This window comes from Equus przewalskii, chromosome 4 (genome assembly GCF_037783145.1).
Source record: "Equus przewalskii isolate Varuska chromosome 4, EquPr2, whole genome shotgun sequence".
NCBI classification, from domain to species: Eukaryota; Metazoa; Chordata; class Mammalia; order Perissodactyla; family Equidae; genus Equus; species Equus przewalskii.
In genome coordinates, this window is record NC_091834.1 from 68,737,888 (window position 1) to 69,758,943 (window position 1,021,056).

At 36.6% G+C, this 1,021,056-nt stretch overlaps 2 protein-coding genes and 3 long non-coding RNA genes across 24 annotated transcripts; 4 read left to right on the top strand and 1 right to left on the bottom strand.

The window, feature by feature from the left end:
* Positions 1-70,073: 70,073 nt before the first annotated feature.
* Positions 70,074-918,497, bottom strand: IMMP2L (inner mitochondrial membrane peptidase subunit 2). Of its 13 annotated transcripts, none has more exons than XM_070617584.1 (8): positions 918,383-918,463; positions 917,802-917,874; positions 907,603-907,669; positions 876,083-876,219; positions 851,189-851,292; positions 333,285-333,350; positions 268,807-268,909; positions 70,074-70,744 (listed from the first exon to the last, which is right to left on the bottom strand). In XM_070617584.1, the coding sequence occupies exons 3-8, from the start codon at positions 907,607-907,609 to the stop codon at positions 70,607-70,609; spliced, it is 555 nt and encodes a 184-aa protein (XP_070473685.1). In that variant the 5' UTR covers positions 907,610-907,669; positions 917,802-917,874; positions 918,383-918,463; the 3' UTR covers positions 70,074-70,606. The 13 variants fall into 13 exon arrangements, with proteins under 13 accessions (XP_070473685.1, XP_070473684.1, XP_070473686.1 ...); XM_070617583.1 differs by having other exon boundaries at positions 907,587-907,669; positions 918,383-918,424; XM_070617585.1 differs by lacking the exon at positions 918,383-918,463 and adding an exon at positions 918,198-918,380.
* Positions 273,105-298,184, top strand: LOC103565150 (uncharacterized). Its single transcript, XR_548224.2, has 3 exons — positions 273,105-273,310; positions 297,150-297,202; positions 297,917-298,184. It is a non-coding gene; the product is annotated as an uncharacterized lncRNA (long non-coding RNA).
* LOC139083050 (uncharacterized) lies at positions 423,663-434,265 on the top strand. The gene is made up of 3 exons (XR_011539540.1): positions 423,663-423,769; positions 433,746-433,811; positions 434,129-434,265. It is a non-coding gene; the product is annotated as an uncharacterized lncRNA (long non-coding RNA).
* On the top strand, positions 465,840-502,143 carry LRRN3 (leucine rich repeat neuronal 3). Of its 8 annotated transcripts, XM_070617576.1 has the most exons (5): positions 466,265-466,703; positions 471,310-471,466; positions 487,725-487,860; positions 489,990-490,089; positions 499,135-502,143. In XM_070617576.1, the coding sequence occupies exon 5, from the start codon at positions 499,496-499,498 to the stop codon at positions 501,620-501,622; it is 2,127 nt and encodes a 708-aa protein (XP_070473677.1). In that variant the 5' UTR covers positions 466,265-466,703; positions 471,310-471,466; positions 487,725-487,860; positions 489,990-490,089; positions 499,135-499,495; the 3' UTR covers positions 501,623-502,143. The 8 variants fall into 8 exon arrangements, with proteins under 8 accessions (XP_008528710.1, XP_070473676.1, XP_070473681.1 ...); XM_070617575.1 differs by lacking the exon at positions 471,310-471,466 and having other exon boundaries at positions 466,187-466,703; XM_070617579.1 differs by lacking the exon at positions 489,990-490,089.
* A 26,018-nt stretch (positions 918,498-944,515) lies between the features above and the next one.
* Positions 944,516-947,153, top strand: LOC139082883 (uncharacterized). The gene is made up of 2 exons (XR_011539222.1): positions 944,516-945,932; positions 946,691-947,153. It is a non-coding gene; the product is annotated as an uncharacterized lncRNA (long non-coding RNA).
* Positions 947,154-1,021,056: the final 73,903 nt, after the last annotated feature.

Genomic DNA, 1,021,056 nt, shown 5'->3' on the forward strand with positions numbered 1-1,021,056 from the left:
AAAACAAAGTACCTTATATACATAATAATTGTAGCAATAATAATGGTTTCCACTCATATTTAATTTCACAATTTGCAAAAGGTTTATTAATAAATTATGTATCTAGGGGTCTACAAAAATTGATTCTTACAACTCTGTGTGGTACATAGGGGAAGTTGTTATTATCTCATCTTATAAAAAAGGAAACTTAGACAGAGGCTTTCCAAGTTCATACAGTGAGTATCGGAACATTGCCCAGAATCCAACCCTCCTGATTCCAGCCAGTGATTTTTTTTTGGTTTCCTTCTGCTGCCTGTGGAAAAGTTGACCAAATTATATGGATCTAATCAAGTTATAGATTTATTTTTTTTTATCTCTACCTATATTATGATTTTAAATTTTACACATAAGAAAAACAATATGCAAACCTCTTGGTTTAAATGGCTTGCCTCTCTAAACATATGCTTTGTTTTTTTGGCTTGATAAAGAAATGAAGCAAAGGATGGAGATAAAGTATATTTAAATTTTTTGTTTCACTGTGAAAATACGGCATGTTACTGTTAATGTATGTGGTTTGAGGAGAAAATGTTCATGTTGTGTTGGACATAAGATGGTGATTTTTTTATGATATGAGAGGATTAAATAGATTGTATTTTTTTAATGTTATCTAGGACCTGTGGGTGGAATGAGGTTGACCCAAAAGGGCAATTCATTACCACTGGAAGGCCAAGGAAACTTCTAGGAAATAATTTTAAAATATTTATACACAGAGTTCCCCTAAATCCTTAAGAAAGGAAAATGATTCATGATTCAGTGCAATGAAAGACCAATGTGTTTTATGCTAGTAATTTGGCAGGTTTACAAAGGTAACCATTAAGCTTCCTTTTCTTTGAACAGAATGAATATGGACACATTTTGAGGGAACATTCAAAAAAGTCCTTTATAATTAATTATTTAGCTTTAAAAAAGAACCATTAAGGAACTAATGGTTTAGCCTAATTGATACCTGGATAATAATCTCCATCTAATAGAAATTTGCTTCAAATGCAGAATGCTTCCCAGAAAATTTGCTAAAATTATCACAAATTAAGCTTATTGGAGTAGTACCTATTTTCTCCTTGCTGCTGTTGATGATGGTACAACACATATTTCCAGAATAACAGCTATTGAGGATATTTGCAACATTGAGGAGTTGAAAAATACTTGTCTTTGGGAAATGCATACTCATTAGCCTGAAGAAAGTGGTTAGTCATGCAATGTGACATATTTATATATACATATGTAAATGCACATGAAAACACCTACAGCATTTAGATGTTTAAGTTGAAAATATAAACTTGAAAGCCAAGAAATACAAATGTTAATATTGTTGTATCAACCTTGACACACAGAATGTTGCATAAGGAGCTTTTCTGAGTTGACCAACATAAAACACAGATATCTCAAATGGGAGATGGGAGCACGTACTGATGATCTCAGAAGGGGCATGGACTGTGAATGTTGCTGGGCCTAGAAGAGAAGGAGGTACTCTAAGGAATGCCTAGAGATCTCAAGGATGTGGAATGATCATCTTTACCTAAATTCTAATCTGGGCTTTCAGGCCTACCTATGATGAATGACTACTTAACATTTTTTGTTGAATTAGTCTACTCTGTAAAGTAGGTCAAAATTCAAGTAATGTCAGTTTATCCTTTTAAGGCCTTGACAGTAGGAAAAAGAAACAGACCATTCGTGTCCTTATGTTCAGTTGTTTATAAAGACCACATTTGGTCATATAAGCTTTGGTTTGGTAGTCAACATGTGGTTTTGCTTTCAAAATCAAAGTCATTAGTGACCACTACTTTATTGTAGTTCCTGTTTGAATATGCTAGTAGAAAAAATAAAAGCCCTTATCCTCCCCAAGATAATCCACACCTCCCCCCACAGAGGATTCCACAGAGATTTAGAAATTCCTAAACCAGAGGAGTCCAAAAGAGATTTAGGAATCCCCATCCCTAACTTGTCTGCTTTCCCCAGCGCTAGCAACTGAGGTATGCAGCTACAGTGTCATTATCCTGCCATTGTTACTTTTCTTACTTCTGACTTCTATTAGTTCGCTGGTCCATTTATCTTATTTGGGCACTAGAATATTGCTTCAAGTCTGTTCTCTTCTTTCTGTTTCTGTTTATAGACCCAAAAACTTCTCTCCAAGGCATGGCCTTCCTTGTTCCCTTTGTCCAAGTTTGATGAGCTCACTCTACACGCGTAACTCCCAGGTCAGCTTTGCACAGTGGCCAAGGAGGGAAATTGGTGGAAATGTATTTGGTAGAAAAAATAATAGCTGCTCAGTACAGATCAATGTTACAAGATATTGGGTTGGCTGTGATAGGTGCTAAAACTCTTGAGGGGGAGGGAATACCAGAAGGTGCTAATAGAGGCTCATAAACTACTAGGAAGATTGACCTTCTTCCAGTCCATTGTCATGAGGGAGCTGACAGGGGACATTCAGAAGATACTCGTGTGCCCCTGCTCCTCTTTGACCTCAGCATGTTTTGATGCAACTGAAGAAGTGACATGCTCAGCTATGTGTACTCCTGTCAAGATAGTTTCCTCCCCACACAACACCACGCACTCACTACCTGCTTAGACTAAAAATGCCCATATTGACCCCACTGTGCCCTATATCTGAATTTCTGTCAGACATAAAAGAAGCCCAAGACACCTAAGTCATCTCCTCACATGGATGATCATTCTAAAGCAGCTGGAAATATCTTGTAATTAGCCTATGTCTCCCACCTTCCTCAAACCCCAAACCCTTCTTCTCTGCCCTTTGGTGTACACAGTCAATCATCAGAAAAACCCTCTTTAGACCTAAGCTCTTCTCAGAGTATTCCCTTCATCTTCTTTCTCTAACTAAAATCTGGCTCTCCCTCAAGGACACTTAAAGATTCTCCTTCTCAGGTAGTGGTGTTTATTTCTCTCATGTCCCTTATACTACTGTGTCAGGAGTTAAGATGTTTGTCTTTCCTGATTCTTCTTGTCGCATTCAGACCTTTGTTCCTTCTTCTCTTCTCCTCTAAAACCCCTAATTTTTTTCAAAGTTGATAACAGATTACCAACTGACCTGACTCATTGCAGTTATCTAACCAACCCCTGGACTGCTTTTCTTCGTTTCTTGAAGATTTTATTACATGATTCGATCCGTTACGGCTTCTATCACAATTTTTGGTGATTTTAATGTTCATGCAGACAATCTTGCTAATATCCTGAATTTTTAGTTCCTTGCTCTCTTTTTTGGCTAGAATCTTGTCCTCTACTGTATATCGGCTACCCAACTCTCATGGGGTTACCCTAGACTTTGTCATTACTGGTAATAGCTCTCCTTCCATAATCTCAGTTTTAATCACCCCACTCTCCAATCCACCCTTGATATCTTTCTAACATATTCCTTCTGTTTTCTTCCCCAAAAATTCATTGAACCATCTGAAATATTCAGTCCACTGATCATACCACTTTTTCACTGCATACATTTTTCTCAATTCCCTCACATTCTCGTATTTCCTCCTCCAAACTTAGATTCTGTAGTCCATTTTTATGCTTACCTCTTGCTTCTACCTTCAATTTCTTGGCCCCTATCATTACATCTTCTAATATGCCTGCAGAACCCAACCCTGGTCATATTCAACTCCCAGCCTGATCTGCATCTACACAAGTCTGGAGAAAAATATACACCAGTACTCCCTGACCTTAGATAACTGAGCATTATCTTCAAGTCAGATGCTAATTCTCTCCAGTAACCCTTTTCATTTCCTTCATAAAATTTCTTACTCTCCTAAATTATTATTTCATACATTCTCAAACATCCATCTCTGCCACTCTCTTATCTTTAAGCCAGCAGACTTGCTTTCTATTTCACTGAGAACATAGAAACAATGAGAAGAGAACAGTCACACACTTCCACCAGCAAATCTGCTCATCTACATGTTTAGTGACAACAGAGGAACTCTCAGTGACCCTATCTAAGGCTAGGTCCTGAACAGAGGCGCTAGGTTCCTCCCCTTCTGCTTTATCATAGAGCATGGCTCCTGTAAGAGGCCCTTCTCTCCTGCAGAACCCATTTTTCCCTCTCATCTTGTTCATTCCCATCAGTAGATAAAGACACTGTAACATCACTCATCTTTAAAACACTGATTCCTTATTTCACACAATCTCACAACTTACCTTAGAGCTATTCTTGGCTCCTCCCTATCCCTTTGCTATACCCAATCAATTATGCTTCTTTCGTCTATTGTTTTCTACTGCCACTTAGTTCATTCCCTTGTTACCATATCACTGAACAATTTGTCTTTTTTTTTTTTTTTTTGAGGAAGATTAGCCCTGAGCTAACTGCTGCTAATCGTCCTCTTTTTGCTGAGGGAGACCTGCCCTGAGCTAACATCTGTGCCCATCTTCCTCTACTTTATAAGTGGGATGCCTACCACAGCATGGCATGCTAAGCAGTGCCACGTCCGCACCTAGGATCCGAACCGGTGAACCCCAGGCCACCGAGAAGCGGAACGTGCGCACTTAACTGCTGGGCCACCGGGCCGGCCCCTCACTGAACAATTTGGATAGACTTCTATTATCCTTCCCTTCCTTGGTTCTTTAGCCCAGGCAAGAGCATTGGGTTAAATAAACAAATGATGAATATATACAGATTTCAAGAATTCAATCTTTTTTGCATTCTTTTTTAGGCTTAGTATCCTAAAGAACAACTTCTGCTAAATCGTAATTTTCAAAAACTTCATAAGTCTACTTACTGCTTGTTGAAGAAAATCAGGATTTCTTACTTTGGTAATAAAAGTCCACAGTTATACTTTCTGACATATCTTGATGGTGTTGCTTACATATATATGTAAATGGCCTTGCTGAATTATAGCTACAGACTTTATTTGTCAAAAAATAAATCATTGTAGAGAGCATAAGAGTCTCCTTCACTGCCACCTCTAGTCACATTCTTCCATATCATGCCCCACCATAGGTCACACTATCATTTATATTTGTCTGTATTTCCCAGTCTAATTTTTTATTTTTCACCTGTAAAAAATATATGGTTAAATGATTTCTCAACCTTTCTCCTCTCTGGCGCAGAATCAAGGAGTGGAAAGTGCCAGGGCAGATTTCTGCATGAACTTACCTGTCAGGTGGACAAAGAATTCTCTGTGCATCCTTTAAGGCCCAGACGTAGCACTACCTCTTCATGATCCATGTTGATAAACAGAACTCCCATGCCAAGGTATTTGAAAATCACTTTTATGCCATGTACCATATAAATTATATATATAACATATTCTAAATAATATAAATTATATAAATACAAAATAATATAAATATATGTAATAAATTATATAAATACAAAATAATATAAATATATGTAATTCGTTTATATAGGTATATAACTTATTTAAGTGGAAATACGCCTCTTGAGGTTGACACTACCTTTTGTCATCTTTGACACTATCTTTAGGCATCTGCACCTGCAAATTGCCTAGCAGAGTATGTGCATACTCACACACACACACACACACACTCTCACACTCACAACCCCCTCCACACACACCCATACATATATATTTTTCTCCTCTGTTCACTTCTCCTACTCCAAATATGTAAGAATAAAGGAATGAACAATAGAATGGTTGACTCAGGAACATTAGTGCTTCATATTCGGTAGGTGCTCATTATCTAAGTGATGTGTTATACTGCTAATTCTTCATTCCTTTATTATACATGGCACTAGTAAAAAGTAATAAAGGGCTCTTAGCTACTTGAAGTGTTCCCATAACCTATAGGAGCATCGTTTGTCTTGGTGGCAGCTAGGAAAGGAGCAAAGAACAGTTTGTCTTTTTTTTGACTCATATTTCCACTTAAATGTAGAGAGATAAAAAGCAAGAGACAGCTTGTACTAATTAGGAGGAGAAAATTTAAGAGAGTATTGCTCTTGGCAGTGTTCAAAATACCAAGGTCAAACCTGTACGCTCTGTAACTCTTTGCTTCCTGACAGAATAGTGCATTGGGTGAGAGGATTTCATGGAGGCATCTTTTTGGATTCCACAACGAGGGCCAAGCAGCATAAAGTCAAGAGGTTGCATGCCAGTTTCTTAAATGGTCACTGGGAAACTGTAAGATCCTGTTTATTCACTAAATATAGTTCTTAAGAACATTAATCTAAGCCTGAAAGATGAATACATCTGGGTCCACTGCTCCCTTGCGGTGCTATTTAGTTACTCTGTCACTTAAAAATGGCTCAGACAATGAAGTTCAAAGACTCCTTCTCTTTCCACTCCCACCCCTTTATACATCATATAATCTAGCAATGTCATGATTTTTTGACTGACTTGTGGCTCATTTGTGTTGAATAACCAGGTACCGATTATCTAGTTTCCTGTCTCCACAGGAAATCACACCTTCTGGAAAAATCAATTTGTTCAATATCTTTTAGTCATTTATAATCAGATTAAGAAATAAAATAGATTTTTGGTAAAGACTTAATAATTCTTATTTTATTAATCTGAAACCCAGGTATTCCCATAAAACTGCTAAGCAATGATATCCATTTTCTAGGAAAGAATTAACCAATTTTCTGAAATGTTGTACAAGATCAGTAGCATAATACTACCAAAAGTATCTTAACTAATTGAAGCTAGATTGCACCTGTCAAAATAAATTAATAAAATATATTTGAGAATGCAGTTTCTATGATTTCTAATGTACGTATTCATTGAATTTCTAATTTACATGTTTTGATAACCCACTATGGACCTCTCAGGGTCTCACTTCTAGTTGTCAAAGTTCCTGTGGAGATCATTAAACACAAGTTTGCTTTCCATTTTGAACTTAATAAAACCTGTTAGTCCTCTTTGTTCAAAGGAGGCTTTCATTCAATTCCATTACTTCTTGTTTTTTCTATTTGGTGTTGCAAAATAATTGTAATATGCTTAGGTGTGATTATACCTCATTAGGACAAGTTCTTTTTTATCATTTATATAGTTAGGTAGGTATCTCAACAAAATGAAGCAGGCATGTGATAACCCCCATAAAGAAGAAGAAATCCCATAACAGGTACATATTGCATTTCTTAAGAATTACATTTTCTTCTACTGAGTGTAAGCTCCATGAGGATAGCAGCTGTTTTTAGCTTGTTCATGACTGTATACCATTGCCTTGTCCAGTGCTGGATATAATAAGTGCTCAGAAAAATTATCAAATAAATGACGTTGTTAACCTTGTTTTATTCAGACTAAATTATTCAAATTCTAAAATGTTGTAAATATCTGGCCTTTAGTGCTTTATACAAATAAATTATATCACTATTCTTTTATATGCTAACCTAGAGCATTGACCTTAACCTTCTACATGAAGTATCACTTAAAATCATGTTTTAGATTCTGTCATAATTCATCCACATAAATCCCACATGTGAGAGATTGGATTTGTGACATAAATCAGGAATGAAAGAACACCCCACTAGGTGGATGACATTCCTTTCTCTCTCTTCAATTGGGAAACTAAGGTAAATCCTATTTCAGTGGACCAACAAGAAAAAGAGATTACCTCCTAACTGAGAGCTATTGCTTTTCTTCACCTCTATATTATACGTGGATTCTTCCATTTGAGGTACATTGGAATTTTCCCTTTTTTTAAGGCTTTTATACAGGTCCTCAAATCTCTGTATCTGGTGCCTTGTCTAACAGACTGTCATTTGGCTTTTCTTTAGGGAAGCAACTTTTGAGAATGCCACAGACTCTAGCTTTTCATGCTATATTTAGAAGATAATTTGCTGCACCTTCTTGGATCGATTTTGCCATCTCAGTTACTTTGTGAGAGATAATTGACATTCTTTGTGCTATGACAACTGTATGTGATGGATTAGTTCTAGTGGTTGACAATGGTTAGCTTCATATCAGTCACAGAATTTCATGAGCAACCAGATTCAAATTCTATGCAAGACACAAGAGATTTCCAGGAACACAGCCAGACTGAACTTTAGTAAAAGAGCAAACACATTCTCTCTTTGAAGAAATCTTCTATTTTCAAAGTCATGAGAAAGATGCAAACTCAGTAGACTATTAGTAAAACAGTATCTAATGGTCAGCGTATAGGATAATTGACAATTTTCAGGGTGTGACTTTTGTTAAATAGTGTGGTACTTTCATATCAAAACATTAGAGCCTTAAAAATAATAGAGTTAAAATCACTTTTTACAGATTAATCAAGAGTATAATTTAGCTTACAAAAAATTAAAAATTATTTCAAAAAGAGGCTTTAAGAAACACTTTATATTTCATTAAGTTTAAAGGAGTGCATGATGGGAATATATTCTGGAGACAATTTCCTCTTATAATCTTGAAGATTAATGAAATGCTGATAGAAATAGTAACATCTATTAAAACATTGAATGGCAGAAGGCAGAGCCATGAGAGTTAATACTTTTTGAGGGACCTTAAAAATTTATGAATTGTATTTTCTTTTGTCATCATTTATCTGGTTTATCTCCTCATGTTTTATACTCCCAAAGCTTATTTTCCCTTAGTATTCCAAGTTTAAATATGATTTAAAGACCTAGTCTATATCCTTCACAATAAATGTCATTCTCTTTCACTTAAGCGGTTTAATAATATCTTACAGCGTCTCTACACTTATCTAATATTGTTGTATTTAACCTCACATTGTTCTTTTGACTGAGAAGTGAGAGAGCTAAGTAATAAAATCTGCATGTTTGTGATGGGAGAGGAATAATTGGAGCCTAAACTAGCATCAACACAAGGCCAAAATACCCAATTGTGGAGTACACTTTACGTCACCCCAAAGTGTCCAAACAATATAGTTTACTAACACACAGACTCATTATTTAAAGTGGATCAGTGCAACTTAACTCATTGGTCAGATTCTTACTATTTATGTTTCTATTTTGCTTTCAAGTTGACTGGATGATTCATCTTCACAAACTTCAGAACCCTCTCTCTCTCTCTCTCTCTCTCTCTTTTTTTTTTTGTAAAACTATTTACACTCAGACTTCATGGGTCTTGATTCCTCTAAGTGTATCTTTGGCCACCAACCATATTACTCCTTATTGAATCTTGTGTAAGTGAAACAAATTACCTTATAACTAAAACAAATTTTCTTGCTATCAAATATTTTCTTGCAGTATTTTTCAGCTTAACTCACCTGCTCCTTTTTAAGGTTAAACATGTTTTCTTCCCTTCCTCCCTCCTTTTGCTTTCTTTCTTTCATTTCTTTCTTGCTTGCTCGCTCTCACTCTTGCTCTCACTTTTGCTTTCACTTTTCTCTCCTTCATTCCTTCCTTGTTTCCTCCTTTACTTCCTCTTTCCCTCTCTCTCTCCTTCCCTCCCTTCTTTCCATTAGCTCTTCTCTATTCAGTTCACCCATCCTAGGTCAGCGGTTTTTAGTACAAACATGTTTTACTCAAAACTGAATTCTCACTTGAAACATTCTAAAACAATACACATGGAGCATCTTTTTTTATGTTCCAGTAAACTAGAGATAATATAATTCACTCAGAATTATAGGCTGTGTAGTTTAGCCCACGGTGGCTAAATGATGCTAAACACTCATAGGGTTCACTTGCTGAAATGATTGATTCATTGGGAATCAACCATTCATTGATTCATCCATTGATTCATTTGGGAAATGATTGATTTGCTTAACTTTATAAAATAGTCACTCTGGTGAATTGCCCCATTTTCAGAGGCATGTCTATTTCAGTCATCTCAGTTTTATTAATAGACAAACTATTGCTATATTAGTTTATGTAAATATGGGTTTTATAAAGGTTATTTTTACTTTGGCAAAAGGGTTCATGCTTCAGATATAACACAAATATGTTCTGCAGATCTAATGTATGACTATAGTTAATAACACTGTGTTGTATACTTAAAATTTGCAAACAGAGTAGATCTTAAGTGTTCTCACCACATACACACACACACAAACATAACTATATGAGGTGACAAATGTGTTAATTATCTTAATTGTGGTGATCATTTCATAATGTACAAGTATATCAAATCTTCACGTCGTACATCTTAAGTATGTATATACAATTTTTATTTGTCAGTTAGACCTTAATAAAGCCGGGAAAACATTTACCAAACAATGAAGAAGGAGATATTATGGTTGTGTGTGTGCATGGGGAAGTGTGCTCAAAGAAGTGACTGGGTAAAAAATACTTTAGAATAGAGAGTGATGCCTCTGAGTTAAGAGGTTATTGTTGAGGGGGGTATTCTTTGTTCAACAGGAAGAGCTAGAGAAAGCATTTAAGTAATTTGACCTGGGGAATCTAGAGGGAGAGAGAACAGTGTAAAGACTACAGATAACTACACACACATGGGCACACAAACACATCGCTTACACTCATGTATACCCATACTGTGTGTGTGTGTGTCTGTGTGTACATCAAGCAAGCTTGGAGAAGAAAGGGTGACTTGCCAGTTGCTAAGGAGAATAGTTTCAGCCTCAATCTGGAATAATCAGTCAGAATAGCCAGGGTCTCCTTAAGAATCAGAGATTCATATAGACAGAATTAGCTCAGGTGACCTTGCCGTGATCTCTAGAATGAGAATCGAGACTTCTCTCTCTAACTTGCTTGCCCTCAGATTCCTTAGCTGGAAAATTAGGTGAATTTCTGTATCCTAAATACAAGCTGAATAGGAGGCAAAATCACCAGTTTACCCCAGAGATGAGAGGATTCAGACTCCAGACTTCTTTACTCTACTTGCCTGCCCCAAGATGCCTTAGCTGGAAAATAAAGCAGATTTCTAAATACGTGTCCTGGATACAAAGTGAATTTGGAGTGAAATCAGCAAATTCAAAAGAAAGGAGAAAGCACTGGGGTTCTGAGGCTTCAGTGATGATGGTGATTATATATATTTCTTTAATTACTGAGGTGATCATGTGACGGAAACTCACCAACAGCTATGGTGGGCTGGAAGGAGGGCTTATGTTGGACATCATTGTGATGGTTCATTAGAGACAGAATTGGCAGATATCATAAAAACATTTATGCTCTATGTTTCTGAATAATAAGAAGATTTTTCTGGATTTGTAACGTAACCTCAGTTTCAATTTGGGACTACCTTAAATTATTTCTTGATTTTATTCAAAGTCAGTTTACAAATGAAGATTAAAAATGCATAGCAGTTCATTCAATTTCAGATCCAGAATTTTTCTTTCAGAAATATATTTTTATTTGAGGACAGCTAGCACAGAGAAACCATTCTAAGCTGGTGGGATGAGCAAATACAATATGTTTTTATTAGGACTTTTGAACTGTTACATTACTGTAAGTAAAAAGATTTTACTGCAATTTACATATCCTTTCATTTAGTACCACCAAAAATAGCCACGTTCATGTTTCTGTGGTTTAAATCCTTGAATAAGTAGAAAAAGGACCTTTGGAAACTTTAAAAGCCCAGAAATATATACTCAATTCCAGAGAGCCTATATATACTAATATTTCTATTCCTTTTTCTATGTTGTATTCGTCCTTGAAATTAACTTATAGTATCTTTCTGTGTAATAAGAAGGTTCACAGTGTGTTTTTGCTGGCTGCTCTTTGCTTGTTCAGTGTTTGTATTTGGAGTTGGGACATCCCAGCCCAGCAGTCCTGCCTGTGTCATAAAGCACCCACAGTGGCTTGACGACTTTTGTTGCTATTTGCTCTTTCCGTTTTATGCAGACATCACTCTCTCAGACATTCATCATTACTGTAATGGAAACAGCATCTTTTAAAAGCTAAAGCTCCAATAGTTTCATCTGATCAGAAATCCCTCAGCAGCAACTTCACCTGGGTTGTGGAAGTTGACTCAGCATGAAAGTCTATTTCCGCTGTTCAGCCCCTATGACCTGCCTATGTTCTAAATGGAACATTCAATTACTAGTAGCCTTCCTGTTTTCTAACCTTTGCCCATTGTGAGCCCTTCAATATGAATAAAAAGTCCAGTGTTCCAAAGAGGAAATAATGAGTCCGAAATGTATCCATCAAGTATAATGCAGTTGCCTGGCCAGGTACAGGCATAGAAAAAGAACTCCCTGCTGTGCACTCCTGTCTGAGAAAAAGAGTTGCTGACATCTTTTAGTCGCTTCTCCTTGGGAGCTTATTTCCTTTTTCTCCATCCACAGCATTTCTAAGATCCACATCCTTAGAGAAAGAAAAGGAGAAGAAAAAAAGACAAGTGTGAAATGCAATTGTAAGCTGCATCTTGAAATCTATACTTTACTAGCAAGAGGCTAACATGGCAGAGGTTCCATGGCCTCCTATCAAGGTTCAGTTTCAAAGGGTAACCATACATGCCTGAGAACCAGGAAAATCCAGCCCATCAATTTCAGGTGTCAAACTGCAGCCCTTTCTCTGATCTCAATAATAGATGACTTGGAGGCAGCTTATAAAATATAATTGGCATCTTGAGCTGAGGCTAAACAGAGCAGTTTGCAAACCTGTGTAATCCTGAAGTTTATGAGTGGTTGCCTACCTGTGTTAAGGAGCAAGAGGACATGGGTCTTGATTAAACGCCCTGAACAAAACAAGTAAGCTTCACACCTTTTTCCAAACCTATTCTCCCTCCAGGATTACTCATCTCAGTGCCTGGAGACTCAACAGTGACCTGGCAACACCCTGCGACTCTTCACTTTCCCATGTTCTCTCACATCCATAGTTAACTCATCCATCCATTTGTCTCCATCCCCCTCCCTCATTCATGCCACCAATATATCTTGCCTGGATTCCAAAAACTGTCCTCAAGATGACCTTCTGAGCTTCAGTTTTGGTCCCTTCTAATGTATACTTTACACTGCAGTCAGAATGAACTTGTCTGAAAGGCAGAAATCCTTATAATTCTCAGTGTTGCTATTGTCCTCAAAGGCCAGGCTCCTTAACACTGGTTTGCAATGCCCTGAAATATCTGCTCCCTACTTATATTCCCATCCTTATCTCTCACCAATTCCCCTTTCTCAGTACTGAACTAAATGCCCCCAAGCCCTCCCACCTCTACCCCTATTTTTTGACATGTTGTCCTCTTTTCCTGCAACCCATATTCTTACCTTACTGGCTTCTTCCCACTTATCTGTTAGGCCTCAGCCTTACTTGGTTCTTACACTTGGTTAGGCTCCTCTATTACTACCCCCTTATTTCCTCTCTCCTAACCCTCATCTTACATTGTTGTAATCACTGTAGGTATATCTTCACTGTGAGAATGGAAGTTCCATGACGGCCCTGTGAGAGCAGAGAAGGTACCTCAGCTTTTGTTTACTGTCATATGCCCAAGACTCCATAACATTTGTTGATTAAAAGGATGAACTAACTTTTTTACACCTCCTGACATCCAGGGCCATGAATGATCAACTGAGAAGTGGATTTTCCTCTCCTAACCTACATGGAAATTGAGAGAGTGGTTGACAAGATGAAGTGCCATGAGAGAATGTCTCTATGTATCCCTCAAAGAGAAGGAATAGAGGGGACTGCTTGTCCACAGAGAAGACTGGGCTACTTTGGGAAACATTGCCTCCTTCCTGGCTTTGCTCTCAAAGCTCCAGTGGGAGAGAGCGGTAGACATAGGACAGGAAATTTAATTGCAACCTGATGTAAGCAAAGAGAGCTCTGAGCACACATTTATTGTGAGCCTACAACATGCCAGGTATAGTTCTAGGGGTTGAGGATACAATGATTATGGAGTAAAAACAAAATTGCCAGACTCAACGGAGCACACATTTTAGAGGAGAGACTAATAAATAAATAAATATGTACTATAATGTCAGGTGCTGATAAACACTATGAAGAAAAATAAAGCAGAGCAAGGCTTAAATAGTGACTAGTTTGGGATGTGGGGAGGCTGGTGGGAATAGGTTAGTCTAGACCTGGGGGTCAGAGAAAAATTGCTATAGATAGAATTCAACAGTCAAGGGAGATTTTATACAAGACTATTGCACTGAGGTCACGACTATTGCAATAAGGAAAGAGATTGAACTCAACTCTGGTGACACAAAAGGCGTGAGAAATTTTAAGCACTGGGGTAAGCTAGCAGAAAGTACTGGAGGATGTTAGGGGTAGGTGGTCAAGTGACTTGGCCATCTGTGTTTGCTAATTTTTTTGTATAGAAGTTAGGCTCCTATCCTATAGAGACTGGGAGTTAGTGCTGCACTCATCCTTGATGACTACATATCAAAGGGATGGCTCCCAGGTTCTTGAGAAACACATTCCTAGGTTGTAAAACTGGCAAGAGGCTGGAAGAAGATTTATATCTCAAATGGGACAGAGAAAGAATTTACAATTCCAAGTTTTCTAAAGTAAATTCTCTAAGAAAAGGGAGGTCAGGAATCTACAGTCAGGAAGAAACCCATCTAAAGTTTAGTCAAGCTGAGGAGACTAGTAAGGCCATCTTGGTCCAAGGTGGCATTTGGGCAGAGACATAGAGGAAGTGAGAAAGATAGCCCTGAACAGATTCTGAGCCCCAGCAGGAGCACTGCAGACTGAGGCAAGAGCGAGTGCAGAGGCCACCATGGAGCATCAAACTCGATGTTTGAGGAGCAATCAAAAGAGGACAGTAGGGCTCCAGTGGAGCAAGGAGGAAGATGGGCTGGAGGTGAGGACTTCCCAGGGAAGAAGTTTGGACCTTGTTGTGAGGACCCTGGGAAGCCATTGGAGGGTGTAAAGGAGAGTTTCATAATCTACATGGAAAAGCATCTGTCAGGCTGCTGTATGAGAAATGAGTTCAGAGGTTGGAGGGAGGAAACAGGAAGACTAGTTAGGAGGCCACAACAATAATCCCAGCCTGCATCTTGGACTAGAGTGGTAAGAATGGAGATAGGGAGGCTTGACATACATGAAGATGTATGTTCCTTGTTAAAGAAATGGATAGGAGATAAAAATAGGATAAAAATAGGAGTGAAGTGAGGCTCCATATTTTTTGACCTGACTGACTAGGTGCATATTGGAGCTGCCATGGGATGGAGAAGCCTGGGTAGAGAAACAGATTTGGAGGCTTGTGGGAGATATAAATAAAGAGCTCAGTGCTGGGTAAGCTAAATTTGAGGTGCCAAGTAAGTATGTCACCTGGGCAGTTGCATATATTACCCTGCTCAAGGGAGTTGTCAGAGACGGAAAGAGTTATTTGGGAAGGATTGGAGTGTAGCCAGTGTTTAGATCCAGGCCGGATTTCCTCCAGGGGAGGAAGGTGAGAAGAAAAGGAGAACATTTATTTTTCAAATTTACCCTTATCTGACCAAGGCTTTATTTACTGACCCATCCCAACATTTTTTTTTTTTTTTTTTTTTAAGATTTTATTTTTTTCCTTTTTCTCCCCAAAGCCCCCCAGTACATAGTTGTGTATTCTTCGTTGTGGGTTCTTCTAGTTGTGGTATGTGGGATGCTGCCTCAACGTGGTCTGATGAGCAGTGTCATGTCCGCGCCCAGGATTCGAACTAACGAAACACTGGGCCGCCTGCTGTGGAGTGCGCGAACTTAACCACTCGGCCACGGGGCCAGCCCTCATCCCAACATTTTTTAAAAGTCCATTTGTATTAATAGCTACTCACTTTTTATTTCAATGAATCTTTTTTCTGATCCATCCAGGGTTGAACTATAGACTAAGCAAGCGCTTTAAGGCAACAGCAAAGCAAATGTCTTGGTCTGTTCAGGCTGCTATAACAGTGTTGTAGACTGAGTGGCTGACAACTGATAGAAATTTATTTCTCATAGTTCTAGAGGCTGGAAGTCCAAGATCAGGATGCTGGCATGGTCAAGTTCTGGTGAGAGCCATCTTCTCGGTTGCACACTGCCGACCTCTCATTGTATCCTCACATGGTAGAGAGCGGAGAGAGGAAGCAAGCTTTCTTGTAACTCTCATAAGGGCACTAATCTCATTTATGAGGTCTCCTCCCTCACGACCTCAACTAATCCTAATTACCTCGCAAAGGCCCCACCTTCTAATACCATCACAGCAGGCAGTAGGGTTTCAACATATGAATTATGGGGAGATACAAATATTCAGTCCATAACAGCAAGGGTGCTGAATGTGTGTTAAAGAATGCATTTGATAGTTCAAAAATTTATGTAAAATATAAATAATTGGATAGAGTAGAATTTTGTTTGGCTTTCTCAACCTTGTTTTACAATTTAGTATTTCTTAGAATATGCATATACGGGGAGTGGAACACATTATAATTTTTAGTCTTAATACAGCCTTGGTCAGGCTCTGAACTTGATACTGGCTTCTATAAGAAACAAAGGTTTGCTCACCCTGTTCATTTTTTAAAATGTATTTTTGAATCTCTTCTTAGCATTAAATAAAATGTGACTATACGTAAATGAGTAATAACACTCTGCGTTAACTGGTGGTGCTTTTAGTTCTTTATTAACTTTAATCAGTGGTGGGTGAAACTTAATGGATTTTAAAAATCAACCCAGAGGAGCTTCATAAAGAGAACATTTCCAGGTGTTACTTTATTATTTTGTTCTCAGATATTTATTTTATTTTTATGTTTTTTTCTACACAGTTACTGAGAAGTTGTCAAATGTAAGGTCAGATAGAATATTGAGTGCCTGCTATGTGCCTGGTTTGGTTCTAATTGCTGGAGTTATAGTCCTTTATAAAATGGATAAAATATTTGCTCTTATTTAAGTAAATGCACAATAAATAAAACGAACAAGTGAAATTTGTATGCTAAATGGTAATAAATGCTATGAATAAATATAAAACAAGGTTCGGGGGAATAGGGAGTGCTGGGTTGTGGGTGAGTTTGCACTTGTAAGGATCATGAGGAAAGGCCTCACTGAAGAGAAGTTTGAGCAAAGATGTGAGGAAAGTTATGGAACAAGCTGGTAGGCATCCCTGGAAAGAGCACTGCAGTGGAGGGAACGGGGAGAACAGAAATGTCGAGGGTGAAACATGGTTGACCTGTTTGAGGAACAGCAGAACAGCGTGTCTGGTGGCAAGTAAGGGAGAGGGAAAGCAATAGGAAATGAGGTCAGAGAAATGCGGTAGACCAGATCATGTAGAGCCTTTAAACCGTTGTGGTGATTTGGCACTAAATTGACGGAAAACCATTGGAAGCTTTTAAGCAGAGGAGTAACATGAGCTGATTCATGTTTTGAAGAGATCCCTCTGGCTGCCATTTAAAGAAATACATTGGGGGCAGGGGGGAAAAGTGAAAGCAAGAACTCTAGAAGCCTATTAAAATATTATAGGTAAAGCAATGAATAGCAATGACAGTGGATGACGGGGTTAGCACTGGAGGTAGTAGGATTTGACCAAAGATATTTTGGGATAACAGCTGGCAGGACTTGCTGAAGGATTGTATGTGGATTGTAAGAGAGAAGAGTCAAGGTTGACCTGAAGGATTTTGGCTGATAGAATCGGCAGGATGGCATTACCATCTACTGAGGTAGTAAAGACTGCAGGAGGGATAGGTTTCAGGATGAAGATTGGGAATTTGTTTTAGGACATTTTAAGTTTGATGTGCCTACTAGAAGTCCAGGTAGAGTTACCAAGAATGCAGTTAGATACATGAACCTGGAGTTCAGGGTTAAGGTCTAGGGATATCTGTTTGAGAGTCATCTACCTCTACCTGGTATTTAAATGAATGAAGATAAGCAGAGAAGTTGTCCAAGGACTGAAGCCAGTGGTGCTCCATCCAGGTTTAGAGGTTGGAAAGATGAGGAAGAACCAGCAAAGGAGAGTTAAAAGCAGTGATATAAGGAAGAAATTCAGCAGAGGGGTATTCCAGAGAACAAGAGAAGGAAGCATTTGAAGAAGTTATCATGTGTGTCCAACGATGCTGATGGGTCTAGTGAAATGAAGACTGAGAATGGAACATTGCATTTAGCAACATGGAGGCCGAGGCTGTCCTTGATGGAGCAATTTCAAGGGAACGGTGGGGCAGAGGCCTAAGGTTTCAGAGGGAATTGGAGGAGAGGATATGTCGGCATCAGTAAATATAGATAACTCCTTTAAAGAATTCTGTTATAAAGGAGAGCAGAGGAAAGAGGTCTTGACTGGAAGAACTGAAGTCAGTAGGGTTTTGTTTGTTACTTTTTGTAGAAGAGAAAACTGTATGTTAATGGCGACAAACTGATTACCAAGGAGAAGTGGATATACTGGTGTTACAGCAGAGAGAGGGGAGAAGGGAGAATTGCTGGAGTCATGGGCTTGAGCAGTGGATTAGGCCTGGGATTTACTGCCTAAGTGGAGAAGGTGCCCTTAGCGAGGACGTGAGACCCAGAGTCTCTCCCTCCTCTCTGTCCCTCTTTCTTCCTCTTCCACTGCTCTTCATCTCTCTCTCTCCCTCTGTCCCTCGCTCCTTCTCTATATTCCACACCCCCCAACACACACACTACCTTTTGCCAAAAATGATTTAAGGTGTCCTGCTGGGAATCTTAATATGAGCACATTAGAATCTGTTGTTGTTGCCATTGAGTTGATCCTGACTCCTAGCAACCCTGTGCACAGCAGAGTGGAATCCTGCCCATTTGGTCTTCTTCTGCCATCCTCTCACCTTCAAGGGCTTAATCAGACAATACTCCACTCTCATTCATAGGATTTTCATGGCCAATTTTTTCAGAAGTGGGTGACCAGGTCCTTCTTCCTAGTCGGCCTTAGTCTCGAAGCTCCTCTGAAACCTGTCCACCATGGGTGACCTTGCTGGTATTTGAAATACCAGTGGCATAGCTTTCAGCACCACAGTAACATGTAGCTGCTACAGTATCACAACTAACAGATGGACACACCTCTGACTAGGAAATGAACCTGGGCCACAGGAGTGAGAGCACTGAATCTTAAACACTAGACCACCACATTAGAATTAGGATAGAAAAAATGGAAACAAAACAAAACAAAAACCCTACCAGGAGTTTGGCTTCTTCAGCAGTAAAATGAGAGTGATCAACTTAATATCTAAGATCCCTAAAAGTCTTAAAATCCTATCAATTTATAATGTATTAATGATTTTAGCTCCTATGAACTATCTACTAATTCAATGATGGCTAATTTTTTTGAAAATTTGACTCAAATATATATTGCTTAACTCCATTTATTTTTTTATGTAGAACATGCTATTCATTTTCAAAATGTTTAGGGTGAATACTTCTGATATTCCATCATGGTATGGCTTACATATGATTTTAAGAACATTTATTAGGAATAACTTTACATGGGATTTAAAACCTTTTTCTTACCAAGCCATTACCTTTTCTAAATAAAAAGAACTGTACAAAATGGTGATGGTTACAAAACTATAAACTATGCATGAAAGATAACTACACATGGAACTTTTAAATAATCTCTTAAATGTTTTTATTCCATTATCTTCTTTAACTCTCCAGGAAAATGAAGCTAACATGCATAACATTGGAATTCAACTTCCTTTGCAAACCAGAGTGAATGTGTGGATCATTCATTATATGCTAAAATCTAAAATAGATGAATTTTTATCATCCTTATCCTCCTTTAACTGTTCTAAATGGTCCCTCTGGAGATCTCTCTTTCTCTCTTTTCTTTTGGTCCATAATGAGCTGTGAATCCTATTATGTCTCTTAAAAACTATTTCACTTTCCATGAATTTTCTTCCAAACTTAAGACTTGCTTAATTTCCTATAATCATCAGGAAAAATTTTATTTTCCTATTTTATTTGTGACAATTCAGCATTAACTCCACAGATTCTCAAACACACCTGGTATGTGGCACTGGCGAGTTCTCTAAAGAATGGCTGGACAGTCAGCGAGTCTTTGACTCTGCTCAGTACTCACGTCTTGTACATTGAGGCTCATTGGCTCTTTCGAGCCTAAAGACTGAACTACTTCAGTTTATTTTTGTCAACCCAGCATATAAGCCAAATAACTAGTGTGGTCATTCCCAGACTGGACTAGACATTGGGATTGGTTCTTAAAATATGCTCTGTGGCATTTAATTATGCTCCTTGATCTCCCATTAAAAACCAAATCAAATCAAACCAAACAAAAATATTCTCTCAAAATTGTGTTTCAGTCCGGCTGTCACTCTCTATTTCCCCCTTCCAAGCCAACCTCCCTCCCACACACTCTGCTAGAACTACTTTCCTCACGATTGATCTCTGAATTGCCACATCCGGTGAGGACCTTTCTATCCTTTTCTGTCTTCTAACCCTGGCATTTAATTCTGTTGGTCCAAACACATCCAACCAAACTCTTCTATCCTTTGCTCTCATGACATTATACTCTCTTAGTTTCATTCCTGTGTTTACTCCTTCTCTGTTTTCAGGGTCCCCTAATTCTGCCATTCCTTAAATAGTGATGTTTCTCCGAATTCTTCCTGAATTGTCAGAAGAGTGACCATAGAGGTTCTGACTGTGGGTCAAAGACATGAAAGCTAAAACTTTAATTGGCTGGCAATTTTAATATATTTAGAACTTTGGTGGTAATAGGACAAATATGAAAATAATTGAGAAGAGAATAAAGCAATAAGTAGATCGGAGGAGGTGAGGATGTGGTGTGGTCACAGGGTGGGGTTATAGGCCCTAACATGATATAAAATTAATAAAATTCTCCACAGCCAGTGGCTTGGATCATTGAACCATCATTCCCTTAAATTTTGGAATTCATGATATAACGGCTATTAAATATTGGCCAGAGCACGTCCTTGGTGAGCTGAGATGATAAATGTCTTCATAATAGGTAAGTCTTATTCAACCCTGGAAATATATAGAATTAAGAATAAGAATGTTTAAGAAGATCAAAAGCAGTTTGTAATTGTTTTTATGTTAAAGAATCTATAATATTTAGTATTTTATATTACTTATACTATTTAAGAAAACTGTCATATATGAGTTATAGGCTAGCCTTAAAATTGCTGTTTAAAATGAATAAATAATTATTTTAACTTGTCATTTTAAGTTGAAATCCATGGCAGAAATTGGGCTTGGGTCATTCACTACTTATTTTAAATCCTTTCTACAGTATAAAAGCTAGAAAGCTAAAAGCTACATTTTCCAGACTCCATTGCAGCTACACTTCCACATGTAAATTAGATGCACTTAAATAAGTCTTGGATTCTTAAGTGAATAAGCTGGAGTTAAGGGGCATCCATTGTGTGGGTACAGATTGTAGCAGAAGCAACATGGTTCTGGAGCCAATAGCTGTAGCGGTAGCTTCCTGATTCAGCAGGCAGTAGCTTCCCAATTTGGCATCTTCCTAATGGTGTGATTTCTTTCAAGAGTCAATATTGGGCAACACCTTCCTGATTCTGTGCCAACCATCTACAGCAGAAGCAGCAGCAAACTGTTTTTCCATTCTCCTGTGTCCTTGAGCATGCTGTCTTCTGCATCTGGAAGGCCTTTCCTTGCCTTGCCTAAATCATATGAACTTGGCTTTCCAGACTCAATCAATGTATCAGTTTGTTATGGAAGCTTTTCCTAACATCTCACACCTTGTCCTGGCTATTAGGTCACCCTCCCATATGATCTCTTCTATACCTTATTTATCTCCAACTTACTGAGTGGCACTCTCCATTATACTTATTGGTCTGTTTGTCTAGTTCTTCACCATATAGTAAGAGCCTTGTGGTCAGAAACTCTGTTTTAACTTTTGTTTTAACTATGAAACCCCAGTCCCAAGTATATTTGTCGCACAGTAGGCACTCAATACATGAATGAAGTAATGAGTAAATGGATGTGTGAGTGCCAGTAAGAGGCTTCAAACAACAATTTGGCCTTTCCATTAAAATAACTGTTTCTAAACACATATGCGAAAATATTCCCAAAAGGAGAAACCTAATTACTCTGTAATTCAAACGAAGTAGCAATCTAATCCACTCTCATACACAGCCTCCATGAATGTCAGGCCCATGAAGCACCATCAAATTCCCTAATTCTTTCTTTTATGATTAGAGCCCATTAACTTAACTGAAAAGAGGGCTTGCTGCCAGGCTTTGTTTTAGGGTGAGGAAAACACTTTACTACCAAATGTTTTGAACGGGCACAGCTAAATTAAAATAATGAGACAGATTGGTTTCTTCAGTAGCTTTTACCCCTGTAATTGTCCCATCTTGTTTGTTCAGTTATGACCAAAGGAGGGATAGATTATGGACTCAGGTGGTTGGAAGAATTTCTTGAAGTGTGAGATTGAGAATGTAGACATTTTAGAATTGTGGGGCAGTTCCAAATGTTTTTGAGAGCAATTTTAGAATTGTAACACACGGATAAAAGAGTTTTTCATTCATAGTACTTCTACAGGTGATTTTGGTAACGGTTGTAGGTTTTTTATGTCAAAAGTATTGTCACAGGGGAACCAGAAAATTGTAATGGAAAGGGATACTAGGTAGTTGTGTCTGCTTATGATAATACCTGGTAAACCGAGTACAATTGGCTTTTAATCTCTGAATTACTTAAGCTTGTTTATGTCTGCCAACATATAACTGCACAGGTAAAGATAACTGGTAAACTTTTCTTTTTCTGATGGCATGGGAAGAATGTTTGTATGTGCCAAATGATAAATCATTAACAACAAAAAAAGCATGAAACAGTTAATATAGTATTATACTGCTATCCTATCTATATAGTCAAGTTGAGGAAACTTTTAACCTAGTACGACACAAATCTTATTTTCAATTTAAAAAAATCTTTCATTTTCTGTGTTTCTCAGCTGGCTAATATTGGATATATATTCCCCATCAGCCAAATACAGGACCACAGCCTCTCATTCAGCATCCCCTCATTACAGCTGTGAATCCTCTAGTAGCTTTCTCATTCTGACTGGTATGTGTTGCTCCTAACATTGCTCTGAGCACCATTCATTCATTCAATAAACATGTATTTTTGTGTCTAGTCTGTACCCAGCACTACTGCAGGTACTGGGGAGCCAGTGGTATAAACACCACAGGTGTGGTACTGGTCCTGGCCTTTTTTGAGTGTATAGTTGGTGACTGAAAAGGGGATGTGTACAAGTAATGTTACACAAAGAAAAGATAGCCATAAGTACAGTGAAAGAAATTAACAGAGTGCCGTGAGAGAGGTTAACAGTAGACATGGCCCTTCATGAGTTCTCAGGTCACAGTGTCCTTGTACACTGCTGGGCCACTCCAGGCTGCTCCCCAAATTCCCTGTGATGTTGACAGTGTCCCCTACATAGTTACTAGCAGTGTTAAGTATCCCTTACCTCATGCTGGGCAGGCTTTTCTGGGAAGGTGAGTGCCCGCCATCTTGCACCCTGCTGTCCAACACCTAAGTATCCTGCAAGTTTCCTTCTCTCTTAGAGGATTTTACATTTATTTAAAAAAATACTTCATACCCTTCTCAGAAGTATTTGCATTTGCATTTGAATAACTTTAATTGTCTAGGCTTTCCTGAGAACACCTGTGAATATTCACCCAACTATTATGGGACTGAAAGAGTCACTCCGGTGGTGTCCCTTAGAGAGGGAAAGTAGCTCTGCACCAAAAATGGTGAATGTGCCACCTATTTTATATGGACAAAAATAAAGAACTAGGCAAATAATTTAGATATGGGATGATTTACAGAACCTCATTAGAAGCACAGTATGGCTATTTAACCAGGAAACAGAGATATGGCAGTGTTCTGGATTTATCTCAGGAAAAGCATGCTATTCACCATACTTTCTGTATGACATTGTGCAAATTGTGTTTCTGACATCTGGGTTCATCACTGATAAACCGGAATAAAAGCAACTGCTCTGCCTAACTCCCAGTAGACTGTGAGGTTTAAATGGAAATGTGCCATAGAATTATATGTCAATATTATTTTTCCCTAAATATAGAGTAAAATAATATTTATGAAGCCAACTATATGCCAGGAATTACCGAATGTAGACAAAGTTGTCCTTATTTTACAGATGAGGAAACTAACAGAGAGTAAGTGATTTACCCAAAGTCACGTTGGTAATAAGTATTACTGGAATGAGAAATGAAGTCGTTTAATACAATGTCCTATTCTCTTTCTCTTAAATCAAGTAGAAAAGTTAACAACGTAACTTATACTTCATTTCATTAGAAGATTGGTATGTAAATGTCTGGAGTTGGTGTCCTCTAAAAAGTAGGGAGACCTTCAGAATGGTTTGTTTCCTGCTCTTCTCACCAAAATGGGCCTGTTTTCACCTGGTTTACAAACTGTCTTCTAAAAATTTCTTTTAAATCAAGAGGGCTTAGATTAACATGAATGAGTGAATGAACAAATGAATGAATGCCCCTCATTTAGGGTCTTGTAAATTGGCAAAATTATTTGAAAGCTAGCCAATGTTTTACTCTCATAAGGAAGGCTGCATAGACGCCAATGATAATTTTCTAAAACATTTGAAAAATACCCAAACAAAGGCTTAGGAATGTTGGTTGGTTTATTCAGTATTGTCTCCAAGGAAACTCTCTCTTTCTTTTTTCTGTAGCCTGAGAATTACTGTGTAGGAGGGATCCTGTGAAAGGACCTGTTAAATTATGTTAAATATTCATTTGCTCATTTTAGCATCTGGATAAAGACTTTTTTTACACGTTGGAAGATACAACTCCAAAAGGAACTTTAATTGACTTGGTGAACTATCTTTCTACCAACAAGAAGGATAAATAAACTGAGACCATATATTTTCCCACATTGTGAAAACATAAAACGTACCATAAAGGGAAATCAAAGTAGTAACGGATCCGTAGAATTGCTGAGATAGTTGTAATATTTTTTCAAACACTTAGCATAGTGATATTGATTTTCTATACATATGTATGCAGAAATATACAAGTGTTTACAATCTTGGTATAGCTTGTAATGAATTTTAAAGGTGTTCAAACAACAGCAGAAACCCATGAATGATTAGCATTTTAAACTGAGGTGGATAGAAGGTACGATGAAACAGCAAATTATACTTTTTAATAAGTGCATTGTTCTCTTGAAAGAGATTATTGGATTCACTGACAGTCAATTCTGTAGTGATGAATTATTGTTTAAAAGCCTTTCCCTGCGATATTTTGGGTAAGCATTTAATACCTGCTCAGTTAATTTTTATGTATGCATTTATAAATCTTTGCTTTAGTTAAATGTCACACAAGGTTACCTGATAAATGTCTTTGATAGCATATATACCTTCCCCACCTCTTTTGTTTTAATTTTCCAAAACAGCATAATTTTCCAAAATATGAAAATGGAGCATAATATGAAGAAATGGCAAGGTTGGGGGCCATAATCTTTGGTTTTATACCTGTTGCCCTTTTTAAGAAGAAGCACTAGGGGCTGGCCCTGTGGCCGAGTGGTTAAGTTCGCACGCTCCACTGCAGGCGGCCCAGTGTTTCGTTGGTTCGAATCCTGGGTGCGGACATGGCACTGCTCATCAAACCACGCTGAGGCGGCGTCCCACATGCCACAACTAGAAGGACCCACAACGAAGAATATACAACTATGTACCAGGGGGCTTTGGGGAGAAAAAGGAATAAAATTAAAAATCTTTAAAAAAAAAAAAGAAGCAGCACTAATCACATCTAAAATTCAATTGTTACCTTGTCTTCAGATAGTGGAACGTGTGCCATGGTCCCTCAAATGGTAATTAACCCAAGGCCAAATTTCTGTCTTATTTGGTACCTCTTTCTATCTTCAGATCTTTAAAAATCAAGAAAAATTCTTCTATCCCTATACATTTTTGAGCCAAGAGAAAACTGGCTTGTTTATTTTCAAATTGGAACAAATTACAAGTTTACATGGTATTGAAGTTTCATATTTTAAAATTTTTACTCTCAATTATTATAACCATCTCAGGGTTCTAGAGTATATTATCAATAATCATTACGGCTGTCTAATTGATCAATAGCTTTAGAATTAGTCACTCACATAAGCTGTTTCTTTTTGCATAAAACACCATATTGACAAATAGGTGCAGGCAGAGATGATCTAGTTATTGAAATTTAAGGTGCATAGGAAGGGTGCCCCCCGAATAAAACTGTCTCCTTCAAAGGCCTGAAAGATAAACTTTGGAGATTTTATTTTTTGCTTTGGAAAGCTTTTCAGGCAATCAGAAGGTCTGAATGAAGTGCGGAGACATCCAGTCAGTGGAGTCAGGCCTGTGTCCTTCCCAGATGCAGCGAGAGGAGAGAAGAGGATCAGGAGAAAAAGAGGAAGATTAGATAGAAGCTACCATTTTACCTTAAAATTTTGCCTCCAGCTTCACTGAAAATTTTAAATATAACACCATATTCTTGCCTGAATCATGCCATCCTCTCATTCACTTCAAGTTGTTTAAGCTTAATTTCTCAGAACACATACTTCACTTGCAATGTATTTTCATTATTCACCTTTTGGTGATTTCTGTCTTGAGTTAATAACAGGATATCAGTAATTATGCTTTTAGTAAGACCTTTTTTACCATGTAGTTATAAACAATACTGACCAATGTAAGGCATGGATGCTTGGAAAAGTTTCCAGCTTTCTGTCCTCGTATATCTCACCAATACCTTTACATTCATATATATCCACAACTTCCCCCTACCTGCAGAGGGAGTTCCTAGAACAAGGGCTTCTCTGCAGCTTTAGTAAATTATATAGTCTGTTGAGGAATAAGAAAACATGAAAGACAGAATTGTCTTTTATCTGCACACACTGTCCAATTTTCTCTCAATATTCTTTTATCCATTGTATTCATTGAACATCAATTTATCACCCACTCAAAAAGGGATGAGTAACTACAAAAAGGTTTTTGCTTAGGAATATAGTTCTGTAAAATTGTGCTTACCTTCAAAAATTCAGGTCTTATGTGAAGACTATTTCTTGGCCTGTAAGGATTTCTTCTTTTGGTCCTGCAGGAAGTAGTTTGGACTCACCATTCTGTGGGTTGTTGTTCACCTGGAAATAAGTTGGAGTAAAGTGTTAAGTTATGGGCTATGATCCACTGAGTTCCTCTTGCTTTTCTGGGCCGTCCACTCCAGAGGAGAGCTGCTTCCCTTTCTCCCCTATAAAACCCTTATGACACCCAGAACTGATATGAAGATTCTATCTTCCTTCTTTCAATTTAGTCAAGGCTCTCAGCTTTCAGGAGCCCGTCTGAAGTTGGTCTATTTAAATAGGCTTTCACTGACAGAAGAGTGCCTGAAGCCAGCTGATTAGCCCAGGTAGGCTACAGCTGATCAGATAATGGTTAACAACAGCAGTTCAGATAATGAATTTTTATTTTTTGGTCTGTTTTGGACCTTATCTTTCATAATGTCGATGCAAAAATTGCATTGGACAAAGTTAAACAAGCAAGGAAGCCTTTATTCTGGCTACTGCAATAGGGGAGAGAAACTGAAAACTTCCCTGAAACAAAAGGTGTAAGTGTTTTTAACCACTGGAGCAAGACTGAAGGATGTTGTCAGGGAAAATGATCCATGGGATGAGTCCAGCACATTGAGTTATTCCTGAATTTGCAAGTGTTTTTTCTCTGTGACTAGATCATCTGAGTTGGCTAATTGGTGCCCATTTAAGTTAGGGTCCTACCCTCCCATAGAAACTGGGAGATAGGGGCACTATCTTCCTTGATGATTACGTTTCAAAGAGTTGGCTCCCAGGTCTGGGTGAAAGACATTCCTAGGTTATAAAACTAGCCGGAAGCTTTTTAAAAGATTTACGTCTCAAAGGAGCAGAAAAAGAATTTACAATTACAAGTTTTCTAAAGTAAATGGTCTGAGAAAAGGATGGCCAGGGGCTGGAGTTAGGAAGAAGCTTGTTTAAAGTTTAGTTAAGCTGAGGGAAAGGTAAGGGCCTTTTTGGTCAATAGTAAACATGATTTCTGCTCATACTAAACCAGCTATGAAGTCTCAGTGAATCTCAAACCACCAATCTGAAAATCTGTGTTATTTTGGACTGAGCTTGAACTGATGTGCGTCTCTATGATCTAGCTATAAAATATTCTAAACAAATAAATAGTTGAAGCTAAGCGTTTAAGAGCATTTTAAAATTTCTTGAAAAACTTTTTAAGACTTTACACCCAATTTCACATCACCAATTGGTTTAGAAATTACAAATCTTTGCTGTTCATTAAAACAAATTTCCTAGCACTTCTACTAGACATCTCTATTAACTTCATTCATTAAAGAACTGGTGGCTTTTTGAGTAATTGCATAATCTTTAATTTTAACTATTCCCCAATTCCTCTAAGTTAGAAATATAATATTGACTCTATTTGTGATCGTAATATAGCTGTAGCATAGTATATATAACAGATATTTTAAACTTGAAATATTAAGTATTTACAATTTGAAGGAGAGAGTAAGTGAGCAACTAATCTATTAGAAAATTTGTTTGTATGTAGAGGGAAAAATGAAGTGTTGTTTTAATTATTGCACTAATATTCTGCTAGTTAATGTGTCATTGTTCATCAATATTTATGACAAATGTTATTTGACAATTGCTAAGTTTAGCATTCCTCTTTGAGCGAAAAAAGGTCTGAGCACGCACGTTTAACCTTCCCCACGCAATCTCTTAGTCCTTGGAAGTAGCTCTCTTAGTATGATGCTCTGCCTAACATTCAGTACAGTAGCATTTTGACTACGTCACCATAAAGAAAAGTGGTTTGCGTGTTTCATCTCATCACAGCAAAATTCAAGTCCCTGTCATTCTTTTCTCCTAGTTATTTAACTATATTTTATTATTGTCTATGCTCCTGGGGTTACTTATATCTATATTTTTCTAATTTTGTATTGTGATAAAATACACATAACAAAATTCGCCGTCGCGGAAAAAGATCTGTAAACTGTGATCAAGTAACTGTGTTAATCTAACAAAGGATTAACATGTAGTCGAACGACATCTGACATTCTTTAATGTGAAACAATCTCATAACTCTTTGCCCCTTAGCTTCCATACCAGTTCTCCATAATTGATTTTCACAAGAACCTCTCAAAAATTTTCTCCAAGGTAAGGAACTAGAATGACTATTCACAAGTGGTCTATAGCAGCTGACTTTAATTTTCTACTTTAAATTCATTTAAAGTATGGTCCCATCTTTCATCTTAAAGCCTCAGTTGTCACTAGGAAAATGTCACAAAGAAATTTCCTAAGCTATAGTACCATTTTCACTTCTATTGTCTACAGATACCAAAAATAAATGGTGTAAAAATCATTTTATGCATATAATATTTACTCAAAACATTTAGTGAACATCTAGTATGTTCTAGTTACTATTTTCGGTGCTGCCTTATATTTTGACCCCTCCCATGATGATTAGCTAATGGCCTCCTTTACAGAAAGACCAGGTTCCTAGGTCTGTTGCCCCTTGCTGTGCCCTGGGATGGTAGCTGTTTAAGAACTCTCTCTGTTGGTTACAGTTCTGTGGGACCCATGAGTGTAAGCCCCACTGGCCTCCAGAGGCAGGCGATGGAGAAGGGTCCCCTGGCAGTAGCAGCAAAAGTCAGGGTGCCAGACAGAGGTATGAGCTCCTTTTTGGGTGACATCGATTCTTATAGTCCCACGAGACCAGGAGTGCAAGCTCCCCTGGCCTCCAGAGCCTGGCAGTCAAGAAGCATCCCCTGGGTGGCAGCCATGATGATCAGGCCACCAGACCCCTTAAACATTTTTCAGTGTGCAGTTCAGTGACATTAAATACATAAACAATATTGTGCTACTGTCACCACCATCCATCTTCAGAATCCTTTTCATCTTCTAAAACTGAAACTCTGTACCTATTAAACAATAACTCCCCATTCCCCTCTACTCCCAGCCCCTGGAAACCGTCATTCTACTTTCTGTCTCCATGGTTTTGACTACTCTAAGTGTCTCATATATATGGAATCATACAGTATTTGTCTTTTTGTTGTAATTGTTCATTGTTAGTATATAGAAATGCAACTGGTTTCTGTGTGTTGTATTTGTATCCTGCTACTTTGCTGAATTCATTTATTAGTTTTAACAATTTTTTTGTGGAGTCTTTAAAGTTTTCTACATTCATGATCATATCATCTGTAAACAGAGACAATTTTACTTTTTCCTTTCTGATTTGGATGAGTTTTATTTCTTTTTCTTGCCACTCTGGCTAGAGCTTCCGGTACTTTGTTGAATAGAAGTGGTGAAAGAGGGGCTGGCCTGGTGGCTCAGCAGTTAAGTGCGCACATTCCGCTTCTGTGGCCCAGGGTGCTCTGGTTCAGATCCCGAGTGCGGACATGGCACCGCTCATCAAGCCATGTGTGGTAGGCATCCCACATATAAAGCAGAGGAAGATAGGTATGGATGTTAACTCAGGGCCAGTCCTCCTCAGCAAAAAGAGGAGGATTGGTAGCAGTTAGCTCAGGGCTAATCTTCCTCAAAGAAAAAAAAAAAGTGGTGAAAGTGAGCAAGGATTCCTGATCTTAGAGGAATATCTTCCCATCTTTCATCATTGAACACAATGACTACTGCATGTTTTTCATATATGGCTTTTATTATGTTGAGGTAGTTTCTTTCTATTCCTAATTTGTTTTATTTAATCGTGAAAAGATGTTGAATTTTGCCAAAATCTTTGTCTGTATCAGTTGAGATGATCATGTGTTTTCCTCCTTCATTCTGTTAATGTAGTGTATTACATGGATCAGTGTTTGTAAGTTGAACCATCCTTGTATTTCAGGAATTAATACCACTTTGTCTTAGCGTATATCCTTTTAACGTGCTGCTGAATTCAGTTTGCTAGTATTTTGTTAAGGATTTTTGTATCAATGTTCAAAAGGGATATTGGTCTATAGTATATTCTCCTAGTGTCTTTGTCTGGTTTTGGTATTAGGGTAATTCTGGCCTCAAAGAATGAGTCAAGAACTATTCCTTCCTCTTCAACTTTTTGAAAAGGCTTAAGAAGTATTGGTGTTAATTCTTCTTTAAGTTTTTGGTAGAATTCACCAGTGAAGCCATCAGGTCCAGGGCTTTTCTTTGTCAGGAGATGTATGATAACTGATTCAATCTCCTTTCCTTTTGTAGGTCTATTCAGATAATCTATTTCTTTGTGATTTAGTCTTGGTAGGTTTTGTGTTTCTAGGAATTTGTCTATTTCATATAGGTTATTCAATTTGTTGACATAAAATTGTTTATAGTACTCTCTTCTAATGCTTTTTATTTCTGTAGAATTGGTAGTAATGTCTCCACTTTCATTTCTGACTTTAGTAATTTGAGTCTTCTCTTTTTTTCTTACTCCATCTAGCTAAATATCTGTCAATTTTGTTTATCCAGGGTCGCTATAATTCATATAACCTATTCCCAGCTTGATCACATTCAAATTTTGAATGCCTAATATGTGACAAGCAATATACTAGACACTGGGTTTGTATTTGCAAAGATATAAAGACAATATATATCACTTTCTCTTCACAATGACCCAACGGGGAACAGTATTTTTATTTCTATTATATAGATGAGGAAACTGAGATCCAGAGAAGCTCATCCAAGTTCACAAAGCTTGTAAGTGGCAGAATTTAGACTCAGGCAGTCTTTCTCCAGAGCGACATACTTAACTACTATGCCAAACAAGTAAATATAAAAATAAATCAATAATTGCAATATTTGATAAATGTTATAAAGGAAAAAAACCCAGAATAGTATGAGAGAAGATAAAAGTGTGATTCTCCTTTAGAATGGGTGGTCAGAGAAGGCCACTCTGAATAAGGATGTAACATTTTAGTTAAGGACTAAAGCTTGAGTGAGAGCCATCAGCTGAATGACTGGGGTACCAGTAGTCCATTACAGCAACCAATCAATCTAGCCAAACTCCTCCAGCCACCCATACTTGTCCTGATCATTCCTGCTTTCAGGCCTTTGCCTGTGCCCTCCTGCTCTTTCCCATGGTGGCATTTTTCCACCTAAGAATCATTTTTTGACCAAATGTAAAATTTACCTTTTTTATTGCTCTAAACTCTTATGAGATATACTAGTTCATGTGCAAGTTGCTTGATAGTTCTTTGTCTTGTTTTATTGGCGTATATGTTTATATTCAATGAGACATACAAACTACTGGCCAGTTACATAGCCCCTCCTCTTATTCTGAGGGGTTTATTACCTTTATGGATCATGCCATGTAGCACCACATGAACATCACCGTGCTGGCTACTGGTGCCAGGACCAGGCCTGGACCCCTGAGCTGACAGTGGTCAATCGTGAGGCTGGCATATGAGTTAGTAACATGAGGAATCTCTCTCATTAGGGCATCTTGTCCTGATTGTTCACTGTTCAAACCAAACTGATTCTTTCTTTTGGGAAGTTTAAACAGTAAACATAAAAAATAGAGGAGGTCATTAGTTTTTGCCTAAAGACTCTAAGAAAAGACAAGAAGAACATTTTTGAAAACATTTGTATTTATCAGAGTTAAGAGGCACAGGCCATGAAAAGACCAGACCTGAGAGAAGAGAAAGAAGACTTTCCATTTGATGTGACTGATGAGTCAGTAAAGTCTGTGATGTATCCTATGGAAGGAGCAATTCATAGAAAGAGTTAAGAAGATAGAGGGAAGAGCCTTCGTGCTGAGAATAATCACAACATCAGTGCTACGGACCTGAGAAAGAAGGAGAACGTAAAGAAAGGCAAATGTGGTCATTGCTAAAATGGCGTTTGAAGAACTGGTGCTTTGGAACTAGAAAACAGAAGGAAAAATGTTTGCATGTTGTACAGATTATTGCTTTGAAGGAAACAGAGACTAAATATCTGAGAAAGTATATAAGAAAGTTGTAGTCTGGTCCATATAAACCCAAACTAAGAATAAGATTATTGAGAGATGAAAGAACTGTAACACACAAAGTTTAGGTACCCATCACCAAGCCAGACTATGCTTTCTCCATCAGATTCAATGACTTTCTAACTTAAATGGCTAAAGAATATTTCCATTCAAGCTTAAGCTCTATAATTTAAACAATTTTTTTTCTAAAGATTGGCACCCAACCTAACATCTGTTGCCAGTCTTCCTTTTGTCTTTTTCTTCTCCCCAAAGCCCCCCAGTACATAGTCATATATTCTAGTTGTAGGTCCTTCTGGTTGTGGTATGTGGGATGCTGCCTCAGCATGGCCTGATAAGTGGTGTCATGTCCACACCCAGGATCTGAACCAGCAAAACCTTGGCCGCAGAAGCGGAGTGCGCAAACTTAACAAGTTGGCCACGGGGCCAGCCTCATTTAAACATTTTTTGTCTCTCATCTACAGTGGCCATTTATGAGAAATATCTGGGTTCTTGGAACAGAGAGGCCTCACGGAATTTTAATGCTGCTCTTTAAGAAAAAATCCCACAAAAATTATCAATTCAAAAAAGCCAAGAGAGTAGCAATTTTTCTTTCACAGAATATTTTCAAGCAGAGGCAGTTGCTTAAAGGGATGCCATAGAAGTTATTCATCAAGCAGTAACTAGATGTTCGATTTACTGACCACTTGGATTCTTCCTCTTCTTTATCTCTATGTTTCTTTGAAACAAGTAGAGTTCGAAAAGCAAGTAAATTGGTGTATTCTTTATCCTATATTAAAATTGTGGCATATTAAACACGAGTAGATTAAGACCAGCCTCTCCCTGATACTTTGCTTGCAATGATTAGAGAAAATATAACTGCACATTTTGTTCTATTTTATTTCTTTAAATTAGTGAATTTTACTCTTTCGGAAAAACTTTGCAAGTTGATTCCATTAAATAAATTTGTTGTTTATTTCATAAATAGTTTAGAGGTTTACTGAAAAACCTTGGTTTTCTGGAAGTTAAACATTAAATATTATTTGCTATATTAAATGTGCTATAAAGTTACAAAAATAAAATTGATAATGCTCATTTTTGTGTTAATATTTGTATTTTAATGTTTTATAGAAATATTTGTATAGCATATTTAGCTTCTTTCTTGAGAGAAAGCATCATATCTATTCTATAATTAAGTCTGTGAATCTTTCTATCTTTTCTCTTTCAGCTCTTTTCTTGGTAAGTGAAAAAAGGTCATTGGGAAAACTTAACATATTCAAACAGTATACATGCTGGAAAAAAACAAAACAAAAAATTGTTGATGAAATATACAAATACAAAGACTAACACATTGATGTGTTAGAACTTCCAGTGAATAAAAATGACTAGTGCATTTATAGGTAACATTTAGAAATAATTACTTTCTGTATGATGGGGTGAAGAAAGAGATTGATAGTGAAATTAGAAAGATATTCATGTTGGCAGTTCAGATATTAAAATCATGTATAACTATAATGCAAAGCTATTGAACATTATATTGTTTAAAGTTAAATAATATATTGGATACAGATTTCAGAAATTGCTTTCTCTTATTCTCATTTTTTCTTTGTCTTATTCTCTCTCTCTCTCATTATATTATACACATGCATTTAAAACACACCACAAACACACATAGACAAACACATACATTTTGTGTGATCACACATACACACACACACATAAATAAAGAACACAAATATTTACGTATATAATGGTTAGTTAGCTATACACATTCTACTCTTCTCCAATTTTAGCAGAAGAGATAAAAGTGTCAATCTGGAAGACTTGTGATGGATAGGAAGTATGTAAGGGGCATTAGTAACCCAGGTAACAGAAGTGTTAGATTGCCTAGGGACCAATATGTGGACTCACTCTTAAGGAGGAGAAGCTATTGTCTGAGGTGAAATAGACAAGATATACAGAGGAGAAGCTGCACACTGATTTTGGGCTTTTGGCAGGTATATGCACACCTTGTGTCCTACCACTCTAGAATAGCTAAAAAATGTCTTATCCACCATTTCAGCAGGGGAACCAAGTTTACTTGTTTGAGGGAAACCCTCCTGTCCACCTGTAAGGGTGCAAAATTATCCTATCTGCAATAAAATGTTATAAATTTGCATATGTCTATGACAAATTCAAAATACATGAATTGGTTTTAAAATACTTAAAATGACTAACAAAAGGTCAGAAATGTTTTGTTTTTGTGGAATTGAATTTATTAAGTGGATCAAATTTGTAAGGCAAAAATAGCTGGAACAACTTCCCACTACTCTAGAGGGAGAAATAGAATTGGAAATCGAAAGAGATTCTCTAGGAATCTTTCTAGAGAATTTCTATTTCTAGAATGAAATTTCTCTACCTGGAAATCTTTTAGGAAATCGCACTCACTGCCAATCTGTTTAGGGGAAGTCTGACTGTAAGGCAGAGGGAGGGAAATTCAGGTCAGAGCTTGGCATTCATCCTTATAAAGCCCCTGGCCAACAGGAATCACTTTCTTTCCCCACCCCCACTTTTACTGAGGTATGATTGACAAAAATAAAAACTGTATATTGTAATATTTATAGTAATGTTTATTTATATTTATCAAATTTCAAGGATACAATTCTGTGTTGTTAACTATAGCTACATGGCTGTACCTTAGCTCTCCAGAACTTTTTCATCTTGCATAACTGAAACTATCAAATGGCCAGAATTTAGAGTACTTAAAGTGAGTAAAATTTCAGGCTAACTGATTTTAGTGAGACATGAGGTAGTCAACTCTCGCGTGTAGAGTGTCCTCCCAGTCCACATGGGCGTTGGCATGAGGTAGTCTTGATTTGTGAAGGTTAGAACAGAGAATGCATGTAAAGCACTTAAGTGCAGTGAATGTCAGGCACATAGTGAACATCTTGACAAATGTTTGCTATGCGCTCATGGTGACAGTGATGAGAAAGATAATGGAGACAGTGTTACACACCAGGGAAGGTTCCGCCGGGCAAGGGACTAAGGTGCTAATGAATTGCATCATTGCCCTTTTGCTTCACCCAGGGCAGAATTCCCATTGGACCAAACCATTGTGTGTTCTGTGTATGGCCTAAATGATTATTGCTCACCTTCATGTGAGTGAGTCAGTAGCAAATGCCCTGGAAAGGCAAGGTAAAACCTATTTGGGAGAAATGGGTTGAGATTTTCTGTTGAGTAGTAATCCCCCTTCTGGGTTTGCTGGCTTTGACATTTGCACGTTTCAAGCATTATACCCCATTACAACAATGAATATGTCTCATTTTAGGGCTGTCCTTTAAACACCTAATCAAATACCCTTTTCTCAGTTTTAAGTCTCTTTCTTTATTCTCTGCAGAGGACCCCTGAGAATTTCTGGACAACCCACTTGATCAAATAGCATTTCTTTTTTCCTTTTTTTTTTTTTTTATATATAGTGCTTTTCTTTCTTTCTTTCTTTTTGGTGAGGAAGATTGGCCCTGAGCTAACATCTGTTGCCAATCTTCCCTTTTTTTGTTCTCCCCAAAGCCCCAGTACATAGTTGTATATCCTACTTGCAGGGCATTCTGGCTCTTCTTTGTGGGATGCCACCACAACATGGCTTGATGAGTGGTGTGTAGGTCCGTGCCCAGGATCCAAAATGGCAAACCCCAGGCCACCAAAGCAGAGTGCGTGAGCTTAACCACTCAGCAACAGGGCCAGCCCCTCAAATAGCATTTCTAATACTTATAGTCACTCATGAGATGACCCCTTGACAATCTGTTCAGGATAAACAACTTGTTTTCCTCTAATGTTTCTGTATAGATTTTATTTTTTCAAAAAAAAAAAAAAACCTTTGATCAATTTTTGTGGTTCTTCTCTTGATCTCTAAATAGTTTTCTTAAAAAAGATCTTCCCATTATAAAATGCCTTTTGTCTATAGCATTACACACAATGCCATGCACATAGTGAATGCTCCATGAATAATAGTTGAAGGAAGGTAGGCAGAAAAGAATAAAAGAGGGAAGGAAGAAAGGTGACAGCAGGATATTTTTTGCTTGTGTTGTATGGTTTAAAGGATTTTGGGAGGAACCTCTCTTAAAATACATCTTCTCTAAAAGATCTGAAATTCCATCGCTAAAATTCACTTCTGCATATTATACATTGTTCTTTTCAAATACACCTAAAGTGCTTCCTTACAATCTTAGTGAGAATTAGTTCATGGGGACATTTTGTTTTTCCTCTTAAAGACTACAAGAGTGTTAGAATATCTGTTTCTAGAACAGTTATAGTCTTGATGTCATTTATAAATATGGGAATGATGTCAACACAAAGACGAAGTTATGTTGATTCATATATGACTAATTCTAGGCAAAGAGAGCTGGTGTAGTGATAATTAGAAACTTCTATAGGAAAAGAAAAATCCATTAGTTTGGATGCTGCACAGATAGGAATCTGTTCGTTATAATTTAAGACAATGGAAAATGAGCTCTTACACCTGGGGATTCCTCTCCAGAAAGCTAAACCCCTACTCTACTAAGCTTTCCACTTCTGGCAGTTTGTTCATCCTCCCGTGTCTAGAGCACCACTTCCATCTGCATTGTCTCTGCACCTGTAAGCCAACGTTCCTACTTTATTGGTTTTTATGAATCTTTAATGTTCTTGAGACAGCCTCCAGCCATGCTGAGTGCGTGCCTGGCTGTCCAAGTTATCTCTAGAGGTACCAATTACAGTTCTGGTTAGAGCCTCTGGTTCCCAGTAGTCTAGAATTTGAATGGTCTTCGTAGTCTGATTTTTCCCACCAACACTGTTGCTTTAGTTTGATTTTGAAGAACAGACATTTTTTGGGGATACACAGACTGGGTTATGTAGAAATTCTATTAAACATCACAAAGGTGTTTGTTAGAAGAGGAGTCTGGGATGCTGTTGGGGAGAGTAGAGGGAAGTGGAATGTGCTGAAGTCAGAAATACACATGAGGCAGGCTTCTCAAATTTTAAATGGTTTGGAGTAAGCCCAGGATCTTGTTAAAATGCAGATTCTGTTTCAGTAGGTCTGGGTGGGACCCAAGATCTTGCCTTTCTAACCAGCTCCGGGTGATTTTGCTGCTGGTCCAGGGATGACACTTTCAGTAACAAGAACCTGAAGGACACGCGGCAATTTGAACAGGCACCATCTAGGACCGTGCCAGTACAGAACTTTTTTTTTCTGATCGTAATATGTTTTCCTGACTCATAAATAAACCGAGATCATTACTAAAAGCTTCAGTTTGAAACTAATCAAGAGTTAAAAAAAAAAAGTTTGGCCAATTTCCATGTTGCTTTTCTTTTTCTCACACATGCACTTAGGAAGCTAGCTTTATCAACTGGTTGTTAAAATATTAATACTCAGAATGAGATTCTTTCTTTTATCTTGTATTAGAAACAGCTTAAGTTATAACCTCCAAATGTCTCCTGGGCTAACTGAAAGAGGCAGGAAAGATAACCAGATCCAATCGCTTTTATTGGCTAAACAAACTGGGTTCCCTACTTTACTTTTAGCACTTGACATTTCACTTCTACTTGTCTGGTTTCACAATAACTATGATTTGATTTCAATGACCTTCAGCACTAGTGAAGGATGCCAGAATATACTGTAAGTTTGGGCTAGCCTTTTGGAAACAACAGGGCCTATAGAAGCTTAAACATACATTTCTTCTATAAATTAACAATTTTGAAACATTTAAAATACAGATAGATGATGCATGGACATATGATTGCACTGGATGAGATCCACTTTTGACAAAAGACAAAATAATAATAACGAAAAAAGATGTTTTTTAGTTATCATTTGTTATATTGCTTTACATATGTTATCTTAACCAGCCCTCGTGAAAACTTGATTAGCCTCATTTCACAGAGGAAGGAACCAAGGCTTGGAGAAGGGAACTAACTCAATGTCACACAGCTAGTGAGTGACATGCCAAAATTCAAACCTGGATTTTCTTGAGTCCAAAATCCATGTTCTTAATCACTAAACTCTCAATCCATTTGGAGCCACTAAAATTTAGGTAGAAATTATGTCTGATTTATATGCTATGACAAACAAAAAGAGCATGAAATTCTCTTTGGCACACATCCCTTCCTCTCTGGCAGTTACCTAAAGTCATTTTTGGAAGTAAGTAGTGTGTAAATTTTAAATAAATAAAAATTTTAAATGTCCTTTGCTCACCTCAGACTTTTTAAACACATTCTGTTTTTCGATGGAGTAAGTGAGTGCCATTAGCCCATGACCCCCAGCTCGAGGACTGATGTACTATGTGTCCTCAGGGGTCTCTGTCCTATGACTTTGAAAAGCACCTGAAGAAATAGGATTCCCAGAGTTTGAAATACCTAGTCTGTTCTATATAATACTATATAATACGATAGTCTGTTCTTCTACAATTTATTTCTTTGATTTGAAACAACTCATGTGCAATCGGTAAATTAAGCAATAGTATGAGTACAATGTGGAGGTTATGTTATGTTGGTTCATGCACAATTATGCCCAGCCTGTTAATGTTTTGAAACAATCAGGGGCAACCTTCTCAAAATTAAAAAGACCACCTTTGCAATACGTGAAGAATAAAAAAAAAAGGCAGAAAATCTTGGAAGTGCTTTCCTTTAGAGAAAGAAGTAGCTGTTTACTTGCTTCAAGAATGGCTAGAATTTCTGCTATGTTCAGCTGTTTGGGGACATGCAGATAAGGCTAATGTGGAGACATTTCACCCTGAATTGAAATAACGTAGTAAAGAAGAATTCTGATAAAAAATCTCTATCAAAAGTGAATGCCTTCCAGAATCTATATCTGGAAGCAGGAAGCACAGGTATAACATTCTGACAGTGATGCTAGTACAGATTTAACTTTATTAGGATCCTTTATTAAGGTTATTATTGCTTTTGTTAGTGCTCTGGTTACAAAGTTCCAATATAGCTCCGATTCTATTTTTTCCTGAGTCCTGTTACTTTTAGTGCTCAACTTTGCAGAACGTGAGATTGTTCAAGAAACAAAGAATGAACAATTCTCAGAAGTAAATCACTTTTCTTTCTTGTAGGTAACTGAAATTTGTTGTGTACATGACCTACAGCCACTGTTCTATGCACCACTCAATGGCTTAAGTGTTTGTTTGAACATCTTGTGGGCTAAGCCTAGGAAAAATACTTTAAAGGATGATTTCATAATATGGGACATATGGAATTAATAATCCCCTAAGCTTTCACAAATAACATTCCTGACACCATTACATTTGACATCAAATTAAAATACTTATATTTAGGTGAAATCAGCAACATGGCAGAGTGAGCTGTTCCTTTTAACTCTCTCCCTTCAAATTACAACTAAACAGACATTCATTGATCAACGGAGGATACCCACAGAGCACAACAGGATGCCTGAGAGACCCACGCAGCTATACATCTGAAGGTGGATGGACCACCCCAGGGGAGATGGTGGAGATAATTGAGCACTCGTCAGGCCCCTGGCAGGCTGTACACATATACAACTGCTCTCCTGGCTGGAGTGCCCATAGCACTGCTGTGGCCCCAAGAATGTGAGCACATCTAGGTGTGACTGTGGCAACAGGTGATGGCAGCCTTGAGCCTCCATGTGATCACTTTCCCATCTGATGGGAGAGCCCACAGTGCCACCGTGGCCCCAAGGGAGTGGCCCAGGCTCAGACACAGTGGGTGGGCCTTTCCCATGAAGCACAATAGCTGGTGTGACCCAGGAGAAGGTGGTGGTAGATCTACACACCAAGGTGAATGAGTTACCAACTGCTGTGAACTCATCATACTGCTGTGGCCCCAAAGGGGGCTAGCACATCTTGGTAGGACTGTGGAAGCAGGCAGTGGCAGCCCTGAGCCCCCATGTGATCACTTTCCCACCAGGTGGGAGAGCCAAGGGCACTGCAGTGCCAAGGAGTGGCCCAGGTTCAGACAGGTATAGCTGACAGGGATTGCAGCAGGCTCAGAATAGACAGCCCCTGCCCTTCCCAGTGACATCAGGTGGAATCTGAGAACAGATACTATCACTATGCAAAGGCACAAATCCACCCTATCAAATCGTATAATGAGATATATTAATACTCCAGACCAGAAAGAGACAAAAATCTGGAAAGTAATCCTAAAGCCACAGAGATTTACAATCTAAGTGACAGAGAATTCAAAATAACTATCATAAAAAGATCTCAATGAGTTACAACAGAACTCAGAAAGACAGTTCAATGAAATCAAGAATAAAAATAGTGAACAGAGGGAATTCTTCACAAAAGAGATTGAAACCATAAAGAAAAACCAATGAGAAATGTTGGAGATGAAAAATAATGAATGAGATAAAGAAAAATCTTGAGTACTTAAATAACAGAGCTGATATTAGGGAGGACGGAATTAGCAATTTAGAGGATAGGAATATAGAAATGCTTCAGATTGAGGAGGAGAGAGAACTGAGACTAAAGAAAAATGAAGAAATTCTTTGAGAAATATCCAACTCAATTACAAAATGCAACATAAGGATTATATGTATTCCAGAGGGAGAAGACAGGGAGTAGGAGCAGAGAGCTTGTTCAAAGAAATAATAGCTGAGAACTTCCCAAACCTGGGGAAGGACCTGGAATTACAACTAAAAGAAGCTAAAAGAGGGGCTGGCCCCGTGGCCGAGTGGTTGGGTTCGCGCGCTCCGCTGCAGGCGGCCCAGTGTTTCATCAGTTCGAATCCTGGGCGCGGACATGGCACTGCTCATCAAACCACGCTGAGGCGGCGTCCCACATGCCACAACTAGAAGGACCCACAACGAAGAATATACAACTGTGTACTGGGGGGCTTTGGGGAGAAAAAATAAAATAAAATCTTTAAAAAAAAAAAAAAAAAAAAGAAGCTAAAAGAACTCCTAATTACATCAATGTAAAAAGACCTTTTCCAAGGCATATATTAGTAAAACTGGAACAGTCAATGACAAAGAAAAAATGTTAAGGACAGCAAGGCAGAAGAAAATAACCTACAAAGGAACCCCTATCAGGCTTTCAGCAGATTTCTCAGTAGAAACATTACAGGCTAGGAGAAAGTGCAATGATATACTCAAAATTCTGAAAGACAAAAACCTTCAACAAAGAATAATCTACACAGCAAAAATATATTTCAGATATGCTGGAGAAAAAAAAACTTTCCCAGATAAACAAAAGCTGAGGAAATTGACCACAAGACCCCTTTCCTACAAGAAATGGTCAAGAAAGCCCTCATACCTGAAAAAATAAAAGAAAGGGTTTACAAAGCCTTGAGCAAGGAGATAAATAGGCAGACAAAAGCAGAAAATTGCAACTCTCTATCAGAACAGATGAGCAAACACTTAATTAGAACATTAAAGACAAAGAGAAGGAAAACATCAAGAATAAATATAATCACTTCATTTTAACCACAAACACAACACAAAATGGAATAAGTTGTGACAACAATAGCTTAGGTGGGGAAGAGGAGAGGAATGGAAACTGCTTAGACTAAGGAGATAAGAGGCTATCAGAAACTGGATTATCTCATCTACAAAATCTTTTATACAAACCTCATGATAACCACTAAACAAAAAATCAGAACAGAGATATGAATGATACATAAAGAGAAAACCATCATGGAGAGCCACAAAACTGAATTGGCACTCTGAAATACATGGGATGAGAAAGAAGGGAAATACAGAACAACTGGAAAGCAAGTGATAAAATGGCAAAATTAAGCCCTCATATATAAATAATCACTCTAAATGTAAATGGATTGAAGTTGCCAATAAAAAGACACAGAGTGGCCGGACGGATTAAAAAAAAAAAAGACCCAACAGTATGCTGCCTCCAGGAGCACATCTCATCTCTAAAGATAAACACAGGCTTAGAGTGAAGGGATGGAAGATGATATTCCAAGCTAATGGCAAACAAAAGAACACAGATGTTGCCATACTTATATCAGAAAAATTAGACTTCAAGATAAAAAAGGCAATGAGAGACAAAGAGGGGCAGTATATAATGATAAAAGGAACACTCCATGAAGAGGACATAACATTGATAAATATATATGCACGTAACACAGGAGCACCAATGTACATAAAGCAATTACTAATTGACCTAACAGGAGATATCAACACAAACTCAATAAGTGACCTTAACACAACACTTACATCAATGGATAGATCATTGAGACAGAAAGTCAACAAGGAAATAGCAGAACTAAACGAAAAGTTAGATGCCGTCCTAAGAGGGAAATGCAATACAGGCCCACCTTAACAAATCTCAATAGGCAATCTTAAATTATGTCTAACAGAATTAGAAAAAGAAGAACAAATAAGGCCCAAAGTCAGCAGAAGGAGGGAAATAATATAAATTAGAGCAGAAATAAATGAAATTGAACCCCAAAAAACAGTAGAAAGGATCAATGAAACTAAGAGCTGGTTCTTTGAGAAGATAAACAAAATTGACAAGCCCTTCACCAGACTCACTAAGAAAAAAAGAGAGAAACCTCAAATAAATAAAATCAGAAATAAAAGAAGAGAAATTACAACAGATACCACAGAAATACAAAAGATTATAAGAGAATACTGTGAAAAACTATATCCCAACAAATTGGACAATTTAGAAGAAATGGATAAACTCATAGACTCATACAACCTCTCAAAACTGAATCAAGAAGAAATAGAGAATCTGAATAGACCAATCAGAAGTAAGAGATTGAAACAGTAACCAAAAACCTCCCAAAAAATAAAAGTCCAGGATGAGATGGCTTCTCTGGAGAATCCTACTAAACATTCAAAGAAGATTTAATACTTATCCTGCTCAAACTATTCTAAAAAGTTGAAGAAGATGGAACACTTCCTAACACATTTTATGAGGCCAACATCACCCTGATCCCAAAGCCTCACAAAGAGGGAAGATTACAGGCCAATATTGCTGATGAACATAGATGTAAAAATCCTCAACAAAATATTGGCAAACAAAATACAGTAGTACATTAAAAGGATCATACACCATGATCAAATGGGATTTATACTAGGGATGAAGGATGGTTCAACATCTGCACATCAATCAATTAACATTACAAAATGAGGAATAAAAACCACATGATCATCTCAATAGTTGCAGAGAAAGCATTTGACAAGAACCAACAGGCATTTATGATAAAAACTCTCAATAAAATGGTTATAGAAGGACAATACCTCAACATATTAAAGATCATATATGACAAACCCACAGCCAACATCACATTCAGTGGGGAAAAACTGAAAGCCATCCCTGTGAGAATAGGAACAAGACAAGGGTGTCCACTCTCTCCACTCTTATTCAACATACTACCGGAGGTTTTGCCCAGAACAATTAGACAAGAAAAAGAAATGAAACAAATCCAAATAGACAACGAAGAAGTGAAACTCTCACTGTTTGCATACAACATGATTTTATATATAGAAACTAAATAATTCATTGGAAAACTATTAGAACTAATCAACAACTACAGTAAAGTTACAGGGTATAAAATCAACTTAGAGGAACATGGGCACAGATATTAGCTCAGGGAGAGTCTTCCTCAAACAAAGAAATGTAAAAAAAAAAAATCTGGGGAGAAATTTAATCAAGGAGATGAAAGACCTGTACAATGAAAACTATACGATGTTATTGAAAAAAATCAATGATGACATAAAGAAATGGAAAGATATTCCCTGAACATGTATTGGAAGAGTAAACATAGTTAAAATATCCATAGTACCTAAAGCAATACACAGCTTCAGTGCAATCTCAGTCAGAGTCCCAATGATATTCTCCATAGAAATAGAACAAAGAATGCTGAAATTCATGCAGGGCAACGAAAGACCCCAGATAACTAAAGCAATCCTGAGAAAAAAGAACAAAGCTGGAGGCATGACAATCTCTGAATTCAAAATATACTACAAAGCTTTAGTAATCAAAACAGCATGGTACTGGTACAAAAACAGATACACAGACCAATGGAACAGAATTGAAAGCCCAGAAATAAATGCACACATCTATGGACAGCTAACCTTTGGCAAAGAAGCTAAGAGAAAGTAAAGTCTCTTCAATAAATGGTGTTTGGAAAACTGGACAGCCACGTGCAAAAGAATGAAAGGAGAACATTATCTTTCACCATATGCAAAAATTAACTCAAAACAGATTAAAGACTTGAATGTAAGACCTGGAACCATAAAACTCTTAGGAGAAAATATAGACAACACCCTCTTTGACATCAGCCTTAGAAGGATCTTTTCGAAGATCATGTCTACTCAGGCAAGGGAAACAAAAGAAAAAATAAACAAATGTGACTTCCTCAGACTAAAGAGCTTCTTCAAGGCAAAGGAAACCAGGAACAAAATGAAAAGACACCAGCCAACTGGGAAAAAATATTTGCAAACCATATATCTGACAGGGGATTAATCTTCAAAATAAGACCTCGTACAACTCAATAACAACAAAACAACAACCTGATCAAAAAATGGGCAGAAGATACGAACAGACATTTTTCCAAAGAAAATATACAGATGGCAAACATGCATGTGAAAAGGTGTTCAACATCATTAATCATCAGGGAAATGCAAGTCAAAACTACAATGAGCTATCACCTTATACCCATCAGAATGGCTATAATCACCAAGACAAGAAACAACAAATGTTGGAGAAGATCTGGAGAAAGTGGAACCCTCATACACTGCTGGTGGGAACGCAAACTGGTGCAGCCACTATGGAAAACAGTATGGAGATTTCTCAAAAAATTAAAAATAGAAATACCATATGACCCAGCTATCCCACTACTGCGTATTTATCCAAAGAAATCAAAATCAACAGTTCAAAGAGACTTTTACACCCCTATGTTCATTGCAGCATTATTCGCAATAGCCAAGACGTGGAAGAAACCCAAGTGCCCATCGACTGATGAGTGGGCAAAGATGTGGTATATATTTACAATGGAATACTACTTAGCCATAAAAAAGACAAAATCATCCCATTTGCAACAACATGCTTGGAACTTGAGGGTATTATGTTAAGCGAAATAAGTCAGACAGAGAAAGATAAACACCGTATGATTTCACTCATATGTGGAAGATAAACAAATACATGGACAAATAGAACAGGTTAGTGGTTGCCAGAGGGGAAGGGGGTTGGCGGGTGGGCATAAAGTGTAATGGGGGCACATAATATGGGGACTGACAAATAATAATGTACAACTGAAATTTCACAATGTTATAAACAATTATGACTTCGATAAATTTGAAAAAAAGGACAAAACAAAGAACAAATGTTAAAGAGGAAAAAATTTGTAAAAATAAATAGCAGTAAAGTAACTGGGAAAAAAAACATTTATATTGGATTATGCCAGAAGCCATTAATAAGACCAAATACATATAAGTAACAAAAAGGAAAATCCACATAAGGAAAGATCTGCGTAAGAAAAAAATATTTAAAAAATTAGAATTGTCCATGCATAAACTGGCGAAACTTGTAGGCTAGTGAGCTCCCTGTCTATGGAGATATTCTAAGGGAGAATGGACAAATCTCAATCAGAACCATCACAGCAGTGGAATCTACACTGTTTGGGATGTTGGATGAGATAAACAAAAAGTTATCTTCTAGAATAATAATAGCTATCATTTCTTGAATGTTAACCAGGTGTCAGGTGCTACACTAAATTTTTACATTCACTTTCTACATAAGGGATAGATATTTTTATTTTCAGTGTATAGATGAGGAAAATGAGACTTAGAGAGCTTAAATAGCTAGCCCAGGTTGATACATATCAGAGCCAATATTTGAATTCATATCAGTAGGATTTCAACTATGTTATAGTGCTTTCCATCTTAAAGGATATATGATTCTACGTGTCCTGTGTAATTAAGATGATCCTTAGAATGCTACATCTCTTGATAAACAACCACTCCAGATTCTGAGATGAGATGTGAATGTTCGATATTGGTTCATCTATTTAAAAAAATTTTAAATATTTGACAGACTTAGTGTGGTTAATATTAATTTACTTTATCCTTTACAGGATAAAAAAAATTAACAACTTAGGATAATGATATAAAAGAAACAAGGCAGTGGCTTTAAAATTCCTCATAGCATAAAAGAGAATAATTATTGTTGCATGAATGAATGAATTTGATATTTTGTGCTAGCTCATTAAAAATATCCCCAAATCATTCTTATGATTTCGTATTCCCAAATAAAGTTGTACTGACTTAGAATTTTTGCTCAGATCTTCATTCTTTATGCCATTAGCTTTTTGTCCTTCATTTTGGTTTCTGACCATGACGCAGATTATGAAGATTCTTAGATTCCTATATTCTCATATGTAATAATTGACTTTCTTTCATCTCAGACTCTGCTTTTGCCCCTGCATGTTACTTAAAGTTTACCTGCTCATCTCTGGTACTGTGTTATGGCCAATGTGTGACACAAAAGGACTCCATTAACCTCAGGAAAAAATATTGAGCTATAACATTAGCTTTGAATAAAAATTATCATCGATGTTGAGTTTATTGCCTGAGGACTATAATTGATTTTACTACAGTTTGTTCAAAGAATGCGAAATGTATAAACCATCCAGGAACTTCCTGTGGTATGTAAATATTGTGTCACAAATACATCAATTTTGATCCCGAACATCAATATTTATGATGAAAAAGGAGCTAAGTGGAATTGGAATTTTTCCTAGAACATCTGAATGGAGCACATGGATTAATCAAATTTACTGCATCGTTTGGTATGAAGCAGTTACATTACTTATTCATATTAACAAAATGGAAAAGATAAATTTGTAATTATGTTAAAGTGAATAGCCTTCATGTTCAGGATTCTGAAAGTTTTCACCCATAATCATTCAAAAATCTATTATCAGTCTAGGATATTGAAGCTGTTTGGAAGTAGTGATGTTCACCAGATATCTCAGGTGTTCACCCGTATCTCCAGCCTTTTTGCAGTTAGATGAGGCCAAATGTGTCTGGTTCTGGTCAATGGGCTTGGAAGAGAAGTGATTTTGTCACTTTGGGGCCAAGGCAATAAAATGCTCATGTTAGGTTTTGCATCTCCCCTTCCCCTGGCATAGGGATCCCAGCATGCCTTCTGGTCTCACTCTTCTCAAATGTTAATGTACGTACAGATCACCTGGGGATCTTGTTTTTTTTTTTTTTTTTTTCCTGCTTTATCTCCCCAAACCCCCCCTGTACACAGTTGTATACCCTAGTTGCATGTCCTTCTAGTTGTGGGATGTGGGACACCACCTCAACGTGGCCTGACAAGCGGTGCCATGTCCACGCCCAGGATCCAAACCCTGGGCCGCCGCAGCGGAGCACGTGAACTTAACCACTTGGCCACGGGGCCAGCCCCTGGGGATCTTGTTAAAATGTACATTGTGACTGGGTCTGAGGTGGGGCCTGAGACTGCATTTCTAACAAAGTTCCTGATGATATCAATGATGCTGATCTACAGACCACACTTTGAGCAGCAAGACTCTAAATGAAACACCTTCAGAATAACAGAACCTTTCCCAGCCAGGGTCCCTGAATGGCTATGTGGAGTAGAGTCTTAGAGTGCGCATGCAGTATGTGTGAAATAAATGTTGTATTGGGAAAGAGGATATCAAAGGCAGTTTCTTTCTTCAGAAACTGACTTTTCTGAGTCATGTAAGCCAATTGTAGATATTGAAAGGAAAAATAAATGGTTCTAGTTCACTGGTACATAAATTGTAACAAAAGTACCATACTAATGCAGGATGTTACTAATAGGGGAAACTGTGTGTGTGGCTGGGTGGGGAGCTCTGTGGGAAATCTATTACTATCACTATAAAATAGATTGGAACTTGCAGATCCCTAAAAGGGTCTTGAAGATTCATCAAGGTTCCTTTGATTACCTTTTGAGATCTGATGATAGAGAGTAGTTTAAACAGTACTTGTCACAGAGGGAATCTAATTCTAAGAATTAGCTATTAATAACTTTATTTCTAAAGCTAACAGGGATACCTTAGCTATATCAGTTCACATTTTCAGTACCTCCTGCCTATATCAATTCTCATATTTCCTTTGGGTTCTCTGTCTACTTTCTCTTCTTTCCTCAGCTTTGCTCTTCTGTTTAGCTTTTCAAAATTGGAGACTTTCTTTTGAGCTATTCTTGGTTAAGCTTTTGTTTCCCTTTGAACATAACATCAGTTATTTACTCACTTTCACAAAGATATGTAAGATGCAAGTGGCCTTTCACTCCATTATCATCCCTAGCTACCCAGATAGGCCTACCTTTTACCTGTCCTCCAGTCAGGGAAGGAAACCATGAGCAAGAAGTGGGTCTGAATAAGTCACCAAAATGAAAGAATCAAAGCACAGATTAGGAGCTATAGCAGAGCCATCCTGAGACCTCTATGATTTGGACCCAAATGAAAAATACTTGGCCCAGGGTTGATATACTGCCTCTACAGTCTGATACAAATGCTGAGATAAGACCAGGTGGTTAAGAAATGGAGACGGAGAATGGCAAAAAGGGAGAGTAGGCAAGAAGAAACGGAAGTGCTAAATATCTAATAGAATAAGAGAAAATGAATAATAAATATTAATTATTCGTGACCTAGAATTTAGCAAAGATTTCTTAAACAAGACACCAAATTCATGATCCATAAAATTAAAAAAATAAATTGAACTTCATAAAAATTTTTTATAAATCTGTTATGCTGCAAAAGATCCTGTTAAGAAGGTGAAAAGGTAGAGGATGAAAAGTTCCTCAGCAACTAGGAGAAAATACTTGTAAATCACATATCGGGAAAATTACTTCCATACAGAATATATAACAAGCTCTATAAACTCAGTAAGAAAACAAACAATGTAATTAGAAAATGGACAAAATAATTGAACAGACACTTCACCAAAAAGTTATATGGCTGGCAAATAAACACATGAAAATGTGTTCAACGTCACTTTCCTTTTAAGAAAATGAAAATTAAAATGACTGTAGGCTATCATTGAACACCTATCAGAATGGCTGAAATAAAAACTACTGAGAGTACCAAATGCTGACAAGGATGCAGAAAAACTTTCTCTCTCGAACATTGCTGGTGAAAACATGAAACAGTACAGCCACTCTGGAAAAGACTAAGGTAATTTCTTAAAAAGTTAAACATATACTTACCATATGACCGAGCACTTTCCTCCCTCTCTCTTTTTCCTTCCTTTCTAATCAAGATTCATCCATTAGTTTTGTTTATTATGTCTTGGGCAGTTAGTAAGTAATGCTAATACATACTTAAATTATTTTAAATAGACATCTATTCAGCATACATCAGAAAGGTGTTGGCTTCAAATAACAAAATTATTTACTCATGTAAAGATAAGTCTAAATGGCAGACAAGGTTTAGGATTAGCAAAAATTCAATGGTTTTAGCTCCATTTCTTTGTGGTCCTTTGGTTGTACATTAGCTGTTTCCCTGTGACTTTACAACCATACACTTTGATGCTGAGAGAAACAGAGAGAGTTGCTTAAATAAACTCTCATAAGCATGAGAAAACATCCTTTCTAGAAGAACCCAGAAAACCTTTCCTTGGGTCTCAATGTTCTGGAATGAGTCATATACCCATTTCTCAATCAACGCTTGTGTACAGGAAAATTCCAAGTCTGTGCACTCTTAAACCAAACACTTTATAAAGGCTCATGAGATTATCCTGATAGCCTAAGATTAATCAGAGTTTACCTCTGGAGCTGACAGTCAATCTCCCAAGCTGCATATTTAAAAAGAGTGGGCAAAGTTGAAATAGATGTAGAGAAGAAAACCACAATATCAACTATACAACATACATATCTTTTTTTGTGCACATTTTTGGAGGAAGCAAAGCCTTTATACCAATCATGTAAGCTACATTTTAGAAGATGACAAAAATATTTAAGCTTGTCCTGCAAGCTGATATAATATTGATTTTCTTAAAATACTATATTTGCTTATATCAAGCCAAGAAAAGTCACATTAGAGAATGAAATTGAAACATTCACCCATTTGAGAATTTTGCAATATCTGTGTTGTCCACCCAGGTAACATTTAATGTTTTTGACAATTGAGATGTCATCTTTATGGTAATACATATAATATAATTTTCTGCAGTAAGTGCAATTTTCTGGCTGAGATATCTATGTAGAGTCATTATTGAATGATGCTAAAAAAAAGATTGCTTTGTAATAATAAGGCTCATTGCCAATTCATTGGTTTCTCTTTTCCTCAAGTCATAATAAATGTGCTTAGAGACATTTATACATGGGGCCAAATATCACCTAGATTCCAGTTCTGGCATAAAGTCTGACTAAAAGCTTTTTCTCTTTCATTGACTAACTTATTTAGTGACCCAGGCCTTCCTTGCTTTGTGATTCACTGTCAAGGCATAGATTTCCCATTGGATAAGATAACAAATCAAACAGAAGTAGACTTGAGACAGCGAGCTGGGTGAACAAACCTGTCTTCACTTGCAGTACCTTCCAGAAGATTAACTACCTGCCTTATCTTTTCAGTCTGTCTACTTTCCCCTGGATTTTGGCCAGTTTGAGTCTTTTAATATTCTTTTTGTCATGGTGCCTGCAGACTAGTGACAAAAGCCTTGCTCTCTGAAGATCCTTGCAGTAATTGTGCACACACACATACAGAATAAATTTTGAGTGAGACTTGATATAAGAATAAATTTAAAGCAGAAATCTTGGTAGTCTTGGAGTTGCTCCAAGGGAATCGCGGAAAGGAAACTGGATCTTCCTTCTTGTGACTGTCAACATTTTCAGCATGGTCACCTCACCTGCCTGTTACCATCTGTTCCTCACTTCACCTCCTGATTGTCTCATTTTCCACTTTTTCCTTATTTTTTCAGTCAGTCTTTCAGGTCTAAGAAGAAAGATCATAAATCTAAGTGAATAACATTATTTACAAATTCCAGGGTCATTTTCTGTGTTAGTGATTCCTTCTATCAATATTTATTGAGCACTTCTATATACAAGGCTCTTGTAAGGTATATGAGAAGACACCAAAATGAAACATAAAACTTCAAAAAGCTCAGCTGAGGATGGCTTGTTTCAGGGCTAACAATAAATACCATGGGAAAGGAGGAGGTAAAGCACTGTGGCCGCTCAGAGCAGCGAGAGTGAACTTCTAAATGGGAGACAATGGTATCAAAATGTGCTCTAGTGTCAGTGTGTGGAGACAGCCTCTGGCCCCCAAATATTTCTTCCACCTACTGATTGATGCTTAATGTGTGTTGTGCCACACAATTATCACTCTTTAATTATCGGTTTGATCTGTACTGAACTACTCATTAATGCTTAAATCATTTCTACCTCAGGGCAAACAACTGGGTAAGTATTATTTAAACCCACTTTTTAAAGTCCTTCTCCCTGGCCATCAGCCAGTAAAGAAAGCTTTGAAACTATGCTGCTCCAATGTCACCCCTCTGCCTTAGGAATGTCTTCAATGGAGTAGTTGCTTCTTCCTTTATGCTCTCACAGCATTCTACATATTTCTCTGTTATATAGAATGTAGGGTATTTTACTGTAGTTACCTATTTATACATTTATCGTCCTCATTAGACGGTGAGTCCTTCAGGGCAGGGACTGGGTCCTAAGCATGCCTATTTTCTCAGCATTACACAGTGCCTAAAAGACAGTAGGTGCTCAATAAATGTTTGTTAAATGAAAGATTGAATAAACAAATTAATAAATGAGCCTAACCCATAGTCCACATTTACTGGAATCCATGACCTGGATTCATGGATACAGAGATAAAATTAATAATGCCTTTCAACAGCTCATTGCCAATTGTATGGAACCAGCTGGGAGGGGCTTTCCAGGCCTGCACCTAAGAAAAATGAGCAGCATCATCCCATCTCTGCAGAAGTCCTTCAAGTGTGAGAGCACATGCTACTTTTATTTTCCTTGCAAAGAGACTGTGCCACCCACTCTCAACTCTCCCCACTTGTGTTTATTTATGCTCAAGAACCTTTTGTCCTGAGACTTGCCTGTACATGTAAATATTTATTATAGCAGAATCTCAAAATCCACAAAAGTGAAGAGAGTATTACAATGAACCTCCATAAACCTATCACCTAAGTTTAATAATTAGCAAGAGTTTGTCCAAGAAAAAAAAAGCATGAACAACTCTGTCTGTGAAACTTCACAGCCAAAAAGTAGAAAGGTGTCAGAGGAACTTCCCATGGTCCCGACTTTCCATTTAGCATAATTTCCTTGTGTTTTGGTGATAGTTTCAGGCCCTTAATCTATTCATAATTTTTTGAACTGGTGTCTAGATAACTATAATTGGGACAGATTCCCCTCAAAATCCTGAGATCCTGTCTAACTTAGATTAAAATAGGCTTAGAGCCATTGGAAGGTCATAGGCTTTTCTAAGGGCAGAAGTGGTCCCTGAGCTCCAACGTGTTGGGAAAGTGCATGGTGGCTGAATCTTCAGTGATAGGGATCTATTCAGGAGAGATTTGTATAATCAGAATTTCAGTTTAAGATGAACTTTGGCAGATTCCCTAGGATTTCCTTATGGGGTATGGACATTTGGTTGTAGGATGTGCCACAGAAAACCTCTTCATAATTTTAGAGATACAACATGTATTACCTAATGCAGTTACCTAGAGACCTCTGCATAATAACTAGCATCCCTAAAGTGGCTCCACCCAGGGGAACCAGGGAAAAGGATCATTGTGGCCCCAGTGTGTCTACACTGTGTAGATACAAAGTATGTTAGCTCTTCTCTACAACTGTCTGCGCTTTGCGTCTTATTTTTATCTCACCAATATGTCATAGAGCTGGGCTTCTATGCTATGTACTATTCTCAGCTCCAAATCAACTTCTTGTTATAAGAAATTACATTAAAGTACTAGAAGGATTTTAAAATAATAGAACAGTCTATATTGTAACTAAAAAGCAGAGTAGTGAGAGAGAAAGAAAAAAGAATGGTAAATCAAATAGCATACATATTTATATTTCTAATGTGGGGATTCTATTTATGAGGAGGAAGTAAAAGGGAAAAAATCTCATACTTGGTGTAAAATAAGAAAAAGAAAACAAAACCAGTCACAGAAATGCACCATGTTATATTTAATACACTAAAACTTAAATTACAATTCAGAATAAATGACTTTTGGAGTTGATTTAAAAAGAATTATATGAACTAGAAAGCGAAAGTCTTCCATTGCATGCCATAAAAGCTTAGTCCATGCCAACTCTTGAAAAGCTGATCACTGATAAAAATCTGATATGGATCCTTCCATGCCTTTTCTTTCTTTTTGTACACACACACACACACACACACACACACACACAGGTGGATCCAGGTTTTGATCTGAAGTTTATATAAATTTGAGGACCCTTTTTAAGCAAAAAATACAACATTATAGATACAAGATTAGATGATAAATATTTTTTAGATTGAGAAAGGAATCAAATCAAATTTTAAAAAGTAAATCTAACAAATCACAAAGTTCAGGAAAAAATTATGTAATGTTTTTATTAACTTCCTGACACACCTCTATAATACTTATTCCTATATTTTATAGAACTCTCTTTAAAGACTTATTTATATGGTAAGAATTATTCAGATTGTTTTCTGTGGAGATAATGAAAGATAATTCAATCTTTAGCAGATTGGATTGAAATTTTCAAGAATTTCTTATTGAAATTTAATAAACTTATTGAAGTTTAAAAAAGTTTATTTCAGCTTTACAAAACTTGTCATGTAATGTCATGTGAAAGTTTAACACTATTGTCAAATTAGAAAAAAAAAATCTCTATTATGTTTCTTTTATTTATGTGCTGTAAGATTTGAAAGAATTTTCCACAACCTGGATGCTGGCCCCATAAATCGCAAATTTTGTTTCTCCATCATTCTCTACATGCTTCCAGTACAAGCGCCACAGAGCAATTCATGTCATAGGATGACTTCTGTCCATGCACTGTTGTGTCTCAACCCTGAAAGCTTTTACTACATGAGACTGCTATCAGTAACTAGGTTATACATGGAAGCAACTGTACGCCACATCCATATGTCCCACTAAAACCAAATCAAATGCATCTCCAACTCAACTTCCAACTAGCCAAGTCCTCAAAATGCCTATATCCATTCCAAGCGTGATGGAGGGGAAGTGTGAGTGGAAAGAGAGTACAGGCTAAATTGATGACAGAATATCTTCCTTTGGAAAATCTTATGACTGTGTGTTACCTTCTCGGCTCTTGAGTTTCATAGAAATGTGGGGGCTATAAATCTTATGCCTCATTAACTTTACAGTAGATCTTTCTCTTATACAAATAAACCAAATGGTATCCTAAGGAAGACGGATATATACATACATAGAGATAGATAAATACAGAAATAGTGATATAGATAAAGATATATAGTAATGTTTGGCTACAGCCAAAACTAACATCCAAATTAACAGAGAAATATTAGAAATAAGATGGTCATTTATAATCATGACAAACTAGATACTGAAATATACTGTGTATATAACATAATGTAATATAGTAATTACTCATAAACAGCAGAAAGTTTTTATTCTTTATAATATGTATTGCTTATATATAATTGTAATATTAATAGATTTTATGCCAAATATGATGAAAATATAGAAAGAAAAAAGAAGTAAATAACATCAATAATTGCATAACAGAAAAATTATTGTTTACATAGAGATACATATCTATCCAAATTTATTTACGTGGGCTCTCACACAGACTCCTGTGATCATGCTGTATATATAGTTAGTTACTCTCATTTTTTTCTGCTTAAAGATTTACTGTGATCTTTTTCCAAAGCCACTAAATATTTTAAAAAGATAAAAAGAATTCTAGTGAGTACACATTGTCCCACCACATGGATGTGCCACAGTTTCTTTAGATTTAAGTCGGCTCTAATTTTTCACAATATTCAAATCACATTGTTGATCATCTATTTAATTAAAACGTGCTAGACCTACTATAAACTAGGTACTCTTCTAGACACTGAAATTTACCTGCATAGAACTTTGTACACATTTTGATTTCTTTTTTTCCATGGGGAAGATTCACTCCGAGCTAACATCCATTGCCAATCTTCCTCTTTTATTCCTTTTTATGTGGGCTGCTGCCACGGCATGGCTGCTAAAGTGGTAGAGGTCCACTTCCAGGATCTGAACCAGGGCTGCCGAAGCACAGCACACCAGACTTAACCGCTAGGCCACTGGGGCTGGCCTGCATTTTGATTATTTTTGTAGGATAAGTTAATAGGATTAAAATTACAAGCCAAAGGTCATGTTGATATTTTAGAGGTTTGATAGTTTATGCTTCTGTAGGGATATATAAGCAATTCCTTTTCTTACTTTGACAAGTTTATTAAGTAAAAATACATTATACTAATACTCATTTGTGATGGAGATAGCAGTAAGGATAAGGATTGGGAAAGAACAGAATAATTTAAAAGTTGGAAAAATGAAACTTTATGAAGGATTTTATTTGAGGTTGTGGTTTTATTTGCTTAACCAAAAGTTTGAACACTTTTCTTGAGTTACTTCAGTTTCTTTAATTTTCTTAGATATTTTTCTCACTTGTTTTTAAAAATAACCAAGATAGAGTTATGTCATAATATCATACCCGTGGTTATGTCCCCTTCTCATTATGTTTTTTCTCCGTAGGAAGTATAATATTAATAATCGCATATAACCCTGATATTATTTAGAAGGAATTTTCAAGTTTAGTTAGAAAAGTTTCTTCTTTGTCTACTTCTCCAAGTTGTCTCTAGGTTCTACCCCATAGTATGGTTCAACTCTCAGAAATAGAACCCCTCCTAAATGAGGTAAAAGATTAGGTAACTTACTGCTAAAAAATACAAAGACAAATTTGTCCTTGAACCAAATTGGATTAGAGACTATATCTTCTTGCCTCATTTTTTTCTCAATATTGGAGACAAACTTGGAAAGCTGCACTTAGGGACTAAAAGTTACACTAAAGCCTCTCCTTCAGGAAAAGCTTAAAAGAAACATCCCTTGACATTTCTGTCTTTCCCCCTTCCCGTATTTTCAGTTACTTCAGTGCTCTGAACAGTGACCAAGGCGTGGGCATTCCGTCGTGACTATTGTCAGGTTTGTCAGATGTCTTGTGTCAATCTCTTCAAAGAACTAGTGCATGAATTTGTTTATCCCTTGTATTGCTTTTTTATTTTTTAGTACATTAATTTAAGCTTATAATTTTATTTTACTTTTCTTCTTGTTTGGAGTTAAATCCTTAGTAAATTTCTTCTAGATCTTTTATTTTAAATATTGTAAACAGAGTATTAAAAATTTTCCTCTAAGCACAGCCTGGCTGCATTCATTAATTTTTATGTGTACTACTTAAATTTTATTCTAAATTGTCTGTATTTGTATATTTATTTCCCCAACCCAAGAGTTTAGGGATTTTTTTCTCTTTTTTTAAGGTTAAACTTTTAGGTTTCCAACTTTCTTGATGTGTGTGTGTGTGCAATTCTGTTAACTGATAGTTTTATTAAATTCTTATCAGAAAATGTAGTTATCATAATTTTTAATTTGAGAATTTGTCAATGTTTTCTCTGTAATCTGTGGTACAAGTAACTTTTAAAAGTACTTCTTAGACATTTGAAAATAACATATTCTTCACCAGTAGGGATCAGGGTTTGGCCTATGAATTATATTTTTTAAAGAAAAAAGTAATAGTTTTAATTTTTATGTATTTCATGCCGCAATGAACATAGGGGTGCAAGTATCTTTATGCATTTGTGTTTTCAAGTTCTTTGGATAAATACCCAGCAGAGGAATAGCTGGATCATATGGTAGATCTATCCTTAATTTTCTGAGGATACTCCAAACTGCTTTCCATAGTGGCTGCATGAGTTTGCACTGCCACCAGCAGTGAACAAGGGTTCCCTTCTCTCCACACCCTCTCCAACATTTGTTGTTTCCTGTCTTGTTAATTATAGCCATTCTGACCGGAGTGAGGTGATACCTCATTGTAGTTTTGATTGGCATTTCCCTGATAGCTAATGATGTTGAACATCTTTTCATATGCCTGATGGCCATCCGTATATCTTCTTTGGAGAAATCTGTTCAGATCTTTTGCCCATTTTCTAATTGGATTGTTGTTTTTTGTTGTTGTTGAGCTATATGACTTCTTTGTATATTTTGGATATTAACCCCTTATCTGATATATGGTTTGCAAATATCTTCTCCCAATTGTTAGGTTGTCTTTTCGTTTTGTTGATGGTTTCCTTTGCTGTGCAGAAGCTTTTTAGTTTGATGTAGTCCCATTTGTTCATTTTTTCTTTTGTTTCCTTTGCCCGGTCAGACATGGGACTTGAAAATATGCTGCTCAGACCAATGTCATAGAGCGTACTGCGTATATTTTCTTCTAGAAGTCTCATGGTTTCAGGTCTTACATTCAAGTCTTTAATCCATTTTGAGTTGATTTTTGTATTTCAGTATTCTAATTCTTGGCAAATAAAGATTTAGACTCTCCTTTAGGGCATGCCTTCTATTAGTATAAAATAGCTGGAAACTGTCTAATATTTTGGGATCTTGACTTGTACCTTGTATAAAGATGATGATCTCAGAGGTTTTGATGTTAAGTTGATGGAGTAATGGCTGTGGGAACAATGCCCCTGTGTGCTGGCAGAAGAGAAAGGGCATGAAAAAAATCAAGGAGCATTCCACAAAAGTATTGCTTTGCTTTTCAGAAGGTTCTAGGTTGACTGTTTAGTATATTTCAGAAATGATATGTCTCATGAGGTAACAGGAATTAGATGAACAGTATGGTCTTGAGGTGTCTTTTGCTGGAATTTTAATAGAGAATCCTAAAAAATTAATATTTTGTCAAACTTCTACAGCAAGAAAGGAATTCAAACATTTTATCTCTCTCCATTCTCTGCTCAAAGTATCACAAGCTTTTTCCAGTATTAGGACTATATATATTTTTATAAACACCCAATTATCTTCCCTATAATTTCCCCACATTTTTTTCTGTTTCACAGTGGTCCAAATGGCTTTTCTTTCTAAAACACAAGCCTTCTCTACTTCTACAATAATAATATCCCTCTGTCAGCTGTTGACTGCAACTTCTCAAAAGACCACCAGAAAAACCTGACTAAACAAAGCTCCACCTGTACATGCACTGCAGTCAGGGAGGATATCGCTTTGCCAACATTTTTGTAGTAATGTCTCAAAATGAGGAAATTAGGAGAGGGTATTTATAGAGATTTAGGACATGGGATGTGTCTCTTTGAGGAAGAAGATCAGCTCTGAGCTAACATCTGCTGCCAATCCTCCTCTTTTTGCTGAGGAAGATTGGCGCTGAGCTAACATCCGTGCCCATCCTCCTCTACTTTATCTGTGGGACTCCTGCCACAGCATGGTTTGACAAGCAGTGCATAGGTCCGCACCTGGCTTGGACCCAGGCCCCTGAAGCACAGCGCAGGAACTTAACTGCTATGCCACCGGGCTGGCCCAGGATGTGTCATTTTAAGAGGGATCTGACAAGGAGGGGACATTCTTAGGACTAGACACAGAGTATGACTTAATGGATTTGGATTGGCAGACAACGGTGAGAGAGTCTTGAAGTTAGTCTTGATGTGTAAGCTGTCTGTTTGGCGCACTGTGTGTTCTGGAAGTTATTACAGCTAGGTTGTTTTTGCTTAGTCTCAGGACTGTTAAATACAGGATTGGGAAAGTGTTCCTGGCCCCAGTATTGTTTAACGCAAGGACAGGGAATTATGCTGGTTTAAATTCTCACCATTCACTGTTTAAAATGCCACCACCGACTTTCTTTCCATTACCACCATCTCTTTCTTTCCCCAACAAACTCTAATCTTATTTTGCTCTCCAGATCTTTCCAACTCCTCTTCCTCTTCACAACCTTTAATATCCTCTTTCTCTCAGGAACACTAAAACAACTTCGGACAGAAAGAGCCCTTCTGACTGAGGGGACCGTATCTAGTCTCAGAAAGAGAGACTTGTTAACAGTCCTACAAATTGCCAAAATTGTTCACTTTCTCTCTGATTCTACTTGTTAACCTGTTAGTCTTCTCTTACATTCTTTTTTCACTCTTTCTCTGCTTTGACTCACTACTATATTCTTTAGATTCAATTCCATTGCACTGGGCTCCACCTGCTCAAACCACCCACAGAACAAGTGAATGGAAACCAGGCAGAGGGAGAGGAAAATATTGATTCTAAATAGAGTCCTGAATAGTAAGCACTCTTGGAAGCTTTTTTAAAAAACTTTGTTTTTCATGATGGATAGCCATTTCCCTGTTTTCTATTTTGGTTTTTCTTAGAGGTGATATACGAAAGTAATTAGGAAGACTTCTTGTTACAAAAGGAAAAGACAAAGCCAAAATATAAACTAATTCCTGAAAGAATAGCGCTGAGATTGTCCTGAAACAGACTTCAATGTCATTGTCATGGTTTTATTTACATATTTTCCAGGAAAGTGTGGAGGGAAAGCAGTACAGCAGAGCGCTACTATTTTATCCTTGTTACTCTTATAACTTCCTCCCCAACCTCATTTAAAAGATTTTAGAAACTTTCAAACCTATAGAAAAATTGAAAGAATGATGCAATGGGCCCCTCTATGCCCCTCGCTTATATTCAACAATTTAAACGTTTTTGCAGGATACCTTATACACTAAATAATTCACCATATATTTCCTAAAAATAGTCACATCCTCCTAGAGAGCCACAATACATCTATCACCACTCTTATTATATTGATGACCAGTGGGGGTAGGCCTGAATTAGGCTAATTTCTCTATTCTACAAATAAGATACCCTGCTAAAGAAGGGCTTGGTGTTTTATACTTAATTAAAATATAAAATGTAATGGGAATTTCAGTTTCTTCACTCAAAGAATATTTTGGAATAGTCTTCTTTGTTCTGGAAATAAGGCTTGAGAATATTTTCCAGGTTATTTTGATACTCATATTTAGTTTTGAAAAGCAAAAGCTATATTTTTTTCTGCATTCTTTCTTTTTTTTCAGCTTTAATGAGGTATGACTAATGAATACAAATTGTATTTATCATTGTATTTAAGATGTATAACGTGATGATTTGATGTGCATATACACTGTGAAATAATTACCACAGTCAAGCTAAAAGCGTGCAGGACCACATCAAACTAAAAAGTTTCTGACAGCAAAGGAAAAAATCAACAAAATGAAAAAGCAACCAATAGCATGAGAGAAAATATTTGCAATACATTATTTTTCTAGTTGTAATTTTCAGATGGCTCCTGGGTACAGAGCATCCTGGGCAGAAACTTTCTTTTTCCCAGCGCTCAGGGATCATCAACGGAATGACCATATGTAGAAAAGAAGTTGAACGATGCCTAGAGGGTGCAAATAGTTAGAAGTTGAGAAGGTGAGAAGGAACATAGCAAGGCTGCTGAGTAGAAAGTGTTAGTGAAGTGTAGGGACACCAAGACATAATCACTTCCCAGGAGGCTAGTGAATAAAATATGTAAGGTAGGGAATAGAAAGCAGTATCAACTGTTGTTGAAAGGTCAAGTAATATGAGGGCTGAGAATTCACTTTGGCATGTTAGAGGTCTTTGGTGACCTTGACACAAAATGTTCTAGTTGAGTGGTGGGGGCCAAAACTTGAATGGATTTGCTTCAAAGGGAATAACCGAAGAGGAGCTAGAGACAGAGAATGGGGACAACTCTTTTGAAAAGATGTTTTACAAAAGTAGAAGAGATCCAAGACAGTGACTAGGATACAAGTGGGGCACGTGTCAAGGGAGAGTTGTTGGGTGGGAGAAATTATAGTATATTTATATGCTGATGCAAATAACTAGGAGCGGGAAAATTGATGGTATAAGTGGGGAGGGGTCAGTAACTGGAGTAATTTCCTTGACTCGGTGAAAGGGCTTGGATCTAGTACACAGTGGACATAAGAGAATTTTTACAATTATATATTTTTTCAAGTAATTTGTACTGTAGTCTGGATATATTTTCGAATTTATTTTCCCAGTCAGGAATTCAATTTTCTGGTATGGAAAGGTATATTTTAATTAGTTTATCTGTAACAATAGGCAGGAAGTAGAGTATATGTCTTGCTTATCTTAAGATCAAAAATTGAGTAATCAGCTTATTTTAAGACTGAAATGTGTATAAGGTTTGTTACTAAATCCGGCATACAGAGACCCTAACCTCTTAAATCGGGTATGATAGTCTTGGCTCAAAGCAGAGCTGACTCACAGACAGTCCTTTACGCCATACTAAGAGTCCTTCTCTACAGAAACCTCTGTTAATTAACCTACATTAATTAGGGTAGACTTGGTTGTGCTAACAGACTTCAACATTTCAGTGATTTTACACAATAGAAATTCATTTCTTGCTTACTTAATAGCCCTGGAAGGATGTTCAAATTGGGTTGGCTCTTTTTCAGGTGTTCATTCAGGGACCCATACGTTTTCCCAAGTGTGTTTCTGTTACCCTTAGGGCCTTATAATCATGTGCATCCCCCGGGGAGACATGAGAAGAGCCTGAAGAGGCCCAGGAGAGATTTTATGTGCCAGGCACATTAATCACTTTTAATCATAATCTGAGTTGTCAAGAACTCAGGAACATGGTCATAACTAACTTCAAAGGAAACTGGAAAATGTGTTAGTGGTATTTTGAGGAAAAAGAGGAAAATGATTTTGGTGAACTGCTTGAAGTCTCTGCCACACTAATGAAGGAGAGAGTGACCATGGCAAGATAAAGACATTAGTGAGGATTTTGTTGATTGGAAGTCAGTTGTAAGAGAGATTCTCAAAAGATTTCTGACTTTTAAAATATAATTATTTTTTGAGGAAGATTAGCCCTGAGCTAACATCTGCTGCCAATCCTCCTCTTTTTGTTGAGGAAGACTGGCCCTGAGCTAACATCCACGCCCATCTTCCTCTACTTTATAAGTGGGATATGCCACAGCATGGCTTGCAAAACGGAGCCATGTCCGCACCCGGGATCTGAACCAGCAAACCCCGGGTGGCCAAAACGAAACATGCGAACTTAACCGCTGCACCACCTGCCCAGCCCCTTAAAATGTAAATTTTTAACAGTTTATTCTCATGTCTTTAAGGAGGAGAGCTGGTATTGTGGGAGGCCAGCTCTTGGTGAGAAATTTGTAGCTTGGCTCGTTCACACTTCCTGGATTTAGCAGGAGAGGAGAGAACTTAAAAGATATCAAGGAATCAAGACCCAAATTGGAGACACAGGTGTCTCCAAATTCTTCCCTTTTTATTGAGGTATAATTGACATATGACATTAGTTTCAGGAGTAGAACACAACAACACAGTTGAATATTTGTATAGACTGTGAAATGATCGCCACAATAGGTCTAGTTAACATCCATCACCCTATGTAGTTACAAATTTTTTTTTCTTGTCAATGAGAACTTTTAAGATCTATTCCCTGAAGCAACTTTCAAATATGCAACACAGTATTATTGACTATAGTCACCATGCTGTACATTACCTCCCCATGACTTATTTATTTTATAACCGAAAGTTTCTTCTTTTTCACCTCCTTCACCCATTTCCCAACCCCCATGGGTTGCCTGCCTCTGGCAACCAGCAATCTGTTCTCTGGAGCTATAAGCTCATTTTTGTTTGTTTCTAGATTCCACATATAAGTGAGATCATATAGTATTTATCTTTCTGTGTCTGATGTATTTTACTCAGCATAATGCCCTCGTAGTCCATCTATGTTGTCACCAATGGCAAGATTTCCTTCTTTTTTATGGTTGAATAATATTCCACTGGACATGTATATTTACTGTGTTTTCTTTATCCATTCATCTATCAATGGACACTTGGTTCGTATCTACGTCATTGCTATTGTAAATAGTGCTACCATGAACATGAGGTACATTTATCTTTTTGAGTTACTGTTTTTGTTTGCTTGAGATAAATACTCAGAAGTGGAATTGCTGGATCATATGGTAGTTCTGTTTTTAATTTTTTGAGGACTTCCATACTGTTTTCCACAGTGGCTGCACTAATTTCCCACCAACAGTGCACGAGAGTTCCCTTTTCTACACATCCTTATCAACATTTATTTCTTGTCTTTTTGATAATAGCCATTCTAACTGGTGTGATGTGATCTCTCAAAGAGGTTTTGATTTGCGTTTTCCTTATGATTAGTGATGTTGAGCACCTTTTCATGTACCTGTTTGCCATCTGTATGTTTTCTTTAGAAAATGTCTATTCAGATCCTCTGTCCATTTTTTAATCAGATTGTTGTTTTTGCTATTGAGTTGTATGAGTTCTTTATATATTTTGGGTATTAACCCCTTGAGATACATGATTTGCAAATATTTTCTCCCTTTCAGTAGGTTTCCTTTTCATTTTGTGGATGGTTTCCTTTGCTGTGCAGAGCTTTTTAGTTTGATGTAGTCCCACTTGTGTATTTTTGCTTTTGTTGCTTTTGGTGACAAATCCAAAAAATCATCACCAAGATCAATGTCAAAGAGTTTACCACTTTTTTTTCTGAGTTTTATGGTTTCAGATCTTAGATTCAAGTGTTTAATCCATTTTGAGTTAATTATTGCCTATGGTGTAAGATAGTAGTCCAGTTTCACTGTTTTGCATGTGACTGTCCAGTTTTCCTGACACTATTTATTGAAGAGACTGTCCTTTCCCCATTGAATATTCTTGGCTCCTTTGTCATAAATTAACTGACTATATGTGCATGGGTTTATTTCTGGGCTGTCTATCCTGCTTCATTGATCTATGTGTCTATTTGTATGTCAATACCATACTGTTTGATTACTATAGCTTTGAAACATAGATTGAAATCAGGAAATGTGATGTCTCCAGTTTTGTTCTTCTTTCTCTAGATTGGTTTTAGCCTTTCAGAGTCTTTTGTGGTTCCATACAAATTTTAGAATTGTTCTATTTCTTTAAAAAATTCCATTGGAATTTTTATGGGGATTTCATTCAATCTGTAGATTGCTTTGGGTAAAATGGACATTTTAACAATATTAATAGTTCCAATCCATGAGAATGGGATATCTTTTCATTTATTTGTGTCTTCAGTTTTTCTCATTAATATCTTATAGTTTTCAGTGTACAGGTCTTTCACTTCCTTTGCTTAAGTTTATTCCTAAGTATTTTATTCTTTTTGATGCAATTGTATATGGAGTTGCTTTCTTAATTTCCCTTTCCGATAGTTTGTTGTTTGTTAGTGTATAGAAATGTAACAGATTTTTAATGTTGATTTTGTATCCTTCAACTTTACTGAATTCATTTATTCTAATTTTTTTGGTGGAGTTTTTATGGTTTCTTTATGTAGTATCATGTCATCTGCTAATAGTGACAGTTTTACTTCTTTCTTTCTGATTCAGATGATTTTTATTTATTTTTCTTGCCTGATGCTCTGGCTAGAACTTCCAATACTATGTTGGATAAAAGTGGTTAGAATAGGCAAACTTCTCTTGTTTTTGATCTTAGAGAAAAAGCTTTGAGCTTTTCATCACTGAGTATGGTTAGCTGTGGGCTTGTCATATGTGGCCTTTATCCTGTTAAGGGGTGTTCCCTCTATACCCACTTTGTTGAGAGTTTATATCATAAATGATGTTGAATTTTGTCAAATTCTTTTTCTGCATCTATTGAAATGATCATATGATTTTTATCCTTAATTTTGTTAATGTGCTGTATCACATTGATTTGTGGATGTTAAACCATCCTTTCATCCCGGGAATAAATCCCATTTGATCATGGTATGATCCTTTAATGTATTGTTGAATTTGGTTTGCAAATATTTTGTTGAGGATTTTTTCATCTATGCTTATCAGGGAATGTGGCCTGTAATTTTCTTTACTTGGGGCATCCGTGTCTGGTTTTGGTATAAAGGTAATGTTGGCCTTGTAAAATGACTTTGGAAGTGTTCTCTGCTCTTCTGTTTTTTTTGGAAGAGTTTGAGAAAGATTGTCATTAATTCTTTTAAAATATTTGGTAGAATTCACCAGTGAAGCTGTCTGGTCCTGGACTTTTGTTTGTTGGGAGTTTTTCATTATTGATTCAATCTTTTTCCTGGTAATCAGCGTGTTCAGATTTTCTATTTCTTCACATGATTCCGTCTTGGTAGACTGTATATTTCTAGAAATTTATCCATTTCTTCTAGGTTGTCCAACTGTTGCTCTATTATTGTTCATAGTGGTCTCATGATCTTTCGTATTTCTGTGGTATCAGTTGTAATATCTCCTCTCTCATTTCTGATTTTATTTTATTATTATATAATTCCCTTCTTTTCCTCTCATTCCAGTCTTTATTTTAAAGTCTATTTTGTCTGATGTAAGTATAGAAACTCCAGCTTTCTCTTTCCATTTACATGGAATATCTTTTCCCATCCCTTTACTTTCAGTCTGTATGTGTCCTTACATCTGAAGTGAGTCTCTTGTAGGCAGCCTATATATGGGTCTTGTTTTTATATCCATTCACCTACTCTATGTCTTTTGATTGCAGAATTTAGTCTGTTTACATTTAAAGTATAGTTGATAGTATATACTTATTACTGTTTGTTTAAGCATTTTCCAGATGTTTTGTAGTTCCTCTGTTCCTTTCTTCTCTTGCTCTCTTCCTTTGTGATTTGATGATTTTCTGTAGGGGTATGCTTAGTTTCCTTTCTCTTCATCTTTTGTGTATCTACTATAGGTTTCTGCTTTGTGGTTACCATGAGGCTTACATATAACAACTTATATTTATAACAGTCTGTTTTAAGTTGATAACAACTTAAGTTTGAACAAATTATAAAGCTCTACAGTTTTACTCTTCCCACCTACATTTTATGGTTTTGGTGTCACATTTTACATCGTTTTATCTTGTGTATCTGTTAATTATTGTTCCTATAGTTATTTTTACTACCATTGTCTTTTAACTTTCATAGTAGCCTGGTAAGTGATTAATCCACCACCTTTACAACATTATATTATTCTGAATTTTACTATATATTTACCTTTACCCATGAGATTTATACCTTCATATATTTTCCTGTTACTAATTAGTGCCATTTTATTTCAGCTTAAATAAGTCTCTTCTTTTTCTTTGTTTACTGAGGAAGATTTTCCCTGAGCTCACATCCATGCCAATCTTCCTCTATTTTTCAGTATGTGGGCTGCCAGCACAGCATGACAGAGCAGTGTAGGTCCACACCTGGGAACTGAACCCAGGCTGCCAAAGTGGATTATACTGAACTAAACCACTAGGCCACCAGGGCTGGCCCTAAAGAAGTCTTTTTTTAACATTTCTTATAAGACTGGTTTAGCGATGATGAACTCCTTTAGTTTTTTCTTGTCTGGAAAACTCTTTATCTCTCCTTTAATTCTGAATGACATCTTTGCTGTGTAGAATAATCTTGAGTTTTTTTCTTTCAGCATTTTGAAAATATCATATCACTACTTTCTGGCCTGCAAAGTTTCTGCTTAAAAATCTGCTGATGGTCTTATGGGGATTCCCTTGTATGTAACAAAATTCTTTCCTTGTCTTTAACTTTTGACATTTTAATTGTAATGTGTCTTGGTGTGGGTCTCTTTAGGTTTATCTTCTTTGGAACTCCCTGTGCTTCCTTGATCTGGATATGTTTCCTTTCCTAAATTAGGGAAGTTTTCAGCCATCACTTCTATAAATAAGTTTTCTGTCCCTTTCTCTCTCTCTCTTCTGCTTCTAAGATCCCTATAATGCAAATGCTGGTCCACTTGGAATTGTTCCATAAGTCCTTAAACTATCTTCACTTTCTTTCATTCTTTGTTCTTGTTGCTGCTGATTGTATGAGTTCTACTGCCCTGTCTTTGATTTCATTAATCTTTTCTTCTGCTTCATCTAGTTTGATATTGAATCCCTCATATGTATTCTTCAGTTCAGTTATTGTATTCTTCAGCTATGTGTCTTCTATTTGGTACTTTCTTACATTTTCTCTCTCTTTGTTGAAGTTCTATGTTCACCCATTCTTCTCCCAAATTCAGAGAGCATATTTATGACCACTATTTTGAACTTTTTATCAGGTAACTATTTATCTCTGTCTCATTAAGGACTTTTTCTGAGGCTTTATGATCTTGTTTTTTCATTTAGTGCATATTCCTTTATGTCTTCATTTTCCTTGACTCTCTGCATTGGTTTCTATACATTTGATAAAACAGCCACCTCTCCCAGTCTTGAAGGGAGAGGCTTCATGTAGGAGATGAAACTTATCATTCTACCCTACCCTAGCTCTTGGTTCTCACTCAAACTTATGTGATTGTCCAAGGAGCCTATTTTATTTTTAGTGACTCCCAATAGTTGAAGGTATGCCAAGACCTATCAGGGTCCCTAAGGGGAGGATCTCAGTTGGCACCTAGATTCAGCCTGTTTGGAAGCCAGACTCTCAGGCAGCAGCTTTTAAAGTATGCAAATATATACAGTTCTGTGGGATCACAAGCATAATTCCTCTTAGCCACCAGAGTTAGGAGATCTAGAGGTATCCCCTGGGTGGCAGTCACAAAAATTTGAGCTCCAGACAAGCAAACAAGCTCCATGCCAGGAGATGCCAGCAACCTATACTGAGGCAGAGGGATAGCACAAAAATGGCATCCACCAACCTCCATCCCTGGTCCCTACTTCAGCAGACCCCTAGATGTATGCCAATCCTAATGCCTACCCCACAGGCTGAAGTTCCAGGGCAAGCAAATAGGCCTCTTAGAAAGAAAGACAGGGGATGTGTTTCAGTCTGCTTTCTGTGCAGTGCCCTGGGGAAGGTAGCCAGCCAAGAACCATTTCTCTGATTGATTGTTACAGTCCTGTGAGACCCAGGAATGCCTGCCTTGCTGGCCACCAGAGCCAGGTGATCAAGAGGTGTCTCCTGGGTGGCAGCCACAAAAACTGGGGCACCAGACATGTGTGCAGATTCCTCTCTGGGAGATACTGGTGCTCTGGAATGCAGCAGATGGAGAGTGTAAAGTACCTGCCCTCTGAGGTCTCTGGAAAGGATTATAGTCAGCTCTTAGATGTGTTTAATTAGAAGCCTGCCCTCAGGTCACAGCTATGAACAAAAGCCAATAGTCTTCTTTCACAGGAAGACTAGGCTTCTGGGTCTGTTGTCTCTTGCTGTGCCCTGGGGGATGGCAGCCAGTTAAAAACTCTTTCTCCATTGGTTAATACTAAGAGTAATTGATGCACTCATGAAAGTATATACCAGATAGCACAGTGATTAACTCTGCCTGGAGTTGCATTTTTGAAGAGGTAACTTATGAGCCGAATTGTTCAAAAAGCATCAAGTACTAACTCTGCTGGTGATGTACTAGATGGCTAGGGAATACAAATTAAATAGTAAGAGCATTTATCTTCTCTCCAAAGATTTACAATCTTGAATTAACAGTTTGAGTAGGAATGACACATGTAGTTAATAAGGTAGCAAGGCTAAGATCCAGTCTGATGGACTGCTGAAACATCAAATTCTCCCACACCAGTAGTAAATGCAGCGCCTCCAAGTACCCCTCTATTTGTGCTCTACCCTGTTACCACCGCAACCCCCTCTTTCATGATCCTCAGGCTTTTCCATGTTCCAGCAACTAAAGGGTTGATATCCTCATGCACTCAGTATTTTACATATAATCCCAGGAGATGCACTTTTCCAAGGGAAAAACATTACAAGACTTGAAATAGCCATGAGTGTTTAGTAAAATGCTGTTAAAGGCCAGAGCATGAAGTTCAAATTGGGGAAGAGAGAGAAATGGAACTGAAGAATTGATAAAGGTAATGAAGACCCATCAAAAGATTTTAAACAGATCTGCTGTTAAAAATGATAATTTTGGCCAAGTTTAGTACATAAGTACTCATTGGTGTTTGTTGTACAAACTATTATGATGGTAATGAATTATTACTAACAACATATGCTCTTAATATGCATATGGTTTTTGCTGTTGTTCTGTTCCTGCCAGCTACTGGTGACTTTGCATCCACATTTGCAAGATGGATGATCCTTGTTTGGGATCACTTCTGCTGATGAAACAGAAGAAAACAAGACCAAGCATACAGAGGAGATTGATCCAGAGCCTTAGTTTCCATCAGCACAAACTTCTAACAAATGGGAACAAAAAAAAAGAAAAGCTTCATAAATATAGACTTGCCTCTAGGGAATTTACCTCCTTATCTATAGAATTACAGAATCTACTTTTCCATTATTACCACACTCTGCAATTGGTTATTTCAGTATTACAGACATGAACACTGAAAAAGTCAGTAGGGAAAAATCAAACTTGGTTGATCTGGAGTGATTTTATTTTTTTTCTGTTTCGCCCAGAACATTTTACCAAATGTGACTGAATACTGATTGATTGATAAATGGGTTTACTCATCAATGTGAACAGACATGAGCTAACTCAGAAGTAAGTTCTGGATTAAAAAAGGCCAATAAGAAATAATATAAAGACATAACATATTTCTCATTAATGCATATGCAGGTTAAATGATAAACACTCAAAAGATGCCTGAACAAATCTGTTTTATTTTTACATCACAGTTTACTGTTCTTCCTAACTGGCAGTCATTGCATTCTAGATACTGTCAATTGCAACATAATTCCCATCACTATGTACATAATATGTTTCTTTGTGTTCTATCTTAAGAGTAAATTACTCAATTACTTCCATCAAATTTTAATTTTCATATTTTTTCAGCAGCAAGCACCAAAATCAAAACCCAAGAATCAAGAGAATAAGTATGCATAACAATCTCAAATTTATCCCCTATAAAACATATGGGAATAAAATTTTCATATTCCCAAAGATGTGAATTTTTTTTGGCGTTAAACAGTAGGGTACTACAATGTATCACAAAATCAGGTGCTATTTAATACTGTTTAAATTTTTAAAACTCTTTCTTTAATAATAGAGATCTTAATGTAATAGAAATATTCTTGCACAGCAGCATTTTGCTGGAAGCTTTGCCCTTTTCGGAGGTTCCTCTTCTCCATCCCTCTGCCGGTGACTGGTGGTGGCATCCTTCCAATGCCAGCAGCTCAGGGAGACCCATGCAGTGATTCCTTTTCACTCTGAACTGGCAAGCGCTCTGGAGGAAGAACAGATTCCAATTTCTGCCAGCGCTCTGGAGGCCACAGGATATGTGTAGCATGGGCATGGAGAAGTCCCAGGGAAACCTGAACCCATGAGAGACACAAAACAAGAAAAATTATTTTGTAAGGATCATCATATTTCGAAAACAGAATTTGATCCAGATGTGATACTCCATGGAGAGATACGATGATCAAAGATAGTAAACACTTACATGGCACTTTTCTAGGTATTTTATACGTGTAAATGCCCTTAATCTTCACAACTATTTAAGGTAGGTATTGATATAATCCCCATTTTGCATATAAGAAAACTCAGCTCAGGGAGGTTAAAGAACTTGCCAAAAGTCATATAGCTACGAAGCAGGGAAGACTGGCTGCATGGCCAAGCAGTCCCACTCCAGGGTCCACAACGCTAACCACTATCCCCATTAGCCTGCTTACATAAACATCAGAAGCATAAATCTGGTTTATATTCTCAGAATTTCCTAAAGAGTTTGTGATATCTCAGAGAGACTTTCCTTTGTGGAAAAGTCAGAGAGACTTGAAAAAATATACTTTGCAAAAAATATTGTCCCACCCATTAGATGAGAAGCAAGAGTTAGATGTGAGACTGGGTGGGCTGCCTCCATGGAAAGTACACTGAGCAACACGGAGCTAGCGCTCGTGGAGAGAGGTAGAAAACCATGGGAACGCCAGCACGGTGGGATGGGAAGCGAGGGAACAGAATCAAGCATAAAGATCATGGCAGATGGCAAAGAACCCCCACTGGCAGAGATGTACCAGGATGGAAGAGAAGGCAAGGGGAGGACCTTTTCCTGGAAGACCTAAGGCTGAGCCCTGAGAAGGAGAGACATCCTAGGGCCCCCAGAGACATCAGCTACAGAATACAGAAGAATGTAGCAAACCTGTTTAAAAGGCACTTCAAGGCCCTACCCTCAGTTACCCTTCAACAGGTCCGAGGCAGGGCTTGGAAATGTGTGTGTCTCGTTGAGGGTGCTGTTGTTGTAACTATCAGGTAATATTTTAATGGTATTTAGAAGCTTACAAAACACTCACATTTAGTGCATATTTATTGAGCGCCAACTATAAACCAGATACTATGTGCCCATTTTATTTTCAAATGTTTTTCCTACAAATTGGAGCTCCACAGAGATTAACATACAGCATTGCTTTCGTTGAAGTTCTTCTATCTACTAGCATATGCATTCAAACAGTCACACTGCCCAGAGACTTAAAGAGCTAGATGTCAAGGGAGAGACCTCCAAAAAGATAACCAGAAACACATTTAAGGAGAATAAGAAAAGAAAACCTTCACAATAACTTGAAATACAAATAAAATAAGCCCAAGGGGTACCAAAAAGTCCATGGACTCAATAAAGGAAATTTTCTTCAATTTGTTAGTCTGAAAATCAAACCTACATAAAATTTGAAAATGTGGTACAAAAAACAGCTCTATTCGTCAAAACTTACCAGTTATTTACATTTTGTTGTGTTTGTTCTTCTCTTATTATGTGTGTGCATATACGTGTATTTGTATACATGAATTTTTTTTCTGAACCATTTGAAAGTTGCTGACATCATGCTGAATTTACCCCTAAATACTTCAACACATATCTCCTAAGAACTCTTTCCTACATGAGCACAATACATTATGTACAACATATTTAATATTGATACAATAATATTACTTATTCTACAGCCCATATTCAAATTTTTCCAATTGTCCCAATGTCTTTTATAGCTATTTTATTCTTAATCAAGGACCACAAATTGCATCATAATTGTCCTTATTTTGCTTCAGTTTACATGTAGCTTACTTTAATCTGGATTCCATCTTGTAAAATATCCTACATCTGTAACTGCTTGATTTTTCCCCTCCTGAATAGATTCAAGTTAAATGTTCTTGGCAAGAATACTAGATAGTTGACATTGCATTCTTCCCATTCTGTCACATCAGGAGGCACAAAATATCCGTTTGTCCCATTGTTGTGAAGTTTGATCACCTCAGAAAGGTGATGTTGACCAGATTTCTCCATTACAAAATGAAAAATATTTGTTTACAATTAATAAGTAATCTGTGGGATGATATTTTGAGATGGGTAAATATTCTGTATGTCAATAACATTTCATCTAATCCTCTCACTGCTCTCTGAAGGAAGCTGGTTTCTAAACCGTCTAATGGTTTCAACTTTCATGGATGATCCTGCCTGAAACAATGATTATACCAAGGATTACACAATAGGTATTTCCCAAATTTATTATATCTTTTATTTTTATTAGCTTTCATTCTTCTCTAAAAAAGTGCTTTCCCATCTAACCTCAAAAGCCTCTTTTTTTAATATCAAAGATTCCTTTTTAAGTTCAGAATCTGTTACTATTTTTTAGTTTGTTTGATGCTTGAATGTCCTAAATTGGGCATGTCTCCATCGGTCTTTGAGCATTTCCTTACTTTTTTAGCACCACCAGATGTTGCTGGCTTACCTTGTACTTTATACCTGTTCCACCTGAAATCAGACGTCTCTTTAAGGAGCCTTGGTTTCTTTTACCCAGGAATGCTCTTTAGAAACCAAGACCTGCTCCTAGCTGTGCTCATTGCTCTGGGGAGTGTCAATGTTCTATCACATTTCAGGGGATACATATAAGAAAACCTAAACCACAGAGTTCTCCCTCACACGCCCCCATTCCATATTTCTACCTCCCCTCTCCTATAGTGAGCACTCTGGCTCCACACAACAATAATACATTTACACTATCCTAAAAGATACAAACAATAGTCTTGAGTATAGTATACATAATGTAACTACTACCAACAACAAGTTTACTGAGTCAAAATCAAGATTTCTTTGCAATTACTTTGGTCCTTAAAATAGATCTCACTTTAAGGGTGTATTGGCAGAGTCCTATATTCAAAATTTATTTGAATTCATTCTTTTATTTCTCCCTAGTGCAGTTATGTTACTACTTGATATACAGTTAGGTTCACTTGTCTCTATTTGTATTCAATTTTAGAGTTTGCTCTTGTTATCCTTTTTGATTCAATTTTATTTTTGAATACATAAACATTTCCATAGTTCAAAAGTCAACATTATTCTGAAAAGGTGTGGCAGGCAGAACAAAGATGTCCATATCCTAACACCCAGAAGGTGTGACTGTGTAACATTACAAGGGAAGGGGAATTAAGGTTGCTGGTCAGCTGATCTTAAGATAACGAGGCTATCCTGGATTATCCCATGGTCCCATATGTAATCACAAGGGTCCTTAAATGAACACGAGCTAGGCAGAAGGGTCATTGGGAGAGAGATTTGAGATGAGGGAAAGGGCCATGGGCCAAGGAATGCAGGTGGCTCTAGAAAGCTGGCGAGGAATGGATTATCCCCCAGAGCTTTCAGAATAAATGCAGCTCTGCTGACACATTAATTTTAGTCCGGTGAGACCCATATTGGGCTTCTGACCTCCAGAACGGTAAAATAATGACTTTATGTTGTTTTAAGCCACCAAATTTGTGGTAATTTATCACAGCAGCAATAGGAAATTAACACAAAAAATACACACAGAGAAGTTCCATTCCCACCTGCCATACTACCTCCATATAGGTTAACTGTTTTCATCAGTGTCTGGTTTATCCTTCTTGTTTTTTGAAAAAAGCCACAAATACTCATACATGTAGATTATTATTTCCCCTTTTGTCCCCTCATCCTTAGAATACTATATATTCCTTTTTGCACCTTGCTTTTATTCTCAACAACAGGATATCCTGGAAACCACTTCCTATCACTTCATAGAAATGGAGCCTGTGGTTTTTCCAAACCACCCCACCCTCAGGTGACTCTGATTAACCCCACTGGGACTCTAGACCTGAACTTTTCACTTAGCTTCACACCCAGAAAAAGTGAACCTAACCAACTTTAAGGAATCCCTTGAATATATTCTGGAACATCCTAAGTAACCATTGGAACCACGTTAACTGCCAGGAGCCTAGATCTAAATGGTCTGTCACACTGCAGTTTTTACCTATTTTCACTCTTGTCGGGGCTCAGTTGAGCGAGAGAACAGCTGGTCTCCAGCCCCTCCACAATAACCCTTTTTAGATTTGATAGCTGCTACTCGGTTGTTCTTCAAACCTTTATTTTCCTTTCCAAATTGTTTAACTTTTTTCATAAGGTTGATTTGCCATTCTTTTAACTTGGCTGAACTCTTGCCAATCTATCTGCTTGCCTTCCTAGTTTTGTGGCTTAGTTTGACATAGTGATTCCATTTTTTTTAAAAAAATCAATACTCGTTTTACAAAAAACCTATGATTCTTTTATTCCAAATATTTGCTAACGATACTAGTCTCACTTCCTGGAAAAATAATCCATCTTTATAATTATGAATAATGGTGAAAATTCTCACAATGGATAATATCAGTATTGTTTAAAAGCATGGTATGGGAATGCAAAATTTAGGTATTTTTTTAAGACTGAGATAACTACATAGAGAAAGTGCCTATTCACTCTCTTAGCTGTCTTGTCAGGGATCTTTCTTTTTTTATTGGTATGTATACAGACATGCAAAGAGCACAGTGAATATAGGAGGACATAACAATCCAGAAATAAATGGACTTCTTAAAAATTAAAAGTTATGCTTCAGGTCCAGCTTTGGTTTCCACAACACTGTATTAGGCAGTAGCCTCCAGAGAAAAAGAACCAATAAGATAGAGGGAGTGTGTGTGTGTGTATATGAAAATATATATATAAAAAGAAATTTATTTTAAGGAATTAGTTCACACAATTGTAGAGACTTGTTGAGTCCAAAATCTGATGAGGAAGGCCAGTAATGCTGGAGACCCAGGAGCTGCACTTTAAGTTCAAAGGTAGTCTGCAGCGAATTCCTTCTTGCTTGGGGGAGGTCAGCCTTTTGTTCTATTCAGGCCTTCAAGTGATTAGCTGTGGCCCACCCACATACTGGAGAACTATCTGCTTTCCTCAAAGTCCACTGATCTAAATGTAAATCTCATCCACCAATACCCTCACAGGCACATCCAGAATAATGTTTGACCAGATATCTGGGCATAGAGGCCCAGCCAAGTTGACATGCAAAATTGTCCATCACACCCGACAAATACAATCGATTGCCCTTATCTTTGCCTACTCTGTTACACCCTGTGCTTACTAGATGCAGGGCAATGTTCTGAATGACTTATACGCACTGACTCATCTGATTTGCACAATAAGCCTGTGATGCAGGCACTATTTTTGCCTCCACGTCATGTTTGAGGAAATCTAGGTGCAGCAATCTATTTTTTGAGCTAAGACTTGAATACACGCCCTCTGGGTCTCAAACCTCTGCATCAGGATAACCGTATAACTTATCATCCAATAAAACACATAACTGAGACACTTCTGACAGTCAAAGGGGGCACTTCAATTAAGGCAGGATAATAACATTGAAATGAAACTGTCCTGGACAAATCAAGATATGGTTACCCCTAATCATACTGCATCTTGATATTGCTAGGTCCCACATACTTTCCTGAAACCACTAGATTTATCAAAAAGAAATGCACCTTATGGGCTAAATTGTGTTCTCCCGAAATGGCTATGTTGAGGTCCTAACCCCCAGTCCCTCAGAATATGACTGTCTTTGGCGACAGGGCCTTTACAGAGGTGACTAAGTCAAAACGAGGCTGTTGTTGGGGGTGAGAGGGGCGCTAATCCAGGCTGACTGGTCCTTGTAAGAAGAGGGGATTAAGACAGAGACAACTGGAGTGCATGTACATAGAGGCAAGACTGTGTGGGGACACAGCAAAAAGGCAGTCACCTGCAAGCCAGTGAGAGAGGCCTCGGAGGAAACCAAACTTGCTGACACTTTGATCTTGGACTTTCAGCTTCCAAAACCATGAGAAAATTTCTGTTTAAGCCACGCGGTCTGTGGTATTTTGTCACAGCAGCCCTAGCAAACTAATGCTGACAGGCGTACAAAGGAAGACTGCGCTGGAAGCCAGTGCCATGAGGTGTCCCAAATCTCACTGAAAATAGCGGAACAAAGGAACAAGTTGAGGAAGAGAGAAAAATGTTTCTGTTATTAAAAAGAGTTGCTTAAGCATATATAATTTTCCAACAGGTTAAACACTTTGACCAACCAATCTAATATTTTGTTGGACTCACTTCTCCCTTCTCTTTGTTTGTTTGTGTCCCATGTGTTACTGTGTCTCCTTCAATGGAGTCACATTTTTAGGCATAAAAAATCTACTTTTACTCTAAATCTTTTTTTTGGTAAGGAAGATTGGCCTTGAGCTAACATCTATTGCCAATCTTCCTCTTTTTGCTTGAGGAAGATTGCTGCTGAGCTAACATCTGTGCCAATATTCCTCTATTTTGTATGTGGGATGCTGCCACAGCATGGCTTGATGAGTGGTGTGTATGTCTGCACCTGGGATCCGAACCTGCGAACCCCAGGCCACTGAAGTGGAGCGTGCGAACTTAACCAGTACACCACCGGGCCAGCCACAACAGTAAATTTTAAAACACAAACATATTAAATAAACCATTATAAACCCTTAGCGGATCATTGTATTTTTAGTATCTACTAAATGAGAAAAGAGATCCATCCACATGTATTACTGGGCCTCTTACAACAACTCTGTTGCTTGAGATTGGGAATCAATAATCTAAAATAACAGTCACCAAACTATTTTGATTGTGTACCCTATCAGCAAAAATATTTGAGAATTTAACTCCATATTTATACATTTAAAATTTATATATATTTAATATATTAATAATAAATAATAAATATTATCTGTTTTATTGTTTATTTATTATATTATTATTTATTATAATTAATAATAAATACTAATATATTATATATATTTAAAATATATACATTTTATATATTTAATATATTTAAATTATATTAAATTTTATATATTTTATATATAATTAAATTTTATACATTTAAATTATATATTTTATATATTTAAAATATATATATTTAAAAATATATATATACATTTAAAAATTATATCTATCTATCTATCTATATATATAGTATTAACACTACATAAAACCAAACATTAGTAAAGCTCAAATTCTTATTTTCAGATCCAAAGTTCCAATTTATTTTCTTTGCATCCAGGGGATCTTTGTACACACCCCTGCATATTCCTGCTCCTGTCTTTCAAGATCTCTGCTCTAGGAAACACCAGAATAACTGGCTGGAAAGTGATCAGTGCCATCAGTCAACTGGTTTGTTTTGTCCACACATGCCAAGGGACCACATGGACTAAATTTACACTGAATTGCCTGTCTTTGATTGAATTGGCTCTACTGAGAAGTTATTTTGGCATCTAGTAGACACAACCTTCATGAGCCCAGCCTTTCCTTCAGGTGCCAGGCACAGAGGTGTGTGTTCCTCTGGTTCCCTCCACCTGTTTCTCATAGGCCTACGGTCTACAGAACACTTCTGATTCCTGGCTCCAGGAACCCTCTCTTGAAGGAAGGGTTTGCAAGGACAAGACAAAGACAAGTGAAAGCACAAGAGTCCAGAGGTAGGAAAGAGGGAAAAATACAAGAAAGAAGTTAAGGAAGAAAGAAGACAACTGTCAGTGGGAACAAAAACTAGAGCCAGAGTCAGAAGAGGACCAATGTGAGAAATGAGATGAAGCACAAAACCTCCCAAGTTCATTTGATTAAAATATTTTCTAAAAAAGAGATACAAACACATTTTACATGCACTATTAGCAAATAAAAGCTGTCTCTCATGAATTTACTTAGCAGCATAAGAAGAAATTTCCATATAAACAAAGCAGAAGTCAGATGATATTTGTTCCACAATCTTAAATTACTTACAATTAGTTTTGAAAGTCAAATCAAACTGGAACAATATCCAAACTAGGAAGAATGTTGTTTTTAAATAAGTACTGATTTCTCCAAGCTTAAAAAAATGTCAGCTTTCAAATCTGACATCCAAGGCCCTTCCCAGAAGTGAATCTTGCCAAACGCATCTCCATGATTTCTCAGTATGAGCCTTCTACTCTAAGGGCCTCTCCATAGTACACCCAACAGCACGTGACATGTCCACCTTCTTGCTTCTCATCACTGCTGTTCTCCTAGTTTCTCCCCTGGAATGTTCCTGTAAAACTCAATTTAGTCCAACTTTTCCATGGAGACCTTCCTAGCCACCCAACTCCTATCCATTTGTTCCTGTTTACCCCAAGGAACCAAGGCCTGGTATTGCATCTACCCACCATCAGGTTCTTAACTAAAACATATTGGTCCCTTTCCTAAGTACATCAAAAGGAAATTTAGCACAACCTCTCAACTTCTGGACCAGGGGATTACACAGACATAATCCAATTATTTTCTCTTGGAATGTATAAGTCTGGTGGTGCACACTAGGTAATGACCCCTAGTGGACCATGACTTGTCTGCCAGTGATCCCTACCATCAGGTGCTTATTTAAAAGAGAAAACCAGAGGTTCAGGCCCTGATGTCTTATCCAAATGAGCACAGTGGTGGCCACACCCTTCATCAGGCTCGGTTGTCTCAGTTTACCTTCCCCCAGATTTACCCCTATTTCATCATCCTAAGCAGGACTCACTCCTCACTGGGCCAGCTGTTGTAAGGTTTTCACATCAGAAAACCAATTTTCTTTTCACTGGCTTATGTACTTCTACGTCTCCTTCATGAGAATTAGGAAACATTACTATTGTGTTAATAAACGTATCTTGTTTAGACAAAGTATAATATGGGTGCCAAAACACTTGCGTGGTTAGGTCAGTAACGACCACTATGAAGTAATCATTTTTTTACTTTCTTATTACAGTACTTACGGTTCTTAAATAAACTTGATTCTCCATCTTTTAAAATGAGATAATCACAAATGGAACTTTAAGAAATCCTCTAAGCATAGTGTGACCATGTAATTTATTATCCAAATTTGGAAATTTGAGAGTGAAGGGGGCTATTAATAATTATGCTGGGACAATAGGCATAAATGAAAGTGACTTTAGGACATATGGTCATCCTACCTAAGTGTCATCCCCTTCTTTTGACGCAGAGAATATTCCATGACTGTTATATTCTGAATGCTTTACATAGACATTCTCTCTCTTATTCCACACATTAAACATGTGATATAGATATTATTATCTCCATTTTGCAAAAAAGGAAACTGAGGCTGAGGAATACTACATTATATGCTGAAAGTCACAAGGCTAGTAAATGATAGAACCAGGATTTGAAATAAGCATGGTTCAAAATTCATGCTGCTCTCCACTGTAATGTCCTGCTTCTCCTATGATATTATTTAATGATTTATGTTTACATGTCTATAGCAAGGGTCAGCAAACTTTTTTTCTCTAAAGGGCTAGAGGGCAAATAGTTTAGGCTCACAGGTCATACAGCCACAGACAACAGTAAACAGAAGATTTGTTCCAATAAAACTTTATTTACAAAAATATGTAGCGAGTTGTTTGCCAATTTCTGGTCTATAATCTAGACTCTATAACATTTCATAGAGCAGAGGCTGTATCTTACCTTTTCTATATTAAAAATGAGCACAGTGTTTTCACAACATTCAGAACTACTTGTCAGCAATACATATTTGCTGAATGAGTGAATGTTGATCAGGAGGAAAGATTAAATTTGGAAATGCTATATTTTATGACCTAGGTATCAAGGAAATTCTCTAACCTACCTTAAGAGAAACATCCCTAGTTCCTTAGAAAGCAATATTAAGTGACATGAGAGCTTCCATAATCACGGATGACATGCCACAAGGGATTGACTGTAAACTAGTCCTACCGAAGAACTGTGATATGGTTCTGTGATGTAGTCTCAAAAGAATTTTTAAAAGGTGCAATATGGAATTTAGAACACATACATATGTAATGCATAGATTTTAAGTTTTTATAATATATTTGCTCCACCTTAAGAACTTTTTAAATATATTACACAGGCAAAGAAAATTGGTTTGGATTGCCTCTAGTGACTACCATTTACCGTCAAAAGAAATGAACGATAACAAGGAGAAGAGGAACTTATTACAACTGATCCTGTCTCCTGGGATAAGTCCCAGTGGTTATTTGGGTAATTGATCACCATTCTGGCTACTTGTCTTCTCACACTAAAATTTTCCAGAATACAATGTCAACATCAATCTCCTCACGTTGTAAGCCAGGGAATACTTCTCAGTGCTATATTGACAAAGTGCTCCAATTCTTTCTGGACCAGGATACCAAAAAGAGGGATGTTGTCCTAGTCACCACTGCTGAGACCAGGGCTGGGAGTGGCACATAGAGAGCAGGCCACTAAGAAGAAACACAGGACTTCACTTACAGCCTCTGCTTTGGTACCATGCATTCACCTGATGCTGCAAGTGTAAAGTGTGGAGCAGAGTACCATGCACCAGTTATCAGTTCTGAAGGAGTAGGGCACCATGCACTGGTTACTAATCTCAAGGGAGGGACTCCAACTACAGGGAGGGTAGCAAAGATGATCACAATGCCAGCCACCAGGAATAGGAGTCCAAACACCTCTGCCCACTGCATTTTGGTATCAGAGTCACCAAGGAAAACACAGTGTAGTCAAGCACTGGGTGGAACAATGCTTTACTTACATAGAGAAGAGACAGAGCAAGGTCAGCTTCAATAGTGGGCATTGGTGGTACTCTGCTTAACAGAGAGCAAAGTCCTGACAACACAGAGATTTACCTTCCTGACCCCACCTCTGTGGTCACCATTTTTTGCTAATGTCAACTTTACACATCAACAACAAGAACATGTCTTTAAAAACAACCTAAAAGACTAAGAAAGAGAGGGTGAGAATAGCAAAATAATTCCTTTAACAGAGAGCATAAAAGTTAGCTTTCTTGCAAATTCTCACAAAAATAGACGCGTGGTCTAAGTAAATCAAACAGAATTAGAAATAAAGGCAGGCAAAAACAAATATCATATGGAAAAATAAGCAGTTTCATTTAAAAAAATATTATGAGAAATATATTTTAAAAAAGACTGAAGAATAGAAATGATACTACCTACTTTATTTTTAAACAGGGATTAACATATACGGATTTGAATTTTTCATCAACACTTTTTGATGCAGCAGACAAGGGTCACAAAGAGAACAGTAGGGGCCTATCATCCACGCACACATTCCCAAGATGCTTATCTAGGCACATGGAGCAGACATCCATAAGTCCTCTAAACAAAGACAGGTACAGAGACTGCTTCCATTCTAAGTAAGCACTGACTGGCATCTACTCAAAGACAGACTAATAAGAGCAAAGCTTTGGTTATTTAGGTCAATGAGGAGTATGAGGGTCTGCCAAAGAAACATGCAGAAGGCAAGCAAGAAAAGAATCAAAACTCCTAAGATCTAAGCTAATAAGTGAAAAAATATATAAGAACAGAGGAGTGTAGAAGGGAGGCTCTAGAAAAATGGAGCAATAGGTTAGAATAGACGGAAAGCAGCAGCAGATAAGGTAAGAGGCACAGAGGCAGTGGTGGCACAATGGGAAAGCTTGCTTTTTGGGAAATGAAGCACTTCCATCACCCCCTCCCTCTGGGACCCTACGATCAATGCCAGTTATGAGAACACGTCACCATCCAGAAAAAACCGACACTGTTATCTTCCTCCTCCCTAAACTGACAAGAGTAAGGGTGCTTGTATCCAGAATATTTCCCTTAGATGAGACTTCTTCCTTCCTGAAGATGTAGTACAGGCCCACAATACCTTATCCGCCATCCACACTCCAAAGGGCTCCAAAAAAATTAAAGTTTTTTGCAACTCTCTAGAAGCAAAATCTGACCTGAAATGTGATGAAATTTTAGTCTTTATTTATCCCACGCTGTGTGTCTATTGATAATTTTTGCTGCAGAAATATTAACGCGCTTGATTATAGAAGATGCCCCAGACTCTGCTGGGGGTGTTACGTTACATATGGTATAGATATTGTTTACAGATGCTGTTTACAGACACTGATATCACCTTTCCAATATCTGAAAAGTCTGAATTCTGAAACAATTCTAGCCTCCCAGGTTTTAGACACAGTATTAATATCTTTAAATATCTGCAGAGGTGAATATTTACCAAAGAGGATAAATATAATCAGAGTTATGGGTTCAGTCCTAGGTGGGACGGGTACCCAGGTAGATGCTGGAAATATACACAAGATAATAAGGATGATCCCTGTTCTCTAGGACCTCCTGATCTGGTGGGAAAGGCAGCTGTTTAAACAAACCATCGAACTACAATCTGGCACGCTAGACATATAGAGGAGCCAAGTGCCCTGGGAGCAGAGGCTCTGGCCAAGCCTTGGGAAGGCTCCACCGCGCAGATGCATGTAAGCTGGCTCTAAAGGATACTGGAGACTTTCCTCTCTTGATGGCAGATCTTCAGTCATGGCATCCCCTGCCAGATTTTTATCTAGAACCTTCTCCTAATCCTCTTTGCCCTCCACTAAATTTCAAAATTGAGATAACGTGATAGGTTGATACAACACAATATTTGGCAATCAAAAAGTAAAGCCGTATACTTTACAAACGATTCAAAATGAGACTCTCTCTTTTAAAGGCCTCATTCTAGAACAAGTATTTTCCTTCATTACCAACAATTTTAACTTTGATCATTTCAAAGTAATTTTCCTGTTCACGACTTAGCTTTAATCAGAATGCATTTTCAGGTCACTTCATGGCCTCTTCATGATTCTCTCTAGATAACTACAGAATCATGCATAATCATTCTAGTCCCCCTAAGACACCTTCCGTAAGTAGTTAGTTCAACATTTTATGCAAAAATAGATACAAAACAGGCCTCTAGGGGTATCTTCAGCTAATTTTCATGAATTAATTTCCCAGGATTAATGTTTATGCACCAGTCTTTTTACCACATAATCAAATCACTGGAGTTGAAGTGGTCTAACTCCTTATTTTGCTGCTTGATTAAGCAGGTGATGAAATACTCGAATATAATTTGGATACTCAGCAATGCACAGTATCCACAATAATCCACGGTGGATGGATGACATTAGTGACTTATGCCTCATTGTTTGTTTGTGTTCTCTCTAGTAGCTCATATCCCACATGCCATCTTTATATAGAAGATAAAACAGTTCACATAAATACATGAGAGGAGAGGTGTGAAAGTCTTTATTGTTGTGGACATTTTTTTAAACCATATTTAGATCAACTGGGAGGCAGTCACGGATGGACTAAACTGCTATTGGTAGGAGAAGATTTGGGACAACAAGGAATCCGATATCCATTGCCAGCCCTGCTGCTGCAGGGGAAGCAGCCACTCCTCTGCCATGGTTACTCTGCTCATTTGGTTCGCTATCTGGCACCCAGTCTCTATCTAACTATCTCTCTTTTATTCCTTCTTTAAAAAAGAAAGTGATGAGGTTTACAAAATAAACAACCAGGAACAAAAGAAGATAAATCAAAGTGACAACTACATGGACCAAGTTAGTTGTTGGGAAGAGTACCCACACCTGGTACTTTTAGCTATCTGAGAGGCAAAGTGAAGACGAGAAAATGCTAGTTATGCTAGTTTACACAGCTCTCATAGGAGATGAAGAAACATCTCAATTTTTAGGGGAAGCTAAGTTTTTCTCTGATTAAATTTCTAGAAGCTATTTCTCCCATGGGATCTACCACAGGATACTCCAAGTATCATGATGGACAATACCCACTACGATAGGTTACTCCAAAAAGTCAGAAGCAGAATTCAACTTGCTGACAATTTGGTGAACATTGTTCTGCAAGAAATTAAAGCGATGCAGTCTTGCATATAACCTAGAGATTTAACATATTCCAATGATAAGAACTTAGATTACCTGGAGGCAGGGAGAGAGAGGATGCCCTTTAAGTGATCTTCCCTAAATATCATTACTGTCAACTGTGTTTTTGATAGACAAGACCTGTTCTGTGTTGTCTGTGGCTAGAGATAATTCCTGACCCCAAACTCGTACTATGTATCTGCAAGTGAATGGTGAGTTGGAATTAGTGATCCACTGTACTCTGTCCTTCTCCTCACCCTGGAACCACATCTCAGTGGTCAGAGCTGTAACTGCAGTTCTCAAATTTCTATCAGAAGCTGACTAAAATCCAAAGAATTGTGTTGATAAGGAAAAAATAAAGGAGACAGTTTAATAAAAGGTAATTAAAAGAGTAGTCTAAACCCTGGAAAAACTGGCTTCTGTATAAGAAATATCTACCAGGTGCCTGAAGTGTTAAAGGTGTGCATAGTGAAGCAAGATCTTAATGATCACTGAGATCCTTATAGGTGTAGGCACAGCACGCATGGGCACCACCAGTCTTAACCATCTTAGCATGTCTGTGCAAGTCTTGGTGAGAGGCAATGCCCTCTTCCACTGCCTGCTTACTCCTCAAGCTGGATGGTCCAGATATTCCTTCTCTCCACTGCCAGGGGCTAGGGTAAAGGCACCTGACCTGGGCTCAGGCAACTGGATACCCACATCTGGGACTATGAAGATGGAGGGAATGATGCAAAGACATAGAAACAATCAGAGATTACTGGCAGAGACATGAGTGCCAGGAAGTGTCCAGTCACACCAATTGCCAAACTCATCATCCTGCTCCTGTGACATACGGGTGTCCTATTTTGCTAAGTGCCAAACCCCCAAGCCTAGTTTTCATCCCATCTATTCAGTGAACTATCCAATACCTTTCCAATGACATCTTTTCTGCTTAAATTGGTCAAGATGAAAAAGACAAAGTCAGGATGGGTTTGTGTGGTTTGCAACCAAGATACCTGCTTGGCACTCTGTCATGAAAATATTGGTGCAAGAATAATATTTTTAAGGATATGAGAAATTGAGTCCAATTCTCAGTCCCACAGGTGAGGAAACTGAGGCTCAGAAATGCCTCCCACAGTCCCCTAATTAGTTAGGGCTGGGACTCAAATCCTAGCACTGGCTCCTAGTTCAAACCCCTTTTCACCATACCTGCCAGTGAAATGAGGTGTAGAGCGCTGGAAATTGTAATGCTTGCAAGGGGGACTGCATTGATGCTTTCTAAACCTACTTTTCCCCCAGGGAAAAGTGAGGCCTTTCATTTTCTACAGGAAAAACAAACATTGCACATTCAGGTTTGTACACATCCATGCCACTCTGTTTGGGAACTGTTGCTGATTTGTAGCAGCAGGGTCTGTTACAAGCCACTGGGCTGTAAGGAACGCTGGCTGGCAGTGACAAGAAAGCCAGTGCTTATTACAGCAATGTGGTTATGTCGATGTGCATAAAAGACCTAGAAAATGAAGAAATGTGGAAAGACTCTAAAGTGCTCCTTTTATTCAACACAACAAATATGTAAAAGCCTACTATGTGCAAAGCATAGGGCATGGTGCTCTAATGCACCAAGATAGATGAGCCATTGACTCAGGCCTTCAGGAGCTTACAATTCAGCGAGGAAGACAGTTGTCACAAGCTTGATCTGTGGAATGTGTTTGGCAGAAGTGGAGGTTGCAGGAAAGGAGCGATCTGGTGAGTACACAGCCCACTGAAGGATGAGGAAGAGAGAGAGGTTCTAAACTGTAAGAGGGGATGCCCCCCTGACTGTAATCTAAGAAAGAAAAGGCAAGAGTGGAGAGTGAGAGAACAGTAGGAGACTTTTTGCAACGGTGCTGACAAGAGATATGATCATGTATAGGAGAAAAGGAACAGGAAGGATACTTTGAGCATGAAACCCAAATTTCCTAGCATGATATACATGGCCCTTTGTAAATGGACCTCTTTTCTTCATTTCTGACCACTCCTCAACTTGTACCCTCAATCAGTCTTATGGCTCCTAGAAAAGGCATTGCTCTCTCACATCTCTGTACATTTGCACATATTGTTTTTCCTGCTTCCTAAAAGACTTTCTTCTGCTCTTTATCTAAATAACTCTCCTCATCCTTCCAGATGTGGCTTATATGTCACTTCTTCCTGGAAGCCTTCCATGTTCTCTTCCCTGTCACAGCAGCCTGTGCTTATTTATGATAACAATTATCACACTGCACAGTGATGGTCTGTTTAGTTCTCTATCTCTTAATGGTGTGAACTTCTTAAAGTGGGCACTGTCTCATATTCTAAGTCCATGGCATGAAAGTAGAAAGAGGCTCAAAAATTCTTGAATGACTAAATATATAAGAGAAACAAGAGACCATGTGGATTTAGAGTGAGTACAATTTGGCAACTGATTAGACATGGGAGGTGAGAAAAGAACAAGGTGTAGAGATGACTGTCATTTCTCACCTGCCTGGAAAGATGGTAATGCCATTAATCATAAAAGAGGTCATGGTAGAAGGAGCAGATAGGGGAAACGATGAGTCCACTTTGGGCCTATTCAATCTGAGATTCCTATTGAATATCACGGGAAGACATCCTGCATGCAACTGGAAATTCAGTGCAAGAGTTCAGGCAAGTATGTGAAGTACATCTTAGAGATTCAGGAGTCACCCAGTTGTACCCATGGGAATTAAAGCACTCATCTAGAGAAGGAGAAGGAAGTAAGAATGCTAAGGACAGACACCTGGGGTAACACAGTCATTCAAAGGTAATTCTGGATAGCTATCAGCTATATGCAGGAATCAAAAAGCTTTCTTGATCAATAACGCATCCACCTCTAGACCAGAGCTCAAGAGACTTCTGCACAAGTAGAAACATACTGCTCAACTTGTAAAATGGTAAGCATGGACATTAGTCACAACAAAACAGAGCAAAGATTAGGGGAGGAAATAGCTGTACATCACCTTTAAAACTGAAGCTATTAGTTCTTTTGACTGAGCCTAGAGAACATATAACGATCCAGACAAAACCTATTAAAATCCTGAAAATAATGTTCACCTAGTGTGGTTATATATTTGCATATACATATGTGACTCACATGGACTAAATATATAGTGTAAAAACAAATCAGATTGATCAAAATATCTTCTCCAGTGGAAATAAACATTTTGTTATTTTTAAACACTTTGCTTTTAGAAGGGCAAGTAAAATACTTTCTAAAATTTTTAGCTGCATTTTAAATGAATTTCACAGACTTAATAATACTTTGGTCAGAAATACACTGTATGAAACAAAAATGCTACTTAAATGATTATATTGTTTATGAGGAATAACACCATTGTGAGGGATAATTACAAATCTTTTAGTTTAAAATATTATGATCTTATTTATTCACTTTTTATCAGATTAACTACTAAGTAAATAAAAACAAAAGAAAATAAATTTAAACTATTGAATAGATTTTTGCTACTTTTATTATTTGAAAGCAATCTAGTTGCCTTCTTGAGAAGTCTTTTTGTTAGTAAAGCAGAGTTTGAATGACTAACAAAATAATGATACTGTGATTGTGTTAAAAGCACACACACAAAGAGAGTTAACTACATGAGGTGATGAGTGTGTTAATTCTCTTGATCTTGGTAATCATTCCACAGTGTATATTATATCAAATCATCACATTGTACACTTTAAATATATACATTTGTCAATAAGTCTTCCATAAAGGTGGGGGGAAGCACATTGGTCCAATGTCAGTTCTCATATTGATGTTAAGTTCCAGATTATATAGACCTCGTTGTTTGTGTGTTAGAGATAATTAAGTTAATGGAGTCATTTCAGCTTTTTATGTCTTCTAAAGGCTCCATGATTTTTTGTGTTTTAGATTTTGAGTTCCTACAAATAATAGCTGTCTAGTTTTTGTACTTTATTACAGTAGTTAATTCAGAGAAATCTCTTGAGGGTTATTCAACATGCAATCAATAAACATGCCAGCACAATGCCAGGAGCTGGGAAACTCTGTAAGAAACACCCTATTTTCAACACTGAAATTGATAAGAGTAAATAACGTTTAGTCTTTTGATTTTAAATATGCACAGTTATTGCCTGAAAGTTAATAATAGGTGATATTTAAAGTTGAAGTTTATAAAAGCATAGGTGATCCATATCAAAGATGAGATAGCAGCAGTGAGATAAATACTGGTAGGATTACCATGAACCAGAAGAAATTCCTCATAGCTAACTATGGACTGCGTGTGGTTTATTTAAAGAAAATTTCTATGTTCAAACTGATATTTGCTCAATTAGATAAAATAATTCTAAATCATATCTCTTTTCTCTACAGGTTATATATAATATGCCTGAGAAAAGGTTGATAACTGTAATAGTAGCCTAAGGAAAATGTGGTAACAGAGGAAAATTTATTTTTTCCAAAGTAAAGTTGCAAATTATCTTGAGATTATCCACTGCTATGGATTAGACATGACTTTACTCCACTGACAGATAATTTAATGCTAGCTCTAATTTGGAAATTCTCCTATTGTTTAATAAAACAATTTTGTTGTGTGATATACACATTCATCTTGATAGTGCAATAGGCTGAGATTTGCTGTTAAAACTCTTGAAGCTTTATAAAGGCAGGGATAATGTTAAGTTTTCAGGACTTCAGTCTGAAGAGTGAAGTGGGCTTAGCATTTATGGTCCCCCTGCTGGGTGGAAATGCTGACTGCCCTCTGGAGAGGAAGAGAGATGTGGCTGATGATGGTTTCAACATATTTGGTGCTCTTGTCTTTAGGCATGCACAGTGCCACCTTCCCAGTGTTAAGAAACTGTCATCAATCATCCCTCTACCAAAGTAGAGTGGAATAAGGTATGCACAAAACACTAGGAGTACAACCTGCCCTGCCTTTGGATGAAGTCTTTTCATGCAAATTTCTGGCCACATTTAGCCCACTGCATCCAGTCCTAACTGGCATTTGAAATTACAGTTCCAATTAGTTTTCCTTTTCCTTTAAGTGCTTCCTCCCACCCCAGTTGGCTTTTCCATGTCTTCTTAAACCTGAGAAGACAACTGCTTCATTACTTTAAAGATATTTTTAACTCAAGAGGGTGAAGGTGATGTCTATACCCAAATTAATCCATTAGTCAGAGAGAGTCAAAAGAGATCCTCTCTAATCATCAAAAATCCTGATAACTCTGCATCAGTAGCACACTGCCCATGCTCCCGGAATATCATGACATACAGATGGTCCAAGGAAGAGGAGTAGAATTAGCATGAGTGGTAGACTGCTGAGCATTAGCTTTGGAATCAGGAAACCACACTGGGAACCAGACTCTGAAAATTAATAGCTTCATCATCTTTGGTAGATCACTTCCCTTCTTTCAGTCTTACTTTTCTCATGGTCAAAATGAGAACAACAGTATCAACTCCGCAAGGTTGCCACAAGAATGAAAGGGTGTAAAGTTTGCACAGCTCTAGCACAGAGCCCTATCACAAGCTAACTGCTATGATAGCCCCACAGTAAGTCAGGCACAGATGACGCCTGAGGTATATAATACAATAATAACAAGAGATAAGAAAATTAGGTGTTGAAAATAGCTACACTATATTGTATCCCATTGTTAACTGTTAATGGTGCCCAATTAGGAGCTACGCCTTTGAGAAAATTATATTTGGTTAGCTTGTGAAACTGGTTTATAATTATAAAACTGATTGCAGGAATTCTAGTCCCAATAAATTTTCTTCTTAGGAACTTTACCTACAATAGCAATAAAACATGGTTGCTGTTATGTTTCATTTTTTGATACACAGCTGAACTTTGAAGGAGCTTTTCAACCTACCGAGATGAGCTCAATAAAAACAAAATCCTTTGGTTTAAGGTAACATCCCTAAGAGACCTCTGCCTCTGGTAAAGGCATTTGCAGTAATGAGCAAAAGAAGAATGGAGGACTCTATTGTTGCTTTAAATTACATGTTTGACAGATCACAAAGAAATTGCTTTTAGGTAGATGAGCAATATTTTCTTGCTTTTTCTCCCAGTTCTTCAATACCAATTAAAAGGTCCATTGGAAGTATGAGTTTTCTTAGCAAAATAACACTGCATTTTAAATGGTGCCAATTCCTGACCTCTAACTTCTGCTGGCTTCTGTTTTCACTATTCAACAGAACTATGTTCTTAAAGATCACCAACATTTTGGTGGCCTGTCTTCGGTCTCCATCTTCCTCTGCAATATTCAACCCTGCTGATCACTCCCTGAAGAAGGTCACCCCTAGTGACCACCCTACTTCTCTTCCTAGTGCTCAGAACACACTACAAAGTTTTGCTGGCTGATCCTCATCCTTACACTCCTGAATGTAGTTATTCCATGAGGTTATGTCTTCTCTCCTCTTTATATGCTTTCCTGTGGTGAACGCATCCACTGCTGTAACTTCAACTCCTACCACTCTGCCAATAACCCTGAAATCCATATTTCCAGCCTTAGCCTTTCTCCTGACTTCCAGATATGATTCTCAGTGGCTTGCTGGACATCCCCAACGGGGTGTCCTGCTCATTATTCAAACATGATGGACACAACACACCAGGCCATCATCAGTTCCCCCAAATGAGTTCTTACCCTGGCTTCTCAATTTGGGATCTCCCTATTGCCCAGCTGTAGCTGCAACCTTATAGCCATAATGAGGCTTCTGTCTTTGATTCACTACCCTTGTATGAAATTAGTTGTCAGATTCTTCCTTGCTTGACTCCCTCTGCTTCTTTCCATACTCACTGCCATCATCCCAGGACAGGTTCTGATCTCCCCGGTCCCTGGACAAAGACAATAACTTCTATATTAAACTCCCCAGTTCCAACCTTGTTTTGTTCCATTTGCTATACACACTGGTAACAGGTTAATCTTTTAAAGTTTAGCTTCAATCAGGTGATTCCCATGATTAACACACTTCAATAGTTCTTCACTGCCTGCCAACATAAATAAAAGATACACAGCCGGGTAGTCAAGAACCGCCATAATATCATGCCCATCTCTCTACCTTTCCTTTCTTTTCTCTCACTATTCCTTTACCATATACCCCATACAGGCTCCATACAAGTTCTCCCGGGTGACTTCAGTGGCCACCAAAGCTTGAAGACTAGTGCCCTAAACTATAAGCAAACTGAAATGGTCACAATTATTGCTTGGTTACTCTGTATTTATGCCTTAACTCCTTCCATGCCTCTCAGTGGTCTTCATCACCACCTCCACATCCTCTTTCTACCCATCCCTCGACTTCCAGCAACATTTTCCATACAACCTTTTAAAAAATGACTCTCTTCCACCCCCAGTTCTATCTATGTCTGTCTTGTTACCTTATAATTATATATTATGCCCTCTCTTCCCTAGATGACTATACGGTCCTCTAAGGCAGAACCCATGTCTAATTCATCTTTTTATTCCTAAAGGGCCTCAGTGTAACATTTCATCCATAGTAGGCACTCAACAAATACTTTGTTCATAAATAGTAGAATGCCAAAAATGATGGCGTCTCCTTAGACAAGACTAGGAAGGAACCACTAAATGTGCATGGCTGACAACATGGAACTCTTTATTAATTTTGGCATGAAGTATATTCAATATTTATTACTTTTAAACTTAGATCTTTTTACTAATCATAGGAATATAGCTTTAAAAAATAAATTTTTTAAAGTTTTACACTTCTTGACAACATAGTCAAAGCATGCTTCTTTATGTAAACAAACACCTACGTCAGATTGTGCTTTACAAAGATGACCACAAAAATACCTCCCAACCTAAATGCGCTTCTGAAATGTAATCTTCCCCACCCCCCTTCAAGAGGTTGAGTCTATTTCTTTATCTGCTTGAATCTGGTGGGGGTGGGTCCCTGTTACTGCTTTGCTCTTGTCTTGGCATAGCAGTTAACTGGCCTGGCAGCTTTTGCTTCTTGCCTCTTGGAAACTAGCCGTCATTTCAGAACTGTGACTCTGTGAGATCCCTATGCTGTGGGAAGCCCAGGCCATGTTGAGTGACCCTAGAGAATGAAATGCCACATGAAGAGAGTCAGAGAGAGGGAAAGGAAAAGAACACTGAGGCCCAAACATCTCAGTGAAGAAGCCATGGTGGAAGCGGGTCCTCCAGCTCTTGCCACTCCAGTTGATGCACTGTGAGTCAGACACAAACCACCTCGCTGAGCCCTTCCCAAATTTCTGACTCAAAATTGTGAGCAAAATAAGGTGGTTGTTTCATACCACTAAGTTTTGCTGTATCAAAATTGTGAGCAAAATAAAGTGCTCGTTTTATACCACTAAGTTTTGGTGTACCTTGTTACACAGCAACATATAACAGAAACACTGCTCATCACCACTTCGGACACACAGAGCTGTGCTCATGCAAAACAAAATGAAAATGGTATGCTTATAAAACAGAGAGTTAATCTTATGAACAAACTGCTACGTTTGCAATCTAAAGGCTGCTGAAGAAAACCTAATACCAGTTTACTAACTTCACTCCAATTCTGTCCTTAGCAAAAAATTAATATGGAAAATAGATTAAATAGTTTTAATATTTTCCAAGTTGATGCTCCATTACAGAAGGTACACTAAAGAGTAAATTACAAAATAAGCTGAAGATGATCAAAGAAAGATAAGATATAAGTAAACAATAGGAAAAGTTTGCAAAAATGTATTCTGGCAAGTTTATATAAATTATGCTGTATCCTAATACAGAAATTCCATGTAGCCATTAAAAACAATGATGTAGTGGGGCTGGCCCAGTGGCCTAGTGGTTCAGTTCATGTGTTCTGATTTGGCAGCCCAGGGTTCGGCAGTTTGGATCCTGGGCGCAGACCTATGCAGGGCTTATCAAGCCATGCTGTGGCAGGTGTCCCACATATACAGTAGAGGAAGATGACACAGATGTTAGCTCAGGGCCAATCTTCCTCAGCAAAAAGAGGGGGGTTGGCGGCAGATGTTAGCTCAGGGCTATTCTTCCTCAAAAAAACAATGATGTAGCTACACTGACAATAAAAATGCACATATATATTTAATGTAAAGAACCAATTATAAAACTGTGTGAATCTCATTTTGGGTTATTAAAAAAAGTATATGTATTTGTCCCCTTCCTCTCTTCCTCTCTTTCTCTACACACACACACACACGTTTCTTCCTGCAGGAAATAAGTTTGATAGTAACTTTGCATTTATTTTTGCCAGGCATCTGAGGAATTTCTCTAGTCTAAACCTGTGTGAACCTTATTTTGTAGTCTAGAGTTTCAAGCACTATATACATGGTGTACATTTAGTAAAAGTAAGAGTAAGAACTAGGCCTTCTTTTTCTCATGGGAGGCTTTTTTATTATGGTCATTCAAAGTCTTGGGTCAAAACAGACTAGTTAGTTGTTTCCTTGTACCTTGGGTAAAGTTTTCTGATTGGCCTTTCACTGAGGGGTCAGCCCTTTTGCAGAGGTTTCTGTCTCAGCTTTCACTTACCCCTCAGCTCACACAGTGCCACATCTCCCACCCTATGATGCTAGGGCCTGTATCTAGTCTGATAATTTCCCAAACTGTGACAGCTTCATGTCTTGAGTTCACCTCTCTTGCTTTCATGTCTCTTTGTTTTCTTTGCACATGATTTTTTTCCTCAAGGTCAACTTTGTATTATACCCAGCATTTGTTAAGTGTCTATAGAAGGAGGAAATTTCACATTAGTTCAGTCTGCCATATTGATGGAATCTCCACGTTTTCTTTAATGTGGTCATACTACTCTTGCAATGAAAAAAAAACCTCAGTTATTAAAAATGGACTCTGCTTAATATAGTATCTCAGATTTGAATCTATGGATTGTTAAATAGGACAGTTGCATTTGATTTTAAGAGCTGAAAATAGCCTTTTATTAGAGAAAATAAGTCTCCCTCTGATAATTATTTAAGACGCTATTTTACTTTTTTGGTATAGATTGTTGCTGGGGGTATAAATAGCTCTTTCTAGGAAGAGTTATAACTCAGAGCAATCTGAACCAGTGTGAAAACAGCTAGGAGCAGGAAATAAAAATATTGCTCATTTCCATGAAAGGCAGACAATTCTATTAGATACTGTAAGAGCCAGTGTGATCAGTTAGTGATCGCTTTCTTAGTTGCCAGCAATATGACAACTTACTAGTTTAGCAATATGGTGCAGAGGAACTGGAACAGTTTAAGAGTTAGGACAGAGAAGGTTGGAATCCTACATCTGCCTGTTACTGCCTGTGTGAATATAGACAAAAGTTTTAAGGTAACATTAATAATACTTTCTTTTAGAGTTGTGATGATGAGAAAGCAGCAGTTGTTTAATAACTGTTAGCTATTTTTATTGCTTTTGTTATTAACAGTAGGCCAGGACTTAGGAGAGAATAGGGCTAAGAGAAGTGTTTCCCCACATGCTCTCTAACACACGTGCATCAGACTGTCCCAGGGTGCTCATTAGAATCTCCATTTTAAAGAATTCCTATTAGCAATGCTTCTCCACATTCAAGCTTGAGATCAACTGGTTGTGTAAAAGTAACAATTTCTGTGAGAAAATATAGGTCAAATCAAAAAGGCTTGAAGTTCCATTTGAGACAAAGAAGAGTGACAACAAAAGACACCTCCAGTGAACTCCGGGATATGGACTAAATTGTCTGCTTCTCAAGAAGGGCAGGGGCTTTGTGTGCTCGAATGCAAAGTGATCTCCCAGCTATAAGACAACGCAACAGAAGAAAATCACATCTATTCAACCAGGGTAATCTGGGACACCATCTTTTACCAGGACTACTTCATTGGTCTGCTGGTTGGTTCAAATGTCATCTACTCAGAAAAGCTTCCTATGACCTCCATAATTAAAATAGCACCATCTAGTTACTCTCTGTTCTCCTTACCCTGTGCTACTTTTCTTCATAGCACTTATTTATCACATGTAATTGATATATTATATATTATACATTTATTCATTTTTTCTCTATCTATATCCACTCACTAAGATATAAAACTATGAGAACAAGGACTTTGTTTTGTTAACTGCTGTGCCCCTAAGTGCCTAGAAGACTTCTTGGCACATGTGAAGGCTCAAGAAATACTTACTGAATAAATATATGAACGGGTTTATGAAAGGACTTAGGGAAGGCCTCTCTTCCTTATGGCTTATTAGAGAGGATGGAGAATTCCTAGAGAGAATAGGGGAACAGTCCAGAGAAGGATCAGAAAGGAATATGCCTTGTGGATGTTGGGCAAACCAAACCAGCATGAGTTTGATGTGAGAAAGAATCTCACAGCAAAAGGAAAGAAAGGAAGAACTTCTAAGCCCCTGGAACTCTGTGACAGAAATCAATTTCTTGTAATAGAAGGTCAAACCAGTCCTTCTGGAATAGTGACAGCAGCAATGATGCAAGGGAAGCCATAGAGACCCTAGAAAGTGGAAGATGATATGCTGGTGATGGATGCTTCCCTCTGAGGGACCATCGGTGGAACATCATCTTAGATAGGTACTATGTTTCCTACCTGGCATATGTATCCCAAATATAGGAGGCTGCAGATAACACAGTTTCTGATGACTGACCCTGGAACAATGATAAAGTCATAAAAATATAAAACTATCTTCCTACAGACTTGTGAAGCCCTGGGATACATAAGGATTAACTTTTTTTCTTCCTTTTCCCAGTTAAAGCTGTGGCCTTTGAAAAAAGAAAAGATCACATACAAGTGAATAGCTGGCTAAAAAAAGAAGAGTAGACTAGAATTTGTTTTTCTGGAAGGTGATTTACAATTTTGGAACTCTTGGCTCCTGGCAGCTAGAGAACACAATCTCAAGGAGACAAGGGAGAAAGTGTCTGGCAGCCTTGCCCACAGGATGAAGATGTTGTAAACCCAGATAGAATCAGGTACAAAAGAGAATAACAGACGTGATACCAAAAAAACAACCCCAGGAGAGGAAAGTCCAGTAAATTTTAAGGGAAAATTAAGGGGAAGGCAACTTAAGTCTAGTATCGAGGTCCTTAACAGCCTATAAATCAGAGCATCAGTCTGACACAGAGGAGTAAATGTGACCCCTTGGATAGTATTAAGGCTTTTTGAGAAGGTATTCAGGACTGAACATACAACGGATTGAAAGGGAGAGTGTTTGGTGGTTCCTCAAAAAGTGGAACATAGAATCATCATATGACCCAGCAATTCCATTCCTAGGTATATATCCAAAAGAACTGAAAATAGATATTCAAACAAATACTTGCTCCTGAATGTTCATAGCAACACTATTCACAATAGCCAGAAGTGAAAACAACCCCAAATCCATCAATGGATGAATGGATAACCAACCAAAATGTGACGTATACATACAATGGAATATTATTCAGCTATAAAAAGGAATGAAGTAAAGATATATGAGTATGGATGATCCTCAAAAAGCATTGTGCTAGGTGAAAGAAGCCATACACAAAAGATCATATGTTATACGGTTCCATTTATATGAAGTACCCAGAATAGGTAAATCCATAGAGATAGAAAGTAGATTGGTCGTTACCAGGGGCTGGGGGGGAGGGGGAAGTGGGAAGTAATTGCTTAATGGGTATGGGTTTCCTTTTGGGGTGATGAAAATATTTTGGAGCTAGATATAGGTGGTGGTTGCACAGCATTATAAATGTATTAAATGTCACAGAATTTTCCACTTAATTTTAAATTATGTGAATTTTATATCAATAAAGAAAAGACTAAATATGGTCTCAAAGGTTAAAAAAAAATTCTTAATTATTTATTTATTTATTTATTTATTTTTTAAAGATTTTATTTTTTCCTTTTTCTCCCCAAAGCTCCCCCGGTACATAGTTGTATATTCTTCGTTGTGGGTCCTTCTAGTTGTGGCATGTGGGACGCTGCCTCAGCGTGGTCTGATGAGCAGTGCCATGTCCGCGCCCAGGATTCGAACTAACGAAACACTGGGCCGCCTGCAGCGGAGCGCGTGAACTTAACCACTCGGCCACGGGGCCAGCCCCAAAAAATTCTTAATTTTTAAAAGACAGGGAGGGGAAGGGGAGGAGAGGGAGCGGTGGTCCATGATAGAAAAGGATATGCTTATAGGAACAGCCTAGACGTGAGAGTAGCAGCCTAACAGAGAGTACTTCACGAGGCTAAGAGTATAGAGAGACACAGAAGCAACAGAATTATAAAAGGAAGACACAGACAACCTGGTCAAACAGACCATCAAGAACAATGCTTTCCAATTAAGGAGGCAAAACAGAAAGCTGGAACAGTAAAGTCTGCATAAACATCTGCATTGTTCCTTCCTCAATGATTAGAGATGGGTCTGGGGGAAAGAAGAGTGTACATAGCATGTTACACAACTGATAGGCTCTATAAGCAATGAGGCTGGCAAGGAGGGCTGTGTCTAGACCAGTGCCTGAGTGCCAGGCTAAAGAGTCTAGATTTTATTCATTAGTTAACGGGGAGCCACAGAGGCTTCTAAGTAGTGAATGACATGAGCTGTGCTTCAGGAAAATTAATCTGGCAGGTATGTGTAACGCTGATTAGAGGAACAAAGGACTATAGGGAGGGAGAGCAGTTAGAAGTCATCTCTAATAGTCCAGGCAAGAGGAAATTGTGCCTGCATCGAGATAATGACCATGGGATGTGAGAAAAAGGACAGACAAAACAGATATTAGAAAGCTGATTGGAAGTAGGGGACAAAGGGAATACTCCAAGAATTTGATCTGGGGAGACTGGAAGGGTAATTGGTTCATTAGCTAAAAGCGGTAGCACTGTAGGTAATTAGACAGAAGGTGGATATGGCACAGACATGAATTCCATTTTGCATTATGTTTGAAATGCTGGAGGAACATCCAGGTAGAGATGCCCAATAGACAGCAATAAAGCCTGAGGGAGGAAATGAGAAGCCTAGGAGGCATTCTTAAAGGTGTAAGGGTTGAAATTTGATTGAAGTCTGTTAGGCAGATGGTTGGTGAGGGCTTGGGGAAATGAAAAGAAATCAACCAGAAGCAACTATGAGTTTGCTGCCAACTAGTTATGCCAAATTAACCTCAATTCCTTTATGACAAGGTATCTAGACCATAAATTAGAGAAGTGTTCTAGACATGGTATATCTTGATTTCAGCTAAACATTTGACAAGTATTTCATGATACCCTAATGGCTAAAATGGAAACATGTTGGGGATAAAAGCAGATCTAGATGGATTCACAGTGGATTGAATAATTATTCTTGAAACAGATTGATTATGACCACAAACAGAGGAGAAGCTAAAAAAGTATTCTTTACACTAAAATGTTCATCACCTTAAAAGAATGGCTTATTTATCTCATTGAGTAGCAGAAAGCAAACCCTAATAGAGCCATAACAAAATATTTTGTTGGCTTAAAGTGCTACTCCATGCTTTGGGATTTTAACTAAAACTGACCACAGAAAGAATTCTTAAGAAATTATCTCAAAAGAATAAGACAGCTACTTCTGAATATTATTTGGAAGTAAACTGCTAAACATAGCACATTATCTTTGTACAGTGTATACATGTAAGCTTTCCTGTTTCAAAACTTGAGAGACAAATATTTTATTGCTAAAATAACATGCCTACTGTATGTCATAAATGTTAATATTTGCCAAAGCATTCACTATAAAAAATTGCCTTTCAATATTTTAAATCATTAGCAATTTCCATTTGAAGAATTTACCATTAAAATCCCATGAGGAGGCAGCAGGACCTGGGAATTAAACACAAAGGAAGATGCAGAGATCAAGTTCCCATCCAAACTCTCCACCACAGAGTCACTGACTCTGTACTGGCAGGAAAAGCCAATATATAATTGTAAAATACACTGAAAATAACGTGTTAGAAAGGACAATATATCCTCTCCAAAGAGAAATTTATCATCTATAACTGCTGTCTTTTGGAATAAACAGGTTTGGCCATTACTGAGATATTAATGTTATGTCTCAATATAAAACATAAGGTAACATTATCCCTTGCTACTAAAACTTACAGAGTAGTTACCCCTAACTATATGAGATTTATTATTTCATTGTAACTCAATCATTAGAATTCAGAATTATAAAAGGATAGGTAAATGGATGGAGAGATGGGTAATCCTTTCTCCAGTGTAGACAGCACCGTAAGGTCAGAGTTTGTAGGACGTGGCAGACTCTACTTGCATAGCAAACATTCTTTCTCTCTTTATTACAATAACTCTGATTTTCTTCCTGTGGTATTATACCAGTAGAGACTGCATTTCCCAGCCTCCCTTGTTACCAAGGTTGGCCAATGAGATGAAAATGGAAGTTAATGGGGGGAACTTCTACAAAGGTTCTTTAGAAAGGGACTGAGATATACCCTCTCCCTTAACCCCTACTGCCTTTGCCTTTCATCCTTTCTAGAATTCAGAAGTGATCGCGGGCATCAGATGTTCAGCAGCCATAGAAACTTCATTTGTTCTTGGGACTAAACGTCATGCTGTGAGGATGGCAGGGCTGGAAGATAGGAGGAACTCTGGAACACTTAAGTGTGGGAGAAAGCCAAGTGGATTTTTTGTTATACACAGTTAAATTTAACCACAACTAACACACACTATGTATCCAGTATTCACCTACCCAGCTTTCCACTACACAATTCTAGTCATAAGATGCTGCCTAATTCAAATCTGTAATGTTTGCAAATCATTCAAAGGTTTTCACAAATATGAAAACACACAGAAAGACACCAGCACATGCCTGGGAAGTCTATGGCCTTGTGTCCATCTGAGCTACTTTGAGAAATATTTTGAATCTGTATTTTCTAAGTTTATGCTAATGACATGGTAATTGTTTTTATAGATTTCCAATGAAGGGTGAGGTGATTTGACAGCTGTCAGTCAAGTGTCAGACAGACTGTGGTAGTGAAAGTGAGGGGATTTAAAAGTCCTTATTCTTGGTGGCCTTAATTTGATCTGATACCAAGCTGCTAAAAATTGGCACACTGAAGAAACAGTGTTTACCCTTTCCCATGACTCCTCTGCCTCCTATTATTTCTCCCTGCCTCAGTTTTCCCAAGCCTCTCTCAGTTGTACTGAGAGGTGACCCCAGTTGCAGAAATAATTCTGCCCTAGATCCTGTGTCAGTCCCACCTGAGTCTTGAAGTACCTGTCCTTTCCAATATCCATTTAATGGGGCCCAGAATATTAAGTCACATATTAGGCCCCAGGGCTTGTTACACCTAGGAATGTTACTGGGTTTGCTGCCTGTGGTAGAAGGAATTCTGAAATGGCCCCCACGATCTCCACCCAATGAGTGGTGGAACCTCTCCTTGAGTGCAGGTGGAACCTATGACTTTATTCTAACCAAGGGAACATGGAAACAGCGATGGGATGTCACTTCCGTGATTACATTACATAATTATATATAAGACTTTGTCTTAGCACACTAAAATGTGAAGGATTCTCCTGTTGGCCTTGAGGAAGCAAACAGCCATGTTGTAAAGTGCCAACAGACAAGGCCACTTGGTAGGGACCTGAGGGCAGCCTCTATGACCTAATGGTGGTCTCCAGTTCCTCACCAACAAGAAGCCAGAGGCCTGTTTTACAGCCATGAAGAAATGAATTTTGTCAACAGCCAGAATGAGCTTGGAAAACAATTATTCCCCAATTAAACCTCAAGATAACAACATAGCCCAGACAACACTTTGATTACAGCCTTGAGAGACCTTAAGCAGAGGATCCAAATAAGTCAGTCATGATTCCTGACCCATAGAACTGTGAGATAATAAATGTGTCTTGTTTTAAGCCACTAAGCTTGTGGTAATTTGTTATGCATCATAGAAAACTAATACACTTCCCAAGCCTCCCTTACATCCAGTTTGACCTGGGACCCATCATCTGAGTGTTGACTTTCTCACTGTCCTCTTAATTGAAGCCCTTCCTAATCCCAAGAGCTCTGGTCCACAGCATTGAACCTTCAGCTTTGGTCACCTTTGTAAGGACCACCCCTCCATACACACACACATACACACACACACAGAGTAACATGAACACTTCCACAAACTGCCTTTTAGACTTTACCTTCCTTTGGTGAATCCCATGTTTCCAAATACACAGGTCCTAACTACTGCAATCTCCACAGCCCTTATAAGTATTGGTACAAAGATTCCTTGTCACTATTCAGACATGCATGGATAGCTTTCCTAGTCAATAACCACCTGGCAGCCTAGATTTCAAGAAATATTTTTCCAACCTCCTGGCATCTCCAGTTCCTTGCACTACTTCCTCTTAGGTTATCTTTCACCTTATTGTAGGCTCTCAGTGTTGATGGACTTACTTCAAGTCTAACTTGAGATTAGGGTATCTATTGGGTGCTGGACTATCTTACCCGGTCATTTATTTCAACCTCTCCTTCCTTCTACATTTCAGAAACAAAACAAAAGTCCACCTATTAATTCTAAGAATGAAGCCAATTCAGTATTAAATGTTTATTTAGTATGGCCAGCATATTAGTACTCCTACATACTGATATAGTATGTGTAATTTAATTTTTGTATGTTAAATTTTGGGGAACTGGAATGAATTGTAATATCAAATAAATATTTGCAAAATATGTGTATCCATTTTACAGGCTTTGCAACATACTTGTTTTTTTTTAAACAGATCTAAGTTATTTTTAACAGATCTGCATTATTACAAAGTATTATAGTTAAGGAATCTGTTTTCTGTTTTATGACATATGGTATGTCACACTTCTGATATACTTGAGGCCATCTTGAGGCTATCTTGAACAGGAATGGAATGACCATTTATTACAAAATTCATCTGGGAAAGCTATTATCCGCTTTAACCCATCATACAGCAGTTTTTAAAAAAATTAATTGCAGTGAACGTTAGGTATTTCCTATATTGTAGTATATAATGGAGTATATAGTAAATAGTAGATACTTCCCTTAATAGCAAGTTACTATCATTACCAACAATAATAAAAGCTACCAATTATTTAGTGCTTACTAAGTGTCAGTCATTATTTTAAATGCTTTATATACATTATGTCATTAAATCTGGGCAAAATATTACGACAAAGAAGTTATTGATCCTAGTTTATAGATAAGAAACTAGAAGATGAAAGACAAAAAACACATTTGCAAACCAAGATTTACACCCAGTTTTTTCTGACACCAGATTTCACCTCCTATTATCGTGTACTAGCTCTAATTCTGTTCCTATATCTACATAGTCAAATAGACTGTGTTGCTGAAAGATTTCTAAAGTTTTATTGAAAAGTAGCATAGATGATTAATTTAGGATACAAATTTGAATTCTTTTGGCTCACATCTTATTTGGCTTTAATATATGCATACACACATATATATCTGTATGTGTGTATATATGTGTATATACATATCTCCACATAAGTTTTTGATTCAGCCATTTAATTACTTATAAATAAAAAAGCTAAATAAATCAAAGACGATACCTTCAGGAAAAGAGCTAATGCTAATCATGAATATTAAAATCTAAGTGACTGGGATTACACTGAATCTGTAAACCAAATCATAGATAATTGACATCCTAACAATATTGAATTTCTAATCCAAGAGTATAGTATGTTTTTCCATTTATTTAGGTCTTTAACATATTTCAGCAGTGTTTTGTAGTTTCCACAGTATAGGTGTGGTACATATTTTGTTAAATTTATCCCTGAGCATTTCATGGTTTTGATGTTACTGTAAATATTACTTCAAACTTTTAACGTCCAATTGTTTATTCCTAGTATACAGAAACACAATTGATATTTTTGTATATTGATCTTGTATTCTTCAACCTTATTAAACTCACATATTAGTTCTAGTAGTGTTTTTGTACATTCCTTAGTATTTTCTACACATACAATCATGTTGTTCTCAAAAATTTTACTTTTTACTTACTAATCAGGTTGCCTCTTATTTTTCTTGTAGCATTGTACTACGACCTCCAGTACAACAGTGAATAAAAGTGGTTGGATCAGATACCCTTGCCCTGTTTCCTATCTCAGAGAGAAAGCATTATGATGCTTTGTTATGAAATTCTTTATGATTTATGAAAACATTGTGATTAACTATGATGTTGCTGTAGGTTTTTATAGATACCGTCTATCAGAATGAGGAAGTTCCCTTATATTCCTAGTTTTCTCAGAATTTTTATTATGAATGGATGTTGAGTTTTCTCAAATGTTTTTTCTGCATCAACTAAGATAATCATTCGGTTTTGTTCCTTCATTTTGATATGATAATTCACATTGATTGGTTTTTGAAAGTTAAACAACATTGCATTCCTGGGATAATGTCCCAGGGTCATGATACATTACCCTTTTTTATATATTGTCGGATTTAACCTAATATTTTGATAAGGATTTTTGTGTCTATGTTTATAGAAATATTGGTGTGTACTTTTCTTTCCCTGAAATGCCTTTCTGTAGTTTGGATAAAGTAGTTCTTGCCTTCTCAAATGAGTTAGGAAGTGTTCCTCCTCCTCCTTGTTATATATTGTATTTAAAAATAAAATATAGCCCCAGAATTCAGTAGAGATTTACCAGCATAATTTCTGCTTCCCTTCTCCACACATCCATCCCCAGGGATAATTCCATTTACTTAGGTGTTTCAAAACCTCAGTGTGTAGCTCATTCATATTTTAAAATAGGTCAATTATACAAAATGAGTTGGCCTTGTAGAAATAATTTTGTGGAAGTATGAGCTATAAGAAGCAATGAAGAGCAAAGAAATTCAAAATGTCATCGGAAACAGAATACTATGTTCAGAAAATAAAAACTTTGATGTTTTCAAATAAATCTTTGTGTGATGAAGACTATTGCTCATATAATGACTAGGTTTCAAACTAAAATGTGTAACAGTCAAAATCTTATTGAATGCTAAATCTATAGAAAAGGATAGTTTCCTAATTGCTCTTAAAAGGGTTTTTTTTTAAGGTTTTAAGAGATACCACCTCAAATTCCTAATATTCTCAATTGGTTTCACAATTTCTAAAGAAAAGAGTCAGAGTAACTATATTCATTAAATATGCGTGGTTGGAAAATCACCAATTTAATGTGTTAATAGCAACCTTCAGATCACTGAATAAGAAAAAACCAAGCCTAAGTTACTTCAGGTTGAATAACTTCCCTTAGGAATATCACTCCTTCCTAAAGTGTCCAAGTTTCTCCTACTATATTATCACACTTACTAAACAGTGCAACTTTCAATGTGATGTGTCACTGTAAACTATTCTTGGTAATATTTATAGTTCTCTTGCCATAATTGCTAAGAGGCTCTACCCTAACCATTTTGGCATGTGGTGGATTCAGCATCATGGATAACCAGTACTGTGGCAATGCTTCCTCAAACTGTCCTGCCAGAACTCAGGTGACAACATGGAACATTACACCACACGGTAAGCCATTCATTAGACTATTAACTTTGTCTGACCCAGTTTGTCAAGTTTTTGTGTTTCAAATGTCAATTTCTATCCATTTGATTTCTTTTAACTTGGCTTTGCTAGACTAAAAATAAATGGCCTTTTTCAAGAAAAAGAAAAGGAAGTAAGACTATCAGGAAAAGTAAACTCAGAAGTCTCTTGGGGGAAAATTAAGCACAGGTGAGAATCATCTTTAAGTTAATTAATCAGTTTGGGAAGTTATTGAGATTCTTTCTTCATCCTGTTTGCCTAACACCACCCCTCCGCCCTGCATTCTACACTTGGGTACTTACTGCTGTTTACCCTGATTCCACAGCATGTGCCCAATCCGAGAAAACTTTCCAGTAAAGCATTTGCTTAGGCCAGATCAAATCACTTCTTTTTGAAAAAAAAAAGTCAACTCACTTTATTACCTAATGATAAAAAGTCAGTGGGCATTTTTATATATAATCAGCTCATTATTATTTCCATCAGAAATAACCATAGAGAACTAAAAGAAGATTAAACTAGACACATACTTTCTGCTTTTTATTAGCAGGCATCATGAGGGATTTAGTGATGAAGGAATTTATAGCTACAGGCTAAAAAGACAGTTTAAAATGACCTAAAAACGTCTTTTATCCATGCTGATCCATTACCAAGGATAATCAAGAGTTGGCTAAAACATCTCCAACACCTCATCAAACACATTATCTTCAATAGTTGGTTGGGTTAAAGGAAAGAGATTGTTAAATGGTTTCTAGTAATGTTTCAGGTGACCAGAAATTAAATGTCTGACTATATCTCAGATTGAAAAAAAAGTGCAATTTTAAACTTTGTTCATTGTACTTTTTTTATTTACTAAGGAACAATATATCTGCTTTTGTGAACTGATTTATCCAAACCCTAAAAGATATTCCCTCAGGTAATTAATGTCACCAACCTGATAAAAGGTTACAAAATATCTTGAGACAAATGCAAACGGCTAAAGAGGATCAAAATATTTTCTTTCACAAGTTTTCACTTTTATGCCAGTACAGTCATTTTTTAATTCCCAACATTTCTGGTATAAGTCCTATCAAAGGAAGGAATGATCAGCTCTGAAAAGAGTAAATGGGTGTTAGAAATGTTAAGGATAAAAGATATAAAATCTGCAGGATTTTTGACTGATTAAATGTGATTAAAAATGAGGTGAGGTAGGGGAAGAGTCAAAGATAACTCCCAGATTTCTAGTATAAGATAATGGTGCGAGTCATTGAGACTGGAAACCCAGAATACAAAGGAAGCACTTAGAAATATGAAATTAAAGATCATGATAGATGTCTGGAATGAAAAAACACTGGAGAGTCATAAGAACACAAGGAATACACGTTGTTAAAGATTTGGGTAAGTTTGTCTAAGAGACCACTTTGAATGAAAAATAAGGCAGAGGATGGAATCCTACTGGCTGGAAACATCTGAGAGTTTACTTGAAAAATGAGCAGGCATCTAAGTAGACTAGAAAGGCAAGGACTAGAATATAAGCAATGCACAGTGTAAGCTCTCAAAGGGCAGGCACTATGTCTATATTGCTTGCCACTGTAGGTATCCAAAACACCTATTACACCACCTGTAGGTAAACTCCTGTTAAGCAAATGAAGAAAACAACCAAAGGAATGGTTTTATGAAAACCAAATGCATACAGTGTTTTAAAGAGGAAGTCATTTACAGTAGCATTAAGATGGGACTATTGGATTTGGCAATTAGAAAGTCATTAAAAACTTTATCAAGAACAACTTCTGTGGAGTTTCCGTGGTAGAACCCAAAGTAGAATGCACTGAGGAGAAAATGCATAATGAAGCAGTGGAGATGCTGAAGACTGATTTCTCTCTCAAGAAGACTGCCAGAGAAGAGCAAGAATGACTAGTAGATAAAAATAGAGGAGGAAACATTATTGAGAACTTTTTTTGTAAGTTGGGAGAGATCTGAGCAGGTTTATGTGTTGGGGAAGAAGCCAAACATAAGAAGTTGAAAGGGCAAAAATGGCAGAATTGATAAAGTGTGGTGCCTGGGACACGGAGCGGATGAGTTCTGCAGCTGAGACAGAGGAACTGGTTTAAGACCAGAGGAAAGTCCTCTCTATCTGTACAATGATTAAACATGGACAGTGAGGGGAAAAGAAGAGTTAAAGGTAACTCCCACGGTTCTGGTATAAGGTGGTGATCTCTACCTCTTAAATAGGTAAGAAGAAGAGGAAATATAGACATGCTTATTGGTGTAGAAATGGGAAGTATGCAAACACTGATGCTTCAAATTTTTCAGTGAAGTAGCAATGAAGCCATCTTTTTATAAGGGTTGGGGTAAAGTAGGAATTTTGAAGAGAGTGGTAGATATTTGAGGTAAACTCTGGCACCAGATTAGGGAATTCAACAGGGATACGTGGAAAGGGCTACTGCCATTCAACTGAACAGGCGATGATAAATTTTAGTTGGTTGTACCAATCTGTTTCAATGGTTTGATTTTCTCCAGTGGCACTCAGCAGTCCTGGCATAGGAACCAAAGGGTGAATGGCAGGTTTAATCCAAGGATGGAAGTTGGCAGAGAAGTATGGTAGGATGGGAGCTGATAGGGCTGGGACTGATGCACTTGGAAGTTACACTGCGTGGAGAGGAAGGAGGGTGGCAATATTTTAGGTCTAAAAGGAGAGAGTAGAAGTGACTGAAGTACTTCAAGAGTATGAACGGCAAAGGGAATTAGAGGGGATAGGAGAGCATGGAAGCCTCAAAGATGAGATTATGATCCTGAATCCCTCCCTCAGGGTGGGAGAGAAAAAGCCCAGAATAAAAGGCAGATTTATCTGGGTGTGGTTCCATACTGAAATGGGATCTTCTGGTGCAGACATCAGGTCAGCTCAGGTGCTTACATGAAAAAGCCAGAAGCAGCAAGAACAAGAGGATGGGTATAAGCATCCTAAGGCAGTCAGGGTACACATTAAAAATCCTAATATTTGTCCACCATGCTAGGATAAAGGAATGAGGGTGGCTGAAGCTATCAGTAAATTGGATCAAGGGGTCCTACTGCCTGACTCACATCCAAACACACCTATCACCCATTCCCATCTATTCACTGCCTGTGTACCAGAACACACTGATCTGGGCAAACTCTGCATTAGGAAACATTGAAGGTCAAAATCAAGGAAATCAAATGACAACTGACATAGCTCAGAAAGGTAAGGATGAGAGGTTCAAAACAAAGATAATAGGATCCAAATCCAGGCAAACACTGGACTGGACATGGGAGAAGAGAACAAGGATAGGAATAAAAGAAGTCTATGACTGTTGTTACAAATTTGGCCTTTTGTGCCATCTGACATGGCCTCAGGATACATGGATGAGTCAACACAGAAGTGAAGCAAACACAAAGGCATATTTAGAGTCCATAATTTCAGGAATGGGTATTTCAAGCTGATAAGAAGTAAGGTTTACTTTGACTAATTTTAATTAATCATAATGCACAACCAAGTATCACAAGCAATTAATAGGAAATGTTTTTTAATAGGTAATTTAAAAGCTATAGAGTTTGTACAAGTGAAGTAATAGTTCTCTGAAAAAAAAAAAATCCAACCCATTGTTTAAATACAAGAGTTCGCTTCTCAAAATATATTCTAACATTTTTCTGTTTGGCAATTGAACAAACTAACAGGAAGTTCTTTGTAAGTCTGGGATGCTTATAAGAATAACCTTTTTTGTGTGTCAGTAGAATATAAGATGCTTTATTCTGCTTGAACACCTATAAAGAAATGATCAAAGAAGCAGAATGTCATTTTCATCATCAAATGACCTTGGTCTGTGATCTTCATAGAAAATAAACAGCTTTAAATGAGAAGAAGCTGTCAATTCGGCCATATTACAATAACGAGAGTTCATCACATGCTCTACCCTGTGGTTCTGAATTATAGCACTCTTTTATGTAGTTATACTGTAAATCACTAACCACTATTTATGGCATTTCTGCACTTCTAGCCAAAATATCAAGTAAATCAAATTGCAGATGAAATATTTTTGGCTTAAACCTATCCAATATGTTCTTGCTCCTGACAGCTGTAAAACTCAAGAGTTATTTTACATCTCAGTGTTTGAAGTCTAAAACTCACAATTTCGGATGACCAGATGCACTCCAACCGAAATCCTGGAAATCTCATGATGTTTAGGAAATTTGCTGAGAGGGGCATTATTCCTGGATGGAACTCATCGGAGAATCATGATAAGGGGCCATTAACTAAGAAGCCAAAAGCAAGAGATTAATGAACAACAAAATTTTAAAAGATACCCAAATTGGAATTAAGATATGGCTGTTCACAGGATGATAAAATAGAGATATAGTGTTTTATTCTAGAGAGTCAGCTAAGGACAAAGAGTCAGAGCCCTCAGTTGAATCTAGTAATTATTCTAACAAAACATTTATGTAGAAAGTAATCGCTTTTCTTCAAGGCTGTTGTAACAATTAGAAAAAGAAATAAAAGAGGACTAAAGGGATGAGCTGAAGCAAGAATATAAACAATAAGGTAACAGTTCACCACCACAGGGGACTATTGTCATAATTATTTGAGGTTTTGTAAGTAAAAATGGCTGTCAGTATTATTATCTTAAAATAATTTAATGAAGCCACAGGATGATTTACACACAGCCACTAAAACACTTTAAATTATGGAAAATAAGACGTAATATAGTCTTTGCTCTACTATTAATGGCTGTGGAAGATGAGACTGGCTGCAACCAGAAGCGTGGAGTTAGGTCTACAGCACTTCCATTCTTACGTGAACTGTCTTCTATTCGTTAGAATATAACTCTTGAAAACTTAGTATTTATGCTGAATATTTCTGAAATCTTTTTTTTTTTTTGCTGAGAAAGGTTCACCCTAAGCTAACATCTGTTGCCAATCTTCCTCTTTCTCTCTTTTTTTTTTCCTTCCCCAAAGCCCCAGTACATAGTTGCATACTCTAGTTGTAAGTCCTTCTAGTTCTTCTATGTGGGATGCCACCACAGCACAGCTACTAACAGACAAGTGGTGTGGTTCTGCGCCTGGGAACTGAACCTGGGCCACCAAAGTGGAGCGTGCTGAACTGCGACCACTAGGCCATAAGGGCTGGCTCCTGAAATCTTTTAAGCACATTTCTCTTAGTGGTTATGACTACTACTTTAAAATAGCAAAGAAATATTTTTGGATTCTTGTCACTTTGTTTTTCCAGAATAGGTGAAATTCAAAAGTGAGTTTTTACTTATAGGTACCTGGGAACACAGATTTCTCCTTTGTGACTCTGGATTGGCAGCAACTGTAGAATGAAGTGAAGCTTTGGGAGGGCCTAGCCTTCCCTCTTTCTCTCAGCTTCCCACTACCCCACCCCAGTCACCATCAAGATTAATATACAATATAGAGAAATAGTGTTTGTTATACAAAAACAGCTTCAAGAAGAGTTCTCTTGCTTCCTCTTCAATGGAATCACCACCCTACACCATCCCTATACGTAGTGTCATCATTGAGTGACCAGCATCATTTGACTAGAATAGTAGACTGGTCAAATACATGAATTTTGGCATCGGACAGACTGACTCATATCAGAGACAAGCTGAAAGGGATAGACACCACCTCTTCCTATAGGTATGACCTTGGGAAACTTTTAACCTTCCTAAGTGTCAGAGAATTTATGGTGGTTACAAAGATTTAATGAAAGAATGCATTGTGAAGTGCTTGGGCAGTCTATGGCAAGTAGTAAGTGCTCAATTAAGGCTGGCCATTTTTAATATTATTGTTACTGGTATTATTACTGTTTATTGCAATTTTATCTTGCAAATAGTTTATCCAATGCAAAAATCCACCATAATAACCATGAAGAGTTATAAGGAATGGAGATATCTTAAAAGGTTTTTTTTCTTGCTAATAAGCAATACAGAGTACTCTACAGATACTCTGTATTCTAACACTTACTAAGCAATACAGAGTACTCTACAGATACTCTGTATTCTAACACTTACTTTGAAGATTTTATTTGTGAAGAACAATAGGACCATAAGTTATATTATGTTGAGGGAGACCAATTATCAGGAAATGATGCTTTCTGGTAAATAAAAATTCTAGTTAAAAAATGGGTTGTCATTGAGGCCAGCCTGGTGGCACAGTGGTTAAGTTCACACATTCTGCTTCAGCGACCCTGGGTTCACTGGTTTGGATCTCGGGTGCACACCTATGCACCACTTGTCAAGGCATGCTGTGGCAGGCATCCCACATATAAAGCAGAGGAAGATGGGCACAGATGTTAGCTCAGGGCCAGTCTTCCTCAGCAAAGAGAGGAGGATTGGTGGCAGATGTTAGCTCAGGGTTAATCTTCCTCAAAGAAAAAAACAACAATGAAAAAAGAGTTGTGATCTGTTTTGGACTGAATTGTGTTCCCCCCAAATTCATATGTTGAAGTCCTAACCCCTGGTACCTCAGAATGTGACTGTATTTGGATACAAGGCCTTTAAAGAGATGATTAACTTAAATTGAGGCCCCTGGTGTGGGCCCTAATGCAATCTGCATGGTGTAGTTGTAAGGAGAGGAGATTAGGATGGATGGAGGGACCCCAGGGGTGCACTTGCACAGAGGGACAGGCCTGAGAAGAAGCAGCAAGAAGGCGGCCATCTGCAAGCCAAGGAGAGAGGCATCAGAGGAAACCACCCTGCCGGCACCTTGGTCTTGAACATGTAGCTTCCAGAACTGTGAGAAAAGTAATTTCTGTTGCTGAAGCCACGTAGTCTGTGGTATTTTGTTAGGGCAGCCCTAGTAAATTAATATGCCCTCCACAGGTGACCAACTATCCAAAGAACATAATGACAAAATAACAATTCTAAAACATGTTGAATGTGATTATTTAGAGAACATTTCATTCTCCTATATTGCCTCAGAGTTATCTGTATGGCCATCAATTTTCATTTTACTAGCAAAGAATGGAAATCCCTGCTATTAGAGAATTCTGGATAACAATTTAATTCAACAAGTATTGATTGAATTGTGACCACGTGGAAAAGCCTTGTGCTCACCGGTGAGGATTGTATGTAAGGGGAGAGGATAAAGATAAGTCAGAAAGTATTTCAAACACCTTACAATACAATGAGAGAGAGTTATAAACAACCATAAGATAAGAATGAAGGGCTATAACAAAGGTGAAGCCCTAGGGATCTGAGAGCACAGCTGTGTGAAGGATTGATTTTAACTGGGGACACTGATGAAGACTTAGTGAGAAGACGCATTTGACCTGGCACTAAAAAGATGAATAGGATTTCAACAGGTGAGAAAAAAGAGAATATTCCAGGAGGAATGACAGGCTAAAAATAATTGGGAATATTTGGAAAACATGGGTAAGAGCAATAGTCAAGCAAGCAGAATAGAGCGAGGCTGGAGCAACAGAAAACCTGAGGGGTTTTGAGGAGTGGGGTGAACGAATAACAAGTATCAATAGGAACAGCAATGGGAGCAGCAGCGGGAATTACACTAGTAATGGTAGGACTAGTTAAGTAGCTGACACTTAGCACTCACTATATGGCAGGGACTCAATAAGCGCTTCACATTCATGATGTCATTTAATTCTGAAAAACCACTCTTTAAGATGCGCACCATCTCTGTTTTTAAAAAATGAGTAACGAGGTGCAAGCAAGTTAAGAAATTTGCCAAAAGTTATCCAGGTACTAAGTGGTAAAGTCAGGATTCATACAGATCTCACTCACTCCAAAACCTATTTACTTAATTCACATGAATATTTTCTCCTTAATATGAAAACTCCAAAATCATATAATCCATCTTAATCACATAGTTGGATCCATTTTTTTTCTTCTTGCTTTTTGTTGACAAATAGATGCTATCTATTGTATTTAACATGAAAATATATTCCAATTTTTGCTTTTATGGAAAATGTTGTTAAGAGTCTAAAAGGCAGAGGCCAGCCCCATGGCCAAGTGGTTAAGTTTGCGTACTCAGTTTTGGAGGCTTGGGTTCAGATCCCGGGCACGGACCTACGCACTGGTCATCAAGCCACGCTGTGGCGGCATCCCACATAGAAGAACTAGAATGACCTACAACTAGGATATATAACTATGTACTGAAGCTTTGGGGAGGGAAAAAAAAAGAGGAAGATTGGCAACAGATGTTAGCTCAGGGCCAATCTTCCTCATCCCACCCCCAAAAAAACAGTTTAAAAGGCAAACTTAAAACATATATCATTCCTTCTGGTGAGATAATGAAGACATCTTCTAGGCCCTTCCTATAATGACAAGGGAATAGATCCTAACTCAGTGGGCTTTTCTCATAATTATCCATTGGGATGGTTTGAGGATATAAATTCTGGAAGGCTAGGGTAGGGCTCCGTATCAGAGAAATTTGTGGGCAAAGCAAGTTTCTGAAAATAAAAGCTTTTCATTCTTCACTCTCATGCTTCTCAGGCCACAAAGATCTGGAATTTGGTACAACCTGGGCAGGAAAATCCTCAAGCTGGGGAGCAAGCAACCGTAGCAGACTTGTCAAAGCTTTCTTCAGCTCTGTGCCCTAATCACCAAGTCTTCCTTAAAAGGAAGATTTCCTTGTACCTAGCACATTGCAGCGCATTTTCTAAAACAAGCATATCTATTATAAGCTGGAAACAACTTTTTTCTAAGTAATAAAGGAAAATAACATGGCCAATACACTATAGTCTGAAACCCGTCATTGGACCATAGATGGGGATGCCAAACTGTATTATGGTGAGGATTTTGAGATGTTCACCAATAGGGACAGAAGTTATGCATGTGTGTAAACATTTCCCTCCAAGCAAAGAAGTCGGCTGGAAGTCACTGTCACAACAGCTAATGGAATAAACTACCACCAGTCTGATGCAAAACCCTGACCCAAGGTTTTGATCCTGCCGTTGGGATGTACCTGCCGCAGGGCATTCCTGCTCACAAGCAAACTGAAATCCACCCGTGCGTGAGTGGGTGATTTTTAATTTTTTGAGATCAATGTTTTCACTGACCAAAGGGAATAAAATGTAACTGGTAATGACTCATTCTTTGGAGTTAATTTTTTTTATCCTCTTAATGAATCTTCTCTGATTAGCAATTGAAGCAGTTCTAAAAAATGACTGATGGAGAAAGGCACAGTCCATATGTCTGACAATATGTTTTAATAAAATGCTTTTTGTAAAAAATAAAATAAAAATAAAAACACCCACAGTATTGAGAGATACTCACTGGAAGCTTTATAGTCTCTAGTTATGGCCATGGAGACCAATTAGAAAACCGAGGTAATTACAAAGATAAGCCATGTAACCCTCATCTACAATCTCAAATGATTCCCACATCTAAGAATAGATATTTCAGATTAGTAACAAGGAATTTAGGAGAGAAATACTACTTGGTAAATATTTAGCAGGCACATTTGCAAATGCTAGTAGAAAGAGCTTGTAAATAATTTATATAAATTATAATAGTAACTAAAGGGTTTATGCTAAATTCTGATATCTTACTCTAATATCATTTCTAGTTATCTTCTGTTCTTTGTGTAATTCTTATCAAGAACCCCTCAAAATATTGTAGAACAGTTACAATATTTGAACCGATGGGTGACTGTCAAAATATCATTTCATATTTTAAGCACGGATAATATTTTGAGATTTATAACTATAAAACAGATTTCAAATGGTCACCATTTATTTGGTTTGAAATTTTAGTTGGTGTAGTTTTCCATCTGAAGTCGACTCAGGCTTCAGTAGAGTTAAGGAGAATTATCAGCTAGATCCTGCCCCATATCCAACTCTCCCAAACTAAGCTTAAATCAGGAAAAAACTAGTGCCAGGGCTAATGCCTTAACTGCCAAACTGGATCCCGTCAACGATATGTTTTGTAAAGCATTCTTATCAAGAAATTTTACCGTGATACACTCAAGAACCTTCTGGAACCAAAGCGTCTGTCTGCTACAGTGCAGGAAAGCAAGAGTCGGATACACTACTAGAAATTCTTTTAGAGTAATGTCGCCCATTCCCCGAGGAAAGTTGGAGGTGGACTCTTCAAGGTTACTACAGATGAGGGATAATGTCCTCAGCCTTCTTTTTGTGTTAGAAAAGAGATATTTTAAAAATTAGATTCAGGAAAGAAGAAAGGGACTGCAATAATTCCAATAGTTTGGTAAATGTGTTTTCATAAATATGGCTCTTAACCTTCAGGGTTTTTTTTTAACGACTATCAAAATTCACAAGAACTACACTAAGCTTCTTTCCACCAGTAATCACCTGACCCAAGAATCACTAATACCAAGGGCACCATATACCTGTGAGTGGCTTATCAAGCCTTGCTTCACAACCTTCACTCAAGTAAAAGCGTTTCCAAGTACAATTCATTTAACTACCCCATTATACTAGATGACAGGGCTGAGACCGAGGGAGTATGAGAATAGTAAAACTCCAGGTCCCTTGGGGTAAACAGATAAAATGAGGCACAACCTGTCTAAACAACACATTTGCTATAACTCGTTGTGGTGTTTTCAAAGTCTTTGCTGTGGAAACTACACTGATTATGCCAGAGTTCACCTTATCACTGTTGCTACAAAAGCATTTCAGACACAAATCTGACTTGCACATCTCTATTTTACACAAAGGACATCAGAGATGACAATATGTGTGAATAACTGAATCTAGGCTCACATTTTTCTTTAATATATACTCAGTTACTAAAGAAATTCTTGTTCTTAATATTTTAGTTTCCTATTTTTTTAAGTCAGTATTTTGTTAAATTTTGGCTTTTGTTGCTATATGTACAAAACAGCATATTTTCTTGGTCTCAAATCAATTGCAAATATATGGAAGACTTTACCAATAATTATAAAAATGCTCTTCCTTTACATTACATGGTATTTGCCTTCTACACACAATTTTTTTTTTAAGATTTTATTTTTCCTTTTTCTCCCGAAGCCCCCTGGTACATAGTTGTGTATTTTTCCTTGTGGGTCCTTCTAGTTGTGGCATGTGGGATACTGCCTCAGCATGGCTTGATAAGTCGCGCCATGTCCACGCCCAGAATTCGAACCTGCGAAACTCTGGGCCACTGAAGCAGAGTGTGTGAACTTAACCACTCAGCCATGGGGCCTGTCCCCTACACACAAATTTTTAAAAGAATATTCTTATTTCATAATATTCTTTAAATATTATAAATTCATTTTTAGATCTTAACAGTTAGATTCAACCTTTCAACAAAAATGAGAGGGGAAAGACACTAACATTTGCTGATGAGGTCTACTATGTTTAAGCACTGTGCTCAGCAAGAAACACAATGACCTTGAAACAATCACTGGCTAGTAGAGAAGGTGATATGCTAACACTAACCTCAGTAACCTGTGACAAAGGTGCTAGTAAAGCAAAGAAAGTGCTATGAGGTCACAGATTAAAAGCTGACTTATTCTGACTGGGACAATCAGTGTAGTTTCTAGTTCCAAAGGATTTCATAAAGTAGGTAATATCAAACTGAACCTTAAAGGATGAATGGGACTAATAGTAGTAATAACAATAATAATAATAATTACAACTACTGCTACTACTGCTTACATAGCAATTGCTATATGCCAGGCATTGTTCTAAGAGCAGTACATACATTAACTCATTTTAATTCCCACAATAGCTCTATAAGCCAAGTACTATTATCCCCATTCTACAGATGAGGGAACTAAGGCTCATAAAGATGAAATGACTTGTCCAAGGACATACAACTAATAAGTGGTGAAGGTGGGATTTGATCCAGAAGTTCTAGCCCGAGAGTCCGTGCTCATAACTACTATACCAAACTGCCCCTCATATAGAAATTCACCAAGGAGGAGAGTCAACAGGCCAACCTAAACAGAGGGAATATAAGGTATCATGAGTTATGAGGTAAGTGACTATGCTGTCTTCAGTCACTGGGTCCTTGAACATCTCCCTCACCGTCTGAGAAGATATGTGAATATACAGCACTTCCTTATACCTCCCACCATATGCCTCCAATTCAGTTGTGCTGATAGGAGAGAGAGAAGGGGGAAAACATAGATGAAGAAAGGAAAGTGTACAAAAACCGTGGAGATCCATTTTATCTGGAAGTAATTATTTTATGTATATATATATATAATCAAATATTAAAATAGAAGTTTTGGCTGAAGCACCAAGACAATAATTACATTCCAAAGGAGGTGTTAGACAATATGCTGAATTACCAAAGGAGGATTCTGAGAACAAGTTACACAGTTCTCAAATACCACCTCCACATCAAGTTTGGCATTGGAAACTGGGGAGGAGAATTTATTTGGAGAAAGTTATTGATAAGCTGTAAACTCTAATCTAAAGGATGGGAGATGTCTGCCCCTCACCTCAGCCTGGGGAAAGAGACTTCAAACAGGACCTCTTAGAGATCTTAATACATTTCTCTTGCAATCTGATGGGCATGTGGACTGGTGTCAGACTTATGCACGAGAAACCTAAATGCCAAGTGATCGGTTAGGTCCACTTACGGTGGAGTAAAGGGGAGATTGCTAAATCAGGAATCACCTAATTTCCAGAATACATTGGGGTTCACAATGTGTGAGTGTTTTCTTTGGATCAGACATTGGGCATTTTGTAAGAGGAATCAGAATGGGGTCACTTATGGTCATATCCGAGAAGACCATCTGGATAGAGTCAACAGACCGCAAAAACGGGAGAGACCACTGGCTTTCTTAGCCAGAATAGAGACCCTTTGCCGCATTAAAATAACTGCAGAGTCTACAAAGAAGCAATGAAAACAATCACAAGAAAGCCAGCTTTAACACCCCTCAAATCGAGAGAGCAGCAATGCTAGACTAACACTACGGTACTTATCAAGGAAGAACTTTCCTTTCTCTCCCTCCTCCCTTCCCTCCCAATGCTCCAAACCCAGAGGAGTCAGAAGCTGATGTTAGCAAACAGGATGGAGAAGGAGACGGCCAGATGAGGAAAGAGACAGGAGACCAACTACCCCTTTCCCCATGGCACGTTTCCTGCCTCCAGGAGGCCTGAGCATGGAGCTCAAGGGGAGAAGCTTTAAAAAAAGTTCAGGGGGCCGGCTCCGGGGCCGAGTGGTTAAGTTCCCGCACTCCGCTGCGGCGGCCCAGGGTTCAGATCCTGGGCGCAGACATGACACCGCTCGTCAGGCCACGTTGAGGTGGCGTCCCACATCCCACAACTAGAAGGACCTTCAACTAAGATATACAACTGGGTACGGCGGGGGAGGAGGGGGGCGGTTTGGGGAGATAAAGCAGAAAAAGAAAAAAAAAAGATTGGCAACAGCTGTTAGCCCAGGTGCCAATCTTTAAAAAAAAAAAAGTTTAGAATGTTAAATATTATATGGTCTGGATATTTAATGTATTTAATTGAATCTGTGTTTTTTCCCCACAAGTAATATAGGACATATTATGCAAGAGTGTCCAGAAAAGTCATGGGGCTTGCCTGAACTTATATCAAGGGCAAGGAAAGAACTTGCTTCACAGAGTGGATGTAAAGGGATTTAAAGCAAATTTGCTTTATAATTACATTTAGCAAATTGTGCTTAGTCAACATAACAGGGACATATATGACAATCTCTGCATTGAGCACCTGCACGCATGTAATTCTGCTCACTTCTGTTCACAATGTAAAGGCAACTCAAGGAGCTTCAGCATAAGCTCTGGAGCCAGTTTGCTGAGTGTGCCTCAGTTTCTTCATCAGTAAAACACGAGTAACAACAGTATATCTTTCACAGTGTTATTGGGAGGATTACACAAAGCAATATATGAAAGCATTTAACATAGTGCTTCAGCCACAGTAAGCACTCCATAAATGGTATTTGCCATGCTAGCTGTTGTTATCATTACTATTAATATTAATATTAAATATTACTTTTAACTACTACTAATATTAATATTAAAATGTTCTCTTTTGTGGAGAGGCTAGCCTGGTGGTGTAGTGGTTAAGTTCATGCACTCTGCTTTGGCAGCTCGGGGTTCACAGGTTCAGATCCTGGGTGTCGACCTACACTATTCATCAGGCCATGCTGTGGAGGGATCCCACACGGAAGAACTAGAAGGACTTACAGCCAGGATATACAACTATGTACTGGGGCTTTGGGGAGAAAAAAATAAAATAACATAAAATAAAAAAGGTCCTTTTTGACCCACCTTATCTGCAATCAACAACTACAGCAGGAAGCTCACTATTATTATGTTTTATCTAATCTCCTGACTTTCAGATCAACAGACCCAAATACTGCCACTGCAGCTCCTCCCATCCAACACAAAGCAGTAAGTCCAGCCTCAGAAAACAAACAAAGATAACAACTAATGTTTACTGGGTGCTTGCTATCACCATGCATCGTACTCAGGGCTCTGAGCACATTATCCCATCCTTTCCTCCCCATGCTCTGGGAGCTGGCTACTCTTATTATCCCTATTTTCTTGGTGGGAAACTGGGACTTAGAAAGGTTAAGGACTCTGTCCACAGTAACATAATTAGTATGTGGTAGAACCAGGATAAATGGTTACTGCCAACATTTTTGCCAATGTATGACAATCAAAAATTATTTTGTTAATAAAATCTTGTTTCATTTTGGGGTCAAATATTTAATATGCAACATGTCATAGGGACTTCACTGAAGACTACTAGCAATTCATATTAAAGCAATGCAACTCTATGAGGAAGCAATCCTTCTGTAGTCATGTCTTATAAGTATTTTTAGACTATATTGGGGGCCAGCCCAGTAGTCCAGCGGTTAAGTGCCATGTTCCACTTCGGGAGCCTGGGGTTCGCCGGTTTGGATCCCAGGTGCGGACATGGCACCACTTGGCATGCCATGCTGTGGCAGGCATCCCACATATAAAGTAGAGGAAGATGGGCATGGATGTTAGCTCAGGGCCAGCCTTCCTCAGCAAAAAGAGGAGGATTGGCAGCAGTTAGCTCAGGGCTAATCTTCCTCAAAAAGAAAAAAAAAAGAATATATATTGATTGTTATGGAGAAAAATCAAACAGATTCCCTTTTAATTCCAAGTGAAGGATTTTCATGTTAGAGCACATACAAAACCTATTAGTAATTAAACACATATTGCAATTGATGGGTTCACTATTTAATAGGTGTGAACAGAAAGAGGTTGTGATTTAAATGAATTTAAAACATAATATCCAATCAGGTGAACTTTTCTAAAGAATTATTTTTTATTTCATGCCTTCTTTTAACTTCTCTGAGCCTCAGGTCTCTGATATCTAAAATGGGGATTTACTGTCAGAATTAAAGGAAATTTTATATATATATATAATATATATATATACACACACATACACACACATAAATGTAAAGACTACGGTTTTAGCCGTAAAAGACTTTAAAATGTTAGCACTTACATTTATTATAAGAGCTCTTACTGTATTTTAATATATAAAATATCAAAAAATTAAATATAAATATTTAGCTGCCCAAGTGTGTATAGTGCTTGACACACAGAAGGTCAAAATTATTAAACAAATAAATGCAGATGCTCTGAGTTCTTTACTAACAGCAAGAATGCATCTTGTATTCAGAAGTGAGGTGAACAGTGACCTCATACATTTGTCACTATGATAATGAACTCTACCTATAGCCTATGAAGTTTAAGGGAAACACAAGAGAGGGGAGCTCACAGAGACACATGAATATGCAATGGTCCTGAATCTGGAATTCAAACTCGTATTATTGTTTTTGTTGCTTTTTTCCCCTAAGTACATAGGCAAACATATAAATACAACCATGAAAAGTGACAGTAAAAATACCGTGCAGGAATTGGCCCCGTGGCACAGTGGTTAAGTTCACATGTTTCACTTCAGCGGCCGAGTTCACTGGTTCAGATTCCGGGTGTGAACCTACGCCCCACTTATCAAACCATGCTGTGGCAGGCATCCCACATACAAAGTAGAGGAAGATGGGCATGGATGTTCAGTCAGGGCCAATCTTCCTCAGCAAAAAAAAAAAAAAAAAAAAGAGGAGGATTAGGAGGATTGGCAGCAGATGTTAGCTCAGGGCTAATCCTCCTAAAAAAAAAATACTGTGCAATGGTTAGGTGAAGAATTCTTGACATGCTCAATCTTATGGTGTTTATGTTATGAGTATGACATCAAGAAATCTATTTTCCTCACTGACAGAATGAGCTGGGTAAAAGAGCCACCACTAATTACTTATCATTTATTTATCATTCCATTGTTATTAAGCAACTACTATGTGCCAGGTACTGAAGTAGGTGCTGGATGAAGAAGTGGCCCCTTTGAGGAGTTTTTAGACTAATTAGGGACACACACAATTAACCAGCACTTAGGAAAGAATATGGTGTCTGCTAGGAATGAGGAAGTACTCAAGGCTATAGGGGCACACATGAGAGAGACTTTTCAGAATTCCCTGTGCATAGTGAAGTCAAAGCTGAGCCTTAAGAGGTGGCACCATACTGGGAGAACGTGTGTGATGGTGATGTTCAGCGGGCTGGACAGCATGAAAAACTCAGCGGCCTGGGAGAGTATGAGTGGGGAGAGAGAGGGCAGAAGAGGTACCAGGGACAAATCATAAAAGCTCTTATGAGCTATGACTCCTCAGGAAAAACTTAAACAGTAATAATACTGAATAAAAATATTTCCCTACCTGTCAAGCATATACGTTTCTTTCCCACTATTGATTAATAAGAGCTAGTTGCTTTTAAAGAAGCTTCAAAATTTAATAAGATAAAGTAAGAGCGCAAAGACCTAAAACAGGGCACTGTCGATCTTTTTCCAATTAACAATAGAGATCTTTAGAACTGCCTTTCCCACTTCAGGCAATTCACATTATGATTTGACAGTTTGGAAAATGGTACCAAGTTCACCTTCTTTGAGAAAGAATGGACACAGATAGCAAAAAGGACACTTTTCCTTTGGCCTTGTACCAGTGTGCTTTTATAAGGGTTTTATACCCTGTCGATGAACCCTAGGAACTCATGGGAAAATTAATGTTCCCTCAGCCAAATAATCGACTTTTAGGAACATGTCAACAGCTTCAATCTACTCACAGACAGTGATTTTCTAAGTGCAGAACAAGCACCTAGACACTCCTCGACTAATAAATGACTCAGGAATCTGCTATAAGAATTGCTGAATGTAAAGGATGAATGCTCAAATACAGTGGACTCAAACTTCTTTGATACCTTGTCAGTTAAGATTGCATGTGGCTGCAAGAAATAGAGACCCCCAAAACAGTGGTTTAAACAAGACGTAAGTCATAGTTATGCTGTCTGGTGCTAGTGTGACAGCTCTGCAGCGTCATCAGGGACTAGTCTCCTTCTATCTTAACTCCCTATCACCTAGTTGCTATTCCCCTCAATCACCTCACAGTCCAAGCTGGCTGCTGAAGTGCTGGTCATCACATCTGGAGTTTAAGTTGTAAAATGGAGGAAGAAGATGAGAAATGGTATGGCTTCTTCCTTTCAAGACACCCTCTGGGAAGTTGTGCACAGGTCTGCTTAAATTTTAGTCATGAGGCTCCACCTAATTGCAAAGAAAGGCCAAGGAGTGCAATTTTTTAGATAGGTGGCAAAGTGCCCAGCTGGAAAAGCATGGTTTTCTAAGTAAGGAAGAAGGAAGGCAAGCTGGATGCATGGATTGTGGAAGGCAGTTCTCAATCTCTGCCACAAATACACAATCGTGAGTTAAATGTGAACCTGTAACCCCAATATATGTTTTTGTTTATTTATAAATTAAATACTCACTCTATTATACATTATTTTATGGAAATTATAAAATATGGACAAAGAATCTCATTAAGTGAAATAAAAAATAAAAAATAAAAATCCTATATTGTCCTTCAAACCTCAGCGGATTGTAACATATAAATCACTTTGAAGATCGCTGCTCCAGGAGGCAATTGGTAAAAACACTTAGGTTCTACTTCTTCAGATTGGCAAGGAAATAGCCACAGAATCCAGAAAGTCTATATGGTTATGAGCTATTCCCTAGTCTACTGAGGAAAAGTCTGTCGCCACTGAGACAAATTACCACTCAGACAGCTGGACTAATTCTGAGTATTGACAAGACTAAAAGCTTTACGATAGCCTCAAGAATTATAACTTTAGCATGTGACAACACCAGTACTACAGAACAAAAATGTGGGAAATGGAAACAACTAATAGGTGTTAGTACATGAAGATTTTGAGGTTATTTTTGTATATTTCCTCTAAATTGGGAATTTTTCCTAAGAATGTAACTATAACAATATTTCTGGAAAGTACAACGCAGTATGTAGCCAAAAGCCTTATAAAGGCTTATATTTCTTGAGTAAACTTCTAAGAATGACTCCTGGGCAAACAATCTGAGAGGTGGCAACATATTTATAAATAAACTTATAAAGGTGTTCATTATAAAATAATTTATAACAATAGAATATAATAATTAGAAGTAGCTTATATATCCCCCAAAAGGCAAAAATTGTTAAGTGAAAAATGATACAGCCATAAAATGAAACATTATGCAACGACTAAAAATTACACTTTCAAAGACTATTTTGACATGGAAAAAAATTGCCCATAATATAATAAGTGGGGAAAGCAACATAAGAACTTAATTCACATACATACCTCTTTCTCCCTCTTCCACACACACATACACACGCGCGCACACACACACACACACATGTTTCAGATGAAGCCTAAAATTAAGCACACCCAAATTGTAATGTTTTCTAGAGAGTTACATTGGTGATGATTTTTACTATTTTTTATGGTTTTCTGTATTTTCCATATTTCCTAGTACAAATTCAAGTTACATTTACATAATCAGAACTCAATGTTATTGAAAATCAATCTTATTGAAAGTTATCTTGATAGAAAATATAAGTATGCAGATTCCCAAAGTTAATAAATATTAAAAAGAATTCTATAGGTTTATAGCGCTAGGCAATGGAGAGACACACGGTCGCTGGGTGGGAAAGAGGGTAGTTTGAAGGACATTCAGTTAGTCAATTTTACTTCATGTGACAAGAAACATCTAAATTGTAATTTAGATAGTCATTATTCACATTATAGTAACAATGAATTATCAAATAATGATTTTAATTTGAATATACAGATTTCATATCTATATTACTTAGAAGTGTGTTAAATAAAAGTTATCAAAATAAGGTACGCTATTTATTTAAACTGTTATAGTAACAATTGCCATTATGTTAAACTTCAGAGCAGAGCCAACTATTTTCAGCTAAGATTCAGCTCCCAGAAAGTAATGATTTTACTTAGAAAAGCTGCCAGGACCCACCTATAACAGCACAAATATGTTGCTAATATAAAAAGTTTCCAATAGATAAACAATACAAGGATTACCTGGTTTAAGTTTTCAAGTGCAAATTCAATCTGAAATGATAGTGCCAAAAATCTCTGTGGTCTAAAGGATTTTTTTTTAAAACATCTACAAAGAGAGTGTACAGTTATAGCTCCTACTCACTGATCTGGGCCTTCAGAAAGACATCAATACATGCCATACATAAGAACCAGCTGTAAGAGATTTTTTTGTCAATACTAAGCAAGGTCACTGCATTATAGGAAGACTCAGCGCTATGTATTTCACTTCCACTAAGGGATTGTTCAAGGGCAAATTTTAAAAGAATGATTCTGAGGAGCACTGAAACTCCTGGAAAAACAGACAACTTTGGGAAAACTCTGAATATCTATTAGAATATTTCTGGATTATGTTGTAAATAGAAGCAAAGAGTGTATTAAAAATATATATTTTTTGCATTTATCTTTATTTATTTTTAACTAAACGTCCTTACTCCTTATTTCACAGCAATAGGAAGGAATACAAATACCAAGAAAATAATAAGTCAATAGCAATTATGGTGACTAACCGTGGGAAATTTAAGACAACAAATAAGAAAACTTGCAACAACTAAATGCGGACCAAAATTTTAATCCAATTTAATGAGGGTCTGCCCCATGCTAGATACTGTGGGGGTAACTAAGATCTACTCTTAATGCTTCCTAAATACTGTTCTTTCCACACAGCGTATTAATAACATGGAATAGGGCCAGACTAGGGCAAGGCCTCTTTGGTATTTACCTCAGGCACCAGATGTAAGGGGGCACAAAAGACTCCTCATTAATCAAGATAGACAATATTTTAATGAAATATTTAAAAAAATAAACCTAACATAAGAGTAAAAAAATAAAACCCATGATAAAAGTATCAATATTTTAACACAGATAAGATCTGTCAGAAAGCAGGTACCAAATACTGCTTGGTTCGAGTAGACATGATAAAAAATTTCATGTTAAAAAATGTTTTTAGGTACAAACTTCCAGTTATAAAATAAATGTCATTGGGACGTAATGTACAACATGATGGCTATAGTTAATAATACTATATTGCATATTTGTAAGTTGCTAAGAGTAAATCTTTCATCACAAGAAAAAAATTTGTATCTATGTACAGTGATGAATGTTAAGTAGACATTGTGGTGATCATTTTGCAATATGTATGTACAAATAACAAATCATTATTCGATGTTGTACACCTGAAACTAATATAACGTTATATATTAATTATACGTCAATTTTTTAACAAAAGGATTTAACGTTAGAGTAAAAAATGTTTTTGAACAAAAAGAAGATTAACCTTTTTCATAAAATGTCTTTATTTTTAACATTTTAAGATCTTTATGTAATTCTCTCAAGAACATCATGACAAAACACCATCCAGAATATTTCCACTTTGTCCCTAAGAGACTAAAAGGAAATCATGTGTAACATACAGATCTACGGAAGAAAGCCATTATGGAAAAATAACGCAGTAGTATTTACAAAGCAAATCTCATTATATATGATGGATTGTTAGAACAGGAAAAAATGAAAAAAAAATCATTATGATACACCTTTAGAAACATATATTTGATATTTGACTAACATCCTTTTATTTCATTGTCTAGACATTTCAACTTATTTCCCCAAGCCTTTTACAAGCAATCTTTTAGAAAGCCAACATTCAAGCAACTCTAAGAGGCCTTCAAGAAATAGGATGAAACATTCACAAGAAACAAAACCAATAGCACTGGAGAGAAAAAAGAACAGCCCTGATAACCAGACAATGTTCCAGGAAATTTTCTTTGGAACACTGAAACAAGACCTAGCTGTAACAGAATAAATTGTAATAAGGTAAAGAAGGTAACCTCACAGCTGGAAACATAACCAGGAAACTGATATTTAATGAATTAAAGGCTAGTTTCTTTAAACCTCTGCTATATTCTATTAATGGAAATAGTTATTTCCAAATTAATAATTCAGTGATTACATGTAACATTAAAACATTTGTTTATATTAAACATTTTAAGATTTTAAAAAGTAAATTAATACTATTTTTAAATAAATGAACATATGGATGTGACTTTAGAAGATTATGTACATCCAAAAACACGTGATTAATATCTGAGTGGCTCTATTCCACTCTAGATTCTCATCTGTTAATTCTCATCTCCCTGCATGGGGGAAGATTATTGAAATTGCTGATTCCTAAGTTTTATATTAAACATTCTAAATCAATATCTCTAGGGTTGGTGCATTTTTAAGAAGCACCCCTAGCAATGCTTACATATCCAAGTTTAAGAACCACTGCTGAGCGTAGAGTTTTAATTTGGATTTTTAAAAATAAGCATGATGGAAGTACCTCATGCAGTAGCTTTTCAGGCTTAGCACTATAGAAATGGCTAGGTACAAAGCATTTTATAGGATTTAAGATCTCTTCCTCTGATTTAGTCGAACTGAGGTTGACTGATGGTAATTACAATAGCTTGCTTAAGGCTCATGATTGGCCATTACTGCAAGGAAAAAACTCACTGTCTTGGTCTTAGAATGTCTAAGCAAAGATTACAGTGTTTTTATGGATTTTTTAATATGCCAGTCCTACATTATAAAAGCTTATGATTACTAACTTCTTTCCTATTTATATATGCATATTTATAAACCTAATGATCTTACTTATATTTTTAAATCTTGGTTTCACTTTTGTTAAATTACATAAAGTGACTGGGATACTCACTATTGTTAATATTGCTATTGTTTTCAAGTCTAGTACTCCAAGGTCTTTGGATACTTGGCCCTCCATTGCCATAGCAGCATGGTGGTTCCTGGCATCATGAAGACTCTCTCTGATACACATTGATCCACCACTTCAAGGAGTCAGTGGGGGAGGCAGGCAGGCCCACTGTCAGCTAATCAAGGAGGAAACCTCCACACTGTGAAGGGATGTGGGAGAGAAGAAGGAACAGCTTGCCTAAAGAAGAGGGTGAACTGAGAATACCTCTCCACCCATCAGCGGGAAGCAGCAGGACACCTGAATCTTCAGCAGATCAAACATCATAGATTATAGTACATTAAAGCTAGAATGGATTTGAGGGAATAAGTAAAGCTCTTCATTTTACCAACAAGGAAGTAAACTCAGGGAGAGGTAAAGCGTATTGTTAGGTCCTTTAAAAGCAAAGATCTCATGGATCACCACAATAACACTGTGTATTATGGTTCCCATGAAGTTTCTTCAACTCCTAATGGAATACGTAAGCTTTTCCTCCACAGTAGTTATGCTCTATGGGATACGTGTGGTTAATCTTGGGAAAGTTCAAGGTACAGAGAATAGAAGAAAAGACTGCAAAATATTCCCTAAATCTGTTATTTTTTTCATAAGTTAGTAGTTATTTTTAAAATCTTCTCTAATCTTTCTGCCTCAGATAATCTAGTTAAGGAGTCCAATTAGCTTTCAAACTACATTCTCAAATAGAAGACTATGCTCAAAAAGACCTTAGATACTAGAAAAGGGAATAGACGAAAGTATGAATGACCCATGGTGGCTTCCTTTGAGCACGACACTTGCTTTAATTTGCTAATTCATAACCAAGAAGCTCAGATCCAGTTTATTTTCATTGCTGAACCCTGCAAATGTGGATGTGCCTTCTGACACAACTCTTATGACAAAATCCTACATAATGTTATAATGGAATTACACATAATGGAATTACACATGAAGAATGCTTTTCTATGGGTAGACAAATAGTCTATAAAAAATGAAAAGTTATTTTTGGGTCTAGTGTTATTAATTTGGGTTTTGAATATTGGAAATTCAATTTAGGATTTTTTTAAGGGTACACATCTGCTTACTCCTTAATATAAAGCTAAAAACAATTAAGTTCATTAAGTAATATGTTATAAAAACTAACATACAAGAGGAAGTTTCAGCGAAATGTTGAATCCTTAACTATCATAGCAACATCAGGATACCTCAGTTTTCTAACGACCACACACAGGAATCACAATTTATTTGTCGCTGATGGCCCTTAAAGGGAAATTCATACTGGTACATACCAAGGACATGTGATAGCATATCATGTCTGATTTTTGAAAGGAAAACAGCCACAGGGAATTGGCCATAGACGTGGATTTTGTTTGAGAGTTTGTGTGTGTATTTATGTGTGTGTGTGTGTGTGTGTGTGTGTGTGTGTGGAAAAGGAAGAGAGATGAAACAGGAAGAGAACATAGGCAATGGAGGCAAACTGTGTCTAAATATCACTATAATGAACTGATTCCTTATTCAGGAGATCTTAAGTCGCTTTATAATGGATGTGGATGGACAAATGGAGGTCCAGCTATCTTTACTTCCTGTGATAAAGGTTTTAGGGTACCATCCAAGCTTCCCAGTAGACTGGTCTCGAGTTTCTTTCTACAAAATCTGGTTCATAGTATAAAACCACCATCAAATGCATTTCAATATCAGGGAAATTCTTCTGGCTAGCATTTTTCCAACACTCTCTCCAAGCTTACACATCTCCATCAAATAATGTATCTCTTTTTGAAGCCTGTCCTTAAAAACAGAATCAAAGGATAAAAGATATCAACATTCAGTTCATAGCACCAGAGAAGGAAAAAGTAATATAAAGATTTTACAGCTCTTTTCTCTATTTTTCACTGCTGTTTTTCAAATAATCGTATTCCAGTTAATATAATCAGTGAATATTGATGCTAATCCAAGATGAAGAATACCTTATTTCAGAGATGACTAGGGTTAGCTAGATTGTTTTTGTTTAGAAAGTCCAGATTTAACAGCCTGTAGATGTAGCATACAGTTTTCTATCTAAGAACTGCACTTTTTGTAGAAATCTGTCAGCTTTACCCAGCAGCTATCTCTACCCAAAGGCAGATCTACTCTGGATTAAATGTCATTCCTCTCTTCTCTTCTTCCTGCTTTTCTATGGGTACAGAAATAGTTTATAAAAAATGAAAAGTTATTTTTGGATCTAGTTTTATTAACTTGGGTTTTGAATATTGGAAATTCAAGTTAGGATTTTTTTAAGGGTACACATCTGCTTACTCCTTAATATAAAGCTAAAAACAATTAAGTTCATTAAGTAATATGTTATAAAAACTAACATACAAGAGGAAATTTTCATGGTACCAAATTATATCCAATAAGAGCTTTTTACTAGTAATTGGAAGATTCATCTTCACTATTTAATCACCCACAAAACTGTTTATTGCCCTATCTATTCCTCCAACAAGAACATTATCCTTTTAATGTGCCCCTTAGAAAACCAGAGAACATGGCATGGTTACAGTACAAGCAACTCTTTTCAAACATTATAGCCAAATTTTTATCTGATCAGCAGGCTCTGATAATGCATTCTAAAATTAGTATGTATTTGAATCAAAATGTGCTATTATTTGATGCAGAATGACACTGGTATGGGGTTAAGACACAAATAATAACTGCAATGTAAACTATGTGTCTAAAATATTAACCAGTTTATATATAGTTGATCCTCCGTTTATACTATATAGCTATAATTTTTTTAAAATTCTTGAAATATTTTTTGTGTGATTAAGCATTGTGTACTTGTGTAGATCCAGAGAGATATATTTAGTTTTCTAAAACTTTTAAACAAATTTAACAATTACAACAACTCATTTTTTATTTAAAAAGTAACTTTTTCATAATCATTAAGAAAAAATAAAACCAGCTTCTTTTAATACTTTCCAGACAGAAATAGAAAAAAGTTAATAGATTAGTTACTTAGAATATTGTTTAAATGACTTTAAAATTTGTTTGAAATTATGATTGTGTTGTTCTAGACCTGTGGTTTAAATTTGTGCACAGATATGAATATTCTGTAATAGCCAGAATCTAAATGTAGCCTCTGTTCCTCTCATATTTATTGAGCACCTACTATGTGAGGGTCACTGCTAGGCATGGGCATACAAAGATTAAAAAGATGTCTCTCCTTAAACAGACCTTAGAGTCTAGTGGAGACCAAGATGTCTAAACAGATTGTTAAATGTGCTATGTAAGGCTGTAACGGAGTTGTTCTGCGGGGCAGTGGGAACAGAGCGGAGAAAGGTGGGTCTCACAAGAGAAACAGAATTTGCTGGGTTGATAAGACTGGAAAAGTACTCCTAGTGGGAGGAATAACACTAGGTGTGCTAAGGTTGGGAGAGGCTTTAGAGACCGAGGAAAAGATCTGGTTGAACAAGTACAAGTCGCTTGGTAAAGCAGCATAAATTGGAAAGACATAGAGGGAATACCTTGGAAGATTCTATTTGCCATCTAAAGGAGCTCAGGTTTTATGCTTTAGGTGAAGAGGAGCCACTGAACAAACAGTACATAAGAAAGACATGGTAAGATTTGCATGTAAGAAGACCGCATTAGCAGCATTGTGAATGACAGATTTAACAGCATGGTTAAAGGCAAAAAGACTACTTAGAGGACCATTGTCAAAATGAATTAGGGCAACAGATATGGAGATGAGAAGAAAGACACAGATATGAGAGATGCTGTCCTCAGAGACAAAGTAAGAAGAGCAGGCTGGCGGCTGGAGTGGGAGAAGGGAGATGTGGTTAGATCGTTCTGAGGGAGTCTGATACCCCAATGAGATTTACAAGTAATCATATGCAGTTGGCAGTTGGATTGTAGCATACACAATTTGATGCCCAGGTGGAAGATATAGGCTGGAGACAAAGTTTGTGCTTCTTAAAGTGCTGTTTTGATCCAGCGGCTATAGATGAGATGGCTGCAGAGTATTGTGCACAGTGAGAAAAGAAGTAAGCCAAACACGGAACTCTGAGAAACAATAATTCTGAGGTGGGCAGACCACAAGGAATATTAGCTAAGTTCATACCAGGGAAATAATCCTTAGAAAACTTAAAAATTATATTCATGCATACATTTTCATTCTAAATACCAACTGCTAATTTTAAGTTAGAGGTCTTGTTTTAATCACTTTCTCTACATAATAAATTAAGACAGATGATCTTAAACACTGAGAATTTAAAAAATTACACTTTCCAATGAAAGATACCAGCCTGCACTTCACTTTGAGTTACAGCTAATGAAGAGAAGGGGTACGACTATGGAGAGGGAAGCAAACTGAATCATTAAGAGTGTCATGATCCCTTCCTGCCACCTTTCTTCTTCCCTTTTTCAGGAGAGTATTTTATTCATTTAAATTGTATATATTTACACATATTTATTGCATTTACCATGTATCAGAGTTGTTTGAGGCATTTATGCAGCATGTCATGACTGATAGTAAAATCTCTGCCCTGGGGAGATGAAATTTGAGTGGGGCAGAGGGATAATAAACTAAATAAATAAGTTAAATGTATGCCTGTGTTATTGAGACAGGTGTAATGGAAAAAATAAAGTAAGGAAGAGGAATAGGGAATTCAGCGTTGAAGGCAGGGGTTAAAATCAAGGCTGACTTCACGCTTGTGCAGCCTACGTAGTCACACGAGGTCCCACCTCAGAAGGGCTTCATGTTCGGTGTAACTCTCCACTGTCACTATCTTGAACTATTTAATAGTTTTCTAACAAGTGGCCCCTCAAATGATATAGTTGGTTCTGGTTGTAATTTTAAGTATGGTGGATGAGGAAGCCCCTTGTGTGTGGTATCGTTCATTTGACTCACCAGGTATGCTCTCCACCTTTCTCTGAACTCTTCTGGTCCAGGAGGCTGACCACATGGACTGCATCAGTGAACTCTTTTGCCCTCTGGCTTCAGATTTGGTTTGAATAATAGAGAGCCTAAACAGGAGTTCAAAAGGCCACTGTTTCTCTCAAGGGGGCCCTGTCTTCCCACTTCTCCTCTTGTAGGTTCTACAACTGCTCCCACTCTTTCTCCATCTAAGGCTCTACTTTACCAGGTCTGGCATATGCATATCCCTCCTGGTCTTCCTACTCCCTGCCCATGCTTTTGTTAAACTTTTCTTGACTTTTTCTCATTCGAGTATGCCATCTGTGTTTTGCTAGTACTCTGACTGAAAAAAATTCATTAAGAAGGTCATACTTCAGTAGATTCCCGAAAGAGGTGAGGAGGAGCCATGCAGCTATCTAGAGGAAGAGAATTCCAGGTATTGGAAACAGCCCGGGTTCTAAGGTAGGGGTTTGCTCATGAATTGGAAGGGGTCTGTAAACTACAGTGGCACAAATCCCTCCTGCTGCCTTTCACTGTAAATAAAGTTTAATTGGAATCAGCCACATCCATTCATGTACATATTATCTATGGCTATTTTTGTGCTACATCAGAGGTCAGTAGTTGTGACTGAAACCATATGCCCACAAAGCCTAAATTGTGTATCATCTTTCCCTTTACCGAAAAGATTTGCCAACCTCTGAATGAGGGGAATAGGAAGGAAGCCAGAGAGTCTAGAGTCTCATGGGTAAGACAGAGAGTTATAGAAGATAATGTCACAGAGATAACAGGAAGACAGATGATTTAGGGCCTTATGAGCTAGTGTAATGAGAAATTAGAAGGTTTGAGGAGAGGACTTAAATTTTACCGGGATAGCTACGACTCTTACCTTGAGAATTGCCTTAAACAGGATAGAAGCAGAGAAATCAGTTAGGGAACTATCGTGATAAGCCAGGAATGAAGCGATGATATCTTAGACTCGGCAGTAGCAGTGTTGCTGGTGGGAGGTGCCAGAGTCTAGATGGATTGTGATGATAGAGTCAAAGTGATTTGCTGATGGGTTGAATGTGGGGTGTGAGAGAAAGACAGACTGAGTCACAGTTTTCTTACATGAGCAACTGGAAGTGTGGAGTTGCCATTAAGTGAGTTGGGGAAGTTGGTAGAAGAAAATAGGGATGTGGGGGTGGGAGTAGGAATGGCGTAACTCATGACTTCAGTTTCAGAACTATAAGCTTTAAATTTGGATTAAACATCCAAAGCATTATGAGATAAGGGGAAAACATGTTGTCCTGGGAATAAGGGGAAAGAAAACGTTTCCAGAAGGAAGGAAGGAGGGCTCTACTGTGTCAACGCAGCTGAAAGTCAATTAAGTTGGAGACTGGACCACTGAAGTCAACAACTTGGAGTTCACTGATCACCTTCAGCAGAGCAGTTCCTGTGGAGCGGTTTGGGTGAAAGCCTGACTACAGTGGGCTTAAGAGAGCATAGGAGGAGAGGAAACAGAGATCCTGAGTATAGACACCTCTTCAGAACAGTTTGGCCACGAAGAAAATGAGAGAAATAGGAGGCTGCTAGAGGTAGAGGCTGAGGAAAGAGATTTTTTTCTTTTTTAACAATGGAATAAAAAACAGCATGTTAGTATGCTGTTAGGAAAGATCTTATAGACAGGAAAATATTGATTATGCAGGAGAGAGGGTAAGACTTCCTAGAGTGATGTCTTTGTAGGTGAAAGGGGATGGGGTCTGGTAAGTAAGTACCAGCCTTAACTACCAGCAGAGAGAGTTCTCAGGGAATGTGACACTGAGCTATTTAGTAAATAATAAATCAATCAATATTGACTTTTAGTCTTCCTACAATAAAACCTCCTAATACTTTGTGAACAGGTAGGGCATTAGTATATAGTCAAGATCTTGAAGCTCAACTCACTGTTTTGTTACTGATGAGTTCCACGAGCCCCCAGATAAGACATCCAACCTTTCTATGACCTAATTTGCCTTTGATTATGAAGTATAGTTTCTATTGGTCATTATAGCACCTGGCAAATTAGTAAGTTATATAAGTAAACCTTCCCAGGCACCAAATCTCTCTGAAGTTTGTTGCTACAGAACTCCATATAGAGAAAAAAATGAAAGGTACCTGTAGACTCAGATGTCTACCTAGCTATAGCCACATGGAGGTCTTTTCATAGTGCATTATTCCTATTTTGTAGGTTTTCTTAAACTTCCTCCAAGTGAAAGACTATGTCTTAACACTCTCCATAATTAAGTTTCATTTCTGAGATGACATCTTTTATATAAACAGCATATATTTAATCTTCTCGTTGCCATTATTTCCACAAGACTCTTGCATGTTAAGCTTGACTACAGATTCTAAATACACCGTGTTCATCCTTGGAGACACAGCTCAAATATCACTACCACCAGGAGGCATTCCTGGGTCCCCCTGGGGAGAATGTCTCCATCTGTGTCCCCAGTGCACTCACTCATACCTGTGCTATGGCACTGGTCAGGCTGCCTTGCTGTAATTTGTTGACATTTCTGTCTCTTCCATCAGACTACGAGCAACTTATCTTATTCTCCCCCGAGTCGTCAATGCCTTGCACAGAGTAGATTTGAGATAAATATGTGCTGAATGAATGTTTAAATGTATAAATTTCAGAAAGGCAGCTGATGAAATAAAATGGCATGATATGCAAGGAAAGAAATGGAGTAAATGAGTACTAAGATAGAAGGTTTGTGTAAAAAAGATAAAAGGTTTGTGTAAATGTTCATAAGAAAAGAGGCTCACAGTACATACACCAATCCTGAATATTTATAAAAAGACTCTAGTTTTCAAGCATTGCTTCATAAAGAGAGTCGGAAAACATTATCTTGACTAGGCTTTTTAATATTAAAAACAGATTTATGAGCTGTTCTGCTTCATCTCTTGGTAACACATATGTTATACAGACTTCGGGGTTTGCTTGTTTCTGCAAGACAGCACACCAATGCCCTTGATGAACTTTTGTTTTAGGGGAATATTGACAGCACTGAACCTTTGAAGCCATAGCTCTAATACTTTCAAATAAGAAAGCATATAAATGAATTGAGTTTATATTATGTGAATTTTCAGCACTGAACTTCCTGGCAGAAGTAAAGTTGCTTATCACTATTAGATTCACTCTTTCCCAACCGAGTTACTCTCTTTCCCCTGCTGTGAGGTCTCTGTGTTTGAATTCTCTATTAAGTTTTTTAATAGACAATCTGCTTCAGCACTTTCTGAGAAAAAAAAAATAGCTTCCTTTTCCCCCACAATGGCAGTTAAGCCTTCCATTTAAGATGAAATCAAGTGGAGACATCTGTGCTTTGTCATCAAAAAAGAAAACAGTTTTATTTTTCTAATTATTATCTACTTATCAGACTTGGGCTAACAATTCACTTGCTTGTGTGCCACCTTGAGAATTCAGTCTTAATTCCCCACGTCCAGGCCTCAGAAAGAATCATTCCCTTTCTCTTAATGTTTATCTGCATCTGCCTGAGAGAAGTTGTTTACATCCAATATTGGACTACCCTTCACATTAAGTTTAAATTGGAAACAATTTTTTCTAATAAAGATAATCTGTATCCCATTTGTCTTCAGGAAACTATAATAATTCAGCAATAGATGAAAATGTTTCAGAGCTGTGATGGGCTTTGAAGCTGATGTTTTCCATTATCAATTGCTTGTGTAGGTAAATACATTAAAGGTCAGAAATGAAATGCCCACACCAACCACTAAGAAATCAGAGGCTCTCATCTATTACTCACTGCTTTCAGCTTATATTAAAAAAAGTTTTTGTTGATCCCAGCTCCCAAGAAGGCAACTACTAGGAAGCAAAGAAGTGCCTAGCAGACACCAGACCACATTAAAAGGGAGAAAAGAAAGTGCTGGTTTTGTTTTTCTCCAAACACACCACAGAATAGGATTTTTGTGTGTGTTCTTTTTTGTTGTTGTTCCGTGGTATGTTTATTTGATAATCTTTCATAGCACTTCAGTACCTGGAAAATCTCAAAACTTTTGTTGACTATTGTAACAGCTCTGACTAAATACCATTTCTCACTACAAGTGTACACCACGATGTATGATAATCGCCATCGGTGCCTCACAAGCACTGTGCAGACCCCAGAGGAGATCAGGGCCCACCAAGGCACAGGAGGCCAAACCAGATCTCTAAGGTAAACATAAATGGGCCTACTGGGGTGGAGGAAAACCGAGCAAACATTTCAATGCAACAATGGCAAGGAAAATTGGTGAATTAAGAGCATTTACTGCCAAAGATGAGACTTGTTAATGGGTCAGGGGGAAAAAGAAGCTGTTGGTTGCATCAGAGGAGCTCCCTGCCTGGTAGTACAGTGTTCTGCCAACCGATTTCAAACTTCTAGTCTCTGCAAATCTCTCTAACATAGTAGTATTCCTGATGGGACTGCTAAGAGGTTTCTCAATCTGTAGAAGACTCACACTCCACCGGAGGAACAATGGACTGAGAGAAATCAGGACATCTCGAGGATGGAGGTGGTAAAAAGGAAAAGCACAGCCACTCCTCTTATCCACCTCACACCAAGCCCTGCTGACTACATAGAGAATAATGCTTTCAAATGACCAACGCTGTCGTTTCCATGGCAGAAAAATCCTGAATTCTTCACCTAAACTGAGATATATTATAAGGATAGAATTAGACCCATCCACACTTGTTTTAAGAAGTCAAGAATAATATACTAGAATCCTTCCTAATGATCTCCAAAATTCAACATATTCTACAGGAAGATCCATAATGCCATAAAATTGAAGTAGATACACGTCCATTAAGTACTACTCAAGAGATTTTAAATTTTTACAAAAATAACCACTCATATTTATCAGATGCCTACTCTACGCTAGGAACCTACTATGTGTAAATGGCTAATCTAATGCACACACATTCTCTAATTTAATCATCACAACTACCTTATAAGGTAAATACAATCATTAATCCAATTTCACAGACGAGGAACACGAGTTTAAACAAACACCTACCTGGTAATTGGAAGTCTGAGATCTTAACCTCTATGCCATGCTGACCATAGACACATTCTGTTCGTCTCTCTAACTTCTGACGCCTGGTGTCATAATGACAATTGTCAGGTCTACATAACATACCTCAAGCGTTCTGTTTGTGCCAAAACTAAATACTGCCAACATAGTCCTCCTGGTCAACACAGGATCCATACCCTAACCCCAAGGACCTGGAGCACTCCTGAGCTTCTATCTAAACCGAGGTTATCTAAACAGAAAACGCTTTGAATTCTTTGTCCAACAAAGCCATCTCCTTTTCCTTCCAAAGAATCATAGAACTTGACAAGGATCTTAACACCTATTTTAAGGCATTTTAAAAGATTTAATTGTAACTCATTTCATTTGCCTCCTAATGTATGTCTAAACTTCATTTCTCCTAGAAGTTGTAAAAAATAACTTTTCAGAGTTTTTATCAGGAAAAAAGAATTTTGGTAAACATATCACCTTTTTTCCCCACCATTAACGTGCTTCAAAGTGCTATAAAATGTACAAAAACTTGAACCATAGTAAAACTGAAAAATTCTAAATTTCTAAAATTGTGGGTCCACAAAAACTACAAATCCTAATCACTCAATCCATGTAAGAAGAAAAGGTTACGACCTTCATGGCAAGATCATTACTGGCTGTGCAGTGGCAGGTCCTGTGTATGCTCAGATCTTCATTTGAAGAGCTTATCATGTTGCCTCAACATCAACTCTCCTCCAGGCCTGCCTTGGTGTCAGCGTTACCTTCATTCTCCAAGTCACTTTTGCTTCAAAATCTCATATTTATCCTTCACTCTTTTGTATCCTTCTTGACCTCCATATAAGTGCCAAATCTTATTATTTTTTCTTTAAGTAGCTTTGTCTGGGAGGGCACAGGTGAGAGGCAGGTTGGTAGGAATGGACTAGTGAAGTCTTCTGGAGGTCTCTAAGGAAATCTTATCTGCTGAATTGAGTTAATGTCCACTTGTATTTTGGACATATGCCCAGAAGCTAGTGGACAGGAGAGTCTTTTAGAAGCAATAAAATTCCCAAAAGCAGAAAGCAAAAAATTAAAGGCAATGTTTAGAGAGAAAGGGCAACCATAAAAATGATTGCACCTCACCCTATATTTGATTTTGAAAACATTTTCCCCATTTCTATTATTAATCGGGATTTTTGTTTGTTTGTTTAATTTTAATCATTCTCTTTTCCTGTAACACTGTAGGCAATAAAATCATCCTTTGAGCTGGGGAATAGGCTCCATGGTAACAGATTCTCAAACATCAGCACAGGATGGAGCTTTCAGTGTGTGATCACAGTTCAGAAAAGGAAGAGAAGGAAATGATGAAATTCCACACTGGTTTCTTTCCTTCCTTGGGATAATATCCCAAGAAAGAAATCTGCAATCTTGTGAGGTATTTGGGAGGAGGGAAGGAAAATGGAGTCAAGTGACAGACCAAGCTTAAAACGTTATTAAGCTAGTTATGGAATTTCAAGGTTTGAAATAAATCCTTTATTTTAGCTCCCTAAAGAGATGAAAAATGCATTTCCTATTCAATAGAGCAGAAAAGAACTCTTGATCATGATGCCACACTTTCCAGCACATACTAAAATAGATTTTTTCATTCACTCTCACAAAATTCAGTGGGTGCTTACTATTTGCAAACAAAGCTTGCAGTAGGCAGAGTGCTAGGGTCCCGGGCTTCGGGTTTTTTATATGCCAAATCCCTGTGAAAAGTTATTGTACAGCATATCCAGACAATGGTATATTGTTCAATGCTTAAAGGAAATGAGCTTTCAAGCCATGAAAAGACATGGAGGAAACTGAAATGCTTATAGCTAAGTGAAAGAAGGCAATCTGAAAAGGCTGCATACTGTATGATTCCAACTATATGACATTCTGGAAAAGACAAAACTAGGGAGATAGTAAAAGAGATCAGTGGTAGTCAGGGGTTGTGGGGCAGGAGGAGACTGAGCACAAAGGATTTTTAGGGCAGTGGAAATACTCTGTATGATACTGTAGTGATGGATATATGGCATTATACATTTGTCCAAACCCATAGAATGTATCGCATCAAGAGTGAACCCTAAGGTAAACTACGGACGTTGGATGATAACGATGTGTCAATGTAGGTTCGTCCTTGGTAACAAATGCAGCATTCCGGTAAGTAATGTTGATAATGGAGGAGGCTATTCGTGTCCGGGGACAGGGAGCATATGGGAAATCTCTGTACCTCCCTTTAAATTTTATTGTGAATCTAAAACTGTTCTAAAAAAAGTCTTTAGAAATAAAATAAACATTTTTTTAAAGTATTGTACACAGAGTGAATTAAATGTTCTCATCTCAAATAGCTGGCTGTTCTAGAAGCTGGACACCAAAGCTCTACCTGAACACTATTCACTGGGGAGGATCTTCTCCACCTTTGAGTCACTACGTACCACCAACCTAGTCTATACAAAAACTTCGTAATTTGCCTGCCTAGTTCAGCCAAGCCTTACAAACTCAGAGTAACTGGATTAAAGCAGGGGAATAGGGAATTAGGGAAGTACTTCAAATAAAGGCCATTTTAAACTCTCTTTATTGATGCTGGACAAAGATTCTGCTTTAAAAAACTCTGGGAATATTTTGTATCTCGAGTTTAGATAGTCTTTAGGTATATGGGTGCGCCTAAAGTGCTTCAGGGTGTTTAATACCATTTGTTCCTCCAATCTTGTTTGCACTATTAATTTGGTTAATGGGTTAGTAATCCTTTCTTTATAGATAGCAAGAAAGTAAACTTCAGCCCAGCACTTTTCTAAATTATTACATCCTCTGAACAAACGGGATACAGATTAATAAGGTTTTACTCAACGCTTTGAATTCACAGGAGCCTTAAATGAAGCGACGCATCCTTATTTCCATTTAATGAAAATAACAATCAAGAAATGTAAATCTGACTTGAATGAAGAGTAGCAGAACTGGGTGAGTACCTGCCAACATTGAAATCACCTTCGAAGTATATCCTGGCAAAATGAGAGGGCTCTGACCATCCACTGACAACGCCAACTGTGCAAACATTTAAAGAGGAATGAAAAGTCCCCTGTTTTCCCCTCTTGGTTGCAGTGAGTCTCCCAATATCATAGAAGGACATACGACCTGACTGCATATTAACAACAACTGAAGAGGGTGCCTGGTCTTCAGGTTTTTAATCCATTTAATCATAAAACCACAAAGGACCTTCCCTCCTCCAAAATGCCAAACATTCCTATTTCTGTTATTTCACCAAAAAGAAAATGAGTAGATTAGACAATATAAACAAAATATTTCCTACCACATCGGCATATCATGTTCAAGCTTTTAAATAACTCATTGGTACTGGGAATTTTCTGTATAAGGCACAATTAATTTCAACAAAATTTGTGTAAAAAAAATTGTGAACTTGCCAAATTAACAAACACCTATGCTGAAATGATTGCTCATAAAGTAGCCCTTAATTACAATAAAAAATCCAAACATAGGAGAAATGAGTATGTCAATGAAACATAGTTACTACCCCAAAGGGGGAAAATAAGTATCTAGCTTCTTTTCCTTGTTACTAAATTACTTGGGAAAAAAAATTAGTATTTAAATGTGGCATCACTATCCTTGAATACAATACTCATAAATCCATGAAATTCAAAATAAATGCTACTATTCTTTTACTTCGAATCTTCCAGCCAACCAAGATGTTATTAAAAACATTAAAAACTACTTAATATCTTTGTTGCTTCTTGTACTGATCCAAGGTGACAAAGGGAAGAGGTACTGAAAACTGCCCGTCCATAATAGGCTTGAACCCAAATTCCAAACCTCAATTTTTAATCTGTAAAATGGTGAAATAATGCTGACCTAGACGTCCCAGCTGTATTCTTAGCAATCTGAAGGGAAAAAGCTTAACATGTGTAACAGTGTAAAATCAAGGTACCAGATATTTTGTATTTTTGAACAGTGCATAATTGTTTTGCAAACCTGGGTAGAATAGGAGGTACACTTTTGTTTTCCCTTTAGAAAATATTATATGGCTATAATAAATCAAATTGCTAAGGCTAATGATGAATAGAACTTTCTAACCATAAACACTATCATAGGAAATTAAATACTTATAAAGTGATAGACCTATTTATATGCCAAAAAGAGAAGACGAAATTGTTAATGAGATCCCAAGTTTCCAAAAATTGTGGGTAGACTGAAGCAGTTGTCACAACTCTCAACATATGCCGATTAAAAACAATATGGAGGGGCCAGCCTGGTAGCATAGTGGTTAAGTTCCTGTGCTCCTCTTCGGTGGCCCGGGGTTCATGGGTTCGGATCCTGGGCATGGACCTATGTGCCACTCATCACACCATGCTATGGCAGCATTCCACATACAAAATGGAGGAAGAGTGTCACAGATGTTAGCTCAGTGAGAGTCTTCCTCAAGCAAAAAGAAGAAGATTGGCAACAGATGTTAACTCAGGGCCAATCTCCCTCACCAAAAAAAAAAAAAAAAAAAAAAGATGTGGGGAGGAATCAGCAGGGACAGAAGAGAATGTCAAATATTTTTCAAATGACTTTCCCCAATATGACATTGCCATAATTACTTTATATTTAAGATTATAAATTCAGTCCTCTGCCTATAATTAGGGTATGCTGCCACTAGATGGCAGTAATGGTTAGGTCACAACCACTGGGGATAAAATTCATTGATTCAAGAAAACTTTAAAGTACCTCCTAAAAAGTTTTTACATTATATAAAGCTTACTTTTAAATAAATCTTTACATAACAACCAAGCTTTTTTTAAGACAACAAATTAATAGTCCTAAGAGAGTAATTTTTTAAAATATGGGAATATTAAGATTCACCTTCATTATTACTGATTTAATCTAATCCCTAGTCATTTTTATACATTAAGCAGAATATCCTTAACAACTACTTTGAATCCTTTTTTTTGCTTTTGGCCCTTTCTATGGTTGATTCTCAAATCTGAGAAGAGTCCTGGGACTTCAGTGTATTTTGGTGTGAACAGCTATTTCTGTCAATAATTTTCCGTTTCTTTGAAGTATTTTTCCATTTTACTTAAAGAATGCTTAGGATGCTAAAATTGTTAGTTTTATTAAAAAGAAAGGACTTAGTTTATATTTCAAGGCTTCTTAAGAAGTGTATATTTTAAAAATTTTATAATATTTGATATATAGCATATCACTTATTTGTATAAGATTTGATATGGAGCATAATAATAAAAAGAATAACCAAGACTTCATCATTCTATATCAGAATTAGACAATGACAAATATAGTTTAGGCTGTTTATGCTTCATTCTGATTCAATTATCTATTGTCCCTCCAAGGGGTAATTCCAATGCAGCTTTTTGTGCTTATCATTTTCTTATTTTTAAAAATCTTGACTTTCAACTGGTTCATTGAGTCCAATTTCATTTATTTTAATTGCTGTTACATTTAGGTTCATTTCCAGCAACTGTGTCTGTGTGCGTGTGAGTGTGTCTGTGTATACTTCAAATTCACTCCACCTTTTCTACTTTTCTCCTTTTTTGGTTCTTTTGCACTGATTACATTTCACAATTTCACTTTTTTCCTTTACTAGTTTGGCAGTTTCCATTCCATATGTACTTCTTTAGTGATTTCCCTAGAAAGTTGAATATGCATACTTTACTGATTTCTTACTTTCCAGTTCTTTTATTCCATTCCTTTTTCTTGTCTAAGACCTCTTCTACTGGGTGAACAGAAATGATGGCAACAGATATCCTTGTCTTCTTCCTGATTTTAGAGGGAATGTACCTAACTTTTTACATTAGAAAGATCTTTGCTGTCAGCTTTTGGTAGATACATTTTATTGGGACAACTGTGCCCCCTTCTATTCTTACTTTGATTGGAGAATTTTTAAAATAACAAATGAAGGTCAAATTTTATCAAACATTTTCTTCATCTAAGGAGATGATCACATCCTTTTCTACCTGAATCTATTAATAAAGGTGAATTATATTTTATGTTTTCTAATAGAAACCCTGCATTTAAGTAATAAATCCACTTGGTCATATTTTTTTAATATAATATTGGACTTAGTTCACTAATATTTAACGCATCTTACAATATGTTTATGAATGAGATTTTCTTTAACATATAGAAATTTCTCATTTTCTTCTAAGTCTAGAAGACATTAAGAATAATTTTTGGTGCACTTTTTCCATGTCTAGTTGTGCTGCTACAGATATCCTTCAGAACTTAGAGTTTTCTATATTTCTAAGCAAAACTCGGGGAGGTTTTTTGTTTGTTTATTTAATTTCCGGCTTTTCTATTCTTCCTACAAAGTTCATAGCAGAGCACTTATAGTCATAAGATTGTAAAGTAAAACTCCATCATTATTACTTGGTAAAAAGAAATATTCCACTCAGTATACCATCCTTTCAGAAATAAAAACAAAAAGAATCCAAATGATCATTTCCTAAGGTTCTTTTGGTGGAAGGGGGGGGGGGAGTGGGAGAAGGGCAATGTTACAAAGACCTCATAACAGCTAAATTCACTGCTAAAAGGAAAGTTTATCAATTAAATCTAGACTTTTTTTCCTAATTCCTCTAATTCACTGTGAGGAAATGTTACAAGGGGATTCATCAATTTGCGGTAGAACTAGGACCCATCTGGATATCTTCACCTGCTCCTTTGAGAAAAGCCTTTGGCATAAGGTTGGACAGGATGGCATTCTGGCTGAAAAGAGGGAACTTCTCTGAGGAAAGGTCTTCTTTAAAGCAAGGAAAGAACGTGGGCAGTTCAGAGGGCCAAAAGTCAAAAGCGCTTTCATTTAACCATAACAACACACTGTAGGGAGCATTCTCTGTGTGTCTGCTACTGTGGCAAGCCCCCCTTCCACATTATCTTCTCTAACTTTCACAACAGAGGAGGCAGCAGATGTTATCAGCCCTGTTTTCAGGAGAAGCAACAGAGGGTTACAGAATCATGTAATTTGCCCCAAACAACCCAGATTGGAGGTAAAAGACCCTAGACTTAAAATCAGGCATTTTGTCTCCAAAGGTGGTGTTGTTCATCGCTCAGAGGAAGTCAAAAACTATAAACCAGGAATCGCTAGAATAAGAACTTTGTAAGCTATAGCTCTAGTTTACTAATAAAGTTGGGCAGGAGGAGCCCCCATTGTAAATATGTTACACCAATTACTCAAACCACATATAGTCTCTTCTGCTATGAAATGAAACATTCAGAAAAACATGGATGTAACATTGTTTCAGATGCAATTTTCTAACTTTTCCCCCAGCAAGAAACAGCAGCTAAACACATCTGAATGCAGTACTGTGTGTGATGCCCAATCATCTCGTTCAGTCCTTCCTGGCTCAGGTTGTCCACACTATCTAACCTGAGAAGAGCTTAACATGTAGGTCTCCTATGTGCTGGTTCATTTTGTCTTGGTCTTGTTTTCTTAATTGAAATTCTCAATCCTTCCTTCTGCCTCTTTCATCAAGGTACCTTCAGTTTTCCTTCAACACTAAGTCCTATGTTTATTATAATTCTCATCTATTTATTAAAAAGGAATTTAACATGTCTTTTCAACTGGGCTAGTATTTTTATTAGGTTTCTTTTTTTAATTGTTTTTGTTAGAGCTCTGGTTGCAAAGTTGCATAAGTTTTGAGTGGTCTACCTCAAGCCGATTTTCCCCCATAAACCTGGTTATTTTCAGCATGTGGTTTTGCAGATTGTGGGTATTCTCAGGTCCACATGTATCAGATTGTAGCAGAAAGTCTGTATTCCTTGGCTATAATTTACTTGGCATATAATTCTTAGTTCTAATGATTTTATTAAATACTAGAATTTGTTGTGACTGTATTGGCTATTGAGTTACCTACATATGGAATAAATTAAACATTTCCAAATAATAGAGATCATTTAAATGAATTAATTGATGAAAGAAGCTAAAGATAGGCTATTTCCAACTATTTTCTGGCTCTTAATAAACTTATATTTGACTCTAATTCTGAAGGGCATTAACTTGTCAAGTATTAATGAAACAATATAAATATATATGTCCTATAAAAACAGTTTTTCATTTCTTCTTTGAGGATAGGAGAATTTCAGGGTGGGGATGGGGATAAGGAATAGAGTCACATTAACTGACTATTTTTAATCCCTTTTGAACTATGTTTCCCTTATGAAAACTGAGAATTTAGATTTGTTTTAACATTTTATTTCTTCAAGAGAACAAGGCTTACTATCTTGCTTTCTAGTCTCCTATAAAGAAGACAGAATCATAATTAATTAGAAATTTGGATGAATTTGGAGAAGTTGTAATCAGAAACTTCAGACAATAAGTATTCAGAGGGCAGGACCTGGTGTCTGAGTTCCTCATGCTTCTGATGAAACTTCTGGCAGTTTTCATGCTTAATTGGGCCATTGGATCCTGTCTGGGGTAGGTGGGGGGGGGGGGGCGAGGGGGGACAAGGTCTGGCTTAGTTGGCATTTAAAATGACTTGATTAATGATTACCTGGAACCATTAATTTTAGAGTCATTACAGTGCTATCAGTATTTCCTGTTTTTCTTGTGCTAATATTTATTTTGCAAGATGCGAAACTGACCTTTTAGTCTGTCATATAATTTATATACCCTATTAAGCATATTATTGTTGCTTATGAGTCAGGGAGATTTGCCTAAATATAACCTTACCTACTACAGAACTAGTTTATACTTATTTTAGCAAAGTTGAAAAGATATACCAGAGACACAAGCAGACAGCACCAGAAAGAGATTTCACACAAGGGAGAAATTATGCTGTCAAATCTCAATTTTTTAAATATTTTACTTTCAATGTGTGTTTAAACTCACTCTTTTTCCCTTTAATTTGATTTTGAATTTATGTGTGAACCTCAGCATTTCAGCCTTAACCCTCTCCTGGTCTCATTGATTCATCTACTTTCATGGCTTCTTCTGAAGCCATGGACAAGGTTGATTTCATCCACTTTCATGGCTTCCTTTACCACCTATTTGCTGACAACTCTCAAGTCCAGATCTCCTGTGCACATTTCTCTCTTTATTCCGTTATACAAGAAGAGCTCCTGGGTATCACCACGCTCCCTCCTTCTCCTTCCTCTGCTTACCTAATTAATCATCAAGTACAATGCATTCTCTCTCTCTTTCTCACTGTATCTCCAGTGCCATTCCACCGGTTTGTGTCAGTATTTGGGGTGGGGCGAGGGCTGGAACAACCTCACCAGGCTCCTAACTAGTCTTTCTGCTTCCATCAAGCTCCAAATTCACACTTTATACTGCAGCCAGGATGATTTTTCTAAAGCAAACACTTCTGATAATGTCCCCACTCTGCTTAAAACCCACTGCTTTCAGTTTAAAGCCTTAAGCATGGTATTTAAAGCATTTTAGGAAGCTGATCTCTGCTTATTCTCCTAGCAGTGCTTGAAGAGAATTTTACTGAATACCTAATATGTGCCAAGCACCATTCCAGATACTGAGAATATAGCAGTAAATTACTATATAATGTCCATACCCACAAGGTCTTCCTGTTTGTGGAGGAAGGTAGAAAAACATGAACACATATTCAAAAGTTTCAGGACACACAGATGCTGTGAATAAAATAAAATAAGAAGACACGATAGAGAGTGGCTTGGAATGATTCTTTAATTATAGAGTGGTTGGGGAAGGCCTCAAGGAAGGGATGGCAGGTGTGTGTAGTCTTGAATAATAGCCAAAACATGTGCAAACCAGAGAGAACCCCAAATTTAAAGACCCTGGGACTGGAACAACTTGATATGTTTAAAAGGACAGAAAGAAAAAGACAAAAAGAAGCCAGAGCAAAAAATATGAGGCCAGAGTGCTAAGAAAGGGCCAGATGCACAGGGCTTTGCAGGCCATGATGCCTTCAATTTTATTCTGCTTGCAATGGGAAGCCACTGGAGAGTTTTAAGCAGAGAGAGGAGTGACCTTATTTATAACATTAAAAGTTCCCTTCACCTGAAAACCGTAAGATATTGATGAAAGAAACTGAAGACACAAATACATGGAAAGATACTCTGTGTTCACGGATTGAAAGAGTTAATAATGTTAAAATGCCCACGCTACTCAAAGCCATCTATAGATTCAGTGCAGTCCCTATCAAAATTCCAATCGCATTTTTCACAGAAATAAAAACAAGCCCCCAAATAAACCCAAACATGTATGGTCAACTAATATTTGACAAGGGAGCCAAGAATACTCAATGGAGAAGCGACAGTCTTTTCAATAAATGGTGCTGGGAATACTGGATACTCCCCTGGGAAAGAATGAAACCAGACCTCTATCTTACATCATTCAAAAGGATTAACTCAAAATGGATTAAAGACTTAAATATAAGACCTGAAACTACTAAACTCCTAAAGGAAAACATAGGGTAAAAGCTCCTTGACACTCGTCTTGGCAATGTTTTTTGGAAATGACATCTAAAGCACAAGCAATAAAAGCAGAAATAAACAAGTGAAGATACATAAAACTAAAAAGTTTCTGCATAGCAAAAACAAACAAACAAAAACATAGACCAAAACAAACAAAAATCCACAAAATGAAAAAGCAATCTATGGAATAGGGGAAAATATTTGTAAACCATACCTGATAAAGGTTTAATATCCAAAATATATAAGGAACTCATGCCACTCAATAGCAAAAAAAGCAATATGACCTAAAAACGAGCAGAGGACTTGTAGACTTTTCCAAAGAAGAGATACAAATGGCCAACAGGCACAGGAAACATCAGTAATCATCAGGGAAATGCAATCAAAACCACAATGAGATATCACTTCATACCTGCTAGAGTGGCTATTATCAAAAGACAAGAGATTACAAGGGTTGGCAAGGATGTGCAGAAAAGGGAACCTTAGTGCACTGTTGTTGGGAACGTAAACTGGTACAGTCATTATGGAAAACAATTCAGAGGTTCCTCAAAATATTTAAAATAGAAATACCATATGATCCAGCAATCCTACTACTGGGAATATATCCAAAGGAGAGGAAATCACTCTCTTGAGATATCTGCACTCCCATGTTCCTTGTGGCTTTATTCACAACAGCCAAGACATGGAGACAACTTAAGTATACACTGATGGATGAACAGATAAAGAAAACGTGGTCTATATATCCAATAAAATATTATTTGGCCATAAAAAAAAAAAATCTCGCCATTTGTAACAATATGGATAAACCTGGAGGACATTATGCTAAGTGAAATAAGTCAGACAAAGAAAGACAAATATTGTGAGATCTCACTTATATAATTTAAAAACATCAAACTCATAGAAACAGAGTAGAATGGAGGTTGCCAGGGGCTGAGGGGTGGGGGAAATGGGAAGATGTTGACCAAAGGGTATAAACTCTCAGTTAAAGAGGAGTAACTTCCAGGTATCTAACATAGAACATCACTATAGTTAGTCACCAATACTTCATTGTATACTTGAAAGCTGCTATTAAAGTAGAGCTTTAACGATCTCACCAGAACAACAACAACAAAATGGTAATTATGTAAAGTGATGGATGTGTTAACTAACCTTACTGTGGCAAACATTTTGCAATATACATGTGTATCAAATCATCACATCTACACTTCAAACCTACACAATGTTATATGTCAATTTTATCTTGATACATCTAGGGGAAAAAATCTAAAAAAAAACCCGTTCCCTTCAGTCTTCTTCACTTCCTCCTCTCCAATGCTATGCTATAGTCATACTGAACTACTTTTGGCACCCCAAAGTTCCATGATCTCTCTCCAAGCTTGTGCACGTGATTCTCCTCCTGCCTGGAATATCTTCATCAATACCTTCCTTTTTCCGTCTCTCTCTGCCAGCTTTCACTTATTCATTGGACCTTTCAATCAGACATCATTGCCTGGAGGAAGACTTTTCTTCCTCCTGGACTGAGACAGGCATCCCTCTTTTCTGTTTTCAAGCTTTAGTATAGCAGCACTTACTGCAACATGTTGTGATTACTTAGTTGTCTGTCTCCCTCACTGGGTCATCACCCTCTTGAAAATGCACATTACCTAGTCAACTCCAGTTTATCCAGCACTAGCACAGACCGCCGATGTAGACCAGGCATGCAAAACATACTTTCTGAATCAATGAGGAGTTCTTTTTTTAGTAATAGTAATAATTGAGTGCTTACAGGGTAGAGATGGCTATATGGGAACAAGCACAGAAGTAGATATGCTTAAAATTTTTCAGAGAAAATAAACAGAGGATGCTCCTAAAATCCTTGTAAATATCCTGGTACCTGTTTGTCTGACAGCACAATTTCTTAAGTACCTCAATCCCTCTGGTGCAATCTTTTGAAGGCATTTTCATTTTCTCAGCACATATTTCTAAAGTACAACTGTATTCTCCCACTCTATTCTGCGATTTGGTAAATTATTGTCTTGATTGCTGATGCTCTTTCCTTGTTATTTTCTTTACCTTCCCAGAGTAGTATGTGCCCCTTCCTAGCTGTATCTCAAATTTCACATCCAGCCTCTGAAGTTCATGAACTTCCACATTGACCTCTGTGCCATTTCATATTCATTCGGCATAACAGGAATGACTTTTTGCACAGAGAACACTCACTCTGCTCCATGCCACCCTCCGTTTGCATATAGGCTTGTAATTTAGTAGTCAGCTGAGTCCTAATTACTCTGGGATTGACTGCCCAGTTGATAGATTACCTAGGTCTCCTCCTTCATTCTCCCACTGTCCATCTTTTGGCCACAGCATTTTCATATTTTTGCTAGACAGTATACAGAGGTGAAGAGAGAAAGTGAAATGCAAATTAATCTATTTTGATCATTCTGAGCAGCTCTCATAAAACGATTTGATGAGAGACAAGATTGAAATTATTGGCTCAATTGAGAATTATAAACAGTCCATGGATGTCATTTATCCATGCTCTTTGTGGTCACCATTTAAGATGGATAATTGGAAAGAAAACAGGCTGAAGGAGGAAAAAACAAAAATTAGAGATAAATGAAAAGTTAGAAAAAAGAGAGAGGGAAGTGAGATAGAGGTTATACTGCAATATGGCTCAACCAAAGACTCAGTGAAGGCTGCCCTGGATTTGAAGTCGTTTCCACTTTGTCTCCTGACGGGGAAACAGGACGAATCTGTGGACAGATAAACATCTATCTGACTGATTATTTAGCACAAGATAGACTAAAAACCCAACAGGTTGACTCTCTGAACTGTTCTGCTTTATAATGTTGTTCTTTGTTCAAGTAGATACTAGTCAGTGAAGAGTCCCCAGTCCCAATACATTCACACAAACAGACACACATACACACACACACACAAATAGATGGCATACAGTTAGTGCCTTCCTAATCCCAAAGGGACCTACAGAGTCGAATTCTTTCATAAGAAAATACTAATGGTGCTATGAAATCTCTGGCACTTAAGTAAAGCAATAGCTAACTATTTTCTGTGAAGAACTCAGGGGATAGAGGTTCTCATCCTTAATTCTCTTATAGCTAATGTGAAGCCATCTGCATTTATGCAGGATCATTCCTGCACAAATGCAATCCTGTGTGTGCAATGTGCCCCTCAATATAATGGCACTCATTAGCGAATGTACAAACATTTCTGTGAATATATCAAAAATTTTAAGAGAAATTAGCCTTTGTTTATAATTAGAAAACATCAATGAAATGTATTTTATTTCATGGACTTTTCTGACTATATTAAAATTAACAATGAGGTATCCTCTGCTCCCACCTCCCAGTCAAATTTCTTCATTGAAGTTCAAATGCTTATATTGTTATGCATTGTCTTATTCCTCTCAAAATTCTTTTGATGTGTTGGGTGGCAGTAGATATTTCTAGAGCTATTTTTATATATACAATATGGCAAATGTTCCTTTTGAGCCACTGTGCATCTTTAAAGGAAAGTAAGTATTAAAGGTTCTACTAATGTTCTTATTTGGGTAATTATTACATTAGGGATGTTTAGATAAAGGCAATTTCTAGGTAAAAACAGTTTACCTGACGGCATTGTATTATCAGGTGGATGTAGCATTCCTGGAATATCTGACCCAATAAAAGATATTCCAGGAAGATTTGGGGCTCCTGTGCAGCACACATCACTTTATAGTGAAAGGAATGTCCCTCTGGCAAAATCATCATGTAATTAACACGGCTCCCATAAAGCTGATTTGTCCCTGGTGGGGTTCACATGGCACTTGCTCTTTGGGGTCTGTGGTATACTCCTAGGGTCTATCAGGAGCACCCAAAGTTGGCTTAACCATTGAGCCCTGGGCAGAAGACTGAAATGCTGACAGTAACAAGGGGAAGAAAATGTATGACAATGGCCAGGGAAACTTCATCTCTGGAGGATCCTATTGGTAAATAACTGGAGTTTCCCCAAAGAAGGGATTGCTCTTTGTGTGATTTTGTGGCAGATTTACTAGAAGTTGGGAGGTGAGACTAGGTCAAGAAGGCCACTGTGGGAATGAGATATTGGACAAGAATGTCATTGAGCAGGATGAGGCAGAGAATAAGTGTTGCTTTTAATAGGAGGATGAGGGAGCTGCCCAAGGTGTCTTGCCTAGGGAGTGATGCCTCCAACCAATTAGGCCATACTTTTGAGATGTCACGAGAAAAAAGCCAGGGGAAAATAAGACCTTGGAAATAGAGAGTTAGTGTGGCAGAATAAAGAGCAGGGACCACCACACCACCTGACATGCAGCTCTGTCCCTCAGCTGTGTACCTTTGGGCAAGTTACTGAACCTATGTGGATCTCAGTTTCCTCATCCAAAAACAAGGATAATAAAAGCACCTACCTCTTAAGCTTATCATGATGTTTAACTAGCTAGAATATGTCCACACTTAGAATGGTGCCCGATATATATTAAATGTTGTATAAATATATGGGGGTAGAGTTAGCCAGAAGGATTAAAAGAACAGCAACAATAACAACAAAACCCAACAACTAAGAACTCCTATGGCACATATTATATGCCAAGTATTATTCCAACGGCTTTACACAAATTACCAAGTATAATGCTCATAATGACCCTATGAGGTAGGCTCTATCATAATCTTCATTTTACAGAGGGGAACTTGAGACATACAAAGGTTAAGTAACCTGGAGAACCAAGATCTGAACCCAGGCACTCGAGTCCAAAATCTGCGCTCTTCACCAGTATGCTAGACTTCCTGTTATTAGAGAGACCTTAGTGATGACCTTTTGGTAATGGGGTTTCTCAGGAGTCTAACTCTTAAAGAAGTGAGGAAATTTGGTAGTGTGCCAAATGCTCACAGCTGTCTGGTCCCTTGTGGGTGATTATGTCTTAATCATCAGAGTCAAAGCGGAGATAGCGGTTCTCGATCATTGAGGTGATAGAAGATGAAACAAACCCTGCCCAGTGCTCCTGAGGTCTTCTACCTTGAGACTTGGTTGAGTCTGTAAGTTAAGAATGGTGATTCCTACAAGCTGCAGGAGTTTGGGCACTGTCTGTAGGGGATGAGGCCGCAAATGTGATGGTGATGTCAAAGTACAGCCTTCTCTCTTCTCATCCGAAAGGCTCTGCTCTGGTGTCTGGTCAGAGGATTCAGCTCTTGCCTGCTAGATACCTGAAGGCAGCTTCACTAACACAGATAACGACCCCCTTCGCTTACTCCACAGCGGCTCCACAGCTCACATTTCCATGGTCTCATCCCTACACTGGCCATGGCCAACTTGGCTGAGAGCCCCTTCAATGAATGTGATGTTGAGGGGTCAATCAAATTCTCTCTCGCTGTTGTAACACTTGTGGGAACCTCAGGAGGTGGGATTTTGTTTAGAATTCCTGATTTTGGACAAAGCTCACCAAGGTCAGTTTCTATTCAATGGCCAGGACCTCCTGACTGCTGTGAGATAAGACCAAGTCAGTCTTGATTCCCCTGCTCGAATCATTGTAAGCACCATGCAACCCCTGGGGTGTAGAGCACTGGGAGGGGAAAAGTCAGACTTCCAGTCTTCACATTATGACTGGTAGGACATCTCAAGCTCTGCATTCTAGGGACTAATTGTAGTAAATTACTTGCACTCAATTGTGTAGAGGGAAACCCCAGTTAGAAATAGAAGCACGATCTGCCATTCTCGTTTTGTTTTTCCTTTGTCCTTTTAAATGTGTGTTATACTTAAAATAATCACTAACATGGAATTTTAGAAAGTAATTCAACTAACATAGGTATGAGTGTGCATACATACACATACATATACACACATACTCATGTATGTACACACATACATATGCACGTATACATTATAGATGTGTGTGTGTGTATATGTATATTCCCAAGGCAATAAATAAGTTCCAAATACTAAGACTTGAAAAAAGCTTCCTGGTCATCTTGGAGCAAGGTTTCTTAAGAGACTGTCAAGCAGAAAAAGTGGTATTATTAGCTTAGTCAGTGTATGCTAGAAAACCAAGGATTTTCAACTGTATAAATAAAGGAAATGTTGAACCTTTCAATATCTCAAGGTCTCTCTACGGACAAAATGTTCACAACCTGCCTGGGGCTATAATCTTGCAACTGCTTTAAGCAAAGAGCACTAAATCTACCTCTTAATTGGCTGAGACACACAGAAAATTCAGGTGTTTCAGAAAACAGTAAAAATGATTCATTAGATTATTCTTATCTGAAGACATCTTGAACCAGCACCTCAACCTAATGTTATGGAACACTTTACATCAGAGGTCCTGTGTATAAGGTTAAAAAAATCAGTCATTAAGTGTCAAGTGCAGAAACAGATTAAATTTAGAACTCTGGCCAAATGCCGTCTTGCAACAAACAGATGTAAGAACAATTTTCCTTAGACTATATTTCCGAAAGAGCTATAAACATAAAAATAACCACCACAACCAAACAGCTATGCTAATATTACTATGTCACATAACCTGGTTGTTCAGAAACAGATCTAGCAACTTGTCCATCTGAACTAAGAGTTTCAGGTGAGAAGGAATAGCATAATTAACTCATCCATTTCACTTGGGGGTTAGACGGGCCTAGAGAGCAATCAGGCAAGTGCTCAATGGCAATTGAACAGCCTGCTCTTTTTAAAATTTTTTTTTTGTTTCTGCACTAGTGTTCTTTAAACTATTTTCTGCTAGAGTTCTAAATCGTAGCATTGAGAAAGAGAATCTAAAAATTTATATGAGTATCCTTTTCAAAAAGGGTAGTAATGGAAGCAGACACATTTACTTTCTGCATCTTTAGAAATGAAATTGCTTCCTCTTTGTCTTTGATAACTGTTGCTGTCTGAGATTGTTTACATCTGACAACACTTTGGGAGGGAGGTAGATTGAAAAATTGTATATGTGCCGCATACAAATATCATCTAGTGTTTTGTAGTTTTACCAAATTTGGAAACAACAAGTCTACATAATAGTGGAAAACATTTTACAAGGGAAAAAGAAAGAACAATCAGGGATGTGTAAACCCTCAGTTACCCAAAGTTTGACTGTGCTCTGTGATTGGCTAGTAGTTGAAACTGCTCTTCAGAGCTGCACCCCTCTCAAAGCAAGGATGGGAAGGGCAAATTCCTATGTAAACATGGTCCTAAGTGAATATCCCCAGCTGCTTTTCCAGGGCCCAAAGGAAATGGTCATCTATAAAAATATTATCTCTAAAGATAATTTTATTACTTTCATCTAGATGTAAATAAAACAAACCTTTACTGCATCATAAAATAAATCTGTTTTAAAAGCTTATTATATTCAATTTAATATACATATGTATATATATGTACACACACATCTTTAGAAAATAGTTTTTAAATTGTGAACAAAAAACCCTGAGTGTCAAAAAGAATAGCAAAACTGTTAAGTAAATCATGGTAACTCTGTAGAATAGAATATTACGCAGCCAATAAAAACCACACCTTCAATGACTATTTAGTGATATAAGAAGATCCCCACAGCAGGTGAAATGGAAGATATAAAACTTTACATTCTATACTGCAAATTTTGAAATAATGTGTGCATAGAGAAAATACTAGCAGGAAACACTAGCGTCACAAGCATTAACCATCTCTTCATAGTGAGATTATGCATGTTTTCTTATACTTTTCTGAATTCTCCAAAATTTTTACAATGAGCTTATAATGCTTAAGTTAACTGTGTGTGCGTGCATATGTGTGTGTGTGTGTGTGGTTCTAACATTAGCTTGTATTTGTAACTTAAAGTGTGAACAGTTTCAAAAACAGAATCAACAGTGGGTTGAGTTCACTGCTAAGAGTCATGTCACCTGAAATAGAAACATTCTATTTAAATTCTAAGTAAATACCTGATAGCAATTGGAAACCTAAAGAAGAGAGCAATTGTATGAAGTCTTTTCTAGACCTAAACTGGTAGAGAAAACCATGACTGGAGAAAAGGCCATGCAGGTTTCATTCTGATAATTCAAGATATAAAAATGCATGTTGAATGTTTTAAAGTTTCAAACAAACACATTTGTCTTTAGTTCAAAGCCATTCTTAGAGGAATCTTCAAATACTTTTCGTCTTGTTCAAGTGCTATTCTTTCATAATTGGAAACTCTGAATAAGAAAAACGTATTTTGGTTTTGGTACACCTTATGTTACTCTTCTTTACTTGGAAAACAAAATATTAAATGTAAAGTTAAGTGTAGAGTAAAAGGAAAGTAGCCAGCAGAGATGAGGGGATCGCACTTTCTCCTACAGACAAATCATGGGAGCTGCTCCTCAACAGGAAAAACCATTTCTCCTTGTTAGTATACATGCCCATACATCAGCCTGGTTCTGTGAGAGCCTGGAGGGAACAAAGTCAACTTGCTGTTAAGAAAACAAAGCACATACACACACACACACACACACACACACACAACACCTAAGAAAAAATGCTAACTTCTTGAGGAAAGAACTCATAAACCTCAAAACAGTTAAAACAGTCACCCTCTGGCCAATAACAAATTGTGTGTAATTTACAAAAAAAAATGTCATAATAAATAGTGACTGTGTACGTGTAAATTATCTTTAATCTACACCACGTAAGTTTAATGAACACCTAAGTACTCTCATCAGTAATTTCACACGCCAGGGTAGTCAGCATCTGAAGATCACTATCAGGAGTCTGCCCTCCACAGGTGGCTATGGCACACACTTCAAATGTCACCAGTATATCTGTTCCACAGGGTGAGTTAATTGGCTTAAGTAATGTTAAAAATAATTATTCTTTAGTAAAATGTGTAGTATTTAAGAGAAGTGGTTTCCTGGAAAGATTATACAGGTATCTCTGCCTTTCCATGTACAAAATATAAGAACCCATCAGGCTCAATAGCCCGACAGCTCTCAAGCTCTAGAATTTCTTTTAGCTGTATGCCCCTCCAACAGGAGACACTATCTATCACCTGAGGAAACCAGAAGGCTTCTCGCTCCTGCCACCATAATATCGTTGCATCTTCTTTGGACTGAAGCTTTCATTAAAGCTAACTGTAGGGAGTTCCTAAATGAGCAAAGAGTAGAATGGTTTTGTGCCTACACACTAATAAAAGTACGGCAGGATTCAGACTAAGACTTCCTTTCATTTTACTATAAGGGGAAAGACCTATATCCCCCACTTAAGCTTCAGTTTCTAGAAGTTACTGGTATTTAACAAAAAAGCCCGACAGCTATATAACTTAGCTAAAGGGTCATCTTTTTGGCCAAGCTTTCCCTTTTCTCCCCAAGTAGAAAAGACTATTTCTTCCTTCATGCTTCCCACTGAATATAGTACTGTATTTATTCTATCATACTGCAAAGTATTGACTTTTTTTTTGGAATCTATGTCTTCTCCACTGACTGTGTGTTTCTTTACACTTTAAAGTTTAGCGTAGGGACCATGTTAAATTCATCCTTATAACTTCCCAGGATGATGCTTATTAGTATCTGTAGCTATAAATTTGACAATGGCTTTATGTTAAACTTGGGTTAAAAAAAAACAGTAGTGAGGACTTAGCATCAATGGAAATTCCTGGGAGTGTCTCAGATCATTTTCCATGTGCCTTCTTTTCATCAGCACACCATTCTGGGCTGTGTGCTTCTTGGATAGGACTCTGCAACCCTGTGCAACTGTCATAGGAGCCCATCTCAGTAGGTGTGCCTGACAATTACCTGGTCAGGCCACATTTGGAAGATACAGACAGTCAATCAATCAATTGATAAATGCAACTCTTCTGAGCTATGAGAGCCCCACAAGCCATTGTTTTCTGTGAGGGAAAAATGGGTTTATGACAATATTAATAAACAAGATGCAATTGTTTCGGACAATTTGGGAGCAATCAAACCTGCCACTCATACACATTTCCCACACTACATTGTTTCCCCCCAAAAAATAGTTTTAAACTTGCTGCTCCAATAAGACCCTATAAATTGAACAGTTTCTTTAGCCCATTAATTTAATATGAAGATTCTATACCAAAAATAATATTGAGGAATACTGCTGAGAAAGCTGCAGAGCTAGAGAATGAAAACTGCTTCTGGAATAGGATGTCTTACGTTGTATAATCTGCATTCTATAAATACGTTTGGCAGAAGTGTCATTCTGCATTTCTTGTGCTACAATATGTGTTATTCTGAGGATCTGTTACAGGGGTAGTTTGCAGATTCTCTATACTAAAACCTCCATATTGACAGTTAAAAGAGAGAAAATAATCTTAATACCAAATAAACTGTCAAAAAAGATATAGTTTGGTGGTTATAGATGCATTCTCTCATTTTAAAACTAATAGATTATTTTAATTTTAAGAGGCTGAAAATAAGTCTTTTCTGTTCTAGGATTTTGACTTGTTTCTCATTGATTGTTCTGCTAGTCTAAAAAAGGAAACCTAACATTTTCTAACTGATGGACAGCAGTGAATTCCTTTTTACTAAAACACCCACACTTAAAACTTCTTGGCAGTTTTAAGGCAGTGCCGGGTTAGGAAGAAGAAGATGAGAATATGTCAGCTTTACTAAGATGAACATCTGGCTTCTAGAGCCACCAAATGAAGGCAAAAATATAGGATCTGACAAACATTTTGTCACATAAAAGTTTTCCAGTGGAAAAATCTAATGGACAGAGAGTCTGAAAGCTTTTGTGGATGAAAAAGAAAAACAGAGTTGAAATTTGGTGGGTGTTTTCATATGTGTCAGTAAATATGGAACTTAAAGAAAAGTATTTTAAACAAAATATAGCAAATAGAAGACAAATGATTCAGAATGTTGTCTTCTATTCAAAAGACATCTATTTAACATCTATGCCATATATTAGAAGCAGCCTTGGGGATTTAAAGATGAAGATAATCTCTTAGGATACATACATTCAACATCATTTACTTCTGTTGTAAGTTAGTAAATGATTTTATTCTTATTGCTTTAGCATTATTATCAGAATTAACCTTTCTTAATGTAAAAATAAATCAAACAGAGCAAAACAAAATTATTTTTATTTCCTCCATAATGTAGAAACCTCTACAATAGTGTTTCTCAAATTTTAGTGTATGAAATAATCTACGTGGACAAAAGAATCTTACTGAGAGAGCCAGAGCAGGACCAAAGAATCTACAGTTTTAAATCAGCCCAGCAGAAGAGTGTAACATAGGCGCTCTAAGAACCACCTTTTGAGATATGCCGCCCTAAGAACCGTAACAGCACCTAACTATTCATTTCCAACAAAACTCAGCTATAAGGAGGAGTGTGCTGGAAAATGTTCAACAACTGGCTCTTGGTGAAGTGGATTGGGGCTGATTTGTAGGGTATGCCTATTTCCATGGTGTAAATACTCCTAGCGTGGCCAGTTTCAAGCTACCAACATGAAATCACCGGACATGGAGTTGGGAAGAGATGCTCAGAAGCACACCGTTATGTTCACTGTACGTAACAGTAAAATGTAGTCAAATAATTAAAAAAGAGGTTTTGAAGATTTATTACCCCTCATTTTTAATTATAGTTATTTTAGAAGTTTATAAAATTTAACTTTTAATGATGGCTGTTTTAACAACCACTTGAAAAATTACCAAAAATGTTCACAATTGGCTCCTACAAGCCAGTACAAGCCAGCTCCAGCACACATTGGCTACAAGAGTCATTTTATTTTGTCTACTTTGCATCAGTTTGATATAAAAGTAATAAATGAAGGGAAAGATTCTACTAGTTAGCATTATAGCTCTTGCTCCATGAAAATAATTGAAGTTATTTTTTATATCTAATGACTCTAACGAATTGTCTTTTTATTCAAACTTCTTCCACATCTGAAAGATACATTAAGTTACTACACATACATTATGATGGAGGCAAAGCAAATTTGGGTCACCAGGGATTATCCTTACTAAATCTGAACATTCAAAGTTCAGTCGCCGAGAAGGGCCTGGCTTGGAATGAGGTGTGGCACAGGCGATATGGTACTTCTGAGACATAGGCATTTTTGGTCATGTGCTAAGGTATGTAGCTAGGCCTTAACTCTAAACAGCATATGCAGCAAAACAGCCTGTAATGTACATATAGCAGCATTTCTACAAATAGCCTGATGGCTTATCTACTGCTTCTCAAATTCTACTTGTGAACAAGGAAAAACTGTTAAGAGATATATTATCACCTCTTAGGGCCCTAGAACATCATAGAACATTCTACTAGAACTTAAGTAAGTAAACGTTAAAGTGATCTAAAGGAGTTGATGTTTCTTTCTTTTCCTGGCAGAATCCCGTTCATTAGTTGTCCACGGGCCATGGTAATAGCAATAATTACTATTGTTTTTTCCACAGTTTGGGAAGCAGAGGAATAAAGTTGCTAAGGAACTTTCTACCCAGGAAATTAGTAGCAGATCTAGACTTTGAGGTTGATCTTTTTTTTTAAACCACAGGTTGCCTATAAAGGAAATAACCATTTCCTACAAGCTTCTTAGCATGAGTACTCTCAAGAACATATCCTCTAATGCTAGCTAAATAAAATCAGGAGGTCATATTTTCTTTTTGTACTGTCTTTAAAGTCATTTTCGACACACAAGTTATTTATCTGGCTGGCCTAGGTAAGAAACCCTTCAGGACGTGCCAAGATCTCCTTGTTCCTTTTTCTACTTCATTATAATTTGAGTGCCTTGCCCCAAACCTCAGAAACAAGGTTGGTATTCAATACCAAATACCAAATTGGTATTCAGAAAATTAAGTGTACTGTTCAATTCCCGTAACTGAATTAGAACCTGACCCTCTGGATTATTTCTTTATATAGTAGATGAAAAAAGGGTGTTGTATTAAAAAAAAAATCAAATGTTATGGTTTACACTGGCGCCGAAAAGGGAATTGGCAATTGACCATGGGCAAAACATTAGAAAAGCATTATTTAAAAAAACAGTTTCCCAGTGTCTCTATCTCTGCAAATGTTGTAGAACTAACTCCCATGTAGACATCAAGAGTATATTCAGAGGTAAACTTTCAGACTCCTATTGGTTCTATTGTTTTGGACTCCTCTCACCTCTCATGTCACAATTCTTCAGGCATGCAACCCTGCCTACCTACTCTCAGTATCTCCCTTCAATGACACTACCTCTTCCCCAGGCTGCCAACTCTACTCTCTGTTCCATTCCCATTGTGGTTTGTTCTTAATTAGGAGACAAGTAATTCCTGGGAAAATGTCAGCTGATAAAAAAATTGAGAAGTCTTACCTTAAAACTTATTTGCATTTAAATGAGAGAGTTTTACTTACCTAAACTCGTGTATATATCTCATTAAGAGGAGAGTGCCTTCACCAACCCCCCCACTCCCCAGTTCCTCACAGCATAGGGTCAGAGTGCCAGCCTTCTCGCTCTGCGTCCCTGCATCTCTCAGTGTTTGCATTCTCTGTCTCCTGAATTTAGAAGCTGCATGAGACAGTAGCTCCACTGCTGTGGGCTTATTATCTGTTAATGCAAGTTTTTCATTAGGAGATTAAGATGCTTGAAGTTAGCACTCTCTATATATATGCCACTTGTTATCTTGCAAAATGTAAAAATAATTATTGATCATGATTTTATAAGAATTCATAGATCACTGAACAAGCCCTTAGTTTTATATATATATATATATATATATATATAGTTATATATTGTTATATATATAGTTATATATTGTTATATATATAGTTATATATATATACATAATATATATAGTTATACATATACACCATATTTGGAATTAATATGGGACAAACCAGAAAGTATGTACCTTTTCCTCAATAACATATTTGATCTTGTGCTGCAAAAATCATTTGTTTATTAAACTGGCAGTTGAAGAAATGTGCATTCTTTTCTTCAGTAATGTAGAATATCTATATTCACTACATTAAGTAAAAATTCTTACACATAGTGCAGCATCTTATTCTATCTATTGTAAAGGTAAGCTCTGCACATTAGATTTTTCACATAATTTTAAAATGAATTAAATGCACTGCTTTTCCCTTAATCTCCAACTTCAGAATGGCAAAAAATAAATTAGCTAACTTTAATTTGCCATTATGGTCTTATTAGTTATCAATAATATCAAATATCAATTCAATATATTATTTCTAAGATAAAGATCTTTTATAATTTGTTCCAAGACACCCATGCACAGAATATGTTCCTAAAATGAACTAAAATATTCATTTACCACATTCAAATATAATTTAGGCAAGATATAAATGGAACTTATCTGACAACATGTTATGAATTGTCAAAAATCTTCATCCAAAATAAAACAGACCCATGTAAAATATTAACAATAGCCTGTGCCTGAAATAAAACTTTAAAGAGATAATTACAAGGGAAGTCAGCCTACCTAATTACACTTATTTTAATAACAAAAAGTACATATAAAGTTTCATTATAATTATATACCTAAGGTGATATGCTATATAGCCCTTAAACTTCTTTGAAAAATTAATAGGCAATAGAAATCAAATTCTCCTTTTCAGTAAAGGAGAATAATCACTTATTCAATTAATTTAAAGCCTTCTCCTTTGAATATGAAGTAGTAAAAGATTAGCTTGTTACCCCAGTTTATTTCTAACCTAGTTGTGGGTGGAAGAGATGAGACCTGAAGATTAGCTTGGCCACTGGCTGAGTCAGCCCTGTGAGCACCTGGAGTGGGGTCTGCTCCAGGCCAGGGCAGGAAAGCCTCAGCTCCCTTCAGCCTTGCTTCAATATGGCTCCTTGGCCAGCTCCAGTCTTTGAATCCAGACTTACACAACAAAGAGACTCTAAGACATTCATTGGACTTATCATTTGTGACTGCAAACATATTTTAAGCCTAAAGTGGACAGGGTACAATTCTAATCCTCAGAAAGATTATATTTTCAAAGGCAGACAATATACATGACTACTTTAAATTAGAATTAACAGTAGGGGGGAAAACAGGATAAGAGTTTCACCTGCCACGCGATTCTGACAGTTTTAGGAGGCTTTAGGTTAGCATTTCCAATTTGACAGCTTCCTTTTCTGACAATATGTTGTTTGCTTAAATGTGTTAATGCAACCTAGTTGGGGAGAGGAACAGATGGAAAGGCACCTGTATGAACCACATAAATTTTTTTCAAAGCTTTTCTTTTTCCTTCTACTGTTTTGATGGTCTTTAAGACAATCTGATCCAGTATTCCCTTTAGGCCATGTTTAGTTGCATTACTCAGTCCCTTTAGTTATAAAAATATATAAGAATGCTCTGTATACATCCATATCAACTCAAAACTGAAATTAACACTTAACAGGTACTTACTATGTGCTAGGCACTCAGCTAGATAGCTTCATATGAATTTTTTTCTTTTTTTTTGCTGATGAAGATTTGCCCTGAGCTGACATCCATTGCCAATCTTCCGCTATTTTGCATGTTGGTCACCACCACAGCATGGCCACCAATGAGTGACATAGGTCCTCACCAAGAACTGAACCCAGACCACTGACACAGAGTTCATGGAACTTAACCACTAGGCAACCAGGGCTAGCCCCATTTGAATTTTTTTTAGAGTACCAAATCCTTCAGAAACACTTGGTTTAGAGCTGCCTTAAATCTTCAGCTATGTACCAAACTATCTCCAGCGTTGGAGAGAGAAAATGGCCTGGTGTATTTCCAGGAGTGTGGGGAGTTATTGTCTCCTTGGACTAAGAGAATGAAAAGGCTCAAAAGGACAAGAAAATAGAAAGAACAGAAAAGACCCTGAAAATAAATCTTCAGAAAGGACTACAACTCAGAAGCCCTAGTGGAGATAATTGCATTTCAGTGTGTAGGTTCAAGTATTGGAAGAGGAATAAATAAGGAATAATTGTGATTTTTCCTGGGATAATATGTGCTAGAGATGGAAGCACTGAGTACACTGGAATTATATAGGAACGATGAATTTCAGAGGGGTACATGATGACAAGTTTCCTTGTTCTCTAACTTGGGTCTAATTAGCTTAAACTCAGCTATCAGAGAACATACGGAACAGGGAAACCCATTACATGCTGTAAATCCAGAACAAATATTTTCTTCACAAGGACCTTAATAAGTCATGAGTCCACCAATAAAACAATTATTCTCCAATTTTCCTTTCCCTTGGATAACTCATCTTTAGCTAACACGAGTAAAACAAGAAATATTCCTCTTCAATGGTACAATTCTTAATTACAGTTAATGAATTAAACACTTGATAGCAAAACCTATGGGCTTCTTCAGCAATGGAAAAATATTATTTTACATTTTTAAGAGTCTGGATGCACAGGCTCAAAACTGATGACATGCAAAAATTTGTATGTTTGCCTTTTAAAAATCATGTAACTTTTGCATCTTCTTGCAGCATCCTCCACCACACTGAATAGCATCTCTTCTCTCCCACTCCACATTCAATCTGTAGTCAAGACTTTTCATCTTCTAACTAACTCTCGATTCTATCTCTACCATGAAGCCATCATCTCTGAACTGGGCTACTGCCAAGGCCACTTGAAAGATCAGCCAGCATTAAAGCTACTTTATTTTCTTCTAATCTGTTCTCTGTGATTTCACCAGAGTGATCTTTTAAAAACGTAAATCTGATCATGCCATATCCCTGTTTACAACTCTTTAAAGGTTTATCGCTGTTCAAGGATAAAAGCAAAACTCCTAAACAAAGTCCCAGTCCACACAGTGGTCCTCATACTTGGCTGCACATTGAAATCATTTGGAAAGATTTAAAAAAAAAATAACTCTGATGCCTGGGCCTACCCTCAGAGATTCTAATGTAACTAGTCTGGGGTGAGGCTAGGCATTCAGCTTTTTGTAAGTTCCACTGAGAGCTCTCCTGTTCCACCAGGGCTGAGAACTAGTGCTCTAGAGCTGCACCATTCAAGATGGTAGGTACTTCCCACATGTGGCCATTATGCACTTGAAATGTAGCCCATATTGCTGTGACTGAAACATATACACTGGATTTTAAACACAGTATGAAAAACAGACCAAAATATCTCAATAATTTTTAATATTGTTTACATGTTGAAATGATAATATTTTGGAAATACTGGGTTAAATAAAACATTATGAAAATGAATCTCATGTTCTTTAACTTTTTAACATGGCTAACGGAAACTTTTAATCTATGTGGCTCGCGTTATATTTCTATCAGAAGCACTACTGTAGAGCCTTACCCAGCACCACACTCCCCCTTCCTCTGCTTTGCCCTTCACCTTCTGTTAGTTTTTTTTTTTATTGAGTTATTGATAGGTTACAATCTTGTGAAATTTCAATTGTACATTAATGTTTGTCAGTCATGTTGTTGGTGCACCACTTCACCCTTTGTGCCCACCCCCCACCCCACCTTTCCCCTGGTATCCACTAAACTGTTCTTAGTCCATATTTTTAAATTCCTCATATGAGTGGAGTCATACACAGATTCTCTCTCTCTCGCTGGCTTATTTCACTTAACATAATTCCCTCAAGGTCCATCCATGTTATTGCAAATGGAATGATTTTGTTCTGTTTTGCAGCTGAGTAGTATTCCATTGTATATATGTACCACGTCTTCTTTATCCATTCGTCTGTTGCTGGACACTTAGGTTGCTTCCACGTCTTGGCTATTGTAAACAGTGCTGCAATAAACATTGGGGTGCATAGGACTTTTGGAATTGCTGACTTCAAGCTCTTTGGATAAATACCCAGTAGTGGGATGGCTGGATTGTATGGTAGTTCTATTTTTAATTTTTTGAGGAATCTCCATACTGTTTTCCATAGTGGCTGCACCAGTTTGCATTCCCACCAGCAGTGTATGAGGGTTCCTTTTCTCCGCAACCTCTCCAACATTTGTTGCTATTAGTTTTAGATATTTTTGTCATTCTAACGGGTGTAAGGTGATATCTTAGTGTAGTTTTGATTTGCATTTCCCTGATGATCAGCGATGACGAGCATCTTTTCATGTGCCTATTGGCCATCAGTATATCTTCTTTGGAGAAATGTCTGTTCATGTCTCCAGACCATTTTTTGATTGGGTTGTTTGATGTTTTGTTGTTGAGTTGCGAGAGTTCTTTATATATTATGGATATTAAGCCCTTGTCAGATACATGACTTGCAAATATTTTTTCCCAGTTAGTGGGTTGTTTTTTTGTTTCAATCCTGTTTTCATTTGCCTTGAAGAAGCTCTTTAATCTGATGAAGTCCCATTTGTTTATTCTTTCTATTGTTTCCCTTCTCTGAGAAGGCATGGTGTCCGAAAAGATCCTTTTAATACTGATGTCAAAGAGTGTACTGCCTACGTTTTCTTCCAGAAGCCTTATGGTTTCAGGTCTCACCTTTAGGTCTTTGATCCATTTTGAGATTATTTTGGTGAATGGTGAAAAAGAATGGTCAATTTTCATTCTTTTACATGTGGCTTTCCAGTTTTCCCAGCACCATTTGTTGAAAAGACTTTCTTTTCTCCATTGTATGCCCTCAGCTCCTTTGTCAAAGATAAGCTGTCCATAGATGTGTGGTTTTATTTCTGGGCTTTCAATTCTATTCTGTTCCATTGATCTGTGCACCTGTTTTTGTACCAGTACCATGCTGTTTTGATTACTGTAGCTTTGTAGTATGTTTTGAAGTCAGGGATTGTGATGCCTCCCGTTTTGTTCTTTTTTCTCAGGATTGCTTTAGAAATTCGGGGTCTTTTGTTGCCCCATATGAATTTTAGGATTCTTTGTTCTAATTCTGTAAAGAATGTCATTGGGATTCTGATTGGGATGGCGTTGAATCTGTAGATTACTTTAGGTAGAACGGACATTTTAACTATGTTTATTCTTCCAATCCATGTACATGGAATGTCTTTCCATCTCCTTATGTCGTCATCCAATTCTCTTAGAAAGGCCTTGTAATTTTCATTATATAGGTCCTTCACTTCCTTAGTTAAATTTACCCCAAGGTATTTTATTCTTTTTGTTGCGATTGTGAATGGTATTGTATTCTTGAGTTCTTTTTCTGTTGGTTCATTACTGGAGTATAGAAATGCTACTGATTTATGCAAATTGATTTTATACCCTGCAACTTTGCTGTAGTTGTTGATTACTTCTAACAGTTTTCCAGTGGATTCTTTGGGGTTTTCTATATATAAGATCATGTCGTCTGCAAACAGCGAGAGTTTCACTTCTTCCCTCCCTATTTGGATTCCTTTTATTCCTTTTTCTTGCCTGATTGCTCTGGCCAGGACCTCCAGTACTATGTTAAATAAGAGTGGTGATAGAGGGCATCCTTGTCTCGTTCCTGTTTTCAGGGGGATGGGGTTCAGTTTTTGCCCATTGAGTATGATGTTGGCTATGGGTTTGTCGTATATGGCCTTTATTATGTTGAGGTAGTTTCCTTCTATGCCCATTTTGTTCAGAGTTTTTATCATAAATGGCTGTTGGATCTTGTCAAATGCCTTCTCTGCATCTATTGAGATGATCATGTGGTTTTTATTCCTCAGTTTGTTGATGTGGTGTATCACATTGATTGATTTGCGGATGTTGAACCATCCCTGTGTCCCTGGTATGAATCCCACCTGATCATGATGTATGATTCTTTTGATGAATTGCTGAATTCTGGTTGCCAAAATTTTGTTTAGAATTTTTGCATCTATGTTCATCAGTGATATTGGCCTGTAGTTCTCTTTTTTCGTGGTGTCCTTGTTAGCTTTTGGTATCAGCGTGATGTTGGGCTCATAGAATGTGTTAGGAAGTGTTCCATCTTCCCTAATTTTTTGGAATAGCTTGAAAAGGATAGGTATTAAATCCTCTCTGAAAGTTTGGTAGAATTCCCCAGGAAAGCCATCTGGTCCTGGGGTTTTATTCTTTGGGATGTTTTTGATTGCTGTTTCAATCTCTTTCCTTGTGATTGGTCTGTTCAAATTGTCTGCCTCTTCTTGAGTGAGCTTTGGGAGATTGTAGGAGTCCAAGAATTTATCCATTTCCTCTAGGTTATCCATTCTGTTGGCATATAGTTTTTTGTAGTATTCTCTTATAATCTGTTGTATTTCTGCAGAGTCTGTTGTTATTTCTCCTCGTTCATTTCTGATTTTGTTTATTTGAGCTTTCTCCCTTTTTTTCTTTGTAAGTCTGGCTAGTGGTTTGTCAATTTTATTTATCTTCTCAAAAAACCAGCTCTTTGTCTCATTGATCCTTTCTACTGCCTTTTTCGTTACAATAGTATTTATTTCTGCTCTGATTTTTATTATTTCTCTCCTTCTGCTGACTTTGGGCTTCATTTATTCTTTTTTCACTAGTTCAGTTAGGTGTGCTTTAAGGTTGCTTATTTGGGATTTTTCTTGTTTGTTAAGATGTCCTGTATTGCGATGAATTTTCCTCTTAATACAGCTTTTGCTGTATCCCATATGAGTTGGTATGGCATGCTATCATTTTCATTTGTTTCCAGGTATTTTTTTATTTCTTCTTTAATTTCTTCAATGATCCATTGCTTGTTCAGTAGTGTGTTGTTTAGTCTCCACATCTTTGTGCCTTTCTCAGCTTTTTTCTTGTAATTAATTTCTAGCCTCATAGCACTATGATCTGAGAAGATGCTTGTTATTATTTCAATTTTTTTAAATCTGTAGAGGCTTGCCTTGTTCCTCAACATATGGTCTATCCTTGAGAATGTTCCATGTGCACTTGAGAAGAATGTGTATTCAGCTCTTTCAGGGTGGAGTGATCTATATACGTCTATTAAGTCCAATTGTTTTAGTTTTTCATTTAGCTCCACTATTTCCTTGTTGATTTTCTGTCTGGATGATCTGTCAATTGATGTGAGTGGGGTGTTGAGGTCCCCTACTATTATTGTGTTGCTTTTAACATCTTCCTTTAGGTCTGTTAATAGTTGCTTTATGAATCTTGGTGCTCCTGTGTTGGGTGCATAGATATTTATAAGTGTTATTTCTTCTTGATGAAGTGTCCCTTTGATCATTATATATTGTCCCTCTGTGTCTCTCTTTACCTGTCTTATTTTGAAATCCACTTGGTCTGATATGAGAATTGCAACACCTGCCTTTTTTTCCTTGCTATTTGCTTGAAGTATTGTCCTCCACCCCTTCACCCTGAGTCTGTGTTTGTCCTTGGGGCTGAGGTGTGTTTCCTGGAGGCAACAAATTGTTGGATCATGTTCGTTAATCCATTTTGCCACTCTGTGCCTTTTTATTGGAGAGTTCAATCTGTTCACATTGAGAGTGATTATTGATGCATGTGGACTTAATGCTGTTAATCTGTTGCTCATTATCTTGTTTTCCTGCATTTCTCTTCCTGTGTGCTTTAGACTACCCATTTAATACTGCAATTTCTTATGCTGGGTTTCTTAGATTTTTTCCTTATTTATGATTTGTGACTCTGTTCTGTACTTTATTTTAGTGTCTACCTTGAAGTTTGTATTTAGAATCTCGTGTATAATATAGTCTATTCTCTGGTGGTCTCTTACCTACTTGACCAATACTGATTTAGACCCTTTGCTCTTCCCCTCCTAAGTAATTATTTTCCTTTTTTATTCCAACTCGTCTTATTCATTTGTAGTCAGAGTGCTAAGATCGTCCTTGTTTTGGTAGTTTCCTTACCTTTACCCTAATGCTATAATTGAATATTTGCTATCCTGTTCTGGTTCTATCCATCGGTCTCCCTAGTCTGTGGCTTGTGTCCCCTTTCTCCCTTTTTTCTTTTTTCAAGTATGAGAGCCTTCGTGAGGATTTCTTGTAATGGAGGGCTTTTAGTTACAAATTCCTTTAACTTTTGTTTGTCTGGGAAAGATTTAATTTCTCCCTCATATCTGAAGGAAATTCTTGCTGGATAGAGTATTCTTGGTTGAAGGTTTTTATCCTTTAAAGCTTTGAATATATCACTCCATTCTCTCCTAGCTTGTAGGGTTTCTGTAGAGAAATCTGCTGACAGTCTGATGGGGGTTCCTTTATAGGTTATTCTCCTTTTTTTTCCTTACTTCCCTGAGTATTCTCTCCTTATCATTCCTATTTGCCAACTTTACTACTATGTGCCTTGCAGTAGGTCTTTTTACATTGAAAAATCTAGGAGATCTAAAACCCTCCTCTACACACATTTCTCCATCACTCCCTAGATTTGAGAAGTTCTCTTCAATAATTTCGTTAAGCACACTTTCTGCTCCATTTTCCTTTTCCATATTCTCAGGAATTCCTATGACCCTTATGTTCTTGCTCCTCATTGAATCCATTATCTCTCGGAGATTTTCCTCAGTTTTTTAAATTCTTAGTTCTCTTTCTTCCTCTGTCTGGCGCCATTCAGCCTGTCTGTCCTCGATTATGCTAATTTTCTCCTCTATGTTGTCTACACGGGCATTCAGGGAATCCATATTCTGTTTTATCTGGTTCATTGTGTTTTTCATCTCAAGTAATTCTGTTTGATTCTTCTTTATGATTTCAATCTCTTTTGTGAAGTAACTCCAGAACTCGGCTTGTTTCTCTATCTTTCTCTCTACCTCATTGAGTTTTTTGATTATAGCTGCTCTGAATTCATTATCACTTAGTTTACCTAATTCCAAGTCCTCAGGACTTAATTCTGTGTTTTTATTGTTTTCCTTCTGGTCTGGGGCTTTTATAAATTGCTGGATGGTAGAGGAGCGGTCTTTTCTCATGGTGGTAGAATTCAGTTGCAGTTACAGCCTGTCACCACTAGATGGGGTTCGAGAGCGGCATGTAATGAGCTCTCCGCCTTGGGGCAAGATGGCTGCGCCCACTGGCTTCGCTGGGGGGAGGGGCTGTTACTCTCACGCGCCGGTCTGGGTTCAGATCAGTTCTGTTCTCTGGTCTCCCCAGGCCCTTGATCTATGGGGTCCCCGCAGATGGAAGCTTTCCCCCCGTCAGCGGGTCTCCACTGAATCAGCAGCAGGAGTCCTGGATGATCCCCCGGTCGCACGGCCCCTCCCCCGTTCCTCCTGACCTGCGCCGCAGCGATTGCAGACTCTAGGGGAGAGAGCGATGTTCTCTCCTACCGTTCTGGCGCCTCCGAGGCCGTCTGCAAGGTTTATGATCTCCACCTTCTTGGTATTGTAGGTCTCTAACGAGCTGGCATTATTTTCGTTCTCTGAAATTCAGTTCTTCCAATTTTTTGTTGTATTTTGGAGGGGAGAGAATCCTGGGTCAGCTCACCCCGCCATTTTGCTCCGCCCCGAGATCCCACCTGCTCTTAGTTTTTGATACTCATTTTGCTCCTTTCCACCACAAGGTCTTTGTACGCTCTCTGCTTTGGCCGTGTTCTCGCCCTTGTTTGTTATAGTTAATTTCAAGCTATCCTTCAGATCTCATCTGAAGGGGTAACAAGCCACATGCCCCTCAAATGGGCATCTCACACACACACAAACACACAGACACACATATTTCAGAGATCAGATAATGTCCATTTCTCCTATTAGTAAGCTTTGTGAAGACAGAGGTTAATATCTGCTTTTGCAGGTGAACTTGGATTTAGAAATCTGCTGAATAAATGACATAACACCAAACACAAAAGTATAAAAACTGTCATTTTAGAAATATTAAATCTACAAAACAGTTGTCCACATGCCAAACAGAGAACACAATGCTAGTATGTAAAATAAACTTTAGATAACTTTCTGGATTAGGATATATATTCTCCAGCTCCTCCCACAATGATACCCTGGGAGTGTAAGCTAATTATATACATTTATGTTTATTATGTATATTTATATATATTATATGTAAATATGTAAATATAATATATAATTAAGTACATATTTATATTATATTTATATAATCGATGTAATATATGATAAATATGTATTTATAATTATATATTATGTTTATTATATACTTACATGTATATCCATATACACACATATATACACATACATTTACATACATATATACTTAAATGTATACCTGTGTTCTTCATGAGATTTTTTGTATTTTAATATTTTATTGCTAAAATCTAATCATAGAGATAAAAATGTGCTTTTAGCATGGTAATAGGAGCTATACTATTTATAACAATGCTAAAGAAAAATACTGCTTTCTATTTGGACAGAAGGAAACATCTCAAAGAATGCTGCTTGATTCTTCAGAAAGTCTGAAAACATTTCTAAGTGGAAAGCATATAATTCTCCAACATTTTAACAAATAATTCCTTTCTCTTTGCCTGAGTAAAATTCACTCAAGAGTTCCCTCCCTTTATGCTCTTTTTTAATGTGAACCATCATTTAGCTTTGTAGTTTACTACCAAATATATATGTGATGTAAAATGTGACGGTCATTGTACACTTGCAACATAAATATCATGCAAAATCAATCAAATAAAGTGCTATCCTTGCACTTTAATGAGCTATGTTACATCATGGAAGAGCTACTGTGATTAACACTTTTGATTGATAGTTCAAATAATCTGATATAATCTATCTGTTGGAGAAAAGGCATTTTTTTAAAAGTCCCATTTTATTCTAGTTTGAAGAGATAATGAGGATATTCAATGTAAAAAGAGACTTTAAGAAGAATTAATATGACCCGCGTCCCTTTACTCTACAAACCAAGCCGAGGAGTCTCAGTCCACTCATTCTCTATTGGATCCTCATCATTGTAAAGCGGGTTTCCGAGAGAGAAGCAAATGAGGTGTAATGCTTCTTTATTTTTTTCTTGACTTGTCCATTTGCCAAGATCCAATTTTGCCTATTTTAAGAGTGTATGATATAACTTCCCACAGGGTGATCAAGGCAAAAGTATCAAACTAAAGTACCTGGTCGCTGACCTAGTTGGAGAAACTCTGTCTCATGTAATCTCAAATAACTGAATTCAAATTTTCTTTTGACATCACAGAAAATTATCCTTTCAACATTCTTCATTAAACCTGGTTCAGTTAAATATGATGCTTTAGATCAGAGGTCAGTAAACTTTTTCTGTAAAGAGCAAGATAGTAAATATTTTAGGCTTTGCAGACCATATGGTCACTGTTGTAAATACTCATCTCTGTCATTATGGCATGAAAGCAGCCACAGACAATACATAAACAAAAGAGCATGGCAGTGGTCCAATATAACTTTGCTACAAAATAGGTGGTGGGTGGGCCAAATCTGGCCTGTGGGCTGTTGTTAGCCAACTACAGATTTAGATGAAGAAAAGCAAATGGCTGTAACAAATTAACCATGGACTCATCAAAAGGAAACTATGCAGACAATTCCCTAGCTGAAATTTTATTGTAATTTAATTCTTAGAGATCAATAATTTTTCTTGTAAGTGGAAGTTGCTTTGCAGTTTAGATGATTGCACGTTACCTGATGACTTCTTACGAGAACCTGCAAGGTAGTTCTTACTGTTTCCCACTTAATAATTGAGGAAATTGAGGTCAGCTACATGAAATTATTCTCATAAGACCATACAGGTATAAAAAGCAGAGCTGGAAGTCAAACACAGTCCTAACTTCAAGCTTAGTATGTGTGTGTTCACGCATGTGTATTTCCCTACTTGAAATAACTGGTATAAATTTTTAAATTGTAATTACATTTTCATGTTAATAAAGTCATAACACTTTTTAAATAAGATATTAGAAACATATTTGTAATATAGTTTCTAAACCATGAAATTAGAAGTTATATTTAATCAGAAATAATGTCAATTATAATTTGCCATTAATTTCATGATACATTCATTTTAGAGGAATAGATTCAGATATGATAAGTAAATTTTGGTGTTAAAATTACCACAGGTAGTGGAAGAAGTCAGAATGTTCAATCATGTCTAAAGTCCTTTCTACCAAAAGCTATTGGTAAAAATAGATTAAAAATGAAAGTGTGTGTTTTAACCAGAAAAATATCCTTGAAACAAAGCTTATCATCTTTCAAAAATTTGCATCAATATAATTTTCCACTTATCACTGTTTAATTGTCATTTTTCAGTAGTACATCTTCCTATTCAATATTTCTAAATCTGTTGGTGATGATTCAGCATCAATGTGGCTGGGCTTAGAAACCGTTGCAGTAAACTTGAAAATCCGACATTCTCACCCTCGGTGGCAGTAAGGAATCCCAGGGATCTTTTCCAGTATTAGGACTATACAGTCAGTTGGAAGAGAAAAAATGGGCCCTAAGGTGTTAGATTTTCCATGCAGCTTCCCATTTTACTATTAGATAAATAATCAGAAAATAAGTGATTTCTTTAAGGCCACACAGCAAGGAAAAGACAAAGCATAGATAGAAACGAAGTCTTCATCCTGTATTATGGTCATCTTTTCCAGATAACATCTTGGGTCACCAATGACAGGAATGTGTATTCATCAACAAAAAGTAACTGTAAGCCATATAAACTTTATTTTATTGTGGAGATGTTTTATCTGTTCAATAGGTTACATCACTATGTACTTATAAGTAAAACCTTTAGTAATGGAAAATAGTGCAACAAAACTATCTTACTCTGATCTATAACAATACTTATTTGTTCCACATAATTTGTCAATTGTACATTGATATTTTTCCTTTTTTATATGTTTACATCTAGTTTTTCAAAGATACCTTCAGTTCCTTGAAAGAGAAGAGAGGCTATCTTAAGTGTCTTTTACATTTTCCACAGGCAGCCCAAAACTTGGCATATAATAGATGCACCATAAGTCCTTTTATAAATGAAATGATGAATTCAGAATAAAGATACTTATGAGATTGCCTTATTCTTTGTATATTAAGTACAAATATGTCTTTTCAAACTAACAGAAATTTTTATCTTTACTCAAATATTCCAAGATGGAAACACACACATGAAAGGAAAATAGTTATTTTAGTCTAATGTTCCTAGAATTATTTTTCTAATAAAATACACCAAATATAACGCACAGTTCCTCGAATAAATATATCTTTCCAGAAAAAAACAGATCAAATAGATTTTCCAGTTGCCCTTTGACTTTTAAAGACATTTAAATGCTAGCAAAACATCATAATTTGCAGGAGTATCATGCCTCTGGAAAAAGATGAGCATTCAAATAAGATCTGTTCTTTGTACAGAGTAAAGATGCTACAAATAGTGTGGGCCTAAGCTGAGCCACAGTTTTGTGAAATTGCTGTCACTTCAGTGGAAGATGGAGGAAATGAAACAAGGCTGTCTTGGGAGGCCTGCTGTAGACCATGGATTGGCACCCACACACCAGCCCTTTAGTGCTGTGAGACCAAAGGCCTTTTACAGTCTACAGTTAAACTTAACACTAAGTATAACCTAAATATACGACACCTCATTGTACTTGTATTACAGTATGCAAATATAAATAGAGCTACCACAAATTGGTGAACAATTAATGAGATTCACTGCCGGGATATTTCATCACTGAATGCTGTTTTCCTGCCAACTGAGACATGATGTATTTAATTCTAAATGACACCACCTGCTCCCACCTCTAAGTGAAATGAAAAAGCTGCCAAAGGGCATGTTGGGAATTAACTTGCAGGCTTCCTTTTAATCAGGCATTTCTCCCTAATACTGAAAGCCAAAAACTAACATAATGAAAAATAACACAGCTTTGTAAGTCGATAGTTGAATTTGGAGTGGTTGTCAAATAAAAGAAACTTAGGATATAGATGATATTCCACCACACCAGTATTCTTTTCTTGCTGTGAAATTACTTTCTTACTCTGAAGCAGAAAAAAGAAAAAAACCTGTAAGAAAATACAATATTATCTGACCTGACAAATCAATAAGAAGTGACTTACAAGAGAGGAAAGTGGACTGAATGTTTTCATTCGTCATAGTTACCATGATAATGATACTGTGAACTTACGGAATGCCTTTTATCTGAGGATCTAAAGGTGCTATCCTAATATTAATTCACCATGTTTCAATACACCCCTAGTGAAGTATCAAGGTGTTATCATGCACATTTTCCTAACAGGTAAGATGAGTTAGAGTATGGACAAGTACTTTTCTAAGCAGCTTGCCGTACTTTCCTCATAGCTCTTCTCTCTTGATTTTCAGTGCTCTCTCCTGAGCAACTGAACTGCTGTTCAATGTGCTGTTCAGTTCCAAAGTGGAGAGTCGGGGAGGGCATACACACTTGCTTTACACAAATTTCTTATCTAGGGAGTCTGTCATATGTGGATCTGACTTCAGAAGTCATCAAGTTGCTAAGGATGAACTTAGTACTAGGCAGTATAAAATCCGCCAAATTATTTTCCCAATAAATCATGCTTTCATGCCCAGAAGTCTCAAAATGATGCCCTAATTAAAAGGTGACGTCAAAATCATATATGAATGGCTTATATTTGTAAAATAATTTTGAAAAGTACTAAGAAAAAACAAAAAGATTCATACAGAATTATGTACTCTTCCATTCATTCAGCAGTCATTCAGTCAAAAGATTTTTCTAAATACCCTTTATATGCCCAGTTCTAGGTGCTAGCAATAGATAAATTAACAAGACTGGCAGAATCCTTGCCCTCATGGAGCTCACATTCTGATGGGGATATAGAAAATAAATAAATATCTAATACTGGCAGAATGCCATGAAGAACAATAAAGCAGGTTAAGAGCATGGAGTAGAAGCTGTTACATGATAGAGAAGGTTTCTCTGAGGATGGGAATCTGGATGGGGTGAGGAAGAGAACCAGGCACATACTGATTACATTGCACACCCTCCCCTCTTGCCTGCTCAAGGATTTTGCTCCTCCAGGTGTCCCCTCTACGTCATTATTTATTCCATTCCCTATTTTTTCCCCCTACTAGCATACAAATATACTCTAATATCTTCCATCCTAAAAATAAAAAAGGAAAACAAAAATTAAAAATAAAATAAAAAATACATCATGTTTATTTTATTTTTTGACCTGACATCTCCTTCCAAAAGCCATTCTATCACATTCCTTTATTTGCCCTTAGAGCAAAACTCCTCAAAATAGTTGTCTATACTCAAAGTCTCCTTTTCCTACTATTTGTTCTTGAACCCACACCTGGGTGGTTTTGAGCTCCATCACTCAAGGAAACAGAGACATTGGTGACCTTCATATTGCAAGTTAATTCTCAGTCTGCATCTTCTAACAGCTCGACACAGTGGATTCTTCTTGAAATACTTTTCCTGGTTTCAAGCACATTACTCTCTTGGCAGTATTAACTGCTCATCTCAATCTTCTCGGCTGATTCCTTGTTGTCTTTTTATTGCTAAAGACCATTCCAAGCAGAGGGAAGAGCAAGAACAGAGGCCTTGAAATAGGAGCTGGCTTGACTTCTTTGGAAGCAGTATGGCCAGGACAGAGTGAGTGTGGGGGAGAGTGAACGAAATGAGGTAGCAGAGGAATTCAAAGGCCAGGTCATGCATGTCCTTACAGGCTATGGCAAAGACTGATGGGAAGAAGCTGAAGGGCAGTAATGTGATCTGATTGGCATTTGAAAAGATAATTCTGTATGCTCTGGGGAAAACAATCTGTATGAAGAACAAGAAGGGAAGAAGGGTTAGGGAGACCAGTCCAGAAGCTTTTGCAGTAATTCAAACAAGCAAGAGATGATGGTGGCTTGAACTGTGATGGTAATGACAGAGGGTTCCAAGGTGGCTGGATGTAGGACGTATTTTGAAAGCAGAGCTGAACAGACTTGATAGTTTGGCTAAGACAAGAGAAATCAAGGATGACAACTAGATTTGTGGCCTTACCAAATGATTAAACAGTAGTACTGTTTTAATAGTAAGTTTATTTTAAACAAGAGTCCTATTTTCATATGATGAATTCAAAGTCGGCAAGCAGGACCCAAAGCAATTGTACTATGGTTTAGACAAACAGAAGTTCTAAGAACCAGTGGGCAAAATTCTTCAGTTCACAAGGAGTATAGGCCCTGGATACCATGTCTAAACTTGAATAAAAACATGCCAAGAGATTAACAGTGACACCCTCACATAATGGAGACCTGTGTGTGTGCTACTGTTTTGGAGAAGTAGCCCTGACACCTATGTGCACAGATGGCCTAACTGGATACCTTGAAGACTGACAGACTTGGTGTCTGGCAGGCGAGCCATCAGGAAAATTCAACAGACACAGATTTCTGCCCATAGAGACAAAGCTCTTCAGAACATTTACAGATACTCAAAAAAAAAAACAAAAACCCAAATCACACTAAAAACCCCAATGAAAGGCTAGACAAACAACACCATTCATATAGAGAATTAAGTACTTACATGTCTTTCTCCCAACATACACATAAAAGAAAACAAATTTGTAGGACAGCTGCTGACTAGGGCTAAAAAGCAATGTAAAATATTGAAACATCATAAGAAGTACAGCTCTGTAGGGAGCAGTCATTAAAACGGGCTCCACTGACTTGGTGCTATCCAAGCAGAACAAGCAAGCTTACCTGAACATCTCTTCTCTTCCTTAAGCTGATAACTCTTCTAACATGTTTGTCATTCAATTTCCTTAAAATATTTGGATAGTGATTTTTCTTATTCTGTCCTCCAGAAGTAGAAATAAAAACTATTACTGTACTATCTCTAAAGATAATTATTCTTACACATATATTTTTTGAAATATTGATTATCTTGGCTTTGTCCTGTCTATTTTTTAGGTTTTCTGAGGCCAAAAAATAAAATGGTATTCTTCTCCTAGTTTGGAATCAACCTAGAGATAGACAAATAAGAAGATCAAAATGTCAGCTTTATTGCTGATACAGCTGATCAAAGAACGTGGCTTAGGGGTGGAACCAAAGTGATCCCTCTAATACCTTCTAATACCCCTGAAGCGGACAGTTGCCAGCCTTGTTGGACAGTCACCAGCCACTCTCTTAGTGGAGACCCTGGCCTGAAAGCTCACTGAGTAGAGGAGCAGAGAATCTCTGTCCTGCAGACAGGAGACAAAGAAGTGATCAGGTCACAATCATTTCCTTCTGCCAAACTCAACTATGAAGAGAAGCCACCACTCCTGTCCTGGAAGGAGCAAAGGATGAGGTGGAAAGACCCAGCCGTCTTCTTCACACGCTGGAGAGTGGAGTAGAAATTACCTCCCTCTATGGAAATAAGGGAAGTTAGGAGTAAAACGTTCCTCCATCTTGCCCTCCAAAGTCGATCAAGGGAACTAAGTTTTATCTTCAGTTACGGAGCTGGATTTTTACCAGTCCTCTACATATATTTCCCCTTTTCCTTATTCCTCGCATACATGAATGAGACAGCTGGTAGATGTCGGGCATAGAAGCAGACAAGTTTGAAACCTACTCCTTCCATCTCTAGCCTATGGAATTTAGCAAATAACCAAACTTCCCAGTGTTTTTTTATTTTTTCTACTTGAAAGTGACAACACTACTTTCTACAGAGTTGTTGGAATTCTATAGAAGTAAATTTGAAGGGCTTGGCATACAACTGCTGAATTAATGCCTTTTTCTTCCCATCCTTAAGTCTGATTCAAGATTAGTTTAGGGATGAAAGTTTGTATTAAATCAAAGCCCACAACTTATTCCAGACCCTACCACTTGGTTGGTCTCAATAGTCATTGAGACTAAACCTCAGGGCTTATACGGTCTTGTTTTCAGTGCTGGTAAAAGATTCCTTTAAAAAAAAAATACATCTCCCATTGTTCTTATCCAGTGCTTAAATTCTATCCTCAGATATTTCTTTTTTTAGTTAAGACATTTAGGATATGAACCTTTAAAAAAAGTAAAACTAAACAAATATCTCCAGCATCCTGGTGATTCTACCATGGTACATGCCCAGTGCCACTGTCACCTTTAGACAAAGTTATTTCCAGGTTTACTTAGTAGAGCATGTGGAAAGCATAAGAATGTTTTGATCATAAATGAAGATCCTATAGAATCATATATAATGAGTTAAAAAGAACTTTATTATAGTTCCAAGCCCTTATTTTTTTAAAAAAAGCCATATATATATATATATGTGTGTGTGTATATATATATATGTGTGTGTGCATATATATATGTGTGTGTATATATATATATGTGTGTATATATATATGTGTGTGTGTATATATATATATGTGTGTGTGATATATATATATATATATATATATATATATATGGAAACCAAGATAAAGAAAGGTTAAATGACTTGAAGTTGCACAATTAGTTAGTGATAGGGCCTGGTCCAGTGTTCTGACTCCTGGCTCAGTGTTCTCCCCTCTGGTTCAGACACATGGAGGGAAATACAGAGAAGGAAATGCAGTGGGGACTCAGGGATAATGGAATGAAGACAACAAATACTTTGACAACAGAGAGAACGAGAAAAAGGGATGAATGCAGAAAGCAGCCAGAACATTCTGAAGACAAATGTTGCTAATTTTGTGATGAGCCCCAAACAAAATATGCCTTATGATTACACTGTGCTCCTGAGTTTGCTGTTCGCACCCTAGCCTTGCTTCTTGTCCTGATCACAGAAGCAAGTTCTACAGTTTCTCTGACTATTGACTCAGCGTTTGTCACATGATTCCAGATGCTCCTACTCAGTCATGATTAAAAATCTAAAGCAAGCACATCATTTTTAAAAGTCAGTATCCTATCATGGTTTAAATGTGAAACGTTGAACAAATGGGCCGGAAACGGACTTCCTTCCTTTGTCAGTAATGATGAACAATGTCACAAAATTCTCTCTTGAGGTCAAGATAGTGTGCTGACAGTGCTTTTTACTTAACAGCCCTGACAACCAGCTCAAGTACAGGCATAGCAGCCATAGAGAACCTTTTACTGAACCAGAAATATGATTCATGTGGCACATGACTATGTGTCACAGATTCCATGTGAGAAGACAGCACTGGAAATGTGATCGTCCTGGGATTCAAGTCTATATCCCACTTGTTAGCCCCACAGCGGATGCCCTGTGCATTGAATCAGGGAATCACCCAAAGGCTTTGGACCTGTCTCTGGGAATTCAATAGGAATCAACCAGTATCCAGGAAGCAGCTACTCTCTCCCAGGCTCTGGGAGACAGAGGATAGTGTACCTTTCTTACCCTCAGCAAGAGCACTAAAAGAAATGCTTAGCCTTGTAGTGAGATCAAGATGGATGGACTTAGAACTCACCCAGTGCTCCCCTTGGAGACCAAGGAGCAGAAAGGTAATAAGTTCAAGGTGGAGGTAGAATTAGAGCTCTAGTCTCCTGACGCCTGGAGCAGTGCTCTTTCCAACACACCAGTTCAAAATGAAAATACACTACTTTACCATCTTTGCTGCTCTCAAGGGTTCAAAATCTTTGTTTCTGACTTTTGGAAGGGGGTTTTCTAGCCAAAACTTTCCAATCGAATATCAGTGGACCATGTTCATCATCCTATGATAGCTTAAAACACAATGTCAAACTGTGAGATTTCCCCCAAATACTAAAAATATACACTATATTACATTATATCACAGGATATGTTTAAAATGAAGAGGAAACCATTTATGCTAGATAGGGAAGAACTTGAACAGATTCTGCATACCAACAGGAACTGTGGTGTCACCCCCACAGCTTCAGTTATCTTTATAAGCAAGCCCTGCAAAGATCACCAGGTGAGAAGACAGGCTTTCTTTTTCAACACTTGGCTAATTAACCAGGGATATCTACCTATAGGGTGTCAACCCAGAATTCCAGAGAATTTTGCATTTTTCAACACATACATAGCAGAGCCAAATGTCTTAACCCATATTAGCCTCTCTTTTATTGAAAATTGGGAGCTTCACAAGTAATGAGTTAATTCACTACAAGCCCCTCCCAAAAAAATCCCTGACATTGTCTCATTTTTGTTACCCCTATAAATAAACAAGTAAAATACAGGAATCTAGACATCTCTGCTTCTCAGTTTAAAAGATAAAGAGCAAGGTTATCTTTCATGATCCTTTTGCTCAGGGAATAACTTCTGCCTTTGCTTTTTTCTCAGCACATACAAAAAAAATCGCTATGAAACTTAAATTATCATGACCTTATTTCAACAAACTGAAAAGTCTGAGTGAAAAAAAATTCTAAATGGAACATCTTACCTAATTTGAATCCTCAACAAAATCACAGGATATGCCTTATGCAAAATACCAGAGGCAGCTTAAGGGGGGAAATAATGTTGGTTTTAAGAAACTGCCTTTACATAAGGATAAAAAGTTAACGGGAAAAAAGTTTGAGTTTTTAGAGTGAATTAAAGCATAGTTTTCATATCATCTTTCCTTGTCCTTGCTGTAATTAACTAATTCAGACAGGTAAAATTATCTTATTTTGAAATGTTCAAATAAATTAAGCCTGAAAAATAATTAAGAGAAGAAGTGATCAGTTAGACAACACATTTTTGTTGTACCAGAGGAAGTTCATGCTTGTAAGTCTGAGCATATTAGGTGCTATTATAAGAATGCCTGCCAATCTACACACCTACATTATACATTGGGAACTGATTAATTTATTTATCTGATATTTATTGGTTAGCTACTACAGGGGAGACACTTTGCTAGGCATTATGGGAGAGTGAAGTTACAAAATAACCCCTGACCTACTAGAAGTTGAAAAATATTAATAGAAGTAAACCACATACATGAATGATTACAGTGCACGACTGTGTAAAATAAGTGTCCTATCTTCATTGAGAAATGCCAAATCACCTAACATAGGTTATTTGCTTTGAAATGAATTCCTGCATTTTCCTAGGAAAAATTAAATGATGAGGAAGACAGATTTAAAAGGTAACTACCACACCTGAGAATGACAGAAGGGCAAACAATGGCTACTGAAGACAAAAGAAATATCAAAGTATAAGATAAGGTGTGCTTTGCAATTAATCAAAAAGTCATAAGAACACTTTAGAGGTCACAGAGTTTATGCCTACTTTTTATTAATCAAAATATAAAATATTGTGTTCTTTGTGATTCTACTCACACTAGGACACAATTACAGAAAAAATATGGACAGACATTTTAAAGTTTAGGCACTATAATATGGCATTTATATTATTAACTTTCCAACCTACTTCTGGAAAAAATATGTACCAATTTGCAACAGGAAAGGTAAGATTAATGCTAAAAAAAGAGATTAGAAACCTAATGAAAAGGAAGGGGAAAAAACACTAAGAACTGAGGAAAGGCTGTATCAAATAAACTGAGCACATCTATTTTTGAGTTTCCTGGCAGTCAACAAAAAAAGAGAAGGAATTTTGCAGTTCTTATTGTCTGACTAAAGGAGAACACCAGTCTTCAGGGAAAGAGACATTTTCTTGGAACTAAAAGAGAAATTTTTCTTGTAGAAACTTACATATAAGGAATTTGTATGTAAGAAACTCTGGGTAGCTTACAGGGCAATGAGGTCAACAGCCTCTTGCCGAAGATGTGGAGAGGCTCTTCCTGTGGTCCTCTGTTTTAACTGACTTTTAATAAAAGCTAATAGAATGGTAATAAACTGTAACTCAAGGCTTTTTTATTGGCAGTTAAGTTTGTTGCTTTCTGGTGACTTTTTTTAACGTAAAGTTTGGAAAAAATACAGAGGAACAAGTGGTAAATACTCCCAATCTCAAGTGTAAGTTGTCTCTTGATGCTGTTGGTAGGAGCTGGATGATAGTCAATTCAAGGTTGAGGTCTTTGCAAAGAATGCTCAGAGCACAGAGTCCTGTGTTAATTGGATGCTTACCACATGTATATCTAGAAGTTTTAGGAAATAAAGGCCTGAATTTGAGGATGTTAAAACCAGTTTTTAAAAAGGAGACTTACTGAGTCCCAGTGAGAAGAAACTTTAAAGAAAATTCAAGAAAAATTAAAAATGAACAATTTGCTTTTCTTTTTGAAATTCAGGCCAGAACATATTTTTAAGACTAATTCATTGAGGATATTACAAAGCCAATTTAGATTGTAAAGCTGTTTTTTTTTTTTTTTAAAAAAAGAGGTTAAAAATTATCTTTTATTTTTATATTATTAAACTTGTTTTTGAAATTACTTCATGTACAGTATGGATTATTACTCATTCTTAATTATCTACATAATTGCCCAACTACTTTAGTAGAGAGGAACATATTAGAGCTAGATTTATTCAAAGAACTAGAGTATATAATTTCTAGAAGACCAAAGAACACAATTTACCATTTTTCTTTACCACTAACCATTTTATTCTTCCAAACTAAAGACAGAAAATGCTCACTAGTGACTCTCGCAATATTGATAGCTTTGTCTGAATTAAAGCTTTGCTTTAGTTTAATCAACAGTCTCTAACACAACCAGCTCAACAGTGATGTAGGCCAGTCCAATTCCATTGTAAATCATTCCACGACGAGGGTGGATTTTGAAATTCATTTCCATGAAAGGTCCCTGAAGTTGTCCTGTAAATTACTTTAACACAAAATTGACCTTAAGGATTTGCTAAAATATTAAATGCAGAATGTTTAAAATATTTATTACTCATGTCTTCTTTATTGCAAAGTCGTATCTGTCCAAATAGAATTCACACAATTGAAAGAGAAATCTGATTACTTTTTTATCATCCATGTTTTCTTATCACTTATAAGTTTGTTGTGGCTATATAGTCCACAAGGAAAGCATTAGCTACGAGATCATAGGAAATGTGAGCAACTATCAAGCACAAACTATGAGGAAATGTGCAACTGGAGTATTACAGGCTGAGAATGCCTATGGCATCACAGAGAACAAATAATCAAGCTCCCTCCCACCCACAGCTGAAAAGCATGTGCATCTGATCTAATGATGTATCTTTTCTGTGTAAGCTAATTTTTAGAGTTTTCCAGCAATCTGTAGGGAATTTTTGAATTACGAAGCAGGGAGATGAGAACAAAACCGGAAAACATGCAGATACATATTAAGAAAAAAAAAGATCAAATCAACAGAAATTCATAAAGTGTCTCCTGTATGTGCATGCCTGCCAACTCCTTGAGAAATTACATAAAGGAACAACCATGGTTTTTGCCCACAAACTTTATACCTTGTTCAAATGAAAATATATTTAAAAATTATACATCTTAGACGTTTTCTTGGAAACAGTGACAGGCTGGCATCATTTAGCACTAACCATATTACCATTTTAAGACTCACATACCTGGATACATAATTGCCAATCATAACTTCTTTCCATGCTGCAGTTGGTAAAGGCAGAATATCAACGACGTAGGATAAAGAAGCGGCTCCCAAGATGAACCTGGTCTGTTCTACAGCCTTAGCCAACTACCTCACAAATGGGGGCCACCAGTCATCAGGGGTACCTTAGCAGGGAATGTGGCTTAAATATTTAAAAAATCCTTCTCAAATCAAATCAAAGCGCATGGCTTATAGCCCACGATTTAGTAGATTCACTTTTCGTATATGGATGGCAGCAAGCTATTATCCGTGATTTCTTTTAGCTCATTGACTCTGTTGTACATAGTGGAAATGATGCCAGTCTTAGGTTTCCACTTGCTTTCTAGATTTGCCTAGAAAATCAAAACCATGCTTCTCCTCTGATGCAGACCCCACATGTGTTATCCGCTATTTATGTGGCTGATGCAGTTGCCCCTTTAGGGGTGTGTTGCCGTCTGAATCTAATGTGTTGCTCAGATTGAGACTTCTCATGTATTGCTTGTCTAGACCTTATTTGAACTGCCCAAATTAGCAATGAATGTGTGCTCTATAGACCTTGGTCTCAAAACTGGATTTTCAAAATATGTGCTGGACTTACACTTTTTTCTTGTTATTGTTATGAGGACTAACTCAGTTGACTGTGATTCTGAACAATAAGGATTGTGATGCTCATAAATTGTGATGCTCTTTAATCAGATCCTAAAGGATGGTTAAGAGAAAAGTTGACATTTCTGTTTATTCGTGCTCCTTAAAATTCTAGGTAGAATTAGAAATTGAATAGGATTGTAGAATGTGAAAACAGTTTACTTTTCAATCTTTTCTGTTGTGAACCCTCTGACACTAATAAAGGAGGTAGGTCATGGCCACTCATGTCCAAAGGCACCCCCTATGTGAATATAAACAGAAAATACCTGGCCCTGTACACATGCGTTGGTAAAGAACGATTTCCCAGTGCTGACACAATAGGATTCTCAAGACCTGTAACAGATGCTGGGCTGGGTGACATGGCTTGCTGGGGAGAATTATTGCCTTGTATGGTTTCTCCGGTGCTAATAGCCTGAGTGGGATAAAAGGCAGCAAGCCCACTTTTGGATCCTCTTACTTGGTGGAGATGTCTCATTCTATGTGGCAGCCAAAATCGGCAAACCTCAAGTGTATCTCCATCGAATACGTGGAGCCCTGGGCACACATCCAAAGCCTAAAATATACATTCTTTGGGGCCAGCCTGGTGGCGTGGTGGTTAAGTTCAGGTGCTTCACGTCAGTGGCCAAGGGTTCACAGGTTCGGATCCCAGGTGCAGACCTATACACCACTCATCAAGCTATGCTGTGGCAGCATCCCACATACAAAATAGAGGAAGATTGGCACAGATGTTAGCTCAGGGCCAATCTTCCTCATCAAAAAAAAAAAAAGAAACAACACACACACACACATTCTTTGCTGTTACGAGTGAACCAAAGCTAAAGCAAATTTGAACTAACTCCAAGTCAATGACTTTGCCCTTCTTTGAATCTAGATATGATTCCTTTATCTAGCCTAGTACAAATAGAAAGTACAATTTAGAATTAAAATTAAAAGCAGCTAAATTACTAAAAATTATCTTCTGAATTTTCATGAAGGTGGAAGACTTGAAGTTAACTTGGTTTTATGATTACATTTAAAACAATTTTTTTTAAAGACAATTTGTGTACATGGCTTGGTAGCTACATAAGACGACATTCTTTTTTATTATATTTTTTCCACATTGTTAAGTAGCATTCTATAGTTTACTTCATATCAATATCTTATGACATTATTATTTTGTAATTTTATTTATAAATGCGCTGTAAAATATTTAGATGATGAATAGCTCATTATCTTGGGATACTATAAGCATTCAAATATTGAGAAGTGTATAATAAAATTGTAAGATATGGTCCTCTAGTCAGAATATGTATTATTAAGCATGCTCTTTGTTATGGACCATAAAAACCACTAATTATACAAGGTTCCTCAATTCAGTAAGTATTTATATGGAACATCTGCTTTCTTCAAAGCACAGCACTAAGAACCATGAGAACATAAAGCCAAAAAGACAAAGCATGTCCCTGAGGAACTTGTAAAGAGAATAAAGTGAGAAGATAAGCATGGAACGCTAGTGAAGAAATTACATAGAAACATGGGCACATTACTCAGCTCTGTGCAACAGTTCAGTACATATTTCTGGGCTATTTATCTGTTCAAAGGTCACTAAAGATGTGGTCCTTGCCTTCAGGGAGTTCATAGCCTAGAAGGATAGACCAAAATAAGTGAGCATTTTTGAATATATGATGTTATAATAGAAATATGCACAAGAAGTACAGATTATAAACATAATAACTAGGAAAATGTCAAGATTAGCTCCATAGTTTTCACAGGGATGGCTTCTTGATATAGGTGAGTTTGGATGTGAGTCCTGAAGAATGCCTAGGATTAGGGCCAGTGAAATGATGGCATTGTAGAGGCCTTTTGGGTGGTGAGAACAAAAAGGACAAAATCCTTGAGACAGGAATTGGTCATAGGCGTTGTGCGGGGGATGGTGAGGATCAGACAGGCAGGAGAAGGTGGGTTAGAAAGCACTGTGAGGCATGAGCTGTAGAGCTTAGGGAGAGCCAGATGAGGTCAACCTTGAATATTAGACTGCAGAGCCTGGGCTCAATGTGGCCAGAGAGACTCGGGAGCTGAATCATCACTGTTGCAGAATGAGGTCTCTAGAAAGGTGGACTCTGAAAAAGAATTTAGTGTTTAGGATGTCTATTAGAAAGAGCCCTTGGCATCAATACCTGGGCAAGGAGGGGGAGAAAGCAGGATGAGGTCCAGGGAGAAGGCAGCTGACTCCTCAGGGAGCTCTGGAGCTGAAATGGACAGGAAGCCAGGGAGTGTGACTGCTGTTGGGTCTTTATTCCTCTGCTGCAGGCAGTCATCACATGTGGGCCATTCCAGAAACAGGTGTGACTTTGCAACAGGCAGCTCTCTGCCACCAGGGCAATCCCTGAAGAGGCTGACAGGCTGCACCCTTGTAGCACCCCCAGCAGTTGGGACAACCATTCCTTAAATGAGGATTTGGGGAGTTACTGGGAGTTCCCAGTTTCCTTAAACAGTGCAGGGCAGCAGTTCTAAGACTGGTCCTGGAACCAGCAACATCACATCACCTGAGGCCTTGTTTGACATGCAAAATTTCTGGCTCCACCCAATACTCAGTGAAACAAACTCCGGGAACAGGCCCATCCAGGAATCTGCTTACCTAACCTTCTGGGTGATTAGGATACAATTAGGATACAAGCTGAAGTTTAAGAACAGCTGGTAAAATGTGTTTGAAAGATGAGTAAGTAAATCAGTGAGTATACTACAGAGAAGAGTTTCATTTTCCAAAGCTCTACATTTACCTGCTCAGTTGAACTGCTTTGAATCTACACACAAACACTTAAAATTAATGAAATAGGAGATGCCCTCCCCGTTTTATTGTCCATAGGCTCACAAATGTAAACATCTAGGATTTGAGTGTAAACACTCACTTTATGATCATGCTTTTGGAAATTTAATATTTAAATGCTAGAACCTTCTTTCACCTCAATTACTATTCTGTGTAGAATTCCTAAAAGAACCATCTAAAGATCGAGTATTTGCATGGCAAAATTTCACATCACAATGATCTCTTTGGTCGTAGGTTGTTCTGGATGCCTGGAGCAAAACCAAACTACATGGCGTCTTTGATGTCTAGAAGAGGAACGATTCACCTATCACTCGTGGGATTGACCAAACCCAGTCAGAAGCCACGGTACTCTGGTTTCTAACGTATACTGAGTCCTGAGACAAAACTACTAGCTGTCTTCCAAATGCATTTTCTATTCTTCCCGGGCACATGGTGACTCAGCTAAAGACGACATTTCCCAGCCTTCCTTGCGGTGTGGAGTGGCTGTATAAATTTGGGTCAATAGGATGTGAGAAAAGTGAAGTATGCAATTTCTGGTGATCTTCAACTTAAAGACAACCAGCTTACCCTGGACTTCCTTCCCAACATACTCCCACCAGGGCTGGAAAGCGGTTATGGCAGCAATCTACCTTCAACTATGCAGATGAAGACAATTTAGAAGATGGAGAACAGCATGGAAGGAATCTGGGTGTCCGAATAACCTAAACATGCAGAGCACCACTGCCAGTCTAGAACAGAAGGTTATGTGAGAGAGAAACAAACCTCTTATCATTTTTATTCAGGTGCTTAACCTTCATCCTAACTTGTATATTTACAGCCAGCTGTGTTACAAGAAAACCCCTGAAATCAAATAAGAAAATAAGATCACTGATGTCCTGAACTGCTTGGAAGAAATTTACTTTAATTGTAAATACTATTATAGATACCATATTGAAGTATTTCCTAATCTTGATCAGAGTGCAAATAAGTCAAACCAGTTTTAATATGGGTAATTCAGAAGTCCCGTTAAATATATAACAAAGGTACCTAGGAAGTGCTTCATCTTTTCCTCATATAATTACTTAAAGTTTAATAGAAAACTTAAATTTACAAGACCAAGCCTTACCAGCATGATATCTGGTAACTTTTGTTGATAGTACAAATCACCACTAAAGGTAAGCTCCATGAGGGTAGTTATTTGGTAAATCTACAGAACCTAGAAAAATTCCTGGCACATAATAAACACAGTATAAGATTGTAAAATGAATGAATGGGATTTCTTTCATGGTCTAACATCTGTGAATAATCAGAACAGACACAAACAGAGAGAGTATTGAAAGATTTACACTTACCCTGAAATACATTAAACCTTGTCAAAATAAACCACAATTGAGTTATTTTTTTAATTGCATAAAGAAAAATCTCATGATCCTATAATGAACAAAACTGCTATTGAACTTACTGATTAAATTCAAGATTTAAGAGCAACTGTGTCAAGGGAAAAAATATAAACTCCTAGAACTATTAATAGTAGAGTAGGAAATTGTATTTTACACTAACAAAATAAACACAGTGAATTCCCTATAATGGAATAGCACTACCCTTACAATCTTGGCTTGTTTTAAACATGGCTTTTAATGTACATAGTTATGTTTTAGAGATAATATTTTGAAACTTTTCTTAAACCTATAAATTAATGAAGTGGTATAATGCTAAACCCAGAGCACATACTTTACACTAAGTAAAAGATCAAAAAGACTTTGTATTTGGCATTAGTAGTCTATTTTCAGGGTTTCAGTTAACTCCTCTAGTTAACTGGAGGTTATCTGGATCAACCCTTGCTAAAGTGGACAAAAGCATTAATTCAATAAATCAATAAGTGGACCAGTTATCTTTGTTCCATTTTAAGGCCAAAGACTTAGGAATGCTTCCCATTGATAAGAGATGAATCCTGGTGAGTAATAAGATGGATAGGTAAATCCATAAAATTACTAGAAAAACAGTGCAACCCTATTGCATGTGTTTAAGGCAATGAGCTCATATATCACTGAAGGTTCAAGAGAGTTGGTTCATGTTCTGGCTCTGAAGTTCATCATTCTGGGTGACTCACTTTAGACTTCAGTATACCATAATTTTTCAATATGTTTAATGCAGCTATTATTTTCCATCCATTTAACTCATGGTAGCATTAACAGATTAACACGATAAAATGTATTAAAATAAAAAAAGCACTATGGAAGGAAGATACAGTATGGATCCAAAATAGCATTAAACCTATTTTATTACTAGAGAAGACATCCATAATTTCAAAAGTATTCCATGTCTCAGTCCTTACTTTCTGCATGCTTTAGAAGATAATCCTCTTCATTCTATGTTAAGAATGTAGAATTTTTAACAAATCTTCCAAAAAAAAAAGAAATGGTTGAACTCAAAAAACATATCCAATTAAAATGATACCGCATACTAAAATAGCAATTAAGATAATGAAATATTTCTGTGCTCAGATCCATGACTGCCAAATTTCTGGTTAACTTCCCAATATAGAAATATGATCCAATTCGAATGCTTTTGTTTTTTACTGCCCCCCCCCAGCCCCCGTGAAATTTTCTGATATATTTAGAGAATGGTGATGTGAAAGATGAGAAAATCTTAACTTGCTAGAAAGTACAACGGAAGCTTAGAAGGTAAAAACATTTGGAAAAAAAAGTTAAATATTTCCTTACAATGAATTGTCCTCATAATCAAGGAGTCAGTCTTCATCCCTGATCACTCCTTGGTCACTACTGAGAAGGCTTGTTCTGACTCTTAGTTTTAAAATTTTGCTAGTGCATACATTAAAGCCAAGAATATGCTCAAATTTTATATACTCCTTTTAGACATCATGGTTTCCCTTTTCTGAGAAACTCAATTCTTGGAGCTGATTTTTCCAGTCCTCACGGAGTTCTGCCCCATTTGAAAGCTGATACAGTTAACTCCATTCTGTCTAATACAATATCCTCTTTCTTATTCTCAACTCAGGAGGGCATTTCTCTGTCTGGTCATGGAAAAACCAATTTGAACGTGTGTCTGACTTTTCTAATGTGTAATATAAAAACTGTTGGTTTTACCCATTTCCATCTTGAAAAAAACAAAAGGAACATATACCCCCGCCTCTTCCTAATGACATCGTTTTGTTTGTTAGCGTCACCTTCCTCCTTGTAGTCATCCAGACACGAAGTCTAAGTTCTGCCAAATATATATTTGATAATATGAAATAAATTCCTTAGGACTCACATGAAAGCAACTGGTATTCCCACAAAAATAATTTGGGAAAATCATTTAAATATATATACACATAAATATCTACATATATGTTTAAAAATGATTAAAATTCTGCATGTAGAAATATTTAAATTTATCCTTTTAATATCACCTTATTAATTTTTTTGTTATTTAAGGTGTCATCCTACCTAGTAAAAAGCAACATTTTCAATTTATTATGTAAGTTCCACCATCCTGACAAAACTGACCCCCAGCTAAACCATTGACTCATTCTGGACCTTCCTTCAAACCAGATATAAGTCAGAAGAAGTCAGAGTAACTTCTGCCCCCATTGATGATATGCATTGGCTTAATACCCGTATGTTATGATTACAATGGCTTCTAGAGCTACACATGGCCTAGAGGTTTTTGCTTAAGAAAAATTTTCAAAGGGCTTTAATTTTACCCTAAAAAAAATAGAGATTGCCAAGATAAGGATAGCAAATTATAAAACAATGGATTGTCACTATAATAATTACATTTTACCATATGTTCCTCACTCAATGTCTGCTTAAAATATCTACTTGGATAGAGACAAAAGCTATCTCAAGACACAGTAAGTACTGTAAAATTCAATTTAAATACATTCTGTTGAGAATAATTTCATTTTTATTTTGTGCCAATATCCTAGCACACCTAGGAGTTTGGCATGGTGGCAGCAGACTATAAAAACCAGAGCATCCACCATGAGGTAATGATCTTGGTACACTTGCTGTCATCCAACATTTCAAATCTTTAACCTGCAATTATAATGGGGCAGGGAATGAAGAGTTGCTTTATTTTAGGCAGCCTTTATGAATGAATGCAGTCACTAAAAAGGCTAACTGTATCTTCTGAGCTATTAATTGACTTTGCTCCAGGAGTACTGGATAAAACATATGGTGCAAGATCCAAGCAACTGTCCAGGGCTGTGCACAGGGGGCATTTGGCTTCTTTTTGAAAAGAAGAAGCGAAGGTAATCCCCTTGCAGCTGCAGTGCAGATGGTTTTCCTTACACCATTTCACTGAATACTAAACAGAAACTGGAAAAAGTTTGGAAACATAATAAACAAACAGCTGAGTGTTAGCTTAAATGCTCTTTGCATCTATCAGAGGGAAGCATTCAGAATCTCTGGATGTTTACCAGATAGTTTAAAAGAAAAACAGGGATGTGGAAACTGAATGAAATGATTTTGAAATTGTACCTAAATGTGGTTCTGTGTGGTTTTCTTCAAAGTAACAATATAATTAAATCTCTCTGAAACTTCAATTATAGGTGTCATGATTCATAATCCTTGACATCATCAAAAGTTTAGTTTTCCCTGAAAACATGCTGAGATGGGAAAAACTGAAATCACCTCTCCCTAAAGGAGTTACTTGAAAATCGTGAAGACATCTGTTAACCTCATTCTGCCCTCTTGGTGTGGCAACCTAAGACATTGTCTTCCTTTTAAATAAGAAAGCACAGTGAAGCTCAATTACCATTTCAACTTCACATCATTTATTCCACCTTCGCAGAAAGAAAATATTAAATAGAAGACTGGTTAGTAGGCAGGAAAAGAGCAAAGTTATATCAGTGAATGGGGTTTGCCTATTAATATTCTAGCAGGTGATAATAGCATATTAAGTCCACTGACAAACAGTAAGACATTAATACTACAAGCCACTCAGGATACATGAATGTGTGTTTGACATCTTCTAGATATTGGGGTTGCAGCTATAACAAAACACCCATCAGGCATATAAACACACATACACTATTTCGTATATAACTAGAAAGAAGAACACCAAAATGCTATCACTTTTAGTTCTTGATTATGCATAAAATTAAAAATCGGATTATGGCTAGTATTTATGGATAATTTTTCTCAACTAACTTGTTTTTGGTCAGATGCTACCTATATTTTCTAAAATGAATATGTATTACTTTTACGACAAAAAGGTATTTTAAAGACTGTTTATACTTAACTTATTAATAACAAGCAGGTCCCAACCAAAAGGTGATATTATTTTATGTAAAGTAAGTTATGAAATAGATAAATACAATAATTTCTTTGTGTTCTCAAACCTCCTAGAAAGTCGTGTTAAAGATCTTCAAAGATTGAAATAAACAATTTTGCATTTCTCTTACAGAGCAACTATGTGCTTCATCAGTCGGACAGTTCATGAGTTGTAAATAGCAAAACGATTCAGTCAAAATATGTCCTGAAGGCCTACTATCCAATGGCATCAAACCCAAAATAATCTAAAAGAAAATAAAAAATCCCTCTTCTCTGCTGCTCTCCTCTCCCTCATACTCGAGTTCCATAAGCTTTTCATGCACTTTGGAAAAGAGCAATAGCCTTGTATTATGAAAAAAGCAAACACAAACCACGCCAATGCCAGCTCTAAATGGTGGGTCGCTGGTGTGACGTCTTTTTTCCTAAATGCCTACCATCTGGAGCAGGCGTCCTCGCGGCTCTGCCTTGCCAGCATGCATCTCATTCCCAACTCTCAGCTGAAAATGTTTTGCTTTTCCCTTGTTTAGTCCTCTGAATTTCTTTCTTCTCACTTGCTCGCCTTTCACTTAACTTGGTAAAACCCTTCAACGGCTGCATTTAATTCACTTATCAATGTTCAGCTAAAAAGGACTCTACAGAATTCACATATGGCTGCTGGTATTTCCAGCCCAATGAGTAAAAAGACTCTTTCCATTTGAATTCTTCAGCGAGGAATGTTGCGCTGTAACACACTGAGGAGATAACTGGTTAAAATTTGATGGAGTATGTTTCCAAAGGAATTAATTTTTTTTCCCTCCAAAAATCTTAATATACTGGCAGGCATATAACCCCTCTTTGGATACATTAGTAACTAAAACTGCCTAAAAAGAAATGTTGAATCGTTGACATGGGAATTAATGTTTTAGTCTAATACACACAGTTGCTTGTCAGTACTTAGGCCAAGATGAGGGCTTTAATGGGCCTCACAAATCCTTAGCATGCTATTGCTTCTCAGCAGCAGCAGAGCTTGAAGCTGGAGGAGAAAGAGTCTAGAGCCCGATTCAGTTTGAGTGGGTTAGTTATGATGAGGGACGCCCAAATTCCTTATACACTACTGGGAAATTATTTGGGTCTCGAATTTCAGTTTTCTTCTAAGTAATAATACAATTAATCTCTTTCAAACTTCAATTATGGGTGCCATGACTCATTATTAAAAGCTTAGGTTTCCCTGAACATGTGCTGAGGTGGGTAAAGCAGAAACTGCTTCCATTTCTGTCAGGTCTGTGACACAGAACATGGTCTACCTTCCCTAGAATGACAAAAGAGGCTGAGGTGGGGATACAGGCACAGAGGGTGAAAGATGCCCCAGGGGCCAGCCTGGTGGCATAGTGGTTAAGTTCATACTCTGCTTCAGCGGCCCAGGGTTCGCTGGATCAGATCCTGAGCATGAAACTACACAATGCTCATCAAGCCATGTTGTGGTGGCATCCCACATAGAAAAACTAGAAGAACTTACAACTAGGATACACAACTATGTACTGGGGCTTTGGGGAGAAAAAAAAAAGAGGAAGATTGGCAACAGATGTTAGCTCAGAGCCAATCTTCCTCACCAAAAAAACCCACAAAAAAACAAAAACAGAATCCCATTAAAAAAAAGAAAGAAAGAAAGAAAGATGCCCCAGATTGGTTTCTGATGATGCCAGGCCCCATATGCCTGGATGTCTTTGATTTGTTTGGCAGGTAATGATGCTTAGTAATGAGACCAGTAAAATGTATTAGCTCTTTGTTGAATCACTACTCCTTTTTCTTAAGGAACACTATTACTTTTTAGCAATTTTCTCTACTTCTACAACATTGCAAAATACTTTAATTTTCACGTGGAATCCAAAAGCACCATAATGTTTAATGAACAAAAGAACTTTTACTTTGCCAATTCTAGAATAACCTTAGTGACTAATAAAGACAATGTCATAGAAAATCCTAAAACTCACAACTACAAGGCCTTAATGCCAAACATTAGTCCAGTGAGAAATGTGATAAAGGGTAATATATCCATAAAAAAATATAAGAAGTGGCAATTTATTATAAATAGCATACTGGGCTTATTCATCAAAGTGTCTGGACAGGTAAAGGGTAGGTGTACAAACAACCTTCCCTTTCCTTTACTGTATTTTTATCCCTATATTTTTGGCATAAATACTATTTCAACTTTTATAACAATTTACTAAAAATTGAAAATCTTCTGTGTATTTTGATTTATTTAATTTTCAAGCTTTACCATATGTAACATTTTAATTACCAAAGTAGTATACAAATGTTGTAGACAAATGAAGAAACTCAGGAGATTATCATGGACAGCTGCTGTACTTACTGTCCAGCATCCAGTACCCCCTTCTGGAAACAGCATCCAACTTTTCTTTTGGGAAAAGCCACCCTTCCCCAGCTATTGATACATGTGGTCATGGTAGAGCTGATGCCATCTCCTGGCTTTTGGGTGAGCACACCTAATAACAGTATTCTAGTCCTCTAACTCATAGGCTCAGAGGTAAACCAATGACCTAAGCCATTTACCAAGATTCGAGTTTAGAACTTTGCTGCTACTTCTGCCTATATTTCCGTTCTTCAGGAATAATCATTCATACCAGTTTGCTATATTTCCTTCCAGACTTATTTCTCCAGCATATATATTTATCAATAAAATAAGCTTATATATACATAGACACACACATATATATATACATATATGTACCAATATTTATGTATATAGCCATATAAAGTTTCTAAATAAAGTGGTATAGTATGTGAAATTAATTTATTTCTTTCATTTGCAGATTTACATCTTCTCATTTCAGGGCAATGGATGTATCTTGATTTGCTTAATCACCACATAGTATCTATCATATAGAAAAAACATAAATTCATAATATAACCAGTAGGTTATTCTATCCCACAGTAGATTACAATAGGAGAAAAATACTGGCTAAAGGCAACAGCCTCATTTCTGAATCACCCACTGTGCATCATTATTGAGCACCTCAGGAGTATGGTACGAGTTAGAAGGAGAAGCCATTACTGAAAAGAGAGTCCTGTAGAAGAAGTTGGGCTTAATGGAAATAGAAACTCAGGACAACTCAGAAAAAATGATGCAACCTGAATCTCACCTGGAAGAGCAGGATCTAGCATCACAAGGCTTTCTTTACGTAGCAGGAGGACAAAAATTTTATGTTGGTTCTAGTAAAACCAGGCTCAGGTTAGCCTTGGAACTGAGCCACTACTCCTGGATCAGGAGTGGGAGTTTGGGACTGAGATCTCAACTGACTCACAGGAGATGGAGGCTGGGAGTGAATCAGGACAGCATCCACAGAAGTTGCAAGTAGGTGAAAATTGAGACCTAGGGAACCACTGGCTGTTCATGAGTTCACAGGTAAAATATGTACATGAGTTGGCCTTATCAAAGCCCCAAACTGTGTATGTTCTTCTAATTTTTCAGGGTACAAAAAATTTCCATATGTGCACCATAGCAAGTAGTATGTCTTAAAATATCAATTCCTCACGTCGGGAACCATATTTACTCAATATTCCACACACAAAAATTATACTTTTATATATACCTGTTATATTGTACACAGGGTAATTACTGAAAATTGATATCCCTCACCCTTCTTTATACTTACTGAAAATTTAATTAACTGTAATGATTTGCTTAATGTCTTTGATTACTAGACTTTTAAGTTCCTTAGGGACAGGGACCACATCTGTTTTATTTCATAGTGCATGCCTGGCACATATGCCATGTGCTTGGCCTAGCCAATGCATTTGTTCAGTGTATCTATGAGCAGTGATGAGTAGAACAAAGGAGAAGGAGAGAGGAAAAAGGGAGAAGAAATATGGGAGAAAGTGATGGAGGATAAAGAAAGAACCTAAAAAAGAAAAAACTCTTTTCAGAAAAATCATGTACAAGAACCTGTAATAGTATTCCCTGAAGATGAGATCTTTCTGGAAAAGTAACTAAGAATAGGACACAGTTTGAAAGGAATCAGATTACAACAGCTCCATTTTTTTTTCTCCATTCTTACCTAAAATTCTAGATACAGATTATACTTCCTTATACATTTCTCCCTTCTTAAAAAGGCAAGTCAAGCAAATGCCAAGTCTATTTTTATTCTATCAAATAAACATATTCTCATATAACTGGCTTTTTCAAATGGTATTGCCTTTTTCTCATGCCAGCTAGTTTGCTTAATAAATTCCCCTAGAACACCTAACACAGCATGAAACTGAATAAGAGTTTTGAGAAATCACTCTGCAGTAAAGTGTTTTTCTCTTTATTTTAGCACTATCCTCTCTTTTCAGGATGAAGTACATTGTGAAAAAGTTGTCATAAAATCAAAGGATACGGAGTGAAAAGAATTACCTGAAGAGTTTTCCAAACCTTCTAAATCATCTTATTTTTGTACCTTATTCAATTACTAATTCCCATTCTACACTGAAACTTCCTCTCTCATTTGAGCAAAAAATGAGGTCAAACTATTTTTTTTTGATTGGGTCATTTCAGTAGAAAAAAATTTTGCAGCATTACTTCAGGTCTTTACTGAGTATGATAATTCTTAATTGTCTCTAGATTTTGGATTATTTTAAAACATCAAGTTAAAACATTTTTTAATCAAAGTGGAGCTACCACGGGGAATGGGAGAAGGATAGATTACTGTAGTTGATTGTAGATCTGACATAAGGAACCTAAGATTTTAATTCTGTATAGAAAGATCAGAAATTCCAAATAAATACTCAAGAATGTCTTCATTTTCATATAGATAGTGCCCTAGGCTAACTTAATATTTATTAAGTCTCCGCAAAGGTACATTTTTAGTACTTTTTTATCTGAGTTTAAGATAAAAAAGAATTCTTTAAAATTACACCCAAAGGAAAGTCACTTTACTGCGCTGTTTCCACAGATAAAGTCATTTCATTTAAACTAACTTCCCGAACAGAAAAATATTTTCTATATTTAACTCAGAACATAAACTATTTTTTATGCTTTTGAGTGTAGATTAACTAACGACATCAATTCCCCAATGAAACAGATAGCACTCTTGATTTGATTGGCAGGATTGGGCTCTCTCTGCTTATGAAATTAGCCAGAAAATTGCTACATTTCAATTTCACTTTATTCTTTTCACGACCAGCTCTAGATGAATAGTCAGGCAACACTCCAAATTCCATTCCCATTTTTCCTCTATGGAGAATTTTTCCCCTATGGAAAAAACCCAGAAATGGTGTATGTTTTTATACACAATTGCCATTTTTTGGTAGACAGCAAAATCATTAAGTAGGGCCCACTTGAATTTTCTATTGTAATTACAGTTTTGCATATTTTGGCATCTATGTATATCTTACTATGACTAAACGAAAATTGAACAGCATCTCCTCTCAACTTAGTCCTAAGATTAAAACATCTACGACCTGGAGAAAACAAAGTAAAACAGTTTTCTATAGCAAAAAAAACCACTCAGAGTATATGAACGATAGACTAAGAATTGAAACAGATAGTGGTTATGTCTAAAAATACCATCACAAACCAATAAACTGACTTGGTTCTTAATATATGTCCTATATTTACCAGGACAATCTGATTTCTTTTTCAACAAAAATTTTTCAAGTACAGAGCTATATATAATTAAAATCAAATTTTATGTAAATTTCTAATAATTGATTGTCCAGAAAAAATTTAATCTCATTATAAATGATATTGTAAATATAAAATGGGCTTTTTAAGACATAATGCAGTCACAGTACTTAACTTGCTAACAGGCATTTATTATGATGTTTAATCTATCTCCCCCTCACTGTGCTGGGTACTATACAGTTTACAGAAATGAAACACATGGTCCTTTTCCTTTAGAAGCCTAAAATGTAATTGAGACAATAGCAAGCCTCATAAAACCACAGAACAAAATTGCTCAACTGTGAGGTGCCAAGAGAGAGTGCTCTAAGAGTACAGGATAATAAATCAATGCGGACTGGAGGAGCCCGCAAAGGGTTCATGAGAGAAATGAGACTTGTGTGGGACCTTGATGGAAAGTAGGATATAAATGGGTCAGAGAAGAGAAGCAGCTTAGTGTTTGGAGAGGCTCAGAGGGCTGAGGGGAAGTGAGGCTGTGATGGACTGAGAAAGGCCTTCAAGCCAAAGCAGTTAGCATGTGATACGGACATTACTCCACACGGAAATGTGATGCACACGTTGTGGCTGATACGCAGACGTGTGCCCATTTAGGAACAGGTGAAGAGCACTCAGGAGATCTGGTAAAACATGGTCGAGGTGAAGAAAGTGACTCCATCAATGTGTTGATGAAGCATTGCTTTCTTCCACTTTTTCATCCACTTGGGCAAACCCAAAGCACCAAGATCACAAAGTAACAAAAGCAGTGACCACAGCATTGGGAGATTGTTAGACATTCACTATAAGCTTCTTAAACTATGCAATATGAATTTATTTTAGTAAGCCAGGCCCTAATGATTTTACTAAATGTCCCATTGCAAAACATAAAACATTTTTTAATTTTAATTTAATTTTAATTTTTTCAAGTTTAATTTAATTTTAGAGCTAAAGGAACTCAGAATGGGAAAAATGAATGATAAAGCAAATTAAATGGAAGAAGCGGGTAAAACTCTCAATTAAATAATTATAAACTACATCTTCCAAGCAATACTATAAGTATTTATTTTCATGGTGTGCTTGAACTAAGACTGTATAAACACGTCTTATTTACATCAATTCCATTTTTTTCTCTTCTTAATTTCTCTATACCATTTAACTAATATTTAACTTGTTCATTTTGTTTTGTTTAATTTGCATCTTTATCTTAGAGTCTGACAATTCAGCTATTGTTTGCTTCTGGTAACACTCACAAATGTTTTATTTGGCACCACTTATTATGGGTAGATGATAAAAATCTGTGCTCATTTTTATCATCTCTACCTAACTCTTAGACTACACAAATCCAATAAGAATCCAAATCTACTTATCTTCAGGGTACAATACAAAATCCATCTATTTATTCAAGCCTTTGATTAACAGCATCTATATTTATGAAATGCTCTGGGCTCTGCAGGTGAAAATATTTTACATGAAACTCAAGTATTATTAAATAATATTCTGTGATGCTATCAGTGTTTTCTGTGCATATGTGCAAGTGTTCAATAACTTTGGTCTGAAGTCTAATATTTTAAGTTTGTAAACTTACAAAGCAAGGAACTCTTCTTTTAAAGTATGAGTTTAATTTACTTAATAAATCAGAAAAAAACATAAAAGTGAAGTTATTTCAAGAAAGTAATCTTAAGGTATCTTGGTGTTTTGTTTCACATCGAATATTGGGCAGCGTGCAAACTACTACTGTTGTTAGCACCAACGAGTAGATTCTGACCCCTGATGACCCTGTGTACAGCAGAGCGGAACCCTGCCTGGTCTTTTTGCACCATCCTTTCACCTTCTGGCATTGTACAATGCTTTGCTGCTATTCTAAGGGTTTTCATGCCCAATTTTTTCATAAGTGGGTGACCAGGTCCTCTTTCCTAGTCTGTCTTAGTCTGGAAGTTCCGCTGAAACCTGTCCTCCATTAGTGACCTTGATGATTGTGAAATACCAGTGGCATAACTTTCACCATCACAGCAACACACCACAGCAACACAGTACCACAGTATGACAACCAACAGACAGGTGGTGTGGTTCCCTGACCAGGAAACAAACCCAGTCCTCAGTGGTAAGAACACTGAATCTTAACCACTAGACCACCAAGGCTAGCTAAACTACAACTAACTATTACATATTATCTGAATATACGTGTATAATATTATGAATGTTATCTAAGACACACACACTCCCATAATAGTTCATGTTCAACTTAATATCCATAAAGAGAGTTTCTGACCATTGGCAAATTCAATAGTGATGCATAACATTTCCAATCCTATTGTGTATAAGACACAGTAATTATCAACTAAAATTATATTTTTGCTCATGGGGCACAAGGTCCTACATTAACAAAGGGTGGTAAGAAGTGCAGTGAGCTGAGCTGCACTTGAGCCTCAGTCCTGTGTTTCACTATGTACACGCTTGACTATATCTCAACGATTCTGGGTTTTCTTTCTTCATCAATAAAACTGATATGATTGTTTCTAACATCCCCCTGCTGCACTAAAATCCTGCCATGTGATGATAATAAATGATCATGATGCTGCTACTGCCTCTGATGATGATAGCAAAAATACCTATTACACACTGAGACTTAATTATGAGTCAGCCACTGCCCTGTATACTTTATCTACGCTCACTTAATCTTCACAACAGCCTGTGTGGTAGATCCTCTGATTATTGCCTTTTTAGTAAAGAGGTTAAATCATTTGTCCAAAGTCCGAAAGATAAGGGGCTGATAGGCAAATCCAGACAGTTTAACTCAGAGCCCACACTGCTAACTATTATGCTACTTCACAATCAATGATCATGCTTTAAATGTAACTAGAAACAGAGTTCTATCAATGAATTTACTCGCAGTTCCATTTTCTGCTGACATGAACCTAATTTAAATCCTTAATTGCTATATCTGTATTCTGTTTGTATACACAACATTTTAAAGGGATTTCATTCATCAAAAAATGTGATCCTTAAAACAACCTTGGAAGGATATTGAACAGTTTTTTTTTCATTTGAATTTCATTTATGAGAAAACTTAGAGCTAAGACTCAGACATTTATGAGACTTTCTAATGACAAAGTTAAGCTGCTTTCAATCCCTTATAGCACAAGTGAAGGTAAAACACATTAGTCACAAAGCCAGCGGACAACATAGTCAGGTTTGAAACTTGGAATTGCTGACTTCTACCCTTCTCTAAATGTTTAGCACTCTCAAATCTCTTCTCCAGTCTAGGTCTCTCTCCTAAGGTCTTGAAAAATCAGAGTTAATAAAATGAAACAAAGTTTACCATTTTCTTCCAAACCTACTTTTTCTCTTAAATCCCTTCTTCTGATTAATGATACCAACAATTGCTTACCTAAATCAAATCTGGAAGTCTCTTCCTCTCCTTCCATCAATCCCATATTGTCACCCAATTCCATAAATTCTACCTTCACAATATTACTCAAATCTATTTATCTTATTCTCCTTGCTGTTGCCAAAAATCTTGAATCATTTGCAGGATATAAAAGGTCCTCTGTGATTGAGGACCATTTACTCACCATCTTCATTTCAACTCTTCTGTACCCTAGGCTACAGCCTCACCAAACAACTCACAGTTCCTCATACTTTAGCACAAGTTCCATGCCTCTGCGCATGAAAATCTCTCTGCCTGTAATTCTTCTGTTATGAAGACCTCCTTATCCTAAATACTTCCTCCTCCAAGAGATTCGTCCTCACCTCTCCTCATCCCCAAATTAATCACTCTTTCTTTCTTGTCCATGCCCATATTACAGTACCTTTCATATTGTAGTTTAAGGGTAATAAATATATTCCATTTGATGAGATTTAGTTCTAGGCTTTGCCCTTTGAATATGTTTTCTTTAATCCATAAAAAGCCATAAAATGAAATTATTATCCCCATTTTACAGATGTAATGCCTGAAGCACAGAGAGACGGAAGACTGTGTAATTCAGAAGTGGTGAAGCCCAGGTTTAAAATTTATTGATCTCTAAAACTGCATGCTCTTCTCATTTTACCATAGTACTGTCTTAATTGTTTATATGTTTGTCTGCTCCACTGGCCATTGAGCTCTTAAAATGCAAGAAACATATTTTAGTCAACACTGAGGCCTCGTACCTGACACACAGTCTGGCACTCAACAAACATCTAGTGAGCAAATGAATGAGCCCATGTACTGTTTGACTCACTAAATAAAATCTTACTGTCATTAACTACCATTTAAATAGAAATGCCAGTTTCATGAACATGATTGATGGGGAAAGAAGATTTGAACAATGCTTATGAGTTTTAAATGTAATTTTTATTGAGTTTTTTCCCATCCTAACTCATTAATAAAAGAAATAAAGAATAATACTGGTATGCTTTATCTCCCAACATTATTCAAATTATTTTTTTCTTTCAATAAAATGCTTTGGATGAATTATTAATTTCTGTTCTTCCAGAAAGATCTACCTATTTTTTACACTGTGACCTAAGCCCTAACTATTTCATAAAACTATATTTGCATCGACAGTCTGTGTATGTTTGTGCAATCATATTTTGACTAGTCAAAAATCAGTACTAGCAATCAAAAAGTGATTTTTTTTTTTATTTGATTTTTTTTCCTTTTTCTCCCCAAAGCCCCGGGGTACATAGTTGTATATTCTTCATTGTGGGTCCTTCTAGTTGTGGCATGTGGGACGCCGCCTCAGTGTGGTTTGATGAGCAGTGCCATGTCCATGCCCAGGATTTGAACCAACGAAGCACTGGGCCACCTGCAGCGGAGCGCGCAAACTTAACCACTCAGCCACGGGGTCAGCCCCTCACAAAGTGATTTTTAAGGAATACAATAAAACCTGGAGTGTTCTTTATTTTAAGAAGGCAAATTGTGTCATTTGTTTCTTAGCCTAACTTATTCTAAAGATAAGCTTATCCTAAGAATAGAGGCATGCTACTAAATAAATTCCAGTTAACGGAACTGGTAATTGTGAAACAAGCAACTAAATTCTTGTCATAAGATTACAAAAGAGTGCGTCCTGCCACGGCTTAGTACCAAGCTAAGTGAATATTGGTCTACTTGTCCCCATAGCCTTTCCATACTTTGAGAACAAAATTTAAGGGAAAAAGTGAATGCTATGAAAATTAATGCACGGAAAAAAATTCTGAAGACTTTTAAGGTGCTCAGAGAGAACTTTTTGCTGGTAGACAGTGGTATATAATTTTCATTCTCAAAGTTTTATGGCTACTCTTCATAAATATCAGGATCAAAGAACATCAGAATTCAACTCTAGAGACCAGTTAGATATACTCAAAGGCAGAATTCTTATCCATGATATTCCTGTCAAGCTATCTTCCAGTAATTTCTTGGAGAATGCTCTGCTGATGGCACCACACAAATACATGAAGCAGTCATTCACTCATACAACCAATACTTACTGAGCATTTACTATAGGCCAACAGATTTAACATTATCTCAGTTTATTATGATTATAAGTATATCACCTCAATTAATTTTTCAAACAAAAAAGTAAGTGCGGTAAAAAAGAAGAGTACAGAAAGGTATGAAATGAAAGATGAATGCCTCCTTCCACCCCTCCTCAACTCCTAATCATTTTTCCCGCAATATAACTGGTTCCCAGTTTCTAGGGTTTATCTCTATAAACAGAGATCTGCTTATTATCTACAGAATGGAATCATACTAAAAAAAAATTATTTTTTTAAAGATTGGCACTTGAGCTAACAACTGTTGCCAATCTTCTTTTTTTTGGTTCTGCTTTTTCTCCCCAAATCCCCCCAGTACATAGTTGTATATTTTAGTTGTGGGTCCTTCTAGTTGTGTAAAAATATTTTTTTAAAGACATAAAATTAATACTTTAGTATCATAGAAATATTTTCATAGGTTCACATAAATATCTATTTCTAATGTCTGCAAAAAACATGCTACCTCACTGTATGGAGGGACTTATTTAACCAGCCTCTATTGTTGTATACTTTGTTTAGACCCCATTTTCTTGTTTCAATATTACAACCAACATTGTAGTGTATTGCTGAATCAACAAACATGTGAATTTAAGTTGACAGATACTGCCAAATTGTTCCCTAAAAGTTAGTATCAACTTATACTTCCACCAGAAGTATATGAGAATGGTTGTTTCCTCTACATCTGCTCAAGATCCCTTCCTACTCTTAAAAACAGAGGAACTTAAAGAGTTTTATGTGAGTTATATCTATGGATATTTATCATATCAGAAATTAAAATTGAGAAATTCAAAAATATTTCATTTCTTTAAAATAAAATGATAACCCCATTACACATTAATATAAATAACAGTTTTTTATGGTAAGAAACTGTAATCTGAACTCTGAACTGAGGTTCATAGATTAAGTAACCTGCTCAAAACAAACAAAATTAGTAGGGAGAATAGCTTTGTTTTACGTTTATTGCAAATCTTTTGACTGTCTGCCTTAACAGAAGACAGCTAGATTTTCACATCTGCTTCCGCATTGAATCTGTTGTAATATGTTGTTTTCCTTAAAGTATATGAAGAAAATTGGCCTCACACAGCACATATGTATTTGGAAAACGGAGCTGCATTTTAACAGCCTTTTCACATAAATTGTAGACATTAATCTTTAATACACACCAAAACTCAACAGTGATAGTTTCTTAAAGAATAATTGCAATGCAGAATCTGAAACCCTATCAAAAAACTTAATGACTCCTTTACAGTAAAACCTACTGGTCTTGAGAAACATCCACATTGTACTGTAAATGGATCTTCACCTAAGCATAATTTTGAAACATCATGAACTAGTCACTTGGAAAACACCAGCTCACTAATTATGCAGATCTTTCAAATGTTGTCTTATTTAATTATAAATATTTTATGATCATATTTATATCACCACCAATCTCTTCATAAAAATCCTTATGTATGCATAAGCTTTCGACCTAATGGAGGAAGATACAAGGTTTCCAAAATTCAAAATATTGCTAACAAGCTTAAGTCTATCATTGGCAGCAAATAATATTAGTTGTTTTCCTTGAAGTGATAGGTTCAACTTCATCAACTTTTGAGAAGATATCTGTCAAATATCAAAGTCTGAATAACTATAGCTTGTCAATAATTCAAGTAAAAATGGTGTCACAGTAAAATAGTGGCTAGCTCAGCTAGCAATTCAATAGCCCAAGTACTTTTCCTTAACACACCCACTGTACTTCAAAATGTAGCTAAACTCATTTACTCATACTTCCCATTTCATCAGAAAAAATACTAAAAAGGACATTGTATCCAAAGCTTGCGACTTAATAAAATAATTTACTTCTCCATCAAGGACATTCTTAAATGAAATTGGCATGTATTTTTTTTTCTGACAGTGTATGTTGAAGAAGACAATTACTACGAGTTCAACTTGGTGCCTTGATTGTGTCCAGGCACCAGTAGTTTTCCCACCATTGCTTCTGCATCATCAGTGAAACTCAGAGAAAAAGGAGAATAATGTCTCAGCATTCGTATAAAAATAGTTTTGACCTCAAACACTTCTTAAAAATGTCTTGGGGATCCCCAGGCATCTGCAGACCACAGTAGAAAACTGTTGCCTATACCATCTCCGTTTCAAAGGTGAGAAAACTGAGGTTCAGAGATGAAGTAATCTGCCTGAAGACAAACAGTAAGAGGCACAGGAAAAACTCAAACCCAGGCATTCTAACCCCAAGTTCTGGTCTCAGATGGCTATGCAGCACTGCTTAGGATATCCTTCTATTAGTTGCCAGTATTGTCGCAAAGTTCTTTTTACTGAGATTTCACATTGGTCCTTGCTTTGCCCTCTGAGATTATAATACACATCCATTCATCAAGCAGTTAGATTGCTTCTACTATGAGCCAGGGACTGAGCCCCACGATGGGGATGCTGAAATGAATAAGGCATTGTCCTCACTTTCAAGGATTTCACAGTCAACTGGGGAGACAAATGTGTCAACAACTACCTATAATGCAGGGTGATGAATGCTATAATGGTACTCTGTACAAAGTATTTTGGAAGTACAGAAGAGACAGCGATTAATTCTGCCCAAAGAAGGGAGAAGGGGGGGTTCGGGGGCTTAACGGCAGGAGTGCATTTTAGTTGGACTTGAAGGACAAATACATCTAATCCCTTTATTCACAGGATAGTCCTTCACACACTTGAATACAGCTATTGTGTGTCCTGCATAATTTCCCACTACTTTGAATTAAATATCTCCATTGTCCTCAAAAATTATGAAGATATGAATAAAGTAACAAATCCCCATATTATGGGAAACACATTCTGAAAATATGTATTGATCCTTCTTTTGCAAGTATATGTTCACATTTGTTAACATCAACCTGTACTCAGTCATGAGAGAGCAGAACAACTTTGCTATCCAAACAACTTATTCTAAACTACAATTAGGAGCAAATGTGCTAACCAAAGAGCCTGTTCACAAAGTGGCCCAGACTTTTTGGTCATCTCTCCTCTATGCCAGAGGTCAGCAAACTTTTCCTGTAAAGGACCAGATGGTAAATATGTTAGGCTGTGTAGACCATATGATCTCTGACACAACCACAGTCCTCCCTCAGTATTCAAAGGGGATTGGTTCCAGGAACCCCCACGGATATCAAAATCCTGAGTATTCAAATCCCTTATATAAAATGGCGTAGTACAATGAATTCAGTCGCCTTCCATATCCACGGGTTTCACATTGACGGATTCAACTAATTGCAGGTAGTATTCAGTTCTGCTCTTGTAGTGGGAAAACAGCTACAGACGACATGTAAGTGAATGGGCGTGGCAGTGTTCCACTATAACTTTGCACACCAGGCAGTTGGCCACATACAGCCTATAGACCAGAGTTTGCTGGCTCCTGCTCTAAACCATCTTTCTTTTTGCATCTTCCTCCTCTTCACTGTACAGTGCAAAGGACATTAGACTTGCAATCTGGAGAACTGGCTTTTAATTCTACCTTGCTAATAACCAGCTGCGTGTTCTTAGGCAAACTGCTTTACCACTCTGGAACCTGTTTCTTGCATCAAATCAAGGATCTTTAGATTATATGATCAATAATGGCCCTTCCCAACTTCCAAAAAATCACTGCAAAGTAACTTTCTTCCCCTCAGTATTCCTAATTCATTCCGTCATGAAATAAACAACGTGAGAGACTGAGAAAAAATGAACGGGACCTAAGGTGATATTAACAGAAATGCACATCTCAGATAAAGAGGGGGCAGGTTTACCATACTCCACAGAGGTAAAGTTCAATTCTGAGTAAAACGCTAATAAGTCTACCAGAGGAAAGTAACCAGTGACCTGAAAAATTCTGGAAATCTTAGCAAATCAGATATGCTTGAAAGAACTGGGCAAAGAGTGGAAAGCAGAGATTTAGGGGGCAAAATATTACTCTTTAAATGCTTGGAATCAAACAGAGATTAGAACCTAAGTAGAATATTCCAAGTCTGAATGATATTTCGGAGTCCTGGCTTCTGACCAGTTTTAAGTTCTGTGCCTTCTGAGTCTTTGCAGTATCTGAAGTCTGTAAAGTTATTGCTAATAATAATGTTGGAGTAACATCACTAATCTTATATCTGTACAGCTATTTAGAGTTTATATCCTCGTATATTACACTGTTCCAGCTTCCTGGCCCTAGGAGATTGGCAAAGATAAATATTAGTATTGCTTTTTTACGAAGAAGGAAAAAAATTCAAAAGGATTGTTCTTTTACATAGAATATTCTTGACTTAATATCATAAAAAGGGGCAGGGCTAAAGCTAAGCTCCTAAATCAGCTTAGAAAATATAGACTGAATGCTAAAAACAAACACCACCAAATATTTTGTAGAACATCATTTTGTTTATATTCTAGGAGGAAGGAGAGCTTGGGGGAGTGGGACTTGGCTTAACAGCTTCAAAGCACTTTAAATTTGGAAATAGTTGCCTAGCATTTTGCTTTAGCTGTTACTGTTTAATTCACCTAGTTTTCTGTTAAGTGCTTCAACCAAATGTAAATGCTTTATGAATACAGCTCATAAAATGTATGAGGGGAGAGAGGGTGTTCTGTATTAAAACCTCAACTGGGAAGGATTCTAAAAGTAAAGTATTCCTTTCAATTTGATTGGCTTCATAGATAAAAGCTGTATTCTTATAAAAATAAAATACAAGCAGCTGTGAATAATTCAAATCACTAAATGGCATGAATGGATTAATATTTCAATGTTATACTTGCCTTTGATCCAGATACAACTTTGAACATAATAAATGTGGTTTTAGAACTGAAATCCTCAAAATTCTGAGTTTGGTTTCTGTTTTTTAATATGTATAATTAAATTCATCTTTGAAAGCTCCTGAAGGTTGTTGAGGGCAGAAGAAATTTATTTTTATTAAAATGAGTCAACCTGTGGGACGCCTCCACAGTTTCCTACACAGAGAACTACAAAGAGATGTGAGAAAGCAGCAATACAGAAGTTGGATTATCCAAAGAGCAAGGCTATTATGTATGAGGAACTTCATCTCCATCAGCTCATTTCTCCTCAGCATGGAGGATACCAAGGGGGGAGGCAGATTCCATGTACACTTGGTCTTCTTCCCTGTCCCTCAGCCTCCAGTTCTCATAGACGAAATCAGATAATTTATCACTAACATCCCAGGTTACCTTGTGTGAGAAAAAGGCAAAAAAGGAACACTTGGTGGTGTCCTTGGAAAGGACACAAGTACACTCCACTCTTGTGTGGAGAAAGTTGAGGGAATTCATGTGCCAACAGTGTGCACATGAGTCTCATAACTTTCTAGCAACAAAGAGTGAGGCCGCTTCACTTTTCTGTGGACTGACTGCCTCCTTCTAGAAGCTCAAGTTCTCCAAAGGCAGTGGCCAGAAGAGGCAGCATGCAGAACAACGGTTTTGTATCTCACATGGGAGCTAGTTTCTAAAATCAGCCTATAAGGCAAAAATGGCCTGGAATCAAAAGATCCTTGAAGATCCCTTCTATTTTCCTCAAAGCACAGCAGGTATAATTTTGCATATACAACCCGGTAATTATACATAAATATAATGTACTCAATAGTATATGGTTTAGAATAAAGAAGGTGATCTTGTACCCAAAAAAAAGCCATTGAAATATTTAAGTATTAGAATCATACTCAGTCTTGTGAGAGAGAAACTAATACCACGAGGCCTGCAAGAAGCCACTTGAGGTCAAAGTCTCCTTAAGAAGAATGGAGGCTAAATTGCCTCCACTGTCTTTAATGTTAGACTCTTTCTCTCCTCTTTCTTTTGTTTTCATTCTCTCTCTTCCTTCATCCATCTCTCTTCCTGAATAGTTACAGTTGAATTCAAGTAACCCTGGACACTGAGGTACTCCATGGCATTCTGAGCCTTACATGTATCAGTGTTTTATTGCTGCCTAACAAGTTACCACAAACTTAAAACAACTTAGATCAGACACATATTTGAAACAACACAGATCTATTATCTTACAGTTCTGTAGGTCAGAAGGTGGGACTGGCTGCGGGTTTCTCAAGGCCGAAATCAAGGTGCTGGCAGACTGGGCTCTGGGGGAGAATCCACGTGCAAGCTCATTCAGGTTGTTGGCTGAATTCAGTTCCAAGCAGCTGGAGGACTTAGGTTCTACTTCCTTGCTGACTGTGGGCCGGGGTCCTTCCCAGCTTCTAGAGGCCATCCACATTCTGCGGCTACTCACTCTCTTTCTCCATCTCTTAAAGTGAGTGCCGGTGGGCGGAGTCCTTCTTATGCTTCAGAACTCTCCTCTGCCTCTCTCTTCAACTGCATCTCTAACTCTCTGGCCCTCATCCTCTGATTTTAAAAACTTATATGATTACATTGGACACTAGAAAAATCCAGGCTCCTAGACCCATTTTAAGGTCAGCTGATTATTAACCTTAATTCTGTCTGCCAAGTCCCTTCATAGCAATTCCTAGGTGAGTGTTTGACTGAATAACATGAGGATGGGAATCTTGGGAAGACACCATCAGTATTCTGCCTAGCACAATGTAATAACAAATTTTTGGTCTCTCAAACATACTGCCTTATATCCCCTAAAATATTACACATCTGTCCAAAAGTCACAGGCAGCCAAGTTGGAACATAAGATTTTGTTTGCAAAATGAAGAACCAAATGAAAACATATCAAAGAGGACTTTGGGACATTACAAATATATAAATAAAACTATGAAGAGTGGTAATAACAAGTATAAAAATAACCATGCACTAAAGGAAGAATGCCCTGGCCTGACAAAAACGCTAGAGGGGAAGAGGCTGCAGAAGCTTCTATTTCTTCTCTAGACATTTGGGGGTCACTGATTTATGAAGAGGTGCCCAAGTATGACTTCTCGCCAGGGGAAGTCTAAAGTGCTTAGAGCTTTGAAACAAAAAGCTCTGAGACTTGTTAAAGGCCTACTTGGAAGTCCCTAATTGAATCTAAAGATCTCAGCTGGGTTTTGAGAAACTTCCTTTCAAAGTGACTTGACCTCAGAACCGCCCTGTGATTCTGATTTTAGCCAGTATTTGCACTGTACTATCTTTATTTTGACTCAATCATGGGTTTCGCTAAATAACATCTGAGCAAAGCAAGCCGTCCTGGAATTCAGGGATTCCCAGGAGCTAATGCATTCCCCTCCTACGGCCAGTGGATCAGAGGTTTCACCACTCTCTTCAGCAGACAAGTTGGCCTCCCTTAACTGTTTCACCATCTAAAAGGCCTGCTGGTGGCACGTTTTGTAGCTTTTCTGTAGCTTTACTTGGTGTAGTGGCCAGTAGTCAATTCAGAACATTGTGAAATCCAAGCCTGTGCTATGTGCCTCCCTCACATTCACCCAGAACTGAAGAACTGAATTTATATCATGTAGCCTGCCAGTCAACCCTAGACAGGAATTTCACAGATATTTGACACTGATAATGGTGAAAAGTTTGTTTTTTCACAAGTACAACCAAGCAAGCTTATAATTCTTCATAGGGATTCTAGAGACCAAAAATTACTGAATATTGAAACAATGCGGGGGGGGGGGGGAGCGGGGGTGGAATTCAGTTTACTCTGACCATTTAAATGACATAACCTATATGATATGGGCACACAAGTAGTGATGACTTTTTTTTTAACCTGAGAAGCTGACTTTAGATAACTAGGCCAGTAGGGGAAAGGATTAGAAGAGGTTTCTCTGCTCCTTCCAGGGCATTTCCTGACCTGTTTTCCTTTGGGAACTCTACAGATGATGTACAAAGCCCAGATGATGTACAGCTTCTCCCCATTGTACCCAACCTCACACACAAGACGTAGTCAATACACCTTCAATGGCACTGCTTCTTATTTAACTCAAGAGCTACAGGGAGGTTTTGGCATTGCTAATTCACAGTAAAGGGAGATATTCAGTCCAGAACAAGGAAAAGTGGAGCTCTTAGAAGTTCTATATTGGAGTTTCCTTAACTAAGTGTGTCCTGCCACCTAGGGGTATTCTTAGACCATTTTGGGGCATGTCTGATTTCTGGAGACTTCACTGTATATTCACTAAGGCAAAACAATATTACTTCTTCAGCTTTTTCAGAAGTTCAATACTAGAAAGACCCTTTAAAGCAATGGCCATTTCTGTGCTGTTTCAATAAAATAACTTTTACATTATCCATTGGATTTTATGTTACAGAACGCCAAATGGACAGACCCATGAGATAAATTTCTCCTGGATTTCAATTCTTAGCTTAGGAGTTGCTAATTGGTGTCAATCCCTAACCCCACTTCTGGCTTTATTTGGCCAGCAAAGATTTTGTTTCAGTTTGAATTCCTTTGGATGGGGCAAACCAAGCTGCACCATTCTTTGGTTCACACCCAGCCCCTTCACTCATTTGCTTACCAGCCTGGGCCCTGAGAGCCCCTGAGATGAATATGAAAGCTTTCTTCAGTTAAACAGTAAGAACCAGATAAACTATTTTCTTTTTTTGCTTTAGTTGCCAATGACTTCAGAATTAAGGTTAGTGCTCATCTATATTAATAAATCCATTTGAAGTTGCTTCTAACTTCTTTCTCCTTATAATTTCACTTCTGAGTTTATTTCGAATTTTCCAGTTTTTTACTCCAATTTATTTTTAAAGCTTCTGCAAATCTTCTTTATAAATAACAAATAAATCTTAATTGTATTTTTTAAATAGGGCTTTCACGGAAATATACCAGATGTAGTTCCCTCTATAGCACACTCGATTTAGTATAGCCCTTTCTCATCCTAGCCTAGCTGTCTATCATTTAAGAAATGGCCACTAGATATAAATCAGGCCATCATATTAATACAAAGAAGTTAAGAGAGGGTTAAGCTTACATACACAATGCATACTGAAGGGGATCAGAACACGTCACCCTAAAATATGCCACTTTGCCATATTTATTATTTTGAGCTGAAGGTACTTAGACAGCAGATGCAGGAAGGGCTCTCTGACCTCCCCCTTTCTACCTAAAAGCAGGTCATAAAATTCCCCATGAGAGAGGTGCCCTCTCTGTACCAGAAGAGAAGAACACTCTTGTCACTGGAGACCAGTAACCTTTGTCAAAATGGATCTATACAAACACACCTACTAAAATAACCCTTATCTTCCATTAGTTTCTCTCATATATTTCCTAGCCACTTTCCCACAATTTACTGCCTCTAACCCAAACCCCTTTGTCGTGTCACTTCTCCACACATTTATCATTCTTTGTTTAAAAAGTATATAAACTCTCAGTCATAACTGCTTCTTTGAGTCTTCATTTTTCTTAGGCAGACTCTTATGTGCCAATACAAGTATTAAATAAAATTTAATGCTTTCCTCTTGTTAATCTGTCTTATGTCATTTAATTCTCAGGCCCAGCTACAGAACTTAAGAGGGTAGAAACAAGATTTTCCTCTTCTACAATACACATACCAGTTAGCCCAAGTCAGTCTTGTAAGGAAGAATCTAATCATTTTTCTAGCAACTGACCATAAGGCAGGCTGATAACGAATAGGAGCCAATAACTGGGAGGAAGAAAGCTTTGTTTTCCTTCCTTCCAACTGTGTCACCATTATACCATCTTGGAACAGAGAACTAAAATTTTGTGTTTATAGTTGCTGTAGTTTAGTATTTATTATATAATCAAAAACTTCTCTCTGACTTTCAGCCAGGTTCAAAAAAGAGAAAATTATAGCATATGACAGCACAGGATATGAAAGTAGACTAGCATTTGGGGTTCCCTCCTGCTACAAAGGCAAATTATAGGGATTCATAAAAATTTAATAGAAAGCACTAGAAGAATTGATCACAGATGGCAGTGGTGATCTTCTCAGAGATCCTGACTTTATGGAGCAAAACAGAACCTAGGTCCATGACAAAGGTACCTTTTGCCAATTGCCAGAAGGCCACATGCTTACCATGTAACCAGTTCAGTCTCAGAAGAACAGATTAGAGACAAACACTGAGAGCCATATGCAGGGGTGGGCTTCAGGTGGAAGCACTCACCTGGAAATTTCACGGATATGGACTTGTCGCCTGTGCCATCTGGATTCATAATGTCACCATAAGAGTACCTCCAGAAGGAAGGAGTATGTAAAACAGGTAGCTATGTCATCTCTAGTGCTCAGAGCAGGAAAAACATTTGCTTCACCAAAGAAACAAAACAAAACAAATCCTTGTTGCAAGAGGTTCAAAAAAGATATGGCTCAGGGACCTGTTTTAAGGGATGATCTGAAAGAACATGTCTGGGTGGCAGGTAGTATGACTCTTACTATCATTGTATGCTGAGGAATAAAGGTGTTTACTACCTGAGAACAAAGGTCTGATCCACCTACCTAATTTGGGGTATGGTAGAGCTTTTTATAGACTCTGAAATTTTTGTCCTCAGAAGTCTCAGATTATCAGACTCTTAGAAAGCTGCCAAGAAGTAAGTGTTCCTGGATCATCAACCTGCTCTCCTCAAACATCCAGAGACCCCTAGGACCAAGGACAACCAGAAAGTGGAGAAAAAGACTAGGGATAGCAAAACAAGGAAAATTAACTTTTTGGTAGTAAATTTCAAATTAATTCTCCTAACTGACATATTTGCCTTTGTTTTCTAAAGATAGTTTTCTGCCAAACTTAGCATCTATTTCTTTTTCTAAATCTTTTTTTCTTTGTGAATTTAACTGTGTAGAAATGAGATCTGTTTTTGCATATATGAAACTATATTCAACAAATGCTAAATAACAGAAGATTAGAAATCTTTTAATGATCCTGTTTATTATTCTCAATGTCTGTTTTCTCTTGTTCTTCTCATTTAACAAATCTATCTTCAAATGTATCACACTGAGGGGTTACCATCTACCCTGATGGGTCATTGACTTTGTAGAGCATGGCATATGCTGAATTGAACATTGTAATTACATTTAGACCCAAGGCAACACCCAATTGTTCACTCTCATTTGTAGCTAGAAGCACCTACAAATGACATATATTAATGAACTACAGATCCTGTGGTGAGTTAATAGATAACAAATCTCAGTCAGTATTGCATAAATTGGGGTAGGGAGAAGCTGAGCTCTCTGTAAACATATGACCCAGCGGGATGGAATTCTTCCAGAAGCAGTTAAGAAATGATAAGGTTGAGTTAATATCAGTCCTGTATTCGCTTTTTCTGTCAACCTACTCAATTTATATATTCCAGCTGGCTGTTTCCCAGAATTTCTCTGAGAGTAAGACCTGAATTTACAAGTATTGTTATAATTTGGGGAGAAGGGGTACAAGCGTAAATGCAAACGACAAAATCCTCTCATGCATCATAAATTATTAAAGAATTCCCTTAAAAACCTCTCTGACTCTAGGCCTTCTGTTTATTGCCCTTGTGCTTCAGGTGGCTCATGTGGTGTAATGAAACATAAAGCATTAATGAAATTCTGTTTTATTTTTACCCATCAGATTGGAAAAAATGGAAGAAATTGATAATATCCAGTACTAGTAAGGATGCCTAGGGAAGCAGAGAAACTCTCATTCATTGCTAATGGCCAGTTTATTGCCATCACCTTTCTAGAAAGTAATATGGTAATATACATTATAATTTAAAGGTAGAGATACCTTTTGAATCAGCATTCTCAGGTTGGGGGATTTTTTCATACATATTTAAAGAAGCATACATAAGGATTTATATACAAAGTTGTTTACTGCAGTTCTGTTAGTCATGGCACAAAACTGGAAATAACCTGACTGTTCATCAATAGAGGAATTATTAAACAAAATATGATATATCCACATTATGGAATATTATACAACTGTTAAAACAAATGGATTAGCTCTATAGGTATTGACATCAAGGGAATGTCTGTGATATATTGTATACAAAGAAGCAAGTTATAGACTATATATATAGTCATTCCAGTTTAGGAAAGGGAGGGAGTGAGGAAAACGAGGAGGGAGGAGAGAAAAAGGGGAAGGGGTAGATGTAGGAAAAATGCAAATCTGTTTACACGTGTGTCTATCTTTATGTGAGCATAGAGAAGGAATGCTATGCTGCAGATATCTACCTAACACTGGTTATTCAGAGGAATGAGACTGCAGGAGGGAAGGTGAAGTTATGAATTTTTCTTTATATAGCTCTGTAGGGTTTTATTTGGTTCAGAAAACATGAATAACCATTGTTGTTCACCTTTGTTTTAAAACAATAATAACATAGTCTGAAAAATATAGAGTGATGTAGACCATGCAGGGACCTCCAACTACCTGGTGAGAAGGAACCAATTTTTAACTCAATGAAGGCTTAAGATGACTGGGATAGAGCTGAAGACTAAAAGGTGCTTTCCTTCCTGGCAGGAATTCCAGCATACTTTGGACATGAGAATGCCTGGAAGGGCTAGCAATTGTCTCCAATTTCCACCTATAAATTCCAACTGACAGGTTGGGGACGGCTCATGCTGACAGACAAAAAACTATGTAAGAACATACTGCTTTTGGGCCTAGACAAGGGGCACCCAATTTATTTTTGCTTAATAAATCCCTGGAGGAATCAAATGTTACTGTTCTTCCGGGAAAAGCCTTGGCTTAAGATACATACTTATTACCTTAGATAGAAACAGTAGTTTCACCCACAACTAAAATATACAACTGTGTACTGGGGGGATTTAGGGACGAAAAAGCAGGAAAAAAAAAAAAAAAAGATCGGCAACCATTGTTAGCTCAGGTGCCATTCTTTAAGAAAAAAAAAAAAACAAGGAAACAGTAGTTAGAATTTTTAATAGACTAGTTCTTAGCCTCCTAAATAATCAGGTTTAGTCAGTAGTTATCTAGGCCTTTAATCATATATTTCTAAAGAATCCTTGAGCATGCACTCCAAACAAATGTAAACTTATTTATAACCAATATACATATTCTACTGTCAATCAATATTTTGACTTAATATTTCATGAAAACAAATAGTAGATATTTTATTCTTTTTTCTTAATGCATCTCCAATGGATTGTTCTTTGTGTTTCTTGTGAAGTATGCACTCCTCTTTGGGATCTATGGTTTTACAGGTCCTAATGATTTCTTTATTGAATCCTCTTATATGTTCCACTAGAAAGACTGAAAAGCTAATTTGAATCAGAAAAATATATCACAAGAATAAATCTCTGGGGGCTGGCCCCGTGGCCGAGTGGTTAAGTTCGCGCGCTCTGCTGCAGGCAGCCCAGTGTTTCGTTAGTTCGAATCCTGGGCGTGGACATGGCACTGCTCATCAGACCACGCTGAGGCAGCGTCCCACATGCCACAACTAGAAGAACCCACAACGAAGAATACACAACTATGTACCGGGGGGCTTTGGGGAGAAAAAGGAAAAAATAAAATCTTTAAAAAAAAAAAATAAAAAAAAATAAAAAAAAAAAAAAAGAATAAATCTCTGACTGTCATTCAACTGTTGATTTTAATGTAGCCTTAAATGTTTTAAGATGGGGCTGGCCCAGTGGTGCAGTGGTTAAGTGCACACTTTCTGCTTTGGCAGACCAGGGTTCACCGGTTCGGATCCCAGGTGCTGAGATGGCACCGCTTGTCAAGCCATGCTATGGCAGGCATCCCACATATAAAGTGGAGGAAGATGGGCCCGGATGTCAGCTCAGGACCAGTCTTCCTTAGCGAAAAAGAGAAGGATTGGCAGCAGATGTTAGCTCAGGGCTAATCCTCAAAAAAAAAAGTTTTAAGAACTACTGATTTTATTTCCCATATATACTCAACATTTTAGATCTATTAGATGTCCTTATTAATATGACAGATATGACAACACAATATCATCACTTCATTCTTCGGAGATTAGGTCTACTTTAGTTCAACAATTCATTTCACTGCTGTTGTTTGACCCTTAAATCCCTTGATTTAAGCCATCTTAATTTAAGAAAATCCAGACTTAAACAAAAGATAAGTTAGGAGAAGATGATTCACATAATAAAAGGGTTCTTTTGTTCAGTGAAGGACAGATCTTGGGATAACTCTAAATAACTAGCTCCATTAGTTATTTCCAAAATTATGCTACTTATATACACTAGTTATGGATAGACATCCATAGAAACACCAAATGAACAAAGGATATTCATTAGGACTTGTAAACAATGCTCATCTAATCAAAAAAAAAAAGTCTATTAGGCTAATCCAGGCTGTGCTAAAGGCTAATTCATTTTCAACTTAGGTTAATACAAATGCCATTCTCTGTTGACCTGGGTATAGATTTATCAGAACTCATATTTATGACAAAAAATATCAGTCCTTACAAGAGTATGTTGAGTGTGTCTCCCTGAACTCCTGCCTCTTCCTACTGCTATCCTCTCACTCCAAGTCTCATATATATACATGCCCAGATCAATGGTTTGAGAGAGTGCAATGAAGAATATTTAAGCACTTATGTCCCTATATTATCAACCAGAACTAAGCAAATATATTTTAGTAAGTTGAAACACAAAGATGTCATCATTGTCTCACTCATTAATTGAACATCTACTAAGCTAGATATTCCCTGCTTGCATACATCGCTCTACTTGCATACATCCCTCCCTCTCTTGCTTCTATCTACTCTGTACTTTTCTCCATCTTTCTCTGTGCTTGCGGACGCAGTCTTTGATGGAGTACATTGATGGATTTCTCTAGTCTCTGGCTTTTGTATGGGTTTAAGCCAACAGGAAGCCAATGAAAAGCAGCAGGAAGGCATCAGAGAATGAGGCTCCTTGTCTGATGGGCTTCAGTTATACAGTAGCCTGAGCTCCTCTAAAGGCCACGGGTCTTGCCAGCTGCTCTCTCCTATAGCTACAGCCTCAGCTACAACTCTTTTCAGATGCTGGTAATTTCTCCCCATTTTTGCCCCTCAGATGGAGGAGTGGTAATAGCTCCCTCCTATTGCTAGCCAAAGAGTGCTGCACCATCCTTGTTGTTCCCCTTTATCTCTGCTCAGACCTTTGTAAATAGTCCCCTTATTAAACACTTCACAATTTTACCAATTAAATGTGCCATCTATTTCCTTATGGGATCATGACCCATACAATTATATGCAAAGAATCTATTAAGGGCTCTATAACACATAAAAATAAAGTAGAAATTGATTCACTCTCAAACAGTTTACAATCTGGTATAGCAGATAACTGTGGTTCATCTGATATCATTGGTAGTCTGTTTAGATATTACTGAGAAGGTGATAGTACTGTCACATTAAGGCAAGCGGAAAAAAAAGAAAGGTAGAAAATTCCATGAGATGACCTGTTATCTATACGCTGCCTTTAAATAATTTAAATTTACATATGACAGAATGAAATTGTATTTAGAAACATTTTAAACAAGAATTTAAAATGTCTACCTTCTTATAATTTGTGCACAGGCAATGTGATATTTGACAGGGCCGTTAAAAATTATGTGTGCTTGCCCAAAATGATTATTTCATATATACAACCATTTTATGAAAAACTTGTTGTTTATTTTCCATATAATATTTGTTTTTTTAAACTTCTGCATACAAACCCACATGTTAAAACTTTCTTTCACAAAATATTTAAAGCTATCTAGTGTTAATGGAATGGTACATTTTAGCAATTTGGTGGGAATAAATCCAATTTTGGTAATAATTTAATTATTGGTAATAATTATAACAAACAATTGGCTGTGTTCTAGCAGTAAGGAGGCACTAAACTTTCAAGCAAAAAGGACACTATTTAAGGATGTTTAACTCAAGGGTCCATTCACTAAACCAGAAAAAGTAGCATTTTTAGATTTATAGTGAGTTTTAGATTTTAAAGCCCTAATGGTATTAACAAGTGTATAATACCTCTCAAAAGAACATTTACTTCAAAAATTTTAATTGACATTTATATTTTGTCAATATATAAACAAAAGATGAGATGATAAAAAAAGACAGAGTTCTTATCCTTAAAATTTATAATGTGGAATCTATGCATGAAACGTAATGATAGATTACAAAGTAGGATCATTTCTCTATAGGTATTTATTTCTAGATAACTAGTAAGGCTAATCTTGGATCATTTAGTTTAATTAGAGTTTAGACAAATATTCCCACATGAATATGTTCATGCTTGCTCTACAGCTTGCTGGCTTTTATTATAGTAGAGTTCTTGTTCACACTGCATTTCAAATCAAATTTTACCTGACTTCAATAGGTATATTTTGGAATTAAGAAATATTAAAATACTATTGCTTGAAGTCTTCTTTTAAGAACTTGGGTTTAGGGGAAAATTGATTTTTAGGTAAGAGCTACTGAGTACGACTTGGACAATATCTGGGTTGGGTGCTTAAGCACGTGCAGAAGTAACTGTAAAGAAGAATGAGTACATTATCACACTGTCTAAGAACAGATGTAAGATTTAAAAATTTGCCTCTGTCTCAATGGTCTGGTTTTCAAAAGGGTACAAACATAAATATGTCTTAGTTAGAATAAATACCGGGTCAATAAATCTCAAATTCATACAGTACACTCAAAGCTTTGAACCATACAGCCTCAAGTGATACATTAGCAGTGCAGACATACATTAAAGCACTTAGCATGAAAACTGTCTGCTATAAAATGGGGCAGAAACACATTAAATATTCTTATCAATCTCAAATCCAAAAGGATTACAATTTTGAACATATGCAGAATCAGTTATGTAAAATGGACTCAATAGCTTCCTTAATAATCTTCTCACTATTTGGGGATTCTTTTTTTCTTCCTATAGTTTTGAATCTGCTGAACAGGGAGAACAGAAAGGAAATATTTCAATAATTTATTTTTGTTTGTTTGGCTAGAATAGCAAATCATGAAACACTCACTGAACATAATTAGCTCCTCTACACTGTGATTCCAAATCTCTTTGGATGCAGGGCCAGCTGACCAGATGGTGCGCTGTAACATAATGCATTTGAAATGGAGGCTTGAGTTCAGGTCCACAGGCCACAGGACAGCAGAGGCAGATTGCAACGTGGAAGTGATATATTCAACTAGGAAGGCCTGGGGCTGGCAAGTGTCGCTGTACTCTGTTGCCAAAGGGCAAACCAAATGCCATCTTCCTCATGCCCCTGGCTTTATTCTAGTATGTGGCTGCTCATTGCATTTTTAAGTTTTGGGAGGGGAGGGGTGGAGGAGGGGTGATTCTGAGAGGTCAGAGAGACAAAAAGGGTCAGGAAGATGGGGAAAAAATCAGTGTCCCAAAATACCCATAACCTGCCATGCTGAAAAAAGGATATATGAGCATTTGCAAAAAGATGGGCCATTCCTCTAAACTACCTTGTATACAAAGCGGTTTTCTTAGAAGTATTCCTTTGCTCTTAATTAATGAGACTGATTGGTTAGCAGTCTGCCTTATGACTAAGTCTGACAGAGCTTAATGAAAGAGAAGCTTAATTGCAGAAAAGCAATGGAAGAAATTCATTAGAGAAGTCTCGAAACCTGAAAATTATGAGCAAAGCAGGCTACCCAAATGGAAACTGAGCAATTTAAGATGTCTTAATTAGATTTAAAACCAGAGCTTGGAAAAACTAAATTAGCTCTATAGAATCAGATAAAAAGAAGTCTGAGATAAAATGCACGGTTATTATTGGATTACTCAAGATAGACTGTATAGCGTTGTGCTGGTGATTCTAAAAGTCAGCCTTTACGAGCAGTCACAACAACAACAAAAAGACAAAAAAGATAGTGAGCAGAAACTTTAAATATATTCCATTGATTCCTAACCTTACAGAAAAGGTTTTAATATGTTTTAATAACTGCTCCCTGCCAAAGTATCTCGAGGAAATCCAAAAAAGATAAGCAAAGAAAAGCTTACTTTTAACTTTGTTGCGCAAAAAAATAGAAGAAACAAACCAAATATTCCAACTTACTACTCTTTTGAGAGCTAGAAATCTACACAAAACTGTTGTAATTCAAAGGTGATAAGAGCAGGGGTATGGAGGGGGCCAGCCAAACAGTGAACAGAATATAATATTTACTAGGTAAGTATGAAGCATTAAGATTAAAAATAATGGAGAGTAGAGGAAGAGAAAAATTTCTACAGTAAGTACAATCCAAAAGCTTGTCACTCATTCATTCCTATTTATTGAACAAATAAATCTCAGGCATTGTGCTGGGAATACATCTTAGAACAAAATATACAAGGTCCCCGCCATAATGGAGAATAAAGGCTAGTGAAGAGGATGGCCATTAAATAAAAATACACATTGAAATAAGCACCATAAAATGAATAAAGCCACCAGTGTGAGATGATACTAGGAAAGCGTGATTTGGATAAGGGCCTTGTTGAGGAAGTAAGGCAAGAACTGAAGTTGGAGAAAGGAACAGCAAACCAGTGCCAAGGGAAGCATATCGTGGACAGAGGGAGTAGCCCTCATGGAGGCCTCATGCGTACAAGACAGGAAAGGTGGCCAGGATGGCTGAGGCACACTGCAAGAAGGAAGATGAGGAGTGATGAGTCTGGAGAAGGAGGAAAGGCTGCAAGCCAGTAAAGAATGTGGATTTACATACTAAGACTTAAGACCTAAGTGAAGCTTGGAGCCTCTGGATGGGTTTAAGCAGAAAAGCAAAATATAATATTAGATTTGTATTTTTAAGATTTTATTTTTCCTTTTCCTTTTTCTCCCCAAAGCCCCCCAGTACATAGTGGTGTATATTTAGTTGTGGGTCCTTCCAGTTGTGGCACATAGGACGTTGCCTCAGCACGCCCCGATGAGTGGTGCCATGTCCACGACCAGGATCTGAACCAGCAAAACCCTGGGACACCTAAGCAGAACTCGAGAACCCAACCACTTGGCCACAGGTCCAGCCTCTAGATTTGCATTTTTAAAAGATCACTGTCTGGGCTGGCCCGGTGGCACAGTGGTTAAGTTCGCACATTCCGCTTTGGCTGCCCGGGGTTCACCGGCCCGGATCCCAGGGGTGGACATGGCACCACTTGGCAAGCGACGCTGTCGTAGTTGTCCCACATATAAAGTAGAGGAAGATGGCATGGATGTTAGCTCAGGGCCAGGCTTCCTCAGCAAAAAGAGTAGGATTGGCAGCAGTTAGCTCAGGGCTAATCTTCCTCAAAAAAAAAAAGAAAAGAAAAGAAAAAAGATTGCTGTCATTGCTGAACCAAAGGTGTTGCAAAAAAGAGGTCTCTAGATTCTCAGGGCACACTGGTTAGTGTGTTCATTTCATATTCATTTGAGAGACCTTCTTCGACATCTTTTGTTTGCCAGTTCCATTGAAGAGGAGAGAAATGCAAAGATCAATAGACTTAGATTTTGCTTTCAAGAAATTTAACAAATTATTAAATAAATATGATTTATTAGAGGTAAATGTGTGTTTAGAGGTATGTACAAAATGCTAAGGGAGACTGGGGGAAAACTGTACAAAAGTGATAAATATTGAACTGAGTCTTGTAAGGTGATCAGAAGAGGGGCTCTATATTTCAGGCAGTAGCCATTGCAAAGTAGTGGAGTCATAAAGAGCATGGAATGGAATGGAGATGAAAGAAGTTCAGTGATGCTGGACCTAGAGAAAAGTGTGGGAGGAGGAGACTGGGAAGGGTAAACCTGTGACAAATGGATGAGGCTATTTTATGTGCTAAGGGATTGGAACTTTATCCTAAGGTCAGTGAGGAACTATTGGATGAATTCAAGCTAGATGAGGCGCTGTATTTTAGAAAGATAATTCTAGACCCATGTGGAAGACTGACTGGAAGAGAAAAGCACTAGTGGCAGGAAGCATAGTTGAGAAATTTTTGCAGTGATCCAGAGGAGAGATGCTGTTATGGGCTAAATGCTTATGTGCCTCCAAAATTCATAGGTTGAAATCTAAGGACCAATGCGATGGCATTAGGAGGTGGTGCCTTCAGGAGGTAATTAAGTCATTAGAGTGAAGCCCTCATGAATGGGATTAGTGCCCTTAGAAGAAGAGGCAAGAGAGCTAACTACAGTCCTGTGTTGCTTAACAACAGGGATACGATCTAAGCAATGCATTATTAGGTGATTTTGTCATTGTGTGAACATCATAGAGCATACTTACACAAACCTGGCTGGTATAGCCCATTGCTCCTAAGCTACACACATATATAGCATGTTACTGTACTGAATGCTGTAGGCAACTGTAACATAATGGCAAGTATTTGTGTATCAAAACATAGGAAAGGTATGGTAAAAATACAGTATAAAAGATAAAAAATGGCACATCCGTATAAGGCACTTATGACGCATGGAGCTTCCAGGACTGGAAGTTTCTGCAGGTGAGTCAGTGACTGAGTGAATGTGAAGGCCTGGGATGTTACTGTGCGCTACTGTAGACTCTATAAACACCATACACTTAGGCTACACTAAATTTATAAAAAATATTTTTCTTCAATAATAAATCAACCTTAGCTTACTGTAAGTTTTTTACTTTATAAACTTCTAAATTTTTTTTAACTTTTTGACTCTTTTGTAATAACACTTAGCTTAAAGCACAAACACATTATACAGCTGTACAAAAATATTTTCTCTCCTTATGTCCTTATTTTATAAGCTTTTCTCTATTTTTAAAATCTTTTTTTTTTTTTACTTTTTGAACTTTTTGCTAAAAACTGAGACAGAAACTCACACATTAGCTTAGGCTGCACAGGTCAGGATCACTAATATCACTGTCTTCCACCTCCATATCTGGCCCCACTGGAAGGTCTTCAGGGGCAATAACACACACGGAGCTGACATCTCCCATGAGAACAATGCCTTCTTCTGGAACACCTCCTGAAGGACCAGCCTGAGGCTCTTCTCGAGGAGCTGCCACCCTGGTCAGAAATATGTTCATGGTGGTTTGCTTGGTTTGTTTCATTTTTTCATCATAGATTTGCTTGTAAACAGATGATGTACCATGAACATTCATCTCTATTAATGAAAACCTTTTCAGTGTTAGAGTTCATGTTTTTGAACTTTTTAAGGGACTTGTTGAGGTCTGCAAAAACTTCTGCTAAACTCTGTGAATTTTCTCGGGGGTTCTTCTTTTTCTTCTCTTACACTTTCCTTTTCTCTTGCCTCTTCTTCAGCTATGCATTCCTGTTCCAGTTCCAGAAACTCACTAGTCGATTCGTCAGGAACTGACCTCTAGGAACTCCTCAGTGTCATCCTCATCTACACCCACAGAAACGTTGTTTGTCATCTCAGCCACAGCCATGTTGATTTTTGCAATATCCTCATCCTTGGCAAATCCTTTGAAGTCATGGATGAACCTCTTGAGTGTCTTCTTCCAGAAGCCATTCATTCACTCCTTGGTGACATTACCCCAAGCCCAAACGAGGTTCCAGATGCAGTCACAGAGGTTGTAATCCTTCCAGAATTGCATCAGTGTTTTCTCAGTGTCTTCCTCAGTTGCAGCAATAGCCTGGGCAAAGGTCTTCCTCAGGCAGTGGGCCTCAAAAGCTGCTATAACTCCTTGATCCATTAGTTAGATCAAAAAGGTGGTGTTTGGAAGGAGAAACACTGCTGTGATATTAGGATATAGCTTAGCTAAAGTTTGCAAAAATTCTTCAGCTCCCTTCACATCAGTGCTCATAGACTCACCATTCACTTTCACATTACGTAATGAATAACAATTCTTGAAGCATTTAAACCGCCCAGAGCTAGCAGTAAATTCAACGTTATAGTCAGGTCCAGCTTTTTCTTCCAGCAACACGAACAAACTTTTTGCTTTGGCCACGATTGTCCTGGTGCTGAGAGGGATACATTTCTGTGCCTGGTCTTCAATCCAGGTCATTAGAAGTTTCCCCATGTCTGATAGAGGCCTTTCTCAAATTTTTATTAGTCTCCTTGTCTTCAGTGAAGCAGATCTTTTAACAGCTTTTCTCACTTTGTTCTTGTTCTTCAAGATCGTAGCTATGGTGGAATGGGACATGCCTGACTGGCGAACAATAACTATCACTGATCTTCCACCTTTGTAATCCTTAATCACTTTTTACTTCGTTTCCAGGTCACTCACTCGACATAGCCTCTTACTGGCAAAATTAGCAGTGGATTTTGTACGCTTGGGGCCATAATGAACAAAACAACATGAGATTAAATTAAGCACAAGAGAAAATGATGCAATCAAGAGATGAAGCAAACACAAGAGGTATGAGGCTACTGCCCACATAACAAGGTATATTGTTTTATAGTAATCTTTTTTTATAAGTAGAAAGAGTACACTCTAAAATAGTGATAAAAAATATAGTAAACATATAAACCAGTAACATAGTCATTTATCATCATTACCAAGTATTGTGTCCTGTAATTTTATGTGCTATACTTTTATACAACTGGCAGTGCAGTAGGTTTATTTACACCAGCATCACCACAAACATTTGAGTAATGCATTGTGCTATGATGTTATGATGGCTATGACAACACTAGATGATAGGAATTTCTCAGCTCCATCGTAATATTATGGGCCCACCATCATATATGCCATCTGTCGTCAAGTGAAACATAGTTATGCGACGCATGACTGCAACTCTCTTTCCACCATGTGAGGACACACCAAAAAGTTAGCAATCTGCAACCTGAAAGAGGGTCCTATCCAAAACCCAACCATATTGGCTGCCTTCTTTTGGATTTTCAGCCTCCAGAATCGTGAGAAGTAAATTTCTGTTATTTATAAGTCACCCAGTCTGTATTACTTTGTTATAACAGTCTGAGCTAACATAGTAAAGGCGTAACCTAAGAGTGAGTATGGAGATGGCAAGGATGGACAGACCTGCTCTCGAATTCCTTCACATTTCTATCTCTGCTTCTCTCATAACCACATATGGCCAGGAATTTTATTGGAGAGCCACAGGCTTTTCTATCACATGCACATCGAGGCCAATGTAAGAGCCCCTGGAGTCAAGATGCAACAAGGAGGATTGGAAGAGGAGTTCCAGAGAAGGAGGCCAGGGAGCTCTAGCACAAATTTCTCAACTTCTTTATTTTGTCTAAAAAATTGGATGGCTTGTTCTTCTATCTGCAAACTCTCATCAGCTTGGATTTTTAAAGTAGCATGAGCCAGAACTTCAATACTTCAGCTTGAATTCCAAGAGAGCAGCTGCTTCTGTGCCAGAACATGCTCAGACCTTTCTCTCTCACCTACCTTTCTCCTCTCTCCTTCATTCCTTGTCTATTATTTATTTGCATATGTCTCTTCCTCAGCACCTAGCACAGTGCTTATTAAGTAGTACACACTGAATTAATATAGGTTTAATGTTTATCTATGAAGATAGCAATCAATGAATGAATGGATGAATGAAAATATGTGTTAATTATTTATTTTTCTTTCAGTATGAGAGCTTTTGAAAAGTATCAGCTCCACTCCCAAATCCCCAGATTCTTACTTAATTTTCTAGGGTGAGGCCTGATCATCAGCGTTTTTAAAAATCTCCCAGGTGATTCTCGTCAGCAGCCAGGTTAAGAACTCCTGTCCTATAAAGTCTTGACTGTCATGTCACATTCTCAAATACTGTATTTCTACATATTTCACAACATGGGCAAAAAAAATGTTGCTTGTCATAAATACTCAAGAAATATTTGTTCAATTGTACTGATTTAAAAAAAAATCAAACTAGACACATTCTTATAAATTAAAGTTACAGGATTGTCTCAATAAAGTTTAGGAAATCTTAGACCATCATACATTAAGAAAGGTTTGTTTTAAAAGCTTTTAAAAATGTACAGCATGACCAGGGGAAGTGTAATATAAAATATGCAAAGCAACTGATTTTCTGTTTATATTTTTGCACTAGCATTATATACTTTATTTTAAATATATTTATTTTAACATTATTTTATTTTAAATATATTTATTTTAGCCTGAGTACAATAAATGTAATACACCCTATTTTGAAAAAAAAAATCAGATAATACAGAAAGTATAAAGAGGAAAGTAAAATTCATTCCTGTCTCTAGCTAATCCCTGTAAAATACTTTGGTATATATGTTTTACAATTTTGTTTCTTTGCAGTAGGGCAATGAATGAGCCTTGAGCCAGAATTAATGACCAGGGTTGAAAGGTGAGGTTAAGGAGATACTAAGTTCCGAAGACATATCAACCTCACAGCACAGGAAAAACCAAAAGTCAAGGAAAGAGCTGAACTAACTGCAGGGCTTAAAGATTGGGATGGAGACACCTTAATATGTGTTACTAAGTGAAAGAAGCCCATCTGAACAGGCTGCATACTATATGATTGCAACAACATGACATTCTAGAAAATGCAACACTATGAAGAGGGTAAAAAAATTAGGTTGCCAGAGGTTAAGAGGGAGAGAGGGATGAGTAGTCAAAGCACAGAAGATGTTTAGGGCAGTGAAACTACTCTGTGTGATACCACAATGGTGCATATGTGTCATTATACATTTGTCAAAACCCATAGAATGTGTAACACCGATGGAGAACCCTAAGGTGAACTATGGACTTTGGGTGATAACAATGTGTCACCCCATGTAAGTTCATCAATTTTAACAAATATAACTCTGCGGTACAGATGTCAATTTTGGGGGAGGTTGTGCATGCGTGGAGGTATATGGGAAATCTCTACATTTTCTCCTCAATTTTGATGCGCATTTAAAACTGCTCTAATAAATAAATTTTACTAATTTTCAAAAAACCAATTCAGGGGCTGGCCCGGTGGCACAGTCGTTAAGTTTGTGTGCTCTGCTTTAGCAGTCTGGGGTTCGTGAATTTGGATCCTGGGCGCGGACCTAGCACCGCTTGTCAGGCCATGCTATGGTGGTGTCCCACATAAAGTGGAGGAAGATTGACACAGATTGTTAGCTCAGCAACAATCTTCCTGAAGCAAAAAGAAGATTGGCAACAGATGTTAGCCCAGGGCCAATCTTCCTCACACACACACACAAAAAACCCCCCCAAAAAAACCAATTCAGTGTGTATATATCTGACCTCTTGATGAAGAATTCACAAGAAGTAAAAGAAATCAGAAAGATAAAAAAATCAAGAGATTTGACTGTACTGAAACAAAAAGTATATATGTATACGAAGTTAAAATGTAGAAAAAACACTTGCCCCCAAGTACAAATCATGATCTATTAACGTTCTTGTTACATAAATCAATATAAAAAACACATTTAAATTAAAATTGAACTAAGCTCATGAAAGAAAAAAATCATAGATCAAACACAAATTACTAATGAGCATATAAGAAAATGTTCTACTGTACTAGTAATCAAAGCAAAATAGAAATTAAACCAATGATATTTATCATTTATCAAATTAACAAAAAGTAAAATAAGTGACAGAACTCAGCGCTAGTAAGGCACAAGTGAGATAGGCATTCCCGTACATTGCCACTGGAATTATGTAGCAATAAACATTTTTTAGAAAGCAATTTGACAATATAGCAATATGCATGAGGAGGCTTAAAAATGGTCTTACTTTTAACCCACTGTCTACCTCTAGAAAGCTGTTCCATGGCAAACATCAGAAATGCAGTAAAGATTCATTTATAAAGATTATTATAGGGGGCTGGCCCCTTGGCCTAGTGGTTAAGAGTGAGAAAAACAGAAAAAAATATAAAAAACAATTTATTAAAGGAAAAATGAAGATGATCAATAAACATGTGAAAAGAAGTCCAACCTCACAAAAATAATCAAACACAAACTAGAAAGACAGAAAGTTTTTCATTTGCCTATTAGATTGGCAGTAATTAGGACATTAAGTCTAGAATATGAGATTAAGTTTTCTTTCTGATTCCTTGATAGAGAATAAATGTAGACACATTTTAGAGACGGGAAATTAATAATATTTGTGGACAGAAAACAAAATTTTAAATGTACATATTCAATGATCTTGAGATTTCGATTCTATAACTTATTTTAAGGATATAATGAGGGAGATGCATATACATTTATGTAAGTAGATGATCTTTACACCAAAATTCATCACAGTAAAAGACAAAAATTTCAACACTTTTTGTAATCCGCTTCATATGTACAAGTCCAAGGTAGAAGGGGCAACAGTGAAGCAGGGGCAGGACACACAGAGGAATGAACGCCCCCTGAGGACGCACAGAGGAAGGACCGCCCCGGGAGGACAGCAATCAACGCGAGTCAGCACATCAATTACTCTTCCTGCTTCCTCGTTCTTAGACAATGTTTATGCCGCCTCTTAGAATAATGGTTCTGCAAGACTGAGAAGTCAATTGTGCTGGATGCCAGGCAGTGGTCAGCTCAGTAAATCATCCTCATTTTGGCTCTCCTGCCCTCTTGTCTCACTCCCCTTTTCCCTCTCATTTACCCCCAGGATTGGACTAATCTATAAAGTTATGGCACAGAAGACTTTGCCTTATGTATGCATTGCTATCTGAGGAATTTCAGGCTAAAAGAAAAGCAGAAATTCTAAATGTCTATCAGTAGGAATTTTAAACTACACAGAAGCTACGAAGGATGAGATACCTTCATTTGTATTAATATGTGTGGCAGACAGAATTTCCCAAAAATGACCTAGTGCAATTTCTAGCTTTAGATTCTCTTTCAGAATCTTGCCATTCCCCTATTTAAGAGGTGGAGACTACCTCTTCTACCCTTTGACCTGGGCAGGCCTCTGTGAGGGATAAACCAATGAAATCCAGCAAGACTGACACAGCATGGCTTCCGAGGCTGTGACATAAAAGGTGATACAGCTTACACCTGGTTCCCTCTCTCTCTCAAGATACTTACCTTTGAACACACCCATAATTTTGTGAAAAACTGTTATTTCAGAAACTGCGAAGGGTCTGAGATTTTACCTTACGTGCAAGTAAATGATTTAGACCGCCAAAGTCTGCATGTCATGTATTTACACACATATATACATATACACACATATATAATATTATGAATATTATCTGATACACACACATATATACAATCATGTGTCACTTAACAACAGGGATATGTTCTGAGAAAGGCATTGTTAGGCAATTTCATCACTGTGCAAACATCATACAGTGTATTTCCACAAACCTAGATGGTATAGCCTACTACACACCTAGGCAATCTACTACTAATCTTATGGAACCACCATCATATTGTGGTCCATTGTTGCACCATACATTGTTATGCGGCATGTGACCATATATATGCATAGAAAGAGACAGAAAGAAAACATGAGGCCTTTAGGTCAAAGACAGTTTATTACTCACAGCAAAAACAGCAACCAGAGCAATATCTTGCACGAGTTTCCCAAGCCCGAGTCCCTGCAGGGCAACATAATGATGGCCAGAAGGTATCTGCACATTCAGTGGGGTAAATTATAGGGGAGGAACCCCAAATTAGGAAACTCTGATCTTACATGGGGCTGCTGGTAATGTGCCAATCCTCCCCGCAGGAGAGAGACAGAGAGACACCTTACCTTTAACCTGGAATGTAAACAAATCTTCTGGAAAGGAGAAGGACAGGTTTTTATCTTTACTACCTTGGACTATCTCCAGGGAGGAAGATGTCTCTAAGCTTTACTATCCTGGAATGTCTTCTTATCAAAAGATTCTTAAATTGGCTGTAAAAGCCTCTGTTCAGAGGACCTGGACCATGTAGAAACACGAAATATTCATGGAGAACTGTCTCCCAACAGAAACCCAGGCCACATGGAGAGCCCAAGTGGAGACATTCCAATAATGGACAGACACAGCGAAGAGCCAGCATCAATTGCCAGATACATGAGTGAACAAGTTTTCACATGATTTCAGCCCCAGACTTTGAGCCATCCCAGCTGATGCCAAGCGGAGCAGACCTGGGCTGTCCCTGGGGATCCCTACCCAAGACTGAAGATGCTGCTGTTGTTTTAAGACACTACATTTTGAGGTGGTTTGTTAAGCAGCAATAGATTACTGGAACTACCTGGGGAAATGTGCATGACAAATTAAATCACATGAGCAGTTGTGGAATAAAACGTATAACTTGGTTTCATTTGAAGATATATATATCTGAGTACATACAGACATAGAAATCAGGAAAAGACAAACACAGGATACATAAACACACAAAAATAGTATGATATACCAACATGGTTCATTCTGGCGAGACGAAATTTCTACTTTATACATATATGTATTAATTGATGCTTTTTTAAAAAACAAAGACAAATATTTTATCAGAAAAAAATGAATTTTGCCTTTATAAAATAGTGCTATACACCTTAATCTCTGGATTATGTACATGAGTTTTTTTTCTTCCTTAAATTTTCTTTTCCCCCCAAGTTTCTATATAGAGAAGGCATTGAGAACATATATAGTGACGTGAGGTAATTAGGCTAGCAGTGGGAATGCTTTCAGACAGTAAAAGCTGGTTTCTTTTAAGGTAAAAATGTTCGGCCATTTTTCTACAGCCTCAGTTACCATGTGAGATGAGAGGACCTTTAGAGGACTTTTAAAGAAGAAAGTGCTCATATACATGAAGATAGACACTGCCTGTTCTATTATTATTTTGAAACTTGATCTTAACTATTATGTTCCTATTTTTCTCTTTAGAAGTACCTTTTGAAAATAGATTTAAGAAAATTCTAAAAAATACATAATTTGAAATTACAATTGTTAAAGATGAAATGGTAGACACAATTTTATCTGTTTTTTCATGAAATAAAAATTCAATTAAAGACAGTTTCAAAGCAAAATAGCCACTAATGACTACTTACATAGGTTACCCAGAAAATTTGTAGTTGATTGGACTATATACATTAATATGAAATAGGCAAAGAAAGTATAACTTCTATAGTAAACAATAACCACAAAAACCCATGGACTCTAATACATATTATAAAAGCTATTCTCACATTAGGCAGAATTGTTTTCCTGTTTAAAAGTGTGGATTCAGTATTTAATAAGAATATTATTAATTCAAAATGAAAGCAAAAGAATGTATTTCTAATAATCATCAACAAATAGTCCCAGTCTTAAAACTAATTAGTGTTACTCAGGTAGGTGCATATATATTTTAAATATGTGTATTCTAATATTCTACAAGTATATAATACTACCATAAATTTAAAAAGACATAATAACTACTTTTCCACTTAGCACATTTATATATTCCTTTTTAAAAATTTTTTGACAATTGTTATTATCTATGGGAAACATAAAGAAAAAATTTAATATTACACCCACTGTGCTTTACTAAATCCTTCTGGAATGAATCCTGTGGAATAGTAACAGTGAACACATACTTACTCTGAGTAATTCTGGAAAGTCCACAGGATAAATCTATAGTATTTTTTATTATTAATATAAAATACTGGCCTTTAAAAGTGTTCTAAATTAGGGTTCATTCTGTCAAAATAATACAAATTGACTTTTTGCTCCTCCATCTTAATAATGTTGTAACTTGAAACGTATACTTAAAACATTACTGAATAGAATGCCATATTACGAGGCCTTGAGTACCATGAGAAACAGTTAATCAGGCCAAATGAAATATCAATAAAAGATAATTCATACGTGAACATGCTAAGATTCAAGATTATCACTTTTAAGAACATATCCAACTCACACAGACTCTGAAGACAAATCATAAAAATCAGCTAAAAGGAATTTTTATCAAATGATCAGACCTCAAATCACACATCACATTCTTGAAATAAAATGGTTCACTTGAGTCTCTAGTAATTGTCTGCTTACTCATGTCTGTCCCCTACCGGACTATAATATTCTGGAAGTTGGTGACTGCCCACATATACCTTTGTATTCCCAGTGCTTAGAGTATGCCTGATATACAGCAAGTATAAAATAAACATTTGCTCTTGAACAAAGAGAAAAGAAAATGAGGTTTCTAATGATTTGGGGTTTTTTTCTCTAAAGAATGTATGTGTCATATTCCCAAATCCATGTTAATAATGAAATCTATGAAAGGACAGTTATACACATTTTTTAAAGTCAGTTCCATCATCACTTAAGAAAACACATCAAGGTGAGAACAGTCCAAAATATTCAGTTAATTTAAGAATACACACTAGGAAGATAGACAAATATACTAGTGTGGTGGAGAATTGAGGTCAATCATAACTTACAAAAATATTTTATCTTAAATGATTACTGAAGATTCTGCCCACGAAGAAATTGCATGTAAGAGAAAAGAAACAATCAATGAGCAATGGAAGTCACACAACCTAAAGTCCTGCATGTTGAACACTTCTGTCTTCTCCGTAACTCTAAAATGTTTGGGATAACAGAGATCAAATGCCTATGGGGTGATATAGTAGAACGATGGAGTGTAAGAAACTCTATATTAAAAGTCAGGCATTCTGGCTCCACCTCCACCACTGCCAGTTGTTTGGCCCAGGGGAAGTCAGCTCACTTCTCAGGACTATTTTTTCATAAGAAGTAATGTGCAGGATGAACCAGACAATGTTCCAAATACTTCTGATTCTATGCTAAGAACCATTCTGGGCAGAAGCAGACTTGGTAAAAGAAGGGAGGGAATTGATCATGACTCTAAAGAGAATATTTAATATACCTTATACACTTATCTATCTGTCAATTTATTCAATTTGAATGACATTTCTGTGTTCCCAATCCAAATCTGCCCCTCCTCTTTCTTTCAAAACTCTGCCAAAACTCATCTTCTCCAAGATTCCTCCCCAAATGTCTCACCTCTATTTGATCACTATAATCAGTCCCACACTAGTTCAATTAGCTATGCCACTCCTTAAAGTTAACGTTAGACATGCACTTGTCAAACTCTATCTTAATTTATTTCTGGGCACCTATCTGAGAAATCTCTTTAGAAATTATACTTAATATAGGAACACTAACTAATCAGTCAACTCAAGGCTCATAAAACAACACGATGGACTCAACAATTGAAAACTGTATGCTTATAGTAAAATAAGTTTAAAAATCAGGTTTGAAAATATGTAAAATCTCTATTTCCCTTTTCCAAATACCTCTTATAAGGTTTGAGCAGCTCATTTACTAAAGCAACCATTCTTTTGACTTAAAGTACTTTTTTCCAAAATCACCAAATTTGTAGAACTTTTAGTAAAAAACAGTGAGACTGCAGAAAAACTACCACTTAAAAACACTCATCATCAAGTCTGTTAAAGTGGGATTGTAGGGAAAAGGCAGTTTAAGTGACTTATTCTATCTTTTTAAGGCAAGGAGTCCTTTTTGTGACAAACTTTTTAAGAAAGTACTCAGCTAAAAACCATGTACCGATTTTGAAAGGTTGTAAGTGCACTTAGTTAAGGGCAGAGGAACGCCATTACTGAGACAGGAAGGAAAACGATGTTAATTTTTAGAAGGGGAACCAATCACCTAGTGCATGCCACCTAGAAATTAAGGCAAGACAAAAGCGGCCATCCATAAGCCTGGTGATTTATAGTAGAAGTGACATTACTTTATCTGATACAAGTTCATGAAAAGAGAAAATCAGGCTATTTTCTTATAAAAGAGAAAAAGTTATATAAGTGTCTTGAATAGCCAGCAAGACCTGACATGTCAAATCAATCTTCCACTTAAGAGAAATTGATTTGGAAAAGGGATAATATCCATTTTGTCTTTCTTTCTGGTACAAAAAAAGTAGTTATCTTTAATGAATATTTATATCTGATATGCTTTGGAATGTTACCAATTAACCAACAGAGGCTAGGACCATGGATTTTAATTAATAAGAAATAAAAGCTCAGTAGTTTAGACCTCCTAAATGCTGATGAAATGGCTGATGTTCATTAAACAGGCGTGGTCTTAAGAGACAAAGAGTTCTGGGATTCACCAGCTGTTTGGAAGAGTGACTCATCATTAACCTTGAGGAAACAGAAATCACCGCCTCTGGCAAACATTTCCTGACATTCATCTGATCGATATTAAATAGCACTATATAACAGGTCAATGTGTTCAGTTGTCTGGGGAACATTGAGCAGCTCACTCATCCTGGCAGACAGATCTGGAGACCTGCACAAGGTCATTGTTAAGGCTTTGTGGATAGGTATGGTGTGACATGGATAACATTTTCTCCAAAGATTTCCAAACAAAACTGTTTCTGACTTGTTCTAACTTGACATTTGAATTAATCAGTGACTCAAGTGCTGGAGCAAACTCAAAACTGTTTCTGGAGGAAAACCTGGCCCCAACCAGGGGAAACCTATGGGTGGCTGGCCTTTTGTCTAGCCTAGGGTACTGGTGTGGCTTTGTAATTTTCGTAACAGAAATAAAGTCCTACCACCTGTGTGACCCCTTTTAGATCTGCCCTTAATCAGCACTATGGAACACCTGTCATCTACACGCTGTCTTCAGATAATGTCATATTGAACTGTTATCTAATTGCTATAAAATATTTTGAAAAAAAAAGAGCCCAAGACAGTGGTTCTCAAACGCTAGTTAGATTAGTTGTATAGAATCATATTAGGTAGCTGTTAAAAACTAGATGTTTGGATTTCATCTCAAACTAACCAAATCAGACATTTCAGTATTAGAGCCCAAGTATTTATATTTTTAACAAGGACTTCATTTGATTCTTATGAGTACTCAACTTGAAAGCCACCAGTCTCAGGGATTCAGAATCCAGTGAGTCCTTAGGGCACTCAAGGCTGTTCTATCTTTGGATTGCATTAAACTTCTACAGAGATTAACTACAACATCAGCATATGAAATATTTGCTTGATTTACAAGTGTTTCAATGTTAAAACATCATCTTTTGTTTTGACCACTGTCACAAATAGCTATGTGATTTCCACTTCTGCCTTTGTATGAAAAATGTTAAAAATGGCACTGCTAGTACATCACTAAGTGTTAACTCTCTGAGAAATGATGTGAATTCTCTTTCCTGATTATAAAAACAATGTTATTCATAATATCTCCCTTTTCCCCTGGGCTGCCAGGAAGCTCAGAACAAAACTGATGCCTAACTATAGCAATCACATTAAACTACAAAGTAAGCATCTTTGTTTCTTCCATTCTGTTTGACCAATTTTCCCTCTCAATGACATTTGTATTAATATTTTTGTTTTGGTAAGATTAAAAAAAATACTCCCAAAGTTCTTTTGGAAAGAGGCAGGGTATGAAAACATCTCAAATATAAATTATAGTGGTTTGTTTATTTTTGTCCTCTTTGATTTAGAATATTCATTGGTATTCATTTGGGGATGGACCTGTTCTATTTTTCTCCATCCACTTACTGGACAGAAATGTAGTAGGTCTAGAATAGTCATAAGGCATCCTTAGTCCCTAAGAACTCCAGAGAGATGATTACAGCTTCCAGACTAAAATTTTTGGAATATTCTAAAATAAAATTCCTTGGAATAGCAGAAGGGGAAAGAATAAAAAATAATCATTAACTAGTTTGAAACCTATGATCCACTGCCAATCAAAACTCATCACTCAGAATTCAGCCCTGTGTATTAGAAGTACCTGGAACCCACAGGATTGGCTGGAGTAGACCTGCTGCAAGCTTGTGCCAATTTGAAAGAACTTTCAAATCACTCCTTTCCATCTTCTGAGATCATTAGATTAACCATTTTGGTGTATAGATAGCCCCAAACAAATAAATAAGTGGTTGACGTTCTTTTTCTTTATTATTTCTTTTCCCTTTCACTGGAAATGACTAGTTGATTAGCTGCTTTGATGAATGTAAAAACTAGATTTAAAATTCTACAGGCCGAAATGACAACTTCATGATAAAATTGAGAATGCTCATCAAAATTCTGAGGATTTCAATGCCTCTTTAAAGTCTTTTGATTGAGAGAACTGTATTATTAGAGAATTTAGAGCTTTCAAAACTTTTTTCAGTCTTTAGCTATGACAGTCTGATATCTTTGCCACACAGACTAACCTAAATGCAAAATGTTACAAGTTCACATAAAGTTCTTACAAAATATTTCAGGATAGATGCCATTGTTATATGACATTAAAATATTTAGTCAACAGATCGATTTTTGCCAACAAAACTTTGATATGTCCATAAACAGTGCTGGAACAACTGGATAGCCACATACAAAAAGGCGAATCTAGACACAGGCTTTAAACCCTTCACAAAAACTAACTAAAAATGGGTCATAGACTAAATGTAAAACAGAAAACTATGAAACCTAATCCTAGGGAACAATGCAGGAGAAAATCTAGATGCTCATCAGTACAGCAAGAACTTTTAGCTATAACACCAAAGGCATGATCCATGAAAGAAATAGTTCATAAGCTGGGTTTCATTAAAATTAAAACTTCTCTGTGAAAGACACTGTCAAGAGAATGAGAAGACAAGCTGGGAGAAAATATTTGCAAAACACCTACCTTATAAAGGACCATTATCCAAAATAAACAAAGACCTCTTAAAAGTCAACAGTAAGAAAACAAACCACCTGATTAAAAAATGGGCAAAAGAGGGCTGGCCCAGTGGCCGAGTGGTTAAGCTCTTGCGCTGCGCTGCAGGCGGCCCAGTGTTTCGTTTGTTCGAATCCTGGGCGCGGACATGGCACTGCTCATCAGACCACGCTGAGGCAGCGTCCCACATACCACAACTAGAAGAACCCACAAATAAGAATATACAACTGTGTACCGGGGGCTTTGGGGAGAAAAAGGAAAAAATAAAATCTTTAAAAAAAAAAAAAAATGGGCAAAAGACCTCAACACACACTTCCTAATGAAGATACATAGAAGGCAAATGAGCATATGAAAAGATGTTCCACATTATATGTCAACAGGGAAATGCAAATCAAAACAACAATGAGATACTGCTATGCACTACTAGAATGGCCCAAATCAAGAACACTGACAATACCAAATGCCGAGGGGATATGGAACAAGTTCTCTCATATATTGCTGGTGGAAACGAAAAATGATACAGCCACTTTGGAGAATAGTTTGGTGGTTTCTAACAAACATAAACATACTTTTACCATACAAGCCAGCAAAAATGCTCCTTCGTATTTACTCAAATGAGTTGAAAACTTGAGTCCACACAAAAACTTGCACATGGATGTTTAGAGCAGCTTTTTGCATGATTGCCAAACTTCGGAAGCAACCAAGATGTCCTTCACTAGATGAATGGACAAATGAACTATGGTACATCTAGAAAATGGAATATTATTTAGTGCTAAAAAGAAATAAGCTATCAAACCAGGGAAAGATATGGAGGAACTTAAATGCACATTTCTAGGTGATAGAAGCCAATCTGAAAAGGCTGCATACTGTATGACTTCACCCATATGACATTCTGAAAAAGACAACACTATGGAGATAGTAAAAGAGTCTGTGGTTGCCAGGGGAAAGCTGGGAGAGAGAGATGACTAGGTAGATCACGGAAGATTTCTAAGGCAGTGGAACTATTGTAGATGACGCTATAAAGTGAATATATATTATTAGACATTTGTAAAAACCCAGGGAATGCACACCACCAAGAATGAACCCTGATATAAACTATGGACTTTGGTGATAACGATATGTCAGTACAAGTTCATTGATTGTAACAAATGTACAATGTACAAATGTGGGTATTTGGAGGCACTGACTATATGGGAAATTTCTGTACCTTCTGCTCAGTTTTGCTGCAAACTTTAGACTGCTCTAAAAAATAAAATCCATTTAAAAATATGTCCTTTAGGAGCAAACTGTCATGCAAATAAAATCTTAAAACATGTTTGTCAGGGATATACTTTTCAGTTCGAAACTTAGAACAAGCAAAGTATCCAAGTTATTAGAGACTATCCTTCATAATCATACTTGTATAGAATTCTGAATTATAAATTTATTACTTGATCTTATCTACTGTGGACTTAAATGGCTGTTACACTTTAGCCTAAAATATTAATATTAGGAATTCATGAAATAAGCTGCAACATGCATCATTGTTTTGCCATTGTTATAATCAACATTTAGTCTACTCTGAATTAATTAAGTATAAATCAACATCAATTTTTAGGATATTCAGAATATATAGAACAACTGCTGGGCATCATTATGTTCCACTTTATAGAATGGGCAAAGTAAACAAACTGGATTGAGGAAAAAGGATCTAAGAGGATACTTCACCTAACTTATAAATAGCACATTTTCCACTTCTCCTCATATTTCTAAAATATTCCAGTCATTTGAATATGCTATAACTCGAGTAATAAACTGATAGTAAATATTATCTCCGGTGGAGAGGCATCCGCATATATTGGGTGTTCTTGGATTCCCTAAGATTAGTTAAAAGGCAACGCCAAGTAGAAGGTAACATTTTTTATTGGCCAATTTAACGTTGACAGACACACTTATAGAATTGAAAAATGTACTTCCTGGAAGCCAAGAAAAAATTTCTTATTCTCTGAAAGCATGTCTGTCACTACTGTATACTTAGTACAATAAAGGTATTATCAGAAGCTTGGCTGTGAGATTCATGTAACTGGATTAGTGCTAGTATCATTTTCTATACAAATGGAAAAAAAATAATTTATCCTTTCACTGGTGCGACAATTGTCCTGACAGTTCACTAATATAGAGATTAAATTTATAGCGGCTGCCTTTATATCTGTCAACACCTCCAACATCATAATGTGCTGTCTTTCAATCATACTTTGTAAGTGAACTCACCTACTTCCTTTGCATTTCTTACAGACACTTTGGAAAAAGGAAAACCTAAGAAAACTAAAACAGAGGTTAACTAAATTTCCATGTTTGCTATGAAAAAAAATCAGAGCAGTGCCTTCAATTTTGGGAAAGCTTACCTAGTCACACTTACATGGAATTAGTCAAAAAATATTAAAGTGTATATAACGGATCCAAGCAACTATGCAAAAATACTGATATCAACATTTGCTGATTACAAAAAGTTTACGAGTTATTTGAAGAGATTTGTTTTATCTCAAAGCCAAGAGGAAAATGAATGACTAACATCAGAAGTTGTTTTAGGCTGTGCCATTGATGGATTTATTGTCGGTGGAAAAAGATCTAGTAAAAGAAGATAAATGAACTAAAATCATTTTGGTTTATTTAGTTTCCATCAAGAGGAGGAAACTGAATATATTTCCAACAGTAAAATGCTTTTTGGTGGTCTTCATTAAGGAGAAAAATCTTTTTTTTTTAAATTAGGAAAGGCTTTGTATACTAAAACTTTGGCAAACCTTTGGAGAGGTAGTTTTCTCACTCTGATTATTTAGAGCTTGAGTTTTCATATTCTGAAAATATAATTCAAAAGTCCCAAAGAGCCTGTGAACTAATCATAGACTAGAAAGAAAAAAAATCATTTCTTATTTCTCAACTAATTCTAGTGAGCAATTGTAAGCCTACTTCTGATTTAAAGAAAATATTTTAATATAATGACCAGAGTAAAGCAATGCAATGTGAAAATAAAAGTATTTATTGTTGTATCCAAATGCCAGTAGAAGATTCAGAGGACATGGAAAACAAAGTTATTAATTCAAATTATCATTATTATACTAGAGAAATTATAAACTATGTCCACATGACCAGCATGATTTCTAAAATACATATATTTTAGGTGATAAATACATACATTAACTTATATTTTAGACTTTTTTTATATCTTCAGTATACTTTATATCTTCCTAAACAAATTGTGTGTATGTGTATAAAGAACATATATTACACATTCACAATACATATATATATGTGGATTTAGACACACTCACATTCTCCAGTTGGGAATAGGAATTTCTGTAGAGAAGTAGACTTTTAAAGTGAAATTCAATAGAAAAAGAAAAATTTCACTTTGGATTCTCAAAATAGTAAACCTTACACATTATTCCAGTGCCAATAAAGACCTCTGTTATCTGAACACATTAATTTATTTTAGATAAATAGTATCTTTTTCAGCAGAGAGTAACAATTCCATTTTATAAATGCACTGAATAATAATGCAAAATAATGACAAATACGTACTTTTTGTCATGAGAATGTGACAATCTTGAACATATTATTCCTAAATTGACTAATGTCATAGTTTGTTTTGCATCACTGCTCTTTTGCATTAAGCAAGAAATATGTATGAAAGTGAGACAGCATTCAGGCCGGGAAAAAATATAGACGATAAGAAAAAAATTAGATTTGATCTCAGCCTTTTGAAACTGTAAAGGGAAAGAAAACAGTCCTCATGCCTCTCCTTAAAAGGGACAAGAGAAGCTATTCTTTATCCACTCACTTTGCGGTGTATTTGCATTTTGTCTATTCTTATTATTTATGTGTCATCTTCCCTATCTTCCAAGTAGAATGTTAGCTCCTTGAAGGCTGGAATAGTTCTCAGCACTCGACACATAGTTTTTGACCCAATACCATTTGAGAGAATATCACTGCATACCTTCTGGTTTACAGGTTCAAATTATTTTGACAACTTAAAGTTGCTAGAAAAAATTTCCTTGCCATTCATTGCATAGAAATTGTGACAATGTTTGCTCAAATTGCTGATTTTTCTGGAATACAGATTTCTGTGAGGAAAAAAGGCCGTTTATCTATGGCCTATTTGCTGTGTCCAATCCTCTTTACTTGTGGATAATTTTTAAAAATAGAATCAGATTACATTCCTCACAAAGACTGGTTCAGTTCCTTCTTTTATAAGTTCTCTTGGCCTGATGGGCTTTATTTCTTAGCATTTATTATAGTTATTTTATATTTATCTGCGTGATTATTTATGAATGTCTCTTGCTCTCTATTAGCGCTCTTGAAGGCAGATGCCACTTCTGTCTACCTCCTGGCTTAGCATTTGATATATATATATATATATATATATAACTTCAGTAAAATTTCCCCCCAAAGCATCCCAGGCTAAATTAACTTGTATGAATCTGGTCCTTCAACAGCCCATCTACAAACTCTCAAAAGAATATCCACATGCACTCACTTGGAAGTTTAGTTTGTTCTCAAAACAGTTCCTGAGATTGCTATAGGGCTATGCTAAATACCTATTCCTTAGTTTCTTTTGTATGTATCCTAAGTCAGCAACAGTGCGGTCCCAAGTGGATTCTAAATTATAAGCAACTTTCTAAAACCTAAATTTAACTGAACAAAGGACATAACAGATATGGAAAGGTAGGTTCCAGAAACCACAGGTGTATATGCAACTATTTAGAAAGGACAGCAATGATTTAAAGGAGCTAACTTGTGTTTAACTAGAAAAAGACATGCCAGTCTAACCTATGTCCTCCTTAGTGACAGTTACTTGATGGTTAGGTTGAGCAGTGTGGCCAAAGTCCCCTCACAATATCCTAAAGGCAAAATGGAAATGTGAGGAATGGATGACAACTCAGTTGGGTGGATTAATAAACAGTTAAACACTCACACCCAAAGAGTATTTACTGATGAATGGATAGACATCAGCTACAACATAAGCTGTTCTTTGGCTCATTCTTTGCCAATGCTTGCATCATGAAGACTTAGATGCATGTTTATCTAATTTAAAATAATAGCTAGTGGGAAGACTGGAGGGACATATGCTTTGGAGTCCAAAACACCTGAGTTTGAATCCCAGCTCCTCAGACTTATAATAGTATCACCTTGGGAAAACTATTTAACCTCTTTGGAGGTTGGTTTTCTTATACATAAAACAGAAATAATAATAACTACCTTGAAGATAGAAGTTATATATGTTTGAGTTCCTAGTACTGTGCAGTGCACATATGCAACAAGCACTCAATAAATTATTGTTATTCTTATGATAAATCAAAAAATTAGATGCCTTGACAGATGTGAAACAGTAAATCTAAACTTCCAGTACAGTGGATAACACATGGTGTATGTGGTGGCTTTTGCTAGGTTATGCTGAACCAAGAACTGTTGGCAGACAATTCTGCATAGGTCTCTTGCATTACTGTGCATCATGTGAGAGTAGACACCGACTGTCTTTGTTCCAGACTATCTTTCAAAGATGTTTATATAGTAAACAACCTTGGAAGACGAAGATAACATCTCCCTCTCCGGCAACAGCAGGTTTGCTTACAGCCTTAGAAGACAGAGATATCTCCCTCAGAAGCCTTGGGCTGGTATTCTTACCACCCCTTACAAAAGATTCAGATTCCCTAAGCTCAAGGTTCCTCTCCTGTAACACAACCCCCTGTGTGTGTGGTTGTTACCTGGCCCTCTTCATATAGCACTGTGAAAATGGGGCCTCAGGGAACCAGTACAAACTCTGATACTCTAGCTACTGGTATTGCTATGAGTAATAAACTGTCCTTTGTCTCTCAATCAGGAGTCTCGAATCCTCTGCCAGCTTTCATAACCTTATTGCAGGCTAACTTAGCTTGTGAGTAGGGTAAAATTTCAGAATTTCCACAATTCTTGACAACAACCTAAAAATCTCAAGGGCTTATCATAACATAGATTTATTTCTCACTTTTCTTACGTTCTGTTCACTTTATCTGTTGGCCATGGGTCACTGTAGGTCAGCTTAGCTTTGCTCCACATCTCTTCTACTGAGGCTAAAAGAACAGACCCAAACTGGGACAAATCTATTATCATGGCACAAGGAAAAGTGCAATAGAGAAGCCATATTATAGCTTTTAAAATGTTTGCTGGGTCACAGCATATATCGCTTTCATTTATACTCTATTGACCAAAGCAAGTCATATTGACAAGCCTGGTATGAATGGGGTGGGGAAGTACACTCCTCTCATAAGAAGAACTAAAGTATTCTCATCCCACATAGAAATAGGCAAAGATGCAGAAGCCTCCTAGAAGAAGGGAGAGTGAATAATGGAAGCAATAATACATTCTTCCACACATAACACATACTCAGCAAATGAAAGTTATGTTAGGACTAGCTATATTAGGACATGACATAACATAACACAACTAGTTATCTTAGGACAAAATAAAAAAATTTAAATGATCTTCTCCATGTTTTAAAATTATTTCTAATTGTTCTGTATTACACTTGTGATAGTAAAAATTATACCAAATTTCAATGATTATTTCTTTTAAACTCAACAATAGAAAAGGGCTCAATAAGATGGTATATAAATTGGAATAAACGTAGTACAGTTGGTATGCATGTGTTTAAATATGCACAAGGAAACAAAAACATGAAAAACATATTTTTAAGAGGAGTAAAGAAAAATGAAGTTTGCTACTATTAACAGATAAACATATACATAATGCAAAGTTTTAACCAAACCATCATTTAATTATAACAACCAAAGCTCCTAGAAGAATTCTTTTAAAAGTGTGCTTAGCATCTCTCATGTTCCCTTTTGAATTTTTCTGTTGTTTTTCTCAAAATTACCACCAAGAAACAAAGGGTGCATTAAGGGTTACTTATGACTTTTCCTCTGGATTGTTTTAGGTGTAATCATCCTTTGAGTCATCTTTTCATCAAATAATCTCTTTGAACTCATTAGCTGGGCATTACCACATATGGGACTCTAAATCGGTATGAAGTAAATGTGCTTGACTTGAGGCCAACAAACCAATTAAAAATTATATATTTATTCTGTATGCCTGATTTCAAATCAGAAGTCATAATTTTGGAGATTCTAAGAACTATGTCAATCAACTCCATTCTACCAAGTCTTTTTACCCTTAACTATTTTCTCTTCAATTTAACAATCCCATGTGCCTTGACCCATTGACCACACCCATTCCTTTTAATTTTTTTCTTAAAGATTGGCACCAGAGCTAACACCTGTTGCCAATCTTCTCTTTTTGTTTTTTTCTCCTTCTTTTCCCCAAACCCCTCCTTCCTCCCCCAAGCCGGACATAATCGTATATCATAGCTGTGAGTGCTTCTGGTTCTGCTATGTGGGACACCACCTCAGCATGGCCTGATGACGGGTGCCATGTCCACGCCCAGGATCCAAACATTCAAAACCCTGGGCCACCAAAGCAGAGCGTGCGAACCACTTGGCCACAGGGCTGGCCCCAAGATCCATAGTTTTTAAAGTGGCTGTGTTTCACTCAAGAGATATTTTCTAAATTACCTAATTGTTTAAGTATCTAAATATTTATCTATTGTCATGCTACTTATCTAACATTATCTGGAATATTCAATTATTTAACTATTCTTATCCATGCTTAACATAAGTGCTTTTACTTCAGTATTTGAAATTTATATATTTGAAAATAAATTTTAGCTATTTCTTGTATTACTTGTCTGAAACTCTAAGTGTCAGGAAGTACATACATCTGCACGCACACACACATTTATTCCTTCAGTGTTCAGTCCAATAAGTATTAACTGAATGAGCGAAAAGACAAATTCAGACAAACACTAAATTTTAACCATCCTCTGAAAGTAAAAGTTTAGACTGAGACTTTTCTGATATTTTTTCAAAAAGAAATGTAAATATACTTCCTGGCCTTCAGCATTTTCACATCTTGTCTCAACTCTGCTGTGTTATCCTTCATTTCATTCTTATCAACTACATTCAGTCAGCATTTACTCTGAGTTCTATTTCTTAATTATAAACAATTGTTTGAAGCTTTAGCTATGGCTGATGTATTTTTACCTTACAAATGCCGTTCTCTTGAACTTCCTGCCGGAAGAATGTTAGTAACAGATGGTGGAGCTTCTTGAGATAAAAATGAGACTTTGCATATCAATGCAAATCTGACAAGTGACTTAATCACAAAAGATACTCTGCTTCAAAAAACAATCAGCTAGGCAGCAATGATGAACCCAAAGAAAGAAGTCATCTTAGATACAGACTTTTCTGTACTTTTGTCTTTTCATTAATTAAGCAGGTTAACAGTTAAGGCAGCTTTCCATTTATAGTCTTTAACTTGATTTCACCTCCATTTTTAATGGAGGAAATAATGTAAGAATCCTGCATTTAATCCACAAATTAGTTTTTTTTCAAGGAGTATATGGGTATCAGTGCACTTTGGTATAGATTAAAAATTAATACAAAGCAGAACTACTTAAAAGATCATCTAGGCGTGTCAAGGTGCATCTAAGTATTGGAAGCTATGAAAGTAAAGGCACAAAGAGAAGGCAAAAACTATCTCTGAGAAAAATCAATTAAGGGATTCTGTCTAGCAAAGACATTTCTGTGACCTTTGGATATTACTTTAAGGATGTAATTGACATGTTTTAAAAAATTGTTTTTTTTTCAATAGCAAAACCTGATCATAAATCCCTATCCATGAGGATCTGTTATATTTGTTGTTTTGGTTCACTACTTAGCATCTTTGTTGTTACTGTACTTTGGGTAATTTCTCATTGGGGTAAAGAAAAGCAAAGATAAAAAACATTAATTTCAGCAAGAAGCATAAGTGACAGAAAGGGAAATGGAGATAAGTACAATGTAAAGGTCACATAAATATCTGGTAATTTGTCATAGAGATGGGAGCAAGGATTAAAACAGCACAAAGGTAGTGGTTTGAGAATATTCAGATTACTAGGTAGAGGTAGAGTATAGAAGGAAGGTTGTCTGAACCACAGAGAGCAGCGAGGACAGAGTATCTCCTTCTCTTGGCGTATTCTAGGTAATCGATGCCAACTGCCTCTCCTTTGCCACCTGAGCTCTCCTATAGGGAGTGATTCCCTCTAAGGCTCCATCCTTGGGGGCATGTCATGACTCATCCTCCCCCTACAAAACCTCCCCATTCTCATTTCCTCTTCCTTCGAGTCTTAACTCTCCTTTCTCAAATAACAATTTGCTAATTTTAAAGACTACTCCACACTGAGAAAAATAATAGTAAAGTTTCAATTTATTATTCTTTGAGGGATATTTACATTTAGCAAGGGTTTCCCAGGGACATAAAGCCTTAAACCTACAGGAATAAAACTCAAATCTCAGGCATTGCACATCTATTGATCGGTTCTTGGGCGATGCCAGTGTTCCCTAAATCAAACCATCTAAACGCAGCTGCCTGCTCTGCTGTACGCCAGCCGTGGCAGTATTTTACAAGATGTTCAAAGAACCCAAACTGAATGCAAAGAACCTCAAGCTACAGTTACCAACTACAAGCACAACGGTAAATTTTCACATACCAAAAATTTAGACTTTTATGCACACTATTGGTTAAAGAAAATTTTATTTAGATGAGACCTTTTTATTCACATCTTCCTCAGTCAGTAATCCATTCATATGGTGACTAATTAACACTGTGTGAAAGTATTAGTCTGCTCAGGATGCCATAACAAAATATCATAGACTGGTTGGCTTCAACAACAGAAATTTATTTTCGTACAGTTCTGGAGTCAGAGATCAGGGTTGCCATCATGGTCAGATCTGATGAGGGCTCTCTTCCTAGCTTGCAGATGGCTGCTTTCCTGCTGGGCCCTCACATGGCAGAGAGAGAGCTCTGTGTCTCTTCCTCTTCTTGTAAAGGCACTAATTCATTAATGAGGGCCCCATTCTCATGGCTTCATCTAAATCTAATCTCCAAATATAAGCACAGTGGGGCCTAGTGCTTCAACATATAAATTTTGGGGAGACATAATTCAGTCCATAGCAGTGAGAGAACATTTCTTAAAACACTTCTATAATAAAATGCATGAGCAATAAAATAATGTATGTGTATTTGGGGAAATGAAAGGTAAGAAATAAAAACACAATTATTACCAACTAAATCTTCTCATGTATTTTTTTTTAATAGCAAGTTTCTCTAAGTTTAACTATCCCCGAGTATCTTTTCTTTGCCCTCATCTCCAGATTTCACTTTGGATCAAGTTGAATGGCAATGCCATTCCCTTGCATGTGAAAGCAACCACCAATCCAGATTTCTGCAGGCTTTTGTTTGAAAGCGCCTTATTTCAGTAGGTGAGCCTCAAGCTCTTACATTTCAAAAATAAGAATGACTACACTCAAGTGCAATTTTCTGAAGCTGGTTGGTTTCTGAGATGCCCGAACTCATTATTCTCATGTTGAGGTTTCTGATGATGACATTTCTCAGCCCCTCACATGCACAGCTCAGTCAAGGCGCTGTCACCTGAGGAGCTCCCCATGGGTCTTTAGGGCTCCAGATGAAAATAATCAACATACGGAGCAACAACACAGCAATTAACTAAATGCAGCTGACCTTCAAAGAGACACAAACTCAAACTGAAAAGTTTCTATCTGAAGTTCTCTTTATTATGAATCTAAGATTCTTGTGAGTTAAAAAAAATTTGTGTAACCAACTTTAAAATTCACTGATAGATAGAGACAAGCATGAGGTATTGGATGAGCAAGACTAAATCAAGCTGAGAAAAAGAACTCCTGGTGTACACTATTTTGGCTAATGATTTCTTTGTTTTTCTTATTCCCCCAGCCCTTTTTTCTGTTTGAAACAAAAGAGGCATGAAATTTGTAGGTTCAGTAATTACAGCAATCGCAGCTATGTTGGATCAAGATAACCCTCAAGCTAGTTTAGCCACAAGAACCAAAATAAATTACCCTAAGCATAACAGCAGCTCAGCAGGTTATATTACCATAATTTTTATCATCAAATCTGGGCCCAGGGACTTGGGGGTCCAAATCATAGTACAATTATTGCATACTGTATTCCAAACTGCTCTAATCTAGACATTCACTAAACCTTTGAAAGACAGGTGTTGGGCTATACAAAGAGGACAACCACAAGGATTACTACTAAGACATTTTCTCTTTGGAAAATCTAGCAGTAGAAGATATGAACTAGCACAGGGTAGGCTCTGCTCTGTTGATGCAAGCAGTCAGCCAGCCACTGTCTTAAATGAATAATTGTAATGTGCAGAATACCCAACAAAGCATTGTATTTGATGCTTTTTACACTTACAATTTTCCTTGACTCAACTAGCCTATCTCCATTACTCTTTCTACAATCTCATCAATTTCTTGTTCTGGAAAAGAGCCAAGTTCTAGCAGGTCCTGAACCGAAGGCAAAGAGAAATTTCTGAAAAAGGAACAAAATTTCCAGGAAAAAAATGAAAAAAGAGAGTAAAGAAGACTCCAATTATTTTAATATTCTCTTGGAAAAGGAAGTCCTAGGTTTTTCTAAGACAGGAATATTTCTCTCTAGAGAATGCAATCATTTTTACAATTTAAATACTTTCTTCTGTTTTTACTTGGTCATACATGAACTGCTTAAGTCAATAACAAATAGTGAAATTTCTGCTCCCAGAATTCAGGAAAATCATGTGTGTAGAAGCAATTGTATGTGGGGCTATTAAAACTTTTAATAAGAGAAAATACATATTTAATTAACATACTCTCTCATTTCTCCTATTTAATTTCCTAATTTAAAGTCTGATTGGGTAAATTCAAATAATTTGTAAATTATCTGAAACTAATTACACTTTTTCAAAACTCAACCCAAAAAAGAAAAGACAGAGTTTGCATAAGTGTAATAAAAATGAGAATGTCTAATTTTTAGAATGAGATGTGTGTGGAGTTCTACTATATCTACACAACCAACAATTAAAAATAAAACACCACCAAACTTCAAGCATTCACAATATGACTGAACTCTGTTTAAAGGCTATGTGAGAACAGATAAAATTATGGGTTCCTAGGAGCCAGTATTTATCAAGGCATGGCCTGAACTTGCCTTAGAATAGTATTAGTTTCATTTGGGGAATACTTGCTAGAATGCAGCTTCCCAAAACCCACATAAGTCCTACTAAATCAGGATCTCAAGGAGGCCAGGAAATCTCTATTTTTAACAAGCATCCCAGGTGAGTCCAATGCACACTACACTGTGAAAAACATTGCTATGAGATTTCAGCCATGGATAACAAGGATTCTGTTTAGAGAGCTTCAGAATGGAATCAGCAGCTTTGGCTCCATCTTTCTTTCCATCTTCCCAGGGAGATTTTATTTACCCCTAGATTTCAGGTCATTCTGTACTAAATTGGACTTTGTTTATCTTGATAGCATCAGTATCTTATAGTCCTACTACTGGCTCTCTAGATAAGGAAGGTATTTTTTTGGTGTCTCCAAAGATTCCTACCATCCGCATTTCTACTTTGCCCCCTTCCAGGTTTCAGCCAGCCTGGTCCACTGACCTAGTACAAAAGCCCATGTTCCACCTTAAAGAAACCCTTTCCTTGGCCATTTCTCCATGTCCTGTTTGTTTTAACTGAATCATCTGGTGTTTTTTTTCTTTGATCAGCTATTGTATTGTTAGTTTACAGCATAAGTTTTCTAGAGCAAAGACCTATTTAGTTGACCTTTATTTTAGTTTCTTTCCCTATTATCTTTTCTATTTTTAAAAAAATTTTCAGCTTTATTGAGGTATAATTGACAAATAAAATCGTACGATATTTAAAGCACATCTTGTGATGATTTAATATAAATGTATACATTACAAAAGAACTTCTCCCATATAGCTCTAATAAACATATCCCATCACCTCACACGTTATTCATACATATATATATATATATATAACACACACACACACACATTCAACTATATGTATGTATAACTATAGTCACCATGTTATACTTTAGATCCTCAAACCTCATTCATCTTATAGCTGAAAGGTTGTACCCTTTTACAAACCTCTCCCTATTTCCCCCAACCCCCTACCCAGGCAAGCTCTTTCTATTCTCTGTTTCTATGACTTTGACTTTTATTTTTAGAGTCCACATATAAACGATACCATGCAGCAGCATAATGCACTCAAGTTCCTTCCATGTTGTCACAAATGGCAGGATTACCTCCTTTCTCATGGCTGAATAATATTCCATTGTATATATATAGCATAGCTTTGTTATCTATTCATCCATTGTTGGACACTGAGTCTGTTTCCATATCTTGGCTATTGTAAATAATGCTGCAATGAACATGGGAGTGCAGATATCTCTTTGATATCCTGTTTTCATCTCCTTTAGATATATATCCAGAAGTGGGATTGCGAGATAATCACCATCTATTTTTAAGCCCAAATTCACCTCACTCCCTAGTCCTATCAAATGCTTCCTGGAAAGTGCATCATGCTACAAGCCTCTTTCCAACTTTCACTGGCCACTATAAGCAGACATTAGTCTTTTTTTTCCAAAGATATCCTTCTCATATACTTTCCACTGACTTCTTATTTCTGAATCAGGAGGCACCACTAGAACTAAGCTCATTTAATGAAGAGAAATTCACTTAATGCATTTAATAAAGATGTATTAAGTGCCTATTAACAGCCAGGTACTGTTTTATAGCATGAACCCAAAAGACAAGGTCTGATCTCATGAAGCTTAATTTCTATTGGAGAAGACAAAACAAAACAAAAAAGGAAGTAAATAAAGAAAAGAAATAATATCAGATAGTCATAAGAGTTATGAAGAAAATAACACAATAATGATAGTGATGGCAGATGAGTGTGCATGGGGGGGTGTGTGTGTATAAGTGTGTAAGTGTGTATGTGTTTAATTTTAGACTGGATGCAAAGAATATTCTTCTCTAAAGTGGGGAAAATAAGAGGTCAGCTATACAAAAACCTAAGGAAAGAGAATTCAAGGAGTAGTCAGCTAATACAAAAGACCTTTAGCTTACTCAAGAAAGAAGACCAGAGTGGTGCAAGCATAGAGAAGAAAGATATGCAGAGGTCACGTGGTATGAGGCCCTGAAGGCCATGGTCAAGTGGGTCAGAGAAAAGTTTGTGGAGGAGGTTTTTAATTCTAATAGCGACAGGAAGCCACTGAAGTGTTTCATGTAGGAGAGGGACGTGGATTGAGCGTAAGATGACCCCAGCTGCTATCCAGATTTTGAAGTTTAGAAGTTTATGAAGGAAAGTATGTAGGCCAGTGAGGAAGCTACTGTGGTGAGATATGATGATGTCTTGACTAGGGAGGGAGCAGTGGAGATGGAAGAAAGCAGATGACTTTGGGCTAGATGATAGTGATAGAGCTAAGAGGCCTGGATGGTGGGCTGCAGTTGGGAGTGATGAAAAGTGAGACAGCAAGGATGCCTCCTAAGTTTTTGGCTTGAATAACTGGCAGATGGTGATGCCATCTACTGAAATGGGGGAAATCTGAGGAAAGAAGATGGGGGTGGGAAAGAAGGGAATGGAGAGTTTCATTTTAAACATGTTAAACTTGAGATACTTATTGAACACCCAAGTACGATAAGACCTGGAGATATAAATCTGAGCACCAATGCACCAAAACATCATCCAAAGACATGGGATCAATTTTCTTAGGGAAAAATTTAAATAGAGATGAAAGTCCAGGATAGAGCTCAGGGGCAAGCCAAGTTTGGAAGTCTGGCAGAGAAGAATGAAAATATAAAAGAGGCCTAGAAAAAATGGCTGGTTGTATGGTTTCAAGGAAGCGAAGAAAAGAAAATTCTCAAAATGTTTTAAAGAGGAAGTGGTCAACCATATCAATACTGCTGAAAGGCTGAGTAAGATGACTAAGTGGAAAAAAATCACTGGTTTTGGCAACAAGAAAGTAGCCCTCACAAACCGTGAGCCAAGTGAATGAATCATCTCTTCAAAGCCTAGGCAACTAGCTGAGCTACAAAAGAAAATTATGGAAGAAAAGTAAAGTGATGAAAAGGAAAAAGAAGAGAATGTGAAAAGAATCTTCCTACAGCTTCAGAACTTTAGTAGCTTTTAATCTAAGATAAAGTGCAGTGAGATATACATGTCACACAAGAATGACTTACAGTAGAATTTTTTTAAAAAAACATAACATGCTATCTGGCACACACATTAAATCCATCTAAATGAGGATCTTAGAATTTATCAGCACAGGATAACCAAGTTATTGCTCCTAATTCAGGAGACATAAGGAGATTTTTTTAAAAGACTTATGATTAATTACTTAACAAAGAATAGCCAAGCCAAGTCTACAAGTACTCTGCTCCTACAGATGGCTCCTAGGAGTACTTACCACTCCTCCCTCTCTCCAGAGCAAAACTGCCAAAAGCCTGATGATTAATACCAATCTCTCATTTGTTAAAACAGCCCAAATCACCCTTTGTCATTTAAATTGCACTGAATTTGAATTTGCATAGGTTGCAAGTAGAGAACAGAATCTTGAAGCCACATAAAATAATCACACTTAGTCTTAAAACAGAATACATTAATCTCTCTGGCACTGCTCCCCCACTGAAACCACAGAACTCAATGCTATTCTTTGAGTGAGTCATGCTGTAAAGTTTCCAGTTGACTTATCCACAGAGAGATGGCACCACATGAAACAGAGCCCACGTAAACTTTAGAGAGAAGTGAGCCTTCATGTCTTCAACGTTCTGCTTGGCTCTGACTTGAGATATATTACACCAAGACCAGGGCTGACTTCCAGAGCTCTGAAAGCTCAGCTAGTTACAAGAGTGAACAAGGGCTCTTTCATAGTCAAATAATTCTTAAACTGATCCTCCAAATTACTTCCTAAGATCAGTATTTCTCAGAGTGTGGTCCTTCTGCCACATTCACCTAGCCATTGGTGCCTCAAGAAAAAAAGACAAATCCCAAAGCCCCACTTTATAGTTATACACCAAAATCTTGGAGGGGCAGGCACAGGCATCTGCATTTTTAACAGGTTCCCCAAGGGTTTCCTAGACACACTTAAGTCAGAGAACCTCTGTCTTAATTTCTGCACTGTAGATTATACTGCAGGATTTTTGTAGGTTTAGGTTTTTTCACCTTTTGTTTCTTCATCCTCTAACTCATTTTACACAACGTTGCCGGATTATTATTCCTAACTTGCTGTTCTAATAATTTCTCTACCACATTCAAAAGCCTTCTGAGGGCTTCAGGGCCTGAAGAATAACATCAGACTTCTTCGTGTGATGTTCAAGGTCCTTAGTCATGGCTTTAGACTTTGCCTTTCCCATAGATGAGTTTCTACCCATATAAAATTGCTCAAACACTCAGGACATGTCCTAAATGCTTCCACCTCCATGCTTCTGCTAATTTCCTCTCTAATTCTAGAAAGTTACTTTCTCACTTGTCCATAATCCCAAATCATGTCTTTTCTTCGAAGACGAACTCATGGAAGTCTTTCCAATTCTTTCCTGCTGTAAGTAACCACTTCTATGGACTTCATAGTGTTTTATCTCTGTCTCTGTTAAGGCATTTATGCTTTCTACCTTTTATTATGTGATAGTGTGGTCTATCCTTTCGTCTGCCCAACACCCTGTAGAAGTTGGGAAGAACAACCCCTCTCTCTATGTTGGCATCAGCAAAATAAGTTTCCATAGAGCTGCCACAATTTTTACATGACCCTGCCCCCTGGCCACATTAGTTGGTCTAGAGGTAGATATCCGATCTAAACTATGGCTACCAGAGTGCCCTACTCCTTGACAATGACTGATTGTTCCAGGGTGGGCACCTGACTCAAGCTAGGCCAATCATAGTCCTTTATCATCTAGATCTTATTCCACTTGTCAGTAATTGGTTGAGGATTGGCATATGACCCAAACTGACCCTCTGGATTGAAAGCCAGAAGTCAGACTACTCCCTCTCCTCTGGCTCAAACTATGACACATAACACTGGGAAGCTGTCCACAGCCATGGTCATAGGTTGGGCTTCCCCACAGCTTCAAAAGGCCTTGGGGTGGGAGAGACAGGCATCTGGTCAGGGTGAGGCTGGGGGCCACTCCTTTAGCTCTCATGGTTCAAAACACTCTTAAAGCACTATTCACCGTTGGCTCACGGACAAGTGCGGGGACCTTGTGATACCTTGGGGGAGCCACCACCGCACGATAATTCTTGTCTTTTAGCTTATTTCTACTGTTTTATTATTTTTTTCTTTTTATGATGATGTTGAGTAGAAGAGAAAGGTTCATACTTCATTTACAAAAAGTTGACAGTGACATTTGCAAGAGATGGTATTCATCTCTCTCTCTACCTATCTCACTTTCTTTTTGTCCATGAAAGATGATTAAATTTCCTCCTTTGGTGGAGGGGTAGAGGAAGAGGATTTACAGAGCAGGAGGGATCTGGACTCCTAAGGTAGAAGGAGGGGTAAAAGAAATCAGGGGCTGACAACAGAGAATGTATGATGCGCTTTGAAGACGTGATATTTTACCTAGGCCCAGTTTACTTTTAATTGAGCAGGAAAAATATACAGAGTGTATTATTCATGCATCTGTAAATGATTCTGCTTTGCATGAATCATGAGGTTTTTGGTTGGTTTATTTTTAAACTGGACTGAAGTTATGGAAAAGCACATTCGAACAAATATACTGATCAAAAGATCATAGTAATAGTCCCCTCGGCCATGTAGAAGCCTTTCAGGACTTAAAAACAAAGAATACGGAAAACAACTTTATAAAGAGGGTAATCTTCCTGAACCTAAAGGATAATGATATGTCAATTTAGGGTAATGTCCTCATTCACAAGCATATCCTGTTTAAACCCTTTTCATAGAGGGCTATCTTATTCATAATCTTTTTAAAAACCAAATACTAAATTTCTTTTGGTGAGACAAAAAAAAAAGCGTATTGCGGAGAATGAACTCCAAAAGAATGAGTAGTGAGACAGTTAGGGGTAACGATAGGGTGCGGACGCATATAATAAAATTTCACATTCACATAATATTGTTACACGAAATATATAAAGCCTGAAGAGACTAGTTCCATCTAAAGGGAAAAATACTTCAGCTAAAGTATGGCAGGTTTTGTTTTGCTTTTAATTAAAACATAGAGAAGCATAATGTAACTATGATAAAATCAAACAAGAACTTACTCTTGAAAATTTATTTAAAGTTTTTATAAAGTATACTTTTGTGACTCAACAGTATAATACCATTTGAAAAGATATAACAGTTTAACCAGCAATGTCCATCTGGGTAAAAAAGGTTATTTAAATACCATGAACTTTGATGAATGACCTTTTAAATGACCTTACCCATTTTGTACTATTAGTTTTCAGTCATTTCAGGGTAATGCATTAAATCTGAGAACAAGAGCCCACTAAAACCCTGCCTTTAGATTTAAAGAATTCATTCTTTTAATGGCATTACAATTCGCTATTCAGTACATAAATTTTCTTTGTTTGAAAGACTGAGCAAATACCTATGTGTTTTGGTTTGGGTTTTTTTGTTTTTTCCCCTTAATGTCAGAAGCAGCATACAATTAAGTTTGTTTTAAAAGCCTCTGGACCAAATATTTTTAGATTAGAATTTTTCCTTGACCAGAGTCTACATAATTCCATAATGACTTGTAGAAATGACATAATTTATAATCTTATTAGTTTTTTTGAAGTGGAACTTAATTTATATGAACAACCTAAATATAATCATGGCTCATTTGACAGGAATGAGCCATTTCATTTGCCTGCAGCTTCCCAGTAAATACTAGGCAGATAGAATTTAAAGTCTCTGTAGGGAATAGGCAAATACATTTCACAACAAGGTAGATTTAAGTAGCTTTGAAAATGGTTTGTTAAAGCTCTTCAACTATAAATAAAATCACTGGAGGTCTATGTAAAGCTTTACCCTAATGTGGTTGTTAAAGCGTAAAGTAGATTATAGTTAATAATTATCTTTATGAAAATCAGGTTTGGCGATCAAAAATCTAAGCCCCAAATTCCACAACTTGATGAAGGCTTATAATTTCCCCTTTCCTTCTACTTATCACAATATCAATATATTTATCTTAATACTGTACTTTTATTTAAAGAGGAGTTTAGTTAATGTAAATTGAAACTAGGGTGAACATTCTAGTTTGCATTCTTCACATCATGTAGAAGGAATTCTACATCATTCCTTCAGCAACGTTAATAATTTCTTTTCTCTTTTTAAAAATATTTTAATTTTGAAATATATCATATACATCTACATTTTAAATAATTTCAAATGAAATTCAATGAAAAAGAAGTTTTTTTAAAACTGTTTTTTTTTTTAAAGGTTGGTACCCGAGCTAACATCTGTTGCCAAACTTCCTTTTTTTCTTCTTCTTCTTCTCCCGAAAGCCACCCTGGTAAATAGTTGTATATTCTAGTTGTAGGTCCTTCTGGTTCTGCTATGTGGGATGCTGCCTCAGTATGCCTTGATGAGTGGTGCTAGGTCCACAGCCAGGATCCAAACCGGTGAAACCCTGGGCTGCTGAAGCGGAGCGTGTGGACATAACCACTCGGCCATGGTGCCAGCCTCAGAACCATGCTTTTCTATCAGCCGGTTTAACAGTCAAAATAATTATTTTACATAAAATATTTCCTTCTCATTAGTCTCTACATTCTAGGTATCACCTTTACCTTTTCAAATATGTGAGGACTTTAGAAAAAGAGCAGAGAAGGCCTGTGAAAGGGGTAAATGGTGCATCAGCTGACATGGATGCTAAGTGTAAGAATAGAATTTTGATGGAATAATATTTGCCTTTAAGTTTGTTTGGTTTTGGGGAGTGTTGTTTGTTTTTGGTGAGGAAGATTGGCGCTGAGCTAACATCTGTTGCCAGTCTTCCTCTTTTTGCTTGAGGAAGTTTATCGCTGGGCTAACATCTGTACCACTCTTCCTCTATTTTTTTGCATGCTGAACACCACCACAGCATGGCTTGATGAGTGGTGTGTAGCTCTGCACCCAGGATCCGAAGTGGTCTGCAAGAACCTAACCACTATGTCACCATGCTGGCACTGCCTTTAAGTTTTAATGAGTCTTGAGCAAGACCATTTTCCCTCCCAAGGTTAGGACAGCAAGTCTAATCATTATGAGGCAACACAATTCTCATCAGGTAGCCAAGACTGCCTGCTCAAATGTCTCTCCAAGTACTTTGCAAACTAAAGAAGTTTGGAGACATCCCTTTATCACTTCCATCTTTTGGTCTTCCACACAGAAATGATCACAAAAATCTCGTTATGATTTAAGCTCCTCATGCTTAATTTTAAGGTTTGATCCATTATAGGTGAGCATGAAGGCAGTTCAATATTTCAGCTGGTGAACTTCTCTAACAAATGTGGTGAGTTAATTCCAGGCAGCAGGATCTAACACACATCCAGTCAATCCTTGGTTCCTTAGGACTCTCAAGTCAATCCACTTCATATTTTTATTACCGCCACCTTGCCTAGGGACTAATCATCCCCCACTCGAACCAATGCTATCATCAAGTAATTGCATTCTCTACCTATAGCTTATTTGCAATCTATTCTTTCATTCATAATTTTCCCAAATCAGTCTTGCTGACATGCCTCTTCTTACTTATTACCTCCTGTCCAAAAATGTAAATGGCTTTTTAATGCCTCTTAAATTTGTATGTATGTAGTTCAGGATATAACATGCATGAAGCATAATACTGACTCTTCACATGGATAACTATATGGAAATTAAAACTTCAACCTGTAAAATAGATTTACTTTTATAAAAATATGTAGTAAGATTTAATAAATCCTTTAAATACTTAAAAATCAGTTTTATCTAAATAATTTTGATATACTTTTATGTTCATTAGTAGTCATTTTATTTTGCCTTTTGATTTGAAAAAGTACTTTTGGTATTTTGCAAAGATAATTTAGAAAAACTGGAAAAACTTTACTTTTTAAGTTTTTACATTTACTTTTCTTTTACATTTTGATAAACATATACTCAAATTTTCTACACTCTAAATGCAATTAAACATTATTTTAGCCTTTTATACAATGATTGCAAATAGAATGCAAATTATGTGGAAGTCTTTATTGTAACAACATAGTGATTTTGCTGAAATAGAAGCCACAAAAATTTTATGAATAAACATATTTTATGAATTACATGTGTTTTTATTATATTACTCTTCCAAACGTACAGGCCTTTTAGGAGAATATTCAGACTTCTGATAATAATTAAATTCAGTCATCTTGCACATGTTTGCTGGTTTTAGCCATATAAAGGTATATTTATCAAGAGAAAGGAACATATTTCATTTAACAGTTCGTTAACTTGATTTATAGCTATTAAATATTCAGATATGTGGTATGCGGACCTTCCTGCTCCAGGCCCCACAGATATTAAGGGGAGAGCTATGAGTAACATGTAGACGCTGATGCCAACTTTTAATATTTTTATTTGTATAGTTATTAAAAATATTCTATATTTCAGATGTAAAAGGTATAAGGCATAATATAATGAGCACCTATGTACTCACCACTCACCTTAAGATACGATAGTACCAGTAAATTGGTGTCGGTGTTCACCCCTCCCAATCACATTCATTCCCTTCCCTTCCAGAAGTAACCACTAGCCTGAATCTTTATTACTATTTTACATGGCAAGTTCTCTAAAAGTGTGTTTTCTATTTGTTGATGATGTCTAGATATGCTTGATCACTAAATGTGATAGCTCTTATACCAGTAAACTTGCAGGACTGTCAATAATTCTGAAGATTCTCTTTGGGTTTCCTAAGAAGACAATAACATACTTGAGGCAAAAAAAAAAAAAAAAAACAAAAAACAATTTAGAATGTTCCTTTCCAATCTCTACATCCTTTATTTCTATTTCTTGCCTTAACCTGCACAAAATTTTTAACACAATGTTGAACAGAAGTCGTGAGAGTAGACCTGCTTGTCTTTTTCTGATTTAAAAGGGAAAGCTTCTAATATTTCCTCATTAAGAACGACAGGTGTTGGGGCTGGCCCGGTGGTGCAGCAGTTAAGTTCGCACGTTCCGCTTCTCGGGGGCCCAGGGTTCGTGTTTTCGGATCCTGGGTGTGGACATGGCACTGCTTGGCAAAGGCCATGCTGTGGTAGGTGTCCCACATATAAAGTAGAGGAAGATGGGCATGGATGTAAGCTCAGGGCCAGTCTTCCTCAGCAAAAAGAGGAGGATTCGCAGTAGTTAGCTCAGGGCTAATCTTCCTCAAAAAACAAACAAACAAACAAAACAAATAAAACAAGAATGGCAGGTGCTGTAGGCTGATGATATTGTTTTAAGAAGTGGCATGATGTGATCAGAGTTCTTTTCAGAAAAATTCTTAGTGACAAAAGGATGGGTTGCAGCAGAATTATCCATGAGTCATATTATAAGAATTACTGTTATTTAACGCAAAGCCATGGGCCTGTGATGCCCCATCGACAGAACACACCCCATGACTCTGATTCTGACCACTGTAATAAAGAAGTGCATTTTCGCTTGCTTGGCTCACCAACTTCACACATTTTAATATACCACAAACCCACATGGGTCTTTCTGTGGATAATGTCTAAAACTGCCATTATTGTGATTCATTACAGGCTCCATATATGGCTCCATTTCACAGAAAAGAATCACCCAAGTCAATGACAATCAAGTGAATCCTTTATTTAATTCTCTGGCAAGTCATTTCAGTAAAAATAACCAATAAGATGCTGAAACAAAGCAAAGTCATTTTTAAGATTACTCAACAAGCTTTAGGAAATTTAAAAATGTCTGAAGTTACTTCCCAGAAGCTCATTCAACAGACAAAGTCACTTACATAGTTTGTGTTTGCAGATTAAGAGAAGTAGAAAACAAACAATTACCCAGCAAATACTTTATAAGTATATATTTAAATAAGGCAATTCAATCTCAAACTTTGAATCATAGTATGTTCAATAGCAGACTATTTCTCCTTGTATTGTGTAAGCTGGTCAATAGAAGATTTTTCTCATCTTTTGGGCCCCTCATATTTTCCACTTTATTTGTCTATGTAGACCTGTTATGTGGACACTAATTATGCCTTACAAATCACAAGATAAGGCTTCAATTCCACTTTTGAAAAAAATTGTAAGAGCTTATAAAATTGTTAATTAACAACACTGCATATATTTCACTAAATCTTGGCTCCTGACCCACTGTCAGTAAATATACATTTCTAATAAAATGAACATACTAATTGTGTAACTAAACGGCCCAAAGGAATGGTATCTGCCATAGCAATGAAGTCTAATGACAATTCTGCTGACATTTCTCCTATCTGCAAATGAAATCATGTGGAAAATGATTTCTACACCAGCAGAATAATTAAGACAGAAGACAAAATCTGATTTGGTAGAAATGGAAGGTTAGATTGCCTCTGTTCTTGAGGGCCAGAGGATGATACCATACCCTTATCTCTAGTTGGCATTATGTTTCCCTGCTCACTTTTTAAAATCATCTATTTTTTTAATGTCCTAACTGTACGGTAATAAATCCAACTAAAAGTGATGCTAATCCTAAGGGCATTAGCCCTTTTTGCTATACAGGCATTTCTCTCTTTTGAAAATTGCTCCAGAAAATGGGATCTTTTCTGAGACTTAGCTATCTTTGGATATACAGATTTTAATTATCATGGCATTTCTTTTCATTGACTTTGGCCTTTTTACGAAATGCATGCCTTTGTCTACACCAGTCAAATGAAAATTATACCTAAACAAACTATGTGAGGTTGGTAGGTTCCAGCACTGTTAAAGAAAACTAGGAGAGAGAACTGAAGAAAACACCACGGTAAGGTTTTATAATTTTAATAACCATAGGACTGTTGTTACAAATATTTTTTTATAAATAGAGATTATTTTAGTTCCTAACAAAATTTTTTAATGAACAAAAGCATATACTAGAAGAAAATATAACGAATTAAAGTCTAAGCAACATGTTTCAACGAAAGTGTGAAGAGAAGACTTTATTTGGATCCTGTCAACACAGTCTAATGACCTTTTTATTTGAAAATGGCTGATTTTAAGTAAAAGTTACTCTAGCTGCTTGAGAGAACTTGCACAAGGAAAATGCTACACTTTAACAAATAAATAAAATGAAATGTTAATTCATCCTCATACATCCCCAAGATTATTCTGCATTGTATAACTAGAATGTTCTCAATGTAGTTGAAACCTGTTAACCACTCCATGCATAAACCACTCCATTCACAAAACATGCTGCTGCATGTTTTATGCAATATGAGATTTTCCAAATAGTTATTATTTTCACTGATTTCAGAACACTCTGTTCTACCAAATCCTCCTAGGAGATTTCAGTTTTTTCTTAGGGGTTTTTAGTACACAAATGTCTATACCTCTAAGAGGTTTGGTCATACCCTGACTTAGAGTACCTCTTATGCTATTTTGGCACTGCCTGCCCTCTAAGTTACCTTCCTTGCAGGTAGGGGTTATACCTCAGTCATCGTTCTGTCTATTGCTCTTCTGACGTGTTCTTCCTGGGCATCAGGGCATCTCTTGATGATAGTGACAAATGGATGGGGAAGACTCACAGGTTCAGTGCACTCCTTATTATCCATGACTTCGGAATCTCTGCCCTTATAATCTCTGAATATTTTAAACATCGCCTAAAACTCCATCTTAATCCTTCCCTTTGTCACACGGTCGTAAAAATATCAAAACTTCCCTTCCATGTCTCTTCCTCTCTGCCTTCTTGCATCTCCAAGAATCTTGTTTTGCTGCCCTAGTTAACCACATACTATATTTTATTTTTACCAAAAATGCATAATGTAGGGAAAAAGTTCCAAGCAAGTATGACTAGGTAATAAGCCTCTTAATATGTTCATTTCCTACACATATTACCTAGCAACTTCTCTCTGGTTAGTACAATCCTTGTTTCTCTTGATTCATTCTGCTCATCAGAATCCCGGGCAAAATCAATCTGGATAATTAGGAGATGGTCAAAAATGTGTTTTGAAGACATAAATGATAGGCTTGCCACAATACGAAAACATGAACTTTACTTTTCCTCTTCTTTACTTTTCATTACTTTTCAAAAAAGTAACAAATTCTTTGAACTTCATTAAATTCAAAAAGAATTCTATGGAATTTTAATCTTCATTTTAATGTTTTTCTTATAGATCATCACTTTCAGACCATTAGCTCATTTCATTAATACAGAATATTTCTAACTACTCATTAATTCTAAAACTATCATCTCCTATTAGGCATATTTCCCTCAAGAAAGCATTCTAGGAATCTAATATTTTACTAGGTAGCCATGAAATAAGGGATTAGATTAGTTCTTTCCCAAACTACTTGGAACTAAAAAGAATTCATATTTAGTATAACTTGCAGTTTCCTTTCTCAGTTACAGGCAGTATATCATGCATAGTTTCTGCATCCAAATTGTTCAGTTCTGCTTCATGGTCCCTACACACAAATTGTTCATAAGGTGACACTATGATCACAAACCTAAAAATCAAAATACTGTTATACATCTTAGAAAGGTTATCTTTGCCTTGAAATGTTTAAATCAAAGTTTTTCTCCTAACGTCCTTTGGTCAATGAAGTTAAAATAAATTATTTATTTTAAATACTAAATAACCAGAATTTCTATTGTAACATACATTCCTTACAACAAATTACTATACAGCAAACAGTAAAAGTATCTCAGGGGCTCATGACTTAAAACTAGACAAAAATGATAGAAAAACTTCAAAGACAGAAAATGTACAAGCTAAACGGAGGCCATGGAAAGAGTCACATTTGTGTTTTCACCAAAAGGAATGAATGAGAACCTATGAGAACATTCCAAATTTAAGTACTGAAGTGAATATTTATAATAAATGGAATAAAGAACCACTATATGCATTTTTAATTGATGAAGAGTCTGCCAATCTGAAATAGTTAAAAATTACTATTTGAAAATTTACAGCTATGCATATACACATACAAATACAAAATTTGCTTTTTATGTACTTTCATTTTAAGGTAAGCAAAAAATTCATCAATATCTACTATAATCAGTTACTTTTGGGTGCTAGCAAAGAATAGCATAGCTACAACATAAAAGGTATTAACGTCATCTATATGGAAGTAGTGATGATAAAGGGAAAGAAATTAATTCCTTTCACAGAGCAAAAGAATTACTAAGAGAAGAGCTTACCAAATATTCCAAGCAATCAAAAACCAACATATAAGAATCATCAGATATCTGTAACATATAGTCCAGTAAAATCAAGTAGTAAATTGCACTGAAAAATGCTTCTAGACAATTATCATAATTTTAAAGGAAATTTACAAAAGATATTTCTCACAATAGAAATCTAACTAAAGTCACAAATTAGTGAATCCATATTATGAGAAGATAGGACATTTTCTATCATTGTGTGATGATGATATATTCAAGAGGTTTAGCACAGAGATACTCCATAGAGATATACTCATAATTGAAACATTTCCTACCCAATCACATCTGTGGTATTTGTCCCTCTGGCCATAGCACCATAAAACATTTTTATAGAACTCAAGTCAGAATGAAACTTAGAAGTCATTTACTTTAATCACATTTACCCTATTTTTTCTTAAATAACTAGGTTTTTTCTCGTTATAAAAGTAACAAAAACTTGTCGCTAACCTTTTAAAAATAGAGAACTACAACGGTATAAAAAAGAATCAACCATAATTATAACAACTGGGGACAATTAATATAATACTGTATATTCTATTGTTTATTTTTACGTATTCACCTAAAACAATATCATGAACAATATATCATTAAATTCTCCACAAATATGATTTTAATGACTGCATAATATTTCATCCCCTGGATGAACCATACTTTATATAAATGTACTCCTATTTTAGGTTGCTGAGGATGTTCACTAAAATTATGATTATATATGATATATACATAACCAAAAGATATACCATCAAAATTTTAGTGAACATCCTCGGCAACCTAAAATAGGAGAGCAATTAAATAAATTACATATATATATTTGTTCTTTTTATCAATTATTTATTTTAAGATGGATTCAGAGAAAAGGAAATTCTCCTATTTATACATGAGGAAATGCAGACCCATGCAAATTAAGTGACTCATAAAGTCTATAACCAAGATTATCTGATTTTCTGTGTTATTATAACATGTCATCTATAGTTGTAAGAGAGTCTACCGGTTTCTATTAGTTTCTTTCCATAATGGCATCCTGTATAAGTTAAAAGTACAGGTGTTAAATCTCATTCTATTGTAATGTATTCAATTACTATAACTTAATATTGCTATCTTTAAATTCATAAACCATTATTCATCTTTCACTCACAAAACTATTTAATTCACTTGGAGCCTACAAATAGTGGGAATAAACCAAACTAAAAAAGCCAATTCAAATATTAGGAAATAATAAACTAGAAAAAAACCAGAATGAGACATTCTTTTCTTATTCTTCTTTAGATTACAACTAAAACTCTACCTGAATATGGAAAAAGTCTGCTCCATTATGATTACCAGTAGGCAAAAATTTAAAATACACTGGGTAGATTTTATGGTAAAGTATAATTACTGTTCAAAGAGTTAAAGTATGTCAAATATATTTGGGTACATTTCTGAAGTTATTTGGGAGGGAAATGAAGGGTAAAGGCTTCATTCAATTTCCACGAAGGCAAGATAAGCATCCTAGAAACAATCCTGTCTGCCTTTAGATAGATTGTTTACATCCAGGAAAAGTGCATTCCTACTTGCAAGGGGAGAAATGAATCAACAATCCAGAAAGCCTGGCACTTACTGACCTTCCATATACAATCTCCAAGTGTGCCTGACTGAGAAGGCAAGACATTCAACTGAGAATTATTGGAAAAATAGAATAACTTTCAAGTCTATATGCATTTTAAAATTCAAGATTATTTTAGGTTTTTAGAATTATAAATCTTTGGTTTTAACTTTTTAGAATTATAAAAACATTAAAACAATTAAATTATTCAGATAAACTATTTATTAATCAAAAATGCAACGAGAAATCTCTACACTCAAACATCACAGCTTAGCTTTAAATAAGGATTGTGGAGGTTTACTTCACTTTTTTTCCCCTCTATCCTTTTAAAACTTGTTTAGGAGCATCAATATTAATAACTTTTCCTAGTGATAAATGCTATAGGAACACAAAACATGAGAACTCACTATAAAGGTAAAAATATATGTACTACAACTCAACAAATCCAAATAGCTTAATACATGATGTGACAAATGTTTTCCTTCATCCAGAAAAGGTTCGTCATCTAATATTGACAAAAAAATAATAAAAGTTAAGTTGATGGAAATTGATAACTTAGCCCAACCCATGAACCAAAAGCTGCTCTGCCTATATGTATTTATAGCCATTAAAAAAGGAAGCAAAAAAATCACTAAATTTCAAAGTAGTTCTGTGCCTCTGACTCAAATTACCAGTTCAAGTTGTAACTAACAAGTGGATTTCATTTAAAAACATGATATAAACTAAACGGCGTTAAAGTGCTACACATAACATATTTGTCGACGTTTTGCTTACTGTAGCTTCTTCTTATAATAAACACAATGAGATTGTTCTTGCCACATGGTTTTCACCTTTTTTTTTTTTAAGATATAAGTGACAGAGGATATTTCCATATCTGATGCACTTTTATAGGTATGCTCATAGTTCAATGTTCAAGATGCTACTGTTGAATACACAGCAGGAAAGGGAGGCCAGAAAGAGCTGCACAGTAGCTATCGTACACACAAGGCTTTGTGCACTTCCTGGTACTCTGCCTATCAACTCTATCCTCTCCTCCCTCAAATAAGAAAGCATATGGAATACAAATGACTGAGAATAATATTAATGATATAGGTAATATTGCAGTGGCTTTATCTATTAATAAAGAAAAAGGAAAAGAAAAAGCAAACCAATCTCAAACTTTAGTATTTCCTTGTTAGAAACTAATTATTTAGCACACATCCCACAACTGATAACAAAACAACAGGTTTTAACCCTTCATTTCAAAGTCACTGCCATAACCAATTAAAAGCCAAACTAAAGTTAACTAACATTTTAATGTAGACTTGGCCAGCAATATGATACATTTAATACATTTAATCTTATTGATGAGAGAGAAATAAAACTGCTTTTAGCTGATTTATTTTCACTTTCAATTTGCTACTAAATTTATGCATAACTGTCACTTCTACTGCACTATGAGTGACCTACAACATTTCCAATCTGTTCGTCCCATCTTTGGTAGACTCTGCAAAGATTAAACTGTATTTTTGTAATAATTACTATTCAAGAGCAAGAAAGACTTCAGAAGTTTTTATTATCATCATTGCAACTAGAAAAAGGAAGCAACAGTAGTCTCTTAAAGTTTTCTTCCACTTCTCCATTATACTTATCCAATCTCATCTCTGTTATTGTACTTTTAGCCAAAGGTGAGTCAAATTGGCTGCTCCTCTGGTGAAAATAATAGTGGTCTCTCGTAATATGTGATGGAAATTGTCTTACAGAGACCACCAAAGTTTAGTTTTAGACAAAACTATGTCAATAAATTTCTTTTGCAAACATATCTGAAGGTGTTTAATATTAACTTATACTTACATAATAAATATAGATATGCCTAGCTTTAGGAAAATCTAATGGGGCAAGATTCAATTTTTTTAAATTTTTTTTCCTTTTTCTCCCCAAAGCCCCCCCAGTACATAGTTGTATATTCTTAGTTGTGGGTCTTTCTAGTTGTGGCATGTGGGACGCTGCCTCAGCATGGTTTGATGAGTAGTGCCATGTCTGCACCCAGGATTCGAAGTGACGAAACACTGGGCCTACTACAGCGGAGTGTGTGAACTTAACCACTCGGCCACAGGGCCAGCACCACAAGAGTCAATTTTTTAAACAGACATCGGTAACTAGAAATCAAGTGCAGTTTCTAGTAGTTAAAAGATTCTTCACTTTATATAATGATTTATTGCATGAATTCATAAATATAGAATTTCTATATGCATTCAAAATGAAAAAGATTTATAGAATATCAGTTTAGTCACAGATTTAGAATATAAACATGACATAAGGAACATCTGCATTTCTGCTATAAATTAAATGCTGACAAAATCTTACTTACCAATATGATTTCCATTATACTTGCATATTTAACTAAATTTAGAAAGTTGATGCCTATAGGTATTTTACATATTATATCTGTTAAACACTAACTGAAAACATAAGGTAAAAAGCATATCTGTGAGGAAAAATTGGACCCTCCTTTTGGGATCAGTCAGTCAGCTGAAATCATCTTTTGGTACTTTATTGAAGTGTCTAAGTTCTTTTCTATGAAACACACACACACATACACATGCCCATGCGCATGCACATACACACACACACACACATACACACACCTTGACAGCTTACTTTATCTACACAATATTTAAAAGAAAATTTTCAAACATAAACTGTTCTACCCTAAACTCATGTTCAGTCTTGGCCGGATTACCTGAGCAACCTATCTGACACATTTTGGTTTCTACATTTAAAATCTAATTATATCAGCAACAAGATGACTTACCGGACCAAAAGAATTACTGTCAAAACTGTGTCCATGATGATCACCTTCAACCCAGATATGACCACGGGGTACTTTGACATACCGGTTTTTGTGTCCTATAGTTCTAGAAATAAACAACAAAACCACTGAGATAAGAACAGAAAAGAGATCAAATAGCTAAGCATATAAATTCAGGAAGGGTAAAAATGCTGTTATAAAAACTCAACAGATTACTAAAGGTTAACCATGGGGCTACTCTAAACTTCATTAAGATAAGGTTAGGACCCCGTACAGCTACCCACTGTAATTTTTTGCGTATTTCTGTAGGTAGGAATTTTGTGCTTAAATAAAATGCACTAGCACCAAATATAATGTTTTGCTATTTAATCTGATTCACAATATCATAAACAAGTTTTTACGAAATTCAATAAGTGCTAACAAAATATGGATCTATTTTTTTCTGATATTTGCTTTTATGTCAATGTTCAACTCGGTCAGCTGCAAGTTTCATTTTTGTAGTCAAATAAACTTCTCTAACCCACTGATAGTACTTTTCATAGCCTCAATGCTCTAAAATTCAGCGTATATAAGAAAGAAAAAATCCTGGACGATCTCTTGTCAGGTATAAACTATCAATGTCTGCTGAAAACTTCTGATCAGCACTATTTGATTTCATAAGTTATTCTTGAAAATGAGAAGCTTTTTAACAATTTTAAAGACTATTTAAAGATCAGTGATACACAGCGGAACATTTTATATTCTTAAGGCTGACAAGAAAATGGAATAAAGAAAGTCTCTCTCACACAGTGCTGAGGGCAATGTAAAACGATACAACTTTTTTCTTGTTTTGCCATTTTGGACCTATTTTTATCAAATTTATTAATAGACTAAAATTTACATGCTTTTTGACCTAGTTATTCTACCGGTAGAACTCCATTCCAAACAAGTAATCAGAAATATGGACAAAGATTTATTATTGGGATGTTCAACACAGGCCTTTTTATAGTAAAAAAATAATAATCTTCCTAAATATCTAACAACATGGCATTGGCTAACTAAATTATCATACAACCAATTAAATAAAAGGGATGAGATTACAACAAAACATTATCCCAATCTTATAATAATAAATTCTTTTGGGGGCAGAGACTGTTTTCTTCTTCTTTTATTTCGCAAAGCACTCAGGAAAATCCCTAGCCTAGAGTAGCTTCTCAATAAATGTTGGTTGAATGAATGAAGGAATGTCACCCCCAAGGCTATAGAGTTAAGCCAAGAATCCAAGCTTTGCACACTGTTCTTTGAGGTGGAGTCCCCATCAGAGCGTTTTTGTTAGTTAGTTAGCAAGTTGTATATGTGCAGAAGAATACAGAGAAAAGGAAAAATATACATAAATTGGTGCTATAGAAATTCAAACTATTGATTATCTAGAATGATTTTTAATTTTCAAGATAATTTCAGTGTTGAATTACTTTGCTTCGATCAGGAAATTATTCATGCAAGGAAGCAATGTTGTGGCCATTACAAGCCCACAGTAAGGTAATGACTGCTGTTTATTTTTAATTACTACTGGGAAGAAGAGCTTCAGCTTTTTAAAGAAAAGCAAAAACAAGTTGAACACATCTTACCATGATATACTGTGTAATATAAGTGTTCTTCAATTAAAATCAGTCAATTAGTTTTTGACGTCTCTACTGCTTTTATCATGAGATTGCCTCTAAGAACTAATATCCCACATCAAGTGTTAATGACTGGGAGAAAACCCTTTTACTTAATTGTTGGCAATGCACACTCCTAAAAAGTCCAAACATTTGTTCACCTTATTAAGCTGGCTATTTTGGATAATATTCAGAAAGAAAACAATTACTCATTTTTTCTCACCAGATAATCATTCAAGCAGAATTATGAAATGAAACCAGCATAAAATCATTTCTGCCATGAAATGGTAGGTTTTAAATCAAGAATATTTTTCTGGAAACAAAAAGAATGATATAAAACTCAGATTCAATTTCAATGTCACATAAACCAAGGAGTCAAGATACTTGTGGTAGAAGATGATAGTATCATAAAATTACCGGTGATAGCTGCACATTTCCTTGTATTGATTATCTTATCCAAAAATTTAAATACACCCATCTTCCCATCATTGTCTACCTCCTTACAATGCTTTATTTTTCTTCACTGCACCTACTAACACTTGACGTTCACATGTTGGTTTATTTGTTTATTGCTTATCTCCCCCCGACTAGAATGTAAACTTTGGAGCTTTGTGTTTCTTGTTCACTAGAGTATCCCCTGAGCCCAGAAGAATGCATGGTACAAATTGCTCAACAAATATTTGTTAAATGAATGTGTAACTGAAGAATGAAAAATACTGCTAAAAAGGCAGAATAATACAGTGGAAAGTGCATAGAGTTCTGGAAACAGACTAAACCAGTTTTAATCTTGATACCATTACTCACAAGTAATCTTGTGCCAGTTAGTTTCTACCTGTATTCGCCCACCTTTAAAATGAGATGAATAAGACACACTCTGACTGGGTTGAGATGAAGTTTCGTAGTTAGATGAGAATATAATGGAGAAGTTACTAGGGAATATAGTCTCTGCAATCAGCCTATCTTGGCTTTTATATCTGACAACACTTTCAAGTTTATGTAATCTTGGGCGAGTTGATGAAACTCTAAGTGTCAGTTTCCTCATTTGCAGAATGGGGCAAATAATGGTACCTAACTCAAAAAGTTGTTCTATGGAGAAAGGGGCATGTATTAAACACTTGACAAATGGATTCTCTTATAGTTGCAACTTTTTGAAGTAAAGCACTCAACAGTTCTGATGTATAGTAAGAACCCACTAAGTGGTAGTTATTATCGCTATGGTCTTCCTTTGTCCACTATTTTCTTTCATTTCAAAATTCAGAATGTGTTTAGCCTCTACTATCTATTAGCATCAGTCTCTTAAAATTACCTGAGCTACGCTTCAATAATTTCTTTTCGCCACATTTGCACTGTGACTGTAGACTATTTTTAATGGTATAATGAATCTTATTTTTCTTTTATTCTTATACCCTTCTGGGATACTCTAAAACTTAATGTGAAAACACAATCTATCTGTTTGTGCATATTCAAACATGCAGAGAGTAGTAGGTGAAAGTGTCATGTAGCTATTTGTGCTTTCACTTACTAATCACTTGCACATTTGAATGTTGCTGCGCTAATAGAGAGCGGTTTGCCTAGATACTGGACAGGTGTGAAAGAACTCTTCGAGCTGTAAAACCCTGGTAAAATTCATGTTATATACATAGTGCATATTTTATCTCTCAGGTTTCAATCTAACTGTTTAAAAGATAACTCAAAGTAGCTTTAAAAAACATGATGTTAAAATATCGAGCTGGTTCCTTTTAGGACTGCCAAAGAAATATAATACTCCTAATAGAACTTCTCTAGAGAAGGAATTTTAAATAGCTTTGTGCTCCTGAATTCACATAAAAGAAAGACAAGACAATCTTTTAGGTGATTTAACAGTTAAGTGAGGTGTCAGCCTGCAAGGTTGTATGTATCTATGGCTTGCAAATAATTTCAGTTTTGACACTCAAAAATGAGTTCTGTATAGTATTCTAACTACTTGTCTACTAAAAAGTATTTTTAGTACTAGCTTTCCGAAGACAAGTTACCTAGGGCTTATGGAATGAATGATTGCCTCCGATTTGATTTGACCTTGAAAATGATGTGATTTTTTTAAAGTCTCTGAATCTTTTGAGTGTCATCAGTTGAATACAAAATTGTTGATGTAATCCTTGACACCACAGGAAGGAAACAAATTCATATTTAAACTGTTTCTCAAATACACACAGACATATTCTTAACCTAGATAATCAGTATGAATAATTTGTGATTGATTGAGGTATTTTTTATTAGTATTTTTATTTTAAGATGTTCTCTTTTTGTTTTGGTTTGGTTTTTTTTGATTTTTTATTTTTTGAGGAAGATTAGCCCTGAGCTAACTACTACCAGTCCTCCTCTTTTTGCTGAGGAAGACTGGCCCTGAGCTAACACCCATGCCCATCTTCCTCTACTTTATACGTGGGACACCTACCACTGCATGGCGTGCCAAATGGTGCCATGTCCACACCCGGGATCCGAACCAGCGAACCATGTGCCGCAAGAAGCCAAAGGTGCGAACTGAACTGCTGCGCCACCGGGCTGGCCCCATGATTGAGGTATTTTTATTTCTGCATTTTTCAGACTATTCTATTGATGGTTCTCATTGTCCAAAGTAGTGGCTGCCCTGATGATGCTTACTGGATTCTAGACCTCTGGGTTCTCATTGTCATAAAGGGACCATGAGTTAATGGCTCAGGACTCTGCAAGATCAGGAGTTGGAACTAAATCTCTTTTATCATCACTGCTAGACTGGACTAGAAAAAAGTGATCTACCATCAGGAAAGGGAAATAAGAAGGACACTGTCCATCTAGGGTCGGCCTCTGGAAGGGAAAAAATTCTCCCTTGAGAATCCACGTCCTGCTCTCAGGTGAGATTGGGGTTCAAATTCACACCGCTTGTGCAGTCTGGGAAAGTTGAGTATTAACTGTAATGAGCTCCAGGAATCTGGCAGAAGGAAATAAAAATCTCTTCAGGGATAATCCCTCAATTCAAGTTTTCAAGTTTTCTATAGGTAAGTCCTGCCAATAGGAACTCACAATCCAAAAAACAGAACTCACAAAATATAGCTAGCATTAATGAGTAGGACAAACAATAAACAGCAGAATTAGACCCTCAAGGACTTCAAATGCCAGATCTATCAAATATAGAACATAAATTATGCATATTTAAATATTTTAAAAATTAAAAAGAGAATTAAAAACATAAACAAAGAACAATATACTATTTTAAAAAGACCGACATTTGAAAAAGAACCAAACAGAACTTCTAAAACTTAAAATATATTATTAAATAGGTGAATTGAAAAGCATATTAGTATAAACTAAAGAAAGAAGTAATGAACTGGCATATATATCTAAAAAAATTACTTAGGTAAAGAAATGAATAATATGAGAGATGTTAAAGAGACATGGGGAACATTACTAGAAAATGTAACCTAAGTATAATCAGAGTCCCAAAGGAAGAGACAAGAGGCCATATTTGAAGAGATAGTGATAGACAGTTTTCCAGAATTGATGAAAATGTAAATTCACAAATTCTGGACTCAAAGTGAATCACAAGTAAGATAAATGGAAACCACACCTTGACACATTGTAATGAAGTTGCAGACCACTAAAGACCCCCTCGCCCCCCAAATTTTTGAAAGGCTGCCAGAGAAAAAAGGACTATCTTCAAAGGAATAACAATTAAATTGACAGCAGAGTTCACTTGTTAGTGTATAATTTTAAATTGCTGAAATATAATTCAGCAACTTTGTGTACAATTCAATGAATGTTAAAAATTACACAGTCACATAACCACTAGGTCAAGATATAAAACACTTGAATCACCCAAAAAAGATTTTTCATGCCCTTCTGCATGAAAATTTGCCCCCACCTCCATCCTTGGTTCCAGGTAGCCACAGCTGAGATGATTTTTGTCATCACAGTTTTGCCTTTTCTAAGATTTCATATAAATGGAATCACTCAATATGTATTCTTTTATTTCTGGCTTCTTTAACTTAGTCTAATGCTTTTGAGATCAATCCATGTTGTTTCATGTATTGGTAAGTTGCCTCATTTTCTTTTAATAGTATACTGTTATATAGAAATACCACAATTAGTTTATCAATCAATAGTTCATGGACACTTGGGTTGTATCCAGTTTTTGGCTATTATCAATAAAGCAGGTATGAACATTTGAGTATGAAGATTTATATGGATGTGTGTTTTCATTTCTCCTGGGTAAATATCCACGAGTGAAATGGCTGGTACTCGAACGTTTAACCTTGCAGTTACCTGTCAGACTGGTTTCCAAAGCAGCTGTACCGGAGTGTATGAGTTCCAGTCGTTCTACATACCACCAACACTTGATAATTATCATTCTTTTTAATTATAGCCATTTTAGGGACATTCAGTGGTTTTAATGTCCATTTCCCTAATGACTAATGATTTTGAGTCCTTATATGTCATTTGTTTTCTTCCTTGGTAAAATATCTATTAAATTTCCTAAAAATTAAATTCAGTGGTTCATCTTCTTATATTGTGTTGTATGACTTCTTTACATAGTCTAGATTTAACTCTTATCAGATATGTGTTTTGGCAAATATTTCCCCCTAATCTGTGGCTTGTTATTTTCATTTTCTTAACAGTTTCTTTCTTCAAAGAATAAATATTTTTAAAATTTTGATGAAGTCCATTTAACCATTTTTTTCTTTTAGAGTACATGCTTTTTATACTGTAAGAAACCCTTGCTTAATCCAAAGTCATAAAGATATTCTCCTATTTTTTTCCAGTTTTATAGTTTTAGGACTTTTTTTAATATGGTAAGGAAAAAGGATCAAATTTCTTTTTTCTTTGCATTTTCCAGCATTATATTTTAAAAGACCATTCGTTCTTCATTGAATTACTTTGTGTTTTGGACTAAGTTATGTCCCCTCAAAATTCACATCTTGAACCCTATCTCCCAGTGTTATGGTAAGTGGAGACAGGGACTTTTGAGAGATAATTAGGTTTAGATGAGGTGGTGAGGGCAGGGCCCTCATGGTGGAATTAGTACCCTTATAAAAAGAGACCAGAGAGAGCAAGGTTTCTTTCTCTTTCTTTTTCTCTCTGCCATATAAGGACTTACACTAATAACAAGGAAGAAAGGAGGGAAGAGATTGAAAATATATTTTTCTAAGGTTTTTGAATTTGTCTAGTGAAGACTAGACACTTAGTATCTTTGGAATTTGTTCAGTATGCATTTAAAACATTTTAAGAATAATAATGGAAATGTAGTCTATAACTTATAAACCAATAGAGAGAAAATAGAATTTAAAAATCTCAGTTAATGCAAAAGAACGCAGGAAAGGACAAAAAATAGAAAAAGCAAGATCAGTAGAAAGCACAAAATACAATGGCATCCAAATACATCAGTAACCATAATAAAAGTAAATGGACTAATCTAGCTAATTGAAAAAAATGATTGTCCATCTAGGGAAAAATCCTAGCTCTATGGTTATGAGAGAGATACACAAAAGGACACAGAGAACTTGATAATAATAATAAAATAATAAATCATGAAAATAATAGATATATTAATATTAGACAAAATGAGATCAGGTCTCTGAGATGAGACTGACGTTTCAATAGGACCTGATCATGAAGAGCCATTGATGCCTATTTTACCCTATAGAAGGATTTTAAGCAGAGAAGTAAGCCTAAAATTCTTTAATGAATCAAGTTAAATTTTGTTTCTTAAAATCCATGGTCAGAGATGGTATTCTAAAAACTCCAAAGATTTCTTTGGTATCACAACATGACAAGCTGTTTTGCTACTCAATATATCCCTTCTCTCTTCTGAGCCTAACTGCTGACACTTGTTATGTTTGCTTAGTAATTAAATGCTGAAGTATGGAGACTCAATACTCCTTTCCTTGGAGCTTGTACTGAATTAGAAACAAAGTGTATGTAATTAATAGAGGGTGAATTGAAGCAAATTAGGTGATAATATTTCTAGGAAGTTGAATCACCTATAGTTAAGCGTAAGTGATGACTTTCTTAGGATCACAGTTGGAAAGCCCCTAGCAATGATCTAATCTAACTGCTCTTCATACAGATAAAGCAGAGGCAAAAAATATTTAGGAAAAGTCACCTAGTAGTTAATGGCAGGGCAAAGATAATCGAAACCAGATTCCATAATTTCCTTTCCATTCCACCATGGATCATAACTACTTGAGATTCCAAAGAATAAGTCTTAACATGTTTTCACTGGAAAAAATGAAACGCCATTTTCTAAATAGACTAGAGACTGTTGCTAGGTGATCAGAGCAAATCTATTTAGTTCATTTAAATTAGAAGTTAGATTTATACAGGTTCATAATAAAGTTACAGAATTAATTTTATGAATTTAGTATGAATGCTCATAGTACAACTAAGAACTTTTTTAGTGATGAATATTCCTTATGTATTTTTTTATAAATTTGGATTATGGGGCATAAATGTGACAATTTCCTTAATATATAGAATGGTTTCTCCTATTAAACATACATCTTAAAAATATCTATGGTTGTCCATAAAAATCACTACAATCGTCAGTGAGAATTTGAGAAAGATGTTGATATTTACCATACATCAAATTCCAACCATGCTAGATCATGCCATGTATATTACCCATACTTAGGCTATGTTGATCAACCTAGCAAGGAGGTGTCAGTTTATGCTGTATTACCTTATATATTATGGTTAGCTCATGAAGATAAGGTTTTGGACTCTGTGACAGTAGGGACTCTGTTTTGCTTTCTTGGTATAAATAAACATTTACTGAATGACTACTATGTGAAACAGTATAAATGACGTTGGTGAGGGCACAGAAAAGAATAAGATCCTGTCCTTTCTAACAAGATTATGACTTATACCATGATTCTAAACGTAAGCAACGTAAATGGTCTAGGAAATACACATGACAATTTAAACTACCATAGATGAGATTTAAAAAGTTGGAAGCATCTGCAAGAAAATAATTGATGAATGGAGAAGTAAATAAATGAATGAACATCAAATGTTGCTAACTGCATAGTTTCAAAGGATGTTATTGTTTCAGGCTGGAATAGTCAGGAAAGGCATTATGAATATTTGAATCAAGATATGAAGAACAGATGAAAGCTAACTGGTAAAGAAGGTACTGTGGGTTTCAAATCCCATTCACTTACAGGAAAAAAAGGTGTACTTTTCCTCAGTAGTGCATTATTTCCTTGAGATATACCATCATAAATTAAGGAAAATATTTCATATGTCACTATCTAATGAAGGCATCCGGTAATTATAATTATATAGAAAAATTAAATACTTAAATTATTTTATTTTAAAGATATTATTATTGATTTTTCTCTTAAATATTCTATGCGCTATCATAATGTATCCAATATTAATTTACCTTAGATCATACTGGGTCAAAAATTTTTAAGTAGGTAAATATCTTATTGCATTATAGCACACTATACAACTATCTGAATATAGAAAAGATAACTCCACATTGTAAAAAAATGAATGTATCTAACTTGCATATATTTAAATTAGTTTTTGCTAAAATGATAATCAATTACATGTGATATCAAAGGTGTAAATACCATAATCGGTTTACCTATTGTTAAACTGGATCTTATCACCAACAGAAATAGTGACTCATATCATTATTCCATGCATGGCTTCCGAGCAAACCAATTTAAATAAAATAGTGAATCTGTAATGTAGAACTTTATTTTTCAAAAAAATCAATATTTATTATAAATGGTATTTTTGCACTTGTTTACAATGTCCTTTCTTGAAATAATTTCCTGGATGTCTGCATCATTCATCATTTACTTTTCGCAGGTTTTTCCCACATGCTAGTTACAGAGGGGGAAAAAACACATTTCAGTGCTTCTTAATGTAAGGTCATATAATGTTTAGATATTAGAAGAACCATGAATAATTTCCCATCTGTTTCCTCTGATTTCAGTCTTACAACCTTAACTTTTCAGTATTAAAAGAAATGTATACTATTTGCTTTATTTCTTAAAAATAAAATTAATAAGCCTTTGGATTAGTTACTAGTAAAATAAAATATGAATGCCTCAGAGCTAAAGAGTTCACCAAACAATGGCTCTTCCTTGAACATATCTCTTTAGAAATAGGAACAATAGATAACTGCAGGAAAGCAGTGTGGCAGAGGGAAAATCAATGCGGGCTTCCATGCCAGACAGACTTGGGTTGAATTCCAGTTCTGCCACTTCCTAGCGGCATGACCTTAGGCCTTAGGGCTTCCTCGGCAAAAAAAAAGAGGAGGACTGGCAGTAGTTAGCTCAGCGCTAATCTTCCTCAAAAAAAAAAAATAATAATTAAAAAAAATCAAAAGTTCTAAAATATAGAAATACCTGAATATTTAAAAATTCAAAACTTTCAAAAGACAAAATGAACCGCAAATAAAGTTAGAAGTCAATAGATTAACAATAGGTTTGGGGAAAAAATAAGTTGCGCATATGACATACAAAAGAATAATATCTGCACAATAAAAGAGCCCTCACAAAGTCACTCATATAAAGAAAAAAGACAAATGATCTGATCCAATAAAAAATGGGTAAAAGATATGAATGAGTAAGTTTTAGAAGAGACATGTGAAGACCTGCTCAAATTCACTAGTAGTCAGGAAAATCAAATTAGAGTAAACACAAGATACTACTTTATAACCAACAGCTAAAAAATCAAAAAGAGCTATAAAACCTATTGCTGGCAGGAGTGTTGGGAAAAGTATACTCTCTCACAGTGTGGGTATAAATAGGAAGAGTTATAGTCGTTTTGGAAAGCAACCTGGCAACATCTATAAAATTTTAAAAATTCATTTGCCTTATGATCTAGCAATTCCACTCCTGGGATACAATGACATAAAAATGACTATATACAGCCACAGGTACAACAATGTTTACTACAACATTGTTCAAAGTAGCAAAAAAAGTATAAGCAAAAATAATAACTATAAACAGGGCCATGGTTTAATACATGAAGGTATGTCCATACCATAGAATGCTATACAATCCATAAAAAGAATGAATCAGAATTATTAATTAACTCAAGATTTTCCAAAAAGTATTGTTGAGGGGTCGGCCCAGTGGCATAGTGGTTGGGTTTGCGTGCTCCGCTTCAGTGGCCTGGGGTTCATGGGTTTGGGTCTCAGGCAAGGACCTACACACCTCTTAGCAAGCCATGCTGTGGTGGTGTCCCACATGCAAAAAATAGCGAAAGATTGGCACAGATGTTAGCTCAGCGACAATCTTCCTCAAGCAAAAAGAGGAAGATTGGCAATAGACATTAGCTCAGGGCCAATTTTCCTCATCAAAAAAACAAAAAAGTATCATTGAATGAGAAAAACAGAAAAGTGCATGTGATATGTTTTCACTTTTGTGAAAAAACAATGACAAAACATCACTATATATGTAAATGTGAATAAAGGAAACATTGTATTAGCATAAAGAAAATTATATTGGGGATACACAAGAGGTTATAGACATGAGTGGGGGATTGGGGTAATTAATACAAAGACAGGAGAAAGAAGGAAGAGCAAAGATAAAAAGAAGAAAAGTCAAACAGCACTTCTAAACAAAGCGTTATGATATTACCATATTTACACCTTTTTGTAATTTATATGTAGCTTCATATCAAAAAGTAATTACAATAGACATAAAACACAAATATTTATATGTACACATATAAAGGCAAAATATAAAGATTTAAAGACAAGCTAATAATAGTTCCATAGCAGTGAAACTAGACAAAAACAGCAACAAAAAAGCGTAACACAAACACAACTTTTAAAGCTAGGAGTGTTAATTGGGGGTCATCTCTCCAGTAGTCCTCCCATTTGGTGGTCTTCCCTCTTAGATGGAAGGAACCAATCAATACATGTTGAGGGGGCAGCGGGGATAAAGAGCAAATCTAGTTCACAGAAATGCCTTCATTTGCTACACCAAAGAGTTTTCAACTAGCTGCTCACCGTACTAAGCAAAGGATTTGTCAAATATTAGTTCCAGTAGGATGCCTGCTAACACAATCATTTCTGTTTAAGTAATGTTACTGAAATGTCTTCCTATTTAAATGTCCAAAAGTTTGGTATTCATTCCACAGATAAGGAAGGTATAGGGATGCAAACTTTTACCTTTTCTCTCTTAGGGTTTTCCCTAATAATTAAACTTATAGAAGACAGATGAACTAGAGAAAAGTATATACATTTATGTAAATTTTATATGACATGGGAGCCCCCCTAAGGAAGGAAGACCCACAGAAATAGCAGAACTTACATGTTTTTATAGTAGGTTGAACAAAGAGGGCAGTGATGGAAAACTAACTGGATTTATGTGGGGAGGCTAAGGGGAGGTAAGAATTATTTTAGAAGGTGTGTTTGTATAGAATTCTGTCTCATCTTCTTGTCCTTGATGTTAAGAATGTTACTTTGCTTCTGGTACAGAGAAGACATCTTTCACATAAGAATTTCTCCTCTTCCTTTTAAGAAGAAAGCATTTGCTGTTTTTCAAGTCCCTTTAACTCAAAATAATCCTTATGTCAAGGGGGCATATTTTGGGGCGGCATTTTTCTGCCACCCTTCAAAGGCAAAGGCAAACAAACAAGCAAAAACAACAACAACACAAAACCAGATAACAAGAACAACAACAAAAAAACATGTTCTTGACTTCCCAAAGATTTCTCCTCATCTGTGATTAAAACTAAGAGAGAAAGATGTAAGAGTGGGGGTACCTGCTGACGGGGCTGAGGCTTCTCTGGTCCTTACCCACGTATAATTCATAAAGAATGAGAAGACACTCTCCAGCTGCAAAATCAGTTCTTTTTCCTGGGTTGATTTTAATGAAAGAACTTAGCTGCCGTTCTATAGAGTTATTAAAATGAAACTTATCCTCTTTTGGGTAGAAGGTTCCAGAAACCTTCTACATTTGTATTCCTGTTTCAGAGTTGAGGATTTAGTGTTTTCAAACCTCTTAGTAGGCCTTCTAGGACACAAAAACAACTCCTTAATCAAGGCATATAAACTGACAGATTTGCTTCTTTTCCCTCTGTTCTTTTTGGAGGCCTGCAGTTTTATTTGTTGAGAATTCATTTCCGTTAACTCTATTCATTATTTATTGCCTACAATGATTATGAAACTATTTGATCTTCAAAGTGTAGCATGATGCCGTATCTTTTGAACGTAGCCTTTCATTTAGTTTATTTTTTTAAAGTCACTGTTCTTTAAGTTTTAATTACCAACAAATAACATTTCTATATACAACTACATCACAAGAACGAATAGGAATTTGGTTAAATTTGAATTGAACTGAAATTCTTTTTATATGATCAATACATCAAAATAGCAGTGGTATCTAATCAATGTCAACAGGAATTAGTTTAATCATCAATCATTTTTCTAACCGAATATTCCTTAATATGTTTTTATTGAACAGTTTCATTCAAACAAATAGTATTATGGAGAGAGAATATAATGACTTCTTAAAAGTTACCATCCTAGATTACACATTTGACAGCTATAGATTATGCTTCATAAAAAATAAATATGAATAAAATAAGCTTTATAAAGTACCAAATAAGGGATTCTGCTAATTCAAGCTCAAATTGCTACAGCGTACATCAACCTGTATTATAAACCCATATTATAATGTCTAGAATCTCAGTATTTGTATGTAAACAGGTGAGTGAACTGCTTGAAAGTCAGAAAAGATGCTTTTCTTTCCCTATACATAGGACTATGACATGGTGGCAGAGCTCTTACCTATGCATTCTCTGGACTACAAAGCATGAATGAGGTTATGGATCAGAATACCTGCCTGCCAAGTGGCTTTGCTGTAAACATGAAGTTTACTCAAAGCTTCCCAGGATATTTTGTTTCATACTTATCTTTGAATACTCGCTATCAGTGATCTAAGTCTCTAGTAAGTAAAGAGCAATTCTCTCAGCTTCCAAGAAATGTGCTCTTGAGTGTAAGCCTGACTTTTCCATTATGGAAGAGAAAATTCAGGGAATGTTCAATTCACATAGGAAGAGCAGGAAATTACTTTTAATAAGGTTTTATTAAACTTCTAATGTAATCCAGCATAATATTAAACCGCATAAAACTGACTTCTATGTCCACTGAGTTCGTACAGAGAATGTCTGACCTGTAAGAAATTGGATTCAAGTGGATAAAGTAGATCTTAAAAAGACGTAATTTCTCATATTGTTGTGAAGGTATAAACTGAAGAGTCAGTCCTTCATAGACACATCTTCTTGATATTCTCCCATGTAGGCCAATTGCTGCCCTCCTAAAGTAAATTGTTAAATGATATAAATCATCTTGTAAAACTTTGAAACCAGATAGAAAAGCCATAGCTAAGAAGAAAAAACAGTCAGAGTTCACTTTTCTTTACACCTGGAATCCAACAACTACTTCTTTCCTCCTTAGCTCCCACACTGTTCCAAGCTACCAGCATCTCTTCCCTGGACTCCTGCAGTCACCTCCTCACTCGCCTTCATGTCTCTATTCTCCTCTATCGTCGGTCATTCTCCACACAATTCCAATCGTGTCATCTTCCTGCTCAGTTGAAAAATTTCCAATGGCTTCCCACCACACTTAGAATAAAAGCTGAATTTCTTACTGTGATCTACAAGCCCTTACATTTGAGATTCCTGGCCTTGGCACTATAGCTATTTTGAACCAGATAATTCTTAGTCACGAGGGGCTGTCCTGTGCAATTTGGGATGTTTAGCAGGATCTCTGGTTCCCACCCACTAGATTCCAGGAGCATGCCGTTCACAGTTGTGACAAACAAAAAGGTTGCCAGGCATTGCCAAATGTCTCCTGGGGGGCAAAAATCACCCCTCCAGGAATCACTGCTTTACATGATCTGGCCTTTTACTACACCTTTGGCCTCACCTCCTCCTGCTCACTCTACTTCCACCACACTAGCCTCTTTGACGTTCTTCGAACACAAGAGTCCTCTGGATTCCACCCCTTTGCTGTACTCGCTGTTCTCTGCATGGAATGCTCTTTGTGTTCTATGTCCCTGTTTTAATGTTCTCCCTCCATCTGAAAGAGCTCCTCCTGTTATCTTCTATCTCTTACCATACTTTTCTTCATAGCAGTTATCTGCTCCCTGCCTTCATAATCTAACTCACTGTTTATTTGATTTTGTCTCCGTCCCTGACTTGACTATAGGTTCCACGAAGGCAGAGACTTTAACTGCTGTGTTCAACACGGTCTTCCTAACTCCTAAAACACTGCCCGTCTACCTTTTCCATAGTTGCTCAATAAATATATAGTGATTAAATGGATGAATGAGTGTGAACTCTGGCAGCAGTCCTCTTTAGAATACGATAAACAATTTGAGGTTGCTGTTTCTCTCATTTTGGTAATAGAATCGTATAATACCTTAAATTGAAAAGGATTTTAGAAATCTTCAGACAACACAGTCATTTCACAGATAAAAAATTTGAGAGCTGGAGAGGTTAGTTTGTCAACAGTGATAGACTTAGTTTGTGTTAATTAGCCTTTAAAAATTAAAATGTGAAAACCAAATTTCAGGGCTTCTCTTTATAGTTTTGCTTGTGGGCATTTTATCCACATTGATGGAAGCTTCATTTACAAACTAAATTTTTAGAAAATTTGAATGGAACATGGATACGAGTATTGAATATATGATAATTATTTAAGAAGGCTATTAATTGCCATCTTCATAAGTGAAGACCATTTTGTCTTAGATTTTTACATAGGAAATTCACTCAGTAACATAGCAGATAGTAAAAGGAAACACTGAACGAAAATTGATGGCTTACAGTTTACAGAAATGGTATTAATTTATAACTATGAACGAAAATAGCTCAAAATATATCAAGTATAGAATTAGATACTTGTCACCAGCACTATCTGAATGGATTTATTTTATGGACCTTGTAGACTGACTTGCATGAAAGCTTTAAGCCTACACAGGAATATTATTATTAAAACTTACAGTATTTTGATTCACTGTAACTTATGGTAATTTGTAACATGACTACCGAAGTACATTTCTATCAATTCAACTCAATTCACATTTATTAAAATGAGCATCTAAAACATACATGATTTTGGAGGGTCAGGAGGAAGAAAAAGTTAAGTATGGCAAAGCCTCTGACCTCAAGAATCCTATAATATAACGTAGTTCAAGAGATGAAGTAAGAACATTGAAACTACAACACAAAGCAGAATGTGATAAATGCTGGATTCAAGATATAATGATGATGATAATAACCTACTACATATTGAGTACTTATTGTGGACAAAGTAGTTTGCTAAATGACAGTAATTTAGGCTCTGTCAAACAAAGAAAACAACAAAGGACTTGAACCCAGATACACAAAAGTCTGTGCACTTAACTACTATTCTACACTTCTTTAAGAAAAAGATTAATTCTGACTGGGCTGATCCTAATGTGGGAAATTAGAAAAATACAAGTATGGTCATGAGTAGTACAAAATGTGACAAAAGGTATACAGATGATAAAATGAATCAAGAATTCATGTCAGAAAAACCCTGAATTTTTTAGTTTGGCTGGAATGTGGTTTAATGGAAGCCAGCAGATGTAGGTTGTAAGTTGGGGATGGACTGACTGTAGAAAAACCAAAATATCAATCTAAGAAGTATATACTATGTCATGTAGGCAATGGGGAACATCTGAAAGGTATTGATCAAAAAAATGACAAGATCATGCATAATTATCTTCATAGGACTAGCAGCCTGGGGCAAAAGGGCTCAGCTGAATGGTCAGCTGCCAATGGCAACCACTCCTCCAGATATTTTCAATTCAACTAATCTCCAGAGTGGAGCCCTTGCTTTGTACACATACCAAACTTCTACTGATTACAGGGACAATATTTCAGTGTACATGGTATGGGGCCGCTTCACTTTGGAGTGATGATTCTCACTGACAGCTAATTGCATTCAATTCACCTCTTGTTTTGGGGGCTTGCTATAAAACGATCACCAGAGAAGCAAAACATTTAAGTACTTCAGCTTTGCAGCTCTAGCCCATCTTAGGTTAAATGGCTATTTGCCAGTGAAAGTGGGTCCAAGAGAAGCTTGTGTTCCCTCTTAAGCACCAGAACCACATAATAACATAATTTGTATATCTTCTGATTGGATACCTATCTCATTCTAATAAAAGCAATTCTGTTTCACCCTTATCAAAAATCATCCCACTTAGATAATAAATGCTTATAATTATATTCTCTTCATGATTACAAAATACCGCTTTGATTAGATGAAACAGGCTTGCCATGGAAACCTCTACATCCACCTAAACCCTACTTTGCTATTTACTTGTCTCAGTTAGGTTTCATATTTTGTAACCTGCATTGAAGTTGCACATCCATTACTAACAACTTTCCTTCCTACAAATTATCAGCCTGACCGCAATACCTAAAAAAAACCAAGTTTTTGGAGCTGATCATTCCCAAATCAAAATTTTCCATGATTCCCTTGTCATATGGGTTCTCTCCTCAGCACAGTAATATTAATCTTTAAGTAATGGTCAAGTCTGTGACTGCCCTGTAGATTTATTCTGTATAGCCTACCAGGATTAGAAAAGTTTAATTTATTACTTATCTTTATATTTTTAAAATCTGTCCTATCACATCTTCCTCATAACAGAAAAAAGAAAGTAAAAAAGATGAATACATTCATTATTTCCTCCAAATTTTTAATGACAATATATTTTTTCTGAGTAGTTGTTTTTAACAGACATTTAGAGGAGCATATCGCCAGTTTGGGGAGGTCTGGAAAGATACTGTAGGGCAGATAATATCTAAAAGTAAGAGATGAATCAAAGTTAGCAGTAAGAAGATTAGGAAAAGGCATTTTGAACAAAACGAAAGCATGTTCAAAGGCAGCAAATAAGAGATCCTAAAGCTCCTTAAAGGTTAACCTCAGAAGAACCCTGAGTTCTGTGGTTTGGCTAGAGTGTGGGTGTGATGGCACATGTGGTATCATATTTCAAAGAGATGAGAAATCCTCTCATCCAACACAATCCAGATTGATAACTGTCAGGTCAGATTGCTTTTATGGAATTACACCAAAAAATCATACATTCATTTCTTAATCATATCATTGTATTATAAAACACATGATGCACAATTAATTCACCAACCTTTTGAGATAAGAGTCATTCTCTTTGGGTATAAGTCCACAAGTTGAAGTTCTGAGAAGTCTTTTCTAAACCATACTCATACTACACTGCTTATAATTCCCGGTTTTAGTTTCTTTACATTGGAGTGAAAACTTAAAGATATTTGTGACAAAATCTGAATACAGAATCCTTCTGGACTCCCCAGGATTTCACAGTTGTCTTACCACATTTGACAGCCATTTAAAAAAGAAATCTCATTATAAGTTAGTCTTTCAAAACATTGACTGTTTCTTCCTCTTACACATTTCATCAATTTGTATACTATTTAGTTAAATTAGATGTGTACAATAATAGGTACAGCTAGCATAAACATGTTTAGGAATAACCACAACTGATTTTTTTAGGCATACATTTTAGCTGATGGGAACAAAAGTACTAAAGTATAACATTTTAGCTGTGAGCCTTCTAGGTCATAGGCCTCAGACAAATGTTTTACAGAAGGAATAGAGAGCTTGAGTGAGGAGGCAGTCTGCCTGAGTTTGAATGCTGTCTTTCCACTTATTAGCCATGTGACCTTGGGTAAGTTATTTATTAGTGTAACTTATTAGTAACTCAGTTCCCAAAATTAAAAAAAAAAAAGTCCTTATTCACGGGGTATTGTTAGGATCAGATGAGTTAATATTGTAATACATGTGCTTGAACAGTGCCTGGTCAAAAGAGGTGCTCAATTAACATCAACTTTATTATTATACTAAAGTGATGACTGATAATAGTTTCTAGGTTTGCTGTCTTAGGGCATAATCATGACTTAATATATGTAAAGCACTTTGAACAGTGCCTGGGCTGTAATAAAATTTTTATATTAATCTCTTGTTGTTACGAGCCTTTTAAAGATTTTAAATGAAGGAGTGATCAGATTTGCATTTTAGAAGCAACCATGCCGACGGTAAGAGGGAAGGATTGAGGAGTGGGGTGGGGGCCGAACCCGGAAGTGGGAGAATGCCTAGGAGGTTATTGGTGCTGAGCTAAGATACTCCTAGCATGGTCAGGTCAAGGACAAGTAGGAGTCAAGACTTACTCATGTGGCAGAACTGAGTCCTTGCTTCTTGACTGGATGTAGCTCATGAGCAAGAGGGAAGAGTTGAAGATATTTATCACGGATGCTTTTTTCTACGCAGCTGCACTTAAATATTAAATATCTTTTAGTTTATGGGTAAACTCAGGAAAGTAGTAAGAAAGTCAAAGCAGCTATTTCTAAGAAAATCACAAAATCAGCTACAAAAGGAGAAAAGTCTTATCTTTATAAACTGTATCTCTGCATATAGCAACCTCAGTGTCCAGAATGACCTGACCCCTTTCTTATTAAGCCATCAAACTTCTCTCTCCGCTTCGAAGTTATTTATAGTTTAGTATCACTAAATCATACAAGTATTCTTTGAGAAGTCTTGCAGCATAATTCTTTGAACATCTCTCCTTTAATATGAACTTGCTGGATAACTGATTTAGAGTTCACTCTAATGAGAAAACTGTGTACAACAAAGTCAAGTAGTAAAATCATCATACTCCCTCTATTGAAATGTGAAAGGCCTTGAAAATGTTTCAGATTTTTCTGTGTATAATCTTCACACAACTTGGGAAAATATTGATACTAAAAATGCATTTAAGGTTTCCAAAACCACACAGAGGGAGAAAGTTACCCTATCCTTAAAGAACTGTCAATATGCCCTCCTAATTGAATAAAAGATAAAAATTAATATTTGGCTAAATAGATAACTGCGTAACTATCAAAGCCCTGTTTTCAACTATTTATGCTTAGAAGCATATGTATTTGGGTTCTTTTGTGTTTTAGAGGGTTTAGATAACAGGAGTAACGCTGAACTAGGATACAAAAATGAGCAAAAACAGACACAGTCTATCTTTTCAAGCAACTTCCAATCTAGCAGGAAAGATGGACATTAATCAAATAATCACTTAAAAAGGCAATATCATAACTTGACCTGGTCTGGGAGAGTGAAGGGGACTGTGCAGAGAAGGAAAGGAAAGTTTTGGGTGGTTTGAGAGCATATACAAAGTCCTGTGTCCAGAGGAAATCCAGGACATTTGAGAACCTGAAAGAAGGCCAGAGTCACAGGCAGGTGAAAAAAGTGGGAGAGTAGTATGAAATAAAAAGTGGTCAGCAGGGACCTAATTGTTCTGTGCTTTGCTGGGAGAATTGAGGATATTAGTCCAGTGATTTTGTTTATTCAGTTGGTTAGGTGCCTGAATAAGTAGTTTAGTCAAGGTAGATCAAATAATTGGATAGTCAGAGACAGCGAAATGAGTTGATTTTACACAGAAATTCAGTTATTGATGGCCCTAAAAGAAATACCTTATGAAACAGGACTATGCAGCATGATAGAGTGTAAAGAGGTTACATGACTCTCACCTTAAGGTATTTGAGAGAACTTCAAATGCATTGACAGCCAGAAAACAGTGCTGTGACATTACTTTTGCTGCCCAGGAAATACCAGGCTAGGCTATGTTAAGGCAAAATTTTGAAGAAGGAAAAACTCATCTCTTGAGCCTTTTTTGGTGAACTTTCTTCTCTTTCAGAGGCTACTCTGGGGGCCTAAGATGACCTATCCTCACCTCCAGGCCCTCTTGAGCACCTCTCTATACTGATGCAGCCCTCCCACAACAACTTCCCATTTCATTCATGTAGCCTTTTCATCCTTCTCCATCTTCCACCTGCAGACACCGAGGGCTTATAAATTCCACCTACCAGTCCCACTATTCAATAAATGGTATCTGCATTCTCCAAGGTAAGGGAAGGCTAGATTCTTACTCTCATAGTTGGAAGAAGAAGTCCTAAATTCAAGAAAAAGTAGCAGTGTTAATTAATGGGAGTACCAAGGAAGGAGACACGAGTGTGGGCCAAAGCTGACTAAGAGAACTTTTAAGTACAGGAACTCCAGTTAAACTTTAGGCTTAGAGAAGGAGACTGGACAGGTTAAATAAGCAACCCTGTCATGAAAACACAGAACAAAGCAATAATGCATACCAGGCTTGGGATGAAGCATGAAATATGAGGGGAAATTTAAAAACTAGCATGACTGAAGCAGAGATTCAGAGGGAGAGTAGTGATAAAAATGAGAGCAATATCTTAAAGAGCCCTAAACACTACAGTAAGGAGTTGGATTTTTCCCTTGTTGGGATCTGAGATCCACTAGAAACCTGCATGCAGCATAATAACTTGATGAGGCTTATACTTTAATAGATTATTAAAATGAATCTACCCACTCATTCAACACATATTTATTCAATTCCTATGTCCCCAAGCACAGAGCTAGGTGCTAGGTGGGTAGAGAATAACCAGTAAGGGAGTTATTCATTAATATAAATGTTGAAAAGTTTGACATAGGATGACAACATTGTGAAAAGAAAGGAAATATCTGAGAGACTCTGGCATTTTTATCATAGATTAATTATTGAATTGAAAGAGGAGTATCAAAGCTGACTCCATAGTTTGAGGTCTGTGAGATGAGGAGACTATTATATCAAGTAGAAAATTTGGTCATATTTTGGGGAAAGGTGACGGATCTCATCCATGAAATTTGAGGTTCAGTTGAGTTCATGTGTGGGACCTGATACTCCTCTCTTCTCATTCATTATTTTTGGTTGATAATACATAATTCTGGTAGTTGGGACACATAATATTATGCCTAGTCATTGGGGAAGATATTTTTGATTCAGGAGAAGTCTTTATATTAATATTCTGCCTGCACATTCATGTTAATGAGATTTAATAGAGAAGGTACCTAATGGGAGGATTGCAGGATGTGTGAAAATCAAAGATATTTAAGAGAGAACATTATGATTTATTCTTAAATCTATGTGAAAGATGTTTATGTGTTTATAAATACACATAATCACATATGTGTATATACATACATAAATTTCTGTAAATATATATATATACACACATAAAAATATATAAACATATATACATTCACATGTGTACATACGACTTCTCACAGAGATGTTGATAGTGGGGCTTTTCAGAATCAAGCAGGAGAAGAGACCCAAATGTTTATCCAAGACACCATCCAAATAAACCATCAACAATCTCACATATACATTTAAAAGGTATTTTTGAATAATTTTACTATTTAAGACAAGCCATAAATATGGGTTTTTGTGAGTAACTAGAAATTAAAATTAGAGTATTTATACAGAAAAGGAAATTACTCAACCAAGAATTGCATGCTTTTTCACCACCATTTACCTAAGCTATCTTGTATGATGAGTAGTTTAAATCTAAAAGACAGAGGTTATAAAAATGCATGAAATTAAATTCAGCTTTAAAAGTAAAATTAAAAATACATTACAAATGTAAATCAAAAGACATTAATTTGTGCCAAAATTCCCTTTCCCTTCAACGGTTTTTAAGCATTCAGCAAACTTGATTTTAGCAGCTATGCTCTAATTTCAATTATGTGGAGTTATTCTATCTCTATGGACATGAACATGGAAGAATAAAGAATAAATGACTCATCCTTGCTTAAACAGTACATCAGAAAACAGGAGCTGGCCAAGTAGTGTAGCGGTTAAGGTCATGTGCTCCGCTTTGGTGGCCTAGGGTTCGCAGGTTCAGATCCCAAGCGTGGACCTACACACTGTTTATCAAGCCAAGCTGTGGCGGCATCCCACATATAAAGTAGAGGAAAATTGGCACAAATGTTAGCTCAGTGACAATCTTCCTCAAGCAAAAAGAGGAAGATTGGCAACAGATGTTAGCTCAGGGCCAATCTTCCTTACCAAAGCAAACAAACAAACAAAAAAAACAGTACATCAGAAACTCTACAAATAAAAGGATTCACATGTGTAAATGCTAAGTACTCCTAATAAACCAAATTGCTAAAAGGGGTTGAAAGAGGAGTTTTGAAAATTCCTCTGGGGGTCAGGTATTAAATGTTCACCACTGAACACAATTGCATATGTTTTTACTTCCCCATCTTGACAACAATATCCCCATTCTCTGCTCTGGCAACACAAACCAAATATTTCCTCTAGCTTTATCCACATTTATCCAGGAAGAAAGAGACAACTATTACTGCTATCTACTTTAACCTGTCTAATCCTTCAATTTCTATTCAAGATTTCCTGGAAAATTCATGTATTTATTTGAGGCATTTGATGGGATAGCAAGTATGTATCAAAATAATTGCCTCTACTGAAATCACTGTAAATACATTGAGAAATTTCTCCTCCTGGAAGGCAGAAGGAGTTCCTATAGCACACGTGATGTTACAAATATTGGTTAGACATTCCAAAACACGGGTCTAGCCTTTACCAGTACACTCCTTTCCAGTATCCAGTTAAAACGCAAAAGAGGAAACAAATAAACAAACAAACAAACCAAAGACAAAAACTCTCAAGCACATTCTAAGTCAAAGAAGCCTGAATCATTTGTCCTTTCCCTCCTTTTTCTTTAAATAGACTATTTGGCCGCACCCATTAGATTTTAAAACATGTGAATCTCTTAGCCCAGCAAATTTGAAATTCTTTTCAGCAGAAACAATTGCAAAAATGCATAAGGATATACATATGTGCATAATCACTGCAACATTATTTGGATAGCAAAAAGTGATAAATAATACAAGTGTTCAACAATAAATAAATGGCTTAAAATTACAATGCATTTAAACTGTGTAATGCTGGGCATAGATTACATATAATGAATTAGATTTGTGATGATATAGATAGTGTTAATGGCAGATCTCAGATTCAAAATATTGAGTTAAAATACAGAAAAATAAAATACACACAGGCACATACACATATGCTTCTATGAACATTAAAAACTATAGAAGGAGACACATTTAAATGTTATTGTTCACCTTATGGAAGTAGGATAATGGCTCACTTTTTTAGGAAGAGGAATTCTTACCTTTATTTTATACAATTCAGTACTTGGGGTTTTTAAATGTCATGTAAAAACAAGAAAGCAAACAAAATAGTTGACTAAATGCCAGAGACCTTCTGTAAAGTAGTTGTTATTTGCTCCTAGATTAGATTGATAATCAAGGTCCACAATCACTCTAAAATTGAAGTAGCCACCTCTCCTACTGCCCTAATGTCCTGAGACATCAAATCTGGAGCCCTTCCCAACCCACACTATGAGAACCTGTTATTTTCCATCCATTAAGTGACTACATATCCTAGTATGCAGCAGTGGCAGGGAGGACAGACACGGCTAGAGGAAATGGATAGCGGCAAATGACATTTTAGAAGGTTGAGACCATCTCATGATAAAGACATAAAGTGAGAAGGAGTCAAGCAGAACCCTGGGAGCAGTAAAGTCTGAAGGTGTAGTTTTTTGTGTTCTGTTGTCAAAGAAAATCTGAAGTCTGACTTAGGATTGGTAGGATGTGTCTAGTCTTCCTCACAGTCAGATAAGAAAGAAGTAGGAGCAGAAACCTCACTTCTGCCCAGGAAGGTCCCGGTAGATCAATAACCACTGGGTATTGGACACCAGATGAGCGGCAATGCGTATCCCCTGCCCCTCAGCTTCAGATCTAACATTAAGCATCAATGATCACTGAAGGGCCAAGAAAAAACTATACACCTTGTTGATTAGCAGATACCAAGTAGAGCTAAGTTTCACCTTCCTCAAAATCCACAAAACAAATTTGTGTAAATGAAAATATTCTGTTATATAGGAAAGCATATCTCTGAATGATATTTGAAAAAGCTTTAAAGGTGAAAAGTTTAATAATACATTGGAAGCTCTTTACTAGTGAAAATCATACCATCTCCTAAAGCATTCCTAACATATAGGCTGAGTAGTGAATTAAAAAGACTAAAAAGGCATTTCTTAGCCAGTGTGAGGTTAATTGCTTAACATGGCCAATACTTTTAAAATTCTGCCAACTAAAAATACGTTTATTAAAAGACTAATATCATATACAATGTCTCTAGCACTTTACTACGTTTACGGATGTGTGGATTTGCTAAAGTTAATCAACTGTAAAAAAAAATTAAAATCAGTATTAGAAGTCAGTGCATTTTTCATATGATTTTGTCATACAAAAATTGTAGGACATTGGAGTGACTATGATGATACTTGTGGGTGAAATGAAGTTTTAACAGTAAGCCACCTCTGTTTGAATGCTTGTGATGCCATCAAGAGTTTTCTCTCATAGAAACAGTGACTCTTTGAAGCAAAGTCATATGGATTTCAAACAAAAAAATTAACATTTTCATTACTCTTTTTGTTCCAAAAGATTTAGAGAAAACACATCTGGTACCTCTGGATCTTCTATGTCTTTCCTTCTTTTACAGAATGAATAAGCCATTCTACTATTAGATAGAGGAGGTGGGTCTCCATTGGGTAGGAAATTTACAACAGAGAGTAAAAGTGAATTCTTGAAGATGTGACAAGCCAATTCGAGTTTCTGCTCTCAAGTGGGATTAAAACTCATCAATATATTCCCCTTTTTTAAATCTCTGACTGGTTCCTTCCCTCTTCCCCACACAAATACACATATAGAACCAAAGGGTGGCAGAACAATCAAAAAACTGTACTAGCAAAAGTCATGTATTTTTTCTTAGTTTATGTCTGTTTTATTTCTATCAGTTTGATAATTTTACGTTTCATAGGTTGCCAGTAAACTTTTACTATATGTAACATTGACATAAAATAAAATGCCAATTAATTCTTCCATATTTGCAATATTACAGTTTGCAATACATTAATGGTCCTTAAGAACACATTTTGTATTGATAAATTTATCCTCATAAAATAAGTTACAAAAAGACACTTGTAGCGGGTTGATTAGTGTCCTTTCAAAAGATATGCCCACATCCTAATCCTCTGTACCTGTGAATAGAGCCTCATTTAGAAAAAGGGTCTCTGAGATAGAACTAAGTTAAGGATCTCAAGATGAGATCCTCCTCCATTATCTGGGCAGACAGGCCCTAAATCCAACAACAAGTCCTTATAAGGGACACACAGAGGAACAAACATAGAGAAGAGAGGCCATGTGAAGATGGAGGAAGAGATTAGAGCCATAGAACCACAAGCCCAGGAATGCTGACAACCACCAGAAGATGGAGGCGGCAAAGAGGAGAATGCCTCCCAGAGCCTCTGGAGAGAGCATGGTCCTATAAATACCTCAATTTCAGACCTCCAGCCTCCAGAATTGTGAGAGAAGACATTTGTGTTGTTTGAAGCCAACCAGTTTGTGGTAATTTGTTCTGGCAGTCCTAGGAAACTGATAAAACACTTTTTCTTTTCATGCCCCCCCTTTCATTCAAAGATTATGAATAATGATAATCACACTCGTGGAGCACTATCTGCATGTCAGAAATAATGATGTTTTTTATAGTCTTTTTCCCATTTAACTTTCCTAACAAACCCTGTGAAGATGACATTATTATTATTAACTCATAGATGAAGAAACTGAGAATTAGTGTTCAGACCCAAGCCAGTCTGGTTCTAGCCCATGTTCCTCCATTAAAAATGCTAGAGAAAAGTGGGAGTATACAGTAAATGAATACTTCTTTGCTCACATATGCATTTATAAAGTCTCTGGAAGGAGTGGGGAGAAGAAGCAGATGGAAGGCAAGGAGGGAGAGTACCTTCCATTCTATTACATTTTTAAAAATTTCTGAATCATGTTAATGTATTATAAATTAAAAAATAGGAAAGAAAACAGCAGTTGCCTAGCGAAAGAAAAAATTTAAATCCCCAAATGAATAACAAGAAATTAATAAAAACATGAATTTATGGGCTAAAGGAACAATTTTGAGAATATAACTAAAATCATACCAGACTTAGGAAACAACAAAACACATCAAGAAAGTATTGACTACTGGAGTGCTGCTGACCCTTTTGTTGTTATTTAAATAAAGGTCAACCCTTTCCAACAATGTGTCCTAACTCTCCCGCCTCTGCTCCACTCCTTAGCATCCACCTCACCACTCACAATAGGCCAAGAGTAGACAATAGTAACTAAATATCCCAATGTTCAATGTATAATCTCTCCCTCAGGCATTTTTCTCCTTTTCTATTTGTTGTAGTTCTTAAAGTTTGACAACGTAGCTTAAGAGAGTGGACAAATTTGGTGTCTCAAAACACAGATTATGAAATTATTATCAAGGGAGTTATAAATATGTATTCTCTGGATGTTATTTAAGAAAATGGAGATTTTCTGTCCTGAGTGATTTGCACTCAGACCCTGAATTAGGAGAAGGAATTACCTATGACCTCTGATAGCTATTCCTGAACCTACTATTATTCTAAAATTTTAGTTCCTTTCACCATCATGCTCCTATCTAAAATATGCGAGCTACAAAAATACCAAAGAAATAGGATTCTTATTGTTATATTCCTCTTCCTAGGATTCTTCCTTATTAAGCGACTCCTCTTTTCACTAGAAAATAATTTCCCTAATAATTTTCAAAAGAACAAGAAAATAAATTTTTATCAAGATAGTGACTGTTTTTCATTATTATCAATTAGCATTTTATCAAATCTTTACGACCACTCAATATGCCAATCTAAGTCGGTGCTTCATCTTTTCCACAGACACATGCAAACCCCAAAGATAATTGAGTAGATTAGAGTGAACACCAATAAAATCTAGGTCAAACTTAATAACCTTCAAACAGCAGCAGCCATGGTGCATACTAAACGCACCTTCCATGAACAAGATGTTTTGATGAAGCCGAAACCAATTCAGGGCCTTCTGAGGACGATTCCTGTCCACCTGCTGACTCTTGTATGACTTTTTCTTTTCAGTATATTTACTTTCAAACGTAACTTTCATTTCTCTACTTTCAATAGAGTGTTTAAAATGACAAACTGATTACTGGTATAATTAATTTTTGATTGACTTTCTCTATTACGACTCACGGAAATGAGCCATAAGGGACAGAAACTGGCTGGGGTGTAAAACTGTGGCAAGGTGTATTCAACTAACCTAAACCTTCAAGTAACCAGGATTTCAATATTAGAAATGACAAACAGAACTTAGGAAGAGAGCAGAATCAGCAAATCTGTTGAGCCTATGCTACCCGAGGCTTTTCTGATACAGGTACCACTTGTCTTCAGAATCATTCACATTAAATTCCATGGAGCAGTCAGGGTATCTTTTCAAGCACCATCAAGATGGCAAGGGCTTCAGGAAAGTGTTTATCTCATGGCTTGTTCCTCACTTGATCTCTAGGGAGGACACTGAAACAAAGGTGCTCTTACAAAAAAGGTTATACCATGCACATTTTTTTTCCACAATCAAATTCACTGATTCCTTAAAAAACATATTCTACAAGTACCTATTGTGAACTAAGGCATTAGGGAAGATAAACAATAAATAGGCTCCTATGCTGGGAGGTGGGCACCCTAGTTAGGGACACAGTGGAATGTGCTTAATGCTGCAACACATGTTGGTGATGTGAGAAGCACCGAGGGCTGACAAGGGAGAGGATAGCTGATTTATTCTGGAGAGTTGTCTTTGAGATAGAAAGGCCATTGAAGAGCTATTCCTTTAAAGGTTTTGGAAGTAATTTGGCTTTTTGCTTCTTCCAGATGGAGTATCCCATAATTTACCCTGCATTATTGAGGTGATTGGCAAATGTCAGGTAAATTTGAAAGTCTAAATGCTAGGAAATGATCATATATTCCTACATTTTTGAAATAGTATTTTCATGTTTAATATGCTTTCCTAAGCTTCTAGCTCTCATTATACTTGGGGGTTTTAAAAAGGAAATTATCATTATGCGGTCTGTCCCATGAATTATCATCGCTGTCACTCATGCCAACCCCTTCCCCCAGTAACTGGTCTGAGATTTTGTTAAAACAGTATTCTGAGATAATAATAGATTTACAACATTATAAAAATATTAGCGCTCTTACATACCTTTCACTCAGATTTCCCTAATGTTAGCATCTACATTGTCATAGACCAATTATCAAAACTAAGCAATGAACATTGGCTTAATACTATTAACTACAAACTTTATTTAGATTTCAACAGTTTTTCTCCTGATGTCTTTTTTCTCCTCCGACGTCTTGACATTTTTTTTTAATAATTTACTGAATGATCAGTTATTTGAGAGAGAAAAAGGAATAGGAATTAGAACTGTCAATCTTCTGAAAGGAGACATTCTTGGTTAAGAATATTTTCTGTTTTATGCTTTCCAACATAAGCTTTGTTCAATGGGATAAGCTTTGTTCACTGTTATTTTATATATTACTCATTGTGTAACCTTGGCTGAACTGTGATACATAACAGGTGCACAAAAATACATTTTTCACAATTCCATTCTCTCCTCTCCCCTGTTATTTAAAACAAGGTGGTTCTTTACACTGGGGATGGAAGGCTCAGTCCCATCTGGTGAGGTTTCACAAGAGAGTAGCATCTGTAAGTGCCATGTTCCAGTGGGAGAGTGGAAGCTGCAGACATCCACACTGAGATCCTCGTCTGCTAAAAAACAGGAGCTCCTCCACTAAGATCAAAGCAAGAGGTGATTTGTCACCAGCATCTCTGCACATCCCTCCATTTCTGTTCTGCATTATTTCTTATCCAATTAGCCAATAAAGGACAAGGTGCTTTTCTTCTAATCGTTCTCCTTTTGAAGAGTTTCATTGTAAACCGCACAAAAGAATCCTAGAAAACCAGGCTAGAGAGAGAAACACCTGAGATGACACCCCCCTGTTGTTTCTTCTGTGCCCCTTTTCAGACTGGCTGCACTGGCTGGGATCACATAATATTTTCATTTATTCAGTAGTGTGAAAGCTTGGATCTTGGAATAACGAATGTGCTTAACTACCCATGGCACACCACAAGGAGCATTATTATGACATATTATGAAAAGTGGAAGTATAAATTGCTCTGGCACAAGGAGGAAACTCCATCTCTCCTAGAGAGTAACAGTAGCCTACTTCAATAGAACTGGTCAGGGAGTTGCTTTTCAATAATACTCCAGAGTCCTTGGCGTTAGTCAGAAATTATCTTTTCTTGCAGTGTCATTCATTTCTAAGTGTACTGCAAAGCACTTGTAGCACTGCTGGAACTTGTAGCTTTATTATAGATTTGGTTCATTAGCTAGAAAAAAACATTAAGAGCCACAGTATTTTCTTTGGTTAAAGAAGAATAAACTTCAGTCCGTTAGTATTTTCCACCACTCCCATACAACATTCACAGTGTTCAGATGCTATGAAAATAATAATTCCACTCTGCTTTGAAATTAGAAGCATTTATTAAATTGTGGAAATAATTGTTACTTATTTAAGAGGTTGCTGGAAGGTCCAGTGATCAGGAGAAAAAGTATGTGCTAATGTTTGTAAACTGTAAAAAAGTATGCAAACTTAAGGCTTAAATGCAATGTTGGTTCTTTATATCCTTCAAAGATCCTCGCATATAAAAATCCTAAGATGTTTGTCAATTGTCTAAAATATTTGGTCCAAAGGACCTTGGTAGTCAAAAGAGACGCTAAAGTCATTAATTACATTTAAATAAACATTAGAAACATATATACAGGATGTAACGGCCCCAATCCATTTGGAGCTTGCTACAATTTGGTATCACATCTTGAAAGTTTTTTTTTTTTTTTGATAATTTACTTGAACCATCTAAATCCATTTGACATAATTCACATCCCTAGGAGAAGACTTTAAAAATTAAATGACTCAAAACCCTTCATAAATGTTTGAAGCTTTAAAATGTTATTTTTTCCCCTCTGACTCTATTGATTGGGTTAGGCTGAGGGGACTGTAGAAATTAAAAAGATCTCGGTCTAATACTGTGTCTTATTTTACATACTTCCAGCAGGACTTATGAAAAATTCTTGCACCACTCACTGTGAGAATATGAGGCTGCGCTGCTGCTTCAGATGTGAAGCAAACCATTTGGTGTTTCACTAAATTCTGGATGTAATGTTTTTCTTATTAGATTGATTGTCAGGAACTTCATTTTATGTGTAACAAGATAGAAGTTGGAAACTTGTGTTATCTGACTGATTTTCTGATTTGCCCCACCACATGGCACAGTCAACAATTAGATTAGCTGTTTCAAAGAGTTTCACCATTCCAAATCTCCACATCGCCACTTGGGAAGAAGCAAGCCAAGTTGGGGGTGGGGGAGGGTAGTTGCTATGGTGACGAGGCCTGTGGGCATAAACACACTGCCCCACCAGTAACCATCTCTTTTGAATTTTAGTCATTTGGCTACAGTAAGGAAAAAGAAAAATGGTGAGCGAGTCATTTATTGATCATGCATCAACTTTCAGTGATGAAGAAATAATGAATATAACTATTCTTCATTTTTTTCTCAAGAATAAGTAATTCTTGTACTATTAGAGAAAACTTATATCTCTTGACCATAAATACAGGAAAAATGTAATTTCCTGTTACAACTCACTGTTTTGAGAATGAATGAAAATAACGTCTTTGATGGGGTTACTTACCCAGCAAATTATCTTTCTATATAAAGAAAAGGACATATGTATTTGGTGTCATTAATATTATGAAAAAAGAAACAAACAGAAGGGGAACTCTTAAAAGAAAAAGAAAATGGAAAGTCAACTCACAAAAAGCAAACTCTTGAATCTTGTGGATTTTACTCCAAAGGAAACTTTCCTACCATTTTGCTTTTAAGGAAGATTCTACACTCTTATTACTAGGTTGTTTAAAAATAATTCACTAAGCCTACCAGATTTAAGCATTAGTTTTTCATTAAGTAAAGCCTATCAAATATACTTTTCACATAAATATTTTGGTCACAGTTCATTATTGGTTAATAACTGAAATATATTGTCAACACATTGTTAATTTGATCTAAATTATGACTCAAAAGATCTCATTTTTTAATTAGAACATCATTTCTTATCACCACAATGTTACAGTCTTTATTTAAGCATTCCTTTGAGATAGACTGAAACTGATTTCCCAGATCTTCGGTTAACGAGAATACTATATCCCAATGTACTATAGATTATTTCCCATTGTAGCCTTATTTCTAGTGATTGACAACAGAAGCCAGCTTCACACATGCCCAGGGGTAGTCCTGCACAGATGTACAAGGGAATTAAAAGCCTACCCTCCTCACTGATTTTAAGGTAGCATTCATCTCACCTTATCACCGGGTGGCAAGTTTTCTTAACTGAATCTAATGTGTGACAAAGTAACAGTTCACAGGATTATTTAAAATTCTGTCTTCTATCTAGAACTTTCTTTCCCTCACTCTGTGATTTCACATAGAACACTACTTTGGGCTGGCCCAGTGGCATAGCAGTTAAGTTCATGTGCTCTGCTTTGGTGGCCCAAGTTCGCGGGTTCAGATCTCAGGCGTGGACCTACGTACCACTCATCAAGCTATGCTATGGTGGCATCCCATACACAAAATAGAGAAAGGTTGGCACAGATGTTAGCTCAGGGCCAATCTCCCTCACCAGAAAAAAAAAAAAAGAACACTGTTTTATTTGAACAGCCAGTCTTTATCAGCATGAAGCTAGGTTTTGACCAATGAGGATGTGGACAGAACTGTTCCTTTTTCTCCCAAATGCTTCTTCAATCTACTTTATCAAAGCAAAACTGAGAAGAGGTTTCTGGTGAAACCAGATCAAATGATGTGGACAGGGATCAGGATTTACTTATTATTATGTCTCCCCTAATATGATAGGATCAATATTAATCCTCAGGGAAAGGATCTCCATGCTGTTAGAAGGCCTCTGGAGGTTCCAATACAGCAGCATCTTTGCCAAAGGAGTCCTACAAACGATATATAGGGGCCCCGTCGTTCTTGTCAGTCACGGGCCCTCTTGGCTGCAGGTACCAGATTTAGCATATGTTTCTCTCACTGTGGGGAACTGCACAGGATAATTTTACCTTACATATTGGATATTCTAATAATGTAAATTAGTAGTGGATAATAAGGTTCTTACTTGGAGAATAGGATTCTCAAGTTAGAGAAAAATATGTAGATGGTTGTTGTATGTTTCACTTCTTACTGCCTCTGTGTGTTATGATTATTACTCCAAATTAGAATTGGTATACAGATGGTTAACTAATTTAAAGGAATGCTCTTGTTTATGCCTCTACCCCTACACTGCCCTCAATCTTTATACATGATATGATAACCTTCAAGAAAAGGTTAAGGATATTTTCTGTAAGAGAAAGAAAACAAAAGGAACAATTGAAAAATTTTAACTACATCTAATCATTTATGGCCACACATGGTAACGAAGGAGAAAAAGAGAGGAATCGGCAGTGGAAAGGTGATCTTTTAAAACTTGCATTGCCAGGGTAAACAATCAAATCATGGCACAAGATGTGGGGAAAAAAGATGGTAAGAAACAGAGCTAAAAAAGAAGGGCAAAGGAAGACCAGTTTTTATTTTCTATAGAGAGAGAGTCAAAGATGTAAACCCTGTTATTTTTTAGTAGGTTGAGTGAACTGAGAATAAACAGTTGTACATATGTTTGGATATTTGGTTTTAGTAGGCTAACTCTGACTTCAAAGATTTGGCCTTACACAAGGACATCAGACTAGGCATAAAGAGTATATGAGGAGCTATCTTCAAAAGTGAAAACAAGCTCCTCAGAGGGTCCCTCCCTCAAATATTCTCCTAGTTCCACTTTGCCATACACTTTTGGAATAGACGCCACGTTCAATTTCCATGTAGATCTACTGACTGAGGTAAAATGATAGGAGATTACTTGACAGGCCTTCAGAAGTTCTTTGTAATTTCCTGTTTTATTAGGTAGCAGTAGGAAGAAAACATAACACTAATCAAGTATGGAAACTTAAACAGAAGAACATTAAAAAGCCCGTTAACTTGGCTTTCCATTAAGTACACTATGTAATTATCTTTTATTCATTTCACATTCTGTGTTCTATATTACTTAATTGCAAAGAAAAGAGTACTTGTGTACACTAATTGCTAAATGTATAAGTGATTGAATGATCCTGTGCTCAATTTGTGAGAGGAAAAAATATTAATGAAGACAATACAAAGAAGGCAAAAATAGGGGTCAGAATCAATAAAAGTATATACTGCTCTCTTAGTAAAACAGGATTTAAGAACAGATAGTATAAGAAATAATTTACTTATCTCCTACAATTGATCTCATTCATTTTATTCCTACTTCAAAATTTAAAAAAAAATCTATCACATCAGATTTAAACATCTGCAAAGAAATATTAATGATGAAAAGTCAATTAGTAGAACCATTTTATGTGCAAGGATGGGAGCCCAAGAGTAACAAATCTACATCTGGTAAAAGGCTGTTACACTGAATCTTGAAAACAACCATTTTTAAGTTGGTATGCTTTCCTTTTCCATACATAAAAAATGGTCTGTGTTTATTGATGTCTGAAATTGGTGACTACATGAGGAGGATCATAGTTTATTTATTTCATCTAAGAACTAAACACTAAACTAGTTTAAAAACCTAAAGAACTGCCCTTAACTAGTCACAAAGATTATTTTTACTCCTGGTTCTTATCAAGGAATAGAATCTTAATCTCTTTGATGCCGAAGTCTTTTAAAATGTTTTATCATAAAATATAATATTCATGGAGAAGCAGTTGAAGGATGTTTATATAGTCCATTAAGTTTTCTATAGTCTTTAAGTTTTTGCCTGGATTCTCTTTAGTCCATTAGAGACCTGCATACTTGGAATAAAGGTTTTAGCAACTTGTAGAATTGTTTTTTGCTGCTTTTTTTGCTGAAATATACTTTGGTGCTAACACCTAGAAATGCTCTAATAAACATCTCTATGAATTTTATCGTTGCATTTTTTTGTACAGATAGTGGATAGTGGTGAGGCCATCATCTTTTACATCACACCAGTGTCCTTTTATGAGACCCATGAAAAAGAATTTATTTACTTGTTTTCCCCAAGAAAAGCTGGTCAGGGGACACTGTAAATCTTTTAAGTGACTGTGGTGGTTTTAAAACATGTCTGCAAATTCTTTGCCACTCCATCAATCTAATTCCCCTCCCTTGAATATGCCCTACTTCACTGACCCAGTTCTAGTGAATAGAAAGGAATAGAAGTGATACTGCATGATTTGGGAGACTAGGATATAAAGGCAACACAGCTTCTACCCGTTTATCTTTCTCTTTCTCTCCTCCCCAGCATGCCTTGGAGACCTTTGCCAACATATATAAGAAGTTCAGCTACCTGAGCCAGTATGCTGGAGAGACCACATGGAAAGACCATATAGATATAGACAGAGATGCTCAAGAAATGCCAACTGTTCCAGCCTCAGCTCTTTGAGTCTTCCCAGCATCAACTGCCAAATATTTGAGTGAGAAAACCCTCAGATGGTTATAGCGCCAGCCTTCCAGCCAAGCTGGCTAAGGCCAGGTGGTACAGAAATGAGCTGTCCCCACTAAGCTCTGCCCAAATTACAGATACATGAGCAGAATAAATATTGTTACTCTTGTGTGATAGGCATAATAATGGCCTCCCAAAGATGTCGATATCCTGCTCCCTGGAGTCTATGAATATGTTAGGTTATATGGCAAAGGGGAATTAAGGTTGCAGATGGAATTAAATTTGTTAATTAGTTGACCTCAAGATAGGGAGATTATCCTGGATTATCCAGGTGGGCCAATGTAATCATAAGGGTCCCTAAAAAGGGAAGAGGGAGGCAGAAGAAGAGAATCAGAAGGAGACATGAGCACAGAAGAATGGTCAGAGAGATGCAACATCACTGACTTTGAAGATGGAGGGGAGGGACCATGAGCCAAGTAATGTGGGTAGCCTCTAGAAGCTGGAAAAGGCAAGGAAACGGATTCTTTCCTAGAATCTCCAGAAAGAAATGCAGCCCCACTAACACCTTGATTTTAGCCTAAGATCTATGTGAGACTCTTGACCTCCAGAACTTTAAGATAATAAATTTGTGTTATTTAAGTAACTGTTTGTGGTAATTCATTACAGCAGTAATAGAAAACTACGCACTCTTGTTTTAAGCCTCTAAGTTTGGGGGGGGGGGGTTTCTTATCTACCATTCTATAAGCAAAACAGTGATCTTGCTTAATTCTCACTTTTGGCTTATAGGAAGCTTGAACCAAATCAATGAGCCATCTTTGACAACTTTGTAGGATCTCATTTCTCCACCCTAATTTTCCCTTTTTCTTGATATGCTTCCTCTCTTGCATTATGCTTATTTTTTTATACTACCTCAAATCCTTTTAGAACAGGGCCAGAAATAAATAAATCAGATTGACTAAAACAATATATTTACCATGACCTACTAGAAGTAATGACCCAGAATGAAGACTATCTTTTCCTTGTCTCTATTAAAAAACAAACCAAAACTTTAAAGCAGATAAATAGCTAGGGAGGGCATCAACTGAAGACAGAAGAAATATTTTACTTTAATATTTTCTAAAAACAGGGGAAAAAAGGGTTTAACTCTTTTGTTTTGCAAACTTTTTATTGAAAATATAAAAAATGTATGTGCATATGTATGTGTATCTATACACAAATATTATAAATATATAATATTTCAGTTTTGTATATTGTTTGCTTAAGGAAGAGAGTATAAAAGAAAAGACAAATGAAAACCAGGAGTTGATGGAGAAAGACAAAAAAAAAAACTTTGATGTACACACCTACAGAGAGAAAGAGAAAGCTGGATCCTCACAGAGACAAACAAGAGACAGAGAATCCAACAGGAATGCACACAAATGCATACAAAAAGAGGTACATTCAGAAAGAAGAGACAGGCACTTCAATGGCATAACTAACACTCCCAGCAGATGCCTTTTGGAGATATTCTTATGAGGATTTCTGATTTTCACATTCTAAGATAATAATAAGGATACTATCTACCTCTCAGTATTTGCTCTATAAACTTAGTGAATCCGGCCTTCCTCAGGTCTTCTCAGCTTCAGAAACCAAGGCAGCACAGCCTCTTCTGATTCCTGAGCCAGAGTAACCAGGGCAGAAAGGGCAGAATAGAGGCAATTAACTGATGGTTGGGATCCTTTCTGTTGCTTTAGCTAACTCTTCTGTACTTGCCTATCCCCCTACCTGCCACCTGCCTGCAACCATCTCTGTATGGACCACATCCACATCACAAGACCTCTGTCTCAGTTCTCCTTATCTGCCCCTACCCCTAGCACACTTGTGAGCTGGATGATCTATTAAAGTGTACCTCTGTCTCTCCTACGTACGTAATACTACTGGCTGGGGTCCTGCTCCAAAACATATGCATCAAGCAAAGCCATAGATTCTGACTGCTGTTCTCCCCCTGACTGCAATTTTCTCCTCCCTTTCAATATTATAATTTGTACTTTTGAACACTTGATTGAGATCACTACCTAGCTCTGTCTATAATTTCGCTTATAAAAGAAATAGCAGAAGAGTTCCCTCACGTGGGGGCAGAGGCGAAGTTATTCTGCATGTCAGCTACAAGCCAGAAAAAGCAGAAACAAACATGATGCATAAGTATATATACAGTCCCGTTTCTGCAGAGTCCCTTGACTTAGCAAAGCTATCTGTCTATTGGGAATCAAAGTGGAAGGAGAACAAAATCTTGAAAATTCTTAAAGACTGCATCTTATACTTCCTTGTGTCGCTACAATGGTTGGCATTTAATGCTCACAGGATTTAATGGCTACCGAAATCGCTCTCATCATCATAATCAACAAAATATGGAAACCTGTGAAGCAGTGTAGAGGACTAAGTAACACTAAGATATTTACCCCCACTTGAGAAAGTAAGACCCCCTTTAATCTTGGGCACCAACAGGAATTCCTCATTATCCTTGAGATAGGTCCACCCATGTCACAAAAATGTTGCACATGAGTTCCATTTTATATCAGTAGAGTGCTTCCCAGTTTATAAAGCACTTGTGCATTAATCACATAGAATGAAGTCTCTTTCTGCTCTGGCTGTTTCTATACAAGTAGAGTATTATTTGGAGATAATGTGCTTCACTGAGCCTGCACTGAGCAACAGCTGTAAATCAAGATTGACTTTTTGAACCTAACTTTGCATAATTCAACAAGCTACTCAACATCTTCTGTCTAAGCAGGCTCAGAACTTATAAGAATCTTCAAAGCTAAATAACTACCCAATGCTGTCTCAAAATGATTAAATAACGAAAAGGTTTTGCATTAACAAATCAAGAATGACTCACATTCTGTCTTATTCTTCACTGATCAAGAAGTGACAGAGAAAGTGCCATTTACAAAGAGAAATGTCATAAAATGATTGAATTGTGAATTTCTTCTAGGTCCCAATAATAAGAAAATGACCACAAAAGAAGGTAGTAGATGGAGGCAGATAACCGCTCTTAAATACTAGTCTGTCAGGAGACAAATTTATCAGTCTCGGAGGCAGATTTAGTCTTAGCTCAGAAGTAGTCAGTTCTGCAGCTAACGAGTATACTGCTCTTAATCATTTCATTACATTTACGACAGAACAGCGTAAATCAGAAACCTCAGCAAGTCAATACCTAGTTAATAGGTGCTTCAACATGGTACCACAACACAACTTCACCATTGTGCTGAAACCTTTACTTCCTTTTCCTCTCTGCTGCAATTATTTGGAAGGATGGTGACCAGCTTCTCTACCAACCATATTCTTCATTGTCTCCTGATTTTTTTACTTTCTTCCCCCAGAGTCACCCTCCTTCCCTTGTAGTGTGGTCTTAGTCATCAGTAAATCTTTGTTTACCATCTTTTTTCCTCCAGCTCTGGTTGCTCCAGGGATTGATCCATCCTCAGGCAGGCTATACCTGGAAATTCTCATTGTTTACACCACTCATGCCAGCAAATGAAAAGGATAATGGGAAGGAGGAGGAGAGCAAATGCCTACTGAGTTCTTACCATGTATCAGACAATTTTTTCAACTATATTTGTCACAATAACCATATAGGTAGGTTATATTACTATTCCCGTTTTACTAAGGAGGATAGTGAGGTTTGGAAGCATTAAGAAACTTGCCCAAGGTCACAGGAAGTGGCACAGTAAGGGTTTAAACTACGACATAAGACCCCATGCACTTAATCATCACAATAATAATTTGCATTACTCGTAGAGTTTGAAGTCATAAGAAGAAATCAGAATTGCCATCACAGCACTATAACCACACTGAAGTAAGTAATCATAATATGCTAGATAATAAACTCAGCTCTGTGGTTTCCACAAAGCTCAATTATCTAGTATTATTATTTAGTTATTTCATACGTATGAATGTGTTTTATATCTTCAATTATACTCGAAGTTCAGGAAGAGCAACAGCTATGCTTATACAAGTTAAAATTTCTTCTTTAGTGCCAAGTGTATTGCTATTCATAAAAATAATCAATATATAATAGTTGAAATATAAATTGTGTGATATCAAAATATCCCCTTAGGGCCTTAAAGAGTATAGGTATCTGATATCTAATGAATGTAATATACAATTTTTCTGGGGGTAAGGGACAGAAAAAAGAGTTATAATGGTCCAGGGAAGGACAGAGGTTGGGGGTAAGTATATACTTAGGGAGAGCTTAGACAGGGAGGCAAATGATGGAATGTAGAGCATCAGGACCGGCATGAGAGCCCTGGATTGGAGATGCATAAGAAACACCCTTTACTTCATTCTATACACTTTACAGGAATGTTCCAAATGTTTCCATGGGGACAAAGAAGAGCATCAGGGATTTCCCTGGCCTTAAACATACTGAAATGAAGGATGTTACTAACCCCTAAAAAGGGATGTTATTGGCAGCCGCAAAAGTAACCCTTCTGAATTGAGTATAGTGTTCAGGTAATCCATATCTCATTCCCATTGACCCTTATTCCTGACTAACTTGTTCTCCCCTCCATCCCGTCTACCCTTCTCAGTAAACATTCCTACCATGTACCTAATTGTTCAGCTTTGATCCCTCTCTTTCCCTCAGCCCCTTTATCTACTCCTCAGCAAGTCTTTTAACTTCATCTTTAAAACATATCCATCCTCCTTCCATGGCAATTCCTTTCCATTTCCATTCTATCACCCTAATCGAAGTCACCATCATCTCTTGTTTGGATTATTATAGCGCCCCAAGCCCACTACCTAGCTTCCTGCTACTATTCTCATCTCTTATTACAGTCTGATACACACCAACATCATGATCATTTAAACATATAAATCAGATCATGTCACTCCCTTGCTTCAAACACTTTAGTGGCTTCCTATCTCACTTAAAATAAAATCTAAGCTCTGCCATGGCCCACAGGTTTTATGTGGTCTAACCTGACCTCCCTCTCTGGCCTCATCTTCCACTAACTACTCTCCACTTCATACTCTACCAGATGACCCTTCTTCCCCTTTTTCATACATGTCAAGCTCATTAGCACCTTAAAGTCTTGCTATTCCCTCTACTTTGAATACACAGACCCTGTATCTTCACAGGACCACTCTTTTCTATTAATCAGGTCTGGGCCACCTTCCCTGACTACTCAAACCCTCAAAACTCCTACTCCACTGAACTCAGTCAGTGGATATCATCACATCCTCTTCTATTTTCTTCATAGCACCTACCACTATCATTTATTTATTTACTTGTGTGTAGTCTGTCTTTATATCCCATCCCCCACCTCCTTACACCGTAGTTGCATACAGTCTCATGAGAGTAGGGACTTTTAGCAATTTATCCACATTGCCTAGAATAACACCAGTTACACAGTAAGGCTCACTATTTCCAGAATGAATGAATAAATGGATGAAACACATTAAAAGTTTTACTTGCTGAAGCTCTTTCTGAAATTGCTGCCTAAGAATTTATTTTGAGTGTGTAGAATAGTTTTTACTTTTTCAGATGATATTTTAGAAAATATTTGATATTTTTGCCCTAGTAAAACTGGGAGGATATGTCACCTACATCCTCCTTATACACATACTGTTAATACTGTGATCCTCCCTATATGAATCTAACCTCAGAATTATAATGTGAGGATGAAAGAGATAATTGAAAGAATAGCGTAAAAAATTTCATGTTGCTTTTCTGGAGAATGCAGTAGAATTTTCTACCATGATATATTACTATGCGTGCCCTCAGTAATGAGGGGAAACCATGGAAATGTTATTTCAGAATATTACATCAGGGAAGAGCTCTCCAGTTTTGCCACAGGGTTTTCAAGATTGCTGTTACTCTGCTTACTAGAAACATAATCACAAATAAGAAGTGTGTGGAAATGACAGCTGTATTAACTTTATCATGTACAGTTAAGTATTCAACACACTTGAAAGCACTGTTCCTTCATTATGGTGTGTGACGTAGAGCAAGACTTGGAGAAGGAGCTTTGTGGAGATACACCTGCACTGCACTTGAGCATAGCCAGATGCCCATAGATTGGAGGGGGGTAAAGACGCACTGATCAAACAATGGGTTCTCTGGCTCACATCATGTGGAACAGAGATGAAATGTCTAGAAGTGCCCCAGACAGATAACACAAGGGAAGATGTGACAAGTCCATGAGGTTTCTTTGAATAATTTCCACCTCCTTTAAAGAAATTCCCCACGTATTCCTCTCTCTACTCGCAAGCACTTGTCTTTGAATACAGTAGATGCAGAGCAGAGAATTTGTTGAATTAAGTCTTCTTATGATATTAGAAGAGAGAAATTATATAATACTATTATAAAAAGCATGTGCTCCTTTAACACAGGACTCATGAAGATTTTTTAAAAAGTCTTCAGCCTTGCTCTGCACTTTCGATCTTTGATGCTAAAATTCCAGGCTGTATAACTGTCAGTTCAAGAGACGTTTTCCTCAAGTCTTACTCCATGTGTAAGGCTAACCCTAGCCCCAGAGGATCTGTTTCGATAAGAAGAAAGTCTATTCTCTCTCTTCATATTTCTGTTCCTAATTAAGGATAAAAACAAACACAAAAAGCAAAGACAGTAAGAAATGACATGTATGATAAAGGTCCTGCCACAGGGTGTGAATGTTGTTATTAAGAGGAGTGGCCACAGGGCTCATGTGCACACCGTCTGCAGTTTAGGGGGGAAGAGACACAGAGTAGGGGACTCCAGGTGAAACAGCTTACATATCTGAGGACAGGCTCAGTGTACTCTAAATTCTAGGAGTGACTCACAGCTCTGAGACTTAATGGCAAGAGTCTCTGTTAAATGATTGTAGTCATTCTAACCAAAATGTCATGCAATTGCTCATATTGGACCATTTTGGAATTACAAGATGGCAGTATCATTTGAGTTGACCTCATTCAACAGGGGATAAGAATGGGAAGAAGAAGGAGTTCACTTTTAGACTCATTATACTTTCCAAAGGCAGTTTACAGGTGGCTCATACCACCAATTTCTCATTTGTGGAACACAAAACCCATTTTATACTTTACCCCACGTCCTGAGAGAAGAGACTTTTTGTGCTCTCATAGTCCCTCAGCCTCTGGATCCTCCTTCAGTGAATCTTGTCTAAGTTTCAACTGTGCCAACAGGATGCATACAAAACCCCTGATTGTTTCTACAAGAAATCCACATACACTAAGCACTTGACTTTTAAAAAGTTTATTGGAAAACTTGGCCTCCTGTCATCTGAGTAGCCCTCTTTATCCCACCGGCACCCTTGACCCTTTCCCTCTCCCGTTCCTGCTCCTCATGCCCTCCCCTCCCAGGCCTCACTCTGTATTTGTTTTTGTCTCTTATGCATAACAGTTCAGCTCTTCCTGGCTTCTGGTCTCCTAAATTCCATGCATCATCTATTAAGTAGATGCCAGTTTAACAAGATTTATTCTCTTTAAAATGTAGTCCGAGTTATCAATACATGATTCAACACACATTTATGGCATACCAATATACTAATCTGTGGTCAGCATTATGCTAGGTGCTAGTTGGGAGGAAAGAGTATAAAACAGTGGGCTCAAAACACTTCCTGGCTGAGGAATTCAGTCTAGTTGGGTAGGCAGACATTTCATAATAAAAGCAATTCGATTAAGGGATCAGGGATAAGTGTTCTGTGACAGCATTTTCTGAGCCAGACTTACTTGGAAATGAAGACAGGAAGGACATCGTTACTGAAAATATGCTTCCAATAAACACCTTTGTCTAAATGTAACAACGGGAAATCCAATCAGTCCCTCTAGAACTAATTCATTTATGTATACCAATTGCGGCTTACCCATTGGAGTAAGGTAAGCTATGATGGAGTTTTGATTAAAAAGAAAATTGATTTTTTTCTAATGGTCACCTAAAAGGAAGAATATCCATAAAAAATAATATTCCGTTCCTACTAGAAGATGCGATAGCAGAGAGTGAGATAGAATGAAGATCTGAATGTTGGATCATTTTGTATGCAAATTACTTTCTTTGAATCTATCTGGAAGACTAAATACACTATGAAATTTAAGCTTCGGATAGTACAGATTCCGCAAGTGACACAGAGGTTACCACACCACTTCACTCAAGAACATACAAATGACAGGCAGGGATTCCTTGATTTGCTTCTGAAAAGCAAAGCTTATACTGCTACATCCTCTAAGCCAAAAATGCTCAACCCTAGAGGTAGAAGAAAGTTTTGAGCAGAGGTTTTCAACTCTAGTTACATATGAAAATCACTGTGGAGCTTTTTAAATGCTGGATCTCCTAGCATCACCTGCATCAATTCGCATTTAATGGGCCTGGCCGGGGAGGCAGACAATTTTTTTTAAGTGTCCCAGTTAAGCTTTTCAAGATTGCAAATTCCTGGGCTCCCTTCCTGGATGTTTCCAATTCAGTTGATTTGAAGTGACTTCCAGGAATTTGTGTTTTCAAAAGTGTCCCAAGAGATTCCACGTTCAGCCAGGTTTTTTTCAGATTGGCACCTGAGTTAACATCTGTCACAAATCTTCTTCTTTTTTTTGTTCTTCTTCTTCTCCCCAGAGCCCCCCAGTACATAGTTGTGTATTCTAGTTGTAGGTCCTTCTAGCTGTGCTATGTGGGATGCTGCCCCAGCACGGCCTGATAGGCGGTGCCATGTCCACGCCCAGGATCCGAACCAGGGAATGCTAGGCCTCCGAAGCGGAGTGTGCAAACTTAACCACTCGGCCACGGGACCGTCCCCCGGCCAGGTTTTGAAAAACACTGATCTAACGCAAAATTGCAGAAAGTGGAATCAGTTGGTTCCAAAATCATAAAGCTAGCACACAGGGGTCAAAAAAGCAATGTACTGAGACTCCTCGTGCTGTGGGACAAAGCCTGTCCTAAGGCCCTGAGGATCTCATGATTTCCTAAGCTACCTGGAAAGTAATGTTGACAACACCATGAAGCAGTGAGCAAGCTCCCCTTCTTGACCAACAGCTCTCATAAGGGAGACCAATGACTTCTACTCTATCCCCTAGAAAAGCATGCCCACAATAAGCAGCCATATAAGCAGGCATTATGGCACAGCACAGCAGTTAACTGTAAATAAAATGTGGGCATCTCACTGTACTCACTGTACCAATAATAAGTGGATCTAGTAGGCTTGGTTAGAAAAGCTGCCATGTGACACGCCAAAGCACGAGTGCAGCAAAAGAGATCTAACACAGAAAAGACCACTGAGAGTTCTGACACAGACACGCAACAGATGAGAACCATTTGCTGAATTTTGTTGAAAGGTGAAACAGATCTTAACATAACAAACTCACGTGCACAAAACAGCAGTACTACATTACAAGTCCACCACTGGCCCAAAGTCTCCTTATCTGGAAATATGGGAGATCTAATTTCAAAAATATCAGAGTAGGGTAATCATTACAAAAGTTAAAGTAACATAAATATTTATTTAATAACGTAGGCAAATAGAAATGAAATTTCAAATATGCATAGTTAGTGGTTATGCACTAGAAATCACAAAATTATACAATCTCAGGAATAAAAGGGTCTTTAGAGATCTCATTCAACTGAGACAGGAACCAGCCTAATGAGATAGGGTCATCTGCAAGGCCCCTAACCTAACAAGATAAGGCCCATAACCAACTGGCCAGCTAAGAGAATCAGGTAGAGGCCACCAGGATCCACATTCTGCAGCCTCCAGACCTTCCCGGGCTTACACATGCACCCTAGCACCCAGGAGTCCACTGAAGTTGGCCTTAGCCCCATTGCCATACTAAAAATCACACCTAGGAGTGGAGAGCAAGCATGCTAATGGTACATGCGTCACATGTAGTAGCATGCTACGAGTCAACACAAGCACAAGCACAACCCTACCTCTACATGCCACAATGGAAGACACAGCCCCTACCTTATCCTGATAAAAACCCTGCAGTGTGGCTATTCACGGAGCCCCTCGCCCCCTTCTCTCTCGCCCTTCTTCACTTTTCGTGATAGGCTCCCTTGTGTACAAGCTAATAATTTTCTATCATCTCACTCTTGCTCATTGTCTCTCTTGATGTCTATCCTGGGGGACAACAAGAACCCAGGACACCGACAACACAACCTCCACCCACCCAATAGAATGAAAGATAATTGCAGTGAGGTTTATAAGTTCCCAGTGAGTATCATCTGATCAAGCTAGACTAAGGGTTGAGGAAGCTGTTTTAGTTTATTAGCTAGCTATGTAAACTTGGGCAAGTCACATAAATTTTCGGTTCTCAATTTCCTCATCTATGACATGAGTGAACTGAACTTTATCTTTGAAGTTCTATGATACAGTTGTGCAAGTATATCACTCTATTTTAGTAAATAAGTAATTAAACGAAGACAACAAACATCTTTAGATGTGCTGACCCACGCAGCAGGCTTCCAACAGAAGCCTGACATCCTGGAGGAACTTACCTGACTATCAGGAAATGCCTCAGGGGTCATGAGAAAGAAAAATCACAAGACCATATTTAGATGACCAGATGGGTCAGGGAAAAAATAAAAGAACTTAGAAAGTCTTCATGACTAATATGCTTATAAGTAGTGTTTTAATCATTACACATCACATGCTAACAGTGTGCTGCATGAAGGAAGCCGGCCTGATAAAACACCTAGGGGACCAGTCATCACTGTTGACATTCACGCAGAATGACAGAGGAAATCGCTGCTATGGAGAGTTCTGTTCAGCATAAGCACTGATAATACTGTCTCTAAAATGGAAATCAGAACACGGAGTACTGGCACCTTTTTAGGTTGAATGCATCTCTCAGAAGAGTAGTTTGTGCATTTCTCAACTCCAGCGTAAGTAAAACATTTCATTTTATCCAGAAACCTATTGGGAGAAAACCCTATTTTCAGGGATCTTCTGGTGATGACAGTGTTATGGCTACACAATATATCAACTGAAGCATCACAAAACAACATGCCCTACAATTTACATTGCTCAGCATAATTTGTCTCTAAATCTTCACTTATTTGCAGCTTTGTGACCATCTAGAAAAATTACTAATGGTCTCAAATATCTTCTTATTCTTTGGTGGTCTTTTGAATGAACAAGTGAACAGTGCCTATGATCCTTTTGCTTAACAGAAGAAAACAAGATCTTTTCAGTTATCATTAAATAACGGTTTGGAAATTCCTATAATTACATTAATGCTTTTAAGCATACAGTCAATGCTTAGTCTATGGTTCATAATTCTATTTTAGAGAATAACGCAGGACACATTGTTGAATGAGAAACAAGGGGTTTAAACTTGTGAATAATTTAAATAAATCACAATTTGGTTTTATTTACTGCATTCATTCCCAGCAGGCTTAATTTAAACACCTTTATGCTTTTAAAGTTTTTTCTGTATGCCTTCCCTATCGAGAAGATAAAATCTAAGTCTTAAAATGTTCCTTCACAGAGTCCATGCACAATAAAACACAAAGGAAAATCATGAGCTCAATTCAATAACTGAATGTATCTGCAAGTTTCTTAGGGTCTGGCAGTGTGGCAACAAATTCTAATTCACTAGGCTTTTTTGTTCCTTCTCCTAAAGAGAATTATGAGTGCACTATTGAGCTCAATTTTTGTTTAAAATGGCATAGCTATCCTTTAATCATTTTTTTTAAATTGTAACTTGGTTAAAAGATTTAAGAATAAGCTCAAAAACACCACAACTGAATATTAAATCTGTTTTATTAGTCTCATTTTGGTGTACAGAATCTGTTCAAAATCAAATAATTTTTGAAAAGCCAGTGGGTTGCTCTAGATTACTATTGTGGCTTACATAACAAATTGTATTTCCAAAGTAAAAATTCACTATTTATTTTCATCGATGAATTACATTTCATTCAAGAGTTAAGTTTCTTGCAATATTAACATAATGTGAGAAGATCTTATAATTTTCCAACTGACTAGGGATCCTTGACATCCAAATCCTGAACTTAAAATGTAGAACAACTCATTAAGAAATGCGCAATGGCAGTGTCAAGATTTACAACAAAAACCCTGGAAGTGTTTTAAAAATTAATATTAAGCTGCTATGCTTGGCTTAATTAGCTTTATTCTTCATTTACAAAGCATATCTGTCTGGTTTTATGAACTTGGTCTCCAGTCCCCTCTCCTACAAACCTGTTTAATTAAAGTTTAACAGCTGTGTACGCTTTAGAAACAGCAGAATGATTTTTCTCCCTTGAAATACTTAATCCTTTCTTAAAATATGATCCTTCTGAATATATATTTAAAAGGCAATGGACGAGTAATAATCTACCAACAGAAAAACACTGACAGCTTAGGGCAGCAACACCACGTATTCAGCGGGTAGACAGAAAGTAATTCCCAAGCCAGGAAGTCCAAGGTTCTCATGGGGCATGAGCAGATCTTTATTCTTCAAAAATAAAATGATAGATACATAAAACAAGAAATAAATCAACAGAAAATTAAATAAATAGGCAGAAGGCTAAAAAATACTACAAAAAGATAATCTTCGGTGGATTTTGTAACACTTCTGGATACTATTGTACACATCCAATATCCAAGGAGTATGACTAATAAAGTAACACCAGCTATTTTGATCAGTGTTATTGCTTTACCATCACAAGGCAAATATTTATTTATTAAACAATTATATATATGTGTATCATAAAATTTCTGAAATGATGACAAGAATTAAAGGGCAAATAGATGTGATTAATCCTCAAACAGTACACCTTTACATGTGAGATTAAAATATAATAATGCAAAATTAATTCAGATATCAGTAGCTAATGCATACAATTTCATACTATCCTGCCTCCAGTTTTCCCTTCTCCAAGTGCTCTCTCTTGCATAGCAACCTGACCACTGTGCAGGGAAGTATCATATGTATTTTAGGCCCTTCTGATAGTTCCTTGAAAAGAGAGTCTCTGACTTAATCTCATCCCCTCCCCCATTATGCTCCGTTTGTGGTACAAGCCCAATCATGTGTTGAATAAGCACATTGATGCAAGAGCAAAACTAATTTATTTTCAAGAGAACAGCTCTAAAAGAGACTTTTGATAGGGTGTATTATTGTTCAAAATATTCGCTCCCCATCCCTGAGGGAGAGTTGTATATGCCCACCCTGTTGATATCAGGCTTGTCCACATGACTTGTTTTGCCAATGACACGTGATTGGAAATGATATGTGCCTCTTCTCAAGAGAATCCTTAAGATCCATCCCATGGTTCCACGATGCTTCCTTTCCCATCTCCCCTGCAACTATTACTACCCTGTCAGCCTGAGTCCCAGAGGGAAGAAAACACGGAGCAGACATTCATGCAACCCATGGCAAGCCTATAATAGAGTGAGAAACAAGCCTCTATTACCATAAACCGTTGGGATTTGGAGGTAGTTTGTTATCACAGATTGTTAGCCTAAGCCGACTGACACAGGGCCCATTTAAGCCTTTTCAATAATGAGCCAGCAGATCCTCATCCCCTTTGCTATGGGGACAATCCCTGCAGCATCTACGCCCCTGGAGCGAGTAAAAGAAAACAGATGGCTGCGACTCCTGTTCTTCACCACTTGCTTTCCTTAACCTTCAGCGACGTGAAAAACTAATGTTCAGCAAATTAGAGAGTTTACCTTTTTAAAGATAAGGAGTTGGGATTGATACTAATTGGACTAAGTTGAAATATTTCCAAAATAAATAGAATCATTTCACAGAGTGATATTCAGGATTGAATTTTTATAAATATTGCACAGAGCTTTCGGCAGTCATTAAATTTGACAAATACTTATTGAGCACACTATCAATATGCTAGATGTCATAAGACAGGACTGTGCCAGATGCTGGGCTCCAGAAATGAGTCGCTGCCCTTGACTTCAGGGAGCTCACAGATAGAGAGATGCATGTACAACTGGCTCTAATACAATTAGATGGATTTTACACCTGTAGGATCAATAAAGTGCTATGGAAACAGAGAAGAGGATAATCATTTCTGTCAGGGTAAGGATACGGGATTTTGTTAAATGGATGGGGGATGGAGAAGGTTCTGCCATGCACAGGATAAAACATGAGCATATATAGAGAAGCACGAAAGTATTTTTTTAGTCTGGGACAATATAGCTCTAACATACAGTGTGTATGCGTGTGCAAGAGTGTAAAGCGGAGAGGGAGGGGCAATAAAATGAAAGTGAAAAACTGCCTACCATGAGTGGTAAAAGTTATGACAGAGTAAACATAGTATACTCTGGAGCCATAGATCTAATCCCAATCCCAGAAGGTTTTAAAGAAAGATACCTGAACTAAATCTTTGGTTTACACACACAGGCATGCACACACACACACATTCACATATATGTGTGCATACTTATGTATATATCTATACATATAATACACATATGTGTGTGTGTTCAAAAAAGAGAGACAGATATTCCTTTCTCAAAGTAAAATCCAACAATATTAAAGGGTATACAGTGAAAAATCTCCCTCACACTCCTGACTCTCAAACCCTCCAGTTCCCTTTTCTAAAGGCTAAAGCTATACATTAACTAGTATCTACTTACCAGGTTAGATTGTGAAGAAAGTAAGAGTGAACTTCTAGAAAAATGATTGGAGTTGAAGTGGTGGTCAGGATCTGATATCTGATAGTTTACTCATATACAAGCTTATAGGAGTATTTGCGTGTGTGTATACATATAAAGCTATCCTTTTCTTCTTCATTGTTCCAGAGTGTTTTATTTTATCAATGTACCATAATGTCCTTAACTGTAGTGATGTACATTTAGAAGGTTTCAACAATGCTGCAGCTAACTCTCTAGGGCATACTTCTTTGCATTCATGTGCAAGTCTATCTACCACACAAATTCCCAGAAACAGAATTGCAAAGTAAGAGTTAGCCAAGCAAAAACAAAACAAAAGGAACAAGACAAAAGGAAGGGAGCTTCCTGCAAAGGCAATGTACGTGAAAGGGTTCATAACTGCCAAATTCTCAATGTGACTAGTACACAGTGTAGAGAATACAGCTGGAGAGGACACTCAGGAGCCAGATCATGAGGGGCCGCACATGCCGTACTCCTGAGTGTGGAGGCATTATGAATTTAACATTTAAAAAATATCATCCTTGGGGCCAGCCCGGTGGTGCAGCAGTTAAGTTCGCATGTTCCGCTTTGGCGGCCTGGGGTTCGCAGGTTCAGATCCCAGGTACGAACATGGCACCGCTTGGCAAAAGCCATGCTGTGGCAGGCATCCCACATATAAAGTGGAGGAAGATGGGCATGGATGTTAGCTCAGAGCCAGTCTTCCTCAGCAGACAAGAGGAGGACTGGCAGCAGATGTTAGCTCAGGGCCAATCTTCCTCAAAAAAAAAAAAAAAAAAATATATATATATATATATATATATATATATATATATATCATCCTTGTGGAAGGGTGGAGGATGGATTGGAAAAGTAAGAAAGGGCAATCAGTTAGGATACAGCCACAGTAATCCAGGGAGGAAATAATGAAGGCCTGGGAACCTGTCTTCCTGGGCACCATGAGGGAAAGTCCTCCCTTCCTTGCCTCTTGTGCTCTCTCCTTTTGGGAAACCTCCGAGGTCAATGTCTGAGATGCCTCACGGTGAAGCAGCAGCAGCTGTAGGGAATGACCCAGCAGTGGGATCCACCCCTCCACCCTGGAATGGGAAAACATCCTTCCTGGTGCTAATTCTTCTACAAAAATTTATGTACTGATGGTTTCCCTCTTTTTTACAGGATAAATAACTGTCATAGAATTTAAGAGCTGGAAGCCATGTTGGAAATCATTTCATCCAAGGGTCCTCAAATTTATTGTGAGATGCGTTCCATTTTCCTAAAAGTGTGAGATCACAAGGGGGGCGGAGATTACAAAGTAAGTGGGAATGAACTCTTAAAGAAATAAAGTGTAAGTAGTAGTCAGGATCTGATACTTTCATTAAAGTAGCCAAAGGGAATGGGGGGTTGGGGGGCATGGCACCACTGTGTATATTTTCCCACCAAAAATTCCCAATCCAAATCCCAACATTGGAAGTTTAAGCTTAGGCAGAGAAGACGTGGCAGCCAGCTTGAAGAAGACCTTGAGATTTGTGATCTAAAATGTTACTACCTGTCTTGTAGGAAGATAGCGGCATTTTATACCTGATTGGACCAAGGCCTAAATAGGTTAAACCACTCATCTCAAGTTCAAACAATTTAATTGGTGAGAGACCTAATACTAGAACATTTTCTCAAATTTCATCTTGCATCAGAACCACCTGGAGGGCTTATTAAAATATAGATTGCTGGGGGCCAGCCCGGTGGCACAGCAGTTAAGTTCACATGTTCCGATTTGGTGGCCCAGGGTTTGCCAGTTAAGATCCCAGGTGCGGACCGACCCAATGCTTGTCAAGCCATGCTGTGGCAGGTGTCCCAAATATAAAGTAGAGGAAGATGGGCACAGATGTTAGCTCAGGGCCAGTCTTCCTCAGCAAAAAGAGGAGGATTGGCAGCAGATGTTAGCTCAGGGCTAATCTTCCTCAAAAAAAAAAAAAAGAAGAAGAGGAAGAAAACATAGATTGCTGGGCCCTAGCCCAGGAGCTTCTGATTCAGTCTGGTGGGAGTGGGAATTGAGAATTTGCACTTCTAACAAGTTCCCAGGTGATACGGATGCTGCAGTCTGGAGATCACACTTTGAGAAACACTCTACTAGAACAATGCCACTCTCCATGTGGTACCTATGTTGCCTATAGAATAGAATGTACGTACACATTTATATGGTCTTCTACAATAAAGTATTTCTAGATTTTTATAGCTTTAAAACATTGAGGAAAATGTTACAAATTCTATAGCAAATCCCATTTCTCTGTATTTGTAACACTCATAGATTAGAATTACCTCACAATAGATGAATGTATAAAAGTTATGTCAAAAAATTCAATTTCTAAAGTTCTACTTCATGGACCTTTAACCAAGAAAAATAAGATTAAATGTCTTTAAAAAAACTTACTTCCTTAAATATCTATGAGAATGAATTAAACTAAAGGCAACTCACGGGGCCGGCCCCATGGCCTAGTGGTTAAGTTTGGCATGCTCTGCTTTGGCAGCCCAGGTTTGGTTCCTCTGTATGGACCTTTACCATTCATTGGCAGCCATGCTGGGTGGTGATCCAGATATAAAATAGAGGAGGATTAGCACAGATGTTAGCTCAGGGCAAATCTTCTTCAAGCAAAAAGAGAAAGATTGGCAACAGATGTTAGCCCAGTGTGAATCTTCCTCAGCAAAAAAAATTAAAAAAATAAGAGGCAAATCACAAACTGGAAATATGCATGATCTAAATATGACACAGGGTTAACACACATAATATATTCAAACTGAGAAGAAAACATTCAGTACCATTTAAAAATGGGCAATTCTGGAATAGACAGTTCTTAGAAAATAAAAAGTTAATAAATGTATAAAATATTTATTCTTATTAGCAATAAAAATAAAATAAATGAAAACAATAATCCCACAACTAGAAGGACCTGCAATTAAGATATACAACTATGTATCAGGGGGGTTTGGGAAATAAAGCAGAAAAAGAAAAAAAAAAAAGAAAACAATAACAAGAAATATCTTTTCACCTTTCATATCAGCAAAGACTAAAATGACCTTAACATTCATTGCTGGGTCAATCACCACAGTAAAATTTTCATACATTGCAGGAAATGTGAAAAGTGAAACTTTCATATAAGTTTCATTATCACATCCTCCCTGATTTCCTCCATGTCTTGCAAAGGATGTTGCAAGTTTTAATATAAAAAAGCATTATTTTTTGAAAGTCATGTGAGAATTCTAGGGCTCAGAAACATAAAGTTGAGTCATTTCAATTTCCATCATGCAGTAAGCATTCTCTTGATTTTAATGATAGTGGTATTAGATTCAAAATTCAGCTCAATTTACATAATCCCCCAAAGATGGCCCTAGAAATCCATTAAAGGTCACCTTACTTTTCCATACATATACCAAATTCTAATCCATTCATCCGTTTCCTCCTCTATTATCATATGCCATGCTTTTGTAAAGCTTACTGCTTATTGTACTTTCATCTCAAATAGAAAATCTTTCAGTTTGGCTTTCCATCCTACTAAACTCCATTCCAGTATGTATTACTTGCTCCTCTTCATGTTATAGTAAAAGATTAAATAGTCATTTATTTTTTGATGTATGTAAAATTGAATCCAGACTCCATAAATTTTCCTTGGAAGTATCAATGCACATAGAGGTGCCGAGGTATGGGACGCAGTGTTTATCACTGCCTACTCTGGGCTGAGTATTAAAAGCAGGTATCACGTAATGGTCAGGGAATAGAATTTATTTGTGTAATAAGCAAAGTAGAAAATCTCCTTGGTTCCCAGGTGTCCAGCTGCAGAAGCCTGAAGTTAATGACTTGCTGCTCATCATACCCCACATATACAACTTTCATCACACAATTTACTCTTCTGAAAGAAAATATGAACAACTCTCAGCCCCATAATAATGAAAAAAATTTAATTATTTTCACTCAAATTCTCATTTGAATCACAACTACAAGGATGATCAATTTCAAAATCTTATTAGTTCTGCTACTGTGAACTATTTAGATTCTCATGCAGGATCACTTTGCAGGAAAAACCAGGAGACACTTTTTTTAATGAACAATTTACAATCAACATTTCTGTCAAAAAATATTTTCCAATTTTATAAAACTGCAAACATAGACTTTGGCTTAAAAATCAACATTTTTAATATGAGAATAATTACTCCCTGTGCCTAGCTAAGATGCCATTATATACATAGGTACTCCTCATAACAAGTTAGATAACATTTTAATATTTTCTATAAAACAATGAAATTAATTGAGGAACTAAATTACTTTAAAAAAATAGATCTCCTAGGTGATTAGCTCCTTCTCTGTACTATTGGTTTGGTCCAGCATAGGCAGATTGGGCTAAAATAACAGCCAAAAGATCACTGAAGTTCTAATGTTGGGCTTATAAGAGGAGCTATAAATAGCATGGGGTAATATTCTGATACAGAATTTTCCCAACTGCAGAGTTATTCCTTTTGTATTAAAAAGAAAGGGAAGTGAAATTTATTCTACTCTTTTATAAGCACTGTGGCTGCTCCCCAGTGAAGATGCTCTGCGGGGTTCTTATAGTATGAAAGCTCTTCCCCATCCAGCTCAAGACAAATATCTTCATTGTCCGGGTGTACCCACGTGGCTTCTAGCAATTCAGCAAAGATCTCACTTAGAGCAGAAGCTCAATATTTTCTCTCCCACTGCCCTCTGCCTCAACCAATAGATAAAAAAGAACCCAGGGCTTTTAGGCAAATTATTCTCTTCTATTTAAACTATTGGCTGGGACTAGAAATAAGCTGTGTATTTTCTATTGATTTCCAAGTTAAGGGGATGAAAGTAGATAATGCAGATCAAAGATTGGCAAACTATGGCCTGTGGGCCAAATCTAGTCCAACACCCATTTTTATAAATAAAATTTTATTAGAACATTCATTTTGTCTATCTTTTAGAGTGCTTTCTTGGTACAATATCAGAGTAGAGTACTTTTGACAGAGACAGTATGGCCCACAAAGCCAAAACTATTCACTATCTAGCCTTTTACAGAAAAAGTATACTGATCCTGCTACAGATATAATAAGGAACAAATATCAGAAAGAGCCAAAAGCGGAGCATCTTGCCAATAGGTAACAGTGCGCAGGAGGAAGCAGGTCAAGATCCCAAAGAGACAGTAGGCAGCATTTGAATACTTGCATGAAAAGTTTTCAAAGAGTTTTTCTTCCAACTTTAGCAGTCACAAACATGGAGCTATATCTTAAGCCAGCAGTACAATCAAATCATTTCAACAATGACCAAAAAAATTGATAATGCAAAGTGGGCTAGGTATTCTGCTAAGCTCTTGATTAGCTCTGTGCTAACTGAATTATAACCATTATTTCACACAGAAAATTAGTTAATAATACATTAAATTTGGTTGTTTTGCTTTGGAAGATTCGCCCTGAGCTAACACCCTTGCCAATATTTCTCTATTTTTTAGTATGTGGGCTGGCAGCACAGCATGGCTGCTAACAGCAGTATAGGTCCACACCCAGGAACCGAACCCCAGCCACCGAATCAGAGAATGCTAAACTTAAACACTAGACCACCGAGGCCGGCCCAAATAATAAACTAAATTTTGATAGTGTGTTAAAATTTACAAAGGATTGGTGCATACATTACTTTATCCTATTTGGTTTTCAAAATGACCCTGAAAATGGAGAGATTAAAAAAAATCAAAACTCAGAGAAGTCAATAGCTTTCCCAAGGTCACACAGCTTGTAAGAAACAGAGCTGAGATTGAATGTTGTGTCATCTTATTCCAAGTGTAACCCTCTTTCTACTGTATCTTGCTACCCTGCATTGTCCTTAGATATCTAAAAAAAACTTTTATACAATAAAATTTTACAAAAATTTAAGAGCATCCACAACTAATTAAATAAATACCTTAAACACATCTGGTCCCTGTATGATATTTTTCCTCCAAACATTTTACAAGAGAAACAGTGATCAACTTTAAGTTTAAACAAGGTTAACAGAAATTGCACAAAAATAGAAGAGCTATGTGTTCCTTAATTATTAAGTAATTATTCAGGCTGAAATATTCTTGAATCTTTCTGGCATGCTTCTTAAGCTTAGTTAAAAAGGTATTTTAAGACAATCTTTTTAGCTTCCTACTGAGATAATTATACTTATATGTCTTTTCAAAATATTTGACAGACTTACATTACTGTGAGCAGAGAAAAAAATAAAAATCAATAATTAGTTCAAAGGACTGTATAAAAGTTAGCATATCTATATGTTTTACCTTGGAGTTCACAACTTTAGAAAGTTAAACTACTAAGAAATATAATTAAGGCAGCAGCAAAGAAGGCTAATACATTAATGCACCTGCCAGCTCCAGATGTGATGTGTTTCCTGCAAGGAAATATCAGACTCCAAAAGAGCACTTCCCACAACTGTTGTGGGAGAGCAGGGCGAGGCTCATGTCAGAACTGAGGAGCAAAGTCCCAAAGCCAGCCCATGAAGAGAAAAAAAGAGCTTAGTGAGAAGTGTTAGAATTAGAAACTGCCTGCCATCTCTCATAGAGAAGCAAGGAGATGTGGACAAGGATGGAGCCAGATCAGGGCTTCCTGCTAGTATCCTATTGTCTATCAATTTGCCTAATTAAGTGAAGCCAATGGGTTTCCTACCTGAAGCACCTCAGTTATTTCAGTCCGTGGACTACCTAGAGAGGATATGATGGTTCTAGTACTTCCTTTTAGATAGAGTAAGTTTAATATAAAGAATATTAATTAATGAGGACATTATTTAATATTGTCTTTCATGTTCTGGCCTTTAATTTCCTATAGATGGTTTTGTCTAGATCACGTATTATTGCTACCCAATAACATCTCTAGTATAGGTCTACATAGGTCCAGCATAGGTCTAGACAATGACGTCTCTAGCATAGGTAAAAGAGTATGCTAGTGTAACTAGGTATACCTGAATAACATACACATGTGGAAACATAAGTCCTTATGCATATATCTCAAGTATATTTCTTTCTTTATGGAATATTCAAGGAAAAAACTGCCACAAAATAAATATTTTTCCAATCCTTTCAATCTCCTACAAGGAGACATAGATTAGAAGGATGAAAACCAGATATATCTCCAGGAGTGTGACTGGAGGTCAGAGAGAAGGAGACTTTCCCTTTTTCTCCGTAAGCTCCGGTGTTGTCTGAACTTTCCACACTAAGCCGTATTACTTTCGCGATTAGGGAAGAGGCTGCAGATCTCCTTCTCCTCACAAACCTCACCCAGAACTGTCCCCAACACAGCCCAGCTCCTCAGGGCGACCAGACGTCCCCCTTCCTAAGCTCCAGGGCCTTTGCCACATCCCCATAGTGGCACTTCTCTTGTGGCATCGTATTGCTTTGTTGCCTTTTTTTTCTCTCCACCAGACTATAAACTTCAGAAGGCAAGAACTGTCTATGGCTCTTAGTGTTTACAATCCCAGAATCCAGTACCTAATAAATAAATACTTGAGGTATTCAATAGATAACAAATCATGATGACTAGTACTACTAATATCTGATATTTACTGAAAACATACTTATATATGCCAGGCACTGTGCTAATCAAATTATATCCATTATTTCATGTAATTCTCAAGAAACCTCTATGGAGTTTTCTAGAAGAGAGGTGGACTAAGGTAGAAAATGAAACCAGAAAAACCACTGATTGCAGTGGGGAGAGTATGACAATAATAAGTGCCACCATTATTGGAAAAAGCTATTCAATGTAAATGGTCTAGTGACTTCCAGCAACTGTGGCATCTCCTAGATTAAAGTGTACAAGCTACATTAGGTATAGTGCCTCTGGAAACCTCCCTACATTGCCAAATTTATTACAGAAATAATTTAGACTAAAAAAGCATCAAGATTAACATCTCTACATATAAATTTAAGGTGACTATCTTTCTGATGTTAGAAAGAAATACCTATTGCTAAGACATATAGTTTTTATTACCAATTCCATTTTTATTCACTGATACAGCAGTAGTGTGATAAATAATTACCTACAACTACATAAAAGAAAGAAATATTTCCAAAAAGGCATGGGTTACCTACCAATCTAGAATTCTTTAGTAAAGAAGAATTATCATTCTTTAGCAGGAAGAAGGTAAGAGTGTCCAGAATATATTAATAATTTCTCAGATTGACATCAGAGGAAAACTGACGATTTTTCACAAATGCTTCTTATTTAGTGGTAACTGACCTGTTCGACAGACCCCGGGACACCTACTTTCACTGCTCAAGCCCTTATCTATTAAATAATAGCATTGATCAGATGCTAAGTACTAAACAAGGATGTACCATGCCATTTTGATTTGGAAAAATTCACGGTTCACATTAAACCAGGCTAAAGAGCCTCAAAGATTTCTGAAAACCTTCTGTTCAAGTTGGCAACAGCTTAGGACCCAGTGGATAAACATCCTTCTGTCCTCAAAAGCAACCACCTACCCAGCTCCCATTTGAGAACTATAACATAAAACCATTATCTTCTATGCTTTAAAACATTCTATTCATCAATCTTTATCCGGGTCCTTGACACAAGTTTCTTTTTCATTCTGTCCTTCCTTTTAGGACAAAATGCTCTTCTAATTCCTAATCTACTGAAAATGCCATAAATCAATGCATAGTCTTCAAAGAGACTCATATAGACACATTAGACTTCTATTATTCAGATCTACCACACCAACCATAAAAAAAGAAATTATTAAACAGGCATCATTTTTAGTTGTACTGGGAAAAACTCAGTTTAGTTCCGTTTTTCTTCCTATAAAGCTTCGTCATTTACTGGAACATAATAGATTCAACCTGTGTTGAATCTGTGATAGGCTAGTATTGATTTCCATATCTTCAATAGCACATTTAAAATCAACAAGCTTTAAAATGTTTAATTTCTAGTGATTCAATGGATTTTTTTTGCTAATACCAGAAAGTTATTTTTAATAAATTAGGGTATTTTGACATTTCACAATATAGTTTCTAGACTTGAAGAGAAATTATCATTTAAATATTTTGCAGTGTGAGAAGTCTCAGGATTCTCTACTTCAGACAACCCTGCAATATCAATACTTGTTAGAGAAAGTCTTGCACTGTACTTCCTAGCACGGAAATGACTATCCTATGAGCAGGACATGCCTCTCCACAAAACCATTGATCCTGCCTGACCTAATTCCTCCCTGGGGCCAGGAAATGATTCTGTTTTCTATGAACACTACTTGGAATTCTCTGGAACACTGAGGGCCACAGACTAAACAGAATCAAATTAAGTGAAGTGAATATAAAGTAGAGTACATTTCCCCGGTAGGGTGACCATCTGTTGCAGTTTGTCTTGGCCATCCAGTTTAAGTTGATTGCTCCAATGTAATAATTAGTAACATCCCCTTTCACTGTCAAAAGTGGCCTAGTTTAGGAGACAAGTTATATGGTTACCCTCTTCAACGGGGACTACAAAGACTCTATTCACTTACTTCTTGGAGGGTGCTAACTACGTGGACCCTCAGATTCCAAATGTTTGTAAGTGTATTTCACCAAGTAAGAGGTGAAATACCTGCCTTCATTTCTGAGCGGGCCAAGAAGATCTGTGAAACAGAAATATAAGTGTCGCAGTAGAAAATATTGATGCCTTAGAAAGTACAATTGTGGTTGATTCATATTCACTTTTCATTTTCATGCTTTTCTGAAACAGTGCTTCTATGTGAGTTACAACAAATTAATAAGAAAAAGCAAATAACTATGAAAAATATTTTGGCGGAACTAATGGATCTGTCTAAATATTACTTTCAGTAGCTTTTTACTGTTCATGTTATAGATAAGCATACCCATTTGGGTTAACACTATGAAAATGACTACATTCCTAGCTAAGCCATCTAGATAATCAGGCAATTACCTCATGATTTTAATCAATGTTGAGATCAAGATAGAAAATTCAGACTCCCAAACGTCTCCTGTTTTACAATCTTAGGAATATCTGACTGAATTCTCTGAACAAATACTTCAACTCTACTTTTCATCTTGTCAATATAATCATAACGACTGTGATTACAAATAATGTGGCTACTTTTATGAGTCACTCTAAAAATAATCAAAGTAGTTGACATTCATGTCATAAACAAGGACACTTTACATTTAGACAAAGCTAGATATGATTTTCTCAAGCGAAAAAGACTTTGACCATTTACTTGGGTCAGACTGCCTCCCTTTAGTCTGTTCTCCACACAGCAGAGAGACTAATCCTTTAAAAATGCCAATCAGATCATGCCACTGCATGGCTGAAAACCCTCCATTCATTGGCTTGCCATCCCACTGAAATAAAATACAAAGTCCTTACTATGACCCAAAAGGCTCTGCAAACCTCTCAGACCTAACCTCCTACCTCAGTTTTTCTCCTTCAGTAAGGTCCAACAAGCTGTCCTCCTGCAATTCCTTAAACTCACTTAATAACGTATCCATCTCAGGTTTGCATTTGTTATTCCTTTGGTCTAAATTGCCCTCCTCCCAGATACTAGTATGGCTCTCTTCCTCCCTCCCTTAACTTAGGAGTCTGCTCAAGTATCTTCCCGTTAGAGAGGTTTACAGTGAATATTCCACCTAAAATAGCAGTCACAGACCCCACCGTCACTCTATACATCCTTTGCTACTTTATTTATATTCATAGCACTTCTGATTCATAACATGGCATTATATGTTACATAACTGTTAATTATCTGCTCTAACCACTAAATGTAAGCTCCACGAGGGGAGGAATTTTATCTCTTTTGTTCAATTATGTCTCTTTAGTGTTGACCAATGCTCATTAAATGAATGTTTCTAAGGCCTACAGTATCAATAAATTGATTAAATTAAATATAACCTGATGATCTAAAACTAAGTTCAAAATATGTGTCAAAATGCTTTGACTTCTGAATCAGAAGTCCACAACTTCCCCATTGTACATGAGCTCTAAATTAATTTCCTCTGAAAAGCATATTTCATGCAGTGTTGCTAAGAGTGTAAATATACACAAACCCCTTGGGAGAGGAATTTGGCTGTATATTAAAACTAAAAATAATGATCATAACAACGTACATTGACCCAATATTCCCACTTCTAGCTATCTATTCTACAAGAATAAACACAAAAGTGTATAATGGTATGTGTGCAAGGATATTCATTATAGCATTTTGAATTTTTCAAGCTTGTGTTATTTCTGTAATTAAAAAAAAAGCTAAAAAAAAGTTTACATTCCCCAGAAAGCAATGTCAAAGCATCTACTGAGGAAAGCAGATCATAATTTTATTGAATGTGAGATATCGAAGGGTAATGCTGAGCAACGGGACTGCTAATCACCTTGCTTAACCTGGGAGGTCTCACAGTGTCTACCATACCCACAAGTCCCTACCTAGCCACAACTGAGTGGACCTAGGAAGGACACCTACTCCAAAGGCCACTGAACAACTGGTTGACCAGCAGCCTGTCAGGAGGACAGATTCTAGATCTCTACCTCAAAGGGGCACACTAAGATTTATCACAGGTAGTCTAAACATGATGCATACCCAAGGAAGCAGAAGTTGGCAATGGGGCAAAAGCCAACTTAAACACAGACAAGACAGGCAAAAGCCACGTGCCAGCAGAGGGCACAAGTGAGCAGACCCGGAAGTCCTGCTGTCCAGCCATTCCTGTTCATCAGTGAGGCGAGGCTGACCCTAGGCTCCTACCACCCTTCCTTCCTCAGGTATCTTTAAAGTTAAGCGCTCTTTAAACTTTGTTTTACTATGTATCTGTTATTCACAACCTGGAAGAGTTTAACAGAACATTAAACTGAGGATTGGATTAAGCTTTTAAAAGGCCTAAACTCTGAAAAGATTATAGTTCCCTCTCTATTCTCTAATTACGTGTAATTCAAAATAAAAATACTATGAAACCTACAGTAAGTGTAAGCAAGTCCTGATACATGAGATTTTTTTCTTTGATCATTTAATAAAATATCAAATTTTTCCCCCTCTAAAATTTCTAGTGACCTACATTTGTACTTAGCTTGCCTACGAGGTAATCCATTATTACCGAAGGTAAAGGTGGGACTGGAAAGTCCACTTCACAGACAAAAGCACCTAGCCTACTACAAGTTAGGTCACCAATATACTTCCAGTGGTAGACAGACAATATATTTTTACAACTGTTTTTTATATATTCTGGCATTTTTTAAAAATGGGTCACAGAGAAAAGAAATAAGCACATCAGTAAATAATATTTTATCCCTTAAATGTCACTTAATGTTTTTAATACTTTTAGAAAATTATTATAGGAATATATTCAATTATTAATTTAAAGCCCAGGAAGGCTAGGATCTTTAGGAACCAAAGTTTCAGAGGAATGACATTTTTAGTTTTCTTTAAAACACCAAGTGCAAAAAAGTTTTTTTTTTCCTAATCAATTATCAAATAGTTTTTAGAAGCCATATAATAGGAAAGTCTTGCTACTTCCATTCTTTATGTTATTCATTGCTCCATGATAGAGCTGTAGTGAAGGGGGATACAGAGGGACATATGTCCAAAGTCTCAATTTGCAGGATTAGAACAAAGAAGCTAGACTTTACACATGTGGGTCACAGCAAAGAAGGTGTAAATTACTATGTCTCCATCTGCTTTTCCCTCACTCCCAACCCTGGACCAATAACCCTCATTCTAGCTAAGCCTCTGCTCTGTGAACCTAACATTTACGTTTACTGAAGAAAGAAACAACCCAGCCTTTTTCTCAGAGAAATCTTGTTGTAGGATTTCCGATGGCACAGTTTTTTATGTCTGACTAAGCTTTGCAACGTCACATTGTTGACTGTTCAGCTAGTGACCAATAATGATATGTCTGGATTAAAGCTGTGTTCTCTTTGGATTATAATGTAACATGGATCCCTTGGCATTCTTAATCCTATAAGATGAAATTTTTGCCAGCTTTGTTGACTGATTCTTTTGTTTTCTTAAATAGCTTTATTGAGATGTAATTCATATAACATATAATTTACTCATTTAAATCATACAACTCATTATTTTTAGTACAGTCATGTGCCACATAACAACGTTTCAGTAAACAACAGTGATGCCCATAAGACATTCCTTAGACACTGGTCCCATAAGATTCACACCATACAGCCTGGTGTGTAGTAGACTATACCATCGAGGCTTGTGAAGTACACTCTACGATGTTCACACAACCACGAAATCACCTAATGACGCATTTCTCAGAACGTATCCCTGTGGTTAACCCATGCATGACCACATATTCACAGAGTTGTGCAACTATCACCACAATCTATTTTGGAATGTTTTCACATCCCCTAAAAAAACGCACCGTACCCATTGTACCTATTAACAGAATCTCCCATCTCCCCTCCTCTATGCCCCTGGAAACAATTATCTATTTTCTGTCTTTTTGAATTTGCCTAATTCTGGACATTTCATATAAATATAATCATATGATATGCTGTCTTTTGTGACTGGCTTCTTTCATTTAATATAATGCTTTCAAGTTTGCTGATTCATTCTTTGAATGGGATTTGCATTATATCCACACAAACTGTTTTCCAAATATTAAAAGCACATTTTGCATATTCATCGATGGACAGCAAATGGTTTTCCAAATTTATTGCTCTTCCCAATCTCCTACTGAAATCAGAAGCTAGACAGGCTCTTGAAAAAAAAAAAAAAAACAAAGTCATCAGGTTCTGAAAATTTACACTGCATATCCTGCAGGAAATGAAAACTAAGCTTTCATATTAATACACGCAGACTTAACTAAAATCATATTATTATACACACACATTCATTCTCCCCAAAATCCTCATTCTATTTAAAGAATCAAAATCAAAGAACCTGTTATAACTCAAAATATAAACATTTGAACATAAAACAAGCAAATGCACCAAACGAACAGACACTTTACCCAAGAAGATGTATGAATGGCAAATAAGCACATGGAAAGTTTTGATCTCAAAGAACCCCACAAACGGTCTTGGGAACTCCCAGCGATCTCCTTGGGCCATCCTTTGAGCACTGCTAGACTAGGTTCTGTTCTAAAATCAACTGAGGTTCATCTTAATGAGGTTGCTTAATCTCTACTGTCATTAATACAGATACTTTAGGATCAAGCCTTTTGGGAAATCAGGATCAGAAAACTTTCTGAAGCATTTTGACTCTCACATTGTATAGACTTGGCTCTAACTTATTGAAAGTAAGCAATCAAATGAGATATATCATATTATATCAACCCTTACTTGTTGAATCTCAAACATTGTTCTAGATTTATCAGCAAGTAGAATAAATAAGACATTACTACACATTGTTAACACACCTAATTGTTACAATGTTATTTTCTAAAGCTACTATTTTTGTCTCTGATTCAGAAGCTGCGGTTTCACATCCTTTCCTGTTTTCCCCCATCTCTACTACTATAAAATCTCCCCCTTAGTGTCTGCATTTGCTTCTAAAATAATAAAATGTCCTTGAATTTTTCTAAAATGAACACTGACATCATAATCTAAAATAATCATGCTAATTTTAATATCTGGAAGACAATGATCTAATGGTCATTTTAGAAAATGTGATTAATTTCAATTTAATTAATATTTATTTCTTCCGTGGCTCTCAGTTAAAGGCTAACAATATGATCAGTAAATCTATGTATGCCTTACATCCTGAAATGGTTGATGATACTAAAGATGTACCAGTTCATTTGGAATGTCTCTAAAGCTTTAGTCCTCTTTGAATTGAGATGTACTTCCCATGTAATGTGATTTAAGACTCAACAAAATCTAGATATTTATAACTTAAACTCAAAAACAACAGTTTAAGTACTTACTTTACAATATCTCCTTCAAGAGCAATCACTCTCTTAATGATCTTCTGTTCTGGGTTTTTAGGGGACCTGGAATAAGATGAAGTTATATAATCAGTTATGTCTCTGTTGTTTCAAGAAAATGAAATTCTACAACGAAATAGGATATATGAAAGTCATTACACAATCCTTTGTGCTCATGATATGACATCCATCCTACTTAGGTCCCAAGTGATATGGAGCTACTATTGAAATAATTCCCATTTTAAACTTCTGAGGGAGAAGAAGCCATGCTGAAACTTTACAAAAATAAAAATACAGAGGGATAAAGAATTTGATTATTAAAGCTAAGTACTTGCAGAAAAGAGGATTCATACAAAAGAAAATGATTAGACATTTCTTTAAAACAATAACATACTTAAGTTTCTATATTTCATTTAAAATAAACAGAGGAGTTTGATTTAAATCTTCAAGAAAACACTGAAGACGAGAGACATTTTTTGAAAAAATCAAGAATTAGGAAATTCTTTTAAACTACATTTAAGTTTAGCCATTTAAAGATTATGTAATTCAGAGTGCTAAAACAAGCCTATTGACAGTTGAAATTGATACATTCTGGTATACTAAAAGCAGACATCATTTATTTCAAGCTATGATGAATAGTGTATGGTAAATGTTTACTTAAAGTGATACTATTTACTCTAAATAACTATTCCTCCCCTCCCTCTCTTCCTTTTTTCTTCCCTCCTGCCTTTCCCTCCCCATTCTATCTCTGGAATCTCTCACTCTGGGGGAAGTACTGTCTATCCTCAGCAGCCCTACTGACAAACTCATTTGGTGTGGAACTAAGGTCTGCCAATTGCCACGCAAATGAGCTTAGAAGGAAATCCTTCAGCACCAGTCAAGTCTTTAGAGACTGCAGCTCTGGCCAACAGCTTACTGCACCCTCATGAGAGACCCTGAGAGAGACCACCCACTTAAGCTACTTCTGGCTTCCCGATCCTTAGAAATCTGGGAGATAACAAATGTTTGTTGTTTTAAGCTGCTAGAGGTTGAGGTAATTTGTTACACAGCAATGCATAACTCAATCTTAATACGTCCAATTTCCTGCCAATAACATTTTAAATCTTTTGATTTAACGGATCTGTTTCAAGGAACATCTCATCCATCACATAAATGATCATTTAATATGCATTTGAAAATCAGAGAGGGATAAAAATATTTTCAATTCAAGCCACATTTTGAATTAATTACTTTTTTAAAGGAAGGTAAATGCACAAACTAAAAAGATTAAATATACTCAAAATTTAATGCTTCATCAAAGGGAACATGTAGTTTCAATAAGATTTATATTTCACATTATATCTTGCAGAGAAAATGAACTCTTCTAAACCATTTGCATCTATGTACTTGTGACAGCCACAATCTTTCACTAAATCAATTATTCATATTCTTTATTTTAAAAGGAAATTTGATCATAGTTTGTGACTGAACTGTCCCCTTCTCTGAACGGACTAAACATTATATTTCTATAATTTTAACGTCATTTATGTTGTATGGGAGGAAGAACTGTTCCTCTACCCTCTAGGTCCTTCTGGTCTAAGAATTAGATTGACAAGAGATAGAATAACAGGAGAAAATCAAACATAGTTTAATAACATGTACACATGGGAGAAACTCAGGAAACTGAGTAACTCACCAAGATGGTTTACATACCATCTTTAAATACCATGTCAGCTAGAGACAAAGGAGGATGTGGGGGGTAGTAGTTTGGGACTTCAAAGGGGAGAAAGACAATTTACATGGAGAAGGAAAAGCAAATGTTTGATAAACTAATGTTTCTGGGCCATCTATAGACAATGCAACCTGAGAGAGAGAACTTTGATAAGAATGGGCTTAGCAAGGATCCTCCCAGTCTACCATATCCAGAGTTATCTGTGTGATGGTCTGGCTTAAGGACACGCCTTCTATCTTAAATTCTTTTAAGCAATTAGGGGATAGGTGAAAGTATTTTCAGAGTCTTTTGTTCTTAAAAATAATCAAACTAAAGAAACATATTTTGGGATGGGAGACACAATTCGGATCCCCTACAATGTACAGCAAGAGTGAGAGATTTGGGCACATTCAAGCTGATGAAATTCATGTCCTTTGTGCAGGGCTACTTACAGACCTTTAGAAAATTTCCTTTCAACGTCACTCCATTTAGACAATGAGACATGTATAAAATAATATTCAACCTCAGTGATCACCAAAGAATTGCATATTAAAACAATAGGATACCATTTTCCTATTATATTTCCAAAGAAATAACAATAACAATAATAATAATACAGTTTGTTGTTAAGGGTTTAGGGACATGGGTACTCTGTATATAAAGTGTGTAGTCATGTAACATGCAACACACCTTTCTGTAAATTTTGTATTCTCTTTAACATAACAATTAAAGTTTTAGGAATATAACCTAATGATATGACTATAGATGTATGAAAAATTTTAGTTACATGAATGTTGCCTATTTTCTAAAAAGATCGGGAAGAATAGATTCGTTAAATAAATTATAGTCCATCTACATATCAAATTGTTTTCCAGTCCTTAAAAATGATATGATAAAATAATTTTTAATGATGTGGAAACATCAACAGAATGTATAGATTGAAAATGCACGTTAAAAAATATTATGTGTACCATGACTTGCATCTGTAATCACATAGAGAAAACGTACATGTAATTGTACTGGGAAAAATCAGGAAGGATATAAAACAATAGTAGGGAGAGTTCTGCATGTGATAAAACACATGCCTGGATCTTTGGTTCAGATTACTGGGAAGCCCATTAGCAGATGACAACTGTTTATGCCGTATGACATTACCCGAGAGGAAATTCTCCAAGACAGGGGTGAAATCTGAACTAATTACCAAGTTCCTCTACCTAATATTGATGCGATATTAACATTAATGAAATAATATAATAAGCAACCCTTGTCAGCATAAACCAATACTTTATGCCAACAACCTTTAAGCTTTTGAGACACTCGCAAAGTATTTTATATTTTAAAATAATCTATATTTTAAGATCATGAGGCAAAAGAGAATATGCAAAGTGAGCTATCTATATAATTAAAGTCTTATGAATTACCACTTCAAATATATCTATAAATTTTAATGTAATATTAAACTCATGAATCTAATCAAATGACTCAAAATGAAAAAAAAAAACTATTACTAACATTAATCCCATTACCACTTAAAATCTATATCTGTATTTTAATCATTAGGCTGTTGAATGCATTACTTTGATGTAAGTAGGAGTGGTATGAGAGTTATTACAGATTTACATTGTGAAAGTCATTGAACTCCCCTTTGTCTAAATTTCCTTGGCCACTTGCCTATCTCCTAGGAAGTGTGAAGAATAACAAGTGAAGGATTATGCCTTACTTTGGGGATACAACGTATGCTGCCTAATAAATACTAAAATTTGCATTTAAATTTGTAATTTTAGTGTTTTCATAATAAGCATTGTTTTACAATATTTACTTCTGGAGCCCGGATTTTAAGCATTCTGTTTTATGCCAATGATTTAATTAGGCAAAACTTTTCCAGAGGCTTGGACAAAATGCCCAGAATTGTCTCTGTACTGTGTGGGTCTCGGCAGATCAGTTTGGTGTGGCAGAATTTGTCTCTAACAGAATGGTGTGGGGAGGGAAGCAGGGTCTAGCATAGTCATAATAAGATTTCCATGACACTTAATGCTCTTCCTCTTGAATTTTATTTCCTATCTTGATAGAAATGTTGCTGTTTTTACCCTGTCACAGGCCAAACAGAGCCATGTCTTATGTCTCATAATTTCTGTAACGGATTTCATGTTCTTACATATTTCCAAAAAGTCCTGATTTTGATCCTGTCTGGATCACTGGGGAAGTACTTTGAATACTCAAAAGAGGCCCTCTTGTGTTTTGTAGGGATGGGGAGATTAGCAACCAAATGTGCCACCCTCTCTGTTTCTGAGCCAACATTCACCCTCATGTTATATTTAGACCTCAACCTTGTGCGTAGGCTCTCTCATTCTTCTCCCATTTACAGTAAAATCTAAAACCTCCCTCTTTGGATTGTGTAGATTTTTATATTTACATGGTTCAGGATTAGCCCAGATTATCACAGAATTAATCTCAGGATTAGAAGTCAGTTTAGCCATAGTCTAACATAAATACTGATCCCTCAAAAACACCGCAGTTTATTGGACACTAATGATATTGCATATATCACAGTGGGGTCTAATTTTCATTCTTCATTAATGAGGTAAAAGTAAGAACTAATATTCTCGGAATGTCTTACATTAGGTAGGCTATTTTCACTGTCCTAAAAGATGGTCATGCCTTAAACCATATAACTTTACATCATTATCATAAAAAAAAATGTAAGTATTGTTAATCATCAAATAAAGATATAGAATGAAAAGTCCACTCAACACAGTTATAAAAAGTCATTTTAAAAAAAGTCATATCCAATGAGAGCTTTCCTCCTCCATTTTTTTTTTTTTTTTAATTTTAGAAAATGTTGCCTGGGTTTGACATGGTTTTCATAGATGGTTAGAGCTAGAAAAGGCCTATGAGTGTATCTCGCCCATTCTCCATGGCCTCCGTGCTTCTATTTGGTCCTCTTGAGCCCTGCAAGTGCGTGGACTGGGGTACGAGGGAGATGGAGTCGGCTGTCACTGTTTCACCTCTGCTACAGTGCACTGCTCACTATAGGCATGCTCCATAACCAATCGGGGTCTCATCTTCAGGGAGATAAGCTCCATGAGATGTCCTAAACCAGAAGCCAGACAATCACATGTAGCTTGTAGAAATGTTTTGTTTGGTCCATTCATAATCATTTTTTTCAAATCTTGAGCTAGCCATGCGAATAGGAGATATAACAATTCTGATTTCTTGCTCCTCTTGAAAAAATAGGAAGATTTGGCAACCCCAGGCCCACATTCTCACATGAAAAGAGTCCACTGGAGCTGAGATGCAGATGCTGAAGATTTGTCACAGTCCCAACAGCTTGTTTCACAAATGTCTAGCGCCTGAGGACATGGTAGTTTGGAGCCTCTAGAAGTATTCTACCTCTAGCATCATATAACTACTGAGAGGACGTGTATGAAAGCTCTACAAAAGGACCTAGCACATAGTAGGCATTCAGTAAATTTTATAGCCATCTCTTCCTAAAAAGCATTCATAAAGGAGATCAATTAACTAGGCCCAAGCAAATAGTTACAATCCTTTTTCTAGACTCTCATAGATAGAATATTTATTTCAAAAACCCTCTAATAAAAAGATTTTCAGAATCTGTTGTATTAGAGGGCAAGAAAGGCATTTTAAGGAGTTCATCAAGTTTTATTACACAATTAGCTAAAAAAAAATTAAAACTAAATATAACTATTCATATTAGAAAGTCACAGGTTAGCTTTAAATTAAATGGGTATTATCTGTAAAATCAAAATAAAAATGAGTGATTTTCAGCATTGGATTCTGTATATTTGCTCCACTATCAGTAGTGTGAACTTTGTGCACACAGCTCCATTTTTAATGATTCATTTTTTAAATTCAATGCAGTTTTATTAATTAGTACTCACAAAGCTTTTTACTTAGGTTAGTATTTCAGCTATATTTTTGCCTGTTGCAGACTTCTCTTTTATCATATGAATCTTTTAAACTTAAACAAAAGAAACTATAGTAGCCAGCCCTATGGCCAAATGGTTAAGTTTGCGCACTCGCTTCAGGGGCCCAGGGTTTCATCGGTTCAGATCCTGGGTGTGGACATAACACAGCTCATCAGGCCATGCTGAGGCAGCATCCCACATAGCACAACCAGAAGGACCTACAACTAGAATATACAGCTACTTACTGGGGAGCTTTGGGGAGAAGAAGAAGAAAAAGAAGATTGGCAACAGATGTTAGCTCAGGTGCCAATCTTTAAAAAAAAAAAGTATATGAGTTTGATACAAATTCTGTGTACAACAGATGGAAGTATTATTTTAAAAAAAATATATAGACTGTTGATGCTCTCTGGGATCATTCTTGAAATGAACACACAAGTGTGGAGCCTTTAACTTCAGACATACTTTCAGAAAATGATATACATGTTTTTGGATCCATTTGTTTTTCAGAAAATTATATATATCAATCAATCCCTAACAATCACTTTTGACCTGATATCTCAGAAAATGTTCCAATCCAAGGGCCTCATTATTAGCGAAGAGAATTACAGATGAGGTGTCAAGAACCCAGATTAATGCTTCAAATATGTCTTCTATAATATCTTATTTTCTTAGATAGGGAAGAGGTCTTGGGGGAAGGGAGATCCTGGGAAAGACACCACAGGCAGAGATAAAGGATTGTTATGAGCATAGACAACCTTAAAAGGAAGTGAATACAATTTTAGAGGACCAGGGCTAATGCTTGAGGGTAGGCTCATTTTGTGGGGTGGTGATGGGGTAGGAAAGAGATGGTTTATCTACTTTGGCTATTCTTTCAAAGCATACTCTGCCTGAATCAAGCTACTGAGTAGCAGCAATAGAATCTTTCAGAGAACCCAAGAGATTCCAGTCAGGATTCTAGTGATCTAAGAATGTGGCAGCAGGTACAACAAACATGTTTCAGATTTATCATCTACAATCCCTTATACAAGTAAATGTATTTTAATAGTACTTATGAAACAACAAAAGCCTGAACTTTAAAGAATTAAACTGTTGTTTATTAATAAAAATTTTTTTTCTTGGTTAAATTTAAGAGTTGTTCCATTGTCACTAACTATGATTAGAAGAATTTAATAAGCAAATAGTGACAACTGGTCTTGTTACTAAATCAGCCTTGATTATGTAAAATCAATTAAATGTGTATTATGACTAACTTCTGTAATTGAAAAAAGCTGAAATAGTTTTATAATTGAGTGTTTTGATTCTGAAAAATAAATGTCTTAACTATAAAAAATCTAAGGAATTTAGAATAACCATCACAATGAGTTAATTTCTACCAATGTTTATTAATTCAAGCATTTCAAAACATAGAATATTGTAATCATCAGGTAGTGAACATAATTACAATTATTCCTTGATGCGGGGTCGGTGAGCCGAGGAGTCGAAAGAAAGATTTCTTTAGACTCTTAAGATCTGGCAGTAGTGCTCTTTTATTTAGAGAATAGTATAGAATAGCATGGGGACAGGACCCATGGGCAGTCAGAGCTTCTGCTGCCGCCGCTTCTGCTGCCCCCGCTGGCATGGGGACAGAGCCCATGGGCAGGCAGAGCCGCTGCTGCTGCCCCCGCTGGCATGGGGACAGGACCCATGGGCAGGCAGAGCTGGTGCGTGGGGACAAGACCCACGGGCAGTCAGAGCTCCTGCTGCTGCCCCGAGTTGAGGGTTAGGGCTAAATTTAAGGCATAGGTATGTGAGTTATCTCTTTACAAGACAAAGAATATGTAAAAAAGTTAAAATGGTATCAGTGGCCGTATGGTCTGGCCATTTGGCGGTCCCACAATTTTAGATAAGAATCAAACCGGATTGAGTAAATGGCAGAAGTCACTGCTTGAATTTTATCCTCGGCTAAAGACAAAGGAGGATTTGTTGGGGGGGGGGGGGGGGGGAGGTCAGTTACATGAGGTTGCCAGACAGTAACCAACTTAAGTCCTTGCCTCTGGCATTGATTAAGAGCTTCTAGAGATAAGACCATCCCCCCCTTCTTCCTGGCACAGAGAGGGAGGCATCTTCACAGATAGAGGTTTCCCTTAGAAATGTAAATGTTTCCCAACAAAGGGGCAAACAAATTCCACTCCTTGGAGCCTGAATCTCATCTGTAGTTTTAAAACTAACCAGCCTAAAAATCCTCATCATAAGCCATTTTAAAATTAAGCAGCCTGAAAATCCTCATCATTCCTCACTGTCTAAAATAGTTGTATGTAATTTAATATATAGATAACATATATAAAATATATAATACATATGCAATACATATGTGTCTATATATATTCTATCACACAATATGGAATCATGCTGTCTAAAGAAGTTCCTTTGACCTATAAAGAAACTTCCGGACTGAAAAATACATCCCCTGATTTACTTATTTTGTAAATCTGGGTTTTCACACATTGAATATGCTTGAAGTTGAACATATCTGTGGAACTGGAGGAGATGAATACTTAACATAAATGTAAATACTAACTATTCTTTCAATATAGACTCCCAAAGTGCAGGCCTTCATACAGAAGTACTACTATCTGTTCCCAAAGCAGGACAAGCACTCAGGAGTGTCTGAGTTGTTTTTACTGTAGTCAAGATAGGTTTTGCCCCTTTATCCACACTATCTCACTGAGTATGCCTCTGCAACAGAGTATCATTTAAACCGTGGAATAAAACAAGATTAACTGGTCTTCAAAGGAATTAAAACCAACAATCTAGCCTCAACTCTAATGCTACAATTAAGCTAACTGGCATTATATTTTGAGCTTCAACTAAGTTAGGAAACAGTGCCACATATTTTTGGTAGGCTTGAAGAATATACAAACAAAAAACAGCCAGAAAGTGCAAGCTATTGATATTTTCTATATCAAGCCATGTCCATATCCATCAATATAGCATAGAAAAGAGAGACCAACTGAAATGCAAAAATGAATACTACTAGGATGTAAGAGCTGAAGTGAGGACACTTATGCCAATGCCCATGCAAGAGGATAGTAGTATCTGCAGTCACCTGGAGAACACTATTGGAGGAATGGCACAAGGGCCAGCCTGTCTCTAACACAGCCCACTTGCCAGCTTGCCATGATGGTGGTCACACTGCGATGTCAGATGCCAAGTTTAGGGCAGGAGGTATCTTGGTAAAAGTGAGGAGAGTGAGAACAAAGGCAGTCTTGACCATTTTACCTGGAGCCAGCATTTAACCTCTACCCACTTTTTCACCCATAATTAATTTCTAACCAGGCAAATGTCTGAAAAAAAGACAAGCGGCAGAATTATTACCCTTATAAATATAAAAATGACTGTTTTATCTATGGCAAATTAAGCCTTTGATGTCTGCCAAATTTTGTTTAACAGGTGATTGCGATGGACAGAAGCTATTAAATTCACAGGTGCCCACCAGAGCTGTGAGCTCCAAACAACATGGCCGGATTATCTTCAATGTAACTTTCCGTGGTCAGATAAAAATGTGAGATATAAGTTGATGTGCCAACCCCTAGCCCTTTTATTTCATCACTATGGTTACTAGATGACATTTTTCAAGGTCAGGCAATAGATAATAAAGAGTCAGATGGGAATGGGGGCATTTCAGTGGTTGCTAGCATGGAGGTGGGGGATGGGAGGACCTTTATGACTCAGAACCATACAGGCCAACATATCTCTCAAAGGATACCAGCGTAGAGAGATGGCAACTGAGATTCAGGTGTCCATCCTCTGATGTTATCACACCGTAAACCCCCCAGAGCTTAAATGATATTCTGACAATATGTGAACCATAAACGACAATTTGCCTTGAATTGCCTCAGAAAGCTCTTAAGTTTACCTCGATTTGAAAAGAATAATGTTACTCTTGCAATAAGAAACTTAAATTCAGTAATGACAAAATAAGTTATACATTTTTGCATACATAATTTGTATGGCCTGAGAATTTGTACCTATTTCATTGTATATATCTGCAGATTAATATGCTCTCTAGTGACTGTGGTGACAGGCATTATTAATGTTTCAACTGTGCTACTGGATTCAAAATTTTCTAGTAAAATTGAGTTAGGTAGATGTGTGAGGGCAAGTGAGATTCCACAAGATCACTGAAACTATCCTAATTTCTCTAAAATGCTCAATCTCCTGGAGGATGTTGACAGTGCGGAGGTTAGAATGTAAGTAGAATATGAAGCATCTTGGCTCATTTCTGTTCTAACCCTGTTGAACTTATTACTTTTTAAAACACAGTACTATTGTTTTGTGGAAGAGTTCTCAGCTAGGCTCCAATAGCTATACACAATTTGCTCCCTCGAAAATGTCAAATTTATGCCCCAATAGTAGACTGAATAGTATCAGCAAATTGTCTTCAGAAAAAAGTACACGAGGTTTGGGATTTTACAAAATCAACTGCAACTGGTCACCTTGGAAAGCAGGATTATCATTTACTTGCTCAGCTCAACAGCCACTTATATAGCTCTGGTTGCTAAGTTATCGGACACTTTTTCTATATATTTTATTTTCTGCTATTTATACTGTAATAACCTGTTACTGTGCTAGTTTATCAATGCTCTAAACTAAATAATACTAAGATTAGATTAAATGTCTAACTCCTGTCCTTAATGGTATACATTTGTTCCTAGGTCTCCTAGTATAACCTTTTCCTCTTGGCTGGACGGAGTACATGGAGCTACAGAGAGTAGGGGAAGAGTATAACGTCTGAGAAGCTAGAAGGGCTTAAATTTAGAAAGGGTTTTAGTGGCCAAGAATAAACATCTTTTGGTGAAAGGAGGCAAGTTGAGAATGGCAAAACATTTGGTGAGGAGTTGAAAAGAATTGTGAGAGACTACAAGGGAACATTGGGGCAATAGAAGGAAAACGGAGGATGTTTCCAGGGACTAACAGAAGTTATCTTATTAGGGTAAACCAAGCCACAGAAGTACAGAGCAGTGACTAGAGAGAAACACAGCCAGGTAATGGAGAGTATGGTGCCAGTGGATTCACCAAAGAGGGCACAGAAGCACTGACTACTCCACTTGTAGACAGAAGACCCTTGCAATTGCTACATTTTGTTTCTAGCAATTTAACAGAGCCTCAGAATCAGAGAAAGTTGGTTATGTTGTTGTTATAAGCTTGTGATTGTCCTTTCCCTTGCTCGATTATCTTGGAAAAGTTTTATTCTTTGTAAGAAAATTCAGAGGTCAAAATATTCCTAGTTGAAAGTGTTCTCCATATAAAACACCACAGGAATCCCTGTCCAAAAATCACAGCCATCTCAACTTGTGATGCATCTTTTCAAGAAGCTAAAGATTGTCTGGGTATTTTTAGTTGACTGTACACAGACAGTAACAATTATAACGTGTTCAGGTATGTCTTTTTTATAAAAACTGAGTATGTTGAGGCTACAATTTGCCAGATGATTTACCCCTTTTTATCATTCTTTAGTATACACATACTATACATATTTTACCTTCCCAGTCTATACTGTAGATACTTTTTTTTTCCTAGTCTATAAAATTTTATTTCAAATAATGGGTACCCACTTAAGATGGAACATGCAATTTCTACCAATACATGTTGTTCCTTATAGGATGTCACCTTAATTTTAGGTTGAAAGATATTGATTAATGTGAGAAAGCTCACCTGTTTTTCTGAGCATTGGTCCTCTACTTCTGTACACACACAAAATGGACACTAATCCCTACAGATGTCATGTTGATGCTCTTCAGGAGCAGTACATGTCACGGGCTCTGAAACCACTCTACAGCTCAAATATGATCAACAGCTTTCCTCAAAATCAGAACGCAGCAAGAGATTATTAAGTCAAAATGGGAGCAAACCCTTATCTTCATGTGTGCGGGAAATTCATAGCGGACCTGATTTCCATACGGTTCCGACAGCTGAAGCTTAATGAGTCTCTCCCAGACACAGGTATAACCGCTCGCAATCCTCAATACCTCCACAATGGAGTAAAACAAGGCCAAAAAGAATTAGGAGAAATAATCTCCAAGTGGTCTTACATGCCTGCAGGTTAAATGCATGGAGGCTTTGATTTAAATAAAAGCAGATTCTGAGAAACATATGCTCACCACCCACCATTCTTCAACTAAATGGTAGAAGCTTATGAGTTTCTTTTTACTGTAGCATGAGAGCTTTGCCAAGAGACAGGAGCACAAACATCAGTGATTAAGAAAGATCTCCCGTATAAAAGATGTTTTCAGAGGTCTAATCTACCGTAGAACGTAAGTTTATAGGCCATGGCATCATGTTTTCCACTCACCGCGCTGAGAGATGTTGTGATTTATATAACATTATTAAACTCTATTTTGGATTTTTAAATAACTTATGCCTATTCCCTAAAATAAAATGCCTTTCTTGAAAAAATATAACAACATCACAAAAATATTTCTCACAAAAATCCTCTGATTCAGCTTCATTTTAAAATGTAGAGCCCCAAAGCACTGCTGATGCATACCGTGTCTCTCCCACCTTTTATCAGTTCCTTCTTGCCTCTCCATCTGTTGGCCCGTCCCTCCAGGCTGTTCACTGGCACTCGGATGCCTCCCTCTAATTCTTTATAGCACAATCCAAGAAATGTCATGGGTCTTTTCCAATTCTTCTTCCCAAAGATTGTCTTCCATGCCACCTCCTGTATATTTGGGACACCTATCCTTCTCAGATATCATTTTTCAATTAGATAATATGCAAATTTGCTTTCGGCCCTCTATTTTATAGACGTTTCCTGTTATATTGTTTTGTGTTATACATAGGAGGAAAACTTTCTAAACATCTCATTTTTACAATTGCAAGTCCCTAAATCCTTAGAATTCCAGGCTTTAAAGATTCAAATACAATATTCAGTGGAGTCTTATAATGAAGAAGCAGCTAATTCAAATGTTTCTGGAAAAGTCATATTTTTTTTTTCTTTGAGGAAGATTAGCCCTGAGCTAACTGCTGCCAATCCTCCTCTTTTTGCTGAGGAAGACTGGCCCTGAGCTAACATCCATGCCCATCTTCCTCCACTTTATACATAGAACGCCTACCACAGCATGGCGTGCCAAGCTGTGCCATGTCCGCACCCGGGATCTGAACTGGCGAGCCCTGGGCCGCTGAAGCAGAACATGCACACTTAACCTTTGCGCCACTGGGCCGGCCCCCATATTTCATTTTTATTCACTTTTAATACATACAATTCTATCTACTCATAGTTACACTGATCTAATTGAATAATCAATATCCTACCGTAGAATTATTACTTACCAATTTAAAATAAACATGTAACATGATTTAGTAAAAGAAAAAGCAAGGAAATGGAACTCACAGGTTGAAATGCTACAGAACGAATGAGAAAACAAGTAAGGTAAATGACCATACTTGAATCTCTTATAGTATCTTTCAAACTATATCACTACCCTTCTAAATTAAAATCTCATTTTAATTAGTTCCCAACAATCCAGTCTAATCACTTGCAAGTCAAAGACTCAGCTGTTTAGAATGCAGACGGTATCATTGCCGTGGCTATGTGTACTTGACCTCCTGCCTGTTAACAAAGAGACTCAATTAATTATTTGCTGTTTTGAGTGGCTATTTCACTTCACCTCCACCTTTCTTTAAGTGTTAAGAGGCTCAAGTGCTTTATCACCTTAACCTTAGCTTTGGAGAATGCATGCAGAATTTCTTAACTGCCAGCTAATAAACCATCTTGATCCAGAAAGCTAATTTTGACGACCACAGCTCCTACATGTCTTATGCTAGAGTCAGCTGAAGTAACATATTGACCTGGTGACACATCATCTTCCAAGAGAGCCTATTCATTCTGAATGGCAGCTTTGGTGCTAAGCTATTCCCTTGACACAGTAGCACTACAATGGGTTGTATTCTCACAGTTACAGCGAAACAGTGGTTTCATCAGAAATCTTACCAAACACAAAAATGGAATGTTTTCAGGATAAACTGAAGGTGTGTAAATTAATAGTGTGCTGAGTTTTCCTATATACTCTTAATTACATTAAGCTCAGTAGTATAATCTCATATTTAAATCCTGAAACACCAAACCAGAAGAAGAAAATAGCCTTGAAGTAAATGTGAAAATATTTTTTGCAATGTATGGGTACAGTAGAACTGATACCACCGAAGGTCTAAATGTGGAAAACCAGCCACAAAGCCAAAAGACAGAGTCTCGAATCCATCAAGAATCTTCCTAATTCTCTTGAATTCCTTTAATACTGATACCATGTAACATTTTAGACACTCCCATTTGCTTCATATTTGTTTATTTACAGATTAGTCCTGTCTCCACAAGAGACCATAAGATGTGAAAGCAGTGATTGTCTTAAGCTTCTCACTGAATCCACTCCTAAGTCAGTTACTGATGCTTAAAAAAAAAAGTATTTGATGATGATTAGGCTATAAGAAACATACCAAGATATCCCTACTAGGTATCTCATATAAGTGGAATCACACAACATTTGTCCTATCGTGTCTGGCTTATTTCATTTAGCATAATGTCTATAAGGTTTATCCATGTTGTTGCACGTATCTGAATCCCATACCTTAATTGCGATTTTCTTGACTGACACTAGTCATTATTTCATGAATATGCAATGTAATTTATCAATATCTTGGTATATTTCTTATGAACTAGTTTAAAAAATGGTAACTGAAACTTTGAAAAAACTCAAAACTCCTCAATTCTTTCCAAGAGAATTTGTACTGACATGAAAATAATTAATTCTGTAGTTTGTAGATCTTAGTCTGCAGATTAGTGGTTCTGAAACTTTAAAGTGTAGAGTTGAGCCCTGGGAATCTGGAATGCACATGTTAAAAAGCACCTAGGTGATACTGATGCTGGTGGTCCTGACCCACCTTTGATAGACATAGCTGGAACCCTCAGATGAAAATTCTGTGAAATTCACCATATTGGCTCCACACACATTCGATAAAAACATAAGCCATAAAGAAAAGCCATAAAATATTTCCAAAATGAACATGACAAATAATACTTATTTTAAAATATGGACAAAATTCTAAACCAGTGGGAAAACAAACTTTCCTAGTAGAAAAACTCCCAACTTTCTAATAATTTCATATTTAATTCAATCCGGAATTCGATCTACAATTAGTATGGAATAGCATAATTCAAGAAAGAGCAAGAGATCCCATTTCCAGGGTTTCTTAGAATATAAAAGCCGCACTCAGAACAGGCACAATGATGAGAAACTGTGATTTAACTGAAAGACTATGGCATTAGATACAGAAGAATTTATTTGTTACAGTCATTAATTCAGTCAACAAATATTTGTGGAATGATAACCAAGGTACCAAGCACTCTGCATGGTACTCATTTACAAAATAGACCTTATGGCAATTTCTGGCACTCAGTATTTTCAGGATCCAGGCTCAAATCCTGGCTGTATGACCTTGAGCGAGTCACTTACCTCTCTTAGCATCTATTTTTTCATGAGTAAAAAGTGAAGACCAACTGGTCCTGATGACACCCAAATGTTGTTGTAGAAATTAAATGAGCTATTAAACATAAGCTTCTGAGCATCTACTTTTTACAGAATGAATATTAGAATGAGATAATAAATTAGACTGGCGAGATCCAATGGTCCAATTCCTACTTTAAGTAGGAAAGAAGCTATAATTTCTGAAACGAAGACCACAAAATGAACTTCTCACTACAAAGATCACTATGTAACATTCTGTGAGGTGTGTGTTGTGGTCTATTAAACCCAGGTAGCAATTCTGCCACCAAGTAGAAAGCTCAACTCTCCTTCCAGATAAATGTTAATAGCTTTTCTCTCTCTCTCCTTTCCTTCTTTCCTCTCTTCCTCCTTCCCTTCTTTCCTCCTTTTCTTTCTGTCTTCTTCACTTCCTTCTTAGAATCTTCTTCATAAGACCTTTTTAATAAATGAAGATGTTATAGATAGATTAAGCCATTTTTAGGCCCAGTAATTTGTTGATTATTTTCATTAGTTCATGAGCTGTTAAATTTGTAGCTAAATGTATTCTTACTGGGCAATTTAATTGCTCCAGTGAAATGCAAAAGTTCAATCAACCAATTTTGTGTGGAAAATGAAGGGAATCTAATTGTTCTATCTGTTATGTATTTTAATTGTTCCTCACTTAGAAACTAGGTAACAAAATGAAAACAATGACATTGTATTTAAAATGTTCAGGAAATATAGCAAATAGTTCATAGAACATCCTTGAAAACAAGCACAAAGAGAGAAATTCAAGACCCAAGAGATATTCAGAATAAGCCACTAGAAAGTTAACAAATGACAGACATTTGTCCACTTTTTTGTCTCATATTCATTGTTTCAGTGTTTTCTTTCTAGGATAACGGACTATACCATTTATTAGTATATTTTCTAAGCATTTATTCTGCATATTTTTAAATGCTCTAACTTAATTATGGTAATATTTTAAAAGAGTGAAATAATGGGTACAATAAGAAGGTCATGCCATTGACAAAGGAATATTTTCCAAAAAGCGCAAATCAGATTGTTAGAACTGAGACCAGGAGTATGAATACAAGACTCTTCACCTATTATTCAGAACAGTATATTATAATTTCTCATGGTGGTCATTATTATTTGCAATGGAGTTTCAGGAAAAAAAATCAATATAAAGAAATGTATAGGTAACACCAGAGAAATTGATGGTGGCAGCTCAAAATTATTTTCATTCTTTCTAAAAAGTTGCATATCCCAAATAAATTTTGATATGAGATAAACAGATTAAACTGTTAACTGTTAAAAGAGACAAATCCTATTTAAAATAAGATTATCATCTACACTAAATATTCCACATTTTCATGTGAGAAAGAAAATATTATTTAATCCTAGTTTGAAGAGATTAACAATTGATACAAAGTCCCTGGAGAACCCTCCAGTCAATTTTCTGACTCTTTGATCTCTAAAATTCTTTGATAGATCTTTCTAGGCTGTATATCAAAAAACAAAAATCCTTCTTTTTAAAAAAAGAAAAATCTATTATTTTGCTAAATTCAAAACATTTTGTTTTAAAATCTTTGACTTTTAAAAGATAATTAGATGGGCCGGCCCCGTGGTGGTGGAGTAGTTGAGATCTCCGTGCTCCACTTTGGCTGCCCAGGGTTTTGCCAGTTTGGATCCTGGGCACGGACATGGCCACCATGGTCATTAAGTCATGCTGAGACAGCATTCCACATGTCACAACTAGAAGGACCCACATCTAAAATACATATAACTATGTACTGGGGGTACTTTGGGAGAAAAAGGAAAATAAAATCTTTAAAAAATAATAATAATTAGAAATATATAAATATAATTTTTAAATGATAGTTCTCCATAGAAATTTAAATTAATTAATGGGAAGGTCTATAGAGGAAATTAAGGAGGTTTGATGTTACTAACATTTTAAGGTCAACACTTGGTATTACATTTAGAGATGATCTTAAGTTGGACCAATTGTTGGTCTAGTCTAATAAGGTGTTCTCTTCTTTTTTCTTTTGAGCTTTTCATGTTTTTTATTTTTGCATTAGCCTTAATAAAAGGTGGACTCAGAAAACTACAACTGAGAAGAAAGGCAACCATTAAAATACAGGAAACACAGTATTGGCTTTTCCTCTAGGCGGGTTGGGTTGGCTGCCTTCCAGCCCCACTGTGGATTCCCTGAAGTTGATGGTTTGCTCTGTCGCTGTGCGCAGATCCCCGTCCGGTGGAAACCCTCGCTCGGAAGCCCCCGCCCCTGAGCCAGGTCAGTGGGAGGACGCCCTCCTCCTGCCTTTGACTCCCCAGTTTTCCTCCAGGGGACAGCGTCCCTTTCCCCACCCGAGCTGTGGAGGCCCAGAGTCCCCCTTGCTGCGTCTCCAGCAGGCCCCGGGCCAGGGGGGGATGAGCTGGGCCCCACGCTCTCGCCGGCTGTTCACAATGTGGTGTTCTTAACCTTCATACGATATACAAACAACTTTTCCAGAATATATGTACAACATGAAGATCCACATGAATCCACAAATGCTAATTTTCTCTGAAGTAGAATGTACCATGTTGTCTGGCTATCACTACAAATTGCTCCAAAGACTTTCCTGGTACTTTTGGTTTCTTATTATTTATTTATTTATTTTTTCAAAATCACCCTTGTTTCCATCATCCAGAAATAACTGTTAGTAACTTTTTGGTATTTATCTTTTGTCATTTTTTCTAACTATACCCACATTTATTTTTTTAATGGAATCATATATGATGTTTCGCAATCTACTTTTTTCAAAATTTGATAGTTTGTCCTGACAAGTTTTTTTCCAATTCTTAACTGCCAACAAAATGAGGCGTTTCAGGTAGGACTAACACAAATTAAAAGTGAAAGATTTCTGATTATCTGACTAATTCTGTCAATACTGATGGTCAATGAGATACTAACCAAATTACGCCTTTGAGAGAATAGAAGTATTGGGTTTGGCAGCTGTTGCACTGTTAAAATTATGTGGGTAATTAACAACTCTTGCCTACAGTTAGGTCTATATTTGGCAAATCAAACTAATTGGTCATGCTTTATACAGCATTTAGGAAAATCTTGCTAAACTTACAATTAAGACTGAGATTGACAAAATAAACAATTATAACACTCTCCTGGGGCACGACAAAATGTTTACCATAAAATTTGAGGGTTGTCTTACTAACTTTTCACTAACTTTTCTTTCCCCACATCTGGTCCTGTTCCATTTCTGCTGTCTTCCTTATTTTTGCTCCTTGGAGACACGCACTACACAAAACCAATACTTGCCACTTTCTCGGTTAGGAGAGTTGAAACAACTGTATTCAATGTCTGGAATAATAAGTACCTTCTCTCAATCTTTGTTCTCTCATTTCTTAGGAAAAGGAATGGGGAACTAAATATAAAGGGATTAATTTAAAAACTGACAGTAGGACATTTAAGGTGAAACATACATTGCAAGATCTATTTCAAAGACTTTTAAAGTTCCAGTGAGGATTGGTCAGGTATTAACTATGCAAATTTATTAATATTTGCATCTGATTTCAGGTTCTGTCAGAAAACCAGAGACAACATAGTGATTTTCCCTGTGTAATTCTCCCTTTTTCAAAAATAATACAGATCCATTTGAGTTTCTGTCCTCCAAAAGCTAGACCCTGCTGCGTCATTGAGGCAAAGATATAAAACTGAATCAGGTCACATATCCAAGTACACACCTCCATGAGGGAGCCATTGATTCGGAACTCCCTACTTAGGGCAACATTTTGACCCTACCTAGGTCACTAGTTACTCAAAGTCAAGTAGTTTAGTTGAGTTCTTACTGCATATGTTCTCATACGAGGGGGGAAAAGATATACAGAACATCAAAATTTGCACCTCTGTCGATAGTCTCAGTAGAGAATCCTGGGGCTGAATAGACATGAAGACCTAGCAACTCTCTGATCCTTGGAGGTGATCATACTAGGTCAAAAATGAAGCAAACTGTGGGGCCGGCCCGGTGGCACAGGGGTTAAGTTCACACGTTCCGCTTCTCGGTGGCCCAGGGTTCGCTGGTTTGGATCCTGGGTGCGGACATGGCACCGCTTGGCATGCCATGCTGTGGTAGGCATCCCACATATAAAGTAGAGGAAGATGGGCATGGATTTTAGCTCAGGGCCGGTCTTCCTCAGCAAAAAGAGGAGGATTGGCAGCAGTTAGCTCAGGGCTGATCTTCCTCAAAAAAAAAAAAAAAAAAATGAAGCAAATTGGTGGGTACCATGAAGGAGCTAACACAATGGGTCCATGAACTACCTAAAAAGACTCTACTGTCGGGGCTGGCCCCGTGGCCGAGTGGTTAAGTTCGCGCGCTCCGCTGCAGGCGGCCCAGTGTTTCGTTGGTTCGAATCCTGGGCACGGACATGGCACCGCTCATCAGACCACGCTGAGGCAGCGTCCCATATGCCACAACTAGAAGAACCCACAACGAAGAATACACAACTATGTACCGGGGGGCTTTGGGGAGAAAAAGGAAAAAATAAAATCTTTAAAAAAAAAAAAAAAAAAGACTCTACTGTCACTGTACAAGCATACTGTGTGAGAACTAATGTATATTTGAAAAGACATGAACAGTATATACCAACTAACATTTATTTTTTCTTGTAAGTTAAGGTCTTCTCAATTATCATAAATTAAACAATCCAGTTTCAACTTTATCAAGTGGATAAAAGTATTTTTTAGATAAAATTTTTATCTGTTGTAGAATGATAGTTTTAAATTTCCTTAAGTCACACAATTTTTCTCATCAAATTTGAAAAAGTCGTATAATAGAACCATTAACTATAATTTCTTAATCCCCCAAACCAGAAAGTCGTAGGTTAAAGATCATGAACTATAACCTGTTAACACCCTTCCCACTCAATTTAGGACTATATCTTTAAAATTATGCTTATCATCATTAACTATTACACTTATATAACTGTGATTCTATTTATACTCATACAATTATCAACCAATAAATCCTCCTTGAAGTGAATGCATCTGATGAATTCCACATAAGTAATTTTTACAAAGAAATATAAATAAATTAGTCAGTTCTGCCATTAAATACAAGAAGTTACTGTCAGTTATTCTATATGAAATAAAAACTAAGTACCAAGAGGAAGCAGAATCAGCAAATTATTTCACCCAGGACTTCAAGAAGCCTACTATCCTAATTGTCAGGTAATGCGTATACGAATAAAACAAAGCTTTGTCCTCCTTTCTAAAAATGATAGTCAATATAGTCTTAATGCGGTTAATTTGGCAGATTAATAAACATTGCTTCCTTGCAGTAACTTAAAAAACAGAATCTTCTCAAAGTTCATTTCAGAAATCACTGCCTCCACATATTGCTTCCCTTTCTATCATTTAGAAATTTAATTACCAAAATCTAGAAGCGTAACACCATCACCAAGAATCACGTAAGAAAAGTTTTTAATATGTACCATCACAATCTCTCTGAGTTCATGCAAGTAAACTTAAATATTTATGGGATTCTACCTGTTTTTCTGAAATTGTACAAAAAACTAGAGATGAAATTCAAAGTATTTAACAAGTACGTGATAAAGCACTGAGCAGTAAGAAGAAAGGTGGGCTGTAAATGACTAGGTATATAGTGCAGATTGGTTGAACAACGGCCCTTCCAAGGCCACTGTGTCTATACACATGCAGGCAGTATCAAGGGAAGACAATGGGAGGAGAGCTATTCCTCCCTTGTTATTTATTTATTTCCTGAGATTTTACTGTTTAAACTCTGTAGGTTTTCATCTTCCCAGCTCCTGATCACTCACCCATCCCCAAAGTAAAACAAGTATAGGCCCCAGGTGCCACATTTATGCTTTATAACCTTAACCCTGCAAGTCATTGCAGGACTGAGAAAAGTACAAAAACTTGACACAAACTAGACCAAACTAGATCAGAGTCTCTTCCACAGGAATTCAGACATGGCTCATTCTCGTGGATCCGTTAACAGACGACTCCGATGTGATTCTGTCCCTTAGGCTGTTTAACCCAGGACACGTAAATGCAGCTCTGTGGGTCAGTCATGTATGGGAGCATATACTCTGACACAATGATACCTGGTTTGTGAGGAAATAGAAAAAAGTGCATATCAGATATCAGATTAATTTTAAGTATTCACTTTTTGCTTTAGCTACTTGAGAGGTTCAGTGTTCTTATCACTAAAAAAGCCTAGATTCTTAAAGAAGGAGAATCAGCAAAAGTGAACGCCTATCTGCCTTTAGATCAAATTCAAGAAAAGATTAAGGATTATCAAGCTAAAGCAATGAATGTTTTAAATAGTGTTTAGATTCAACCTCAAAACACTAGATTTGTGAACAAACCCCTGAAGAGCTCATGATTTAGGTTCTGTAAGAGGTGAAGCTAGTACTTAAACCTTGTGCAAACCAGAGTTGTAACAGTGACTAACCTTAAAAAACTCTCATAATAATTTCACTTAAGTGTTCATGTTTCTTTAAATCGTCTTTTAGAGATATTTTTATCTTTTCTAAAACTAGTCTTTAGGAATAGTCATGTTTATGCTTGGCTACCTTAATAAAAATATTTCTGTTAGATGTACAACGACTACCACTATTTCCCTCAGTTACGATAACCTAATTAGTAGGGGCTTAACCCAATTGTAATAAAAACACCTAAGAAACAAAAATTAGTAGTATCTGCAGGGCTGATCCTGCATCTTAAACTTTTATTTAAAGCCAGTATGGTAGGCAGAATAATGGCCCCTCACAGATGCCCATGTCCAAATTCCCAGGACCTGTGAATGTTAGTTTACATGGCAAAGGGAAATTAAGGCTGCAGATAGAATTAAGCTTGCTAATCAGCTGACATTAATGTCTCTATTTTAAAATAGAAAGATCATTCTAAATTATTCAGGTGGGCCCAATGTAATCACTAGGGTGGTTAAATAGGGAAGAGGGAGGCAGAAGAAAAGAATCAAAGAAAGAGATGCGACGACAAAAGCAGGGTTAGAGAGATAGGATGTTGCTGGCTTTGAAGAAGGAGGAAGGAGACCACTGGCCATGGAAGACTAACACAGGCAGCTTTTCTCAACTTGTTAAAAATGCAGATTCTTTGGCCCTTCACCAGAACTCTAGGGCTCAGGAATCTATGGAATCTATATCATAACACTATGTCTGGATTATTGCTATGAAATTTAACAACCATTGTTTGAAAAGACTAGGAAATCTTAAAATTAAAAATAAAAGGCTAGTAAATTGGTATCACATAGCAAGTACAAAGGCATGTAGATTTTTACCATCAACCTCTGTAATTAAGATAGTCACCGCTGATGATATTACTCTGATAATATAAATAAAATATGTTAATCAAGTTTAAAACTACATTTAAAAGAGTGTGTATGTTTTAATTTTTTGGAATGTAAACTCCATACTTGTTAGCAATGAAATAACAAAAACATTAATAGCATGAAATACCATGGTTCTTGAAAGTTTTTTTGCTCTCAAGTGAGTGAGAGCATCAGAATCAAAGTAAGATGAATGCAGTTTCTCTCAAAGTCTATACTTTATTTGATATCTATAGGCAAAAATTGAATGTCATTAATAAAACTGAAAACTATACCATGCCTAAAAGGATAAAGATTATTAGAATGCAATTTTTACAAGTGAAAACCAAAAATAGCCAGTCATATTTACTAACCTAATGGTGGTTTAGTAACACAACTTGTAAACTTGAGCAAGCACATGAAGTTCACTGAAAATATTTCCGTTAAAAATAAAACCAAGTAGTACAAGTATAACCAGATATCATGCTGGTGGAAGGCAGAACTTTCAAAAATTAAAAACATACCAGAAAAAATAATTTGCTAATTTCTTGAGGGAAATTTTAGCTTCTATCATAGACTGTGCATTGGCAAACCCAAGTCACCATCTGGCTCCAATTTCTGCCTTGTAGTATCAGTGATTCCATCTATCCACTCATAATTTACTTTCTTAACTCTCCACTGCATTTAAAACGCACTGAACTAACAACAATTTAAACAGAGCTTTTCCTGGTTTTACTTGTGAGGTAGGCAAAATTAGAGAACCCTGTTACCCTGCACCCCCTGCCCCAGGACCCCGCTCTGAGCTGTGGTGTCCCCTCTTCACCCTAGGGTGTCGCTCTCAGCACACGGTTAGAAACCAATTTAATCAACTAATCTCTGAGAAAAATGTGAGCCCAGTAAGACTTTAGGAGAGATTCCTCCAGGCATATTTACATTTTAAGAAGAGGACTTTAAAGACTGAAAAGCCTTTAAGTTACGGAGGAGTCTCTCTCTACCATGCCAAACAGGAGAAATAATCTGAGTTTCAAGGCTTCCCACGTTTCTGGCAAATCCTGCCATAGAGATTGTCATCTCCTATCCCCAGAAGGAAGACTGTCCCAGCTAAGAGAATTTTAAAAGATAAATGAGAAACAACATAACATAGAGGAGAGAACACAAACTTCAGAATCAGGAAATGGATTTTTGATTCCTGGTCAAGTCTCATAGCCTCTCTGGGCCTCAGCTGGCTTGTTTGTAAAACACGATCTCCAACACCCCCTCCAGTGCTGTGGCACCATGCCTAGGGTAGGTTGAAATACATCTTCACAGTTGGTAAAAAAATCACACAATAATATTATCCCCTTCAAGAAAACACCCTAGGACTTGCTATAATGCTCCACATATTAAATTTTTAAAGTAATTTTTCCTCTTGGATTACTTATTTTCCTAAGAGGAAATAAGGTGCTATATAATGTTATGATTAGGATCTCCAGTTAACTCCCACTGAAACAGTCAAAAATTCTTATCCCAAATGAAAATAGCATAGTAAGAAAAATATACATCAAACTAGTGGAGAGGGAGGATGAAAACTTATAAGTATCAAAACTGATCCTTCTCAACGTTACTCCATCACTTTTATACTTGCTTATAGCATATGGGCAGGTAACAAGTTAAAAGTCAAGAAAGGAGATAGGTTGAACAACTTAATGTAACTGAATTAAATAACGTATTATATTTACAAAGATGTCAAGAAAGAAAATAACAGTTGAATTCTCACAAAAATAAGTGTTCTTGTTAATTTTAAACTCTTGACAGTGAAAAGCATAATCAGAGCTGACAGGTATTCACAATGCACTGTATTCCACTCAATAAACCTGTTTTTGAAAACACAATGATAACTCTATTTGAACCAGAACAGATATCTTCTTAAAACTACATGTGATATTTTAAATGGTCCTTTCCATTTGCTTTTTTGTCAATCATTTCAAAGAGTTCTTTCACTCTAATATCCTGGGATAGTACTTCCTAAATTGTGTTTCATGGAACACTAACTTGAGGAAATGCTAGTTTTCCAAAATGTTAATGGTAGAAACTAAAAGCAAGGGTACTATGGGAAATTAAGCTTTGGAAACATTAGGTCAGAGAAGAGAGATGGGTTTCTTTACTGCAAGGTTTCTTAGAGTCTTTCATAAGCCAATATGAACTGCACATTGCTAAAAGATTGGGTATAGTACGCAGGTGTCCAAAATGTCTTTAAGAATAGAATCTCTTTTTGCCTAAAATATCTTAACATCTCACAGATGGTATGGACGACACTGTTCTATGAATTAGTTACAAAGCATTACATTCTTTTAAAGATATTAATTAAAAATTGCAGTTGTTCTTATCAGCTAAGGTCCTGAATCTCCCAGAATATTCTACTAAAATAATCATCTTGAGAAAGATGGCATATCATTCCATTATCCATCTCTAACAGCTTGGCTCTATATCAGTTTAACAGAGAACGTCAGAAAAGTAAATGGAAGAAAAGTAAAAGAGATACTCAAGAAGTATGAGAAGCTGACTATAGAGGACAAAGCAGAGCCCCAATCCTTAGTCTTTGGAGGCTTAATGAGGAAGTTTTAGGGCTCTACCATTAAGCGTAGCCTAACTGCTCTAACAGGGTGACTAAAAATTGTATCGTGGCTCAAACCTAATCAAAGGTCACTTATGGCTCAAATAACAGTCCAAAGTACTTCAGTTTGCTAGGAGTCATGGGGGGTGTGCAGCTCAACTCTGTTATTCAGGAGCTGGGTTGTCAGTGGCTCTTCTATGGTCAACATATAGCCTCCAAGGTCACCCTATGGGTTGCCTCCATCCTAGTCAGTGGGAAAGGAATAGAAAATAGAGGTGCAAACATGGGAGATATTTTGGGGCTAGATCTATAACTGGTGTATATCACTTCTACTCACATTTCTCTGGCTAGAATAAAGTCATGTGACCACAATAGCTGCAGAAGCAGCTGTGAAATGTGGTCCAGCTGGTGCACAGGAAAGAAGAGGAAAGATTTTAGTAAACAGATAGCAGCCTGTGTCACATATGTACAGGGAAAATGAGGTAAAGATGTGGTTTTACAGTAAGGAAAGGTCACAAAGCACAAAAGGACAAAAAAAAAAAATTGGTCCATACAATTGCCCAGTGTTAGAATTGTTTGTACCATTAAGAGAAAAAAAAGTACTATTTTTTTAAAAGATTAAATTAATCCAAACATCAAAACAGAGGAGCAGACAAATGAATTATAATGTTCCTAAAATAGAGTAGTATGTACTCAATAAACATGATGCTGTAGAATAATGTCTGAACATTTGGAAGGCTTTCACAATATATTAAGATATATAAGTATAGTATATTCAATCTGATCTAATTTTTCTAAAAAATATATGTGGTCATGAGCAATGAAAAGAATGTCTGGAATGACAGACATTAAGGTATTATTTCTGAGTAGCTGTATTTGGGTGTTGGGATTGTAGATGTTTAATTTTTAAATTTTTATCTGTAATTCCTCATTTTAAAAAATAAATATGTAATATATTTATAATAAAATTTCCAAATAAAATATTATTATGTAACTAAATATATACCAATGACAAAATTCTGAAGCTGTTTTAGAGTAAAAAGTAAGAACAAAATAAAAAACACGTTTTATCGCTTTACCCACACACATCTGATGGGCAAATAAGACACGAGAAAACAAATTATAAAAGTGATTGTTTGTAGTTGAAAAGTGAACTTCAACTTTTACTGGAATCTATTTTATTATTTCAACAAACAACAACAAATACTTCTGAACATTCACTATGAATCTATGTACACAAAGGCCAACGCTATTTTGTGCCACCAATTATCTGTGTTGACTGATGCACCAGCAATTCCTTTCCATCAAGAGCCTTGCTCAATAAAAACTCATACCTTATTTTCTGTTTATTGATCCTAGTAAGAAGCATAAAGGAACAAGTAGCAAATAAAGGTTTATAAAGTAATGATTCAAATACATATAGATGACTACATAGCCACATTAATAAGGAATTTTAGTAATATACACTGTGACAATATCCTTAATGCTTTGGAACTATAAAATAATCTGCAAGTATCTCCCATAACCATGAAAACATTAAGTAACATTTAAATAACTATCTTTGTGAACTTCTTTGTAGTATACGTGCTGCCGAAGTGAGCACATGTGAACTTCTTAAAGACTACCATAAAATTCATGGCCATTGCCTCCACAAATAATCCTAGCCTAAAATTCAAATTTAAATATTCTGATATAGTAAATTAATAGGAAATCTGACTAGGCCATATTTAAGACCACCAAAGAACTATTTTTATACCTAAATTTATCACCTTTGCTGTACTCATAGCTAGCACCATTTCCCTAAATTTTTAATCTCAATTATTTTAGTTATATGCAAACTAACAGCAAGTACCAAGAGGAAAGGTCTCTTATACTTATTTTTCATGAGCAACCTGGAATAGTAGAAAGATCACAGGCGTTGGGGTCAGACTGACTGGTTTTGATTTTGTCGAGAAAGCCTCCTTTTCCTTGTCCTTTTCCAAATCTAAGCCTTTGTTACCTTGTAGCTGGATTACTGCATAAACCTCCTAACCAACCCCTCTGACGCCAGTGCCCATCTGCTCTTAGCTACCCTACTAGCTGGATTGGCTTTTAAAAACACAAGCCCAGGACATCATTTCCTACCTCTGTTGGTTCTCCAATTAAACGATATATAGAAAGTTAGACTTAGTAGACCTGACACCACTGTCCTGGGCTCTACAATGGAAGATTCTGAAGAGAGGCTGGACAAGAATAAACTCATATTCATATGTGGCATCTTTTTATTAACAGCACATTTTAATGCTCTTTATTTTTCCTCTCTTGGAAAGGAAGATTCTCTAATTTTCATGCACTAAGATGAAAATGCTTGTTTCATAATTAAAAGTAAATTTCATGAGTTACACTGGATTAGCATGAATCCTATGAACTGTTTACATAGTGCTGGTATTTCAAACCACATCATTTAGGATGATCAATGCAAAGTCTAAAGAAGATTAATAAATGCTAATGCTCTGTACATATAAGAAAATGTTATGGCCCTGACAAAGCCTCTCACAGGTCAAGAAAGGCCCAGGCCACTTCCACTTTTTGAGGCTCTCAGCATATTAAAAAACTGAGAAGAGCCAAAACACGACTACATATAGTGTGGCTTGTTCTAAATTTTTATATTTAACAGATTAACATGTCCAACATTTAAAGATGCAATGCAATAAAATTGTGCTACTCACAAAAAAATTAAGATCTGTTGTCATCACAGTGAATATTTCACAATTTACTCAAGGTCCTGTGGTCCAGCAATAGGAGCAAAGCTTAAAATTTTGCTTTAAGCTTTTTTGAGGACCATCTTTTTTCAATCTTATCAGTGTGTCTGTGTCACTATAAGATAACATAAGATATGATAACACATCAAACAAATGATAACATATCCAACAAATGACAACATCAAAATCCCTCACTTTAGGCCTTTTCTGAATGGGAACCCAGGTCCACAGCAACATCCTGTTCCTCTCTGAGATCGTCTAGGCTCTTGTCCCCAGACACAGACAACTGACTAATTTTCTAATTTTTGAAAGACATACTACTACTAGACTCTGCTAAATGCAGAGGAAGTGCATGGCTCCAACAACAATAATAACAACCATCACCACAATCGCTTCCTATTACCTATGAATCAAAATATTTGTAGACACCTTCTTTTGTGGAAAGCTAGCATACTTTCCACAATAATTCCCCCTTCATTTCCCTTCAGGCTTACCTTCTGCACCTGGCCTACCTATTCACTTTCAAACTTAGACCTTTACTTTTGCTAAAGCTGTTCACTCTGCCTGGAAAACCCTTCCCATTTCTGCTACCAAAATCCTATCCACTGGCCAAGCCTTTTCTTAAACATCCTGTCTTTTATGAAAGTGTGCTCTTCACTTTTTTATTTTTTTAACCTTAATTATATTTCATATATTTTTCTTTACATAAATTATAATATATGATACAATTATATAGGCATTTTTTTTGTTTCCCCCTAGAGATTATAAGTCTATTGAGGACAAGAAAAATCTTGTCTTCACCTCTACATTACCTATGCCCTCTAGCAAAATGTATTACACCTGGTAAACACTTGATAAATATATATTAATTAGAAATTACTACAGCCGCAGATTTTGGCAAGATTCTTCCTGAAGTAAATATTTCCTGTGGTTTCAGTAACTTAAATACCCAACCATGTATTTAACAGCAGAGTTATTAAATAACATGCATAATAATTACAGATTTGCTACCCATTTCAAGCATACCAGGCATAAAATATCTAGTTCATAAATATTAAGCAAAGAAAGAAGTATAATAATGATGCATCAATAATGCTATCAGCCCTCAAAAGTAAGATAAATAATAATCACCATCTAGTTTAATTTTCAAAAGAGAATCTAAGCCATATTTGAAATTCAAATAAAGATGCATTACTTTTTTTTTTTTTAAACTTAACTGAGTTCCTAAATGTCTTGGCAAGAGCTTTATAATATACAACAGATTCATCAGGAAGCTTAATCAGATCACTCAAGCATTTGTTCTTATAGAAAGTTCATCCAAATGTATCAAAACTCTTAGCCAATATCGACATAGCTAAAATTAAGAATCTATTCCAAAATAATGCCGTAATTAATGCTTATTCAAACTGCCAACTTCTTGGCAGATAAATTAAAGTTGTCCTTGTAGGCCACTTATATTCAGTCCCTGGAGTTAAAAAAACTTGACTGGGCTCCAACTACAAAACACTTAGGAGGGAAAAAGTTCATTTCTTTAGTGAGAATCCACTGCATCAAAGGAAATATATAATGCAGAAAATAATAACCTACTCATACTTACTGACTTCTCAACCTAATCTTGTTTTATAAAAACAAGAGTGTATGTTTATTTTAAAAACCACACAGAGTGTAATGCAACTAATTGTGAAAGAAGTAGTAGTATAGTATCCTATCAAAAAATTTAAAGAAAAAAGGCCAGGTTTCCCTATGACTTTCTTGCCTTTCAACCTTTCAATTTATGCCAGCTCCTTACAGTTCACAATAAAAGACAGACATATGCCATTTTAACAGCTGAAATGAAAAGCAGAAGGAAACATCATCACAGCATCCTGCCTCTCCTTCCTCTCCGCCGCCCACTCTGCGCATTAGTTAACTGTGTAGCTGTGGCTCATACCCCATCTCTCTACTAAAACTGTCTCTTAAAAGTTATAGTGATTTCTCAATGAGTAAATCGATTGGGTTTATTTCCTTGTCCTGTTTTCCCTAGAAATTCTACCACGGTAACCGCTCCTTTCCTTCCTTGATGAAAATTTTATCAACGTTAATGAAGATTTGTGAGGTTTTTTTTTTAGTTCCTTCTCTAGCTCTTCTCTCCCCCAATAAATGGGTCTTCCCTGAAGTTGAACTTTCACTCTCTTTTCCTTGGCATTCTCATGTCTTCAACTATTAGATGCATAAAAATGACACAAAGATCTAAAATCTCTTTCTCTTCAAGTTCTAAAGCTCTCCTAACTTGTTGTCCAATAGTCTGACTTTCCTGTGAACATGGTCACCTAGATGTTGCAGTGATACCCCAAACTCAAATGGTCAAAAACCAAATACACATCTCTCTCTTCCCCCTACTGCCACAGACCACAAAAAACAAAGCAAAGAACAAAACAAAAACACTCCTCCTGACTTCCCTATTTCTCTTACCAAAGACAGTCTTTTTCTAGAGGAACATGCTTGACACTTTGGTGTCAGATTGGACTTCTTCCAGGCCCTATCCACCCACTTCAGGGGAGGCTGCCTCCCCAACATCTCTCTTATCTTTGCCCTTCCCCCTATCTACACTCCAGAGCTAGCTTTCACTGGCTTTTACCTGAAATAAAAAGAAAAATGTCTCTATTTGCCCCTATCCATTCCATCCCAAATGCCAGTCTCACATTAATATGCTGGGGTATAGTCCTGATTATTCACTCATGCCTTAAGTACTCACTATTACCCTCGCATCATGTCATTTTTTTAATAGAGAAACCAAATACCTGACTTTCTAATGATCAACACCAGTTGTTCTTTGCTCAGGTCCAAATCAGTTTCCTATGGTCTCTCTTCATTTGCCACAAGCCATATGTACTCAGTCTACTCTTAACTCTGTTCTTGGAGTTCTTTTCCTGCCTTGAGCCTAAATGCAAAATGAGATATGCTGTCCATAAATGTCCTCTCTCACTTTCTTCTTTTTAGCAATAGAAAAAATTTAGTCCCCAGCTAAAGACCACATTTTCTAGTCTCCAGTTATGACCATATAATCATATTTTGGCAAATGGGATATGAGCAGAAACCACATCTATAGCTTCCAGATTGTGCCTTTAAAAGGAAGGCATATGCCCTCCGCTTTCCCACTTCCTATCTTTGATTATGCAGATACGAGAAACACCCCAGGGACTGGGGACCAACAAGGAGTCTGATTCTTGAACTTCTTCTTTGAGCAGAGCCATGTTCCCCCATGCCCCTTTTCCAGACCACCTATAATTTGAATGTTTGTGTGTGAGAAAAATAAACTTCTACCTTGTTTAAGTCTTTGTTATTTTGGTTTCTGTTAAAGTAGCCATACAACAGGCTATCTAATAAATAGAGACAATCTCTTCAACATCTTTCTTACTTGTGGACAGTGATGACATGTGTGGCTCACGAGATATTATCTAGCAAGAAGGAGTTAAGTAGTAACACTCCCAAGCCCCTAATGCCAAGAGAAAGGTTTAATTGGTATTACACAGACAGGAACATGGTGCAAGAAATTGAGAAACATACTTTCAGTTTGGGCCTTAATAAGAAAATAAATCTTCCCAGAAAAAGGCCCACAGCTATCGTAGATAGAAAATTCAAGGTAGATAGAAAATTAGAGAGTTGTAGCAATCACACCATTTCTATTAGAAAGAAAAGGGGACATTTTGAAAAGCACAATAGAGAGAAGTAGAACTAACATGAACATCAGACATTTGCTCGTACAAAGACTTAGAACTTGGAAATAAGGATGAGGAAAAACAGAAGCTACAATTCCAACACGGCCTGGCATGGAGTACGAACATTATGGGGTCCATTAAAGATGAGAAATGGAATTGGAAGTGCACAAGAAAGGAACTTAGAATGGATCAGAACAGGTGCTAGAACCTAAGCTAAAGTTTCTGTAGTAAATTTCAGTAGTAAATAAAATCAGGAGTTAACACCTGAACCCCCTCAAAAAATCGTTATAGTTACCTAGTTATTGATCATATTCACGTTTACATTAGAGTAGTTGTGAGAAAACTATTTTTCCCAGAGGGTGATCCGCAAGAGGCCAAAAAAGTGATCAGAGACACAGTGAAATGACTTTGTTTCTTCCCTGAGATAATGAGGTGCATTGTGGTTACTGAATTTGGTTCAACGACAAGGTGATTCCAACATCCATAAGCAGTCCTTGAAATGGACATGTTTGGCACATAGATTTTCTATTTCAGTTCTTTCTGGTTCAAATTTCTAAGAATCAAGTGGTTTCCCAAGTCTGGCAGGACTCTAAATATCCTTGCAGCATCACAAGCATCCATGAACCCCATTAGGGACCTGGATAAAAGAAAGCCAGGCTAAGATATGCTACATCCCCCTCCTAGTTTCTCCTAGTCTTTGTATCCTTAGACAAATGAATCACAAGCTGTGTGCATGTTTCCCACCTAGCTATAGTCCACCAGAAATACTACAATAGTAAAGAAATATAATTCTACAGGTTAGGATATTTTCAACAAATCCTTTCGTGTCATTTATAAAATCCTGAAGCAAGAAATCCCTCCAGATTTAATACACATAGGATGCCTTAGCACACAATGGTAAACGCACGGGCTTTAGTGTCCGACAGACCTGGGGTTAAATCTCAGCTTTACCACTATAGTAGGTGTGTAACTTTGGGCAACATATAAAATATCTCTAAACTTCAGTATATTATACTGCAAAAGTAAGATCAAATAAGACAGACAAGCATACAGTTTCATCTATGACAAGTGGTATGACAAGACAAAATATTGTAGGAGGGTGTTACAGGGCACCTGACTTTTTGGAAAATCAGGGAAGGCTTCCCCAAAGAAGTGATATTACAGCTAAGATCTGAAGGATGAAAAGGGTTACCCAAGGGTCAGCAAAGAGTATTCCAGGCAAAAAGAATACCATAGGAAAATGGCCTGCAGTGGGAGAAAAAATGGCACATTTTAGGAACTGAAAGAAGCCAAGTGTAGCTAGAGCACAGGGTAGTGGGGGAGCTCAGTATACAACAAAGCTGGAGGTGCATGCAGACGTCAGACAATACAGGACAGTAGAAGCCACCATTGAATGAAGGCTTTGAAGTAGTATGGTGACATGCACAAGGTAAGTACCCAGTTCATGTTAGCTTTATCATCACTGGTAGGAAATAACACCTAGGCTGGGTAGATACTGCTTTATAATTATTGATTCTGGGGCCAGAAGAGAGAACCAGTAAGCAGTCCCTCCTTATAGAATGATATCTTTAAAAGCCTCTTTCTGTCTGAGCGGGCTACAGAGATGCACAGGCCTTTTTCTTATTATTCTCAACTTTCAAATTTTGAGATAATTGTAGATTCACATGCAGTTGTAAGAAACAATATAAAGACACTCTATACCCTTCACTCAGTTTCCGCAATGGTAACCTCTTGCATCACTATAGTATGATATCACAACCAGAATACTGCCATTGATATAGTCCAACCACCTTTTTCAGATTTCAGTAGGTTTACATGCACTTATTTGTGTATGTGTGTGTGTGTGTTTTGGGGTGTCTATTGAGTTCTATGCAATGTTACCATATATGTAGATTCATGTAACTACTGCCATAGTCAAGATACAGAATGTTCCATCATAAGGGAACCTCATGCTACCCCTTAATAGCCACAACCACCACCCTCCCTCCCTCTGCATCTCCCTAAACCCTGGCAACCACTAATCTGTTCTTCATCTCTATAATTTTATAATTTCAAGAATATGATATAAATGGAATCACACAAAATGTACCTTTTTTGGATTTTTTTTGTCACTCAGCATAAGACCCTTTAAGATCCATCTAAGTTGTTGAATATATTAATAATTCATTCCTTTTCACTGCTGAGTAGTATTCCATAGATGTACTAGAGTTGGTTTAACCATTCACGTATTGAAGGATATTTGAATTTTTTCCGGTTTTGGGCTATTACAAATAAAGTTCCTATGAACATTCATGTTCAGGTTTTTTTGTAAATGTAAGTTTTCATTTCCCTGGGATAAATGCACACATGTACAATTGCTGGGTCGTATGGTATTTGCATGTTGAGTTTTATAGGAAACTGCCAAACTACTTTCCAGAGCAGCGGTATCATTTACATTCCCACCAACAATGTATGAATGAGTCTCTACATCCTTGCTGGCATTTGGTGCTGTCACTATTATTTATTTCGGCCATTCTAACAGTTGTGTTCTAATATCTCATTGTGGTTTTACTTTACATTCACTAACGGCTAACAATGTTTAATATCTTTTCATGTGCTCATCTGCCATCTGTATATCCTCTTCAATGATTTTTTTTTCATGTCTTTTGCCCATTTTCTAACTGGATTGTTTGGCTTTTTCACTCTTTGTTTTGAGAGTTCTTTGTGTATTCTAGACACAAATCTTTTGTCAGATATGTGGTTTGCAAATATTTTCTCCTGGTCTCCAGCTTGTCTTATTAGTGATTATAAATAATAATATGAAGAAGCAGAGAATTAAAAAGTAATATACATGTGGAACACTCAGAACTTGCAAACTTCTTTAAATACTGGACCCTGTCAATAAAACCATAGTTTCTGACATGCTCCAGAAATGGAGAATGGAAGCTCTGTTGGACTTTAATGTCTGCTTCCCTGCTTCCTACATCTGCCTATAGCTTATGTAGACTTTTTCTTTCGATAATGATACATTTATCATTATTCTTAATGAGTAATAAATACACATAATTGCATATCTCCTTGCCAAAAATTGACGTTTATCAGGATATCTGGCTAGATGTGTCCCAGATCACTAGGCTTTTGCCCTTTTCCCAGTATGACCTGAAAGCAGCCTTTCCCTCTACTTACTAACTTAAAATTTTTCAGTTGTCCCCACTGCCTACAAAAAGTAGGAATTTGTCATCCTTTTATTTAAGGGTTTCCACAGTGTGACCCAAGGTGCCTCCCTCTTCGTACCTCCTCTGTCCTAAAATTTCTACCAGTCATCATATCCTACAGATTACTTCCCAAAGGCTTATGTGTCATGATGCTCTTGTTCCCCTAGGGTGGGGCTGTTACTAGAATGAAGAGCAAGTAGAGTTCTATAACACAAGGCGCATAATCCTCTTACTATGGAATTGAACGTCTCTTCCATATCCACTTTCCCCAGCAATTATCAGCTAATCATTGCTAAGTAGTAAACATTTTATCTAAGTAAATCAAAATTCACTTACTTGGCAATATATTCTGCGCTTTTTCAAATTTCATATGTTTCAATTGTTTTTCATGAAAATTTTGTTCAATATGGCATCACTGATGTCCCCTTGGCAGGGATGACTGGAAGGCTGGGCTCAGCTGGGACTGACTGTCAACTAGAATGCCTAAATGGGGCCATTTCAAGAAGGCAGTTGCAGGGTAGTTGGACTTCTTACATTGTGGCTCAGGGAATCCCATAAACAGCTTTCCAAAAAGAGCTTTCCAAATGATGGGAAGTAAAAGCTGATAGTCTGTTAAGGCCTGGGCTAGGAAACTGGCACAGTGTCTCTTCCACTATATTTGACTGGCTAAAACAGTCATAAAGCTCATTCAGATTCAAGGGGGAAAGGATACAGGATCACATCTCTCAATGGGAAGAATGTTAAAGAGCTTACAGCAATCTTTAATCCACCACAGGATTTGGTGGTGGATTAGGAGAGAAATGTTCTAAATTCTTAAATATCTCAAAATGTTTTCAGTCTGCCATTACAGAATGGAAGGCAAATACCACTTTAAGTTGAAAAAGAGATTGTCCTTCATAACTTTGAAAATAATGCTCTGTCTTCTGGTGTCCTGTGGTAATATCTGAGAAGTCAGATGTAAATCTGATCTATATTCTTTTTAAGACTTCTTCTTTCTTCTCTTGAGGCTTTTATGCTCATGCTTACACTTAGTGTTCCAAAAATTCAGTGTCTTGGTGTGGATTATTGTATGGGAGCAATCAAATGACAAATTCTCTTTTTCAGGTCTGGGTTATTTTCTTTTACTATTTTCTTGTTAATTCCTTGTTTTTCATTTTCCTTTTTTTCCCCCTGAGATTCCTATACTATACCTCCTTTATTGGCATCTATGCCTTATAGCTGTATTTTTCCCATATTTCTCCTCTTGCTCTATTTTCTGCATGATTTTCTCAAAGTTGTTAGAAAATTTTATTGATTTAATTTTGACAATCATACTTTTATCCTCCAAGAGTGTTCTCTAATGGTTCCTATATCATAATATTCCTCATTCTTATTTTATGGATACAATATGCTCTCAAATCTTTCTGAATACATCTGATGAATGAAAAAATAAGATACTTATGTTCCTTGAATTGTTACATTTTCATCTGGGATCAACTCTCGTCTTTGTTTATTTGATCTTTTACTTTCATGTTTTGGATTGGAAGATGGAGTTGCAGATGTAGGTACCATCTACCGTTATGTTAGAAGGGCTTTTTCCTCACTATGTCTTTTCCTTGAGTGGGAATTCTGACTGGGATATTCATGTGGCATAGGGCAGTATGGGGGGAAGGAATCAAAGGCAAAGGGTTAAACTTGTCAACTTGCAGGTTAAGGTAAAAAAGCAGGGAGCCACCTGACAGATTTACTCCAATCCCCTCAAACAACAGAATGAGAGGAGCTTCACTCCCTTTTATTCTGGAACAACACCACCCATATAGAAGCCTTAGCTTCCCCAAATTGATTCATTTGATTTCTTTACAGAAGAACCATTTGTTTTATTGTTGCTTTAACCAAACACTTGCTGTATGACTATGTTCTGGGAATAGAAATTGGGGAGCGGGATGGAGGTACCCTCAATTAATCCCTGTTTATAGCCCCACTTCTTATCAAAACCTCTATGGACCTTACTGACTCAGCCCAGAATTACTCTCCTCTGATAAAGGTTTATCCCTTTTAAAACATTTCATGAAGGATGCAAGGCAAGCAAATATTCCTGGTCTAGTGCCTGTAACTAAAAGTTTTTAATAATCTTTTACGTTTAGTCTCAACTTAGCCATGGAAACAGCTCTTGCCTTTATAGGTACAAATTTCAAGGGATCACCAAGAGATGATATAATACAACAGAAAAGGCAATTAGGTGATAATATATTTGGATGGGGGGGGCTTCATTTTGCAAATAAGTTTTATTATATAGCATTTACAATGTATTTGTCATTAACAAATACTCATTAAAAACCAGGTGGGTGATTCCCCTATGGTAGGCTGAAAATATGGAACTTCTCACCAATCTTTTGACATATTCCTGTTTGTTTTGCAAATGTACAAAAAAGAGAATAAAAGAGCTAGAAAAGCCAAAATTAGTAGCAAGAGCACTGAATAAGAGCTGCTTATCGACGTTCTGTGTAGACAATGATATTGATTGGCCAATTCAGGAAGATGTCACAGTTGGTGATAATGCATGGACATAGCATTATCAATAGAACACAAACTTCTGCATGTGGAATCACAATATAAGGACTCCAGTCTCACAAAGGATTCGCAAAAACATCATTTTTTAATCACTAACACAGGTACGAAAAACACCTGTCAGCTGTTACTGTACAAAACATTATTTTGCTCCTATAAAATAAAATAATGTAACGTTTAATTTTTTCAAACATCTTTTTAAGCCAATCTTCTATGAGGGTCCAAATATAATTAAAGTCCATTGAAGCATAACTTCAACTTACATATTTTTTATACCTTGTATTATTGTATTCAATCATGCATGAAAGTGTGATAGAAATATGAAACTATTAAATAAACACAGTATGTCCTTTAAAAATGCTTTGCCAGATTAGTTTTAAAGATATTAAAAAAAAAAACTTGAGAGGGCAGGTTAAAATTAGCTGCTTTTATATCAAAAAGAAGATCTTATTTTATTATAACTATTTGAATGACTACTATCATGAAATTTGGAAGGTAGTTAATTAAACATTATAAGACTCAATTAAAGAAACATTTATTGGAATCTCACAATTAACAATCTGTCAAAATCTTCCTTGCTAAAACATAATGAAAATGATATTTAAGCGTTAGGCCAAGTTCAAATATGAACAGTTAACGGTGAGTGTTAGTGGCAGACTAAGGTCAGAGTATAATTCCCAATTTCCAACTGGCTTGGACTCCTTTCTCACCAAAAGATCTTGGCCCAATACCACCTCTAAAATCAGTCACAAAGAAAAACAGACATAAGATGCCTTTCAGTGCTTGTGAGATACAAGAATTAGGGGCAGAGAAATTACTACAGCTGGCAGCTACAAAATTGACCACACCCAAATTCCTCCAACATGCCAATACAACCTAGATAGGTTAGATTCTGAGAAGGAATTCTAACAGAACTGAGCAAACTAAAACTGAACTTCAGTGCCCACTGGTACATAAAACATCAATAATATTACGATAACTGTAGCTTTTTCTACTTTATTGGACAAAACTGAACTTCCTGATACTGTGAGCGAGAAGTGCAGGGAGGACAAATGAAGGAACTCAGTGAGGTATCAGCAGAATTCGGAAAACAGTTTTAAAAAATCAGCACAGCGGAGAAGTAAGATATAGGCAAAAGTTACCCTAAAATGACAGAATTCTTCTCAGGCCCAAAGAGGGAGGAGCAAGGTTGGCTATTATCCAATCAAAGGCATAAACATCCTGGGAGAAGAAATGTGTTAACTGAAGAGGCTGGTCAGAAAAAAAGAGCAAGGAGAAAAGCTAGGGAGTAACCAAAGTGGCCAAAGCTTTATCTAGCAAAGTCCTTAGGGGAAGAGATGATGAATTTGGGTGAGTTGGACCACCTACCACTCTCACTAAAGCTGAGTGTCTGTTTTAAGGCAGAGATGCTTCCTCAGAATTCTCCATGGCCCAGATGAGTGGTTTCAGATCTTAGAGCTTAAGTCTTGCAGCCCCTTAAGAAACTGCAGTGGGAAGTGGGGGAGAGTGCAGGGTATGAAGGGACTAGAGCAATTCTGCTTTCATCTGTAATACACTTGGCAGAGGGATCCGTGTCTTTAAAAAAATGGAAAAACTACTGGTTTGGTTGAAATTGTTTCTGCTATTCTGTTTGCAGGTTCACCAAATGGTGTTCCAAATCCTACTTCAGTTTCCATCCACCCTGACTCTGAAAATTATCCTGGAAGAAAGTGTTAAGCAATTTAGGTTACCAGAAAGGAAGATTCCTTTTGGAAATAACACCCTTGCACACTGTTTTGTTTTGGTTTAATTGGCTCTTGTGAGTTTGGTGAGGGTGAGCCAGTGCACAAGAGACTGAATATCTTGGGGAATGTGGGTAAAACCAAGTTTCCCAAGCCGCATATCCCAGGACTGAGGTGATGATGCCATGCAGGTAATGCTTCCCTATAAGTTCTCCTCTGAGAAACCAGAATGTTCTCTTGGTGACACAGACATTGCGATCGGAGCCTGCAAATCATAAATGCCCTGTGGGAGGATTTTTCCACTACCATATCATTATTGTTACTACTGTTTTTATTCTTCGGTTATGTTAGCATTTTATCATACACTGAATCAGAACAAGCAGGACTTAGTCTAGCTCTAAAACATTTTTTACTGATAATTTGTTTTGCCTAACTTTTATTAACTGTAAGTGGTAATAATTCTAACCCATATCCTCTCCTCTCTATCTTGGAGGGGATGTGTGTTACAAAGGCTTTATGTGTTCATATTCTTTATGAAATAGGATGTAAACTGTAAAACTACTTATTACTTACGTATTCACTCATTCATTTAATCATAATACCATCAAAATATCCCTTAGATAAAGCCAGAGGTCATAGTAAAATCTTTTACTTTTGTAAGCTATAAAGTTCTACGCAAACAAAAAATTGCTATTGCCATTAAAATGTTAGTGTTCTTAATCTTGTAAATCTCAGATAGATTACAGTTGAGTACAAAATATCAAAATAAGCACTAAATTTGGTAAAATAAGAAAAAAGATGTTTGAGTGATTCAGGGTTGCTAATTCCAAATCAAGTACTCTTTCCCCACTCTATTGAAAGTGCCCTCCATTTTATAATTGGAAATTTCACTTACAACAATCTTTCAGAAAAATATTTATTTAAAAAATTGAGAGATACCGCTTTGTATATTCTCAACTAGCACATAAAGATTAATTTTAGGAAGAAAGCAATGAATCATTTTCAAACATCATGAATTCTCTCAATGAAAGAGAAAGAAACAATGAGGACAGTGCACCCAATACAGCTCAGTGGAAGCTGAGTTCTAGAGGCAGACTGCCTAGGTCTCAATGCTTGGCTTTACCACGTATTATCTTAGTGACCATATGCAAATTGTCTAAGCTTCTGTGAAAAAGGAAATAATATCCCAACTTCACAGGGTTGCCATGAGACTTAAATAATTCTCATAAAGCACTTAGCTCAGGGCTTGTCACTGAGTAAAGATTTGATAAATGTTAAATATAATTGTTATTATGGTTTCAAGTTTCCATCCTACTTCCTTGCAAAAGGGGTGTTATAAGATCTTCTGAGAAACAAATCATTATTCCCCCAGAATAAAAGCAATACCATGGCCCATAAAATCTGACCAGAGCTGAATAAAATACAGAGCATCCGCAGCCACCACCCCTTTCAAGGAATGCAAAGGTACACAGGTTCTACACAAAGCATGTGTTTCTGGTTATGTACTCAGTGACTCCTATGTCTGGGCATGGTTATTCCACCAGTGTATGCCAAACAGGTGGTTTATTTCCTTACCTTCTAGAAATAAATCCATTAATAAAACAACCAGGCATTTGGGAATAGAAATAAAATTTGGATTTTGAAGTCTCAGGGTACGTGTGCAAAGGAAAACAAAAATATTCTTACTTATCACATCAAAGCTATTAAATAAATGTAGCCAAATCCAATTCAAACTACCCCAGGTTGCAATAAGATCCAATATATGGTACAGCTACGATGCCGTGAACAACTCAGGAGCTCACCCTAAGGGTAGGTGCTTTTATCATCTGAAGGATCGGAATATGTGAATTTAATATTTCCAGATTCAAAGAATTTGTGCCTATATTCCTTGTTATATGACCATCTCTTCAGTGCTTCACTGTGTTGCTTTCTAACCAACTTTCTGTTGGTTACATTTAGAATCCCGCCTGCCTTATTACGGGTCTGCAAATTTGTCCACCCAGAATGGCTGGCATACACCAGCCAAAATTGTTTCATCATTATGCCGTCTCTCCTATAGGCTAAAAAAGAAAAAAACCAGATACAGAGTTTCTTATTAGTAATAATACTTTTCCTACTGTTTCATAAAGTAGCTCTTGGAAATTAATGAATAGTTTGTTTTGACCTGAAGGTAAAGCTAAGTAAGACCCAAATCACACACTCTCTGTGTGATTTGGGTCATATACACAACTCGCTATGATGTATTTTTGGGAAATTACTTAAATCCAGCATACACATCACCAATCTACATAACAACCACCCCAGCATTTGTTTATCACATGCAAGCAGAGTCCTGAATTTGCAGTTGCCTCACTGAAGCAGATAATTAGTCTACATAGTTCATCACTTACTGATGTCCCTGTAAAGAGAGTCACAATTGTGAATGGTCAGATTAGTTTCTGTTGTGGAAAAGTTCAGCCTCCTGAAATTAAGCAGTAACTAAAGGACTCTAATTCCTTTATCCAGGTTTGATTTTGAAGGCAACCATTCAGGAGAGGGTAAAGAATGCAAGTGTATTCTTTGAAAAGGAGGTCTTCCTTTCTAGCAACTAAATGCTGAAGACTGTCCTCCAGGATAATTCTTTCCAGCTTCAGGATGCATGGAAACTGAACTAGTAGCTGGGACATTGCTTAGTGAACAACATAATAAAAGGTAGATAATAGAAACTAATTTCAGCTGGGCATTTCCAATTTTTTAAAGCCATAGACCCCTTGGGTCAAGCGTAAGTGATGAACATTGAGCTACTCTAAGCCCTCCACACATACTCTGTCCCCTCTTCCGACTCTCAAGAGGATCATCCAGCTCTGGGCTTGGGAGGCATGCTCATGTTTTAGGGTGAATTATGCCTACACCTCACATTTGGGTTAAGAAAGACTTAATTGTTACTGTCATATATTAGTGGTGATATACAGATTTGGTCTTGAATGGCAAAACCAATCAAAAACTAGTGACTGACTGACTTGGAAAAGATTCCAAGGACAAGTCTTGATTCAGTGAGAAAAAAGAGTACAATGATTGATTTGCAATGACTAATAAGGATATAACAAAGGAAAAATGATGCCTTTGTATCATATTGTTTGGCCTTCACATTGTGTAATAGGCTCATACACTTTTAACACTAAAAGTGATTTTAAAAAACAACCAGTTTAATCCCCTCAAGCAGAGCACATTTTCCCACAACAGTTGTTTATTTTAATATTCATTCATTCATGAGACATTTATTAAGCACAAATCTTTGACAGATGCTATACAGTGGGAGGCATATTTCCCTGATTTTCTATTTCTTTCAAGAGCAACAGTTTTATCTAGTGCCCCAGATTCCAAAGTCCTCACTGTCATCAGGTGACTGTCACCAGTCCTTTCTGGGATCTTAACATCTGATTGTTTCAGCTGCCTCTTTATGGGAACCACTGCTACTAGCCTCTTGCCTTTTGAGTCTATTTTCCTCTCTCTGAAACCCCATCATAATCATGTAAGCTCCTTGAGATCTGTCTCCTTTCACCAAGCCAAGGGAATCACTCTAGGAATTCTCCCCTCTATCATTTACTTCGGCAATTTCTCTCCCTCTGCTGGATTATTCCCATCAACACACAAATATGCTCTCTTAACCCCATGTCTCTGCCATAGTTCTGACTTCCCCAATTTCTTCCCATTTTCTCTTGAACCTATGTCACTCGGACTTTGGTCCCTATAATTCCATCAAAACAGCTCTTGCCAGGGTCAGCTCCATTTGACACAGCTAATCACTCTCTCTTTGAAATGTATACTTCATTAGGCTTTTGAAATACAGTCTTTTCTTAATTCTCCTTCTGCCTCATCAGCTACACCTTTTCAGTCTCCCTTGTTGATTTTTTCCTCCTCTCCCTGCCTCTAAGTGTTAGAATTCTCCAGGGCTCAGATCTCATACCTCTCTTCATTTATACTCACTCCCTAGTTAATCTCATCCAGTTTCATGTATTTAAATACCATTGATATGCATATGCGTGTATACATATACACATATAGGTATGTATGTAAGTGCATGTGTACATCTATACATATACATGCATGTATTTATTCATTCCAAACTTCTTCCTCTGGATTCACAAGTATATATCCAACTGCCTACTTGCTGTCTCCACTTGGATGTATCATACACATCTAAAATATAACATGTCCCTAACTGAAAGCCTGATTCCTCACTTTCTGTCTTGTATCTCAGTCTTCCAAACTGCAGTTAATAGCAGCTCCATCCTTCCAGGCTAAAACCTAAGGCATTACTGACTCTTCTCTTTATCTCTCACCTATATCCAATTTATCAGCAAATCTTGTTCACTCTCCCTTCAAAATAAATCCAGAATCCAACTACTTCTCACCACTTCTACTGCCATTGGTCCAAGCCACAATTGTCTGTCCTCTGGACTATTGCAAAAGCCTCCTAACCCTTTTTCCTATTTTTTTCTCTTGCCCCTCCCTATTCTTTATTCTCAACACCACACCAGCATGAAATCTTTCATCATGCCAGATAGGCATATTACTCTGCTCACATCCATCAAGGGCCTCTAAGGCCCCACACAGCATGACTCCCCGAATACTTCCCAGACGTCATCTCCTTCCATCTACCCTCACCTGCTCTACTCTTGATGACACTGGCTGCCTTGCCATTATTTGAGCACAGCAAGACTGCTACTGTCTCAGGGACTTTGCACTTGATAGTCTCTCTGCTTAGGTCACTCTTCCCTCAGATATCTGCATGGCTCCCTCCTTCATTTCCTTCAAACTTCTGGTCAAATGTCATTGTATTAGAAAAAATCTTCCCTGACAATCATATAAAAGACATCCTTTCCAGGCTCCTAGGTTCTTCCTATTCATCTTCAACCTTATTTTCCTCCATAATACTCATATATATGGCCAAACACACACACACAGTGTTGACGTTATTGTTTAGTTTTATGTGTCCTCCGTCATCCCTACATACTCCCCAAACAGTGTAGGTTGCAGGTTGACAGGAACTTTGGTCACGTGGGTTTACTGCCGTATCTTCAGTGCCTAGAATAACGCCTGACACATAGTCAGCACTTAAAACTATTTGTTGTATGAGTGGTAAGGAGGAAGTAATCATAAGGGACAGTCAGGAAAGATACAATGGAAGGATACAATGTTGGCCTTTCTTGAGTTATAAAGAATGAGTTAGAGATTTCCAGAAATGAAATAGGATATTCTAATTAAAGCAGGAATATGTGCTGATTTTGTTCTACTTTGGGTCATTCTGGTGGCCCGTTATTCATGAAGATGGCCCACCCCCCATCCCCGACTATTCTCAGCTTACACTGATTGTTTTCAAATCTAAATGGTTTTGGCATGTATGATCTATAACACATAATCCAGCACTTACTTCAATATTATTTCTCAATTTTTTCTGGCTGTTCTCTTAGTATAATCAATAAATATTTGTTGTTTGTCTACTATGTGCCTGCCATAACAATCTGCCAGTGTATCTTCTCCCTACAAACAAAAAGAACCTTGGTTATCTAGACTTATCAGATTGTTCGAAATAAGATTTTGCCCATAAGTAACTTTACTGTTGTAAACCATTTCTTTAGTTTAGCCAAAATGAGTATCCTAATTATTTGGTGAAAAGTGATAATTACAATGATTTCATTAACACTATATTAGCAAGTCAAATTAATCACAAATTTTACGCAGAACATAGATATATTTCTCAGTCTATTTTTTCATTTTAGTTTTGATTTCAACAAGTTCCCCAGGACTGTAAATTCCACAAGGACAGTGACTATGACTGCTCAGGTCACCTAGCAGAGTACCTCACACACAAGAGGCACTAAAAAAAGGCCAATAATGATGAACCATGGCATGAAGCACAGATGTATAAAAGCATCTTGCCGATAAAATATTTCCAATTTAAGTTGTTAATGTGTGAAAATTTAAAATTTTGACATTCTGAAAATGTACATGTGATACATGGCTTTAAGAATATTTATTTTTTGTTTTGGTTTTTAATCTGTCTCCAAAATGAAAAAAACAAAAGAGAAAGTCAAGCTTTGGCAACACTGTCGAAAGGCTCACAAAGCCACTCCCACTCATATTCATATTCCACTCTGAGAAAAGAATTTAGGATTCTTGGATTATCCTGAGTAGAAGCTGAAAAACAAATGTTGTGGTTTTGAGAGTGCTGTAAAAGCGCTGAGGAGAAATTAAACAAAGGCTCTGAACCTTATTTGTGTTCTGTAACACTGCTTCAAGGCAACATTTTTACTTTTAAATGTATGCCCTCATTTACTTAGGAAATTAAGAAATGAACTCCCCGTGTCAGTGTCCCTGCTACTAAAACAACCTAGCCATCGGCTGATTTACAATTGAGTCCTAATTGAACAGTTATGGTTTTAACTATATCAGCATATCTGCAGGTTCCTTAGATATATATTCCAAGCATTTCCCATAGATTTCACAGGCAAAGGAAAGAGTAAAGAGAGCCTTAGAGCACACAAGTTTCTGCAGAATACTTAGCGCATCATTCTGCTTATTTTTCTTAGTTCTATCTCATTTCTGACACACATTTCATAGACCTGCTATTTAAAATATAAACGTTTTCATTAACATCAAATACGAGGTTTTAGTGAAATCATAGTCTTATGTCTCTAGTAATGTTACAGATATTTTAGTTTAACAATTATTTATAGGAAGACAGATCTTAACTTCCTTCCTGTTATCCTAGTTCTTTCTCCTTCTAGCGCCAATAATCATGTTTAATCATTTTAATGAGTTCCTCCATTCACATGGCAGTATATTCACTTAGATGCCTTCAGACTAGGAAGAAATGAATAATCAAGGAACACACCCTCGCAGGTATAAGGGAGGAAAAATGGACACATTTTTATTAGAGCTATAGAGAATTTATAATTCAACTCAGTGTGCCTATCTCAAAAAGACTCTTTAGCGCTAGAAGGGAGCATACAGATCCAGGTCAGACAACTGTTTTACAAGGAAACTGTGGTTTGTGGACATCTAGTGGATTTTTTTAAGGTCACAGAGCCAGGTGTGTCTTTAACCCAGGTACATTGAGAGAAATCAGATAGCTGAAGATCCTGCTAGTGTACAGGCTGGGTCCAGTGAGCATGAAAGAAGGTGACATTTACTAGCATAGGCCATATTTCAGCCACAGAAAGAGTGTTTGGGGCTCAAGACCACAAACATTACACAATTTCAACTGAAGACAAGTCTGGGATATGGCTTCAGAGTTGGCTAGTTAATGAGGCTATCAGAGCTGGAAAAAAGTCAAGATGCAGGCCCAGGTGTTGAAAGTGTCCCTAGGATGAGATGCGTCAGGTGTCCCATCATCGGGGAAGGCAAGAGAGTGCCCCAGAGATCAGTAGATGAGGGTGACAATTAGGAAAGGGTCGTAGAAGTGAAGGGCACTGATGAATGGGTAGAGATACAAGGACAATGACTGCAGAGAGAAGGAAAAGTAACCACCAAAGAGGGTTTTCAAATACATAGGTCCGGTCGCAAGTGCAAAGAGAGAGAACAGTGTGCTGGTTTAATCATGTTGTGTTATTGAGACTAAATTCTAAATGGACTTGCATTTGCTGAGAGTAGTATTCATTAATATCTAGTTCAGCAACACTTATATCTAAGTGTTGGCCAGACGATTTACCTGGAGAAATCCTGCTCTTGCCCTTTTCCTAAAGTCATGTGCACCCAAAATAAACAGGTACATGTGTTATCATTAAAGAATAAAATAGACATAAAAACACATGCTCAAGGGACATTTTCCTTCAGGGAAGCAGTACATTTGACAAACAGTTTGCCAAAGAAAAGAGGCTCCTTACTATTATCCTTTTGAAATAAAATCTGGGGAGGAGGGAAGCCCTAGATGGAGAATCTATGGGATACTAATGCCTTCTTTTGTAGACCAGGATCGTTTCCTATAGCTCTGTAATTATACTCCTAGCCAAGGTGCCTCTTCAACATGATCTGATAGTCTGCAACTTTGCCACCAGGCAAGGAATGAATTTTGTTGCTGTGTTGAATTGAAGACTGAAACAAGTGAGCAAGAGTATCACATGATCACTTTCTCAGAATGAATGGCTGAATAAACAAATGAGCAAAAGGAAAACTATTCACTTGCTTGTGTGATTTGGATAGGTTATGGATCAATCCTCACCAGGAAGAAACTGCCTTGGGTGGGGAAGGGTATGACATAAGCTTGGAATTGCTACGTCTCTGGTAGGAGACATAAAGTAAAGAGTAAAAATTTTTAGAGTTAAAATCTCATGACATGCTTCTCCCTCTCATGTCATATTTCCCTGCAGGATTTTGAAGCCTGGGAAGCAAATAACTGGAGCTCGCTTTTCCAGAGCCATTTCTGCTCATGTGTGGGATGGCAACAGAGGCAAGTATGTTCAAATCTTAGTCCCTGGCTGATGTTGGGTAACATAGCTAGTGAGTTTGAGTGAGAAAAGATACACAGGCAAAGAAAATCTATTAGGAAAGAGGCGAAATGTGATGTAGACCAAAGGTACATAAAAGAAAGAAATTTCTAAGGCTATTTCAGTTAATATTTGATGTAGCTAATTCTAATATGCAACATTTCTGATGAGATGTCCAAGTACGGGTTTCAGAGTAAACAGTGCAATTTATTTCCATTATTATTTTCAATTTACATTATGTTCTTCCTCTAAGGACCTCATACAGTATGGCAATTAGCCTCAGCGATACCTCATTCCAGTGGTAATAGTACTCCATAATAATGCAGTCAGTAAAACCAAAACAAAAATATATTTCACATAAGCAAATAAGCATAAATGCATCAGTTTCCTCTACTTTTATAGTTTTTCAGTTTACAGTGAAGGTGGGTCACTTATAGTAATGTTTATATATGATACTACCATAGAGGCAAATCAAACATTAGTTGAAAAAGACACACACGACATTAAAAAGTTTAAACAAAACTTAATAGAGATTAAGCCTTAGAAGGAAAATAAATATATATATGTTATATATATTATATATATTATAAATTATATATGTTATGTATATATAATTATACATACATATATAAAATATGTATAATATATGGGGTAGCTACTCTGGAGTTTTAGATGACGTGAGGGTGGCTATATGTATATAGGATCACAGAATTGAATTTCAGAGATGACCTGGTCCAACCCCTTTAGTTTACAGATTTCTCTGCAAAGGCTTTTTTATCTTACTGATGAGAAAATGGAAGCTTAGAGGGTTCGCTATATCTTATTTCTTCAGAACTTGTTCAAGCTTCCTTAGAAGGCAGAAAATAGTGCATATACCAAGTTACTGTAAGAAAATTTGCAATTACAAAGAGGACAGAGGTTCCATTTGGGTTACATGCACTTCAGCTTTCATCCAGTCGACACATGTTTATTGCACGCTAATGGATTGTGCATTGAGCTACACAGGCACTAGGGCTATAGCTGTGGGGTATATTGACAAGATTTCTGACCACGTGAACATCACAGTCCACTGAGGGATATAGTCAAGTGGAGAGGCAGTTAGAAGATCCCAAGATAAAAGCTGTAAGAGGACTAAGTAAATGAGGACAGGTAAGGTTGTTGGAGTAAGCATGTGTCAGACTGCAGAAGGCCTTGTGAGCTATGCTAAGAAGTTTAGTGTCAGTCCTAAGAGAAATTAAGAATCATGTAAAGGTTTTAAGTAAGAGATGGACATGAGCAAATTATATTTTAGAAAGATGACTTCTGATTGAAGATGGCAAGTCAAGGCAAGCAGACCAATGAGAAGTATTCTAAGGCAGAATATGATGCCCCACACAAGGAAAGTAGCAGTCAGGATAGAGAGAAGTAGCCTTACATTTTGGAGGTAAAACTGAAAGAATTTGGTGACTGACTGAATGTGAAGTGGGGGGAGGATAAATACTGATGATGGTGTTGAGGTTCCTGCTTTAGTAAGTGGGTAAACGGGAAGCCATTCACACATAGAAAGAAACACAGGAGGAGAAAGAGGAAGCTTTGAGTGTAGGATATGCATCACTCCAAATTAACCCCTTCCACATACAGATTCACCTGTACACCCCTTGCTGACAAGTAGGAAAAAGAATTCATTTTATGGCCAAGTCACATAAACCTCTGTAACTCAGGAATTATTACAGAGTTAAATCTTAATTATGCATATCTTTTATTCAAGTTTAGTTTATCTGTGGCATATCCCAACAGGTGAACCATTTAGTAGTCTGCTTATATATTTTCTTTTTTTAAAAAACAAATCATGTTTACTCCCATATTGGCTGCATCTTACCAAGAAAATTCTTTGAAAGACAGATAAGTAACAAGTTCCTTCAGGGAGGGCTTGACTTGGGGTCAAGCTCGGAAAATCGGACATATTTCCAACTTTTCTTCAGTCATATATTCATAGTAAAGCTTCATTATTTTGTTGGCAATTACTTTTCAGAACCATAGGTACACTCATAATCAGATATAAATATAAAATGCATTTTAAATGTAAATATAAATGACTCCTGCATTAATTTTGTTTGAATTATTGTGCTCTGTTAGTTCTTACAATCAGGGGTTGACCATGTATATGCATCTGTAAAAGGTTTTTGGAAGGATTTCTTGAATATGACACCAAAATCACAGGGAATGAAAGCAAAAATAGACAAATGGGACTACATCAAACTTAAAAACGTGCACATCAAAGGATACAATCAACAGAGGGAAAAGGTAACCTAAGGAATGGGAGAAAGCGTTTCCAAATCATATATCTGATATGTGGCTGCTATCTAGAATTTAAAAAGAATTTCTACAACCCCAAAACAAAAAAATCAAACAATCCAATCTAAAAATGAGCAAAGGAATTGAACAGACATTTCTCCAAAAATTATGTACAAATGGCCAATAAGTTTTGTAAAGAGATGCTCAATATCACTAATCACCAGAAAAATGCAAATCAAAAGAACAATAAGATATCACCTCACACCTATTAGGATGGCTATAATAAAAACAAACAGCCAGAAAAACATGTTGGTGAGGACTGGCAGAGAAATTGGAACCCTTGTGCACTATTGGTGGCATTATAAATGGTACAACTGCTACTGAAAACAGTTTAGAGTTTCTTCAAAAAATTAAATATAGACTGACTACATGGTCCAGCAATCTGACTTCTGAGTATATATACAAAATAACTGAAAACAGGGTCTCAGAGATATTTTCACACTCATGTTCATAGCAGCCATATTCACAATAGCCAAGAGGTGGAAGCAACACAAAGGTCCATTGACAGGTGAATGGATAAACAAAATGTGGTATATACATACAATGGAATGCTATTCAGCCTTAAAAAGGAAGGAAATCTTGTCGCATGCTACAACATGGATGCACCTTGAGGACATTATGCTAAGTAAAATAGGCCAGTCACAAAAAACAGCTACTGTATGATTCCACTTATATGAGGTATCTAAAATAGTCAAATTCATAGAAGCAGAAGGTAGAATAGTGGTTATCAGGGGCTGGAGGTGAGGGCAAAGGGGAGGTGTTGTTTAGTGGGTATAGAGTTTCAGCTTTGCAAGATGAAAAAGTTCTGCAGATCTGTTCCACAACAATGTGAATACACTACTGAACTGCACGCTAAACAATGGTTACGATTTTTTTAATGATCAATTTTATGTTTTGTGATTTTTGTCACATTAAATAAAAAAGACCACATACTGTATGATTCTATTTCCATGGAATATCCAGAATAGGCAAATCTACAGAGAAAGAAAGTAGATTAATAGTTGCCTAGGGCTGGGGAGATTGGAGGTAAATGGGGAATGACTGCTAAAGGGAACAGAGTTTCTTTTGGGGCTGATGAAAATGTTCTGGAATTAAATATTGTTGATGGTGACACAACTGTGAATATGTTAAAAACAGTTGAATTATACAATTAAAAGGCTTTTGATGTCTAGTGCTTGACACATTTGTCTTCTCTCTCATATAGCCTCTCTTGCCCTGCCAAAGACTGTGAAGCAATTCCAAATCATTCAGCACCCTCTTCAAGCACAACAAAATATTATAAAGTATTTCTTTCAGATTATCTTAATAATTATTTTCTTTGAGCCACTGCATTCAACTCCCTAGGAATCCTAAAGAAACGAACTAGAATGCAGCATTAATATTGTTATGCTAAAAACAATGGCATAAGGCCAGAGAATTTCAAGGATAAAAATATGAAATTCCCTTGCCTTAGATTTATTGTGCATTGCAAAAACAACTATATGGATCAGTCAGCTTGAATAAGATGTTTTGACATCTTATCTCAACACGTAAAATTAAAACTACATCTTCAAGTTACACTAAAAGTCCTGTGTTTCATCTAGGTTAAACTCAGATAAGAATTTATTATTAAGAAGATTAGTTACAAGAAGGCTTATTTGTCTTCTTTCCTGCCTCAAATTTGAAAAAAAGAAGTTTAGTAATTTGTAAATATCTTGTAATAGTATGATAACCATTTTGAAGATATATTATGTTTACACTTTAATAACATTTTGAGCAGAAAAAATAAAATAAAGTAGAAATTTCACTAAGATGACAGCCATCAACTTCATCTCAATAGACATTTCATACTGATTATAATCAATAGAACTTCAAATTGTATTTTCTAAATATATTTGCTTATTTTTAACTCTATTGCTACTACTTATTTTCCAGTAATGTCAAAAGTCCAGGACAATACTGAAACCGGCAAACAGTTATTGATGATTAAGTATCTAGGTACTAAAGTTTTTTCCTTTTTGTGATTACTGATTATAGCTTTTAGCTGTTTAACCCACCCATTGTTAACTGTGCTGCTTAGGCAATTTGCTGTCTGACTCCCACTAGGCTCCTACAGATAACATCTCCCTGGAGCCTGGGTCACCATGGTAATGGGTGTGCTGTTTTTCAGGAATTAGAACTCCTTGTCCACTTCAGCCCAGTTGAGACCACCAACTCATCAACTGGGCCGGCAGAGAAATCCAATAGGTGACCTTTTGATGTCAAAAGGCTAAAAACTCCACCCTCAGATCATGCTAACGCCGCCATTTTGTGAACATGGGTGCTATGAAGAGGCATTAAGTCTGACTACACTTGCACAGATCATCAATTACCTCACCTCTAATCACTTCTCTCCACATTTCAGACCACCTTGCCCCCTACCCCTTAAATATCCCTGAGTCCCTATTTTTGGGGAAGCGAATTTGAGGCTCATACTCTTGCTTCCTCACGTGGCTGCCTTGTGAGTAAACTCTGCTGCAATGTCGTCGTCATTTCAGTGTTTGGCTTTCTGGGCAGCAGGCAAAAACGAAGCTGGTTCGGTAACAAGACAGTACCTCTTACTTTTAACAGAAATTATTATGTGGGTCTGCTGGCAGGAGGGTTTTGTGTATCCCAATCTTGTGCCTGTAAACCCAAAGACCACAGATCGAGAGCAGAAACAGCAGGCTTAAACAGAAATTGTCTTAGAGGCTAACAGATCCTACAGAAATAACGTCAGAGAAAACACCCATTGAGCAGAAAGAGAGGCTCCTGACTTTCCAAAAAAGACGTCATTGTGAATTACACAAAGGTTTCTTTTTCCAAAGTAATAAACCCACATATAACAATATCCTTTGGGCAAATTGTTAGTCATGTTGGAAAATGAAAGAGATGGGTATCTTTAGTGCACTTAGACCCTAACATGGAGTATCAATCCTGTGCAAGTTACAGCTATTCTTAAACTATCTTTGTCTGCTTTTCTATTTTTCAAATCTAAGGTAGTATCATCATTCTACTAATATTTGAACTCAAGTAATTTCTCAGAAGAAGGAAAAATCTAATAATTTCCTACAAGTACATCATTCTGAAAGGTAGCAAGACAAGTTTCATTGCTGCAGAGTCAGCCTGGGTGTACATTAAAAGCTCCAGGCAGTGCAGTGGGACCCAGTATTAATAGGACACAGTATTAGCAGCTCTGAGGAACAACCCTTGATACGGATTGCAAACTATCCATGATGACATATATAGGAATCTCCAGATCCTTCATTGAAGTAACATGAAATGATGTGTAAAAGACAGCGCATGGCAACACAGGGCTGTTTCTAAACAAAAGAAACATTTTCTCTTGTTCAAACAAGGAATTTAACTCTAAGCTATTCTATGGCTAAGATCCAAAAAAGGAGAAACACTTCCAATAGTGACTAACACTTATATAGCACTTTGTATGCACTAGCCACTGTTCTAAGTACTCCACATATACTCATTTAATCCTCAAACCACCACCCCAACAACCCCAAAAGATAGATAATATTATTGTGCCCATTTCACATAAAGAAACCAAGGGTCAGAGAGGTTGTGATTTCCCTGATACCACACAGCTAGTAAATGGAAAAACCAAAATTTGAATCATATAGTTTGGCTTCAGAGTCCATGCTTTTAACCAATAAAAAATAGTGTGTACTTGTTTTTTTACAAGTATCAGGGTTTTTTATGAATATCCATTTCTCAGCGGCATTGACATAAAAAAAATTACAAAGGCTACACCTACATATACATGGTTCAATCTTTCCAATAAACGAGCTTAGTTAATTAAGACAAATTGTCAACTGCGTTAGTGATGGCGTTCAGAATAGCTGGGGGGTGGAGACAAGAAAATGACAGAGTCCACTGTGGTGACTAGTTATTCTATATGCCCGGATACTGCAAGGATAATTTTGCTCTTTGAAAGCAGAAATCACAGCCTTCATATTCTGAGCATCTAGACTAGAGTAAACACTCAATAAATGTGTGGAATGAGCATAGAAGGTAAATAAATCAACACTACATAAAGGAAACGTCCAGTGGCACAGAGAGGTGAGCACAATAAAGAGGGAGGAGGAAGGGAAACAATGGTGACTGCGAGCTCCTCCTTGTTGCCTTTGCCGCATGCAGAACTCCACGGTCCAGGCTCCGCGTCTTGCTGTGCTTGACGCAGGTTCAGGCAGCAGGGCAACGGGCCCGGAGAGCTGAGAGTGAAGTCAGAAACCAGAGACGGCCCAGGGGCAGGGACTCGGCGGTGGCTGAGAGTCACACCCCCATGCAAACAGCGGAGCAGAGCCTCTGGCAGCAGGGAGGCATCCAGCAAGGGAGTCGAGGGACAGGCAGGCGGCAAGAGGGGCCCCACCTCCTTTTCAAAGAACCAAGAAGTTAAACTGAAAGGAAAAAGGATTTCGTGTCTCTTACTCAGGGTCTTCTATCTTCCTTTGAAAATGATGTTAGAAAAGAAAAGGCAGGGTTGAAAGGGAACACAGAAGAAAGTCGGATTCATGCCTAGAGAATTAAAACACGTTTTAAGAGCCAGTGTAAATCAGCAGTTAATGCCTTTGGAAGGGACACGCTACCGCGGGGTTCTGCAGCCTGGCCTGCTGACACCGTTAATTATTCCCGAAAAACTTATTGGAAGTAAGAGCATAAATTGAAAGGAAACTCAATGACCTTCCTTCCACCTGCTTTCCTGATTCATACCTTCACCTTTGTCTGGAACACTGCCACACATCTCCATGTCGTGCCAAAATGCCATCTTTCCCATGAAGAGTTTCTTGATCACCGGAATGATACTTTATCTAGAAAGCACTCAGCTGTCACTTGTGGATCCTATTCACTTATTCAACACACATTTATTGCATGACTCCCACATGCCAAGTATCTTTCTAGATACTGGAGATAAATAACAGTGCTGAACAAAACAGCCACAAATTTCTGCCTCCAGGGAGCTTACATTCTACTATAGTATATTGCATACTAAATTATAGTTGTTATACTATGCCTTAACACATTCTACAAGCCTCTTATTGGGCAATAAACTTGTAATGGGCAGCCTTCATCTTGCTTACACTTTTGAATTCTCCTCTTAGCTAGCAGAGTATCTTGCACAGAGCAGGCAATGCTTAAAAAAATTCAGTTCAACCTTTTGAAATCAATAGGAAATCTCTTTCCATACAATATTGGAGAATGCTACCTTTGATAGACTTTCAGGAGAAAAATTTCACCTTTGTATTTGGCATAAACTCTCATATTTGCCTACATATTATAGACAGGAAAAAAGTGGAAACATACATACACTTGGTCAGATGAAAGAAAAAATTCCATTTCTATTTCCAATGTACTAAAAATGACATAACAAGAAAATGTAAAGGCAATATTATGAAGCCTCTCTATCCCAAAGGCATATTTATTAAAACAAGTTAAGGGGAAGGTAGGGAGGAAGCAGTTTTAAAATCAGTGACTGACATAATTCAAATTATTTTCAAGGGACTCTTAAAAAGTATGTCACAAAGTATTTCTTAAATCTTGCTCATTTTGAAAAAGTATGACAATCTGTAATAACTAGAATAGATGAAGTACTCCTCATCTGACTTAATTTCCAAAACAGTCAAGTGCATGAATGGAAACTGCAACGTAATTAATAAATCATTCAGTAGTGACCACCTTATTGAGAAAAATACTGCTCAACATAGACAGTCTAAAATACATTATTATCTACATCAGGAAATGACCAGAAAACACTTAAGTTATAGGTTAGTCACTTCCTCAGGGGAGATGAAGCTCTTTCCATGATCCAACCCATCTTTCTTCCTTCTTTTCTCTCTTTTCATTTCCTTTTCTCTTTTATTTAGCAAATACTTATTTTTTCATAAGCCTCAGAAAATTCAATGTGAAAGTAAGCAGGGTCTACATAATAAATATTCTTCACAATTTGATTCCTCACTCATCTTAATCCATCAAGAGCATTTCTTAAGTAGAATGACCTGTACTGAGCATTACACTACCTTCCTTCCCAGTGAACTAAAACTGACCCTGTCCTACCAACAAACCCTCTTCTGAAGACAAAGCCATTTTCTCAGTCTCGTATCTCCCACCTGAGTGTAAGTGAGACATGAGCTTAGCTTTAAAAATTTCTAAAGAGACCAGGGTGACAGGGATAAAGATATGCTGGTCATAGCAGAAATGCAGATCTCTGGTATCATAATTTCAGGATTTAAGTAGCGTCCTTAGGATGAAGTCCCCCATCAACCAAACAAAGGAAACAGTACCCAAGCTTAAAGTTTGGTTTACTTTGCCATGATTTTCCTACAGATGCAATGTCACGAGTCAGTCTATGTAAGTGTTTTCAACCTGGGGGTGTGGAGATGAATAGGCTCTCCAGAGGTGTTGGAAGGCCAGACTTTTTAAAGTCTACTCCTCCCCAGACATCTGAGACATTCTGCCCCCTTAAGAATCCTAGCAATTAGCTGCTGTTGATGGGAACATGTAGTGCCCCTTGTGAGTGCTGGGCGAGGGAGGGGAACACACTGATCTGCACTCACTAACAGCCCTGGCTCTCCTCAAGCATGATCTATATCCAGTAGCTCCAGGACTAAAAACAGAAGCAGAGAGGTCACCAAGTCATGTCATGACATGCCAATTGCTGGCTTACCAAATTGGCCGATCCTTTCCCCAACCCCCTGTGTATCAGACCTGACACAACCTTAAAAAACATCCTGGAACTCTGATCAAAAATAAATTTCATTCATTTTTAATGCTGACCTTGCTTTCTTTTTTTTTTAATGGGAAAATGTTGCAAAATTGAATGAGAAAGACAGCAAACACACAATGCAGATGCAACTCATTTCTGAGCCATGAACCAGACACTATACAAACTCACCCTTGCAGCTTTGTACGAACTACTCATGCTCTCAGTAGAAGACAGTCATACATAATGTAGCAGTGAAACTGTTGACAGGGCTACATGGTCACAGAAGACCCTGCAAATTTGCTGCTGTGGACATGAGGATGTGATGTGTGAAGCCAGGCCTGATGAGATTTCCTATCTCTTTTAACAGTGTCCTCAAGGCAAGTTCTGTTGTTTGCTTAGCATCTGCAGTAATGTAAAGGCTTATTGAAAGTAAACTTTTTATTTCACACATTTTCTGTATCAGGTAAACACGTGCACACAAAATGACATCATTTCCTTATTAAACTGATACTTAAATATTCAAGTGTTCATGGTCTTGGTAAAAAAATACATAAACAAATCACCTGGATTATTATAGTTCAAAATGCCCCTTTTCAAACAAATATAAATTTGTAACATTATTCAAATCACAGATTCGTAAGCTTCGTGAACACTGGAGTGAGGTGGTTAATGTAAGGTCTTTAGAGGGTTATGAAACCACCTGGAATCACATGTACATTTTTACAGTCAAGAGGTCATGATGTTCCTCAAATTTCCAAGAGGGTAAACAATTTTAGAATGGTTAAGAATTACTAATTTAGAGAGATGGGTGAGTAGTCAAGGGTATATTCAATTGCAATCCCATGACATAAATAAGAGAAAGCAGAAAATATCAGTCATATGTAGATGGCCATGTTATATACATATCTGAATAGATCCAACACTGGGCCATGGTGAGTTCTACTATTATATTATGAAACAGGAATTTATTATCTGGGAAAATTGAAATAGAGAATGAATGTGGTACCAAAGACAAGTAAAATTCTCAGTCATAATTTCCCTAAAATATCCCTTGTACTTAAAAAAAAAAAAAGCTTTATTAAGCTATACTTGGTATACAATAAACAATACATATGTAAATTTTACAATTAGATATTTTGACATATGTATATACCTGTGAAAGTATCACCACAAACAAGATAATGAACATGTCCATCATCCCCAAATGTTTCCTCGCAATCCCTTCATAATCCTTCCCTGAGCCCTGTTCCCATTGCTATATATTAGTTTGCATTCCCCAGAATTCTATATAAATGGAATCACACAATGTAGTTGATTGAAGGGTGACTCCCAAAGAGACAGGTCTATGTCTTAATCCCTGGAATCTGTGAACATTACCATATTTGGAAAAAGAGTCTTTGCAGATATCATTGAGTAAGGAACTTGAGATGAGGAGATAATCCTGGATCATCAGGATCCGGCCTAAATCCAGTGATAAGTGTGATACCATACAGAGGAGAAAACAAAGAGAGAAGAAGGTAATGTGAGCATGGAGGCAGAGAGGAGTGTAGCAGCCCCAAGCCACAAGCCAAGGAATGTCAAAAGCCCCCGAGCTGAAAGAGGAAAAGAACAACATTCTCTTCCAGAGAGTCTGTAGAGAGTGCAGCCCTGGCAAAACCTGGATTTTTTTGCTTCTAGCCTCCAGAACTGTGAGGGAATAAATTTCTGTTGTTTAAAGCCACCAAGTTTGTGGTAATTTGTTATGGCAGCCACAGGAAATTAAGACGTATTCCTTTTTGTCTGGCTTCTTCCATTCAGCATAATTATTTTGAGATTCACCCAAGTTGTAGTATGTATCAATAATTCATTCCTTTTTATTGCTGAATAGTATTTTACCATGTGGATACACCAGAGTTTGTTTACCTATTCAACTATTGATGAACACAGGAGTTATTTCTAACTTGGAACTGTTAGAAATCAAGCTGCTATGAACATTCACGTGTGTCTTTGTATGGACATCGGCTTTCATATCTCTTGGGTAAATAGCTAGTTGTGGAATGGCTGGATCATATAGTACATGTATGTTTACCTTCTAAGAAATTGCTAAACTATTTTCCAAAGTGGCAGAATCATTTTACATTCCCACCAACATGCATGAGAGTGTCAGTTTCCAAACATATGCAGTACAGTTATAAAAACTGTTTTAATGTCCTGTCTCCCAATGCTAACAGTTCTGGGTTAGTTTCATCGATAAACTTCTCTTTATGGGTTATATTTTATTGCTTTTTTCCATGCCTGGGAATTTTTCATTGGATGACCGACACTGTGAATTTTACCTTGTTGGGTGCCGGATATTTTTCTATTTCTGTAAATATTCTTGAGCTTTATTCTGGGACACAGTTAAGTTTCTTGAAAACAGTTTGTTTCTTTTGGGTCTAGCTTTTAAGATTTCTTAGGTGGGACCAGAGCAGTGCCTAATCTGGGGCTAATTATTCCCCACTCTTAAGGCAAGACCCTTCTGAATCTTGAGTACCCCCTAAATCTTAAGTTTTCTGGTCTGTCTAGTTGGTAGCAGCACTATTTCCAGCCTTGTGTGAGCACTGGGCAGTGTCACCTCTAATACTTTTGGATAGTTCTTTCCTCCACCTTGATTGGTTTCCTCACGTGCATCAGTTGCTCAGTCCACAGCTGAGTACCAGAGGGGGCAGATCTCCAGAGGCTCCTGGGGCAGCTCTCCTCTCACCTATCTTTGTCCTGTGAACTTGTCCTGTGATGTCTTGGTCTTCCCCGATACCCAGTTCCATCAACTCAATCCAAGTAGTCCTCTGGGCTCAGCCTGGGTTCCTCCTTTCTATGCTGCACCTTGGAAGCAGCTGGGGCAATTGTCTGTCTCTCACCCCTCAGGGAGCATTGTCTTAAATTGCCTGATGCCTAGTGTCTTGTTTCATATATTTTGTTTTATTTAGGTTGGAGGGTAAATCCAGACCCTATTACTCCAACCTGTCCTAAAGCGGAAGCTCCCTTTTCTCTTTAATAATTACCAAATAACTGGAAAACGTAATATACAAAAAACTTGAGCACTATACCCCTGTGGAGAATGTAAAATAGACAACAGAGAGAAGATACCCCTGACTTTAACTTGCCTATTTTTGATTATCTGATGACCTATGTATAATCCTTATCAAATTATCAGATTCTCCAAATAGAAATCAACACAGTTCTGAAACCTCACTACTGTGGCTTTCAGATTCATCTATGGGAATCCACCTAGCTCCTTCTATCATCATTCACATTCTCCCACCATACTACACGCCCAATATCACTCTAAAATTTATCAGTTATACCACTTTTGGATTGCGTGATTTTGAACAAACCACTTTTCAGAAACTCAGATGTCTATATACACCCGGCAGGTGACGTAAATGAATAAAGTGGGTCACCACTTAATCTCTCTGAGATTCAGTTTCATTATCTATAAAATCTGGTTAGCAATGCTGTCTACTTCTTTCAGCTGTTGTGAAGATTAAACAAGAAAAACGTTTCCTTTGGTAAGTACTAAAGTTTTATGCCAATATTAATTATTTTAATCAATAAGAATTATCAGAATCTAATAGCTATTGTTGATAGTATTGCCTAGAAAATTAATGTTGTATGTACCACGTGTTATCTACAAAATTCAGGTGTAATGCCACAAATACTAAAATACATGTTCTTTGATTTCCATTTGAATTGTTGGGACTGCCATCCTTTCAACTTCATTTCTTAAACTGGTAAAAGTATAGTTAAAATAATATTTCGTCTATTAGGAATAAGGTCAAGAACATAATCAAAGAAGACCTGTAGGCAGCAAAAATAAATTTAGCAAAGAAGACACATTTTATTCATAGGAGAAGTCATCTCATTTTATAACGGGCCTCTTATTTTTAAAATAATTGTAATAATTTTAATAACCTGAGTGATCCTGCATCCATATCCAGGGGAGATTAGAAAGAGTAATGGGAGGAAGTGTTCTGCTGCAGAAGCAGACACAATGACTAATAAAAAGACAATATCTGACAGTCCAGTAGTCAGAAAAGAAGTACAAATCCAAATGAAGCATACTAATTCAGTCACCTAGGTTATTTGGGTATTGAATTACAGGTCACCATAAAATCTAAAACCATGATCCTAAAAACATAAAGATTATACCCAATACTTTCTATTTAGAGGTCATATATTAGAAAGATTTTTATTTAAAACAAGTTGTGCTTAAATGGTTAACTCTTACCCATTCATCTAGAAAAGGCAAATATGCAGAACTATGCAGTTCCTGAAAATGGGAAATAGCTACATTTTTAGTGTAGCTTTCATTCAACTATGTCCTCTGGCTTACAGATCTAATTACAAGACAGTACTCTCCTTGAGGGCAATGTGAGTTTCCTGCTTACTACTGGACTCCCAGCATCCAGCCTAGTGCTTAAGCCTGGTGGCCATGGTATTTATTGAAGGAATGGATGAATGGACAGACACCTGAATGGATGGCTAGATGGCTGCATGAATAACAAATCTCGTTTTAACTAATTTAGTAATAAATCTTTTTTTAACATTGCTTGTATCAGAAAGAAATTTGGGACTCAAGTATCTTCTTTTTCAGGTCCCTTAAAGTTTAAACATTCCATGATTTATAATAGGCATATAACAAGTTCCTTGGGTATTTAACATAGTTAAATATCTTTGTCTACTCGATAGGTCTTTTTGTTAATATTTCCCCCAAAAAAATCCAAATTAGGAAAAATGCAAAAACAGAAAAATTCTTTTGGTACCACTGTTATCAAAGTCTCAAGTAGCACATATTTTAAAAAAATAAAACAAAATTCAATAAAAGGAACAATCACAGCCAGAACAATTGTGCAATTTTACTTTCACTCTACGACCTGAAGCAAATAATTTAAATTCCTATTCCAAGTAGTTAGAAGTTAATGATATCTTTTTGCTCCCTATAAAACCTGGCAGCTCTGTCTAAGATGGTGTGTCACAGAAAAATTTTACCATTTAATCCTTAAAACAAAGTTTCCCTATCCTTCCCCTTATTGCTAAGAAGAGTGATGTTGACATAAGGATCAAACTGTTTGCCCTCAAATGCCACGATGAATGTATAACAGAAAGGAAAAAATGTGCAACTTAGATTAGATTACTGGGCTTCTAGCAGGCTCTCTCCTTGTGCCAATTACAGAAGACTTTCCATTTACATATAAATAGCTAGGAAATTCCAACACAAATGTATTTGAAAACACCAAATCAAGTAGTTCAGAAAAACATGGATTAGGTGCATTTCAATTTAATTTTAAGGTATTTACAACATGTATGTATTCAAGTAAATAAAAGAAATGGAATCAATTTTTATTACAGAAAGCAACATCTTTTTAAATTATTGAAATTATTCCCACACTGCTCTTAAACCCTTCAGTCAAGGTTTCATTTAGCATGCTGTTAGTTTTTTTTTGCTTAAATGCAAAGGATTAAGTAGTTGTATAGAGTTGTAGTGTAATGTTTGGGATATATAATTCTGTTTTTCATTTTCTCTTAGGTTTTGTCTGTCTATATCAGAGATGGCTCTTGAACTAGCTAGCACTTTATAAAAGATATCAACAAAACAAGGTGCATTTTTCCAACATAACTTGCTTTTATCTTTCTGTATAACCTGGTTTAAATTTTTAGTCCTTGTCGTGTTCTCCCCCACTGGAAGACATTTTGTAATGAGTATAACCTCATTTGCAGTCAGTCTCTAACCACTCACTCACCACAGATTAACCACTTGGTTTATTGATCTATTGCTTACAAACAGCCACTTCAACTTCCATGCAATTTCACAACTGGATTTGATAGATGGTATAAACAAACAACTCTGTGTGGCAGAAAACGAACAACTCTGTATGTGCCCAATATGAGTGGAGTTCAGATTTTCTGAATTCACGTGTGGGTCTAGACAGATACACAGAGGAAAGGTGGCTGCTTTTGCTAACTGCTCATGCATTGAAATAATATTGGTGTTTTGTATTTTAAAAAATACATAACAATTATTTGTTCTGTGTAAATATCTGAAAATATTTAGATCACTGAATTTTTCAGATAAAATGCCACAAGTTAAAATGGCTAATAATGGTGTGTGTGTGTGTGTGTGTGTGTGTGTGTGTGTGTGGAGAGAGAGAAAAGCTGCAGATCACTTTGTAATTGGGATGGCTGAGAGCATTTAGTGGGAAGCCCTCAGTCTAGGGGGAGATCTGGACAGTGCACATGGTAGAAACACTATTGATCTACAGACACACTTCAAGTGCTTGCAAAAATGACTACTATGTAAGTTCCATCTTCAATTGATAAACCACATACATTATTGAATATCCACCATGTGCGGGGAAATCTAATACTATTTCTCTATGAGTTACACAGTATTCAAACACAAACCCTGATACATAAAGGAGCAAAATTTCCTAACTTTATATTTCACGGGGCAGAATGGTCTCAGAATAAGAAGAAATTCAAATTCACAGACTAAAGCAGTACTACTATTATTTTTAATCACAAAAGCTTGGCAACTTAGAAAGACAGACTAGGAGAGAGGATTTCTTAAAAGTAAAAGGCAAAAGCAAAATGAAATGGATATTTGGCCAACAGATTTGAATACATGGGCAAAAATAACTCTTGTGTATTATAGAGAATAAATTTCTTAAAGTTTATGGTTTATAGACTACAGAGCATATAGAGCACATAGGCTCATATGCTTACAAATTTAAGAAGCTCAAAACAAATGGTAGGCAAATTTTAAAAAGAATAATAATGTGACAATTGTTAATCAATCTCTGCTGTTTCTTCCTTTTCACAGACATCTGAACAAGCCTGAGGAATAAAACTAATCTTTATTAATGTTTGCAAATAAGTCACCAAATTCAGCATTGAAAATGAGATTTTTTGTAACCTTGGCCAAAACTTGGTAAAATGAATTTGCATTGATTGTCAAGTCCAGTAATCATAAACTCAGCAGCTCTGCCATTACCTTTTACATCAAACACTCATGCTGAACACACAGGTCAATGATAAACTGCAAATATGTTGTTTGGCATGTGCCTGTCTCCTTGTATTCTACCACAGTCTCTTCCTTCCTCTCTCACTCTACAAATTATACAAATTAGATTTTAGCATAGCAAAATCCTTATGTCTGCTATTATTGCTGAATATACTTAATAATCATCTTCTGACTAAACAAAGATAACAGTAAAAGGCTATGATGAAATTTTGATGCAATGGAAAAATAATGTAATTTGTTTGTAATGAATATGGTACAGTGGTCTGGGAAACCACTTATTAAATATACCATCACAAAGAGATTCTTTGGAACAAAATAATAAACTATGTTGTATTTAAGTATGGACCTCATTATTTGACAACTTGTTTCTCTGATAGGTACTAGATGCTGCTAACATACTAAGCTTTTAATTAGTGTTCCATGGTTTTCCTTTCTTTCTCTTTTTTATTTTTCTTACTATCACAATATGTTGCTAAGGAAAAGGCTATGTATTAAAAAAAAACAAATGACATACATTTGCAATCTAAAATGATTAGTTTTAAGATAAGAAAAAATCTTATGAGTACTGTTGTGAAAACTAAGTTATAAAATAAGATTTTCTTCAAATATCCCTGGGTATTTGGATATCTGAGTGTCCCTCTTAAGAAAATTTAAGATATACCTAATGGTTACAGATACATAGTGCATCAGTTAAAATTATATAATCTTTACATAAAGCAACTACTACTCTTTAGTATTCAAGGGAATTGTGTAGATCATTTTTTAAGGATATCATATAATAAACCCTATTAAACAGCTTTTATTAAAGAATCTTCTGAAAAATCACTATTTAAAAGATGTGGAAGAAAGCATTCAGACAGTTATTTTAAAGGAAGTAAATACAATTTTTCTAAGTAGTTATAGTTGTTGTAATAGTAGTTACAGTTAGAATCACTGTAAAACAGTCACTTATTACATGAGTTTTCAACAGATTTAGAACTCATGAACATTGATCCAATTTCCATAAGCCAGTGGCATCACCCAGGTGCCATTATAGAGAGTTTAACAACTTCCATGGACAGAGTTCAAGGAAGGTCAAGCAGAGAATTACATCAGGGAAGAATGTGGTTTCAGCTCACTGCCTCCTCGGGGCCAGCTGAGATGAGAGCAGACAATGTCTCCACACTTTCCAAAGTGCTCTTCTGGGGAGGGGGTCCTCTGGGGAGGTACTGTCTCCATTGTAGAGATGAAAAATTGAAATACAGAGGTCAAGTAACATTTTTAGATCAAACTACCAATAAGCAGCCAAAGAGACAGAGCTAACTGTCTCTCTGTGTAAGGTGGCTCTGACCAGGCAGGAATAAACTCCTCTCGAAGACTTGTTTTGTCCCAAGAACCAAAGGTTGTAATTAAAGTCACCCAGCCTCAGCAGAGAACTAAATACTCCAATTAGCCTATCAATATCTAGAGCCCACTAGGAGGGGGTCAAACACTTTATGACTCTTCTGCCATGAATCTAAAAACATGTAAATTTAAGCCTACTACACGAGAAGAAAATGAAATGACTGTTTTACTTAGAAAATAAGGTATTTCAATTTATTACTCATCACTTTCCACACCAGCTATAATTTTAGCCACTTCAATTCAGAAACGTATTTCTGAAATGACTGAAATAGTGAACCTGATATTTCTTATTTTTAAGAAAAGCATTGTTAATCAAGGAGAAGAATAGCTTTAAAAAAATATTGAGAGTATAAGAGTAGTTTCTGGCAAGATTCCAGATCATGCTGCACAGCCAATGTAAAAAGAGAACAAAAAGGCAGTCACTCTAACGGGACAGTGACAGAATCACAGTCACAGAATTCTAAAACCTGGCCTGCCAGAATTGCTCCTTCTCCCAAGTTCCTGATTTCTTCAAGGAAGCCAGAATCTAGCTCATCCCCGTTAATTACTATAAAAGGAGGCCTGGACCTGTCAGGTGAGATTCTACCTCAAGAGACAAATGGCAGCAAGAAGCAGGCGCAGAGTTTGGGATTGAAACTATTGGCTGTAATCACTGAAGAGATATTAAAGAGCTGAGGCAATTACTTTAAAAAAATCAGCCACTTTCGACAATTTCTCCATCATCTAAAATGAAGAAAGGGGCTGGCCCCGTGGCCGAGTGGTTAAGTTCGCGCGCTCCGCTGCAGGCGGCCCAGGGTTTCGTTGGTTCGAATCCTGGGCGCGGACATGGCACTGCTCATCAGACCGCGCTGAGGCAGCGTCCCACATGCCACAACTAGAAGGACCCACAACGAAGAATACACAACTATGTACCGGGGGGCTTTGGGGAGAAAAAGGAAAAAATAAAATCTTTTAAAAAAAAAAAAAATAAATAAATAAATAAAATGAAGAAAATAAGTTTAAAAAAACTTATAAATGCACTGAAAAATTATTCTGCTTTAAAAAGCCTTTTTTGTTTTATTAGACAAACTCTTATTTCCCTACTTTCCCATTCAATGTGAAGACATATGATCATATGATGAATGTCAATAGAGGATATAATTAGTTCTGTTATTATGAAATATTTTTGTTTCTTTTCCTTTTCTGCAAATAGGTTTTCAACAGTTGGAAGGATCTACAGAACAAACACAGAGAAGTCAAACAAGATGCCAATTTTGACTTGGATTAAAGATTTAGTTTTGCAGCTCCTAAAGAAATCTCATTGAGTTTCTGTTACTAAGACTCAAGCCCAGAGACTCCTCGGGAGTCTGGGTGGACTACTGAAGTTATCAACTATGAGTGACTGATAAGAATAATATTGACATCATTTACATTAGTGAAAAATGATTAATTACACAGCTACCCATTGCATTTGCCATACTGTCAAGCAAAAATGCATATGGTAAGAACAAAAGATGAAAGCTAAAGAGAGTCATCAGTGATACTATTTTGATTTTATAAAATGACCCTCATGCTGAAATACTGACTTGATAAAATGGCAACATGGAAATATTGATAGTATTAGTGACAACTGGATAACTACCTTATATTTTTACAGTACTTCCTAATTTAAAAAGCATTTTCTTGTACATTTTCTCATTTGTCCTACATAAATTGCTACTCTTCATTTGTATACTTTGTATGGCTGACTCAAATAAGGCTGATAAATAAAGTACATAAACTTAAAAAAGGCTAAAGAACTTCAGAGAGAAAAATGTGTCAAAATGAACATAAAAACAAAATTATACACACACTCACACACACACACACAAAACTGAACACTTAAGTAAATGGATGATGGATGTGAGAACCAGACTTGTCACTGTTGGAGTGGGAGGTCACAGATAAGCAACATGGGGGGCGGTGATGAGAATGATCCATATGGTAATAGATTAGACTAGGAGACATCAGTATAAACTCATGTTTAGCTCAATATAGGTAAGGATAGTTACATATAGAAATGTTTCTAGTTGTGTGTAATATATAGATGTATTAGCAATATATAGATATATTTATTCGCTCAGTCAGGTGGGAGAGCCTAGAAGGAACCATTCCCCAAGTGGCAATGAGAATACCTAGTGCCCAGATCTTGGTTTCTACCAGTTCTCTGCAGAACGCTAACTAATATAACCACCCCCCCAAAAAAAGGAAAAAAAGAAATATTGAGGTATAAATCTACTGAGGTATAAATCTAAAAAATATATACAAGATCTATATGAGGAAAACTACAAAACTCAGATGAAAGAAATCAGAAAAGAGCTAAATGAATGGAGAGATACTCCATGTACATAGATAGGAAGATTCAATATTGTCAAGATATGTTTCTCTCAACTTGATCTATAGATTCAGTGCAATCCCAATCAAAATCACAGCAACTTATTTTGTGTATATCAACAAACAGATTCTAAATTTTATATGGAAAAGCAAAAGACTCAGAATAGCCAACACAATATTGAAGGAGAAGAAAAAAGTCAAAGGATACACTACTCAACTTCAAGACTTACTATAAAGTATAGTAATGAAGACTACATGGTATTGGTAAAAGAACTGAAAAATAGATCAATGGAACAGAATAGAGAGCCCAGAAATAGGCTGACACACATCCAGGCAACTGATCTTTGACAAAGGAGCAAAGGCAATTCAATGGAGAAAGGATAGTGTTTTAAGAAATGGTTGCTAAACAACTGAACATCCACTTGCAAAAAAATAAATCTAGACACAAACCTTACACTTTTCACAAAAATTAACTCAAAATAGATCATAGACCTAAATGTAAATCACAAAACCATTAAACTCCTAGGAGATGACATGGAAGAAAAGCTAAGTGACCTTGAGTTTGCAATGACATTTTAGATACAACACCAAAAGTACAATCCATGAAAGAAAAAAAGCGATAAGTTGGACTTCATTAAAATTAAATGCTCTACGAAAAACGCTGTTAAGAAAATGAAAAGATAATCCCCAGCCTGGGAGAAAAAATTTGCAAAACACATATCTGACAAATAATTTACATCCAAAATATACAAAGAACTCTTAAAACTCAACAATAAGAACAAGACAACTTGATGAAAAGATGGGCAAAAGATCTGAAAAGATACTTAACCAAAGAAAATATACAGATGGTTAATAAGCATATGAAAACATGCTCAACATGATATGTCATTAGGGAACATCAAGTTAAAATAATGAATACCACTATACACCTGTCAGAAGGGCTAAAATCTAAAACACTGACAACACCAAATGCTGATGAGGATATGGAGCAATAAGAACTCTCATTCATTGCTGGTGGAAATGAAAAATAGTACAGTTACTTTGGAAGACAGTTTGGCAATTTCTTACAAAGCTAAACATACTCTTACCATGCAAATCCAGCAATTTCACCCCTTGATATTTACTCAAAAGAGTTGAAAACTTATGTCCACACAAAAACCTGCACATGGATGTTTATAGAAGCTTTGTTCATAATTGCCAAACTTGGAAGCAATCAAGATGTCCTTAAGCAGATATTCGGATAATAAACTGTGTTACACCCAGAGAATGAAACGTCACTCAGCGTTGAAAAGAAATGAGCTATCAACTCATGAAAAGACATGGGGGAATCTTAAATGCACATTACTAAGTGAAAGAAGGCAATCTGAGAAGGTTACATAGTGCATGATTCTAACTATATGACATTCTCAAAAAAAAGCAAAATTATGGAGGCAGTAAAAATATCAGTGGTTTCCAGAAGTTAGGAGCAAGGCGTAAAGAGGGAAGGATGCCTAGGTAGAGCACAGGGCATTTTTAGGGCAGTGAAACTATTCTGTGTGATATTGTCATGGTAGATACATGTCAATTCACATTTGGTAAAACCAACAGAATATACAACAAAAGAGTGAAATCTAACGTAAACTATAAATTTTAGTTAATATTAATATGTCAGTATGGACTCAACAATTGTAAAAAATATACCATGTCAATAGCTGTCAATAGGGGAAACTATATGTGTGTGCTGGTGGAGAGTAAGAGGAATATGACAACTCTGTACTTTCCGCTCAATTTTTCTGTAAATCTGAAACTCTTCTAAAAAATAAAGTCTATTAAATTAAAGTTGTTACATATATGATAATAAAAGCTAAATGACGATACATTGTAAACTCTAATATGTTGGGTAGTAGAGACAGAGAACGTAGAAATCACTTGCAATGAGGCTCATTAGAAAGAACTTCAAGGAACAAAAATTTGAGCTGGTCTCTGATACATGGGCAGTACTTGAATAGGAAAAGAAACCCCCACTAATTGTTAATTATTAACATGCAATCTGCCTGAAACAAAATTAAATTACATTTCTCTCAATAAGGCTCCAATGTGCTTTGAAGTCATTTGTAAGATATTCTTTTGATAGATGTGAAGCATTTGATGTTGCCACACCACTACTATTTTTCATAAATGGGAAGTTGTCCAATCTTGATATAGCAATTTGTGTTATATTACAAATGTGATTGAGAAAGTGACATTTTTTTATGAGGTTATACAAAAGTATGTACATAGTATTAGGACCAGTTACACATATCCTCTGTTGCAAAGAGCAACCATGTAGTCTATATAATCTAATTAGTCGATTATTTTATATATTAATTCCTATAACATATCCATTTCATTAGGTTTCCTGTGAATTATCTAGCAAGTATATGTAATAGTAAGAGATGTTGACTGACAAAGTTGATCTTACCAGGACAACATAGGAGAGAATTAATGGAGTATTCACCAAGAGAGTGTAACCTTCCACAAAGTTTAGTAGAGTTCTCAATAAATACAGTTTCTCTTGAAATATGTTGGATAAAAATGTGAACTGAGATTTCTTTATCCTAGAATTTATTTCTAAAATTTTGCCCTGGCTAGGATCTCTACTGCAATGTTGAACAGTGGTCCAAAAGAAGTTGAACAGAACAATGTGGAACAGAACAGAGTGGACATCCTTCTCCTAATCTTAAACTAGGCTGCAGGATTTCCCTTCTACTCATAGTTTGCTGATAGCTTTCATCATGAATGAGTGTTTAATTTTACCAAATGTTTTATCTGCATCTATTGAGATGATCAAATGTTTCTTCTTTTTTAGACTATTAATTTGGTAGATTACATTACAGGCATATTTCATTTTATTGTGCTTCACTTTATTGTGCTTTGCAGACATTTCATGTTTTACAAGACCCTCCACCAGAAAAAAGATTGACTCACTGAAGACAGATGATGGTTAGCATTTTTTAGCAATAAAGTATTTTGAATTAAGATATGCACATTGTTTTTAAAGATATAATGCTGTTACATATTTAATAGAGTACAGTACAGTATAAACATAAGTTTTATATGTACTGGGAAACCAAAAAATTCATGTGACTCACTTTATTGAAATATTCGCTTTATGGTGGTGATCTGGAACCAAACTCACAATATCTCCAAAGTATGCCCGTAGATAGTTTTAATGTTACACTAACCTTTCATTCCTGGAATAAATCCTACTCTGTCATAATATATTATCCTTTTTATATATTAGTGGATTTGACTTGCTAAAATTTTCTTAAAGATTTTTATACCTGTGTTTATGAAGGATATTGGTGTTAATTTTTTTCTCATAAATTCCTTTTCATTTCCAGACCTGCACTAACAGAAATGTTTAAAGAAATTCTTCAGGTAGAAGGAAAAATGACACCAGATGGAAATGTGGATCAATAAAAAAAAATGAAAAATGTCAGAAATAAAAATCCTAGCAGAAATTGACAAGCTGATTTTAACATACAGATGTGCAAAAGACTTAGAATAGTCAAAGCAGTTTTGAAAAAGACAAAGTTGACTAACTTATACTGCCTGATTTTATGAATTATTGCAAAGTTATTTTAATAAAGGCAGTGTGCTAGTGGCATAAGGATAAACATAAACATTAACAGAATAAAAGGCCAGAAATAGACCCACATTTATATGGTCAATTTATTTTATTTTTCATAAACATGCCAAGATAATTAAGTGGGGGAAAAGATAATCTTTTCAACAAATAGTACTAGAATAATTGAGTATAGATATGGAAAAAGAGAACCACAACCCTTATCTCAACCATATGCAATAATTAACTCAAAATAGATGGTAGACCTAAATGTAAAACCTAAAACTATAATTCTTTTCAACAAATAGTACTAGAATAATTGAGTATAGATATGGAAAAAGAGAACCACAACCCTTATCTCAACCATATGCAATAATTAACTCAAAATAGATCGTAGACCTAAATGTAAAACCTAAAACTATAATACTTCTTGAAGAAAACATAAGAGAAAATTTTTGTACATTATGTTAGGTAAATATTTATTAAATAGAATACCAAATATATGTACTATAAAAGAAACAACTGGTTAATTGTAGTTCATCAAAATTAAGATGTTTACTCTTTGAAAGACTCTGTTAAGTAAATAAAAAATTAAGATTGGTAGAAAATAATTTCAAGACATACATCTGATGAAGACTGGCATCCAGAAAATAAAAAGAGCTCTTAAAATTAAATAACAAGAGGACAAAAAACTGAATTTGAAAATGGGTAAAAGATTTGAACAGATACTTCAGTAAAGAAGCTCTAAAAATGACAAATAAACACATCAAAATCATTAGTCATTAGGGAAATGCAAAATAAAACTACAATGGGATATAGCCACACACATATTAGAATGGCTAAAATTACAATGAGTGACCAATAGCATGTGTTGGCAAGGATGTAGAGCAAGTTGAATTCTCATGCATTACTGGTGGAAATGCAAAATGGTACAGCCACTTTGCACAACATTTAACAATTCTTCATAAATTTAAACATACAATTATCAGAAGACTCAATAATTTCACTTCTAGATATTTACCCATGAGAAATAAAGAAAAAATTCAATATAGCAAGTGTATGTTAATATGTACAGCAATGTTATTTATAATATTTACAATAGCCCAAAAAATGAAAATAACTAAATTCCCACCAACAGTTTAATGGATAAACAAATTATGGTATATCCCTGCAATGGAAAACCACCCAGAAATAAAACAAAACAGATTCAAGACACATGCAACAACGTGGATAAATCTCCAACAGCATTATGTTAAGTCAAAGAAACCAGGCATATAAAGTTCCCATGTAATGCTAGAAAACCAAAACTGTAGTGAGATAAAGTATGTCAGTAGTTACCAGGGGCCAGGGTAACAGAGGGAGAGTGACTGCAAGGGGGCAGAGGGGGAGTTTTTGGAGTGATGGAAATGTTTTTTATCTTGCTTTCATCACAACTTATTGAACTGCACATTTAAAATTGGTGAATTTTATTTTAAGTAAATTATATTTCAGTAAATATTAAAAGCAGAGGAGTTACAAAATTGAGGAAAAAAAAGAATGCTCAATCCAACAATAACATACTCAGTTCTTGCTCAGCACAAAGCAGAATATGAGAGTTGAAGATCAAAGATGTATAAAAGCACAATTCTTGCTCTGCAAGGAATTCACAGTCTAGTGAAAAATACAGATACATTTACAACTAAGTCTAATATAACTATGGTAAGTCTAATAACAGACGTATAAACAGAATTTTGTAGACACAGAGAAGAGTGATTTGTCCTACAAGATTCAGAGAAAGCTTGACGACAAGATGACAACTATGTTGGGCCTTAACAGGTAATTAGGATTTAACAGGTGATGTTTTCTAACCAATCAAAAGGTATATTACATAGTCATTTCCCATCCATCCATTCTATTCCCGTATCTTTCAATGACCTATCACTCTATTTAGATAAACATTAACATGTTAATATGTACCCTTTAGCCAAATAGGTTCGTGCATGATATGTGTTTATTAACTACTTCATCCATGAAATTCTTCAGATTTAGATATAATTAGGGTGGACAATTATCCTGGTTGCTTAGGACTGAAGGGTTTCTTGGGATATGGGACTTTCACTGCTAAAACTGGGAAATAGGGAAGAATCGGTCATCCCAGATATATCAAGAAAACAGATACTATGATAGATACAAACTTTATGAGTACATCAACTTCTATATAACTGGTTATTAAACTCTCATTTGTTTTGATATGACCTTATAAGACATTATTCCAAACTTTAAATACACTTTGATTGCAGCACATTTCTAAGTTTACTCACTATGTTCTTTAGATATTACCAAACGGCCCAAATATTAGTCTGTTTTTCACCAGCTAGAACTAATACAAAATGTGTTTCATTGATAGACATAATTTTAATTTTTTTATGATTCTATTAAAAAACGGAAGAAAATAAAGGAGGGAAGGAGGGAAGGGAGAGAGGAAGAGGGGAAAGGAAAGAAAGAAAAGGAAAGAACGAAAAGGAAAGAGCTCTAGACAAAATTCTGTATTGTATAATAGCAATACTCCAGACTTAGTCTGTGCCACAGAAATTTATTATCTTGTGTTTTATGCCTAATAATTTCTACAAAACAGCTAGGATAAATTTAAGCTGTATAATATTTTGCATTTGCTTTATCTTAGTTGCAAAAACTTAAATCTGATCCTATGAGAAACTTACCTACTTCAGTGTGTAACCTAGAGTAATAACAAGCTAATGATCACAGTGGCAGACACACGCTGCAGAACCTATAACAGTACCTAAAGCTCAGTAGGAGCCGAGTAAATATTGTTGAATGAAAACTAAACAGACAGATTGTTAATTAAAGTTTATCGAACTACACAGAAGAAAACTCCACATTTAACTAAACTGTACTTTCATTACAGATCCTGTACAGCTATAGGATTTTTTAAACCATTTTACCAGTCAAGTCAATAGCAAGATGTTAAAGGAAACCAGAAAACATTAAGGAATTCAATACTCCTTTGAAAGGATCAAAAAAGTCTCGCATCAAAAAGGCTTCTCCAAGCCTACAAAAATGGGTAGTTTTACCAGAACTACTACTGCTGCCTCATTCTTACCTTCTGCACAACTTACACCAGTAACACTGGTAGATGCCTAAAATGTCAAAACAAGGACAGGAATAAAAAGGTATCATCAGTTAATTGTTCACATCTTCCCACATAAACAACTGGTGCTCAGTAAATTAAAGTGAAAAAGCTAAGTAAAATTTTCTAAAGTGACAAAGAGATAGAAAATAACATACAATTCTAAACAAACATATGGAGTGACACGAACTAGTAGTTAGCTATAAACGCTTTCAGAGATGGGGTTGCTTAGAATGAGACCTTGCATCAAAGAACACAGGAATAAACAGTGACTGCTTCTACATATATGGCAGACGATAAGTGAAAAAGGTCAAACACACATGCGATCATGAAGCCATATTTCTTGCCTTAGTCATACATAAGCTGACATAAAAATGATAGCAACAATATCTTTGAGAATTATGGACACAAGCTAAGGCTGGACACTTTCAAATTATTCATTATTCCCCCTACCAGTTATGGGGAAGCTACAGAAACACTGGACACAATCCATCATGTTATGTAACAATAAGAAATTACTAGGTTTTTAAAAAAAATTTCCCATTGAAGAAGCCTTTAACTATCCCTATTCCTCAATAGAGTGCTTCCTCTCCTAAATGGAGTCACCTTACACTGACTGGGCAGGTCATTCTACATATACATTCTCTTATAACATTGCATGTGTGATATTGGACAAATTACTTCTCTGGGCCTTAGTGTCCTCATCTGTAAATTGGGAATGATAAGGGTGCTTGCCTTAAGTAAGGATTAGATGAGCTAATGCATGCAAAGTGTTTAAAACAGAGCCCTGTACATAGGAAGTTCTACAACTTTTAGTCATTGTTGCTATTACTACTTTTCATTTTTAATTGCTTATATTATTCCCTCTTTTATGTCAATCTAAACCAAGAAATGTGGAATTCTAGAAGTAGAAAAACCTTAGAGTTGACACAAGAAACTGAAATCTCTAGATCTAGTTCACTGCTGTTTATAATGCTATTTCCTTTAAGCTTAAGATTTATATTTTCTGAGAAGCCTTCTCCTGCATAACCAAGCCCCTTAATGACAGTGAGAAAACGTAGTGAATTAAATCCTGGTCCCAGCTTTACCAAGGACAGCCAGTGAGCCCCAGGTAAGTCACTTTCCCTTTGGTGGCCTCAGCTTACTCATTCTAAAATAAAGTGTTTGCTCTTGAGGATTGCTAAGGTCCCTATTAGTTCTAATATTCTGATTCAATAAATCCATTAGTGTTCTTTAATGTATTTATATTACATTATAAATTTGACTTTTTGACACTTTAGAATTTATCTCTGGACACTTAACTAGATTATAAGCATCAGGATCCTCTGGGGCAGGATCTTAATTCTCTTTTTCCTTTCTCTCTATAGCAGTTTGCCCATTCGGAAATTAGATGATTAGCCAAAAAATGTCCAGTGAGTGAAAGATAAAGGATTAACAAAGCCATGAGTACTTATAGAAGCAACCTGGAATTTTATTGACGCTACACATATATTTTATTAATACTACTACTCGATTAAAAAGCCGTTCAATTCTATCATGCAAAAGGGTATTTTTAAGGGTAATGTACTCACGTAAAAGGGTATCGTTAAGGGTATTTTACCAACCAGGTAACTTTACAGTTTCTGCAGTTTTGGGTAGGTGAATAAGGTGCTTAACATAGTCAAAATTGGTGTCATATTTTCCTAACACATCTAATTAAGATTATAAACTTCTCCCTAAGATCATAACAAATCACCATGTGGCATTTTTTTGCAATTAAAAGGAAACATTTGTGTTTATTAATGTTTTCAAGTGATACAATGTTTTACAACAGAATAAAGATGCATAGAAACTAAATGTCAAGGACCAATAACAAGCAGTTAGAGCTGCTGAGCAGATCCCTCCCTCTTAGCTGGTACACTATTGTATAAGCTCATTCAGACCGAAAATAAAATTTTTTACAAGGAAAATTTTAATTAACATTTTATCGTCATTAAGCTGTTTTCTTGTAAGCTGATTTTCTTCATGAAGCTGTTAGGTGCTTATATATTTAAAAGGCTAAGATGACCTTAAATTCCCAAATCTAATATGGAAGATTAATCTTAAGAATTATGTGTTCAAATTTGTAGAGGTCTAAAGGTTTTCAAGACAGCTGTAAACACAGACTCTTTCTGAAGTGGAGATTTCTAAAAGATCTCGAATGTAACCAATAAGATATAAAGTCAGAGGAGAAACAGAGGAAAAGTGAGCATAGCACAGGAGAATCACAAGATGTAATTGAGGCCAAAAGCAAAAGTCATTAATTTCACAAGAGTGCCTGGGATGGTTTTAAAGCCCACTTCAGATGCATTAGTAGGATATCATTTTCTATTTCAGGAGGAGTAATATCAAACCGAGGCAGCTTCATAGTAAATGAGGCCTACAGCTATATTTTGTGAAAAGGGGTCATTTTAATTTCAGGGTCTTTATTACCTAGCAAGGTAACTGACTGAGCTGTGAAATAATATTTACAATATAAATAAACTCAGTAGTCTTCGAAGCAGGTAGTTATTATTCAAGTATTTACTTTCTGGGTTCTCTTATGCATTAAGATTTATATAATAGAATCTTGGCCTTTTCAATATCAGACAGAAAGCAAACTTTACTAAAACAACTTAAGGTAATTAATTATGTATAATTTTAAATCATCTATAGGTGGATAATGAAAAGAGACTAATCATTTACAGAAAATTCATAAAATGAGATATAGAGGTGTTAAAGTTTACATATATATATTTCCAGGTAACAGTTTAAAATGCATTGTATTTTATTAAGAAGTAAAAAAGTCATGTTGATATGCCCACCCTACCTAATAGCTGTGTCTAAAATTCTATCCATCACAGAAAACTTCTCTCCCATAGGTCATTATGAGATTGATAAAAAACCGGTAAAACATCAACCACACCATAGCTAGCAAATGTTGCAATGAAGAACACTAATTTGAAGTTAAAATATTTTCTCATCATCAGTGGTAGGTATAGCACCATATCGTAAATTAAGAGAAGAGCTTGTGTCCATCCAAAAGGACCCACAGAATTTAAAAGGCAACAAAAGAGAGTGAGGAACCAAAGAGTCTTACTTTTATAAAACCTAAGTGTAATTATTTAGAATTCCTGGTTGGCAAAAGAGAAAAGGTAAGCAATAAATTAGAGGATAGCAGTTTGGAAGAGCAATAGAAAAAGAGGTAATGGACAGCACTGCCTGGTTTAGCTACTGTTGAGGAATCTATCCTCATCAGCAACTAGCAATAAAAAGGAGGTAGGGGAAGAAAGGCACTGAAAGTGGTCTTCTTTTCTAACTCTCTAAAGCCATCTGCTGGTTGGAGACTAACAGGGTAGGTTCAAAGACCCTAACCTAGGTTAGCAAGCTCACTAAATTCAGCAATGATCCTGAATGGTGTGCACTGAGCAATCACAATGACCTAGGCACCAGCATCTAACTAAAATAGAAAGACAAAGAGGAGTTCTGGCTTGTTCAGTAAAATGTGCTCTTGGGCATACAACTACACTGCTTCCAGCACTCAATGGAAATATAATGAACAGCAAAAGGGTATATTGGTTCTTAGGTTGAGTATCTATAGACAAGGGTAATGTTCTCAATACTTTTCTGGAACCAATTTTCTTTTGTTTTTAAAGATTGGCCCTGAGCTAACATCTGTTGCCAATAATTTTTTTCTTCTTCTCCCCAAAGCCCCCCAGTACATAGCTGTATATTCTAGTTGTAGGTCCTTCTAGTTCTGCTATATAGGATGCCACTTCAGCATGGCTTGATGAGTGGTACTAGGTCTGTGCCAAGGATCCAAATAGGCGAAACCCTGAGCCACAGAAGCAGAGCATGCAAACTTAACCACTTGGCCACAGGGCCGGCTCCTGGAACCAATTTTTTATCTGAAATAAGTTGAAATGAAGCACAGATTAAAATCAAAAGGGATCATGTTCACAGATCATGCTATTAATAAAGAACAAATTAAGAAATCTTAGAACACAATGTTGGGAACCTTCTCAAAGCATAAGTAATAGTTAAGGTTAAACTTGGGAATGATAACTCATTAAGCAAAATTAAGGTTTCCACCTGTGGCCTAATATAAATAAGAAGGTAATAGAAAACATTTTTATGTCTTGGAATTCAGGGAACTATTTTTTTTCATATCTGACAACATATTTGGGAAACAGGTATCATTTCCTTTTGAATATAATTTCTATTCCAAATTCTGATAACTACAATGCAATAGGATGGTCTGCATTAGCAACATGAAGAGAACCTTGATCTCATATCTTTCATCATCATTTTTTAACATATGAAATTGCTGCATCTGTTCTAACCATTAATTCAGAACATATATTTCATTTTATTTTCAGAAAACATAGAATCTCACATTTGAAAGCTTAAGTTTCAGAATTTACTTACTAAGACTCAGCTATTCAAATGACAACTGGGATGAAAAAATAGAGTGTTCCACTTAGGGAATCATAAAAATTTTCAAAACAGCTAGTTTATTTTTAATAAAAACAGAATATACTTCTCTATGCATATCATAAGCAAATCTATTAACCTTTATGATTAACATAAATATTAGACCTATGGCGTTTAGGGAAGATATGTTGAGACACTTTGTTTGGTAATGCTCATTAGTGGGTAAGTGTTACCTGGAAAGTAAAACGTTATATTTAGCATCAAGTATAGACAGCCCAATTCAAAGAAATTCACATAAATTCAGGTCAGTGAGCTCTCCTTTTTGTAGTCCCTATTTATTTATTAGTCTGTATAATGAAGTATTAACATGGTAATGATTAAAAAATGGCAATAAAAACTATCAATTTTTACTGCATTAACCAAAACGTGACAAAAACATGGAAGTCATGAAGTGATTCCAGCATCTCCATTCCTCCCTTAATCGTGTGCAAATTTTACATAAGGAATATTTTTCCATTTCTCCATGTATGTTATTGGCTCCCATTCCACACCAGTAGCACACTAGCCCAATCTATATGTGCAGGCCCATCTATAAAAGGTATGGCCACCACACTGGATGGTTATTTCCATTAATGATAATTTAAACCAAATTTCCTAAAATAACTTACTTGAAAATAATTTGATATCCCCATTAAACAACTAAATTCCTTATGTAGTTATAGCAGTTGTCAAAATGACCAACACTTCACAAGTTGGGAAATGTCAGGATACACAGAGTGATAACAATAGTGATGTTGAAAACTTAGTTCAAACAAGTTGAGTTTTCATTCTTAGTGAAGTGAACAATCAGTTTAGGGGATTTTTCTCCCCTGAGTTTAATGAAATGTATTACACCAAAAATCAGAGCAAAGAGAATGTTTAACCAAATTTATCTAACATTTGATTATATATCCTGAAATACCTTTTAATCTAAAATCTCCTTTATTTAAAGAATCTATGACTGCTCCCACATTTTAGGACATATTCTTCAAGAAAGACACATAACAAAGATGTATGAGACTTCATAGCAATAAAGCACTGTGTGATAAATCAAGTTTTAGTTACATCAGAAAATATCATAAATTAATATTGATACTATTACTTGGCTCAAATATTGCACTGAAGGGAAATATTCAAATTGTTCACTTTAGCATGCATTCAATTACAAATGTATAATATCATCATATAATTCTGGTTGTTCTGAATTATGATTCACAGCTGGTATTTTGGCATGATAAATCTTCCAGAAGATAACCCTGCTTAGGGATTAGTGGCTAATTCTGATGGCCATGTACCACCTAAGGAAATTTAAATTATTGTTTTCCTGGGGCTCATAAATTTTTGATATTCCTTTATTGAAGAAATATGTAACTGGCATGTCTACAAGGTAAGATATACTAAACTAAGCTGGGCTGTGGTCAAAAGAATAAGTTTATTAAAAAAAAAAAAAGCTTTGCAGTCCACTGACTTTGGTTCTAAAATGAGTAATAAATATGTTTAAATAAAAAATTTTAGCATGCACTTGTTTCCTTAAAATGTCTTTGTGGCAGCTCATTCTACCTTCTTCACTACAAATGTCTAACTCTAGCAAAAGGCATCAATGACCTCTTAACAGCTAGATACAGTGGCTTCCTTCCATCTGCATTCTTTTAACTTCTCAGGGGCAAGTGGCAAAGCTAAACTCTTGTTGAAACTCTGTCTTCCCTTATCTTCCAAGATACCATTTTCCTGAATCTCTTCATTCTCAGTCTACATTTCTGATTGTTCTTTTTTCACCAGTCACTTAAATGTTGCTAGATCCCAGGGCCCTATCCTTGAGACTCTCCCTTCCTCAGTCTATTTGTACTCTCCGAAGGGGATTTTATTTATTCTCACGGCTTCAACCACCATCTGTATGCACACAAATGCTGATCTGTTCTCAGCCCAGTCCTTTCCTTTGAATTTCTGACCCATACAATCTACTGGAGTGTAGACATTTGGATACTCCATTCATGATTATAGAGGTACGAGGCAATCTAGTGCAGTTAATGTTAAGAGCACAGATTCTGGAGCCAGATTGCCTGAGTCTGAATCCCAGGTCCACCAGCTGTGTGAACTTGAGCATGTCATTAACCCTTCTCTGCCTCAGAAACAACCATATACCACACCCCTATCCCATCTCACCCCATCCACACACACACCTGTAATTCTTTTCTTTTCTTTTCTTTTTTAAAGATTTTATTTTTTCCTTTTTCTCCCCAAAGCCCCCGGGTATATAGTTGTATATTCTTCATTGTGGGTCCTTCCAGCTGTGGCATGTGGGACGCTGCCTCAGTGTGGTTTGATGAGCAGTGCCATGTCTGCGCCCAGGATTCGAACCAACAAAACACTGGGCCGCCTGCAGCAGAGCACGTGAACTTAACCACGCAGCCACGGGGCCAGCCCCCACACCTGTAATTCTTAATAGTCAGCTCCTCATTTCCCAATCCATAGTAAGTGCCAAGGGCATTCTATTATATACTCCTTTAATTTTCAAAATATAAAAAGAAAAACAAATACTTATATAAGATCCTTTCTTAAAGGTCTCTCTGGAATTAAACACATCCAACAAGTTGATTTTTAAAAAGTGGCAAGAAATTGACAAAAAGTATTAACATACTACACTGGTGAGGAATTATAATTAACTCAACCAAAAAGCCTGGAATTTCATGGTTATTTAATGTCCCACCTTCTTGCCTCTCCTCCTCCCAAGATTAACATCTTAACAGTTTATTTATACAGTTCCCAAAAATGCCTTTAGGAAAATACATAAACATTAAAGGAGATGCAAATTTGACATCTGCCAGTTCAGTCTTGCAGAATCTTATACTCTCCATCTTAGCTGAATTTGAGATTTTTCTTTAGTATGAACTCATTACCTTCTAAATATTGTGGGTTAAAAATTAGATACAAACAAAGAACAAACAGAACAGTAAAAAGCTGTGTTTCAGTACTGGAAAATGGCAGCATTATTATGTGACCCTTGATATGATAATTTTTTAGTCTAAAACAGAAATAATTACTACATCTGCGGCCTTCCTCATGCCATCTCTGCAGAGGTGCAATGAAGAAGTCTTAATTAATATGTACCAGACAAGAAAGTAGAGGACAATGCTTTCAATTACTAATTATGAGACAAAATACAGTGGTGGACAGGAATATTAAATAGAGATCATTCTACCTTCAAATACGAGAGAATGACTAATAATTCTGTCAGCTCTTTTGTCATGCAGGAATTCGACAGAGATGTATAAGAAAGTTCATAATCCAAGAGGTACTGATTCTTTAACAAAAATAATAAAACATTGAGAAATTCACCGAGTTGATTCTGCCATTTCAATATCAATCAAAAGATATTATGTCAAGCAATTGTGTTCTCTGAAACATTTTCAGTAGAGTGAACCTACTGTTTCTTAGATGCCTTCTGATCTATTTGGAAGTTTTCTCACCATCATCATTAAAAGTAACATTACCATCTCATCTTCATGTAGCGTAGAATGGAGATAATGGAGAAAATTAAACCAACAGTGCCTTTGACCTCTAGAAACTTAGAACCCAATATTGTGCACACTCTGTAATTTTGGATATCATTATGAACAAACCAGATCAACCATTTGTCAATCTATTAATGTCTTATTCCTTAACTATTCAAAATTGGTTGAGAGTGACAGAACAACAGGAAATAAATTCAGATAGACAACATTGATGCAAAAGTGGAATGATTGACAAATAAAAACTTAACAATTGACCAAACTTAATATGTTTTTATACCATAAACTAGTTAACGTATATGAATGTTTGTTAAGTAAAACAGCGAATGACGATCATTTTAAAGGTTAAATATGTGGACAGTGGATAATTGACAACTCAGGATGCTAGGTGATTATAACTTATTGATGTTTATTTATAATTTAGTTATACCCCATTTTGATTTAAGACAGCTTACAGAGATGTGAATAATATAACGAGAAAAATAATTTAAACCTGAGAAAGATAAGGTAGAAAGAATATAAACATAGAAAGTAATAAGGAGATGATAGTGAGATTAATATATAAACTTCAGTAATGAAATCTTGCTAGAAGAGAGAGCTCCACAAAGCAGCCAGTAGGGTCATTTAAAAACACAAATCAAATCCTGTCACTCTTCTATATACAACTTCCATGGCTTCCTATTGTACTTTCAATTAATTCCAAGCCCTTTCTCATGACCTTTGCAATCCGGACCTTGACGACCTCTTTGAACTCTTCTCCCATGACTTTCTCCCTGGCCCAACAGGCTCCAGTGTATTCTTCTATTCTTCAATATCTGTCAAGCTAATTTCTGCTTCAGGGCCTTTGCACTTGCTGTTGCTTTTTCCCAGAACACTCAGTCTTTAAACCTTAGCATGATTAACAACTTTTTGTCAGGGCTCACTTCAAATATCACTTCCTTCATAAAACCTTTACTTAAAACCCAACATAAATGTGCATACACACACACTCACACACACACACACACACACACTCACAGTCGCAGTCATATAACTCAGATTTGGTTTCTTCATAACATTTCTAAATGGAATTATCTTACTAATTTCCTTGGCTATTTGTTGTCCGTCTCCTCACCCCCAACTAAAATGTATGCTTCATGTGAGGATAGAACCAGTCAGCCCCATAACATGGAGTCAAAACTCAATACAATGAAAATTCTAGATACTGGGATCAAGAGAAACGTCTACATAATAAACAATGACATATTTTTTTCCCAAAAATATAGGCCAACATTGACATGACAGTATATAATTTAGTAAAAGCAGCTGTACAGGAGAGATGAATGCCAGTGCATGTATTTTCAGCATTCAGCTCCCTGTGGTTTGACATAATCAATGAGTAGATCTTAACAGTACCTAGAAGAATTGCGGAACTGCATATGCTCCATAAACTTCCATTTCTCTCAGCCAAGATTTTGAAAGGAGCAGCAATGAGTTTGAGAATCTGCTTGCTTACCAGACATGAGAAGTAGCTACTCTAGGCAGCCAGGAATGGCAGAGATGGTGCATTAATCACTAGTCCACCCTAGTGGAAATTCAGAAAAAAAACCTAACTTCACTCCCATTCCTAGTTGACCCAAAGGACTGACAAACACATTTCTTACAAAGTAATTTCAGGAATATTTCCAGCCAAGATGACACTGTGATTTCATGCTTTAAGGCCATGGCCTCTGTGACAAACACAAAGCAACAAAAGGTAAATATGAGAAGAGAAAATTAAAAAGAAAATGCTGTGTTAAAAAAAAAAGAAACAGACCTGCTGTATGTTGGGTTTTTAGTAAAGGTTTTATGAAGGAGGTGATATTTGAAGTGAGCCCCGACCAAAAGTTGTTAGTCATGCTAAGCTTTAAACACTAAGTGTTCTAGGCACCTTCCTAACCCTTCCACCTACACAAAGAATCAAAAACTGCATAGCTTGAATGTAAATGGCGCCCTTCTGAGTTGTCTAACACAGCCTACAGGAAGAGAAACACCAAGCAGTCAAGGATCCTGAAGCTCTGGGCTGCTGGCCTCTACAACCAGAAGCACGTAAAGGCAGCTGAGAGTTACAGACTGAAGGACTCAGGAGTCTGGCTGGAGGAAAATCCAAATTATTAGACAGACAGAAAAAAATGTGGGGGGTTGTGTAGTAGGCAGAATAATGTACCCCCAAAGATATCCATTTCCTAGTCCCTGGCACCTGTGAACATGTTATATTACTAGGCAAAGGGGAATTAGGTTGCACATGGAATTAAAGTTGCTAATCAGATGACCTTAAAATAGGGAGATTATCCTGGATTACCCAGTGGACCCAATGTAATCCCTAGAGTCCTTCCAAGTAGAAGCAGGAGGCAGAAGAAGAGTCAGTGTCACAGTGCTGTGCTGTAAGAAAGGCTCAGCGGGCCACTGCTGAGTTTGAAGATGAAAGGGGCCATGAGCCAAGGATGCAGACAGTCTCTAGAAGCTGGAAAAGGCAAGGAAACAAATTGTTCCCTGGAACTTCCGGAGTGACTGCAGCCCTGCAGACACCTTGATTTTAGTCCAATGAAACACATGTCAGACTTCTGACCTACAGAACTGTAAGATAATAAATTTGTGTTGTTTTCAGCCACTCAATTTGTGGTAATTTGTTTCAACAGCAATAGGAAACTAACACAAATTGTAATTAAAACATCTCACACAAGACAAGAAAACAAACAAAAATTCCAAAATCCACTTAAAAAGAATAAAGAAGAAAAGTAAATAAAATAAAATTTGGGAGAGTTATTCATCAGAAAAAAAAAATTAGTATAATCTAAAATGATTTGAAAATAAGGTTATTTTTTTTAACTCAAAAAGAAGTAAATTTATAAAATAAAGCACAAGAATTTTAAGAAGGTAGAAATTAAACAACAATAAGCACATATGAAAAAGAACCAATTAGAAATTTGAGAATAAAAATATAGTTACTAAAATTTAAATAAAAATAGATTGAATAATCTTTAAACTTACCATAGTCAAAGAGAGAATTCGTAAATTTCAAATAGTGAGAAGAGACCCAGAATGCATCCCGGGAAGATAATGCAACAAGAAATATGACAGAGCATTTAAAGGACATGGAAGAGAGACTAAAGAGCTCCAACATACATTCAATAAGAGTTATACAAGAAGACAAAAGCAGGAAAGGCAGAGAAACAACATTAGGAGAGATGATGGATAAGAAGCTTCCAGAACTGAAGAAAGTTATGTGGGAAATTAGACACTGAGCACCAAGCAAGAAAACAAAAAGAAATCAACTTGTAGAACCATCGTCGGGAAATTGTAATATGTTAAGATAAAAAAAGAAGCTTAAATGCTACCAGAAAGAAATGATCATCTATAGAAGAAGATAATTAGACTGGCAGCAGATTTCTCATTAGCAGCAGATTACAGAAGACTATTAAATATTATCTTCAAAATGTTGAAGGCAATAGAACTTCACACCATCTAACCATCAATCAAGAATGAGCCAAATAAAGCGCGAGTATCAGTCAGAGGAGGATTTAGTATAAACTACTGAAACTTAAGCTTCAAGACCCCTCATTTGCACAGGTCCCAATTCTGGGAGTTGTTGGACATTGCAGAGTGTTCCAGACAGAGAGGGAAAAGATATCAATGAGGCAAATCTGGAAAAGTGCTTACAGAGATTTCAGAAGGAAAGGACCTGAATCTCTAAGGCTTCTGTAATTATTGGGTCTTCTTTTCCTACTATATATATATATATATATATGTATACAATTCCATTCCTGATTTTGTATTTTATTAAAAGAAGATCCCAAAAGTGTGTTAGCTGTAGGCTCCACAAAACTGGATCTGTCCTTGACTTCAGCAAAAAGAAAAGTGAACCCAGAGAAAGAACTAGAAGTAACAGTAAATACAGAAATTGGTAAAAGGTTTTCAGAAGCTTAACTGATAATAGGGTATTAAAAATAAGAAAATTTTGTATTAAAAATGGATAAAAACATTGATATTAACATGGGTGGTTTAGATATACTGAATGCCTTTGTAGAGGAAGATAGTGTAAATGTAGAAAATCACTGGCCTCAAAAGCCTATGCTTATAGTTCATATAGCAAACAATCTGGCACATTTTTAGATGGGATAGCTATTAATTGCAACTTTTTAAAATCTGGGAGTAATAAAGAATTGCTCCCTTTACGAATGAGATTCTTAACTCTGCCTTCAATCATGCAGGATCACACTCTTCGGGCTGGCAATGGGGAGCTACTTAGCAAGGTTCAGCATCCACCATTAGGAGAGATTCTTAAACCCTTCAGAGGGCAAACATCTTCCCTTGGTGCTTGTTCTACTTAAGATAGTAACAGCTATACAATATGACAAAGCATTACCACGACCCACTCAGAGAGTAGCCTGGAAGCCCCTCATATATTTTATGAAGGAAGCTCTTCATAGAACAAAGTCATGCATTAACAACCTTTCAAAGTTTATGTCATTTGATAGAAAATTCACTGAATATAAATAGGAAAACTTAGTTTTCTCTCACATTCTTTCACATCTGCTATAATCTTTTTATGTAGATTCCTGCTATTTCTATTTAGAAGATGAAACGAAGATACCTACCTCAGAGGAAGTATTGTAAAACAAATTAAATGAGAATAAAACACTAAAGTGAGCCTAGCTCTTCAGAGAATATACTCCATTTGCCATTTAAGAGGTATACAGAAAGTGCATGAACCACCATTGTTAACAGATAAATATAATCTCTACACTGGTAACGTATTAAGTCTCTCTCCTCAGTAGACTGCTGATCAGTGTAAGGAGGAAATGGGATACAGGAGGGTTATATATATATATATATCTCTGCCTGAGGACAGTGAAGAAATCTACTGAATCCAATTTCAAAAAAGAAGGAGCAAGAGAGCAAGTGTTTATTGCCTGGTGAGCCACTTTTCCTAGTGGCCATATCAAAAAAATAGATATTTGGCATTCTGCATTTACCACTATCTTAGCATTCATCATAATGAAATGGAATAGCCTGTGAGTTTCCTTGAAGCCAGGGACCATGACTTATGCATAAGTTGTATTCCCAGTGTACACAATGTACATTGTACATAGAAAGTGCTAATAATATTGGTAGAGTTAATGGACAAAGGGAACTGAACCTCTATATAGCTAGAAAATCCTTGGTAGGGAAGGGTAGTTGATGACTACAATATGTTTAGTTACAGATGATTCCTGAGCTAATTCGAGGGGAGAAATCTATAAAGGTCTAGCAACATCTACAGCCACAAGTCAGTGGCACTACAAGAGATGACAGGGAGTTCAGTAAGAGAGACTGCTAGAACGACTATGAAGCAAGATAACTGGCAGCAGGGAAACCCAGATATAATCACTTCTTGTCAATTGTCTTTACTTGGAAGTATTAGTGAGCCAACTCATACTCATTTTCTATAGACTATTTAGAGATAGGATGGATAATACAAACTCACAATTGCATGTTTCGTTAAAATGCTTAGTAAATTTTCATAGACCCAACTATTTAGAAACTACTCAATAATTGACTGAAGGACTAATAAATAATTAAGTTTTCAGTTATTTTTAAGAAAGATATCAACGTTTGAGTTTCTCTGAGGCAGTGGTTGGCAATCCTAGCTACACACCAACCTAAGCCCCAATCCCAAACGTTCCAATTTGTTTGGTGCGAGTTGGGGTTTAAGCAGCAATATTCTTCAGAGCTCCCTAGATGATTTGAATGCAGTGATCCCCAAAATACTCTGCACATTGGAATTACCTGGGGATCTTTTTTTTTAAAAATTCCAAACCCAGGCCACACTGCCAGATAATTAAATCACCTTCTGGATATGGGGCCCAGGCATCCGTATTTCTTGAAGCTTCCCAGGGAATTCCAATATGTAGATAAGTTTGAGAATCACTTATTTAAAGGGTCTAAAGCCTGGTGAAAGTTTCTAACCATCTAATCACTAAACTGGTAACTCACCAGAGACCCACTACCTCCAGAAATAGTAATACTAAAGACAAGGGTGCAGAGCAACCAAAGGAGACAAGACACATACTGCCTCTCAAGTGTCACAGAGAAATATTTTATGAGGTTTCAGTAGAAGAGATGAAAAAGGGCCTTCATATAAAGAGTTATTCTAAGTGTTCCTGAGAGTTGGTAAGGTTAAGTCATACAAGCATGTTCAGCATTTTATTGGAAGATACTTGTACAAGCAGCAGTTCTTTATTCAAGTCTGAAAAGTTAGGACACGCATCTGATAAGTACTTTGCCAGTTCCTACATGGTATTTCTTTAGGGATTTGTAAGTGGGATTCAAATGCCAATGTCCATCCAAGGAAAAGTAGAGGAGCCAGAGATAAGATAACCAATATCAGAAAGGTTGACCAAAAAGACCCCACAAAAACAAAAAGGAAAGGAAATGCAGGCATGTTTAGTTTGCAAGTGATCTGGTTATTTCACTTAGGACCACAATGAATTAGTATTGACAGTGTCTTAAAGTGAGAGCTAAGCGACTAGTTCCTTATTAAAAGATCATCAACAATTCCTTTCCTTATTCGAGGAAACCAAGAGGCACGAAGTGAGCTGGGATAATGCTGGCCAGAACTTTCTCCCCAGCTTTTGAGACTGGATTTGCAGATCAGCTCACGAACCCAACACCTGAACTCTGCAATCTGGGCGGACTGTTCTGATTTCTATTTAAAGTGGTAGTCAGCTTCCCCAAAGCATAGAACTCCAATAACTGCATCTTCTTAGCCTCACTCAGATTTAAAACTTTCACCTTTTCTATTCTATGTGTGAAAAAAGAACATAGATTTTTTTTTAATGACTATGGTAATCTTGAGAAACACAGCAATTTGGGTAGAGCCATGTATTGAAGTCTATTAGGTTTTTATTAAAAATATACTTTAGACTCATTGATTTAATCAATTATAAGCAGTATTAGCTAAAAATGCTGTTGCAACCACTGAACTAATATAACAAACTGACCTCAAGACCCATTCTTCTGTGGTAAGACTCTGTAAGCTGTGCCCCTCTTACATAAGCTGGTAAATGCCACCAAAGGGGATCAGAACATACCCAAATACTATATGCATCAGTTTGAAATCCAAGAAAAATTGTCTATTAAGTGGACTCAGAGTTGTTACACTGGGATATTCACAATCACTAGCAGAGACTAATTTAAATGTACACCATTGTATCTGATAACCAAACACCTCCAGGGGATCTTCCAAAATTACAATACTAAAGAAACTGCTCTGTTTAAAACTTAGGGCATTGATTTTTATGATACCTTTAAAAAGTTTTATAGGATATTATGACGTCAGCCCATAGTTAAGTGACTTTTTAAACTCTTTAGTCTTTAAATTTTTTAATTCCTTTAAAATTCTTGATAACTGATCACTCTTAGAAAGAAGCTGGTCATTACTTCGGAACATCTGTTCCCTTTGATCCACCTAAATTCTATATTACTTAGTGAATTCTCTTTCTTTGCAAAACAGTACATAACAACAGGAAATTGAATTGGGTCTGTTTGTCCCAGTTTATCTGAAGCCCCAAAAGGCTAAGAACAAAAGTTCTCAAAGTCAAGTCCTTCCAAATAAATTCCAAAGCACAAGCAAAATGCCAGCCGACTTTTGCAGGACTTGCAAAGGAAGTAGTCAAAAAACAGTTCTGCAGTTTAACACCTACTTCGAAGATGTAAAGGGATGAAAACAGAAATAGGAAACACTACATCCTTGGGGAAAGTTTACCCATGTGCTGTGACTCCCACCCCTTCCCAGGAGGGAAAGATGGGAATTAAAGGAGCCAAGGAATATACCATTTGGGAGCACAGGGGACATAGTGGTCTCAGCCCTACCTAAAAATTCTAAGGAACATAATTCATCTCTCCCTGGTCAAAGGTTTGAGTTTTGAGTTTCCTGAACCAGGTGTGAGGAAGAGTGATAGGAAGTGGGGGAGGGGGACATTCCCAAACTCTGAGAGTTATTTCATTCTAGTCATGCTGTTAAAATGATTGTGCTCCAACAGTTTCATTTCTAGGAATGAAGTATATAACAAGCACTCAATACGCACTTGTTGGATAATCCTAGATTTCCCATTCACAAAACCCTTTTCTAATTCCCCTAAAAACTTTCACTGCACAGAAATTGATGCTACTGGGGCAGTATAGTAAAGAACTTTACATATTTTGAAGCCAAATTCACCATATTTCAAATTGCTACTCTGTCACTTTTGCCTTCTAAACTTTGGGGGAAATTAAGTTAACCTCTATGAGCTCAGTTCTCCCATCTGCAAAACAGAGATAACAAACATAATTAAAGGGTGGTTGTGACTAATAAAGAAAACAACCAATGTGAAGTATCCACTCAATATCAAAAGATACTGAAACTGTTACCCCACCCTCTCTTACCTCCTGCCTATGGATAAATTCTTTTGTTAGATATGTTAATGTTACATAGTCTGGTTTAAAGTGAAAAGCTCTCATTCTGCTTTTTGCCCGGGAGATTGCCAGTCTTCTTCAAGTGATTTTGCCAGGTATGTGAATGATCTACTGTGTGTGGATTTTGGTAGTTTAAGTCTCAGTTTTAGAGACGACTCAATGTTGGGACTAATTACTGTCTAGCTATTGACGCAATCCCAGGAAATACGCCCTTTTGGATTCAATCACATTTGTGCCTAATACGTACCATATCCTTTCAAGACTGTTTTTTTATCCCTAAAAATATGCATCTGTGGTATCCATGGGATATCTCTAAAAGATATCAGAACTGGGTTAATGGGAAAGCACAGGATACACTCAAGCTGTTTCAGTCATCAGGCCTCTTGTTTGGAAAACCTCAGTGAAGGCTGAGCGAGCTGATTACAGGAAAAGAAATTAACAGATGAGAAAGCTGACTTAAGAGTTATTGGGAAACAATGAATGAAAGAAAACTATTCAGCATTCTTCAAAGGGAGGGCAGGAGATTTTTTTTTAATGGTCTAAGTATTTTTCTGCATCTCGTCAACTCGAAAAAGAGAGGCTAGCATGTGACCGTTGATTCCCATTTTGTCAGAAACCGTGTTTTGTTTTTCTCTTATGTCACTAAGTTATTTTGTTTTTAAGACCACTGAATACTTCCCCTAGGGAGCCTGAGAAAGCCTCCAGGGAAGCTTCCTGAGTAAATGCATCCAATGAATGGAACGCAAGACAAAGAAACCTGAGCTCAGCCCTGGTTCTGTGCATTCTGAAGAGTCACATCTACTCTTATTACCATCAGAAAACATTTCTAAAGTGTTTTGAAGCCCTTAAATAAAAATTTCTCTATAACCGTAAAGCTGCTTATATTTGTATAAAAATTCTCAGAGATTTACTAGAGCTCATGCTTTCATACTTAAATATCTCCTAGGAAAAAATATTGAGAAATGTCTACCTTTTGAGATATAAATTGGCTGTAATAAGAAAAGTAGATTCACTCTAATTTTGACTAATCACCGAAGGCAAGACAAAAAATCTTCAAAGCAGTTATATATTGAAACATCTTTTTTTAACCTGAGATTGTAATATTTTAACAAGAATCATGATTGATTATATCATAAGTGGCCTCTTGTTTAGAATAGGTAACAAAAAATATTGGTAAGTATTAATAGGCGTCAGGAAAAGCAGAGAGAGAGATTTTTTAGTCTAGTTTTCCCCTTCTGAACAGGGGCTTCTCCAGCTCTAGGGCCTAAATTAATAACCATCTTCTAGGTTTGGTCATTCTCTGCTCTTTCCGTCTCCTCCTAATGGGTTGTTTCTGTTTTCTCCCACCTAAATTCAGCACCACATAAGCTTAGCTCTGTACCAGAGGGCAAACAATAAAATACAGTTGAGAAAGAATCCCAAGAAACACATGGATGGAAACTCGATTCAGTGCCAAATGTACCAAATGATCTTCTGATAAATAAGTGTATCTCTGCTGAATCAATTCCACAAGACTCAGCCAGAAAGAACTATATCAAATTACAGAATATTAAAATTCTTAATTGCTAAACAAATTAATCATTTTGTATTTAGTATTTTAATTCAAATTAATCAAGGTCTTTATGGTAGTGAGGTAAGGTAATCTAGGAAAGACACAAATCATTTTCAAAGAGAAACTGGATTTCTATGAATCATTACTAAGAGAAGAATCAGTGAAGTGGTAATTTGCAACATAAGGAAAAGAGAAAAATGCGTCACTGGGGAAAGAAGCAAATTAGAGTACTAAAATCTTTAAGACCACCATCTTCTTTGTGAAAACATATTTTTAAGAATGCAGTTAAAAATAATTCTATTTGATATATTTTAACATACAGGCATGTAAAAATTTATCTATACATAGATGTCTCAGTTTTTTAAAATCTGTGCCTTAGAGACAGAAGTTTTTTTAATCATTCTGTTTTGACTTTTTAAATGTCCTTTTCTCTCTTTCACCTATTTTTTAACCATGATCGCTTCCCTGTCTTGAAGACATTAAAAAATACTTCATTTTGAAGAAACAATCAAAGGGAGATCAACTGACATGCACGCGTGGCATCGGGGCACACCAAATGGCCCAATTAAACCATTTGCAGTCTTTGCAATGCACAATTTAAATGTACCTAAGAAATGTCAAATGGTTGCTCATGCAGAATTATCTTTGCCAATGAGCTATGCCTCAGGAACTGAGCACATAAATCCCTGCAGACGTTTGTCTCGGACACACACTGGAGGATGTTGGTTACCACAGAAGTGTAGAGACTTTTCAAGCTGTACACCATGACGAGAAATGCCTTCTTTGGGAGAGGTGGTGCCGCCGGAGGAAAATGAATCTCTGCCAGCACCTCTCTCTGTGGGAAAGAGCATTCCCCACGTCAGGCTCTAAAAACCAACGGCAGGAAGAAAACCTCTCTACAGTTTCCTTTCTCCACTGGGCAATTCTTCAACAGTTCAGAAAAAGTCTTCTCAATGTGATAAATTTGAAGAAAATATAGTAAAGGATTGAAGAGAGTTATCAGTTAAATCACAGGCTCAATGGGAAGCTTCTCCACTTGAAAAATGAAAAATAGCAATAAATTAACAGGAAACGAAATAGTTGGGTTGGCTCAAAAGTGGCCAGGAGGAGTAGCACTGACCACCCGCTCCCCCACTCCTTTCTCCACACAGAGGTTGACCTGTCTTGGAAGGTGGTTCTAGGTCTGGAACCCCCTACCTCAGAAGGCAAGGACTCTAATACTTCTACTGCCCTTACTTCCTCTTTGGAAGCTTCTTCCATTGCTAAGATACCTATTGGATTCTCTACCTACCTTGCTCGCACACCTCGCCAGGGCCTTGCTCTCTGCTTGCTACTGCCTGTCTACTGCGGGCTGCTTTCAATTCTGTTCTGACCCCTGCCTGCTTCAGCGAAGCACTCAATTGCCTTCTTGGATTGGACCCTTGGGACACAGTTCTTTACCCCTCTGCAGAAGCTTAATTGTTGTACACGGTTAAGAATGTATAAGAGTGTCCAACTGAAAAATGATCCATTAGGCTTCAAAGGATAGAGTGGGTAGAGGAATGAGGGAATTCGAGGGAGTGAGAGGAATGACTTGTAAGTCTATAAACAACAGCCTAACCAGCAGATACACATATATTTAAACATGCCTTCTTATAATCTTGGGATATGATGGATAGATTTCTAGTGGCTAGTACATGCTCATACCAGAAATGTATTAGATTGCCAGAAGGGTGGCAATTACATAATTAGGCTACTGCTTTTAGAATTGGCACATTTGATAGAAATTCATGACATTTACCATTTTTTAAATATTTTGTATGATTTATATTTTATCAAAGCCTAACATCAATAAGCTGTTATTTTAAATTCATCTCTAGTTTGATATTTAAAGACGTATTTCAGAGTAAGTTGTTTATTTATTTAAAAAAATAATGTGTCTCTGAGTCTATTCATTCCTATGTAGCATGGTATACCAGTTAATTAACAGAATTGGCTATTAATGAAAGTCTTCTAGTAAAAATAAAGTGAATAACACTAACACAGGCTTTATCAACTATATCATATTCAATTACATAAGACACTATACTAACGACACTCTGTCAACCGTATAAGTCTGGGGAATGGCATCAATAATTTTGTTCAGTGATATCTTCTTCCTGCCTCTTAGGACTAAAGTCAAGACGAAGCCCAAGATGTAAAAGTAGAAGAAAGAAAGCTCTTATATTTATGCACTATTTTAACTATTTACTTGGAAAGACACTTACAGGGTTAAATACCTCTAAATATGTTCATATATCAACATTGTTCTGAATTTTAGGTGTTTAAAATGTTTACTGTGAAGTCCTTTCATAATAATTATAGCAGAACCCCAAATCTACCTAACAGTTTATCATATTCAGCTGGATTTCACTTCTAGATGTAATTACCTTGAATTCTTTCATTTTTTCTCACAGATATAACTTTTCCAAATTGTAAATAACATTCTTTTTTGAGTTCATAAAGGACATGACATTTTGGCTCCCACTGATAGTAACTAATTTAAGAATGCTCGCTCATGAATCACATTTCCCCTTCTCTGCATTTCTCAGAGCCTGCTTCCTATATTTGATTCATTGGCATCACGCTTGCACCTAGTACAAACTGATGTCTTCCATGAGCTAGGCACTAGCCATCTGCCTCTTCTATCTCTCCAGAAGATTGGAGAGAATTATATTGCTTTGAACTAATCATCCTCAGAGAAAAAAACATGATAGAAAGTTGGTCTTAAAATAATAATTTTTCAGTTGTAATTCATATTTATTACAGCCCAACACCCAAACAAGTCTCACTGAAGAGAAATATAAACATTCTTAAAATAACATGACAAATAAAAGTGATCCCTTGGTTAACGTCCTGTGGACATTTATTTTAAAGAAGGCTTAACAACATTTACCATTCATAGGAATCTGCATACATATTAAATGGAACTGAATAAATGACAACCTATAAGTCAAGATTTACAGTGAAACAATACTTGTCAGTGGCACTAGTACCCTTAAATCTAATAAATGTAGTTTTCGGGATCACGGATATTAGCTTAACCAATAGGTCAAAATTCTCATTAACTGGATGCTCATTAAGTAGTATTTGATGCTTTCAAGCCAGATGAAATGCCACCTTTAATTAGCAATAGAAAGAAAATAATCAAATAATCACTGTAAAAACGCCTTTCTTTACTATAAAATATGTGGTCATTGTAAAACACTATTATCCATAAGAAATCTATTCAATCATATATACGTTATATATATGCACATATGTATAGCATACGTATGTATATATATGTATCGTAAATGAAAGGTTATTAAAATTTTGTTCTATAGGTTTTTCAGCAGATTTTTCACCATCACAATATACAAGCCCAAGGTAACTATCATTTCCATTTCTGCAAAAGGCAGAATTTGGTCAAGTAAAAATTATAATGCCTTGAATTTCCATAAACACATAAACTTGTCTCTTTTCTTCTACAAATCCATATAAAAGTAGACGCAGGCACCCCAAAGGGAGAATAAAGCCACATTTGTTCTAACTCAGGCTGTCACTTCAAAGATAATTTTCAGTTATTATGAGTTCAAATAAAAGACAATTAATAAAAATGCATCTATAAAAATTTACACCATGACTACACAAAATTATAATGTGTATTTTAGACTCAATTCTGAAATATACCGGGTAGCCTATTTGAAATAATTCAAACTTCAGATATAAAAGAAAAGCAGTTCTTGTAAAGGATAAGCTTAAACTAAGAAGAGTTCTTGGTGTTGGAGGTCACAGTTTGTTCCCATTAAATACAAACTCAGGACCAAATCACAAATAATATTACAGTTAAAGAGAACATGATTCTTTAGGTTATATATTTCAAAAAATTAAGTTCTTAGTATCGATAAAAATGAGACAACTAAGGGAAGAAGAATAAATCTACCTAGCTCAGTTTTCCACACTACCTTCTACTCCATCTTTCTTAAGTATGAAGCTTTAGGAACCCCAAAATATATCAGCATATAAACCAAAGAAGAGTTATCCCAATTATTGTCATCTTCCCCACCCTTCAGAGAAATTAACAAAAGTCTTAGGGAACACCCACCTTCAACAAATGACTCGCATGTACTGACTTGAGCCCTACTAAAAATTTCTACTTTAAAAAAACTAAAACGTTGAAAACTGAACTGAACAACTGAAATAATTGTCTTTATTTTTCTTTAAAAAAGTCATTATATTTTCTCACCACGTTTCTTCCTTCCTTATGTTCCCTTTCTCAGTGTATCAGTGGTAGTTCAATAGGCTGTACCTTAGCCATATAAAACAGGACCATAAACTGAGATGAAATTAAGAATGCTGCTTAAAGTATTTGAATTTATATATTCATATATAGGATTATGAAAAACTTAAGCCTTCTCTAATTGGTCCAGAGAAAATTAAGCATTTTCCTCTCTACAGCTCACTATAATAGTCCATAGTACCCAGCTTTTAGTTCCTTAAAACATTTAGTTATTTACAGACCTATCTCCCCTGCTATATTAGACACCTCATCAGGGGAAGACTCTATCTTGTCAACACCTTTCTTCTCCCAGTCTCTAAAATAGTGGTAGAACATATAGGGTACTCAATAAATGTTCAGTGAATTGATTTTATATATTTTGGCACAGACATTTATCATTTATGTATTCTGCTGACCAAGTGGGACAGGCATTGAGCTACTGCTCAAAATTTTAGCAGAAGACAACAGAGTAAATTCTCCCCAAGGGTAAACTTAATATCCTTGCCTTTTCATGTTGGCGACTTCAAGTGTCTAAAATTATAGCTGTCTATATGCCATAACAAGGTAGGGCATTTTCTTTCTGGGTATGTACATATAAATATATTTTGACTCTACAGCATATGGTAATAACTTTAAGATTAAATACCTAATTGTGAAAAAAAGAGCTGTTCCTGCCAGAATCCAAGTCCTGTGAAAGTAGCCAATGCTGTCTCATTAGTTACTAAGCTAATGGAAACATTGCCAGCATTTCTTTCAGAGTCTAGAAAACAGAGTCTGTAATGTGCCAAGTCTTCACTGATTTATTTTTGTAAACAGCGGTGTAATAAACTTGAGGAAGCCAAAAAAGCAAATTTTTTTAAAATAAATATTCATTTGCTATCAAGATGGATATGACCTTTTTACCCAAGCCTATTACTGACAATTCAGAAAGACTATGTGAATTAGTCATTCATTTATCTTAACTGCATTTGCAGGTACTATCACAACTCAAGTTTAAAAATGCCATCAATTTTGCATTCCTGTGGCTTTTATATAAGAAATCACATTATTTTACCCATGTACCTTATTATATTCTGACCTTTCAGGAAAATCTGATAATATAAATCTACAAAGTGCAATACTACTCAAGAATTCCACTTTTCTCCTGCAGCATGCCTGAACATAACCTTCAGTGTTACAGTCATTGTATGACATGGGGGTGCTATTAAGAGGCATAATAGTGGGGTTCAGAGCTGGGCATGCTCAGGAAGCAAGGTGTTTGAGTCTGGCTCAAGGACTTACTGGTCATAAGACTTTGGGACAAATTATCTCAGTCTTCTAAGCCTCAGTCTTAAATCTACACAATGAAGATCATTTAGTACGCATATCCTTGTTTTCTTCAAATGACTAAATGAATTAATTCATGTAAACTGCTAGGGCAATGCCTGTGACACATTAAGAACTCAGTAAAAGTTAATTATCATGATGCATCAATATGGATCACTGATTTAAAATTAAGCTGCTTGGGAGAAGGGACACTGTAAATATTTTGAGAGCTTGCGTTCTCTCTGTTTCAATTCAGATACTGTCTTAAAAGTTTAGGTATTTCACTTACTTAGATGAATTTCACTCTCACAAAATATAAGAAACATGCGGCATTACGTTTCCTGGACTTAGACCAAATAGAGCTCAATGCCTTTTTTTAAAAATCCCCAAATTTCTATAATTTCTTATGCATAATGAAAGGTAAAATAGACTCGGAATAGAATGGTGCTTGTTTACATGCATCTGGTTGCATTTCTAAAATGCACGTCTATGAGCGTTAACATAAACATTTAGTCTAGTTCTTGAACTCCATGGGGTAGGTGTGAGGATAGGGGAAGAGTTTCATACAGGAGATGTCATATCAGTTAGTTTTCAAAAACAAATGAGATTTCAGTGGTGAATAAGGCAAATAATTTAAGCTAAGGTAAGGTCACAGACTGGAGAGAAGTGGGCATGCAACTCAGAGCATAGCAACAAATCTGACTGGCTAGTGACCCATATACGCCAGTGAAGAGGTACTCAATAAAGCAGGAAAGGCCAGGACCAATCTACAGAGAGCCTGGGCTGACTGGCTGAGTCTGGATTTCAGTATCCAGGCAAAGTGGATTGTTGATCTTAGATACTTGGAAGTCTAAGCAGGACTGTTTGTAGGGACTAAAGATGATGAAGCTGTGAATCCAGGGAGATTCATGGCTCACAGACTGACACCAACAGCTCAAAGCGGGAGTGAGTTGGGTAGAGGTGGCTGGGGATTATGCTGCATTCCTACCTCTCCCTCACATTCCTCATCTGCAAGTACTATCAAACCTACCTCCAAATCTATCTCAAGTCCACAGGCTCTTCAACATGTTCACTGCGACCTCAATCACCCATGCCACTCTCAACTCTGACAGCTCTAACAGACTTCTAAGAGGTCTCTAGGGTTCCAAACTGCCCTGTTCCCATTCAGTTTTCAAAACATTGATTCTCCACAGTGCAGCCAAAGTAATACTTAAAAGTGTAAATTGAATGATTTCACTTATTTGCTAATGGCCTTTCAGGGATATTCCTGTGACACTTTCATTAAAATCTATGTTCACAGCCCTTCATTCACAATATATTCTAACCACATGTATATTCTTTCACTTACTCTTCATACCAAGCTCTTTCCTGTCTCAGTAAATACTATTCTTTCTGTATGGAATGTTCCTCCATCACCACCAGATCATTTCAGAGCTGGTTCCTTCCGAACCTTAGCGTTTCAGCTTTAAAGTTATCTCCTTCCCCATTCAATAGGGTTCCACTGGTATTCACTGACTCAGCACCCTTTATTCTCCTTAAAGTATTTTCTGCAATTTTGAGCTATTTTATTTTCTGTTTACTTGTGTGTACGCAAACGTGTGTGTGTGTTTGGCTGGTTTGGTCTTTGTTTGTCTCACATAGTAGACCATAAATTCTATGAGGACAAGAACAACTTCTGTACTGGGATAAAATAGATACTCAATAAATACTTATTTAGTGAATAAATTAATGAACAAAGAATAGACAAATGAATGAGATTTTAACATATGAGAATCATAAAAAACCAAAGGATAAGTCAGAAACAAATGCTATTTTTGAAGTAAAAGGAGAGAAGGATCCAAGAAACTGTTTAGGAATATAACATTTTAAATAGATAGGGACCATGTTCCAGGTAGCACAGGAGATGCTTTACATTGGTTATTTCCTTTAATCTTTGAAGTAATTCTTAAAGGCAATGGGCCTAGTAGCCAACTTTTGCCCCTCCAGATCCATTCCATTCTCCATTCTTTTCCCCTGTGTAGTAAAGAATCCAACCTCAGCCAAAATGAGGTCTGGCCTTTGCCCTTGTCTTCTGGGAAGTAATCTCTATGCTCTTGTAATCTTAGGAGCCTGGGAGCCTTGGGTCATGCTGGATACTCTAACGGTAACATTTAGGGCAGGGGCTGCCATGCCAGCAAACCCAACAATGTGACTTAGGATGGAGGCTTTGGGGCACATAGTCTCAGTCCACCTAGAGACTGAGATCAACCACATCAGCAATCAATGACTGGATCATGCCTGTGTAACACAGCCCCAGTACAAACTCTGAACACCAAGGCTCGGGTGAGCTTCCCTGGTTGGCAATACTACATGCATATTGTCACACACTGATGCCAGGAAAGTAACATGTCCTGACTCCACAAGGAAGGAGAAATGGAAGCTTCACATTTGGTGCTTTCCCAGACTGTGCCCTATGTACTTCTTTCATTAGCTAATTTAAGTCTGTATTATCCTTTCCTAATAATAAATCATGAGAGTGAGTAAATAGTTTTCAGTGAGTTATGTGAGTCTTCTAGCAAATTATAGAATCTGAAGGCGGTTTTGAGAACCTCCTCCCAAAATGCAAGTGGTATCAGAAGTAGGCAATTTAAGGGACTTTTGCCTCTGACTTTGTAGTTGGCTTAAACTCTTACACCCAGCATGATCTCTGACTTGGGAAGCTGACCTGTATGGATTATATAAATGGGTTCAACTTTTACCTCAAGGTTGATTACAGCCAATTGGGAGCCCAGATGAAGGCTAGAGAGACGGAAGGTAAAGAAGCTGGCATTTATTCATGTGGTTCTCTCTCGGTAGGACTATCTCAGACTGGCTGTGTCCCTCTTTGATAGAAGGTCACTGCTCCCCTTAAGGTAGAATGCGTTACATGATTCTTTCACACACTTTTTCATTCTAGAACCTGGTTAACTCTTCCCATCCCTTCTCCCTCTGGATGGAAAAGGAGGATGCTGAAGTGAAATCGGTAAGGCTAGTTCTGATGCTGCAGGCCCTGCATTCCTGCACTACTTTCCCTTGTTATTCCCCTATACCCACTCACACTTTTGTAATTAGTGCTTCTGAAAATAAATCCTTCTCAACTTTTTCTAAACTGAGTGGGCTTTTTTCTTTTCTGTCAGGAGCTTAACTGATACAGGAAAGCACTATGTCATTTCACAGATAAGAAAATAGCGGCTCAAAGAGGTAAAAATAAGTTGTTTAAAGTCACATAGAAAGGGTAAAAGAAAGATTTGAAGCCGGATTTGACCAATGATAGAGAATATTCTCTTTCCATTACAACAGGCAGAAGAAAAGCAGACAAAGGAAATAAGAAGGAAAAGCAAGAGAAATAGGCAGAAAACCAGGAAAATGCATGGGCAAAGTCTCTTAAGGAGAATTTCAGCAAGAGATTGCGGATGTAGTGGTGAGCAGTGTGAAAGATATAAAATCCTTCAAAGAAGACTGACTGAGTGCTCAGTAACCCCTGAATTAAACCATTGTGACATCAGGACATTTGAAATGTGAAGCAAGAAAAATAAATAAATAAAATCATGTAAATATTATGCAGTATAGGTCAATGAACTGTGATGAAGAATAGTGTCTGTTTACCAACATATGGATACATACTTACCTGCATACATATACATATATAAAACGACCAGAGAGAACATAGAATAAGAGAAGTAAAGTATATGAGAAGACAGATGGCTAAATTTATTTCATGTATCACTAATAATTTTGCAAAAACGTCTGTGACAGGCAGCATTTTCATTGCGGAAAAGGAACATTTCACAATAAACTTTGGCAAAGAAAAATGTATTCTGTATGAAACAATTTCTCACATTTCCAAGCTGATATAAATTAATATTCAAAATGTATCAAGAAAAAATAGTGATTGATCTTCATATTTTCATGAAATCAATATGCAGCTTAAATTTGTCATTTATGCATATTTTGTAAAACACTAGTGCTTTCCAGTTCTGGGGGATAAAACGACAGAAAACATAAGGTGTAGGGTCTAAAATTTAGTAAATATTCTTTAATCAAACAAAAAATATTTTTGAGGAAAAACATCAACTAATAAACTATAATCTTTCCAAGTTGTTGTTTTTAGATTTATAATAGCACATATATCAACTTTAGGCGATGAAAGAAAAACATCTTAGTGTTATCAAAAGCAATTTAAAAACCTCCTTTTAATTTCCAACTAAAACTTAATACTGAGAATAGCAATGCTGAAAGACACTCTGTCTATTCTCCAAACTTTAAACTTCCCAGAACAAACCATGATGTCATTCTAGTTTTAGAAAAGACATCTCAGAAATCTAACACAAATCCCTTTTGTTCTTTTGTTCATGGAATTAATGGGCTAATCAGGGGGTGAAGCCAGCAATCTCTCTGCCAATAACAATAAAAGAGAAATTTCTTGAGAGAGTAGCTTTTTACTCAGCCCCTAGTCGGGTACTCAGCTATGAGGGAGGGCTGGGTGCATGGATACGCTCTGGCAGAGTAGAGTGGATGCTAAACTGAGGGTCAAGAGGTCTGCTCAGAAAAGGCTTCCTTTTTCAACCTAAGTAAATGAATTCACTATTATTTTTCTTTAATCTTCTCACCTTTAAATTGAAGGGAGTGTACGAGATATGGTAAGGCAAACAGATTCCTTCCCTTGTACCAACTCCTTTTTACTGGTAATGACTGCTGGGCATGCAAGAAGGAGGCTTTGTGTTCAGTAGGAAGGAGACAATTAGCAACGTCTGCCATGGGCAGGCTGCAGTGGAAATGCTATTTATTTGCTAGAGAATTGCTAGATGTCCTTTCAACTCAAACGTTTGGTATAATGAGGAATAATAATGAACTAATCTATAATGATAGACCATCAACAGTAGTGAACCTGGATTTTTTCACCTATAAAATTAGAAAGCTATAGTGGATAACATCAGGGGTCCATAAAACTAGAAAATTCTGTCTCTAGGTAGAAAAGTTTTAAATTATGTTTTAATTGCTATTTGGAGATTAATAATTATAATGAACACTGATGATTATATTGACCAATGTCAAGTAGCATTTGGATTCCAAACATATGGATATACAAAGCAAGGATTCTTCTGGAACTCTTAGGTGTATTTCTCACTAATCCCCACCCAATTACCATTTTGGGCTCAGATGCCCGGGGGAGATGGCGTCATTTGGAACTGGTCTCCTTCCTGGAGAGACAGCTAACGTGGAAAGAGAGTTGTACCAATTTCAAACAACTGACCCCCAGGCTCTCTTCAGATCTGTCCTGAATGTGCTATTGAAGCAGTTTCCAGGGCTAAAGATAGGACAAGGTCCCCCCGAAAAGTTCTTTCACTGTTTTCAAATATATCATGAAACAAGTCACATTTCAGTCTCTGGTAGAGCCATCTCTGAAGTTTCACATTCAGGGTATCTGCCATCCCTGCCCTTCTGCAAAAACAGATCATATATAATAGAAGAGAGGTGATAAATATTACCCAGAATCTCACAACACAGATTTATAGGTTGAAAGGAAAACAGTTTTTAGCAAAAGTAGTTCACATTTTTGTCAGAAATATAGGACTAGATGTAAAACCCTAGTGAGAAAAACACTTGCCAATGTGTAAATTCCAAAGAAACTTTGAATAATGAAAAGAAAGCTATAAATTCCATTTGGAAAAATAGCGAGTACCATGAAACTGTAATGGGTTGCAGGCTCCACCTCAAACAGACGCCTTTGCATCTGAAAATGTCAAGTGATCCAATATGCTGAACATTCCACCGAAGTTTAAAGCAGCACATCCCGTGGCTGTGCTGCTAATAACTGTCCTGGCCGATAGTGATTAGTATTCAGGGGATGAATAAGAGTTTAGGGAAGTAATTTATGGAGATAATGGCTAGAGAAAGCCTTTTTTTTATTAAATAAAAATGTTATCTTTCTAGAAAGGAACTGGTGATTAGAAAATATTTTATTAAGAGAATAAGAAAGATTGGTAAAAACTTAGCCAGGGTAAGCTGTTTTCACAAACCACACTTTACAAGTCTGCCAAATTAAGCCTCATCGGGGAAATACTAATTGAGTATAAAACGATTCCCCTTGTTGAGTATGGACTACTGATTCACTACTGCTGTGACAGCCACACTGAAGGTGCCTTGGACAGTAGATACACCATATGGTATTTGAACCCAACTCTAAATATTTAAAGCTAGAACAAACCTACATTTCTTGATTGTATATATAAACAGATACATCTTCAAATTTCAGTTAAGAAATTAAAAAGGATTACATATTTGATATTTTTCTTTACAGTATTGTTAATTCAAGTCTTTGAACTTAAATTTCAGATGAGAAAAAATCATGACTTTAAAAACATTCATATCTTTTAGTTTTTAAGTAATATGATGTTATGTATCACTAAAAGTTTATAACATATAAAGAACTCTTACAACTCAACAACAAAAAATCAAATAACCCACTTCAAAAATGGGCAAAGAGGGGCTGCCCCCATGGCTGAGTGCTTAAGTTCACGCAATCCACTTTGGTGGCCCAGGGTTTTGCCAGTTCAGATCCTGGGCATGGATATGGCACTGCTCATCAAGCCATGCTGAGGCAGCATCCCACATAGCACAACCAGAAAGACCTACAACTAGAACATACGACTATGTACTGGGGGGCTTGGGGAGAAGAAGAGGGAGAAAAATTAATTAATTAATTAATTAATTAAAAGATTGGCAACAGATGTTAGCTCAGGTGCCAATAAAAAAATGGGAAAGGACTTGAATAGACATTCTCCAAAGAAGATACACAAATGGCCAACAAGCACATGAAAAGACGCTTAACATAATTAAGCATTTAAAAATGCAAATCAAAACTACAAGATACTTCTTCACACTCACTAGAATGGTAAGAATTAAAAAAAATGTAAAATAACAAGTGTTGGCAAGGATGTAGAGAAATTGTAACCCTCACATACAGCTGGTGGGAATGTAAACAGGTATAATCACTGTGGAAAACAGTTTGGTGGTTCCTCAAAAAGTTAAATATAGAATTGTCATATAACCCAGCATTCCATTACCCCCAAAATTCAAAATAGGTACTCAAACAAATACTTGTACATGAATGTTCATAACAGCACTTTTCACAATTGCCAAAAGGTAGAAACAACCCAAATGTTCACAAGTGGATAATGGATAAACAAAATGTGGTATATACATACAATGAAATATTATTTAGCCATAAAAAGGAATGTTGTACTGATATATGTTGTAATGTGGATGAACCTATAAAACTTTATGCTAAGTGAAAGAACCCAGACACAAAAGGTCACATATCGCATGATTCCACTTATATGAAATATCAAGAATAAGTAAATCTATAGAGGTGGAAAGCAGATTTGTGGTTGCCAAGAGCTAGAGAGAAGAGAGAACAACGAATGACTACTTAAGGGGTCTGGGGTTTTATTTTGGGATGGTGAAAATGTTTTGGAATTTGCTATAGGTAGTGGTTGCACAACACCATGAATGTACTAAATGCCACTGAATTGTATGCCGTACACTTTAAAATGATTACATTTATGTTATGTGAATTTTACTACAATTTTTTTTGTTACAGTAGACTTCCTAAGACTCTGTTGAGAGTAAGTGTCCATGAAAAAATGATGGAGTCACGACAAATGAGTGAAAGAGAATTTTAAAAGGAAATACTATCCACTGCCAAATCAGGGACAACGTAAGAATCACAATGAATAATGATGGTAATAGCTTATAACTCGTTGTGGGGAAAAAGAATACATTAGTCCCTACTGGTACTAAACAAAAAGGGAGAAGAGAAAGCTATTTTTTAGAATAGGATGCTAACTGACAAACATAAAAGGAATAAGAGAGTTAGAAACAACCAGGTTGAAACATCATAATACAACTTGATTCAAGCAAGAATCATAATGGGATGGTAAAACTATTGCATAAAAGTTAGTAAGGAATAGACTATGTACAAAAAAGATATTACTTAATACCAAAAAAAGTTAATGCTACACCAGAGAAATCTGACAGATAATACCAATGCTAAGGGATTGAGGTTACTATCACTAAAACTGGGGCAAACTGACATCATGTGCCTCTTGATAAAATGTACTTAAGTTGTATTACTTTCAAAATGCAAAACCTCAATCCAATCATTAGGAAACATTAGAAAAACCCAAAATAAGGGACATTCTACAAAATTCAAAAAATATCAGTGTCATGAAAAACAAAGAAAGTCTGAAGAGACATGACAACTAAAAGCAATGTGTGATCCTGGACTGCATTCTTAGTTAAGACAAAGAAATGGTTATACCCCTCCTAAGTGGCCACCTGCCGTGCCACACTCAGTGGGCAGCCTTGGCTGGGAGCCCTTCCAAAGTGGCCTCCTACCTCACCAGAACCAGTAAGTGGCCCTGGTTGGGACCAGCATCCCATCAAAGTGGCTCCTACCCTTGGGGGCTGGCCATGCACATCAGAGAGCCTGCAACAGTTCCATCCATGCCTTGCATCCAGCTGCACTAAAGGCCTGCCCCACCCACCAGTGTGTCCAAAGCTGTTGCAGTTGGGACTTACAATCAGTCACTTGGGCAGCCAGCCCTGCCCACCAGCATACCCACAGCAATTTCAGCCCAGTCACAACAGAAGGATACACACTGTCCACAAAGGGAACAACCCTGGAGCACTTGGCTCCAGAGACCAGGGGAGACCACACTACTGGGCCCCACAAGACACCTTCTACATAAGGCTGCTCCTTCAAGAATAGGAGACATAGCTGATCTATCTAATATATAGAAACAAATACAGAGAGTTAGGCAAAACGAGGAGACAAAGAAATATATTCCAAATGAAAGAATAAGACAGCCTCAGAAAAAGAACTAAACAAAATGAAGATAAGCAATCTACCAGATAAAGAGTTCAAAGTAATAGTCATAATGATGCTCATCAAACTCAGGAGAAGAACAGAGGAACACAGTGAAAACTTGAACAAAGAAATAGAAAATATAAAAAAGAACCAACCAAAGCTGAAGAATACAATAACAAATGAAAAATATACTAGAGAGAATCAACAGCAGATTAAATGATGCAGAAGAACTGATCAGCAATCTAGGAGACAGGGTAGTGAAAATCACCCAATCAAAACAACAGAAAGAAAAAAGAATTTTAAAAAGTGAGGACAGTTTAAGGGACCTCTGTGACAATATCAAGCATACTAACATTCACATTCTAAGGGTCCCAGAAAAAGACGAGAGAGGGAAAAGAACAGAAAACCTATTTGAAGAAATAAAGGCTGAAAACTTCCATAACTTGGGAAAGGAAACAGATACCCAAGTTCAGGAAGCCATATAGTCTAGAACAAGATAAACCCAAAGAGATCCACACCAAAACACATTATAATTAAAATCCAAAAGTTATAGGTAAAGAGAATTTTAAAAGCAGCAAGGGAAAAACAACCAGCAATGTACAAGGGTACATCCATTAAGACTATCAGCAGACTTTTCAGCAGAATATTTACAGGCCAGAAGGGAGTGGCACAACATACTCAAAGTGCTGAAAGGAAAAACGTACAACCAAGAATGCTCTATCCAGTAAGATTCTCACTCAGAATTGAAGGAGAGATAAAGAGGTTTCCAGACAAGCAAAAACTAAAGGAGTTCATCACCACTAAACTGACCTTATAAGAAATGTTAAAGGGACTTCTTTAAATGTAAGAGAAAAAGCCATAACTAAAAATACAAAAATTAAGAAAGAAAATCTCACTGGTAAAGACAAAAATATAGCAAAGGTAGTGGATCAAGGCTGGCCCCATGGTGTAGTGGTTAAGTTCAGCATGCTCCACTTCAGTGGTCCAGGTTTGCAGGTTCGGATCCCTGACCTACACCACTCATCAGCCATGCTGTTGTGGCAACCTACATATAAAGTAGAGGGGGATTGGCACAGATGTTAGCTCACGGCTAAAATTCCTCAGCAAAAAAAAAAAAAAGAAAGAAAGTAACAGATCAAACACCTATAAAGATAGTATTAAAGTTAAAAGACAAAAGTAAGTAAAATTACCTATCTCTACAATAAGTAAAGGGATACACAAAATAAAAAGATGTAAAATATTATGTCAAAAACACAAAACATGGAGGAAGAGGAGTAAAAATGTAGTGCTTTTAGAATGCACTCAAACATAAGTGACTATCAACTTAAAGTAGACTCCTATATACATAGGTTGTTATATAAGAACCTCACGATAACCACAAACCAAAACCCAATAATCAATACACAAAAAGTAATGAGAAAGGACTACAAACATAACACTAAAGAAAGTCATCAAATCACAAGGGAAGAAAGAAACAGACAAGAACCACAAAAACATTCAGAAAAAAAATAACAAAATGGCAATAAGTACATACCTATCAATAACTACTTTAAATTAAATGGATAAAAGCTCCAATCAAAAGACATAGGGTGGCTGAATGGATTAAAAAAAAAACAAGACTTATCTATATGCTGCATATAAGAGACTCACTTCAGATCTAAAGACACACACAGACTGAAAGTAAAGGGATGGAAAAAGACATTCCATGCCAATGTATAAGAAAATAAAGCTGGGATAGCAATACTTACATCAGACAAAAAAGACTTTGAAACAAAGACAGTAATAAGAGACAAAGAAAGACTTTACATAATGATAAAGAGATCAATCCAACAAGAGGATATAACACATAAATATATATGTACTCAACATAAAAGCACTTAAATACATAAAGCAAATATTTAACATTCATAAAAGTAGGAATTGACAGTAATACAATAATAGTTGGGGACTTTTAACACCCCACTTAAATCAACAAATAGATCATCCAGATGGAAAATTAATAAGGAAATACTGCCCTTAAATGACACATTAGACCAGATGGACTTAATAGATATCTACAGAACATACCATCCCCAAATAGCAGAATACACACTCTTGATTCAAGTGCACATGAAATGTTCTCCAGGGCAGATCACATGTTAGGGTACAAAAGAAGTCTCAATAAATTTAAGAAGACTGAAATCATAGCAAGCATCTTTTCTGACTACAATGGTATGATAATAGAAATCACTACAAGAAGAAAACTGGAAAAACACAAGGATGTCAAGTTTAAACAACATGCCACTACAGCCATTGTGCCATAGAAAAAATCAAAGAGGAAATAAAAAAATACCTTGAGAGAAATGAAAATAGAAACACAACGTTCCAAAAATCTATGGGACACAGCAAAAGCAGTTCTAAGAGGGAAGTTCATAGAAATACCAACTTACTTCAGGAAACACCTAAAGGAACTGGAAAAAGAAAAACAAAACCCAAAGTTAGTAGAAGGTAGGAAATAATAAAGATCAGAGTGGAAATAAATAAAATAGAGACTTAAAAAGAAAGAAAAGATCAATGAAACTACGAAATGGTTCATTAAAAAGATAAACAAAATTGATAAACCTTTAGCCAGACTCATCAAGAAAAAATAGAGAGGGCCCAAATAAATAAAATCAGAAATGAAAGAGAAGTTACAACTGATGCTACAGAAATACAAAGGATCATAAGAGATTACTATGAAAAATTATACACCAGCAAATTGGACAACCAAGAAGAAATGGGTAAATTCCTAGAAACATACACTCTTCCAAGACTGAATTAGGAGGAAATAGACATCTGGACAAACTGATTACTAGTAATGAAATTGAATCAGTAATCAGAACTAGGACCAGATGATTCACAGGTGAATTCTACCAAACATTTAAAGAAGAGTTAATATCTATCCTTCTCAAACTAATCCAAAATATTGAAGAGGAAAGAATGCTTCCACACTCATTCTAAAAGGCCAGCATTACCTTGATACCAAAACTAAACAAAACCACTACAAAAAAAAGAGAAAATTACCAGTCAATATCCCTGATAAACATAGATGCAAAAATCCTCAACAAAATATTAGCAAACTGAATTAAAAAATACAGTAAAGAATCATACACTATGATTGAGTGGGATTTACACCAGAGATGCAAGGATGGTTCAATATCCACAAATCAATCAATGTGATACACCACATTAATAAAACAAAGAATGAAAATTATATTATCATCTCAATAAATACAGAAAAAGCTTTTGACAAAATTCAACACCCATTTACGATAAAAACTCTCAACAAAGTGGGTATAGAGAAAACATATCTGAACACAATAAGGGTCATATATAACAAGCTCATAGCTGATAACATACTGAAAGGTGAAAAGCTGAAAGCCTTTCCTCTAAAATCAGGAATAAGACAAAGATATGCACTCTCACCACTTTTTTTCAATGTAGTATTAGAAGTCCTAGCCACAATAATCAGGGGAGAAAAAAAAGAAAAGCCATTCAAACTGAAAAGGAAGAACTAAAACTGTCACTGTTTGCAGATGACATGATACTATACATATAAAACCTGAAGAAAATCCACCAAAAAACTATTAGAATTAATAGATGAATTCAATAAAGTTGTAGGATACAAAATTAATACACAGAAATCTGCTGCATTTCTATACACTAATAACAATCTATCAGAAAGAGAAATTAAGAAAACAATCCCATTTACAATTGCATCAAAAAGAATAAAATACCTAGGAATAAATTTAACCAAGGAGGTGAAAGACCTGTACTCTGAAGACATAAGACATTAATGAAAGAAATTGAAGGCAGTACAAATAATTGAAAGATACACTGTGCTCATGGATTGAAAGAATTAATATTATTAAAATGTCCATACTATTCAAAGCAATCTACAGATTCAATGCAATCCCTTTCAAAATACCAATGGTATTTTTTACAGAACTAAAACAAATAATCTTAAAATTTGTATGGAACCAAAAAAGACCCTGAGTAGCCAAAGCAATCTTGAGAAAGAAGAACAAATGTGAAAGTATCACCCTCCCTGATTTCAAACTATAGTAATAAAACAGTATGATACTGACACAAAAACAGATACACAGATCAATGGAACAGAATAGACAGCCAAGAAATAAGCCACGCTTATATCATCAATTAATCTACGGAAAAAAAAGGCAAGAATATATAATGGAGAAAAGAGAGTCCCTTCAATAAATGGTGTTGGGAAAACTGGACAGCTACATGCAAGGAATGAATCTGGAACACTTTCTTACACTATATATAAAAATGAAGTCAAAGTGAATCAAAGACATAAACGTAAGACCTGAAACCAACTGTAAAACTCCTAGAAGAAAACATAGGCAGTAAACTCTGACATTGGTCTTAACAACATTTTTTTGGATCTGTCTCCTAAGGCAAAGGCAACAAAAGCAAAAATAAATGAGATTACACCAAACTAAAAAGTTTTTGCATAGCAAAGGAAACTATTAACAAAATGAAAAGGCAACCTACCGAATGGGAGAAGATATTTGCAAATGATATATCTGATAAAGGATTAATATCCAAAATATATAAAGAAGTTATACAATAATATCAAGGAAACAAACAATCTGATTAAAAAATGGGCAGAGGACCTGAATAGACATTTTTCCAAAGAATACATACAGATGGCCAACAGATACTGGAGAAGATGCTCAACATCACTAATCATCAGGGAAATGCAAATCAAAAGCACAATGAGATACCACCTCATACTTGTCAGAATGGCTATCATCAAAAAGACAACAAATAAATGTCAGCAAGGATATGTAATAAAGGAAACTTTCATGCACTGCTAGTAGGAATGTAAATTGGTGCAGTCACCATAGGAAGCAGTAAAGAGGTTCCTCAAAAAATTAAAAATAGAACTAACATATGATCCAACAATTCCGCTTCTGGGTATTTACTGGAAGAAAACAAAAACACAAATTCAGAAAAGATCTATGCATCCTTATGTTCATTGTAGCATTATTTACAACAGCTAAGATATGGAAGCAACCTGTGTCCATCAATAGATGAATGAATAAAGAAGATGAGCTATATATATGCAATGGAATATTACTCAGCCACAAAGTAGAATGAAATCTTGCCATTTGCAACCACATAAATGGACCTAGAGGGCATTACGTTGAGTGAAATAAGTCAGAGAAAGACAAATACCATATGATTTCACTTATACACATAATAAAAACAGATAAACGAATAAACGAAACAGAAATAGACTCATAGATACAGAGAACAAACTGGTGATTACCAGAGGGGAGCGGGTGGAGGTTTAGGCTAAACAAATGAAGGGGATTAAGAAGTAAAGACATCCAACTATAAAATAAATAAGTCATGGGGATGTAATATATAACATGGGAAATATAGTCAATAATATTGTAATAACTTTGTATGATGATAGATGGTTACGAGGCTTATCGTGGTGATCATTTAATAATCTATACAAACGTTGAATCACTATGTTGTATATCTGAAATTAACATAATATTGAAATGTCAACTATACTTCAATAAAAAATAAATAAGAAATGACTACAAAGAATATTATTGGAATAATTAGTGAAATTTGAATATGGACTATATATTAGACAGTAGCATTGTACTGATGTTAAAAATCCTGAATTTGGTAACTAAACTGTGTTTATGTAAGAGAAAAACTTCTTAGAAAGGATTTAGGGCTAATGGGTTGTCATATCTGCAACTTACTTTCAAGTAGGTCAGCAATAAAAATGACAATAGTATGTGTATATACATACATACAAATATAGTCACAGGCACACCTACATAAATACATCTGTGTATATACACATATACATACATATATATATGCAGAGAGAGACGGAGACAGAGACAGAGACAGAGAGACAGAGAAACCAAATGTGCCAAAATGTTATCAGTTGTTGAGGGTATTTTGGAATTCATTGTACTATTCTTGCAACTTTTCTACAAGTTTGGAATTTCTTTTCAAAATTCAAAGCTATATTTTTTTTAATTGAGTTTCAGACATAAGTTTATTTTCATTCAAGGCTGTATGCTTGTATAGATCTGAGACTGTTCTCAGCCACATTCTCTCTTAATAGCCATTTCCTCTTGAAAACATGGCAAACAGGAATGAGAAATCCCATTTGCTTATCATCTATCTGCTTGTCAGTGCCAGATTAGTCCCTGTGGCATCACTTTTACTGCTATTTTGGGTCCATTTTTAGGATTCTTAGATGTGTGGGATCCACCACTTCCCTTGAGAGGTATCTTCTGTTAACTCTCATTTTCGCAAATAGGGGTCTCCCTTAAATGTTTCCTTAGTTTTTTACCACTTACGTAGCAGAACTTGCCACTGAGGAAGAGAATACTTATTTCTAATGGTCTGTACACCAACTTCCTTTAATTATTAACCTTTGGTTTCTTTGTCGGGAAATTTGAAAAATGTTGTATTTGGGATAAATTGTTATGTATAAGGACATATGTGCTTACTGACCTGGCCCAGTACTTTCTTCCTCTCTGTCCCTTGAACTGTCCTTAGGGCCTAGGACAAAGTCTAAGGTGTGATATCCAACCATTCAAATGGAAATCACTTTTGTGCAGAAAACATTTCCTGGATTCTACCTAATGATTTTGACTGTTGAACTATAGTCTCATAAAACACCAGAGCCAGAAGGGACCTCAGAGACAACCAGGTTTAATAGAAAAAGAAACAAGGTCCAGAAAGGTTAAATGACCTATCCAAACTAATACATTAAATTGAGGTCAGAGCTAGAATGAGAACCCAGGTCTATCCACTCTCTGACCTGTAATCTTTCCACCCACCATGATGTCTCATCAAATGGTTCAGGGTCTTTCTTTTAGCTGATTACCACTTTAAATATCTGAAAGAATTTATAGAAAACTAATTTGCTTTTCATAAACACCACACTTGCAATAATCTTTCAAAGCAAGGTTTATTTCTAACAAAGCTGAAAGCTTTATTTCTTAAGGTTTGGAGCAAAACCCAGTTAATCTTCGTCCCACGTAAAATACAAAGGCACATAAAGCATATCTTTAGTCCTCTCATTTTTGGACATAGTTCTGCCTAAATGGTTGTTCCTCTGCCAACTAACTAGAATTATTTGAACAATATTTAGATCGCTTTAGAAAAGGGAAGTTGGTTCACAGAAATTTCATGCATACAGACACCAGTGGGAACCAACATTCTCATGTTCTGGCTAATGGGTCTTGATTACAAAAGAAGAGGGTGACAGAATTCCAGTTTTTCTTAAAACACAATGTTCTTTACTCCCGGAAACACGTGAATGCCTGTTTTCCCTTCCACTTCTGGTTCTGGCCAAGATTGTAATCACATATCAGATTTCAGCAGTAAGGATGCTTCTGTCGTACTTTGTGCTACAATTTAAAAAAAGAAAAGAAAAAAACACCAGAAATGCTGAAAATCTAGAGAGAAAATCTATTTGTATGGAGTCTTTAAGAAAAAAGAAATTGGGGGGAATTTGGCAACATGGAGATGATGGATAAAAACCATTCCATGGAATGACAGGATCAAAAGCCAATTAAAGTAGATTGAAGCAATCCTGAGAAGCCACGAGGTAGAGACAATGGCTAGAAGGTAATGTTCTCAAGAAGTCTGATTATAATGGGAGCAGAAAAATCTAGCACTTGTATTTTAAATAGATTGTTTTCAAACCTTTTAAAGGTTTATTAATATGTCATAAATTTATATTAGTACTTGCCAAATCTGATGGTGAATATTCTGTTTTCATAATACTCAAAATCACAGGAGCATCTTAGTTAGCCATTCCTCTCTCTTCAGGCCTTCCATAACACTAGGCTCTCCTGGTTTCCTTCCCTCTCCCTCTGGCGGCTTTTCTACTTTTGGTTCACGTTAAATGATAGAGGGCCTCAGGTTGGATCTCTAGACCTCTGTCTCTCTACACTCTTACCCCGAGGAGATTTCATCTAAAGACATGCTCATGACTTCTAAATTTTATATCTTTAACTCTGATCTCTCCTCTGGGCTCCATGCTTATATATCCAAAATGTTACATGACCATTATTTGGCTAAAAGGCAACACAAGCTTAACTTACTATTCTGGAATGCACAGAGAAAAAAAAAAGTAATGTTTTACTTTTATGTACAGCCAATCTAATTGTTCTCTCCAGCCTTTCACTTGCTAGCTATAAGAAAACCAAGCGAACTAAATATCATATCTAGTTTAATCTTAGTCTGATAGTTGGAGAGATCCTTCAGACAATATTTAATTTCCCTCTAGGAAAAAAGAACACACTTGGTTCTTCCAATAGGCCCTCTCATGACATTGATGGGAGAGGACGACTGACTTTTGTGAGGATCCTATGTATTTACCACATTTCACTACTCAAAATGTGGTCTGTGGACCAGCAGCTCTGCCATCACCTGGGAGCTTCCTTAAGATGCAGAATTCCAGGGTAAACTCCAGGCTTACTGAATCACAACCCGCACTTTAACAAGATCCTAGGGTCATTCACAAGTCTGAGAAGCACTGCAGAGCTGATATCCACTCAGTGTGCACCTGAGGGCCTCTTGCCCTGCTGATGGTCAAAGCTGTGATCTCTGGTTGTCAATTTTTGCGGGATCTTGGTTATTGGTTGGTTTGGGTTGGTTTCTTTTGGTCTCTATTGGTTTGCTCAGAGCTTAGTAGTTTTGTGTAGCTCAATCAGCCTCACCTCAGCTTCCACTGGTGGCCAACTCCTGAATCACTGACTTATCTTCCATTCAGTGTGGCTCAGGGATGAGCCCAGTCTCTGCTAAAGGGACTCTCTGCTCACTGGCCCACTATCTCTCAACCCAGCTTCAGAGCCTCAGGAAAGCTAAGTCTTGAGGAATTCTTTTGCTGACGGTATGGTGTGGTTAAATTACTGTGGCACAGTGTAAGAGTGAGGGGAGAGCAAACTGTTAACTTAATGCATCCAGCCATCTCCAAGCTAAAGCCTCAAGAACTCTTTGGAAGACTCCTCACTAACCACCTTACTCTCATCCCTCTCCCCTCTTTTCCTACTGTAAGTCCTCAGACTGGAGCAAATAAAAGGTTTTTCTTTTCATTCCACTACATATTATTTTTCTTCTTTCTGATACCAGCTAGGACTTAATAGTGGATATAGTCTCTCTCCAACTAGGGAAAAATTGCATGAGCTTAGTCACTTGAGCTCAGATGGAATCAGGAAAATCTTATTTCAAGACGAAAGCCTAGCTTGCCAAATTTGCTCTAGAAATCCACACCTTAGGGCCTTTGTACTAATTGTTGCTTCTGCTCATTGCATAATTATATTTTTTTAAAGCAGAGCTGAATATTATACTGACTACTTCTTGGAATTCCTCCTGTCAAAATTTTAATCTCCCTTCAGGGAAGTGAATGACTAGAGTTGATGAGGGTAAAGTTTTTTTTTTGGTTTTTGTTTTATACCATTGACCAAAAGTTCAAAGCACTTTAAGCACTTTAAAACATTATCCCTCTAATCTGGGAAAAACAGAATTCTGTTTGGTGATGAGGACAACTTGCTCTCCTCTCCGAACCACACAGCTCGCTCAGTAGCGCCACCATCCATCCACCAAGGTGGTTACACCACAATGTAGGAGTCTTGCTTAAATCACCTTTTTCTATATGCTTACATACAATCCATTAGCAGTCCTTTCAGGTCTAAATTTAAAATATCTTTGGAATCCTACCATCTCCCACCAGCTATTCAGCTACCATGGAAGTCCAGCCATTAGCATCTGTTTCTCCCCTTAACTCCTACCTTCCGCTAACAAATTCTTGATACAGCAGCTTATTGATTTTTGAAACAGTGAATAAAAAATGATAAATCCAATAATATCTCTCCCCTACTTAAAACCATTTAACGGCTGACCATTACAATTAAAATCCAATTCCTTTGCATGGTTTGCAAGACCATAGATGATCTCAGCCATGGTCACCAGTCAGGCCTCATGTCCTATCACTTCCTCTTTGTTCATTACACTTAGGCACACAAACCTTTTTCTGTCCTAGGACATGCTAAACTCATTCTAAAGGTCTTAGGACCTTTGCATGCACTGTTATTCTGCCTGGAATGCTGTGTCCTTGTGTCTTGGTCTAAATGATTCTCCTTTCAACATTGATGTCTGGTATCACGTCCACTTCTCAGGGGACCTCTTTAATACTGCATGTTAATCATCCCTCTTTATTGTTCACTATGCTCTTTCCTTGTTTTAATTTTTTAACAATATATACCAATCTCTGGAATCATGTGATATATTTGTAAGTTCATCATTGCCTAGTTATCACCTATCTCCTACATCTCTGCAACAAATAAAATTTCTGAAATCAGTGGCTTTATTATTCACCTTAATTCCCAGAACCTAGAATAACACCTTGGTGTTCAAATATGTTTTCTTGAGTAAATGAATGAATGAATGAACGAATGCTGGCAAGGGCATGTAGGAAGGAGATTCATACAAAGCGGTGTGAATTTGGTATGAAGCTTCAGGAAAGCTAACTATAATACATAGCAGGAGTCTTAAAATGCCCAAATCCTTCAGTCTAGAAAGTTACTTACGGCAATCCTATCTTATACTATTTACCGTAGCATGATTTACATCATAGAATATTGAAAAAAAAATTTTCTAAACAAATGTCCAATATCTGAGGAATGGGTCATCTATATGGGACTAATATACAAATATATGAACTAAAAGTAATGAAGATTCTTTTACTTTTATGGCATAATTTTTTAAATATAGAATTTTTCTATTATATAAAGACTAAAACTATACCAAAATAAAGTATACCAAAGTGTATGCCTCCTTTGGAGGGCAAATGCTTTTTCCTGCCTTGTTGATCTTTTCTGAATTTTCCGAATTTTCTACAACAAACCTGAGCTATTTTGTTAACAAACATTTTTAAACTCATGTTTATTTAGTTAAATAATATAAAAGGAATAAAGAATCAATACAAGTTTCATTGAGTTAAATATGACATTAATTTTTTTCTAAACTCACTCTTTCTAAATACAATACTGTGTGAATGGATGTTTACTTATATTTAAATTTGCTAGATTTTAATCATCCTTACAGTTCTATCTGCTCTGGGATGATAAGTTTTGGCTTGGGCTTTAACACAATGACCTAAATCATATATGAGATACTTCATAATTCAAAACATATGTACGACTGAATATACATATGAGAGACTAGAACTTTTCCCAAAAAATACACTAAATGAGATTCTAACTTTACAAAATCATAAATTTGTACTAGTAATTTGGATAATAACTGTAAATTCTCCATTCTTGTTCAAATTATAATCTCTTTGGTCTACTCACAGATTTAAGTCTTCTAAACAGGGCTTACTTCTCCAAATAAGAGGATGCTTGGTGTTAATTGAAATGTATGATGTTACAACAGACTTCAGATATTATTGCTGCAGGCAAAACAGAATTATAATAAATATCTAATGATTCGTGGTACCTGGAGACATTTTGAGAATTCTCCCGTTAAGAGAATGAAATACAAATATAACCATGGAGGTTTAAAACAAAGCAAAGGCTGTTAGACAGACAGCTCTGCCTCAATTCTTTCAATGATATTTTATTGCTTTGACATACATACAAAGAATATTTCAAAAGGGCTATAGGTGATTGAAAGGACATGGAAAAATTAAACTTTATTAGCCAAATGTTAAGTCAAGTTAAACATTTGATGTTTCCAACATTTAACACTCAATTAAGCCAGGCTAAGGATCATTTATAAATGCTGAATTTGCTATATTTTTCTATATCGAACGATTCAGTTCAGTCTCCTCTACTGAATGCTTCCTATATGCCAGGCATTATGATAAATACCAAGGATACGAAGATGCATACATCCTGATTTCTGACAAATTTTGACAGCATAACCTGTCAGGGACCTAATGTATATTAATTTTGAAAACAGAAAATTCACAATAAGTCTCAGTATTAGAATTCTCTTGTCAGCAGCTACAATAGCTAAGTGCTAAACACACACTCTGAGTAGATACACCATAGGCACACCAGATCAGAAACAGCTGGCAGCTTCGGGCTATTCATTTCAAAACAAATTGAAGATTCGTGATTAGAACTAGTAAGCATATTATCAATAGGAAAGTACTTGTGTACTTTCACAAGAATAAACTTTCTTTCAAATCTAGGGCCTTTTAAATTCCAGAAAACAACCTAGTGCATTGGCCTTTCTTAAAGTTGGTCAGGCAAGAAATCTGAAAAAGACATCGACTTGAAATATATGCTTATTAAAAATGCACAACTGCCAATACATCTAAGGGAACTTAAGGAAAAAGGAAAAGATTTTAAAACACAAGACTTTCTAACAATACTGTTGGCTTTGTACATTCATTAATTTTACATTATTGATCTTTAAGAATCCATGAAGGAAATGAACTTGTACTTGCTTATTATGCTCATTTCTAGGTTTTAGACTTGTTCTCTGTAACACAGATGTTCCAAGGAGAGACTTGAGCAGCCTCTGCACACAGGGACTGTCCACAATGCTGAGCTCAAGCACTGGGCTATGCATTCAAAGACCTTCTTTGGCCACTGACTCTTGTGCAGACAAGCCATCCAACTGCTATGAGTGTCAGCAAAATAGTAAAAGGGCAAGGGATCCATGAATATGTATTAATTTCTGCATTTGTGAATTAACTGACATATTGATGCACCTCTTATTTACTGAAAGGATTAAAGTAGCTCAAAGTGGAGGCAATAATACCTGCCTCCCCTGCAGTGGCAGCTCCTCACTTTCTCTATGGGTTTAGAGGTGGCAACCTCTGATTGGCGCGCCTGCATATTTTACGTACATTTAAGAAAATATCGATTGCCCATATCAAAGAAAGGGGAAGGGGATGATTAAAGATTATATAGTAATCAAAGTCCCATAAACCCTACTTTCCAGGGTGAAGAAGAAAGAAAGATCATCTGATTTTCCAGCAGGAGCTACTATCTTTACTGTGAGTGGCAGGAGCTAGAGAACGGAGCAGGAGCCTTCTAGAAGCAGTGTTTTCTCACTCCGAATCTGAATTGGATGCTTATTAAAGAACACCAAGCACCAGTTTGCAGTAGCCATTCTGAATTCAACAGTGACAATTTGAAGGCTGCAAATTCTGAGGTCTGACTCTGAACATGTGATTGTTTATTGGCACGGAGATAGCACTATACCATTTAGGTACAAAGCACAACAGAGCAAATGTAGATTAATATGAGACTCCATATTTTGTCCTTCCTGTGCTACATGTCATGCTTCTGAGTGAGACCCTAACAAGAGCAGGAATTAAGAATAGGTCAGAAGAACATCTGCTTTGCTTATTTTGATTACGTGGGCAGGCAAAGGAATTTGCTTTTATAACACCAAAATAACTTGGAATGCAGTAAAAATAAATGCACCTTCTGTCTCATGGAATGTTATTACAGTACGACGCTTTGTGAATGCTTGGTGGCATTTTCAAGCATTTTTTGTTCCTCTCATTCCTTTCTCGGCTCCATAACACAATCCTCATGGTTTGAGCACTAGACTTCAAATGAGACATCTATTCAGAGCATGTTCAGACAAAACGAGTGGTTTCCTTAGTAATGGGAACTATGTGAAAGCCTTCGGCACGGCCCCTCCAGCCAGCCGGTTTCTCGCGGCCTTGTGGTTCACACATAGGCTCTCAGTGAGCATTATACAGCTGGGGAGCACCCCCAAAGTGTGAAATGGCTAAAACACTGAATATTCATTGCATTTCCAATAAAATGCACTCTTTATAAAAGGTTAAGGAGGTAAGAAGTACTCTTAATGGTGAGGATTAATTTACTCATTTTCTGCATCATGCCTGTGGAATGGAAAGACAGACAAGCAATTTCACAAAAGAGACACATGGTCTTTCATTTGAATGTATTTTTTAAATTTCCCTTACGTTAAAAACCTAAGCTTGTCTTATTCTTTTTCTGTCTATACCTAAAGACTGCTTCTTCTGATTTTTTAGGTTTCTGCATAGCAATCATCTTTGACAAAGCTTTGAAATTCTGTTGTTAGGAAAGAGCACAAATTTTGCCTTTTTATAGTCTCAAAGATATCACAGAAATAAAATAAATTATTTTTATGTATAGCAATGTTGAAGTTTTATATACGTATATCTATTTATTTATCCACTCATTTATTTTCAGGACAACACAACACTTAGAAAAAGAACTGGCTTCTCTAATAGAGTAAAACAATTGCCATTCATCTTAAATATTGGCTGTAAAAGGCAGTCAAGTACAAACAACCATCCTAGGATAAAAACCAACTTGAAAATAAAAAAAAATTCTGAGCTGATATAGTGCTTGCCTTTGAGGATAATAGTTTGTAAATATCTTCACACTATGCTGAAATCATCCAATTAGAAAGATACGAATATAGTCAACGATTTTGAAATGAGAAAAGTGAGGTACAGCTAAATTATTGCTACCATTCTCCTACAAATGTATGGTATCAATCTGGTCACAAATAAGGAAACACAAGAAGTAAAAGTTGTGTTATGGAAACATGCGAAGAAGAGGAGAATTAGGGCTTCAGAAGATACTTGAAGGGAAGAAAATACAGTTTGAAGAGTGCTGGCTTTGGAATCCAACCTGTATTCCAGCCCTAGCTCCTCACTTACCTCTGTGATTGCAAAAGCGATCCAACCTCTCCGAACCTCAGTTTCCTCTTCTGCAAAAAGGGGAAATTGCCTGAATGTTTCACAGTATTGTAAGAATGAAACCGCACGTACGCAGTGCTTACCACATTTCAGTGTCTTGCATGTAGTTAACACTCAGCAAATGCTATTTATTATTATTCTAGGTACTTTTATTATTTCAGCATATGCAATTTCTGCATTTGCAGAACAATATGTATTTCAAATTCTCATCTATTCCATTGTGTTTTGTGGATGGCTCAAAGAAAATCATTTGTATTTCCCTGAACAACAGCACTAATAAGGCTAACAATAATATTAAATTTGCTATCAAAGAAAATATTGCATCTCCATTGTTGGTAGTTGTGAGCTCATTTTTCCAGAAATTGTGATGGGCTCCTCCTCATGGTTCACATTAGCACATCGGTTCTCTATGTAATCAAGAGCAGATATCTGACACCCAGTTAGCCATGGATTAAGGCTAACTGACTCACACAAGTACCAAAGCATAATCTTGCTCTCATTTATACAAGTCTTTACATCCACAATTATAGATTTAAAGACTGAATGCTGCTGTACTTAAACACTGTGCAATGTTATTTTCTTATCTACCAAAGCTCTACTCAAAATTCATTCATTCATTTATTCAATAATATCTTCTGATCAATTATTCTGCATTATGGGTGAAGAGCCTCTTGTGGAGGGGACAGATTTCCCACAAGAGGGAATATCTGAACTGAAGATTAAAGAGTGAACAGAGGGAGGCAGCCTTGCTAAAGAAAAGTGTGTGCCTGACTGTGTGTTATGGGGGCCAGCACTCCAAGTGTCCTAAATGGAATCAACAAAGACACAGAGGAAAGAAAAACCAGCTATGTGCTTGAAGAACAACACTTTACATGACCAGAGCAAAATGTGACTGGTCAGGAGTACCTGGACCCAAGTTATGGGAGGATGTGAATGGTAAGGAACTTGGAATACTTTTCTGTTTGTGATGAGAAACAAATTTGGGTTTTTTGCATGTAATTATCCAGAAGATGGACTGGAGGGGATGGAACTGGAAGCAGGGAAGTTAGGAGCAATTGCAGCAACCAAGGCAAGAGGTCATGGAGGCCTAGCTGATAGGGATCATGATTCAAGAAAATTTGGGAGTAAAATCAGCAGAATTTAGCAACTGGATGAATACAGGATATAAGGCAAAAGGAGGATCAAAGATCCTGCACTCCTCTGGGTAAACGGGTACTGCTACTTCAACTGAAAGAAATAAAAATATAAAGGAAGAAAAGGCAGTTTAGGGGCGAGCTTAAGAGGTCAGTTTTCAACATGGTGAGTATGAGGTGCCTGAGGCTCATGCAAGTAGAGATATTTATCAGACAGTTTGAGGAAGATAGACAGATATGGAGGAAGAAATGTATTTACAGGAGCTGTGACACACATTTGAGAGTAATGAATATACGAGTAGAAGAGATTATATTATCTAAGAGAACATATGAAGAGCAGTAGGCAAAAGAAGTAATCTAGGATAAATATTTAAGAGTTGTATGAGCCCACAAGACAGCAGACAGAATGTGCAGGCAAGCATGAGCATGACTAGGAGGCTTTGGTGTGCAAGAATCAAATTGGGAGGGGACTGATGAGATTCCCAAGGGGAGTTTTGGCAGCATGGTTGGAGTGGAAGACAGATAAAAGTGAGTTGGAAAAGTAAGTAGAAAGTGATGATGTGGTAGGAGCAAATGTTGACAGCTCTTTTGATAAATTTATAGGAGGAGGATAGAAATGAAATGATAGAGAGGGGTTAAGAGTTAAAGGAAGGATTGCTGTTATCATTTTAGTATAAGTAAGAATTAAGCATATTTATGGATTTTGTGGAAATATGTTAACTGCAGGGGAGAAAGTTTTCTAGAGACAAATTCCTAAGAACACAGAAGCGGATGAAGTTGAAAGAAGAAAGAGAGAGATGTAGAGATTGGAAATGAGAAAAAGTCTCATCCTTTAACACTGCAAAAGAGAGATAACGAGTTTGGATAAAGAAAGGTTAGTAGGTTGGGAGTGTGTGAAATAAAGGAAGTTCACACCTAAAGGTCTGAATTCAATGAAGTTAAAAGCAATAACATTTTTCTAAGAATATTCAGAGACTGAGAGAGGATGCTGAAGAGAGTGCTAACGTTTGGAATCTTCCCTGAAGATAACGGGACAAAGAGCTGACTTACTACAAGTACAAGGATAGAAGGACACTGCTAAAGACCCAGCCAAAACATGATGCTCTACATTTATTGTGGGTATGGAGTGGGCACCACTGTGTGATTTCCTCTAGAACACTTTACTTCTTGGAGACAGGAGCAGAGAACAAAGATCACAATTTTGTCCGGAGATTCTGATCAGACAGGTATGGCGGAAGACTAGACAAGAGAGCAAAGGTGACTGGTTACTAGATCAACCTTGGCAGGTAGGACAGGGAGAGGGACGAGGATGACCAAGAATGAATTGGCCTCAGAAGATTTGAGGTCCTTGTGGTATCAAAAGCAGATGTAGGGGGAGCACAGTTCTAAAACGGTCAGATAGAGAGTTATGGTAGAAAGCAAGATAGTGAAGTTCAAGATTTCTGAGGCAGAACAATTCTGGTTACCAAGAAGATCCATGGAGTATCCCTGGGAATGGGTTTTTGAAATGAAGCGAAGGTGAAAGTTATTTTAATTTAAGGAGACTTAGTAGTTTTTTGCTGGTTTTGTACTTAAAAGTTGAAATCTCCCATGATTTTAGCAGCAGTTTGGGTGGAAAAGAATATTATTTTCCAGATATCAAGTCTTGAATCGACTGAGAAATAGATAATAGCAAAGTGGGAAGGTAGGGACTGGTATGTGCCTTATGGGAAAAAAAAATAATTAATAGCCTGAAAATGGTATTGCGAAGCTGGAGGAGGTGCAGGAATATGATCACCCATCAACATGCGTACACACACACCCCGCTCTAAGGGGTGGGAAAATGAGTGTTCTCCAAGCAGAGAGAATCATAAAAATAATCAGGTCCTAAAAGGAGATTAGATTTCAACTAAAGGAGGAAATGGAAGAAGAGGTCTGGGAAACGGTTGAAAGGATGGCAAATCTGCTTACAAATGAATAATAGCAAGAGTGAAAAGAATTGGGAGGATTCATCTGGATGATCCACGAAGCAGCTAGATGATGGTATGCGAGAGGATGTCAAAGGCCTTGTTGTCTGTAACAGAGAAAACCATGCGGAATGAGGGACATGGTGGGGAGAGGCTGCACTCAAATTCCCACAAATATCCCAAAGGCTGAGTCCCAGATGGGGACCTGACTGAGAGTCGGACAGGCGCTGAGGGTTACCGGATTTTCAGCTAAAGGTTATTTACAGTTCAGGGGACGGCAGAGAGAACACGGCTCAGGCCACCCTGGCACCCCAGTGCCCACCCTGTCTGACTCCTAACACTGGAGATAGGACACATGTTGGCCAGCAGCTCCCAGACCACTGGCACCGTGGCTACTGATGCCAGAAATTATAGGCCCTACTGGTGGCACAACATTGCTGTGCTGAAGAAAAACATTAAGTGTGTGCTAAATAAACACTGCTGTAAGTCTCATTCGATAACAATACCACACTTAGCACAGTGAGTGATTCCAAACTCAAGCTTGGGAGCGAGCCCTGATGGCCTAGTGCTTAAAGTTCAGAGCTCTCACCACTTCAGCAGCCTGTGTTCATTTCCCGGTGGCAGAAACACATCACTTGTCTATCAGTTGCCATGCTGTGGAGGCAGCTCACAAAGAAGAACTAGAAGGACTTACAATTACGATATACAACCATGCAATATGGCTTTGAGGAGAGGAAAAAAAAGAGGAAGATTGGCAACAGATGTCAGCTTAGGGAAAATCTTTCCCTGCAGAAAAAAAAAAAAAGAGAGAGAGAGAAATAGCAAAAACCTCACTTAAAAAAAACTTAAGTGAGATATTGCTTTAAAAAACAAAACAAAATTCAAGCTTGGGAGTCAGACAGATGCAGCCTCCAGTCCTGGTTCAGCCACATACAAGCTGTGTTACCACTGGGCGTGAAGTAACCTGTTTCCTCTTTCTCTGTAAAAGGAGGAAACAGTATCTGCTTATAAACTAACTGTAAGAAATTAAAGAGATTCTATAAGTAAAGTGCTTATTTAGCTCAGTGCCTAGTACACAGCATTCAATAAATGGTATCTAATAGGATGAATTCCTTATTGCTCATTGTAGTAGAGACTTCCCTTTTCCTGGGGAACATCTCCTTGTCCTGTACCCTCTATCTTGGGGCATAGGGGTTAGAAATAATAGAAGAGTACTTTATTCAAAGATAAGCATAAGGCCTAAGTAGGGCTAGTTAGAGACCTTTCCTCCAGATTTTTCAAATTGGAACTAAAGGAAAGGGACAGTCCCCTACCAGTAGCAAAATTGTGAGGTGAAAGGCTTGAGAGCTCTTGGTGGCCATGCTGCCGGACATGTACAGAAAGCTGGTCTGCAAGTAAGAGAGAATAAACTCAGTACTCCAAGAAAAGCAGATAAGAGAGAACAGAGAATCTCCTGGCAGTATTCGAGTCTGTCGCCAATGTGTCTCTGAGGTCCGCTGTTCCTCTGACCACATTGCAGCATATAAGACTCTACATTACCCTTGCTATAAACTCATCTTTTAACTTGAGCTAACCTAAACTAGTTTAAATAGGGTTTGTCTCCCTGGCAGCCAAAAGTATCCTAATTAATACATATATTTAGTATGGACAGCTACTTACAAATTTAAAATAGGGGACACTGGCAGGGACCACGGTTGATATTCCCTTCTCATAATTCCTTGAAGAATGTCGTACACAGACCCAGAGGTCAATAAATGCCACTGATAGATGAAACTTGAATTCTATCAAGCAAAGTCTGCACATTTATCCATATGCATTTGAATTGATTTGAGCATTCCTTATACTACTCAAAATTTCTTTTACCCTTTCCAGTTCCCTGAAGCAGAAACCAGCTGAAGAAAAGCCTGAATCCAAGGAAAGTCAAGCCTGAGTAAAGTATACAGAGTGATAATAAACGAGGCAGTAACTCTCAAAAATAAATATGTATTGAATACCTAGGTGGTACCCAAAACCACCTCTACCTGATCATCTAGTCAACTTATTTCTAAAGATAGTCTAAAAACCAAAGATTGGAGCATACCCCTCCCCCAAAAAACAGTAGAATACAGCAGGATTATTAGATAGAGTTGAAGATAATTTTAAAATTTAAAGCTGAAAATTCAGCAATGGCATCAGCGTAGGGAATAACTACAAGAATCTCCCATCAATTTTGCCATCCTGGCTAGTTGTAGTTCGCGGCTTTCCTTCTTGAAAACACTTTCCCTACACTAAAAGGATTGCCTCTATCAACAATCACTAAAGGATTAAACAGAGCACTTTAGCTCTGGGCCTCCTGTACTCTCCATCAATGAAAGACGAGAATCAGATGAGAATGATTAACAGTCACCTTTGTTCTCTCATCTCATAGACATCAAGCAAAAGTGACAGAAAATATTCATGAAAATTCAAATGACCCTTTAACTTCTAGATGGTGCAATATAACAGATGCCTAAATATTTTACTGACAAAAAAAGTTTGCTTTCTCTTGCTCAGAAATCACAGCTTTGATCTCTTCCTTAGATATAAATGGATAACTTTCATTAACCCACCTTTACAAAAGATCTCATGTAAAAGCAATAAAATACCAACAGACTTTGCATAAGAATACTGCACCAGGGGCAAAGTGTCATCTCCTGCCATCTTGGTTCTTAATTTTTGCCTTGAACTTATACATCTTGGAATTTAAATTTTGCCTAGAACTTGGATCTTAGTAGTTATATGAACCCAGCATCATTTAACAAGTACCAGTCAAAGAATATGAAAAGAGGAAGTGGCCAGCAAAGAAAAAGCCCAAGTCAAGAGAAAGACTCTGTTCTCCCATAATTAACAGCTCTCTTATGAATAATCTCATGTGTAAATGAAGTCACTGATCTGACAAAATATATCCCCTTGAGGGGTAGGTTTTTATTAGCTAGACGATTATCCGATTTTACTCAAATGTTTGGAACAAAACCAGCACACAGAAGTGAGTAGTAAATTACTCCTTTAGTCACTCAGTGAGATCTAATTAATCAAATATTGATCTTTTAATATATAAAATGTATTACTGAATATACAAAGCAAATAGTGACATCTCTTCTGCCTGCAAGTTTCTTGCCATCTAGGCAAAAATAAACCACAAATCATAATACATGTGGAACAAGAGAAATACAATAACAAAAAGTAAATTTATGAGATAAAATAAGGAACACACTTATTTTCATTGAGACAGGCGGTGCTTCTTAAAGGATGGGATTTTTGAGCAGAAGCCTTATAGAACTGGCATGCTTGCAAAAGAAATAAACAACTAAGAGTGAAACATGCAAGACTATGTTCAGAAAATGGTAAGGCATTTGATGTGGCTGAGGGGTGAGACATGTTGGAATTAGAAATATAGAGAATGACGTATCAGAGTTAGTGTAGTATAATGGTGACAAGCGTCAGCCTTGCAGTCAGATAGACTTTGGTTTGACTGTGGACTCCATCAGTGAACAACTATGTGAGTTTTTGTACACTCAGCCCTCAGTTTTCTGATCTGTAAAATGAGACTAAAAGTTCTTTCGTATTCTAACAGGGATGATTGAATGAGACAATTCATGAAAAACTCTAACCAGACTACTTGGCACAAGATGTGCTTGATAAATGTTGTCTACCATTATTGTTGTTATTACTGTTTCAATTATTACACCATGGCTACAATTGAATACTAAGTTAGGAAGGTTAGATATTTTACTAAATATGAAATGTCCAGTTATAGAAGTAAAATTTTACTCTAAAATAACTTTATATCCTATTTTTTTAAAATAATAGCTATTTTGAGATTATGAAATATCTATTGACTGCAGAAAGTTAGAAAAGCATAAAAAAATAATAAAAACCACCCATTATCCCAACAATGGTAACTACTTCCAACGGTTTGGTATATTTCCTTTAGTGACATATTTATTTTCAGTTATTTCTGTACAACTTACCAACTATTTACCTATCTATCTGGCTACTTACCCATCTATCTACCAGCTATAGTTTTTAAAAATTTTATTTTACTATTTCACCATTTATTTAGATGGCTAGAGAAGAAAAGTCAATCCTCTGAAAGAAAAGAATGAAGACATGTACAGAGAGAAGCCAAAATGAGAGATAGTTTGGGTCTATAGAAAGATAAAGACAAAGAGCAGGAAGGAGAAAGGAATCTAGGGAACAGACAGAGAGACAGATTTGTCTCCTTAATTTCTGAGATCTTTCTCATTCTTGGTGTGAATTTCCTAGAGTGGTAAAATTACTGTTGTTCTTCAACTGTTTGTCAAGCCATGCTGTGGCAGGCATCTCACATATAAAGTAGAGGAAGATGGGCACAGATGTTAGGTCAGGGCCAGTCTTCCTCAGCAAAAAATAGGAGGATTGGCGGCAGATGTTAGCTCAGGGCTAATCTTCCTCAAAAAAAAAAAAAAAAAAGAGTGAATCTGCTATGAGAATTAGACTACAAAGGACAATGTCACTGAAGACATTCCTAGCACAATGTCAGCCCTCCTCATCAGTGGTCCACTCGTGTTTATTTAGCTTTCTGAGCATATCAACTTATCTTTCGTTCTAGACACTACATTTCTTCAGAGCTCTATTTCTGAAATCATGCCAGCAATAAAAATTCTGTCATTAACACTGAACAACCATAACTATATAAAAGCATCCGCTCTCTAGTGCATAAAATTCATTCCTATTTATAAATAGTATTTTATTTTTAGCATCCCTTGTTGCTGACTATATTGAATTGATTGGTTTAGTCATCAATCAAGCATTCATTTATTTTACAAATGAACATTAAGTGCCTTGTGCAGTGGAAAGAGCCTCAGTTCTGTAGGCAGACTGAACTGACTTCAAATTTTAGCCCCACTAATTAATAGTTTTAGGACATTGGGCAAGTAACCTAACTCCTCTGAGCCAATGTTTGTACACTGTCAAATAAGGATAAAAATATCTATCTTATAAAGATGTTGTGAAAATTAAATAACCTTTAAAACATACACAGTTAGTATTCAACAAACGTTGTTTTCTCCAAGTTTTATGTGCTATGAATAAGAAATAGACACCCTCCAGGAGAATCTTATAAGCTAAAAAGGGAAACAGGTCGAATTGTAGAAATAATTATAATACATTAAAAAAAGTGATAAGTGATAGGAGGGATAAAGAATATTATTGTGGTTCAAATGAGACATCATATCTTTTTAGGAGGTTCAGAGAAGATTCTAGAGGGGAAGTAACATTTGAACTAACTTATTTAGGACTAGGTAGATGTGTGAGAGGCAGGGACTTGGAGTGGAAGCAGGAAGGTCATTCCAAACAAAAGGGAAAGCTAGAACAAATGATGATGATGATGATGATGACGACAGCGATAATAACGGCCATAATGGTGCCGTCAAACACTCATTCAAGCTCACGATGATCCAGGTACTTTTCTCAGCTTTTACATATATCAACTACTTTAATCCTCATAATAATCCTAGGAGGCAACTGAGATGCAGAGATGTCAAGCATCTTGCTCAGGGTCACAAAACTTGGAAGTGACAAGGTAAGCATTCAAACCCAGGCAGCCTGTCCCCAGAGCTTACTCTCTGATCGACTACCTGGGCAACTTCTCTAACAAAAGCACACAGGCAAACACCACCCACGACTCTATGAAATAGCAATAAACCTTCACAAATTACTAACTTCAACCACTAAATCACTGAATATTTATTGCACCCTTATATTTTATTATTTGATGATGAAGGCAGAACACTTTGAACATAATTTAAGGGTTTTAATTATTCATTTATGTTTAAAAATCATTCAAGTATATTTTCATTAGAATTGAATACTCATTCTGGAAACCCTGTAGACGTTTACTACAAGATAGTTGATATGCATATCCATGTAATACAGTGTATTTGCAATGTGAAACTTCTCTGAAGTTTTAGTGGATTCTAATGGAAAACACTTGAGAAAGAAAGAAAAAGGAAAGGAGGGAGAAAAGAAAAAGCAGAGATCTATCAATTATCCAGTAGATGAGGGGGTAACATGTGGAAAAATCTTGGGAGACCTTGGGTGGGTTCTTGCTCTTACTCCCTCAGACCAGTTGTGTGCACCTAGACAAGTCCCTGGACCTTCTAGGACTCAGGGCATTGGAGTTCTAAGATTCTATGGTTCTAACCTAATGCCTATTTACAATTGTACTAATCCAAATGCACTGAAATCCTTATCCCATCACAATATAATGTCTTCATACAGTACTTCAGTATACAGATGTGATATCTAAATAAGTTTTTAACAAATCTTTTTGGAGAGCTACCTTTCATAAATCCAGCAAATGACTGGATTTATGATTTATCCTGACTGATAAGTGAAAATCACCTGAAATACACACTGATTCTACTAAGCTGCTGATGCTTTTGTAGCAAGAATGAAACTATAGCCAAAGAACAAATCCTCATCCTTTTCATCCAAAACCAGAGTCATTTTTGCTCCCACGTTGACATCTCACTTCTAATGTTCCATGATATTAAATTTATAAAAATGGATATGAAATCTTTTGAATTTATCATGTGCCTACCCTAAAAGGACAAGTGTAAGAAAAGCAATCTCATCTTCCATATGCCAAAAAAGGGGCAATCATTTAGTTAAAACAACTTCCTATGATAAAGTGTAAGGCAGCATTTAAAATACTCCTCAGTTCTCATTAAATTAAAACTTAAAAAATTTTTCTCTGATTTCTGAAAGAGACTGAAATTTAGGATATTAGGTATGATTGTTAGTTTCATTTATAAACCAAGAAGGTAGTTTAATTATATATCTGTTTGATTACCATCACTTACCTTCATTATGGGAATACATTATAATTGGTTTGATTACTGGATTTTTCAATTATGCAGTCAACACCAATCAACCAAAATGAAATGTTTAAGGAACGAATTATATAAAACTAAAATTCCTTTTTCAAATAATTTTCACCATTTCAATATAATTCTTCCATAAGTGGAATAAAATCCTGCAAGTGTTGAAATGATTTGGAATACGCCAGATATTGAAGCTAGAGAGAGTAAAATTGGAGGAGGAGTAATTACTATTATCACAAGTACATTAAATTATATGTAGACACACTCCATCACAACGTCCCCAACACTCAACCATAAATCCCTAACATTTAGAGAGCAGACAACAGAGTGTCTAGTAAAGAATAACAACTGACAATAACATTCTGAAATAAGTCTTATTTGATTAAGCAAGGAAATACTTTTACCTTGAACTTATTTTTATTATAGGTTGGGAACCATCTGAACAAATTTTTATGAAAGGAAAAAATAAAGCATTTGGGAACTTTTTAAAGAACATTACAGAAAATATTTAGCAGTTAGAAACAAAGCTTTTTAAAATTTCCTAGTATCATGATTATAATAACTGCAAACTATTGGTCTATGTCATTTCAGTAAACACGTAAGGAGCAGTTAGATGTGAACTCCCCCCGACCCCCCCCCCCGCCCCCACAGCAGGCCAGGCCCCCAGCAAGTAAATCCAGAAACATGAAAATATGTCATTTCTTTTTACTCCACTAGAGGGTAGTCTCTCAAAACTAGGGCTGGAGTCATGAATCCAGCCTGTTTTTGACCTGTTGATAAATTAATCCTCATGTTCCATTCCCCTCAACAAGATGTTTCTCTAGTACACTAATTAAGCTTGTAAAACACGCATTTTTTAAATTGCTGTCTATTTACTCATAGATGTTCTTTCAGAAATATACACTGCTATGCTTTTCTGTGTTTCTTTTCCAAATTTCTGATAACTCAATAAGTATTTCACATATGTGATGCATATAGTATATCTTCCCAGTAAATATGCATCCAGAATTAACATGTCTAAGAATAAAGAAAAATCAATTTCTTAAGGATGTAATTTATCACAGTTAAAATACTCCCCCAGTAGTAAAGCACACACACACACAGGGATATCCACACAAACACCCCGACACAGCTACCCATTCATATGTGGCTGACAGATTAATTACATCACATAAGGAGGAGTGAATATAATCGGAAATATATATTTTTAAAAATACCCCCTCATATATGCCAATGTTGTGAATTATAGAGAAGCAAATACATGCTTTATTTAAAAAGCTGGTCAATCCAGATAAGAAATGTCATTGCTTCAAAAAAAAAAGTGTTAGTGAATAGCAAGTATACATGCTAAATTAAGTAAGACCTATAGAGAATTAAATGCCATTCAAAACAGTTTCAAGCTTCTCTTCTTAAATAATACAGCCACTGGTGAACTTCACAGAGAGGGTGTCGGAGGCTCTGCATCCCTCCCAGTTGTTTTTAGTATTTGGGAAATCCTTATTAGTAGTGCCCTGCTATTTTCAGAGAGAAAACACAGTTTCTCCAAATGACGGATAACCTAAAAACGGGAAAATTGTCAAAAATTCCTCCTTCTCAAAAAAAGAAAGGAAGGAAGGAAGGATAGGTGGAAGGAATGAAGGAAGAAAGGAAGGAAGGGAGGGAGGATGGAAGGGAGGAAAGGAGGAAGGAAGGAAGGAAGGGATTGGTACCTAGGAAAATATGCAAGCCTGTTTCATTTATTTGTATCCTAAGCAGCAGTGTCATAGAACAGACAGGTTGTTTCAGCCAACCAGACGGGAGCAGCTGCGAGTGCTACATCTTGGCAGTCCGAAGCGATTGGCTCCTCTCTGGGGAGTGGAGGGTGTTCAGTTATTAATGACCGCTGAGCAGGCAGCACCATGTCAGTGTGACAACTGATCGGGTGAACGATGCACCACTAACCACCATGGAAATAAGAAGAAATAAAACCAGCTTGCAGGATCTCTCTTCACTGGATTGAGAGCCTCAGCTTGCCAACTGAGAGAGAGTTCCGGGAAAAAGAAGGAAATCCTGGCTGCAGCCTCCTGCTTTCCTTTATATTTTAAAATACAGAGACAAGATCGCTTGCATGTGTGTACATCTATAGTTCATGTTTCTGTATACTTTATTATACACGTACACACACATGCACCTATTTACACCCGGGTAAGAAGACAACCATGTGATTCTCGCAACTAAGGAACGGAGGAATCCAGCACGCAGGGACACCGGAGGTGTTGTAACACAGAAACTGCCTTTGCAAGGTAAGTTTAAAAAATACGTTTCTATTTAAATATGCTCTATTTCTTGCTTAGTTGATAATCATTGTTTTACACCTAAATTCTCCTTTGATGTTTTTCTTCTTGTCTGAATTCTAAGAGCATTTTTCTGTCCGTTTTACTTTTGAGAAGAAATTCAAATGCAAAAGCCCTCTGGCTCTGTGTATGCCTGGCTGTGCTTGTGGGATTCTCCAACATGCATTTTACTAGCTTGAACGCCCATCAGAGGATGTGAGTGGGAGAGAAAAAGCAGTGCTGGGGGGAGGAGAGAGAGGAGGGTGAGGGAAGAGAAGGGGACAGTGGGAGAGGAGATGAAAGGAGAGAAGGAGCTGGGTGGAGGGGGGGGATTTTCCTTTTTCTTCACATTATTTGTAATGAAAAGCAGATCACACGTCATTCTGGGTTTTCAAACCAACCCCCTAAATGGGGCATTTTTCTCCCTTTCACCCAGTGGATGGGGATTAAGGCAAATGCTGCTGTATGTCAAGAGCTAAAACCACTAAGCAGAGTGGCGGAATGAGCATATCACAAACAGTTATTGAATTTCTGCCAGGCTACATCTTACGGATTGGGGTAAATGACTTCCCTTTAATAACATCCCCTCGCTGGTCTGAAGGGACAGTGCAAATGTCTGATTGCTAATGCAGCTGGAACTGACACACGCTAGGTAGAGGGATCCCACGAACCAGAAGAGTTCGCATCTTCTCTGGTAATTAACAGGATCACAGTAGGGTGGCTTTAAAGTACATTTCCTATTTAAGAAGATTGTTCAAACCAATTGCTATATTCCCTTTGCTGTTATTGAGCTAGATGGTTTAATTCGTCTTTAATTTATTCATTTTTAACAATATGTCCTTGTTTCCGTGCCTCTGATTTTAGTGAAAGCAGGCTAAGAATATGAGTAAAATCTTCCTAAAGTGAAAAGGGGATAATGTGAAAAATAAAAAGGGAAGAAGTAAGGATTCAAAATTTCTCCCTAGAAAATAGTGTGCCCTGGTACTATAAATATTAGTCATATCCTACGCTTCTCCTCTTTAGTTTCAGAAGCAATGCCTTTGAGACAGAATTACTCTCAGTAAACTATGAGCATCCATGTAGCGATGATTCATGGAATACGGTGTGGGTTAATTTTTACTTCCAATCTTGTATAAGGAAGCTAGCTACTTAGAATATGCTTTCAAACAGACCTCAGTTGAGGATGTTCATGGAAATATTCGCTACCCTCTTTAATGGGTCCTGTAAAGACATTAAAACAAACCTAGTATTTACATTTCATCTTCTGGAGCTCTCTCCTCCCTTCCTTTAGTTCAACTAACCAAATAGTTAATGGAGCCTGCTTCTTTCAAACTGCATGTTATTTTTTTCCTACAACTATGATTTCAGAGTTATTATTGGTTTCCTAGTTTATAATATGAGCCAAAACCAGAAGACAATAACAGCCACTTAGATCCTGCCACTTTCCCATAAATGTGTCAAAAAATGAGTCACTTCACAATATGTAATGTAAGAAGTCAATTAATTCTAGGACCTTTGTAAATGATGACAATAAAGCAGCTCTGACAATATGCCACTGATTTCGATTTTCCCTCTGTAAAATGAACAAGTTTAAGAAGAGGTTTCCTGCTCAGAGTGAAAAATGAAAGGTGCTGAAGCATTAGCTCGCAATATTGGCAGGCCTCTCGCTCTGCCTCAAACACCACATGCAATCTACAGAAAAAACAAAATGATTTACTACAAAGAGGGAAAGGTGATTTATTTGCTTTTCTGCTGTTCGTTAGAAGTGCTGCTTTTGCCACAGAACAGATCTGATATTTTGAGGCACCTCCTAAGTTCCTAACCAAGAGGAAAAGCTTGAAGTAGATACTCAACCTCCCGATTTCAAACTCCTGTATAATGTAGCATTGCAGTATTGATTTCAGTTTTTCTTAGACCTTTTCCAGGGAAACTTTTCATACCAAACACACACATCCTTAAGTCCTGCCAGCCTATTGTAAAATTGCAATCAATGAGACCTAAGAACAGTGGATTCACTCTTTAACCTTGGAAAAGCTCACATACATATTTTGTGGATTACAGAGATCAATAAGGTACCCAGTGGAGTCTGAGAAACACAATCACTCCAGGTCCCCGGTGTTGTCACTCGGCGTGTGCCAGTGAGTCTGGTGATCTGACAGCATCTACCAATGCCCAATGATGGACATACGAGCATGCTGGAAGACTTAAGCATCGACTCCCCCTACGTATAGTCATGTAGCTATACCAGAAATAATAGCTGTTTGGCAAGACAAGCTTCAAAGGACTATCTTTTTCAGGGTGTCACTTGGCACAGGCAATACGATGAGTTAGAATGCTGATGAGTAGGTGGAATTTTTTTCTTTGGTGGTTGTTGCTAATGGCTAGATAAACAGTGTTATCAGCTTTCTAGGCCAGCAATTTAGGGACCTATGAAAAATGTGGTAAACTTATGATTCACTAACTATATTTTATTATTTCTTTGTTCTTTATTCTCTTTCACACCTACTGATTTTTTTTTTTTTGAGGTTTTACTTTTTTTGCCCCCTACTCTGATATTTTTCTGGCGTAAAATTCCTATGTAATGTGGCATTGCAATATTTATTGTAAACTAATGAAGTTGATGAAAGGTTTGCAACCTGAGTTAAAAAATAACACTTACATAAGTTAAATGTTATTACTTAATTAGCAGCCCCTAAAGATGGTCATACATGAGGTATCTGTTGGAGAATCTGAAGGAGATCATTAAAAGGAAGCTAATAGGATGCTAAAAATGAGTCCCTACTTCTAGACTCGATAAGGATGCCCCCAAAGAATAATTTAAAATAATGTAGCTCCAGCCAATCTGGAGAAACACCGGACACATCTGCAGCCCACTAAAATGTTCCATGTAGACCTGGTTCTGAGGGTTTAACCACTTAGGTATCACTCCTTGGTCCCACGAAACTAAACAAAGCAGGTAAACATGAGGCAATACATCAGTACATCTTGTCAGTGCTGAAAAAGATAAAGCTCTCTGATACTGGCTGTGTAACAAATACTTAGGAAAGCTTCACTGTGTAGCAACTGAGCACAGGTCCTGCACAGAGCTCAGCGAATTCCTCCCTGCCTCTCTCCCGATAAAGTGATATCTGGTTGGACACCTAGGAAGTAGAATATAATAACAATTATTCTTTGGGCCACAATGCAATAGGAAATCAAATTCTAATATAAAGAAAGAAGGTGGTGCCAGAGGATAGAAAAAGTAACAGGGAGAAATAAAAATGTTTTCTTTAACTTGATGGGAGGGGTGGAAGAAGATCTCAATAGATGAGATGTAGGGGTCATTAAATACAGGGTCAGCAAGAAGACAAAATGCTCATCTCAAATTGTGAAGAAATACAGTGCCCACTGGGCCACCCACTGTATTTGCATAATTGTCAATTTTGTATATAACTGCTTGCCATTATGTTAATTTATCTTTGGGCCATAATGAGGGAGGGCTATCTTGTTTTCAGGTGCCATTAATAAAAGCACATTACACAGCTTGAGCACAGAGGATTGAAGAAGGGGAAGATGTTTTCATATAAGAGTAGAACTTTAGGATTGAAAAGGACCTGTAGTAGATAGTTTAATATGCGTACTTTACAGGTGAAGAAACTGAGGCCCAAAGGATTTAACATCTTTACCCCAAATCACACAGTTCTTAAATGGAGGCCAACAGTAGAACCCCTTAGAAGCTCCCTCCAGGACTCCATTAAAAGTTTGCCTGCTCAGTCTTTCAAAGATAACATTAAAAAAAAAAAAAGAGACAGAGAGAGAGAAAAAAAAGAAAAAGCACATAGATATGTGCCCAAAAAAAACCAAAATAAACCTAAGGAAATGTTTATTCAGATAATCAAGTACTCTAAAAGCAAAAGCAGATATTCAACAATGGAAGGAGTAACAATTTGCTAAGTATATAGCACCCAATTTCAAAACCATAATTCATCTTCTGGATATAATCCACTATACTCTCTAATGAGTCATAAAAATTTGAGCTTTGCTTTGTTTTTAAAACACCTTAATAACAATACTGCTACTCTTCACCTACAAATATTCAGCTACTGATCATCCACTCTAAGTTTTTCCAGAAATTCTGAAGAGATTCTCCGCAGCCTTTATTACTGGATTTCACTGTAATATTTTCAGGCTCTTACATCTGTCCTCCTTATATACAGTGTCCATTCTCAGGGTCCATGCTGTGCTTGTACACCTCACTGGAAAACAATGAGGACATTCTCAGGATAGCAGGCCCTAGTTCCCTCTTGCCGGCTCCCCCATCCTGCCTGATCTTCTCATTTCCAAAGTTAGAGCGAGAGCCTTTGCAGACAAGGACATATCTCGTAAATTTCACAATCCTATTTTTTTCTTTCTGGCAAAATTCTCTCTGTTTCTAAATGTTCTCCCCAAATTTTGCTTAAGGTAATAGTAATTAGATGAATCAGAAACTTTGGGGAAATAAAACAGGATACAAAAATTACATAATAATTGTGAATATTTGTTTAGAGCTATATTGTTTACAGAGCACTTTTTCGACAATGACATTTGCTCCTCACAGCAACCTGATGAGTTGCTGATCATCTTTTAAGACTGGAGAATGAGGTTCCACGCAGTTAAAGATTTGCCACAGTCAGGGAGCTAAGATGTGGAGGAGCCAAGGTCTTCTGACTCCAAAGATGGGTACAGCACTGATCACAGTACCCCGACACTTTTTAGTAAGTATCCATTTCCTTTTTCCTGAATACTCACTCTAGACTTACCCTTCCAAATTCTATGCCCTTTGCCCCACACCATGCTATATCTGGAGAGATCTTGCAAATAAAAATCTGTCCTTCTTATTTTAATCATAGCTAATGATATGCCCAAATTAAATAAGAAAAACATAACATCTCTTCTTGGAGAAAAAATTGCATTTGTTTTACCTACTCATCCATATGTTTGTCTCACAGCATTAGCACTTTGATAAATAGATACTTGGTGAGGGTCTCAAAAATTGAATAAAATCGGATGAGTAAATCATTCAGGGACTGTCCAGGTTGCTGGAAAATTATGAACAAAGTCCTCAAAGTCACTTGAAGAACCATCAGTGGATAAAGTGTCAACATAAAAGCACCTTCTTTGGCATCTCCTTCCCAGTTAGTTTGTCTTGGGGAGAAAATGACACACAAAGACCTCAAAATGCCAGTAAATTTAGTCACATTATTCTGAGAGCCCTTTCTAGGGGAGATTTTGCCTTTCAAAAGTAATATCGTTCTTGGAATAAATGGAAATCCCTAAAACACATGTTCTAAAGGTTGTCATGCCAAGCTTTACTTCCAGAAGGTGAAGCATTCTACAGATAATCAGCTACTCTGTTTAGGAAGGAGTGTAATCGTCACCATTTTTTCCATGTCTGCATTGAAAAGGCCCATGGATTCCCCAAAGACCACTGAACCAATTAAAGCCTTAGGATCAACAGGCAACATTTTTTATTTCCAGAGTCCTGAAACTGCTGGGATTTAATTCCCTGAGAGTGAGAGAAGAGGCAGTGTTTCTTGACTTATACAGAGCAGGAACTCCAGAAAGGGAAGACTGTATTCCTCTGGAACTGAGCCTGCTAACGGGCCATGTGCTAAGCCATGACCTTCAAGAAGGCTCAGGACTCATGATACTTACCAAGAACATGAATAATATTGGATATTTTGACTAGTTAAATACTTAAAGAAAATACTTAGGCCTCATTTTCATTGGGGTAGAGAGGATTGATCTGTGCCTATTATAAATGTTCTCTAAAATTATGAAATTAAATTAGTAAAATGACTATAAAAAAACAAAGACAAATATTTTAATGGATTCATTCCACTGGATTAAAATTGGCTCCATAATGTCTTAATAGTCTCATAATGCTGAAAGGTCAATGCATTTAAATTACATTGTTAACTAATTTACAGTTAACTTTTGTTAAGAAAAAAATAAAAACAAAAAATGTTAAAAACATATTTTCAGACATATAATTATATTGGCTTTTATATCATTAGAATATTTTCCTCATCACTATCTTCATATGCCCAAACATACTGGTCTTATCACTGTTTGCTAACAGTGTTTCTGGGTTCTACACTTAATTCTATTTTCACCAAAAATTGGTCACTCAGAAACACCAAATACTGAAAATATTCTACAAAGAGTATATGGGACCACAATGGCTTTCATTGAAATTTCAATAGTTGCAGGGGGTAATTTCAATATACATCTAGACAGATCATATTTTGATTTCTACAAAGGCCAAAGGGTTAATAGCCTTACAGTGCTCATGCCTAAGGCACTGAAAACAAAACAGTAGAGTAGGCAAAATGGGACTAAGTCTACGTTACAATGCTGTGTCATTGAAGAGAAAGTGCAATAGGATGGAAAGAGAAAAACAATGCTACCACCATATACAAAAAATAAGTATCTTCTAAGCGCACATTAAACCTGGAAGCTCTATTCCTAGTAATGCTTAAATGAAAAACATATAAAATGCCATTAAAGGATATGAGCTTAGACTGTATCCACCCAACAAGACAATTTCTTGTGTGAATAGCTGAACTGATTCACTTACCAAACACATAATTTATATTTGTTCCTCCTACTGTAGTGTAGCACCCAGGTGTCTTTTACATCAATGCTATAGCTGCTCAAAGAGTGTCATGAGGTGATGTTTAGTTAACTTTTTAAAATCAATGAGGCATTTGCCAAACTACGATTTCCTTAATTAGTTACTTTATTTTTAATGAGCAAGTAAATTCCATGTAAATATTGAAGTCTCATTTTTCATTTACACTAAAAATTCTGTCACAATATGCTGCTGTTGAACAAAATGGTTAAAGAGATGAAGAATCAGATGTTGTTTGGCATACAATAATGTAAGCAGAGAACTTATGAGTTCAAATCACAGTATCTCTTTAGACAACACTTTACTGGCTAAGGGAATAGACATAATATTAGCAGATCTCATTTATTATATAAAGGCATTTTCTGTGCCAAACATCGTGCTAAGCACTTCGCAAGCATTTTCTCATATACTCCTCATAATTACCATACGAAGCAAATACTATTAGTAAGCCCATTTTACAAATGAAGAAAATAGGGATTAGAAAAGAAAAGCAACTTGCCTCAACTAATTGAAGGCAGAACAAGAAAAGGAACCCAGGTCAGTCTGGCTCTAAAAAACATGCTTTTGTGGACTAGGCAACATCACCTCTTCTTGGTACTACCCAAATATAGTTAGTCTATACTGCCGTCCAGGAGTCAGCTTCTCTATCAAAATACAATCACTCCATTTAGCGTTTCATACCATGCATTTTGCTCATACTAGGATATCTTCTCTTTGCAAGATTCACTCATAGTATCTTCTTTTTTTGTTTCTGAGAGAAGAGTGATGATTTACTTACTTATATTTGAGTATCACTATTCATTTGATTAACATGATTTTTGCAGTTCATTTCACAACTACACCTGTGAACTGGCAGCTTATAGTCTTCTTTTTTCACCATTTTTCCACCAAGTACAATTCAACATGTCTCTTTACCTGAGGTCATGCAGCGCAATAACAGCACAATAAAGGAAAAATGCAAAGCTTAGTTCACAGGTCTCAATTCTTCTTATTTAAACAATCCTTCTGTGGATCCAATGCCAATTTGTGCATCCTTTCTTTCTTCATTCATTCTCTTTTAAACAAGAAAGGTGAAAACAATCTGAATACTATATCACTGCTAGTGCAATCATCAATTTTCAACGAAATTCATCAATCCTCCTCAGTATTAATAAGCTTCTAGCTCTGCAAAGTTAACAGATGAAAGCTATAATCTGTTTTTCAAACTGAGCATGCCAAGCCAAACCTAAAACTTCAGCAGAAGTGTTCTATGCCAGCTATTTGCAAAACTGCAGCATTTCTCGCTGAGTGACCTCCTCAAAGAGCTATCAGGGGAGTCCTTCAATTTGACTGTCCTACTTAGAAAAAGCTGAATGTGAAATTAAGCCAAAATATGTTACTGAAGATTTGTCCATGGATTACGAATGGGGTTTAGAGAGCTCATGTCCATAAACATTTTCTTCTCAGAATGAAGATTTTTTTAAAAAAAAAATTGTAAGTAATTAGACAATTGAAAAATGAAACTCAAGTTTGAGGTGATGAAAGGCTAAAATGTCTGTGCATCAGGAATAACCTAACTCAACACATGTAAGAAATAAAGAAGGATATGTGTAATTTTAAATTAAAATTGTAGATTTTTTTCTCTGCCACTTCTTACCTTCATGTACAACAATGAGGAGGAGGAGGAGAAAGGAGGAAGAGGGAGATGCTGGCCAATAGGTATTCAACATGTACCACAGCCTGAACCCTGGCTCAGCTATTTACACACGGTATCTCGCTTAAATTCACAGCTCCGTGAGGCTTAGAATGGGGAAGCACTTGCCCAACTACCCACAACGGCAGGGTCCTGATTTGAACCCTGAATGTCTGACTTCAAAGCCCATTCTATTAAAACCATGCTAGTATGCCTCCCATGTCACATATTTCTTAGAATAAGCATAATATATTTCTCCTTTGGGAAGCTTTTTACGTTTTACGTAGAAGCATCCTACAACAGGCTCTTTCTATAATTTTAAGCTCTTCAGCAAAGATCAGAAAGCTCATATAATAATTATTCAAACTATACAGTTTTACCACATGATGCAACCTGATTAGTATCATGAATAATATAATGAACACAATATAATCCAACTAATCTGAAATAAAAGTATTACTTGCAGATTTTCTACTTAAACATTCTCACTAATCTGTGTAACTTCAGAAGAGTACTGTGTAAAAAAAAATGATCATGGTTGAATTCTAGAAGGAATTATGAACATCTAAGATCTTTATCATTTCTTAGGGAATCAAAATCAGTAATGAAATAAGAAAAGTTTTCTTTACTGAAAATATCTTGCAAATTGAACATGTAGAATAATGTTTCAACCCTATCCTTCACTCCTGGATGTCACTCACCAGATTTGAGAAATATTTAAAACTTCTTTATATTTTTCTATATTTTGTACACTCAGGAAAGACAGTGGACACTTTTAATTTTGTCTGCCCCATAAAGAATTTTCCCTATCTAGAATAGTAACTCCTCCGACAGCCACATTTTGCCTCCACCCTTCCCCACACCTCACTGGCTGTAATGGTAAGCTTTTAACCTCACTTAAGCATGAGGCTTCTTGGTTGACATAATCATATTTAATTATAAATCAATGTGTTACTTTGTACTTTATTTGATAGAGACTTCTATGAATCTTTGAAAGGAGAGATATTCCAAGATAGTATACCACTTAGTCATTCATTTAGACATGCCATAGCATGATCATTTAATCAAGGAACATGAATACGTCCATAGCTAATGAATAGAACCTTGAGATACTGATAAGAAATGATATATGTATGACACAAATAGAACCAAATCTATCTATCTATCTAAATTTTCTCATCTTAACAGGTCGCTTTCTATCAAGATTTTTGAAGGTACCATATTCCAAAAATATTGCTAAACACATTCACTGTCTACATGTTAGATAAATGTACATTTTGCTTCATTTTTAACATAAAAGCAAAGTTTATTAAGCTGTATCTGTGATGATATACATCAATTCACTTGGGGGCTTGTTTTTAACAGAATCTCAGCATCTCTGAAAGCGACATCTAAGAACTCATAGTGATTTTTTGCACAGTTTCAAAACTAGTGGTTAAAGATTCAAGTCCTTTTCCTTTGTCCATTGTTTTAGATTTGGTAAAAACTGTTTATTTATGATGAACAATTGCTTGAATTTATACAGAATATGCACAGAGTAGGTACACTGTCTTGTATTTTTCCCAGGAGAATACTGGGAGTAGGGTATGGCTAATTGAGTTAGAGATTTGATTGAATGGGATCTGACTGAGACATTCAAGCAGATGTTCTTAGTTAATATGCTTGTGAGACTGTGGTAACAATAGTCCCTGTCTCTACTGCCCCCAGTCTAAAGAGGTCCACCATCCATGGTCAATTCTTGGCTCTCAGATGATGCCTGTGGGGTGGTAGATTATGTGCCTTTAGCGAGAGTGTCTACCAAAAATCTACAAAAACTACATGTTCTTGAATTCCTATTTTCAAATACTACATACCACATTCCATGTGGGACACAACTGAAATCACCCAGAAATTGCCACTGACATAATTAATGAATGAATTCTATACTGCCTGTTGATTTGCTTTCAAATGTCATTGAATAATATAAGGAGTCAGACTTGGTATAACAGAATTGTGAAAATGAGAGAGATTTTATAGATATTAAGTCCCTTGCTCCACGTGACCTCACTACTAAAGTACCTAATTGGAACCAGAAACCAGGTGATTCAATCCCTGCCTAGAGGCTATTTCATAACACAATGACTGTGATGGTAGAACTTAAAAAAGATTGGACCATATGTTCCTAACAAATCATTCCTTTTCTTAAGCAACATTATGGCCAAAAGTTCACAAATTCAACCCTTAGAGAAACTTAACAGTGCCTTCTCTGTGAAGAGCCCCTATTTGTACAACCTCTTAGCTGCTGAAGTCTGGCAGAAGCCCAATTCACTATCATCCAGTCATTTTCCAAGACGCCTCTCTAGATTGGCATTTTATTGACAGTAATATGTTGCTGCTGCTCTGCATCAAGCGTGTTAATTACTTGGGACTGGGGTTTTGAATTTGTGCCCTAAAGTAATTTGAACAGAAAAGTTGTTTTGTTTCATTTTTAAATCAGGCAAATAAAAAAAAAAGACAAATTATTAAATGGAAAACCATAATTAAAAAATGGCAACCATACAAAAAGCAAGTTTCATATTTATCCAAAATAGAATGATGCAGTACTTTCTGTGACTCCATTAGAAATTTCTACTCTTCTTGAACATTCCATCCCAAATTCAAAAGGCTCTGAGACCATTCTACCCTAATCCTCTTTGCTGGGGCTCTAAGAAGATTTATAACACATACAAAATAATTACATCTTTGAAATTATAAATCTCATTGCAAACTTTAACTTTTATAAAAACTTTATTGTAAGTTTCCTCCCAAAAGAATGCACAGTGTAGAAAAATGAGCACTCAAGGCCCTGAGTTGCTAAAATAAAAATCTGAAATTGCTGACATTAACGTGATCTTCATCGAGACCATAGAATGTCCATTTATCGTAGTAACTTCACAGAGATCATTTTCATTTTTCTCTAATTTGAAAAAATCGTTCTTGTGAGTACTAATGAATGATGTTTAAATTACATTTTAACCATCGCCATAAGACTTTGTTTCCTCCCAAATGTAACCATATATCAAGAAATGACAACTGTCCTATTCCAGCATCTCAAAAAAGTTCTATTAGCATTTTTGTAGACTTACAGTTAACAATTGTACTTCTATAGCTCTATCTATTCCAATGCCAACTTAACACAAGCATGCACGCCCACATGCATACTCTTTCACACCCACAAATACAGGACTTTTTTTTTTTAACATTTGCCAACTGTTAATAGTTCTTACCAGTTTATAAATATTTCAGTTAAGTCTAGCCACACTTACTTCTATCTGGTGTCCAATAATTTTTCTTCTTCTAAGACATGCCATATAACTGAGATGACAAACACTCTGGTGCATTTTAAGAGTTATTTTCACAGAAATAACAAGGGAAAAAAATCTACTAGGAAAGGAAAATTCTACAACCTTTTATGGAAATCAGATTCAAATACCATTCAAGCAGCTCTATTTTGCTCTACCTTTCCTCCTGGTCTCACATATCCACCTTAAAACTATGTTTAAGTTGCAACAAAGTCTAATACGTTATAACCATTATTACGACTATCATTAATTTGATAGTGATTAACAATTAGTGGTTACTTTCTATGTTTCCACTGCAGTATTAAGAATTTTTTTTTGTACTAAGAATTTTCAATGCATTATTTTATTTAATTTTCATGTCATCCCTCTGGGGTAGGTACTGTTATCATCCACCTTTTAACAGATGAGGAATCAGTAACAGAGGAAGAGAAAGAACTAGAGTCAATGTCTAATCCTTTAATCACTAGGCTGTCTCTTCTGGACACCCTTCTGAGAGTGCACGAGAGCAAGAGAATAAGATAAAGCATTTGCATTGGCTACTTAAGAAATCTTGGGGTTAAGTGTGGTGCAAAGTGGGATCAGGGAAAAGTGATATTCCTATAATACACAGATTTAGAGGAAAGGCTACATTTTTATTTTCACTTCCCAAGCATAACACCTCTTGTATCTCTGGGTTTGGGCCTATATTCAGGTACCCTTTTTGAAAGCCAAATTTGCTAGAGAAATGACTCCTACTGTTGAAAGATTCCTTCCTTCCTTGCTTCATGCATGCACCTACATGCTCCATTTCTCACAGCTTGAGCTAGTTTTGCAGAGTTGAAGATGATGAAACCCCAGGTAAGAAGAGACAGAAGTCATACAACTCTTCTCCCGCTCCCGCTGTGTCTTGCTTTCCCATAAATGTATAGTTCTGTAAGTCAGAATTCAATATTATTCTAGAGAGTAAAACAATTTCTTTTGTCACTTGCTTTAGACTAAATGCCACCTTTTGTTCTAGAAATGTTCTCATATCTGTTGCTAATGCTCCAAGTTTATACATTTTGAGTATCCTCATGCTGTCAGTTTAGTAACTAATACCATCACACTTTGATTGCTGCTGGTAATAGTTTAAAAAGAAAGGAAGGGATGTTATACATGAAACTACTTATATCATTGCCAGCAATGGTTGAAAACAGTGCTAAATAATAGAAAAGTCTCATAATTAATCCCCCTACCTAGTCTTTGTAGGTTTTGGCTTTGTGAAACAAATGCTAAAGAAATATTTTTAAATGTAGGGAAAAGGACGGTTGTTAATAGGGATGGAAAATGTGGAGGACATGCCAAGGGGCAGCAGGGGAAGAGACATTAATGTTTTCTCCTAAACTGTAAGCTGCACTACTTATCAAATTAAAAATATGCACACAAATACCCAGGCTCTCACTCCATTGGAAGCAGAGGCAAAAATCTCTTCAGAACAAGAGGGTCATGACTTCTGGAAAACTGAGGAAGAAAGGACAAGCAGCAGAAGGAAGGGGGCAGTCTTATATACATGAGAGGAGGACAAATAAAAGGAAGGGAACAGAAGTTGCAGGCACAACAGCCGTTAGAGGGGTGTTGGGTCCAAAATGTGGGTCCACTTGCCAGACTGCAAAAGCTTGACCACAGACTTCCAAAAGCTCAGTGCAGAGCGATTTCTATTTCCACAGTAAAGGAATCATGGAGGCAAAAATGTACCCATCTCGATAGATCAGAAACGTGTATTTCCAAATAAAACAATCATGAAATCTTTTAAAGGCCCTTTAAAAATTAATGTGATTCTTCTCCATGAGATAAACCAAAGAAGCCATGTGTCAGTATGCTGAAAAGTGACAAAACAGATGTCAAGTAACCTTCATTTTGCAACAACAACCTTCGATGAATCTGACATCTAGTTATTCCAGTTAACATCATGTATGAAACTCAGAAATTATGCAGCCAAAGAACAGACTATTAATTCATGACAGCATGTGGAAAGGAGCAGATGAGAACAAAACACAACAAAAGTATATAAATTGACCAAATGAGGCTGCATATGTTACCGTTTTCTATGACAACAGAAACTTATTGACTGACAATTCACATCTGGTTTGCTCCCTTATTCTGAAAATCACAAAAATGGGTTGCTGTGGCAACTGCCACGTGCTATTTAGCTTGCTGGGAGAGAAAAGAAAAAAACCCTAAAGTACCTTCAAAGACACAAATACTGCATGTATTTTTATTGTTTCTCCTGCCCCAAGAGAACAAATCTCCTGACAGGAGGTCTATCTTTTCGCAGCTTTAAAAATGGGCTTGCTTTCTGTTGTTTGCATTTTTTATTATGTATACTACCAATTTATGCAAATGGAAAAGAAAAAATCCATAGAAATATAAAAGAGATGGATACAGATTGCCTGAGTCACATGAATGTGATAGGGCCATTGTCTTTTATAGCATCCTCACTTTTATCATTGACAGCTCTTTTAGCCAATTTAACTCCACTGATGTATCAAATCCATGCATGGTACTCCCAGGAATACACTGAGAGCTCAATTCTTAAAGCATCAGCAAGGGCAAGCTTATTTTTCTGGACCAAAAACAAGAGCAAGGTGCAAATAGGAGATCATTAATTTTCTCAAAAGTATTTTCTTAATCTCACAGTAACACATAACATAGTCTGTTCATAAGGATGCTGTGCAGGACCTTAGAACACGTCTTGTTACCAACATCTGTGCACATTGGAACAAGTAAATTAACACCTCCTTACTGAATAAAATGGGAAGAAGAACATTCATCCTTTACCTACTTACTTCCCCATTGGGACTAAAAGAATGGACGCAAATATTTAGAATGTTTCAGGCCCTGAAAATGGAACAATATAAACTTGAGTCATTTTCCTCCTCATTCAATGGCAAGTTTGATACCTTTTTAAACTCTCCAGATATTGGTCTGATGTGGGATGTTGACTCTTTTTGAAAGAACTCAGTTATTAGCCCTTGAAACAATAGAAGTCTCTTCTCTCTGGAAGCTCACTGATTTTGAGAAAGTTCTCTAAGAAAAATAGTCCATTTAAAAACAAACAAATCAACAAACAGATACGCCCTCCACCACCACCACTAGTGCCAAATGGAAACCCTCTCCGGAGCCTCTCACCGCTCTATGCTTGAGTTAAGAGTCCACTCTTTTGAGGCAGGGACTCAGGCAAAGATCAGTGAGGTAGGGCTGCTAAAAGATACTAGGGATTTATAGTATAAATAACAATGAGATAATAGGAACTCAAGTCTCAGTGTGTGAAAATACTATGTATCCAGGATGCAAATAAAAGTATCCCTTACAGATCTCAGAGGGAAAAATACCTGACTGCCATATTAGTCTTCTGCTGCTTCACTTAATCATACTAAAGAAATGGAATGAACGCAAAAATAGATTTTTTTTTTCACTTTTCCTTGGGCAACAATAGAGAACAATCAATTTAAAAATAATTGGAGAAATTTATATTTTGTTCAGAAGAAAAAAGGAAAACATTCATTCAACAGTACCACATAGAATCATTTCCTTAATAGCATTTCTAATATGTTATGCATTTATTCAATCTATTTCTTACTATATTAAAATGCAAAAACAGTTACTCTGGATGTAAATCCCAGAAAACAATCAAAGTTTCTATTAAATCAGAGAAGACATACTTAAGCTGCAAAGTGATTTGCAGATGCTCATGAATAGACTATACTTAGAGTTTCTCTTACTAGAAAGTAAAAAAGAAGGATGGTGGAGATTCAGAGATCCCCTCCCTCCATCTCTTTCTTCCTTTCTTTTTGGATTCAGAATAAGGAAAGCTTGTATTTAAAGTCTAAGAAGTCAAATTACGTAGGCATATAAAATTGCATTATGTTACAATACCAGCCCTACAGCAGGTAGAAACTTCATTTCAGTATGTTGTTGTAAATAATTTATATTCAACTGATCAGTCACAGAGGAATATGGGCAGTTTCAACCTTCCAGGTCCTTTGTCACCAGAAAAAATTCCTGGTTCGTTCTTTTTATGCTTACATTAAAGCCATTTCTGTTCACTAAAAACTCAAAATAAGCATATTCAAGAAAAGGCGACTGAACATGAAGGAAAGAATAAAAAGATTCTGTGCATGTATAACAAGCATTTGTATTTTACTTTGTCTGAAAGGAATTTTTAAAATCCACATGCTTTAATTGGGGCAGTACTGAAGTAATAATCTCAAATATGAGATTCAATAAGTGTGTTTCATGCTCTGATTAAATGTCAAGGCCACAGATTTGTTATTTCAGATATAGTGAGCAATAATTCTGTTGGATAATAATGAACTCCCCAAGATTTATTTGCAACACTGGGCTGTCTGTTTCAAAGCCCTGAGTCATTCTATATATTTCCAATTCTGCTGATAATGTTATAGAATCTAATATACATAGCTTAAATTTTCAAGTAAATTTTATTTATTTCACATGCAACGCATGCACTCTGGGAGCTTCTGCTGAAACTGGTACCAACGATATTTGCCCGATCTTGACAAATAGCAGATATTGTTTTGATTTGCATCAACTTTTGTCCTTAACAGAGTGAACATGAATTTCTTTACAACAAGGGCATGTTTATGCCCTAAAGTATTTAGGGAAACACAGTGTCTTCTGTTCGTATCACTTTCCGGCACAGATTCTTTACTCCAATCAAGGCTTCAGTAAAGCCACAAACCCAACAGAGTGCTGACCTAATGACTACCTTCCATTTCACCACTATCAGCTGGTAACAAGCGCGATCTTGCCTCCAGCCACACCAGTTTTCTAGAGGACTTTTCTCAACACTAACATTTAATTATCTTAATGTTTATTATTACTCTTTTTGTTGTTGTTATAGCATTTTACGTTATTTTTTAAAGTCTGTGGCAATTCCAGATATTATGAACATATTGTAACCAAATGTACATGGTTTTCTATGTTCTTTAAGTAGAAATGCCACAAATTTTAAGAAAATAATCTGTATACCTTATACCCTCACTACACTATTCTACTGCAGTAGACATAATCTATAAAAATCAACTGAAAAAAAAACCTATCTTAAGTGGAAAAGATATCCAAACAATACACAATCTTTACCAGTTCTCTCACGACAGATTTATTCTAGCTATTATTATGAGGGTAGAGGTTGCATTAGAGGTACCTTCATGATTTGGTTTAAGCAATCCGTGTTTAACGACATCTTTTTTAACATGCTAGTATTTTTAAGTGGGTTTTGTTAGTTTTGTAGTCTCCCAAATTAAACCCACACACATTTATTTCTCAGTTTGCCAATTTTATATCATCATTCAATATTCCACTTATGCGAACTGTTGTCAGGAACTCAGCATTCGTCAGCAAAACCAAGGTCACGAATGAGTGTCTTGTACAGCAAATATTTTTTCATAATGATATTTTGGGAATTTACAATTTAAAATAACTGATATTTGTTCATTCATTCAGTAGATATTTATTTAACTAGCCAGGCACTATTCTAGCTAGGCATTGGAGACATAGCTGTGAACAAAACAGGAAACTGCTTTAACAAAGCTAACATTCTAGTGGAGGTGGTGGAAAGCAGGCAGTAAACAAAAAAATGATTTCTGGGAGTCTTAAATGCTATATAAGGAAAACAAAACAGGGACAGTGACTTGAAGTGGTACTTTTAGTAAGGTGGTCTACAAATAAGTTATCACCAGTAAGAAAATTAAAAGCCAAATTAAAGAATAAAGGTCTAATATAACTTCAATACAATTTAACATGTTCATTGCCAACTATGTGGGGAGCCATTAGCCTTTCTTTCTTGTTTTAAAATGAAGTATCATTTAATTTTATTGTGTAAGGAAGAATATTCAGCAGGGTATATGCCTATGAAGTGAGTAAGACATTGCTGTAGACCTCATGGTACTTTATTAACAACTAATAAGGGGGCAATCAAGTGCATGTGTATCTATAACACAAAGCTTCACGCAGCATAACCTAACAGAAAGATGATTGATTATGGAGTCAGAGATCTGGGATCAAGCTCAGGAGCCATCACTTACCAACCCTTTCACTTTCATCGACTTATTAAATCTCTCTGAGCCATGCTTTATCACTTGTAAAGTACAACAACACATGCCGACAGGATTATTGTGGGAATCAAATAAGGACATACACGAAAATGGAACTAAGTTTTTGCAACATAGCACATTGTGATTGCTATTACTTTTGTTGTTTGCTGCTATTTGTTATATGAGGGAAAACAGAAAACTTATGGAAATGACAAGGATCTTAAATAATTCTTAAGATCAGGACCATCAGTGAAATATGCAAGGATAAGTATAGCATCAAAGACTCTATCTGTCCATGGATATCCAAAGTAAGTCTACATTCGAGAAAATGCTATTCTTTTTCTAATCTATGTTTCTCCATACAATTAATAGGAATTAGTCATTAAAGTTCAAAACTAGAGTTTTTCAACTCCATATTTTTCATTATCCTGACACAGCTTAATTATCCTTCTCATACATTAAGGATAGCTTTCACTCATTGAAACAAAATTATACCTTCCAAGAAAACCTACAAAACACCGGAAATAATCACAAAGATATATTATATCTTACTAACCAGTATCATGAATTGTAATCCATTAAGAGAAACCAGGAAAATATTTTTATTATATTTGCAATTTAGCTCTTGAAATCCAACTCTATAGTGGTTTAATTTAAACTTTACTACATGTTGTACTTGAATAAAATATATAACAAATGTTATATTAAAATATAAGTATAAAATTCAAACAACTTTCAAGCTTCAAATAAAGTTGCTCCGTAATATGAAATTAATGTTGAATAATTTTTGACGGAGCAATGTGAAATATTCCTGCAAGAGAAATTAATGGTAAATTGAATAACTTTACTTCACAAAATAATTTTGTTTGGGAGGGCTGGCCCGGTGTCGTAGCAGTTAAGTTCGCACATTCCGCTTCCGCAGCCTGGGGTTCTCTGCTTCGGATCCTGGGTGTGGACATGGCACTGCTTGGCAAGCCATGCTGTAGTAGGCATCCCAAGTATAAAGTAGAGGAAGATGGGCACGGATGTTAGCTCAGGGCCAGTCTTCCTCAGCAAAAAGAGGAGGATTGGCAGCAGATGTTAGCTGAGGGCTAATCTTCCTCAAAAAAAATACTAACAATTTTGTTTGGGCACACGGGAATAGTAAATTTAGGTAAATGTTCCAGACCAAATTTAAAGGATTCTAGATTTTTGACTTATGCAATTGTGTGAAGTGAAAATTTCTTCTAACTTTAATCCAGTAATCAAACATAAAAATGCATTAAATCCTACCCTGTGAAGCAGTTATAACATAAAGTAAAACCATCTGCTTTTCTTAGCCTAAACTCATAGTTTGAAACCTATTCCTAAATTACCTGTAGATAGTTTAGCTACTAAGCAATTCATCCAAACAGGTGATTTGTCATCTAGTTTTCACCTAATCCATATATGAGATGAATACCAGGCTTCTAGTATAAAGCAGGTGCAAATTTACAACCTTGTTTTGAAAGAACCCTTTCTCCCCATTAAGATTTAGAACCTCCTTTCCTTGATTGGTCCTCCAGCCATGTGCAACCTGGAAAAAAGATGCTTAAATGGGCATATTGCCCAAGCTCTTCATGAGGTAGCTGTTTTAAAGGAACTAATGTTAGCAAGGGCCCATATTGCTCATTTATACAAAATTAAAATTTGGTAAGCATCGCAAATTGCACTACTTTCCATTTCAAAGAAATGGCCATTTAACCTTTTTTTACTTCCTCCTTTAACGTTGGTCCTTTCTATTCACCATTTAAAGGCAATACATATTTCTTTTTTTGTTACTGTTTTTGGGGTCTCATACTCCCTAGATGTTCAATACCCAGATGTAGCCTAATCCCTAAATGGTAGAGTGCTCAAATATCTCTGGAAGCTTATTAAAATCGAATTCATCATAAAGCCCATCATGGGCAAGTATAATGGGAATCCAATCATCTCCTGTGTCAATAATAATTTAAAATGAATTCAGGGGGGTTTTATGCAACCAAATCTCACAAAGTGGTCTACATAAGGCAGTCCTACGTAATTAACCCCAGGTAAAGAGCTATTGTGAAACTCCTGTAAAGTTAAGTGGCTGTAAGTTAGGTGACAAGAAGCAGGAAATGCACAGCTTTAACTTACATTTAGTACCTTTTATTTCCACACATGAAATGAATCACAAAGCTTTGCTGACCTAGGGTGCATCAAGAACTAACTCTGTCTGTCCCTCCAGACTTCTTCAAAGTATCTCCAAGTCACCTCAGATTAATTATTTGTCACCACAAGTGTTAGAGAAGGAGCCCATGACCTGTCCAATGAGTTTCTTCTTATTGAAAGATGCACAAACATGCACATAGACATGAAAACTGCCTCCATGCCTTGTTTAGATGATTACATTTGAAACTTAAAACCCTAATTTAGGAAGTTTTCTCAGTCTTTCAATGGAGCTTTTGTTGTTCTACTTTAAAAATCTTTCTTGTAGTCCCTGGACACAAATATAAGCAATGTTGTTTTAGAAAATCATAGATCATGAGGGAAATCTGGCATACTTTGCAAATGAAAGTAGGCAAACAATCCCATGCTCATTATAGGGAACTAATAATTCCAACCACATCTGAATTATCAGGTCTGTCAGTTACAGTAACAGAAAAGTGTCATCCATCACTGAGCTCGTGGCAGGCATGTGCTGACCCATGGCACACCTGAAAAGTGGTGCATTGATGTATTCTCCTGTTCACTGCATTTGAAGAAACTCTTTGCCCATAGGAGCTCATTTTATTTCAATTCCTTTCAAAACATGTTTTATTTTCACAATTCTTAGTAAAAATATAAAACACTGATATTCATACTGTTTTTGTTTAACAGCATGAAAACTGATTTTATTATATGCAGAACAGAAACTGAACTACCCAGAGACCATCTACTCTGAGTTCTTGTCAGAGGAACATTCTTCTCTGAAACGTAATTTTGAGTTTTCTATAATAATATTGCAACTAAAATAGTCTTCATTCTCTATCTAGAGTATCTCATTGGACTCTTGTCCAGAGGGTCCCTTATCTCCTTTACAAACCAATGACTTTCTGTTCTGCCAAAGTGAGTTAATCAAGGAGTACAAACATGATGAAAATCTTTTTGCACCCATCCTTTTACATTATGTCTCTGCTTCAAAAACCATCCCTCCTGAGATTAGCATAAAAGCATTTACTGTGGCAAGCTATAGAGAACAAACTGTTTTTTCTTTTTCTTTTTTGGTGTATGTGCCAATCACGTCCTCCCATGTAGAAGACCCTAGGAAGAGCAGTGCTTGTGGGATCAGAAAGCACAGGCAGCGTACATGTACCTGGTCCATGGAATCGACTCAAGCTGGAATTAGTGTTTCTTTTCTTTTCACTACACCAGGGACAGGCACAGTCTTCAGGTAACTCAAAGATTTGAGACTTCAAATACTTAGGTTCGGGTATTTGTCTGTCTTCCAATGAAGAAAAAAATGATTTAAAAATTGCTTGAATTATCTGGATAATTACCCTAAATGCATTCATCTGAAATATAGGATAACTGAAAGAGGGTCTACATGAGACATGCATTTCCAAACCATTGTACTGCAAGGCACCCTATAAGTATTTCTTCTGTCATTTAATGAGGGGAGTTTGCCTTGAGAAACCATCTCCAAATGTAGCTGGAAATGCTTTGAAGATAAAAGGATGGTATCATTTACAAATCATCCCACTGCACTAGTTTCCCAAATAAACTGGAACTAAACTATAAGAATGAGCCTTTAGAAATCAAAAGTATCGAGGGAAAAAGGAAAGCATACGTAGTAAGACTTTTCCTCTTGACCCATGTGAAATTTTTTAAATATAATTTAAAGCGTAACTACACCAATTAACCAAAACATGTACAGATAGGAATAAAAATTGGAACAAAATGGGAAACTTCAGTATATAAGTTTAGTTGATCATATTGAGAATGTTGAGAACAGAACTAAAGGATCTCAGTACACACATGCACACACACATTTTGTCAAGAGAATAGGTATTTCTCTCACAAACATACCTAAGTTCTTCCTGACATACAAATAAAAAAAACCCTCCAAATTCTCTATTTTATACAGGTTTTAAGAATCTTTTAATAGACTACTTCTGAGCCTAGTAAAATTAGCACCCTATCTATATGCCCCAGTTTGACACATATATATAATGTGTAAATAACCTTGAGGAAAACTTGAAAATACCATGAAATCTCTGTGCAAATTCTGTCAATATCTGTCAGTAATATTATCTTTGCACAAGGAAACATATTGAAATAGTTTTGAGCTTATTTATTTAAGGTTATTACAAAAGTTACATAATTATAGAGCTTGAAGGGACCTCTCATTTTAGAAATGAAGTCACTAAAGGTCACAAGGTCTTCTCCTAATTTTGGGATCTGAATGCTTTCACAACACCCTGCTGCTAAAGTGCGTTAATCACCCAAATAGAGATCTATAGTTCAATTGTAACTTGAAGGAAGTTTTCTATTACTCTGTTTCCCAATTCAGAAAATAAGATGATTATACTTCAATCTAAGATGAGCGAATGTTAAGGATAATGCATAAATGAGTGCTTTTCCCCGCTGATGCCTACACTTGGGACTATACAAATGCTAAATAACAAGCGAATGATAAAAAAGTTAAAAAAGCAAATCAGGCAATCAAAATCCATTGCCTCTTACACAGCATTGAATGAAGTACTTTTTTTACCATATTATAAATTAGAGTTCCCCAATACTTGCAGTGATTCTCATAGAAGAAATACAAGCGTAGAGAGACAAGTTCTGGCTTAGAAATATTATTTGTTTTGCTAATCATGTACAAAAACCAACTTCACATATAACGCTATTAATGAAGTGCTCAGTTGAGCAAAAACTATAATTAAAAATAAATACAAATCAGAATTCTTTTCATAATGAGAAATGACAATATCACAAGCTGGAAATTTATGAGTATCCAGAAATCACTATACAATATGAAACACTTCTGAAACTCAGATTTCATTCCCCACTCTCTAAAAGAAAATTATAAAGGAGGCATTTTTGCACTGAAAATTATTCTTCCTGATTATAACTGTGCTGTAACTAACTTCCACAAATCTGATGTTTTGGGGTGCTACCTTGGAATTATTTTTTAAAGAAAACTATCCTGATCCTATTTTACTTTATCCCTATGGATCCCCCACATAGCACAAGCTTCAAATTCTGAAAAGAGCAGAAGAACAAAGATAAAAAGCCCAAGACTTCCTCAAAATCTGCCCAAAGTGTATTTTAAGATTTGGGAGAAAAAAAGAATTGTGCTATTTAAGTTACTCCTGGTTTCTCTGAAAGAAATTCACTGCAAGGCCTACATTTTAATCTCAGGAGTCAGATGAACTTAGTTTCATAAGGGATGGAAATAGTACATGACTTGTTCAAGATCTGCACTAATGTTCTCTGTGTTCAAATATAATGTCTTGAACATGACAAAGACACAAAATAATATCAAATCTGTCTTCTTTTTCTTCTTTTTACCCACAGCTATTCCTATCATAATAAGAGAGAATCTTATAGTTTAAGAATCTCAACTGATTTGAGCATCTGAAAATATGAGAATCTAAGGAAACCATTCTGAAAGACAGTATGTATTAAATATATGGGTACACATTACATACATTTCAGTACATAAATTCTGTACAATAACAAAAATAATTTTGCTCTGATAAACAGACTTCTTTATAATAGCAACGCTATAAGTAATCTCCTTCGGATTTCCTAGAATATTAAGAATTAACTTGGAAACAAAAGTGAAAATCTTCTCCAAAACGCCACATTTTGGGGGAAACTAAGACTCAGAAAGTAGTATGATTTATCTGAATCACACAGCAAAACTGGGCCTAGAAAACAGGTTTTCTTATTCTACTTCCCCTTCTGCAACTCAACTGCCTCCTAAATTTCATCTGAGTAAAACTTTTCTAACACAAAAGGAGAAACAAATAACAACAAAAGACAGTGTTCCCATCCAGTTGGAGGACACACATTTCTGAAAAGATACCAAGGTGAATGGTGTTATGTTAATAAACATTTGAGAAGACAAAATGCTTAGAGGTATTAAAGGACAAACTGAGGAATATCAAAATTTTAAGAGTTCATTTGAGCAAAAATTGATTCCAATTGAGCAGCACCAAACCAGAAGTGGTTAAGAGGCTCCACTGACAGGAGCCTGGAGAGAGACCTTTATAGAGAAAGTGTGGAAGCAGAGAAAGGGAATTATTGATTGGTTAGAGCTTAAAGCCTAGTTGGCTGGCTGTGATTGCTTGTCCTTTGGTTTCAATTTCATAACCTTGAGGCATTTACAGGCTTAGATTTTGGTTTGCTTATGTAGGCTGTCATGATATTAGAGCCACCTCAGTCTAATGGTCTCCTTGTTTAATTAATTTCACAATTAATTGGCTAAGTGATTAAGACTGGGCTTTGGAGGCAAGACGAAGAGATTTGAATCTACATCTGAGACAGTATGAATTGACAAATCATTTTACCTCTTTGGCCTCACATGAAGCATAAGGATAATACTAGTGTCTACAAAGAGAGCTGACGTGAGGATTACCTGTAAAAATTCATGTACAGCACAAGACCAGTGGCACAAGGGACATGTTTGCCACTGATATATTATTATTAACTGCTCCTAGAACATCCACCTTCCTCCACAGCATTTCCTTCTTCCCAGCCCCATGCCTTATGCAGCTAATACTTACCATTGAGGCTGAGCACTATCACACCACACTCAGGGATTCTTCCCACCTTGAAAGGAGAGAGGCCAATTTGCATTCAGTCAAGGCCAAGAGAAACAGACCTAACTGTGGCAGGCTTATAGACTGAGACGATGGTGGAGAATTAAAAAGAATGCCTGAAGTCTCTCCAAATTTTCAACACTCCTCCAAAATGAACCACTTTACATGAGTCATTTCATATCTAAGGGCCTCCATTACCTCATTTGTAAGAGAAGAGTGGAGCAGATAGATAGTTCAGAAACTGAGGTGTTTGGAGTCCCTTCAGGATCAGACGCTATGTACAGGAAGGCCAAGCTGGGTACCATCTAGATCTTTCCAGATACCTGCCTCACCATACACTCCTCCACCACCCCACCTCCCATGCTGACCAGAACAGATCTTGCCTATGTTTGACTTACTGTGATTCTAGGTAAACTTTATTTAAATAAAGGGTTTCACAGATGAAAGGAAGTTGAGAATCAATGGATTTCTATGTCCATTTCTAGCTAAAAATTTCTATGACACCAAAAACATGCTAATTTTATATGACAGAAAATTTATTCAGGAGGCTGAGATTTCAATACGATAAAAAATCCTTATCCTCATATTAGAAAAAAATCATAATGGATATATTGTTCATATATCAATATTAATAGCTACTGACAACTCATTTTTGCTTCATTTATTTGATTAAGGGACCTAATCCAGGCAATTTACTTACCCAGTGGTTAGTTTGCCTTAATTTGATGACTAAAGTAACTCTCTTCCTCCTTTACTACTGTGTAGATATAAACATAAAATGAAATAGAAATAATGGCAGGTAATTAATCTGATAGCATTTAAAAGCTTCATAATGGCTAAAAATCACTGATACTAATGAGTTAATGATGTAGGACTAGAGTACTGAATATAAACTTGCGATTAATTCAATACAAAGGTTAAAATTGGATAAGTCAGTTTACCCACACCCATTGTTTGGAAACCTTTAAAAAAAATCATTCATGTTCACAGAGTAGTATCATATAAGTTTAGAATGTGAAGGGTCATATAATCAATTTCTAAATTTTAATGATCAATAAGCTGAAGCACAGGAAAGTAAGGTGCCATATCCACAATTACAAAATCACCTAGTAAACCTGTCCCACACTTCATAACACAACGCAAATTTTCTTCCCCATATGAACTTTTTATTAACAGATGAATATTTTAAGGTAGCATTCATGAAACTATTCTAATTAGTTACCATTATCCACTTCCTGAAAGTTGACATACAAATTCAAACAATTAGTTTTGAAAATCTGGAAAATAAATATTTCCCAATGAAAAAAGAATAGGCTTTTATAGGAATGCATTTAGTATAATTCAACAATACCTTTGGAATATGAAACCTTGAATTAGAATTGAAGAAAGACTGAGTCTTACAACAAGAGAATATAAAGTCAGATAATGGGAGAATAGAATTTAAGTTCTTTATACTAATGAATTTAGCTGGCAATTTCCTAGAGAAGAAAAGGAAAAACTGGTCTTCAGTGTAGCCATGGCAACTTCTAACTTCACCATTTTTGAACCTAAGTATCCAAATGTTTCTCTTCTTCAGACTCTGTAGTCTTTATCATACACATAATGAGGTACAGGAGAGAAGCCACACTTTGTTCTCAAGCTTTAGCATTGTAAAAATTCATCTGAAAGAAAGTGGATTTTAAATCTTCTTACCCAAGTGTTTCCCCACTACTTCAGTTGATTTTTTATAACCATTATAAAAGAACACAGAACATTCATTTTGTTTCTGTTGGACAAACAAAACTAAGCAATCCCTCCTTTGTACATCCACAGAGAGTGCTCATACTTTCATTTAAGCCACCTGTACTGTGCAGCTTCCTCTGCTATTTACCCCTTCAATAGCCGAGAACTTGGTGAGCAGCTATTTCATCTTATTTATTGCTGACTTTCCAGTGTCTACAACAGTGCCTGCCAAAAAGTAGATGTTCGATGAATGTTTCATAAATAATGAAAAAAAGATGAGCCTGAAGAATGATGATCTTTTTACCAAGGAAAATGTAGCTTTTGCCCTAAAACATTCCATATATAATTATATCTACAAACAATTTCTATTTTTAGATTAAAGAAATCTCGAGTTACAATGAGTGTCTGCTGGTATTAAAAATATTATAAGTTATGAGAATTCTTAATGTTGCTTTCTTTTAATGGCCTAAACTACGAGATTTTGTGCTGCTGACCAGAGTATAATTATACATAGATGTAGAATTTAAAGTATATAAAATGTTTTAGGTCTTTGACTCTCCCTCAGGCAAAATCTACATGGAGGAACCAATAAGAAAAGCTAAAGATACTGTGAGAAAAATTCAGAATGCACAAAAGGACATATGTATTAGGAAAATTCCACATTGTAAAATGCTTTTTAAATTTTTTTAAAAAAAAGGTCTAAATAAATTCACAAAAAAAAAGAAAAGCCTTAAGTTAACTGCCAAATTATATCCTGCCGAGGAAAAAAAAAATTTAATCTTTCAACTTGTAAAAATCTTATAAAATGAAGAGATTAGATATGAAAGCACAGGGACTGATGCAGTAGGCCCTGAGCAAATATTTATTGAAAGATTGAATGGAAGAAATAATGAAAGAGGAGATAGGTGATAAGCTCAAATGACGGCTGACTTTGAACTTGCATAAGTCATTCGTTCAAATCATTTAAAAGAGGCTTTATGTAATACATTTCATTGAGACAGTTTTCATTTCTGGTGACACTTCATTAACATTACCTTCTGAACTTTTATAATATTCCATTATAATTCATTTTGCTTTAGTATATGAAAGATTCTGTTGCCTTTAAAACTAAAAGAAGGTACGAGAATGACCTTCTAAAACAGTTTTACATCAAAAAACAACTGAAAACAACAACAGTTAATTATGAGTTGGTTCTTAGCTCCTAAGTATGACCACATATATGAATCTTCATCCTAACAACAAGGAATTATTTAATGAAAATGCAGCTACGATTACTCACATTTACTTGTATATGGATTATTTACCATATTTTAAGAAAGAAAAGCAACATATTTTATCTATGTGCTGTCCGCTTTATATCCATCCACCCATCCCTCCATAATATAATTATTTATTGAAGGCTTATTGTGTTCCAGTCCCTATGTTGGCTCCAGAGCATCTTCCCAAGTGACAATCCTAAAATCTTTAAAACCCAAGTTGAAATATCGATGTTTTTTAAGTAAAATTTTCCTACTTCTATTTTAAAAGAAAACAAAATCCCAGGAAATTGATGGAGTAGGGAAATTATGTAAGTATATCAATAATTATGCAATGCAAGTTTTCTAAGCTTGAAAATATTTTCAAAGAGTTTATTTTTTTTCAATGTATTCAAAAAAAAAATGTGGGAGAGGGAAAGATAGGGAAGAAAGAGGATAAAAGTGAGAGGTTTAGGGCATTAAAATTCTCAAAAATTGAAAATGGTACTAAGACGGTCAATTTATTTTTTAGTTATATAACTAGTTTGATATTTTTAAAAATTTTCATACAGATACATAAGAAAAACAAATAGAACTCTCTCCTCCTAAAATTAACACCACCATTATAATTGTTATCTAGCCCAGATCTCAAAATAGACAACAGCAGAAACCATTTCCTCAGTGATCAAGTGAAAAGGTAGCTCTAAAGAACAGCTGTTTTAAATCGGTGTGTGTAAAGTGAACCACTTTCTGTTTTGCCAGTGGACACTTTGTAGTATAACTGTGATATTACTACTTTAACACCAAACATTAAGAAAAATTTCTGTAAAAATCTGGGAGCATATTTTTTCTCTTTATTTTTTTATGTGTTGTTTATTGTCAGTTCCTTAGGAAGAAAAAAAAGTCATTTTAATCACTATTCCATATGCTATCATCCCATACAAATTATAGAAAGACACATTTGTCAGTTATCATTTAGCAAACATTTGTTTAATGACCTGTACTGGGAGCTACTGGGATAGGTACTCATCAATCCATCAAATGTATTCAATACAATCAAATCAAAAGTTAATTGAAGACAGTCCCTAATACTAATAATCTCATGATCTAGTAAGAGAGTAATAATCTAATAATCTCATATCTAGTAAGGGAATAATCTAATAATCTAATGTCTAATAATTTTATGTCCTCTAAGGGAAAAAAGAAATGTAAAAAATTATTAAGACAAAGACGACAGGTGATCAAGAATGAATCCAGGAAAAGCTGACCAGGATTTGGAGTCTGAGGTCGTGCCAAGAGCCATGAGACTCAAAAGGTCCAGTTCCTGTGACAATACACACTTTATTAAAGCAGCTATGTCACGCTATCATTTCTGATGACAGATAATTAGGAACTCTAAGCTAACTTCCCAGGCTCTGATTCTATATTCACAAGCAAACTGTGGATTCATAATTTGTACTTTCAAGTATATTTTTGAAATGGAGCAAAAGCAATGATCAGCAGATTCAGGTATTTCTATTCTCTTGACAGTCATATTTTGCATTGTAATGTATTGGCATTTTGGTTTTGACCCCTGTGAGTTTGGTTAATGTGACTCACACCCTAGTCACTATTAGTAGATTGATAAAATTAATTTTTTAAATTCGAAAATCTAAAGACCAAGGTAATGCCAGCCCTGCCTGAGAAATAAAATCACTACACTACCTTTTTATTAAAACTATTGTATCACATTTCTACATACTTATGCAATGTGGTTTACCAGAAAGAACTGCAGGCCTAAAGACAAAACCTGGGTTCTAATCCCAGCCCCTCATGTATTAGCTGTGTGATCTCAATACCCTTACATAAAAAATGGAGATTAAAGTGCCTCCCCAACTTGTCTCACAAGGTCATTATTAACATAAAATAAACAATGAATAAGAAAGAGCTGTTACAAGCATAAAGCGGTAAGAGGTAAGATGTTATTACTTCCTCACTATCCTGCAAACGCTCCATGCCAAATAGTCCATTAGTGAAAGCAGCACAATCATTTCCAAAGAAATGAGAAAAAATCAATCTTACAATAAAGAAAGGCAAAATTTCCATATCCTCTAGTGTGCTTCCTTACTGACAATTTCTTCCTACAGACCTGGAGAAATAAAATTTGAATTTGCTCGCCACTATAAGAACCCATTTTATTTTCAAAAATTTCCAGAATAAATCTAGTTCAATGTGTTTTTTTCTGGTATACAGCCATATAAATGATGAAATGTGGTCAGAAGAGAGTTTCTAATTAAACATAGATATATATTTAAGAAAACACAGGAATAATTTCAAAATAAAAAGTGGCATTGATAGGTTAACATCTCCCAAAAAGAATGTTTTACCTTTAACATGTCTAATCCTCTAGTTAACATAAAGGAGGATATGGGCATCTCTTTGCCCTGCTGGAGAAAGCAGGTCTAACTGATTAATTGGCAGAAGTTATGATTTCTCAGTTCTCAACTAAGTGATTTATCAGAACTTGCAGAAATGTATTTTGTATTTTGTACCTAGGCTTTTTCTTCATTTTGGGTATAAAGAGGCAATAAATTTCTATTTTAGTTTTATTTGGGTGCCCCTCCTATGCACTCTCATATGAGCTCTCACCCTGAATTGTAACCATCTGTTTACTCATGCTTCCCTACAGACTGAAAACGTATGAAGGGAAGACACCATGTCTAAGTCATCTTTTTATCCTCCAACCACTAAACCAACAACTGGCACAGAGAAGGTGCTCATTAAATGTTTACTGAATAAATTAAAGAATAAACTATAGATATAATATTGGACTGACTTTTCTTTAAAGTCTAATGTTCCTTTGTATTACACTCAAATTTAATCTTTGGATTTTAGTAATATAGATAACATACACTCTGTGTAAGTAATAGATTTATGCAAGTTTAAGCAGCTGAATACTGAAAGTAGGAAATCAAACAGATGCAATTGCTTAAATTATATGTAGCCAAGATGAATATATACATTTATTAATTAATATAATTCACTTATCGGTTCATTCAATACATTTCTTGAGCATCTACTTTGTTCTAATTACCACGCTCAAGAGCTGAGGATGCAAAGTCAGGCAGGCCACATGCTCTCAAGGAGGTGGGTGTCTGTTGAGGGAAAGAACCATGTAAATATTCTGACAGAGGAGTGTGCGGGGGCCATGTGACCACTGGGGAGGGCAGCTAAGTACAACTCAGAGGGAAGGGTTATACGGAAAGATTCCCAGAGAGGTGATGCTTAAACTGAGGTTTGAAAAAACAGCAAGAGTTAACTTAAAACAGACAATCCAGGCAGAAAAAGAGGGTGAGGCACCATAGCTCCATCAGCAGAGAGAAGGTTGCGTGCAGGAGAATGGCAGAAGATGAGGAGATACATAGAGAAAGAGAAGAGAGGCCCCAGATTGTGGAGGGCTGTGTGCCCTAAGGATTTATAGGCATCTTCAGTGAAGAAGGAGCTGTATTAAATTCTTTCCTCAAGGGGCTTAGAGACTACTTAAACATATAATAGCCTAAAAGGACAGTAAAAAATAAAGGGCGGTGGGGGGGGGAGATTTTAGATCAGCAAACAGAGGAAATAATTGAAAAAAGCAAAGACTCTTTTAATTCACGATAACTTAGTAGTTATCTGAACTTCACGACCCAGTTTTTAGATAAAATCACATCTCTTAAAATAAAAGATAAGAGGAAAATTAGGAGTGACTTTGAACTGTAAATGTTCTACAGTTTTGAAAAACAAGGATTTTTTTTTTACTTAAAAAAAGAAATGTTTCTATCTCTCTGTAGAGGCTACATCTCCAAATACATTTATCTCTGTCACTGAAGTACCCATCTTATCTTAGAGTCAGTCAACAATGCCATTATGAATGTCAATATTCATAGGTGAAAGAAAGAACAGTATCAACAGACTGATTGTTTAGCAGACCATTATTGCTAGCAGGTGAAAAGCCCCAGAATGAATTGTCCAGCTGTGCTCCAGCTGTCTTGTACACTTGCAAGGAGAACCCACCAGCACTCCAACTGACAGAGCATCTATCTAAAAGTATTGCGAGATTTTAAAATACGGCACATATCAAAATTGCAACTTGGTTTTGGATTGCTTATTTTTATGTGATAAAGACTTCAGTACCCATTTCAAAGAAGCAATATCTAAATATCTGTTTTCTCTTTTGTAATAAAGTTATTGTTTCATTTTTAGTGACTAACAGAATCTAAGTTATTTTCAGGAAAAAATTAAATAGTCAAATATTAATCCGAATTTCAGTAAAGAATGACAATATACAGCTATAGCTACGGCAAGTTAGACTTAATCTCTTCCAAATATTGCAAAATTCAAGTCGTTTTGTACAAAAGAGACTATGGAGAGAACTACGAATGAAAATGGAAAATCCAGCTAATTACCACTACTTCTAGTTCGTTTTACAATTTTATTTCTAAATGTAGTCTCCTGCAAACCTGAAAAACCACAGGCTGACTCATTTGAATGCAACTGAACAGTATTATTTACTTATAACCTTTTATTTTTGCCTAAGAGGAAAATAAAAGCCATCACTGAAAATTTTTCTTTTTTCTTCCTATAACTAATTGCCAAAGAGAGTGATAAATATAATAAATAAAATTACAAGGTATAAACAAGTAAAGATTTGAAATAGAAAAATTCTGGAAGCATATTCATTACGTTTAACGTAACTTCAGCCTTGTAAAGATTCAATTTGTCAGCCTGTCCAGTGTCTGAGGTGATAACCATCAAGGACAGTCATAACAAGGATAAAGTCATTAAAACATATTGAATTAGCTGTAAATTTTAAGAATATTATATATGAAATAATCATAATTAGTTAATGGATATTATGGTATTTTTTCCTGTGGACTAATTATTTTTCTCTTTCTTCTTTTATATTTCCTTTTATTATAGTTAGCATCATGCTGCTATTCCTGCAAGTACAGAACAAGCATGGGATTTGACTATTTTACTCCTAAATAAATGAATTGCTCAATTTCCTGTGACCATCTATACATACTTCATCTTCAAAAAGTGTGCCAATATTCTATCATAAAGGAGATAGTGACATTCTTTTTTCCAATATGCATGACATTTCTGGACAATGCAGTTGTGGCATTGGCACTAATTTCCATGAAGAAAACCTTTGCAGTTCAATGGCATTCATTATTTGACAAATGCAACTATTTTCCTTATCAATCAGCTCTTACTGAACTTACTAGCAGTGACTGTGGAAACCTTAAGGGCCCATTAAATTTCTAAGAAGAAAGCTAAGATGAAGGACATGCCACTCCAAATTCATGTGCTACTTGGCCTAGCTATCACTACACTAGTACAAGCTGTAGATAAAAAAGTGGAATGCCCACAATTATGTACATGTGAAATCAGGCCTTGGTTTACACCTAAATCCATTTATATGGAGGCATCTACAGTGGATTGTAATGATTTAGGTCTTTTAAATTTCCCAGCCAGATTGCCTGCTGACACACAGATTCTGCTCCTACAGACTAACAATATTGCAAAAATCGAATACTCCACAGACTTTCCAGTAAACCTTACCGGCCTGGACTTATCGCAAAACAACTTATCTTCAGTCACCAATATTAATGTAAAAAAGATGCCCCAGCTTCTTTCTGTGTACCTAGAGGAAAACAAACTTACTGAGCTGCCTGAAAAATGTCTGTCTGGACTGAGCAACTTACAAGAACTCTATATTAATCACAACTTGCTTTCTACAATTTCACCCGGAGCTTTTATTGGCCTACATAATCTTCTGCGACTTCATCTCAATTCAAATAGATTGCAGATGATCAACAGTAAGTGGTTTGACGCTCTTCCCAACCTGGAGATTCTGATGATTGGCGAAAATCCAATCATCAGAATCAAAGACATGAACTTTAAGCCGCTTATCAATCTTCGCAGCCTGGTTATAGCTGGTATAAACCTTACGGAAATACCAGATAACGCTTTAGTTGGACTTGAAAACTTAGAAAGCATCTCTTTTTATGACAACAGGCTTATTAAAGTACCCCATGTTGCTCTTCAAAAAGTTGTAAACCTCAAATTTTTGGATCTAAATAAAAACCCCATTAATAGAATAAGGAGGGGTGATTTTAGCAATATGCTACACTTAAAGGAGTTGGGGATAAATAATATGCCCGAGCTAATTTCCATCGACAGTCTTGCTGTGGATAACTTGCCAGATTTAAGAAAAATAGAAGCTACTAACAACCCCAGGTTGTCTTACATTCACCCTAATGCATTTTTCAGACTACCCAAGCTGGAATCACTCATGCTTAACAGCAATGCCCTCAGTGCCCTGTACCATGGTACAATTGAGTCTCTGCCTAACCTCAAGGAAATCAGCATACACAGCAATCCCATCAGGTGTGACTGTGTCATCCGTTGGATTAATATGAACAAAACCAACATTCGATTTATGGAGCCAGATTCACTGTTTTGCGTGGACCCACCTGAATTCCAAGGCCAGAATGTTCGGCAGGTGCATTTCAGGGAAATGATGGAAATTTGTCTCCCTCTTATAGCTCCTGAGAGTTTTCCTTCTAACGTGGATTTAGAAGCTGGGAGCTATATTTCCTTACACTGTAGAGCTACTGCAGAGCCACAGCCTGAAATCTACTGGATAACACCTTCTGGTCAAAAACTCTTGCCCAATACTCTGACAGACAAGTTCTATGTCCACTCTGAAGGCACACTAGATATAAGTGGCATAACCCCAACAGAAGGGGGTTTATATACTTGTATAGCAACTAACCTGGTTGGTGCTGACTTGAAGTCTGTTATGATCAAAGTGGATGGTTCTTTTCCCCAGGATAACAATGGATCCTTGAATATTAAAATAAAAGATGTTCAGGCCAATTCAGTCCTGGTATCCTGGAAAGCAAGTTCTAAAATTCTCAAATCCAGTGTTAAGTGGACAGCCTTTGTCAAGACTGAAACTTCCTATGCTGCCCAAAGTGCTCGAATACCATCTGATGTCAAGGTCTATAATCTCACTCATCTGAACCCATCAACTGAGTATAAAATTTGTATTGATATCCCCACCATCTATCAAAAGAACAGAAAACAGTGTGTAAATGTCACCACAAAAGGTTTGGACCCTGATCGAAAAGAATATGAAAAGAGAAACACCACAACATATATGGCCTGCCTTGGAGGCTTTCTGGGGATTATTGGGGTGATATGTCTTTTCAGCTGCCTCTCTCAAGAAATGAACTTGGATGGTGGACATAGCTATGTGGGGAATTACTTACAGAAACCAAGCTTTGCATTCAGTGAGCTTTATCCTCCTCTGATCAATCTCTGGGAAGCAGGCAAAGAAAAAGGTACAGCATTGGAAGTAAAAGCAACTGTTATAGGTGTGCCAACAAATATGTCCTAAAAACAACCAACTAAACCTACTTCAAAGAAAAGCTCAAAACTATGGTTGTGCTTAAAAAAAAAAATGGCAGAGAAACATTACTTTCTAGAAAGACGTTTAAGCATCACCAATGCTGCTCCTGACCAATGGAAATATGTACAAGTTCAGCATTTTAACTAACTGGCTTCAAAGGGTACTGTGGCAACCAAATAAAATAATTCCATTTTCTAGAACTTTCATGTAACTTTTATGTCTGGACTACAGTTAAAGTGGACAAAAACATTTCTGTATTTTTTTTAAGTATATAAGAGTAGTTGAACTGAGCAATACCTCCTCCTGTGTTGTATTACACATATTAGCCACGAGTTTTTGCAGTGACCAGATAAACTTGAATTGACACGTGGTGTAACAAAATGGACAAATTCTGTAGAGTAGACACAGTGAGTATGTGGACCTCTTTTATAAGGAAAAATACATTTTGGATTAAAATCAATTGCTTTTGTCTTGTTTTTGTTTCTAAATAAAGAATAATTTCTGGGAAATGTCATCTGACCAGATATCATTTAAATGATGTTTTTAAATTTGTTTTTCTATAATGAAATTTGAAATGCTAAGAGTAAGACACTTTTACTGGGTCTTGTAACTACATTTTTATAATGCACAAAAATGGATTTTAGAAGGCACTTTAACAATATTGAAAGACAACAATAACATTGTCTTTAACCCTTCATTGAGAAAGAAATCCTCTAGGAAATTATGTATTCACTTAAAGATTTTCTTTTCTTAACAAGCAGCTTTTGGAGTGGATTTAATCAAGTTCACAAATGTAAATCCAACGTCTGAGGAACTAAAAGTCTTATTTTAATAATTAGTAGTAGCTCAATTTTAGACCGCTTGCTTTGCAGAAAATATTGCTAAACTTTTGTGGGACTAATAATCTAGGTGTAATTTTTAAATCTTGCTGTGATTCTAAACACTTCATGAGATTCACTGTGAAACAAGCAAATGATCTAATAATTTGCTATGTTGCAAAGGTAGCAATGAAACAACATCTTCTACATGACCCCAAAAGAAGAAGGTTTATGTACTTGAATAGTAAGTAATCTAGTTGGTGCTGACTCAAAGTCTGTTATGATCAAAGTGGATGGTTCTTTCCCCCAGGATAACAATGGATTTTAGAGTTTTAAAAGACTAGGATTTTCCAAGAGTAGGATTTCAGAATTTTACTTTAAAATATATTGAATTAGTAGTAGAAGAAGTTTATCAGGGTGAATTTTATAAAATTCCCCCTTTTATTTAGTTCACCCCAGTATAAAAATACGTAAATCAGATAACTCCAGAGTTCAATAGAAATTTAAGAGGACAGTTTTGCTAATGAGAAGAAAAGCTTCTGAGATTAATTTGAGTAAAATGAAAAATTAAGTGTGGTTCTCTATGACTACATTTAAGGCACCTAAAAAACACAGCTTAAAAAAAATGAGAATCATTGAATTGAAGTACCTAGGACATTACTAAGTATTTAAGAATCTTATATAGAAAATATAAGGATTTCACTTGGAAAAAACAATCAAGATCTTTTAGAGTTTTAGTCATATATACAAAGAAAACCCACAGTCCTGAAAAACAAACGCATTTGTGTACAAAGGAAACACCATGAAACAATAAAAACTATCCAAGATAATAAGCCATATTTTTTATAGGCAAATTTTTTATCTCTACAAAGCTGCAAAGCTTCCATGTTAATTGCCGCTGTGTCTGTTCATAACCAAGTACTTAACTTTTCTTACAGTAGCTTGCTGCATATTATTAACATGTCACTGGCCTGAAAATATTTCTAGCACTGTAGTCATATCGATTTATTTGTTAATAGTAGACATTTGCTTTTGTGATAGCATTGACAGTTTCTAATTAAATCCTAGTAGTTTTTGACAATGTAGAAGGTAATTGTTATGAACTCCTTAAAACAGAAGGACGAACTGTGTTAATTTTAACAAAACCAAAGCACGAAACTTGCTAATTCAATGTGTTTCCAAAACAAAAATTTTATAACCTGATGAATCACTATCACACAGAGGCTGACATTAGAATTTATCAGCAAGACATGCTCATACATCATAAGAGGTTTCAGCACCACGGACAGAACCTTTTAGAGCCAGGCTATTTGTCAAAAACATAGGAGCTGAAATATGACCTATTAGGATGACGGTACTGTATAGGTCAGCAAGAATTTGCTCAGGTATCTTGTATGTTTCTTTTAAACCTATCTGCATGAAGAATTACACAAACATAAGGTAAAGCTGAGAATCCATTTCAAGCTACATTTTTTCATAGAAAAATTGTAGCAAATGAGCACTCTGAATAGACACCTAATAGTGAATGCTGAAATGAAGTATTTTTGTTACAGCCAAATAAATACAGAGGCTTAAAGCAAATCATGATCCTATTTACTTGCTTAAATTTTAATCTAAACCACCAGTAAGAAAGAAAAGACATTTGCTTCAATGACAAAGAATGGCATTTCATACTCCCTATGTTACCTCCTAAATTTTACATAAAATTAAGCAACCACTGATCAAAGTACTCAGAGCGTATAACTTACGATTTGGTAATACTATGGATATGGTAATCAGATGGATGCAATGGCAAACTTCGCCTTTAACAAATAAAACTCTAAAGTTTATACCTGTAAGAATGCCAACTGATCCCCTTACCTTCTATGGAGGAAAGATTTTTTTTTCACAAAACTAATTTTAAAATAATTATCTATTTCCTAATTTATACTACAAAATAAAACTCAAATTTTCTGAAAATAAGCATGTCCAGTTTAATACAAAAAGGCATAAAAACAACGTGGAGTAAAATGTGTAACCATCATCAAAGCCAAGCAACAATATGCTGCCAGTCACATGCTGACCATTTTGCCTAGAAAGAAATGAGATAGATTTATGGTACATATATCAGTCTTTTGATACTAATGTCAGTTCTTAAATTTTTATTCTAATTAGATAAAAAGTTTTCAAGCAAAACTACATACTAGCAATCATAAGTTTAAAATTACAATTCCTTATTCTATCCATTTAATTATCTTTTTTTGTTTATATTCAATAAATATTTATTATACTGCTATTAGTCACTGGAAAAACAGGAGCGAACAGAACAAATTGCCTACCATTAAGAGGCTTATATTCCACTAAGTTACATTCTGGTTATGTATCACCACTTTCATAAATATGTGTTAACTATGTTACCTAGTAGAGTTCCAGCTTCAATCCATATTTTCACAGAATGATAATACTCAGAAAATTACAGATTTTTTTCTTGGTCTAAAATGTCTTACTTATCACAATGCATTGATCTAGGAACTTAATTCAAACTTATCATCAATCTTATTCACTACATATATAGAAACTAGCCTAATACCATCCTTAAACTGGTTAAATCAAGAGGCATGTCTACTTACCATAAATTATTTCTAGACATAGAAACAGGGATAACTATTATGTTTCCCCTACACAGAGAGATTGATCACCCAAGAAATATGAGAAGTTAAATTCAAGAAGATAATCTAGCACTAACAAAATGTTTACATATTTTATGAGAAGAACCAGCTTACTCTATCCTCTCTTAAAAGATCTTCCAACAACTATGAAGGAAAATCTTACAATTCCATAGCTTAGCCCTTTATGTGAAAAATCGGAAGTGATATGTCAGTTACTAGTAAAGCAAACAATAAAAACAAAAGTTTAAAAGTATACATTTGCTAAAGAAAGAGAAAATCCCAATAAAATGTTCACACAACCACAAATATTGGGAAAAAATTTTCATTGTATACGTCACCATTAAGCAACATCTTTGGCTTCATCCCAATGTTGACATTCTAGGTGATAGGGAATAATAGCAATTAAATTGTGACTACATTGTCTTTAATCCAATCTCTCTTTTTTTAACTTCACAAAATAAATTATAACAAATAAGTAAAAGTTTTCTCGAAGAATATGGTTGCCACAGATATGTTCACTATATCAAACATCCCAAATGGTCACTGGGGATAAATCTAAACAGAAACACTACAATTATTTCTTTCAGAGGATAATATTTTCACCCTTAGTTCTACAGCCCCCACTTCACTAACATCATTTTACCCTGATTAATGTATTGCTAACTAGGTCAGCACTTGCGAGCACAGTGGTACTGTCCTGGAGTGAAACAGCCATGCCTAGAATCAAAACGCTACAATCAGTATAATGGAATTCTGGTAAAGAAAGAAACTGACTCCAGTTTCAACACAATAGTGGCTGCTTTCAAGTGTTCATTTGAAAAGTGAGGGCTTTATCTATTGTTATGAGTGCCTACCACCTTGATTTATCTTATCCCTCTCAAGCAAAGGAAAAGTAAAAACACTATTTGTACACAGGAATAAAACGACAAAATCAGAGTTAGTTCTAATAGTTTGGGTCCATATATCCAATCCTAAGAAAAATTATTTAAAAAGGAATTTTAAAGAATATTCTAGTAGAATACAGACTATTTCAAAAATCTTGCCTAAACATTTCATTAATGATATAACAAAGGTGCCCTTGAATTGACTAGCAAGCATTTAGTATTCTCATGTGATAAGATATCAGATAAAATAGAACACAGTTCCTTTTTATTCTTACTAAAAATAGACAAGCCCACAGAGATTTCAATTTACCTCTTCTAGTTTACTTTACATATACATCAGACGGCTCTTAGCTTATCTTTGAAGTGAGTCATATAATCAATACCAACTAAGGGGTTAGATACATCACAGATACATCAATACAACTTTCTCTTAAAAGCAAAAGAAAGTATTCAAATAAGTAATGAATTCAGAGCAAATATCATATACGATTTCAAAATTATTGTAGAATGGCCTAGAGTAACAAAACATAGCAAAAAGAATTGTAGTTGACCTTGGTAAGCCTTTCAAAAGAATGAACTATAATGGCATTTGAAGACCTCACAGTACTTTGTGTATTTATATTTATCTTTTCTAACTCTAATATATCATCAAGAAACTAATAGCATTATGTGACCATTGTAAGGAAATTTCAGCTTCTCATTAAAACATATGGTTTGGTGTCTGAAGTTATTGGTTCAAAATCCAATTGCGATATCCATTTATAATGCCTCTGGAACAAATAATGGAGTAAGCTTGGGACATAAATTGACCTTCCAAATCTCAGCATTGAGAGAATCAAAGTATAATAAAATAAACACCCTGTCATTTGTGGTACCACATTCAACGCTGGTAAAGATAGAAATAGTTCTTAAACTATCAGAAGTGCCATTATTAAAGAAATATAGTCAAACATACCAAAAGAGTTCTTCAAAAGAATACTATAAAAAATTGAAATTCATTATCAGAACTGAGATAAAGTCAGATATCTCTGGTAAACATCTCTTAAATAATGATTGCAAAGGGGAGTCACTTATTCAATAAAGAATAAGAAATCATGTCTCCAAAATAACTTTAAGGTTCTGGGATTTCCATTACTGTTTCCTAGTCAGTTAATCAATAAACCACCATTCCAATGTGTAATTTTCATATTAAGTCATTTATTTTATCAGAGTTTAAAAAACATATTTACATTAAAAAATGAATTAATTTACGTAATTACATGATTCTAACTACCCAGTTCAAGCCCTTGAGTGTAAAAATAAAAGTCCTTTAAACCATAGATATGATATAGAAAAGATATAAAAAGAGAAGTAAAACAAAGACACTCATTTCTTTATACTAACCAAATCTTTATACAAATATATAGGAACTAATAGATTGCACTGAAAAAAGGAACAACATGAAAAACAAACATGTGAGGTAAGACAAGTTAGGCTTTCTGTCCGAGGTATTATGTATGTCTCAGTTCAGGCTCAGTCCTGAAAGTGACAATGGGATGCTTGAGATATTTTCCTGGCACATAAAACACATAGAAATTAATAAATAATTATTAATACATTATTATATTTGAATAAATATACAATCATATTTACTTGAGTAGGAAGATAAAAACTAGGAAGTAAGAAAGGAAACATTTACTGAATGCTGAATATGTGTCAGACTAACAATTTGCCATGGTCTTAAAAAATCCACTCTAGATCTAAAGGAGAAGAGGTACAGGAAAAATGAACATTTGCCATCTTATTATGGGTCAGGCATACTGATAGATGTGCTTGCTCACCCTCTTGCTCTCTCTCTCCGTCTCATTCTCTCTTTCTCTCTCTTTCTCTCTGTCTCTCTATGCATATAACCATATATATTTCAATTAATTCACTTTCATAAAATCCCCATGAAGTCAGTGTTAATATTCCATTTTATAGATCAGTCTCATAGAAGTTAAGTAATTTTCTTTTCCAAGATAATAACAACAACATAGGGCAGAAAAACCAAAAGACACAACACCATAAGAAATAATAACACTCAAGCATGTCACAACCCCAAAAAATAACTAACGGGTGATATTTGGGGAGAGAACAATCCATCAATGGTAGACCAGATTCATTAATTGTGCTTATTATCTTCTAACTGTCTCCATTAACATGTTCCTTTATAATATGCTCATCTCAGTTTTGCATGAGGAATTAGGGATAAAGGCCCCTATTTATCAACTTTCGGTTATTACTTGCCAAAGACAGAAAAATGAGCACTGGTTTATCAAAAAACAAAAAACAACAAAACCCTGTACATATTCTTATAAATAAAACTTTAAAAATAAGCATATTCACTAAGTACTCACTGGGTGCAAGGCACTTCTAGGGACTTTCAAAAGTGTTTTCTGTAATTATTTCCATGCATCCATATTACAGTCCCAATGAATAAAGCTCTTCTGTTTTTCAATTCCATTACAGAAAAGTATAGAATGGTCAGTTATCTGTTTAACCTGCTTTCTGATTCATACATAGTAATTCTGACCTTAGAAGGAGAATCTTACATAAAGAGTAAAGATTCAGGAGGAGAACTTTCCAACCTTTTGCCAACATCCTCATCCTTGCATGTTCTGGTGCTTAACACCAACAGCTTAGAGAGTCAGAAGTCAGAAGTCAGTTCGTTCTGATAGAGTTTAGCTTTGATAGAGTTTAGCTTTGTTGGAAGACTTGTAGTCTATTACACACCTTGGGCTCTGAAGAGTTCCAATTTATGAATTGGTTCTGAGGAGTTATAATGAATGAATGTGTTCTAGGAGAACAAAATTATTTAAGATAGGTTAGATGACATACATTGTCAATGAGTGGAGCAGCAAAAAAATATTAAATAATAACTTGACACCATCAAACTTATCCATGTGATTAAAACCTACAGATGCCCATATACGAAGCTGACCATCTACACTTCTCAGTAGAAGAAACAAGGTGGTTCATTAAAACAAACACTTGCATTGATAAATGAGCTTCTATGGAATTAAATTGGCATGCAAAAATAATTTTATGTGTGAAGTAGTTCCTCAATATGCAACAAGTACTAATTTTTGCTTGCAAATATTTGAAAGTTACTACATTGAACCATGTTCACATACTAAATAATATGCCGCCACTTTGATTTTCTTTTTTTAATGAATTGTTTGTATAGTGGAACTCATTCCAAGGAATGAAATTTGGAAAATAGCAGTAGCAAACTTTCTAAACAGAGAAGAAGGAATGGCCCATATTTTCATTCATACATGAATTTTATTCATGAATTCTTCATTTATTGAGAATATACTATGTGCCAGACGGGACATTAGCTACTAGAGATTCAACATTGACTGTGATAGAAAAATTCTCTGACATAAAACTTACAGTCTACAGGTAGATATCAACAAATGAATCTGGTAATTGTAATATAGGTTAATAAAAATATAAGAGGCATGGGCACAGCTTACATGTATTGGGGGGGGGGTGGGGTACAGGGTATCATAAAGAGGCCCAGAAAGATTTCCAACAACTAAGACTAGCTTTACACAATCCCTCAATTAGAGCAGAGAAATACTGGGAGCAGGCTAGGGACAGTGTGAAGATGACAACAGGCTGATGAATTCGAATAGCACCAGAGTACTGAGTAACTGGGAGAAAGTTCTGAAGAATAAAAAAGCTGGAGCTGGCTTCAGAAAGAAAAATGGAGAGATGGTAAAAAATCATACTTTACTTGGTGCTAACCATGGTGGAAACTAGCATCCTAGGGGAAATGACTAGACAAAAGTTAAAACACCAGGACTAATTTATAAGGCTACAAATATTAGTTTTCAATGTTTCGATCCTGTCTCCCTCTGTAGCCAAGCCGTAGTCTCCTATTCAATTGCTTTTCTTCCACAGCTGGGAATATGAGAAGTAGGAAATAAAGAAGAAAAGGAGATAGACATAGGCATTCACTATATACTACCCTCTCAAGCCTTCCCTAATCTGAAACCACACTGCACGTACACATACTCAAAACCTTCCAAGCATACACTTGGACACATACCCTTAAAGTTCAGGGTAAGTATAGTCTATTATTTGCAAGATATCCTAATGAAATTAACACAGAGTCAAAATGCTACTCCAGCTCTCCACTGTCTCCCCAGAGGGCAAATAAATGAAAAAGGCATTTAATTCTGGGTATTCTGAATGGTATTCTGGGCAGTTTAGTACATAAATCCCAAATGCAACATAAAATTAGGGTCTATGTTTTGAATTTAAGATTGTTGTACTTCTATTTCCACTGTCAATTGTATTTCTCTTTCAGAAATTTCACAAATATGTTACATAGAGTTTAATAAGTATAAAAATAGATGCAAGAAAATCAGGACAAAATATTGTGTCTCATTTCTTTGGACCGTGTTTCCCACAATACCAGAAACAGTTTGAACTGGATCTCATAGGTATCACTTTCCTCAAACAATAGAAAAAAAAATTGCCTTCTATTGTATGTTTCCAATTGAGACCTCGAACTCAGAATAACTTGAAATAGGAAAGAGTATTTGTACAGGTACAGACCCACACGAATTGGACACATTCTAGATGTTTTATAGTTTCTCACCACTGTGCTCTCTTAAGAAAAAATTTTTTATTAAGATTATCTAATATAAAGTAATCCTAATATAGGTTATTAGAGTAAAGAAATGTATTATGTCGCAATAATTTAAAGTTTGATTTTGAAAATGTATTTAAAATGTATTTAAAAATTAATAGAGGAGATAAGTATTAATAGACATAATAAACATTATAGACAATAATATACATAATAAAAGAGATAAGTTTTAGCATAAAAATTTGGAGATACTTTCGCTATTAAATTTTCTCAAAAGTGTTTTGGGGAACTGTAATATAACGACAATTAAATTAGTTATTTTCAATTCTTCAATATCTTTTGTTTGAAAACTTTGTTGGAGATTTTTACCTCAATCTAAGGGGGAAATTCCAAGCAGAAAATAAATTGGGTAAAAGCACATCCACCTCCCTATGATATTGAAAACACTGGCATCTGAGTACCCCCAGAAAGACTTCTACATTATCCTGATACCAGCTCCCACTTTGTGGAGAGGACTCCAACTTACCATGGCAGCTGTGTCTGTTCCATTTCACTCTGATATAGATAATAGAGAAGGGACAGGCAGCCTTTAGACAAAATGATTACTAAACGACTGGAACAACAGAGTGATTTTTACTTTATTGATAAGAGTAACTTTGCCTCAGCACTAGTACTCAGGCCGACTGTTTTTCAGTGTGAATACTCAGAACACCAGGTAAGAAGATGTATGTGGCTCAGCACAAACTGTCATTTTATTCTTGAAAAACAAGTCAAGTTTTAGCTTCACTCAAGCCAGAATATATAAAATACAAGAAGGTCTATGAGATCAGTAGTCCTAGATTTTGGAACTAAAGTTAAAATTTTAAACTTATGAAAATGTTATGAAACTCACTGACTACACATCTATAAAGTACTTTTTAAGATATAAGGTATTTCCATATACGTTATGTCTGGCATTTTAATATATTATCTACATCTACTCTGTGATGTCAGAAAAACTGTTCTAACCTACCTTGATAAATTATTGGCCATGGGGAAGGAGATATCAAATAAAACTATCATCAGACAAATTTGCAAACCCACTGAATCTTTCCACTGCTCCAAAGTGAGCACTGTCAAATATCTATGAGTGCCGTTCACAGTGGCAGTGGGCTTATTAATAAAGATTTTTGCTGTATTAGAAAAAGTCAATCCTGTGATCTTTAAATAATCTGGCTTCAGAAAGGAGTTCCTATATTAAACCTCTCCTAAAGTTCTCTTTGACTTGAAATCCCAAGCCTATCATCATGATGTCACATTATTCTTTTAAAATATATTTTAAAATATGATATTATTTTATCTTAATATATTTTATTACAAAAGTAACACATGATTATTATATAAATCATGAAAATCTCTTTCCTAAGAGAACCTCACATTCTCCCTGTCTCCCATATACACTCCTATAAAAACCTGCTATTCTGTCTTCCACAAAGACTGTATTATCTCTCTTTCTACTACTTTCATTCTTAGCCCCAACTAGAGCTGCCCAGACTTTAAAAGTGGCTTCAAAGACCTCCAAACTCAGGAGGAAAGAAGACTTCAGCACTAACCCCATCATCTCCTCACCCAACCTCAAACTCTCCCAACGACCTGATTGGTAGATTTTGCCACCCTCTACTAGATTAGTCCCTTATATGTCAGCCTATTGCAGTTTTGAAAAGCTCCGAAAGTTTAAAGATTTTTTCCCCTCATGTTAACCTGAGAATTTGCTTTTTCCTAATCTACACTAGTTCTATTTTAGAGAGCAAAAAAAAAATTTAATGTATGTACAACAGTGCAGCCCTGTAGGTCCATTATGCTATCACGTCTTTATGTTTTCTTTGCTCCACAATGAAGAAATCCATGTCTTTAAAGCAATTCAGGTCACTCTCTCTGGAAATGACCCAAGTCATTAAAGTTTCTCTTACAAGATAGTATCAGAAACAAAATGAAACCCTCCAGGTGTGCTAAACTCTCATCTCTTTATTTGGTTGAGCAGCAATGTTAAATAAACTCCTGCACTATTCTCAATTAATAGCAGAGTCAACTCTAGGTAGATAAGAGTCATCACTCTGGATGTCAAATCTTGTGGTTAGCAACATCATATCATTACCACCAGCACTTAGTATATGCTAAGCCCTAGCACACATATAAACTCATTTAACCCCATGAGAAAGATTCTATCAGTAGCCATATTTCATATTATAGATGAAAAAATTTAGGTTTACCAAGTTTAAGTAACTTACCAAGACTTCACTAGTATGTTTTTATGGGTAGTGGTGAAAGGGACTTCATGGTCCCATGTAAAAGCAAATTGACAAGTTGCTAGCTTACTAACAACTACTATAAACCTTGGAATTTCTCATATGAACTAAAATGACCACTTACATAAATGTCATTTCAGCAGGTAGTAGGGGTGGATGGGTCTTATGATAACTTAAGTAGCATTAGTAATTATCGTAAGAGCAGAGAATTAAGGATGTCTATAGTTAGAAATCATATTTCATTGATTGCATACTTTCCACAGTGAAGCCTGACACAAACTAAGAACTGGAAAAGAGAAGTAGAGCAATTGCACCTCACTGATGCCACGGTCATTAGAGAAATCGATAGAGCTCCAAGACTTTCAGTCACAACCAGAAAGACAATTCCAGCTACTCAAAAAGAAAACTAACGAAAAGTATTACCATATATCCCAGTTATTTTATTGCTTAACTTAATACCATTAGTAATCAAAGCTCATCATGAGTTAAGAGGATGCTTGGCAGGAGAATATAGATTAGAATAATGAAAGCTTGCTTTTGTTTCTACACTTGGCTTCTAAACTCGTTTTTAACTGTGTTCCACATTAAAATAAATTTAATATATTTATATTATATTATATAAATATAATAAATATAATAATTGTGTGTATAATATACACACAATTTATTCTTACTCTGAGAAATGCACACTGATATTTTCAATTCTATCCTAGTTCTTTTTTTAAAATGCTGGATGATCTATTAGTTGATTTTCATTAACTACTAATGAGTCATGACCTGCAATCTGAAAAACATGAAGCATCTACTATTACAACCATAGTCAGAAACAAACCACAAGTCAAAAAATGACTATGAAATTGCCATTGAGCTCCTCTTTTTTTGTAGTTATTAGTTGAAAGCTTCATATTGTTTCTATTCACTCCAGGATAATAAGAGAAAGTAGAAGAGAGGAAAAAATGGCAACAGCAGTTATTGAAGAGGTGCTACATGAAGGGGCAGAAGAATGTGAGCATGTTACACATACGCTGAGGCTTAGAAGATTTTAATAACTTGCCCAAAAGGAAGAGTTGGGACTAAAGACCAAATCTGTATGACTCCAAAGTTCATAGGTTAGAGAGTGGCCTACAGAAATATAATTAGTATCTCTAAAATGCATCTATCTAAAGATGCAATACTAAAAACCTCTCAAAGGGTAGAAAAAATCTTAAAATTATTAAATCAGGAGATTTTCAGATAAACAGCTTATAGATTTCTAAGCAAGAATGTCCACTGGTAGCTTCCATGGCTTTCAGCTGGGAATCTTTTCTTGAGTTTCATTTAAAGAAAGAAGCAGTGTATTAGTTTCCTAGGGCTGCCATCAGAAAGTACCACATGACCTTCTTCCCTCTGTGTCTGTGCCCAAATCTCCCTCTCCTTTCTCTTTTAAAGGCTCCAATCATTGGACCACTTCCAGTATGACCTCACCTTAATTTGATCACATCTACAAAGACCCTATCTTAAAAAAGGGTCACATTCACAGGTACTGTGGTTAGGACTTGAATATGTCTTTTGGGGGGAAACAATTCAACCCACTACAAGCAGACAGAAATGCATAAATCTAGGATGTCAAGTATATAGTTTTTGTCCAGTTGGAATGTTGCAAAGATGTGGCAGCCCAGTTCAATTTCTAGTGGCAATAGGGTATGAGTGGAATGCTGCTAAACTTCCTCCATCTCAGTTTTTTGATAGCATTTACAATGGTATAAAAAAAATGCAAACAAAAATAAAGTAAAATTAATTTTCAAGAAAGATTCATTCTGTATTCAATTTATAATAACTATCATGCTGGAAGAGCCATTTAGATGCCTTATAAAAATGGGGTTTTTTTTGTTTGAGGTAAAAAAAGTTTTAATCAGTGTTTATTTAGTTGCTGAGGATTCATTTCACCATTCCCTAATCATGGCAAAAAAAGATGTTAAGTCAGAATTATAATTTTCCATCATGCAAACCAGAACTCATACAAAACACTGGCATATTGCTTTATATACTTAGGAAGATCATTTTTTTCTATTTCACACTTTCAGACCACATTGCTCAAAGTAAGAAAAGGCAAATGTAATCAAGCTTGATAAGCCAAGAAGCAGAGCAAATGATAGGAAAAAAATAATTTGATTTGAGGGGTAAAGATATTAAATTACCACCTCAATGCTATGAATGATAGAAGCACAGAGTCAAAAGCAGTTCAGTTTCTTAAAACCAAATGGTATTTCAACAGCCATACCAAAGAATAACAGAAATCAGCATTGAATTTTTGTGAGAACTTCAATATGAATGAGTTAAGAAATCATACTTAAAAAAAAACTCACTTCAAACTACAGTTGGAATACAGATGGATTCACTACACCTTTATATAAACCTATTTTAAAATACAAAAAGGTATTCCATTCATTCTTTTCAATATATTTGGTGAATGTGGATAATATCATATTGTGTAGAGTAATCTTGATGCCTTTGTTCTGCTGGAGGAAACAAGATCCCTCCAGCTAAAGGTTTTCCTCTGCTTTTGTCAGTTTAGCACTAGCACAACTAGGGTGACAGTCTCATAAAGAAAACAACCAAAGGCCTTTGCTCTGTCCAGTGACTTGACATCTCTCCAGCACTGACACTTCATGCCCTACATTAATTCCTGGACCAAAGTAAGAAGGAAATAGAGGGCCCTTCTGGTTAGTTGTGGTAGCTACTTTCTATTACAGGGGCAATATAATTCATTGTTTCTTATATATATAACTGCTTAACCCATTTTAAATTCTAATAGCCATCTACAAACAAATAACACCACTTGTTCCAAGTTAGGTATAACTTATATATAAAACACTGCAAAATGACATACAGTAAGTTAAAATAGTCCTATAAGAAAAGTGGAACATAGCTAAAAAAAGATTAGAGATAAGGTTCTATTAACATATATTCCTATTGTTTTTTAATTTATCTAAAGTCATATTTGGTTCTTACAAAGCTAAAAGTATAGTTATTTGCTTTGCCAATGAAGAATACCAGAAATTATGTGGTCACTTGCCTGAAACAGCTTAGCATTTGTGCACCTTCAAATAACATAACTTACTTGTAAAACTCTTTAAGGCAAAAGACAACTGCCTGCATCTATATTCTTGCAAGAAAAAATACTAAAAACTATGATGCATTCAAATACAGCAGAAAATATCATACTGCTAAATATATTTTAGTTAACATGATTTTTAAAAATTATCTCCATCGATCCCTTTATTTAAAATTCTGTTTGGCTAGTGCAAGGATAAATGAGCAAACAAATGACTATGATGTCCCTTTGATGTCAAGTATTTCACCAACAAAAGGGATAAACCTGGAATTTTTACCTTTGCCCTATTTACATTGTACTCTAAAGAACATTTTTTGGAACTGAGCTAATAAAAGACTAAATTAGACACAATTTTACTGCTCTGGGAATCTCAGTGGCACTATTACACAGAGGCAAAAATCCTAGGTGATTCTATGAACAGGTAATAAACTATAACAATGGCCAGAGACTGGACTAGATTGATATTTCCTTGTTCGATTTTATTCACTAAGAAATTAAAATATTAAGAGCTTCAGGGTATACAAAGACAGACCAAATACACACCTTCCCCGCAAGAGTTTAGAGAATTATCTATGGTAGGAAAACTATGCAGGTGGAAAGAGAGAGAAGAAATGCCACAGCAATTAAGCAGCTTCCAGACTTGGTGAAAATTTCAGATGCTAGTAATTAACCTGATGCTGACATGCAAGTTAATCATCTCCTCTATCAAGAAAGTTGGTCTTTTTGTAACAGAAGACACACAAAATGGTGCCCTGTTCTCTTTATAAAAATAGCAATAAATCTCCATTTTCTAAAATAGAAGAAAATACATTTTCCTTTGAATTAAAAAATCTATTTTGAGCTAGGAAACGAGAACACCTATTAAGATGTATTTTACCTGCTGAAAATTTAGTTCACCTCACAATTCCCCAGCAAAAGGAAAAACTAGGATAATTCTTTCCCTGACAAGATTGCCTTATGCTGTTGGCATCAACACTTCTTCCAAAGCTGAAACTCTAATTTTATTTCCACAGTTAACTCCTAGCCTTCTATTCTCTTATCTACTAAAGCCCAGTTACAATTGTGATTCAATTTCCTACTTATGTTATTTTCTTGGAGTACAATGAGCAAAAGTGAAAAAAGAGTAAAAAAAAAAAGAGATACAAACAGAGCATATCAACTCCAAAAAAGTGTGACACAAGAGACTACAAGGCAAGGTAAGAAAAAAGGGACAGACACCAGACAGAGTTAGGGGGTGGGGGTGAGGGTGAGGGTGAGAGAGACAGACTGAGACTTGGGGATTTAAGAGGACACAGCCCTTTGTCTACTTGAAGTGTTAGCTTATTTGCCCTCATTAAATGTTGGCTTGTGACTATTATCACCTGATCTCTACTGCCCTTTAAAAAATTGGTTGGCAAAGGCAGATATGACATGAAGTGGCAACGACCTGGCAAATATGAACATTTTGGAGAGAATAATGCATTCCAGAGCCCAGGTAAGTCAATACTGGACATTTTCTACTTGCACATTCAATCTCCAGGGTTCTGAAATCTATACAAAATTCAAAGTAATAGCTGTGTGCCTCTCAAAAAATACTATACTTCACTTAACATTATATATTTGCTATTGAATCGACTTAATAAGAATTGGGAACACAAATGATGAGAAAGATAAGAAATATAATTGAGCATGGGTTAAACAAGTTAACAGGGCCAAGACATTTTGGCCAGCTGGCTTTTTGCAATTTTGGAAATATCTGAACTTCTCACAAATGTCACAGGGTGTGAGAATTGAAAACACTTCCATCTGCCTAAACTAAAGGAACTATTGCTCCTCATTCATGCTAATGATAATTCCATGCTGTTCTTCAAGTTACTAAGGCTGTTTGGCTGCTTGAGAAGAAAAATTTGTCTATTTTTCCCCTGAAAGGGTAATTCCAAAGGCACTTGGGTAAAGGGCTGAGTGACAAAGCAAAGCAAAAATTAATACCATTGAGAGAGCTGCTAGAAATAGTCTCATCTTGTCTACTCTGCTTACAATAGAGGTAAATATCTATGATACATATTACAGAACTTGATGGTGAAATGGTATAAGAATCATGGAATACTGTGCCTTTTTTAATTGAAAAATACACATCTAGTTGGTGGCAAAATAGTCCTAGCACTCAGATCTTCTGACTGTTAATCCAATGGTCTCCACATTGTACATCAGTATCCATAAATTCTGGCATAGTTGGGGCTGGGAGAAAGCAAAAGAGAGATAAGCAGCATTAACTCAGCTATTTTTTTCTGGTTTTACCACCACATTCCATATGTATACTACTAATATTTAATGTTAAAGTCTTCCATATAGTTTACTTATTAGAAAAAATACTATGAGAATTTATTCCCTTATGCTCCTCCACATTTTTCCTCCCAATCTTTCCCCAAAATATAACTTTATTACAAATTTTTGTTAAATAAATATTCATATATACATATTATGAATTATTAGAGCTGAACCACATAGTAACTATGACTATGATTACATCTTACTTCTTGTACAATGTTGTATTCCCTATAGATAATCACTGCCTTGCTTTATTTCACTTGGTTAGTTTTCTGCGTACCTGGAACAACTCATTCTCAAATTCTCTACAGAACTATAAATTTGATAAGATCTCTTTTTTAATATAGTATCCTTCCCACTTTCCTTATGATTGGGGGTTGATGTTTTCTTTTTACTCCTTATTGGTATTTTAGTGACATTTCATAGAGAGAAGATAAACACGTGTTCAATCAACCATATTTAACAAGGAGCTAGAGAATGATTTTTAATACCTATGTACAATATTGAAACATTAACAGATGTTAACAAATGCCAAAAGTCATAAAACACTGAGTATCATCACAACAAGTAGGTGTGGAAGAATTTATCGATTACAAATGAGTTTTGATTGTTGAGGAAAACAACAGATCAAAAAATAAGCCAGAATTTTCATCTTCATTTTTCCAAGTAAAGGGTTTGGATTTAGTCTAATATAAATCTCTCTCATTATGTCCAAATTTTACATTAAAGTTTCTAAAACTTTAATGTGAATATGACTCATCTGGGGAGCTTGTTAAATTACTGATTATAACTAAATCTTCATTTCTAACAAGCCCATAGATGATACCAATGATTTTGGTCTAAGAACTATACTTTGAGTAGCAAGGCTTTAAAAAATATCATTTAACCCTGTTACAAGAAGTGTAGAAACTAGGAGAGACCTAGTCAAAAATGAAAAATATCTTTAGCATATATCTCAAGTTTTCCAGTCCATGTTTTTGAGCACAAGTTCCTTACTAGAGGAAGCAAAATGCCACCCAAAGGAAGAGGAAAAGGCATTTCAAGTCAATGCTCTACAAACAATCCATGGTCAACTTGACTCACATTTGACCAGTTTCTCTACCAAATCAGCTGTCAACAGAAAGGTCATATGAAGTACTAGAGAGGTACACTGCATATATTCTGACACCAACTCCAACTGGCATTTTGCAGTACATTTCAATTCTGATGCTAACCACTCAAAGTTAGTATAGACTCCACAAGTTAAGAGCTCAGGCCTCCACAAGACTGTCCTCACCTCAGAAGTTGGCCAGAAGTGGGGTCCCCAGGTCACCTGCGTATCTGACCTAATAGCTACAAATATGGGAGCTTCCAATGACCCCCCTCAGGTTTGGTAACTCTCTAGAATGACTCACAAAACTGAGAGAAGTGATATACTTACAATCACAATTGTACTACAAAGAATACAAACCAACCATCCAAAGGAACAGACATAGAGGGTGAGGTCTTGGAGTGTTCCAAATACAGAGCTTCTGTGCCTCTCCCTGTAAAATCAGGGCATGTGACTCTCCAGGCACATCAATGTGTTCATCAACCAGGAAGCTCCAGTGATCTTCAGTGTCCAGAGTTTCTATAGGGATGTTGGTCATGTGATTGAACTCAATCTCTAGCCTGTCACCCCTTCTTGGAGGCTGGACAAGTATCACATGACTTAAAGCCCCAACACTCTAATTACATGGTTGGTCTTTCCAGCATAGCTAGAGCCCATCCTGAGGCTATCTAGGGGCCCACTATGAGTCACTTTAGTAACATAAACTCAGATGTTATCTAAGAGGCTTGTGAATAACAAAGACACTCCTATCCATACCGGGAACCCAGGACAAAGACCAGACAAATTCTTTATTATACAATAGCTTCCATCTATTCTATTTGGTAAATTTCACTGCTTTCTCTTTTACTTTAATTAAAAAAGAAGCACATTCTTGTTAGCAATGAGTTAAAAGAGAAAGTGAGGTGATCAAAGACAAAAAATTTTAAAAAAACAAATTCTAGTCTGGCTTCTAAGTAAACTGGAAATATGAGACAAATTACCATCTTGCTGGGTTTTAGTTTCCTCTTCGATATCAGAAAGGGATTGAATTGGATGAGCTCTATAGCACTTTCTGACTTTAATGTTCTAAAGTTCTATGAGTTTATAAAACCTACTTTATTAATTTGCCGAATTATGGAGTGATTTTGTCAGCTGCCAAAATTATCACCTTCTGGATTGGTCAAAATGAGGGCTATCACAAACATCTTTGTGGCAATTATAGTAAAATGGTATTCCAATAGTCATGTCAAATGATTTTTAAAAAGGGGGCTAAGGTACAGCTTGTCCTGAGCTGTATATTTTCCTAAACTCTATTCCCTAAATTCTCTTCTTCACTAACTTTAAAAACCAAAAGTTAACTCAATGTATTAATTAATTATACAGATTTAGGAACGCATTTGTTGTCATTTTCTAGGACTTTACTGTGGACATCACAGATTTGGAGTTAGATCCAAATTCTATACCTATCTGTTCCAAGGAAGGCAAAACAATCTAAGAATAATTAAGCCACCATAAATTAAGAAGAACAGAAAACAGGACAGAGTCCTCTAAACTTAATTAGCAGCTATCCTTCATCTGTCTTTCTCATTCCAGCTCTACTAATTGTTATTTGAACGGCAAATAGCTTATTATTTGAAATAAGAAACTCATGTATTATCTCTAGTATCAGAAGCATGACAAAGCTGCCTGCATAATTCCTATAAATGGAATCATTTTATACACATGTTGAAGATATCAGAAAATGTGCAAAAAGCAGGGTTCATTGTGATATTTTTCTTTCCTGAACAGGACAAGCAGATCACTATAATGAATATCTATTGTGGATATTCAGTTAGAAAATAATTCATGTTAAACAGAGGTTCTCAGCATCATTAACAGAAACAGAAACTAGGCCAGTATGCATGAGAGCATAAATCATAGAGGTCATGTGTGTTAATGAGAAAAAGAGTATTTATTAGCTTGCAATTTAAAATATAAAGCCCTTCTCCCTCAATAGCTTAAAATGGAACAACATCCTGTACCTGAGGACAGGAGAAGGCGGTGCCCTCAATTAAGTGAACAACACTCTCAGTCCCCAAACTTTTATTGTTGGCACTGAAATTTGTCATTCTGATTTTGTCTTTAGTCTGTGTCTTTGTTGTTATGGACAGAAGCAGAACATAACGTGTCCTCTACTACTGCCTACACTGGAAAGTTGTGTACATTGTTTTTAAGTTTAAGAGGAGTGTATATTTTCTAAGTTTATTCAATAGCTGAAGTGCCGTATTTCCTGACTTTTGTGAGAGCACCAACCAATGTTTTATGTTTGTATGTTTGATTTGAGGTAAAAAAAAAAAAAGACAGTGAGATGTTTGCAAATACAATGAAAAAAAAATCAGCATGCCATTAAAAAAAAAGATATCCATCATTAGGAACTGATATTTTATTACACAAATTAGAAATAAGCAAAAGCACTGCTTCAAAAAAGAGGTGACACAATATACAATTATTATACCATAAAACTACTAAGAATTAACTCACTTCTCTGATACATGTTTGAGGAACCCTATCCCCCCAACTCCTTCCCAGGCTAAACAAGTGGAGGAAATATCTATGACTCCAGACTTTGCAACACTGACTCTTGGGTCAGAAATTCCAGGAAAGAATCCATGGGTAATCCTAAAAGTACTGAGAAGATATCCCTTGTGAAAGGCCAACAGCTGTCGGATTACATTTTTTAAAAGGAATATAGAAATGCTCTATCCCGTCTCCATTTTAAAAACTCACCTTGGATCGTTTTACAAATATGTATTTCTTAGGAATTTATTTTCCATCGCTTCCAAATTTCCTGTTCCGCTGATTTCAAATGAAAGCATTCTTTACAGACAATTCTTACTGATGCCAAGAAAAAAAATAATACCTTTAAAGAACATGGCTCTCACAATTGAAGTTCACAGAAGTAAACTGAAATCACATCCAATAACTGATCCTCATCAGGGTCATTGTGAGACACAAGATATCTATTATGCTATCCACTGTGGGAAAATGCATTCTCATTTTAAATGGTAACAGTAGTAATCATTTTGTGCCTTAGAGAGAGGCCAACTCAGATACTGTATATCCAAACAATCCGGTATCTTATGTGCAAACTAGTAATCTAACCAAAGCTTTAAATTAGCCTTATTTTATTCTTTCTTTACCCTGCCTCACTTTGGAAAACTTTTTAAAAATTATTATTTCCATTTTAGTGCCACAGCTAATACACTGAAACCATGTCAAATGACAAGATTTAGTTGCTGGACTAACAAAATCTCCATATTATAAAACAGTTTGACTTGCAAGTACAATCTTGCAAAGAAGAAAAAAATTAACCAAAGAATTACTAAATATATAAACAAACTGTGATAAATGCTATGAAGGCTAAATATGAGATCCTGTTTCAAGGGGGTCTGATCTGGACTGTGAACTCAGTGAGGATTCCTCTGGGAAAATACCATTTAACTTGGAATATTAAAGCTGAGTAAGTAGAAGTTAAGTGAAGAGAAGGAAGAAAAATATTCCAGGTAGAAATGTGCATAGCGTGTATAAAGAGTTCAGAAAAGGCAAGGCAGAGTCAACAGCTAAACGAAGGGATGAAGGCCCAGTGTGGTTGGAGAGGGAGCCAGAGAAAGTGCTGAGAAACACAGCTAAAGAAATATACTCTGGCAAGATTATCAAGTAAGGCCTAAAAGGGCAATTCAAGGATTTGAGTCTCCATCTGGTATGAAGTTGTTTTGCTAATATATGCACAAAATATGTTGGAAGGGAATACAAGTAGTGCCTCTAAAGTAGGAACTGAGAGGCTGGAGGACAGAAGTAGGAAGGAGACTTACTTTTCACTGTCTAGCCTGTTGTGCCTTTTGAATTTTATCTTTGTACTTTTATTATCTATTTAAAAGAAACCAATGTTAAATATATTTAAATCACTGGCTCTATTAGGAAAAAAATCGATTGGAAGGAGGGTGAATGCTAAGAGAAGAAACAGAAGGCCTAAGTAGTAGTGGAGATAAGAAGAAGTTGAGAATGATGCCAGTTTTAGATGATACAATCAACAATTCTTGCTAATGGAACGCATAATGGAGGTCAAGAAGAAAACCTGTCAAAAGTGTATCCTAGATCTCTGACTCATACCCATATGGATGGTGGCATCATGCTCTACAAGGAAACACTAAAAGATGATTAGATTTGGGTCGAACATCAGCATTTCACATGCTTACATTTGAGATTCCTTTAATGAATGCAAATAGAGATGCCAAGTATAGATAGGGGGACCTCAAAGGTGAGAGTTGGACCAAAGCCATACTTTTGAGAACCATTAACATATAAATGGTAATTAAGCCATGAGTATAAGTGATATCACCTAGAGCAATCCTCTACTGTAATTTGTTTTAATATATAAGCATTAAATTGAGGATATCCATTTCCTCTTTCAAATAATTAAATTTTAATAATATATACTAATCTTGGTAAAGTCTCATCAAATGGAGTAAAGGGAAGAAAAACCAGATCTAGGATACCTCTTGAGCAACACAAAATGGCACATTGAGTTGAGTTAGCATGGGACTGACCATTTTTGGATGGCTGAATTTAATTATAAATAAGTTATAGATGGTAAATACCCTTTGGAAATGTTAACAATAGAGCAGTCTCCCAGGATGGATACATGAATCAGATGGACTACCTAAACCAAGACCTGCCAAAGAAGAAGATGCCATAGGAATGGTGTGTCTCCTAGAGGAGTCATTAGCTGAACTCTCCTACTTACTCTGAGGGCGTCAACTGAGCATCAGTGTGAATGCTGAGTCTGGTAATCACAAACATTAAAATAATTTTAAGGGATCGTTAGCATCATGAGCCTCCTCTTATTAAGGAGCATAATTCTGTGAAGCAAAATCTGGGGGAATGGGAGAAACAGTGTGTGAAACTCACGGGCAATTAAAAATAAATTAATAAATAAAAACATTATTCTAAAGGATGGCTTTGGAAAATGTGCTATTAAAGCAAATCCTAGTGGGCAGCTGCTCTCGGGATATGCTGGCTCTATTCACCATTCCAAGTCAACTCAGAGTAGCTACTGAAAAGTATGGAAGTCAGGACACAGGTAACCTCACTTGCTAGGAAAGATTAAAGGAATACCAACCAAAAACAAAGAAGTTTAAAAATCAGAGGCATCAAAAAAATAAATGAAGAGAGGCTACAATGTGATATTCCCACATTGATGAGTGTAATAGCTAAAAGTATCTTTCAGGTAACTAAAAATGTTAACTAAAACCATAAAATCTTCTAATTTAAAATGAATGGACTGCACCCTTCTTGTTACAAGTTACTGCAACAAACCATTTTATGAGAAGTAGAGAAGCATGAGACCTGGAAGCATCATGTCAACACGCATTGGAAAATTCAGAGACCCTGTTGGCAATATCTAGGAATCTCCATATAAAAACGGATCTGCCTTGTGGCAGTTCAGAGACACCTCAGTCTTAGTCCTGCTTCACTCTCAAGGACCTGAAATCACATCAGAGGGCTTAGCTCTCCCTAAGCCAATTGTTTCTTTTCAGTAGGGGGGCACACACACGTGCACACACGCACACACTTTCAGAATGGCAAAGTAAGGACCTCTGAAAATCTGCTCTTCCATAAAAGCAACCAATACACAATTATCAAAATAAACTCTTTTAGAATTCTAGAAATTAACCAAACGCTTGCAACAATTACAGAAGCACCTATTGAACAAAACTGAGTGAATCTTGCTAAGAACACAGTGAGCTTCATGGCATTTTAAATTGCCGCTTTGGAAAACATCTGGTAGTTTCTGAAAAGGTTAAATACAGTTATCATATGACCCAGCAATCCCACTCCTAGGTATATACCCATGAGAACTGAAAACATAATGTCCACACAAAAAAAACTGCTATACCAATGTTCATAGTAGCATTATTCATAATAGGCAAAAAGTACAAACAACTCAAGTCTCCATCAACTGATGAACAGATAAATAAAATGTGGTACATCTATACAATGGAATTTTATTTGACAATAGAAAGGGATGAAGTTCTGACACATGCGACAACATCGGGAATCTTGAAAACATGCTGCGTGAAAGAAGCTAGTCATAAAAAGCCAAACATTGTATGATTTCATTTATATGAAGTAGCCAGAAGAAGCAAATTCATAGAAACAAAGTAAAAGTAGATGGGTTTCTGGTTAGGGCGACGAAATATTTTGAAATTACACAGGGCTGATAACTGCCCAAATCTATAAATATACTAAAACCCACTGAAGTATACACTTTAAAAGTGTGAAATTTATGGTGTATGAATCATATCTCAATAAAGTTATTTTTAAAACCATTTCAGTAGATGACAGCTTTCACCTGAGGCAAAAATACGATTTAAAGAAGATATATTAACATAAAAATTAAAATAATTTCTGGATTTGAGCTTAAGAGAGGTCACCTGGCAGGTTTATTTATTTCCATCTTTATTCATTTTAGAAATTAAGTCTAAGGATATGATCTCACATTTGCAAGGAGTAGATGTTGTGTGTGCTTGTGAATGGGTAGAGTGGTATTATCACCAAGCTTAAATTAGTTTAGTTATTATCAAATGCTTATGCTTAGTTATCAAACACATATATGGTTGTTCTAAGTGTTTCACGGGGAATAACTCACTGATTCTCAAAGCTACTCTAGGAGGTTAGTACTATTATTAACGACAGAGGAAAACTAAAACAGAGAGGTTAACTAGGCCAAGGTCACAGTTGTACTGAGTGATGGAGACGAAATCTGCATCTAGGCTGACTGACGCCAGAGCCTACACTTTTAACCACCTGCCATGCTGCTTCTGTAATGAAAACTTTTAAAGAGTACATTAAAAGCAATACAATAAGTAATTATGTTGAAGACATCACAAGTATATACCACAGGGAAAACGAAAAAAAAACAGAACCAAAAACAATTTCCTAATGTTTTGTACATAGGTCCTTAGAGCTTGAGAAATAATTTCCAGTTAGAACATGACGTTGGAATTCAGCTTAGAGAGAAAGGAAGATGATGCACTCAAAACACTACTAAATGACTCGAGGAGTGACTCTAGTAATGAAAACACTGATGTTGAAGATGCATGTAAACAACTGAAACTTTCTTCACGAAATGTAACAGCAGAAAAAAGAAACAGATTTAGATTAATAAACTATACATGTGATTTTAAATAACGATTGTAACAACATTAATAAGATAAAATGTTAAATGGACTTTTGAAGCATCTACAATCATGTCTTTGAAAAAACAAGGGATCACTTTACGTTCAAGATTATTTTTCTTTGGGGGAATATATAGCACAACTAGTCATTTTTCTATTCAAACCATCCAAACAACAATTCCTAGCCATTCTCATATTCCATGAAGTAATTCATTGTCAGTTTACCAGTAAATTTGGATAACATCAGAAAGCCAAGCCTTAACAGAACTTCATTTTACTTTTTATTTTATTTTCAGTACTACTTTGTTTTATTTAACTTTGTCACACCTGCCCTTATCATGTGGTGACTCTAGAGAAAATTTAAAATTTCAGCCATGACAGAATACAATGATTTTTTCAGGGTTAAATATTGCATTCAAGTTTGATATAGGCATTGATATAAACCACCATAGTACATGCTCTGTAATTCAAATTTTTAAATAAGGCCTCTCATCATCTCTTCAAATAATTCCTTAATTTCTCAGTCATCTCCAAAACACACAGTGTGCTCTCATCCATAGGCAGTCAGTCCAGGGACCCTCATTCTGACACACTGACAAACTTCCCTCTGCAGCTGGACCCTTTCCACCACAGTCAAATGAACTTTGGGGTATTAAAGAGAACATTACCTGCGATTACGTTTAAGATCATATAACAAACCACTCATCTTGACAGTACAAACTTGGACCATACCTCAGATTGAGTCCTTGGGACTGAATCTGACAGACTTTTGCTTTAATTGGCTCTGCCACTGAGCTGGCTTTGCATTTCCAACATGAAACAAAGCCAACTAAGTAGAAAGAAGATTTGGATATTTTCTGTGCTTGTTTTTCCACCAAGCACTCAAAATATTCATTGCTATATAATTTTGCACTCTTGAAGTAAAAACAATACCTGTATAAATATGTGTTTGTGTCTATAGGCTTACATATGTACATATTTATTTTATGGCAGAAATGTAAGCCTTATTGCGACTTTTTTCCTCAAAGAAATAATCATATTTGTTTAAATCACTCTAGTAATCTTTCTTGAGCTCAATTTTCTCCTTGGTCTCCTAGCAGATTACTTCAGGTTACCTGCTCTTGTGCATGGCTTTCATATGACCAACTGTGCCATTTCATTAGCCACAGTCCATTCCTGATGCCTGGAGAGATTATAAGCATGATGGCTTTTACTCATTAGGAAAAGCTGTTTTCCACAGAGAGCTGATCTGTCTGCCTGTGTTAGGGTCAGTATGTTACAGATAAAATTGTCCCAGGGTGTCTTGAGCAAGCTTGCCAGTGTTGCTCCTGTGTAACAGGGAACTATTATAAGCACTTGAAAGTAAAACTGGAATTTTATTGACCTGTAGAACGCCTAGGCCAACTGTCAGAGTCCCTCAGTATGGAGAAGCTTCAATCAGCGTTTGTTGGACTTAATAATCAAGAGAGGGAAGGCCTCCGTTCTACTAATATCCTTCTGGGATAATCCAGTTGATTTTCATTCTTTTTCCAGATCTTTAAAATATCTGGAAAGATCTATCTACCAGCGTACATGAAATATAGGGCACAAAGAAATAGGTTCAATGACCACTTGGGATTTATTTAAAAATCCAACATGTGAGAAACTTTCTACAGGACAACTAATTTGGTTTCTCAGCAAATAAATTTTAATGAGAGAGACACAGATTGACTGATCCATGGATTTTAAAATATATTTAAAGCACATAATCAAAATGCAAAATGTGGATCTTGTTTAGGAGCCCAACTTGAACAAATCAACTGTGAAAAACAAAACAAACAAACCAAAGTCATCTATTCCTATTTTACTTTCTTCTAATGCTACCTCTTCAATTTCTCTTTTTAAATTCTTATCTAACACTACTGGATTGTGAGCTACCAAGTTAGGAACCAATTGTTATTCTTGGTGTCTCAGGGCTTAACACAGGGCCAGGTAAACAGTGGATAACAAAACATTTTTTTTTTATTTGGGTGGATGGATATCAAGATCCAAAGTAACACTTTTTGTATGTGTTTCAGAGTTAAACATAAATGTAAAAACCTTCAGTTTTACTGTAGAGAATTATAAAGGCCTCTACGTACGCTGAAAGAGAATATATTACAATGAGAGGAAACGAAGCATATCTCTTGAACAGAGCATTATATATGTTTGGGAGTACTGCCTTAAGGCAAATAGCTAGTTATTCAACTTTTAAAAGAAAGCTCTTATCAAAGTAATATCTAAAAGTCAACCTGACTTTAGGGATTTTAAAGCAGATTAATTCATAACTACTCAGACTGCTCTGTCATTAAAAGTCAACACAAGGCATTATAGCTACTGAAGGTGAATTCTCTGTTTTCTAGATTGTGACGTGCTGGAACAAGAACACTATGCTACTGTGTAGAACGTGTGCAGTACTGTAGTTTGAGGAACAACATCCTCAACAAATAGTCTAACTTCCTGATGAGGAACCTTGACTTTGAAACTATTTGAACTGCTCAAGGATGTCTTTATTTGCAATGTAAACTGAACTACGCCTGGCCTCTCTTGCTAAAAATGGAAATTAGCCAGTTATAAACCCACTCAACTAAGAGACATCAGTGAACTCTGGAGCCATGTGATTTTACCTACACTCTTCTTAGAAACATAGTAAGACTGTCTAAAATTGCAAATGAAAAATGCTTAAATTTTTATCAAATATATATCAAGTACAGAAAAAAATGTACTCACTTTTTAATGAGAACTACATATTTTCCTTAGGGTACTCACACCATAAGTACACAAATCTCCAAAAGTTACCAAGTCGAGGACACTATAAAAATCAATCTTTCATTGAATGACTGCTCATATCCATTCAGCATGAATTATTGTCTTAGTAAGTACCAGAGACTTTTTCTCCCTAACTGCACACCCCATTGTACCAAATCTAGTTAGATGGAGCAGAAACAAATTCATATTTCCTAACACTTATTCAAATTCTTTGGACTAGAAACTGCACTGCAGATAGTCTTCACATTTCATCAAATTATTCTCCCAGTCAGATTCACACTAACAAGGCTCTCATGTATCACTGCTTTTTGCTTTTTATGAAAAAGAAAAGGCTCCCCACTAATTTCACAGTACAATGATCCACTCATTACTTAATCTTGTTTCTTAGTCTATTAAAATTAAAGATGCATATGCCCTGTTTTGCCACACTATTATATTCAATAGTTGACTAAAAAAATGCTAAAAATGAAATTAAAACCACTGTGAAATACCTTTAATGGATATTCCTAAAACCCTACTGCCTTATCTTTTCTGATTTATCCTGTACTGACTGGCTGGCTGCTTATTTCTCTTAGATTTTTAAAGTTATGTCAGAAACATAAATCACAGAAGATAGATAAGCATCAGCATTATTATTCACCATGTACATATTGTTTAGGATTTGCCCTGTGAGAATTATAAGCATCACACCAGCAAATACAATTTTATATTTAAAGTACATCAAGACAAATAATACCAAGAAAGCCTCCACTTCAACATGGAAAAAAAAAATCCCTTTTTATCACTAAAGATGTTAGATCTGACTTTCAAATTAATTTCAGAAGGGAGAGAAATGGTGATGGTGGACCAATATAGGCAAAAATATCTACAAAAAGAGATTTTAATTGGAATATAGAGCCGCGGTGCTCTGAATCTTTAATTGCTGTGAACAAGGGATATCGATAAACTCTTTAGTAGCAGTTTCAGTTTACATTTCACAAAGGAGATATGATATAAAAACCACTGTAAATTAGTTATTAAAACTCTGCTGGGGGAAGAGATATATTACGAGATGTATGGGCAATAATTCTGCCTTCTTCTCCAGGATCAGGATGAACACGACGTGTTTCTGAATTTGTTTTAAGAAACAGAAGAGCTCAAAGTCTGTAATATTTCCTTAGGCAGAAGTGCAAATATCAGTACATGTTCTTTTTGTGGGGATGGTGATGCAAGCCCGGAGGATAACTGCAGATGCAAAGCTGGACCCCAACATTCCACTCTGGCTGGCTCTGCCTGTGGGGAGAACGTCTCCGGCACTGCTTGTTACCAAGGGGCTAAGCAATAGCCACTCTACAAGAAACTGTATTTAGACCTGTTCTCGGGAGGTATTATCCTTTTGTGAAGTTCTATAACTTCAGCTAAATAAACTGGGACTTGATACCGAATAATCTCTGGTCTCTTTCGACCAATCCCCAATCCACGTGAAATGTCAAAGTGGTCAATAAGAATTGTTTCACTAGAAAGCCTCACATTTATATCCTGTCTCTCTATGTGTCTATATGTAAATAATTTTCCATTGCAATGCATGTTCTCTACTGAACCAAAATAATACATATTTTTAAAAACTTTTCATTGTTGCATAACTTAAATACTGTGAAATGCACAAATTTTAAGCATAGCTTGGATGTATTTTAATGACGTGAACAGCATCACAGGAGCGCCCCCTGACGCCCCATCACAGTCCTTATTCCTCATCTAAAGTAAAAAAAATTTCTACTTCTAACACCTCAGATCAATTTTGCCTGTATTTGAACTCATGCAAATGGAAATACACGATAAGCATTCTTTTGCATCTGTCATCTTCTACTCCAGGTAGTACCTGTGAGATTTATACATGGTTTTTGTGTTGTAATAGTTTATTCCTTTTCATTGCTCTATAAAATTTAAATTTATATCCCCAACTCATTTATCAATTCTATTCTTGACAGATATTTCAGTTGTCTCCAGTTTGAGTCTATTTAAAATAATCTTGTTTATGAACACTCTCATACAGACTTTTTTGGTGTACTTATATACATCTTTCTGTTGGCCATATATGTAGGAGAGGAATAGCTGGCTCACAAGAGTATTTTAAGTTCAGCTTTGGAACAGACTGTCAACAGTTTTCCAAAGTGGTTACACCAATTTTCATTGCCACCAGCAGCTTAAAAGTTCTAGCTGTTCCATATCTTCTCTATCACTTGTATTTTCAATTACTTTATTTTTTAAATTTTAGCTGTTCTGGTGAGGATGGAGTATCTCTTGGTTTTAATTTGCATTTTCCTGAGAACCAAAGCAGCTGATTATCTTTTCATCTGTTAATTAACCATTTGGTTAGATTCTTTGTAGAATACCTACTTATTTCTCCCACTTTCATTATATTGTCTTTCTCTTGTGGATTAGTAGGAGTTATATATTCTGGATTTGAGTTTTTTCAAATACGCATCTTTCTGCAGCATATCTTTCCATTATTTTTCCCACACTGGATTGCAGTGATACTTTGTCAACAAATCAGCTGATCAAATATGAATGAGTCTATTTCTAGACTCTTACTCTGCTCCATTGATCTCTTCTCATACTTAAACCACTACCACACTCTATTACTGTAATATTATAATAAATTTTGGTATCTGGTAGTGTTAATCCTCCAACTTTGTTCTTCTTCAAGCCTGACCTGATTATTCTTGGCCCTTTGCATTTCCATATGCATTTTAGAATCAGGTTTTCAATTATACCACGAAATCCTGCTGGATTTTCAATTGAGATTGAGCTGAGTCTATAATCATTTTGCAACATTGACAATGACACAATCCAGAAACAAATGGTCTATCTTTCCATTTATACCAGCTTACTTTAGTTTTGAAATGCATGCAGAGGTTTTGCAAGTCTTTTGTTAAATTTTTTCCTAGGTGTTTGATGATTTTGATGCTACTGTTAATGTAATCTTTTTAAAATTTCATTTTCTAATTGTTTTACTAGTCCACAGAAATACAATTAATTTTGTGTGCTGATCTCTTGTATCTAGCATCTCTAGCATTGGTGAATTTTCTATTTCTCCTTATGTCAGTTGCATAAGTGGAGCTTTTCAAGAAATTTTTTCATTTCATTCAAATTTTTATATCCTCTTATTTTCCGTTAATGTTTGTAGGATCTTTAGTGTTGTTCTTTTTAAAACTTCTTCATATTAGTAATTTGTACCTTTTTCTTATCTTATCTGTCCTATTAAGAGTTTATCAATTTTACTTATATTTTCAAGGAGCAATTTTTTTGTCCTTCTTGATATTTGTATAATGGACATTTGTTTCTGTTTCATTGTTTTTAACTCTTCATTATTTCTTTGCATTTAATTTGCTGTTCTTTTTCTAGCTTCCTTGAGAAGAACGCCTACATCATTAGTTTTCAATCTTTCTTTATTCTACTATATTCTTTGAAGGCCATGAATTTCTCTCTAAATGTTCCTTTCCCTGTATACCACTAGTTCTCCTATGTTTTATCCTAATTCTCATTCAATTCAAAATATTTCATTATTTCTATTGTAACTTAGCCATTGATCAAGGAATTATTTAGATGTATATTGTTCAATTTCCAAAACATAGGACATACTTTAGTTATCTTTTCATAATACCCTTCTAGCATAATTCCACTGTGGTCAGTGTACATACTCTATATGCTTTCAATCCTTTCATTTTTGTTGATACTTGATATCTGACCCAGAATATGGTCTATTTAGCTAAGAGTCCTGTGTGAACTTGATAAAACTATATATTCTACAGTTATCAGTTGCTGAGTTGAATGTGAATATCAATTTAATCAATCTCATTAATTGTATTGTTCAAATATTCTCTACGCTGTTTTTGGTTTGTTTTACCGTGAAAGCCGTGTTCAAGTCTCCTACTATAATTATGGATTAATATTATTGCTCACATCTCCTTTTAGCTCTGTAAACTTAGACTTTATATCATTTGACATTTTGTAATCAGATACATACAAATTTAGAATTGTTATATCTTGTTGAATTCATCCTTTTATTATTATGAAATGTCCAGTAATATCTACCTTCAAGTTTTACATTTTTTATATTATTATAGCTATACCAGGTATCTCCTCCAAGCTTTTACTTTCAAACTTTCTGTCTTTATCATTTACGTAATGTCTCTGAGTTAGGTGCACAAAAATAAAAGTAATTCTTTTATTTTTAATCCAGACAATCTCAGTCTCTATTAGATCATTTACAACAAATTTAATTATGGATTAATCAACCATTTTACTATTTGTTTCTATTTATCACTCCTTCTTTTCTCCTTTTTTGCTCTTTTGGATTATGCATTTTTAATTATACTATTTCCCACCTCCATTTGCTTGTTAGTAATAAATTGTTTTATCCTTTTAATAGTTACTGTAGAGATTACAAGATACACTTTTGATATATTAGAGTCTACTTCAGATAAGTAATTTCACCATTTTCCAGAACATAAAAAAAAAAATTACAACAGTTTAACACCATTTACTTGTTTTTGCCTCTGGCTATTACAATATATTTTAAATCCCAGGACATACAATTATTGTTTTACAAATATTAATTTAGTTTTACCTATATGTCTATTTTTTCTAGTATCTTTTCTTTTTTATTACTGTGTTTCTTCCTAGAATGATTTCCCTTCTACTCACAAAAGTGCCTTTAATATTTTTTTTAGTGTTGGTCTACTAGTAAAAATTTCTCAGTTTATTCTGAAACCATCTTTATTTTCCCTTCTCCTTTCACCATTATTTCCAGTGGATACAAAATTTTGCAATGGCAAATATTCCTATGAGGACATTAAAGATGTCATTCCATTGTCATGGCCTCTATTTTTCTGTTGAAATGTCAGCTAACAGTCTTATTGTTGATCGATTGAAAGTAACATACTGCTTTTTCACTATGGCTGCTTTTAAGGTGTTTTGTTGGTCTTCGGATTTCAGCAGGTTTACCAGGATGTGCCTAGTAGTTAATTATTATGTTTGGTATCCACAGACCTTTTCTAGTCTCTAGCTTGATGTGTTTCATTACTTTGGAAAAATGTACAGCCAATAACTCTTCAAATATTTTTTCTGTCACATTCTCTCTTACTTCCATGTTTGAAACTCCAGCTGCATAGTTGTTATAGCTTTTCACCATGTCCTTTATATCTTAGCTCTTGTTTGTATTCTCCATAGTTGTTTCTCTTTATGCTCAAGGCAAATATTTCTTATAATTTTAGTTCTAGAATTTCCATTTGATGATTTTTATTTCCAGTTTTCAAGTGACATAGTCAATATTTTCATCTAATTTCTTGGCTGTATTAATAACAGCTATTTTAAAGTCTGTTTAATATTTCTAATATCTAGATCATCTTTTGCTATTGCTTTACCATTATTCATCCATATTTCCTGAGCATTACTGGTAATTTTTCAATGAATACTAGATAATAAGTATAAAAAACTGTAAAGACTCTGTGTGATATTATCTTCCTACAGAGAAGAGACAATATTTTTCTGGCAGATAGATAGGAGATAAAATATTTCCTTGGATCCATTTGAGATTAGTGTATTTTTGACTTGCCTCTATTCCCAAGGCAAAGTCCTTTCAGAGGACTCCACAAAAAGCCTGGGGTGTTAATCAGGACTCTCCTCACTGTTGGTACTGAAATCTAATTTCTGTGTCCTAAGAAGCAATGTGAGCTCTACTTAGTTCTGGGAGCTTCACCACCCACATATGTACTGAGAAGTAAGCAAATACTTCAAAAAGAAATTGTAAGCTAAACATTGGGTTGACTTTCCCTGTGGTTGCTTTTTCTCCAGGACCATTTGTTCTGGCTGACTTGGAATCCCATACATCAATTTTCACTCCCCAAGACCAGTAACTCTACTGCTACATGTAGGCCTCTGATTTCTATTCCATCACCCTCCTCTGTGATATTTCCCATATGTCCTGTAGAAAAAAGCTGCTGAAAGGCAGCATTCACATTAAAACTCTGCTCTTCTCTCCACAATCTTGGATGTCTTGGTTTTAATCTGATGCCTTCAAACAGCTTCCTTTTCTTATTTATCCTGTTATTTTTTTATTCTTCTAGGTAAGAAAGGAGAGACTAGTACCAGCTACTCCATCACAGCTAATAATAGAAGTTCCCTCCCAAACATATTTAATGAGAAGGAAATCTAAATCAGCCGGACTATTAAAATTTTAAGTCTGTATGAGCACTAATTGGAGTAAATATAAGGGAAATGTCAGATGATTCTTTGCTCACATCCTAGTATAACCATTACTTACTATGTAATTTTAGACAAGACACTGAACACCCCTGGAGCCAAATTCACTTATGTGCAAGTAAGGAATCCTCTTGTTTCTTCCTATATTTCATGAAATTAAGTGAGAAAGTGATTGGCTACGTCCTGTCCCCTTATGATTCATCATTAGCAATTAACCTTAGAAATACACAGTCATTTCAAATCAAAAACTTTTATCTATGTGTGTCATTATTTTCTACTGTATTATCTACATTGAGAAAATAAGAGATTAGTAACAATTTTCAGTGGTATAGCTATAATTAATTTATTTGGAAAGCAAGCACATATAGGTTGGCTATTCACTGTTAATTGTTTTTATGAAAAAAAGAAAAGTCTGTGGCCAGAGGGTTCTATCTTACTTATCTTTGATCCTCCTAGGACATGACACACAGTAGGGAAATAATTAATAATTCCTAAAGAGAGTATGGCATAAATGTGTTTTATGAAAAATAAAGAGGAGGGAGATACTTAGAAGGCAAGACCCTAACCTTCTAGAAATTCACAGTAATGTGAACCAGAATCTTGATTTCACCAAGAAGGGCTAAGCCTACCCAGTTGCCCAGTGATTGAAACTGAAATGCAGAGGCAGCACACCAAAAATACACAAGTATTTTTGAAATATACTTACAATGATTTATTCTGATTATCAAAGTAACTCATCTTCACTCAAAAAAATTGGTGGGCCAACCCTGTGGCGTAGCGATAAAGTTTGCACACTCCACTTCGGCACCCCAAGTTCACAGGTTCAGATCCCTGGAGCGGACCTACACCACTTGTCAGCTGTGCTGTGGCAGTGACCCAGATACAAAGTAGAGGAAGACTGGCACAGATGTTAGCTCAAGGCTAATCTTCCTCAAGCAAAATAAGAAGAAGATTGTCAACAGATGTTAGCTGAGGGCAAACCTTCCTCAGGAAAAAAAAAATTGGAAAATATTACAAGTCCAAATAAGAAACATATTAAGCATACACCTATTGCCTAAAGATAACATATCCAATTTTAAGACTGAATAATTGAGATATATTTGGTGCAATTTTTTCTAATATAACGTTGACACCATACAGGATATATTTATGGTTACCATTTTATTTGTATATTTAGCACTTTATTGTACCATTTTAAAAACATCAGTCTTCAAAAGGACAATAGTAAATAGCTAGATAGCAACCAATTACATTAGCTGTACTATAATTTTTTTAAATTAATCACCACTTTTTCTTTGGAAGTCATATTATTTCCAACTTTTTGCCATTTAGAAATAAATGCAATATAAACTTTCTTGTATAGTAATCTTTGTATATAGCTTTATTTCCATAAAATAAATTTCTAAAAGTCAGTGTTACTCTTAATGATATTTTTAAACTCCTGTCTAGAAAAATTGCACCAATTTAGTCACCCCAGCTGGAGAATATTTCATGTTAAAAAAAGAAGCAGATTTACAATCAAACATTATGGTTTAAAGTTTAAAAGACAAAATCATGATATCAATTTTTTGCACATATAGGATATTCTAATCACAAAAATGTTTTCTTGCCCTAGAAAGGGTTTGACCTCATGGGTCCTAGACACGTTATGAAACAAAATATGAAATTCACTGCACTATTACTAATTGTGCTCCTCAGCACTAAAATTATAAAAAATACTCACATGTACAAATAGTTTATTTGATAATTATTTATATAACATATCATAGAAGGATGTAGAACCACATTAAAAATAATGAAACAGCTAATTTCTTCCCATGATGCATCACTAAATAGGATGCATATGATCAGACTTTTATCCTCTGCCAAATCTACCCTTCTATTCAAAATGATCCTCTAATATACTGTCATGTCTATAGGGTTTTGAATGCCAAAACTTATTATTGATAAGAACTATGAAATTGCTCTCCTTAGAAATCATTAGGAATGGTCAGAACACAATCTGCCTTCTACGTGAATTCTCCGCTCTGGCTGGAAGCTGTGGTTGCACAATGTCATGATTCTGAACAATACTTAGAAGCACCTATGTTACTGAATTCTGCCCACTGATTCTGTAATTTTCTAGAACTCTCTCCTGGAGAAAACTGTTTTAACTTTTCTCTATTATGAATAATCTTAAGCACTCACTAATGAAAATTGATTTTTCTTGCATGGCAGAACACACTCCACAAACGGAGCAAAAGTTAAAAGTTTTCAAAGTGACAGAACTCTACCTTCCATTTTAAAAGTAGCATTATATTATAGAATTGCCCGTTATATTATAGAAAGTCCAATTAAAGAAGAAAAACATAATTTAATAGTAAACACATCTTCTTGAGACTACTGGTTATTAAACAATTACATAAACTTATTCTGCTACACAATAGCACAAGCAGGGAAAAATTTAGCCTCAATGATGACAAGATTAAAAGGCATTACTGTCAGCACTGCTTCTCAGAATTTTTATTACAGTTTTCTAGCATGTGAGTGCTCTCCAATCTCATATTCTATTTACGAAATGAACATTTTATTTGAGCTTTTTACTATTCAAGAAGCAAATATGCATTTTGGCACAGAATTAGAAAATTACAAAATAAGATTAATGCATTTTTTTTTTATGTCAAAGAAAATTTTCCTAGTATTTCCAACTCTTCAAAGTAGTCTGATGATAGATAGATATAGATGTGTGTGCGGGCACGCGTGCGCGTGCACACCCACACACACACACACACACAGAGATAAGCTCCAAACAATTCTGCATACAAAATAAACCCAACAACAAAGACAGTCAACACACAATTCACAAGGGTGAGATTTTTTAATTGTATAATATAATCCATTATAGCACTTACAACTAAGCACTATTCACTTCATACGGAAAGTAGTGGCAATTAAGCTTGAAGGTAATTATGTGGTTTTACAATTGCTAAGTGCAATTTTAGAATGAAAAACTGTTATGAAATGCAAATTTAGCTTCTATCAAAAATGCTAATTTTTCAAATCACAGGGTTTTCAGTTATTTTAGGCCATTGCCATATTTGCGGATGCTATACAACTCTCTATACTATTGTTTCCAAACAGGTGAGAAGCCCAACTGTATAAACATTTTCTCAAAGATCCACAAATGTGTATTCTGTTAGATAATGTAGATAATAAACAGGATTGTTTATGCCAGTTTTTTTTAATTGTCAAACTGAAGAAAAAGAAGTTGTTCTGTAGAGCAGATTCTAAGTCTCCGTTTCAAACTATTCAGCCTACAGATAACACGAAATGTAATTTGAAATCAGAGGTTGATCTAACTTCTCCAACAGACGATTTGTGGATCCACTTAAATTTATACTACCATTAATTTGAGACTCATCTTTTACAAGCATAGGCTTAATATCTAGTTACCTATTCCACTGAATGTCATGATGTACCCCCGGAAATGGTAAACTTGGTCACTTAAAATTATAACTGTCTTGAAATTTAAAATGTTTCTGGCATTCTACTAAGAAAGAGGTTTTTTAAAAATTTTCTGTTTAGATTATTCCTCTCATGATGTTTATAAGTTGAAACTTTTATCTGGTTCACCTGTTTTACTTGAGGAAACACTAGCCCTTCCTATAATGTTTTATAACTTCTCCAAATTAGGAGAAAATTCAACCAACAAAAATAAACACACTAAACAAAATGAAAGAGAAGAAAAAATTATTTTTTGAAATAGGGAAAGTGCCTTAGATAGGGAATTAGTAAGCTGTGTTTTGTTTCTAAATTTCTCACCAATTTTGCCATGGAGGCTTAAGAAGAAACCAACTCTTAGACCAGTACTGTTCAATAGAAATATAAACTGTCATATACGTGATTTTTATTTTTCTATTAGCTACATTAAAAAAGTAAAAAGAAATAGCTGAAATTAATTTTGATTAACATATTTTGTTTAATCCAATATAACCAAAATATTATCAATTCAACATGTAATCAATGTAAAATTTATTAATGAGATGTTTTATATTCTTTTGTTCCTACTGATTTTTCAAAACCCAACATGTATCTTACAGTGAGAGCACATCTCAATTCGGACTAGCTGTATTTCCAGTGCCCCACGGAGCTGTGTACCATATCGCAAAGCGCAGCTGTAGACTTTGGGTTCTTCACTTGCTGAATGATATGATTTGAAAGGATATTCTGGCACTCAGTTTGTAAAATTCTAATTCTCATTAAAACTATCAATGCTGATATGATGTGAACTTATTTTTCATCTCATAAATATGAGCAAACAGAATAAATCAGTATTAAGTATCTCCAAACAAATAAAACGGTAAATTAACAAAAGGCAAATTTCACTTACATTCATGATATTATGTCATAATTATGTTTGTGTTATTATAAAATTATTTGAAATTTTTAAAACAGGATCAAAATGCTCAATAGAATTGCCATATGTAGGAAAAAAAAATCTCAGAGGCAAAATTTTGAGCAATATTTTTATTTCAATTTATACATATCAGAGTAGTCCACTGAAATTTCCATATTTTACAGCTGGGGTTTCCAAGAAGCTTTTGCTGGCACTCAAATTTAAATCATATATGTTTTAAGGCTGGCATAGTGAGTAAGTCACTTTGCTTATAAATAAGCCAAGTAAACTAATGTTCATTAAACCAACTGTTATAGACCCAATGTTATTACAGAATTATAGAATTATATTATATTATATATATAAAATATAAATATATTATATTTATATATTATATTAATATACTATATTATATAGAATTATATTATATTTATATTTTAGAATTATAGAACCAATGTTCTATAAATCAATTGGCTCTTTACTCATTATCACATATATCAAAGAGCCCTCTGTTAATAAAAGTTTTAAAGACTTTTAATTTTTTATTAAGATAGAAGAAAGGCTATAAATTCATGAGCTAAGTATGCCACTTAGGAAGTTAGACAGTAAAAAATAAAAATAAATAAAAAATTAAATTAAATTAATTGAAAGATTAATTTTATAATAAAGATAAGAACAAAAATTAAAGAAATAGAAAAGAAAGATTAAACAGGAAATCACAAAGCCTGAAGCTATTTTTGGAAAATCTACAAACTCAAACTTCTGTTGAATTTGAAAAACAAAAGAGAGAGAGACTCAAATAAATATTAGGAATGAAAAAGAAAAATAATAGAGATAGCATTACAAGATATTAAGAGAATTCTATGAATAATTTTATGCCAGTAAATTGGAAAACTTTCATGATATGGAAATATATTTATAAAAATATCAATCTCAACAAAGAATAAGAATCAAAATAAATATGCAACTATTAAAGAAATGGAATTACTAGCATAAAATGTTTCTACAAAGAGTCTACCAGACGCAGAGATTTTTAGATGCAAGTTTTATCAGACTTTCAGTGAACAAAACATTTCAATGTTATACTTTTCCAGAAAATGGAATAAAAAGGAGCAGAGGAAGAAAGGAGTGATTTATTCCCCAACTCTATTAAGCCAATATAATCCTGACCACAAAAAAAAAAAAAAGAAAATGACAAGAGAACAGAAAATAATATGCCCATCTCACCCATGTATGTAGATGTAGATACACTGAACAAAATGTTAGAAAACCAAACCAGGGACACATAAAAAGATTTCTACTATTTAGTTAAGTTCAACTTTTAGGAATCCAAAGGGGATTACCATTAAAAGATCTATAAATGTCTTTCATCACATTAACAGGTTAAAAAAGAAAATCATTATCTGGAAAAAGCATTTGATAAAATCCAACACCCAGTCATAGCAAAACTTTTAGCAAATCAGGAAAAGAAAAAGCCATCTACCAAAACACATACGAGTATAATCGTTAATGATGACTCTATCATGGTATATTCAAATTTTACAAACACTCTGGACATAATCCTCAAGAATTCAAGGATCTGAGCAATCAATGTTCTAAACAAGTGGATAGCATGGATAAACAATAACTACCAATCTGCTTAACATAGTGGTAGACAGACTTCAGGACATTCATTAGCTACAAAGTTTTGGATTTTTTTTATTCTATAACATAAAATGTTTATTGTCTTTCAGTAGCAAAGAAGCAATTCACGCATTTTAGTTGTAAATACATTCATTGACAGGCCTATATTTAAGACAATTTGACAAAATAAAATGTTTCTAATTCATGTAAAGAACCCAATATTTTTTTGTTTTATATTAGAAAATTGCCTTAAATAGAATTCTGAGGTTGAATCTCCACAATATATGAGTATGTGTTCAATACTTAGAGAGCTAATTTGAGTCCAAGGATGGTCTGGTGCTCTGGATCAGCACACTAACATTGTTTATATCAAAATAATAAAATCAATGATCACAAACCAAAAGTAAAGCCACACCAGTATTTTTACATTTATTGGTAAACAAATAGTTGATGACTAACTTTGTGTTAAAGATTATCTCTTCTACATCCCCTAAATACACGTATACATATGGTTCCAAGGAGTTTTACAAATGTATAAGACCTGAAGAAATAAAATTAGAAGAAATCTAACAAACTTTGATTTGATTAGATTTGTATTGGAACTTGTCCCTAAAATCATCTCAAGAAGCAATGACCTCAAGCAACCATGCACGCTCCGTACAGTCATATGGGATAGAGAAGTTTGGCAGCTAAGAGAGGGCACAATCTCCATGGGGATTTATCTATTAGCTGTTTTTAAATTGATTTTTTCTTTACAGTAGCTATGTTTGTGAATCATGGACGATTCTAGATCTTGAGGTATCAGTGCTCTTTATTACCCATTGTGGATGTTCTCCAAGCCCCAATGCTAGACATGCTCTTGACAAAGTTTCTCCTTGACCAAAATCTAGACAGGCTTCTCTGAGCCCTATTCTCAAATAGACCTAAACCCTGGCCTATAAACACTGCACACTTTCAGCACAAATAATTTTATCCACTGCATGGATACACATACACACATACATACACTAAGAGACTTGAACAAACACTAGCATAGTTTATAACAGCTCAAGGCCACACCCATAGGATGACACCAGTACCCCTTAAAGTGCCAGCCTGCAAAAGTTCAACACTAGCAGGAGAATTTATTGTTTTAAATTAGAAAATTTGCTGTTTGTAAAAATATTCTTCTTTGTAAATTCATTTAGGTATATTTAAGACTACTGGATGCTTAAACCTTTCTGATGAAATCTAAAAACTGATTTTCTCTTGGATATGTTTTCCATAAAAATGGATTTGAGTGTTAAAATTATGTATGAATACAGACACAAAAAAATTGGAAAAACTATTTGCATATGATCTAATTATGTGTGATTTGTTTTGACTTGTGCACTTTCTTAAGTTCTTCTTTTTTAAATCTGAACCTTTGCTTTTATTTGAGCATTTGACACTCGTTTCACTGGAAAACCAAATTCCCTGTGGTCCCATTAAGTATGTTGCTAAGCAAACCACCTAGCAGCATCTATAAACAGGAGGTTTGGATGTGAGCCAGCCTTATAAGTTGAGAGCAGGTCAGTGCATTTTGAGCCAGCATATCATTAAAGAAGAAAGGAATCTTGCTGCTGAGCCAGCTTAGATTTCTTTCTGGGCAAACATACACACTTATTGACCTATGCTAAATTTATTTTGCTTTTTCACCCCTGCCTTTGAAGCATCTTCCATATTGCTATCTAGATTTAACTTAACAAGGACTTCCTTAATTTGAAAATCAGATCTAAAGATAATCTCAAAGATCTACTTGTATACCTTTCAAGGAAGGTTATAAATGATAGTCTAGCCTTTCCCTGCATTCTTTCTATAGGAAATAATTTGTCATGAGGAAATAATCTATACTCTACAACTCACACTAAAAGTAAAGTTGCTATGGCTCTTTAAATGTGTATTAGATTGTCTGTTACTGAATTAAATCTGTGTTAGTTTGCTAGGGTTGCCATAATCAAGTACTGCAAACTGATTGGCTTAAACAAAAGAAGTTGTTTTGTCTCACAGTCTGGAGGCTGGAAGTCCAAAATTAGGGTGTCTTCAGGGTTGCTTTCTTCTGAGGGCTGTGAGGGAGAACCTATCCCACGCATCTTTCCTAGCTTCCGGTAGTTTGCTGGCAATGGCAATCTTTGGCTTTCCTTGGCTTGTGGCAGCATAACCCCAATCTTCACATGGCATTCTGCCTGTGTCTCCACCTCTGTCCAAATTTCCCCTTTTTATAAGAACACGGGCATATTGGATTAGGGTCCACCCTAGTAACCCCCATCTTAACTTGATCATCTACAAAGACCTTTTTTCCAAATAAGGTCACATTCACAAGCACTGAGGGTCAGGATTCCAACATCTTTTGGGGTGAAACAATTCAACCCACAACAAAATTAATTCATGAAGAAGTGTCAAAGACTACACTGGAACACTAAAATTTCCATATTTCTATCAGATCTAGTGGGCTACTCTTTTGTCATCTCTTTGTTTATTGTTGTTATTATTTTAACTTTCTGCATTAGATTTTGAAAGCACCTAAACTAATTCAGGTTCAGAAAAGAGATGTATATAGATTTAAAAAATGATTTCTAATAATACACATACAGTCCTGATGAAATATATTGATAAACTGTTTTGTTACTCATATATGCAGACATTCAGGATTTGTTTCCAAAGCAACCCAGGCTTTAACAGGTGAAGCTGATGAAACTGAGTCACTGTATTTTGGCACATACTATGAATTAACACTTGGAAGAAAAAAACTAATTCTAAGAATCCTTTCCTAGAAAAGAAAATAAGGTCTCTTTCTTTGCTAATTTGCAAAAGCTCCCCCACCCCCACCCCCAGAAGACCCAAGGACTAAGCTGTGAAATCAAGGCAACATTCAAACCAGCGAATTTGGATGCACAGCAAACAGATGGATTGGCAAAGAGAAAAAGGCCAATTTAAGAACAGAGCTGTTTGCTTCTGCAGCTACTCCAGATGATCATGGCAGGGGCAGAAGTCCAGAACAACTGGCAGGAACATAAAAGGCAGAAACACAGTCAGTTTTAAAAGAAGGCTGAGGCCAGAAGTGGGGCCCAATATACAAGAGTTTAGGTGAATGCATTTAAGAACTAAAGCCTGTGGCAGTCATTTCCAGAAGAAACTGATAGCACTGGAACATAGAGAGGTGGAGAATGTGATCTGACAGACAGGATAGCTCTAGCAATGACAATCCTTCACCTACCCATTTACTGGCAGCGTGTCTAAATACAAGGTCTGAGGTTTCCTATCACGGTCTTCTTAGCTACTGGTTCACCGATGGTGACATGTTGTCTACATTTGTTTTCTTGTACTTGGAAAGATTCTTAAAACAGAAACATGAAGCTTGAGATACATGATCACAGTATAAAACAGACAGTGAGGGGCCGGCTTGACGGCCAAGTGGTTAAAGTTTGGCACGCTCTGCTTCGGCAACCCAGGTTTGCAGGTTCAGATCTGAGGTGTGGATCAGCTCCACTCATCAGTCATACTGTGGAGGCATCTCAGAGACAAAATAGAGGAAGATTGGCACAGATGTTAGCTCAGGGCTAATCTTCCTCCAAAAAAAAAAAAAGTGATTTTATCTTATAATCTGGCTATTCTAAATAGTTCTGGTTGATCAAAAAGCAAGAAAAAAGTTCTGAGTGTGTGTTTGATTGTTTCATTGGTGCACTTTTGCCTCTAGGAATCAGTATAAAAATCCAAAATTTTTGTAAGTGTAAAACAATGAATGCAATCACCTTTATTCGTAAGCACTTCGACAACCCTTTCTGAAAAGAAAAGTAGACACACAAGACACACACACACACACACACAGAACCATATGGCATTCATCTATATTTAAAACTATCATGTATGAAATTTTCCCACGAGGCCATTTTCAATATTGTACCACCCTGAAATTATTAGAAACTCACTAGGATAGAATAAAACCAATGTTGGGAATCATTGATCTCAAGGAAAATGATATTTGAGTCTCGTAATTTTATAAATTTCACAACTATTTAAATACTCGCCTTTAAAGATCAGAGAGGGAGATAGAACCATTAAGGGACAACCTGTAAGAATAAATTATTTAAGCCTTTCTCACCTCCATTCCCAAGATTCAAGATTCTTCCTCCTCAAAAGAAAACATGGGCAGGGGCAAGCCCCATGGCTGAGTGGTTAAGTTCATGTGCTCTGCTTTGGTGGCCCAGGGTGCACTGTTTCAGATCCCGGGGCATGGACATGGCACCACTCATCAGGCCATGCTGAAGCGGCGTCCCACATAGCACAACCAGAGGCACTCACAACTAGAATATACAACTATGTACTGAGGGGCTTTGGGAAGAAGAAGAAAAAAAAAATGAAGATTGGCAACAGATGTTAGCTCAGGTTCCAATCTTTAAAAAAAAAGAGAGAGAACTTGGGCAACTGAACATTTATGAAAAATACCTTGCATAACATTAGATGTTTAAAGACTATCGTCATAAAGTTTATAATAAAAGAATCTGGAGGGGAAAAGCCTAAAATCCTGAAGGACCTTACCAACATCCTAATCAGGCCTGGATTTGCTTAGGATGTTTCTTAAGATGCTCCTTAGACAAGAAGCAATAGGAACAGTTTTTCTTTTCAGTTACAATCCTACTGCTTTCAAAAAAAAATTTCAGTAGCTTACACTAAAAGCAGATAGAAATGTAACTAAAAAAGTATTAAATTAAGAATTAAAAAGGTAAGGGCAAAGTAATAAAGTAAAGTTAGGGGTGGGAAATGAAACAAGGAATTAGTAACTTGAAGAAAAGAATGAGTGGAACACTGTGGACTCGGTGAAAAAGGGCACAGGCATTTGATAATTTCTTCTCTTACTTAACAGATAAGAGTATTAATCTCAACCAAGAAAGTAATATATGTCCAGAAGAATTTCTTTGATATTGTATACACAAATCTCTGAGACTATATTTTGAAGATAAAGAAATCATATATGTCACTTGCTAAATATGTTTGTTAAATGGTATGAAATGTAAAGGAATTTTATAATACAATTAGGCATCATAGTGCTGGTTCCTAAACAAAATCCAGTCAACTTCAAGTTCTTTAGAGAAAGAAGAAAGGAAACTTAGCAGCTTGATTTATTACTGATATGGGATTCAAAATTGAATTTAATCTACAAATTGAAACACTCTATGATGCAATTTCTCATCTTTGCCAACATTTCTTCAATGTGGAGTTGTATATGTTATATTATAAAAACATTTTTTAAAGGCAACATACCATTAAATTAATTAAAATCAACTTGAAATTGACAAAATGGCAGAGAATGCATGGTAAAACATTGGAAAAACTACTGTGCCGATAATCTATGTAGGCAATAGTACTACTGTTTTCTAGAGGGCAAAGAGGGAATTGTAACCTGCTGAGGGCCTATTATTGCACCATATGCTCTAGACAAATGAACAATACATGAAGTCAGTAAGAATTCCAGCAAAGAATAACTGAGAGTTTAGGTCATAAAAGCCCCAGGAGATTCTAATCGCGTACAAGTAGAGCTTTCTCTGAACGCATTAACATCACTACCAAAGTGTTGTAGTCAGAGAAACATTTTTAAATAACTTGCATTTTCTTTTTCTGAATTTAACATAATTAGACAACGGTGTCTAAAAACTTAGTCTCGCCTTAGATAAAATACAAATCTACTTGTCAAAATTGCATTTTCCCGACAAATTAGTTTCTTACAAAATAATTTTTTGAGAGACATTTCTAAAACAACTTTCTACATGAATAAAAATTTAAGAATTAACAACACAAAAAAATTAATAACTGATGCAAAAAGGAAAAATTTTTTTAAATGATCTAATATCTAATTGAGAAGCATTGGGATTAATCAGGTAGGAGTATGCTCACTTAATATTTATTGTAGTATATTTAATCATGTTATATTTAACTCAAAATTAAGAAGTATTATACATTACAAAATGTAATATGAACAAAATAATCCTTTCATTTTATAGACCAAAAGTCTTGTACCTGCATAAGAAATTAACCTGTCCAAGGCCACACTGCTCACCACTAGGCTGTAAACTACTTGGCAACATTGACATTATATTAATCTCCATTCTATGTCCTGTGTTCAGAATAATGCCTGGCCTCTAGTAGAATCCATGCACAATTCAGCCAAAAGGTCTCACTCTTCAAGTGACTTAATCAGAGAAAGAATGGTAGGATTAACATTTCCACCCACGACAAGCACTATTCCAAACAGAATTTAAACTGAAAAACTGCAAAGGTGGGATCATTTCCCTCTCCCACATGATCAGACACCATACTGACTGTAAACACTCATAAGCATTAACGGCCATGTCCCATGGTATAATTTCCTCATTGGTGACATGAAGGGTAACTCATATATTTTCCGTGAGAAACATCATTTAACTTAAGCAATAGTATGATTAAATGACTAGACAGAAACATAGCATAGTAATTAAGAGCGTGGACTCTAGAGAGTTTAACACGTGGTCTCTACTTACTACCTATGTGACAAGTTACATAACTTCTCTTCACCTTAGTTTCCTCATCTGTAGAATAATGGTAAACACATCACATGGCTACTATGAGATTAAATGAGCTAATATTTGTACAGTACATGGGAATTGCCTGCCATGTAACCACTGTGGAAATACTTGTTAACCAGGTGATACAACATGCATACTATCAGGGGCACAGTGGCATGGCTATTAATAATCTCTATGCAAGAGTTTGAAAAATCTCCTATAATGATTTACGAAAAACTGAGTACAAGTGATCACAAGGGACAAAACATTGCTGTTGCAAGAAGTAAACTAAAGTGCCAGCCCGGTGGCATAGTGGTTAAGTTTGCACACCCTGCTTTGGCGGCCCAGGGTTTGCAGGTTCAGATCCTGGGCACAGACCTACACACCACTCATCAAGACATACTGTGGTGACATCCCACATACAAAATAGAGGAAGACTGGCACAGATGTTAGCTCAGCAACAATCTTCCTCAAGCAAAAAGAGGAAGATGGATAACAGATGCTAGCTCAGGGCCAATCTTCTTCACCAAAAAAAAGAGAAGTAAACTAAAGTAACCTAAATCATTGAATTAATTGCCCATACTTTGGCCTCTCACATCCGTTCAGTTACACATTGCTTATAAGCTACTTAGCAAACTTTCTAAAGATGCTGAGAATGCTGTGTTTGTATCTGCACACTAGAAGAAAAACACTGCAGAGAAAGTCTGATTTTTATATATTGCTTGAACCACTTGTGACCACACAATGGTCTGGGTACAGACGCACTCATTCTTTTTCTCATAGTTGGTAAATAGCAAACTATAACTTGTTTGTCCCCTATCAGAGAGCAAGAGTGAATACATTTCTGGAGTAACAGTGTAATCTCCAATCTCTAGCAGGACAACAGATATAGTGTGCCTCCCGGGATGTTTATCATATTATCAGAACAAGCCAGGAGTGAAATGTAATCCATATATTAAAAGGGAATAAAAACAGTCTAAGATTTATCAATTACAGAACACATCTATCAAGAAAATGTAAATAAAATATAAAAAAAGGAATGCATAAGATTGTTAGAATGTTTAAGAGAACTACAAGGAATACTCAGCCTTTCTCTATCATTTCATCATCTTCTCGTCTCCAAAAAAAGGGAACAAATCTAAAATTTCCAACTATTCTAAAAATATCTACCTTATAGTGAGGTTAAATATATCAATGAACAATGCTTACTTATCACTTTAAATATATCTTAAAATGAATTCTATATATCAACACTTCTCACAAATATGAACCTCCCATGAGCATCCATCTGTATGGAATATCATCCTTCAATTTTCACTACTTGCCTAATATCATAAAGGAAAATTACACACAGACACTCACCTAAGAAGATTTTTTAAAACCTTGGGACCCTGGTCTCAGTCTCCTCAAAATGATACTACAACCAACAATGAATTATCTATAAACACACGGACTTAGAACAATACTATTTCACAATTTAAGAGCTCTACAATTTTCAGTCCTTTCAGATAGTTAATCTCATTGCATACTTACAAATGAGAGGTGAGTCTTAGAGGCAAGGCAGGTATTACACATTGGAAAAGTGAGGCAGACAGGGGTTTAATGACTTATGACAGCTGATGAGTGACAAAAGCTCGTCTTCTGACTTCTGATTCAATGCACATTACTACACACACACAGGCATATTTACACACACACTGCTTAGAGCTATAATCTATGTTTTCATTCTATATTTTATTTTTGGAGGTACTACCTCGCCCAGTGCAAAAACAAATTGCTGGTTTCAAAGTTCACAGTACTTACAGGAAATGTACAGCCTAAATCTTTTGGCTCTTGTTTGCTTATTTTTAAATTTCACAATTACATTCTCCCTGCTTCAGAAAATTCTATTACCGTATGAAAAACTACTAACCAGCCTCCTACTGACTCTAGTAAAACAATTATTGAAAAAAAGAACATAGCCCCATAAAGCATGTGCACAGCAACAAATATAATCCCTTCTTGGCACAGATGCACAAATTCAAATTGCAAAGGAAGAATCTGAAAGATAGTTTGAAATCAATACATGTGCAGTAACTGGTCACAGAGAAATAGAAAAGGCGGGTGAGGTATACATATATAAAGCTTAGCATTAAAAGAATTCCTCTAAGTGAGCTGGACTTTCCACTAAGAAACAAAAAGCCAACAAATAAAAGATAGATAAGACCCCTGCTGGAAAACTAGGCATACAGTAGGTACTTAATAGTTTCTTATTGCCTTAAAGAGCCTTTACATTTTATGAAAGCAAATATTGAGTCTATGAAATTAAAAACGATTTTTTGAAAAATATATCAGAAATTAAGTGAAAGTGAGAAGAAACTACTACCTTCATTTCAGAGTTCTCATGATACTATGCATTCTGGCTCTCTGCAGGCAGATTAGGATTAACTACACAGCAGTCTAGTAACTTCTTGCTACCATGCCTGACTCATTCATTATGAGACCAACAGAAGACCAAGGAAAAGGTTTTACTAAAGCAGCCAACACTCCCCCCATCCTGGTTTAGCCACATTCAAGAAAAAACCCTGAGGTACCTACTCGCGCTCTCCCATCCTAACTACAAACTTCCCTTACCCACTCAAAGAAAGGAGGCAGACTAACCAGGGTAATCACTGTATGTCAGCTCCTGGGGAGCAGAGTTAACACTGATATGTCTCGCTTCTGGCATAAAAACCGTGTTTAAAGCCATCACCCATATTTAACAGACTGAAAATTTTACCTTAACAAGCAATAGGAATAAAAGCTTTCTTACTTTTGAACTTAAAAAGTTAAACTTAAAATCCAACTTTCATTCAGAAGAGATAGAGAGTAAACAAAACTCAGCCTGAATGAAAAAGATCCAGACTTTTCCCCTGGCAATCAGGGTAGCCCTTACATTTTTCCATGTTTTGATTTCCTCCTCTCTAAAATAAGGATAGTAAGATTATATCTTAAAGGAGTGGATATGAAGATTTTGATATTATGACATAATAAGAAATATATATTTTGGTCTTTGTCCCCAGCGCCTAGCCAGAGCTCCTAAAACCTTTGTAATTTCCTACAGACTAAATGTGCTAGGAGCATCTTTTGTTTTAATATTTGATCTTTGATCCCAGTTCCTGACACAAAGCTCCTAAATCCCGTGGAATTTCCTGGGTGATAGGAGCCTCTTTGTTTTAATAAAGTGACCCTTCATGAGTTCTGGGATAGCTTCAAGATGGAGGATGGTCACCAGTAAAACCAAGCCATGGCTAGAAGCTTGGAACTTTTAGGCCCACATCCCATCCTCTGAGGAGCAGGGGAGGCTGGAGATTTAATTAATAATCAATCATGTCTATGTGATGAAGCCTCCACAAAAATCCTTTAACTACAGGGTTCAGAGAGCTTCAGGGCTGATGAAAACATCCACATGCCAGGAGGGCGGCACACTCCAACTCTCAGGGACACAAGTTCCTCCAGTCAGGACCCTTTCAGATTTCACCCTATGTGTCTCATCTATCTTGCTGTTCATCCATATCATTTATTATATAATAAACTAGTAAACCTAAGTATGTGTTTCCCTTAAGTCATTTAGCAATTCTACCAAATTATTGAACCCGAGGAGGGAGTAGTGGGAACCTTGATTTGTAGCTGGTCGGTCAGAAGTACAGGTGACAATTCAAGACTTGTGATTGGCTTCTGAAATGGAAGGAGTCTTGTGGGACTGAGCTGTTAACTTGTGGGATCTAACGCTAACTCCAGGTAGATAGCATCAGAATGAAACTGAATATCCAGCTGGTATTGGACAATTGGTCAGTACGGGAAAAACTACACACATCTAGTGTCAGAATTGTTGTGAGTGTGGTAGTAGTAGAGAATAAAAGAGGAAATAGAGTTTTCATTACAAGATTAGATGAAAAAATAGGTAAGACAACAGTTTTTGTTTTTACTTTTTCATTAAGGCATAATCCACGTAAAGTAAAATTCACCCTCTTCAAGAAAAAAAAGAGAAGACTCAAATTACTAGAAGCAGAAATGAAAGAGGGGACCTTACTACTGACCCTATAGAAATAAAGAATATTATGAGGGAACACTGTGAACAATTGTATAGCAACATATTAGATAACTTAGATGAAATGGACAAATCCCTATAAAGATGTAAACTAGTGAAACTGTCTCAAGAAGAAATAGACAATATAAAAAGACCTATAACAAATTAAGAGATGAAAGTAGTAATAAAAAACTACCCACAAAGAAAAGCCTAGGTCCAGATGGTATCTCTATTACATTTTACCAAACATAAAAAGAATTAATACCATGTCTTCACAAACTCTTCAAAAGTAGAAGAGGAGGGAACATATCATAACACATTCTAGGAAGCCAGTATTTCCCTGATGCCATGACCAGACAAACCATAACACGAAAAACACAAATATCTCTTATAAATATAAATGCAAAACAATCAACAAAATACTAGCAAAAAAAACTAATGCTACAACATATAAAAAGATTTATACTCTGTCACCAAATGAGATTTATCCCAGGGATAGAAGGTTGGTTCAACGTCTGAAAAATCAATTACTGTTAACACCTTATACAAAAAAAAGAAATCAAATGAACATCTCAATAGATGCAGAAAAAGCCTTTGACATAACTCAACACCCTCTCACACTAAAAACAACAACAACAACAACAACAACGAAAACACACACAACAAACTAGGAATAGAAGTGCACTTAATCTGATAAAGGGCATCTATGAAAAACCCACAGCAAACAACATACTTCGTGGTGAAAAGCTGGATGGTTTCCCCCTATAAAGGAACAAGACAAGGATATCTGCTCTTGCCACTTCTATTCAACATTGTATCAGACATTCTAGCCAGGACAATTAGGCAAGAAAAAGAAATAAAAGGAATCCAGAATAGAAAGGAAGAAGTAAAACTAACTCTGTTCACCAACAATATGGTCTTGTATATGGAAAATCTTTAAAAATCCACTAAAAAACTATTAGCACAAATAAACAAGATCTTCAAGGTTGCAGAATAAAAAATCAATATACAAAAATCAATTGTATTTCTACACACTTGCAAATAACTATCCAAAAAATTTAATTTAAGAAAACAATTCCATTCATAATAGTATTAAAAAGAACAAAATACTCAGGAATAAATTTAACAGAAGAAATGCAAAATGTGTACTCTAAAAACTATAAAACATTGCTGAAAGAAATTAAAGATCAAAATAAATGTGAATATACCTATACATTGTTCAGAAGACTTAACATTGTTAAGATGGAAATATTATCCAAAGTGCTCTACAGATTCAGTGCAATTTCCATCAGAAACCAAACTGATTTCTTTGTAGAAAATAAGAAGCTGATTCTAAAATTCATATGGAATTGCAAGAGACCCAAAACTACCAAAACAATACTGAAAAAAGAAAACCGTGCAGAAGGACACACACTTCTTGATTTCAAACTTACTACAAAGCAATGGTAGTCAAGACATTGTGGTGTGAGTACAAGGAGAGATACGGAATAATGGAATAGAATTGAGAGTCCACACATCTATGGCCAACTGATTTCTAACAAAGGTACCAGGACCATCCAATCAGAAAAGAACAGTCTTTTCAACAAATGGTGCTATGACAACTGGATAGTCACATGCAAAAGAATGAAGCTGGCCCAGAACATATAAATAAGTTTTACAACTCTTCATCCAGAATATATAAAGAATTCTTACAACTCAATAATAAAATGACAACCCAATTAAAAAATGGGTAAAGAAGCTGAATAGCCATTTCTCCAAGGAAGATATACAAATGACCAATAAACACATGAAAAAAAAAAATACTCTCCACACCATTAGTCATCAGGGAAAAGTAAAACAAAACCACAATGAGCTACCACTTCATACCCACTAGTAACAAGAAGTGTTGACCAGGATACAGCATATATGAATCAGCTTGGGTTGCCATACAGAATAACATAGACTAGGCGGCCTGAACAACAGAAATTGATTTCTCACAGTTCTGGATGGCGGGAAGACCAAGATCAAGGTGAGGGCCAATTAGGTTCCTGGTGAAAGCTCTTCTTGCTATGTGCTGCACAGCCTTTTCTTGGTGCATGCATGCAGAGAGAGAGAGGTATAGCAAGCTCTCTGGTGTCTCTTCTTATAAGGGCCACTAACCATTTCTTATCTGGTGTTTCTTCTTATCAATCACTCACTTCTTATAAGGGCTCCACCCTTATGACCTTATTTAACCCTAATTACCTCCCCAAAGCCCCATCTCTAAACACCATCTCATGGGGAGCTAAGGCTTCAACATATGAATTTGGGGGAAACACAAACATGTAGTCCGTAACATGAAGAAATTGGAAGACTCATACTCTGCTGGTGGGAATGTAAAATGGCACAGCTGCTTTGGAAAACAGTTCCTCAAACAATTAAATATAGAGTTACCATATGACCCAGCAATTCCACTGCTAGGTATATACACAAGAGAGCTGAAAATATACATCCACACAAAAACCTGTACACTAATTTCATAGCAGCATTATTCATAATAGTCAAAAGGTGTAAACAATCCAAATGTACATCAACGAAAGAATGGGTAGAAAATGTGGAATATCCATATAATGGAATATTATTCAGTCACAAAAAGGAAGGAAATTTTGACATATCTTACAATGTGGATGAACCTAAAGAAAATTATGCTAGGTGAAATGAGTCAGTTATAAAAGACCACATATTATATAATTCCATTCATATGAAACGTCCAAAAAAGAGGAATCGATACAGACAAAAAGATTAGTGGTTGTTTACGGCTGAGGTGGGAGGGATGTGAGGAAGGGGGGATGACAGCTACTGGGTGCTGGGTTTCTTTTAGAGGCAATGATAATGTTCTAATAGGAATTGTAGTGATGATTGCATATATCTGTGAGTATACTAAAAACCATTAAACTGCACACATTAAATGGATGAATTGCAGCTCAATAAATCTGTTGAAAAATCATTATCAACTTAGAAATGGAAAATTTTGCCTTCAAAATTATTGGCCATAAAAAGCTTTCTTGAAGTCAGAAAAAAACTATAAAATTGTATACCAAAACAAAATTTATATGAAAAACAGGCCCTCCCCCAAAAAAGTGTCAATTAATACAAAGAGAAGGACAAATGACAAAATAAATTTTCTGGTGACCTTTCCCTTCCATAATGATCATCACTGCCTTAATCTCAGAATTTATTCATTTGAGTTTTAATTTTTGAGGTATCTGAACTATATTACCAAACAGTTATTTCAAAATCATTTTATAGTAGTTTATTTCCCTGATGCAAAGACTGTAAACTCACTAAAGGTTAACTAAAGTATTTTTTCTTTTAATTCTTAAGTTGTGTAGTATATACACTTTTAAGTAATAATATAACATAGACGGTGGGTAGGAGAAAAATATATATAGACCATCCTAGGCTACTGTCAAGAGCAATCTGTAATTTGTTCATGTAAAAGTACATATGCCATTATAAATCACATGGTTCACAATACGAGAAATTTTCTGAAGAAATGTGAAAAGGATCTGCAACAAGGAGCTTTAAAAAGAAAAGTACACAGGGGCCAGCCTGGTGGTGCAGTGGTCACGTTCACGCATTCTGCTTTGACGCCCCGGGGTTCGCCAGTTCCGATCCTGGGTGTGGACCTATGCACCACTTATCAAGCCATGCTGTGGCAAGCATCCCACATATAAAGTAGAGGAAGATGGGCATGGATGTTAGCCAAGAGCCAGTCTTCTTCAGCAAAAAGAGGAGGATTGGTGGCAGATGTTAGCTCAGGGAAAATCTTCCTCAAAAAACAAAAAGGACACAGAATAATTTAAATAAGAGGGAAATTTTTTGTAAGTTTAATATATATATATTTTCTTTTATGAAAAGTAGAATATTTGACTTTATATTGGGAAATATATTTCTCAACAAGTCAATAAGCAAAATGTATTTGCGTCATTATGATCTAAAAGTACTTTCCACTTTTTATGTATCACATATAGGTTAAATATGAAATGAACGGTCCAAAAATTTAGTTTTGGCATATGAATGCCATTTGTTAAGTCTGCAGCATATTGTAAATCTAAGCCCAAATGCAGATCGACAAAAAGGCATCAAACTTTCACCTTTTGCTAACTCATGAAAATTAAAATATGATGCTTAAAAATAATGTCAAATCATTTATACTCATTTAAACCATAAAGAAAAATGAATGGTCCATGGTGTGGACTCTCTTATTGCATATGGCTTTTCAATGATTCTCTTCTAGTTATGGAACACTGTTTACTTAATCTAGTTTATTTTCTAAATACAATGAAAATTAGAAAGAATAGGAGAACCTGTATCCTCTTAATATCTTTTCCTTTACTCACACAATTCTTTTCTTCTTGAATATGCACGTCATCTGATAACTAGCAATCTTCAAGTTCATCCATAAATGTGGATGAAAAAAATAGTAGGAAAAATGTTAAATCTTGAAAGTACTACAGGAAAATTCTTAAGAAAATGGTCAGAGAAAGTTTGTCACTACAAAATAACCTGACTTCATTACTGAGTTTCAAATCGTCCTCCTTTTTGCAATTTTGTCCTCTTCACTTTGCCCATCTCTCTGTTAATTATTATTTTCTGTCTATCACACATCTCTAAGTTTAAAAGGTGTAGGTGTCAAATGGAGTAATAGAAAGAACATAAAACGAAAGATCAGTCAATGTTGCTACGTACTAATTGTAGATCCTTTAGTCTAAGAAGCAACTAAAATCATTGTTAAAATGGCCTTTGGTGATGACCCACAGATCTAATTTACCTCAATTAGACTTTGCACTAAAATGTTGCCTAAAACTTAGGTACCTGTGAGACTTCTTTAATTTACATGTAGGTACATCAAATATGACAGGAAGATGAACTTGTAGGCTTCATGTCACAAAGAGTGTGAAGGGCCCGCAAGGGAGTCAGAGGGAATCCTGGCTTCCACACTCTCTGTCCACATTTACCTGGGTCTTCATTTTCTTTTACTGTAAAAATAGGTCATATGGACAATCAAATGAGATAAGAACGTACCTAATACCATGAGTGAGACTTAGTGTGTTGTGAGCATGCTAATTCCTTTTCATATTACTGATTCCAACTAGCTAGGGGCCATCTACATAGTCTCAAGAACTAGCAAGCATCTTTCCTATGAATCACAAAACCAAATAACGAAGTTGTGCTGAAATGAATGTACTACTTATTTTGATTCAACATATACACATATTGACAAAGCCTCTACTTTTTTTTTCATTTTGGCTGCTCTATATGGGATATGTGCTTCATTTTATAAATCAAGAAAAATTTTAACATACTGTATATTAAGCTCCTAGGATGTTTCCAGGATAGAAAAACGTTATTCTTTGAAGTTAAATCCAGCATACTAAAATAACACATATTGTGGGGCTTAGTTGATGCTATTAGAAAAAAAAGAAAAAGACACTTAGTTTTTACAACCACCAAATATTATACCATTATTTCTATACTATTACACCATTATGATAATATTATCTTACCATTATTATAACTATATGTAGACATATTTAAATATAATTAGAAGTATCCATTACCTGATGTCCTTATTACCACACTATTTTTGTTGCCAGTAGACAATTTGCTCACATGTTTAAGATCCATGTAATAAAAATATCTTAAGGTCACTGAGCCAAATTCCCCCTGCTGTGACTGGCTGGAGAGTGGTTTTCCAAAGTAGGAGTGGATAATATTTCTAATAACCACAAACTATGAAACATGCTTCTAATGACTGGTCCTATACCTTTGTCACCCTTATCACTATTCTGATATTTTCTTATTTATGTTTGTTTAATGGAATATAAGCTCTGTGAACAGGGATCTTGTCTGTCTTGTTCATCATTACTATGCAATGCTCTAAATACTGCCTGAGACACCATAAGTGCTCAATAAATACATTTGATAAATAAGTGAATACTGTATTTGAGCATCCTGAAATGCTGAAATAGGAAAGGAGATATGGAGGAGCTAACACATACATTGTTATGGGTGCCCCCAGCTTGATTCATTGGCTCTGGCCCCACCTACACAGCAACTATTTGGTGGCATGGCAGTGAGTCCAAACCAGATGATCAATGAGTCATAAAGGAAGGCTCTGTTGCCCTAAAATACACTGCTGAACTTTCCAATTTTGAATGTGGATACTGAGATAAATGCAAAGCTTTTATACAATCCTAAACAAATGACCAGCATTATTTAATCTGGTTGTATGCCACAAATAATAACAAAACGTTGCCCGTAACTCTTTTCAATAGCATGATAAAAGCCAATACAAGAATAAAGTACACTAAGGGCTTCTTATCATTGCTTCCACATTTCTGATTACTCCTTATAGCTAAAACAAATAGCTACCAATTTTGTAGCTAGCTAATCTGTCACTTTAGATATGTTCAAACCTTGCTTACATATAGAACAAGTATTGAAGAAAATTGTTTGGATTCAAAAGCTTTAAGAATAAACATTTCAATATGTACAGCTATTTCTTACTTCAGTAAAAGAAATAAGCAGAAAAATAAATAAAAGGCATAAAAAAGATTTTTTAAACTTCTCTCCCCTAAGTGACAGGAAAGGAAATGAGTGTAGAATTGATATATAAAATGCAGAATCTTATTTTTTTCCTCCCAAGTCCTATCCTCAGTATAATAAATTCTGTTTAAGTACCTATCACTTTTATGTTTTCAGCCCTCAATTACTCAGTGTGTTCAGTGGAACTCTGGGATAGAATTCCCATCCACCAGGCTAACAGCACTAAAGGAACTAAGCCCACTGTTTTCTAGTTTCTACTACCACCAGGTATTTACTACGTCTTTGGTCCTATTAGATCTAAGGAAGGTAGAGGCCGTCCCAGCATCTCAACAGGATTCAATTTGAGAGGAGCCAGGCTCCTTCTGAGTCCGGTCCTCCCAACTTCTATGATGCATTCCATTTAAAGGAATCTTAAGACTCTCAGAAAACTCAAGAAAACTGTCACCTTGGGTTCAAGATAGAGTTTGCCAGTTTATTTATCAATTGAAAAGGAAAAAGGGAAGAAAATAAGTTTGAGAAATGAGAATTAGGAAATAGAACATAAAGTGCCCCCAGGAACGAAAAAGTGGGGTTCAGAAAATCAATTGTGTTCCTCAGAGAAAAATAGCCCTGGGGTGGAGGGTGGAGGTGAGAGTGTGTATGAATCTAGGGCAGGCATGATTTCAAGAATGGATTTAGTGGCAAATAAGAAAAAAACATGATGCTACAGAGATATCCAATGGACTCAGAAGCAGAGACATGCAAAAGAAAATGGGAGAACTCAGACTAGTTTTTATATAGTTTGCTTTCTCTCACTTATGTAAATTGGAATTTGGAAGGCAGCAGTTCACTAATCAAATCAACCTTAATTTGCACTATGGCTTGAATGTTAAATCTTACAGTTATAGATTGGCAGTTTTAAATTAGTGCCTTGCTAGATTACATAAACTTTTATATTAATAATTATTTTATACCAAAAATTTAAAGTATCATTTATCTTAAGTGTTAAAACACATTAAGTATTTATAAGTGCATCTTAAATGTTCATTTTGTGGCTGCATCTAAACCAAAAAATGAAGAAAAGCCATTATGTTCTGCTTAACCCCATGTTGCCTGCAGACAGATGATGTGATAGTTCAAATAAGTAATAATGTATAAACACTGTGTTTTTATGAAATGCATGTTAAAATTATGCCAATAAAGTACCTCCATCCTGGAAGGGAAGTAAACCGTTTTGATGCATACTGATGTAAGCTTTTACAAGGGATATTAGTCATATACTCAAAGTTAGTTCTGATTACAAAACAAAAATATGCTGGAAATTCCATAAAGATCAAACTAATTAGAGTATTTAATTGCCTCTGACTAATTATGGAAATTGGCAATCTCAGTAAGGAAACAAGTTTTTAAAAAAGAGTTTATATTTTAGGCCATAGCTTCCTCGGCTTCATTTTACTGGGAGCCACTTCTGTCATTTCAGATCTGATATTGCAAACTCTGTCCATAGAGAGCTATAAAGGGAAACGACCACATATGCATTCAAAGCTTAATTGGGACAAGTAGAAGCTACACTCTCAGACTTACAGCCAGAAGTCGTGTTGGCACTTTCCTAGACAGCTATATTGTACATTGTTTCTCATTAGCTTGACCTCTCATTTGTAAGGTATTTTTTGCTGTTAAAAGAGCAATTCCTTCCATAGAGCATATTTGTAGATCATCTTGACTCTTTTAACTCAAAAGGGCAAAACGTCTGAATCAAGAAATTATAAATCTCTGTGAAATATTTGGCATGAAACAAAAGACATAATTTCAGGCATAAAGGAAAGAACGTAGACTCTGGAGTTTGACTATAACGGTTTTTTAAAATCCAGTTCTGCCATTTAATAGGTATGTCTGTGAGAACTTGAAGAAGTTACTTATTTTGGTTTCATTCTCTGCATTTATAAAGTGAAAATAATAGCACCTAATTTGCACTGTTGTCACAATAATAGGGAAAATATAAGATGTGTAGCTCATTTATGAAAAGAGAAAGTGCCCATAAATGGTAATTATATTTTATACTCAATGAAAGACCATTTTTTTTTTCATATTATGGCTCACTTCTTATTACAGATGTATGAGCAGCCATGAAGAATCAAAGAGAACGGGGATCTTCCTGTGAGAAATTATTCTGCCTCTGGAATCAAAGAAATAGGGGGAAGAAATAGGAAAAATTGAGTCAATAAGTAAATATTCTTCTATGTTCTTTAATCTTTACTTAAAGTTATTTGCAGGGCCAATTTCCACAGAAAATGACAGTCTCAAAGGTACCATTATTTACAAAAGTTATTTTGTATGGAAAGAATTATATGAGTATTCCAAAGGATATATATATATATATTCAGATAGATAGATAATCTGAAGTCAGTGACATAATTACAAATATTCAGTTTCTCCATATTCTATTAAACAAGGACATACTCCGTTCATTCTCTCAAGCACTGATAAAACTTCCCTTGCCTTCTCCTCCTCTAGAGCCTCTGGTCTCACTACTGCCATAGAGACCATCAAGAACACTTGCAGCAAGCAGGACTGGAAGGGAAGTTTTTTCCACCCTGCCTCAAGGTTGGCATAAAAACACCAGGGTGAGGAAGGTTGCTGTGCTAACAATAGAACTTAAACAGCAGTGTGACATCTGGTATTACCTCCAGCAAGCCCCAGACACTGCTGCTTAACGGCTATGCCACCATTCAGAACTACCCATAGATGTGAAAATGTGTGTGCGTGTGAGGAAGACACAAATCTGAATTTAGGAGTATTCAGTTAGCACATAGAAAACCACTATGTCTACATCCCACCCAACCCTAAAATTACCCCACAATAGTATTTGTATGAAATTTGTGTAAGTCAGTAAGTGAAAAAAAGTTTCAAATCCAATAAAGACACTGTTAATAAAGATGCTCTCTTTCTGGCACTATCAATAAGTATATACTAAAACAAGAAGTCTCTATCTAGATGGTTGCTCTTTTGTTTTGTTTTAAGTAGCTTTATTGCTGATCTGTAGATGAATGTCATCACTGAATGGAAAAAGTCCAAGGACTCACATCAGCCCCACTAGAAGGAGAAGCTTCAAGAAATCTCCAAAGCTATGGCAGTGGTCCAGTGCCTGTGCCATATGGCATTCCACCTGCCCCAAGAAGTTTTGTTAACATCCTTTGAAGCTCCAAATAAAAATACTGAGATATAAACAATCAAGTCTGCTTTGCAGTTGGGTTTTTTGAGCTCTGTGTGGTAGCTGCAAAAATTCCCCATGCTGTGAGTGCTAATGAGACCCTCCATAGGCACTTTTAACACATAAAAGCAATCACCCGTAACTCACAGGCTTTTTCTTCCGACTATGTCTGACTGTATTCACTGCATTTAGCAACTAGAAATAAAATATACTACGAGAAATAAGCCTGCATGTCAGGAGGCAAGAGGACTGAAGATCTAAAAATGACAACAAAGTAAGAAAATCTATAGGTTCTAGGCATATTACCTCGAAGGATTTATTTCTAAAAGAACTAAGCAATTAAACACAAAAATATATTAAAATCAATAACATATATAAGTAAACAGCAATTACCAAAACTTAAACCTCAGCTTTCAGTGTATTCATGTAGGTTAGAATAGAATAGAAAATTATAATTTCTATAACCTAATGAAAAGAACGGCATGGAAATTAAAGCAAACTGTTCATCACATTCCTTTGCATTATTGCTCAACCACTTGGCTCACTCAAATATTTATTTCAACGGTTCTAAGCATTTTAGATTAAATAACATGAGAAGTAATCAGAAGCATGTGATTAGCTTGGTTAGCATTCTGAAATGCAAGGAAATATGCTTTATTCTAAACCCTATAATGCCGACCATATATATAAATCAGAACAGAAAAATATAATCTTAAATTATCTCTTGTTACAATATCAAATCTTCAATGTTTAAGTCAAAAAGATCACATGGTTCTCTGAATTACAAGGCACTGATAGAAAATGAAAAGGCCCCAGAAGTTTGAAGAAAATCTTATTATAAAATGACATACTTTTGAATTAAAAAAAAATCAAAATGGAGGGTGTTTCCTTTACCATAAAACATATCAACATACAGAAGTTTCCAGTGTCTTCATTGTATCTTTCATAATACCCCCATTCCAGCAAGCAGTGCAGCCTTTACTGCTGCTTCTCAACAGGAGTTCTTAACCTGAGGTTCATGGACCCAGGGGTCCACACACAGAACTCAGGGCAATCTGTAAATCTAGGAATAAAAAAACATACATCTTTATTTTTCCTAACCTCTACCTGAAAGCTAGCACTTCTTTCTGTTATGAATATAGGAGGGAAAAAAAAACACACCCCACAGTCATATTGGCAGTTCCTGTGACTTAGTCACCCATATATCTTGAAATATTTTTTACTTTCAACACTATTTTGAAATTATGGTCATTTTTAGACCCAATGTTAGATCACATAATTCAATACATTTAAATACACTACTAAGAAGCACATATATAGTACATCACAAATAGTAAAATATTTTGATAAATGTATTCAATATATAGTCACGTGCCCCAAAACAACATTTTGGTCAACAATGGACTGCAAATATGACAGTGGTCCCATAAGATTAGTGCCATATTGCCTAGGTGTGTAGTAGGCTATACCATCTAGGTTTGTTTAAGTACACTCTACGATGTTCACACAACGACGAAATCACCTAACAACGCATTTCTCAAAATGTATCCCTGTAATTAAGTAACACTATAATTAATTATAATTATGACTAAACTGGTTTCCCTCATAATCCTATGTATTTTATTTTATGCATTTAAAAATTTATTCTGAGAAAGGGTCTATAGGCTATAGCAGATTCCCACCAAAGGAGTCCATGATGCAAAGAAAGGATATAATTATCTTTTTTAAAGGGAACACCACACAGACAGTGATGCCAATGTGTATGCTTCTAGCATGTGATGTCACAACACATGGAGTTACAGCCATTGGACAACTCATTCCTGCATGGCTACTTAGGCCTTCTTTGTTCCTCTTTTCTGCTCAGTATATATCTGAATATCATTCTCCTCAATTATTTTAAGCATCTAGAACCATAACTCAACTTTTATCAGGTAGGTTGATGAGAAATCAGTTTCAATATTTAAACTAAGAATGGTTCTTACTGCCCAGTTCTTCAAGAACCTCTGTGATTCATGTACCAAGGACCAGGTCAGGTCGAGGCAACAATGGGAAGAGGCAACATTTGTTTTTTGAAAACCTCTCCCTACAATTTTCTGTAACTTTTTTCTTTTTCAGTTTAAATATCTTCTTGTCTCCCCAATACAGTGTACGTTAGTCCACTGAGTTCTGGGAGAAGAACTAGTGGTAGGCTGTTTTTTCCCTAAATGAATACACCCTAACACAGACAAAAAAGACTAAAAAAGTTTGGGTAAAATACAAGTAAACAATGACGTTGTCCATGACCACTGCGCACGTGCAGTGTGTGCTGCAAAATGATGTAAGAGAAGGGGAGCAAGGTGGAGCTGTTCCAACAGCCCGTGGGCCCCAAGGAGATTAGGTTCTTCCTCTTCTGGTCAAAAGGGATCTCCCTGCCATCAGTAGGAAGGAAGCAGAGTAACTGCATGCATGGAGAAGGGGAGAGTTCTGCTACCTGAGGCTATAGGGCCAGCAGGCTCTCCCTATTAGGATCCACTGAATGGGATTTTGCCATTTAGCAAGAGTACCCAGACATTCAGGGCAATACTACCCAGTCCAAGTTATGCACTTAACCTTTTAAAAAAGTGTCAATAGGGGCCAGCCCCATGGCTGAGTGGTTAAGGTAGCACGCTCCGCCTTTGTGGTCCAGGGGTTCGCCAGTTTGGATCCTGGGCATGGCCCTAGCACCACTCATCAAGCCATGCTGAGGTGGTGTCCCACATAGTAGAACTAGAAGGACCTACAACTAGAATATACAAATATGTAGTGGGGGGGCCTTTGGGGAGAAGAAGAAGGGGAAAAAAAAGATTGGCAACAGATGTTAGCTCAGGGCCAATGTTTTTAAAAAAAGTGTGAATAAAAGCCATTTACACTCTTACATCTTACATTTCAAACATAGCATTGGAGCAGGAATTTAACCTGCTATACTATAATTAGGTTCTGGCCTTACACATAGTATGGAGCCTATTGGGAATGAGGCAGATAGAATACTATGCCTAGAACATAGTAGGTGCCTAATAAATACAGTAGTCCCCCATTATTTGCAGTTTCACTTTCCACGGTTTCCATTACCAATTCAAAAATATTAAACGGAAAATCTCAGAAATAAACACCTCATAAATTTTAAATTACATGCTGTTCTGAGTAGCGTGATGAAATCTCACACCATCTTGCTCCCTCCTGCCCAGGACATGAATCATCCCTTTGTCGTCTGTGTCCACACTGTATATGGTACCCTACCATTAGTTGTTTAGTAGCCATATGGATTATCTGATCAACTGTCATGGTATCGCAGTGCTTGTGTTCAAGTAACCCTTATTTTACTTAATAATGTCCCCAAAGGGCAAGAGTAGTGATGCTGGCAATTCAAAAATGCCAAAGAGAAGTTATTGTTGCTAATCTCTTACTGTACCTAATTTATAAATTAAACTTTATCATAGGTATGTATGTATAGGAAAAGAACATAGTATATATAGGATTCAGTACCATCCACAGTTTCAGGCATCTACTGGGGGTCTTGGAACATATCCCCTGTGAATAAGGGAGGACTACTGTATTTGTTGAATAAGTGAATGAATGCTGTATTCAATAGAACAAGATAGAAGAGAGTGCTTTAGACTTCAGTCAAGATTATATTTTAAATAATAATCATCATCATCATAGCAAAGTTAAAAAGAGCTTATTCAATGGCAGGTATTGTTTTAAGTGCTTTACAAATACTAACTCACCAAACTCTCTTCACAAGGCCCACCAGAGTCACTTACAGAGGAAGCAGCAGAAGCACAGAGACCTTGAATCACCTGCCCAAAATCACTTCAGCAATAAGTACAGATCTGGGAACCAAATTCAGGCAGTCTGGCCCCAGACTCTGAGGCCTTAACCACTTCACCATACTGCCAAGTTACAATAAGATTTACGTCTATATTGATGATATTGCTTGTAAAAGGAAAATTTTAATTATTTTTTAAAGGGGATGGGAGATGGAGGCCAGGTCGATTTAGACCTGTCAGAGAAGCAGCAGCTTTAGTGGGAAGGGTTGGCAGCTGTCTGGCAGGGTCTCCTGGAGAACAGAGGTTGAAATCAGTGCTTGTAGCCCTTGCCAGCTTCCACTACTCTTGCTCCCTCCTTTGCTCTTGTCAGCCTTAGCCGCAGTGTAACTTAAATTCTCTGTTACTGTTTCAATAAAGGCTATATTCCACATGGTTCAGGTAAATTCATGGTGCTCACAGATGGCTCTTCCTATAGTAGCTGGACCCTATCAATCAAGGGAAGAATTATTCTGTGCTGGAAGGAGTGAGGGGTCAACCTCCCACGGAAACGGATAGTCTGAAACCTGCATATGATGGGAAGGGGCCCAAAGCGTGGTCACTTGACAAACTTGGTGTTACTGACATGCCCCAAAGAAACAGACTTATATCATTACTCACAATAGCTTGCTATTTGGTTATTAGTCCTATAAAAGAACTTCTCCTTGTTCAATAGGAAGATTTCCTACCTAATAAAACATTTTTGAGCCAAGGACCTTATTCCAACTGACTAACTTCATGCAAGACCAGACCAATAAAAATGGCTTATAAAAAGTTTCTCGTGTCCAATTACTATTCCAACTTTATATTTATATAGCACCATGCTATTGACAAAGCACTTTGAAACACTGATTGGGGGAGGGATGGGCAGGTATGCACAAGATGGAAAAGAAGATGAACTGTTCCACTGAGATGAATCCAGTAGAAACCAGTTAGAAGTTCTTCACCAGCAAACTTAAAAGATAGGTACTTCCTACTAAAATCAGCCAGCTATGCTAATCACACTAAGTAGGAGTTCCACTAACTAAAACCACCCTTGAGTAGCAAGCAGGAGAGGGCTCTGGAGAGTGGCTGATAAACACCATGAGCTGAAGTGTGCTACTCAGAAAAACATGAGAAAATTCACATTTTATTGTGGCCGTTCTCTAATCAAGGCTCTATAGGACTCCATGCCTTGAAATCAAAGGTTTCAATCAAAATAACGAAAACAACTGAGGGAGGAAGAAAGGAGCACAGGAACCTGTCTCAGAAGCAGGCACTTGGCCTCTGTATCAATTATCACTATTGAAAGACATCAATGCTTTCATGGATCCTACCTTTTTAATGAAAAAAATGAAATACTACAAGGGCATACCAGAAAGGAAATTAGCTCAACATTAGTGACCAGAAAAATAGCACTAATACTTAATAAATATGGCAGAGTTATTTTCTCAAGAACTTTCCTTTTACACTGTACTCATGGATTCTCCTTTAACTTTCCAATTGCTGATCACCCAAGTACAGAGAGTAATCAACACAAGAAAGATGTACTGGTTCACATTCTCCTAAACCCAACAAATGCTGAAGAAACTATGGCATCCTTCAGCAGAGCACTAGGGCAACGATGAAGGTAAGAGAATAAGGATGATACTTTTAATAGAGTGAAGTTTCAGAGAATTGCCATTCTTCACAACTTTTATGATCGTGAACTGACTTGGCTTAAGGTGATTTTCTGCCTCCAATTCACCCCAGTGATGGAGAGTCGGGGGGCTTAGCAGTTGGAAGAGAAGACTAACTATATCTTTCAAGATGAAAGAATGCCTTTCCTAGTCTAAATGCTTGTTCAAGCAACTGCTCTCATAGATCAGCCTTAAAGTACCTGTTTGAGTATGATAAGGTTTTGTTTGTGGGTCAATCTTGTGTGTGTGTCTGGGGAGTTGGGATGCTGATGTATATGTTCATGAGATAATTTCAGCTGGATTAACCAGTGCAAATTAAAGTGGCCAGCTGTCAGAATATCAAAATAAATACTGATACAAAAACAGTCTACAGATATACGTTTTAAAGCTTCATCTCATACCATTTTTTACACTAAATTAAATGTCTAGCCAATAGCAAAAATTACTGATCACTGATCTGGCAGGGGTATGCTTTATCATTTCCTTTTATTTCCAGGACGGCGTGATGGTTATTATTTTTTATTCCTCTAAGCTTTCTAACTACTCGCTCTATTTTTCATGCTCAAGGTAAACAATGACACCTAAGCAAAACAGTTTTCTCAGGCCAGCCTGGTGGTGTAGTGGTTAAGTTGACATGCTCCACTTTGGTTTGGACCCTGAGCACAGAGCTTCACACCGCTCATCAAGCCATGCTGTGTCAGCATCCTGCTAACAAAATAGAGGAAGACTGCCACAGATATTAGCTCAGGGACAATCTTGCGCAAGCATAAAGAGGAAGACTGGCAACAGAAGTTAGCTCAGGCCAATGTTCCTCACCAAAAAACTTTCCCAAAAGCAAGGTTTTCTCTGATTCTCCTAGTGTTTCAGGCTTCAGTTTACAATTAAATATAGCATTACCATATCACCAAATTCAGATTAGAGAGCTTCTTCATTTATCATCAAATATACTTTTAGACTCACTGAAAGTGAAATTATTTTTCTTTTGCGTAAAATACGTGACATACTTAACAAAAAATGCAGGATTGCAGGAAACATTTCACTCTTTCATGCACTAAGAGAACAAACAGAAAAGCAGAGGAGAGAGTAGTGGTTGACAGAATGGGCACTGGAAGCAGTCACACTCAGGTCCAAATCCTTTTAGTAAATATGTCACTAATGATATGTGGCCTTGGGCAATTGACAATCTCTGGAGCCATGGTTTCCTCAAGAAGACTGGTTTCAAAAGCCACACTCTTAACCACTATGGGTACACCACTTCTCTATATAAAACAGGACCATTAATCTACATAGGTAGTAGATACATAAATAATTGTATCATCATGTGATACAAAGAAATTTCATAACAATCTTGATGAGGCAGTTTGACTAACTGGAGTTTAAATTGGGGAAGGAGAGCTGGTATCACAAGTGTGACAGTCATCTTAGTTAAGTAATGAGAATACTTGTAAAACATCTAATACAAACTCTGACACATAGCAGACATCAATCTCACTACTTCCTTTTCCTTAGAGAAGGCTTTGAAGACCAGAAATAGATTGACCACTGTGTACCTGAAATGAGAGATAAGAGAACATCCCAGAGAAGGAGGGTGAGAAGCAACAAGGCATACTGCCTTGCTCACAACTTTTTCCAGGGCTAGCCTGGCTTACAGGTTTTCAATTGAATATGGTTAATGGATTTAATACAATTTACAGTGCATTATTTTGCATTTTGAATGATATTCTTTTTTTTTTTTTTTAATATTCTTTGAATGTTCCTCCCTCAAAATGCAGGTAAGAAAACCAAGGCAAAAATAGATGAACTATTTTACTGAGACTCACAGGGCAATTTAAATTCCATTACTGCATGTAAAATGCATTCGTTACATCACAGTCACATTTGATAACAGAATACTTCCAGAAATACAGTTTGAATCTGCAGCCAGGTAAAATGCTGCTGTTTAAATACACACACACACACACACACACACCCTACCTGCATGCTTTTATTTCTAAACAAACTGCCCCGGCTGGAACTGTCTTCTAATGTACACTTAAAAGAAAATGCCCTAAAGGCAAATAACTGTATATTCCTTCCACCCGGCTTGGAAGTATTTTAGGTTAGTAGCATAACCTAGATTCTAAGGTAAGAAGATTCTAGCATCTCTTACCCTTAAACAAGTCTTGGGACCAGTGAGCGCCTTTAGAAAATGAAGTCAGACCAAACAATAGTTGATCTTCTGTGAGCTAAGCAAGAAAACCTTTTTTAAAAGGGCACTTCACATTTCACATTCTTTCTATACACATTCTGCCACCCTACCATCCGACCCTAATTCTCCATTGCTGTTTAAGGATAAATGTATTTAATCTGTTAAAGAAGGCTATTTGGTTCTATTTCCACAGCCAGGAGCTATGTGGCAGAAGCAGGGGAGGGGGATGGTTGACAGAGGCGGGGGAGCGAGGCAGCCACAAGGAGGTCTGTGTTTATGAAGATCTGGCAGAAGGTAACTGGAGGGAATAGAAGTTGCACTTACACAGAACAACCTCACAACCGTTATCACCTAGATTTCGGCTGATCAACTATGTATCCAAGTGGAAGAAGTAATTTTCTCCGACTTACCCAGAAGCCAACAAATTCAGAATACAACAATGAATTTTGATAACCCTCATCAACCACAATCAAATTACTTTATGCCTTGAAAATATTATGAGGTCCTATGCCCCCATATATTATTTAAATTCCAGGTAAATATCTTAAAATAAAAATGCTACACTATGATATAAGTACAAGGAAGTGCAACAAAGTTATTCGTTTCCTATGATGACTTTAAAAAATATCCTATGTAAATTTCTTGCAAAAAACTCACTTTTTGCTTCATGCTGTACTAATGCCCTAAGTTTGTATTTAGTCTGCAAACTGAATAATCTCATACTGCCACCAACCATAACTCCTTTTCTTATTTCTTCCAACAAAACTTAATGTGTAAAATATTTCAACTTAATAAACTTGCATAAACTTTTTGTTTTGAAAGAAAGAAGACTCAATTCTAGTTGACAACAGCTATAAATCAGTTAGGGGCTTGGAACATTTCAAGTTTGCAGTGCCTGGTCCTAAGCAGGTTGAGCCATGAGACTAGAGCTCAGGAGAAATCTGGACTGAAGCTCTGGATTTGGGAGTCAAAGGAGCAGTTTACTCAAGGAAAGTCGATGAGTTCCCAAGAGAGTGCCAACTGTATAAAGAGAAGGCCAAATACAGAATTCAAGAGAATATCCACTTTTTTCAGCAGAATAAAGTCAGAAGAAACAACTAAGAGCAAAAACATCACAGAGGTAAGAAGAGGGAGTGTAGTTAATGAGGCAAGGGAGGAGTTTAGACAGGAGATGGCTGACCGCACAGACTGGACAGCGATCAAGTACCTGGGGAGCTGGGGAGAGGGTGAGCTCAGCAATCTGAAGTCCATGGCATCCTTACTGAGCTCTGCTGCAATAGAATGGATGGTTTGGGCAGAAACCAGACTTCAGTGGATTAGGTATTAATAAGAAATGCATAAATAGAGTTACTGAGTAAAAACAACTGTCTAAAGATTGAAGGGAAATTGGTGTGAGAGATTTCCTCGGCCCCCCGCCCGCCCTCCGCCCCCCCCCCCACGCCCCCCCCCCCCCCGCCCCCGCCGACGTTTTCTTCTTTTCTTTGTTTGAATAATTTAGCTTCTTTCAGGGTTAGGGGGAAGAAATTAAAACACAAAAGACGGTTGATAGGAAGCAGACAGTGACAGAGGAAGAGTACAGGTAGAAGTTTTGCTCTTTAAAGTGAGTTCTAATGCCTTTCTCCCACTCCAGAAATGAGTGAAGTCAGAATGAATGAATGGAGAAACAAATTTAGGTGTAGGAAAATTAAAATTGAGGGAATTTATCTCCACTTGTGAAAAAGCATGGTAAAGATTTGTAATGAAAAACCTAGAAATGCTCTTAAAAACAGAATAAAACATTGAGCACTGATCCTCAACTTTTTTTAAAGAAAGGATAGTTCTTATTTCACACAGGTTTTATAATTCTCAACAGTGGTTATTTGAGATGAAGGAGAGGGGTGTTAAATATGGTCCTGTGCACAGAAAGTCATCAATACCCAGAGATCTTGACTAGAGAGTATTGGGGCCAGATTGGAAAAAGCCTCCTTGTCTGAGTGGGCAGTGACTTGGAGATCAATACAGAATCTCCTAGTATATATGTTGATTGGTAAACCGAGTTAAGAGATTCTAGATGGATTAACCAATAGTATTTACAGACAGCATAATTTTGATCTCTTCTGATATCATTTGTTTAGACCTATTATTTCATAACACTTACTATGATCACACTGGGGGTAAGCTTCCCATTATTTACACTGTATCCTAGCCATTAATCAACTTTAAGTCTTCAAAATTATGTCATATATGTGTTTTTAAAATATTAATGATTTCTTAAAACTTCTCTCCTCTTTCCTCTCAATCCATTTTTTAACTCAGTACTTAAGAGGCCAAATTACCTACAAAGTCACAGCTGTCTCTCTGGGATTCAGCAGTTACACCCTGGCCTAGTCAGGCAGCACAAAGTTCCCACAGCATCTTTACTGGACCTCAGCCTTGGGGCACAGCCTTCCGTGCACACTCAGGCAGGACTGTGAGCACTTTGAAAGCAGGCACCAGACCTTCTCAGCTTTCTTGCCCCTCAGTGGCCAGCACAGGGACTTGTCCCCTGTAGCTGTTCAACAAACATTTAATAAACTGAGTACTGAGAATTGTTCTCCTTCTACATTTAGTATTCTTCTTTTATTTTTTTGGAGGAAGATTTGCCCTGAGCTAACATCTATGCCAGTCTTCCTCTATTTTGCATGTGAGTCACCACCACAATGCGGCCACTGACAAGTGGTGTAAGTCCACACCCAGGAACAGAACCCACGCTGCCAAAGCAAAGCGTGCTGAACTTAACCACTAGGCCACAGTGTAGACCCCCATTTAGTATTCTTTTAATATTGGAGTAAACATTTACCTAATTTCAGTCTACCCATGATAACCTTTACCCCATTTTTTCTTATTTATCCTGCATCAAGCACAGCCTCTGGGAAGGATTCCTGAAATCCCCAGCAGAATCAATTCCTCCTTTGTACCACTACATCTGCTTACAATATTTGTTACTGTGTACCATAATTATTTGTTTTTAACGCTTACTCTCTCTCAATAATTATGAGCTCATCTAACATCACTATACCCACTGTCCAGCAAAATGTCTAGTACATAGCAAGTACTCACCAAATGTTTGCGAATGAAGAGTACTTATCTCTTCACAATCCAATAAATCCATAGGTAGCTGACAAAAATATTCATCAGTATTTGTTTCTAAATAAAAGAGTAACACCTAAAACATATAGTATTTCCTTTATGAAATTTCTTTTATAAATTGTTCTCAGCAACTCTGTGAGACAGGCAGATTTACCATTATTTCCAACCTTACATTATAAATCACAAAATCACTGACACAGAATATATCTGCCTAGCTCCAATTAGTATTAAGTTTTATAGTTATATTTAGCACGCAGACACTAAATTTCCGGTTTATTTTTCTATACACTTAAATTATCCAAAAAGTTGCAATAAAACAATTGTTTACTTATTCTCAGAGGTGATATTCTATATGCAGAAATATAGTATTTATATTTTTTGTAGGTATAACAAGCTTTGAATAATGCATTTTAGTGAATCATTGAAAAAGAATAAATTATTTTAAAGTAACACAAAACTGCCAATGCTTGATATGTTATTTAATATGGTAATATTTAAAGCTATAAGAGGCACCAAATAAAACTTACAGTGTAGAGTGTATGAAACATCCAAAAAGTAACAGACTTTTCGCTTCTATTTATACTTATATAGAATTACAAAGACTATTAAATCTGTTGGATTAACAGCATTTACTCTAATTTAAAGTAATAAGGATAGTAGAAACCTAAATCCCATTAATATCTTTGGAAGATAGAATGGGAAGATGGAAATAATTTTTTTTTTTTTTTTTTTAAGATTTTATTTTTTCCTTTTTCTCCCCAAAGCCCCCCCGGTACATAGTTGTGTATTCTTCGTTGTGGGTTCTTCTAGTTGTGGCATGTGGGACGCTGCCTCAGCGTGGTCCGATGAGCAGTGCCATGTCCGCGCCCAGGATTCGAACCAACGAAGCACTGGACCGCCTGCAGCAGAGAGCGCGAACTTAACCACTCGGCCACGGGGCCAGCCCCGGAAATAATTTTTTTTAACTTCTCAGTTCTGTTTCAAGTGATGCCTGTTTCTATGATCTCATTACAAACTGAACTGACATTATCAGTTGTTTCTGAAGACTAATTTCCTAAAAGCATGAAGTTGCAAGGAATAAGAATGAGACAGGCTGGAAGAATATGAGAGGCAACACTTGTGGGAGAAGCCAATATATTCAAAGAAAGTCAAAATTCAGTGTAAAATTTGATTTGCATCATTTTATCAATTGCCACACTCCATTTTATATTGTAGGAGATTTTTATTTTTAAAAATAGACAAATACAAATATTTTTACTGAAGGTCTATAATGCGGCCAAGTCCTCCTTCAGGAGGGTTTACATATGTCATCTCATTTATTTTATTTTTAACTACCCTATGAGTACTGTTTTATAAGTACGTATGATTTCAAAATCTATGTTCCTTCCAGAACATTATGGATTTAGTGTTTAGAAATTATCAGAAAAATATGAAATAAGTTAAAATCAACACACTCAAAAAAGTTTGAAATCTCTCCAAATCAATAAATTTACTTTGGCAATATGAATTGAATGCTGCAATGTGCAGTCAAATTTAAACTTTTAAGCCAAGTTTAATTCTGACCTTGCAAGAACTAAATAATCAAGATAATTTATCGTTTAGAATGAAGTAAAAGATTACATCATTCATCCAAAAGAACAAACTGTTTACAGTAGTAACCTTTCACACGGCACCACGCAAGCAGAGGCATGGCTCTGCTCTTAATTTTCAGAATCAATCCACAAAATCAAACTAGGAAAAAAAAATAGTTCAATAAAATGGCCCATGCAGCAATGGAAGTTTTAAACTGAAACAACATGATTTTTTTTTCTAAAGTTTTCTTATAATCATTGTAAATTTGAAGTTTACGAATTTTCATTCAAAAAAAGTCACGGAGGATACTAAAAAAATAGTCTCTCGTTCCTTGTTTTCTAGGTAAACGGATTTTTTTTTTAAAGCTTTTCAGTTTTAAAATGCATGTTCATTACAATAAAGAAGAGAGAGAGAGAAAGAAAAAAGGAAAAAAAGAAAAATCAAAGTGCAGAGACATAGGAAATGAATGTGATAATAGAAATCCTTCTCATTTTTCAAAGTTTCTTTCCCTAGAAGTAACTACTGTTAATGGTTCCTTGGAAATCTTTCCAAATTCTCCGTGTATATATGTTTGTTGTACATATAACTGTATAGTTTTATCTCTACATAAATGCATTCATACTATTTGCCTTCTACATTTTACTTTTCTTGACTTAAAAATATATCTTAGACCTCTCTAACAGTATTACGAAATTTGCTCATTGGCTTTCATAGCTATGTAGTATTTCATTGAATGGGTATTTCACATTTTATTTTACTCACACTGAGGTTTACTTGCACTACTTCCAGTTTTTCACTATTACAAACAAAGCCGCCCTAAACTTCCATGAATTCTCTAGAATTCATGAAGATTACCTGAAATAACAAGATATCCTTTTAGGCGACCTGAGGAATACTGAAAATGTTGAGGAAATAGAGAAACCGTTATGAAGATCCAATACGCCAATCAATTACTTTGCAAATGAATCAAGAATTTATAGGAAAATAATTCTCATAGCAATATGGTTAATTATCTGATGAAGAAATCTCTATCCATGTTCAAAAAGGCAAACAAAGATAATGATAGAACTGGGTTTCAACAAAACAAAGTAGAATATGTTGTCAGTTGAAAAGGAAGACACGTCTTAAATACAAACACCAATTCCAAGAAACCTTAAATGAGGTAACAGCTAGAAAAATAACCATATTAAAACACTCATCAGAACAAGTATACCATACTATAGCCTTCAAAGTACTTACTCAGTACTATTAACATTCTATCGAACAATAAATTCGCCTAATTCTACTGCTGAAATTGAAATTTCAAAAGTTTAAAATAACTTTGTTTCCCTGAAAATTTCTCTTGATGTCAAGCCATTACTTTCAAATTAAAAGGTTCTTCACACTTTGGAATTTTCACACATTAGTGATTTAGAGGTAAATATCTGCCTTACAGTAACAACAGTAAACAAGAAGGAAAAAACCTTAATTGAATATAATTTAGAAATCAGTAGACAGATGGCACAGAATAATGGAGATTACACAGATAAACTAAGTTTAGGAGTATTTAGGTTTCCATTATAATTTTCTCCAAGGATTCCGATGCATTTTGAGGCAAGTATTCTTTTCTTATTCTCCAGGACACAAGAATGCAATCACTAATAGGAGAATAAACAAGGCCTTCCCTGTTTTTTTTTTTTAAAGAAAATGTTCTCTCTACTCTGCATAAACTGACCTGACATGACAATTCCTCTAAATATGGCTCCAGATCTGCCCTTAGAATCATATAATACAGTGAGTAAGAACACAGGTCAGAAAGGTCTAGGTTCATATTCCCAGTTCAAACACTCACTAGCAGAGTAACTTGAGGCAAGTTCTGAGTCTTGTTTTCCTAACCTGTACAAGTAGTAATTATCTCATAGGGTTGCTGTGTGGTTTAATTGAGATAACGAACTCAAAGCACCTAGTACGGTAGCAGTGCCAGGTCACTCTGGTAACTGCAGCTCATTGTGAAGGAGTGATTCTTACTCTCCAGCCATGTATCTCATGCTGCAACCCAACTGGAACCCATAAGTATTCCCTAAACACACCCTGCAGATTTCTGCCTTTATTCTTGCTACTTCCTCTACAATCAGTATCTTTTTCCTCTATCAGTAGCTACTGAAATTGTATCCTTTCTTGCAAGTGCTACTTCATAAAAGCCTTTTTTTCCAGTCCACATCTGTTACTGGACCCCCTCCACTGCGGGACTTTATGTTCCCATGATACTTATATCTGGCCTTATATTTGTATGTCCTTGTCATATTTTTCTCTTTACATTGGAAGCTCCTAAAAAAAATATTCTCACTTATCTTTTTAACTTCTTCAATATTTACCACAGTGGGCACAAAACTGTCTCCTGACTGAATGTTTGAGCAGACAATACATGCATTTTTAGAGGTAAGTACAGAGTTATGTTCAGAGGTATGTACAAACTGGTAGAAATCTGGAAAAGTTATGTTTCAGCTCTCAGTGTCCTCCCTCAATGTGGTCCAAATTCCACTGAATTTGACAAATATGTTACTCACTGTGTCTTGGAATGGTAATTGTTTCCTAGTTTTGCTGTTGATATAATTTTTCCCACTTTTTCCTTATTTGGCATTTATTTATATGTGGGGTGTGTTTCAAGAAAGGAAATGGAATAAATACACATTTACTCTAGCACCAGTTACCAGAAATGCTGCCTTATTTTCTGAATAAATCAATACAACCTAAGTATATTAAGTCAAATACTTCAATTCTCTCCTTTAAACATGCAAGTATCTCTATTTAAAGCTATTTGATTCAAAAACTAAAAGTAACTGGACAACTCTGCTGTCACTTCATCATTTTTCCTTTTTCACTTTAAAAACACTATCATCGATATAACCATAATCCATTAAAATAATATGGAAATACGTATATGGAATATGTAAAATAGAATCAAATATGAAATACATAGAAGTTAAAAACGCTGAAAAGTAGGCAAAGACTAAAAGAGAATGATTCTCCTTTGACACATTAAAAATATTACTGTAGCTAAAAGGAAAAAAAAGGCCACTGGTAATCACTAGAAAGTTATAACCCTGTAACAATGTTAATCTATATAATTTGACTACAGCAAGAATTTTACAGAATGATAGGATGATGTAACACGCCAATTAGTAGAAGCATAAGCTTTATCTTTCACTATTGTTCTATTTCTTGAAGGAACTTAGAGTAGTAAGTAATTTACTATTGTCATTAACCTGATCTGGGTGCATTATGATAAGAAGCTGCAAACTCTGCTAAAGTAAAAATTCTAATCTTATAACATGAATGGATGTCCATTAGGGATCATGTTAAAAGCCCCAACCTCATTTCAGTAGATATCTTATCTCACATAAAGTATGTTGCTAGACATAAAGTGTCACTAGTTTACCTCTAAATGATCCAGCCCCTTCAGGAAACTGGGTGTAGTTTTAATAAAATGGGACTCATAAGTTTTTATTACATTTATAATGAATGCTTTTCAGTTTTATAGGCTCTTTGAAGGAGCAATTTAGTTTCTCTCTTAAAACATGACTTTATATCCTTCCCAACTCTCAGGTTTCAATTTTATGTTGCTACCACTCTAAATATAAATGAAGATACTGAAGTTTTAATAAAGGTATAGAGTTATTTTTACTGACATGTATGGGATCCAAGTTTACAAAATTACAGGAAAAGTACAGAAGACTAAAATCTCTTTCTAGTCTGATTTCTTCTATATCCTTTCCATCATACATAACCTCTCAAAACCAATCAATGGTTATATCAAGGTATGTAACATATTTAGGTATTAATAAAACAGGATTCACGATATTGCCTTTTCAGAATAAAGTATAATAAAATCCTTTTAAAATGATTTATTGGTGCAGTGGAGAGTATAATGGTGTTTAATTTAATTCGGTGGCTCTTTAATCAGTCTCTTTATTATATCTAGCATATCCATAAAAAATTTCCAGACATACTGGCTTTATTTACACCACTGAAGTCTAATTCAAGCCCAAAAGTAGGGATTATTACAAACAAACTAAAGGTAGAAACAGGAAATTTTGGTTGTTTACCTTCCCAATGAAAGAACCTACCATATATACTAAGTCCTAATTAAGGAGCTGATATTAAAACAGTGACTAAGGCATTATCTCCGCCCATGAAAAACTCACAGCCTCCTGGAGAAATGAGACAGACATATAAACAATTCTAATACATTGTGATATGGCTATAACAGATATCTCTATGTATAATAAATAATTCAAAGCAGTAATGGGACCTCTGAGGAATAGCAACCTACTCTGCCCAGCAGAAAAAAGAAGACTTGATGGAGGTCGTGTTTCATCTGGAACTTGAAAGACAACAAGGAGTTCACCAACCAAACAATAGGAAGAACCCACACATATGACTACTAATCAAATTTAGTACTCTAGCACCATAACTTAATACTTTAGTTCTTATTTACTTTTGTTAACAACGATTTCAACAAAAATACAGAATTATAATGAAAAGCAAAAGAACTTTTCTCCATATATTTTTAGATTAAGTCTTCCAGAAATGCAAAATCAGATCTTAGCCACACAATCGCAATTTCCATCTTAGCTTGTTCAGATATTTGGGAACAATTCTTATCTATTTCATACCAAAAATCTAGTGTCTCACACATACACTTGGAGCACCCAAAGACATCTTTTAAATACAAACATTTTATTAAATGGATATGCAGAGCATGCCTACATCCCACAGCTAAATAATGAAAATCAATGTGTTGTCCCCAACCAACATTTATCATGTCAAATCCACAGGCAATTGCCTCAATTTCAGGAATTCAATCCTTATGCAATTTTTGGAGAATTGCACTTGACTCAATCCACATGAAAAACCAGATGCTAATTTCAAAGCACATCTTTCATGGAGCAGCTTCTTGACTAAACATGTTTCAAATGTTGTGATAAATATATCACTCCTAGGATAAAGCAGAATTGTCATTGAGAAACAATCAGAAGCCAAATGGAAGATTCCTGTTTCCTTTACTATCAGGTTATTAACTTCCATGACCCCCACTCTTGGCAGAAAAAGTCAGCGCAATTAAAATCCATTAATGGAGCTTAAATTTGTCTAGAAAAGGAAACTATTAACTGGAGTGCTGGCCCCTAAGTCAACCTTGCTAACAATTCTTTCATGACAAGTTTCAAGAATCAAAAATAACTGTACTTGTCATGCACTCAGAGCTTCCTGTCATGTAGAATTCATTGTTAGAAAAGTGTCTTCTTTTCTCCCATGGAGGGCTATCATTTAAACTGATCTACTCCAAATATACCCAACGGGGCAAAGATGAGTGTCCTCACAGTTAGTTTCATTCGTGAACCCAGCCAGCAATTCAATTGCCTCTACTTTGTTCTAGGTTGCTGCACTCTAATGATCGACAATAAAGAGGATATGTAGAATTGACTCTTCACAGAGACTGGTTGAAACAGTGCTGAAAAATAGCATCAAAGGAAAACATTATCTGAGCGAGGAGAGAGTTTGGGGAAATGGACTACTTCTCTTTAGGAATGGGATAAAGAGATAATAAGCGACTTTATTCTATGAACTTTAGGTAACCCAATACTGATTGATTAGTAGAGTAGAAACAGAGAAGAGTGTGCATGGAACATTGTGGATTTGTAGACAGGTGGTCTGCTGAAATCCATTTTGGAAAATGGTGGATAGAAACAAGCAAATAAGTAAGCAAACAAAGAAATCCATAGGTGCCCACCATATTGGGAGACCAAGTAGTATAGAAAACTTGAGAGGTGGTCTCCTGCCCCAAACTGCAAACACTACAGTCATGGGCAAGTAATCTAGCTCTTTGCAAAAGGCCATTTGCTATCTAGACAATCAGAAGTAAAAATTAAAACTTCCCAAACTAAGACTATATATTCAGATAGACACCAGGAAAAGGAAATGGCTAATGATTAAAGGGATATTTCATCAGAGTTGAACTGATTCTTGAAACAAATTCTCCCATAAAAAGAGCTACTCAACTGTAATAAGCAAGGGATAGGTTTTCTTTTGTTTTGACCACATTCATACAATAAATATTTATTGCAGGAATCCTATCTGTCATGCATTGGTCTTGGCACTGGGATACAGCAGTTAACAAAACAGATACACATTCTTGGTTGTGCAGAGTTTTTATTGTAATATAGGAGACAAATAATAAGTAAACAAGAAAAATATATAGTATGTCAGATGGCAATACGCTATGTAGAAAAATAAAGATGGCCAGAGGGAAAGGGAATATTGCGGAGGGTGTTATTTTAAATAAGGTGGTCAGAGAAGGCAAGGCATACATTTTTAAAGAAAAGGAAAGAAGTAATATCACTTGGGAAAGGCTAGGATTACATTACATTTTTAAAAATTAGTGTTAGTCTTTTAAAAATTAAAAGTGGAGGACCAAAGAAACCCAAGAAATTAGATTCATAGTGCTACTTATTCTGCATCTGTTACTGTTAAACATGAGGTAAAATAATTTATCTCTGGCTTCCTCTTTTCCATTCTCTGGAAGGAGGCACATGATACATGAACTATAAACACTAAACGGATCCTCAGGATGTCATGAAGCACAATCAGAAGCAGAGCGGGGCCGGCCCGGTGGTGCAGCGGTTAAGTGCACATGTCCCACTTCGGTGGCCCGGGGTTCACAGGTTCAGACCCTGGGTGTGGACATGGCACCGCTTGGCACGCCATGCTGTGGTAGATGTCCCACATATAAAGTTGAGGAAGACGGGCACAGATGTTAGCTCAGGGCCAGTCTTCCTCAGCAAAAAGAGGAGGACTGGCAGTAGTTAGCTCAGGGCTAATCTTCCTCAAAAGAAAAAAAAAAAAGCAGAGCAATGTAATCCCCGAAAGATAGCCCCCAATTACTTGAAACATCTAAAACTTCTCTTGGAAATGATTTCTATGTTTTGGGACCACATTACGTGGGCTACCCTTATAATAACTTTGTTAGGAGTAAGTTTACCATGGTTGCTTTAATAATACAAAGGATCTACACACTATAAAACTGCTAAATAGACCAGATTCACTCATCAGATCAGTAATGCTCTTAAAGTCTAACCATCCCAATCTACACTCAGAAAGGAAATAAATCTCACTTTAGAATAGCCATCTATCACCTTTTACAAGATCTGCATTTTAAATTATTATTCTAAAATATCATTTCTCTAGTGGATGAGAAATTATGTCCTGTCCAAGAATTCTTCAATGACTGAGACAAATCCTGCTGTAAGTAGTTTTCAACATACTTTCACAAGTCCACAGTGCTCACTAACGCAAAAGTCTCATGAGAAGTAGCCACCTTTAAAATGCAATTCACAATCCCCTTCTGTTTAATACATTATAATATGAACCACAAGGCATCAAACGCAAGTCTATAATAAACCCCAGAGCATACAGTCACCTCTGCATTACAACATGCATGAGAAAACACCTCTGATTAAAATATAATATTCTGTACAATTTTCCATGCATACTAAGTATACCATAATGCTGACTGATGTATATTATGTGTCTTAACACATTAACAAAGTATCTATATCTAATAATATTACAATGATCTATAAGCCTTCTTTTCCCACGAAATTTTTATAATACTAGATTTTGCTATTGGGTGCAAATAACAAGTTACTTTTTAAAAACCTCAGAACTTCTTGGCCACCACCTACATGTAGGTATCATGCTGAACACTTCCACATAATAAGTCATTTAGTCTTTACAACAGCCTGTGAGTTTTGCTATCCCCATTTTAAACATAAAGAAAGTAAGGAGCAGGCCAGTGGCATAGGGGTTAAGTTCGTGCACTGCACTTTGGTGGCCTGGGCTTTGCGGATTCAGATCGCGGGCACAGACCTATACACCACCCATTAAGCCATGCTGGGGCAGTATCTCATATACAAAGTAGAGGAAGATTGGCACAAATGTTAGCTCAGGGCCAATCTTCGTCAGCAAAAAGATAAAAATGAAGAAAGTGAGGCTCAGAGAACTTAACTGACCTATCCAAGATCACAGAGTAAGAGGCTGGGATTCAAACCCCAGTCTTTCACAATGACTCAACTGCTAGAATCCCTCTAGGGAAAAAAAAAAAAAAAATCACTAGATCAGAATTATATAAACTGATGCTATTTTCTCATAGAAATGAAATTTCAACATGAGATTACAATCCTTACCAAAGGCCTGATGCTAAAGGTATCTGGAGAAATAAAACAGCATATTTAATTAACTACTTTGTACACTATAAATCATGTAGTTCTGAGACATCTATAAATTAACCTAAAAATAACAACAATCTCAATGTTACATGTTTTTACCACAATAAACAATTAAATTTAGAAATTTAAATTTAATAAGTAAGTAATGAGGATACAACGTACAGTATGGGGAATACAGTCAATAATATCATATTAACTTTGCATGATGACAGATGGTAACCAGACTTGTGGTGATCAGTTCGCAATGTATACAAATGTCAAATCACTATAGTGTACACATGAAACTAATATAATATTGTATGTCAATTATACTTCAGTATAAAAGTAAATAAAAATAAAAATACGTAAAAAGAGAAAATAATAATAACCTAGATTCAATTTTATTTAGGTTTCCATTCTAAGTTCCTGCCTAGCTACCTCTGCCTTCTAAAAGTACACTTGACTTACTTTTAGAGAAACAAACAAAAGATAAAGGTTAAACAAACAAATAAGAAAAAACCTCAAGGACACAGAAGTTAGAAGGGTTCTTGCAGGGAGATTTCGAGAATCAGATATTTATTAAACAGAAGTATTCTGAGCACCTCTCTGAACCAGGCACCATGCAGGGCAGAAAAAGCAAAAAGGATGAAAGTAAGGTGCCTATCTTTAAAGAAGTCCTATTTGACAAGAAAAAAGGTAATAAAAATAAATAATCATAAAATATGAAGTGCTATCTGTATAATATGAGTATGCAAGAACAGAAGACTTCAGAGGAATTCTGAGTGAAACAGTAATCCCTGATGGCTTTTTGAGAAAAATGGCTTTAATTTTAAAAAATGTTTGTTGTACCACTCTCATTTTCTCAAAGTAAATGTCCCTGGACGAATAGCACACATCCTCGAATGTCGCAGCTGCTATGCCAGCAGCACCTGTGCCTGTAGCCTGCCCTTTGCTGATCTGCAAAAGCTTCATGTGTGAACCAATCCTCAATGACACCAAATTTTCCGTGCTTTGATCTCTCTCATTATGATTTCTTCACAATGTCAAAAAAAACCAACCAAACTTTAAAGCTTTGGCTTGAATAATAACAAATACCAAAGGTACATAATTGACACAATCAAGTATTTCTATCCTAGCTAAAAAATCCTTTTATTGCTGTAGTCATTACCTTGAACATTGTTGCTGTAAGGTCTGTTTATATTTTTATTCGGAGGGTCGATTAGGATGTAAGGTGTGACAGCATAGTACTGTCTGAATTCTTTTTTATAAATACATCAAATATAATATATACATATAATACATCAAGACCTCATACATCAAATGAGTACAGCCCTTCAAAGTATTTTACCAGACAGGCTACATATTTGTTTCAAGGGTATTGTCAATGCCACTTTTAGAACTTCTCTGCGGGGATTGTCACAGAGCCAATTTACCAGCTCCTCAGGGAAATCAGCCCCATTGAATGTCAGGACATTGTAGGTCAAAGAGGTGTCTCTTGCTAGACAAATACATATTTTTCTCCCTCCTTCCAACTTTACCTCTTTGATTTCATGAATGAAATTTACAAAGTAACATTTCAGTACTAAAAAATTAAATAACATTAAGTTACAACAAATAAAAACAATAAAAACAGGAGCTTTACACACTAAAAAAAGATCAAATCAGGAACCACGGGCGATGCTATTTTGCTCCCACTCTGCTCTCTTCTTTGCTGCCGCTGCTCTGGAGCTGGGTCTAATCCTAGAGTTCCACAGAGGGGCCCATGGGAACAAGCTGAGGCTGCTGATGAGGGGGCCTTATTTGATTCACATCAGGAATCAGACCAGCAAGAGCGAGTTCATTTGTGCCCTGCTTGAATTAAGTGCCATTACATAATAACGTGGGGAAAACTGGCTGCAAGCTTTTCTGCATCATCTAGAAATACAATCACTCTAAGTAGAGAACTGCCTGTTCAGCTACAAACCCAAGTTCATACAACAATTAAAGCATGCTACAATACAGTGTTAAATCTCCAAGACAGCCCAATGACAACAAATCTGTTTTCCTAATAATATACTAGACTGCTCTAAAACTACCTCATATATTATCTTACTCTTACACAATTGTGATTTAAACAAATCCATAACCTGCTTCAGATCTCACTATGAGTAAAGTCCAGAGGTTTTTCATTAGAACACTAGATCCTGCTTGCTTTAACTTAAGCCTATTTCCTCTCTATCCATCCCAAGGAAACAAACAAAAACAAGTTTCTTTTAATATGTGTTCATGCAAGTAAGTTCCCCTTAGATTTCCAGCTTTAAGCTATATATGCCCAGACTTGCTAAGGCAATTTTTCAGTCTTTCTGAGTTCCCTGAAATCAGTATCTCCAACTGCAGTAAAGGTAAGGTCCATGCTTATGTTATTTTTGGAGTATAGCAACCCAATCAGAGACTCTGATCTTCAGATTTTTAAAGTAAGAGCATAGCCTTAGAAACTTATTCTCATCTCTCGAGCAGGAGAACAATGAAACAGAACAGAACAAAGCAAACAAAAACAATAAGCCTCATCAAGGGAGACTTATTTTTCCTAAGTTGTTACTCTTAGGCTCAGCATGGAGCCTAATGTTACAGCAAGTAAACATTTCAAGTAAACAGATAAAAGAAGACTAGCAATTGCCATTTACCACTCTTCAACTGTTTTTGAATAAAACTACTTTCTACAATAAGTATTTTTACAATTTTCAAGGAAATTTATTCTATGATTTAAACTTGGGGGTGTCTCTCCCTGCTTTGGGATATATAATGTGAAACTTTCTACCGAGTCCCAATCCCTTCATTTAGTAATAGCCACTTGAAAACCATCATTAGGATACAGCCCTGGATTGAAATGTACTTAAAGCATTACTATCAATAAAATTTACCTTGGAGGGCTATAGAGCGGCAGCCAAGGACCTGGGCTTTGGAATTAGGCTGCCTAAGTTAAACACCTCAGCTCAGTCACTAATACAGTAATCTTTGTGCCTCAGTTTCCTCATGCAGGACTGACCTATTTCACAGGGTTGTAAGAAGAATTGAGTTCATAGACACAAAGCACTCCCTGCAGCCCCTATAACAAAGTAAGAGCTCAATTAATGTTAATCATTCCTACACTGAATTCTAAATCATTGCCCACCCTTATCATTCCCAGACTTCAAATATATCTTAAAAAATGTTCCATCAACCAATTAATTCCTATCAAAAGATAAAGCCTTTCTGTTTTTTTTTTTTTTTTTTTTTTTTCCTTTTTCTCCCCAAAGCCCCCCGGTACATAGTTGTGTATTCTTCGTTGTGGGTTCTTCTAGTTGTGGCATGTGGGACGCTGCCTCAGCGTGGTCTGACGAGCAGTGCCATGTCCGCGCCCAGGATTCGAACCAACGAAACACTGGGCCGCCTGCAGCGGAGTGCGCGAACTTAACCACTCGGCCACGGGGCCAGCCCAGCCTTTCTGTTTTATAAGATTAATTTTACTCCATCAGCCTTTTGGTTTGTTCTCAAAATTAACTTCTCATTATTTGGTATTCCAAGAGTTACCACTGATTAATCCATCCTTATTGTACCCCATCACTAAAGTACCCATCAGTTTACACATTTGTCTTCCTCCTGCTGCTCTCAGCTCAAAGGACTCCCTACCAAACAAACTACTATTAGCCTCCAAAATTCAATTCTGGCTCTTTTTTCACTGTTCGATCAGGAAGTAATGGCCTCAAACCAAGTCCATTACACAGTTTTATATATTGCTTGTATCACTCAGCTTTGGTTTTAAAGGCTCAAAGCAAAACATTCATTCTGACCATATTCAATTTGTTGATGTTTTAACAAGATTCTTTCAGGTGATTAATTGTTCAAGAAAAGAACAATAAATAAAATTTTCATTGACATGGTTTTATTTAATATTTTGAATAGTCCAGGTAATGGGAATGGTGGAGGAAAGATTTTGTCCATAATGTAGCTTATTATTGATTAGAATTCCAAAATCAAAGCAAATTCTTAATTAATAACCCCTTTAAATTATTTTATTTTGTGGCTGAATTACCACCCTGATACTTATTCATGTGATTATGCCCTGGCCCAGAGAACTGACATTTTTACTGGCAGGTTATGAAATGTTTGTTAAACTATGAAGTCTAATTACAAAAGCCTTCTTTCAGAGGCTCACAACGGGTGGAGAAGAGCAAGAAAATTATCTCCCTGGTGCCAAAGGAAGAGTTATAAAACAAATGAAAACAAATAGAGAGAAATATGATGAATGATACACGTGTAGGTGGTTTAGAGAACACACTTGTGGGAGGCTGGGCATAGAATACAGAGAAGAAAAGGGAAAGATTGGTCTAGTGCCATCCTTTGGGTCTCTGTAGAAAATGCTGTTAACATATTTACTTTTTTTCTCTTCAATGAGCTCGGCTGTAACTGAAGTTTCATGGTTGCTAATATGTTATCATTACTCAAATAATTAGAATTTGGAGCAATAGATTTTTTTAATTAGCTATCTCAAAGCAAGTACCAGTATAATCATCTAATTATCCTTTGAGGCAGCTTATGCACAAAGATTCCCTTTAAACATTCACTACCTTACTACCATGGTGCTGGTTCCATGTTTATAGTTTAAAACTAATAGATTTATGAAACTACAGTGATGAGAACCTAAAGAGCACAATTTATTTATTTCTTTAGAAATTTTAAAGTAATTTTCAGAAAGTAAGACATCATTAATTACATTTAAATTCAGAAATTAATATGTAGTTTCAGTCAATAAAAGTGGTAAAACTAATATTCACTTTCAATTTATACACATACCAATAAAGCCTAAAGGTATTTCATAGCCTAAATGCCAAACACTTAGCTATATTCAATCAAGAAGATTGCTTAGCTAGATAAATAATTACCACCTTTATCAGGATAAGATGCCCTCCTAGAATAACACAAAGTATGGTTCAATCAGCTTTTAAAGAACAAATGACTTTTTAGAAGATATAATTGCATTAAGTGAATCTCTAAAGAACATATCTACTTGATTACTCTAGCAACAATATAGAATAGTATTTGAACTATAAAATAACTTCGCTTCGTTTATTTTTATTGTATGCACAAGTATAACATCAAGAACCTGCCCAAAAGTAGATGGGCAGGACACTTATAAGTGGACCTGAGCATCCGGGTCAGGTAGAAAAAAACACCCTAGGTGTTCATGGTCTCTAGGCCCCATGCTACCTGCCTCTCATCCCTGTTCCAATCTGTGGAGGGAGGCCAAGTGTTCTCCTCGTCCTCTCAGATTCCAAGCAAGGTGCTCACTGGAGGGTGACAGGATCCCCTCTCCTTTCCCTCTCTTCCAGTAACTCCTTTGGGTTGAGACTTTGTTTTTTATGTTCTTGATTCCCTGCCTCATCTTTATTAAAATTACCTCAGCCTTAGTATCTCCATAAGAAGAGACCCCTGACATGAAGATTACTGGAGATTTAGTTGGTTTATTTGTCAGAAAAACTAGCAAGTTCTTCTTTTAGGATGCGACACACTTCCAACAAAATTATGTTCATCAGTTTATTCATCAGCTCGAAGTTCTTGGACTGGATAACAGGTTCAAAGATTTTCAGTTTGTTACTATGCCTTATACACAAACACCCAATTTATATTGTGTGCTATAGGTATTATTTTGTGCATTTAAAATATTATATATAATTACATTTTAAATTTAATTTAAATTAATTTGGAACACATTTTAGAATTGACATAACTGGGTAAATAAATGAATGTAAAAAGGAAAGAGAAAGAGAAGAAGGATGACTACAAGGTATTGTCCCTGTGTCTAGGAGTCATACACATTAACAAATAAAATACTAGAGGTTTGGTGAGACACTGTTAAGATGCAATAAGTGCAGTTTAAGAAGCTGACATAAAGCTAAAAATAAGGAAGATATATTAGATACAGGCAACTAAAAATAAGGAAGAAGTCATAAAAAAGACTAAGGATAGATTTAGGAATGTTCATCAGACTATTAGTATAAAATAAATTTTTTTAAAAAGGATGAGATCAAAAAGGAGAAAACAGAGAGAAAAAAAAAAAAACTTGCAAGAGAACCTAGGAAATTAAATATATAAGGAGTCCAAAACAGTGTGAAAGATGATGAGCAAACAGGGCAGCGAAGAAGAGGAAGAAAGTAGACCTAGGGAACCTGAAGCCAAAGAGAGTTGAAGAGGAAAATGCTGGTCAGTAAGAGCGTTCACTTAAGAAAGGCAGTAAGAAAACCTGACAATTGACATCTTTAAAAAAAGTCATTTCAGTGGAGTAGGCAAGTGTAGAAGCCAAATGAGATGGGAGGAAGTGAATGGGCCTGCGCAAGAGGAAGCAACTCCCATAGCTGCCTCCCTCCCCTTTGAAATTTCTGATACTGAATGGCAAGGTTGAGAAAGGAGAGCCTGAAGAGGCATTATGATAAATGGCAGGAATCCTGCATATTAGCTCAGTCAGGGAAAGGAAGCAATGAAAGATACAGGAATGAGAGGAAAATAATTTCTTAAGCAAGATCATAGAAAAAGGTGAAAAGAATAGGCTAAAAGGTCCAGGGAAAATTTATGAGGCAGAAAAAGGTGAGTGAAGGATGTATATCAAAATGCTCGGCTGCTTTTAAACAATTAAAGAAGCAAGATGGTCTGCAAAGAGAGGGGAGAGGGTTGGAACTTAGAAAAAGTAGAAAGAGTTGGAAGTAGCCTATGTGAGATACTGAGAAAGATTTATCAAGAGGACACATTCCAAATAGCAAGAATTAACTAGATACATCACAGGATCCTTGGCCTAATTTTTCTGTGGTTCACTTTTTCTCTCAATGGGCTACAACTGTCATGCAGGAATAGTCATTAGCCAATATGGTGAGAGAGAGAAAATCAGTCTGCTATGGAATATAGCGTTCTACATTTTAGAAACTCATGCTCTTAGAGTAAGGTTTTTTGGTCCTCGGGAATATTTTGACAGAATTTGCCTCAAAAAAATTGTTAAGAGGGACAAGACCACCAGACAGATAAGTTTTAAAGCAGGAAAGGAAAAGCTCAGAGCCCAAACATGTAGGTAGTCTTACAATAAGAGAGTGGTGGGAAGGCCCTGTTCATCTGGTGGAGGGGTGACATAAAAATGAAGAAGAGTGAGCTACGAGAGGTTGGAAAGTTTAACAATCCAGGTTAGAAAACAGAAATCGTGCCTAATGTAGCTCTTGTCTTTCTACACCCTGAGTGAAACTGGGCTAATCATTAAATCGTCCTAACTATTTATATTCTCAGTCTTCACATCGGCCCACTGAACCAGACCTCTCCCTCTTTCTCCATCTCTTAACTTCCTAGGGAATTATAATCATTAGTCACATCTGGGAACCCTCATCTGAGAGGTTAATTCCACTTTATAAAATAATATATCATAGATTTTCCTGTGAAAAGCAAGCAACTTTTGTTCAATAATTATGTATTATTTTTGCCATCACAAAAATACAAATGCTTTAATAACACTCAATGGATGAATAAAATGATGTTAAAAGACAACTATAAAGAAATATAACTATTACATAAATGCGAGTTGGGATGAAAAGGGATAGCAATGGTACTAAAGGTAAAGGACAACCCAATGTCAGAGCTGTGAATATCATGGGACATCTGCTATTTTTGTCACAAAGTGTCCTTCCCATTTTCTGCTCTCTCCTTGGGAGGACTACCCTTCTCATTCCACTTGTTAGGGTTCTCAATCCCTATACTTGAATTCTGCCAAGGGCCAAGCCAATTACAGATCCTTGAACCTCTGTCCACAGTGTCTAATCCAGGGTGACGAGAAGACCAAAGCAAGGTCAATTAGAGTTGTTCCCTGGGATTTTATAAATGTTCACTGAGAGAAAAGACTGTCTTCCTTCTGGAGAACTGAGCTAGGACAACATATGTCTGAAGATATCTGCTACCCTGTGCTCCTCTAAACCTTCCCTCAGGTAGGAAAAAATAAATACAGAGAAGCATAGCCGAGAAAGATGGGACAAAGAGGAAGAACGAGAAAAGGCAACCACACCATCTGAGCACCTGGAGTTTCTGAGGTCAGTTTCACCCCTGGACTTCCCAGTTTCATGAATCAAGAAACCATCCTCCAAATCCCCTAATCTATCCCTTGAAATGTTAACTTAAGCTAGTCTCATTTAGATTTCTGTCATTCGCAATCCCCAAACCACTGACATACAAATATGTTATGACACCCAACGCAGAACAAAGTGGTCTGTGCAGTCTAAATGTCATCCCGGCTGTTGAGCACCTCAGTGGTAGAGGTTGAGGGCCATTGGGGAGGGGGTAGGAGACTGACATTTGCTTGACCAGAGAAGAAAAAAGAAATCTGTTGTCTACTATGGCGTCCATAGTCTTTGCTTCAGCCCAGTCTCACTGTTCCAAATTCACTGAAAATTTGAACATAATTACAGATTGCCTCCACTACCCCATCAGAGGCACACCTTTAATAGTTAACTACACAAACTAAGACTGATCAGTGCTTCTGTTTAGCCAAACACATTCCACACAGCACATTTCTCAGGGGTCAATTGGAAGTCACATTCTGAAACTGAAGTGAATTATTCAACTTGTTCTCATCTTCGTTTTTAACTAGTCATTCAGGCAATTATTGTAAAACAGCCTGTTATTCCTGAGAAACACGATTAAGTAGACATGCTAAACCATGACTTGGAAGGCATTCTCATTAATGGAAGCGATATAAGAGAGAAAAGATATCAAAAGCCTGGATGGGAAAAATAAATACAGACCTTACCTTCACTCTAAGGAGATTGAAAATTCAGTCTTAAGAAAACTAGCCATCCTTACATGGAGATTTCTTTAATGAAACTCTTAAAACCCCTGAGGAACTATTCAAAATTAGATTAAAATGGTTCTACATTTATTGCCTTAATACCCAACCTCAAAATGAAGTAGAGACTGTCTTGATTTACCAACTCACTAAATCTTTATTCAACTAAATAACTTATATCGTTGGTGATTTCTCTTTTTGTATATTTGCTCATTTGTGAAAAAATGTCATTCTCCTTACAATAAAATGTTAATCACTTTGCTAATCTATAACAATAGCAATATTTATTAAGCACTTACTATGTGCCAGACATTGTCCTATGTGCTTTACAGGTATTCATTCCTTCAATCTGGTCAAAAACCCTATGAGATAGGCATTAATTATTTCCTTTTTACAGATGAGAACACTAAGGCAGAAGAGAGGTTACATACCATCTCTGAGGCCACACAGTAAGAAGTAGAGACAGAACTGCTGGAACTCAGGCACTTTGGTTCCAGGACCAGTGCTTATAATTACTGTGCTTTAGAGCAGTCACAGAGAAAGCTTTACTCTATTTCTTTTTGTAGGTGAGGCTGTACATGTGATAGAAAAAAACAAAAAACAGCAAGTTATGGCAGAATGGAAGAAGTAGCACTCTAAATGACAGCTAAAAAAAAAAATTGGTGAGAAGAGGAGGAGGAAGAAACCCAGGAGACGAGAATGGAAGGAAGATGGGGGCCAAGAAGGAAAAGAACAGAAGGAGCAAGGGGTTTAATCTGATGCCTCGAAGAATTTCCACACGTGAGCAGTGGTCAAGGGAGAAGACAGTGGACAGGAGAGACTGCAAGCTCATTTTGAAAATTCTGCAATATTAGGCTTATTTAAATTAGAGTTAGCCAAGAAGGAATTAGAGATTTAGTGATAATTTTGGAGCAGAGAGATACGATTTTTCTCGTTCACTTTACAAAATTATATGAAATTCTGGACAGGAAGAACTGTGATTAGAAAGTCACTTACAATCTAATCCCGTGATCCAAGTGAGATAATGAGGACTGCCTCTGCTGGGCTAGAAAAAGGGAAGGTTTGCAGGTTGTAAACAGGTCTGATATGGTGGAGTGAAGCACAAACACTGAGATCATAAGAAGGGCGGGGGTGAAAAACAGAGGCGCAATCTATTTCAACATATGCATCTTAGAGGAAAAGAAATCTTGAGTGAGATTTGCTGAGTGAGTAAGAACTGGCCATAATGGAAGTGAGAAGGGGTAAAGAGGTGAGGAAGAATGGGAAAATTGGAGAAATTTGAGAAGGACTAGTGTGTGCAAAGACTTAGTGACAAGAGAACACTCTGTGACAGAAGAACCGAGAAAGAGCCTTCAAAGGAGCTGAAGCATGGACCAGGAATTGAAAGGATATAAAGGAACTTAGAGGCCTCAGCCTTAGGTGCCCGTGGATCTCCATTCTGGTAGTCTGACATGAATACTGTTCAGCTAGTCTTCATGTGCTTGCTCCTGCGGGTGGACATTTTATTTTGCTTTGGCTTATTCCAGAACAATACTCCTGCCCCTCACACTCTGCAGGTTTTCATCCCTATTTCTTAATGTCTTCTTTCTCATCTTATCCATAGTTTCTGTTTCCTAATTTTGGCTTGCCATGACCCCTCATGGCCATCTGCTACTTGATGGCATTCTTTTCGCTTCCTTTCAAAGGTTAACTCTTTGTCTGGATCTGGCTAACCCACTCCTATTTTTGAGTCAGGCCATGTCACAGGACTAATGACCCGTAGCTTGATTATCTTTAGAACAGGTGTCCTCCTCAAAACCAATCATCTGTAAGGGAAATTGGATTCAAACTACAGCTGTTTTTTCCATTTCTAGAGTTTTCCCTAAAACTAAAAAGTTATCAAATGGCCAGAATTAAATTATTATTCTTAATTTGCAATTCTATGGCCAAAGAATAACAGAATAAATTAAAAAATAATAAATAGCACAATAAGTAAAAATTATGTTTTTCCAACATAAAACATATCATCAATAGCTAGCTTTGGTAACCCTGAGCATAGAGAAATATTTTTAAAAATACATGTCAATTAAATAGGAAGATAATGATTTTACTTTGAAGAGATATCTTTTATTAAAAATTCACCAGGTTTCACCTTTGAACGTGCACAGTACCTTCCAAAGATATCTTTTCTTGCTTATTTAGAACATTCTGTAAGGAACATTGAAGACAAAGCTTATGGTAAAAACTCAATAAATTTAAAGTGATGAAATTAATCATCCTTTCCCTCATAGTCCCTCCTATGCTTCAATAGCATGCATACTTTTAGGAGCTTTATTTTCAAGCCAATAAAGTAATTTTTTTTCAAATTTATGTAAAGGTCCAAATGTCATTTAAAGATTTTATTTTTTCCTTTTTCTCCCCAAAGCCCCCCGGTACATAGTTGTATATTCTTAGTTGTGGGTCGTTCTAGTTGTGGCATGTGGGACACTGCCTCAGCGTGGCTTGATGAATGGTACCATGTCCGCACCCAGGATTTGAAGGGACGAAACACTGGGCCGCCTGCAGCAGAGTGCGGGAACTCAACCACTCGGCCACAGGGACGGCCCCTCAAACGTCATTTAAATAAAATATAGGATATTAGGAGTTTCTTGGAATATTCTTTAACATTTAAAGAAAGTCTAGAATAATGTTATGTAGCTTATCAGGATCTCAATAAAAATCTAAGAAAAAGAAATTAAAGTAGAAGACCCAAACTGTAGCCATAGGCCAGACCTGGCTCAGAGACTTATTTTGTCTGGCTTACACCAGTGTGGCAAATTGTTTTTTGATGAACTGCTTACATATATATATAATTTATATTTATACATATATAAACTGGAAACTTCACTGAAAAAATCCAAATTTCAGTTTTCACCTAAAAAACAAAACAAAAACTGGAAGTTCTGGCAAAAGTAGGCCTGCATTCCCATATGTCAACAATCACTTTGAGATAAGTAAAAACTGTCCTCTTTAATCTGGGCATTTAGACATCAGTTTGTCACAGTCCCCACACCTCTTCATTGTTCACCATTGGTTAAAAGTGACTATGTTTGCCTCCACACAGAAACATTCTAACTGTATCAGAAAAAAACAGAAATACTATTTCCTCAGCACCATAGGAACTTTCCACATCATTTACATGAGCCATTCCATTCCTTGGAGAGTCTCCCTTCCTACTTCTGACCATATCCTTCTGCCTAAAGTAATTAAATATCTTGCTCAAAATCAAAAAGCTGCTAAATAACACCTAGACTTGAATTTGAATCTTCAGACTTCAAAATCCAGTGCTTTTCCAGCTTTGGCAGAGTTAATATGGCTAGCAAATGAGTAACAGTCATGTCTCCCAAACAGTAATTATGAAGATATTCTAGCCTATGTGAATACAGCCATTTTTACATCAAGAGCTCAAATTTACTACACACAATAGGCAAAATAAGCAGGGCATCTATTTAGTCTAACTTCAGAAACAATATATGTATTCTCCTCTCTGAATTCTCATCTTATTTCCCTCAAAAAGAAAAGTCAGACACAGAAAGCATTCAGACCACCACAAATAGGCACTTATGAAAGGAAAGTATGTCAGTCTTCAGGGAAGCCCCAGAAGGGAACTTTGGCAAAACATGACTTTTCTTCCAGAAACTTCTCAGACTCTACTTTTATTCTTTCTAATACAAACCTAACATTGGCTCTTACACAAAACTGTTGAAGTCATCCTTTTGTTCCTTCCACATTTCTCATCTGTAAATGTGCTCATCAACTTGTCAACTAGACTGTTAGAATTTATACTTAATCCTCACACTCCGTCTCAGCTGAAATTTTCTTCCATCCCTTAATAATTTCCTATCTTGATTACTATAATTTCTTTCTTACTGTCCTCTTGAAATTCATACTCTTTAAGTCAAGTACGGCCAGAATATGTAGCTGAAATAACATTTCCCCCAACTGTCTCTCTTTTTCACAAATGCATCTTCACTCTCTCTTAGAAAATCCCAATTCACCTCTGAATCACTCCAGACACCTTGCTGTAATTATCTTCTCCGTCATTAGAGTATGGAGTCACACATCACCAATTCTGTCATCTCACATTCTTTGCATGAGGTCCTAAGTAGATACTCTTTGAGGTATTCTCTTTTCAAGAGCAGTGCTTTAAAACGTTGCCTACCAAAATGGAAGAGCAGGAAAACATTTGAAGGACTAACTATATCTGTATTTTCTTTCTTCCCTAGAAAAAGAGGGAGTGGTTCCAAGTTTATCCCACATCTTAGATTTGCTTTGAAATTTAATTTTGGGGATATAATTTCAAATAAATTGGAATTTGCAAGTAAATGGTTTCTGAGATTCTAACATCTTCTGAGCAAAAGATGAGAAGCCAAATTCTATCATATGAGGCACTAAAAAATGCAAATATTAGAAAACTAACTGTATCATCAAAAGAACACCGTTTTAGGCAATAAGCCTTTCAACTTCAGAAGGCTTGGCTTTATGACTTGATATCCAGTCAACCATATAAGCATTTTGAAATTTTTCAGCAAGAAAAACAAGCATCTTTGAGGGGGAGAGGAACAGAAGAAAAGACACTTTATCAAATGCATGCAGATATTTGGTTCATACAGATATTTGAAGTAAAACCCCAGATGGCACATTTTAATTTTCCCTTTGTAAATCTCTGAAAAAAAATAATAAATGTAGATGTACATTCTTATCCAGGATGTTCCTCATCTACTGATATGTCTCTGTCTCTCTCATTTTCTCATTGAGTCCAGCATCTAAGGTTTTATAAATAAATACCAAAATATAAGCAAATGTTCCAAGGTAGGAACTAAGTCTCTGCTCCTGGCCTAAAGTTTTCTTGAACAAAGCATCAAGCAAGCCTAGTAAACGAACATTTTGCAAGTCCTACCAATTTCTCTGCACACTCTTTTAAGCTGTTCACTTTTTATAAATGGATTGAACATTCTTATGTCCTTCACATTTCTTATGAAAATAAATGTCTTCCTCATGAAAGAGCTGCAAATCAAGAATGCATGTATCTGTGCTACTGTATGCTATATTTGCTACCTTTATTAAAACAAAGGGGTAAACTTGCAGCATATTTTCAGAAGTTTTATCAGTTGTTTCTATTACAACGTTAAAGAGAACTGCAGTGATAAATCCCAGGCAACATAAACAAAATGTCCCCCATACAGTCTTAAAAGAAATCCTAGAAATATCCAAGGCTTAGACTTTCAGCTAGATCTAAACTATTTCCATCAACCAACAGGAATTGTGAAAGTCTCGACTGCCGGAAGATCTCCAATTAACCTAGTTTAAAAACTGTAAGGTTGGAATTCAATCAGTTACTAAAATAGTTGTTGTTTCTGATTAATTATTTCAGGCTGACCAGTTGTAGGTCAGAGCTATGTATGTCAAAGTCACTCACTTAGTTAGCAATGACATCAAGGGAAATTATTTTCCTATGAGCAGTTCTGAAATCTGGGCCCCTGGCTAAAGCAGTTATGGCAAAAGAGTAATAAATCTTGGAAATCAGTGGCCTGTCTCTTCTAATACAAGAAAATGAACATTAAAAAAACAAACCCAGCATCTCAATAGATGCTAAATCAAAGGGGGAAATGTTTGATTGTAAACAGGATATTTACAGTATCTCAAAATATTTCCCTACAAATTACTTATTAATTTTTTTAAAAAGTAAACATGGTAGAGAAACTGAATGACTCTTTAACCAAATAATCAAAATAATGTCAACAATAAGGAATAATTCCTTGGGGAGGATATTTCATCACTAATGTTCTCTTTTAGCCAAAAATGCGTAATCTAAATCCAATCATGTGAAAACGCTAGATAAACACAATTTGAGAAACATTTAATGAAATAATTTCCTGTGTTCTTTAGAAATATCGATGTCACAAAACACAAAGAAAGGCTAAAGAATCTTCCAGATTAAAAAATGTCTAAAGAGATGTGACAGCTAATTGCAATATGTCATCCTAGACCAGGGAATAAAAACTGTATATGGACATTACTGGGACAATTGACAACACTGCAATATGGACTGGAGGTTAGATAAAAGTGTTAAATTTCCTGAATTTGATAACTGTACTGTGGTTATGTAAGAGACTGTTTCTGGTCCTGGGAAAGACACACTGAAGTGCTTCAGGGGTGAAGAGGCATGATCAATACAACCTACTCTCAAATGGTCCTGGCCGGAAAAAATGTATTTTATATTTATATACACACATAGAGAATAATAAAGGCAAAGTTTTAAAATTTGGACAAAATGGCAAAATTTTTAAGCCTGGGTAAATGAGCATTCTTGGTACTATGGTTACAGCTTTTCTTTAATTTAAAAATTGTTTCAAAAGAAAAAGTAAAATCAGATTTTTCATCTTTTCAACTTTTAAATTCAAACAACTTTTCAAATTAAAATGAAAAGGGAAATAATTTGGCAGTAATTAGTAAAGTTGAAGAAGCATATACCCCAGACCTGGCAGTTCCACTTGAAGGTATATACCTTAAAGAAACTATTGTCCATGTGCACAAGTATGTATACATAAGAAAGTTTGTTGTGACATTGTTCCTTATAGCAAGAATTGGGAGCAATCTAAATTGCCACCAAGAGTAGAATGTATACATGAATTTTGGCGTAGTCATTAATAAATACTATGCATTGGGTGCCTAGATCAGAGATATACATGTTAATATGAATAATCTCAAAAGTAATGTTGGAAAAACTATTGCAAAATGATACCAAATTTTATAAAGGATGAAAACATGCAAAAGTACTATATATTTATCAACACAAATAATGCATCAAAATATAAAAACAAGCGTTGTGAAAACTGAACAGTAAATTCAGAATAATAATTAACTATGAGGAGTGAGCAGCGCACCCTCAGGAGAGGTACACACAGAGCTTCAATTACCTCATATTTCTTGAAGAAAAGAAGCAATTACAGCAAAATGTTAAAATATGATAAAACTTGATGGTGGCTACCCTTGTAATTTAGGGTATGTAACAAGTACTGAGTGAACTAATGCTTAATTAATTTTTACAACATGCAAACACTCTTTGCTATTTCAAACTCTTCAAAACTCTTTTTTCATTATTCACACCATGTACTTCAGCCTTTTGTGTTATTATATCCCAGCATATGATTACAGATTAGTCAGTCAACTTTATTTTGTAACACGCTTAATTACTCAGCAAATCTCCATTCTCTGTATTGTTTGCCTCATCTTGACTACAGGGCTCATTTAAAGTGTTTCCTGCAGTTCTCCTTGCAGTTGAAAATTTCATACCTGGGCTGGCTGATATTTATTAAGGTTAAAAAGGTATTAACCTTCACGGTTACAACGGAATTCTAAGCAGTGTCAGGCCTTCATTGAGACCACAGCTCACACGCATAGTTGCCATTTCTTCAGTTGCACAGTATTTTTATCGAAGTCAACAGCCGTGCAGGCATTATATGATATGAAAGGATAACAGAAACATGCTGCACAGACTAGGGAGAAAAGTATGAAATGCCTTTTAAATTGTTACAAGAAAAGAAATAGTGCTCTACAGCGGAGGAAACTGGAGATAGAAAACAGAGCTCCTCATTTCTGTTCTGCCACTCACTCCTTGTGGCCTTAGGCAACCCACAGCCCCTCTCTCAACTTGCAATTACTCACGTGGAGATAATGACAATGTCCTGCCAACCTTACAGGATTGGTGTGAAGCCTGAAAGAGAGGATGCATGTGGAGGTGCTTTGTGAATGATAAAGCATTCAAAAATTACAACGTGTGATTGCCATTATTCTGATCATTTCAGAACTAAAAATTATACTTATAAAATGAATCCAATAAAATTCTCAGAAACAAATAGATATGGAAAATCAATTTGGGGGCCTCAAGCCATGGCTTGTATGTGAGTGAGTATATCTGTTCCAGGAAGACTTCCATAAGAAAATAAGAAACTGCCAATGACATTTTAGGAAGGAACTCTGTTCAAAGGAGGAGATACATGCATACTGAAGAAAGGAGTCTGGAGTACTTTCTCCCAGAATTACTCAAGGACTAAATTAAACGGTGATTGCAATTTGTGTGCAAAAACTCAAGTGGACACTAGCTGACCGGGGTTGGCATGATGGAGCATGCCAAGAGTTGCTGCTTTCCTTAAAGCAGTTCAAGTGTGCACAATGGACTCCTAGGGTCCCCGAGAAACTTTCAGGAATCTGTGAGGGCAAATTATTTTCATAATAACACTAAGATGTCATTTGCCTTTTTTGCTGTGTGGATGTTTGCTCAGAGAGTGCAAAAGCACTGATAGAAGAATTGCTGTGCCTTAGCACAAACCAAGGCCATGGCACCAAACTGTATTAGTCACCATTGCATTCTTTACTGCCATGCACTTGCATTGAAACAAACAAAGGCTGTATCATTCAAGAATATCTTTATGAAGCAGTAAAAAATCTTAATTCTGTTATATCCCAACTCTTGAGTTCAAATCATTTTTTTATTCTGTGTGGTAGAATGGCAAATAGACAGTACTTGTTACATACCCTAAACTACAAGGGTTGTTCAAGGAACAGCACCTGTGTGGTTGTTTTAGTTGTGACCTGAACCAGCCACTTTTTCAGGGAACATCAATTTTTACTTGGAGGAACAACTGACAGACAAACTACAAGTTTCAGACTTGAGTTTCTGGCAGACGTTTTCGCAAAAATGAATGAACTGAATCTGTCGCTTCTAGAAAAACAACTGGCAGTATTCATTGCCAGTGGTAACATTAAGCTTTCAAGCAAAAATTAGAAGTTTGAAAAACTTTTAATGGCTCTGTGAGTGTAACAGCTTTCAAATACAATTTTTTCTGATGAGATCAGTGGTGATATTCACAAATGGGATTTGCTTATGCTGTATAATGAAATGCATCAACATTTGGAGGATCTACAAAACTCAGTGAATCAATATTTTCCAAATGACCAATGCATGTTGTTACAATACTATGCATGGGTTAAATATTTCTTTTAAGCGCAAGATAGTTCCATGGGTTTTAAAGTAACAAAACACAAAAAGTTCATTAATACGGTTTCAGATTTCAGATTGTAACTTATCTTTAAGAAAGTACCACTTGTTGAATTTTGGTGTAGTACCAAAGAAGAATGTCCACGACTACCCAATAACACTATTGAAGTACTCTTCCATTTTCCAATCAATGAAGTGGGCTACACCAGGGGGGAAAAAAAGGAATGAAGTGAAGAGTGGATCAAAGTAGTAGAGTTGAAAGGAAAGGAAATGACCCAATTCTATCACATGATTCTTCAACGAGACCAGCGAACATTACAATACATACTGTGCCTCTCCTGCTTCAGTGTGCTTTTGCTTCCAAAAATAACACCAGTAAGTGTTCTTCTGCCCTCAGACCACTAGCCACTTTGTCAAATTGTGGTGAGCATCCTCCTGACCTCCCTCCCCAGTCCTGTGTTCCTTAGTCAATGGCTGACAGTTATGGAAGTATGAATGTCCAGTTCATTTATTTGGGTTGAAATGGAGGCATAATTCATACTACAGAGCCCCCATGAAAGTTTAAACTGAAGCTGCCCCTAGAGAGACTTTGCCTAAAATCACACCTCTTCTCCTTCCCCACCCTGTTCGTTCCCAATCATCACTCCCTAACTGGTTTCTCACTTGCTTAATAAATTTTTGCAAATAAATGCTCATCTTAGTGTCTGCTTCTGGGGAATCCCTCATCAGACACTTGTAAAGAGTCATTCAATTGCTTGTTCAATGCTTCTCTTCGAATTTCTGGTAAATGATGATCAATTTGATTATCATAGTAATAGGAAGGTTAATCTATGATTTCATTTTATATCACATAATTATAGCTAAATGTGAAGTGAAATGAAGAAGTTTCAATTCTTACAACAACAACAAAATTTGGTTATGATCTTTGGTTCATTTTTCAGAAAGGGCATTACCAGAAACAATATTTTTGAGTCTACAACATTGTAACATTCTTCTAAAAAACTGGCTAGAAGGAAATAGAAAGATTATAGCAATATTTGAAGAAATAGAATGGAGAGAACTACATAGGAAACACATGAGCAAGATTATAGGTCAAGATAATAATCAGTAGTGAGGAAAAGACTGGAAATGACATTAGAAAGAGAAGATGACTGGTAGGTTGACATCCCTGATGAAATGGGAGGGAACAAGATAAAGAAAGAAGATAGTGGATGAGAGGGAGAATGAATACACAGAAAATGCTGAGGTGGGAAAAAAAAGGGAGGAGAGGTGGGGTGAGCAAGCAGCATTCAATGGTACTAGACATCATTCTCTGGTGTTGGTAGCACAAAGTATAGCACTCACCACACACTACTGCCTGGTTTCACCTTGCAAACAGCCAACCAGCACTTCCTTCTCACCAGTACTCTATTTAGACCAATATGCATTTCTCACACTCTTCTGCCTTATTCCATGACCACTGCTTCTTTATCCTCTTCCATTTTCTTCTGTATTTCACTTGCTCCTCAAATCATCATTTTAAGAGAACAGAGACTTCTGCCTCCAGTCAATATATGTTCCCAAAAATCAATAAGCAAAGGAGGAAGTAGGATATATATTACAGAATTTCTACCTGTTTTCTTTTAGGCTTCTATTGTAAGAGCCAGTTATTTTTATAGCACCCAAGAGGAAACTCTAGTCATAGAAACCTGTTCTGTACAAAACCATATCTACCTAAAACTTCTTTTGCCAATCCCAAAGGACAAAGGTAAAAAAGAATCCCAAGGCATATATGTGTCTACAAAAAGTCAGTGTCTATAAAGACAAAACCCAAGTTGAAACATTCAGAAAACTGCTCTCAGAATTCTGCATAAACCAGGAATAATCCACATCTAATATTAGAAGCATGCAATAGATATCTGATGCTCAGTATGCCTGTTTGTCAAAGATATCTTTTTACGTTTAAAATGTTACCAATAAAGCATTCTTATAAACAGAATTCTAGCATCTACAAGAAAAAGTATATATCTTATGGTAGCCCATTTTAAAGTTAATCGAGATTAGTATGTATAACATTTCAAGTGAATCGATACCTTGGAATGATATTTGAAAATTTCTTTCTACTATTGATCTGTTTTCTCATTAGTTGTATTTGTTAGAGAGTCTAATATGACAAGTTTTTGTTTCAACAGCATGCAGAGATTCCTGAACTGCTTCCACTGAAACCTAGCCCCAGGCCACAGAAATATATCAGAAATATTGTCAAGATTGGCTTCAGATAGGCTAACTAGGAATCCTCTTATTAAGAGATCATCTGCTGTTGAAATATTTTTTTCTCTGCATTCAAAAAAATAGTTTCTGGAACACAAAATGATTCTCTTCTCCTAAATATAAGAGAAAGTACTAGCTGTACTATGCCAGCATATAAATAAAAGCCATAGACCTGAAAGGCTGTTGAGGTAGGGACTGGAGCCCTTGGGATGTGTGCCAGAATACATGTGTCTAGCAGCAGAGTACTTAACTTGATACAGCTAAGTCTATTTCGATCAACTTGTCTTAGGAGAAGAGTAGGTGGATCATTTAAAAAAAAAAAAAATAAGGCTCTAAAGGAAAAACTTTTCTTTTATGAAAAAAACAAAAGCAAAAAGGTATCAAACCTGGAAAAATCTCCCAAAAGTCAAGAAGCACTGGGCTCCAAGCACAAGAACCTACGTAAGTTCTTGATGATCCTTAGGACTAGATGGCCAAAACCAGCACAATCCCACAGGTCAGCTCTCTCCAGTGTGTGTTGGAAGTATAAGAGGACTGGGGAACACGTTGAAGTTCACAGCTATATCATCCTCAGAAATTGACCATACATTGGGTAAGTTTGGTGAATTTTGTATAAGATTTCCTAACTTGGGCAAGACAGCATTTCTGCCCCTGAAATTTACCCAAAATGCATAAATACTCTGTATTTATTTGCAAAAGTAAGACTATGATTAAATATAGGCTCTGCCCTAATAGCTATCAATTTTTAAAAAGAGATTTAACAAAGGGCTTCAGCCATTTCAGGTAAAAGGCATTTTATTATACTGTAAAAATATTAATGGATACACGTAAAAATAAAAGGTAAAATAATTTATACCTTTCAAAAATGACCAAAACATAAGAGTAAGCATTATGGCACAAAAAAGGTAAATCAACAAGCACTAGCAATGCTGGTTTTTTTCTTAACTCTCTACTATTAATGTCATTCTAACCCTGCTTTGTCATATATCTGAAATATTAACAGTTTACCAACAGCATCAGTTTACAAACCTTCAGTTCTTCCACTCACTCATCTTTATTACAAAGTAACTTCTCTCCACACTGATGACTCCAATGGAAACACTAATTAATTCTTAATAATTACATTTAGTAATTATTCTTTAAAACTATTGATTTAAATAATCTTTAATTTCTGTTTGAAAGGAAATACTGAGGTTATTAAAATCATCTAAATCATGGGTTATGATAAGGATACACATGTACCAGTTATGATTTTATCAGATTTGGGTATGAAAGTTACAATCAGGTAACCAAGGGAACTGCTTTTCCTTAGGGTCGCAATCCACCCTGGTTTCTGATACGAAGGGCGCTGCTGAATGCACTACAACTGTTCCAAAGTCCCAAGCCATATCACCCTGCTCCCTTCCCCCCGCCATCTTCTTCCATTTTAAATGTGCCATTTAATTGCTTAACTTGTCATTGAGAGAGACCTCAACAATGGACAAAATTGGATTTAGTGAAGAATTTCCAGAGTGTTTGACTAAGAGAGAAAAAGAATTACTGTATATATTAAATTACTCTATACCATTAGTGCACACTAGGCTTTTCCATTTCAAAGGTAAATGTTTGATGAGGTTCAATTAGAAGCATTTTTTCATTCACTAGGTTTAAATACGTGGGAAATGTCACATTGGAGAAATGCTCAGCAAAAGCCCAAGTGTAAAGAACTGAAGATTATGTAAGCTTTGGTAAAAATCTCTGTTACATTTTTTCAGCTCTTAGATGTAATTTCACAAAGGACCTTGGACAGTGTGGGACAGGCTAGCATACAGTTTATTTTGAGCTCTATGGAACAACAGAGATTTGCAAGTTTTAATAAATTCCTAACCATAACTGCAGAAGATCTCTTTGGACTTCACCAAACAGAAAACAAACAATAATGAGTTGATGGGATGACAGGGTCTTTATTTGTTATAACGGCATAGAAAAAGACATGTATGCCTAAGCCATTTGTTTTAATCAAGAAAATGGAGTAGCTAGTACTCAGGATTCTTTATCACTGGATAATTTCAACAACCAATTTAATAGATGTGAAAGACAACTTCTTGTCTTGTAAATAATTCATTTCTTCCCTTCAGAAGTACCCACTAAGGTCTAGTATCAATTCACACATTAGCAAGGTCCTCCATATTCTAGAGCACATAGGGATTGAAGGAATAAAGAAATTTAAAAGGGAAGATATACAGAAAGATCAACAAGATGAAATACTTATTTTACCCTTTTTTTTTTTAAGATTGGCACCTGAGCTAACAACTGTCGCCAATCTTTTTTTTTTTTCTGCTTTATCTCCCCAAACCCCCCAGTACATAGTTGTATATCTTAGTTGCAGGTCCTTCTAGTTGTGGGATGTGGGACGCTGCCTCAACGTGGCCTGACGAGCAGTGCCATGTCCGCGCCCAGGATCCAAACCCTGGGCCACCGCAGCAGAGTGCACAAACTTAACCACTCAGCCATGGAGCTGGCCCCTTACCCTTATTTTTAAGATAGTTTTGATCATGGCTTTAATATACTCATAAAAGTGTTATATTTCAAGAAACTCTAAATAATTAAACTTCATAGTTTATCTTGAAAGAAAATATAGGACAATGCTAGGTTTGTTTTACAGGAAGAAAACTTTAGGCTGAGGTAGTATTACATTTTCTCATTCATTCACTCATTTATTTTTTTTCACCAAATATTTATTGCCCACCACTCAGGTGCCAGCCTCCATGCCAAGCCCTAAAGATACTATAATGCTATGATACCTCTCACTCAGTTTAGTGAGCAGGTGTGAAAGAGACAGAAATGAAACATTTACACTACCAAATGTACAATTACAGAATGACATACAATCTAAAGAAAGTAAACACAGATCTAGGAATATCTGTAACAAAGGAAACTGTTTTAGGCTTGGAGTTACTGAGGAAGGGGGATAAAGAAAGCTGTCTTTGAGAAAGAAATGCTGAAGTTGCAAACTGAATAATAGGTGGAAGTTAACAACGAGGGGATGAGATCTGACAAAAACAACAAAATGCAAAGCATCCCTATGATGGGTGGGGGTTGGGAGGAGGCAAAAACAAGAGATCATCAAGGTGCAAAAGTAAACAGTCAATGAAGCTGGAATGTAGGCAGTGAAGTGAGCAGACGAATCTGAAAAAGACTTCCACCTCAGGTTACAACTAAGACTCTTGGAGAGACCTTCAATTGCCATATAAGTAGTTTCAGCATCAAGACAGTTTTAGTTGTATTGTTGGGAAGGGAAATCGCTATGTAAGTAAGGGAAACTCCCCCCTACCTCGTCCCCCATCCTCCCCCTACCCCCTCCCCAATAATGCTATTTTTACTTTTTTAAATCAAAGGGGTAAAAACAAACTTCAAGATAGTGGTTACATCTCAGCAAGGAGACAGAGGAATAAGATAATGAGGAGAGACACACAGGCAGAGGCAGTGATTCTTAAGCTGGGTGGCCGATTCATGGTTGTTTGGTTTTTTTATTGTTGTTTACAACTTACAGGTTTTTTGCATGTATTATTTTATTTCAAACGTTACGTGAAAATGGGGGGCAGGGAGTAAGGCTGGAGAGGTAAACAGGAAACAGACTTTGCAGGGACATTTAGATCACATTAATAATTTTGGTCTTCATCTTAAGATAAATGAAGACAATGAAGTCTTTTCACATGGTGGTAAATTTGAATTTTCAAAAGATCCTTTTGGATGCAGTGGGGCAAACGGGTATGTGAAGATGAGCAGATGAGGAGAGACTGGTTAATCGATGACTGCAGCAGTCCTGAACTCAGATGCTGTCACTGGAGATGAACAGTGGAGGATGAAAATAAGATCAACAGGACATTGTGGTGGATGAAATATGAGGAATGAGGTAGCAAGAAGTTTCAAGGATAAATCTGAGACGAGACATAGGGTTTATACAACTGGGTGTTGAGATGTCATTCACTGAGATAGGAAACACTGGCAGAGAACCAGGCTCAGTCTTGAATATGTTGTGTCTGAGGCGCCTTAGAGATATCCAAGCGAAGATGTCATGAAGATAATCAGATGTCTAAGTCTGGAGCTCAGATTAGAAATCTGGCATAGCAATCAGATAGTGTAGCAGGATAGTAAAAATACCATTTTTTAAAGAAAAAATCTCTAACCTAAAACGGTATTTAAGAAATGTAAATTAAGAAAAAGTTATAAAATATTTTATATTTTAGATCTCTTAAATTCAGCTCATAATAACATTTTATTGGATTCTTTAATCCTTTGGTTTAAAACAATGAAAGAATTAGTAGAAGTGCAAACACCAGCATTAACCAATAACATCTTTTTTAATGAGTTTTTCAGATTAGTCAACTATTAATACATCACAGTTTCAAAGAAATGAAAAAGAATACATTTAAATTTTGTCACAGGGAAAGAAAAAAGATCTTAAAATCGGGCACTAAGAGTGTACAAGATGATGAAGACCCCCAGCTCGGCTGGAGACAAACCTGAAGCTGCCATCACCCGCAGAGCAGAGCGGTAAGAAGAAAGAGTGCAGCACTGGGGCTGAAAGGTGGGTCTGCCCAGCACGAATTACCTGCTCAGTGCAGCTCTACTGAGAAAGATAGCTTAGGCCAGGGAGTCAATGCAACAGATCTTTCAGACTGTCAATAAAACTTCACCTCCTTCATTATAGTCAACGCTACTTACAAGACAAGTGATGAATACTGGTGAAAAAAGTAAAGTACTCAAGGAACAAAGAATTTCAAGTTGTCTTCAAGGACAAAAACATTCTCTGGACAACACTTAGGACCACAAGGCAGAATTTCAGAGGAATTAGTTTAACAAATGAATGCACCTGGAATCTGCTAAAATAATAATAATAAATATAAAAATAAGGTAAGTAATAGTTTTAGACAATGAAATACAAAAGAAAATACATGAGTCACAAATGAAAAATATGCTTGTTTCCAGCAGTTCATTTAGGCTAAAATATTCACATTGTTAAATCAAGTTTCCCACTGTTCCTACTGTTTCCTGAAACAATCAGAGTTATGCACAAAAACCCATGTAAATGTGTTTTGTTTCAGTTCAGTGGATTAAGACCGTAATCTTGAAAAATAGTATGAGTTTTCATTTTGCAAGACCATAACTCAATAAAGGAAAAATGGAAATTGACTCCACCCTGCTTTTTTAAAGAGTATACGGTATATAGATACAAATTTTAATAGAAACTATTACTAATTTTTAATAGTGTTATTCAAAACACTTTAATAAAGAATATGGGTAAGATTTATTTAAAGAACAACAGCTAAATAAGTAAATGGTGTGTGTGTGTATGTATACACATATAAACAAAGGAAAAAAATATTTATAATACTGAAACCAAGAACTGTTCAGACGTCCGATCAGCAGATTACTTGTTCTGTCTACCTTTGCAAGTAATTTTAAAAACTGACAAGAAACATAACACTGATTTGTCTCCATTTTTCAAATGATTAAAGTAAATTATTCTGATATTTATACCATCATATATTTGCTACTACTATAATCAGTGCATGAATGCTTAGGGAACTTCACTTCATACTTGGAGATGCGAATCATCAAATAGCAAACCCCATCTTACACAAATTTAGCCTTCATTCTTAAGTACAAAACAAATCTTTTATTCTTCCAAAAAGCCCAGCTCTTTCTCTCCTCAGGATATTTACACAGGCTCACTCCCAAATCTTTACCAAGTTAAGTAACTCATAAGCATCCATCAGATCTCTGCTGAAAGCCACTTACCCAGCAAGGCCCTCCCTGCTTACTCATTCTAAAGTGAATTGTTGTCTCTCTCAGAACACACTGTACTTTTCCTCAGACTAGTTGTCAACTTAGCGTGTTTATTTGTTTAATCTGTCTTCTTCAACACAGTATAATCTCCATGAGGGAAAATATTCATGTCTTTTTCATCTACGAAGAGCAACAAATATGTTAGGGGCTTAGGAAATATTTATCAACTGAAAATGAATGAATGAATGATGACTGAGCAGATGAGTAAAATAAAGTTAGAGAACCATGAATAAATATGTATTACAATTTTCACAAAAAAGTTCTGTAAGTGTAGACATTTTGAAAATAACTGAAATACTCCCCTGAGAATTTCTCAAGGAATATCACATAATACAACTGTCAAGTATAATAATTTTCTTCTGTAAGGAATACTGTCAAATTTCAGAGTGCTATCTAGGAAGCCAATTGAATCTTAAGACAATTCAAAATGGAAAACAAGAAAAAAAACAAAAATTTCTCAAAAATAAAAACTACTAAACAAAATCCCGTTCACACACAAAGATTTAATATCACGCATGATACAAAAGAAATGTTTAATAAATGTGGAATGAATAAATGTGCATTATTCCTACAACTATTTTCTTCACAATTATAAATGTAAATAAGTAACGTGAATTTACATATGATACTTCAACATAATTATCCTTCTTATGAACTTTAGAGAAAACGTTAGGATATAGAGCTGTTGCCAGTATATTTACAGCTATGGTCCTAGAAGCAGTGCAGAATGTGAGGAACAAAGAATCTTCAATTTAAGGAATTCACCAACATCAATAAAAATAGATAACAAATACCACAAAAATGCATATATTTTTCATAATTTATTCATCATATTGAATAATTTGGGGTGGGTTAAAAAGGAAAAAACACTTAGTTTCATGTGAACTCAGGAGCCATCACATAGAAAGAACTCAGCTGGGTATGAAAACAACACAGACACGAGAAATGGACTCAAAAGGCAGGGCTTAAGTCAGCAAAATCTGTCTCTGAAATGCTCAATTTCCCAAACCAATAAGTTCCTTTCTAACCTTCTTCCTTCCTCCTTTCTCTTCTTTCTTCTGTGATTTACTGACTTAATACTATATATCATTGCCTTATATATATAGCAAACACCCAATAACTGTTCATATTATAAAAGCCAAGAAGATTGGAGAAGTGGAAAAGCATCAAATACAAGCTTATAGAGACAGATAAAACAGGGGAGGGGTAGATTCTAGGGTCAGTCTAGGAGAAGAATTCCAGCAGCTGTCTCTCTTTTAAGTCCTCAGCCCAAATGATCTAAAAGAAGGGTTTTAGAATGATAAAGATCTCTTAGAAGGTAACAGATCCATGTGAAAAAAACAGCTTTTATGATATAAGTCGAATTGAAATCTGGCCCAATATAGACATGTTACATAGAAAAATTATTCCAATTTTTTTTGATAATTTGTAATAGTGTGTGATAGTGGAAAAACTAAGGTTTTGCAATCAGAAAAAGAGTGGTTTGAGTCCAAAATTTTCCCACTTATTAGTGTAATGACCTTAAGTTCCTTAAATTCTCTGAACCTTAATTTTCACATCTGTAAAAATAGACATAATAACAACCACCTTTCAGAATTATTCTGAAAATTAAATGGGAATGCATGTAATGTACTTGCCTTAATTGCAAAAATTGTAGCTTTCATTATTGGAGTGGAGAAGGAGTAGAGAAAATGAAGATGCACGCCTCCCCCTCACACCTCCAGCTGATGAAGAGGATGGTTCCTCTTGTTGTCACTATGGCTTGTTGTCACTATGCCCAAAGTAATGGCAGCCATTCCAGTGTCTCTGCCTCAGAACATATTCCTCACATGCAAATTTGGACTCATTCCAGGGCTCTGCAAATTGGAACTTGAATGACTGGTTCAAATCCACATTAAGTTCAACATTATCCTATAGCCAATTTGCTATCCAAAACACAGGTATGAGTAAACACTACCTACTTTTCCTGAAATCACCTCCCTCATTTATAAAAGGGCTTTATTAGGTATAGCATTCAGTATGATCAGACCTCAAATCCAGCATTCAATCTCCTCAGCACTGACTTCAACAAGGCCTAATTTATGCTCATTAAACACTATTTCTTTCCACTGTCATTTTTCACAGAATTTTGATACAATTTGCATCTAATATTCTCAAACTTAATGATAAGACAAAGCCAAATTGTGCAAGAATTATAAATACCTCCTTGGTTGAATCCACAATATTTATCAAAATCTGGAAAACAAAAATAATAGTGTCTCTTAAAGCAAGGGTTCTTATATTAGGGTCTAAGTGATTATGACTGAAAACAGACCAACTCATGATGCAGCTTATCAACCTGATAAGACCAACTCTTTTTAAAAACTTAATCTCCCACATTTTCAACTGCTTATTTTTTACTGCCAAGTCCCATCAATTTGGCAAGTGGATGAGAGCAGTAATCACTGGATAAAATGCAGGGAAAAAAATGAGCCAAATCAACTGATTTTGTTTCGATAGTCTATTTAATTTGCACAATGAGTAAGCCTAATTTTCTTACTATATGTAATTAAGTGGTATTTTGTAATTTTTGCTTAAAAAAAAAGAGGTCGTCTATAATAAAACACTTTGTGTTCTTAAGGAAGAGCGGCAGAAATAGTTGCTAAGGTAATAGTTTGGGATTAGCATCTTATTTTCACAATAATGAATGCTTTGATTTTGACAATGAATAGATTTCCTCATTAGTACAATCAACATTCAATTTGAATAAAGTTTTGGTAGTGGCTTTTAAGGAAACAAAGTGCACCAATAATATAGAATGTTTCCTTAAGGATACACAGTTATTGCTATGTTACCATTTCTTCTGGTCAAAAATCAATGTCACACTAGGCCATAATGAATGGTTGCTTGCCAGCTGCTCTTAAACTGACTGAAACGCATCATTCTTTTAAAATCTATTCTCCTAGAAAGAGTAATTTAATAACTTCACTTATTTAAATTGGTGATTTGATTCACACATATAATCTAACCATGGTTTGGAAAGCATTTTACACATAAGAAAAAAGGCGGTCTTTATTAGTGTTACAGATGTTTACAAGATAGCCAATTTTTAAAGGAAGGACAGGAACTAGAGTCAATTATTAGATACAGATTCACAACTGTTGTCTGTCATGTTTCAAACCCCTAGGTGTGAGATTTAGTCAAGGCAAATGAAAATGAAGAAGGACCAGCTGCAAAAAATGATTTTGTTCTCATATGGTAATTAAAAGGAAAAACTGTACAGTGTGTTTTATCTATGACAATCCCATTATTTCCTGTCAGGGACAGTTCCATTTTCTTCTAACAGATTTGTGCTGCTGCCAAGTCTGTTATAAAGGCTAGTACTCATAGATCTAGGCTACGGACCTAATTTATATTGGTAGTCGGTCCAATTACCTTTGCTAAGTTTCTCTTCGAAGCATACCAGTTTGATGTCCCCAAAATTAAACACTATCATTCTCATTCCAACCTCCACTCTTAAGTCTCTGCCACAATGAACTATTTATCAACATCACATTAGACATCAGACCTACCCAGACCATATGTCTTAGATTGAGGCACTATGAACATTAAACGCTTTTAAAATGCAAGCCATGGAGCACCTAAAATACATATGGTACAATAATCACAACGGAGCACATCTAAGACAGGTAAATCCTACAGTGTTATAAGCACATTTTTCCTTGAAACACCTTAAGGTAACAATATCTTATGTTTTTATGTTTGAATTAGGCAAACATTTAATTTATATTTGCATGTTATTTTCTAAAAAACTATTAATTTAACATGCTTTTGAATATGACCAACAAGAGCGTATCCATCTAAAACATCTGTTAATATACTTAAGTCACTACAGGTGTGCATCATCTGAGGAAAATATATAATAATTCAAAATTACAAAAAGATCTTTGCCAAAAAAAGTCACTTTAAAAATAGATTCACTGCTGTTTTCTTTCAAGTATCAAACTGAAAATCTGATTTGCTCTATAAAAACTTTATTCCTACACAAGACTGTGAGTAGTAGGCAAAGATGAAATACATAAGCTTTAAGCTAGATATAAATAGATGCTAATCCTGGCTCTATAACTTACTAGCTGTATGACTTGAGGGCAAGTCATTTAACAGTTCTAAGTGTTAGATTTCTCATCCATAAAAATGTAGATAATATTTACCTTAAGTTAAATAACGTGTAAAGTGTCAAGCAAAAAAAAAAAGTTTAAAAAGTTAATGCCAACCTAGCCTCCTCGTATGAAACGATTCTTACTGAGATAGTATAACTGACCACAGCAACACTTATGAATCAAGGAAGGTAAGTGCTGCTTGTTACGGCATTTAGAGGGAAGTACCAAGGGTCTAACAAATGCATGCTATGCTTTAACTTCTATCTTTATATGTAAGTATAAAGTACACACTTTATATATATGTATTTCCCACCAAGGAGGAAAGTACCAGATTTTCTCTGTCTCCGGATGATTTGTGGAACCGAATAACTTGAAACAAAATGAAGTAAATACACTTTAAGGGGAAAAAAAACATTTTTACAGTCAATGAAAAGAGGCATTTGCAGCCATTGCTAAGGTATTTGAAGCCTCTAGCAAAAACATGTGGTTAAATTTCAAAATGTCCTAACATTATATGTGAAAAATATGATTCAGCTGACCCAACCATGGAAAATGTCCTTAACCAATCTATGAAACAGGTTTTCTTTCCAGATCATGAAGAATTATTCACTGAGAGAGTTGTGCATCACAGAGCTGATTTTTTTTTTTAAAGTGGAGGCTAAAATGAAAAGGACTCAGAAAATAGAACATTTGTTTCCCTTACCATCAACTTTTGTTGAATATGCTTTAGGGAAATAGAGACGGCAACAATAGATCAGAACAAGGACTGCTGTACATTGCTCAGGGATCACTCAGTTCAGCAATAAATCAGTCCCTTTGAGACACTGATTTTTACGTACAGCTGAGGTGTATCAGCTAGGAGCGCACCCAATCTCTTGCCAGATTATTTATCACAAAGCATTCCTCACTAAAACCCAATTTGTTTGTGGAACTGCAGTCACTCTGATTCACCTAAAGAATAAATGAATCTGCCTTTCATAGCTCCAACTCCAGAGCATCACAGAAAACAGGAACTGCATCACAACCATTCTTCACCATCCAGAGGCCCAGTTAAAGGAACAGTGGGGAAAAATGGATTCTGGAGGGGTGAAAAATCTGACAGGCTACAAAGCACGATTCATTAGCGTGAGCAGCGCGGGTACTTTTTGCATCACCTTCGTTCACCTAGAGAGCCATTCATACCACACCAATGAGCTGGCTGGGGGCTTTTTTCCCATCCCTCTAGGTTCTGAAGGCCTCATGCATCATCAGCTTACCAGATATGTTAGATGGCCACTCTAAATGTTCCTCCACCTCAGCCAAAGCCTACAGCACAACTAGATCAGGACTGCTGATGAAAAGAGAGCAGATTTGGGAGGCTAAAAGAGGAACATGTTAGAATTCTTCCAAAAAGGAAAGAGAAAGAAATTTATAAATATTCCTCAACATATTATGTTTGAACTCTGACATACTATTAACCTTTGTAATGTCTCAATTATTTTGAAACAATCTATTATCTGGTCTTCTCTAACTATTTCTTGATTTGTTATATTTACACTGAGCTGTATTTTACTAGGGAAGAAAAAGGAGAGTTTAAGATACGTTTTCTGTCATACAACAAATCTCTTTTTGTGTGCTTTTCTTCTGACTCAAATGTCTGAAGCTGGAAAATATTGTTACTAAAAGAACTGCCTTATTCTTTTTACCCTCAAGTAAATAGCTGTTGACTTTGGAAGAAACAACAGCAATTTTTTAAAATATGGTATGATGCTGTCTTGTTCACTGGTCATTCGCTCATCCTAGAAATAGTTATTAATCTGAATATGAAACATTTATTAATATGTTGAATTATGAAATACTTACTATGCTAAAAGTTTTCTCTACCACTAGTAATTCTCCACATAAATCTGTTACAGAATTAAAAGCTGCAACAAAACTGAAGCGCACTGACAGAAATGTCCACTGCACTGGTAAATCACAAGTTGTTAAAGTTGATATTTTTGCGTGGATTAGATATTTCAACAACAGCAATAGATCATAATGTCCCTCGTGTATTGGGCTGCAATCCCATATGACAGGAAAGTTATATGCGTTAGAGAAGCAAAATTTTCAACTTTAGAGAAAAGACCCAACTCCATACATCTTGCTTCTTGTTACTAAATATTTACAACTGCTTCTAAGGGTATAAAACTCTCCATTTGGGGGAAGACTACTACATCTATTGAACTTCCAACTTACAGCTAAAAACGTACTGCCACTCTGTCACCTCTTTCTTCATAAGTTTTTTTCCATAATACAACAACATGTCTGAAGGCCTACCTAATAAACTTTATCCTAACAAAACCTTCTCCTATCTGTGAAAGCTATGACATGAACAGAAAAGAGAAGCAGAACTTCCTTTAACCAAGTGAGAAGAAGGGATTTCTCAGAATCTTACCAATCATCACTTCTTAAAGTAGGTCATTCAAGAGTATGAAGAATGATGATCCTCTCTTTTCTAAGGCCACATGCAGGATTCCTTCCCTTAGAAATCAGTTGAAATGAAGCAACACTATATTCAGCTGGTGGTACATGTAAAAGGTAGGCATCATCAACCAACAAGTGGAAATGAATTCAAAGTGCATGTGTGTGTGTGTTTGTGTGTGTACGTGTGAACACAAACGTTTCTGAAAGTTTATGTATGGGGCTATCTAACAGAAATACGGCAATGGAAAAACTTCAGAATTGGGCAGTATGAACTCAGACCTGGCAGATGGGTTCCACAGATACAAATTTTAATGGCAGATCAACAAGTGCCCTAAACGTTGTCATTAAGTGTATATATTTTTTATTATTTTATTGAGGTCATAATAGTTTATAAAATTGTGAAATTTCAGGAGTACAGTATTATTTGTAAGTCACCATATATATTGTACCCCTTTATCCCTTATGCCCACCCTCCAACCCACTTCCCCTCTAGTAACCACTTATCTGTTCTCTTTGTCTATATGTTTATCTTCCACATATGAGTGAAATCATGCAGTGTTTGTCTTTCTCTGTCTGGCTTATTCTGCTTAACAGAATACCCTCAAGGTCCATCCAAGTTGTTGCAAAAGGGACAATTTTGTCCTTTTTTATGCCTGAGTAAGTATTCCATTGGATATATATACCACATCTTCTTTATCCAATCATCAGTCAATGGGCACTTGGGTTGCTTCCAGGTCTTGGCTATTGTGAATAATGCTGCAATCAACATAGGGGTGCATAAAGCTCTTTGAATTGTTGATTTCAACTTCTTTGGATAAACACCCTGTAGTGGGATAGCTGAGTCGTATGGTATTTCTATTTTTAAGTTTTTAAGAAATCTCTATACTGTTTTCCATAGTGACTGCACCAGTTTGCATTCCCATCAGCAGTGTTTGAGGGTTCCCTTTTCTCCACATTCTCTCCAACATTTGTTATTTTTTGTCTTGGTAATTATAGCCATTCTAATGGGTGTAAGGTGATATCTTAGTGTGGTTTTGGTTTGCATTTCTCTAATGATTAGTGATGCTGAACATCTTTTCATGTGCCTATTGGCCACCTGTATATCTTCTTTGGAAGAATGTCTGTTCATATCCTCTGCCCATTTTTTGATCTGGTCGTTTGTCTTTTTGTTGTTGAGTTGTATGAGGTCTTTATATATTTTGGAGATTAGCCCCTTGTCAGATATATGATTTGCAAATACTTTCTCCCTGTTGGTGGGCTGTCTTTTCATTTTATTCATGGTGTCCTTTGCCTTGCAGAAACTCTTTAGCCTGATGTAGTCCCAATCGTTTATTTTTTCTTTTGTTTCCCTTGCCTGAGTAGATGTGGTATTCGAAAAGATGCTTCAAAGACCAACCTCCTCAAGTGTACTGCCTATATTTTCTTCCAGGAGTTTTATGGTCACATCTTACTTTCAAGGCTTTAATTCATTTTGAGTTAATGTTTGTGTATGGCAGAAGATAATGTTCCACTTTCATTCTTCTGCATGTGGCTGTCCAGTTTTCCCAACACCATTTATTGAAGCGACTTTCCTTTCTCCATTGTATGTTCTTGGCTCCTTGTTGAAGATTAGCTATCTACAGATGTGTGGTTTTATTTCGGGGCTTTCAATTCTGTTCCATTGATCTGTGTGTCTGTTTTTGTACCAACACCATGCTGTTTTGATTACTATAGCTTTACAGTATATTTTGAAGCCAGGGATCGTGATGCCTCCAGATTTGTTCTTTTTTCTTAGGATTGCTTTAGATATTTGGGATCTTTTGTTGTCTCATATGAATTTTATGATTCTTTGTTCTATTTCCGTGAAGGATGTCACTGGGATTCTGATTGGGATTGTGTTTAATCTGTAGATTGCTTTAGGCAATACAGACATTTTAACTATAGTTATTCTTCGAATTCATGTGCATGGAATATCTTTCCATTTCTTTATGTCATCATCGACTTCTTCCAATAATGTCTTATAGTTTTCACTGTATAGGTCTTTCACCTCCTGGGATAAATTTATTCCTAGATATTTTACTCTTTTTGTTGAGATTATACATGAAATTGTATTCTTGACTTCTCTTTGTGTTAGTTCATTATTAGAGTATAGAAATGCACCTGAGTTTTGAAAGTTGATTTTGTACCCTGCAACTTTGCTATTGTTGTTAATTATTTCTAATACTTTTCTGACAGATTCATTAGGGGTTTCCATATATAGAAACATGCCATGTGCAAACAGCAAGAGTTTCACTTTTTCCTGGCCAATTTGGATACCTTTTATTTCTTTTTCATACCCAATTTCTCTGCACAAAACCTCCAGTACTATGTTCAATATGAGTGGTGGGAGTGGGCACAATTATCTCGTTCCTGTTCTCAGAGGGATGGCTTTCAGTTTTTCCCCATTGAGTATGATGTTGGCTGTTGTTTTGTAATATATGGGCTTTTTTATGTTGAGGTACTTTTCTTCTATACCCATTTTGTTGAGAGGGTTTTTTGATCATAAATGGATGTTGCATCGTGTCAAATGCTTTTTCTGAATCTACTGAGATTATCATGTGATTTTTATTCCTCTTTTTATTAATGTGGTATATCACATCAATTGATTTACAGATGTTGAACCATCCCTGAGCTCCTGGTATAAATCCCACTTGATCATGGCATATGATCCTTATAATGCATTGCTGTATTTGGTTCGCCAACATTTTCTTGAGGATTTTTGCATCTATGTTCATCAGAAATATTGCCCTGTAATTTTCTTCTTGGTGTTGTCCCTGTCTGGCTTTGGGATCAGGGTGATGTTGGCCTCATAGAAGGAGTTAGGAAGTGTTCCGTCTTCTTCAATTTTTTTGGAATGGTTTGAGAAGGATAGGTATTAAGTCTTCTTTGAATGTTTGGTAGAATTTTCCAGAGAAACCATCTGGTCCTGGACTTTAATTTTTCGGAGGTTTTCTTTTTTTTTTTTTTTTTTTTAAGATTGGCACCTGGGCTAACAACTGTTGCCAATCTTCTTTTTTTTTTTTCTGCTTTATCTCCCCAAAGCCCCCCTGTACACAGTTGTATATCTTAGTTGCAGGTCCTTCTAGTTGTGGGATGTGGGACGCTGCCTCAATGTGGCCTGAGGAGCAGTGCCATGTCCGCACCCAGGATCCAAACCCTGGGCCGCCGCAGTGGAGTGCGCAAACTTAACCACTTGGCCACGGAGCCGGGCCCATTGGAGGTTTTTGATTATTGTTTCCATCTCTTTACTTGTGATTTGTCTATTCAGATTCTCTATTTCTTCTTGATTCAGTTTTAGGAGGGTGTAGTGTCTAAGAATTTATTCATTTCTTTTAGATTGTCCAAATTGTTGGCATACAGTTTTTCATAGTATTCTCTTATAATCTTTTGGATTTCTGTGGTATCCATTGTATTTTCGCCTCTTTCATTTCTAATTTTATTTGAGTCTTGTTTTTCCTTAGTGAGTCTGGTTAACGGTTTGTCAATTTTGTTTATCTTCTCAAAGAACCAGCTCGTAGATTTATTGATCCTTTCTACTTTATTTTTCTGTTTCAATTTCATTAATTTCTGCTCTAATTTTTATTATTTCCCTCCTTCTGCTGACTTTGGGGTTTGTTCTTTGTTTTCTAGTTCTGTTAGGCATAGTTTAAGATTGCTTATTTGAGATTTTTCTTGTTTGTTAAGGTGGGCCTGTATTACAGTGAATTTCCCTCTTAGGACCACTTTTGCTGCATCCCATATGAGTTGGTGTGGTATGTTTTCATTTTCATTTATCTCCAGATTTTTTTGACTTCTCCTTTAACTTCTTCATTGATCCATTGGTTGTTCAGTAGCATGCTGTTTAGTCACCACATATTTGTCACTTTCCCAGCTTTTTTCTTGTAGTTGATTTCTAGTTTCATAGCATGATGGTTGGAAAAGATGCTTGATATGATTTCAATCTTCTTAAATTTACTGATGCTTGCCTTGTTCCCCAGCATATGGTCTATCTTCAAGAATGTTTCACGTGCACTAGAGAAGAATGTGTATTCTGCTGTTTTTGGATGGAGTATTCTGTATAAAACTTTAAGTCCATATGGTCTATCTTTTCATTTCACTATTTCCTTGTTGACTATCTGTCTGGGTGATCTATCCATTGATGTAAGTGGGATGCTGAGGTCTCCTACTATTATTGCATTGCTCTTAATTTCTCCTTTTACATCTGTTAATAGTTGCTTTATGTATTTAGGTGCATATATATTTATAAGTGTTATGTCCTCTTGGTGGAGTGTCCCCTTTATCATTATATACTGCCTCTCTTTGTCTCTCTGCGTTTTTTATCTTGAAGTCTGCCCTGTCTGATTTAAGTATGGGAACACCTGCTTTCTTTAGTTTGCCATTTTCTTGGAGTATCATATTCCATCCCTCCACTCTGAGCCTTTAGAGCCGAGATGTGTTTCCTGGAGGCAGCATAGTTTTGGGTCTTTTTTTTTTTTTTTAATTCATCCAGCCACTCTGTGCCTTTTGATTGGAGAAATCAATCTATTTACATTTAGAGTGATTATTGATATATGATGGCTTAATACTATCATTTTATCTCTTCTTTTCTGGTTTTTCTGTATTTTCCTTGTTTATCTTCCTTTGTATTTCTGAACAGAATTTCAGTTTGGTGATTTTCTGTGATAGTTTTCTCTTTATTTATCATTTGTGTCTCTGTTCTGATTTTTAGTTTACTGGTTACCATGAGGTTTGTGTAAAAGATCTCAAAGATGAGATAGTTCACTTTCTGATAGCCTCTTATATCCTTAGCCTAAGTGGATCCATTCCTTTCCTCTTCTCTGTTGAAAGTATTATTGTCACAACTTATCCCATTTTGCATTGTGAGTTTGTGATTAAAATGGAGTAATTATAGTTATTTTTTATGCTTTCTTTCCCTTTTTTTAATTATAAAGATAAAATATACTTAGATAACTTAACTTTTATAATTAAGAGTTTGCTAACCTATTCTAATAGAAAGCTACAATTTTCTGATTTTGCCTGTCTATTTATCTCCTTGCTCATGCTTTGCAAACCCTTTCTTTTTTTTTTCTTTTTTTTCTTTCAGCTATGAGGGCCTTCTTGATCATTTCTTGTAGGGGGGTCTTATGGCGATGAACTCCCTCAGCTTTTGTTTATCTGGGAAAGATTTTATTTCTCCATCATATCTGAAGGAGAGTTTCACTGGATAGAGTATTCTTGGCTGAAAGTTTTTGCCATTCAGTACTTTGAATATATCATTCCTCTCTCTCCTGGCTTGTAAGGTTTATGCTGAGAAGCCCACTGAAAGCCTGATAGTAGTTCCTTTGTAGATTATTTTCTTCTGCCTTGCTGCCCTTAATATTTTTTCCTCATCATTTATTCTTGCTAGTTTTACTAATATATGCCTTAGAGAAGGTCTTTTTACACTGATGTAATCAGGAGTTCTATTAGTTTCATTTACATGTAATTCCAGCTCCTTCCCCAGGTTTTGGAAGTTCTCAGCTATTATTTCTTTGAGGAAGCTCTCAGCTCCTTCTCCACCCCCTTCTCCCTCTGGAACACCTATAATCCTTATATTGCATTTTCTAATTGAGTCGGATAAATTTCATCATTTCTTTTTAGTCTTAGTTCTCTCTCCTTCTCCACCTGAAACATTTATGTATTTCTGTACTCTAAATTACTAATTCTGTCCTCCATAATGTCAACTCTGTTCTTTAAGGATTGTAGATTATTTTTTTAAATCTCATTCATTGTGTTCTTCATCTCCAGCATTTCTGTTTGGTATTTTTTAGAGTTTCAATCTCTCCCTTTTTTTTATTTGTTTTATTTTGAAGTAACATTGGATTATATTATACAGCTTTCAGATGCACACTGTAATAAATTTCAAATTCTGTGTAGATTACATCACGTTCACCATGCAAAAACTAATTATAGTCCATCACATCACATGTGAGCCTAATCACCCCTTTTGCCTTTCCCCCTCCCCCCTTCCCCTATGGTAACCACCAATCCAATCTCCGTTGCTATGTGTTTGTCATTTTTATCTTCTACTTATGAGTGAGATCATATGGTATGTGACTTTCTCCTTCTGATTTATTTCAGTCAGCATAATATCCTCAAGGTCCATCCATGTTGTCACAAATGGCCTAATTTCATCATTCTTATGGCTAAGTAGTATTCCATTGCGTATATATACCACATCTTCTTTATCCATTCGTCCTTTGATGGGCACCTAGGTTGCTTCCAAGTCTTGGCTATTGTGAATAATGCTGCAAAGAACATATGGGTGCATGTATCTTTATGCATTTGTGTTTTCAAGTTCTTTGGATAAATACCCAGCAGTGGGATAGCTTGATCATATGGTAGACTATTCTTAATTTCCTGAGTATACTCCCTACTGCTTTCCATAGTGGCTGCACCAGTTTGCACTCCCACCAGCAGTGTACGAGGGTTCCCTTCTCTTCACATCCTCTCCAACACTTGTTGTTTCCTGTCTTGTTAATTATAGCCATTCTGACTGGAGTGAGGTGATACCTCATTGTAGTTTTGATTTACATTTCCCTGACAGCTAATGATGTTGAGCATCTTTTCGTATGCCTGTTGGCCATCCGTACATTCTCTTTGGAGAAATCTCTGTTCAGATTTTTTGCCCATTTTTTAATTGGGTTATTGGTTTTTTTGTTGTTGAGATTTATGAGTTCTTTGTATATTTTGGATATTAACCCCTTATCTGATATATGGTTTGCAAATATCTTCTCCCAATTATTAGGTTGTCTTTTCATTTTGTTGATGGTTTCCTTTGCTGTCAGAAGCTTTTCAGTTTGATGTAGTCCCATTTGTTCATTTTTTCTTTTGTTTCCCTTGCCCGGTCAGATATGGTACTTGAAAACATGTTGCTAAGACCATGTCAAAGAGTCAAACAATGTCAATTTCTGTTCTTACATTCAAGTCTTTAATTCTTTTGTGAAGAATTCCCTCTGCTCATTTATTTTATTCCTGAGTTCATTGACATGTCTTTCTGAGTTTTCTTGTAACTTGTTGAATCTCTGTATGATAACTATTTTCAAGTCTCCATCATTTAGATTGTAAATTTCTGTGACTTCAGCATTGGTTTCTGGGCACTTGTTATTTTCCTTCTGGTCTGGAGTGTTAATGTATTTATTCAAGCTGTTAGATGGAGTGGATCTTTGCTGATGCATAGTGGTAGTATCTGGTCACAGATTCCACCTGCCACCACTGAAGGGAGCAGGAGTTGTGTTTTCCAAGCCCACCACATCCCCTGGCAGTTGTGCCCCTCCATTAGAAGTTGTGCCAATAGGGCTTTCTGTATCTTGTCGCCATTGCTTCACACCTGCAGGCACAGGCGCTGTGGCAGGGATCCCCTGCCCTGGCCAATTGGCTGAGCTGGTGCACCAGGTGATATGGGAGGGAGGGGGTGCTTTCTTTCCCGCCCACAATCCTGCCCTGCACTCACTGGTGCCCTGCCTGGGCTGTTTGGCTTGGTGAGAGAGCCCCCATGGTGACTTAGCTGCCTTGGCATGGAGCATTCCTGCGGACTGGGAAGCAACTTCAAGAGTGAGAGCATTCCTGCAGAGGGCTGCCTTTTCCCCCATCTCCTCTCAGAGTCATGCACTGGCTGCTGTGTGAGGTCCTGCACCCTAGATCGCTGGCACTTGGGAAGGTGAGGATATCCATTTACCTCCTTCCCCTGCTTCCTGGGGGATCCAGCACCCCCACCTTCAGATGTATGGCTGTGTGGATCTCTCAGACGTCTATTGTGTTGTGTGGATATCCTCTGTTGGTTAATGAATGTCCTTTTCATTGTATCTTAGGGGGGAGAGCCTAATGGAACAGCTCACTCAGCCGTGATGCTGTCATAAGTATATTTTAAATATCTGTGACATGATTTGAGAAGAGAAAGGCTAGTGGACATCGCCATGGGAAAAGGAAAAAGAGATAGAGAATAATTTGGGATGGAAGGCAGTAGAGGAAAAGAATACCAGCCTCTGATGAACAAAATGTGGCTCTAATGTTGCATTAGGCATGACGCCAACACTAAACTGGGCTTTTTGAGCATTTAAATTAAAATTCTACTTTTGAGAACTCATGAAGAGTCTATATAAGATTAGTAACACTGACAAATATGTAGATAATTATTCAGAGATATCTTCTGATATTGTTTCAGATGCATGAACTTGTTTTAAATCTCAAGCATTAGAAAATGGTGCTTTCTGTTGCATGTTATTCTAAAACTTGAGTCTTGCTGGAAACTACATTTAAAAATCTACTACGATTGAGAATGTCATTATTTGCAAAAACAAAGATTTAGTTTGTGTTTATATAAAATGCTTTCTTTAAGAGTAAAAATGATGATGAGAGTTATAAAACTTTCACAGACTTTACTAATATTGCCTAGGCTTCATCTAATTTCTACAAAGGTTTCCAATTTTGTCATAAGCAGAAAATATGGTAAGAAAGAGGATATGGAAGATAGAAGATTCATTGTAATCCAATAAAATTTTATGTGATAAAGATCTCGCCTAGAGTATTTATGGGGGAGATTTGTCATTCTCCACTAAAATTAAACATTTCCCAAAACATAAACTATCTAAAGTTCAATGCTATGAGAGAATTATGACATGCAAATGACACGAAAAAATCTTAAGAACCATTTACCGAATGAATACTCACAGGTACAGTGAGTAGGTATCAAGTGCAGCAAAAGATGGTGCCTGCCAAGTCTCAAGGAACTCACAGCATGGCGGGGTGGGCACACCCCACAAGAACAGTGAACAGTAGGGAGGGCTGTCCAGGGAGGAGGAGGAGGAGGTATGAGCCAGAAGAACAAAGGTGGGAGAGCAGTCCAGGCTACAGAACGTGCAAGGCTCAGAGGTAAGAAGAAGCTGGATATAATTCTGTTTGGCTATGGGGATTGCCAGAAAATAAACCCTTGAGAGAAAGGCAAGGCCAAGGTCATGAAAAGCAACATCAAAGATCTGAGGAGGGACTCTCTCAAAGGGCTTTAATTAGAGGAGTCTAAAGTTTGTGTTTCAGAAAGATCATACAAGCTAATTGGGGTCAAAGTTTCTTACAGAAGAATCACAAAATATGTATCAATGTGTATCAAGGCTCTCAAAACCTGCTACAAGCAACTTTATCTAAAGTCAGCTAAGTATTTAGGCCAAGGTTCACAAAGCCAAATGCTTACAAAAGCCAGGCAAGTAATGAAAGTAAATGAACAGGTCCACTGAAGCCCTTAGTGAATGAAGGAGGAGAATCCTAACTCAGCCCCAGAAACCCACTGCCAGGCAGCAGTGTGGGTGCAGCATACCTGATCTAACATTTAAAGAAAACCAGAAAACAAGATTCTTAAGTGAAATATACTGATTTTTAAATAACAGCAACTGTATTGATCTTTCACAAAACACTGATGTACCAAACAAAATATTTGCAGAAATTACCCAACTTCACAGATTACAAGGCTATTTAGAACCAATTTACTAAGAGATAGAATATGTGCATCAAGTTACCTCTGATTTGAGCTAAGCATTTTTTCCCCAAATAGCCTCATTGGAAAAGATTTCTGAGTGATGAAGGCTTTAAAAATTTCACTTTCATGGCTATGAATGGTAGAGAAAAACAAGTTCACTAGTTCTCATTTAAGCAGAAATCTGTTTGCCTTAGTTTGGTTTGGTTTTGCTCATCTCAAAGAAAAGTGGATGCTCCTAAGCATTCTGGTATGATTCTAAAAGTCCTTGAATATACGCAAATCTGCAAAGGAACAGACTTACAAACATGGACCATAAAAAATACCAAACATTTTTGTTTTCACCTATCAATCTCTGATCAGGAAAACAGAAATGAACACAAGAAGGCTATTTCAAGGATGAAAAACTCCTTGACATAGGACACTTCATTACCTAATATTGTACTCAAAGTGCTACCTTAATCCTCATGGTGGACTGTCAGCATACCTAATACTAGTTTATTGGATAATTAATGAGCCCAAATATATTAACATTTTATAGGCAAAAAGCAAAATAATCAAGCTACATACAAATGTTTACCTAGTGTGCATATTTTGTTTCTGGGAAAAAATCTTAAGCTCTTTTTTTACAGAGAAAACATACATGCAACTCTCAAATGTAATTCAATTAACATGACGTAAAAAAAATTTCATTATCCATGATCCCATACCCAGATATAACCACATTACATTTTAATCTAAATTCCAAATTAATACATAGAGTAGTTCAGGACTGATCAAACTGCTAATTCTATAGCAATTCCACCTCCACTCCTAGAATCTCTACTATTATAGCCACCACCACAATGCATCTTTTCCATTTCCACAGACTGTTATCGATAGAAAACAAAATATAATGATAATTGGATAGACTTCTTTTGGAATATAGGTCTACTAATGAGAATAATGGAATTATTTATTGGGCAATAATATTTTGCCTAACTGGGATTCAAAGCTCATTTTATCCATCATCAAAATTGATTGCAAATCCTCAAAATTAATTGAGTTCCTCTGTATTTACTCAAAAGACTTTATTCATAATTGCCAAAACTTGGAAGCAACCAAGATGTCCTTCAGTAGGTGAATAGATAAATAAATAGATGTGGTACATCCAGACAATGGAATATTATTCAGCACTAAAAAGAAATGAGCCATCAAGCCATGAAAAGAAAGGAAGAAATTTAAATGCACATTACCAATACATTTTTAAAGCATTTCTTTCCACAGTGATCAAAATGGGTACGAATATTGAGAGACTAATTTCTCTTCCAAAACGTACTTCAAATACTGTAAAGAAAACAAATAAACCTCAACCACAAATTGAATACCATCTTTTTCATGAGGCTAAAATGTCTTCTCAAATATACTACAATAACAATATTGACAGATAAGATTTTAAACACGGTATTTGAAAATTTCAGAGTACAAAATTAGTGGAACAAAAGAATGGTGGGAGTGGTAGGGAAAGAAAGGAAGGTAGTGATTATTGACTTTACAAAGAAATTCTCCACCTAAAATTATTCATTATAGGGTTTCTTTACAGAGAACCTTATAATAATAGCATTATTATACTACATAATAAAATTCACATATGTATCATTATACCCAATAAAATCCGGTGAATTATGGACTAGGAACACAGGTTTACAAGTGACGAAAATGGGGCTCAGGAAAGATAAGGAATATGTCCAAGATCTAAAAAAGTAAAGGGCCCACATATAGATGAGCCCAGATTTGAACTAAAATCTACTTATTCCACATGACATGATCTGGTTAACATGACCATTTCCAGAACATTCAGCTTACAGAGAGTGTCCTGTAATAATTATTGCCCAAATGAAAGTTTGACTCAACATTAAAATTCTTTTCGAGGAAAGATTATCTATCTATGTACTGCTTCTAACTAGAAAATAACTCCCACATACTAGCTTTATCTTCATTCTGTTATTCAAAGTCACAATCACCAGGGAATGTTTTTGGAAACAATAAATGCTTTGGAGTTTTTTTTTTTCTATTTTTCAGAGATATTCAATAGCTGTAACATTCTATAGCCTCGTCATTTAAAAGAATAAACCACAAAAAATCCTACCTACAAAATGAAACCAAAGCATAAAGATTTATACAATACATTGCATGTTGTTTCTTTTGTGAAAAGTGAGATTGTTTTTATTTAAAACAAAAGAATTAGTCACTTGATTTAGATAATATTATAGCAAGCTTATAAAAAAAGTCCTTTGCTCTTTTTCCTTGTTTTAAAGTATTATGCTAAGTTTTTTAATACAAAAAACATCTATTTATCAAAGTTACAGAGTTACAAAATGGTATGTCAACATAAAGCTTCATTTCACCTTCACACTAAAGAGATTAAAGGTTCCACATCTGCAACTGACGCACGTGAACTAAAATAATTTTTAAATTTGAAAAATAATATTTGAACCTAATATTCAATATTTTCTGTGCAGAATTCAGATGTGAAAAATAAATACAATAAAATTCCTAACATTAAAGTGGTTACAAGTGTGACTTTAGGGACACATTTTGGTTCACTGTGTAAGATGGTACATGTTATTTTCTTCTTCTAATTTAGTTTGGAAACCAACTCTCAACGAGTAAGCTCTATCAAGGAACCATCCCACTGAAGGAGGATTGAGACAGTAAACTGTACTCCACGTTTACAAATAGGCACTTTCCTTTTTAAAAGATACTTTGCAGCTCCTCATTCTCACCACATATGTTCACTATATGTCCATTGTTCATAGAGGATCATGCTTCCTACAGTGAAAAGTTTTTAAAAATTGAGTAAAAATGTAAAATGTTTTTCCATATCACAGGACAATCATAAGATTGAGTATCCCTGAAGTGATGCATGGTGGCTCTTCAATAATTCAACTCTCTGTGCTAAACTGCCACTTTGCATTATCGTATACTGCAAATTCACACCCTCTGAGGAAGAATTTTTCAAAATACCTGAACTGTGATGATACTGCACTGACTCTAAAAGATAGAAAACACAATGCAAGGAGCAGTTTCAGGTAGTTAACTACAAAATATCTGGGTAGATCGCCAATTCCAGGGAAAGTTCTAAATGTGAGATGGGTCCATCATTTTTTTTATTATTTTCTTTCTTTATTTATTTTGAGGGCGATTGGCCCTGAGCTAACATCTGCCCCATCCTCCTCCACTTTACATGTGGGATGCCTGCCACAGCATGGCCCGACAAGCAGTGCTAGGTCCACACCCGGGATCCAAACTGGCAAACCCCGAGCTGCCAAAGCAGAGTGAGTGAACTTAACCGCTACGCCATCCGGCTGACCCCCATCATTTTTTTATTTAATCATCTTAATATACCTAAAATTTATAAAAGTAGACTAGACTTGCATAATTATATTCCAGACAAATATCAAAACAAGTTTTTCCTTCACAGTGTTTATTAGATTATGATCTTAATACAATCCAAGCAGAAAGAAATATGAAACATTCTCAGATTCTCTAAGGGAAAAAACCAACGAAGACTTAATTTGGTTGGCAGTGTTTCACATGGAACTTGTAATAATTCCCACCGAAAGCTGTCATTTCTCTTACTAAAAAAGAATAATATGAAATAGTCTATATGATATATTAATAGGGGTGATTATTCAGTTATTTTGTTTTAACTAAAAATCAGTCAAAAAGCCTATCATTTTGTAGGACAGATTGATTCAGGTCACCCGTTACTAAATTAAACATTTTCTGCTTTCACTGCATCTCATTAGACATGCTGCTGCAAGTTTAAATAACTCAGTGCTTTCATTTGCACAGTCACCCATTTTGTTATTGTTTACAGCAACCTAATTTGGCCCATAATAATTCAGGCAGCATTGGTTTCATATTACACTGAAGTATTAATTTTTAATATAATTGCATTCTTTCGCCCAACAAAAGCTAGTTCAGTGGGGATTTCACTCAAGTGATTCTTCAATTATTATACAAGGCAAATTCTTCTAGACTTTGCACCTCTCTTTGCCCTACTGATTCATTTCTCTATAAATTAAAAACTCATTATGAGCTTATTTAAACTAGCTTATTTGCTTAAACAACATGGTGAATGATTACATTGGTACAAAATATATGGCCTATACATCTTTAAAACACCTTTTTCCAAAGGACATTTGCTTCAATAATTAAGCAAGGCATGTTTCCTAGCACAATGATGTATAACTACTAAATCCCACAACTTTGCATGAGAGCTAATAAAGAAATTCATGGAATATCAATAAAATAACGATAACTAAGTTATTCTTATATGCTTCCTTCGATCACAGATTTGAATGAAGCAGATATTTGGAGAAATAAATTAAAGATCTGTTAACATGTCATCCCTCAAATGTGGGGTAATCACAAACAAGTACAATGTACATACTTGAGAAGAAAAAAGGTGAATTGATTGAAAACAAGACCGTCAAGGGTAAAATATAATATATGTTCACAAACAGCAGGAAGGGCCTCAGTTAAGCACTGAGTGCCTCCCATTCTGCTCACTCATGTCTGTATATGGTCTACCTAATGGCTCATACTTATAATAGCCCCCTTTAAAATACTGGCTTTATGAAGAAGAGTATATTTAAAAATTAATATGTTAAAAATTCCATTTTTCAATACTTATATTTATGGTCACTACCAGATAATTAAATGAGGAAACAAAAAATTTAATTACCTAAATTGTAATCTCAATTCTACTATACTGAAATTAAGCTATACAGCCCCTTGGACAGCTCATTACAAAGCAGAATCCAGTATAAGGTAGGTTATTTCTAGACCTAATCTAAAGAGACTATGTTAGCTAAAGAAGTGAAAAAGACTTTATGTTTTAGGTTAGCACCTGTACGGCAATGGGAAGGTCTGTATCTGTAAGGACCTTTCACAGCGATACTCTTCTACACCTTGTAAGTCTATTTCCAAAACATTTTAATCATAACGGGTTGCATTACTTAAAGAAATGTATGAGAATTAGTCATTTTTATATGAACTATATATGAGAGGAATTGTTTTCTGTAAAGGACAATGCAATTGAAATAGTTATCACAAATTAGAGGAACATAAGTTACATCAAAACAATATTATACATTATATATATTATATAACAAAATTATATCATGACGATATAGAATTTTTCAATTTATACTACCAGGTTTCCCACATGTTTGAGTTTGATAAAAACATATCAGCTTAAATTAAAAAATCAATAGATAAATAATAATTTTTAAAATTATATTTATTAATCTTTGATTTCAGTGTAAATACACATGGGGATAAATAATTGTGGTGTTAGAAATTATAAATTTGGATATTTGGAATCAATAATACAAATTCTAGGAATCCAAGAGTTGTGAATCTCAGTGGAAAATATGCCCTTCTCTAGTTAACCCTTGATTCAGAGCACAATATGACAAGACCATGGGTCAAAAAATTTCTATTAACTTCCTTAATGGACCCATTTAATAATATGACAAGTATTTAACTATGGCCAATTTCTCCAGAGACTTTAAGTGTCGGATAAAGATAAGCAAGTCTCCTCCTCAAAGATCCCCTTTCAAAATTTAGCACTTGGAAGGAAAAGCACTGCCTAATATTCCCTGTGCATTCACCAACTCCAATAGCAACATCATTTCCCTCTCAGACTTGATCCCAGCAAGGATACCCACTTAGCTGCTGCTCTTTGGGTATACCATTTTGCATATACTACTTTGAGACCTGATTAAGGAGATATTCTTCTGTGCCTTGTATAACCATGTCAGAACTATTTTTTAATAGTTCTGTCTATCTAAAGTCCTACCTATCTAAACATCCTTTATTCTTTAGTTTAGGGCTTCGTTCATTCAACCCCTTTCGAGGGCCTACTATGAACCAAATTACCAAGTATCTTGGAGATACAAAATGAATAGAAAGTAAGAAATTGAAGTCTAGCGAAAAAGACATATACATTCAAGGACAATTATTATATAATGTGTACAAGCTATAGCAGAGCAGACACTGGTTGCTATAGAAGAACTCTTAATCCAGACTCAAGGGAATAAGGCAAAACATTACAGGAAAGAGCTTTAGGCTAAATCAATAAGGAGCTAGTTATTCAGATAGGTCATTTCAGGTACAGAAATTCAGGAACAAACTTCATTAAGACCTGCAGGGGAAAAGGCACCTAAGTATGAGTCAGAGAGAAACTGCAATGAGGTTGGAGAAGTAAGCAAGGCCTTGGGTGTCATGTTAAGAAATTTGGAATCTATCCTGAAGGCTATGGGGACCCACTAAAAAATTTTAAGCAGGAATGAGATATGACCAGATTTGAATTTTAGAAAGATCGCATTGGAAACAATAGGCTAGAAATTGGTAGGAGATGACTGCAGTAATCTACATGAGAAATGATTAGGTCTTCAACTGTGGCAGTAGGGACAGAAAAGCAACAAGTAGAGTGAGAACACCCTGTGGTCGGGTACTGTTCTGGGCACTAGGGATTCAGCAGTGAACAAAAATCTCTACCCTCATGTAAGTTATATTCTAACGGCATAAACAGTCTATAAACAAGGTGAATAAGTGAAATAAGAGTATTTCAGATAGGGAAAAGTATAAAAGAGAAAAATGCAGAGAAAAGGACAAGAATGTATCAGGGAGTGGGGTTGAAATCTCACTAAGAAGGTTAGTAAAGATCCGAAGGAAGTTAAGGAGGAGCCTATGAGAAAATCCAGAGCATTTCCATAAAAGGGAAGAACAAGTGCAACAGCTCTGTAGCAGGACTGTGTTTGCATAAGTGGGAGGAAAGAGGTGGGGGAGCGGGGAGAAGGGTCAGAATTGGGTACAGAGAAGGCAGTTACCTACCTAGACCCCATGTCACCCGGACTTATGAATAAGTAGACTAATGATATTTACCCAGGAGGAAGAAACATTCTCTGAAATACCCATAGCAAGATGTCCCTAGCTAAGGATTACCAATAGTAAACAGAACCTAATATTTATGAGGTATGTCTCCCTGTATCATATCATATTAGATATGTATCATATCTGTATCATACACAGATACAACTCCCTAGAGTATAAAATGGAGATGTTTCATAATTTAAATATTCCTGCTGTGTGAGGTAATCTCATGAACCTCACTTGGATTCCTCATTTATTCTAAGCCGGAGGATCATGCCCAATGTGGGAAGGACCTTGGGAGATGCTCTTGATATCCTGAACTTCACTTTAGTTTGTCTAAGCCTGTTGATTGCCTGTATCCTTCACATTATTTAATAAAGTAATACTGGGTAAGACCTCTGATTCATGTTGGTCTGATTTGATAGTCTGGTTCTATATGTTTGCTCAGGGAGGAAGAGCAAGGAGGCCATGGTGGCTCGGGTGTTATGATTGGAAAGAGAGTCATACAAAGATGGGAAAACATCAAAGTATGAAAGTGACATGGGGGGCCGGCCTGGTGGTGTAGCAGTTACGTTCACACATTCTGCTTTGGCAGACCCTACACACCGCTTGTCAAGCCATGCTGTGGCAGGTAGCCCACATATAAAGTAGAGGAGGATGGGCACGGATGTTAGCTCAGGGTCGGTCAGACTCAGCAAAATGAGGAGGATTGGCAGCGGATGTTAGCTCAAGGCTAATCTTCCTCCAAAAAATAAAAAAAAAAGGTGACATGGTATTTGCGACTGGTGTTTTAAGAAAAGATCAGTTAGGAGGTCGTTATAATAAGCAGGTGAAAGTTGATGGTAGCTTTGAGAGGTAGAAGTAATTAGAAGTACCTGTGTTCTGGATGTATTTTGAAGATAGAACCAACAAGATTTGCTGACACATTGGATGTGGCATATGAGAAAAAGAGAGGATTCAGGCATAACTCCAAGATTTTGGCCTGAGAACCTAGAAGCATAAAACATTCATTCACTGAGATGATGTGAAACAAGTTTGATGAATGACCAGGAGTTCTGCTTTGGTTCTATTAGACTTCAAATCTAATTAGACGTCTAAATGGAGATGAGAAGTGGATCATTGGATATATAACTCTGCAGTTCAGGAGAGAAGTCTAGGATAGAGATATAAATTTGGGAATCATCAGCATATAGATGGTATTTAAAACCATTAGCCTGGATAAAACCACCAAGAGAGTTAGTGTTGTTAGAGAAGAGTCCAAAGCTGAGTGCTGGTGGACTCCAGTATTAGAGATCAGAAAGAGGAAGAAAAACAAGCAAAGACTGAGGTGTGAGTAGGGAAATACGAGGAACACCAGGAGAATGTGGCTTCACTGGAAGCCAAATGAAGAAAATTATTTCAAGGAAGAGGGAGTATCTGTGTCATCTTAACTGACAGTCAAAGAAAATGAGGATTAAGATTTATTCATTGGATTTAATAACATAGAGGTCACTGGTGACCTTAATAAGAAGAGGTATTTAAAAGGTAGAACATAAAGGTTTTAGATATGTAAAAATGACTCCTAAGATTCTGACTAGGGTGATTGGGTGGGTGATGCTACATTCACAGAGAGGCATAATAAGTACAGTCATGATTCTCCACGCTCAGCCTCAGAGTATAAGAAAACTCTCCAATTACATTTCTAACAAATGAAGTATTAACACTTAAAATGAAATATTAACACTCAAAACCTGAAAAAAAAGTATCAAAGCGTAACAATTCACTGCTTTTTACTAGTCTCTTCTTAAAATAAGATCATGTCCATCACATGAATAAGGACACTGGACTCATCTATCATCAAAATTATTTAGGATTAAAAGGTCTCGTCCCTCTAAGAGAAGAGATCCAGATTTGGGTCTATGAGCTTCCCCAACAAAGTGTAATCTTTTATATAGGAAAGATACTTCCCAATCATTTTTTCTAGAAACAGCAGGTGGAGATTTTGTTTGTTTTATTGTTTTACATGTACCTTCCTGGCAAAGACACCCCTGGAAAACTAGCCCAGGAGAAACTAATCCTCTGAGCAGGATGTTTTTCTAGGTTTGTGCCCAATAGGAATCCAACCTATGGATGGGGAATTTAGGGTTGGATATCTGCACTAGCCATGAATTGATTACAAACCAGAAACCAAAACAGACCAGAAGTTGACTGAATAGTTACAGGGAAGAATAGACAGTGAGGTTGGCATTCAGGGAAAATTCATTTGGTCACCTGGGAGGCTGCCCCACCACCCTGATGCCAGGGACACTGGGTAGAGAAGCGGCCATCCATCCCCAGACTCTGTTCACTGTTGAAGCAGCTCCGAGGTCATGGTAAATGTGCATCCAGGGTAGAAAAAAGGCTAAATCTCCCACAGGCAAGTCTTTGGTACCCACAGCCTGCAGCACGGTACTCCTTAGGGGAGGAACCAATGGATAAGGACACTGATATCCTGAGTTGATCCTATCAAATTCCAATCCTTTATCTGAGTCTTTTATAGAAATAAGCAAAAGGGTTAATTGTGTAAAGCAAGATTGTTTACAGATCATTGGAAACAATTATCAACTTGATGAGCTTCAGAGAGCTGTGGGATAATTTAGTACTAACTTAAAGAGATAGACAACATTTCTAAAATGTTGCTTATTTTAGCAGAAAACAGTTTAAGGCAGATTCATTTCCACATGGCTCAGCTGACAGCCAGCTTCCCACATAAATTCACGTGAGTACATTCTCTCTCCAACTGTCTCTGAACATAGAATAGACTATATTACTGAAAGCCTCTTCCTGTTTGAAATATATTCTATTAAATACTTTTTCTCCCACGCCTTGGCTACATTTTCATGAGCACTATATTGAACCCAAACTGAAATTGAACCCAAACCTAAGTGGAAACCAATCAGAAATCTCAACAAAAAGTTGATTCTCAGTGGAATCTGGTAAGTATCATTCAATTGGATTTAACAAACTCTTAATGGAGCAGTTACAATGTGCCAAGAGCTGTGCTAATGAAAAGATGATTAAGAGACCAATTCTTACTCTCAAGGAGCTAACCAGAATTTTTTTTTGGTTGGGGCAGAAAGGAAGGGATTAGAAAAAACTTTATGCAAAGGGACATCATTTGAGACAGACTGTGAAAGATGGTCAGAGTTTCAACTGGTAGAAGAGTATTCCTAAAAGAGGAAACAATGAGCAAAGATAGAGAAGGGGACCAGCAAGTGGCCTGCCCAAATAGGGAACGTTCGAGAGAAGAGGAGATGTGGCCGCATCACAAATGGCTTGAATGCCCTGGTGGAGAAGCTGTGCTCAATGAGGAATCACCGATGATTTCAGACTGGGGTAGTTCTGGTCTGATTTCTTGAAAATTAGGCTGGAGGCAGATTAACACAGCTTCAGAACATTAGAGAGTAACAGAGAGGGAGAATCTGTGGTCAAGAAAAGATACAGTGAGAGTTTTCTGTTTCTATTTTAGAGAAATGGAAAGAGAAATACAGATTTTGTAGGCATTATAGAAGTAGATGCTATATGACTGGGAAAACGATTGATTACCCAGCCAGTGAGGTCTTCCTTGACTGCTCTTTTTAAAATCACATTAGCCCACTCACACACACACACACACACACACACACATACACACACACACACACACACACACACACACACACATACCCATGCCTCTTTTCCACTTTATCTTTTTTTCATGGCACTTACCACCATCTAACATATTTTAAACGCATTTAAACATACTTTAAGCCATATCTTACTTATTTAGTTTATTATTTGTCTTCCTCAACTATAATATAAGGGTCACAAGGCCAGGGACTTTGGTCTGTTTTGTTCACTGCTGTATCTTTACCACTACAGGTACTTAGTAAAGATTTGTTAAATGATTGAAGGCAAAAATGACTGAAATCTGATGGCGTCATTAACAGAACCATGGGGTGAGAGTCTTCCTTTCTGAGTCATGAGGCTACAGACTATCATAAAAGAGCATTAGGGCAGAGTCAAGAGACCTGGGTTCTATCTCCAGCTCTGGCACTAATGATGTCTGTCAGTTTGGACGTTTTTCTTCCATAAACTCCATTTCCCTCATCTGTAAAATTGAGGCTTAATTGAACTTACATATGCCCACTGTAGGATTAGAATCAGGCCCAATTTAATTAGCCAAGGATATGGAATCCTCCTGCCAGATCTGTGAAACAGACAAATTCTTGTCATGCCACTGCCCTTTTATCCATGTGGTTAAACTCTCTTACCCAGAAAGAACTTACACTGATATAGAGATGCTTCCATTTAAAGGAATGTTTACAAAGAGCGGCTCTCCTAGTTCTTGAATCACTCAGCAGAGTAGGGTCGCAGCTTCATCCACATGAAGACAGCAGAGTCAGGGCCTGGATGTCCTTGGTCAATCTCTCTCCCTTAGCTTTCCAACGTTCCAGAAAGCTTGCTTCTTCAAAGGACAACCTTAACTTATTTAATACTCCGTTATCTGGGTGGTTTTGATAATGAGTTTGGCCTGAGGATCCCAATTACAAATTAATTTCCTCCCAACCTCCAAGATTCCTTTTAGTGCTAATATTCTATATTTCTATAAACTTTTAGGACTTCACCCTGTTGTGGAGCTGATAACTTCTTTTCATTCTAAATACAAATTCACCATCAGAATATGTATGGTCCCACCAGATAGCTATTTCTTTAAGCATTGAAAAGAAGCATAGTGATTTTGAATTAGAGGAATTTTAAGTAGTTTGAATGGGTTATAAATATAACTGTAAAGTCCTTTGGAAACAGAAAGTTACTGAGATATATTCAACGCCATGATTTCAACATAGCCTAATTCGTTATTATTTAATATTCGCATCCCACTTGGCTAGCATTATGGCTCATGTGCTATAAGGTGATGGGGGAAGCATGCCATCTGCTTTATTGCCAGGAGCGGTGGTCTCCTGAGGTCACTAAATGTGACTATAAACATAGCCTCAAAGGAAACAGTGACTCTGTGCCCTAAGAGGCAGAAGCTCAGAAGTTCTTCTGTCAATTCTCTCACTGATTTACTGGACAACTTCTTAGCAGGAGACTCTTAACCTTGAGCTATCTTTTTAACCCAATCTTTAACAGACTTGATAAGGGCAGTATTTTTTTCTCTCTCAAGCTTTCAGATTAGATTACCATCTTTTTTCTATATACTATACTCCAGGGATAATACTACTTATCACTCACAAAGGTGTTGGCTGGGTTAATTAAAATATAATTCCAAGATAAACCACAAATTGAAATGCTAAACAATGATCGTTCCCTCATGTCTATGAGTTCATGAGCCATTGTATAAAAATAGTCTTATTTCATTCTTTATATCATTATAGAGCATCTTCTTCAAAGACGAAAAAGGAAATGCTGACCCATTCGTGCCTGTATATTATCATATTTAACTATGGTAATTCAAGGGATTTTTAATTGGCACTAGTTATTAATAATAACCCTAGCTTTACAAAAAGAGCAGAGAAAGCAGTCACTTACACATTGCTTCAGAAGAGAAGGTCTCTGCCCCCAGTTTTCTCACTCATCAACCCCCCCTGATGTTTTAAATTCTGCCATTAGAGGTTTATTCCTATGTGTTATATATTAGTCCTCCCAGAAAGTCTCTTTAAAAAGCTGATATCCCCAGAAGATGTAGGTCATTAGGATGCAATCAATCACTAACACTGTGTGAAGCCCCCTAGGCAGGAGGAACTCAAGAGTATTAGGTGTTTGGGAGCTGGCAGAGTTAGAAAAGGGACATAGCAGATGTCTAAGACAAACTTCACTTATTTCACGGTTTTGCCCAGGGCAGACTTCCAGTAATAGGTTTTAGCTTTGTGGTGGGAGCAATGGGAAAACACAATGGCAAAATGGTAAGCTTGCTGGTTTCAAAGATTCAACCTCAACAAAAACCAGAAAATGAAAACTGTACCCCTCGGGTAGAGATACGAATGAAACTTCACATTTCTATACAAACTACTGTCTTTGCTGGTCTTTGGTAACCTGGAGACATCTGCAAATCTTGCCCATTGTTTACTGCTTCTAAAGTAGGTGGAGCAAGGCCCAGTGACCACATAAGGCACAAAAGCCAAAGCCACACAGGGAAAGAGGACCCCAGGCTCCGAACACCAGCCTCAGGACTGTGCCATGTCTACCTGCAAAGCTGCCCAAGTCTGAGATCACAGACCCAGGCGTGATTTGATTACATAGCAGGAGAGTTTGTGGAGATGAAGGAGGTTGCCACGAAAATTTATATCAAAAGCAGCATCTGCCCATTTAAGAAACCTTTATGTGAGTCATTTTCTTGTAACAACAAATATCAATCTTTGTCAAGTTTTTGTATTATTATATTGTCTCATCAAGTCAGCCCTGGTGGTCTAGTGGTTAAGATTTGGTGCTTTCATGACAGTCGTCTGGATTCATTTCCAGGTCAGGGAGCCACACTCATCCGTCAGTTGTCATACCATGGCAGCTGCATGTGGCTGTGATGCTGAAAGCTATGCCATCAGTATTTCAAATACCAGCAGGGTCAGCCATGGTGGACAGGTTTCAGTGGAGCTTCCAGACTAAGACAGACTAGGAGGAAGGACCTGGCTATCTACTTTCAAAAAAATTAGCTATGAAAACCCTGTGAATAGTAGTTGAGCATTGTCTGATACAGAGATGGAAGTGGAAAGGATGGTGCCAAAAGATGGGGCAGGGTTCCACTCTGCCACAGGGTAGCTGTGAGTAGGAATCAACTTGACAGCACTAACAACAACAAATTGTCTCATTATGCTAAAAAAAATACATACATAAGCATTAAGAAATGCAATCTGTTTAGGAAAAAAAAATCTTCATAGAAGACTGAACAAATGACAAGATTTTTAAGCCAGATCAAGTACATACCATCTTGAAAAGCATGCAAGTGTGCAAATAATTATAAATTATGTAGCAAATAAAAAAAACTATATGTGTGTGATATATACTACGGCCTATCTCTTCAGAAACAGTGTCACTTATTTCATCTTATAGTTTAAGAATAGAGACACAGTTATTTAAAATGATTGTTGTAAATAAGTATTGTAAGTATTATACAATGAATGCAGTATTTTCTTCTCTTTGTATATAATGTTAAACACAAATTTTAATTTCTCGTAGTATGTATTACAGTTAAAAAAACAATAACCAATGTGCACATCATAGAAGAAGAGGTAACAAACTATGGAATTATCAAAATATGGAATTATGTGTTTCAGTCTGTCTGAGCCCCACTACATCATCTGAAGGAAGACTTATAGAATACAAAAACATCACAGAGAAATGCTTTCCCAAAGTGTATAATCAAAGCCCCCTTAGAAACTTGCCTGGAGCTACACCATCCTTGGCTACTTGCACCTTCTCTCAGGGGAAGCGCATCCATTCTTTTCTATCACTAACGTCAGCACCTTTGTGCTGGATCCCATCCATTCTACTTCCCTCAGGGACCGTCATCCATCAGTGTTCCCTTCTCTCTTCTGAATCTTTAATCTCTCTCTACTGCAATTTTACCTAAGCACATAAATAAGCTCAAGCCTCCTGCAATTTAAAACCACTCCTCTCACATGTCACCACTTCCTACCAACCTACGTCCCTTTCTCCTCTAATGCTCAACTTACCACAGAAACAACTATATACCCCAACTCCAATCCTTCAGGGTTTAGTCTTCAGCTCTCAACAACCCCACATCTGCCTGACCACAATACCCCCTCTATATTGCTCTCTTCGAAGTGACCAGTGACACTTCCTTTGGTGAAACTCAATAGATAATATGGAGCCCTTATTCAATCTCTGTCTAACTTTGGACATTGTTGGCTACTAGTTCCTGTTCGAAATTCTCCTCTCTCTCCACTTGCGAGTCATGTACACATCTAAGAATCATGTTCTTCTTATCCCCCTATCTGTCTGATCAGTGCTTCTCTGCCACTTTTCCTGGATCTTTTCCCAATTCTACAAGCTTTACAAGCAGCAAACCTTGTTTGTACAATAAAGAAATGCACAAAGAGATAGACAGACTTTTCACTTGAAGACAAAACCTGGGAGTGATCCATGTCTATTTCAGGCTTGTCCCTTACAATATACTAACAAAATATTGTGCAGTGATCTTTCCAAAGTGAAAATCTGAGTATATGACTTCCTTATTTAAAATCCTTATATAGCAACTCATGGTCTTCAAGATAAAGGTCAGAGTTCTTAACTTTGGACCAGAAGGTGTTTGCAATCAGGTATCTACCTATTTCTCTATTGTCACTGCTGAAGCTCCTTCTCAAGCACCCAACACTCTGATCATACTATCTTGGACAACCCGCAATTCCCTGAGTGTGCCATGGTCTTTAACACCTCTGTCCATCTGTCATTTCCACATACTGTGTTCTGATTCCAGAATACCTCTCTCCATACTGGTTAACCCTTCTTGTCCCTTAAGATCCAACATTGAATCTTAGGGATCATTCATTGATATTTGCATATTATTAACCTGTGCAATTCCTATTGCACCATCTGTGTGTGTGTGTTTTGTGTGTGTGTGTGTGTGCGTGTGTGTATCTTCCCCACTAATCTGAAAACCATCAATTCACTTTCTCTAGTACCTACCATGTAGCTGCCCATTTAATGGGGCAGGAGGAAGCTCTCCTTTACCTTTTATGGAAAAAACCCCCACAATATTCAAAGAAAATGTGTAGAGTGAATATACTACAGCATAGATTCCATTACTTGAAAGTTATCACTACCTGCCTTCCACTATGATAAACAAACTTCAGTGCTGCCTTAAAGAAACCTCTTCTACTGATCTGCATTCCATTTTTTAAGTATTATTCTCAAGCATTGTGACAGAATGCAATCCCAGGACCAAAGAGTCTAACTGCACTCCATTCGTCATGAGTATTGTATTTAGCAACCTAAATTCTTTATATGCAGATGTAGTCCATCAATTATCTCACATATTTATCAGAGTTCATTATAAAGGAAACAAATTTCTCTTTTAAAAAATATGAAGCACAAGAGAAAAAACTTTATGCTATTATGTGAGCAAATTAGCTGTCAAAAGCAACTTTAAAAAGCTTACCAAATAGCATCCTACCCTTTCAAAAGTAGTTTCCAAGGTAAAGAGTTTAACCAAAGTAACCTCAACGTAATACCTATATTTCAATAATTTTACAGACTGAAAGTGTGACCTGAAAAGACCTCCATGTAATGAAAACACAGTATTTAACTGCTCATTTTCTTACTCATAGCATTTTTTTTCTCAGTCTTCTGGAAAGATATAACAATTGGATTTCACTTATGTCATGCATACAAAAAAGGCATGTCTAAAGACAACACTTACCCTACATGAACCATTTTAAAATTCTTAATGTAAAATACAGTCTCAGGACCACATAAGACTGTCACATTCTCCAGTGACATTCCTAGCTGATGAAATCACCAAATGTAGAATAACATAAAGTTCCTCACAAACTAAGACTGTTTTGGAGTAAAACAACACAAATATACTTACGCCCTAGGTCTTCTTTTTTTCCCTCAGTCTACCTCTCATTACCTTGGCCAGTGGTTCTCAAGCTTCAGCGTACATCAGGATCACATGGAAAGCTTATTAAAACATATTGTTGGGCCCCACACTCAGAGTTTCTGATACAGTAGGTCTGTGGTGGGGCCTGAGAATTTGAATGTCTAAGTTCCCAGGTGGTACTGATGTTGCTCATCTGGGGACCACACTTTGAAAACCATTGGCTGAGGTAGCTGCATCTACACAGATGCCTGCCATGATTCCAAATCTTTATCTCCATATCAGGCTCATCTATCCAATTGCCCATTTAGACATCTTGGAGGGTCTTAAGTGCAAAATATCCTACACTAAATTTATACCCAAAACCTGTCTCCAAAAAAATGCCACCACCATCTAGCAAGTTGCTCAGGTTCAAAGCCTGGAAGTCATTCTTTACTCTCTTTCTGGTCATATCTAATCAATTGGCCAAAATTGTCTGTTCTATTCTTACACATCTTTCCAATGTATCCACTCTACTTCATCCCCATTACCACCCTTATTTAGGCAAGTATCATCTCACGCTTACCAGATACTCCATCTCCACTTTGGCTCCCTTTCAACCCATTTTCCATAGTACAGACAGAGCAATCTTTTAAAGCATATAAATGATGAGGTTAAAACTCTCCAATGACTTCCTATGTCTTTTAGAACAAGGTCTAAAATCCTTAACATGGTTTCTCATAGCCTCCAAGATAAAGCTCCTATTCTATCTTTTCATCTTCATCTAGTGTCAACTCTCCCACCTGTCCATGCTGGTATTCAGCCACATCTCTCTTTATCCTACCTCAGGGCTCTTGCTATGCTGACGGCCCTATATATCCTCCGCTTTACTGTTTCCAGCAAACTCCTCATTCCTTGGATCTCAGCTTAAATGTCATGTCCAATACAAACCTTCCCTGATTCCCCAGAATAGATTAAATCATGACTATATTCTTCCAAGTCACTACACTAAGCCTCTTTGGTATGATTAATCACATTTGGAATTACTTGTTCATCATACATCTCCCTCACTGGTTAAGCTCCATAAGAAATTATTATGTCTCATTCACCATTTTAATCCCAAACCCCTGTACAGCACTTAACACATAGTAAGAGTCCCAAACTAAGCATTGATTAGCTGATACACACACAATTGCAAAAACTGGCATATGTTAATAGAGATGGGGAATGAACAAAAGTGCAAAGGGACTGGCCAAGCTCACTGTAAAGTCTGGCCTGGGCTTGTTCCCACAGCATAGCTCCCAGCTTTTCAACAGGGCTCACTTAGCCCTCTTCTTTAGGCCCACACATTCCAGAATCCGGGACCAATCTTGGTCAATGTCAGAAAGAAGATAAAGATCTGCAAGTCAGCTTGTCATTTGCTCAGCAATCCTCTTGCACTACCTAAACATTCTAGCCCAGATTTGCAGTAGCCAAGCTTTCTATACAGTTGCCCTGTGACCGTTTCCCTTATTCTCCAGCTAAGAATCCTCCAAGTCTATCTTTCAGCCTGATTCCCCAGACTCAACTTATCCCCAAAGACTCATCTCTTAAGTTGGAAGCTATCAACAGAATCTATGTTGTAAAACTCATGTCTTGATTTTGCTCCAAGATTTGTACTCCAGGCCTTCATATGGCCTGTGGGATACTCTTAATCTCTGCTCTTCCGTACATTCATTCAAGCACTTATTGAGAATCTGCTATGTGCCAAATACAATGCTAGACAGTGAGAATACCATAATAAATAAGAAATTATCTTTGCCCTGTAAACAGATCACTAAGATTATGACACAGAAGTATGTACTGAAATATCTAAGAGTCCAGAGATCAACTAACTGATCTAGAGTCTTCCTGGAAGAGGCAATAATGGAGTCTTGATGGATGATTAGAAATTAACTATGTTTTGAAGAAGAACATTAGAAGCAGAAAGAACACCTTGAGCAAAGTCTAGAGTCATAAAATATCAGAGGCAACATAGTCAAATAAAAATAGCTCAGTACTGCTGGAATATAAGGTATGAGGCCCCGAGTTGTGGGAATTGGGGCTGCAAGAGAATGGCGGGAGTCAGATCACAGGCAGCCTTATCTGACTTGACATACTAAGGGGCTTAGACTTTGTTCTCGTGGCAAATGACGCCGTTGTAAACTCTTATGGAGAAGACTGGCCAGACTTGCGCTTTGATAGATACTCTAGAGGATAGTGTAAAGAAGAGCTTCAAGAGCATAAGACTGGAGACAGGCAGAAAAGGGGTCATTGCACCCATCTAAGAGATAAAGTGAGGACCTCAACCAACGTGGGGACAGTAGGAATGAAGGAGAAGAAATGCATGCGAGAAGTTAGAACTCATAGCCTAACAAGGAAGATCTGGAAAACTAAATACAATACGGAGTGATAAGCTCTAAATAAAGGAAGTACTAGGGGACAGAAGAACAGTTATCTTACCATGGGAGTGGGGTCATGATGAACAGGGCAAATAAGTTTCTGTTTTGACGTTATGGGGAGATTTAAGTACATTGCTGTGGGACTTCAGAAATAGGGAACACTCATTCCACCTGATTAGGGAGCACTTCCTGAGGGAGCTGGATCTGAAGGGGTCCTATGCTTTGGACATACAGAGGTTGGGGCTAGGAGCCTTCATGGCTGAGGGAAAATCACACCCAAAACCTTGAAGGTGCACTGAATATTCTGAGAACTACTAATTATGCTCGCTGGGAGCACAGATGGCATAAAGGGAAGGCATGAGATGGGCAGAACTAAAAGTAGCTTTGAACCTAATGCTGGGAAGGTGTATATACCTGAGTGGTCAGTTTGATTTATAACAAACTCCATTTTGCTTTGAGTTCTATATATATTTCTTGAAACTTTTGAAAATTAATAACCTGCCTAGAGTTTCCTCAGTCAACACACAATTTTGAAAGTTTTTTCATGGAAAGAAAATGTGCTTCTCTAACTTTTCCTTTATTTACTCAGCCAATACCACCCAAAATTATTACTTGCACCTGGCTTTTACCTACACCTGTTTTCCCAAGAAAAAACTAGCTTAAGTCAAAATACAATAGAGCAGGTAGCTCTAAGATGTAAAATTAGTGAGAATAGCCAAGCAATTCCTACAGGAAAAATTTCCAAGCCTCTGATCTGGTAGGATAGCCTTTTAAAAGCAAAAAGTCATCATCACATAATATGAAACGTTAAAATTTGCAATAAAAGAAAGGTTAAAACGAGTTTCAAATAAGATGCACTCATACTAAGATTTTTTTACAGTAACTGAAAAGAATCTTAATTATTTTACTTACTTTACTTGAACCTCTCTAAAAACCTTATTGCCAGTAATTTGGGCTGATGAATGTAGTCAATAAAGAAGAGCCTTGATTTTAACACTCCTCCCTCAAATCCTGTCCCTCTTGTGGTTTTCCAATAGGCTATTGTTAGATTCATTTACAGTAAAATAATTGCCAGCTCCCTAAGCAAGACACATAGCAGGTTATCTATTGTCCCTTAGAGGACTGTTGGACTGTTCTTAACAAGCATTCTAAATTACAATAGCAGCTTTATTGCAATTAACAAACAGACACGAATCACCAATCCAGTTATATCTCAAAAGAGAGAAGGGTTTTCTGAAGTAGACTGCTGTGGCTGTTTTCTGAACAACTGTTTTGCAACCTTAAATTCAAAGACCAGTCTTTAAGCAAATAGGCACATGTCCCAGGAGCATGGAATACAGAGAGAACAGCTTTTCTTTCTATTCCCCACAGAAAGAGTAACACTATCATGGTTTAGAGAATTAAGAGAGTGCAGACATGAAAAGATATCAGCTTTCCCCATCAGTATGTAAAGCTGTCACACACCAGCATTTACAGCTCTGTCTGCTGGACATCCCCCACTCTGGGGTCCCAAAGCAGCAGCCCCAAGGCATGACTCTGCCTCTCCATCTACACAGACATTCTAATCTTGAGAAGTGTCAAAATTAAACTTGGCAAGTTTCCAGCCTATTTGAATTTCTTCATGTTCAGAAAAATGCAATTGCACTTCATAGTGCATATTCATAGGAATCCCATGGAGACTCTGAGAGGATCTGCTCAGAGGGACTTAGGGACTACAGCTCAGCGTCTGTAAGTCAACAGGCCCGCACTGCCCGCTAACTTGGGGGAGCCCTGTAACGAGACGTAGACATGGCCCAAATGCCTCTTTCTCTGCAAATAACAGTAAAACACTGTTACATAAATAGTTCTAACAACAAACTCAAGTATTTCTGAGGGGAATCAGCTTGTTAAAAAAGAAGTTTATTTTCTGGATTGAATTCCTAATAGCTTTGGGTCAGAAATATTGTTCCCCACTAGCATTTCTCTATGTCAGGAACTTTCTATAACTAACCCACACTCCAAAAACAGTTGTGAGGCATTGGTGAGGAAAGCAAATAACTATACTGAAAATTTAACAATAAAAATTCCACTTTTAACAAATCAGATAGACCTTATCTTGGTGTGTGTTTGTGTGTGACCCCATGAATTATTCACAAGGCCACACAATTTGGTTTTAACACATACATTTTGCAGTGCTTCCCAACCTTTTCTACCCTAGGGCACATGGGGAAAACTCTGTTCCTTGTATGGAACACAGATAAACATACAAACCTGCTTGTGCAACTGGAGGTAAGTGATCTGTGGGCTCCAGCCACTCTTTAACTCTTCGTCTCCCCCAGCATAATCAACATTTTTGTAAAATGACACCTTTATATTGTAAAAAATTCAATCAGAACTGATGATTTTAAAAATCAAAAATTACATGAAATCCCACCACTCAGAGATAACCACTGGGAATGCTTCAGTAAACATCATTCCACTTATGTCTTTAGGCATAATATATACATAGACACATGAGTTATGTACATCAGGTGTGAAGCTCTGTAATAATGCATGATTTGAATATATTTGTATTAAATCTCCAACTGAATACTTTTAATCTTTAAGCTATGAATCTGAACATAAGGAAGGAAAACCTAATAAAGTATGGTCTTTTATTCATAACATATTTTATCACTTTCTAGCTCATGGGCATCGTACTTACTCTACCCTTCTCACATATGCCAATGATCTAGTTTTATGTGACCAAAACTCTGTCCCTGGAATCCATGCCTAACTTACACCCAATAATTAGACTTAAAACTCCACCTCCAGTCCAACTTTTAAGATGTTTTATTCTCCTTAACAGAATTAGAAATATTCATTTTTAACAGTTCCTGGGCCAATGAAACATATTTTGATGAATATTAAATATTTTTACTAATAATTAAGAAATAAAAACATGGAGAAGGGAACTTGAACTACCTGAATAATCAGTAAAAGGCAAGGCACATATTAGTCTATTGGGCATGAGTCTCCTGTGTTTTTATAGTCATAGACATTCAAAAATATTTTTGTATTTTTTTTTACTTGAGGAAAAGAAAAAATCTTATAGAGTAGGAACTATTTTATGGAGATAGTAAAGTTTAAACCAAACTTTCAAATTTTGCTGGGATTTACAAAACATCAAAACAAGAGCAAAGCTGGTCCTAAGTGTGGCCTTAGACAACTATAGTGGGTCAAATCGTGACCCTTCCCCAAAATGATATGTCCATGTCTCATTTACCCCAAGAAACTATAAATGTCACCTTATTTGGAAAAAGGGGCTTTGTAATTAAGTTAAGATTCTTGAGATGAGAGCATCTTGAATTAAGATGGGCCCTAAATCCAAAAACAAGTCCTTAGAAGAAAAGGGGATACAAGCAGGAATAGAAAGAGGAAGGTCATGTAAAGATGGAGGCAGAGATTGGAGTGCTCCTTCTACAAGCCACAGAATGCCAAGGATTGCTGACAGCCACCAGAAACTAAGAGGGAGGCATGGAACAAATTCTCCTTCACAGCCTCCAGAAAGAACTAATCCTGCTGACACCTTGATTTCAGACTTCTGGCCTCCAGCACTGTGACAGAATAAATGTCTACTGTTTTAAGCCACTCAGTTTGTCATAATTTGCTATCATAGCCCTAGGAAACAAATATACTAACCATCTATTGAACACTTACTACAGCCAAGTATATTCCAAACACTTTGCATAATTTATTTAATCGAAATAACAATCCTTCCAGATAGAAATATTATTGTCTCCCTTTTACAGGTGAGGAAACTAAGGCACAAAGAGTATCTGACCTGAGATCACACAGGAAGGCGAAAGCCAGGAGTTGAATCCAGAAAGTCTGGGACCACAGCATGTGCTTTTAACTTCTATATTATATTCTCTTTTATTTGAAGAACAAAGCATACCCCAGGGTGTAAAGGAAAATATACATATAAAGAAGCCAGGTTACAGAGAACTTGAAAAGACAAAGGATTTTGTTCAAGATGCAGCATATAAACAACAGTGCTCTTAGACTTCCTAGTGCTCTTAGAATAAAATCAAAACTCCTTGTCGTGACCTAACAAGGCCCTACCTGATCCGGCTTCCTCTTCATCATCATCTCATATCGGCATTCTCATCCTTCATTAGCTCTAGCTATAACAGCCTCCTTTCTGTTTCACTAACAAGCCAAGCCCTTCTCTGTCTTTGCACTTGGTGTTTTCTCTGCAAGAAGTCCCTGTTTTTCAGTTCCTGCGTGGCTAGCTCATTCTCACAATGCGAGAATCTCACTTATTTACTTGTTTACTATCTATGGCAACAAGAACGTAATGTCCAAGAGGGCAGGGACCTCGTTTAGCTTGCTTACCACTAAACTCACAGCATACGGAACAGCAACTCACACATAACAAATATCAGAAAACATCTGTGATAAACACTAAGGAGATGGCATGATGGATTGATATTCTAAGAAATGTGGTCTGGATAGTAGAGTACAAGATGGCTTCCAAAAAGGCACAGAATAAAGAAAGAGGCAAATTAGGAGGCTATTACTACAAACTAGCGATGAGTGTTCAAAGGCCTGAATAAGAACTGAATCAGTAAGAACAGAAAGGAGTGAAATTTAGAGACCTCTAGAAGATCAAGGCAATAAAACTTGTCAATTCATTTAAATATACAGGATACAAGGAATAGGAAGTTGAAAGTCAAGAAACTGTCCCAAGCCTTATAGCTTAGGTTACATAGAAGACTTCTGTAACATTTAGAGTCTACAGTTCATAATTCAGTTTTGATTTATCCAACTGTAACCAAACATGGACTAAGAACCCAGCAGAGATACTTAGGAGGCTGACTACACTTCACAGAGTTTTCACCCAATTGACTAATGTCAGAAGTTATTTTTGCCCAAACTAAGCAGACATATTATTATATCCATGTTTATCAGAAAGGATGCTGGACTGAACAGGTGTAAAAATATGATGTATAAGAGATAACAAATGCCGGCGTGGATGTGGAAAAAAGGGAACCCTTGTGCACTGTTGGTGGGATTGTAAATTGGTGCAGCCACTATGGAAAACAGTATGGAGGTTCCTCAAAAAATTAAAAATAGAACTCACATATGATCCAGCAATTCCACTTCTGGGAATATATCCAAAGTAAACAAAAACAGTAACTCAAAAATATATCCGCACCCCCATTTTCATAGCAGATTTATCTACAATAACCAAACATGGAAACAACCTAAGTGTCCATCGATAGGTGAATGGATAAAGAAGTTGTGAGATATATATACCTCACACACACACACACACAGTGGAACATTACTCAGCCATAAAAAGTGAGAAAATCCTACCATTTGCAAAAACATGGATGGATCTTGAAGTCATTATGCTAAGTGAAATAAGTTAGACAGAGAAAGACAAATACTGTATGATCTCACATGTGGAATCTAAAAAAAACAACAAAACAAAACGCCAAATTCATAGAAAAAGAGATTAGATTTGTGGTTACCAGAGGTGTAGTGTGAGGGGAGAGGTATTGGAAGAAGGTGGTCAAAAGGTACAAACTTCTAGTTATGAGATAAATAAGTACTAGGATGTAACGTTCAACATGATGACTATAGTTAACAGTGCTGTATGATATAAACGAACATTATTAATAGAGTAGATCCTAAGAGTTCTCATCACAAGGACAAATTTTTTCTTTTCTTTTCATCATATCTATATGGATGATGGATGTTAATTAAACCTATTGTACTAATCATTTCACAACATATGTAAGTCAAACCATCATGTATACTCCTTAAACTTACACCAGGATTTATGTCAAGTATTTCTCAATAAAAGTGGGAAAAATAGGCTGCATATCAGTATTAAATAAACAAGATCACTGAGCTACGAGTCAGGAATAGTGGATGATGTCAAATGGCACCAAAAACAAAGAAAAAACCAGACAAACTTGACTTCATAAGGTTATAAGGCAGATAAATCGGGGCAGTCAACAACTCTCCTCCGAAAGTGACAGGGCACTGAAAGGAGACCTAGAAATGGCAGGACCATGGTGAAGGTTTTTATAGGCAGTATGATGCTATTAAACTGGAGCAATAAATGCTACATACTTGTTGCTAAGCTATTTAATGTTATTTTGATCCTTTTAATACTTTCAAGTGCACCACCAAAAATTTCAATATTCAAAACTGGGTCCAAAGTAGAAAATGTTTATCACTGACCTGCAATATTTCAAGCATCATGCTAGGTATTGGGCAAATAAACATGAATAAATTTCAGCCTCATAAGGCTTATAAAACTCATGAGCTATTAAGGAAAAGGGACACACACACACAAACTCTAGAAAAAGGCAAATGGATCAACTTCTGGCATGACAGCTTGAGGAGCTCTGCTGATCTGATCTCCAGTAAAACTGGTGAAAATTATTTAAAAAAAAAATTAAAGCCTCTGGAAGTGGTCCTATGGGCAAGCAGCAAATGAGACAAGTAGTCAATAAAATCAATGGAAATTCCACAAGAAAGGCAGGAGTCTGTGGCATTTGAACAAAGACTGCTCCCTCCCTCCCCATTCCTAGTTCAGAGATAAAGACGGATACTTCATAATGATAAAACGGTCAACCCATCAGAAAGAGAAAACAATTATAAACCTATACACAGCCAATAACAGTGTGCTGAAATATATGAAGCAAAAACTAACAGAAATGAAGGGAGAAATAGACAATTCAACAAAAATAGTTTGAAGACTTGATTAATCCACTTTCAACAATGGATAGAACAACTGGACAGAATATTAACAAGGAAATAGAAGACTTAAACAACGCTACAAACCAACTAGCTTAACAGACATAGAACACTCCACCCGACAACTGAATATACATTATTTTCAAGCGCACATGGAACATTCTTCAGGACGGACCATATGCTAGGTCATAAAATAAACTCCAATAAATTTAAAGGGATAGAAATAATATAACATATGTTCTGCAACCAAAATGGAGTTAAATTAAAAGCCAATAGCAGAGACATTTTGGGAGAGTCACAAATATGTGGAACTTAAACATCACACTCCTTGCTGTGGACTGAATGTTTGTGTCCTCCCTGCCGCCTCAAATTCATATGTTGAAATCCTAACCCCCAATGTGATAGCATTAGTGGGCCTTTGGGAGGTAATTAGGTCATGAGGGTGGAGCTCTCATGAATGAGATTAGTGCCCTTATAAGAGGAGACAGAGAGCTTGCTCTTCTCTCTCTGCTCTCCCACGTGAAAATACAAGAAGAAGATGGTCATCTGCAAACCAGGAAGAGACTTCTCCCCAGAACCCGAACATGCTGGTACCCTGATCTTGACTTCAGACTCCAGAACAATGAGAAAAATTTTCTATTGTTGATAAACCGCCCAATTTGTGGTACTGTTATAGCAACCTGAACTAAGACATTCCTAAATAGCCAATGGGACAAAAAAGAAATCAAAAGAGAAATCAGAAAAAAATAATTTGTGGTAAATGATGGAATGGGAGCTAGCAAGGAGCTAAAAGAACATATGGAGAGTAGACACTAATTCTATTCTAGGAAAATACAGGAAAGTTTCACAGAGCAGAGGAGGCAACATTTGAGGCAGGTCTCAAAAGATGAATATAAATTTATGTGGCAGAGACAGGGAGAAAAAGAATGAAAAAACATAAAGAAGCAGCTTACCAAAGCAGGGAGGTATTGAAGTGGATAATATATTCGGGGATAATGAGGAGATCAGAGTGACTAGAGTGTAGGGCACATGGTAGGAGGATGCAGTCGAGGAAAATGATGCTGGAAAGGGAGGTTAGGGCCAGGTGGCTAATGACCAAGTACATTCTTCTATGAAGTGTGGACTTTATTTTAGGTAATAGGACATCATTAACCTTTGTAAAAAGGGAAGTGACATGATGAAATTTGTGTTTTATATCACATTCTATCTCATTGCATTCATATATATTACCTTTTTCTCTTTAGTATATAACTCATGTTTCAAGTGAGATAAAATACCCCATACTTCCTCTGGCTCCATCATAATTACTGGCACAAAGCTGGAGACATTGCAGCGATTTACTAAAACAGTTACTTTTTTACTGCACAAACAGTGCAAAATTCTTAGAGATATTTTGCCTATAAACTAAAGAACATTCTTTTATTTTTTAACTCAGTTATCCTCGTTAGCTATCCAATACAATTGAACAAATTATGACTGAATTGTGTTTCCTTACCCTTTAATGCCACCAGAAAAGAAGTCTTAATATCCTCTTCTCTTTCTTATACGTAGTGATTTTTAAAGCATCGATGCTTAACAAGCAATGAGACCAATTAAGGCATCAGATCTTTCGTACCATTGTTTATATCCATGAGAAGGTAAAAGCCATCTGCATCTAAAGACCATATAAAATGTGCAACACAGCAATGTGCAAAGATATTAAGTTTATTGTAACTGTTCTAGAAAACAAAATTATAATGAAATAAAAGCACAATGTTTTAGAAGTCTACCAGCAAATTTAACCTGAAAGCATAAAGTCTTATCACCATTCCCTGCTGAAGGACTATCTTCCACCTCTCCTAAGAAACTTAAAAGATGCTCATGGGATTGAGTACCACAGGAAATGCATAAAAGGACAGCGGAGCAGATGGGACCATCCAGCTGAGACTATAAAGACAAAAACTTTATTTGACTCAATCATCTTGGTTTCACAATTTTCTGAAGTAAAGCTTGATGGCCTGAAAACAAAAGCAGATAAAGCAGAGACAGAGGCAGTCCAGAGTTAAAGGATGAGGACAGGAAAAGTCAAAAAAAAAAAAAAAATTGGAAGAGGCTAGTAAAGGCATTGTTACGACCACTCGATGTGGTGGTCAGGCAAATGAAGTCAAGAGAGAGAATAGGAGGGAGAAATAGGCAAAGAAAATTGTAGTTCACAGAAAGGAAAACAAGCGAAATTCAAGATCCTTGGAAGCGGAACAGTTTGGGGAGGTTCAAGGGGAAAAGTTGGAGTAAAGATGACTTTACTTAAGGGTAGCAAGAATGAAGAGGAAATAATGGTCAATACGGTTGAGAATGACTGTGAACCTTGGGCATTAAAAATGCCACAGACAAGAAAGGTAGCAGGCCTTGAGAGGAGGAAGAAAACTGAGGGGCTGCCATTGAGGAAAGAGGGATAATGCCCAGATGGATTGCAAACAGCAGGGATGAGGTTGGGAGAATGGGAATGGAGACATAAACTCAAACAAAGAAGCATTATCATAAGAGAAATTGCTAAATAATTTTTCAGAACAATGCTCTGGAAATCATAATGGGTAGGTAAAAAAATATGGCATACTCCTCCTCTATTTTCATGAGAATAAGTGAGAGTAGGAAAATTATCCACTGAAGAGTTTTGAGAGAAGTCAAGGGCAAATGTCAGAAGGTATATGTCAGTTATTAAGGAAGGGCAGTAGATTCTTCTTTGTTTATGTATTAAGAGACTCTAGTCATATTTACTGAATTGGCCATGTTCTAGCTAAGACTACAAAAGAGTCATGAAAATAAGAATAATACTATGTATTATTCTAAAACTAGAATTCAAGGTAAGTTAGCTTCAGGAAGATAACATAATCTAGATCAACGCTTTTCAGATTTTAACATTCATAGAAATCACCATGAGATCTTGTTAAAACATAAATTCTGATTCAATAGGTCAGAGATTGGACCTGAGATTCTGGATTTCTAACAAGCTCCCAGATGACACTGATGCTGATGGTATGTAAACCACTAAGAGTAACAAGAACCTAGATTTCAGTATCTTCAAAATATGTGTGATATGTGTATCCCTTAGAGGAATGTTCCTCAAACTCTAGTGTGCACATCAATCACTTCGGAATTTTGTTAAAATGCAAAGGATGCTTCAGTAGGTCTAAAGTGGGACCAAATAGTCCACATTTCTGAATATCCCAGGTGTACAGATGCTGCTGGTCCATAGACTAAATTCTGAGCAGTAAGGAATTATAGAGCATACAATTAGACCACAATTTTCCCTAACGTCATTCATGCTGGCAGCATGTATTTCCTATCATACAAAATCAATTGGATAAAACAATACTGACTCAGAGTTTCTCCTGACAGTTTCTCAAAATATCAAAATGGTTGCAAGAAAATAATAATAATTTAATCACCAAAATAAAACTATTTGCCCGATTATATATTGCAAGGGCAAGACATCATCATTAAATAATCTCACCATAGGGCCCCCAGACATTGCCTACCTTTGTAAAAATATCAGAGAGCACTAGGTGTCTAACTGTCAGTGAGACTTAAAGCCAGGGAACCATTTGTAGAAACCAAATGCAGCAATTATTTTAAGAATTTGTAGTCTTTGCTTTCCAGCTTCTTGTAAATTCCCATAGCCATACTAAGAATTTCTTCTAAGTTGAAAAATAATTGAAGGCAAAATACAGAACTGGATATTGAACAAATTTTCACTCAGTTTTATGGTGAACAAATATATAAGCAAAATACAAGAATAATTAGAAATACATTTTTCCTCTTATTAAATGTGATGTACAACCATAGCCCCCTAAGTACACATAGCCTGTGAAAGGAAAGACCTATGAGTTCCATAAGGAAACTTGACACGTGACTAACCTATTTGAATTTCCCAAGGGGGTGTCCATAGACAGAAGAACATCTGATCAAGTTTCACATCAGTCAAGTTAATATGGGATTGAAAGTCTTTGAGAGAACACAACTAGTCAAGGTCTTTGCTTAACATTACTCAGGGTGGTTAGGATATCGTTCTTGTCACCCCAAGTCAATATGATAAAATGTAATAGGTTTAGAGGTTTTTTTTTGTTTTTTGTTTTTTGTTTTTTGGAGGAAGACCAGCCCTAAGCTAACATCTGCCGCCAATCCTCCTCTTTTTGCCAGGGAAAGCTGGCCCTGAGCTAACATCCAAGCCCATCTTCCTCTACTTTATATGTGGGACACCTACCACAGCATGGCGTGCCAAGCGGTGCCATGTTCACACCCGGGATACAAACCGGCGAACCCCGGGCTGCAGAAGCAGAATGTGCACACAACCGCTGCGCCACAAAGCCAGCCCTGCATAATTTTTTTATTCATTCCCTACCGCATTCAAAAAGGGGTTTTGGTTGCTTACAAAAATACAGCATAACACTAACAAGATTAATTATTGAGGTAAATAAAAAATAATTTAAAAAACAAGATGGAGTCAAGGTAGTTCACAAAAAGTTTAACAGAATTTCAGTTAGAGATGGGCCACAAAATCATTGGGGATTCTCAGTAACAGTTGCCCACAATTTCAGCTTTTCCTGACACAGAGACCTTCCAGAATTTTCTACTATGAATGTTCATAAAGTAAACACCATGTTTTGTGTGAACCATCTCCTTACCCACTCCACTGTGATGAATACAAGCCTTTCCTGAGACTGCTTATTAATAATGACCCTGAATCTGGCCAATGACATAAGGTCACAGTACAACTCAGTAAAAGCAATTCCCAAGGGAGGCAAAACACAGCTCTATGATGGCCTGGCTTGAATTAAGGAAAAAGACCTAATTTCTAGCAGACTGGATGGGTTATATATTCCTCACAAATATTCCACAAACATTATTTATCAAGACTGAGTTTTGATAAGGACAAAGCAGTACAGAGTTTGAAATTGTGGTCTCTGAGAACACACAGGAGTAAAAATAGTCTCTGCTGCCCATTAAGGGCATTGGAACTTTGCTAATCAGCTGACCGACAGCCAGCATTGCAGCATTTCATGAAAACCTAACAGCTGCACGTGGATATCATCCCACTCTTAAGCAGAGGAAGGCTATGATTTCTCTCAGAAAATGGCCATGGGTCCTCTAACACACTCATCAATGGCTGACTGAGGTCCTAGAGCCTTGGAGCCTGGTCACAATGATTTTAGGATACATAATTTTCAAGGTAAGTATTCCCAATCACCATACTATAAAAGAAAAGACATTTAGAATAATTCCCATTAGTCAATGTTTCAAGATATCTTTCAAGATAAACTGGCTGCAAAATGTACTCTTCAAGATAAGTGAGAGAACTTGCTCTATGGGGTTGTTAGCTACAAACAAATAAAATGTGAAAGGATGTCTGCAATTGATTTTAGAGAAAGTTCTATGAAACCATTCTGAATGACAATAACTAGATATCAGAAACAGTTTTCTTTAAAGACTATCCCAGTTTGTGGTAATAAATTAACAATACTGGCATAAGAAAGAACTTTATTATTCTCTTCTTTAGGTGGGAAGAAAAGTGAGAAGTGGCATATATCCTGCTCACTGAGAAGTGTATCAAGCTATTAAGACATAAAATTGAATTCGAAACATATTCCTGCTTTACCTGCTCAGAAGTATTTCCTAAGCTGTCTGGAGAACATTTACAGAGCCTGATTTTGTCTGTGGTATTAAGCACCAGAACTGTTTGCTAAAGCACCATAACTGGGTGGAGGAGAGGGGAGGGTACAAATATCATGGATACAGACATAACTTAGAGTCCTCTACTGCACAAAATCAAGCCCCTCCACCAAAAAAATGTAATAAACCAACAAAGCCTGCATTGGTTAAGAAGATATTTCCCTCAAAGCATTGAGTATGGAAATGGCAAAAGCTGCTCGCTAGTTTTGCTCAAAGTTGGCATGAATTTAAAAGCCGCCATACATTCTGATTTGGATCCAGAGTTGAGAAGACAGATGATCATTATCTTTAAAATGTATAAACTCTGAGTCCAATCATGGAGAACCAGAAATGAAAAGCCAAATAGGGTGAGCAATGGAAGCCGGCCCTTTGAAATTTCACAGACAGGGGAGCTTCATTCCCACGTGAGGGATAATTACAAGAAAGCAAGAGAAAAAAGTCTTGGGGTCTATAAAGTCTGCAGCATTGATCTTGGTCCATGAAACTGAGAAATGTAAACTACTCAAATTTCAACTAAACTGAATCTAGGTTTCTATATGCTCAATAGTCAAATTCACTTCACAGGTAAACATATCAAAAATTGCCCACATGACATTTCTACAAGTCACATGAAGATTCTCTTGCAATTTATTATGCATTTTCTTGCTTGTTGCTTGCACTGATAGTGTTGTTTCCGAGGCCTGAGATATGTATGTTAAATAAAGTGCTACAGGAGTTCCAAGGAAAGGAGACACCACATCCAATTTCAGATAAGCAACTGTAAGTAAAAGTAAAGATACGTCATTGTAGAGTAGACAAAAATTTGTCAAAAGGAAGAAAGTATTCTAAGAGAGGCAATTCCTGTTTGCCTGGACTCAGGGTATTTGTTAAGAAGTAGGAAACAGTGTGGAAAAACACGCTGGTGGCAAATTCGGAAGGGCCTTGAATGTTGAGGTAAAGTTTAGGCAATGGCGATGGAGTTGAACTGAACCTGGACATGAAATTATAACACCAGAGAAGTATCCCAGATTCAACTTTCAATGATTTCAATGTGATATACAAATCAGAAGACCAGTTCTGGAAACTTTAGGGAAGAGATCCAAACTATTTTGGAGTTCCAGAAAGAAATTTTAAACATCCTCCAATAGCCTTATTCAAAAATAAAAAATATACTTACCTCCATTATCCTTGATTGTTGTGTCTTTGCATTTAAGTATTCTGTACCTACAGGAGAATTTGGATGTTGACACAGCTCCAGGTTTTATATAATTTTGAAGGTCATTTGAATTGGAATTTTATTAATGAACATAATAACTATTAGCACAGTTAAATCTCTCTTAATATCCACCACCTCTCAAAGGCAAAGCCTGGAACTGGTTCACATCCTAACTTATATTTATTTCCAGTCATCTCTAACCTTTACCCTATCTCTTAACGTCTTCCTCTCCTCAACTCACCACTGCACAAAGAAAACAACGATATAGCTCAATCGCTTCCCGTGCTTATAGCAGTAATTCCACAACATTCTTAATTTTGCTGTAAAAGGGCTTTTCTTCAAATATAAAGGTTATGTTATTGACCCACCATCAGTGGCTCATGTGCACTAAGTGGGCTTTCTAGGAGTGGGGCTGTTGAATCCTTTCACGCTCCACTGCCAAGTGCCCTTTGCAAAAATCACTCATATACGCAACAAGCAACATGAGATGAAATATAAAGTGAAGAGAAATACTTCCTTAAATATATTGAAGGAAGTAAACAGGCTGCTTTACGTAATTGTTAAATTCTGGCCATATCTGTATAGTCATTGGGATATTTTAAATGCCTTTGGAGGCAATTTTTAAATATAATTAGTGTTTATTATAACATGATGGACTTCTTTTTAAAAAATGAAGTAAATGATTTAAATCTTGCAGGCTCTATTTAAATCAGAGGTCAGAAACCCTGTAGAAGTGATGTGCCAAGCTGCTGATTCCTGTCTCTGGCAAGCCAAGGAAAAAGAGAAGCAGAAGCCCAGAATAGGCAACTCAAAAATATCTGTGATGCCTAGATATGTGAGGCCTTCCTGGCAAATCTACTTCAAATTAAAATCTCGATCCCGTATAATCCCTTTTATGCTTCATTTTTCCTTATCGCACTTATCACTAACGCATTATATATGTTCTTTTTTATGCAACTCTCCAGGGCAGAGACTGTCTGTTTGATATCCCCGGTGCCTAGAACCGTGTCTGACACCTAGCAGGATTTCAGTAACTATTCCTGGGTGGAAGGAGGGAGGGAGGGAGTGAAGGAGGCCAAATAAAGATCCTATAGGAGCTATTTGTCTGCATTTCATACCTTACTATGTCACTTTAACGAGAAACCCGCCTTCCCTTAAAACCTAGATGAGACTAGCCACTAAGAAAATGAATGTGTTTTTTTCCAGATTAAAAAAAACAATGGAAAGGCACAGATAACATTTTGCAATCTGGGCTGATTCAATCAGAAGAGAGCTCTTGAGGAACAACAATGAAAAAAAGGCAAAGAAAGAAAACTGGAGAGTCTTTGCAGATGACCAGTGGTCACAGCAGCTCACATCACCTGAACATCCCCTTTCTCAAAGGTCAGGGCCTTCATGGACCTTGGCCCACCAGCATCTCAGAGAGGGCCAAAGTGGGTCTGCCAAATTGAACAAGACTTAAAATTATAACAAGAAAATGTCTATCATCCAGCCTTATTTTTGACACGTGCTCTCATATCATTAGAAAGCTTAGAGAGAAGGGATCTAAAAAAAATGTATGTTTACCTTTAAACCAAAAACAAAAGGGGGTGATGCAACTTTTTTAATGCATTCCCCTGAATCCTGGCAGTCTACACACAAAATTAAACCACTTAAAAAATTTTTTAAAAATCTTCACTGAAGGAATCTCCATCAGCTTCCAAAGAGAGTTGACGAGTTCTCCCTAAATCACTCCTGTGGTGATTTAAGCTCTTTCTTGCTTGTCCCCCTGCAGTGAAGAACGAACAGCTGCTCATCATCACTCATATAACACCCCTTCACACACAGCGAAAACCAAGAAAACAACCATATTCGAGAACGCCTATCAAAAGACAATTCTCCTGGGAACCACTCATGGCCTCTGTGTCTATGATTTCACTGAACTTGAAGACTGTAATTAAGTCCCTATTCAGACTTCGCTTCTCTAGGCTAAATAAACCCAGTTCTTTAGACTTTCATCACAGAGCAGATTTCTCAAACCTTTTAATAAATTGTATTGGATTCTTCTGGAATCTTTCCAAATTCCACATAATAAAGTCATGACCGGGGCTGCAGGAGAAAAAGAGAATTGCCTGGCAGCCTCATAATGCTATACTCTTGCATTTGCACACTTTGTTTTTTCTCCCTATGTGAATTACTCTGTATATATCTCTCTTCTGAGCTATACTCTGTTTACATTTCCTGGTTCTTCCAATTTGCCATGATTATTTTTGAATTGTAATCCTTTTTTCTTTGTTTTTCAGAGTACTGGAATGCTAGCCCAGTTTGGTGATATTGATATATCATGTGTCACTAACGAAAATGGAAAACACCAGACTAAGGACTGCGATCTGGAGTGTATTATTCAGAATCCACTTCCACAAACTTCCCAGAGTGCACCTAAAACAATGAGTCAGACACACCTGGGTTTAAATTTCAACTCTGCCATCTACTAGTTTCAGGACTGTTGGGCAAATATTGAACTTCTCTGAGGATAGTAATACCTACTTCACATGGCTATCATGAGAAATGAATGGAGTTAATAATGGAAAGAATATGGCAGAATGATATGTTCTCTGCCATAATACTGATATGTATTTATTATTTTGCCTTCTTCATGGAACAATCATCCTCGCCATTCTGAACTACTTTCACAGCACAATGGCAAAGGTCAAGAAGGGTCATTCCTCTTCAAAATGAAACTCAATGTGGAGGATGCAAGGCTAGTGAAAATAATAACAATAAGTCAAAGAACTTAACTCTCAACATACACCTCACCATCGCCTGTTTTTCAGGCAGGACAGCAGCAATAACATGTTGAGTGGGCTATAAGCAAGGGTGCACAGGTAAGATGTGCAGGGAAACTCAGAAAACAATAACCTGATACAGGCAAAATAAACTTAGAAGCCAAACATCTGAATTTGACTACTTATCCCAGTTATTATTGAGTATTAGACCAAAAGACTATTCAGATATAAATTTAACATTTCATTTTAGAAAAGGAGAAGATAATGGCTTATTGTTTTAACAACGATCAAAAATATTAAGCTTTTTCACTTTCTTTTTTTAAAGATTGGCACCTGAGCTAACAACTGTTGCCAATCTTCTCACACACACCACCCCTGCCTCCCGCCCCGCTCTTCTTCCCCAAAGCCCCTCAGTACATAGTTGTACATTCTAGTTGTGAGTACCTCTGGTTGTACTATGTGGGACACTGCCTCAGCATGGCCTGATGAGCGGTGCCATGTCTGCGCCCAGGATCTGAACCAGTGAAACCCTGGACCCCCGAAGTGGAGCACACTAACTTAACCACTCTGCCACGGGGCCAGGCCCAGGCTTTTCACTTTCTGTGAAAACAATTTTTGATTCTAATATTTCAAAACAGCATATATGTTCCAAGGTTAAGAGGTTACATATTATTTTAAATGAAAATTTGTCTCTTTTTAAAAAGATTTAAATGAATCCTACCTAGAACAGGGCAGAAAATGAATCATGTGATTTCCCTGAAATTTGACCTCTTGGTGGGGAACTCAACTCAGCTGGAAAACCAGAGTTACCTCCTTCAGAGGAGTACTAAAAAGACATAACTACTGTCTGACAAGCATCTATGAGCATGTTTCAAATTTTCTGATTGACAAGAATATAATTTTATCTGTGATTTTAAATAATTTCTCAATAATGTGGTAAAAACTTTTAAATCAATTATATTCTGTGTAATGTAATTTTAACAGAGGAAATTCATGTTTATAGTATGAATAAATAATGAGACTATTAACATGCAATGAGTTCTTCCATACACCAGGCACCATGTGAAATGCTTTAGACAGCTTATCTCATTTAATCCTCACAACATCATTATCACAGGTAGATGAGGAAATTGAAGCTTACAGAGGGTAAATCACTGTTTAGGGTGACACAGACAATATTGATACTCAGGAATGTCTGAATCAAGACATGAATCTCAGCCCAACCCAACTCTGGTCAGGAAATCAAGTTAGTAGGTCATGACCAGCATTTCTTTAAATAAGATGTGATAGTATAGAAGAGAATAGGACCATAAATAATAAAATAGAAAACAAATTTTGTTGAAAGCCTCTTCTCTAAATCACTCTTATACTATAAGTAACTAAGCACCTAGAATCAGAACTTTAAATCTTTCCAGAATATTCAGAGATCATGCAGTCCAACTATTCTACTAAACTTTATAGGGGAAGAAGCTCAAAGTTTGGGTAAATTTCTTTACCCAGAATCACATGGTTGTTGGCAGAGTCACAACAAGAGCCCAGGGCTGTTGAAAGAAAATTGATTTGAGAAATATATTATAAGGCATATTTCACTTTGAGAGTGAAAGGGGATGCTATCAATAACTACACCAAGAAGGCATAAACCTGAGCTGCCTGGGTAACCTAGAATGTATAGTGTACGGCTTTAGAAATAAAGCAAAACTTGTCTATCAAGCAAACATGGTTGGAAAAAAATCTGTGTTTAATGGAAGTCTTTAAAAACAAACAAACAAAGTAGAGCTGTTTGAACTTTGAACATAAAGCTATGAGCAAGTAATAGCCCTTATACCTAAGCTGTGAGGTTTTTTCCTTTTCTTTCTTTGATATTTATATAATTTAAACATTAAGCTACCAGAGAAACAGGAGGAAAAAATATATACACTTTATGCAAACACAACAAAGAAACTTTCAGGACCTTGTCAAAAGTGCACAAAGATTCCTTAGTATTTTCCAGTTTTGATACCAAAACTGTCAAGGACAGAGTCAAACTAAACTGCTGATACTGTGAAATAATACTCACCAGATGCAAGCGACATTTAATGCAAGTGACAGTTTCTATAAATATAATTCATAACTGATATTAATATTCAAAGAACTTAGCAAAGAAAACTAAAAAGAGAAGTATTTTATTTTCACATGTAATTTTCTCAGTCAGTATTTCAGAGTGAAGATTGGTACCCATATTTCTTCCCCCAGCTAAGTGCTATGTAGCAATCAATGGACTTTTCCATCAGTGAAAAGATAACTAATATTTTAGCCTATAAAATCATTATGTAAATTTAACTGGTTTATACTGCAGCCCTTATGACTTGAAACATCTGTTCAGTACAAGTTTTTCTTATAATGCATGAAGTTTCAAACTGCATATTACAGCATTTTGCAGCATATTTATAATATGATGGTTTTGTTCTTTACCAGATAAGAGATTTTTAAGGTGTGACCTATATTGAGGTCCTGAAGTTATTGCTCAACATCACCATCTGCTCATATATATTTTCAACTAAAATTATCTAGTATTCATAACCATATTAGAAAATTATCTCACACAATTTGGCTCTTAATTGTATGTATTACTATCTCACTTACCTAAGGTCACTAACTCAACATCATGAAAAATAAGAACCAAAGATGAGAACCAAAAAGGAGAAAAAAGAGTGGTTAATTTGGCAAAATACATATCATGACACCTACACACTGAACTAATGGTGCAGCCCTAAGGCCTTCATTCTCAGCCTACGTACTCATAATTCAGACACAACTTGAGCCAGGTAAGAGTACTGATTTCCCCTTCCACAAAAGAGTAGAAAAAGTAAATCACAAAAGAGTCACAAGATTGTCAGAGAGATGAACAAAATATGAAATCTGAGTTTGGAAGCAACTGGAGAGAAGGAAAAATCTTACTATATAATTATTCATAAGAAGTCAAAATAAAGGGAACAGAAACTCTCCTGCCATGCTACTGGGAGTATAAACATGTGCAACCATTATAGATAGCAATTTGCATGCACTTAGTGAAATTAATATATATATGCCTTACCACCCAGAGATACTTTTCCACAAAGCCACGTGTGGAGCCATGTGTCACTAAGTGTCATCAGTGTTATTTGTGCTAGTAAACCTAAGAAATAATCACTAGGGGGTTGGATAATAAATAAATCACACATGAACAAAAATTAACTCCAAACGGATCTTAGACCTAAATGTAAAACCTAAAACTATAAAATTTCTAGGAGAAAATGTTCCTGTCTTCTGAGTAGGCAAGGATTTGTTAGAAAGGATAAAAAAGCACTAACAATAAAAGGAAGAAGTGAAATTTCATCAAATTGAAATTCATCAAAATTAAAAACTTCTATTCTTCAGAAGAAATCACATAAAAGATTTAAAAGGCCAGCCACACAATGGGAGAAAATATCTGCAATACAGATATCTGACAAAGGACTGGTATCTAGAGGCAAAGAATTCTGATAACCCTATAAGACAAATAAACCAACTTAAAAATGGACAAAAGTATCTGAACAGACATTTCAAAAAGAGACAAGAATGACAAATAAGCACTTGAAAAGATGCTCAATGTCCTAATTTATCAGGAAAATAAAAATTAAAACCACAATAAGATACAATACACTCCACTAGAATGGCTAAGATTAAAAACAGACAATACTGCACATGAACAGACATTTCACCAGAGAGGATATACAGATCGCAAATTGAGCACACGCAAAGATGTCCAATACCATTAGCCATTAAGAAAACGTAAATTAAAACCAAAATGAGATATTACTACACAACTATTAGAGTGACAAAAATAAAAAATAATGGCAATACCAAATGCTGGCAAGGATACAGATAAACTTCATAAATCATACAGTTATTAGTGTACAATGGTGGGAACGTACAACAGTACAACCATTCTGGAAAATAGTTCAGCAGGTTCTTTAAAAAACAAACAAACAAAAACATACACTACTGGGCATTCATCCTAGAGAAATGAAAACTTATGTCCACACAAAAGCATGTACATGGTAGTTCACAGCAGTTTTTTTTGTAATAGCCAAAAAATAAAAAGAATCCAAACATCTTTCAACAGGCAAACAGTTAAACTGTGCTACATCCATGTTACTCAGCAAGGAAACGGAAAGAACTATTGAAACACACAATGCAAGATCTTGAATGGATACTACAGGCATTATGCCGAATAAAGAAAAGCCAGCCTCAAGACGTTATACATTGTATGATTCCATTTATATAACATTCTCGAAATGACAAAATTATAGAGATGGAGAACAGATTAGCTGTTTCCAGGGTTTCACACAGGGAGCAGGAAGAGGTGGGGAAGAGAGCAAAGAGGGATGTGTGACAATAAAGGTCTGGCATGAGGAATCTTTGTAGTGATGGGACAGTTCTGTATTTTGATTGCAGTGGTGGTTACACGAATCTATACATGTGATAAAATTTCATAGAACTATAACATGTACACAGAAATTAGTGTATGTAAACCTAGCGAAATCTGAATAAAGTCTGTGGATTGTACCCATGTCAATTTCCTCATTTTGACGTTGTACTGAAGTTATACAAGATATTACCATAGAGGAAAACTGGGTGAAGAGCACACAGGACCTCCCTGTTTTATTTCTGCAACTATGATTCTATAATTATTTAATATAAAAACCTTTATTAAAAAAAATGACGATACCAAGAGTCGTCAAAAGTGTGGAGGAACTTGAATCTTATTCATTAATGGTCAGAGTGTAAAATGACACAATCACTTTGTAAAACATTTTGCCCATTTTTCATAATATTAAACATAAACTTATCATAAGAACCAGGAATTCTATTCCTAGGTATTTACCTGAGAAAAAAGAAAACATATGTCAATACAAAAACTTGTACACAAATATCCACAAGCATTATTCATCCTAGCCAAAAAACAGGAAACAACCCAAATGTCCACCAACAGATAAGTGGATAAACAAATTGCAGTACATTCATTCAACAGAAATTTGCACAGTAATAAAAGGACGCGAACTACTGATTCAAGCAGTAGCATAAAAGAATCTCAAAAACATGCTGAACAAAAAAAGCCAGACAGAAAGAGTACATACTGTATGATTTCATTTATACAAAATCTACTACAGGAAAAGCTAATCCATTGTGACAGAAAGATCAATGGTTTCTTGGGCCAGGGTAGGACGGAGTGGAAAGGGGCACCAGGGTATATCTTGGGGTGATGGATTATAGGTTATAGTGATGTATACATTTATCAAAACTCAGGAAACTATATGCTTAAGAGGAGTTTATTGTATATATATTATACCTCAATAAAGCTGGTGTTTGTAAAATATGGTATATGCTCACAACAGAACATCAAGTAGCTATTAGAGGTCATGAATTTGAGATACACGTGGCAACATGGAAAAAAAGGAAAGAACCAAGTGGGATTTATAGCACAATACTTTGGTACTAATGGAGAGGTAGTTTTGTGTAGTGGTTAAAGGTGTGGACTCTAGAACCAGAGGACCCGAATTGAAATCTTGGCTTCACACCTATGAGTGACATACTCTTAGGCAAGTTACTCAGCTTTTTTGTGCCAACAGGGATAAGAGTACTTGCCTCACAGGGTTGTCACAAGGATTAAATGAATTAATGTTAGTAAAAGCTTAAAACGGTATCTGGGATGTGAACAATGCTGTAAGTGATTGTTAATAAATAAATACAATAAAACAAATGAAATAGTACAATCCTTTTTTAAGGATCCACATATATCTAAACAAGCTGATAGAGAGCAAATTGTAAAGGCATCCATTAAATACTTTACAAAGATACTTAATGGAGGGACCGTAATGCAGGCAGGAGAAAAAAAGTAACAAACTAAAATAAAATTTAAAAAGGGCTATATACACTGATCAATGATGAGAGTCTGCCATGAGCAAACAAATTCTGTGCACTTGAGGTCATAAGGGGGGAAAAGTACAGTCAAAAGGCAAAACTATCTGGACCCTACTTGATTTAAGGAACAACCTACAGACTTCACTCTCTGTCCTGAATTACCAGAACCATAAATAACAAGTGTATAAGGAAGACACTGAGACATAAAAGAGGAAGAGAGACAAAGGGAAAAACAGAGGGCATCAGGCTAGTATACTGTTACACACATACACACACACATGAACACAAGTACCAAATAAATTTTAGAATGAGTTTCCATCATGTGCAATAAATGGGACATTATGATAACAAGTCTCGAATTGTTTTCATTATTTATGTATTTCAGCACAAAACTGAAAGCTACATGAAGATGAGACTGTCCACAGTGCTGGTACATAGCAGTGACCCCTGAATAGCTGTAAATCTTGTTTAGTAACAATCACTGAATGGCTACTATGTGCTAGGTGAATGTTCTGCTGAGACCTACATCAAATAATCTTCAAAACGCAACACAGAATTAAGTGGTCATTGGAAAATCCAACAAGACTTTGGCATTTTCAGGAGCAAATATAAACCTATTATCAGTGGGGTTTTGCCAGAATATTCTTAAAAAGTGTAGCTAAAACAGAGGAAAAAGAAATATGTGCCTATCTACTTTAAAGAGACAAAAAGCCAGTCTCATGAAAAGAAAGTATTAAACTTGTCCATAAGGTAACTGTGGTTTCCAATCATAAGCAGCATGCACTCAAAAGAGAAATCTTAAATGTGAATTAATTTTCTTTTAAATAGACTCCTGCACCTACCAAGCAAACAGATTTGCATGTGGGCTGTTTACACACAGGATTTTATTGCCTAACCAGGGCCCATATTAAAGAGAAGGGGGAACAAAAAGACAAGCAGCAGTTTGCAAGCACAAATAAGCAGTGGCTGCATGCTGCCCACAGAGTCACAGCAACTACAAGTAATGAAAGTAATTATTTCAACAGGTGGCTGAAATAAAAGCTGAACGGACCTTGGAAAAAACGTTAAAGTAAAATTTACTTTGAAGAGGAAAATATTAAGTTATTTATAGATAGATAGATGCCTTGAACATCCTCAGTTGATGGGTCTCAGTTGAGAAAGCGACAACCGTGCTCTGGGATGGGGTCACAGACATACCAAGATGAATGTCTTTAACAAGCATCACAGCCTAAAGAATGCATGGGTAACAGCCTGCACTTAAAGCCCAGAGGGATTTATTTATTGCTTTGCAGCGTTCTGTCTGCACAGCAGAATCACCTGAAGGTCTTTCTAAACGTACAGGACACGGACCCCACTCCTGACCAATGCCATCAAAATAACAACAGCTGGAGGCCATACATTCTCTACTGATCAGCCAAAATAATGGTGTTTTTTCCTTTAATTAAACTTGTTATTTTGAGATAACTGTAGATTCATATGCAGTTGTAAAAAATAATACAGACAGATGCCATGTACCCTCTACTCAGTTTCATCCAGTGGTAACATCTCGCAAAATTATAGTACAAACTCACAATCAGGATGCTGACATTAACACAGTCAAGATGCAGAACAATTCCATCATAAGGATTCCTCCTGTTGTCCTTTCACAGACACAACCACCTCCTTCCTCTGCCCAACCCCAATCCCCCATCCTGACCCCTGCAACCACTAATGTTCTCCATTTCACAATTTTGTCATTTCAAGAATGTTATATAAATGGAATCATTCAGTATGTGACCTTTGGGAATTGGTTTCTTTCACTCAGAATAATTCCCTGGAGATTCAGGGAAGTTGTCTCATGTATCACTCCTTTTGATGAGTAGGACTCTATGATATACATGTGTCATGGTTTACTTAATTCACCTATGAAGAACATCCGGGATGTTTCCAATTTTGGCTGATTACCAATAAAGCTAACGTACACATTCATGCACAGGTGTTTTTTGTGAAAGTAAGTTGTCATTTCTCTGGGACAAACGACTAAGATTACACTTGCTGAGTCATATGGTAATTGCTTGTTTCAAGTTATAAGAAAGCACAACACTGTTTTCTAGAGCGGCTACCCCATTTTACATTCTCACCTGTAACGCATTAGTGATCCAACTTCTTCACATCCTCACCAGTATTTGGTGGTGTGATTTATTTTAGTCATTACCATAAGTGTGTAATAATACACACTTGTATTATGTGATTACCTGCCATCTCTATATCCTCTTTGGTATAATGTTTCTTCATGTCTTTTGCCCATTTTCTAATTGGATTGTTTGGGTTCTTGCAGTTTTGTTATTCGCATGTTTTAGATAGTAGTTTTTTGTCAGATATGTGGCTTGCAAACATTTTCTCCCAGTATGCAGCTTTTCTTTTCATTCTCTTAACAAGAGTCTTTCACAGAACAAATGAGGTCAAATTTATCAATCTTCTAAGGATATTACTTTTGGTGTCAAGTCTAAGAACTCTTTGCTTGGCAGTAGATCCTGAAGATCCTATCCTGTTATATTTGTTTCCAAAAGTTTTACACATTATGTTTCACACTTAAGTCAATAATCCATTTTGAGTTTAATTTTGTATAAAGTGTGAGGTTTAGGTCAAAGTTCATGATTTTACCTGTGAATGTCCAATTGCTCCCACACCATTTGTCGAAATGCCTATCATTCCTTCATTGAATTGCTTTTGCACCTTTGTCAAAATTCAGTTGGATATATCTGTGTAGACCTATTTCTGGGTTCCATATTCAGTGCCACTGATCTACATGTCTGTCACTCCACCAACACCACATTGTCTTGATTACTGTAGGTCTTAATCAAAATCGTTTTTAAAATGTGGATTAGGTTCTATCAATCTTCTGCTTATAAACCTTCCAAGAGCTCCCTACCACACCTAAAATGATACCATATGTCCTTATCCAGGCTCACAGAGCCCTACAAAATCAGATCCTGTCCAGCTTCTCAGATTGTACCTCATACTGCTCACACTCAGGCTGCCATCCATTAACATCACCACTCTTCTTTTTTGTTCTCTAAGCACACCTCAGAAACCCTTCACTGGAATGCTCTTGCCCCAGGTTTCACAAGATTGGTTCTTAGTTATCAGCTCTCAACTTAAAAGTCATCTTTCTTAAAAAGCATTGCTTGACTATCTAATCTACCGCATCACTCCCCTTTAATCCTCTATATAGCAGTTAGCACTAACATATTTTTATCACTTATTTACTTGTTGAATTGTCTCCCTTGACGTCCCAAATCAAAATATACATTCCATGAAAACAGGAAGCTTAATTGCCTTGTTCATTATTGTATGCTCAGCACCTATAGTACTTGGCACACAGTATAGACTAATTCATATTTGCTGAATAAATTTAAAGTCTCCATGAAGTCTAGCGTGAATAGTAGTAACTACAGAAATAATGAAACAATACCTACATATACCACTCTTCTACAATTTCTCTCTTTATACACACATATATATATGTACACACACACATTTATATGCACATATGTTCATTTAACCTGACAATAACCCTAAGAGGTGTTATTACTGTCCTCATTATATAAATGAGCAAACTGAGCCAGCCACAGACAGGTTAAAAACCTAACCAAGGTTATGCATCTCACTAAGTAGCAGAGAAAGAATTCAGGCCCAGGCTGTTTGTGTGCTTAGTCATCACACTAAAAAAGCAGTGAAATCAAGAATGTTTTCTTTTTTTCTCTTTGGCTTCTCTGATGGAGAATATGACAACCGTCAAAATCTTTTTTACTCAGCACCTTTTATTTGATTACTTCTAGTTCCAATCCCAAAGAAAAATCTTGCTATATCAGGAAAAGGTAAGACATAGAACAGATTTTAAGGAGAGTTTTCTCAATATGACTCACTTGTAAGATAATTACTGTGACTACAATGTCCCTCGCTTTATACTTGACTCTAGCGACCTAAACCCCAAATATAGTATTCACTAAATTTTCTTCTCAGACTTAATTATATCCTACTAACCTTAAGATAGCTCATTATACTGACTTCTTTGCCCCCATCCTTGAAGTTTTAGAAAGCAAAAGATGGCCTTATGTAAATATCATTTTGAAATTTTGAAACTGTATAGATATCCAAGACACAAACTTTTAAAAACCCAAATGCATTTCTAAGAATACATTTTCCACCTTTGATTGATTGCCCTGTTTTGCTCTACCAAGTGTCCTCAAAGCGTTACATTTTTTTTTCCCTAAGGGGACTATAGAAAACTGAAAAATTAAAACATTCGTTACTTACAAATCATTTCATCATTATATCAACTAATAAATATTAGCAACTCTTGGAGTATGAATATGTTCTCAGTCCTTCCTTCAAGAGAAAATCACAAAAATCAGAGCAATAAATCTTTGGCTGAATAAATTAAAAAGCTCACCCTCTTAAAGCAAATTTTTTATGTACTTACATACACTCACTGTTTGGAAGCAGCCAACCTTGATTATTTATTTCTGCAATGCTTTTCCTTATCTCTAGAAAGTGTTCTGGGATTTTATTTCTATGATCATGACTATGCAAAGTTAGGATATCCTGTATTTTATTCTGCAAGACTCCTGTCTAATTTTGGGAAGAAATAACTTAAGGTTGATTTTCTTGTTCTTTGGAACTACACCTGATCCATTTGTCACAAATAATAATGGCATAACAAGGCAATTTTTCAGAACAGAGTAGACAGTTTTTTGATTACGAAGCTTCTCAAAGATATGGGCTTCTCAAATTTCTCTAAGTACTTTTTAAAAAGGAAACACAAAAATCAATCTCAGCACCTTTACTAGGGTTCTTCAGGGATTTCATAAACGCTTTTTGAAGAGACCTCATCATTTCCTGTGCAATAAAAGAAAAAGGTGTCATGGAAGAAGAGAGTTGAGGGAACAACTATTAAAACCCTCCAAAAGAGCTTCACTCTGAAGAGAACAAAATACTCTATTGAATTAACTAACAGTCAGCTCTACAGGAAAAAAAAATAACAGAAAAGTTAACCTCATAGATTAATGGAAAGTTTATTACATCAGAAAGAAAATGAATTCCCATATACTATTAACTTCATACACGAAAATGAATTGAAGAAATTAATTATTCAAAAACAAAGCATAGTCTTTGGGAAACTCTGCCGCCTAAAAGAATTTAATGGTCAAAGCTTGCCTGGATTACTATCATGAATTAAACTAATGAGAGGATAAAGATACTGTTAACAGAAGAGAAGCTCTCCTGAAATGCTAACCCTGCCATTTCTGTCACGTGATGAGAAATCAATGTTAAAGTAAAATGTGCAGCTAAAGCTTTTACAGAAAATAAATACCACAGTCTTTATGGAGACAGCTTTTTCCAAAGCAAAAATATACTAGTGGCAGTAGGGTGGAGAAAGAGAACAACAGTAAATATTGTGTGTCAAATAGAAATGAAGGAAATAACCTGAAAATGAAGGGGGAAGAGTCAAAATGGAATGTTCAGCTCTTTATAGAAATATTGGGAGCCTATATATATATATTTATATAGACGTACATATAATCATTTATATAGATGTATATATAAAGATTATTTATATTTATATAGATGTATATATAAAGATTAAATTATATTATATACACAAATATATTTAATTAAATAATAAAAATATATAATTTAATTAATATTAAATATATAATATTTATCTACATGAGAAAAAGCCTGAAAACAGGAGATTAAACTCTCTGGACATCAATATCCAAAATTAATATGACCCGCACGCTACTTTAAAAAGCATGACAGAAGGGAACTATAAATAAGAAAGCTTAAACATGACCCTTCCTAGTCTCCTTAAAAAAAAACAATGTTGAGGCCAGCCCAAGGGCCTAGTGGTTAAGTTCAGCATGCTTCGCTTTGGTGGCCTAGGTTCACGGGTTCCAATCCCAGGTGCGGACATACACCACTGAGTCATGCTGTGGCAGCAAAACACAAATAAAGTTGAGGAAGGTTGGCACAGATGTTAGCTCAGAGTGAATCTTCCTCAGCAAACAAAACAAGACAATGTGCTCAAAAAAGAACGATCTACAAAACATCTATAAAAGGAAAGCCCCAGAAATAAGAATTTGAAAGTAGGACTGTCTAAGAGAGAGAGGGTCTTCTGTTGGGGAAAGTGGCTCCAGATTTCAGATTTTAATTGTGACGGGGAGTAGAAAAAGAGAACTTGTTGAAAAGTATAAGAATATAGAAAGAAAAAAAAAAAACCCCTATTTTATTTTGGGAGGTTGTTTTGTTTTGCTATAAAATAGGGTCTCTACAAGATTGCAAGGGTTGGGAAGAGTGGAAAATTGGCTACGGAAAAAAATTAGAGAAGAGTAGGAATTGAGCAAGGGAGAAGGCCAGATTATTGGAAAAGGATTGGCATTTTGACAGCAGCTCAGAATGGCAGCAGGGTCAAGCACAGTGGCATCAGCTGGTTTCAGGGCCTCGAAAAGAAATTCATTTCCTTAGGGCTAAACTGGAATGGCAAATTAATAAATCAACACACTGATTTATATATCAGTAATATTAATATGTTCATAAATTTGTTTGGTGGGTCTATCCCAGAAAGACTGACAGAAAACGTTTAGATACTGAGGAATCAACTTTCAGAACCTGCAAAGCTGAGAACCAAATCCTGGAAGTTGGTCCTCGAAATGACAGTCACCCTATGGGACTGTCACTACCTTGGACGAGGTCTCCATTCTGTTGGTCTCTATCTGCAGTGTTTTACACAAGAAGTGGTTAATAATTAGGTGAAGCAGCTTCTGAGTAAAAGTGGTGAAAGAAACAGCAAGGCAAGGAAGAAGGATGGTAGAAACCTTCCAGAAAGTATCACAAATTTCAAGCATATACACAATAGATCTCTAAATATTGTGAAACATAAAATAAAATATCTCAAATTTTCAGGGATTATTTTGATATCTTTATTTAAATAAAACTATCTTAAATCAAATATGTGTAATTATTATCTTTATTTTCTTCTTCATCCTATTCTATATTTCTAAATTTCCCCAAGTACACATGTATAATTTTAATAATCAGAAAAAATATTCTTAAAAAATTCTATCACAGATCTGACCTTGTTTATTTGGTATCAATATCAACAAATTTTCAGGGATATTTAAAGGCTTTTCATTTTCATATAGGGTATCACATTAATGATCACTGGGATAGGTATAAATATACATACATTTTTTTTAAATTCAGAAAAGAGGTTATTGACTGGGATGCAGTAACGATGGGCTCTAGTGATAAAATAACGTGGCATAACCAATCTGTAGGGTGTGACAATGATTGGGAATCTCATACATAAAGAAACCCATAATGGACAAATAATACATTTAATTTTTAGCCAAACTGATTAATTGGAAAAACGTGTTTGTTATTGTTGATTCCATTGTCACTCCTAGAACTAATGTCTTTACAGAATTGATGAATCTTTTAAAAATATTTTTTCCTTTTACTCTGGGTTTTAAAACTAGCATAAAAGGGCCTTTTCTTTTGCTCCCTCTCGGTCAAAACTACAGAGACTGCTATTCTGTCTACAAAACACACCTCAATTTGATGCCCCCAAACAACCTTCTATCAAAAGGCCTGTTTCTGAAATACAGGCCTACTTTCAATGTTTTAAAAATCCAAATAAAGGAAGCCAAATTTGGACCTTACCAAATTCAAACCTTTTTCTTATAAAGAATAGGATTACATCCTCCATTTTCTACCAGGAAAAATGTTCCTACATATTTTTTCACCTCTTTTTAAAAAGGGTGCATTGTATTTTTATATAATTTTCCCTCAAGGAAGTAGATTTTCAAAGAAAAAAAGACGTTAAAAATATCCATTGAGAGAAGCAAATTTACAAAAAGAAAAAGTTAATCACCTAGAATTTTCCCACAGCAGCTTGTTCATAACATTATTACAGCGCTTACCACAGTGAACTGTCATTTGTTTTGTGTTATCTGTGCCCCCCAATTCAATCCCGAGTTGGGAGAAGGCAAGAAATGCACCTCATTCATCTTTGTAAGCACACTAGCTCAGACACTGGAACACAGTTATGACAATTTATCTAGAATTTTCAGAGGCAATTTCAGATTCAATGCATGTCTCCATCTTTACAGAATGTATGTTCACAAATCAGCATTGCTCTTCTACTTAGATTTCTTTACTGTTTCTCCCCACTGTTTACATGATGGCACACAGGGCCCCTTTCCCTCTCTTCCACATGCTGAATTCCTACATATTCTTCAAAACCCAGGACTGTAACCCGTACACAGTATACATACGCATGCATGCATGTGTGTGTTTTTCTCACTATTTACTCCATGAGAACAAAACCAAAGGTTATTCATCCTTGTATTTGTACCAGAGTGTCTAGCATATAATAGGCTACCAACAAATGTTTACTGAATCAAACGGCAGCTGAGATCTAGCACTTCTGCTTATTGTTGAGCTTGATAAAACAGAGCCAATTATTCTCAATAGTGTAGAGGGATTTTGATGTGAACTTTTGAGAACTGGCCTAAGCACAATAAACTGCCAGAGTTTACTACTAGTTTCAAGGTCATTCAGTAAGATCAGAATCTATAATCTCATGACAACATCTACAACAAAAAAGTCAAACCAGATATAGCCTGTCACCCTGTTGCTACATGCCTTTCACCATTAAGTGGAACTTAAAAACAGCTGGATATTTCTTTCTTTCTTTCTTTCTTTTTTTGAGGAAGATTAGCCCTAAGCTAACTACTACCAGTCCTCCTCTTTTTTGCTGAGGAAGCCTGGCCCTGAGCTAACATCTATGCCCATCTTCTTTTACTTCATATGTGGGACGCCTACCACAGCATGGTGTGCCAAGCGGTGCCATGTCCGCATCCGGGATCCAAACCGGTGAACCCCGGGCCACCAAGAAGTGGAACGTGCGCACTTAACCGCTGCGCCACCAGGCCAGCCCTTTGCTGGATATTTCTTTGAACTGTGTTCTAAACAACAGGCACATCTGGATGCTGAATGCTGCCTGTCTTATTTCAAGGCACAGTGATCAAGCTCTTGGTCAAGTTATTCCATCAATTTGGTCATGTGTCCAAACTTTATCCCCTGGGCTGAATCAGTGAAAATGAAGAAGTTAACAGGATTAAGAGCCTGCTATCCTCCTCAAGCTGGAGGGAAAAACTGTATTAATCATCAGTATATATTAGCATTATACTTCAAAACTTATGCTTATAGAATTGATCACTCATTATAAAAGAGGTTTTCCAACTTTTAAAGAACTAGCTAATTGTAAAGAGTATTTTTTAATAAATTTTTTTCATTTAGTTCTTTATTTATCATTCCAGTACATTTTCACACAGGAATAAGATGGAAAACTCAAAAAAAGAAAAGGAATAAGCTTATATGCATGATCTTAATTTATGTTACAAAAATTTGATACCTCATTTTTTAACCCTAAAAAGTCTATTACTGATAAATCTCACAAATTTAAAGATTTTAATTTTTTCAAACATCTGCTTGTTTGGCTGAGAGCTGTATCATAAATGTTACTATTTTTTTATTCTTATTTTAATAGCATTTACCATTACTTTCAAGTCACTGAGTTTTGATATTTGGTTCCTTTCTCATTTTGCTTAGGTATTTTAGTCCTGAACTTTGTGCAAAACATGTGCATATATGCTATACTCTATTATAAAATACAACTGGGAAAAGCTATGATTATCTCTTTCACAGCAGGTCAAATTATAGAAGGTCCCAGAGTAATACTCACTTCCCAAAGGTACATATGCTATATACAAATACAAAGTTTAATTTTGTATGAACTTAATGTAACTTAATGTGTCATTACACATTACACATTACACATACAATAATTACACATTAATAATTAACACATTAATAATAAATAATAATATATATAATGTTATATGATATATAATATATAAGAATAATATAATAATAAACACATTAATAATTAATAATTACACATTTATGTGTCACATTACACATACAATATTGTTTATTAATTCCGGAAAATAATTCTCAAGTTACTAAATTCCCATGAGTTTACCCATACTCATAATTTACACAGCTTATCTTTCTTCTTTGACAAGATTTTTTTCTTACTTACAGCTGTTTCCTACATGTTCTCATTGCATTTCTATCTTCCTTAGAAAGCCCACAGCACTACAGCTCTTATTGGCATAACAGTGCCTGGGACAGTGCCTCTAGTCGTGACACGTAAGTCTAGTAGGAAGAGAAAAACATGATAGTTCCAACTAATAAAAAACAGTACAATCAACCAAAATCAAGCCTGATATTCAGAGAATACAGAATAAACATATTTAGAATATAATTGAACATTTTAAGCAACACCACACGTTTTAGGAAATAGAGATACAGATTGAGTTGATTTACAAAGGAGAACAATTACACTGGTGAACTTCAACTCAGTCTTTTAAGTTATAACTATGTTCCTGCATCTCCATTCCTTATCTTTCCAATCTCAATTGTGTCAGCAAATATAGAGGAAAGAGTTTCACACTAAAAAGCAGATGCAAGATCTAGACACGGCAGTGTCCTACTTCACAGGGGTATTGTGACAAAATAGTACTATTTGAAAATACTACAGTACACTTCATGAAAATATGGAAGTGAAATAAAGGTATAGGGCAAATAAAATAATGAAATCTTAAGAGAAAGTTTTATTTGATACATTTGGTACAAACGCAAAAGGAAAGGAAACTGAATCTTATTGGTGGTATTGGAGTTGGGGGTTGAGGTGACAGGCAGTGAAGATGAGGAAGGAGTGAAAAAAAACAGTTATGGAAAATCATTTAAACTTTCCATCTCAGTGTTATGTTCTGAGTCAGCATTTATATCTGTAAATAAAGAGCCATAATCTTTTCTAGGCAGAAAAATATTATAAAATTGATAATGCAAATTGATACTACAATTTTAAAACATCTGACTTTTCCTGGCCTATCTTACTTTTAATGGTATCTTCATACAAAAGAAAAAAAATTACATGGAACAAATGAAAAAAGGTACTTCTGTCATAAACTTTGAAACAGTATAATAAGAAAAAACCTCAGGAGAAAAAAAGATGCATTCTTCAATAATAATTTAACTTGGCTTGAATTTATAAGAATATCCTTTAGTTTTGCAAATTGCCTCCAATTTGCTGAGAACCATTCTTTTATGCCAGCTTAAAATAAGCAAAGATTACACAAGTACCATGTGCCATCCTAAATAAGGAAAGAGGAAAAAAAACAAGTACAATATGGTATTTAAACAGCTGTGTGAAGATACTGGTTAAAACAAGAAGCATTTTTTCAGCTGAGCTGGTTATGCTTCATTTTGCTAAATATAAACTAGTTCATCATTAAATTAACCACTGATTTGTACACCAAAGCACAAAGCCCCACCTGCAAATAATCCAATAAACACAATAATTTTTCAAATGCTATTGAAATTGTCATAATTTGGTGTTGAAATTGTGGAGAAGGAAGAAAAAATACAGAAATTATTTCATAGCTGTAGTGAGCAAAAAGCAATTGTTCCCTTTATTTGCAGTTTTATTTGAGTGAGCTGACAAATGTACAACAAAATAATACATTTGTAAATACTCTAGTAAGAATTTTACACCAGGCAATTAGTGAAGATTATTGCAGACACTCAGTCTTTTGGAAATAAACAAAAATTTTAAATGTTATACAGCCAATCTAGTTGAGTACTACAAGTAAATGAGCTTGAACAAGTTGACAAAATGGAAGAAAACAGAGCGTATGTTCAAAGTAATTTTACTCCAAAAGGTCCATGAGGCACCATTTAGTTAGAAGAGTTAATATACTATGTGGTATCTCATTGACCAAAGAATTAATACTTATTCACATCGACTCATTTAGTCTTCTCTTTCCATTATGTTAGAAAATTTTATTTCCTTATAATGTAAGTAAAGCACTGTGGTAAAATATCTGGTTAAGCAAATATGTTCAAAAGAATAAATGTTCATTTTTCTGGGCTGTTTTGTTACATAAATCTATCTACAGCAGAAGTTCCTTAAGTGGGTTTCATGTACCCCTCATCCACCAAAGAGTTCAACAGAAGAAATTCAGGGGGTCCATTATTTGGGTGGAAAAGAGACCATATGTTTGCTTTCACTAACATCTAACTAAATGTTTAAATTTCCCTCTTCCAAGAATGCAGACCATGAATGACAGTGGTATTAGCAGTACCTATGACCAATAGAAATCACAGATACCTTGAAATATTGTTACACTCATTATTAACTCCAAAATTATAGTGCTGATTAGAAGTAATGCTACATCATGTTATTACTATACATATATTACTAAGTGGAGATTTTAAAATATTTTTCAGACTGTATTTTAATTTAATTGATTTCCTTTATAATCCTATGCAGTCTATTTTGTGCATTTAAAAACATTCTGTGACTAGATCCACAGACTTCATCAGATTGCAAAGGAGTTCATTGCATAAAAAACTATTAATCACCTCTGGTTTTTAATCTGATAAATAAGGTGAGGGATAGGGTAAGGAGACAAGAAATTCTGGAGCTTAAAATGACGTTGTGTTAAAATTTTGTTTTTGTTTAGTTTTCCTTTATTTTTTAATTCTGGAAGAATAATCATCCTATCTGAAACCAATCAAATAAATATTGCTTTAAGCACTAATTAACACCTTCCTCTTTCATCCTTCAGTAGTTCTAAGAAATGTTCCTTGCTTTAAAATTTTACACTAATGATGGGAAAAGTATGAATATTTTTATCCTTACTTAGCCATTTTAAAAATAACTTCAAGATGTACTAAATTATGATATAGAACATATTTTACATAGCCCTGACAGTAGAGTATACTGCTTTCTCTGCCAGGTGAATGTAAACAGCTTCTTGTAATTCTGGCTAATTGATATAGGGGGAAAAGAATTTGCAAGATCATAGCTGTATACCAAGTGCCAGAGACCAGGATGACTGGTCTAGTAAAAAGATCACATCTGGAACAGCAGTTGCAATTGGAATTGCAACCTGATAAAATTTATAATAAAACATCATAGTTTCCAAGGTCCATTCTCCTTTTGCACCAGCCAAGAAAGCAAGTACGATGAATATGTGATAAAAATCCCTACTTCTGAATTTCTCAAGTATTTCATGGTAGCACTAATCTCTGCAATTCCTGTGATGCAATTATTATTTTTTTATTACTCTTCTGGATGGGGGAATAGTTCCAGATCTTTCCACTTGGCCCCTACCATATCCTTCATTCCATGGCTCCAAAAGCATATGTAGAAGTTCCGCAAGCTAAGCATTCAAGAGCTGGGACGGTGATCACAGGTAGATCCATAGATCCCCGTGGAACCACAGTGAGATGAACTCAAGTTGGGAAGAAAGGAAAGAAGGAAAGGAGAGAGGAAGGGAGGGAGGACGGGAGAGCGGAACAGAAAAATGGAGGAAGGAGTAAAGGAAGGATGGAAAGGAGAAAGGAAGGGAGGGAGGCATAGAGGGAGGGAGAGAAAGCAAGAGAAATACACTCATCTGGTCACTATAAGGTCTATTTTGACCAAGAACAATGGTAATGTCTTGGGTCCCACAAAGGATTAGTATCACCTAAAGGCCATATCTAGTAATCCTTGAAAGAGATGAGAATTTCCCTTTCCATAATGCATAATCACCCTGGTAAATAACTGAGATCCCCTGGAGAGAACTTGAAGATTTTCAGTGTATCTTTTTTGTAGCAAAAGCAATGGTTTGTCCTCAAAGGGTTCTATCTCTCCCTCTTCATTTAAGGGCTCCAGACTTGTGAACTGGGTCAGGTGTAGAAACTTAGTGAGAGGCCATGATGTTCCACGATGGTGACTGAAATCAGGTTTCTGCTCACAAGATCCAAAATGTTTCTGTACCCTAAAGGCTACACTTTAATGATTGTTTAGACACCACCAATGATGACAACATTGGGGTCACAAAATTCTGATTGTCACTCTGGCTTTTCTGCCCCTCATAGTAACTATACCGACCTTGCCTCTGGCAGTTACCCCTAGACACAGCCTCTGTCACTCCAGGACTCCACGATTCCATTGAAATGAGAGAGTCCATTTCAATAGTAGTGCCTAACACCACACTGCAAGGCAATCAGAGCACAGCCATCCCAGAATTTTTCCAGGATATAAGTGCTCCCTTCACCAACGTATTTCCCAATATCTTAATGAGGGAAGTATTTGTGGGTCACACATAATACATCCACTCCAACACTCTTATCTCCCCAGATTTTTCCTCACAAAGTGGAGGCCATTACACGGTCTTCAAGCTGGGAAAAAATCAACCTTCTCAGAGAAAGGAGGAGGGGCTGGTTCTACAGTAAAGCATATGGCACATTGCAAATGAGGCATAGAGAAAATTGAAGTTAAAATTTCTCAGATTCGTCTGAGTTCACATAAGTATATTCATTTCAATACTCATGATCCCACATCTACCCAATCAATTATCTTTCACATAAGAAACTTGGGAGACTGTGAATTCAACTTATACTATGATTCCACAACTCTCAGGGACAAATTTTGGGTCTTATTTTCAGCTGCAGCAGCACTGCAACAATAAAAGATAAGGCAATCATGGGGGGCCATCATGGAGCTATATTTCTGATCATTCTTGAATTGAGAGTTTAGAGCCCTGAACTCATAATTTCCTTCCTAAAATCTTTCCATGCAGTCAAAATCAGCCAACTCACCCGAGAGTCCTAGAAGTCATTATTCCCGCTGTAATAGTCAATTACAACTTCCATTTGATTTCCCAAAGCTTTAACCTTAGTAAGCACTTCATTTCCAGTAAGAGAGCTGAAAGTTTAAGTAACTAAGTTTCCCCCGCATGCCCAGGTAATTTTCCCCTGACCATGAGATCCCACTGTGCTCAATCCCAATCAGTTCAGATAACCTATCCCAAATTCTCATCTTTGAAATCTGTTTTCTGAGACTACTCCTGGTTATTGTCTAGCCAGGAAAGCAGCAACTACTCTATGTATTTCAAGCATTGGGTAGTTAATACAGGAAACTGATTATACAAATATTGAAGGGGTTAGAAGAACAAACAGGAGAGGGGTCATAACTGGAGGCACAAAACAAAAGCCAGGGCATCACGACACTGGGCTGTGGCCCCCAGGCCTGCAGTCACTGCTGAGCTTCTGCAAACACCGCCACAGCAGCCTCTGGCACTGCTCTGTTATTGCTCAGAAAAGTCCATACTGCTCAGCAGCAGGAGCGCAGGTAGGGATGCTCACAGCCACCACATCTCCACCCTACCCGGGCTGCTGGAAAGCACACCTGTAGTCACCTTCAGTCATCCTCTACTCCTGCTTCCTGCTGAAGTCGACCATCCAGTAAAAGAAAATAAACAGCTTCTTCTTTCCTCCCACTTTCCAATCTTTCACCATTACCTTCCTTTGGCTGGACCTAATAGAAAACTTGCTAGCAACGGCATCTGGCATACATGGTTCACAGGTTTTGTATCTCTGCTGCAGAGTGTAAAAGGAAGCTGAAAGATGACAGCATTAACTGGCATGAAACTAAACACTAATGGAGAAATAAAGTATGACCATTTTTATCCTTTCTTAACCATTTATAAAGTAAGTCAAACGGTATAACAAGAACTGTAAGGAAAACCAAATATCACAGAAGCACTTAAAGTGCCATTTTCAATCTAATCTTAGCTTTCTTAATATTCACCACGTATTTACTGTAACTATTCTACCTGATATTGTGTCAAATGCTGGAATTATACATGTAGAATCAACTACAGGAGTTTTTACTTAGTTGGAAAATAGATTCAGAGGAAAGATACAAAACACAAAGTAGTAATTAAGAACCAGGCTGTGTATCAGGCATAGAGGAGAGAGAACCACAACTGATAGGACAAATCATGGAAGGCTTCAGGAAAGAAGTGACTCTCGGAAAGAAATCAGAGTTTGGCCAGAATACAGGAAGAAAAAGGTATTCCAGGTCATAAAAACAGCATGAGCAGAGGGCTACAGACATGATGAAGCACGGGATGCACTGGAACATGTCAGAATTTTATACGGTTGGAATAGCAAGTGAGGAGATGGGAGGGTAAACTTGAGAAAAGGCTACACAGGTTAAGATGAGCAGAGCGTGATGCTACATCTCTCCTACAACTGATCAGATGGTGTCTTAGGGCTTTAGACAGTAGCACTGTCAGATCGGATTTGCATTCTTGAAAGATAACTGCCAGAGGAGCCGAGGATTGATTAGAGTAGATAAGACTGGAGGAATGGAAGATCAGTTAGAAAGCTATCCTACTAAGAGAAAATAGAGCTAACAGTGTAATAAACCGAATTTATCCCCACTTGTCCTATATTCATAATCTAAGAAAAAGCTGGCTCACCGCCTCCTTCCTTATGTAAGTTCCCTAGCTTCTAATCAATCTTCAATTAAGCCCACTTCGAAAACTATTAATGTTTTCAATGTCCATTTTAATAATCATATCCCTCTACTGAAATCAAGTAAATAAAATTATCCTATAGATTTTTCTAAACAAAAGATAGAAAACTATGGAATGTAACTGAAAAGAGTAGTTAGTAAAAAGTAATACAAATTAAGCTGTGGAATATATTCTATTTTTTATTTGCCTATTTTGTTATGATTGTTCTCCAGAAAATCTTCCTCCTAATAATATTTTGTTTAGGCTATCAGTTAAATTCTGTCATATTCCCTCATACATATTCACTATAAGAACAAGAAGTTATACAAAGCAAACCAAGAGGAAAATATCTTAAAAGTATAGTGGCAAATCCCATCCATAAAAAATTAAGAATTGATTCTTATTGCTTTTAAGGTCACCCTCCCCCAGAAGTGCAGATTTTTTTTATACCATAATAAAAGGTAATCATTTGTGATGCTATCACAGTCCATTTTATATAGCTGACCAGGAAAGAGGCCCTCTTAAATCGCAATCAATAGTTTTGCACAAAACTTCTTTTATTAAATTCTTGCTATGGAAAATTTGGGCAGTCGGGCATAAGGAGGTCCAAAGAACAGGGCAAGAAATATGGAAGTAGCCTTGACAGGTGAGAGGACGATAGGAGAACACTGGTGTTTCCTTAGCATCTTGCTTATACATGTATTACCATATTATGATACTTTGCTAAAAATTTATCTGACTCTTTCAGTAGCCTATGAGACCAGTGATGGCAGAATAATTACTATTCATTCTTGTCTTCACTGCACACAGCACAGGACTGGCACACAAAAAACACAATAAATGCTTAAAGAAGGGAAGGAGAAAGAGGTGGTGAAAAGAAGGGACAGATACTGGAAGATGAAGTAGGAAAAGCTAAAAGACAAAATATGCCTACTCTCCCGTTTTGCCCAGGGCAATCCAATCTCTCACAATTCTTTTTTTTTTTTTTAATAAACTAGCCTTTTCAGAGTTATCATCACTCATAAGTAAATATTGCCTCTCATTTCAAATATCGAAGATTAATTTTTAATTTTTTGCAGTGGGATTCTGGAAATATTGCATTTATATAGAGAAAAGACTTAGATTTTTAAAAAACATTTCTGAAGCTTTTGGGTTTCTTAAAAGTTTACATGGGGGCTGCCCCATGGCTGAGTGGTTACGTTCGCACCCTCCGCTTTAGCGGCCTGGAGTTTGCCAGTTTGGATCCTGGGTGTGGACATGGCACTGCTCATCAGGTCATGCTGCGATAGCATCCCACATAGAAGAGCTAGAATAACTTACAACTAGGATATACAACTATGTACTGGGGCTTTGGGGAGGGGGAAAAAAGAAAGAGGAAGATTGGCAACAGATGTTAGCTCAGTGCCAAACTTCCTCACCAAAAAGAAAAAAAAAAGTTTACATAGATATTCTCTGGAGGGAAAATGCTGTCAGATTGCCTGTGTATACAATGCAGTTTACTCCCCCAGATTCATTCCACCCAAGCTTCAGAATTAAGCTCTGTTTAAGCTAAACCAATCATGGTAATAGCTTCTTCACCACCAACTACTATTTCAGTAATGAATGACACTAAATCAACTTAGGCAAATGACGCACCAGAAAATGTTTCTTAGAGTCTTTAAGAAAAAAAGGCGTCCTCACTTCTCAACTATTGAAAAGATGAGTGTTAGAGCTATCATTACCTAGGAATGTAAGAACCAGAATAATCACTCTGGCTACAGTGGTCTGGAAAGACTTCATGGAGGAGCTGAGCTTACCCCATGCCTAACGACAGGCAAGTGTCTTGAGTGGAAAGGAATTGCAGTGAGTAGATGGTATAAGGAAAGGCATAAGAGACATAAAGAAAGGAAGGTGTTAGATGTATTCAAAGCACAAGCCAGACACCTGAAGTGAAAGATTCATGGACAAAGAGGGGAAGATACAGCAAAAAAGCAAGCAGGAGCCAGAGCCTGGAAACCAGTATATATTTCACTGTGTCAAAAGCCAACAAAGTAAAATTATTTGATGTGATCTAAGTGTATCATTTAGGGATGAATACCCAGATAGGAAGAAAAGAAAAACTCTTCAAACTCTTCAGCAATGAGTAAAATTATACCACTAATGTGATTTTTATTATTCATCAGCACTCCATTCTGAAGGGCTACAGCTTAGAAGACTCATGTTATCAAGGACTTCAATGTAACACACACATTCCTTTATAAAGGAGTATGAGAATAAACATATTTTTTTAAAAGTGAATGAAATAAAGAAATTCATGAATATATCTGATAGTCAATACATATTGTCTCCTATTTATATGCTTGAGTAAGAAAAATTATATTCTCGTATTTATAAGCAATTATAAGTGAGCATCTGTCAAGGACTTCACATATTTTACTTCTTTCAATTCTCACAACAACCATGTGGAAGAGATATCGTTGACTCCTCTATATTGGCATGAAAAGTAGCTCAAAGAGGTCAAGTGGACATGGAAGAGCCAGCTTCTCAAGCGGGCCTCTGACCCCAAATCCTGTACCCACTCCAGCCTACCTCATTTCATCTAAGAGATATGTGTAACACAAAGTTCAACAACATCTAAAGCCATTCTGATCTAGAGATAAACGAGGACTCTAACCGTCAACATGTCGTTATTCAGACATAATGTAGAAACAAAGACCAAGCCAAGCTGTAAGTGATTTGGCTGAATGCAAGATTTATATGTTAAGATCCAATATTATACAGCCAAAGAAATGTTACATGACTGCCTAGAAATTAAGGTTTATCACTCAAAGAGATTCTAGATATTCAGTATTTTGAAGACAAAATAGTAACAAATGAGAGACAAGAATAAACTAGTAATAAAATACTCAAAGGTCTAAAAATTAAAGGCAAACATTCTTAGCAAAAAGTGTACAGGATTCTATTAAACTCTTACATTTGGAAATCTAAAAAATCTTAAAAATCAACAATTCATCTTCATTGTCTCAAGTCTAATTATCATGGCCCAAAAGAGACTATCATAAGGCTGCTGGGGACAGCCTGTGAGACATTGATTTTACCTGGTTGGTTAAGGGTATTTATTTTGTTGTCGAATGCTTAAGGAAAATTTAAGAGTCTTAAAGCAAGTTCTTTAAACCTATTTAATAATAATATTGTTAAAGTTTGTGAATTTAATATTTCAATACTTCCTTAAATCTCTCAGAGTTAAATCAAACTTTCAAAATGTCAGAAAAGGTTGAATAAAATTCATTATAGTTTCTACATCTTCTAGTTTCTTTTACTTTTAAGAAAAATATTAAGTGGGCAGTCATCTTTTAAAAATCTACATTTTTTCAAGGTCAGCCCTGGTGGCCTAGAGGTTACGTTTGGATTGTCTGTCAGTGGCCATGCTGTGATGGTGGCTCACACACGAAAAGAAGATTGGCAGGAGGTGTTAGCTCCAGGTGAATCTTCCCAGCAAAAAAAGAAAAAGACATCTTTTCAATCTGTCCTTTGATAAGCACCAAGTATCTTAAATAAATATTAATAGAATATGAACATTTACTTATAAAGTAAAATCCCTATACTACTACATTTATCTGAGCTATGGAGGATTGGAGAAGTAGAAACTATGTTGGCTTACGATTTTGCAGTGACGTTTTCTAATATAGGCCAGAATCTAAAAAGTTAAAGTGTGAATGAAGGTCACAGGTGCCCAGAGAGGGCCTTTATGGGGCCCAAATATCAGTGTAATTGAAAGGCAATTTGATTGTCCACAAAGCAGATGGCGGCCTTCCCCCAAGATGCCTGGTTAACACAGATGTGAAAGTTGATGGGGTGCTTGGGTTCCTTACAAAGATGAACAAGGAGTTTGAGTACACAAGCAATTCAAGGTTGAATACAAGGGCAGGGGGTGAAGGCCAGTGGTCACAGCGTGTACATACAGATGTCTGAAGGAAGCAGAGAAAGGGAGACCTGGAAACTCACACTCCATGAAGATTTTACACAGAAGCTATTACAAACAGTAAGAAGCCTCAGATCAGACGCAACCTACAGCTGGCCTCAACATAACTAAACCTAAACCAAAGCAATTCATTGCAAAACACGGGTCTGGCTCCGATCAAACCAGAAATGGATTTTCTAGTTCTGATACATGGCAAACTTGGAAAGCAGCACCTTTTGAAGACAATATCTTACCAAGCCACTTCAAGACTAAATAACTAACTACAACATAATTAAGAAAGATTTCTCTTAGTTAATAGATTCTTTTAAAAATATTTGGTTACTAAATTAGGACCATGAAATAGCTGGTGTTATTTACATTTCAAGCGTGGAAATAACAGTTCTTTCAAGCCAATTAATGAGCAAATATGTTGCCTATTCTTCACAAGATTCAGCGTTAGCCAGACTTCACTGAATAACTCTAAGATTAGCCTGCTAATTAGCCAGAAATTAGCCATGTACATCAACTATAACTTTGATATCATTACCTTAAATTTTGTCCACACGTTGTAATAACACAAAAAGAAAATATTCCTCTCATACCATCATGGTAAATCACCACGTGGCTTAAAGTAAGAGTACTATAAACTTTAACAGTCTGAGAAGAAGCTACCAAAATATGTCTGTGGGAGGGCAAGGTTGAGAGCATGCTTACACTTTCAGGACTTTGTGAGGAATCATTTGTAATCATGTCACACTCAACAAAGTGCTGACAGCATTCTCTTTTCACCCTCACAGCATCCAGAGAACTGTTCAGCAATATCAAGTTGTGACCCTATGTTTTATGGCTTAAAGACCATAGTTAAAGTCCTCATAAGCACTAAAAGCCATCTCCGCACAAGAAGTAGAATATCCTTCTACACTAACGTGCTACATATTATAGACTTCTCCAATATGTTCCAAATGTGATACAATGTTATTTCCGGAACAGTAAAAAATTCACAGATCCAAGCAGGACTCATTTTGCCTGGTGAGATGGTGGTGATGAATTGGGGTAGGAGGTGTAGGAAACAGATTCAGCAGCGAATGTTCTCAGTGAACTAGCAAAATGCTTATAATACATCAATTTTATATATTCGATTGTCCTAATGACTTGCCCTCTAGAACAATCCCATAATCTGTTTCAATGGGGAAGAATATATTCCACAGGGATAAGTACTATTTTAGGAAAGAGAGAGATTCGGTTACAACGTTGATAATTTAAAACCTAAGTTTTCCTATAGTGCTAAAATAGCATCAAGTATAAAAAAGGAAACAAATAGATTATAAGAAGGCCAGAACACTGGCAGAAAATACACCTTCAGGGCGCACTTCCAGGCAATGCCCAAGGCCTATTAGGGAATAATTAATGGTTAATACTTCAGGTGCAACATTCTATAGGAGGTAATAACAATGCCTTTATATGAACATTGTTTCTATTTTCCTCTTTTATCTGTATTTCTAACTTTAGCACTATTAAATATAACTCTTTCCTCCCTTGTTGGCTATTCATTACTGCGTATTTCTGTGCGTAAAGACTTTTTAAAAAATACTTTTATCACTATATCACCCTCCATTCTGGCAAGACATCTACTCAGAAAGAGAGGACAAGTCATTAATTCCCAGCCATAAGTCACGTGAGGCTTCAACGGCAGCAGATCACACCTGGGCTGCACGCTGCTGGAAAGTGGAAAACACCTGGTCAGGTTGTCATTCCAGGACGGAAGCTAATTCTATAGTACAAGTCTGAACAATTCCCAGCCCCCAGCTGTGCCTTCTCATGTTGCTCCATTCACCTTGGTTATGGTATCACCATCCATTCAACTTCTCACTCATATTGGAAGCTTGGGAGTCATCCCTGCCTCTTCCCTTTCATCCAACCGTCAATCTGTGCAAATTCTTGTTAACTCTTGAATCTATTCATTTCTCTCCAACAAACTGCTTCAGCACTTGCTTAAGCATTTCTGACGTAGGTTACTTCATCATTTCCTAACTGGTTTCTCTGCCTCTGGTTCTATGAACCACAAATTCATGCTCTAAAACACAGTCAGAGTAATTTTCCTCAAACCTTTAAGTGGCTCCTCACGACTCTCAGGTCAACTTCAAACTTCTTAACATAGCTTTTAAGGTCCTTTATGATCTGAGACTGTTTATTCCTCAAAGCTGATCTCTTACCACTGCTACTTTTCATATCCAACAATGCCAAACTACTTGGAGTAATTCAATCGGCCATACCCTCTCAGCACCAAACCCCAGCATTCCTCATTCTTCAGAGTTTACCTTCAGTTGTAATCCTCCAGGAAACATTCTTACACGTCTCCTTTTTGGACAGGCGACCCATCCATGTACTCCAAAAGCACCATGTGCTTACATTTATCATATTATATTGTACTGTTTACTTTTTTCTCTCCTGCCCTCCATCCCTAACTGTAAGATCCTTAAAAGTAGAAGCAATCTTACTCGTATTTGTATCACAGCACCTAGCACGGTATTTGAAACAAATCAGATTCTCAATAAATATTTGCTTAATAAAAGAATACATAAATAAAAGTAGAGGTGTGATGGTACACAAATCTGTGTTTCCTTCAAGAAAAAATGGCCACCAATAAAAAAAAGACAAAATTGTGCCATTTGCACCAATGAGGATGGAGCTTGAGGGTATTATACTAAGCAAAATGTCAGATGGGGAAAGACAAATACCATATGGCTTCACTCATATGTAGAAGATAAACAAACAAATAAAAACACAGATAAGGAGAATAGATTGGTGGTTACCAGAGGGGAAGGGTGTCTGGGGGAGGCAAAAGGGGTAACGGGGCACATATATATGCTGACAGATGAAACTAGACTTTTGGCGGTGAATAAGATGTAGTCTACACAGAAGCCAAAATATAATGATGTAAACCTGAAGTTTATACAATGAGATAAACAAGTGTGACCTCCATAAAATAATTTAAAAAGAAAAAATGGCCACCCAAATGTATATGAACTATGCTAAGCTACTCTCCAGGTTTGCCCAAAGCAAAAATTGCAGCTAAGACTATGTCAGAAATTCCAGGACACCCTAGTGAATCCAGGAAAGTTCACTGATCAAAAACCTACACAGTCATGCTGGCCTTTAGGTCCAACTTCCCCTTATTTTTCTCCCTATCATACCAAATAAGCACCTGTCCGTGCTGTGAGAGTTTGTCAGCACCCAATTGGCTCAGTGTCAGCAGATTACAACCTCTATTGAAAGAAAAGGATTTTAATCAAAATCCTGCTTCCTTACATGATTTAATCATTGCACACTGATTAAATAAATGACAGTAATTATAAAGAATGTTTTCCATCCATTCTGAGTGCTCCTTAGAAACTCATAACGGGGGCTGGCCCCGTGGCCGAGTGGTTGGGTTCGCGCGCTCCACTGCGGGCGGCCCGGTGTTTCGTTGGTTCGAATCCTGGGCGCGGACATGGCACTGCTCATCGGACCACGCTGAGGCAGCGTCCCACATGCCACAACTAGAGGAACCCACAACGAAGAATACACAACTATGTACCGGGGGGCTTTGGGGAGAGAAAGGAAAAAATAAAATCTTTAAAAAAAAAAAAATAACACTCCATTTTAAAAAAAAAAAAAAGAAACTCATAACGGCTCAAATCTCTGATTTGAGATAATGTACTCAATGTCCTAAATTAAATGCAAATATTCTCAACTGAGGGAAAAAAAACCTACAAAAATCATTCTGTCCTAAATTATTTATCTTTGAGGTTGAGCTTCTCAGGTGTTTGCAATACATCCTGGGAGCGATAAAAATGAAGTCATTAAAAAAACTGCAAATCAGAACTATACTCCTAAATCCAAAGCTTGGAGTTACTATGAAACTGTGCCCCTAATCTTTAAATTCAGAAATCCTTGACTATAAACACTCGAATGTGATTTCGATTTAAGTATCCCCTTAACAGATTCACTCTTCAAAGTCCAAGAATGAAGGGAAAACAATGAGAGTAGTAGGTTATTTAATTAAAAGATGTAGAACTATATATGGTGATTAGTACAGAACAGTTCAGCATGTCTTTTCAAAGGTTCTGTAAAATACTCCTAAGACTTTCCTTTCTTCTTTACCTTGCTGACTAATTATTTACCTGAAAATACCTTTAGTTATGATGATACAAATCCTCAAACTTAAAATGTCTTATGTTAAAACCCAAAATACGTAAAACCTAAAGCATAATAAGCAGCATATCTCATTCACAGTACTTAAAGTACTTTCCTTAATTTTTGAACTTGTATAATTTCTGCAAGAGAAAACAATGCCAAGAGATATCCCCGTGGGAATGTAAGATAATAGCTTCCACTTTGTAGTTCTGCCTGTATAATTAGTCCTGAACACGGACACTCTGATTTTAGGACTTGATATCTACTGAGCAATTACTAATAAATAAGAGGCTGTCTCATAATTTCCTGTATGCCTGACCCACTGGAATAGTACCTGACAGATAATAGATCCTCAATAAATATTAACTGAGGTCAAATTGACCCCATGTGAGAAGCAGAATTTTAGTTCACATCATAAAGACACCTGAAACCGAAGAAAACAGAAGCATAGCTTCGGCATATTATTATAATGGATTGTGCAGACAGAATCATCAGTTACTTTCTGCTCCAAATCAATGAAATGCTGAGGCAGAAGGGAAAAACAAAAGAATTTTGGGTTATATAGCCAAATTTGAAACTAAGGGAGAGAAATCTCCATGTGCCAAAAATGAAGAAGGAACTCAAAGTCTGGTTGGTAGGAGGAAATGAATCAAAAACTTAGAAATCTACTAATACTAATATTAGTATATTAATACTACCAATATATTACAATATATTAATACTAATATACAAATACACTAATAGTATTCTCTGATAACAATGCAACAACCAAATATTAATTTCATTAAATATTTACATAAATGTTTAAATATTACATAATATACATTATGTAGTTTTTTAAACTACATTATTTACATAAACATTTACATAAGTAAAATTTTACTATAACCACAAATTAATTTAATCTAATAAATTTAATAATTTAATAAATATAAATTTTTAATGAAAAAATTAAAAAAGAAAAGTGATGTCAACATTCAACTCAGAAAGCTAGAAAAAGATGGACAAAGTAAAACAAAAGCAGAAGAAAGAAAGAAAGAAAAATTAAAACAGAAAAACTATACAATCAATAAACAAATAAGCTGGTTCTTTTTAACAGACACATGGATCAAACGGATAGAATAGAGGGCCCAGAAATAAACCTATGCATATATGGTCAATTAACTTATGACAAAGGAAGAGAGAATATACAACGGGGAAAGAACAGTCTTTTCAATAAATGGTGTTGGAAAAACTGGACAGCTACATGCAAGATAACTGCAACTAGACCACTATCTTACATCATACACAACTTTAACTTAAAATAGATTGAAGACTTGAACACAAGGCTTGAAACCATAAAACTTCTAGAAGAAAACATAGGCAGTAAGCTTTCTGACATCGGTCTTCATGATGATTTTTTGGATCTCACCCCAAAAGCAAAAGCAACAAAAGCAAAAATAAACAAGCAGGATTACATCAAACTAAAAAGCTTCTGCACAGCAAAGAAAATCATCAACAAAATTAAAAGGCAACTTACTGAATGAGAGAAAATACTTTCAAATCATCTATCCAATAAGGGGTTAATATCTGAAATATATAAAGAACTCATACAACTCAATAGCAAAAAAACAAAAAATCCAATTAAAAAATGGGCAGAGGATCTGAATAGACATTTTCCCAAAGAAGACATACAGATGGCCAACACACACGTGAAAAGATGCTCAACATCACTAATCATTAGGCAAATGCAAATCCAAACCACAATGTCATCTCACATATGTTAGAATGGCTATTATCAAAAGGACAAGAGATAACAAGTGTTGGTGAGGATGTGGAGAAAAGAGAACCCTTGTGCATTGTTGGTGGGAATGTATATTGGTTCAGCCACTATGGAAAACAATATGGAGGTTCCTCAAAAAGTTAAAAACAGAACTACGGTATGATTCAGCAATTTCACTTCTGGGTATTTATCCAAAGAAAGCAAAAACACTAATGTGAAAAGATATATACACCCATGTTCACTGATGCATTATTTACAACAGCCAAGACATGGAAACAATCTAGGTGCCCATGGCTGGATGAATGGATAAAGAAGATGTGGGATATATACACAATGGAATACTATTCAGCCATAAAAAAGAATGAAATCTTGCCATTTGCAAAAAACATGGATGGACTTTGAGAGCATTATGTTAAGAAAAAGATGTCAGAGAGAGAAATAAAAATACTGTATAATCTCACTTATGTGTGTAATCTAATAAACAAAGAAACCAAAAAAATTGCTCATAGATACAGAGAATAGATTGGTGGTTGCTGGAGTGGGGGCGAGGGGTAAAATGGGTAAAACGGGTCAAAAGGGACAATCTTTCAGTTATAAAATAAATAAATCATGGGGATGTAATGTACAGCTTGGTGACTATAGTTAATAATACTGCATTGCACATTTGAAAGTTGCTAAGAGATTAGATTGTAAAAGTCTTCATCAGACAAAAAAAATTTCTGTAACTATGTGTAATGATAGACGTTAATCAGACTTATTGTAATAATTATTTCACAATGTATACAAATATTGAATCACTACGTTGTACACCTGAAACTAATATAATGTTATATGTCAATTAGACATCAACAAAATAAAATTTTTTTAAAAAAGCTGGCTCTTTGAAACACTCAACAAAATAGACAAACCCCTAGCCAATGTAATAAAAAAAAATTGGGGGCAGAGTAGAAAGCCCCAAAACGTAATGATAAGAAATGACAAGGAAGAAATAATCATCAAAAGAGATAAAGCAAAAAGAAACAGAAAAGAAATGAAGAATAAAAGTCTAATGTACATGCAAATAAATTTGAAAACATAGATGAAATAAAATTTCATTTGGCAAAACTGACCTTAATAGAGGGAAAATGCTATTGAGGAAATGTGTAGAAAACAAGTAAAACCAATTCACCATCTATAGACCCATAACTATAAGAGGTTCCTTAAACTAGTTGAGGAACATCACATTAAAATAAAGCCAATGAATATTTTTAACAACAGTAGGATGATCCAAATAACAGAATCTATTTAAGGTGATGCATAAAAGAAGTTTTAATTTAAATCTAATTTTTTTTCTTTTTTTTTCTTTGGTGAGGAAGATTGGCCCTGAGCTAACATCTGTGTCCATCTTCCTCTGTTTTATATGTGGGATGCAGCCACAGCATGGCTTGATGAGTGGTGTGCAGGTCTGTGCCCAGGATCCAAACCTGCGAACACTGGGCCACCAAAGCAGTGACTGTGAACTTAATCACTAAGCCACTGGACTGGCCCCTAAATCCAATTTCTTTAAATGAGAAATTCCAATTCAAAAGAGAAAAAATAATCTTCAATAGTTAAAAAATAAATATTCATCATCAACAACTATCTATTTATTGACAAAATGTATTTTTACTTTTAAAAAAAGCAATAAAAGGTAAATAAACTAAAACTCAAAAGGCCAAAACAGTAACATATCAAAGATGCTTTCTGGAATACTGTGAATCTACTGGAACAACTGCTCAACATTTGGTTGCTTCATGATCTGTTTTTTTTTTTTTTTAATCAAATATGACTAGGATAAGTCTGTCACATCCATAAAAACATTAAGTTAAATTAATATGCAAATTATGGTGCTTGTGTGGGATGCCATTTCATTAATTTCAATTCACTGACATAATTGTGTTCTCTAAATTTACGGGTTTTGCAAATGCCATCCCATAGAGAATGCAATATTTAGTGAATATTATTTTACCAGCATAAAATCCTACAATAGTTTAATCCAGAGAAAAAAGGTAATCTGAGATTTTAGGCACGAAATAATTTATATGCCTTTTTATGGGTGCATATATTTTGAGCTAATTGTGACAGTTTTTTTAAACAGATTTTTTTATTTTTAAAATAACACTTGCTAATGGTAAAACATTTGGAAGATTCAAAAAAGTATATTAAAAGGGACCATTTAAAAAGCATATTATTTTAAATTGCTAGCAATTGTCAATATTTTGGTATATTTTGTTTCAATACTCCTGTATGGAGATACATTTTTTGAAAAATATAAATGTGAAAAGCAAGCTAAATAAACACAATTTTCTATTCCACTCTTTTCATTTACTATTACTATTATAGATATTTTACCATACCAGTAAATAAATTCCAAACTGTAATTTTAAATGAATGCATATTGTGATAATCATATGGAACTACCAAAATATTTTTTAACCATTCCATTCTTTTTTAGTGTTTAGGTTTTTAAAAAATGTCTTAGTATTATAAGTCCTTCTATAGTAATACACTTCACACATTTATTTGTGGAGCTGTCCAATTATTTCCTTAAGAAAAATTCCTTGAAGTGGAATTATTAAATCAAAGGATGTAAACTTTAATACATATCATCTAATTACCATCCAAAAAGACTGAAGAACTTTACATTCCAACCATGAGGACACAACTTCTCCTACTCCCTTGAACCTCTGTCCATACTGGATATTACTGTCTAGCATTGTCAACGTGCTAGATCAAAACAGCATCTCCCAGTTGATTCACTTGCATTTCTTTATTACAGAGGTTGAACCCCCGGTGAAATTTTGAGTAGTAATAATCTACTGAAACTTTAACTTAAACTATAATGTAGTTTTGCCTATAACTGAATTGTAAGCAACAGTGATATTTATAATTTATTATTGCTTCAAGTCACCTACAGCAAAATATGCTGTACTTAAATTATGTACAGTACTTTTTTTAAAAAAGTTACTTTTCATAAAATCTCCCAAACCAAACTAGAGTAAATTTCTTCTCTCCTCAATTCCTATGACTTTCAAATCTATAGAGAAATGAAGAAAGTTATACTTAATAGAGTTTTTTCTACTTTAGGTTTTTTGAAAGCAAGTAGTCAGACCATCATCATACTTCAATTAAGAATATGCTATCCATATGTAAGAGTGAGCCGGCAAAAAAAAAAAAAAAAAAAAAAAACTAAAAAAGGTTAGCAATTATTTGATAAATTAAAGGCTTTTTTAACTTTCTCAAAACCACATAAAAAATCTTTAATGAAGACCAAAGATTACAATGAAAATATCTCTTCATCTGAGACATCCAAGTTATAATAATCTCTAAATTTTGAACATGTAATCTCCCTCTCAAAGCCAAGATGGCTTAATTTTCGGTTGTCTCCTACACTGCCTGATTCAGAAATCCTGTTAGCCACATTTGTTCCTCGTTAAGATTCCTGCTTTGTGAATATGGAATAGCGGAAGTCAAAGTGGAGGTGAGGAAAGATGGAGAGGGCAGAAAAAGAAAGGAGCTGGACAATATCGTTTCCTCCAATATTAATCCCATTTGGATCAACAAAGAAGGCAAAGAAGGGCTTCAGCACTATTTGCCACTATGACTTTGTGGGAAACACTCCTAACTGTTATTATTATTTTTTAATCAAGAAAGTATATTATCCACTGGGAGAGAGCCATTTCTGTTTATCAAGTCACAGCTATCAAACAGAAAGCACAAGATTTTGTGCAAGAAGATGTATAAGACATAACAACCTTGTGAACTCTGAATGCTCTTAGTACCAGAAAAAAATTAACAACTATAAAAGTCATTTTGGGGGACAATTGTGGACTGGATATTAGATGATATTACAGAATTACTGTTAATTTTCTTAGGTGTAAAGAGGTAGTGATAGTTTTATGTAGGAGAATTTTTTTATTCTTTTCTGTAAATATCAGCATTTTAAGTATTTGTCTTCAAATATCCTATGCCAAATTACCCTCTTGAAAACTGAAATTGGTTAGGCATAATAATAATATTTGCAGAGTGTTGAAAATGAGGAGGATCACTATTATCCTGTATTTGTGGGGAAAGGGCTAGTAGAAAGCCGTTCTAGTCACAGATGCAGTTCTGCTTTGTTGAGTAACTATACTTGTTATGAGATGAATCACTGTTTCAAACTCTTAGGTAGCCCTAAGTAAGAGTCATACAATTTGTGCCATCAGGAGGTATCATTTTCTTTCTATTTATTTTGTGCTTTAGAACATTTTTCTCCTCTTTAAGATAGCTATTTTCTGTCAATGCAGTTGCTATTTGGATAACACAATAAAAAATAAGGATTATAACATTACACTGTTCATGTACCAATCTTACTAATAGTTTTTAAACACATTTTTTACTTTCTATAATTTATAATTTAATTTTACTACCTCAAATTTGAAAATATGGATCATTTTAGATAATATATACGTACTAACCAACAAAGACTTCAGTAAATGTAGTGGCAGTCGGGACAGAGAAACAGCATGTTCAATTCAGCTACCCAAGTCAACTTAACTAAAACTTGGAAAATAAAAAGGAACAATGTGAGTGTTCAGCAAATGTATACAGATATGTAATGTACAACTTATACAGGAACACAGAATACAAAAACAACTACCAAAAATTATCTCACATTGTGGAATTCAGGAATTAGCAAATCCCAACATTGAGTTTTAAAAGAGAATTACCTATAAACATCCACTTCTTCACTAGCCCAAAGTTATATACAAACATAGAGTGTGATTTCATTACTTAGCTAAAACTAGAGATGGGTCACCCAAACACTTTAATTTCAATAATTATTATACAAATGATGGCCTTTTATAGCTATTTATAGGGAAAATGGGCATCTGTACAATGAGACAAGAATCATTTATACCTCTGGGCTTGTAGATTTTGCTTTAACACTTTGTATATCTTGATTTTAAAGAAGTAGACATCTCCTAAACTCAAGTTAGAAAATATAACTAGTATACAGAAAAGCAACTAAAGATACTAATTCTTTAAATTTACATGAGAAAATATTATCTAAATAGAATGGCTCATTGATCCTGTTTTATCTGTGTTTTCACTCAACTTACACATAAATCATGATGTAACTTACGTAAATGTGTCACAGTAAAGAAATAATTTCTATGACTTCATTTGCATGTTCTCTACTCCCCTTGCTGCCTCTCTCTGTTACAACCGTTCCTGCAAGGTATTATAATCAACTGTTCGTTTATCCAACTACCTCATTACACCCCAAAAAACTGAACCAAATCTTTCATGGCATCTGATAGAGCAAATATACAATATATGTATAAACAAAAGCTAAATAAATATGGGAAAATTTAGCTCACAAATGCAATATTTTCACCTATTTTCAGAGGTACGTTAGAAGCTAGAAAGTAATCTTAGGGTATCTTCATAATTTAAATGCTATCATCAAATTCTCTGGTTTACCCAAGATAAATGCAGAGGTAGAAGGAGAGAGTCACAAATTGCTCGAGGTCAGAAACGGAAGCAGAAAAACACAGAGCATACAATATGGAAAATTCTGAACTCTCCAGATGTTTACATATGAAAAAGCTCCTGATTTCAGTGTGGAAATGAGGGTTTAACTACATACATGATCACCTGTTTGGAGACGGGAGGTAAATATAGTAATATGTAATATATGGAAATAAATATGGGAATGAAGCACAGGAACCGCTCATATTTTTCCATCTTTTCATTGCTAAGCTGGAGAATATAAAAGATAACTGCAGTAACCACTTCATGACCTCTCAGTCATAATAGAACTAATGAAAGTACAATGATCCAATCTTACTCAGAAAACTCGTACGATTTTTAAAAAGAGTACCATTGGAACAGCTCTCTTAAAGTATTCTCCTATAAGCTCTTAAAAGTTATTTTGAAAATTGTCGATACAGCTGGGGTTCTTTTCAACTCAGCTGCAGGTTACAAAGGAGTATTAAAGATGCCTCAAAAAGTGAAATAATTCAAGAAAAATAATTTAAACAACATTCCTGCAATTATGACATGCTACAATGAAATCCATGGTAACTAGAAATGAATAGGAGCCCACAGAATGATAATTAGAAATGCATTTACGTGATAACTCAGCTTTCCCCAGTAGGAAAGTTACTGTCCCTGCTTGCTTCTTATTGGTACAAGAATTATTTCAGTGACCACAGATTCTAAAAGCGGCACAAACTTTGAAGAATACAAAAAATTGGTCATTAGAAAAAGTAAGGCTTTAGATTTTGCAAGCCCCAGAGAAGCAAGGCTTAAATTTAGTTACATAAATTAGAGGTGTGTTACATCTTAGAGTAGGTAACAGCTGGATACTGTGCAAAATAAATGTGCATGCCAATGGGTGGGATGTTCATAATGCTGAAGGGCAAGAGAGAGATGTATAGCTTGGGAAGTGATGTGGATAATTACTTGTCATTAAACAGCAGAGTAATTGCTTCAGCAAATTCCCATGTAACTATTCCACATGAAACTTCAACCTGCCCTTGGACTTACTAAACATGCGTAGTTGTCTCAGACATCTTAGCAAAAAGACAGTAGTCAATGATGCCACACTTAAAAAGAAGATCACTGTTTTATTATATAGCCTCACAAAACATGTTAGAGATTCTAAACATTGGTAACAGAGAGAAAAAAAAGGCATGGATTTTTACATTAGTAAGACCTTGTTAAGACCTCAGAATCCACTTTTTTTATAACCTGCTCAGTCTATGTGTCTGATAAAGCCTATGAAGTATAAATTTAATTATTTGAAATATCTTCTCATCTTTTGGAAAGCTTTCATGTATATTCAAGATTTGAATTTCATAATAAGCAAAATTAGGAAACATATAAGTCACCAAAGGATGCTGGGTGATATCAATGGATAGAGAAGATTCTAGGTAGCAAAAGCAGTGGCAGAGGTATAAATCTCAAAATCCCAACATAGCCTGAAAAAAATAAATAACAACATCAGGAAGAACAAATAAAACTACACAAACTCATGACTTCCACATAACTAGAAGACAGAAACATCTCAACGTCAAGTTATTGTAGGTACAAAAATAAATATTACATCTAGCAAGCTCTGGCTGGTATTCCTGCCACTAGGCTTCATGGAGACCAGAGCAGTTCAGGAGAAATTAAACCACAAGAAAGAAGCAGTGAGTAAATGGCAGGCCAAAATGTAACTTAAAACCACTGCCAGAAAGTCAATCCTTTATGAGAAAAAACTGAAAAGTCAACAGTTAGATAAGAGCACTGACAATGGAGAAGCGATTTGATGAGGTAACCTCAGAAAGGTTTCATGTGGGAGGGAGAAGGGAGTTAAAACAAAAGAAAAGGTCCTTTGGAAACTACACACAGAGAAGGAAAGAAACAAGGGGGAAGATTTAGAATCCCCTAGGAAAAAAGAAAATTTTTAAATCAAAGGACTTATCACAATTCAAAAGCCATGCTACTCAGCAAAGAAACAGTACTTTGCCCACAATGACAGAAGAGGGTGCCCTTGAACTATAACTGTCATAACCATCCCAACCCACTGGAAAACAAACAAATGAAAAAACTAGTGTAAAAAGAAAATTGAGGGGGCCGGACCCATGGCCTAGTGGTTAAGTTCAGTGTGCTCTGCTTCAGCAGCCTGGGTTCAGTTCCTGGGTGCAGACATATACCACTTGTTGGCGGCTATGCTGTTGTTGTGACCCACACAAAATAGAGGAAGACTGGCACAGATGTTAGCTCAGGGTGAATCCTCCTCAAACACAAAGAGGAAGATTGGCAACAAATGTTAGCTAGGGTGAATCTTCCTCAGCGAAGAAGAAGAAAACTAAAAATGAGAACCCAAACAATTCAACTGATGAAAATTCCACTCCCTCTCCAAAAAGTGCCAAAATGAAGGCAACTATAACATAGCACTCAAACCTTAATTAAATATCCACAAACCATCATTTAGGTAGATGACATAGAAATTAAAAACTAAGAAGAGAAATTCATGACCAGAAAAAAAAAAGAAATAAAAAAAGAGTTGATTGAACTCAGAAAGACATAGAAGGAAACTAAAAAAATCAAGTCACAAATAAAAGCTAAAATACAAAATGCTAAATGAAAAATAGATTTGAATGACAACATGATAATGGATATTAGAAAAACAACCAAGTGAATGAAATGAAATAGAGAAAAAAGTTAAAAGGATCAGAGAGAGAGTAGTTGAAATGGAAGACAGGCAAAAGAAAATCCAATTTACAAATAAATGGAATTCCTAAAGAAGATTTTTTAAAAGTGGAATAGCATTAATATTTGAAATTCTACTTTAATAAAGTATTCAAAAGTAAAAGACCAGAATCTATACACCAAAATGGCCCACTGGGCGCCGGGAGAAAGGGACCTGCAATGATCAACTCAGAGACATATCCTAGTAAAACTAGTAGACATTGAAGGTAAAGGAAAAATCCTTCGGGTCTCCAGGCAAAAAATTCAAATAATATACAAAAGAAAAAGAATTAGACTGGCAACAGATTTATCAAAAACAAGATACAAAGCAAGACACTGATGGAGCAGAATTTTCATAAGACTCTAGGAAATGAAGTTGAATCTAAGGATGTGTACCAAGCCAAGCTCCCTTGGAGCATCAGAGCCATAGAAAAACAGTTTTAAACCTATAACAGCTCAAGGAATTTTGTGTCCATGAGTCCTCAAGGAGTCCATCAGAAGACAAACTTAATCCAACTCACCAATGATTGAGAAAGTTAAGTAAAAAACTAATAGTGTGCATTTATATATTTATTTATAGATATAAGACACAAAGACAGGGTAAGCATGGAAAAATAATACATTATATGATACATGTGATATATTATATACTGAATGTTCTCACAAAGCAGAAATAATGCTGATTAAACAATGGGATAAGAAGGGAGAGAGAAAGAAAAGTAGAATAAGCTTGTTGAACAGGCAACAGACAGGTATTGCAACAAAAGTTGACAAACCAGACATTAAAATCTTAAAATTTTAAACTGGGAATAAAGGTATAAGTACAACAGTGACCACTAAAATAAAAATAAAACCTTGCTAAAAAATAGTTCAGGGCCAGCCTGGTGGCGCAGTGGTTAAGTTCACACGTTCCACTTCAGCGGCCCAGGGTTCGCCGGTTCGGATCCTGGGTGCGGATGTGGCACTGCTTAGCAAGCCATGCTGTGGTAGGCATCCCACATATAAAGTAGAGAAAGATGGGCACAGATGTTAGCTCAGGGCCAGTCTTCCTCAGCAAAAAGAGGAAGATTGGCAGCAGATGTTAGCTCAGGGCTAATCTTCCTTCAAAAAAAAAATGATAATCCAAAGAAATAATAGAGAAAAAAAACACTCACATAGAAAAAGAAACCCAGCAAACACACCATAACATGCAGAATAATTATAATATGAAATAACATGACAGAATTAAGACAAACATAGCAGTCTTTTCAATAACTTTGAATGCACTTAAGCTACATATTAAGAGGAAAAGACTAATTTAGTCTAGCTCATAAAGCAGAATCTAATCATATACTGTTCACAAGGTATATATCTAAAAGAAAATGAGTCAGAAAGCCTAAATACAAAAGGATAAGCAAAAATATATGAGGAAAATTGAAACAACAGATGAGCAGGGATAGTAACACTGACATGAAACAAAGTAAAATGCAAAACAAAAACCATTAAATGTAAAAAAGTACACTTTTTAATGTTAAAAGCCAAAAATCACAATGAAGATATACTAACTTTGAATATCTATGCAGCAAATAATACAGCATCCCTCTTTGTAAAGCAAAATGTCAGAGATGCCAGGAGACACAGACAGAGCAAAACTGTAATAAGAGACTTTAACATACCACTCAGTACAAGACATATTAAGTGGACTAAAAATGTAAAAAGATATTTTTTAACCTGAAAAATATAATTAATAATGTAGATTTTAGGAATATATATTAAACTTTACACCCTGAAAATAGAAAAAAAAAAACCTTCCTCTCAAATGCATACGAAGAATCACAAAAATTAATCACATATTAGGTCACCAGGAAAATAGAAAATCCCATAAAATAAAACTATGATGAGCAACACGTCTGATCTCAATAAAATGAAACTAGAAATTATTAAAGTAATTTTGTATAAGGTCCTTCTACCTGGAAATTTTAAAAACCATTTTTAAACAACTCTTGGATAAAAGGGTAAACACAAACTAAAACAAAAAATACCTTTTAAAAATGATAAAACACTACATAGATTTTTAAAGCACAGATCAGAGGAAAATTCATAGCCTTAAACATTTCCATCAATGAAATTGAAAGAATAAAAATACACGAATTATCCTCAAAGCCAGCAATGACAGCTCAAGTCCCTCTCACACTCCACAGCTATTCCTTCTTCTGTTGCTCTGACCCAGTCGGAAAAGGCTCTCCACTTTTAAGGACTCATGTGATTCGACTGGGCTCACTCAAATAATCCAGAATAACCTTAATCATGTCTGCCAAGTCCCATTCACTATGGAAAATAACAAATTCACAGGTTCTGAGGATTAGGGCATGGACAACTTTGAGGGGAGTGGGAAGCATTATTCTGTCTACCTCAGTAAAACATACATTCCCTTTTATCCAGCAATTATATGCATAAACACAACTCACACACCTTAAAACCTGAGATGAGAGGGGGAAAAATATATATATGTATATACATATTCATATATATATATATATATACATATTCATATATATATATATATATATGAAAGAATTAAAATTCTGGCACATAAAGGTGTTTGGAATAAAAATTAATTTGTAAAACATGGTGTTTCATACACGCATGAATACAGAAAGACAGTGCCCCAATATCCTGCAGGTTCTCATTTTCTTTTTCTACTTGGTCCTGACAGTGCAAAAAAGTTGCTGGGAATTGAGCTCCCTGGAGGTCTACGGCATCGATTGTCCCAGTGTCTGGGATACCAGACTACTAAACGTATCTTTTTTTTATGCTTCACTTTTATTTATTCCATTTCACTTCACTTTTTCGATTATGTCTCATCACACAGAAAAAACAGAGAGAGAAAGGCACATTGATTTCAGGCAAGATGGGTGAGCTAACAGTGGAAACCAAAATGTTGAGACACCTATTTTTTTCTCCAGTCACATCACTCTTGTATCGTTAATCATCCCATAGAGAGCTCTGACAAGCAGCTTTCATTGGCCTTTGACTCTGTGGCACTAGCAGGTTACCGGCCAAGCCCCATGAGCTCAGCAGAGATTCACACTAACGCCCTTCCGGAATCTAAGCTTTAACCCCGGCATAAGAAACAGGGGAAAAGGGAATGGCCTTCTTACATAAAAGACACAAACTAGAGCTATAATTTAGCCTCCTTAACTTTCTCTTTTTAGTGGATATCTTAAATATTTAAAACCATATTTGATGGAATGATGTCTATCTTTAGGTGAGAATAATTATGAGGACGAATATCAAGAACCTGTATTATGATAAGCCTGGAGAGTTCTAAAGACTCGACTAAACAACATGGAAGGTAATATGTTTTAGAATGGAAATATAGCAAAGCTCAATGGCAAATGGACAGGGAGAAAACATTTACAACACATGTACCAGATGAAAGTTAACATTTATTATGTAGAACAAGTCAAAGTAAAAATAGGTAAAAGTTGTAAACATTTAATCAACAGAAGAAATAGAAAAAAAATAAGAACAGGAAAAGATGTCCAACATCACTAATAATTAAAAAAATAGAAATAAAATCAAGAAATTCTTCTCATGAAATTACAAATTTAATAGCTTCCTAGCATTCAGTGTTAGTGAGAGTGTAGGGAAACTGTCATTCTCTTACAACATTGGTGGGAATGTAAACGGTACAGCTTTACTGGAGGGCAACACTACCAGTATGTATCAAAATTAAAAATTTGCTTGCTATTTGATTTCCATCTCTAATCATCTATCCTAGAAACACACATAATTACAGAGAGACATTTTTAATAGTGAATTGTTTAAAAGTGTATAATATGCACAATTTTATCTCTCTTACAAAAAATCAGAATATTATATATTTCTACATGTGTGTATCTATTTTCATGTAAATATACGGGAATAAATGTCTGGAATGATAAACACCAAACGGATAACGGTTAGCTGTAGGGTGGGAACTGTGAATGGCTAAAAAGAGCAAAGAGGTATTTGTGCTTTTTGACTCAATATATCCTGACCTGATATTTGAATTTTTGTGTCAAGAAGGTTTTCATGTATACCTGCATAATGTCACCTTAAGTTAATTCTAAAGTAAATGGGAGATAAAGAAATGAAGATAGTATGTCTTTAAAATGTTTTGGTTATGATACTTTTGGTTATGATGGCTCTTCTCAACCTATCCTCTAGTCTCAACAATATTTTTATTCTTTTCTTTATATATATGTGTGTGTGTATATATATACATATATATATATATATATATTATACTTTTCTATCTTTGATTTTGGTATGGGTTCCTCAATAATATCTCCCAGTTAAAAAGTTCTAAGTGAATTTTCCAGAGTTTATTCTGTCTATAGTGATGTTTTACTTTCACGTGATAACACTTTTCAATTCCACAATTTCTAATTAGTTTTTTATATCCATACATTAATATTTGGTTCTGCCTGTTTTGTTACACAATTTCTTGCTCTAATTCAAAGTTATTTCTTATCTCCATGAAAAAATCAAGCATACTTAAAGTTTTTATCAGACCATTCCATTAAACTAATTATATAAAGCAAATTCGTGTTCACATTATTGATTAAGTTTTCTTTCTCAAAAATGGATTTCTTCACGTTCTTTATGCCATTTATAGTGGATAAGGCAAACTGGCCCAATAGAAACTAGCCTTAATGAGGCAGACCAAGTAAATGAGATTGGTACCAAAAACAGATTAGTAAGCATCATACATACTTAATCTTAGTTGTTCCAATCTTGTTTCAACTCCATCTTTAACTTTTAGTCAAGTTACTTAAAAGCAAGCCTACATTGTTATTATTTAAGTTTGAATATTCGGGCTTCAAAAATTCTGCAGTACTTTCTTGGTAAGATTTTTATATTAGGATTAAAATACTAACGCAACAAGGATCAGCAGTTGTCAGTTAAATAAAAATGTCATGTCTTTTTTTAAAGCAAGAATCATAAAAGGTAACACATTAAATAGTTTAACTTAGAATCATAAATAAACATTGATTTGTCAGTCTTTTGAAGTTGTTTGAAGATACAAAATAATTACTTAGAAATAGCCAATAATGGTAACTAGTGTAATCATCCCCTATTAATTGACTTTTTTTCTATTTCCCATGGCTCATAGCACATACTTTGCTCTATCTAAATGAAGGCATCAAATAAATTATTTGGACTGATGGATGAATGGATGGACAGAAAGACAAATGGATGGATGGGAACGACTCAAACATTCAGCAGAAAGAACCAAGTCTGACCTCAAATTAGTCAAAACTAGGGTATCTTCATTACTCAAAGTGATCAGAGAAATCGCAAAACTAAGTACCACGCATCTAGGAACAGATTTTCACTCTGTTTTGACAGCATCAGCGGAGGTAGAAGCAGCAGCAGCATCAACAAACATTCACTAAAAATCTGCCATATGAAGGACTCTATAAGGTTCACCAGAGACACAAAGAAATAAAAAAGACTGCCTCTGCACACAATCCAGTTGGAGAGTTAAGACACACGTAAAAGGGTATATTACAACTCAAGGCAGCTGTGCTAAGTGGCAAGTCGGTGAGACAAAGGAAGAAGGCTAGAGCAGATGCACAGTAAAAGCACTTCATGGAGGAGGCAAGACCTCAACTATGATAGAGAAGAGAAGCTTGTGCAATCAAATGCACAGTGTCAGAGACGATGGCCTGTGGGCAACGAGATCAGTTTAGAAGAGGAGAGTGTGCAGCAAAGACGTGTGGAAGTTATGCATGATTAAAGAATGGGAGCAAACTGCAGAAGGAAACAAATGCTATTTCTTTCTCAGCACATTTTTGGTTTGCTATGCCTAAATATTTTGGATAAAAAATGTAAGACTAAAATTCAACTGTCCACCCCCCATCCTTGTCACTCTAGCTACAGTAAACTATTACCAGGTATAAAAGGGAACTAGGCATTCTGAGTAATCAATTATTTTGGTAAAAAGAGTTAATGCATATAACACAACTCAAACAATCAGAATATAATAAATATACTTAACAGTAAAAGTTGACTGAACATAACTTAAAGTGTCTTTGATAACTTAGACGTCATTTAGGACTTTGTAGCCCTCATAAGGGAAACTAAATTGCTGATGTTTATTGAACATCACTGTTTGACAAGTATTGTTGTGTATGCTTCTGGTTACCATTTCACTTAATACTTACTACATAAACTTCAGTATTATTCTTGCTTTATGGATAAAAAAACCCAGCTTTGTAATATTGCTTACTCACTAATGAGGGAATTAGCAATAGGTCTGATTCCACAGTCCTATCCCTTTGCCATAATATTGTGTGCGCATGTGTTTTAAAAGATTTGTAGCTGGCAACAAGAAAAACAAATGTAGTCAACATAACTTTTTACCCAGAGTCTCAAGAATATAGTCTCAGAAGTCACTGAATACCTTTTTTCTTGATCACAGTACACTAAAGGTGAGTTCCTCTGGATTTTATTTGTACAAACAATTCTTCCTTCAAACTAAATTACTGTAAAAACACTTACCACAAAGGAAATTGCTAACAAAATCATTATCTATCTCAGTACAAACTAATGTTATTACCTCCAGGAAACAGAAGCAACTGAATTATATAACAGAAATATTAGTTTAAAAGGTCACGGGATGTCAGAACGTATCATTTTACAGAAATCGCCTGAGACACCATTCATCAGAAATTATAATGCTTAGAACACCAAGTTCAACGCCATGATTCAGCAGAACTCTCTCCTCCCTGGTTCATTTAGCACGAGTTATGAAGCTCTGGAAGGGGGAGGATAGTTATTCTCTCTCTGAAATGCTTTCCTCCACTTGCAAGACAAAGAAAGAAAACCAGAGAGGCCTACCTAAGCCATACTTTATTAAATATACATCTAAATCCTACACTAATATATAGAACATACACTCAGAAATTAGCTCTAGAAGGGACCAGCTTAGTCACACACCCTTATTTAACAGATAAAGAAACTAAGACCCAGTGAAGTGAAGGGTTTAACCCAGTGTAAGTTGTACAAATACGGATCACAAGAAGCAGAAGTCAAGAGAGGTGATGAAATTACACCACTGCTCTCAACTAGATAAACACCATTCAGTACAACTGGACATGAAACACACAAAGACAGGAACACCAGTGATAGGTTCATTCTCCCATCTCACTGAAAAACTTCAAAAACTCCTTCTTCTGGACCTACACTTGCATACAAAGGAATTTGGTTGAAAATTGAGTAATTAACCTCTGCAATACACTGAAATACTTTCCAAATACTATATTTAATGTAACTGAAACTGAAAGAGCATTCAAAAACCATGTTAAATAAGGATGCCTTTAAAATGCACAGTGAGATCTGCATATACACCCCCTAAAGTGTTAATTTGGGATTTTAAGGTGATTTTAATTGCCAAACAGATATTAATCCTATGTTGATCACTGACACTATTGTTCTGTACACAGAATACTGTAGACCCAGTTCATTGTCTGTAACATGTTAAACATAACCAAGAAATTCTAGAAAAGAGAAAGAAAAGAAAGAAAAACTTATTGGATGTCAAATAAACTAAAATCTGCAAGTTTTTCTTTTCCTGATTTCAAGTCCAAGAGTTACTTTTCATAGCATACATAGGGCAAGAAAAATCATTACTATTGGGCATCAAGTACATCTACGGTATATATCTTGTTCCCTGAACATTTAATTTTTTAAATTTCTACTACAGAACTCTTTGTACTTCAAGATGACTGCTGCAAGATAATATACTTATCCACTGAACTTTTTCCTATATAAGATGGAAAAGTTAGGACGAAAACATTCTAGTTGTTTTTAAAAATAATTATATACTATTTAGATTTCTTAAAATTTAACTGTGCATGTTTTCAGCAAATATGATGCCCATTTCATCAAAATACATCCCTAATGTTCACCATATTCTAACATATAAAATAAATGCAATCACTTTAGAGAAACCTTTCTCTGTATCTCATAGAGCTGAACATACACATACCCTACCTCTCAGCAATTCCACTCCTAGGCCAACATCCAAGAGATATTCATTCATGTACAGGAAAATTTAAGCAATATTTGTAGTACCCAAAAAACTGGAAACAACCCAAATGTCTATTAACTCTAAAATGGAAATCTAGATTGTGGAATAATTTTACAGAGGGATACTTGATAGCGATATAATGGAACTTCTGCTATGCAGAGTGAGGCTAAACCTCATCCACATAATGGTAAGAGAAAGAGGTCAGACACAAAAGAGTACATACTATATAATTCAACTTATGTACACTTTTTAAAGCAGGAAAAACTAACCAATGGACATAAAAATCATCCGGTTGAGGTACCAACAGGAAGGGAGCAAGAGGGAGGTCATGTTCTTCATCTCTGTCTGTGCAGAGGTTACATGGGCAACCACCTTAGAAACATTCACTGAGCTGTACTCTTATAAAGTGCATGTTTCTGTTTGCATGTTATACTTCAATTTAAGATTCTCTCTTAAAACATGAAGTATGTATTAGAATTTTTCTAAGATAATATCTGGAGTAGTGAAGCAGTAGTTTATAGTAATAACTTTTCTACTAACTAGCCATGTGATCTTTAACATAATTTAACTTCTTAGTGATAATTCTAACTGCAAATAAATCTCACAGAGATCTTCTGAAATTTTTTTAAAAGACTTCAAATCATGTTTCTTCATTTAACAAATATTCATTGTGAGCCTATTATGTATAGGACATTGTTCTAGGCACCTGCCACTTATATTCTAGTGGAAATAGAAAATATGCAGCAAACAGAATGAATGAATGAATTGTAATATAAACTGCAATCAGTGGTTGGAAAAAATACATATATATATACACACACCAAACGAAACTTTCAATCCAGTCGAAGCACATCTGAACACATATAAACACAGAAGGAAAACTAGCTTTAAATAACTATTTCATTATGCTCTGAAGTAAATCCTTTCCCGGGGTTAATGCTCCGGCATATATTTTCATGAATAAGTCTTGATAACATATGAAACATTTAAACATATCCTTCAAACCACAGTGGATACAGCTGGAAGCAAAAAGGCAGATTTTTCAAAGGAGGAGATTAGTTCAGTATTTAAGAAAGAACTTTAAATAACCAAAACATTTAAAAAGACAGTGTTAAAAGAGAAACCTGATATTGGATTGTAGAGGAGAAATATCTTGTATTTGGGAAGGATGTTAGATTTGATCTACAAGACCCCTTCTAGGATTTAATTTTAAGAACAGGAATTATCAATTAGGATTTTTGAAAATATATTAAAATACTGTATATTTTCAAATGTTTATTTACTGCATATATACATCAATAAAAATAACAAAGGTCATATACAATCTTACATTCATAACAAATTGACATTTAAGTTATTCCATATTATCCTGTCGATCTTAAAAATGCTATTACAATTACATATAAGCATAATTATAACAAAGATAAAATTTTATATTCCTTTTTTATCAAGCATTATGTCTATAAGCATTTTAAATATGTTCATTTTTACTGTAATTCTAACGAGGTTAATAAGAATGTTTGTGTCAGTAAATATATCCTTTTTAAACAGAAAAAGATACAAATCTCTAAAAGTTACGTGAATAGTTTTAAATTTAACATCCTTCTAGTATAAAAGATGTGCAAAAAACAAGCCAAGTAAGAAAAAAAACTTATGTATATACTAAAATCAAATTGTCTAGAAATTCAAGTAACAGAATAAAAGCAATGAAACTCACTGAGGCCCTGTTTGTGCCACTCCCTAGTGGTTTCAAATATCTTTCATCGGTTAAACCCAACTAAGCTGAAAATTCTTGCAACTGCCTATTATACATACTAGACATTTATAGAATATTATCAAGAAATATTTATTGAGTGGGAGCCTTTTCCAATCCATTCTCCACACTACAGTTACAATGCTCTTTCTAAAAAGATAATTTTATCAAGTCACACCCCTTCAAAAAATCATAAGTGGCTCCCCTTCTACCAGACAGTCCTGTCCAAGTTCCTTATAATGACTTTTGAGGTAGCATGTCCTGCTTACTTGTGCAGCCTTACTTACATCTCCCCAGTCTATCTGACTTTAATTTTTCAACCACATAACTTCAACTTCAGGTTCTCTGAGCTTTTTGGATTGGTTCTAAGCATGACCTATCACTTCTGCCTAGAATACTATTTCCTGACCTTTCTTCCTTACTTCCCAGCCTTCAGTATTCACCTGAGACAAGACATGATCTTCACCCAGAAGACTTTCCTAGCTCCCTGCATACCCAGTGCTTCTCCCCTACAGCAATCTGATACTGGGCTATACTGCTTAACGCACTACCTTCCCCACCATCAGCAAGACAGGGATTATTTCTCTGTGTCACCATTCTGTACTCAATGACACCTAGAGAGTTCACCATCTATTGGATAAATGAGTGAATGATATAAATGCCAGCCCTTGATATAAGTGATATAAGTGTTGGACCCTTGGGACACAAGACAGAATAAGAAAATATTTCCCATACCAATAATCTCATAGTCTAGTAGTTTGCTTAAATTTGAAAAAGCAGAGCAGAGGAGGAGGTGACCTTGGGTAAATTACTTAAGCCCTTCAAGCTTCATCTTCCTCTTCTGTAAAGCAGGGACCTTCACCATCTCACTATGTAGTGCAACCATCCACTCATTGATCAAACCAGAAAAACCAGCCCTCATCCTTGTTTACTCTCTCTCCCTCTACTACAACAGCCAATCCAACCAAAAAGTCTAAGCATATACCTCCAAAGAGATATTCCAGTTAGTCCAATTCTCTCCATTTTTTTCTATCTTCACAGTAATCGAGTTTCTCTTCCAGACTTCTAAGCATATTATTTCCATTCTTGCCCCATCCAATTTATTTACCATAGAGCAGTCGGATTACCAAACTACAAATAGAACCATTGTTCTACTGAAAATATCCCTCAATGACTTCCTATAGCCCTTAAATGATGTGGCCCTACCAACCTCTCCAAATGCATCTCATCCAACTTTGCCCTTACAAAGCTCCAGCCATACTGGCCTCCTTTCAGATCTTGCAACATGCCAAGCTTTTCACTGCCTCAGAGCCTTTGCACATGCTGTTCACTCTGCCTAGCACACTCTTCCCTTTGCTTTTTGTAGGGCTGATTCCTTTACTTCCTTCAATTTCAATGTTATATCTCTTGAGAGAGACTTTCCCTGAACACCACATCTAAGTGGTTCCCACAGCCCACATTCCTGTTATTCTCCATCAACACACACTGATCTTTCCTTCTTTGCTTTTCAGCATATTCTCAATGTGGGGAGCCATGCATGGGTACATAGCAGACAGACAAAATGTTTCAGGAAGGAAAACGGAAAAAGAAAAGAAGGGAAATTGTACATGGGCAGAAAATGTGCAGTCTATTTTAGTGTGAACACAGGTTCCCTATTTTCTCTAAGTTTCACCTTCAGTAGTCTGACATCCATCAGTAGAGCTGGATAAATGGCTTCTGTTCCAAAGACTACTGTTAACGCATAAGTTACCTGAGATAAGGCATGGATTGATATAATTGAGTTTAAAATAGATAGCTGTTACCTTTGGAAGGATGACCTGGATCTTGGAGAAATAGAAAATAAAATACTTGAGAGTTTTCATAACAGAAAATAAGTCCAGAAAGTTATGAAAATAAAGGGCCACCTAAGAGTGGTGGCATCATTAAGAAGCCACATAAGACTTTGGAGGAGAAAATGAGGCAAAACAACACTTGAGTAACAGAAACCCAGGACTGTAAGTAGGAGTAAAACTCCTATTTGGGGACAGAAGCAGTAGCAAGGACAAACCCTGATTATTTCACATTTCACATATGGTTTTTCCTAGAATTTCCCCTGCTCAGAAATATTGAGCATGAAAATTAGAAATTTTATATAGGATCACACAGAATGCAATCCATATTTTATGAGTTAACCAATTCCTTTATAACTCCTAGGCAAGCCTAATATTGCTAAATGTGTAATATCACTAATTTGAGGTCAGGTAAAAATGCCAAGTACATATACTCTTACAGCAAAACTGAATTAGTTGTGCTTCATGAGAGCTCAGTGCACTCAGGCTCTTTTTATGTTGGTCACCTGAGGCACAATTTGCTACCCACCATTGCAGTAAGCAGCTGTTTGCAATAAGTCCCATGTTGCAGACAACATTAGACTGTCTCCTGAGGTTTACAGGTTGTTGATTCCTAAAGGCCAGATTTAACACTTTGGGGAAATATAAAGGCAGCAAGCAACTACAGAAGGAGAAATAATGCATGGTACTTGATTATTTGAGGACTGCAAATTATTACAAAGATTGGTTACCACAGAAACTATGATCTGTAAATGGCCCAGGTGGAACATGCTGGAAAATAACATGTTATGCAAAAATTGAGTTGACTCATAGAACATCAGAGATGGGTGGCACTATGGAGATAACTGGTGGCACTTCTAGCTAATGGTTAATGGGTCTGAATCTCTAGTCAAAGCACCAATGTCTCATTTGACAACCCTGGCTGCCACTGGAACACCTGCTATATTGGGTAGGTCATTTTAGAGCAGCTCTGTTATAGACTTCTTTATATTGAGTAAAAATCTACTTCAACTCTTTAATTTATGCCCATTAGGTTATGCTGTCTAGAACCAAGAGAATAAATCAAGTCAATCTTTTATATCCCCATAAATGTTTGGAAACAGCTATTACATACCCTCATGTCTCATATTTCTTGTCTTCAGATTAAACCACTGCAGTTTATTCAGTTGTAACCTTTATTTTAACACAGTGTTGAGTCACTTCAATTTTCTAAGTATGTTGCAATTGTTTTATTTCAATAATCAAAGCCAAAAGCACTAACCTAAGAACCAAAATATGTACTAAGTGCTTTGCAAGTAATTTCAGTAAATCCTAATAAGGATGGAATTATAATCACCATCTCATAATGAAGATATTGAGGATTACAGAATAGAAATACTTGCTAGAGGCTATATAGTTAGTGACAAAGTCAGGAATTGAACCCATGTCTAACTCCAAAGCCCACTCCCTGTCCTGGACAACTTCAGGGGAGACCTGACCAGAGCAGAAGGGGAATCAGGGCAAGAGAAACTTCTGAACATCCATCAAATCCTGATTCTGTTATGTATTTAAAACATAAACTGACCCATATATTTGAGAGACTTATGTGATCAAAATACCAACTATGTTTTTCTCCAAGTAATTGGGGGAAAAAAGGCTAGACAAGGCAAGGTTGAAGATGGAGCTTTCAAAATGATACAGGAAGAAGTCTGAACTTACCCTGGAGTTACGAGGCCATTGAGTATTTAAATGACAGAACTATATATTTACTGAAGTAATTTTAAAAGATTACTCTGAGAGTAGATATGGATAGATAAAAAGAAAGTCACAGTAGAAGCTGAGAGCAGACAGATAGCTTTCACAATAGTCCAAGTGAACTCTAGACGAGAGTCTGAACTGGATTAGTGGTGTGGGGATGCAACAAAGTACATGGGTTCAAGAGCAATATAAAAAGCAGAACTGACAGTACTTGATGATGGTTTAGATTATAAACTGCTGTCCACTACTGGTTTAGGATGTGGGCTCTGGTCTGACTCCAGGATTTGAATTACAGCTTCACCACTTTAATTTGTGTGATTGAAGCTGTATTTCAGTGTCTGCAACTGTAAAACAGGCATAAGAGTACCAAACTCGGGAGATGTTGGTAGCATTAACTGTCACAATAGATATAGAGAGTTTAGAAAAGTCCCTGCCACATAAGACATGCTCCCACTAAGTGTTACAAGATGCTGAAGAAGAAGGAAGAGGAGAAAGAAGAAAGGGAGAGAAAGTAGTCTAGGATGACACCAGGTCTCTGCTTAGATGACTAGATCAGCTCAGAGAGGGAACAAAGGCAGAAATGCAGGCTCAAGGAGGAAGATCATGAGTTCAATTTTGAAGATGATGACCCTGAGATGTCTAACGGCTATCCAGGTAGCAATAGATGGAAGAGTATGGAAGCAAATGCTGGAGGTATAATCTAACCTTTTAAAGAAACTTGGCTATGAAGTAAAGTAGAAAGGATGTAAGAACCAGGACAGGAAAGTGGCCTGTTTTGATGGATTGACACAAGTATTTACAGTTTGAAAGAGAAAAGCTTGAGATAACATGGGATTGAAGATATAAGTGACTAAGGGTTAACTACCTTAATGGTGAAATCAGTTTCAAAGCAGTTGGGAGAGAAACCGGCCCAGAGCACAAGGACAAGCCTTAAACAGGGACAAAGGGATACTCTTTCTCCTAGAGAAGCAGGAAAGAAGCAAAAGGATGGATGCAAAGACGGACATATTTATCACAGGAAATTGAAGGAACTTCTCTCCAATGTTCTTATTTCCTAATAACCTGAGATCAATTCCAAGGAAGTAGGGGGAGGTTGGGGGGTAGGGAGCTAGACTTGTGAATGGTGGCAAAGCTTTAGAATAATATTTGAAAGAAATGGGACTGAGAGTGACCAAGGAAAGGCATTCCTACAATGAGCTTCTACTTATCTTTTAGGACCCAATCCAGTTGTCACCTGTGATATTTCCCCCTATTCTCCTCTCCTAAATGAAACTTTTAAATTTGGTTTAAAATTTCTATTAAAGGAGTAACATAGCAGAGTGAGCAATTTTCTTTGTCTCTCCCCTCCTTTGAACTACAACTAAATGGACATTCATTGATCAATGGAGGATACTCACACAGCACCTCAGGATGTCTGAGAGAACTGTGCTGTTATACATCAGAAGGTAGATGCACTACCCCCAGGGAGGAGGTGGAGATAGGTGAAAACTCTGTGGCCACCAGACAGCCTAGTACCTGCGAGCAACTCTCTCCTGGCTGACGTGGTCATAGCACTGCCACAGCCCTAAGGGTGGGTGTGCACATTGGCACAACTGTGGAAACAGGTGACTACAGCCTTAAGACCCCTGTGATTGCTCTGTGGACCAGTGGGAAAATCCAGGGTCCCACAGTGGCCGCAGGGAAAGTCTCTGCTCAGCCCTAGTGGAGAAGCCTTGCCCACCAAGCACAAAGGCTGGGCGAACTTGGAGCAGGAGTGGCTCAGCTGAGTGAGCTACCTGTCGGCTGCATTAAACATCCACAGCTCTGCTGCAACCCTGAGGGAGCAAGTGTGATCCAGCAGGACCATATGAGTGGGCAGTGACAATCCAGAGCCTCAGTGTGACTGCTCCTTGGTCCAGTGGGAAATTCCACAGTCCCATGGCAGCCCCAGGGAGAATCTCTGCTCAGCCCTAGTGGAGAGGCCCTGCACACTAAGCACAAAGGCAGGGAAACCTTGGAGCAGGAGTGGTGTGGCTAGGCGAACTATCCACTGGCTGCATTAAACACCCATAGTGCTGCTGTGCCCCAAAGGGGCAAGTGACATCCAACAGGACCGTGAGAGTGGACGGTGACAATCCAGAGCCCCAGTGTGATTGCTCCTTGGTCCAGGAGGAAAATCCACAGTCCCAAAGTGGCCCCAGGGAAAGTCTCTCTTTGGCCCTAGTGGAGAGGCCCCACCCACCAAGCACAAAGGCTGGGTGACCTAGGAGCAGAAATGGCATAGCTGGGTGAGCTAACCACTGGTTGCATTAGATGCCCATAGCTCTGCTGTAGCCCAGAGCAGGCAAGTGAGATGCAGTGGGACCAGACAGCGGCAGAGCATTGAGTCTGGATGAATCAGCACCTGGCTGCCACAAAAGCCCATAACACCACTGAAGTCCCTAAGGAGAGAGCATGTCTAGGTGGGTCTGTGGGAGCAGACAGGAGCAACCCAAAGCCCCTGTGTGTGATTGTTCCCAGAGTCTACGGGAGACCACACAGGGCCACTGCAATCCTAAGGAGTGGCCCAGGCTTGGTCAGGAACAGCTGACAGGGATCCTGGTGGGTGCAGCTACACAGCTCCTGCCCCCTCACCCCGAGTGGCAGCAAGTGGAAGCAGTAACCGAACTCTATCTCTATGCAGAGGAACAAATCCACACCATCAAGCACTATGAAAAAATATATTAAATCTCCAGAACAGAAGGAAAATGACAAGTACCCAGAAAACAATCCTGAAGACACAGAAATCTATAACCTAAGTGACAAAGAATTCAAAATAGCTATCATTAAAAAACTCAATGAGTTAAAAGGGAATACAGATAGACAACTGAACAAGTTCAGGAGCTACAACACAAGAGCTCAATACTATAAAGAAGAACCAATCAGAAATGTTGGAGATGAAAAACACAATGGAGGAAATTAAGAAAAATCTGGACTCCCTGAACAGTAGGGCTGATAATATGGAGGACAGAATTAGCAGTCTAGAGGATAGGAATATAGAAATGTTTCAGATGGGGGGGGGGGGCAGAGAGAACTAAGACTGACAAGAAATGAAGAAACTCTCTGAGAAATAACCAACTCAGTTAGGAAATGCAACATAAGGATTATAGGTATCCCAGAGGGAGAAGAGAAGGAGAATGGAGCAGAGAGCTTATTCAAAGAAATAATAGCTGAGAACTTCCAAAACCTGAGGACGGAGCTGGAAATCCATGTGACAGAAGCCAATAGACCTCCAAATTTTATCAATGTAAAAAAAACAACCCCAAGGTATATGGTAGTGAAGCTTGCAAAAGTCAATGACAAAAAGAAAATATTAAGGGCATCAAGGCAGAAGAAAATAACCTACAAAGGAACGCCTATCAGGCTGTCAGCAGATTCCTCAGCATAAATCTTACAAGCTAGGAGAGAGTGGGATGATATATTCAAAATTCTGAAAGACAAAAACTTTCAGCCAAGAATATTCTATCCAGCAAAAATGTCCTTCAAATATGATGGAGAAATAAAAACTTTCCCAGATAAACAAAAGTTAAGGGAGTTCATTGCCACAAGACCTTCCCTACAAGAAATGCTTAGGAAGGCCCACATACCTGGGGGAAAAAAAAGGAAAGAAGTTACAAAACCCTAAGCAAGGAAATAAGTAGAAAGACAGAATCAGAAAATTGCAGCTCTCCATTAGAACAGGTTAGCAAATGCTTAATTATAACATCAAAGGGAAGGGAAACACCAAGAATAAATATAATCTTGTCATTTTAACCAAAAACTCACAACACAAGAAGATAAACAGATGCAACAATAACAACTTAGAAGGGGAAGAGGAAAGGAATGGAACTGACTTAGTCTAAAGAAATAAGAGGCTCTCAGAAAATGGACTATCTCATCTATGAGATGTTTTATACAAACCACATGATAACCACTAAACAAATAATTAGAACAATGACACAAATTACAAATAAGGAGAAAACTAAGAAAACCAACATAGAAAACTACCTAACTGAATTGGTAGTCCAAAATTCATGGGACAAGAAACAAAGGAAATGCAGGAGAACCAGAAAACGAGCAATAAAATGGCAGCATTAGGCCCCCACAATTCAATAATCACTCTAAATGTAAACAGATGGAATTCTCCAATCAAAAGCCAGAGAGTGTCAGGATGGATTAAAAAAACAAGACCCAAGAATATGCTGCCTCCAGGAAACACATCTTAGACCTGAATACAAACATCGACTCAGGGTGAAGGGATGGAAAATGATACTCCAAGCTAATAGCAAACATAAGAAAGCAGGTGTCACCATACTTATATCAGACAAAGCAGATTTCAAGGCAAAACAGGTAAAGAGAGACAAAGAGGGTCACTATATAACAATAAAAGGGACACTCCAACAAGAAGACATAACACTTATATACACACTGAACACAGGAGCAAGAAAGTACGTAAAGCAAATATTAACAAAACTAAAAGGAGATATCAAAAACAATACAATAACAGTAGGAACCTCAACAGCCCACTAACATGAACAGATAGATCATCCAGACAGAAAGTCAACAAGAAAATTGTAGAATTAAATGAAAAACTACACCAGATGGACTTAATAGATATAGAAAGAACACTCCATCCAAAAACAGCAGGTTACACATTCTGCTCAAGTGAGCATGGAACATTCTCAAAGATAGACCATATGTTGAGAAACAAAGCAAGCCTCAATAAATTTAAGAGGATTGAAATAACATCAAGCATCTTTTCTGACCATAATACTATGAAACTAGAAATCAATTACAGAAATAAAGCTGGGAAAGGGGCAAAGATGTGGAGATTAAACAACATGCTACTGAATGACCAACGGATCATTGAAGAAATCAAAGGAGAAATCAAATATTATTTGGAGATAAACGAAAATGAAAACACACCATACCAACTCATTTGGGATGCAGCAAAAGTGGTCCTAAGAGGGAAATTCACTGCAACACAGGCTCATCTCAATAAACAAGAAAAATCTCAAATAGGCAATCTCAAAAAACGCCTAACAGAATTAGAAAAAGAAGAACAAACAAAGCCCAAAGTCAGTAGAAGGAAGGAAATAATAAAAATTAGAGCAGAAATAAATGAAATTGAAACAAAAAAAAACAGTATAAAGGATCAACGAGACAAAGAGTTGGTTCTTCAAGAAAATGAACAAAATTGACAAACTGTTAGTCAGGCTCATTAAGAAAAAAAGAGAGAAGACTCAAATAAAATGAGAAATGAAAGAGGAGAAATAACAATGGATACCACAGAAATACAAAAATTATAAGAGAACACTATGGAAAATCTATATGCCAACAAATTGGACAACCTAGAAGAAACAGATAAATTCTTAGACTCCTACAACCTCCCAAAACTGAATCAAGAAGAAACAGAGAATCTGAATAGACCAATCACAAGTAAAGAGATTGAAATAGTAATCAAAAACCTCCCAAAAAATAAAAGTTCAGGACCAGATGGCTTCTCTGGAGAATTCTACCAAACATTCAAAGAAGATTTAATACCTATCCTTCTCAAACTATTCCAGAAAATTGAGGAAGACGGAGAACTTCCTAACACATTCTATGAGACCAACATTACCCTGACCCCAAACCAAACAAGGACAACGCCAAGGAGGAAAACTACAGGCCAATATCACTGACGAACATAGATGCAAAAATCCTCAACAAAATATTGGCAAACCAAATACAGCAATACATTAAAACGATCATACACCATGATCAAGCGGGATTTATACCAGGGACACAGGGATAGTTCAACATCTGCAAGTCAATGTGATACACCACATGAACAAAATGAGGAATAAAAACTACATGACCATCTCAATAGACACACAGAAAGCATTTGACAAGATCCAATAACCATTTATGATAAAAAAAAAAAACCTGCAATAAAATGGGTATGGAAGGAAAGTATCTCAACATAATAAAGGCCATTTATGACAAACCTACAGCCAACATCATACTAAACAGAGAAAAACGGAAAGCCATCCCTCTGAAAACAGGAAAAAGACAAGGGTGCCCACTCTCATCACTCTTATTCAACATAGTACTGGAGGTTTGGGCCAGAGCAACTAGGCAGGAAAAAAAAAATAAAAGGAATCAAAATAGGCAATGAAGAAGTGAAACTCTCGCTGTTTGCAGATGACACGATCTTATATATAGAAAACCCTATAAAATCCATTGGAAAGCTACTAGAAGTAATCAACAATTACAGCAAAGTTTCAGGGTACAAAATCAACTTACATAAATCAGTAGCATTTCTACACTCTAATAGCGAACCAACAGAAAGAGAACTCAAGAACACAATCTCATTCACAATTGCAATGAAAAGAATAAAATATCTTGGAATAAATTTAACCAAGGAAGTGAAAGTCCTATACAATGAAAACTACAAGACTTTCCTGAAAGAATTTGATTACAACTTAAAGAGATGGAAAGACGTTCCATGCACATGAACTGGAAGAATAAACATAGTCAAAATGTCCATACTACCTAAAGCAATCTATAGATTCAACGCAATCTCCATCAGAATCCCAATGACATTCTTCACAGAAACAGGACAAAGAATCCTAAAATTCATATGGGACAACAAAAGACCCTAAATTGCTAAAGCAATCCTGAGAAAGAAGAACAAAGCTGGAGGCATCACAATCCCTGACTTCAAAATATACTACAAAGCTATTGTAATCAAAACAGCATGGTATGCTACAAAAACAGGCACAAAGATAAATGGAACAGAACTGAAAGCCCAGAAATAAAACCACACATCTATGGACAGTTAATCTTCGACAAAGGATCTGAGAACATAGAATGGGGAAAAGAAAGTCTCTCCAACAAATGGTGTTAGGAAAACTGAACAGCCACATGTAAAACAATGAAAATAGACCATTCTTTTACACCACTCACAAAAATAAACTCAAAATGGATCAAAGACTTAAAGGTAAGACCTGAAACCATAAGACTTCTAGAAGAAAATATAGGCAGTACACTCTTTGACATCAGTCTTAAAAGGATCTTTTTGGACACCATGTCTTCTCAGACAAGGGAAACAATAGAAAGAATAAACAAATTGGACTTCATCAGACTACAGAGTTTCTACAAGGCAAGGGAAAAAAGGATTGAAACAAAAACACAACCCACCAACTGGGAAAAAATATTTGCAAATCATATATCTGACAAAGGTTTAATCTCTGTAATATATAAATTTCACACAACTCAACAACAAAAAATCAAACAACCCGATGAAAAGATGGACAAGGGATATGAACAGACATTTCTCCAAAGAAGATATATGGATGGTCAATAGGCACATGAAAAGATGCTCATCATCACTGATCATCAGGGAAATGCAAATCAAAACTACACTAAGATATCACCTTACACCCTTTAGAATGGCTAAAATAACCAAGACAGAGAATAACAAATGTTAGAGAGGTTGTGGAGAAAAAGGAACCCTCATACACTGCTGGTGGGAATGTAAACTGGTGCAGCCACTATGGAAAACAGTATGGAGATTTCACAAAAAATTAAAAATAGAAAATACCACATGACCCAGCAATCCCACTACTGGGTATCTATCCAAAGAACTTGAAATCAGCAATTCAAAGAAACTCATGCAGTCCTATGTTCATTGCAACATTATTCACAATAGCCAAGACGTGGAAGCAACTTCAGCGCCCATCTACTGATGACTGGATAAAGAAGATATGGTGTGTATACACACACACACACACACTGGAATACTATTCAGCCATAAAAAAGGATAAAATCGTCCCATTCATAACAACACGGATGCACCTTGATGGTGTTATGTTAAGTGAAATAAGCCAGAGAGAGAAAGACAAACTCTGTATGACTCCACTCATATGTGGAAGATAAACAAACACATGGACAAAGAGAAGAGATTAGTGGTTACCAGAGGAAAGTGGGGTGAGGGGTGGACACAAAGTGTGAAGCGGTGTACATATAATATGACTGACAAATAATAACGTACAACTGAAATTTCACAAGCTTGTAATATATCATAATCTCAATAAAAAATTTCTATTTAAGCATTTATTATGGTAAAATATTTATGTTTATCTTTCCCACTAGATCATATTTAGTTCAATGGTAAATTTCCAGTCATTCTCTAAAACACAGCAGGTGCTTATTTTTTCTTAAAACAAGCGAGCCAGTTATTAACCCATCTAACTGGACTCTAATCCCACACACTTCTCCACTTCAGTATGTTAGAAACCAAACAATGCAGTGTTTAATACAATAAGCAAAATAGAGAAAATTTGCAAGTATTTTACTAACAGCAAATAGTTCATATGAATCTGCCTTATGAATCAGGTCATGACATCCATAGTTTTTTCACTATGCCCAAATGGCATGATTGGTATCATTTATAGAACTAGAATTGTGGAACAGTCTTTAGAAACTGTTAAGTCAGCATTAAAGTATGTCTCATAGGCCTACATGTTCTCCTTGCAGAAACCGAACCTCTGCCATTTACTTACTAGCTGAGTCTGCCATCCAAGGATTCTGACATCTGAAAGCAAGGAATATTCCTTCTTCTGTCCTTCTTATGTGTACATACCATAAACTCCTGAGGACCTTCCTAGAATAAATTTTAACTAGCAAAGAAATCTTTTCTTCAAAAATCCTTTCAAGTATTTAGTTTCTTCCCAAGTAGATTCAGTTCAGGGTGTACTAGTCAATACTTCATAAGCTAGGGCTTGCATGCTGAACACATCACAGACTATTTTAGTCCCAGATATAGTTTTCCTGCAATTTTAGAAGTGTGCCATAAGGAAAAGAATGATTTTTGAGCTACAACCACATTATCAAAACAGAGGAGCTTCTCAGAGCCTTAATAACCAGAATCAAAACACCTAATTACTATCTCAGTTCTATTTTTCTCTAAAATTTTGGAAAAACACAAGATGTTAAGTATTAATTGCTAATATTAAAAACAATACATTATTTGACAAATATGAATGAGCACCTGTCCTGGGCAGCTCCTATGTTAGGTATCAGAATTGTAACCAAATCGCAGGAAACATTCTCCCTACCCTCCGAATTGTACAGACAAGTGGGATAGAACATACATGAAAGAACAAAATAGTTTAAGGAGTTTTCAGGAAGAATCCAACAAATGCAGTCAGTTAATTACAACAGGTGCCTTTGTTTTTAAATTTCAAATGTTAAAAATCAGCCTTTTCCTCTAAACTTTAGTAAAGCAAATAAATTTGTCTTGGCTTTCAAAGAGCCCTAAAAGCCTTAAACCACGAAGGTGTTAACAGAAAATCCTCTGCAACAGGCTTTAACCAAGAATGAGTGTAAAAGAAGGGTGGTCATGTGGTGTGAGTGAGGGGAGTGGGTGGGGTCCCTGACTTGAGAGAAGAGCTGGAATGGCCACTGAGGGCAACAAGAGGAGGAGCAGGCAGGGAAACACATGGTCTTTTCCAGGCCAGGTCAGACTGCCCACCCTCCCCAATCCAGCCTTCAGTCTCTCTCTCCTCTCTCCTCACATTCCTCAGCAGCCCTCTCCCTCAAAATGAATGCCCCTTCTTCTCTGATGCAGAAGGGTCTCTGACTCCCTCCTCTAATATTACAACTTTCATCTACTCCATGTGAACACATTATGTTATTTATTCAAAGATGTCCACTTCTTAAGAGGAATCCTGACGCCAATTGTAAAAATAACACAATGTTTTCCACATTATTAAATTTGCATATGTGGTTATGTTGTTGGGCTTGTCACTATTTTGTAATTAGTAACAATTTATATTATTATAAATGATTAGGCAATGAACTCCTTGAAGGCAGGGTCATCTTAGGTTCCTCCAGCCTAGAGCCATACATAGTAGGTTTCAACAAATTACAATGGGACAATATTCCTTCCGCAAAGAGGAGGGTCCAGATGCTTACGAATTATCTGACTCTTAGAAGATTATTTTCCATAAGTAATCTTACAACAGCAGATTTTATCTGAAGCGGCTAATTGATTAGGAGATTTTAGCTTCACCTCACAGTGGAACACTTAGTCTTTCACTTTCTTTCTACAGAATATTTTATAGTCAAGGAAAAAAGAATTTAACATTTTTCTAAAGATAATGCAAAACATGTAATCATTTATTCATAGTCAGCATGAAAATTTTCACTGCTTACACCTTTGATCTACTTTTAGGTTTACTTGACTCCACACTACACTAATTTCCTCACAGAGTTTCTTCTTCCTTAGAACAGAACAATGAACATTGCAATTGTTGGGGATGATGAGTTAGGTGAAAAATTGACTACGCATCTTCAGTCATTACATTTAACATCATTAGGTTAGACGGCCAACTATTACATTGTAAGAGATGGAAGTACAACACAAATTGATGAGGAAATCATAATCTTAAAATTTTCAACAACAGTCTGGTATTGATTTTGATGTAAAACTGAGAAGCTTACTTAATACATTTTTTGCTCAATTCACTATTGCATGTACACTGGGGAAAAAACGGTTATCTTGTATTCTACATCAATCCCCATTAAATCAAAATGAATGAGGGTGGTATCTTTTTTTTCCTTATACTCATTGTTGATAACTCCCAATTCAAGAAGATAACCAGCAACGGGAGTAATTCATCACCAAGATCATTTTGTCACCAAGTTCCTCTTCCATTCCTGATATTAAAAAAAAAAAAACCTATTCCTTTTGGCATATGCAAACTTCAAATGGGTGCTACAGATTAAAATTGCTAAGTGATCAGCTATAGTAACATGAGACTGCAAAGGAAAAGCACCCACTCATTGTTCTTTATCGTTATCTAACAATTATGTTAAATTTTAAGCCATGCATTTGAAATGAATAAATGCAGAAGGTCGTCCACCTCAATTTCATTCATGTTGTATCATGTGCCTGGAAACATCACTTCAGCTTTTTTGACCTGTGTATTTCAAGACAGCTGCAACACAGTACCTCAATATATCTCATTTGATTTATTAATATAAAACTGAATCTGATTAGGCTGCAATTTCTTGGTGAAATGATGTTCACCTACTTAAACATGGCACTTGACAGGGAATATTTCCTTTTTCTGTGTCATTTTTTTAAAGTATCATCTTACATCAGTCTGTTTCTCATTAAGACAACAAATGTATCCATAACACCAAGACATATGAGTAAAAGGTACAAATGCAGTCAATAAGCCAGATGTTTGCCTTCAAGGGCACAAACCTGAGGCATGATAAAGCCTACATGCATGTAACGCTTGGCAGGATATGGGAAAAGTACACATAGTATAGAGGTGACAAAATCCAGAACATGCAAATTAGTAGAGAAAATGCACAATAAAGAATTCAGAATATATAGCACAAGCAAGACATATAATACTTGATGAATGGCTCAAAAATGCTAGGGATAGACAGACTCATCTATCTCTATTTATATATATCTCTAAATTTGTTCATTTTATCTTAGGAAAGAAAACTAGTAATCTTTCCAACCTTTCTCTAACTCTTGAATGGGTTTCCAAAGACAGAGTAAGTAGAAAAGAAAGCTATAAGCTATCTCCATGTAGATGTCCCTGATGATATCTGGAACATGACTAACAATCTGTCTATCTAATCATCCATGTACCTAATAAGTGTCGCACACTTACTATGGGTATTATATTAGAGTAGGCAATGTACATACATTATCTCTAATCTTCCCAAGTTCTTGCAAATTAAACATTGTTATCCCAATTTATAAATAAGGAAAGTGAAACTTAGAAAATTTGAGAAACATATCTAGTGTTATTCAGGTACCAGTCAGATTCCAGTCTCTACAACATTCATTTTCCAACCTCCCAGCTAGGTGTTGGCCCTAATTCATCTAAGCCAATGGTCCTCAAATTTTATGGATTTAGGACTCCTTGACATTTTAAAAAATTATTAAAGATTCCAAAGAACTTTTCTTTATGTGGATTACATCTATCAATTTATACCATATTAGAAACTAAAATTGACAAATTAAAACATTTATTTTTAAATAATAAAAAACCCATTAAATGTTAACATAAATAACAAACTTTTGTTTAAAATAACTATACTTTTCCCCAAAATAGTTTAAAGACTGGCATTGTTTTACATTTTTGCAAATCTCTTTAATGTCTGGTTTGATAGAAACAACTGGATTCTCATATCTGCCTTTTAGTTGATCTGTTGTGATGTCACATGTCCCATAGTCTCCGCAAAATTGCACTGTACGCTCACAAGAGAATGAAAGTGAGAGGCAAATAAATTGCAAAGGCAAATAAAGCATACGTATGGATATATATGCTTTATAAATAAAGCATATATATTCTTTATAAGGCAAATAAATTCTAAATAATATTATTCAAATAATTTGTCCCCTCATAGACCCCCTAAAAGAGTTTCAGGGATGTATTAGCATTCCCTCCACCATACTTTGAGAAACCTAGGTTACAAAGTATATTATTGATATTGCATGTGTATTATTTCACAAAATACAAATTCAGATGTGCAAATATAAAATTTTTGTTTTCTACAATAGAACTTATCACCTATCTCTCAAACTCCTATTCCACCTAATGTCAGAAAACATAATCTAGTCATTTCTAGGCAAAATTGGTCATTTCTGTGTTTCCTCAGTAATTTCTGTATATGTGCCAATTCAAGATTTCATGACTCCACATCTTTCTTCCTCCTGAGGTGAGAGTTACATGGTGAAGGGCAGTTCACACAGCAGCCACACGGCATCAGTGGGAGGCATCAGATCTGCAGTGTCCTACTCTGACATCTGTCAAGTCTCTGGTCAACAGCATTTGTGCAGTCTAGTTTTCAGTGAAATATCTGTAGTCCTATTGGCCTCCAATCACATACTGCATGCTGCCATTCTTGGCTGTATCCCGTCAACATAACTGAGAGGTACTTTCAAAGCACTGGTCTCTCAACCAATTCCCTGCCCTGGAACGCAAGAAGTTTTAACTGCTTCTGCAGGGCCCACAGGAAAGTGGGGATTATTATTATATCATCTTTGTCTCCAGACTCCTCTCATAACCATCTCTACCTTCTAGCCCCATGTCGCTTTAGTGTGGGACATATCCATAAGATTGTTGTTTCATAAAGTTCCAGAAGGGGCAGGGAGATCAGCCATTCCAACACTACTGCTACCACACCATGGTCATACAGGGGCCTTTATGTAAACCTTGCCATCTTTCTGGCTTCCACCTAGAAAGTGAATCACTAATCTCCCCTGCTCAAATCTTCACCTAAAGGGAGTTTCTATCAGCATCCCTCCCAGGGATGAATGAATCAGCCTGAAGGGGTAAAAGGTAAGGTACAGGACCACCATGTCCACTGAATCTTGCTTCCAACACAACTTCTCTTGTAGCCAAGGCAACAGGTTATGTAACACTATGATGAGACTGTCTCACTTTTTAGCTAATTTCATTCCAATCTATTATTTAAATTTTAAAAAATAAATAAGTTTACACACTGGTATCCAGAGCTTTACTTTAAAAACTTAAGACCTTTTTCTATCTCATACAGCCCATCTCCTTCAACCCAAACATCTTGGATTTCAAGAGTATTACATCAACTGTAAATTTCAGCAGCCTACTCAGCACTCAGAAAACAAGAATTTGACTCTTGTTTAAAGAGTTAACTATCCTCGGATATAGACTATAATAATAGTCTGATTTAATGGGAAAATGGCTTTGGGTATGAAAAACATATACATATACACATATACATATATGCAAACAAAAAGGGATTTGCTAAGAAGGAATTATACATGTTAATATATAAAATGACAATCTTTTCATATTTATATAACGATAAATTCCATAAACATAAATATAGTCAGTTACATATGATACATTAATTATGAGAAGGAAACTTGGTTTTATCGACAAGTTGATAAATATTTCTTCTCCCCCACTTCTCTCCTCTCCCTTCTCTTCCCCCACTTCTTCTGAAAACATTTCAAATATCAAAGACTGCTGCCTACACAGAGTCCTCCTGCAGACTCCCAGGTGAAAAGGTGGCACAAGTAGATATATAATTGGAGTGGTGAGAAGAGGTATTATTTAGGGAGAATCTAAAATTAATTAAGAATGGAGCTTTATATTTATGAGTAATGGAGATATGAGGCTAGAATATCTGATACCAAAAATAAATAAATATATCAGAAAAAACCCTACAGATTCTCATTTATAAATATGGAAGCAAAAATTCCAAATAAAATCTTGACAAATCCAGTTGCATAGTCAAAAATATCCACTCATGACCAAATAGGATTTATCCCAAGGATGCAAAAGAGGTACACTTATTTATTTTTTAGAGACTGGCACCCAAGCTAACATCTATTGCCAATCATCTTTTTCTTTTTCTTCTTCTTCTTCTCCCCAAAGCCCCCAGTACATAGTTGTATATTCTAGTTGTAGGTCCTTCTGGTTATGCTATGTGGGATGCCTCCTCAGCACGGCCTGATGAGCGGCGCCATCTCCCCACCCAGGATCTGAACAAGCGAAACCCTGGGCCACCGAAGCGGAGTGCATGAACTTAACCACTCGATCACAGGGCCGGCCCCCCAAAGGAGGTACATTTAAATGTATCTATTTATGTCATATATTCACCATATTAAAAGATAATTACAAAACATATCTACTACTATCTCAGTTGATATCTATTATCCAAGGCTGAAGAACTTAAAATCTAACCTTCACTTTAGGATAATTATTTAACAACCAAAAAAACCAAAAAACATCTTAACCAACTTAGAATAGAGGAAAGGACATGTCTTTAATTCCATATGAGAGCCTAAGGCAAATATTACTTTTAATGGTAAATAGTAGAAAGGTTCCTATGGAAGTCAAGAGGAAGGAGAGTGGAGGTTTTAGTCAACAAAGAAGGAAAGACAAAATGAGAATTGCTTATGGCTAATTAGGAAGACAGACACAATCAACCTGAATAACAACCTTTTTACAACCTGAAAAGGTATTAGAATGAATAAGAACATATAAAAATGTGGCCAGAATCAAGATCAACATTAATGACTTTCCTATACACAGAAATAATTGATTGCAAATTTTACTGGGGAAAAAAAGATCTTTTGAGAGACAGCAATAAAAATATATGGAATAAGTGAGAATAAATCTAACAACAAATGTTCAAACTTTATATGAAGAAAACTATAAAATTTTCCCAAAGGACATAAAAGAAGTTCCGAAAAATGAAGAGATGCCATTCATTTGACAAAAAATTACATCCCTACCTTATATCAAACCCCAAAACAAATTCCAGACGTCTTAAAGATCTCAATAGAAGAAACAAAACTGTAAAGGTACCAGACAGAACATGAGAGAATAAAGAGAAAGTGAGAAGCTGGGAAGGAGACCACTTTGGGAAACATGCGAACAAATTCAGTTTTCCCGAAGTTCATCTTTAGCACATCATCAATAGAAAATATTTCATGAATGTTCCATGAATGTATTATACCACATTAAACAGGTTTGGCAAAATGTTTTCTTCTCATAAATTAATTATGAAAATAAGCAATTTATATACTTTGAGTCTTTAACCACTGTGCAAATGCAAAGCTCTATTACTCTTTTAAATTTTTCAGTGTGAACTGTATTATTGAGCAGTATTACTTAGTTTATATAACCCATGTACATCCTCTTAATTAGTAATTCAATATTTTTCCAAACTTTCTTGTTTTTCTTCAGTTCCCTTCATAACTTTCCCCCAGTGTATCTGGAACCATTTTTTAAAAACTTCTATTCAAAAACAACATGGATGGTCCTTGAGGATATTATGTTAAGCGAAATAAGCCAGACAGAGAAAGATAAATATTACATGATTTCACTCATATGCGGAAGATAAATACACGGATAAGGAGAACAGATTAGTGGTTACCAGAGGGGAAGGGGGCTGGGGGTGGGTGAAAGGGGTAACAGGGTACATATGGTGATAGAGAAAAACTAGACTACAGGTGGTGAACACGACGACGTCTACTCAGAAATTGATAAATAATAATGTACATCTAAAATTACACAATGTTATAAACCATTATGATCTCAATGAAATTGTTGGGGGAAAAAAACCTCTACTCCAAAAAGAAAAATAATAAAACAGAAAAAACCCTCAAAATTTAAAACCTTCTACTCATTCATAAGATGTACAGAAACATTGTTGATAGTAATCTTTAAATTTTCACCTATACAACAAATGTAATCTGTAATTTGTAATAGAATAGATCACTCTCCTTCTGTGGAATGATCCAAACATTTCCAAAGCAATTTTTTTTAATTAAAGAGAACATACATACACCATAATCCTTTTTAACTTTGCTTCAAAGATTCGTGTTTAAGCTTTATTAATAATAATCTTTAGGTTATTTTTCCACCAATAGGCCTTTATATTTATCTGAAAATATCTAATTCTGTTAGAAAATCTTAAAATTCTTAAAATATCTGCTTTCGTGAGTATGTAATGATTATCTGAAAAACAAACTCCAAAGAACCAATAATTAAGCCACATGGGGCTCTACATAGGAAGAATTTAAAGAATTAGATACACCACACTACATACATATATATATATACACACACTACATATACACACACTCATATATATATATATACATACATATATATACACATAACAGACACATACACACATATAAAGCTATATATTAAATATAATCAGCTATAAAGTAAATAGACCCAGATTCCTTTTTAGACTAATCTGACTCATTCAACATGTTTAAATATTGCCGTATTTGACATCAAATCCAGAATGTTCACTTTTTAAAGTAGAACTGAAACTTTACAGGAGAATTCTCATATAAACAATACTATTTGAGAAAACTAGTTAACTTTCTAGATTAACTGGGATTACAATCCAGGTTTAAAAAAAGAACAATTTGACATTTTCACCGATATTTTATTTGTAAGATTTCAGATGTACATACATACAAACCAGAAGATTATTATCAGCTAGTACCGTACTTCATAAACTGCAAATTCATCTTTGCCACCAAATTAGTCACTAACCACTTCAAGAAGGAGATGCAGACACAGACTGGCCCAACATGGTATTTAAAGTTTTTTTGCTAAATACACACATCTCAGTCTTTCTACTCAAAAACTGACAAGATATAAAACACACTTAAAATCTTTTTTTTAAATACCATGCCACAATGATCCCTTAGAGGCAGCAACTTCAGATGGTGCTTAAACAATGAATTTTTTTCCAACAATAACAATTTTCTTTAAATTCATTTACAAAACCTCACCACACAGCATGAGGCATAATTTCCTGGTAAGCAACTATAAAGTAGAATTAACTATCCTCAAATGGCTATGAAATTAAGTCATCCATATCAGATTAAGATGACCATAAATGCAGTTACAAACATGCTAATTTACATAGCCCCCTAACCATGTTTAATTGCCACATTAAAAATCCTAAATGCTTTCCCTTCAGATGCTGGTTTGTGCTTTTACAATTCAGAATAGCATCAACTAAATTATCTTGTTTCGTCTGAATGTTGTACTCAGTTTTTAAATTTATATTACTGGTAACATTCACCAGCTCTAGCTATTACGTCTAAATATTTTATTAAATAAATTAATGTAACTAAATCCATCTAACTGATTTTTGCGAGGTGAGCAATGTGTTAAAAAGAAAACTCTGTTAAGCCTTCAGTAACATGAGTCATCATGAAGAATTTATAGAAAAAATATATATAAATGCTGTTGTCCATTTCTATCTTGGACATGCTCATCTTCCCATGAACCAGAAAACTGAAGGTAAAACAAAGGCACTAGCCAGCGCTGGAATTATTGCAGTACCAGCTACACACACCCACCCATGCCCCATACTCACTGATCCCTGCAAAACATGAAGACCCTAGCTTTTCACCCTAGGGCTATCCGGACCCTTTGGACACCCTACCTGAGCTGTGGAAAGCCAGTCTCCACTGGGCTGTCAACCACTCACTTTTAGATTCAGAGTACAAAACCACCTGGCTTTTTTGCCCCACCCTCTGGGTGCCTCGCTGTCTAGAATGAACCATTTGATTTGTAGACCCCAGTATGCTTGCATTTGGCTTCCTTTCTGAACCACCTTTTCACGTTTCTTTATGTACACCACAGCTTCAGATGCATTACCATACTACCCTCTATCCCCTATCGCTCAAAGACCAGGATACTACCCAGAGTTGAGGATAAATTATTTACTCCACTAGTTACTTAAGCAACCCCCAAGCATTAATGAAAGTTTCTTTTCCCAATATGTATTATATAGAACCTTCAACAGTCAGCAGTGCATAAGAGAGAAAAGTGATTGATTCTGACCTGCCCAGGGAAAAATCACACAGCATAAAGTCATCTTGGTTTCCTCCATAACACAGTACCATTTGGTTACCATAATGCCCAAGCTCAGTTAAGGTAAGAAGCCCAAAAGCACTCACACCAGGCAGCAAAGTGGGAATGATCTAGACTGATATTTCAACATACATGTGGTTCCACTGAAAGGCTCACTTAGCCAATTCACTAGATGATCCTTATTCCCGTGAGAACTATGCAAGGGTGAAATTTCCACAGTTTTCACACTAAAAGTCAAGTCTTCCTGTGGCTGCCAGAAGTGACCAGTTCTAACTGTTTTGGTCTTATGCTCTTGTAGCAACCAGGGGAGATACTTGGGATTGGGAGGAAGGTGAAAGCTCTTTTAAAATGAAGAAGATTTACATAAGTGAGGGCAAAAGTCAAGACAGTAAAGTAAGGAGGAGATGCTGTGATTGGATTACCCAGAAATAATCACTGCCAACATTTTAATACATTTCATTTCAGTCTTTTTTTCTCTGCATACAGATTGGTTCCCTCAACTCCATTTCAGTTGCATCCTTTAATGCATGCCAAGCTAGATAGCTAGAAAGCTAAAGTTCATTCCCCAAATTCCCTGACAGCTCAACTTTGGCACATGACCTAGCTCTTGCCAAGCAGATGCACATTCATGACTTTGAGTCAGAGTCAACAGTGAGGCCGGGGCCAGGCTGGCTGCTGTTGCCTCTGCTGTTTTTACTTGCACAATCAGTCAGAGAGAAATGTGATTTTTCTGCAGCATAATGTCAAATCCCTGCTTTCATGAGTGTCAAGAGTCAGGGCCAGCCATCCATTTTACTAGTATGAATCATGGGCAGAGATAATACAGTCCTAGAGCCAGCAGTTGTGAGGTGGCCTCCTAATTCTTCACTTTCCTAACCAGGGCAGAAGCTGCAGTGTCCCCAGCTGGCCACCTCTGCAATGAGCAGCCCCTCCCCCAAACAGAAATACACTCATTGGAGGTAGCAAGAAACAGCTTTATTGTATTAGAACCATTGTACATTTTCATCTCTTTGCCACATAAGCTAGTGCTTACCCTAACTGATAAAGAGCCCAATAAATATTTGTTGACTGAATGTTGAAGAAGAGGATAAAAATGAAAGAGAAAAGAGGGAAGGAGGCTGGAAGGAATTGAGATAGATGGATAGATGGATAAAGATCCAGATTATTTTAAAGGATTTACAGGACAAACATTTTCCTGAAGTTTAAAATTCTTTGATATCATTACAATTCTTTGGTATCATTTGATTAATAATGATACATCTGATTTTCTATTGATTTTTCTGCATGACACAAATGTATTTTTACACTTCCTATCCTATTGAAACATATTCTAATATACCCCATAATTTTATTTAAATCTTTTCAAGTTCAGATTATAATTTGTCATAAACTTAACTACATATCCAAAAGTTAAGGAAAAAAGTTTTCCATAATACATGAAGGTACAATCAAATGCAGACAACATCAAAATAATGCATATGCAAAAACTATACTATTGTATTATGTGCACATAAATTGTAAAAGTGTAATATAACACTTGTGATAATATTTTAAAGCAGTAGTTATTGTGTGGTCCCAAAGACATCTGATGGTCCCCAAGAACCTTTCAGGGGTTCCATAAGGTCTCCCTTCTCCAAGCACATATCTGTGTGAGGGCTGATTTTCTTCGTATACTTCAACCAAAACAACATATCACAACAGATTGAATGCAAAAGCAGATATGGGAATCCAGTTGTTTTTATTAAGCCAGACATCAAAGAGATTTATAGTGCCAAGCTTCTCACAAAATTATTTTGTTTTGAAAAATAGTTTATTCATAAAAATATCTAATTTAAATTAACATGAGTTTATTATTCTGGTTTTTAAATGAATTAAATATATTTTTTCAATTTTCTTAATTTTAATTTCTAATATGCTAAATATTGATAAAACTAACCCACATAACTACAAGCTCTTTGGGGTCCTCAACTTTTAAGAGTTTAAAAAAACAAACAAATTAGCAAAATCCTACAACACTGCCACAATTCCTTTCAGTAAGCAATAAACCATATTTAAATATAACCAGCTTTCTACATGTATAAAATACTAGGCAGCCTTTCTAATTGCTGTAGTGGAAAAAACATAGTATTGAATACATGAGTTTAAATACCAGTTTCACAACTTATTAGCTGTGTGGGCATTTGGTCTTGATTATTCTCACTTATACCAATATGACAAACTGAACAGTAAGCAAATCAAAACGAAAATCATTGCATTTTGCAAGCATTCTTGAACATTTAATTACCCGGGATTATATAGAGTAATTTTTATATAATTATATACATTAACTAATTCAATTATCTGGGAGTGTATTTCACAGCTAACTCACTGCTCAGAGTTATACATTCTATAGTAGCAGCTGCAGCATAACTGAGGATGGCCGAGGCCATCACAAAATTGTTCCTCACCCAAATCATATCTGTCTTGCTTTACGGAATCTCAACAAAATACTTACTTGTTCAAATTCCTGCATTGATCCAAAGATCTCTTTCTCAGGAAAACCTTGGTATTGCCTAGAGATGCTCTTCCCGTTCAGTGAAGAAGTGCTCATCGAAGAGAGTTGTCTAGGACACTTATTTGATAGCAGAGGATCAACTTTATCATAACCTGTTTGTCAGGCATCCAAACCCTAGGAATCTCCTCTCTATTACTAACAATATAATAAGCTCTCAATGAGCATGATCTCAATTCTTTTTGTCTTCTAAATTTTCCAAAGGAAAGTTAGGTTCTGAGAAAGGTGCTCTAAAGCAATAGCCTTCATTTTTTTTCCTCCCATACTCCCAAAAGAGTTTTCTCAAAATCTGCAATACTTTTTTTCACTTGATATTGAAAATTTGTGATCATAAGTTTAAATGGCTGCAAAGTATGTAATTTTCAGTAAGTTGTAAATATTGTCCTTTTTAAAACTGTTATATCACTCTTTCAAGGGTACCAAAGGAACCTATATTCCACATCAATTTGATATACATCATCATCTATTTTAAAATACACTTTTAAAGAGTAGGAAATTTTACAAGGTTCACTTTTTTTTTTTTTTTTAAAGATTTTATTTTTTCCTTTTTCTCCCCAAAGCCCCTCCGGTACATAGTTGTATATTCTTCGTTGTGGGTCCTTCTAGTTGTGGCATGTGGGACGCTGCCTCAGCGTGGTTTGATGAGCTGTGCCATGTCCGCGCCCAGGATTCGAACCAACGAAACACTGGGCCGCCTGCAGCGGAGCGCGCGAACTTAACCACTCGGCCATGGGGCCAGCCCCCAGGGTTCACTTTTTTTGCTTGAACTCATTTATACTCATTTCTCCATAGAATTTTACTCTAATATATTTTTTGCTTCTGAAACATTTTATTGATCATCTTATTCATACTTTTCCACCAAAAAAAAATTTGTCTTAAAATCTTACACCTTTTAAATTTTGTTTTATTTCTTAAGATTATAAAGTTCAAACTGAAAAATATATTGGAAATGTATTTCTTAACGAAATGGATGGAGTTAGTGTTTTTGTTTTTAAAATCATTCATAGGCCTCTGAATGAATATTACTTATTGCTAGTATGAGACAAAGTTTCTCATCAATTTTACTTCTATTCTGCATTTTCTCTTTTTAGGAAAGGATTGAAAAATCTTGTTTCCTTAAATAAGTAGACGAGAAGGAAAAGAGTTTTATTATAGCAATGTTACTAAATTCTTCCATATCACATAGTTATCATACAAATAATTTTAATAATCTATCAGCTGATAGCTACATTTTCCTAGAAGTTTGCTGAAAGCAAAAAAATGGAAACTATCTAAGTTGCAAAAAGATTTGTTACCTAGTGTTTAGGTCATTCACTTTTTCTAGCAATACCAATATTTCTAACTGACATTCCGTTTGATGCAAGCGATATTTTCCACCCTGAAGAAATGCACCATAATAAGATTAGGAATGGTGAGAGGTCTACCTGCCTTTCTTCTTACAACATGAGAGAAGAGCAATTGTGAAAGGGGAGGTATACTTGAGAAATGTTTTCTCAGGTGCACCAATTTTAGGAAAGACTATGGAAATTGAGGACTTAGCAATTGATTCCTTCAAAATCAACTGCTTGCCCCTTGCCAAGTAATCATGTACCAATTTGAAGACCTCAGATCTCAGGGACACACTATCCTTCCACTCCCCCAAGCACCTTAAACTCTCTCTCTCTTCACATGCAAACACACCACACAAAGCCCATACACAGAAAGCAATCATGAGAATCACCTCTGCATTTATAATAAAACTGTTGATGGTGGCATAATCACCACAACACTAAATATACTCTAAACCCCTGCAACTCAAAGTATGGTCCTCAGAACAACAGCACAAGTGTCATCTGTGCTCTTGTTAGAAATGCAGAATTTGGGACCCATCCCAAACCTACTGAATCATAATCTGATTTTAACAAAATCCCTAGGTGATTCATATGTAGATAAGCATATAAGCACTGATCTAAGAAGGGGAGAAATACTTTTGAAAATTTAATATGTAGAAAACATTCATCTCTTGAAGAAATAACGTCTCCTCCTTTCTGATCATAAGAATTAGGTAAGCTTCATGTTCCCATTTTCATCCATCTTAGTAGCACCAGCCAGTTTATTTTCCAAGATGACAGGCTCAAACTAACAAACACATTGGAAGCACATTTCTTCCTCATTACCCTGGACTTCTGGAGTGTTAGTCTAGCTGCCCTGTCCACCTACCGTTCTTCCTCCCTTCAATCCATCCTCTCCACAGCTGCAAGAGCAGAAATTATATAACTAATCTAACCACGACACTCTGCTGTTTAAAACCTTTCAAGTATAAAAATACAAGGATGTGCGGACATGATTACCTGACCCCTACTTACCTCTCTAGCCTCATCTGGCAGTCACTTTCCATTTCCTACTAGAATTATTCTTTTAGCTCTCGCACACACCATGTGGTTCCATGTTTGTGTTAACTGTCCGTCATACTGTCCCTTCCTAGAATAGTCTTGCCGTGTTTGTTGTCTGGGTAATTCTTACCTGTCATTCAAGGCCCAACTCAGGCATCTTCTCTTCCAGGAAGCTTTTGTATATGCCACCATCACCACTCCCCACCACACACACACACACACACACACACACAGTAGGCAAGGTTTATTTTCTTTGTCCTCCCATGGCACTTATCATTTTATATTCTAATAATTTCTTTAAATCTCTGTCTCCCTAAAAAGACAATAACCTCCTCCATGAACTACCAAAATAAATGGCATAAAGCAGGCGATGAATATTGAGTCAAATTGAATAAAACCAAATTTAATTTTTAACCATACGAACTATAATAGCTCTTGCAATTAGCATATTTGCTTCTTCCCTGCTCTTATGTTTTTGGTGTTTTTATGTCATCTGATAGTTTTTATGTTTTGGTTTTATTTCATTTTTTTAATAATCTACATCAATTCTTTTTTGCAATTAGGCAGGATACAAATATATATATACAGCATGGCTATGTGACATTGGTGAAATTACATAATCTATCTCAGTCGCAGTTTCTTTATATTAATTAAATAGTAATTATAGCATGTTAGGTAGGTAGCATCAAATTAGAGATGCGTGTGAAATGTTTTAAATAAGCTATAAACACTATATAAATAGTAATTATTTTTATTATACCATATCCAATATAGCAAAAATTCTAGTGGTTAGAATATTAACGCAACAGTAAATGCCTTAAGAAATAAGATAAACTTTAAATGAGAAGGTTCTAACCTTTCTGCTACTGAACTTTTAAAATTTAATTCAGTATAATATTAATATCCTGGAGTGGCCTTTGCACAATTCTGTATTTCCTTAGTTTCCTGTACTTTAAAAAAGATGTAGAAAAATAAGTGATTATTTGAAACTGTTCAGCTTCTGAAACACAATCTGCTATCATGAATAAATATTTCATTTATTGAAAATATCTTCATGCTCATCCTGTCAACAATCTCACCTCATAATGCTTTATTGCACCTGCCTGTGACAGATATCGTTACTAATCCCATGGAGCTGCTCATTTCACACCACACTAGAGCAGTTATTGGATGTCCCACAACGTGGCAGCCAATCCTGACACTCATGAAGAATACTCTCACAAATACATAAAGGACTATAAATAAGGGAAAGAGAATTAAAATGCCATAGGTTATGAAGTATGCATTTTAAGTCAGAGAAATTTAATAAATAACCAGGTTGCTTGAGGATAAAAAGAAGAAACAATCACCAACCGGTTTAAAGCTACAGTTTAATCAACTTACAGAGCTAGTAAACCCAGCACGCAGATCTTAGTTTTTAAAGCCATTCGTCACTAAAAAGAACCATGGCTCCTTGGAGAAATGGCTGATTCCAGGGCTGGGCAGAGAACGTACACAATGACCCTGGGGCATCTTATGCCAGAAAGTAAGGAAATGCCCAAAGTATGATAAGACATGTCACAAGGACTCTGAATTATAAATCACTGATGGGGAAAGGGGAGAATGGAGGAATACAGAAAGAAATGGCGGAGAAGGGAAGGTGCGTAGAGAAGAATGCTGAGAGCTGAGTGCTAAAAGAGGAGTTGCTGCTGGCACTGGAATATCATCATTTTGCAACCACCACAATAAAGCCTGGTTCAAGCAAGAATTATCAACAGATGCTAAGTCAACAGGAGAAATGTCCATCAGAAGTAGGATATTTGCATGGTCTCAAAATGTCTCCCCACAGATTGCTCACTAGCAACAAGGGGAAAATTAGTAACTGTAAAATGGAGAAACTGGGCAAAACTTTGACCAGGTAGACAGTGAGTCCTTCCAGGTGTGATATCTGGAAAGGAAACATCACTTACATAGTATCCTGTCTGGGAATGTGTAATCTGAATCTAAATCATGAGGAAACATCAGATTTACCTCAACTGACAAGCATTCCATTAAAAAAAAGAGAGAGAGAGAGGGAGAACCTTGTATTCTTCAAATATATCAACGTTATTCCAGACAAACAGGTGAAGAGTTGTTACAGATTAAAAGAGACTAAGAAGATTTGACAACCAAATGCAGTACTTGGTCCTATACTGGATCCTGTACTGGAGGGAAAAAACAAATACTTACCAAGGACATTGTCAGGTACACTGACAAAATTCAAAAATAGATGTTAAATTAGGTAATGGTATTACAGCCACATGAAATTTACTGAAGCTGGAAACTGTACTGTGGTTATGTAAGAAAAATACGTTATTTTTAGGAAATCATACTGAAATATTCAACAGTAAAGGAGGGCAATGATATCAGCAACTTAGTCTCAAAAGGTTCTAAGAAAAAAATGAATATATATATATATTCATTCTCTCTCTCTGTGCTGCATGAGTGTGTATAAGTATATACAGAAGTATATATATAAGTATATGGGTGTCCTTTGTACTATGCTTGCAAGTTTTATGTAATTTAAAATTATTTCCAAATAAAAAGTTTAAGGAAAAAAGGCAGGGAAATGATAAACACAAAATTCAGCTAATGTGAGAGAGGCAGAAGGATCAGACAGGGGAGGAGCGTATGGATGGAGTTGAGGTGTTAATGTGGTTGGTGACAGATTTATGCTTTATAACTACATATACGTTACAGATATTCTTGAGTGTGTAAAACAGCACATCAGAGAGGAGAATAAAGGAAAAACTAATGCTCTGTAAATTATTTTAAAAATTCCTCCAAAACTGTTATAGGAATATGAAAAGTCCTCACAATGCAAGCACAACAGGACATAGATTAATTAGCATCCTTGACGTAATAATCATCAATTTGTTCTTATTCCACTGGGTTAAAAGTACAATACTGTTTTTAGGCCCAATTCTTTAGTTTTCTTCCTTCTTCCTCAATTTGGTAGTACCATTTCCCTCAACAAACGCTTGTCCTTTTTTTAATGTAACAAGTATACTGTACACTTGTTACCAACTGTATGCTAACTGTATACTAACATCTACTGCTTATTAAGTGCCACGTACCATGCTAATAAGCACTTGATACATATCTTTTGAATTTCAAAATCTCTCCTATGTCATAGACCGTATTATTGTCCCTCTCTTCAGATGAAGAAGAACCAGAAACAGACAGGTTAAGAAACTTGCCCAAGATCACACAGCTAGCAAGTGTCAGAGTCAGAATTTGGACTCAGTGAATCCCACTCTAGACCTCATACTTGTAAACACCATGCTCCACTGTGTTTTTCTTACCTTCCTGAACCTAAGATTCTCACCTCAAATTGTTCTTGCATTGAAAATATAGGTAAAATGCCCACATAGTACTTTAAATGCAGTACTTTAAAGCAGTAGGTAAAAAATAAATTATAGCTATTATTTCTATTCACTGTGAGCAGCAAATGCTATATGTAAGACTTAGAAACCAACACTATCCTAGATTTGAACTCTCCTGTTTCTTCCTTCCTCTGACCACTCACACACACACACACACACACACACACACACAAAGGTTTTGTTGAGTAACTAAAATACTAACAGAGACAAAGCAATGGAGAGGAAAACTTAAAATAGTCTTAATCTATATACACCAGATAATCCACATTTTTTGTTTGTTTGTTTGTTTTAGAGGAAGATTAGCCCTGAGCTAACTGCTGCCAATCCTCCTCTTTGTGCTGAGGAAGACTGGCCCTGAGCTAACATCCGCACCCATCTTCCTCTACTTTATACGTGGGACGCCTTACCAAGCGGCGCCATGTCCGCAACCGGGATCCGAACCGGCGAACCCCGGGACACCGAAGCAGAACGTGCGCACTTAACCACTGCGCCCCTGGGCCGGCCTGATAATCCACATTTTTAAAATACTTAGTGTGCTATTCAGAAAAGGCTGATTTTCCTGGATACAGAAAAAGAGTTTTCCAGCATAACATGATCATTGATTAAGTGGATATACGTCACTTTGTGGCAGCCCGGCTTCTAGCCCCTTTCCTGACATCAGTTCAGCTCCCTTTTGGGGAACTTTCTCCTCCACTATGTAGTCCTGGTGGAAGCATAAATCCAAATACATGCTCTCCAACTATGGAAACCAAAGGCGTCCCTTGGAAGCTCTTCCAGAGAACTTCTGCTCACTCCCTGGTATAGGCTGGTGAGCACACAGCCCAAGCTTAGTCAACCAGACACAATCTCTTGGGACTTTGGTATATTAAGCAGAGTTAATGCACATACCACAGACTTGGTTAGAGTCGATTCAGGTCAGCAACAGGGCCTGAGCATTTTTGTTGAGTGTTCCTGTCACCAACACCTTCAGATCTGCCTGGTCCCCCTTTGTTCCAAGCATACCTCTGCAGCATCCTCTCAACGCCGAGAGCTTCTCTCATCCTAGACACTTCTAATAAATTCCATTTTTGCTTTTAAGCCAGAGTCTGTTTCCTTTGCTGGCAATGACGACAACAAAGGTGATAAATGTATAGAATATAATAAAAAGACATAAGAGGATAAAATTACATTAATTTTATTTAGCATTTCTTTGCATGAATGTTATTCTTTTCCATTAGTTTGATATCTTGGAAGACATGCTGGCCAAAGAATTTGAAGATCTAGAATCTAGACCAGGCTTTTCGTCAACTGTCTTTAACATCTGAAGTGTGAATTCACTCTTGTGCTTGATTTTTTTTCTCATCTGTGAATCAAGGTGGTTTGCACTGCAAGTTTTCTTGCATTCCTAAAACATATTTTGTAGAAAAGATCAGATTCTTAATGACAATATCAGTAATATGGATCTTCTTTCAAGAAATTAGCACATGATGATTGTTGAATTTAGTATTTTTTGTTCTTTTTTAGTAATATTGTTTTTCATACAAATAAGATGTTATGGTAGTTTCTAACATGACAAACAGGAATCAAATACTTTCAGATGGTTTCCCTAAAGGAATAACATCCTAAGTCTCAGAAGATTTAGCTGTAAGAAATAAATAGGTTTGAAATATTACTACTCAGTAAATATCATTATATTTATAAGATCTACAGGCAAAGCAATGCATCTTCTATAAATTTTTATGTTTTCTAAGATCACAATATTCTCCTGAAATGTGCTTTTATTCATGTTTTCAAATGTTTTATAAATACCAGCCTCACATAAAAGTTTCAAGTTCATAAGAATATGTTTTTTTAAAATTCATTGATGATTTGATAGACATGCTTTGCTAAAAATGTATAAAATTGACCTGTGCACTTACTAAGGAATATATCCGTAACAGTATTAGCGGTTCAATTTTCTAAATTTCCTAAGAAATTTTTTTTAAACCAGCATTAACTATGGATTGGTGGAATCTAAAACACAAGTGGGAGGGCAGATCGTGAGGCGAGTTTTAGTATTGAAACCATGACATCCATAAAAGAGTACTACGTGAATTCTTTAAAACTTAATAAGTGAAGACATCCTCAAAAAGCCATTCAAACCAAGAAGACTAACAATCATTAAGTCATGTCTCTAAGAATAATGATTATTTAACATTAACATTTATCAAGCATTAACTGTATTTGAAAAGCTATGAGATTTTGTTCCTCTCATGAAAGTGCTATCTCCCTAGTCCTAAGCTTGGGTATACTATTTGTCACTAACTCTGAAGACAATTCAAAACACAGGGAACTTCAACTATCAGTAAGTCACTATGCTAAATTCTGGGGTAACAAAGAGGAATAAGGATTGGTCCCTGGCCTTAAGGCATCACAGCCATGAAAACAAATTGTATATAAAGTGATACATGCTAGAAACGAGAAGGTATCTAGTCCTATCTGTCAAGGAAGCAATTACTTCTGTTTGGGGCAGAGAAAAAGCTATAGAGAAAAGGTGACATATTAAATCTTTATAAAAATATGAATGCTGAAACTCTCACCTAGATAACAAACTTCATAGTCAGTCATATCTGAGTTTAAACCTCAGCTCTATCCCCTGTTGGCCAGGTGAAACTGAGCAGGTTGTTTGCAAACCCAAAATGTAGCCCTCATTCTCCCACTCACTAGTTGTGATGTTAGGAAATTCACTTCACCTATCTAGGCCTCAACTCCCCAATCTATGAAGGGAGTCATAGAGTCATGCATTCAGCTCTTTCACTTCCGCTCTGATTCTAACATGAGTCTATATTTTATATCAAATTATAGAAAATCCTATCTCTGTTGGATGTCTCCATTTAGTAAACATTTACAGAGTACCAACTACATGTCAAGCACTGTGCTAGGCATACGGGATATATCAGTGAACAAAATAGGCCAAATTCTCCTGGAAACAGAAAATAGAACATAGAAAATATCTATTGAAAAACTTTTCAAATGCTTAGTGTTCTCTTTGTTCATACATCATTTCCCTGTGAGGTTTACATATGTATTTAAAATATTTAACACTGGGAAATTTGAAATAACTATAAACATTAAAACACAAAGAGAAATTTAGAAGATGAAATATAGTTGGTAACACTGCCATCAAGATGATATGTTTCTCTAAATTCACAGTGAATCAGTGAGCCTTAGCAACTTGACAAGAAAGGCAGTATGTTAATGAGCTCTCTCAAACCAATTTAGCATAAAGCTATCTTTTTTCCTCATTTAAACCATTACACAGTTTCTTGAGCTATAATATAACCAGGTAAGTTTTTCTTAAAGATAGATAAAATCTGTACATGGTAAGAAAATATAAACAAAAAAACCTATAATTTCACTTCTTTTTCAGATATTCCACTTCCATATCTGATATTTTTCAGCCTTGTTTTAGACTATTTTACTATGCAAGTCTTTATTTGAGAGTCATATATTATCACTTTTCAAAAACTGATTTATTATTCAATAAGCAGTTGTGAGACATCAGCAATTACAGGCAGCTCTGGAATAGAAACTCACTCGAACTGTGTCAACAGATGAGGGATTGTTAAAAGGATACAAGATGACGTAAGGAAGAAAAGAATCTACCCACTCTAAGAATACAGAGTGACTTGACGAGTCACATGGCAACTCAGTCTTCCATGCTTGGACTCCTCAGTCTACTGCTCTCCTTTACTCATCTACTAATTTCTCTGCAGGCCCTTTCCCATTATCTCATGAGGTCTTCTTCAAAGCTGCTACAGCCTCCTAGACTCTGCTGTCTGCCTTCTCTCAGAAAGTCTGCACACATCTGCATCATTCTATGAATTGCACCCCACTCCTAAGGAGAGAAGATCTTATTGGGTCTGTGATCACTTTATTGTACCGAGCATCCCTGTGGAACAGAGTTCTCACATCCAGCCCCTTCAATGACTGGGAGACTTTGCCTCCCTTCCTATAATCAGGAGTCAGGATAATGGGATCACATGATTTAAAAAAAAAAAAAAAACAACTCTGGTTCTGTATACATAAGGCACCTTCAAAAGAGGACTATGGCATAGCAAGTAGTGCAAGGTTTCTAAGAAAGATGCCCTGTAACTGTCGGGCACTTTCTGTGGACTGTTCAGGACACAAAGACACTATCTTACCATAGAGACTATATGTACAGACTCAACTCACAAGTTATGTCCACAGAGTTAGGCCATTTCTTTAAAGACACAGGAGGCAAATATATATGTTATATACTAGAAATTTAAAATTCACAAAGGTGTGCAGAGGTGGGTATGTGTTTTAGAACAAGTTCAGCTTGGGAAACTACTCTTTAATGCAAAACAAAACAAACATACATACAAACAAAACACACTGTAAAATCGCTGTTTTTAAAGTTGAGCCAGTCAGCATTAAATATGCACTGCAAAGTGGCACGTCTTAAATTTCGGCTTGTCAACCACAATTGATAGTCTCTAAGCTGTGAAATGCAGAATACATTAACAAATGGCTACAATTCTCGGTGAGAGAGCAATCATCCTGGCAAGTATTTTCCAAGGTTTCAGCATCCCGATTTTACCAGGGAGGGGCAGCCAGCACTGCACAACGGCTAGACTGAGGTTTCTGTCCTGACCTCATGTGTAAAACCTGCAAGCACTGGGGGGCCGGCCCCATAGCTGAATGGTTAAAATTCCACGCGCTCTGCTTCAGCGGCCCAGGTTCGCAAGTTCGGATCCCAGGGACAGATCTGCTCCACTCACTGGTCATGCTGTGGAGGTGTCCCATGTACAAAGTGGAGGAGGATTGGTATGAATGTTGGCTCAGGGCCAATCTTCCTCAAGCCAAAAAAAAAAAAAAAAAACACCGCAAGCCACTACAAAATAGAACACAATGAAGAACACTTTGGAATATAACTTGCTTTATGGTGGATACTTCTATAAAATACTGGGACCACGTGAAAGAAAAAGACACTTCATTTCTTGTTCTCTTTCTTTCTAATGGTGAGCAGGAGAAAAATCATCTGTGAGATGAAATGAGTCACCTTAGAATGAAGAAAATACCAAGGGAGGCAGAGAAGGGATATGGAAGAGGGACTTTTGTCACATGGTCAAGGCACTAGTCAAGCCTCACCTACAGTCTGCCCCAGCTCTGGTCTTTTCACTTATATCTGGCAAAAAAGATCCTTGGAGCTTTCATACTTTGGATGAGACATTATCTCTTCTACTCCTGGACCTCAATCAGCACAAATCAAAGGGAAAGCCCAGGAGCTCCAGACAGGACCAACCCTCCCTGGCGTCCTCCACAGCGTCTACACAGCCATGGACAGAGGTGAAAACTGTGAGCCCATCTCTCCCTGTCCTGCAGCAACACTCACAGTCTTACGATGTTTATCATCCCACAGATTATCAGAACTAATCTTATAATGTCCTTTATTTCCCCTTTTCATCAGCTCTCAGAGAAGCCCTGGACCTCCCATCTCTAATTCCCACACAGCTCTGTGGACAGTGAGGCAACTCCAAAGTCACCAGGGACTCCCCATCCTTCATATCTGCTTTATTCTTCCTATGACTGCTTGCAAATACCTGATTCACTAAGAACTCTACTTGTTTGTTTCTGCCATTAAAACGTAACTGCATAAGGGGAGAGATTTTTGTCTGTTTTGTTAACTGTTATATCCCCAGCACGTTGAGAGACTTCAACAAGTATCTGTGCAGTGAAGGAATATCCAAAAGAGCTGGTATTTCTTAGGAAAAAAAACCAGGAGTGAGAGAAGAGTTATTTTTTTCTAGACTTCACAGGTTTTAGTCTTTTGGAAGTGAGAGGGGGCTTAGATCATAATATACAAAATTAAAATATTCAACATGTACAAACACTACCAAAAACTATGTCTATCAATCCTGAAACATTGCTCTGAAAAGAGCTGTTTAGGCCTCTTTTTACTTCTATAATAACTTTTCATACAAAATATAAACATACATTCTCAAGTCAATAATAATTTTCAAAAATTGCTTTCTTAACTACTTCTAAAATGGTTTCCATAGTTCGCAATGTATTTTTCAGAATCAAACACATATAATCATTCTAATGAGCATGTTTTCTATCTTTTATATGGAATATTTTAAAGCTCTAAAATATTCATAGGCATTCTAATTATCTGAAGTATTAAAAACATATAAACACTCCTAGTATTTACCTAAATGAGTTAAAAACATATGTCCATATAAAATTCTACACACAAATATTCATACGAGTTTTATTCATAACTGCCAAAACTTAGAAGCAACCACATGTTCTTCAATAGGTGAATGGATAAACAAGCTGTGGTACATCCAGACAATGGAATATTATTCAATGATAAAAAGAAATGAACTATCCAGCTATGAAAAAACATGGAGGAGTCTTAAATGCATATTACTAAGTGAAAGAATTCAGTCAGAAAAGGCTACATATTTTATGACCCCAACTATATGACATTCTGGAAAAGGCAAAACTATGGAGAAAGCAAAAAGATCAGTGGTTGCCAGGGGTTTGAAAGGTGAAGGTGTAGGGTGTGAGGGAGGGAGGGATGAATATGTGGAGCACAGGAGACTTTTAAGGGAGTGAGGTATGATACTGTGATGGTGGATATATGACATTATGCATCTGTCAAAATCCATAGAACTCTACAACACAAAGAATGAACCCTAACGTAAAGTATGGACTATACTGGATAATAATGCATCAATATGTCCTCACTATTGTAACAAACCTTCCACACTAATCAAGTTGTTAAAAATAGGAGAAACTCTGTGTGGTGGAGGCATGGGGAAAGGTATATGAAATTCTCTGTATTTTCTGCTCAATTTTTATGGACACCCAAAACTGCTCTAAAAAATAAAGTCAATTAATTAAAAAATTAATAAATACAAGTGTAAACAGACTGCCTATGAGCTTTCAAATGATCACTGATACTGTCATCTCTTCTGAGTTATGTTCTTTTTGTTTAATATAAGCAAATTATGTTGCATAAAGAGGCAAATAGTGAGAGTGGGGGCAGAGAAGCAGATAGAGAAGGAAATTTAAGCTAAAATAGCTATATCCTTCCCTCTGAGTCTACCTAAGAGGTCATGAACACAACATATGAACGAGGATGGTAAGAAACACTAGTTTTACACTAACTAAAACAAAATAGAGAAAGAATAGCATGAGCACTCAGAATTCCTCATCAGTTTAATATTCTTGTTTCAAGTGCTGTGAGATCATGGATCATATTCTCACAAACACCCATAAATCAACATACTTCAGGTGAACAACTACTCAGGATAAAAGTGCAAATCAAGTGTTGATTTCACCTACTTTGTTATTTATTGGGGAAGGAGCCTACAAAATTATCCATTTTTCTCATTATAGAGAATTACCACAAAACACTTAAAAAAAGAAAAGAGAGATCACATGCCTCCCACAGAGTAGCTGTTAAATGAGCACTTCTTAAATTTAACCAAAAATATGTGTCAGGGAAAGGAAAAAATCAAATTTTCTATGAAAAAAATACAGATGGTCAAAAAAGTTATTATAACAGAGGTCAAGGGGTGTGGCATGCAGGAATAAAGGCTGGCACCACCCACCCAGCAGTATTGTTTTGAAAACTAGATGAGATAATGTTGGTAAACATACTTGGCAAACATCAAGTAGCAAAAATACTAAAATCGATACATGCTGTTATATATGAATCTCATGGCAACCACAAACCAAAAATCCGTAATAGACACATAATGAGAAAGGAATCTAAACATAACACTATAGAAAGTCATCAAACCACAAGGAAAGAGAGGACGAGAAGAAGAACTAGAGAAGAACTACAAAAACATAGTTCAAAACAAAAATAATAGTAGGGGACTTTAATACCCCACTTATATCAATGAATAGATCATCCAGACAGAAAATCAACAAGGGAACATTGGCCATAAATGACACATTTGACCAGATGGACTTAATAGATATATATATAAAACATTCCACCAAAGTAGCAGAATACATATTTTCAAGTGCACATAGAACATTCTCCAGGATGGATAACATGCTAGGCCACAAAACAAGTCTCAATAAATTTAAGAAGATTGAAGTCATATCAAGAATCTTTCCCACAACAGTCTGAAACTAGAAATCAATTATAGTAGAAAACTGGAAAAAAACACAAATATGTGGACACTAAAAAACATGCTACTAAACAACCAATGGACCAATAATAAATCGTGAGGGCAATCAAAAAATACCCTGAGACAAATAAAAATGTAAACATTCCAAAATCTATGGCATGCAGTAAAAGCAGTTCTAAGAGAGAAGTTCATAGTGATACAAGCCTACTTCAAGAAAGAAGAAAAATCTCAAACAAAAATCTCTAGGTGTACACTAAACAAACTAGAAAAAGAAGAACAAATGAAGCCCAAAGTTACTAGAAGAAACAAAATACTGAAGATCATGGTGGAAATAAGTGGAATAGAGACTAAAAAGACAATAGAAAAGATCAATGAAACATAATGCTGGTTCTTTGAAAAGATAAACCAAATTGACAAACCTTCAACCAGACTCATCAGAAAAAAAGAGAGAGGGGGCTGGCCCCGTGGCCGAGTGGTTAAGTTCGCGCGCTCCACTGCAGGCGGCCCAGTGTTTCGTTGGTTCGAATCCTGGGCGCGGACATGGCACTGCTCATCAGACCACGCTGAGGCAGCGTCCCACATACCACAACTAGAAGAACCCACAACGAAGAATATACAACTATGTACCGGGGGGCTTTGGGGAGAAAAAGGAAATAATAAAATCTTTAAAAAAAAAAAGAAAAGAAAAAGAGAGAGGGCTCAAATAAATAAACTCAGAAATGAAAGAGAAGTTACAAATGACACCACAGAAATGCAAAAGATTATAAGAGGCTACTATAAACAATTATATGCCAAAATATTGGACAACCTAGAAGAAATGGATAAATTCCTAGAAATATAGTCTTCCAAGACTGAACCATAAAGAAAGAGAAAATCTGCAAAGACCAATTACTAGTAATCAGATTGAATTAGGAATCGAAAACCTCCCAACAAACAAAAGTCCAAGACCAGATAGCTTCACTGGTGACTTCTACTACACATTCAAAGAAAATCTAATAACTATCCTTCTCAAACTTTTCTAAAAAATTGAGGTGGGAACACTTCCAAACACATTTTACAAAACCAGCATTACCCTGATACCAAAACCAAACAAGGACAACACACACACACACACACAAGTTACAGACCAATATTCCTCATGAACATAAATACAAAAATCCTCAACAAAACACTAGCAAACCAAATTCAACAACACATTAAAAGGATCATACACCGTGATCAAGTGGGATTTATTCCAGGGATGCAAAGGTGGTTAAACATCTGCAAATCAATCAGTGTGAACATCCACAAATGTGATATACCACTTTAACAAAATGAAGGAAAAAAATCATATGATCATCTCAATAGATGCATAAAAAGCATTTGACAAAATTCAGCATCCATTTATGATAAAAACTCTCAACAACGTAGGTAGGAACATACCTCAAAACAATAAAGGCCATATATGAAAAACCCATAGCTACCATCATACTCAAAGGTGACAAGCTGAAAGCTTTTCCTGTAAGATCAGGAACAAGACAAGGATGCTCATTCTTGCCACTTTTATTCAACATAGTATTAGAAGTCCTAGCCACAGCAATTAGGCAAGAAAAAGAAAGAAAAAGCATTCAAATTGGAAAGGAAGAAGTAAAATGACACTATTTGCAAATGGCATGATTGCTATATACAGAAAATCCTAAAGACTCCATGAAAAATCTATTTGAATAAATTAATTCAGTAAAGTCACAGGATACAAAATTAATACACAGAAATCTGTTTCATGTCTATATACTAATAATGAACTATCAGTAAGAGAAATTAAGAAAACAACCTCATCCACAATTGCATTAAAAAGAATAAAACACCTAGGAATAAATTTAACCAAGGAGGTGAAGGACTTGTACTCTAAAAACTATAAGACACTGATGAAAGAAAGTGGAGAAAACACAAATAAATGGAAAGATATACTATGCTCATGGATTGGAAGAAGCAATATTGTCAAAATATCCATACTACCCAAAGCAATCTACAGATTCAATGCAATCCCTATAAAAATACCAACGACATTTTTTCACAGAACTAAAGCAACTAATCCTAAAATTCGGAAGCACAAAAGACCCTGAATAGCCAAAGCAATCTTGAGAAAGTAGAACAAAGCTGGAGGTATCAAGCTGCCTGATTTGAAACTATACTGCAAAGCTACAGTAATCAAAACAACATGGTGCTGGCACAAAAACAGACACACAGATCAATGGAACAGAATAGATGGGCCAGAAATAAACCCAAACATATATGGTCAATTAATCTACTATGAAGGAGGCAAGAATATACAACAGGGAAAAGACAGTCTCTTCAATAAATGGTGTTGGGAAAACTGGACAATTACATGCAAAATAATAAAACTGAACCACGATCTTACACCATACACAAAAATTAACTCAAAATGGATTAAAAACTTGAATGTAAAAGTGAAACCATAAAACTCAGAAGAAAACACAGGCAGTCACCTCCTTGACACCAATGTCAGTGATACTTTTTTGGATGTGATTCCACAGGCAGGAACAATAAAAGAAAATAAACAAATGAGACTATATCACACTAAAAAGCTTCTGCCCAGCAAAAGAAAACATCAACAAAACAAAAAGCCAACCTAATGAATGGGAGAAGATATTCACAAATTATATGTTCAATAAGGAGTTAATATCCAAAATATATAAAGAACTCAGACAACTCAATAGCAAAAAACGCCAAACAATCCAATTAAAACATCAGCAGAGGACCTAAACGGACAGTTTTCAAAAGAAGACACAGATGGCCAACAGGCTGTGAAACATGAAAAGATATTCAACATCACTAATCCTCAGGGAAATGCAAATTAAAACTAGAATGAGATATATCACCCCACACCAGTCAGAATGTCTATCATCAAAAAGACAAGAAATAACAAGTGTTGGAGAAGACATGGAGAAAAGGCAACCCTTACGCACTGTAAGAATTTAAATTAGTGCTGCCAATATGGAAAACCGTATGGGAGTTCCTCAAAAAATTAAAAATAGAACTATCTACTAAAAATAGAACTAAAAATAGAATTAAAAATATGATCTAGCAATTCCACTTCGGGTATTCATCTGAAGAAAACAAAACACTAATTTCAAAAGATATATATGCACATCTATGTTGATTGCAGCATTATTTACAATAGCCAAGATGTGGAAGAAGCTTAAGTGTCCGTTGATAGATAAATAGATAAAGAAGATGTGGTACATATATATATATATTTAATGAAATATTACTCAGGCAAAAAAAGAATGAAATCTTGCCATTTGTGACAACATAGATGGACCTTGAGGGTATTAAGCTAACTGAAATAAGTCAGACAGAAAAAGACAAATATTATATGATTTCACTTATATGTGGAATCTAAAAAACACAACAAACAAACAAAACGAACAAAATCAGACTCATGGATACAAAGAACAGACTGGTAGTTGCCAGAGGGAATGAGGGCTGGGAGGCTGGGTGAAATGGGTGAAGGGGATCAAGAGGTACTAACTTCCAGTTATGAAATAAGCAAGAAGGATGTAACGTACAGCATGCGGGATACAGTTAATAATATTGTATCAACTTTGTAGGGTGACAGATGATAACTAGATCAATGGTGGTGATTATTTCATAATGTATATAAACGTCAAATCACTACACTGTATACCTGAAACTAATACAATATTGAATGTCAATTATACTTCAATAAAAAATTAAAAATCAATAAAACTTAGAAACAAAAAAATATGTTAAAATTGAGACAAACACTGAGGAAAGGAGAGAAAACTGCCTTTCAATGTTGTGAAATAAGGTGAAGTAGAAAAGAGGCATGTTGTTGGGATCCTCTTTCTGGGTTCCTTGGAGCTCCAGGCACTGCTATTTGTAAAGCTGCTCTGGGGCAGAGATTTTAATTCTCCCATATTTCTTGACAATTTCAGTTATAAGCTTTGCTAATGCTTATAAGTTCCTACAGGAGACAGATTGGTTAGTGAAGATTATGAAATAAGGAAAATGTCTTCAAGGATCGGGGGTAGGGGTGAATAAATTCTTATACCAAAAAACAAGCTAAGATTTGAATCTACATATTTTGTGCCAAGTTAATTTCTACTCTGCTGAGTACAGTAGCTCATAAATCACCTCCCTCTTGAGCATGAATTGAGAACACATGGAAATACATCAAGGATTTAAATGAACCTGTTTTTAAGTTAAGGAATTCAGTTATGATGAGAATGGCTTATGCTTTAGAAAGTACTGTTTTGAATCAAATCAAAGTCAACAAACTGCTTTCTTTTTCCTACTTTTTTAATCATGGAGGAGAAAACGCCAACCACCTCTTTCTGGATTCCAGGCTTGCTCTGACCCTTCCTACTTTAGTCTTCAGTAAAGACCCCATTCAGTTCCTGAAAAAAGCCAAACCCTCATCAAACTCACTTCAAGTTATTTAATAGGCGCTGCTTTGAACTATCCAAACACAAAGCAGGTCTTTAAAAATTGCTACATGCTAGCCTTTGACAGTGTCATAAATGCCTAAAATGAATATTGAATAATATAAATGGGTAACCTGTTGACAATGCATTTGCAGAAATCAACTGAATATTCATGTAATAAATTCACATCTGACCTTTTTAACTTTTCCTAGTACTGATAATTCTATAGCTGATAAGGTCCTGGACTAGGCTGATGACAATAAGAAAATGGAAAGGAAAGAATGGCATCCTAGAATGACTAAGAAAAAGCTATAGAACTTGATGTTAAGAAGCTAGTTCTCAGGGGAAAAAAATCCAACGTTAAAAAAAAAAATGACAAGACTTAACAATTCTACAAAAATGATCCTTTCCAAGTCCATGCTATCGTCACATTATTATTGTCCTATTATAACCACAATTCATCTGATGCACAACTTATCATCAGGCTCCTTGCATTTTTCACAGTAGTACAGCAAGAAATGCATCCATACAGTTCTAATCAAGTTAAAACCAAAGAACAGTCAAATCTTGAGAGTCAAACAAGTAAAGACAAAAGGAAAATGGCTTTGAGCATAAATCAAAAGCTAATAGGGCCTGAACACAAGAGTCTGACCCCTTAATAGTATTCTCTCCTAGCTTGGCAACCCAAGTGAGAAAACCAAGTGTAGGGGTTATCACCTGGGCAAAGACACTGGATGCTGCATCTGTTATTAGCTGTCACTATCACAAAACTTCTTACATGAAATCAGGTAAAATTGTTATTACTAAGACTAGACTTTTGTCTTCAGAGAAAAGAAAATACAAAATTTTCATATCAGATCTATTCAAAGATGGTATCGTGATCTATCAAAAAGACGAATATTTTTGGATAATGCTTAAAATTCCTACCAGAGTTTTGCTTCTTTCATAGCAGAGGTGCTGCTATCTCCCACCTATTCAGAAGGTGCCGAGCAAGAGATTCCTAGCTGAATGATTAACTCAGCAGAACTCCCAGGATGGAAACTACAGACTAGAAGTCCCCTCTATCTGCAAATAAGAGTCATATTTGCCAAGCATCAACGGAAATAGACCTATGGAGTGTTGCTACAGAGAGTAGAGGCAGAGCAAAGGATAAAAGCTACCACGAAACCGATGAAAAAGCATCAAACAAAACCAAGTTTTTGTGAGATAGTGAGATGTCTGCCACCAAAGAAAGGGTTCTCAATTCACTTGCTTAAAATTTTATTTACTAGGGCTGGTACTCAACTGGGTCATCTATGAAATTGGGGGGTGAAGCCCAGAAATATGCAATTTTAACAAAAACTCGCTTGATTCTGATGTAGGTGGAAAATAACATACAATCCTGGCTAAACAAGTAGGCCATAGCGAACACATGAACAGATTTCCTACATTTGGTAAAAGCAACATATGATGAACTATGAAGTCCCCTTGAAATTTAGGAGTCTTTGTTTCTGTGAGACTATGAAAGCAGGTAAACCAAAACAACAACAACAACAACAGAAATAATAATATAGTAAACTTGAGAATACAAATGACTTAAGATGCTTTATAGTGTCAAGTTTAAAAACCAAGCTCTGGATTTAAAATGGCCTGGGTTCAAATCCTATACCACTTAATAACTCTGTGACCTTGAGCAAATTTCTTACCTTCTCTAAGCCCCAATTTTTTTATGGGCATAACACTTAACTCACAGAGAAGTTTTAAGGAGTAACTTTGTGTTAAACATTCACCCAAAATTATAAAGAATGAAGACTAACAGTAAGAAAAAAATGAACAAATCTGACACGTTTTCAGCTAAAAAAAACAAATTATGAAAGTTAAAAAAATTTATAATCTCATTACTTTAAAATATATATATGGCCAATAAACACATAAAAGGATATACGACATCATTAGCCATGAGGTAAATGCAAATTAAAATCACAATGAGATACCACTTCACACTCACTAGGATAGCTATAATCAAAAAGACATTTAAACACGTTGATGAGGATGTGGAGAAACTGAAACCTCCCTTTACTGCTGATTACGATATAAAATATAAAATGGTGCAACCACTTTTGAAAAACAGTTTGGCAGTTCCCCAAATGCTTAAACATAGAGTTACCATATGATCCATCAATTCCACTCTTAACAATATACCCAAGAGAATTGAAAACAGGTATTCAAATAAAAACTTGTACCTGAATATGCATAGCAGCATTATTCTTAATAGCCAAAAGGTGGAAACAATCCAAATGTCCATCAACTGATAAGGGAATAAATAAAATGTGTTATATCCCTACAACGGAGTACTATCCAGTCCTAAAACGGAATAAAGTACTGATATATGCTACAACCTGATGAACCTTGGAAACATTATACTAAGTGAAAGAAGCCAGTCACAAATGACCACATACTGTATAATTCCATTTATATGAAACGTTCAGAACAGAGAAATCTACAGAGATGGACAGCAGATTAGTCGTCTCTAGGGACTGAGGATGAGGGGATGGTTTGGGAGTGATGGCTAAGGAATGTGTGGTTTCTTTGTGGGGTAATGAAAATGTTCTAAAATTGATTGTGCTAATGAATACTCAACTCTGTGAATAAACTAAGCCATTGAATTATACACTTCAAATGGGTGAATCATACAGTGTATAGATTAAATCTCAGTAAAGGCATTTTGCAAAACAGATATAAATAAAATAACAAGGAAAACATTGCTCTATCCTTTGAGGCAGGTATGGCAGAGCTCTACGATGTTCTTCATGCCCAGCACTCATTCCTCTGGTGAACTGCCATTCCTCCCATTCTATGGTGTTCTAGGAGGGCTGTCAGTTACAGGAAGTCCCCAAACCCCAATCCAGCCACAGAAACTGCTCGCAAATTTCTGCCACTTAGCTCTCGGTTGTTTCTATTTCTATGCTTTCTGAGGCCTACTTATTCAACTCTGCTTTCAATTCTGTGAAATACCCACACTTTATCCAATAAATCTCTCCTCTTTTTTTGCTTAATCTCTCAGTTTAGGTTGCTTGCAATCACGAAACCATTTGATATACATTCTAAACTGTTCCAATCCCTTCTCTAGAAGTAATTCTATAAATAATTTGCTATGAATCCTAACAATTTTTTCTATGCATATACAATTACATATCCACATGTATAAATACGTCTTAGCAAAATACTAAATATAATATGACTGCACCATAACTGATTTTATCATTATTCCATGAACAATTAATTGTTTTATTTATCCATTTTTCTTTTAAAATCAAAGAGAGTAGGGAGTACCCAACAAAAGTATATAAAATTAAAATCCAATAAACATTTACTGAATGGACCTTGTGGTTGAAAAAGAATTTTTTTTTTTTAGATATGATGAGAGGAAGCTGAAAAACAATTTCCAACCAATTTTTGTTTACAGTTTAGTGTGGCAGATAATATAGAACAATTACAAAACAACTATATATCAGGAAATAAACAAAACTGCATGACAATCACACCAGTTGAAGCCATGCACATTCAATTCAATTTTATTAAATGTCAACTGTGTAATGTTTGTCAATGTGCTGATTATATTGGCCTTCAAGGCATACCAAAAAAGTTCACATGGTATACTTATCTACTTAATCAACATTTTTTGATTGTCACAAATGCAAAAACGGATACAATTTCTTTCAAAATTAAATATATTTAATAAAAAAAAGTGTTCATGACTTTTATTATGATAACATTAGTCGACATTTTTTAATACTTACTAAGTCTTATTATCTCAATTATTTCTCAAAATACCTTCCTTTGAGACAGGCATTGCTTTTATAATCACCAAGGGCACTGTGGTAGTAGCTGGCATATATGATATCCAAAGTCAGGTCTTTCTATCTCTAAAGCTCCTTTCTTAACCAATACCTCTGTAATATGATAACAATGATTTTAATGACTAGCTGAGAAATTGAACTGAAGAGTTTTTATACTATTCAATTGCATTAAAACATCTATATTTACAAAAATCCTGCAAGCAATAAATCAACTTTCTGAAACAGTACAGAGAGTTATTAAACCTGAGTTCTTTAGTTCTTGGCATAAGAGAAGTTACAATATCAATTCCATTAGCTTTCTGATAAAGGTGAAATCAAATTAACTCAAGTCACTTACTTGATAGACTTGCGATCTTTGCAAACACAAAAAACAGGTTAGCATAGACTCCTAATAGTGTAATTATTCTGCATCAGCAATAGGCCCACAATTCCATAAGAATACAAATATAAAATAAGAATACAATATAAAATAAATCCTAATTACTATAGACATTGTTACACAGTAGATCCTTCCATATTTATGCATATCTAATTAAAATGATATTTATCAAAAGGCTAATGATACCATTTGGAATCCCATTTACTGAAAGGCTAATGAGACAGTAGAGTACGAGCTGTTTATTAACTGAAGAACAAGATAGGTGACATCTGTACCAAGTAAGAGAAGACCAGAATTAAAAATAAAATCTCACTGAAAGCTTCTTGTAAACCTTACAGTAAAAAACTCCTATTAGCGATAAGAAAGACCATGTACAATGTCAGCTTCCCATTTAAACTGATGAGTAAATGAAAATTTATATTCTAGTCAAAGAACTTATCCAATGAGAGTATATACATTATAAATCCATTTTTCAGGGTTACAGCTGTTACAGGTATTTAAATACAAGTCATCTTTTAAATTCCAACATAGCCCATGATGCTTACACAGTGAAATGAAGTTTCATAAGACTGCACCTTAAAACAATTCACATTGGATTGCTGCATCTCAGAAAAATACTTGATATTTCACTGAGCCAAAACATAGCTCCCTTACCATGTGAATACAGTGAAAGGAATCGTGCTGAAGGGCAAGTGGAAATGCCAATCATTTTCGATAATAATAACAATACATATCTGAATGCTTTCAGCTTCAAGAACAGAAAATTCCAAAGATATCAAAATGGCACATACTATCCAACTCTAAAAGACAAAATTACTTAACATGGAATTCCTCATCAAACAAATAGGAATTCATTCCAACATTAAGCAAGAAAAGTAGCAAGTCAGTTCAAGTCTGGAAATTTTTGATGAAATAGCATTCATGAGCAACTTTCTAAGCCAGGAGCTTGGTTCAATTTTTCTAACATTAATTACAGGATTCAAACATAAACAGTTTAGGTAAATAAAATCTATCTATCTATCTATATAAATACATAGATTTCAAGCGGCAACTGTTCTCTACAGATAATTTACTATTGGAAATTATCAGAATAAAAATCAAAAGTGAATTACTAGAAAACAGTAAAAATAGCTCCATCAAAAATTTTTCTGTGTGTACTCCTCAACATAAATTAATATGAAAGAATTAAACCATCACTAATTTATTTGTCAGGAAAAAAATACTTTATTATTGCACCTAAATAATTTGAAGGCACTTCACAGTAATATGTCTTTTTGTTAACACTTATTCAATGGTATATTTATTAGCTGTCACATTAAGTCCCTGCCAAGAGAATTTTTAAACATTTATTAAGAAACACCTTCTACATTCAAAATGAGATTATACTTAATATCTCCAAAGAATCTGAAATAGCATATTATATATTTATTGACTCCTGGAACATGATCCGGCCAGATAATGATCTTTTGTCAAAATAAGAGCAATCTAGTCATGTAGTCCTCTTCATACAGAATGACAGCAACACTCAGAATGTAATAAAAGCAAAACGATTCACCTAAGTGGAAGTGAAAGGACTAGTTCTGCTTCAATTTCTATTTTTCTTTAAAATTTTAGCCCCTTGAAATTTAACTTCTTGAGTTAATACACAACTACTAAAACTCAGCAGACTCGTAATCAATAGCTTTACTAACAGCTCTTCCCCTGGCTCTCTGAAACATAAGCACCAGAGTTATACAAGATGGAAACACCAACTAGGCTCTCCTGGAGAAATTTAGTGTCTCCAGCCATTGAATATTTTGACAATAAATATATTCACACTGGATTTTGTAAGAGAAAAATTAGCCCCCTAATTAGCAGTAAAACTAGTCTAGAAATGAGCCATCTGTCTTATCTCTGATATACTCTGAGATTGTATCATGTCATCAGAAATTCTTTAAAATACCAGGCATAAATTGCTAACCTCAGAGTACAAACTTAACTTCAGCTTCCTTCACAGAAAGTAACAGAACCTGTTTCTCTCAAGTATTTGAGCTGATTTTAAATGAAAAACATCAAGTTTTTTGTGATGAAAAACATCACTGCTACCTGTTTCGCCAGAATAATAGAACAAATCTGAGCTCCTTATTCAGATATAAGTAGATCTGGGATTAAAGAAAACCATGCTATCACTCAGGTGCTTGTATTCAGTCAGCCAGTGCTGAGACATCACTGACCAACTGTTGTAGCTGATTAACTTGGATGGTTAAGATATTGCCTTTGAACCCATGTGAACAGCTCTTCTGGACTTGAGTCACTCAATAGATACATATTGAGCATGCCTGTTGCACCAGGCATTGGACTTGTCACTAGAACATACAAATTAAAAAAAAAAAATGAAGTTTTAGAGTCTGGTGAGGAGATATAAGCAAAAAAAACAAAATTAGTGCAATAGGATAAATGCAATAGTAGACTTATCTATAAGATTGCTGCTAGCATAAACCCATGTTTTTCAAACTATGAATTTTGACATTTTATGAGCCATGGAATCAATATAGTCAGTCACAATCAGCTTTTTTTAATGTAATAGAATAGAATAGAAAACACTAAAATGTACTTCATGAAATAAAACGCTATTTTAAACTTTGGTTCCAGTTTTACATAGGTATAGATTTAGAGACAGACACAAAGATTTCAGTAGAGCTATAGACAAAAACATAGGAGTATATATATCTATATATGTGTGTACATACATATATCTGGGTCACAAGGTAATATATACTTCTTACTAGGTAAAGTCAAAAAACTTTGAAAGCCACAGTAGGTGAAATTTGCCTGAATGAGTCAAGGCAGGCTTCAGGAAAGAACAGCACTTAGGCTGATACTGTCTGAAAAAGTTTGTTCAGTAGAAGGATAGGCGGCTTACAGACAAAGATAATAGAGTATGTACAAGTTGAGCACATAGAAATGTGATTAGAGCCACTTGTTGAAGTAATATTTTGGATACACTGGGTCAAATAAAATGTGTTATTAACATCCATATCATCTCTATTTTTTAATATAGCTACTAGAATATGTAAAACTGTATATATGGCTTGCATAAAAAATTTCAGTAGGAGAATAATGGTATAGATGATGAACTGGAGGGAGGAAAATATAGCAGTGGGGATGAAGCCAAAGTTAAGCTATTGAAACAGCCAACGTGACAGAAAATCCAGAAAGAAAGAATGGAGAGGAATAGGACAGAAAAGTTCAAGAGAAGAAAGGAAAGGAAAAGGAGACAGGACTTGGTGACTGAGAGGATATAAAAGATGAGGGAGAAGTCATGTGTTCATTCATTCGTTCATCCAAACATATGATGTACCATGACCTGCCAGGTACCACGCTTCTTGCGCTATTGTGAGCTAAATTGAGGTAGGAAATGCTTATCAAAATTTTGGGTTGGGAAACTGAGTGGAGGTTGTTACCATCCACTGAAACAGCAAATAAAGCAGGAGGAACAGTTCTGTTATCATCAAATGTATCAAGAGGGAGATGTCTACAGGATATTTAAATGGAAATAGCCAGGAAGCAATTGGATGTCAGAGCCTGAAGTGGTAGAGGAAGGTCTAAGCCAAAGCTAGAGTTTGGAGTTGTTAGTTTATAACTGGCAGCTGATCCTTAGGAGCGGTTGTGATTGCTCAGGGAGAGGCTGTAAAGTGATAAAGGCCAAGGGTCCAAGGAAGAGTAACACACTACAGGACACTAAAAGGGAGAGCAAGTCCACTAACAGAGGGTAGCCAGATATGAAGGAGGAAAATCCATAAAGGGTACAGTCACAAAAACCATAAGAGAAGAAAGTTTTAAGGAAATAACATTCAACAGAATCAAATAAGACTAATTTCAAAAAAGCACTGAAAAGTGTAGAACATCCGATAAGTTGGAGATCATTAATGACCTTCATGAAGGTGATCCCAGAAAAGTGGTGGGAACAAGCAAGATTGCAGATGGCTGAAGAGCACAGGGAGGCAAGGAAAGAGAGAGGCCAAGTAGAGACGACTGTTTCTAAAATCCTACTTGTGAACAAAAGAGTGATAAAAGTGAGCACGGAGGGGCTGGCCCCGTGGCCGAGTGGTTGGGTTGGCGCGCTCCACTGTGGGCGGCCCAGTGTTTCGTTGGTTCCGGTCCTGGGCACGGACGTGGCACTGCTCATCGGGCCACGCTGGGGCGGTGTCCCACGTGCCATACCTAGAAGGACCCACAATGAAGAATATACAACTATGTACTGGGGGGCTTTGAGGAGAAAAAGGAAAAAAAAAAAATCTTTAAAAAAATAAAATAAATTTAAAAAATTTTTTAAAAAGTGAGCACAGAATCAAGGGAGGGTTTAGGGTAGTTTCATCTTTGTTTTTTGACATGAGAGAGATTTAAACACGTTCAAAAGTTCAGAAAAGCTATCAGGGCAGAGGGGCTGGTTAAAAAGGCAAGAAATGGAATAACTAATACACAAGGGCCTGGGGAGCTGGGGGAAGAGCTGTCCACCTAGAAGACAGGTGGACAGGCAACACTGAAAAGAAGAGACATCTCTTCCTCTAAAGACAGAAGTGAGAGTGGCTGAAGAGACAACAATCAACTTGGATGCAGGTAAAAACTAGTTTCTGTACTAAAATATTACTCAGGTTATACAGTAATCACTGGACTCCTTTGGTTAACAGTAACCGCAAATGTGGTTCCACAGTTCCAAGTATCTGATTAATACTTATGTACAGCAAATGTTCTAAAGCCAAGGGCACAGACTCATCACAGTAAGGCTAAGTCAACTTCAGCCTCCTCCATGGCCAGTGACTTATGACGCTCTAATACAAAAAACCTATGAGAAATGATTGTCATTAGTTCCAAAGAGGAATGGAGGGAGAAAATGTGGGCTAGTGTATCTTGGGGACAGAGAACCTTATGTCCCTCTAGAATTTCAACCCATGGATATCCGGAGTGGAGAGTGTGGGAGAGCATTTCCCTCCTCTCTGCATAATCCCTCACTGGCTCCTTTCCCAGGGAACAGTCACAGCTACCAAACTGAGCCACAGTTTAAACCCTATGGGTAGAGTTACTGTGCCTTAAAGACAGGAACCCTGATTCCCTCCGCCTCCACTCTTCCTGTTTCCAGTGTTGGAGTGGGGAGCACACATGCCTAGGCAGAATCTGATCCTCCAAGCAGAGTGGTCATGATCATTTTGTGTGAATGTAAAAGCATCAGAGACCTGGCCTTCTGTATCTGCTTTCTGCTCCAATTTCTTCACCTACAACTGGAGGGGAAGTGGCATTGAGCCTCATTGGAGTAGGAAACACAGTTAAGCCTCCAAATGCAAGCCTCATGGTTCAACATCCCTTCACTGGACATTGAATTGTACCAAGCATTCATCCAGCTATGAAGCAGCACTTGATTTCCCTGTGGATCTCCATACCCTCAGTACAGAACCCCAGAAGGCAAGAGGGGTAAGTGGAGGATTAAAACATCAAAAATCCCACCTTGAAATTCCTTTATCCAAAAGCCCTCAGTAACAGACAAACTAAAATTTGCATTAAATTTTTCTGCCTGTTTTTCATTTTTCTTTCCCTCAGTCTGACCCACATGAAATCCTCTCTCCTACTTTCATATGTTCAAGTCCATGAATATCCACTACATATGCATCTTATCAAGGACCTGTCTGTCCAGTTAGATTTAAATATCACTGCTTCATCTATGCTCTCATAGGCTTTATTTATCTCATAGGCTTCATCTATGCTCTCATAGGCTTTATTTACATTCCTACTAATTACTTTGTTTTAATTAGTTATATAACTGTATCTCCCCCAGTAAATCGGATAGGGATTGCTAAATTCAGTTTTGTAACCCTGGCCTTGATTATATTGTCAAGGTTGGTGTCTACTCCAAGTCACAATTCATCTCTCCTTCCCTTGAACTCCCACAGCACTTTGTAGGACAGCAACTGGGCTCAGTAGCACTCTATCAGCACTCTCCCTCTTTTTTTGGAAGAACAAAGGAAAAAAGAGACTCAGAAGGATTTTATATCTGGATAAAATACATGAACTAATCTGACTGCCCAGACCAAAAGAACTCAAGGAGTAATCTTTCGATTCATCAGCCAATCACTGCTCCATTTGGCCTGGAGCTATGGGAAGTCTTAAATCATCAGGCTAGGAGGAAGATCCACTGACAGTGAAAGTGAGTCATGAAGCATTCATGACTGAGGCCAACAAGACAGCCAGCAGTTTGAGTTGCCCCACTGTCTTTCAGAAGGAGTACTCTACGCACATATTTTTAAACTGGCTAAGTTCAAAAGTATACTGATTGTGCTTAATAAATACTGAATTTATAACTTGATTATTAATAATGGCAAAGCACCTTACAAAGTATATTACAGCACAAAAAGTACTTCCAAATACTTTCATTTTATGCTTGAGGAAATGAAGTCTTAGATAAATTGGGTAAAAGTTCTGCAAGGTGTCATTCATTAACAGATATTAAATAAATGTTTCCTATATGCAATGCACTGGGATTGAAGCAGTCCTGTTCCCATGGAGTTTTTTCTTCTTGGGGAGACAGATAGTAAAATAAATTAAAAAGTGTATAATATGTCAAATGGTGCTAATGAGAAAATAAGGCCAGGTGGGCAGGAGGTAGGAGTTTTGATTAAGATGGCCAAACAAGGCTTCAATGCCAAGATGACACTTGAGCAGAGACCTGAATGGGGAGGAAGATGGCCAAGTGGTTGATGTCCCAATCTGAACTGTAATCTAAATCTTGGATTTCCACTGCTTATGCTCTTTCCAATACAGCAATTTGCCTCTAAGAGAGGAAGATGTTGACGTTCAGGAAAGTAGCATAGGAAGCAGTGCCCTGTTCTCAGCATTTCAGGCACATTAGGAAAGTAGTTCAGAAAATCCTGAACAGAGCCCAGAGCCCAGAGCACTATCCCGTGCCCAAGTGAGTCCCCGATCACACATTTAGATCCTCTAAAAGGATGCCAAGTGGTAATTTTCATTGACAGGACTAGCATTCCACTCCAAATAGCAAAATGCTAAAGTTGTAACGAGAGAATATTTGATCTTTTTATCGTTGTTTTTAAAGGCAAATGTCCTGGGTGCTTTGTTATGGTTTCTATCATACAAAAGTCATTTCACTCTACTCTGAGTTACTTGGCTCTCGCAAGACAGAAATGAGCTGCAATAAGAAGAGCATATCAAGAGGAGGGAAAAGTACAAATATCTGGTCCTGTACCCAGGTCACTGCCTTCATCTAAGGCATGATTTACCTTTTCCAGTGAAGTATTTGTACAGCTCAGTTAATTACCCTCTACCAATCAGAAGTGAAATTTCATTGAGAAAGACTCAACCTAACAATTGTTCCACATGATTGCTAACTACCCTGAGGTAACCATCCCTACAACACATACATCTTCACTGCATAAATGACGCCTCCATGAGACTGACCTTTCTTTTGCCCGGTTTGCTCCAGTCCTTAATAGCCTTCTCTTTTGGAGTCATATATTCATTCATTTAACATACATGACATGAATACCTACAGTAAGCCAAGCACTTTGAGTGGTTTCCTATTTGAAAATGGTGAGTGGGTGTGTGTATGTGTGTACACACATACATGTACACATAAACACACACAAATTATATATATTGGCCTTGTGTGACCTTCATTTGGGAACATTTCAAAGCATGTCAACTATTTAAATTCAAGTGTGAATATACATATGTTTGACTATGAATGAATGTGTATTGAGAGAGGCAGAAAAAAGAGAGGGAAAATGGGATAAGAAGCAACTAAAGTTACATTAGACAAGCACAGGAGAAAGCATAAAAGAATCATGAAAAAATGAAAACATATTTAAAGAATGAAGTGAGCCGTCACTCACTCCTCTTTCCTATGCAATCATATTCACTGCGCATCGTCTGCTTTGCCCATATCCTCCCTGTGTTCCTTATAAGTTATACATAATCAAGATCTACCTTTAAAGCTATTTGCAAAAATATCTATGCCATCAACTTTTAGCTGACAGCTAATTATATTTTATCTTCCAAAAGAAAATTGGGCATAAAACAACCCCACAAAAAACAGAACAGGAGAATTAAAACCCCTGCTTCATGAAAGAGGCAAAAGAGACAGATTTAACTAAGGTAATACCTTAAGTTTCTGTCTCACCACCCATTAATTTTAAATTTGATTATTCTTTTTATAGCACAAAGCACTTATTGAAAAGCATCAGAGGAACCCCTATATCCATACGTTGTCCTGCAAAAAGCAGAAAATACTATTATTTGTATTTCTTGTTCAAACACTATAAGAATAAAAGAACTGTTTTCAAAAATGATGAGGTCCCTGCAGATAACATTCACCCATAGGATTTGAGGCTTTTTGTGACATAAAGTACAGAGCACTTTGAGGATGGTTACGGATGCAATGGCACAGAAAAGGCTTTTAACTTTGGCTCATTTCCTCTGACCACCATGCCTCCATTCTAAATTATAACCTCTCAAAGCTACAGATCCTTTAAAACTAGCTTTTAAACTACCTCTCCTTGGTATCATCACAAAATAAGAACACTTTGTTACTTGAAAGTAGAAGCACAAAATTATTGGACTCAATAACTGTTCTCATTATTGCAGACTAATAAACAAGGCTCAACAAAAATTGTTTTTGCTAATAGCCATTGCTTACTGAGCTGCCAAGAAATAAATCCATAAGAAACTAAAGAAAGATCTCCCTTAACAATATAGATGGTTTCTTATTCAGACACTAGCTTTAATATCAAAAATGGCTAGCACATATCCCAGTTCTATTATTATTGTACATAATAGTATCTTAAGCTAAGCACTAAAATCCTGTCATTCACATCTTAGAATAGTGATAATTAAAAAAAAAAAATACTAAGATACTGAGAAGCCCATTTTTAACTTACGAATTTCTTTTATGATATAACCCATACTGAATGCTACCTGCTTACCTGTGGGATCACTTTTAGAGTCCCTACAGCACTTTATATCCAAAGAAAAATAATAATAGGGCTAGGAAATATAAAAAGCATCTGGGCTGCTGCCCCTTGGTGGAGGCTGAGGAATTAGCTGGCAGGGCCAGCCAAGCCAAGACCAAATCCTCAACGAGCTGGTTGGGGATAGTAGGGCCAAGCCAAGGAGGTGATGCACCTAGCTAAGAGACTGGCTACAAACAGGGCGAATTGAGCGAACAAGTAAACCTACTGAGGATAATGGGAGCCAGATTTTTCAAAGTTGGAGGAGGAAACTACAATTATAAAAAGGGGAAAAGAAAAATAAATTCTGCTATTTTGGGTTGGAATTGGAGATATCAGTATGAACATAAATTTTTAGATAGATAGATCAATCTGTAGATCGATCCATAAATACATACATACATACATACAGATGTATATGTGTATATGGTGTATAGATATATATGTACATACAAATCTGCATTTCCTAAGTTTATTCACAAAGAAGACCAGAAGCAAAGCTATCCCAATAGCAATGAGCACCTCTAAAACCCAAATCTTGGTATCTAAATGTCATTCTCCACTAAAAGGAACCATTAGTCCTTAGTAGTTCCAAGGCTGGGGCAGGAAAAGTACAAGATAAGCCTGGAGCACCTTTACTTTTAACATGATGAACTGAGGACATAGCACCACTTGTGTGTGGTAATTTTGCCCAAAATACATCATCTGAACCTCTTCATGAGGAAACATCAGATAAACCCAAACAGAGAAGCACAATTTGGCTGCAATCTTCAAAAGTGTTCAGATGTTGAAAAACAAGGCAAGACTATGGAACAGTTCCAGACTGAAGGAGACAAAACAGCCAGGACAACTAAATGTAAGAGGCGACCATGGATTCTGGACCTACAAAGAACATCACTGGGACAACTGGTGAGCTAGGATTGGGATCTGTGGATTATGGGGTAATATTATATTAATATGAATTTCCTATTTTGATGGTTATATTGATGTTACGTGGGAGAATGTCCTGATTTTTAAGACATACTCACTGAAGTAGTAAGGGAAAACTGGGCACTATGTTTGCAACTTTTACTCTCAAGCCAAAAAAATCTTCAAAATAATAATAATGTGTGACAGCAAAGGGAGAAGAAGAAAGAGAAAGAACAGGATAAGGCAAGTGTAATAAAATGTTAATAATAGAGGAATCTGAATGAAGAATATACATGAATTCTTTGTCCTATTCTTGGAATGTTTCTATAACCTTGAAATCATTGTAAAATAAAGTTTAAAAAAGGAAGAAATGTTTGGTCATAAATGTTCATATACTATTAAGAAAAGCCTTAACTTTCCATGAAGGGCCACAATCTGCTATGAATGTTTCAAAAGAAAAAGAATGCTGTGGCTAGAGGCAAAATGCAGCCTACATAATTCTAAAAGCACTTAACTAAAATAACGACACTAAAAGGGCTTTTATCATCAACATGTCAAAAAATGTGAACATTACCTGGTTAAAGGAGATCTATACTGGGAATTATAAATACCATAAAGACAAAATTGCAGAAAATTCATGATATTCACAAAAGAAGATCAGTGTAGGCAGAGACGTGTCTCCCAGACTCCCCTTCAAGGATGCACTGGCTCACTGCCACCATGTGGGCAGCGTGGTCCGTAGAGAGCCTCCAGGTCAAATGAGTCAACATTTGCCTCAGCTGCAGACAGCAGTCCCACCTGGGGCATTCCACATCCTGCGACATAGCAAGGGCAACAGGAAACAAGGCTGAGGGCAGTACTGCATCCAGAGCCCCCACCAGGTTGGCTGGGGCTTGCTCAGGCCTGCATCATGGTTTGGCTTCTTTCTCTGTCTAATCTGGTATCTTTCCCCTTCCTTTCACAGTGGTTGATCCCTAACACACATCTTGCACCCTAAACTCCATCACAGTGTTTACTTCTGGGGAACCCAACCCACAACAAGGCCCTCCTTTGTTGTTTGATTAAACATAGCTTGACATGGGCACGTTTTATGATTTTGTCTGTGAGTTGGTAACATTAATCCTGACTCATGAGACAGCTGCAAATTTCCTTAAGGTGAATTCTACCTCTAACCCTCTTCCATTTACCTTCTCATGCTGTGAGACAGAAGAATTGTACTTTCCCCTCTTCACGTTAGCCAAACATAAAAGATAATCATTGTTTAAACAACAAATTTCCCTCTTATGGTCCATTAGCTCCTGCTGCTTGTTCCTGTAGTGAAATTGAAATATAACAAAACGATTTCCATGGCAATAGATAATAATCTAGTAAATGTGAATTTCTGACTTAGCAACAGAACAAAACAAGTGGAGATTATGGGACTGCACTGGGACTAAATTTCAATTTCTGTGTGTGTATTTTTAGTATCACATTTTAAAACAAAAAAAAAAGACACAGCCAAATGCATATACACAGAACTTTGAAAAGTAAAACTCTAATTACAGGATAAATTTAAAAAACAGATCTCAATAATCAATTTGTAATTTTACTCCCTACAATTACTACCAAAATACATTTAAAAAAATGTTTCTTATAAATTTGAGAATTCTTACAACTTTTATTTGAAAGTCTATTATCTATTATACTATCAGTTCTAAGTACTAATATATCCCATTATGTTCATTTTTAGTAATAATTACAAACATGGATTATGATTAATACATAAAAGAAAGATTCTCAAAGGACTAAAGAATCTCTAGAAAGCATAGGAATAGAGGAACTGGAGAGTTTGTGAGCATCACAAACACAATAGCAGATCTCTTGTCTGAGACCCAGTTAGCCAATGTTCTGCATCCCCCCGTGCATCATGCAGCCTGATGTCCTTGGGCTTCAGTCTGTGTAGGCCACACCACTATGCACATGTTCTTCTGCCCCACCCCCTAAGTTTTACACTCAGCAAGAGTCACCATTTTGCTCCCACACTTACTACGAGTTGTTCTTATTGCTATACTAGTATAATTAAATTAAATTGTTCACAATCTCATGAAATATAAGTACAAAAAGGGAAGAATTATTGCATCTAAGAAAAATAAGTACAATGCTTTGCAAAGATTTGATACAGATGAATCAAAAAATATGAACAAATTGTGTATGAACAAAGCTAGACTGTGGACAATAAGAGAAACAATTATTCACCTCTAGAAGGATTCTAAACTCAGACTGCTTTGTGTCTTAAATGTTTCCTCTTTTTAATAAGCCAAACTGTAAATTGTAGATAATGCATTGTATCCGTGCTTTATACAATAACGACTATGCAAAACTCTAAACTTTTTAAAGGAGAAGTCTTCAGGCTTACAACAAAAAATGGAAAATAGAGAAACAGTAAATAAGACAAGAGTATGAGTTTAAGAAAGCCTAGACAGGATTCTTTAATACACAGCAATACAACCACACCACTCTTTCATTCGCCTTCCCTCTCTAGGTGGGATTCCTGTTCTCTGTTCCTAAGGATGGCATTGAGCATTGCCCCTTGTCCTTGACCTGAGATACACACTGCTTCAATCTCAGGCTAATTCCTTCTGGTTGGCAGTGACGGCTCGGGAAGTGTTCCTCCTCAGCTTGCTTCACTGTCCTCTCCTTGCTTTGCACATGGAATTCTTCATTAACAACTTTATTCATTTGTATCCAGCATATCACATCTACAAACTATATTTTCTCTTGGTCATCTGCTACCCAAGGTGGGCCACAGACAACTTATTCTTGGCCCCACAGTCACATGGGCAATTACTTAATTGCACGTTTCCAATCCTTTAAGCACCCTTGCCAAGGAATACATTGACTAACCAGGAAAGGGTTACCCGGATGAGTCAAGCCTCTTTTCTCTATTCTAGCCCCACTTTAGTAGTCAATGTTCTCTGCCTGCTGGAAATGTGCAAGAACTACCATAAAAAGAATGTTCTGCCATGGGCCCACCATTTGTAGATTTAGATCCTAGAGCATCTGATCTGACTACTTTTTAATCTATTGTCTTAACTTCCTTAGCTACCACTGACCATCAATATATTATATCCTTACCTCCCTCCTCCAATATTTCGGCCAATTTTTTTACTCAGTACTTCTCCTAATTATGCTTGAGCTGTTTTTACTCACATCAATTCTGACACCAAATGAGAAGTGTTTTTCCTCCTGATACCAACCAATTCTGCCACCAACTGGGTGCCCTACAATTCAATTCAATTCTGACACTACCCCAGAGTTAGCATTAGATTCCATAGGTTTGAAGGCTCAGTCCCACAAGAAGGCCGTCACTTCAGACATCAGTCATAAGACACTCTGTCCAATCACCTACAAAGGTGAGGGGGTTCACCACAACTGTACACTTTCAGATTCAATACTTCATCAGATGGCTCAGAAAACTCTGGAAAACACTTTTTATTTTACTTTTATTAAAAAACACTTTTAGCATAAAGAATACAAATGAATAGCCAGATGAAGAGGTACACATGGTGAGGTCCAGAAGGGTCTCAAGCACAGGAGTTTCTGTCCCCTTGTACTTGGGGTGTGCCACCCTCCTAGCATATGGATGTGTTCACCAACTTTTGAGCTCTCTGAACTCTGTTGTTTAGGGGTTTTTATGGAGGTTGCATTATATAGGCATGATCAATTAAGTCACTGACAATTGGTAATTTACTCGATCTCTAGTCCCTCCCCCCTCCTCAGAGGTTGTGGAGTGGGGCTGAAAGTTCCAAGCTTCCAGTCAAGGCTTGATGTTCTGGCAACCAGCCCCCATCCTGAAGCTATCTAGGAGCCCACCAAGAATCGTCTCATTAGAACAAAAGACACATATCACTCAGCAAATTCCAAGGATTTTAGAAGCTCTGTGCCAGGAACTGGGTACAAAAACCAAATATCTCTATATTTTCCTTTTTTGCATTAACTGGTTTTTTTTTTTTCCTTTTTTCTACTTTTCCATAGACCACCTTCCAAGAAATAGCTCTCTACTGTGACCTAGCCCCTGCAACTTCTCCCTTCGCATCACCTCTTGAAAAAAACTTCTCCCATTTTACCTTCCCTTCCCTCTTCCTTCCTCAGTTTGTACCAGATAATAGGTAGAATTTAGGTCATTACATATATTCAGTTAGACTTATACTCTGTTGGCTGCTCTGTTCAGGGAGTATCTGCAGTCTGTAAACTCTGCACGCTAGGAAGTTATTCAACCTCGCTCCTGACGTTTTATGTAGGAGAGAATGGCTTACAGGTCCAGCATCCCTAGAAAGAACATTCCCCTAGGAAATATCTATTTCCCAATGTTCATTTACTCTTTTACTTTTAAAATCCTCTCCATCACCACTCCTCACTGCCAAGAGTACAACTTTGCAATCTAATGTCTAAAACTACAAGAAACTAAAGCTTAGCCCCTGCTTGCACAAAAAGCCATCCTCACCTGAAGATAGGCAGACCCCTCAGAATCCTTTTTTTCCGATTCTCTGTTTACATAAATGGGTTCTATATACATAGCCTTTTCTCAAAAAGGACAGGGCCTGTAGCCAAGAGATACAGGATAGACACTAAACTTCATTCTGAATTGAAGCACTCACTGGTTTTTATTGCCATCTTTTCACATTTTCAAAATTTTCTCTTTTCACTGATAACCTTTTTAAGGTTAGGAAGATAAGAAACAGCTATTGATCAGTCTGCTAGTCAATTCTCACATCCACCAAAACATGGCTTGATGAACAGTGTGTAGGTCCATGCTCAGGATCCAAACTCAGGAGTCCCAGGCTGCCAACAGAGCATGCAAAATTAACCACTACACCACCAGGCCAGCCCTAGGATACAATTTTTTAAATACCTTGTCATCTCTGGAATCAGGATATTTCTTACAGTCAATGATAGCATAGTTTAAGTGACAGTATATTTTTTCTTAGCGGTACATAAAATAAGGATGCATCTTAGATTTGATAAAATATAATAAGTTCCTCTCCCAACAGCCTCTGGTTAACCACCAGAGATAATCCATGCAAAGCACTTAACGTTGGATATAGTATATAGTAAGTGCTCAATAAAATGTGTCTGCTGCCATTGTCAAGATCATCATCATGTTTCTAAACAAGTAACAGAAATTTCAGAAATAAAGATAAATTAAGTTAGAGTTCTGATGCATTCTCCTTATTCTACCTTTTCTCTGAGTGCCTTTTGTTTGTTTGTTTCTGGCCCAAGTTTAAACTTTCCATTTGTCTCCACATGAAAGAACAGTAAAAAATCTGATGGAATTGCTAAAAACTGTGCTAAATGACACAGGTCAGAGTATTCAAGCCCAACAGGCAGGATCTTTTGAAATCTTAAGGACTTTAAACATCAGATCCTTTCACCAGCTACCAAATAAAAAAACTAGGAATCTCATTAGATAATAGACTATAAGACAATTCCACGGCTAAGAGTCTGTGAAAAGGGCTCTAATTAATTACCTTTTTATCCCCAACTAAAAGTATCAAATCATTTTTCAAATGACATAAGCTATTTTTGCACATCACTCTTCCTCACTCTACCATTCTTTTGTGTCTCCATAAACAGTGACCCAAAATGTATTTCTGCTTCAACTAGAAAGCAATCAATTAAATGAAAAAACTGTAGCCCAATTTTGTTTGCCTAACCACACATTACTACTTACACTCGGTTTTACTTTATAGTTTATACTTCACACAGTCATTTCAGCAGAATTATTTTACTTCTTGTCAGTAAATGGGCTAGTATGACAAATATCCACATTTTAATGAAAAATATAGTAGAGCTACAATATTTCTAAAGTGAGAAAATAATGCAAACAGCACAGCTTTTTTATATTTTCACATATGAAATTGTTTCTTTATTCTGCTGTAGATGGTTTTTGCCTTTCTCTTATTTAAAATAACTTAACTGAGGGAGCCAGTCCAGTGGCATAGCAGCTAAGTTCGCATGCTGGGCTTAGGCAGCCCGGGGTTCACAGGTTCGGATCCCGGGCACAGATGTGGACACTGTTTATTGGGCCATGCTGTGGCAGGCATCCTATGTATCAAGTAGAGGAAGATGGGCACTACTGTTAGCTTAGGGCCAGTCTTTCTCAGCAAAAAGAGGAGGATTGGAGGCAGATGTTAGCTCAGGGTTAATCTTCCTCGAAAAAAATAACATAATTGAAAGCATAGTAAAACTTCATTTCTGGTGTACTAAAAAAACACAACTAACTGTAGTAACATTATTCCATAACATTCAAGTGAAAACTATCAGATGTTGATTCAATTTGGAGCCTCGCTTAAACAGTGTTATCCAACACATTTCATTAAACTTAATTCTAATTATTGAATCTTGATATACCATATTACTCTAAGAATAGAGAAATATAGTTGGCAAATTATTTGTATAAATACAATATGATTATAACTCAATATATATTGCTAGTCTGTAATTTTTAATTTTCCCTCACTTATTGAAGCTATAGAAAACAAAAAATTTTTAAATTATAAGAAAAATCACATTTAATAGACATATCCACAATATCTATGTAGTATAAGTTCCTCTAGTCTTTTTTTTTTTTACACAGATTGGGATGATAGCATACATCATTTTGTAAATTTCTTTTTTTAAAATTTGACAATAGCAGCATTTTAATATCCTCATACAGTCTTCAAAAATATGATTTTTCGATGTCTGCAACTATGCAGTGCATCATTTGGATATATCATAGTTTATTTAGTTGACCCAGCCCTGTTGGACATTAGGACATTTACTATCATAATAATGCAACACTTTATTTCTGCTCTGGTCTCTGATTTGTTTCTTAGGAAAAATTTCTAAAAGTTGAAAATTTCAAGTAAAGGCATATAAACATTTTCAAGCCTTTTTATGCCAAGCACCAAACTGCCCTCTCTCCAATAATGCAGAAGAGTACAGATTTACCAAAAACTTAATCAACATTGAGTATTACTAGTATGAGAGATGAAAAAGTGTGTCTCATTTAATTATATATTATTTCAATAACAAATAGGGTTATCACTTTGATGAATTCATTTTCCATTTGCTTTTTTTCTTTTTTGAACCATCTATTCATGACTTTTACCCATTTTCCTTCAAAGTCATTGTTTTTTCTTATTATTTTGTGTTTTTTCTTCACAATGAATGATATGTTAAATACTGCTAACACATTAAGGTTCTCATTTGCTTTTAAATATCATTTCAAGTTTTTTGACAAATAAAAGACTTTCATTTTATATAACTAGATTTATCAAACTTTTCCTTCATTATATCTTCCTTCGGTTTTATATTGAGGAAAGTTTTCCTCATCCTCATATCAAATGATTCACCTATCCTTTCTTTTAAATATCTTATGGTTTCCATTTTTGGTATTAACTTTTTAACCCATCTACAATGTATTTCACATACAGGATGAATTAGGTAGAGACCTAATTATGCGTTTTAGACAAAATTATTCTAACACATCAAGTTTAAACCATAAACACTTTTTTAGATTAAATGTATTATTAATGGTTCTTTCACACCTTACAAAACTTAAGTTTTCTTTTTCTTAATCTAGTGTATAAATATGTACTAGTATAGCCTATCTTTTGGCTTCTTTCCAGAGTGGAGAATCAAGATTCTCCTTCATTCACTGTTTCTCATGCTACCAGGACCATAAAATAAGAGAATCAACAGAACACCCTACATTAAAAAGAAAAGTTTGATGTTTTGGCTCAATGTAGAAGACACCAAGTACATCTATAATGTACTACTTTAAAAAGTGGACTCAAGGGCCCAGGCCGGTGGCACAGTGGTTGGGCTTGCACACTCCACTTTGGCGGTCCAGGGCTTGTGAGTTCAGATCGTGGGCACGGACCTACACACAACTCATCAAGCCATGCTGTGGTGGCATCCCACATACAAGATGGAGGAAGATTGGCACACATGTTAGCTCAGGGCCAATCTTCCTTAGAAAAAGAAAAAACAAAAAAAGTGGACTCAATTCCTCTAGCTATTGAAAAAGACTCAAAAGCAGAGCAGGAAATTACATAAGTTCCATTTTAAACTACCATTAAAATGCTTGCACTGTCTGCAGTATAGCAACACAGTATAGATTGGTCTTTGATTCAGTGTCAGCTTGCCCCAGAAGCCTTTCCTGGGTATTAAGCCCCACTCTCCCCCTGGATGAAGGACCTCTCCTGCAGGCTGTCCAAGCCACCTGAACATACCTGATCATAGCACTTATCACCTTGCAATTCACTTTCTGACTTACTGGCCAGTCTCCTCACTAACCCATTAGAGTTTCAGAAGTAAGAACTATATCTCGGATGTCTTTGTATCACTATCACGTAGCTAATAGTAAGTAGTTTATAAATTTTTGTTAAATGAATGAATGGGTGCAGGATTACAAGACTTCTAGTCTCCTTCAGCTCTGCCAATGACTAATGATTGCAATAGCAAAGAAGTCATTTAACCTTTATAAGCCATGGTGTCCAATTAAGAAAGGGTAATTTCTTAACAAGATTATCTATTAAGTCTGTTCAAGTTCAAAATTCTATGATGACATGACCTCTATTTCCAGAATCCAACCTTACACCCCTGCTGCTGTATCTCTTCCATGGTGGTATTCCCTGGCCCCCACCAATTTGACCCTTCCAAACTTTCTTGACTATCTTCACCCTATCCCATTGTCCATTTAAAATGTTCCTTCCCTGTTCTCCTTAGGGTTTTTCTATGTGATCAACCACCTATATCTACAGTCTGAATGGCAGTACTTTTTAATGTACCTTCATACTAAATTTACATTCAGGTGCACTGCATGGCTTAATGGGAAGATATTAGTGATGGAGGACATTCGGGCAAGGAGGCTGGCGAGGAGCTCCCAGTCTATCCTGCTTATGTCTTTGGAAAAGTATATGGCATGAGGCATGACTGTATTTCTACTCTGAAATAAAATGTCTCCGTAGTAAAGGTTATTAATATCATTTTATAATTTTACAACTCTCATTTCTATAATGGTCACCAACAGAAATGACACGACTTTTTAGAGCCACATCAAAAAAAAAGTATTAGACTAATAAGCCCTTCTCAAATATATTCCGATAAGAAACGGTTTATTTCACTTTCCTTTTTTTTCTTTTTGAGGAAAATTAGCCCTGAGCTAACTCCTGCCAATCCTCCTCTTTTTGCTGAGGAAGACTGGCCCTGAGCCAACATCCGTGCCCATCTTCCTCTACTTTATATGTGGGACACCTACCACATCGTGGCTTGCCAAGCAGTGCCATGTCTGCACCCGGGATCTGAACCCCAGGCCGCCACAGCAGAACATGTGAACTTAACTGCTGAGCCACCGGGACAGCCCCTCATTTTGTTTTTGTGTTTTCTGCTTTTCTTGCCCTAATCTAGATTTTTTAAATAGTCCCATAAACTTGTGGAATAACTTCACCTTTAACTGAACAGATTTGCTTTTATTTTTTTAAGGATTTGATAACATCAAGTGAGATTGTATATCTTTTTGAGATGCCTTAAAAATTTATCCTATTGTTCTAAATGTAATCCAGTAAGTTACAGCACGAGTTAAAATGAAGTCTGTAAAATAAAATACAATTCCAATTTGCTAGTGAAGATTTATATATAAATATTAAGGATAGTATTTTAACTCAACAAATATTTTCTGATTACCAACATGTGCTAAGTGTTATGGGGGAGCAAAAGCAATTAAAACCAATTCTCTGCCTCCAAGGAGTGTACATTCCGATAAGATAGAGAGAGCTATGCTCAGCTAACAATAACACAAGGTTGAATAAAATGATCCTTTAAAGAAAAATAAACGAATTCTGTAGTGGCATAAAAGAGTTTTAGCCTTAAAAGAATTTTAGCCTTAAAAGAATACATAGAAAAGTAGACGGGATTAAGACTGTAGCTCTAATACCCTTCCAAATTTCAATGTAATTTTTTAAGCAATAAATACGGGGAAAATTGCCCAACCATGTGCTTTCTAAAGGCACACTGTAGATCATGCTTCCTGTAGCACTTCTGTAAAAATGGGCTCTGACAACTAGTGGACCAATGCTTGCTGTTCAGAAATTCCTCTAATATCCATGAAGACTGAATAAGATAAATGTCAGGCAAGGCATGGTCATACAGAGCAATTCACATGGTAAACCATGGACTAGATAGCTGCATACAGGGTCAGGTGGAAGGAATAACTTAAGATGCTATCGAGCAATATAATTAGGAAGATTACAAGTTTGTTATTAAACCAACATTTATTTACAGCCTTAATATGAAATGCTGGGTTAGTTAATAAAATCCAAAAAAAATGTTCTCTGGAGATTGTCTCCAAGTTACACACTAATGATTTAAAAAACGGTAATAATAAATTCAGAGACCAATCTTTCATTCATTCACCCTGTAAATGTCCTACGTATTCAAAACAAAACAAAGCAAAAGACTTCTATTCTGAAACTACCTTTCTATAAAACACGTCAGCTGGTATTCCTGGTCCCTGACATCAAACTCACTTGTTCATATCTGTAGATTACCCACATAATGAAATAGAATCCCCCTTTTCCTTCAGATGTTGCCTTTATCACTTTATTTGCCCAAAAACTTAAAAGTCTCCATTTATTACAAAATCAAACTGACACTCCTCAAGGTGGCATTCAAGACCCTCCATCTCTCTACAATATCCAAGCTGTTTTATTCCCTTCAACAAGAGGAATTTTCTGTTGCAGCTATAAGGCCCTCGCAGCTCCACAAACACATCATGCATATTTATTTTATGTCTATTTAAATCTGTTCTTTCTGTAGCCATCTTCACACAGCAAATCCTCTCCCTCCTACCCAAACCTTCTCCAGCTCAACTCAAGCACCATTCCCTCCACAAAGTCCTCCCAGATCATACAAATCCACACTACTTTCTTCCTTATTGTACGCTCATTTTGACAATTAATCTTATGCTGTTTTTAAATTACTATCAGCTATTCTCATACCAACTCTGTTAAAATTCTTAAAGTTAAATGGTTTACCTTTTATTTACTTTGTACTTCCTCAGATATTTAGTATGTCACTTGGTGAATAGTAGGCATTCAAAATATATGTGCTGTTTATAAAGACAGTCAACAAAATAATCTATCCTAACAACGTTTTTTACATGTGAAGAAATAGAGGACAAAAAGGTTAAATAACTATTTCAAAATCACATACAATTTGAGAGCCAAGTCCAAAACTCAAAACTCTGTGCTCTTCAAGTTGTAAAGACTCTGGCAGAAGGTCCTGAAAGGGTAGGCACAAGGATCCCTCCCCACGTAATACAGCTAAAGTCAGGATCCTTTGATTTAAAAAGTAGCTTGGATTCTGAGCATGAAATTATCATCATAGTGAAATGTAAAGTAAAATTTGGGCAAAAGTAGCCATGCTATTATGAAGGCTTTTGAAGGATTTATGTTTGTTTACTTTTTTAAACTGATGTACTATTATAAGAGCCATAACTGGAATAACCTCAAACATATATACTAATTAACTAATGTCAAATGACAGAATAACATACAAGGAGTTTTATCACGAAGGCATGACCCAGCCATCATATTTAATACTGCCCTAGCTCACAATACTTTATCTACTCCGCTAGAACATAAATGGCCATACAAATTCATACTAGTCAATCTATTTTCTAAAATATTTTGGAGGACAAAGTAGATAAATTCTTCTGATAAGATCACTAGTATAACAAGGAATCAGGTTCAACATGATACAATTAAAATTGGTTACCACAAAGAACTGCAATGTTGGGAGTGTTAGGAATTATTGAGTCTTTTAGCAAAAAAGGGTTTGCCCAACCACTATTGTAATGACACTGAAAACATTTATTTCTTAATGATCTCATCTGGAACACATTATATTTGACAGAACATAAATACATTCAAATATAATAGGCACATAAGGATTGCCAATTATGACTACCCTCTTCCACAAATAAAAAATGACTTTTGAGCACAACTCTGAAGTGTTTTTAATGCTTTTTAGAACTCTCTTTTTCCATTTAGAAAAAATCAACCACATACAATAGTTCATGGAAAATTCATTCAACCATCGTAATGAAAGAAAGCTATAAACTCCACTTCTGATCCATTTGAAAAAATTTAAATTTGGAGAGGACATCACTTCATTCTTAAAATCCCTACACACCAGAAATAAAATTCATTCTAAACTTTCATATTTGACAAATACAATAATATCAAACAGCAGCCCACAATTCCCTAAAGGAATGATGTCAATTGGTATTTCTTAAATTAATTCAGTGACCTACAATAATGTGAGTTCTTTATACATAATGTCTGTCAGTAGGCAATACAAAACTTCAGAATCACTTCTGGTGTCTGAACTCCAAAAAGCAAATAAAAATATATCTACAGTAGTTCCTTAGTTCCTACTTCACCTTGCATCTATTGCTTACAACCATCTCAGAAAAATTAAAATTACGCCAAGTATAGCTTGCTAGAACTATAATTCTACAAATTAAATACAAGTTTAATCAAGATTTCTGGTAATGTCTAATCAGTCATCTTTCTGGGCTAAGACACTAAAGTCTATGGAATTATTTTTACCAACTATGGTTTAGTGAGTTCACATGTGCTTACACAGCTTGTTTTTTTGTTACTTAACAGGAAGTGTGCAAGCACATTCTCAACTAAGATTTCTAAGGTCTCAAGAAATGGAAATGCTCAAATTTAAAGGATTTATCTGTTATCTCCAAACTCTCTTCCTCTACTTTCACTGCTCCTGAGTAAGTAGGTTCCCCAACATTCAGACTAGCTGAAAATTCGGGAACAAAATCTCCAACTACATCACGTAAGCAAATAACCCACACATCAGATTATGCCAAAAAAAAAAAATTGCAAAAATGCACTAAAATTTTTTTATTAGAAAATGTATGTTACACTCAAATGTCTAAAGAGTTCTGAGCATTAACATGATTCTATATCATAAATTCTAGAGAATGGCTAATGAAACATAGTATCAGAGAAATAGTATGTATAAGACCAAAGGAGATTAGAATATTACATATTTAGATTTTTGCATGAATTATTCATCTAATTACAAATTTAAATGAAGCGAGGATAAACTTAAATTGTGACCTGAACACATTCTTTGAGTTTTCCTCCTACATCACTGGCTATTCCTTCTCATCTCCCTGGCTTTAAGTGTTAGGCTACCCCAGGATCCAGCTAGGGTTCAGGCCCAAGATCTCTTCTCTTTCTCTATTCGCTATCTAGCTCAGAGGTCAGCAAGCTACTTCCTATGTGCCAAATCTAGCCTACAACCTATTTTTATAAGTAAAGATTTATTGGAACACAGACACACCCATTTGTTTAATTATCTGTGGCTCTTTTCACAATACAAGGGCAGAGCTGAGTAGCTGTAAGAAAGACTGCATTGTGTATCTGACCCTTTATAGAAAAGGACTGTCAACCCTTGTCTAGGGGATCTTGCTCAGATCCACAGCTTTAAATCTATACCCTGACCATTCCCAAAATTCTATCTTCAGTTCTGACTCAGACTTCATTCCAACTTCTCAGCCACACATCTAGTCTTGAATTTCTAACATGTACGAAAATTTAACATGTCTAAAACTGAAAATTTGATTTCACTCACCCCTGTCTGCTCCTAAGCCTTTCATGTCTCAGTTACACACAATTCCATTCATCAAATTGCTTAGGTCAAAAAGTTTAGAATCATCCTTGATTCCTCTCTTTCTCTCACATTCCATATCCCAAACATCAAAACATTATATCCTAAAATTGTATCCAGAATCTGGCCACTTCTTACTCACACTAATGCTACCACAAAAATTTATCACCTGGACTATTGCAGTAGCCTCCTTACTGGCTCTTTATTTCTGCTCTTGGTGCCTTATATTCTATTTTCACAGAGCATCCAGAATGATCATGGAATCCCACTGCTGAAATACTTCAAAGGCCATGCAGGGTTTGACCATCAAGGCCCTGCATGATCTGGCCCTGGTTATATTCTCCCCCTCTCCCTCTTTGGTTCCTCCATGTGGGTCTCCTTACTGTCAAGCATGGTCCTGTCCAGATCTTTGCACTTGCTGTTCTATCTGGAAAATTCTGCACCCCAGATATCTGGTTGGCTTATGTTCTCATTTTATTTGGGTCTCTGCTCAAATATTAATTCAAATTAGAGGCCTTCCTTAATCACTCTCTCTAAATGAGTGACTCCTGTCAGCTCTATATCCCTGCTCCAGTTGGATTCCCTGGGAAACAAACTCCAAGACTCAGATTTTCATGTATTTTGGGGAATGGCTGGAAGGAATGGCTCAGGAATGTCTGGAAGGGAGTAAAGGAAACAGGACAGGTAGAGGGAGAAGCTGAAGTGCAGTGCAGTTGTAACAGAGGCTCCCGCCAATGCCAGAGGAAGCTCGAGTAAGAAGTTGTCCCAATTGAGGCAAGAGGCTGAGTCTTTGAGCCCACATACTGATGCTTTATGAGATGCAGCTTACTTCCCAGAGATGGGGCATAACCTTGGGTAAGACACATGAGAATGTGCTTTATGGAAATTAGGGAAATGCAATACTACTTTACACAGCTACAGAATAGCTATAATCAAAAAGACAGAAAGTAACAAACGTTGGCAAAGACGTGGAGAAACTAGAACCCTCATACATCACTGGTGGGAATGTAAAATGATATGCACACTTGCTTTGGAAAACAGTTTGATAGCTTCTTAAAAAAAAATTAAACACAAATTTATCACACAATTCAGCAATTCCACATCTATGAATCTACCCAAAAGAAACTAAAATATATGTCTACAGGAAGACTTGTAAAATAATATTTGTAGGGGCATTATTTATCATACCTAAAAAGTGCAAACAAGCCAAAAGTACATCAAATGATGAATAGTTTTAAAAAAATGGTGTACATCCATACAAAGAATGCCATCCAGCAATAAAAAGGAATGAAATACTGATACCTGTTACAACACGGGTGAGCCTCAGAAACATTATGCACAATGCAAGGAGCCCAACACAGAAAAGATCATTTATTGTATGATTCCCTTTAAATGAAATGCCCAGAAGGGGCAAATCAGTAGGGACATAAAATAGATTCTTGGTTGTCTGGGGCTGAGGGTAAGAAAGAGGAGGGACTGCAAATAGGCACAAAGTATTTTTGGGATAATGAAAATGTTCTAAAATTAGATCATGGTGATGGCTATGCAACTCTGTAAATTCACTATACATCATTGACTTCTATACTTAGCATGGCTGAATTTTATGGGTAAATTATATGTCAATAAAGAGATAAAAAGGAAAGGAACAAAAAAGATCATTAGCTAAGTGAATCTTAAATTAACTGTAATGATGATGACAGCTGATACTCACTGAGTTTGCTGGGGGTCAAGAATTGTTCTAAGAGCTTTACACATATTCTCATTTAATCTTTGCCACAAACCCATGAAATAGGAACTATTTCATCCCAGGTCAGAGATGAGGTAACTAAGGCACAGGGCAATTAACTACCATGCTCAGGATCATAGAAGTAAATATACTCAGAATATATTAATTAGCTTATACTGATAAAAATAAATCATTCTACCTTGAAATGCTAATTAAGAGCATTTACCTACATTACCAGCAAAACCAGAAGATACTATATGTGTATAAACATGGTAAGTTTACCATAAGTAGCATATTTAAGATTTTCCAATAAGTGACCAATTGCAATACTTCTAATCATCTCTACCAGCCATTGAAACCAGTATTAAATATATGCTTATTTATAAGACAGTTTGGTCAGTAACTGGTGCATAATTATTGTAAACAAATACAAAGAATACCCATGACCTAATCTACTCAATGTTTTCATACACATACAGAAATACCACTGTGGTATATGTAGGTACAACTTTATTTGGAAAGAGTCATGCATAAACAAATACACAAACACATATACAAAGTCACACACACTCTAAAGATTTTTCTAGTGTAACATATCACACACTGAAAGCATATCATTGCTTCTATAAGTGAAAAGCACAATGGGACAAGATGAGATGACAGTGAGTTTTATCTTTTTCATATGAAAGTTTAGTTATAAATTTCACATGGCAGTAAACCAATACGAACGGAAAACCTGGGGATAATAACTTCTCCTGTATCTTCCAGTAAAACACTCAAATTTAGAGTTAGCTCTAGATAACAGAGCTGATAAATGAACTATCTTGCATGTAGTTAATATTTCTTTAAAAAACTAAGGCACCTCATATAAATGATCAGCAAGCCTATAATATTTGACAACAACATATTTTAAACAGTCAAATAAAACACAACACCCAGCCTGTAGAGGTAACAGGATGTGTAACTAAAACCACATTCACCTTCAATACTTGCAGGCTAAGACTGAAAAACCTACATCAGCATTTTCTATCTAAATGATATATCGATGAAAAGCTAGAATAAAAATGGTGCTAAAATATGTGCCATTTATAACCGAAAATAAATGTTTCTAAGTGCTGACAAGCTTCTGCCAGTTAAATTACTTTTATGTAGAAATATTTTCCCTCAATGTTTCCTCTAGTATTTTTATTAGGAAACTTTGTAATTAATTTATGTTCCAAACTAATAATTAAACAACTTTTTTGTGTGTTGGTTATACAAGTTAGTAATGTGTATATTTAAGGCATTCATTTAAAGTTGAAGAAACCATTCCATAACAGAAAATTAATTCCTACCCTTAATTCTCTCAGAGTATAACATGTCTGCCTAGCAGAAAGCAATGCATCAATAATAAATTTATGATTCAATATGGATATCAGCCCACAGCTAAAAATTCACAGATCTATATAACCAAGCACATTCAATAGTCCTCCTGGGTAACATATAACCATGAGTAACTCTCATAATTCAACACACACTATGGTAAGAACCATTACAACGGCATGTGTGCATTGTGAGTCCCAACCCATTTTTAAAAGAACCTGTAGAAGTTGTCAATGTAATGAATGAAATCACCAACTTATACAGCCCCCTCAAAAGAAGAAATGACCCAAAGGGTATCTTAACATCTGTGAAAAGAAATCCGTCACTTTTTTTTTAAAGATGTTGTTATAACAAATTAAATAATCCTTTTGGTCTCTGAAATCCCTGAAAATAAAAAGAAGCAAGCTTTATGTTACTGTGCATAAAAGTGACCAGATGCAATATTCAGGTTTAGAGCAACTACGTTCACTACAATGAATTTAAGTGGGAAAAATAACTATGCTGAACTACTACAGGATTGCCCTCCCGATCTTGTATGTAACTAGAAACATGGGCAAAATATACAAAGCTATTTGAGATAATGGACCAAAGCCAAGACAGGCCTGTGATTACTAAGAGAAGCGAAACAAATCAGGTGCTCTCTAAGAAAGCCCATATTTCATCCTAGAGACAAAGTCCAGAGTGTGGAATAGGGATGGGGAAATCAAAAAGACTCTCATAAGCTCTCATGAAATAAGCTGAGATACAGCGATTACTGTTTGAGGAGGCTGAGATGGCTGGAACTTGTGGGACGGAGTACTGGTGAAGAGGGAGCTATACAGAGAAAAAGCTTCAGTAACCGCATAGCAATTCCTGCAACGCATTGAACACCAATCTGTGCCACATAGGGTGAAACTCTAAGAGGCCAAGTGAAGAACAGCTAGAAGGGAAAGGCTAATTTCAGAATTCCCAGAATGGAAAGACCCTGTTGGATCTCCAGGGCATTCTGTAGAGACTCCACAAAGGTCATGCCTAGTACTGAGGCTAAACCAGCTCTGCAGGAAATACTACCCTAGACGTCCTTTAAAAGCATGAAAATGAGCCCCAAAATGTTCTAATCTGTAAGTAACTTAACCGAATACAGGAAAAAGCTTCGACACTAAAGAAAATCATAAAATTCAGCTAAATAACATAAATCATAATATTCAATATCGTAGTAAAAAAAATTAGACACAGGCGAAAAAGGCAGGAAAATGTCACCTGTAACCAGGAGAAAAATCAGTCAATAAAAATAGATCCAGAATTAACAAAAATAATAAAATTAACATAGAAGGACTTTAAAACCGCGATTTAAATATGCTTAATAAGATTAGACACTTAAGGGAAAACATGAACATATTGAGACGAGAAAGTGAAAATGTTAAAAAGAACCAAATTAAATGTCTAAAGATTAAAAAACAATATTTAACATAAAAATTTCAACAAGTGGGATTATCAGCAGATTAGACACTGCAGAAAAAAATTTTCAGTAAAACTAAAGACATAGTGATATAAATTATCCTAACCAAAGTACAGAGGGGAAAAATATACAAAAAAATGAACATAACCTTGATAACATGTGAGACAATATCAAATAATTTAACATTGGCGTAATTACAGTCCTAAAAGGAAAGGTAAGAGAATAGGGTCAAAAAAATATTTAAAGAAATCACGCCTAAATTTTCTGAATTTAATAAAAACTACATACCTACAAATCCAAGTAGTTCAACAATGCTCAGGCAGAATAATCATAAAGAAAAACCATGCAAGACATGCTATAATCAAACTACTAAAACAAGTGATAAAAAGAAAATCTCAAAAGCAGCTAGGAAAAAGAAAAGGCACATTATGTACACAGGGACAAAGATGAGAATAGCACAGATGTCTCATCAGGAACTATGCAAACCAGAGGAGATGAAATGATATTTTTAAAATGCTGAAATAAAAAACTGTGAAACTAAAATTCTATACCCAGCCCAAACGTCCTTCAAAAATGAACACAAAATAAACGTAGAGCTGTTGTTGCCAGCACAGCTGCATTTTAAGAATGTTGAAAGAAGTTCTTCAAGTAAAAGAAAAATAATACCAAGACGAAAACATGCATCTACATAAAGGAATAAAGAACACTGGAAAGAATATATATGTGATAAACACAAGACTTTTTCTTAATTTTTAAACTCTTTAAAAGAATTCATTGTGTATAGCCAAAATAATATTGTGGAGCTTATAAATCTGTAAAAGTAAAATGCATGACCACAACAGCACAAAAGATGGAAGGGAAAACTGGATGTATACTATCGTAAGATGATTATAAGTAAAATGCATAAAATTATTTGAAGGCACACTGTGATGAGTTACTAATACATACTGTAAACTCTAGAGTAACCACCAAAAGACAAAAGAAAGAGGAGTGGCCAATAGTGGAGATAAAATGGTATATAAAATTACTCAATTATTCTAAAAGGTGGCAGAAAAAGAAGAAATTATAAACAAACAAAAAATAGACAAAGAGAAAATGAACAGCAAGATGGCAGATTTAAACCCAACCATATAGATAATAATATTATACATAAATAATCTAAACTAGCCTCTCTACTAAGGCTCCCAGGAAGAAATAAGACCTAATGCCCTAAGGCACTTATTACATGCAAAAACTTAACTTCTCTATGCACCCAGATTGGCACTTGCCTTGTCCCATCCTCAAGAAAATTGGAAAAACATTCATTCAAATCATTTTCTGTAGAGCTTAATTCTCATGCAGAAGCCTAGCTAAGCAAGGCTAGTATACATACAATATAAGGACATAGGTTGCCATATTGTAAGTAAAACAAGACCGAATGTATGCTGCATAAATTAAACACAAATTAAACATAAAAACACAGAGATGTTAAAAGTAAAATGATTTTCTAAAAAAGATATATCATGCAAAACACTAATCATAAGAAAGCTTGAGTAACTACATTAATATCAAAATAGATTTCAGAACAAGGAATATTACCAAGGATAAATATGGGCGTTTCATTATGATAAACGAGTCAATTCATTAAAAATACATAAGAATCCTAAATATACATGCACCTAATAACAGATCTTCAGAACACATGAAACCAAAACTAACAGAAGTGAAAAGAGAAATAAACAAACCTACAATAATACTTGGAGATTTCAACACTCCCTTCTCAGCAATTGAAAAAACAAAGAGACAAAAAAAATCAATAGGTATATAGAATATTTGAGTAATACCATCAACAAACTTGACCTAAATGACATGCATAGAATGCTCCATCAAACAACCACAGAATACACGTAATTTTCCAGTGCACATGAAAAATTAACCAAGACATCATACACCAGGCTCTGAAAAAGACAAAAAAGAAGCCTCAATAAATTTTAAAGTATTGAAATCACTCAGAATACTTTCTTTAATCAATGGAATTAAACTAGAAATCAATGAAAGAAAAGAAAAGGAGAGAAGCCCCAAAATATTTGGAAATCAAACAGTATACTTCCAAATAACCAATGGAGAAAAGAAATCACAAGAGAAATTTAAAAATACCCTGAAGTGAATGAAAACAAAAACACAACATATCAAAATTTGTGGGAGAAAACTAAAGTAGTGCTCAGAGCAGTGCTTCACAAAATGTGCCACACATTAGAATCACTGAGGAAGTCTTCGAATATCCCATTGTACCCCATACCAATTTAAATAATTAAATCAAAATGTCTGGGGTTGGGAAATAGGCATTAGTATTTTTGAAAGACTCTTAGGTAATTTCAACTTGAAACAAAATGTGGGAGCCACTGGTTTAGAGACAAATTTGTAGTTATAAAAAACATAAATTTCTACCTTAAAAAAGTAGAAAAAGTACAGCAACTTAAAAGACATTCATAGAAAAGCAGAAATAAAAAGTAAATAAACAAGGAAATTGAAAACAGACAAATCAAAAGCTGCTTTTTTTGAAAATATTTTTTAAAGTGATAAACCTCTAGCTAGAATGACCAAGGGAATAAAATAGAGAAGACACAAATTATAAATAGCAGAAATAAAAGAGAAGACATTCTACACATGCTTCAGACAAAATAATAAAGGAATATTATGAAGAATTTTATACCAATATCCTTGCTAACTTAGATTAAATGGATAAATTGCTTGAAAGACACAAATTACAGAATTGACTCAAAAAGAAGGCCATCATCAATCTCAAAAATCAAATTTACAACTAAAAGTCTTCTCAGGAAGAAAATTCCAGGACCAGATGGCTTCACTGGTAAATTTTACCAGATATTTAAGAAAGAAATGAGACAAATCCTACACAAGGTTGTTTAGAAAAGGGAGGAAGAAGGAATACTTCCCAACTTATTTTATGAAGCCACCACACTGCCAAAACCAGATGGACATTATAGAAAAAGAAAATAGACCAATATACCTCAAAAATACAAAGATCTTTAACAAAATATTACTAAATCAAATCTAGCAATATATAAAAAAGGATAATACATCATAACCAAGTATAGCTTATCCAGGAATGCAAGATTGGTTTAACATTAAAAATCCAATCAATGTGATTCACCATACCAACAGATTAAAAACAAAGCCATATGACCATCTTGATAGTTGCAGAAAACCATGTGACAATATTCCATACTCATTCTTGATTAGGAAAACAAAACAAAACCTCTTAGCAAAGTAGATAGAGAAAGTGTGCCGTTATCAACTTCTTCCCTGTCAGCTCCACATCTACTCTTCATTGCCCTGTTTTGTGATACTGGAGCTGGACCCTGTATCTTTTCTTCTTTGCCAGGTGCCATGACATTAAGTTTTGTCAGTAGAGGGTGTTAGAGGAACACTGCAGGAGGAAAGGACTTCTCTTTCTGGTCCCAATATGCTTTATTCTCTTCTTGCTCCTGTGGCAGCCAGCAGCATTGGGGTAACCAGTGGCCTTCACCTCCCAGCAGCTTTCAATAGCACCCCCATGAGCAACTTCCCAGTGAGTTCTACCAGCACCCGAGGTAGTTTCCCAGCAAGTCTCAGAGCTGCCCCAATCAATAGTTTCCCAGAAAGTTTTAGTAGCACCCCATGAGTATCTTCCCAGTTAATTCTGCCCATTCCTCGAGGGTTGGCTTCCTCCACCACTCACCACAGAAGTAAGAGAGAATAAAGCACACTGGAACCAGAAGGAGAAGCCCCTTCCTCCTACCCCTGCAGGAGGTTTCCAACTAAGCTTCTGTGACACCTCCACAGGCAACTTCCCAGCAAGTCTCAACAGGACCCAGACAGTGGCTTCCTGAATAAACGAACCATGGTACATCCATACAATGGGATACTACTCAGCAATAAAAAGAAATGAGCTATCAAGCCAAGAAAAGACATAGAGGAACCTTAAATGCATATTGCTGAGTAAAAGAAGCCAGGTTGAAAGGATACATACTGTATGATCCTAACTATATGATATTCTGGAAAACTGAAACTACAGAGACAGTAAAAAAAAAAAAGACCAGTGATTGCCAGACATTCAGGGATAGGGAAGGAGAGGTGAGTAGGTAGAACATGGGATTCTTAGGGAAGTGAAACTAGTCCACTTGATATCGTAACGGTAAATACACCTTATTATACATTTGTCAAAACCCATAGAATTGAACAGTGCAAAGAGTGAACCCTAATGTAAACTACGGACTTGAGTCAACAATATTGTATCAATATTGGTTTATCAATTTTAACAAATGTACTACACTAATGTAAGATGAGAATAATAAGGGAAACTGTGTGGAGAGATGGGGGGTATATGGGAACTCTGTACTTTCTGGCCAATTTTCCTGTAAACCTAAAACTTCTCTAAAAAACACAGCCTATTAATTTTTAACACACACATTTTAAAAATTTTACATAACTTCTGTGGGGTAGGCAGAATTCTAAGATGGCCACCAAGATTCCTGCCCCTGGTGTACACACTCTGCATAATCTCTTCTTCTTGAGGGTGGGAAGGTACATATATGATAGTTTACTCCCTGTATTAGATCACATTATCTGGCAAAGGTAAAGAGATTTTACAAATGTAATTAAGGTCCCAAAGCAGATGACTTTGAGTTTATTAGAGAAGATTGTTCTGGGCTGATCAAGTGAGCCCTTAAAAATGACTAGGCCTTTCCTGAAGGAAGAGCCTCAAAGCCTGGGAGAGACGCTCCTGTTGGCCTTTAAGAAAAGGGCCTCTTGAGGGGCTGGCCCTGCAGCATAGTGGTTGAGTTCATGCGGCTCTGCTTCAGGGGTCCAGGGTTCGCAGGTTCAGATCCCAGTCAGGGACCTAGCACCACTCATCAAACCATGCTGTGGCAGCATCCCACATAAAACAGAAGGAGATTGGCACAGATACTAGCTCAGGGACAATCCTCCTAGAGCAAAAAGAGGAAGATTGGCAACAGACGTTAGCTCAGGGACAATATTCCTCACCGAAAAAAAAAGATGGGGGGATGCCTTTTGAAGAGATCATGGAGCAAGGCCCTATGAGGGCCTCTGGTGACTGACAGCAGTCTCCAGACAGCAGCTTGAAAAAAAATTGGGACTCAATCACACGACCCCAAGAAGCTGAATTATGCCACCAACCACAAGAGCACAGACGAGGACCCCATGAGATCGCAGTCCAGCCAAGACTGATTTTAGACTGTGACAGAATACGGCTATGCCGAACCCAGGCTCTTGATCCATGAAAACTGTGAGATAATTAATTGACGCTGTTTTAAGCCACTAAGTTCATGGTAATTTGTTAAGTAGTAATAGAAAACTACTACAGACTGTTACCTTCAAGCCAATAAACCACCAAAGTTAACAAATTAGGCTAAAAGAAGGCATTTGGGGTTTTTGTTTATTCTGAAAAATGAACTGAATTTCATAGTCATAACAAATGTACATTATTTTTCATATAGCTGGCATTTTACATTTTGAAAAGAATAAAATGCAAGAGCAAGTCCACCAGGAAGTAACTATTTAAAATGCTACTTGGGATTTTGCAAATTGTTACCAAGCAATAACTGAAAAAATATATATACATATGCATAAATACAGGTTCTGACCCCACAAAAGTGTGAAGAGAAAACAGAAATTTTAAAGTCTGCAAATAAAACATGTCATGAGTCCTGGATTTCTGAATAGAGATTTTATATAATTTTCATAAACAGAGTCAATGTTCATCTTTTTCTATGTGCCAATCTCTAGAAAAAAGTGAGATCCAGCCTAGTGAAACAAGAGATTAAAAACAAAAAGCCGTTACACCATGATGAAATACATCTTATATTACATAATTTTAAATTCTGCTGAGGCTCACCAGTTTTTTTAAAAAAAATATATTCTCTGACAGGGAAGGGAATATTGCAAATGTAATATCCAAAGATTTTTATGACTTTTCTTCTATAACTCATAGATAAAAAGGGTATTTGATTTTTGTTTGCTTTCTTTTCTTTTCCTATCAAATTACAGTTAAAAAATATCAGTCTCATAGATAGGAAGTTTTCTTTTTTGTCCAACCTTATCATTGTATGATTCATCCAACTAAATTAAGAGCATGTGTATTAGACTAGCTTATTAACATTAAAAATTAACATTAAAAAATACAGGGAAGTTCATATGTGATGTAGCACACAAAGGGGTATAAAAAGTTAATGAATGGGAATAGGAGTCGGGGGGACTGAAATTTTGGTAATATTTAAGTAAGCTAAACCTGAGGAGTACTGAATAGGTACAAAAATGTTTATGGTCAATCAAGGTTTAGAACTGGTTAGGAAAAATTAGTGAAAGTTATAGTTAAATTGTATTTAAAAGTTATTCTAATGGATAAACAAAAAGTAGTATCTCCATACAATGGAATACTATTTAGCCTTAAAAAAGACATAAAGTACCAATACATGCTACAATGTGGATGAACCTCAAAAACATCACGCTAAGTGAAAGAAGCCAGAAACAAAAGGCCACATGTCATATTATTTCATTTATATGAAATACTCAGAATAGGTGAATCCATTTTGGGTGTGGGGGTCTCCTTTGAAGATGATGAAATGTTTTGGAACTAAACAGAGATGACACAACATTGTAAATGCCAATAAAATATTTACTTTAGTTTATTTTATATTAAGTAAATTTCATCTCAATTGAAAAAAAAGTTAATCTGGTCAGTCTAAATATTACTTACAATTATTACATGTAGATGTACAGAAAATATCTATTCCAAATTTTCTGTCAACATTCAACTGCGCAAATAAAAATCACTAGTACATGAATGGAAAACCATGACCTATCCTATTAAAAGTACACACTGAAACTTTATACACGGTGCTTCAAAGGTTACCTGTTCACTGCACTAACAATAATAAAAATTTTCTATCCTGTTCTAGGCATATAGTAAAATTTGTAAAGTTTTTCAGAAAATTATATGTAATGATATGCCATAGTGGCAGTTCACATAACTACTAAACAATATGCATGCTTTCTTTGTTCTGCCAATTAAACATTCATGAATTAATGTCAAACGCCATGTCATAGCAGACCAGATTTAGCTCAAATTTTGGAATCTGGTTTTGACCACTAGGATTAGCAAACTAAGCAGTGAAATGGAATATTAGCATGTCAACCAAAAAATCTGCTTTCATTTTGTTTTTGGAAACACTTTATTAAATTTCTAAGAGAAAAATAAAACATGGTACTTCATACCAAAGGTTCAAACCTCACTTGGAAAACATACATTTTCACTCATAATTTAAGATATTTCAATGTGATTGGTTCAAGATTATTTTCTAGCAAGACAATCAAAGTATTCCAACCAGAAGAAACACTTTAAAGGTGTTTTTCAGTTTAATACAGAAAGATCTACAAGCATAAATCTTGTCTATAATTATGAGAATTGCCTACTTTGCTCAATAGGCAATAAATATATCACATGTAATATACAAATTTAGGTCACAATTGAGACCTTAATACCTAAATGATATCATAAGTTAAGCATAATATGATACAATACATGGTATCTTTAATAAAATTAAATGACTAATTTTACATAAAAGTAGTAATAAAGTAGATGCTAACCTGCACTGTCCAATACAGTAGCCATTACTCACGCATATCTATTTAAATTTAAAGTAATTAAAATTACATAAAATTAAAGATTCATTTCCTCAGTTGCACTAATCACATTTCAAGCATTCAAGAACCCCATGTGTCTAGCAGCTACCATATTGAACAGCACAGATTCCCATCATTGCAGAAATAGCACTGGTTCAACAGAGGTGGATTTACCACAAATTAGCCTCATGAAGCTTAAGCTTCAAGGCTCCTCACTTGAAAAGGTCCCTTCAGGGACCTGGAAGAGGCCTTAGCATTGTGTTCTCATACTTGTGTATTTTCATAAAATTTGCAAAAGTAAGATGTTGTAACCATATAAATATCTTTCTCTTTCCACGCCAACTTCCCCTACACCACCCTTCCTCTTATGTCAGACAATGGGAGTCATAGTGGGCAAACTAGGGGTCCACCAATCAGGAAGGTGAATTGGTGATACATTCAGTTTGGGTCTAGTGGGATATATCTATGTGGTTCTCAGTCATTTCCACATGTAGTTAATGTTTGCTGTCTGTTCCAGTGTCGGAATGGATTCTAGGAATTCACCGTTTTCCCACTGCACCAACTCACCTGGAGTCATGAAATGAAGGTACAAAGTCAGAGGTCTATGAAGACACGAATGTGTCCCACGGCAATGCGAACCAGAGATATATGGTAAGTGCAGGAGAAACCAAATCAGAAGTGCACACAGCTAGAAGCTAGTCTATAGATAGTTCTTCCAACCATGAGATATGAAATAGCATAAGCAGATAATTCAGTTTTCAATCAATGCCTAGTCAAATCAGAAGTTTTCTCATTAGGAATATAGTTGATGATGCACATATAATTATAAATGTATCATACATTTATTTTTTTCTTTTTTGATGGGACCCACAGGAAATAGAACTTCTCAGAAACCCTGTGTTTTTTAGAGCATAAACCCATAGTAGTTCCAAAATACTGAGTGTGTCTGTGAGTAAAGCAGTATGTTTTATACACTTCAACCATCAATAATAGAAACAAAAGTTGATTAGCCAGGCTACAGGAAAGACTAACTTATCTTTCTAATCTCTCTGTAGGAAATCATATTATAAAAGCATTGTCATAGGGAGAGACAAAGACTATACATCCTATAGATACAGAAAAAAGTAGTTTAAAAGTGCGATCAGCAGCTTAAAAATGTTATTTTTCTAAATATTGTTATGAGTATGTCACCGGCCAACTTTTTTGAAATCTGTAATCTGTTGTGATTTCTTTTTTCATTTTAAATAAATATTGACTATTGTATCTAAATTTGTATTTGTAATTGTAATTCCCCACAAAAGGCCCATATTTCAGGTCCCCAACAAAACCTTGATCTATCCCTGATGCTAGGAAATTATGTCTTGATTAAAATATATACTTACCAATTAGCAATCTTTACACTTTTATTTCTCCATTCCACACATGTTACATACCCCATTCAATACCCCAGTCACAGCACTGTCACTGAATCCCAGGAATTAAAAGGGTTAATCTGAAATACATCCCTTCCACTCACTCTGGACCTTATCTCATATCTCTTCTACCTTCAGTGCAAAAAAGCTCACATCTTACTAGCACTAATACAAATACCATTCTTAGTAATTAGGTTCTATTGAGTGCCTTTGAGTTGTGTACCGCTAATGCCAGGAAAGTTCTTACTACAACTACAGTTATAGTTATTCAAATGACCAAGACTTTTCCTTGATTAAATAATATATTGAACCAAATGCTAGCCTGACAATACCAATTCATTTAAGAACATAAAAAACAAAAATTTGGGTCATCTAATTACATTCAGAAAATGTTCTGAATGATATCAACATTTGTAAAACCACCTTGAAGTATTATAAGAATGTACTTGCAATATAAATATAAAAATGCCCAATAGCTAAATGCCATTTATGCAAACATTCCCTGTTACATTTTATTTATATTTCATACACTTTACACTTCATTAAGTCATACTTCAAATAACCTAATTTCTCATTATTGTATTGCAAAGATATTCTCAGTCTGAAATTACATCAAATAAATTGTAAATCAAATTTCTGAAAGCCACAGCCATAGGTAGAAATCAAATGAAATGCCTAATTTCATACAAATGGCTAAAGCTTTAAATGGATTGCATTCATATAACTGCCCAGGCATACTTATTCAGAAGTGTTTTTGTTGCTGCCTCCTGTAGCTGTAGAATAAAGTTATTCTAATATATGAATAATATATTGGTAGTCAAGGCAAAAAGACTTCAACTGAATAAAAAAATTAGAGGTTATGTTTTAAAAATTAACTGAATTTAGACTTGGAATATTCATATTCTAGAAGTTCTGTTTTTCTGATTAACCCTGATTGATAGACTTACTAAAGATAAAAAAGAAAAAACTTCTTAACTAAGAGGATTGGAAATAGATAACTTACCACCCTTACCCAAAAAACTTTCTATTCATAGAGACAGAAGGTGGAAGGGTGGTTGCCAGAAGCTGAAGGGAGCTGAGGAATGAGGAGTCACTGAGTTACTGTTTAATTCCCAGACTTTCAGTTTGGGAAAATGAAAATGTTCTGGGGATGGATGGTGGTGACATTTGCACAACAACGAGAATGCACTTAATGCCACTGAACTGTACACTTAAAATGGCTAAAATGATGCATTTTACATTAGGTACATTTTACCACAATAAAAAAATTTTTGTTTTAAAGTAATTATAAGTATACATTTATACTTATAATTATAAGTAAACATTTTTATGTTTATTTTTTCTTTTCTGAGATCCCACCTTAATTGAAAAGTACTTCATTATAAATAATGGAAACTAAGTACTTAAGTTGGCCAAAGTCACAACCAATAAAATGGAGAAAAGAAAATCAGTTTTCTGACTTCTGGTTCTACGAACTTTGTTTTCCACTAACATACAAATTGAGAGATCACGTAAGAATTTCCCAACCTCTCTGACCAAGAATGGTTATTTTTAAAACAAATAAAAATCTATCTGTAGAAGTAGAGGTACAAGTGCAACTTTTTTAAAGGAAAAGATAGCTAAACATACTTATGATCACACTGAGCATAAACAGTTGATGGGGGCGGGGGGGCAAGTGGTTGACAGCCACGTAAGTCAGTGTTTCAGTGGTGGACAGAAAGTAGTTAAGTCAACAGTATGAACATTCAATCAACGTCAGAGAATCTGTCTTATATACTGCAACATGTCCTGTCTTCTGTAAAACCCATTCCCAAATTTTAGGATGCATGATTTTTTTTTAACTGAATTCTGATTCATTAGAAGTTAATGTTTACAAATCTAAGTAGCATCTGCAGAAGCTTATTTACAGTAAGGTACTTTCTACTGATCACAGTATCTCCAGCATCTAACACAGTGTTACATAGTAGGTAGACAATAAATACTTGTCTAATTAGCATGGAAGGAAGGACCGAGGGAAGGAGAGAATGAAGGAAAAGAAGGAAGAGATGGAAGTGGGTTCTGTAGATTCCAACAACCCATCAACTAGTACTCAGCGTTTGCCTGTACTATGCAGAAAAAGAGAGACAGGCTAGAGACTAGAAGTAGTTGATAAACTGCGAGGGCCAGTGCCCAGACTAAGCTGTGCTACTTCGTAGATTTTACTGGTGAAGTCTTTCTCTATTACCTAAAGATTAGAATTTAAATATATTAGTGGTATATACAAAGTATCTGAATAACACTTGCGATTTGTTACATCTGTATAACCATACATGATGTATGACTAGACTATTAAAAACTACATTTTCAATACAGAGACTCTTAATACAAGTAATTTTATACATTCCAAGTTATTTCTCTTCATTATACAATAATTAAAACTTTTTGTGTACTCTCATCAACACTTTATAATAGATCATTTTAAAAAGCCAAATATTAAGCAATTCTATCACAAAAGCAAAACATCTGAAACAACTGCCATATTTTGACTTCTAACCTCAGTAAAATAGGTGCTCATTTGGGTAACAGGATTGTGTCACTTTTGCTGACCACCAGGCAAAAACCTCTGTCAAGTAACTTTCAGGTTTATACAGTCTGAAGCCATTAGCAGCAATTACAAGGCTTAATGGAATGCTAGCTGTGTGTACTCCTGGCATTCCCCTAAATCCATGTCATTAGTCATTTCATGAAGTCATTTTAGCTTTCCTTCAACTGCCCTCTCAGGTTTTCCAGCCATCAATTTTAAGATCATTTCACACAGCAATTCTTCACCTTTCTATGATTTTCACTTAAACATTTACATACTTTGATTCTTTAAGGAAGTCATGTTTTGGTAAAAATTATCTGTAGTGGCGGGGTGGGAATCAGAAAAATGATTGCCTGTGGGGTGTAAGGGCAGAGGTTGACTGACAATGGACATGAGGAGACCTCCTAGGGCAATGGTAATGTTCTCTATCTGGTTAGAAGTTTGGGTTACACAGGTATACACATATGTCAAAACTCAGCAAATGTTCACATAAGATTTATGCATGTCCACTGTATTTAAATTTTACCTCAAGAGGAAAAAAAAAGTGTATACTATTATTGAACTCTAGTTAATGATATGCACGCTGAAGTATTTAGGGGGAAGTGCCTGCAATTTACTTTGAAATGAATCCTAAGTAAATAAGATAGATTGACGGTTGAATAGATGGATAGGTATGTAACAGAAAAATGTTTGCTAAAATGAGTGGTGAGTATACAGATGTTCACTGTAAAATTCACCTTCTCTAGGTTTGAAAATTTCCATAATAGAACATTTTTAAATTTAAAAAGTCATTTCTTCATAATCCTTTCACTTTAAAATTCACCCAGTAAAGAAAGAGGAATCAGCAAGTGTTCCCAAAGATTTTGAACCATGATTTAGTTACCCCCTTGCTTGAACATTTCATGTATCTATAAAAATTGATCCAAATAGGGGCTGGCCCCGTGGCTGAGTGGTTAAGTTCGCGCACTCTGCTGCAGGCGTCCCAGTGTTTCATTGGTTCAAATCCTGGGCGCGGACATGGCACTGCTCATCAAACCACACTGAGGCAGCGTCCCACATACCACAACTAGAAGAACCCACAATGAGAAATATACAACTATGTACTGGGGGGCTTTGGGGAGAAAAAGGAAAAAATAAAATCTTTAAAAAAAAAAAAATTGATCCAAATAGTTAAAACTGAATAAATTCATGTTAAGTTAATTAAATGCATAACTTACTCATCCATTCCACAAACACTCGTCAAACACCTTCTATGTACTAGAAGTCTCTAAGTGCTAAGAAAAACAACTTATTTGTAATACAAGGTGATATATATTATTACAGGAATACGGCTGGCAGGGCATTTTCTGGACCATGAAGGATGAGTAAAAAGTTTTCCAGATGGAGTACAAGGAGGAGAAAGTTCATTCTAGAGTGTGGAAAATTGCGTAAGTAAGCATATAATAGAGAAACTTTATTTTACAGGTAAAAATAAATTATATACTTACGGTAGTTGCTTCTTGAATGTATCAAAATATCTAAAATAGATGTACATACATTAGATCCCTCCTTTCACTATCTTACATACTACTTTTCGAAGATTCTTCAATCTTTTCAGTCACCAATACAATCTAAGTGCCTCTTGCTTACCATTGAACCCAAGCTACAAGTATTTTATTTTAAATAATTAAAGGTATGTCTACAGTTGATTTTATTACTTCATAAGGATTTTTTCCATAACAAGTTTTACGTAGAACTCACTTTGGGAAATACTGCTTTAAAGTCTTGAAATCCCAAGAGTGAATACTCAAGGATTAGAAAGGCTTCCTAGACCAGGCAGCAAATAAAAATGCAAGTCTCTCACACAGCAACTCAGCTCACTGTAAAATGCACAGAGGACAAATATCAAAGTACTGTCTAAATTGTCTACAATCTACTTAGATATTTTAAATATTTTATATCTTCCTTTTTAAGGCATGTGGATGGTCCCATTTCCTTTAATGAGTAGTTTGCCTCTCTAAATAAGTTAAGCAAAATTCTAGTACATGTGGGTTTACTTCCATATACCTTATCATATGCAAAATGTAGTAACACTATGTATCTCATATGCTTACTATGAAGATTAAACGCAATTTTTAAAAAAAATGAAAAGCAGTTAGTGCTTACTGTTCAATAAATAGTAGTCATTAATAATGAAAATAGTTACCCATATACACATTCATGCAATTGCACAGACATGCTTTTTAATCTGGGTCATGAGCTAAGGTGAGTCAGAAGTCATCTTCTCTTTTGAGTTTAGTTACACAGTCCTAACTCTTCGTCTCTTTGCATTGCTGACCACTTCAATGTCGTGAGCGCTTTTCATTTGCCCCTTTTCAGATCCAAACTCCTTACTTCACTGCTCACCCAAGACTGGCACTCTTTACAGAGTTCACCAGCAAAGACCTTAGAAATCTTCTATCATTTATCTGTTAGTGGCTTGGAATAGAAATATAACTGGACCTTCACCTCAAGTTTTCCTCTAAAAATATTCCAAGTGACTGAGTTGGGCAAGAGGTCAGACTCAAGATGCTGTGTAATTTGTTTGAAACCATTTTCTACAGGTACCTTCAAATGATCCCTAGGCTGGATGAGATGTTTTGTTCTGAGGGACTCTCAGAAAAGTCAGTTAGGAAAGGTAATATTAGGGGAGTTCTTAAGACTGAACACTGCATTAGCAAAGAGGATGAAAAACATTCAGAGATTCTAAGGAAAAGAGATTTCTAGGATGAAAAAAAATAGACAGCCTGATTTCATTTGTTAGCACATATAGCAATGACTGTTACTATTTAATAGAAAACTACATTATTACTTTGAGAGAGAAAGAAGTGAGAATTTGCAGCTATACTTTGAGATGCAATTAAGTGATCCAAGTCAATAAATCTTAAACAGAAAGGGTTATTTCTGAGCAGAGAGCCATAATAGTCGGTAAATTTGGGAACAACCTTGCAAAATGACCTTTACTATTGATCAGTTTATTAATCTCCATGTTATGTTTCCACTAAGCAAAAGATATTCTTCATGTTTACTATTAAATTATAAATGTAGCCCAACATATCATAAAGACTTAAAAACAGTTAAATCTTCTTTAATGCCATAAGAACAAATACAGAGCCTAAGGCTCAGTTCTATTAGGCAAGTCCATAATACTATTTTCTGCTCATGAAACATGTTGAATTTAAGATACAGGTGTGAATCTTGTTTTGCTGGAATGTTAATTAGTCATTTAAAAATCTGAATGCTATTAGTACTGATTTCCACTTTTCATCTCTCATGATATGTTCTTGATACAAATGTAGGCTCTGAGCAGCTGCACTCACACTGTCCTCACTGGCTAAGTCCTGTGAGCAGATTGCATGCATTTCAATCTTCACATTGATTTTTTTTATTTGCAACATTCTAAGAGAGTGATTTTCTTTATTATTCCCTGAATTTCAATCTTAAAGAAAATGACAGGGCAGTTAGGACTTTACTTAGCAAATAAGTCACTCTGCCTTGCTCATCTACAAAAAAATAAATAAGTAAATAGATGCTTGGTTTCTTATCTAAATGAGAAACACATGAGGCAGTAGAAAAATGAATACTGAAAATGTCAAAAGAAACAGATTTCAATAATAATTTTTTAACGTAATAAGAATAAAGAGAAAAACAATTTTATATACAAAATTTGAATATCTAAAAATACTTAGGTGAGTCCCTAAGGCCTAAAAAAACTTTACAAAAAGGTTCCTTTATAGTGGCCATAGTGGCCATGTATCATTCTTTCGTTTTCCACAAGTACTTAGGAAAGCAGTATGTCCCAGATTTTAAAAGGAAAAAATAAAACTTATCAAGTGTTTTGACAAATAGAAAGTATCTGATAAAACATTGATAGATGGGTGAGTGGGTGGATACACAGGTAAATGTATGAATAGACGCTCAGAAGGACAGGTGAATGGATAAATAAGCTGCTTTCTGTAAAAACCATGCAATCTTTCCTTTCTTCTTGCACTAGGTAATACCTGTAGATGAGCTTAATCTGGGGCCTTCAATGAGCTTCAGGTGGGGGTTTATGAATCTCCAGGATCTATAATGGAGGTGGATGCACACTGATATTAGTACACACATGAATGTGTGTGCAAGAGACAGAGGGTGTGAGTGTGTGTAGACATCCACTCATGCACTTATTTCTGAGGTAGGGATTAAGAGCTTCTTAAAGGTATTATGATGTAGAAGAAAGTTAAGGCCCACTATTAGACAGTATTTTACATGTTTAATTAAATGGTAGGGTAACACTAGGTAGTCTTCTCAAAGCTGGGGAGCCATGCTAAGAATTTCAAGAAAACCTTAAGACAGATTCAAACTCCAGGTGCTCATTAACCATAGAGCTCTTAGCTACCCTAAAGAGGTTGGAAATTACCTTAATGTAAGACTCTTTCTTTAAAAATGAAATTAAAATCCTAAATGGGCACTGACAGTTCTCTAAGTTTAGCTTTAATAAGACTGAAGTTAGGACACAAAAATTCTCAGGTATCAGCATTCAGTACCTTTGTGCAGGGAAAATTCTTCACAGCATGGCCTGAGCTCCCACAATATGCCTTAAGATAACATGCAGACATGTAAAATCATCTCGTTCTTTATTAGTATACAAACACAAAAAGGGCTCCTTCTTCCTCTGATCTCCAGAAACAATTAACCTGCTCTTTTTTTTAAAAGTCTACTTTGCCAGAGTCTTTCACCTAAATCAGAAGAAGGAAGGTCTGAGTTTAAGGAAGCTGGCTGGGCAGCTTGAAGAAGCAAACTTTCCACACAGGGATTGGGAAGCTCCGACCTCAGATGGTGCTAGGCATGGTTTCTGAATTGAGAGCAGCAGGATAATATCTATCTAGGACTTTACAAAAGCACTGAAAGTCAGCTAAAAAAAGAAAACCAACATGGCATCCCTGATTTCCTATTTATCAAACATCATCCTTTCACAATAGCCCAGAAGAATTAAGGATTTAAAGATTCACATCTAATTGAACTCCACCCCAGATGAACAGTCTGTATTTCTTAATTTGAAACTCCAGCAGCTAAATTTTGCCTTTCAAAAGCAATAGAACCTTAGAGAAATGATACCTTCCTGGGGATCCCTTTGAGCTTTTCACAAACATTTAACATGGTGCAAATAATTTCATAAGTTTCTTTATTGGATTTATCAGTTCACACTTTCAGAAATGCAGACCCAAGAATCAAATTCATAAGAGGAGAAGGACGACACGGTATTGGGGAAAGTATGCTGGACCAGAATTAAATCAGAAGGCTTAGGGCCTCAGCTCTAAAACTAGTTGGATGGAGGTTGAGTTCCTGGGCAAGAACGACCATAACGCAGTCGTGTTTCAGTAGCTAATGTCACTGCTATACAAAGTAAACATAAAGGAACCCACTATGTCCTTGAATTACTCTACTTCTTGTCTGTCTGGCTTTATCCCATAAATAACGAAGCCCTGCTTAAGACTGATTAGAACATTATAACTGAAAAAAAAAATACACACCAAAGTGAAATTAGAGAATACTTAAGATTGGGATACTGGAAATTAATAAGGTAAGGAAAATGTATTTGATATTTTCACAATTTCTGCAATATTCCTCCTGAATAAGCTAAACGACATAGTCCAAAAACTACTGCTATTTTACCTAAAAATAACACACACTAAAATATTCTTCCTTCTTTCTTTCCCAGTAGGAAAAAAAGATATTTTAAAAAGCACATAAACATAAATTTTTAGGGAAAGCTAAAGATATCATCAAGTATGCCTTTTAGCCTGGTCCAATATTTTTTTGAAATCTAGGTTTCTAACAGATTTATTGTTCGGAGAATATCTGTTGTGCTAGCCTATAGAAGAGATAAACAATTGGAGATAAAATTCTTATACTTTACACCAAAACTTCCTTAATTTACCAGATATTACATCTCCAAGCCAATATCCTTACTTTAGCAAGCCAAGTAAAATCAATCACTTGGAAAAGTAGTGGGATAGCTATTTTATAGTATTTATTTTTAAAAAATAATAAGCTTTGTTTTAAGAGACCTAAGTGGTGTAACCAAGGATTTTCCTGGATGCTGGGTACACAACATAAGGACATTTTAACAGCTCATGAATATTTTTATTGTTTTCTCGTTTACTCCAGGAAGTAAACAGACAATAGAAACTATTAAATTTAAATATACTGTGCCCTTTTTTACGTCAAGGACAAAAGTGATCCATCCCAGTAATAGTTATTACACATGCAGCACTTCCATGTTGTATGGCCAGGATTTATAGTGCTTTTGTTAGATAACAAACCCAGATAAATCAGAGAGGAAACACAACTCACGGTCTGATAATATCCATCACTAATGCACTTTGGACTTTCTCCAGATTTCACTAGTCAACGGAAAAGGAAATTGTTGTGCACTCGTGAGCGAGTCATTTTGCTCACCGGGTCTCAGTTTTCTCATATAAAATAAAGCATTTTACTTTTACTTATTAGTTTTATTAATCTATAAGCTCTTTGTAGACAAAAACCATGGTAGCTTAACATCCACCCATAATAGGTGGCCAAAAAATAATGCGCAGAATGCAAGATCCTAAAGGTTCTTTCCAGCCTATTTAATCTCCAATTCTACGATTTTTTTTAAGTCTGATCTTTGAGTGAGTAAGTCTATAAAACGTAGTCGAACAAGTAAGAGGGTGGCAGGTCCATAAAAATGTGGTAGAATGAATTAAAGACCATAAGAGAAAGAAACGACTTGCCACAGTTGAAGATCAGCTAAAGAACTACCGGCTTTTATCTTACCTGTTACTACAAAGTTTTCAGAGAATCCCAAAGACGGAAATTGAGATATGAGAAAACAAATAAGATCAGTTAAATCTTAAAGTTGTTTTTTGATAAATATAAGTAGTTCCAAGCTTTGATTACCCACTTTATTAAAAAGTTGTCTCCATCAGACTTTACCAAAACTCTACCAAAAACTCTAGTTCTAAACTTTATAGAAAAGTTATAGAAGTATAGGGGCTGGCCCTGTGGCCGAGTGGTTAAGTTCGCGCACTCCGCTGCAGGTGGCCCAGTGTTTCGTTGGTTCGAATCCTGGGCGCGGACATGGCACTGCTCATCAGACCACGCTGAGGCAGCATCCCACATACCACAACTAGAGGAACCCACAACGAAGAATATGCAACTATGTACCGGGGGGCTTTGGGGAGAAAAAGGAAATAATAAAATCTTGAAGAAAAAAAAATTCTTCAAAAAAAAAAAAAAGTTATAGAAGTATAGTTTCTGTTTCAGGATTTTTTGCTTTTTTTTTTTCAGTAAAAACCTTCACAGAATGTCTAATCATAATTTGAAATACTCATAAAATAAAAACTTGCCTCATTTCTATTAAAAAAATGTTTATGCTCTTTGGGCAACAAAGGAATTAGTACTAGAAATTCACATTTGGACAATCCATCCAAAACATACAAAGAAGCTATAAGCCACAAAAATGTCTATCACAGAATTATTTATAACAGAACAACTCTAGAAATAACCAAATATTATTAAAATAAGAGAATGATAATTGTGGCATACCTACTTGATCTTCTATTTTGAAGTTATTTAAAATGATGGAAATAAAACTCAAGTGGCAACATGGAAGTGCTTAGTTTAAAAAAAAAAAAGAAAACATGCTGGAAGGAAATATAATTCCTTTCTTTGGGGCTGGCCCCATGGCATAGTGGTTAAGTACACACACTTTGCTTCTGTAGCCCAGGGTTCACAGGTTAGGATCCCAGGAGTGGACCTACACACTGCTCATCAAGCCATGCTGTGGCAGCTCCCACATACAAAATAGATGAAGATTGCCATAGATGTTAGCTCAGTGACAGTCTTCTTCAAGCAAAAAGAGGAAAACTGGCAACAAATGTTAGCTCGGGGCCAATCTTCCTCACCAAAAAAAAAAGGAACAGCTTTAATCAAACAATGTTAGAACATAAAAACAAAATTGCTCATCATAATATTTCATAAAGACACAGGAAAAGATGCATTTTTAACTAAGAGAGGTCTGAGTTACCTTCCAAGTCTTTTCTTAAGCTTGGATATACATAGCACTGACTACTTTAAAAATAATTTTTCTCATTGTGTAAAAATACAAATAAAGTCACTCAAATTTTTTAAAACCTTGTTTTACTATACTTGGAATCTTGTCACTAAGTTAAACTCAAAGAATTTAACATTAAATCAATACACAAAACTACACTTATTCTTTATTTATGAAAATCAGCCAAAATAGAACTTTTAAAAAACACATCCCACTTGTATAGCCATTTGAAAAAAATCCAGAGTGAAAACAAAGAACTGCGCCAGACTCAGTATCCTTAACAACAGAATCATAAAAATGACAATCTTGAAAGATGTATACAAAATAATTTTCATTGTGCCATTTATCAAATATTTTATTTTTAAATTATCGTGTCTTGTCATCTTATTATTTCTCCCCAACCACCTAATCTAAACGAGCCATCAGGCCACCATCACATCATATTGTTTTAATTATTTATATAGCACTTATTTTTATCTGATATTTTTCAGATAAATATCTATCTGTTTATTTGTTTGTTATCTATCTGACCCACTAGAATGTAGACTGCTGGAGTAAAGGAGAGTTTCCTATCTTAATCACCCCCAGAGATGCCACATACAAACACGTAAGTTCTACATATATGTGAATAGTGAATCACTACATGCATGCCAGAAAAAACTGTTGTTCCTTAAAGTTTTCAATTCCTAAATTTTCTATAGCATGATTTCACATGAGCAAGTATGAATTTGTACCTTGTTATTCCATGACATTTATAAAAGAAAAATATTCCTGAGGCAGAAACCAATCCAACAGTGTTACCTATTAAAGGCCAATCAGAATGAGTTATGATAGCAGTAAATCCTTTAAAGTATCTTTCAACTAAAAAATACTAAATTTTTTACTGCTGGGTACATATCACTTTTTTAAAATAAATTTCCAATGGTTTCAAAGAATACTGTTATATATATGTTATTTATACCATAGTCTAATCCATTGGAATTTTGAGCATAGAGAGAGATTTTAAACATTAAAAATTATAGAACTACTTTTTTCTTTTAGACTGACATCTCTGTTTTATAAAAGCAGTGTTTAAAAAAAGTGTTTTGAGGGGCCGGCCCCATGGCCGAGTGGTTAAGTTTGTGTGTGTCGCTGCGGCAGCCCAGGGTTTCACCGGTTCGAATCCTGGGCGCGGACAGGGCAGCGCTCATCAGGCCACGCTGAGGCAGCATCCCACATGCCACAACTAGAAGGACCCACAACTAAAAATACACAGCTATGTGCCAGGGGGCTTTGGGAGAAAAAGGAAAAATAAAATCTTAAAAAAAAAAAAAAGTGTTTTGAGTTTAAATTATTATTATATTCAGGACCCCATACTTATAGCTTCCAAACATAGTTCTTTTTATAATAATGTCTAACAATCCTCTAGAAAACAAAAATTCCAGTTTTAATTGAAGTTAAGGGCTAGACCTATTTCCTGAGAAATCTAATTCAAGCGTAAACAACTTCTCTTTTACTTGAGATTGTCCTATTTACACAAAACTGTGTGGCCAGAAGAAATGATAAAGGAATATAAAACCTTTCTCTTCTAGTCGTTGTTTACAATCTGGATGAAGCTGATAGTCAAAAGAAGGTATACAAAGGCCAATGTGAAAAGAATGTGTAGGACTGGTCATTCATCTTCCTGGAGGACAGATGCTGACCAGTCAGACTATCAGCTACTGAACATTAACCTTCTCATTCCCGCACCTCCCTTCCCCCCACACGCACATAAAATAGAAATTACAACCCCTATTCGCCACTTAGCAAATATGAACTAAATTCAACAATTTTTTATCTGTCTACTACAAACAGGACAAAGGATGACTAGAAAACACTACTACTTGCTCCCAGAGGAGCTTCACACCCATATGAGGACATTATTCATCAACAAAAAAGCATGAATACAAGGTCAAATCAAGGTGGGGCCCAGCAGTTAGAATTGGCCCTTTTATGCCCAAAACCAGGGCAGACTAATTCCAAACCATGCTGACCTGCACCCGTATCCGCTCTTCTTCCGAACTGCTTCCCCCTGGAGCTTATCTCCTTGCCTCGCTATTCCATTCACATACTCCACCAGCTAATCCCCTCCTCTCTGCTTTTCAGAAATGGTTCTTCCCAATCATCCCTTCTAATCCCCACTCTACAACTTGAGGGTCCCCATCTCAGTCACGATCTATGCCTCAAGTCCTCAAAACTGCACTCCTAGACTTGATGACCTGGGGAGGGAAAACCTGTGCCTGCACATTATGTCAGAGAAAGACAAGTACGCAACTCATTGAGAAATGAGGCAGTGTGAAAACACAAGAGAGCTCTGCAGGTAGTGTGATCTGAGCTATTCGTCAAAGGAATGTCCAAAGACATACATTTAAGTGTTCACTGCAGAGTAGAGATCCCTTTTTGGAAGGGAACTGCCATTTTCCACAAATCGGTCCCAAGATAGCCTGAGTGCATTTTTTTGGTAGAGGAAGTTATAGTCAAAAACTATTTCAGGCTTTTGCCTTTTCAAAACTGGTTTCAATCATTGGAAACAGCTTTAGAGACATATACTCGAGAAGTTCATCATTTGCAGTTGACTGATTTTCTACACCTTCCAAATACTGGCTTTTACCCCTTTAATGACCCGCTGCTCCCAATATAAACTTTCATCAGTGCAAGGATATTGGACCAAATAACCTGAAACCAGCTGTCAGATTAAGGATGGCTACAAGGTACATCTCTAACCTTCAGTAATGGCTTGTACTAATGAGAAGGCCCAGGTGTTTGCTGAACTATGTATGGGAGGCTACCTCAAAGGATTGCCAACCAATAAAAAAAACCTGGTGCAAATAAACTAGGACCAGATGCAGCTAATAAAGCACATAAGACTACAATGCTGAATATAAATACTAACAGAATTTTCTAAAATTATATACCAGGAGATCCTTTGTAAACCACAGGAAGATAGGTGTTTTTATCATTAAATTTCCCCATATAGTTAACTGCTGCTGCTCAAGCAAGTCCTGTAAATTGAAAAGCCAAACTGAGCTGGCTTGAAACGAGTTATAATTACCATCTAAATACAACAGATCAAAAGCCACTACGTTGGCAGGAACAACATCGTAGTGGAACACAACCATCTAGAATGTCTCAATTTCACATTTGCTTTGGGAATACCGAGGGCTTTTCACTTCATTTTTTCTTTCCAGAATATCCAACAAACTTTTATTTCAGTTCGTGAAAATATGTACACAAAATAGCATAGTTTTTTTTTTAAGATGGAGGTTTAAAAACTATTCTATTCAAGCCTCTTCACTTTAAAGATGAGAAAATGAACCCCAGAAAGGGTGATTCAGACAAGATCAAACAATATATTAGATAAGAATTCCTCTATTATTTATACCTATGCCCCATAAAATAACCCATTTTGCAAATGCAATACAATAAGTTATTTTATGAGCCTATCAAAGTACCATGCTACTCTCAAGACAGTCAGAGTATTATGAACACAATCGCAGAGGAGGAAACCTGAGTGAGCTGTTAAAGGACGCACAGGGCCCAATCACGGTCCTTGATTGAAATGAACTTAATTCCCAGAAAACCTGGTAAACTGGAAGTGGCTTGGTGCACCTAAGAATATACAGCTCACACATTTATCCAATCTCCTCTGAACAGTTCTGAATATGGGGACATCGTAGCATGCTGTTTTACATTCCCTCCCAGTCCAAGTGGCACAGAACAGAACTCTCTTCAAAATATCTAAAAGGGACTTTAGAATCCATTTTTTCAAATGTTCTGACACAACACTGAAACAGTTGAAATTATTAAAATCTCACAAGCTATTATGTGTAATTTATTTTCCCCTCTATTTTTAAATGTGGGGACCACCACAAATATTCTAAAACTTACTGTATTTTCAATTCTTTCATATAAAGCCACAGTGGAAAGAATTGGGGAGTTAGAAGGGGAGTAACCTGATTTTCTATCCATTATAAAAGGAAGAAAATTTTAAATGGCATATAGATGTGAAAATTGAACTGTAAAGAATATAGTGTGTGATCTTGACAGCATCCAATTTCAAAAGGTAAAAGTTGTTTAAATAGACTTCTAAATTACTTCTCTGTAAATACCATACAACACAATGTATCGCCTTAATTTCTATGAAAGTAATTTTTAAGTGTAGCATTTCTATTTAAAAAATCAGTTCAGGGGGGCTGGCCCCGTGGCCGAGTGGTTAAGTTCGCGCGCTCCGCTGCAGGCGGCCCAGTGTTTCGTTGGTTCGAATCCTGGGCGCGGACATGGCACTGCTCATCAAACCACGCTGAGGCAGCGTCCCACATACCACAACTAGAAGAACCCACAACGAAGAATATACAACTATGTACCGGGGGCTTTGGGGAGAAAAAGGAGAAAATAAAATCTTTAAAAAAAAAAAAAAAAATCAGTTCAGTATCATCAGGGAGAAATAAGTTTGTTACTATTTTTCTACAGTCCCATATTATTGAACTCTTGAATCCATTTGTTTTTCTTCATTAATTACAATGTCCTTTCTCCTATGTTTTAAAATAATCTGCACATTCATATATCTGTTGATATAGACATATATTTATATTCTAGCTCAGCTAGTGCACTGGCAAATATGTATATGAAAAGACACACGCTTATGTATATGTATATGATACATATATACACACACACACACACCAGGAAAGATGGTATACAGTGGTTAAGACTCTAGAGCAAGACTACTTGGTTAAAATTCTGGCTCTACCACTCACAAGTTTAGACAAGTTACTTAACCTCTTTGTGACCTAGTTTTCTTATCTGTAAAATGGGAATGATAATAGTACCTGCTTCTTAGGGTGTACATATGACTAAATAAAGATAAATATTTGTAAAGTGATTAAAATCGCATCTGGTACTATTAAGCACTTATAAATAGTGTTGAAGTTTTGAAAATTATTTTTAATTTCCTCTTTCTTCCTCGTAATCCTCTTCTCCTTCCTTTTCTTCATCATCATCATTTCCACTGCAACATCTTTCTCAAGTGCTTAACTATCAAACACACCATTATAGATAATATTTATATACTTCTTGCCCTTGGAAAATAAACAACAGGCCACAGTTAACCTGATGATAATGTGCATACCTAACACAAATAAGTAAGCGTATAAATAATAATTAGGGATAGAAAGTACAAGGCACAATGCAGTGGTCTTCAAACTAGGGTACATATACACCTATTATTACAGGAAGATTTTTCTAAGGGGTAGTTAGGCACACAATATTTTGAAAGGAATCAATTTCCAGTTCCTTAACTTCTCTATAAATTCTTTCCTAAAACTGATCTATTTGAGAAGATGCCTCACAAGATCTCCTTTCTCATTACCTTGTCACAACTATCCTTCTCCTGCTTTACTGGAAAAAAGTTCTGCTCCCACAGATCCCTCAGCACACCATAGTACATTGCTCTGAGACAGAAAACCCTTGGGACCCAAAAAAGGTACAACCCCTCATTTATTTTGCACTATCAGCTCTCTCAGCTGGAGTGAGGAGCATCCCCCCAAGTAAGAAAATATTCTACCCTCTCTACTTCTTCCTACCAATTTATTCCCCCTCTTTCCTGGAAGAAAGTTGGAAAAAAAGGTATATACATACATACACACATTATTAATTTAAGCTGCTTTAGCCTTCAAAGAAGCAAAACCATACAAAAGTCATGGTGAATAATAAAGAAGCACAAATGTGAAGACTGAGCATAGTGCAACTTGAAAGTACAAATAGAGAATGGGAGTTCAAGCACTTTCTCTAAGACATTATGAGCATTTTCAGATACATTTTAGAGCTCAAATTGGATGATCTTTTTTGTGGAGTGCTGAAAGGGTAGAGGTTGGAAAATAGGATTAACTGAAGAAAAGGGAGGAGCAAGAGAACAAAGTAGGGGAGCAAAGAGAAAGGAGGCAAGGCAAACTGATTTAGTATTAAAGGAAGAAATTCCACCAAACAGACGAATTTTATAAAGGCCACAAATTAATGGAGCATAATCAAGTGATTGAAATGCCATATTATCAAAATAAAATGCCTGAATGCTACTTAGTCAATAAAGAAACCCTACATTTTCTCTGGACATATTAGTAGCATAAGAAAGAAATCAGTAAATTCTTTTTTAAAAGGAAGGCTTAAGCAGAAGATAAGGAAAAACACAGAGGTCACAGAAAATATAAAACTAAAGGTGTCTTTCCATACAGACTTAAAACAATCCTAGTCATTAACGGGTAGTGGGGCTGAGGAAGGGAGATGCCCCTAGGAGTTACTACTCAGTGATATGTGGAATAGTTTAGATTGATCTTTTTCTAGTAACATTTATATATTAATCAAGATGCAGGTTTATAGTCTAATTTTGAGCCTTCCTGTAAGGTTCTCATCATCTCATCTCAGCAACAATTTTGTATAATCTACCACGACTATATATATGCATCAAGTTTAGTAAAGCAATTTATGATACATTCCACATATTTGAAATTGAAAGGCAGAAGCTAACTACTATGTTAACAAGCTGTCAAAATATGCACGGTTTTGCCAAAGAAACATTGTTTACATTGGTCTTTTAAAAAGTAGATAAAACTGAGCATTCCCTAAACAAACCAAAGGTACACAAAATTGTCATAAAATTCCTATAAAGCATATGACTCAAATGCTACCAAAATCCTTCACAAGTAAGATTTCCAATAAATTATCCCTGTTTTTTAACTCTGATAATTTGCTGCCCATTTTCCTACAACACATTTTATTATTTTCTATTGCTGAATAGAAAAGAAAAGACAAAACAGCATCACAGGTATTTTATTATTATTAATTATTGAATTTTATTATGATCTTGAAAAATATACCGCTGTTGACTTTCTGTTTCTCTGCCACTAACATCTCTGAGCCGACCTAGCCTCAAGTCTCTGGGGTTGTAAGGGAAGGAGAAGAAATCTAAACAGCAGGCTGCTACAGCTCTCGATTCGAAACCAATTTATTACTTTACTTAACACAGCAACTTGCCACCATCTCCTCCTCCAACACTCCTGATCCTCGTTACACCAATCTTTTCTGTAGCACTGATCTCCCAAAAGACTATATAATTTATACATTTATTGTCATTTTTATCTGTCTCTTCCTATTAGAAATAAAGTAAGCTTCCCAAGGGCAGAGATCTACATCATTTTGTTCACTTACCTATCCTAAGCACCTAGAACTGTGCCTGACATACAGTACATGCTCAAAAATGTACTGAATGAATGAACTCTTTCTTTCCTTGCTCTGTCTGTACCAAACTCCCAATATGAGGCAGCACTAACTAAATCACATGTTGCTCCAACTCTAATTACTTAATTTGCATGTGATTTTTCTCACCCTAATGTCATTATCATGGGTAAGAGTCCATTGCTACTACAGTTCGAAGTGATATATGCTCAGTTCAGCTTTTATTAAAACCTTAACAATATTTCTATTCTTGGTTTTCATTTTAAGTCCCCATGAACTCAAAGCACCTCACTGTTTAGCTTGTTTCCTCTCCCTCTTTGGGTAGCATCTTCATGGTCTCCTGTCCTGAATATCTCTCCTATAAATTTACTACCTTGATTCATTTTTGTGTACATTATCCTTCATGCCTTCTCCCCACCCTTACAGTAAATTTACTCCTATGAATTTCCCCTGATCAACACTGTCCCTCAACAACCTCCATGAAAGCCCATTAGTTAAAAAAAAAAAAAAAAAAAGAGGTAATTAAGATAAAATGTGATCATTAGGGTGGAGCCTAACCCAAAATGACTGGTCTCCTTATAAGAAGAGGAAATTTGGAAAGAACCACGTACACATGCAGAGGAGAGATCATGTGCAGACACAAGAAGTCAGCCATCTACAAGGCAAGGAGCGAGGCCTCAAAAGAAACCAACCCTGCTGATGACACTGTGATCTCAGACCTCTAGTCTCTAGAAATGTGAGAAAATAGATTTTTGTTATTTAAGGCAAAAAAAAAGTCCATTAGTAATAGATTTAAATACATATTTGTCAATCTATTTAACACATATAAATAGATGCTGTAACATGCATTATTGTAAAAGTATTCATATTAAGTTGTAGCTTTATTTGACGTCAACCTCTTGCCTTAAACAGATCAACCACATGAAGAGGGAGACACAGAGGAGGAAAACTAGAGATCATCTTTACTGTTAATATGCAACAGCTCTGGGGCTCATCTATCTGCCCTTGAATCAGTGAGTGAAACAAAAAAAAAGATGGGACGGGTGCTGCCACTGGTGCACAGGGTGATTTTGCGCAGTCCCTGTATTAATTGACTGGCTACCTCCAACCAATATCTCAAACTACCCCAAAAATCACTCTTTCACGCAGCGAAATCCAATAACACTCGTTCTTTCAGTTGTGCAAAGAGAAAGCTCCCTAAAATAACATCTGTTTATAAGTGATTACGATGTAGTCGGTACTCAATGAACACTTGCTAAATAAAGGAATGAATCAATAAGTACTTCCCTGTGGTTTGGGAAGTTTGGCACAAGTTAAAGGCCAGACTTTTAAATGTAAAAGGTAACGTCTCAAGAATGTTTATTACCAACTGATAAATATAATAACAGTTAAACAAACGTATGTGCATGCTCAAATTCAACACATCATCAAACCAGTATGAGACAACTTTACAACAATAAATTGAATCACTTTTGATTTGAATCAAATAATTCTCGTGACAATGTATGCTTAGATACCAGAAAATGAGAGTAAATACCTATTTCTAAATTTAATGAGTCAAAAAACAGTAAGAAAATTAATTTAATATACTCTCAATTTTGAGGTAATATGTATTTTGTTACAGTAATTTTGATTCTGCTCTCACTAAATACATTTTATTTTCCATTTTCCCATATTTAAGAAGATTAACCACATAAAATAATGGGAACATTTCATTCTCAATTCACTAAAGGACATATAAAGTGTATTAAATACAAAGATTCTTTTTCAAATATAGGTAAGTTCATTAAGAATGTCGGTTGTTTATATTATTTCAGCAATGTTCTCCTGAACATTGCTGAGATTCTTTTTTAATTTGTTCAGTTTCATTATTAAGAATTAATTCTTGTGTGGCCGGCCCGGTGGCGCAGCAGTTAAGTTCGCACACTCCGCTTTGGCGGCCCAGGGTTCACCGGTTCGGATCCCGGGTGCGGACATGGCACCACTTGGCAAGCCATGTTGTGGTAGGTGTCCTACATATAAAGTAGAGGAAGATGGGCACGGATGCTAGCTCAGGGTCAATTTTCCTCAGCAAAAAAAAAAAAAGAGTATGATTGGCAGCTGATGTTAGCTCAGGGCTAATCTTCCTCAAAAAAAAAAAAGAATTAATTCTTGGGGTAAAATATAATTTTTTTAATTAGCTGGGCTTTTACAAGGTATGTGATTAATAAGTATTTGTAGGATTCCTTATTTTTTTAAGTTTTTAAAAATTTTTTCTCTACCCCAAAATACAATCTGGACTAAATTCAATTTACTGACCTCAAGATATAAATGAGAAATTCAAAATCAGTAGCACTCTCATACCATTATATGGAGTAATGAGTGATGGAGGAAGAGGCCAGAAGAAAAGTAATGATCTTTCTAGCATGGTCTGAATGCAATCCTCCCTATGAAGTTCAATTTAGCAAAAGGTCTGTTGGGAAACCTTCTAAACTCTAAGATTTGTCAGGAAGTAATGTTAAAGACTTCTAAATATGCAAAAAAATATTAGTGGGTACCTTGTCTAGTGTATTTTTCCAGGTTTTCTGATTCTACAAGGGCTTAAGACTTTTATTGTCTTTCAGCTACTTTATAACTCTGTAATTTGTAAAACACATAGTAATACAAATGATTCTTTTCCATAGAAATGCAAATAAATTTTGTCCAGTGGAAAAAAATCATTGATGATCATGAGCATGATCCTATGGATATTGACCAGTTTTGCATCTGTTGTGCATTCTTTCAACATCCCTAACTGCCTACACATACGTGCTCTTTTAATTCTCCTTTTAAAAAGTTGCAACATCTTACTGGTTCCCTCATTAATTAATGAGCAAAATAAAATCTTTGACACCTGTTCATTTTGTATGTGAATAAGAATCATGATTTTTTAAAAAGTAACCTTTAACAGAGTCTATAACTAAAAACATGACTTTTGAAATGACATTCACTTTCCATGAACATACTTTCTTAAAATTTCCACTAGATCGTAAGTCATCCCACTGAAATTACTCAAGTTAAAATAATACAGTATGCTTCAATGAATACAAAACACCACCATTATACGACGTACCTTTATTGTTTATATGCCACTGAGAAAGGAAAAAAGCTGCCAATTAAACTACAACACAATGCTTTCTTATCATTTAAGCTTTCTTGTATTTTTTTAATCTGTCTTTGTCATTTATTCCACGGCTCTGCTTCTATGCCTTTGTGTATATACAATTTATCTTTCCAAGGCCAAATCATAGGATTTGGCGATTATAGTGGTACCTAAAATACACATAACTCAATTAAAGCATTGACACTATGACCACATTCACACATGCACAGACAATGACAACTACATCAAAACCACCACATGGCCAAATGGGAATTTAAGAAGCTATCAATTTAAAGATGCATCTTGATTTCAGATATGTTGAAATATGGAAAACAAAGGTACATCTTATAAACCATTAAACACCACAGTTACAAATGCAGAAATATATAACATGATTATAAACGGCAAACAGCTTATAATCAGAAACCCTATCACTAGATGGCCATCATTTGCTCAAACATTGGAGCTGGTAGAGTTCATATCGATTCCTAGAAATATATGAATCTTAAAAGTGAGACCCAAAATCTCAGTGAAGCCAAACAATCCTATAGAAGTAAAAACAAAAGGCGGGGTCCTTGATTGAACCAAGAAAACCTGAAAGACTAGTAATGGCTGTTTAGTTGCTACAGAAGGACAAGAAAGATGTTATAGCATAAAAGGACTGGCTTAGGGGCCAGACCCTGGCCAACTGGTTAAAGTTCTGCATGCTTTTCGACAGCCCAGGTTCACAGGTTCAGATCCTGGGTAAGGAGCTACTCCATTCATCAGCCATGCTGTGGTGGCATCCCACATACAAAGTAGAGGAAGACTGGCATGGAAGTTATCTCAGGGCTAGCCTACCTCATGCAATAAAATAAAAAAGAGGAGGATTGCCAGTGGATGTTAGCTCAGGGTGAATCTTCCACACCACAAAAAAGGGGGCTGGCTTAAAGTAAAACAATAAAAAAAAAAAAAAATACTCACTCCCATACTGCCATTGCCATCCTTCTCAAGGAAATAATCCTCCTCCATTTTGATGTACTGCTGACATTTCTTTCCCATTTTCAATCTAGTATTAATTAACAGCTTTAAAACTGCTGTTACTATAATAGCAATCACAATCAATATATCATAAGGCTTTTTGCTTAATGGATTGTCTCCCCAACTAGTTGTAATCTCCTTGAGGATAAAGGAGACAAAGTTCTGTCTTAAAGACTCAGGTAGTTTTTCCAAATTAAAAACCTAATATTCTTAATACTTATCAATGATATCAATCAAATTTCCTACTAAATTTTAATTTTTGCCTTTCATAATACATTACATAAGCTTTAATTATCTCTTTATTGCTGAGGTCTGCAATATTTGCCTATATATAGTAGTAGTCATAATGTTGGTAAACTAGACCTTGACTCTTTCTCACAATAGCCTTGATTCTCACAATTAACCTATGAAGTAAGTATGGCAACAAGCACTATTCCCATTTCATACGTGAATAAACTTAAGTTTAGCGAGTTTAGGACTTTGTCCAAAGTCACACAGTTAATAAGTAGCACTGTCAAAGCTGAATCCCAGGCCCAGTCCGGAATATTTTTTACAATCACAGACTTAATCTCTCATGTCTAGGAGCTTTCCTTCCCTCTTTCTTCCCTCACATAACAAATGTACTTGATCCAGGGATCTGGCTTGTTGACTTACAGAAACACTGACATTGTAAAATTAGGTGCAGCAGAGACTACCGGAAATAGACACTATCGACAGTCAGGTGGCCAGGTTCTACTGGGGCTAGAACATTTCATTTTCCTATGCCTCAAATTCTTCATTTGCAAAAGCAAGGTGAGATTTAGATGATCTTTAAGGTCTTTTCCTAATTAAAAACCTAATATTCTAAATCCTTATCAATGATATCAGTCAGATCTCCCACTAAATTTTACTTCTTAATATTTAGTCTTTCATAATGTGTTGAAAGAAAAAGAAGAAACTGTAGAAAACGAGCTGTTAGATTCTGCAGTGGGACAAGAACATAGAATGCATAAAGAGAAATTTAATATATTCCCACCATACTACCTGACTAAAGCACTGTCTGTACTCATTTAAAACTAGAAGGTTTTGAGTATAAAGGAGGTCTATACAGACACACTTGGCACAGCAGCCCTTCCAGGTATGCAGGATGCTGTCACATTTTACTAGCTTATAACACACATTTTTGGACATGGCAAAACTCCACTTTTCTCATTACAAATGACCTAGTTCTTCCTACGAAGTTATTGTAAAGCCTCCAAATGTCACTAATTTGTCCCTTAAAGCAAACATATAAAATACTCTGTGACATATGAAAAAATGTTCACCATGTCCTTTAGTTGCTTCAAGATATAGCATTTAAATCATTGAGTTTCTAATAGAACCAGACTACCCAGATATTTTTGTCTAAAAGATTTAAAAGATTTAAAACTTAAAGTTCTTTTTTTCTCTTTGCAGCTTTCAGGCCACTTAATCTGCCTCAATTTCCAAGATATCAATTTTTTTTATTTTATTGAGGTCATATTAGTTTATAACATGTGTAATTTCAGGTGTACATTACTATACTATACTATATTACTATATTTCAGTTTCTGTATGGACTCGATAATGCTCACCAATAGCCTGGTTTTTATCCAGCATCATAAATATGTGCCCCTTTACTTATTTCACCCTCTCCCCGCCTCCCCTCTGGTAACCACTAATCTGTTTTTGTATCTGTAAATAGACATGGTCTTCACGTGTATCTTAAAGCTTAAGAGGGTTTGGGCAAAATTTTTTTTTGGAGCATTCCAGAATATTTTTGGAGTGTTCCTTTGAAGAGTGAAGCCTGCCAATCTCACTTTATGACTTTGAATTGAAATCTGACTGCAAGTAAAACTATTTTATTCCCTGCATTTTTAGTTTCTAGTTTTCTATGGTGATCAGCTCTGTGGTTTTTTTAATCAAAAACTTGCCTAATTTATCAGGAGACCTTTTTTATGTGATTCTCTTGTACATCTTTTGTTGACAATAGAATTTTATCCATTTCTTTCATATTGCTTTCCTTTAATCTATACTTTCACTGTTAGATTCCATCTAAGGAATAGTAGTTCCTTAGTAGTTCTTTCCCTTTCTTTCTGTTATGTAGTTAGAATTATTTAGATACATTTTTCATAATGAGAACAATAGAATTCTGGAGAGCTGACAGTCGTAGAAATGACTGAATAGATACTAAAGTGCAAGCATCCCATTTTTCAATACGTAAATAGGTAAAATTGGTTTTTTGACTACCAGGTTAGCATAAAGCTTTGCATGAGCAAATTTTCCTTGTGTGAGTACATTTTCTTTGTATTACTAAATTTCTATTAAAATGTAAGTCATTTCCACTTAATCCATCAATTGAGCATTATACAAAAATTAGTTTTTAAATGGACAAAAACTTGATTTTTAGAATGTTATTATTATTAGCATCAATATCCATGATATGCTTCTTTTTCAACAAATGAGTAACCCAACACTGCGCTGCCCTAAGTTACCAAGAAAACTACCCTAAATTACCAATAAAATTATTCCTCCAATCTCTTTCTCCTTTATCTCTCTGCTGTATTTCCCTTCAAAAAATTCTTTCCTCAAAAATTTCCCGAAACACAGAGGATATGAACAGGCATTTTTCCAAAGAAGCTTTACAGACAGATGGCCAATACACACATGAAAAGATGTTCGACATCACTAATCATCAGGGAAATGCAAATCAAAGCTACAATAGGATATCACCTTACACCTGTTAGAATGACTATAATCACCAAGACAAAAAACAGTAAGTGTTGAAGAGGATGTGGAGAAAAGGGAACCCTCCTACACTGCTGGTGGGAGTGCAAACTGGTGCAGCCACTATGGAAAACAGTATGGAGATTTCTCAAAAAATTAAAAATAGAAATACCATATGACCCAGCTATCCCACTACAGGGTACTTATCCAAAGAACTTGAAATCAACAATTCAAAGAGATTTATGCACCCCTATGTTCACTGCAGCATTATTCACAATAGCCAAGACATGGAAGTAACCCAAGAGCCCATAAAGTGCTGAATGGATAAAGAAGGTGTGGTATATATACAACAGAATACTATTCAGCCATAAAAAAAGACAAAATCACGTCATTTGCAGCAACATGGATAGACCTCAAGGGTATTACATTAAGCAACATAAGCCAGACAGAGAAAGACAAACACCTATGATTTCACTCATATGTGGAAGATAAACAAACACATGGACAAAGAAAACAGATTAGTGGTTACCAGAGGGGAATGGGACTGGGGAGTGGGCATAAGGTGTAAAGGGGCCCATATATATGGTGATCAACAAATAATAATGTACAACCGAAATTTCACAGTTATAAACTATTATGACCTTAATTAAAAAAAATTTTCCCAAAATAGCAAATTTTCCTGATTCTCCAGTCCCTCTGATCTTTCCATCACTTTTAGGATTCTTTTCGTCTTTTCTCCCACCACCACTCCCCTGTGATTCTCTGCCCACATTCCACTTCTTCCTAATTCAATCCCTCATAGCTCATCTACTTCCACAAGTTCCACCAACATTTCTATACTGATGAATCCCCAAAGAACACTTTTAACCCTAATCTCCAACCAGTCTCTGATCCTATATTTCCAGTTGCCTTCAGGATATGTCTAATTGAATGACTTGATATCCTACTAGAATTCAAAACTTCCTTTTTCTCTACATCCTCCTAATCTCCCTATACATAAACTCATACTTGGGGGACATCTAATTCTCCTTCGTAATCCTAACAATTTAAAATCCTCACCATCTTGCCAGTCCCCAAGCCCAAAATGAATTACATTACCTGCTTTATTTCATCACAGGATGCTAAAATGTTGTTGAAAATAGCCACTAAAAATGTGACAACTGTTTTTGATACAAACTGATGAGTTCATAATATTCTTTGAGAAAATGTGTTGTAGTTCGCTGTTTCCCAACTGGACATTTGTCTCTAATTTTTCAATATTACGAAGGAAGTTGCAGTGTTTATCATTACACATAATTTTTTTTGTATTTAAGAATATCTCCTTAGTGCAGCAATCCAGAAGTGGAATTACGGAGCTGAAAGATACAAGAATTGTTAAGACTCTTGATTAATATTATCAAGCTGACTTCCCAAATAGTGCTATCACAAGAATGTTAGCTCCAAGAAAGCCGAAATCATGTCTGTTTTATGCATATTGCAGGTACTGGTAATAAAACAATGAGCAAGCAGTAAGTGCTCAATAAATTTTAGTCCAATAAACAAATGAATCAACCAATCAGACCTATGAACATGCTCACAAATACTAAACAAACATTCCTTTATATCCTTGCTATATTTTTCCACTCACCTTTAAGAGAGACTATATCACTTACTTTAAACAATGAAATAGGAGCAAAAGTGATAAGCGATACTTCTAGGCAAAAGTTTTAAGAGCCATTTGTCACATTCTTTTTCCCTCCGTCACAGCAAGCAAAATGACAGGCAAAAGTTTCTATTATTATTGTTGTTGTTGTTTATCACTATTATTTTCATATAGTAAAATGTCGGTTTTTTCCTGAAAACATATCCTTTTTGGGGGCAGAAAGTCACAGGGAACGACCTTAAAATCACTGCAGGGAGGTCCCTTTGATAGGAGGCTTACAGGTGTGTAGTCCCATTCTAAAGAAAGAATCTGGGGCAATAAGTAAATTGCTAAAGTCTACAGAGCATCCCTGGCTCTCTGCTTTGAGATCGAGCTGACTTTGAAAATCAGAAAATAATTCAGAGAATTCTAATGAAGTTTTGCTAGATTTCAGGGAAGTAAAAATGCTTCATAACACAGCTCTAAGATAGTTTTATTGCAGCTCGAAAAGCCCTAAAAAGGCAGCTAGAAAGCAGGCAACATGCTTCATGTTAAAATTCAGCTGTTTGTGTTGAAATGTCACCCAAGCATAAGGGTAGAGGGAACAAAGGAGAGAAGGTAGCCAGAATCTCAGATATAACTCAAATTCACTATGTTTGAATCGCAATAAATATACTAAACAGAACAAGCACACAAAGATCTGGATACAGAAATTTAATTTCTAAAGAAATTTTAACTGTTATTATCTGAATCTTATTAGACAAGGAATATTTCTTCTACAAATAAAACTAAACATATTGGCATTTTAAGAGCTTTAGTGCAAATTCTAAGACCTGAAAGAAATTATAGGAAGCCCAACTGGAAATGAGAAGTAAGTTTAATGCCAATCAATTAACATTTCAGGAAGTTAGAAAGAAGGGCAGGGCATTTTATTACTGTTTTGTTTGTATTACATAAGTAATGGTGTTTGTGGGAGGTTTTTAAAGATTTTTCTTTTTTCCTTTTTCTCCCCAAAGCTCCCCGTCACATAGTTGTATATTCTTAGGTGTGGGTCCTTCTAGTTGTGGCATGTGGGATGCCGCCTCAGCGTGGCTTGATGAGCAGTGCCATGTCCGCACCCAGGATTCAAACTGATGAAACACTGGGCCCCCTGCAGCGGAGCTGGAGAACTTAACCACTCGGCCATAGGGCCGTCCGAGGGAGGTTTTTAAATATAACCTCTTGTTTTCTTAAGTGGTAAAAGAAAAGTTAACTAGAGAAAGGAGGAAATGAGAAAGTCAATTGCAAATTTTGCAATTCCAAAGAATCCTATCAATATCCTTCTTTGATGTTATTTCTTCCTATAATTAGTTCCCACAATTACCATAAATGATCAGAGTCAAGTAGTATGATTAAAGCCAACCAAGTGCAAGTTTTCATTACAATTTAAGTTTATTGTATTTTTCCCATCACAAAACTAATTAGTGGTCAATATAGAAGATACGAAATATATAGAACAACACGCAAAACGAAAATAAAATCACCCACAACACTGTGATCCAAGTAAGTCACTATTTCATATTTTGATAGATTTCCTTCTTATATTTTTTCCAAGCCAAGTTTTGCTTGCTCATTTGATTCTTTTTTTTGATACCCCTTTTTTACTCTCAATACCCTTTTTTAATTATCTTTTTTAATTACTTAACATAAGTTTTCACTCATGTTGCCTTAAACTCGTCACAGGCTTCATTTTAATTTAGCATTCCATCAAGTGAACATTTCACAATTTATATCTTGCCTTACTAATGGGTAGTTGGTTTCAATTTCTCTTACGTTATAAATAATTCTGTAAGGAACATATTGGGCATAAAGTTTTCCCAGTATTTCAAATTCTTTTCTTAGAATATAGTCCTCAAAATTGAACTACATAAGAAAAATAATAATCAAAATTAAAAGGCAATATGATGTCTGGGATTTGTAACAAAATAATACAGGGAAGGGAATGGGAGTTACAGAGGAAACAAGATTGTCTATGTTTAAAATTTTCCAGAATAATATGTTCAAACAAAAATAAAAAGAAGGCAGCATCCCAGAAAAAAAATATGTATATTTATTCTACTCAAGATGTAAGTTTTTTAAGGCTCTCGATGTATTGCCAAATTGCTTCCCTAAAGGGCTGTAATCATTTTTACTCCCAACATATAGCTTAAGGTTTATTGTGAAGGCTTCTTTAAATCCTCTTTTCTTTGAAGTCTTTGTTTGTACATTGTCTTTGAGACATCTCTCTAACCTACTGCAAATTTTTTCTATTGAGATATGTTTCTGAGTTTTCACTTTATTCTGGTCACTGGCAATTGATTTTATGATGCTCTGTTGTTCATCATTCAAACATGACTCCATGCAAAACAAGAATTGGATAACACAATGATTTACCTACAAGGACGTTTATCAGATTGTTTACAAGGCAAAACTATGTTTATCATAAGGCTGTTTAGCACAAATTGGAAGCAATCGTTACTGTATCACTTTCAGGGGCTGCACAGCATTTTTTCAAACTGTATTTACTGACACAGAAAAAAGCCGAGTTGCCATTACATTGTTGAATTTTAAAAAGTAGGCTACAAAAATGTTTTTATAATTCCATTTTCCATATAGTATACCCATACATATGTACACACATACATACACAAAAAAACTTGGAAGTGCATATACTAATAAAAATAGTATCTTCTTGGGAGTAGGGGTGATATTGCAAATGATTTTTATAAACATCCTTATACGTATTTATATGCTTTATTTTTAACAATAAACATTCTAAATATACAATTTTTTTAAATTATCAACTAAAGTAACTCTCAAAATATAGCCAACTATTTGAGCAATTGATTTTGTACACATATCAATTTCCGGCTCAATTATATCAACAGTCTCCCAACCTGATACACTGAATTTATAACCACTAAACAATGTGATAGAACATGATCATCACTTGAATAACACTGTTTTGCTTCTAAATTTTCAAAACAGAGTTTTGTACCTAAAGATTTTCTAAAGCTACCTGATACTAAGAAAATTTGGCTTCAAATTACAAATTTAAAAAGTTAACAAACACACTAATAAATAATTAAGTAACATGCAATGATTAGGATATTAAAATCTGTAAATTTACAGCAATAAGGCTTTTCTGGACTAAAAATTCAATAATACAATGTATTTATGGGCCTAACTGAAATCCCTGCATGTCCACCTCTATCAATTCCAACACAGTTTGCTGTATGGCCCTAGCTCTGACTCTGCCATTAAAGTTTTGTGACCTCAGGCAAGGAACTCACCTCCAAAATCAAGGTTTCACACTAGCTAATTTCTAAGGTCTTCATGGATCTATGACTCTATATAAACTCAAAAAAGAAAGTGAAAGCAAAGCTGGTCAATAAGGAGCTTCATCATGATCTAAGGTGTGTTTGCTTCCTAGGGCTGCCGTAACAAAGTACCAAGAACTGGGTGGCTTAGAATGACAGAAATGTATTATTTCATAGTTTTGTTGGTCAAAGGTGTGAATCAAGGAGTCAGCAGAGCCACACTCTCTCTGAAGAGGCTGGGGAAGGATCTGTTCCATGCCTCTGGCCTAGTTTCTAGTAACCAGAGTTGTTCCTTGGCTTATAAATGTTCTTACAGACCATCTTCTCTCTGTCTCTTCACATTATCTTCCCTCTGTATACATCTATGTCCAAATATCCCCCTTTTTATAAGGACATCAATCATATTGGATTAGGGCCCATCCTAATAACCTCATTTTAACTTGATTACCTCTGTAAAGACCCCATTTCCAAATAAGATTACATTCTGAAGAAGTGAGGTTCAGGACTTCAATACATCTTTTTTGGGGGGAGTCACAATTCAACCCATAATATATGGCATGATGGTTCATCTCTGTTGCCGTCTAGATCCATTCCTTGATCTTTTCTGCCCTCTACCTCAGTAGCTGACTTCTGCAAACTACACCATCGAAGCTTCCTTGATTTCTAGCTTCCGGTTGCATTCAGCAAATGGGAGGTACCTGTAGGAGATCACAAGCTAACAGGAGAAACAAAGTGGGACATTTATCACCACACAAAACCCCCACCATGGGCTGTTTTGGTAGGAACTCCTTCAGCCACCCACTGTCCTGAGCCCCTCTCCCATGATTCCAGCTCTCACCAGTACAGGCAATTCCATTCCCTCTCCTTGCCCCTTCTGGCTTAAGGCTATAATGACTTCCCACTGGTGCTAGTCTCTGGGTGCTTCACTATTTCTTCCTGGTGTACTACTCCCCACCCCTTTTAAACAATCCTTTCATTAAACTCTCTTTATCACCCCCATTAATGTACCATTTGCTTCTCACCAAGACCGTTTCTGGTAGATAGGGACAAGCCAATTCCTTACTTAGAGGATCTACATGATTTGTTTTTCAAAACTCTAAACAGCAGTTTAACCTCAGGCGTGGATGCCTCAAATCAACACTTGACATCATTGGTAGTAAAAGCATCACTCTTCTTGTCACATACACATTTGGTACTCTTGCTCCTTCTCCCTCTCACACCTATAGCTTCATCTAGAGAAGCCGTATGGTAGAGGTTAAGAGCATGGACTGTGGAGGTGGACTGCTTCACTTTGACTCCAGCCTCCACCATGTACTAGACTGTGTAAACTGGGCAAGTTACTCACCTCTCTGTTCACTCATTTGAGATATATGTCAAATTATTTAATTTTATTATAAAAAATCAGTTAATAGACACTAAAGTGCTTAGAACAATACCTGGCCTATAGAAAATGTTCTATGAGCATTAGCCGCTATTATTAGTTTTAATTTTTCCTCTGATGTCTTCCCTTAATCTATGCTTTAAATCAATCTAGCCTCAATCTTTTATGAGGACCCTATCTGTTGAAATCAAATGTATGCTAGGAAAATATAAAAATGCAGCCAACCATTTAACTTTTACTATCCAAACTCTCTATTGTTCAAAAGGTCAATGAGACTTGTCACTCCACGCTATACCTGGCCCTCTGACCCCCATTTGGCAGTACATCTTGAATCCTCGGGAGTTTTATTTCCTTACAACTCATTTTGGATGACTTCGCTGTCACACAAGATTCTGATGTTCATCAATCCCCCACCTAGGGCTCTCCTGGCCACATGTGATTCAGCACACTCCCACCTGCTGCCTCAGGCCTCTCCAGGCTTTTAAAAGACAGTTACCACAGGCCGCTTTCAGGCAGAAAAATGGTCCTTCATCGTGATTTTCATCCCAAACTGAGTATGCTTAGTTTCGTTTACTTGTGGGGGAGAAGAGGTGGTGTTCGAGCCCAGACATTGCTCAAAGAGGAAATGAAAAATCATCAAATTTAGTAGCTTTTTAGGAAAAGGTAAGGAATTGGGGAGAGAACTTGGGAAAACAAATCCTCATGGATCTTTGCAAACTATAAGCCTTCTTTTTAAGTTACAAATAAACAAACAAAACACTTTATAAAAAGAAATCTGCTTACTTGGCTTAGCAGAACATACCTCAGCTGCAATAGCTAAATGAACAAAAAGTAATTATTGTTACTGTATAAAATGGCTTTGACATACATTTACATGTACTATGTTTGGTGTTTATATAAACACATATTTATCAATGCATCAGAAATATCTAGATCTCAAGAAAGGTTCAACTTAGAAATCAAGTACAAGCTATGAGTTAAGAGTAGTAGCTACCGAGTTCACTAACCTAAAACCAAACTGACAGACTGGCCAACTAATGACTAACTGGCAAAAGACCCAAGTGGCCAAGAGCACAACTCTGAGGTGAGAATTCTGTCCCTGGTCTGAATTCTCATTCCAGCATTTATTGGGTGATCTTGGGCAAGTTACGTGTGCCTCAGTTCCCTCATTGTGTAATAACGGTTCTCACCTCACACGGTTATTGGGAAAGTTAAATGAATTAATAAAAACAAAGCACTCAGAGCAATTTCCGACATATAGTAAGCCCTCAAGAACTTTAGTTCTGAAATTTCCCATTGTAGATACAGACCAGAACTACATACAGTTCTATAAAAGATGATATTTAAAGGGAAAATTTTATTGCAGTTACAGCTTTTGGCATTTTTTTCTTCTTCTTATATGAGTCACACTAGTCATATTCACTTAAGCACAAGACAAGTTATTTTAGAGAAAAAATGTTCAATGATGACTGATGTTTGCATTGAACACAATATGCCGGATCCTGAGTTCATGTCTAAGCTTGCCTGGAACTACAGAAATAAGAAGGTTAATTACCATTTTAAATATGATGATTGGCTATTACCTTGTTTTCCTTTCAGAAAAGGGCAAAATATTCTTACTATATGCAAACATATTCCTGTTGACAATTTATTCATTGCTGTTTATGACCTCTAGTTTTCTTTCAAATCAACCAATTAGATTTTAAACAAACACTCATGAAATAGAAGCAAAAATCACTTCCTCAACACATTTAGTGCTTCTTAAAGGTCTCCCAGAAATAACACCCACCAATTAATATTTATCCTCTTCCTCATATCATCAATGACTACATTGCATAAGGGAAGCCCATTGCCAGCTAAAGCATATGAGGTTGATAATAATCGGATTTGGCTGGTTGAAAAAAATGTGTTGTATTATAAAGAATTAAGATCTCATCCAACTGAAACATGCTGGTAGAATAAAGAGGCCAAGAGACAACCAATTGTAAAAATATTAAGAAATAGGTAACAGTTAAAGTAATTCTTTCTCACCCCAACTAGATCTACTAACTGCCAGAGTTACTTTCCACTTACATCAGTGTTACCTCAGGGGATCTACTGTCTTCCTATAAAAGTCAGCCAAGCTGCACAGCTTAACCAAGATATTTCTCTATATTAGCTACAAACTACAGAAAGCATTTCTGTAAATAAAGCATACATCATTATTACCAGGATATTATTAACTTTTGCTGCTCAGGAACTGAAATATCTATATAGGGATTCTTTTACAGAGAAACAAAGAAGTCTGCGTGTTAACCTAGCAATGGGTATCACATAAGTATACCATATTATTATACTATTATAATATATTATATATATTATTATTATACCTATACTCACTTATTATGAGTATAGGAGTGCTGTCAGGCCACACTATCCACATTTGATGCCTAGTTTCTTCCACTAACCATCAAGAAACCTAAAACTTCATTAATAAAATGATTTTAGGTCTTAAAGGCTTTCAGAGGAGAGGGAAATAGAAATGGGAATGTCTCAAGTTAAAGACAGAAGGGTAGTCTAGGACTTACATGCCACATAAGAGACCAAATGGAATCAGTATAAGTTTTAAACAGGAAAATAATATTATCCAAATTGTGTTGAAAATAACTCTGGTAGTGATATGGAAAATGTATTAGAGGAAACAGAAAGAGAGACTGTGGAATCTTAGCAAATGGTAAGGAGGACCTGAACTGAAACACTGCAAAAACAGAAAAGAAAAATACTAGGTAGATATTTCACAGGTAGACCCAAAAAGACTCTGTGTCTAATTGTATGTGGATGGTAAGAAAAAGGAACAAGTTAAAGATGACGGTGAAGACTCTAATTTGACTTGTGACTAAATAAATTCCAAGAACCAAAATAATAACCAGAGGAAGAGAACGAGTTTGTTACGGGAGAGAAGGCTAAGTTGGGTTGGAAAAATCCACAGAATATCATCATACAGATCTATCCAGTAGAGAGCTAGAAATACAGGCATGATGCTTAGGGAAAGAAGTCAGGTGGGCAAGAAATCAAGTGCAGTGGCCAAAGGGAAAAGAAAAGAGGGCCAAGAAAGGAACCGGCAAAACAGAGAGCTCGAAGGAAAGCCAAGAAAGAGGAGTGTAGTATATGACAAAGAAGTTTCAAGGAGGAAGTATTTACAGTGCCTGATTCTGCTAAGATATCGGGAAGCATTTATATTGTAGCCAGTGGATTTAGCAATGAGAAAGTTTGGGAATTTTTTTCAAGGAGCTTCTATAGAGTATTGAAGATATAAGTCTGATTTCAGTGGACTAAGGGAATAAATGAATTAAGGAATTGGAGAGGATTCACAGACAACTCTTTCTAGAAGTTTGAAAATAAAGGGAAAATGTGCCAATTTGGCTCTAAATCCTGATGGATTCGAGTGAGTGCAAGTCTCTGTTACCACTGGACAGAAGAGGGAGAAAACAGAAGGAATTAAAGATGACTCTGAAGTCTCATAATTTGGTTCATGGGCAGTGATATGACCTCAGCTTCATGGTCCAATACAGTAGCCATGATTCTGAATGAGGCTACTGAACATTTGAAAAGTGGCTTATCTGAATTGATGTGTGCTCTGTGAAACCCACAACAGATTTTCAAGACTTACTATTTCAAACATTAGTATTTCAAAAAATGTAAAATATCTCATTAATATTTTAATATTAATTACATGTGGAAATACTATTTTGGCTTATTGAGTTAAATATTAAAATTAATTTCACCTGTTGCTTTTTATTTTTTCAATGTGCCAACTAGACAATTTAAGATTACATATACAGCTCACACTATATTTCTATTGGAAAGTCCTGATCTAGCAAATGAATAGTGAACCAGAAGAAAAGCAGGATTCAAAAAGGTTCTGTCAGAGCTGGTCCTTATGTATCACATTAGGGTGATGTTTATGAAGAGGTCATCAAGGACAACTTCACGATTCTATAGTTTAAGCAACTAAAATCCTAACGGATTAGGTTGTTTACTCACATCATCTGGCTAGTTAGAAGAAAAACCAAGACTAGAACTCACCCCTTGAAGTGTCAATGAAAACGTAAAAGTTTGAATAGAAAAAGATAATAGTAGCTTGACTGTTCTGTACATCACATTCTATGCCACATCCAATAAGATGACTTGCTTATAGCAAAAAACATAACCTCCAAACATATTAAAATCATGACCTCATAGAGTGTCCTATGTTCACCAATCAACCTGTAATACAACTAACGTCTTAAGCTATGTCAACCCATGATCCACTTTGCTTTCATTTTACTTTGGGCATATATACACTCTGAATTTATTTCAAACCAATTCCACACCAATTTTAAAAAGTTTCATCCATTCAAGCATATCTCTCTCAAAAAACAGTTGTAAGAACACATATTTGTAAAAGTTCAAAGAATTTACTTCTCAACTCTTGTATTATTACCAACCATTCAAGAGTGGTAACTCACTAAGACATCATGGCGCTCTTAAGTATAATACTCAGGGTAAGTCAAAAATTAAAAAGTTCAAAGTATGAGGATTGGGGAGGGACCAAGATGGCGGAGTGAGAGGTCTTCTTTGTCTCTCCCCCGTCGAATCTACAACTAATTGGACATTCACCGATTAACAAAGAATATCCAGATAGCATCTCAAGACGCCTAAAAGTCTCGTACTACTACACATCGGAACGTGGACAGACTTCCCCCCCGGGAGGAGGTGGAAATAGGTGAAAGCTCTCTGACCCCCGACCCCCGACCCCCGGACAGCCTAGTTCCTGCAGGAGGCTCTCTTCCAACGGACTCCACCACAGCATCGCCAGACACCAAGGGCAGGAGTGTGCACTCACCAGCGGAGCGACGGTGGAAACAGGTGACAACACCGCTACCCAAGCCCCCCGTGATCGCACCTAGGCCCAGGGGGAAATCCCCAGGGCCCCGCACCCACCGGCAGAGAAGGCTTCCGCTCGCCATTAGCAGGGAGGCCCTTCCCAGAAGCCAGAACAAAGAGAAGCTCCTGGCGGGCCCGGCACGGCACCAGACTGCAAGCTGCCACTGAGCTCATGGTCTCTGGCGCACGGCTCAGTACAGGGGGCACCCTGACTTCCCGTAGAAGTGCTTGGGGACACGTTTGGAGCTCCAGCACCTGGCTCTGCGGCGCAGGGGAAGGCTTCAGGGTCCTGCACCTCCCCAGCAGGGAAAGCCTCTGCTCGCCATTAGCAGGGAGGCCATACCCAGAAGCCAGGAAAAAGGGAGGCTCCTGGTGGGCAGATCACCTGGGGTGGCTCCAGACTGCAAGCTGCCACTGGGCTCATGATCCCCGGCACAGAGCTCGGTGCAGGGGGTGCCCAGACTTCCCGTAGACGTGCTTGGGGACATGGTTGGAGCTCCAGCGCCTGGCTCTGTGGCGTGGGGGAAGGCTCCGGGGTGCCGCATCTCCCCAGCAGGGAAAGCCTCTGCTCACCATTAACAGGGAGGCCACACCCAGAATCCAGGAAAAAGGAAAGCTCCCGGTGGGCAGATTCCCCGGGGCGGCTCCAGATGGCAAGCTGCCGCTGGGTTTACAGTCTCCAGTGCTTGGCTCAGTGCAAGAAGCACCCAGACTTCCCGTAGTCATGCTTCGGGACACGGTTGGAGCTCCAGCGCCTGGCTCTGTGGCGTGAGGGAAGGCTCTGGGGTCCCGCATCTCCCCGGCAGGGAAAGCCTCTGCTCGCCATTAGCAGGGAGGCCCTGCCCAGAAGCCAGAACAAAGAGAAGCTCCTGGCGGGCCCGGCACGGCACCAGACTGCAAGCTGCCACTGAGCTCACGGTCTCCGGTGCATGGCTCGGTACAAGGGGCACCCTGACTTCCTGTAGACATGCTTAGGGACACGTTTGGAGCTCCAGCGCCTGGCTCTACGGCACGGGGGAAGGCTTCAGGGTCCCGCACCTCCCCGGCAGGGAAAGCCTCTGCTTGCCATTAGCAGGGAGGCCATGCCCAGAAGCCAGGAAAAAGGGAGGCTCCTTGTGGGCAGATCACCTGGGGCGGCTCCAGACTGCAAGCTGCCACTGGGCTCACTGTCCCCGGTGCTGGGCTCAGTGCAGGGGGTGCCCAGAATTCCCGTAGACATGCTTGGGGACACGGTTGGAGCTCCAGTGCCTGGCTCTGAGGCGTGGGGAAGGCTCCGGGGTCCTGCATCTCCCCGGCAGGGAAAGCCTCTGCTCGCCATTAGCAGGGAGGCCACGCCCAGAATCCAGGAATAAGGAAAGCTCCTGGTGGGCGGATCCCCTGGGGCGGCTCCAGGCCGCAAGCTGCTGCTGGGCTCATGGTCTCCTGTGCACAGGTCAGTACAGGGGGTGCCTGGACTTCCTGTGGACGTGCCTGGGGACTGGGTGGAGCTCCAACAACCAGCTCTGCAGCCCGGGGGGTTGCTCCAGGGTCCCACACCCCCCCAGCAGGGAGGGCCTCTGCTCGCCATTGGCACCGAGGCCCCGCACAGCATTCGGAACACCAGGAAGCTAGAGCAGAATTCCCCACAAGGGAGCAGATTACAAGCCACCGCCAGGCCTACGGACTCTGGCCATGTCCCAGACGAGGCAAGGGGCTCCCAGAGATCCTGTGAGAGTAAAGTGGGGCAGACTAGAGCTCCGGTGAAACGACTACGTAGCCCACGGGGGAACTCCAGGTTCTTACAGCAGCCTCAGTGAAAGCCTCTGCACAGCACTAGTGGAGAGGTCCCAACTGGCAATCGCAAGGCGGGAAGGCCCTGGGGCAAAAGCAGCACAGCTAGGTGAGCTAACGACAGGCTGCAGAAGATACCCATAGCTCTGCTGGGACCTATAGCGGACAAGTGCAATCTGGTGGGCTCTGTTAGGGACAAATCGGAGATTATAGGTGATCCTGCTCCTGGCTGATGGGAAAGCCCAAAACACTGCTGCAGACCACAAGGAGGGAGCGCGTCTAGGTGGGCTGCAGCAGTAGGCACCAGCAGCCTGAGGCCCCCTTGCGATAGCCCCCACAACCGACAAGGGACCCCACAGGACCACTGTGACTACGAGGAGGGGTCCAGACCCAGTCAGTAACAGCTGACAGGGTTCCAGGTTGGGGCAGTCTAAACAGCTGCCCCCCCACACACACCAGTTGCAACAAGTGGAAACAGCGACTAACCTCTATCTCTATGCGGAGGCACAAACCCACACCATCAAGCAGTATGAAAAAATATATTAAATCTCCAGAACAGAAGGAAAATGCTAAGCATCCAGAAAACAATCCCAAAGACAATGAAATCTACAACCTAAATGACGATGATTTCAAAACTGCCATTATGAAAACACTCAACGACCTAAAAGAGAATTCAGATAGACAACTCAACGAGTTCAGGAGCTATGTCACAAAAGAGCTTGACACCATAAAGAAGAACCAATTAGAAATACTGGAGATGAAGAATACAATGGAGGAGATTAAGAAAAATCTGGACTCTCTGAACAGCAGGGTCAATAATATGGAGGACAGAATTAGCAATTTGGAGGATGGGAATATAGAAATGCTGCAGGCATAGGAGGAGAGAGAATTAAGACTAAAAAGAAATGAAGAAACTCTCCGAGAATTATCCGACTCAATTAGAAGATGCAACATAAGGATTATAGGTATACCAGAGGGAGAAGAGAAGGAGAAGGGGGCAGAAGGCCTGTTCAAAGAAATAATAGCTGAGAACTTTCCAAACTTGGGAAGAGAGATGGAACTTCATGTCACAGAAGCCAATAGATCTCCAAGCTTTATTAACGTAAGAAGACCAACCCCAAGACATATAGAAGTGAAACTAGCAAAAGTCAACGACAAAGAGAAAATACTAAGGGCAGCCAGGCAGAAGAAAATAACTTACAAAGGAAACCCCATAAGGCTATCAGCAGATTTCTCAGGTGAGACCTTACAGGCTAGAAGAGATTGGAATGAAATATTCAAAACTCTGAAGGATAAAAACTTGCAGCCAAGAATACTCTACCCAGCAAAAATATCCTTCAAGTACGATGGAGAAATAAAAACTTTCCCAGATAAACAAAAGTTAAGGGAGTTCATCACCACAAAACCTCCTCTTCAAGAATTGCTCAGGAAGAAACTCATTCCTGAAAAATCAAAAAAAGGAAAGGGGTTACAAAATCCAGAACAAAGGAGATAAGCAGAAGGAATAATACAAAGTAACAGCTCTCCATCAGGACAAAATGCAAAAGAACCGAAAGCAAGTGATAAAATTGCAACAGTAGGCTCCCACGTTTCAATAATAACACTAAACGTGAATGGATGGAACTCTCCAATCAAAAGGCACAGAGTGGCAAGATGGATCAAACAACAAGATCCAACAATATGCTGCCTCCAGGAAACACACCTCAGCCCCAAAGACAAACACAGAATCAGAGTGAAGGGGTGGAAGACAATACTCCAAGCCAATAATGAACAAAAGAAAGCAGGTGTTGCCATACTTATATCAGACAAAGTAGACTTCAAAACAAAACTGGTAACGGGGCTGGCCCCATGGCGGAGTGGTTAAGTTCGCGTGCTCCGCTGCAAGCGGCCCAGTGTTTCGTTAGTTCGAATCCTGGGCGTGGACATGGCACTGCTCATTGGACCACGCTGAGGCGGCGTCCCACATGCCACAACTAGAAGAACCCACAACGAAGAATACACAACTATGTACCAGGGGGCTTTGGGGAGAAAAAGGAAAAAATAAAAAAAAAAATCTTTAAAAAAAAAACAAAACAAAACTGGTAACGAAAGACAAAGGGGGGCAGTATATAATGATAAAAGGGATGTTCCACCAAGATGACATAACAGTCATAAATATATACGCACCTAACACAGGAGCACCAAAATTCGTGAAGAAACTCTTAACAAAACTAAAAGGAGACATCAACAGTAATACAATAATAGTAGGGGACCTCAACACCCCATTAACACCAATGGACAGATCATCCAGACAGAAAATCAACAAGGAAATAATAGAATTAAATGAAAAATTAGATCAGATGGACCTAATAGACATATATAGGACACTTCATCCAAAAACAGCAGGTTACACAGTCTTCTCAAGCATGCATGGAACATTCTCAAGGATAGACCATATCTTGGGAAACAAAGCAAGCATCAATAAGTTCAAGAGGGTTGAAATAATATCAAGCATCTTTTCTGATCACAATACTATGAAACTAGAAATCAACTACAAGAATGAAGCTGGGAAAGGGCCAAAAATGTGGAGACTAAACAACATGCTACTGAACAAACAATGGATTATTGAAGAAATTAAAGAAGAAATCAAATATTATCGGGAGACAAATGAAAATGAAAACACACCGTTCCAAATTATTTGGGACGGTGCAAAGGCAGTCCTAAGAGGAAAATTCATTGCAATACAGGCTCACCTCAATAAGCAAGAAAAATCTTACATAAACAACCTCAAACGACACCTAACGGAATTAGAAAAAGAAGAACAAACAAAGCCCAAAGTCAGTAGAAGGAGGGAAATAATAAGAATTAGAGCAGAAATAAATGATATTGAAACAAAAAAGACAGTAGAAAGGATCAATGAAACAAAGAGTTGGTTCTTCAAAAAAATTAACAAAATTGACAAACCCTTAGCCAGACTCACTAAAAAAAAAAGAGAGAAGTCTCAAATAAGTAAAATTAGAAATGAGAGAGGAGAAATCAGAACAGATACTGAAGAAATACAAAGGATCATAAGAGAATACTATGAAAAACTATATGCCAACAAATTGAACAACCTAGAAGAAATGGATAAATTCCTAGACTCATACAACCTACCCAAACTGAATCAGGAAGAAATAGAGAATCTGAATAGACCAATCACAAGTAAAGAAATAGAAACAGTAATCAAAAACCTCCCCAAAAATAAGAGTCCAGGACCAGACGGCTTCTCTGGAGAATTCTACCAAACATTCAAAGAAGACTTAATACCTATCCTTCTCAAACTGTTCCAGAAAACAGAGGAAGATGGAGCACTCCCTAATACATTCTATGAAGCCAACATCACCCTGATCCCCAAACCTGACAAGGACAACACAAAGAAGGAAAACTACAGGCCAATATCACTGATAAATATAGATGCAAAAATCCTCAACAAAATTCTGGCAAACCGAATACAGCAATATATCAAAAAGATTATACAGCCCACTAAGTGGGAAAAAATATTCACAAGGTATTTATCCAACAAAGGGTTAATCTCCATAATATACAAAGAACTCACACAACTCAACAAGAAAAAATCAAATAACCCAATTACGAAATGGGCAGGGGACATGAACAGACATTTCTCCAAAGAAGATACACGGATGGCCAATAGACACATGAAAAGGTGCTCATCATCACTAATCATCAGGGAAATGCAAATCAAAACTACACTAAGATATCACCTTACACCTGTTACAATGGCAAAAATATCCAAAACCAAGAGTGACAAATGTTGGAGAGGCTGTGGAGAAAAGGGAACCCTCATACACTGTTGGTGGGAATGCAAACTGGTGCAGCCACTATGGAAAACAGTATGGAGATTCCTCAAAAAGTTAAGAATAGAAATACCTTATGACCCAGCCATCCCACTACTGGGTATATATCCTAAGAACCTGAAATCAGCAATTTCAGAAGCTCTATGCACCCCTATCTTCATTGCAGCATTATTCACAATAGCCAAGTCATGGAACCAACCTAAGTGCCCAGCAACTGATGATTGGATAAAGAAGTTGTGGTATATTTATACAATGGAATACTACTCAGCCATAAAAAAGGACAAAGTTGTCCCATTCACAACAACATGGATAGACCTTGAGAGTATTATGTTGAGTGAAATAAGCCAAACAGAGAAAGGCGAACTCGGCATGACTCCACTCATAGGTGTTAGTTAACGTATGGACAAAGAGAACTGATCGGTGGTTGCCAGGGAAAAGGGGGGTGGGGGAAGGGCACTAGGGGTGAAGTGGTGTACCTACAACATGACTAATAATAATGTACAACTGTAATTTCACAAGGATGTTAACTTTTATAAGCTTAATTAAAAAAAAAGTTCAAAGTATGGCTACAGGATATGATGACATACCATATTTCAAATGCTGGCAGAATTTCAAGTCCTACTTTTCCCAATGAAACCTTCAAAGCTCAATCAACCACTATGTTACAGGTCAGCCACAGTTTCAGGATCACCAATAATTACAACCAACCAAAATCTTTGGCTGTAATTTCTTCAATACTCTAAGCTACTATAAATCTGTTTATACTTTCCATGTAAGAAAGGGCAATATTTAAAAATAATAACATTTTCCTTTCATGCTAATTTTCCATGTAAGATTGAAAAATACACATCACTTTAAACTGTATATAGCACTTAATTTTGTGAGATAGTGTAAATAAGCTAATAACTGCCAAAATCATGATAGTTATTTTCTGTGTAGAGTTATTGCTTTAAAATACAGTGTTGAAAAATGAAAAAAGATTATTTAATTAGAGTGCATGTTTATTTCATTCTGTATATATACCCTACATTTACGTTAACAAATAAAACTACTACTTGTATTCCAAGTTGACGTTATTCAGAGTAATAGAAATAAAGAATATCAGCTTCCACTTCTTGAATATCTGCTGCTCTCTCAATGTGTCACATGGATAAAAGGCAGGTGCAAAGCTAGCTAACGGAGTTAGGCATGCACTGGGTGATTGTGCTTTCCAAAAAAAGAGTTTTCAGTTTTGATCTACATGTTTTCGTTTCTTCACTGACAAACTTGTTTACCATTTCTTCCATACAACTGATCACTCTTACCTTAAAATTTTTACACAACCATCTCTAAAACTCTGTTGCTTCTCCTCTAGTCAAGTATGTACCACTCCATCTTTAAAATCTAGTTTCAAATTCACACCTATTTTTCTTCCAGCCCCTCTTCCTTCAGTAATTCATTAGTCTCAGGATCATACCAGTAGTTGCTCATGTGGCTCTATAAACTCATCGCACACCTTTGCCTCATCTCTACTTTGATCAGATGATACATATGGGTAGAAACTACATCTGCCATTTCTATTGTGCCATCTGACAACATTTACCACTAATAGTATGCTGTTAAACCAGATAATTTAATTAAATTGTGTTTGAAAAGCCCTGACATATAGTATTTTCCAAGTTTCATGATATAAATATTCCTACCATGGCTGATTTCAAGCTACCAACATAAAGTCTTTAAACATGAGGTTAGAAAGAAATGCGCACACTGACTCTTGGGAGCCAGTAAAGTCACTGTACCATGTTTGGCACACTACTAATCTACTAAATATCAAGCTTCCCTTTTAATATGCCAATCTGCCACATTTTTGACAAGTTTCAAAGATGTCTATTTTCAATTTTGTCTTATTCAAGATACAGCCATGCAGTAGAATAGTAAGTTCAATGAAGGGAGGTGCTTTGTCTGTCTATTTTTGTTTACTATTGCATCACAGTGGCTAATTCTGCGCCCAGAGTAAGCAGTTAGAAAATATTTGCCAAATGAATACATTGTCAATATTTTTAATATAACAAAATATTAGATAAGTATCCAGCAGAAGCTATGATATGCCTCCCATCATAAAATAAATTTAACCTACAAATGTGGAAAATAAAATAATCATACAGAAAAAGTTAAAGGTTAGCTTAGAAATTATTGGATGCAATCCCTTCATTTTATTAAAAAGGAAAATCTACCCACAGAAGTTAATTGACACACAGTCCCTTAGTGCTAGAGTGAGCCCAGAACCCAGGTCTCTTGGTATCTGGTCCAAATCTTTTTTGACTAGATAATCATGACTGCCCCTTGGGTCATTGCTTATTTGAGCTAATAACCTGTTGGGAAGCTGCTAACATTTTGAAAAGGAGACTTTTTCATTGGTTTGCAACATTAATACACAATGCTGAGCTACATTTGATATAATATCTAAAAAGAGAACAGCCAAGCTAATTATAAGAATATCAGTGACAAAGAAAGACTATAATTATAAAGGAGATTTCTGTATATATCAGATGACCTTTTTCTCAACAGAGCATCATAGAAGCTGGGATTAGCCCAAATTCTATATTCAGACCGTCTTCAAATTTGGAATCCTCTATGAACCTAATTGTCTTGGTTACTATTCTCTCCATCATTAGTAAAAAGGCTATACAAAATTAGACCTTATATTGATTCCAGAGATGATTACCAAGATAGTCCCACAATTAAAAGGCATAAGATATAAACTGTAAAAATGGCCAGGAATCTATCAACACCTTCAGAAGATTATAATAATTACATATAGCATATAAGTTATTGGGTTAATTAGAGAGAAAAAAAATCTTTCCTTAGACAATATTTGGGACTTTTACCTATTTATGTTTTTAGTAAGACCTTAATTAAACACAACTGTAAGAATCATAATCTCCTATACTGAATTTCTATGAATGGTTCAATCAGGTTGACAGTCAAAGGTGTTTGTTATGAAGCAGATGAGTAAAGTAGAATCCAAATTTAAAGAATTGATCAATAACAGAAAATTATAGCTAAAATTACAGAATTTTAACAAATTAAAGATGCTAGATATTCTTCTCATGAGAAATTCTTTTCCTCCATTATTTGTTACCATTTTAAAAATCCACAATATAATAACTGTGCTAAAGAATCATACCTCCTTGAAGATAACTAAAAACAATCACTCCCTCCATTTCTAGAGCAAAAGTGAATATTCAAAGATAATTGCAGGAGGTTAAGTTCATTAGCCAATATTCCCCTAACACCTAAGGCAGTTTTCTGATTTTTTTTTCAGTATGATCTTATTACTGTCTAATTATCCATATTGCTTTTCTTCCTTTTTGTTAAACTGAAAATCACAGAAGCAGTTTAACCTTTCATTTAGAATCATTAAATACACCCCCCTCCTTCACTGATAATTGGGCTCTTTCTTTATTAACTGATTCCTCCCTTGATTTATTACAAATCTTTTTTGCCAAATTTGGACCCATTCTGTTAATACGTTCTTTCCCTTCTCTCAACTCAATTAACACACTGTCACTTTTACCAAAGCTTTTCTATTATTTCTTCAAGTTCTTATTGCTCTTTAAAGATCCTCTAGTAGAAAAATGAATTTTTAATAAACCTAGAATATTTTAATGATTCTTATTTAATTCTATAGTGAAATTTATGGGACATATTACTCAAGCTGAAATATTTCCCACTGTACTGTCATAATACTCTACAGTAACTTTCCAGCAATCCGAATATACAAATCTCTGCAATGTAACTTATGACCTCTAAAAGCACAGAAAACCATATTATAATTATCATATCCACAGTCAAATCAAACTGAGCCAGCTTCTCCATCAGCAATTTCAACATCCATACAATTTTTAATAAAGTGAAACCTACACTTGCTGTGCCTTCAGTAAACATTTATGTGAGCTCCAAATGTGAGTAAACCTGTCACTAGATTATGCAAGAAGTAACCCTTCATAATATGAAACATTGAGGTTTCTCATGAATAGAAATAAACAATTACCAAAAAAAAAAAAAAAAAGTATTCCTGTTCTCTTCTTGGAAAAAAAGTTTTCCTGAGCTCCAAAGCACTGATAAAGTTTGGTGGCTGTCGCTTTAAGCCTTTTCCCTTTCTTATCAGCCAAAGACACATTTCCCAGAAACCGCCACCTCCACTCACGAAAAACAGTGCCTTTTCTTTGTAAAAGGAAAAGAAAAATAGGAGGATAACTGCTGACCTTGTATCAAATAAAGCAATGCTCAAGTTTAATTTTGCGATTTCTTCCATATCTCCAGGACCTGAACTATTAAACAGAATATGGAATCTAACATTATTTTTTATAGAACAAGTGAATGAGTGTTGACTGGTGGGAAATGCATCTTAAGTTGACAAAAGAGATGGAGATAACCAGAACAAGATTAACCATTAGAGTCTTAAAAACTCAACTCCCAGAATAAATTACAAGAAGTAAAGAAATATAAGATCTGTACAGCTTTCTTATTTTGAATAATTTTAAACAAATAGGAAAGGATTTTGCTCTCATCCTTCTGTAAAACATCTGCCAGCCAACTTTTAATTTTTCAATTTTCAATAATTTCAACTTAAGACACAATCGTAATAAGCAAATATTCATTTGATGCCTTTAACCAAAAAAGCCCTGGTGCTCAGTCTCCTTATCCATTCTAAAATTTGTCTTTAATGTACCAAAATGGCTTCTCGTCTTTAAAAAATTTCAAGTCAGTTTTGACAACAGCTTCAAAAGTACACAACACATTTTTCTTTTTTTTTTAAAGATTTTATTTTTCCTTTTTCTCCCCAAAGCCCCCAGGTACATAGCTGTATATTCTTCGCCGTGGGTCCCTCTAGTTGTGGCATGCGGGACGCTGCCCCAGCGTGGTCTGATGAGCAGTGCCATGTCCGCGCCCAGGATATGAACCAACGAAACACTGGGCCGCCTGCAGCGGAGCGCAGGAACTTAACCACTCAGCCACGGGGCCAGCCCCCACAACACATTTTTCTGATATTCTGAGAGACTGATTCTTATGTCCAGCTCCCTAACAATTCGACCTTGATCCCTAAAACTACTTTCATGTAATTTTTAAAATGGAAAAGATCTTAGAGATCAACGAGTTTATACCTCTTATTTTGCAGATGCTAAAACTGACCCAAAGAGTAGTGGTTACTCAGCCAGTTAACAAGTGAAGCAGCTGAAAGAGAAACAAGCTCTCCCAAAGCCTAGCCTTGTATTCTTCCACCAAAGAACTGGCACGTAAAGGCTTATAGATTTGTTTTATGTAAAAGAAAATAATTTTTAATTAGTTAATTACTTGAATAAAATTAGTGTATTTCAAATACTTAGGAGTCTTTTGTAAAAGTTCATTTCCTTACTCATTTTAAGGGTAGTATTAGAACTGTTTGTATTTTTTAATAGGTTAACTCAATTTTCTATTGCCACTATATCAAATTTATAATAAATATCAAATTTAAAATAACACCCATTTATTATCTCACCACTCTCTAGGACAGAAATCTGGCAGGTTCCACTGGGCACTCTGCTTAGGGTCTCAGAAGACCAAAATCAAGGAGTCAACTGGTCTAGGCCCTTATCTGGAGACTGGGGGAGAATCCATTTCCAGGCTCATTAGGTTGTTGGCAAAATTCAATTCTGTGTGGCTGTAGGACTGAAGTCATCATTTCTTTACTGGCCTTTGGCCAGAGCTCATTCTTAGCTTCTAGAGGTAGCCCACTTTCCTCTGCTCATGGCTCCTGAACCTTCAAAACTAGCAATCTTTGAATCTTTCTCGTGCAGTGGATCTCTCTGACATCTTCAGCTACTTCTCCCTCACTTCCTCTTCTGCCTCTGCTTTTAAGGACTCACATGATTGCATTGGGCCCACCCGGATAATCCAGGATAACCTCCCTATTTTCAGGCCAGCTGAAGGGTTAATCTTAGTTACATCTACAAAGTCTCTTGGCAATGCAAGATAACATTCTCATGGGTACGATATTTCATCATATTCACTCTCCTGGGGATTAGGGTATGGAATCTTCTTGGGGACCAAATTCTGCCTAATACACTTAACATACATTTTATTGATGTAACTTAGGGAAATGTGACTTTTTTTAACAGATCATATTGTTCAAACTTAACAACTCTAACAAAAATATAACTTTTCATCCCTAACATTTATATATCCATTTCCAGAAAGGGCTCAGATTGGGCCTGTGTAGGTCTGGTACCCTCCCTGTACCAATCATCGAGCCAGCTTCATAGGGATGTGACCAGTGCAGTCACACAAGGGCCTGAACTGAGAAGGGCCACACACTTGGGGCTTAATTCTATGCAGCTGCCATCTTGAAATTCTCCACACTTTGCATTTGTTTGTAATTGAAGTCTGACAGGACAAAGGAGCACCTGCTAGGGGGCTGTTTGTCTGAAAAAGAGTATATTTCTCTTTCATTTTTGAAGGATAGTTCCAATAGGTACAAAATTCTAGATTGGGAATTTTTTTTTCCTTTAGCCCTTTTAAGATGTCATTCAGTTGTCTTCTGTCTCCCATTGGTTGAAAAATCAGCTATATTTTTGCTTCTTTGCAGGTAGTATGTCTTTCTTTTCATTTTAAGATTTTTCTCTTTTTCTTTGGTTTTCAGTGGTTTGACTACCACATGCCCTAAATGTTGTTTTTCATCGTATTTATCCTGCTAGAGTTTGTAGTGCTGCTTGAAGCTGTAGGTTGATGCCTTTCATGAGTTCTGTAAAATTCTTCGTCTTTATCTATATTCAGATATTGCTTCCCTCCTGATTCTCTCTCTCTTCTTCTGGGACTCCAATTAGATGGAGGCTAGACTTTTTCACTATGTCCTATAAATCTCTCTTATACTATTCACTGTATACTGCATTCTGTCATCCCTCCATACTCCAGTCTAGATATTTTCTAATTGGCCTATTACCCACTTCACTAATCCTCTCCACAGGTGTATCTATTTTGCTGTTAAACTCATCTACTGAGTTCTTCAATTATACTAGTTTTTATTTGTAGAATTCCTTTCAATTCTTTTTACAGATTCTTATTCTCTGCTGAAATTATCCATCATTTCATCAATTTCTTAATGTATTGATTATAATTATTTTATAGCCCATGTCTAATAACTCCAATAAATAGATCACTATACAATTATTTCTATTTTTTATTGTTTTACTTTGTTTTTATCTTGGTCCTGGCTTCTGATATGCATGGTAATCTCTTATTGGATGCCAGGCATTGTGTTCAAAAACCAAAGACTCTACATGACGTCTCTTGCTTCTGGCAATGACAGACAGTTAGAATAAAGGCAGATCACCTTAAAATCAGGATCGAGTTTAGCAAAGGCTGTATTTCCATTTTTTTAAGTTATGGTCTATTTCTAGTTCTTCCTAACTCCAAGGATATAGCCCTTCAGGAGTCCCAATGAAAACTTCGGAGTGTTTTACCAGGGTCCTGCCTCCTCCTCCCTGAATTCTAGTTCATGACTCCCTAGCACTGTGAAACTACCAAAAATTCTGCACAGCATCTCCTCATCTTAGCTGCCAGTGTTTGGCTTCTCAGCTTCATGGCCTGTGCTGCTTACAAAATAACAAATAACCCAAGGAGAAAAGTGGCACCAAATACAGGGCTCACCTCAATGTGTTTGTCATCACTCTGGCATCTTTACCCCTAGGTAGTGCTACAACGCCTTCAGATATTTTTTTAATTCAGCTTTCTCATTTTACTCAGCATGGGCCTTATTTTGAAATGAACTAGTCTATCATAGGCGGAAGTGGAAATCAGATATTGATTGATCTTAGTGGCCTATCTTTATGTACACATCTATATCTTATTGGTTCCAAAAGTATTTAAGATAGGTTAACATAACTACATGAGAGTTTATTTTTCTGTATTATATTTCACACTTAAAACCTAAACTGCTTACTTCTCCAAAATTTTAATTATTTCTCTGTTAGAATTATCATTTAAACTTATATTCAAAATGCTTCTCCTTAACAGTTCAATCTGACTCCTTACCTATAACATACAATGCGTATTTGGGAGCTCCTTTGTAAATGCTGTCATGCACTTTTTTCTTCAATAAAAGTAACAGTGTTCTCAAATACAGGATTTTTTCACAGTAAAAATAAAAACAGTTACAAACATAAGTACCCACTATTTCATAGAATGTTGTCTGTATAACTTTGTTCTTTGACAACTTCTAGTCATCTCTCAAAGGATATAAGATTTATGAAATGGGATGAGCAGAAGCTATGGATACCTCCTATAGTCATATTATCATAAAAATCTCAATAATTCAAAATTGAAATTTATGATCACTGAAATGTTTCAAAGCTGTAATTTGTCTCCGAACTAAAAAAAAATGTTTTATTACATAATTAAAATGTAAAAAAATTGTAAAGACAGTTTATCCTCCTCAAGAAATCAAATTGCTATTAAGGACTACCTTAAGGGTACCAACTTTTGGTATGCCTACAAGTAGCATTTACAAAATCAGTGTAATCTATATTAAATAATAGCAATAATACTTAACCTATCCCATTTTTTTAAGTATCAATTGTAAATATACTTAGTAATGAATGCAAATTACTATGGGTAATTGAAAGTGCCAAGAACTAAATCTCTCATCAAAATAAACTGCAACCCAGGATTTCACTCTCCAGCATTTTTAACGTCAATTAATTAAAAACAAAAACAAAAACTAGGCACTTCACCCTGCCTATAGAACCCTTCTTGGAAAATCATGGTCGTTCTAATTTTGTGTTCCTGAAATGTACAATATTAACAACAAATGCAGAAAAATATTTGGCTACAAACAAAAAAATTAGAAATGAGTACAGATAGATGAGTATATACAACTATACTCTCCCAACTCAACAGGTAACTGGCTTTTAATACAATTTTACGTCATTATTCAGTATTATCATTGCTCTGGGCATTTGTTTCAAAATATGAATTTTGGTTTTTTAGCACACTCCGATTGATTTCCTTTGATGGGTCAAGGGACCTTTAAAGATTTACAAGCACTCAAAATACAAAGAAACTAGCACCTTCCATTGTTTTCTAAAGATTCTATTCTATTTCATCTATTTTCCTGGCTCATATCTTCATAACTCTTTGCTCACATTTATTGCTAGAGATGTAGCCCTCATAGTGGCCATCTGTCAGAAAGCAGCAATTGGTCTAGCATGCCAGAAACCAGCTGTGAAACTGTATGCACACTATGTGTTCACAATAAAGTATTATTGCTATTAACAAAGAGACAATGTTTCAGGAACTACTGTATCAGAAATTTCACTACAGAAATGGCAATAATATAATATAGACATACTATGGCCTGCATGACTTCTTTGTTGAGAATGAGTAAGTGTCCTCAACCAAACATCGCCACAATGTATAGAGGCTTTATCGTATGATGGTTAAGAACACAGGATTTGATGTGAGGTACTCCAAACCTTTGCTCTACCATTTACTAGCTGTATGTTCTTAAGCAAGTTTATTTAATCTCTCTATACTTTAGTGTTTTCATCAACAAAATAAGAACAACAACAGTACCTGCTTTATTTTTTTTTAATAAGAATTAAACAAAAATGAATATAGAGGGGCCAGCCCCGTGGCCAAGTGGTTAAGTTTACACACGCTGCTTCAGCAGCCTGAGGTTCGCCAGTTCAGATCCTGGGCGCGGACCTACGCACTGCTCATCAAGCCATCCTATGGTGGCATCCTACATAGAAGAACTAGAATGACCTACAGCTAGGATATACAACTATGTACTGGGGCTTCGGGGAGAAAAAGAAGAAGGAAGAAAAGGGGAAGATTGGCAACAGAAGTTAGCTCAGGGCCAATCTTAAAAAAAAAATTTTTAATGAATATACAACTCTTAGTTCAGTGACTGGAAAATAATAAGCAATCAATAAATATTAAAAACTGTTGTGGAAACCATTTTTCCCTTTGTAGACTTCATGTCTTTTTCTCTTTATTTTTTGACCTGATCACTCAACACTCTCAGCAACACAAAGTATTTACCCATTTTGGGGGTCTGCTTTTGCTTCATAGCAACTACCTTAGTGTTGTCCCACCTCAGACTGTAGGATCTCACCTTAGTTCGCCTTAAACACAGTCCAGGAAAGCAGCAATGGATAACAGAAAAAGGTTTAGACATAGCATTGTCCAATTGACATGCAATGTGTGTCACACGTAATTTCAAATTTTCTACTAGCCACATTAAAAAAGGAAAAAGAAATAGTTGAAATTAATTTCAAAACATATTTTATTTGACTGAAGATGTCCAAAATATTATCATTTTAACAAGTGGCAGCAGCCACATTTCAAGCACCCAATAGCCACATATGCCTTCTATATCAGACAGTACAGGTTTAGAGTCAACTGGACCTGGATTCAAATTCTGGCTCTGCTATTTAACTTGCCACTTACTTGCTAAGGCTCAGTTTCATCATGTTAAAAATAACTATCTCCAGATACTGTTATGAGAATTGAATTAAAATGACATACACAGGGCACTTAGTACAATGCCTGACATACAGGGGTGCTCCTTAAATGAGAATTGCCTCACCCTACCCTTCTCTAGAACTGAACACTAGCTCAACATGGTATAATCCATGACCTATCTTTAGTTCCTTCCCTCCTACCTCTACAATAAACTACAGCCATTTCCTCTACCTGCACAGCTCTCCCTCCTTGCTTCCCAGCAGCTATAAACTTGACTCTGTGGACTTCTAGAAGCCATGGACCCTCTTAGTCATGATCCAAGTATGTGGTCCAAAGAAACTAAAAAGACTTGTGCCTGAAAACTTCCTTTTCTGGAAGTTCTCATCCATCTCCCCAGCTGTTACCACTGCAGCAGCTTCCTCAGCAACTGCCGTCAACAGCAATGCTCTCCATTTTCAGATCGACTGACCTCATAAATTTAAAAGATGAAGATCATGCTGCAAAGTAACTGGCCAGGATCTTTCAAAAGTGTCAAGGTCAAAAAAGACAAAGAATGACTGAGGAACTGTCACAGTTTGGAGGAGACTAGACAGACATGAAAAATAAAAATAAAATAAAGGATCCTGGGTAAGATCTTGGTCTAGAAAAAGGACAGTAGTGGGAAAACTGGTGAAACTCAAAAAGGTCTGCAGATTAGTTAATAATATTGTATCAATGTCAATTTCCTGGTATCAGTAATTGTACTACGGTTGTATATAATGTTAATATTAGGGGGTATAGATGAATAAAGTCTGAGCATCTAATGGATAACATGGTGACTACAGTTGAAGACACAGTATTGTATGAATGAATTTGCTAAGATAGTAGAACTTAAATGTTCTCACCAAAAAAAAAAAGTACATATGTGAGAAAATGGATGTGTTAATTAACTCAATGGGGGGAATCCTTTCACAATGTATACATATTTCAAATCATCACATTGTACACTTTAAATATCTTACAATTTTATTGTCAATTATACCTAAATAAACGTGAAAAAAATTTTAGGGGAGTACTTGGGAACTCTCTATACTATTTTCATAACTTTTCTTTAAGTCTAATGTTATTTCAAAATAAAAAGCTAAAGCACTTTTAAATGTGATTATTTCAAACTTTATTATGAAGGAACCTCTGTCCTAATGGATTTGTTAATTGGTATATCATTGTAAAATAGTGCTACTTATGTTAAGCCTATTGCAATAAGGCCATCACACAGGTTAATGAAAAGTCAATTTCAAGGTATAGAAAATCCACCTTAATCACCACTATTAGTTTGCAAATCCACTAAGAGAATATGATGTCACCTACATCCGCTCAGTAATACTGAAAGCTTGATAACAGCAAATACTGTTTTGTGTGACCAGTAATGTTGATTTAACATTACTAAATAATATGCTTAAACTACAGCTCCACTGAAACCAACTTTTTACAGAAAGTGACAGAAAAAGTTGAGGAAAAGATGTAAAGAAGCCTGTTCTGACATGCACCCCCTCAGACACTTCCATGCTTTAGGAAACAGCCTTGGTCGATAAGCTGTAAAGAAAACCCATTGCAATAGAAGGGGCAGTCTGTTCTGCTACAGCATGCGTTTCTGTAACATGAATTAGCTCATGGGCAACTGGCAAATGGAGAAAGGAGTTCAGTATAAAGCAGAAGCTGCATTGGTTCATATGAAATTTTTTTCCAAGATCATTAATGTTTTGCCTCATTAATAATAGCAACTGAAGGCTAAGTACACTAACGGCAGCAAGCCAGGAAAAACTCATTATCATACATTCAACTCTTCTCTTAGAAGTGCTTATTGCAAGATCAAACTTGATCTTTGTTGGAAAAAAAGAAAGAAAGAAAAATTATAAATAAAGCAAAGTAACACAAAACAATACACCTCTGGTATCAGTACATTTTGTACAAAGCTAGCAATCTTTTCGCAACTTCTGATGATAATGTCCCTCTGCCCTTGTATACACAGATAGCCTCAACCCTTCCTTATATCACCTTCCATCAAGCTACCTTCACCTTTAAGTAAAATCCTACATTTACTGCAGTGTTTATTAGAAATTTCATATGTCTTTTAAAGTGTGCTAGCATTTTTATTGGAATTGTTATTGTTTTCATTAGTGCTCTAGTTACAAAGTTGCATAAGTCCTACTAATTTAAGTATGAATTTGCAAACCGCAAAGTTTTCCAGAAATGCATATAATATTATAGTATAAATGCTGTATTTCCATACATTCTGAATACATAAAATGCTGTCCCAGAATTTTTTTAAATATAAATTGTCATACTACCTTGTTTCCAAATATTACTTATGTATCAATGAAATGTGTCATCAATATCAATTTATAAACAAAATAAACTACATTTATATTTAGCTTTAAATTCAACAGTCATGCATTTCTATATTAGTAACACATTTCTTAAATAGATAGGATGGGATGTTCTGATGCAGTAACGACAATTACCACCTAAGTGAAAACCAGACTGATGTATTTTATAAGAAAAGCAAATATTCAGTGTCGTTTAACATGAATTAAGTGTATATTAATGAATAATAATCAAACCAACATCATTCTGTTCAAATAAAGCAGTCTATAAAATGTATAAAAATATAAGCACGTGTCTAGAATCATTTTTGCTCATGAAACTAAAAAGATAATTTGAACAGTGTCTTTTATATAGTATTACGTCATGCTAAAGAATAATTTAATATGACTTTTTGTTTCTCAAAAAAAGCAACAATTATTCCTTAATGATTATTTGTTGTTAAATATCTAAGCATTCTTTTACGTAAATGGCTCCTGCTAGCCACAAGCATTATGGAAGAAAATTTATGTTATTTGTACATGTCAGAGATACAGCACATAATTAGCTCATTAAAAATACAGTTCAACTGAAGTAGCTATAATTTATTATATCAATACAATCTGAATATACTATTTTTGAATTGATTTACATAATAAATATAAATCACTTTAATATTTAAAAGAATAGTGTTCTCTTTTAGCCCATGGTGTGCTAGTGTACTTTCATGGACACAAGCAACTCTGAATTTCAAGGAGCCTTTTTTTTTCCAATTACCTATTAAAATTCTCTTGCTTAGAGATAGTCAGCATGTTTCTCACGGAAAAAAAAAATACTGCACAATTGTCTGCTTTATAGTGTGACCTCTTTCACTTGGGTGGGTATCCTCTCCATCACAGACTAAGTGAGGATATCACCTTGTCAAACCAAAGGCAAAAGAATAATGAGCACATGATAGGCTAGCCCAGCATGGAGAAGGTCATTAAGGAGGTTGCAAAAACAGTACTCTGAATGACAAAATAAAAGTATACTCCATAGACTAGGTTAATATTAAAGAAAGCACTCAAGAACACAAGAAGCATCTAATCCCCATCCTTGGATGCCTGCCATACAAAACTCCACTCAGATTTATTTATTTCATTAGTTACTAACCAGATTTAGTTAACATGTTTTCAAATGAATCGTGGTAGAACAAGCTTGACAAAGACACATTTATAACATTTCTATTTCCACAAAGCACTAGCCACAGATAAGTATGAACTTATATAATGTTTTGCTTTTACCAAATAATTGTAAATTATCATCCAACAAGAAACAATCATTCCAATCCAAGTATCAAAAATATAAATTGGACGTCTTCACCAAACAGTAGGATTTTACCATTGTTAAAACAAATGACAGTAACACTGATACATTAATTGCAACTCCAGTGCACTAACTGGCATAACAGGGAATCATATTAAAACATTTTTATAAGTAGCTGAAACCAGAAGAAATTAAGCAAGCTCTGTTACAGCTTTCTCAGTGTGAATTTACTTTTAAAACAAAAAAATCTCAAATCTAAACCATTCAAGCATGCACTAGGACTATGTATTATATCATTGTGTCAGTTATGCACGCTTTGACATTCCTTTCTACATTAAAACTGGAATGAAATTTTTGTTCCTGACCAGTCACAATATTTTGACAGAGAAACAGTGCCACCTTTTGGTCCCAAACAAAAGCCTCCAGTCTACTACACTTCCAAACTTCCTTTTTCCAGTCAAAATTCCTGATATATATAAATATCACTGAATTTCATGTCAAAATTATCACCTTCTAGAAATATTTTTCTAGTAGCTCCACAAACTAAGAAAACACAAGAGTAACATAAAAGTTGCTTCCAAGATGCAAAATTTCACAACAATCCAAAATAATACTAAATGCATGTACTCTGGGTCATCGATATAATAATTCCTAATCAACATTTCATTAAACACATTTTATCAAATCCAAGTATGTCAATTAACTGATATACTTTATATATTAAAAAATCCTTTACAGCATTGTTACATTTCAAAATCGATTTTTAAAAATATATTATATTTTACATGTACCTATTAATTTATTAATAGAGAATATGGTATCAACAGTGGATTACCAGTTAAATCCGATAATTATAAATAATTTTATATACAAATATAGTATGTTTCTGATTTACTTACACCAATGACACAATGTCACCACGTTGTACTTCAAATTTCCTCACTTTCCAGTGATTCAAAAGCACCACATCAGATGACTGGCTCCCCCCAGGATTCAAAGAAGGCTAAAAACCAAGGAGAAAGAGACACATCTATCATTTATATTTTTCAATCTTCATGGTTCCTTGCACTTCATAGCTCCAGTGCAGGGCAATAAAACATTTCTAATATAGTAGCTTTCAATAAATTGCTGTTCTAAAGTAACTGCAAATGATGAGTTTTCAAAAAGGCTCATCAGGATTCTTCACGGGTGAACCAGAGAAAAAATAAATTACCAATATTTATTTGAAAAGAAAATGTGCTAGATATTCAAATCTTTACTAAACTCCACTAAAGAGGTATGGAAAACTTCAAGAAGGATTAGAAAGCCATTAGAAAGATGTGAGTCAAACCTCCCAACAGAATATTCAGATAGGATCTAATTCCACAGTAGTACACATCATTGTTCCATCCGGAGAAATGAAGAAATAATCTCAAATCAACCAGGAAAATATCCACATGAAGAAGCTAAGGGAATAGAAGAAACACGTGATGGAACAATCAGGGAAAATGTAGGGATTTCCCATCTTGACCTCTCTTGTCTGGAGAGAGCATGCAGCAAGGGTCCTGGTCCCAGTTTAAACCTAGTAAGTGGCTTCACCTTAAAACTCAGACAAGTCAAGATGTGCCCGAGGATTACTGGGGCAAGAACTGAGAAACATTTTGTGTAAGAACTCATCTGAAGGTCAGGAACCATGTAGGCACAAAAATTTGATTGAGGAACCATGAAGCCAGCATACTTGTCACTTGGACAGGGGAGCAGAAAAAGCCAATGGCTAATAAGCCTGAGAACTGAGGGGAGAGTGGAGGGACCAAAGAATAAGAAAAATGAGGAGAGCTTTTTCACCATTCACTCTACTGAGTCTCTAAGAATGTCATAGGGGAAACAGCAATTTCTGTGGTGACAGGAAAGGTGCCCAACCAAAACCAACGCTCTCCACCTTCAATGATGGTGGCAGCAAGAAAAGACATAACCAAAGTAGCCGGGGCAGGTGTGAGGGAAACAGTGGATGCCAGACAATAGCCAGTCCCCGAGCAGAAGTGACGCATTCTTCTTAAGATTCCTGGAATTACTCGTAGATTCTCTACAAAGGAGATGTGCGCAAAGCTGTGGAAATATGGGGGAGCTATTATCATGACCTCATTTTTGACTGCCCACATTTTTTGTGGCCAAAAATTATTGGTTATCCTTAGAGAGCTCAAACAACCCACAGCTTCTACCAACTCCTTTATATGATAATATCTAAATATCTTTATTTTTAGTTTTGAATTCCCTGCTAATCATTTCACTTGACTATCTGACATAAAAGTCAACGTGATTAAATAGAATTTGTCATCCTTTCCTCCCAAAAAAAGTCTTCTTCCTTATTTTCTTACATCCTATTTATCATTTTCCCAACCAGCCTACACTCTTAGTTATCTTTTTATTTCAACCAGTCACCAAGCTACAGAGTTTTTTTCACTCATAATGTCTTTCATTTATGGCCCATCTTTCTATTCTCTCTACTATCATCATATTTCAAGCACCAATCTTCACATAACTCACCATGTATCTACACTAGCAATCTCTCACCTCCAACTCAGAAGAAATGATTCCACTTCCTTCTAGTTATATGATCTTGAGCAAGTTCCTTAATTTTATTATGCTTCACTTTCCTTACTAGTAAAATTATGATAATTAGTAACTGCTACCTAATTAATAATTAAATAACAATAATAGCCAATACTTACCAAGTTCTTACCATGTGTACTGTTCTAATATAACAGCAAGACACACTGAGTGCTACCATGTGCAAGATACTGTTCTAAGGGCTTTACAAATATTAACTTACTTGATGAGATCAATTATTTAAAGTGCTCACAATAGTTCTTGACTCATAGTCAAGCTCTCGATAACTTCTATTATTAATATTACTATATCACAATTTTAATTATGGGGAGTTTTGTACCCTTTCTCCAGGTTTCTCCTCTTACTCTATCCCTAATGAGGAACAGAGTTGATATGGTGGGATAAATCCAAGGAGCTTTGCTGGGCCACAGTGCTAAGGAATGGATTTTTGCTGTCTCATAGTAAGGTAGGACTATAAGCTTCCACAGGGGTTTTTTCTCTCTCATTCATATTTGTCACTCATATTCTCTCTCTACCTCCCCCTTCCTCTCCGTCTTTGAGTTCAGCATCCTGCAAGTCCTTTTCCCTTTATTTCCTTGTGTTTCTCCTCCTATATAACTGATACAGTAAAGGTGCCCTAGGGGAGACCATCTGAACTATAAAGAGAAAACCTTCTTCCTGTTGCACTTGCACTTTCACTGGGTTCATTTTTTTTCCTCGCCATCAAGATAGTGAAGAATAAAAGTGATTTGATTATTTCTGACTACTCTTCTTTAGTCTCTTTGATTTCTGTTTGTCAAAAGTTCCTGACCACAATCCATAACAAAAAATGCATTTTACACTGTATCCAGTACACATATGCATAAACACATACATCTGAAGAAACTTACACACAATAGTAATTTTTACTACATATACCCTGATAGTTTCTGTTCTCTCCTAATCCATGTTTTTAAAATTCTGTCTATAAACAACCACACTAATTTCATATCTACTATATTGATTTTTCAACCTCCTAATAAGTTTCAATACTTGAATCCCATGAGGCAATCCCATAGGAATTCTTTCCTAACACTCCTCATTCCCATCATCAGTCTCATTAGGTGATTAAAACTCCCCAATTCTCCATCAGAACTTGTGATTATTTCTATCACAGTATATTTAAAAGTGTATTATAATTATCAACTTGTCTCTCTCTCTCCAAAAGTCTGTAAGAATTTTGAGAACAGATTATTTCTTATATCTGTTTCCTTGATGCCAGGACATGTAAGGTGATTAATAATTTTTAGTGGAAACAAAAAAATCAATTCCCGAAGACTCCCCAAATTAACATGGGCAAAAGAGAGTTTATCCCACCAGCCCATAATTATACTTCTATATTCCCCTCCTTAGTTAACAGTATTGACATTCACCCTGTCTTCCACACTAGAAGACTCTTGAGTCATCCTCAATTTCTAACTCTCTCTGTGAGTCTCCCATCATCAGACTTTCCCTCTGCCCAAAATGCCTTTTCCCTACTGGGAAAATTCTACTTATCTTTCAAAACCCAATTCAGATGGTGATTTCTCTCTGAAGACTTAAAGAAAAAAAAACAAAAACCTGCAGTTCCCTTGTGGAAACTAGGAAATTACATTCTGGTGCTCCATGGTTGGGGAGAGAAGAATCCCCACAGACTCAAATCTTGACCCTCAGATTCATGTTTCCCTTACAGAATCACTCACCTACCCACTTTTCTAACGCTAATTGTTAAAACCAAAAGGTAATGTGTTGTAAACAAAAGATTTATACAGGGAAAAATATCCCAGGAGAAGCATGTCTAATTTCAAATAGTAAAATATTAGAATCATCAGCCAACACCTGGAAGATCTTGTTTGATTTTATAAAGGGAACAAAAGAGTTTTCTTTTAGTTTCCCTTTTCTCCACAAGGTTAAATTAATCATTCCCCCATCTGTGCTCCCCCAGCAATTTAGGTAAACTTCAACAATAGTTCTTAAAACCTTGTTATAAGTATCTGCCTACACATATAACTCTTTCACTCAATTGCAGAAATCAAGTCTTATTCATTTTTGTATGCCCAGAACAGTGGCTGGAAAATAGTATGTCTATACTTTAAAGTTTAAAAGATAACAGGTTTTTAAAAGCTTATTTAAATAAGAGGGTTCCCAAGCAATATACATTATCTAAACAATGTATACATCTTTCAATGAAAACATATTCTGGGTAAGTACGGTAAGAAATTTTTCATGCCACATCAAGTTAGGCAATTTAAGCATTAGAAATAAAGTTGAACAGTGCTTTATTATTATCCATAATGAAATAATGCTAATCACAGGAGAATAAAATTATTTTCTTTACAGTTCATTTATGAATATAAATAACACTGATGAATAACACTCATCATAAAGAAAAACTTTCTTGAATTGGGAAACTGTTCTACAGCACTATAAAAATAGTGCTTTTTGAAGAACACAGCTCTTTGTACTTCAATTAAAAAGTTCATTAAAAAGAAAAAACACTTTACTTCCGGAACTTTCTAAAACGACTTTTGAAAAGAAAATAATGTGCTAACTTCAAAATGAAAAATTTATATGAAAAACGAAGGAAACCTCATTTGAATAATGCTATTTTAGAAAAATTAGCAAACCGTGTTATAACTTGCAAATCTTATATCTTGCTTTCCCTTGTGGGAACGGCAGTTTATGCTTCAGACAGAGCAAGCAATCTTTTCAAATCAAAGAAGTTATACACATGAAATCTAAATTAAAAGTCATAAACTTTAGGATTCTGATGTAACCAAAGAGTCTATATTTTCTTGGCATGTTGTTAATACTTTAAATCCCAGATTCCCAGAGACTATATCAAAATTATAAGCAACTTAAAATAATAAACTTTTTTGAAGTAAGAAACTTCAGAGAATATTTAATCTAGGAGTTTCCACCTGTGTCTCAAAATGTGTGAAATGTGTTGGATGCTCTTGCTATTACTCAAGGAGATTTCCATTATTAAGGGGAGAAACACTGAAAATGATTGGGATTACCAACAAAGAAAAAAAAAGCCTCACAGCTGCTCTGCCCATCTTTTCTTCAATGACTTACATCCTCACACTAGATCTATTCTTTGGCTTCCACCCTAGAGCACTTAGGTTAAAAATCAAACAACCTAGGGGCTGGCCCCGTGGCCGAGTGGTTAAGTTCGCGCGCTCCGCTGCAGGCGGCCCAGTGTTTCGTCGGTTCGAATCCTGGGCGCGGACATGGCACTGCTCGTCAGACCACGCTGAGGCAGCGTCCCACATGCCACAACTAGAGGAACCCACAACGAAGAATACACAACTATGTACCGGGGGGCTTTGGGGAGAAAAAGGAAAAAAAAAAATCAAACAACCTGGAGTAGTCTTTCGGATAGCCCTTGCTCTAAAGACAGACGACTGTGTCCAAATCTTAACTCCATTTCCTTACTAGCCAGATTACCTTAAACAAATTATTTAACCTTTCTAAGTTTCATTTCTACGTCTATAAAACAAGAGCTGAAGTACCACTTACCTCAGAGGGTTGCTATGAGAAATAAATGAGAGGATCCACAAAACGTTCTTAACACAGAGCATCATAGGGAGTAAAGGGTCAACAAATAAGATGATGATGATGATAATGATGATGATGATGATAGCAACAACAGAGAAAAAGGGAAACAAAATCAAGTACAGCATTCTTTCTACAGGATTCAAGACAAGATTAAGCTTTTACATATTGCCCTGAACAGTTTTCCTTTTAAATACTAAACTGGAAGTCTTCAGGCTGGAAATTCTACTCCTCATTTCTAAATTCTTGGTGGATTGTTTCTTCGTGTCTTTTAAGCAAGTAAAGTACGCATACTTTTATTGTGGATCTCAATTGTTCTACCTCTAGGAATTAATCTCCCCCAAATTTAATGTGCATAATTATTTAGTTATAAATATCTTCTATAAAAACATTACACCCAATATGTTTAAAATTTTCTTTTTTAAAACATACATACATATGGATATACATATGAGAAGATATACATTTAAAATCTAACAGCTTTTAGGTCTGGTTGATAAGATTACAATTTTCCTTTCCTTTCCTTTTTTTTGGAAAATTTCTAAGTTACACTAAAGAGAGGTTATTGTATGTTTTGCTCTAACCTAAGTACTACGTAGTTCACTCTAAGAAAGACAATAAAGTCAGCAGATTTCAACAGATGTTAACAAATTATGCTGAAGGTAGAAAGCACAGATATCAGACCTGTTTTTGAAACAAGTACAACATAACAGTTGGATTTTAATGCTATCTCTGATCAAAGACTATGCTGAAGGATTTTTGTTCCTCCCACAAACAAATATTGTCAAGGTATCCTAAATTTTCAGCTTGTGTCTAAGTTCAAATCATATGACAGGTTTGGGGGAATTTATGTCTTGGTTTAGGAAAATAAAACTCCCCTAAAGAATTAAAGAGACATGATAGATTTCTTACCTTGTAAGATTTAGCCATAGCCATCAATCAGGAAGTGATATTATTCTGGTTTTGAATTTTTTCTATAAATTTCTTATTCATTTTTTAATTAAAAAAAAGTTCACAGCCTACAACTCACTACCTATAGTCCACCAAAAAAAGCCTGGTTTTAACTTCACTTCTTTGGGAGCAGTGCTTTCAACCTTTTCAAGCCTATAAAGAGTTCCACCGCCTGCCTCTCCCCCCACCTCCACCCCCAACCAGCTATACACAATCTAAAATGTTGAAATATTAAATTTTGTGCTTTCCAATGAGTTGGTCCCCAGCAGCAGCCATGAGGAACCAATGGTAGCCCTCAGACTTCTTTTGAAGAACCATTAATTTAAAGAAATGATCAGAGGGAAACTATTAATTAAAAAGTAAGAGAACAAACTGAAGTAGTACTATTTGTTTTTAACTTCTTAACACTGCAGCACTGCCCAGGAAGCATACAGTATAGCTAAAATAAATGTATATTCTGACTATAGAATTATTCTTATTATTAGATGCCACACTTTTGAAAGAATGTGGATAAAATGGTCCAAAATGCTAGCTAACCTCTCTCACTATTCAGGAGTCTCTATTGTTTACATGGCTTCTAGAATCCTTGGATTTATCTCAGTAGGTATGCATAATAAAATGGCCTATTAACTGTACCCATGTCTGCACAAAGCTTTAAGTTAGAAATGGAGCATTCCTTTCAGGTAAAGGGTACTTATTACCTATACCTCTTAATATTTGACCTCCTACAATGACCATCCATCTAATTAAAAAATTATTCAAACTTTTGACCTTAGGGCCCTTAATCCGGAAAGGTGATTAAAACCTAGAGTTACACATACACTATACTAGAGTGGTAAAAGGAAGAAATGCAAATCATAAAGCATCTCAGAAAATTCATACTTATTAAATCCCAGTTACATCTGACACTTATATTAACAATATAGAATAATGGGCTTTTCGTGTCTGCTCCAGCTTCCAGAGGCTCCCCAACAGGAGCATCTGGTGATATCATGAAGTTCCCACTAGAAACACCTCTTCAGAGTCACTTTAGAGCTCTGGCCTAGACTGGTCACTCCACCTTAACCAGACAGTCCTGGCAGCCTCTCTCTGCTCACTGGTGTAGACTTTGAACAGGTTCCACACAAGCTGGAGCAGAGATATATTCTTCACATGTCCAACTTAAAGGACAACAGAAAAAAAGGATGCCTCCATTAAGGATGTGAAGCTACAAAAATTCATTCACGCTTTCTTTCACTCATTCATTCCTTCATTGCAAAACTACTCAGTTCCAACTCTGCCTGGCATTGTGCTATACAGTGGGATTCTTTACCCTTGAAAATTACAGATCTATTCACATTTTATTCAGAGATTTAAGAGCCTTTTTAAAAAATAACTTTGTTCTAATCTCATCCCCTTGTTTACAGACTTATGGTTCTTCAGCACTCCCCACTTAAAATTGAGGTGAATATTTTCCTCTTCCTTTTGATATTTCTCCATGAAATTTTATTCACATAAAAATAACTTGTATTTCTGTAAATACCAAATGTCTTAATTTTTCTTTAAAAAGCAAGCTTTGAAAGCTACATTAATAAAGTTTAAAAATGGACATAAACCATATTAATTTAACTTGGAAGTATATTGGGTTGCTAATTTTTCATTCACCTAATCTTTAATTGTATTTCCTATGTACTACAGAGTGACACATGAAGGTTTTATGGGCACTCTCATATATTGCTTGTACAAATAAAAATCTTTAAAAACTATCTGAAAGGTAATTTGCCAAAATGTATCTAAAGTCTTTAAAGTGGTCTTATCCTTACACCCAGAAATGTCATATTTAAAAAGTTATCCTAAGGAAACAGTCAAAAATATGTACAAAGATGTTCATCATATATTATTTATAATAGGTGAATAATTGAGCCAAGCTAAATATCAATAATAGGAAGCTGATTAAACTAGCAATGGTTAAACCATATGGTATATGGATACTACAAGTCACTAAAAATCACATTGCAGAAAAATATTTAAGGATATTTGCATATGTTTGGCAAAATAAATCAGGTAAACCTGTGATAGATGAAAAAGCAAATTGGTGTGATCCAATTTAGAGAAGGAAGAAAAGAAGGGAGGGGAAAAGGGAGAGAGAGGGAGAAGGAGAAAAGGAAGAGAGAGAGGAAAGAAGAAAAATGGTGCAGAAAAGGATGAGAAGAATTTATAATGGTTTAGAAGTGCAAACTTTAAAGTCAAAAGCCTAGGCTTGAATCTGTGTAATCTTCAACAAATGAATCTCTCTGCTCCTGTTTCTTCATCTGTAAAATGGGTGACTAATAAATAATACCTTCATCACAGGGTTGTGGGAGATATTAACTAAATTATTGTATTTAAACTGAATACAATACTATAATGCCTAGAACAGAGTGATCATTCAATATTAGTGATATATAATAACATCTTAAAAATAACTAATTCTGGAAGGTGGTGTAGATTATTTTCTATATTTTTCTACATTTTCCAAGTTTTCTCCAATAATATGCAATGCTTTAGAGTTAGGACAAAGCAATAAATTTTTTTTCAAAAGAGAAAGGCATCTGATTTTTATATCCTTTTATTACAGATACTTTTGAACTTTGTTTTCTTCTTTAACAAGTTCTTTAGTGTTTAAGCATCCCCTTAATTCAGATCACTATAACTGGAAAAAGATCATATATAATTAATGAAATATAAAATTTATAAAAATAAACCTTTCTCCATATTAACAAGATGACAGATTGCTATATGTAATAAAAGCCAGCTACATGAATGTATCTACATACTGACAAATCTCTAAGTTCCTTAGAAAACTGAACTGAATAAGGCTTTCACATTCACTGATAAGTCATTCTCCATTGCCCAGAAGAAACCACTTTTCTCTCTGATGTGTCTCTTGATCAAAAAAAAAAAAAGCAAGGCAAGAGAAAGGAAGTGGCTCAACAAATATAAAGAGGTTTTTAGGAGGCTTCTTGGATGATTTCCTCAGATGTACATAACTCCAAAGAGGCCAAATACCCCAAGAGGTACAAGAGTGTAGCAATCTATTCACTTTGCTTGTACAATATCTGTGAACAAATCTGTGAAGACGAGGCCACGGATTTTAGATCCTTTAGCTCCTCATTGTTGACCTAGATGTTACATCCTATTTAAAAAAAAAAAAAAAACCCTTCCAGCAGTATGAATCAACTTAAATTTAGGTCCATGGGATACCTGAATTACATGGATCAAAGCTATTAGAATTAAGGGGTTCAAATGTATAGGAAACGGTCTATCAAAAAAAATTGAAAAGCACTATGGCAGACGCAAAGGGACAAAAACATATAGTCCTTGTATTACTTACCTACTGATACAAAAAAAAAAAAAAATCACTCCAAAACTTAAAACAAAAATCATTTACTTGCTCTTGATTGTACAATTTAGGCTATGCTTGACTAGGTGGTTAGTCAGCTAGTCTGGCCTGAGACCACTCAGGCAGCTGCAGTCATGGAGGGAGCCATGGTCCCAGAGGACAAGCTCCACTGTGCAAACTTCCAACAAGCCTCGTTTGCATGATGTTTGCTGATATTCCACTAGCCAAAGGGAGTCATATGGACAAGCCAAGAGTGAGCGTAAGAGGGGACTACATAAGCACTTGGGAACCAAGAGGCTTGACTCTTGGGGTTTGGGGTGGAAAGAGGGGATATTAATGTAACAATCTACCAAAGTCCTGCCCTCTGGATCCAATAAATTATATTCCTCCTATGTGGAAAATATACACCACTCTTCCCAAGAACTCCAAAATCTCCTCCAACTTTTGCAAATGGATCAAAGTCTGGTACCTCACCATATGGGTCAGGTCCAAGTGTGGCTGAGCATCCTAGGATGCAACCTGAATGCGGCTTATCTTGAATCAGAGGCTTATAAACTAAAAAGACAAATTATCTGTCCCCCAAACATCCAACGGAAAGACGGGGACAAGATAACCACAATAATTTTGAAAAGTACTAGGAGAAACAAAGTCGTCACTTGTCCATAGCAAGTCTAAATTGCAACAGCAGTTGTTGTCAGGGCCTCCTACCCAAGGGACAGGAATGCTCTTTTATTAGGGCCTATTTCTGTTCTTTGGAATGGTTTCCTAATCTATTGCTCTCCATGGCTCTTCGCTCTGTTCTCTGGGCTTTGGGCTCCTAGATTATTTCTTTTTAAAAAGAAATGTTCCTGTTCATAGCAAGTTGGGGCCCAGAAGCCTCTTTTTAAAATCACCATCCCTTTTAGTATAAGCCAATTCAACACCCTTAAAACTTTGTAGACTTCCTATTGATCTAACCGGGTTTCATTCCATTCCCCCTAAAACTCTACCCATAACTCTTTTCAAACTAGCTCTTTCTCACTTTGGAAGTGTCAGTCTAATGTGTCACAAAGCCCTTAAGATTCTTATAATCTCTTTTTTCTAGCTAACAGAATTAAGTAACATCTCAAATCTTTCTGAGGTCTTAACAAAGAGTCTTCCAGTCAAGATTTGATCTTCACTCCAGGCCATATCTTACCTTAAGAGTATTTTTGCCTGCTACAAACTGGGAATGAGAAACTCTTATTTGCCAACACAGAAAGTCCTGGGCACCCTGAATTTCCTCTGATTTCTGCTTTCAATTCTTTTCCCTCTTCCCAAACCTTATACAAAGCTATAAGAAGTTAATCGATGATTTCAATATTCTGCCTGGAAATCTCCTTAGCCAGATCCATAAATTCATTAGGTACATCTTCATATTCCAAGTTCCTACAGGTAACAGTTTTTTAAACTGTTTCAGTACCATAAAGCAGGAGTCACCATCATTCCAGTCTCCAATAGCCGTTTCCTCACCAGCTTTCATTAACAGTTGTTTGTCATCTGTCTAGCCTCTTCCAACAATCCCCTCACCATTTTTCCAGCCCCTAACTGCCACCTAGTCCCAAAACCAATGCCACATATTTTAGGATTTTGTTATGGCATCACCTCACTAATAATATCAATTTTTGTTCCAGTTACCTATCACTTCAAAACAAATCAAAACTATATGTCTTAAAAGAACAATTATTTGCTTGTGATTCAGCAATTTGGGCTCAATTCAGCTGGGCAGATCCTCTGGTCTCTCCTGAGGACACACATGTGGCTGCAGTCATCTGGGGCTCAAATAGGGTTCGAAAGTTCAAAACGGCCTTACATGTCAGGCATTTAATTGGGGCTTGCTGGCCAAGACGCTTCATTTGTCCTTCAATGTCTCCTCCAAGAGGACAGCCTGAGTTCCTTGCATGTTCTTCACAAGTGTCTACCAAACTTCTACTTGAGTAACATTTGCTGATGTCCCATTGGCTAAAGCAAGTCACATGGCCAGAGTCAAGTGGGGAGGAAACTATACAAGCCAATGAGAGGTGTGATTTATTAAAGAGCCATTACTGTAAAAAGCTATAAGTCTCCCATCATAAGTGAACAGGCCATTCACTCAGCTGACACTCTTGTGCCTCCTTTTGGTCATTTTTAAAACTATAGTAATAGAAGTTGTTTTATATCGTAAAAAAAGAAAGAAAGAAAATTAGCTGGCAAAAAAATTAACCCAAAAAGAATTTACAGATAACTAAACACTCACTAATGGAAGCAATAAGCTACAAAGTTGAGAAAAGACGTTTAAAAATTAAAAATAAAGTAGAAAGACGGGCTGGCCCAGCGGTGCAGCAGCTAAGTTCGCACGTTTCACTTCAGCAGCCCCGGGTTCGTCAGTTCAGATCCTGGGTGCAGACCTATGCACCGCTTGTCAAACCATGCTGTGGTAGGCGTCCCACATATGAAGTATAGGAAGATGGGCACAGATGTTAGCTCAAGGCCAGTCTTCCTCAGCAAAAAGAGGGGGATTGGCAGCAGAGGTTAGCTCAGGGCTAACCTTCCTCCAAAAAAAAAGAAAGTAGAAAGATAATACAAAACAAAAATAGGAAAAAGAAATAAAAACAACTAGTAAGAAAAATCAAAAATGACAAATACCACAAATTGATAAAACCATTAGTATAAGATATTAAAAATAATAAAATAAGCTAAAACTAGCACAAATGTATGATAAATGATTTGACAGACAAAAGGATGGGGAACAAAAAATATATTTTTTATTAAAAAATAAAAATATACTTTTTTAAAAAGTACTAAGAGTTAGAATTCAAAAGCCTAACAAAACAAGGCGATCAGGATTTTTCAATCAAAACAGTTCCTCTCTCTGGCAAACACCCCAACAATTTGCCCTCATCCAAGAGTTGGGGCTCTCTGTAAGGAAACACTTCTCAAATTGTAGTATTTAGAAAGCTTGTCACAATGCAGATTCTAAGGTCCTAGTTAGTGATTCTAATTTTATAGATCTAGAATGGGACACAGGAATCTTCACGCATAAACACCCCAGGTGCTTTTAATAAAAAAAAAGGCCCAACTACCACGCTAACTGCAAAAGGGCTTTCTCAGACCATGGGCCTCCTTATCTTTTGTGTTGGACTTCTTGCTTGAAGCCCTTATGGCAAGCCCACATTCAAAATTTCAGAATCAAGCTAACATGCTCCACTCCCTTACTTATAGCTCAATTTGAGCAGCTTCACCCTTTCAAGCCTCCCTCCAGCAATAAAGCAGCATTTTTCAAATTACAGGTCACGACCAATGAGTGAGTCATAGAATCAGTTTAATGGGTTGCGACCAGAATAGAAAATATCAGAGGGCATTGCACATAATGATGGTAATTACGGTTTAAGTATTGTTAATGAAACTTTTGTTTCAGCTGTGAGTATGTGTACAATAAAAAACTGTATTACTTAACATGAGTCATGGGCAAAAAGGTTTGAAAATCTCTGCCATAAAGATTATGATGGATTCATCAAGAGGCTAAAAAGTTTTCAGGTGAATAGTGCAAAAACACTCTCAAAGTCAAAGAAAAAAATTTTTTAATGATGATAATTTCATTTTATCATATTTCTGTAGAGTTTAATTATTCAGGCACTTCAATGCTTCAAAGAACAAATTTAATATGCATTTATTCAGCATCCCTCTAAACGAGTAGGTGAGAGAAATATGGTCCCTTTCTTTTAGAAGCTTACAAAATAGAGTTAGTATTAACCCATGAAGTTACCAGAGAAGTAAAGGACAATACAAAAGAATTTATAATCATGAGTTAAATTTACTGTATTTCAAATAAGTGAATGATGGAATTAGGGAAGTTGTGTGAAGAAGACAGGATTTGAGTTTAGCCTTAAAGGGAGTGTAGGATAAGAAAAAGCAGAGAGGAAAAGGTATAGTAATGAGTCTCATTATACTGTCAAAGTAGGCTAACTGCCCGTAAAAAGAATCCCAAAAGTTCAGTGTACAACACAATATGGATTTACTACACCCATTCATTCAGAAATCCAGGTTCTTTCTATCTTGTAGATCCCCCATCTCTTGTGGCCTCAGAGTCCTCAGCCAGCCCTCTGCATCTAGCCAGCAGACAGGAGAAGAGAGAGCATGGATCATAAAGAAGTCTTTTCTGGGCCAGGCCTGGAAATGGCGCCTCGCTTTTCATCCTTTTTCCATTGGCCAGAACTCAGTCACATTTAACTACTTTTTGTTGTTAGTGTCCTCATCTTCCAGCGCTATAGCAGACAATGCTCTCCTGCTACTCATAGGACTTTTTTTCACAGCCAAGTTTTTCAGAAGTGCGTGGCCATGTCCTTCTTCCTAGTCTGTCTTAGTCTGGAAGCTCCACTGAAACCTGTCTACGATGGGTGACACTGTTGGTATTTGAAATACCGGTGGCATAGCTTTCAGCATCATAGCAACACAAAGCTGCCACAGTATGACAACCAAGAGACAGGAGATGTGGTCTCCTGACCTAGAAGTGAACGCAGGCCACAGGGGTCAGAGAGCCAAATCTTAAAGACTAGACAACCAGGGCTACCTATTGGATTACTATGCAAGGTAAAAAATATCGCCTAGGGCCAAAATGGCGTACCTCCATTCATCTCTATATTTATCTCATGTCTCTTATAATTAAAACACCCCAGACATGATACAATGAACCTATACAGGAAGACTCTGAAAGATGGAAAGAAGACAGAGTGGAGGCTAGGACATTAGGACTTAAGAAACGACATGGTGGTGAGTTCCCTGGGTTTTCTTTTTGTTTCCCACATAACCTAGATGGAGTGCTGGAGAAGGCTGCAACCTGGAACCACCAAACACAGGAAAAGAAACCTAAAGAAAAGTCCACTCTCTCTAGCCAAAGACTAGGAAAAGAATGGCCTAGCAGAATAGAAAACATTTTTTATAATACCTGCCCTAATGCAGCCAAACATTAAAGACAAAACTGCCCCAACACCATGGTATCAGTGGGCTGAGCAGGAAGCTGGACTTCCAGCCCCACCCTGCAGCAGTGAGACCAGGTAGGACCTCTTCGCTTCCCCCAATGCGGCAACAAAGAAGTAGAAATGAGAGTGTAGGCAGTGCTAGTCAGCCCACTTTCCCACCCAGGTGTTAGTTTGGCAATTTCCTAAAAAGTTAAACATAAATGTACCATACAGCTTAGCAACTTAGCAAGTATCTGCCCAAGAGAAAGGAAAACATGTCTACATAGACACCAGTACATGAATGCACACAGCATCATTATTCACAATAAGGAAAATGTGGAAACAACCTAAGTGTTCACCGACTGGTGAACAAAGAAACAAAATGTGATATATCCCTACAATGGAATACTATTCAGCAATAAAAAGGAATGAACTACTGATGTATGGTACAACATGGATAAACCTCAAAACACATTACAGTAAGTAAAAGAAGCCAAACACAAAAGATCACATACTGTATGGTTCTATTTACAGGAAATATCCAGAAAAGGCAAATCTATAAAGCAGATGAGTGGTTGCATAAGGCAAGGGTAGGAACGAGGATTAACTTCAAATAGACATGAGGGATCTTTTTGGGGTGATGGAAATGTTCTAAAAGGTGATGATTATACAACTCCATAAATTTATTGAAAATCTTTAAATCACCTCACAATGGGTAAATTCAATGGTATATAAATTATACCTCAGTGAACATGTTTTTTAAGAAGTAGACAGAAAACAGTATACTGAACTATCATGTTACCTACCACCTAGATTCAACAATTATGAACTTGCAGCCAATCTTATTTCATCTATAACCCCATTCTACTTTTCCTCTTCCCATATTACTTTGAAGTAAATCTCAGCTAGTACATATTTCATTCCAAATTTTCTAAGATTCATACTAAAGAAATAAGGATTCTTTAACCTAAACATCTTTAGCTAACATCTTTGCCAATCTTCCTCTATGTCGTATGTGGGTTGCCGCCACAGCAAGGCTGTTGATGAGTGGTGTAGGTCTGCGCTTGAGATCCAAACCTGTGAACCCAGCCCACTGAAATGGAGCATGCTGAACTCAACCACTAGGCCACAGGGCCAGTCCCTCTTTTATTTCTTTAAACATACTACATTTAATATAGTAATTTAAGATCGTTTATTTAAGATAGTTCTAATCTCTAAAGGCTTAAAGGTCTAATTCTGCTAAAGGTTGTTAGTGACTCTCACAGTGCTCATTTCATCATGTGAGATCATGGTCATCAAACTTTGCATGTGCCCAGAAGGACTGGTGATGGCTTGTTCCAGGTGCCTGAGGCTGCTCTAAACCCAGGTTCACTGTAAATTAATTTCTCAGTTTAGGGTTTTTCTGTTGCAGTGAATGTGAATTCAAACCTCAATCCCACATTAGGGTTTTTTCCTCTATTCAGACCTAGACAATTTTTCTTGCAGAACTGATTTTGGTTCTAGTTTATCCATTCTCTAAAGGCATGTCTCTTCCAAGATTCTGACTTTATTCAGAATTTCTGTTCCAACTTCCTACCTTATTTGAGCCCAGAGGTTTGTCTTCTGATCCCCATATGGCCATTAAAACCACAAACCGTGGGGCTGGTCCTGTGGTGTAGTAGTTGAGTTTGCACGCACTACTTTGGTCACCCAGGTTCGTGAGTTCAGATGCTGGGCACAGACCTACACCACTCATCATCCACACTGTGGCTGCAACCCATATACAAAATATAGGAAGACTGGCACAGATATTAGCTCAGAGCTAATCTTCCTCAAGCAAAAAAAAAAGAAGACTGGCAAGGGATATTAGCTCAGGGCGAATCTTCCTCAGGAAAAACAAAACAAAGCAAAAACTCTAGGTTACCAGGAATTGACAAATGTCCAAAGGACAGCTGAGTGCTTTAATGAATACTTTTTTAATGATGGCTTCAATGAATAATGGAAAGGTATTCCCCCTTATTTGTGGTCTCTGGTCATTCAAAGTGACCCTGGAAGGTCAGTATGCATTTTTAAAGATTTCTAATGTTCTATTTCTAATTTTTTATGAGTGTTGCATTGGAAATATTTTCAAGATATCTAATATGCTGTATTTCCATAAATTGAAGTCTAATTCCTTCTTATAAGGTCTATAATTTTCAGTTTAGAATAGGGTATCTTCCATCAACCTGAGCTTCAAAGTTTAAAATCTTTCATATCCCACTATAACATAAACAATTTCTTTCTTTGTTTAAATCCCAAATGTACTACAAAACAATCCCAAAATTAAATTACTTAGTAATTAGATCATTCCATAAACCAAAGTAAAATGGAGCAAAATATCTCTGTGAGCAGCAATAGTATAGGGAGGCATTACAGCATACTGATAAAGCATAACTTTTATTAGTTATTATTTAATAAAATGGAAAGCATTATCAGAGTTGGCTCAAGCCAGTTCTAATACTTAATGGCTATGTTAGCGTAGGTAAATTATCTCAAATGTCTGGCCTCAGTTTTTTCAAACATTAAGTTTATATTAGAACTTCAGTCAATATCCCTTAATGTATCTAAAGTTCTAAGCATATGAATCTGAAGAATATTAACTTTAAAAATCTGTAAATGAAAAGCATTAGGATATCAGTCATCAAGCAGCATGACTCAGAACTGTATATAGAAGTATTAAATGTTAAAGGAGCATGATGTATGCAAGCTACTCTCAAATGCTTCAATAACAACGTTTGTGTGTGTGTGTATATATACATACATACATAGTTGCGTGTGCCATCATACATAGATACATATATGTATGTGTGTGTATATACGTATGGGAGAAAGCTGAGAAAGGAAAGGAGAGGGAGGGAAAGAGGAAGAGAATAAAACAAACGTGGCAAAATATTGAATCCTGGTGAATCTGAGCAAAGAACACCTGGGAGTTCTCTGCACTACTCCTACAACTTTCCTGTATGTCTAAATTTACTTCAACATTAAAAAAAGAGAGAGTGTTATGAAGTCAGTGTTTAAATACCAGATATAATCCTGGCTATATAAAACAGGAGCATAGTGTTATTCCATCATGAGAGGAGAAGAAAATCCATGAAGGGACATTATGAAGTTATCATTCACCAACTGTATCAGTATCACATATGTTTGTTTCTATAAATACAAACTGATCTATTTGAATTCTCTTTTAATGACAGGTTGCAGAACTACATAAAAACGCATAACATCCTAAGGGGTAAAAACCTCAGGTGAGATTTTTGAGCCAAAGATAATTTGGAATAAAGCTCACATGTAAGCCAATAAAGCATTCCAACATTAACTCCTGGCTTCCTTCTAAGAGAGCCCCAGACCACCAAGGGGAGTAGGAATACAGAGAAGTCAGCATCAGAGGAAATGTGTGCCCGGTGGTTGCCAGCATCTTGGAAGTGCAAATTCAGCAGGTAACATAAAACTCCCTAACTCCATGTTAAATTCTGGTGCATAAATGACAATATATTTCTTTGCTTGAGAGTCTATTTGTATCCAGCTTCTCAGAATGTCAAAATAATTAGAAATAATTAAAAATAGTTACAACCAACAATAATTGTTGAAGATTAAGTCCACTGTAGGTTTAATTTTTTTTTTTTTTAATTTAGGAAGATTAGCCCTGAGCTAACTACTGCCAATCCTCCTCTTTTTGCTGAGGAAGACTGGCCCTGAGCTAACATCCATGCCCATCTTCCTCTACTTTATACGTGGGACGCCTACCACAGCATGGCTTTTGCCAAGCAGTGCCACGTCCACACCCAGGATCTGAACCGGAGAACCCCGGGCCGCCAAGAAGCTGAACGTGCAAACTTAACCGCTGCGCCACCGGGCCGGCCCCAGTAGGTTTAAATTTTTAAAAAATAAAATAAAATAAATAAATGTGACAGAGAGAGAGAAAGAGAGAATGTGAACATTTTTGCTTGCTTTTTTGACAGAACTTTTAATTTTAAACTCAGCAGGAAACAAGAGAATGACTACAAAGAGCCAGGTAGGAGTATAAGAGGTTTATTACAAACCAAATGATCTTTAGGATCATTTGCAGGTAGCTCAAAGTCAAGACAATTTTGAACCAATGAATGTACATTATTGATGAATTCCTCAATGCTAATTAAACTCTACTTTCTCTCACATTCTCTAATTTTCTAATATATTCTGCATAAATCTTCCTCTGAAGTCTGAGCTAGAGAGACAGTATTGTGTAGTAACGTTTTCAAGTATTCTCCCCTCTGGCTATGCAAAACAGAAAGAGGAAAACGGTACACTATATAAAAATTATGTAGTAATTGCAACAAAAACAGGACAGTGACACTTGAAATTACTTCTTTCACTTACTTTTTAAAATCTGAAATCTTAATTTTAAATGTAGAAGGCATACACCTTTTATAAGAACCAGTGACCCCTGCTGCAGGCATTCTCACTCAAATAAAATCTAAAACTTTGGTGTGAGATCATTAAACTATTCCTAGGGCACCCTTTTACTCTAAAAGCTTCTGTAAGCGATTGAACTTCTAATTTGAATAATTGCATTCCACTGACATAAATTCCCTCTGTAGTTTCGACTGTATGCAATATCAGTCTTCATTTCCTGAGTTAAATTAATGTTGAGTAATATGGTGCTTCTTTAAAAAAAAAAAGGTGCATCTACTTTCATAGCAAGCTTTCAACAATGAGTAGAAGTGATTCATGTGCACTAAAGGGGAATAGGTCAGTATGAATAATCATTAACCAGCAATTTCTGCCAGATTCACTGTGTGCAGAGCATTTCAAAAGGCACATATCATCCAATAAGGAGGATATACTTACATAACTTTATAAAAAAATCAAATGTTTCATAAACTGAATCCTATTTTTCATTGAATTATATCATTATATCATTAAAAACCATTTTCATTTTTATGACTTACCTTCAGCTAGCTGCAACTCCCCATGTTTGATCCCCTCTATCCTTCTAGTCAGATACTTAATGAATTGTAAATTAATATTGGAAAACCTAACCTAAAAAAAGAACCACTGAGGAGTGTTTATAAAGTAAAGAATTATTTCTTATAAGAGGAAATCCTGAAAACGAGCTTCATCTATTAAATCTCAAGCCAATAGAATTTTTAAAAGACATAAAAACAGCTCTTACACAAAATTTGTTACTCAAAGTGAATTTCCAGTGTTGCTATGATAGTGTTTATTGAATAAACTTCAAAGGACTAGTATTATATGTTCCTTGAATGAGATTTGATCTTTCAATCCATGGATTTTCTTAAATAACACGTCTACAAGTTGCAGAGTGACCTTTAAGAAAAGCCACTCTAAAGCGATGATCCAATTGGCCCTGAGCTATTTCCAAGCTAAAGACATCTAAAATGGATCAATCTGTTCCAGAATTCAGTGACTCGGAATTTCAATCTATTCCGATTTTGTCAGTCTCGGCCTACAAAGACTAAGGTCATTGTAGGTAGACTCAAAGACAAATATAACTGTTTAGGTTACCTCTGAAATCAACCATATGTCCTCGGAGACACAGTGGCTGTGGTAGACATACCTACCTACTCACAATTTTTCCTTCCTACTCCACCTTTTCCATGACTTCCCTGTGGGTGGAATATACTTCCCCATCTCATTGACTTTGGATTTCACCCTATGACTTGCTTTGACCGTTGGAATGTGGACAGAGGAGTGCAAGTTCTGAACTGGGGCATTAAGGGGTTTTGAGTGTTTCCACTTATCCTCTTGTGTCCTACTATTACCCATGAGAAGAGTACACCACAGGAAGCCACTGCTCCTTCAGCCTAGGACCCACAATGAGAGACACACAAAGCAGACTGAACCAAATCCATAGTCTAGAGTGACTACAGTCAATCCACAGACCCATGAGCAAGAAATAAAGATCTGTATGTGAGCCACTCAAATCTTAGGGTTGTTTATTGCCATAGTAAAAGTTAATACAGTGGGCAACAATAACAAGGCTCAAGGTATTATTTTCTGATACCACTCTGTTCCAAATTAAAATTTCCAGGTCCATTCTCCAAAACAGTATGCTAAACTGAAGAAGTTTTCATTTCTGAATGTACCAGGCACTAGCCAAACATCTGTCTGACAGCTTGATATATTCTATATTAATCTCATCTGAAGATGTATCCATCATTCAGGATTAATAATTCTTGAACCTCCTCAACTAAACTACAGGTACCTTGAAGACAGAATCTGTTATTTGATTCACCATCCCCCATAGTACCTAAAATGGTGTTTTGCATTTACTAGCCATTTGATAAATGACTCCCTATGCTACCTCAGTTACCAGTGCTTTTCATTATTGTCCACATCCCAAAGTGACATCTTGAGTCACAAAATTACTCCTATATTTGAATTGACAGAAATGACTAGATACGCTCTTTCTACCTGAATACACAGAAGAACTAAATTGCCATCCAACAAATGATGCTCAAGGCTGATAACCTACACTAATACGAATTCCTTCAAAATGGCACACAGATTCCTTCCATGAATATTGAGATGCAGTTTGGATAGCTAGATGACACATCCCATGGTGCTACATACAAACATGCAGCCGAGATGTGTCAGCATTCAAGGGTCCAATTCCAATAGAGATCCCACGAAGAGGCCTAGCAACCCCTCCACTGGAGCACTTTTCTGTCTTCAGTCTCTTTATAATCAGTTCTCTGTGCCACTGTCTTCTGCTCACTGGCCCAGCTGTCTAATTTTCTCCATCATCCTCTGTCACCTAACTAATCCATGTTATTTTCTTTTCCTCTTCTTTATGCTTTTCTTCTTTCTTGCCTTGCTTTTTTGGCCTTCCTTTCATATTTCTAAGCCTAGGTACAAGATACCACCACGCATCTGAACTACTTCTTCCATTCACAACAAATCAACCAACTGCCATACACCAGATATAATTTTCAGGCCTCAGAGTCAATAAAAGCAGGTGTGTTCCTTGCAGGATGCTCAGGGACTTCCAGAGATCTCCACACACCCTGCCAGCTATTTTAGTACTTGCATCATTACAGAAATTTAAAGACAAGAATTTTTTTCAAATTTTTTGTGAGAAATTCCGCTGAACCACATGGTCTAAACATGTTCAGTTCATCAAAGCTGTGAAGTAGCAAAGATGTCTTCAAATATGCAGAATTAATTCATCACCATATTTCATTATTCCAATTTCTGCTCCTAAATAATTTTAAGTATGATTTAGTGATATCTAATGAAATTGTAAATAAATTATCTGTTAGAAGTAGTCTAAAATTCCTGAAATATAGACCCAACTATAATAAACATGCATTTTTCCTTTCTTCCCAGAATATCCTTTCCCCTTTTATTCTGAAAACCACACACCTCTTCTTGGAAATGTCACCCCGACCTCACCCTGAAAGCCCATGGAACAATGTGGTTCAAATACATGCTGCCATTTTCTTATTCAGCCTAGCCGCAGGCTAGGGGTGTGCACCTGTGCAAAGCTGGGCCACTCAAGGAACCCTAAACTTCTGGCCAAAGTTAATCTATATTTATATAGATAAGGGCATGTGACCTAAGCTGAATCAATCACAGTCCTTCCCCAAGATTTTTCAAACCGAAATTAAGGCAAGAGAAGAAATCTCTCTCAGAAGTTAATGAAATTGGGCATCTTAAGGCATGAGAGCTGCCAGCAGCCATGTGCCCTGCATTGTGGGGAAAGCTGGTCTGAGAGAAACTAAGCCAAGATGCAGACAGAAGCAGACGTTAGAAACAGAGAAGACTGAGCACCCTGGCAGCGACCAAGTCCCTGGTTCCAGTTGTCCTTGACGATTGCCACACTCCTGCCTTCCTCCTGGGTTCATTATAAGCCTTCCAATAAATTTCCCTCTATACCTAAGTCAATTCAAGCTGTTTTTTCTATGGCCAGTAGCCAAGGAAATTCTACATAATACACCAAACAAACTCCAAGGTAACAAATTCGACTTCTTGGGGGTAAGGTCCAGGAATACTGTAAGCAATTCTAACGTATCTCTTTTAGCATTAGTCAACAGACTGGCATTTAAGAATGATACTATTTTTTTTTTTGAAAGAGTTTATTTTTTCCTTTTTCTCCCCAAAGCCCCCCGGTATATAGTTGTGTATTATTCGTTGTGGGTTCTTCTAGTTGTGGCATGTGGGACGCTGCCTCAGCGTGGTCTGATGAGCAGTGCCATGTCCGCGCCCAGGATTCGAACTAACGAAACACTGGGCTGCCTGCAGCGGAGCGCGCGAACTTAACCACTCGGCCACGGGGCAAGCCCCATAAGAATGATACTATTTAACACTTTCTTCACTGCCTTCTTTACTGGGAATAAGCCCTGTCTTTTCATAAGACAGTAAATTTCTTGTTTTCTTAGTGAATTTCCTTGGCTCTTAGCATAAGCCATGAACACAGATGTGCAGTGGGTATATACTGAACTAAAAACATGAAGACTGGGATACATGATCTTCTAGAATATCACTGATGCAAGCAAAGGACGTTTTGTATTCTGGAAAAATCCATCTCAGGATAGTGATGGTTGTGCAGCAAGACAGCACAAACAAAATTGGAGAAAATTATTATTAATGTGATTATTTTTTACCAAAAGATACATACCTGTGGATATATTCAAAGGGATCCAAGGGACCAAAAAGGGATTTGGGTAGCTGTGGAGAAGTCAGATTTAATCTCAAATGAAGAATCTGACTCAAAAACTCAGCAAAGAAAGTCTAGCTTTCCCTAAGGATTAGGTCTAAGAAGAGGCTGCCAGGAAGTTAAAATTAAAGAGGCAGGAAATGTAAAATCCCATCTGTGTTAAATGTTTTAAACTGCATTTGGAAATAAAGCCATATACCTGTAAATCCCTCTTTCTATGTTTACTGTACCCCTGTAACAAAATATTTTAGAGGCGCCGGCCCCGTGGCCAAGTGGTTAAGCTCGCACGCTCCGCTTTGGTAGCCCAGGGTTTCACTGGTTTGGATCCTGGTCGTGGACATGCCACCACTCATGAGGCCGCACTGAGGCAGCGTCCCACATGCCACAAGTAGAAGGACCCACAACTAAAATACACAACTATGTACTGTGGGGACTTGGGGAGAAAAAGCAGGGGGGAAAAAAAAAACGACTGGCAACAGTTGTTAGCTCAGGTGACAACCTTTAAAAATAAATAAATAAATGTATTTTAGAATTTAAATGACCAGTTTGCTTGGGGGTGGTGACCCACCTCTATGGAGGGAACCTGAGGGACGAGGGTTGAGTTCAGAGTCTCGTAGCCAAGAGAAGGCCCTAACCACCCTCAAATGATAGAAGTAGAGGTAAAAATTCAGACAGCCCTGCTTTAGGCCTTTAGCTTCACCCATACAGCACACACTCCAAGAATCTCACTGAATACCAGAGCTCAGGAAGAGACTCATTTCCCATATAATAACTACAGTAAAAAAAAAAAAAGTGAATCCATTCTACCTCCTTAAAGCTATGACCTTAACTAGTTCTACCTGAAACAAACAGAAAAAAAACGAAGCTGGTTAATCCCTGTATAATTTTAAACTCGTAGAAGCTTATATATTCATTTTATTTATTTGTTTTACACAGCTATTTAGCACAATGCATGAACTTAAGAAACGCTAATAATGGAGGAAAACGAATCATACTACAAAACGCAAATTCTGAATTGTATTAACTACTTAAATAGCTAGGTTCTAGACATCAACTTTAGAATAACTCTAAGTTATTCCAGAAGACTATTTGCATATAACTTTTTGAAATCTCCACTCAAAACTTCTTTCAGTGTAAACTGTACATAATCTTTTAATCACCAACAAGCTTAAAGAACATACTAAAATATCTGGGGTCAGTGCTCTAGACTTTTCTACCTACTAAAAGTATATATATATATATATATATATATATATATATATATATATAAACAGTAAAGTAAGTGAATTTGACTAAAACCATCATGCAACTGTGCTAATAATTTGGTCTTAAAAGGATATTCGAATATGGATAATTAACATTTCTTAAAATCCCAGGCCACATCCACAAAAAATAGTGTCATTAAGTAAAATTTGTTTAGGATCTCCACTTATGATTCTCAGAAAAAAAAACCACTACAGATGCAGATAACTATCTGACAATTATCTTTATTCACCTCTACTCTGCTTATAATATGACTACATTAGAAGACCACATAAAGAAATTTAGTAAAGCTACATTTCAGTTCAAGGCCTTTTTAAAACTTTTCCATTCCCAGCGTAGAAATAATACATAGAAATCTCATTTCTAGCGCTCAAGAAACAATGAAGCATGTGCTCTAAAGAATGAAGTCGTTATTAGTTTTCACCTGCATTGATGCTCCTTCCACTCTTGCCACACAGGCGACCCGATCCAGGAAAGTCACTGCCACAGGCACCGCCACAAAAAAGCCTTTACAAAAGGCTTTGAAGTATCTTGTCACCCAGCCTTGTGACTGTGCCATACCTAAAAACACAAAGAAAACAAGTATGAAAATAACCTCAAAAAAGGTGAAAAAGAAAGACACAAACACAGCACAAGAAAAATAAGAGTTAAGGAAGAAAAACCTCGTCTCTTAACATATTTCATACTCATCCCTGTAACCACTATAATAAAATTAACTTAAATTCAAAAGCAACTACATTAACTCAGGTTTACTCTTCTCAGTAGCTCAAGTCCACTTGATAACTTCAGGGGAAAATTTCTCTCCACAAAACAATGTTATAAAAAAATACATAAGCATGCTAAAAGTAAATCTTCTTCTGTTGCTGACTATTATGGTGGAGACACCCCTTATACCCCTGATATCTGTTCTCCTTCTACAGTAGTAGTTTTAATGGGACGTGTGGCTGCCCAGCCTCCCTTGGAGCTAAGAATGACCATGTGACTAGGGTCAAATGAATGGCATACGAGCAGAAATGATACACTTCCACATTGTGCCCTTTAAAGGAATATGTCCTCCCCTTTCAGTTCCCCCATTTTATGATAACTGTGATAACGAGGTGATGGTAGGAGCAGGAGTAGCCATTTCAAACCGTGAGATAAAGCTTCAGTTAAAGATGGCAAAGCAACAAAATAGAAGGGTTCTAGGTCCCCAGCACCATGGAGGCACCACAACTGCCCTGCATAGTTTACACTCGAACAGCTTAATGAGAGATAAGTCACTTTCTATCATGTTTAAACCACTGCTATATTGGCTTTTGTTATAGCAGCCAAACTGATCCTAACTAATACAAAAATGAAATCAATGCTAGATCAAGAAAAAAAATCACTGCATGTGAATTTGATACAGACAATTACCAACCCTCACTTAGCTCTGTAAGCACGTGATTAATTCCCAGATTTTCTAGGGATAAGAAGATCTCTTAATTATCTCATGCAATAAAAAACAAAACAATGAGAGATCAAGATGTGCTATCCTACTGACCAAATGGAGCCAAACGCAGTCCCACAGATGAAGAACTCTCCTGGCTGGGAAAGACAAATGACCAGTTTGATCACTGTCTTACTTAGTCAAGCTCCACGTGCTGTCCAAGACTGGAAGGAGAAGGTGAAGGGAGGGAGAGGAAGATAGAGGTCTTTTTACCTCTCCTTCCTTAGAGTGTGAGACTAGATCAGAGCAACTGAAAAGTTCCCTGACACAATCATGAGGCTTGTTCAACCCTAAACCCACAGCCCAGTTTGCTTCCAAGATGATCTAAGGTTTCTTGTCCTCTTGAGAATAAGTCCAAAAGGGTCCACAAATGCAATTCAAGCTAAGTATATGCCAGAAAAGCATACACCAGGACATTATTTAGGCATTTCTCTTTTTTTCTTATAATTCAATTTTTATTTACCTGTAGTGTTTTTTTTTTGGGGGGGGGGTTTGATAAGCCCTCAGCTAACATCTGCTGCCAATCCTCCTCTTTTTACTCAGGAAGACTGGCCCTGAGCTAACATCCGTGCCCATCTTCCTTTACTTTATATATGGAATGCGTACCACAACATGGCTTGCCAAGTGGTGCCATGTCTGCACCTGGGATCCAAACTGGCAAACCCCAGGCTGCCAAAGCAGAACGCACACACTTAACCACTGTGCCACTGGGCCAGCCCTGGCTTCTCTTTTTTTAAGTTCCCAAAAGTCATCCTACCAATGAGAGCATTGTCGTGACAATATTAATATTATAGAGAGGAAAAGAAGCCAAAAATAGATAAGAACATAAAAAGGAAACAAAAAAGACTAAGAAATACATTCATGAAGAAAAAGGAGAGGGAGAGAGAAAATAAGTAAATATAAAGAAAAAGAAAGGAACAGAGAAGAACTATTAAAACACTGAGAAAATGTAACAAAATGGCAATAAGTACATGCTTATCAACAGATATTCTAAATGTCAATGGACTAAATGCTCCAATCAAAAGGCATAGGGTGACAAACTGGGTAAAAAAAACAAGACCCATGTATATGCTGCATACAAGAGAGATACTTCAGATCTAAAGACACTCACAAACTGAAAGTGATGGGATGGAAAAAGATACTCCATGTAAATGGCAATGGAAAGAAAGCTGGAGTAGCAATACTTATATCAGGCAAAATAGACTTTAAAACAAAAACTGTAACAAGCAATGAAGAAGGCCACAATATAATGATAAAGGGAACAATCCAACAATAGGATAAAACACTTGGAAATATCTATGAACCCAATACAGGAGCACCTAAATATATAAAGCAATTGTTAAACGACATAAAAGGAGTAATAGACAGCAACATAATAATAGTAGGGGACTTTAACACTTCACTTACACCAATGGATAGATCATCCAAACAGAAAATCAATACGGAAACATTGGCCTTAAATGACACGTTAGACCAGATGGACTTAGTAGATACATACAGAACATTCCATCCAAAAACCACAGAATACACATTCTTTCCAAATGCACATGGAACATTCTTCAGGACAGATCACACATTAGGCTGCAAAACAAGTCTCAATAAATTTAAGAAGACTAAAATAGGGGCCAGGCCTGTGGCTGAGTGGTTAAGTTCACATGCTCTGCTTCAGTGGCCCAGGGTTTCACTGGTTTGGATCCTAGGCACAGACATGGCACCGCTCATCAGGCCACACTGAGGCAGTGTCCCACAGGCCACAACCAGGACATACAACTAAAAAAATACACAACTATGTACTGGGGGGATTTGGGGAGAAAAAGCAGGAAAAAAAAAAAAAGAAGATTGGCAACAGCTGTTAGCTAAGCTGCCAATCTTCAAAAAAAAAAAAAGTGAAGATTCAAATAATACCAAGCATCATTTCTGACCACAACGGTATGAAACTAGAAATCAACTACAGGAAGAAAATCAGAAAAGCCACATATATGTGGAGATTAAACAAAACACTACTGAACAACAATTGAGTCAATGAAGAAATCAAAGAAGAAACCAAAAAACACCAGAAGACAAATGAAAATGAAAATACAACATGTCAAAATTTATGGGATACGGCAAAAGCCATTCTAAGAAAGAAGTTTATAGAAATACAGGCCTACCTCAACAAACAAGAAAAACCTCAAATAAGCAATCTAACAATGCACCTAAAGGAACTGGAAAAAGAAGAACAAAGCCCAAAATCAGTACAAGGAAGAAAATAATAAAAATCAGAGCAGAAATAAATGAAACAGAGACTAAAAAGACAATTGAAAAAAAATCAATGAAACCAAGAGCTGGTTCTTTGAAAAGATAAACAAAATTGACAAACCTTTAGCTAGACTCACCCAGAAAAAAAGAGAGAAGGCTCAAATAATAAGATTAGAAATGAAAGAGAAATTACAACAGACACCTCAGAAATACAAAAGCCTTATAAGAGAATACTACGAAAAGCTATACACCAACAAATTGGATAATCTAGAAGAAATGGATAAATTCTTAAAGTCATACAACCTTCCAAAACTGAATCAAGAAGAAATAGAGAATTTGAATAGACAAATCACCAGTAAGGAAATCAAAACAGTAATCAAAAACCTCCCCAAAAATAAAAGTCCAGGACCAGACAGCTTCCCTGGTGAATTTCTACCAAACATTCAAAAAAGACTTAATACCTATCCTTCCCAAACTCTTCCAAAAAACTGAAGAGGAGGGGAAGCTTCCTAACTCATTCCATGAAGCCAACGTTACCCTGATACCAAAACCAGACAAGGACAAAACAAAAAAAGACAATTATAGGCCAATATCACTGATGAGCATCAACCCAAAAATCCTCAACAAAATACTAGCAAATCAAACACAACAATACATTAAAAAGATCATACACCATGATCAAGTGGGATTTATTCCAGGAATGTAGGCATGGTTCAACATATGCAAATCAATCAATGTGATACACCACATTAACAAAATGAAGAATAAAAAACACATGATCACCTCAATAGATGCAGAGAAAGCATTTGACAAGGTACAGCATCCATTTATGATAAAACTCTGAATAAAATGGGTACAGAAGGAAAGTACCTAAATATAATAAAGGCCACCTATGACACACACACAGCTAGTATCATTCTCAATGGAGAAAAACTGAAAGGTATCCCTGTAAGAACAGGAACCAGACAAGGATGCTCACTTTCACCACCCTGATTTAACATAGCATTGGAATTCCTAGCCAGAGCAATCAGGCAAGAGAAAGAAATGAAAGGGATGAAAATTGGAAAAGAAGAAGTGAAACTGTCACTATTTGCAGATGACATGATTTTATATACAGAAAACCCTAAAGAATCCACTAAAAACCTTTTAGAAATAATAAATGAATACAGTCAAGTCACAGGATACAAAATCAACATACAAAAATCATTTGCTTTTCTATACACTAACAATGAAGTAGCAGAAAGAGAAATCAAGAATACAATCCCACTTACAATTGCAACAAAGAGAATAAAATACCTTGGAATAAACTTAACCAAAGAGGTGAAAGACCCGTACACTGAAAACTATAAAACATTGTTGAAAGAAATTAAAGAAGACACAAAGAAATGGAAAGATACTCTGTGCTCTTGGATTGGAAGAATTAACACAGTTAAAACGTCCATACTTCCTGAAGCAAACTATGGAGTCAATGCATTCCTTACCAAGGTTCCAATGACATTTTTCACAGAAATAGAACAAAAGATCCTAAAATTTATATGGAACAAGATCCTGAACAGCGAAAGGAATCCTGAGAAAAAGAACAAACCTGGAGGTATCACACTCCCCGATTTCAAAATATACTACAAAGCTATAGTAATCAAAACAGCATGGTACTGGCACAAAAAGAGACATACAAATCAATGGAACAGAATCGAGAGCCCAGAAACAAACCCATACATTTATGGATAGTAATTTTTGACAAGGGAGTCAAGAACATACAATGGAGAAAGGAAAGTCTCTTCAATAAATGGTGCTGGGAAAACTGGACAGCCACATGCAAAAGAAAGTAGACCATTATCTTACACCATACACAAAAATTGACTCAAAATGGATTAAAGACTCGAATTTAAGATCTGAAACCATGAAACTTCTAGAAGAAAACATAGGCAGTATGTTCTTCAACACCGGTCTTAGCAGCATATTTTCAAGTACCATACCTGACTCGGCAAGGGAAACAATAGAAAAAAATAAACAAATGGGACTACATCAAACTAAAAAACTTCTGCAGAGCAAAGGAAACGATCAACAAAATGAAAACACAACCTAAAAATTGGGAGAAGGTATTTGCAAACCATATATCTGATAAGGGGTTAATATCCAAAATATGTAAGGAACTCATATATCTCAACAACAAAAAAACCAAACAAGCAAATTATAAAATGGGCAAAAGCGTTGGAGAGGATGCAGAGAAAACGGAACTCATACACTGCTGGTGAGAGTGCAAACTGTTGCAGCCACTATGGAGAACAGTACGGAGATTCCTTTAAAAATTAAGAATAGAACTACCCTACCATCCAGCTACTCCCCTGCTGGGTATTTAGCCAAAGACCATGAAAACAAAAATGCGTAAAGATATACGCACCCCAATGTTCATTGCAGCATTATTCACAATAGCCAAGACTTGGAAGCAACCCAGGTGCCCATCAAGAGACGAATAGATAAAGAAGATGTGGTACATATACACAATGAACTACTACTCAGCCATAAAAATGATGAAATGGTGCCATGTGTGACAACACGGATGGACCTTGAGAAATTATGCTAATCGAAATAAGTCAGAGGGAGAAAGCCAAATAACATATGATCTCACTCATAAATAGAAGATAAAAACAATAAAAAACAAACACAAAGAGACAGAGGGGAAAAGGGGTAGGGAGGAAGGCAAAAGGGGCAATTAGGCACATGTGTATGGTGATGGACTGTAATTAGTCTATGGTTGGTGAACATGACGTCATCTACACAGAAATCAAAATATAATGATGTACACCTGAAATTTATATAATGTCATAAACTAATGTTACCACAATAAAAATAAAATAATTTTTTTTTAAAAAATTAAAAACTATAGTCAAATTCTATCCAGATACTCATTTCCGAAGATTTTACCCAGTGAACTTAAACTTGAAATGAGAGACAAGAGGAACATGTGAAGAAAGGTGTTAGTATCTATATGACACAAATCATTATAGTTATGGGATCCAAGACTCCACTTCTCTTTTTTTTTTTGAAGGAATTTCTCCTTTTGAAGACACATACAACAGAGGGTCACATGGTTGGGTTACTTATTAACACACAGTCTTCCGACCCAGACAAAGCAAAAGAATTCTCCAGAGTTAGTAACCTGGAACAATGGCTTTCAAATTTTTCTGACCATGTTTCACATTAAGAAATATCTTTTATGTAGCAACCAAGTACTCATTCACTCACACAGACACACACTTACACATATACACTCACATCACAGTCAACAAGGATTGAAAAGTTTCACAAAACAATACTAATCGTTTCTATATAATAGGTTATAATTTTAGTCTATTCCATTGGATGGGACAAGATAGATACAGGGAGACTAGATTATTCCAGTGGTCTAGGGCAAGAGATGATGGTAGGGTGGACTAGGGTGGTGGTGGAAGAGATGAATTAAAATGGCCAGACTTAAGATAGTGCACATTTTGGAGGTTAAACTGAGTGGATTGGAAATGGATGAGCAGTGGTAGGAGAGAAGAAAAGATAAAAAAAAGAAGCGTCAAGAGGCAGTAGTGACCTATCAAAGCCCTATTATTTTGTCATTTCCTTGAATTACATTCCAAAGTACTAAAAACACGCTCAAAATTCAATTCTTCAAACATTTATTCAGTCCTATTAAGTACAAGACCACAGGTAAGGTGCTGGGGATACAAGGGTGAAAAAGCAGATATGGTCCTTGCTCTCAAGGCGTTACAATGTACCATGGAAGACTACCCTAAACAAATATTCCCAGTGAAGATGAGCATTAAAAAGAACCAATGTCCCTAGAGCATGACAACATGGAACAAGGAAGTTTATCTGTGGTACTGTGATTTATAATTAAAAATAAACACATATTTGGTCTTGGCCCAAAGACACAGAGCTCCCAAAACTCTTAGAATTTCCTAAGTAATAAGAGGTACAAACGTGCCTTTTGTTATGTTAATGAGATTACTTGGAAAGCCCCTAGGTTCTCTAAGGATGGGAGCTGGTAACTAGAAGAACCAACCCTGAGATTAGAGTTAGAACTTTCAGTACCACCCTCAACCTCTCGGCAGGAGAAAGGGGCTGGAGGTTGAATCAATTGCCAGTGGCCACTGATGAATCAATCATGCCTATGTAATGAAGCCTCCATAAAAACTCAAAAGGATGCGGTTTGGAGAACTTCTGGGTTGGTGAACACAACAAGATTCAGGAAGAATGGTGTGCTGAGAGACAGCACGGAAGCTCCTCGTCCTTTCCCCATACCATACCCTATGCATCTCTTCCATCTGGCTGTTCCTGAGTTAGATCCTTTCATAATAAAATGGTAATCTAATAAGTAAAATGTTTCTCTGAGTTCTGTGAGATGCTCCAACAAATGAATGGAACCCAAGGAGGGATTCGTGGGAACCTTTGATCTATAGCCAGTCAGTCACAAGGACAGGTAACAACCTGGACTTCCGATCGGCATCTGAAAGTGAAGGAGGTCTTCTGAGCCTGAGTCCTTAACCTGTGGGATCTGATGCTATCTCCAGGGAGACAGTGTCGGAATTGACTTGAATTGTAGGATACCCAGATGGTGTCAGGGAATTGCTTGGTGGGCGAAGACCTCCACACATCTGGTGCGAAAGGTGTGTGGTAGTAGTGTGAGAGTAAAGGAGAACGAGAGGTGGAGGACTGAGTTTTTCCTTTATACTGTCCATCAGAAAATGATTAGGGAAGGTCTTACAATGGAAATGGCATTTGAGGTGAGACTTGGGCATTTCAGGCAAAAAGAGCAGCATTTTCGAAAGCTTAGGAGCAAAATAAAATGTGGCTATTCAAAAAATTACAAGTTCAATTTGATCGCAGTATATATAAAATTTATTACATTAACTTTTAATCCAGTAAACATTTATTTACTGACTGCCAAACACCAATGCTAAGTGCAAAGGATATAAAGATGGCTAAGCATGCATTATAATACTATTTAAAAACTCTCACTAAACAATACTTTACATTTTCTATGTAAATTTATATATGCACTTAAAAGTATTTAAAATAGAGTAGTATTTGTATTATTGTTTTAATTACTTAATAAACACTCATGTGACTTAAGTAATTATTCAAGTAGAGAGAGAGAGAAATAAACAGGCTTATCCCAATGCTAACAGTGGTTAATTCTAGATGTTGAGACTGAAAATTATAACTATTTTCTTCTTTGAATTTTTGTTGGTTTCTAACATTTAAAAAAGAAAAAAGGATGGTCCTAAGAAGTCAATTTAATATATAGATACTATGGGGTAACACTAATCTTGATCTCTTTCCCATCATAATAAACAAACTGCACTTTCTCAGTCTAGTTTCTCTGCGGCTCTAAGCAGAACAAAAAACACTGAGTAAGATTCTTCCCTATTTATGCAGCAGTCAATATATTTAACTAACTGCAATTCCTTTACGTAGCCAGTGCAGACCATGATGGAATTCTGCATGCTTTTGAAAACTTCTTCAGAGTTTGAAAAGCCTTAGAAATTCTTACCTTTCCACTTAACCAGAGTAAGCACTTGAGTTCAAACAGGGAATACATGCTGACAGTTCATATTACAACCGGCACGACTACTTGACTATTTTAAGTAATTAAGAAATTGGCTTTAAACACGCAAACCTATGCTTGCTGAAATATTAAGCAAAAATCTATCTTAGTGATCAGGTCAAATAGGCTTACAACCAGAGGATTTAGACCAAAAAAATGGACAGGAGACAAATGCAAATAGAAAAACATGCTTTAAACATCTGTGGCTCTTAGAACAGAAGTAGCAAACATATGACAGAATGAAAATATAGTTAGCGATCTCCTTGCTGTCCACTGTGCCCTGCAAGCGTGGACCTTCACTAAGTAACTAGGGATTCCTGCAGCACAGAAATGAGGAAAGCTTTCAAATATGATGATGCCACAGCTATCCCAGTTATAAGATTGCATGCATGACTGCAACATAAATTAAGGGAAAACAAGACATTAACATAAGTTGCATTAAATTCAGATTCCCAAAATTTTGAGCCTGCCCTCTTCTTTCCAATATATACTTTCCAATATATTGCTACCCTGTTGAGGCACTGAAGCACCCAGGCAGAAGCAGGGCAATGAGAGTCAGAGGCCCTGAGGTGGCATCCTCTCTCAGTCTGTAACTAGCTGCAGGTCTTGGATCAACTCAATTCTGGGCCTCAGTTTCCTCATCTGTAAAAAGAAAGGGGTTAGATTCAACTTCTAAGACCCTTTCTAGGTCCAACATTCCGTATCCCTATAAATTTTTTAACTGTTTCTCAAGGACTTCAGCAGATGCTAAAATAAAGAAAGGCCCTCAGGTTCCTAAGTCTAAGAAGAGATATGAAGTTGCCTTTTAGGTTTGAGACTTTTTTAAGTGTGGAAAAGAAAAACAGGCTTCGCTTTTATTAAACAACGAGTTAAAAAGGGGAAGCAGAGAGGCAGCTGGAGTGAGTGCAAATTATGAAAAAAAAACATTTCAGGTAAAGACCTAAAACCTGCTGGTCTTTCACGTCTCATTTTCACTACTCTGCTGACCAGGGCACTGCCGCCATCTCCTGCACACCAAAGACAGGACAAGTACTCTTCTATTGAAAGATTCTCAAGGAGCATGTGGGAGGTATGCCAATCTTCCAGTGTGCAGATTCTGCTCCAAGCCAAGGGAACAAATAAAAGTTACCTTGCAAATAAGTGGTCACTGTTTTCAGAGGCTCAAAAGAAACGCACAGTCCTGTTGTACCTGAATTGTGAAAGACACTTATACCTCATAATAATAAAACACTTTTAAAAGCTTCTAACTATCAGGGCTGGCCCCGTGGCCGAGTGATTAAGTTCACGCGCTCCGCTGCTAGCGGCCCAGTGTTTCGTTGGTTCGAATCCTGGGCGCGGACATGGCACTGCTCATCAAACCACTGAGGCAGCGTCCCACATGCCACAACTAGAAGGACCCACAACGAAGAATATACAACTATGTACCAGGTGGCTTTGGGGAGAAAAAGGAAAAAAATAAAATCTTTAAAAAAATTAAATAAAAATTTTTAAATAAAGCTTCTAACTATCATTAAAATACTAAAGAAGCCATACATAAATGAAGAAATGGACATTACATTTCTATGTCAAGTCCTATCAAATAGAATGTTCAAAGTTCTATGGCATTCACATTTTGGTAAAGTTAATGCATTTTCTTTTCTATAAAGAATCATTGGGATGATCTGGTCTTTTGTTCACACCTTCAATGTTTAAAGCTACCAACTAATAAGCACATAAAGTCCGCTGCCTCTGAGAAAATTTCCTTTAAGCAATAACAATATGCAACTAAAACCACCCCTGCAAAAAGGCAATAATTTTTATCAGTAACTTCCTCCTTTTAGTAACTATACAAGTCATTTAAGTTCAAAACATTGCTCCTGAAAAATCATTGCTTAAGTAGTAGGTACACCTAGTTCATTGCTGAAGTACTTAAACTGAGAATATTTTTAAATAAGCTTTCGGAGTCAGTTGAAATCATATTTACCACCTGGCATATAGCCCCTGCAAAGGAAAGTTTCTAGATGAGGTTGACCTCAACCACATAATGACCTGTACAGTTAATGCTTCTCTTTCTTCTCACGACTACTTATAGTTTGATCATGTACGAATTCATCTGAAATCATTCTTAAACTTGCTCATATTTCAGCTTGTACAAAGTCACTAATCACTCATCCATAGCAACCAGGTGGATAAGTACATCTCGAGTCATCCTAATTATAAAAACTATTTAAAAATTGTGTGGGAGGTTTGAAGGTAAGAGGGAAATAATAAATTGCAGAGCAGTATCTTACATAAAATGCAACTTTTCAATCATAGTAGTAAGCCTGCACATTTGGATAACCAAATCAAGATTTTACTTATAAACTCAAACTATATATCAAACTATGAATATCAGAGAATATAAGAACAGGGATCCAAGCAAATCTGACATCCAGTTCCTGACTCACTCAATATAAATATACATTTATTGATCACCAGCTATATATCTGAGAACTGTGCTAAGGGTTGAGGACGTAATGCAGAACAAGGCAGGTGTGATCCTTGGCCACGTGAAGCTTGCATTTTCATTCTTTCTACATTAAATGCCTGCTTTGTGCTAGACACTATGCTAAAACACCAAAAGTAAAAAGACCAAGTCATAGTTCCTACCCAGAAGGACTTGCAACAAGATCACAAGAAATGAGTAGATGACCACATAAGATCAGGCCTGCTCCACAGATCTCTCCAGGAGCTCCTGGTACCAATAACCTCACTCTGCAAACAGAGTCTAAGCATGTGTGAAACCAGGAGGCATTAGGACACATTTGGACTAAATCAGGAGAAAAATAATACCTAATGAACTATAACAATTTTGATTCCACTGGAAGCACATCTGGGAAAGTAATCTATAGAAACCAATTCAAAAAAAATTTCAGGGCTACCTTAGTTCTTTCACATTATAAATAAATAATATATTATAAAAATAGACAATTGGTAATCTTTAGAATGTGAACACCAGCATCAAATTCTTCACTGTTTAACTTGTGTGACTTAACAGTTCTCACTCGAAAATTCACAGAAAGGACAAAATGGCAAGAAAAAATTAAAATGAAGAAAAACCAGCCAAAAAAATAAAGGAAGAAATGTAATGGGTTAGACATAAGATGAATCATGTTCTGGCAAAGATACCAAAAAACAGTCCACACTGGTAGATCGATGAAAATAAGGGTCCTCTATCTTGACCTAAAACTACTTCTTTGACAGAGATAATTGTAACTCTCTGTTGGTGTACTGATGAGTATCTGGACACTAAGAGAAGACAGGTTAAAACTCACAGATTCACTTTTAAGTCAAGAACATTTAAAAGCAAATGAATTCCAAGGGCACGTTCTACAACTGGTATAGACAGAAAACACCACCAGAAAACAGCTAGGATATGCAAATTCACAAAGGCTTCCTCAGTTTTTGGTAAGGACTCCTTGAACTTGCAAATGTCATGTGGTTATGCCCACCTTTCCCTCTGCCTCAGTGAAAGAGGAGCACTCCCCCTGTCCGAGCTGAAGCTGGCGGTGCTCTGCAGGCTCAGCAGTGTAAAGAGAGGAAGTCAGTGGGAAGTTGGTGGCTCTGAATCTAACACCTCAGTTCAAATTACATGTAACGTGTTAGAGAACAATGGCTAGATCATCAAATAAAAGATATTTCTTCAGATAAAAGCATGTCTAAAGAAGAAGGCTAGCAATAACAAATCAAAATAGGACAATAGACTTAAGGATGTCCATTACATACAATAAAACTGATAAAGCTATCTTGTAGGTAATAGGACACCTAATATACAGAGTGCTGGCTGTTCTGCTTTGAACCTAATCTTGTTCTTAGCTTTGACTGGTTAGATACTATCATATTTCCTGTTGTTGGCCAATTAACAAGAATCATAGAGTGCCAACACCAGCACTGTTTTAGGTGTTTTGAGAAGTTTTTTTAAAAAAGCAGAATAAAAGAAAAATATAGCTTAGTGCCAGAACTGGACCACAGGAATAAACTACATAATAGTCATTGAGAAAAAAAAAAGAAAGATAAGAGTGGAATTACAAGAAAAAATTTCATGAGAAAAGTTGAAAAGAAAACAATAAATTAGAATGTAGGTGGTGAGTTTAATAAGGTTCACTATAAAATTATTACAACTTTTCTGTATGTTTAAAAATTTTATTAAAATGTTGGAAATAAAAGAAGGATAAATTACATTTGGTAAATTTCTCAGACAAGAGGAAAATAAGATTATAAGAGTAAAGGTACATATGGCCTATTTGAGACAGTGAGAATGCTGGCCAGACCAGGGAACAGGATATATATTATGAGAAGTCAGGAATAAGACTAGCTTCAATACTTTTTATTTTGCTTTGTTTTGTTCCTTAGCAACATAGAAGTCTTCAGGACTCCAATATTTTTGGAAACCATATAAAATAAAACCCATAATACTACACTAGGCCTCTCCAAGAGCTGCCTTAGGCCACCCTAGTCCTATAAATTATCCTTATCTTTTAACTCCATACAGACATCATTTGACTGCATTTACAATTAAGGCCCAATCTCAAATTTCAGTTATTAAAATGACATAAATTCTGCAAAAACAGTTTACCATAAAAATCAACAGGACAGTGAATAGCTTTTTACAAAATGAGAAAAATCCTATTAAATGATAACCATTAGCAAGGAGAAGCTTGGTAAGCTTTAAACTCTAATAACCACAAAATTCAGATTTCAACACTGCACTCCATATTTTTTTCCAATTTAGTAGACAAGCATAACTGCTATCATTAAGGAAAACCTAAAGGCAATGTGGATTTTAAGCTAACAATGTGGCAACTTAAATATATGTGTAAATGAAACAGACCGGGTACTCATCCACAACCCAAACTAATTAGAGGACTTTGCACTATTTCACCATAAGCATATTTATTCCTGAAGCAATAATATTTTGAATTAGCAAAAGAACATATTTCCAGTATCAGAATACTTACCGAAGAGCTAAAAAGAAAATACCACATTATTTAGCATTCTGTCTGTGTGTGAAATTGGTTTTAAAAAATTAAGAGAGCCCATAAACAGAAAGAGCATCCCTCTCAAAAATAAAAAATCTCACACCCTTCAAAAATCAAAACTACGAAACAGGAGTGAGACAGGGGAAATAAGGAAAGACGACAACATTGAGAACCTGAAAAAAGAAGAGTGCCAAATAAACAAGAATATTAGAAAGTGAGCATCAGGCAATAACATGAGCAATGGGAAAATGTCCCTGGAAACGCCATGTGACACACAGAGCCCGGAGCACAGGCATCCGAGGTATGAGCTCTGCTGCTCCTGACCTACCTTGCTACCTCATATTTTGGCCTACTGTCCAACACTGTTTCATATTTGTTCTCTTGGTTACTTTTCACAGCAACCCTATTTCTGCCCTATTTTCAAATGGCACAAGGGTCTCTAACAGGCTCGACAGTAAGTGGAAGAGGATATTTTTTAAAAGAACATGACTATAAGGTCTCATGAAAATCCTATTCTAACCTCCTACGCTTCAAGCCTCAAATACGCTGCTTTCTCTACCAGACTACCAATGCCTGTAAGTGAATATAACACATCAATTCAATTAACATCAAGAGATAAGGAGCAAAAACATGGCTTTTCCTTTAATCAGGGTTGGGAATAGGAAGTAGGAAGGTTTCTCAAAATAACCAAGGCCACCAGACTCTAAAGAGGCTAAGATGGGAAGGTAAGGTCACGAAAAGGTGGGACTGGGAAATACAACGTAGCCGGCAAACTTATGGCCAGCCCAGGGACTATTATCACTCTTTACAGAACAATAAAATTAAAATTAGAAACACAGGCTCCCCCCAGCAGGAAAGCATGTTAAGGCTCTGATTAGTCTGTCAAAAATAAAACCTGTCCAAACTATGGTTGGAAGTTTGGGAAGGCTGCCCACAGCCCATCTACGGCAGCTGAAGTCCACAGGGAGCTATGCAGCAGCAGTGCAAACGGAGTACTGGATAAAGATGCAAGCCAGAGAACAGATATGCAATTTAAGGTGACAGCAACAATAGCCAATGGCTTTGGAATGAGTGGCTGTGGTCCTTTAAACTCATAAGTGCAAGCACAAGCGTGCGCACGCACACATTGAAACGCCAATAAAGGCCAGGCTGGCAACATAAGTTAAAAAAAAAAAAGCAGCCAAGAGGTCAGAGTACAAAGAGGCTCATCCTGTGCAGCCTGGAGACTAAGGCAGATGGAGCACAGCACTCTCTGGACTCAAGTGTCTGTTGCACAGAAAGTCCAGGGACCATAATGAGGCCCTGGTGAGTACTACAGCATATGGAGCTGAGATGTTATTTAGATTGCTCCCCACACATAAACGCCTAATTTTGATTTTTCATACTTGCCTGTATATTAGGAGATATTGTTTAAGATACTTGTGAAATTTCACCAACATGCAATTCCCTGAAGTTAGAATGAATCTGCCAATCAAAGCACTTAAAATTACTCATGGAAGTATGAAATAGTGTAAAACAATTTTTAAAAATGCCATAGGCAGGCATCTGCAATGAAATACAATGACCCTCTTATGTATTGTTTAATATGATTTCAAGCCCACTTGTTTATGACTTAAGTGAAGTTATTGTTTTCTTTTTTTCCACCTGCTCATGGTTTAAAGCAGGTTGTCCGAATCTAAGAGTGCAGTTAGCTGTGTCAGGAGGTCGTTATTTGACTTCTGTTGTTGTTGAGAAACACTCAGCAGCTCAGCTGATGACAGACACTGCTGGGGACTTATGATAAGATGTGGAGAAGCAACTGTGGCTAGGGGACATTTAGCCTTTAAATACCAAGAGTTTGTGAGGACTTATTCAAGAGGTGCAGTCTGTGCAAGGCGCCTCCTTACTGACCTAACTCTGAAGACCCGTGGGGCACTAGCTCCTGCTGTGGCCGGGCATTCTTGGTCAGTATGGTGAAAACCATGCAGCCGCCCTGCAAAGGCGGTCAGACTGCCCATCAACACCAGTGCCTTCATTCCCTAGCAACCTGCTCTAGCAACAAGGGACTTTTATTTTGTGCTGGCAGCTGGATGTCAGCTCTCAGTTGGTTGGCAAAGCCATCTCTCCCACAAACCAACCTTGTAGAAAAGGTACACTTCAACTGAAATTGGACTTTATTCCTGTCATCTCCTCTTGCCTGGAACAATAGTGTGATTAATCTATCATTGGTTTGGAGTATGGTATTTCTTTACTGGCTTATTAAGAGACAGTATCCTGTATGTTATTGGCTTGTGAAATTATTATAATTCCCTCAGTGAACCTGTGTTAAATAAACTGCTGGTAAAGACAAACTCAGTCTCTGAGCATGAATTTGCCCCCTAAAACAAAACAGACCCCTACTGTATAATTCCAAAGAAACATGAGAAGTTGGGAAATAAAGCAACATAAAATGTCACCAGATTATTATGCATGTTATTTTGTATATCTATTTTTACATACTTGACCAGTAAAAGCCAATGGCTGTCGAATACAATAGAATATAGTATTATGCAACCTTCCATCAGTTTGATATAAGACTTTAAATGAATTAATGTATTAAAAGCTATGATATTCATGCAGAAGTAGTCAATATATGAATGGAACAAACGGCAGCCATGGTGGTTTAAAAATATTCCTGCAAATTCCTTGACAGGGCTCCCTTCAAAATGATGAGCCTAATTCCCATCTTCTTAAGGGTGGGGTAGGCTTAGTGACTTGCTTCTAACAAACAGAATGTGACATAAATCATGCTCTGTGAATTCTGAGCCTTGTCGTAAAGAGGATAGCTTCCTCCTGGTACTCTCTCCCAGATCTCTACTTCCAGGCAAGCCAACACCATGTCATGAGGACAACTGGCCCTGGCAGAGGCCCAATTAGAGAGGAATGGAGGCCTCCCTACCCCCAGTAGTCAGCACCCACTTGGCCAGCCATGTGAATGAGCGGCCTACAAGGGAGATCCTCCCACCTCAGTTAAGCCTTCAGATGACTGTGGCTTGGTTGAAATCTTAATTTCAACCTTAAGACAGACTCTGAACCAGAACTGCAAAGCTGAGCTGCTCCTAAATTCCTGACCCATGGAAACTGTGTGAAACAATAAATGTTTTAAGCCACTGAGTTTTGGAGTAATTTGTTTTGCAAAAATAACAAATAGTAACCTGGAAATAGATCCAAGGACACAAAGAAATTTGGTATATGATAAAGATACTCACAAGGGGGATGGGGGGAGGCTTTATTTAACAACTGTTCAAATAACTAGCCACAATTTGAAAAAGAAAAAAAATTAAAGGTGGATATTTATTTAACTCATTATAGAAAAATAAAGACAAGAAAACTCACAGATTAAATGCAAAAAATAAAAACATAAAAGTAATAAAAGAAAATAAAGGCAAACAGTCTTTTATGGGTAGAAAGAGGCATTTCTGAACATTTTACAAAACCCAGAAAACATAAAAGAAAAATACTGATAGACTTTACTACATAATAATCAAAAAATACCATAAATAAGGTTAAAAGATAATCAACCTGATATAAAAAATTGCAACACATACTAATCTCAAAAGTTTAATATCTCTAAAATTATACAATTCTTATAAATTATAAGAAAAAAGACAGCTGTTCTAAAAGTAAGTAAAATACGTGAAAGGCATTTCATTGAAAGCAAAATATGGATAGTATATAAAGACATAAAAACATATTCAACCACACTAATAGGGGCCGCCCGGTGGCGTAACAGTTAAGTTCGCACATACTGCTCATCAAGCTATGCTGAGGCAGCATCCCACATACAAAATAAAGGAAGACTGGCACAGATGTAGCTCAGAGACAATCTTCCTCAAACAAAAAGAGGAAGATTGGCAACAGATGTTAGCTCAGGGCCAATCTTCCTCACCAAAAAATAATAATAAAACAGTAAAAATGTTAAAATTACAATTAAAAAAATTTTTTAATATATCCAACCACACTAGTAATAAAATAAAGACAAATAAAAATAAAATATCACCTTTTTTAGCTTATCAGTCTGTCAAAGATTTAGAAAACTAAAAGTACTCAGTGTGGGAAAATAGAACCTCTCATGCTCTCCTGGCGGTGTAAATAGGTACAACCTTTCTTAAATGTAATATGGCAATACGTACCAAAATGTTACATGAACACACCTCTGATGCAGAGACACCACTTCTAGGGTGTAAAGATACGATCACAGATTTTCAGTACACCACTATTTATAACAGCGAAAAACTGAAAACAACCTAAATGTCCACAAAAAAATAAACTATGACATGCATACAGTGCAATAATTTGCAATCATTCAACAGGACATTGTGTAGCTATATTGCTTGAATTCTGTTTTGAAAAAGAGCTGGAAAACTAGAAGTGTAATATGAACTCATTTACATGAAATTTTATATATACACACAACATCCATCATCAAAAATGGTGAGGTGAGGACCAATATGAACTCAAATGATGGCAGTAGTATTTATTGGCAGCAGTCAAGGGATTTTTACTTTCTTCTTTATACTTTTCCATATTATTTAAATTCTCAATAATGGGTACATATTATCTTTATATACTAAAGCAAATTAACATTAGTCTTTTCTGCTACAACAGATATTTCTTGAATGTAAATTTGCTCATATGCATGAAAATGGAAAGTCTCCTTTAGGGGCTTCAAGACTTTCCTCTACAGTAAACTATCTGAGGAAGCTGAGAGTACAGATGAAGAAATACAAAATATTTTCCCCTGTGTTTAAAATAGAATTGATAAGTCAACACCCCGGATCAGATTTTCACCTTTGATGAAATTAGTTTCTAACAAAGTGGGTGACTTTAAGGACCTACAACTCAAGGGAGGAAAACCAGGGTTTAAGGTCTAAGACAGACTGTGATGCTGGGTATAAATGCCAGTTGAGATTTAACCACATTGTTTTTCTTACAACTGTCATTTCTTTTGTGTTAGTTCTATTTACAAAATTCCACTAGTTTTAAATCATCTGTTCCTGATCCTATTTTCCCTATAAGCCCTATCACTTATAGCACATGATTTTACAGAAGTAAAGATTTTTCAGGACTGCAAACGTGGCATTAACAGAGAAATGCCTATACTATTCTTAGTAAAATGCAAAGAGGTAGAGAAACATTACATAATAAAAAAAGAAAAAGAAAAGAAACCTTAAATTTCTTTTGCTTTAGTGATACTTTTCAATGAAACATAGGGCAAAACAATCTCAATGGTCCTGATTTACCTCACACATTTTTATTATATATTATAAATACAAAGAGAAAGAAATGGTTCCTGCCCCATGAGACACTTAAAATCTAAACAAGACAGAGAATTAAACAGACTAGACTGTGGTGGGGGAGGAGGAACTACTCCAAGTAACTCCCCCCTACCAACGGCAGGAACAAGAGGGAGAGTAAAAGAATTTCTTTCTCATGTGAAAGAATTCAGGAGGCAGCAGTTCCTAATGACCCTGCACTACCCACCATGGCGGTTCACCCTTCACGTGTCTTTTCTTTTTTTAAACCACTGTATTGAAGTATGACTGACATACAAAGAGCTGTACATATTCAATACATACAAATTGATGAGTTTGGAGATAAGTATACACCCATGAAACCGGTACCACAATACATTCCATAAACATATCCAAAACATATTCCATAAACACTTGCAAAAGTTTCCTCCCACCCTCTTTTAATCCCATTAACTTTTGAAGGTAGTATTGAATTATAGACCCTCAGTTGGAGTACAGGGGAGGGGAAATGCAAACAATGAGAGAAGCAGTTCTGAAACTATTTTAGATACACTGTAGCATTGAGCAAATGGGTAAGGGTGTTATCTGGGAGCCAGGGTGCTCTTGGTGGAAAAAAGGAGACATAAATACACAGGAAAAAGTCAAGGAAGAACGCTCTCGAGACCTAAAACCAAACATACCCCAGCAGTGATAAGTATATCTACTACCCAGATCTTAAGTTCCAATACCATTCCTCACTAGAAGGAATCAGGGCTCTTCAGAGAAAGGCCTGATTCCAGGGCTGAATCTAGGGCTGGGGCAGGGAATGTATAAGATGAGTCTGGAACATCTTGTTATGCCACCAAGTAAAGAAGTGCTCAGAAAAATGACAGAAGGACATCAAAAGGACATAGGGCCTGCTTAAAGATGTTCCTACTGGCTAAATATGGGAAAATTTGATCACCTAAATAATTAAGGTCAATAATGATTATAAACCATTGAAAAATACCTTTGGATTTGCTTATTTTCTGAAATTGGGCAATACTAAAGAACTGGGTATTTAGCCTCAAAAGGTAAATTAGAAATGCTAATTTAATTTAGTATAAGTAATTAATACCATGAAAGTATTTTATAAACTGTTAAGTTTAATAAAATGCAAATTGTACTTAAAAATGTTTCCTTTGTGATCATTCTCAGACATATGTTATAAATGAAGTCCCCTTGCAGGTACAAAAACATTTTCAATTCATAAATTATCCTTCTACATAATTTCCAAAGTATAATTGTTGAGCTGAGTAAATAAAGTTTTCCACTGTTCTTTGATTATTATATCTGCATACTCAACTGTTAAATGAATTTGAGACCTAATAGCAAAATGGAAAGTTTCTGAATTTGAACTATTTAAAATACACAATGTTTCATTAATTATCATTAGTACTAGTATACAGTAGTTGGACCCTTGTGCATTTAAGAAACAGCTGATGTTGAAATTATCGAAGACTAAATCAGAGAAATGATTACCAAAAAGAGAGAATTGAGTTGGCCTCTCTTCCTTCAGTACTTACTCTTTTCACATCAACATTTATTGAGTACCTGCTATGTGCCGGGCATCATATCAGTTTCAATACTGAAAGAATGAAGATGTACCTGTGGACCTATAGATATTGAACATAAGCATTGCTCTTTTGAATTACTCCACCTTTGTGATAAGGCTAAAAGGGCCATAAAAATAAAATGAATAGATTTTATAAAAAAGAAAGGCAACTGGGGATGTTATGGAAAGACATCAACACAGTATTCCATACTCTCTGGTCCTTCTACTGTCAGAGAGTGACTCTATCATCCAAACAGCTGCCCGAAGGTCAACAGGATAGTTAGCCAAAGTTCCCTCTCTCGAAAAAGTATAAATCATAACTTCCTCTTGCTTGAAACCCTGCAATAACTCTCCACTTCCTACAGCATAATAGATTCAGCATACACAGCTTCTTATGATTAAGTCCCTGGTCTCATCACTCTTTCATCAGCATATCATGCTCCAGCCAAACTCAGCCACATGCAATTTCTAGAATGCATCGTGCTTTTACTTGTTTCTGGGCCCTTATACATGTTCTCCTCCTGTCTTTATTACTTTTCCCATCTTTCTGTGTCTTGGTCAACTCTTTTTCTCCCTTCAGTTTTGCTTAGATGTCAGTCCATAAGGAAGTCCACCCTGACTCTCACCCTGAGTCTGAATTAGATGCCCCTCCTGTGTGTTCCCATAAAATCCTGGGCTTCCCCTACCACAGCATTTATCACAGCTGATTTTCTCATCCTTACCTCCAATCGGCTGTGAGTTCTGTGAGGGCAGGGACTCTTGTTCACTGCCATGCGTCACTGCCTTGCACAGAAGTGTTCAATGTTCAATACAGTTTTATTGAGGAAATTAATAAATTACTTCCAATAACTTATTACTAAAATTAATCTTTTAATTATTTTCATAAGCTAACCTCATAAGTTCTGGTCCATGTAGACTATCTGCATTATATTCAGAATATGATGGACGTTGTGGAGGTTTGGATTGAGAGAAAGGCATTACCCAACCACATGCAAAAAATTGTGTTTGTGTGATGTGTGTATGTGCACACACATAAGCATGTGTATGTGTCTATCGGACCATCCCCATCTCTCATCTGATAGCTTTACTTGGGAGTTGAAGATACTTATGGAGAAAGAGGTTTTTGAAAAGAATTATATATATATTATATATATATATATATATGCATATATTGTATATATATGTATACTGAACTTCAAGAGATTGATATTTTGGGTGCTTTTTTCTTCAGTAAGTCATAATACAGCACTCATGTCTAAAGGCAGTAAAGATAGGTAACAAGGATCAAGTAATTTTTCATCACCCATTCAACTATAAGGCATAAAAAAAAATTTTACCGATTAAAAGCTTACTTTTAGGAAATGTTTAGCTTGTTTTTCCGTAAAAGTGGTATTTTTGAACTCGTGTTCCATGATGTTCTAAGGATCCCCTAGAGGCTCAGGGCCAAAAGGAGCAGAAACCAAGTGAGCAGAGCTCTAAGCCCCGACTCCTTGCTTCAATCAGAGCCACTCTGTTTTTATCTGTTGTTGTTGTTGTTGTTGTTGATAATAGAATCCAAAAAGGGTTTTCTTTGAAGAAAGGTTCACCACATTAAAATAAGAAGAAAAGAAAAAGGTTAAAAACCACTGCCTGACAGAATCAGCAGTGGATTGAGGCTCACACTATATAATTCCAGCCCTTATGTCTTTCATATTTCTTCTTTAGAGTAAATTTAGCTGTCAGGTTTACAGGCCCTTACTTGTGCTAAAATGAGAAATACCATTTGAATGCAGAAATATCCAGGAAGAGAGAAAACAACACGGGTTTTGAGAAGTATACTTATTCTCTGATGCAGCTGTTTCTAAATGTATTTATCTTACAATGTTTAAAGACATTCTTTATGTATCAATCTTCAAGTTAACGATTCATAACACAGAATACCAAAATAATCTAACTGAACAACAGAAAAGCCCACTGTAAATGCAAGCCGTTGTTATGTTTTATGTACTGTAGACAAATATCCTGTCTCACCTTAATTTCTTGGTAAAAAGATCACCTTAAATGGAAAAATTCACCAAACTCACATTTAACCCACAATTTTAGCTGTTTTGCCAATAAAGAAACAAAAAGGGAAGAGGGTAAGTGAAACGTGGAGGTGCTCCCTCATCAACATTCAGACCAGCGGGGAGAATTCGATCTGCTGGGGAACATACCCAGGACTGAGAAGCAGAAATGGGATCCTCTCACACAGAAACCTTCCGCCGTCCTACACACAACAGTGCTGGAATTGTGGAATGGCGCTCAACCAAAAGTCAGATAAACACCTGAAAACAACTCCCAGCTCTATAACTTAATAAGTTAGGCGAATCCAAAACTTTTACAGTTGAACACATATAATTACTCCTAAGATCTAGTGAGGTGAAAAACAACCAACCTAATTTTCATCTCTTCCAGGAAACCTGTTGTGAGCACTCTAACTCACAGTGCCATCTTCCACCTCCAAACTCATCCAGTGTGTACCAGCCACACCCTCATTTGGCATTCAGTGTTGTTAGGGTTTTTCTAGAGATATATCTGTCCTTCCCAACTAGATTGTAAGCCCCTAAAGGGTAAGTACCATGTCTCACCCCTCTCCAGAGTCCTCAGTGGTCTTGGAATTCTGCTAAGCATTTGCAGGTGCGACATCAATGTTTCTTGACTGCTTGTTTAATTTTAGATATGTTTTATATTACCACCCACTTACACTGCTGATGGAAACAGTTTGGTATGCTTGTATCAGACACTTCATTCCTTTAAATGCCAGTCAGGAGCATAAGGGAGAAACTAGGTGGCCAGAGCAGGCTGTTTTGAGAGCCACCCAATCCATCTGACAATATCTCCATGCCTGTGTCACTCCCAAAGAACTACGTGCCCATACTCTTCTGGGGGTTAACCTTTTCTCCTCTTCCTACGCTCAGTACCAAATTAGAAATCAGAAAACAGATTCAAGGCCTAGCTCTGCCAATGACTAGGCAATTCATTTTATCTGTCTGAGTAGAGTATCTCCAAGATTCTTTGCTCCAACTATCTATAATTCTATGAGTCTAACTTCAGGCTTTTACCTTCCATATCAGAAATCCATGGAATGGTTCCCTCCTCCCAGTACTAAAATTACCTGTCTTCAATGATATATCCCATTATCATCATCATTGCACCTGTGCTCCAAGACCATTTCTGACTTCTGCTGCTCATGACATGTTCACTTCTAATGATAACACTGTTAAATTTCTTGTCTGATCTTTACTTCACACCTGTGCTCAATTAACAAACACACATTGAGTGGCTGGTTGGATAGTTTAGGTTAACACACACACTTGGGGAAACTTCTAATATATTCCTGCTTTGAGCAGCAAAGATAAGTATGACCCCATTTGCAAATAAACACCAGTAATAATAAATAAAATTAAATTATTTTCATACTGGTCACCAAATAGGTTGTTTACAACTTAATCAACAGCTCAACAGCCCTGAGAATAATTCCCTGATCTTTCCAATTTTGTAAAAAACTTATTTATATTGCTTCATCAACATCAAATGATATTAGGGAACATCACAATGGTTGTTATAGTAAATGGCTTAGAAAGAAAATCCAGTAACAATATTGATAGATGTTAGGGAATATATGAGCTAGACAAAAATATATGAGCCATATAGAAATTCAAAGCAATTTAAATTAATATCTATCAGTTTTGAATAATGAAGAAGTTTTTCAGAACCTAATGTAGCCTTGTTCTGCAAAAAGACTAGGCATATCTCCCAACGACCTCTCCCTAGGCAAGTAATTTGTTATACAATTAATTAAAAAGAAAAGTAGCAATTTCACCTCTTCAAATGTGGCTAGCAAAAAGAGCCATAATAAAATCACAAATGAAAGGTCAGTTTTAGAAGTGGAATGTGCCTAACAGAACCCTCTAGGAAATATTTACAATGTTATTTTTCCTTAGCCAAAATTATACCAACATTCTGCTACATCTTGGGTGTCAACTTCAGTACAAATATTAAAGAGCTACATAAAAATCTTTGACTAACACTACAATGAGGTTTTGTTTCATTTTTAATAGAGTGATTGGCCACTGACAAAATCAGTCAAAAGAACTCTTCCGCAAATTATCAAATCTATAATCTCTGAAAAAAACATTAATTGGAAAAAGAAAGAAAAACTGTAAAAAACTATTTTATTGTGAAACCAATGAAATAAAAATTTCAGTCTAATAAAGAATACTCATTTTGAGTTGTCTACAATATTGTATCACTATATCAATGACATTACAATAAAAATTTTTGTTACTCTAACTCACTAAATTAATCCCTATGTTAACCCTATTTATATCCCATTTTAAAAGGTATAAACTCATGCTCAGAATATTTGAGTAATCTTCGTAAAGTCACACAGTTAGTAAGTAGCAGAGCTGAGTCCAGGTTATTTGACCCCGTGGCCTGTGCACTTAAGCACTATGCTCCACTGCCTCTCAGTTACTCGCCACTCCCAGTAAATATTCACCACTCCCGATGAACACAGAGCAGGATGAGTTATTGATTTCATAACTGCTGTTACAGCATTCAGACGCAATTTGTATGAAGAGTGTTCTGAATACACAATTAGTTCAATCCACCATATAAAAGGTATATGCTCATCTCATTAATGTCTAATAAATTTTCAAGTGGGGAAGGGGTACAAAAGGAATAAAAGTACAAATCTATATACAATATCAATTAATAGAAAAATACAATAGAGTTGTCTTTGAATTTAACAAGTACTGAAAACCCTTGTTATCCTGCTGTCCTTTCAGCCATCCGAATTGCCTCTTAAAATTTGAAATTCCACTGCTGAAATAAGAGAAAGCTGGAAGATATGTGCATCCCAAAACATTGTGCCCTTCTGCAAATTCCCTTCTACATTTATTACCCGGATCTTTAAACACTCAACTAGGAGCTAAACCAATTCAACTGTATGTATAAAATGTAAAATTGGAAATGCCACAAAATCAACGTGACCTTTAAAGTGTAACACTCTCCACAACCGTTTAGATAATACTAGAAAAACATTTTACAGTGTTTAAAGCATAATCTTCATGTGTAACATTTTCAGCAAACACAAAAGCAAATACAGAACAGAGTACTTAAAAATCAACCACATTTTTTAAACAAAAACTGCAATTAATTTTAAAGTACCACTTTTTATGCAGTAGTTACATTGTCTATTAAACATTCAAAATCATATAAGCGTGTTCTACTTTTCAAATACAAAGCTGATGTAACTACCATCACCGTACCCTAGTCACCTCCTGCAACTAGTAAGGCCTACTAGTATGACTAATTCTCCCCAATTTACCCATATTGGTTTGCTTGAGAACGAAAACATGTGTCAGGCAAAGGGTCAAGACAAACCCTCTGTATGAGCGAACAAGACTACCCTTGATTAATCCTAAGGCACCCGTCTCCACAGCATGTTTTCTAACTAATCAGACTCCCCAGTTAAAGACATTTTCTGAGCAAAGATAATAATTAGGCAGTCGATAGTACCATAAAATCAAATTTTGTATGAGAGCAAATATAGCCTTCTATCTTCAGATCCAATCATATATTCGTTAAAAGTAAAAGATATGCAAATATGTGCTAATAGGACAGCAAACTTTCCCCAAGAGAGAATCACACTTAAGATAAATCATCACTCACAATTTTTTTTTTCATAATCAAGTAGCAATCCTTGAGAATATCTTTCCCCTTTGACTACTTTGATTAAGTCTTTTCAATAGAAGCTGATCAGAAAATACTTTTTCTCAGACTTTTTTTTTCTGCACCACTCCTAGCAGGGGAGAAAATTTAGCAAGACAAAGGAATTCAGAATCCATCCCATCCCTCTTTACTAAATGGTGTGGATGTGTATATCCTATTGCCTTTGACACCTGAGAATTAGGAAGAAAAAGAAATCAAGGAAGCAAACTGAGCAATTTCTAATACCTGGCTAAAGGACAAATTCTATCTTTAAAACTGAGTATGGTCTCTACCAACTCTATGAATTCAGTTCACATTTCTTTAATGCAAAGAGGGAAAGAACAAGGTTACAGCATGAAGAGACAAAACAATGAAACATCAACAAAGCAACTAAATTAGATACCTCATCTGTCACAGAGAAAATCAATAAGGCCAAAGAATTTATATGGTACACTGATTTACTTAGGGAAAAACTTTGGCATATAAAGTCTCTAGCCTTTTGTGTACTAAACATATTCTGCTCCACCAGCTGGAAGAAATCTAAAAAAAGATGGCCTCTGTGGCAGAGGACAAACAGGACTCGGGCTTACTTTAACAGAAAAGCAAAACAAGATGAGAAGAAAGCATTTTTGGGAGGAGGGTTTACATTCAACACAGATAAAAATAATATACATTGGCTTTTTACAGAGAAAGGAATGTAACTGGTTACTCTGAAAGAAAGAGGCAGAGTCAACAAGGCAAGAAACAAGGCAGCAGGAGGATAAAGGAACCCTGAGAGGGGTTTACACCCCAAACAAGACAAGAGTGAGACAAACCCAAGCAGGAGGAAGACAAAAAGCCCAACCCTCTCTCTTATTCTGAGAGAGGCAGTCTAGGATACAACACTAAGAACAAAGATGTCTGCACCCAGAAGTCAGGTGCTCCCACACACAGTCACACTCTCAGAGGAAAAGGACAACATATTTTACAATATTAAGAGAAAACCAAGAAAAAAACCCAGCTATGCCTGGTTGGTCAGCTCGGCCCATAGAAACTTCCAACAAACTCCCCAAGACTTCTTTTGACCACATCTTAACATCCCAGGCTCGAGCCTGGGCAGAAATGGCATATTCAGACAGAATTCATCCCGTCTGGTTTGAGAAGCAAGGGATTCATGGCCGCTGTAGTAAAGCAAAGGCACAACGCTGCAAAAGGACTCCATTTAAGGAATCTCAACAGGCTCTTAAGTAATCTCCTAAGCTCCCATACTACCTATATCCTTCCTAAAAATACAGATTTCTAAAATGTGACCACGATACTACTACTCAGTTCAAAAACTTTTGATGATTAGTCATTGACAAAGTCCCAATTCTGTGGTCCAACATTCAGACATCAAGACACCATGCTGCCCTAATTCTATTCCAGCATCATCTGTTGTGTTCTGTGATCTTACCCTTCCCCTTCCCTCTCTAAGCCTTTACTTGTGCTTCAGCCCAGAATTTCTTTCCACCCTTCTCCACCCCATAAATATTGCATTCTAATGCCAGCTCATAATATCACCTCCTATTTTGTGAAGTCATAGGCAATCTCCCTTATATACCCCCCATCCTGTGCCACCCCAAATCTTTGTTTATAACTCATTTGGACACATATTCTAAATCATAGCCACTTATTTACATATTTATCCTCCCTACCTCTATACCACAGGGTTGTTTTTTTTTTTGAGGGAGAATTATATTAACTTTTTTTTAATTGTGGTAGAATACACATGATATAAAACTCACCATCTTAACCATTTTTCAGATACAGTTCAGTAGTGATAAGTATAGTCACACTGTTGTGCAACCAATCTCCAGAACTCTTCATCTTGCAAAATTGAAACTCTATACCCATTAAACCACATCTCCTCCCATTTCCTCCTACCCCTAGCCCCTAGCACCCATCCTTCTTCTTTCTGTCTCTATGAATTTGACTACTCTAGGTATTTCAAATACATGGAATCACACAGTATTTGTCTTCTTGTGACCGGTTTATTTCACTTAGCATAATGTCCTCAAGATTCACCCACCTTGTAGCATGTGTCAGAATTTCCTTCCTTTTTAAGGCTGAATAATATTCCACTTCATGCATATACTACATTTTGTTTATCCATTCTTCCATCCATGGATACTTGAGTTGCTCCCATATTTTGACTATCGTGAATAATACTGCTATGAACATGGGTTTTAGAGAGCCTGCTTTCAATTCTTTGGGGTATATACCTAGAAGCAGAATTGCTGGATCATATGGTAATTCTATTTTCAATTTTTTTGAGGAACTGCCATACTGTTTTCCATAGCAGCTACACCATTTTACATTCTAAGAGTGCACAAGGGTTGCAATTTCTCCACAGCCTCTCCAACACTTGTTACTTTTTTTTTCCTTAAAGATTGGCACCTGAGCTAACAACTGTTGCCAATCTTCTTTTTTTTTTTTTCCTTCTTCTTCCCCTAAAGCCCCCCAGTACATAGTTGTATATTCTAGTTGTGAGCACCTCTGGTTGTGCTATGTGGGACACCACCTCAGCATGGCCTGATGAGCAGTGCCATGTCCACGCCCAGGATGTGAACCAGCGGGCCGCTGAAGCTGAGCACGAGAACTTAACCACTCGGCCAAGGGGACATCTCCTTGATTTTGTTAATAATAGCTATCCTAATGAGTGTGAAGTAGTAGTATATCACTATGCTTTTGATTTGCATTTCCCTAATGATTAATGATTTTGAGCCTTTCATGCACTTATCAGTCATTTGCATATATTCTTTGGAAAATGTCTATTCAAGTCCTTTGCTCTTTTTTTAATTGGATTGTTTGTTTTTATTGTTGAGTTATAGGAGTTTTTCTATACTCTGGATATTAACCTCTTATCAGATATATGAACGACAGAATTCTTTTTCAATTCAATTCATTTTTCTATTCCCTAATTTATCAGAGTTGACTACATGTAATGCAGAATTTCATTTGGAGCTGAACATGTTTCTTCCTTTTAAAATTTTCTTTGTATAATACAAAATTTAAAATATCCAAAAAGTAGTATACAATGGAAAATGCAATTCCCTCCCATCCCTGTTCTGCAGCCACCAAGTTCCAATCCTCAGAAGCATTTTCCATTTTCTTATAATTCTCTCCAGAGAGATTCTGGGCATACACAAGAAAATATGTATCTTAATCTCGTCTCCTCCAAAATAGTAACCTACTAATACTGCTCACTGCACCTTACCTTTTTGACTTAATAATTATTCCAGTTCAGTATATATAAGCTGCCTAAATATTTCACTATATACACCATAATTTATTTATCCAGTCCCCTACAGATAAGCATCTAAGTTGTTTCCCATTGCTGCCAAGAATGTTCTTAAATATCTATTATTTCACAAAAGTACAAGATCAAATGATATGTGTATCTTAAGTTTTGATAACTATTTCCAAATTGGTCTCAATAAAAATTCGAAGTCGTACTTCCATTAGCAACGATACACTGCCTATTTCCCTATACCCTCAATAACACACTATGTTTTCAAAATTTGTTTCTTTGTCAATTTGATAGGTTAAAAAAAAGGGTATCTCATGGAAGTTTTATTTTGCATCTCTCTTACATTAACTATTTATATCCTTTGTGTCTGTCTATTTTTCTATTTGATTGTCAGTCTTTTTCCCATTGAATTGTTATGCTTTATATATTTATGAAATTTGCCCTTTTCCTATTGTATGAATTGCAAATCTTTTTCCTAATTTGTCTTTGCTTTTTGCTATAGTTTTTTAAAATTTTGTTCTGTTTTTGGCAATGCAGAATTTTCATATCATTCTTTTCTTTAATGCTTTCTGGGCATCTCCTCCTTCCTATTCCCACAATTACAGTAAAAATCTTCACTATCTTGCAAATAAATTACAGTTTCCTAATTGGTCTACTTTGCATTACTCCCTCTACCTTCCAACTGATCCTAAATGCTTGTCAGATTAACCCTCTTAAAACACCATAACTTTAAATTAGTAGAGCTACAAAAAGTTGAGACTGCAATATAATAAAGATGTCAACTGTACTGACAGAGCATGACTATTACAGTTTTGCCTTGAACTAAGCACCATCAAGCACTCTCAAAAACAGAATTATAAAGTTTTCTATAATTTTCATTCATTAATATGTCACTGACCACACATCTAAGTATTTTAAACTAGAGGGACATTTTGATTGAAACCAGAATTATATTTAATATATCACCTGCCTCAGGACTTCAACTTCACAAGACTATTTTTATTCTCTTCCCCCAGAATCTTTCTACCTAACCCTACCTTGCCCTAGTGGCTTCAGCCACACAGGGACCGGTCATAAGAGCTTTAGAATCTAGACTTTTCTCACCATAAACAGGAAATAATGTGTCTCTGACTCTATACAGAATGTGGCAATATAATTCATGCTTCTGGAAGGAGGACTAACATCTCAAGCTGACAACTAGGTAATAAATATGATTAGGAGCCAAGCACACAAACCAGAATATCCCGAAGTGTATACCTTTCATAAGAAGACACAAGCAGGCTTAATCAACAAGACACATTCAGATAAAAAATGCAGTCATTTTTTCCTCAAGCATAGCTAAATAACTATCGTTCCAGCAATACTGCCTTCTTAACCTCAAATTATTATTGCCCTTGATTACTTTTCTGCAAAACTGAAAAAATTGTTTAAATTGAAGACAGTGATCAAGTATGACTCATTAACAAAATAATTCCTCACATTTCTTTGTAATGAGTTAAAATTTACACAGAATTATTCCAAACAGCTCACATAGTCCTCAAAAATGACCTACGCAGTACATGTTATCTCCATTTTCCCAAAAGGAAAATGAAGTTCAGAGACCAAAAGTTCATGTTCACATAGCTGAAAGCAGAGCCAGCACTTGAATAAAAGTCTTCATAACCCCATTCCACATACTTTTCCCTCTACAGTACCACTTTAATGTCTAGAAATTTATATTTAATGCCAATTTTTTAAGTTTTAAAATAAAGGTTTTAATGAAATGTTTAGAGTACTAACCTGCAGTCATACATACCAGACATGTCTCAAACTATTACTCTTCTGTGTTGTCACAACCCATTTGTGCAGACCACAATACTTCTCTTAAACATGACAAATAGTGAGACATAAAAAACACAGGCTAATCAGTTTATAAAATACTTCAAACTACCCTTACATAATAACAGTACTATATAGTTACTATTTAACAAAACTAAGTAATAACTATTTACTATTTTAATCTGACACTAATAAAACTCTTATTAAAGCAACTATTAAACAAATAAGCTCTTGGAAAAATACCAAAATGCTTTGTAAATAATCTGCTACACCAGGCATACTAAAAATTAAGGCAAAAGGCTACACACTGGATGATTCCAACTATATGACATTCTGGAAAAGGCAAAACTATGGGGACAGTTAAAAGATCTGTGGTTGTCAGAGGGGAGGGAGAGATGAAAAGGCGGGGCACAGTAGAGTTTTAGGACAGTGAAACTACTCTATACTACCTATAATGGTAGACACGTCACTATACATTTGTCCAAACCCATAGAATGTACAACACCCAGAGTGAATCCTAATGTAAACTATGAACTTTGGGTGATAACGATGTGTCAATGTAGGTTCACCAATTGTAATAAACGTGCCACTCTGGTAAGTGATATGGATAATGGAGGAAACTATGCATGTGGGGTTAGGGTGTATACGGGAAATCTCTGTACCTTCCACTCAATTTTGCTGTGAACCTAAAACTGCTCTAAAAAATAAAGTCTATCGAAAAAACTAAGGTAAATTATCTGTGGCAACTCTAATCTTTTCCTACCAATCGCTGTTTCATAGGTCCACTATTACCTATTTAGTAAAGAACACCTTGTCCATTAACCGTAACCTTCAGGGGAACTCTGCTCTATCCAGTGCTCCTCGCAACCGCTGTTCTGCCCCTTGTAGCCGGCTCATCCTCTAACATGACGTCTGTAGACTAAGCCCACACACAGGGAGGAAGTTAAGTACAGACAACAGAGGGAGCAGACAGATAGTGGCTAAGGAGATAAAGAATTCCTAAAGAGGGAAATCTGCAGGAAAATCCACAAGAGAGAGCAGAAAGGAGAAAACAATCCTGAGATGCTCTGAATTTACTGGTCTACATAATGTGAAATCATATGAAATTAAATTATCCTAAAATATAAAACATATTACAAACATTTCCCTTCTTTAAAAAATGTCTTCACTATACACGGTTCCAAAACTAGAACTTGATAATGTGTTTACAATGTGTCCTCCAGCTACAAGCAAGATAATTTTTCAAAAATTGACTGTAAATGCTACAAACATTTTTCAACAGAAAGATATATAAAAGTGTGTCAAAGTGTCATTACAAAGACCTAGCTCTCAGAATAAAGTTTTGAGTAAAATTGCAAAGATTAAACTTTTATGATTTATTACATGAAAGAAACACACACTTTTATATTCTGGCTATTCTTTACTTTTTTTTGGTGAGGAAGATTAGCCCTGAGCCAACATCTGTTGCTAAGCCTCCTCCTTTTCCTTTTTTTTTTTTTGCTTGAGGAAGATTAGCCCTAAGCTAACATCTGTGCCAAGCTTCCTCTATTTTGTATGTGGGATTCCTCCACAGCATGGCTGACGAATTGAGTAGGTCCACACCCAGGATTCAAACCCTCGAATCTGGGCCGCCAAGCAAAGTGTGTGGAACTTTAACCACTCGGCCATGGGGCCAGCCCCCTTCTGGGTATTCCTAATCTAAGAAGTCAACAATATGCTACAAGTTACCAAGCTGAGCAGGAGGTCAATGAGATTTTGAAATAGTCACACAGAATGACTGTGGGGTATGAGTGCTTGTTTACTGGCTTGCTTTGGTCATCATTGAGGAGGGCAGGTGAAGCACCTGACAGATTCAAGCATCTGAGTCATTTAGGAAAAACTGAGGGCCCACTGGCAAATTAGGAACTCAGAATCCCTATGATGGTAGGTGATGGTAGGGAGCCACCACCATCACCTGAGCAAAAAACGACATTATGCATCTGAAATTTCAGGGGAGGCACAAAGGCTGGAGTTCCACCAGCGATCCCATTCAGTTCAGCAACACGGATTAAGCACCAATGAATTACCAAGCACTAGGTTCAAGGTGCAAGGGGACAGTGAAAAGAGTACGACATACCCCCTATCTTAAGAAGTTTCCAATCTAACGCAGGGTAAGACAAGTTCACAAACAACTATAATCCAGGCGAGGCAGAGCAAGTGCCAAGAGAGAGGTACAAAGAACAGACATTCAGAGATTTCATGAAGGAGATAGATGGCTAGGATGAAACCTAAGGTTATTACTCAGGTGACCAACAGGTTCTTGCTGCTGTTACTTTTCTTGTTTATAATTTCCTCCCTTTAGTTGTACTACGTCTACAGCAGAAGGGATGAAAACCTTGAAAAATATGTATGCTGCTTTAATGTTTACAAAGGATGTTCACAAAAATTCTTAATTGAAACTCAAAGCTCTCCTATGTCAGGTAGATGTTGTTATCCTCTCTGGTAGCCAACCCCCCTGAGATGGTCCCCAAGGATCTTTGCCTCATATCCTTGGGTAGTCCCCTCCTTCAGCAAATCAGGGCTGGCCTGTGAGACCAATAGAAGACATTGAAAATGATGGTGTGTTGTGCCCAACGATAGGTCATAAAAGGCGCTCCAGTTTCCACCTGGGTCTCTTGTATCTCACTCTGGGCAAGCCAGAATGAGGACAGCCCCAGGGAAAGCTGCTCATGGAGAGCAACCAACTTGCCAGTACCAACTTGCCAGCATGTGAGTAGGCAACTTTGGAAGTGAATCTTTTAGCCCCAGGCATACCCTCTAATAACTGCATCTCCAGCTGGCATCTGACAGCAACCTCATGAGACCCTGAGCCAGGATCACCTAAATTTGTGACCCACAGCAACCATGAGATAATAAACAATTATTGTTGTTTTTAGCCACTAAATTTTTAATATGTTGCAAAGCAACAGAGAACTAAGGCTCCTACTATCATATAGGAATGGGTAGATAAACCAGGTCTGGAATCCAGTCTCTGGCCTTAAGGTTCATTTTCCTTCTCACTAAACAATACCACTTCTCAAGTAAAATGAGTTACAATACCATCAGGAAGTACCTTTCCATATGACTACATGACCAGCACTAACACACCAGGCTTGCCACAGTAGCGAGACACAGGACATGTCCCTGCATACTTAACAGACATGATGGGACCTGCAACGTAATTGAATTCATGGTGCTTCATGGTACTTTGTAGAGTTTTTACTATTCTCTGGAAAATTTCTGTTTTTTCAATGTACAGATTTTAAAAATAAAAACCTAACATATTTATAGCATTTTAATGCTAAACAATTACATTATTGATATTAAGCATATTTATATACTTTACAATCTTGATCACAATAAACATTTCTACAATTTTAAACAGAATTAATACGTCAGACTAAAAATGCTCAACTGCTGATTATTTCTTTAAGGATTTGCTTTTTTGTCTTAAGTCTTCAACTTTCTAGCATTACGCAAATGTAGTAAAATACATTATGAAGATGCTCATGATGGTGAAATCTTAAAACCCCGTCCATAAAATGGTTACTATCTTGCACAGCAAGGTGCCTGGCTCCTAGCCTGTCTACTCCCGGAGAAAGTCAACAGAACATTTCATTGTTACAACCACATGTACTGTTCCTTCCCACAATCACCTCTTCAGACCCACACAATCTTACAAGATAGGTAGGACAGGTATACTACCATCCCCATTTTCCAAAAGATGCTGGGGCTTACAGAAGTCTAGGTAATTTAACCAGGGGCACGTAGTTATTAAAAAGAATCACAAGAATCCAACCTACAATTTTTTAGTTCCAAATTCCAGACTTTTCTTCTACATCATGTTTCAGCCCAGTGGTTCTCTACCCTGAATGCCATTAGAACACCTAGGGTGCTTTGAAAACTGTCTGTACCTGGACATCATCCTCTAGAAATTCTGATTTAATGGTTCTGGTCTGTTTCAGCCATCTAATATATAATAAACCAGTGATGGTAAATTCACAGGAAGTTTATACCACAAAGGGAGAAACTACGGATATGTAAGGTGAAACATCCTTATCCCCTAAGAGCTCCTCCAGAGACAAAGATACTTTGCAATAAACCAAGCAGAACAAGAAGGAAGAGGAGATGGGAAACTCAAACCCACTCTGCTGCTATCACAGGGCCACCAAGGAATAATTTATTGCTCTGATTCCACTCCTTGAACCTCATGACGCCATACCTTAACTCCACTGCAAGCTTTAACTCAAGCATCACCTCCTCTGTAAAGCCTTCAGGATCACACAAAATAATAAAGTCCATTTTTTTGCATCCATCTTATCTTGATCTCTATCTCTGTAACAGCACATATTGCACAAGGCATTTATTTACACACCCATTTCTCTCACTGGCCTGAGGGCTTCTTAAAGGCAGGATCCCTATCTTATTCATCCTTCTCATCTGATATATCTTTGTATTCAGGGCCTTGAAGACAGCAGATATTAAAAAGTGTTTGCTAAATAGAATGATTTTTTTTATGTTTCATATGGTTATTTCCCTCTTAGCCTCCTAGCAGACACTCCTTTGAAATTTTTCAACTTCTAATAAAAGAAAGGAGACTTTTTTCCCACTACTGGATTAGGTTTGAGAACAATGTATGCAAAAAGGCCAGATGTGATGAGAGCAAGACATCAGTGGAAAGGAGGCCAGAGGCCAGGAAAGAGTAGTATGAATGGAAAAAAAAAAAATAGGATAATCAAGGATGGGGTCAGGTAAGAATTTTTTAAAAAGGAGAATTAGGCAAACAATGTGATTTTCATCCCCAAGACAATATGAATCAAAGAGCAGAGATTACAGGCAATTGCATTTTCAACATCTCCCTTTCTACAGGGCTCCTTCCTCTTGGCATAAACACATATCGTCTCTCCCCTCAAAAAAAGAAGTCTGCAGCACTGTTTCTCATCCTCAGGCACATAGTAGAATCCCTTAGAGAGCTTTTAAATTTCTAGACTGAAGACTAACCAAGGCCACATGTCTGAAGAGGGACCCAAACACATCTACTCTGTCCTCACTTCCTCATCTCCTAGTCACTCCTTCACTCCAAGCAGTTGAGTTTAGCTCCCACCACTCCAATGAAACCTTCAAACAAGCACTTTATAAGCTTGATCATACCTGATGATTCATAGCATTAAATTTTAAACGTAAACTTCTATTTTTTGAAATTCTGCCATTGGCATGAAAAGTTTCATTTTCTCTTTTCTCCCAGCCACTCTGGCCACTCCCCTTCAGCATCCTTTCATCATTCTTTTTCTTGCTTTGTCCCTTTAACTGCAATATTCTCTAAGACTTACTCTTAGCCCTTTTCTCTTCTTTTTCTATGCAGTTCCTCCAAGCACTTTGATCCTCATCCATGCCTTCAACTACTCTTCATAAAGTAAGCACTCAGAAATCTGGATCAACAGGCTACACAACTCTTGTGATGCTCCAGGATCCTATATCCAACTGCCTTCTAGATGCCTCCATCTTGCCAATGATACACCCTACAAGCACATTAAACACATGTCCAACCTGAACGTGTCATCTTCCCCCTCAGACCTGCTTCCTCTTCTCTTTTCCCTCTCACTAACCAGAAACCTGGGAGTCATTCTAGTGCCCTCGCTCTCTCATTCCTTTCATATTCAAGTAGTCACAAAAATCAACCAATTCTCCTTCCTCCTAAATATTTTTCCTAAACATTCTCATTTTTCTATACCCACTACTTCCACCCTTGTCTGATCTCAAACTTCCTTTATGCATACTAATTGCACTGTCCACTCTGACTTCCAATCTTGCTACATCCCCACTCCCCACCCCACCTCACCCCCAATCTACCAAACACACTGCTGTCACAATGATCTTTCACATCACTCACAATTCTTCAGTAGCTCACTACCACAAACAGGTTAGGAAGCATGCCCTGACTTAGCTATCCAGTTTCATCTCCTTTTACTCTTGACTTTGCCCTTCACACTGTAACATAACAGACCTACGTTTAGTTTCCAGAACACACTGTGCTCTCATAACGCCATATAAATACTCATGCTATTAGCTCCATCTGGAAATCTTCTCTGCTACTTACCAAACTCCCCACTCCTACTCAGTTTTCAAGTCTCAGCTCAAACACAACCACTGCTAAAACCCTTCCCTGGCATTCCCGTCATGGATCAACAGCTTCTGCTAAGCTTCCTTTGCACCCATACATATCTCCATTACAACAAACAGCACACAATATTTGAACTGTTGGTCAAGATGTCTACTGTCCTACTAGACTATAAGCTCCTTGCTCAAGGACAGTGATTTTTAATCTTTATATCTTCAGCACTAGTTCAACGAACATAGCATATGGTAAAAAAAAATTTTTTAATTAATGAACTGTAGGCCAACTACAGGGCAAGAAGATCAACTAGACTTTGAGCATAGAAAAAATCCAGATCTTAAGGAAGTGCAGATATCTATTATTAAGTCCCACCCATTAAAAAAGAACAGAAATATATGGTTATTCAAGTATCAAGGTAACAAAGAAAAAAACTTACTGGACTAAGCAGGCAATACGGAGATAAGAGTCTCCAATGGAGCAACTGACAAAAGATCGACAGAAAGCCCAGAGATAAAGGTGGTTCATTCTATGAGTCAAGTAAATCATGGACCGAAGTCCATGGACTGAGCAAAAGATGGCACTTTCTTCTCTCAGTTCACCACTCCTCCCCTTTGCCCTTATTCTCCATACTATTTTCCCAGTTCCATTACCAAGTCCCAGATCCCATGGGGAATTCTCCCTGGTTGGAGTCACCAGTCCTGGCCAGTGAGTTAGTCTGGGGTGTAAGAAAAACAGGGAGTCTTTATTCTTGTGGCCAGGACGTAGAGGAAAGAAAAGAAAAATATTTACTGAGGACCTATTTTGTATTAGATATTGTGCTACTTTACAAACACTCACTAAATCTCACAGTAATCATGAGTAATTACCCCATTTTGCATGAGGAATCTGTGTCCAAGGCCACACAGCTAGGCAATGAGAAAGCCTGCCCCAGAACCCGGGAATGACAGCCTCCTATTTCTACACCCTTCACCACCTCAAAATGGAGATGAATGTGGCCCAGCCATTCCAGGTTGGAACCCAGAATACATTAGTCTCTAAAACACTATTATAAATGTTGGTTAGAGTCTACAGTACCAGTAATCCATAATAAGCAGACGATGGGTTATAAAAGCTTTGGGGTCCTGACCTGGAAATCTAAACGCTATTTATTTTATTCCTATAAGCACATTGTTCAACATTACAAACAAAAATGAACTTGAAAATGAATTTTTGGAATACAGTGGGTTCTTAAGTGAGGCTTTTCTTTAAGAATATTTTCTTCCACAAAAAATCACCAAGAATAGAAACAATTCTGCTTTATTAAGTTGTAAGAACAATGACACTAGAAGACACCTGTGGGAAATGTGCTTATCTGACCAGGCACTCATTTACAGTATGCCACCCTTAGAATAAATCATACTAAACCCTACAGACCAGAGCTTAAGATAGAAATGCCATAAACTACAGCAGCACAGCTGATATGCTTATAATCTACTGACAAAACATACTCCTTAGCAAAGTAAAACCAGATGTCTGGTGTGAAATCAGATGTCTGTGAACTTGTCTTTCTTGGCTTCCAGAGCAGTATTAAGATACACTAAATACACAGCTTAGCTGCATATTAAACCTACAACTTGGCAAAATCATGACAGTTTGGACATGAAGCATCAGCATTTTTATTGTAATTCTTATAAACCACAGATATTTCTGAAATAGAAATCCTAAGTTTAAGCACCCTGCTAAATGTGGTAATATGTCTTTCTCACTTTGGGAACAGTATCAGAGCTTTTTAAACACATTATAAAAACTCTTTCCCCTCACTTTTCAGGCTGACACTCTTTAGGCAGGGCTGTGGAATAATCTGACGGGGAATTCAAGCCACATCAGGTGTGAGCCCTTGCCCTAGAAATTCTAGGATCAGATATAACAGGTGATGAGTGTGAAAATGCCAATACCCAAGAGGCTTAGCACCTTTACGAAAGTTTAGTAGTAAATTGCTCTCCACAATCACAAGGAAGATCAAAAGAAAGTGATGGGTGACCTGACAGATGAACAGGAGGGACATTAACAGTATCTATATGCCAAACAGTTCTTTACACATTCTTTTAATATACTCATTGTTCTATTTTGACAGATAAGAAGTTAAGGAGCAGAGTTTTAACTGGCCCAAAGTGGAAGAGCTAATAAAATAAGAGCCAGGATCAAGCCCACGTCTAAAACAGCATAAAAGGCATGCTACTTCTACATGAGGATTTGGGGTGCAAATGAGGAGTGGGGGTAAATAGCCAAGAATATGGAAGTAAAAGTCAGAAATTTACAATTTTACCAAACAGTAACATACACACATACAACAAAAAGTTGAAGAAATGAACACAAATTGTTGACAGTGGTCCTCTGAGAATGACTTCATTGAGACTCACTTTCTACCTTTTAAATCCTTGCAAATTTTAATTTTAAATAACTTTTTTTCACTTTATATAACCTTTATAACCAGAAAAAGACACCCTTTTTCACTTTGATTAAAAAATGAGGTTAAACGTACAGAAACCCATGAACGGCCTACTTTAGTATTTATTTTCCTGAACGCATCATCCCCAATATTCTCCATGCTTTCTAATCTTAGGTCATTTTTATGAAACAATTCAAAAAATTATCCTCATCTAATTATTACACTGGTACAATACACGTGTTACACTGGAAAATGACTCTAACACTATTCATTACAGGACACAAATCACCATGGTCAATCATCCTTGAAAGCTTGTTACTGAAAGTACCAGGAAGGCAGAAAAACAACACTGTTCTCCCACAACACCATAGAGACCTGCAAACCACTAAGAGGAGTAATACAGGGAAGGTCTTGTACATTAACACTTAACTATTCAGAAAATCCGCAGAAAACTGGTAAAAGGCCTGCCCCAAAATGGCCATCTCCAACAAAGTCTCATCATTCTCACCATCCTACTTATATCAAGGTGCTCAGCACTTTGGTAGGAAAAGATAAAAATCCATTGAATCAGTGAATGAACCCATCATCAATAAACAACTATTTTCTGGTTTTTCACAAAGTAAATTATGTGATCATCTGCCACTTGAGCACAAACTAGTAAGAAAGAGGGTTCAGGGCACAGGCGGCCAACGTCAAGATGCCATGGAGGGCAATTCTAGTTTTCCATCCAAGAATGGAGTTTACCACGTTCTTGCTTGTGGCTAACCTGAATTTTAATAATAAAAAAAAAGTTTGTTTATATGTGCCATACAGGATGCATAAGGAATTCCCAACCTTCTGAGAGGAGCTGTGCTTCACGTCACCAAGATGAGGGGAGGGAGAAGCGGTGTTTTTGTGGAGTGATGGCAAAGTCTCAGAGAAGATCCATTAAAAGAGACCACAATGAAAACCACAACAAACCTCCAAGGACTTCAAAGTGCTATTTGGTAACTTTTTTCAGAAGTGGATACAATGCTGGTGAGGGGGTATCCAATCGAAAGTCAAGAGAGAAAGGCCCAGCCTGGTAATTTCTCCCCCTCAAAACACCCTCCTCTATAAACTTGAAAAAAGATCCCAAAATAACTTCAATTCAACACTTGTGATACTGCTGTTAACTTTATGCTTTGGGGTCCTAAAGGATTTTTACAAGAGTCCCCTTTTAAAATATAAAGATTCTTGAGAGGGATTCCCGTAAATTATCAAGCAGGATTATCAAACAGGATCAGGCTTCTCCCATACTACAGCCTCAGGGATTAGTCAAAGCCAGCTAAGAGCTATGGACCTGAGGCAGACAACTACAGGACCAAAGGGTAACTACAGTTTCCTGTCAGGTCAAGTGGCCAAAAGGGATCTAAGCCATGCTTTCAAACTCCCAGCCAACTCTACACTCTGTAAACCTGAAAAAACTCTTGGGCTTGGAGCCTGTGACCCTTGAAGGAGGGCCTCAGGTTCCTGATGAAAAGGTACAACTTGGCCCCGAGATCCCCCAGGGGCAGCTCTGGATGTAGACGTTCTCTCCCTTACTCTCTCTCAGGACAGTCCTAGATCCTTCCACCCCTGATCATTCCTTACTTACCCTTTCTCCCGTTCTTCCTCGGTGAGAAGGGGTAAGTGGTTATTTTGTGCCCTCGCCCAATTTGGCCAAAGCCCTAAAAGTAAAAATGATAGAGACAGACACGTGCTTTAAAATCCTGATATTCAAGCCTTATGCACTCCCACCACCTGCCCAAGGCTTCCAGGCGGAAGGCGGCGCGTCCCCACAGCGCTCCCTCACGGCCAGGGCTGGGGGTCGGAGTGGTCCCCTTTGTGGGGGACGAGGAGAGGGCGCGATCTGGGGGTGCCTGCTCGGCGGGGATGAGTGGGTCGCTCCGGGCTAGGCGTCGCTGTCGCTAGGCGCCGCTTTCCAACCCGAGTTAGCCCAAGGAAGAGGCAGGGGCGCCGCACGGGGCCTCAGATAAACACGCGCACGCACACATGCCGGCGATCACCACGGCACTCGCGGCCGAGCAGCCCTCCGCCTCCCGGCAACACCCGCCCCGCCAGGGGCCAATTCCCGGGGAAGGGGCCCGAACCCCGAGGACCTCCACGCGTCGGCGCCGCCCGTCAGCCCACCCTCTCAGAGCCCCCAACCCGCCGCCCAGCGCCCGCCCTCCGCACCCGCTGCGCAGCTCAGCCCGGGGGAAGTCCCCGCCAGGGCCCCGCCCTCTGTCGGCGGCACGCTCCGCCCCCGCGCCCCCCACCGCGCGGGAGCCGCGCGAAGCTCCGCCTCCTCGCTCGCCCCGCGGGCCCCCCCCACCCCCACCCCGAGTGCCCGACCGGGTTGGATCCAAAATCTGGCCCGGATTTGCAACGAATCAAAAATAACGCTCTTTCAGCGAGCAGTCATTCATTGAGCACTTACTCAAGCACAGGACCGTACTAATAGCTGAGAGGGCAGCAAAGAGCTGAAAATCTATGAAGCTGTGTCTTCAGCCCCTCCCCTTGTTTTACAGGTCAGGAAACGAGACTCAACAGTTACTTTCAGGCACACCTATAGTGTCAAAGAGCCTTACTAGCTCTCTCCCCTCTGGACTCCTCCTCACTGAGCTTTTTCTACTAAGGTGCCCAAAGGAAAACTATTCAACTTTTCTGCCTCTAGGCAAGCCAAAAGGAATAATCCAGAACAGATGGTTTACTTTGGAGAAACTGGAATTTGATACCTAAGCTTTTGCCTTCAAATGGTATAAACTCTTAACGGGGTTATTACAGCCTACGAAGAAAGTGGAACCTAGAACTACCGAACATATATTAAATACTCTTCTCTCTCTTCTTTTTTTTACCCTTCCCTCAATTATATCCCTTATTATGTCTGTCTTTATTGTCCTTCTGGATACTGACAAACTACTCAGTGCATTTTCAAATCGTTTAATACAAATGTAAATTCCAGATGCTCTGGTGCTTTCGGTTCAAAATTAATTCTAAAGTTTTAAGAATCTACTCAGAGACTTAAATGACCTGATAACTAGAACTCCTTGAGTCTTCTAAGGAGAATAAAATTGCTCTCCTGTGAAAGGGATAAGTGCCAGTTTTATACTTTTTTTTTATTTGTCACTGAAATAATTACTGTAGGGTAAGCTTTTTTCTGCCAATGCTTAAGGATTTAAATCCAAGAGCACTTAGCTGAGAGGACCACTCTCATCAAATAGCAGTGGAGACCTATGTGTAAATTGGACTGAGCTCTATTGGCACTGTGACCCCCACATTAAATAGATGGAGTTCCTGGCCACTTGTAGCTGACAGTCTAGAATGGAATGTTCAAAGATAAACAACAAAGACAGGTATGTGTGGATTTTATTATAATGGAAAGTGAATAAACACACAAAAAGAGTTATTAAGTCTGACCTGACTTTGTCACTAAGATTCATCAAATGTACTTAAAAAAAAAAGCTGAGGTCATCTGAAAAGGCTAAATACTGTATGATTCCAACTATATTACATGCTGGAAAAGACAAAAGAATGGAGACAGTAAAAAGATCTCTGGTTGCCAGGAGTTAGGGAGGAGGGAGAGAATAGGAGGAGCACAGAGGATTTTTAGGGCAGTGAAAATATTCTGTATGATACTGTCAGGGCAATACATGTCATTATACCTTTGTCAAACTTCATACAATGTACAACACCAGGAGTAAACCCTGATGTAAACTACAGACTATGGGTGATAATGATGGTCAATGCCGGTTCATCAGCTGTTACAAATGTACCTCTTTCCTGCTGGGATACTTGGAGAAGCCATTCAAGTTTGGGGTCAGGGGATGTATGAGAACTCTGTACTTTCTGCTCAGTTTTCTGTAAACCTAAAACTGCTCTAAAACAAGTAGTATGTTAAAAAAAGAAGCTGGGGTAAAGCCTCTGAATGTCTCATTTTCTTCCAATCCTCAATTAAATTCTAAATTGCATATTTGGCTTTATGTGTGGAGTTGAAATATGATGAGTAGTATCCTTATATTGGAGGAGCCCTTTATGTGGCATTGATGTCACAGAGAGAAAATGAGTCATATACGCCTAAGGTAAAAATTAAATTATGGTTACACTTCATGTCTAATATTCAGGGAGATATTTAAGCAAAGTTAACTTGAAATAATTGTGTACAAATTCTGTCAATATATTTATATTTCAAATCTATTCCCATACATACATACTTACAATTAGTAAACAGATAGTGCAAGGTATCATAGAGGTTTTCAGACTTTCTGGTCTCAAGATCTCTTTACATTCTTAAAAATGATTGAAGACTTTTTTTTTAGAGATTGGCACCTGAGCTAACTGTTGCCAATCTTTTTTTTTTTCTCTTCTCCCCAAAACCCCCCAGTACATAGCTATATATTCTAGTTGTGAGTGCCTCTGGCAGTGGCATGTGGGATGCCGCCTCACCGTAGCCTGCCAAGCAGTGCCATGTCCACACCTGTGACCCAAACCAGCAAAACCCTGGGCCACACAAGCAGAGCACTCGAACTTAACCACTCGGCCACGGGGCGGCCCCAGTGATTGAAGACTTTAAAGAGCTTTTGTTTGTATGAGTTATATATGACCCTATTTACTGTGTTAAAAATTAAAACTGAGAAAAATTCTAGACATGTGTTTATCAAGTCATTTTTAAAATAATAAACCCTGTTACCTGTTACTATAAAGAACATTTTTTGAATAATGACTGTTTTTTTAAAAAATGTGTGGGAAAAGTGGCCTTTTTTTACATTTTTGCAAATCTCTTTAATATCAGGCTTTACAGAGACAGCTGGATTCTCATATTCTGCTTCTGCATTTACTCTGTTGAGACGTGTTGTTACAGCTAAGATTTGAAGAAAATCAGTCCTCGTACAAATTCAGTTGAAAAAGGGAAGATCTTGCGAACTCCCTAAAAAAGTCTTAGTAACCTCGAGGATCCTCAGACCTCACTTTGAGAACTGCTGCCAAAGAGCATTTTGCGTTTCTTTTGTTTGAATATCATGCGTTCCCACAGCAGAGTCTGCCAACACCTGAAGTTACAGCCCTTCACTTGTTCCAAGCTACAACTCAAATCTGACAGCTCGCATCAAACCATCTCAATTCTGAAAGTTTGTTCAAAGCTTTTACTGTAGCAACTCCGATGAAACTGATATTCTTATTTGAATATACATGAAAACATTTGAGATTTCATTTATATCCCTCATTTCAAACTTTCTGGGAAATTTTGAATATAAATTGTGCCATCTGGAAAAATGAAACATGGTATATAGTTATTAACCCAATTTTAAGTGTACTTACAATGAATGCGTGTCTCCTTTTATATAAATAATTTTAAAATGAGTTTAAAATAAAAGTAAAACAAGCAATTATAGTTTTATTTATTGAGTAAATAAATACCAGGTTCTAAAGCGACTGTCTTGAAATGAAATTTTAGATATATAAGCTTTCATTTTTACTACAAATAAAATAATGTAAGTCATACATTTTAGATTTTTAAATACAATTTCCAACTAAAAGAAACCAGGGCTGCTCAAGGAACGTCTGATTTCAGGTCTGGGGCAGGATACATACACGATGAGCATGGGATAGCTTGTGCCACAAAGCAAGAAATCCATTCACAACAAATGAGTATGTCAAAAGGTCACAGAAACCAAAACCAAAGGGTCTTTTGGCCAAAGATGGGACAATCTGAGCATCAGCAAATTAATGAATGCAGTTGTTTGAAACATATTGAATCTATAAAAATCCATGCTCCGAAGACATGATGCTCCAAAGGGAGGAAGCTAAAAACAAAAGCAAAAAAAATAGAACAATTCATTGGACACTTGCAAATAAATAGGGCACTAACTCCTTATTCTAAAATTTTCAATTAAAAGAAAAGAATTAGAACTTACATTGCCTTTCCTGTTTGAACTGTAGCTCAGAAAACCAAATACTTGTTGAGGGGAAGTTGTTTTTATAATAAATATGAAAGAAATAATAGACTTGGAAAAATCGCCATTTAGCAATCCTTCGTTAAATAAATGATTTAGGCAACAATCATCAGTGGATGAAACCATTAGATGAAAAGTCCATAAGGTACCACGGGGGAGATCAGGGTGTCACTACCTCAACCTAATGATCTAAGTATTGCTACAAATGAGACTCCAGACATGTGTGCCTCTTGATCTACGGTCATTTGAAGCCCTTAGCACACCTATGAAAGTGTTGCCAAAACAAAACGAAAACAAAACCAGAATCTAATCAAGCCTTAGAACTGACTTCCCACTCAGAGGCTTACAGGAAACATGAGGGTTGGAGGAACAAGTTAAGTGACACCACAGAGAAGGAAATAGACAAATTTAGAAGGTGAGACACTCTCTAAAACAACTGACAGTCTCTGCATCAAGTTAGTAACAGGACAAAAAGGAGAGGGAGGAGGTGAGAAGAAGCTCTAGACTAAAGAGGTACAGCAACCAAATGAAAGGTAAGAACCTTGTTTGGGTTCTGATTCAAACATCACAGTAGTAAAAAGACTTTTAAGACAATCACAGATATTTCACTATGGACTAGTAGTAGACAATGCCAAAGAAATATTATTTTATTAAGTGTCGTAATTACGTTGTGTTTATTTAAGAAAATGTCCATCATCTTTGCAGAGATATTCTGAAGTATGTTGAAGTTAAATGATGTACTGAGATTTGCTTTAAAATACTTGAACTGAAAATAAAAAGGAAAAAAGGGATAGATGACATAAATGTGACAAAAGTGGATAATTATTGAATCTAAGTGATGAGTGTATGAGGGTTCATTGTACTTTTCCCTCTGCTTTTGTATATGTTTGAAATTTTTCATAATAAAAATTTTTAAATAAATATAAGTGACTTCTTTAGCCCCAATTTTCTAGAAAACAGTGCTTAAGAGAAAGTGCATGAGCTAAAATTGTATTGGGGTAGGGGGTGGCAGGTGCAGTCCTAGAAAAGCGAGAGTGAGGGGAGAGAGGGAGTGAGGTAAGGACAGAGGGAAGGAAAATACAGATGGTTTGTCACAAGCTGGCTAAGGCTTCACAGGATGTACAGTTGGCTGCTTGGTCCCAGGGGACGTCTCAAGAAGGCTGGATGAAACCACCACATAACAGAGCTGTCCTTCAGGAGGGGAACAGGCAAGCAATTTTTTTCTCCTGGCTTCTTCCTGCCTTCTGTCTCTCATTCATCTATGTTTGTTTCACAAAGCAGGGCAAGTGGGTGGACAGAAAAGCTGGGGGGCAGGAGTGTGGAAAATGGGGAGGCAGATAACTGGCTCTCGTAAAGTGACTTGATTTATTCTGGCGACGAAAATAATCCATAACCAATCTATAAATGAAAATTTGGGTCAGTTTATTCTGAGCTGAAATCTGAGGACCATGGCCCGGGGCCTTTCTTCCCGAAGGAAGACAGGGCACCAAAGAAGTGAGGTATACAGAGTGGTTATATACCCCCATACAGGACGTTTCACATATGATTGACATGTCCCCCCACAATAGTCACAAGATTGCCCTGTCAGCACAGCACTTGATGGACACAGCAGGTAGTGGGTCAGCTCTCTTGGAGGGCATAGCAGGAGGCAAGTCTATTGTCTTGAGCTGGGTGGTCACAGGTGAGCACAGCAATCAGTTTCTAGCCTAAGGAAAGATGCTTAATCCTTAAAGAAATGCCAACGTTGTGAGGGGGAGGGATGTTGCACCTTTATCTCAAGGGCCTTTGCTCTTGCCATAGGGACTTTCTAAAGCAGATATACAATGCATGCTCAACGGCCTCCGTCAGGCCCTTTTGGAAAGACAAGGTCAGGCCAAATTAGGTTTACACAAAATGGCTTCCTCATATGCTCCAATATATCCTATTACTTGGCATTTCTATATGTCAATTCTAACAATTTAGAATTTGAACCAAGCAATGACTTTTTGATTTAGTGAAGACTTACCTTTTAGTTTAAGCTCATTTTTAGTGGAATAATCATTCTGATTGATCTTCCTTTTACCTGAAGGAAAAATTTATTCAGTCCAGAGTCAGTTTTTTTTTTTGGTTAACAAAATCACAAGCACACAAATGGCTGCAGAAACTCAATGTAAGGGAACGACTCTACCACGGCCACATTCCCCACACAGGCCAGGCAAGCAAGGCCTAACCGTGGCTGATCTCAGTCTTGGTAGAACACCCTTTGATCCTCCCATAACCCAAAATCCTGGCAGTTTGTGAGGAGCTGCTGCCAGGCGTTTCCCTTTTACTTCCCTATCTCTCAGGAGGGCTGTCATAAGACAGTTTCTCTTTGCCTGCTGGTTCTGATGAGGTGTGAAACTTTCTACTACACCCTCCTTAGGGTGTAACTGCAGGCTATAAATCAGCTAACCTGAAGCACAGCGTTGGCTCTCAGCAAGAGTGTCCTATCATCCATGTTGCAGTAATCTGTGCCCTTTTGTCTCGGTGTCACCCTGTGTAAGAGATATGGGGAGCTGGCACCTTCGGTTAGTCTTGCTTTTGCTGTCTAAGTAATAAGCTGTTTGAATCTAAAAACATGGCTAATTTTCTCTTTACTGTCCAAATCTCAGCCTTGCCTTGCCAAATTCTAAGCAGGAAATTTTGACTTTGTTTAACCTTAAAGAGAGTCTTTACTCTGTTTCTTAGTCAACCTACAGTGTGGAGAGTCAGCACCTATACAAAAAATGACCAGAAGATATGACTAACTTAGATTCACATTTTCAGAAAGAGTGTTTATTTATTCTCTCAGTGTTGTAGGATAATTTTTGACCAACAATCAAAGAATCCTTCCTTCTCTTTGCCTTTCCTCTAAATCAATTAATAGAATATTTGTACAAGTCAGGTAAAGATTCAGACCTCCTGAAATATAAAAATCAATTAGAAGAGTTTTCCCAAAAGTCCCTATATTTTCTACTCATGGTTTGACATCATCCATGTTGGGTTTCAAAGGTCTGGTAACCACTAGAATAAGAGAGAAGCATCAAAAATCAAGCTCCATGGATATGCCCTACTCACTCATTCACAGGTAGATGACCTGCCTCCCTTTTTTATACACAAGATGATTGACAATGATGCCATCCAGTTAAGACTTTGTCTTTCTTATCTGGTACACTGAGAGGCTGGGTTCCTCTGTTCTCTTAGAGACGTATAATAAGCAGCAAACAGAAAAACGACAGGTGACAGTACAAAATATAAAGACTAAAGAATAGCTCATCTTTTTCATTTTTTTCCCTTACCATACCTTATATGAATCATCTCTTGGGAATGGAACTGCCTAAAGCTTACTAAATGATTATCTCCTATCCACAGTTGACCAAATCCTTCGATTCATGAAGAAGGAAACAGTTACATGGAGGACCCTGGCCTGCCTCATATTTTGTCTAAAGATTTCCTGGAACTCTAAAATAGTAAAATTCGCAGTTCTTTTCATTGGCTTTTGATTGACAATCCTGCCATATCTGAAGGAATTGCTTAAATTCTCTCATGATTTAGCCAGATAATAATTACAAACCTCAATCCATAATAACTACTTGTGGGAGAAACAACTCAAAATAAAACTGCACATAGTAAAAAAGTGTTAAAATGAAAAAAAAAACAAGATTCATATCTTGTAGATAACTCTGAAACCTGAAAACACTGAATTCATAGATTTAGCAGGAAAAATCGATACAAAATTCTGCGGTAATGGCTAAAACTGCACATGATTAAAATGTATAATTAAGAAATTCTCTGCTTTCCTTCATCTGAGAATGTCTTTATTTCCCTCCCCCCCCCCCCATTCCAGAAGGATATTTTCACCAGATGTAGGATTGACAATTCTTTTCTTTCAGTATTTGAAAAATCTTATGCCACTTCCTTCTGGCCTCCATTGTTGCCGGACGAGAAATCTGCTCTCATTCAAATTGTTTTAGTCCTTTATAAGTAATGTGGTGTTTCTTGCTGGCTGCTTTCAAAACTTTTTTTTTTTGTCTTTAGTTTTCTGAAGTATTGAGATATCTTATTGTTTTATTATTTTTTTGCTGCTGTTTCCTACTTAGGGTTTGCTCAACCTCTTAAATCTGTATGGTTATGTCTTTCACCATGTTTGGGAAGTTAACTATTATTTCTTCAAATACTTTCTAAGTCTCACATTCTTTCTCCTCTCCTACTGGGACTCCAATGATACAAATGTAAGCTCTTTTGTTATTGTCCACAGGTTCCTAAGACTCTGTTCATTTTTTTGGTCCAGTCTATTTTCTCCTGTTGTTCAGGTTGGATCAAGTCTATTGCTCTGTCCTCAAGTTCACCAACTCTATTGGTAGTTTCTCTACCCTACAGTTGAATCCATTCAGCCAGTTTTTTATTTTGTTATTGTCTTTTTTAGTTCTACAATTTCCATTTAGTTCTTTCTTATAACTTTTCTTTGCTGAGATTTTCTACTTTTTTTGTTCGTATCAAGAGAATTCATAATTGTTAGTTGAAGCATTTTTATGATATCTGCTTTAAAATCCATGTCAGATCATTCCAACATCAGATTCATCTTGGTTTTGGCATCTGTTGATTTTCTTTTCTCATTAAAGTTGTGATTTCCCTAGTTCTTTGTGTGATGGGTAATGTTCAATTATATCCTGGCATTGTGGCTATTATATTATAAGACTCTGGATCTCATTTAATCTTCTTTTTTAAACAAGCAGTCCCCCTGTTGAGACATAGCAGGAGGGCCAGGGGATTTTGTTTGTTCAGCCTCCCACTGAGCCCCACCAACACCACCCAGGCAAAAGTGGACAATTCACTCACTCACTCTGCCCAGATGTCAGCAGGTGAGGTTGATACCTTCCCAGTGGAAGTAAGGCACTCACACCACCTCGATGCCTCTGAGTGGGGGTGCCACCAGGGAGGGGAGAAGCAGACAGCTGATATGCACCATTTCATTGCTGTAGGATTGGGGTGGAATTTCAGCTCTTAATTCTGCACTGGGCCTCGCTGACACCAGGGGAGGGGAGGGAAGTAAACAGTGTCAACTGGCCCTTCCTCTAGGAGTAGAGGCTTAGCAACCCACTGGGCCCTGCTAGCATGGGGTGTGGGGGCTGGGGGAGGAAGTGGAGTGCTGACTAGACTTTAGTCATACCTCCTTGTTCAGTCTTGTTGATGCTGGGCAGGGATGGAGGCTTAGCTCCCTGCTGGGCCCCAAGGACCATGGAGGTGGGGTGGGGGATGGGTGGGAACTGAGGCATAGTTGTGACAAATCCACATCTTACTGCCTCATTAAGTCTAGTTGCTGCCAGTTGTGGATGTACAGCTCATTGGACCCTGCTGACACTATCCTGGTGAGGAATTGAGGAAGACCTGCTTCTGCCAGACAGGGGATGGAAGAGCAGCAACCCCCTCAACCAGTCAACACCAACCTGGGTGGAATCAAAGTGCTGCTGTCTGTTTCCAGTGAGTGGGGTGGAAAAACAGCTCCCCGCTTGGCCCCAGTGAAATGTCAAGGGAGGGAGGGGTACAGTTTTTCCATTGGTGTTTGCTAGAGTAGGGCAGGTACTACCAAAAAGTTTTGGCTAAATAGGGTTTTCTTAGAGCTTTTTTTGCATGTCTGTTGGTGCTTCCAGGTTGGAAGCTTCTACAGGGTCCTGTCCAGGATACATGGGAGGTAACAAGGAAACCCAGGGAACCCCTTGCAGTGTTGGTCCTCAAGTCCCAAGGTACCTGAGGAGTCACCTTCTTTTGAACTTCAGAGTCTTTCCATGCATGTTTGTTGAACTATGCCCAGGGTTTTTAGTTCTAAGAAGGAGGACCTGGGAGGAATGAGGCAACTTCAATTTGGTCTTCACCAAAAGTCCTCTTTGTAAATACCTTAGAAAAAGAAATGCCAGGAAGATATGAATTGTTGTGGAATATTCCAACATGAAATCAAAAATTGATCTAAAATCGGAAGTATCGAAAGCAATATCAATTTCCAAAATCAAGGTAAGCAGATGAAATAAAACAAATAAATGTGCTTATATGAAGCTATGCATGCTATAATATTCAACTTCAAGATGCTTTTGCACACACTCTTAACAATTCAACAAATGTCAACACAAAATAAAAGAAAATTTTCTACATCTAGAATATTTGTTACAAAACACAGATCAGGACTATCAGATAGGGCAATTTATGCATTGTATATTTAAAATGTTTTTTTTTTAAGAATGATAACTTTTACATATTTTGTTGCTACCTTTCAAGTTTTTTAATCCGTTTTACTTGATATTTATTTAGTGTTAACTTTCTTTTCTTTTAATTTTTTCTATTATCAGAGATCATTTTTACATGTTATTGAAATACATGCTCTTGTAACTTACATTTATTGTTTTGTATTCACTTTTATAGAAAAACTTCTAAAAACTTTTAGTATAACCCTATCATCAAAAAATGATACACTGCTTACTATTATGGTCACTCATTTTATTTAAAAACACATAAGTACAACAAAAAATACATAATAACTTATGATTTGCGAATTCCTGGGAATTCCTATTTTTTTCCTGAATCATGAAGATATCTGTTGGGAATTTGAAAACACTATAAAAATGCAAATGCTGTGACTGATTGCCTTATTAGCAAAGTCTATTCTTTTTTCTTTTTCAATGATGAAGCCTTAATCAAAATTTTTTCTCTCTCCAACTCTCTCCAAACTTACTTGGTCATTCTAGGCACTCTGACGCAGGGAAATCACAATGTAGGGTTAAACAACCTGAGAACGTTCAGCCTATGGAAGAAACGCCTTAGGTGAACATTTGGTAACTATCTTCATAACCTTCAAGGGCAGTCCTGAACAAGAGGGATTGCATTTATTCTGTGTGACCCAAGAGGATAGAATTAGGATAAATGAGATGGAGTTACAGGGAAGAAAATTTTGATTTCATATATATATCCATTTTCTAGCAAGGCGAGAACCCTGAAAAGAGATCAGATTGCCTCAAGAAATAGTGATTTCCTGTCAAGGAAAAAAGCTGGACAGCCTCTTATTGGGAATGTTATCAAGGCGGCCCTTAAGAATTTATGATTCTTGGGGGCTGGCCCCGTGGCCGAGTGGTTAAGTTCGCGCGCTCCGCTGCAGGCGGCCCAGTGTTTCGTTGGTTCGAATCCTGGGCGCGGACATGGCACTGCTCATCAAGCCACGCTGAGGCGGCATCCCACATGCCACAACTAGGTGGACCCACAACGAAGAATATACAACTATGTACCAGGGGGCATGGGGGAGAAAAAGGAAAAAAATTAAATCTTTAAAAAAAAAAAAAGAATTTATGATTCTTTCTATCTCTATTATCTCATTTTATTCTCCTAGTGAGATACATAGAACAAGTATTAAAATTGCCATTTATGGATGAGAATAATGAAATTCAGAGAGGGTATTGGTTGGGATATTTCTAAATTATAAAAGCAACTTGAGCTAGCCTAAGCAAAAATGAAAGACAATATAAGATTAAGTGGTATTTCACAGAACCTAAGGCTACTGCAAGCAGCTGGGCTCCAAAATGGGACAGAAGCCATCAGAACTCTCTCCAGATCGTGACTCTGCTTCTCTCTATAAATTGCTTTGTTCTTTATCTCTACAGATGTATTTTCTGTACTTCCCAGCCACATGATAGGTGGAAGATATTTACGCCAAAGCTCCCTAATTTACATCTCTATCATTCAAAAGACCAGCCCCAAATGATGGGCTGCCTCAATTATTTTGGGCTTTATGGTGCCAATTCATCATATCATTCTCCCTTCTGATTCCTAAGTCAACTGATAAATAACCACAGTAAAAGTGGATTGGAGAATGTGACTTGGACTTGGGGCAAAAATGGAATTTTCTACAACTTTTTGCTTGAATTGAACTCACTCAGTCACAGGCAGATTATCAAGCAATGGCATTTCTTCCATCTCAGGAGCAGGCCTGACCTGGTGAGCGTATCATATGGGAAAGGCATCTAGAAAGTGAGCACACTCCACTTGCACACATACAAGAAGAGAAAAAAAAGCCTGGTCAGAACATGTGCAATGACCCTTTTCCCAAACTCACCAATTACATAAGTCACTCCACCAAATTTCACGGGGGTGAGAGGTTGAAGGGTGGAGAGAAGGGCAGAAATTTTTTCCATAATATTTCCAAGAGAATAAGAATTTCATATGATGAACTAAGGCAGGGATGTGGAGATGGGAAGAGAATAGCCTTCCTGCAATTACCAATTTCTATGTCTGGACATAGAAAAACTAATTGGCCCCTTTGAACCAGGTGTTCATCTAGATCCAATCAATTATGGCTCTAGCAGAGTCACTCAAGGGAAAATCATGGCTGCCAGGGGATCACCATTATGGATGGGAGAGGCAATTCCTAGAAAAAGATGGCTAGATAGGTATCCCAAAAAGTGTATTCAGAAAACACACTTCTATCCCTATATTACAAAGATATTCTTTTTTTTCTTTTTCTTTTTTTTAGGAAGATTATCCCTGAGCTAACATGTGCTGCCAATCCTCCTCTTTTTTCTGAGGAAGACTGGCCCTGAACTAACATCCGTGCCCATCTTCCTCCACTTTATATGTGGGATGCCTACTACAGTATGGCTTGCCACGCAGTGCCATGTCTGCAACCAGGATCCGGACTGGCGAACCCAGGGCCGCCGAAGTGAAATGTGCACACTTAACCATTGCACCACTGGGCCAAACCCTACAAAGATATTCTTGATATTAAGGTCCAACTACCCCATGTTCAAATGCAAATACACATACATACCCACTCATATATGCTGTGCAGTGAAGGGATTACCCAGAGTAATGGATGGATGATCCATTACACACAAAAGCAATGTCTTGGAGCCACTGCTCTTCTTGTATACAATTTCCAGGTGACGTCCACTTCCTCGTCTAATCCAGTTTTAATTTAGTCCTCATATTCTTATGATTTATGGATTACATTACAAATTTAACCACTCCTGGTATATCTAGTATACAGTGCTGGAGGGAAATACCCATGTAGAGAGGTAACAAAAGGAGAAAAAACACACAACGGTCACTCATTCAGAACATATGGTTTATTCTGCTAGGCAGTGACTTGCATGGGCATAATTTTGACTTAATCCTTTGGAAAATTTCTCAGGGATCCAATAGTGAACTTCCAGTTGGTGTTACTATCTTTTGGATTGAATCTGAAGATTTCCTAAGAGCTGAGTCTCCATTCCCTTCTGGTTTGAGTAAAAGGCGTGGACCCCTTTTACCAGGTTTAGTTTTTTTATTGGTGCTTCAACTCCTATAAAGCCTCATTGGCTGGCTATCACATTCATTTTGGATTCCCTTCTCTAAAATCCAACATCACAAATCTTGTTAGGTCATGCTCTGAAAATTTTCAACCTTCTGAACTGAATAGCCTAGATTTAACCACTCCACTCAGGCCTCTGTTTTTGAAGCAACTTTGAAGGTTCTACCATCCCTACAGCCCTCCAGAACATGGCCTGAGGTGAGGCAGCCAGAAGAGCAGAATCTCCTTTTTCTAAGCAGCTATGGTATGTTGTCCTTATTCTCCTATTTTATCTAGTGAGAGGTACTTTGGAAGGATAGGGGTGAGGAGGTGGGGATATGGTCACTGTTCCCCAGCTTTTCTGTTTCCTCCAGGATATCTCCATTCTTCTTTCCAGGGTACTGTACTTTCCCAGTTAGGACGTTTATCTTATCCACAAAAAAGGCAGTCAGGTCAGGACTTGACTACTGCAATTCACTCCTTCCTGATTTACTTCCTCATCTGAACCTCAGCAATCTATTTGGAAGCTCAGATTTTCTCTATGTACTTCCAGTCATGCAAATTCAACTTGATTTTTTTCTTTTGCTGCACTGTTCACTGACAGCTGAAAAAGAGGGAGACGTATACTAGTATTTTCTACTAAGGCCCCTGATGGCTTGGTGGACAATGGTCTGAGTTGTAGGACACAATAAACAAATTTAACTCATTTCTCAACACTGCACAAAGATTGATAAATTTCTATGCTCAAATTGGGAGTTGAGCTTTCTCCCTGCCCCTCACCCTGCCTTGACTTCACCAATTCCACTTTTCCTAATTAAGAATCGCTTATTCAAAACCCTGCCTCTGACACTAATTTTGCATTACAGAGGAGTCTTTGTTGTCCCTAATCATATGTAACAAAAAAAAACTATCTCGAGCCAGCCTAAGCAAGAAAATGATTTAAGAAGATAACAGAGCAGTCAAGCTTAAGGAAGGAGCTGAACCCAGTCTTTCTTTATCTCTCCTATCTTCTTCTTTTGCATATTTGCTTTATTTTTCTTTCCCTGAAGACAGGCTTTCAGGCCCGCCCGGTGGCATAGCAGTTAGTTCACGTGCTCTGCTTTGGCAGCCTGGAGTTTGCAGGCTCGGATCTTCACACACACACACACACACACACTCACACACACACAAAAGACAGTCTTTCTCTGCTTCTCAGTCCACGTACCAGGTAAATCATGGCCACTCAGCAGCTCCCAAGTTTATACTTCCTTTATTTGAGAGACCAAGAATGGTCTGCTAAAATCAAGTTTCCATTCAGGTGTATCCAGGGAGAAAATCTGACTGGCCCAGGTTGTCCTTCTAGTGAACCTTGATCAGTGGAGTCTGCCCAACATCCAAACATCTTTCTAATTATAGAGAATCTCAAGTTAGGTGGGCGGATATTCCCACTCCCAGGTCTTTGGCTCCTGGAACAAAGACATGTGAACTAAGCTCAGCCAATCTCCTGCTCTTGTCTGGAACTTGGAATCAGGAGTAAGTGATACAAACAATTTGGATTTTTCTTTCTATAGCTGTGGCACCAATGGCCTTGGCATCTAGTTCCCATGGCAGTTGTGCCAGTGGCAACTTCCAGTGTGTGGCGATGCAGTGATGACTGCTTGGCAATGACAGCAGTCACATCCTAACCAGATTCTTTCTGCAGCATGACTTTGGCTGGCCTGTGTCCTGGTCTCCCTTGGTCATTGCTCTTTTTTGTGTGTGTGTGAGGAATATTGGCCCTGAGCGAACATCTGTAGCCAATCTTCCTCTATTGTATGTGACAGGCCACCACAGCTTGGCTTGACAAGCGCTGCTAGGTCCACATCCAGGATCTGAACCTGTGAACCCCAGGCGACCAAAGTGGAGCACACGAACTTCACCACTACGTCACCAGGCCAGCCCTCATTGCTCATTTTTTTCCATGCCCAATTCTTCAGGTCTTCTCACGGATTCTGTGAGCACTCCTAAATTCTTGCAATATTATTCTTTCTTCTTAAATATTCCAGAGTTATTTTTTGTTGGCTACAACTAAGACCTTACCTGTCTTGCAATCAGCAGTGCTGGTTGGACAGGCCCTTGTAGAGGCAAACTGATTGTCAGAGATCCATCACTACGAATAGAAAGAGCAATTCCAGGGGAAGAGAGGATGGACAAATAACCCCAAACAAATGTCTTTTTGCATAGATATTCAGCGAGTTGCCCAAGACCATAGACAAGATTAATATCAGAACTTTAAAAAGAACCTAGGGACCGGATCCGTGGCCAAGAGTTTAAGTTCGCGCACTCCATTTTGGCGGCTCAGGGTTTCACTGGTTCAGATCCTGGGTACGGACATGGCACCGCTCATCAAGCCATGCTGAGGTGGCATCCCACGCAGCACAACCAGAAGGACTTACAACTAGAATCTACAACTATGTATGCGGGGCTTTGGGGAGAAGAAGAAGAAAAGGAAAAAAAAGAAGATGGGCAAGAGATGTTAGCTCAGGTGCCAATCTTTAAAAAAAGAAAGAAGCTATATGTCTTAGCAATCAACATTGGGATTATTCTTTTGTCTTCAGGATTAATTTTAACTTGTGAATTAATAATTAATGGAGAGACCTAAGGTTATGAATGGAAAGGCCAACATAAGCATTTCAGAAAGTTGACAATTTGCTATTCCACCAGATGTACAAATCAATTTAGACAAAAAAGCTGAATTCAGTTAAACAACTACGTTCTTTCAAAATAACTGGTTACTTAGTTAAACTTTACTACAGTTGTCCCTCATTATCTGGCGGTGGGTGGTGATTCTAGGACCCCCCTCCCCCTTGCATACCAGGAACCCTCATGGATACCAAAATCCACAGATGCTCAAGTCCCTTATATAAAATGGCATAGTATTTGCATATAACCTGTGCACATCTTCCCAAATACTTTAAATCATCTCTAGATTACTTATAAGACCTAATACAATGTAAATGCTATGTAAATAGTTGTTATACTGTATTGTTTAGGGAATAATGACAAGATAAAAACATCTGTACATGTTCATTACAGACACAGCCATTGTAGACCTTTCTGTCCACAGCTGGTTGACTCCACAGATGCAGAACCCATGGGTATGGTGGGCCGACTATATTTCTTTAGACTTTATAGATATATCCTAAACACCACTATGCTACCTTGAGACAGAGGAATGAATTACTGATAAAATTCATAGTTAATTGAAAATTATGTTTAAAATATTTTAATACTTTCCACAAAGCAATATGAAATAAAACTATGTGATTTGAGTTTATCTCCTTTTATTGGCCTGTTTAATTCTGTAAAGGAGATAATTGTGGAAATTAAGGAAAATAAAAAAGAAAGGGAAAAAATTATTTAGATAATTAGCCCCAAATAAATAAGAGTTACATTTGTATTTTATTTGTACACAGCTAAGATTAGATTCAAAAATTCAAAGTAAACTGGGTATGATGCACAGAGATTATTCTTGAGCATGCGTACCTAAAATTAACTAGAATTTTAAATAAACTGAGGACTCCTAGACTCCTGAAGAAATGAATGAGACAATTAAGACTCCATGAAGGTTTCTCCTACTCTTCCATTAGCAATGGCAGGAACAGATGGCAAGGGATTAATGTTTAAATCCGTAGGAATATATGTTGCAATATTTTTGGAAACACTACGCAGTTCCTTTTAAATAAATTGACAAGTCGTTGTGTACTTGCAATACATACTCTGACTTCTTTGAAGTAATACACCAGACAATATCTATCCTTCTGATAGTTAGGTTGTGAGACATTTGTAAAAAAAAAAGATGCAAAACCCAGTGGCTTAAAACAACAAACAGTTGTTTCTGCTCACATCTGTTGTGGTTGTGATCTAGGGGTTGGCTGATCTAGGCTGGGCTCAGGGGAACTTATTCTGTTCCACGTGTTCCTCCTTCTTCTTGGACCACAAACAAAAAAATAATACTACTAGTATTTTTAAAAGTTGCCACTTGTGGAAGGCTTACTATGTGCCAGATTCTGTGCTAAAAACACTTAAAAATATTCTCTCCTTTACGCCTCGTTATCTTAATTTTACAAATTAGTACACTAAGAAGAAGCTTTCCCAAAGTCATGAAGTTAGTATGACAGACCTGAACCCACAAACACAAGTCTGCCTGACATCAAACTTTGTGTTCTAAACCTCTCTGCTATATTCTGCCTTGTGAACTGTTGGCTTCCATTTTCAGAGACCTCTAACTACTAAAAAGTAGCTTTTATACTCAGTGAAATTATCTTCCCTGTAACTTTCAGTCACCAATCTTACTTTGGCCCTCAAGCACACACAGGATAAATATAATATTTCATAAATTAGATAATACAGTAAAAAGTTCCTGACAAACAGCATGTGGTCAACAAATATTAATCTAAATCACCCCCACAATGAGTATAATAGTCATTGATATAATATTCAGTCAGGCAGGCCAGCACTAATTGCAGTCTCACCCAGTTTGTACTTCTCCATTTTATACAGAAACTATTAGAAAAGGTTAACTACAAGGTTTAAGTCCAAATATACAGATATACTGCGTCTATAACATTTTCTTTTTTAAAGACAGTATTTTTTTTTTAAAGATTGGCACCTGAGCTAACACCTGTTGTCAATCTTCTTCTTTTTTTTTTTTTCCTTCTCCCCGAAGCCCTCCAGTACATAGTCAGTCATACATTCTAGTTGTGAGTGCCCCTGGTTATACTATAACATTTTCTTAATCTACTAGCTGAGTGACCTTGTCAGAAAAGGAAATGACTCCTAGACTGGATAAGCAACAGACTACTAGAATCTTTTTTGAGATGGGGAGATGAGAGGACATTAAATCATGCTTTTTAAAATTAATAAGCATATATTTTATTAATAGGAAAATAGGCAAAACCTAGTAAATGTTGACTTTCTTTATAAGTGGAAAAAATTGAATTTGTTCAGAGGTAAAATGTTGCTTATATTGAAGATTTACCTAACACACTGAGAGAACTAAGTCCATAATCACTATTGAGAATGATAAGATTGTTAAAAGATGATTTTCAAAATGGTAAAATGCAAATATCAAATGAACATATGTTAAAGATTTTATTTAACTCATTAATTAATGAGGGAATCAACAAGATATTACAACCAATTCAAAAAAGAATCAGAAGAGCTGGTTTTTTGAGAAGATAAATAAAATTGACAAACCACTAGCCAGACTTACAAAGAAAAAAAGGGAGAAAGCTCAAATAAACAAAATCAGAAATGAGCGAGGAGAAATAACAGACTCTGCAGAAATACAACAGATTATAAGAGAATACTACAAAAAACTATATGCCAACAGAATGGATAACCTAGAGGAAATGGATAAATTCTTGGACTCCTACAATCTCCCAAAGCTCACTCAAGAAGAGGCAGACAATTTGAACAGACCAATCACAAGGAAAGAGATTGAAACAGCAATCAAAAACATCCCAAAGAATAAAACCCCAGGACCAGATGGCTTTCCTGGGGAATTCTACCAAACTTTCGGAGAGGATTTAATACCTATCCTTTTCAAGCTATTCCAAAAAATTAGGGAAGATGGAACACTTCCTAACACATTCTATGAGGCCAACATCACGCTGATACCAAAACCTGACAAGGACACCACGAAAAAAGAGAACTACAGGCCAATATCACTGATGAACATAGATGCAAAAATTCTAAACAAAATTTTGGCAACCAGAATTCAGCAATTCATCAAAAGAATCATACATCAGGATCAGGTGGGATTCATACCAGGGACACAGGTATGGTTCAACATCCGCAAATCAATCAACGTGATACACCACATCAACAAACTGAGGAATAAAAACCACATGATCATCTCAATAGATGCAGAGAAGGCATTTGACAAGATCCAACAGCCATTTATGATAAAAACTCTGAACAAAATGGGCATAGAAGGAAACTACCTCAACATAATAAAGGCCATATATGACAAATCCATAGCCAACATCGTACTCAACGGGCAAAAACTGAACCCCATCCCCCTGAAAACAGGAACGAGACAAGGATGCCCTCTATCACCACTCTTATTTAACATAGTACTGGAAGTCCTGGCCAGAGCAATCAGGCAAGAAAAAGGAATAAAAGGAATCCAAATAGGGAGGGAAGAAGTGAAACTCTTGCTGTTTGCAGACGACATGATCTTATATATAGAAAACCCCAAAGAATCCATTGGAAAACTGTTAGAAGTAATCAACAACTACAGCAAAGTTGCAGGGTATAAAATCAATTTGCATAAATCAGTAGCATTTCTATACTCCAGTAATGAACCAACAGAAAAAGAACTCAAGAATACAATACCATTCACAATCGCAACAAAAAGAATAAAATACCTTGGGGTAAATTTAACTAAGGAAGTGAAGGACCTATATAATGAAAATTACAAGGCCTTTCTGAGAGAATTGGATGACGACATAAGGAGATGGAAAGACATTCCTTGTACATGGATTGGAAGAATAAACATAGTTAAAATGTCCATTCTACCTAAAGCAATCTACAGATTCAACGCCATCCCAATCAGAATCCCAATGACATTCTTTACAGAATTAGAACAAAGAATCCTAAAGTTCATATGGGGCAGCAAAAGACCCCGAATTTCTAAAGCAATCCTGAGAAAAAAGAACAAAATGGGAGGCATCACAATCCCTGACTTCAAAACATACTACAAAGCTACAGTAATCAAAACAGCATGGTACTGGTACAAAAACAGGTGCACAGATCAATGGAACAGAATTGAAAGCCCAGAAATAAAACCACACATCTACGGACAGCTTATCTTTGACAAAGGAGCTGAGGGCATACAATGGAGAAAAGAAAGTCTTTTCAACAAATGGTGCTGGGAAAACTGGAAAGCCACATGTAAAAGAATGAAAATTGACCATTCTTTTTCACCATTCACCAAAATAAACTCAAAATGGATTAAAGACCTAAAGGTGAGACCTGAAACCATAAGGCTTCTGGAAGAAAACACAGGCAGTACACTCTTTGACATCAGTATTAAAAGGATCTTTTCGGACACCATGTCTTCTCAGAGAAGGGAAACAATAGAAAGAATAAACAAATGGGACTTCATCAGATTAAAGAGCTTCTTCAAGGCAAATGAAAACAGGATTGAAACAAAAAAACAACCCACTAACTGGGAAAAAATATTTGCAAGTCATATATCTGACAAAGGCTTAATATCCATAATATATAAAGAACTCTTGCAACTCAACCACAAAACATCAAACAACCCAATCAAAAAATGGGCTGGAGACATGAACAGACATTTCTCCAAAGAAGATATACTGATGGCCAATAGGCACATGAAAAGATGCTCATCATCGCTGATCATCAGGGAAATGCAAATAAATCAAAACTACACTAAGATATCACCTTACACCCGTTAGAATGACAAAAATATCTAAAACTAATAGCAACAAATGTTGGAGAGGTTGCGGAGAAAAAGGAACCCTCATACACTGCTGGTGGGAATGCAAACTGGTGCAGCCACTATGGAAAACAGTATGGAGATTCCTCAAAAAACTAAAAATAGAACTACCATACGATCCAGCCATCCCACTACTGGGTATTTATCCAAAGAGCCTGAAGTCAGCAATCCCAAAAGTCCTGTGCACCCCAATGTTTATTGCAGCACTGTTTACAATAGCCAAGACGTGGAAGCAACCTAAGTGTCCAGCAACAGACGAATGGATAAAGAAGATGTGGTACATATATTCAATGGAATACTACTCAGCTGCAAAACAGAACAAAATCATTCCATTTGCAATAACATGGATGGACCTTGAGCGAATTATGTTAAGTGAAATAAGCCAGCGAGAGAAAGATAATCTGTGTATGACTCCACTCATATGAGGAATTTAAAACTATGGACCAAGAACAGTTTAGTGGATACCAGGGGAAAGGCGGGGTGGGGGGTGGGCACAAAGGGTGAAGTGGTGCACCTACAACATGACTGACAAACATTAATGTACAATTGAAATTTCACAAGATTGTAACCTATCAATAACTCAATAAAAAAAAATTAAAAAAAAAAAAAAAGAATCAGAAGAGGGGCTGGCCCCGTGGCCAAGTGGTTAAGTTCGCTCGCTCCGGTGCAGGCGGCCCGGTGTTCTGTTGGTTCGAATCCTGGGCGCGGACATGGCACTGCTCATCAAACCACGCTGAGGCAGCGTCCCACATGCCACAACTAGAAGGACCCACAACGAAGAATATACAACTATGTACCAGAGTCCCACATGCCACAACTAGAAGGACCCACAACGAAGAATATACAACTATGTACTGGGGGGCTTTGGGGAGAAAAAGGAAAAAAAAATTTTTTTTAAATCATTAAAAAAAAAAAGTTTAATAATAATAAAAAAAAATGAATCAGAAGAACAGACATACCTAAAGTAGTCGGGAATCATGAAGTAAAGTGACACAAGACAGATAGACAAGATAAAAACATACAAATTTTATTTAATATTTTTACATGTACGTGGGAATCTTCAAAAGGAAAAATGAAGACTCAAGAAACCCATAGGTCCAAAAGCTTATACACTTTTTTAAGCAAAGAATGATAAATTGTGGGGATGTGACAAGACAAAGGGATTTGGGTTAGGGGCAATAAATTGTGGGACAGTGACTAGGAAATATATAGGGGAAACGAACGGAAAATAAGGGTTATTTTAGTAGGTTTGTTTGTATAGACCCACTTCAGCGTAGGTTTCCAGACCCCAGTGATAAGAATGTTCTTCTCTTCCTGGTACAGAAAGGGTACCTCTCTCATGGGAAATTTTATTATCTGCTTTGAAGTTGAAAGGAGGAGGTCAGAGAGCCCTTTCTGCATCTGTTGTTTCTCAAGTGCCTTCAGCTCAAAATAATCAATATGCCCTAGTGGCATGTTGTGGGATGGCATGTTCTGAACCCCTTTAGTATATAGATACAATGGAATATTATTCAGCCTTAAAAAGGAATGGAATTCTGACACATGCAACAACACAGATGAACCTTGAAAACATTATGCTAAGTGAAATGTCAGACACAAAAGGACAAATATTGTATGATTCCACTTATATGAGGTACCTAGAACAGGCAAATGCATAGAGACAAAAGGAATAGAGGTTTCCAGAGGCTGAAGGGAGTAAAGAATGGGGTTACGGTTTAATAGTGATGGGATTCAGTACACAGTACTCCAAAACGTGGCACCTTGGCGTATTGAATATCTCAAGCTGAAGGAATTCGAACAATGACGTGTTCAGGAAGGAATTTCTGACCTTCCCGTGAAGCAGGTCACAAAGCCCTCACCTGAGAGGTGCCTTCCCTATACCTGGAGAAAAGGAGCATCCTCATCACCAAGAAGAATCTGAACTAACACGCCTTGCCAGCTTCCCCCAGTTTACTACGCTTAGCTCACCTTTGTTCTGTTACATCTTTCCACGACTGTCCGCTCTTCATCAAAGTAAGCACAAAAACATTCAGGTTTAATTGTTTCTTCAGGTCTTCATTTCCTTATGAAGGCTCCTGTGTCATGGAAAACTTACCTTGAATAAATTTGTATGCTCTTCTCCTGTTAATCTGTCTTTGTCAGCTTAATTTTCAGGCCAGCCAGGTACCCTAAGAGAGTTGAGGAAAACTTTTTTCCTTCCCTACAATAGGTAGAGAGTTTCTGTTTAGGATGATGAAAAAGTCCTGGAGGCAGATAGTGGTGATAATTGCACAACAATGTGAGTGTACTTAAGGCCACTGAATTGTGCACTTAAAAAAGTTAGGGAGCCAGCCACGTGGCCTAGTGGTTAAGTTCAGTGCCCTGTGCTTCAGGGGTCTGGGTTTGGTTCCTGGGTGTGGACCTACACCACTCGTCTGTGGCCATGCTATGGTAGCATCCCACATACAAAATAGAGGAAGATTGACACAGATGTTATCTCAGGGTGAATCTTCCTCAAGCAAAAAGAGAAAGATTGGCAACAGATGTTAGCTCAGGATGAATCTTCTTCAGAAAAAAAAAAAGGTAAAATGATAAATTTTATGTTATGTATAGTTTACCACAATAAAAATTATATATGTCATTTGTTGGAAGTCTAGTAGGTTTAAAAGCCCTTTCAGAGCCCCAAACACTCCAAACTATGTTCCCTTTTTCTTTCATTAATTAAGTTAATTAATTAATAAGAATTTATTGGGGGCTGGCCCCATGGCCGAGTGGTTAAGTTCGCGCACCCTGCTTTGGCAGTCCAGGGTTTCACCAGTTCGAATCCTGGGCACGGACATGGCACCACTCATAAGGCCATGATGAGGTGGCGTCCCACATGCCACAACTAGAAGGACCCACAACTAAAATATGCAACTATGTACTGGGGAGATTTGGGGAGAAAAAGCAGAAGGAAAAAAAAAAAGAATTTATTGAGAGCTTCTGTACTAAACGTTGTACTAGGTACAACATAAAATTCAAAATAATAAGGCGTCTTTCTTTGCCTGAAATCCATCGTTTCACTCTTCCTAAATTGAGATTAAGGGAAAGCAGTTTAATTTTTTGTATGGCTTTGTTGTCTTTTGCTGGGAAAGGATTGTTAATATGTGTGCTGAGGTAAAAAAATTTTCCCTCTTTATGAATAAATCATTAAACAAAGTTAAATGGATTTGTTTTTGACTGTCGGACCTCTTTAATATGCTAATGTGTATTTTGAATCTCCAAGATAGGCTTAGTAAACGGCATTCCTAAACTTATTTGATCAAAAATTCTTTGTTCTCTTGGAGCAGTTAATTAACACCTCCCTGTGTACTGTGTCTACAGAAGTTGAGCTACAGACATACTCACCATGTGGGAGATTCTCTTTATTCAGGGCTAAATGTATTACGCAATCTTTAATTATGGTATGAATGTGTAGTTTATCTTACCCCTAAGTGTTCTAGAATGTGTACATGATTATTTTCAACAGTTTTAAAAACTTAAAAGGGTAGACTAAACATTGGAGACAAAAATAATTTTCTAAAATAATTTCTTCACTCAATTTACAGTTCTCTATCTCCTTCAAATAGTGCTTATTATTCTCTAAAAAAGTGTTAATTCTGTTTTGGGGAGAAGGACTTGTTATTGGAGATTTTGCAGAAAATTGCAGAAAATGCTGACTTTGTAGTATGTAACTTCTAAACATTGTTAATTAAAAGAAAATGGAGTACCAATCTTTATTCTTTTCTTGATAAAAGCATTCCTAATATTTAGTTGTGTCCTAAGACCTGTGATTTTTCTCTGTCTTTAGATAATTGCAATGTATTTTGCAGCTGATTTTTAATCCATAATTTTAAATATGTCTCCATTTCTCCCATTACTCGACTTGGACTTTGTCACAAGCTTCAACGATATACTCTCATATTTTCCACATATTCTCTAATTTTGTACCATTTCTTTGCAATTAAACATGGTGGGCCAATTTAAGTATGATGAGTATCTGATTAAAGCTAAAGATACAGCAAATTTGAATCCCTGTCATGATTTTAATGTTAGTCTCCATTATATTTTCGTTAGTATTATCACCTTCATGTTTATAAAATATTGAGTCAAATGCATTAGGATATTTAAATAATTGCACAAGCATTACGAAGGGATGGAGATAATGAAGCTGTCAAGATCAAACCTTTAGCTGTCAGGCAGAAGCACCTTGTGATAGCGTGAAATGTTTGTCAGTGAAGGATGAAAGTCTGCATTCAGCATGGGAAAGAGGATTTAGATGTGTGGATGTACACTGGATGGGGCTACAAGTTATCTGAAAGTCAAGCAGTCTAAAACCAAGGACTCCTGAAAAAAGAGGAACTAACAACATGCCATGTGAGTTCAAGGATTAATTCCTACTCGATGACCATGGAGGGCTTCATGGAGAAAGACATGTTTGGGCTGGGTTCTAAGGATAAGTAGGATTCCCAAAAATTATTCCAGACTGAAGAGAGAGGCTGAAATGTGAAAATACTAGTGTGTCTAGGGAAGTAATTTGGTAGTGCAAAGTATGGAGTGCATGAGGGATGGAATAAATGAGACTAGAACACAATAGATTGAGGCCAAATCATTAGTGTAACAAGTTTAGACTTTATTCTCTAAGTAATTGGGAGCTGAGGAAAGTTTTTGAGCAGAGGGCATATCTGTGTTTCAGAACAATTACTCTGGTGGGCCCACAGGGAATAGATGAGACTGGAATGAGGCAGGGAAGCTGGGAGGATAATTAGGATGTTATAATTGTCTAGTGAGAAATGATGAAGACTTGATTGAATGGAAAGGAAGCAATAAATAGGAGAGAAATTTCAAACAGAAAATTAACCGAGCTTGGTGAGTAAATCAATTAGAAATGCATTTGGATCCAAGAAATAGAATTTCTCTGAACAGAGCTTAACGTAGGGGCTTATTTTACACAAGACGATGCAGGTAGGTGGCTGTTGGTGTTAGTGCAGAAGCTTGACAATATCGGGGCTATTTCTCAGTTCTCTTGGTTTTCGCCTCATGCTGTCCAACAACTTTCTCCTCCACAGCTGACTTTAGGTGTTATTGGCCAGAACTAGGTCACCTGGCAGTCTCTAGCTGGAGGCTGGGAAAGTGGGGAACAGGACTGTCTTGTCTGCTTGAGGCTGACTATGGTCTGTAGGTAAGGGCTGATCACATTGTCCTTTTGAAAAAAATTATTACTTGGAACAAATAGGCATTGGATATTAGGCGGACAATTGATAACGTTTGCCACAGTGACTGATTGGATGTACGGGGTGCAGTGAGTTGAATAGTGTCCCCCTAAAATTTCTGTCCACCTGTAACCTCAGAATATGACTTTATTTAAAAATAGGGTCTGTGCAGATGTAAATAAGGTAAGGATCATGATGAGATCGTACTGGATTAGGATGAGCCATTTCCAATGAGAGTGTTCTTATAAGTGTCAAAAATAAAGCCAGACACTAGGTTTTAATCAATAATAAATTATCACAGTAGGGAAGAGGCTCCCACATGAACTTAATTCAACCTCAATATGTGCAGAGGTAACTGGGTGTTTTAAAGGAAGAATGAAGGAGTAAGGAGGGAGAAAGGTGGGAGTTTGAACAGTCCCAGGGAAGTGGAAATTTACAAAAAGTGAGAGGGAGGAGGAGGGTTGGTCCCTGTGAAACCCATCTGAATTTGCCAACTGGCACTTATAAGGTTAGGCTCCTCCTCTCACAGAACCTGGGTGACAAGGGCCCTATCTTCAGGTGTTGGCTGGAACAAACAGTAAATTCTTTTGGCAGCTTTGAGTTTTTCCAGGCAGGAACTTAAAAGGGCTGGGCTTATCATCATAAGGCTTCAGCCTTGAGCTGTTAGAAACTGTGCTTGTGCTTGTTCAAGTTTTTTAATGTGTGTAGGTAGGGGGAGGGGAGGATGAACTAAACCATTTGTGCAGAGTCTGCAGTTTTGATAGACCAAGGTTGAGGCCTAGTCAAAAAGAGGGCTTAGAGGAGCCTGACTAGAGTTCAGTCAAGTAGAGAATAAGAGGCAAAGTGAAGGAGGCCATGTGAAGATGGAAGCAGAGATTGGAGCTATGCTGCCGAAAACCAAGGAACACCAGGAATCATCAGAAGCTGGAGGAGGCCAGGCAGGATCCCACCCTAGAAGCTTTGGAAAGCGTGTGGCTCTTCTGATACTTTGATTTCCAATTTCTGGCCTCCTGAACTGGGAGAAAATTCATTTCTGCTATTTTAGTCCACTCAGTTTGTGGCAGTTTGTTACAGGAGCCCTGGGAAAGTGATACACAGGGTGAAGGACAGGGAAGCTTCAAAGCACAGGAGCCTGGGAAGATATCAATACCAGGGGTTGAACATGCTGACTCTGGGACATTTGGGAAATATTCATATGGAGATGTCAGGCAGGGATTGGGATTGTGGATTTTGGCTTGAGGAGTGAAATAAAGAATGAAGAGACTACCGGGGAAAGAAAAGTAAACTTCATTAAGCAATAGTTTATAACTTAAAATTGAATATAATCATAGTGCTTAATTGCCCACTTCAACACAATTATTTCCTTCCGATTTCCAAATTTTATTTCTGTTTGGCAGGGATAGAAGAGAAAGCTAGCATCATTGAGGGCTAATGAATTTGGCTTGTAAAGACCAATGAATTTCCACAAACTAAGTTTGGAATGAGTCGTTAGTAGCACTTTGATTTCCCATTTGCATTAGTAGCAACTTTAGCAGCACTTTCTAAAACTTCACGGTGGATTGCTGTCTCTATTAGTTTTTTTTTTCAAATAAGAAACCAATAAACACTAAGCATAGTGTTGCTATATCCTCAGTGCTCCTAATGTAATTTGTTCATATATCTAATATTGCTTTTATCCCACTGCATTGTGATTATCATTTTATCTCCCCCTCTAGACTGTGAATTTCTTAAGGACAATGCACCATTTTTATTCATATTTGTGCCTCAATTACCTATCACAATATTCAGCACAGTAAGTAATTTATGTAATAATTGTTGGATGAATTGCAATAACAGTAGTTAAAGGCTCAGGCTCTGGAGCTAGATCCTGGCTCTGCTGCATATTATCTTTGGGACCTTGGGCAAATTACCAAACCTCTCTGTGCCTCGTTTTTTTCATCATAACATGGAATAATAATAAAACCCTCCTCATAAAAATGTTGTGATAATTAAATAAATTGATACAGTTAAAGCACTTAGAAGAGTACTAAGCATAGAGTAAATGCTCAATACATGATCAGTATCCACAATACGTTATTGAATTATTTTTTCCTTCATGACCTTATCATAATCTGTAGATTAATTTACTTGTCTACTGACAAATAAGTCCCATGACTTGCCCATGGAGGCAAGAACCTTGTCTGTTTAGTTTTCCACCCGTTCCATGTTTAACATCTCATCTGCATACAGTAAAGATTAGTAACAGTTTGTTAAAGGAACAGATTGATGAATGATCCATTTCCTTCAATGGTCATTGAATGATCATTGATGAAAGATCTGTAGAGTCTAATTGAAATCTTTCTCATATTGAACAACATTGATCAACATTGAAGGTCCTTCTAGTTCAAAGTCATAAAAAAAAAAAGCAACGTGTCATAACAACAAACTTTCAGGCAGATCTAGGAAAAAAAGACTTCTTATTATTTCTAGAACTAACTACCTGAAAATAGGATAATACCTTGTATCACTACGTTAATATACTCATTTTTATTCCCTGTTTCTGCTTTTCAGGCAGTTTTGACACTGGAACAACGAACAATAATATATTCTCAGAGAAAGACTGATCCACTTGCTGGTGACAGTGTTCAGAACAGGCTACCCCAAAATATGGCACCCTGGCACATTAAATATTTTAAGCTGAAGGAATTTGAGCAAAGTCATGTACAGGAAGGACCTTCTGACCTTCCCCTGAAGCAGGTCATAAAACCCTCCCACACCTGTCGGAAAGGAGTATCCTTATCTCCAAAGATAAAGGGACACACAAAGGAATCCGAATGAACGGGCCTTGCTAAGTCCCCTCTCCCCTTTATTAAATTTAGCTCATGCTCTTTATCTTGTCATGTCTTTCCACGACTTTCCACTCTTCATCAAACCTAGCATACAAACACTCAGGTTTAACAATTTCTTCAAGTCTTCATTTCCTTGTGAAGGCTCCCAAGTCGCATAAAACTTACATTAAATAAATTTCTATGCTTTTCTCTTGTTAATCTGTCTTTTGTTACGGGGTTCCCAACAGAGAACTTAGACAGGTAAAGGAAAAAGATACTTTTCCTCCCCTATACTGGAATACAGTTAAAGGTTATTTCACGTGAATTTTCTTTTTTTAATATGATCCATATAGAGGGAGAGTCAATGATGAAGAATCAGCTATTTTTAAAATCAATCCCTCTATTGGGATACTAAAGAAATTTGTGAAAAGAAAACTAACAGAATCGTTACAGCATTAAAAGTTTCCAAACCAAAATTCGAAATACCCTTATTTAACATAAAGCCTTTCACAATTGCTTGGTTCTGCCATTCTTCTATAGATTTGTCCAGAGAGGACAGCAACAAAGGAAGAATATGTAAACATTTTAATCATTTCCCACTTGCCACCTGTGACAGTTCACGGTGCTGAAATCAGAAAGGATGGGATCACTTTTCCATTTCTTTAAGGTCACCAAGGACAGACAAGCTCAGGACATACTGTATTTGTCAGAAGCAAAAGAGATGACTGGTGAGGTGGCAGTGACAAATCTGTTCCAGGCTTAGCTCATTTTACTGAAGAATGTGTGTCCCCTTCTGACATTTATCAAAAGAAATTCAATTTTATAAAAAGAAGGATGTCAAATAATAGTACATAGCTAACACTCATTCTGCTGCTGTCGGAAGGCCAGATGGGGGCAAAAAAAGGAAAAGGGTAGATGAAAGAGAAAGTCGTGCTGGCAAGAAGCAGAAAACCAAACAGGGTGGAAGGTCAGGCCTAATATACTTATAGGCTTGAATACATTTCTAATTAAATCACCTATTTTTGAGATCCATATTAGTGCCTGGTTCACACATTGGAATATCATCTTTCATTCTCTCCAAATATAAAGAATGATGCAAAGTGGGGTGGGTTTTTTTTTGTTTGTTCTGCATCAAGAAAGAAAATTAATAAACCCAATAAAACCCCACAGCACCAGGTACAATGAAATGCATCCCGTGGGCAAGCAATCAGTATTTCTTCTGGTGATGATGATGACTTTTCTCTGGCAGAAAAGGATATTCTGGGTCAAAAAAATAAAACTAAAAGTTGTGACAGAGGCAGCAGAAAAACAGAAGTCAGTTTAAGATCAAAGGAAGAGATTCTATCAAGAGACTAATGAGGAAGCTGACAAAATACTGTAACAAGTAATAGTGTTTTACCATGCTGCATAAAAATATTGGATTAAGGTACAAATTAAATATCTTTCTCGGTGAGGGGTTTCTGCAGGACATAAGCAATTAGGCTGCTGTCTAGAGAAGGCAGGAAACTTGATTAACAGATCCAAAAAGACAGTGTAGGGAAGATGGGTTTAACACCAGGAGGTGAAACACCAACTGTTACGCAAATTGACTTTTCCCAAAATGTTCGATAATTTCAAGCAAGGACTGAAATACATGTGTTTTTTTTCAACGTCACTGTTCTCTGGCCTTAAACTAGTCAAAGGAGGTTCTTATTAAGTAAATGCTACTGATGCATGTGTCCCAGTCGGTCTCCTGAGATGAGTACCGAAGACACTACGGAAGATTTAACCATGAAACAGGTTTTTGCTTCTCTTCTCAAAATTTTCAAATATTTCAGGTGTCCTAGCTAAGGGTGGTTGAGCAGGCAGCTTGTGGGACCTGGTGAAGGGTCCCGGAGATGCTAGCTGTAAAGTGTCTGTATACGACCTCTTTGAGTCCTGTTCCCCCTGTGTGGTGCCTATTGATGCAATCCAAGGCAGTCTTATTTAGAATAGGGACCCTAGAAGCTGCTAAAAGTAGGCATTGACAAAATACTTTGTGTATTTCTCCCACAAATAAGGCGTTGTGCTAAGACCAGAGGCTTTAAACCAGGAATCTAGTAAAAATCATAACTATTATACTTACTATACTTATTAAACTTGCACTTACTGTTGTTGAGATTTTCAAACTCAAGGTCCTAAAAGTTATGCAGAATATTAAAAAATGTATCTGTTATCAAGTATCTGTCCTTGAACAAAAATAAATCAAACTCTGTAGCATACATACCCAATTCTTCTGCTCCCTCTTGGACGACATTGAGAAGAATTCATGTCATGTAAATGATCTTCCACAGTCATCTTCAGAAGTATTATTACCAGCACAGCATTCAAGGTTTGAAAATTTGCACTGGGCTGGCCACAAACATTTGCACAAATCCTTTTGCATTGTTAAAAAGAAACAACAGACTCAAAATGGAGTCACTGTGCTAAGCTCCATGTCAGCAAACCAAGGCTTAATAACAGTTTCAACCTCTCCCAGGAACGTGACCTTTAACCAGTGAATCTGCAATTACCTGGTCAGCACTAGGAAGGTCATCCCCCCGTAGACCTCTTCCACCTTCCCCTAAAGGAAGGTGACCTTGCCTGAAACCACAGTAGCTTCCTTGTCCCCTCCCCTTCTGCCTATACAAAAGCCTTCCATTTTGTACACCTTCTCAGAGCTCCTTTCCGTTTGCTAGAAGGGGTGCTGCCCAATTCATGAATTGTTGAATAAAGTCAATTAGATCTTCAAATTCACTTGGGTGGATTTTGCAGTTTTTAACAAATTATAGAGAATAAATAATAAATGATCAAATAAACAAAATAAGTTAATATATAAATTTTTAGCTCTTCATATCAGGGCTTGGCAAACTTTTTCACTTCAGGGCCAGATAGTAAATATGTTCGCCTTTGTGTCTCATACAGCCTCCTGTGACTCCTCAACTCTGCTGTTGTGACACAGACAATACATAAACAAATGGGCATGGCTGTGTTCCAATAAAGTGTTATTTACAATAACAGGCAGCGGACTTTGGCCTGCAAGCCATAGTTTGCTGCCCCTGTTTCATATCATCATTTTTTTCCCCTGCATTTCTTTGTATTCATCCTCTGTCACAAAGTCACAGCCTTGCATTCAAAATGCACCAAAGCTGTGGCTACAGACCAAACATTGTAAACAAAGATTGCAGGGGGGACCTGAGAATCAGTTAAAAGTCTGTGCTGAATCATTAATGAAATATACATTGAGAAACATTCAGGTTAACAATCCATCTCCCCTGCCGCTTGAGTGATCTTTCTAAAATGCGAGTCTGATCCTGAAACTCCCTAGCTTAAAATGCGTCACCTGCAGCAGACAGCCCTGACTCTTTAGCTTGTCACAATGGGCTGGTCAGTGGCTGACCCTGCATTCCTCTTACCTCATCTCTTGCCATTCCTTCTCTCTCACATTCTACACTCCAGCTACACGGAAGGACTTGTAATTTCCAGAATGATACCTGCTCTCTTGTTTTCCAACCCATGTACTTATTACTCACTCTGCCTGAAACCTTCTTCTGTAAACATTCCTGACCTTGCTAACTCCTTGAAGACTGAGCTTAGGTCTTTTAGGCGGCTTTGACTCCCACACTATGCTCCCAAGACACCCTTTGCACACCTGCAGTATAACATTCTCACCACTATCTAGAAATAACTATTTCCTTGCCTACTGCCTGAGATAAATTTAAAATTCTTGAAAGCTGAAACTGCATTTTCTTAAAGCGTGGTGCCTGGCACCTGGAGAACAATCCATATGATTATAGGCTCAATTAATCAATTAATTAAATGAGCTTTGGGCCTCTCTACTTCAGCGTGTAACTTCAAAGTTCCCAATTGTAAGCAATTCATTTTATTTTGCATATTATCCTAAATGATGCTCAAACAACTAATAAAGAAAAGAAAAAAAATCAGTTAAACCAGTAACTCCATTTCATAAAAGGGGAAAAGTATTAATAAAGCCATTTTGCATTTATCGCATAAGTAGGAATCTTTTCTCAACTGCTAGTCATATTGAGAGCCAGGTTTTATTTGAAGAGCAATTAAACATTTATGGGGTCTACAGGAGACATGAACAGATGCTGTATAAAGAAGTCCAGAAGAACAGACTGTAGAAAAAATAAATTTGTGTTTCAGTGGAAAACTATGCATTATCTACATACATATCCTTCTGGGTTATTAGATTCCTTCTGGGAATATTAGATTTCTTCGGGGTTGTTAGATTCTAGACTTTGATAATCTTTGAACTATTTTATGACTCTTTGTAAGTTGATAGACATGCACATTCTGTCTGGTCTGGAAGAGTTTCAACTGACTTCCCATCTACCTGAGGAAAAGAACAGTTTTGCCTCCATTTCCAATTCCCTTACTCCATAGAAATTCGTGCCTTTTGACTTTTCTTTAAACCGATTATAACATCCACATGGTTCCCTCATTGAAGGAGTAAAATAAAATCTTGAACACATGCTCATTTTTATATCCATATGAGAGTCATGATTTTACCTTTTCCAGAAAATTATCTTTTAACAGTTTTGGAGGTTCCTCTGAGACACTCAATGGATTCACCTGCCAGAGCCAGGAAAGCTTCATAAGCAGAGAAGTGCACTTCATGGGCAGTTTACACCCAAGCTGGTCTTTTCTTGGCTCCCAAAAATGAATCTAAAATGGCAATAAAACTTTGCTCGTTCTCTGCTTTTCTAGTTTTCAATTTCCTGTCTACCAATTTTATGTTTTGTGTTTTGGTTTTGGATTGTTTGTGTCCAATGAGTTATTTCCCAGTAACTGTTAGGAATTTGATTTTACAACCTGATTATTTGGTGATCTCTGTAAATGGATTAATAGTTAATAGAGAGCTCTGCTGGGTGAGAGATGGCAGAGAATGTGGTGCGTTAGTCTTTTCTGTTTGTCTATTTTGAGATCAAATCAATTAAGAATTTTGTGCCCACTGGGAAGGTGATGTCTAGACTGGCGAGTTTTATATCTGTGTGTTTACTCTTGACCCATGGCTGAAATTTTGGAACGGAAGCTCTAAGATTTCTCCTTCTCTCTGCGTCTGTATGTATGTGACTATGATTCAGAGAAGCCTTAACTTCTCATCAGGCGAGTGTGTAATATTTGCTACTTTCCAATAGTATTAATAAATTAGATTATAATATCTCTTTAAAATTTTTATTCTGATTGGCTTACGGAGATAAGTACTCACATGATTAGAATATTCCTAAAATTCTCAGAAAATAAGGAAATTAAACTTCTCATACTTTCAATGTGCTAGATTAAAAAAGTAATCAGCCCAGACATGTTTTAAAACTTCGCTTTCACATAATGCAGTAAATGAGACAAATTTAATATTATTGGTTTTATTAAAAAACAGCTATATCTTCTCTGATTTGTCACTATTAAGAATAATACATATGTAGAGTTTTATTTTACTTTGACATGTTTTTTCTAATCTTAGAGATTCATTGATTGAATAAATTTACATTACTTCTACTTAATGTTTAAGATTATGAAAAATGTAAATTTGTGTTCACCCAGATTAAAACATTATTCTGATAAATTTTATTTCAACAGTAAGTACATTTTGTCATATGTCAGTTTGAAGACAATTTCCAAGATCTATAGGTAACTTAAAACCTCAGGCTGACACTAAGTTGAGTTAATTCAATGCATATTTGTTAGATAATTAGTATGATAGTGAGATAGTAAGATAGAATACTGAAATATTGATTACTAATCGTAATTTTAAGTTTATATCCATTTGCTTCTCATTTTTATGAGGCTATCTCTTGGGTCTGTAATGAATGTGCTCATTTCTGCCACTTTGAGAAGTGTATATAAGTGACGCATTTGAGTGTAGAAAGCTGTGGTATGTGTATTCATGAGCTCTGCTAGTATGCTACAAAGTGTTGGTGTGCAACAGACACAAATTATCCACTCCCCAGTTTCCTCTGTGAGATAGAAATTAGTTACTTCGGTTAACAGTTATAATTACTGTGTGGTTTAGACTATACTTAGGAGCCATAGGAAATACAGTTGTGTGTGTACTTCCATTTTTTGGGAAAAAGAATATTTTTGTCCTAAAGGAGTGGGGTATATTTGGTTTCCAAATCCCTCTGTGCTCTTCAAGCTTGTTGAGGATCCCAAAGAACTAAAACTGTCTGAGATTTCCAAGAGGACTCCTTTAAAACCACAAAGATTTGTTTTTTCACCTTATGAAAAGAGCGATTCAGGGCCAACCCAGTGGCATAGTGGTTAAGTTTGTGCTCTCAGCTCTGGCAGCCCGGGATTCTGGGGTTCAGATCCCAGGCGCAGACCTACACACCATTCGTCAAGTCATGCTGTGGTGGCATCCCACATACAAAATAGAGAAAGACTGGCCCAGATGTTAGCTCCTCGACAACGTTCCTCAAGCAAAAAGAGGAAGATTGGCAACAGATAATAGCTCAGGGCCAATCTTCCTCACCAAAAAAAAAGAAAGAGGTGCTAAAAAAGATTAGGCTTATTTGATACGTTATCATTGTTGAGTTGTGTAGAAAGAGTTGTCAAATCAGAAGAGATATTTTGCCTAAACTAGGTTAAATTTGTAGGACTAAAATCGTGTTAATACCAACATTCAGAAATCGAAGTCTGGATGTAAAGTTTCTAGAGATTTGTTAATGCCCTCACTGTCCATGACATGTTTCTATTTATTGGGACCCTGGTGCTGCTTTGCAGGAGATCAAGCAACAACAGTATAGTGTTATCAGTCATAACTGCAGTTTTATTATTTATATGCCAGTTTTATTGAGATATAATTCACATACCATACAATTCAACCATTTAAAGTATACAATTCAATATTCTTGGTATTTTATGCAACTGTCACCACAATCCATTTTAGAACAGTTTTATCACCTCATAAACCCTGTGCCTATTGGCACTAACTTCCCATGTCCCCAAAAGCCCACCAACCCAGATTTGCCTATTCTGTACATTTCATACAAATGGAATCATACAATATGTGATCTTTGTGATTGTCTTCTTCCCCTGAGCATAACATTTCAAGATTCATCCATGTTGTAGTATGTACCAGTACTTCATTCTTTGTTATTGTCAAATATTATTCCATTGTACGGATAGAACATATTTTATTTATCCATTCATCAGTTGATGGGTATTTGGGGTTGTTTTCCACCTTTTGGTACGCTGCTATAAGCATTCATGTACAAGTTTTTGTGTGGAAATATATTTTCATTTCTCCTCAGTATGTATCTAGAAGTAGATTTGCTGGGTGATGTGATGACTCTGTGTTTACCTGTTTTTATGGTAACTATATGTTTAACTGCTAGACTGTTTTCCAACGTGGCTGCACTACTTGACATTCCCACCAGCAGTGTATAAGGGTTCCAATTTCTCTACATCTTTGTCAACACTTGTTATTATCTGTCTTTTGATTATAGACACCCTAATGGGTGTGAATTGGTATCACCTTGTGATTTTGATTTACATTTTCCTGATGTGTAATGACATTGAGCATCTTTTCATGTGTTTCTTGGCCATTTGTATATCTTTTGTGGAAATATATTTATACAAACCCTTTGCCCATTTTAAAAATTGCATTATCTATCTTTTTATTATTGAGTTGTAAGACTATATTTATTCTAGATACAAGTCCTTCATCAGATATATATTTGCAAATATTTCCTCCCATTCTGTGAGCTTTTCATTTTCTTAAAGTTGTCCTTTGAAGCACAATTGCAATGAAGTCCAATTCATCTAATTTTTCTTTTGTCACTTACATTTCTGGTGTCACATCTAAGAAGGCTTTGCCTAATGCAGGGTCACAAAAATGTACCTCCTATATTTTGCTCTGAGTTTTATTGTTTTAGCTGCTATATTTAGATCTATGATTGACTTTTAGCTAATTTTGTGTATGATGTGAGGAAAGGGTCCAACTTTATTCTTTTGTTTGTGGATATCCAGTTGTTATATTTGAGAACGATGCTCATTTAATCAAATATGACCATGTACTTTTAAGAAAGTAAGGTTTTAGACTTCATGAACTACTGCTTACAAAGCCCTGTTAGTTAAACTGACCTGGTTTACAGGGTTCCAGCCTTCAAGGTGATTATGGAAAGTCAGATCCTGGTAGGCTCAAGAATCTTAGAAATTTTCGGGAACTGGAAAAGAGAAGAATTTGCCCAAATTTATAGGTAGTGCAGGTGAAATCTGGTAGTGAGTTCTTACCTTGGTTTCCTAGCCTCAGAATAGCACATAACAAGAGGATTTTAAAAGTCCTTTCTGAGATTCCTCATAAAAACTTCCAGCAAAGCAAACGTAAGGCCTATATGGTAAAGTAGTATTCTTGCTGCACCTATATAAATAACTGGGCCAAGTACACTAACACCAATCTTATTTAATAATCAAGAATAATCTTTTGAGATTTTTTTTTTATCAAAAGGAGACTGTAGAAAAGAATTGTGTTTAGTAGAAAATTATGCATTATCTATATATACCATATCCTTCTGTGTTATCAGAGTCTAGTTTTTCATAGTCTTTGAGCTATTTTACAACTCTTTAAAAATTGATAGACAGCTACATTCTGTCTTGTCTGGTGCAGTTTCAATTGACTTCCTTCCTCCCTCAGGAAGAAACCACTTTTGCCTCCATTTGCATTTCTATTCCTTTCCTCCATATAGATTTGTGCCATTTGACTTTTTTTTGAACTAGTATAACATCTGCCTCCTACCCTCATCGAATGAGTAAAGTAAAATCTTTAACACATGTTCACTTTTATAACTGCATGAGAATCATGATTTTACCTTTTTTTAAAAAAAATTATCTTTCAACAGTATTTCAAAATGGGATGGAGATGAAATCAGGCAACAGAGAAAAGGACAAACCAAATGCACAGGTTTTGGATGTGTCTCATTTGGACAATGCATAGACAATGAACAAAGCCTCTGAGAGATTGACTTGCCCAAAGTGGTAGAACCAGAAAATAGGGATGAGATGAAAATGAAGGATAAATGATAATTAATGGAAAAAGAAATCAAAATAATCAAAATCATGCGAATGAATACTCAATCCCATAATGGTCTCAAATCCCCAAATGAAAAAACAAGAACTGTCTTTTCTTATCTAAGAGAGTGGCAAAGACATAAAAGAACGATACTGTCCAGTGCAAGCAAGGGGGTGGCAGGAATAGGCATGCTACTGCTTTGTGAGTGAGTGTGTAAGTTATAAACTCTTTAGGAGGTTATTTAGTAATATTTATTAAGATTTAAGTGCAAGTACTCTTTTAACTCCACAGCTCTACTTTTACATATTTAATCAGTGAAAGACTTGCACAAGTATGTGATGACATATGTTCAAGGATGTTTCTTTCCAGTGTTGCTATAATACAAAAGTTTGAGAACACCCTAAATTTCCATCAATAAGGGGAAGCTTCCAAAGAAACTATATAGAATAACGCATTTTTTGTTTAAAAATCATATATATAAAGTAGTTATCTTTAGAGGGATGGGATAATGAAAGTCCTCCACTATACATTTTTTCTTTTACATGTTTGTATTACTTTTGTAACATGCAAAAATAATATTGTGAAGATATAAAAGAATCCAATCTTTTAAATTTGACGTGTAGCATCTTTTCCATTATTCCATGATGGACCATATCATACAAATTAACTCATCTTTTCAGTGCACCAATGGAAACTTCTCAGCAGGAGTGGGGAGAGATGTAGAACAGCACTCTGGATTTGACCTACATGGAGTGGAGAAAGGTCATTACTCTCTGAGAAGATTTTCTGTGGATGTGCACAATATCCAGACGAGGATTTCATAAAGAACCACACACTCCACCCAAACCAATCATGCCCTTCACCCAACCAACTAACTAATGAAGATCTTTGGGTAATTCATGAGAATTTTACCTAAACGATTTTGAACAACTTATGCACTATGGAATATGTGTGTATGTGTGTGTGTGTGTGTGTGTGTGTACACATGTGTGTATATACGTATACATATTTTTCACATTGGATATGACTAGATGTCTTTTGACTACAGCACCCATTGAAGAGTTAAGTTGCTAGATGATGACTCAATGCTAAATAATCTAAACAACCATTATGTAAATAACCACTTATGAATTAATATAATTCAAATGGAATTAATATACTTTAAAAAGTCATTTGTGGACTTCATTGATTTTGATATGCATATACTTCCAATTTCAAAATAGGCTAATTTGAAGTAGACCCTTGAGTAGGTGCATAGCATATTATCATTTTAAGAATTTAGGTCATAAATTACACTAAAATGCTATAGGAAATAGATTTGATCAGGCAACCAAACCAATGTCACACTTCACTATCTACAAATAGCATGGCAAATAATAGTAATTAACATTTACCACAGGTTTAGCACATTGAAATTACTTCTGTCAGTTGTACCTCCAAGCAACCAAGTAAGGCAGGTTATTATTATCTTGGTCTAACAGAGGGTAACATGGGCCACAAAGCGAGAAAACGATTGATTCCAGATAACCCAGGAAGTTAAATCCAGTATGCAGACCGATGTCCTAGAGGACAGCTCCATAACATTTTTAGTATTAGCAAAGCCACATTTTGGAGTCCTTTACTTTTTGTGAACAATTCTGGAGAAATAAATCGCACAAATACACATACAAATCCCTCAACAAGCCCGGGTATAAAGGCTGGATAACTTAATGGTCTTCAACAGTTTCCAGCCCAAATTTATTTGCTGTTCAATATGCATAGTTTCCAATGGTTTCCTATTTACACTAAAGCTAAAACAAGAGGAAATATGTACATCATGGAACAAAAAGCACACGGGGAAGCTGTTTAAACTTCTTGGCAGGGGTGGTGTTTTGCTTTGTTATCCACGGTCTAATTCTCCTCGCATAGCTCAAGACTGGGCTCCAAGCTCAGTAAACAACCAGTGGATGGCACTGATAGAACGACAAGATGGAATAGATCACAAAGGGATATCGGAGACTCTGTTTCCCAGTAGGTCCACAACAAATATTTACCTGTCTAGAGTGAATTATTGGTGTGGAGGCCATTGAGGCTAGGCCACTAATAGATGGCACTTTCAAGACTATAATTCTTGAGAAAATATATTTTTCCCCTTCATGGTTGGCTATCTAAATGGTTAAATATAGCCTCTTCTGATACCATACTTGTCTGCCACCCTCCCCTCTAGAGAAAGTGATTTCTGAATAATCTTTCTTGTACATGCATTTTAAAGGTGTGTAATTAACCGGTAACAGGTTGTTAGGTAGCTGATGAGGTGTGAACCAGCTACTAATTTGTTTTCTTTATTTACAACTTTCCTTGCTCTTGAAGATGACAGCATGGTGTTTTTCATTCCCTGCTTACTTCACCAGATTAAAAAGTGATTTGTGAAGCCATTTTTAATTCCTCAAATTCCATTAAAAAGGAATATCCAGGGGAGTCTTAATCAAGACATAATAGGCACTAAAATGTGATCACACAACAGCACTTCTAACATGGCCCTATTTCAGCTATAATGTTAAGGGGTGGCCTCCAGTTAACTGAACTCAGCCCTAACACTGACCTACAACTTCTGAAATAACCTCCACGCAGTTGCAAACATTTGCAGCTAACATACTGTATTGCTTTAGAATTTATCATATAACCCACAGGGATAATCTGTTACAAAATTATTATTATTGCATTATCCCCAAAATAGTTTGCTCTCCCTTCAAATTGCTTTGCCTCCTATTTAATAATACATTTTTTAAAAATCGGTTTCAGAAGAAATTAAAATAGAAACATAATGGAATGAGAATTGCTGAAAACACAAGACTAAAATACTGAAAGTGCAGCTGAAACAGAAATGGCTAAAGGTAGAATCAGTATGTAACCAAAAGGGGTAATTTGGAACCAGGGAGCATATTGAGTTATTGGTTGAATTTGAAAAGACAAATAGGAATAAAAATTGTGTCCTTGCATTTAAAAAAATATATAACCAGGGGCTGGCCTGGTGGTGCAGTGGTTAAGTGCGCACATTCCTCTTCAGCAGCCCAGGGTTTGCCAGTCCGGATCCTGGGTGCGGACCCAGCACCGCTTGTCAAGCCATCCTGTGGCAGGCGTCCCACATATAAAGTATAGGAAGATGGGCATGGATGTTAGATCAGGGTCAGTCTTCCTCAGCAAAAAGAGGAGGATTGGTGGCAGATGTTAGCTCAGGGCTGATCTTCCTTAAAAAAAAAAAATATATATATATATATATATATATATATATATATATATATAACCAAAAGTTAAGCTACATGATACGTGAAAACATATGTCCAGAACTGCCCATATCCAACTGCCTGGGATAGATAGTTAAGAAACATGCAACAAAGCACAGACATTAAGCAAATGGCAACATTCTCCTTTCTATCTGTTAAAGCTTACATCAGTATCTCCATCTAGAACACTGTGGCCTCCAGGATACTGTTTTTAATTGCAGATATGTCTTGGAGCATCAACTCCCAAAGCTGCTACGGTGATCATTTTTGTATGCTATTAATAACCAATGCTTATTGAGTTCCTGATTTGCAGTAAGCACTGTTTTTTTTCTTGAAATTGTAATAACATTATATTTAACTAAATATATCCAAAATATTATCAGTTTAACATATGATTAATATAAAAATTATTAATGAGATATTTTACATTCTGTTTTTGTCCATACTAAATCTTCAAAATCCATTGTTTGCATTACATCACGTCTCAGTTTGGACTGGCCACATTTCAAGTGCTCAACAGCCACGTGTTGGCTAGTGGCTGCTCCTCAGGGACCTTCCCCCGCCAACCACCAGAAGCAGCTTAGCCTCTCATCTTCTACCACATGACCTACTTTATCTTCTTGGCAACACTTATCAGCACCTCAACTTATCTTTGCTTCTGTGTTTTTTTGTCCCTCAAGGCAAGAACTCACTTTGAATGGTGTCTGGCACAGAGTGGATGCTCAATAAATACTGTCCCCGCCTGATCCGTGTCTAGGGGTGTAGGGCAAGCCCTGGGGCCCTCCTTTCACCCACTTCTGGAACTGCCCCCCGACCCACATGGGCAGCTCCTTGCCTTCCCTTCTCCAGGCTTATCCTTGGGATGTTAGTTTGCAATTGTGGACGTGACTGGGAGGACCCTGCTCCACCTCAGATTTCTGTGCTCCACCCAGAGGGACTCCAGCAATGGACCATGGGGGCCCCCACGGTGTGCTCCTTCCTCACCAAAGTGCTGTGTGCCAGGGAGGCCGCATGCTGCTCCAGGACCTTCAGGCCAAGGTGGAGCTCTTAGTGGTCAGTGGCCAAGCTCCAGACATGCTGCGGAAGGTCAGCTTACTGCTTCCCAGGAGGCACTGTTTTAAGTTGAAGTCTCCCCCACAACCCTAGAAGTAGGACTATTAGGGTTCTTATTTAATAGACAAGGGAACTGAGGCACACTTTTACGGTTAAAAGTAAGTTCCGTAAGGTTACAGTGTTGGGGAAGTATATTTAAAAACAAAATCTGCCAAGGCAGAAATCTCTCCACAAAGGTTAGAAAAGAAAGAAAACATGTTTTCTGTTTGTTTGTTTGTTTATCAAAGAAGCATTGAACCGGAATGTGATGCGCATCACAGGCAATGCGCTAAGAGATTGCAAAGACAGGAAGAAATCTCACCTTTTTTTAATAGCCAAGCAGATACCTGTTACATACATGTTCTCAAGATAAACAACAACTAGTCCTCAAGTGAGAGAACTGGACGACACCTTTTGTCACACATTATTCGTCCTAACTTTACCTGGTAATTGGGGTGACCATCCATGTTAGCTACTTGACTTTATTCAGAGGAAAAACAAACTTCTCATATCTCTGTGACAGAAGGGTTTTGCAATGTGGAGCAAGGTGCCCACAAAAGTTAGGCTCACAGAAACTAGGGAACAGGGGTGCTATCTCCTATAACCTTTACAGTTCAAAAAGATGGCTCCCAGGTCCTTCAGAAAGGCACCCCTGGGTCATAAAGCTGCCAAAAAGCCTATCTAGTTTTCAATAGAATTTATATATATTTCAAAGAGAGGAGAAAGTACGATGAACAGTTTTCTAAAGTAAATACTTTAAGAAAAAAGAAGGGAGGGAAATCTCTTCCCTTATTTTAACGGGGAAGATTAAGCCTCCTATTTTTAATTTATATTTGTCCTCACAATAGCTAATACATGGTGGAGTTAGAATTCAAGCCCAGATATCATTCTGCCTCTGTAGGCTTCCTGCTTGGAAGCTAACGGAGGGAGGAGATGCACTGAGGGAATTCACACATTCACTCACTGGATATCTATTAAGCATCTGCTATGTACCAGGCATTTTGCTAGGGATTCAGGGTACAATTATGAATAAAACATACAAGAGTTTTGCCCTTATGAAACTTAGGGTCTAGGTGGAGAGACTTATATGAAATAAGTAGTTTTCCAAATTAAACAAAATTAATGGAAATTGAGAATGAAAAGGACAGGATGTTTTGAGAGCATATTACAGAGGGAATTTGACCTAGTGTAGGTGGTCTGGAAGGCTATTTAAGTTGAAAACAGAAAGATTGATGCAGAGGAAGGGAAGACTATAAAGAGATGATTTGAAATTTGGAATATTAAATAGTTTGGGAAGAATAAGATGAAAGAATTAGCATGTCACAATCTTTGAACGCTTATTCCGCCAGAGTGAAATGATAACTTTTGATATAAAATATTGTATCTTTGTCTTTGATTGACTTTGTCTTATATTTACTACCTATACCTAAAGCAGTTAAATTGTAGAAAACAGATAAGAATGCAAATGTTTCTTGTCCTTAGTAATGCTAATAAATCTTTTTCATAAACATCCAAATAAATTTTGTCTGGTAGAGTTACAACTGATTTCCACCTTTTAAAAGAGATGATCCCTGGGACTGGCCCAGTGGTGCAGTAGTTAAGTTCACACGTTCCCCATCTTGGCAGCCCAGGGTTCGCCAGTTGGGATCCCGGGTGAGGACATGGCACTGCCTGGCAAAAGCCATGCTGTGGTAGGCATCCCACGTATAAAATAGAGAAAGATGGACATGGATGTTAGCTCGGGGCCAGTCTTCCTCAGCAAAAAGTGGAAGATTCGCAGTAGTTAGCTCAGGGCTAATCTTCCTCAAAAAAAAAAAAGAGATGATCCCAAAATATTACATTTTACTGCCTTATAGAAGATTAACCAATTTGCATCTATTAATTTTATTTTAGCATTTCTGGTAGCCTATATGTATGTCTGTTCTTCAAATTTTTCTTGGAACTGTTTTTAACATCTTACTAGTTCCTTTATCAATTAATGAGTTAAAGAAAATATTTGAGATGTTCATTTTGTGTTTGTGTAAGAGTTGTAGTTATACGTTTTTTTGAAAATTATAATTTAGCAAGTGTGGTATAAGGTCTGATATCATATGTCCAGGCAGAGGCTCTTCCTGGTTTGACAGTAATTAAAACAAATCTGTGAGCATCTTCTCATTATAGTCCTCTGTATAGATGTCACATGAAATGCTCATCAATCCTTTAAACTCTCTCTAAAAATCCTACTCCAAGAACTGTTATTACAAGCTTATTTTAATCCTAAGGAAACTCTAAATTTAACATGATCCAAGGGAAAAAAAATAAAAAACATAAACCAAAAAGCAAAAATAAACTTTACCAAAAAATGGGGCAGGCATAAAGAGAGCGCTTTAAACTTCCATAAATCCCAATCCAATTTTAGCCAACACTGAGAAAAATTACTATTTGGCTCACATCCCTTATTTTCTTTTACTCTCCAAGCACCTTCCCTCTTAAAATTTTAATGCAAGTCAGTGCACTGCCTGCCCTCCCCATCTCCTCTTAGCTAATTCTTCCAGTCCTACCCCTCATGCTTTGCTTTTTCTTGCTTTTCATGGGTCACACTGCATTCCTGAGTTTGCTCCATCAGCATTTAAACCAAACAAAAGAGAACTCTGAAATTCCAGCCATCTCCTCCAGTGCTAACTCAGGGCCCGCTCCTTGGAAAAGAAGTAATCTCAGTTTGTTGGTTTTACTGCTCAGTCAGTAGTGCTCATTCTCTGAATAACATCGGTATTTAAGATACAAATAAAGCCATATGAATATTTTGAATATTTGCAATCACACTGAAGTTGAAAAGTGGAATAGACAAAAAATAAGATAAAGTGTATCACTATGAACTACTTGTGTAAATAAGAAATGAAATAAAGTATTAAAGAATAAAATAGAAAAATACTATGAATAAAAATTTAAAATTTTAATCAGCAGTGCCCACTCTAACAGGATTTTAATTTAGTAGTGGAATGTTAAATATCTTATTCTAAAATGATTTTTCTCTAAAATCTGAATTTGATATCATCTCTGTCGTTTAAAATCCTTCAAATAGCTTCCCATCATATTTTAGATAAATAACAAAACTTTTAATAGAGTCATCCTATTTGTCTAGCTTCATCTTGCATGCATTATCCTTGCTCATGAACGAGGAGTAGAAGGATGTGGAAGGATGGGAGGAGCAGGGCAAAAGATGTGTCAATAGCAAATTGCATCACTTCACCACCCCATCCCATAGTTACACCCAGGCTAGTGTCTAAGACAGGTAAATAGCAATGTATTGTCTGGACGTCTCCAAATTCTACCTCTACTCCTTCTAAGAAGAGACATTCTCAGCCCTATAATCTGGAGCTTATGGTTGTGCTGGTTGTGGCAGGGTGTTCTGTTTCCTTTTGTCTCTTTAGGAGAGCCTCATCCGTTGTGTGAGTGCATATTCAATGGGTCATTCCACAGACCCAGGCTTATGTGAGTGAGCAGGCCTTTGCCTCTTACTAAATGGAAAGAGTGCCTCAGGATGTTGCCCTGTCCAAGCCAGCCTAATTCCTAGCATTGAAATCAACTGTACTTTTAAAAAGTAATCCTCTTTTGAATAAAATGGATTTCACTTGGACACACTTTAGTATCAATTCGTTGATTAATGAATAAGCCCCAGTTGTTTTCTCAAGGCCACGAGGCCTTGTTTCTGCCTCCACGCAGTTCCCACACACAAGGCAATCCTCACAACTCTCATTCCGCTCACGAATTTTCAGTGGAGACCAGGAGCCAAGGATACCTCTCATCCACCACTCCCACAGAGACACAGCTTTATGGGTGAGTGTGTGACACATGTGATTAAAAAACTGCTGTCCCCCTAATCTGATATGCTTTGCTGGAAAATGAATCCTACTCTTAAGAAGTTTTAATCTATGGGAATAAAACCTAAGAGAAACACATTGTAAATTGGGGGTAGGGGATGGGGGGTGAGGTCGGTGAGACCAGAGGGAAAGGGCTTAAAGATGGACTGTTGCTTAGCGACTTAAGCCTGGACAGGACGTCAAAACAAGGGGGCTTGAGAGGAGCTAGAACCTGGGAGAGGGGAGGTAGGCAGAGAGGTAGTTGCATGCAGGAAGGGAAGACCTGTGGAGTACCCAAAACAGACTTATCCTACTTCACGCTTTCCACCAGAGCCAGTGCTATCCACTCTCAGGAGAGCGCTTCTGTGAACTTAGATGGGAAAGGAATCTGTATCTTCCTGTATTTGAAAGTGTTACTGAAAAGGGGGGCAAAGCCTTGACCAGGCTGCCAAAGGGATCGGTGGCTCCAAAAATAGTTTAAGAACCTGAGTCTCAGCCGTTTTCTCATTATTATGTTCTTCCAATGCCATTTTTCCCTCCATCAACCTCCTCTTTAAAAACTTTTCCAATTTACTCTTTTGAGAAAACTTTATATCCTCGCAAATCTCTGATACTGTTCTTAGAGGCACTTCTCCCTACAAACTCTGTCCTAGTTTGCAGGGACTTTGAAAGAATGGGCTATCTGGAGAAAAATATCCACAGACTGAGGTACAGCTAAGGACAAGAGCCCTACTTCAGTTTAGAACATAGTGGTGGACTCATCGAGAGCATTTATGGTGCATTTAAAAACAGCAAAATATTTTACCAACTCACCCAACAACTTTTGCCCAGATGCCAAAGAATAAAGAAAAAACAGATGAAGGCATTCTAAACAGGATGGTGTACGGCCCTCCTACCATTTATCTCGGGCTGCTCAACGCTAACCTCAATTCCTCTTCTCCCGGGAAGGAGTGTTTGTAAATTGCATCAAAATGATTCTAGACTATCTGGCAGGCTGGTCAGGCTGGACTCCTGGAAACAGTTAGAGAAGCTCTCATTTGTAATGTCATGTTGGTTTCTTATTATTTAATATGTCAGCCAAGGGAGAAAATGCCCAGATATCACAGCAGTACGTGATCAACTCTCTTCTTGTATGAAGGATTTCAAGAGGGAGATGATTACCTTGAGGTGCTTGATTATAAGAAAGAGGTGCATATCTGTCATCAGTAGCTCATAACTATATTTTTGGTTCACTTCCTGCTGCAGATGTTTTTAAGTGTTCTACTCCATATTATCGCAGTTGCGTAGTTTCAGATCTTAGTGGTAACACCGTTCAAAACACGTTCAAAATATTTTAGTGATTAGAGAGCAACTTTAAATTCTGTTTACCTATGCATTTTAGAAATGCTAGAAAAAAATATTTATTTTCTGCTACACTCCGTCAAGAATGTTCAAGAAGAAAGAACACAGTTTCTTTCCATTTGTTTCTAGACAATCAAATAATGACTGTTCACTTATTTTATCTAACACACACACACACACACACACACACACATATATATATATATATATATATATATATACTGGGCTAAAAAATGTCAATGCAAAATGCTTTTAGATACATCTACCATTTTTCGTATTTTCTTAAACTTTTTCATATTTAATGAACAATACTTATCCTAAGATGTGAATCTTACCTGAGAATATAACAAATCTCCATGATTCAGGTACTTTAGTCTGTTGCTATCTTTGCTTTTATTGGCAGGTTTCTAAAATTTGAAGAATGTTTAAGAATTTAAGATGCTTGTTGATGAGAGATGATTAAGTTTCTCTTCTCTAGTATCGCGTTAACTCTTTCAGACTAAGAGAATCCTATTTTCTAGATTACGTTTTCTAATAGACTTCCCCAGTACCCTAGAACTGAGGTTAGTGACATTTCAGGGAGTGAATGGGAACATTGAAGAGCTTTGTTAGAAGTCTAAAAATCGATCAAGAAATCACTCACTTATGAGTTGTCAGGTTCAGAAGACATTTGAATTCAGCCCAAGCTTACTGGTGAGAAGCTAGTAGGTTGCTGTCTTTTGAGAAGGGTATGATTTTTTTTCCAGGACAACTTGATATGGTGTATTATATTACTTTACTAACAAAAGTAGCACTCCTCAGCTCATGTTCCTTTGAGTAACATTCTAAAAGTGAAGGTATGCTTTGTATCAGGCAATATTCTTATTAAAAAGAGTGATATAGGGGCCGGCCCCATGGCCATGTGGTTAAGTTCACATGCTCCGCTTCCGTGGCCTAGGGTTTCGCTGGTTCAGATCCTGGGCATGGACGTGGCACTGCTCATCAGGCCACACTGAGGCGGCATCATACATAGCACAACCAGAGGCACTCACAACTACAATATACAACTATGTACTGGGGGGCTTTGGTGAGGAAGAAGAAGAAGAAAAAAAGAAGATTGGCAACAGATGTTAGCTCAGGTGCCAATCTTTAAAAAATAAATAAATAAATAAATAAATAAAAAGAGTGATATGAATATTATATTCCAGAGTTTTAAGGTTGTTGGGGTTGGGACGGAGAATGGGCCCCAGATGTGGTGGTAGTTGCTGCTTACACAGTCCAGGCTGGGCTTGGTGATTCTCTGGAGGATTCTGTTTTACATATTTTCAGGCAACAGCAATTAAAATTTGAGGAGAAGGAGATAGAGGAGAAGAAGCTAGGAGGCTATCAGTGGACAGGCCCAGCTACATAGCTTACCACACAAACTAATTAGAGTTGTGAAACCTAGCTGACCTCTCCAGCCCATGCTCTGTCTGAAAAACATTAAGATCTTCCCTCCACCCACCCTCAAGAAAATGATTTGTCACCTGGGGAAGCTTTCACCACCTATGAGAATCCCCTAAGTGAAGAAGAGAAAGTATTTTCTTTGAATCCTTCCAGACAAGAGGACTTTGTTGGGCTTGTTTTTCTATAGGTTACATTTAAAAAACAATGAGGGGAGCCGGCCGGGTGGCGCAGCAGTTAAGTGCGCACCTTCCGCTTCGGCGGCCTGGGGTTCGCTGGTTCGGATCCCGGGTACGGACATGGCACCACTTGGCAAACCATGCTGTGGGATGCGTCCCACATATAAAGTAGAAGAAGATGGGCACGGATGTTAGCTCAGGGCCAGTCTTCCTCAGCAAAAAGAGGAGGACTGGCAGTAGTTAACTCAGGCCTAATCTTCCTCAAAAAAAAAAAAACCTATGAAAAATGATGGGGTTTTTTTGTTAGTATTTTAAATGTAAAATTATAATGTTGAATATAAAATATGTATTTTCAAAATCCCCTCCCACCAGAAAAATCAACACAAAAAACAGGTATTTCTCTACCAACTGACTTTAGAGTCAGAAATTTCCACATTAGTTCAATCTTTGGATTAAGACAACAAAGGGATTCCGTTAACGATGTAATTCAGCTACTGATACTTTTATGGACCTAGTGTATCAAATTGGTCCAAATCCCTGGTAGAGTTAGCATTTGATGAGGAAACCAAGATGCATCCCAGGTAGGGCTGCTTGCTGGGGGCAGCCTCGCACAAGGCACCACTAAACAGGATCCCAGGTAGCTGTGGAAAGAAGGTTGGCAAGCCCTGAAAAAGGGGTGGCTTGTGCCCTTTTTCCTTTACAGCTATGACATACGTGTGATGCCTGGAAGGCTTAACGGGGTTATATGTGGCAGGCTTTTCTGCTTGTCCCTGAGGCTCCAGAATATGTCATCAGAGGCGGAGTAATCGGAACTCGTTAATCATGATTTATGACTCGCTACAAATCTGGCTGGCTCTTTTTTTTGTGCTGTTGGCTGTGTTTTGCTAAGTCAGTTTTCTGGCAGGTGTGTAGCATGAGAGGCTGACTACCGTATTTGCCGGGACATTTACTGTCTTCTTTTTGACCACAGGGCTTACAAACCTCCTTTAGGCGAGAGAAAGGGCAAACATAGTGTGAATCATAAGGCAGAGAACTGACTGCAGGGCCTCCCCATGTTCTTGTGTGTCCTACTTTACGGAATAATACATTCTGAAAGTTTGAAGAAAACCACACTCTTGTAAATCAAATAATATTCTGCCATTGACTTTTCGCTTTTTTAAGATTTTTATTCCCACGGGACATAAATCTTGACTTCAAAACATCATAAAAATTCATATATTTAACAGGAAAATAAAACTTTATAATAAAATAATAGCATCAAATCGTTAATGTGATTTTAAATACAATTTCTGTACACAATGAAAAAGTGGCTATTGTCATTGAAGAATAGGAAAGAACACTAAGCGTTTTTTAAACATTCTCAAAGAACAATTGTTCTCAGAGTACAATTTCTTGTCTGTTTATTTAAATGATTAGTTTCCTTCCAGGAATTTTTAAACTAAAAGTAATAATGGGCAACAACAATAACAAAAACCCAAACCCAAACCAAACAACCGATAGCCTCCGACCTCCATTCACATTTGCTGCATGCAAAGCACTGTACTAAGTGATCTACATGGATTATCAAATTTTATCCTCTCAACAACTTACTATTATTATTATCGCTGGTGAAGATGTCCTAGACATGCAGAGGTATGAATTTGAAGTGTCAATTAGTTGCTCTGTAGTATTTCTCAAAGTAGTATTTCTCAGATCACCTGTATCAGAACTACCTGACACCCTTGCTAAAAATTCATCTTAAGTGCCCTGAGCTCCCCACATGTAGAAATTCTAATTCAGAGTTTGAGGTAGTAATTTGGAATTTGCTTTTTAAGAAGCACTTCAGGTTAGTTTGGTATACAACAAAGTTTGAGAATCACTTGAGAATATTCATTTTTAATATACATTTTATACGTATTTTTAAAATAGAAAAGAATAAGAAAGTAAAAATGGCACATAATTCTACTCTTGTCATAAAAATTAAAATGTACAGGGGCTGGTGGCCTCATCGTTAACTTAGCACACTCCACTTTAGCAGGCCCGGTTCATGGGTTCAGATCCTAGGCACGGACCCACACCACTTGTCAGCCATGCTATGGTGGCACCCCACATATAAAATAGAGGAAGATTGGCACAGATGTTAGCTCAGAGCCAATCTTCCTCAAGCAAAAAAAGAGGAAGATTCGCAGCAGATGTTAGCTCAGGGATAATCTTCCTCAGGAAAAAAAAAAAATTAAAACGTACATTAAACAATTCAAGGAAAACAAAAAAGATAGAGATAAAACTTCTCTCCTTGCCACACTCCTCATCACCAACACACACACACACCCACATCTACATACACATGTGAAAATTCCCTCTCCTGTAAATAACCACTATTAAGTTTCTGGTTATCCACCATAAAAATGTTAGCATGTATACACATATACTTTGTATTATGCACAGAAAGTGAATCATACTATGTTTACTGTTCTCCATCTTTTTAACTTACAACTCAATCTCTCTACAGAGCATATAGAGCCCTACCTCATTCTTTTAACCTGCTGCATAGCTGCATAGTACTTCATTAAATATAGGCACTAAAGTTTAGTACATTTCTTATCTATCCAGTTTTTTACTATTATAAACAATATTGCCATGAATGTTATACATGTAATACATATATGTTGACTATGCTACCTCTTTCCGACTATAAATCAGGTATTAAAGTTACTCATGTAGAGACGTCTATGTTTTTGAGAGCCTTGAGATTCTTCTCATTTCTGCTGGACTGAAAGGAAAGATTCTTAGCAAGAATAGTTCACATTAAAGCCGTAGTTAGTGCTTTATTTGAGTTAAACTTAATTGTAGAAACACACACTCCAATCATTTGTTACCTTAACAGGACCACAAATGCAAAAAAAGGAATCTATTAAATTGGAATATGGCAAAATGGAAGACAACAGCAAACTTAGCAAAACCGTAAGAAGGTAGGATTAGAAAAGACCCAGAAAGTAAAATTTAACTGAGTAACAGAATTATTAGAAGGAAGATTATTCAGGCAGCAGTGATTATTTCAAAAATACATAGTAAGTTATTTCAGTGAAAGTTAAATGTATTCATTTGTTCATTCATTCATCTATTCAATAAACATTTAATGTCAGGCACTGTGCTGTGTTTGAGGATATATGGAGGGAAAGAGATAGTTCCTGCCCTCAATCAGCTTACTGTCTATGGAAATACAGAAACAAAAATAATCAGTTTCTTTAAAAAAAAAACAAAGATGAAAAAAAGTGTTCCTTAGGAAGTCAGGGATGTTTTTGGAGAAGAGGTTTCCAGGTGGCACAGAGGAAGTAACACGTGCAGTCCTTGAGGGTTATAGGAGCAGAGCGGGTTAGAAATCAAAGTGTAGTTCATGTTGCTGGAGTGGAAAGCGCAAGGTAAGAACTGTGGGAACGAGAAATGAGACTAGATAGGAGATGATTCTAGATAAGGATGTGGGGCCAGATCATGAAAGATCTTATTTGCCATGCTAAGGAGCTGAATATTATTCTGTGTGCAATAGGGAGCAGTCAAGAATTTTGAATGAGAATATAACACAATAAGATTTACAGGTTTAAAAAAAAATCCTTGGGAAACTGGGTGGAGTTGAAGTAATTTAGCTCATAGATAATAAGAGCCTGATGCGCTGCAGCAGTTGCGTTGGTAGGCCTGGAGATGACAGGAGACTTCATAGGTGGAACCAATAAGTCTTAGCAATTGATTGGTTGGAGAGAGGAGGAGGAAGGAAGAATTTATGATGTTGCTAAAATTTCTGGCTTGGGCAAACGGGTGTCTTGGTGGTATCATTCTTTGAAACAGAAATTAATGAAAGGAGAACAGATCTTTCTAGAATCTCTTTTAGATCTTCTCAACCCTATCGGACCCAACACACTCTTCTTTAAAAAATTGGTAACATCTCCTGACTACTCCCAAAATTTATAGATAATATAAACTATTTATATATATATAATTTTAGAACTTTAACACAGTGGCCCAACAGTAAGATAAAATATAAATAAAAGGAAAGTAATTGAGGAAAAATATCTATATCAATATGTACATGTTCAGGCACGACTACATAAAAGCAGAATGAAGTAGTCAGATATTTGGAGCTATATGTGACGTCACTGTCAGGGACCCAGTCACCCCTGTGGAACAACATACCACTCTACTGCTGTGTCCCAAGGTTGGAAGAGAGCTCATCTTGGTTGCAGTATTGGAGAAGGCTTCATAACGCTGGTGACATTTCAGTTTGGCTTTTAAAGGAAGAACAGAATTTTGAAAGGTAGAACTAGAGGAGGAAGAAAAGATCGTTCCCAATATAGAGAACGGTACAAATAGGGCATAAGGAAGGAAAATGCAGGGTGATCTTTGGCTTTGACTATGGAGCTGGCGTATGAAGCTGGAGAAGTCCATCTGGCTAGTTCAGAGAGGGCCTTGAAATTCTACCAAAGAATTTAGACTTTAACCATCTCAGTTGAATTTTTAGCCTGCTTCGGGAAGTTATTTGCAGTAACCATCAGCATGAATAATTTTATTTTCACACAAATATTGAACAGATCATCTTTAGGCTAGCCCTGCCCAAATTATCTCCAATTCCAAAGTAATGAAGTACAGATGAATGAGATTTTATTGTCCAAATTGATAAAGCTGCATTAAAGAGAGTTTGAAGGTAATGAGTGGATATAAAAATTGATTTCATGTCTTTTCATATAATGTCAGGCTTGAAAGGATCAAATGAAGTATTTTGTGCTTTTTCTTCTGGATAACAATCTGAGAAGAGGACATTGATAATCTCTGCTGGCAGTGATGTCAGGAGAAGAGTAAAAAGCACGTAGATTGTAAGTGCCAGCCTGAGAGAAGAGAATGAATTCCATTAACAACTTCCCAAAGAAGATGCCATGTTCACATCCTATCATTTAAATCACAAAAGTTTTCTTTTTAAAATATAAAAGTGTATTACATAACCATATTTAAGTCCTGAGGTTTGTTAATTGTCCTTGCTAAAAGATAATGAGATAAGTTTCATTCAAGCAATATTCTTCTGAGAAAAATTAATCTCTCTTATTTTATTTTATTCCATTTTATTTTTTGCTTGAAATGTCATATAGATTTTCAAAGCCTTGTCTATCTCTCTTCAATTGTCCATTTGGCTAAGGAATTAGCCCCCATGAAGCAGGAATAGAACAGCTTAAACTACTTCCACATATTTTAAATCTCTTAAATAATTAAGATATAACTGATGGTGGCCAGGCTGCAGTCGAATTCCATTTCATCCTATCCCACTATAATGTAGTTTAAGTTTGTTTGGTGGTTGTTTTTTGCTTCTTTTTTGATCCTACAGGGAAAAGCTTTTGGTGATTGAACTGCTGTATCTAATAGTACCTATTCTAAGGCAATGACTTTGAGATATTTCATGTCATTTTTTTTCGTATGTTTGAAAAAAGAGAATATATAGAATTCCCATGCTAGCCTCACCACTGACAAAATTAAAAAGAATGAAAATGAGTAGGGCTTAAAACTTGCTCTCCTTGGTCCCAAAGTGACTTTTAATTTCAAGACACTCAGAGCAGAGGGCCCAAAACTAAGCTAAATCGGTTCCTTACATGGAAATCAACAGGTGAATAGAGTCAACGCTGAAGTATTGTAGCATCTTGTACTTCAGCTCAGGAACACCAGGTAGCTTCCATCTTCCAATGGCAAATCTAATTGGTGGCAGGAATTTAGAGCAGGGATCTGCAAAGTACAGCCAGTAAACTACAGACTACTGCCCATAGGCCAAATCCAGCCAGCCATCTGTTTTTGTAAATAATGTTTTGTTGGAATGCAGCCATGCTCATTCATTCCATATTGTCTATGGTTGTTTTCACCCTAGAATAGCAGAGCTGAGTAGTTGCAACAAAAACTGTGTGGTCCACAAAGCCTAAAATATTTATTGTCTGGTCTTTTACAGAAAATGTTTGCTGATCCCTGGAAGACTGCTGAGGCCTCAGCTAGTCTCAGAAGGAAAGAGTGCTATGATTGATTTTTCTTATGTCTGCTAGGTTCATGGAGGAGGAGTGCCGTATATTTGCCAGCCCTGCTCGCTCCCCTTCCCAGAAGTAAGAACAGCATGATGTGAAATACGAGATGTAAAAGAGTAGATTTAGCACCAAACCCAAAGCCTGATTACCTCTACCAGAAATGGGAGGACACTGAATAGTATGCCAAAAACGGTAGCAACAAGGCAGAACGTGATGTCAGGGAAAGGAGACGGCTTGTCACCAGGGATGATAGAAAACTTATGAAACCAAATTTACCTTTCAAAATGTAAGTGCCTTAAGTTTAGTTTTCTATGGATCAAATTATGCTCATTGGCAATATAGAAAATTTGGAGGTAAACTCTGAGCTTATTTAAGAGAAGGAAACAGGGCATAGTGGTAGGAAATAATTCACTTTTCCTTGAAAAAGCGTGGCTCTTTCTTCTGCACCATCCTTCATATGCATACACATATACTCACAGCCTCAGTCCTCCCCATCTCACAAAGTTGGCTGACTGCCTATGAATAATGATAATAATAATAATAATAACATACTGAGATGTGGCAGCCAGAGCTGGAATATAAAGACAATCCTTATCTAGTGGCCAGTAGTATTTGTTTGAAGTGAGCTTAAATACAGTACTTGTAAGTGAACAAAGGGTATATATATATACATATATATATATATATATATATATTTTTCCCACTACTCCTTGGATCCTAAGGGTTTATTCCTATACCTCATAGAGTCAGAATAGAATCCAACGAAAGACAATCTAGAAGTGTCTGAAGATTTTTAGAATGTGCTGTTAGGGACGCTTGTCATTTGAAATTCCAAAACCTCAATTTAGGACAAGATACAAACAATCAATTGATTGGCAAATTCACAAAATAAGAGATGTTTGGTAGTCATCAGCATATCTTTAGGAAGAAAACAGCCAAGTAGGTATAATTTATTTCTTTGACACACCGACAAAGAAGCAGCAATAAATATAGTATATCCAGACTTCAGTAAGACTTTTGATACCATTTCACATGACATTGCTTTTCAACAAGCTGGTAATACATAGCTTGGATCACAGTGCTGTCAAGTGGTTGAAGAGTTGCGATCAAAGAGTAGCTATCAGTGACTCCTTGTCATCCCAAGGACATTTATCAAGTGGTGTCCATCCGTAAGGGCTGGTTGTGGGCCAGTTATCCACAGGGTGATGGAAGTGAGTGTAAGTTCAATAAATTTGCTGATAGCACCAATCTGGAGCAGCTTCTTACACCTGGCAAGACGGGAATGGCTTTCAATGACCTTGATTAAGTCGGGTTGGTAGAGCGGGACAATCTCAAAGCCAGGATGCCAGGCCAAGACACAGCGGGCAGATTTTCTATGCAGGAGGGCTTATGGCATGTTGCAGTAAAATTCGGCAGTGTTTTATTTCCAAAATTTTCTGAGGCACTATAATTAATTAACAACTCCCCATGACGCCACATGGTTTAGAGCTACTTTTATTACACTAGTTTCTTAGTTTGCAAAATGGAGACTCAAAGACTTGTATTGCAATATTCTTTTAAAATTTAAATAACCATTGGGAAGTTCCTGACAGATACTGGATGCTCCATGTTAGTTTTCTTCTTCCTCCCAGTTTTCCCACCCTTGTTATAGTGGGACCAGCACTGAGAGGGAATAGCCTTGATTATATTACAGAAATTTGAAAGGAAAAAAGGATCTCCCATGACACAAAAATATTGTCATTGAACCTTAAACTACCCTCTAGCATATCAAAATATTATCCCTTAATAATATTTTAACCATCAAGTAGAATACTTTTGCAAGAATGTTTCAAAATTTTCCTAGTGGTTTTAAGAGTTTTAAGAAATTTTACCTTTAGCAATTATGGGGAGCAGAGAATATTGCTTCCTTTACTTTGTGGATCTTACAAAAGATTAGCCCCGTGTGCATGGTGGGCACTCAAAGGATGCTTGTTTTATTTGCGTTTTACACGGTCAGAAGGAATGAGTTTTAAAAAAATCAATGCTTTATAATAACTCTAAAGCAGGTGTTCTTAACTCCTTTGGGATTAGACATTCCTTTGAAAACAACGAAGGAGTAACAAGAGCCAGTGAAACATCTAGAACACAGTTTTACTTATAAATTCTTATCTAAGCCTAGGTAGAGAAAGTCGAGATAAGTCTTATGTTGTATTTCCATTAGTAATGTAGCTGGACAGACTCTGGTACCTGGAGCAGTCGAGTGGCAGGTTAAGCAAGGAGAAGGCTGGTGGGTATCCTGGGTCAACCTCTTTCAAAAATAAACTCAAAGATGTCCTCAATTGTAAATGTTTTCTGCTTGTAAAGGATAAGATAGAAAGGTTCCTTCTCCCAATTCCTTAAATTCAACTGGGGGAAATAAAGAACCACTGTCAGAAAAGAAAGTTTCTGACATTTAACATTCCTTCCCCTATCCTTACTCTTGGCTTAATTGCTTTTATTTCATTGAAATAAATTGGCCAGTCAAAGGAGAGCTTCCCCAGATTCCCCCCACCAAATCGACCAACCTATTTACATTTATACTCAAAACTTCACCTTCTTTCCTATCTAATTCCAACTTTACGCACTGATTCTATTCCCTCTCATCCTGCCTAATCTGTTGCCCCCTCCCCTTTTGGATCATTCCCATCAGGTCACATGCATATCATTAAGTCTCTAACCCTAAAAATACAAAAAACCCAAAAAACACTTAGAAGAATCCTCCTTAGATTCCTCTTCTGCTAACGTTGCCACAACTCTATTCTTTGCTCCCTTTTACCTAAAACTTTGAAAAGAGTTGCCTATATCTTTGCCTACACTTCCTCTCTTAAAGTCACTGTTGAGTAGACTCTAATTAGGCTTTTGTTCCCTCTACTGCACTCAAACACCTATTAGGTTTTAGGTAGGTTTTAGGTATTAGGTCCTAAAATCTCCACATTGATAAATCCAGTGATTAATTCCCAGTCTTCATTTTACTTGACCTATCTGTTGATCACTCCCCCCCTTATGTGAAACATTTTCTTCACTTGTCCTCCAAGCTCCAACTTTCTCTGTTTTTTTTTCTACCTCACTGACGTCTCTTCCTCAGTCTCTTTGGCTTGATGCAACTTCTCTTCTGACCTCTAAACGTTGGAGTGTCCCAAGACTTTGTCCTCAGACTTCTCTTCAATTTCTGTATTTACCCTCTGGGAGATTTTATCCAATCTCATGACTTTATAAACCACCTAAACACTGACAATTCCCAAAAACATGTCTTTAGCTGAGAACTTGCCCCTAATTCCATACTCATATATCTAACTGCCTTCTAGACATTTCTGCTTAGATGTCTAATTGGCATTTCAAATGCAACACCTCCCAAACCAGATCCTTGATCCACTCCCCTCTCCCACCAATTGCTCCTCTCCCAGACTTTTCCACCTCGATAAAGTCAATTCCATTCTTGTAGTTGCTCATGTCAAAAAACATGGAGTCATTCTTGACTCCTTTTTGTCAGTTTTCTCAGCTCTACCTTTGAAATATATCCAACTCTACTGTTCCCACTATCATCATTTCCTGGTAGAATTATTGCAGTAGTCTCCAACTGGTCTCCCTCTTCCACCCCTTTCTCTCTCTAACTCTTGCACGTTTTCTACATACACACATACTCTAGTCTCCAGAGTAGCCTAAGGGAGTCTACTAAAGCTTGGGTTCAGTTATGTAAAGCTTCTACTCAAAACACTCCATTTGGTTTCCATCTCATTCTGAATAAAGTCTTCACTCCTTTCCGTGACCCACAAGGCTCTACACAGTCAATTCCTCGGAACTTTTCTGGCTTCAGCTCCTACCACTCTCCCTTGCTCACTCCTTTCTAGACACACTGCCCTTCTTGTGTTTCTCAGAAACCCTGAATACATTTCTGCTCCACAGCCCTTGCCCTTGCTGCTCTCAGTGCCTAGAACACTTCCCACTCATAAATCTGCATCACTCTCTCTTTCACTTCTTTAGGTTTCTACTGAAATGTCACTTACTCCAAATACCCTATATAAAATTGCATACACTCACCTTATCCCATCACTCTCCATCCTAAAGCAGGGTAACTGCTGTAGTTTAATTCTTCCCACTTATCGCTTTCTGACTAATATAAATATGCTGTCATATCTTTCCTTCCATTAGGATATAGATTCCATGAATGCAGGAATTTTTGTCTCTTTTATTCATTGCTTTATCCTCAGCACTTAGAACAGTGCTTTGCACAGAATAGGTACCCCCAAAATATTTGCTACATAAGCACTGTCTATTGCAATTGCTCAGGAGAGCAACCTTTGCTTCATGAGATTGAGCTGAAACTAACATTACTTGGAATTCTTTAAAAATCAATCTACAACACTTACAATTTTCTCTAGAATAATCCTATAAAATAAGTATGAATTCTTATTTTTTTCTTTTTTTGAGGAAGATCATCCCTGAGCTAACATCTTCCAATCCTCCTCTTTTTGCTGAGGAAGACTGGCCCTGAGCTAACAGCTGTGCCCATCTTCCTCAATTTTATATGTCGGATTCCTATCACCACATGGCTCGATGAGTGGTGCCATGTCTGCACCTGGAATCCAAACCGGCGAAGCCGGGCTACCGAAGAGGAACATGCAAACTTAAGCGCTGCACCACCGGGCCGGCCCCAGTGTGAATTCTTATCAAGACTTTTTGTTGTGGATGTTATTTCTACTAAAACACAAAAATGGCTTTGGTAATATATTAGTTAGGGTTAGGGTTCTTCAAAGAAACTGAACCAACAGGATGTATATATATAGAGAGAGAGAGTGACTTATTTTAAAGAATTGGATCATGTGATTGTGGAGGCTTGGCAAGTCCAAAATCTGATGGGGGAGGTTGGCAGTCTGGTGACCCAGGGAAGAATTTAGTTGAAGTCCCAAGGCAGTCTGCTGGCAGAATTCCTTCTTGTTCAAAGGATGTCAGTGTCTGTTCTATTAAGGCCTTCAACTGATTGGATGAGGCCCTCCCACATTATGGAGAGTAATCTATTTTACTCAAAATATGCCAGTTTAAATGTTAATCTCATCCAAAAAACACCTTCAGAGAAACATCCAGAATAACGTTTGACCAAATATCTAGGCACTGTGGCCCAGGTAAGTTGATGCATAAAATTAGCCACCATAGGTAGGTTATTCCAAATGGACGTATTTTGGATTTGCCTGCTTTGTGTCTGCTTCACTTACCCATGAGCTCCCTGGGCACACTGGTTTTCAGGAGAGTAGGTGATTGATAAATGTGAGGTGACTTTCATACAATGAGGCCAAAGGAATATGATGAATGACAATCAAAAATTTACTTTCACCATTAAAGGGTCTCCATCATGTTGGGAAAACTCTTCAGCTAAATTGTCCGATCAGTTGCTGTAGTAAACAAGGTCATACTTGATTATTTATACCTTTTAAACAAACTAAGAGGTGAGTATGGAAAGTCTTCCAATATCAACACTTCCGCTCAAGGCAGCCCAACAGAATCCAGGATCTTTGATTGATGATGGCCTAGAACATCAATCTTATATACAGCTTTTCTGGACTGGGAGGAAAGTGTGAAGCCATAAGCATCGGGAGAAAGTCTTAAGCCCCACAAAATGTCCACAAAAGAGGCTTGTGGTCATTATAAACTGTAAAAGTTTAGCAACTGTTGGAATCTGTACAAACTACTTGGGTTTGGAGATCATTGTAAATACGTAGACTCCCAAATAAGAGGGTGTGTGTGCATGTGTGTGTGTGTGTGTGTGTGTGTTATGTATATGTATGTATGGTGGGCACGTGCCTTTCTATTTTATTGGAAACAGTGCTCTTGAATAGTGAGCACTGGTGCCACGTGTTATTTTGTAGTTAACCCCTAAAAGGTGAGATGTCACAGGATAAGGCAATGGTTTGCAGTCATTTAATGTGCCAGCATAGATTTGAAAGTCAATAAACGCTTGACAGTAAACGACTAACTGAATAAATCATTTTAAAGTCTGCCCGTGGGTGAATCTAATCCCAAGAACTGCATTTCCCAGCAGTTGATACAGTGTTTTGAATGGCTGTCTTTTATCAAGGAAACAATTTGAGTAACCTTTTAATAGACTTGAAGCTCTTCATCTGTTTTTTGTATAGATTCAGCAAGAACTATCCAAATACGGGGTCAAGAAAATGTTAGTAGTAAGAATACAGCTATCCTAATAGATTGACACTAGTAACTCTAATTTCATATTTCTAGTTTTTCACTTGGATCTGGGATAAATTGTAATGCAGATATCAGCTGAGGTCATCCTGCCCTTTCGGATTTAAATAAAATTGGCTCAAGTTTCTTTGTTCTCTGTCCTGTGGGAAGTCTAACGCTCTCCCTATTGTCACAAAGGTCTTAGAGCTCAGGTTTCTATGGACATATTTGCTCCGAGTTCCCACTTCTTCTGGCCTCAGTGTCACTTTTGCCTGACCCCCACGCCACCCCCACTCCTCTTTTCTCTGCCATGTACTGACCCAGATGTGGCCTACAGCCCCACTTCCTTCTTGAGAAAAATCACACAGATGAAGCACGTGGGTGTGTCGTAGGCTTTATCAAAGAATTGGAGAAACAGAGTGGTTAAGTCACAGCAGGGCAAACAACCTAAAATATATTCAGCTCTAGCCACCCAGGGTGGCTTTTTCCTCTTGTATCTCCCACACACACCTTTGTTCCTTCCCTTCTCCGCATTCCCTCACCGCTCAATTTCTGTTATTTCTTATTCAGAGCAGTTCAGTCTTCTTATAGATCACACCCTCAGGGCCTCATCTTCCCTCTGAAAGTGTCTTTCAGAGTATAGCCTTAAACCGACAACAGCACCACTGCCTAAAGAGCCATGCCAGCCGTTAAAATAGTTTTTTCATCCGTATCTGAAAAGGTGACATGGGAAGTTCCAATTCTAAATCTCTCTCTCTCTCAATTTGGATCTTCGTGAACTGAAGGACTTCCTATAGTTTTTTGCACTTTCATCCTTTTCCTAACTCCATGGTAAGCATGACCTTTTAAAAGTTGAATGTCCTCTTAAAAATTCTACATTTATATGCTTATACCAGTAAGTAGATCATGGTGTAAACTCTTTGTAAGATGAGAAGCAGTTAGTGCATCTGAGCTGATTTATAGACAGAGTTTTATTTCCTAAATATTACCTATCCTACCATAACAGTTCTCTGCTTACATTATTTAAATCATTCTATGTCCAGAAAACTAGAAAGCAGAATCTCAGTGTCATACTGGAAAATTCCAGAAACATCAAATTCTAAAGTAAAGATGCTTGAATTTGAACATCCCTTGGTACGTGATGGCTGTTTGGAGCCCTTCAGCAGCATCACTAACAATTAGTTATTGGTAAATTCAAAGACCTTAGTTGCTAATAGTTCCTCAAAATAACTCTTTTTCACTGGAGCATAAAGTACATTTTAAGAAATGACTTGGTGGAACATTTGGATCCAGATGGAACTTTTAGTTCCTCAGAGAATTCATTTCCTTTATTTTGGCAAAAATACATTTATGTGTTCTCTGTGTGCCAAACTCTGTGTTAAGTTAAGCTGTACATAAATTAAATAATTTAGTTGTCACCACCGCCCCATGAGGTAGCTATTTTTATCTCCATTTCACATATGAGAAAATTGAGATTTGAGAAGGTGCAGTACCTTGTCCAAGATCACAAGATACTAGGACAGGGACTGGCAAGAGACAACTGGCACACAGAAACGAGATAACTGAGGAGAGTTTAATGAAGGAAGTGTTTGTCAAGGTGTGGGCAGGTACAAGCAGGATCAGCAAGGGATGGTGAAGCACACAAGAGCTAGCAACAGTGGAAGCCTTTACAACCCCTAGGCCTCCAGGGCCCAGGGGAGGAAGCACTCATTGGAACCTGGAGAGACCCGTAGCCATGAGGGAGGAGACACTCAATAGAAGCTATAATCTCAGGTAGAGGAAAGCAGATACTGCCAAACTCTGGCCCAAAGGGGTGGGAAAGGACAGAATAAATTTCTCGACTCTCATCACACCCTCTGATCTGCTAGTGCCTTCTATTGGCCAAACTCAATCTTAAGGCAGAAGGCAAAGGCCCCTGTGTGATACAGTCCATAAAGGTGAGCCTCCTTTAAGAGTAGAAACTTAATGAATGTAAACCTCTCTTCCTCTCATATTGTGCATCATGACCTCCCCAACACATGATCTAAAAATCCCCAAGTAATGTTGAAAAAAGGGCCACAGCCTTGTCATCAAACCAACAGGGCTTTCATCAGGCTGTGCATGATTTGGAATGTAAATCTCTAAAGAGTAACAGCTGATGAAAGTAGACTTCAGTAATCCTATAAACTCTTAATTTTCTGTGTTTTGATAAAACAGGAGCACTAGCAGGTCATACTATGATAGTATGGACTGAATGTTTGTGTCCCTCAAAATTCATATGTTGAGGGGCCAGCCCCATGGTCGAGCAGTTAAAGTTCCACGCACTCTGCTTTGGCAGGCCGGGTTCACGGGTTCAGATCCTGGGTGCAGACCTACTCCACTCATCAGCCATGCTGTGGAGGCATCCCACATACAAAGTAGAGGAAGATTGGCACGGATGTTAGCTCAGGGCAAATCGTCCTCATAGACACAAAAAAGTCATATGTTGAAATCCTAACCACCAATGTGATGGTGTTAAGAGGTGGGGCCTTTGGGAGGCAGTTAGGTCACGAGGGTGGAGGCTTCATGAATGGAAAGACATGAGAGAGCTTGCTTCCTCTCTCTCTGCCCTCCACCATGTGTAGATACAAGAAATCAGTAGTCTAGAACTTGGGAGAGGGTCCTCACTAGAATGTGACCAGGCCAGCACCATTATCTCAGACTTCCAGCCTCCAGAACTATGAGAAATAGATTTCTGTTGTTTATAAGCTGCCCAGTCTATGGTACTTTGTTATAGCTGCCTGAACTAAGACATACAGTACATACCATGAGCCTGGCATACTTTTGTATAGAGGCCTGTGGTATGCAGAGTAATGACCTAAAGGGGCCCACATCCTAATCCCCAGAACCTGTGAATATATCTTACATAGCAATAGGGACTTTGCAGATATGGTTAAAGTTAAGGACCTTGAGGTGGAGAGTAATCCGGATTATCCAGGTGTATCCAGTCTACTCACATGAGTCTTTAGAGCAGAGAACCAGTCTCAGCTGCAGAAAAGCAGAGACACAGCAGCATTGAGAGGGACTTGAACTCCTCTTGCTGGTTTTGAAGATGGAGGAATGAGGTCAAAAGCTGAGGAATGTGGGAAGCCTCTGGAAGAGGGAAAAGGTAAGGAAACAGATTCTGCCCTGGAGCCTCCAGAAAGCCCTGCCAACACCTTGATTTTAGCCCAGTGACACCTGTATCGGATTTCTGCCCTACAGAACTGTAAGATAATAAATTTCTCTTTTTTTAAGCTGCTGAAGTTGTTTGTTAGGGCAGCAATAGAAAACTAATACAAGGCCCTTCTTTTTGTTTCAGGGTCAAAAGAAAGCCTCTCAATATATAAGTTTCTGGATGTATGATGACAGACACCAAAGGTTCAACGGGCCCCAAACATCAATCTTTAAGCACTGGATCTATTTAAGGTTTAGGTAGAAGCTATGTGGTTGCATACCAGTGTTACTTGAGAGTGGATTGATGCTTCACACAGTTGTTTTTTAAATATCTCTGCCTCATCACTGAAAAAGTTTTGTTTTGGGTAGCAGTGAAACAGGGGAGAACAGGCTTTGAAAAATGGTCCCACAGCTAGTAGCCTAACTCCTGGATGTGTAAGTAGAAGAATAAAACTCTTTAAAAAACCACCAAGTCAACCTTCAGTATACAGTACCCCATTCTGCACCGTCATTCTCTGCAGGATTCCCGATCACTCTGTATTCACCATGGAGGTAATCAAACACTGCTCCTCAAACACCAGATGACTCTAATCGCTGTCTGTAGCCACACATGAAGTAGAAATGGAGGTGTTTAAGCTTAAGCCACCTGTGCCCGAGGGGTTACCATAATAAGGATAAGAGCGGTTTAGGGAAGACCCAGTTATCCAGGTACTAACCCTAATTCTCCTCTCCTTTATGCACATGTGAATGGAGCCCTCGGGCCTCAGTGCACTGAGAGGTAACAGCCGCAAGGACATTCTGGTGCTTTGGCAACTGCAGAACCTTCAAAGCACAATTCACTCCACAGATGGAAACTCATTTCCAGATCCTTTCCTTTGGCAAGTGGCACCACCTGAGGAGGATGAGAATCTGCCTTTATATTAAGCTTCCTTTGTTATTTTTGCTTCAGACACGATTTCTGAGTTTGAAGTTCCAGGAGTTTAGATGAAAAGAATTTTGGAGTTAGTTAAGTGGGGGGGCTGGTCACCACGTGAGAATGCCTGTTTCCAGTCTCACAGAGTGCCCACATGCTGAGTGGCTGAACAGGCAAAGGCCACGGAAAGAAAACAAGAGAATCAGCTGCGTCGGGATGGGGGCTTGGAGTCCCACTGATGTTGACACCTATTTGGTTTTTATTTGTAATCGGTTTCCCAAGGGAGAAAGGGGAAATGTGTCACCCCTACCCCAAAGTTGTAGCACACCCAGCAGGGCAAAGTGCAGGAGCATCCTGCAGAGAAACAGAACAGTGAAACATATAGATTGTTGCTGGTTTCCTCTGCAAAGGATATTGTGTTTAAATCTCATTTCTTCATCCTTTCAAAAACCTTTGGTAATGAGCATCCTTTTTGCAACTATGGCAGGCAAACTGGAGACCAGTTCCGGTATGCTAATGCTTATACCAGGTATTTTTGTTACATCTCCCAAGAATAGCTTTTGTTAACATTTCTCAAAAAGTTTCTCTACACAGGTCCACACCTGTTGATGATTTTCTCACACTTTTTTGGTAAATATTGGAAATGAGCTTGTGCTTCTGCATGTTTGCATAGATGGAGTAGAAATAACATGTCACGTCTCTGGTCTTTAAAATAATTTTTGCATTTGTGGACAGATCAAGTGTACTTAAAAAAATTCTGAAATAGTTATAGAAGACTCACAGGAAGTAGTAAAAATACTACCACTATACAGAGTATTTGTATACCCTTCTCCCAGCTTCTCCCAATGGTGCAGTATATAGCTGCAGTATATTGTCAAAGCTAGGAAATTGACATTAGTGGAACTCTCTCAACTAGACTATAGATGATAAATATATATCCTGGTCTCTGTCCCCAGTTTCTAACACATAGCTTCTAAAACACTTGTAATCTTCTGAGTAAAAGAGGTGCTAGGAGCATCTTTCATTCTAATATTTGGTCTTTGACTCTGGTTCCTAGCACAGAGCTTATCTTTCATTTTAATGAAGTGATTTTTGGTGGGTTCCTGGTTGAGGGCTTGTCACCAGAAAGACAAAACCATGATTAGAAGCTTGGAACTTTAATCGCCAATCCCCATCCTCTGGATTGGGGAAAGGAGCTAGAGATTTAGTTAATAATTAATTGTAACTACATGGTGAAGCCCACATAAAAATCCATGGACTACAGGGTTTGGAGATTCTAGGTTGTTGAACACATCCGCTTGCTGGGAGGGCAGCACATCCCGGCTCCATGGGCACAGCAGCTTGTGCACTTGGGACCCTCCTAGATCTCACGCTTTGTACATCTTCATCTGGTTGTTCATCTGTATCCTTTATAATAAACCAGTAAACATACGTGTTTCCCTGAGTTCTGTGAGCCATTGTACCAAATTATTGAACCTGGGGAGGGGTCGTGGGAACCACCAGTTTGTAGCCAAGTTGAACAGAAGTGTGGGCAACCTGAGGACTGCCTGTTTGCCATTGGCATCCAAAGTAGGGCAGTCTTATGGAACTGAGACCTTAACCTGTGGGGTCTGTGCTAAGTACAGGTAGCTGGCATCATAACTGAATTGTAGGACACCCAGTTGGTGTGCAGAGAGTTGGAAAATTGGCTGGTGTGGGGAAAATCCCCACACATTTTCTGTCAGAGTGTTGGTGAGACTGCAGGAAAGGAAAGGAATTTCCCTTTACTTTCTTTTAACCTGCATTCTTTTCTGACTGTGTGTATAGTTCTAGGTAGTTTTATCCCATGTATAGATTCCTGTAATCATTACCAAAATCAAGATACAGAAATTTTCATCATCACAGAAGAACTCTCTTGCTATCTCTGTATATTTGGACCCAATCCCAACCCCACCTCTGTCCCTGTCTCCGTTACCTGACAAGAACACTAATCTGTTCTCCATCTTTATCTCTTTTTGAGAATGTTATATAAATGGATTCACACAGAATGTAACCTTTTAAGATTGGCTTTTTTTCACTCAGCAAAATGACCATGAGGTCCAGCCAGGTTTTTGCATGTATCAGTAGCTCATTCCTTTTTATTGCTGAGTAGAATCCCATTGTATGGATGTACTATAGCTTGTCTCACTGTCCACCTGCTAAAGACCATCTCAGTTGTTCTCAGTCTGGAACGATTAAGAGAAGAGCTGCTATGAATAATTGTGTACAGGTTTTTGCATGAACTTAAGTTTTCATTACTCTGGGATAAATCCCAAGAGTGCTATGGCTATCAAATGTTCTTTTTGATTCAATCTAACGTTTAATATTTCAAAACTCCAAAGCTTAAAAAAGACTTCAGTTTCTGCGAAAGGAATAATTTTTTTTTCAAAGAAAGAAAACTTTAGGGCCAGCCCCGATGACCTAGTGGTTAAGTTCAGTTCATTCTGCTTGGTGGCAGGGTTCAGTCCCTGGGCACAGATCTACACCACTCATCTGTCAGTGGCCAGGCTATGGTGGCAGCTCACATTCAAAAAGAGGAAGATTAGTAGCAGATGTTAGCTCAGGGTGAATCTTCCTCAGCAAAAAAAAGACAGAAAGAAAGAAAGAAAACTTTATTTTTTTCCAGCTTTATTGAGGTATACTTCACAAATAAAATTGTAACGTGATAACGTGATATATGTATACAGCACATTGTGAAAGGATTCCCCCACTGAGTTAATTAGCGCATCTATCAACTCATACGTTCACTTTTTATTTTTTGGCTAGAACATTTAAGTTCTACTTTCTTAGCAAATTTCAACTATATAATATAGTCGTGCCCAAATGTACAAGGAAATGTACAACTTCTTACAAAGGTGACTCATTAGCCTAGTGTTTTGGAGCCCCAACTCTGGACTCAGACTTTATGCATTCAAACCCGATTTCTCTTATATATTAGCTATGTGACCTTGGGCAAGACATTTAGTCTCCCTAACTACCGGTGCCATCTGTTAGAACAGAGATAAGAACAATAATACCTATATCAAAGGAGGGTAGAAAATACCATGATGAACGCAGGTGCTTAGTGCAGCATTTGACCTGGACTAACTGTTTAATACATGGTATCTATTAAATGTGCAGATGGACCCAGTATAATTTTTTACCCCTCAAATACTTTTATTGCTACTAGATCTTTACTGATTATCTCCTGATCAATATTTAGGTCTCTTCTTAAAGTGTCAGTTCCGTACAGAGAACTGCCACGTATCGCTATCTGAAATTATGCTGTTTGTTCACTTGGTTATTGTCTGTCTTTCTCACTGACTGTTGACTCCACGAGGCAGGGCTATGTCTCATTCTTCCCTATTGCCTAGTGCCCAAGTCCTGAGTGCTGGTTTATTTAAGTGATTGTGTTTTCAAAGTTTCTAAATAAGATACTTGTTCATGTAGATGTTATCTAAACTACATACAACCAAATTAATTAAAAAGCAACCATGTTGACTTATTTTTCATACATCAAAGTAGTGATATAGGAAGTTAGAGTTAAATTGAACAATCTAAGGTAGTAAATTATTAGTGACTTTAGGAAAAGCTAAGAGCCAGTACCCAAGTAAATCTTTCCCCTGACGACTTGTTAATTCTGAAAATTATATACAGCATTGAAAAATTGAATGGAGTTACCAAAATTTCCTGAAACTACTTGCCATTATGCCTATGGAATAATGAGTAGAATTGGGCTTTAGGTGTTTTAATGCACATTCCTTCTGAAAGGAGTTCAGCACCATGTGGAAACTTTTATGTTCTAAACCAGTGCTATCCAATAAAACTTTCTGCAAGGACGGAAATATTCTGTATCTGCACTGTCTAATATATTATCCACCAAGCATATGTGGCTATTGGTCACTTGGAATATGGCTAGTATTTCTGAGAAACTGAAATCTTAGTATTTAATTTTAGGAGCCACCTGTGCCTGGTGGCTACCATATTGGATAGTGATGTTTTAGACACTGTTTTTCAGCAGATGACCAAAATGTATGGTAACAGATTCTTAGAGCTTTAAATTTTGAAAATGGATTTCTCCACCATCCGTTATTTCCTAGGACTCCAACTTCCCCCTTTCATTTTTATCCCACAGTCAGTGAACTGCTTATCTCCTGGCTCCAAACCTTCACTGCTCCAAGAGTGATGCAAAGAAGTATCATAACAGAGGCAGTAAGAACATTAATACATTGGAGAAATAGTCTCTGCCCTGGAAATTAATTCTGAGAAATGCAAGAGAAGACAAAAAGGGCAGGACTAAAAGGCAAGAGATTTCCTTGATGTGTTCCCCTGTGATTTAAGACCAGCGTTTTATTTATTAATTCAGCAAGTAAATTGAGTAAGTGCTAGATGCTAGAGGCAAAAGGATGGGAAAGATAGAGATGGGTAAATTAACAATCACAGTATGGGGTGATATACACGGTAAGTGCAGCATCCTATAGGGATGCACAGGAGGGCAACTACCTCAGTCTTACGGGGCAGGGGAGTGGTGGGTAGCAGGAAAAGAATAAGTAATATCTGAGCTGAAACCTTGAAGCGTGATGTGAGCCTGGGGGACAGAACTTGGTGTCTTCAGTGAACTGCAAATAGTGTGAGTGAAGGTTAATGCAGAAGAGGGGAGAGGAGGAGCAGCAAGGTTGGAGGCAGAAACACTGGCCAGATTGTGGAAGACCAGGAAAGCAAATTGAGCAGTTTAGACTTATTCTGAGGGCAGTGGATCAGAATATAGGACATTTCAACTCACAAATACCCAGAAATGTGTAAAGATGAAAGTAAATATTAAAGGAAATATTCAAAGAGGATTTTTTTTTCTTCACTGAAACACAATAAGTAGAAATTTAATCTACCCTAAGGAGTTATTTTTAAATGATTATTAAATGAGAGGGAAAAAATATAGCAATCTGTCCTAAAACTTGTGAGATCATCATGAAACTGGTACTCTCAAACCTAGCTGGTGAGAATGTCAACTAGAACAGCCTCTTTGGGAAACAATTTGGAAATTTATATCATCTACATATAAAGATGCCCAGATTCATTGATCCATTTCTGGATCTTATATTTTAAGGAAATAATCCAAAACATGAAAAAGGCTATCTGCCTGAAATTGTCTATTACAGCATTAATGTATCTGCATTATATTATAGATGAAATATGAAATAGTTATGAAAGAGTTAAATTGAAGGGTATTAAGGTTGCTACAACATGAAAGCATACTTATTATATTGGAATGTTTACAGCTATGTGAAAAATAAGCTATCAATCATGGGGAAACATCAGACTCAAATTGAGGGACATTTTACAAGATAGCTGGCTTTAATCTTCAAAAATATCAATGCCATGAAAGTTAAAGAAAGGCAAAGGGACAGTTTCACACTGAAGGAGACTAAATAGCTGTCACCATTAAATGCAATACATGATCCTGGACTGGAAACAAAGTTGCTATAAGGGACAATATTGAGACAATTGGGGGAACTAGAATATAGAATATAGATTGGATAATGGATTTGTATCTGTGTTAATCTTAAATTTGATAATTATGCTGTGGTTATACAAGAGAATATCCCAGTTATTAGGAAATGCTCACTAAAGTATTTAATGATAAAGGACATGATGAATGAAACCCACTCATAAAAAAGAGAGAGGGAGAGAATGAGTTATAAAGCAAATATATAGCAAAATATTAACAATTGGTCGATCTGGTAAGGAGTATACCAGAGTTCTTTGTACTCACCTTGCAACTTTTCAGTAAGTTTGAGGTTATATTTAAAAGTTGCGTGCATGCACAAACACACACAACACTGGAATGAAATATATCGACATCGTAACAGTGATGGTGTTAAAGTGCTGGGATTACGGGCAATTTTTCTCCTTTCTCTCGGCCAAATTTTCTGAAGGTAGTTATATTTATTCCTTTATTTCATTTTGACATTTTAATTTCTTTTCAGTGTACACGTTTTACATGAAAATGTAATCTAAATCAATCTACTTTCTAGTGATTACTCAGGCTCTACCTCATCTTTATAGTAGAATTACGTGATATAAATCGACATCATAATCATCCAATCTTAGTTTTTGTTGAAATAATCAAGTAAGGAGGTCAGCTAAAAATTTACTACCTAGTGGCATGATGTGGATATATCAACTGAGGACAAAATGACCAAATTATAAATTGGCCATATAGGTATGAAGCAGGTAAAGTTTTCCCAACTTACTCAACTGAACAGCTGTTTACCTTTAGAAAACCTATTTTGAGGTTTTAAAAAACTCCTACTTGCAATGTGAGTACTAAAAGCAACTGAAAATTATTACAGATAATAACCCAAATGGTTAAATATGACACTTCTAAGGGCTTCCACTTGAAAAGTTAGAGATAGGTGTGTGTGATAAATCTAAGACGCATCTCAATTTAGTGTTAATTACTTAATTTTTGAAAATTAGGCACAATGCTTTTTACATTTGCCCTAAGATCAAGTTCACAATGAGATCTGTTTTAAAAAACATGTTCGCTTCTAAAAATGGTGGTGCTGGAATAATTTTCAGCTAAAGTAATATATTCCCTTCACAGCTTTTGCTATATATGTGCACTACCTGTGCTATTAGCTCTCTAAATCAACTCACATTTTCTTAAGTGTAATTTATGAAGAAACTCTGAATCACTACTGCAAACTGGAAAACGTTATTGCTTGTCATGAATAAAAGATAACACATAAATAAATACAGACACAAACTGTATTCTTAAATTCCAGCTGGTTACCATTATTCCCTAAATTTTGTTAAAATGAGATATCACTACCAGAAAGATGTTAAAGACTAGCTAACACCAACCTGAGACTTTACCTTGGTACAGTCAGAAGGTAAAATTTAAAAAGAATTTTAAATATTTTAAAAAATTAAAAATTAAAGAATAGAAAAATCATTCTCTTCTTGTGATTCAACATATACGTAGTGCAGTTTCCGTGGTACCACTTAAAACCATCAGGGGCATCAAACGTAGCTGTGAGCCACAACTTCCCTTTCTTCCCACACAATTAGTACTACATATCTTCCTCCATTAAGATCCATGTGGAATATATGTCTTAACAAAAGATTTAGCCAAGGGATAGGAATGAAAACAAAATGCCTTACTCTACTAAATGCTAACCTAGGTAACATCTTTGGGATCATCTCAGCTGACCTGTTTTGCAATATTTCTGCAAACTGTATTGATAGTGTGTGTTCCTTGACCCATTGGCCTATAAATTTGCATAGCATCTCCCTTCTGCTCTTCAAAGCTAAGTTCATTATCCTCTGCAATACTTCTTTGGCTCAACAAGGGCTGTAGGCGCCCCAGCCTGGAATGTCACCACGGAAGTGGCCAGCAAAGCCTGAGATGAGCACCAGGCAATGCACCAAGGATAACATCCCAGCAGGAGCACCCACTGACATCGAAGGTGGGAACAGGCTCAGCCCAGGTGGTCCCTCCCTACCACTGGCCAATGTTTCAAGCCAGCAACCACACACTTGCAACGTGAGAAAGATGGAAATCATAAAAAAGCAATATGACAAGTGCAAAGACCTTATATAAGGTTTCAGCAGAGGATTTTTCTGAGAACTGGAGGTCACATAGCCATTATCCTACAGAAAAGGCTTAGCTGCCTCACCTGACTCCTGGAAAGCTGTACAGCGGCTCCCCAAGGGGCCTTAACCAGGGCCGCAGGTAGCCATCACCCGGGGGTATTTAAAATACCCACAGCCAGCCTCATTCCCAGAGACCATATTTGAATTGGTGTGGGGTAGCTGCAAAAGTACTTTTAAATAGCTCCCCAAGTGGTTATGAGGTGCAGTCAGGGTTGAGAGGCAAGGAGGCATTGTACTTAGCAGACAGTGTCCACCAAGGGAGCTTTAACAGCAGTCAAGGGGCCCCAGCCTGGATGGGGGTAAGGAAGGTGAAGCAGGCCAAGCCCCTCCAGGGTTAGATGCCAGGACAGTGCTGGTGGCTTGATTAGGCCAGCTGTGTGGTCAGTATGCTGGGAAACAGGCAGCCTATATGCTGGGCCAGAAGTGACCCATGAATAATTTATAAAATAATAGTTTAAAGAAAGTAACTATAAAAGAAACTTCCATGTATGTTAGCTTAACAGACCAAGGATCTATTTATCTAACCTCAAGCAACTCAGTCTCTCCAGTTCACATCGCATTGCTGGAGAAGAGGAGGCAGTTTACCCAGTGAGTTCCTTTGCCTCTGCATTTCTCTATTTGCCTGTTGTTCCTAAGCTGAGGTTACATATGTACATTTAAAGGTGGGACGAGATCCATGTGTGTCTAGCAGCAGACATTTCTCCAAGTGTGTTCTGTATAATTTCTTGTTTTCCAATGATTAGCTACATAAAGTTTAAAGCTATGCTACTAAAACAATATTTATGAATAGACCAGGAAAGATAGAATATTGAATTTAAGCTGATTTCAAAACACCAGTTTAATAGGAAAAATCAGATCAGTTATTCAGAATCACAGATAAAAATAAATATCTTTATAAGAGTTAAATTACTTGACAGGAAAAGTCACCCCGTCTTCCTTTGTTAGAGCAAGCAGAGGTATCGTGGTGTCATTTGTAATTCTGGCAGAATCAGCACATCCTCTCTTCCCATGGGTTAGAGCTCCGTGTGCTGATTCTGAGCGACAGGAACAAATGTCGTTTCAACCACCGTCTCAGCACGAGGAGGACTCCTGGGTGTAATGCTGGTCTTCTCCCTTGCTGGGGTATTACAAAGCTTAATTAATGTTTGCAAAACACTTGGAGGACCTTATATAGAAATTGCTATGTAGTTGGAAAAGATTACTGGGAGGAGAAATGCTAGTAAAATTTACTGGGAGAGGAGGAGTGTTTAATGGGTAAATCTTATGCTTTACTTTGAAAATTACATCAGACAGAAGCGAATTGACTTTATAAGCACCCAAGAATAAAGGGAGATATCTTAAGAATAATGGTCTATATATCTAAGGTACTATTAAATTTCATGGCCCAATTTAATTTTGTTTAAATTCAGAATATTCATACAAACCTAACCACCTACATTAAAACCATTTGTTACAGAGATTAAGATTTGCTGTCTATATGATATCTGTCTCCTAAAAAAGCCTTAGTGTATAGGGATCCTTAAGTTTTCTATGAAGTTCAACCAGAAAACACACCCCAGCCACCAAGATGGTAAATGGATTTACTTTGAGGTTTTTCCATCTCCACATAGCTTTTGGATACCTGTCGGAGCTCCATATTATATTTGTTGGGTTACTTCTTTCAAAACTTGAGCAACAGCAGTAAAGTCTTAGATTCTATTAGCTTTGTTATTTTCTGAAGCAGAACATCTGAGCTGAACTTGTTTGTCCGATAACACAATTTCATAACCATGTAACTGGTAACGGTCTCCCCCTCCATCTTATGGTACAGTGTTAACCTTATCCATCAATTTTCATTTCGGGGTCAATGGATTAAGAAGAATCATTATTCTGTCTAATTTGTAGGAGCCAAGGTTTGCAAACCCCAATTACTGTGTGGCTCAGGGCTTGAATGGCCGGGAATTGAGCTCAGTTCAGGACTGAGCTTGCTCATGGGTCCAAAGCAGCTTCTGCCTACACGCCCAACCTGCTGCAGCTGGAGTCTAAATCACGAGGGCCAGCCTTTGCCCAGGCTGTAGGACAACAGCCTGACTGTAGGGAGAATGGCTGGGTTGCTGCAGTAATCCAGAGTTTGCCAGTAACTTTCTTTGCCCAGGAAGGGCTGTTTATCCAAGACATTCCCAGGATGGTTTAGGGGCTGTGCCCGGGTGTGAGAACTAAGGAGTCTGCTGGAGGGGAGCAGAGAGAGAAGGTTCTCCAAGAAAAATGGGCCAAAATATGCTGTCAGTTTTGTTAGAAATTGCAGTCTTGGGTATGTCCATGGCTCAGGTCAAGGGGTAGGAGCGAGAGACCCCTGGTCATCAAACCAAGACACATCTAGCATGAGATCCAGAGAACCCAGGGATAGTGTCAAAGACGAAAGTAAGGAACAGGGACACATGAGAGGCCAGAAGCAAGATCATTTGAGGAGAGCAAGTGCTGGCAGCTGGTTTGTGTGTACTGTTACTCTACAGCACGCATCTGGTTCAGTCTCACTCCTGCTCATAAGCCTCGAGTACCTTGAATATCCTCTTTGGTATGTCCAGGACAAAGTGTGACACTGTTGAACTTTATCTGAGTCCCGGGCTACAGGAGGCAGCAGAACCCACCCTCCTCCTTCTGTAATCCTTTTGTGTTCTGAGAAAAGGCTCCATGTGGAGGAGCAGCCTGCCCTTGCACATTGCCTACCTACCTCCTCAATCACTTGCTTGTTTTCTAAAACCTTGAGTTTTCTCCCTCTCTTTGAGACAGTCCTCACTGACGAACGTTCTCCCTAGTGCAGTCGCCTGAATGAAATCATCTCCTTGATTGTCTGATGCATTTTGTCTTTCACAGGGCCAAACTCGTTAGCATTTCGCAGAAGGCCCTTCATGGTCTAACTCCAGACTCCCCTCTTGCCACTCCAACAAAGCCTGGGCTCCAGCCTCAAAGTCTACTTGCATTTTACCGTTAGCACCACATTCTCTTGGGTCTCCCTGCCTGTGCACAAGCTACCCTAACTGGGCAGACCTCCTTGCCCTCTTCCTCTTTCCAGCTAGCCCTGAATCATCCTTCAAGACTAAACTGAGCTCTTCCCTCTCTTTGGAAGCCTTCCTCAACCCCCACCACAACTCGTAGTATTTTGTTTACCTCTGTCAGAGTGCTCACCATGCTAGTTTGGGCATACGTCCTATATTCTAACCGTCCCATTTACTTACCTTAAAACAGATAAAACCCTAGTAGACTCTGAGCTACAGAGTGCCTGGTGAGAAGTTACTTAGGTTTGCTGGAAAAAAAAATCTGCGTGATTAATGTTCACAGGTTTAGTGCGGTCCGTCTATGGTAATAACCACCTTTATGCTGTTTGTGTGGAAATGAGCATTGCTGCTGTTCTGATTTCATTGATAGCACTCACCCTTTACAGATTGGAAGCCCTAATTAAATGTCAAAAGAGAGTAAATTGCAAAGCATGAATTGTCTCCTAATTAAAGGGAGAAAGCAATTGAATTAAATGATCTCGTAATTGCTCAAAGTGACCATGCTGAATCCTTAGCATCATCCTCCATTTCTTTCCTGCCCAGGTTCCCGAGTATAGCTGAGGGCAGGAGTTACAGTGTCAGAAGCACTGCCTGGAGAAGGAAACCTTGGCCTCCCTAAATGAGACGATCTCTCTTTATGATCTCTCCTTATGTTACCCTTCTCTTTCCTTTTTTTTCTCTTTCCCACTTTAGTTCACTCTTTCCCAACTTTTAGTCGTTACCACACAAGATATTTTTTATGATTCCTGCCACATCTATGTCCTATTAATATTTTTATGTGGCTCATGTTTTATTTTCTTTATGCATACTAAAGGCAAACTTGATATGACTACCTTAAACAGTAACCGGTATTACTTGTCATGACCAAAGGTCACCTTAAAAATACATAACAAGAAATTCTTGGCTTCTAGCCTGCCCGGAAATCATCTCCACACTGATGGAGCAGAAGAATTCAAAAAGGGCCGCTCTCTTGGATCCTGTGGAGGCTTTCCCCCTTGATTCTTTGCTCTGTATAATAGGCTTTGTATGAGCTGAAAAGCTGTGTTTGAAATTATAATTCAGGTCCTATCTAAAGCCAAGCTAATTAACTTTCCAGTGCTGAACAACAGATACCACCACTAGTAACTGTACTGTACTTTGGGTGGTATTGTTGGAGTTTCCAGTCTCTAACGAGATAAAACCTCTTTACTATCTTGATCACTCTGTGTCAGGTGGGAAGTCCTGATTTTCCCTGACACCCCACAAACAATTTTGATGACTTCAACATCTTTCCTGTTTTACTTGCCAGGCCTTGTAACCACTTCGACATGTTGCTCTAGGACTCTCGTCATGTCCCTTTAAAAATCATGCAGCTAGAATTTGGAACTGACATTTAGCGAGCAACTATTTTAAGGTAATTTACGTGGTCCATCTCTATTAATCTTCGTAAGAACCTTGAGCAATAGGTATCATGATCCCTATTTTACAGATGTGAAAACTTTGCTGAACATCACAGAGCTAGAGATGTAAATGGCCCATTGTTCACCCCTACTGCATTCCACCTCAGTGAATGTGCTGGAGTTTTTCAGTAGTCACGTCCTGGCTGAGTATCACGGCAGCATTGCCTCGAGATTACTACTTGCTGTATTTCTAGTGATAAAATCAAATCAGCTATGCCTGTGACTCATTTTCATTTTGGCATCACTATGACCATTTCATCCAGAGATGGCAGATAGGTTTCATCTGAATGTCAATGCCAAACAACAGGCAGAAGCTGCCTGGAGCTCTGCATTGGGAGATGTTTCAGGGCTTGGCAAGAAAGGAGGATTAATTAGAAATGTCTCCCATGGGCTCTGGAGCAGGAAATGGCAGCCTGGGTACCACACATTCGCCATGCTTGATGTAATCTTTCCTGGAAGACGTGTGTGCTCAGTCATTTCCCAGTTAGCGTACTATTTTCTCCTTTTGTTTATGGCATAGCAGTGGTCTTTTGGGCTTCACATTACATCTTTGGCTGCCCAAGATTTAAAGTTTAAATCCAAATTGGTGAAGGTGCTGGGCAACTTCGTTATTTCTCTTCTTTATGTAACCTAATATGATCTACCTACCTGAGGTAGTATCAAATAAATGAATACAGGTACTTAGCGGAAACAGCCACCAGGACGATAGCCTCCATGAGATTTTCATAATCTGTTAAAAATAAATTTCACAGGGGCCGGTCTGGTGGTGCAGTGGTTAAGTGCACACATTCTGCTTCGGCGGAATGCGGTTCTCAGGTTCGGATCCCGGGTGCGGACATGGCACTGCTTGGCACACCATGCTGTGGTAGGCGTCCCACATAGAAAGTGGAGGAAGATGGGCACGGATGTTAGCTCAGGGCCAGTCTTCCTCAGCAAAAAGAGGAGGATAGGCAGATATTAGCTTAGGGCTAATCTTCCTCAGAAAAAATAAATAAATAAGTAAATTTCACAAAATATGCAATAGGTTTGGCAATTTTTGTGCTTGTGAGTCCTAAATCCAAAATCGTTTGCCTCTGATTAAACAAGTCCAATATTAAATGGATTACAGAACTATTTGCAGTTTCATAGATTAAGTTTTTCCAAGTTTGAAGACCAGCTTAAGGGTTCAAAAACAACTTTGGTTGTTTGTCTTAAGAATTTCACTGTTTAATTTGTTGGCTAGAATTCAATAAAAGTGATTTTTAAAATTTGTCTTTTGAAGTACCAAATAACTATTTTTCTTCCCTCTTAAACTGAAGTAGGCCCAAGATATCAGTTTGACGTCTAACCAATGTCTCAGGACATATTTTCGGGGTTTTTTTTTCCGAGGAAGATTAGCCTTGAGCTAACTGCTGCCAATCCTCCTCTTTTCGCTGAGGAAGACTGGCCCTGAGCTAACATCTGTGCCCATTTTCCTCCACTTTCTATGTGGGACGCCGACCGCAGCAGGTTGTGCCAAGCGGTGCCATGTCTGCACCCAGGGTCAGAACCGGCAAAGCCCAGGCCGCCGAAGCAGAACCTGTGAACTTAACCGCTGCACCACAGCGCCAGCCCCTCAGGACATATTTTCTAATATCCATACAAAAAAACTAAAATTCTTCCCCCTCGAATGATTTTTTTTACTATAAGTATGGAATGTTTGGCAGGAGGGAGAGAAAACACACACATAGAAAACTACAAGTAAAATTCTCAACTTGTGTTCTAAAGTAGGGAGAGCACGGTAATTTTTTTCCTCCAAAAAATGTCTTACACATAATTTAAAAGGATGAAGTTCTAAGAACTATTTCATCTTTGTGAGTCATTCATAATTAGAATATTCTATGCTTAGTATTTGCGTACTTATTCTTGGTAAAAAAAAAAAAAAAAAAGTTGGTTCTGAAAACTAAAATTATCTGCTCCAGATTATAGTGTTTTCTTTGAGAGTTTTGATTTTCTCAAGTACCCCAACCAAAGGCAAATGAATTAAGAGCACAAGTCATATGGCATCCTCAAGAGAAAATTCATTTTAATTGCATTGATCTTACTTCATAAGGTTAAATACAATTGTTCCCCAAGTTATATATCATTTTTATTGAGGTTAATGTTGAGTCAAGATCTAATTTCAGCAGCTTCTTAAAGTTATTAGAATTGTTTCCCTCAGCTACATGATGATACTTATTGTTCATTTGAAATTCCAATTCACAATGTCTTATCCCACTCATATGTAGTTGGATATGCTTTTAATAAATTGCGGTTCAAAATAGGAGTAGATGCTAGTTAGGTAAAGAAACTTCAGAAGACTTCTATTTCTGAACTATGGCAAACTTGATAACATAAAAAAAAAAAAAGCTCGTGGTTGTGTTGAAAGTTTTTGAAACGTGGCCTCACCTTCTTTGCCATTTCTCCCTTCAAGAGGTGAAGTCTGTACCCCTCCCACTGAATCTGGGCAGGTTTTGAAGGTTCAACAATAGAGTTCAGCAGAAGAGACACTAAATAATCCATGATGCTGGGACACAAAGGACTATGAAGCTTGTTTACTGGAAAACTCGATCTTGGCGTCCTAAGCCACATGTAAGAAGTTCAGCTATCTGGAGGGTGCCATGCTGGAGAGGCCTCATATAAGTTTTCTAGCTGATAGTTCTACTTGAATCCAGCCTGCTTGTCATCCCCACAAAGGTGCCAGACATGAGTGAAGAAGCCTCCAGATGATTCTAGCCCCCGGTTCTTTGAGTCATCTCCAGCTATTCCTCATGGAACAGAGACAAGCCATTCTCCCCGAGTCCTGTCTGAATTTCTCACTAACAGAATCCATGACCACAATAAAGTCATGTTGGTTTTATGCCTCTAAGTTTTAGAGTTGTTAGTCAGCAATAGATAACTGCAATGTAATTTGGTACCTGTAAAAGGGACACAGTCATAATAAAACCTAAAATGTGTGGTGTTGGTTTGGGAGCCAGACAGCAGATGGAAGCCTGATGAGCTTTAAGGAACATGAGGTGAAATATTGAAGGAAATTGAGAAACTTTATGGAAAGTTGGGTGAAAGAGGATCGTTGTTAGAGTTAGTGGAAAGTTTGGTAACACTGTCATTGTGATGACATGGAAAATAGGAAATATACCTAATGAACCCAGTGATCTAAAGAGATTTCTGTGCAAAATATCAAAGAGCTCTCCTGACTTATCTATCTGCCTATAATAAAGTGTGAGAGAAGAGCAATGCATTGAAGAGTGGTGTTTGGAAAAAATGGAAAAGATACAAGTGAGTTTTCCTAGCTAATAAAGGGTTCTGAAAGTAAGAAAAAAGACCTCAGAGAACGAATCAAATCCTAGCTGCTGTCGGGAAAATGTGGTCTCAGGGAGAAGACGAAGCTCACAGAGAGACTTGCAAACCTGTATTTAGCCCTCGCAAAAATTTAAGGTGGGGCCTCACAGACCCTTTTCAACCAAACAAAAGTCTTCTAAGGATCTTAAGGGTGTGCCTGGCAGACACTCTCAATTAAACATAGACGTTCTAGGAGAGACAGATCAACATAACTTCATGTAACAGACAAATCTAAGAACCTCAAGGGGACTGTTCCTTTGTAGGCTCAAAAGAGGCCCAAGGTAGAGAAAGATTTGTGGATTTCTAGATTTGTCTAGTGAAACATATAAATGGATAAATAAAAAACATAATTTTTAAAGAAATTATACCAGCTTGGAATGAAAGGGACAGAAACACCATAAAATGAAAGGGGGGGGGGGTCTTTGGACCCCTGAACTTCTACGGGCAGGAAGCAAACTGAGAATACTTATCAAATACAAAAATGGGCTATTTATTTTAATAAAGGAAGGATGACACGGAAGGTGACACCAAGAACCCAGAGTGCGGAGCCTGGAGTCATGGTGAACCACTTCTGGGAAGGCCCTGATCAAGGAACTAGCAACATGGGCCTGACTGATTTCGGAATTGCTACAGACTAGTGATTTCCGTGTGCCTTCTGGGTCCCTCCTTTTTGATCAGGAGTATCTATTGCAGTAATCCTATGCCTGTCCTGCCCCTGTGTGTTGGACATATAGGGGTCAGATAACTTGTCTCTTTAGTTCACAGGTTTTTAAATCAAGAGAAATCATATCTGAGGAGCTATACCCCAGGTGTCTCATCCACATCTAGACCTGATTTAGATAACAAGATCCTGGACCGCAAACCTGAACTTGATGTTGTAGAGGATGGGACTTTTATGAGTTCTTGACAGCAAGTATACTTGGTATGTGGGAGGAATGTAAATATTTGTGGCTATTAGGCCAATTATGGCAGTTTTAAAACTTGGCCACAAATACTTTGACATTTTCTCATCTAGAGGTGAGGTGCTATATAGACTTTCAGTCCATGAACATGGATATTCTTTCCATTTATTTGTGTCTTCCTCAATTTCTTTTATCACTGTCTTATAGTTTTTAGTATACAGATCTTTTACCTCCTTGGTTAAATTTAATCCTAAATATTTCATTGTTTTTGATGCCATTGTAAATGCATGTTTCCTTTATTTCTTTTTCAGATTGTTTGTTGTTAGTGTATAAACACACAACCAATTTTTATATATTGATTTTATATCCTGCAACTTTACTGAATTCATTGATTAGCTCCAACAGTTGTTTAGTGGAGTCTTTAGGATTTTCTATATATAAGATCACATCATCTGCAGAAACAATTTACTTCTTCCTTTCTGATTTGGATGCCTTTTATTTCTTTTTCTCGTTTGATTGCTCTGGCTAGGGCTTCCAGGACTATGCTGAATAGGAGTGGTGAGAGTGGGCACCCTTCTCCTATTCCTACTCTTAGAGAAAAAGCTTTCAACCTTTCACCATTTAGTATGATGTTAGCTACGGGCTTGTCACATATGGCCTTTATTATGTTGAGATACGTTCCTTGTATACCTAATTTGTTGAGAATTTTTATCGTAAATGATGTTGAATTTTTTCAAATGCTTTTTCTGTATCTATTGAGATGATCATGTGATTTTTATCTTTCATTCTATTAATGTGATGTATCACATTTATTGATCTGCACGTGCCAAACCATCCTTGTATCCCAGGGATGAATCCTACTTGATCATGGTGTATGATCCTTTTAATGTGCTATTGAATTTGGTTTGCTAGTACTTTGTCGAGAATTTTTGCATCTATATCCATCAGACATATTAGCCTGCAGTTTTCTCTTCCCGTAGTGTCCTTATATGGCTTTGATATCAGGGTAATGCCAGCATCATATAATGAATTATAGAGTGTTCCCTCCTCTTCAATTTTTTAGAAGAGTTTGAGAAGGATTGGAGTTGATTCTTCTATAAATGTTTGGTAGATTTCACCAGTGAAACAATCGGATCCTGGGTGTCCTCCTATGACTGGCTTATTTCATTTAGTGTAATGTCCTCAAGGTTCATCCATGTTGTAGCATATGACTAGATTTTCTTCTTTTTGATGGCTGAGCAATATTTCATTGTGTATATATACCACATGATTCCACCTATATGAGGTATCTAAAATAGGTGAACTCAGAGAAACAGAAAGTAGAGCGGTGGTTGCAAGGAGCTGTGGAGAGGGGGAAATGAGAAGTTGCTGTTAATGGGTGTAGTTTCAGTCATACGAGGTGAAGAAGTTCTAGAGATATGCTGTGCAACAATGCGGTTATATTTAATAATACTGTACATATACTATATTTAATAGTACTGTATACTTAAAAATTTGTTAAGAGGGCAGAGCTCATGTTATGTATTTTTTCTCTTAAGACATCTCTTTACTGACTGTGCACAGTTATTAACAATTCACATTTCACTGTACCTACTGAACGAAGGCGCATTTATTCTTTCATTAAAACGTTAAGCCCTGAGGGCAGCAGGAGGGACACACAGCCTTCTTCCTATAAATGGCTCTGTCCAGTGAATATGAAATGCTTCCATATGAATACAAAAGAGAAAAGTAAATAAAACAAATGGACTTCTTCCACCCTCCATCATCCCCTCCCTGCCAATACACTCCTCTTTTTTTTTTTTTTATTAATGTTATGATAGATTACAACCTTGTGAGATTTCAGTTGTACATTATTGTTAGTCATGTTGTGGGTACTCATGTTATGTATTTTTTTACCACAATAAAAATAAATACATTACCAACCAAAATCAGTACATTAAAAAAAAATGCTTAAGGCACTCTAAGCTTCATACACATCTGGAGTTCAGATTATTGTAAATAATAGTCTCTCCCTTAAAATGTGCTCAACTAGGGGCCAGCCCAGTGGTGTAGCAGTTAACTTTATGTGCTCTGCTTTGGTGGCCTGGAGTTTGCTGGTTCAGATCCTGGTCGCGGAGCTACACACCGCTCATCAAGCCATGTCGTGGAAGCATCCGACATAGAAGAACTAAAATGACTTACAACTAGGATATATTACTATGTACTGGGGCTTTGGGGAGGAAAAAAAAAAGGAAGATTGGCAACAGATGTTAGCTCAGGGCCAATCTTCCTCACCAAAAAGATGTTAGCAATGAAAAAAAAATGTGCTCAACTGTATATGACACTCTGGATCCTCTTAGGGCACACCGGAAATTCACTCTGGTATTCAACACACTGAGGAGGAGAACGACCGCTAAAGCTTGTCTCAGAGTAGTAAGGCATCCTGAATCCGTGGTACACACAATGTTTGAAGGAATGCACAGTCTGGTACAGAGCAGACTAAACTGTATTCAAACATGTGAAGAGTTGTCCTTGGGCGGAGAGAGACTAGTTTTCCCAAGAGCTAGGCTTTAAAGGGCTCATATTGCAGCCAGAAAGGCTTTGGCTCTGTCAAAGTGCCTCAGAGCTCCTCAGCAAGAGAATACAATGTCTCATGATGGGTGAGATGGATCAGATAGTGGCTGGTGACCATCTGCTAAGGAAGTCATAGGAAAATTCCTTCCAGCTCTGGAACTCATTGACTCAGTGACAACCCTTATCAATTAAATTAACAAATTAATCTATGTTAAGCACTGAAGTTTCAACAAGTACTCCCTCTACTCATTCTCTGCTCCGTGATGAATATTAGCTGTGATGCATAACTTGGAAAAAATGTTTAAGCCTTCTTTAGAGACCTCTGCGTGAGCATTGACATGGTGCCCTGACACTCTGACTCTCTGGCCTCCGCAGCTGGGGCCATGTAACCTCCTGCTTGGAGAATCAGGCTCTTGAGTCTGTGAATAACAGAAATCTACTCCAAACCAGCAGAGGAAAAATGTGGAATTTATCTTAAGTTTTAACAGAGCTACTTCACGAAATCCAAGACAGGAAGTATAATCAAGTCTGATGGAATACAGACTAGGAAAGCCATCAGGCAGCCACTCTGTTTCTCTCCCCATCTTTGTCTCTCTCTCTGTATCTCTCAATCTCTGTAGCTGCCTGGTCTTTTTATACTTTAAATAAGCCCATCAGTTTCATTCTTCTTTTTGCAGATGAACTTTCTTGGCTTTTCCACAGGCATTGTTGCCTCACAGGTCGACATGCAAGCTTAGAGCCATTTCCAATTTTCTAAATTCCTAGCAGAGAGTCTTGATTAGCTGAGCTTGGACCAGGTGTCCACACCTGCTCTGGACAGTCAGTGGTGTGTGGCAGGTGGTAGAAATATGGTCTCTGGGTTTGTCTTTATAGACAGAAGGTAGATCTCAGGCAAAGGGAGCAGTTAATGAACAGAGCACATACCTAAGTAATAGAAAGTTTTATCATGGTACCTGGTACAGAGTAATAGCTAAGTAAGTGTAAGATTTAGATTAATTACAATTATAGAGAACAAAAAAGTTGACCTGAGATATGAGTTCTACATAGGGGTGAACTGTAGGTTCACATGTGAGCTAGGTGATTTGAATCTTGTGGAATTCAAACGTATGTCTTAGGGCTGGCCCATGGCCGAGTGATTAAGTTCGCAGGCTCCGCTCCTGTGGCCCAGGGTCGCTGGTTTGGATCCTGGGCGTGGACATGGCAACGCTCATGAGGCCATGCCGAGGCGGTGTCCCACATGGCACAAACAGAGGTACTCACAACTAGGACAACTATGTACTGGGGGGCTTTGGGAAGAAGACAGGGCAAAAAAAAAAAAAGATTGGCAACCGTTGTTAGCTCAGGTGCCAATCTTTAAAAAAATTTTTTTAAAAAAGTGTGTCTTAGCAAAGTTCCAATTTATAATACCACAAACTTCCAAGATCACTGTTAAGTCAAGATTGTGATTTTTAAACTCGGTAATGTCAGAGATCTATTATAATTGTAATATTTCTCTCCTAAAAATCCCACTTGTAAAAAAATAAACAGAAAATTAAAATTCCAAGAGTTCAATATGTAGTTCCTAAGATATAACATTGGTTTGTGGTCAAATAAGATATATAGCTAAGCCACTTACTTCGACATTTCAAATCGCTCCTACATAACGACAAAAAAATAATTTAAAAGCAAACAGGAAGAATTGTTGAATCTATTACATCTTTGAAGTCCTTTTTGGAAATTATTAGGTAAACTTTGATATTTTACTTAAAATCATTCGTCACTTCTCAGTGAAGCTTTCACTGGGAATATCAAAACCATCCCAGTGGGTTTATAACAGGCCCAGAGGCTGAGAAATTTGCTTTACGAGAAAATATAATCTATGGAGCTCTAAGGTCTGAGTTGGTATGATTTTATATGACAAAGCCAATTATAAGCATATCCACTCTCTACTTACTGAGAGCTAATTTAAGCTAACATCATTTCATATAATATTCCTTAGGAACTAAATCCTTTGCTTCTTAGGTAACTAAAACTCTTTTTGACTTCAAAGGGAGTTTTACCTACCTTAGAAACAGGATCATGTTTCTAGGCATGATCTCCCTTTTCTCTTTACTTCTTTTTAGTTCCTTGATGTCTGAAAATACTGATGGACTATGTATTAATGGATAGATGCAACTTCCATGCTAGTTTGCATTAATGTCTCTCTCCTTTGCCTCAACTGCTTAAGTAGTTTTTAAGAAAAATTGTTGGCATACTCCCAAGAAATTGCACATTGTAATAGATATGATAACTTAAAAATATATCAGTATGTATTTAAAATACCAGGGAATTTGTTATGTAAAAAAAATATATAGTCCACAGCATTGGCCAAATGAACAAATATTCCGTTCCTGCTTATCGCACTAGTAAAGCGCTTGGAAACACGTTTATAGGTCATATAAGAAGTTGAAGAAGTTATACCAGAGTTGAATTTCACCAATTATTTGATATTTTAAAAAATTGATGAAATATAGCCCATTGGCTCTTCCAGTTCTTTTCAAATGAAAATGCATGGTCAGTCTTCCTTACCTCTCTGAAGAGAGCAAGAATCAAGCTTTCTTTCTTGGCAAGTCAAGGCTAATTTCATTCAACAGATTTATGCAAATAGATATTTCAGATGAAGATGTCTCAAGTAAAGGTCAAGACAATGCCCCAAACTGAATTTGGTTTCAAAGGGCGAATGGCAACTCCAGACTCATTTGTTTTCGTCAATATTTTGCTGCACTCACAATACACGTGCCATAATCAAATTCAGTCCGAGTAGAGAAGCCTGCCCATAGCTCCCTGACTTGTAATGGTACCTGGCTCTAGAGTCGAGATATATTCACATGGCAGACATGCCCTGTCCCCCTCCTTGCCATCAGTTATCAGTTCATTTCAGTTTGGGAAAGTAATGCCAAGCTCAGTTGTTTGAGTTGTTTTCTTAATTAATTGAGATTATGTGATCATAACTAAGATTTTAGCAGCTGTGGCTAGAACAGCTTATTAATGATGATCAATTATGACCAGGTGGACTTTTTGACAGCTGATTTTTACCTGACAGTATGTGTAAAGCCTTTAATTAGATAAATATAGCTAACAAGCTGACCTCACCATCTGCCATCATTTCTCTTCCTGGGTAGAACATTTCATTCATTGCATATGAAATTTTAATCCTCTTCAGTGCAAGACCCTTCAGTCAGCCCCGCACAGAACTTTGTTCTTCCATCAGCATAGCCAGTGGTTGAGTAGGTCTCGACTTATTTATAGCCCCATGACCAGAAAACAATTTTCCAAAACCAGTTGGTGGGGAGCTAAACAATTTCATTCTTGCTCCAAACCAAAGGAATTAAATTAGGCCCCTTTCTCTTTTGTTCAGTCAATACACAGCTTCATATCAAAGAATTCTGAGGCTTGAAGTGCTTGCTTTGCCGTGATGGCTGGTGACAGGTATAGTGACATGGTATAATAATGGCAGTGATACAATTGATAGGGAGAAGAGTGGAGCCACTGTACCTAACTGAGGTCCTCTTCAGGACCGAGGTGTTCATTTCCCCAGCTGCTGGAAGTATGGGCAGGAATGGCTCACAGATGTGTTCTTCTCCCACTCTCCCAGGAATTGCCCTTGGCCAAGGGAACTGCCTCACTCTCAGTTACGTGACCTCTGCTCCAGAGCTGCTTATGGGATCAGCTGAGGCTCTTTGGTAAGGGCATCTCAGTTCAGCTTTTCCCTCTGCCTATTCTTGCTTCCCTCACCCCTCACCATGTTGTTCCTGAGTTCCCCAATAAAAATCCTGCACTAAATCTCTTTCCCAGAGTCTATTTCCTGGATCCCTGAGCTATAACATACAGTTATCTCACAAGAGCTTGTTTGCAGATACATATTAGACTTTGTCCAGGCTGATTTTTGTGCCTTAAAGCTTACTCCATATTTCTTTGTGTCTTCCCTAGGAATAAGAGAGAGATTGTGGCTTTATTCACTTCATTATAGATACAGTATGGTGAGGGCAACACCTTATCTAGAACATTCACACGTACTCTTTCAATGCATACGGTCATATCAGATGAAACTAAAGCACTCATGCATTCAGTAAAGGATTTCAAGGGCACAAAGTGACCTTGGAATGCCTCCTGTCCACATCTTGTCTATTTCTATGGAGTACCCCTCTATTTCCTTCCTTCCTGATGGTCATCTATTCTAACTCCTAGCTGCAACCTTAAGCTATAGTCTTGCTCCCAGCATAGCTTGTATACTTTGTGTGCTTCAACAGTTTGGTTTTGGACAAGACAGCTGGTTGACATCTCAACCAGAGATGTCAAGTAGGCTTTTTAACAGAGCAATCTTGAACTCAGAGAAGAAACGTGAATGTCAGCATAAAACTGCTATATGAATCCATGGGCATGGGATGAGCCTAAGGAGAGAGGAAAGAGAGAAGATGGCTCAGGATAAGCTTGGAAATGCATTCTAGAGCCTGCCAGAGGACATAGGGCCTGCACAGGAAACTGAGAAAGAGTGGCCAGAGAAAAAGAGAACTAGGAGAGTGTGGTTTTCTGGGAGCCAGCGTGCTTCAAGAGGGACAAGGTGGTCAACTGTGGGTTTTTTAAATAACAGCTTTGTTGAGATATAATTCACATATCATAAAGTTCACTCTTAAAAGTATACAGTTCAGAGGCTTGTGCATCCATTACTACTATCTAATTCTAGAATATTTTCATCCCTTCAAAATAGAAATTCCATATCCATTATCAGTCACTCCTCGTTCTCCCTTCTCCCCAACCTCTGGCAACCAGTAGTCTACTTTCTGTCTGCATGAATTTGCCTGTTCTGGACATTTTATATAAATGGACTCATACAATATGTGGTCCTTTGTTAGTGGTTTCTTTCATTTATGGTGTCAAGATTCATCATGTTGTAGCATTATCAATACTTTATTTCTGTTTATTACTGAATAATATTCTGCCACATAGACATACTACATTTTGCTTATCTGTTTTTCATCAGTTGATAAACATGTGGTTTTTTCACTTTTTGGCTATTATGAATAGTGCTGCTATGAACATTGATACGTAAGTTTTTGTGTGGATCTGTGTTTTCAGTTCTCTTGGGTATAGATCTGGGAGTGGAATTGCTGGCTCACGCAGTAACTCTGCATTTAACTATTTGAGGAACTGCCAGATATTTTCCAAAATGGCTTCACTATTTTACATTTCCCCCAGCAGCAGAGAATGAGAGTTCCAATTTTTCCACATCCTCATCAACACTTATTATTGTCTTCTTTTTGATTATGGCTATCCTAGTCAGTGTTAAGTGATATTTCATTGTGGTTTTTTGATTTACATTTCTCTGAGGACTAATGATGTTGGGTATCTTTTCATGTGCTTATTGGCCACTTGTATATCTTCTTTGTAGAAATGTCTATTTGAATCATTTGCTAGATTTTTAATTGTGTTGTCTTTTTTTGTATTTTGGATACAATATCCAAATATGTATTTGTCTTTTTTTTCTTTATGTATTCTTTTCTGTGTGTATTCTGGATACAAGCCCCTTACCAGATATATGATTTGCAAATATTTTCTCTCATTCCATGCGTTGTCCTTTCACTTCCTAGGTACTACCCTTTGAAGCAAAAAGTTTTTAATTTTGGTGAAGTCCAACTTTGTTTTTAATTTGGTGTCATGGTCAACTTTGCTTTGAGTGTTGGGAGAGATTGGCTAAAGTGAAGACAGAAATAACTATGGGTTTGGCAGTAAGGAAGTCATTTGTGACCATGGAAGAAGGTTTGCAAAATGTTGGTGTTGGACTCTTGCTACGACAAATTGTGCAGGGCTAACGAGAGCACCTCAGCCAATTCCTGGTCCTGAGGTACACGGGGTATAAGAGAGAAAACAGCCACCATTTGAGAGGGCTGCAACTTGCAAGGGAGCTGTCCTCAGAGATGTGATTTTAGTGAAGACAAGGGAGTCAGGGGAATGTTCAGGAAACAAGAAAGGACAGTTTGTTGATCAGTGTTTGGAAGTTAGAGAAGGTACAGAGAAGGGTTAAGGGCTTGTGTATGGTTGGTAGTTTGGGCCATTTTGAGGGGAAGCCTGGAACGAGTTCTAATTGACCCTTTGTCTTCATATCACTAGAACAAGACTCAAAATCCTGAGGTGACGTATCCAGTTAGAGACCTCTGGCTGCCAGGGAGCAGAGAGAAATAGTCTAGCATTCTCAGCCTATATGGTGGGAGACCGAGTACTACCTCTAACCAATACTACCCACAATAGAGGCTTCCCTCAATTTGGAATGGGGATTAGATTCTGAGTTATTATTTCTCCCAAAACGCAACAGTCTGCTACATAGACTATTTGTTAAATTTTTGTGTCTACTTTAAATGAATGTTTTAGATAAAATCCTCTGGGCTAGGTGACAGAGATTCAATATCAAGTCAAGTTCATATATAAATATCTGATTTGCTGTCACTTTTAACTGTATGTTTGGTCTAGATGGTTTGAGGTATGAATTAGATCAGCCTACATTTTTGGGGAGAGTATAATCTTTATAAGTATTAAGGCGTCATATATTCCTAGAGTTAAAGGATTTTCAACACATGCACACACACAAAGAAGACTCATCGAAAATAATCTTTCCTGTATAGATAAAAATATACTAAGTGTCTGCTTTGATTTATTCCATTCTACTTCTGGCTGCTTACTGCAGTACAAAAATTCAACATGAAGCCCTTGGCAAACATGGTTTAATTTTATTGACACACTTGCATCAATTCTCTAATTTAAATTCGACATATGTTGGTTAGGGTTCAGTCTAATCCGCTTAAGTTTTATGGATTAAATTTGATAGTTTTTTTTCTCCCCACATAATAATCTAAATGTGCTAGGATGGGTAAATGGCTCTGATCCATGACCAGTAATCTTAGCTTTAAGTGTGTGGTTTCCATCTCTAGGCCCAAGGCCACTGATACAATTCTTCCCGTTTCCAACTGGCGGAAAAAGGGAAAGGCTATGGTCCAGGGCAAGCAGCTTGTCTTTACATTAGAATTGCCTCAGAATTTGCATACATCATTTATGCTCACATCTCATTGGCCTGAATTTAGTCACATGGCCACTTCTAGCTAAAATGTCTTTGCCATGAGCCCACATAAAATAAATGAGTTCTATCACTAAAGGAAGAAGGAGAAAATGGATACTAGCATTTCAGCAATTGCCACCAAATCAGGGAACAGCTGATGTGTGAAAGTTTACCAATTTTTCCACGGTTACCTCCATCCTTACTGTAAAGAAATGCAAAGAGGAATGTCCTATTTAGTAAGGAACCTCTTCCTGTCTGCTCCTTACAGAGGGAAAGGGCAGTAGACGTTAGAGGTCAGAGTGTGGGAAGTTTCTGGGTTGATAACTCAAGCTTTGCTATGTACTGGCTCTGTGACTTTGAGTAAATGACTTAACTGTCCTGTACTTTACTTTCTTCATAAGGAGGATGGAGATGAAAAGTGCTTGGAACAGTGCCTGGGTTATAGCAAGCACTCAGTTATGTTAGTTCAGATTCTAGAGGCCACTGGGGGTAATTAATTGCTTTTTGGCTAATATTTTTAGTTATTAAAATATCCTGAAATTGTGGTTTGTATTGTTCTAATGTAGATTTACTTTTCAAAGAGCAACCATAACCCTGTTTAATTGGCTCCGCTTCTCATCTTCTATAGCTTTTCCAACTTCATCTCTTCTTACTTCTCCCCAAAGTTTTCCTCCATTCCCAACACCTTGCTGCTTCCTGTTTTGGCTCATTCTGTTTCCTCCTTCCAAACCCCTTCCAGACAATTCATGTTCAGAACTTCCTTAAACTTTCATCTCAGATCCCCACCCCAGCAGCCCCGGTCCACTCCCACTGCTCCTGCACCGTAAGCTCTATACATTTATAGGTGCTTGTTTCATCATCCTCTCTCGTACCAGTTGATGTGGCGCTCTGGTCTCTCTGGCAGACACTGTTAATTGTCTCTCAACTATCCATTGCCCCTTTTGCTTGCTATTAGAAATCCAGTTTTATTCAAGGCAGCAATACGTTCAGCTCCAGGTAAAGAGTTTACTTTCCCAACCTTCCTTGTAGCTAGGGATAGCCATGCAATACAGTTCTGGCCAATGAGATATACTGGGGAGGTCTGTTTAGGCTTCAGGAAAGCTTTTTCTTTTACTAGCAAAAGAGGAAGATATGTAATTACCCCTTATTCTTCCTTTTTTTTTCTTTCTTATAATCTGTATATGTGATATCTGAAACTACAACAGCCACCTTGCGCCCATGAGGCAACACTCAGGAAGAAGAAACCAAATCCGCTAAGGATGGTGTAATAGAAATACAGAAAGAGCCAGCCTGGTAGTCTCATTAGGCGGCTGAACCATTGTCAGCAACCACCTAACTTCGTTTCTCTTGCCTTTGCCTTCTCCAGCTACACACTGATAAATTCATTAATTCCACACATTTCCTGTGCCCCTCCCACCTCAAGTAAAAGCTGTGCCCTCTTCAGTTCCAGAGGTAATAATATTGGAAGCGGAAAATGCTCATATAAAATTTACATCTGCTCCACATCCCACCTGCAGACTCCAGCACTGACTTACTCTACCGACTAACCCAACCTGTTATGGGGTTGCCCAGCGCTCTGCATGAAGCTCTGGAATTGTGTCCTCCATATACTAGCTTCATATCTCATCTACACATGATACCCCAAAGATTGCTGAGGCCTTCTGAATGGCTCTCTGATATAGATCACTTCCCCTCCTACCTGTTCTCTTATGGTAAAGGGTTTCTGAGTCTTTGTTTGAGCCCATGTCTTCCATGTAAATGTCAGTTTATAGAAGTGGGCTTCTCTCTGCTTCCCACACTGACTCCTAGTTGGGACTCTGCTGGACGTTTGCTGCCCCTGGCCCCAGTCTAGAGGTCAACAATCTGTTGTCCTTGAGAAGACCTCATAGATACCAATGGAACCACCTGCAAGGCTCCTGATCATCTACTGCCCTCTGCTTTCCTTGTAGAGTTCCCTTACCTACCTATAGTGACCCCCTGCCTGCTCACCCTGAGCTTGCAGTATGGAAAAATCATGCCAAAGTCCTGATTGGAGATGCCTGTAAGATTTGGGCCTTGGGCTTTTCTCTGTCTAACCATGTTCAGCTCTTAGCCCCTATAGCTGATCAGCAACCCCAGCAGCAGGTCTGACCTGGCACATGGGTCTAGTGCTATGCCAGTCCCACTTGCCTGGTCTCCTTACCAGAAAACTGTCACACCTCAGCCACAAATCCTTTTGTACCTTGATAGCAATTCTAGTTACTTGAGGTCTGTGATTTGTCCTTTTAACAGTACGCTTGAAGCCCTGAGGGTTGGTGAGTTCTTTTTAATTTTTAAAAAATGAACTCTGAGAGTGTATTTATGTATGTATAATACACTCATCGTAATTGTTGAATGAATGGATAATGAGTCACTAAGGCCCTGGAAACCCATAGGTCAGAATAACAATACTGCTTTCTTTTCAGAGTCTGTCTTCTGAACGGCTTCAGGAAGTTTGGCCTGGTTGTAATTGATAAGGAAAATGGGAGTCTTCAATTCTGTCCAGTGCTGTCTTGTCTGATTAACACTATGATTTATGGCCAGTGGTTACATGAAAAAAAAATGTTATCTTGGCATTTAAGCTGGTAATTCCAAATGTGACACAAATGGCCTGGACACAACTCATAGTAGAAAATATGAAAGGGGCTTAATGTAAAATTCAAACTTTGAGGCATTTTGTGGCCACCTCAGCTGCTCAGGATCCACTCATGCTTGACCGGCACCACAACCTGGTTTTAATCCGCGTGTCTGGTTCACCAGCTGTTTCTTGGCTCATTACATTTGACAGGGTTCCCAAGGCTATGAGACTAAGCCTCTTTGGATTTTTTTTTTTAAACTAGGGACAGGAAACGAACATTTCCATCCTCTCATTGCTGTTTTTAATGGAACGTCAATATTTTTCGGGTCATATTTGAAGTGATGACTAGTCAGTGAAAAGTGCTGGAGCATGAAGAAAAGCATGCGAAAAGATGGTACAAAGAAATGGCAAGCTGCCATCTGGAGACTAAAAATATAAATGGAGAGGCTCTCTTAGGACCAGTTTGTGAAGAAAGATATCTCAGAGGTTGTCCCTCTATGGGCTTGAACCAATAATTGTTCATCTGATTCATTGTCAGTTCTTTGGAGATAGAAATGTTTGAAAACTTGGCTCTTTTCTATTGAAGAAGAGTTTTTGAGCAGTATCAAAGAAAGGTTTTGGAGTCCAAAGCTTCCTGTGATGAAATCTATGAAGGCATTAAACTGAAGCCTCCCAAATGTAGGCTAAGGGCTGAAGAAGTCTACTTTACAGTGTGGGTCGGTGCGTCAGCCAGAAAACTCCACCTCAACCTTTTGTTTCCCCTATAGATTCTGACTCTACAGAAAAGGAGAAATAATTGAGTACTTTGACTAATGGAATATCAAAGGTCTCTAAAGACATAAGCAATAGTATATTTTAGTGTAGAAAATTGATTTAGTCTACAACTAGTAATAAAACAGCTAAAATAATAAATATATGTATTCCAAAGAAGAATGAATCAAGAGCCAATACAGCAATCTACATTACAGCAAGCACTATGGTTATATTCTGCCCCGTGTTTTGATTTCTGACTCTCACTTCCCCTCAACATGATCCACTTACTTCCACTACACCCTCTGCAATGCTGATCCCCTAGAACTGCTCTGAAGTGGTAGTCACCAATACCCCACTGTTGGCCCACCGCTTCCTCTCCTTCTAGCTCTCACTCCTCTCACATCCCCTCTTTGGCTTTATCCAAACTTCCAGTCACATACCCCCAAGTGTCTCAGAGCCCCACAAGTTTTGCTTTCTTCACTGCCTGGCCTAGCCCAATGGCCATGGCTTTGAATACGTCTTTGGGCCCAAACTTTTGTTTGCCTTCCTGGGAGCTGGACCTTGGCCACTGAATGCTCTTGGAGAAAGCAGCAAAATTGCACCAATTGGTGCCATGACAAATTCATGATCTCTGATCATAGCTGCTCCTTTACACTGCTCATTAATTCTTGCATGTGTTTAGATATTACTACCTCCAACAAATTTAGCCAAAACTTCACAACTCTCCTCAGGCTTAGTTTACCAGCTTACTACCTTTACTTTCAGCAAATGGTTCTCCTCCTGCTACATGGATAAAATACAGCCAATAGGAGTGAAAGGTTTAAACTCTCACTGCATCCCTAAAAAATGTTGGTCTGTATTCAGCACCAAGAGCCCCAGAGGAAGCAGCATCCCTCCTCCTGCTCAAGAACACTCCATTTTCTGTCTTCTGCATCCCATTCCCATCCTCAGGAACATCTTCACTCGCCCTAAGGCCACTTATTTCTCTCCCAGATGCATCCTATTTCTACTGCAGACTGATCTCTTATATTTGTCCTTCCAGCTTCTCTCAACTCTGCCTTTAGTCAAACTGCCCTAACTGCAAACCCCTAGGAGCCCCTTACCAGTCTGCCTCCTCCATTCTTTGCGTCTTCTAGTCCATCCTCGTCACTACTTGTGAGTAATCTTGCACAGCAATCTTTCTAACGCATAAGTCTGAGCGTGACTTCCCCCTGCTGAAAATCATTCAGAGGCTCCTTACCACCACAGGAAAAAAGTCTAAACTCCCTGGCATGGCAAAACATGGCTTTCATAACCTGGTCCTTGCCTGCCTCTTTAGCTCTGTCTTTCTACTCTCTGAGTTTGCCAACCAGATGCTTCTGCAATCAGAGCTTGTGCAGGTCTCTACCTGGAATGTCATTTCCCTGTCTTGTCGGTCTTGGTTGTTCAAGTCTTTGATCAAGGGCTACCTCCTCTGTGATGCCTTCTCTACCCCACTTCACTCCATTACCCCCCACTCTAGGTTAAATGCCTCAGCACTACTGTAGCATCCTCTTCATGATTCTTTTATAGTCCTTATCATGCCTTACCATTTATTCATCTATTTAGCTATTTCTTTCTTTATTTACAGAAATAAATTAATCATAGGAAAATTGAAAATATGCATAAGCAAAAAGAGGAAAAAACACAAACCTGTAATTCCTCTACCCAGATTTAATCAATAGTAAATTTTTGGCATATATTCTAGTATATATTTCTAAGTATGTACATATAAATATATAATTATTTGATAATGGCTTTATACTACACATACTGTTTTATATAAAAAATTTTCACTTATCAGTGTGATAAATATCTTTCTGTGTCAATAAATATACATACACATCATAATTTTTAATAGCTGCTGAGAATTACATTAAATGGATATTTTATTGAAGCCATTCCCTACACTAGCCATTTAAAATATTTTAAATTTTTCATGATTATAATCAATGTTGCAATGATTATTCATAGATATTTATGCACATTTCTGATAAGGATATTTTCTTAAAATAAATTTTCAGAAGTGCAATCTCTGGGTCAAGGAGAGTTTTAGAGAGTGTTGGTAGATATTTTGCCCAATAGCAGAATCGCCCTGTGTTTAAGTGCTGGTCTGTTTCTCTTGCTTCCCATTAGACTGGAGCCTCCTCCCAGGTGGAGACATTGTCTTGTTAGTTTCTGTGTCCCCAGGACCACACTTGGACTATCAGTACGTGACATCAGAGTTAAACATGTCAGAGATTCATGCCATCTGGCTGACTGCCCTTTTCTAAGAACAGGAAACACAAAACAGGCCTTCAGGATCATTAGCCCCAGACAAACTTAGTTCCAGTATTTTCAAGAAAATAAATCCACTTGGCATGATAAGCAGGATGTTTGACCCTGTGTGTTGAATGGGATATGTATTAGATGAAGTCAGCATTTATGGGCTGTGCACTCATTTGGTTATTAATCACTCGTTAATGCCCATAGTGATTTTCTTGTGATGTTATTCACTAGTAAATATACATATCTCCATTTTTCTCAATTAAGAATAAATTCTTGGAAATTGGGGGCAATTATACTTCTTTGTATACCTATAAATTTGTTTTTAGTAGGCCCTCAAAAATTTTTTTAATCACGCAAATAAATCTAATCTTGATCATAAAACTACTAGGAGAAGGGACGGGGCCTCATTCTGCTAATGCGTTCAGCCCCTGATAAAGGGTTAGATAAGAGAATTAACTGCCTTCCACAGTGAGCCCTCAGCACCCTCGTTAAATATAGTTGAAGGTGACTTTCTCTGCTCAGCGTCACTCACAGGTGGCAGTGAGTGCATAGTCTTGGCTGAGACAGCTGGTGGCATTGCCAGGAGGCATGCGAGAGGTCAAGGACCATTTCAGCACCTCAAGTAAACGCACATTTGCTGTTGGCACCCAGCCCCCACGCTTCAACCCATCAGTTCCTTTCATCCTTATGTCCCTAATATTTTAATTTATGACTTTATTCAAATTATTATTAATAATTTATTCAAATTATGACTTGAATAAATTTTCTGAATGACATACAGCCTTCCATCAACTTAAAGAATGTAGGAATGTTCTTTAAAAGCTAGTAACAGGAATATAGGAGCAAAGGAAATTAGTCTTTGGGAGCCATTACCCACTTACCAGGTTGCTAAAGTACCTTTTTTTTTTTGCTGAGGAAGAGTCACCCTGAGCTAACATCTGTGCCAATCTTCCTCTATTTTGTATGTGGGTCGCTGCCACAGCATGGCCAGTGATAAGTGGTGTAAGTTCGTGCCAGGGAATCGAACCCAGGCTGCCAAAGCAGAGCACTCTGAACTTAACCGCAAGGCCAGGGGCCTGGCCTCTGCTCATGTACTTTTGACTTGAAGTCTACAGCAATCAAGTACTCAAGGTTCAAGGTTCAAAATGAACCCCAAGCTCTTAGCATAAAAAGTCTTTGAAATCACAGCTGAGCATGATGAGGTGGAGAGAAAGGAGTAAAACAGGGGGGAACTGACTAAATGACGTAAAATTGCTAAGAAACCATATCCCACTACACACTCGAGGCAAAGGTGATAACTAAACAGCTCATTTCTATAAAATGTTTTGACTCTTGAATAGAAAAGATACTAAAAATAGTTTCTGTAATTGTCCCATCTTAAAGTAATGGCTTCCCTGGGCCCTAGTCCCCCACCCACCCCATGCTCCATTCCAATTTGGGCTTCTACCTCCACGTTTCCTACCCTGCTTCCAAGCCTGTGGGATTTCATAGAGTAGTGTAACGAAAAAAAATGGGGGACCGTTGTAAGGTTATTACCTTTTAATTGTGCAAGTAAAGATCCTGGGAAAAACCTTCTCATCTACCATCACTAATAGTTCAAAAACATAGAACACTGTAACACCCTAAAGGAAGAGAGAAGAAAGAAAAGTTCTTCCCAGTTAGAACCATTGGAAATTTCAACCAGCATATATATTAATAACGTACTTTTCTTTTTTCATTAAAAATGTGTGGAAACTTCGTAAGGGAGCAACACTGGCATTTGGGAAACTCCTTTAGTCCACGCAAGCACGTTTTCCACTTTCCCCAACCACAAACCTCAAAGTGCTTTCCTTCGATTTCCAGTCTGTTGTTCTGGGCCACACCGCTCCTCCTGCTGCCCTCTCCACGCACTTCTCCTTCCCTGCTTACTCTCATCCTTTTCTTTCTCCAGTTATTCCTCCTGCTATCCTGTTTCTTTGACCCCACAGAGCTCTGATTCCATTGTGGGCCAACACTCCTTTTTTCTGCTTCTTACCTCTATTTCTCCCCAGTCCTCTCCGTTAAATTGCACCCCAGATGTCCTGATTATACTCTGTTCCCGGGGGCCCCAGTGTTACCGAGTGGTAGGGATCAGTCCATCCCTCAGGGAGTGGAATCAGTCCACCCCATTCACTTCCCAGGAGATTGATGAAGTTCACCCGGTCCCCGCCTGAGGTCGTTCTTGCTTCTCTTTGCCGAGGATTTTCCTGCTTCTAGAAAATGCTCTGAGTCGGCTGTTCCTTGGCCTTTTTGTCTCTCCACTTTCATCAAAACTTTTTTTCTTTTCTGTAAATTATGGCTATTTGGCTGAAAATTCAAAATAAGATAAATTCTATCACCCATGATTTCCCTATTTAAAACAACTATTATCAGTTTGGTACATAATTTTTAAAGTATGCAATTTAAGAAATATTGCTATAATCATAGTGTGCATATAGTTTAAATCTTGCATGTTTTCATTTTACACACTATTAGTGTTACAGGGCCTTAAGGGACTGGTGACCCATAAGTGGGTCCTTTTGCCTGGAGCCACTCCTGCGAGACAATGTTCAGAACAGTAGAGCAGAAACTTTATTCACTGATCAACAACTAGAGGAGGCAGAGCTCGTGCTCTAAAGCACCTTCCCATCCGAAGGGGAGATGAGCAGGGTTTTTATGGGATGTGAAGGGGGAGGGGTCTCCGTGTCATCGCTCTGGGCCGGGGCAGCTGGGGCATGTGCAGATCTTCCCTTCCTGCACAGGGCACCTCTTGCCCATGGCACCCCATCGCCATCTTGGACCTTTCTGGTTTGGATGGGGTCTACACTTTGGCTGTCTGGCATTGTTCCGCCATGGTTCCTATAAGCAAGCACCATTTAAAAACAAAGCGTGAGACACGGAAAATGTTTTAGGGACTTCCCTGGGTGACATTAATTCTTCTTCCTTGTTATGAGTCTTCAAAAACAGTCTTAAAAATAGCATATACCATTCCATTGATTGAATGTGTTCTGTTTTATGTAACCATGTCTATACTAATATTTCCATGACTTGAAATTTTTGCCTGTTGTTTCTCCTTATAATGTTCTATTTTGAAATATTTTCTTGGCGTAGATGTTCAGTCATGGAGTTTTGGCTCAAAGCACATGACCATTTTTTAGATACTTGATTCATATCACCAAATTGAATTAAAAAAAGTTATCCTAATTCAGTGCCACCAGCCATATCAAAGAGTACAACTTTCAGCATATTCTTCTCAGAATTAGGTGTTATCATTGATATTTCATAAGTAACAAATGTTACTTCATTGTTGTTTTCATTTTTCTTTGATCAGTAGTTTGGTTAATTATTTTACCATGTTCGTTTATGGTTCATGTTTTGTAAATTATCTATTTGCCTATTAATATATTTTATCTCTTTTTTCCAATACTTACGCCTCTTAATAGTGTTAAGATTAATAATTATAAGATTAATTAATTAATCATATTATATATTTTAATAATTATATATAAATTACATTATATATAATTTATAATATATTAATCAATAATTAATTATAGTAATAAGATTATTATTTAATCAATTTGGGTGAATTCTTTATAAAGATATTAACATTATCATATTTGGTGCAAATGATTTTTAGTCTGTTGTTTGCTTTTTTATCTTGGCTATATTTTTCTCTGATGTGTAAATTTGGAAATTCAATGCAGTGAATTCTGCCAACTTATTACAAATTCTTAGGCTCAGAAAGTTTATCCTCCCGTCTGAGGTTGGTATTCAGTTATATTTGTTCTTGTCTTCAGGCCCAACATCAGATCAGTAGGATAAATGGGGTCAAAGGTCACAGCTGGATTCCCCACTTCCTCACTGGTAAGGAAAGATTCAGAGAGGGTAGATGAGATGGCATCAATTCCTGGATGGAGAACAATCCTGATGTGTGGAGCCCCTCTTCCTCTGAGTTTGGAGCAAGGATTAGGGTAACCTGTGGGTGGTGAGGCAAGAGGTCAAGATACAGTGAGGGGGAGGGACAATGTGTATACCAGGAGACCCTCTGCCAAATTTCTTCATTATAGGCCTGAAGTCCACTTAACACTCACCGTGTATTTACTAGTCTTTCCACTCTTGGAGGGAAATAACCTGGGACTGTTAACTATTGTGTCCAAGTAAGTCACCCCAGGACCTGTGTGCTTCTATCAAAATGAGAAAATTCATATGATTGACACAAAAGGAACTTGTAAACTGGTGATACTTGCACAGTTCTTTTCAGAACTCTCTCTCTAAAAATTATTTCCATTGTGTGCTTAGTGCTGCCGCTAAAGAACAAAGAGGAGGGGCTGGCCCCATGGCATGGTGGTTAAGTTTGGTGTGCTCTGCTTCAGCAGCCTGGGTTTGAGGGTTCGGATCCCAGGCATGGACCTCCACCACTCATCAGCCATGATGTGGTGATGACCCACATACAAAATAGAGGAAGATTGGCACAGATGTTAGCTGAGGGCTAATCTTCCTTAGCAAAAGAAAAGAAAAGAAAAGAAAAGAACAAAGAGGAGCCTGCCCCTTAAACCTATTGAAAATGACTTAATAGGATTAGAATTTGGCTTGTATCACTGCCAAGCACTCCTGCTTCAGGAGGAATTTCATTTGGTCCAGCAATTCCTTCCCTTCACTCCCTGCTACCTGCAACAGCTATTCCTGTAAGTAGACACCTGGTTGCAAACTCCGTATGGGTTTCTCAAAGAGGTCCCAATCCAGATCTGCAATGCCATAAAGGAGGGAAAAAAATAAGAGGAGGTGAAACCATTGTGGTAGTATCTAAATGTTTTGGAATTCATTTTCTTCAATTTCTTAAAATGTATCACAGTCATACATGCATATAGTTCTATAAACTCATTGTGAAATACAGGTGTCCCTTGCAACGTCTCTCTACCCCAGCCATTTTCACTCCTCAGAGACAATTATTTTCAATGTTTAAGTTAGTTCTTAATGTTTACCCTTTTATCACTAAGTAAAAATGTATTGTGAATTGCTACTTTTTGATTGTCTTTAAATTTTAGGCATTATCTATTGACAATCCTATATGGAAGATGAGAATTTATTCTCCACACACGAATTCCTTCCTTACCCTCATCCTCCCAATACGATTATATTATAATTTTGGGTTAGATCAATATATAAGTTTCACATTTCCATGACTATGTAAATATTATATGTCGCTGACCCAAATAGTATATTATAATTACATTTAATTTCTTACATAAAATGTTTTGTTCTCAAGGCCAGCCCGCTGGCACAGCAGTTAAGTTTGCATGTTCCACTTTGGTGGCCTGGGGTTTGCTGGTTCGGATCCTGGGTGCGGACCTACGCACTGCTTGTCAAGCCATGCTGCGGCAGGAGTCCCACAAAAAAGTAGAGGGAGATGGGGACGAATGTTAGCTCAGGCCAGTCTTCCTCAGCAAAAAGAGGAGGATTGGTGGCAGATGTTAGCTCAGGGCTAATCTTCCCCCTACCAAAAAAATTTTTTTGTTCTCTCTGGAGTTAACTTTTTTTTCACTTGGATAGCTTTCTAGGAACCTATCTCATCCATCCCTCAACTTCCTTACAGTGTAATCGCTCTTCAGTAGTTCAAACACATCAGGCATTCATCAGCTTTGTCTTCTTGGGGACAGTTCACTCAGCAGACTGTGGCATTTATTATGGCTGTTCAGGTCATTGTCCTTCTAGGTTTTCAGTTCCTTCACTGTTTGTGAACGATGGGTAAATTCTGGATAAGTGAAGTGGTACTTGTGTTCAGAATGTTGGGGATTTTCTAGTATTCTATACAAACAGAGGATCTAAAATGCCTTCCTAGCAATCTCTCCTCTGAGATGAAGTATTTTCAGGTGGTGCCACACTAAATATTAATGCCTCTTTTCTGTCTTCTCATTTTTCATTGCCTTTATAAGGATATCAATTTCCTTAGCACAAGATTCTGTAAAATACTTAATTGACTTAACATTTTCTCAAATTTTGGGTACGGCAGCAATATTTTCT

Coding starts and splice junctions, on each gene's coding strand:
- LRRN3 (XM_008530488.2), top strand. CDS start 499,496: ATGAAGGACATGCCACTCCAAATTCATGTGCTACTTGGCCTAGCTATC.
- IMMP2L (XM_070617582.1), bottom strand. CDS start 899,470: ATGTCGCACCTGCAAATGCTTAGCAGAATTCCAAGACCACTGAGGACT. Junction 876,220..899,412: donor ACTGAGGACTCTGGAGAGGG/GTGAGACATGGT, acceptor TTGTGTTTTTAG/GTATGGCACAGTCACAAGGC. Junction 851,293..876,082: donor TGGAAGGAGCATCAATGCAG/GTGAAAACTAAT, acceptor CTTGGTTTTTAG/CCTTCTTTGAATCCTGGGGG.